Source organism: Myodes glareolus, chromosome 4, assembly GCF_982192425.1.
Source record: "Myodes glareolus chromosome 4, mMyoGla1.1, whole genome shotgun sequence".
In the NCBI taxonomy this organism is placed as follows: Eukaryota; Metazoa; Chordata; class Mammalia; order Rodentia; family Cricetidae; genus Myodes; species Myodes glareolus.
The window spans coordinates 6,913,053-8,066,485 of NC_142029.1; the positions used below are offsets into that span (position 1 = coordinate 6,913,053).

General features: G+C 42.5%; 1 protein-coding gene, 1 long non-coding RNA gene and 1 other non-coding gene across 20 annotated transcripts; 2 read left to right on the top strand and 1 right to left on the bottom strand.

Moving 5' to 3' along the window:
- The first annotated feature begins 170,441 nt into the window (after window positions 1-170,441).
- On the top strand, window positions 170,442-966,788 carry Rbms3 (RNA binding motif single stranded interacting protein 3). 18 transcript variants are annotated; one of them, XM_048423668.3, is made up of 16 exons: window positions 170,442-170,555; window positions 196,717-196,890; window positions 444,153-444,304; window positions 491,221-491,279; window positions 586,966-587,057; window positions 729,058-729,215; window positions 743,254-743,333; window positions 829,265-829,371; window positions 848,943-848,989; window positions 862,497-862,593; window positions 864,900-864,950; window positions 907,221-907,331; window positions 915,771-915,818; window positions 953,296-953,373; window positions 956,831-956,958; window positions 960,863-966,788. In XM_048423668.3, the coding sequence occupies exons 2-16, from the start codon at window positions 196,765-196,767 to the stop codon at window positions 960,867-960,869; spliced, it is 1,341 nt and encodes a 446-aa protein (XP_048279625.1). In that variant the 5' UTR covers window positions 170,442-170,555; window positions 196,717-196,764; the 3' UTR covers window positions 960,870-966,788. The 18 variants fall into 18 exon arrangements, with proteins under 18 accessions (XP_048279625.1, XP_048279634.1, XP_048279628.1 ...); XM_048423677.3 differs by lacking the exon at window positions 956,831-956,958; XM_048423671.3 differs by lacking the exon at window positions 915,771-915,818.
- On the top strand, window positions 217,198-217,304 carry LOC125393787 (U6 spliceosomal RNA). The gene has a single exon (XR_007229946.3). It is a non-coding gene; the product is annotated as a U6 spliceosomal RNA (small nuclear RNA).
- LOC125393294 (uncharacterized) lies at window positions 264,702-293,944 on the bottom strand. The gene is made up of 3 exons (XR_007229758.3): window positions 293,774-293,944; window positions 275,657-275,831; window positions 264,702-265,206 (listed from the first exon to the last, which is right to left on the bottom strand). It is a non-coding gene; the product is annotated as an uncharacterized LOC125393294 (long non-coding RNA).
- Window positions 966,789-1,153,433: the final 186,645 nt, after the last annotated feature.

Consider the following 1,153,433-nt stretch of genomic DNA (forward strand, 5'->3'; position numbering starts at 1 on the left):
TCTTGGGAAGACAGGTGGAGATAAATATTCCTTATCCTTTAACTGTGATTTGTCTCACAGGTGAAGCTCTGCCTGTGTGCAGAACTTAAAGGTGTGGCTTGCATAGCTTGTAAGCATTTGCCAGTTCTGACAGTCCAACCCTACTCAGGAGCTGTGGGCAGAATACTCTACTGTGTGCGAAGACACAGGCTTCTATGCTGGCACCTTTCTTTCTAAATAAAGGTAATTCTGCCTTCAGCTATTTTTTTTTCATTCTGGACTTTCTAGAAGCGAACATCTTTCAAACATTCCTTCTCATGTGTATATTCTCCCCAATCGAATTGCTTATCCCTTTTGATCCATTCAAGAATCTATCATATATGCCATGAAATCTAAATATGTCTACATTACAGTTCCCTTTGAGAAACCATGTAATTTATTTCATTTTGGTTGCTATGATATTATAACCTGGCAAAAAGCAGCTTAGGGGAGACTGGGTTTATTTGATTCACAATTCCAGTTACTGGACATCACCGTGGGAAGGATAAGCCAAGAACTTGAAGCAGTGGGTTACTTCTTTAAGAGAAGAGTGAAAATGAACACTTGCATGTTACTATTCAGCTTCCTTCCATCTTGTACAGTTCAGAAGTCAAACCCAGAGAGTGGTTGCTTGCAATTGGTTGGGTCTTCTCTGGTGATTTACTATAGTCGAGGCAATCAATCACAGATATGCCCCAGGCCAACTTGATCTAGACAATTCCTTATTGAGACTCTCTTCCCAGAGATGGGGTGGGGGAGTCTAGACTCTGTCCAATTTGACAATTAAAAGTGACTGTCATACTAGCCTTTCAGAAAGTCTATTATTTCAGTGATTTTGAATTAATATCTCACTTAGATTGTGATATATCCATGCATAGATACATACAACCTGAAGAGAAACATACATAGGTTACTACCAAGTTTTCTAAACCATGTTCCCTGAGACACACCAACTCAATGCTAATGAGGCTTATGGAAGAGCTGGCATAAATGTGGGTCTTGTTTCTTACTCTTGAGGTTATCTGCTGTTGAAAAGCAGAACATGCTCCACATTGAAAATTAGCTCATTACTACATCTCATAGTTCTGGCTTGACTGTGGGCTCTTGGGCAGCTGCAGTTAGAGAGGGAGACTGGGGTTGAACTGTCTGAAGATTTGGTGACTCTGGCTATTTATACAAATGGCAGTTGATGGTGGTGTTGGCTAAGCTTTCACCTGTGGTTACCCATGGACCCCTTAAGTGTATTCTTTATACTTCCTTGTTCATAAGAGGGATTCTGAGAAGAGCATTCTCGAGGAGAGGTTCTAACAGCAAGCAAACCAGGAGACTATAGGGTGATTCATGGCTTCTGCTAACTCCTTGGAAGTCGCAGAGTATCACATTTGTTATAGTTTTGTGTGTATGTGTGTTTTAAGGTGTGTGTGTGTGTGTGTGTGTGTGTGTGTGTGTGTGTCTGCCATCTGCTAAAGTAGAGTGAAACTGGACTCCATCTCTTTATGGAGGCATATGGGAATTCAGGAAGAAAATGAATTACAGGACCATCTTTGCTAACCAGATTCCTCAAATACTGTAGGGTACTGAGATTCTAGAGAACACTTTCATGTAGTTATGAGTAAAAGTGTGTGTGAAAAGATAGGAAGGAGAGCTTTCCTTTCCTGGACAGGTATTTCCATCTGGAGATGATTCAGATGCTGAGTATGAGGTGCTAACAGAAATACTTACTTTCTTTAATTTTATTATTGTTTTAAATTTTTTATAGTTACAGATACCTGGAAAAATAAGCAGGATAACATGTCCCTGATACTATATAAGACAGAATTATACATATGCACATGTGATCTTGTGCGTGCACACACACACACACACACACACACACACACACACACACACACACACACCACGATTCTCCTTCTGAAATTCAGTTAACTACAGTTCTTGTATTTTGAGTTGTTAAATCTGGCAATGTGATTGACAGACAATCTATATACTCGTTTGTTGTCAATACTGATGGACTTCTTTTTCAGTCTCTTAATGCTGCTGCATCATTGAATTAAGAAAAAAAATGGACATAGTGGGAAAAGCTAAGGTTTAAGAGCCAGAGATCACTGACTTCAGATCCTAGCTCTACCATGGATCAGTTAAAAGTTGTCTTAAAGTTGTGACTAAATTATTATTAGTGGAGTGCTGTTTCATCTTCCCTTTGGACTTAGGTGAGCCACCTGGCAGAATTGCCAGTTGCTTGCATAGGGTAATGTGTGAGCACTGGACTCTGAGGTTAGATACAACAAGCGTAAAGCTAAAGTTAGTACTGATTGCTTTATGAAACTGGGCCTAGAGAACAGTCTCCCTTAGCTTCCTTGTCAGTGGCTGTTTACTGAAGAAGGTCAATAGATGGGGATTTAGGTGATTTTTTTTTAAAAAAATAAATTCTTACAAGAGGTGCTAGAAATGAGGCTCAGCAAGGGAGCCCTTGCCTAGCATGCGTGAAGTCTCAGAACTGATGTCCAGAATTGCAAGTCAGCAAAATAAATTCTCAGAGGAGGATGGGTGTTAGTAAATAGGGGCTCGTTTTGTAAATGAAAGCTTGGACACAGACCACAGTGGGGAAGAGAAGCTGTTTCAAATGATCACAGTAGTTGTGTCAACCCTGAAGATGATAGGTGTGGGTTCCCATGTCATCTGTCCCAGTTACTCACAAGTAGCTTCTGATTTTTTTTTTGGCATGCATAGCTATACTTGTAAGCAGCATGTTCCTAAAAAGCCATTATAGTATTATCTCTCTGGAAAGTCCTATCAAGAAAAATTGTGGTGTAAGCTAAACGGGAACTGATACCAGGAGAGTACATCCTAGGTACACCATGGCCATGTAGGCAACGGGATCTAACAAATACTGGCAGGTATCATGACAGCCAGAGACCAAGGCTCAACTTGACCTCCATTCACAGAGCTAATAACAGTAGGCATGTCCCTTCCTGCCTAGTCACTCTGTCAGCTGTCCCCTGGATTCCTAGTGACCTATTGGTCACTGAGTTCAGTGAACATCTCACAGGGCTGATGTTGGCTTCTCTGACCCAACAACAGGGTTAGCCATGACTCCCCTCTTTTGGAGAATCTATTCTTTTTTCCCTGAGCTTACCTTTACCACCCTGGATACTGTCTAGCTTGATTTGATCATTTGGAATTCCTTAAGACTTGACTTGAAACTTCTTTCCCATTTCCTTCCTCTTAACTGTAGGAGAAATATTTCCCATTCAACAAGAGGTTCATGGTGGGGTGTTATGACAAGTTATAGGGGGAAAGACAAAGGACAAATGAAAGACACTTTCTTGTTTCTACCATTTTCTCAGATGCCACACTTTGGGGTTGCTTGTCCTAAGTCCAACCATGTCTGGGTCTCTGCCTTTCTTCAGGTGGGTCATCACAGTTCATGTGGTGTCATTCGTCTTCCCATCACCCATGTCACAGCTGCATCTTCATACTATTAGATGCACTCTCATCTGTCTGCTTGTATGCTGTGTGAGATCCTTAACTCTCCTACATTATTACTGAAGCAGTAAAATAGGGAGAAGAGTGAATTCTAGTGTTGGAGGAAGGTTGCTTATTGGTTCCTGGCAGCTCAGTAGCTCAGACCCAAAATAATCACACAGAAACTATATTATTTAAAACATTTCTTGGCCCCTTGGTTCTAGTTTCATATAGGCTAACTCCTACATATTTATTTAACCCATCTCCATTAATCTGTGTATTGCCATGTGGCAGTGGCTTACTGGCTAAAGTTCTGGCATTGGTGCGGGAGAATTATCTGTATTTTGTCAATCATGTATTTTAATAAAACACTGATTGGCCAGGCAGGAAGTATAGGCAGGTCAACCAGACAGGAAGTAGAGGCGGGGTGATGAGAACAGGAGTATTCCAGGAAGGAGGAAGTCCCTCGACCACTCCTGCGCAGACCACTGAAGAGGCAGCATGTAACTTGCCCAGCTGAGAAAGGTACAGAGCCATTATGGCTAACATAGATGAGAATAATGGGTTAATATAAATTATAAGAGTTAACAAGAAGCCTGACCTAATGGGTCAATCAGTTTATAACCTAATGTAGACTCCGTGTGGTTTTCCTTGGGACTTGCTGGCTTGTTGAGGTACTGGGTGGGACAGAAACCCCAACAAGCCGGCCCTCATGTTACATGGCATCTGTCTCTGGTGGGGCTACATGGCTTCTCTCTAACTCTGTCTTCCTTCTTCCAGCATTCATTTTAGTTTTCCCTGTCTAGATCTGTTCCCTTATAGCTCTGCTGTAGGCCCAAAGCAGTTCCTTTATTAACCAATTGTATTCACAGTATACAGAGTGGAATCCCACATCACCTCCCCTTTTCTGTTTAAATGAAAGGAAGGTTTTAACTTTAACATAATAAAATTACATATAACAAAACAGGTATCAAGCAAAAATTACAGTTACTATATTTATATCTAATTTATCCTAAGGAAAAAAAATGTATCTATCAATTCTTCAACTCCATCAAAGACTGCAGAAGGATATAATATTACCTAAGTAAACAGGACGTGGTATAGGAGGTTCTTCTGTTCATGTGTTGCTTTCATTGTTTAATGAATAAGAAACTGCTTTGGCTTCTTGATAGGGCAGAACTTAGACAGGGGAAAACAGAACTGAATTCTGGGAGGAAGAAAGCAGAGTGAGAGAGATATACCATGGATCCACCAGAGACAGACACTAGTTAGAATTATACCCGGTAAGCCACTACCACGTGGTGATACACAGATTAATAGAAATGGGTTAAATTAAGATGTGAGAGTTAGCCAATAAGAAGCTAGAGCTAATAGGCCAAGCAGTGATTTAATTAATACAATTTCAGTGTGGTTATTTCAAATGTAAGCTATCTGGGCAGTCGGGACAAACAAGCGGCTCCTCCCTCCAACAAGGAAGTACACTGTAAGCAATTTCCAAAACTTTAGAATTGACAGAGCCATCTCACTGCCTGGACAGTCACATAAAGTTCTTCTATACCATTGAGGCATCTATCTTTAGCCTATTGGCCCATGGTGTCTGGCAGACTTTTCCATGAAGCAGGAATTTTCAAAGACAGTTCCACCTATATTGGCAGTTTGTCAGTTACTATTTTCTGTGTCCTGCAGAATGTCTCTAGACTCTTTTATGAAACAAAAACCCTGAGGGGTCATCTCACCTTTAGACAAGTTTCAGCAGTTATTTCTCTGTGGACCCTATATGTCCAGTTCATCAAGCAGTCCAGGCAAGAACAATTTCTTGCCCAAATGACTAACAAACTCCATAAGGAGCCTCTTCAGTGCCCATCTTCCTATTGAAGTAGATTGGTGCTGCCAGGAGCAGATGTGTCTCCTAAGTTCTTAAACATTTTAATGCCATGTTTGTAACATGACGGCCGACTTGTTGGGGTATCTGTTCCCGCTCAGTATCCCACAGTCGGAAAGCCCAGAGAAAATCAATCACACAGAGATCTCTATAAGTTATAAAGCTGATTGACTCTTAGCTCAGGCTTCTTGTTAACTCTTATAGCTTATATTAACCCATTATTCTTATCTATGTTAGTCACACAGCTCAGTACCTTTCTCAGTCTGACAGCTTACATGTTACCTCTTCAGTGGTCAGCGCAGGAGTGACTAGGGAGTTTCCTACTTCCCAGAATACTCCCAGTCTCTTTGCTCCACCCCTACTTCCTGTCTGACTTTCCCGCCTATACTGCCTGCCTGGCCAATCAGCATTTTATTAAAATACATGATTGACAGAATACAGACAATTCTCCCACACCACATGTTCTGTAGTCTCTGAAAGGTTTGAAGAATAATTATCTAACTGAAATATATCTCTATATATTTAGAAAACCTTACTAACATAACTACAATCTTGACTATTATATGACTCTCTATTTACCTCTATTTCTTAATTATATATTAAATTTTTTAAATGTGCTGCACAACCAAAATATATTAATCAAGAGCAGAAATATACATATAACAAAATTGACCTTAAATTTGTATCAATGAACCAAGATCCATACCAATGCAAATCTCTATAGCATATCTCCCTTTGAATGTAAACAAAGATTTGTAAACAATATTTGGGAATATGGGCGTAGTTCTTCTCCAAAATTCTTCCTGCTGTTTATTGGGCAAAGTAAATTTGAGGGGTGTTCAAGGTGACTTTTCAGGAGATCTTGGTCCATCAAACCATATTAGTCTGGAAGCAATCCACAGGTTCTCGTCTTCTGTGGAAGTAAAAGAACCTCTTTTCCAAAGCAACATATATTTAGACACAAATTCTGAAATCAAGATACCTTTAAAGTATATATGTTGATTTAGTTTAGCAGTCATAAAATGAAATGTCTCTCTGTACTTATCTCCTGTACAGTCAAAATATTCAAAGAAAATACAATAATATACATAATCCAGACTCTCTGTAAATTTTCCATCTTTATTTGGCCTATTTGCTTTTACTCTATTACTTTTTAATATTTATTTTATTTATAAAAAAATAATATTTATTTTATTTATTACTCCTTTAATCTACTCTGTCTCCTTAAGGACTTTATCTTTTTTAAAAAATCAATTACTTAAACAAAAACAATTACTTTCTTTTATAACTGTCTATATTTTTTTTCTTCTCTCTCCCAAGCCTACATAAATTTATCCAACACCATGACTCATTTAGAGGTCTTTTATGTCTGAATCTGTCCCATTGTATATCTGTAATTCTTTACTGTCTAGGAGCACTTCTTAAAATGCTAAACATTTCTTAAAAACTTAAGTGACTCCATTGCTACGGAAAATATAGTACTGCCTGCTTACATACCCAGTCCAGCATGATGAAGCTGCTCACAGCCTCTGAAAGCCATGTGCAGTGTCCCATCTCTAGGCACACAGCTGGTCTATGTTGCCACTAAGCAAACCGTAGCATGTTGCTCACAAACCCCATTCAAATGCTTGGTCTCCTGGAAGAACCAGAGGTCAGGCTGACAGCCTGGCCCAGAAAGCCGACATTTCCAAACAGCATGGCTTTTTTCCCTGCTACCGATGAATCAGGAAAACATCTCCTAAAGGAGCCAGTGTGCCACCAACAAGCAAAGCCCATTCAGAAAAAAATGATACTGCTAAACTTTGTTTTTTAGTGTCCAGAATTTCTTTGACAGCCTCTCAGGTTTTAAGTGGATTTTAGTTGGCCCCATGTTGGGTGCCAATTTGTTGGAGAAAGGCTGCTTGTTGGTTCCTAGTTTCCCAGAGTTCTGAAATAATCACACAGAAACTGTATTATTTAAAACACTGCTTGGCCCCTTAGCTCTAGCTTTTTATTGGCTAACTTGCATATTAATTTAATGCATCTCCATTAATCTGTGTATCACCACATGGCAGTAGCTTACCAGATAAAATTTTGGCATCTGTCTCCATTGGGGCTATATGTTTTCTCTCTAACTTCAACATTCAGTTTAGTTTTCCATGCCTAGCTCTGTTCCCCTATAGCTCTGGTGTAGGCCCAAAGCAGTTCCTTTATTAACCAATGTTTTTCACAGTATGCAGAGGGGAAATCCCAAATTAGTCTAGCAAGCTTTAATGTGAATAACATCTCTCTATAAGATTCCCTTAGAATGGTGACCCTCTGATCTCCAGCCTCTGGCTTCTCAAATGTCCCTTAGGTCAGCCTGACTGAGACTCTTATATAGTGGAGTGCTGTTTCACCTTCCATTTGGAATTAGGTGAACCACCTGGCAGAATTTGCTTTCATGAGGTTATATAAGCACCTAAATAGGTAGGGCTTATGTTCCTGGTTTAAAAAAATTACATAGCATGGGCCTTCTTTCTTCACCAACCCTTAAGATTGAGGAATCAAAATCTTAGAGAGAAAAATGAGTTGGAGTACAAAGACAGAAAATCTTGGGGACAAGAGAATAGAGGGGAGTTCTGCTGAAGAATTCAGCTGAAGCCATGTATTAAATATTATCCTGTTGTGGTAACAAAACATAATAGCTAAGACAACTCATAGGTGAATGAGTTTATTTAAGCTTACAGTTTCAGAGAGATGAGTCCATCACCATCATGGTTGGGAAGTGTGGCACTAGGAAGGCATGGAGGTAGAATAGCAGAGAGCTCACATTTCAAATCACAAAAAGCAGAAACATTGAACTGGGACTGGATCAAGGTTTTGAAACCTCGAAGCCTGCTCCCAATTGATGTACTTCCATCAGCAAGGTCACACATCCTATGTCTCCCTAAACAACATCACTAACTAGGACCAAGCAATTAAAGTCAAGAGCCCATAAGGGGATAGTCTCATTTATGCCTCTTTCCAGCAAAGAAGTAAGAACTATTATATAATTGATAAAGAAATTTGAGGTCTTTCAGCTAAAGTCTGCAGTTTTTAAAACTCTTTCCAGAAACTCCCTTTTCCAGAAAAAGGACATGTGTTAAAATGCTTGTGAAACACTGGTGTGTTTACCTTTCCAAATCGTAACTGCATCTCAGTTACCTTTAGAGCCTCCTCACTTTTTCCCTCTTATTAATGGGGAGGGGTGCTGCTTTTTAGTAACACTTTGAAATGTAACTTGAGAGCTCCCAAAAATGGCTGACACAGTATGGTGTCAACTTAATGCAACCTAGAGTCACCAGGAAAGAATATCTCAAAGACGTCTTGTCTACATTGTGTTTGCCCCTGGCTTGCCTGTATGAAAATATCTTAATTAATCATTGTGGAAAGACCTAGACATTCCCTATATAGTGAGTCCTGAACTGTATACTAGTGTAGAAATTGAGCCAAGCATAAGCAAACAAACAAGTTAGCATTCATTCATTATTCTCTGATCTTGGATGTGAATATGACAAGACTGTCTAAAGTTCATGTCTTGGCTTCCCTACACCATCTGTCACCCTGAATTGAACTGAAATAAACACTTTCTTCAACTAGTTGCTCTTCATCAGGGCATTTTTATCACAGCAACATAAATAAAACTAGATCAATTGGTGAATGCCAAGACAATTAATTGCTTGTTGTCCCTTGAGGAGCCTATCCCCACACTTGGATGCACTGTACTTTCTGTGATTCTCTTGGAGAAACCCACACCCATGCTTTTGGGGATATTTTCCTTTATTTCACTGAGATACTCTCTTTCTCTTAACCTTTGTACTTAAAGCCTGTATTAAAATACCTTTAATAAAAATCACCGGCTCATCATCATACTAGATATGCCATGAAACTGTTTTACATCAAAGCCATGAATCCCAGTTTAGTTTGAGTTGAGGCTCTCTTCAGTCTGCTGAAAGGGATAGTGTGGATCTGTGTCTCTGTTCTCATTGATAATAAGATTATTATGACATTAGAAACTAAGAATACCTTTTTTTTTCTACTCCCTCTTTCTCCTTTCAGAAGATGTTAAACATCAGAAATATCCAGAACTTTGGCTGAAATGTAAACTGGAAAATTTCTTTAAAGTCCCAACATCCTAAGGCTCTTTGTATAGGAGGGTTGGGGCCACTGGTGTCTACAGGGTCAGTCCTGGCTTACCTGCACAACTGAGCATGCTCACAGGAAGGATGGCTTCCCTTTTCAGCTTTTCATTCCTAGGAAATTGCATAAGCAAATGCCAGGTCCACGGGTCTTCTCTGTCCTTGACACACAGCAGACTCTGAGATCCAGGCTGTCGTACTTTCCTTTGGCCTTAGTCTTCTGTGATGAATCAGCTTTTCCCCCTTCATTTTCTTTTCTCTACTGTGTCTGGAAAACAACCACTTCATTAGCAATATAATAGTGTAATCAACATCACAGTTTTTAGAGCTTTCATATGTCTATGGTTTGAAGTTTGATATAGATCAAAATGTCAAAAATATTAGTGAAATTTTATAGTGGCTCCTTCTAAAACTCCTTTCAAGTACATGTTTCTGGGCTGGAGTCTGCACACATATTCTGTTTTGGTAGTGAGGTCAGCTGTGCCTTTCTCATTTGCTGTCAGAATCAAGCGTGCCTAAAATCCAAAACAACCCATTGCTGTGGACTAAACCCATGTTTAACTTAGCTAAGAAGAAAGGCACTTGTCATTTAAGCTTTTGATTTCTTGTACTCTTTATTTTTAGTGATAGAATGTGAGGGTGCAGGTAGGGTTGGGTGGGGGAATAGTGGTGTATAGGGTAGTATGGATGGCCATGGCAAGCCCAAAGGAAAAGGAGTGTCAGTGAATAGGGTCGGAGGGAAAATACAATGATATTTCCACTCTTTCATAAATCAGTAGTTCTTGACTGATTATACAAAAAGAAGCCTTAAAAGTTCCCATTCTTTCTCATTCAATTTATGGATTAAAAAATGTTGACCCCAGGGAGGTTGTGTGATTTTCTGGATTCACAGAGCTGTTTCATGGAGGAGCTGAGAGTTGAAGTCTTTGGATATCTATTCATCATTCAACACTAAGTTACCTTACTACCTTTTTAGACCTTTTTTAGTCTTAGTTCTTCCATGCAATACCACATAACCACTCTCCAGCAGAGCTAGAACATTGTCTACACCTTATACACCTGGAATAATTGTACCTGTGTCTTGATCTGTTAGCCTCGGCTCCAAGTTGGATGAGTTTGGGGACTATGACATTCATGAGTGGAAAGGTCACTGGCATGATTTTGGAGGGAATGGAGTTCTCAGTTTGCCACATGGAGTCCCCTTAATTCTCATCGTGATGAATTTCACAGACAACACTCTTGTTGTCCCTGGGTAGCTCCTCTCCAATGATTTCTAAGACGTTGGCAAGAGTTTTATTCCTGGACCTGTCACTCTTTCCTGTCTGCTCTGAGTCAATAGTCCCAGGGTAGATGAGTTGTCTTTTTAAATGTTTATTTATTCTTTGAGAATTTCATGCATTTGAAAATAGTCTTTTCTCTTGCACAGCTCCTCCTATATCCTCCCCCACTTCTCTACCCACCCAACGTTATGTTCTTGATCTCTCTTAAAATGAAATCAGCAGCAGCAACAACAAAAACCACACACACACACACACACACACACACACACACACACACACACACACCACAGAACATGGAGTTCTATTTGTGGTAGCCATCTAATCTTTAGCATGGAGAAGAACCTGTCTTGGAGGTTTGTGTGTGTGTGTGTGTGTGTGTGTGTGTGCATGCACATGCGCAAATATGTATGCTCAAGTAACAGATGAGAAGAAGCCGCAGGGTCCCCTGGATCTGTAATTACAGAGGACTTGATAAGGATGCTGAGACCAGAACTCTTGTTTTCTGCAACAACAGCAAATGTTCTTACCCACTGAATTATCTCTTCATCTACTTTAGGTTGGATTGTTCCACCATTTTCTTGAGGCATGATTTACAATCTTTCTTTGGTGTCCTAAAGTGAATGCTTAGCTTATCCATTATAGACTTGTATCTATTTCTGACACATGTGGGCGGTGCCAGCATCATGTATCTTTCTCCATCACTTACTTTTTAGGTGTCTGTGTCCAAATATTTAAACTGGGTTCTTGCCAATAACAAATTTGGCTTTTTAAAATGTCTTACGATCTATTTTATATCATTTCTATTTAACAAAGTGTTGAGGTTTCCTCCTTACATACTTATATTTTTTAATCCGACTTTGGTTTTAGTGGAGCATTTCCTGATTGGATTTTACCTCCTCCCTTCTCATGGAGTATCTTGCTGTCATCTAGCTTCCCATGTGAAGTTCTAACTGTTCCAAATGAAATTCATATTAAACTACCACACAGCTGGTTAATTTTTTCATTACATCAAAATATTAAAGTTACTTGTTTGTTTGTTTTTCCATTTCAAAATTCCAATTTCCCCTCCCTGCTCTCCTCCTGCCCCTCCACCGTCTCCCCACCCAACTCCTATCTGCTCCTCAGAGTGGGTAAGGCCTCCCCTGGGAAATCAATTAAGTCTGTCCCATCACCTGGTTGAGGCACAACCAAAGCCCTTCCACCCACCCCTGTGCCTAGGCTGACCAGTGACAAAATGCCTCATGAAAGCAACTCAGGAAACAAGGAACTTTTCTGGCTTCCCAATTTGAGGGCACAGTCTATCAAGGCCAGGAAATCATGGCGGCAGGAGCTTGAGGGAGCTGGTTGCTTTGAATTCATAGCCAGAAAGCAAAGAGAGATGGTGCTCATTCTCAGCTCACTTTCTCCTTTTTATTCCAGCCTGTGGGTGTAGCTATCCACACCCCACCCAGTGTAATGGCGCCACACACACTCCAGCCTATGGATGACGCTATCTGCACAACAGCCTGTGAAATGGCGCCATCCACACTCCAGCCTGTGAAATGGCGCCATCCACACTCCAGCCTATGGATGACTCTATCGGCACCCCGGCCTGTGAAATGGCACTGTTCACATTTAGATTGTATCTTCCTATCTCATTGAACTGAGAAACTCTTCCAAAGATATGCCCAGAAGCTTGTATCCTAGGTGATTGTAGATTCTGATAAGCTGGAGATCAATATTAGCCATGGCACCTTATAACCAATTGTTCTCAATCCCATTCTTCTGTTTGGTGGCATTGCTGCTGTCACTTCCATTTAACCTTATACCATAACCACTGATGTCCTGGTGTTATCTCACCTAAGCCAATTTTCTTTTAGCTCTATAAAGGAAAATAAAAGCTTTTATTTTCTACCAATTTATTCCTTTAATGTCATTCTTTTGAATTTTTAGCCTCTTACTTGGCCTCACCCTGAAGAACTTCTGTTAACATGAATTTCTTCTATTTTGTTTACCCGAGAAAACTGTTTGTTCTCTTTACTTCAGTAGGATAATGCCTCATATACAGAATTCAGGCTTGTGTACATTTATTAATACTTCAACTACGTAAACTTTTACTTCTTTTTTAGTATTATAATTCTTAAAATTATAATATAGTTATATTATTTTCTCCCTTCCTGTTGCTCCTTCCAATCCCTGCCACCTTGCTCTAACTTAAATTTGTGGTCTTATTTGCTTCTAATTGTTGCTTTACACACACACACACACACACACACACACACACACACACACACACACACACACATACACTTCCTAAATGCATAAAAACAGCCTGTTTGGCCTGTACTGTATAATGTTCCCTATATGTTTATGATCTCAGGGATGATCAGTTAGTATTGAATAACCATCTGTAGGGTTCTCTTTCCTAGAGAAGACTGTTTCCCCTGCTCTCAATTTTGCCTCATACCCCATAGTTCTTTGTACATGGTTGAGACCTCATGATCTTTTCCCCGTTCATGTTTGCTTATCGATTGGTGTCATAATTGTTTAGGTCTTGTTTAGACAGCCATGTTTAGGTCTTGTTTAGGCAGGACTGGTGAAATCATGGATAATGGAGAAGCAGCATATGGGACTTTACTAAAGTCAGCATAATTCCTAGCTACATTGAAAAAGATTTATCCCTTTACACACAGGTTAAATGTAGTTCTCACTTCTCATCAAAGAAATTTATCTTTGGAGAACAATACAAAAAACTATAACAGATCCAGATGCAGAGAACTAGAGGGGGTGTGGTACCCAGTCGCATCCAATACATCCCCAGCACAGTAGCACCAGAGGCTCAGGGAGCATTGCAGAAGAGGGAGCGGGATGATTGTTAGAGCCAGAGCAGCAGGAAGTGTGTGTGAGGTTGGGTGTCCTAGGAGTGTCTGAGAGGCTAAACTCTTTTTTTTTTCTTTTAGTAATTTTATTAAATTATAAAAAGTTTCCATTTACGCCCCTCCTCCCAACGCCCTCCCACTCCCCCCCTCCCTCTCCTCCTCCCTCTTTGTCCCCAAGGGAAGTCAGGGTCTCCTGCCCTGTGGGAAGTCCAAGTTCCTCCCCCCTCACTCCAGGTCCAGGAAGGTGAGCATCCAAACAGACTGGATCCCAAAAATCCAGTATATGCAGAGGAAACCAGTCCCAGTGTCATTGTCAATGGCTTCTCGGAAAGACTGCAGGCCAGCCACATTCAGAAAATCCAGCCACATTCAGAGAATCTGGTTGGATCACATGCTCGTTCAGTCACGGTCCATCTGGCCTTGGTAAACTCTCATTAGATCCGACCCCTTGTATCAGTGGGTGATAGTATCCCTCGCAGTCCTTCGTCATTTTCTTCCTCCTTTTGCTCCTCGTTTGGAACTTGGGGGGCTCAGTCCGGTGCTCCAACGCGGGCCTCCATCTGTATCGTCATCCAACGCCAGGTGAGGGATCTATGGTGATAAGCAAAATATTCATCAGTATGGTCACGGGCCAAGGCCGGTTCAGGCACCCCCTCCTCTGTCCAGAGAACAATCTGGGGATCTCTCCTTGGACCTGGGATCCCATATATAATCAAGTTTCCTGTAAACTCTAATATGACTCCCTTAGTTGAAATATATTCTTCCCTGCTCCCACATTCATCCTTCCTCCCTTCCCCCCGTCCCGGTCACCCGAGCTTTCTCCATTCCTCCCCTACTCCCTTCTCTCTAACCCTCTCCCCTTCCAACAACCCTCCCACCACCCCCCCCCCATGCACCCAAGGTTACCTGGGACTCTTGACTATTTCCTACCTCCTGGCGGATAGGTAAATAATCTTCATCAGGTTCGTCTTCTTATTTAGCTTCTCTAGGATCACGAATAATAGGCTCAAAGACCTTTAATTATGGTTAGAATCCACTTATGAGTGAATACATACCGTGTTCCTCTTTTTGGGTCTGGCTTACCTCACTCAGTAAAGCGTTTTCTATGTCCATCCATTTGCATGCAAAATTCAAGATGTCATTATTTTTTACCGCTGAGTAAAACTCTAATGTGTATATGTTCCACACCTTTTTTAACCATTCTTCTATTGAGGGGCACCTAGGCTGTTTCCAGGTTCTGGCTATTACAAATAGTGCTGCTATGAACATAGTTGAACAAACGCTTTTGTAGTATGTTTGGGCATCTCTAGGGTATATTCCCAAGAGAGGAATTGCTGGGTCCTGAGGGAGGTTGACTCCCAGTTTCCTGAGAAACCGCCACACTGATTTCCAAAGTGGCTGCACAAGTTTGCATTCCCACCAACAATGGATGAGTGTTCCCCTCATTCCACATCCCCTCCAGCATAGGCTATCACTGGTGTTTTTAACTTTAGCTATTCTGACAGGTGTAAGATGGTATCTCAAAGTGGTTTTGATTTGCATTTCCCTGATCGCTAAGGAGGTTGAGCATGACCTTAAGTGTCTTCTGGCCATTCGAAGTTCATCTGTTGTGAATTCTCTGTTCAGATCAGTACCCCATTTTTTAATTGGGTTAATTAGAGTTTTAGTGCCTAGTTTCTTGAGTTCTTTGTATATTCTGGAGATCAGACCTTTGTCTGATGAGGGGTTGGTGAAGATCTTCTCCCAGTCAGAAGGCAGCCTTTTTGTCTTACTGACAGTGTCCTTTGCTTTACAGAAGCTTCTCAGTTTCAGTAGATCCCATTTATTCATTGTTTCTCTTATTGTCTGTGCTGCTGGGGTCCTACTTAGGAAGAGGGCTCCTGTGCCTATATCTTGTAGACTACTTCCCACTTTCTCTTCTATCAGGTTCAAAGTGGACGGATTAATGTTGATGTCTTTAATCCATTTGGACTTGATTTTTGTGCATGGTGATAGATATGGATCTACTTTCATTTTTTTACAGGTTGACATCCAGTTATGCCAGCACCATTTGTTAAAGATGCTTTCCTTCTTCCATTGTATACCTTTAGCTCCCTTGTCAAAAATTAGGTGCTCATAGGTTTGTGGGTTAATATCCGGGTCTTCTATTCGATTCCAAAGGTCGATTTCTCTGTTCTTATGCCAATACCAAGCTGTTTTCAATACTGTAGCTCTATAATAGAGTTTGAAGTCAGGGATGGTAATGCCTCCTGAAGTTCCTTTATTGTATAAGATTGTTTTGGCTATCCTGGGTTTTTTGTTTTGCCATATAAACTTGATTATTGTTCTCTCAAGGTCTGTGAAGAAGTTTGATGGGATTTTGATGGGGATTGCATTGAATCTATAGATTGCTTTTGGTAGAATTGCCATTTTTACTATGTTGATTCTCCCAATCCAAGAGCAGGGGAGGTCTTTCCATTTTCTGGTATCCTCCTCAATTTCTTTCTTCAAAGACTTAAAGTTTTTGTCAAATAGGTCTTTCACTTCCTTGGTTAGAGTAACCCCAAGATATTTTATGCTATTTGTGGCTATCATGAAAGGTGATGTTTCTCTGATTTCCCTCTCTGCTTCTTTATCCTTTGTGTATAGGAAGGCCACTGATTTTTTGGAGTTGATCTTGTATCCTGCCACGTTACTAAAGGTGTTTATCAGCTGTAGGAGTTCTTTGGTAGAGTTTTTGGGGTCACTTATGTAAACTATCATATCGTCAGCAAATAACGAAAGTTTGACTTCATCCTTTCCAATACGAATCCCCTTGATCTCCTTATGTTGTCTTATTGCTATTGCTAGAACTTCAAGCACTATATTGAAGAGGTATGGAGAGAGTGGACAGCCTTGTCGCGTTCCTGATTTTAGTGGAAAGGCTTTGAGTTTCTCTCCATTCAGTTTGATGTTAGCTGTCGGCTTGCTGTATATTGCTTTTATTATATTTAGGTATGATCCTTGTATCCCCAGTCTCTCCAACACCTTTATCATAAATGGGTGTTGAATTTTGTCAAATGCTTTTTCAGCATCTAGTGAGATGATCATATGGTTTTTTTCTTTCAGTTTATTTATATGATGGATTACATTGATAGATTTGCGAATGTTGAACCAGCCCTGCATCTCTGGAATGAAGCCGACTTGATCATAATGGATAATTTTTCTAATGTGCTCTTGGATACGGTTTGCCAGTATTTTATTGAGAATTTTCGCGTCAATGTTCATGAGTGAGATTGGCCTGTAATTCTCTTTCTTGGTTGTGTCTTTGTGTGGTTTTGGTATTAGAGTAACTGTAGCTTCATAAAAGGAGTTAGGCAATGACTCTTCTGTTTCTATATTGTGGAATACGTCAAGGAGTATAGGTATTAGCTCTTCCTGGAAGTTCTGGTAGAATTCTGCATTGAAACCATCTGGTCCTGGGCTTTTTTTGGTAGGGAGATTTTTGATAACAGCTTCTAATTCTTCGCGACTAACAGGTCTATTTAGATTGTTCACCTGTTCTTGGTTCAACTTTGGTATATGGTACTTATCTAAAAAAATGTCCATTTCTTTTACATTTTCCAACTTTGTGGCATATAAACTTTCGTAGTAAGATCTAATGATTCTCTGAATTTCCTCTGTGTCTGTGGTTATGTCCCCCTTTTCATTTCTGATCCTATTAATTTGCACGTTCTCTCTCTGCCGTTTGATTAGTTTGGATAGGGGTTTGTCAATCTTGTTGATTTTCTCCAAGAACCAGCTTTTTGATTCATTGATTCTTTGGATTGTTTTCTCTGTTTCTATTTTGGTGATTTCAGCCCTCAGTTTGATTATTTCCAGTCTTCTACTCCTCCTGGGTGAATCAGCTTCTTTTTTTTTCTAGAGCTTTCAAGTGTGCTGTTAGGTCTCCAATGTGTGCTTTCTCCGTTTTCTTTATTTGGGCACCTATTGCTATGAACTTTCCTCTTAGCACTGCTTTCATAGTGTCCCATAGGTTTGAGTATGTTGTGTCTTTGTTTTCATTAAATTCAAGGAAGTCTTTAATTTCTTTCTTAATTTCTTCCTTGACCCAGGGGTGATTTAGTAGTTGACTGTTCAACTTCCATGAGTTTGTTGACTTCCTGGGGTTAGCATTGTTGTTGAATTCTAATTTTAATCCATGGTGATCTGACAAGACACATGTGGTTACTAATATTTTTTTGTATCTGTGGAAGTTTGCTTTGTTACCGAGTATGTGGTCAATCTTCGAGAAGGTTCCATGAACTGCAGAGAAGAAGGTATATTCTTTCCTATTTGGGTGGAGTGTTCTATAGATGTCTGTTAAGTCCATTTGATTCAATACCTCCAATAAATCTCTTAATTCTCTGTTTGGTTTCTGTCTGATTGACCTGTCCATTGGTGAGAGAGGAGTGTTGAAGTCTCCTACTATTAGCGTGTGTGGTTTGATGACTGCCTTGAGTTCTAGAAGAGTTTGTTTTACATAAGTGGGTGCCTTTATATTAGGGGCATAGATATTCAGGATTGAGACTTCTTCCTGATGAGTTGTTCCTGTTATGAGTATGAAATGTCCATCTCCATCTCTTCTGATTGATTTTAGTTTGAAGTCGATTTTGTTAGATATTAGAATGGCCACACCCGCTTGTTTCTTAGGTCCATTTGCTTGGAAAACCTTTTCCCAACCCTTTACTCTGAGTAGGTGTCTGTCTTTGTGGTTGAGGTGTGTTTCTTGTAAACAGCAGAATGTTGGATCCTGTTTTCGTATCCAATCTCTAAGTCTGTGCCTCTTTATAGGTGAATTGAGTCCATTGATATTAAGAGATATTAATGACCAGTGGTTGTTGACTCGAGTCATTTTTTTTTTTTTAGGTAGTAGAGTGTATGTGTTTTCCTTCTTTGGGTTGTGCTAGTGAAGGGTCGCTAGATGTCTGAGTTATTGTAGTCAGTGTTGGCAATGTTGGATTCCTTGGGATGTAATTTTCCTTCTAATATTCTCTGTAAGGCTGGATTAGTAGTTACGTATTGTTTAAATTTGTTTTTATCCTGGAATATTTTGTTTTCTCCGTTGATAGTGAATGAAAGCTTGGCTGGGTATATTAATCTGGGCTTGCATCCATGGTCCCTTAGTTTCTGCAGTACCTCTATCCAGGACCTTCTGGCTTTCATGGTTTCTATAGAGAAGTCTGGTGTAAGTCTGATAGGTTTACCTTTATAGGTTACTTGACCTTTTTCCTTTGCAGCTCTTAATATCCTTTCTTTAATCTGAATGCTTTGTGTTTTGATTATTATATGGCGAGGGGATGTTTTTTTCTGATCCAGTCTATTCGGTGTTCTGTATGCTTCTTGCACCTTCATAGGAATATCACTCTTTAGGATGGGAAAGTTTTCTTCTATAATTTTGTTGAATATATTTTCTGGACCTTTGGTCTGCAATTCTTCTCCTTCTTCTACTCCTATTATTCTTAGACTTGGTTTTTTTATTATGTCCCATATTTCCTGAATGTTTTGTGATGAGAATTTGTTGGATTTGCTGTTTTCTTTGGTCAGGGCATTTATTTTCTCTATGGTGTCTTCATAATCTGAGATTCGTTCTTCTATCTCTTGTATTCTATTGGTTATGCTTGTTCCTGAAGTCTCTGTTTGTTTACCTAGATTTTCCATATCCAGCCGGTCCTCGGTTTGTGTTTTCTTCACTGCCTCCATTTCAGTTTTCAATTCTTGAACTGATTCCATTACCTGTTTGATTGTTTTTTCTTGGTTTCCCAGGGTATCATTTACGAATTTACTTATTTCTTCAAACTTTTTGTTATATTTGTCTTCCATTTCTTTACTCATTTCTTCCATCTTTTTGTTATATTTCTCTTATATTTCTTTAAGTGAGTTATTCATACCCTGTTTAAGAGACTCTATTGCTTTTATAATGACACTGTTTTCCACTTCTTCCGGTATAGGGTGTTCAAGTCCTTCTGTCATAGGATCGCTGGGATCTGGTGTTTCCGTGTTGTTTTTCAGATTGTTGGAGGAATTCTTGCCTTGGCGCCTGCCCATCTCTTCCTTCAGATGCTCTCCAATGGCTCTTCCCTCCGCTGGGTCTTTTGCTACTGGATTAATGCCCCTTGCTATCCAGGAATCACTTTGCCTGCAGCCTTAGGTTGCTGCAGGCAGGCTTTAGAACAAAGGGATTTCCGTCCCTTTGCACTCACCACCCAACCTGGCCCGCGGTGCCCACCCCGGCTGAGATGGAGGAATTTAAGCCCCGAAAAAAGGAGAGGGGAGGGTATGGGTTCCAGGCAGAAAGCTGGGATGGCGTTGCAGGAGAGAGGGATTAGCTGGGGAAGCTGCCCCTTTGGAGTAGTCAGGGAGATAAGGGTGGCGGGAGTAATGTGTGTTCCCTAACCGGCCTTGTGTGGCGGTCAGGAACAATACACTTACCCCTCCACAGGAACAGAGCCCCTCGCTGGTCAGAGGTGCCCCTGCCTGCAGTCTTGGCTTGCTGCAGGCCGGCTTTTGGAGCAAAGGGACTCCAGTCCCTTTGCACTCACCGCCCAACCTGGCCCGCGGTGCCCACCCCGACTGAGATGGAGGAATTTAAGCCCCGAAAAAAGGAGAGGGGAGGGTATGGGTTTCAGGCAGAAAGCTGGGATGGCGTTGCAGGAGAGAGGGATTAGCTGGGGAAGCTGCCCCTTTGGAGTAGTCAGGGAGATAAGGGTGGCGGGAGTATTGTGTGTTCCCTAACCGGCCTTGTGTGGCGGTCAGGAACAATACACTTACCCCTCCACAGGAACAGAGCCCCTCGCTGGTCAGAGGTGCCCCTGCCTGCAGTCTTGGCTTGCTGCAGGCCGGCTTTTGGAACAAAGGGACTCCCGAGGCTAAACTCTTACCTCTTTGGTTCATGTGGATCCTGACAAACACTACAGTGAGCTATTGAATTTACCATTGGTTCTCTAGAGATGGTTGCCTAGTTTCCTGGTTTCCCCTAAGAATAGTTTTCAGCACTTTTTTGTCTGAAGTTTTGCACAGTATCATTGGTTTTTAGTCTCCTGTCCCATGGCTCTAAGACTGGGGTTTCATGCCTTCTTCCTGCTGGAATGTTCTAAGCCATGTTCCAGACCCTACTTCTGTTTGCTGACTGTATTCTTTTCTTTCTGGTGTTGTGGCTGGAATGTCTGCCTTCAGTTTAATCACTATTAGTCTGACCATTTTGTCCTCTATATGCTGTGGTTGGGAAAGTTTCCCCTAAACTCTTTTGCACTCCTTCCTTCTGTCTTTGCCTGCTGACAGGCAAAATGAACCTACATTGATGAACCCATGACGGAATCTCATCTGGGTTATGATGGTTTTGATTCTTACCATCTTTTTGATTCTTAGAGTTTTCAGATTTCTCCTTATATGACACTGTTGATGAATATTATCTGTTGTTTCCTTGGGTCTATACTTACCAAAAGTTTTTTTTTTAAATTCACTTCTACTAACATCCAAAACCTAAGTCAGATCTGCCTCTAGTTCAATGGATGCTTTCTTCAGATGGAGATTTTGTTTCAATTTAGTATGGCTTGTAAGTTTTTTGTTGTTGAAAGCTGGAGATGTTGCATCTGGTAAAAGAACCTGGGGCAAATAGGACTTTGGTGTGAAGATTTATGATAGTCTGGGTTGTAATTGGACTGAAATTTTATTGGTAGAGCTGTGGGCACTGCCGACTTTATATTCTTATAATGTGATACTTTTTTCCTCCTCTTTACTTTGGTATTCAGTGAGTGCTCTTCCACAGAAGGGGGTGTGTGCCTTCCAACTGTATTATTCTAACACACTGTAAGAGCCTTCTTGGTGGTGTGGCAAGGTGTAGGAAAGGGTGAGCACTTTACAGTCTACCCATCTCTCTTTCTCTTCATTACCAATCTCTGTCTTTCATTTCGTCTTTCCTTCCCTCCTCACTCTTCCTTCCCTTCCCCCGTTTCCCCCCTCTCTATTTATTTATTTATTTATTTTGATATAGAGTCTCACTCTGGATCCCAGACTAGTCTGGACCACTTTATGTAGATCAGGATGTCTTTGACCGTATGGCCCAAGCGCCAGGACTGCAGATGGGCACCACCACACAGAACATTATTTGTGGTCTGTTTGTTTTCAGGTTCTAGTCTGTCTCTGACAGCAGCACTCAGAAGTGTCCATGCACGCTGTAAATTCCTCTACCCCAGCCCCTGCCACATTCTGCCCACGATATTCAGAATGCATATATTTGTTTCCTTGTTTTATTTATTTATTTATTTGCTGCACTGACTCAATTGACTTTTTGTCATGTTGTCAATTCCCTGGCTTGAGTAAGAACTGAAGTTTTGTTGCGCTGAAGAGGGAAGGCTCTCCAAGGCTGAAGCGATGCTCAATCTTTTCCTCTGTAGATTATTCCTGATGTGTCATGAAGCCTTGAGAGTGGCTCATTAGAGCCATACGGATATTTTCTTCCCTTGTCCTCACTGAATTGTCTGGTGTGGTTATGGACATCACGTACATGGAATACGGGGACTTTTCCAACAGCAGGTACCCAGGAATGCATTCCTTTTGAAGCAGTCTACAGGAAGCCTCCTAAAACCCTTCCAATTATTGAAGTATTCCCACCATTTTCTGGCCTTCGTGGCTTCGGCTGCAGGGACGGCAGTCTCGAGTATGTCTCTAAAACTCCCTCTTCCAGTTTATGGTCTCAAATAATCTTGCAAATTCAATTCTATAGTGGAAGCAAGAAAACACATTGATTTCTACTTTTTTCTTGGTGTTTTCATTGAAACGATGCAAAAGTCAAATGAAATAATGACTTTCATATCCTTTGCACCTTAGTAAGTGTATAAAAATATGTATGTGTTTGTTCGTGTGAGTGTGTGTGCATGTGTGAACTCATACATGTATCTGGACACACAGCCACATCTCTGTTTCTTAATTGTGTTGCTTTAGGCAAGTTTGTATTATACCAATGTGTTCTGCTGCCTTCTGTCTTTGTAATGTTTTTGAGATGGGATTTCACGCTGTTGCTCAGGCCATCCTGAAACTCTCAGCCTCAAATGACCCACGTCTGCAACTTTGGGCACACTTCACTTGTCCTACCTTTGGTACTATTTTACCCATGACATCGTTTCCAGTTTTACACGTTGTTCATTCTGTCAGGCATCAACTGAGGGAGCAAAGGGTCAGATCCTGTGGTGGAAGAAGAGGAAGCCCCATAAACAGTGCTTTTCCCTGCTTTCATTCTGTCTCATCTCCACCCATACATGGAGGTGGTGTTATTTGGGCTATAGAGTGGGAAAACCCTGGAGAGACACAAAACACTATGATCAGGGATAGCAAGACATTCCCTTATGAACAGTGCTATTTATTTGGTGGGGTGAGGGTAGAAAGGCATTGTGGTCTTTCAGTCTCTCTCTCTCTCCCGTGTGTGTGTGTGTGTGTGTACATGTGCATCTGCATGTACATGTGTGCGTGCACTCATGTGTGTGTATATGTGTGTGTTTCTCCTGGTGGAGATCAATGATTAACCTTGAGTATCATTCTGCCTTGGTTTTTGATATAGTATTTCTTATTGGTTTGAAGTTTACCAAGAAGGCTAGGCTGGGTGACTAACAAGCCCCTGGGGGTGTGATTGTCTCTGCCTTCCTTATGCTGGGTTCGAAACTCACACTGGCTTGCCTGGTTTTCTTGAATGAGTTCTGGAGATCACTCCCAGGCCCTGGTACTTGCCTGGCAATCACTGTGATAGAGGAGCCTCTGGCTAACCCCTGTGATAGACCATTTACAGGTCTTACAGGGCTGAATTCTGCATACGATCCAGTGTAGAGAAAGGGTGTTTACTGTTTCCTTAGGAGATGCTCAGGTACATCAGGGAGCATTGTGTGACATTTATTACCAACTTGGAAAAAGCTGAGAAGTGAAGTAAATAGCAAGGACTCTTCTAGAAAATGTTGCTGAATGGTAGTTTAGCCGGAATCTGATACTTGGTATTTTATGGCAATTTTCCCTAACAAGAGTAGATATTGAGTTTATTTCACAAGTGTCTCAAGGGTCCTTATTCTTCCAAGGTGTTATTACTTCTCCAAAGCAAACAGTAGAAGGAAAAATACTTCAGGCTATAAAATAAGGACAGTGTGTGTGTGTGTGTGTGTGTGTGTGTGTGTGTGTGTATGTTTAAATCCTTTTTCAGAGTCAGCTGCACCAGTGCATGTGTACCCATTGAGTCCACACCTTGAGAACGAGCATGCCTCTGTGGAAGCCTGCAGTGAAGGGTAGATAGTTTAGTTTAGGGTTTTATTGAATCATGGGGATTGATAAGACTGCATTGTATTACGTTGTGGATGTTGCAAAATCATTCCCTCTGCACAATTTGTTAATGAGAAAAAAAGAGAGAGGGCAATTTAACGAAATTTACTTGATTTCAATGAGCAACTCCTGGGTAATTCTCTGCAATAGTTTAAACAAATATACCATTAAAGCCTTGTATCACATTCCTTCTGCCCAGCTTCTTTCAGCATTTTTCCAATTCCAGCTACAGAATTACCACAACCAAATCACCCGCTTTAAAATTCTCCCAGGCATTTTGACTACAATGTCAGAACAATCTTGCCAATGATGCCTATGGGCTGCTAACATGGTGGGGAAGGAAAGAGCAAGCTCTTTTCAGTAAAGATGTGAGTCAGGATATGTTTCAACTCTGTTCCTGCCACACAAAGACTCTTTAACTTTTCAAAATTCGATAGCTGTGTCTTTACTGTTTAAGTAGGGCTTCAAATACTCATGAGACTTCTATAAAACAGCAGAGACGGTGATAAAGTATGATGGTGCATATAAAACATAATGTCCTCTGGAATTCTAGCCTGCTTTGCATATTTAAAAAATGGTGATTTTCTTTCCTATACACATGTCTGTCAAGTTTACATGCACGCGCACGGGAAGATCTGGTGATGGAACCCGGGCCGTCTTGCACCCTAGGCAAGTACTCCACCACTGAGCTATCAAGCATCTCCCAGCCCTGAAAGCTCCTTTGAAAACTTCCCGGAATTCTATCTGCACAGGCAAATGGTTTACATGGCATTAATTTGTATGAATGCCATTCCTTCGCAGGCTGACTGTCTTTCATATCAGCAGATGTAAGTAAAGAATAAAGATAGGTTGACAGGCGTGTGGTCAGGTCTGGGCAGGGGGAGGTAGAGGCTCAGACTCTCCTACAAAGGACACAGAGCCCCAGATAATAGATCTTTAACAGACAAACCCTACCATGAGGATGATGTAGAACAGACCGCAGAATCAGATGTTGGTCACGCGGGGACATACTGCTCTTGAGGCAACTCATGGTCGGTAGAAGATACCTCTGTTCCCTCTTAAGTTATCTAACTGTGTGGGGTGACACAAAGGGGCAATGCAGTCACAGGTGACAGAACACAGTGTCCTTGCTTGTTAGACTAACAACTTTGACTGTGCAACCACAATCTTGTGACAGGAGTATTTTAGATTCTTGAACAACATTATTTTCTAAGCATACTTTTTCCTTTCCAAACTCTCAAGGAGAGGGTGACCTAATACTTTTTTTTTAAACTGAGATTTAACTCACAATTAACACATTTTTTTGTGTACTGTTAGATGACTTTTAGTTTACAAGTGTGTGGCCATCAGTCCTGTTCACTTCCTTCTCATTTAGTCTCCATGTTTAGTCACCCCCCCATTCTCTTAGTGGCAAAAACTACTCATCTGCGTATTGTCCCTGACAGTTTATCTAATCTGAAATCTGTGCAGTCAGAATCATACAGTGCTACCTGTCCTGGCTGCCTTCTGTCACTGGGAACAATCACAAGCTCACATTGTGGCATGAATCACCATGCCATTCTGTCTCATGGTTGCATAGCTGTGGTTTGTTGACAGATGCTTGGGCTGTTTCTCTTTGGGTTACTGTGACTAGCACCTCTATACAGATTTATATGTTAATTTTGCAGGCAGATGACTTTAAAATTAAGAGATCTGATTTTTCTATCCATTTCACTGTGAGCATTAAATGCAGTATTTGTTCTCAGCTTGACACGATCTAGAATTACCAAGGAGACAAACCTCTGGCCATGCCTGTGAGGGACTGTCTTGATTGGGTCATTGAGATGAAACGACTCTCACTTGGTATGGGGGGCACCATTCCCTAGGTTTGGATCCTGGCCCACATACGGAGGAGAAAGCTGTTGAGGATGAGCCTCCTGCTCCCGCTGCACGGCTCTCCTGCCGGGATGGACTGTGTCCCCTGGAACTGTAAGCTGCAGTAAATCCTTCCTCCTCCAAGTCACTTCTGTCAGGTTTGTTGTCCCACTGTGGGAGAACTCACTGAACTACTTGAAGTTTTCAAAATAATTGAAGGGAAGTTCAGAGCCCTTATGTACCAACTCTCCCCAACTGAAGGTGTATTCCATCAGTTTGCTAAAATAAACAGACCAGCTCAAAAATAACAGATATAATTTAATAATTGAAAAACAGGGAAACTCACGTGAGAGGGGTAAAGGTTCCGATATCCACACACGTCAAGCGACACGGGTCAGAGAGTGAGTGCACCTGGATTCCCAGGTTTTCTTACCTGGCTACAGGCAGCCACACCCTAGCCAAATGTGATTGGCTGAACTTCCCCATCACCCAACCACTGCCCAGTTTTTCCTATGCAGTGGCTCTCCACCTTTCTAACGCTGCAACACTTCAACACAGATCCTCCTGTTGTCGTGACCCCCAACCATAACATTATTTTCATTAGTATTTCATAACTGTAATTTTGCTAGTGTTATGGGTTGTAATGCATATATTTTTGAGATGGAGGTTTGGCAGAATGGCCGTGGCCTACAGGTTAAGAACTGCTGCTGATTTGTGGTCTTGCCCCATATGGTATTTTATTGGTAATTGAAAAGTAATTCTGGTACATTACTTCCTCGGTGGGACCCTCAGTACACGTAGAATTCTGCATTTTTATGCTGATGAATAGTCTAAATCAGCCCTGAAGAAGTGATCAGTCACCCCCTGTATCAGCATCTTTTTTTTTTTGACCAATGAGTTTGCTAGTGTCAACTTTTACTACCAGCTCTAGCAGCTGGAATATTAAATGATAGTTCTTCTTTTATTTAACAGCTATCCCCAGTTTAAAGTAGTTTGCTCTTTGTGAGGTGTGAGTTTAGTCAAACAAAAGCAGACTCTGTGAGTGTGTGGTGGCAGGAATGACTCCATACGTTAGATGATGGGTATCTAGAATTGGGCTTTGGAGAAATTTCTCCTTACTTTGGCCTCTTTCCATGACAGTTAGGCTACCCCCTCTCACTGTGGTCTGACTACAGAGTCCTGAGGTCTAGATTGCTGTCAGATCATTCGTGGTTCTTATTGATTCAGCTGTTACTCTCCACCAGTGCCCTCAGATCATTGTTAGCTTTACAATTAAAAACAGTCCAGAATTATCCAAAAGGTGATTTTGATCATTTCTCTCTCAGCCTTCTGTGGCTCTTACAGAGGAGAGATCTGTGGCATCCTTGCTTCCCTGTTCCCACATGATATCATAGTCCACTGCTCGGGCAAGAGACATGTTCTTGGTGAGCAAAGGTGTGTTTCATGAGGATGCTGTCCTAGGTCACTTTCTCAAGTTATCCTAGGATGAGAACACCTGTGCATGCAGAAGAGGACACCAGGAGGTTGAGGGGAACAGGCCAGAGAGCCAGAGTAACCTCGAGTAACAGCATGGTTTAGGCCATACCTGAACCCCAGATTAACTTTGAAAAAGAGCTCAGGGTAAGTCATGTCTCATTCTGTCTACTACCATAGGATGTAGTGTGTCCTGCCCCTCCCCCAATCATATACCGGAGTCCTAAACCTTAGTACCTCTTATATGACTGTATTTGGAGACAGGCTCTTTAAAGAGACAAATTACAATGAGGTCACATGGGTGGGACCAATCCAATATGACCTTATAAGAAGAAAGGAGGACACAGACACACCCAATGGGGTGATCATGGGAAAACACAGGAGATGACCATTTGTAAGCCAGGGGTGGAGAGTTCAAAGAAATCAACTCTGCTAATACCTTGAACTCAGACTTCTAGCCTTTAGACTCTGGGAAGCAAACTTACTTACCCACCTATTTTGTAGGATTTTTGTCCCTTGAATGAATTCAGTGATTTCCACACTGTTCCATGGGGGCATTCGTTACCAGACATTCCCAGCTATCTGTGCCTGTATTTACCACAGACTGAGCAGGCAGAGATGGAGTCTCAGAAGCTGTTTCTAAAAGTAGAAGCACACAGAAGCTAGAGAGGGAATCCCAGCCAGGGAGCCAAGAATGAGTGACTAGGACCCAGCACAGTTAGGTCTTGCCCTAGGGTTTTTGATTGCGTACAAGAGAAATCATTCCTCAGAGGTCAAAGTAGAAAATAAGCTTATTGAATCATAGTAATCTCTTCATCATGTATAAGAAGGCTGAAAACTATTTTCCAGGATTACATAAGAATTAACAATGTCTAGAGTGATAGTTAATTTTGATTGGCAACTTGATTGCATTAAAGAAAAGCCTACAGAATCAGGCAGGGACACCTTTGGGTCTATTTGTAAGGGCATTTCCAAAAATGATTAGCTGTGACTGAAGGATCCACCATAAAATGGACAGTATCATCTCATGGGCTGAGATTATGGGGTGGGTAAAAATGGGGAGAGGCTTTCAGCTGAGTTCCAACATTCTTCTATTTCTGGTCTGCTGGATGTGAAGAAGCAGGCACAGGGACACAGTCCCATTGCTCCCCCCTCTGTGATAGACTGAGTCCCCTCAAACCACGAGCCAGGTAAAACCCTCTTCATGGTTAGGCTGCTTCTCAGTAGGTTTTATGTCACTCCAATAAAGTCAGTTTTTATTTAGCCATCAGCATTGGTTCTGTGGAGATACCACGGGAATAACATTGAAAGACTTTAAGCAATAGAGCTGGTGTCCTGGAGGTCATACATATGGAAGGATTGTGAGGCAAATCCTTACATGTCCTACCTTCCAGGTCAGCGTTTGACTCTGCCATGTCTGGCACCATACTTTTGGATTTGATTCTCTTGAAGAAGGCTACAAAAGTGGCAGTCAATACTTTGTATAGAAAGAGGCCCTCTGTTTCACCCTAGGATGAAAAGGTGGGGAATCATTTGGTATAGAAGGACACTTGAGGCTTCCAGGTTTCCAACCTGCTAACTTTCTCCTGGATGTGGTCTTTACCAGGAGGTGTGCTATTTTGTCTGGATCCAAAGGGAAGCCATAGAGTAGATGGCTATGGGCTTTCAGTGCTCGGTTGTAAGTGCTGGTAAACAAAGCATACATTGTAAAGGAAGGAGATTGTTCCTCACTGTTGCTTCTCTGAAGAGGCCATGCTTCCTCACACCTGCTTCACCGGACACACTGCTTAGCTTTCCTGGATATTATTTCAGGCAGTCTGCCATCTCCCTCTGGGTAGAAGTCTAGTTCTCCACTCCGTTCTCTATAAATCTTCAAATGTGATTTCCTTTCTACTTCTTGCAAGCGAGCAGATGTCCTTCATGTGTGGCCTTCTGGCATCCATGTATTTTTATTGGCATCTTGTTCCTACGAATGTTCCCCACCCCTTTCTTTAATACGCGGATGAGACATATAAAGTATGAGTATTTGTTCATTCAACGAGTGTTAGGTGATGTCGCTGAGTGTGTGATACCCGCCAGCTTCAGGTTAGCGAAATCACTCCGAATCTACCTGTTCTTAATCTTTTTAAAGTCCTCTCCTATACAGCTCCCTCCCTATCATATAATCCTAGCCATGTCTTATAACAGGCAACAGGGAGATTTTCAGGAGAAAAGAGTAGATAATGATCTGACTGAACAACCAACTAACTCAAAGAAATTTTATCCTTAAAAATCTATTTGCATAGTTACTTATTTACTTTGTGAAACATGGTGTTACTGGGTACATCAAGTTGGCCTGGAACTCACTGTGTAGCCATGTTGGCCTTGAACTCATGGCAACCCTCTTGTCTTAGCATTCCACAAACACATGAAAATAATCTTGGTGGATCTCATGATTTTGGCACCTTGGCATTAATAGACTCTTCCATTGAGTGGTGCTAGTTGGCTACGGCAGTGCTTAAATATAACTGGCCCTTATGATCTCATAGGAAGTGGCACTATTAGTTGTGGTAGTATTGGAGTGGGTATTACTTTGTTGGAGGAAATGTGACACTGTGGGTGTGGACCTTGAGATTTTCTATGCTCAAGTTATTCCCAGTGTCATAGTTGACTTCCTATTGCCTTCTGATCAAGATGTAGCTAACACCATGTCAGCTGACATACTGCCACACTCCCTGCCATGATGATAATGGACTGAAACTCTGAAACTGTAAGGCAGCCTCAATTAAGTGTTTTCCTTGTAAGATTTGCTGTGGTCGTGGCATCCCTTCTTAAAAGTACAAACCCTAATTAAGACAAGGGGTCTCAGGGGCTGGGGTATTGCTGCGATAGGCCTGGCTATGTTTTTGTTTGGAGTTAGGAAAGTCGTGGAATGCTTTAAGTGCTTCTTAACGTGGCATACCAGTAGAGGCATGGAAGATAGTGGTGCTGCATGTGATTTGATGAATTATGGGAATCAAGAAGTTTAAGAAGAGAAGAATGCCAGTATGTGGCCTAGAACCTGGTCTTGTAATGTTTTGGTGAACAACGTGGCTGCTTTTTGCCTTTGACCAAAGAGTCTGCCTGAGGCTAACGTGAAGAGTTTGAGATCAGTTCCACTGGCAGAGAAAATCTCAAAACAGCCTAGTGTAGACTCTGTTGTGTGGTTATTAGTGTAAACTCTGATGAAGATTTGCAATGAAAAGGAGCAAACCGAGTGAAGAAAATATTTGAGAAGAAAAAGATCACTAGAAAGTGGAAGGGAGTTGAGTTCTGTGTTCAAGGACAAAAAGGGATTAAGAAATGGAATAAAGGGAGTGATGAGCTCAGAGCAAGATCACACCCAGCTAAGTTTCCAACTTGTGAAGAGGAACTAAAGAAAAGTTTAGAGACGTGTGGCGGTGCATGCCTTTAATCCCAGCACTTGGAAAACAGAGGCTGGCAGAATACTGAGTTCAAAGTCAGCCTTGTCTACAGACCCCAAGTTTAGGCAGTGAAGGTAACCATCAAAAACAGAAAACTAATGAAGATGGAACTGAATGAGGGGGCTGTGCTCCAGCCCCAGTAAACAGCAGAACTTGGCTGATGTCTTTGATATGTAATTCATTCTACTCACCAGGATCATTAATTTGATCCGTTTTGACATCAGCCTATAACTTCTAGTGCATTGAGTGGAGGAGAAAGATGGCCATCTTGTTTTATGTAAGCTTTACACAAGACAAAATCATCTTAAATGAGGTAACATAGTTTTAGAAAATGACTTTAAAAGTTCAGGCTGTAGGCAGACAAGCCTATAGGGCGTTTTCTTAATCAGTGATTGATGGGGAGGGCTCAGTTTATTGTGAGTGGGGCCATTGCTGGGCAGGTGGTCCAGGTTATATAAGAAAACAGACTGAGCAATCCATGGGGAGCAAGCCATAAGCAGCACCCCTCCATGTTCTCTGCATCACCTCCTGCCTCCAGGATTCTGCCTTGTTTGAGTTCCTGTCCTGACTTCCCTTGATGATGAACAGTGAAGTAGAAATATAAACAAAGTAAACCCTGTCTTTCTCAACTTGCTTTTGGTCATGGTGCTTCAACACATACTAGGACAAAGGTGTATTCTCATGTACAGTTGCATTTAGAGGTATGGTGCTCATGTTTCTGAGAGATATAAATTAATTCCCAGGGTAGGTGGACAAGGGGAAAGATAGAAATGAGACACCTTAGGGAAAGAGAGAACAAAACCAGCAATCCGGATCTTCTCTTTAGTGTTTTAATTTCATGTCAATTCGCATACATGTGTCACATATGAGTATATCTGGGATATTTGGAGTTCTATACTAGAAAAACCCCAAGAACGGTTAGTACTGAAAGATGAGTTCCATGTTAGTCAGGCTAGCCTGTGCTGTGGCAACAAATTCTGAAAGATTCCTGGCTTCATTTAGTCAACGGTTATTTTCATGCAGTGATGATACAGTGTGAGTCAGACAACTGTCTTCAATAGTCCTTTCTGTGTGATGCCCAACATGACTGCACTGTGGTTATGCCATGCGCAACAAAGGGCTCCTGTCACACTGCTAGAATAGAAGAGAGTCTGGGGGTAAAGGATTTTAACTTACTTAAACTACTCTTTAAAATAATCACCATCCCTTCTAATCCTGTTATGGACTAACGCTCAGTAAGATGTTCCCTGCCCCACTTTACCCATGGCTAATGGTGCTCTCACGTGCTCTGAAAGAAGACACCATGTCCTTATCCCGGCTTCAGGTTTCTCTTCTGAGGGGAAATGTCCCTGTGTTGGCATTCAGTCCACGTCTGATTAAGAAATGCACTAACGGTAGAAGGAACACATTAGCCTCAGATATTCTTGAAGGAATGTATTAGCAACAGGCATTTTTAATAATGTTATCAGCTTCCTGACAATGAAAGTCTCGGGGTGAATGTAGAAAAGAAAGCAGAGGAGCAGTAATAATTACAAGCCATCCCAGCAGAGCTGTCGTGCTAACATTTGACACAACTTAGCGCCTGCATTTCCGTTTACTGTTTGTATCACCATTGAACTCCCTGGGCTGAAGTGGTATGCTCTGTGAGTGACATAGTCTCTTTGGTACCCATGTTCCTGTGATTAAATGATGACATCATCCCTCATTCCTTCTCATGCACATCAGATCTTTGTCATATACTCTGCAACTGAGAGACTTTTTTAATTGAAAAAAATTGTCGAGGGTCGAAATTTCGCATATCTCACCTGAATTGGAGCTTTGTGGATTCAGTTTGCCATCTGTTATCTCCTCCAGCTACCAAGTATGCATATTTTCTCTTTTGTTAAAATGCATATTTGTTTTCTGGAGTGATTTTCTTACATCCTAAGGGATATGCAAACCCTGCTTGGCATCCTTCTTTTTCTTAGACTATCCTTGGACTGTTTTTTTTTATTATTAAAGATGGTATTTGTATAAGAACAAATCAAAGGCTGTTATTCTGTGAAATGGGAGAGTACGAGTTTAATATGACCAAAAGTTTAACCTATTTTGTGAATATCATGTTTAGGATAATTGTTCCGCCTCTGTTGTCAGCTATTCTGTGAGAAGAATCTGCTGGAATCTAATAGCCCATTTTATCTCTCTGGGCTGCTTTAAGAAAGTCACCTTCATCTCTGATCAGTGATTTCATTATCTGAAATGGGTTGAGTAACAGCATCCATCCAGCACATTCGCCATGAAGATCAAGTGAGAATTTGCTTGACAAGTCGGTCACATCATATATTGTCAACAGATGTTAGCCATCATTACAATAACCGTGATGGATACTGCCATTTCCTCAACTATCAATTAATTGTGCCATAATTGTTTAGTTAATCATATGTTACACTCCCTGCTCCTCAACTCCATTTCAATGGACAATGAGTTAAATTTGCGCTGTAGAACCAAATTTATCTCACATCAAGCTAGGGAGGTGGCTTAGTCTTCACAGTCCTTGCCTGATAGGCACGAGGACTCAAACTCGATGCCAAGAAACACATAAAAAATGCCATGTATAGTGGCACATGCTTGTCATCTGCACAGTCTAGAGACAGAGACTGGCAGATCCTTGGAATATTCAACATAGTCAGTCAGCATAGCCTACTTAACAAATGCCTGTCCACTGAGAGATAGAATGAGAAAGACAGAGAAGAGGGTGGGAGAAGAGAGAAAGAGAGAGGGGGGAGAGAGACAGAGAGAGGAGAATGACACATGAAGACTGATCATCCAAAGTTGTTCTCTGTCATTCATACATGCACACATGTGTGGACACATATGTACCTGGTATTCCACCACACACATGCACACATGAATGTACACACAGGGCCAGGAGGTGGGGGTAGATAATTAGCTCAAGTCTTCAAAAGCAGCAAAGTTAGTCTAACCATAGAATTTGTGTATTGCCATGGTTTCTTGGGTCTAGCTTTAATTTGTAATGATATTTTAGTTTAATTGTGTATTTTATAAATGATCCACTACTTATTATGGTGCCCACTATGCACTTAATTAAGTGCTGAACAGAGTAGCACATTTGCGCAATGAAATTACGAGCCCTGCTTCGGAAGACGCACCTTGCCTCTGAGGTTAGTTTTCTAGGGTGCCCAGGCATATCAGTTGAATATTCATTATGGAAATTTAGAGATTCAGCACTTTTACAGCCGCAGCTCATCCATCTAGGAAGCCCAGGAAGCCGACCTCCACAGCAGGAGGAGAGTCCTCATAACAAACACACACAAATGGGGATTGAACTTGGGCAAGCAGATAAGGAACCTGGAGCCAAAAACCAAGTATTTCTCCAGAACACTGAACGGATTGTGGCCAAAGCATGGGATGACACCTGGAAATCCCTAAGAAGAGGGAGAGGACACTCTCTTAGAAATTGGAGGCTCTAGAGTCTAATGAAACCCAGGGCCAGTTGAGATTGACTAGCAGTCAACTCCAAGACAAATCACAAAGGGTTGGCATTTTTTGAGGAGAAATACGGGTCAAAGCTCAGAAAAAAATACATTATTTTCTTTATTACTTTGATCAAAATCATAAAAGGTTCTTCTGTTTCCAGTTGGCAGATCAAACAGAAATTAGGTAATTCATAATCAACCCCACTGTCTCAGGAGGTGGCTGCCTGTGTTTTCCTCTACCTGGCGTGTTCTCAAGACCACAGAGTTGAAGATTTTAGGGTGTAGCTTCACATGCTGCGTAGTTTTTATTTTTTATTATTACATTAAAACAAGTTTGCCACCATTTGGCAGTCTCATACATTTATGTAATGAAGTTAGTTGTTCGCATACCGAGCCCCCACCTCTCCTGACTGATACCCCTCCACTTTAATGTTTTTTTTGTGAGTGTGACCCACCACATTTCATTAGAGTTTTTTGTGAATGGGTCTTTATTCACTGGAGCAAGGGACTTACCAGTATCTACACCAGTGAAGAAATGACACTTCCCCCAGCAGTGTTCACTGCAGATAGTCTCTCAGTGAGGTAAAGCCTCATGGCTGCTTGCATGATAGCCCCTCCGGGAGGTACAGACTCGTGGCTGTTTGCTTCCCCATGCATGATGCAAGGTTGATGGAACCAGCCTTGTGCAGGTCATGCACAGAGAGCCACACAGCTGCAGAGAATTCAGGAGAGCCCAGCCTTTGGCTCTTATGTTCTTTCTCTCTCATCTCCCTCTTAAGATGGTCCACAAATCTGCGAGGTTGTTGTAATGCTGACCCATTTAGAGACAAGGGCTTATTCTCACCACTCTGGTCTGCTTGGAACTCTGAATTAACCAGTGCCTACTTTGGTGAGAAGCCTATCTGGTGAAGGCTGGACACAGCCATCACTTATGGTTATAAGCATGTTATTTAGGAAATATCTTGACAACATGACCATTTAGCAAGACAATAGCAGTAGACTCCTGTAGTAGGAGACTGCTTGTTTGTTTCTTGGCCGCTTAGACCCAAATAATCACACAGAAACTATACTAACTGCAACACTGTTTGGCCAAAAACCAGGCATAATTCTAGCTAACTCTTACATCTTAAATTAAACCATTAAACTATTTCTATTATTCTGTGTATCAATACAAAGCTGTGGCTTACCAGTAAGTTTCTGGATCCTTCTGCTTTGGGAGCTACATGGCATCCCTTTGACTCTGCCAACTTTCTATCTATCTAACTATCTATCTATCTATCTATCTATCTATCTATCTATCTATCTATCTATCATATATATATATATATATACACACACACACACACACACACATATATATATATATATATATATATATATATATATATATATATATATTTGGATTCCTGCATGGATTTATTCTGCCCTGTCATAGACCCAAAGAAGCTTCTTTATTAAACAATGGTAATAAAACATATTCACAGCTTATAGAGGGGAATCCCACACCGCCTCCCCTTTCTGTCTAAATGAAAAGGAAGGTTTTAACTTTAATATAGTAAAATTGCACATAACAAAATAAGTATCAAGTAAGAATTACAGTTACAATATTTAGTACATTTACATTTGATGAATTAAGGAAAGTACTCTATTATCTATCCTTTTTGCATGAGTCTAAAGTTTTATATCTAATTTATCCTTATCATAACTAAGGAAAACTATAACTATCTTTCTTCAACTCTTCAAAGACTCCAGAAGGATATAATATTACCTAAGTGAACAGAAAGTACGCTGTAAGCAACTTCAAAAACTCTAGAATTGACAGACACATCTTGCTGCCTGGACAGTCATCCAAAGTTTTTCTATAACATTGCAGCATACATCTTCAGCCTATAGGCTCACAGTATATGGCATCCTTTTTCATGAAGTAGGAAATCTGAATATTTCTTATGCCTTATACTGGCAAAGTCCATCAGTTGCTTTCTTGGGTGTCCTGCAAAATGTTTGGCAGTTCTTTCATGAAGCAGGAGCCCAAAGGACTGTCTCACCTTCCTTTGACAAGTTCAACAGTCATTTTTTCTGTAGGTCCTGCATGTCTGGTTTATACAGAATGCCATCAAGCAGTCCAGGCAAAAGCAGTTTCTTGCCCAATGCCTAATAAACTCCATAGGGTGACTCTTCTGTGCCCATCTTACTCTTGAAGTAATTGGTGGTGCCAGGAGCAGATGTGTCTCACTGCTGAGAAGTCTAAGTTCTTAAAACATTTTAAGTAACATATTCCATAACTCTTTGAAATATTTGAAGAATACTTATCTACATGGATAGTCACTGTTGTACCTTACAGGATGCACAGTTAGTTCAGATGGCTAATGGTTTTTGCCCCCAGCTTAGCTCCTTCTACTATGAAAGCAAGCCAACAGGGAAAATGCTTCCATACCTGCTGCAGCTTGGTTTCTTAATATTTTGAGATCAATATGTGTGGAGCATTCGGCAATGGAGTCTCGCCATTAAGTTCTGGTAAAGCTACCAAGAACAGCAGCAATTATGATAGCTTGCATGTATTGTTGTAAGGGTCTGGGGCCTCCCTGAGTAGTGACTCACAGGGAGACCTCTCACACCTGGCATGGGAGTTTGTATTAACATATGTGCTCTGGGAGTACCATTATCTACACATGGAACTGGCTTCCTTTCAGACTTCTGTTTTTATATTATATTTGCTTATAAATGAGCAGATTTCCACATGACTTTTTCACATAGATTTGGTTACCCATCCTCTTTTTTCTATGCTCCCCCTCTCTTCCATTTAGACTTTCTCACCCCTAATACTCCCCCTATAAGCTCATGTCTGATATGATCTGCTCTTCCCCACCATAATCCATCTTTCTCCTCTCTCTCTCTCTCCTACTGGCCACTTTATGGTTTTATAGCTCTCACTGATACTCATGGTTAAAAAGAATTCTCTAAAAATGTGCAAGTGAGATTCACATATCAGGGAAAACATAGGTGTTTGCTTTCTGGGATTGGGTTACCTTATTCAGTGCAATATTTTACAGATACAACAATTTTTTCTGCAAACTTCTAGATTTTATTCTTCTTTACTGCAGAATAAAAAACTCCTCTGTGTATATGCATCACATTTTCACTATGTTTTCGTCACTTGATGGACAACTAAGGTGGTTCCATTTCCTCCCTGTTAGAGAACCAGACTAAAATCAGAAATGCGGGTTCTCTGTTGTATGATGTGGAGCCTTTGGGTTATATGTCCAGGAGCAGCCTAGCTGGCTCATCTGGAAGTTCTACTTCAACCTTTGGAGAAAACTTCACACTGATTTTCATAGTGGCTGTGCAAGTTTATGCTCTCACCATCAGTAAATAAGGATTAGACTTTGTCTGCATTGGTTGCTATTTGTTTTCTCACTCTTAGACATTCTGAATGGCTGAGATGAAACCCCAGAGTAGTTTTAACTTGCATCTCCCTGATATTTAAGATGACTGGTCACTTTTAAAGGTATGCATTTGTGATTATTCTTTTAAGAGCTCTCTGTTCAGTTCACAGACCACTTTTTAAAACAGGTGGTTTCCTTTTTCTTTGATTTTTTAAAAAAGAGCTTAGTTATGTGTTTGTGTGTTTTGACTGTCACCTGAAAAGGCCAGAAGAAGGCAGAGGATCCTCTGAGACTGTGATTACAGGGGTTGTGAACTGCCTGTCAGATGGGTGCTAGAAACTGAGCCTACATTCTCTGGAGGAGTAGTCCGTGCTCTTAACTGCAGAACCATTTCTTCAGCCTCTCGGGATGTTTCCTTGATGTTTAGCGTTTTAGACATTTTATATATTCTAGACAATAATCGTTAGTCAAATGTGTAGCTGGCAAAGAATTTCTCCATTCCACTGTCTGCCTCTTTGCCCAACTGTCAGTCTCCTTTGCCGCACAAGCCCTTCTAATTGTGTGAGGTCCCAGTTGTTCTTTGTTTCCTGAGTGACCAGCGTCCTACTCAGAAAACCCTTAGCTATGATAATATTGTCACATCTACTCTCAACTTTATTTTCTGTAATTCCATGGTTTCCTATTGGACTGTATTGTATTTGATCCAATCCATTTTGAATTAAATTTTGTGCAAGATGAGCGATAAAGGCTTGAGTTTCATTCTTCTACACATATGTATCTTTTTGCTCCAGCATCCTTTATTGAAGAGGCTGCTCTTTCTTCAAATGTGTATGGCATATTTGTAAGAATTCAGGAGCCTGTAGTCACATAAACTTACATCCATATTCTATTCTGTTTGTTCTTCTGTGTGTTGTCTATTAACTATGATATAAATTGAGTAGTTTCTTTACTGGTGCTGTGTATTTGGTGTTCTGTGAGTTTCTTGTTGCAGGGTGGACATCTCTTTCCTTAGATTTAGGAAGATTTCTGCTATGATTTTCTTGAAAGTATCTCCTGTGCTTATTTTTCTCTTAATTTAAGTTAGGGTAGTCTGAGAAGAGGGAACCTCTGATGAGAAAACTGCCCCCATGAGATTCACGTGAGCAAGCTTCTGGGTTGTTTTCTTAATTTAAGATTGGTGTGGAGGGGCCAAGCCTACTGTGGTGGTGCCATCCCTGGGCAGGTGGTTCTGGATTATTTAAGAACTCAAGGTGATCAAGACGTGGGGAACAAGCCAGCCAGCAGGACTCCTCCATGTCCTCTGCTTCAGTTCCTGCCTCCAGGTTCCTGTCTTGTGTTCCCACCCTGATTTCCGTTCATGACTGACTATACATTGTAAGCTGAAATAAGCTCCTTCCTTCTCAGGTTGCTTTTGGTTAAGGTGTTTATCACAGCAATAGAAAGTCAAGTAGGACATTACTTATTTGATGGAAAATTATGCTACTTCTCCTATGCCCGTAATTCATAAATTTTAACCTTTACATGATGTCTCAAAGATCTGGCATATCCCTTCATAGGCTTTTAAAACTTATCATTGACCTAGACTGAGTCAATTCCTCTGCCTTGTCCTCAGGCCCTGAAATTTTGACTTCAACAAGATGCATTGTATTTATAAGGCTTCCCAGTGTACTTTTTGTTTAATCTTATTATGAAACTGTTCATTTCCATCTTCACACAGCTTTTCTTTTTTCTAAGATGTTATTTGTTTATTTATGTATTTATTATATAGTATTCTGCCTGTATGCCTACCTGCAGGCCAGAAGAGGGCACCAGATCTCATTATAGATGGTTATAAGCTACCATATGGTTGCTGGGACTTGAACTCAGGACCTCTGGAAGAACAGCCAATGCTCTTAAACGCTGAGCCATCTCTCCAGCCCCTACAGCTTTTCTTTTATATTTTATTTACTTAGTAACTTTCCTTTAATACCCTATACGTACCTCCTTTCTTCATCTAGCTCTGGGTTCTCTTGGTATATAACCTCATCCTTCTTGAGCCAAACATGCTTACATTCAAGTTTCATCTGGGTCATTTTGACTTGGGCCCTCACCATGGAATCAGCAACTTCTGTAAGAAACAGGTTGTCTTGCTGGTTCACAGTCGTTGTGTTTTTGTGCTGGGACCATGCCATCTGGGTTAGATCGTTGAGATGGTTTCTGTTGTTTTAAAATTCAATCTGCCTTTCTACTTTTAGTGGGACATTTGCAGTTTCAGAAGAGATTGTAGTTTTGGGTGATGCTTTCCTCATCTTGCCTGTTGCTCAGGGAACCAGACTATGTCTCTAGACTCCATCTGTGAGTTGAATGCCATCTGCAAAGATAATCACTCACAGGATGAAGCAAGCCAGGGCCTAAGTACAAGTGTAATTCCTAACCTCCAGGACAAAACAGAACTTAACTTTTCTTTTGTGTGTGTATGTGCATGTATGAATGTGGGCTGTGGGTTCCACGGCATACCTGTGGGAGTCAGTTCTGTCCTTCCAGCAGGAGACTCCTGAGGATTAAGCTCCAGCTTGGTGGCAGGTGCCTTTCCTCATTGAACCCACATGGTACTGTTCTAGTTCTGTTTCTGTTTGTTTATTTTCCTTTCATTTCTTTTGCTTGAGCATGGAAGATGTTTTGAGCTTCTGGCTAGCTGTACTCCTTTCGGGTGCACGGCCCTAGCCCAAATCCCCACAGTTGCTCATTCCATCTTCCCTGCTTCCACATTCCCTTGCTAGGAATATTCCTTTCCCTGCCTGAACCTTGACAACTGGTTTGTTTCCATCCCCCACCTCCTCTCCTTCCTTCTCTTCCTCTCCCTCTCTATCTCTTGTCCCCCGCCTTCCTTTCCTCCCATTTATCTCTGCCCATCATGGTTTGGTCTCAGCTACAAACACGTCAGAGCTCACGTGTTTCCTCTGGGCCCCGGATGGCTTTATGGGCCTTCGGGAAAGCTGAGTATTGACTCCGCTAAGGTTAGAGGAACTCCGCTAGTTCCTTTTCTAGGGACAAAGTGTCACAATCTGGGTGACTTTCACTGCAGGAATCTACTGTCATAGTTCTAGAAGTTAGAAACCAAAGGGTTGGCCAAGACTGCTCACTCTGAAGTCACTGGTCAGCATGCCTTCTAGGCCTCTCCATGTTTCTCAGAGCCTTGCTGACTTAATGAACTCCCACCCCATGCCATGTCTCTTCATCCCATCCTTCCTCCCTGCCTGTGCACATGCATAGATCCTCCTTTCTTAAAATGTAAGGTGTCATCACCTCAGCCTAGAATGGAAGTTAATGACCTTGTTGTAACTTGATTACCTCTATAAAACCCTATTTTCCAAAATATCCCTTTCTGTAGGGATGCATTGATCATTAAGTCATCATATAGATTCGATGAATGTGCATTAGCTCTGTGAGCTAATTTGTATGTCAAGTGTTGAGACTATAGATAATTTTAACAGCCACCGAGTAGTGTTGCTGGGAAGGGAAGACATTTATTTATAATTGAGCATAAGCACGAGTGGATTGCACACAGCTTTAATATGAGGAAAACACAGCGGGTGGATGAATCCTTAGTCTTCAGCCATCCTTTCATTTTTGCTCCGGTTTTTCCTGCTTTAAATAAATGCTTCTATAGAATTCTATAAATTCCTGGCAACAGGATTCACTTGGAGTTGATGAAACCGAATGGGATGTAGTCGTCGAGCCACAGGGGAGGTAGGGCCATAGTGCTCACCACAAGCGCCCAGACCACACTGTAAATGATCGTGTTACCTTGTTCCTTTTCTCAGAGAGATGGTTGTCCTCACATGAGCCTCGGGAACTAGAAACACTACAAAAACAAATGCCGTAATCATACTTCGTCTGGTGGCTGCGAACACAGCCTTGCTGAAAACAAATTCCCGAGTCTCTTACTGGGAGATGGTAATCAGAGACAAACTCTCTCTAATCAAATTCTCTGAGTGGAGCAATAGACCCTGCTGCATTTACAGCTGAATTTGCGGTGGGGGTAGCTTAGACTTTTAGAGGAACACTTGGGACTTTGAAAGCAAAACATGGGAGACATTGGGATCATGTTTTTGGTAAATCTAGTATTGGGTGGTTATCTGGGACAGGAAATGAGGTCACAGGAAACCACATTGAAAAGCTCCTTGGGCACGCTGGGGAAATAACTCCATTAGCAAACTGCTTGTTTCCAAGTGTGAGGAACGGAGTCTCCCTCCCTTCCCACAGTCCAAATTAAAATTGGGGTGTGGTCATGTGTGTTTATAGCCTCAGAACTGGGAGGTGGACACAGTTGGATCCCTGGCCAGCCCTACAGCCTAGATGACAAACTTTAGGCCAGGAAGACACTGTTTGAAAAAAGGTAAAGCAAGGTAGCTCGTATCTGATGAATGATAGCCAGGATTGTGCTCTGGTCCCCACAGGCATGCATATACATGTGTACCTGCATAGCACACACACACATACACACACAGAGAGAGCCTTAAATGTCATGCTTGAATGATCCACAGGACTCATTTAAGAACAGGTAATGCTTGGAAGGTTCCTGGCAGTTAATCTTTCTCAAGCCCTCTCTACCTTCCCACTTGAACAGTATTGGAAAGTGTGTAACGACGGCTGGTCCAAACTGCCTGTCTTGTGTTCAGTCTCCCTGCTGTGAAATTAGGATATTCCAAGAAAAGGTAGGTTGGTACCATACCCTCGTATACCAAAGCTGTTTTTTCATCTTGGTCAAGATGCCTATACTAAATGTCTCTCCCCCTCCTTTGCTAAACAGAAAAAGCAACAACCCATTTCCAATGCTCTGTTAAAGACAGAGGTATCACCCCACATGACTAATTTGGTGACACAATTTTCCAAAAATAAACTTCTTAGATCTTAAAACATGTGGGAAAGTGTTCTGTGGGTGGTCTTTGAATCTCTCTCCTCTGACTTTTGTTTGTGGGTCTTCTGTGTGAGAGTTGAGAGATTTGAACAGACAACAGGGAATTAAATAGAAATACCCTTCCGTAAGTAGAATGTGGGTTGTCGATGTTAGCTCCAACATAATCCACAATGACAGAATGATAATGATCTCAAACAGAGGTCCCCCGTATGCTTATTCCAAATAACTTCCAGGATGCTGACTTAAATATCCTGCTACAAGCTCACCAGCATCTCTCCAAGCATCATGTTGTTGTAATGCTCTCAGATTTTCATAAGAGTTTAAGCTTTTTTTAGTTAGTTGAAGCATAACAATGAAATCCGATCCCATACAATGGCTTTGTAGGTATGCATTCAATGGCAGGGAAGGAAGGAAAGAGATGAAGACAAGAAAAGGAAGATGAATTGAAGCCCTGAGGTTTTGTCTCCTACTAAGAAAGACGTCTTCAAATTAGCATCAGAAGCCTTCTCCACCCAGCCTCCACCACCTCCAGACACATGAACATCTTCATATAAAGCTGGCATATTAATAGTGCATAGAATATTTAAGCTGATATTTCTCTCTGTATATCATTCTAATGCCCCAAATCCAAATTACACTGTGTTCTCTTATGTAAGCAAAGCACTCTTGATCCTCCCTTTGTATCCTGAAGAATTAATGCATAGGTTTAGCATTTTCATTGACTTGTTAACAGTATGAACAAGTCAAAAGACTATAAAGTGTGTGCTGGTTGGAACCAAAGACTAGTCCTGAATGGATAGGGGTGGGAGACAAAACATGACTAGGAAATAGGAAGTACATTAGATACATCAAACTTCATTGGTTAGAGTTTCAACTTTGTGATTCACAGTTTTGAACAAACCTTGAACATGGCAGAAACTTATTCTTCCTCATTGACAAGGTGGGTGATGTACCTGAGGGTCTCAGAGTCTGGCCTGGTGCCAATCAGTGTTAGGATCACCTGAGGGCAGGGGAGAAATGGATAATGTTACAGAGGAGGAGCTGGCTCGATGGTAAAGCTGCTTGCTTTGCAAGCATGAGGACTGGTGTTCAGATTCCTAGAATCTCACATAAAAGCCAGTGGGAATGATGGCTTCTCTGTTATCACAGCCCGGGAGGCCAGGGAAAGCTAGATAGTAGGGCTAACCATGTTGATGAGTTTTATTGAGGGACCTGACCTCAATGAGAGGTGGGGAAGCAACTGAGGATGGTTGTTGACGTGAAACTCTGGCCTCCATAAATATCACATGGGTGGACACACACTCATTCAAACACACACACACACACTCACACAGATACACACACATGCTCACTCGCACACACTCACTCAAACACTCACAAACACTCAAACACACACATACACACACATACATGCAGACACATATTATGGGAAAGCACAAAGTCATGAAACATTTTAGGCTTCACCCCTGACTGTGAAACCGGAGTCCACATATCACCAACATGCCGGACAATTCTTTTCTGTTTTTGAGTGCATTCACATCATGTGTGTGGTGGTATTGGGTATCAATCTTTGAATGATGTGTGTAAATAGTTTGATGGCCATCACCTTTAGAGAAGAATGGAGGACAAGTGAGCTTACCCCAAAAGAAATAAAAGGTCAGAGCTACTCCCCCAAAGTAAACAAACTGCAGAAGGAACACACATGGATGGGCGGGTATCCAGTAACCCTAAACACAGCCACCTAGTTTTTATAGCATGCACAGAACTGATTAGCATAATTGCTGGGGAAATTCACAGTGCTTGAAGGACCATTTACAGTCGTACACTCATGGTGAAAATGTAAATGCACCTTAGATTTATGAAGAATTTTATCCACTAGTCTCGAAACGTCTCTTTTCATTATGCAGTAAATATTCTAACATGATTGGAAGATTTAAAACCTAATCCTTAGAGCGTTTGATAGCCCATGCCTCAAATCCTACTCCCTTCTTCACAGAAGCTGCACTGCAGCTGCTTCACATTGACCAGGCGTGATGGAAATGTCACAGAAGAGTTCAGTTCCGGTCCAAAATTAGGTAGCGTGATTTCCATTCTTTGTCCTGAGGAGAAGAGATATCATTGATTCAGGCAAAAGAACAGTAAACATGAGGAAGCTTCCTGTGATTAAACCTTCTTAATCCTAAGTTTAGGAAAACATAAGCTGTTCCTTTATTCTCTGTCCCTTAAGTGTCAGATAGGTTTAGTGGGATTCAGGAGGTGTGGGAAAGTGTTAGCAGTAGCAAGAGTTAAAAGGATCTTGGATAGCAAAGAGGTACCCAAGATTCCACTTCCAATCGCTGACTGAGGGATGTAGACCCTCGAGTTGAGGACTCAGGCCCATGTATGGCTCATGTTCTCTCTCTGCAAACCCCCATGTGAATTACAGGCTTGCCACCTGTCAAGTTCATTTCATCGTGAGAAAGAACACACCCACGCCCCTCACACTTGGAGTCACCCTCATGTCGCCTGCAGGGTTACTAAGCATTCTGGGTGCTTATTAAGGTTTGATTTCCTGTTTGCGGACTTCTTTTATCTGGCCTAGTCTGTCTCCTGTCTCTCTTCCTCCAATGCTGTGCTCCTCCTGAGTGCTCCCCCTGCTGTGCTCCGCCCAGTGGACTAGGAATGATGTCAACTGCAGGTACTAGAACTCTGACCTAGACCAAAGGGTTTTTAAGTATGCTGCAGGTCAGAAGTCAAAGGTGGGCAGCTTGGCCACTGCCTTGTCCCAGTGATGTGACCAAGGACCCAGGCTCCTTCCAAACCTATGACCCATATTCTTTCCAGGATTGTTAGACCTAAAGTGGTGGTCACAACTCAGGGTATCTTCTAAACACTTCTTCTTTGAGAATTTCATATATTTATCCTTCTTTATTAAAAATCCATTACACTTATAATGTACTGGGGAGGTAGCTCATGCATGTGGGGGTCAGAAGACAACTCCTTGAAGCCAGTTTCTCTCCTTCCACTGTATGTGTCTCAGGAACTGAACTGCTGCTTTCAGGCTTGACTGAGCCAGTGCAGTGGCCCCAAGTATGGCTCATCCGCACACGGAAACACCGAGCTGAAAAGACATGGCCAGGTGCCACAAAGGGGGGAATACTTTCTTCTCTCTGTACTCTAATCAGGGGTGAAAATCTCACACAGAAGTCACCTTCCAGAGGTCACATTATGCCTTCTAGTATGCAACTGGTTTCTGTGACTGTTAGCTGCAAGAAAGGCAGAGAAAGAAAGTTGCTGGCTTTTAAATTCCTCATTAGTGGAAGACAGATGAGCAAGAAAGGCTTGGGGAATCGCTGATGTGCGGGTCACCACCAAGATCTGAGGAGCATATGGAGCAATCAAATCGACCAACTTCAGAGGCTCCCTCCGTGCTGTCTGCTTTGCAGAAGCTCTGTGTCATTTGAGTTCCTGTGTGCCCATGGATCCCTGACAAGCCTCCATGGGGCAGAGTTAATACAGCAGGCCAGGGGTGGAGCCTGAGGAGTTGTACAGCTCACAACTGCACAACAGTGGCCTGTATTTTGCCTACTCTAGCAATTCTATGAAAACCTGGTAGGCCAGTCATAGGAAATAAATCATTATTTCTCAGGCAATGGTATTATCATTATGTTTTGCTTAATGAGAAGCGTGCCATAGAGTTCTCTAAAATTTTGCTAGTGTGCAGGATTTTAGTCATATTGAGATCACACAGTTTTGTAAATTACCTTGTGTCCTCATCATTTTATTGCCAGGTTCGTTTTGACTGGAGTCAACCTGCTTCCATGCAGGCTACTAACTGCTGTCATCAAGCTGACCATGGAAAGCTCAAAGCTCATTTTCTTAGGTCATATTGCCCCATAGAGCCTGTGAGGGGATGTTACAGCTGTGTGTCCACCACGGCTGCTGACACTCACAGCGTGACTAACCCAGCGGAGGGGCTTATTGTTCAACTTCATTATATATCTTTATTAACTTACTATGAAGTTCTTCTGTGCTGGTAACTGCCACATTAACAGGCATCTCTAAAGTTACGAAAATGTTTGCTTCTTTGAACATTTTACTTAATATTTATACATGCATATAACGTATTTTGTTCAAATCCAATCCCCATTGCTCCCCTCCATTTCCTCTTCCAGCAACTCCATTACTTTTCCTTCCTAATTTCATGTGCACTTGTTTACTTATTTACTTGTATTTCATAACCATTGAGTCCAGTTACTACTGCCTCTAGGTACATATATGTGATCATCTATTGCAGCACGGGCTGTCTCTCAGGACGCACATCCCTGAAGAAAACTGACTTTCTCTCCCCTTGCAGCCACCAATTGCTGATGGTATAATTCTATTTTGTTCATTGTTACTGCTTGGTTCTTCACCACCTTCTTCTTACATAAGAAGAATCTCTAAAAACTCCAATTAACTAAAACTTAGAAAGAAGAAGATCATAGGTTTTCTATCTTAAGCAGAATTTAGATTTAAATGTATGTGTTCGTGTACAAGTGTCTGTATTTGTGTGAGCATGTTATATGTGTGAATGTGTATGTGTATGTATGTGTGTGTGGTAGGAAAATAGAAAGTGGTCTATGAGAGGAGAGGAATAGATCTAAAAGGAGGTAAGGAAGAAGGGAGAACAAGAGAGGGTAATAACATATGTGTCATGGAAATTCAAGAAGGTACTATTTGAAATGATGAAAGGGGAGAAGAGAGAGGGACAGGAGGAACATGGAAAAGTAGATGTAGAAGCAGTGTCTAAGAACACAATATGTCAATAATATGTGTGTATGAAAATGTCACAGTGAAGCCCATTTATTTTTATATTACAGTGAATAATTTAAGTACTAGATCTAAGAATCATTTCCATCCTGTCTGCTGTGTGGAATGGTCTGTTTTCACCTGACTCCCATTTTATCCTCCTTGACTTTTTACTCTGAAGCTTGGGTCCTGCTTTGCTATGAAACTAAAACCCATTTCTTTTTATGGCAACCCAGACAAAAGAGGAAATTAAAAACACTAAAGAACTCCACTTAACTTTTTAGAAGGAGAATTGTGCAACACATATACAGGACTTCCCACACCATTTCCTCTTTTCTGTCTAAATGAAAAGGAAGGTTTTAACTTTAACATAGTAAAATTACATATAACAAAACAGATACCAAGCATGAATTACAGTTACAATATTTATATCTATTTTATCTTTTATCATAATTAAGGGAAGCTATAATTATAATTCTCTATACTTCAACTCCATCAAAGACTCCATAAGGATATAATATTGCCTAAGTTAACAGGAAGTGCATTGCATTGTAAACAACTTCCAAAACTCTAGAATTGACAGAGACATTTTACTGCCTGGACAGTTACCCAAAGTTCTTAACATTGGGTCACCCATCTTCAGCCTACAGGCACATAGTATCCAGCAGACTTTTCCATGAAGCAGGAAATTTTAAAGAGAATCTTGCCTATATTGACAGTCTGTCTGTCACTTTCTTCTGTGTCCTGAAGAATGTCTGGCAGACACATTCATGAAGCAGGAACCCCAAACAACTGTCTCACCATTAGTCAAGTTCAGCAGTCAATTCTCTGTGGGTCCCATATGTCCAGCTCACACAGCATAATATCAAGCAGTCCAGGCAACAGTCTATTGCCCAAATGGCCAAGAAACTCCATAGGGAGCCTCTTTGGTGCCCAACATCCTCTTGAAGTAGATTGGTGCTGCCAGGAGCAGATAAGTCTCACTATCATTAAAAGTCCTAAGTTTTTAAAACATTTTAAATGCCATATTCTGTAGGTCTTTGAAACTGTTGAAGATTATCTACCTAACTGAAATACATCTCTATGTATCTTGAAAAACTAACCAATGGCTACAAGCTTGACTATTATAGATGATTATCTATTAACCTATATTTCTTAATTATACATTACATTTTTAAATGAACTGCACAAACACAATACCTTAATCAAGAGCATAAATATACATATAACAAAATTGACCTTAAATTTGTATTAATAGACCAAGATCCATACCAATGAAAATCTCGGAAGCATATTCCCCTTTAAATGTAAACAAACATTTATAAACAGTATTTGAAAATTTTGGCATAGTTCTTTCTGAACTGCTTATTGCTTTTTGTTGGGCAAAGTAATTTTGGGGGTTCATGAAGACCTTTCAGGGGTCTTGGTCTATCAAATTAGTCTGGAAAGAATCCATAGGTCTCATTCTCTGTGGAAACAAAAACATAACCTCTTTTCCAAAGCAACATATCTCTAGACTCAAACTTGGAAGTCAAGACATCTTTAAAAAAATGTATATATATGTATATATATATATAGCTTAGCAGCCTCTGCAATGAAATGAAATGTCTCTCTGTACTTAGTTCATTCACAGTCAATATATTCAAAGAAAACACAATAATATACATAATCCAGACTCTCTGTGCATATTCCATCTTTACTTGGCTTATTTTTCTTACTCTATTGCTTTTTCTACAAGTTTAATATTTATTTTATTATTTTTACTCCTTTAATCTATGACTGTCTATACTCTTTTGTATTATAAATGTCTATACTCTTTTTTCTTTCTCTCTCAAGCCTACATACATTTATCCAACAATATAACCCATTAAGAGGTCTTGTCCATCTGGATTTGTCTTTATTATGTGTGTATCTGTAACTTTTTTTGACCAAAAGTGCTTTTTTTTCTTTTAAATGCTAACTGGGCATAACTAGAACCAACTGTGTGGTCCTGTCTGCTTGCTCTGCCCAGTACAAGTTGGAGGCATGTTTGCTGCCTCTGGGAGCCATTCTCTCTGCCCCAGATCCAGGGTTGTAGCGGGTCTGTGTCACCATTAAGCAATTTGTAAAATGCTGCTCACAAAGTCCATTTAAGTACTTGGCCTCCTGAAGGAGCCAGAGCTGTCCATGCATCTATCACAAACCATGAAGCCGCTGTTTCCTAAGGAAGTCACATGGGTTTGTTTTTTGTTGTTGTTTTTTTTTTGAAGAACTCTCTTAAATGAGCTGCAGTACCCCTGCTCACTGCCAGCGAACAGAGCCCATCTGAAAAAAAAATACAGCTGAACTTTGAGCTTTGTTGTGTCTAGAATTTTTTATAATCTCTCTTAGGTTTTCTGTGGTTTTAGCTGGTACACATTGGCATGCCAATCTGTTGAGGGAGGCTGCTTGTTTGTTTCCTGACTGCTGAAACCCGAAATAAGCACACAGAAATTGGATTAATTAAAACACTGCTTGGCCTACTAACTTATACATATTTCTAGCTAGCTCTTACATCTTAAATTAACCCATTTCTATTATTTTTACCATGAGGTTTGTGGCCTATCAGCAAGGTTCTGAATAACAGCTTACATCTTTCTCCCTGACTCCACCTTCTTTCCTCCTCTGTCTGCTTGGAATTGCCGTTTTGTTCTATTCTTCCCTATCACCGGCCAAAGCAGCTTTTTTATTCATTAACCAATAAAAGCAACACATATACAGAAGGACCTCCCATACCTATCTTCCACAAAAAAAAACGTGGAACTGTGAAGATCCCTCTCTAATATCACAACCAACTATGTCATGTAAGTTTTTATTCTTACATTCTTCTGATGGGAGCCGTTGAATTTATTTGTATCTTTATCTTACATAGCTCTTGAAAAGCTTCCTTAAACTCTTTTTATGAAGTGGATAAAAATCAAGAATTAAGAGTAATTGAAGAGGCTAGAAAAATGTTTAGAGTACTTGCTGCTCTCGCAGAGGACCAGAGTTTGTTTCCCAGTACTCACACTGGGCAGCCCACCACCACCTGTGATTCTAGCCTTTTCTGGCCATCTCAGGCACCTGCATACACACACACATGCATCACCCTCAAACACATACACACATGCATGCAGGAATACACAGAAGCATACACACACATGCACGCACACACACATGCACACACATACATGCAGACATGCACTCACACACATACAAATGCACACAATGCACACACAATGCACATGTGCACACGCACACACACACATATACACATGCACATACACGTGCATGCATACACACATACATGCGCACACATTCAAGCAAACACACACACATATGCATGTACCCACATGTATGCATGCTCACACATACACGCACACACACATGTACACGCACACACACACACACACACACACACACGCACACACATGCTGTCACTGTTAAAGGAGAAGGTAACAGCAACTGTATTCCTAGACTGCAGCTGGCATAATACATCAGTGCTGCTTCCCTGGTGACCCTCCAGCAGCATTTCAAACCTTTCTGTTAATGTGCTTTCAGTGTGATTTTCCTTTTATTCTGACACACATAACTCTTCTCCAACGTATAATATTCCTCCTAGTCTCTCCTCACAGACATCCAGTATCTTTACTACAATTTAGTAGATGAGGAATCCTGTACCACAGAGACTGTCTTTGTCTTTGGCAAAAGTCTGCAGGCAGCTCGGTGATCAATGTGCACCATTTGATACATGGTTCATGTCTGTGTCTGGCTTTTCAGCACAGAATAAACCTATTTTTACTTGGAAACAAAAAGCAGTATCACATAACTCACTGGCTGCAGAGGGAGGATGTGTCAGGAGCTCCAGTGATCATTTTCCTACACCCACAGATTTACCTGGCACACTTGGGCTTCTGGAAAATTGAGAAAAGAAGACTTTAAAATGAAATCATATCATTACTCAGGTTTCTGTCCAGTGAAAAGGGAGGGAATGGAGAAACAGCAGAGTTTGTAAGCAATCTGAACAAGACAGAGTTAAAACTTCCAGCTGCAAAATTTGTGCTCACAGAGCAGGGATCCATGTCAGTTTGGGACTGATGAGCAATTTCAGGATGCCATCTAACCCTTGGTCGGTGTGCAGCAAATATTCCACTTCTCTAGATTATAGGTACTTTGGTTTTAATCTCTGGAAAGGATGAAGCTGGGGCAGGAAGTATAAAAAGCTTGTGCACCGTAGGAAATAGGAGTTCAAAGCCAAGCTGGTACTCCAAGGAGATCACTCAACTGCTTTCTGAAGGGACTTTCTTCATAAACAATTCCAGGAATCTGGGAAGGCCATTTTATTTATCTACTAATCTCTATATTAATTAATTTAGTATTTTACTTTCCAGACTTGACCTGACTATATAGACAGGGGTGTCTTAGAACTTGTAATCATCTTGACTCACTCTTAGAGAGGTTGGGTTGAGTTTTTATTATTATTATTAGTAGTAGTAGTAGTAGCAGTAATAGTAGTAGTAGTAGTAGTATATGTAGTGAGTGTATGTAAGTGCACATGCATGCATCTCACAGTACACACAAAGTGGTCAGAGGACAGCTCTTGTGAGCCATTCCTCTCCTTCCTCCACCTCCCTCCATAAGTTCTGGGCCTTGAATTCAGGTTGTTAGGCTTACATGGCATGTAGTTTTAGCTGAAAAGTCGTCTTGCCAGCCTGAGATTAGGATTAGGAGAAACCATGACCCCCAACTTCCTGGTCAGTTTCTGCTGCCTACAGTAGATAGGAGGCTGGCAGTGTTCAGTGGGAGCTGGGGAGTACAGGTGTGGCCGTGCTGGCGTGCACAATGGACATGCATCCATTGGTGGTGATATATTCCACTGTGTGTATGATGCCACCTTCTCCTGTATTCAACCTTGGATGGACACTGTGTTGTTTCTATGTCCTGGCTATTGTGAATACTGCAGTGAACATAGGAATGTTGCTGTCCCTTTGACATTGCTACTTTTTTCTATTGTATATGTACCTAAGAAGAAGATGGTAGTTTATCTCTCTCTCTCTCTCTCTCTCTCTCTCTCTCTCTCTCTCTCTCTCTCTCTCTCTGTGTGTGTGTGTGTGTGTGTGTGTGTGTGTGTGTCTATCTGCCTATCTATCTGTCTATCTATCTGCCTATTTGTCTGTCTGTCTGTCTATCTATCTGCCTATCTATCTATCTATCTATCTATCTGCCTATTTGTCTGTCAGTCTGTCTATCTATCTGCCTATCTATCTATATCTGTCTGTCTGTCTAACTATTCATTTATTTGGAATAACTGTATTATTTCTTCCACATGTTGAGCTAATTTACACCAGTTTCACAGTGTGAGCAGACTTCCCTTTTCTCCACCTGCCTGCTAGCACACATTACCTTTAATCTTCTGGCAATATTCATTGTTTTTAGGGTGAGGTGATATTTTATTTTGGTTTTGATTTGTACTGCCATGATGATTAATGATCTTGAGTTTGTAGAATTTTTATGCATGTTTTTGACAATTTAATACATATATACAGCATATCTTGAGTATATTTACCCAATGTCACCCCTCTGATCCCTCCCTGGGCTCCCACTTTCTATTCCTGCCTCCCACGCTCATCTCTTTTCTTTTGCAGCCCACTGAGTCCAACAAATACTGCCTGCGTATACCATACACGCATGAGGCCATCCACAAGAGCAGGAGCCTCCTGTCAATGACCACCCGACCACCAGAGAAAAGAACAGCTCCTCCCCAGAAAGCCACCAACTACCAATAGCTCTTCAGTAGGACTGGGGCCATGCAAGCTCCTCCCCATCTGTGCTGCCATTTTGACTGGCTTGCTCCTATACAGAGAGCCACAGCTGTTTGGAGTTCATGAATGCCACAGCAGGGTCCTGTCCCAAACACCACATTTTGCAGCCCCACCCCATTCTCCAGCTCTTACTCTCTCTGGCCTCTTTAAGGCATTTCCTGATCCTTGGGAAGGTTGGTTAGTGTGTTGACAAAAATGAATGTGGAGTGCTCAGCCCTAAATGGTACACCTAGATCCTGAGAAATTTTTCTCATGTCTGTCCAACTTTTTTTCCCAGAAATATCTATTTAGAGTTGTTTCCCACTACTCACTCTTTAAATTTATTTTAAATTTTAGGTTACCATACAAATTAATGGGTTTCTTGCAGCATTTCTATGCATTTGTGCATTGTACTTTGTTCCAATTGTATCCCTTGTTTCCTGGGAGGATTATTTGTGCATTTGCTTTCTGTTGGGTTCATGGAGTTCTTTATATATCCTAGACACCAGCACCTTGTCAGACATACAGTTTGCAAATACGCCCTCCCACTCAGTGCTTGTCAGTGAATAGATTCCTTCGCTGTGCAGACGTTTTGTGGTTTGATGTAATCTCGTCTGTCTGTTCTGCTTTTATATCCAATAAGTTTGGGCTCCTGTAAAACAACAACCAAAAACCCTTGCCCAGACTAACGTCTTTGAGGCATTTTTCTGTGTTTTTCTTCTAGCGGTTTCATAATTTCAAGCCCCACATTTAAGTCTGCTCTTTTTGAGCTGACTTTTGTAACTGGTGAGAGACAAGAATCTAGGTCTGTCCCTCCTTGCTTGTGTGCATCCAGTTCTGCCAGGTAAAGACACAGAGTTGCTTATCTTGTGATTGATTGAAAGTAACAGCGCTTATCGCAAACAAGGACATTTGTTTTTCCTTACTCTGTAAGTCCAGCCAGTGAGATACTCGGGTATAAACAGAGCCAGGGAGAGGCTTTCACAGGAAGACAGCATCCCATTTGGCTGCTGTATTGTTGTGCAGGTTTCTTGCATGCTTCAAAGGTGCCTTTAGGTGTCCATTAGATTATTTATTTCCTTATTTCTTTCCATCAGGAAGAAGGAGGATAGAAGGTCTTTTTATCAAGCATAACCTGTATCTCTGTCCCTCTTTGTAGTTAGAACTCCTGTTGTTCCTTGGTTAGAATGTTATCAGCCTGGTCTATGTGTCAGTAGCTGGGACTAATCATGACTTATGCTGTATCTAGCCTGTGTCTTCATTTTCTGAGTTGCCTCACATCATGGTGGGTACCTGGAGAGAACAGCTTGTTAGTCTCTCTGCGGCTGCCATGGTTAAACTCTCTGACCAGCTCCACCTTTCACTCCACCTACACTTTCTGGTCGCAGTTCATCCCTTCAGGCATTCAGGGAGGAATCTGAAGCCGAGCCCATGGAGAAGCACTCCTGCCTGGCTTGTTCTTTAGATCTCGCTTGACTACCTTTCTTATAAAGCCCAAGGTCACCCGCCTAGGAATGATGCCACCCACAGTGGGCTGAGCTCTCCCACGTCAAGGAGCTATCAAGACAATTCTCATAGCCGTTCCCACAGGTCAATATGATCTGAGCAATTCCTCAATGGAAGCTGGTGTCAGATGACTCCAGACGGTGTCCAGTTGACAGTTAAAGCTACCTAGGACCAATGGCTGCCAAACGATAATGGAAGAAAGTATAGGGTTGATTTGGGTTTGACAATATTGTATATCAGTTGCTAACATACAATCCCATTCTAAAGCAAAAAGGAGACTCTATTACCAAAAAGTGAGTATGTTCTGGACGTTAAAATCAGTATCACCACTTTGCTTATAATAAATACCATGAATTACAACACATTAGCTTGATATATATTTAAACCTAATTCCTATGGGCCTAGGCTCCCAGGCAGAAGGGGACTTCTTCAGGTACTCTGCCACACACATGCAGCTAAAGCTGGTATAAATACACAAAATACATGCATATTTATGAGTCCAGGAAAGAGTAACCAGGGAATAAAACACACTTACACCAAAGCAAGGAGGGCTATTATGTGAATCTCTGAGCAAATCTTTGTGACCTACATTGAAGCAGGAATGTTCTGGAGAACAACAGAAACTAGAACCCTCAAATTACCCTCCCTGAGTGAGAGGTAAGGAACACATGCTGATGCTCACACACTTCTCACCAGCTTGTTCTCAGGGTGCTAAGCAGCTGGTACCTCTAGTTTGCTGCATGCTGGCAAGTTCTAGAATTCTGGGGTGAAGGCAGAGACTTGGCAAAGTGATTGGCACTTGCAAGTCACAAGCACAAAGTGATGTGGTAGATGCTGAGGGATAGGGGCAAAGTACCAAGTACCTGGCATACCTGTGCCTACATATGTTCGTATTATGTATGCACACATATATTCACTTATTTATGTAGGAGAGTTTCAGTATTAATCCTCACCTTGGGTATGGAGAAACTGAGGCACAATCGAGCTAAACAGCTCTTTAAAGCTGCACAGTTGTAGTCATTGCCATGGGAATTCAGCCTCTACTTACTTTTCCAGTGTCTATGATAAAATTCCTGACAGAAAGCAGCTTGAATGAAAAAGGGTCTTATGGGTCACAGTTAGAGGGTGTGGTTGGTCTCTTGGCTGAGTGGGCAAGAGCACAGAACCCTGTCCCTCCCCTCACTTTCTTTTGAATTCAGCCCGAGAGTTCGGTGCATGGTGCACGGACGGCCCTGCCCTCATTTTAAGGTGGGTTTTCTCACCTCAATTAAACAAGTCTAGCAACTTGACCCTTAGATACAACATTTTTAAATGATTTCATTTATTTGTGTACATGTGCACACATGTGCTTTTGTGTGTGTGTGCGTGTGTACCCACCCATTTAGAGGTCAGAGGACAGCCTATGGGAGCTGGCTCTCTCCTTCCATCATGTGGCTTCTGGGTTTTGGACTAGGGTTTTCAGGCTTTGTAGCAAGCCCGTTTATCTGCTAAACCAGCTCCCTACTGCTCTGGTCCTAAAATGTCACTTTAAAGTCACATCGCAACCCTGGGTTCCTTAACCTTGGGACGTAACCTCCTGACCCAGTCTACCATTGGAATCATGACGTAAGCTGTTCTTCCTCAGGAAAAGTGCTGCCTGACACTCTGTTACCTTAACAGGCCCTAAGGTCCTTTATTATGTGTACTTTTTGTGTGTAGGCCTTGGAGCAGAGGTCACAGAGCCCTCTGGGACAGATCACCCCAGCTAGCCCCTGGGCCTTTGAGGTCATATGTTTACACTGAATTAAAATTTTTATTAATTGCTAACCTTTAGATGATGATATCTCTTTGAACCAATTGGAGCAGGAAATTAATCTCACATGCCTGAGGTACTGTGTCACCAAGGCCAAAGAATCCTCACAAAGGTTAGGACATTGGGCACTGAGTCTCAGCATGCTGCACCTTGCACAGAAAACATGTAAAGTTGTAGCAGCCCAGTCAGGCACATCCTGTTATTTCTGCTTTAATCTGCACTCTGCTGTGAACAGGCCGGGCAACTGAAAGTGTCTGCTTTGTTTTATTCTTGAATGTTTTTCTATTTGACACTCCAATATTGCCTTTGGTATTGTTGTCTACGGTACTTTATTATCCTAAAGCGTGTGGTTTCCCGATTTTGACAGCATAGCCGTCATTCCTACGACTTGGTAGAAGAGAGAGCCCTGTTCTGCGGGCCCTGGTTGTCATGTTTCAGCTCCCTTTGGGGATGCTGAGAATCACTGCTGCTAAGAGGAGTGGACAGAGCGAGTCTAGGAACACAGGGTGGCTTCAAAATCTTAAAACTATATGTACTTATATATACTTATATAACACACATATATGCACGCATGTGAATGCGTGTAGGTACACATTGTGACACGCATGTGGAGGTCCAGAGGTGTCTCTGGGAAGAGTCTGTTTTCTTTGCTCACTGTGTGGATCCCAGGGATCAAACTCAGGTCATCAGGTCTGTCAGCCAGCATCCTCACCCATTGAAACACCTCACTGTTCTTTAATGCCATCTCTACCAAGGTTCTCTTTGAACATGGGCAAAGCCCTGTGAAAACACTTCCACCTCCACTTCTTCTTCCTCCTCTTTCTCCTCCTCCTCCTCCTCCTCCTCCTCCTCCTCCTCCTCCTCCTCCTCCTCCTAACAACCGGCACTGTAGAGTATGAGAGAGAGGTCAGAGGCTAGGCCCCATATCTTTCTTTGTGTCAAATCAACTTACCTGTGTACTAATTTGTTTTTCTATTATGTTATGGTATACATGCTGGGGCTGGCTTGCTATGAGTTGTAAGAACTGATTTGGTGATTTTTTTTTTACAAACCCCTGTCTGTCCACATCATGTCTTCACCTTGATATATTCTACACTGTGACCCCAACAAGGTCCGTTCTGTGACAGTGCAGTGAGCTTCTGAGAGCAGGCAACAAGTTTCATCATATTTACTGACTGAACTCCATAGGCCTGGCCACCTTTCTTACTTAAAGGGTGTTAGTTGCTTGTCCAGGATGGGGGTGGGAAAAGAGAAGAAGAAAAGTGTTATAGTTTGGGGGCCAAGAGGGGCCAAGGGGGCCAAGAAATAGATTAGTGGGTGAAATTCCTGCGGAAACATGATTTGAGCTTAGATCCCACTAGTCAGTAAGAAGCTAGGCATGGTTGTCCATGCCCGGAACCCCAGCATTCCTGGAGGAAGAGACTAAGGAACACTAAGGCCTGCTGGGGGCCAGCCTACCTCCAGGCTCTGGGAGAGACTCTGCCTCGATGGAATAAAGTAAAGGCTGGCAAAGCACAGTGACTGTCATCTTTGTCTGGCCTCTGCTACTGTGTGTGCACAGGCAAGTACACCCACACCCATACATGTGAACACATACACGGTCTCAGTGGGTAGATCTGTTCATCTCAAATGTGGAGATATTATATAAGCTACATGTAGAAAACTTTGGATAGGATATATTCCTCTTCCATCCCACCTGAGGACAGCAAGGATGACAACGTAGACCTGGGTGTCTACTGAATACCAGGAATGTCACGCCCACCCCACTGCATAGTGGCATATCCAGTGATATTGGCTGTCTTGGAAGTGGAAGCACCAACTCAAACAATACCCTCCTTGGCGCGTCTCTAAACATCATTTCTCTGCAGAAAACTGTTGATATATTACATAGGCAATTTGCATAAATGCCTGCGGATTTTCATAGTCTTGTAGAAATGCTATTTATACCCAAATGCCAAGTATATTGAGATGTAATTTATGTGTTGTGTGCACAAATGTTAAGCGTATAGATCGGTTCATTTTGACAAATGAATACACTCGTGTTAGCCATTCTCTAGCAAGATAGAGAACTCATCTGTCACCTCAGTTTCCTGTGTACTTCCTAGTCAAGCTCCGTCATGTCTCTAAAAGTTAGTTAATTAATTTTTTAAAAATAATGCTTTTATTTTCTTCATGACTGATTCCCCTATTTTATATATATATATATATATATATACGCACATACATAATAGGGCCTGGGGAGATTGCCCAGTGTTTAGGAGCACTGCTTGCTCTTGCAGAGGACCCTGGTTCAGGTCCCTGCACCCACAAGGCTGCTCATAAGCATCAATGATGGACTCCACTTCCAGGGGATCTGATGCCCTCCTCCAGCCTCTTTGAATGCACACATGTGGAGCACATACAAACATTAATGAAAAACACTCATACATGTACAATAATGTCAACACAACTTTTCAAATTATATAAGAAGAGCTGTGTGGTCTGTCCTGTGTGTCTCTGAAGTCCCTCTGGATACTCCTGGGATTTATACACATGACTATGGCCCCTTGTGGCTCATTCCCTGTGGTCACTGAAGACTTCCTGCAGCATGGATATATGGCTCACTCGCTTGTTCTCCTGTTAGCAGGCAATTAAGCCTTTCCAGATATAATACATTGCAGGTAAATCTTGTGACAGGATTTCTGTACCAAGCTTGCATGTGTCTGTGTGTATAGGTTCTTTTTAATGTTGAGTAAGCATCTGGGCATGGGATTCCTGGGGCAAAGGTAAAGGTACATTGAACTTTGAAAATCTGTCCTTACTGTCAGTTACCTATGTGATGACTTGTTTTGTGTTTTTCACCTGGGCTACTGTAGGCAGAGACTGCTCATTTGTTTCCTGGCTGCCCAGACCTGAATAATCACACAGAAACTATATCAAATGCAACACTGTTTGGCTTATTAGCTTAGGTTTCTTATTAACTAAGTCTTACATCTTAAATGTGCCCATTTCTATTAATCTGTGTATCACCATGAGACTGTGGCCTCCCACTAAGATTCTGGGGCACCTTTCTGCTTTGGCAGCTACATGGCATTCCTTTGACTCCACCTACTTTCTCTCTATCTCTCCCAGCCTGACTATATTCTTCCCTGCTATAGGCCAAAGCAACTTCTTTATCAACCAATGGTAATAAAACACATCCATAGCATACAGAGAGGAATCCCATATCAGGTTTCTATAGTGCTGATGTGCAGGCTCATTCCCCCTTCATAGTAAAATATGTCACTTTTACACTTGAAGGGCTCTTTCCTCAAATATCTATTTATTTTGTGCTGTGTGGGGGCTGTGAGCATGGATGCATATGTGCCATGGCGTGTGTGTTGTGGTTAAAGGACAACTTTGTGAGGTCAGTTCTCTCCTTCTGAATCTGGCTTCTGGGGATTGAACTCAGGTCATCAGGCTTGGCAGCAGGTACTTTTGCCCACTGAGCAAGACTGTCTTGCCAGCCAAAACCTTTAAAAAAAATCCAGATGGGTTGTGGCTCTTGCTTTTAAATTTTCAAAAATTAACGTGTGTGTGTGTGTGTGTGTGTGTGTGTGTGTGTGTGTTCCACTGCATATATGGCTGAGTGTCAGAACCATGTGTGGAAATTGGTTCTCTGCTTCCATCGTGTGGGTCTTGGGAAATGAACTGGATCATTAGGCTTGGCAGCAATGCTGAGCCACCCTGCCTCCCAGGGACTTGCTTTTAAATACAGCCCAACAGTGTCTGGTTTGTAATTAGGGTGTTTAGATCACTCCGATCCAATCTAAGTCAGGGTTTTCAGTGACATGACCACTCCTCTGCACGTGTCACATGTTCCACAGTGCACTCTCACTAATTTTCCTTTAAATAGACCGATTACGTGTGTGTGTGTGTGTGTGTGTGTGTGTGTGTGTGTGTGTGTGTGTGTGTGGATATGTGTATGTCCACATGTGTATGTGAGTACAGAGGCCAAAGGTCAGTGCCAAGTGTCTGAAGATGCACATGCATCTCAGGTAGCTTTCTTTTCCTGTGCAGCGGGATTTCTTCTGTTCTCGGTCTTTAGCACATTCCTTTCCCCTTTCTTTACTTTCACTTTTCCTGTTTTTGTTTGATGTTTTGATTCCTTTAATTTTTGCACAGGTTTTAGACAAACAGCTTCTTGTTTTTGTTTTTCAGAACAAATTTATGTTATGGCTTTAAAAAAAAAAAAACCTCTCAGATAGGACTGGAAATCCATAGCTACTTTCCTGGTCTATGTCTCTCGAAGCTCAGAGCATGGCACATTGGAAGGGATTAGAAACCATGTCCCAACCTTCATAGGGTGAAGACATCAATGCTGTCCCACAGGGTAGGAACATCAATGCTTTCCCACAGGGTAGAAATAGACTGGAACCTGACTTATTTTAACAATGTCCTTTCTTCTGTCCCCTATAGTGGTGTATTTTCTATGTTTTAATGAATAAAGCTTGCCTGAAGATCAGTGCAAAGCAGACACACCAGTCAGCCATAGGTCAGACAGTGGTTGTACCTTTAATCACAGTAGCCACACTAGTTTGCCATAACAACTGGACATTAGCGGGGTGTGTCTTTAATCCCATCACTAGTGAGGAATATAAAATGGGAGGAGACAAGTCTCACTCTCAGTCTCAATCTGAGGCATGGAGGCAGCATCACTCATGTTTGGTTTGAGGTAGAGGTAAGAGCCAGTGGCTGGTTGCTTTGCTTTTCTGATCTTCAGGTTGAACCCCAATATCTGTCTCTGAGTTTTGTGGTCCCCACTTCCTGTGCTCTTTGTAGCCATCCAAGACCCCGGCTCCTGTGACCAACCCTGCCACCCTGGCGGTGCGTTGCTGCCCATCACCAGCTGAACCGAGGAGAGTGAAGCAGATGAGGACACACGTCCTGACAGGAAAGGCTGACGCTCTCGGGAGTGAGTTCATAGGCCGTGCCCTGGGTACATCTTTGTCATATGTTCACAGTGGCCTCTCCCAGACATCCGTGGTCTCACTGCTGTGACATTTAATTGGAATTATTTTACAGACTGGGATGGCCGAGTTATAGCTTCAGTGGGGCCTGAGCTACAAGTGCCATAGCTGCCAAATTTAGTCATGACAGACTATTAAATTTTATTGTTTTTATAAGGGCATCAATTTACTGATCATAAATGGAACTTTGTGTTTTCATTGATAATTGACTCAAGTGATGTGTTTATTCAGAACAGTGTGGCTACTGGACACGGGAATATGAATGCTGTTAGGACTACAAATTTCCGCACCTAAATTTAGAACCATGTTAGAATAGTAAGTAAGTGACTCAGAACATAGACCTATGTCTTCTCTTGGTTGTTGGACTGGTCATATCTTCATCTAAATCAAATGCATGATTTTATCAAATCATTTCGTCATTGGGATTGGCATAAATTGGACTTGGTTGAGTTTATTTTAATATGTAATTGGACACGGCCATAGCTCTGTCAGTCACCCAGCTCAGGATTTGGCAAGCCGGCAATATAACTTACTACGTTGTATAGAAGTTCATCTACCCTGACGATAGGGCTGACGCAGGGGCCTCACAGCCATGCTCCAGGCACCAACATCCGATTGTCTTATCTAGGATCCTGGCATAAGCTTCTCTTCAGGTCACAAAGTAAGAATGATTCTAGGGGCTAGAGAGACCAGAGTTCAATTCCAACACCCACACTGGACCCCACACAATCAACTCCAACTCCAGCTCCTAGGGTCCTGTCACCGTCTTCTGACCTCTTCAGGTACCTGCATGCATATAATGCTTGTAAACACCCCCATACGCATATCACACACACAGAACAAGAAACACACACATACATTGACATGCACACACAGAAAACATAAAGAAACACACATGCACATATGCATACTTATATACACATACATACACGCACATGCACATGCGAATGCACACATGTTTTTAAAGTCCCTTCTCTTAGGCCTTCTCTTCACCATGACAATTTTTTCCTATCAAGGGCTGGGAAGTGGATTTTATAAGAAACAGTAGATGGGTCATGAAATATAATAGAACTGGGTTTTAAAAGCGTTTTATGGAAAGTAAGAAAACCCCTTCATAAAATGTGCCGTAAAGGAACCCCAACTCCCAGGTAATTAAGTTCATCAGCTGTCAGCAGCACACCAGAGAGGGAGGCAGTGGTGGCTGATCTCCATGCCATCTTCTCCAGATGGATTTAAAGACCAAGTTGCAGCCTTTTATTTTCAGCTGACTAAGTCATCCTAGACTTTCTCTCTAATAGGAGAGAGCCAGTTCTTACAAGCTGTCCTCTGACCTCAGCAAACACTGGCATACACACCGAATGAATAGATGCACGCATGAGTTTGGGGAGACATGGTGGATCAAGGACAGACACCGTCACCATCCTCTCTCTGCCACGCACAAATCCTAGGGCTTCTAGATTTTGTTAATTGATGTGGAAACCATCTTAATGGTGGGTCTGCCATTCCCTGGGCAGAACATCCTTAAATGAGTAACACAGAGCAAGTGACTGAGCACCAGCAAGAGCACACGCTGCTCTTTTCCCAATGGTGGGCAGTGTGACTAGCTGTCTAAGCACCTGCCATCTTAATTTCTCTGTCACGGTGTGCACTGTAACCTTGAACTGTGATGTAAGTGGAGGCTGCATTTCATTTCCTGGCCTCCCAGACCCAAATCATCACACAGAAGCTATATTAATTACAATACTATTTGGCCTATTAGCTCAGGCTTCTTATTAACTAACTTTTCCATCTCAAATTAACCCATTTCTATTATTTTATATTTTGCAACAAGGCTTGTGCCTTGTTACCTTTTGCTTCTTGGGCAGCTAAATGGTGTCTGCCTCCTTCAGCAGTTATATGGAATCTCCTTGGCTCTGCCTACTCTCTCTATATATCTCTGTTCAGATCTCCTGCCTAGCTTTACTCTGCTAAGCCATTGGCTGAAACAGCTTCTTTGTTAATCAGTGGTAATAAAACATATTCACAGCACACAGTGGGAAATCCCACATCCCTGGGAGTCAGAATAGTCCCTTTATCACTTAGGCTGCCTTTGTCAGAGTGTGTTCTATCGTAGCAGCAGGAGAAGGATCTAAGACGTGGGCCACACTTATGTGCTGCAGAGGAGAGAGCAGAACTATCTGGATGCTGCCTTACACTAGCCTCTGGAGGCAGATTTGTACACTGCTTCCAAAATACAACCATTTGCCCTCATTTTAGTGACTTTAAATTGCCTCTAGGATGCTCACTCATGCAGTGAATCAGTATAAGATTCAAATCAGAGCTACTTCCATCTATTGGACAGCGTTCTATCAAATGACATATTACTTTTGGTTTTTTGTTTGTTTGTTTTGTTTTTCAAGACAGGGGTTCTCTGTAACTTTGGAGTCTGTCCTAGAACTCGCTCTGTAGACCAGGCTGGCCTCGAACTCACAGAGATCCACCTGCCTCTGCCTCCCAAGTGCTGGGATTAAAGGCATGCACCAACACTGCCCAACTAATAACATATTACTTTAATAACAAAGGTTGCAAAAATAGCATATGAAATTTTCTTCTACAGCATGATTATAATGTCATGGTTTTAAAAAGACTTTTGTATATATGTCGGCATGTCTGTGTGACTATGTACCGTGTGTTACAATGTCCATAGGAGCCAGAAGAGGGTCCTAGATGCCCTGGAGCAGAAGTTACAAGTCCTGTGAACTGCCACATAGGTGCTAGGAACCAAATTCTGCTGAACCATTCCTCCAGTCAACAGTTTTTTGTTAAACAGTAACTGTGTCTATAGTCTGCTTGTTCACATTGAGCTGACAATCTTAAGAGAGAATAGAGCAAACAGGGCTGCTTCTCAGAACTTACAGAAACACTGTGGCTGATATTTGTTGAAGAACCAACGATTTCTGGTGACTACTCAAAAGTTAATGCTATTGTATCTCTTGTTTCTACTGATTTTATACGGGCTTTTAAATTTTAGTTTCAATGTGTAAAATTAATGTTCATATTACTCACCTAGGGATCTTATAAAAGCAGGTTCTGGTTATTTGGGTATGCAAAGGTCTGGAATTCTGCATTTCTAGTGGGCTCCCAGGAGACACTGATGCCGCCGGTCCCTGGACCACTTTTGAAGAGCAAAGATTCGGGTATTGGTGGCAGTAGAGAGGTGCAGGGGAAAAAAGGTCAAGGCAGCGATAGAAGATGACTTGCTTGGTCAGGTGTTCACTACATACTCATGAGGACCTGAAGTCAGAGCCTCAGAACCCACATGAAAAAGCCAGGTGGCAGTGCCTTTATCCTAGTTCTGCAAAGGTAGAGACAGGCGCATCCTCGGAGCTTACTGACCTAGCCACTCTCATCTGCTTGCTGCAATTATTAGTGGGAGAGCCTAGTGAGTGGGGAAGACACCCAAAGTTAACCTCTGGTGTTGAATGGAGGCCACTTGTTTGGTTCCCAGCTGCTCAGCCCCAAAAATCATTACACAGAAACTGTATTAATTCAATAGCTGCTAGGCCCATTAGCTCTAGCTTCTTATTGGCTAACTCTTACATATGAATTTAACCCATTTCTAGTAATCTATGTATCGCCACATGGTTGTGGCTTACTGGGAAAAATTCTGTCTGGCTCCTGCAGGGCTGCATGGCTTCTCTCTGACTCTGCCCTTCTTTCGGTTCAATTTAGGTTTCCCCACCTAGCTCTATTCTACGCTATCAGGCCAAGCCAGTTCTTTATTCATTAAGGTAAACACAGCATATAGAGGGGAATCCCACATCACTCTGGCTATATATGCATGTGCACACATGTGCATCCATACAGGAATATATATATGTATGTGTGTATATGAATATATATATGTACACATATGAATCCAGAGTCGTATTAATACATTTTAAAAATCTCTATTTTCTAAGAAAATAAAGGCTGCACAGGAAGATAAATTATATGGTTTTTTTTCTCTGCATTGAATGTTCTTAAATCTGGGAAAGTGTGGGTTTTTTTGAGGATGCTTATTGAATTCACACAATATAGACAAAGACTGAATGAGCAGTAACATTAGCAATCCCAATTATACACCTGACTGACTGCCCACAAGCCTGAACAATGGGCAGCATCCTGCATGCCTTCCCCGTTAATTCCCTTAAATCCAATTAGCATCCAGGCTGTGCTCATGTGGTAACTCTTGTGCGGCAGTTACCAACCACACTGTGGTGACTTCCAAAAGAGCTGAAGTGTGTGGTAGTGAATAGAAAGAGAAGCTGGGGCCCAGCTAATCCTTCAGTCACTTTCTGACATTGATCTGGAATCTCTGCGTTTATCAACTATCATCTATCTGTCTTCCTATTTACATATTATCTATCTTATTATTATTATTATCTATTTGTCATTTGTTTCTTTTCCATTCATCTATCTTATATATCTTTTTGCCATTCATCTCTCTAATTTTTCAGTCATCTATATATCTAACCAAACATCTGTCCATATGTCTGCCTACATATCATCTGCCTAGCTATGTATTTTTGTATCTATTATCTGCCTATCTATCTATCTGTCCATCATCTGTCTGTCTTTCTGTCTATCTGTCTACTTTCCTACATACCCATCTATCAGCCATCCAGCATCCTCTGTCTGCCTGTCTGTCTGTCATCTGTCTATCTATCCATCTACCCACACTACTTTTCTTTATCACAGGGATTGGAATCTGAACAGTTGTACCTTCCCTGTTAGGTATGGAAGGCATCTTTAAATTCCCTGTTAGGTGTGGAAGACTGTTAGGTGTGGAAGGTGTCTTTAGATTATATAGACTGGCCAGTTTCTTAGCGGTTGCTCTCCTTGTTAGAACTCATTATATCTATCTTTACAGTTGATACATGAGTGTTCAGTGTGTGTGTGTGTGTGTGTGTGTGTGTTGGTCCTCACCTTATACCTGAGGCAGGATCTCTTTATCATTGCTGTTGTGCACAGCTGTGCACATTAGAAAAGCCAGATCAGCATCTTCTATTAGATCTTTCTCTGCCTCCCATCTATCCAGTGGAACATGAAATTTACAGAAGACAGACAGAGACACCCAGATTTGCATGAGTTCTGAATGTATAACTCCAGGCCTCACATCCATGCAGTGAGTGCTTTGCCCAACCATCTCCTCAGTCTCTAGAACTTAGTGAACATTGAGGAAGTGAATGGCTTTGTTCCCACCCTGATACACAGTGAGCATTTGCAACATAGCTCACAAACCCTCCCTGTTCTCCCTTGCCCCATCTTGTAAACTTAAATATATCAAAAGCAGAGAGCTGGTGTGTTCATGCATGCCCGTGCTGAGGGTGCCAGGCTTTATGTGTTCACACAGTATCTAATGCTGACAGTGTTGGAGAGGGTGTCGCTCCCGGTGCTTCAGACTGCTTGGCTGGCAGCGGGCTTGAGGATGAGGGGAAAGAAACCTCTGTTTCCAAACTTGGTGCTGATCTGGCGTCTTATACAGAGGAGCAGCAGATGGATTTTCAGCACTGGCATGCTGCACTGTTTGCATAACAACCAGACTGTTGTTTGGAAGTCCAATTTAAGAAAACTAATGTGTCACCTTTGAGCATTGGAAAATGCTCAGAGATTGGTGATTTCTCATCCCCAGGAGAGGTGGGGTCTTCTTTCTTTCATACACACATGCATGCACTCGCACATACACAAGCATATACACACATTCTTTTGCACACCCTAATACGTGTGTACATGCACACATATATGCATGAATACATATATACACATGTTCATCTTTCATAAAGATTGAGACCTAAGTGTAGAAACACTGTTTCTGGCCTGAATATGTAGGTGAGCTTCAGTCTCATATACAAGAATAATTTCCAAACTTGACCTCACAGAGAAAATGAGTTGCCATTGGCAATTCTCAAATCAGGCAAGCTTTTATTTATAGTAAATAGGACTCTCTGTACCACGTTCTCTGATCAGTTTGATGTTTCCTGCTAATTATCCTGCCATTTTGTTTAGTCATGACTAAAATTATGGATTGGTTTTTATCTTTCTTAAAATAACACATATTTGTTTCTTGGGGGTGAGAAAATGGCTCAGTATTTAAGCACCCAACCATGCAAATGTGAGGACTGGAATTCAGATCCACAGATGCCAAGAGAAAATACCGGATGGACATGGCAATCAGCCTGTAATTCCAGCCTAGGAAGGTGGAGACAGGATCCCCAGACTTAGCTGGCTCAGTACAGTGGACATATTGGTGAGCTCTGGGTTTGATTGAGAGTCCTGCTTCAATTAATAATGTGGAGGTAAGGTTGATAGTAATTATGGGCCTCCATCCAGGTCCTTAGATTCAATGTTTGGACTTCAGTGCACACATGTTCCCCCACACATATGAATATGTATATGTGCACTGTGTATAACACACATAGATGAAAATGAAAATAAATGTTCCCTTGATTGGCCTATATATGATAAGAAGAATTCTGGAGAAAAGCCTATTATCTCAATTATATATAAAGAAGGCATCAAAATATTCTGCAGGAAGACAGAGGAGAGGACTGAAAAGATAGCTTGGTTGGTGAAGCACCGAGAGTCACAGAACAGCACTATGGAACAAGAGACGCTCTTCAGAAGTTATCCAGAGAAGCCTGAGTTCTTCAATGAACATGGTTTGCTTACTGATACTCTGAGAAGTTCAGCCAACTTCATATACCAGGCACTTGGCCATTCCCTATCATGTATCCAGGTGTTCAAGAATCATATACTTAATTTTAATGTTTCAGTGCAGATTCATTCCAAAGGGAGGAAGGTGACAGGGTAAAGTTTGCAGAAATGCAGGTGGGATGGGTTCATCCCAGAAAAATGCCCGTGGGCTGTTCCACTCTGAACCAAATTTTGCTCCCACCATGATCCTATGAGTCACTGTAATGATCCTCATGGTAAATTTCTGCTCATTGCTTCTGTCTCAGGCTATCCACATTGTCTTCTTAATGGAAAGAACAAAGACACTGCTACTAGACACACAGACAGTGGCATACATGGTCTTAGTGCTCAAGAAAGATCCCTAGGGGAGCCCAGTGGTTGGCAGAGAAGTCAGGACGGCATGGAAGACTGACAGCAGGACACAGTTTGTAAACTGTGAGCTGGTGCGTGACTCTGTAGCACTGTGTGGCTGTCCCTGAATCCTGGGCTGTGGGGTGCTGTCGACAGAGGTATTCTTCATCTGCATGGGCTGTTGATTGTAGCTTCTTTTGGTGTGTTTTCTGTTTCTATGATGAACACTATGATCAAAGCCACTTAAGAGAGAAAAGGTGTTATTATAATACCATTATATTATCAGCTGGGCACTTCCAGGTAATGGCCCATCATTGAGTTCCTCAGGGCAGAGACTCAAAGCAGTAACCGGAAGTGGAAATCATGGGAGGACACTGTTTGCTGTCTCATTTAGGATTATGTTCAGCAAGCTTTCTTACACGTCCCAGGCCCACCTGGCCAGGGATAGTCTCACTCACTGTCATCTTGGCTCTCCCACATCACATCAAGCTTCGATCAAGGCAATCTCTCCCAGGCCAATTTGATCTATATTAGTTACAACACTATTTGACTGATGACTGAGACATATTTCTAGCTAGCTCTTACATCTTAAATTAACACATTTCTATTAATCTATGTATTGCCATGAGGCTGTGGCTTACTGGAAAGGTTCTGGCAGTGTCTGTCTCCTTCGGCAACATCTCCTTAACTCTGCCTACTCATTCTCTCTATCTCTTTCAGCCTGGTTATATTCTGCGCTGCCATATGCCATACTGGCTTTATTCATTAACCAATTAGAGCAAAAAATTTACAGAAGGATAGCCCATATCAAGTACCCAGCCCCCAAGAGGAACCCAGTACAGAAGTACTACACTGGCCTGTACTCCTAGCTCTACCTGTGGCCAATTTTCTAATGTGTGCTTATGTATCCCCCATACCACATTAGATCTTGTTATCATGTCTGGGCTCTCTTGTCCACAGAAATGTCTCAGACATTCTTTGCTTTGATGTTTTTGATGGCTCAGAGGACTTGAATCAAGTGGGGTAGAGTGTTCCTGAGCTGAAATTCTCTGGTGGCTCCCTCCTGACTGACAGTGAGAGCTTGGCTTTCACTGAGGATGTCAGCCTGGACCATTTGGGGCTTCTCTATACTGCAGGTAACTCCCTCTGCCACTACTGAGGGCGGCATCACTGAGTACAGCTTGTGCACTAAGGATGGTGAGTCAGGCTTGTCTTCTGAGGACAGACCACCTACATAGATCATGTTGAGTTTTTGGAAAAGGCTTGTCTTCTCCATCCATTTATTTATATTATCAATCATTTATAACCGTTTGTACTCATGAATATTTATTCTAAACTTTGGGCTATAAGCCAGTACTACATTATTGATTTTGTTGCCCTGGTGGTTCCGGCTTTTGGCCATGGGAGGCCCTTTCAGTGGGCTCCTGTGTGCCTTTGATATGCCTTCATCTTCCTTGACTCTTTAAGCATATCCGGACTCTCTGGCGCCACAAGACATCCCACCGCTCATTTTCTATGTTTTTTGCTGCAGCCCCAGAACCACCAAATGCACACTTTCAAAGCATTGAAGGAAATATAATTGTTTCTTTGTTGAAAAATTTCTCAGTGACACAATAACAATTCTTTGATGACTTGAAGGTTGCAGGAATAATTTATTCTGCATTTTAAGGCAATATGGTGAAATGGTGAACCATTTCTATCCTTTTTTATGTATCTTCATCCTTGGTTCTCATGCACCCTAAGTGGTCCTCACACTGGCTTTGTGGCTCAGACAGTTTCATCCTCTGTTCCCATGGCTGCTTGCTCATAATCTCTTACAAAGCTAGCCATGTGGAACTGTGGGTATTTATGAAGAGGCTTTCTTTATAACCCTGACCTGGACTCTGTCACCTCCATCCTCTTCACTTCACCATTTCTTCCTGCAGATAAAGTCTGGAATGTAGAATATACTGGCTAGATACTTTTTAATTGTTGGTTTAGTATGGTGCTTAAAGATGCCTTCTCAAGTTTTAAATCTGCTCTGTTATAACTTAGAAACCTTTTTTACTATAAAACCCTGGGATTTAATTCCTTGCCATTTTATCATTCTGAGGTTCTATTATACAAACCCAGTAGAGCGTTTTCCTTTGCCATTCCTGTGCTATACTCAGGGAGAAAGTCCTCGAATAGTTTGCTGGGACTGAGTTAGTATCCACAGAATCAGGCGAGTACCCACCTTGAAAGCATCAGGAACTGAGTTCTGGTGCTGAGGATCCCCATGCAAAACAAGACATATGGCTGTTTCTGCAGCCTTTGCACATGGAAGGGGAAGTGAGAGGGTCCCCGGAGCCCAGGGGCCATCTCGTGTATCTGATGAGTGAGCTTGAAGCTCAGTGAGAGACCCTGCCTCTCCACAATGGAGGACTCTCCACATTTCTTCATTTCAATTGGTGTGGTTTTATGTAATGTCTACCATATATAAATAACATTGTACAGATTAAACAGGTTGTTCTCATGTATTTAGAAAAAGGAAAGGGAAGGGGCAAATCATATAATTGTATTTTAATCTCCCCAAATAAAAAAATTACACACACATATGCATACAAACATACATGCAAATATATATTCACAAAGACACACACACATACACGCAGACACACACCTATACATACATATACACACAGATGTACACACACAGAAACACATATACACACAGACGTGCACACACACACACACACACAGACACATATACACATACAGACGTGCACACACACATAGTAGGAAGCAAATGAGGAAGATACCATATTTCATGCCTCCATGTGCACTTACACACGTGTACATACCCCACACTCATGACCAGAACAGTGTTATGAGTCATCTGCCCACTAGTTTCATTTCTAAAGTAGTCTTACTAGAGATCATCTACCCATCAGATACAGAAATGTTTGTCATAGATTTCAACAAGGAAATTATATGATTGTCTGTTTTAAAATATTGTTTTAGAAAAATAGGTTTAAGAAGTTCACATACAACTATATCTTAATAAAAGAGTTATTTTAAAATTAACTTCATAACGTTTTTCTGAATATAATATGAAATATAGGTTAAATTTACATACATAAATATTTTGAAGATTTAGTTATAGTCCTCATTTAGTTTTCTTTTCAATAAAAGAATAGATCTGGGCTTGGTGGCTCATTCATGGGTCCCAGTCACTGGGAGGCTGAGGCACTAGGAAGCCTGCAGGTTTGAGGCCAGTCTAGATGGCAGAATGAGACCCTCACTCATAAAACCCAAGTAATACAAAAAAAGAAATCTGAAACAAAATACAAAATAATTGTGTCCATTCTATGCTATATATTCCTCAGAGATATTTTCATGTTAAAGATGTCCTCAACAAGCAGAAGTGGGTAAATTTGACAAGTTACAATATTGTAGTTTAGTCATAATTGAGCAATCTGGGGCTGTTTGGAGAGTTACTTTAGTTTAAAAACAAATTTAATTTCATTTTCTACTCCATGAAATAACTGCCAAGGAGGGATATTTTTAACTACAGCTACGGGAAGCACCTTGGGGGTGTGATAGTTTTCTCTTTGACAATGGGATTAGATTAGTTAGGAGAAAATTAACACTAAGGAAACATGAGGCGGACGGACCCTTCATTTATCATGCATATTAGGCTTCCTAGCAGATCCCAGGCAAATTACAAGTTAAATAAAACAACTCACAAAATGATACAATTCATGATAAAATGTAAACTTCATCGAAAGGGAAACGAGGAGATTAGGTGTAAGAATTCCCACAAGTCTAGGGGGAAAATGTAATTATGTCTATTGAGTACTGTACTGTATTTATATTGAAGTTTCTAGGTGTCTCAGCTGAAAATGGAGAGGATTGCAGAGTTTTGTTTGTTGTTAATCAGAGTTTGTTCTTCCTTTGTTGGGCCCAGTTACCCTTGAACTGTTACTCGCTTTCATTAGGAGTTTGAAATGTACAAAGAGGTGTTTTAATCCCCTAACATTAACTCTGTAACTGTTTTCCTTCCTCAAATGGCTCTGATCTAATGCTCCCTGTTGCCAGTCTGGCAAAAGGTTGCATCTTGACCCTGTTGGGGTTGTGTCATGAATGATACAGGTGTGGTGCCTTCTCTGTCTTCTTCACTGGTGAGAAGGACCAAAGTGTTCCACCCTCATGGTCAAAACCTTCTCTAGACCTAGAAGTGTCCATCTACCTACCACCTGTGTCCTTCTGTCCCAACCATCCCAAAATTCATGCCATTGTGTGCCTGTGAGAAGGGAGTGTCCACTCCAGCTTGTTCCGCCATTCCCAGAACACACCCAAAAACACCCTTGAGGTCTCTACAGTCTCCTTAGTGGTCTCCTGCTGGTCCTCCTCTAAGTATGATGTGCACGCGAGTTGTATGTCAACTTGACACCAGCTAGAGTCATCAAAGAGGAGGGAGCCTCCACTGAGCAAGTACCTCCAGATCAGCTGTGGGCAAGCCTGTAGAGCATTTTCTTAATGTCCTGTCCATAGTGGATGGGGCCATCTCTGGGCTGGTGGTCCCAGATTCTATAAGAAAGCAGGCTGAGCAAGTCATAAAGAGCAAGCCAGTGAGCAGCACCCCTCCATGGCCTCTGCACCAGCTCCTGCCTCCAGGATCCCCAGATTTGAGTTCCTATCTTGACTCCCCTCAATGGACTGTGACTCAGTTTCCTCAGGTTGCTCTGGGTCACTGTGTCTCATCACAGCATTACTGCAGTAGCAACCATAATGATGATGCAGGACTCCATAGAACTGGCCTTGCTGAAGGGCTTGTTTGTTTGTTTGTTGTTTTTTAGTGGGAAGCAGTTCCAGACCAAGGAGAGATGAAAGAAAAGCAGTTGTGTGGCGGCTCTGTGAGAGGCCCCCTGATTGGTTACAACACTGCTAAAAAAGACAGTAATGCATTCTGGAGTTAAACCTGGGCGGGTAAATCTGCGTGTCACCTTCAGTGAGGGATTGTGTGAAGGCAGTTGGGTGGATGGATTTCAGCTTTTATGTTTTTGTTTTTCTTTCTATTTTTTGACACAGGGCTTCATGCAGCCTAAGTTGGTTTCACCTCAGCACAGCCCAGACTGGCCTTGAACACCTAATTCTTCTGTGTCCAACTGTCAAGTTTATAAGTGTGCACTGCCATGCCTGGCTCAATTCTGCACTGTTCAGACAAATGTAAATCAGAAAATTATGCTTATGTCCCTGTTTAGGAATAAACAGCAGACCAGCAGAAAGCCTGCCCGTTAGTAAGGGAATGAATTGGTCTGAATGGTGACTTGCTGCACAAGGGTACCTTATAAGAGAAAGTGAAGACATCCGTGTGGAGAGCTACAGAGTGATAGGCGGACAACAAGCTAGGACAGTGGAGGGACGGACAGGGAATGGGTGAAAAATCAATCTTGAGATGAAGTAAAATAAATACACTCCCAGTGGATGTGGTTAAGTATTGACTCTTCAGTGAGGACATAGTGAAGGTTGGCGGCAAACTTGCTTCTTAGAAGGAACTTTAGGATGGGGATTGAGGTACCTAGTCACAGTGCCTTAGTAGAAATTACCCCCTTTTTTTTTTTCTAGAGGGCAAATGAGGCAAGATACATTTAAATGGAAGGCCACCTACACATTCCTCAATTAAAAAAATTATCTATCTCTCCATGTGTGTGTGTGACAGGGCATGTATCTGCTCATACATGTGTTCATGTATGTGCAAGTACACGTGTATGAAGGCCAGAGGCGTACATTAGGTTTCTTCCTCAATCATTTTCCATCTTCGTTTTAGAGATTGAGTGAAGGGGCGTGGTCGGTCGATAATTAACCAGGCCAACTCATTATAAAAAGATTTAGCTTTTAATAAAAGGGGAAAACTTACACGACCAGAGATCCCACGAACACCAGATGAGCAGGGAACCAAAGAGAGAGGAAGTGGCAAGGCACTTCGATCTTTTATTTGTTTTGTGTGGCCCCAGGGGGACACATCTTAAGCAGAATGTGATTGGCCGAGATTCCCCATCAATTGGGTCTCTCTCTCTAAATGTGGAGATTGCCAATTCAAAGAGGACTGGCAGCAAGTCCCAAGGATCCTTCTGTCTGTGCCTCCCGGGACACACACTCCTGTTCCTGGCTTTCCACTAGTGTTCCAGGCTTTCTATGTGGTGCTGGTGGGAAGGGGTCTAAATAGGGTTGTTCACATTTGTGGAACAAGTACTTTATTGACTGACCCGTTCCCCATCCTCACTCAGTCACCCACCAATGTCATCAAAGCTGAAATTTTACATATCCTAATAGGGTCAAAGAAAAATAAACATTTAGACAAAATTCTTTTGTGATTGGACTTATCTACAAAGCAAACTTACTTCAGTGCCTCTGCTACTGTTTGTTGTAGAGTCAACAAGCCTTTGCCCTAAATGGCCAGGAGTCAAACATTTTTAAATAATATTTTGAATTTAAATTTTTTTTGTGTGGGTAGGGTTTTGTTTTGTTTTTAGAGAGAGCTTTATTTTGTAACCCTGGCTGACTGGAACTTGCTCTGTAAAACAGTCTGGCCTAAAACGCAGAGATTCGCCTGCCTCGGCCTCCTTCAGTGCTGGGTTTAGAGACGTGACACTACACCTGACATGTCTGGGTGTTATGTCTGAGCATCATGTGTGTGTGGTGACCAAGAAGGACAGACTAAGGCATTGAATCCCCTGGAGCTAGAGTTTCAGATTGGTTGTGAGCTGCCATGTGGGTGCTAGTAATTGAATCCAGGTTCCCAGGAGAAGAGTCAGTGCTCTTAACTAATGATTCATGTCTCCAGCCCCCAAAGTAATACTTTTTATTATTCTTTGGATATTTCAAATATGTTTAGACTATATCCTTATCAGACACAACCCCTCTAACTTTCCCTGCCCCCCCAAGCACTTCTCCCTTCCAACTTCATATCCTCTTATTTTTTAAAAAATATGCAAGTTGTATAGACTATCATAACTGTTAACTCTGGTATTGCAGCACAAAAAGGCATAGACATTACACAAACACAGATCTGTGGCTCCTTCAGTAAAACTGTTCTATATGTATGTGATGTTTTATATATATGCACACATACAGAGAGAGAGAGGGAGGGAGAATGAGGGAAGGCAAGAGAGGGGAGAGGAAGAGAGAGAGTAAGGGAGAGGGGGGGAAGAGAGAGAGGGAAGGAAAGGGGGAGGGACAGAGAGAGATGGATGGACAGATGGGGAGGAAGAGAGAGACAGACAGACAGAGAAGGGAGAGAGAAAGCGTGCACTGTTGTACTTGGAAGGTGAATATTGACACCTGAAGAAAACATCTGAAAGCCAGGGTGCTGTCTACCATTGTTTGCTAGGAACACTGTTACCAGGGGTGCTTCAAGGAAAAGGGCTCAAGCATGTTGGTATAAGTTGCTGATTCAGTTACTGTTTCTCAAAATGACTGACAGCTGTTCTCTTTCTGCTGTTTTCTGAGACAGAGTCTCATGTAGCTCAAAATGGCTGAACTCTTCCTGTGCAGAGAATGACCTTGAACTTCTGATCCTCCTGCAATGGCCTCTAGAGTGCTTGGGGACTGGACATCTGCTACCTCATCTGGTTTTATGAGGTGCAGAGGGTCTGACCCAGACCTTGCCGAATGCTAGACAAGCACCCCACAGTCGCGCTAGATCCCAGCCCCTCGCCAATCTGTTTGCTAGCATAACTCTACACAAATACTGCTCACTGAGGGCTCACAGTTTCACACAGATTATTTTAAAATGAATGTTCTTAGTGGTGGATGATTCTACTGTGTGCAGAGCACATGTTTTGAACACTAGCACGCTTTTCCTGTTGTATACCAAACACATTTTTTAACAGTAGCACTCCAAAGTTAACACACCCCTTGCTTACTTTCTCATCTTCCTCTGCTCCAGTTTGAAAATGTGTTTGATTAGTCTTTCGCCTTAAGAATGTTTCAATTCACTAAAAGACAGTGACAGTAGAATTTGAGAAGAAGAAATTAAGCAGCCTTAAATAAAAACCATTTCAGAAGCTCATCGCCAAAGAGTTGGAATGTGAATGTGCTGAAGAGTCAAAGTTATAAACAATTGAGAAACTATTCATGCATGTATACATTTATTTAATGACTTTTAAAGTCCTGTTGTCTACTGGGTTTTGTGACAGTTACTAAAATGGGATTATACAGTCTAAAACAAGCTGGGGTTTGCTGTTTGGGCAAAGAATGCTATTGCTTCTAAATGAACACAGTAGACAGTAAGAGGACATCTGTAAACTGTCGCTTTCCTGATGTCACCTGCTGGAGTAGTGGGTGGGGAAGATGGTTTAGTGGATAGAGATAGTCACAATACACACTGACAGCCTTAAGTTCCATCCTTAGGACCCTCCTGTGCCTTGTCCTCTGACCTCTGACCTCTGTCCTCTGACCTCCACAGGCATGCCATTGTCTTCCCACTCAAATCAATTTCCACACAAAAGATGTTGCCAAAAAGAAAAAAATCAACCCAGCTAGCAAAACTGTGGGTATTGTTTATAACCCCAATGAAACATGTTGGTTATGAATATTCTATCTACTAGGGACCCTGAACTCTTGAACTTTTTCTCAGTCTAATCTAGCCCCACCGTCCTTAGCAGCTGTATTCATTATTTTTCTTATTTTTGTCACAGAATGCCCAACAAAGGCAGATGAAGGATGGATGGGTGGCTCTATTTTGGCTTGTGAATTGGATATTGTCCACCATGGTAGGGAAAGCATGGCATCAAGTGCAAGGATCTGGCTTTAATTCTCAGCAGTGTAATGGAAAGAAGAAAAGAAGAAATGGAGGGAGGGAGGGAGGGAGGGAGAGAGAAAAGGAGGGAGGGAGGGAGGGAGGGAGGGAGGGAGGGAGGGAGGGAGGGAGGGAATGAGGAAGGACGGGGAGTGGAAGGTACAGAGAAGGGGAAAGGTGTATGGAGGAGAAGAAGGATGGCAGAAGGGGAGAAGGAAAGAAAGAATGCAGAGGAGGAAGGGACAAGACAAAGAGGGATGAAGAGAGGAAAAACACAAGGTCTATGGAGTTAGTCAATTTAACGTGAGGTCAGTGTGACTGGTGACTAATAAATGTGAGGAGCTAGAGAGGAGGAAACAAGGGATCAGACTGGAGCAATAGGTCTACAAGCCATGGAGTGTCAGCAATAGCCATCATTGCTCCAGAATCCAGAGGAGAGACATGGGGTAGATACTTCCTGAGGCACCTCAGAGGGAATCGGCAGCAATGCCTTGTCCCTGTAACCTGGCCTGCAGAAATAGGAAGCATGGAGCTCTGCTACGCTAGCAAGTGTGTGGCATTTTGTTCAAGCAGTACAGAAACTATAGTGCTGAGCAGGAGTGCAGAGCAAGAGAGAGGGGGGGATGATAATGTCTGAGCAAACGATGCTGGCTGATGCCTCTTTCTAATAATAATAATATAATAATAATAATAGCCAGGAAGCAGAGGCAGGTGGATCTCTGTGAGTTCAAGGCCAACTTGGACTACAGAGTGAGTTTCAGAACAAGCTCCAAAACTACACAGAGAAACCCTGTCTTGAAATAATAATAATAATAATAATAATAAACAACTTTAAAATCAAAATATTCCAAAAGTAGCATTCAGTACTGCCAGACACCACAATCACCCACAGAAAGAACAGAACATGGAAAAGAGTCTCGCACAGAAAATGTAGATACTGGACTTAGGCTCAAACTTATTACTGTACTCAAATAAATGAAAGAGAAGTTTTAAATAAAACAAGGAACTGGGCCTGTAGAAGATAAACTGAATGTGGGCAGAGAGGAAATGGAATAATGTCTGAATAACAATGGAAATATCTCCATGAGTATCTTCTGCAGCAGACTGAACACTGCTGACGAGAGAATCCTTGAGTAAAGAGATAGGTGAGAAAATGCTACACAGGTCACAGCAAAGCAAGACAGATGTGAAAAACTCCAGATAGGACCATGGAGAGGTTGGGGGGAGCCAAAGGAGGCTTGTCTTGATTTGGGTGAGTTTGTAGAGAAGACAGTTTCTTATAGGTGTGAAATTATTTTCATTGCTACTTTTTAACTGCAATTTTTCTATTGTTATAACCATAATGTAAATATTTGTGTTTTCTGATGGTCTTAGGCAACCCCTGTGAAAAAGTTACTTTCAACTTCCCATAGGAATCATAACCCCCAGGTTGAGAACCACTGTCCCAGAGAACTAGATAAAGGTCCTGTAGTAAAACTGTGTTATAAAAACTTGAATATATAGATGATGTGAGATTCCTCTCTATATGTTGTGAATATGTTTTATTGCCAGTGGTTAATAAAGAAGCTGTTGTAACCTATGGCAGGAAAGAAAAACTCAACTGAATGCAGGAAGAAAGAAGGTGGAGTCAGAGAGATGCCATGTAGCTGCTGAAGGAGAAAGAGGCTGAAACCTTACTGGTAGAAGATAGCCTTGTGGTGATACATAGATTAATAGAAATGGGTTAATTTAAGAAGTAAGAGCTAGTTAATAACAAGCCTGAGCTAATTGGCCAAACGGTGTTGTAATTAATATAGTTTCTGTGTGATTATTCATGTCTTGGTGGCTGGGAAATGAACATGCAATCTTCACTTTCATATAGAAAATATACATTATGAAGAAGAAGTTAAGTTTTAGCCATAGGAGGAGAGTTTGAATACTTTAAGTTGTTTGGTTATTGATAGAGAAAATATAAGTGACTAACAAATTTTAGTTTATGAATTAAAAAAAATTGGCCAACAAATACAGAATAAACATTCCCTGTGTATACCTTTATGTATGCATGTATGTCTGCATATGTAGAATATTGTGTTTGTGTCTATGTATGTGTATATACGCATCATTGGGTGTCATTCCTTAGGATGCTGTCTTCATTACTTCTTGAGACAAACTCACTGGCTTGAACTTATGGATTCAAGTTGGGTTGGCTGGGGTGCCCCAGGAATGTACCTGCCTCCACCTCCCCAACTCTGTTATTTCAAATGTGTTCTACCATGTCTGGGTTGTTTGTTTGTTTACATGGGTTCTGGGATTAACTTTGGATCCCTGTGTTTGTGAGGCAAGGACTTTCCTGACTACCCCATCTCTTGAACTTTGAGTAAACATTCTTCATAAGCACATATGAAGTACTTGTAAAAACTAACAACAAATGGAGATATCAAATGATAAGAATTATTCAGAGCATATCCTATAATGACATTGTGATAGAAACTAATAGTATAAAGTGATAGGAAAATGTACGTGTTTATGCCTCACTGATGTTTATGGCTCTCACATCTGACTCCTCATGAAGTTCATTTTAGAATTTGTAATTGTGTTTGTCTTATTTTGGTTGCTCAAGAAAGAATAGTGTGCCTTTAGCATCCTCCTAAGTCAGTCTGGAATAGTAATAATGTTCTAGAATCTTCCTCCATTCCTTGGAGCCCTGGTTTCAGAAGTACTTTATGCTTTGGCTTCATTTAGAACTGTGTGCTGTCCCTCCATGCTGCAGAGTTGTCACTTTGACTGTTCCCCCCGGGTCAGAACCTCATTTCTTGAAGCTTCTTTCTCACCCCCTGCTAACCCTCAGTCATTTTTTTCTGCTGGAGATTTTCCTGACAGGATGGGAAACATTTTTCAGGCTCCTGTGTTTAAGAATAGCTTTGTTCTGTAGACACATGTGATTGATAATTTGTCAATTTACAGAATCCTGGAATTCAAATACTCCAGTTTTTTTCTGCTTTGCTTTTGTTTTTATTTTTGTTTTCTTTTTTTCTGTTTTGCATATTTGGAGCCATTTCTCTACTGATCAAAAAAGGCCAATGAAGAGGTCTGTGCATCTGATTCTTGCTCAGGCAACCTGTTTGTTTACTTGGAATTCTTTCTCTTCAAAGATCTTTTAAGAATGTCTTTGAAGTTTCAAGTTAATGAGAATTTTTCCAAGTCTTGGATTTGGGTTTTCATCTTCCTGGCCCTCCGTAAGCCCCTTAAACTTAAAAGCACATTTCTGCCTACACGTCAGGAGGAACTGTCTCCTCTTTTCTCTGCCTACACGTCAGGAAGAACTGTCTCCTCTTTTCTCTGTCTCATAGATCTTTCCCTCATGTGTTTGTATTTGAGCCAAGTGGTAAGGATGAAGGCTCCACCCTTGGTTCAGTCTGTGTTGAGAGTCTTAGAATCTGAAACCCATTCACCATCTCTGATGCTTCCTACTGAGAGCCGTGTCAGAATTAAGACTCTTTGAAAGGAGCAATGCTTTGCTTAGACATGGGCAGACCGTAGTCCAGACACCCGCAGTTGGAGGTTTGATTTGCAGGTCAGCACTGTTGGGAGATGGTGGAGTCTTTGTCAAGAGGGACCTCATAGATCACAGTCATAGCATCCCAAAAAGTGACTGGTGAATTCCACGGTCCTCCCCTTTCAGTCTCTGATGCATCTAAGATCAGACCACTTGCTCACACACATTCTCCTGTCAATCACAAGCTTCTTCACCAGAGGCCAATCTGTAGGGTCAACTGAACTTTGGGACCCCAGAATTATGAGCTCAATTCATACTTCTGTACACTGGATTGTGGTTGTACCACCCCCTTCTATCCTCACTGGTCCTTCCCTTGCTCCCTCTGAACCCAATCTTCTCCCCAACTAGTTATCTTCCTACTCTAAAAGGAAAACTGTTAACCTGCTGGGTTTCTGCAAGGTTGCTGTGTCAACGTGGGCTTGTTTACTGTGGTGTGGACGACTGATCAGTGGCTACACCACTGAAGAAAGCAACCTTTCCCAGCAGATGCTAACTGCCAATAACTTCAGGAAGGAGTGGGGTGTTGGGTACTCTCCTCCCTCATCCATGATGAAATGATGAAGACCCGACTTGTATAGGGATGCACAGCTGCAGTGTGTTCATGATTCCCACTGCCATGCCATGTCTAGAAGATGGCTTTGCATGGCATCCTCTCCATCTTCTTGTCTTTCTGCCCCTCTTCTGTGCTAATACCTGGGTCTTAGGGTCTTAACCACTCCACTGTTACTTTTTCTCAAGACGTCGACCAATCATGAGTCTCCCCATTAACTGCCATCCCCAAAAGATGCTTTTCTGTCCATGATTGAAAGCAGCCCTTGTCCATTGTTTAAACTTAAATATTTGGATGTCAGTTTTCTTTATTTCTATTTATGATACCATCTGAATCTTTTTAAAGTTAGGTTTAATTTGTTAAACTAGCTTATTGTAATATCTGCTTGGGGCCGGTTTGTTATTTCTGCTCGTGTTCTTGAATTTTTTTCTCATGTGTCTGATGATTTATGTGTTCTTATTAAACAATGACCTCCGTGTAAGTTTTGTTCACTGTTGAGTAATTTCATCAATCATTCAACAGAATTTTCTCATGTTTGGAAAGCATGGCCATGTTGGTCAATGGGAGAGGCAAAGGTTCAGACCTGAACGTCTATTACAATAACCACAGGATGAAAGCTGGAAGAATGCAGTGTTGCTTACATCAACTCTCATCCCATACACTACACGGTTTCTTTAAGGAAAGGCCCTTGGATATTCTTCTTTAAAGATTATAGATAACAAATGATATGTCTTTACTGCCACTATTGTTTAATCATATTAGATACAAGATTGGTGCGAGAGAATTGTCTGTATTCTGTCAATGATGTTTTAAATAAATGCTGATTGGCCAGGCAGGAGGTATAGGTGGGAAAAGCAGACAGGAAGTGGAAATGACACAAAAGAGAGCAGGAGAATTCTGGGGAGCAGGAAGTTGATTCCTCCCACTCCTGCCCAGATCACCAAAGCAGCAGGATGTGAACTGCCCCACTGAAAAAGGTACTGAGCCACACGGCTAAAATAGATCAGAAAAATGGGTTAATCAAGACGTGAGAGTTAGCCAGTAAGAAGCCTGACCTAATGGGCCAATCAGCATTAAAACTTACAGAGATCTCTTGTGTGATTTTACTTTGGGACTAAATAGCAGGGGGGCCGGGCAGGACAGAAACACAAACAAGCAGGCCCCTTAGTGTTACACAAGATTTAATTTGCTGTGTCTTTTGACTTGACATCCAGGATGTATGGGGCTTGATGTAGCAGAGCAGTTAGTGTAATGATCTTTAATGGTAGATGCTAACTGGCTGCAGTCATGAGCCAGGCACCTGTTTGGGAACAGGTGTTCTTGGAACACCACCACATCCATTCTTTTAAATACTGTCAATGTCTTTCCCCTATAGTCCTTTAACAGTAGAACTGAATATTTATGATCAAGACCGTATAGTCTACAAGTCTAATTTATAACTATAAATGTTTATAGTGTAAATAGAAAAATCTCCAGTCACTAAATTAATAACTTAAATAGCTAGTAAAACTAAACCCAAACCAGAAACAAGTTGCAATAAAGATTTGGGCAGAGATCAATGAAATAAAGAATAGGAAAACAACAGAGAAAGCCAATGAAATAGGCAATCTCTTTTCTGGGGAGACTAATAAAAATCAACCAACTTTTAGCTAGAGAAACTAAGAAGGAAACAGAGTAGGACCAAAGCCAGAAGTTACAGTGGAGACCTAGTACTAAGTCCAAAGGAATCAGAGGAGACCAAAGTCAGAAGTTACAGTACATGCAGCAGTGCTAAGTCTGTAGGTAAAATTATTACAAGAAGGGCTGGAGAGATGGCTCAACAGTTAAGATTGCTCTTGCAGACAACCTGGGTTTAGTTCTAAGCATGCACCATGGGAAGACTACAACCCCCTGTCGCTCCAGCTCCAGGGGATATGATTCTATTGTGCACCTGACAAAATTGCTCAGTGGTGAACAAAACATAAATGGATGTCATTGTGGGATATGAGCACATACATCACCAGACATATGAAGAAAAACACTAAGAGAATGAGAAGGAAACATCAAACTGGCTCCCAAACAGATAGCATAATAAAGTTAGGTTTAGTTTGATCAATCATCTTACATGGGGAATTGCCATGGAAACACACCTCTAGGTTTAGTTTGACCAGTCATCTTATATGTGGAATTGCCATGGAAACACACCTGTGAGCATGTACATAGTGTGTTTGAGAGAGGTTTAACAGAGAACGGAAGATTCATCTCAAATGTGAGTAGCACTATCCCATGTGTCGAGGTCCCAGACTGAATACAAAGGAGAAAGCAAGGCTGTGATAGGTCCCAGTAGGTAAATTTCTTAATGGAGAAAGTGAGCTGAGCATCAACATTCATCACTTTTTACCTCTTGGCTGATGATTCAATTTAACCTGCAGCCTCAAGCTCCTGACTCAGCCTTCGTCACCACAACAGACGGTACTGTCAAAGTGTGAGCCAAAATCCTTCCTTAAGTTACTTTTGTTGGGTGTTTTGGCACAGCAGCAATCAAAGCAAACCAGACATTATGCAAAGTGAAGAAGCCAGTCAGGAGACAGTAAATATATGGCCCCATTTATATGAGGTACTCAAACTCAACAGGTTACCTACCTACTGCCGTGTTCTGTGTAGGAATAACATTTATGAAATAAGGATGGAGATAAAGACTAGGTTAGAGTTTGTCATAGGAGCATGGAAGAGATGTGTGTGGATAGAGTGGAGCCAGATAGAGTGGGGAAGGGTTGCAGCCGTTGTGTCGTTGAACTCCTTCCTGGAGGCAATGGTTCTTAGATACTATCCATGACATAATTGCATACAGCTATATGCACAGCAAAACCTAAGTCTTTATATAAATGGTTAATTCATTAGCTTTGAAATGGCTCGCATACAGTGATTTCACATAGTGGATACCTGAAGAATCATATCTCTTTTGAACTAGTTAAGAATAAACAGGCTGATCTCCTATGCAGTGTTTTTTTCCTCCTGTTTTCTTTTTAAATGTGTTTCATTTTAAATTTTGAGTCGGTTAACAAGCAGACTTCCTCGTGGCACTTTCTTACTTACTTCTGTCTTCTAGACAACACGCAGATTTCACTAGGTAATTCACTATCTTAAACACAATTCATCAGATCTCACTGGTCTGTCTTTAGGAAGTAGCCGGCTGTCGAAACAAAGTCGTGTTTGTAATCTTGCTCTCTTTCTACACTCGTAGCTGTGTGCATGGAATTCATACAGCAATCATCATTGTTATCTACTACAGAGAAGTTTCTGGCAGAGTAGTTGAGTCTGAGGATGCACTGTGGATTTCACTCTTCCTAGCTGTCCTGACGGCTGTCTTGGTAGTTAAAGGCTGGCACACTCCCCACTGTCACATCCTGGAGAGGTGACCTAATTGTACCACACCTGCTGGTATCCAAAGGGCCTGCTTGATGAGCACACACATGTCTTCATAGACATTCTAAAATTGTCCCCTGCTTCATCCAATTTGGTTAGGTCAGCGGGGGTCGAGGTTCCCTCCCCCTTGTTCTTCTTCACCCATTGCTTGGAACTTAAACCCACATTTTACAAAAATTAGAAACAACAAAACCCCACTGAGACTTTGTACCAGAGCTTGAACACAAAGATGCTGCAGTCTCTGGGGTAGAGTGAAGACTTCTTGTTTGTCTTGGGACTCATGAAAACAAGAAGTAAAGTTGATATCATAGTCAGGAGAAAAATTCAATCCACCATTCTTACAAAACAAATCACACCGAGGGCCACCAATACCCGTGACAATGGAAAGAGAATGCCAGATCTTTGCTAATTTGTTTTTGGCCTTATGTCTTTTTTAAAAATGTGTATTTGCATGTATCTGTGTACATGAGCATGTGCACTGGTTCCTGAGATGACCAGAAGACTTACAGAATCTGGAAATCCTGGAACGGGGCTTGTCGGAGCTTTTGCCACCTTGCACAGTGCTGGGAATTAAACTCTGATCCTCTTTAAGAGAAGCAAGTGCTCTTAACTGCTCAGCTATCCCTTCATCATCAGCTTCAAGTCTTTATATTTGTTTAAGTCCTGTATCATATCTTCCCCTTCTTGTAATATGTACTCCTCAATATGGTTCCCATTCTGATTTTCGATAACTGCATATTTCAACCTACAAAATCTACTTGTGGCTGCTCATATGCTCTGTGTGTGGGCAGAAATAACTAGTGCTGGGGTAAACTAGAGGTAGAGAGCAGTTCTCCTCATTTGGTAACCATCTAGGCAATTATATAATTTAATCACACAAACTAATCAAATGTCAGGCCATTTATAATGCAGACATCAAGCTAAGACCATAGGTCATCAGATGTAGATCTAATTAGATATGCATACCTAATCATGTTAGAGTTACATTAGAAAAGAAAAGCAACATCCAGTCGGGGCAATTCTTTGTGCTTAATTACGTTTTTTTATGATTCGGGGTTGATTTATTGGCATCATTAGGAGTTGCATGAATGTCTGTGAGTGTGCATGCCTGTGTGTGATTTTGCAGGACTTATTATATGGCATGTCACAGTCTTCAAATGAGTCCTTCTTAATGTCAGTGGGTGTTTGTTAAGAAAGCAATGAACAGCATCAGCAAACAGAATATGTTAACCCTGTGCCGAGCACTTCGGAAACCAAATTTGAATTTCAATATATCGCAAAGATGTAAGGTAGAAGCAAGAAGAATGTGCGTCAATAGATGTGTGTGTTAGTTTTATGTCAGCTTGGCACAAGCTGGCGTCGTCTGAGAAGAGAGACCCAATTGAAAAAAGGCCCATAGGCACGTCTGTTGCACACTGTTTTAGTCAGTGATTGCTGTGGGATACCAGCCCATGGGAGGTGGTGCCACGCCTGGGCAGGTGGTCCTAGATGGTGAATTTAAAAGAGCAGGCTGAACAAGATACAGAGAGCAAGCCAGTAAATGGTGTCCTTTATGGTCTTTGTTTCACATCCTGCCAGGCTTCCTTGAGTTCCTGCCCCTACTTCCCTCAGTGATGGAGTACGACCTGAGAATTGGAAAATGAAATAAACCCTTTCCTCCCCACGTGGCTTTTGGTGGTGGAATTTTATCACTGCAATAGAAACCCTAGCTAAGACAGGAGATGACATTGCAAAGGCTTCCCATTGTTTGGTTGATTTTATGTTTTAAAGTGACTGCCAGCAGAGATCCATTTATATCATCCTGTTTTAAGACTAAGAAATATAATTAATACTTAAGGTATTTTTGTAAGACCAGGTAACAAACATCATTATGTTTTATTAGCATTAAGAATTTGCTCAGGGATGGGGATTTAGCTCCATGGAGAAAATGCTTGTCACTTAAGCACTAGGACCCGAGTTCAACCCTCAGAATCCATGTTATAAAAGAGCTAGGTGTGTGGCACATGCTTGTGATTCTAGTACAAGGGAGAGGGACAGAGGTTGATGCCTGGTCTCTCAGCTCTCCCTAGTCAACCCAGCCTAGCAACGTTCAGGCGGGTAATGACTTTGTCTCAAGAAACAAAACACCAGATGATGCCTGTGGAAAGACATATGAAGTTGACCCCTGGCCTACACACACACACACACACACACACACACACACACACACACACAACACACACACACAACACACACACACACACACACACACACATACCTTCATGCTCCCCCCTCTCATATCCACTCACAAATAATTGCTCAAAGTGAATTTGATATGCAACTGATTGTCATCCTTATATCCTGTAAAAGATATGATTTCCAAACCTACTATATTTTTATTTTTAAAGCACAGGATTTAGTTGAAGTTAGAGTTGTTGTTGTGTGTTTTTGGTGAAAAGAACTTAGAGGCCCAGAATTCTCAAGGACAGAGACTACTTAAGGAGTTGGCCTAGTTCTGTAACAACAGACCACACTGAGCTGGCTTTGAAGGACAAGGGTGGCTTCTGCCTTCCAGACTTCACACTGCAGTAGAGGGACCCTTCCCCATCACAGGAAGCAGATCTGATGAGCAGACATTATCTCACTAAACCAGAGATATTGATATTGTAAAGATATTTAAAGGAACTTAGAAGCTATTTTTTTAAGCCTAGAAGAAAAGTAAGAGGTAAAGGGTAGGTTTTGACACTCAGCATGTAATATGAATCAGTTCATTCTTTGGTCTAGCTTACGTGAGATGTCTCATGTAGGTCACACTGGATGCCATTTTGCTATGTAAATGAGGCTGACCTTAAATTCTTACTCATTCTGCCTCTGCAACCCTTCCTGAGAGCTAGGACTGCAAGTGTTCATCACAATGCCCAGTTTTGTACTCTAATTACTAAGTCTCATAGAAATAGTGAACATGTCCTTAATATTAGGTTTGTAAATGTTGACCAATCATAACCAGACTTCAAGAAAAACATTGTAAAAGTAGACAGGAAAACAAACAAACAAAAAAATACTTAAAAATTGTGAAAGTTGAAGACTAGTGAGTGGAGAACCCCAAGACATATGAAAACATGTTTTAGGAAACATAATATTTAAAGCAAACCAATATTTCAAAGCATTGGTACCCATACAGGGATAGATGGTGCCATGTAATGGCTGAAATAGAATTGGCAAAAGTTGGACCCAAATCCTCATGAAAATTTAGTTTATAATAAATTGGATTTTTTTTCAGTCACCAGAAAGTAAATCATTCTGAAAACATTCACTAGATATCTTGAAAGAAAAAAGCTATATATTTATTCAAAAAGTATGATAATTTTCATGTTGCTGAATACTCTTATGTAAATTAAATGAATTTCTGGAGTATAAAGCTAAGTTAGTGCAGATAAGATATAAGACAGACATAAAGTAAAGAAATCACAGGACAAAAATAGATTGTATTTATATTGCTAAGCATATACAGACACATTTTAATTTATATGTAAAATTTGCAATAACCACTTGCAGTGATGTGTTTGGCTTTTTGGTTGTGTGTGTGTATTGCTGCTCGCATCAGGTCTTGACCCAGGTAGAGGTCTTCAGTTGGAAGCTGGTAATATAGTTCAGTTAGTGATGCTGGTATCACAGTGGTGGTCAAGGCCTGGCATTTCAGCACACAGGTGGTAGAGGTAAAAGGATTCTGAGTTCAAGGTCATCTTCTACAAGTAGTGAGTGTGAGACCAGCCTGGGCTACACTAGACCTAGCCTCCAAACCAGACTCAAAACCTGTACAGTTCAGTTCCAACTGTCTGGGGAAGTGGCATGAGTGCTGGTTGCACAGCTGGACTGGTCTGCAGCTTCCGGGAATAGTTGAGCCCTAGATTTTATGTTCAGCATTTGTTGTCTTCTGAGTCTTTTTGTTTCCTGCTCTTGCTCCTACCCAGCGACAGAAGGGACTTGCAGCTTCTCTCTCCATCTTCAAAAATGAAGCAAAGCCTCTTGTATTTCTCCTGAAGATAATTAGGGAAGCATTTTCAAGAAAGGTCATTCTTTAAAGATTGTCAAGATGGGAAATTGGATGAAGGAAGAACATGACTAATTCTAACCTAGATACAGAGCATCTTTCCTGGGAAGGATACTGAGGAATCTGACATACTGTCTTCTTACATTTTTTTAATGAAAAAAAAGCATCCAGTTTTATAAGCATTTTCAGCTTAAATCATAGAAAGGACCCAGAAAAATATCATTCATATAAAAATTAGTTATGGTGGGGAGATAACTCAGCGCTTGCTACTCAGGGAGAGGACCTGAGTTTGATCCACAGAACTCACATAAAAAGATAATGGTGTATTTTAATCCCATCAACAGTGAGATAGAGCCAGATAGATTCCTGGCGCCCATTGGTCACCCAGCTTAGCCTAATCAGCAAATATAGGTTCCTGTAACATGAGGGGCCGGCTTGTTGAGGTTTCTGTCTCGACCGGTACCCCACAACCGGCATGCCCCAAAGAGAAATCACACACAGGACTCCATAAGATTATAAACTGATTGGCCCTTAGTTCTGGCTACTTATTAGCTCTTATAACACATATTACCCCATTATCCTTATCTACATTAGCCACATGGCTCAGTACCTTTTCTAGCTGGACAGCTCACATGTTGCTTCTTTGGTGATCTGGGCAGGAATGGCGGAGGAAGCTTCCTGCTTCCCAGAATACTCCTGTTCTCTTTGTTCCACCTCTACTTCCTGTCTGCTTTTCCCACCTATACTTCCTGCCTGGCCAATCAGCATTTATTTAAAATACGATCGACAGAATACAGACAATTCTCCTGCACCATTTCCCCTCTTTTATTTTAAAACAAAATAAAATATCCTTAGTCCATTTTTTGGTAATGCGGGCGTAGTTTTCCAGTTTACTTTCTGCTGATTGGAGTGCTGATAATCTTATGGGGACCTAAAAAAAAATTAGAGTTATGATCATGTCCTGACTGAAGTAGCCTGTGAGTCTTGATCATCTCAGGCAACAGTCTCGAACCTGTTCTGAATAAAGAACTCAGTCATCTGGACCATCTATTCCTGCCAGAGATTTCTCAGGTGGTCTCCTATGATCAAAGATGATTTTTCTTAACTCTGAATAAATCCAGAGCCTCTCGTTTTCTGTGGAAATAAAAGCAAAATCTCTTCTCCAAAGTAACATACCTTTTGACTTCAATTTTGAAGCCAAGGTATTTTCAAAATACCTATCTTGGGTTAATTCTGCAGCATTTATAAGCAAATATCTTTTAGCAGCTGTTGCTCCTTCCTCAGCATTTAAACAATTCAAAGAGAGCATAATAGCATACAATATCAAGATTCTCTGTGTATTTTCCATCTTTGTGCGTCTTTATTTTAACCTCTATTTCATTTATTTTTACTTTTAGTTTTTGAGACAGGTTCTCTGTATATCTTTGTCTTGGAATAACTCTGTAGACCAGGCTGTCCTTGAACTCACAGAGATCCACCTGTCTCTGTCTCCCCAGTGCTAGGATTAAAGGTGTGTGCTACAACACCTTGAACTCACAGAGATCTGTCTGTCTCTGCCTCCCAGGCATTAGGATTAAAGGTGTGTGCTACCACATCTTGAAGTCACAGAGGTTAATCTACTTCTGCCCCTTGAAGTCACAGAGGTCAATCTATCTCTGCCTCCCAGGCATTGGGATTAAAGGTGTATACCACCACACCCAACTACTCTCTTTCTTTTTTCTTTTAAAGACTTTAACCTTTAGCCTGCATATAGTTTTAACATGTAGTAAACCATTTAGAGGTTTTCTTCATCTTTGAATCTATCTTTACTATCTCTCTCTCTCTTTTTCTGACCATATGAGCCTTTAATTTACCAAGCGATATGGGTAGAATTAAAGTCATAGCTTTGAACGTTGGATCCAGCCCATTCCTTAGCTTTCTGTGATTCCAGCCTTGTGGCTTAGGTACCGGCCAGAGCCTCATTCATTGCCACAATTCTACAGTGTTTCAAGGTCTCTGCCAGCAAGCAAGCTGCAGCATTGTGCTCACAGACCACACTCAGTCGGACTGCCTGCCTGAAAGATTCAGAGTTTGCCCTGGCAGGACAGTCCAGAAAGCCAGCATTTTAAAATGGTGCAGCTTTTTTCCTGCTATGGCTGAAAATCGAAAAGCATGCATTCAGCTTTTCATCAACACCGTTTAAGTGTTTCATGGCAGGACCTCTTAAAGGAACTGCAAAGTTTTGCAGCTAAAGCTGAATCAGGAAGCCTCTCTTTAGATGAGAGCACTTGCTTGCCTCAGCAGGCAGCGCAGACCCGAGAAATTGCTGCCACCAAGTAAACATGCTTTACTCCATTCTTTCCCAAGCTTTCTCAAGCTTTCTGTGGATTTGGTTATCCATGTGGGCGCCATCTGTAACATGAAGTGCCGGCTTATTGGTGTATCTGTCCTGCCCAGTACCCCACAGCTGGCAAGTTCCAAAGAAAATCACAGGACTCCATAAGATTATAAACTGATTGGCCCATTATCTCAGGCTTCTTGTTAACTCTTATAGCTTATATTAACCCATTATTCTGATCTATGTTAGTCATATGGCTTGGTACCTTTTTCAGCTGTCAGCTCACATGTTGCTTCTTCGGTGGTCTGGGCAGGAATGGTGGAGGGAGCTTCCTGCTCTGTGAATCATCACTGTGTGCCCTTCACCAATATCTCTGGCCACTGATATTAGTATTGTAATTTTCATCCTTATACTTTACATTCTGGGAGAGTATTTCTCGGGGTTTACTCTCATCTGCGCTCTCCTTTCTCTCTCTTTGTCTTGTTCACATGAGCTCACTTTGTAACATATAGTGGCCAGTAGATAATTTTAGTGGCTTTTTGGATAAAGACTAGAAATCTAGTCACGTCTTCCAAAATGACCATTTGCCTTTTCAAAGCAATTGTCAATAAATAATATGGACTAAATATTTCTGTGGAAGGTGGTTTTAGCCTCATTAACAAGTTGCCTATGACTGAGTCATCAGAACTTGGTGGCATTAATCTAATAGCTTATTCATATAAAGATGTAGGAGGGGCCACTTGTTTGTCCCTGCCACCCAGAACCAAAATAATCACACAGAAACTATATTAATTAAAACACTGCTTGACCTGCTACCTCTAGCTTCTTATTGACTAATGCTTATATTAATTTAACCCATTTTTATTAATCTGTATATCACCACATGACAGTGGCTTACTAGCAAAGATTTGGTATTTCTGACTCTGGCGGCTCCACGGCATCTCTCCCACTCTGCCTTCTTTCTCCCAGCATTTAGTTCTGTTTTCCCCACCTAGCTGTGTTCTATCCTATCAAGGGCTCAAAACAGCTTTTTATTCATTAACCAATAAAAGCAACACATTGACAGAAGGACCTCTTACACCATAAGTAGCCAATTTTCTCTTTCAAAATAGGTCAGTTTCTTCTTAATATAATCAACCAATACTGAAGCTCTACTAAGTGACAAATTATTTTTGAAAAGTAGCTCCCCTTTTTACTGGCATCATGACTCACTTGCTGTGCAAACTAAAGGTTCTGAGTTCTAACCCATACTCATACAAAAAAAACTGGATGTGGCTGTGTTTACCTCTCATTATAGCTCTACAGGGGGTGGAGACAGGAAAATTACTGGCTGCTTGCCTGACTCCAGGTTCAATGATAGACCTTGTCCCAAGGGACTGAGGCAAGGTAATAGAGCAGAGCAAGAACGCATGATGTCCTCTGGCTCCACAGGTGTGTAAGGACTCATGTACCATCCCTAGCACACACACAGCTTCTCAGAAACATTGTTTTTCCTCAATAACAAATAAATATCTAGCTTAGGCCACGATCTAAGTTCACCATCATCTGGATAATCAAAGTATTACTGACATCAGTCCATCTCAGATGGGGAAGGAGATGTCGGTGCACCTCTCTGGTTTCTTCATCTGTCCTTGCCTTCTTCCTTATTAAAAAATTACTCATGTGGAAAATTAAAAAGAAAGCAAACCTAACTATAAAATCTCAGCTCTCCAGCACCCTGATGCTTTGTAATCTTTATAACTATTAACAATGTGTTCTCTGCCTACCACAGCATAGAAGACGTGGGCAGCTGCTCATACCCCAGCCTTCCCTCTCCTTCCACTTGAGGAGAGGGCACAATCAAGTAAAAATGACACCAGAAAAGCCTTGGACTGATCCTAATTGGTAAAAGATGGTTAGTATATCTTTTTGCTACCATGGCAGATGACTCCCAATAGAAGATGCTTTAGTGAAAAGAATGAGTGAAACAGGAATTTGTAATTATTCCTTCTTTACAATGGACATGGCTCTCCTGTGTCATCTTTTGGTTTTCACTGACCAACGAAACTCCACTAGCATTTAACGTCTAAAAGAATGATAATGAAGGTGCCGTGGAGGTGGGCAGTGATCTTGGGTTTTGTGTTCTATGTACAACTAAAACACAAACACATAAAACCTTAAGAGCAAGCATCAAGAGGTACAGTAAAGAACCCTAACCCCTTTGCCAGTAGTAGCCAAACGGATCAATCTTCAATCCAACCATAGAATTAATCCCCACTGCTTTATTTATTGCTGTCAGTGGAGCAACTAAAAGAGGTTTGTTGACCATTGTGATGTTTAATATTGATTGTCAGCTTGAGAGGATTTAGGATCGCTATGGAAACAAACCTCTGAGCATGTCCATAAGGGAGTTTCTAGACTGGATTGAGATGGAAAGACCCACCCCTAAACGTGAGCAATACAGCTCCACGAGCTTCAGACCCAGACTCAATATAAAGGAAAAAAGCTGGATATGGGTATCTTTGTCTCCCTGCTTCCTGACTGTGGAAGCAACAGCCACACGCTTCCGCTTCCATGACAGACTGTGTTCTAGAGCTATGAGGCAAAATGAAGCCTTCAGAAGTTACTTTGTCATATATCCTGTCATAGCAGCAAGGCAGGCAGATCATCACCCACCATGGAGGAATATGATTGAGTGCCACAACCAGGTTCAGCTTCATGGGGGCCACATTCTTGTATGTGTAGATAAAGTAGAAGTGAAAGTAATAGTTGAGTGGGGAAAACCATGGTCACAGGAAGGCCAAAGGACAGTGGATCCAGTGTGAGGCTGACAAGACTGAGAGACTGGAGAGCAGGCTGGGCCTTCATATATGGGCTCTAGGGCCAGACTCCGGTGTGCTCCACACCAGTGGTCACTTCCCATGTGGCTGTGACTTGATTTTCTCCTGATCTCTTCACATCTCGTTTGCTCAGATGATGTTGACCACTCCCATTTGATTTCAAGTTGGAATCTGTGTGGGTGGAGGGAGGGGTTACTGTGTCTATGAAAGAATATGGTGTCGACTTTTAAATATATAGAAGTAAAGGAAAAATCTCACATGCTTATCTTCTTGATTTGAAATCTCCTCCATGAGCCTTTTTGGCTAGAAAAACCCAGCTACATTTCCAACAGGTCTTGAATAATGTTAGGATAAGTTTTCTTGGGCGATGTGTCCCTCTTATCCCCTACAAACTACAGAAGGCATACACCAACTCAAACTGTTCACTTTAAAATCCAGCTTTGGACATGATTGTTGATGTTCGTGTGCACTCTTTGCTCAGCTCACCTGATGGAGATGTTTATAGATGTATAGTCAGCATCTCAGTGAAAATTTCAGTGATGATGGTCAAGTATCAGATGTTTCTATGATATCCTTTCCTGGCCAAAGCCATACATATCCTTCTGGCTCCCACTTTCTTCTCATCCTTCAATTTATTTAATGTGTTTTTGGTTGTTTCTAGAATGTTATGTCAGGGAGTTATGTGATATATGATATTTTGTGACTGGGTATTTGTTATTCAATATAATTATTTGGAGCTAGATCCAAGGAAGTATCTATCCATAATCAATCATCTATCTTCTTTTACCCTATCTATCTATCTATCTATCTATCTATCTATCTATCTATCTATCTATCCATCCATCCATCTGATATGTCTATCATCTCTCAATAGTTTGCTTCTGTATTACTCAGTGTCATGGTTGTAACACTGATTCACCCTTGACCTGATGAAAGCCATCTAAATTTATTCCAGAGTCTGTTGTGAATGAAGCCAACATGAATGCTCATATATAAGTTTCTGTGTGTTTCTAAAGTCTTCTCTGAGATAAATGTCCAGGAATTCAGTTTCTGGGTTATATGACAGGTGCCTCCTCATTTTCTATAAAAGAAACTGACAAGACATTTCCAGAGTGACTTTTCCATTTTGCATTCCCCACAGCTTTTGTGATTGACAGCATTTCTTCCAGTCTCCCCAGTTTTCATTTCAGCCACTGAATAGATGCATGAAGATATCTCACTGTGGTTTTAATTTTCATTTCTCTTGTGGTATTGAATATTTTTCATGTGTTTATCTGACAGACATTCTTTATAGAAACATCTCTTCTCTCACCCCCATCTTATACTTGATTTAGGTGGTAGTTATAGTGGTGGGTTTAGGAGTCGTGTGCTTATTCTACTTGATAGGCTAATTGCATGTGTGATTTGTCAATATCTTTCCTTTTTTGCAGCTCAACATTTTATCCTCTCAGTAAGGACCTTGGTGGAACAAACCTTAAAGTTTGATGAATTCAGGTTTATTGGCGTTTCCCATTGGTATCATTTAAGAACGCGCGGATTTCAAGGATCCTCTCCTGTTACTTGTCTTTAAACATTCTATAGTTTTATATGATAGAGTTAAGTTTGGGCCTCAAATAGAGTTCATTTTTAAGTAAGGCTTGGGGTTTTATTTGTCTTGTGTTGCGTTGTTCTGTCAGTGGTATTCGGTTACTGTGGCATCATCTACTGGGAGAGTTATCATTTTTCCATGGACTCTTCTCTAGACTTTGTCAAAACTCAGTTGTGTGTGCTGTGTCAAACTGTCCTATGGCCTCTTCTCATTCTACCCACCTACATTACCAGCTTCTCTGCCAAGACAATGACTTCTCAACAACCATGGCTATATGAGTTTGAAATTAAATGTGGTTATTTCCTCTACTTTATTTTCTTTAGAAATTGTTTTAACTATTCTAGTTTCTTTGTCTTTCTATATATATTCTTTAAGAAGTGTTGACTTGTATCTGTTGCTATCACTGGGGTCAGAAAACTTTTAAGAGTCAGATGCAGTAGAGGACTACAAGAAACAGTGCCTCCTGGACACAACAAGGTAGATACATATGTAATCTCCAAGTGGTTGTGATAGCAGGCAAAAGACATGTGCAAGCCCAAGTCAGGTCAAATCCCAGTGTAGAGAAGAGCACTGGGCATGAAATCTCATCCCTAGCTGTGGAGCTATTGAAAAGTATTGGCTGTGAAGAGAGAGGGAGTCTTCTTTCTCTAAGACTGTGAGTGTCACCCCAGGTAAATGACCCACACTTCAGTGGAATGCCTTATAACCAAGAATATGAGGTGAGTCTGGAAGGACAGGGCTAAATATGATCAAATACATAGTATGAAAGTCTCAAAAAACTAATAAAAATTATTAAAAATATGACTGGTAAAAATAGAAAAATTCCTTTAAAATGTTGACCTACATGTGCATGAGGCTGTGAGCTTGCTAAGAATCATGATGAATGAGATCACCTTTAAGGTTCTGTGAGTATCCTTCACTATAGTGGGGATGTCCTGTTGTTATTTTTTTGAGACTTTTACTCATGGATATGTGTTGGGACTTACCAAAAGCTTGTTTCTCCATGGACTAATTTGATGGTTTGATTTTCCTTCTGGGATTGTTGCTGTGCTGACTCCATCAATGTTTAAATATTAAACAGACACAACTGGCCTGCTTCTGCCCATCTTTTCTGCCTTGCCTGGCTTTATAAACACTTTCTTGTGCTATGTTTCATCTCTGGCCTGAGAGTTTTAGATATATTTTGTGAATATTTTTCCTGTATATGTGCAGACATACCCCAGATCGTGGTGTATGTTTTGCCCCAACCATTAAGCACAATTTAGGGAACACAAGACAGAAAATGCTTTGATTCACTTATTTTTCCTGGTAACCTCTTTTTTTCTTGCTGATATTCCCAGACTCCTCCTGCCTCCATTCTGCTTAGGGAACTCCAACAGTGATACTATAAAGAGAATTCCATACTGAACATTGACGCACGTTCATATTTTGCTTCTCCCTATGAAAGTATCTTGATTTGTTTTGTGTTCTGGAAGGGATGTTACAATATTCATAACATTCAGAGCCTGTAAGTCTTTACAAACTTGGTAAATACTAGGCCACTTCTCTTAACCCTGCATGATTTCTTGATAAGAAGTTGACTTGTATATCATTTCTCTCGGTGGCTCTCAAGATTATATTTTTCTGTTCTCATTTCTTAAAATTTCAGCTATCTTTAGCTATGTTTTAGCTTGGGTTTCATTGAAATCTTCCTGTCTGGGATTTGTTTAGATTTCTTGAGCATCTCAGATGCCACCTTAGTGATGGAATCAGCATGCATCATGTAACTTGACTATGAGGGAAGTCTAAGTTCTCTGCTCATACCTTCGTTGTGTGTGTAGTACTGGGCCTGGAGACACTGTGCTATGCTTGGCATTGAGAGATGCTAAAAGAACTTGTCTTTTAGTGTGTCCTGTGTTGGTCAACCTTGATTTTCAACTTGATTAAAGTAGCAAATGTCTAGAAGTTTGGGACAGCCCCCCTGCTTGGTGTGTCCACGAGGGTGTTTCCAGAGTTGACTAGACCATGAGGGTACCCACCTAAAAAATGTTTTAATCCAGTGATAGATTCAAAATGTCAATCTTCTACTCAGTAGTCGTGGACCATAGAAGGTTGGATCTGGTTGGAGGGAGAAGGGTATGAAGGGAGTGTTCTTGAGACCTATGCCCTAACCTGGTCCCTCTCTGTTACTACCCAGCACATTCTGTGGTCCCAGCTATCATTTGGTGTGGACCTCCACTACTGTCTGTCTTCTCCAATAACCATGAACTTCAGCCATCCTCAACATCAATGGAGCCAACTGTGGTGATCGACTGAAATCTGTACATTTGTGAGCCAAACTAAGTAGTTTCTTCTTTAACCTCTCTGTGTTGGGCATGTGATGATAAACTTAACTGTACATGCCCTTTCCCTGGTCTGTAGCAAACATGGAAAGGGATCTTAGGGCAGAGAGCTTACTTCACATAGTCTCCATTATTTATGGCTTGCTGTCTCCTGAGCTCCATGCCTGGGATTCATGAAGTAGAGTGCAAACCCAGCAAATGCATCCCTGGGTCGTTCCTCAAGTCCTGAGTTCTTTGCTCACATTCCTTTCTTCTTTCTTTTTATTTATCTTTGTCAGGCCTGTCTGTTTTATCTTTCCAGAAATATGCACTACTTTTTAATTTTTTTCAACATTTAGAATTTTTCTCAGGAGGAATGTTTGTTTGTTTGTTGTTTTCCCTTCCAAATTCCCTCCCACTTCTTCCCTTCCCCATCTGCTCTTTTAAATCTTTATAAATCGTATCAATACTTTTGTTGACTAGACTAGATTCTTATGGTGTCAGTGACTAGAAGTATTTCAATGTAGATTGACTCCTGTAGTTTAAATTAAAGAATGACTTTGTCATATTGATAAGTTTCCATTAGCAGGCTGCCTCTTTCTGTTGTTACTCGATACAGAAAAGCAATAGAGAAGCAACAGTGAAATAATTGAGTGAAAAATATGAACACAGCTTGAGTCCTGACTATTGGCATAGGTTCTATTAATTCTGTCATCACACTCAATGAACAAGCTCATGCTAAATAAACAAAACCTATAATATTTGTGTCAGTGTTTTTATATGATACCCCAAAGATTATTTTAAGCATCTTAAAAAATAATAGAATCCTTTTTCATGTTATTGCATTTTACTTTCTCTTACAGAACAATTGAAACATTGTAAAACAGTGTAACTCACATTCAGGTTCCAAGATCATTTAGTGTGAGACTTGAAGACCTGTCTTTCTAACAGTTCCCAGTAACTAGAGGTGATGTGGGATTCCCCTCTGTATGCTGTAAATATGTTTTATTACCATTGGTTAATAAAGACTATGCTTTGGGCCTATGGCAGGGAAGAATATAGCCAGGCGGGAAATCTGGACAGAGATATAGAGAGAGAGTAGGCAGAGTCAAAGAGATGCCATGTAACTGCTAAGGGAGAAAGACACCAACCACCAGCCAGAACCTTATGGATAGACCCCACCCTTGTGGTGATACACAGAATAGTAGAAATGGGTTGATTTAAGATGCAAAAGTTAGCTAAAAAATATGCCTAAGCTTTTGGCCGAACAGTACTGTAATTAATACAGTTACTGTGTTATTATTCAGGTCTGGGTACCTGGGAAATGAATGAGCAGACTTTACCCTAATGACTGGGACTTACACATATGGCCTGTCACCCACTCTGGGTATGGGTCATTGTATATCTGCTCATGGTTAGGAGAAAAATAGCTGAGAGCATGCCAGCAGCTCTGTCCCGCGCTACCATCTCGCCAGCAAGAACCACGCGGTACACATAGGATACTTCTGCAGTAAAGCTTTAATGCCCCTTGGGAGAGCGGGCATCAGCCAACATGGCAGAGACCCAGATAAGATGGAACCCATCCCTTATAAAGGAAACAGACCCTGCTTCGGACGTGTCACTCTTGGATTGGTCAATTGTCCATAATCCCAGGTGAATGCCTCGGGAGTAGGCGGGGACTCAGTGGGAAATTCCGAGCACATGTGCGTTCACCTGGCGGTGAAGCCGGATGTCAGCGCCATCTTGATGATGGAGGATGTGGCTGCGGCCTTCTACATCTCCCCCTAATTTTACTTCTTTGCAGAAAGGCAACTCCCTCAAAAGGTAAAGATAGAGGTCGCACTTCCCAAAATAGAAACATTAAAATGGGCTTACACGGAATCTGTCCCTAGGCTCATGACACCTGGAACCTATCCGGCCTGCCCTCTGCCAATTTTTCTGGGAAAGGGAATATACGGCAGGAAACCCTTATGCAGGACGACATATCTCTCAGAGAGGGCCATTCTCTGTGCGATGCTCTTCAGCTCGACAACCTTCAGGGCTAGCTAAGCCAAGCACTCCACCCTGTGCCATGGACCACAGTCCTAGGGGTACAGGAGCTGGTTGGCTTAAACCTTACTGCTTTAACATAGATAACCACATATAAGCAGAGGCTCCCTATTCCAGGGCAGCCAGCTCTGTGCAAAAACCACTATGTCCCTAAGACTTTGGGATTTGAGTCAGCAGACCATCCAGAGGAGAAACACTATTCCATAGCATAGGACTGTTCCAAAACATTCCAACCCCCACCCATTCTTTGAAGTAGGAGATGAAGGACACAATCCAGGACTGGAATTCTTCGGCCAAGCTTATGTCCACTCGCGTGGAGTTGATTGTCATGATGGACCGTCTCAAGGAGGACAGCAAATCATCAAAATTCTCCTGCAAGATACAAAGACAATTCTCGGGACAAGTTAGTCATTTTTATAAAGTTCTCATATGGTACACTGGTCACACATAAGGCTGGAGTTTTCCATTTACAGCCCAATTGGGCAAGCTGCCATAAGCTATCCACCTGTTCTTGCATTAGGTCAATTCTTTAATTAAGAACCATTATTCCACCTCTAATAGATGTATCTATGGTAGCCTGCTGATCTAGGGCTGTAGCCACTGTGGTAGATAACTGATTGAGGGTCTTTGTTTTTTATGATATAGGCCGTGTTGTCCCAGTGGCGCCTAGGAAAAACCCAGGCCCTGTTTGTTGATATAAGGTTTAAGATTTATTGGCTCCCGTATTCCTTGCCGGTACGGTGGCCTTGGGTTCCAGAGCCCGCCCGCCATCCAAGGGCTGTGTGCGGCTGCATGGCTCCGCGTGTCCCAGGCCAGGAAGTGGCGGCTCCACCCCCAGGCGCCCCTGCCTTCCCCGCGGGGCTAGCCTAGTTCTCTGAGGCTGTGTTGGTGGCGGAGTGTGGCGGGAGCCGACACTCAGACCGAGGCGGCACAGGCCGCAACATCTCAAGGTCCGCGCCAGAGCCGCTGCGGCTCAAGGGGCCAATGGGAGAGGCGGCGAACAGGGCCGCTTTCCTACTAGCCAACTCTCAACACCTGTGCCACAGCAAAAGCGGCTGTAAACTCTCACAGATTCAGCCAACGACCCAATCACCCCAAAATCCAAGGGCCCTTCGCATCCACCTCCCTGCGGATCCTGAAACACCAGACAAGCCAAGCGTATACACAGCAATCTTTCAGGAGGACTTGAATTCTTAAAATGCTAAGCAGTTCTTAAAAACTTAAGTCGCACTATGTAGATGTAATACGGTACTGCCTATTTACTGCGTCTAAACCTTAATTGTGCTTTTATTATGATAAATACGACCAGCCCTGCCTGAAGTCAGCATCGTTTAGCGTAGCCAAATGGAACCAAGCCATTTTAGCCTCAGAGACCCTCACAGTTTTAGGTACATTGCAAGCCCTCTGGCCTGGCTGCCTGTGGCACTGCTGTGACATCCTCCAGGTCAGGCACCAACCGAGCCGCACCAATTGAGCCGGCGCAACGTGCTCCCCACCATAGCCACAGAGCAAAGCTCCGCTCCAGCCGCCCTCCAGCCCCAGCTGCACCCACTCCGTGCCCAAACCTGTGTACGGAACTCAGAGAAGCAGACTTGCTGCTCTGCAAGGACCTCATTTAATCTTTTAGGGAATTTGGGCGTCGTTTAGTCTCTTTGGCTGCTTCCTGCTGTTATTGGGCCGTTGCATTCTTAGGGGTATACACTACAACACTACAACATTTCAGGAGGTCTCAGTGATTCAAACCACATAAATCCCAAGTACACCCTTAGGCTCTCCTTTTCTGTGGAGACGAAAACAGAACCTCTTTCCCAAAACATCACATCCATAGCAGTTTCTAAGTTTAAATATCTTTCTCCTATCCAGTACACAACAGACAATATGAACAACATAACATAAAGTTTTTGACCTTGTAAATCAGCCTTCTCCCCCATTTTTACTTTTTTAAAATCACTGGGGGGTCCTTTTTAACTTATTTTCTTTTCTGTCTCCCCCATTCTTTACCGGAGGGTCATTTTTTAACTTATCTGGGTGCGCGCGCACAACCTCCCACTGCTGCTCAGTTTCTGATATGCTCTCTGGACTTTAGAGCGTACCTCTCTAAGCATGCATGCCTGCAGTTCTGAATCCTCCTTGTGTCCAAGGGGTCTCTGGCGGTGCAAAGTTCTTCTTTTTCTTCCCGGGTATGGCACCAGATGTCCCGCGCTACCGTCTCGCCAGCAAGAACCACGCGGTACACATAGGATACTTCTGCAGTAAAGCTTTAATGCCCCTTGGGAGAGCGGGCATCAGCCAACATGGCGGAGACCCAGATAAGATGGAACCCATCCCTTATAAAGGAAACAGACCCTGCTTCGGACGTGTCACTCTTGGATTGGTCAATTGTCCATAATCCCAGGTGAATGCCTCGGGAGTAGGCGGGGACTCAGTGGGAAATTCCGAGCACATGTGCGTTCACCTGGCGGTGAAGCCGGATGTCAGCGCCATCTTGATGATGGAGGATGTGGCTGCGGCCTTCTACACAGCTCAGCACTTTCTGCATAAGCAACTGGCTGATCGGTTCCACTAGGTGTGCACAGGCAGGAGAGCATGGCAGATTCCCACCACCATACTCAGAGATATTCCCAGGCCATGCAGTGTGCTACATAGCAGGTTTAGCTTTTACTCAGATAAAAGGGGTTTATGTGCTGTACATTCTTTCTCAGAGTTGAGGTGGTGAGTGTGGCTCCTACTTGGCAGTACCAGAGCTGGTGGTAAAGGTACCTCCACCATATTGAAAGGCTGAAAGAGGCAGAACCACTATGTGGGGCCACTGAGACCAAACTGTTTACCATTTTAAAATGATCCTTGTCAGAAAATGATTTCATATATGCAATAGGACAGCTTCAGACATAAAAGACCTCTAAACAAGAATAGTGTGTTCAAAAAAAATGTTTGTAGGCTTGGACGAGAGAAGAAAAAGAGTATAGATAGTTATACAAAGAAATAGATTTAAAATTAAATCAAAGTCTTTGAAGAGACAATAAAAGTAATATAAAAGAGTACAGACAGTCATAGACTAAATGAATAAAGAAAATTAAGCCACATAATGATGGAATATACACAAAGAGTCTGGATTATGTATATTATTATGTTTTCTTTGAATTTTTTGACTATGAATGACCTAAGTACAGAGAGACATTTCATTGTATGGACTGCTAAGCTAAACCAACATAAAGGTATCTTGACTCCAAAATTTGGTTCTAAGGACATCTTACTTTGAAGGAAAATATGGTACTGCTTTTGTTTCTACAGAGGATTGGAACCTCAGGATTCCTTCCAGACTAATGTGGTTTGATGAAACAAGACCCCTTGAAAGGTCTCTGTGAACCCTAAAAATACTTTACCCAACAAGCAGCAAGAGCTAATTTGGAGAAAACAATGTTCAAGTTCCCAAAATGATTGTTTATAAATGTTTGTTTCATTTAAAGGGGGTTGTTTATAAGTGATTAATGGTCACAGTCAATTTCTTTTTTTTAAAGAAAGGGAGCTATGATATAGATATTTAATACTCTGTATTGGTATGGATCTTGGTCTGTTGACACAAATTGAAGGTCAATTTTGTTATAAGTATTTCTGTTCTGGTTTAAGGTATTATGTTAGACAGCTCATTTAAAATTTACTGTAAATTAAAAATTGCAGATTAACAGGTAGTCATTTATAATAGTCAAATTTGTAGTCATGATAGTTAGATTTTCTAGATATACAGAGATATACTTCAAATCTTGCAAAGACCTATAGAACATAGTATTTTAAAGATTTTAAGAACTTAGACTTTTCTCAACAGTGAGATATGTCTGCTTCTGGCACCATGAATCTACTTCAAGAGGATGATGGGCATTGAAAAGACTCCTTATGGAGGTTGATAGCCATGTAGACAAGAAACTGCTTTTCCTGAACTACTTGATGGCATGTTGTGTAAACCACCATGCAAGACCCACAGAAAAATGACCTCTGAACTTGCCAAAGGAAGGTGAGACAGTACTTCAGGGTTCTTGCTCCACCAAAGAAACTGCCAGACATTCTGAAAAGCACAGAAGAAAGTGACTGACAAACCTTGCCATTACAAGGCAGAACAGATTTTCAAATTTCCTGCTTCATGGAAGAGTCTGCTGGATACTATGGGCCTAGGCTAAAGGTCGATGCCCCAACATTACAGAAGAACTTTAGGTGACTGTCCAGGTAGTGAGATGTCTCTGTCAGTTCTAGGGTTTTCAAATTTGCTTACAATGTACTTCCTGTTTACAGAGGTATTATTATATCCTTTTGAAGTCTTTGATGAAGTTGAAGAAAGATAGTTATAATCATAAAAGATAAAATGGGTATAAAACTTTAGACTCACAAAGATGGGATTGACGATAGAGTATTTTCCTTAATTTGCCAAATGTAAAATGACTAAATAATGTAACTATAACTCTTGCTTGGTACCTGTTTTGTTTTATGTAATTTTACTATGTTAAAGTTAAAACCTTTCCTTCTTATTTAGATAGAAAATGGGATGTATTGTGGGATTCCCCTCTGTATGCTGTGAATATGTTTTATTACCATTGGCTAATAAAGAAACTTCTTTGGGCCTATGGCAGGGCAGAATATAGCCAGGCAGAAAATCTGAATATATATATATATATATATATATATATATATATATATATATATAGAGAGAGAGAGAGAGAGAGAGAGAGAGAGAGAGAGAGAGAGAGAGACGGCGAGGCGGAGTCAAAGAGAAGCCATGTAGTTGTCAAAGAAGACAGATGCTGGAACTTTACCCAGTAAGTCGCAGCCTTCTGACAATATATAGATTGATATAAATTGGTTAATTTAAGATGAAAGAGTTAGTTAATAAGAAGCCTGAGCTAATAGGCCAAACAGTGTTGTAATTAATATAGTTTTGTGTGATTATTTTGGGTCTGGGAGGCTGGGAACAAATAAGCAGGCTCAACCTACATATAGGCAACTCTTAGATACGTTATTGACAAGATGAGAAGAAGCCTCTGGGCTTTGGAGCTTCGTTGGTTTTCTACTGTCACCACTGCCTGGGTTATAGAGTTGCCTCAATTCCTTATCTACAAAATAGAATTGGTGTAGGAAGTCCTTCTGTATTTGCATTGCTTTCATTGGTTGAATAAAGAAACTGCCTTGGCCTTTTGATAAGGCAGCCCTTAGGTGGGCAGAGTAGACAAAACAGAATGCTGAGAAAAAGGGAAATATGGCAGACATCATAAAACTCCGACCTGAGACGGATGTAGGTTAGAATCTTTCTCGGTAAGCCACAACCTCATGATGCTGCACAGATTATTAGAAATGGGTTAGATCAAGATGTGAGAGTTAGCCAATAAGAGGCTAGAGCTTATGGGCCGGGCAGTAATTTAATTAATACAATTTCTGTGTGGTTATTTCGGGGGATAAGCTAGCCAGGTGGGATGCAACCCACTCCTCCTCACAACATAGAATGATATGACAGCCAGCTTTAATAGTCAACTTGACAGAACCTAGGATCACCCAGAAAGAGAGCTGCAGTGAGGGACTATCTACATTGTGTTGGTCTATGGGGCATTGCTTTAGTTAACTGTTACAGGAAGACCCAACCCATTGTGGGTAATGCTATTCCCTAGGCAGAGGGTCCTGAACATTACAGAGTAGAAACGTCAAACTGAGAACAAGCAAACAAGTAGCACACGTACATTCATTTCTCTCTGCTCTCTGTGGATATGGGAGGAATAGCTGCTTCACACTCCTGCCATCTTGACTTCCCGGAGCTAACTGGAATTCTGAGCTACAGCAATCCCTATCTGACCTAAGTTGGCTTTGTTGGGGTATTTTATCACAGCAACAGAAATGAAACTAGGAGAGATGGTGATAGGATATAATTCTTAAAATTTTTATGCTATCCATTACCCTTTCAAGTATTGATAAATCTTAGCAGTGTGTTACTTAAGATGTGTGATATGATGACAGCACAGAAGGATTTACGGAAGATCTTTTGTTTGGCTTTCTCCCTCTTTATATTGTCATTTCCCCCTTGGTTTTCTTTGTTATGAAAATGTCTAAATTCCTCACGCACTTTAAGCCAGTTGCATGGCTGCAAACAGAAGGATAATTATTATGTCCGTTTTATATTCTGATGGATGGAATTTTTTTGCACTAATCAGGTTCCCATGGGGATACAAATGTGTACTCCAGCACCACATGGGTTGAGCTCTGGGTTTCAGATGTGCTTATTGCCATCGGAGTCACTGGATTTGCACAATCCCATTGTTTGGATGCTCTTATCCCCTGCATTCTCCAAGAATGGAACCAACCAGTGAGCGCCCAGTGGCGCTGCAGTGATGCACAGTGATGAGAGGTTGCGATGCCGGCCTGGCTCATCCATCTTGTTTCACGAGGAGGGAGGATAACTGGGATCAATACTTTGGTTTCCCCTTTTATTTTATGTTTTCTCTTCTACCACACGGCTGCTAGGTGAGCAAATGGCTTTTGATGGAAATGAGACTTAGTGAGAAGTTTCCTAAGGAAATTTCCCCTCCCTCTGAGTTTTGAGATCACATCATAGTGAAATTAATTCTCTGTTGAGGGGCTGGAGAAATGGTTTAACGGTGAGCTCTGGCTGCCTGTGCAGAGGACCCCTATTCAGGTTCCAACACCATACAGTGGCTCACAACCATCTTTAACTCAAGTTCCAAGAGACCTGACATCCTCCTGTGTGTTTCTGCAGGTTCCTCTACACGCAGGATGTGTGTGTATAGATTCAGGCAAAATACTCATACACAAAAATAAAAATAAATAAATCTTAAAAAGAATTTGTTTATTGAATTTGAAATGGGGGGAGGAGGAAGAAGTGATGTTGAGAGGGAAAAAATAGAAGGAGATGACATGAAGAAGTGATTTATTAAAAGGTGAGGTGTTTGTGACTTTCTGTGTATCAGCCATGTTTTCTGTCTATGTGACTAATTATAATATGAATGCATTCATATTTATTATTACCCTTCAGTCTTTTGTTTATTTTTTATCCTTTTTGTTTTTATACAGCAACCAGTGTTGCTCCTCCCACCTCTCCCCCCCATCTCTCCTCCCCACTCCTGTCCTCCTCTGTTTCTCTTCAGACAAGGATAGACCTCCCATGGATCTCAGCCAGATATGGTATATCGAGTTGCAGCGAGACTAGGTAGCTCCTCTTCTATTAAGGTTACATGAAGTAATTCGGTAGAAAGAAAGGGTCCTGAAAGCAGGCAACAGTCAGAGACAGCCCAGCACCCACTATTAGGAGTCCCACAAGAAGACCAAGTTACATGACTGGAACATATATGCAGAGGGCCTAGGTCAGTTCCATGCAGGCTCCCTGGTTGTTGGTTCAGACTCTGTAAGCCTCTGTGATTCAGGTTAGTTGGTTCTGTGGGGTTTCGTTTGTGGTGTTCTTGACCCCAGTGGCTCCTACAATCCTTCCTCCCCCTCTTGCACAGGATTCCTCAAGCTCTGCCTAATGTTCAGCTGTGGGTCTCTGCATCTGTTTCTGTCAATTGCTGTATGAAGCCTCTATGATGTTAGTTGGACTAGGAACCAATCTATGAATGTAACAGAACATCATTAGGAATCATTGTCTTTTTTTGCCAATTGTGTTTGGTTCTATCCCAGGTCACTGGGGTATCCTGTTTCTGAGTACTGGCCCTCAGAGGTGGACTCCCTTTTAGGGTATGGGTTGCAAACTGAACCAATCACTGGTTGGTCACTCCCTCAATTTTATCTTTACCCCAACACATCTTGTAGGCAGGAAAAATTGTAGATCCAGGTCTTGTGGCTGAGTTCGTGTCCCAGACCCTCCACTGGAAATCTTGCTTGACTACAGGAGATGACTTGTTCAGGCTCCATATCTCTCATTGTTAGGAGTCTTTGCTAGAGTCACCCTCATAGATTTCTGGGAGTTTCCATTGCCCAAGATGAGACTTCTGCCTTAAAGATCTCCACAGGTAGTGGACATGATCTAGATACATTGCATACATGTATTAAACTTTCCAAAAATAGATAAAAATATTTTTTAAAGAAAGTCTATTAAAGTTTCAAAGGGGATAAAGAGATGGCTCTGTGGTTAAGAGCACTTGCTGCTCTTGCAGAGGAACCAGGCTCACGGCCCAGCACTCTGAGAGTGCATCAGCCTCTTCCTGTAGCTTCAGTTCTAGGGGAACCAATGCCCTCCTCTGGCCTTGGAAGGCACCAGGCTAACACACATATGATTCACATATATATGTGTAAGCAAAATACTCATACATATATAAAAGTAAAAGGAAATAAGGTATTTTTAAATAAACAAATCATTTATGTTTTACAATTGACTTTCCATTGTGTATTAAACAAACGTGAAGATCTCCTTCCTAATCAAGAAGGAAAAACACTAAACTCTTTTTCACTTTCTCCCTCTCACCTCACCCCACCCCTGCCATGTTTGTGTTCTTGGTAATTATCAAGCACTAAATCTAGTTTCAAATTTTATTAAAGTATCTGGGCCTAAATTGGAAGGAAAAAAACTCTGTGTCCCAGGGAGTAGCAGAGCATTAACCATAAACACCTTGGTTTACAAAGACCGAATTGAGTTAGACAGGTCTGGTCACACTCTTCCGATTGAATCAGCTGATTAGTGAATGAAGACCAAGAAGCAGGTACAATACATCTGGCTCATTAGCTAGCACACCCAGCCATGTCTGCCTGCACATAAAGCCCAACAAAAAAAGAAGTGGAAGAGTAAAACAAACAAGGAAGTGCGGAAATTACTGGCGTGTTGCTTGAACAAATGAGAAGGAAGGAGAGCAACGGCCAGACTATGGCTAGGATGGGAAAGGCAGGAAGGCACGTGACTGTCACTGGACCCTGTCCACGCACCTGCCCAAGCATCCACTCCCTTCCAGTCTGCAATAAGTGCTCTGCGGCAGACAGTGGCATTTGTTACTCCCTCCTCTATCCCGTGCGGTCTTCTAATCCAGTTTTTCTCAAGCCTCGGTGCCTGTCGCCTGCCACCTGCATCTGGACTCTTGTATCGTAGCAACTCTCCGAGCTGGACCTTAGTTGGTTCTCTTCCAGGCTCACTGAGCTCCTTTTCCCAGTGTTTGATTTTTAATAACTTCTCAGGCGCTAAGAACTTTGAGCTGCCAGCTTTCCCCATTCTCTAAACCCATGGCCCTTCACAGTGGGAAACCATGTGGCCGTATACAAGTCAGGTGACAGTTTCCCAATGTCTTTAGGTTCTCTTTAGAGCAGTTCCGGCAATGCTTCATCTCTGTTCCTCTAAGCCAGAAGTGAGTTGAGTCTTCGGAGGTCCTGATCTTGTTTCCCATGAGCCACTTCTATTTGTGTTGGCTAGAATAATGTGAATACTGTTTCCTAGTATTTTCTTTTTCTCAAAAAATGTTTCCCACATGAAGAACTTAAAAGAATTAATAATAGTACCAACGATCAGCGGCCAAGTCATGTTTGGGAAGTCACACTTTCCAAAATCCCCTTGTTTTATTATAATTGTATTCATTTCCAAGGAATTTCAGCTTGACATTTTCTTGTCTTGACGGTGAGCCGCTGATCTTTTGCTGTCTGCTCAAAGGGAAGGCCTTTCCTCTGGTGATGTGGGGAGCAAGATCATGAGTAGAAACTGACCAGTGTTTTCTTGTTTTTGCCCTCGCTAGCCCATCACCCTGCCCTCACGTCTGATGTGCTTTCCCAACCTCAGGACACGGTTCTCCGACTTTTCGTCTGCCTTGGGATGCTTTTTGGGGTGTTGGTAGTACCCTCCACAGTCAAGCTATTTAATGAGACAGAGGCCTCGCCCACTCCAGGCTCCCTCGCTATGGGAGTCACAGAGGTCTTCCGGTTCATATAGCTAGACAGAGAAAACACTGTCAGTGGTGTTCACAAAGGAAGTCTGAGATGTTCAGTTTTTGTATCTCAATCGAACCTTTACGCAATATCTCAGTTTTACAAATGAGAAAATCAGAAATCAAAGTGGAAGCTACCAGCTCCCTGCTGCAGGGACAGGGAGAGACAGAGGAAGGTTGGCAGAGAGGAGCAATCACTGCCCAGAGGGCACAGAGCTCTCAGCTGGCGACTCCAGCGGCTGGCCACACAGGCCCTGTGCTTGGCTCAGCGCCATGTCTTTGTACGGACATCACCTCACATTTTCATTGTTCACAGTCTTACACTCTGTACTATTCATTGATATTATTTTGAAAATAAATGTACTTAATGGAGATTAGCTAAGTGCAGTGCAGAGATGTGCACAGACTGTAATCATGCATTTTAAAAGCTTGACACCAAGTGGACACACCCAGATCAAGGATGCAAACATCATTAGTGCTAGAAGCTTCCTTCCCCTCTCACCTCTTTTCACAACTCATAAGTAATGACAGAGGAAATCGTGGGGTACTTTTTATCTCTTCCTTTTTAAAAAAAAAGACATTTATTTTTTGGTGGGGAGCATACATGGTATGACAGTTTTTAATTTTCTTCCATCAAGTGGATCCGAGGGATTGAACTCAGGTCATCGGGCTTGGCAGCAGCACCTTTACCTGCTGAGCTGTTTCACCACCCCCTTCTGACCTCTTTATGATCTTCAGATAAGTAGAATCATAAAGAATGTCCTTTTTATGTCTACCTTTTGTTCCACATTTTCTGTGGGATTAATGTAAATTTTTCCCCATTTTTATCCCTGTCATGATCAGTAGGATACTGATATATATTTTACATAGTTCTACTTCTAACTATCAGACTGCTGTTCTGAGGACCCCATAGATAGTGCTGGCAACCCTTAGTCCTCATTCTTTCTTAGAAAAAAAAAGCCAAAAACGTTTTTTAAAAAATGTTATGTCTGGGCAATCACACCTTTAATCCCAATACTTGGGAGGTAGAGGCAAGTAGATCTCTAAATTTGAGGCCAGCCTGATCTATAAAATAGGTTCCAGGTCATTCAAGGCTACACACAGAAACCCTGTGTCAAAAACCAAAAGCAAGTAAAGAAATAAGCAAATAACAAAACAAAGTACAATTTGTGTAATTTTTAAAACATATGCTTTTGTGTGTGTTTGCCTGTGTGTGTTTACACAAACCACATTTATGCAGGGATAGACAGAGGCCAGCAGAGGGCGTTCCATTCCGCGGGACTGGAATTACAGGTATTAGAAACCCAGACTCTCTGTAAAAACTGTCATTGACTTAACTATTAAGTTGTCTCTCCGGCACCTTAAACTCGTCCCCTACTGCACGCTATTTTATAGTTATGTTGGCTTCTGTCTGGGGTGGAGATACTAGAGGCGTGCCTGTTCAGCTAAATGAGCATTGCCCAAAACAAGCACCTCAAATTGACTTTACAAAAGTGTGGACTTTGAGTTTCAGCTGCCATGTCAGGTTTCAGGCCTTGCTCCTTTTCAGGCTAGCAACTTAGTTGTGTTTGTATACATCACTGGAGTGTGTGTGTGTGTGTGTGTGTGTTTGTGTGTGTGTGTGCATGAGAGTACATATTTGTACATATGTGAATGTCTGTGTGGCAGTCAGATGTCAACATCAAATATCTCCTATCCCTAGCTTGCTTCCCACTTTATAGTCTGGGCAGGGTTTCTACACCCAGAGCTCATTGGTCTAGTTAGTCTGGCTCCATGGTGTCTTTTGTTTCTACCTCCTTAACATCGGAGTTATAGATGCATATTGCCATACCTGGTCTTTACATTGGTGCCAGGATCTGAACACATGTCCCCATGCTTGCGTGTCAAGTCCTGTACTGACTGAGCCATCTTCGTGGGCCCCTGTTGACTCATGGGGCTTGACACCTTGACAAGCAGTTATTACACTGAGAATCTTTTCAGCCTGCATCTGTGGCAAGTACTGAATGGCAGAAGTTACTCTTTGCTGTCTGCCTCCAGGGACCGCAGCCTGTGGTTGGTTCCAGGCATGACAGAATACATGCTCTTGGCAGTTGGTCCTTTCTGATCACTCCGCCTGCTATTGTCCTGGGACACCTGCCGTGGACATTCCTCTAACCCTCTATATTGTGAGCAAAGAGCATACATAAACGCTTTTCATGAACTGTGTAGAAGTCAAACTCACCCTGCTCTGAGGTAAGGTCTCTCTCGCATTTAGACTGAAAGCTCCTTGGTGCTTGGGGGTTACAAACCTTAACTACCTTGATGTTATTAATGCTTATTTCTTCTTATTGTGACCAATGGAAAAACAAAAGGATCACTTTCCTGCCCCAAATATATCACAGAATTAGCCATGGCATGTGCCTAGTATTTTAACACCAAGCAAAATCATTACTTGCGCTATCTAAACTACAGTCCTGCTACGATGGGAAGCTGAGTCTAAAAACATAAATACCAACTCTTCTGCTCAAAACTACTTTGACATGATAAGGGATAAGGTAGGGAAGGTATTGCGTTTCACTCCAAGGAATATTATTGAAGTGTGATTAGCGTGGAATATTAAGGGCTCAGATTAGAGATCAGGTTTGGTCTTCAGTGTTTTCTACCATAGTCTACAGCATCCATGAACGCTTTGTGCCTCCCCTCATCGCGGAGAAGCAAGGCTCTCCTGTGCTACTCACCAAACTGTCATGTGTCGATGGTCCCAGACTTTCCCACAAAATCTAAACTACACTGCCAATGAGAATCCAAAAGAGGACCTCAGAAGTGTCTTCATGGACACTGAGCTCCATGTGCAGAGCCTGATGCCCATGCTGCGGGTCCCCTTGTGAAACGGCGCGGACAAGACGCTTAAGCTAGAACTAGGGAGATCATGTAGCAAAGTGCTTGACACATAAGCATGATGATGGGAGCTTGATCCCCAGGACCCACATAAAAACCAACCATTGTGGCAGCATCTGTAGTCGCCATGCTGGGAAGGCAGAGGCAGGAGGATCAATGGGCTCATCTGCCCACACAGTCTAGTTGAGTTGGTGAACTCCATTCAGTAAGAGACCCTATGTTGAAACAATAAGATGGAAGTTGACTGAAAAAGACATCCAATATTGACTTCTGGACACACACACACACACACACACACACACACACACACACACATACATACACAAAGGGAGGGGTCGTGGGACAGGGTGAGGGAGGGAGGGAGAGAGAAAGCAAGGAAAAGGAGGGAAGAAGAGAGGGAGAGAGAAAGTCTTGACTGGGATAAAAATAGCTACTTCTGAAATTATCAGTTACATACCTTTAAATGAAATTTAAATTTTTCTTCTTCAAATTGAGAGCTTTGCACATAGATCCCATCTTTTGCTCACTATGTAATATATAAAGGATATGTAAGTCAGTGTCAGAGGTTTTAGCTCCAGGTGGCATTTCTTTGGGCACTGATCAATCATTTATTCCCAGGTGTGCCCCTTTCTTATCAGATATGAACATTGATGCTGTGGCCCTGGAAGGGACATCAGGAAAGCTGTCCTCCCACCCCTGTGGCTCTGGATGTGAAAGACAAAGCACCCTTGCACTTCAATTTCCTTTTCGTAGAAAGACGGGGTTTGAGCTGCCGTATGCGTATTCATATAATCATGGGTTTCCCACTGCCCTTCCCATCAGAGGGAATTCACTCCCAGGGGCCCTTCCTCTGATGACAGCTTGATCAATAACGGTGAATACTAACGGCTGGATCTACCTTGCAAAGAGAGGACACGTTCCTTTACCTAGAGTTTAAGATGCCTGTTTTTATTTTGGTTGTTTCAGCTCCAAGCCATTTTGATTATTTGTAAATTGATATTGAAGAGCATCTCTCTGCCAGGGAACATGGCTCAGAGGTCATGAACACTTGCTATTTAAACAAGTTGGGGGCCTGTGTTCAGATCTCCAACACACAGGAAAGGCAGAACACAATGATACGTGTATCGGTGTCCATTGCATTATGGGAGTTGAAGACAAGGGATTTCAGGTGAGTTTCTCGCAAAGAGCCAAGTCCAGGTTCAGTGGAAGACAGTCTTTAAAGGGAATAAGGCAGGGAGTAGTGGGGTGGGACCCCTGACACCCTCCTCTGACCATTGCATATATGTGCACAGACATACACACCTTGCTCGTACATATACCACACAAATACACTTACAGACAATAGAGACACACACACACACATACACACCTCTTAAAATAGAGCTTTTGACTTCTTTTTGAAAGAATTTCAGCACACAGAAGTAATTCAAAATGAGTTAGACATCAGTGGAAGAAAGAAAAGAAGGTTGGTAAATGCAGATTCCTGGCTGGGCCTAAATCATTACATAGCACATTCTGCATTGAGATGTCCTGGGCCCTTTTGTCTTCTTGAGCATCTTCCTTAATCAAAATCAGTGAAATTTATATTTTAGAGCTCTGCTGTAAGAAAGACAAATGCCAGGCTCGGGGATGGTTCGGTGGCAAAATGCTGACTGGGAAAGCTTGAGGACCAGTGTTTGTACCCAGGAACTCATGCAGGTGGCAGGCGGGCATAGTGGCTTCCTTGTAATTCCAGTCTTGCAAGGCAGGAGACAAGGGATTCCCAGAGCAAGCTAGCTCATATAGTGAGTGAGCCCTGGGTTTGCTCAAGACACTCTGCCTCACTGAATGAAGTGAAAGAGCAATGGAGGATGATTGCCGTTATCTTTGGGCTTCAATGTATGCAAGTGTGTACACCCATGTGTGTACATGCACATATACACACCAATACATATACACGTGTGAAAATGGAAAGAGAACATGGACTAATTAATATTCCCTGAAGCTCATTTTTTCGCTTCAACTTAAAAACCTGGAAGTGTCTTCATAAAACCCTGAAGGTGTTGAGTTATTTTGCCTGCTCCTACTGCACAATGTTATCATCCCAGAACAGTGGCCACCCAATTACTCTCAGCCATTAGTCACATTTTATCAGCTTATCAGCATTTAGTCCTCATGTTAGACCATGCAGCAGGCCCTGCAGGAGCCAAATTCTGGACAGATGAGTTTCATTAGAAGGAGGAAGATGATAGAATATAGCCCCCCAAAAGACACTGGTCTGGTCTGATTATAAAGAACTGATTATAAAGAGCTACCATTAGGCACAGATGTTCTGGGCATCAGAAGAATAAAAAGGTGGAACATGTAGGGGGTGATCACAAAAACTAACAACCCAAACATCTGCATAAAACTAGGTCCATCAACATTTCCTTAGGTTGAGGGAAGGGTCCCTGGGGCCATGCCCCTCCCAGCAGACTGCGGGCAGTTAAGGCTTATTAGGGAAGGAGTGTCACTTTCTTTGGTGGCGTAACCATACATAGGTTCCTTTGTCACTCTGAATTGTTTCCCACCCACACTTGGACAAGGAACTGATGAAACCCAATGAGCCACACACACCAGGAAGACTGAACGTAGGGACATGCTGAGAAGAACTTCCGAGAGGGGGATGTGGCTGAAGGAAAGGAAGGGGAGGAGAAATGACTAAATGACTAAAATTCATTATGTAAATGTGTGGAATTGTAAAATCATTAAATACACCAAAATCCTGGCCTGAGTCCCCTCTGGGATCACGCACAGGTACAGACATACCAGGGCTGACTTCAATCGTCAGAGTCCATAGAAGAAATCACTTTTGTTTAAACCAAATCATCTAAGATAAAATGCTTGAGATAAAATTTCCCCTTTGTCACTGGAGGTAAATTACCATTACCCTCTGTGCAATTTCAGCTCCGGAAGAAAATGACTATTTTTGCCTCTCTGTTATTCCTTCCCCGGACTAGCTCTTCATGTGTTTTGCACGGGTGAGTCTTTTAAAGATAATCACTCTGCGGAGACATGCGGGCATGACGCTCATTTCTTTCCTGAAAAGTTAAAAATCATACAGCCCTTGTCAAGTACCCTCACCGTCATGGTTGTCCAAGTCACAGCAAAAGTCAGAGCTTGGTAGGGGTGGGGGTGCTGGAAGGTGATGTTCGTGATGTCTTAATTAATCTTCTAAGTAATTTTAGCAAGATGCCATTGAGGAACACTTGGTGAAGTGGAAACTAAATTCATGGATAGGTAAATGTCATGGCCAAATACCACTGAAGATAGAAGTGTCATAGGATGAATATTTAATTTTTTGTTCTATATCCTATAATAAAAACCTCAGCTTTATGTGTAGATGTGTGTTTATGTGTGTGTCTGTCTGTATGAATGCATATTTGTGGAGACCAGAGGACAAATTCAGAATGATAGTTCTTCTAGTACCATCCACGTCCTCCTCCCTACCCCCACCCAGCCTTGTGCTCCTTGAGTCTCTCATTGGCTTGGAACTCATTAAGTAGGCTAGGCTGGGCGGACACGAGGTCTCAAGAGTTCACCTACCTGAACCTCCCCATCACTGGGATTGTAAAAGATCATCAATATGCCTAGTGGCGGTGGATGTGATGGAGGCGGTGATGGTGGAGGCGGCGGTGGTGAAGGTGGTGGTGGAAGTGGTGGTGGTGGTGGTGGTAGTGGTAGAGGTGGTGGAGGTGGTGGTGGCGGTGGTAGTATGGTGGTGTTTGTAGTATATGTGTGTGTGAGTGCACTCGTGTGTATGTGTACTTATTCACACACAGGTTGAAGCCAGAGCAAGACATTCAAGCTTGCAGACCAGGAATACCCACTGATCCATGTCTCCAGCTCTATGTTGGGTTTAATATGGAGATTTATGTGTTCTGCACTCAGGGCTTCATGCTTGCACAGCCAAAATTTTGCTGACTTAGCTATCTCCTCAACTTCTTGCTAATTCTCTCTGACTTAACATAAAAACAACAGAGAATTTTTTATCGAATTATTTCTAGGTATTAAGGATAATTATCAAGACTAAGGCAATACCTTCCCCAGAAATGAAAAGGAATACAGAGACAGGTTGGGTAACAGGTCTGTCGAGAAGAACAGGAATTTCTGTTTGTGATACAATTAGGTAAGGGGACTGCATCAGTTCGAAAGGAGTGATTCTGATGTCACTAACACAGAGACCACAAGTGGCTTGGCTACCCCTGGTACAGCATCTGTCCTCTCTCATCCATTGTAGTTTCCTTACAACCTCAGCAGGCTGTGTTTATGTACCAAGAAAGGATTGGTGCAAAACTGTGCATGATCAGTCATCAGAAGATGCAGGGTTTGCCATAAACAGAATTAAGAATCAAGATCACAGTATTCCCCATTCTTCAATAGCAAAGCTTTGACTTAACCTGAAGCAAGCTACTCTCAGGTACCCCACAGAGAAGCCCACCCCTCAAAGCAGTAAAAGAAAGAAACTAGAGTTCACCAGACCACTGCTGGATGGAGGGACTTGAGTAGGATCCATCAATCCTTCAGTCAACAGGGGCAGCGCAGCAGAAAGGCTGGTCTTGCCAGGTGGTGGTGGTGCATGCCTTTAATCTTAGCACCTGGGAGGCAGAGGCAAGTGGATCTCTGTGAGTTTGAGGTCAGCCTGGTCTACAAGAGCGAGTTCCAGGACAGGCTCCAAAGCTACAGAGAAACCCTGTCTTGGACCCCTCCCCCAAAAAAGAAGAAGAAAAAAAGAAAGAGAGAGAGAGAGAGAGAGAGAGAGAGAGAGAGAGAGAGAGAGAGAGAGAGAGAGAAAGGCTAGTCTTGTCAACATTTTCTGCTTGGGTTGGAGACTATGTTCTCCCTGCCTTCCCTAATAGAATGGCAGAGATGCTGTTTGTATTTTCGTCCCTTCTACATAGGTAAGATGGGTTGTTTTAGATTGTCAGTTATGTATGTTAAATGGAGACTTGTGTTCTAAACAAGCACTAAGAGAAATTCATACTGCTCTTAACTATGTTTGTGATATGGTTTGAGGAATTACCAGGGATTCTGATGTTCCCAATTTTCTCCCAAATTAGGCATACTTCAGTATTCAATCAGTACTTTTTACAAAACGCCCCAAATCTGAATGTTGCAGTAGAAGCGTTCTGAACGCCAAATATTGGATTAAATTTGAGAGTTTTAAGGATTCCAAAGAAAAATACAACTCCAGTTTAGCTGCTTTGAAAAAAAAAACAGCTGCAAAAAAATCTTCAAAGATTGTCTTATTTTTTACACTTTAATGTACATATAGAATAAATGCTATATCGTTTTATAATGCACTTCATTGGACAGTGATATTGTTTTGTCCTCTATCTATATCTATCTATCTATCTATCTATCTATCTATCTATCTATCTATCTATCTATCTATCCCTATCTCTATCTCTTTCTCTCATTTCTGAAGCATCACTCTGTAACTCACACCAATATCAAGCCCACAGAAATCCTCTAGCTGCAGGCTTTGGAGCACTGGGGTTTCAGGTGTGAGTCTCACAGCTGGCCAGGTCACATTTGCCTTTAACTAAAGGAAGACTTGCCGGTGCACTCTCCTTCCTGTGTCCTGGGTGTTGACCCTGCCATCAGTTGCCCACTAGCTGCTCATCCTGGTTCTCTGAGCTGCAAGGTGAAGCCTTTAGCATCTCTTGCCACTCTTGGTCTGGTGGTGTTTCTTTTGACAAGTTAGAAACGAAGCAGCAGTTTAACCATTCCTCCAAACAGGCAAGGACACAAAGTCCATTGTTAAGAAACTGATTATGTACACAACAGGATGTACTGATTTGAGGACTAGGTTAGAGAACAAGCTGGTGTGTGTGGGTGTGTGTGTGCGCGTGTGTCTGCGCGCGCACACACGCGCACACACACACACGCACACACACACACACGCTTTCTTCAACTTAGAACTCTGCCTGGCTGAGTGCCATCTTCATGCCAGTCTCCATGGTAACTTGCATCAGGATAAAATAGCAGAAATGTGAGCATGTTGCCTTTCCACAAACAAAGCTGCCATGGCTCTGCCATGGGCCTGACCAGACAGACCCCTACAACACTCCACATTCCACAAGTTCTTCAGGTGCCAGCAGCTGGCTCAGCTTAAAGGTGCAGCCTCTTGAGAATCCTGCAAGACAGTTCAAGAGCATCTGCTGACTGGGACCCACTCACTGGACCACAGAAGCGCCTGACATTCCTATATCCCTTCCTCTTCCTGTGCACTTACATAGTTTCAGTATCTTATATCTAACGTTTATTTGGGGGTGGAACTTTGCTTGATGGAACATGTTGAAAAATCAGTTGGAATGTGATTTAAGTTCATCGACAATTCCTATATAAAGTGCTGATGAATAGAATTTCAGTATTTTCTTCCACCCTTTTTTTCCTGTAAAGAATGTGTTTGCTTCTTAACAAGCTGCCATGGAGCCGTGCAAGCTTCCTAAAAGATTAACACAGGCATTCATTTAAATATGTATGTATAAACATACAATAAAAGTATGTTAGTGGTTTCCTGGCAAGGCTGGATATAGGGTTCGGTGGTAGAACACCTGCCTAGCGCGTGTGTTGCGTGGAGCTTGATCCCCAGCACTGCATGAGTAAGATAGCAACCTCTGATAACATCTGGACCAAAATGCTGACTATCACCACTGGGGCCGTGATGTTGGTCTCTAGCGGGCTCAGTCTGGGATGTCCTATCCAATAGCTATTATCACGAGGTATCTTGGCTCCAAGTATCAGCAGAATGTCAAAAATGAGAAAATCTGGTAAGATGTACATACGTGGTATATGTGTGCTGAACCTGTGTATACATATCAATTTTAAATACAGATGATGACGTGTGAAGGTCAGACAGGAAGGTCATTTCTATCTAAATTGTGTTTGCTCTATCTGCTCAGCCTGGGGTCCAGAGCACGGACAGCAATTGTTGTCCTTGACTTGACCGCTCAAATTCACCTATGCTTAATACTCTTAGTACTTAGTGTACTTAGTACTCTTACAAGTGCAATTTTCTAAAGATTTTGTGTTTTATTTTTAGTTATGTCTCCGTGTATGTGTACATGCATACCAATATACACCCAGGCCAGAGGCATTGGTTCTCCACGGCCTGGGGTAACAGGCAGTTTCCAGTGCTTTTAACCACTGAGCCGTCTCTGCTGCCCCAGCCCCACAATTGGAATTGCTAAACCTGCAGATTACACAAGAATGCCAGACATCTGCTATCAAGTAAAGATGTGTGCAGAGCAGTCTGGTCATTTTTACGCACCATTGCCTGTGAATCAGAGGTATTTTTGTGTTAACATTAATTTTCTTATTAGGAATTAGTAAAAAGTTTGAGTATGACTTGCTAAAGGAAATATAGCAAATGGTTGCTGAGGGACACGCAGGACCTGCAGCAGCTGACCTACCCGTTAAATCTCCAAAGTTTCGCAATGTCTAAGATACCGTTTGTTCCCACCCTGTAGTATTCAGAAAGGTTTTCTTGTATCAATTTTATTAAGCAATTATGGAAATTTCATTTTGGATTGGGCAAATTCAAAGTTTGTGTCAGAGACAAACCACGGATGCACGCGTGGTACACATATGTACAGGCAAAACATTCAGATCCATGAAATAAAATAGAAAATCAGGAGTGTGGTCAGAGGTGGCTTTTTGAATATCTGGGCAACCACTTTAGTTGGATAAGGTTTCGAATAAAATGTGAAAATGGAGAGGGAGCCGTTGGGCGTTTTTAACCATTTAAGAGCTGGGCATGGTGGTTTGGTGCATGCCTAGAATCATGCAAATCTTAGGTCAAGCATGTGAGTTCTATGTCATCAGGGCCACATAGCAAGACTGTCTCATAAACAAACAGAGCAGCACAGCCAAAGCAAAAAATCACTCTCCGTTAATTCACCAGGAACACCCAGGCTCATCTGGTCAAGAGTTGGGTGTTAGAAAATTCATTGGTAAATCTGGAGGTGATGGCCATAACCTAGCCAGTGAGTCACCTGAGTGTACATCACAAGGTCACATATTGTTCTGTGATAAATTAGACACAAAAAATATTAATAATGAAACTCCACCATAGATAATGGAAGACATATATTTAACTCAGGTTTTAATTACCCGAAATCTCTATTGATTCACGCCAGGGTGGGCTCATCTGGATTTATGTAAAGAGGCTACTTTTCGTATTTTGTTGCAGAGTTCAGTTTGCCTTATCTTATGAGTTGGGTCCTTTGTGGCTTTGTAGTTTGTTTGTTTTTCTGTGACACATTCTTACTGCGTGGCCCCGGCTGACTTAGAATTTGTGATGTTTCTGCCTCCCTCTCCAAAGTGCTGAGATTACAAGGACAACTTGCATCTTCTATATCCTAAAGGCCCGTATGCTAAAGTATCGGTTGCCAGTCTGTGGAGCTATTCAGAAGTGGTGGAACCTTTGGGAGGTAGAGACTGGGAAAGGGGATGAAGACCGTGCCCTTGAAGGGAATACTGGCAGCTCAGAGCCTTTCTCTCCTCTCTGCTTACTTCCTGACTGACATGCTTGCACATGCTCCCTACTTCCCAGGCCCTAGAACAATAGAAGAAACCTACCATAGACGGGAATTGTGGGTCAAAATCAACCGCTCCCCCTTAGATGCTGGTTGTCTCAGCATTGCCGCTCAGTGATGGAATGTGGGGGTGGTAGCATAGGGATTTGGGGCAACGCACATTGTCTGCATTTGGAGTTCCATGAATTTTGAGCACCATGTATATCAGCCAAGATGTGACATTTTATAATGTACCCAATCACTCCCACATCTCAGAAGCTTGCAATATATTTCTAACAATGTATCTCTTGCAGGCAGGAAGAGTTCTTATCCTGTCTGCCACTCTGGAACCTGGGCTGATAAAAACACTTACTCTATTAACATCGCTGGTCCCTGTCCACTGAGACAAGATGACACTGCCCACTGTGACATCAAGTAATTAGCTCACATGGCATTTCTCTCACTGTGTGGTCAGATACGATCCCTTAGACCCCCAGAGAAAGGGGATATAGCTAGAACAAGTGTCTTAAGAGTTCAGGTGACAGGGACTTGAGGGCTTTGTTAATTGCAACCACACTAGGAAAGTTCTGGTCTCACTGTGAGGCACATGGCTTTGTTTTTCTGACCATTGTGGGGGTTGTCTTTAGTGCAGGCATGAGATTGACGTAAAAAAAAAAAAGAAAGAAAAAAAAAACAGAAAAAAATGCTTCCTGTGACTTCATATAGACTTCCAATCTCCCCATTCGGCTGTGGTATGATCACATATACATTGTTTAATCACTTTTAAAGGAAACAATATTGCTCACTTTGTGAGTTGTAATGAAGGGAATATCGGGTAACTTCCATTAAAGGGCTTCGTTCCATATTACTGTTTAGAGACAGACGTGAATGTATTTATTATTGTGCTATTATGGTGTCAGCTCAGTTTACAAAAAGAAAATCTTGTTTTGGTTTGGAAAGGTCTAAATAATATTGGAATTAATTTAGGTGGAAATCAGCTGCTGAACCAGTAGGTCTTTAAACATCTTCAGGACTGAACTAATGCATCCTGGATTTTTCTTCATTAACTCAGGATGGATGTGAGGGTATGAATTGCCTATTTTTCCTCTGGGTGAAAATACTCTGGTCCTTTGTACATGTCCCTGTTAATGCATTTCATGGAGCCATGGGCTGGGGTATTTATTATTCTAGATGACTCTATAATACTTCTTCTGGAAATTTAAAATTCTGATACAGGGAGTCTTCTTTCAAATCTTGTTAAGTTTTAGCTGACTGGGGTAATTGTGTTCCTGTGTTGTGTGTTTCTCTTTCAGCATGTAGTGTATAGGTTAATTCTTTAAGTGAGATCATTTAATAGACATAAACCAAACCTGATCAATATGTCAGAAGACTGTTTGTGCAAACAGCAAATGCAATTGGTCCTGAGATAATTTTGTCTTTTACAACCAGGAGAAAGCCATCCTGCTGGTAGAACAGTGTGGGTGAGTCAGCCCTAGAGAAGGGCATGCCACTCAGTCTCCTTCCCTACCTGCTGTGGAGTGAGTAGTTTGATTATGTCAGTGAATCAGAATTACATTTCCCTACTCTTTTTTCCTGGCCTCTGGGCCCACACTATTACTTAGAGGAATTCAGAAACTGGTGTGTTGCAGGTTCATGGGCTTAATTTCCAACTGAATAGTCATCGTCACTGCTTTTGAGAATGACACAGAGTAGACCAGTGTAAATGCAGCACTGTCTTTCCCTCCATCATTGTATCCCTGCCTTCTGCCCACCTCGTGATTCTTCCCTAAAATATGCAGGCTCCTTCCCTCCTTTAACATCTGGATTGGCTGGGAGGTTTGCCTTCTTTAGAAGGGGTGGTATGTCAGTTCAGATCTGGGCCTTGGGAGGCTTTGCTTATTGTCTTTCCTCTCCCAGAACTGTCATATCCATAAACGAGACGAGTCTTTGCAGGAAGGGTTGCCCCATGGAAAAGAGCCAGGTGGTCTCAGATGAGGCTATCCCCACACATGCAGAACCACGGGCCTGGGGTAACTGCACATCCAGGTTGGGGCACATCACTGGGCACTCAGATTTAAGAAGATGCAGCATACATTAGATTACCAGGCTTTGAACTGGTTGGTAACACTGTAACTGTTATGGTCAGCATAGGTAAACTTAATCTTTGTCAAGCAAACAAACCCAGAGAGTAATGGTGTTCATTTTCCTAGAGATTCCTTACCTGAAATCTAAACCTCAAAGTATCTTCTGTCAAAGAAATACATTCCGGGACTGGGGTATAGAGATGAATGGGCAAAGTCCTTGCCAGGCAAGCATGAAGGTTTGAGTTCAAACCTGCAGGACTCAGGTCAAATCCAAACAAAGAAGGAGAGCACCAGCCTGTAATTCCAGCTTGTTAGAGCCCATGTGGCTCCAACACAGATATCTATTTTTCCCTAACTGGACTGGTACGGAGACGCAAGAATAACCAGACACAGCTTACACCATTATTATGGAAAAGGGCATCTCAGGCTTCTTCCTCCTAAAGATCTCCCCGCATTTATTCTCCAAACATCTTTTATACCAATACATAAACTGGGTGGGAAAATACATCATCATTCTGTCTCCTAGGTAACCAGGTGAATGGCCTTTTGTCAAGTCAGCATCTACCTGTCTGCTGAGTATGGTAGGCTTGAATTAGCATCTCTATAAGGCATCCTCCAAATTACAAAGGAAAGGAGCAGCAAACATCCTGGCCTTTGTCAGGCAGAGACAGCCTGTCTGCAGGGCTACCTGATCACTTAGGATCTGCCCAATGGCTTCAGAGCCTGGCTGCTACACCATAAAGAAATATGGGCCTACACCAGTTCTACAGTGAGGGAGAGGCAGAGATAGGCAAACCCACTGAAGCTCTCAGGCGAGCTAGCCTGGTGCACACAGCAGAGACCTGTGGGAGAAAGTTTCTGTCCTCCACAAGCCATTTCCAAGTAATCACTCCAGAGGCTTAATATTAATTAATTTCTCAGCCAATAGCTCAGGCTTATTACTAGCTAACTCTCACACTTTAAATTAACCATATTTCTTATCTACCCTCTGCCATGTGCTTGTGGTCTGTTACCTCATTTGCTGCTTGTCCTGTTTCCTTTGCATCTACAGGTGTCCTCTCTGGCTCTGCTCTTTATCCCAATGCCCTTAGTTTGGGTTGTCCCACCTATACTTCCTGCCTGGGCTACTGGTCAATCTGTTTTTTATTGACAATGATAGCAACACATTTTCACATGTACAGGATTGCTCCACAGCAGGAGACAGTGAAAAACAACATCTGAGAACTGGGATTAAACATCTGAGATGGTCTTTTGACCTCCATGGACATGCCATAGCAAAAGTACATGTTACTTATGCATAAGAATGCATGCACACACACACGCACACACACAACACACACACTCTCACACATGCAAATACACACACACTCACACATGCACACACACACACACTTTCTGTCATTTCTCTGATGTTTAATTTGATGCTATTGAAGATGGCAGATAAGCAGGGCTGGCCTTCTACCTCTACCACTCAAAGATCAGTCATGTTTCTAAGTTAGGAGTGATACGTGGAGGAGCCTAACAAAATCTTTCCAGACTTTTAAGGTCATTTGTCCCTGTCTTAGCACTGACTTTGATCACTCTCCTCTTGTGGCTAATATTTCTGTTCATCTTAGAATTATTCAAGTTTATTTTTTAACTGCAGCCACAGTATCTGAGCCTCTGACCTGAGTGACATTAAATGTCATGACCTGATAGTATCTATTAGAAAAGAAAATTACCCTTTTGTATATTTTGTTTTCTGGCCATTATTTCCTTGTGTCCCTAGTTCTTGCTTGGTAAAGTGGCCTAAACAGAAGCCAGGTCTCCCCTACACACTCCCAGTTCCTACCCATATAAAAGCAGTGTACCTTTAATTAACAACAGTTTTAAATATTTTATCACCAAATGCATGTTAGATATATGAATATACCCTGTGCTCTCCTTCTATAAACTTTACCTGAGAAGTTGATGCTTGAGATGAGGAAAGAGATCAGTGGAAGGAGTGGGGATTTCTGGTCTCTATATTGCTCCTCATAGCTGAAAAGGCTATTTGCTGATATCCAGATATCCAGGGCTGTTTCTCTGCTGGTTCTAAAGGCTCAAGAGTGAGAGAAAATGCAATTCTTCAGTACAGCGCTTCATCTTCTCCCTTTCACGTTCTGCCAAGCACCCTGTTTGCTTTCTGAAAATTGGTTTTTCACGGTGAAGAACACCATCAAAGCAACTCTAGAAATGCTCTGAACTATTTTCTCCATACAACATTTGGTCAGTGGAGAGCCCAGCTGTTGACAGATGCGAGTTACAAGGGGAAGGCTCTCCTGTGATGTTTACTCTTCTGCACTCACTCTGGGATCCAGCAACGAGGCAATGCTATGACTCTACACTCCAATGAAAAACAATACTGTCTAAGTTGTTTATGTACTTTTCCTACACACACCGTTTCTCCCTTTTGGGCTTCATTTTCACCTGCTGCCAATCTGCCTCCTCACTGCCTACACTGGAGGCCATCTGGAGTTCCTTTGTATCTACTGTGTGGGTTTTCCCCTCCCACCAAATCAAGCCAAGTCAGCATCATGAGACACCTTCCCGGTCACCACCTGCCACCTTCCTGCAAGTTTTGATGTGTGCTGAATTACTAAGCCCCTTGGAATGAGTCACGGTACCTCAGAGGCTTTGTGCTGTGCTCTGCTGTGTTAGCTATGTATGTTGATTTGCTTTGGGGGATTTGATTTGTGATATGTGTACAGGTAGGTTTTGTGAGGTACACTGTGGTTGACTTCAAGAGCTAAATGTCAAACAGGGGATGGCATGTCTGAATGGTGAAGGACTTGGGACTTTAAGACCAGTTAGTTCACTGGTGTCAGGTATGACTATGTCATTTATTTGAGTTTATTTATTTATTTGAGTTTGTGTTCTTGGGTACTTACCGTCATTCTCCAAGACTCAATGTCTCCTTTAAAAATAGTGGTCCAGCGGGAACCCCTTTTAAGGTATTTCTTGAGAGTATTTACTGAGGGTCACCTGCACAGTGTGCTTTTCTAGATTCAGAATGCTCAAGCAGCTATTTTCTTCTTTTTTAAATTGATAAAGATGTTGAGCAAGAAGTCCCAACTCAATAAGAACATGGTTTATTTGTTGAGGCAACTGGCTATACTGCTTCTACAGTAAGCAAAGAAAGGAGGAGTGTGCTGGTGTTCAGCCTTCTCCCTCTTTTTTTATATGCAGTTAGGGACCCCAGTCCATGGAATGGTACCACTTATATTGGGAATGACTGCTGTTTATATAAAATATTGTGGGCAGAAGTTGGTTGCTCTGTAACCATGGTGCTCTCCAAACATGGCATTGCGGCAGCTTTAATCTAAGTGTGGTAAAAGTGCCCTAACATCCCCGGGTCTGAAATTAGATCCTGGATTCACATCTGTAGACAAGAGTAGTAGTATAGCTTTTTCATTAGCATTGCCCCTTCCCTGGCTTCCACTGGCCACTGTGAGCTTTCCGGGGCTGAGTGCTGGCACTCTGTCTAAAAGCTTCCATTTAGAAGAAGCAAGCTGATGTGCCCCTCTGAATGTTGCATGGGTGATCTTGATGGAATCAATGCCCTCCACTTTCTGCCTCAATACATCCACAGAGTCCACAGACCCAGTGCCTGTCACTTTTAGTTAGTTGGTGAGTTTTTTTCTAGGCCTTCTGTTATTTACTTTTCTCATTGTTCTGACAAAGCAACTAGCAAGAATTTGTTCTGTTTCCTAATGGAAAAGTACCATCCGTCATGGAGAATTCATGGCAGCAAGAGTGGGCAGTGCCAGGTCACATTGGTTTCCAGTCAGGATGCAGAGAGAGTTAAATGCTCGTGTTTGCCTTGATTTCTTCTTTCATGTAGAGAGTCCAGCCCATGAAGCCATACCACCTACATTTAGGATGTGTCTTCCCACCTCAGTGAACCCCACTCACAGACATGCTCAGAAGTTCGTCTTCTATGTGATTCTAGATGCTTTCAGGTTGACAATATTAGCAATGATAAGCCTATATTTTCAGTACCTAGCTATTAGTCCCCTTCCCTCATTCACCTTCTGTCAGCTGATGATAGTAGCATTTTGGTGAAATCAACCCTTGTTCTAGCACCTTCTCACTTCCTGGCTTTAGCGCTGACAGTGGAGGGCATTGGCAGCTGAGAGGAAACTGGTTGGCCCTCTGCACCAGAGCCATATTTTGAATCAAGTAAAGTCAGGCAAAAAGATGATCTGTGTGTCTCTTATGAGTTAGTTGATATCACTTTACCACCACAAAAGCCTGACAGAAACAGTCAAAGAGAAGAAGGTTTTCTGCTGCTCACGGTTTCCTCCATCATGGTGGGGAGGGCATGTTGAAGCAGAACAGTTGATATAATGGCTTCCAGAAACAGAGAAAGAAATTAGAAGGGGTAAGACAAAATAGTGTCCTCAAAAACGCACCCTCTGTGACCTGCTTCCTCCAGCCAGGATCCTCATTCCAAACTTTAGCATCTCTCATTAATTTATTCAATTTTTAAATTTATTTATTCATTCCCTGAGAATTCCATACATGTACACAATACATTATGGTCATCCCCACCCTGGTTTTCTTCCTCTGACACCTCTGGATACCCTTCTAATGTATTCCTTCCAGATTCACACCTTCATTTGTTTTAATAAGCCGCCAGGCACAATAAGTATTGTCCACATATGCATGGGCATGGGCCTATCCATTGGAGCCTACAAGGGGCCATGTCACCAAGAAGATGGCTTGCTCTCTCCTGGCAGCCATCAACTGCAAGTAGTTTCTCATTTAGGGTAGAGCCGCATGGGCTCTTCCTTCATCCCCATGGATTAAAGCATTGAGTGGTATGGAACCCTTATGATCTGTGTCTTTAGAAAGGTTCCTACAGACATGTGCACAGGTTCCTACTCATCTCCTAGACAGATCTTGACCCACCCAAGTGAACAAGATTAACCCTCACAAAGCATTTCTTTATCTCAAGGTGATGAGAAGGAAAAAAGCTTATTTTATACATTTGTTTATTCTTGTGTGTAACCATCCTCAAATACATTAATATGTATTAGAGGAAGAGAGGGAAATATTAGTTAATTATATATTAGGCAGACAAAACCTAGCTATGTATATGGATTTTTCATAATCTGTAATAAATTCAATTAGGAAGTTATAGAAATAATTAAATGTGTAATATTTTCTTCATTATCCACATTTATCATAAGCAATGCTCTGTGAAGAGCCATCTTTCTTATGAGGGTGAAAAAGCATCTTCTGTTTGCAAGAAAAATTGAGCCTGGCGGCGGCTGCATAGGCTTATGGATGGGAACCAAGGAGGCTGCATGGTCCTATGGATGGGAACCAAGGAGGCTGCATGGCCCAATGGAGGGGAACCGAGGAGGCTTCACGGGATTATGGAGGGGAGCCACGGAAGTGTCACTGCCCTTTGGAGGGGAACTGAGGAACCTACACGGGCTTAGGGAGGGAACCTTCTGACGGGGTTGAGCACAGGATGTTTCACGTTGGCTGGGGCCGTCACATAGAACCCAAGCAGCATTATGCTTTTCTTAATTCATCAGAACTGAAAGAACAGAGCAGGAGGAATGTCTGTCCCTGAGCTCCAGAGCAAATTAGAAGTGGCTGGGTCCCTCCTGGATAATGTTTTCTCCAAAGAGTAGGGCAGAGAGTTTCCCTGTCTCTTTGGGTCATGTCCAATGCCAAGCATTTTGAAAATGTGTTTGTTTTTTTTCCATTCAAATATTTACACTTCCTTCCCTCCTCCCCATCCCCTCCCACTCCCCCACACTTTCTTCTCCCTCCCCCTCCCTGCTTGAGAGAGGGCAGGGAACCCTGCCCTGTGGGAAGTCCAAGGCCCTCCCCCCTACATCCAGGCCTAGGGAGCTGTGCATGCATATAGACTAGGGTCCCAAAAAACCAGAACATGTTGTAAAAACAAGTCCCAGTGCCTTTATCAATGGCTTCTCAGTCAGCCCCCATTGACAACCACATTCAGAGAGTCTGGTTTGATCTCATGCTCATTCAGTCCAGGTCCAGCTGGATTTGGTGAGCTCCCTTTAGAACAGGCACACTGCCTCAGTCAGTGGACCAACCCCTCACTGTCCTGACTTCCTTGCTCATCTTCTCCCTCCTTCTGCCTTTCAACTGGACCTTGAGAGCTCAGTCTGACATTGCTCTGATGAGGGTTTCTGCCTCTATCTCCATCTGTCGCTGGACAAAGATTCTATGGTGATATTCGAGATAATCATCAGTGTGATAGTGGGACAAGGACAGTTCAGGCACCCTCTCCTCTGCTGCCCAAGGACCTAGCTGGGGACATCCCTGTGGACACCTGGGATCCTCTCTAGAGCCAAGTCTCTTGCCAACCCTAAAATGGATCCCTTAATGTAGGTATCGTCTTCCCTGCTCCTATATCCATCCTTCCTCCATCTCCACCCTCCCACTCCCTCAAGCTCTTGCCAGTCCTTCCCTTGAAAATGTGTTTTTACGTTGTCAAGTTAAGACCTTATTTCTGGAAAAGCTTTTGTAAGTCTTCCTTAGATTTACTTATCAATAGCTCTGTTTTCAGATAATAATTTTTTTTTCCATTTTATTTAGTGTATGTGAGTGTGTGTATGCACACACACACACTTTCATGTAGAGAATAGATTGACAGCTTTCAAGAGTCAGTTGTCTCTTTCCATCATTTGGGTACTAGGATTGAACTTGGGTTATCGGACTTGGTAGAAGTATGTTCATCATCACCTGCCCAACTTTGGTGGTATTGGTGGATTTATTTGTTTATTTGTTTTGAAGCAGGGTCTAGCTATATAGACTAGGCTCACCTCAAACTCATGATCCTTCTGCCTCAGCTTTCTAAGCTATAGACTGTAGGCATGATCCTCCACCTCCAACATTGGTTCTATTTAGAATTTTGTTAAGCCATGTTGGAAGAACAGTCTCTGAAAATGACATCTGCCTATAGCTTGCACTGAAAAGTGAGTTTTCCACCTGACAACGTCTCATACCCTGCTTATGAGAATTACAGGCCTATTGAAAAAAAATCACCTAGATATTTAGGGATTTTTGCTGTTGTTGTTCTTTTTAATGTTTTTTTATTGGTACACATTCATGCAGTACCGTAATGAGTTCTGTCTGATGTTTTTACATGGGAGCCATACATTTTGATCTTATTCACTGTCTCCCTTCTCTAGCAACCATTGCTGCCTAGATAGTCAGAGAGGAAAGACAACATGTCTCCCTTCCCTAGCAACCACTAACTGTCTAGAGAGTCAGAGAGGGTGGAGCTTTGCCTTAGATGTTTTTGTTTGAGTATCTTGTGCTCCCATAAGAATTTGGAAATTTTGAAATTACTACTTTGGGAAGTAAAGAGTGAGAGTTGACCATTTACTTTCTTGTCTGCCTGAGGAAGAAGTTCTTTAGAAAGCCAAACTGTCCTTGTTGGTCATTTAGTGTATTCTCAGAGACATAGTTGCTGTTCTTCCTTACTTTGCAAGGTCAAGTTGACCATCATGCTGGGTTACTGCAAAAGAAGAGGAAGGGACATTCACGAAGTTGAGCCAGCACATTTACTTCTGAGAACTTAGGAGACACACTCCTAGAAGAAGGCACATAAGGAGAAAGAAATAAATGCAGTGTGTCTTTGGTTGCAGAAACACATGGAGCTAATACCAGACCTTTTTTTTTTGTAACCAAACACATGAGGGGAGCATTTGTACGTTAGGGAGATTTGTGCGGCATTTCCCGCTTCTGTCCAGTGTGTTTCAGTCTGTGAAGGAGAACAGCAAGTTACTTTGTCGAGGTCCATCTCTGAACATAACAGGCTGGGAGGGAAAGTTTTTAGAAGACCTCCTACCTCCTAAGGCAGAAGCCGGCATGGTGTGCTTAGGGAAATGATGCTTTTATTCGAAATGAAATCAGGTTGGATCGGAGGGAAGTGCATTTCAATGGTGGGCGTCACATTGAAATTACGTTTTACACAGACACCCTCAAGTTTATTCACAAGCAAGATGGGTTTGCATCAACTGACTTCCTCTTCACAACACACTCTGGGTTTTCAGACTCCCCTCTTCACAGTGATGCTTTCTACAGCCCCAAGAGGCCACAGAAGGGTCACATCTCTGCCTCCCTCGGTTCTGAGTCATAAACTCATTAAAGGGAACCAGATGCTGTCATTATTACACTTTTGTCTCAAAATGTAAAATTTATCTAGTGAAAAGTACACGTGTTCTTTAATTCTTTGTTCTGTGTGTGTGTGCATATGTATGTGCACATGTATGTGTATGTGTGTGTATGTGTGTGTGTGGTATGTGTATGTTTGTTCATGTGCATGTAGGTACATGTGTGTATGTACATAGACCTCTGTGTCTGTATGTTCATGGGGCCGTGAAGGTGTATGTGTATATGTGTGTATGAATCTGTATGTGCTCATGCACATGTATGCATGTAGACACCAGAGGGCGATCTTTCATATTGTCCCTCACAGGTCATACATAGCATCTACCTTGGTTTTGTTTTCTATTTTTCATTTTTTTTTAGACAGCTTCTTAGTAAAATAGTATTCCCTGATTTGGGTAGGTTGATTGGTCAGTAAGCCCGAGAGATGAACCTAGACCTGCGTCTTCTTTGCCAGTATTCCAAGTCTGTACTGCCCTGTCCTTATTGTTGCGTGAGGATTCTGGGGACTGAACTTGGGTCCTTCTGCTTATATGACAAGCACTTCTCCGACCCCTGCCCTTGTTCATCTCTCTTAAAGTACATGATTCAATAATAACACTGCAATGTTGTGTTTATTTTAAGGCACAGAAATGATTTTATTGTTGTTATTATTATTATTGTAGAGGCCACATGTTCGACATTTTCATATTTACTGGCTCACCTAGTGTACTTCCTTCCAATTTGGTAAGTCTTATCTTCTCTTTATGTTGTGACCCTGCCTCAGCTGTTCATGGGGTGCTAGACATCTGTAGGCAAACCATAGCTATTCACACAATCAGTGATCTCACTTCCGCGTATCTTAGGAACATTGCGAAAGAGCAGAATAGATGGACTGGACGTAGTACATTCCATAGCAATAAAGGAGAAAATAGAACTTGGGAGTGTCAGTGAAAACTCAGAATCAGAAAAGTAGGTCACCGTGTTACCAGGGGATTCCAGGAGTCATGCTGATTTATTACATCAGCTATACAACTGGTCAATGAAAAAGACACATATGCAGCAGAAATGTAAGTGATGGTCTTTGGAGTAATGCTTCTGAGGGATCATATTTCCTCATCTTCACAGGCTTGTGCAGCTCCTGCGCACTGACTCTAGGCCTGGGCATGGAACCTTCTCTGAGCTGAAGGTGGCCAATGAATGAGGCTACCAGTGCGTGGTCTCACTATGAGAGTTCTGGGTGACTCTTCTTCCGATTCTACAAGAAAGTTTTAGTTTATTAAGTGGAATGAACTGTGTCGTCCTCTGGAAGTTTGATGATGGGTATTTTAGAAGTAGATTCTTACAAAAAAAATAAATAAATAAATCCATATTCAGCTTTGAAATGCCAGACCAGATGTTCACCATGTGCTACTTGAAGCTCACGGCACTTGGTAGAACTGACATCCACGATGCCTTGCTTTTCCTTCTCAGGCACCATAAATCCACCAGCCTGGACCTTAGAGAACTGTGATTTGTTGGCATGAATTCAGGGCACTCCCAACCTGCACATTTAGAATGTTTGGTTTCTTCACCAACACTGATTCTTTTGCCAAGTTTTACAGAACATTCTTTAGGCCTTGGCAAGGTCCTTCATAGTAAGCTCCCCCCTTTCTTCTAACTTCCAGGGAGCAGCATTTGTTGCCCTTCTGGGGGTGACACACGGAATTCATAGATGACAGCGATAGATCACCGCCCTGGGACATTCTCACTGGGGTGGTACTAAGGGCTTCTGGAACTTGGATGCTACAACTAACTGCGTCATGCCTGGCTTTTTTTTTTTTAATTGTATTTGTTCCCTTATAGCAAGGAAGTTCTAAACTTATACAGGAAGGTATGAAATGCTTTTCTGTTTACTGTTACAATGACTATTTGCTGATGGAAGCACTGAGTGGATAACGGAAATCTCCCCTTTCAGTTCAGGAATAAAAAGCTTTAAAAATAGAGACCACAAATGGAAGAGAGTGTTAGGGTCCAAACACACAGATGCCCCAGTGTCTAGTTGCCCATTGGCAAGTGAAGCAATGAAACAGGTTGGTTGGTATGGGCTTTGGAAATAGAGAGTTTTCGATTTTGTCACAAAAGTTCACTCCATGTGGAGATAGTTTTATGTATTTTTGGAAGTTTGTTTTCTCATTTAATCAGCACGCTCATTAGTTTATGGTCAACTTGATACAACCTAGAGTTACCTAGGAAGGAGGAATCTCTGCTGATCATTGTTTCCATGCGATTGGCCTGTGAGTATGCTGGTGAGACACTGCCTTAATTGTCAATTAACATAGGAGGGCCCAGACCACTGTGGGTGACACCAACCCTAGGCAAGTAGTCCTGGCCTGTATAAGCAGGGTGGTTGAGCATGAGCCAGGGAGACAGCCAGTAAGTAACTTTCCTCCATGGTTTCTACCTAGTTCCTGTTTGAGTTCCTGCCACGACTTCTCTGCAGGATAGACAGTGAGCTGGGCATTGAGAGAAACCTTTTCTTCCCCATGTTGCTTTTGGTCAGTTTTATCACAGCTAGAAAGCAAAAGAGGACACTCAGGAAATAGTACTGAGTTTGTATTATGTGTCTAGGTCCCATGGAAACAAAACAACACAAAATGCAACAAACATCATAGTCCATCTTATGCAGACCTTACTGAGCATGCCCAAGTCACACGGTCCCTCAATGGCAGAGCTAAGATTTGAACATAGGCAGGCTGACATTTGATGGTGAGTGTTGATTATCAATTTGACAAGCTCCGTAAACACCTAAAAGACAATCCTTTGGGCACACCTGAGAGATTATCTTGAGTAGGTTAGTTAAGATGGGAGTTGCCACCATCAAAAAGGCAGTGCCATTTCCTGTAATTGGGTCTTGGACAGCATAACAAAGAGAAAGCTAGTTGACTGGATTTTCTACTTTCTCGTCACGTGATTTCTTAACATTTTACATGTAAGACTAGCTTTTAACAGTCATCTCTTCAGTTATGAATGTCCTTTTCTATCCTGCTCTGGTCCAGCCAAGCTTGGGGAGAAAGGAAAGGTGTGGGGAGAGGGAAGGAGAGGGAGTCAATGAATGAAAATGAAATGGGTGTCATGAGTCCTTATGTCCAATCTCTGATCTGAGAGCAGATGATTGAGTGAGTGACTTTGGAAACAGTAGTTGCAAATTTCAGACCTTACGGAGGGCAAGGGTGACGGATGTTGGCATGGGTGAGAAGTCAGAGGGAATGGGAAATCAATGATTGAAAGTCATATCACACGGTCATCTATGTGGTCTACATGCTGAGATGGGTGGCAGACCTTGAAGACTATGGTGAGACTTGGGCTATTTCTGATGGTGTGTGACTGTTTAGACCATCCAAATCTACCTGCCATATTGATCTCTTTTTAATTTATGGAAATCTTATATATAACACATTGCAACAACTCAGGAAGTTTTACAATCCAAAAGGATCTCTTCTTTGACATTAACCACTTCTTAGTCTCTCTCTGTAGAGACAACTGTGTATTTAGATCTTAGATGATTCTTTTTGCTAATTTTTTTAAAAAAATATCAACTTTACATGAAAATTCATTAACTTCATGATAAGTTGAAAATATAATCACTAGTTGTTGTGTATAATTTTGTTTCTAATATAATTCCATCATTTTTGCATGCTTTCCTTTTGCAATTTTTTTTAATTTGTGTCTTTGTTTATTCATGAGCTATACTTGTACATATAGGTGAAGGTTATAATGATTTCAGCCACAATAAGGCTGATATTTCTGGGTTCTAGGGGCCATGCATGTGCAGACAAGCCCTCAGGCAGAAGTGCTTAACGGCCCCTGGGGATGTTAAAGGGCCCCACATGACCCACGTGTGGTGTGGATTGCATCATCCACATAAGATTCAGCTAAGCCTGTGCATGCATGTGTGTTTGCATCATCCACCTGTGACTCAGCTAAGCCCTTATGCGCATGCATGAGCCCCGTCATCTGCATATGACATAGCCACGTCAATCCCCTGTGCGCATGTGCTAGGCAGCTTTTAAAAGCTGGTCTTGCCATCTTCCTCTTTCTCTCTGCACACTGACTTCCCCCAGGCCTGTACACACCCCTTGTAATAAACTCCCAAGCAGGTTTGTTGCGTGTTCCATGTTTCCTTCTCACTCACGTCAGGTACTTTCAAAGGTAAGAGGTCAACTTTGAGTGTCTTTACCACCATATTATTTTGAGACAGGGTCTCTCACCGAACCTGGAATTTATTAAATGTTTGGCCATTGGGTCCCTTTGGTCTTCCTGTCTCTGTCTCCCCAGCTCTGAGAATATCTGTGACACCACAACACTCACCTTTCTATGTGGATGTTTGAGATTCAAAGGTCTCCATGTTTGTACCACAAGCCTTTTCTCTACCCATACCCCTGAGCCATCTAACATGCTTTCTCTGTCACATACACAGCCTTTACTAGTTTGTTGAAATAAAATTTCAAGTGTATATATCATTTCATTTATTTACTTTTTCTCCTTTGATTTTGTTTTGTTTTGAGAAAATAAAGGAGATGGAAAGTTGTTGTCGGAGGATGGCTTGTTTGTTTTCCAGCCACCCAGACTCCTGAAATAACCACACGGAAACTGTATTAATTAAATCACTGCTTGGCCCATTAGCTCTAGCTTCTTATTGGCTAACTCTTACGCCTTAATTTAACCCATTTCTGGTAATCTATGTATCGCCGTGAAGCTGTGGCTTACTGGGTAAAGTTTCAGCATCTGTCTCTGACAGGGCTTCATGGCTTCTAACTCCACCTCCTTTCTCCCAGAATTCTGCTTAGTTTTCCCCACCTAAGTTCTACCTTGCTATAGGCCAAGCCAGTTTCTTTATTCATTAACCAATAAAGGTAGCACATAGACTGAAGGACCTCGCACACCAGAAAGTGAGTCATGAGAATCTCCCAGTCCTGACTTCTACTTTTGCTCCACTGTTCTCCGAGGGTGAACGGATAGCAATCACGGGAGTTTTGATGTTAGTAGGGTCACTTTCCTTTGGGGGTTTATGTCTTGGTGAAGTGCTGGTATCATCAGGGTGTGTACAGGCTGCAGCTTCTTCCCAGTTGTGTGAGGAGTTGAGATGAATTCTCCTTTTATAAGATTGTGTGTGCATGCACGTTCATGAATTCACACACAAGCGCTGTTTATGCAGGTACCATGGAGACCACTCTGGTCATCAGATTCCCTGGAGGTGGAGTTAAGGGTTGTTGTGAGCTGTCTGACAGGAGTGCTGGGAAGTGAGATTGGGTGCTCTAAAGAGCAGCAAGTGCTCTTAACCTATAAGCCATCTCATTAGCTCTTGAGATACATTTCAATTTATTTATTTTATACTACCATTGTCTGTATTCATTCTTCTTTGAACGATTTTCAAATTAGAGTTTGAACATTCTAAATTTGTCTCTTAACATCCTTACAATACTTGTGTTTTTTAAACATTTATTATTTGATATGTGTATATGCACATATATGCTCACATTTGGCAATCAGATGGGGGCCTACAGAAGTTGGTTCTTTACCTCCACTATCTTGGAGTTCCAGTCATGAACTTGGCAGCGGGCACCCTTTACCACTGAGCTGCCTTCTCTTTTGATAATTTCCATTTTTTTTTTAGCTGTTTGATTCATGTTCTCCTTGAATTCTTATTTCTTATATCTACTATGCCTGGTCTCTTCCTTTGCTCCATAACTTAGTCTCTCTTGGTGTTGGTGTCCTCTTATTTTGATTTTTTTTATTTCAAAGATTTTATTCACTCTTTGTAATTGATCCTTTCTCATTATTGCTGGTCAGACTTTAGATGTTTCTTTTCTCAAATTTTTCTAATGAAAATAAATGCCTTTAAAAATATTTGTTTTATCTTTCCTTATGTGCTTGCATGTGCAAATATACTCACAAGTGCAGATGCCTGCAGAAGCCAGAGGCACATTTTATAGTCTGGAGCTAGAGATAGAGGGAGTTGTAAGCCTCTAGATGTGGGTGCTAGGAACTGAATTTCCATCCTCTGAAAGAGCATCACACTCCTTTAATCACCGAGCCATCTCTCAGCCCTATGAATACCCATGTTAATGGTTTCTGTCACTCCTCTAGTTAGCATACACACTCACTTCTCAAGGTCAGTGTGGCAACTGCCTCCCGTTATTTCCTTCTCTGAAATGGTGGGTTGACTTTAGGTTCTGGGATAATGTGAGTGACTATACATGGAGCAGACTAACAAGCATCACCGACTATTGTTCTTCTTTGGCCATCATTCTTTTCCTCTTAAGAGTTGCTGTTCCAAAAGCCTCATGCTTTGGAAGGGAATCTGGTTCTGTAGAGGAGCATGGGGATTTCCTTTAGCCTCTATGGACAAGGTGTGTCTAGTAGGCCTGGGACCAGCATCATTTCACACTAATGGTCATCCCGAGGTTTTGGAAGTAGAGTTCTGAAATGCTGAGGAAAATCTGTTAGAGAATTTTATCTTATTGTTCAGAAAGTTGAAAGACCTATCTACCAAGAAACTTAACAGAAAAAAAAAATAAAAGAAAAAAGTGAAAACAATTGATTGAGAATCTCTGGAGTATTGGCCTAATCAGGGAAAACAACCAGAACTGTCAACCTTTGTCAGTTCCTCCACAGCACCCAGGTAGGTGCCCCATGCCTGCCTGCTTCCGTATTTTAGAGTTAATCTTGAGTTTTCAATTATTTTATGTGCAGGTACGTGTGTGTGTGTGTGTGTGTGTGTGTGTGTGTGTGTGTGTGCAGTGCCTGCAGAGGCCAGAAGAGGGGTGTTAGATCCTGTGGAGTTGGGGCTCTAGGTGGTTTAAAGCCTCCCAAAACAGATGCTAAGAACTGAACTTGGGTACTTCATAAGAGTAATGCATGTCTTACCCACTGAGCCGTCAATCCAGCCCTGTCTGGTCTGTTTCTTCACCTCCAAATCAGTTTGTGTTGGACGGACTCGATGATGAAAATAATATGACTTCTTTGCACTCTCTTAAAATGCAGGCTAATTAGGGACTTTCAAATTTTCTTTTCTCCCCCAAGAGGTGGAACAATCAAGCAGTGATGTGATCGAAAGTCTTCGGGCGGCTGCACTTGTGAGAGATTCCCTGCCCTGGAGGGGGACTTGCTCTAATCGACTTGTATCTCTGGATCCAACCGTTTTTTCCTTTTTAACCCCCAGTCCCATGGCTTTATACTCTGCCTGACTTTTTGTCTCTTTCTCTCCTATAATATGTCACCATGGTTCCTTTACCTGAGGATCTTCCTCATTAGCTCTGCCCACAGCTTGCGGTGGAATTCATTGCTTCAGCCTAAAGAACAGAATAGGAAATTGAAGGGGTGTACTGGCCCCGTCTGTGCACAGGAAATTCTGGGCCCTGTTTTCTTACTTCTCACCTGTAGTTTATTTGACTCTTTGTATTCATGGATTCCAAGGATGGGCTTCTAGGTGACCCAACAGGAAGCAGCTCCTTCTGAACTTCACTTCAGATCTGTCATTTTATCAGAAGGCTCCCTGCTTCCTCCCAGAAATTAGTGAAGATGTCGAGTTTGCCCCTCTGATCTTCTCTGTTCTCTTACTGACTCCATATTTTTCTTGCCATTGTCCCATGAAGATGAAGTTTATGGGTTCGGATCTGACTTTAATTTTCCTGAAAATTCACAAAGAAGTAGAAAGAGGGGGTGAAGCAGTTTAAGAAAGGGCGGCTAAAGAGCTGGCTTGCTGCTCAAGAGCATCTGCTGGACACAGTCAGAAGGGTGAACCAGAGGGGGAAACGGTGAGCTCCAGGTTCAGAGAGGGAAGTGATAGACAGTGACACCAGGTGCCTTCTTTTGGCCTCTGTGCACACAGAAGTACATGCACACTTACATATGTGCGTGTGTGCACACACACACGCACATGCACATGCCCATGAAACTTAAGCGTAAAAAGGTAGACCTAAGAAAGCAAAGAAGTCAAAGGAAGGTAAAGATTATCTATGTGGCTAGCTCCTGGTGGATGTGTCAGGGGCTCTGGATTCTCTGCAGAATTCCACATCTGCACCATGACTGGGATCACATGACCCCGAGACGCTGGCGGGATATCTGGTCCACATCTCTCTCTCCCTGTCACTACATCACTGTCTCCATCATGTCTTCCTTGTCTTCCTCACGCTCACGCTGTTCTTTTTCCTGAGACTTCCATTTGCTGAAAGAAAAGTCCTCATTCAGGTGATCGCTTTTGATGGTGTGTCTCTTCTGACCCTGCTCCTCGGGGGCTTCCATGTGGGTCCAAGTCCGACGGAAATGTGAATACTGCCTCTCTGGCACCCATGTCAGCTAGGATGTTTTAAGGTTCGTGGTCGTGCTGCCTTCATAGTATTGACATGTTACTCCATATCTCTATCATCAGTACCGTGTGTGTGTGTGTGCACTGTATGTATATGAGTGTGCACTGTGTATGGAGACGAGAGGAAAGCCATTTTCTTGTTCTCAGGAGTGTCCCACATTATATTTGGAGAGAAGATCCCCCAAGGAGCTGGAACTCAGTAGTTCTTAGAATAGCCTGACTAGTCAGCAAGTTCCAAATGTCTGCCTCTCTCCACCACCACCCCCAGAGTTACAAGCATTCTCCACCACGCTCGCCGTCTTCACTTGGGTTTGGGGATTGAACTTGGGTCCTTGTGCTTCAGAGCAAGCACTTCAACACCTGAGTTATTCCCTTGGCCCCATTAGTCACACATTAATCAAAAATATGTGCACCTAGTTTAAAGAGGAGAGTTCTTAAAATCACCACATCACGCCTAAAGCAAAAAGCGTAACATCCCGTCAGAAAAACACAAGCCTGCCTTCAGTTCCTCGGGGGCAGCCACTTCGAGCTCTCAGGTCAGCATCTCTGCTGGCTTTCCTGCAGCAGTGTTACATATGCTTGAGTTCTCCGCTGTGGAAAATGGTTTACTTTTCCTTCCATGCTGCTCTCCCACACAGGCAGGGCACACCTCCCATTTCCCCAGCTCAGTTATTTTTTGACTTGGTTTAGATGTATGTTAAGTGTTTACAATATTTTGGCAATAAGCCATTTTTGTAGTTTATTGTGTATAAGAGACGTATGTGTGTGTGCACATGTGCGTGCATATGTGTGTGTGTATATATGTGTTTGTGTGCGTGTGTGCACCCAGCAGACACTCATTCAGCCACTTAATGGAAGGAACACTGCAGTCTGCCTTCACACCCCCAGGAACAATTCCCCTCTGCTGATTTACTGGCAGGGGCATAAGTATTATCATTATTTTCTAGAATATTACCATCTGCTCATTTGATCCATTAACCTCCCATTGTACCTCACAACAGAAGTGTCCAGACGTGAAAGCAAACACACCACAGAAACAAACCGCATGCATTTTGCTTTGGGGACAGGGGTCAAACACTGCTCCGATCCCACCACCCCGTCCTCGATAGTTCATTAACTTTCCTGCTGGGAGGTGGTCATCTACCCACAGGGATGAGATGACCCTGCTCTAGTTAGCTTGTTTATTTCTACTAACAGGTTAAGACAAATCAATTAGCATGTATGGCAGCCATTTCCTTATATCTGCAAAGGGGAAGGAAAAGACGAATTGGTAAGTGATAAGCAGGTGGTTGTTTAGGTGCACACAGATTCTCACACTCTTCTGAAAGCTTTTACTCTTTTTCTTTCTCTTTACAACTTTTCACTCTTAGTGCAACCTAGAGTACAGTGGTTAATCCCAGTATTCAACTTGACAGGGTCTGGAATCACAAGGACAGCCTTCTGGTTTGTGTCTATGAGGGAGTTTCTAGGTTACATTAATTGAAGTGAGAAGAGTCCCCTCAAATGTGAATGGCACCACTCCCTGGGCTGGGATCCTAGGCTGCATGGAAAGGAAAATACAATCACACATCCCTGCCTTCTTCCTGACTAATACAGTATGGCCGGCTGCCTTGAGCCGCCAATGTGGAGACCATGTTCTTGAACTGTGAGCCCAAATGAACCCTCCCGTGAGGTGCTTTGGTCAGAACATGTTAACACAGCAGCATGAAAAGTAACCAATAAAAGAAGGCTGGCCTTGAACCCCCACCTCCACCAAGGGAGTCCTAGGATTACAGGCATGCACCAGCAAATCTGATCAAATCTGATTCATGTAGTGCTAGGGCTTCCCACATGGTAGGCAAGGCAAACCGTTCATTAGCCCAGCTGTATCCATGGTGCCCCACCCCAGCACGGACATTTTAAACCATTCACTAAAAGCATTACAGAGCTTTTGCAGAGGACTCTGAATCAGCTCTCAGCACCTAAATAGCAGCTCCCAAGGACCTTTAACTCCTGTTCCAAGGATCTGGTTTCCTCTTCTGGCTGCCAGGAGAACTGCACACATAAATACATGCAGGCAACACACACACACACACACACACAGAGAGAGAGAGAGAGAGAGAGAGAGAGAGAGAGAGAGAGAGAGAGAGAGAGAAGTCTTTTTTAAAGAAAGAGGTAATAAGTTAAGATATTTAAAGGCTAATATAGATACAGAGACAGACATGCAGACATATAATTGAGGTTTAGGAAAGGTCCCTGTGAACTTTGTTGTCAACAATGTGGTGAGATCAGGAACTAGGGAATTTTGTCAGTATTAGACCATGCTGTTTGCTTCCCAGGGAATAAATCAGGAGATTTATATAGGGAGCAGACAAAGAGAATTTGTTCCTTATCTCTCATTATTCTGCCATAAGAAAACCCAGTACCCGGACACCATCAGTGCTGTACTCTCGAACTGCTTACCCTTTGGGACGGCATCACTCTTGTTTATTATTATAGTTATACTTTAATGTTATTTGCTATAGCATCAGATATGACTGAGACATGCTAAGACATATGACTATGTGGATGCATACGTTTAAAATACTTGTATGATCTGGAGAGATGGCTCCGTGCTTAAGGCCCTTGATTCTCTTCCTGACAACCAGAGTTTCTCTCCAACATACATGTCTGGCATCTCACAGGCTTATAACTCCTGTTCCAGGGGATCCAGTGCCCTCTTCTGGCCTCCGCTGGTGGTCTCATACAAATCACATATGCATAAATAAAAATAAATCCATAATAAATAAAATACACATGTGCTATTTGAACAAATATAATATACTTTAGCTTACTAAATCTTAGATGCTTTTAGGGGAAGAAACTCAAAGTATCTCTGTAACTGGTGATGCTTTGCAAAACATAATGTGTTTGTCTGGACTAGTGATTCTCACCCTGTGGGTCATGATCCCTTTGAGGGGTCGAACAATCTTTTCACAGGGGTTGGCTAATATTATCACAAAACCCAGATATTTACATTACAATTCATAATAGAAGCAAAGTTTCAGTTATGAGTAGTGATGAGAATCATTTTATGGTTGGGGGGGGATCACTATAACATGAGGAACTGTATTAAAGGGTTCCAGCACTAGGAAGGTTGTTAACTGTTGGTCTAAACCTATCAGTTAGATTTGGGAAGACCAGATTGATGTTGGATGTGAGGCCACAATCTTTATCTCACATTCACCGATTTTCACTTTAGTTCTGAGCAAAAGTTACATGGAGGGTGATGGCTAGGGCACCCTAGAAGAATATTGGTTTGTCAAGTCATTATCATTGTCATTGTCATTGTTTTGTTATGAGTCTTTGAGGCAGAAAGGGTGATGCCTTGAAGTTCAGGTCCTCACGATGTAGCCCAGGCTATTCTCCAACTTGCAGCAATGCTCCTGCTTAGGTCTCCTGAGTATTGAGATTATAGGTGTGAGCCAACATGCCCAGCTTGATCACTTCATCCTACATCAGCAGTTTAATAAAAGAGGACAGTCCAGCAGAGGCGAGGCCGCATTCTAAGTAGAGAGAACACTGACACGACTTCAATGTAGCGATCTCATTGGAAGGAAGAGTAGTTCTGTGAGTGGGACGGTGAGGCTGGTGTCTGGGGCACAGAAAGAAGCAGAGGCTACATTTGAAGAAGGAAGCATTAGAGAGGCCGCTTCACACAGAAGCCCTCTATTTGTGACAGTTCATAGAACGCAGGCTGGCTTTGAACTTGTTATATAACCATGACCTTGAACACTTTCTGAGCCTCCTGTCTCCATCTCTGGAGTGATTGGGGTCCCAAGCATACACCACTGTGCCCGGTTTATATGGTGCTGGGAACTGAACTCAGGGCTTCTGGGTATGCACTCTCCCAGCTTGTCTGTACCTCAGCCCCATTGAGAAGTTTGATACCACCACACAGTTCACTAGACTGGTAATCAGGGAAGGGAGAAATGGAGACTGAAGGCATGAATAAGTGTTGTACGGTACAAGAGCAAAGTTAATATAGCACACACAGTGACCCAGTGAATGCTACCTCTTGACATGTGTCAAATCCCTTTGCTAATTAGGTACATCACATATATTCATTGGAATATTTTTTCTACAATTTGTCTGTCAACACAAAATTAAAGGTCATAAAATCTCCACCAATTCAGAAGACTTTTGAATGGGTTTCTAGTGGGAGGACACGGGATGTAGATTTTCCCTTCAGGGTTGAGCATTCTGTGGTGTCTGTGTCTCAGAATCTTGGCCAGGTGCGGGTATCTGTTAATAACTGTCTACAGCTTTCCTTTACACAGTTATTCTAGGTGTTTTCAAAATGTATTTCATCAAATCACGGAAAATGGAGCTACCGGGACCTTATGCAATGACGTCTTAATACATCTGTGTTTAAAATTATTGATTATAGATGCCTACAGTAGCTCTGTCCATATCTCATAAATTTAACAGCTAAGACCTAAAATGGAATTTTTTCCCTAAAATGTTAGAACCATGGGCAGGATGGTTTGTCATCAGGCACCATTCGTTCTCTAGATCATTAGGATGTACGCGGGTACCGACAACTTTAGCAGGATGGATTATTTGCATACAGGGGTGCTGCATGGGCCTATCCCAGCTGTATGCTTCTTGGCAGTGGGAACCAGGTTCTGGCTTTACATTCCCAGTACACATAGCCACAATCAGCTCATAGTCAAGTACAGAGTGTGGAATATACACCACACAGCTTAAGAACCTACACTCTGTTTCTTTCTTCTAGTATAATATAAGTCAATTAATTAATAGGAGAAAGGGGGTCATTGAACTAGCTCCCAAATTATGAGCACACATGGAACAAAAGATAATATGAGGGCTGGGGAGATGGCGCAGTTAATAAAGTGCCAACAAGGCAAACATAAAGACCCGAGTTTAGAGTTTGGTCTCCAACATTCATATGAAAAAATTTAAAGCACATGCAAGGTGCTATCTGCTTATAATTGCAGCACTAGAGGAGAGGGAACAAAGGATTTCTGGAGCTCCGTGGCCAACCAGCTTAACCTGATCACTGAGCTCCAGGGTCAGCGAGAGACTGTGCATCAAAGCTTAAGGTGGAGAGTCATTGAGAAAGACACATCAGATATCAGTTTCTGGCTTCTGCATGCACAGGCACACACATTCACATATACCCACACATATGCACACACAATGTAACATGTAACACACACATATACACACTTCAACTGCATTCATGCACCCAACCTTGAGGGTGCTACCAAGCCACTCAAACCCAGAGCCCCCTTCAACCCCCACCCTCCCATCTTGCTCAGCTCTGACAGACAGACAGGAAGGTGCACCTCTCTGACCTTACTTCCCACAGACTCCAGGTCGGCTGGAGGCTGGGGGTGAGTGGATGGCAGTAGGCCAGCTGTTTGAGTCAACTCAGTTTAATTGGCTGTCTATAAGAGGTCTGAGGCCATTTTTAAAAGATAAATACTCTCCGAGTGACTCTGCTTTGACATTAAGATTCCTGAGTATAGATGACTGCAGAAGGAAAGGCTTTATTTGCTGACTCTGAGCAGTGACATCGTTAAGGCTGCCCCTGGATTTCAGTGACTGACAGCTGCAATTCAGACCCATGTTTATAGCTGCAGATTAATGCGGCTGAAACCTCTACCTAGAATCAGGAATCCCAGAACTGAGGCTGAGCTGTGGCTCCAGATATCAGTGACATGGATTCAAATAAAGGTTCTTGAATCTCTTAGCTTGAAGCAGGATATTGTTTCACACAAAGTGAAATGTGTTTTCCAACCTCAGCCCTGCCTCTACTCTTGAAGTTCTGTAATTTTCAATTTTTCATATCAGATTACCTGACCCACGCCTTTGCCTTTTGCACATGACTTTCCCCCTCTCTATTCAAGCTCCAAGATCCTTCTTTTATCCCTACAGTTCAACAGTGTGAATTTTAAAACCAATTTATATCCTGGAGGCTTGGGGTCTGGTTACTTTAAGAATGAAGGGCTCTGAAATCTTAGACATTTTCTTGGAGCAGGGCTATGTAAAATAACAAAAAATTGGGGCCAACAAGTTGGCTCAAAGGTTAAAGGTACTTTCTGCCAAGCTTGATGATGTTTGCTCAACGCTAAGGACCTAATGGAAGAAGAGAACAGCTTTCAGTTGTTCTCTGGCCTACACACACTCACACACACTCACACACACTCAGAGACACACACATACTCTCTTACACACACACACAAACTCACAAATACATATACACTCCCATACACACACTCACACACACTCAGAGACACACAATACTCTCTTACACACACACACACATACTCACAAATACATACATACTCCCATACACACACTCACACACACTCGGAGACACACACATACTCTCTTATACACACACACAAACTCACAAATACATATACACTCCCATACACACACTCACACACACTCAGAGACACACACATACTCTCTTACACACACACACAAGCTCACAAATACATATACACTCCCATACACACATTCACACACATATACTCACACACTCACACTCTTACACACACATATATACTCATATACTCACACACACTCGCTTGCACACATACTCTCTTACACACACTCACAAACACACACAGAGACTCACATACTCACACACAAGAAAATCTTAGGGGATGTAGATGAGTGTGGCTCTCACCCCTCATCAGATGGACTTCTTTTTGTAGCATATGGAAATGCATAACTGGTCAAAATTCAGAAAATCAGCAGAAGGTGGCGAGCTCAGCCCCAGTGGGCACAGCTACAGCCAACCTAGGGCTCGGGAGAAAGTGTGAAGGGTGCATGGGGTAAAGTTTGTAAGAGCCGGAGGACAGGGACACTTCCTGTGGGGTGTTGCTTTTTAGGCGTAACAGGGATACTGCATCCATGAAATCACAACAACGAACAAAACCTGCACTAATGACGCTAGCAGCTGACAGGCCAATGTGGATAGGGGAATTGTCACAGTTTTCTTCTAGATGAGGAGCACAGGTAGCCAGTGGCCACTGAGAGATAATTTTCAAGAGGCTCCCCTCACAGGCGGTCCAATCCCAAATTGGGAGCTCCAAACATGTGCACACATGAGCAACACTAAGTGGGGCTTAATAGGTTGTGTGTGTGATAATAATAATTACAGAAGGAAAGTCCATGGATGTGACAGGGAGTTGGGGATGGGACATGGGAGGAGCTGGAGGGAGAGATAAAGGTGGAGATGATTTGAATACAGTATTCATGCATGAAATTCTCAAAATTTAATTAATTTATTAAATTTAAGGTTCTAAAAATAATATTTTTAATGTGTTTTGTACTGACTGTGTAGGAATCTGATATCTATCCCTATCAGTAACATAAATTAGATTTAATTATTATCTGGAAGGTTTTGTAGATTCTTGCTAATAAAACAAAAAATACACCCATTTCTCAGTGAATGTCTCTGGCGGCAATGCGTGCTAAGGAAACACAGTAAATGGGCTTTGTCTTAAGTAAGTGTAGAAGGATACAGGATCGAAAACCCACAGCTGGATAATTTTGCCTTTCTCCCTCCCTTCTTTTCCCTTCTAAAGACCAAGAAAACAGCAGAAAAACAGTCAAATAGGAATGAAATTTAAAAAGTCAAAACTGAAGGAGCACGAGGGAGTTTTCTGAGTGTGAAAAAGGGCAAGTTACAAAGAAAGAAGAACTGAATATGGATTCCCATAGCGCAATGGTAGATATTCAAATTTAACATTCAGCGAAGTAGGCAAAGGAAAGGTCGTTTGTATTTTCGAATACCCAATGCACTAATCAATGAGGGAGATTTTGCCTAGGCTCAATTCTAATAGCAATCTATGAGCTAGAAATTATGATGTCCATTCTCACAGACGATGGAACATCAACTCAGAATGTTAAGTAGCTCAGAAAACTTACAGATTGCAGGTGGCATGAATCAGTTTAGAATTTGAATCCTTTGCTCTATATAGGAAGATGGGAAAAAAACCACACACCAGGTTGGTGCCTGCACTGGGGAATGATTGAGGCACATAAAGGTAATACTGAGGTAATGATACATGATTGAAGATGAGGCACATCGGGCTGGATTAAGTGTACTGTGGCTACTGTAGAAGGTCTCGGTCTGGATCCCAACACTCAGGGTAGGTGGTTCACAACTCCATGAAACCCCAACTCTAGTGGATCTGATGCCCTCTTCTGGCCTCCAAGGGTAATGCACTCATACACATCTACACAAAGGTATATATATAATAAATTTAAAAAAAAAACAATGGCACACAGAGAAGAAATGATTTAGAGAATGTGAGTTAGGTTCTATTTCAAAAAGGATGAACCATGTCAAGTTGCCTCCATGTATTTCACGAGTCAAATGCTTCTTCTAGAACCTGATGAGTAAGTTTAGATCACCTGGGTCCAGAGCTGGACGCTGTTGCTGACTTCTGCTGTGAGCCTGGAGTCTCCCTTGCAGCAGAGGCCATTGAGAAAGAAGAGTTTTCAGGGATTCTTTTCTATTTGCTAAAATTCTCCAAACTGACCAACAGTGTTGGAGCGAGGGCCTCGGGTACAGTCTCCATCAGTAGGACCCTGTCATTGCTTCCCCTAATTGCCTGGGTATGATATTTTTTTGAGGTTAGTTTTGTCTCATTAAGGGATATCCCTTCAGCTTTAAACAATAGCTTTTGCTCACACTGTAGATTGTTAATTTGTGGCCTTTAGACAACACTGGCTCTCCCCTTCCATTCCAATGGGGCTAACTATGTGCCCCTTTGAGTCAGAGGACAGTTGAGATGATAACGCTCTCAATAAGCTGCTTGTACTGAGTATACTGATGAGTTCTCAATAACCGTTCCCTCCTCTTACTTCCTAAACCAAAATAGGTTATTTGCCTTTCTGTGCCAAGAGGTCATTTCCTCTGGAATGCAGTATAGAAATCTCCTGCTTTTACCCACTCTGGAAAAGGCTGAATATTCTCTGTGGCTTTACATGCAGGGCTGTCAAAGTCTGTCTCAGAATACCCATTCCTTTCATATGAACTTGGGTACATGCTTGCTCTAGTTAGGCTGCTTCATCCACTGGCATATGCAAACCTATTGGTAGTCTCAAGAAAGATGAGCCTCTAGGGTCCAGGGCTTTGTTGACTTACCATGGATAAACTTTGTAGATATTTAGGCACAAAATACTCTTGAGATAGCAAGGTAAATTTGACACGTGAAAGCATTGAGTGACCATTCTAATAATCCCAACTGTAGTGTTTGACTTTTCCTTTGATAATTTGTAAATTGCCCTTGCCTTGATGATTAGAATACATAATGTGGAAATCTCATCAGTCTAAATCACAATTTTGAAAAGTATGGCATAAGAATCACCTCAAAGCCTGATTATAATCTACCTTCTTGAATCTACCCAGAAAGACCAATCAAATCCTACTGTTTTGGGTGTGTACTGACTGCTTAACAATCTCATTGTTGACTGGGCACTCTAGGGGAACCAAGTCCTGTGTCGGCTGGTAGAGCATGAGGATGGCTTTAGAAACATGATTTGAACTTCCAACAGCACTCACACATAGCAGTTACTATATTACTCTTGAAAGAATCTGTAAAAAATATAAGCCAATCTCATCTAGGCGGACCCATGCAAGATTTTGAGTTCCTTAATGTTGCGTTGTACATGCAAGGAGAGTGGAAACCTTTTAGTTTTTAAGAGACATAAGATTAGCATTCAGCAGCCTACAGGTCAAACTTAGTTATTCCTGATTGACATTGACGTAAGCCCGAATTCATTCTGTTGTTATCTTTATTATTGTACCATTTTGCCACTTCTGTATTTTGTATACTGATTGCATACACCCCCATCACCTTCTGCTTTGCCTTTCTGCCCACCCCTGCTCTCTTCTGTCCTTTCTAAAAGGGCTCTTCTTGGTTACTGTTGTTTTAGGCAGGACCTCCTTGTAGCTGAGGTTAGCCTCCAACAATTTCTGTAGCTAAGAATGACCTTGAACTCTTAATCCTCCTTCCACCACCTCCCTAGTGCATGGATTACACATCCATAACTTTCTCTGGTTTGTGCTGTTCTGGGGTTGGAACACAGGACCTGTGCGGCATGCTAAGTTAGGACTCTATGAACCCACCACCCCCAGGCCCTGGTCTACTTCTCTGCTAAATTTTGCATATCAGAGAAAACATTTACGTATTTATTTTGGGTTGGTTTTATTTTACTTATCTTGATCTCCAGTTTCTCTTATTTTCCTGCAAAAGATAAGAGGATGGTCTTCTTTCCAGCTGTACAATACACCAGCTGTATCTGCAAAACATTTCAGCGCCCATTCTGCTAAGCCAACCCCTGGGACTGAGTGCTCTCCCCAGACCGCCAGAATTCTTAGAATCCAGCCCCTCCACTCTCTGTAGTAGCACTAAACTCACGGCACTTCACAGTTCCTGCATACGATGCAAAGAAGGTGTCCACAGGTGAAGAACTTTATAGTATACTAAAATCCACCTGTCTAGGACTGGAGAGGCTACTCAACAGTTCAGAGCACTGGCTGTTCTTCTAGAGGATTCTGGTTTGATTTCCAGTACCCACAAGGCAGCTCACAGCTGTCCCTTACTCTGGTTCCAGGAGCACTGGTGCCCTCTTCTGGCCTCTGCAGACAGTGTATGTGTGTGATACAGACACACGTGTAAAGCACTCCTACACATCAAATAAAATACATAAATCGTAAATATTTATATTGTGTGACCTCTCTGATCATGTCTTGTGGTATTTCTGTGGCAAATTTTAAGCCTATTAGCAACACCCTGGTTAGCATTCCACAGGGCTTAGTGAGCCCAAATGTCATATTTCATGAGTCCTCCCTCCTGCCTTTTCTCCCTCTCTCCCTCCCTCCTCCTTCCCTCTCTTCCTTCCTCCCTCCCTTTATGTTTTTTCTTCCAGTCTTTGTTTGGAAGGTCTGGTGAAAGTCAACATAAACTAATAGTAATATATGAAAATGTGAGGGACTTGTTGAAGGGAACTGAATCTCAGATTATAAAAGGTGAAACTTTGCAAACCTCCTTCATTCTCATCTGTGGAAGCAAAAGCTCCATGGGCTAATTTAGAGATTGTTTTCTCCTGATTCGCCTGATGTAAAGCTTCAGGGGAAATTTAAGCACACCTATATCTCTTTCTGTCTATTTGTCTGCTGTCTGTCTATCTCCCTCAGAAACAAAGCCTGTTATCTCCTATTCCATCCATTGGTATAATTACAATAAATTTGTCCCATGTATTTTTGTTGTACTGTGACCATCACATTATTTGAAAGCATACCTGCTTTTTCAGCTACTATTTCATTGCTGGCAATTCATCGTGTCATTAAGAATTATTAGAAAACAACTCAATTACTGCAGATGACTCTTGCATATGACTGTACCATCCTTCATCTGCCTTTCACATTACTACATAGTATTTTTCCATTTTGTAAAACCCTTATACAGAGACAATTACCTTCACACATAAATCATTTATTGTAACAATGATTATTTAAGAAAATGAACACCAAGAAGCAGAATCCCTGGGTCTCATGGCTTTACTGCTCTTGGGAAATGTTTGCCAATGTATTCATTTTCAGAGAATTATGTGAAAGCTATCCCCCTTTTAATGCCCCCAATGGAGGACCAGTACAAATGAGTGTATCATTGATCTAGATTTTTTTCCTTCAGTCAGTAAGAAAAGGGAGTGAATGCAAGCTTTGTTTTCAACTTTAGCTTTTTTACAGGAGCTATGAATGCCGGGGAAATTCTCTGATGGAAAAATCTATGCATGTCTGTTTTCCATGGTCATAAATGTCTCTAGATCAGAAACAGAATTGGTGATAAATGTGCGAAATTCAAATATCATCAGTCACTTCCCCTTCAGTGTTCTGGTTTTATCTGTACATTTTCAGTCCTTGACCCTTGTCCTAAGTCTCCGTCTACTTCAGAGTGTGATTTAAGAAGCAGAGGCCTCACTGAAGCAGGTTCTAGGGGCTTGAACAACAGTAGTCTGGGAAAAACTGAAAGGTGATTGCATGATGGGCTGAGACCCAGACAGGAGTCTGTAAATTCGGATGGCCATAAAATAAACTTTTATGAGACAGCAAGACAACCCAGAACTTCTTGGAGGAGTTGTAGACAGATTGTCCCTCCCTTTTTCATCACCAAAGTCAGTAAAAATGATTAGGTGTGCTTGCTGGGTCTCTGCTTTGATTGTCCTGCTCTGCTAAGGAGCTGCCCAGAGCCAGGGCACAGGCTTCTGCTGGGGACTTGTGTGTACTGCCTTCAGCTCTCAGTTATGTGACATCTAAAGGAATACGGTCCCCATTGGCAATGAATGGAGGAAAAGCCCAATGATGAGTACGTTCGGAAGCAGTCAATCCCACCATATGCATCCCCAGAAGAAGGACCAAACCTGAGGGGAGTCCCTCCCCTTTACTTTTATTTGTATTTACTTGTGTGTTCCTGTTGCATGTGTGTGCCTGTTCATCCTGGTATATGCTTGCACACGTTGGATACACATGTATGCTTGTGCACATACATGCCGTCAACGCCAGGTTTCTCCCTCAGTTGCTCTCCAATTTCTCTTGTCTGTTTGTTTGAGGTAGGGTCTCCCACTGTGCCTGGACCTCTCCTATGGGGCTGGTGGGCTGGCTAGTGAGCTCCAGGGATGTGCCTCTCTCTTAAGTGTGAGGATTGCAGATGTGCACAGGCGTGCCTGGTTCTCACTTAGTGGCTGGTGATCTGAACTTGGGCCCTCGTGCTTGCGTGGTGAACACGTCTGACTAAATATGTCTCCAGCCTCCCTCTGCCTCTTTCCATTTAGCTGCCACTCCTAGCTCACCTGCTGTCTCGGCAGGTCTTTATGCAACAGTTTTGCATTTGCTTTTGTTTTTGGAAACAGAATTTCATGTGTTGAGGGCTAGGCTTCAAGCCTCACAGCTAAGAATGACCTTGAACTAAGAATGACCTTGAACTGCTGTTCCTCTTGTCCCTGCTTGGAATAAGGCATGCACGACCACACAGGGTTTCTATGGCACTGAACTTGGAGCCTAGGCTTCCTTCATGCTAGGCAAACATTCTAACAGCCGAGCTACATCCCCAGCCTATTGGTTTGTTTGATTGTTTACATAAGATCACAGTTGGTGAATATTCAAATGCTTAATTAGCTTGCCTGCCTAGTGTTTGTACTGGGGTGGGGTGGGGAGGGAAAGGCAAAGGACACAGGGAGAATGGAGCTGGGAGAGGAATCGGTCACCACTGGTGTTCTCTAAGGCTGATCCTGGCCTGGCTTCTTTCTCTTCCACGATGAAGAGTTCTGGCTCATCTAACTCACACTGGTTGTATTTCTCCTTCTCCCCGCAATGATAAACTTTAAAGGTCTGAAACTAAGTCTCTAGATCTGTTGTTTGTAAGAAAGCCGCGTCATAACCCTTGCCACCTCATGATGATGGAGGGCACGCTGCTCTTTTTCCCTAGTGCTTTCCCTGCCTCTGTTTACCCGCTGCTCCCTCAGACCTCGCGCCTGGAGACTTCATTTCTAATTTGTACTTTCACTGGAAGGTGGATCTCTGGAGAAATTCAATTCAAATAATTCACCTTTATTGCTTAGAGAGGAGAGCTAATAGGGAGGAAGTTGAAGTGACAGAAGTGAGGTCTTAAATCCCGTGGATTTCGCCTGTTCTATCTGTACTTATCGATTGCCTGCTGTGTAATAGGGATCGAGGGGGATACAGAGAGGATCAAGTGTGCTCTCTCTGCCCTCCAGGAGTTTTGATCCTCAGGAAAGAAAAGCTCTGGGTGGAGGAGTGAGTTAAAGCACTTGCCTCGCCAAGCAGCCTTAAGAATGGTAGTTCAGTTCCCCAGTGTCCATGTAAGTGCCAGGGCAGTATGGTGGCCTACCTATCATTCCAAAGCAGGAAAACTGACTTAGGACATCCTCAGAGCAAGACAACTAGCTAGACTAGCCATGTTAGTGAGATCTGCGTTCAACTGTGAGACCATGGCTCAGTGAATAGGGTGGAGAAGAGCTGAGGAGGAGGCCTAACGTCAGCCTCAGGCTTCTACATGTAGAAGCATACACATGTATCGACGCATGCATGAGGACACACATATAAAAATCCCTCACACATACCACAAACACATAAGCATGAAATGAAGAGGAAAAAGGAGAAGCTGTATATGCAGGTGGTGGTATCGTAAATCTTCTAGAATGTTCCATACAGACGGATGCATACATTTCAAAATAAATGCACGCAGCTCCACTTACCAGGAAGTTACAAGGGGCAAATGGACAATATGCAGATGGAACTGGAAAAATCGTGTTCAGAAAGTGACCTGTGTGCAGGTTGTGTGATTACAAAAATCATAATGAGGAGCTGAGCCTTGTCACAAGTTTTATTTGAAAGAACATAATGCCTGTGATTATTTCAGGTCCTCAACTGTAAAGTATTATTATATAAAATTAGGACGAGAAAAGCATAAAAGACAAAAATCCACCCAAATGACTCCAATCCCACTCCCCAGTGAGATAACCTTTTGTTGGTTCAATTATTATTTCCTGAGCGTGTTATCATCAACTTTAATCTCCTTTAGCACATAATGTGTTTATATTTTTATTGTGTTGATTGAGGTTCTGATGAAACACAGATGGCAAACTTGGATGATGTGGGTAGGTGGCCCGCACAGGCGCCTCCTCAGGTACTGGTGCTAAAGGGGATTAACAAAGATGAGGGAGTCATTATTAACCCTGGGTCTGCTGACAAAGACCTAGGGAAAGAAAGAGAGTGGAGGGAAGGCATCAGGAGTGAGCAGAGTCTTCCACCCGAGGGCTCAGGCAGCCTAGGCAATCGTTCAGGGAAGAGATCCAGAGAATAGACACTCCCATACTGTCTTTCATCCTTGGCTCAGCTCCCATGCACAAGATTCCCACTGGGCAAATTCACCTGAGATACGGATATCAACAGGAGACATAGACTTGTGCACACTAAGTCTCCTGGAGCAAAATGCAAGATGGAGGTGGGTCATGAATGCATCAGGATGGACCAGCACAGCTTCCCAGCATTGGATTAGTCTGTGCATGAAGTTTTGCAGCTGGTCCCTCTTTTATTTGGTACCCTCCTAGAGCATTGTTCTTGAGGCTGTTTGGTGACAGGATTGATCGCTTCAGTTGAGTTTTCGGCTATCAAAATTCTCTGTGTTAGTAATAATAGCTGAAATTGAGATCTTCTGGACAGATACTTGAGTGGGGGTTTAATGAAATAGTTAGTGAATTCGTGGTAGAGAGACTTGGTCTTATTCCAGAGGTTAGGGGTCAGGTAGCTATGTTAAGGCAGTAATTTCTAAACTTCAGTCATTCAGTCCCAAAGAAATACACAGAGGCTTATATTAATTATAAACTGTTTGGCCTATTAGCTCAAGTTTATTATTAACTAGCTGTTGCATTAAATTAACCCAGAATCAATCCACAATTCTTGTTTATAGTTAGCCACGTGCTTAGTACCTTTTCTCAGTAAGGCATTCTCATCTTGCTTCCTCTGTATCTGGCTGGTGACTGCATCTCTGCCCTTCCTCTTCTCAGAATTCTCTTTGTCTGGTCGCCCCACCAATACTTCCTGCCTGGCAATTGACCAATCAGCATTTTATTAAGCTAATACAAGGGACAATTTTTTTTACAGTGTACAAGAGCATTATAGCACAGCAGCTATAGGTCTTGGAGATGGTATCAAAGGCAGTCTTACCAAGTCCACTCAGGGTATCAGAGCAGCCCCTAGCTGATATGAAGCAGTCATCAGTGCCAGCCTTCCAGGAGCAGCAGATTCTTCGGCACAAGAGTTGAGATCATGCAAGTGCTTTGGAGCAGTAACGAGACACAACAGTGTGGCGCTGTGGCGGTCCGTTGCCTTGATACTGTGAAGGTAGTGATTAGCTGAGCTTCTTTCCCTAGCAGTCTCCCTACACAGGGACAGTGGAGACCTTTGATTAGATAACTTCCCACCCAACTTGGATAGCAGTGACTACTTCCTCAGCACACCTAATTCCCAGTCCAACATGACCTCTAGTCCTCAGTGGTAACCAGCCTTGAGCCTAGTCCACTGACCATCATGACCTTCTGGCTCCCTTAGCATGCTCTTCAGTGCCTCATCCTCAAGGGACTTTCCCAGGAAAGCCAGTAATCTTAGATTCTTTGATGAACAAGGAGACAAGGTAGATCTCTTCCAGTGACTGATTTTTATGTCCTTGACCTGGTAGCCCAGGTTGGTTGGTGTCGGCAATCTATTCTTTTGTCTTCAGCTTTGCTTCCCTGAGTCTCCTAGTCTTGGCCTTGGACTTGATGATGACCAGACAGACCACGGCCTCAGGGACCATTGTCACACCCCCGGGGAAGCTGTTAAAGCCTATTAGTACCACACCAGTGTCAGTCACCATTTGTCATTTTCCCTCGAAAAGAAACCATAATTTTGGTTTTACTAAGTGTATATAATTTCATGAAATTGTTGACTGTGAATTACTCAGGACCCTGCCATATAATAATGAGGATATTCTAATGATTTTACTATTAAAACCATCACCATTCATATATTTGTTTATTGAACTTCAAGCATGCATCTTTTTTGTGTCCCAAGATGCATTCTAAGCAATTACTGTTGCATCAAAGTGCTTTGGTTCTTTTGATGTGTTTTGCCCAATTATCTGCTAGAAGAATACACCAATTTTCAAAGCAAAAGTTTAATGAATAAAATTCTCCCACATGGAGACAGATAATTTATGATACATGGAGATTTGGAAGGCCTGTGGAGGTCGGGATGGAAGGGAAAAGACATGTTATACCCTGTGATGGATAAATCTAACTTCATCCAAGTAGACTCAGTAATGGGGCAGGTTAGTTCATTGCTGTTCACACAATTGACAACTTCTAAGACTCAGATTGAAATATAGCTGTTGTATATGTTGGTCTGTGTGAACAAACTTAAAAATCTGCAGGTAGGTTCAGGGTTGAAAGTGGGAAAATGGGGCATACTTGAACCTGAAGTCTAAATAAAAGATGTACCTGACAGAATGATGGTGTGTGAACATCAGCCAACTGAGTAGGAAAGCCTAGAGGGTCAGGTAGCAAAATTTAGGTCATATGGTGGCCCTATCACTTACTAACTGTGACTTTGGATGCATGATGGCATCTCTTGATCTCAGTCTTCACATTCAATATGCAGAGGACATCTTATGCATGAATGAATTGCTCTGCCAGGCCATCACTGATGGTGAACAAATGTCACCTCTGTCTTGGACCCTGTTTCGTTGGATTTTGAGGAGAGAAGGCAGCACATTGACAAGCTAACATCCCAGGTGGCGAGCAGCTAAGCAACAATGATTCTTATTGGTCAACTCACAGACTAGAAGGAGACTTGGTGGAATATAATTTTAAAATAATTGATGTGTGAGTTAATTTTCTCATTGCTGTGACAGGATGCTTGACTAAAGCAGTTCATGGAAGGAAAGATTTATCTGAGCTCATGCTTCAAAGGATTATAGTCCATGATGGTGGGGATTAGGGCAGGGATGACTCAGAGGAACAGCAGCTTCCTCACATATGGGCAGACCAGAGAGCAGGGAACAGTTGGGAATCTTGGTGGACTATGACCTTCAAGGCCACCCCCAATCACCTACTTCCTCCAGCTAAACCCCACCTTCTAAAGGTTCTATAACCTCCCAGATGTACACCACCAGCTGGGGACGAATTAATGACACACATAAGCCTTTGGGGGTACATTTCACACCTAAACCATGGCAGTAACACAGGTGCTTATCAGTTGGAAAATTTATCCCATGGCTTAAAAAATGTTTTCCTTTATTCTAACATTAAAAATTCATATATTGTTACAATCCATAATTACAGTATATGTACATATTATATAATATATACTTAACAATGAAGATATAATTAAATATATATTAATTGAAAGAAAACCATTGTCAGAGCACTTGTGTTTGTGAGGGGGAAAGCAGGAGTTGATGGTCCCTAACTTATCATCAAGAGGTCACTTCACAGAGAAGCCACTTAAAGAGATGCGCTGTGGTGAAGCAAACCCTTTCTTGCCAACCACCATCCCTAGACATCTGGCATCCCTGTCCTCTTGAACTCACAGTTACAACACACTTTTTTTTGTCTTTTTTCCCTCCAGCTCCCTTTATTTTGGCTTAGGGTTTTAACGTGGGATTCTCCTCTGTATGCTGTGAATACCATTGGTTAGTAAAGAAACTGTCTTGGTCTGTGATAGGGCAAAAGAATAGATCTAGGCAGGGAAAACTAAACTGAATGCTGCAAGAAGGAAGGTGGCAGAGTTTAGAGAAACCAGGTAGCCCCATCGGAGACAGACACTGGAACTTTAGCCGGTAAGCCACAGCCACGTGGTGATACACAGATTAATAGAAATGGGTTAAATTAGTATGTAAGAGTTAGCCAGTAAGAAGCTAGAGCTAATGGGCCAAGCTGTGATTTAATTAATACAGTTTCTGTGTGATTATTTCAGGTCTGAACTGCCAGGCAGCCAGAAAAACAAGTGGCCTCCTTACAACAGGGTTTTCTATTATTTGCTCCTAGAATCAAGCTGACTCATGTGTGTGTTTGTTTCCCATGGAACGTGTGGTCACAGTTAGAGTCTTAATTCTTCCTAAGTTCCCATGATAGGACTAAAAATTAAATTTCATGCTTTTCAACAGTCTGAGAACCAAAAGGCTAAGATATCTCGGAGGCTAAAACAGTGCTTCTTGGGACCTGAGGGCATAGTACGCGCATGAACACACACACACACACACACACACACATACATACACACCACACACACACACACACACATACACACCACACACACATACACCACACACACACCCCACACAACACACACAGTATTTGAAGAATCTAGTGGAATCTCTCCATCTCATCAAATACAGCCTTCTGAAAGGACAGAGACAGCTCTGTGGGATGCTCCGTTTTGAAAGCCAAGCATCTTTTGCTCACTGTACAGTAAATCAACTGCTTCTCCTGCAGCCCTCTCACTTGCAGTGAGAGCAGCGTCCTGCCAACCAGGCCCTCTCTCGTCCTCCTATCACAAACTGATTTCCTCTTTGCTCTTATCTCAGCAGTCACTAATATCACAAATGGGCAGTGCTTTGAAGTCCGAGGGAGGGGACCAGGGAAGCAGTGTGGAGCGCAGTAACCAGGAAACTACTTCGGCAAACAGTGTCAGCCCTGTAGTCGGCAGAGGGAGGGGTCAGCAGCGGCTGATTAGGAACACAGTCGACCCCCTTTTTCTTAGTCTCTGTGAGGACAGAAATCCTGCCCTTGTGTACCTTTGGGGTAAAGGTGCAGAGAAAGAGGCATGGATCATCTAGGCACTGCCAAAAGTTATCTGTTTCTTCCGGGAGACATGGTTAATGGCCATGTCCTGCGCAGCTTGGTCCTAGAAACCTGATTGGGGTGGTGGAGGAATGAAGAAAAGAAAGACATGTGTACAGAAAACCTGAGATCGGGTGGGTTGTGCACACTCTGAGGGGCACCAACTACACAGCAATCCTGGACCTCTGCACCTTTATTATGTCCAGCACAGGGGAGGGGGGAGGACTTGCCTAGTTTTGGTGAGAGATCTCTGGAGGTAAACAGTCTCAGGCTATAGTCATCCAGGAGAAGGAATCTGGGTTACTAGTTTTTGTATACTCGGAGCAGAGGAAGACTTGGTCTTTCCTCTGAGCTTTCCCCTATGAGAAAGCTTTGTCATTTCCCATGAGGCACTGGTGTCCTGCCCATGTCAACAGTATACATGTTCTCAGAACTTCACCCACTCACCCATTCAGGGATCCCCCACTGCCACACACTAAATGGTACTTGGAACACGGATTTAATTTTTGCTTCCTTCTTTCAGTGCTTGGTTTCCCATTTATAACCTGCCTTAGACTTGGAAGTGTGAGATGCGGTATACATGGAAGTATTTCCTTTAAACCTTATATATCAAGGCAAAAGCACAACTCTCACTAGAAAAGGGATAAGCAGCCATTTATCTGGAACCAAGTATGAGCCACCATGGTCTGGAAACACATTCAGGTTATCCCCAACTCTATGCTCCCCCACGATACGTGCTTGATGAAGTCTGAAGAACAAAGAAGGCCAGAAACAAGGCACTTTTCCGATGTGTTGCTGCAGATATCAGGTGAGCAGGTTTTAGCAAATCAAGGATGTCTCAGCTCTCATTACATTCTTAGCCTTTTGGTTGGTGGAAGCTAGTGTTCTACGTGTGCATTTCAAAGGCTTTACCTGCTTACATACATACATATACACAGAGAGAGAGACACATACTGTGGGCTGGTTGGTTCCTCTTGTCTCTGTGCCTGCCAGCCTCACATATCCTTCTCCTGCCTAGCTATTGACTGTTAAGCTTTTTATTAGACCAATCAGGTGCCTTAGGCATGCAAGGTAAAATAGCAGCACAGCTTTTATAATTAAACAAATGCAGCATAAACAAACAAAATTCATCTTTATATAGCTAAACAATCATTCTGTAACACTAACAAATGTAACACATCTTTACTTAGTTAAACAAATATAATATTCCACAACACCTTAGCTTCTCAAAATTATTTTTAAAAAGTTATCCCCATGACTTTTTAATGTTTATACCTTTTTTAAATACATAGCCGACACTTGCTTGTGTGCACATAAGAAATCTCAACAGTGTGTCTCTCCTGTACATCTCTCACAGCATTCAAGACAGTAGGTACCACAGACTCATGTGGAGAATGTTACCACGGGCAGGCATGAAAAAAGACCTCATGGACCATGCCTAGGTGCTGCTTCAAGGTGATATCACAGAGAAAGTGAATCTCCTGCTTCAGCACAATCAACCCATAGTTCTGTGATTATTGATAAACCCCAATTCTCTTTTATGCTCTATACAAAGTGATCTTTGAATAGCGGTATCTTGCTGATTTATAGGCAGGATTACATAAGAGACTAGAAATCACCCAACATATGCCTTATATAAGACTCACAAGAAGCCAGACAGGGGCTGGAGACTCTGTTGTCTCTCATCCATTGGTGTGGGAGAATTGCCTGTATTCTGTCAATCGTGTTGTAAATAAACACTGATTGGCCCGGCAGGAGGTGTAGGCGGGAAACCAGACAGGAAGTAGAGTGCGCTGGATGCTGGAGCTCAGCTGGCCAGCTCTTTTGGATGTCACCCACATGAGAACGGATTGTTCCTCCCCACTTAACCCAGTGTATAAACTCCTACCACATACCCAGATGTTTGCCTTCAGAGTGGTTTTAGAACCAGTCCCATTGGCAATAGTAACCATCACGGGTTCATTTCTCAAATATTCTTTCCAGCTTTTATAACTCAGTGGGCAACTAGAGAATACAACACACATCAAACACAGAAAAAAATAGATATTTTGATTGATCTAAATGTTTTGTTTTCTGCAACTATGCTCTTGGTGGTCAACAGCCTGATATATTTGAAAGCATTGTCATGTTGGCCTTCCTGGTCAGTGACCAGAAGTCTGACTGAGGGCTAGCCCTTTGCACTTAGCATACTGCCTATGTCTGAGAACACACAGAAATGTAAATCCAGCTAGCATGATGTAATGTCAGAGAGGCTTTTAAGACCAGGGTAAGATTTCCTCTGTCTGGAGATGATCATGGGTTCACACATGGTTGCTGCCATTTTATAAATCAATAGACATTTATTTTCAGCTTCCCAGCCTAGCATTGCCCTCATCACCGTTGCATAGTTAACAAATTATTTCATACTTTGGATGTATGGGTGTGCATGTACCCATGAGTCCACGTGAACTTGAAAAGCAGACTGGGTCAACCTTGAGTATTGCTCCTCAGATGCTGACCCCCTTGTGCCTGGGGACAAGGTCCTTCACCTGGGACTCAGAGATTAGGTGTTTTGCTGACCAGTGAGCCCTAATGATCGTTTCCAGCTTCCCTGTCTTCACCTTCCCAGCTCTGGGATTACAAGTATGCACTGCACTGCTGGCTTCATACATGGTACCGCATATCTGACTTAGGTCCTCATGCTTGTGTGGCAAGCGCTTCACTTGTCTGGGCATCCAGAGGTAATAGAGTTCCAGGTAGGCATGGTGTCCAGTCCTTGTTTCTAACTGCCCTTCTACTCTGTTTTGACATCCCCCTGCATCGGGTTCTCAATTCCACTCAGCTCCAGCTTCTCCCTTTTATCATGTGATTCCTCTCCTGTTGTTTCATCTCCACTGAGCTGTCATTCCCTGGTAGTCATTAGTGAATCCCACGTGCGTGTCTGGATGGGCCGTTCACGTTAGCTGTCATGCTTGCTCCTTCTGAGTGGTTTAGGACATCTTTTCTAGACTGGCCCAATTGTGAGTGTCCAAGGCCATTTCCTTCCTGTATAGCCTGGCCCTCTTTCAGTCTTTGGTGACATTCACATCCGTCTTTAGGTACTGCCCAAGCAAAACGGTCAGGAATCCCCTGCTGAGTGTTTCTTACTGCCTTCTTTGTGCCTTAGGATAATTTCCACTTACTCAGACACTGAGTTTCTATTATTCCCAGAAATCTTGGGAAAGTCCTCCAGGTGTTCCATGCCTGGACTTCCAGCTGAGCCCTGTGACAAGGGACTTACATAGAAGATGGGGCTGGGACACAGCTTTGTTGGTTCATTGCTTCATTGTTAAGCCCTAGGCTCAGCTGCCAGTGCCACATAAAGCAGGCATGATGCTTGTATCCTAGTACTTGGGGAGGTAGAGGCACGAGAGTCAGGGAGTCATGATCATCTTCGGCTTTGTAGGGAGTTTAAGGCCACCCTGAGCTACATGAGACTATGCCTCAAAAATAAATTAAATATGAATTTTTGTTCAAGTTTCCCCTAGAAATGGCTTTATGAACAAAATTGGCATTATCAATGGGTGCAATAACATGAAAGGTGGGAATTTTCAGTGGGTCTCATCCCTAGAACTGTGACAGCTAATGACTAATTGGAGGAGAATTGGCGTCTCCCAGGAATAAGACTTCTTATTGGTTATTCAGTGCGGAGTGGTCAGCCCTAAAACCATATACACAGAGACAACAAAAACAGACTAAGCAAGTTGTGTTTATATATTTGTGCGTATGTGATACATATATACATACATCTATATATACACATACACACACACATCACACACACACACATATATATATGTATATATATATATATATATATATATATAACACACTAATAATGAAAAAGGGACTATCAACTTGAGGGCATGAATTGCACTGGAAGGATGGAAGGCTGGAGGGAGAAAAGGGAGAGTAGAATAGATGTAATTTTATTTCAATCAAGAACATTTTTAAAACCAAGACTTTAAACTACACACCTTTAATCCTAGCACTCAGGAGGCAGAGGCAGGCAGATCTCTGTGAGTTTGAGCCCAGCCTGGTATATGAAGTAAGTTCCAGGGTATCTCTGGCTATTGGACAGAAAAGCCCTGTCTTGAAAAACCAAATAAGTAATAATAATAATAATGATAATAATAGTAATAGTAATAATCTGAGAAACAGGTTTCTTGTATACTGACTGGCATAGTAGGTACCTCAGGCAGACATATGGAAATATTATTCAGAAAAAGATTCAGAATTGTTTGTCATCGTGTTGCAGTTTTTACCTCTAACCAGACAAAGAGTGGCCACAGTCCTGTTCACTCTCTAGTACCTAGTGTGACATGCAGTCCCCAAAGATCAATCCCCAGTCAAGCTAGGATGCTTTCTGTTGACCGTACATAGTACTTAACAAAGACGTCTCACCCCAGTGCCCCGAAGACAAGCCTTTAATAGCCAACACTCCTGTCTGCAAGCTGCAGACGGTAGGGGTAGATAGAAGTTCACGTGTGGCAGGCAGCTGAGGGCCTCTTCTCTGTACCACGTGCTTCTCTCTTGGAACAAGGCCAGCTCCGGGCTGTCTGCATTCTTGGTGAGCTGGCTCCAAACTAACATATTTATTATTGAGGAGGAAAAGTCGCCTGGTGCTGGATCACGGATGTTTGCCTTGCAGTGTTTTCTTGCAGAAAATTGCAAGAAAGTGATTGAAACGATCTTGGCAAGGAAACCAGAGAGAAATCTGCCCCTCTTAAGGGCAAAGTCTTCAAAACATCCTTGCAGATTGGGAAAATGGGCTATTTCCTTCTTACTCTGTTTTTATAAGATGGATGATGTATCGGGAAAATAAATAAGGACAGCATAGGAAGGGTCAGGGCTGCTGTTACTTCCAAGACTGCAACTTTCACATTCATTTTAAGTATCCTTGCTTAGCAGGTTGAGGGTTTATTTATAAATGATAATTTAGACCAGTGCTTATAAAATATATGCATACTGTTGGTGCAACACACAAATTGTGTGTGTGTGTGTGTGTGTGTGTGTGTGTGTGTGTGTAGTGAGGGAACAGATGGAGCTCCAGACTTAACTGCATTTCTTACCAGCAAATGTGTATTGCTACCTTCCTGTCATCTCCTTCCCAGTCAGCGACATTATTATTGTCTCTTCAAACTTTTCAAGTGAGCATACACACACTTCACAGAAATGAGGGGACCTTGGATGGAGCCAAGCTTCTTAGCACTACTTGGTGGTGAAGAGGCACGTTCTTAATGAAGAGTAATCGAGAATGTGGAAAGTATAACCATTTGACTGCGTTTTGCAGAGTGGACTCTGCAGTATTTTGGTCAAAGGGATGAAGATCCTGTTTATCTAGCAGCACTTAAAGTCAGATGCTTGGAAAATATCAAGGTAAAATAATGTACAATTTACTGAATTCCTGTAGCATCTTGTTCCCATGTAACTGATTGCCATCTGTGGGGTGGAAACTCATTTCTGGTGCATGTGGGCAGTTCAGGGATGGGGAACCTTCACAGTTTTCTCTGGGATAGATTCTCCCTCCAGCATCTCATTGCTAGACCTTAGCCTTGAATCATTTTCAATCAGAAGTCAGAAAGCACATGTTGTTCCTTTATTGTTTTCTTCTCCTCTCCTTCCTCCCTTCTTCCTTTAAAATAAAATATAAGGATATGGATGGGGCTGGAGAGATGGCTCGGCAGTTAAGAGCGCTGGCTGCTCTTTCAAGGGACCCAGGTTTGATTTCCAGCAGCCACAAGATGACTCACATTGGCTGTAACTCTAGCTCTGGGAAACAGGATAAAGGAATTGGTCTAAGAGATGATGGTTTGTGTAGGTTTTACTACAGCTCTCATAATATTGGAAATCTGAGGAAGACAGCATTTGAAATTGTCAAATGTTGCCGTAGATACTTTGGTTAGATATATAAAAAATATTCTGTGTCTTCCTAGCACTGCATATTCCCATGATTATGGTCTCTGCAACAGAGGGTAGTGGTAGTGGTGACCTCACTATTTCCCCTTGTATCACCGGTGGAAGACTCTGGGATGCTGTCTGCTATCTGAAATACTTCCCTCAGTCTTTAGTTGAATTTGTGGTGGGAGATGGTGAATGAGAGAGACATGTTGAAGTCTCAGGTTTCATCTCTTAACCACAATATGTTCAGGACTTTGGCAAATTGACTGCTTTGTATCCTGTTTTGAGGATAAGGGAGCCATGACTAAACAAGCTGCACCATCAATAACTAATGTGACAAAAGTCTTGCAGGGAGTGATGGGTAAGCGCAATGTTAACATGGCCTTGTTAAGGACTGAGTGAGGAATTTGGGAATTCTGTTGGAGGAATAACTTTTGGTACATTTCTGTGAAAGGAGAGAGAAATGCCTTTGTTTACCTGTTACTTATTCATCTGTCTGTCTATCTATCATATCTCATTTATTTATCATCTCTTATCTATTTACCATCTCTTCTTTGTTTATCACCAGCCTATCATCTGTCTATCCAGCTATCTACGTATCTATTGCCTATCAATCTCTTTGTCTGACTGTATATCTACCTTCCAGTCATCTCTTATCTATCACCTTTCATCTATTTATCTCTATTAGTAATGTATTTGTTTATATATTATCCAATGTATCCACTGAATGTTTATTATTTAATAGTTGTCTAGCTATCATTCATATATTTATTTTTTATCATCTATCTGTCTATCATCTATCTCTCTGCCTTCCTGTCTTTATATCTACCTTCTTATAATCTCTTATCTACCAGCCTTCATCTATTTGTTTCTGTTACTTATGTATTTGTCAATAATAATCTGTATGTAACTGTATGTTTATTTACCAGCTGTCTAGTTATCATTCATAGATTTATTTCTCTATCATATATCCATCAGTCTCTCTGTCTGTCTATCATCTTTCAATTTTGGGGTGCTGGAGATGAGACTGAGAGTCTCCTTCATGCTTTGTAAACACCTTATAACTCAACTACATCCCAACCCAGGAATGACTTAGGTCCCAGGAATTTCTTGTGTGGTACCTGATAGCCAAGTATGACATCACATTGTAATGTCTAGAGATTCCCAATTGAGAGGCCCTGCCCCCAATGGATTCTGATGGCAGATAGATAGGAGTTGAGTCTCCTTACGCAAGTGGGCCTTTGCATAAACCTTAAATCACAGGGCAAGCAGTTATGGACTCTCTGAAACTTAGGGGGAACCTCAAGCTGTATGCCATTCTTCCTATATTGTAGAGAGGGATGTCAGTCTTCTCACACTGTAGGAGAGGGATGACAGTTTTCCCACTGTAGGAGAGGACTATGCTCCCACATGGTTGATGCAGGAGAATTGTCTGTATTCTGTCAATCATGTTTTAAATAAACGCTGATTGGCCAGGCAGGAGGTATAGGTGGGAAAACCAGACAGGAAGTGGAAATGATGCAAAGGGAGCAGGAGAATTCTGGGGAGGAGGAAGTTGATTCCTCCCACTCCTGCCCAGATCACCGAAGCAGCAGGATGTGAGCTGCCCAACTGAAAAAGGTACTGAGCCACATGGCTAAAATAGATCAGAAAAATGGGTTAATCAAGATATGAGCGTTAGCTAGTAAGAAGCCTGACCTAACTGGCCAATCAGCTTTATAACTTATAGAGATCTCTTGTGTGATTTTACTTTGGGACTAAACAGCTGGGGGACCAGGGCAGGACAGAAATCCGAACAAGCAGGCCCCCTCATGTTACACATGGTCATCCCATCTGCAAAGAATCCTGCATACCAAGCTTCCTCTTCATGTATAATATCTACCCAGATTTGAACAACTCTCTTAATCTACACTCTTATTCTGTGACCTAATTAAGGCTAATCATTCTTTTATTCTACTTAAATAAAAATAATAAGAAAACAACTGCTTAATAACTTCTTTTAGACATATAAATAACTAATATATATATATATGGATAGATAGATATAAGAGATTATTTTATCTCTTATTCATGTCATAATCTGTGGTGAAAGCCTACACTTGGGAGAGGCAGGTAGCTCACTCTCCCAAGTTTGAGGCCATCTAGATAGTGCCTTTTGGGCCTCCAGACAAGTCAGGGCTACATAGTAAGACCCTGTCTTTTAAAAAAGTTTACTTGTCTAGTATGGTTCATAAAATGGATTCTCTCCTTAATTGTTTTTTCAAGAGTCTGTTTCCACCACCAGAACCCAGAGGGATTTTCTTAGTTCATGGGGACATGCTAGAGCACAGCCGGCCTTTGCAACAGAGGTCAGCAATGACTGTCCCCCAGGTCCAAAATTAGTTTCTCTTAATCCCCCCTCAAGGTGTACCATTTGGCGCTCCAACTTGAAAGGACTTTAAACATAGAGGATTTCATCGTCTTTGAACATTATCCAGAAAATCCCCTCTAATTAATCTAATCCCTGCAGACATATGCTTGCTGATCATTATAAATCAAGAACAAAAGTATCCATCCTGCTTGGAAAGCTTTACTTTAGGCACAAAGAATCTTAATCTGGGTTGTTTACAGTTCAGGTTGCAAAAGCACAATCAGGGGCTTTGGTGGACCCACCCCTGTTTTGTAGCAACAACTGTCAGACACAATCATCTTCACGTGTAGACCCATCCCTTCTGCCTTCCTCCTCCCATGTCCTAACAAAGTATACAGCCAGCAGGGTTCCAGCTACCCCAGAGGTCGTACACTGTGCTCATTTGTTTGAATCAAATTTATTTTAGTTTCCCTAGTGATTTAATTTTTGAGTGAGTGTGTGTGGACGTGTGCAAATCACGTGACTGTAGGTGCATGTGAAGGCCAGAAGAGGGCACCTGGTCCTTGGGAGTTCCAGGCAGTTGTCTGCTGACTGTCTTAAGCGCTGTGAACCAAACCTGGGTCCTCTGTGAGAGCAGCACATGCTCCTAACGACTGAAGCTATCGCTCCAGCCCCCAACTTTCTTTTAAAGGACAGGAAGGATGAGTTTGTTTGTTTGTTTTATATATTCTGTTGCTGATCTTGTTCTCTCAAGTTCCAAAATTAAAAATCTATTCTCTTAGCACAGATGGTTTGCTTGTCTGAAAGTGAGCCTGTTATGTGAGTTCAGTCTTTAATACTACGTCAAGATCAGCGCCTGCTGTGTCTTTGCACCTCAGCGTCCAGAAGTAAATCACCCCTTGGGCTTTCTCTCCCCCCACTAAATTTCCTGTTCCCTTTTATTTGTGCTTTCTCTCCAGTTTCTAGCTTTCTGCATCTCGCTCAGTTCTTTGTAAGCTCTTTTATAAGCCAGACCTGCTATATCAGTAGGATCAAGGCTGTGCTGACCTTAGTGGTAGGGGATTGTCTAAGATCTTTGGATATACTTTTGTTCTTAAACCCTAGAGTTATAGTAAATAACCACATGCTACTGGGGATCTTTATCTATGCTTCACATACTTGCATGTGGATTTATGTCTTTTATCTCCCTTCAGTCTAGTCTATATGTTGGCAGACAAACAGAAACCTCTCTTATTGATTGTGTTTACCGATATGGAATTTGATATCCTACCTACACATAACGCTTTTCCAAGATCAATTATAGCAGTGGCTGATATTGTTTTCTTTCAAATGCTAGATAGTAACTATCTTATTTGGAGGGCAAGTTGTCTATTTTGACAATACAGCTTTGTTCTCTAGAAATGTGGGAGTGTGGTTGCACTTCAATAAATATTTACTTATACATACTAGATAAAATTTGAACTCATGTAATTTTCCTATATTTGGTATTATAATTCGGGTTAGTCCGCTAGAAGATTTCTGTCCCCCCCAGTCCTGTAATAATCACACTGAAATTATTAATTAAATCACTGCTTGGCCCATTAGCTCTAGCTTCTTATTGGCTAACTCTTAAATCTTAATTTAACCTATTTCTATTAATCTGTGTATCTCCACATGGCTATGGTTTATTGTCACAGTTCTAGCATGTCTGTCTCTGGCAGCGGCTCCATGTCTTTTCTTTGGCTCTGCCTTCTTTCTCCCAGCATTCAAGTTAGTTTTCCCCACATAGCCCTGCTATGCTATAGGCTCAAAGCAGTATCTTTATTAACCAATGGTATTTACAGACACATCAGTAGTCATTTAAAAAGAAAATTTATCTGGGTTCTGGGAATTAAGCTATGTCTCCTGAAAGAGCAGCCAGTGGTCTCAACAGCTGATCCATTTCCCTCCATCTTGATAAGATTTAGGGAAGAGAAAATGTGAGAGAATGTAAGGAAATACACCCCTGTGACTGAGGAATGCCCTTCACAGTGAGTATCCTTTGTGTAGCATGTAGTTGGGAGCATCACATAAGTGAAGAAGAGGATAGCTTGGAAAACATTCAGTCTAATATGTAAACAAGGACACTAAAAAGAAATCCCACACGAGCTCAGAATTGAGTATAATAAAAGGTTATTTATTTAGGGGTAGACTCACAGATCATAATCTTCTACTGGAATGGGGAACAGCAACCAAATCCCATTGCCAGAAAAGAGGCCAGACTTACGCTTTATTGATGGAGGAGGGTTATCTGTCTATTGTGTTATTTTCATTGGTCAATAAAGAGACTGCCTTGGCCCTTTGATAGGACAGAAAATTAGGTAGGCGGAGTAAACAGAAGAGAACGCTGGGAAGAGGGCTATGAGGCAGAAGCCATGGAGCCAGCCACCAGGTCAGACATGTTGAATCTTTTCCGGTAAGCCACCACCTCGTGGTGCTACACAGATTATAAGAAATGGGTTAATATCAAGATATGAGAGTTAGTCAGTAACTAACTCTCTAGAGATAATGGGCCAGGCAGTATTTAAATGAATACAATTTATGTGTTATTATTTCTGGGGCTAAGCTAGCCATGCGGGAGCTGGGCAGGACGAAAAGCAGGCCTGCCTGCAGCTCCATCACTACAGATGGCGCCCAACGTGGGGCTCGAACCCACGACCCTGAGATAAAGAGTCTCATGCTCTACCGACTGAGCTAGTATAAGAGGCCATGCCCAAGTGGACGGGGAACTTCAAGGCTACTGGCAGTAGGAATTCCTATAGCAAATATGAGACTCCAAATTCCTAGGTTAATTAAAATAACCTTTCTACAATCGATCTATCTGAACCCCAGAGATGCTTATCATCATTGCATCCATATTTTATGCTTTGATGTACATGGAGATATTTAGACAAACTCCCCCATCTTTACTTTGCAAGCACAGTATGATTTTTCAAGATATTATAAAATATATCCTCACAAATCCTTTGGCTTAGCAGCCTTAAGTATAGATTGAGCAATATCCTGGAAATGTTTCTTTAAATAGGGGAAAGAGATAGAAACGCCACCAGTTAGAAGGGTTCTTTGTGTTCTATAGAATGCGACCAATTGACTATGGAAGCATTCAGGCTCTTAAAGAGAAAACAATCCATATCCATTAGAACAAGACAATGAACCAATATCCCAGCTTGACTTGGTCCAGGCAAATGAGACACGAACTAGCTGATTGGTCCATCAGGTAAGCTGAGCTGCCTAGCCGGAGACCCCTCATTTTATTCAGGATGAAAGGGAGATGTCATTGGGAAGCCACTATGTTGACCATTTCTCTATGCTGCTAAGAGATCCCTTGGAACCGCCATTCCATAAACTAGTTAAACCAGCTTTGGGAGCCCCATGGGGATGTGGTTGGCCCCCTGAGAATGGTAGGGTATGTTTTCATCTTGAGGGCTTGGAGTAGTTCTCTCACAGACAGCACATCAAGAATATCCTGACTGCTACCTCCCGCCTTTGTGTTTGGCGAGGCTAAAAGTAACATTCGGTTGAACAGTAAGTAACTTTGGCTACTTCAGTCCCTGCTTTTAGACATAGAGAATTTCTCCTAAAGCAACGAAAGTTAAAGATTCAGGGGTTGAGAGGATTGGCTTGGTCAGTGAAGTATTTGCCTTTCAAGGATGGGGATTTGAGTTAGCCCAGAACATAAACTACGTGGGCAAGGTGATGAATGCTTGCGGATCCCAGTGATTGGGAGACTGAGCCATGCGGATTCTTGGTCATCACTGGCAAGACAACCTAATTTAACTGATGAGTCCAAACCAATGAAAGATTCTGTCTCAGAAAACATGATACCAACACACACAGGTGGACATGCCCCAACCCCGTGCTGGATATTTTCATGTCAACTTGATACAAGCTAAAGTCATCTGAGCGAAAAGAACCTCAATTGAGGAAATGCCTCTATAAGATAAGCCCGGGGGAGAATTTTCTTAGTGAGTGATTGATTGTGGTCAGTGCCGTCCCTGGTCTGGTGGCCCTGAATACTCTGAGAAAGCAGCCTGAGCAAGCCATTGAGCATCCATTCTCCATGGCCTCTACATCAGCTCCCACCTTCAGGTTAATTCCTTTTGTGAGTCTCTGGACCAGCTTACAACCATGAATCTTCAGCTTCAGTTATTAACTTCTGACAGTGCTCTGGCAATATTAAGGTTGTCATAGAAATGCAAAAACAAAGTTTTGCTTGTTCCAATTTATAGGATGAGTACATGCCACATGGCATGGTCATGAGTATGCTTTAACATGACAGGATGTGACATCTTCCAGCATTCTGGATCACAGGTGAACACAGCATGTCTTCATCACAGATATATTTGGCAATAGATCAGTGTGGAGCTGGCTCAGTCAGTAGAGCACCTGCTGGACAAGCAGGAGAGCTTGAGTTCAGTGTGAGGCCCAGTAATGGCAGTGCACACACCTGTAACCCCAACTCTGGGGAGGTGGGGACAAGCAGATCCTGTGACTTGCTAACCTGGGAGTCCAGCTAATTAGTGAACTGCAAGTTCCACAAGAGACTCTGTCTCAAAGCTTAAGATGAAGACGTGATCCCCACCATTGGTCTCCAGATGCACACACACTCCACGCACAGATACAAAGAAATGTACACATGCAGATGTATACACACCCTACCCAATGGAACGGTGACCTGCTCTTGGTTGTAGAGGGTTGTCTGATACAAGGAACTTTGGATGCTTACTGATGCCCCTGGTTTCTGTCTTTGGGATGTCGATGGCTCTCTTGCCCTGAAGTGACAATGAGCAATGCTTCTTGACAGAGGTAGTTGCACCCTGTGGGGCAAAATTTTCATAGTTAAAACCCTGGTCTCATTCCCACTCTATTGTGGGTATCTTTGTGATACTGTCTATTATTAATATTTGCTGCAGGCTGGGTGGGTGTGGTACATGCCCATGTGTGTGTTGGGGTGTGTATGTTCTTGTGTACATGTCTTTGTGCACAAAAGTCAGGGTCTCTCACTGAACTGAGAGCAAGACTGGCAGTTTATAAGCTCCAGCAATCTTCCTGTCTCCTGCCCTCACAGTGCTGGTCCTACAGTCAGCCAAAGCCTTGCTAAGCTTTTGATTTGGGTGCTGAGGATTCAAACCCAGGACCTCATGTCTGAACAGCAAGCACTCTTACCTATGGAGTCATTTCCCCAGCCCTGGCTAGTTTTCATCTTTTCAAAATGTGTGGATTTTATACTTGAGCCACCTTTCTGGCACTTGATTTATTTTTCTGGAAATAGCCTGCAAAATTGAGCTTTTTAGGTATGCGTCCCCTGTTCATTTCATGACCGTATTCATTTACATAAATTCCTATTTGGTAGAGGCCTATCTCCTGAGAAGAATGTCTAAACTGTGCAGAAGGGGTTCTTTATGGGGCAAAGGTTGAAGCCTAAACAGTTCTGGTGCCATAACCACTCGTGTCAATTGCATTATGGGAAAATGACGCCTTAGATCTTAGATATAAAATGCCAGCAGGATCAAAATGAGGAACATTTTGGGGATGTGCCTGAATTATTTTTGAGTACATGGTTTCCGTGTAAGTGTTTATTTGGGTGAGAAAAAATCATAACTATTATCCCCGTTCTAATAAAGGTCTTTATTTGCCAGATTAAAGAAAATCCATCAGTGAGCAAGCCAGAACAGTGACAGAGGAAGTATTTTCAGTCCTGAACTTCTCACCCCAGACTCTTGAGTCTGCATATTTATTTTATACTGAAAGGGAACCAAGTGACTAAGAAGGTGGTAGCGAACGTCACGGGCTAGCAAGAACAGGTTGTGACTGCTACTGGCCTGCAGAAAAGGGAGTCACATTGTGTGTGCTAGTTTCTTATGCTCTATGTTAGCATAATTATATATACTGTATATATATACATATAAGCATATTCTATATTGATGCCATGTATATAGAACAATACATGTTGCTTTTAGCATGTTTTTTTTATTTTATCTTTACTTTCATGTATGTGTGTGTATGTGTGCGTGTGAGTTCTTTCTTCTAGTGAAATTGATTCTCCCCTTCCACCATATGATTTCCTGGGATCGAACTTGAGTTGTCTGGCTTGGGAGCAGGCACCTTTACCTACTGAGCCATCTCGCCAACCTCCTGTGTAGTTTTTAATCTACTTAGTTTCTGTTTTGCATGTCACTCTCTTCCTCTCCTGATTATCTCCAATTTAAAATGATACCTGTCATTGTTTAGAAGAGAGGCCCTAGAGAAGGAAACTGACCACTCAAACCAATCTGCTTGAGGAAGTGTTCTCCATCCCCACAAAAAAAGACGCAGATGGAGAGAGGGAGAAGGGGTAGCGGGGGGGGGGGGATGCAAATGGGAGGGAAGAGAGAGGAAAAAGCCAACAAGTTGCTTACTGCTTATAACAACAACCTGCCCTGTATCATAGCCTTTTATATATTTTGGAAACTAAGACAAAAGCTGTGCCCCTATTCCTTAGACCAGTGGTCAGGAACTGAGACTGTAGTGGCCCCATCTGATGGGGCTGTAGTCCTTTGAGACTTGGTGATAGTGTCATAGAGATCATTCATTCTTTTCACTGAGCAAGACCAAATTATTACTCTGTGAGAGTGTGATGTCAGGTGTCAGCACACAGGGGTCAGCACACACACAGGTGTCAGCACACACACACAGGTGTCAGCACACACACAGGGGTCAGCACACAGACGACAGCACAGGGGTCTTTGTACAGTTATCAACACAGAGAGGTCAGCCTGTAGAGATCGCCTTTGATGTCTAACTAGTCCACGTTATGATTCGTCAGTATGGCCCTAGGGATGACATGGTGGAAAGATATATATCTTAAGAAAAGGACTCTGTGTTTTATTCTCAAATCACAGTGGGACCAGTAGTAAAGCTAGTTCTCCAGAGGTTTAAAGAAGGATGTTATGTGTTCTTGATGCCTTTTCTACATCTCGCTCATTTCCTTTTGCTTGCATTCGTTCTACCATACAAGAAAACATCGTATCTACAAAGAATCCTGGTGTTCTTACTTATTCCTCTTGTCTCCAATGAGATCTGAGTTTAAATCCTGACGTGGGCATCAGCTACCTAGAGACCACATTGGTATGAGACCTCTGGTCCCCTCTGGTTCCTTTCCATAGGAAACTCTGCTCTGGACTGCTTTGAATCCCTAGGTAGCATCACATCTGGTGCATAAGAAGTAAGGCAGTATGTGTATTTCTTACATGCTATATGGAGAGAATATCCCAAATAAATAAGAAAGCCGGGTTGGGAGGATGGTGCAGTGGGTAAAATGCTTCGCAAGTACAAGGACCCAAGTTCCACCCCAGAACCCAACTTTTAATGATGGTGTGGCTGTAGCAATATGTACTTGTAATACCACTGCTGCGGAGGCAGAGAAAAGGGTGTCCCTGGGACTTACTTGTCAAGGTCCAGGCCAGTGAGAGGCAGGCCTCCCAAATCAAAGTAGGTGATAACTAAGAATCACACACACACACACACACACACACACACACACACACACACACACAATTCAGGAGATGGCAAGTGCTATTTTGAGTTGGATTTCCCAGCTCATCTTGTATATAATATATGGGCCCCAAGCAACTTCTTCTGCTAACATGAGTATGCTTTGCCCCACTCATGTCAAGGTGGATGGGATTCTAATAGTAGGATATGATGAGGGCTCCTGCCGGGAAGCTCATGCTGACCTGTGACAGGAAGTACAAGGAGGAGGGACTGACCGGGTTTGGCATGGTAATGGTTAACATTTTAGGGCTCAAAGCTCTTCTCTTAGTGCTTTTGGGGATAAAGCAGATTGCACGAGCCTTTAAGTGGCCTGGGTTTTCATTCTGTTTACTCGTGAGTCATTAGTTTTGCCTTCCTAAGAGTGGATGTGGGTGGGTGTCTGCATAATGAATACTATGGAGCCATGCATGGCTTAGCTTGGGTTACAAACTCGAAGTCTGTGTAGGACATAAACATTTTTCTAAAGCAGGCCTGGCATACTTCCTGCAAAGGCTCAAATCATCCATAGGAAGCTAGATACTGGTTGTACCATCTGTGTTGAAACTTGTCAATAATATGAAAGTACTGGACATGGCTGAATTCCAATAAAGTTTTATTTACAGAAAGAAAACAAGTGGCAGTCGGAATGTGGCCCACAGGCTTGCAGTGTGCAGAAGGATTGTCTAAGAAGATCCAAAGTGGATAGCATGGGAAGGGAGTCACCTGTCTATAAAACGGCTGGTCATCTTGGTGATCATACATATATAATCAAGTTCGGCTTCAGGGAGCATTTACGTGGCTTGAGTACCCACTGTTCTTCCGCCACCCTCCACCCACCTATGAATCCTTACCAACTAAGAAAATAGTACTTCTGCCACCAGGACATGTTCCCCTCACCCTCTCCTTAATTCTCTTAGTCTGTGCCTGCCTTGTGCTAAGGCTGCCTCCCTAGTGACAACCGCTCTTTGCTTTGCAGAACAATTTAGTCTCCTCAAGCCTCAGCCTGCATCTCTTGAAAAAGATCCTACACTGGCCTGCCTGCCTGGGCCAACTCCCTGAGCCTGTGGGCTGGAGAGAGTATCACATTTCAAATGGATTAGCTGACTACTGGGAATGCAGAAGGGGTCTGAAAGTCTCTTAACTTCTAAATGCAGCGCATAATGGAGCTCTATGAATATTTAATTGAAGTGCAAGACCCAAAGTTCTTTGCAATTAGTTTAACCATTGCTTTCAGTAGAGAAACCGAGACTTTCCCAGGATTGTCTCTGCGCTGTTTGCTTCTCTCCTTCAGAACTTCTCAGCAAGCTGGATCATGACCACTTTTTATAAAAGGCTCTGAGTCCATTCCTTTTGATGCCACAGCCCCCAGAGTTTCCCCGAGTCACTGGTAAAGAGCGAGGAGACTCATGCAGTGGTCACTGACATGTCTAGTTACCCTTTCCCTCCTGTCTCTCCTTAGAGCCTCAGCAGAACCTGGGCACCAGGCCTCGCTGTGGCACCCACCTGCTTACCTCTTCATGAAAGGTGAAACTTGTCCAGAATCGTAATGACCCTTTGCCCTTTGCTACAAAAAGCTTAGACGATGCTTGGCACAAACCCTGCTCAGAAAACACTTGGCTGAGTGAATGGCCCCGAGCCCTCGCGTTCCTGCTCAGTCTGATCCTGAGGAAGGGCACTGATGTTTTCCCATTTGCAGTGTGAGAGTCTCATAAACCACTGCAGCGCCACTGAAGGCTTGACATCTGATAAGCCTCTCTGCTCCACACATAGTCTGCCTATGGCAACCGTGACTTTCAGGAAACAGCGTGGTAGAAAAGCAACAGGACGTCACGGCTAGAAGAATGGAAAATGCATCCAGGAGTCAGGAACGGCTGGATGTGAGCAGCCTTGCGCTGGGAAAGAGAATGGGGTGTGTTCCGTGAGAGCCATTAGGGATGAAGTGTTGGAAGAAAATGGGGAAATCAGGTTAGAAGGCCATGGCTACAAGGAGCAGTTGGGGGTTTGGCAGCCTAGCATTTCAGAACACTGGCATGGGATAAGAGTGTTCTCTTTCTTCTCGTCTGTGTCCTCCAACCCTTTTTCCCTTCTTCTCTCGCCTCTAACATGAGCATCATTCACCATATATTATGAAGGCGCCTGTGTGTGTCCAGATTCGTGGAGGCCCTTGTGTTGCTTCCTTAGATATTACAACCAATTATCTTTATGTATTTCTATATGCATGTGTGTGCATGCGTGTTCAGGAGTGGGAGGCATGTACTCCGGGTCAGTGGTCAGCCTCCATTGTCATTCCTCAAGAGCTGAGACAGGGCTCCTAACTGTGTCCTCAGGTTCACTGATGAGACTAGTGTGGCAGCAGGTGTGCCCCAGGAATCTGCCTACCTCTGTCTTTCCAGGATTGCATGTGTGTGCTACCAGACTTACCTTTGTGAAACACTGTGGGTGCTGAGGCTGAAGACTGACCATCCTACTTGCTTAGCGAGCGCTTCAGCAATTGCGTGATCTCTCCAGGCCCATGTTAGCTACTTCCGAACTGACCCAGGCACCTCTAGTGTGTCCTCCGGTGGCCCCTCCATGGGAACACATTCCTAGTCACATCTAAAATTTTTAAGACACAAGTCTGGCCATGTTGCTGGACTTGTTCCTTCACCTCTGAGGACGCAGGAAAAGCACCTTCCTGAGTGCTGCCAGCCTTGGCCCTTCACCAGCCACCTACAGGCCCTATCTTGCTTCCTTCTCTATTGTGAGCCAACCAAGCTTGGTTTTTCTCCACTCCCTGCCTGTGCCTGCTCACACTGTCACTTGAGCCAGCCATACCCTATATCGTATCTCCCGTTTCCTCCAAGACAGTGTGAATTTGACCCAACCCCAGCCACATCCCCAACCATGATTACTGAAGAAGATTTCTGTTTTTTTAACAGTCTGAGGTTATTATTTGTAATAACTTGGTGAGTCCTCTGACTTTTTATTTTAGTGGTGCAGGTGCCCAGCACAATCTTTGGCATAGCAGATGCAGGGTAGGGGTTGAATAAATACCCAGTCTTTAGCATCAAGACACCAAGTGCAGAAAGAATCTTATCCTCTTTCCTGCATGGATGTAAAGTTCTCATATTTCCCCGGAGTCACTGCCTGGCCCTGCTACTTTATCGTGTCCTTTGACTTCCTAGCTCCTTTCCATCCCATTTCGAACCATTCTTTTCCTCTTGTCTTTCTGCTGATGTCTGTTGAGTTTCATTATTGATTTGAGAAATAAACTCCAATGCAGTCAACATTTTAGCACCCTAACGATGTTCCACAGTGTGTGCCTTGGTGCTCTCCTCTGACAGTGGGTTCTGGAAATTGTCATGGGCTGTCACTCTTGGGAGAGAATTTCTGGGTCATGGCACTATTTTTCCTCTTTCACTATGTAATTGTCACAGCAACAGAACAACATAAGACCTTCCATGGCAACATCTGTGAAGAAATAAACCCTTTGGTGCGAGGACACATCTGCTTTCCATATATCTCTAAGTTGTCAGGACTTGCTTTTCCCAGTGCCTTTGCTTATATTTAGCAAATGAATCTGTTTTCCACAGGATAGTTGAGAATGTCTGGATGTGCCATATAGATGCCATGTTGTCCACACCCTGCAAAACTGAGCAGATTCTCAACACCACCTTAGAGAGAGATCTCAGCGGTTTGGAACACAAATACCACTCTTGCAGAGAACCTGAGTTAGCATCCCAGAGACCGTGTTGAGTGGCTCATCACCTCTTGTAACTCCAGTTTCAAGGCAACTGAAGCCCTCTTATGACCTCTGTGGACACTGCACTCATAAAATACATATCCACACACAGACACACATGATACATGTGATTAAATATTAAAACATTAAAAGTTGAAATCACGATACATTCACGACTTCTCTAAAGTTTATTTTCATTTGGTAAACACTGGCGAGACTCAGAAATGTCAAGGATGTCCACTTCAATGCTTTGTTGCTTTTATTTGAAGTTATTTTAGTTCACCTGTCTCTCATCTCTTTATTATCATACACATTATCATAACATAACTGCAGTAAATACATTCTCATCAGCACCTCCAACTGTTGCACCCACCCCTGAGAGAGTTACTGTTGTCGGTTTGGAGTCTATGGTCTCAGACATTTCTCTGAACATTTACAGGTTAATATATGGATTCATAGGTTAACATACTTCCTAAACATATTTAAAGTATACCCATATACCTTTATATAATTTGGATGCTTTCTTTTAACAACTAACAGTATACTGGTAGATTTGATCCCACTTGATCCCATAGAGTACAAACATATGGCTGAGAGCAACCACAACCCCTGTAGCTGTAGCTCACATAATACAGGCGTTTGTTGTTTTATTTATTTATATAGAGTAGATAGATATTTTTAAGTTTGGCTCACTGAATTGGAAATGTTACCAATATTAGTTAACTTTCTAACTAATTTGGTCTTTCTGCTGTGACCAAATACCTGGCAAGAAGCAGCCGCAGGAGAAAGTTCTGAATAGACATAGTTCATAATGGCAGTGCTAGGCACTGCTGTATGCAGTTGACCTCCTGGTGGTAGGAACTTGTGGCAGCTGCTTGGCCACATATCTGTAGATCAGGAAGCAGAAATAGAACACCTCCAAACACATATATTCACTACCTCGAGACAGGCTCCGCTTCTACAGACCCCACATCCTCCCTGCTGTGAGAGTTTTCTTCCTGTGGGTGGAGGCTAAGCAATGTCCACCCTCCTCCTAAGGTCCCAGTGAGAAGCCAAAGCATGATTCTAGCAAAGTTCAGTCTGAGGAAGCCAGTGAGTGTATTGTACTTCTTGCAGGGCGTGAGCGAGGAGTTCCTACAGGAGTGTGGATGGTCCCAAAGTCAGCTGTGTTGGAACATCTGTGCCCAACAAAGACAATAATGTCCTCACAGTTTGAAATGATGGTGACCCCTCCCCTGTAGTCTTTCCCAATGTCTGTACTCTTCCCTGAGACCCAGAGGGCCCCTAGTCATTAAGGCAGAGATACATACAACTGATACGGAGGGGTGGCTGGATTCTCAAGTGAGGGTCCAGTGACGCTCCCTGTGATCTTGTTTAATTCTGGAAGCAAACGGTGAAAAAGCCCTGTTGCAATGACCTTTCTCCAGCAGACACTGCTGAATTCAGGATGGTGGCAGCAGTCTAGTTTTGGGGACAGTGCTGCACACACTCCTGTAACAGCGCCACCAGCTGGGCAATCACGTGCTCACAAATGTTTCACAGGCAAACGGTGGGATGAGCTGTCAACACCCAGATCCATTCTTTCCTAAGCATTCTCTCTCATTAGCTTTTCCCCTCCTCGATATCTGTTCAAACAACATTTAAAAGGGGAGGCATGGCACCTGGGAAGAAACAGTTCCTCTTCTGTCAGGAGCTCTAGAACCTTCAGCACACTTGCCAATGTGCTCACCAGAACTGGGGCAGTTCCCTAGCAACAAGGGAAGGTGGGAGCACCAGTGTCCAGGAAGCAGGAAATGAGTGTGTGCTATTGGGCCTGTAACAACGCAGCATCGGGACTGTGGGTGTTGCTGAGATGAAACCATTCTGATTGGAAAGAAGAAGCAGCCTCTAGAGGGAGGGGACACCAAAGCAGCCTAGGACCCAAGGCTCAGTCGGGCCTGTCAAGGCAGTGGTCCCTTGTTCATGAGTGGGTTTGCTTCTCTATGGAGATACAATGAAGATGACCCATGTGCTGTGGGATACTACACAGACTGCCAACTTCTGGCCAAGCATTGGACCTCTTTATATCCTTGCAAGCTGTGTGTGCAGACCGGTGTCCTAACTGCATGGTCAGCTGCTGTGGAGGAGAGAATGGCATCTATTGATGTCTTTAGCAGACCACACTGCCTGTGAGGTTTTTATCTCTTAGTATCTGGACTTTTCTTTCCTGGCTCTGTCAATGCCCCATTCATACCCTATTTATTCCATTGGGTTCTTCTTTTAATTCTTTGTTTGCTTTTTGGAGCCATGATAATTTCTCAAAATATTCTGAAATTATCATTTTGCTTTGTTTTACTATTCATTTTTCCCCTTGATACACTCTGGATAATGTTTCTTGACTTGTTTTATTTTCATAACCTTTATGTTTTCTTAATTTTATTTTTTTGAGAAATTCGTACATGAGAACTGACTGTTTCTTTATCACCCTCTTACCCTATCCTGTCCCTACTGCATCTCTTCCTCCCTCCCAAATCCATGACCTCTTCTTCTTTATTATTTATTCAGACACACACACACACACACACACACACACACACACACACACACAAACACATATACAAACAAACACAGAATTTTGGTTTTGAACCATTAGAAAAGTTTTTGTCCTGTAGAAATTTCTACTTCAAAAGTAGTTTTATTTATTTATTTTGATAAGTAGGTTTCTTTCAACGTGAGTCTTTGATTGACAGGCCTTGATCTCACCAGGTAGCCCAGGATGATCCGGAACCCCTCTGATCCTTACGTTCTGGAAGTCACCTGACATAGGGGATTCCATCCTCATATTCTGTGAAGCAACCTTTCACTGTTTTCTAGTGAAAGTTTATTCTACCATTTAAAAGTATTCAATTCATCTCCACTGAATTATAGGTGCTTTATCAGGAAATGGAACTTCCATGAATAAACTGCATACCCATCCGTCTAACATACACACACACACAGACACACAGACACACACACACACACACACACACACACACACACACACACACACGTGTGTGTGGAGCAGAGAAAGAGAATAATCATCATCGTCATTATTATGTAGCTAATAAATGACATGCCAAATAGAGATACATTCTTTATTTAAAATATTTAGAGACTGAATGTGTTTCAGCATTGCATAACACCCCACTCACCTAGCGCTTTGAAACAACACACTTTTATGATTTGAGGCCTGGTCTGGTATGATGTAATTGGATTGTCTGCTTGGCATGGCATAAGGCTAAAATCACCAATGTCACCCAGGGCCAAAGTTTCAGCTCAGGCTCAGTTTCTTTGCAAACTTTAGCTCCCGTCATGAGTAGGACTGATTAATATCTTTTCCTTCCTAGACCACTGCTGGGGAGCTCTTCTCCTCTACTCAAATCTTCCTAGCCATGTGGCCCTCTGTACCATTTGGCAGCTGTTTCTTCAAACTCAGTAGGAGATCTGACACCATTCAGCCATTTCTTTATGTGCTCTGCAGCCCCTGATTAAAAACAAGCCCCAGATACAAATTCAGTTGTGATACAACCTAACCAGGACAGTCTAATCCATCGTACCTGCCCTGGAGATGATCCCGGATGTGTGGACAGGGATGGTGGAGTTCACTGCGAAGTTCCCTCATGAAGGGTGGAGAGGTGCCTGAGGTGAGCACCTCTCTGAAGTCAGAGAGTACAGAGCAGCCTCTCTGGCAAGTGGCATTTAAACCTAGTTATGGACTTTATGGACGATGTTTTCTTTTTTTTTAAGCTATATTTTTTATTTTACCAGATGAAGGGACATCAAGTTCTATGTTTCAGTCAAGAACAGCTAAGCACATGCTAGAGATAGGGAGGCTGTGTAGCTGGGGCAGAGTGCCTGAGGTGGGTTCATTCAGGTCAGGACTGGCCAGGAAGGGCATCACAAGTCTTGAGTCATTTCCCCAATGGTGACTTGGCTATGTAAAGCCACACTGAAATTACCTATTTTCCCAAGCATGTGGTGTAAAGTTGAGATGCGTTTAGAAGACATATGTTGACATTCAATGCCCAGGCAACCTGAGACTCCTGGGATGGATGAGTGTTGGGGGAAAGGAAGGGAATGGTGACATTCCAAGTGCATTCTTAAAACACTGAGTGCAGATCATGTCGTTGCACTGCTATCCTCTGGAAGGGGAGGAATCACAATGCCAGGACACACATGCACACATAGAAGACACATTTCTTCATAATGCATCCAATTACACTAAAATATGCCAGATTTTTCGTCACATATCAACTCACGCAAACACACTTGCACACACTACCTGATCTTAATTATGATTTGTGTGACTTCTTTGCATTTAGTTTTTTATTGTTACATATTAGATTCTGTAATTTGGGACTTCAACATGACAGGAACCATGAGATTTGTTTCTTTAATTGGGCCACATATGTTTTCTTTTATGACATACGAAGCCAACTTTGCTGAGTCTACTTAGGCATCCCAAAGAAGAAGATGCCATAAAAATCTTCAAAATCAATATAATAAATCAGGGCTTCTAGCCAGAAGGCTTCCTGATGAAGCTGCTCTGCAGACCTGGCAGTTTTCTGACCGTGTAGACGCAGCCCCAGCCCATCCGTCTTCCTGACTCACACAGCAACTTTAAAAGTAATTTGTTGGATTTTGAGATATTGCCGGGCTCCTTTCCTGGATGTCTCAATGCGACTCCAAGATCTGACAGTCACACGCACTTTTTTCCCTTAGACTTTTCTCTGCCAGATTCCCTCTTTGCTACTCGAGACACCATCTGCTCTGCTTGCAGCGACAGAAGCGTCGCAAAGACTCTGTTGTCAATTTTGTTCCAATATCAAACAACTGCTGGTTTATTGTCAAGGCAGACATACATGCTAAAGCTCCTCGCCAACTCTCACTCATCCCATGATGGTCACATTCATTCCTACTCATGTGTGTGCACACTCATGTTTGTGCAAGTGGACTCAGGTGATATGGCACATGTGCCCATGGATGCACACTCATGTGGAGACCAGAATACAACTTCCACAGTAGTTCCTTAGATGCTGTCCATTTTGGCTTGTGTGTGTTTGCCATGTATGGTGGGGAGTGGTGACCATCAGTCACTTCCCCTGAATCTCGCCATCTTTTATTTCCTGCTGCGAACATAAGGACAATTCATAAATTAATTTCCAACCTTTTCTTTCAGAGACTTCTGTTTTCAGAACAATGTATCTGTTGCTTAGAAAGCACCAATCGCACATTTCAAAAGTTAGCAGTTTAGAATGGTCTTGGGCAAACTAGTGAGCTAAAGCTGGCCCGTGGCCTATTTTCAAAAATAAAGTTTTATTGGCACTCAGTGCCATAGCTTCATTTGTCAACTTGACGTATCTGGGAAGAGGGAACCACAGTTGAGGAATTGCTGCCATCAGATTGCCCTGTGGGCTTGTTTGTGGCGCAGATATTTCTGATTAATCTAGAGGACCCAGCCCACTGTGGATGATGTCATACTTAGACAGGTGGTCCTGAGCTGTGTAAGAAGGGTGGATGGGCATGAACCCAGAAGAATCTAGGAAGCAGCATTCCTCCATCCTCTGTTTCAATTGCTTTCTCCAGATTTCCACTTTGAGTGCTGGCTTCAAGAATTGTAAAATATGTGTGACAGTATAAGATATGAATATATTCATAAATATACACAAAAAATTGTGCAACTTAAAGTGATTAGAGTTCTTTTATGATAGTCAAACAGAAGACTAGTTAATATCTTCCCAAAAGTTAGAGATTTAGTAAGTCTTCACAGAACGCCTCACGTTTCAGTGGCCCATTTGGAAATTCAGAGAATGTGGCCTGAGAGGCGGTCAGAGGCAGCCTCTTGGTACACTCTCGCGAAGAATGCAAGCAGAATGCTGACTCGTGTTTAAACCCATCCCTTCCTACCTCTACCTGTGGGTGAGCTACTGCGCTAGGTGAGCTACCACACAGAAAGCTAAGCACAAATACTTGCTACTAAATTGTTTGATGGTACCAGCACATAGAAAACCCATAATGCTTCACAGTGTGGACCCAAGAGCATCAGAGAGAGGTGGCTTTGGGCAGGCGTCCTTGGAGGGAATGGATGAGGGGGTGGTGGCCACTGTGGTTGATGATGGACAGGACAGTTGCTGGGTTAGACCGATCCTTGTCACCTTGGTGTTCTCACACTGCAAGCAGCCTCAGTCTGGAATGGGTTTTATGGCTTCTGCCGAGGACATTGTTTTCTTAGAATGAAAACTTGAAGTTCTCGATGCCCTTTGCAGTGGGAGCGTAGTGAACGGTGCTATGATTAGAGGGAGTTAAAGCTAAAGACAGCCACTCACAGCCCTTTGCCATGCTTTGCAGCGGGAGGACAGTCATTTTATGGAATTTCTCACTTAAAAAAAAAACAAAACACTTCTTATGTTTTTGGTCAATGGGAATTAATTTTTTTTGGACATTGGACATAATTAAATCAGCTCATCACCTTAAAACTGTGAATAGCCTTAAACGCTCTGGTCTCTCAACTCCATTCATTTGTGTGGTTGCTGTGACTGACTTATCCAAACCCCCAGCACAGAGCTTTCTAAGTCTTGGCCCATGAACCTATGCCAAACATCAGTTTCATGTTCCCCTAAATGCCTGATTTCCTTATTAATTGCTATTCTCTATGAAGATAGAGGTGTATGTCTTTTTTACCCCTTGGTTGTAATTGCACCTGTACTCCATGGCTGGCCCACTACAGCCCCTCATTAAGTAGGTGTTGGGTGACTAACCAGATGGGTGATTCACAGGAGGCAGAGGTTATTAGAAGGAGGGCAGGTATAGAAAGAGCAGCTTCCTAACTCTGGGGCTGCTGTTGTTGAAGGTCCGGCATCAGGATTTTTCTTCAAGCAGCTTTACTATCAGTGTGAAGCTGTTTTAAAGGATGGTAGAGTCATTTCCCATTCATCTTATTGTCACTTTTATAGGCTGATTTCATTTGGGGGAATCAGCCCATTCCAGTCTCAGTTACTCTGGTGGTGTGGGACTATCCGCAGGGAACATTCTATGTGACTTTAACTTCCAGAACACTCAGGCAGTAGCTGTGGTGTGCCTGGGCTCATTGAGCATGCACTGAGCCAGGAGCAAGATGTGAAGAGCCGTCGGGTGTGAAAAGAAAAATGACTTCTGAGTGGTAAAGAAGTTAGTTTGTGCCAAGTTGGTTTCCTTTTTCGGTTTCACTTCTGTTTTTGTCTGTCTCCTTTCTGCTGTCCTGTTGACAGAGATTTCTGTCCTGCCTGGTCCCGCAGCTGTTCAGTTCCAAAGGAACACACAGAGGTCTACATTGATTATTAACTGGTTGGCCTATTAGCTCAGGCTTCTTATTAACTCTTATAATTTATATTACTCCCATTATTCTTGTCTGTGTTAGCCACGTGGCTTGGTACCTTTTATCAGTGAGGCATTCTCATCTTGCTTCCTCTATGTCTGGGTGATGACGGCAGACTGAACCTTTCCTCTTTCAGAATTCTCCTGTTCTGGTTGCCCTGCTTCTACTGCCTGCCTGATAGCCCTGCCTATGCTTTCTGCTTGGCTACTTGGCCAATCAGTGTTTTATTAAAATACAAGTGACAAATCTTTCCAAAATACAAGACAATTATCACATAGCACTGTTCTTCTGTCCCTTGCTTTCCTCCTCAAGCCTTCCCCTCATCCTTCCTTGTCTTTCATCTACAAGGGTAAAAAGGACCTTGAAAGAGAACAATGGAGAGAAAGAGGAGAGAATGCCTCCATAAATTCTAGTCCCCAAGCAAGGTTATATGTCTCTTTTGCTTTTTTTTAAGAAATTAAAAATATGCTTGTGGAAGTATCTTAGACAAACTACTTGCTTTGCAAGTGCAAGGACCTGGGTTCAGTTCCCATAACTCATGTTGAAAAGTCAGGCTTGACAGCATGGCCTTGCAATCCCAGCACAGGGCAGGCAAGGAAAAGTGGGTCCCTGAGACTCACGGGCCCATCATCTAGTCCACACGACAGGTGCTAGGCTGGAGACATCCTGTCTCAGAAAGAAGGCACTAAGTGGGTTCCCCCTGAGCAATGACACGAGTTTGACCTCTGACTCCATGGCATTCAAGACACTTTTGCTTAAGTTTCAGCTTATTCAGTGTCGTGAAAATGCTCTAAGGTAGTGTCTGTTGGTCCAACTATACAGGTAAGAAAGCGAAGGAAACAATGCAGAAGGGCGGGGCTTCTGTACTGGCTGAACAGTATAAAGGGCTGGAGAAGGCCAAGCTTGCTGTGATTATTGCAGCCTGGGTTTAGAGACCCTTTCTCTCACTGTTTCTCTTCTCTATGTGTCCTTTTACTTTTAATTCTTATTTAATTAGTGCTCTCTCTCTCTCTCTCTCTCTCTCTCTTTCTCTCTTTCTCTCTTTCTCTCTTTCTCTCTTTCTCTCGTTCTTGCTCTCTCTATTCCTGTGATTTGAATTAAGGCCATCTGGCTGTGTGGCCCTGTGCCTTTACAAGATAAACCCACCTCTCTTTTTCCCTTCATGTTTTCTTGGAAAACGATCTCATGTACCTCTTTTCATTTTAATCCCCTCGGCTGAACAGCGAACAGAGGTTTTCAAAATAGATAAAGGCGATATTCGTTTGAATCCAAGCTTCTCTGCATCTCCATGATACCAACTGGATCATTGCCTCAGGGGTGCAGGGGTGTCCTCCTAGTCTCCAGGGTTCCATGGTTGCAGGAAGTGGGATGTGATGTGTCACAACACTTCCTCTCACTCCGCTCTCAGGCTCTCAGGGAGGCTCCCAAGGTATGGAGTGGCAATTGTCAATTTGTAGGAAAGAGTCTGGTCCCGTGGGGTGAGCCCAAAGCGACCTGGTCCAGGTAGATTCAGGTTAGAGGGCTTACCTAACAGTCCATTTTCTGTCTAGACCATTGCTGTGGGGGCTGCATATATCCAATATAGTTTGCCAGGACCTCAAACAGGTCTAGTAGAACATGTGAAAGGTTCTACCACTTTCTACTTAATTAATTGGCTTATTTGTCTATTTCCTGTGTGTTTTGTATGTGCACCTGAGCGCACAGGTATCGATCCTGCATAGCTCTCTGCCGTGTTAATTAATTGACTTATTTGTCTATTTCCTGTGTGTTTTGTATGTGCACCTGAGCGCACAGGTATCGATCCTGCATAGCTCTCTGCTGTGTCACCTTGAGTTCTCTCATGCAGCCACAAGTCCTCCACTGGAGCTAGACTGATTGCTGGGGCAGCAAACTCCTGGGAAACTCTTGTATCAGCACCCCTGTACTGGCTAGTTTCATGTCATCTCGACACAAGCTATCATCACCCGAGAGAAAGGAACCTCAACTGGGTCAAATGCTTTCATACGATCTGGCAGCAGGCAAGTCTGGAGGCATTTTCTTAGTTAGTATATGATGTGGAAGGGCCCAGTCTATTGCAGTTGGGGCAACCCTTGGGCCGGTGGCCCTGGGTTCTATAAGAAAGCAGGCTGGGTAAACCTTGTAAACAGGCTAATAAGCACCACCCCTCTATCACCTCGGCATCAGCTCCTGCCTCCAGTTCTGTCCTTCTTTCCTTCCATCAACAAGTGATATAGAAGTGTAAGCCAAATGAACCCTTCCCTCCCCAACTTACTTTTGGTCATTGTGTTTATCCCAGCAGTTGTAATCCTAATGAAAGTAGTATCATGCTGATGTTGCAGGCATCCACAGCTACATCTGGTTTATATGGAGGTGCTTGCCGATTCAAATGGAATCCTAATGCTTCCATAGCAGGGACACTCATACACTGAGCCATCTCCTCAGACTCAATGCTACCCTTCAACGTGCTAAAAATAGGGACCTTAGGTACCCTAGGATACTTGTGAACTCGGTCCAACACAAATTTGTAAATGGCCATGTCATATTGCAGTGTAAAAAGATTGGACACACTCGAAGCCGAAATACCACAGGCACAATACTACTAAGTGTCCCAAAGCACTGTGTTTTAAGACAATTTTGTAAAGGCTGTGGAGGGGGGCACCTCTGATCTTATGCTCACATGTCATAAAGCAAGCCATATCAAGGAAGAGAAAGACAGTTTTATTGTTAGGGGAGGAACAATAACAAGACACTTTCCTCTCTTCAGAGAGGCAAATGTGGCACTAGGCAAGGCAGTCCCGTTGGAGGAATGTAAGAGACGATATGCCAAGGAAGAGACTACACGATTGCCGCTCCTCAGGCTGGGGCTGTGATTGAGCTAAAAGGTTCCCTTCAGTTCCTTGTGCAGCCTCCTTGTGAGTGGCGTGATTTAGATCCCTTTAAAAGGATTTGTTTGAAAGAAAACTCCTTAGACCATAGGGCCAGTTTGTCGCTCCCTCTATCCAGCCTTTGTAAGGGAACAAAGTCACCTCTTGTCCCCACACGGGGTGCAAAGAGAGGTTTGGTGTGGGTTTTACTGCCCATTCAGGCTCCCCATTCATCTGTTATAAGGGAAATCTTCAGAAGCCACCCAGCAGGAATCCTTTGCTTGGGGCACAGGGTGCGGAGGGAATCTTTGAAAAAAACCTATTGAGACTCTTAAGTTGTTGGGAAGAAAGTGTCCTCTTTGGACTTCCTTATTGGCAATACGGGAAATAAACACACACAGGAAACGATTTAGCCTCTCTGTGAACTTCATGTTAACATCTGTTTATCTAAAAATCCACTGTGGATGCTTGAAAATGTTGGTATGTGGGCAAATGCATGTATGTGTGTATTGTATGTGAATTTATGTATGTGTGTGTACATACATGTACAATGTTTATGCAGGCTGCTGCAAAAATATCCATGTTGGATGACTATTATAAAAATATATGGGTCTAGATAATTTTTATGTTATTTTTAGCTGTAGAAGCTTGCTATTGATGCACAAACAGATACTATTTTTTAACCAGGTGTCAGTATGTAGCCCAGGTTGGCCTTGGATTCTCAGTGGTTTTGCAACCTCACTCTCCCCTGCACATACATACACATATGAAGCTACATATGCACACACACAGATACACATGCCCTCATGTAGCCGCAGCTGGCCTCTAATTCATTATGTCCTTAGAGATAACTTTGAACCCTCCTCTTGCCTTTGTCCCTTGAGTGGAGTGTGACCAAACACCTAATACAATCTGGAAATGCTGAATTGGTGACGAAGATAACCGTATATTTTACAGTGGAACGTGAAGGAATGTGACAGAAGAAGCTCCGTGGGAGTGTTAGAAAAGGAACCCCAATCAAGCCAGAGTAGGGAAAGGGGGTGTCCCTGTAGTGATGTCCAGAACCCTGCACGCCGTGTGATTGTCTTTATTGGACCTGGAGAGCCAGCCTCTCTCAGCACATGGGCTCTCCCTCTGCTGCTGCTCTCCGCAGTGTTCCTCCTCATCTGCCCAGTGAGTGGTCACCGAACTGCAGTTTCTCTCAGGGCCGCCTAAGCAGAAAAGATGCTCATATTCGAGAAAAGGACTAGCATATGGTGTTTGAGACCTACAAGAACCGGAGTCCAAAATGAAGAGAGCAGCTCTGGGATATTCCCTCTGTCTCTTTACCTTTCGGCAGTCTCCTGTCCTCTCTTTCCCCTAATCTCACACCCACTCCGTTAGAACCTTCTCTCCTTAGTTCAGATACCCAGTATAGATATGTGGCTCACTATGGGCTGCGTCTGTTTTTCCAGGAGACTTCTGGTTCGGATGGGCCAGTTCAGGAGACAGCTTGCCTCTGCCAGGCTCAAGTTGAGATGTCAACTGCAATGAGTAAATCTTCCAAGGAACTGGATGAGAAGGAGTCGGGAATGCTAGCAGAACTTCCAAAGCTAGGGGACATTCTGCTGCACTTGCTATCTATGAATCGACCCAGTGACTACAGACAATTTATTCTGCAGACTTTTATGTTATTTACTAAACAAATATAAATTTTTCCCGAAGACTAACTTAGCAGTATTTTAAGCTACCACTAGAATGCACCCAAAACCATTTCAATGTGACCTTATTGACTATTTCTGGAATTATCTTGAAATTTCTGTCTGCTGAGGAATATTGATGATAGCAAACATCTTCTTGTTGCTTTTTTTCTGTTTGAACCCGGGAATGGCTGTATCCATAACAGTGGCATCCCTAGCCAGGTCCTAGCAATGTGGAAGGGACTCAAATGTGGGCAAGTCTGGTTGACAATGACGTCATGACTGATAATTGAAGTTGACAGGTTCAGTACTGCTACTGACTGTGATGATGTAGAACACTATCCTCCCAACATGACAGCACCAGCATCTTCATCAACGCACTAGGATACTTAACAAAAGGCCCCCAGCAGCTGAGCCCTGTTGATGTTTCCCCATAGACACGGGTGGGGATGATCTTAAGAGCCCAGCCACTCAGCTTACTCCACCCCCTCCCAGTTGTTTGTAGTTTTACCCAAGCTACACAGGTTTTCTGACCTTGGGAGCCAGTAAGGTATAACTGAAGAGAAACTCCATCTATGCAGACCCTTATGGGAGGGTCATCATCCATACTGGGGTGGGACTTTCCAGTGGTACAGCTATTTGGGGGTTACGTACGTTCAGTAAGTAAGCCTAATCAAAGCATTGACTCTCCCAGCTGGACTCAGATTGGACTCTTAACATCGCTCGGTCTTCGATGCTCTGTCATTATTGTCATATATGGTGAGTAGCCATCTGTTGGTCTCCCCAGGAAAACCTCGTACAACACAAGACAATCATATCACCAACAAGGGGAGGAGTCAGTAAAGAGAATGGCTCACATGCCTCTGTCTCGCAACAATCTTTTTGAAACTTTAAGTTTTTCTATCAACCCTCTTTTTCTTGTTGCTTCCTTTCATACTTTCTATCTCTCCCCACCTCTTCTTCTCTTCCTCCCCTCTCCTTCCCCTTTTCCTCCCTCCCTCCTTCATTCATTCCCTTCCTTCCCTTGTCCTTCCTCCCTCCCTTCCTTTTTTCCTCCTTCCTTTCTTGCTCTCCTTCTTTTCTCTCAAATCTCTTTCTTATAGATGACATACCATGTAGCCCAAGTTGGCCTTGAACTCACTATTTTAACTCTGAGGGTGACCTTGGACTTCCTACCCTTCTGCCTCCACTTCCTGAGTGCTGAATTTCAGGAATGTGTTCCCTCCCACACTCGGTTTATATGGCAGTGGAAATGGAAACCCAGGGCTTCTGACTTGCTAAGCAATCAGACTACCAGCCGCGCTAAGTCCCCAGCCCCTACACTACTCCTTTCCTGAGTGTTTTTCCTTTCTGCTTTCTGCTTCCTCTTTTACTAGTATTGACAGCATGAATAGCACCACCATTGCCTCTGGAAGCAGAGGAGAGAGCTCTTTTGTCCATTGGTCCATTTCATTCTCTTCACCAGGCCTGACCCCGGACCTGGCAGACACAGCGGCAGAGCTGCCAGCTCTTGGCTATGTGAAAGCCCTTTGTCCAGCCTCTTTGCTCTTTCCACTGGCTTCCTGCCTTTGGGCTGTCACATGCTCCCTGGCATGGCTCACAGAGGGTGTGCCAAGGAGAGGAATGATAGTGGGGCTCAGATTAGCCAATTCCAGGGTCCAGGAAATGAGGTTCTCTGGATGACAGGGCCTCTGGATTCCAAGCCATTCCTTCCCTTTGTTATCTTTGCAGATTCATGCAACACTGCCTTTACAACAGTGCAAGTTTTTCTTTGATTGAAATGCAATTAAGACACAGTAAAGGGCAGAGGTGCTAACTGTTCACTTTGATGAGTGCTGGCAATTGTGTGCATCCATACAGTGGTCCCCAAATAAGACAGCAAATATTTTTGTTCCCATGGAAAATTCTTACTTTCCTTCTGAATCAATTCCCTTTAAACCAGCTCAACAATCACTTTCTGGTTTCTTTTCTTATATGCCATGTGTTTTTCTGCTTTATGGAAATAAGTATTTTCATATAATATATTCTGATCAGTTTCCCTTCCCTTTCTCCTTCCAGACTGTCCTCACACAACCCCCCCACCTATCCAACTCAATGCCCTCTTTCTCTCTCTCTCTTTAGAGAAAACAGCAGGAAAATTTAAAAAGAGGAAAGGCACAAGATACACACACACACACACACAAGATAAAAGCACAAAATGGGAGACTATAATATCTAAGCCAAAGACTAATAAAGTAAACAATGCCCAAACAAAGCATTGGGATGCTTTGTTATTTGTGAGATACCCCCATAAAGAAATCTCCAAAATTACCAGTGAGTTGATTTTGTGTTGGCTACTGCTAGGTGTGTGGCCTCGCCCTTAAGGAACGCTTATACTCAGTGAGACTCCATGGGAGAGGACCAATCCTTCCTGTGTAAGTGGTTGCCAGTTGGATAGCTCCTTGGTTAGGAATGACTACTTATGCACATATACTGTTTTTCATTTCAGACCTTATATAAATGATATCATATATGCTATTCTTCTCTTCCTGTCATCTTCAATTTGTTATGATTTTGGTGTGTACCAGGAATCTTTTCATATTGATAGCTAAAAAGTATCCCATACTATAAATATATCTCAATCAAAAAAACCTATTCTTCCATTTGTAGCTTGAAGACAGTTTCCAAGTTGGAGATATTGTGAATAAACCAATTGTCATCTTTTAAAATAATATTTTAGTTATTCTTTAGACTCTCAAGCATATATACAACATACTTTGATTTTATCTATTCCCCTCTTTCCTGTTTGAATTCCCTGAAATTTCTGCTCCTAACATCATGTCCTTATCTGTTTTTAAAAATATCCCACTGAGTTCAGTTAGCGTACACACATAGGTGTGGGACTGTCCACTGGAGCATGGACAGCCTACCATTGGCCACACCCCTAAACATGAATTCTATTCCCGCTCCTAGCAGCCATCAACTGTCAGTAGTTCCTCAAAGGATGGGGCCTTGGGAGCCCCTCCCCCAGGCGTGCTAGTTCGATTGGTTTGATGCCATGCATGTCATGTGCAGGTAAACAGAGCCGCTGTGCATTCTTGAGTGCCCCAGTCATGTCCCGCCCGGAAGACAGCATCACACAGCAGGAATCCTCAAGCCCTCCTACTCCTACCTGCTTTCCAGCCCTTCTTCCACAACGTCCTTGAACGTCCTTGAACCTTCTGGGCATGGCTGGTTTGAGACGGAAGTCTTATTTAGTGTTGAGCACCTGGTCACTTATTCTCGGCATGCTGACCGCGAAGGAATCTCTGCATTAACTGCTGACCATCACAAAAGGAAGTTTTTCTGCCTAAGCTTGAGAGTTGGATAGATCTGTCAGAATAAACATGAAATAATTAGAAGGCAGTTTGGCATGACCATTTAGCAAAATAATAATAGCTTCCCCACTAATCCTATTCATAGAAAATCTTACTGTATTTATGAGCTTTCTTTTGGGAGAAAGACAAAGGGTACAATTGTTGGCTCATACTGTGGAAGTATGATTCATTTTTTCACACCACACACACACACACACACAGAGAGAGAGAGAGAGAGAGAGAGAGAGTTCTCCAAAGTAGTTGTGCTAAGTGCTCTTCTCACTAGCAGTATGTAAAGGCCCATAAACACATGCCAACATATAGTGTTGTTGCTCATTTTAATCTTTTTCACTCTGGTTTGAGCTGGTAAAGACCTAGTATATTGTTGCAGTGTTCCTTTACATTTTCCTCATGCCCAGCCCACTAGTCATCCCAGTGTCTGCTTTCTTTTCTTTTCTTTCTTTTTTTTTTTTGTACATTACCTTTCAGATTGTTAATGGCAGGATAATCTAGTCAATTGACAATGTTTTAAAGCCCTTGTTCTCGTTTAAAAGGAAAAGTATGGACACCTAGTGTTTTATGTAAGATACAGAGATCTGGCAATCCTTTTGTAATAGATACTATTACATAGAAGGACCCAGTAATTGCCTTTAAGGCATCAGTTAGGGTAAAATTAGAAGGGAAAGAGGGGTCAAGAGACATTAATATGCTAAAAAAAATGTACTGAACATTTGTCAGCTCAGAGAAACACTGTAAAGGCATGCTTGCAGGAAGTCCAACGCTGGTGTCGTGTTGTGGAGGGTCTGTCAAGGCTGAGGGTGGCAGGCCTTCTTTCCATTTCAGCGGTTGTGTTGGGAACTGATGGAGCCCTTAACTACAGAGAGGGACTAGAGAGGACAAAACAGTTTAAGAACTACTGAAACTTTTCAAAAGGATTCAGTGACACTGGTCATTGACACTGGATTTGAGTCAACAATGCTAAGACTTCCAAGCAGTTGGTTTCAAAATGTATCTGTGATGTTTTTGAAAAGTTAGTTAGTTATGGGGAAAAGAAAAGTTTAGAGTACAGCAGTTAACCCACTGAATTGTGTGTATGATAATTTAAATTTCGGTCTCCTTTGGGTGATCAACGGCTATATATCCTATCCAGCAGATAGTTTACAACTGGGGGATGGAATTTAGGAGAAAGTAAACTACATAACTGCTCTCTGGTTGTGTGTGTGTGTGTGTGTGTGTGTGTGTGTGTGTGTGTGTGTATGCATACATGTATACACCCCCCCCTGCACACACAGAGAGAATAGATAAGAATAATGACACCAGATAAGAGACACAGCTTGAGTGTGAATGTTACAACAGATGGGGAACAGGATGTGGAGAAGAATGACCACCATGCCTGCCCTGCGGTCACTGAGAGAATGACCACCATTACTGAACGAGGAGAGGAGCACAGTTACTGACTTCCCTGTATAGAAAGTATCAGGTTTCTGACTCGTGGAAATGTGGAAACAAGAACCTAACCATGGACTAGACGGAGTCATGAAGGAGCTACTGAGGGTGATGATTTCCAGGGGCCAGGAAGTGAAGCTGTTTTGAAGCCAAAGGAAGTTTAGGGGTAGGATCCTTTCTCTGCACCTAGCTTTTATGGGGGTTCTGGAAATCTAAACTCGGGTCCTCATGCTTGTGTGGTAAACCCTTTACTGACTAAGCCATCACTTAGTCCCTTGGTAAATATGCCTTAGGAATATGTCTGCATTTCTTATTGACTTTTGACCTCTGTGGACCACACAAGGTGGCTATCACGACAATGGGTGAGGGGCATGGTGTTTCGTGATTCTGTAATTTAAATGGTTTTCCTTTTAAAGGGCTGACTTACTCTCCAGGTCTAGTTATCCCAAGGTGCTAAGAGCTATCCTCAAAAAAAAAAAAATGTTAATCTAGGTATCTGATATCAGAACCTAGCCCACCAGGAACTCGGGATCTCAGATGCAAGCTTCTTCCCCACTGGATTTACAGAATATAATAGCAATATGATTAGCACATTTTCCCTGTGATTGAGTTGGCAAGCGCCATGGATTTATAAATAGAATTTATTGTGGAAGCCACTCTGCTGCTGGGGTAAGTGGTTCTCACAATCTGATGATAGAGAATGCTCTCTGAAAAGAAACCATTATATGCCTCCTGTGCTGTGGCCGTCCGAGGACAAAGGAGATAGCAAGGGACTTTTGTTTTCCATATATTTTACCCTGTATGTCATTGTGATCAGCCATCTTGACATCTGGGGAATTAATATTTTACCACTCTTCCACTTTCAGTGACATGGGTCAAGCAGGTTGGACAGAAACGGCCACTTGAGGCCCTGCATCATGTTGCTATCTTGAGGTGGCACAAAAGCAAACTGCTGGAGAGTGCCCAGACTTCTGCTGGTGTCTCCCCGGGACAGCAATAGACCCACGAAATATGAAGGCCACTTAGAGTGGGGCAGCAGTCTGTGTTTCAGTCTGATCCTCCTACTCAAATTCTGATTTATCACATGAGATTTATCAATGACCACTGTGCGGAAGGTCATTTATGTAGTGGAAGGTAGGGTTGTTGCTGTCCTCACCAAAGCATTACTCATTTCTAAAGGACGGAGTTGCACGTTGTAGCTAGGGGGAAAATGGTTTTGAAGCAATCAGTGTCAATGAGGTTCCGTGCTTGGCAATCCAGGCAAAACTGTTATACAGGGGAAAGTTTTCATCTCAATCACAAGAGTAGTCAATGTTTCTTCCACTGCCAGCAGCCATTTCCAAGGCTAGCTGAGTTGTCTGCCCTGTCCACACGGAAGAATGCATGATACTATAGAGCTGGCTTGCCCAGAGCTGTCCTTACACCACATCTCTTTCTCCTCCACAGTCTAACTCCACAGTGAGAGCCTATCAGACGAGCAAGTCACGAGTGACCATGAGCCCTGGCTTCAGCTCCCAATGGAGCAGCAGCCAACCCGCCTGGAACACATGCTCCTTCCCAAGAGCGAGCTTGCACTACCAGTCTCATGCCAGCTACACCTACTGCACTGGGCACCCTGCGGTAAGTACCCCACCTCTCTGTGTTCGGATGCTCCGCGCAGTTTTATTTTAGGTCGGTCTTTCTGTGAGATGATGGCTGTTTTCCTCTTGAGCAAAATAGGTGGGCAATGGGAATGTCTTAAGCAGTTAGAGGGTAAATGTTTGGATGACCTCTGGTGACAGTTGATATTTTATTCAAAGTTGCTCCTAGGTGGTACAGTTTACCACGGTTTTCAGATTGGTACGCTGGGGAGACTGAGTGTGTGGCTATTTCTGGTTTGATTCTTCCGGCTTCCTCTTAGCTGTTGGTTAAGAATCTAGTTGGTCACTGTTGTGCTAGGGGGAAGAAAGAGTCTTAGAATGAGAGAAAAGTTAGAGGATCCTGGACACTCACACTTTCCTCCCTGGTCTTTTAGACGTATTTGTACAAATGTAAACAGACAGAAATATTTTTCAGCTACCACTACTTAGAGCTCTGGTTGTTGGTATAAATGCCTTAAAGGGCAGGGAAAATAAACCCTAGTCAAGGAAAAGAAAACTCATGGAATCTGAGAACCTTCTAGAATAAGGAGTCTGTTTTTGCTGCCATGTCTTTCTTGTGACTTAATTGAACCACGGTAAGGTTTCTGTGTTATTGCAAACTGCATTGTGTGTCCTTGAAAAAGACTGTGGTAGCTGCTCACGGTGGGTGGGGGATCTCTGCTGACCACTAGAGGGCTGAACACAGTTCTGGGCAGGGTTCTTAGTGCATCCTCTGGCTGGTCAGCTCTGGTAGAGTGGGATCTGCAGCCATTTAAAGGTTGATTAGAGTCTCCTATTCCCGGTCACCACTTCATGAAGTTATAAAGTAAGGACACATGAGAGATGTCTCAGGTGATTTGTTCAAACTGAGAGTTAGTATGACTTAGATCGAAAGCAATGGGGAAATTGTCATTTAAGTTGTAGGGAACTCTTGATTCAGGGAGTAGACTTTTGGCATCTGGTTAACATGTGAAAGGCTCTATACATGAGAAGATGGAAGGCAGCTCTGTTAATCCACTGCTCTTATAGCTTACATCCAGCCCTGGGTTCAGTTCCCGGCACTGCGTACACCAGACATGGTGGTGCCCAGTTGTGATTCCGACACTTGGGATGTGGTGGCAGGAGGTCATCCTCAACTATAAGTAATTATATGAATAAACGAATGATTCAATAAACAAATAAGAATACATGCATGAGGGTAGTTTTAGGTATTTTTAAATAGCTTGTAAGAAGATCTTTAATAACTGTCCTTATTCTTTCATCAAAATCAGCGTTATTATTCACTTATAATTATTCACTATTATTATGTTCTTCCTGTCTAAAGAATGGTGGAAACTAGTGCTTCACACACACACACACACACACACACACACACACACACACACACAAAGGTAAAAAGAAGCAAATGAATAAGAACAGTATTTAGCAGTGGTAAACCCAATGCAGAGACTCACTCTAGATTGATGTGTTGGAAAAAAGAGTGGGTGCTGCTTTGAGATTAGGTGGGTAGGTAAGTTATTCTCTGGACTCAAGGTAAGTGACAAGGACGGGTGTCAGTGCTGAGCTCAGAAGAAAGAAAAACCCAAGCAGGAAACCGTTCACATGAAGGAGCCTGAAGAGAGGAGAATAGAAGAAAGGTAAGGTCAGAGAGAAAGGGGGCAGCCACATTAGTTAGGGTTACTATTGCTGTAATGAAACACCATGACCAAATGCAAGCAAGGGTTTATTTTGCTTACACTTCTAGATCACAGTCCATCACTGAAGGAAGTCAGGGAAGGATCTCAGGACAGGGACTTGAAGGCAGGAGCTGACATAGAGGCCATGGAGGGGTGCTGCTTACTGGTTTGCTCCTCATGGCTTGCCTAGCTTTCTTTTTATAGAACTCAGGACCACCAATCCAGGGCTGGCACCACCCACAATGGGCTGGGCCCTCCCCCATCAATCTGATTAAGAAAATACCCTACAGCTGGATCTCATGGAGGTGTTTTCTCAGTTGAGGTTTCCTCTCTTCAGATGACTCTAGGTTGTGTCAAGCTGACATAAAACTGGCCAGCACACACAGAAAACAGTGCTAGACTAAGAGTATTACACCGAAGGGTAGTGGAAAAACCACTAAAGTGTTTGTGCGGTGTACACGTGTGTGCAATTGCACATAAGTGTGAATATGTATGGAGGCCAGGCTAAACTCAGTTGTCACTCCGGGGGGACCATCCACCTTGATTTGGGGCAGAGTTTCTCATGGGCCTGGACCATGACAAGTTAGCTAGGCTGGCAGGCTAGTGAGGCCCACGTGTCTGCCTGTCTCCACCTCCTCAGGGCTGGGGTGACAAGCAAATCCCACCATTCTCAGAGTTTTCTACGTGTGCTGTGATTGCACTCAGATCTTTGGGATGACATGGCAGGCTCTTCATGCACTGAGCCTACTCTGCAACCCCATTGAAATATTTTAAGAAACAGTTGCTATAAATCATTAGAGAGGACAATAAAAAAACAGACATTTTCCATGCATATGCATGTCACTGGGAAACAAGAGGGACTTTTTTCTAGCCTTTGATTCATGTGGTGCTCAAAATATAAGCAACTTTTCAAAATAATAAAATCTGCATATATCTTGTATAAGCATTTGTTCGGTAGCCAGGTTCATGTTTACTAAATCTGATTGAGTTTTTTCTTCAGTCATTACTTTTCAAACCAAAATAAGACAAATCATAACTTAATAAAGTATTTCTGTTCGTATTCTTATTGACCTCAAGGTCATCTGAAGTAGCTGAAATTTATTATATATTTAATATTTTCCAAGTGCTGAGCACTCCTACGTATGTCATTTATATACTCTTTTGCCAAAATAGTTCAAGGAGATAGTTACCATTATCATCATCATTTTAAAGGTTAGTGTAATTAAATTCAGAAAAGTTCAGTATCTTGCCCGGAGTCGCACAGCTCCTGGTGGGGCCAGAGATGCAAAGATGCGCTATGTAACTTTCTCCAGCTTTGGTACCTAGCTGACTTCCTGCCTTGTCTTTTATCACAGTATCTCAACGCCTTCGTCTACACTCGAGAATAATGACATGTTTGGATCCCAGCTCTAGCTCTTTCTAATCATTTAATTTTGGTGTGCATGTGACTCCTTAGAGGAACCTTTGCATTTGTAGAATTCTTCGTTTTACATCTGGGGGCAGGGTTGAAAACTAAGTGTTACCCTGTCTTCTGAACTATATGGTAAATTAGGGGTTGTCTAGCCACTTCTGCTGCTGCCTTTTGTCAGACCACAGAGAGTAAAGGGAGGCAGGAGGTGGAAGGAAAATACAAGTAGGAGATTAGAACATTCTGAGAAGAGAATCAGAGTATTAGGTTTCTGAGTTCAAGGACACTCTAAGGATTAGCTTTGATGCTTGCTTGACATCCTCCCTTTAATCCAGCATTTAAACTCTCTCTCAAATTGCCTTTCCCCGCTTGATCAGATGGCATTAGACTCTTGACTCTGAGGTCAGCACTCACCTAACACTGGTGAGTTAAAAGAACTGGTTTGTGAAAAGAACTCTCTCCTCTGAAAGGAAGTCAGTGGTTCACTACTGGGAGACTGCAAGCTGGGTTAGGATGACCCTGCTGGAAGACACTGATGATTTTGTAATTTTCACATGGATCTGTTTTGCATGCTGAAATACTAGAATATTTGGGGCTGCAGAAACATGAGAAGAGATCCCATAGTTTCCACGCAGCCTAGGGACCACGGAGGTTTTGTGGTTTCAAGTCACAGGACTGGAATCTTGTCTGCATGGATTCTCAGAGATCTCTTTAGTTGCGTAATTTAGTGGCCTTTAGTGGGGCCACAGTTGCTCTGTCTACCTCTTGAAACCCTTGACTTTTTATAGAACTCACCAAGCTGATTAAAATAGCCCCTGGTCTCTAATTCCTGGGGTTTCAGGAGTGTTAGCCCACATGCTGTGTGTATGCTCAGCCCCTATGATTCAACAGACTTCCTTTGACCTCTGTTTCCATGCTACAGGGGAATCCTGGTTTCCCAGGAGCATCGAGTTAGTAACATGAAATCGATAGCCTTATTAACATCTCAGGATTTCATAGCCTCAACCTGACCAAATATTTTCTCAGAGCCCTTCTGCATTTGACTGTAGTAATTTCCCATGACTGATGAAACGAACCACCACGAATATGGGAGGGGGGACTCAAAATACCATGCATTCTCCAACAGTTCTGAAGGTCAGAAGTTTAGAATGAGTCTCTCTGAGCCAAAATTAAGGAGTCAGTGGGGAGGTGCTCTTTGAAGAGCCTTCAAGAGGCTGTAGGAAAAGGATGGCTTGATTTTCTAATTCTGGCGATACAGTGTCTGTCCCAGCTGGCTCATAAGCTGTCTCTGATCATTGAGACCAGCAATACAGCATCTTCAAGCCTCTATCTCTCCATCTTCACATTGAGCTCTGTCTGGTATCATCACTCCCCTATCCAAAAAAGGATGCTTTGGAAGGAGGGGTGAGAGATCACCCAAATAATCCAGGAGACTCTTCCCAAACATAGGTTTCTAACCAACTCAGCTCACAACCTTCTCTCTGTCGTAGACAGAAGTCGTTTGTCCCAGGGCCTAAGGATCAGATCATGGACAACTTGGTTTATTTAGCCTGTCATAATCCCAGTATCCAGTCCCTGAAAGGCTAACTTCTAAGACATTTGTTGAGTTCTAGTGTTTCCTGGAGGTTATAGGTAGTGAAAAGAAGATTGCTGGTTAGTTTGAAATGTTCTTGACACAATCTAGGATCACCAGGGAACACAGCCTGGATCAGGGATTGCCTGGGTCAGAGTGGCCTGAGGGGAGTTATCATGGTTGTTAATTGGCCCATCCTGAATGTGGGCAACACCATTTCGTGGGCTGGACTCTGAGCCATTTGAACATAGAAAGCCAGCCAAGAGCTTGGATGCAGCAAGCAAGGGACTCTGGGTACATTTGTTTTTCTCTGCTCTTGATTGGAGGTCATGTCATGTGACTAGTTGCTTTGGGTTGGTTTCCACCTCAGCTTCTTCTCAATGAAGCATTGTAATGGGAATTAGGAACCAAATAAACCCTTAACTTCCCTATGGAGCCTGTGGCCTGGTTTTTAATCACAGCTACAGGAACCAAGCCAGGACAAAAGAGTTCTTCAGTGCTGGATGGACACAGCTACCCCACAGTGTTTCCAAATGATGCAAACTCACAAATAGGAGTTGGACTTTCCCCCCCAAACCCAGTTTTCCTGTTGGTAAAATGAGGCAGATAGACGGTAGTTACCTACTTAAGAACTCGTTTAACATCGTCTTTAAAATGTTGCTGAGATGCTGGTTTTCTCGCACATCATTAATAGTGAACTGTTTGAAATAACCAGGTTCAGAAGACATACTGCATATTTCTCCTCTTCTAGTTCTTAGCACCTCCCACCCCCCACCGAAAGAAAAGCACATTCCTTGTACATAAATCTTCCTGTGGTCCATCTCCTTGGGGTATAAAAATGCCCCAGGAGAGCAACAACAAAGGGGATGCCTCATGTCATGATTAATTAGGCTCTGGGAACCAGTGGGCTTCCTGTCTTCTAGTGCATGTGTGGATCTCTGTTAGGGGAGAAGAATGGTGTGGTTACATCCTGGAACATGCATTTTGTTTTTGCAATGATTTAACCCTACAACGAGAACCTAAAAGTTTAGAGAGGGCACACAATTTGTTTTTCAAGACCCTTCTGGGATAGCCAACAGAAGTGGTCATTTTCTCCAAGTTTCTGTTTTCACATCCTGGCTGCCCCCAGCCCTGCTCAGCTGCTCCAGAGACGAAGATTAAACACATCGGCGTCTCCTTCCTAGAATACTATATTAAAGACTTAAATTGTTTTCTTCCAGCAAGATCTTCTCCATGTCTAAATATACAGAGCAGGTCCTAACATGGTTGCCATCATTTGAAGGAGAATAAGATGCTTCATTAGTTAAGTAGGATTTCTTTCTTGTTTCTGGTATTGGAATGTCCAACTAACAGTGGTTTAAAAAATATAATTGCAGAGGCAGAGAGATCCCTGTGAGTTCAAGGTCAGCCTGGTCTGCAGAGCAAGTGCCAGGACAGGCTCCAAAGTGAAACAGAGAAACCATGTCTTGAAAAAACTATATATATATATATATATATATATATATATATATATATATATATATATGAATGATTGTATATTAGCTGTCTTACTAAAAAAACTAGATGTAGGGGTGTGGTGTCTGTTGGCATTTTACCAGACGACTATAATAACGTTACTCACTCCAGAAGCTTCCACACTCGGTGATACTGTCCGACCAGGACGTGATATCTGAATATCCTCTTAGACATTTCTGATCCTTGGGGTTCTGTTCTTGTGGACAGAATCCGATAGATGGATCGGAAAGTCATTCCGTTGCCAGTTGCCAGCGGTTGTCCCAAGAAGTTTCTGCACATGCCCTCGGGACCCTCCTCTTTCAGATCTGGTCACTGTATTGGGAAGAAGTCCAAGCTCCCTGAGGAGAGCACCAGGGGGTTCTCTGGGCAGCAGCAGCAACTCAGCATAGCTTTTGAGGCCTGGATTGTGAATCCAGAAACCGTCAGCCTAATTCCATTCTTCAGCTGTGATCCCTAGTGTTTGTATCGAGCGATCAAAAGCACAGTGGTATGCTTTGATGTCTTTATATATCTGCTATACTTCTTTGCTTTGTTAGTGCCAGGAAATATGCATGTGCACATACGTGCACACACACATTCAGACACACACATACACACACACACACACACGGGGTGGGGGGAAGCAAGAGGGGGAACTTATAGTTCTAATATGCCCTTTTAAAATCACAGTGACTTAAATTTGATTGAAAAAAATCGAAAACCTCTACACTCCTATTCCACTTCATCTATAAAAGAGTTTGATGACACAATTTGCATATTTATATTTTAAATCGCTTAACACATTTTTTTGCTACTGCTATTGCTAATACTTTCATCTTTTGGTATTTTTGTTTTTCTATTTATTTTTTAATTCTGCATTTGTGCATGTTTTTATGTGTGTATGTATGTGCAGTGCTCACAGAGCATTGCATCTCATGCAGCTGGGGTAACAGGTGGCTGTGAGTTACATAGGCCCTGAACTCTGGTCCTCTGGAAGAGCAGTGAACAATCACCACCACTGAGCTTTCTCCATCCCCAACATTTGTGCCTTCTAACCCTCATACTAAACAAAAGGGATTCAAACACTCTCCGAACACTAAATTCTGAGTTTGACTGTGTACTTACTTTTACTAGTAAGCTTTAAAGTTAAAAAAAACTATTGACCATGGTTTCTTTTCAGCTTAGAGAACTTTATCATACAAGAGACTTCTGGTATTGATGACATCTCTCAGTTACAGCTTCTCCCTCAATTATAGCTTCTCCCTCAGTTACAGCTTCTCTCTCAGTTACACCTTCTTCCCTCAGTTGCAGCTTCTCCCTTAGTTACAGCTTATCCTGCAGTTACAGCTTCTCCCTCAGTTACATCTTTCCTGGAAAGGACTTACTGTCTCTTCATACATGAAGGTCAACTTTCCCATACAGCAGTCTCAATTCTTCCCCAACTTGCATAGATTCTGCTGAGAACCTTGCTAAAATGCTTGTCTATTGCCTGCTTCTTTACTCTGAATTTTAACATATTCTTTTTGTTCCTGAGCATTTGTCTTGGGTAGTTTTATTTGGACTTAGATAAACCTTGACCTTCTTACACCTGAATATTCTGTATCTAAATTTAAAATATTTTCTTCCTCTATATTATCAAATAATTGTTCTCTTATATCCTCCTTAAACTTCTATAGCTCAAACCTTTGCTTTTTTATGTATTTTCCCTGTAATCCCAGAGGCTTTCTTCAGTTTGTATTCAGCTTTGTTTCTTAGTGTATTGATTCCTTTAGCCAACTGTTTATAACAGCATTGCTATAGCAACATATCTATATTCTAGACAAACAAACTGATAAAAAGAAGCATTTTGTTTACCACATAAACCTGGGTGTTTCAGTCCAAAATTAGTTGGCTGCATGGCTTTGGGTATGTGATGAGGAAACTAGCCAACAATTGAATTGAGAATTAAAACAAGATCGTGGGTCAGAAAGCAGAGAGAGACTCAGGGGCTGGTGTCTCCCAGTCATCTTCAGGTCACAGTCCTTATAATGCAGGGACCTCCCGCTGGTCCCCATCTCTAGAAGTTTGACTGTGGTAATAGCATCATGGCGTAGTCCAATCACACGCATCTTAGTGGGACTCTAATCCAAATCACAACAGCCCTCTCCTTGTTCACAAAATTATTGTCTACCTCACAATACAAAATGCACGCAGTACACCACTAGGTGTCCCAAAATCTTAATTGTTCCAGCATCACTCAAAAGTCAGAAACCCAAGCTCTCCTTCGGGACTCGTGGCACTTCTTAAGTGTGGGTCCCTTAAAAGTCAAAGAGAGAGTTGCATACTTCCAATAGGCTGGGCACAGGTGAAGTATTCCCATTTTATAACGTAAGAACAGGGGACCGGGATGATGAATTGGCCCAGGGCAATATTGACACCAATAGAACAAGTACTAAAGCCCCTGTCTCCTCACCTGGCATCCAGGACACACCGTGGTAGAAAGTGGGCTACTAAGAACTTTGGCGGTCCTGTCGATAAGGCTTCACTATCTGTAGCCTTACACTGTTGTTCTCTTGGCCATATTTTGCTGATACCTATAGCTTTCTTGGGCCACCATTGCATACTATTGGCCCCTCTACATCTCCTGGATCCTAAATGCAACTTTGTTATCAAAGTTTCATTCTGTATCACCCACTGAATACTGATTACGGAAATTCTGACCACTTAGCATATTGCTTGAACTACATAGACTTTCCTTTGAAATCTCGGTGGAGGCTCCCATGACTCCATATCTAAAATACATTCTCCATACCTGCCAAGCTATCATTACTGTGGCAGTTCTAAGTTTTGCATTAGTACGAGCTGTGCCTGAACCTAGACCTCCTTGGATTATGGACATAATAGCTTTGCAGCGCTTTCCTGTGTGAACTTCAGAAAAGGGATCCTATGGTTGGGGCTCTTCTGGAATGGCTTTTTTGTGGAAACTCCTTGAAAGCACTGTGATCCTAGGGACTTTGCAGATTTCTGAGATGCTCTCAACACATCTTTCTATTTGCATTTATTTGTTTGTTGATTCATTTTGCATGTTTATGTGTGTGCCTACATGTTTATGTGTCCACAGAGGCCAGAAGAGCGTGTCAGATCCCCTGGAACTGGAGTTGCACATGGTTGTGAGCAGTCACGTGGGTGCTGGAAATAGAACCTAGGTCCTCTGGAAGAGCAGCAAATACTCTTAACCATTGAACCCTCTATCCAGCCTCCCTTAAGACATTTTGTTGCCCCATTTCAAACCATGTAGCTATATCATCCTTGAAGCATGCTGATTTTCCAAGTATTTCAGCTCTGCTCCCTTTTCTTCCCAATTGTCCCTGTAAATCTGGCTGAAAGTAGCCATCAACACCCATGCACTGCTTTCTTGAAATGTTCTTCACCATGAAAACCAGCCAACCAGCTGTAAACTCATCAGCCCATGAAACAGCAGGGCATCAAAGTGATGTCAAAGTGAAGGTGTAAGCTCCCCTGCCGTTCCCAACTGCATGGGCTGCCTGCTTGTATCTGAAACCTCCCTGGCATCATCTTGTTGTCGACTTTCCCATCATTAGCTCCTTCTGCCTCTGCCTCCCGCGAGTGTTGGGATCACAGGCATGTTCCCCCATGCCCAGACCAGAGAGCAATTTTAGGAATCATGTACTAAAGTCTGATTCCTGCTTATACCACAATATTTAAAGCTAAACTTGTATCAGCTGCGATATTTAGCCATATGGCTTGCTTGTCGATTCCTATTTGTAGAGAGCTCAAGGAGAAGCATCAAGTATTCCTATCTTAAGATCTCATCCTCCTTTTGCATAATCTTTCAGGGGCTAAGACTTGCTTTGCAAACATGTGTTTGCTTCCAGTCTATGCTTTCGTAGTTATGTGTATTCACAAAGCCTCCCTAGAGTGGCTGAGTCCCAGCCATGACCTCTCAGCTCCTTTCAACCTTGAGTAAGTCTGTGTCTCCATACAGAATGCACACATTGAGTTCATGCTGTATTCCTGGCAGTATACCAAATAAGAGCAAGTATCTTAGTTAGGGTTTCTACTGCTGTGAAGAGATACCGTGACCATGACAACTCTTACAAAGTAAAACATTTAATTGGGTCTATTTTATAGTTTCAGAAATTTAGTCCATTATTTTTATGGGAGGAAGCAAGGCAGCATGCAGGTAGACATGGTACTGGAGAGGTAGTCAGAGTTCTACACCTTGATCCATGGGAGCAGGAAGTGAACTGTATCCCACATTGGGTACAACTTGAGCATATGAGATCTCAAAGCCCACCCCCCCACACACACAGTGCCACACTTCCTACAACAAGGTCACACCTACCTCAACAAGGCTACATCTCCTAATAGTGTCACTCACTATAGGCTAAGCACTCAAATATACTAGGCTATGGGGTTCATTCCCTTTCAAACCACCACTGCTTGGATGGAATAAGCAGGAAGGGGAAATATGAGGACCATAAGAGTCCATATATCCATGTTTCACAGAAGCTGCTGGGGAAAAGTATATGGAAACAATGGATACTTTATGGGACCAAGGTCTGAAGTGCTTCTCTGTGTGAGTGAGCCTTTGGGACATTAGGAGATGAGGGAGCTGATTAATGCCCTGGCCGCATGTGGGTACTTCAGAATTGACTTGGGTGGAGACTGTGTGTCAGAAACATAGTCAGTGACTATCTCAGAGTCAAGTTCCTCTCTTCTAAAGATGGGAAAGTGTGGCTTACTTCATGAGGTCCTTCCATAAATTCAATGAGATGGCCTAAGGCTGTTCAGCCAGAGTTATTCCTTGTAAGACACCTAGTAGGTAGAAGTTGCACTGAAATATACAGGAATTATTTTTAACTCAAGTCATCACAGAAGTTCACAAGCTCCTAGCGGGTACCACTTTGGGGTATCTTCTCTCTCCTGAGAGTGTCTTCCCACAGTTGCCATGGCAACTTCCCTTGATTACCACCCAACCACAGTCTCCTACCCATGGACTTCCCTCTCAGTCACCATTCTGTTTCTTCTTCAATGTGTGACCTGGAAGCACACCATTCAGATTGAACCTTCCAAAACACTTGGTTACCTCTCCAGTCTCAGAATTCTGTGCTTCATGGAATTCTGTGCTATGATATTGCATGTTCTTCTATTCCAACTCCAACAGCCTGCATTTTGTTTGCTTATTTGGTTGGTTGGTTGGTTGATCAGTTGACTAGCTGGGCAATTACTTGGTAATTAGCTAGCTAGTTAGTTAAATAGTTGGCTGTTTGCTAGTGTTTTAAGGCAGTGTCTAATCTGTAGCCCAGGCTGTCTTTAGCCAAGGATGACTTTAACTCCTGATCCTCTTGCCCCTGTCTCTCAGATCTTGGGTTTATAGGTATGTGACACTTACTCAACTAAATTTAAAGGGAACAATAAATGCCAAAATTTAAAAATTTTGGCTGAATGGGTAACTGAGCAAGGGAAGGCACTTATCACTGAGGCACTTATCACTGAGACTTGAGATTTTAGTTTAATCCCTGAGATCTAAATGGTAGAAAAAGGGAAGTAAATCCATCAAGTTGTCTTATAACCTCCACATGCGGACTGTAACATTCATGTTCCTGGGTACACAAACACATGCATATAAAAAAAACGTTTAAATTGATTAAACAAACAGCCCATTAAATAGGACAATTTGAAATTATCAACCATACAGAAATGCACCATTTTCTATGATTTTTAGATGACTGCTTAGAATCTCGTTAAGATTTGTGATGAAAATGAGGGTAAGATTAAATTCTCTTTATAGTGAGGAACTGAACACATAAGACGAATTCAAGGATTTAAGGAAGAGGCAACAGCACTGGTGCAGAAGGCACAGGCTAGAAGGGTTCTGGCTCCTCATTGCTGCTGTGCCAGATGCTGGGACTCTCATTGATGACCGTTACCTGTTCTCTGTGGTCTGTGAGTGTGGCATCACAGACACAGTCCTATGAAAATGAGTGTTTGGAAGGAACAGTGATGCCTCATGCGTGTACTCGGATCATCCCCTTTGGAGAAGCATAATCATTTTTAAGATTAACATATTTTGCTGATCAGCTCCCTCCACCCCTTTTAGGAAAGGCACATATTATTGATCATACTTATGAAAGGACATTCGGTGTGGTCTCCTGAGACCACACTTAGCAGCAATTACAGGCTGTGAGGTTGAATGACATCATCAATATCAATTCAATTCTTTGAGGCAACTTTGTGATCCCTCAAAGGTGAAGACCAAGGCTTCTCCTCCCGCTTCAACTACAAAACCAATCCAAGTTCTGTTCGAACATTGAAACTTTGCAAACATATGCTAAAATTAAGTCGAAAGTCTAAACTTTTTACGCCTTTGGTCAGGACAGACAGCTGTTTGTCTTTCCAGGTATTTTTGATTATGAAGATATATTCTTTAAAAAAATCCATAATTATAAGAATCCATAATTATTTTTAAATGAGATGTATATTTCAACCTTAATTCAGTGGGCGGCCCTTCTTGCTTTATATTTGGGAAGTATTTTGAAGAAGACTGGTGAGAATCTACAGTCAGTACTGAGCAAACTCAGTATTTGGTAACAGAGACGGTCACTCAGGAACTCATGGGCAGGTAGCGCATACAGGATGGACAAATTGACAGTTTGTACCCACAGGAGGATGGAACAAGGATGAGATCTAACAGGCCTCTCATTCAATATGCAACTTAAGACATGAAAAACATTTATTTCGGGGGCCTGGGGAGATGGTTCAATAAATGAAGCATGTGCTTTGCAAGCCTGAGGAGCTGTGTTCAGTCTCTAAGACGTACATCACAGAAAGCCAGATATAAGCTTATAGCTAGTACTAGGGATGTAGCTTGTCCCTAGGGCTCACTGGGATGCTCGAAGCCTATTCTGCTTACCCTTCTGGAACTTTCTTTTACTCAACAACGCATATAAATAAATATTGTTTTCTTGCTATAAACACAGCATATGCTTTCTTTTTAATTTTGCGCTTCTCCTACTACTGAATAGACCAAAATTTCCTTTACAGAGCTAGATCTATCCACAATTGGATAGGTTCTTTTACTAAACAACAGCCATAACTATCTCTTCTGTGCTAGAAAACTAATATATGTCTCCCTCCAAAGTTTGGCATCAAAATAATACAGTTTTATGAAGAAATATTTAAACTTCCCATACTGAGGACGATTTTTGTCTTTGGCTGAACTTTGTTTTTGTAATGACGAGTTGGTTGCTTGTGCTCCTAGATGAAGGTCAGGTGGTATTAGAAAAAGAGTGGCAGAAATGTTCTTCACTTCCTAAGGCTGTATTTTATCAGAAAAGTCATAGAATTAAGAACATGTTGTCTTAAAACTGGCGATTTTGTGGCTGTTCATTCTTTGCCTTTAGAAAATTACAAATGTAACCACGCTAATAAAGAAATGAGGCTTTATATTTTAAAACAACTTTGTGACCCAACATCTTTTAGTTTGTGTGTTTCAAAATATAATTAAAATAACACTTTCATCAATGTTTTCTTGATTTCTATTATATATTTATAAAAATTTTAAGTCAACAGATGCCAGATTAAATAAAATATAATGGAATATTTATCTACTTGTTACTATAAACATGTTTAAATGTGTTTCATAGATTCAAGTTGCTAATATCTTGTCAAGGCAATAAGATTTGATGAAAATATTTTCAAATATTAGTGCCAGAAGATTACCACTGTAAAAATAAAACCCTAGAAAATTGCTGAATTCAGCCAAGAGGGAACTTTGTGGAAAAAGTATGTGAATGCCTAAAGTTTCCTGGTGATGAAATCATAGAATATTCAATAGAAATTCAGACCTTGATGCTTACCTGTTTGTCATCTCTCTGGTGTGACATGTTAAAAAACAATAATACGGTTGTGTCGCTGGTAGGATGGCTTCATGGGTAAGTGCATGCATGCTGTGCCAAGTGAGATTGGATCCCTAGTACCTAAGTAAAAGCTGAGGTTGGGTACTGCATCTGAGATTTGAGGCTGCATCTGAGATTCGGGACTGCATCTGAGGGCCTTAGTGGGGATGCAGGGACGGAAGGATCCCTTGGGGTTCACTGGTTAGCCATCCTAGCCAACTGGTAAGCTCCAGGTTCAGGGAGAAACTCAAAATATAAAGAGTGATAAGGGAGATACCTGGTGTCAACCGTGGGCCTCCACATGCATGCACACACATATGCATGCACATGCCTGTACATGTGAGCAGAACATACATATGCATATGCATGCACGCATGTGAAGTTCTAAAAGTGGCTTGACATTTTCAGGCTTCAGGACCAAATCAGAGAAACCAGATGTCAGTCCCTTCGACAGTGGCTCGGAACTGAAGAAAAGTTACCCCAGCAACTCTTACAGGCCAGGGAACTGCACTATTTCTGGCAGAAGAGGTTCTTAGAGGAGTTCTCAGATCTCTTGATTCAGACAGACCCCAAATAATGACCTTTCTGAAGGAATCTGCTGTAGACTAAATATGTCTACTCAAAACCACCTAAGCAAAAGGTTCTTTTAGTTAGTCCATTTTTTTGCTTCATTGACATTTAACATATAGGATAACATAGACCTTTTTATATATAATATATATAGAATGTATTATAACCTGTTCCTGCTTCTTAAATTGAGACAATGAGGCTCGGAAATTCTCCAAATTGTGTTTATAATTGAGGCCTAAGGATGGGTGAAGTAAATTCTGCAGGGTCTTCTAGATTACTTAGCAAGATAGTTCATTCAAAGTCGAATAAGGATGACTTTGGAATTTATTCATTAAAATGCATAGCATCGGGGCTGCAGAGATCAACTGGCAAAGGGATTGTATTGCAAGCATGGGGACCTGAATTCAATCCTCAGAATCCCCCCCCCCAAAAAAACAAAACAAAACAAAACAAAACAAAACAAAACAAAACAAAAAAATAGGCATGGTGGGATGGTGGACCATGCTTATAATCCCGGCAGGAAAGACAGAGGCAGGAGGATCCCAGGATTTGCTGGCTGGCCAGCATAGACTTCTTAGTGAGTTCTAGGCACTCTCCAAAAGACAGAAGCAAAAACATACCTGCATCCAGGTATGTGGACCTGAGTTGTTTAAAGAAATAGATTTCCATGGCCAGGACTTGCTGACTCACGCAGGAATGCAGCAGCCCCAGCTTGAATGTGGGCCAGGGCCTGTTTAGTGGCTTCACACCGAGCCCTGACACTGGCCTTGCTTTCATGCTAAGGTAGTATTTAGAGATTTACCTTGTAGTAACATTGCTTTGGAGTGGTGCTCAACACTGCTATCCATGGCCATTAACATTTATGGCACAATTCATTCAGGGTTTTATGAGTCCTTCACATTCCCTTTATGAACCCAAACAAAAAATGACAGTGCTGGGAACGGGAATGCCATGCACAAAAATCCTTTTGCTTCCTTTTGTCATATTAATATTCCCTAAACTTCTAAAAGCCAGGAGAGCAGGTCATTGAATCTCAAGCACTCTACCCCCTAATAAGCTTTCTTTCTTATTCCAGAGTGATACTGTCTTTTTCTGACATGCTTTGGGAGAATATAATTCAGGCATAAAGATTTGATATACTATAACACACAGTGCCACCAATGGGACTGTTTTAGTATATAACCCATCCTGATCCCATATTAATTATGAAGAAGAGGAGGAGGAGGAGAAGAAACAAACAGGCAATCAAATTTGTTTCTTACTCAAGTGAAGTCATCTGTGTTTAGAAGCTTTTCTGAATAATGACTACTGATGTCATCAGGGTGTCCACTGCAAGGACCCCTTCCTCCCACCTTCAAACAGAGAGGGGAGTAGAAGAAACCCTGGAACAGGTCTCTGTGGATTTAGCCTTGGAACAGCGCACATCACAGCCACCTCCTTGCATTTCTGGATCTTAGCATGTGGGTATGCTGACTGCAAAGGATGCTGGGAAATGCAATAAAATGTAGGAGGAGGGCCCGCTTGTTCATCCCAGCTGCCCAGAACCAAAATAATCACACAGAAATTGTATTAATTAAAACACTGCTTGGCCCATTAGCTCTAGCTTCTTATTGGCTAACTCTTATATTAATTTAACCCATTTCTATTAATTTGTATATTGCCACATGGCAGTGGCTTACCAGCAAAGATTCTAACTGGCATCTGTCTCAGAGGATCCATGGCTTCTCCCTTCGCCTCTTCTTCCCAGCATTCTGTTTAGTTTTCCACGCCTAGCTCTGTTCCCCTAAAGCTCTGCTATAGGCCCAAAGCAGTTCCCCTAGTAACCAATGAAAGCAACACATAGACAGAAGGACCTCCTACACCAGTAAAAGATGCGGGTTTCACAAGCGCAAAGTCGACCTCTGTGCTTGGTGTTCCTACATCAAGCCAGAAGGCGATACTGGTTGGGTGTAGCCAGACAGACAATGGATGGGTAAGTGTGGTGCTATTGGGACATCCTGAAAGGAAACCACGGGGAGTTTTGGACTCTGAGTGAGTGGCAGTTAGAAGGGAGACTCTGGCAAGGATCCTGAGAGGCGACATTTCAAGTGAAAAGAACCTGATCTCACACCTGGATGAAGGTCAATCATGCAATGACCAGAGAAGAACTTTCTAGATAGAAAAAACAAACAGCAGGCAACAAACAGGCTCAGCATGCTCATGGGGCTGAAAGAATGTACAACTGGCCAGAGCTGACTGACTGGGTTCCAAAGAGGAAGGGGTGAACTGAGGAAGAAACAGGTACTGAGGATAACTGGAGATACCCCCTAGTCCTCCCATCCCCTGTGCCGCAGCCACCACCGCAGCCACCATTGCCACTAGTTCTGAGTACAGGATTATTTATGCTTAGAGTTTTGGAGACAGCATCTCACTTAATCTTTTTCATGAATCTTGAAACCCACGTTGCTGCTTTTCCTTTTAGAGACAAGGAAATGGAGGTTGAGAAAATTTAAATAAGTGCTTCAAGGTCACGTAGCTGATGGAGTAGCTGCCTCAGCCTCCTGCAGGCTGAGGTGACAGGCAGAGTCCTGCGTTAAGCCAAGGCATTTAAAATAATTTCTTTTGATTTTTAAATCCCGTAGTGAACACGCTTTATGCTTCCTTTAAGAGTCCTGTCAAGAGTCCTGTCACACATTCTACTGTCCTTTTCTGCATTGTCGCTGTATATGAGAGGTTGTTAAATCTATGCAGACCCATTTTGGATAATGCCTCAGTTGCTTTCCCGTGCTGTGAGCAAGCCTCCAAGGACAACTCCTTAAGGAAGGAAGGGCTTATTTGGGCTCACTGCTCAAAGGTACTGTCCGTCCTAGCAGGGTGGGTCATGGTGGCAGGGTTTGAGGCACCGATTCTAACATCTGCAGTCAGAGTACAGAGATGAATGCTTTCTCTTTCTGAGGCAGTCCAGGAAGTGTTGCTATTGCCTTTTAGGGTGAGTCTTCCCACTTCAGGTACCCCTCCCAAGCATGGCCTGAGGCTAACCTAATCTAGATGATCACTCACAGATGTGCCTGGAGGCCTGTCTGGCAGTGCCAGGTACTGTCAGATTGACATTCAGTATTAACTATCACAGATGGAAATTCTCTTTCCAGTGTTGAGCAGACTCATTCCAGACTGAACTAAGGAATGCCTACCCCATGTCCTGTAACTTACTCCCTTTAAGACACCATCTAGCTTCCTCTGTCAGGGCTCATATTTTTTCTCGGTGCCCCCCCAATCACGGAGATGCAAAATCAACACCTGTTTGTATTCATCTCAAAGTACAGACTGTGAAAAACGCTCAGCCAACTAAGGGACTAGCCTTATCTCCTGGTCCCTTCCCTTCCATTGCACCTCTTACTTTAGGTATGCTTTGTCTGCCAGAGAGGACAGGCAGAAGTTCACTTCTGAAGCCTGGAAAGAAAATCTGCATTTAGGTGGCAGAATCGTCCATTGCTGCATTTTCCATACCAATATGGGTTTTCTAGAGAACCAGGCCCATTGCAAAACGTTGCTGTATGAGAAACACTGTCTATGCCAGATGCTTCTGTGTTAAACCTTGAAATTATTCAATGAAATGTCTAATGTATATGAAAAATCAGGACATTTGAAAATAAAGGACATTTAAAATATAAAATAATGTGCTTTTAGATAGAGGGAACATTCTTGAATGATTGTTTCTACAAAAATTTCGTCACACATCAGCCCTCTATTCTAGTTTGTACCGCTCTTCCTGTGATACAACACTAACCATACAAACTTGGGGGAAGAAAGACTGTATTTGGCTTACATGTTTCAGTTTCTCATAGAGAAAAGCCAGGGCAGGAACTTGAGGCAGGAAACTGAAGACAGGACCCGAAGCAGAGGCCAGAGGAATGTGTTTACTTGGCTTGTATCCTCTGGCTTGCTCTTACTCAGCTTGCTTTCTTATACCACCCAGGCTGCCCTCCCCATCAATCCTTAATTAAGAGAAAATTTCACAGACTTGTGCACAGGCCAGGCTGCTAGAGGCAAGTCCCTAACTGAGGGTCCTTCCTCCAAACATACTCTAGGTTGTCCAGTTTGAAGAAAACCAACCCGCACACACTCCATGAGTTTTTTTTTTTTTGAAGAAAATCAAAGGGTTTTGGATGTTGTAACTTCAATTCACAATGTATAGTCTCTTGAACGTCCACTTTCTCTGTTACATCTTATGACGGTGACTGCAATGAGCAACTAATGCGGAGTTCAAGAGCCAAAATTGGTGCCTCAATTTTGGCAATTTGATTTGTCTGTTGACTCTGGGAAAAATCCTTTGTAAATCTTGGCCTGGTTTTCTTCTCTGAAAGTTACAAGATAGATGAAATATTTAATAAATTCTTAATGCTTTATTAATGGGAACCTGCTAACATGATTGAAATCGAACTGTTATAATTGAATCTAGAGCTCATCAATTTTCTCCTAAAGGGAAGTTTCATCTTGCTTGCATGATTCTGTGTCCTACGCTCTTCTATCGTGCCTGGATTAGCCTGAATCAAGCTGTTTCTCATTTTGCTTCCTTTAAAGTTGCCCCTGTTACTCTTCCAGGATCAAGGCATGACTTTTTAAGTGAACTATGGACAAAGTCGTGGAATTTTTTCATCTCTATCCTTCAGCTAACGGCAGCAGCACTCACCTCTTCATCCCTGCCTTTGCTACCCCAGACTTCTCCCCATAGTGCTCTTTCTCTCATGAAAACACACACTTACCGGTGCCGGGGGCTATCTATGCTTCCCAACTCTGAGTCAGCTGGTGCTCAGTTCCCAATTCCAAGAATGAGGAGTGTTGTTTGAGATCCTCTTAATTTTGAATTATTCAAAGTATCTCTTTCCTTGGCAAATTCTCCCTGGCTCTGTCCTTCTGTATGGAGCATTGCCTCAAAGCCAAGGATGCTCTTTACACTGTTGCTGTTGCATGGATTTATTTTCTAGAGTGAATGTGGTTTGAATAACAAACCACTGGTAATGCACTATAAAAAAGTTCATTCTATTAATTCATTTTTCTTCGGGAAACTATCGTGTACCACTTGCTGTTCCAGGAGGCTAGGGTACAGAGATCAGCAAAGTATAAACACTCAAGGAGTTCTGAGTTAAGTAGTATTCCACATCTTTAGGCCATTAGGATTTTCAATCCTAATGTGAAGATGTCAGGACAGTGTCATGGGGTCTTGGAAAGTTAAGAGTTGACACCCATGGAGAAAGGCATCATAACAGACTCAACAGCAAGGAAGAGGCCTAGTGTTCCCCACATAGTCAGACATCTGTGCCATGAGACAATTGGTGCCGATGAATCCATGTCTTTCTTCACATTAGTTCTTCTAGGAGTTCTATGATGTTGTGGATTCCTACCACCTGCAAAGTCACGTGATAGTTCCACTGAGAGCATATTTCTGACCTTGAGTAACATAGCCACCATTAAGATGGCAAAGTGATTTCATTTCTTATACTGCGTGATTGAGAGTAGTACTCAGAAGTTATTTGACTGCACTGTAAGTTCACATCTAGCTTCATCATAAGATCTGTGATCAACTACTGATGTCTTTTATAATGAATAGGAAGAGGGAGGGATATGTGCACCATGTACATACTCTCTTTATTCTGGTCTTGAGATTAAATTAGTAAGTTATCCCAACTTTTGTTAAAAAAAAAAATGAGTGCTCACTTCGGCAGCACATATACTAAAATTGGAACGATACAGAGAAGATTAGCATGGCCCCTGCACAAGGATGACACACAAATTCGTGAAGCGTTCCATATTTTTTAAGTAAATTTTAAAAAAAGAAAGAAAAAATGAATTACTACAAGAAAATACATACCTTGAAAATTAGATTGTCGTTTTATGAGTAATTCTCCTCACTAAACTTAAAATCTGAATGACTCTCGATGGTTCTATTTGTTTATTTGTTTGTTTGTTTGTTTTTTTACCAACTAACTCACTCTCTGTAACCTATAAGATCCACCACTTGTCTCTTGGGAATCCCAAGGGTAAGTACATTTTCAGTTGCCTCAAAGAAATTAGAATTCACATCCCCCTACTCCTAGTTTATCACCCATTGCTGCAGCCCTCAGGTGTGTCTCCTTCCCCAAGAATGGTCTTAGAAGGCAGGAGCCACCACACTGGAATGCAGACCCTTGTCCAGCTAGTCCAGACTCAGTATATGGGGTATTTAATGAATAAGTAGATACGGTCTGAAGTGTTAAGGAAAATAATGTCAGTTTGTTTAAGTTCTTTGTCAAGAACTGGTCAGAAAGTTGACATTTGCAGACCATAAGCAAAATATGGCAGAATGTCGGCTATTCACTCCAGAGCTGGCAATCCACAGGGAAGAAAGATACAGAAGTGAAGTTATTTCTGAAGTGAAACTTTATGACTTCATAAAATGTTGACTTCTCATTTGCACAATGGAAACGAGCATTAAAGTCTTCATAAAGACCACCGGAGAAGCATAAAGCCAGTCTGATGGACTGACGCGTTCAATGCCAAGAATGAGTGTGTCTACTGACTTATCTCAGCATGTAACGGATTGTTCTGAATATAATGCAGACTGTGGGTATAGAGTTTATGCAGATTCTTATGGCATAGCTCACTGTAATTCTTGTAATACATTTAGCAGGGACTTATAAAAATAAAAAATTAATTAAAAAACCTCCAAAATTTATACTTTTCATTTGTGCCTCCGTCTTTCCACTTTCCTTTCAGCCTTTTTTACAGGACAGGCTACACCCATTGCTGGGTGTAACTTTGTGAGAAATGTCATCATTTGTCAGATTGTTTGGAGAAATATTTCAATTCTAGGAAGTGCTTCCGTGTAGCTCGAGCTCACAGTCATTTAAAGCAGACTTATTTCTGCCTTCACCAAGGCAGCAAGCTCCATTCCAGCCCACACTATAGATTGAAGGATTGACTATAAAAACGTCTGTGGCTGGGGAAACTTCAGTTTAAGTGCTTTTAATTATGAAGTCAGTACCTTGGTCTTCAAACTTCAGAAAACTATTTTGAATGTTATGAATCGAGTCTCAGGAAGTCCTCCCTCATTTCCCTTTTCTTTAACATGTACAGTATGCTAAAGAAATGTATTATTTTCTTTAATAATAATATTAAATTATATGGGATGCAGTTTTTGAATTTTTAAGTAGCTTCCTGTGGACTGACTGTCTTAGAGTACAGGGCACTTCCACACTCCCTGGTCTGAACAGATTCATTGTGGATCTGCTTCATTCTGAAGTGCAATAGAGGAACAGAAAGGAACAGAATGTAACTCCAGTACCCAAGCCTTCATCTAGTGGCCTGGGACAATGACTCAGTTAGTAAGAGCTCTCTGTGCAAGCTCGAGTGTAACATGAGGGCCTGCTCGTTTGGGTTTCTGTCCTGCCCAGTTCCTGCAACCGTTTAGCCCCAAAGAAAATCACACAGAGATCTCTATAAGTGATAAATTGATTGGCCCATTAGCTCAGGCTTCTTATTAGCTCTTGTAGCTTATATTAACCCATTATTCTTATCTTTATTAGCCACATGGCTCAGTACCTTTTTCAGCAGGACAGGTCACATCCTGCTTCTTCAGTGATCTGGGCAGGACTGGGGAGGAATGGGCTTCCTCCTTCCCAGCATTCTCCTGTTCTCATTTCCCCATCTCTACTTTCTGTCTGGCTACTGGCCAGTCAGCAGTTATTTAAAACGTAATTGACAGAATACAGGATTGTCCCCCACCATTTCCCCCTCTTTTTTTTTAAACAAAGGAAAATATCCATAGTCCATTTGTTGGGAATATATGAGGAGCACAGGGGCCCTTTGTTCCATCCCACCCAGCTAGCTTAACCCCTGAAATGACCACACAGAAATTGTATTAATTAAGTTACTGCTTGACCTATAAGCTCTAGCCTCTTATTGGCTAACTCTCACATCTTGATCTAACCCATTTCTAGTAATTTGTGTATTACCATGAAGTCATGGCTTACTGAGAAGATTCTAACCTACGTCCATCTCAGGCTGGAGATTCATGGTGTCCTCCTGACTCTGTTCTTCTTTCCAGCATTCTGTTCTGTCTTCCCCACCTACCTGAGTTCCGCCCTATCTACTAGGCTAAGGCAGTTTCTTTAATAAGCAATGTAAGCAACACAAACACAGAAGGACCTCCTACACTGCTCAAGTACCTGAGTTCACATCATCTACCCCCATATAGGAACAAGGCAGGTGCAATGGCACATCTGTAACCCTCATACTGGCTGTGGAGAGGTGGGGAAGCAGGGAAGGAGGAGGAGTCCTGGTGCTCACTGCCCAGTGAGCTTCACCAGGTTCGTGAGCTCTAGACTGAGTAAGAGACTCTGTCTCAAAAACAAAGTGAAGAGCAGGAGAGGTTGATACCCAGTGTAGACCCCTGGGCTACATGCACACACACACACACACACACACACACACACACACACGCACACACGCGCACACACATGCACACATACATTCACTCATTCCTGTACACACACATGTAATAAATAAAAATAAAAAGACCAATACATATGCACGTATGTTATCAACCCAATCTTAAAATTTTGAAGTCTTATTTCCCTAGTTGCCATATGCCAGGACCTTGTCTTTAAGTAAAATTAATTAATATGCAAAAAAGTGACCTAAAAGATAAATGGAATGAAAGAACTAACCTGAAAAGACAGGAGTTAGGCACTGGCTCCCTTCATTCAGACTGGAAATTCTAAACATTACAGATAAAGATACAGAAGGTCCAGAGAACCCCCTTATCTCCTGACCAGAGCTCTATCTGAGGAATTTAGTGGCTATTGGGGGAAGTCTATGTCTTTAAGAATATAACTAACCATTTTTTGTAACCAAAAAAAACCATAACATTTTTTGTAACGGGTGAGACTATACACCCGTGAGCTTCATATGATGTAAATAGAGAAGGATTTTTTTGCCCCCTCTGGAGTAAACAGCCTCCTTCCTGTGTGTATATTAATGTAAACTCGAGGTGAATTTGTTTTATGATTTAGCTCAGATGGTCTCCCCTTGTTTGAGTCTGAGGACTGGATTTCCTTTTCGGCTCTTCCGGAGTTCTTTTCCTTTGATGGCTGGAGAATAGTAGGTGTTAGTTTGCTGGAAAACTCACACTTAAGGAGAACTATTGGCCGGCCTTTAAAATGATATTTTTATTTGTATGTATTTCTAAAATAAAATATGTTTGGTAGTAACTGTTGTTAGTACATACGACAATCTATGTTCTTGTGATAAGAACAGTTCCCAAAGAGAAAACTCTCTTTTGTAAGAAAGCCAGGCAAATTTAAGAAATACAAAAAAAAAGCATGATAATATATTATATTCAAACCAGGGTCCAGCATTTATTGTACTATTTATTTCATATATTTGTTTAATGTTAGTGGGAGATTTGAGGGTACATTATTTTATCTGCTTATCACATTCCTATAGAGCTAATAAAATTAATCAGAATGAGTAGGCTATAATCTGAGGATCTTCGGCAGTTTAGTGAGATTTAAGTAATATCTCTATTTTATCTAAGCCATTCATACTTGCTAAATGTGTTTCTAGGTCAGTATCATTTTGTCTGTGTAAGTATTTGGTATTTTCTAAGCCATTTAAAGTCATTAGTTCATCATTATGAAGATAATTCTGTGAAACACTCAATGTCATGTTCTCTAATGGGATATGGGTAGAGGAGCAGGGACCTCACATGCTTAACTTGCATGACTCCAGACTGGGAAGAAGGGAATTAAGTAAATGCTGGGTTTTATTTGTTCTGTGCTTTTAACTGTTGGAGCTATTCCGCCTGCAGAAGCCTACCATTTGAATAGATCTCATTCTTATATGGGGCATTATTTAACTAGAACATTCCTTGGACACACTGTATTTGGGAAGAGCCTTAAAACAATAGCATTGGTAACAGCTAAGGGTTTGTGTGTGTGGAGGGGGACATGGCATGTTCATGTATGGGGGTGTACCTTTGTGTGCTGGCATACATACACGTATGCACACGTATGTGTGGATGCTAAAGAACCACCACGTGTCTTATTTCTCTGGCACCTGCCATTTTCATGGTCCTGGAACTCTCCATGTAGGTGAGTGAGACTGGCTGACTTGTTGGCCCCAGGGATCCACCTGTTTCCTTCCGCTAGCATTGGGATTACAGACCTACCTATATATATAGCATTCCTATGTAGGTTCTGAATATTTAACCTGGGTCCTTGGACTTGTCCAACAAACTCTTCACTGACTGAACTATCTCCCCAGCCCACAAACAAAATTCTTTAACCATGACTTCATTTAACTGAACAGATAACTGCATCAGTATTTATTCTGGAGATGAGAAGGCGAGAGTTGCAAGACACAAACTGACCCGATCTCCTTAAATCATAGCTTCAGCCCCAACAGTTTACTCTGCTCTTTTTTTGTCAACACACTGTGACAAGAAGTCATCTAAGTAGGAGAAGCAGAGCAAAGCCCACCATTAATCAGGGTATTATAAAAGCCCTGTCCTAATGCTTCAAATGATGGTTGAACAAATATAATTAAGCTCCAAAAGTAACTCATCAGATTTAGATCATTATATGTTATACATTATAATTTAATCCTTTTGGGTTTGAGTATTAGTATAAGAACAGTGATACTTTAAAAAAATGTGGGGTTTCACAAATCAAATGATTAGTAGTTCTAATTTGGTAATGATATGTCTCCCAGAGTAAGCTAAGCAAACAGAGTGTCTGCCTTTTGTGTGTGGATCCCAGCCAAGTGCGTGTCTCTCTGGTGCCCTGATGCCTTTGGAGTCTGCCTTCAACAAGTTGAACTGACTTTTTCTGCTGGTGACAACACCTTGGTTCTAGTCCTGCCCTTCCAGGCCCTCCTGACCACCTGCCACCACTTCAACTCCCTGCATGTGTGTGTGTCTTTGTGTGTATGTGCAGTGTGTGGGCACACCTGCATGTATGGGTGCCCATGTACTTGTGAGAATTGCATGAATGTAGAGGTCCCAGGTTATTGTTATGTGTCTTCCTGGTTGCCTTCCCACCTTATATATTGAGGTAGAGTCTCAGAATTGCACCCAGAGCTAACTGATTCAGGGAATCTGGATATCCAGCTGCTCTGAGCATCCTTATGCCTCTGTTTTCCCACTGCCATGCCTGTTGTACATTTATGTGGATACTCATGATCTAAACTCAGATCCTTATGTGTGCATGGCAAGCACCTTACTGGCTCAACTGTCCCCCAGCCCCCTTTTCGTACGATTTTGTATCTGTTCCTTGTTCCTGGCATGCTGTGCAGATGTTTAGAGATTTCAGATGCAGCTGGCATATTAGAACAGGGTCTATGGAGTCAATAGGAATTTTAAAGCCAAGTTTAGAAGTGCTGTAATTCAGTGGCAGCAGTGACTCAGGTCTTGTAAATGAAAAGCTGTTCTGCAGATTAAAACTAAATCAATATATGCTAAGTGACTGGGTGTCTGCATTCTTCAGGCAGCTTGGTCAACCTCCCTTGTCCTCTGGGTCTGCCTAAATCTTCCAAGCAAATACTGTGCAGACATCTAAGTCTCTTTCTCCACCGCCTTTAAATTTAGGATTTGCAGAGATTCTGTTCATTGTATTAATAAGCAAAATAGCTTTGTAAAGAAACACCATCCATTTACAGGAAGCAATGAGACTTTTTTCCCAAACACACAATCCACTGGGGCTTTTTATCTCTACTGCAAGCTATGTACACTGTTCTCTCCTAGTTCTGTTGAGTCTTTCTTGTATTACTGGGCCATAGATGAACTTCGCCTGATTCTAAGATCAAAAGTTCTAAATGGACTCCCTATGTAAAAATATATCAAAACCTAAAAGTAAAATGAAGCAGTTAAAAACTGAGCCTCAGGGTGGGAAATCCTGCATGATGCACACGATGGAGGTTTAACTAACAATTCACAGTGGTTGTGTTTGGAGTTGGCAGGGCTGGACCAAGAGCAAAAAGCTCAGCCTTGTCTGCTGAAGAACTCATTGGCTGGAACTTTCCTTTTGTGCTTCTTGCCCTTTTCTTGCTTGTAAATATTCCTGCGACCCCACATGTGTGCCACTAGATGAATCTACACATCACTATCTGTCACTGTGCTAAGCATGCAAATGCAAGCTATTTACCAAATTCTCACACTGCTCCCAACATCCAGTTCTTGAATAAGTGCACAGCGTCTTCATTCCTAAAGAGGCGCTGTTCTCATCATGTGCATGTCTTTTGGATGCTTAAAATGAATCTCCCCTGCTGCCCTCTTCGCTCCCAAATGACTAACATGTGCTCCTGTAATTTTTAAAAGCATCATTTCTACAGTTTTTTTAATTGTGTGGCAAGGAGATGATTTTAGTGAAGTGCTTACTTCACAGGCAAAGAACCTGAGTTCAGATCCCTTACACCAGTGTAGAAAAGTGGACACTGTGTCATGCATCTGCTATTGCAGCACTGCTGAGATGGAGAAAGGCAGATTCTTAGACATCACTGGAAAATCTGATGAGATATAGCGCCAGTGAGAGGCCCCTACTCAAATATAAATGAATGAATGAATAACTAAAACAATAAATAAATAAAGTATTTAAGGAAGTGATTTAAGGCCTTGATGTTAATCTCTAACCTCCACATGCATATTCACACACATCCACTCACTTCACACATACATGCGCATACCCATACATGTACATTCACACACACACTTGTATATTCAGATACACAGTACATGCCTACCCACATATACACCTACATGCAAACACACACATGCACATACACATATATGCGCATTAAAACACATACATGCACTTCACATACACACAAGCCACATGTTTATAGTGAGTCATCTTGGCTTCTCCACAGACATGCCCATAATATCCATCTTTAGGGGACCCTAGATCAGACTCACTTGACAGTCAAGATGAACCATAACATGGTACATTGCACAGGAACGAGAGACCAGAAATAGAAGTGATTTATACAAACTGTGAACATATATTATCACCTATGAAGGGAAGAACCATCCAGACGTTGACATTTCACATCTCACATACATTGCCTGAAACTTAATTCCACCATTAGGTTAGACTTCCTTACAAAGAGTGAATTGCCAATCAAGATTTTACCTTGTGATCCTGACCAACTGAGTTTCCAAAACTGTATGAGAAGCAAATACATGGAAGCAGCCAGCAACTCTGACGGAAATGTAGGAATGCCCTCCTCACCATCATAACTCTCAGGAGCCATTCCTTCTCCAACTAGTCTTTCATCAGCCTTGGAGTCACAGAGACCCAGAGTGACTAGAAACAGTGGTTCTCTCGTAGCTTCATCTCCCGCTGTGAGCCACACCCTAGCCCGCATTTTGAACATACATCGGATGGTGCTCATAAGCACTTCCCATGAAGTCCTAAGCTTATCTGGATCAAGAGGAGAAAGTGTAGACACAACCTCCCTCAGACCTAGCCCACGTTCCATCAGTCACATCAGTCATCTGTCTGACAGGCCAGACCACAGTATGAACAGCTTGGAAAAACCTGTCACTTAATCCCCCATATACAAGTGTCCAGTACCCACGAGAGACTGCGGTTAACCTAACAAGTTATTAATAAGACAATAGTTACCTGAGATGCCTTCGCTTTATAGCCTTAAAGCTGTGCACTGTGATTGTCTTATGTGATATTCTAGCAAATCTGTGAGACATCTGTGTTCACAGATACCTCGGGGGCACACTGCTTCCCTGTCCTCTGGATCTGTGCTAGCATCTTTGTTTGCTTCCCATTCTCACTTTGTATCAGAATCCTTGAAGTTCCTCCTGAAATAATTGCTAGGAGTATCTTAACAATGGCACCCAAAGGCACAAGACTAGTGTCATGGTTCTTTCTCCATCCCTGGAAATGTAGACTGCCACAGTGTGCCTTTTATTCCACAAGAAGTATTTCTACTTCCTTCAGACTGCTGGCATCCAGGAATTTCCCAAAGGCAGGGCAACTGAGTATCCATGATTCTGCCAATCTTGTGGCACTCAGTGTGTGTAGCAGGTCTCAGCCCCATGCTACTCCCAATTTACCAAGCCCTGTCAGTATGAGTCTATCAATGGGATAGACTGACAGAATGGTATATAGAATGCATAGAAACTTGGCATGTGAGGTCCAGACTATGGTGTAGAGAAGGAGATGCCAGCCCAAAAAAGGGCAGAAAAGGCATTCCTGTGTTCATGATGGTTGAAGATCAAGGTCCAGTGTGGGAGGTAACTGGTGTGAGAGAGAGAGCAACATCGTGAGATTCTATGTGAGTTCACGGAATCTAGAAAGAGACCATTTAAAAATCCAAGAGGATCTTGAAGAAACATGGGGTCTCTTGTCTCTTCTAGCATCAGAGAAACAGGACTGGGTCAGTCCGTTTAGCTGAGAAAAGGTCGGGTAGCGGGGCAGACACCCAGAAGAGCACGTTAAGCAGGTAAAGGAAGTATTCTAAAGAGGAAGCATTGATAGACATTCTAAAACTTGACTGACGGTCTGTGTAAAATAACAATTAAGGATTGAGTGTAGAGAGTCATGAGCTGGGAGGTAATAGCAGCTTGACAAGACAAGTCTGAGCAGGGAGCAGGGCAGGAGGCCGCAGAGGATGGTAAGAATGGATTCAGGAGAGAATGAGAGATTGGCATTGAGGACGGCACCAGAGAAAGGATTTTCAATGCATTTATTGTAAAGAAAATGAAAGAAGTCAGTGCAAAGTATAGGGGAATTAACAGCCTGCTGTGTGTTGTTGCTGATGGAACTGATCTGAAAGAAAAGGGGAAATATGCCTGATTTAAGAGAAAGGAGCTTGGTGTTGTATTGCACTTGGGAGGGGGATGGTGAGTTCAAGGCTAGCCTGGGTTACATAGGAAGTTGCAGGCAAACCTTGGCTACAAAGTCAATTGCAGGTTCATAGTGTGTTCCAGGCTAGCTTTGGCTTCATGATGAAGCACTGTTTCCAAGGGGTTAGGTAGGCATGTGGAGATAGATGGCTTAGGACCTCAAACCGAAGCACAAGACCTGAATTTGGATTCTCAACACACATAAAAGAGTACTAGAGATGGAGGTACACCTATATCCCTAGTCTGGGGGCACAGAGACAGATCCATCCCTGGAGTCTACTGACCACCAGACTAGCCAGTCAGTGAATGCCAAGTTCAGTGAGAGATCCTGCCTCAAAAGACAAAGTGAAGATCTACTGGAGAAGACACCCAGGGTCAACCTCTGTCTTCCACATATATATACATACATAAACTACACACACACACACACACACACATACACACACACACACACACACACACTTACATGTGCACACACACAATTAGTTCAAGAAAGGGGCAGGAAACTACATAGATGAAGACAAGCAACAGGGAAGACTCTTAAGAGGGGTCTGCTACTAGAAGCCACATTTGCTCACCTGTGTAGAATCTGTGGTCAACTGCAGTCAGGAAGTATAACTAGGAAGGGGACAACTGTGAGGATTTAACAGATTCGCCAACTGAGATGACACTGGGTGTGCACAGGTACGCACGCTCACACACACACACACACACACACACACACCTCCTCTGCATGAGCACATCTATATCAACATGGAAGCTAGAAAGGAGAAAAACGGGGAAGGCCAAGTGGAGCAGCTCATGAATATTCATGAGGACCTCATGAGCGTGTGCTTGCCAGGTTGTTCTCAAATATCACTGTAATATTGCAGAACTGTGAAGTTTGTTGTTTGGTTATAAATAATCTGAAGATCCAGAGAAGCCCCTGTACCATTTTATACTGACAATCTACATCTAAGGAATTGCCCAAACAAGGGCAGGATCATTTACAAAACACAGCCGCCTTCGATAGCTTGTGGGGGCAACTGTCAAGGCAGGAAGAGGGCCCTTTCCTATATTTTACTGTCAAGTAGTTTTTTTGCTTGGATTCACTAGTCCTGTGTGCCTGGGTGTCACCAGAAGCAGACAGCAGCTTTCTTTGTCCTTTCTGGAGAGTTCAGGCAGCAGGTACTTTAGGATTATCGGTCAGTCTGCCACTTACAACTGTTTGCAGTGAAGTGGGCACAGCCATGGAAAACAGGATTTTCCCTATGGAATGAACAAGGGTTTTCCATTCAAACTTCAGGACACAAACATGTAGTAACCCAGACTTTGCCTGGTGGCTCTGGTTTCCCTTTTTACAAATTTGGAAAATCAAAAACGTATTTATTGCATATTCTATAGGTGAACCTCTCCAATGTTCAGCAGAGGAATGGACAATACAGTTTTCCTTTCTTTCTTTCCTTCCTTCCTTCCTTCCTTTCTTCCTTCCTTCCTTCCTTCCTTCCTCCTTCCTTCCTTCCTTCCTTCCTTCCTTCCTTCCTTTTCTGTTTTATCTTTGCATGCTATGTTTAAGAACCTAAAGAAACTTAAACATACAGTCTTGCGACCTCCTCTCTCCTCTCCCCTCCCCTTTTCTCTCTTTCTTCCTTGCTTTCCTTTCTCATGTAGCCCAGGCTGCCTTCAAACTGATGATATAGCCAAGGTAACCTTGGCTCCTGAGTCCCTCTCCACAGCCTCCCAAGTGCTGGGATTATAGGCAAACACCGCAGTATTTCAGGTATTTGTACTTTCCTAAGCTGCTTAGCTCATTAACATAAGGTGGGGGGGGGCGATTCTTAGAGAAATCCTACTCAAAAGCCAAAGAGGACGTGGGTGCATTTATTTGTGTGTTGGCAGGGGGGATAATTTTCAAGGAATCAATAAATAGATTTACTCTGAAATGTTTAGTTTTCTTTAATTGAACCTGGTCAAGCTTTCTCACAGTAAAAAATGATTTCTGGGGGCTGGCAAGAATGTTCAGTGGGTAAAGACACTTGCTGCCAAGTCTGACGATGTGAGTTACCTTTCCGGAACACACACACACACACACACACACACACACACACACACACACACACGGAAGGAGAGAACCGAGGACTACAAAATGCACACCTCGGCGCATGTGTATCCACACACATAACAAGCAAGCAAGCAAACAAATAAATAAATACTTTTGGAGATTATGAAAGTATGTTCTGGGAAACACTTCATTGACATCACTAGTAATGCTGCATGGTCCTTTGAGAAATCAGTCTTCAGAATGCCTTGACAATCTTTTAAGGCCTAACCAATCAACACCGGATCATCTTAGCAGGAGACCTTGACTGTGGCTGCAGCAAGCCCCTTGCTCATTTGAGTGCTGATGGACGAGGAGGACTCTCTGCTCAGATTAGTTATTTTCACAAGTATCTTTCTCTTCTCCCCTTTTTGGATCACCTCCCTTCTCACAATGTGAGGGATATTAGCGTGGCCCAGAGCACCCTGCCCTGCAGAGATGGGCACCCCACACAAACTTCAGTCCCAGACTTTAGCTGGGGGATGTTTCTCTACATTCCAGAGGGCTGAGCCTCTCTGGGAACATGGTGCTTCTGAGGAAAGTCAAGCTGTGTCAGAGGAAGAGACCAGCCTGCAGACTCTGCATTTCAGCCCTCACTTGAAGCCTCACTGCTCTGAGCCATGAAATCCCTGGTAGTGACTGTGAGGAGTGCCTCTCGGTGGCTCTGTTCGCCACTATTCAGGTTGGTCACTGCAATGAGAAGCATCCACAGTATCCTGACTTAACACCACAGGGAATCTCTCAAGACAAGCTTGGTAATGACCACACACAAGTGGTGAATAGAACAGAGTTTTAACAGGGGATGTCAGGTGAAAGGGAAGGAGAGAAGAAGATATGGGGACAGATGGGCAATAGGGAAGGGGATGAAAGCCAGCATCCTGGGTTCAGATTTAGACCTTTCTCCATTGCCCTCAAGTTCCCTGCTTCCCTCTCCCTAGACAGACGGAGGCACGTGCCTGGAGGGACCGAGACCACGTTTTTTGTGTTTCCTCAGGCCCTAGCGCTCACTGCTCGGCCTCTGTGCATCATTCTCTGGCAGAGGAACCTGGCAGGAGCCCGAGGAAGACAAAATTTTCCAAAGTTCCTATAGAGGGAGAGAGAACCACCCTCTCCCATGCCTTCCACAACCCTGAAGTTGTCCTACTTTGGGTTATGTCTCCACATCACTGATCATCACTGAAGGAGGCAGGACAGGAACGCGAACAGGACAGGAGCCTGGAGGCAGGAGCTGAAGCAGAAGCCACAGAGGAGTGTGCTTACCGGTTTGCTTCCCCTGGCTCGCTCAGCCTGCTTTTTTACAGAATTCAGGGTCAACAGCCCAGGGATGGCACCGCCCATGTAGGGCTGGGCTCTCCCCCATCAATCAGTATTTAAGAAAATGCCTTACAGCCTGATTTTATGGAAGCATTTTCTCAATTGAGATTCCCCCCTTTCAGATAAGTCTAGTGTGTGTCAAATTAGCATAAAACTAGCCAGCACAGCATTTGACCACACCATTGGCCTGTTTTCTCTAGGAAGACTTGCATTCCTTCCTATTACTGGTGCTGAAACCCAACCTGGTAAATAAGGTCATGTGCACTAGTGCCAAGTTGCCTAGACCTCAGCTCCAGTTGCTACCGACTGTGTGAGTTTAGCACACTCATATACCACTCTGTGTCTTACGTCATCTCTCTGTCAAATGGGGAATGCTCTTATCCACCTCGTGAGTGGATACACAAACAAAAAGACTTACCCTGCCAAAGTGATTCAGACCAGACCTGGCACAGAATACCACCTTGGCTCAGGCTAGTGAGCATGCTCAGAAATGCTGATAAGGTAGGTACAGCTGCTGTGTTCTTTTAGCAGTTTGACTATAGTTTTTACATTAGAACTGCTCTGGTGTTCTTATTCATTAGAATATGTGACCCTGTGAGTTTACCTCTAAGGTACTAAAAAATGGAGCATTGACTTTCTGCCCACCCCTTCCTGTATTCCTCTTTCCACCTCCACCTTCCTTTCTTTCCTTTCATATCTTTCTTCTTTGTCTCTTTCACAGGGTTTGGTGGAGCTGTGGTTAGGAGTATTATTTTTTAAGAAACTAATTAGAAGTTAAGTGCCAAATTAGTTGGCATGTACTATCTGGATGCATTGGTAGAGTATTCAGGTCCAGAACCTGGTTCTCGGGGAACCAGGATCAGAGATGTACCACCTTCTCAGCTGGGTATGCCACTTAATTTTTACCTTGAACACAACCTAGACTCTCTGGGAAAAGATTCATAATGAAGAATGATCTAGTTCAGAGTGGCCTGGGGGTGTGTCTAGGAGGAATTGTCTTGATTGTGGATTGCTGTTATAGGCAGCACCATCCCCTAGGCAGGGGTCCTGAGCAGTATAAAAGAACATAAAGCTAGCTAAGAGCAAGGGTCAGCCAGTATGACTGCACACATTTCTGCTCTGCTCTTGACTGGGGGCATGATGTGGTTAATTACCTGTGTTCCCATCCTGACTTGCCCTCGGTGATGGACTGACTATAGCCCCCAGCTGTATGCCAGTTAACCCCTTTCTCCCCTAAGTTGCTTTTTGTAGGGACATTTTATCATGGCAACAGAAGTGAAACTCAGGCAGGTGGTGAGAATGCTCAGAGCAACAGGAAAGGGAAAAGGGAGCTTTTTTTCTTTGCTTCCTTGATGTTTTCTGTATTCAAAATTAAATACTTTGAATGTGTTTATGAGGGAAAAAATGAAATCTATGAATCTTTACTGTAACCCTATAAAACAAGGAAAGTATCCATAATATTCATCTGGAAGAGAAAGAGTTAAGTGATAGCAGATTAATTTAGAAGAAAAAATAACTCTTTATTATAAGTACTATAGTCTTTTTGTTTCATGCTTGAAAAAATTTAAGAAATTTAGTAATTTTTATGGTCCTGTATAATAAAACTGCATTAAGATTTATGATATAGGACCTAAAGAGATGTCTCAGGGGTTAACAGTGCTGGGGCTCTTGCAGAGGACTCAGGTTCTGTTCCCAGCACCCACATACTTGTTCCCCACAGTTCCAAGGGCCTGAGTCCCTCTTCTGTTGTCTACAGGCACTGTGCACACATGGTACATATATGATATGCAGGCAAAACACCCATGTGTATAAAAAGTAAATGAAAATCTAAGAATTCTTTTTGAGTTTAGTAATGATTTAAGTAAAAGATAGTGGTGATGAAATTTTCCCAGTCATGAGCAAGGTTAAAGGAAAGACTAGCATTCTGTACCTCCATGGTTAACAACAAGAAAATGCTTGGGATTTTAGGGAAACTGTCAGGTGTCATTTTACTCCACAGGGCAGTAAAAATGCTGAAAAATAATGAAACATTTGAATAATATTATGTGGTCATTAAAATTCTTTTTAATTTACCAATAATCCCTCCTATGCCAGTCTCATTAAGTATTTCTAGACATGTGGAATTTATTATTTTGCTTTTACTAAAGAACTTAACATTAATTATAGTGGCAGTTGTGTGTAACGGTGGAAAGTTAACTGGAAAGCATTGACAGAGTGAATAAACCCTTGATCATTTCCCATGAAGAATAGGTAGCAGGCCATTTTGTATTATTCTCAGAATGTCAACAGGAAAGAAAATCTTTAATTTTCCTCCTTCTGTGGCAGGAGAGATGACACAGAGTTTAAAAGTGTGCGCTGCTCTTCCAGAGAACCTGATTTCAATTCCTACTTCCCATATCAGGTAGCTCAAAGCTAGTAGTAACCCCAGTTCTGGGGAATTATGCCCTCTGCTGGACTTCAAGAGCACTGCACACACACACACACATACACACACACACACACACACATACTTTAAAATAAAAATATTTTTAAAATAAAAACAAAACAAAAATATTTAAAAATTTTTCTCCTTTATACAGAGACTTAACTTTTTAATCACTCCCCTCATTGTGTGTGTGTGTGTGTGTGTGTGTTGTGTGTGTGTGTTGTGTGTGTGTGTGTATGAACATGGGTGTGTGGGGATTCTGGTGAGGATTAAGAGATGGCTTGGTATTCCATTTACTGAAGACAAGTCATTAAACATCAGCCTGAATTTTTTCAATGTCCCGTTCCTGTTAGGTGGAGTCATAACCATAAATAGTATCATGGTCTACATGTACCACCCCCTCCCCACCAGCGTGGCCCAAGAATCTTAAAACAGAAAGTGGAAGAAACAATCTTCCAACTGCTTATTTCAAAGGTAAAAATCAATCTCTTCTCTTAATCTGATAAGCTAATGGGCGCCGCCATTCAGACCTTCCTCATTCCTCTTGCAAAGACACAGCTAGGTTTCGGGTGATAAACGGGTGAGACAAATGAAACTCGACCTGGCCAAAGGGAACGTTCTGGAAAGCTATAAATCGGATGTCTCACTTAAAGCAGCAAGGCACCCTTGCCTCTCCACAGCTCCTGATGCAGTTGTGTTCAGGGGTCTGAGGCAGGAAACATGGCGGAGGGCAAAGCCATTTAGGTCATTTGGCATTGCCGGAACCAAGCTGTATCCATCAGCTCTGACAACTGAATCCTCTTGCAAATCTGTCATCCCAATATGGTCTGACTATGACACCCTAACAAGGGCTATTTTGCTAGAGTCGCTTGTTTTCTGGAGAATGAGAAACAGGGAGAGCAAACCCATAAACCTGGATCTAAACAACAGAATCCAGGCTTGGAGGCTGTGGATGTGACTGTGTTGGCCAAGTGCCTGCCTAGCATCCAGGAGATCCTGGGTTCTTTGGCCAACACTGGATAGATACAAGGGCACGCGCCTGCAATCCCAGCACTTGGGAAGCAGAAGCAGGAGGAACAGGAGTTCAAGGTCATCCTCAGCTGCAGAGTGAGTTCATGGCATACAGGAGACTCTGTTTTGAACAACAGAAGGAATGATGGGAAACCAAACTTGTATCTATGTGGGTATGATAACTCCGGGGAGGAAGCAATCCTGGAAGCCTGAATCGATGCAAAGTGATTTGTGGCCAGTTTGTGACAAGCCAGAATATTTGCATCTCATTTGAATTCTACTATGTTCCAAACAAGAGGTGCAAGCAGAATTTCTTCAGTCAGTTCTATCTTTGATTGACAGGGTGAGCAAGAAACTCTTGCATACCGGGTATGGGTCTGAAATCTGATTACTGCTAAATGCTTTAGGTTTTCCTTCAGACACATTTATCTTCTCGGCTGATTGTTTTATTGTTTTGTTTAGGTATCTCTTTCCCTCCCCTGTTAGTGAGGCTGGCCCTATGATTGTTAAATCCCAACTCCTAGGAACCTGGGTGGGATATATTAGAAGGTCCTTAATAAATATTGGCTGAATGAGTTATTAATGGATGATGGATGAATGTTTAAATAGTGGACCTGGAAATAAGCTCCAATCTTTTTCAAGAAGAAGTTTGATTGAAGCTGTCTATGGAAAGCATGTTCTATCTGAATTCCCTTCAGAGAGCTGAGACCTAAGACCCAAGGAGATTTAGTGGGTTGGTCTGCAACATGGAAAGGGAAAGACCTGAACATCTGTCATGGATGTCAAATGTCTACTTTCTGACCTGGTGCCAACTACATAGCAGCATATCCTGGAGGAGTTTATCCTTGACTGCATCAGAGTGCAGGGTGAAGCTGGCTTGGAGGAGCCTTCAGGTTAAGGAATGTGTAAAACAGATTTCCTATTGGTGAAGTATGGGCCAAGAATAATCCATACCACTATGATTTGAACAACTCAATTAAATAAAATGGGTGTGCGTCGCAGGGTAACAGCCCCCTTCCGGAAGAGTTGGTTTTGTGTGTGTGAGACTAGTGTGTCTCTCCTCCACTTTGGCAAGCTGACCTTTACCCTGCATGTAGCCACTGCCTGTGTGTGATGTTCCTGTGTGTGGGATGCGGTATCAGGGAAGGGTCCACGTAAGAGGGAGGTCAAATAGCTCTGCCTGATACGCAGTTATTCCTTCCCTTTTCCTATGCCTCATGCCTGTCTCTGTTGTCCCTTCTCCTGTCTCCAAAGCTAATGTGTAACTCTGGAGTTCTCTTACACTGAACACATACTTACAGAGGAAGATCTGCAGAGGCCGGCACATTCTCCATTTATGCATATTTTAGAAATTAAGGAACTGAGCCATTTTTTTTATATTCAGTTACCTAAATACATTTTCAAGACTTAGAAAAATAAACTGACCTGTCAAGACACTTGTCAGCTGGTTCTTGGTGAGACCGCAGGTGCTGGTCTTGGTATTTACCCTCCTTCCCTGTCTCTGTTTTCTAGCATCCCTGCCTTGATTTCACCCATAGGGTTATTCAGACTTTTTTCAGCTTAGATTTAGTATATCCTTCATTGTGAAAAAACTCACCTAAAAGCCCAAACTGGACAAAGAACTGATTGTTTTACTCCATTTTAAGTTAAAGTATAACTTTTACAGTTAGGAAAGTCAGTCACTATTTCTAGTGTACAGCCTTTTCACCTTTGCCAGATGGACACAGTCAAACAACTATTCCCCAGCTCTCAACCCTGCACAGTCAACCCGGGTCCCTGCAAGTAACTGATTTTTCTCTGTTCTTATGATTTTGTATCATACGGAGTACCATGTAAATTAAATCACGTATCACGTAGCATTTCAAATCTAGATTCTTTCATTTCTCATATCTGAAGTTTATCCATGTAGTGGCATGTACTAGTAGAACATGCTTTATTGGTGAGTAAAGTTCTCTCGGAAGGACATACCCCAGCTTTCGATTGCTCAACTCCATTCCCAAATTAAAGATGACTTTAGCTGCTTCCTTCACTTTTCAACTCTGAATAACCTACCAGAAACATGTTCGTTCAGACCTTTTTGCAATTGACCTTTTTAATTCCCTTTATGTAAATGCCTAGGAGTATATTTAACTTAAGAAACCACTTCAGAGCCTTCCGGAAAGCAGCACCACTCGGCAATCTCACAGCAATGACCCACTGCTATCAGCAAATCATAACCTTGACTTTCTCTTTTGATTTTTCTTTTTGAGAGGGGTAGTGACCTCCAACAGTTGCTGCTATTACATTTTGGATTTCCTTTCTTTCTTTCTTTCTTTCTTTCTTTCTTTCTTTCTTTCTTTCTTTCTTCCTTCCTTCCTTCCTTCCTTCCTTCCTTCCTTCCTTTCTTCCCTCCCTCCCTCCCTCCTTCCTTCCTTCCCTTCTTTCCTCTCTCCCTCCCTCCTCCCTTTCTCTCTCTTTCTTTTTTGTTTCCTCCCCCCCCTTCTTTTTTAAGACAGGGTTTCTCTGTTTTCTCTGACTGCCCTAGCTGTCCTGGAACTCGCTTTGTAGAAGAGGCTGGCATGGAACTCACAGAGATCTGGCTGCCTATGTCTCCTGCGTGCTGGGATTAAAGGTGTGCACTACTACACCTGACTGGTTTTCCTTTCTTAAAACTTGTGTTTCTATAGAAACTGCTCCTGTGGGGTCACTCTTAATTTGCATATTTGAAACTCATCTGTCTTTCTTGGTATCTGTGCAGACTTTTTCTCTCTTGCCTTCCAACTTGTATAATTCCTCATTCATTCATTCATTCCAAGTACAAGCAGTTTAGCATGTGTGTGATTTGTGGATAGATATCCTTAAAAAAAAACAAACTTGTTTCTGCTTTCTTTGAATTGTGTTCTTCAAGGGGTGAAAAGTCTTTATCTTGATAAAAACCCAATTATCGACGTTTCTTTTTGGCATTGTGCTTTGTGCTGTATCTGTGAAAGAGATCTCTTTCCCCCCACCTTTATGTGAGTTATTTGAGAATTTGTTCAATATAGTTCGATAATATCCATCCTCTCCACGACCTCTCCCGAGTCCACCCCCTTCTCTACCTTCTAGACTTTGTGTCTTTTTTCCCCTTCCCATTACGTCCAGTTTGTGACACTCCTTATTCATGGGTGTGTGGTCTACTCCGGAGTGTGGTCTTTGATGAATATTCCAGCCCAGGTTTTCTTGGTGCCAAGATTCGTCATTTACTTGTGTGTCCAGCACTCTCAGCACCATTTATTGAAGGTGATTTGTTTCTATTCTTCTGCCTTTCCTCCCCTCAAAAATCACCTTGCCACATATGGTGGATTGCTTCCTAGACTCTTACAGGCTCTCCAAGGTGTTAAATTAATGCATGTGCTTTCATTTTCCCAGGATCATTGTCATGAAAACTACCTCTCTCCCACCTTCCCTCCATCTTTCTTCCCTCCTTCCCAAACTTCCATCCTTCCTCCTTCCCTCCCTCTGTCTCCCCTCTGTCTCTCCCTACCCACTCTGGTGTGTGTGTGTGTGTGTGTGTGTGTGTGTGTGTGTGTGTGTGTGTGTGTGAATTAGAACCCTAGGGCCTTGCACAGCTGCTGAGCTACACCCCAACCCCACCCCAATCTAGCTGTGTCTTTAAGAGAAATGGTACAGAAATGGCCCAACTCCGTTCCTCATAGTTGCCTTGGCGTCCTGTCTCTTTATCTTCCCACGAGCACTTTAGCATGAGTTCCTTCATTTAAAAGTTTTAAGTCCTATTTTGGTTTGAATGAGTTTTTATTGAATTGTATGTCAGTTTGGGGGTAAACTGATGTCTTTATAATTTTTTTGCTATCATTTTAAGATTAGGTGATTACCTAATTATATCTTCACTCTTTAACTTTTCTTACTTTGATAAATCTTAATAATATTTTTTCTATGATTAAATAAAATAAAAATAACATGAACTGTGTTTTTCTAAAACTCAGTGGGCAGATTTTTATGGCCAATGCTTATGAGTCTACTGTCCAACCTTAACCTGGCATTTTGTTTTATTCTTATAAAGATTTGCCTAGTGTTTTTATTTATGTGTGGGTGTGTGGGATTGTGTGCATAGCACACGAGTACAGTTCCCATGGGGGCCAGAAGAAGGAATTGAGTCTCCCGGAGCTGGAGTTACACGCAGTTTTGAGTTGTCCAATGGAGGTGCTCGGAAGCAACTCCATGCCCTCTGCAGAAGCAGGAAGTTTTCTTAATTACTGAGCCTTTTCTCCAGCCCCAATGGTCCTGGCATTTCAATAGGCAAGATAGTGTTTACAGTTTATAGAACAATGACAAGTGAGCAGTTAATTCTGACAAGGGAAATAATAAGAATTAATATCAATGGCTTTCCAAATGTACAGAAATTAACATCCAAGAAAACATGGTATGAAATCCAGTAAGTTCTTAGCATTTTATTTAAAGTGATTACAGTTAGGTTTTTTTTCAAAACAAAAGGATTGAGTCTATTTCAAGATGCATATGACATATATATTCCTGTCTCCTATTATATTAGACTAAAACGACTTAGTTATTGTCTTGTACATTTTTCAGGAGAATGCCTGTATTTCAATGTGATCAATGTTCTTGCTTTTTTAAAGTGATTTTTGTGATCTATTATCCACGCATCCATTGCAATTTCATTTAGTATTGGCTTCAAACCATATGCTTTATATCTCTACCCACCATTAGGAAATTCATCTCAAACACTAAACAAGCCCAGCTTTGCTCCCAGGGGAGTGATCTAAAACTATATATAGAGGTGAGATGACCCCATGGCTTGGCGCTCAGGCTGATGCCCTGAGTTCAAGTCCTAAGACCAAGACGGTAGAAGGAAAGAACTGACTCCAGAATGTTGTCCTCTGAGCCACACACACACACACACACACACATATGCACACAGGCACACACACATGCACTCAGGCACACACACATGCACTCACGCACACATGCACACACATGCACTTATACACACACACATACACACGCACACACACATGCACACACAGGCACACACACAAATGCATACACATGCACTCACACACACACATACAGGCACACACATGCACACACACTTATGCACACCCACATACACACACAAATGCATTCACGCACACACAAGTGCACACACATACGCACATGCATGCACTTACCTAAGCACATATTCAGGAAAATGAACTTAGTATGGAGTTTTGAATTGTGTATTGATGAAAAACTGATCCGTTTTGTTTAAGAATGTCAGAACAGCACCTGTGGCCCACCATATAATCTATTTCCTTCCTGAGGCAAATGGAGAAAACCAGGCCTCTGGTACTGAAGCCAAGCTGATCATGACAGAGTTGCAACCTCACGTACATACGTCCATCACACAAGAGTCTAAAATAGTTCTTTTGTAGAGAATTAAAATAATGGCCTAAGAGTGTTCATCCTTGACAGCCCTTTCTTAGGATTCTCTATTGTGACGAGACACCATGACCATGGCGACTCTTATAAAGAAAACATTTATTTGGGGTGGCTCGCTTATAGTTTCAGAGGTTCAGTCAATTCTCACCATGACAGGAAGCATGGCAGGCAGTGAACAAGCAGATGTGGTGCTGGAGCTGAGAGCACTTACATCTTTCCACCCGCAGGAAGTCAACTGATTGTCACACTGAGTGAAACTTGAGAAAAAAGACCTCAAAGTCCAGCTGCACAGTGACACATTTCCTCCAGTAAGACCACACCCACTCCAGCAAGGCCACGCCTCCTAACAGTGCCACTACCTGTGGAGGCCATTTCCTTTCTAACCACTACAAGCCTGGATTCTTAATGCCGAGACTTGTAAGGAGAGCTACGTTAAACCATTGTCACCCTCCTATCATTCAAGTTCACACAAAACTGGGGTGCAGCTCAGTGGGGCGAACACTACCATAGCACACATAAAGCCCTGGGCTTGATGTCTAGCACTGTAGAGAAGAAGAAGTGCCTACAAAACTATCTATAAAGAACTTTATAACTGAAACTAGAAAACCTAAACTCAACCTCCTGTTTCACAGATGGGAAGACTGAGGCTATTTGTGTTAATTCCTCCAAAATCTTGGAACTGTTCCTAATCCTTCTTTAAATTATCTGCAAACGTCAATATGGCATCTGAAGCTTCCACTTCATTTCCTGCTTAGGAGAGCTGAATCCATGGCATCTTCCATACATGGCTACAGTGCTTTGCCTGCCAGGGTTACTATTCCATTTGATAGAAAGATGTAGCTCATGCAGGACACACAATTTGGATCCTTCTAGAAAAGCCTATGAAGGTTACCTTGAACATGCTATTTAAAATGTATGGGAAATTTTATTCGGTATATTTCCATCCTGTGGCTTCGCGCAAGCATCCTAAATTCAACAATAGTCATTTGGTGGCTTTGTGCACAATTATTCAAATTCCGTCAAATCCATTCTTGGTAGGTTTGGCTGCCTCTGCCATGCTGGCTGTGAACGTACTTATTTTCCCCTGTATCTCTCATGACAACAGTCATAGAACTCAGCAGGGAAGCCAGATGACTGTGAAGGTCATGTGTAAAGGTCAGGGAGGCTCCAGGAGCGCAATGGTGGAAAGACAGGGCTTGCCATTGTCCAGAGTGGAAGGACAAGGCTCTGTGCCCTGTTGGGTCAGAGGCCTGTTGCTTTAAGATGTCACACAACCTAAAGAAATCAGGCTACACCACCCTGTGTCTCTTCCCCTGGGACAGAGAGCTGAGAACCTGTTCAGTGCTATGGTTTTACAGACTCCAGCCTTTGGCCCAGCCCAGTATTTGGCATCTCCCTTCTCCTTGTCATGTAGGTTAGCCCAGACTAAATCACATGGTACAGACCTCCCAGCTGACCTCTGGGAAGTTCTCCTGTCCCGAATGCCCTCTGTCTCTCTCTTATCTTAGGCTACCCCTTTTAATGAAAGTCCTCGCCAGGTTTTGAAGGGAAGAATTTCCTTGTATGGTCAGAACAAGCTTTTAGGAGCAAAGAACACAGATTTTGTACTATTTAGGCATGCTAATTTGAAGATGCCTTTTAGATATACAAGTAAAGGTACCAAACACAGTTGCGGGCTGAGGAGATGGCTGCTAGGCAAAGGCTTGCCGTGCAAACTGCAAATAGAAGAACCTGAGTTCAAATCCAGAATCAGCACAAAAGGAGTCTGAACATGGTGGAGTACACTCATCATACCCCCACACCCTAGTCCCCAAACCAGGAAATGAGACACAAGTGGAGCCCTGGGGCTCGATGGTCAGCCTACCTACCCAAACTGGCTCCATGCTAATGGGAGACCCTGTCTCCACAAACCAGTTGGAGGGCTGCCAAGGAAATTTGCTTCCTCTGCAGTTTACAGACATGTGTCACACACATATGCGCGTACATACACACACACACACACCTACACAGAGGCATATGTGCACATGAACACCACATACACATATACACATATGCATGCAGGCATCATACATTCATACACACAAATACACAGAGGTATATATGAACATGAACACCACACACACATGCATACAGGTGTGCAACACAGTCATGTGTACACCTGGGCGCCACACACATGAGCAGAGAAAACATAACTGAATGAGAACCAGTCTTTCTATGTTCAACTCTTGCCTTTGCTGCTGGCTGACTCTGCTACTTTGAAATTTCTGTTTTGTCTTTTATTGCTTTCAAGTCTTTAAAATTATGCTAATAGTATTACTTCAGAGGGTTGTTAAATGGAGCTAATCTAATAATCTATGTCTATCTGTCTATTGTTTATTGATGTATATCTACAATCTATACTTGGATACTATAGTACCCTCTATGTGAATCAAGTGAATTTTAAATATTATCATCATTATCCCATTGACTTTGAATTTGAGAGAGATAAAGAGATGGAGAGAGAGACAGAATGAGAGAGAGAAAGAGAGAGAGAGAGAGAGAGAGAGAGAGAGAGAGAGAGAGAGAGGTTTACAATTTTAAAGTTAGAATGGAGAGAAAGTTCAGGGTCTAAGAGCACTGACTGCTCTTGCAGAGGACCTGGGTTTGGTCCCCAACACCCACATGACAGCTAACTACCATCTATAACTCCAGTTCCAGGTATCTGACTTCTTCTGACCTCTGAGGGCATTGCATGCATTTGGTGTACATGCATACACTTGGACACACATACATACATGTTAAATAAATAAATGCATACTTGTAGGCAGGCAGACTTTTCTGTCCCATCAGCCAATTCCAAATAACCACACAGAGACTTAATATTAATTATAAATGCTCAACCAATAACTATGATTGTCTCCAGCCAGTTCTTACAACTTAACCCATTTCTATTAATCTATGTGCTGTGCCAATGTCTGTTTACCTCATCTTTGAACTTCACATGCTTCTTCTTCTGCATCTCACTCACAACCCTTGATATTCTGCCCTTCTCAGGACTCCACCCCTCTTCCTCCCAGTGTTCTCTGTCTGACTGCTCCACCTATACCACATCCCTAGGTACCAACCTGTCAGCTCTTTTATTAAAACCATCAGAAAGTGCCTGGGCATCTTCACAGTGTACAAAAAGAGTATTCCGTAACGTACATATATGTTTGAAACTTAGAAATTGTTTACAGACTTCACCTGTAGTAATGAGACACTGGGTGAAAAGGCACTTTAAGGAGAAGTATCTTGTAAACAATTAGTTTGGAAAATGACGCACACCTGGCGCTTGTGGGACAACCAATCTAACCAAAATGGCTAGTCCTAAGTTCAAAGAGAAGTAGAGGCTGAGAAGTGACTGAGAAAGACATCCCAATATCAAACCCTGACATCATATGCTCCTTCACATGGGCCAGCACACTCTCACACAGGTGCACGCACAAGCATACACATACATTGGGAAAAAATAGTACAACATCTAATATTCCTTTGTTGAGGAGGTGCTTCTTGGGGGGAATATTTGAAATCTCTGTGTCAGGAAGCAAGGGGGTAGGGCAGAAGGTAGTAAATGCATACTGAGTTATAGACATAGCTTCCCATTAGGGACCCTGACTCTAGCCATTCCTGGGAGTCACAGATGCAGGCTACAGAGCCACAGTGGTACTGTCCCCAACAGATGGGAAGCTATGCAAATGAGTTTTGAATTATCAGCAATTACAAGCAGCTCTCTTATTGGTCACTGGCCAGATGCTTATATTTGGAGAGAAGAGGGATATGAAAATCAGGATGAAATTATAGGATGCTCACTGATGCGCTCCCGAGCTGCTGTCTTTCCTATCAGCCATCTCAAGAGTCTTCGGAACTTTCCCTAAGCGAGGAGAAGCTCTCCTTTGTGCGTGGGGACTTAGCTGCCCTGTGGTAGCAAGCTGCAGCTTGAATGGGCTTTCTGGTCTTGATTGATACATTTGGAGTGGTCTTTTCATGCCTTCACATCTGTTAGAGCTCGTGGCCAGAAACGAGAATTAATGGAGGGTTGGCTCCAACTAAGGGTTTGGCCATGCACCATGAGCCAAATTGAAATTGACTGGCTCCTGTGAGGCTCCATCAAACCCCTATAATCTTGTCAGAATTATGAGCTAACTAGCTTCATGCATTGACATGGATAAAGCTGGTTCTTCATAGAATCCAGGATTTTCCATAAGGGCATTCGTCAGTCGGGTGAGATGATTAACCCTGTGCTCCTTACATATAGTTGATACAGATAAAAATGTGGAGATAGTATTCATTTTTCTTATTTCTGCTAACATTTTAGACAAGCACTTCCTATATATCATTACACTCCATTCTCTAACTAGGTCATAGCATCATTTAATTTTCCTGATTAAGTACTTCAGTGGGTCACAGAGCTAGAGACCGGGGGAGCAGGGCATACCCAGGGTTTACCTACCTCCAAGCCTTTGCTTTCTTATGGCCAGGAACTCCTTCAACCCAGAGATTCTGCAGTCAAGTTGACATGTTTAATTGTTATTAATTGGGATATATGTACGTGTGTGCATGGGTGAGAACAACCTGGCGTGTTTCTGTTCAGTAGTTCTCTGTCTTGACAGGGTCTCTCCCTGGTCCAGAGCTCACTGAGCATATTCACCTGAAAGGACAGCAGATCCCAGATTCACACCTGTGTGTCCCATTCCAGTGCTTATGATACAAGAACACACTACCATGACTGGGTTGTTTTCACATGGAGTCCAAGGATCATACTCAGGTGCACGCAAGGCAAGCCCTTTACTGATGGAGCTATGGCCCCAACCGTTCTTCAGGGGCTCTCTTTGTGAAGCAATATTTGGCTTTGGTTTACAGACCAACACTCCAGAACACACTCGTGCATCCACGTGTAGCTATCAGTATGGATATACTTTCCACACACACACATGTGTACATATGCATCTATTCTAGCATGCTGAATTCTCATGTGTATAAGCCCATAACACAACACAACACAACACAACACAACACAGCAGAAGACAATTCCTGTTCACGTTGTAGAACATTTTTTTCTTCCCAGGTTCCTTCATTCATTTCTTAGCCCAAAGCAAACACCACTCCCTCCTCACCCCTCCCACCATCCCAGTGTAAAAATCTGCCCTGGTGGATACTTGAGTAGGAACCGCCCTGAGGACTCTAGCCCCTGCCACCCTGCAGAGTGAGTCCTCAGGAGGACCAGGATTGGGTCAGAGGCCCCCAGGCTATGTTCCCAAAAGAGCACTTGAAACGTTGTGCAGAGTAAAGGATGGTGAGACAAACAAGGAGCGTGTGAAGTGAGACAGAGCCTGTCGCTGAGGACAGGAGCTGGGAGGGTTACACGGCTGGGAGATGGGGCCAAGAGGTGATTTCCTAATTCTCTTGAAGAATATAAAGGGTAATTTCAAGCAAGAAAGGAGCACACTATCAATTTATACAAAGTACAAGAGGAGAGAAAATGGGATTAAATTTCAACAAAAGAGTGCTTAGGCAAGGCATTATCATAATTAACATAGAAATAGGCTGCTGTCCCCAGGGTGTCTTCCAGCAGGCAGGCGCTCTCCCACTGCAAAAGGTAAAAAGGTTTGGAAGGAAGCAAACTTTCCTCCTTATCTCAGGAGTCCTTATCCTGGATTTGTTTAAATGAAAATGTGGTTTTCTTACTAATAAATCACACATATGCATATATCTGCACACATATGCATTAAATACAAGCACACAAACATCTCCATGTATAAGCATACACGCACATATACTCATGCACATATATATGTACCATATAAAAGCATACATAAATATACATGATCACACACATGCATATTTAATACACAAATATGTATAAGCACATACACATATACTCACATGTATCACATAAAAGCATACATAAATATACATGGCTGCATGTATATTTAATACATAATATGCATCACATAAGAACACACTTATAAACACATGTCCATATATAAACATATATATACAAAATTGCACACAAATACACATATATGCAATGCATGAACATATGTATTATATACAAACATTTATACATGTGCATGTACACACATAGGCCTATGTATAAGTATGCACACATACATACACATAGGCATTACGCATAATCATATGCACATTCATGTATATGTAATGTAGATATATGCATCATATATGTAAGAATACATACCTGCAAGCAAATACACATACACACATATCCATATATAATCATGTCCATGTGTAACTCACATGCACACATATATGAATTATATATAAGCATATACACATGCTCATATATAAGCATACACATGAATGCGAACAACACTTATACTTCTATGTAAAATACACAGTTATATTATATACAAGCATACAATTGCAAGTACATGCACATATAAGTGTGTGCATGTGCACGCACACGCACATACACACACAGTAACAAAAGTGTGTCATTCTAAAATTCAGAGGTCCAATCTTATGTTTTCCTAGATTAAAATCGGTACATTTGTCTCCTAGGAATGTTAGAAGCTACCCCCAATTCTCAACAACATGATTGTCTAAGCATACACTAAACAAGAACAACAATTCAAGTGCTGACATATATGATTGTGGATTGGGTGCAGGGAAGGTCCTTGGGGCCTCAAATCTATACATAGAACTATAGGTAACCAAGGAACTCTGAGAGCAAGAGAAATATCTTCCCCAGGGAAAAGCACACCAGTTAGTTCTCCAATACCCAAATGGTCAGCCCTGAAAACATACATGTGAATAACATATAGACTGAGGAGTTTGCATTTAGGTATATATATTTATGCATGTAAACAATAGTTAATGGTAAAAGAAGTCATGGATTTGATAGAGAGCAAGGAGGAGTACATGAGAAGGTTTGGAGGGAGGAAATGATGTAACTGTAGCATAATTTGAATAAAATAAAAGAAAGATTTTTTTTTAAATTCAGGGTGTCCAGTTCTGCAGGTTTCACTTCCTGCACGTTGGAGCTGGTGCCACAGTTCAGTGAAGGACCCAAGTCACCATCTTCTCATTAATGTCATCTGAGAGCTGTCCCAGCTTCCAGAGGCTTCCATACTGCTCAGCTCATGTTCCTTCCCCCGGCTCACAGTCAATAAGGGGAGTTAAGTCCTCCTTGAGGTGGTCTCTGGGCCTTAGTCTTGATTCTCTCCCACCCCCAAGGGCTCCTGTGATGAGCCTGAGCATGCGTGGATCCTCTAGGGAAGTCCTAAGTCATCAGCAAAGGCCCCTTTGTCGTGTAATCTGGTGTGTTTATGGGGTCTGGGCATCTTCAAGTGGGCATTATTGATTAGCCACAGCCTTTATACATTCTATCCTAATCATATTCTTAGATCAATTTATTTAGTAATCATTAATGAATGCTTCACTAGAAATAACGAATAGAGAGGTAGATAACACATGACCACATTTATGTAGTGTTCCTCAGTGTATAAACCAAGATCATGTTTACAGGTAAATGGTAAGTTTTTTGTCACTGTCAGTGTACTTGGGGCGGGGGGAGAGAAAGAGAGAGAGAGAGAGCATGGCTTTTGTTTATGTGTTTCCAGTACAGAACCCTCCTTTTAGTTCAGGGTAAGGGTTTAAAAGGTATTGTCAAATTTATACACTGTAAAAGATGCCATCACCCACTTCATCTTCGTGCCAGTGGTGTTTGGGGTGTCCGGTAAACACAACTGAATAGCAACCAGGATCTACACTCTGCAGAACGCAAGTTTTCCTGGGACGCTTGGCATTCTAGGGAGGTGAACTGAGTTTTATACGGCTGAATACACGAATGAAAGAAGCGGGATAAACACGTTACCACCGATTCTGAGTATCTTGACAGGGTGCTTGAATCTTACTTAATAGGCAATCAGCAGCCAGTATAAGGAAGGTCTTAGGCACAAGTGAATTGTTAATATTCAATTGTTAAGATGATTTTTATTTTGTTTGTAATTGTATATGTGTGTGTGCTTGTCTGCCCGTCTGTCTGCATCCGTGTGCCAGTGCCTGCAGAAGCCAGAAGAAGGCACTGGGTTCAGTGGAGATGGGGTTGTAGATGGTTTTCCGTCACTCAGTGTGGATGCTCAGAACTGAGCTGAAGAACAGGAAGCACTCTTGACCACTGTGCCCTCTCTCTAGCCCCCCTCCCCCTTCATGTAACTTTCAAAGGCACTCGATAACGGAGTAGATGGATTCAGTTAAAGTCCCAAGAGATGTTCCTAAGACCGAAGTCTGGGGCCAGGAAATAGAGACTTTGGTTTGGTTTGGTGTGGTGATTGTAGGAATCATCTATATGTAGTCTTCCTGGTTAAAAGTGATGCTGGCTCTCTTTAAATTAATCACTTGCTTCATGAGAAAACATGTTAAAATATGTATACTCATGGTGTGTACACGTAGTGGTCATATGCTTGTGTTCCTGTGTTTGTGTGTTTCTGTGCTGTGTTTGTGTGTTTCCGTGTGTGAGTGTGAGCGTGGGTACCTGCTGGCAGCACCAATGCGTGTGGCAGTCAAAGGACAGCCTTGGTTGTCAGTCCTCCCCTTCCACCTTGTTTGAGGCAGGCTCTCCGGTATTCACTGCTGAGGAAGCCAGGCTAGATGGTCTTCAAGCTTTCGGTGGCTCTCCCGTCTCCTGTTTTCTATTTCTCCCTAGATACGCTGGGACTGCAGAAGCATGCTCCTATGGCTGGCTTTACACGATCTCTGGGAATCTGGATCCCCATCGTCATGCTTGCATAGCAAGCGCTTTCTCCACTCCCCTACCGCCCAAGCCCGAGTAACAGTTTTTCCTATGAAGGTTTTCAAATATGCACACAAACACCTCAAAGTGTTGTTCCACGTCTCTAACCAATACCATAACCAGCAAAGGACTGTGTGTCCAACAAGCAGTCTCTTTCAGCCTATACTCAAGAGCCTAGACAGTTATTCTTTTGGAAAGCATAGCCTTTGTGTGAAGAGACATCAGAACCAAAGCTTGACATGGGGAATTTAGCAGCTGAGATGCAACCAGGAGAGAATCAGAGGTGACCTACATAAAGAAACTTAACGCGAATGATTCCTCCTTGGGGGAATCTGCTTTTGTTCTTTCTTGTTCCAACTGGGGAAGCGGGGGGATCTTGGCTATAAAAATGCTGAGAAAGAAACCAGGATGGAGAATCGCTTAGAGGTACATTTGCATTGTGTGTGAGGGGATTTCTAATAGGTGCTGGCATTTTTACATTCTCTGTGGGCAGGCTTCTTTCTCTCCTCTTTGTTTGTTTTGTTGTGGGGAAAGGAGTCTGGCTTTACAGCCCTGGATGACCTTAAAGTCACTGCAATGCTCCTTCCTCTGCCTTCCAGATGCTAAGATGACAGTGCGCATCACCATGCCTGAGTATGATGCTTTGTCGGATGGACTTGCTACCCTGGCCCTTTCGTGACTTACAGGTGGGATGCCTGTGGTCTAAGGAAGGCTCCAAAAATTCTGCTGGGGTCTGCGTGGGGCTCAAAAATTGTGTCACACTTAACATGGAAAAATTGTTTGAACCATAGAGAGGAAGGATTCAACCCTTTTTGTTGATTTTATTTCCTCTATTTATTTTTTTTTTGGGGGGGGGGGTCTTAACTGTGCAGTACTGGCCTGAAATTCACTCTGTAGACCAGGCTGACCTCATGGTCAGAGATCTGCCTGCCTCTGCCTCATCCTCATTCTCACTAGTCCTGGGATTAAAGTGGGTAGCACCACACCCAGCACTAGCATCTACCTTCAATTTTATATTTACTGTCATACACACAGACAGATGAACAGATGGATAGACAGATGGACAGACATACACATACCATGGAGTCTCAGACATCATGACATTAGGATTCTACTATGACGGTGAAAGTGGGGGTGAGATCTCCCAATGCACAGAATATTCTTTTATCATTTCTCAGGTTAATGAGATTCTTAGGATGAACTGTCTCAGCTAGGTGATAGGAATTTGAGTGTCTGAGCAATTGTAGTCTGCCCAGCTTAAATTTATTGCTTGATAGGAAACGATGGAATTTCATTATTTTCTGGATGAAGCGGTATGAACAACATTAGTCAAGAAATAAAACACAGAAAATCAACTCAGGTTTGGTTTTTAAAATGATGAAGTAAGTCAAATGGATGATGTCAGGTTCTCATATGGACACAGACAGAAATGTTCTGTGTTCAGGACCTTGTGCAGGGACTCTGGAAAGAGAGATGGCTTTGTAAACCTTCCCTCAGGAAGTAGAGATGGTTTCTACCTGAAAGGGGTTTGGTCCCCTTTTCAACGATGTGTCAGAGGAATTTCTAGATTCAAAGAGCTGCACACTCTCAGAATCAACCAGACCCAAAAGTCATTGTACTTCGTGAAGGCCATCTGTTCTGTATCCTTGGGTGTGTGTGTGTGTGTGTGTGTGTGTGTGTGTGTGTGTGTGTGTTTGTGCATGAATACAAACTTGCACCTGCAGGTTCATCTGCATTTGGAAATGATTGCATATGGATACCACAGGTTGACATTGGGTATTTACCTTAGTCTCTCTCCACATTATTACCTGAAACAGAGTTTCTCACTGAGCCTGAAGCTCACCTCTGTGGTAGACCAGTTAGTCAGAGAGCCCCAGCGATCTATCTGTGTTTGCCCAGTGCTGAGTTGCAGATGCACATTGCTGCATCTGGCTTTTATTTTGGATTCTGAGGTCAGACTGCAGTTCCTCATGCTTGAGTGTGGTAAGCCCTTTATCAGCCTAGGTGCCTCTGCAGCCCCATAATTTACATACTTTATAGTGGTGCTGATGTTGGTAAGATTTCTGCAATTTCAAATACAGAATGAGGGCAGTTCAGAAGATTCTCTCTGTCTTTTTTTTTTTTCCTTTCTCTTTTCCTATGTCCCCCTGACATTCTCTTGCTTCATGCTGGGAAGTTTTATTTAAATATTCAGCATGTCTAACTTTGAATCCTTCTGAGCCTCAGAACTTCTGGCCTTTTGTTTATTACGATAACAGGAATAACTGGAGATCCTTGAGGGGATATTCCTGTGTTCTGAAATTAAATACTTAATATTTTATAAATGTTTTATCTATTGCCTGATCACAGTGCTTTAAGGAAGATAATCAAAATAAGCAAAATCGAAGCCCTAAAATGCAGACAATTTCCTAAAATTGAAAATGGAGGAAATTGAAGTGTCAGGCTTGATTTTGTTTGCTGCGCCTGAAGCTTCTTGTTGTGGTTGCATTAATCATGAGGTTATAATATTCCCAACATGTTAGGAAAGTCATAAAAATAAATAAATTAGAAAAACAAGGCAGTTAGGCAAAGAAAATAAGTGTGTTGTTCCAAGCTGTAAGCTTTCACCACTTGAGGATTTTTGAGCTGTGCTTCCTAAGAAGGTGGGAGTGGTTGAAGAAAAGAAAAAGGAATCATATGAAAAAACGGAGGGCTTTTAAGTCCCAACACATTTTAGAAAAGAGAAACTAGAATCTTATGTTAAACTGTTTTGTAGTGTCTTGCCTTGATCAAGCCGTTTAGAGATAAATTGACTATAAACTGCTTTAGGATATGCATGTTTGGGCTTATGTACACCAGCCACAGTGCACCTCGGGGTCAGAGGTCAGAGAACAGCATCAGATCAGGAATCTAGTGGGTTGTCTTCTACCACATGGGTTCTCGGGCTCAAACTCATGTGGTCAGGCTTGGTAGCAAATACCTTCATCCACTGAACTATCATATAGGCCTTTGTTGTCCTGAGACAAAGTCTCACTCTGTAACACAGCTGGAAGGGAACTCACAATGTAGCCCAGGTTGCTGAGATATGAACATATAAATTCTTTCTTTCTTTCTTTCTCTCTTTCTTTCTTCCTTCCTTCCTTCCTTCCTTCCTTCCTCCTCCTTCCTTCCTTCCTTTCTTTCTTTTCTTCTTTTCTCTCTCTCTCTCTCTCTCTCTCTCTCTCTCTCTCTCTCTCTCTCTCTCTCTCCCTCTCCCTTTTTTTGTTGGATTTCAAGACAGGGTTTCTCCGTGTAACAGCCCTGGCTGTCCTGAAACTCACTTTGTAGACCAGGCTAGCCTGGAACTTACAGAGTTCTGCCTCCCCAGTGCTAGGACTAAAGGCATGCTCCACCACTGCCTGACAAATATTTGTTTTCTTAATCCCTCTCTGTATCCCACTTCTCTGTATTTCCAGAGAGCTGCTCACCTTATGCCAAGTTAGTGCTCTGCATAGTAGCCAGTCTCCTGCTGTAAATAGAAAGTAGGCATGTCTCTGATGAGCTAGCTGGTTAGAGACAGTAGCAGAGGGCAAGAGCAATGGAGAGCTATGCTCATGAAAGGCAAGTGACACCATGTCACATGTGATGAGATCCGATTGATGTCACATAGTATTGACAAGATACATTAGGAGAGGCCCAGCGTCACCTGTAAACCAACTGTTGATTGTACCTTGACTGGATCTCCAAGAGACAACTATGCAAATACATGCTGTGAATATTTAAATCATCTGTTAAAGTGTCTATGGCACAGGTTCTGCAAGAAGATGTACTTGTTCACAGAAAAGACGTCATGAACCACCAAGAAGGCACAGATCAAGTGTACATCCTTTCTCAATGTTTCAGCAAAAAAGTTTTTGCATATAATCAAAATTTTATTTGGTGGATTTATATAAAGAGAAATGTAGCTATTTTACTTGCATCCATGCAAGCATGCCAAGAAAATTTTTTCAAAATAAACTATTATTATACTAAGAATATTATCTTTATACTTATTCATGACATTGTCTCAGGGTTACCAGAGAAGGCCATGGAATAAAAGTAATGATGACATTATATGTAATATAAAATGATGTAAATATAATAATTTGAATAAAAGATAGTGTTGTTGAGTCTGATAGTATTGGTTGTCACCTAATGGACTCTGGAATGTCTGGAAGACAGGCCACTATGTACACCTCTGAAGGACTCTGGGGATGCTTATCCTATGAAGGATGATCTCCAATAGATTTATTGCCATAGAAAGACCCATCCTAGCCAGGCATGGTGGTCCATGCCTTTAATCCAAGCTCTCAGGAGGCAGAGGCAGGTAGACTTCTGAGTTCAAGGCCAGTCTGATCTACAGAGCAAGTTCCAGGACAGCTAGGACTACACAGAGAAACCCTGTCTCCAAAAACCAAAAATAAAAGATTGGCCTTAAAGGAAGGCAGCACCATTCCTTGGCCTGGGGTCCTGGGCTGCAGAGAAGGCAGCAAGTGATTTGAACAGTAGCAACCATTAACCATCATCTTCTACTTCCTGACTGTGGATGAAGTGTAACTAGCTATATCACACAGCTGTGTTCAGGAAGTCCCCCACCACAATGGACTAAAAGCCATGCTGGTAATCCTGTCAGGCCAAGACCCTGAAATCACTGGTCCACCTGTGTCATGTGGTAAAGATCGGAGAGCCAGTCTGCGGACCTGCAGCTCCTTCTAGCAGACTTAGGCCTAATGTTTTACTTTACCATTGTGCCTGTATCCTCTTATATTTCCCAACCCCCTCCGGTCTCCTCTAGTCCCTCACTTCCCTCTCCCTCTCCCCATTCCCCTCCTTCCTTCTGCCCCTCCCTTGTTCCAACATGTCTTTACTTTCTTCCCTCAGGTTTTCAGGTGATGCTTCAACCCTCTCAAATATCAGATATGAAAGGAAACACATGGCAAGAAGCATCATGGGTAGCAGGCACGACAAGGGAAAAGTCTTGCCCACAAATGGACTTGTTTTCCCTTGAGGTTAGGCAATGCAGAATAGACACACATTCTCCTTCAGGTTGGGTTGCAATCCCTGTAGGGCTGCTCAGCAAAAGAGGCATGTAACGGAGGAGACACCTTCAAAGGGAACATTAATGTGTATTTTATAGGTAATGGGTCAGACACATCCATCATGGGAGAAATGTAGTACAAAATAGTGAATTAAGTATTTATGCATTCCATTGAAGCTGCACGTATATTCTGGAGGGAGAAGCCCTAGAGAGATAGGTCTTCCCCTTTGTTCTGAATCCGTTATTCCAATTGTTCCGACACAGCTGTGGGCTTCTCAGTCCTTCTGAGGTTGATTAGATCAGAAAGCGCAGACTGACCTGCCCTGCATGCCCAATGACACCCAGCAACAGAGTGGTTATTCCAGGCATGGAGACTCTCTATCCTAATGGGTTTTGGTGTTGTGCATGCCTCCGAGCGATTCCCTTAAATGGTAGAGTGGCTGCATTTGTATGCCCCTTGTATCCCGAAGAGTGTGGCACAGTACACTTGCGGGGCCAGATGATTAAAGTAGAAGGCAGCTATAGGATTTCTGGAGGAGAGCTATAGATAGCTACAAGATTTCTGGAGGAGAGCTATAGATAGCTACAGGATTCTGGAGGAGAGCTATGGATAGCTACAATATTCTGGAGGAGAGCTATAGATAGCTACAGGATTCTGGAGGAGAGCTATAGATAGCTACAGGATTCTGGAGGAGAGCTATAGATAGCTACAGGATTTCTGGAGGAGAGCTATAGATAGCTACAGGATTCTGGAGGAGAGCTATGGATAGCTACAATATTCTGGAGGAGAGCTATAGATAGCTACAGGATTCTTGAGGAGAGCTATAGATAGCTACAGGATTCTGGAGGAGAGCTATAGATAGTTACAGGATTTCTGGAGGAGAGCTATAGTTCTGTTCTTGTAGTGTTCAGTGCCAGTGGAGTTGGAGCCTGGCATTTCTTTGGTATGGTTGAGATTTTAGGAGACAGGGTTTCATGTTTCACTGGAACTCCCACATAGGAGAGGATGACATTGAATTCTTGGGTTCCTGCCTCCAGCTCCCATGTCCTGTGATCACAGGCATGTCACCACACCCAGCCCTGGTTTGCTTGTTTCAATAGAACAGAGAACTTTAAGGAAATAGAGGTTGGCTATTAAGGATTGCTTTTTACTTGTTGCAGAAAGAATAGCTAAGTCTAATCCCAGATTTTTTTTAAGTGGCAAAACATACTACTACTACTACTACTATTACTACTACTACTACTACTACTACTACTACTACTACTACTACTACTACTAATAATAATAATAATAATGAATAATTTGTGATGAAACTGGAGAGATGACTCTGAGGTTAATAGAACTGGCTACATTTTTAGAGGATCCTGGTTCAGTTCCTGACATGTATACATACAGTTGTTCACAGCTGTTCATAACACTAGTTCCAAGGCATTTGAAGCCCTCCTCTGATAGCATCAGGCATACATGTGGTACATGCAGGCAAATACTCAAACACATACAATTAAATAAAATTTCAAAGTACTGATAACAGGGGCTGAGAGATGGCTTGGTTGATAAGCGCCTAGTATAAAAGCATGACGACCCAAGTTCAATCCCCAGCATCCTTGTAGAAAGTTAGGCATGGAGTCTCGCTGGTAAACCCAGTGTTGTGAAGGGAAAGTCAGACAGATCCCTGGGACTTACTGACCAGCCAACCTAATGTGTAGGCACCATGTCCCAGGGAGAGACTCTGTCTCAAAAAAAAAAAAAAAAAAAAAAAAAGAAAGAAAATAAAATAAAAATAAAAAGGTGGCTGGTACCTGAGGAATGATACCCAAAGCAGACCTCTTGCCTCTACACACAGGCATGCACATACCCTTGTACACATGTGATCACTTGCACACATAGGAATATACACATATCTGGATAATTCATCCTAGCTGTGAGGAGCAGGGAGTTTATGGCTGGGAGTCAATGAATGTCCTCACTTTAGATTGATATCTTCCCACAACTCACACACACACACACACACACACACACACACATACACACACACACACATACACACCCTGGGTGGCTTAGTCAGTCTTTCTGCCTGAGGGAGAAATCTCAGTTGGGCTCTAGGCAACCCATTTAGAGTATTTTCTTCACTAATGATTTATGTGGGAGGACCCAGCCCATTGTGGGTAGTACCACTCTGGGATGATGATCCTCAGTTCTCTAAGAAAAAAGGCAGAGAAACGTATGAGGAGCAATCCGGTAAGCAGCACCCCTCCATAGCTTCTGCATCCGCTCCTGCCTCCAGGTTCCTGTCCTGTTTGGACTCCTGCCCTGGCCTCCTTCGGGGATAAACTGAATCCTATAGTCGCATACAGGAAATCAGCAGTTTCCTTTCCAGCTTGTCCTCTCTTCTGGTTTCTCATCACAGCAGACAGAAACCCTAGGATAGGTCTAAAAGTTCCTAAGGTTGGAAAGTTTCATTCAGACTAGCAGAAACTAACTTGAAGATGCATGTCTAGCCTCTTTGTCTCTGCTAGCTTGGTTAAACTTTAGTTATTTGAGTAAACTGAGTCATACCGGAAAGTGTAATATTCTGCAAAGATAGACCACAAAAGGGTCAGGAAAAGAGGGTTCCCAGTCTTGCTGTGGAATGTATTTATGTTTTAAAGTTTTATTTTAATGCTAAAAAGTCTTCGATGAAATCTTCCTTAACCATACTATGGAATGGTCATGTTGGCAGTTTCTTTCTTTTTTTCAGACAAGATTCCTCTATGTAGCACTAGCTGTCCTGAAACATACTCTGTAGACCAGGCTGGCCTCAAACTCAGAGATCCCCTGCCTCTGTCTCCCAATCGATGGTATTAAAGGTGTGCGCCACCACGCCTGGCCTATGTAGGCAGTTTCTTTTCTGTATCCCCTGTGCAAACATCTGGTGTTGAATACTTGGGAGGGGCACAAATGGACCCCTTTCCAGGAGGCCTGGCCTCTCCTAACCGAACCAAGCTGCTGATTTGGCTCTCTTAAGGTATGAATCATTCGTTTTTGCTGGCTTCTGCCATATTTGCCTCCAAATTTTAGAGGCTGCTTCTTCAGCAGCTCCTCTTCCATGGGGAACCTGATGACAGGAGTGTTTATCAAACGAGGAAGGAGCCTGCCCTCGGGATAGGTGGTCAGGATGAAAGCATAGGCTGTTGACTGACAGGAGTCCTCAGCAATTAGCATAACCAAAACTGCATGAGGACGGCCAGCTCACCCTTCCTAGGGACATAAGCTGACACCGGCTGTGCATCCTATGCTCGGACAGCCGGGGTCTTGGACAAGATCATGATTTCTGGGGGTTTTCGTGGCAGCGAGGGATGGGGACACCCAAGGGATCCATTCAGAAACTGGCAAGGAGCCAGTATGTTCTCCAGTGATGTTACTGCACACAGTCGCTCTGGCTGTGCCCACAGCCATGTGACTCGGTGGCCAGCTGTCCCTCAGGAGAGTTCCCTTTGAAAGAGACTGCCAGTGGTAGCTTTGTATTCAGATGGACTCAAAACAACCCAAGAACAAATCCATCTGGGAAGGAGGGGCTAGGGCATCTGTAAGCTCCATCTTTATATTGGTGAGCTAAGACCAAAACCTGTAACTACTCTCTTAAGTTGTAGTTAGAATCCGTAAACCAGCGGTTGGAAAGTAATCAATATAGTGTCTTTGGATGTGCATGTGTGGTGGTCAGAAGAGATGCTGGGTGTCTCTGACCATTGCTCCCCACAATTTTTTTTGTTTATTTGTGTGTGTGTGTTTGAGTGTGTATATCTGTGTGGTACAGTGTATGTGCATGTGTGTGTGTGTGTGTGTGTGTGTTTGTGAATGATTGTGTGTGAGTGTGTATGTGAGTATCTGTGAGTGTATGTGTGTTTCTGTGAATATGCATGAGTCTGTTTGTATGAGTGTGTATGTGTGTGCATGAGTATATGTGTTAGTGAGTGTGTCAGAGTGAATTTGTGTGTGTATGTGAGTGTGTGTGATTCAGTGTTTGGGTGTGAGTGTGTGTGTTTGTGTGAATGTGTGAGTATATGTTTAAGAGGGAGTGTGTGTGTGTCTACATGGTTCAATGCGTATGTGTATTTGTATGAATGTGTATGTGTGTACGTGAGTGTGTATGTATGAGTTTCTGTTTGAGTGTGTGTGAGTGATTGTGCATTAGTATGTGTATGAAAGAGTGAGTGAATGTGTGTGTGTGTACATGTTAGCGCAGGAAGTCAGAAGGTAAATTGCTGGCATCAGTTGTGTTCCCCCCACCCACGTTGGTTCCAAAGACTGAACTCAGGTCATTAGACTTTGCAGCATGTGACTTGGCTCCCTGAGTTGTTATTCATTGGTTCCTTCTCAGTCTTATTGGGTACCGGGTCTCTTCCTGAACCTGGAACTTGCAGTTTGGGTTAGACTGGCTGACTAGTGGGGCTGCAGGATGTAACTAGTGCCCCGGTCACGTATGTGGATTGCTGGGCCAGTCTGCCACAGCGCTGGAGATCTATACCTGCTCCTCATGCTTGCACACTGTGCCCATGAGCCATCCCCTCATCCCTGGAAATTCTACTCAGTTATATCCACATTGTACTGTAAAAGGAATTATTTAGCAGCTGGTAAATAGCATAGGATTTGCTCTTTACAGGAAAGACGTGCTCCCTTGTTGATTGTCTTAAACTTCATTGCTGGAAATTATGAATTATCCTTTTTCCAAGAGAAATACACACATGATATTACTGTTGTGGGTATCTTGCTATAGCTCATCATAAGGGGTCCTTTCTTTTTCTTCTTTCAGTTGTTATGTGTTTATACAAATTATGGCTCAAATCAGAAAATTAGGTGTAAGTATATAATTCTAAGCTGATATAACTGTGGCAAAGTTGAGGGGGGGCATTGAGGGGAACAATTCCTCAGCTAGTGGTATAGCAAGGGAAGGCATCCTCTCACAAGTGTCGATTCTGAGAATTTGACACTGAATTTCCTTTATAGCTCTGAAAAAAAAAACCCTTCAATTTAGAATGAAAGATAACGATTTGAAAACACACTGTGTTCCTCCCCCTTGGATGTTCACAAGAGATGACACCTTGAACAAGTTTCACAGCGTAGGAAGGTATCCTGGCTGAGCAAGGTGATGTACGAGTCCTTTTCATGTATCACGGGTCCAATCAGACAGCCACGAGAGTGCCGGAGTGTGCATAGCAGCTGATAGCTCATCTGTGAAAACTGACAGAGCTTCTCTCTCTTTAGTTTTCAGCATAAAGAAAGGTTGTTTCAGGTAAGTGATGTATCCAAAACACTTATAACAATGTTGTGACTTCAGAGACTGGGGAGATGGCTCAGTAGGGAAAGTGCTTGTCACACAAACATGAGGATCTGAGTTCAAATCACAGAACCCATATCAATACTGGGTGTAGTAGCATGCAGATGTGATCCCAGGGTTTCCAGTGAAAGACAGGAGATGGAAGCAGTGCAGTCTTTGGAAGCGCATGGGCCAGCTAGCCTGGCTTGTACCGCAACAAGGAACAGGCCACACCTCAGGAGATGTGGAAGGCAAGGACTCAAACCTGAGGGCTGACCTTCATGCCACAAACGTGTTCTCACACACGTGTACGCAGACACACAAGCACAGAGAAAAGCTATTTCTGCACCCAGGAATCATTAAGAGTGAGTTTAAAACAAGCACTGAGTATCTTCCAGGGCTGAATTCGAAGGGACCCAGAAGAGGAAGGATGACCTGCGCTGGATTCAGCTTCCACAGCCACTCTCCGGAGATTTGGATTGTAGAAGTGAGCAGATACAGGGGAGAGACAGTGCGTGCATCATTTCCTCCATTTGCAATATTGGATCGGGTCCGTTGTAAACTGTGCTAATTTATTTTTCATTGAACCGTGGAGATTAATTAATCCTTTGTTTTGCCGGATTAATGAGAAATCAATATGCCAAAGGGAGAAAAGAGAGAGTGATTTCTACTCAAGGAACAAAGCGCCCAGGTAGCTGAGCCGTTTTATCTCTCATGTTTACAAAGCTTGTCACATCCCAGATAAAATGCATGCCATTCAGAGAGCTTTCCAGCTTTGTCTTTTCTCAACTTTTTTTTTTTTTTTTTTTTTTTTTTTTTTTAACAACAGTACCGTCAGCTGGTGTATTTCAGGAGGCTGCAGACCACTGCAGCAAGGCAGTAAACTCATCAGGGCAAGGGAAGTGGCTCTTGGTGGCTTCTATTCCCCCTCGAATTTCAGTCAGTTTGCACAGCTGTTCACACCTCACAGGACAAGGCAGTGAGCTCCACAACAATGGAAGTAAACTTGGCCACTGGCTTTTTAAATTTATGTCATTTTGTAAATACATGTGTGTGTATGTGTGTGTGCATGTGTATATGTGTGTGTGTATGTATATATGTGTATGTGTGTATGTGTAGTAGAAAGGCCGCTTCTTTGTTCCCAGCTGCTCAGCCCGGAAATAATCACACAAAAACCATTTATTTGCAATACTGTTTGATCAATAGCTTAAGCATATTTCTGGCTAACTTGTATCTTAAATTAACCCATCTCCATTAATATGTGTATTGCCTTGAAGCTGTGGCTTACCAGGTAAAGTTCCAATATTTGTCTCTGGTGGGGGCTACATGGCGTCTTCTGACTCTGCCTTCTTTCTCCCACCATTCAGTTTAGTTTTCCCTGCCTAGCTCTGCTCTACCCTATAACAGGCCCCAAACAGTTTTTTTATTCACAGCATACAGAGGGGGATCCCACATCATGTATGTTTGTGTGTGTTTGTGTGTGTATGTGTATATGTGTGTATATGTGTATAAATATATGTGTGTGCATGCATGTATCTGTATGTGTATATGTGTATGTATGTATGTTTCTGTGTGTATGTGTGTCTGTGTGTGTATTTGTGTACACACAACATATAAAATGAACACCAGTTACCTTCACCACTCACATTCTCTCATCATTTTCTCTCTCCCCCCTTCTTTCTTCCCACAAGTCCCTTTGCTTGCATAAACACGGGTAGGGGATTGTGCTAGGACATGGACTACTTGCTAATGGCTGCACCACCAAAGGAAATGATACCCCAACCCCAGGAGACATCAACTGTCAATATTCCTTCAGTGATGAGTAGGGCCTCGTGATCTCCCCCAACCACAATGGAATGCTAGGAACCCAATCTCCTGCAGGTCTTATGTGGGTAACCGCAGCTATAGTGAGCTCACAAGTACAGTGACCACGTCATGTCCAGAGGTCATATTTTCACAGTCTTTCTCCTCTGGCTCCTACATCCTTTCTGCCCTGCTCTTCTTTGTTGTCTCTTAAGCCTTGGGAGTGGGGTGCTGGAGATGTCAGGTACAGATAAGTGTTCTGCAGCTTGACCACTTATTCCTGCCACCAAGTCATTTGCAATGCAGTAACTCACCCGACCTGTAGTCTCTACAGTGTTGGTTTTCTCTGTGTGATGCTGTCTCATTGTTTCCTTACCTGCTTCCTTCCCAGCCCACACCCATATTTACTCCCACATGCAGGAGTGGGGATTATTTTTTCAGGTTTGTCCTGAGGCCAACAGTGAACCTTCTATGTCACAGTCAAGCAGTAAATACTTGCTCACTGAGCGAGTAAGTTTGCAATGAACTGGACTTGAGCTGAAGCAGCTCTTCTGACACACAGAGAGGAATAGGAGTTGTTAGTAGAGAGAATTCCGAGCTCCTTCTGGACCAAACCTAAGTGAAATAACTGAGAATTGTTGTTTCTTCTTCAGCACAATGAATACACCCTAACCTACTGCTATTAGCCAGCAATTGCTGCTCGGCAGTTACAGGCTGGCTTCTCTGCTAGCAGACAGACTCTCAGGCTACAGCTTTGGGGGAATTTTGCTCCTGCAGGCACTGACTCTGTCTCTGTTGCTAAAGACAGCTTTAACTAAATCTCCATTTTTCTATTTATAAATAAAACTTGGAGACTCAGGGATTGGGGTACAAACCTGCTAGCTCAGAGAGACTGAGTAGCACCTAGCTAACCTTCTCTCCTTGCTGGTATCTCCCCAAAAGCCCATCCTTCCTCTCCACAAGAAACAGAAAAAAAAAAATCGCGCCACTCAAAGTCCCTCCCTACTACTTTCCATGTGTCGTTCTCCCTCTCCCAGATGTCCTCTGAAGCCCTATGATTACTTTCTGTCAACTAGTTGCTAACTCAGCCTCCTGACCCAAGGTTAATTTTATTTAATTAATACAAATGAAAACTCTGGGTACACAGTGTGGATCAAATATCCCCCAACAGAGAATATCACAGGAGGTTAGGTGGCAAGACCATGGCCACACATTCCCCTGGATCAGCAGTCATCCTGCTGAAAGCTCTGTGGGGGCCCTGGTTCCTAGTTTGCAGGTGTAGTCTAAGAATGTCACTGTATAGTCCAGTGCAGGACAGCATGCTGGTGAGCAGTGTGAGCAGTGTGAACAGTGTGAACAGTGTGAGCGATGTGAGCAGGATGTGTAGCAGACATACCTGGAGGAGAAACGGTCCTCACAAGTGAAAAAAACTGTGTTGCTTCGAAAGAGAGTGACTCCTATAGATTTAGATAATCGAGTGTTTAGTCCCTAATTAGTGGAACTGTCTTTGGAAGGATGAAGAGGTGGAGCCTTGTTGGACAGTTTCACTGGGGATGGGCTTTCAGATTTCAAAACCTCACTCTTCCTCTGCCTCCAGCTTGTAGGTCAGATGTAAGGTCTCAGCTCCTGCTCCAACACCATGTCTGACTGTTGTCATGCTCCCCACCATGTTGGTCATGGACCAACCCTCTGGAACTGCAAGCAAGCGCCCATTCAGGAGACCTAATCTGTGCAGGGTTCGATGTTAGGGTCATAGGAAATCATCTTTATTGCTGCATATTGTTGTAGTTAAGATATATCATCCCATAGCATCAGAACCATCAAATGATTCTGTCCATCAAATACATGGCCTATCAATCATCGTATCAATTATTTTTTTCATCATTGTGACAAAATGTCTGATGGAAGCACCCCAAGGAAAATCAGGTTTATTTTGCTCATGGTCCATCATGGCAAAAGGTCAAGGCAGCAGGTGTGTGAGGTGGTTCTTCACATCGCATCTACAATCAGGAAGCAGAGAGAGATGAATGCTCACCTTCTCCTTCTTAATCAACCCAAGATCCCAGCTCATAGGACACCCACATTCAGAAATGCCTTTACATATGATGTATCTCCAAAATGACTTCAAATCATATCAAGCTGACAAGATTGTCACAAACATGAAATTGAAGTCTTCGAATAAAATTGAGAATGTTCTCTTTATTTGCCTAAATTTCAGACCACTCCACTTTAGAATTAGATCAAATTCTGTCTTTTAAGATTTTGTCACATTGCTTTTTTTTAAAAAAAAAAAAGATTTTTTTTTATTTTATATTTGCTTGCAAATGTGTGGACATGCATGGGTGCAGTGACCTGTGGAGTCCAGACAGGGCGCTGAGTCTCTTGGAGTTTGAGTTATAGGCAATCGTAAGCTTCCTAACATGGGTGGTGGGAACCAAACTCAGATCCTCTGCAAAAGCAGTGTCTTGGGGTTTCTATTGCTATGAAGAGACACCATGATCACAGCAATTCTTGTAAAGGAAAACATTTAATTGGGGCTGGCTTATGGTTTCAGAGGTTTCTGTTCATTATTGTCATGGTGGGGAGCATGGCAATTGGCAGACTAACATGGTGCTGGTGAAGATGTTGAGAGTTCTACATCTTGTTCCACAGGAATCAGGAAGCGAACAGTAACACTCTGTGTAGCTTGAGCATAGGTGACTTCAAAGCCCACTCCTACAGCGACACACTTCTTCCAACAGGGCCACACCTCTGCATAGTGCTTCTCCCTTTGCGGGTTATTTTCTTCCAAACCACCACAAGCATATATACTCTTAATGCATAAGCTCTCTCCAGCCCTAGACATTGCAACATTTATTTGTTTACATCGGAGTATGTTGAGTCCTGTGGTGGTAGGCAATGGCAGCTATCCCTGTTCCAAAGTCATCAAAGTAATTTATTAGAAGATATGGAATAGAAAAAACACTCTCTCCCAGAAAAGCTCAGCTTGAGAGATTAAGGTTTAGAAGCTGTGGAGGACTCTCTTTGGGGACCTGACTGTGGTGAGTACTGAGAAACACTAACTGCTTTCCATTTTGAGGTCAGTGAAGACATCAGTTTTCAGGAAACAAATCTGTATGGTCTCCTTGAGTCAGAAGCAGGTGCCCAAATACAAGTGAAGAAGAACTGTAAAACCCATAGGGACCACCTCCAAGGGGGACACAGAGGGACCACCTCCAAGGGGGACACGGAGGGACAACCTCCAAGGGGGACACGGAGGGACAACCTCCAAGGGAGACATGGAGGGACCACCTCCACGGGGGACACAGGTGCTGGCGAGCAGAGCCACAAGTATCCTCTGAGGTAACTGCGCCAACCCACTCCACTTTTCATATTTTGTTTTCAAAGCCATGTGCGGTAGCTACTTGCTGTAATCACATCCTCTTGAGCAATGATAAAAGAATAACCTCAGATTAAATCTCAATGTTGATTAAAGGACAATGCAGCCAGTACTTTAAAAAGGAATTTTAATTGATAGTGACAAGGTAAGAAAGTAGAAGGAAATTAATATTTGGAGAGAGCCAAGTACTATGCTAATTACACAAGACTCTTGTTTAATATTCATGACCCATATAATACTGGATCAGGCAATAGCATATGTATGTGCATGGAAGGGTGTGTGCAGTCCAGGGCATAACCTCAGGTGTCATTCCTCAGGGGCCATCAGCAATTTGTTTTTGAGACAAATTCTCTATCAGGCCTAGAGCTCACCAAGTAAACTATGCTGTGTAGCTAGTGAGCCCCAAGGAGCCACCTATCTTTGTCCTCCCAGAACTGGACTTTGAATGTGCCCTGCCACACCCGTCCCCTACTTTACACAGTTTCTGGAGGTCACAGTCTGACGAGCGCTTGACTAACTAAGCCGACTCATCAGATGTTCTTAAGTTCACTGCACTGATAGGGGAACAGTCATTTCTCTCAGAGTTGCATCTTTAGTAACTTCCAAATCTAATGATGTGGTTCAAGAGTTATGTTGCTATCACTCAGTATCAAAGGATGTGTGATCATTTATCTGCTGATGGGATGGTGATGTTGCTGTGAATAATTGCTACATGACTTTGTTGGTCCATTCTGTTGTCTTGAGTCTTCATCAAATAGAAACATCTCTGGCTGCTGGTGTTTTTAGGATTACGAATATTGTTGGTGGATAGTTTCTTTTATTTCTAAAAACTCGGCTGTCAGTGGTTGTTTGAAACAAAGGTAGCCTTGTTCTTGAAAGCCCATTTGCCTTGGGTCATGTTTCCTAGAAGCCTGTCCGGAGACAGGGATACAGATGCCTGTGATGTGTCAGTGTTTTACCATCAACATGGGGAAGGACAGCCCTTCAGAGTAGTGAGGGAAGGCAGAAGAGTCAAGCAGCAAGATATACCCTATAGCAACAAGCACCCCAGTCTTGAGCCACAGGGGGCCAAAGCATGCTGTTGGTACAGGTATTTCTGTCTAGGAAGTGAAGAAGTGTGAGGTAAAACCCATCATCCAGAGGTGGTGTTGCTATGAGTCTTTGGCATGTGACTCTTCCAGCAGCTGACATGTGGGAAGACACACTCAAGAAAAGAAATATGGACTAACTGTGAACACATCTGCTTTTGAAATTCAAGGTTTGGATGTCTGCCAACTGTGTAGTACATAGGAGATCATATCCAATTCCCCTCCCCTTTATCCTTACAAGAAAGGTATTTATTGCTCAGGAAATGTCCCTGTATCTCCCAGGTAAGCCTGCTCATTCCTGCCAAGATGATACACATCTTTGGATATGGGAGAGAGTAGTCATAGTCATTGGCTGGATTTGGCCCTGCCTCAGTAACCATGATGATGCAGAGGCCATATCCTAGAAGACATTGGAGAAACAGCAGTGCATCCAGCTGGGTTTTCTCTGTTGATGAAGATCTCCAAGAGGAGAGCGTGAGATGGCACCCTTCTGACTTGTGTTTTTAGTTTGCCAATCCAACCTAAGCACTCCAATCTCACTTTTACAGCTCAGCCAGTATCTGTGTATGTCGTCTCACATTTCCTTTTCTCTTGCCTGATCACCTTCAAATGAGCCTCGGAAATCAGTATACTGTTGTTGGGGTTTCTGTTCTGCCCAGTTCCCACAGTTGTTAAGTCCCAAAAAAATCACACAGAGGTCTACATTAGTTAGAATCTGATTGGCCCATTAGCTTAGGCTTCTTATTATCTCTTATAACTTATATTAACCCATTATTCTTGTCTATGTTAGCCACGTGGCTCAGTACCTTATTCGGTGAGGCAGTTACCTCTTGCTTCTTCTGTGGCTGGGTCACAACTGCAGAAGGTACGTCCTTCTTCCCAGAATTCTCCTGTTCTCATTGACCCACCTCTATTTCCTGTTTGGTTGTCCCACCTATACTTCCTGCCTGGCTACTGGCCAATCAGCATTTATTTAAAATATAATTGACAGAATACAGAGCATTGTCCCACACCAGTATACTTTAGAGTTTGCATTGCTTGAGTCTTAGTAATGTTTCTATTGCTGTGATAAAATACTGTGACCAAGGCAACTTGTAGGCAGGAAGGTTTATTTTGGGCTTGTGGCTTCAGACGGTTCAGCATCAAGTAGAATAAGCATGGCATCAAGCAGACATAGTGGATGGAGCTGGAAGCTGAGCACTGAGGACTCTCATTTTGAACCATAAAAGGGAAGTGGAGAGAGAAAATTAGGATTAGTGTATCGTTTTTGAAGCCTCAAAGTCCCATTCTCAGTGATATAGTTCCACTAACAAGGCTACCTCTCCTAAACCTACCCAAAGAGAGCTATCAACTGGGAAACTAAATGTTCAAATACCAAAGAATATAGGGAACAGCTCATTGAAGTCACCACACCAAAGCATGAAGACTTTAAGGCAAGGTAAGCAGTGTTTTCTACTTCCTCCTGCCTAACAGTCAAGCAATGGTATTGGCTTTATTTTTACTAATTAAATATTTGGTGCTTTCACTAACAACAACTTCTCATTTCCTTGGTCATTACACCCCCAAGTTTCCTACCTTTGGATATTATAATATTGTAATTTCTATCTGCTTTCCTAAGCAAGGAGGTGATATCTGAGAAACCAAGGAATTCAAGTCTCTTTAATATAGGTAAAAGAGTTAAAGAGTCAGCTATATGTTGAGGGAATTTACAAAGCTGGGTGATTCAGAAATAGTCATCGGAATGAAGATAGGGATGATCTTTGTTTTTCCAGAAGGATCCTGTCAGCAATAATACAGGGTCTGACTGACGAATGAGCCCATCACTTTGGAGAGGCTGTATTCTTGTCTTTACATTCTCTGGCTTCTCTAAGTGTCTTAATCTGCCTGTGCCTTTCATGTTGTAGAGACTCTTGCCTCTTACACTGTCTGTTTTCTCTATATATCTTACTCTTCCTGTGTCCTGCTCACTTACTAAGTATAAGATGTGGAAGACTCCGAACATGTCTCTTCAACACTTGTGCAGATTATCCATTGTAGATTCTTAGAGATCAGGCCTGCAGCATCTTGGACTTTAGGAGTTCCCATTCCATCTCTGCATCTCTAATTTGGTTCTGACTCCTTGCAGGATCTGTTCCATTCTTGTATCTTCTCCACAAACTATTTCTATAATCCTGTCCTTTAAATCCAATCACTTTATCTTGTCTTTTGAAAAAAAAAATGCCATTGAGTTGTACTGTATAAGATCTTAGAAAGTAAATGAAAATTTTAAAAAATTTAAAAAATTACATCAACTTCCTGGTTGTGATTTTTTTAAGTTTTCACGATGTGATTGATCTCAGATTATAGTTATGTGTATGTACAGCATCCCTTAGTAGCTCAGGAGATTGATCCATGACAGCTCACAAAAACCAAAGTCTATAGATGCTCAAGTCTTCATGACTGAGTACAAATCTTATATCCTCAATAAATGATCTTCATGTATTCATGAATTAATGTCAATCTCTTCATGAATGAATGCCAATATCCCATGGTCAGTGAACTATCCAGTGAGACCCTAGGCAGTGTTCCTCATACTCTAATGTATGTATGGATTAAGCATTCATAATTGTCTGTTTCTATGCCTGTCTTTTCTCTGAGCCCACCAGGGCACCCCTGTAGTTTCATAACTATATGTTCTGAAAGTTCAGTGGGTCAGTTTCTAGGTCATAATGCTACCAAGCATCTGGAAACCAATAGAAACATGAAAAACATGTCTTGCTGAAACTTAGGAAATCTATGTCAGATAGGATTGCCTGTTCTGGAAGCAGAATCTGAAAGAGCTGCTGCTATGTAAACAACTTGTTGAGGAGGGAGTTCTCTCATGAGAGAATACAGTAATTCTACCAGGAACATCAACTGGAATGGGAAGACATTGACCAGAGAAGGAGTCTCAGAAGTTGAGCTTCAGCTTGCTCCTGGACAATGCTCTGAGACATGAGTTTGCCTGCTACTAGGCAAAGTGACTTGAGGAAGTACGTGTGTGTGTGTGTGTGTGTGTGTGTGTGTGTGTGTGTGTGTGTGTGTGTGCACGTGTTTGTGTGTGTGCATGCATGATGTGGGATTCCCCTCTGTATGCTGTGAATGCCATTGGATAATTAACAAGCTGTCTTGGGCCTGGCAGGGCAGAATAGAGGTAGGCGGGGAAAACTAAACTGAATGCTGGGAGAAAGACGGTAGAGTCAGAGGGCATCTTTGTAGCCACTACTGGGGAAGGATGCACCAGAACCTTGCAGTTAAACCACTAGCCTCATGGTACAGTATAAAATAATAGAAATGAGTTAATTCAAGATGCAAGAGCTAGCCAATAAGAATCTAGAGCTAATAGACCAAGGAGTGATTTAATTAATATAGTTTCTATGTGATTATTTCATGTCTAAGCAGCCAGGAAAAAAAGAACAACTTTCTCCTACCACCAACATGGCTGACTACATCCATGTAAAACCTGAGAAAGCTTGAAAAGGAATTATAGACACACACCAAAAAGTTTAGCCACATTTTTTTTTTTAGCTGGTGGAATGCCACAGCTTCCTTAAGAGAAGTCTTTCTGATTCAGCAGTAGCAGAAAACAAAGACCACCAACAACAAAAATGTGTGGTTTTGAAACAGCAGCTTCCTGGGCCATGCTGCCAGGATGAACTCTGGCTCTTTCAGGAGACCAAGCATTTAAATGAGGTTTGTGAGCAATGTGTTACAAACTGCTTAATGGCTTGACATAGACCCACTGTATACTTGGAACTGGGGTGGTGTGTGTGGCTTGCAAGGGGCAATGAACATGCCTCCACCATGTGGGACTGGGTGGAGCCAAAAGGCAAAGCAGCCTTAGTCTTAGTCATGCCACAGCTTAGCATTTTAAGAAGTGTTCCTGGTCAGAAAAGGATTTCAGATACACAACAGGACAGATTCAGACATAAAAGACCTCTAAATGAGACACAGTGTGTTTAAAAAAATGTACATTGGCTTTGGGGAGAGAAGAAAGAGAGTAAAGAGACAGTAAATGTAATATGAAAGAGTACAGTCAGTCATAGATTTAAGGAGTGAAGATAATAGAATAAATATTAAGCTTGTAGAAAAAATAATAAAGTAAGAAAAATAAGCCACGTAAAGATGGAATATACACCAAGAGTCTGGATTATGTATATTATTGCATTTCTTTAAATTTTTTGACTATGCAGGAGCTAAGTACAGAGAGACATTTCATTGTATTAGCTGCTAAACTAAACCAACCAGTCTATGTATTTTAAAGGTATCTTGACTTCAGAATTTGGGTCTAAGGATATGTTGCTTTGGAAAAGAGGTTCTGCTTTTGTTTCCACAGAAGATGAGAACCTGTGAATAAATTCCAGACTAATGTGGTTTTATGGACCAAGATACTCTAAAATGTTGCTAACACCCTTATAAATTACTTTGCCCAACAAAAATCAGAAAACAGTTTGGAGAGAGCTATGCCCAAATTCCCTAAATGATTGTTTATAAATGTTTGTTTACATTTAAAGGGGAATATGTTATAGAAATGGATATCGTGCATTGATGTGGATCTTGGTTTATTGATACAAATTCAAGGTCAGTTTTGCTAATATGTGTGTGTGTGTGTGTGTGTGTGTGTGTGTGTATCTGCTCTTGATTAAGGTGTTTATAAAGCTCATTTAAAGTGTAATGCATAATTAAGTCGTATAGGTTAATAGTCATCTATAATAGTCAAGCTTGTAGTCATATTAGTTAGGCTTTCTATATATAGAGAGATATATTTCAGTTAGATAGGTATTCTTCAAATCTTTCAGAGACCTTCAGAATATGGCATTTAAAATGTTTTAATAACTTATGACTTTTCATGATAATGAGACACATCTGTCCCTGGCAGCTCCAATGTACTTCAAGAGGATGATAGGCATCAAAGAAACTCCTTATGGAGTTGGTTAGCCATTTGGGCAAGAAATGTTCTTGCCTGAACTGCTCAATGGTATGCTGTATGAACTGAACTTGCAGAACCCACAGAAAAATGACTGCTGAAGCTGCCTAAAGAAGGTGAGACAGTCTTTGGGGTTCCTGCTTCATGAAGAGTCTGCCAGACATTCTGCAGGACACAGAAGAAAGTGACTGACAAACTGCCAATATTGGCAGAACTGTCTTTAAAATTTCTTGTTTCATGAAAAAGTATCCTGGATACTATGGACCTGTGGGCTGAAGATGGATGCCCCAATGTTACAAAAGAACTTTGGGTGACTGCCAGGCAACGAGATGTCTCCATCAATTCTGGAGTTTTGGAAGTTGCTTACAATGCACTTCCTGTTAATTTAGGTAATATTATATCCTTCTGGAAGTCTTTGATGGAGTTGGAGAATAGTTATAATTATAGTTTTCCTTAGTTATAATAAAAGATAAAGTAGATATAAATATTGTAACTGAAATTCTTGTTTGATACCTGTTTTGTTATATGGAATTTTTTTATGTTAAAGTTAAAACCTTCCTTTTTATTTAGACAGAAAGGGAAGGTGATGTGGAATTTCCCTCTGTGAATGCCATTGGATAACTAACAGCTGTCCTGGGCCTGGCAGGGCAGAATAGAGGTAGGTGGGGGAAACTAAACTGAATGCTGGGAGAAAGACGGCAGAGTCAGAGGGCAGCTGTGTAGCCACTGCTGGGGAAAGATGCACCAGAACCTTGCAGTTAAACCACAAGCATCATGATAAAGTGAAAAATAATAGAAATGAGTTAATTCAAGATGTAAGAGCTAGCCAGAGAAGTTAGAGCTAATAGGCCAAGGAGTGATTTAATTAATATAGTTTCTATGTGATTATTTCATGTCTGGGCAGCTGAGAACAAAAGAACAGCTTCCTCCTACAACACATGCATACATGTAGAGGTATATGTGTAGGTGTAGGTATGTGAGAGGTATGTGTGTGTTTGTGTGTACATGTGGGATAGGTATATGTATTTGTGTATAGGTATATGGATATGTGTTTGTATGTGTATGTGTGTGATTTGAAACAAGGTCTCATGTAGCCCAGGCTGACTTTGAATCCTGATCCTCTTGCCTCTACTTCTGAGCAACGGAATTAGCAGGCATGCATCACCATGCTCTGCAAGAACGTTGCTTGTATATCTACTGTTTTGGGGCCATCCTAGAAGGTGGGTACACATGCTTGGTAATGGGCACCCACTTGGCTGGTGGAGATTATTGCCTGTAGCATGCACTTTAATACTCTGTACACATAAAAGGAGGTAACGATGCTCCTTTGCTGAGACCTAACTGCCTGATGTGCCCAAGGTTAGGCTCTTCCATGGTCTGCCCAGTAGTTTTTATCCAGCTTTCAGCCAGAATATAATGTCATCAAAGAAGCATAATCAGTGACCCAGGGAAACAATGCCATTTCCTCTCCTAGGCTAGCTCACTGTTGGAAGAATATGTGACTGTTTTGTGTTCTCATAGGAAGGAAGGGAACTGCTTCTCATGTCTTTCATAATATGACAAAATAGCTCTCAGACATGTTCAGCTATAGGAAGGAGTGTGCATGAAATCCTGAAATTCATAAATATTGATAGAATAGAAGAAGGATGTTTTGAGACTATTAAAATTATATATAAATGTCTCATCTCTTTGAAATTTATTCTTAAAATGTGTTATTTAAGATGACTCTTACTTCAAAATAATGTATTTAAAATAATGTTTGCCTGCATGTATGTACGTGTACCATATGTGGCCCAAAGGCCAGGACAGGGAGTCCTATCCCCTAGAAATGGCGTTACAGATGGTTTTGAAAAACTGTGTGGGTGCTGGGAACTGAACCGAGGTCCTTTGAAAGAGCATCAAGTGTTCTTAACTGCTGAGTCATCTAGTTAGCCTTATATAAGCAACTTTGAAAAAGATATGCTCTCACTATATGTCCCAGACAGAACTTGGACCTGCCAGCCTCTTGTCTGAGTCTTTGTCGTGCTGGGATTGCAGCATACTGCCATGCCCAGCTGCAGATCACACAGACACCCGACTTAGACATGCATACACATAGTTGTAGCACACAAACACCACCACTTAGACATGCATACATATAGCTTTAAAATAATGATTGTTTTCCAAGCCAAAGGTGACACCATTCGTTCAATAAGATCAAACTCTTGTGTTGGTGCAATGACTCACTCTCTCAGAGATTAGGTCTTTCCTAATTCTCTAATATTACTCTGAATACCATAATATGAATTATATTGCTGCAAAAATTACAAATATTAACAGATGCAACAATCTTAATGAACACTCTCGGAGCAATAGCCAAGTGAAATGAAATAGTCATACTTTCTATGCTTTAGTTCCGTTACTTAATTGAAATCTGAGATATTTCTTTATTTATTCTTTGTTAAAAAATGCTTATTGGCCTAGCCTGCTAGTTACTATAAATGATCTGAATTATACAAAGCTATCCTAAGAGGCCAGCACAAGAATGCTTGCCCCTGCATGTAGATTTGCTTGACTTGTCCAAGACATAATAACAGCAAGAGAGAAATCATTTTTGGGACTATTATTAAGAATTAAAGAGAGGTCCCAAATCTCTCCTGACCAGACTCACTTTTTTTCTCTGTAGCTCATGAGTTTTTCCATGGTTTTGAGTTGCTTATAAAAGAAGATATTGCTGTGTTGGGAATAAAAGTAAGACTCATGAAGAAAGCGAATCCCATTCATCGTTTTTCTGAATGTTGGTCTGGCTTTCTGAACAATTGATGATTTTATCAATTACCAGTTTTACAATGTTGCAGATTTCACGTGATTAAGCCACCTGTGCATACAATCAGATCAATTCCAATTCCTTCGCAGCTCTAGGCAGTGGTTTTCAGACCTGGAAGGGCAATTTGTTAGAATGCCTGCCTCGAGCTGGGGTAGAAGGTGGTAACCGGGGAGAAGTTTCCATCAGGCAGCCTTCCCCTTAGACATAGGCTTCAATTGTTTTTCCCCTGTCAGAGAAACAGCATCTCCAAAGAAAGCCTTTTAGGAGAATGTGTGAGCACCTCTCTGCTGGACCATTCTACTTGGCCCGCGATGGAATTGTATCACGGAAAAATGGAATAGCTTCAGATGCTGTGAAACTGGGTCACCTCCCCTCGCACCAGCCTGATTGATCAGAAACGTCTCCAAAATCCGTGGGAGTGGGAATGACCCAGGGAAACACAGCGGGTTTAGAGCTGCTTTACTGCCGTTTGACCCAGCCATGGTTTAAGCAGACTGCTTTCATCTTTCATGCTTCTGTGGTCAAAATATACAAGAAATTTAGCTTATTTTTCAAGGCTAACAATTAAGAGCAATCAAAAGAACACTGCTGTTTTTCTCCTTATTTAAATATATTTATGGTTTTTTACAAAAATTAGAGCATATAGATAATTTATAATTAAAAATCATCTCTATTTCTACATTTTTTAATGAATTTTTCACTTGTTAGTACAGACTGTGTGTTAGGCAATATTTTTGGTTTTGCCGTATGTGTGTGTTGTGCATGTATGCATTCCTGTTTTCAGGTATGTGGGTGCATGTGTATGGGCATGTGTGTCAAGGCCACAGGTTGAAGTCTGGTGTCTTTGATTGACATCTATTTCATTTACAGAGGCAGGATCTCCCACCAAACCAAGAACTTGTCTCTGTAGCTCATCTAACTAGCCAGCTTACCCTGGGGATCCTGTCTCTGCTCCCGTAGTGCACAGGGGATGTGAGCACTGGTTCACACACTGATGCTGCAAGCATCCACTAAGCCGTCTTCCCAGCCCCACTCAGCATTGTTAAGGAGTTAAAGTGGTAGCAGAAACAACGGACTTTCCTGCCCGCCCCCAAAGCTGGAGGTCTGCTAAGAGAAATAGATAGCAACAACAGTAAGGAAAGACAGAGGAGAGCTTGGGATGGTAATCCCAGAGCAATAAAAGGCAAGAGCGTCATGGCACACACAGTAACAGGTTTGTTCCTCTGTTTGAGACTCTCACACCTGGCAACTGTGCATGGTGGCTGTGGGAAGGGGAACCAGAGGCTATCGGAGACAACAGAGAGAACACAGATGCTGAGGCATGGCTAGATGCCTGCAGACATTTGACGTGAAATCTTGACTCTGATGCTATGTCGTAGAACAGTGTGGATACTGGGGGAACAGCTGGCTCTGCAAAGTGAAGAGCGTGTTTGGCTGCGGGAAGGAGCGGCTGAGGCAGCTAGCGTGGTGAGCCAGAGGCCGTGGTGGGTGGCATTGGGAGATGAGGCAGGGAAAGCAGGAGAGAAGCTCCCCAAAGCAGCTTGGGGTGCATCCACGTGTGAGATTCATCGCTGGAGGGCTGCAGACAAGTGGGACAGGACTAAGTCTCAGATGTGCTTTCCATACCTGCATAGAGAACGAATTTTGGGAGAGGGAGGGCTAGGTAGACATCACTGTCCGAAGACCTGTTCGGAGAGGAATGCAGAAGTCTGGCTGCATGGGACTGGGGATCAGACCAGAGTGGAGGAGTAGTGGGTCATGCTGGATTTTGGATAGAAACAGTAAACATCTTTTCACGTAATGTATAATCAAGAAGAAAAATAACTCCAGGTTTTGAGTACCCTTTTCATAAGGCTTTACCTGCCTACTGTTTTACATGTGTTTGTTTTTATGTTTGGTTGATGTATTAGGGTTTTCTAGAGTAACAGAACCAATTATAGGAAATGTACGTTACAAAGTGTGATTGTGTTGGTTTATATGGTACAGGCTGAGTAGTGGACGAACAACTTACTGCATGCTGGAGAGAATGAGGGTCCAGTAGCTGCTTAGTCTGGGGAGCTGGGTGCCTTGGCAGTCCTCAGCTGCCACTGGAGGCCTGAAAGATCCCTGGAGAACCTTTGTTTTCTAGGCTGAGTACAAGGTTGAAGATGCTGAGTTCTGATGTCAGCAGGTGCTGGGAATAGGCATGCTGTATTAGGGTTCTCTAGGAAGATAATTTGTGGAATACATTTATTTATATATAACTATAACTGAATCTGTAACTAACTGTATATATGTATATGTATATATACACATAAATAAATAAATGAAAGAGAAAGGGAGAGAAAGAAAGTGAGAGAGGGAGGAGAAAAGGAGAGCAGGGGTATTTATTAGAATAGTTTACAGGCTGTATTTTGCCATTCAGAACTTCTTAGACTCCCGAGCCGCACCAAAGAGTTTTTATCCTCTGAGTGAATTAGTTCCTTTGCCCAGGGCTGTGAGAACATCTGGCCAGAAAGAAGCAGCTCAAGAGAAAGAAGGCTTATCTAGGATCATGATTTGGTGGCGCAGTCCATCAGTGTGGGGAATGACATGGCAGCTGCCTTGGCACTCAGCTGTGCAGCAGGAAGATGGGGCTGCCTGCTCACATCTAAGATCAGGAAGCTGAGTAAGTCGGATGGCAGATTCAGCTGGCTTTCTCCTTTCTTCTTTTTCTTACACAGTCTGGGATGTGGGGCAACTGGACCACCTGCATTCAGGGTAGATCTTAGCTTCATCATTAGCCTTCTCTGAAAATGCTTGCAGAGAAACACTCAAATGTGTCCTCATCAATGTGCCAGGCATTCCTTAATCCAGCCACACTGATAGTGGAAATGCGCTGCCACTGTAGTTTGGTGGGGATCCCAGGAGTCATGGGCCGGAACTGAGCTCTTCTCAGGCTTGGTCCCTTCTCCTATCCACCTTGCTCTCAAATGTTGGTCAATCTTTTGCTAACATATTCTAGACAAAGTCATTCTTCATAGTCTCTGGTGTTACTTTATCTCCCAGGCAATATCAGTGGCTCAGAAATGCACCCATTGTCCCATCCTCACACAGTGATTGTTCGAAGATTCCTCTACATTCTCTGTCTGTCTCTGTCTCTCTGATTTTCCAAAATAGGGTTTCTCTGTGTAGTCCTGACTGTAGCCCTGACTGTCCTGGAACTCACTCTGTAGACCAGGCTGGCCTCAAACTCACAGATCTGCCTGCCTCTGCCTTTTGAGGGCTGGGATTAAAGGTGTGCGCCACCACCGTCCAGCCTGCATCTCTTTGGTATCTCAGATTAGTGCTCCTACACCTGCCTACACCTGTGTGACTCTGCTTCCCTGTCTTACATAGAAATTGCTTCATAATTTTCTGTTAGAGTTTACATCCATGTATCCATTCACCATTTTGTCTGGATATCTCTGCGGTGTGTGGTGTATGTGTGTGTGTGTGTGTGTGTCTGTGTATCTGTGTTTGTGTATTTGTGTGTGGTATTTGATGTGTGTATTTGCGTTTGTAAAGTATGGATAATATGTGTGTGTCAGTATGTATAGTATATCTTGTTTAATTATAACATCAAATTGAAATTCTAAGGCATACTAAATAGACTTAAGTTACTGTAAAATGATCATTATTTCCTTATGGTTTTGTGATACACTTTCGTTAACTGTTTCTGACTTGCAATATTACTTTTAATCACAACTGAAACATATTTTATTAAGGAAAGCATTACAAGTTGTGTGATATGTCTCACTCACTCACCACTTAAGTCAGGGACTTGCCTTGGACTTTTTAGCAGAAAGTCAGACACTGTTCAGCGTCCCCCTTCACCCCCCACCCCAGCTCATCCTGGACAGTGGAGCTTTGCCTAGAGGGAAGGACAAGATACACAGAAACTGACTTACTTGGTCTTGCTATGGGGGTGAGTGATGAGTACCCAGGCCAACCTGTGCAGATCAGCAGGCCCTACTTGACTTTGCTGTTATCCACATTCAGCAAGAAGATGATGGCGGTCTTCATTTTTCTGTTGCTAAGATACCCGCTTTTGAAAGTTTCTTTTCTGTTGCTACGATAGAATACCTAGACACAAAGAAGCAAGGAAGGATTTATTTTGGCTTACCATTTCAGAGAGTCCATCATGGCAACGAAGACACAACAACACATGCTGGCTGGTCACAATCCATCCACACACAGGAAGAGAGAGAGAAAAGAGTATAGGACCAGGCTGTGCCAAAGTCAGGGCCACCACTGGGGATGCATTTCCCCCAGATAGGCCCCACCACTTCTGTGCTATCCTTTTAGCTTTATTTATTGTTTATTTACTATGTATGGGTTCTTTCCTTCATGTGTGTTTGTATGCCATGTGCGTGCCTGGTGCTCACAGATGTCAGAAGAGGACATTGCATCCCTTGGAGCTTCATGAATGATTACCATCTAGGTGCTGGGAATTGAACCCTGGTCTTTAAGAACAATTAATGCTTTTAACCATTGAGCCATCTCTTCAACTCAAAGGCCTCACTTTCTAAATGATCCAGAACCTTCCAAAGTGGCACCAGAAGCTTGGACCCTAGTGACAAACATATGTGCCCGTTGGAAGCCATCCCATATCCAAACCATACCATTCACACATTGGCTTATTCTGTGGCTACTGTGGAATACTTAAGTATCCAGCCCTGAGTCTGCTTGGAGGAGTCAGAAACTGGCGAGATATAAACATTTGTCTCCTGGAATTTATCTACCTAACAGAAAGGCAATAAACAAAGCATAGCTTGCTATGTGGGTACAGTGCCACATAGGGTTAGAAGGTAAGGGGTAAACCTAGTAAAATCCTTTTAATAAGACTGTGTATGACCAGAGACCTGTGAGATGTGAAGCCAGTCATGGAGATAGCTAAAGAAAGCTTCTTCAGAAGAAGGAAGGAGGAATGCTTCAAGACGAGCACATGCTGGCCTGTGGGTGGGACAGTCTCTGTAACGGTAAGAAAATGATCAGGGGACAGTGGTTTGATGAAGTGTGTGGCAGACCTCAGGGTCACACTGTTTGTGACTTGACCTAGCGCCATGAGTGCTTTATTCATGTTGATTGTTTACACACTTCCGCCTTCCACAAATCTCCATGAAGTAGGAATGTTCCTACACAGAGAGACGACAGGATGGTCATTACCTCCGTAATATTCATTTTCAGCGAACGTTTCAGTTTTGTGGGTGACCAGAAATAAAAGTTGGCTAAATAAAAGTATTTGACTGATAAATGAAAAAAGGGAAGAACAGGACCGGAGAAATGTATCAGCAGTTAAGAGTAAATATTCCTCTTACAGAAGACCTGAATTTAGTTCTCAGAATCCATATTGGTGGTTCACAACTTGTAGTCCAGCCCCAAGGGACCCAATGCCACCTTCTGACCTCTGCAGGGTCCTGCACTCATGTGCACCTCCACACACACATTTATATGTGATTTTTTTTAAAATCTTTTTAAAAGAATAAGGGTAATGTCATGGGAAAAGAAAATGATAAAATAAGAGGGAGGGTTCATTTGGTACTGGTTTTGGAGTTTGTGATGGATAATTTTAATTGTTAATTTGACACAATCTAGAATCCCCTGGGAAGAATGTCTTGGTGAGGGGTTGCCGAGATTTTTGGTGTGAGTGTATCTGTGGGATATGGTCCCGATTATTAGTTGTCATAGAAGTTTTAGCCCATTGTGGGTGGCACCATTCCCTAGGCTGGGGATCCTGGACCTTTGTTTCCCACTTTGCTAGGGGGCTCTCCAATTTTGTCCAGTAGTGCACACCATTCCTCAGCCTTATGCATCTGTTTTCTCTGAGCAGTGATCTTTCTCCCAGGCTTAGAACGTGCTGTTTCAGATGAATTCAAAGTCAGTGATAAAAACCCTATCTATTTCATCATTGAGTCACTTGGGAAACTATATGTGACCAGTTTTGCCCATTGAAATACGAGGAGGGGAGGTTCTGAAAAAAGGGATTTTGTACTTTAGAAGATGGAGGTAGGAGCTGGAGATACGGCTCAGTTCTTAGAAGCACACAGTGTTTCTGTAGATGCAGTCAGATCTCTAGAGTCCACACCAGGTGCTTCATAAAGACTTACATCTCCAGCCCCAGGATACACATATATGGTATGTATTGACACACATACACATAAATAAAGATGAAAGATCATCTTATAAAGGCTGATAAAGGAGATGTCTCTGGATATTGATAAATTAGAGAAGTATGGCCGAGCCTTCTGTAGCTACCCTATCACCGTGAGGACACATACTTACCCTTAAGACAGCTTGTCATGACTACATGGTTGGTTCTTACAATCCCCACTCAGAGCTACTGCTTTTTTATTTAGAAAGGAATGCCAGAATCCAAAACATCTACCTACCATATGTCATTTTTCTTATCTATCATCCATCTATCTATCTTCTAATTGCCTACAAGCCCTATCTGGCTATCTATCTGTCTGTAATCTATTATCTATGTATCTATCACCTATTTCCACCTTTTCATTTTATCTGATAACCATATTCTTCTGTTTGTTATCTATTTGTCTACTATCTATATACCATCTGTCATCTGTGTCTATTTAGTATCTATCTATCTATCTATCTATCTATCTACCTATCTTGTTTCCTTATCTAAATGTATCTCTATGCCATAAATATCTACATCTCCTATATTTTCTGTCTATATCTGTAGCTATTATCCATCTGTAAATCAAGCTGTAGACTAATTTGTAATAAGATGATAAAAACCATGCAAATTATACAACATAGAATTTTAATTGTTATCATTAAATATTAAGTATGCTTTTTAAATGGTGTTTAAAATCTTCACAATATTTAAGAAGGAAATACACAAAGTATAAAACATTTCATGTGTAGAGGTGGGAAAGAGTGAGGCAGGGATCACATGGAAGACACAGAAACAGATAGATAAGTAGCAATAGCAATAACTTCTGGGTAGTAGCCTTAAAAGTATAAATTTTGTTTGTTTTCAGACAATTTGCATTTTGGAGTTTTTATAAAAGACAGGTAAAAGTTGATAATTTTACAAAAAAAAATTAAACAACGATGATCCAGAGACTGAATAAGACTTTTCTAACATGACCCATTGGGTCCCAAGGTCTGTCTTCCTCTTCCGTGACTTCCTCCACTAGGCTCAGCCATGCACATTGAAATGTCATATTACCACCTTTCTGAAGAGCAAGGGTAAGGTACCAACTGTGCAAGCATGAGGACCTGAACCCAAGCCAAGCACTCACATAAAAACCTAGGCAGGTAGGTGGAGCAGACTTCATTCCAGTAGTGTGGAAGCAGGACAGGGGTATCGCTGATGCTCACTGGCCAGACAATTGGCTATTCAGTGAGTTCCCGGTAAAACAGTGAGAGACCAGTCCTCAAAAGCAAGGTTTAGTCTAACTGCTGAGGGATGTTAAATATGGTCATCCCATGTTCTCAACCTTCTTGCAAACAAATAGACACATGCATGCATATGAAATACACACATGCATGGGAAGAAGGAAAAGGGGAAATAAGGGAGGGAAGATAAGAAAGAAATAAGGAAGTAAGGATGGAAGAAAAGAGATGATATGACATCTCCATGTGCATGTGCATGGCAGAGACTGGTGGAGGAAGCCACGGGAGAGGAAGGCAGACCTTGGGACCCAATGGGTCATGTTAGAATAGGCTTATTCAGTCTCTGGATCATCGTTGTTTGATTTTTTTTGTAAAATTCTTAACTTTTACCAGTCTTTTATAAAAACTCCAAAATGCAAATTGTCTGAAAACAAACAAAATTTATACTTTTAAGGCTACTACCCAGAAGTTATTGCTATTGCTACTTATCTATCTGTTTCTGTGTCTTCCATGTGATCCCTGCCTCACTCTTTCCCACCTCTACACATGAAATGTTTTATACTTTGTGTATTTCCTTCTTAAATATTGTGAAGATTTTAAACACCATTTAAAAAGCATACTTAATATTTAATGATAACAATTAAAATTCTATGTTGTATAATTTGCAGGGTTTTTATCATCTCATTACAAATTAGTCTACAGTTTTGATTTACAGATGGATAATAGCTACAGATATAGACAGAAAATATAGGAGATGTAGATATTTATGGCATAGAGATACATTTAGATAAGGGAATAAGATAGATAGATAGATAGATAGATAGATAGATAGATAGATGATAGAAAGTAGTGAAGGAAGGGAAGAAGGAAGGAAGGAAGGAAGGAAGGAAGGAAGGAAGGAAGGAAGGCAGGCAGGCAGGCTAAAGAAGCTTATAAAGAGCAAGCTGGGGTGACTCCCTCTCCATTCTTCCTGTCCTTTACACTTTTCTCTCTTATGAAGCTAAAATCCTACTATTTTAGTAAAGAGTATGACTCGGTCAACATGAGCATTCTGTGACTTTTTCTGGAAGAATCTGGGCATAGTTTTGCAGCTTTCACCTTAGACAACTGTGCGGCGCACGTGATCCATAAACCGCCAGCGATGTCTGTGAGCAGTGATGGACTCTATCTGGTCCTCACTGGGCCCTCCAGGTCAGGTACTAACAATGAACAGTGCTGGGTTCTGCATCACAAATGCTTTTCTGGCTCAAGGGCCAGGATGGTATGAGACACGGGCATGCAGATGTCGCTGCCAATGTTACTGCATGTTGCAAATTAGGACAAATCAACCTGGGTCAGGAAGGGACTTGGGGGCTCTGAATTAACTTATGGTAACCTGCAGAGGCCAAAATGAGGCAGAATCTGGATTCTTTTTCCTCTGTGATGAGGCTGGGAATAATTCTAGAGTCACCAGTTAGAGGTAGCATTTAGAACTAAGCTATTTATCATTGCAAAATACACATAAAGGCACAGCCTAATCCTGTCCTTGGTTTTTCTATAAACATAACATGTGATCTGACCATCTATATCCCTTGTTCTCTCCCTGACCGACCTGTCTGCTATGTGATGCAGAAGGAGACGGAAAGACACAGTACTGTGTACAGCCTGTGTCTTCATTAGGACAACTTGCCTGTGTGACAGACTGGGTGGAGTCTGGAGTCCTACATAGTCTGTGCAGGGTCCTTCACTGTGTATATGTACATGTATATGTGTGCATATGTATTTTTATATGCATAGGTTTGTCTTTGGCTCCATATGTTGTCCGCATGGATACAGCCTATGTCTTCATTAGGATGACCTGCCTGTGTGATTTTCAGTGTTGGGGTTGGAATCCTGCACCATCAGAGTGTGAGAGGAGGCCTCGGGTGCAGAGGGGTAGCTTGGGATGTGGTCCGCTAAGCAAGTATGAGGAGAGAGTGGGCAACATGGGAGGGGGAACTCAGTATGATGAGATGTATGTTGTCAAGATTTCGGCTAGAAAATGTGTACTAAAAGCGGCTCTCCACTCTCTTGTAACTCCATGGAGGTGAGCACAAGAGAGGCACTATGGGCTATTCTCATGACTGGTGGTCTTTAGGAGTACTATTTCAGGGCACAGAGGTTGAGAGAGGTTGAGTATCATTTGCTGAGTAACTGTTGCCTGCTGCTGGGTGCAGGCATGGTTAGGACTCCTATTCAATACTAGTTTGGTAAGGAGATAAACACATTGACATTAAAGAGTTAGTTACTACAAAGGAGTTTACCTAGGGAGGGTCTAATGAGGTTTCATGGGAAACCGAGAAGGAGTCTCAGAGAAATAAGAGAAGTGATTCCAGCTATGCATACCTTTGTATATGTGTGTACATGTATACATATATGTGTGTATCTGTGTTTGAGTGTGCATGTATATATATATGTGCATGCATACATGTATGCATGTGCATGTATCTGTGTTTGAGTGTGCATGTACATCTGTTCATGCAAAAATGTATATATATATGTGTGTGTGTGTGTGTTTTCATATGTGTAGGTCTGTCTTTAGGTCTACATGTGGTTTAAGTGCATAGGCATATGCATATGTGTATATGTGCACATATAATGTATATATACATGTGTGTTTATAAGTACACATGTGTATATATCTTCATGTATGAGTGTGTTCATGTATCTAATTGTGTTTATGTATATGTGTATGCATATGTGCATATACATTGTGCTTTGTGTGTATTTGTATATATGTATGCATATGTCTGTGCGTACAAGTAAGCACCTACATGTGTACACATGGATATGCATAGTGTGTGCAAGCATATGTGCATTTATGTGTGAGTATCTGTGTATGTATAGTGTGTATATTTGTGCATTCACGTGTGTGTGTGCATCTGTGTGTGAAGGACAACGATGACTTAGTACAAGTGAATTATTTATCCCTATTGTCAAAAGTGAAATCTGGAAGCACTTCCAGGTCCCAGAGTGCCCGGAGACCACACAACAGCCTAACTTTACTGAAAGAGGATTTCCTTATTTCCTTCTGGTTTGTATTTATGATTTCATTGTCATTTTCTCTACATTTTTGAAAGATTGATATTCATATTCATTTAACAAATAATTGGGAATGAATCTCTATGCTGTTCCCAGGTTAGACTTGGTGCTGGTAGAAGAAAACCTTTGCACCTGGCTCTGCAGGTCACCCATCCATAGTGCAATGTGTCAGCCGCTCCCATTGTAAAGGGCAAGCCAGGCGACCCAGCATCGAGGAGGCAATCCGTCCCTGAAGCTGTACCGGGTGGGAAAGTTGCAGGTCAACAGAATGCAGTTACCCAGGTGGAAAGGAAGTCAGGAGCATGTCAGCAGCCCCTTCTTCTGTGCTAGGGAAGGGACCACCAGAACTGTTGAGGCCAGTGGTCAGCACCTCAGTTCCAGGAGTCCCCCCCAAAAGCAGACATTTAAAATGCCAAAGGAAAATGGAAACTGGTATTAAGCTCACAATTCTTCACTGGAAAATAAATAATATTAAGGCCTTGGGAGACTCCATGCTCTTTGAGGGAAGAAATGTTTCTGCATGGAGAGCTTAAATGTTTCCACGTCACCTCCTCTCAGCAAGGCTGTGGAGTGACAAACAACTGGCTGTACTGAGATTGACAAAGAGTTTCCCCAGAGCGAATCCACTGAACCAGGATTCTGACCTAGTTTAATAGATGGGTTCTTTTACGACCAGCTGATGGGGTAACTGAGTGACCTTGAGGCAAGTATTATTCCTTTACCAAGAAAATAGGAGGCAAATGTTTTGAGTTTGTGGCAAACAGAAATATGCTGGAATTAGATGGGTCTTCAAAAGGTACCATGTGACAAAGCCATGTCAGAGATTTTGGACACATCAGACATCATGGCCGACACTTCAGACATGTCAGACATGTCAGAAATACAGCACGGGGGCCATTTTACTATGGGGCCCATCTACTTTCCCTGTACTTGCTAACATTTGTAATTTCACATAGATAGTAACTGTGTGTGTGTGTGTGTGTGTGTGTGTGTGTATGTGTGTGAAAGAGGGGGGAGTAAGTTTGTGTGTGTAAGAGAGTGTGTGAGTGTGTTTGTGTGAGAGAGAATGTGTGAGAAAGTGGGAGAGAGAGAAATAGAGAGAGAGCATGTAGAGATCTGAGATCGCAATAGAGGTTGGTGTCTTCCTTAGTTGCTCTTCATATTAGTTTTTGAGACAGGGTCTCACATTAAACTGAAGGTCAGCAATTGGCTAGACTGTCTAGGCAGTGAGCTCCAGGAATCTGCCCATCTCTCCTACCCATGCCCCTTGTACTAAAGGTTATGGATGCTTTTGACAGACATGTTGCTAAACACAGATAAGAATTAAGGGTGAATTTAAGTTGTAAGAGCTAATTTGTAATAAGCCTGAGCAATAGGCCAAACAGTTCATAATTGATATAAGCCTCTGTGTGTCCTTTTGGGACTGAACAGGTGCGGAACCGGGTGGGACAGAAACTTCCTTCTATATGTCAGTCCTAGAGATTTGAACTCAGGTCCTCATGCTTTCATAGCAGACACTTTACCCATGGAGCCATCTGGTTAGCCTCCTGAATAGCGACTATTGGAGAGGGGATAGAAGATGATGGTCTCTGGGCTCTTATGAACACACTTACTGTCACACACTCACACTCTAGTCACCCATCTCCATCAGGCAGGGACCTGGGATGCCATCAGGCAAACCGTTCCTTTTGATAAGTTTTCTTTTTATGGGATGGAAATATCAGTGTTTAAAGCCCATGTGAAGAATAAGAGAGAGAGACTTCTCTGGCCTAGATGACTCTTTGGCTAAGTCCTGCCTTTAGGAGAAGGGATATCCCTGGGTCCTCATGTGAGTCAGGCTTCCTTTTGGAAAGTCAGCAAGGACACTCTAGAACTCTTCCTGGGATGGGTTGTTGGAGGTCATGTGACTAATCCTGAGACCCTCTCAGTTACCCTTCCCACCAGACATAGAAAGACACAAGCCATGCAGGAATCTTGTGGGACTGATCTAATGGGAGGGAGCTCACCAAGGCCAGCTGGACTGGGAGTAATGGAGCATGCGATCAAAATGGACACTCTGAACGTGGCGGGCAATGAAGGCTGACTGAGAAACCAAGGACAATGGCCCTGAGTTTTTATTCTACTGCATGGACTGACTTTGGGGGAGCCTGGTTTGTTTGGATGCTCACCTTTATAGACCTGTATGGAGGGGTGAGGACCTTGGACTTCCCACAGGGCAGGGAACCCTGACTGCTCTTAAGACTAGAGAGGGAGGGGGAGGTGGGGAAGAGGTGGAAATTTTTAATAAATAAATAAATAAATAAATAAATTTTTAAAAAAAGAAAAAGAAATGTGTTCTGGTATCTTGGGATTCTCTTCGCCTACAAAGGCTGAGTGCAGGGAACCTTAGTCCCAAGGCTGGAAAGGATAAGGCAAAGTCAACCGGCATACTGGATACAGCCAAGGCTCAGAAAGGAGAGCAAGTCACCTGCTGCTTCGGCTCTCTCTCTTGTGCCCCTCCCCCAGGTCACTCCTTACCCGTCTCTGACAACAAATGGCTTTCCACTAGCTTCTCCATCACCAGACCTTCCCAGGAATCCTTTCATGGTAAGCAGAGTCTATCCAAAGTGGTGCCCTCTGTGCTCCATCCCTGAAGGCCAGCCAGTCTGAGCGTCAGCATGTATTTACTGATCAGATTGCTCCACCTCTTTGCATTTCTTTCTTGGTACTTTCTGAATATTGAAGTTTATCTCTCTCAGGGGGAAATAGAGAAACGATTAGTTTAAATTAACCCAGCGCTCTACAAACTAGGGGAAAACACGTTCCTGTTGTTTGGAGGTGTAGCTTGAACTAATTACCTCCTTGTTTTACTAGCCTTCTATAACAGGCAGCCTTGTACATGTTTTTATGGGGAAGCTGTTTTTCTAAGGGACCGAAAGTCGTAGTAGAGAATGAAATCGGTGCTGAGTTGCACTTCATCCTAAATAACTGTCCTCAGAGTGGCTAAGCTTTTCAGGGTTAAACTGCTGAAAATGAAGATTCTATAGATCAACAACAAATCTCTATGTGATCACTATTGGTCTATGCTCTTAGCATTTAGGGGTCTCAGTAAATAGTATTTCTCTCTCTCTCTCTCTCTCTCTCTCTCTCTCTCTCTCTCTCTCTCTCCTTTTGGTAATAAAGTTGCTTAAGGAAAAAGCAATAACTATGTCTCATGACTGTATAATAAGAGAAGGGTTCAGCATCCTGAGGCCTCTGGTGAGAATGATGGGAAGAGAGACTGTCAGCAGTGAGCTGGTTGCAAGGCCCTTCCCAAAGCATCAGTCTGACCCTATGTCCATCCACAGAGACACTCAAGAGTGTGCTATATGTAGCCAGGAAGATGGTTTCCTGGGTAAGTAAGAGCCTGAGGACCTGAGTTCAGATCCCCAGGGCACCCAGAGAAAGCCAGGCATTGATACTCCCATGACTCCAGCACTGGGAAGTAAGAAACGGGGGGATTTCTGGGGCTTTCTGCCTGCCAGCCCAGTCCCAGGTTCATTGAGAGAAATTGTCTCAAATATGGTGGGGAGTGTTAGGACACCTGATGAACTTCACAAGTCCACAGGGGCATGCACATGCACACACACACACACACACACACACACACACACACACACACACACACATACACCACAAAAGAGGATGCTATTTCTAAAGGGCAAAACCATTGGAGTCTGCTTCTCCCAGTACAGAGATGAAGGGAATCATCTCTTTGGAGTTCTCACATCCAGGTGTGATGGTGATGGGGTGACTCTTCCTACTGAGCCCTAGGGATGTCAGATCACTCCCAGAGACCCCACAATACAGGTTTATCTTAGTTTAGCAGTGAGTTTAGCCTGGCACCAGGCATCATGGAAGTCAGAGTGTGGCCTGCAATGGTTAAATACTCCGGTGCTTCATATATGAGAAAAGCTGAGACTAACCAGAGTCCATCTCACCACGGCCAGTCCCTGGGGGCGAGGTGCTGCGTGGTTTCTTCTTGGGATTTATTGTTATGTTTTAATTTTTTAACACTGAGATATCTCCCTGGGGGTCAGGAAGATGGTGGGGGTCACAGGATGAAGACCAGACAAGAGTGAGCCGGAGATGCATGACAAAGACAAGAAGGGGTTCTTCTCTGCTGTCGGAAGTGCCATGTTTTCCTTGGCAGGGCTTTGTGGCTTTCTTTTTCTGTTGCAATCAGAACACAAATCAATTCACCTATTTTCTCCCCCAGAAGTGGGCCGATGGAAATGAAGACAAATTAGAAAATGATACGTATTTGTGACCCGCACTGTCAGACTATTTATGAGGAAGGAATGTGTTTTATTTTCTAAGGTTGGTTTCAGATGATAGTATTGTAAGTGGCAATCTATATGATTAGAAAAACGCAGAGTGCAAAGCCAACTTTCAGGACAACAAGCTTCATGGCTTCGGCACAAGAGCCATGAAATTGTGAAGGTGCTGATGTCCTCATATGATTTAGCCTCACGCTGGCTGGTCATGGCTGGGCAAGTTCTGGCAATTAACAGTTGCTTTCGGCACGCCTTACAGGTGACTGCTCTGCCATTTCTCTCTCTTCTTTTGTACCTTGGTTTGGTGCCTCTTAATTGGACCTTCTTATTGAGTGCTTATTCCATGTTCCTCTGTATGTGTGGGTGCCTGGTGTGTGTGTGTGTGTAGAAGCAGAATACAAGTCTATGTTCATTACTCAGATGCTGGTTTTTTTGGAGCTAGGGTCTCACTATTCTGGAACTTGATAGGTAAGTAGGCTAAGCTGGCTTGTCAGGGAGCCCTAGGGTTCCACCTGGCTCTGCCTTCCCAGCACCAGAATTACAAGTCAGGTTCTCTGTGCACAGCTTTTAGTTACATGCAGTCTAGGAACTGAACTTACACTGTCCATCCTGTGTGTCAGGCACTGGACTCAATGAGCCATCTCTTTATTTCCTTAAAGGAACCTTTCTAATGTCAAGGATGGGGGTATTCACACAGCCATTTCAAATAGCACGTAGTTGCATTTAAGATTTTATGAGAAACAGAACCGAATTCCCTTTATGCTAAGAGGAAACAACCTTCTTAAAGGTAGACAATAACACACACCACTGGAAATACCACTTAGACTTATTGTCAGGGGCATAGTGTGGCTTAGGAAATCTTTAGGGAAAATTAACTTGGGGATATATTTTGTTTCACCAATTTGAAGCATAAAAGTAATTGGAAATATTAGCCATTGCTACTTGTTCTGAAAAATGCATTCTGCCAAACCTGCAAGGCCTAACCCCATGGCTCTGGGTGGGTTAGGAGTACAGTTGCCAGGCTGAGAAAACAAAAACAGAATACCCAGAAGAATCAGAATTTAAGTAATGAGTCATCTTTCTAAATATGGTCCAAATAGTTTGCAGGACTATCCCATGTAGTATTGAGGCTATACATATGCTTAAAAGAATATGTGATCTATTTACTGACTTACCAGAGAGCCTGTATTTTACCTGGTAATTTCACCTAGTAGTCTTTCAGTCTGAATTCTGTCAGTCTGGCCTTTCCCCCCTTTGGGTTAAAAATCAACCCAAACAAATTAAATCTAGCTGTATCGACCAAACCTGTTTAACTATTGGCAACTGGAAGCTGAAAACTCAATAAAAAATACCGACATTTATTTGAGAAAGCTGTTTCCCACCTGGCCAAGTATGTGGTCGTCTTTGCCTTCTTCTTCCTCTTCCTCCTCCTCTTCCCCCTCCGCTTCCTCCTTCTTCTCTGCTTTATTGTTTCCTTCTACTTCTCCTCTCTTTGCTCGTTCCTTCACTTGATAAACATGTGTATTAAATCCCATGAACTATTCTGGTTGATAATATAAAGTGAGGTAAAGGGGGTGAATTGCCTGCCTGTGGAGTTTAGGGATTAAAGGGATAAGTGTTTACAAAAGAACAATAGAAAAAGATGTGCTCAAGTCATGTGACCATGCAAAGGTACTGTATTAACCACAGTAGCCTGGAATATTCCTTGGTAACAGCTATCAGTCTTCAATAGTATGCCATGACTCAGATTGTAGTCTACGCATTTGTCTATTGGGAGGAACGTCATGCCATGATGCGTGTGTGGGAGTTACAGCTTATAGGATGTGGTTCTTTCTACCCCGTGGCTCTTGAGATTGAACCCAGGTCATCAGGTTTGGCAGCAAGCACCCTTACCAGCTGACCCATCTCTTCTGCCTAGCAGTTTGTTTAGGACCAGTCAGTGGTCATTCCAGGCAGCTGTCTGAAGTCGCTGTCTGCAGCCTTCTGGGATGTGTCCTTCCTATCGCTGTAAATGCTTCCACCAGGGAACAAGTAGCAGACTCTGGCAGTCGGAAGTGTGGGTGCAAGTCACTGGTCTCCCTGTATAACCATCCATTGCTGTTCAGCGGACAGTGTTACATGCAGTGGTGCAGGGAAGTTCAAGCCTTGGTAACTATAGCAGCAAGGTGATCTGGGTGTGCATTAACTGTGATAGTAGAATGTGTAGAGAGGCTAGAAGAGAAGGCATTGCACCAGGACAGCAGAAGCGGAGCACCCATGAGCTTTGGGGGATGCTCCTCACTTAACACTGTGATAAAGTATGCATTTCAGGAAAAGTCTGAGCAGATATGAGTAGTACTGGGTGATGTATTTTAACTTGTTTCTCAGATATGAAAAAAATCATTTATGAATGCCTGAAATTTGGCAGATATGGAGTTATGAAGTCTATCTGAGGACCAGGTAGATAATATTTAGGTCAGTGTACTATATTATTTAGTAAGAACTTTGCTGCCGTTAGTAACGTTCATTGGTGGGGAAATGGCTCATCAGTTAACAGCACTGGTTACTCTGGCAGAATCCTTGCAATTCCCACCTCCTACACGGTGGCTCACAACCTCCTGATTGTAACTGAAGTTCCAGGGGATCTGACACCCTCTGCTGGCCTCTCTGAGCACTGCACACATCTGACATACACATCCCCCGCCAACACACACACATACACACACACACACACACACACACACACACACACACACACACAACACGGGGGAGGGGGCAGATAGCTATAAAATAAAATGAACAAATCTTTATAAATAAAAGAATAACTCAAAATCATGAATGTTCTTCTCAATGATAGAGTAGCAGTTCCTTTGCCTTGACTCTTTTCTCTGTTTGCTGTTCCTGTGTTTCCCCTTTGGCCAAGTCTATGTATTTGCAGCTTTGACAAAAATCCCTGAGAAAAGCAACTCAAGGGAAGAAGATGTTTCAGATCAGGATCTGAGAATACTGCCCACCATGGAGGGCTGGTGCTACGGCAAGATCGCCAGGCAGCTGGTCATATTGCCTTCATCGTCAGGAAGCTGAGGCGGGGAGATGAATGCTGGTCCTTAGCTGTACCTCCCTTTAATTCATCCCTAGACCCTGTCCCATTAACCTAATTGAGAAACTCTGCCACTGTCATATTCAAGGGTTTCCTCTGTGACTCCAAAATCTGTCTCAGGTTGGCAATGAAACTTAGCTGCTACAGTCTGTATAACTGAAAAACAGTAAGTCGCCCCGTGAGAGAACCCAGGGTGGAGACAGACCATGGACGTCTTCTTTACTCCTCTGGCAGTCAGCACCCTGCTATTCCACATGTGCATGGTGTGTCTGCGGCAGCCAGACCATCTTAGGAGGCAGAGCTTCTCTTCAGTGGGCTCCCTCCTGCCAGGCTGAACAGCTCACAAACCCGGGAGCACCCATGCCCTCTTCTGCTGATTCTTATCCTGGGATTCTTGGTTCCTTAGGAGCCAGGGCACAGCAGGCTCCTGATTAAGAGAGAGACTCAAACCAGGTGCCTCCTGCTTTCACTTAGTCATTTAAATGGAAAGCGCCTACCACTTCAACAGACCAGAACTGCTGCAACACTATTTCCGGTAGGGATGGCTTGCCTCCTGAGTGGCTGCCACTACTTGTGCGTCTAAGAGGTGTGTGTGCCTAAGTGGTGACACGGATTTCACAACTCTTAGGAACCCACTTTGCATTACTTAGGGAAAGCCTTAAATGCGCAATGAGGATTCTGAGGCTAATCATCATCAATGCCCAGAACATTACAATAATCCAATGAAACAGAATAGTGTTTCGGAACGTAGCAATTTGTGTAGAAATTGCTGAAAGCCTAGACCCATGCTGAGAACCTTACATAGAAGTAGGCTATAGCTTTGACTGAGGAGTTATTTATTTAGCCTTTTGTTGGTAAATAAGGCAATATTTCCTTCAGGGACTCTCCAGAGCCAGGAGTTCATAGGAGAATACAAATTTCCTTTATCAGAACTGGTGAAGGAGGTTTTGGTGCTGCTCTTACGGATCTTGGGGTCTGAAGGACCTCGGTGGGCCCCGTGGGATGACACTATCCTCACACAGAAGATGTCTGGCTCTCAGGTCAGGAGGTCTGGATGGACTTCCGCTGCATTGCTTGCCGTTAGCAGCTTAGCTGTCCAGGGCGAGTCCTGGGTGAGCATTTTCCTGACTTTTCTCCTTGCATCACAACAGCTGTGCAGGGACATCACTCGAAAAGAAAGGGTTTGCTTGGGTCGCAATTTGAGGTCCAGCCCATCACAGCAGGGCATCATGCGGGGAGAATGAGGCTGACAGTCACTTTGTGTCCTTATCTAGGAAGCAGAGAGAAGTGAATGGCTCACCCTCTCCTTTCTATTCAGTCCAGGAGTGAAGCTAGTGCCCTGGTGACATCCACATTAGGTTAGGTCTTTCCACCTCAATTAACCTAGGTTTGAGAATCCCTCATAGACACGTCCAGAAGTTCACAATCTCCTATGTGATTCTAGGCCCTGTTGTGCTGACACCTTGACCATCACATCAAACCTCCAGTGACTTTAGCTGGAGATTCCCTCCCCAGCTTCACCGTTGCATTGGGTTTTTGCTGCTTCGTGGTAGCCTTGGGGCTGAGGCTAACACACTCTTGAGATGCAGAAAGTTTTCTATGTTGGTGTTTCCTCTAGTAGGCTTACTTTCCCCAGATACAGTCTGGCATCTAATGGAGCAGATATGACCTATTAAAGGTATCCCAAATTCTCTAGGTGATTATCTTAGCTGACCCTCATACAAACTATAAAAAGTGGGTAGCAACATTTTATGAGTGCGGAAATTGAGGTACATGAAGATGGTAGAGGAAGGAAGCAGGACTGGACTCTAGGTAGATTGGCTGCCAGTCAAGGCTTTGAACGCTAAATACTCCAATGGCACCACAATGCCAGGCCTTGGATCGGATTCCAACTTTGACCTAAAGGTTCCCTTCAGAGGAGCATTTTCTTAATGAGTCTTTTCGAGTAGAGCCCCAGGGACTCTGTTTCCTTGCCTTCCGTCTCCTCACGACCTCCTGGCCTTTGACCTCATGCATTTCCTACTCCCTCCCCTGGGATCTGTGCCCTGAAAGAAGAACCTTGTTTTGACCCCTGTGTCTGTGCCAATGTCAACGCCTGACGAGAATGACAAGTGAAGGATAAGGGCTGGCAGGATGGCTCAGTGGTTAAGGGTGCTTGCCACTGCATCCGAACATCTGAGTTCTCCAAGGGATTGAAACCACACATTAGAGGGCAGAGAAACAACTCTCAAAAGTCATGTCCTGACCTACACACGCGTCCATCCACAGACACCATACATCAGCATCATTTCTAAATGTCTTTTAAAAGAATGAAATACTCCAAAAGCAAGCCATGAGTTGAGGGAAAATCTTTTATCGTATTTAAAATGTTTTGTCCTTCAAGCCAGCACGGGGCACATGCTTTGTATCTGACTCCACGTTGGTTTAGAGGGCTGTGTAGGGTATGGCCTGCTGTTCTGAGTGTAGGTGGTCATGGGAGGGATGCAGCCGGTGAGCCCTCTCTCAGGGAGAACAAACTGCACCTTGGGAAGTTTAGGGAAAGCTTCTTCAAGGGGTTTGTCCACGGAAGGAAGAGCTGACAGGGGTAGATACCCAGGTGGGAGCTCAGAGACGATGTCACCAACGGGGTCTCTGTGTAGTGGGACTCGGGGCAGGCCCATCAGGGTGAAGAGAAGACTTTACAATCTAACCCTTAGCTATAAAGGACTAATGAGATTCACAGGGTCTTGACAACTTCTCTAGATTCTGGACTTCATTGAGCAGGGAGATGTGGCCATGAGAAATTGCAGTTGGTGCCGATTTGATTGATGTCAACTTCACTAATATCTTTCACCATTTTATGGATGGGATAACCGAGCCCAGAAGCTCCCCATTTTAAAACATGGATGGAGCTGGTTTGATTTTTCTCCATCACATTGCCCTCGGGTTTCCTATGCCTGCACCTCAACTTGCGTTCTTTTCTTCCGACGTTTGTCATCAGGAGATTGCGTGGTTGGTAGAGTGTTTGCCTAGCATGTGCAGGGCCCTGGGTTCAAGTGCCAGTGCTCACACAAACTTGGTCCACGAATCCATGCCTGCAATCTCAGGGCTCGGGAATTGGAAGATCGGAAGTTGAAAGTCGTTCTGTTTCATAGCAAGTTGAAGTACAGCTTGGAGTAACCAAGAGCCTGACTTTAAAAAAAAAAAAAAAAGGAAAGGAAAAAATAGGGGAGGGAGAGAAGGAAGGAAGGAAGGAAGGAGAGAGAGAGAGAGAGAGAACCAATTTCTCTGTGTCCTTATCTTTCAGTCTTCTGGTACACACATTTCAGAGCTCAGCTTCCCGGAGCCCACGCTGTTGCCCCACGAGCGTCCGAGCATACACAGGGGTAGCATCGTACGGATTGTATTTTGACCATTGGGCTCTGAGAGAAAACTGCCTTTGTACCAGTCGTCTTTCATCTGAAAGGACGGCTAGAGTGCTCAGTCGACTTGGTGGGATGGGGAGGCGCGCAGAGGCTGGCTGCCCACGCTCCGGGCATGCGTGAGCAGTGCCAGCAAAACACAGCTGGCACAGCTAATTTTAGCCACGCCGCCGCCTTGCAGAGAGACCCTTTAAGGAAATATATCTTCTCTGAAACAGTCTGTATTATAATGTAGCAGCTGATAGACGTGTCAGAATATTACTACTGGTGGGGGGGAAACTCTGACAAGTAATTACGAGTTTTTGTTCATTTTTTCTGTAATATTTATAAAGCCCACGAAATCATCCAGAGAGAGAAAAAAAAAGAAAGAGAAAGAGAGAGCAAGATTTTATTCTTTAATAAGCGAATAAACATAAGAATCGCTTTGATTTTTAGTTTTTAGCAGATGGATAAGTCACAAAACATTTTTGAGAGTCAAGCCCACCCCCTTGTTGAGGTGCGACATGACTTCCCCACAGAAGTGCCCAACAGAAAGAACGGCAACTTTTTCTCCGCTCTTCAGCATCCTCCGTGTCCTCTAGAAGGCGAAATGTTGGTTTCATCTTTAGGTCCTGGGTTCATCTGGCTTTTAGTGTGTTAAGAGGTTTTGAAAAAGCCTTGAACACACTTTTCCCCTTCTTAACTAGAAAGACTGGCATGTGTGTGTGTGTGTCTGAGAATGTATATGGACACACATATATGTGTATATATAATTTTTCCCTTCCTCCCTGTGCGACCCCCCCCCTCCACCCCGCAGGGTTTGTTTTGTTCAACAATATCATGCCTTACCTCTGGGAACTTGGCGATTGGAAAGGAGAAGGCAGCTTGGGAGCTTGGGAGCCCCTGTCGGTGCAGGGCAGGGAGGGTTGGGCCATGCCCCACCCAGGCACTGCAAGGGCAGGCTTGGGTTCGGTTCCACCCGGGACTCTGCTGCGGGCGCCACTCATTCACTCTGCTATTCCAGAGAGCTAGCAGAGGGGAAGCAGCAGCCTTTTTCTTTCTTTCTTTCTCTCTCTCTTTCTTTCTTTCTTCTTCTTCTTCTTCTTTTTCTTCTTCTTTTTTTTCCCCTCTTGGAGGAAATACTGCAGCCTTCTGGACTGCGTCCGCGGCTCCCTGGAGAGCCTCTCTCGGTTCCACCCACTGGCTGGAAGGAGGGGAAGTGAATGAGAGGGGGCAAGGCCAGCCCGAACACACCATGTCACTCTGGGAACCAGACAGCAGCGACTAAGCCTGCACCGGTTTCTTTTTCTTTTCTTTATTTTTTTTCTTTTTCTTTTTCTCCTTCCCCCACCCCAGTTTTTTTTCCTTTCCTTTCTTTTCCCTTTTCGCCCATTGTTTCTTTTTTCCTTTTATTACAATTTCTTTTTCCAAGGTGGGAAAGAGACACGAGACACCGAAAGCTGTACTGCAAGGGTTCCGAGTTGTGCTAAAGGATTTTTTTTCTTTTTTTTTTTTCCCTCCTCCTTCGCCTTTACAAGCGCCTGCGATTGACACCACTAGAGACAAGCTGGTTAGAGAACAAACTGCTTCCTTCGGACTGGACCGGGCAGCCGGGAAGAAAGCAGGCAGCCAAGAACTGGGGAAGCTGTCTGGGGGTTTCTCCACGAACCTAAGCCCCCATCGGGTTTTTCTTCTTTTTTTCTTTTCTTTTGGTTCTTTTGTTTTGCTTTGCTTTGGTTTTCCAGTTGTTTTAAATTCCTTACGGTGTTGGAACTAGTGAGCGGCGGAGTCTTGGAAGCCTCATCAGTCACCGAGACTGCCGGGAACAGTGGATTAAGAGGAAGAAGCTCGCCTGGGGCATCATATACCCTGTTATTCAGTTTCCTGCCTCGGAGATAAAGATCCCAGCTACATGGGCAAACGCCTGGATCAGCCACAAATGTACCCCCAGTACACGTACTACTGTCCCCAGTACCTCCAAACCAAGGTATGGCTGGACCCGCGAGCTTCTGAAGGCAGCGTGGTGTCTGGTGCTCCTCGGGGGGCATGGCAAGTGGACCCTTCCCTCACCCTCGCCCCCATCCCCTCTGCCGACCGCTTTCAAATTACTAACAGTAGGAATGGAGTTAACAAGGCAGAGGAAGAAGGGAGAGGGAACCCGGAGTGTGGCTTTCCCTTTAAAGACAGGGTACTTTCAATGGAGTGTTCTTTTGTTATTTAGCAGCAGAAATGCTAGTCAGCCGGGAAAGTCTTTTGCAGGTGAGCTGGGATTTTTAGAAAAGAGGTTCCAGCAGACATTCTCAGGGACACGAATACGATTTCAGGAGCTTTTCTAGTAAGCTGTTCTTTGTGTGCGAATCTCAAAGATTTGGGTGCCTCCCCTTGCCCCCCTTCCTTACAGAAAACACTCGGTGGGGGGGCACTTAAACTTTTCATGGCCTAGTGCAGCATGAAGAAGGGCCTGGGGAGGTTCCAGAACACCCACCAAAGTCCCTCAGAGTTTGCTGAGTATGTTTTTTTGCGTTGGCTGTCTTTATTTTATGTGAAGGGTGACTGAGATGCTATGGGCTAAAAGATGTAGAAGCTTAGGATACTGGGTCTATACTTTTAGACTGCCCCCCCCCACCCCCATCCCCTTAGCTGCCATCGGAGTCTTGAAAAAAGGCATGGAATGTAACTGATAATAATTGAACTTGAATTGGTTAAAGACTTTGGGCTTTGTCCGAGCATGTGCTTAAGTGATGGGTAGGGGTCCAGAGGCAAGCCCACAACACTGAGCCGAGGGCAGCACCAAAGCCGAACTCTTACCCTTCAGTTAACGTATGAAAGACTGTTAGGTGAGAAATCAATTCTCCAATTTGTCAATTAGATTGGACTTGAGAAGGGGGGGGGGTAAAATGTTTGTGCTATACTCACCTCAAGTACACAGACAGTCTGATTTTGTATTGCATTAACTAACCCCCACCGTCTTCTTAGCAAGTACACATGCAAGAGTGAGCAAGGCATGCCTGAGCCATGTGTGCTGTCACCGGGTTTGCTGGCATTATCACCAGGGCTTGGTAATTCATGCTATGGTTATCTCCCATTTATTCGGTCTCATCAGACAATGCCCATTTGAGAACCAAACTGGACAACCGTCTCTCAGGAGTGCATTTTCAAGACTGACGTTTCTTTTTCCATTTTGTTTTCCTTTTTCGATGACTCTAAGCTTTTGCTCCTCCAAGGTCGACTCACGTTGCTTTTTTGCCTTTGTGTCCACTTAGTTTGGGCAGCCACTGCTGCCTAGCCAGACCAAGCCTCCCTCCTGGTGCCCTGAGGATTAACTCTTTGGGGAACTGGGTAGAGAATGCTGCCCTGCTACTTTCCTTAAAGAAATGGTTGGGCAAGTTTAAAAAAGAAAATATTTGCAGGTGTTTTTCTCCCCCACAGAAACAAAAACAATAAGCCCAGGGGTTGCCTGAAAAATGTCAAGCATTCCAAACCTTTTACTCATCGGGCTAAATTTTTCCAAATGTTTCCCAAATCGTGCTTTGTGCTTGTTCTGGTTTTCCAATGCTGTGTGCAGCCGCAAGAGAAAGTTTTTGACTGAAGTGAGTGAAAGATTTGGGGTTTTTGTTTTGTTTTTCTCCTAGATTGCCCTTAACCTATGACTAGCAGGGAGTAACGAATAATGTGTAGAGTTAAAGATGCAGGCTGCCAAGTGAGCCACCCTAGGAGATAGAGGGAGAGAGAGAGAGAGAGAGAGAGAGAGAGAGAGAGAGAGAGAACGGGGAAGAAAGAGTGCAGTAGTGATGGACGAATGGAGCCTGGAGAAACACTGAGAGGTTTTTAAGTCTGTTTGGGGTCCTGTGTGGCTTTAGTGCCCTGTGGACTCTGGCAGCGTCTCTGGGTCTTATTACTTTCCAATCAGCCCAAGCCATGGGCATCTGGAACATTTTTAAGAAGTTAGTTCCATTAGGCATCCCAAACTGAGATTTAGGTAATCAGATGAGGGCCAGGAGGGATTGTCAGGTCAGCGACTTCGGCTGTTGGGGTGGTCATATTAGCTGTTATGCTGTAGAACTTCAGTATGGCGGTGCGGGTGTCCCGTATTTTTCTGGTGTCTGTGGAATGGCAGACGTTAATGACATCCCAGGAAGCTGGAGATGTGAAAGGTTGGATTCAGAGGAACCACCAGCGTGAGGTTCTATTTGAGCACGTGGGGACTCTCTGACAGAGTTCATCCAATCCAAGGAAGCACTGTCAGGAGTGTGGAGGGCAATGTGTGCAGCTTCCGCATGACCTTTGCCCTTTGCACACATACCTATCTCCAAGTAGAATTCATAATCAGTTAAGGGAAGGGCGTTATGCTTATGTTTATGTGATGGGCTTAGATGAACTCCACGGAAATCCACTTCTCCAGCTGTTTAACTGCAACTTAGGTTTCTCGTTGCAACTAACAGAGACAATGTTCATAGAAATAGAATCCTATGGTTGATCAAAATCACATTCCAGGGGTATCAGCCCTTAAAACGGCTGCTGAAAATCAAGTGGTTTTCCTTCCTGATATACAAGAAGGCTAGAAGGCTGTGGGGTGTGTGTGTGTGTGTGTGTGTGTGTGTGTGTGTGTGTGTGTGTGTAGCGGGAGAATCCTTGTAGGGATTCTTAAAGAACCCAAACCAGACCAGTGTTTAGTATAATTTTCAGAAAATGTAAGACAAACAAAAGCAATCCAGGCTCTTGCTTTGTACTTAAATAGTGAGATGCTAGGCACAACTTTTAATTTCTCATGAGAAAACAGAATGAAATTCATATTCTGAAGATTAAGTCTTCTGTTTCCTCAAATGTATATTGTAGTGCAGGAAGAGGTAAGTCCACTTTCTTCTCTTTTCCCGTTATGTAAGAACTTAACTTTCTACTTTGCTTTACTAAAACAAAATATAGAAATAGGCTATTTCTTTTTCTCATCTCCAAGAATAGTTTTCTAGAGGCTTAAAATGCTTTATAGGAGACAAAACGTGCATGTAGCCTAAATAGTAGTAGATAGTAACTATTCAGCAGCCCGAAGTGCACAGAACAGCATGTATTTGAATGACATGAACTCTGGGCTGTGCTTTGTGGCAGTGCTGTGCTGTGCTGTGCTGTGCTCACATCTTCTGATGCTTAGTTTCTGTTGGACTGATGCTTTTTCTCCTTGCTAGAGAAGACAGTCTCAAGGAGGGGCATGGCTTTTGGTCATGGCATGATGAAGAAACTTAGTGATGTGTTATAATACTGAAGTGAGTGATGTGGCTTGGTTTTTAAAAGTTTCTCAAAGCAGACTGCCGCTTAGAAGGGTGGAAAGACCCGTCCACGGTTCTAGAGGTGAGAAGGCTGAAAGATGTACGTCATCTTGCTGGCGAAGTACAAAATGGCATTTGACTCTTAAAACTCCACGTTTTTCGGAAAATCCCCTTGTTGGTGTTGCATTCTGAGACTCCAGGTATATTTTGCCTTAAATTTCAGACACTTTGAGTTGGACTGTTTCTTAAAAACCAGCAATAAAGCATCAAACAGACAGCAAAGTAATTGAAAGGAGAAAGCCAGAAGGGCGGCACATTTACTCACTGCTCGGTGGTTTGGTATTCCTGGATATTGTGGTTATGGATATTTCTCTCTTACAAGATATTTGGAAAACTTTAGTCATGTTTCTTAAACTTTAGAAAGAACCCCCAGCAGGTGTCTCCATTCTTGCTTTTACATAACCTTCCTGGCTCGCAGACTTCCTCTGCCAGCCCAGCAATCAGAACAGTGTTCCCCTCTCTGTTCAGTTTCCCCTAAAACTCTTGACGAGGGGCTCAAACTAAGAGGCCCTTCCTGGGTTCCTCTGGCTAGTGGCATTCAGATGACATTCTGAGCCTTACTGAAGCGGGATCAGGTATGTGGGCCGAGTCCCACCCACTGTGCCCTGACTTTAGCTTGAACCACCACCGTTTGCAGTCAGCCCAGCCTGCAGCCTCCCGCTAAGAGTCTAGCTGGGGTGCTGTTGGTCATGGAGAGATCATACGCTGGAGAACACGAGGGGTGAGGAGCGGACAAAGAGCAGGGAATCTCTGGAGGATAAAGCATTTTAAAAACTGTGGACATCCGAATCCTTCAAAAGCAAAATCATGGCTCCCCCAGTTGTCAGGCAGGCACAGGAAGGCAATCCTGCAGGAGGGAGGGAGGCTGGGATTTCTTAGAACTTCCTGCCTGGGCTTTGCACTGATAGCTAGACTTGGGAACCTGCCAGTTGTTTGAAAACTGTCCGAAAACTCCCAAGTTCTGGTTTCCTTTGAAAACTTGAAACGTACAAAACTTGTTTTCTTAGAACAACAACTACCAAAAAAGCAAAAACAAAAGCAACAAACAAACTTGCAGCTTTGGATTATTTGCATAATTTTAGGTACAATTCCAAGTATTTTCCTTTGCTTGGGGTAGGGGGGCCTGTAGGAGAACATGAGCATATGATAAGTCTTGTTTGGCTGAATTTCAAGTGTACAGAATTTTAATTTGTTTTAAATAAGAGGAAAAAAAACCCCAGCTAGAAGGAATTGCTCTCTCTCTTCGGTTCTCGCTGCCGCGGGTCCTTAGGCTCAGAGGGAGTGTGTGCAGTCTGCTGCAGGCTTTGCTGTCTTTTCTAGAATGTGCTCTGATCCCCTAAAAATGTCTCCCCAGATTCTTCAGAAAGTTCTTATTTTTTTCCTCTAGATTCAGAACTTAAAGGGAGCAGCATCTATATTTCTTTCACAGTCCTTTCTGGAGCAGTTTCCTTTCATTTTCTCCCCATTTACAGAAGAAATTACAGAATTATACAATAGGAGATTTTTTTCACACGAGGGAATAAGCTGTTTGGGAGCTGGGGATGGGGACACTTTGCAGAGAGAGACACAAAAGAGGAAAAGGGGTCGCAGGTTCATCCAGGGTCTTTCTGGCTTCAGGGACTCTTGGAGGCTTCGTCTTTGCACTAATGTGATTTTGCACGAATCTCTCTTGGCGTTACCAGTCTTTTGTCAGAGAAAGAGACAAAGGTTCACCCACGATGATGTCCCTGCCAGATCTGGAAAACATCGGTCTTTCCTTTGAAAAAGAAACATTTTTTTGTGTGTGGGTGTCAAACTTTTTATTCAGAGTAAATGGTGGATGTTTGTCCACAATTGGCTTCGAGTACCACACTGAAATTGTTTTGTAACAGTCTCACACACCACAGCTGTATGTGATTAACTAGTGTAATATCCAAAGCATGTGAGAAGAGACGTTTTTATGCTATAGCTGCTGCAAGCAGGAGTGCAGATGGGGCAGGGGGGAGAGCCACAGGGACGACGTCCACGGGCAGGGACGTGTCTTCAGGATGTGTGTTACTATTTTTGCAGTAGTGGGAAAACACTGAACTGTTTTGGCTGTGCTTTAAAAATATATATTTTCTGGAAATGAAAACAGATGGTTGCTAACAATTGTTTAAAAAATATGTATGTGTATGCCCTAGTGAGGGACATTCAATTGGAAGACACAGACCTACTTAATGGAGCTGACAGCTATGTAAAAGAAAAGCTAAGAATGACTCTCAAAACACAAATTCAAAAGCAAAGGCGAACGTCACATTCTTTCTTGATATTATAAATAATCTTTACATATCTTTCTGCTTACATTTTTCTTGTCTACTTTAATCTTTGGAAAATTATCAGAATTTTATCAGAAAACCTTCATGGGATTTACCTCTAAAGGAAACCTCGGCCTATTGTAAAGTTCAACAATTTAGAGATACCACGATGGGAAGCTGTGTTTGCTTTGAAAGATATTGGAAAGTAACAATAGATGACTTTGTAGGACTGTGCCATCCCCATTGATGATGTTAACAATTAGAAAACGACACACAAAACCCCACGCTTTGCCTCTGTTTCTTTAGTACTGGTGTTGTAAAGACGAGTCTGGGTTCTATGGGTTCTCTATAGTCTTTGGGAGGTCATGTTAGTCATTAGAGATTGTAGCGCTATAGAATTAATAATGCTAACAGGAAGGCTGGGGAGATGGCTCAGTGGGCAAGGCACTTGCTGTCCAAACCTGATGACCCACGTTCAAACTCCAGAACCCATGGAAAGGTGGGAGGCAGGACCAAGTGTCTGTGTACCCAGTGTTCCTAAGGGATTGAGAGGAAGGTGAGAGGTGGAGACACGAGATTCTCCAGAAGCTTGCTAGTCTAACCAATGCTGTGGCAAAAAGAGGCCAGTCTCAAGAGAGGTCAAAGGTGAGAATGGGGAGCCAAGGTTGTCTCCTGATGTCCATGGTCACAGCCCTGAAGTCTCATATAAGAAATACACACACAAAACACATACACAAGGGCATGCACACTCACACATGAATAGTAACGATAAAAATAAACTTATCTATAATATATACTATTTAATACACCATAAACTATAATAGGTAAAAGTTAGATGTATTGTTAGTTAGTGATTGTTTTCAGGGACTCAATAATGCCTATAGAATTGGCTACTTGGTTGCAGATTTCAGATTTTAGACATGGAAACTAGAAGGAAAATAAGAGGTTTGGGCACTGGTGAGCTGGCTTATGTTTCCTTTTAGGTTTGCTTTCAAGTTGACATTGGCATAGAATTTGTATACACTGATTTTTTTTTGCTTATTTTCCATCACGTTTGTTACTCATTAAATGCATACTCTTGGGGCTCAGATATACGACTGTAGCCCCACAGTTTGATACGGCATTCTCCTCGACACACTGGTTATGAAGAAGATGGATACAGCTCCTGTTTCTCATTGTGTCATTCTCTGCTCTGTTTTCTGGGACCTTGGGTTGTTGATCAGTTTCATTCACTCTGACCCCTGCCTGATTTAATATTTGGGAATGCTCTTTGGAGACGGCTGGGTCTTCTTTGGTCTTTGGTGTTCTGTGGCATTGGAAGCTGACCTGTATTTGGTGCTTTTCATGAGTTTTTGCTTGGTTCTTCGATGCTTTCTATAAAGCAGTCAAATGCTGCTTTGCGGACTCTGGGGGTTTGGTAACTGTCGCTGCGCCCTTCTCATCTGAATCCTGTACACTGAGAGGATCACATCCATCCCTCGGGAGTGGGTAGAGAGGGGTGGGACAAAATAGCAGGTGTCATTTAATCGTTCCAACAGCAGGTTTTTCTGTGGTGGTTGAAGTTGTCTGAGAGGATTCGGTTGGTGCTTATCCAAGCTTCAGCAGTGAGTGTGAGACCTTCCATCCCCATAACTTCCTCTCCATAGGTGGTGGAGGCACACATGGTTATGCACAAGCCAGACTGCTGTGTGACAATACTAAATTCTCTTCATTTTGTGAATGGACATGGGAGCTAATGTGAATGCAGAAACCACCATTGATAGATGGAATTATATTTTGAATGGGCTTTGCAAAATGTGCAAATTCCTGAGCCTCAGAATGGGAAGGAACCTTGGAAATGAAGACAAAATACTATAGTTACTTAGAACGTGGTATACTGAGGGGAAATAGTGACACCTCAAGATGTATCAACCCAATGGTTAGCACTTGAGAATCCTCTTTGGAGACGGTTGAGTCTTGCTTTTATTTTCTTGTTGGAGACCATTCTTCTTTCTCCCAAACCCTACTAAGCTGAATAAATGAGATGAAATATTATATAATGACCCATTTTAAATAATTTGCCATTTAATCTTTGGCAGCCATGTGTTGTTTTCGTGTGATTTAGCACATGAATTATTATTTTTTTTTCTGATTGCATATTTACACTCGGAGCCAGAGGGAGGGAGAAAGCCGTTGGGGGAGGCCTTTGCTTCAGTCCACATCTGAATTTCTTCACTTGCTAGAATTACCTTCCTTTCACAGTTAGAATTAAGACATGGCCTGCTTCCCTCTTAGCTTTAGAATATTGTGTTTTTAATATAAAGTATGGGATTCTGAGAAGAACATCCTAATAGTATTCTTTCAACATTGAAAGAGGTTTTAGTACTTTTCCTTTGGAAACATTTGAGCTCAAGCAAAGCCGCCTGTTTAATGAATTCTTGGGAATTTGAACACACCCCACACTTGAATACAGTATTCTTGCAAAGTTAAAAAAATAAAAATTAACCTGCAAATTGTTTTGAGGCTGTAAGATTTTCAAACTAAATGAAATGAGAAGCTGGAGGCACCAAGGTTTATGTTTGGTCTATAGCTCCATTTTAGGAGTTTACAAATTTTCTCTGACACACAGTATTTTTTGTGGGTGGCTCTAGTTCTCATTTATTGTGGCCTTGGGGTTTTCAAGAGGTATCTGTGGGGGACACATGTGGGTGAAAAGGCCCAGCATATCAGAAAATATCATCAACAGTCTTTGGCTGACTGATCTTGAAGATGGATACATTGGAATCACCTCTGGCAGTGAGAAACAGCTGGAAAGTCCAGGTCTCAGTGCCAGGTTCACCAAACTCATTGTATGCTTGGTGGAGTTATCTGCCAGAGGCAGATCTGTGTGAAATGGGGCCTCTTCCAGCCTGGGATACAACTGGGAGGCAAATTAATGCCATGTTGTTGGTGGTGTTGCTGTTGCTGTTGGGTGGCTTTTCTAGAGTCCTCTTCTCAAAATAGAGTTTGCTGAGTTTCATCATGTACCAGAACTGCTAGTCACTTCTGTTCCAGCAGTTTCCAGGGATTCTTCACCTTGGGAAAGTTCTCTTGGCATGCAGAAAATCCATGCGCCCCCCTAAAGAACAAGAGTCTCCATGTTTGCACATTTTAACCAGAACCATCTTTGCTTTCACAGAGAAGTCAAGAGCATCTGGCAAACCTGTCTCCATGCTACTTCTGCAATGCCAGAGGCAATGTGTCCATCCATTCTTCATAGATCTTCCTTTCTGTTCTCCTTTTTAAACAAGGGGGAGAGGGCTTGTTCTGTACCAACCGATAGTCTCCCTGCCTCAGCCACCTATGGTGGAGGGATGGGCTTCTAGGAGCAAACCGTAGCTTTGTCCACCCCATATTCATCATGTCTCAATACTGAGGAATTATCAAACCTCAAGCAGATGTGACCATTTCCTTCCATTTTAGTCAGGCAAAGCTGTTCTCTCTCCATCCCTCCCCTTCCCCTTCTTTTTTTTCTCTCTTTCACTTTAATCTCTCTCTCCACCCTTCTTCCCTCTTCCCTCCTTTTGCTCCGTGAACACTCACACCTGGATATTCACTTCTTCTCTTACTCTTGGTGGGAATTTTTTTTCCATAATTATGTTTATTGTAGTTATTTTTCTCTTTGCCGTGGCAAAACACCTAATGGAAGAAAATAAAAGTTTGTTTTAGCTCACAGTTGAAGAAGAGATATTGTCTATTATGGCCAGAAAAACATGACTCTAGGATCCTAAGATGGCTGGCCATGTCACAGTCGGGACTAAGAAAGAAGCGGGAAAGAAGGCAAAAGGGAATTAGAGAGCCCTGGGTAGACTAGGGAAGCAAATGCAGGCTCCCCATGATGACGGGATCTTGTTCCTGGAAGACACTTCATGGAAGATTTGAGGGTGAGCATCTAGACAGGATCTAGACAGGGGAAAGAAGAATCAGCCAGGATCCTATAGAATACCCAAGCCTGTGGCTACTCCCCTCCCAAAGGGATGAAGCTGTTATTTTCTCTGTCTTCACAGCCTGGTGTTGTCTTTCTCTGTCATTCCACTCTTTGTTAAGGGTAGGGAATAAACCTAAAAATCCCTTAGACAACTACTGGCAGTCCCCATTTTAAAGGTTCAGGAAGTAGAACCTGACCAAAAAGCTTTAAGGCTCATGGACCCAGCGATCCACTTCTTCTAGAGGCTCCACCTCTTAAAGATTCCATAAATGTCTTAAACAACGTCACCAGCTGGGAACCAAGTGTTTAAGCACATGAGCCAATGGGAGACATTTTCCTTCAAACAGTGACCTAACTACCCTGGTTGGTCTTTAAATTAAAAAAAAAAAATCTAACTCTTGTGTATGTTTGATTTGTGTACGTATGGTGGCAGTGGTGGTGGTGGTGGTGGTGGGACACTGTGCCAGATGTCAGAGTACATTTTTCCAAAGTGGTTCTCTCTTTCCACTGCAGGTTCCCAGTACAGTCTTGTGGGGCAAGTGCATTTGCCCACTGAACTGTCTCATAGGGTCTCGCCTGCTCCTTTAAAAACAGCACCTTTAGCTACACACAGAGCTTCATCCGTAGGTCCACGAATCACATTATAAAATCTCTTTCACACCTAAAATGCAAGCACACACTCCTAAAACAGTTACAGGCATCTTTTGGTGTCTCTTCCATTATTTGTAGCTAATGACGGCAGAAATGGAGATGGGCAAGGCATTCCCAGGAAGTCATAGATCTGTCCCCTGCAGTCCATGCGTGGCGCACAGAAGTGGCTGTTACCAAAATGATAGGGACTGATTTTTTTCTTTTTACTTTCTCTCACAAGAATCACATGTACTTATGCTTTGAGACACACTGGAGTATGTCACAAGAGTTTGGAATCTGCTCGCCTTTCTGTTACTCTTGGGAGCATCTTTTCAGAATCCTACTGATCGAGTCATTCTAGTTAACCCATAATGATTTTGTAACATGTATTTGTCCCGTGGAGAGCAGTGATCTTCAGAGCACTTTGTCATGTGCTGCCAATCATAATAAGAGGGAGGGCAGTTCAACATCTTCTCCTTAGTGGGTGACTCATGATAAACCAAGGAAAAGGAACCTGGAAAGTTGGAAGGGGAAGAGAATCAGGTCTTCATCTGCTCTAACTTTTGTGGAAGTTGATGGCTGCTTTCCTTTCTTAAGTAATAGAGAAGAGCCTCTTGGCAGGGGAAGGGCATTGATGAGTAGGAGGACCATCTTTGGGCAAAAACTGAAATACGTGGAGGAGTCCCGGGGCTGAGGCTGTTGGTATCTTGTGGTGGAAGCAATAAATGCCGGCATGGACAGTTGACTATCTGTTTTGGTTTGCAATGTGCTGCAAAGGTTGGCAATGTCTGTCATTCTCTCGTGTGTATGTCTGTGTGTGTGTGTAAGAGGAGAGCGAGAGAGAGCGAGCAGAGGAAAACATCAAGTCTTAGTGCTCAGGTGCCATCCATCTTGTTTTGGTTGCAACAGAGACTTTCCCTGGTCCCGCATTTGCCAAGTGAGCCAGGCTGGCTGACCAGGGAGCCCCAGGGGCTCCATATCCCCAGCACTGGTGTCACAAACAGTCATCTCCTTTGTCCGGGTTCTGGAGACAGAACTCAGATCTTCATGTTTATGTGACAAGCACTCTGCCTCTTGAGCCATCGCTCCCGACTTCCGTCATTCGTTCTTGTTTGGACTGGCCCATCATCAGTATGCAAGGAGAACCTCTCTGAAAGTCTTCCTGGGATAAAAGAATGTTTTCCAGAATCATTTTTTTTTTAAAAAATAAATCTTCTGGCAGTTTTGTGTGTAAATTAGTCATATAAATCTATATGTGCCCTGGAGTGTAATTGTAAGGAACACTCTTGTCATATATGGAACAGATCTGCTTTGGAGAACAAAACCATGGTGTCAGTTAAAAGGCTGCAGACCTGTAATGGCACCAAAGTTACAAGTGATCTTTGAAAACTGCTAATGTGACCTGGGCCCAGTAGTCAAGACCATGGAGGATCCGTGTGTGATGGTGCCTGCTGCATTCTTAGCACAAGAATATCTTAGAGGGGTGGAGCCCAGCGAGGTCACCATCTCAATGTCTTCATCACCAGGTCTCAATATGGTCAAGAAAGGCTAGCAGTTGGTGTTACTGATGCACGACTTCCTTTCTGTCCTGGATGCTGTATACACCTCTCCATCCTTTATCTCAGGGTGGTTGTCACTCGTGACCTCACCTTTTCACTACCATCCTGTATATTGCCTTGATTTGCCTGGATTGTTCTTCTTGCATTAAGTCTTTTGATTCTGTTTTAGTCTCTATCCCTTCCGTCCATTCCTCCTTGCCTTCCTTCCTCCAATAATCAAGGTTTTGAGATGGACTTGTCTTCTTTGATTTTTCCGGCTTTTGTTATGAACAATCTTCCTTTATTTTGTCTTTGAGCTTTGGTTCCTTCCTGTATTGTCATTTTTTTTATTGTTTGTGTGCTTTTCTAATTTTTCCTCAAGGTAGAGAGAAACTGGGTGTTTGACATTTTCTGACTGTTTTTTGGTGCTCAGTGGTAAATGTGCCTCTGTTTTTTTGAGCACGATTGAGCTCTTGTGTTTTGATACATATATGTAACATGAGGGAAATGGTGCGGGAGAATTGTCTGTATTCTGTCAATCATGTATTTTAATAAAATGCTGATTGGCCAGGTAGGAAGTATAGGCAGGTCAACCAGACAGGAAGTAGAGGCGGGGCAATGAGAATAGGAGAAGGCTAGGGAGGAGGAAGCTCCCTCTGCCACTCCTGCCCAGATCACCAAAGAAGCAACATGTGAGCTGTCACACTGAAAAAGGTACCAAGCCATATGGCTAACACAGATCAGAATAATGGGTTAAGATAAGTCATAAGAACTAATAAGTAGCCTGACCTAATGGGCCAATCAGCTTTATAACTTATAGAGATCTCTGTGTGATTGATTTTCTCTGGGACTTGCTGGTTGTGGGGTACTGGGCGGGACAGAAACCCCAACAAGCTGGCCCCATCATGCTACATATTTATGGTAGAGGGATACTCAGGCTTATATCCTGGATAGCATTTCCGAGCTCAGATCCCAGGTTGTGGTACTTGAATGTCTCTGTAGGATCTATGGTAACACCAGATGCAGACTAAGGTTCTACTGATATTTCAGGATGAATTAAACCATCTGGCTTTGTATGTCTTATCTGTGCCGCACACCTACCCCAACAATAATAGTTTTGTAGAATTTTGAAGAATTTATAGAATTCTGTAAAATATAAAATAGCTATATGATAAACTAAACAACTAAGAGGAAATAAATGCACACCTAAAGTGATGAGTCTTGAGTCTGGTGAGATGGCACAGTGGGTAAAGGCACATGCCCCTAAGCCTGACCTAAGTCAAATCCCTAGAACCTACATGGTAGAACCAGAGACTGAACGCCTGAGAGTTCTCTTTTTCCTTCCATATGCATGTGTGTCAGACACACAGATACAGATGCACACATAGGCATGCATGCTCACACACTAAACATAAAAATAAAAATCAAACAACACGGCCTGCTTTCAAATGGGATTGTTCTAGAGAATTAAAGACCTTCCTCACTTAGGATATGTGAAAGCAATGACCCAGAGCAATAGAGGATTATATGAAAACATGAAGCTAAGTCAAGATGTAATTTTGAGTTGTGTCATGAGTCTTTCTCTGTCCTGCCAGCCAGCTCCCAAACAATGGCACAGAGACTTATTGTTTATGAAAGCTCAGCCTATAGCTTAGGCTCATTCCTAACTAGTACTTGCAACTTAAATTGACCCATTTCTACAAATCTTCATCCTGCCACGTGGCTTGTGGCCTCTCCTCCTGCATGTTCTGCTTCCTCTGCATCTGGCTGGTGACACTTTTCTTCTCTCCAGAGTTCTTTCTCTGTACAATTCCTGTCTATACTCTCTACCTCTCTATTGGATGTTCACTTTTTTATTATACCAATCACAGCAATACATCTTCAGTGGACTAATATCCCACAACAGAGTTGGACTTCTTTTGAATTTTCTACCCCAGGCAGACTCTCTTAAGTTTTATTTGTACTGTTTTTCATTTTCTCTATTTGTTTATTGCATTGATAATATTAGCATTCATAGAAAATATAGTTTCTATATTCATAATTCCTGAACATTTAGGAAAGATTCCTATTGCAAAATAATGCATGGTTTACATACCTAGTGAACCATCCAAGCCACATCATGGGGAATCTAATATCTCTCAACACATCATCATGTTATTAGAGAACTCTGTGTATTAACCAATATTGATACACAGGTTTGCTCTTCAATGATATTATCTCTTCCCCCCTCCTTCTCTCGTTCCCTCTCCTTTCCTCTCCCTCTTCATCTCTCCACTCCCCTCTTCATCTTTCTCTCTTTTCACCCATATCTCTCCACACCATCTCATTTTTTAATCCCTGTCTGTTCTGAAGCTCTGGGTAACCCTGGCAGACCTTGAGCTCATGTGTTCTCCTTCCTCCATTTCCCGAGTGTTGAGATTCCAGGTCTGAGCCACCATGCCTCAATCTTCAACACTATTCTTTATGTTTATGTGAGTTTGTAACCAGATCTATAATCGATGCTATCGTGTTGAAGATATTATCTAATAATACTGTCCTAGTGATGTGCATATTTGTCATATTCTCAACAGGTCATTCATCTTTTTGATTTTTATTATCAGGATCATGGCTTCCATGATGCTTGCACCATATCTTACAGACTTTCAACTCATTGGTACACATGATTTTCTTGCTACTATTTAACTACTATAGATTATTGTATATTATAGATAGTTAATTACTGAATATGAAATTGGTGATTTTTCTGATCATGTTAGCTTCATTGATGATTTTCTTACTAAGTGAATAACTGGATTCTTAATCCCGAAATTTAAAACATTGATGAGCTTCTTACTATGTGGCTGATTGGATTCCTAACCCTAAGATTCTGTGGGTGACATGACTCTCCTGCCAGAGTTTAAACTCATGTGAGGGATATTCTGTTCGTTTAAAATATTTATGTTTTGTGTGTTTGCTTATGTGTGCAAACATGTTTCTGTATGTGTGTGTGTACATGTATGTGAAGGCCATGAACTGACTTCCTCGATCTCTCTTCCCTTTATTTTTCCTTTATATTTTCTCTTCACTGAGCTTGGAGCTCACTAATTGGCTAGAATGGCTGACCAGTGTGCTCTGGAAATCTGTTTGTCTCCATCAACACCAATTAGAGTTACAGATGTAAACCTGGCTTTTTATGTGGGTGTTGGGGACCCAAACAGGGGCTCACGTTGTGTGTTGCTCGTTCACAGACTGCGTCCACTCCTGGCTGCGTTCTCCGGCATTAAGTGAGAAAATGACTGTCCTGGCTGAGTTTGGGCTGAAAGGAACCCCTCGTCACATCTCCTCTTGACACCCTAGTGGAACCCAGCAGGGACTCTGGGTTGCCAGTGCCACCAAGCGACCATCTCACAGCCACTTCAACCATGCTCTATGCATGTTCTGGATAGATGTCCTCTGTCTGCCACCTCACATGCCAAGTTGAAGTGAACATCAGGCAAGGACACTTTTAAGTAGCATAGCACCACCTCTTGCTAAATCACAGTCCCACTGAAATGTTTTTGTCCTAGGGCACATTTTACTCCCCAAATCTTTTAAAATGATTAGTCTGGGAGTATGTGCAGTTGAAGGTTTTGATCACTCTTGTCAAGCTTGTTTGGTATTTCTTGGTCAACGTCAGGAAATGTCACAGTGTGAGCATGCAGCTTGAAAGAGGAACTTGGTAAACCTGGTGGGTCCAGGCCGAAGCTGATCATATTTCAGTTTTCCTTTCCTGTGATTACCCGTTTCTTATCTCATGCTCAATTTTAACTAAAATCAGAACTCGTGAACGACAAGTGACACAATATTTACCCACTGCCGCCCTGTGCAGGAACGGCATGGACATATTTAGAAGACAACAGATTACAAAACGGCCAGGGATTGCCCTGCCCCCTTAAATAAGAAGAGCCTAAGAACACGTATTTCACATAATGTTTAAGTCCATACACCCTCATTTCACAGAACTTAATCACGGCTTTCAAATTTGATGGCCAAGTCCCATTCTCTTCGTTGGAAACACAGGGGATTCCTTCCTGAGCGCAGAGCTACAAAGACCTGTTGTTGTCTACTAGTGCAGTGGACGTGGGCGGGGCTAGTGCGGTGGACGTGGGCGGGGCGAGCGTTTCTTTCCGCACGCCGCAGACAAATAGGAATTTTTCTCTTTTTATAATTAAAGATTGACCGTTATTTTCAGCTGTTTACAAGTTACTTGTAGAGAGGCTGAAGAGATGGCTTAGTGTTTAAGAGCACTGGCTGCTCTTTCCAGGACCCTGGCAGCTCAGGCCTCCAGTTCATGAGGCCATTAACGGCCTCCGATGCGCAAACTTACATGCAGGCAAACATTCATAGACATAACATAAAAAGAGATCTCTTTAAAAATTCACTTTGACAAAGATGGAGAGATGGCTCTGTGGTTAAAGTGTTTGCTGCTAATGCATGAGGACCTGAGTTCAAATCCCCAGCTCCCATGTTAAGAGCTAGGCAGGGTGGCATGAGCCTGGAGCCCCAAAACTGTGGTTTCCAGGGACTTGCTGATCAGCGAGCCCAGGTCCCAGTCAGAGAGGATCACTATCTGATACTGGTGTCAGATCTCCGCCCACCCCTGCAAATACACACACACACACACACACACACACACACACACACACACACACACACACAAAGGGAGAGAGAGAGAGACTTAAACAAAAGCAAAAAGTCAGTACTGCATAATACATTGTCTGGATTGAGTTTAAGAACAAACATATTAGCAGGGTCTAGATGAGTTTAATAATTAGAAATAAAAATAGCAAGTTTACTTTCATAAAATGATGTTGAGTGTATTAATCTTGTAGGCTCAATGTCTATTTCTGCCATTGGCTTTAGTGTTGTGACCCCAGGATTTCATGTCCCTACTTCTTCTTTACTTTCCTCCTGTCCAGGGACTACTCGGCTTATTTGATAAGACTGTCTTTGGGATCAGTGTGGGACTGTAGGCGTTTGTTTCCGCATTGCGCAAAGAATGCAAATACCTGGCCCGTCGAGGAGGTGAAATGTAATGTAAGAGCCATTTGTTCAAAGATGGGCAGGGGAATGCGGCCGAAAGACTTGGGATTGACTTGATGCCTGGCCACAGTGCAGCAAGTGCCCTTCCGGTACCTCAGATCAATGCCTTCCTGGACCGGCCCCTTCCCTCTTCAGCTTGTCTCTGCTTGCTCTGCTCTCCAGTGAGCAGGCCTGAGAACTTGCTGAGATTTGCTGTCTGTAATCCGCCTATTTCTTCTGTGCATTTTTGGTGTTCTTGTTTTGTTTTGGAACACAGAGCAAGTCTCTCTCAGCCCTTTACAGAAAACTCCCCCTGCAGTCTAAGATGAATATATTGGGAAATTGTCTGTTTTTTACATCGCTATATTTCACAATACTTGTACTTTGCTCACTGAAGTTCCCAGGATGCCTTTGTCCCCTGGAGGAACTAAATTAGAGGGCGGAAGAGGTGCCATTTTCTTGCAGCTGACTCTAGTGTTGGCGCTTGCTTTCCCAGAGTGAAACCTCATGTTTAGAAATGTCATGTGTGAAGCCGGTGCTGGCCCGGGCTGTGTGCAGGGTTTTAATGAAGTGTTCTCTAGACTGTTCAGTGGCGAGTGAGAGCATCGAGTTTTCTTTTAGTTTTTCAGTTCCGTCTTCAGCTTTCCTGCCTTTCCACGGACGAATGAATGTTAGTTCTACCTTCATGACAATCTTCCTTCGGTTATTGTGGCCACGTTCATCAAGCTTTCCAAGCCCATGATTCAAGGGCTATCACAGAGGTCTTCAGGCTGAGTGATTTTTGCCAGTCTTCAGTAGCTGCTTAATAAGTATTGAGTAAACGGTCCTTGCATGTGTAAGTTTTTGTTCCAAATCTAAATTGTAATGTCACTGCAGGATACTTTTTGAACCCCTAGCCACCAGTTCTCTTCCCTCTGTCTATCCCATAAGCTCCCATGGATGAGCACCTTGGCTCTGTTTGCCTTGCCCCAGATCCCGTGTGCAGCATTGGCTGATGTATATCTGTGCGTGAGGCAACTGCTCATGCGTTTTCAGCACCCTTTAATTGAGCTCATAATGGGGGAGTGTTAATGCACCCATACCATGCTTCCTGGCCCTCTCAAAAATTTTTTGTCCTTTTTATTTTCAGAACAATACTTCTCCTTCAGTGCTAAGATTTTCATTTAAATCTAAGAAAAGTATTATGCTCCTTGGGGCGCTTGATACCTTTTTTTCCCCTGTAATTTTTTTTTCTCAATTGCTCATGTGTTTACCATCAAGTCTACTTTGGCATCATTAAAAAAAAAAAAGCAGAGCTCTTGAGTATGGCCGACATCTTTCCCTATCCCCTTAAGTGTATTTGGTCCAACAACAATTTGGTAAAAAAAACAAGTAAGACTTTTTAGTATTTGTTATCTTGTTAAATTTAAGTTTCTTTCCTCGTGGTCCTGTCCCCATTTATTCTGTACTCTGTAACAATGAAGAAAGGTCTTCACTTGGTGCGAACCTGTGTGACTCAGGCAGGATGGGAACCCTGCCATAGGTCTGGAGCTTGTGTGATGGCTGTAAGACCAAAGGCGATTATAAATAATCTATGCCCTCCAGAAATTGAAAGTCAGGGAGAAAGTGGAGATGGGTTATGGAACTGAGATACTAGATCATGGAATAGTTGGAGAAAATCACTAAGGTATTTGGTCAGGTTGAGTCATGAATTGGCCTTGAGGTGGGTGAAATATGTGGGCACGTGACATACTGCTCCAGTCAGAGATCAGGGAAGGTCTTACTGTTGGTAGAAGGAACAGAAGACAGGCATGGGTTTGGGCTGGAAGGGGAGACAGAGTGATAGATAATAGACTGAGCCTTGGCCAGCAGATCACAAGGACAATGGACTGATAGTCAGAAAACAGGGACCATTGAGAGGCCGCAAGACATTGGAAAGAGGGGAAGTGCAGCTCGATTGGGCTTGCAAAGACCTCAGTTTCGTTTCCAGAGTCTGTGAAACAGAACAGATGGGTTGGAGGTGACCCCCGTGCTTGGAGACGGAGGTAAGAGCATCCCTGGGGCTTGCTGGCCCGTCCAGTCTAGCGTGCATGGCCTGCCTTGGGCTAGTGAGGCAACCTGAGGAGTGATCGCTGAGGTTGTCCCATGGCTTCCACACATGAACACACACACACACACACATACACACACACACACACACACACACGTTAGAATAAATAAATGGATGAAAGATAGTTTAACCTTTGTACATGACATGGCTTTATAGTTTCATTCCAAAACCGTGGCTATAAATAAAAGAATGACATCTGAAATTCTTTCTTTTTATTACAAAATTCCTATATTTTTGCCAAAGAAATGTTTATAAATTATTATATAGCAGAGAGCCTGACATTAAAAAATAAAAAACCCAGTAAGATTATATATATATATATATATATATATATATATATATATATATATATATATATATATATATATATATATATATATATAAAATCTCAAAGGCTTAACACTTTAGGCATAGGTGCTAATTTCTACAATTTAGTAAGAGGGGTTCAAATAATCAAAAGAGCAAACATTTATAAATGAAAAGCTAGAAAGAGTTACTAAACAGTAAAATATGTAAATTAGTTATTGTTGGTGGTGGTAATTAAAATACTAGTGAGATACCATTTCACCTACTAAAGTTGTTAAAGAGTTAGACATTGTCTCAGAACTGGAACAGATGGAGCTATAGAGAGACAGCTGCCCCTGCCTCAACACACACACACACACACACAAAACACATGCACACACACATGCATATACACACATACACAAGCATACACACACACACACACAGAGTTCACTCTTTTAGGGAGGCATTACTGGCTGGGTGGAGGAAAGTATTACAAATTTTGCAAGTATTTCCTGATATATAGCAAGGATATCTCCAGTATTTTATTTTGTAGAAGGGGTAAAGTAACTCTAACGTCTTACTGCAGTGCCGTCTAAACAGGAAACGTTATTAATATCATCCATTTTTACAAAGAGCCTCTATGTAGCCATGGCATCAAAGCGTGTAGATATAACCAGCTGACTAAATGTCATGTTGTTAAGATAATGAAGGTTATAAAGTGCTCTCAGAGTGCCAAGCCTCTCTGTAATAGCCATGTCTGTCTGTTCCCTGTTTATACTCTGTCTATATTTGTTTCTTTCTGGAAAAAAAAAACCTGAAACTGAGGGGTGGTTTTTGTCTGGCTCTTGGACTGGCAAGAATTCCCTAAAGGTTTTGAATAGGAGGTGGTGATCATTGCAAAACTTAGTGGAGGAAAGATCTCACTCTTGGTGGTCGTGGTAGGAGTGCAGGGTGATTGCGCAGGGAGAAGAAGCCTAAGTGGAACTTCCTCTGAGGTTTTAGCCAGGTGTCCTGAGGGCCAGTGGAGCAGAAAGGTAATGTGTAGGAAGCTGACTGAAACCTAGAAACTTGTGTAAGCATAGACAGACAATCTCAAAGTGTGTGGGAGTGTGCACTAGCCTGTATGCACATAACCCTGTCATGCATGGGAGTGTGCACTAGTCAGTGTACAAATGATACTAAGACTGAGAAATTACTTTCAAAGAAGATGACAATATTCTGCTTGTTTCTTTTTGTTGTTGTTGTTGCTTGGGGTTTATCCTTCTGGCTTTTGGGGGAGGTTCTGGTTGCTTTTTACATTAGTGTATATATGTGATATGTATGCATGTGTATATATATGTGTGTGTATATGTTATCACATGCAGTGACATGTCTTCCTTAATCACTTCCTACCTTATGTATTGAGGTGGGGTTTCTTACTTGAATCCTGAACTCACAGATTTGACTGTCTTGCATTGCTCTGGCCATCTCCCGTGTCTGCTTACTTAGTGCTGGAATTATACATGGGCTAACAAAGCCAGGTAGCCTATGTTTACATGATATTGGGGATCTGAACTGTGGTCCTCACCATACAAGGCAGACACTTTATCTGTTGCACCATCTCTCCAGTCCATTTTAAACACGCCAGTTCTGAGAGGATAATGGTACACCCAGATGGAAATGTGATTTAAGTCTGGTACCCAAACCAGAGGTTTATCTCTCATCACCATGGAGATGACATTTTAAATGATAAACATGAACAAGATTGCAGAAGTGAGGGCTATGGGCCTGAGAGATGGCTTGGCGGTTAAGCATTGTAGAGGACCTGGCTTCAATTCCCAGCCCCCAGATGGTGACTCCCAACCCCTTGTAATTACAGTTCCTCTCCTGGCCTCAGGGGCAGTACATACACATGGGACGCATGTATACATTGGTGTAGGAGTTCTTTCTGTATTTGTGTGTTGCTTTTATTGGTTGAATAAAGAGACTGCCTTGGCCTTTTGATAGGGCAGCTCTTAGGTAGGTGGAGTAGACAGAACAAGAGAATGCTGTGAAGAAGGGAAGTGTGGCAGACACCATGCTTCTCCTGCCCAAGACAGACACTGGTTAGACTCATGCCAGTAAGCCATGACCTCGTGATATACACAGATTTAATAGAAATGGGTTAATCAAGATGTGAGAGTTAGCCAATAAGAGGCTAGAACTAATAGGCCAAACAGTGTTTGAATGAATACAGTTTCTGAGTAATTATTTCGGGGGTTAAGCTAGCTGGGTGGCAGGATGCCCGTTCCTCATTACTACAATACATGCAGGCCAAGCAGTCACAGTCATAAAATAAGAAAACCTAAAAAAAAAAGAAAGAAAGAAAGAAAGAGCAATGGTACAATAAGCAGAAGCTGACCCTACCTAGAAGGAAAGCTTGTGGGAACTGTAAAAAGAAAGGGTTGCTCCCTTCCCAACCTGTTTCTGTTCATTCTGCAGCCCAGCATCCAGACCCTTCTCTATGCAGTAAGGTACTTTACCCTTTAACAAAAGAGGTACCCGGTGAGAGGGTCTATGTGGTAACCTGAAAAGAGCTGGGACAATGAATCTAAAAGCCCAACCCAGTTTAAGGTAGCTGTCTCAGGATGCCAACTTCTGGGTTTCTTCCCATGATACTTTGGTGTGGGTAATTTCCACATTTGCTACGTCATCTTCAGAGTGAGTCAGTGAGATGTGCTTGATGTATCTTCTTATTATGAATAGATTTATTTTAGATGTTCGCATAAAGAATTTTGAAGGAATTGCAAGTATTTTATATACCTGAATAAATATCTGGGAATACTCCTTCTATCCCTCCCTCCCTCCCTCCCTCCCTCCCTCCCTCCCTCCCTCCCTCCCTCTCTCTCTCTTTCTCTCTCTCTCTCTCTCTCTCTTTCTTTCTTTCTCAGTCTCTCTCTCTCTCTCTCTCTCTCTCTCTCTCTCTCTCTTTGTTTATTTGCATAAAGCTTACTAAGCCATAGTATATTTTCATAAGTCATAGCCAGGATCCATAAGTGAGCTTCCTTTGTTACATGTCTTGATAGTAATAATTAATGCCAGATTTTAGCATCTTAAAACTCATTTTTAACTTGCTTGAGTGTAATAAACTGCAGAATGTGTTTGTGTGCATGTATGTATTGTGTATATGGTCTATGCACTCACATTGTGCGTGTGTGTTTCCCCGAAAAGTTGTAAAGACAGGCATTGGATCTTATACTTCTCCATGTGCAAGGATCTTCTAGAGAACCAGATGAAACATAGTTTCCCTGTATAATACAGATTTCTCTTCCCATGTTTTCGCTGATTCAGGAAGTCTCAGGTGAGGCCTGAGACCTGTTTCCCATTGTCTCCTGATGGATGCTTGCTCCTTTAGTTTTCCAACCACTTCCTCTTAAGCCTTCTCAGAAAACCACATCACCCATTTGTAGCACTAAGTACTCAGAACTCTGTCAAAGTGTGCTGCTGCCGCCGCATTCTGATGGTCTCTATTTCATAGCGCATACCCACTCATCCAGATTTGAATTCGCCTCTAATTTAAATAACTAAAATGGTTTCCTCTTCCTGATCTGTCCATCCTGAATCCTTTCTGCTCACATGATGTGACTGGAATGAGATTTTAAGGGAAATACTGTGAAATCCCCAACATGGCGGCACAAAGATGCAGAAGTTTGCCTTGGGAGACTTAACGTCAACTGCCTCTCACAGCATAAGCTTAAAAACCATATCCAAAACTGGATGAAGATCAAGTTTGATCAGTGAAATCTCTATATGTAGAATGTGTGAAAAAGACCATCACTGGGGTAGGTGTGCATGGCACTGGCTGAGAAAGTAAATTTGAGTAAGGAAGCACGGGCCTGCTTGCTATGGAGATTGTCCTTTTCCTGTGCAAGCGAGCGCCATCACAAGCGTCACCCTGGTCATAAGGAACATGGCCTACATATCCATCTCCCCTTTGGATGGTTTTTACTCGTACCCTTCTAATGTTTTCATTATTTTTATGAGATGTGACTCTGTGATTGGGGAAGAATGTCTTCTGTCTGTCATATATCTTAGTCTCAGGTGAATAGATAGATGGAGGAAGACTGTCTGCAAGAGTCTCATGAACTCAGTGCATACCAAAAGGGTCCAGCTTCCAGATCTTCTGGGGCGGGGACCACAACCTGAGACCACCATAAATAAGCTAAGATAGGCAAATGGTGAGTGCTCCAGAAAGCCACCAAGCCCTGCCTCCATGGAATCAATCGCCTCTGCTTTGCTGAGTGCTTGCCAGCTGTTTACTCTTCATTTCCGGGAAACAGAGCTGTAAGGTTTTGCAAAGCTGAAAGGAACTTTGAAGTCATCAAGGTGACCCCTTTCCTGGCGAAGTCAAGGCCAACCTTTCATCGGTGTCTGAATGTCTCATACACCTGGCAATTGACTCCATTCAAAAGGCCAGGCTCCCTATTCAACTGCATTGTGCAGCATCCGGTAAAGTCACTCCTTTGTGAGACCTTAGTCTAGAGTGTGACGCTCAGTGCTTGGCAGCGGTGCCAACATCCGAGAGAATCCATCATACAAGCTGAACTGACTTCAGTAGGAACCATTCCTGTATTTAGAACCTCTCTACTTTGCTTAGTTTAAAAGTGAAATTTTGCTTCATTGGCTTTTTCTTCCTGATCTTTGTAGCATACAGGGTGGTCCTTGATGAAAACTTCACAGAATAAATCCTGAGAAGACAAACATGTGCTTGTGAACATAGCCAAGAAAAAGTAAAGCATACCACAAGCACTAAAGAAGGTGGAACGGCGTGGCTTACTGTACTAATAGACAGGAGACACCCATCCAAACACACATTACTCAATGAGTGGAGATAGATAATATTTTTCATAGAAAAATCAGTATTTTTCTTTAGGGTATGGTCTTTAATAATGAGAAGAGTGTGATTGTTGAAGAGAGAGGGCCTGTTTTTCGTCCCAACTGCCCTGCTAGCTTGTACCCAAAATAATCACACAGAAATTGTATTAATTAATTTACTGCTTGGCCCATTATCTCTAGCCTCTTATCGGCTAACTCTCACATCTTGATTTAACCCATTTCTGTTAATCTGTATATTACTATGTGGCAGTGGCCTACCGGGAAAGATTAGGCATGTCTGTCTCTGACAGCTCCGTGGCAGCTCTCCGTCTGCCCTTCTTCCCAGCATTCAGTTTTGTCTACTCTGCCTACCTAAGTGCTGCCCTATCAAAAGGCCAAGGCAGTTTCTTTATTCAACCAGTGAAAGCAACACATAGTCAGAAGAACCTCCTCCATGTGGTCATTAAAACTTGATTCTAATCATTTTTTTTTTTGGATTCAGCTTTTTCCTTTTCTATCATTTGCTTATGGCGATGGAGGATAATATATAACTTGCTCTGTATTGTATTTAGTGCACAGTTGAGGAATGCTAATTATGTTTGTGGTATCAATTCCAAGCTTTGTGGCTTGACTATGAAATGTCACCTGTGAGTTTGGCTTGGTCTCCAGCTGTTGGTACTATTTTGGAAGATTCGGGAGCCTTTAGGATGGTGCCTAGCAGCACAGAGGAAGTAGTTTACCAGGGATATGCCTCAGAACAGTGATTCTCAACATTCCTAATGCTATGTGACCCTTTAATATAGTTCATCATGCTGTGGTGATCCCCAACCATAAAATCAGTTTTGTTGATATTTTATAGTTATAATTTGGCTACTGTTATGAATCTCAAACTAGTTATCTGTTTTCCTGTGGTCTTAGGCAACTCCTGTGAAAGGGTAATTCAACCTCCAAAGGGGTTGTTACCCATAGGTTGAGAACCACTGCCTAGAAGGTTATACCCACCCTCCAGTATTTTTCCTTTTCTCTACTGCCTGTCTATGAAGCTCTTCCACTACCTGGTCTAGGATACCATGGTTTTCATGGCAAAGTCCTGGGCCAGGCAACCACAGACTGAATCCTCTGACACTGTGAGTCCAAACAATTATTTCTTTCATTATGCTATTTGCTCAAGCATTTTGGTAACAGCATGAAAGCCATTAACACACCAACCTTCACTAACATTTATAATAGCCTGTAAGAGCCTGAGTAATGATTGGCCTATGAAAAGGTGGGTTTGGTGTGGCACATGCTTATAATCCTAACCTGTGGTAGATCAAGGCTGAGCTATCATGAGTATGTGGCCTGCCTAGGAAATTTGAAAAGATGATAATATATGGATACATGAATTAATACATAGACAATGGATAGATGAGTAGTTGATGAAAGGTAGATAGATGATGATGATAGGTAGACAGATAATAGGGAGATTAGATAGATGATAGATGTAGAGATAGATGATAGATAGATATTCACATACATACATACATACATACATACTCAGATGTTTTAAAATCATATAGAGAGACATATCCAGAGTCACCATTTTTTATTCCCTGCCTCAACTTTCTTCAGAGTTTCAGCTAGACCCAACGATCCCAGAATCCTGCTGGCATAGCCTTTCCCACTCTTGATTTATTTAGAAAGGGCTATCGTAGCTCTCACTTCACCCCATAGAAGATCCCAGATGTAAACTTCCCGGGACTACAGAGAATCAGATCACAAATTAACACTGCCCTGACCCTCTCCCAAACCACCTCTGGTTGTCATGCTGCCCGTGAGTTGTCACCGAATCACAGCGTTCTCCGTTTATAGCTCTTATTCTCTAATTACTGTTGTTACTCTAAGCCCTTAATCCTGTGTGGTTAGGATTTATTCCATCTGATACTAGTGTCGTGTGCCTTGTGGGTGTCCCCAGAAGCTGTTCCCTGACTAAGTTCTCTCTCCCAAATGCCCAGACGTGCTTCTTCTTCAACTGCCGTCTTTCCTTGGCTTCTCCACAAAACCAAAGCATCTCTTGAGTGACTAATGAGCCATTGTCTGTGGTTTGTCATCCACCCTGAGAGATTTCTACTTGGTGCCTCTGTGATCCCATGACCTCATCACCTTCTGCCCCTCACTACATTCCGTTCCCTTTTCCCATTGCTTCAGCCTTCTGAGGCCTTTTCAACCCCAAGACTTGACAGGAGCTGCATCCCCTGCCTCAGTTTCCCTTATCACCCTGATGAATCTTAATGTAGAAGGAGTCTACTAGTTGTTCAGACCCCTCTTTTGATGATTTTTAAAGATTTATTTACTTCAAAGTAAATCTTTTTTGTACAACATGCATAAGGCACCTACGGTGGCCAGATGAGTGTGCTAGATACCCTGGAACTGGAGCTACAGATGGTGTTATCCACCATGTGGTTGTTGAGAACAGAGCCCCAGGCTTGTGCAAGATCAGCAAGAGTTCTCTATTGACTTCCACACCAACCATCTCCCTTAGTCAGGAGGATTCTGATCCACAGTGGATGTTCTCTACTGTAGCTTTGGGTTCCCAACTGTGTTCCAGGACAGACCTTGAGCTAGCCTGACCATGAAATCAAAATAGCTTGCCCACCTTTGATCCTCTATGCTATATCTGGGCATCCTCTTTGCCAACACTGGATGCCTAACGCCTGCAGTGAATTAGCCGCATCTTCTTTAAGGAGAGTGTCCACCCGGAAGAAATTGTTTAGGAGGAGTTAGCTTTTGACTTCAAAACACACAAAGAGGTTGTCAAGACCATGCACTGCAGGGATTTGAAGTTTGGGACCCACTAGAATTCAGAAGTCTCCAGCAAATGAGCCTCCATGGAAAACAACCATCTTTTGTTCACAAGACACATGAAGCCAGGGAGCTCCTTGTCTGTCAGTTGTTTTCTGTATCTCTTCTTTTAGAACTTTAGGAAGTGTTCCTTTGAAAATTGCAGTGTGTGGTTTGATACACATAGTATATTTTCTCCATGTTTTTACCATGCCCTGTTTTCTGGTTGAAAAGTTACTAACTCATTGGGTGACGTTTTGGTTCTATTACTTTGAAGACAGCTCTGTAAAGTTCAGATTTTTCATCTAATCTAGGGAAAATAGTATTCTGTTATGGAACTCACTGCACAATGCAGACTGGCCTTGAACTTGGAATCCACCCCCCTTCAGTTCTGGGGCTACAGGCACTGCACACCTACCTCTATTTGGGTTGTCTTTAGGCTTCCCAAGAGACTTCAGCTTAGAGGTTATCTGGATCCTATTATTGGGGTTTCTTCTTCAGATTTACTTTTTCTTCAGTTCTCCCTACCATTTGATTTACAGCAATCACTACTCTTGCCTGAAACTATGGCACTAGAACTCATATCAGGTAAGTGTTTGATTACTGTTGAGCAATGAGACTAGCACGTGAGTTTCAATATTGTGGAGAAGTCAAGCAGACATGAAAACTTTCATTCCTTGTATAATTCTGGTAGAAGCAGAGCTATGCAGCAGGAGTGCCCACATTAGAAGGAGATGATCACAGCCTCCAAGGGCTAGGCTATATTCCTGGAAGACAGTTTCAGTTGATGGAACTTAAGCTCTATTTTCTTACCATTGCTTACACTGTCCCTTTGGTTTAGTGTCTTGCTCAATTCTTCTGCCCGTCTCTGCCCTCCATGTCTGAAGGCAGCCTCAGAGCATCCTGGACTTGCCATTGGTCCTTACCCAGTAACCCCCATTGCATGAACATCCTACTCAACATGGATCATGGTACCAGCAAATGCACGGCGCATCATCTGTAGAACTTATTAAGTGGAGGACCGAGGGAGGCCAGCCTCTCTCTAATGTCAGTACTTACACATTGCATCTAAACAGCTGCGCTTGTGTGTTCATCTTTATGGATTTCTTCACTTGCAGCCAGTAACAAGCTCTGGGTAAGCCTGTGATGCTCTGTTGATGAAGCAGCTCGCAGTCACTCCACATCAGCCCATCTAGAAGTGGTGTTTGTCACGGAGAGAGGCATTCTGGATATCGGGATTATATCCACTGGCGCCATAGCGGCATGAAAGTATGAGGTTTACCCTCAGCTTTTTTCAGCTTGGACTTGAGGGCCAATCTATGGCAGGGAATTCACCCCTAGTACTGTAAATCTGGCCAACAGCCCATGGCTGGAAGGTCAAGGGCTCTAGACGGGGAACATACAGCAGTTGTTTTTGTTAAATTGACATGTTTTCCAAATGCCTCCTAAATATTTATGTTTCTGCCCATGAACTATTACTGCTTTCAGCCTGAAGTGTTGAAATGTCTTTCTGTGGTGGACAGTGGCTAATGTGGAGACTTGGTACTGGTCAAGTGTTAGGAAAGTATTACCATTCACTGCTTACCTCTAAACCAGGGTATCTACATCACCCCCTTCCCCACAGGCCAGGGAACATTGTGGAGGAGGGGTGGAAAGAATACGATCTATGAGCTTCAGGATGGGAAAGGTCATGCCGTGCTCTAGACATAATAGGAGCATTTCAGTTATGAACTCAGCAGTTGCCATTACCTGCACAAGATCTGCAAGATTTGAGCCTGTCGATATTCCATCAAGGCTTGGGGAAGGATTCATGAGGTTTCTCCCCTCCATGATGAGCTATGGGCAGTTAACGGGATCCTAGGAAAGGGGAAGGCTTTTAAGTTCAATGGTATAGCCACTGGCAAGCTGCCTAGAGTTTAGTATGTAGCCTCCCACCCAGGCTCACAGAAGCAACCCTAATTAAACTGCTTATATGCATGAAACTGAAAAAAAAAACACTTTGTTTATATGTAGGAAATATTTAAAAATTACGTTAAAATTACTCTGGGAAAGAGCATATAGATAGGCCCTTGGTGGTGGTGGTGGTGGTGGTGGTGTGTGTGTGTGTGTGTATGTGCGTTAAATGATTTCCCACAATTTGCTGTGGGTGTTGCCAGAGACCAGTGATGTTTAGCACAGGGCTAAAATACATAGAAAACAGAGGTGACCCTCCACTGAGACTGCTGACCTTGGAGGATGCTGAAGTGGCTCTTAGTTGTGTTGTGTCAAGAGAAAATAAGAGGGAGCCATGGCATTTACGGGACAAAGAATGTTAAGGTAATGCAGGGGCGGCTTCATTGAGCAATGCGGAAGATTAAAGCCCTTGAAGTTAATTGCTTGTCTGTGATTTGGGTTGGTCCTTAATAAGAATTGCAGAGTATAAATCAACTATTGACTGATGAACAATTTGTTATTCATATAAGACATTTAATATTATATGCTAGCTTCATTTTATCAACTAAAATTTAATAAGTGAATGAATAAATCATTAAATATATAAATAGGTGAATTACATAAATCACGAAAATTACCATTCACATTGTGCCTTCACGTTTAATTTACGAAACATGTAATAGATTCTTCATCATTAAAATACTCTTACTTTTAGAAAACATTTAGGGGAAACAGCATTTTGTAGCCTGTGAAGAGAATATAAAAGTTCATTAAGTTTTTCATTGTTTTCGAATGATATGTTTGAAAAATTAAGAGTTAGGGCTAATAAATGTTGACTTAACTAATGAGTAGGTAACTCATGAAACCTGAGGAAGTGTTTTAACCTCTGGCAGATTTATTTCACCTATAGTACATACAAGACAGGTCTATCTCATATAAATATTTGGCCCTGCCTTCTACTAATCCTTTGGTCGCTCAGTAGTGCTGGATCAGTGGAAGAGGTGGAGATATTCCATCGCATTTCAGAAGCTCTTCCGGCTTCCACAGGAGGCATTTCACGAACGCTGAACACACAAGAGGGCGAAACAGAGCTCCACTCTGTAATGTATGAGTGGATTTCCAAAAGGACAGGCCTGCTTAGTGCATGCTAGAGGGTAAGGCGTGTGGTTGATGCTGTAGCCTGTCCACACTAGGCAGATATAGTTATCATGTCCAGAAACACTAATGGAAATTCCACCAAGGATATTGCATTTGACGTGAAGTTTAACGATCTGACAGAGTTTTGTGGACATGTCTGAAGCAACATCAAAAGTCTCAAAGGCTGGAGTTAAAAAGTATGTTCTTGGGAGGAATCGGGTATCAGGGTGCAGAATTTCAAAGGAGGTTAGGGACCCTGCAGACAACAGCAAGGAGGCTTAGATGCCACTGCTGGGAGGTGCTGGGCTGCAGGTGCTCCCTGAGGTGCTGGGCTGCAGGTGCTCCCTGAGGTGCTGGGCTGCAGGTGCTCCCTGAGGTGCTGGGCTGCAGGTGTTCTCTGAGGTGCTGGGCTGCAGGTGTTCTCTGAGGTGCTGGGCTGCAGGTGCTCTCTGAGGTGCTGGGCTGCAGGTGCTCCCTGAGGCATTGGCTGCAGGTGCTCTCTGAGGTGCTGGGCTGCAGGTGCTCCCTGAGGTGCTGGGCTGCAGGTGTTCTCTGAGGTGCTGGGCTGCAGGTGCTCCCTGAGGTGCTGGGCTGCAGGTGCTCCCTGAGGTGCTGGACTGCAGGTGCTCCCTGAGGTGCTGGGCTGCAGGTGCTCTCTGAGGTGCTGGGCTGCAGGTGCTCCCTGAGGTGCTGGGCTGCAAGTGCTCCCTGAGGTGCTGGGCTGCAGGTGCTCTCTGAGGTGCTGGGCTGCAGGTGCTCCCTGAGGTGCTGGGCTGCAGGTGTTCTCTGAGGTGCTGGGCTGTAGGTGCTCCCTGAGGTGCTGGGCTGCAGGTGTTCTCTGAGGTGCTGGGCTGTAGGTGCTCCCTGAGGTGCTGGGCTGCAGGTGTTCTCTGAGGTGCTGGGCTGCAGGTGTTCTCTGAGGTGCTGGGCTGCAGGTGCTCTCTGAGGTGCTGGGCTGCAGGTGCTCCCTGAGGTGCTGGGCTGCAGGTGCTCCCTGAGGTGCTGGGCTGCAGGTGCTCCCTGAGGTGCTGGGCTGCAGGTGCTCCCTGAGGTGCTGGACTGCAGGTGCTCCCTGAGGTGCTGGGCTGCAGGTGCTCCCTGAGGTGCTGGGCTGCAGGTGCTCTATGACTACTGCAGGCTTTCCTCTGACTGAACATGATTTTTGTCAGGCAATGGTTTTAAAGAGTTTCTCTGGTGGGGGCCAGGATGGAGAATAAAGAAAAGGCTCCAATAGGGTAGCTTGGGTTCGAAGTTACAGAAATAACATAGATGTGATGGTTAGTTTTAAAGATTCAACCTGTTATAACCTAGAATCACCTGGTAAGAGGGTCTAAATTGAGAAATTACCTAGATTGGGTTGACCTGCTGACATATCTGTTGGGTGGACTGACTTGCTTGTTAATTGACTCAGCCTTCGGTGGGAAGCACTATTTCCTGGTTCGGAGGCCTGGACTTTACAAGAGGAGAGAGGACTAGCTGAGTATGAGACAGGCGGTCGGCATAAATACATCTGTTTCTCTCTGCTCTTGACTATGGGAATGGTTTTTTTGTTCCTGCCTTGATTTCCCTAAAATGATAGACCATAACCTGAAAATGTAAGCTGAAAAAAAAATCCTTTTCTCTCCCAAGTTACTTGGCATCAGGACATTGTCATAGCAACAGAAATAAAACTAGAACAGCAGACAGGAAGCTATGCAGCCCTGGTGAAGGAGAATTCTGTGTAGAGTTGTGGCAGGCAGATGCAATGTTAGCAGAAGCTGGGCAGCGCTGTGAATGACAGGGTGAAGGATCAAGAGCTGTCCTGAGGCATTCTGGGATAGCCCTGCAGTTAAGACATTCTTACCCTAGGAGGATGCACTGATGGAAAGAAAGGTTTTGGAGAGCAAGGAAGGAAGTGAAACTTCAGACAAGCATTATTCTGTCAATGGCCCTCACTTCCCAGAGTCTGGTGGAACTTTCTATGGAGGTTTGTAATAAATACTTTTGAAAAGTTTTCAATTAAAGGACGTGAAGAACAACCAACTGGCGTTTTCTGGAGGGGTTGTTTGCAATCTACTGATTCACTAAGTTTCCAAAATAAATGCTCATGAGGACGCTATGATTATCCTCATTTTGTTGATATTTGGCAGTGGCCACTGCAGATACCAGAACAAGGAAGATAAAAGAGAAACTTATAGAAATACAAAAAAGATTTCACAGAAAGGAGCCTGGGGAGTTTTAAAGAGCCAGTGAGCAAAAGAAGAAGAATTTGTCAGAGTGGCGGAAGAAACAGAAATGTTATTAAGGAGGCTATGAAGTATCATAGCACAATGAGTGGTTAGTGGTTTCATATATTGGAAAGACTTTAAAGTGTTTGGAAAGCAGAAATAAAATCCAAACTTGCTGGATGTAATAACTTGAAGTCATTGTTAACCTTTAGAAGGATATTTCCTGCTGAAGAGTAGCTGGAAAGGAGGTATTGTGAAAACCTCCACATTCTAGAATGTTAATACTGAGTAGTTAGCAATGGGCAGGCACAGGGCTAGGGAATGTAGCTCCATTGGTAGAGTCCTTGCTCACGTGCCTGCGATCTCCAGCCCATTATAAGCTGGGCATGACGGTACAGGCCTATAACCCCAGTACTTCTTGGGGCATGCAGGAGGGCCAGAAGTTCAAGATCATCCTCAGTTATAAAGTGAATTCAAGACCACCCTGGCCTACCTGAGATCCTGAATAAAAAAAGAAAAGGAATGAGTATATGCTAACAGAACTGGTATGATTAAGGGAGGGTGGGGTTTTATTGTCTGGTTTTTATGTTTTCTGTTGGCATATGTGCCGAAAGCTTATATGTAGGAGGCCGCAGAGGCCAGAGAGGATATCAGCTCTCCTGGAACAGGAGCTACAGGCAGTTGTGAGCTCCCATGTGCATGCTTGAGATTGATCCTGGGTCCTCTGCAAGAGCAAAAAGCATTGTTAATCCCTGAGCCATCCCCCCCCACACCCAGGGGAGGTTTTCTTAAAACCATGAGACATGTGTGTGTTCGCCATCGAGGTTGAAGGAGGAGGTGACTATACAGAAGGGAGGTGTGAGGAGGTGGCTGAGGTGTGGCCTAGATCCAGGGTAGATGTCGAGTAGATCAAGGGCACCAGTGAGGGAAACGGTCTTAGAAAGTCAGATCCTCAGTCACAAAAGACAGGACGAGAGAGGGTAGTTAAGGACAAAGAGTGATTTTCTGTTGGGACAGAGTAGGAATAGCTCATGTCTGAAAACTTTTAATCTCTGTAAAGTAGGTCATCTTCTTTGAGTGAGCCAAGGGGGCCCCTGGAGAGGTCACGTCTGGAAAGGCAAAGACAAATTTGTCTTCCCAGTGAAATGCCATGATTTTAAGTTCCAGTAATTAAGGAATTTTGAGATAGAAACAACAATTACTAAATTCAAAAGACATTTATGCTATAGCTCTAACTCCTTGTCGTGGATATTCTTAGGAATGCTTGAATCCAGGAGTTTAATCTTCTGTGTATTTTATTAAAAGCTTTTATTTGTAGTGCGGTTCTAAAAATGATGGCTGTTGTTGAAGGATGAGTGTGTGTGTGTGTGTGTGTGTGTGTGTGTGTGTGTGTGATGGATGAGGGGATCCCTGTGCACTTGAGTGTGAGTGCATATGAAAGGCAAAGCGACATCTTAGGTGTTATTCCTCAGGCACCATCCACCTTGCTTATCGCAGGCCTGGAGTTTATCAGGGATGTGCCTGTCCCCAAGTCCTTAGCACTGGAATCACAGGCATGTGCTCGTCACACCCAGCTGTTATTTTCTTTTTAATGTGGATTCTGGAGTCTGAAGTCAACACTTTACTGACTGAACCATTACTCCAGCACAAGATTCTTATAAACCATATTCATATGTTCATATTGTTCATATTTTTAAGGGCCACTGTCGTGGTCTTCTTGCCCAGGACTGTACAACACAAAAGTGTCTCAGGAGTTACCTGCTATACCCCATCATGCTCCCACGCCAACCCTAACCCCTTGCTCCACATAGTTCTTAGACTGAGACTGGACTGTCATCGCAGATGGAATCCTTGTGGTAATTGATGGGAGGAGAACTTGCTGTCACTGAGACCTAGTCAAATAGCACTTGATGTTTGTGCATATGGACTTCTCTGTCCCGTATAGTGTTCCTCTTTCCTAGATGAATTTGTAGTTCATTTGAAGTCAGACCTCCACCCCCACCATTGTTGGAGAAAAGCAAAGCAAAGCACAACAAATCAACATTGTGGCCTCCACTTAGAACTCCCAGGGAGTCAGCTTACTCTGTCTCCAACGTGCTGTGTCACCAGAACCTGGATGATGACCTTTGAGTACTGTTTCTTCTGTGGCCCAAACCATCAGCATGTCTGCTCATCAGATCCCTGATTCAGTAGGTTCATGGAGCTGCAGGACAAGGCATAGGGTTGACAAACAGAGCTAATAAGCAAAACTAGACAGTGTCATCTATGTGCAAACAGATTTGAGATAAGTGTAGTAAGGAACGAGCAGGCTGCTTGTTGTCCCAACCACCCCACTAGCTTACACCCGAAATAATCATACAGAAATTGTATTAATTAAATCACTGACTGGCCCATTATCTCTAGCCTCTTATTGGCTAACTCTCTCACATCTTGATTTAACCCATTTCTAAGAATCCATGTATTGCCGCAAGATTGTAACCTATGTCCGTCTTAGATAGGAGATTCATGACATCTGCCACACTGCCCTTCCCAGCATCCAGTTCTCTTTTCTACACCTATCTAAGTTCTGCCCTATCCAAAGGCCAAGGCAGTTTCTTTATCTAACCAATGAAAGTAACACATAAACAGAAGAACCTCCTACACCAGATGAGCATGTTTGCTAGGTACTTCCGCATCTCGAGAGCCCTGGTGAGAGAATATCCCTCTCCATTTCCCTGAAATGGTGCTGCTCTAAGTTGAAATTGAGACCTCTCATCAGTCTGCATGTGAGAGATGTGATAACACTGCCTGGAGTCTGCTTTATGCTCTGTAGCTGGGCCTCACGGAAGCTGGGGAGGAGGAATACAGATGGGGCCGGAAATAGAGCTGAGCCTGAGAGACACTGAGTTGAACTGACCGAAGGACAAAGCTTGTGCTCTGAATGTGTGTCTCATCTTCTGGTGTAGCAGAAGGTGCATGAAGAGGGCGTGAGCTGCTGGATACCCTTCTAACTCAGGGGCTTGTGGGAAGTTAGAGACTCACTGTGGAAAACGGGAAGATGATTGGAGACCTCGGGAGAATAGTTAAGTATGGAAGTATGACTTGATGGCAGCATGCACCCTGGGAAAGCAGAAGACAAGAGAAGGAAAATCAGAGGTTTTCACACACTAGGCTTGAAGAATGAGGGCATGAAGCACTGAAGACCTGTCTGTCTGTCCTGCTCACTGAATCAGTGAGCAATACCATCCATGTATGTGTAGCACATAGACACGTCAGTTATATAGAAGGCAAGAGGACTTGACCCACCCCAAGATTACAAAGTATGTTTTACAGTGCACTTTCTATGAGTCTTGCTTTGAAAAAGAAGAGGATCTCTAGGGAAATGTTGCTACCTTACCTACACTGAGGAGTTCTCCAGCCAGGCCAGTGTGGACAGTGTTGCTACCTTACCTACGCTGCGGAGTTCTAATACTGCACATTTACTAAAGAATCTAAGAAGACTGGGAAATGGGAAATATGTTCATGTTTTGTGAACCCATTGTTTCTCAAACTTTGGGAATGCAGTGTTGTGGGAACAAAACCTTCCATGTTGTTCCAACACCAGAGCTGCATTCTGAATTATAAAGCAAGTGCAGGAATTTTAATTCCTTTTAAGAGATTTATTTTTTATTATTTTTAAGTGTGTGTGTGTGAGAGAGAGAGAGAGAAGCACGGGGTCTTGCACAGCAGCTAAGCCACACCCCCCAAGCTTAGTCACAACTGATAGCTGCTGGGAGACGGAAAACAAAGTGACTCTGGGTATATCAGTCACACTCGAGGACAGGCCCCATGCTCAGGAGTAGCTGACCATCCCAAACCAGAGGTTTGATATCGGATGTGTTTCACGAGACTGACTGCTGTATCGATTGAGCAGGGCTTTTTGTCCATCCTAGAACTTGAAGATTCAGCTAGTCTACCTAGTCAGCCTGCCAGGTCCTGTCTCTGTTCTCAAGTGCTGGGATTATAGGCAGGCCACCAGACCCAACCAACACTTATGTGGATGCTGGGTGTCCAGACTCCAGCCCTCACGGCCCCTGCTCCTGTCTGTGTTTGTCTTTTGTCCAGGTTTCAGTGTCTCAGCTTCTTCATTTTTGTCCCTTTCTTTGCTCCTTTGCTGCTCTTTTCTGTGATCTCCCTGAAGTCAGCTCCCCAGCAGCGCAGCGCTGAAGTCCCATAAATCACCTGTCACACGGAATGACCCCCTTTCCTCACCTCCTTTTAAACACACAGTATGGGCTTTGGTGATCCCCACATCCCTTGCCTTGGCTGCTCACTCTGTTTTCCTGGCTCTTGTGGTCTCAGTTCTGCTTTTTCCATCTTGCTTCATTGCCTCTCCTTGCCGACTCTCTTGCAGTCCATCATTAGGGCCAAGGCCCGGAGAGGGAGGAGAGTTGGCCTTTGTTCTGACCCCTTAAGCAAATCAACTTCTTTTTTCCAAGCTGACCCAGGAAAGCATTGGCTTACTGTCCGCAGATCATATAATTAATTACTATTATTTTCAAAGAAAGCCCACATTCCTTATCTTGCTGGTTAATACACGTCGTTTTTCAGACCTTGGAATGATGACCTGGCATCTCAGGGAAGGGTGGTCCCACAAATCAAATGGAGTGTGACTTTGGTTTCATTTCTTTGTTGAAACATCTGGTCCTGCTTAGTGCACAGGGGAGAAAGAGGTAGAAAGCATGCAAGCGTCCTTGGTGCCTCTGCAGTGATGGCATTCTCTGCCTGTCATTGTGTTATGGGAATGGCAGCCTTCAGGGAAGGGAGGAACTGAATTCTGCAGCTCAGTTTGCCAGAACATTCTTGCATGTCCACAGACATGAAGTCTCTGTGTGGCCATTCTTCAAAATCCAGTCTGGGACTCCCACCTTGAAGGAAGAAGGTTGAAGCCCAGGTCATCAGTGTTGGTGGTGACATGATTTACTTGCTGTAATGTCAAATTAAATGCCATGGTGCTAATAAGGGTCATGCGAACCAAGTTTGCCTCTCAGCATCACTAGACACAAAAAATGTCTATCCCTTCAGGCATCCTAAAACTCCCTCAGAGAAAAACTATTCTCTGCCTTGGGCTATCCAGACTCAGGTTGGTTCTGCTTGTGCAAACTTTTACCGTGTTCCATGGAAGGACAGTGTTGGTCTCCAGAGTCAACCGTGTGTGCCAAGCAGATGAGGTCTCTAGAACCAGGTTTGTGTGGCAAGCAGGTGAGTTCATGTCTTTAGATAGCATGTTTTATATGCATCCATTGCCTTTAATGATGAATTCCTCCTGGCTGTTAACCTCAAGACTCAGCTCCTCCATACCAGTTTTATCTATTGAATTTTTACAAGGGGAAATATTGGGATGCATGGGGGATGGACAGTAGGAGCAGAGGGTTTCTTCTCACTGTATGGGAGTGAAGGCATTATTTTTTAAATCACATTTGAAATGAAGAACAGGGATTCTAAGCAGGGTTTGTTTCATTTTGTAGAGTAGGCACTTGAGGTTGAGTTATAGGATGTTTATTCACTTTCCTGAGGTCCCATTCCTATGAGGTTTGTAGATTCCTCATGACTCTGAAGAGTTTAAGTATCAATAAGCTGAGGTTTACAAATAATGTTCTTTATAAAGTTTTTTAAAATTATTTGTGCGTGCACATGGATGTATATGCGTGTGTGTGTATGTGTGTGTGCATGCATGTGAGTGTATACGTGACACTCATGAGGTTAGAGGACAGCCATGGATATTGGTCTTCTACTACCTTCTACATTTTGTTTGAGACAGCTCTCATTGCCTGTGTTGCAATTTATAATAAAATAGTCTCAATAGCCTTTAAGGTACCAACCCATTTTGGGTGTGGTCTCATGTACTATAAATTGAGATGAGCAGGCATGGGCCTCTTGACTGCTGAATTCAGTTCCAGTTTCCCCCTCATACAGAGGACTGATGACCACTGCATTTTCTGTGAGTCTACCCCTAAATAAATAAACCTTTATCATACTCCATTCTGGGCTAGTGTGGGAGTATTTTATTATAAATTGCAACATATTGGCGCCCAACATGGGGTGGTATCTTAAAGGCTATTGGCTGAAGGAGTTCCCACAGAAGCCTGGAACCTCACCATGTGGGACAGGCTAGTGGCCTGTGAGCCTCCCGGGTACCCTCCTGTCATCTTCAGTCTTGACATTTTAGGGTTTGTAAGTTTGGAGAGTGGCACCTGGGTTTGGGGAATATCTGAACAAAGACCTCAGATTCATGACAAATGCTTTACCACATGAGCTGTCTCCAAGGACCTGCAAAAAGTATTCCAAGGGGGTGTGGCATTGCTCAAGCCTGGGGCCCATAGCATTGGCCCTGCTTTAGTTGCAATGTTCTGTGTTGCTCGGTTGTAGTTTGTTATGTTTCCTCCAGGTGCATGGAGTAGAGGGGCATGAAATGCACCAACCCTCTGAGGAGTGGAAGCTCGGCTTATCAACAGACCTTGACTTTGAGCTGAAGTTTCAAGTTGTACCTCAGAGTGGGCTCCAGAAGCTGAAGGGATTTTTTTTTTTAAAGTGTGACTTCATGCATGAAATATGAATGCCAACTAAGTGGTGTTTTTTCTGAATTAATATACTTTTCCTTAATGTGCCAAAAAAGTGTGCTTTTTCTTAGGGAAGCAAGTCTGGTGTTTGGCACATGAGCTTAGTTAGGCACTTGCCGGAAGAGAATGCGATTTAGCTTTGGGGAATTTGGTATTGAAATGTGCTCAAAATGCAGCCAAAAATTGGCACTAGACTTTGTACATGCTGAAGCTTGAGACCTGAGAGGACGGCTGTCTCCAAACTAATCATAGCCCTTGCTAAGAGTTAACTTGAAAATAAAATATATAAGTTAAAGGCCACTTACCCCATTGGGAAGCCATTTAGTGATATCTATCCATACCCTTAAATTGCCTTTTTATCAAGAAAGTTAAGAAAAGTATATGTCTAGAGATATTTGTTACAATTTCACGTATTTATGTGCTGATTGTTTAGTCAACCTAGAATATGGTTGAAAAGATATTCAAGATAAATATTTGCAGTCTATGCAGGTGGTTCTTATTCCCATTCTATCAGTCAGAGTTCAACATGGTATGTACTTCATAACCTGTCCTCCTTGGATCTCTGTTCCTTTCTTATGTGCACACATATACATGCATCTATCTATCTATTTATATGTCTGTCTGTTTCTATCTATCTATCTATCTATCTATCTATCTATCTATCTATCTATCTATCCATCCATCCAAATCTGTACATACACATATATTTAACAATGCCTATGTATATGCAAAATATAGTTTTAAGGAAATTATAAGACTGTAGATATGGTAACTCAGTAATTTTTTTCATTGCATTATGAGTATCCTTTGCGTGCATGTGGTATATGTGGTGTGTGCACCCGTGTTGTGCATGCTCAGAGGCCAGAGGAAGATGCTGGGTGTCCTGCTCTGCCACGCTCTATCTTATTCCTTTGACACAGTGTCTCTCACTGATTCTGAAGCCAAGCTGATGGCAGCATCCCCAGTGATCCTCCTGTCTCCACCTCTCCCTCAGCACTCCAGTTTCAGACATGTGCATGGCTATGCTTGACTCTTCATATGGGTTCTGGGACCCAAACTCAAATCTTCAAGCTTTGTAACAAATGTTCTTACCCACTACTGAGCATCTCTCCATCCACATTTTTTTCTCTGTATTAGGGAGCATAATTCATTTCTGACCTGCAGAAAATTCTGAAGTCAGAGCATACAGTTATTCACTAAATGTGATCCTTAAGATTTGTCCCCATTTGGGTAGCAGGAGCGCGATTGTGATGTGGTGAAGAAAATCCTTTGGGCACATTTACAGGATCTTGTACATGGAAACAAATACTAGAATTTCTGAGTCACTAACACATTTTTTTCTCTAATCTGCCAACTTGCACCCCACCCTCACTACTATCCCTGACAAAAATCTCAACATTGACTTTGTCACCAATGGTTAAGGCACCTTTTCCTTTCACCAGGAGAGGCACAGTTCATCCTTTATGTTATGATGCTGGGTTTTCCACTATTAATTACCCTTTGAATGTTCTCTTTAATGCATCTTCTAGCTTTTCACATATGGACACTTAAGAACTGATCGGTATCACATTCTTAAAGATTTCTGTGATCATACCCTCTAGCCATACTCTGTTGGTATGGCCACGCTCTTAGAAATGGCGTATTATCAGGTCTGTGGATTGCACTGAAATTTACATCCTGCAGGCCACCACCTAAGCAAACTGTACAACCTGCTGTCTCCTTGCACATATGCCTTTGTTTTGACATTTTTCCTTGCTGGGTTGAAGCTTCAACCCTCTGTAAAACTCTTTGTATAACAATATCCTTACTCATAGTGAGTTACTCATTTTAAAGATACCTTCCTGGTGAGAAAGTCATCCTGCTATGAAATCGTGTTTGTGTGTGTATGTGTGTGTGTGTGTGTGTGTGTGTGTGTGTGTACTCATTGATATACACAGATATGGAGGACAGCGAACAAACTCAGGTGCCATTTTTGATGAATTCTGTTGACCTTATGTTGAGACAGGGTCTCTCTCGGCTTGGACTTCACATACTTGACTATCGTGGCTCCCCAGTGAGCCCAAGAACTCACCTGTCTCTGCCTCCCCAGTGCCAGTATTATAAGTGTGGACTTCCATACCTGATGTTATTTTTTGTAACGGCAATCAAACTGAAGGTGTAATGCTTTCAGAACAGGCATTTTACTGACAGAGCCATCTCTCCAATCTGTTCAACCCTGTGACCTCTCTTGTCATATTGTGTGATCACAGTATTGTAGTCACTATCATTTACATAAGTGTGCAAGAAACTTTACTGTGGAGGACCAGATGATGGATCGTTGGAAGCACTGGGCATGTTCCCTTTACTGTATTCAATTCTGCTGCACGGAATGGGAAAGCAGACAGAGATGATATCCAAACAGATGGGCACAATGATGCTCTGCTACAGTTGTATTTACAGAAGCAGTTGGTTAGCCTCTGGACTGGCTTTCATGGATCCCTGTAGCTCTAGCTTCATCTAGCTACTGTGAGCTTTTCTAATCTTTAATTCTAGTCTATGCACTTCTTGAACATAAAGCTTGAATAGGTGGCTGCGTGGCTTCATACATGATTCTTACATATCCAAGAGCTGCCAGGCAAGTAAAATTCCCTAATATCATGATTACTAGAAATATTAGTGCTTGTAATATAAGCCGTGACTTATATTGACATATCAAAGTAGGATTTGACTCAAACTAATTTGGTGTCAAATTTAGACTCACACTACCTCTTTGCTAATGGACTAGGTTTAGAGGATGCTTTGAGAGCCACCGTTACAAAATGTTTTGAAAAAAAAAGAGAGCGAGAGAAAAAAACAAGAGAGGGCACCCACCTCAGGCTAGCACTTAAAATAAATTCTCAATTCAAGATACGACAGTTGCTGGAGTAGACAGTGCTATGGCTCTTCTGTCTGGGAAGGGTTCTGTGGGGGCTGAACGATTTAGGGGAAATCTAAACCCAGCAACGACAGATATGAACAATGATAGCTCCAGAGAGCAAACGCGATGAATGACGGACTTTGTGGTCTTTTGCTGTTGTCTTTTGTTTCATATCCTGACGGGGTGTATTTCAGAGGGATTGTGCAAGCGCTTTGAGTTTTGTTCAGCACGCTTGTCTCGCTTGTAAGCCTTATCTGAATCCAAGGCTTTACTAATGTGTGGAGAGGAAGCCTCATTGATTCCATGGTTAATATGGCACTAAGAGGAATATGGAATAAATTCAGTCATTTAGAAGCCATGGGCTATAGAAACTATTAAGCTATAGAAACCATATAAGGATATGAGCTATAAAATCCATTAATAATTGGGCATTCACACATATGCACATAAATAAAATGAATTGGGCAGAAAAAACAAGAGTCAATAAATATATATCATACAAACACATAGAGTACTACAGGAAAATAAACTATATATAAGTAATTAAGGGGTATAAGATTTTATAAAATATGAAAAGAGATGATAGCTCTGCTAGTAAAATGCTTGCCTTGCAAACAATCAAATCTCAGTTTGATCCTTAAAACCCACATCTTTTAAATTAAAAAAAAATAAGGCACCAGGCAGGGTGATGCATGCTTAATCTTATATACCACTGGGGTAGTGGGAACAGAAAAATTCCTAAGGCTAATTGGCTAGATAGTCTGTATTGCTGTGAGTTCAAAGTCATTGAGAGACCTTCTCTGAACAAGGTGGGGACTGGAGAGATGGCTGACAGGTCAAAAGCTCTTATTGTGTTTGCAGAGGATCCTGGCTCAGTTCCCAGCATCCCACATCAGGCAGCTCATAACCACCCATGAGCCCCAGTTCTGATGTGGGAGAAGGATCTATAATGTTCTTCTGGCTTCTGAAGGCACATATATGTACATTGTACACATGAACTCAAACAGGTACACACACACACACACACACACACACACACACTGAATAAATAAATCTCTCATAATAACAAACCCTAGAGAAGATAGCATTCCTGAAGAACAGCAGCCAGCTTCTTCTGTTCATATATGCAAAGTTAGTCACCCATACAAGCATGTTCTGTACAAACATGCACATGCACACATTTAGAAGTGTGAAAATGTTTGTGCGATTACATAGGAAAGCTTTGAGTTGGAACATGTCTCTCTAATAACCATAGAAAGACAAAGAATCCAGTCATGTCCCGTTATTTAACCGTCATGGTTTGTAGTTTCTCTTCCTGTAGTACCGGAGATGTTTTGTTCTCCCCCTTTCAGCCCCTTGCTAGACTATGGTTTTTTCACCCATTCATGGAAAGAACAGCTTGGCTTGCCACCCTCCAGTGGAAATGAGTTATGAGTTTGTTATCTGGAACTTCAGAATGGCTTTAATCTCTGAATAGTTGGATTTCAGTAATTAATGCAGATCTCATTTCATCTTAGCTGTCCTCCCACCTCCAAGAACTCCTTCTCCTGTTCTGATTTGTAGCTATATAGACAATAATAAAGGTAAGGTTCAAATTACCCCACTAGGGACCATGTTGAACACTTTTCTCATACTCTGCCAGTCTTCAGCATGAATTTCCTGCTTCTTCTTCAGTTCCTGTCAATTCTGCAATCAAAGTGAGTCGCTTTGACACTAATAATACTATGGTCTCTTTCATATGTTTCAAAGAAAATATTCTATGTAATATAGCATGTTAAAACAATCTATCATGGACTCGTTTATCTAACTTCATATTCAACCATCAGACCGTGAGCTAGAAATGTAGAGACTGAAGTGTTCTGGATGTCAGTTTCAGGACAAAACGATGACTCACAAAGATGTGGCCCAGAGACTTTGAATAGGAACAGAGAGGGCACAATGCAGAACTAAGCCCCATGTGCATCCCTGTATGGCAGCTAGCTAATGTGGGCATCTTCAAGGGTCTCAAAGTGGACAACCCTGTCTCAAGTCACAGAGCATGAAATATTCTTTCAGGAAACACATATTCCAACCTCATACCGATTAGCAAATAGTTCAGAATAATTGATTGCCTTTGGACAGCTGTCTTAAGTTTGTAATGTGTCTCGTGCCCCAACCAAGTCAGGCATTCCTGGAATTCTTCCTCAGTTTGACATGTCATAAATTTATTCACACATTCTTCATTGACTGCCATGAAACAGGCGTAATGGTATGTGTGGATGACACAGAGCTGAGCGAGAACCTATATAGAGTTTTATGAGGTGGAAGTAAGAAAAGATGCAAACCCATTATTAAATTGCATTTTTTTAAAGCAGTGTTATTGCGGAATCATGGGCAGAACACCATGGGGACATAGAAGCATCAAAATGAGGACCAATGAAAATACCTGGGAGGAGTTTACATTAATGTCAAATTTTTTAAGAAAAGCTAGAATAACGAGACTGCATTAGAACATGCGAAAAATTCAGGGACCCATATGAACCAGTATCAAACTTTTAGGAATGACTAATGCTTCTGTATGGCCTGAGCAATGGGGGCTGGTGACGAGGTAATTCAGTACAGACGCTAAATAAAACGCAGCTGAAAGGGCTAGAGAGATGGCTCTGTGGTTGGGAGGATGTACTGCTCTTGCCGAGGACTTGAGTTTGGTTCTTAGCTCCTACGTGAAATAGCTCACACCATGTGTAACTCTAACTCTGGGGGGATCTGATGCCCTCTTCTGACCTCCCAGGGCTCACACTCACATGTACACACACACACACACACACACACACACACACTTTGAAAAAAATTAATTTTTATGTAAAACAGAGGAGTCTAGATCCGAGAGGTTGAGATGTTAAGCCAGAGGATGGGTGAGGTGCTACAATTTACAAAGGGTAGGATAGGATCAGGGAGGAAGATGACTTGCCTGCTCCATGGCATTGCAAAAGTAAGCCTACATTGTGTTGCAGCCTTAGACATCCCCTCTGTTTTCAACAAGGGAGTTTCCATAAGGTTCAGAATATGGTCTGCAAATAAACACACGTCTCTTCTCCCTTAATGGAATTTATATACTAGCAGCAAAGAGTACATTACTCGTCCATTCTCAGCCGTAGTTCCCTTAAGCTCCAGAGGCCTACTCAGTTCTTTCAAGCAATTTCCCTTTGTTTATACTACTTTAGCTTAATATAAAGAGGGCCAGAGATGCTGTCAGGGGAGATATAAGATATAATAAGAACTCAGTACCTGCAAGCGGCTAGGCGTGGGGCCGGGTTATTTACAGGGTATATCACCGTATTTCAGCCCATCTGTCAATGTTATGCTCACCTCCATATGTTCTTGTAGGTTAAGTAAATACCTCTCTTCATTTCAAGTAGTGTGGTATGTAGGTACATTCAGGGTTTGCAGGGGTTTAGCTGAGCTTGCTCTGTCTAATACCCAGCACTTAGCACATCCTAACACCATCCAGGCTGAGAAGGATCCTTCTGAACCTGAACGTGAAGTCCTTAGGTAAGAAAGTATGTTTAACACCTTAGCTAGTTCTATGTCCATTCAAATTGGTCCATGTGAATGCTGTGAGGACATGTGACCACGTACCATTCTGCCCCTCTGACTCTTACACACTCATATCCTGAAATCCAGAATGTTTGGAACTCTAGGGACTGGACTGCTAGCCTGGCGATGACCATGGCTATCAACCGTCAGACATATACTCTGGATTTCAACCCCTGTTACCGGAAGCAGGACGCTGACTTACTTTAAGCCTTTCACTCCAAGTCCCTGGGTTCTGCTTGCATAGGCAAGAGATGACCACACTTTGTAGATCTCCCTGTGGGAAAACTTCTGGGCCACTTGCAGGTTTCAAAGAGTTAATCTCAATCTCAGGATATTGACTGTTGACTTTGACCACAGAGAGACGGGAGATCCTGCCAAATTGGAGGACGTTTATCAGCACAGAATTCTTGTGCAGCCTCGGAAAACCTGTTTTTATTTTGACTTTTAAATATCAAACTCCTTACAGATACTCTATAGAGGTTCATGGAAAAACATTATTCCAGCAGCAGAAGAGAGCTTTCGTGGTTTTTGTCACTTTGCGGAAACATCCTATGGAGAATAAATGGACAAATTCATATTCTCAAAGAGAGGAATGTCAAATGTGTAAGCATGGTAGAAGAATGTGGTGGACCTGGGTCCCTGGAAATGGCAAAGAGAATTAGAGCCACTGACAGCTTAATATTTTTAAAAGAAGCGTTTGTTTGCTAGTAGACTGTCTGTTGTGTCAACAATTTATTAATGAGTTATGAGCTTGCTATTGCAGCCACTTTGGAGACACCAGACAAGCATGAAGGAAAGGGGCATTGTTTTTAGTTACTAATTGTGAGCCTACATAATTCTCAATGAGAATTCTCTACATATTCTCAATGAGAAGTTCCTAAGAGACACTGAAATGCAGGCTAAATACAACCTTTCTTGGAAATGTCAGTTAAATATAATGAGAAAGGTGAGCAAACAAAGAAACAACGCCACAGAACCTGGATGTCAGGAGACAGGCCATCGGCCACGGTGCTGTGCTTGTGGTCTCGGAGACACTGGGAAAATCTTTGAACTTTCTTCTGCTTTTCTATGAGATGAGTATATTAGCAGGAAAAAATATGATGATATAAAATGCTTAGTCCATGCAGATGCCTGACTCCGGGACTCCCCATATGTCACGGTGCAGGAGTCTGCAGGTGCGCTTCAAAGAACTTAGTCTCCTCACAGCAAACTAAGAAGTGACACCATAGCATTGCATGCTCGCCTTCCATGAAGTATTTTATCACACCAGACCCGAGCTTCCAAAAGTTTTAGGATAGAGTACTTTTTTATTATTTGTCTTTGAAATATATGATCCTAGAGTCATACCAGGAAATTAGCAAAAATAATCATTTTTAATTCATTACCCGGTAGCAAATAAAATAACAAGACAAAGACTTACTACTTCCTGTTTGATAAATGAGTAGCCTCATTCAGTTACTTCAAAGTTAAGTCTAGAAGGAAGTAATAATGAGAGAGAGAGAGAGAGAGAGAGAGAGAGAGAGAGAGAGAGAAAATCCTAGAATTAGTTTGCCTCAAAGGTTTCAGATAGAAATATGTGCTGTGTGCCTAAATTCTTTTTTATTTTAATTTTTATTTTCCATTTGTGTATGTGTGTGTGTGTGCGTGTGCGTGCGCGTGCATGTGTGTGTGTCTATGGATGCATGTTTTTTTTATGTGTGTGGGCACATGTCTGGGTATGTACATGAGCAGGTATGTGCATACGTGTGGAGACCTGAGGTCAATGTCAGGAGTCCTCTTTTATCGCTCTTTCATCTTAGTCATGGAGGCAGATCTCTCAGTCCAACCCAAAAACCACTAATTGCTACTGCTAGCTAACTTGCTCCAAGGATCTCTTGTCTCTGCATTCTCAAACTGGAATTACTGGCAAGTCTACAAGCATAGGTTGCATAGATCATGGGGACCTGAACTCCTTTCCTCACCCTTGTGGGGAAAGCACTTTAACCACTGACTCATTTCCCCAGCTTCTACTTATTTAGGAATTTAATGTATTATGACAATACTAAAGTAATTATAAACCATAATACTGGCTGTGCTTTCAGCCACATGCATGTGGAGGTCAGAGGACTGCTTTGCAAAGCTGAGTCTCTTTCTACCATGAGTCCAGAGGATTGAACTCAGATCAGCATGCGCACATACCAAGTGCTTTTACCTCTGATCCTTCTTGCTGGCTTCTGTGTAATCTGCACAAATTGTGTAATTCTCATTGGTTACTGATAAATGACGACACAGTGAACAATTTAATGTTGTGCACATTCTCAGTTTTTTACACACTGATGGAGTGTCTAAGGTTTCAGTTCTTATGAATGAAGATCCAAATTTATCCATATATAGCTTTTATTTGTTCATCGATTAGAAGCATGGAATCCTGGAATCACATTGTTCTGTGTACAGAGTATCATTGTCCATGTTCCCCACATCAACCTGAGCTCTCTCCTCAATAAAGACAGTGAGTTACAAGACTCTACGTGAAGGCATCTTGTATGTATGATATGTTTGGGTCGGAGGCACCATGCTGCTGTGTATGACTGCTGACTGGAGTTGCGAGCTCCTAGCCCCCACCCCAAGTGCTGAAATCCCTCACCCAGTGAACACTAAGTATCTCTAAATGGTTTCCTTTTCAAAAGGGAAAACATGCTTAGAGCATTATTTCGCTTATTGATTTTTCAAATTAAATATTCTAATGGATCCCAGTTGCGGTTTTAATGATGAGAATTCCTTGAAGCCCATCATGGAAATGTGGAAAAAAATCTTCCTGGGCACTGAGCTCAGTATTAGAGACAGCTTTCCTCTGGATGCTCTCTCCATGGAGTTCTCCCTCCCCATCCTTCCTTCTCACCCTCCCTCTGCTTTCTCTCTGCCTGCCCCTTCCACCCTTTCCCCTTCATCAGTCTCTCCCTGCCTTCTTCCTTTTTCCTTCCTTCTCCCTGTATCCCTTTCTAACTTCCTCCTTTCGTTTCTTTTTCCCCTCTCTCCTCCTATTGAAGTCAGCCAAAATTTTCCATCTACTAAAAATGAATTATATATGGAACTAAGAATGTAAGAAACTAACTTCATTATCTAGAAACAAAATCATATTTTTTTTGCTTCTAATTCATTCCAAAGTTTCCATTATGTACACACACACACACACACACACACACACACACACACACACACACTGAGTTGTAACTGTTAAGCTTTTACTGGACCAGAAAGTCTCTCTGCCAATGCAATAATCTAAATTAAACCAAATCAGACCAAATTAGAAGAAGCCTAGGTTTAAACGATGCCAGTGCTCTCAGGTGGCTCCCAGGAAAACATGGAGATGGGGAAAGGAGAACGGGACCGACCACAGAGAATGGGTTGACTGTATTTTTCTGGTGGGAGGGGGAGTTTAAATAGCCTGTGGGAGTGGTCTTGACTTTCCCTGGGGAGGTGTCACCATTTGGTGGGCTTTTTTGGAGGTGGAGTCTGGACTGTGGCTACTCCCCGGGAGGGAGCTTTGAAATGGAACTTTTCTTCCAACTTTTCCAAATGGATGCCAGGAGCTGGGGTGACGCCCCCAGCCAAGCGTTTCAGACTCTTTTTGGATAAGGGTGTTAGGGGCTGAGGTGGCGCTTCCAAACAAACAGTCACTCCCCGTCATCTCTCCTGATGCTTATCATGTAGCACCGTGTGGAACCTACACTCCCTCATGTGACCCGCCACACACCGTAGACACTACCAGTTTCACCTTTTACCTGGCAAACACAAGGCTGCCATCCGCGAGTGGTATTGCTCAGCTCTCCTGTTCTTGGCTGTGATTCCTGCCAACCGCCTAACTGAGGTCAAGACCCTCACCGGCCTACCTATCTTTCATTTGTGAGAGGAGATGTCCACACTCCTCTCACTGGCCTACCTACGTCAGGAAAGATGCGTGTAAAGAAATGCCACAATAGCACAGGATTGGTGGATGGCTCCTTGTAGTTCATTTTCATGTGCTTTTGGGAACTTAAACCTTAAGGCACAGGGAGGGTTTATAAACGATGGTTGTAAGCTTTTTAACGACTGACGTTAAAGAGCGGAGTACTCTGTTGTTGAGTGGATGATATGTGGAATGAACAGGGCTGCTTAGAACTCAGGGCCGCCCATTGTTAGATGATCATGCCTTTGGCTGTTCTCACTCGATGTCATCCATTTATCTACTGAGCATTAGCCAAATGACGGAGACTACCATGAGCTGGTCTTGGCATCACCGTAGAAGCTAATAAATTCTAGTGCTATACTTTAGAACCAAACAAGGTGGTGTTGTTACAATATTGACAGTATGGCTTTGTTGGAGTAGATTTGACCTTGTTGGAGAAAATGTGCCATTGGGGGAGGGTTTTGAGGTTTCAGAAGCTCAAGTCAGGCCCAGTGTCATTCTCTTTTCTGCCAATCTGGATGTAGAACTCTCAGCTACCTCTCCAACAACATGTCTGCCTGTGTGCCTCCATGACAATAATGAACTTAACCTCAGAACGATAAGCCAGGCCCAGTTAAAAGTGTCTTGTAAGAGTTGCTGTGATCATGATGTCTGTTGACAGCAATTCTATTGCTAATTATTGCTAACTATGACAGAAATGTGTGTGCATATGTGTATATGTGTATAGATATATCTTATATGTGTGTCAAAGTAATAGTCAGACATTATTTTTATGCTTATGCACACTTTTTCCCTACATAAAAGCACCAATTTATTTTTCACACAACATGTGTATAGGTGTTTGACTGTATCTATATCTATGCATATATGCATGCCTGGTGTCTACAGAATCCAGAAGACTCTCTGGAACTAGAGTTACAGAAAGTTGTGAGTCACCATGTGCATACTGGGAGTTGAACCCAGGTCCTCTGGAAGAGTAGTCAATGCCTGTAACCACGAAGCCATTGCTCTAGCCCCAAGAGTAACGTTTTCACCCAGCATGCACTTCGCAATAAAACTGATGGTATTAGAGAATGATTCACAGCTAACAAAGTAGAGAAACAAAGGTGTCACATAGCTCGTCTTGTCCCAATTTATTGACTTATCAATTTGTTTTGCTTTTTTTTTTTTTTTTGAGGAACATTTTTAGTGTGTGCTGGCCTCAGTCTTGCACCCCTCCTCTCTCAGAATGCTGAACACTGGAATTGCAAGCGTGGACAACCACATAGAGCTCCTTTTAAAATTTCGTATAGAGCAGTATTAACAATTTGGGAATTTTGCAGCTGAGGTAAATCATTTTCACAGTTTAATCTTTCCATAGCTGAAAATTCAAGACCAACTCCAACATACTGAGTACATTGATAGTGGAAATCAGAGGCCAAATGCAATGTGTTTTGTCTAGGGCTTCTTTCCTTGTCTCTTTCCTTCTGAGGTGGGTGCCCTTTCTGTGGTGTGCAGGTGGAGTTAAACACGTAGATGCACAAATAACTTGATGATAAGGATATGTTGAGCGAAGAATCTTTGAGTGATTTTGTCGTGTGAGCATCATGGTGTGTGTTTACACTCTCATGACAGTTCCAGTGCTGCTAGGTGACCCAATTTTATGGACCCTTGTCACCTTCCCAGCTAACACTGGTGGAAATGTTCCCACAGGCCTAACTCTGTATCTATGTGTGTACACTCTATACACAAATATTTTAGTTGGTTTGAGCTGAAGATGTAACTTTAAAGATGATTTTTTGATATTCCTTATTAGTATTGAAAGTATCTATTATCATTTCTGCAGGATTTTTATTTTAGATTTTATTTTTCTTTTTAATTTGTTGTGTGTATGTGTGTGTGTGTGTGTGTGTGTGTATGTGCATGCATAAATGTAGTAACATGGGAGTCCAAAAGAGGGCATAGGATCCCCTGGAGCTGGAGTCACAGGCAATTGTATGATGTCTGACATGGGTGTCAGGCACCAAACTCAGGTCTTCTGCGGTACTCTCAGCCCCTGAGCTACCCCTCTAGCCCTTCCTTGGGGTTTCTATTTAAGTTTAGAATCCGTTTCAAGCATGATGTATTTTTTTATTTATTTATTATGTATACAATATTCTGTCTGTGTGTATGCCTGCAGGCCAGAAGAGAACACCAGACCTCATTACAGATGGTTGTGAGCCACCATGTGGTTGCTGGGAATTGAACTCAGGACCTTTGGAAGAGCAGGCAGTGCTCTTAACCACTGAGCCATCTCTCCAGCCCCAGGATGTAATTTTTTAAAAAGATGCTGTTACAGAAAATTCCAATAGTGCTAAGGAAATTGACGGGACAATATCCTTGTTCATCTGCTCTCTGTTCAGAGCTGGGAAGTGAGACGTTTTCTTAGATTTTGTGACTGTGTGGAGGGGGAACGGGGCAGAATTGTAGCACAAGTCACTCATTCACTGTCCCAAAGAACAGTTTAAATCTTGTTTTCATGTTTAACTGCAGACTTTAACAAGTGCACAAAGGAGCCCTCTGGATTGTAAATAATACAGATGTGTCTGGACAGTGAACGGAAGTGCGCTCCTGCAGCAAAGCTCTTCCGGAAGACAGACGGCAGGGTTTCTGCTTCTGTTGCAGGGGCGGGAAGCTCCCGGCTGCAGTCTTCCCTCACTAGCTGAGGCAGAGGCGCAGGTTCTGACCTGGTCAGGGCTCTTTCTTACTACTTGTGTCTCTGCTCTGTATCCACTGTTGACTCAGCACCTGGAAGCTTCCTGTATTCCCTTCGTGTCTCAGGTTCTCAAGGCTCTTTGTAAATTTTGCAGTTTGGGTTAATTTGATGAAGATCTGCCTCTATAGCCACATCATTACCTGCTAGTTTTCCCTTTTCTTTCTCAGACCATGTGGTCTCCATCTGGGTGGTTGCTGGAACAGCAATGCTGTCCAGAGTCTTGCTTGGAGCCATTGTCCCCAGCTCCTATGCGGTGTTGGCCTTGAAATCTCCTTCTTTTGTACTGCAGCATTAGGAACGGTTGCTTGGACAGGAAGAGTCACTTCCTCGTTATGCTGATCCTAACTCTGTATAGCAAACATCTGGGATGTTTGCCATGTGCCTGTCCACGACCTCTACCTCCCCCTCAACACACACACACAGCTCTGAGGTCTGACCACTTCCGGTGTAATGCCTTGAAGAGAAGGGCTTTCCCCCACTCAGTTCTGTTTTCTCTCTTACCTGTCTTTCTTTCCTCCCTCCCTTCTTCATTCCATAGTCCTTCTCTTCCTCTGTCTCTTCTTCCCCCTCTCATTATTCTGTTTTCTTGTTGGTTTCCTGAGCTGTTAGCCCTGTGAAATTTCCCTCCAGTTCTTTCTATCACTGTGGAATCTCATTTCACTCGTCTCTCTAGGCTGCTGAGGTAGTGCTGTGTGATGGAGCGGTGCTACTGCGGGCCACCTTTCCATCCAGGATTGATTAGCTTTTTGTATGTAGTTGCAGAGTATGGCTTCTCTGTGAGATCCCTTGACTAATCAACTCTGAATGCAAATGCCATTGGAGGGCTTAATATGCTCAGTGCTATTTTAAGGCCAGTCCTGATCATATGAAGAAGGCCTAGAAGATAAGGAAAGCTGGCGCATGGGTGTCTGTGTGAGGGTGTGGTCTGTAACAGTTAGATCACGAAAGTTCTGAGGACTTTAGCTTTATCGTACGATGGCATATTGAGAGACAGGGCCTAGCTGATGACGCTGGGTCACTGAGGGTTCATCTCTGGGGCTTGTGTGTTGCCCTGCCTCTTCTTGTGTCTGCCCTCTTGCTTCACACCTGATTGAGTTGAAGAATTTTCTCACCACATGTTCCTGCTGCCTTAATGTTCAGCCAAGTGCTCGGGGCCAACCAACCACAGGCTAAACCCCCTGAAATGGGGAGTCAAGTTAAATTCTCCTGTAGATTATGTCGTGATGTATTTTGGTCTTAGTGACCAAAACTAACAAATGCTGCCCCCCAACTTTTTTTTAACACTGCCATTGAAGCCTATCATTCTTGTCAAATGCATCTCATCTCTCTTTGTTGCATTGCAGAGTGAATATGAACTAAACTCCTTGATAAATATTCTACTTCGCATGTCAGACACCTCTCATTGCCCTTGTGTATTTGTACACTTAGTTCCCTAGATAGGGGTAGTTTTTGCAAGTTTTGGCAGGTGGGTTCATGTTGGAGGAAGTAGATTTCTGAGGGGTGGGCCTTGAGGCTCATAGCTTCACTTTATTTCCTGTGCCACCTCTGCCTCCTGTTGTGTGGAGATGTGAGCATGCAGCTGACGTGTGCTTCTGTCACCATGGAATCACTTCCTACCATGCTTTCCCCCATCCTGATGGGCTGTGTGCATCCAGGTGGAGAGCTGAGTAACCTCCCTCCCTTAGGTTGCTCCTTCTCAGTTATTTGGCCCCAGCAATGACACAAGCAGCAGATTCATGGAATCGCGACATTCAGCTTCATTCTCTTCCATAGCCACTGAACTGCTGTCGTGTGTGTCAGGCATGTATGTACTCATGTGGGTGTGTGCACATGTGTGTGCCTGTGCATTTGTGTGTGTGTGATGGTGGCCAGAAGTCAGAGTCAAGTGGCCCCTTGGATCTCTCTCAACCTTATTTTTTGGGGGACTGAGTCACTGACTTGGAGCTCACTGATTGTCTAGGCTAGCTGGCCAATGAGCTTCAGGAATATACCTGTCTCCATTCCTCACCCCACCCCCAGCACCAGCATTGCAGGTGTGTGCTGCTATGCCTGCCTTTTGACATGGTAAAGGGGATCCAAACCCAGGTTCTCATGGCTGTAGGGGAGACACTTCACAGACTCAACCAAAAAATGCTGCAGACCCACACTGGTTGATTTTGCAAACACTAGACCTGTTCTTTCCGGCAAATTGAATTGTTCTCCCTGATAACCCTCCATTGCCTTGCTAATGCCTGTGTTTACCAGAACTAAACTTCTGGACCTTTGGTGATTTGTCATGATTTTATTAACACTTAAAGAGACTACCAAAATGAATATTTTCATTAGCTCCAATCCCCAAGCATGCACAATTTATTTTTTGCTTATGTTTCCATGCTCTACATGTTTACCCCTATTACTAACTTGTTATGCTGTATTACAGATATTTGTTTCTTTAGCTGCCCCTCCCAACTAGCTAGTGAGCGCTTGGCAGCTGAACTGAGGTCTTGGTGGCCCTCATATACCTCACGCTGAGCTCAGTGTCTGGAATGTACTTTTGAGTTTAGTAAATATTGACAAACTGAGTAATGCTTCAGCCTCGCTACTGGGCCCCTTTTCTATGCAGAAGAAAGCTTTTCGGAAAGATTGTTTCTTAAAGACAGAGGAAAGCTTTAGGAGTGGGGGAAAGGGATACATTTCCCAGGGACCATGAAGATAGAAAGTCAAACCAACTCGCCAGTGTTTTCACCAGACTAATAAGATTTACTGTTGAAAACATTCTTGGGTCTGCAGAGATGGCTCAGTGGTTAAGAGCACATATTGTCCTTGCTGTTCTGTTCCCAGCACCCACGGCAGGTGTCACACAACTGCTCTCAACTCCAGCTTAATTGGATCTGATGCCCTCTTCTGGCCTCCCCAGGTACCTGCATTCATGTGCACAGACACACCCATAAATTTTCTTAAAAATAATTTTTAAAACGAAATATTTTAAATTTCTTATTTATTTCACATCTATGTGAATTTTGATTTGATTAAGGCAATAATAACAGTATAAATTGTGTTAAATTTTGTATAATAACAATATAATGGTAAACTTCTATATATGATTTAAAAATTGTTATCCTTCCTGTTGTTCTAAAGTCCTGTGTTTACATTCAATTCTGAAAGTTCTGGCTACCTCTTTGCTATAAACAGAATTGATTATTTTCCAAAGAAATAAATTTAGAACTTCTGAGTGCAAGAGATTTTGTTTTCATCTTAATGCCTCTGTTGTTACCCATAACACAGTACCCCATTCTGGGTAAGCTACAAAGAAAAGAGGCTTCTTTTGGCTCAGTTCTAGTCTAAGATTGAATACCTGCATCTAGGGGTGGTCTTCTTACTGTCTATCTCCATGTGTCATAGGGTGTCACATAGCCAAAGATGGGGAGCTTATAAATTTGTCTGCTCTAAAAAGCCCATTTGCTCATGGGTGTGTGCCCTGGTCTCAGTTCTGTTGCTGTAGTAAATGCTGTGACAGAAATTACAACTCGGGGGAGAAAGGGGGTCATTTCAACCTGCAGTTAAAGACTCCAGTTCATCATGATGAAGGAGTCGATGATGGCGCTTCTATAGCTGGCCGCACTACTTCCGCTATCAAGAGCAGGGAGAAATGGAGGCATGCATGCTTGCTGGCTCACCTGCTTGTGTTTAGCTGATTTCCCAACCCTTGTGCAATCGAGGACCCTTGCCTAGGGAGAGGTGCTGCCCACGGCCGACTGTGTCTCCCCACCTGAATTAACATAAGACAGTCTTCCACAAGCCAGCCTAATATGAGCGATCCTTTTTGGGGGCACTCTTTCTAGATGATTCCAGGTTGTCAAGTTGACCATTAATGCTAAGCAGTTTAGCAAGCCACCACGAGGTCCTTTCTAATTATGATCTCCTAATGGTCCTAGATATTTCTAATTACTTAATAGTTTAATTTCTCAGTAGATTAATTTCATACCCTATTAACACCTCAAACTGGAGAATAAATTTCTACCTGAAATTCTGGGAGCCATAAAATCTTGTCTACCTCATGAGACCTCTCCCAGTGTTCATCTTCCTCTTTTCTCCCTCTTCTTCCTGATATTTAAAACCCTTCACGTGTGGAATCTTGATGTTAAGTGGGCCCTTTCTTTACATAGATACATTGCTAAAGTGGTACTGCAAGTTGGTGTGGGTTTCAGCACAGGGCGATGGTTTAGTTCTTGGATCTTGATCTTACCCAAGGATCAGTTCCATTGTTTTATGAATTGTCATAAAACTTAGCACTCTGATATGACTTCCCATTGCCTTTTTGGTTTAACAAAACATCACCAGAGAACCATGGTCCCTTACTTCTCCATGAGACTCAAGAGAGACTGTTGAAAGCATGAGGTCAGGAAATGAGAAGACTCCAGCCTTAACTGCTGTCTTTTGGGTGTTGTCACTAGACGTCTAATTTTCATCTATGAGAAGGACAACAGTTTGTGATCGTTTAGCTGTGTGCTCAACCAGGTGGGACAGAGTCTGCTCTACCTCTGTTAGTATTGAAACGTCTTGCCAATGTCACCATGTCCTACCTTCTCTACTCTTCCAATGTTTCCACTGTTCTTCCTTTTAAACAAGGTAGCACATTTAAGTGGTTTGCCAGTATGATGTATTGTTTGGTTTATGGTACATTCAATTTTTAAAATTAGCATAGAGTTTTCATGGAAACCGTAATGCATGCATGGCCTTTGTGTTGAAGGTCTAAGTCCTTCAGGATGGTGAGATCACAGTTATCTGTTAGTATGATAAGTGCATTTTCTGCTGGTTGGCTGTAGTGGCGCATGGATGCATGCCTGTAATTCCAGTAACCAGGAAATGGTGGCAAGAGAATCAAGAGTTCAAGGGCAGCCTCCGCAGTATAGCAAGTTTGAGCCCAGCCTGGGATATAAGAGACCTTGTCTCCAAAACCAAAGAGTCCCCTCTTAATGTGCATAATAATTTTAAGTTTTGAGTCTCAAAGAGGGTTTATTCCATATTATACAATCACCCTTGAGTTCTACCATCTTCTAGAATCTAATGTTTCTCCCCAGAATGAGGGTTGTTCTTGTGTTTTTCATAGATTTCATGGAGTAGTTCAGTGTCAGCATTCTGCAACATTCTCTTTGCCTGGTTCTTTTCTAGTCTGGCTTTCCTTTGATGGGTCAGGTCATTCATAAACTCCTCAGAACATTTTCCCCTTTCTAATTGCTAGTCCTTCAAATACACATGTGTTTATATACATGTGTTGTTACTAAATCCTTCGCTATTACTCCAAAGACTCTACAAGGCTGAGGCTTTAGCTTGTCATTGCATCTTCAGTTTGCAGTAATAGAGTTGGTTGGTTGATTGTTTTGAGACAAGATCTCACGTATTCTAGGCTGGCCTAGAGCTTCTAGGTCTCTGGTGGTAAACGTGAACTTTCTTTCTCCTGCCTCAGCTTTATGAGTTCTAGGGTGACAGGCCTGTGCCACCACCTAGGTTATGCGGGGCCAGATATAGAACCTCATATTTCATGCTTGCTCAGCAGGCATTCTACCAGCGGAACCATATCTACAGCCCCCTAACTTTTGTTTTATGAATAATAGTTACCATGTAAATTTTTTGATGAAAAAGTGATTGGGTTCTGTAATGATTAGTCTCATTTTCAATTTGATAAGACCTAAAAATTACCCGTGGACGAGCCTCTTCCTATGCCTCTCAGGGATTTTATTCAATGGTCTTGAATTACATGGGAAAACCAGCTTAGTTGTACGTGATGGCATTCCCTGGCTGGGATCCTGTACCGTGTAGACTGCAGAAAGAAGCCGAGCAGCGGCTTGTGTTCTTCTCTCTCTGCCTCCTGACCATGGATGTCACATGGCTAGTCGCTTCTCTGCTTCCTGACTGTGGATGTCACATGGCTAGTCACTTCCTGACTGTAGATACAGTGTGAGCATCAAGCCTCTGCCGTCTTACTTTCGCCATGGTTGGCTGAGAGTCAGAATAAGTCTTTCCTCCCTTAGGTTGCTTTTGTCAGCGTGGCTTCATCAGAGTGACTGAGGAAAAAAAACTAAAAAGAGATTTTGAAAAATAGTTTTGTCTGTAGTACATCACTTTGTAAATCTCTACCAAAGATGTGCTGTAATGATTTTATCTGTTTTCTTAAATCTGTGTTGAAGTCATTTCTTCATTCAGGGACGTAAATTGATGTTGGCTGTCCAATGTCACTGTATAAGCAACATGGATATTTGAGTTTTTTCTTTCAGTATATCTTTTGTGTGTTGGTATAATGGGGAGCATAGATACCTTCCATCCTGTCTTTTATACGTTCAAATCCATTGGAAGAGTTCTTGAGTTTTTTTATAGTTCTAGGTTCCTGGGAGAACAATATCCATGTGTGGATATGAAACAAAATAAACCAATTGCAGTCTAAGTATATGAACTATCGGGGACACACACACACTCACAAACACACACACACATACACCCTTCTCTGGCACTTATTGAACAATTGTCATTTGGAAGGGCCGGTGACTCAGAGCTGCTAGTAATTTATTATATCACCCTTAAGATGAAAATCTGATCTTTGACACCTCCAACTTGCTCTGTTGTTGAGGATTTCCTTGCACTTTTGATGCCCCTGCCTTGGCCTCCCCAGTATCGGGATTACTGGCTTGTATTACCATGCCCCAGCTTACGTAGTGCTGGAACCAAGGGCTTCCTGCTTGCTGGGAAAGGACTCTGCTAACTGCAGTGCATTCATCCCTACCCCTACCCCCATGGGATTTAAAACCCCTGTCCTCCTGATCTTAAGAGCTCACAATTCAATGCAGGAAAAGTTGAACCCCTCTACACATTCACAAGACCCTTCAAATTTTGCTCAATCTTCTAACATCTTGTTCAAGTGTCTGCAAACTCTTGTCCCATTCTACAGCATGTCTTAGCACCGTGCCCAAAGCAGGTGTCCAGATCTGTGTGGCTCACACCATAGACTTGGTGTTTGGTCAGGGCAATCCCCCTCAATACCTAATCGCACTACTTCACTCTTGTACTTGACAGGCAGAAGTGAAAGGATCAGGTAGGAGGCCAGCCTCAGCTAAGAAGTTTGAGGATAGCCTCAGCCACTTGAGAGCCTGTCTCAAAACAAAAGAAAACAAAACAAAGAGAAGATATCACTGAATAGTGTGGTGTTTTGGTCTCTGTTTCTGCAAACTACAAAACTGTTTCTTGTTTTTATCCTATTTTTCGAGCAGGTGTTTGGTTATACATCCTAGCCCTGCATTTGAAATTCCCATTATGTTTGTCATTCAATAGCTTTTGCACTGCCCACCCCTGGACTGGATATACTTTGGAATAAGTGATACTTAGTAAGTCATATTTTAAACTAAACGGCTTGGTCTAATTTATGAAACCATTTGGGCTGGAAGAGCCCTACAGCGAACCACATAGCTCATCCCCCCCTTTCCTAGCATAGTGGGAGAGATTTTTATTGTCTATAAAATCCATTCTGGGTGGGTATCTATTCTCAGCCTTCATTATCTCTGGTGTTAGCAATTCCACAGCCTCCCTTGGCAGCCTTCCCTATTGCTGAGCTAGCCTTGCTTATTAATCCTGTAATAATACCTTATGTTCTCCAAATATTGAGGCAATGCTTAAGTCTCCCCTGCTAACTCACTCCTCCCTGCCCACCCTCTGAATTGCTTCTGATGTGTGCGTGTTCGTGTTGTGTATATGTGTATGATTATGTAAGCACACCGCACCGAGAGATGTGCTATACACTCTTGTCCTGAGGCATTGTGCAAGGGACTTGTTAGGATGGACATTGTCAGTCCATAGAAAATTAAGCTATTAAATCTGCAGCACCAGGGCAGTGATTGAGTGGCTTGTGCCATGGGATGAAATTGCTTTGCAGACATATGAATTTTGCAGCCAGGGGTGTTCATCCCTCCTTGGGCACTTTAATGGTGTTGTTAGATTAATGTAATGATTTAGAGGCTATTACTGGTTTGTCTGTGCTGGTTTCGGGACAAGAGCATCAACTGGACCTGGCCTAGGAGGGTCTGGCCCACAGATTGTCCTACAAATGGAATTGATTACAGGTAGGTGCTAGGGAACTGACTCGGTTGGTTAAGTGCATGCTCTGCTGCCACGAGGACCTGGGCTCAAGTTCCACAGCTCACGGAGCACAGCTGAGTGTGGCGGAATCTTACCCTTGGAACCTCAGCACTGGGGAGGCGAGGATGGGCCAACCACCTTGGCCTACTTTGTGAACTCCAGGCCAATGAGAGACCGTGTCTGCGAAAACAAGATGGGCGGTGTCTAAGCAACGACATGCAAGTTTGTCTTTGGGCTGCCTGCACACTTGTGTATGCGCACCCCCACACAATGTGCACCTCCACACGCATGTGTGTGAACACGCACATATGTACACACACATTGTCTTTTAAAACTTTTTCATTCTTTGAATTCTTTATTCATTTGTGTGTGTGTGTGTGTGTGTGTATGCACACGCGTGTGTGTACACTATATAAGGCATATGAGGGTCAGAGGACAACATTCAGGCGTCGGTTCTCTCTCCACCATGTGCCATCTGTAGAATGCCAGTCGGGTGCCTTTACTCACTCACAGAGCCATCTCGCTGGCCCACAAAAGATGTTCTGTAAAGAAGAAGTGTCTTGGGGACTGGACAAGGAGCAGACATCCCGACCTGCGTTTTCAGCAGCCTCCTTCCGGAAGCTGGCATCGCTCCCGTCTCTCCTTCAGCTCAGCTCCCCCATCTGTGCGCTCCTATCCCTGCTGCAGGTGCGCTGCCCGTGTGGGTTGGCGTTTGTGGCTTTCTTTGGAGGATTGCCCGGGACAGCTGCAGAGCTGGGGAGCCTGAAGTTCATGTCCCCTCTGGTCCACATGAAATCCAGATCCTTCCCTGTTAGAAGAACTCTAACATCTAACTAGGAGCCTGTCCCTCCCTGGTGGGGTCTAACTGAAGATACGTTTTCCAGGAAAATTCCCTCGAAAACGTAACCTTCACTTGCCCGCATTCCCTCCCCTGATGTCGGACGGAGGTGAACACAAGCATTCTATCTATCCCAGCAGCCTCAGAAATCCTCTTCTAGAAAAGCAGACTCCAGACCCCCAAGGCCACACTCTGTGGTCTTCCTACCTCCTGTGTTAGCTGACTTGGTTTCTGTGTGCATTTCTCTCAGGGCAAACACATCGGATCCCACGTCTGAAGAGAGCACACTTTGTTCTGAGATCGACTGCCATTTGCTTTAAGTTTGCTGAGGTCACAAAAGTCACTACATTTTCAGACAGAGTAAAGGTCCTCCGTGAGGGGTTCACTTTGGGTGGAGTATCGCTTCCTGGCTTCTGAAACGGATTGTCCGTCTATTGAAATGTGAATCACATACTCCAGATAGACTAGAAGGATCTGACTTTCAAGTGGACTATGATTCTTTGTGATCTCCAGGCCAGCTGAGCCCCTGGCCAGGAGCTCAGCCAGCCTGGCCTGCTTCATAGCTGCCTGTTATCACTATTGAAAGTCTGTGCTCCCAGGAGCAATCAGTCCTCTGACGACTCACGGCTGTCCTTGTTCGTTCTCCTCTGCTTCGCTCCTACAACACTGATTTCTCTCTTTTAACTCAAATAAAATGGACATCCCCAGCCCAGTGGATATGAAAGTCTGGGCAAAGTTAAAGAGCGGTTGCTGGTTAGGAACTGTTTGGACACACAGCAAATGAAGACCTCAACTTTTTATTTTTGTTTCTTCTCCCCCAGAATGTTTATCCACAAATAAAACATAGGGCATAGCGCGAACTCAAACTGCTGGTTAATGCAGTATGGGAGACAATTCTTCTAATGGAACCCTACAGCCAGTTCTGCTTCCAGAACACCCTGTGGGGAGGACAGTTCTAGTGAGCGTCAGTGTGTTTGTCCCTCAGCAGCACACAGCTCCGTGCATTTGTGTGTGTGTGACTCCTGACATGCTCAAGAATACAAACCGAGGAACACACCTTATCTCAGAAATAAAGGCTTTTTTTATTTATTTATTTACTTATTTATTTATTTTGAATGAAAGCAGTTCTGAAGAGACCATGAAATTAGCCTCAGGCACCCAAGACAACTTGCCTGGTCATGAATGTTCCAGAAGCTATTGCTGCAATTAGAAGAGCATGCTCATCGTGGTGTGGCTCTTTCCTTTGGTGCTAAGTCCGCAAATGAAGAGCCGAAAGCTCCTGTCCTGCTCCCCCTTTCCCAGAACGCCTTGCACAGAGGTGGTGTTCCACTAATGGTTTCACATTACTCGGGACTCTACTTGTGTGCTCTCAAAGCAATTTTCCAAGGTCCTGTCCCAAATACATAATTGATAGCATTGAAAAATAAGCAAGGAAATTGTATTTATGTATCATGTTTCTGCAATCATTAGCAGGCCGGTTTTGCAATGAGAAATCAGAGTGTAATTACCTTGGGACAGTGTTCTAGGATGGCTGCATAGTGGTAGATTGACCAATTATTACTTTCTCAGCCAGGCTGAAACGCAGGAAACTCAGGAACAGAAAGCATACACTGAAACATTTTAATCACAGGAACTCCTAACCTTTTATTCCGTAACTATGTATTCTTTCTGTTTGGTTGGCATCTTCTTAGGAACGTATGTGAGTGTGTGGTTGTGTGCAGAGTCTTATTTGCATAGGTTGCTGTTCTTTCAGAGAAAAACAAAGAATCAAGGTGTTCTGCTTTTCATTTCTGTTGCTGAGATAAAACACCCTGAGCAAAAGTAACTTGAGGGAAAGAGAGGCTTATTTGGCTCAGAATAATGGGGTATGGGCCTGTATTGGAGGGAAGCTGCCGAGATAGGGCTTGAGACAGCTGATCGTACTATAGCCAGTCAAGAGCAGAGATCAGAGAGGAGCAAATGCATGCTTGCTGTCTGCTTGCTTTCCTCTAGCCTTCGCAGGCTCTGTATAATTCAGAACCCCAGCATAGGGCATGGTGCTGCCCACAGTGGGCTAGGATCCTCCTACACAGATTACTGGTCAAAATGATACCCCTCCCAGACATGACCACAGACTAACCTGAACTGGATAAATCCTCATTAAGACCCTATCCCCAGATGATTCTAGATTGTGTGATATTTAAAAGCTAGCCACATGCGTTTCTCTTAACTCGAAAGCTATGCTTAAGTTTGCCTCCAGATCAACCTACTGTCCTTGTCATGGCCTGATCCCACCTGCAATGATTTCCTTCATTTGTCAACAGAGGTGAAAGAAGTCATGGTGATCTGCATCCAGGTCACCCTGACAAGTTGATGTCCAATTAGAAAGCAGGGTCACTAGAAAGCCCAGTGTCATGACGTGTCACATCCATTGTAGAGAAGACAGCATCAGAAACTGTCAAGGAATGTCCAAAATGCATATGAAAAAAGAAATTCTGCTGTAGTCTTGGCCTGGCCCTTTTAGCTCTAAAAGACAGGAGGCCAGAGCAAGCCTGAGGGTAGAGTTCAGTGGCAAAGCACTTACAGAACAGAGCATGAAGCCTGGGTTTGCACCCCCAGAGCCCACATAAAGCCAGACACAGGTCACATGGCTATCCCAGGATCCCATGCTGTGAGCAGGGAAATGGAGACAGGGAGATCTCTGGAGTTCCTGGGCCACCTAGGACTGCTTAAAGATATTCACATTCTCACATACACACACACACACACACACACACACACACATACACATACACACACACATACACACACACATACACACACACATATACACACACACATACACACACACATACACACACACATACACACACACATACACACACACATACACACACACGCACACACACACATGCACACACGTTCTCACACGCAGGTTTTTTTTTAAAAAAAAAACAAGTCAGGCAGTGGAGACACACGCCTTTAATTCCAGCAGTCAAGAGGCAGAGGCGGGTGGATCTATGTGAGTTCAAGGACAGCCTGGTCTATAGACTTAGTTCCAGGACAGCCAGTGCTACGCAGAGAAACCCTGTCTTGAAAACCCCAAAACCAAACCAAAACAAAACAAAAACAACAAAATAAATAAATAAGCAAAACCAACCAAACAAAAAGCCCTAATAAACAAACCACCACCACCGTTGTTTCTACCCTATGGCCGAGGTCTGCAGTATTTACCACAGGCTGGACATGCTGAAGTTTTGTCTCCCTTGCCCAGCTGTTATGTAGACGGGAATGTGGCCCCTCCTTTGCTAACTGGATTAGGCTATGGTTTAATAAGGCTGCCAGTTCTTCACAGGCGAGCCTCAGAGCCCTGTGATCAGTTCACATGTAATGATGTGTTCATCATTACAGAGAGAAAAGCCCCTGCAGGTCAGCAGGGCTGCGTTTAGCATGGCTGTGATCAGACAGAACAGGTTTGCATCCAGCACTGTGCTGCACAAAGCTGCTCAGCTCTGGGTTTTGGTGTCTTCCTCATCCGTTCAGCGGGACAGTATTAGCCAGTTGACATGAAAGTGAGGATTAGGACATGCTAATGCCTGCTTGGTATATAAACCACAGAAAATCTGGTTAACAGCAAGGTTGAAACCATGCTTGTGACATTATCCTTTTGTCTTTAGCTTGCATGATTATAATCTAACTGTTTGCAGTTCCAATTTATAGTGTAAATATAACAGTGTTTGGGGCTTGGTCCCAACTTGAGAATATGATGGTGTCCTTGAGGATATGGGGGGTCAGTGAAATGACTCAGTGGGCAAAAGCACTGGTACAAAGTCTGATGACCTGAATTTGGTCACAGGGGGAGCACTATGGTGGAAGGACAGAACCATCTTCCGTGAGTTGTCCTCTGACCTCTACGGCTGTGGCACATGTACACTGTGCTGGTATGTGTTTGTCAACCTGATGCAAAAGAGAGTCATTTAGGAGGAGGAGGCCTCATTTTAGAAAAGACCGTTCTGTAGTAGGCATGTTTGCGTGGTGATTTCTGGATTTAGGAGAAGGAGACCTCATTTTAGGAATGCTGGCATCAGACTGTTCTGTAGTAGGCATGTCTGCGTGGTGTTTCCTGGATTGTTGGTTGCTATGGGAGAGCCCAGTCCTCTCCTAGGGGAGGCAGATGGGCCCAAGAGACAGCTGAGCATGCGCCTGGTTCTGAACGGCTAAGCAGTGTTCCTCTGCAGTTCCTGCCTCTGCTCCTGCGTGAGCTCCTGCCCTGATGTCCCTCCGCAGCCAGCTTAATTGGGATGTGAAGCCCATCAACCCTTACCTCTCCAAGCTGTTTTTCACTAGGGTGTTTATTACAGAAGTATAAAACAAATTAACACACACTTATACATATAGACACAAATAAAGGAATAAATGAAGTTAATATAAAACTTTAACCATATATAAAGAAAAAGCTTAGACTAAATAATTTTCTGTTCCTAGTTTTGAGTCAATATTGTCTTAAAGCAATACTTCACATTATTTTTTTAATGGATTGTTTTCTGTAACCACACAGAGAGTTTTCAAAGACCCTGATCACCCTATATTTTTTAAGAAACAATGTTCTGTTTTTATATTCAGTTTAATGACTTTTTTCCATCCTGCAGCTCTGAAGCCAAGGATGATAAATCAAAAACTAATATTTCCAAGCACCTCAAAAATTAAGAGCCTATGATAGATTAGACATAGGCTAAATGAGGCCCATGGCTGATTGGCTCTAATTAGATACAAGGTAGGTGTTGGCTGTGTTGTGCCTTCTGTTAACATCGGAACACACGGTTGTCTGGGCTCTCTGAGCTGCCCTTTGCCAAACCATTTGGAAATCCTTTGGGTCTGCTGTCGCCAGGACAGTGTGGCTTGGCAGCGGAGTGGTGACTTCATACGCTTGCCACATTTGTCATGCAGACAATGTTCTTCACAGGCGAGGCTGGCAGACAGATTGAGTCTATAATTCTCCTTTGCATGAAATCATATGATGAAACCCCAGTATCAAATTGAAAGCTGCCGTGGTGTTTGGAATCTAACAGGCATGGGATGGAATTGGCTTACAAGGGACGCGCTGTTTGAGGACAGATCCTTCTTTTGTGATGTTCATCCATGACGTGTCTGCAGCATAGCTCTGACTACCTTCATGGTTGTCATTGTTGTTTACATACTGGAAGATGAACCTACTTTCGGTCATGTTTGATTGTGTGTGCTGTGTGTGTATACATGAATGTGAATGCCATCCACACACGAGAAGGCCAGAGGAGAATGGCTGTCTCTCTGACACAGTCTCACAGTCACCCTCCAGTCAGGCAGGCTGGCCTGCAAGCACCGGAGAGCCATTTGTCTCAGACCGCGTGCTGGGATTACAAGCGGGTTAGCTTTTTGCATGGTGGTGGGATCTGAACTCAGGATGATGTCTTACCCACTGAGTCCTTTACTTTGGATGTTTAAACTTCACGATTAGACTATAGCATCAGAATTGTAGGTTCACTCTAACCATTCTGGTGAGGTAGAAGGTGGTAGCTGTCTCTTCCCTGTTTTGGTTAGATCTCCAAAGCTAATGCTTGCCAGTGTGCATGATGTGTCCTTCTGTCTCAGAAGCACAAGTGGTGTGTGCTGTATCATTCGTGTTGTCCTGATCAGTGGGAACATCCACACAAATTGTGCAAATAGCCCAGGCAGAAAATTTGGGAGGGTCAGTTTACTTCTTTCCCCCAGTGGTGAAAGTTCTCAAGAAACTGGCCCACCCACGGCAGCTTGAAGGGGCTAAATGGGGAAAGGAATGGCTTCAAAAATGCACACTGCCCCGTGTGCTTCAGGCAGCCCCTTGCTAAGCAAGTTCCTGTTACAGAGTGGGCTGCCTGCCAGGACTCTGTTAAGCTCCTGGGCTCTGTGCCGTGGAATGTGGGAGGAGCTTTAACTCCGGGACTGCCCATCCCATCCTCAGTCTTGACTAGAACTTGCTAGGCCTCACAGTCATGCAGCTAAGAACTCCACATGGCAGGGACAGGCCAAGTGTGAAGAGGCTGAGAAGTGTGTTCTGATACACACGCCCTCTCTTTCTTCCCACTATCCCTTCCCTTCGTCCCTCCTTTCTCCCCTTTCTCCTTTCCTTCATTCCTCCGACTTTGCTCCTGAATTATCTTCTTTCTAAAGGGAGATCTGCTTTGTGTGCTTTGAAATGATTGTAAGATACCCATGGCGGGTGACTCTTTGTTGAATGTGGGCTGGGCAAACCCTGATTTCCCAGTTGATCGGCCTTTCTGGTTTTTCTTAACAAAAGAATCCCCGTTCTCCTGTACCCTGTAAGTTGCCTGCAAAGCCTCCATCTGGAACGAATTCGGCATCTTTAACAAATATGTGTCCTCTCTTCAGAAACCGTCTAAAAATAGTGCTCAAGCAAATCAGACAAAAATATTTTGACTTTTTTGTGTGTTTCGTGGGGAAAGCACAGTTTGAAACGGGCCCTCTGTTAATTTTCACACACGTAACAGTCGATGTCCTTTTTCTGTCTGCGTGCACCGTGTATTTTACTCCAGGGTGATTTCTGATTCAAAACATAACATAGCAATTGTGCTTGTTAGAAAGGCCCCGCTTTTATCACAGCTGGCTCTCATACAGAATTCAGGTTACAAGTACCCAAAGTAAAATGCTCAGTTGAGTTCTACTGACATATGACAGTATTGATTTATTTTTAAAAATGAGTTTTGCATGAAGAAAAACAGAGCTACCCTATGAGGCTGTCCTTAAGATCTACACCACAAATCGGACTAATGGTGTTGTCTTCCGTTCCAGATGATGGGGTGGCCTTTTAAGCCCAAGCACTCCTGCTAATGTGTGCACCTGAGAGTCGGACGCAGAATTCTGACTCTAAGGTAGATGAAGCTCATGAACCAAGGCTGGCGGGAAAGGTTAAGCTATCTTATGACCCTCAACACATATTAAATAACGGAAAAGCAAAATAAGAAACAAAAACCACCCTGCCAGTGCCCTTTATTTCTGTGAATGCCTAGAATCCCAGGCGCACAGCAGGGGGACATGTTTAGAAATGTGGATCTCTGTGGGTTACAGAGAAAGCACTGTCTAGAGCCCACATTTTAGAAAAGACTGAATTGTTGGGGAAACAACTCCATCGAGGTCCCAATTCCCTGGATTAGACTTGGATCCCGTTTTAGTGTTCCCATCTTAAACAAAGGTTCCACAGTACCCAGCAACAGATCCAGGTCCACACCTAAGGCCAGCTCATAAAGGAAGGTCTGGACCTAATCTGCAAGTCTCCATACCTGCACGACTGAGTGTCTGCAAGGCTGTCTGCATATCCCAGTCTGTTCATGTTCTTCTGCACTTGGGATGGCTCTTGGTAAACCCTTGGATATTTTACTACTCTTCCTCCCTCCCTCCCACCCTCCCTCCCTCCCTCCCTCTCTTTCTTCTCTCTCTCTCTTTCTCTTTCTCTCTCTCCTTTGACTAAAGCCACATCTATTTTGTCTTTGATTGTATTCATTTTTTATGTGTCAACTATAAAACATCAATTCCAGCATCCCAGAGACCATAAATGAGGCTTAGCATGTATTTTATACTTCATCAGTGAGTTATATAATAGCGAGGGAGATGTTTCATACTTTCCAGGTTGACGTCAGTTGAGGCACCAGAAAAGAGTAAATTGGCTTGACTTCGTCTCTACAATTGTTGCTCTTGTTGACTACAGAGAGAAATCTCTCTGGCAGAGGTTTAGCTCAGTGACTTTTCAAAGCGTGGCCCCTTATACAGCAGCTGCAACACCTCCTGGGAATGCGGAACTAATGTGCAAGCTCAGACACCAACCTTGGCTGGCTGAGTGAGACTAGGTGCATGCGCTCTAACAATCTGTCCTTTTTAAACTTCCCAGGGGTTGGGGTGATAACTTTTAGTAAAGTGTCTTGTCAGCATGAGGACCAGAGTTTGACTCCTTGAAACCCATTGTGGAAAGACAAACAAGAACAAAACTGGGCGCATTGGCATGCGCTCATAATCTCAGAGCCCCCGGATAGGCAGAGACGGACAGATCCTTGGAGCTGTTTGCCAGCCCTCTTAGCTTATGCAATGAGCTCCAGAATGGGGAGAGACCCTGTATCAAAATACTACTTTGGGCTGTTGCTGAGAAATGATAGCCAAAGTTGTCCTCTGGACAGTACATACAAAGGCACACATATACACCTGCACACATTTACACAAACATGCACAAACATACATGCACATTCACGCACATGTGTACACAAGCACACTTACATAGCCTTGCACAGGTACACACACATTCACACATTTGCACACACACACACACACACACGCACGCACACAAACCTTTCAGATAGTTCTGATGAACACTAAAATATAAGAGTTGCCATTCCACCTATTTAGAATATAACAGAGAGGTTTTGGTCCCTCCCTTTGTTTTTTTCTTTTAGTCTTCCCTAATAATTTAATTCTCCTGTGACACTGTTTCTATTGCATAAATACTTCCGTTTCTTTGCTTTATATACTCAGTGTCTTTTTAAAATCCAACTTATTATACTGTCACTATATCAGCTGTTATTGGGACATCTGATAGTGTTTAGGGTCATGTTTGCCCTACTTATTTGGACCGGTGGCCCAACGTCAATCAAATGGTCAATTTTGGTATGATTCTTGGCAAGTTATCTTTTGCTGATTTCAAATGGTGACCTGGTTTCTTGTGTCTGCTTCACTGGCTCCTAATTGGCTTGTTTGTTAACAGACCCCACTCAGTGGTCAGCCGCTGGCAGCCGGGCTCCTGTCTCCCACTGTGGCGCACACTGCATGTGGATTCCTGTGCTCTGTCATTGAGAGGCAGGCTTAGCTTGGGGAAGCCTCTTCTCAAAGACCCAGACCATAAGTCTTCTGCATCTTATTCTCATTCTTCCCTGACCCTCAATTCCCTTTTCACCATCACTGAATTCCAACTCATTATCCTTGTCTGATTGGAGAAAAATGAAGAGAAAGGGCAAATGGGGGCAAAAATGAAAAAAAAAAATAAAAGGAAATATTGGGAGCAGGCGTTATGGAGCATGCCCAGTAGGAAACCAGTTGAGCCCTCTGTTGGTGTTTTGTGTGTTGGTGTGAATACCAGGATGTGGCTATGGGTCCTCACACATCTGAATTTCTCATCTTTTGTGGTCCAGAAATGTCTGGAAAGTGTTAACGTGCAGTCATTAATCACAATTATTAAACTAGGAAATAGGAGAGCCTTGTGGTTGTTTCCTCATTCCTAACAGCACCATAAAATAGGGGAGACAGGATGAATATGCATTGATCCTTTGAATTTCTCCTTTAAAGAGCAGAATTGGGCTGGGAAGATAGTTCTGCCAGTAAAATGTTCCATTGCAACGTGAGGAACTGGGTTCAGATCAGCAGAACCCATGTAAAACAGAAACAGCAGCAAAAATAAAATAAAAATAAAAGCCTGCAAGTGTCTGTCTGCCCTGGAGAGACAGAGGCAGGGGTGCCTGACTTTGATGGCCGAGCAACTCAACCTATCAGGTCCTAGTGAGTTGGCTGGAGCTCAATGAGAAGAGAAATCCAAGTTTGTCTTTTGTGCTGAGGCACACAGGCACATGTCCTCACACACACATGCACAGAAGTGCGTGAGCACACATGTACACTCTGAATGAGAGAAGTTTCAGGATGGTGACGGGAGACAATTAAATCAAGATGAACTTACAAGTAACCACCCCTTGCATGAGTCCGGTGCTCACACACTGGCACCGTCTTCCCTTGGCAGCTCATTCAGCAGACTTTCCATCGTCTGCCCAGTCTACGGCAGCAGGCACAAGCTGTCTCCTGGCAGAACGCAGCCTGGAGAGTCTGATGTAGATGTCTGTACACTGCTTCCCTCCTCTTAATGGGGGGATTGTGAGAACTGAGCAGTATATTCTCTGCTGGCCAAATCAATTGAAAGTAAAAGTGTCTCAAAATCGCTTGTATCTGCCCCATTTATCAAGCTCACAGTGTTGGTTTCAGGTTAGTATTAGCCAGCTTTGGCAAAATGCCAAATCGCTCCTCATGTTCAACAGTCAAGAATCCTTACAGGAGATTCCAGAACGTCTGTTGCCAGAATCCATTAGAGGAAGAAGCAAAGTCAGTCTGCTGCGATCCCCTGAAATGAACTCAGTACTTTAGGAGATGTCAAATATCCTTGTTTCTTCCGTGTATTTGGACAAGATAATTATATCATAGTGTTTCAGGTGCTGAAGTGGTAGAAAATTAAGTACATTGTATACTATGACCCTTTCACCCATAAATATCAAACATGTATACGTATATATGTAAGCATGTGAAAAGTTTAGAATGGGTTAGATCATGTTTGAACAGATGAAAATTCATTTTAATTTATTTAAAAATAGTCTTTCTTATGTTAACTTAGGTTTTAGTCTTCCAGCATACGAGGTTATTTTCATAAGTGCTGTATCAGTCCCAGTGCAGAGCTAGCCACTAGCAATGACCCTTTTGCCTTTGAGGAGAACAAAGCCCCCCCACACCCACACACACACAGACACACACAGACACACAGACACACTCACACACACAGACACACACGCACAGACACACACACACACACACACACACACACACACACAGAAAGTAGGCAAGCAGCGAGATCTCGGGCTGGAGAGATGACTCAGCGCACACTGGTCCTCCAGAGGACTAGAGTTTAGTTCTTAACCCATCTGGGTGCTCACAAACACTAGTAACTCTAGCTACAGAGATCTCCGTACCCTCTTCTGGCCTCTTCGGGCACTCTCACAGACACACATATACACCAAAATCAATAATACATGTTGATCTTGGAATGCATATAACCGAACACAGAATGACCATCTCACAAAAAGTTGTAATTGGACTGTTGAGCCAACATTGTTCCTATGTTTTCTTGTTTCCTGATGGATGATTTGACATGTATATCTCATCACCCAGCTTTCAGTTAAAGAAAGAGACTCGGGGAAGGTTAGTTATGCTGCCCTTTGCCCCACACTGAGAAGCTTCAGCACTGGCCTGTACACTTCTAAAACCCATAGTCTTTCCCTACTATGTAGCACCCTCAAACAAAACATTTCAACATTTTTTTTTCCTGTGTCTCATTTGACAATCTCTTTTTTGTCCAGCTCTTTCACATTGAATAAGTCATGTAATTAATATTCACCTTGACCTAAGTGGTTATTAAAGCCCCGTAGTACCGAGGGAGTTTATTTTGCTCTAATGACCTGGCTGTGTTCTTGTCCCCAGAACAGGTCATCCCTGCTTGGTCTCCGTAGCTTTCTCTGCTCTAAACTAGAGGCATGTATTTTTCCTAGCAGTTTGTCATCCCGCTAAAAGGCTCCACCTATTTATCATGTGTCGAATTGTTATCATTTTCCATCTTTCACCATCGAAAACAATAATTACCTCCACACAAAGGCATTTTCATTATGAGAAAATAGCACTGCACTTTAGGGACCATGACAAACCTGACAAACCCTTGCTAATTGGATTGTGCTTGACTGCATTAAAACCAGAGAGGCACATTCTCCCTCATCTGTAACTTCACTCTAACGGCTTGGCCTTCTCAAAGCATTGCATGTGTGCTAAGAGCCACCTGTAGGGACAGAGACAGTGTAGCCAGAGAGAAGAGTTACGAAAAGAACGTAATGAATCTTGAGGTGTACATTTTCACACTGGGATTGTGGGGAGTTCTGAGTTACAGCCAGAATTGGGCCCGTCAGTGTGCACAGAGAGGCACCTTGTTTCCTGGCGGATGACTTGGTGGTGACCTGTGAGGCTCCCAGTGGAGCTCAGCGACACTACGAACAGACCAACGGTGAAACCAATGTGGACACTGTAGTAGTTACTTTTCTGTTGCCGAGGTCAAACACCATGACCAGAAGCAATTCCAGAGAGAAAGAGCTTGTTGCTTATGGTTCCAGAGCGATCCAACCCACAGTGATGGGGTGGGGGCTACGTGCACTAGGCAGCTGGAGCAGGCAGCTGAGAGCTCACATCTTCAGCCACACACAGTGAGGATGGACTAGAAGTGTGGTGAGGCTTTGAACTCCCAGAGTCCACCCCTGTGACTCACTTCCTTCGACAAAGCTCTGCCTCTTAAGGGTTCCACAACCTCCCCAAACAACGCCACCACCTGAAGACCAGGTGTCAAATGCCTGAGCCTAGGAGGGGTGTTTCTCATGCAAACAACCAAAGAAGCCAATAACAAGTGAAGAGAAAATGTGAATTATTTATTGGTTTTGACTTATTTTTAGTTGACTGATTTTCTGGATTTGGAATACACTCAGAATGAACTTATTTGAGCCTTGTTTCAACTTACAACTATATTTTGTTATCTGAGTTTCTTACTTCAGTTTACACAAAGTATTGAAAGTTTAGAATCGCTGAAAAACAAAAACTATCTTTTAAGATATGACGGTGGGGATCAGAGTATAGAAATAGCTAGTGCAGGCCGTGGGACCCCACAGCACAGCCTACCGTGCGGCTGAAAGATCATCAAGGAGCGGAGAGATGTGTCTTCCTAGTTGCCAAGAATGTAACTACCCCCAACATCATATTCTAGTTCTATTTTGATCGGTTATTTTAAAATTTGTAATTACGTTTTGTGTCAGATGATTTTTTTTGTACATGACACAAGCAGTCTGCGTATCTGAAGATGAAACAGAGAAGATGATGGTTCCTTTCTCACTACAAATGTTTGTGTCTAAATTTGCAGTGTGAACAAAGGGGGACACACCCAAATGCCAGCTAAGCATTTTTATTGCACTAAGTGGCTGGCTCTTCTCAGAGACTGAAATTCTAAACATGCCTATGACATATATTATATACTTAAGTGACTATAAGGGTTTAGCTATTAGGAAAGATTTTTAGAGCAACGGGCTGCTACCAACTATGATCCTGAAATGCTGGTAAATTTGTTTCATAAATACTTATTGACATATTCATGCCTACTAATTTTATTACATTTATTTATTTATTTAGTGTATATGTGTGTGTGCGCACACACGCATACACATGCATGTGTGTATGTATGCACATGCCCTAGCATGCAAATGAAGGTCAGAGGACAATTTTTGGGAGTTGGTTCTCTTACTCTACCATGTATGTTCCAGGGTTTGAATTCAGTTTATTCAGGTGACATATGTAAAAACAATCTAAGGAAGAACTCATTAGTCTAGTTGAAGCCCTGGGTTCTGACTTGAGACAGTTTGGGGAATAGTTCATAGCAATAAAAGTGTCTACAAATAATGTCACGGACTTTATCTTTACAGTAGAGTCAAACACCCAGGGAAGTCATGTATTTCTGATCTAAGAATACTAACACTGACAATGTGGCCAGGCTTAAATGAATCCTCATGATTGGCACAGAACAATGCAGCTTAACATATAAAACACTTCAGTTTATATGTGAATAATTTTGGCAACTTACAAAATAAGTTTTGCTAGTTAAGAAATTAGCTTACATGTTCACCTACTAAGTATGCAAGACTGTTTCTCTTCAGTAGGGTGCTACCATTCTCCTCTGATGAAAATACTGTGCTATCTTATAACCAAAAGAGGCCCCTAACTTTAAAGTCCCTCATTAGAATACAAAGAGTGACAGTGAAGAAAGGCCTTGAGAACCCCGGTTCCTACTAACTCTCTGCTCTCTGAAGCACCACTATTTATAAAAGTATTTTTATAAAATAGTTAAGCAAACATACGGGCATAATTGAACTTAACTGCTGTGGTTGATCATAAGGCCAGGAAGTCACATAGACCTTGATATGAGCTGAGGCCATTCTCCCTATTCCTGCTTTGAAGTGCTCAGGGCACTGGGCAATCTCCCGGTCCTTTTATCTCCACTGTTCTTGTTCTGAATTAAGGTAATGTTCTGCAGACTTAAACAGTGGTGTTTACATTTTATCAATAAGGAAGTGAGCTCACACAATAATGGGGTTATGCAAAGTTGAGTTTTGAACTTAGAACATTTCATGCAAGTACACAATGAAATAGGATCATATCCACTCCCCATTTCCCCTCTCCAACTTCCCCTGGGTTCCTGCCCCATGTCCCTATCTCAACTTCATGTCACACAATAGCTGTGGTCATAGCTCCTTTTTAAGTCTGTGTTATGAAATATAGTGACCCAGGCAGAAGAAATCACATCCCTGTGCAATCTAGTTAGATTTGACCACCAACATGACATAGCCTAATGTCACCTGAGAAGGGAGTTGATATTGAGGGATTGCCTGAATCAGACTGCCCTGAGGGCATGTCTGTGAGAGATTGTTTTGGTTGCCAACCATGTAGGATAGCGTGCTGGTTAGTTATTGCTCATCTTGACAAGTTAGGATCATCTGGGAAGAGGGGACTTCAATTGAGAAATGCCCCCATCAGATTGGCCTATAAGCAAGTCTTTGGAAACCTTTATTGTTTAGTGATAGATGTAGGAGAGTCCAACACTCTGTGGGTGTTGCCATCCCCTACACAGATATGAGAAAGGCTGAGCAAGTCACGAGGAGCAAGTCAGTAAGCAGTGTTCTTCCACAGTCTCTACCTCAGTTCCTGCCTCCAGATTCCTGCTTGAGTTCCTGCTCTGCTTTCTAAAGTGAAATAATCTTTTTTCTCAACAGGTTGCTTTGGGTCACAGAGTTTACCCCAGCAGTAGATAGTAAGCTAAGACTTCAACTGACAGTTGATGTAGACAGTACCATCCTTAGGCAGGTGTAGAAGAAAGCTCCCTAAACATGACACTGTGAGCAAGCCCTCGGTTGGCAGACCTCCATGGCTCCTGCCATACACTTTGGCTGTGACTAAGTTCCTTGCTTCACGGTAACATTTTATGGAATAGCCAGCACTCTTGCCTTCATGTCGCAGCTTTAACTTCCCTTAATGTTGGTCTGTGATCTGGGAGTGTAAGCCAGGCAGCCGTTTCCTCTCCTAAGGTACTTGTGGTCAGTGTTTTATCCCAGTAATAGAAAAGTGAGCTAGAACACTTTACTGCTCTTCCGAGGTCCAAGCAGAAAAGGAGCCCGTTTACATTTATAAAGGAGAGCCATTTCCTACCATCCGTGTCATCTGTCTACTGCTCTTGCGGTACACAGGAATTATGAATACTGTGGCAGCATCATACACGGTTTGTCATACTACAGGGAGACCATATGGTCCATAAATCCTCATCTCATGATGGCAGCCTCTGTGTTCTTGAAAAGGATAACAGATAAGAGCTCCTAAAAACTCACATTTCCCTTAATTATCCAAGGGCAAATTGAAATTGTCCTTGGTTCTGCTTCAACAGCCCAACTGAACCTCTTCTTTCGGGAATTGCTGGTAGAGTGCAGGTTCCCAATCGTAGTTCCTATTTTTAGTGTCTTAAGGGTTCCTGTGTCTATAAATGGCATCCCTCTGTGCAGGCTAATGTCTTAAATGCAGTCCAAAATCAATTAGCTATTATGTGCAGCAAGGCTGTGCATTAGCAAGGTGAATGTTCTCTTGTGCATTTGATCATTGGTATCTGGCGCCGAGACCTCCGGCAAAAAATGGGGACACTTTCTGGTGCTTTTCTTGGAGTAACTGAAGCCAGCCACTTTCACACACGTGCTTCTTCTGCTCCCCCCCCCAATAAAAAGTGTTAGTTACATTTTCAATATTTAATCTCATCGGCGATCAAAACAGATTTTCTTGTCATTTATCCATAGTCTCCTTCAGGAATGATCAGACAGATGGCCCTGGTGTCTGCCATCACTGACCCTAGCCCAGCTCTGCAGAACTCTCTGCAGGAACATCAGGTCCCCCAAGACATTGTTTTTTCCTTCCAATAGGCTGCAGGAGTCTTAATTATCAAATGTCTGATCCCAGCCTTCCTGTAGACACCATTTAGCCCACGTCCATGGCAGCCCTATTTGTCTTGTTAAAGACCCTGAAGTTAAATTACTGCCTCTCTGTTTTCCTTCAAGGCTCACTTGCTAGTTATGGTGGAAGAGAGCTATTGACCGGGTCTCTCATTCATCTAGACTTCCTTTATTATTTTAAATGATCTCACCAGGCTACGGGGCAGCAATTTGCATGCCTTGTTCAATGAATTCTACCTGATAGTTCTGTCTATACTTTTCCTTGGGAAAGGAACAGAAAATCTACAGATGAATAGATTGTCTCTTGAAAACTCATGGCTTTTTCTACCCCTGTACGAAAATGCCTTGGGTTTGACGGAGGGAGGCTTATTAACAGAAAGCGTTGTAGTCTTAACTGGATTTCAGAAAGAGAAATGTATTTTTATATTAGTCTTCAGTGAGTACGTGCGTTGCGTGTATGATGTGTTTGTACTTATAAATGTCTCAGTGGTTCTCCACCCTAGTTTTTGAGATATCTTTCCTCACTGATCCCAAAGCTCATTGATTTAGCTAGGCTGGCCAGCCAGTGAGCTTCAGGGATCCACCTGCCCCCATTTCCCCAGTACTGGAATTGCAGTTGTCCACTGGTTTTTACGGGGATACTGGTGGATCAGACAGGTCCTCTACCAGCTGGACCTCTCCCCAGTCCCGTGCCATTTCTATCTAGCCTGCATTTCTTGCCATCCCTTCTTATGCTTGTGGAACAGATGGGAGTCCTGCTGAAGGCCATAGCTCTTGGCACCCATGCATGGCACTTGCCTTGCAGGCGACTGTCTCTTCCAACATGCTGCCCATATCCGAATGTGACTCAGAAGAGTCTTCCTGCAATGTGCTCTTAGGCTTCTGTGAGTGTGAGATGTTCGAAGGGCATCGCTAAGGAGATGTTTGTGATGGACATCTTGCCACTGATTCTTTCGCAGTTAGGCGAGTGTTTCAAACTAATTGAGAAAGTGGTTTGGTCATACCCCTAGGATGCCCGTGTTGTCAGGGGAAGCTCCTGGGTTTGATACAGAAAAGGGAAGCCTGAAGTTGATTGTTGCAAACAGCCCATTCTTATTCTAAAAGGGTGTTACAAAGGGAAAAACTGAGGTAATTAATTGTTTTTTTTGATTTTGTGAGAAATTCTGTCAGCGGTTACAGTCACTCCCATGGCCCTCTCTCAGCCCCTACACTCATACCACCCCTTATTCCAAGAAGTCCTGCTCTTGTTCACAAGCTTCCTTCTCTTCCCTCTCTTTTCCTCCCTCCATCTTCCTCCCTTCCTCTCTTCTTTCTTTCTCTTCCTCTTTTCTCCTTCCTTCCTTCCTTCCTTCCTTCCTTCCTTCCTTCCTTTCTCTTTCCCTCCCTCCCTCCCTCCCTTCTTTCTTTCTTTCTTTCTTTCTTTCTTTCTTTCTTTCTTTCTTTCTTTCCCCTCCCCCATCTCTTTCTGTCATCCTTTCTTTCATGCCCTGTGTATATGGTCACACTGCTGTGTGTCGATGATCTCATTGGCCCTGTTAGATATAGAAGACAGTGCCCACTACATCCCTCCCCATCCTCTGGTTCCCACAACCCTTCCACCCCTATCCTAAGATGTCCACTTGGCAGTACGGGGACTGACACAGATGTCTTGCTTGAGACCAAGGACTCAATAGTTACTCATTGTCAACAGTCTGGCCAATTAGGTCTCCACTTGGACCGTCACTCGCTTCCAACAGAAGTTTCTCAGAAAAGGCCGGGAGCGCTACAAATCTACGAATAAACATGTCAATAGTTACAAAGCAAAACATCAGTAGTAGGAGTCCACACAGGCTGTGTGGCTTTGATGTCAATGATTTATCTATGGAACTGAGCCTGTTCTTCTAGCCCTGTGCTGAGGCTTCATCTAGGATGGAGTGAGGAAGGGGTTCACTGGAGAAGAACGGAATTCTTGCTTATACCCAGAACCAGTGTGTGTTAATGCCTTTCTCAATTGGAATGTCTTGCTCCCTATATGTTAGAAAGATAGACACAGAAAAACAGGAGATACCAATCATAGAATACAACTCAGGATTTGTGTGTGTGTGTGTGTGTGTGTGTGTGTGTATTTGTATGCATCTGTGTGTTCGATCAAAGCAACTAAAAGAGTGTTCCTGAGTTGTCCAAATGAGAGGAAGATGCCATTTTATTTCCACCTTAGGTTTCCATTTAATTTCTGGTATAATGTGAATTATAGAAAAGGCGCTGTGGTTTGGATGAGTTGCCACCCATTGTCTCAGGCATTTGAATGCCTGGTCCCCACTTGGTGGCACAGTTTGGGGAGGTTTAGCCCCTGTGGCCTTGTTGGAAGAAGTGTCACCAGAGACAGGCTTGGCTACTTTTAAAGATTTGCGCCATTCCCTTCATCCTCTCTGCCTCTTGCTTGCAGTTTGAGACGTGGGCCCTCAGCTTGCTGCCTCAGCCGCCCTGCCTGCTGCTCCACCATCTGTGCTCTGACCCTCTGGTACTGCAAATCCAAAGGATCGCTTCCTTCTCTAAGTTGCCTTGGTCATGGTGTTTTATCACAGCAACAGAAAAATAAGTAATACAGGCATTTTATCTTACAAGTTCAGGACACCTAAGTGAGCCTGGACCAGTCGACTGCGTGCCAGGCTCATTACGAGAAGCAGCAGGGGAACAAGTTCAGGCTTCTGCTTATACAACTTGTTCATTTCTTCGTTTCTGTGAGAGCTGAGGTTTGATGTCGCTAGGTGGGAACTCTCAGAGTACAAAGAAAACATCCTATAAGAGAACTCCTTTGGCCCCAAAGCATAGCATTTCAGTAGCTGTTGACCAGAACTTACTGAGAGAGACGAACAGCAGGTTCTTGTCAGGTTTGAGGTTTTCCTCTTATTTCTAGTCTGTAAAGCTTGGTGGTGGGTTTTCATTTGATGCCTCAGGCTCCATGAAAAAGGACTTGTATCAAGAATGTTGGGAATTCCTTTGGTGCCCAAAAGGAAGGGGAGCTGCAAACAATCCTGCCAGTTCCTGCAGTTTGATTTCATGTTCTTTTTAACGTCAGCTCTGTATTTGCTTGAAGGATTGTTGTAAAAATATCATGCTAACTTCCCAGTGTTCTGAAGCTAGTGGCAAGCCAGTCGTCTGTAAGTGGCACGTAAGTACTTAGTAGTTATAGGTACTATTTTTAGGTCTTAATTTTTAAAGATGTTTAATAAATAGGTCCCTTTAATTCTATACAGGAGACAGACTGAACTTGAGAGGCAAAAGAGTGGTCGTGTGACCCATTTGTTTTAATTTAATACAGCTAACCACTCCTTTAATTCTGTTAAATTATAGCCTGCTTTGTATATTCTTGCTAATTAAAGTTTTTATCGGGGGGGCATTCAGGATGGGGGTTTCTTCTTGGGAAGAATGCCATTTTGAAGAATCACAGGAAAGAGTAAATGACATGGGTTCCTCATCGCTCCCAAGGCTATGACAGTTTCTACTCCTGAAGTTCAGAAGTTAAGGTCCTGGAGGATTTAGATGGAACTATAGTTTCAGTGAGTTGCTTGGGAGGAGCATAGTTTGGAGAGAGAGTGAGCAAAACTCCTATTTGAGGCAGGAAGAAGAGAGCTTCTTCCTCCTGGAAATACTCTTACAGGTTTATAAAAGAAATGATGTGAATGAGTATTTTGCTCAACCAAATGTGCATCCTTGTAGCACATGCATGCCAGTGCCCAATGGAGGCTAGAAGAGAGTGTCAGATCCTCTTAGAGTGGAGCTACAGACAGGTGTGAGCTGCCATGTAGGTGCTGGGAACCAAACCCAGGTCCTAGGCAAGAGCAGCAACTGCTAAGTCACTGAACCATCTCTCCAGCCCCAACTCAGTGTTTTCCACTAAAATTCCATAGCCATGATGATTCTGCCCTCAGTGTTGAGAATATGCTTATAATAACAACCTAGCTAAAACATTTAGAAAGGAACACAACTGAACTTCATATGTTTGGCTGTGTCCATCGAGTGCTAATGAGACAAGCAGGAAGTGATTCACCAGGTTCCAACTGGTAGCCACATTGGGGGTCATAGCCTGTGCTTCAAGCTAGGTTCAGCCACCTGTCCCCAGTGAGCCAATTAAAAGAGCCAAATTAATAGTGGGAAGCAGAAAGAGGAGGCTGATTTAACGTAGCCACACTGGAAAGAGGGACAAAGATCTGCAGGTCCTTGAAACTGAAGTCTGAAGCTGGCCAGGGGTGAGCACATCTAAGCAGTCTCGGTCAGATGCTCTAGCCTGCCATGAAGCCATGATTGTTCCGTCTCACAGGGTGTGAAGGCTGGGCAATCTCATTGTCGAAGACACATTCCCCTGTGTCTGTGTCTTCTCTTTGTGCTAGTGTGATATTCCTGGGAAATTCTCATTTTTTTTTTTTTTGAGGTCCGTTGTTTCAAATAGTCTGATAGTCACATTGAGAGACCCTACTTAGTATCTCTTTAGTCTGTCTTCTTTTCTGCCAGCCCAGTTACAGGACCAATTCTCTAGTTCCTAGAATTCTTTATCATGAAAAAATAGTACTTTTTTAAAAAAATATTCTTGTTTTCTTACTTTAGTCTGTTGGCTGTCTTGTCAATGAAGCTACCGAAAACTGAACATGATTCCCCAAAGGGGATATAGCATGAAAACGTTTCAGGCAAGATCATTTCCATGACTTTTAACCGAGTCAGGACATATTACCAATACACAGTTGGGTTTGTGCATAAGAGGGGTTGCTCTGAGATGCTACTCTGTGACTGATGCACATGGATAGACAAAACAGTGCCCGCACTGTCTCCAGAAAATGCAGCCAATGTACAGTGTTCATCAGTAGCCATTTATACTGGAGCACATATCTGTGGTAGGTTTAAGGCCATGAGAACTTTTCATTCTTGACTCTTTCCCTTTAAAAGAAAGGAAGGAAGGCAGATAGAAAGGAAGGAAGGAAGAAAGGAAGGAAGGGAGGGAGGAAGGAGCAAGGAAGAAAGTCAAGCCACTCCTTATATTCTGAAGGAGATACAATGGATAGCTATAGTCTCAGCATTTTACTCAGCGGCTGACTTGCCAGATGACAGACACCCGAAACCTGAAGTCTCAGAGTACCAATTTTCCCATTAAACTGAACCAAGATCTATTTTGAAACACAAAGGGAGGCTCCATTAAGAAACTGGACTGCGTGGCTCCTGTTCGCTAATCAATCTTTAAAAAGAATATAGATTCATATTAGGACGTCTTTTTCCTGATCGTCTGTATCCAGAAGGTCTCTCCCAAGAGAGGGGAGATACTTCTCTCAGTCCTCCCCCACCTCGACTAGGAACTCTCATTTCTGACCCAGCCAGTGACCCCGAAAGAAACAGGAAGTGGGAGGGAGTGAGCAGAAGAAAACAAAAGCATCCTTAGTAACCATCTCAAGATGGACCATTCTTGTGCTCTTCAAAGGCCCCTCTCTGCTGGGAGTGCTAGGAGCTGACATTGAGGATAGGGTATTTTGTTTGGTTTTCCCCTCCAGCTCTCTGCTCCCTCCTTCCTGCCTCAGGGGTCCACTCTGGAACTGTTTCCAAGAGTTCTTTCCTAGCTCTCCAGTATTCTCCTGGTCAAGATGCGTACACTCTTGGTCGCTTCCGTTGCTGTCACCTGGTGCAGAAGGTTCTCATCCATTCCTGGCTCGAACCCAGTTTAAACAAACACACAGGCTCAGCAGGACTGGCATTATTAGGGTAAGATCCCGGGTCCTGAGAGCTCCAATATGTCGAGTTTGACTACCCATCCTTAATGTACCGATTAAAGGCACAAGTCATAGTGACAATGTAAAGAAAGATTGAGTCAGTGTGGCTACATTGGAAAGAGGAACCAACACAGAGATCCAGTGGCCTCCCAACTTTTCTCTGGGGTCCTGGCATAAGGTTCAGGTCTAAGCAGAAGCCAGAGTTACAAGACTAACGAGGTGTGGTCCTGCCCGTCATTGCCACGTCAGTGTCTAGCCTCAAGTCCCTCCTAAAAGGTGATGTGATGAGTCCCAAATCTCTTTCCAGGAAACCAGGTCTCCCTCCGACTGGCACCAGACTTTAGCCTTTTCCTTTGCCCAACGTAAAATTCTTGGAGAAATGCCAATCTCTTGCGATCCATTAATTCATTATTTTATAGCCAAAGCAGGGGAGGGATACGATCTCCCCATTTTTGTTAGTCTGGTTGCATAAGAACAATGCAGGGGATCCCCGTGTTCCCAAGCATCTTGTTGGCTGTTGAGTGTGTCCTCTGAGATTTTGGAGCAGGTGCTGCTCATCACCCGGTCAGCCTTATTGATTAGGAAATGTGGTCATCAGTGGGTGCCCTAGAGGCTCTTCTCTATTAGCTGGAGGAAAAAACACAGAACAGTTCTGCCAAACAGATTTTCTGATTGCCCCTCTTCTGGGTTGACTTGTCCTGCAGTGATGTTCAACTCTGGATGCAGATTTAAGGCCTTTGAACTAGCAGCCTGCCCCCCCTGAGCACACACTTGGCCAGTGCTCTAACTAGGGTGTCAAACTTCCCTCCCTCCCTGGTTTGTGTTGGTGTCTCAGGTAAGAATCCAGTGTAACATATTTTTGCCAAAGCCATCCATTCTAACATCTATCAGGGTTTAATACTATTCTAATTTTCCATGGCAAACCCTCCCAATAAATCTCTATTGATTCGTGTAATTTTTTGTAGTTAGATACTGCTCATTTATTCCTGACCATCCAGAACCAAATAATCACACAGAAACTGTAGTAATTGCAACACTGTTTGGCCTATTAGCTTCAGTTTCTTATTGGCTAGCTCTTATATCTTAAAATAACATATTCCTATTATTCTTTAGATTGTCATGAGGCTGTGGCTTACTGGGTAAGGTTCAGGCAACTATCCCCTTTAGGAGCTACATGGCATCTCATTGACTCCACCTCCTCTCTCTATATCTCTTCCAGACTGGCTATATTCTGCCCTGCCATAGGCCAAAGCAGTTTTATTCATTAGTTAATACAAGCAACACATGCACTGAAGAACACCCCACATCTTATCCCCTTTTCTGTCTAATTAAAAAGGAAGGTTTTAACTTTAACATAGTAAAATTACATATACAAAATGGTTATTAAGCAAGAATCTAATTTATTTTTCACCATAGCTAAGGAAAACTGTAGCTATCTTTCTTCAACTCTTCAAACACCCCAGAAGGGCATAATATTACCTAAGTAAACAGGAAGTTTTTCATACTTATAGTTAGATTAATTAGGTTCTTTAAATGCATAGAGATTGTATTCCACATAGATCAATAATCTTCAAACACTTCAAAGAGCTGTAGAATATGGCATTTAAACAACTTAGGATTCTGTTGACTGAGAATGATTGTTCTTGGCAGCACCAATCTATTCCAAGAGAATGTTGGACACCAAAGATACTCCACTTGGAGCTTGTTTTCTTCTTGACAAAATTGGCCTTTGGGCAAAGAACTGCCCATGCCTCAACCACTGACAGAATGCATGGTGTCCAGACTGGACATGCAGAATACAAGCAAAAAGACTGCCAAACCTTGCCAAGACAGAGTAAGATGGTTTTTCAAATTTTCCTGCCTCTGAAAATACTCTGTCAGTTACTCTAGGCCTTAGCTAAAGTTGGTTGCTCCAATGTTGCAAATGAGACTTTGGGTGATTGCACTTCCTGTTTACTCAAGTAATATTATTTTCCTTCTCAGGTTTTTGATGGGTTTGAAGATTAGTCATAGTTACTTTCCTCTCATGACTTAACCAAGTTATTTTTAATATAAAACTTAGACTCCTTAGGGCAGGATAACTATTGAAACATTTAGTATATTTTTCTTCTTTGATGTTATTCATCCTGGTTGTAATTTTAATTTTGATGTATGTTTTTGCCTCTTCTTTTCACTAGACATTACTTGATATTTGTTCTTATTGTATATAGTTTAGTATTAGGCTTAGAGCTCTCTTATTTAGACAAAAGGGGGAGGTGCTGTGGGAACTCCTTTAGCTGATAGCCTTTAAGATACCAGCCCATTTTGGGTGTGGTCTTATGTACTATAAATGCAGATGAAGCATGCACAGGCCTCCTAGCTGCTGGATTTGGCTCCAGTTCTCAGTGTATGCAGAGGACTGTGGGTGGCTACCCTTTCTGTGAGTTTATTCCCAAATAAATAAACCTTTGTTATACTCCATTCCAGAATATTGTAGAACTCTTTTGTACACCAAGCGTAATTTGTGTTTTTTTAAAATTGTTCCTAACAGTAAACAACTTAGAAAATTGTTACTTCTGTGTGGCTAAAAATGAAGGGATGGTGGTTCAGTTGTTTGGGTTTTGTTGTTGTTTTCTTCATTTTGTTGAATTAAATTATCAGTAGATTTAAGAATGCTTTGTTTTAGTTTGGCTTTTTAAAAAACTTCTATACTTTTAGTTCCATGTATAAGTTTTTGCCTGCATATGTGTGTGTGCCATGTACATGTAGAGCCCATGGAGGCCAGAAGAAGATAAAAGATTCCTTGAAATGTGAATCACAGGCAGTTGTGGGCCTCCACATGGGTACTGGGAACTGAGCCCAGAACCTCTGCTAGAACAGATTTAATCTCAGCGATTCCTCCCCACCCCCATGGAATGTTTCATTTTAGAGAGTGAGATTATTTGTAAATGTTTCCATATCTGTATTTATGTGCATGGATAGAAATTTATACAAGTTAATTTCAATTGATTTGCCACATGTAAATATGATAAAGACTTAACTCCCTCTTAACATGTCTTCATTTGAGCAAATCACATGCCGCTTTCTAGATCATATATGACAGTTTAGTAAATGATGAGTGGTGTGTGTGTGTGTGTGTATGTTTGTGTGTGTATATGTGCATGTGTATTTGTGTGTATGTATGAGCATGTGTATGTGTGCGCATTGTGTTTGTGTGTGTATGTGTATGTATGTACATATGAGCATGAGCCTGTGTTGAGCAAGAACATGCACACACACCAGGGTATGCATGTGGAAGTCAGAGAACCACCTCACACATGGTCTTACCTTGTTTGAAAAAGGCTGCCATTTCATAGGCCGCTGCATATGCCAGCACAACTGACCCACAAGCTCCCAGAGATTCCCTTGCGTCTGTTTCCCATCTCCCCTTAGGAGCTCTGGAATTACATCTGTGCGCTATCATACCAGGCTTTATGTGGTTTCTGGGGAACTGAATTCATGTCCTCACACTTATGCAGCTGTCGTTTTTACTCACTGAGCCTTCTCCTCAACCTTATCTCATCCTTGAGTAGGAACACTGCCTCCCTTATTTTAGAGATACTTTGATTGAGGTCAGTTTGATCGTGATGGATGTTTTCATTGTATATGCCAACAAATGGGAGATAGACCTTATATGCTGATGGACTGTAGGAATGTGCTCCTAGGTTAGATCCCGAAGGGTTGTAATACCACATCAAAGGACCCCTGAGCTCTCTTTAAAGTGCCCATTGGATATAAATCACGCCTTTATCTTTGACAAGTATGCTGAGTCTGCATTTCTTCATGGCCTCTTTTACTTATGATCACCAATCTTATTTTTTTTTCCTAAGCTAAACACTGAAAATGAAATCACTTGTTGCTACATGTGTCTGTCATTTGGATATTTTCCCAGAAATTTCTTGTCATTTAAAGCTTTTTATTTTGTGTTGCCACCTAAAAGAAATCTTTTACAGATTTTACATATTTATTTAACATAGCAGTATATGTTTTATTTTTCTCCAATTTTATTTTGTTTCTTTTTGTCATATGGAAGCATAAAATATTTAGGTAACCAAATCTGTTTTTTTCTTTTGAGCTTTCAAGGTTTTAATATTACTTAAGATGCTTTCCTCCTCAAAGACTATCAGTCATTGTTCCCTCTATATATTTTGCCATTAACAGTTTGAAGGGGAATATACAGTATGCATAATTTAGATATTTTTCTGCACTTAGAAACATATATATATATATATATATATATATATATATATATATATGCAGAGTTTTGATCCACTCCCTGGACTTGTAGTCCCAATATTAATGATTGAGTAATTTCTCTTTTTAAACAGATTTAAAATTTATTTCTGTCATGAATTTAATTTCCACACACTTTCGATATATTTCTACTTTTATTTTAGCATTTGTTACTTTTACTATAATTGTATCCTCTGCAGGAGCACTAGGTACTCTTATCCACAGAGCCATCTCACCATCTACCAGAACTCCGTTTTTTAAATGGCCAACCTTTCAGTTTTCTCAGCGCCTCCAAAGCCAAGCACTGTGACCGCTCTTTCATGATTCATTCTGTGGGAAGGAAAATTTGATAATCATGTTTTGTTTCTGCTTCTGAACCTGGAACACAGATGGGGATGTTTTAATTATTCATTATGTTATCTCTACACAGCAAATCAGATAGCTGTGTATTTTCCTCCTGATGAACTTGCTGACTTGATCTTCCTATTCAGAACTTTAAACATTACAACTATCCGGCAATGTTTTAAAGCAATGTAACTAATCATCGCTCAGCCATTTCTGTCAAAGAATATGTGGACTTTGAGATAAGTTATAGATTAACACTTGTAGAGTAATATATACTTATTCTCCTCTTAGGAAAATCTCATTGGTGTGTGTTAGCCAGGGCCACGCCCATTGTAAAGCTCCTCTGTCTCATTGGCTAATGTTAGCCAGGGCCACGCCCATTGTGAAGCTTCTGCATTCTTGTTGAAACTGTACTAATTCTTGGAAAGACAGGAATTTGGTTTCCTGAAGAGAAGTAACATGTTTGTCTATAGTCTTGCCACCCCCACTCCGGTAGCTAATTCAGTGACAGCCTGATTGTAGACACTGGCTAAGGGCTAGACATTTCCTTCCTCTGACATCTCTATGAAGGGACCCACATCTCCTCCGAGCCTCTGCTATGCTGACGTCTGCCTGTCCACAGTATTAATAACTCCTGTAATAAACCTCTGACCCAGGAGACAGTGCTTCTCAGTGCCCTTCGACCCTGAACTGATGCCTTTCAATAGGTATACGCAGAGTTACTTTGTATCTCTACCCACCGCCCTTTAGCAGCCTCTGGCTTCTTCATCTGGGCTGTAATATGTCAGAAATCACATTTGCTCTTTCCAGTTAGGGCCATCAGATCAGGCGTATGCGCTGCGTAGCTCCAGCTGGAGTGAGAAGAAGTTTCTTATTGTTTTAAGGCTGTTTGATTTTCCTTTATGATTAATATTTAATGGTGAGGGTTTTGTTTTTGGTGTGTGTGTGTGTGTGTGTGTGTGTGTGTGTGTGTGATGGCCCTTAAAACTGTTCTCACAGCTTGCTGAGTAATAATTGACATTTTCAACTTTTCTTGTTCTTTTTTTACTCTAGTCTTAAAATCAGAGAACACTTAAGTATTTGAACTTTTGTATGTTTACCTCTTGTTCTTCATTTGTATTCATGCTGTTTGTTGGTGTTTAGAACTGTATGTTTGTACATGTGTGGTATGCCTTTGTTCATTGATACAGAATATGAATATGTAGACTATCATCTTTGCTTCTCATGATGATGCTGTTGTTTTTCATCCATACACTGACATGCATGTATACACACACACACACACGTCCCCAGTTACCATCTTCATTCGTGCACACTCACACATAGGTTTCAATCATGCACACACACACACACACACACACACACAAGTCCCCAGTTAGTTACTGGCTTCATTTGTGCACACACATACACACAGAACAGAACATACTGAGTTGTTTCCAGGGACTTCCATGAGACTGAAGCAGAACAAGGGAGATGTTACCATTAATTCCATTAAGCCCTACAAATAAGACTCACTCTTTGTCAATAGCAAGACATCTGGCCCTGGGCAACCTAAAAGGAAATTATTTTGCCTTGTTGGAGATGATTTTAGGCAGTGCCAGTGCTGGTCGTCCATGGTTGTCCTTGAAGGACATGTATGGCCTCGTTGATTCGGGAGACACTCACTCTGGGTCAGAGTGTGCTGTAAGAACTTTTCTGAACCCTTCCAAACACTTCTGCTATAGTTACACTGTTTATCTATTTCGATTTCATGTGGAGAACTGAGGCATGAGGCATTTAAGCAACTGGTTATAGAGTGAAGATCTTTAAATCCCAGCCAGGGTCTTAGCCTGCCATCTGGCTCTGAAGCCATCAATAGACCATCATTCCAACTGTGTAGAAAATGGTGGTCGCTGGTCCTACTGACCTTCCCATCTCAGGTCATTGCAGTGCCTGGAAGGGCGTAGGCTTTCCTTTGGCAGCTGACTTAACGACTTGTATAATCAATTCTGAAAAGACACAAATTGCTTAAGTGAGGTAAGTGATATAAGAAAGCCAACCCAAATTTCTATAACATAAGACTCATTTGGCTTACTGTTTAATTCCAATTTTTCACCAAAGCATTCTAAAAAGTTCTGGAAAATGGTCATCTTTAATGTCTTTGAGTTTCCTGATATATCACCCGCTCTTTAGCCAAACAAAATGACTCATGGGAATATACACGCAGCATGAAACAATGTGAAAAAGAAGGAAGACAAATGACAGAGGCCTAGGGTCGTTGTCTCTGACACTTGCCTAGTTTGGAAGCACAGTCACGTATGTGTTGTGTCCTTCAGCCAAAATATATTCAGTTGTCTACCGTGCCAGTGCCTTCACAATGCAGCCCTTTGTTGCTGAAGCCAGATTGCTAGACAATCCATCCTCTTCAAAAGGAACCCAAATAGAATCATCCTTTAGGAATGGTCTTAACAAGTAAACTGGCATGGATCGTCCACAAAACCAAGAGTGCCCGTAAAGTGTGATTGCAGCCACCTCTGCTTCTTTGTGGACTGTTGTTACCCAATTTCAATTAGTAGTGATAGGAAAATACTTTTGCCTTATCTTGTGTTGACCTAGTAGTCAATGCTGTGGTGCCCAACATGACAAGCAATTAGGTTATTATAATCCTTCAAGAGAATATGGTTAAGGTACTTCATTGGGCCAGTGAACCCTGGAAAGAAGTAATGGTGTCTTAGTTTCAACGAGGCTGGTTAACATACTTTTGCTTGTCAAGACTCGCCAAAATCAGATCTTAGTAAGTTCTACTTTACTAAATAAGTCATTATGATTCGGTTCATTAATCTTGCCAAGAAGGCATAAAAATATGAAAATAGCATGGCCACAGTAATTGACACATGAGTCATTTTTATCTCAAGGACTGTGTATCTTTAAACATTTGGTAATGTATACATGCTCACGTGATTAATCTTCAGTTTTCAAGGTGAATAGTATTTCCTGGGAACTATGTGCTGCATGCCAGCACTCACAAGGCAGTTCACAATTGTCTGTAACACCAGTCACATGGCCTATCATGTCCCTTTCTGACTTCCTCAAGTACTGCACACATGTGGGGCATGGACACACATACAGCAAAACACACTTACACATGAATTAAAAATGAAATAAAATAAGCTTTTAATAAAAGAAGGATAAAAAGCAGTTGCAATCAAAGTTGTACTTGGACTTGTTTCTTCCCAAACACTACCACTTAAATTCAAGAACTTTATATTTCATTCGTATGGCTGCTTTGCCCGCGTGCATGTTTGTCACTGATGGATGCACTACCGTTGAAAGTCAGAAGGATGGGATGGTTTTGAGCCATGATGTAGATTGGTAGAACCTATCTAACCAGGGTCCTTTGTAATGGCAGCCAGTGCCTTTACTACCCAGCTGTAACTCCAGACCAGCAGCTTTCATTCTAGACTGAGCTGCATAGTCAACAATGAGTTAAGGTATGTAAATTGTACGCTATTCCTCATGAGCACTGACTTAGGATCTGCTTCCTGGGGAAGGTTGTGTACATTGTTTTACAGTGATTTAGTCCTCTGGGTAGAGTTCTGTTCGGGATGTTACTTCATACTTGGAATGTAATTTTATCTATAGGGGGGTAGAGCTGTGTGACTTTTCTTGGGGCCGTGTGAACACACATCTCTTTTCCCCAGGTAGGGAGCCAATAACCTAAGTCTAGCTAACAAACTAGTCAGTTTGTTGGGGTTCCTCACATCCTTGGTGCTTTCTGCACAGGTTTCAGGCATATTTGCTAACTGGAAGAACCCCTTTTCTCCAACAGTTGTCTATCATTGTTGTATAATGGAGGGGGGGCAGTGCTTGTGAGTTCTGTGAACTTTAGGAAGTTCCTGAGCCTTCTAAGTTTCCTTTGCTTCCTGAGTCTCATGAGCACCCTCCTGCCTTCAGGAAAGTCTCATTTCAGAGGAGATGACTATCTGAGCAAAGACGCTTCAGGTATTGGAGGTGCTGCTGTCTACAAAGAAGTCACTAAGCAGTTGCCTCACTCCTAAAATTTTGTGGGATGTAGGCACCTCCCCCCTATCCACCCTTGAGGCCACTTTGCCTACATGGCTTTATTTTCCAGGTTTTATTTTAACCCCCACTGCAGGACCTTTTTAGTTCAGCCTGGTCTCCCCTTATGTTTTTTATCTAAATCTAAGGAGGCCTTGAGTGTCCCTCAGAGAATTTTCACGTTATTCAGGAAAAATGGAACACTTTTCATGACGTTTTTCATGAGGACATTTGAGTAGAGATATACCTCCAAAGAAATAACAATAGATTATTTTGATTTTGATGTGCCTCCTCTCTGGACAATGAGGACATCGATATTAGCAACAATCCAATTGTCATGGAACATAAATACTCAGGGACTCCAGGTCCGTTTCCTGTAAAAATCACCTGAGGCGTCACTGTCATAGGAAAATATTTACATGGTAATATGAAGGCAATTTATTTTATTTATGTTTGGTTTTGAGACACAGTCATGTATAGTGCAAACTGTCCTCAGACTCACTGTGTAGCTGAAGATGATCTTGAACACCTGATCCTGTTCCTACTTCCCCAGTGCTGGGGTTAACAGATGCGGGGACCAAACCTGATTTATGTGGGGCTGCAGATGAAACTAAGAGCATCATGTATGCTTGTCAAACACTCTAAAACAGCTGAGCCACATCCCCAACTCCAAAGGGAACTCATACAAAAAATGACAGCATTATATCCCTTTGCTATCAAATAACTGAAAATATAAAATCTGGATCACACTAAGTGACAAGGTAAGGAGAGAGTTTCTGTGTATATATTCTTTACAAAGTATTTGTACTAACAGAGGATTCCATACATGTCCAGTGAGCGTATTTTCTTACGTTCATCTCCCTCTCCCAACTGCTCCCAGATCTTTGCCCTTCTCGTCCTCCTCCTCTTCCTTCTCACATAGTGAGTCCAGTTCACGATTCCCAGCCTGCCCCTGTGTGTGGTCAGTCTTTCAGAGATCACATGCTTAAGGAAAACCCACTTTCCCTCTCTCCCTCTCTCCCCACAGTTTAATAAAACACCAACAACCCCTTGCTAATGGTGGGATTCCATGCCCACTTTGCCTTCCTCTTTGTATTACAATTTGAAAATATGCATCTATTTAAAAAAGTCACGATCCTTAGTTCCAACCTTTCCATGTCTAGGCATCATGTGTACACATACGAAACCATACGTCTACAGGAACGTCCATGACGGACGTGCTGCCAACCACAAAGTACCCCAAATGGAGGCTCGGTCGGATGGTTAGATATGGAACAGCAGTACACGTGCATTGAAAAGTCAGCTTGTGCTTAACTGAGACAACCCTGAAGAACCGTGTGTGTGTGTGTGTGTGTGTGTGTGTGTGTGTGTGTGTGTGTATCAATTGTGTTAGTTTTGAAGAAGAAAGGGAGGTGGCTAATTATTCCTAAGTGTATCAGTTGTGTAGCCGATGTGTCATTGAACGCCGGAGGCAGCTGGGAAAGGTGTGAAGGGATCGAGCCCAGACTTTGAGGGACCCTCTCGTGACTCACCCCAGCTGTTTGCTTGATCTGGGCCAGCATGGGAGGTAACAGGACCTCACACTGGCTAGGCAAGTACTCTACCAGGGAGCTATCCCCCTGCCCCCAGCTGCATGCACTTTATAACCGAGCAGGCCATCCACAAAGGCTTACCCTCACCACAGTGTCTTATTTAGGGTTCTGTGTGTAGCCAGGGGGAACAGAGGCTTGCATCTAGGAAAAAACAATCAAATGTTTGTACTGAAAACTTTGCCACCAATCCCCCTCATATCTGCTGATTATGCATTAAGGTGGCTCAGAGTAAAACAGGGAAATGATATCAGTCTTGACTGCTTTTGTGTTTTAACACACCTGATGTATTCTCATCTATAAAAAGATGTTTTAGAGTCAGCCCAGAGAGTCCTTCTGGAATAGCCCAGTCCCAGCAGCCTTATTAGAAGCACAGACCCGTGTTTCCTGGGGAGAGTCTCCTGCTGGGAAAGTCATTAGAATAATGAATTAAAGCTCCCTGCTCAAGCTTTTAAAACCCCATGCTCAGTTTCCTTTTTAAGCTTCTGCCTGTTCCTGTAGCTTGAGGTATGGGGACTGTCTTGGTCCTTCCTCCCAAGTTTGCCAGCCTAATGAGTTCATGAAGTCGCCAATGCCTAGCATAATTTGAGGAGTTCTGATGATGGCTGGAGCTCCCAGGGTTCCTCCCCACCTCAGCATCTAGGAGTTCCCTGCAAAGGTGAGGTCGGAGCAGGAAGTCACACAAAGGAAACCACGTTCAGTTTTGGTGGTAGAGACTGACCCCTCAATATCCATCTAACCCCAAACCCGAATTCATAGGTACGTGAAAAGATCACATTTAATTATGTGTTCTACCAGTTATGTTTTGAGAAAAGGCTCCAGCCGCACTAGAGAGAAATGTCTCTGCATGGAAAGTAATTTCTGCGGAAATTTCTGAAAGCAGTTTGTGTACATTCAACAGGACACATTGTCTTTGGAGAGGAAGGGTGTGAAAAGATTAGAAAAGTTGAGCATTCTGTTCATGATTTTTGTTTGTTCGTTTGGAGACAGGGTCTCCCTACGTAGCCCTGACTAGTTTACAAAACACTACGAAGACCAGGCTGGCCTTGAATTAGCAGAGATCCTCCTGCCTCTGCCTCAAAAGCGCTGGGATTAAAAGTACATCACCAGTGCTTTGTTGCATAACTGTCAGTCAACTTCAGGATCGTCTATTGTGAAACTGGAGAGGAAAACAACTGTGGCATCAAAATGTCATGAACACAAAACAAATAGCATAGTACTTTCCAGTGTTGAGCAGTGTGCTGGCCCCTCAACTGCAGGCGGAATCTCCTAAAACCGCCAACTCTCCTGCAGATCTCTCTGCGTCACTTTAATTCCTCCAAGGAAGCTCCTTCCGTGGCTGGTTCACTGCCTTAACTTCCTTTCACCCCCATTTCTGTGCTTCTCTCTCTGAATGTCCCAGCTGTGTTCCAGTTTGTCCTGAATGAGAAAAAGAAATCAACTTAATCTCTGGGCTATTTCTCTCACACTTCCTGCCCGTGCCCGTGATTCGGTTCATGCATTCACCTCGGTTTTGCAAAGACCTCTCTCTAGTTCTCCAATCTACTCAACTTCCCTGAGCTGTGACTGGCTGTCAGCCTTCATCAATGCTTCAGGACTGGTTTACACACCTCTACTCATTGACTCTCTGGGTTTGGACTGGACTAGGTCACATATTCTAATTTCGGGAGAGAGAATATAAAACAATAGCGGCACCAACAGGATGAAGGCATCATTAATTTTTCCATTGAGAAGAAATCCAGGGGATGGGGGCCAGTGTTGGGAGTGCAGCTCAGCAGACAGACAGCTGGCCCAGCATCCAAGAGGCCCCGGGTTTAGTCTCCAGCACCACATAACCCAGATCTGGTGGCACATACCTGTAATCCTAGAGTTTACGGGGTGAGGCAGGAGGATCAGAAACTCAACATCCTCTTTGGCTATCGGGTGAGTCTGAGGCCAGCCTGGAATACATGCCACCCCATTTAAAAAACAAAACAAAACAAACATTAACAATGCCAGCCATAGCAGTACAAGTCTGTAATCCCAGCTACTTGAGGGGACAAGACGGGAGGACAGGGGTGTCAAGGCCTACCCTACCGGAGCACCTTAATAAAACACTATCTCAAAATAAAAGAAAAAATACAAAATGGCTGGGAGTTAGAAATCAGGTGGAGTATTTACCTGGCATGTGGGTGGCCTTGAGTTTAATTCCCAGCACCAAAACCTGACAAGTAGGGACAATGGAAACCGCGGGATAGTTTGTATTGTGACAGCTGTACTCTCAGTGTTGTGTAGACCTTACCCAATCTCAATGATCTGTATTGATCTATTTGGGGAATATAAAGGGAAATTCTGACCCTAATGAAAATCACCTCCAGTTCTGTTAACTTTACATCAGAGATCTGTGGTGTGCGTGCCTGCAACCATCAGCTTCCTAAACCACCTAAGAGAAAATGCCAGCTACTTTAACGCAAACATGGTGAGAGTCCTGCCTTTCATTGTGTTCACTCTTTCTGTAGAGAAACTGTGCCATGTGGAGGTGACGTCTCTGTCATTGTCCTTTATATGCAAATTCAGAAATGACAGCTCAACATGGGCCTTCCTTGGCGATCTTGGGCCAAGTAGATTAAAGACACCATAAAGTTTGATTGGCAGCCCAGATGTCTAACAATGAAGGAAATGTACAATAAAGGAAAATGTATTTGGTAACATGAGAAAAGGAAAACAGGAAAGGATCGCGCACGCGTGCGTGTGTGTGTGTGTTTGTGTGTGTGTGTGCTTGTGTGTATAGGGGTAGTCCAGTTTAGTGTGTGCAGAAATCACATCTGAGTTGAATCCATTCTGGTGGCTTTGTTTTCCAGGGTTTTGGTTCTTGGTGGTCAACTATAATTCAAAATGTCACTGTTTGTGTTATAGAAATTTTAATTCTTCCTTTACTCATTTTCTATATTTCAAACATCCTGTTATTGTTATCTATTATTTTTGTATGTAGGAAAATATGATCAATATATGCTTTTAATATAAAAGCATGGTCAAGATTAAGAAGTATATACATTTTTTAAAATGGTTATGTCATAAGAACATAATTTCCTTTTTTCTCTATGATTTCTTAGAGTAAATATTTTTGCAAGTTTTTATTTATTTTTTGAGAGTTTCATACAGTATATTTCATCATATTCCCCCACCCTCCCCTGCCTGCTCCCAGAACTTCTCCCATTGTCCTAAACGCTCAAGTTCATATTCAAACTCAAACGCTCAAGAGTTTATTTCACTCTTAAATAAAATGTCACACACAAGCCCAATGAAAAGAAAGAAAGGAAGGAAGGATGACAGAGAAATAAATCAAGGAAGAAAGGAAGAAGCAAACAAACAAACAACAACAACAACAAAATCTCACAACACGGAACAGGTCTGGCTTGTGCAGCCAGCTACTCCTAAGCAGGAGGCCTGCGCTGGAGAGTGGTAGGCAGATCCAGTGTCCCTGCACCTGAGAGAACTTGCTTTTCCTTCCCCCAAACTACCGATTGCAAATAGCTTCTTGGCTAGAGGTGGGACTTTGTGCCTGTTTCCCCTTTTCCATGTTGAGATTTTCTTCTGGCTCGAGTGTCTATAGGCCTTGTGCGGTGTCCATGGGTTTCTGTGTTTCCTGCCTGATGGTGCCTGGAAAACACTATGACATCATCAGACACCCCTGGCTCTCACAGGTTGACATTGTCTACAGCCCACGACTCCCGCAGTCCTTGCTCTTCTTTCACGTAGCTTTGAGGCAGGGGTATGAGAAGGACATCCCATTTAGGGCTGAGCACTCTAAGTCTCTCACTCTGCAGCGACCTCTTGTTTTTCCTGTAAGGGGGTATGCCATCTTCTAAAACATGGGGGAGTCCTTTCTGATGGGAGTCAGTCAGAATATTCTCCTGCGCATAATCAAATGTTTGGGTGCAGTTAGAAAACTAAAAGGCAGTAATTCACTTCCCCTCGAGATAGATTCTTGCTGATCAGGAAGGACACTGGTGTAGATGATTTCGTTATGCTTTCCGACCTTGTCCTAAGCCAATAAGTGAGAGGAAATACTGAGTGGAGAATATCCAAAAGTCCATAAAACAATGCCCAAGATTTCTATCCCGAAGAAAGGAAGTGAGCAATTGCTGCATGTTCTCTAAAATGTTGCACGTGGGTCACACTGAAACCATACTCTTTGCTAGTAAGAGGATTGCTACGTTGTTCCTTGTATGTAGCTTCAGGACATTTAAAAGGCCCCAGGGTGGGGGTAGATGGCTCAGAGTAGAGGGATGGGGTGGCTCAGTGGGTCAGAGTCCTTAAACAGAAGGATGTGAGTTTGAATTCTCAGGACTCAAGTAAAGCTGTGTATTGCCAGTGCCTGGGGATGGGGGTGGCACAGATAGGCAGATGCTGTGAGCTCACCAGCCAGTCAACCTATTTGAAATAGTGAACTTCATTCTCAGTGATAGATCCTGTATATGTGTGTGTGTTTATATACACACACATATAAATACACACACACATACATATATACACATATATAAATACACACACGCATATATGTACATATACATATATACATATGTATACATATACATGTATAAATATATGTATATATACAAACACACATATAGGCGAAGACACCCAAAGTTCTCTTTTCTCCACATGTACAGGAAAGGGCACATGTAGTCTCACAAACAGGTGCACATGTGCTTGTGCACGCATGTGCACACACACCTCACACAGCTCACACAAGTGAGGAATGAGTCTAAGATAACAGTATTTGATGGAAAAGACGACCATGATGTATGCAGCAAAGGTGATACAGGTTGGAGGACCAGGAATTCCCACTAAGAATCTCAGGATTCTTCACCTGAGAAGGTAGAACTAGCCTCATCGAGATGTGTAACTTCAAAAACAACATGTGGATCTATGTTTGCCTTAGGGCTGGGGAGCAATTCTGCCTTTCTCTCCAGTGCCTAGCACACTGTCTGGTAGTCCTGGGTGTTCAGTGGCATCTGTGAGTGAATTTGGCTTTCACATCTCTGATTTAAAATGAGAGCCTAGGAGGGTCTGTTAAAAACAACAACAACAAAACAGCCAACCGAACAGACAAAAATCCTTTATGACCACTTCCCCTTCTCCCTGCTGTGGTTTTGTCTGGTTTGAGCTCATGCAGTTTGGTAAAGGGGCCTCAAAATAGTGATGGCGAGGACTTTTATGACAGCCATTGCCGTCCCGCTCTCCATATCTAACCCCTGATTTATAGATAAACTGTGCCCAGAAAATAACCAGCACTCCAACATCAGTGCCAGCCCCCTTCCCCCTCCTGTGCACCAACCTGATTAAGGAAAGATGTGTGCAGGCACCAATGCTGCTTGTGAATGTCATCCTCCTGAAGCCTAAAATTGAGCTTGTCTGACACACAGTCCAAAGAAATGGCCTTGTGGTTTCTCTGCCTTTCATCCAGGGCTGATAGACAGGCAGAGCTGATGACCCGGAGTTCTGGGAAGACTCCAGGTGACTTAGAGAGCTCCAACAGCCAGGCTGTCTGCTGTTTTCATCTCTCCTTCTCCGTGGATCTTTCTCAGGCAGATTAGAGGATGATTTAAGAAGAGGAGGGAGGTGGGGAAGGGGTGTGGAGAAAGAGGCCTGGAGTTGAACTGTCCTTTAGGCTAGAGATTTGTTATCATTGCCACAGCAGTCAGTCCACAGTGGGGGTCCAGCAGGGATCCCAAACAAGAGGCTCAATCTCACTAGAGAAAGCAAGGTGTCAGTTCTTCAACGTTTCTGAGGGGGAGACGCTCCAATGGCTCACCTTCAACAAGCAGGTTTACTTACCACCACGTGACCTGGACTATGTGACCGCAGACATACTGACCCAGATTCTCAGGTGGTGAGTGGCTGAGAGGAGTCTGGGTGTGTTCTCCCCTTTGTCCCTGAGATTCTTTCCTTAGGACCCTAAGTAGCAGGGTGCTTCCCCAAGGCTGCCTCCTGACTTCAGGTCACCTTTGCCGAGCCCATGAACAGGGTTGTGGAACAATTGTATTCTATCCTTTATTCCGTGGTATAAAATTTATGTAAATTTATGTAAACAAAACTGCCTTGAGGTCCTATCCCTTGAGATTCCAATGGGAAGGACTGAGGTGATCACGTGGTAGAGGCAGGAGGCTCAGAAGTTCAAGATCATACTTGCTACATAGAGTTGGAGGCGGACCTGGGCTGTAGGAGACCCAATCTTAAAAATACAACACAACAAAACAGGAATTCAGAAGAGATCAGGTGAAAGATAGTTAGAACTAATTATAGAGGAAAGGGAGCTCCCTCAAAGGATGAGAGTGGACAGTGACCAGAGGGGTCACTGTGACAGCCTACATTTTAAGTCAGCTTTATACTCTTTGTAAAGTCTCTAGAGCAGTATTTTTTGGCTAGGCGATTCACAGAGATACTTGGACTAACTCTTTATGTGAGGAGTCAGTGACCTGCCCTTCATCTCTACTAGAAAACCCGCCAGGGACCAGCCTTGACCAAAACATCTCTGGCCAGGGTAGGGGCATTGGGATATAGAAATATTAGTAAAGAATACGAAGGCATGTATGACTATAATAAAACAGAAATCATAGAATAGTACTGGGAGTGAGTTCCAGTGAATACTGAAATGGCCCATGTTCAATTTTCCATACACTTGTATATCCAATACAAAAGGGGGAAGAAGGCAACAAAAGACTTCTTTAACATGGTACAAAGGACAACTTGAAGAGTCCATTGCTTTAACTCTTTGAGGTATCAAGTCATTAGCATTCTGTTGTGTAGGCAGTGAAGTCACTCTAGACCATATATCCTGAAGGCAGCCTTTCCCCAGGTAACCTCATATTACAAAAGAAGGAGCAGAAGTACACTGGCATGTCCTGACCATCTGTTAGGATGGAATGGATCTACATGTATGAGCCATCTTAATGTCAAAAAAACCAAGTAACCATATCCTGAGTCAGGATGTGTAGCCACACTTATTGTCAACAATATTGAGCAACTTTCAAACTCTGTGACCATCAGACAAGGTGAAAATAAGCTCACATTTTTGGGCTTCCACAAAAATCTCTAGCTGAATGATAATTCCAGGAGCTTCTAGGCAACTTAGAATGTCCTGTGTTTACTTAAGATCCGAGATGTGACTCAGAACCTGCCCGTTTGACAAGCAACCTGGTCATGCAGGAAGAGTTTGTCCTCAGTGTTCCTCAAACCTGCCAAGTTGTAATTTTTAAAATGAATTTATGGGGAGACGCATGCACCACTGCATACCTATGGTGGTCAGAAAGCGACTTGCAGGAGGTGGGATCCTCAAGTGCAGGTTGCAGGGATTGAACTCAGGTCCTCAGGCTTGGCAGCAGATGCCTTTGCTTACTAAGCTGTTGTGCTGGCCCAAACCTACTGCTATCTAACTAGATAATTATCAACAGCAGAGAGTGTCATTCAGGCTGGACATCTGTCATCTGAATTTATCCTAGGACAAGTGTAGTGTCCTTTCTTTTAGTGCTCTCACAGGGATCTGTTGGACTTTCAATCCCCACAGTCGTCTTCTGGGATGCTGTCCTACCTGCCTTCTGAATTGTCATATTGGGATCTAGGACATAGGGAGCAGCAGGCTGCTTGTTGATCCCTGGCCACTTAGCCCTGAAATAATCACACAGAAACTGTATGATTTAAATCAATGCTTGGCCCATTAGCTCTGACTTCTCATTGGCTAACTTTTACATATTAATTTAACCCATTTCTATTAATCTGTGTATTGCCACTGGCTGTGACAGAGCCATCTGGTTCTGGCAGGGCTACATGGCTTCTCCCTAACTCTGCCCTTCTTTTTTCCCAGCATTCCATTTAGTTTTCCCCACCTAGCTCTGTTTCCCTGTAGCTCTGCTATAGGCCCAAAACAGTTCCTTGATTTATTAGCCAATGATATTCACAGCACACAGAGGGGAATCCCACATCAGACATATTTAGACCCCACCCTTCCTGTCAGGTGGTACGACATGAAACCCCCTTCCTGTTTGGCAGTGTGATATGAACCCCTCTTCCCCTCCTCTGATTTCTGCATCACAGTGTCTAATAAATCACGGGGCGGGGTCTGATAACCAAAGGCGCCTCTCTATTCCTTCATTAAATCAACAAGAAGGCTCGAGTCTTGCTTCAAGATGTGCAATAATTTACACGATTAGTGCGGATTATTTTCGTTTTTCTAAAAATAACAAATGACTCAGTGAGTAGCATTTGGCCAGAAGCACATGAGAAACAATCCATAGCGTATGGATTTGCTCAATGGCATTTACAGGCCCTTGATTAGAATCCAGCCGCGGCTGGAGCTGTGAGGGTGCCGCTGACTGGTGGCCGTTTGAAGTTGTGCTGTGTGGCAGAGGCTAGAAAGACTCACAGGGAGAAGCGTCTCCTGTCACCTCCAGGGGCCAGAGCCAGCTGTCAGTGGGAGCTGACATTCTACAGGAGAGCTATACACATGGCTCAGTGTCATGATGGTGGAGGCAAGGTGCTGAGGCTGTTTTTCATGTTTCTTTTCTTAAGCCCTCTGGCAATAATCTGCACGCCTGAGATGTTGGACTTTTAAAGTTCCTGGGGGAAGATATGAGTAGTTCTTAACACTGATGTTCTTATGAACCCGCATCTGAATTCCTGCTGGCCACCTAAGACTACAGTGACATGCCTAGTGTGTGGGGGATTCCCAGAGAGAAGGCAGGCAGGGCAAAGGAGGCTACAAGGTGACAAAGATAAATAGCTCTTTTTTGAAACAGAAAGAGAGACATTGGTTGGTTTCCAAAGGATTGTACCAATCCCCGTTCAGTGCGTTCTTGATGGGCCAGGCTAGTTTGCTCACTTCAATGTCTGACTTAAATATGTCTATGAGGTTATGTTGAAAATACCCAGACATGTGCACAGTTTTCTTAGTGAGACATGTGATCATTACTCTCAGAGAACAAAGAAACAGCAGACACACAGAGCCGTGTTCCACGTGGCTGTGACATTATTGCTTGTGTGAATAAACACGTGTGAAAGCAGGTGATGGTTCCAATGACGGGAGGCACAGGCAACCAGGCAACCGCAAGCAGGAGCCCTCTGGAGTTGAAGGACGGTGTTGCCTGTGATCTGGGTTTCCCAGGCTAACCCAAAGTAAATACATAATGATGGTCTCAGCAGGAGAAAGTCAACCTAGCCACTCCCTCACCCCAGAGCTTGGAGAGCCTGATGGTGTTCCAGATCATTCCATGTACAAAATGCTGCCATATTCCTGTTACCTTTAGAAGATCCATGCATGCATGTGTTCATTCATTCATGTAGTCCTTTGTTCATTGAGCATTTTAAAAAGTATTAATGCTGCTTCCCTGCACCATTAGGTGGGAGAAATTCAATGACAATTGTTTTAAATGAAAGAGTAATGGATGGAGAAAAAAAATGTCCTGTTAAGAAGAGATGGGGACCACAGAGGCACATAGAAGATTTCTGTGTTTCAGTTGACTATTATTGATGTGAAAACATAATTCAATCAAAGAGTTAAAGGGCTGCAAGATAGCTCAGTTGGTAAAGTGTCAAGCCAGGTAAGGTGTGCACTTCTAATCCTAATGGTGGGGGGCAAAGGCAAGTGGATTCAGTAGCCTGGCTAAGTCAGTGAGACCCCCGTCCTAGTGAGAGACCTTATCCTCAAAAATAAGGTAGCTATCTCATGAGGAATAATAGTCAAGATTGTCTTTTGACCTCCTTATAGACATACATACAAGCATACACACACAGAGCTAAATTTAATTTAAATAAATTTAATAAATGTTCATAAATAAAATCCTGGAAACGTTGTTTTGATTTTGTTTAAAATATTTTAAAAAGAATTATAATAGTTCTTGACTGCATTTGTCTATAGTAAGAGACCCAACCAATGAGTCTGAGGAGGTGGGAAATCAAATATGAATATTTGAAGACATTAATCTGGAAGCTGTTGTAAAAAAATAGAAAGAAAAAAAATAGCTTTGTTGGGAAGAATAAGGTGCCTTTCTGAACCAACAAGCACTGAAATAATTTTGATTTTTATTTTTCACTGTAGTGCTTTTTAAATAATAGACGTCTGCTTCCCAGATACAGCTTTACTCTTGTTCCATTTGTAAGGAATGTGTATGAGAGAGCAAGCCACCTCCTCTGGACCAGGAAGAGAGATCACTGAGACATTTGCTGTACCTAGCATGACTATTAGGGTGGGCAGAACACAGAGATTTGTGTTCATATTTCCATATTTTTAAACTGGGCACATTCATCTCACCTCCCCAACAATCTCCCTGTGAAATTTCAATAAGGGGGAGAATGCACGTGAAGTCATTAGAGTGGCCCTGGGCTGGGGGAGTTTCCTTCTATTAACTCTTTTCTCTTCCTGTGGTAAGAAGCCTCAGTGTGTGGTTTAAAACTCACAGGAGAAATTCTAAGACGTGGCCACACACAATTTGCTGAGATTTGTTTGTTGTTTTTGTGAAACTAGAGCTTCCTATGTAGCCTAGGCTAGCCTACAACTCTCAGTCTTCCTGCCTCAGCTTTCTGTGGGCTAGGCTTAGAGGGGTGCACCACCACACTTGGCTAATCTCGATTTTTAATTCTATGCCAACCTAACTCAGGTCCCTGCTTTGAAAGGATGGTGGTTACACTCACATGGGGTTTTCTGGGTACCCCTGTTGACACAGATAAGGTCAATGCTTTCCAGGACAATTCTGGAATCAGACAAGCAGGCTATACCTGATCCATAGGGTGCTTGTGGAATTTAACCCTCCCCATCAAAGGAACTTGGCCTCCACTGATCATGGTAACCACAGAATTGGACAAGTTGTGATTGCGTGGATCCCTGAACAAAAGTAGGACATGCCTTGTAGACTGATGTTTGGATAAGGCTTTCATCACTTCTGAGAGCGTTAGCGACCCATTCCCTGCCGTTTTCAGACAGCGAAGTCAAGTTTCATTTCCTCAGACCTGCACTCAGAAACCAGTCAGACGACGATCACAGGTGCATTCTTTTTTCTAAATATTGTCTGTCAGTTGTGTGCAGCGGGGATGGGTATGCACACAAGTGAATGTGGGTTTGTGTGGAGGCCAGGAGAGGGTGTTGGACTCCCCAGAGCTGGAGTCAGAGCTGTTGTGAACCGCCCGACCTGGATGCTGGAATCTGAGCTCAGGTCCTCTGCAAGAGCAGTGTGCTTTCCCAGCCACCGTGCATCTCTGCAGTCCTCCAATGTGCATTCTTTGAAAAGGCAACTTGCCTTCCAAAGGGATTCCTCAGGGCTCTTTCGCTTCCCACTTCTCTGTTCTGTTCCTGTTTGTTTGTTATTCCTTCCCAGTTTCTAGGGCAAGTCATAAGGACGTGGACCCCTGATAACAGTCTGCAGGCTGGGAAAGTGGTCATTGCCCCTGCTGTGAGCAACACCCAGGGCTTCCTTCCCAGGTCTGGGGGTCAGGTGGCCTACTCTTGTTTTCTTTTTCATTCTTTAGCTAATTGTTTCAATTTGTTCCATTCCTGCTCACTTTCTTTTGCTAAATCTGTAGCCCTCACTGTGCAGTCTAAAGGTTATGGGGAATCATTCCCTGCTGTGTCTGAGAGTGGGGTTTTAGGAGGGGTTTCATTGAGAAGATCTAACCGTTTCCTCTTCCACATTTGCTAGCCTCCCTCCCTCCATCAATCCTCCCTCCCTTCTTCCCACTCACCCACCCACCCTCCTCCCTCCCTCCCTCCTTTCTCCCTCCCTTGATCCCTCCTCCCTCATCCCTTCCTCCCTCCCATCTCTACCTCTGCCTTTTCCCCCTCTCCCTCCATTTCTCTTGCTTTTCTCTTCCTTCTTCTCCTCTTCCTCCTCCTTCCATCTTTGTTTTTGACATACACTAATTGATCCCAGGCTGGACCAAACTTGCAATGTAGTGGAGAGATGACCTTGAATTTCTGATTCTCCTGCCTCCCCCCTCTGAAGTGCCAAAATTACAGACATGTGTTACCCACTAGGATGGTGCAAGGAGTCAAACCTAGGGCGTCATGGACACTAGGAAATCCTGCTACCAACTGAGCTACAACGTCAGCCCACATTGATTTACTGATTGATTAATTGATTAATTGACTGCCTTCTCAAGTAACTTCTAACCAGAGTATTGGGACTGAAAATTCAAAGGGCTGTGCATGACCAGTGGGTTCTGTAGCCAGCCAACAGAAGGAAGTAGAGATGAGCCCAGAGGACGGTGTATCCACACCCTGGGCGTGTTACCTCCACAAGGAAGATGAGGGGAATCCCATGGCAACTGGGTGGAGAGACCAGAGGATGTCACTAGTACTTACTTGGAACTCCTGGTTCCCTGGTCCTTGTGACGGTGAGCCAAGGAATTCATGAGGAAACATGCAGGGACTAAGTTGAGAGGTTTTACAAGATGGAAACCGAGCTTTCTCTGAAGGTCATCTCGCTGTCAAGGTGATGGACTGGCCCATTTAGATGAACTCTTCAGGGAGGAGAACCTCTTCCCAGATAGTGATCTCATGACTCTCCAGACATCTCAGAGCATCCCATCTCCACCCAGAGCCAGAGCTGAGGCTCGGATTCCACTCTTCCGACCGATAATAGGCATCCCTGACCTTCCTTCTATGTCGTTACAAGCTCTGATTCAGAGTGGGGGGGCATTCTTGACCACCTTCAAGCTTGCTCATATCTAAGTAGCCACCTAGTGCTGTGACCTCTGGAGTGGCAATTCCTCCACCCTGCATATAAAGCTGTTTCGGGGTGGAGAAGTCAGCAATTTTGGGAGTGGTTAAAAGGATGCTGTATGTTTGACATTGCTGTGTGCTGAAACTGACTTTTCAGTCGGCTATCCAGCTTCCATAGTCTTCTCACTGATTGGCTCCAGCAACTTAACTGAATGTGTGAGCAACTCCCTCATGTGAGCAGGGAGGCTGTTAAGGTCCAAGGACATCAGGGAAACATGGTGATGAGGGTGCTGAAGAAATAAATGTTCTTGGAGAGACGGACATACATTGGAATTTTCATAGGCTCTCCAGTAGCGACACCACCAGAGCTCTCAGACCAGAAACTACTAGTCTAGACACAACTGGGTGTAATTTCTGCATTCTCTCCCCCCCTCTGATGTCCTTTTATGTTTAATTTAGCTCTAGTCTCTAAGCTGATGCTGTTCTTAAAGATTCTACCTCTTGCTCAGTTAGAATGTAACCACCCTAGGCATTAAATAGTAACATAGTTATAAGCAAGCAGTATCTACTGCCAATATGTTTATTGATTTATTTACTTCATAACAGAACTAATAAGCAGGTACCCATGGACCTTAAATCTTACTTGTGCTCTTCAGGTTTTACCAGAGTATGCCACCAATGGTAGCATACTATGAAATTTAGATAGCTTATTTTATGTATCATAATTCATACTTATAAATAATACAGACACATCATTTTGAATTATGCATTCAGTGACACTACTGACTTGAGTGATCTTTTTCTACATGTTAGTGGAAGTATTATCATAGCAGGACTAGAAACTGGCATGACAGCAGACATGATGGTTCAGTGGGTATGGGTGCTTGCTCCTGCACCTGGCAACCTCAGCTCAGTCGCTCAAACTTATGGGGTAGGAAGAGAAAATCAACTCCCTGCAAGTTGTTCTTTCTCTGCACCCAGTGAAAATGTAAAAACTATAAAAACAAATGTGAATATAAACCCAATTTAGTTAGCGTCTCTGAGCTTAGTTTCTCATATTATGAAACCCTTTTAGTCTATCCCATGGATCAGTGAGAGCCTGGTCTGTAGCATGCCAGGACACCTAGCATAAAGTCAAACAAAAAGGATCGCTTTCTTAGACTCAGATATTTTCCTTTAAAGGAAGCAGAGCCTATAGCCCCACAAACAAAAATTTCTTTCTCAGCTTCCTTCCCTGATGTGGGATTCCCCTCTGTATGCTGCGAATACCATTGGTTAATGAATAAAGCTGCTTTGGCCTACAGCAGGGCAGAACTGAGGAACTCCAAGCAGATAGAGGAGGAAAGAAGGCAGAGTCAGGAGACACCATGTAGCCAAAGAAGGAGAAAGTCGCCCACATCCTGGTACTGGTAAACCACAAACCTTGTGGTAAAATACAAAATAATAGAAATATATTAATTTAAGATATAAGAGCTAGCTAGAAATATTGCTTAAGCTATTGACCAAACAGTATTGCAGTTAATACAGTTTCTGTGTGATTATTTGGGGTCTGGGTGGCTGGGAAACAGTCTCCGCCAACACTTCCCCTCTGCCTCACTCCTTACACTTTATGAATTGATTTGCCAAGAAGAATCCATCTATCACAAATCTTTTAAAACCAATACAGATGGCTAGTTAACTTTATGGGATATTCAAACTGGTTTTGTGTGGGGGTGAGCCTTTGGGACTCAGGGACTAGGAAGATTCTGTTGGTGTAGAAAAGCTAATCCCACTCTAGACGCTGAGGTCAGCCAGGTAAACCATCTTACTCTCTATCATTCCCTGGCACCTGACTCGGTGCCTGACAGTGTGTAGTAGCAGCCAGGAGAGCTGAGTTCTAGGTTCTGACCATCCGGGTCAGGTTAAGGTTCTGCTGTATCCGAGAGTGTAGCTACTGGGTGTGTTCGCATCTAAACAAGCAAAATGTAGGCCGTTGACTAATGAACTCATAGACTCAGGGGAAAGATGAGCAAAGCAGTATGAGAAGTGAGTCAAATACGGAATATACATAATGAGCCGGTCTGTGTGAACTATATAAAGTAAATATACAGAGACACCCATCTCTGAAGCAAACGGTTGCCTGGAGGTACTTATTAATGGCAAAAATAATAATTGGAAAGACTCCAAAGTGGAGATGGCATTCCAGCTTAGCTTGAAGAATAAAGACATCCCTAAAAAAAAAATCCAAAAAACAAAAAAAAAAAAACAACAAAAAGGCCAAAAGACTCCAGACAGTAAACCTGGCAGAACTGGGAGGAAGAAAAGAAGCAAACTGAATGAGTAGGGACTCTGAGTTCCCTTTGTTCTGGTCTAAAGATTTTTATTAAAACTACCTGTGTCCTTGCCAAACAGGGAGAGACATTTGCTAGCAGTGAGGATAATTGGTTGCTTTAACCATCTTCTCTGTCTTACTATCTGGAGACTAAAAGAACAAGTCTGAGAAAAGACATGAATGTTTCACGGGCTCTGAAGCCGCCAAGCTCATGGGCCACTTCCGGCTCTCCGGACCCTCTGCCTGAAGTGTCCGTGCTCCCCAAGGTCCTCTGACATTCCTGTGTTATGAGCAGGGAGGAGAGAAAGACGTTTTTATTGTGCTCTGCTCCGATTGCTCCGTTCCGGTAGATGAAAATGTGTTTGCAGTATCACCACAGTCCCAGCTGTCCCAGGCAATGCTCTTGACACACGGACCCAAGAAGCTCAGGCTCCTGAAATTTTAAACAATGTGTTGCTAAGCAGTCCCGCCGCCGTCTCTGACCTCGATTCCGGTCTCTTGCATGCTGCAGGAAGGTGAAAAGGCAAAGTGTAAATAATAGATGCTTAACGCGAGGAGCGGAGGGCTTGCCATTCTGAGATGCTAGGTGAAAAGCAAACACAGCAGGAGGAAAACGAGACAGAACGTTGGGGTATGCCATGTCCTTCCGGGTGCCATTATTGTGATTAACGGGCTGTCAGCCTCCATGGCTATTCATGGTCTGGCAAGTCCTGTAGGATTCTCTGACAAACGCTCAGAGGCAGAGCCTGATTTGTGCAGCCAGGTCAACTCTCTGACTTCACATCCAAGCCCTTTCTTGGGTACCCTGGAAGTTGTAACGTCTTCACACTTTTGCTTCTCCCAGGCCACCTCATACTAGGGAAGCGGATCCTGCCGGTGCCAGGATGTGTGTTTTCATTGCCATTTTCAGCTCATTTCTACACCTCTTCCTTAGAATACCATTTATGACGCATGATTGTTAATCCTGGTACTCAGGATTTAGAATAACATGGGAGCAAAACTCTGGGCATGTCTTTGAGGTGGGAAGGTCCCCCCCCCCCCCCCCCGAGTGTGAGTGGCACCATCCCGTGGACCGGGGTCTTGAACTGAATAAACAGGAAAGATGGGTCGAGCCCTAGCTTTTACTGCTCTGTATGTCTTTGACTGAGAGTGTAATGTAATCTACAGTCTCGCCATCCTGCCACCATGCCTTCCCCACCAGCACGGACTGTACCCTTGAACTGCGAGCCAAAATAATCTCTTTCATCAGACCCTTTGTCATAGCAAGAGACAAGGAGGAACCAACACGACCACTATGTTTCTACGGTGACTCACGATCATGTACATCATTCTGCTGCATTCTTGGTATTTTATCAGTTTTTTAACCTCTTCCCCTCCGGTGATTCCATCTCCATTGGACCTCAGCCACCCACCCAGTGGCACTGTCCCACATTCTGTCATTGTTAATTACTGAACGCTTGCTTCATCATCCCAGGTCCAGGAGGTCTGTGGTGACTCAGTTCTTGCTGTCTTCCCAGTTCCCCGTCTGGTTCCTCTGACACCAGTGCTTCTGAAACTAATTGTAATCGCACTGAGAACGAGGCATTGTTTCTCCTATCTGTTCTTTACTGTCTGTCCTCCTCATGTTCACAGCGCTCCCCTGACATTTCACAGAGGACCTTAGTTCTCTTACCGACACCCATAGACCCAGAGTTCTCTCTCCTTTCCATTACTGTGGAAGAATTCTAACTTCAGCTCCATCCTTCTCCCTCTTCCTTCAAGCATGTACCTCAGGCACACTGGAGAGCTGCCTCAGTCGGTCTCTCCAATCCTTCCCACTCACCCAGGGCGGGTTCTCATTGCTGCCACCCAGGGTGTTCTGTTTCCCTGGCCTCTTCAGGTTTCTGCTCACGCAGGATGACTAATTGCTACATTTTCTCTCCTCTCTTGTCCAGCTAGCTGTGCGTGCTCTTTCACTGAAGTGTGTAAGCTCTCCAACGAGAACTTCCAAAGGCTTCCTGCAGGACATCTTCCACCCCTTCCCAGCCACCTGCTCTGCACTCATATTCTCTCCCAAGCTCCCTGGTCACTGCAGACGACTCATTACCACCCTGGGAAAGGTTCCCCTTCTACCCATGCCCCAAGTCCCACATTGTCCTTTGCAAGGCACCCTCAGCTAGTCTCCCCCATTCCGTTTGAACTGCTCTCATCGGCACACAAGCACCCTGTCCCTTCTGGAAGGCTTTATAATGGTTGTCAGTTGGACAGAGCCTCAGACCACCAGAGACGAGGCCCCAGGCTTCTCTGAAGGAGAGGTTTTAGATTTGATGGAGGTGGGCTATTTACCATGAACATAGGTGGTACTGTTCCATGTGTAGGGGTTCTGGATTGGAAGGGGGATCAAAAGGAGAAGCCAGTGGATTACCAGCATTCCCTTACCTACTGTCGATACAATGTGACCAGATGGGTCAGGCTCTGGCTGCCATGGATTGCCTCCCACAATTGACAAATAGTAAATCAAACTTTGAGGCAAAGAACCCTCCCCTTAGTAAGTTATTTTCATCAGGTACTTAGTTATCGCATTGAGAAAAGTAATGTATTATGATAGGTAGGTGGTGAATAGGTAAAGACACAAGCAAAGAACAGCTAGCACAAGGAAGAAAAGAGCTCTTGACTTCTTTTGCAGAGGCTGCCTAGTCTCTCTGCCCCCGCCTCCCCTAATCTCTAGGCACCCACTTCCTCATTTCCTCTTCCTGTCCTCTGGTCAGACCACTCTGGTCGTTTTGCTGCAAACAAATGTCCTGTCAGGAACTCCAAGGAAAACTGCTCAGACCGTTCTCATCTCTCATTTACTTTTCAAGCTTGGCAACACTTAGCGTACTTCATCAACTTCCCTTTCTTAAAGCTAACACTGTGAAGACTTGGCATGATGTAGCTCAGAGGAGCAACGTGTGTGATTAGCATGTTCAACATGTGGATAGCATGTTCAAGGCTCTGAGTTCAGTCACACACAATAAATAGAGACCCTATAAATCAGACAGCTGCGGGTGTGTGAGCAGACTATTAGAGATGTTGGATACTCTGTGTTCTCCCATCAACGCTGTGGCTTTGCTAGTGTTTTTCCTATGGTGACGAGATGCCATGTTATCTTTTCTTGTTCTAGTTTCATCCTGTTGCTCTGACAAAAGAGTCTGACCCGAAATTCCTTGGAGAAAATTATTTATTTGGCTTAAACTTTCAAGTCACGTTCCATCATTACGGGAAGTTAGGGCAGGAACTCAAAACAGAAATCCTGGAAGAATGCTGCTTAGAGACTCATACACAGACTCACCTTGTGGACTTGCTTCTATGTCCAGGACCACCTTTCCAGGGTATGGTGTTAACCACAGTGAGTTGGGCACTCCCACATTAATTAACCATCAAAACCACATTAATTAACCATTAACCCAGCAAGACACGCCCACAGGCCAGTCTGATCTGGCACACCCTCAGTTCAGACCCCTTTCCAAACAGCTCTAGGCTTTGTGGGATTGTTAAAGCTAACTATGATGCTTCTCTTCCTGTTGGAAGTTTCCTTCCAAAACTCACTCTTAAATTCATTCCACTGATCTTTTTTCCCCTCCTGCATTTGTGAAAAAGAAAACACATCCACAGGTTCTAAGAATGAGTAAACTTTTGTAGGCTTCGACATGGCTACTGTCTCATGAGGTAAAGCCATGTCTTTGAACATTGGAGCTCAGAGGAAGATGAAGGGATGTCTCAGCACTCAAAGATATGGGCTAGCTTGTTATGGCCTTTTATCCCGAGACTTTGAATTGCAGCCTTGCAAAATACATTTATATGAGGACACTGACAAGGGGATACATTGTGCATTTTGTCACTTTTTATTTTAATACTGCTTCACAAGAAGCTAACTTTTAAAAAATGTTGCATTGGGGCTAGTTCCCTGCTTTTTAGGAAATCTGAAAGTTAATTTAAAATTCTGCATTTTTCATAGAAAATCTTCATAGCATCTTGGTTTGCTATGAAGTTGATAACACTGGAGTGTTTTTATTAAACCTCTAGCAGAACAGAGTCTTTCATATGACAGCATAATATACTATGTAGCCTTATATGCATTTATTGCCTTTGCTATCAATATTGTGGAGATGTATTTTCTAACACAGGAATCATTGGGGATTCTGAGAAGTAAGACTTGTTAGATTGTCCTATAGTGGAACACGTGGTCCATGATAGCATATCAATATGTGAATAGTTACAGTACAATAAATAAAGGAGAGGAATGAGTCTTTGAAGTGATTTTCCATAAGCAGACAAGAGAGTTTTAAATTTTACCTTTATTACTTACAGAGATGTATATGAGTCTTTCTGTCTTTTGTTCTCTCTCTCTCTCTTTCTCTCTCTCTCTCTCTCTCTGTGTGTGTGTGTGTGTGTGTGTGTGTGTGTGTGTGTGAGTGTGTGCATATGTGCACATGTGCTTTCAGGTATCCATGGAAACCTGCAGAGGGCATTAGATCCCCTGGAGTTTTAGTGACAGCTAGTTGTGAGCCACCTATTGTGGGTGCTAGGGCCTGGAAAGAGCAGCAAGTGCTCTTAATAGCTAAGCCACCTCTCCAGTCCCAAGAAAATTGGATTAAAGAATTCAGAGTGATTTAGGAGGTACAGATCTCAAATGATATACACATTTAATTAATTAGAAGAAAGGAACACTATGAACAACCAATAGATGAATGACTTACCCAGATACCCATTTAACAGTATCCTCTTTAGTCAAACCTTCCTTGTTGCATACATAGAATGAAAACATCTACTTTGCTGGGGTTAAAATGTAAACCAGGCCACATGACTACTGAGTCCCAAGTGCTCAAGCGAGACTCCTTCAAGCCCTGAGATTGACTTCTCTCACCTCTCTGATGATATCTTCCAAGTCCCCAGACCATGCTACAACAGCCGTAGTGGGACCCCTGCTTCTCATATTGTCTTGCTGTGGTTTCTTATGTGGTGAATTGTTTCCTAGATAGCTACATGGGCTTCAATCTTTTGAATAGTGTCCTTTCAATTAATTCTACCTCACCACTGAACCCTAATTTGTAAACTTCCCTCCCCACCTGCCCCACCATCTCCACTTCCCAGTCTCCCAATGTTGTTCTTATTGTCCATTGTGTTGAAACTCAATCTATATTAAAAAATGCATGACATTTCTTATGTCTTTATTGGTTTATAACTTGGGCATGAAAGCATTGGTTATAGTTGGCTGTGATTCCTCTTTGCTGCCCATTTTCTACCACAGGTTTGTCTTAGTCATAGATCAGTCATTGAGACCAGCTACCTCTCCTTCTGGAATTATTTATTTGCATGTATACTGACAGACAATATATAGATGAATATTTGAATATGTGTGTCATATGTATGTGTGTAAGAGAAGTAGGGGGCTGGAGAGATGGCTCAATGCTAAGAGAGTTAAGAACACTTGTTGCATATTCATGAGGATGAGTTCATATCCTAGCACCACAACACAAGCCATGTGCCTACATATATCTGTATCAGCACCAAGGCAGGAGGGAATGGGAGGACTGCTAGGATTGCTGGCTTCCAGTCTGCCGGAGAAACAGGATGTCAGGTGCGCAGAGAGACACTGCCTCAAAAGAAGAAGTGGACGGTGATAGGGGTCACCAGATGCCCTCTTCTGGCCTTTGAATGCATGCAAGAATGCAAACTCACCCCTATACATCTAAACATATACCACACATAGATGCACATACACACAAACTAGAAATAAATATATGATAAGTGTGGTCATTTGAATAAGATTGACCCCCCATAATCTCATATGTTCGAATTCTTAGTCTCCAGTTGATGAACAGTTTGGGAAGGATTAGGAGGTGTGGCCTTGTTGGAGGAGGTGTGTCACAAGGATGGACTTCGAGAATTCAAAAACTCCTACCAACCCCAGTGCTCCTTCCTTCCTCTCTCTGCTTCCTATTTTTGCAATCAAGGTTTGAACTCTCAGCTTTGCCTACTTCTGTACATCTGCTCTGCCACCATAGACCCTCACCCTCTGAAAACATAAGTCCAAATAAACACTTCATTATTGTATAAGTCCCAGCACAGAAAAGTAATTAGGGGGCTAGAAAAATGCAGGACCAGCAGACTTCAGAACTACTGAGACAAATTTCGTCTGTTTAGTGCAGGAAGTTCTTTCTCCTAGCTGACAGCTTTCTTATCTGGAAACTATATGCCCAGGAATGTCACAGTGTTCTTCAAACTGGAGAATAAAATAACATTTCCATTACTGTGTATCAGTAAAAACACTTAAATTCATTGCTTAACAATTAATGTATTTTTATAAAATATCCTACTTCCAAAAATATGAACAAGAAACCATTGTCTTCAAGTCAACACCCATTTTGATCTTCTAAAAACACCCCAAACAAAAATTACTATTGTTTGCACAGTCAAAGTTAGGTTCTGAAAAGGCCAGGGACCTGCTTATGGTCCAGTTGCTGCTGAGAAATAAGGTGTTCTCTGGTGGCATTGAATGTGGTGCTCCTCTAGCAGACTCATTCTGGACTAATCATGGAGCATCATCATATTGAAGTCCAAGTCAAGAGACATCAACTGATTACAAATTGAGGAAGAGACATTTTGATGAGGGAGAATGTCTTTGCAAGGCCTCCTAGTGCCTTCCTGCACATTGCTGTGAGCTGTAAGCTAAAAGCCAGTATCTGCACAGTGGAAAAATTAGTCAGTTCTTTTATCGGTTGATTGTAGCCTGATAATAAAAGCCCAGAGACAGATATTGGGGTTCAATCTGAAGATCAGAAGAGCAAAGCAGCCAAGCCACTAGAGAAGTCTTACCTCTACCAAGTCTGGGGGGCTGTATACTGATCCCTGAGCTTCTGTCTCCTCCCATTTTATATTCCTCTTCAGTGCGGGGATTAAAAGTGTGAGCCACTACTACCTGTATATTTGTTTCTGCACTGATCTTGTGTAGCCCAGGGTGGCCTTGAACTCATAGAGATCTATCTGCCTGTGTCTCCCAAGTCCTGGGAATAAAGGTGTGTGACACTATCACCTCTCCTCTAGTGGCTTAGTTTTACCTTCTGATCTTCAGGCAAACTTTAATTATTAGAACATAAATGAAATATCATTATAGGCCATCAATATCACTAGCCAGTGCAGGTAGATGTTCTGACCCTGTGGATATGATGCCTTGAATGCACAGCAGAATATCTTTGTGTGTTGGTTTACTGACTCCAGATGATTCTATCAGTGTTAGATTTGCTGATGTCGCCATACTATAATTACCTTAGAGGACGTCTTATAAAATGTACACTGAAGCTTTAGGACACATAAAGGCATGCTCTACCAATTGCTTAGGTAGTTCAGAGAGAAACAACCTTCTAGTCAGATAGACAAATAGGTTGAGATATATCTAGATAGAGCAGAGAGTTTTAAAGCAAATAAATTAAAATGTAACAGGTGAACCTGAGGAAAGGTCGTGAGGTTTCCCCATATATGTTCCCACTATTCTTGTAATTTTTCTGTTTGGCATTATTTCTGCACAAAGTATTTTTGAAATGGGGCTCAGTATCTGATGGATTTGTTTTATTTGCCTCATCTGAGAGAATTTGTTTTCTTTAGTAAATACCTAACTTACAATCAGGCAGGCACTTAGGCTCCTGGGAACTAAGATGTTTTGTGCATAAAAATAGCAATAGAGAGGTGTTTGATATGTTAATATCTTACTGTGTCTTCATTTTTTATTATTTATTATTAATGAGATGCAGTTGTCTTTGAATCCTGCTGAATGTTTAATAATGGAATTGTACATCATTCGTTTCCAAATGCCTGTGTCCCATATGTGTTAGAAGCACAAATTCAATAAGCTCTTCAAGTAATTTCATAAAGGAGAAGCTCAGATGTATCAGCCAACTGACACTAGAAATTCATGCTTATATGCTCCATTGCTTCTTTGGCTTGGTAGCTTGTGAGGTCATGTGTTGTAGATGAATACCCCGTAGAATGGTATGTTTAATAAAGCGTTTATTGAGGTCCACAGTTGAGTAAATTCACTTGCTGCAGCTGGTCTGGTTATATTATATTTCTTGAGATCCCTAGGTTCTTCATGTAGATTAGAATAAATCTGTCTTTGTGCTAGAGAGATGGCTCTGTGGGACCTTGGTTCAGTTCCCAGCATCCACACTCTGACTCAAAACTATTGGTAACTTCAGTTTCAAAGGATCCCATGTGCTTTTCTGGACTCTGTGGTCACCTACACACATTACACACACACACACACACACACACACACACACACACACACACACAGATTCAGATATATATAATATATAGGTAACAAAATATAATAAAATATAACAAAATAAATAAGTCTTTCAAAATACCAATTAATCGGTCTGTAATCTTTGACTGTACTCTCTCCAGTTGTCTTTGATCTTAAATATCTCCCCAACTTTTACTCATGTGTATCTCCTTACCATGTGCAATGCAAGGTCTGTTCTTGACTAGTTGGGGAAGAGGGAATGAAACTGACCGCTCAAGAGAAGGAAGAGAATGTGCAAGAGAACCACGTCCCCAAAGGTTCTGTTTTTTTTTTCTCATCTCTTCTTGTTGTCTTCTTTCTCCACTTCATCATCCCTCTTTGGCTCTGTCTGTCAAGCTCCACATTGTTATCCACAAAGAGCTTCAAGTAGATGGACCATAGCCACAGCTCTTGCCGTAAGGTGAGTGACAAGCTAGGCATAAGCAATGTCTGCATCAGGACTCCATGTTCCAGCTGTGATGGGGAATGTGCAACTTCCTGTGTTTAAATCTTCTCATGGCCTTTGCAGAATCACAGCAGAGATGCCCTCAGTGCTGTTCATGACTGTTGAATATCTAGACCCAAGCGGACCCGTTTCTTTTTTCCTTGCTTCTTAGCTGTGTTAACTTCATAAACCACATGGCACACCACAGGCTCCTCATCCTGCCAGTGAGGGTAACAATATTGCCAGTTCAGAAAGCACTTGTGAGAGTAGCGTGCTGCCTAATACACTATTTATGTTGCTATTTTCTTCAGCAGCAGCATCCTCTAATGGTACTTTATGGACAATTTGCCTCTTCTGTTCCAGGATGGTCTTTCTAGATCTTTCTGGGTTGAATACAGTATGTGTGGAGGAGCTCAAGGAATGAATGAAATGTATTCCTCTCTCAAATTCTCTTCCTCAAGAGCTCCCTGATCAGTGTAGCATTGAGTGCATTTTCTAGAAATATGTGCCAACCATCAAGTGAGCAAAATAGTCTTTTAGCTGCTAATAACCAGATACTGTGTTGGCAAAAGCCAGAATTATTTTTATGATTTGATTTTTTTTCTGAATAAGAGATGAAAAGTCTTTGTCTGTTCTTCCCACTGGCAGAGTTTCAAACAGAACATATGGCTGCTGCCTGTCCCAATTGCTTGTGAAAGGGGCCTCTGGAAACTCTGCAGATATGGGATGGAAGCAAAAACTAGTGTTCTTGGTGCTCAAAAGATCCCATCTTTCAAGAATGTCCCTTGTGACATGTCCAAACCAACATTTACATGGCATAATGCGGCCTGGAACTGTGGCTGCCAGGAGCCGGTGTGTTGACACAGAGGACTCTCACTTAGGAAGGGGAGAATCTGAGTTATACTCTCTATACGTGGATTTGAAGAGCTGGAGTCTGGTGTGTTTTTTTTAGTAATCTATTGAATATCCAAGAAACTCTTGTTCAGAGTGTTGATCATGGTAAACACTGCTTTGTAGATCTCAGGCATTTCTGTTTCCGTGCTCCAAGCGGTAGGCAGAGCTCCTGGCTCTATGACACCCTTTCTCTCCTTTCAGCCTTGTGGCAAACCTTTTCCTCATCCATAAAAGCAAACAATTATGATTGAGAAATATGTGCTCTTAACCACAAGTAAAATTAAATCTATAAGGAGCTCGAACCCTTGAAGGTGCCTACAGAAGGAGGCAGACATCAACACTCCAGGGGTGAACCTCTACATAATAATTTCAGATACTCAAAGTACAATGACTTTAACCTCATCATCTCAAAATGGTTACAGAATCTCCAGCACCAAATCCTGGTTTCATCAGGGCCCCATATGTTGTATATGTTAGAAGTCACAGTGAAGTCCTAAAGGAGACAAAACAAAGGCATCTCCCAGCTGAGTTTAAAAGCAATTCCCACCCCCAAGCATACACTGAACGAGTATCCAAAGATGCTGCAGTTGGCAAAACTGTTGGATGAGAAAAGAAATGAAACGAAGGATATTAGCTGAATTGGTAAGCTAAGTATGTTTGCCACATCCCAAGAGAATCTTTGAGTTATGCTTCTGTTAGAAAGGTGGGTAGGTGGGTGTGTTATACGTAGGGGACAGGTCATGCTGTTTTCTGTTGTTAATTCAGGCGACGTTCAAAGACATGGAGCATGGAAAGTCTAGTAAAGTCCTACAAAGTAGAAACCTGGACCCAGTGGTCACCACATGTTTTAAATGCCTGTTGTCTGTCCTGTTAGAGGAGAAGAAGCTCATGAATGCAGCTACGTGATGGCTTTGCTTCACTCCAAGATAGGCAATTCAATTCAAATCAATTCAGTTAAAGGAGTGATGTGTGGTTCTCAACTGTTGGAGAGAGTTGATCTAGTGACAAAGGAAGTGTGATTCCAGTTACAATATGAATGAGCCTTGAAGACATCCAGCTAGCAGGCACAGGAGTGCATATGTAATCCCAGTGCTTCTAAGGGGAGATGGGAGTGGAAACAGAAGAGTCCCCAAAGGGTCAAGTGACTATGTAGTTCTATTTGTCAGAATCCACACGGTGACAGGACGGTAGTAAGTCCAGGACTACCAAACACAAAAGCTAAACTATTCTTTAAAAACCACACATTTATGCAGAGCAAATAGGACAAAAGCAAAGCCACCACAATCAAGATACTCAAAGCACCAAGAGGAACAATCAAACTACTTTAAATCGGGGTGTTTCCTACTAGGTATTCCAGAATGAGGGGAAGCCTCTGCAGAACCAACTAATGGAGAGACTGTTGTCAATTAACCATGCACAGAGCTGCAGTCCTGGAGTGTTCACTAGTGAGAGAAAGAACTTGCTAGGTGTTTTCCTACTGCAGGCAAAATGGTAGGGCATGGTAGGAGATGTTTATGCCATTTCCCGGGATGAGCGAGAGAACCTCTGAGGGTACTTTGTCAAAGGAGAAATATGGATTGAAAAGTCTGGTTTGTTTCTTTATCTATTATTGCTGATATAAAGAGATTTATGAAGTTTGCTGTCTAATTAGATTCGCTTGAGGTCAGGTATAAGTTTTGGGCTCCATTGAGTTTTTTCTGAATTTAAGTGGAGGAGTGTGAGTGGCCGGAGGGAGCTGGTAATTAGATGATAGGATTGTAGATTTATATTTGAATTGCTGGTGCCAATGAATTTAGTGGAGTCAAGTTCAATGGTGGTTCAAGGTTGAATCCAGAGAACAATGGCTGGTTTGTGTTCCATCAATGGTCATAACAATTTTTAATAAATCAACAAGCTAGTAAATGAATCAACCAGTATGTAGCTTCTAGAAATACCCATCACTTGTTATCAAAAAATAGTCCACGTTAGTCCAGCAGAGTGACTCAAGCCTCTAATCCCAGCACTTGGGTAGTTGAATCAGGAGGATCACCTTGAGTTTGAATGAAACCTGGCCTACCAAGAGTAAGACCCTATCTCAAAAAAAAAAAGAGAATTAGTCTGTATTAATTTCACATTATTAAAATGCTCTGTTTTATTACTTAACACTGGCATGAAATGTTTTAGTATGATGTCATCAAAGTGTTGATAGCTTAAAGCTGAAGTTGTTAAGTGATTGCATGTGTCTCTACTAAAAACAAAACAAACAAAAACCAGGGGTGAAAGAGATGGTTCAGTGCTTAAAAGCACTGGCTGCTTTTCCAGAGGACTTGGGTTCAGTTCCTAACGCCTATATCACGGCGCAGAACTGTCAGTTGCTCCAGTGCTTGGGGAACCCCATCCCCTCTTCTGACCTCAATAGGCACTGTATGCAGAGGGTGCACAGCTGTCGTACAGGCAAGCCCTCCACATAAAATAAAAACAAACACATCCATGAAGTGTGATGTGGGTCTGCTTCATCGTCGGCCATTGCACTGATGTCGGAAGAGTAAGCTTTCCTACCACAAGGATGCTCCTAAGACTTTGGGGCAGAGGCTGCAGGAAGGGGTTACTATCACTTTTGGAAATGAAAATCGTATTTTAAGAAGAGATGGAGTGAGATCAATCGGGCTTGTCATTTAAGCAGAGGTTCTCATCTTGCTTTGTCAGAGAGCGGAGACCTGTAGACTAGCATGGCTAGGAAGGTCCCAAGTGGATCTTAGGGCTATGCCTCTGCTTTGTAAAAACTGATTTCAACTAAAGCCAAACTTGAATTTCATTCTCCTCGAGCTTTGCTAACTAGAGACACTCCCCGTTGGGGGCTTCTGATTGGTTGCAGCACCCTGACAGCTGTTCCGGTTCCCCGCTACCTTGTGGTTATGGCTAAGATAGCTAATTCTTTAAAGCTGGGAAAGGGGAAATTGCTTCAAATTAGAGACAGCCATGAACAAGTTGTCCTCAGAGCAAAGCATTTGAAATGTCAAGCATGTTTGTGAAGCTGCCCGGACTGTAACTTAGATAACTGCGCAGTAAGGCTGGGGTGTGTTAGGTGTTGAGACATGGATGACAGCCACCTCCAGTGTGCTTTCTTTAATGCCATCCTGTTGTTAGTTACATCAAAAGTGATAGAGAAAGCATTAGTGGTATATTGGAAAATAGGCTTCTAGAGGTATGCTCCTGATACAGTAAACGCTGGGCTGGAGAGATGGCTCAGTGGTTCAGAGCTCCAGCTGCTCTCTCAGAAGACCTAAGTTCAGTTCCCAGTACACACACACACACACAAGGCATCTCATTAGAACTCCAGCTCCACCCTCTTCTTGACTCCTGAGGCACCTGCATGCATGTGGTGCAATACATACGTAGACACACACAAATAAATAATAAAGTAATCTTTTTTTAAACATAATGACTGTTCTAAGTTTTATATCATGAATGTTCAGGGACAGTTATTCTAAAGAAGGAAGAAGTTGAGATTATCTGTATTATATTTAACTAACTCAAAGTACTCCTTAAACCCCATCGCAACAGTACAGAACCTCAAACAGAGCATTGGTTGGCCCATCGACGGAATCAGTCAGCAGACTTCAGGCCCATGTGCCTTATTTGTATTCCTGACAGAGTTTGTACTCAATAAATGTTCCTTGAAAGAAATGAGCAGGGAGTTATGTAGGTTCTTACAATATCAGAAACCAAAAAATGAGTAAAACTCTTTAGTGGCTGGGCAATGCACTCTCCCAGCCTGGTTTTTTCTTTCTAATAGAGATAGCAGTGAGTTAGTGGTATTGATTTTTTTAGGGATCTTGGAAATGTTCCCACAACTGAATATCAGGCTGCTTGATTAAAAAGATGACATGTCAAAAATCTGATGAATTTTTAATACCATTCCTGTGATATGCCATCCAGACTAGAATTCTCACGGACTTGGAAGTCCTGAGCTTTTCCAAAAAATGGGTGCATGTATGCAGTCCCGTGGGACAGACCTTATACCAAGGCACACCCACGTGTACCAGAAAAGAAGAGTTCAAGGTGAGAGTTATGACGATGAACTGTATTTTGTTGGCACAAAATAACTAGCATTTCTGGGGGAGCCATGGGCACCGTGGCTCATGATGGCTGCCTGGTGTTTATCATCTACTTCATCTGCACATTAGTTCTTCCCAAAAACACAGAGTCCAAGATCTTTGAATGTTTTGAAGTAAGAGAGTCAAAAGGAAAGGGATTAAGCTGTGGGCCATAACTGAATTAAGTATGGTCCATTTTCAAGCTGAGTAAATATGTATCTGGAACCCAGATTTCATTGTTGTCTGCCACTTGTCGATGCCAACGAGAAGAGACAGGAATTGGATCTTCTTCCTGTGTCTCTAAGCTATGGGATAGCATCCTAGAAATCTGCATCTGGTAGATGGTGCTGGGAGCCGAGCCAGTCACTCATTCCAGAGCTCAGCCTTGTCCTTCTGGTCAGACGGCCAACACATTTGGAGACTACTGATGTCCACGCCTCTCTTGTCATGCTTCCCTCTCGTTTGTCGTCCTGTGGGTGTCTGGGCTCATGTACTTCTTGAAACACTGAGTCAAGTTTGTTTCTGCTGGCATCAACCTTATGCTTCTCCAGGGGCATCTGGGCTGGAGGCAGGGGGTTAATTCCAAACAAACAAACAAACAAACAAACCATTAACAGTATGTACATGCGAAACAAGTAATGACATGTGCCCATTGATCATCCTTTTTGTAATATTAAGTACAAGTGTGACTTTATAATATAATACACAATGTGAAAGTGCACCCATCTATCTCTCCTGTTTTCTATTGTGCTACGCAGTTAGACATAATAACTAAAACTCAATGTGCCCGCTACTCTGTTCAGATCAGAATTATGGCTGTAGTGGATATAGTTCCCCATGATGCCCATCCTGGGGCTCAGCAAGAGGTCGAAGAGGAGAGAAACACAAATGGCACTGACAGGTCTGTCTTGCCTTACTTAATGAAAGAACTTTTTAAATTTTAAAAACATATTTATTTATTGGGGAGATATGTATGATTCATGGATATATCAGAGGACAGCTTGCCAGAGTTGGTTCTCTCCTTCTATCAGGTGGGTTCTGGGGATCAAACTCAGGTCATTAGGTTTGGCAGTAAACTCCTTTACTGATGGAGACATTTTGCCAGTCCAATGAACATCTTTAGAGCTGAGCATCCCGAGTTCCCTTTGTCAGTAGGTGTGACTGAAGGAAGGAGTATTGTAGAGGGTCTGTGTCTGATTTGCATGAGGGCTGTGGGGGGCTCAATATTTTGGGAGTACAAAGGGCTGGCTCTAGCAGGGGCTTCTCATATGAATCAAGAAAAACGTGTGTGTATGTGTGTGTGCATGTATATGAGTGTGTATGTGTGTGTCACATACTGTAGATGAATATTAAGTCAAATACTTGGAAGTTATGACAGTGTCTAAATGTTTTTGCATTCTTAAAATCTGTAAGGTTTTTCCTTTTGTGTATATGTGTATATCTGTGTCCATTGTGTGTATGTGTGTGTGTGTGTGTCTGTATGTGTGTGCATCCATGCATGCTTGTACAGTGTGTGCATACACACATGGAGGCCAGAGGTCAACTTCAGGTATTATTCCTCAGATATTTTCCACTTTGTTTATTGGGACAAGATCTCTTCCTGGCCAGGGGTTCACTGACAAAGCTTGGTAGGCTAGGGTTGGCCATTCAGCTCCAGGGATCTGCCTGTCTCCACCTCCTCAGCGCTGGGATGCAAGCCTGGACCACAAGAGCCTACTTGTGGTCCCCACAGCTTCTGGGGATTGAACTCAGACTCTCATGCTTGCAAGGCATGAAAGATTCCAGCCACCTGAAGAACTTGGCCTTAGAGTTCTAGAAAGTCTATTAACTGTGCGGATAATCAATCACTCATTGTCTCTCCTCATTGATGACCTGAAGTGGGGTCGCACTGGTTGACTGTTGAAAATCTGGGGTCCTGTTGTTTATGTATAACACTGTCTTTTCACTGGCTAGGAGACCAGCCATATGTCTAACCTGCCACCTAAAGATTGCTGTCTGCTGCTCCTGTATAAATGAATGAAGACATGGCTTTAGCTGCGAGCCCATAGGCTGTCTTTTACCCTGACCACTTAACTGGGTCATTACCAGATTTTCCTCAACAGCTCTTTTGAGCAAGGGAGTTCCTGGGTGTGTGACTCTGGACCCTCTAGCGTTACCCCTAACCCTTACTGCCCTCCTGTAGTAGCAAATGATGATGGGTTGGCAGATCAATCTTGAGTGATAAATCTTCGATTTGCTCTGCTCACACAGGTGTGAATTTTGAGTTATAGCTAAGCCACTTCCAAGCATGGTCAAGCATTTGCCAATGGAAGCCATTAGTTCCTCTTCTCTCCCAATACCCCTGGTGGAAAAAATGCATACCTGAAAGATGGCAGCAAAATGTAACTGTAAAATTATCCAATAAAGTATGCCTTCATAGGTGTTACACCGTGGAAAGGCTATAACACTGGATGGTCCCTTTGCTTCCTCTGAATTTTAATGAATGGTAATAAGACTGAGAATGGAAGAAAATGTTTGCCTTGAGTTTAAAGCGATTAGGACCGGGAGGTGGGTCATTCAGTAAAACGCTGGCCTTTCAAGTATGAGGAACTACTTTGACTTTCCAGACCCCATGTAAAGAGCTAAGCAGTGAGGTATGTGTCTGTAATCTCAGGAATGTGAGCTGAGTGGTGGAGACAGGCAGGTCTCTGAAGGGAGCCCAGCCCTAGCCAGCGAGCCTAGCCAACAAGGTCAAGTGCTAGGCCAATGAACAGCACTGTCTCAAACAGAGAGCCAAAGAAGGAACCACACTCCTAAGAGCTTGTCTTCTGACCTATCTTTATCTACACAAGGACATTGCTTACTTGTAGTCACATAAAATAATCCCAAGAACGATTGTACACACAGAGACATACACACACACACACACACACACAATCATGGGAGAAGGACTAATTGTATGTTGTGCCAAGCGTGTATTAGTATTAGATTCTGGGTCCAGTCTCTTATTTCTTAGGATGTAAAACATTCTCAAAAGAAAGTCAGTCAGGAGGTTGGGTGTTGCCCAGGAAAGAGTTATGTGGAAGATTTCAGGTTCTCTGAAAATCTAAAACTCAAAACTTCCTTCAAGAACTCTCACATGTTGCAGATGACTAAGCCGTGTTGACAAGTTTGGCAGCTGATTCCCAGGTTTTCTGTGGCCTGTGTTCAGTCAGGTTAAAAACAAACGCACAGAGAACTGTTTTTCCAGGTGTTACTGTTGGGACTCCTCTATCCTTAGCTGCTTCTGAGAGAAGAAATTACACTGATGGTTTTTGTTTTGTTTTCTATCAATACGCAATACTTCAATATCCATGTCTATTTTTACTTGTCTTGGTGTCAAAGTAAGGTTCATTATTTTCATGGCAAGCATATGCCTAGAAATGGCTGTTCATTCTGACTGTGGTTATAGTGTCTTAGGTAAGATGGGGAGGCAAGCACGATTGAATCTCTGTCTCTCTGTCTGGCTCTGACTTTCTCTGTTTCTCTGGCTCTCTCTGTTTCTCTCTCCCTCTTTTACACACCCACCCACCCATCCCCACACACACTTATTTACTTCCTCAGCAAACCACATAGTGATTTTTCAACCACCTGTTTGTGGGGGAAATCCAGCCGTTTGGGCAATATTTCCACCCACGTTGTACCTAACGACCTCAAAATTGGTTTGGAAGGGAGACCTCATGGCTTTGGCTTTACAACTTGGTTGCTCTTAGGTGAGTTGAGGGTGCTAGGAGCTCCTGGTTGGATTTGCCATTCTAAAAGAGGTGTTATGCCTTAGAAACAGAAGTGGAAAAACACCATAGAACTCGAATCAAACCTAGATTTTTTTTTCTGCTCCATCATCTAAGTTTTGAATTAAAAATGACTGTGGGAATGGGGGGTACTGGCTCTGTGGATGAAAGTGCCTGACATGCATGGGAACTCAAGTTCAAATTCCCAGGACCCACATAAGAAGCAGATGTGGCTGCAGGTTTCCCTGTGAGCCTAGCTCTTTTGGGGTGGAGAAAGGTGGATCACTGAGGCCTTGTGGCTGCAGGGTTAGCCTCAGATTCAGTAATAGAAGTCAGAGTGAATATTAGCATTCTAGTGTGGCTTCTCCATGCACACACAGACAGATACATCCATACACACATCTTACACCCCCACATAAATACAAATGCATGATAAAATTAAATTTTAAAGTGATAAAAATTTATAAAATGTGTATAATTTCTAGAATGTCTTCCAGGAAAATGTAAACAAATGCCTTTTAGGCAACTGTCTGGTTATGGAGTCAGCCTCTGAGCTGCACCTGAACGTGAGTTAGAGTGTGCACTGTCAATATCGTTCTGAAGGAAACACACATTAAGTATCCTGGTCCATTGCTGGTAAATTAGACTGTAGTGGCTCCCAGCTACACTATCTCCAGATCCATTCTGTTGAGGTTGACCTTAAGATAATGCAGAAAAGCAATTAGCTTTAAACAGTGGGAGTGCCAATAGTGTGAAAGAAGAAATTACATGGTGGGCTGATGTGTTTAGTGATGTTGAAGGAGATTATTAAAAATGAAATCTCTACTAAAAGCTGCGATTGTAATTTTTCAAAAAATCTGACACACAGCATTGTATTCATTTCAAATCACTCTGGAAATGACAGTGCAGGTTCCCTCCTTTATGTCTTGTTGAGAGGTGGCCTGGTTCATTCAGCCATGTGTAATCCCCCTGAATAGCTAAGCTGGATATTTCTTTGTTGAATATTTCTGAATATTATACGATTTGTTCAATTCTTTTCTTTTCATCCTGTATTTCAAAAAAAATATTTATAGTGCCTGGATCATGGTGTGAAACCATGTTCAAAGGAGAAGCTATTTCTTGTGACCCCTGTGTTTGTAAATATACCTTTAACTATGTTCTTAACAATGCCTGAGTGTGGTTGGATACTTGACTCCGTGGGTAAGAGCACGTGTTGTGTGAGCACAAGGAACTGAATTAGAATCTCCAGCATCTATATAAAAAGCTGGGAGTGTAATCCCATTGTTAGGTGAGGCAGGGACAGGCACATTCTGAGAGTTCGCTGGCCAGCCAGCCAAGCTGAAAGCCTGCGCTTCCGATTCAGTAGGAGACCCAGCCAAACTCAAAGCAATGAGTCTCTGTAAGGTCACATGACACAGCGACATCGGGGCAACTCTATTCATTCATGATAGATGTGTCACACTGATTAAACATACAGTCGAATCTTATTATACTCAGTCATAGTATGCTCCTAATTTGATTTTAATGTGTAAAGTACAAGTATCTGAATATAGACAGAATCAATGGGCTAATCTCACAATGTGATTCAATTATGTGAATTCAAAGAATCTTAGAGTGGTAAGACACTTTTGGTGGCCAACACCTACCCAGGGACTGACATGTTTTCATTTTCCCTCTTCTTTCTTGGTGACAGAGAGCAGAGGTCTGAGCTCACTCTTTCTTTGGTAGTGACAGCTTCCGTTTCTGTTTTGACTCTTAGGACTGATTGCCACAGTGCACAGCCCCCAAAGCTTATTCCACTAAACCAATAGCAAGAAACCGTGGCATGGAACTGGAGAGGTGACTCAGTCAGAAGATGTCTGCTAGCAGATACGCGGACTTGTGTTTGGCTTCCTCCCATCCATGTAAAAGCCAGGCATCATGGCGCATGTCTGTAACCCCAACTCGGGGAAGACAAACACAGGTGGATCCTAGGAGCTCACTGGCTAGAAGATCAGCCAATCAGGCAGTTCCATGGCTCCTGGCTCATTGAGAGACCCTGTCTCAAAAATTAAGGTGGAGAAGCAATAGAAGATGCGTGACCTGACCTCTGACCTCTACAGGCACGTGCACACCCCCCACACCCACATCCACAAATGCTCACTCACATGACCACTTCTATGTACACATGTCCAAATTTAATGTAAGAAATCATTTGACTGAAACTTTTTTATGTCCATACTCCAACTTGGGAAATAATCAGATCACCGAATCTTACTAATGGAAATAAAATAAATGACTATTAGCTTCTTAGGGCACATCATAAGATTTAGAAGATGTTCGTGCTAACTGGTAACTTTAGAAACCAAGCAGGGCAAACCTTTCCGTCTGGTGCTCATCAGGAAGATAGATTCACTTGACTGGAGTTAGTCATAGATTTTGCTCTGGGTGATGACATCACACCTTGAGACATTTCCCAGTGCGGTTTGTTAACTCAGGATGGAACTGCTGCATTAATTAGCTCAGGAGGTCAGACTTGGCCTCCAGAAACAAGAGGATTCCAGGTTTATTGCCGTTATCGGTTTAAGAAGTATGTTAAGCATTCAGATTCTTCAGTCAGTGGCTTAACAGTTAGATAGGCTGGCCCTGCCAAATGCCAGTTCCACAGTTCATCTCCAAGCTTCAGTTTCCTGACCTGTAAAATATTCAAAACAGTATATTTCCCATCATAAGCACAAAGCCAGATTGGGGAGGGGCAGTCAAGAGCTTTTCAAGGATCCTGGGGTAGCCAAATATTTGAAGACACCAGACTCATTCTTTTTTGCATCAATAAAAAATTAGCCTTATTCTTTATATTTAATTTATGGAGAATAGACATGTGATCCTGGTATAACTTGCCATGTAACTTTGGGGGACGGACATATCTAGATAGTGAAGATGTTCATCTCTTTAATGACATTATATTCCAGTATCTTTTCTTCCTAGATTAATGAATTTATGTCAGTAGACCCTAGATACTTTAATTATGTTTACTCATTTGTTTTTGTATGTATATATGTGCATTATATGGGTGACTATGTGCCTGCCATGCGTACTTATGGAGGTCAGGGAACAGTTTGTGCATGTCCATTCTCTCAAGCTTCCCCATGAGGGATGCAAAGATCAAACTCTTGGTCCATCTTGGCAGCATCTTGCCATTTGGATCCCAGGTCTTTTTGTAAATCACCCACCCCATAATATACTGTTGCTAACCAGTTTCTTTAGAATACACAGTTTGAAGTCAAAGAAAACACCATCAGAAAGGCTGAACTGGGAGACTTTCTATGCTTTGCCACCTGTTGGATTTCTGTGAGACCCTAGCTACAGCTCCAATCTCCCCTCTTTTAAGGATACAGTTTTGCACAAGGAGCTCACCGTTGCAGTTGGGCGCTGGCAACTGTTACTGTAATTCTAGTGCAGGATGAGCCAGGCACTCTGAACTGGAAGGACACTTTGAGACCATCTAGTTCCACCTGCTCAGCTTCAAGCAGATAAAATGTTTCCGGGCAAGGGCAAGTTCTCTGCTTATCATGGCCTCAGGAAAAAGCTGAGTGTTTAAATAAGTCATTGTTTCAATTATAAGGAGCAACGGTGATAAGTAACAGAGTTGCTAAAAACTATGCTTTCTTTTTCTCTGGTGATTCTGTGTTGACTTAGCAGGCATTGGTGCCTGGTGGTATCAGCTAGTTTTGATTTTTTTGTATGACTGCATGTGTGGTTTCTGTGTGTGTGTGTATGTATGTACGTATGTATGTAGGAAGTGTATGTGTATGTGTGGTTGTTTGCTTGTGTGCAGATGCACATGCACATTGCATGGATGTCTTCCCTACTTACTCTGTTCTTTATTTACTGAGCCAGAGTCTCTCATGAGCTCTCTCTCTCAGCTTGCTGTAGTTAGTCAGCCCAGGAAATCTCTGGTCTTTGCTTCCCTCCTGAGATCTGGGATTGCAGGTGGATCCTATACTTGACTGGTTTTCACTTGGGCTCTGGGGATACAGACTCTGACTTTGAAACTGACTTAGCAAGCACTTTCTCCTCTGAGTCCCCACCCCCCCCACAAGCTCCCTACATCCTATTTGATAGTGCCATGGGTCGTAGATTTAGTTCCAATAATTTATGCATTTGTAGTGTTGAGGGTCTCACACTAGACCTTATACACACTCTAGCACTAAGCTACACCTTCAGCCCAGCTGGATTTATGTCTATAGCCCCAGCATTGTTAGACCATGATGGGGGGCCCTGGTTTGGGGTACATCAGTTCTCTGCATCTCAGGCTATCTCATCCTCCAGGGTCTCTCTCTGTGAACTCTCCTGCTAGCAGGTGACTTTGGAGCAGGGGTGGTGCATGCTTAGGCCAGCCTCCTCAATTGCAATGTACCCCAAAACTTGTCAGCAAGATGAATTCCTTACATCTCCATAGCTAAGTTCCATCAAGGGGCATCCCAGAAGAATAAGGTGTACTGTGTGAATGCCAACCGAGCCCGTGCATGTGTCCTACTGTGTGCCTCTGCAGGTTTTGACAAAGTCAGGTCAAAGACTGATGGGGCCGAATATGAGTATAACAGATGTTACTCATTACTTGGGGACCTATATGTCTGCCCGTCCTCAGGGCAGGTTATTTACATAGTCAAGGCCCAAAGCACCTGTGTCCAGAACGCACCTATATGACTCAAAATGACAGTCTACTTGAGTTCATTGACCTTGTTTATTTTTCATTGATTTATTTTTTTTATTTTGCATTCCTCTGAGTATAGCGAGACCTCTGGGTAGATTGCAGGACTGAGGAACAATTCAGGGTTTTCAGAATTTGATGAACAGCAAGAGTGCTCACATGGGTTCCAGCAACCTCTGTGTCCTTATATCAGATGGGAGATTTGGTGAGTCTGGCAGCTCTCAACACCTTAAAAGTTCAAATCTCCAACCATAAAACCAAAGGGAAGCTAGAATTTCCAGTCCGAGGGAGTGACGTTGTGTGAATGCTGGCTTGGGAATGACGCACTAATACACAGCAAGGCTGCTGCATCATTTCTTTATTAGGATGGAAATACTCAGACTATAATCCATGCTGAACTAGTCTAACCTGTAACTCGGGTGTCACCGCACAGCTGTGAGGCTGGAACCCCGGCCGGCAGGATATCTACCAAGCTGGATCTTACATAAGGCGTCACGTGGTGTTTCTGGAGTCCTTGACACACACCTGTGCCACTGACTGCCAATATGCAAATTGCCTAAAACCTCCATTTAGGCTGGCCTAGGCCAGAAAAGCCCATCTGTTGGGTCTCCTGCCACTTTCCCCCTTGGATTCTCGGATGGGCGTGTGTCCTTGAGATGCCCAGATGGACAAATATGTGCTTCTGTCTGGTCCTACTTATCTTTGGCGATTTTCACTTCTGCTTTCTTTTATGGACTTTAATAACTTGATGTCGTTTTTTTCTCCTCTCAAATAATAAAATTTTAACATTAAAATTTAAATGGACCATAAACCTTTTTTCTAATAAAAGAGGAGGCATTATTTTTACACGCAAAAATTAGATTAGAAAAATCCCTCTGTTGGGAACAACACTGTGCTCACAGGGAGTTTTCTGTCCAGTGTGTGAGACGGGAGAGGACGGGGAACACAATTTAAGACTAACTGGTGCTTGTCTGCTGCTGCTGCTGCTGCTGCTGCTGCTGCTGCTTGGAAACCGTAGGAAGCCGCGCGATAACTTCACAGTCGTGATTATTAAGGATGTCAAATAAAAAAGACTTTATAATTCTTTTTTTTTTCAGAGAGGGGGAGGGGTCAGAAAAGGAAGTTTTCCTAGTTCCCCTTCTGTTACTGTGACAGACTCTGAAGAAAAACACCTTGCAGCATTAGAGGGTATGTTTCGTTTATATTTCCAGGTCACAGTCCATGGTGGAGGGAAGTCAAGGTGGCCACTTAGAAGCAGAAACTGTGGAGGATTGCTGCTTGTTTGCTGGCTCTCTGGCTCACTCACAGGCCCATGCTTAGCTTTCTTTCTTTTCTTTTTTCTTTCCTTCCTTCCTTTCTTTTTTTCCTTCCTTTATTTTTTCTTTTGGTTTTTCAAGACAGTGGTTCTCTGTAGTTTTGAAGCCTGTCCTGGAACTATCTCTTGTAGACCAGGCTGGCCTCGAACTCACAGAGAGCCTCCCGAGTGCTGGGATTAAAGGTGTGTGCCACTACTGCCCGGCTTAACTGGTTTTCTTACATATCCTAGAACATCTTGGTGTTGCCAAGAGTGGGCTGTACCCTCATAGATCAATTAACAATCAAACAGTCCTTCATAGACTGTCTACAGACTAATCTGCTAAAGACAGTTCCTCAGTTAGGACATTTTCACAGTTGATCCTAACTGTGTCGAGTGGACACCTCAAGTTGACTCACCAAGTCCAACCCCTTTTCTTTTCTTATGGGTGTTCAGAGCCGACGGAAGCTGCTCGTCCAACACAACGGCTGTCTCCGATAACCAGCATTCGTTAGATGAGCGGACCTTTTCATCCGCTCCTCCCAGCCTGAAGTTCCATGCATGTTCCACCTCTATAAGAGAGTGGGAGGCCCACTTCACCACCCAAATGAAGATGTTAGAGGTCAAAATAAAGCATCTGGAAATAACTATACAATCTTTTGCAGTCTAGGATCAGAAGGAGAGAGTACTAACTCCGTGAAAATTCAGGTTGTGTTTGGAGAGATAGCTTGGCAGCTAAGAGCGCTGTCTGCTCTTACAAAGGACTCAGGTTCAGTTCTGAGCACCCACATCACACATCTCGCAACTACCTATAACTAAGTTTCCTTTTGATCCAGTGTCCTCTTACGGGCTCCGTGAATACCACATGCACATGGCATACATACCGACAAGCAGGCAAACACATGAACACACATAAATATTTAAAAAATATATTATTTAGGTATATGTCAGTGAGTGAAAGTCTTCAGATAAGATGGGAGTATGTTCATGTCTAAGGAATTCCTGGTTAAACTAAATGAGAGACTGTTTTTTGTTTGTTTGTGTTTGTTTGCTGTGTGTGTATGTATGTGCCATGGTGCATGTATTGAGGTCAGAGGACAGCTCATGGTGGTGGCCCTGTTCTTTGACTTTGTGTGGCGCATGACACTTGTCTGAGCTCTATGCGCTACCATATAGTTCGCAAGCTTCGGGCAAGGGGCTGGAGGTTGAAACACACAAAGACACACAGACAGAGAGACAGAGACGAGGACTTCTAGTCAAAGATAAGAAGACCTCTATTGAATAGCACCACGGAGGCTTATATACCCAACAGTCTGGTGGGCCGACAGGTGAAAACCTCATCCTCTGATCCTCAAGGCCAAGGCAACACGTGCTTGTGAAGCAGAGCTGGTAAACAACTTTGACACAGCTTTTAGGAACTCAAATCAGAAGGAAAGATCACTAGCAGGGAAGAGCAGCTGGAGGCCAGGACTCCAAATGGTCCCAACAACTTTGTGGGTCCTGGGGGTGGAACTCAGGTCTGATCCACTGGGCCATCTCTCTGAACCAAGAACCTGTTTTCTATTTTCCAAGAACTCGTTCAAATGATCTATGGGTACCATCGGCAGGACTCTCAAAGTAGCTTCTGTTTGCTAATACCGTTGTAGTGGACGTCAGAGGAGAGCAGCTCCTCGGTAGGAGGACGAGGAAGGTGAACTCTCAGCTCCAGCAGGGTGTGGCTGAGCAGGATAGTTGCAGCTGCAGGAATGCTGGAATTATAGACGTACACCACCACATCCAGATTTCTGTGTGCGTCCTGAGGATCAGACACAGGTAGTCAGGCGTGTGCATGCGCCAGGTGCTCATTACCTGCAGGGGCAGCTTTTAGTCTACAAGGTATGTTTAAAGGAGGCAGCAGGTTCCTCACTGCAAACACCTTTAACAGAGAATGCTTACCGACCGCTGTTTGCTTTGATTACACTCGGTGGCCTTGTTTGAACATTGGTATTGTTGTTTCTCTCTGATTGTGGAAGAAAGAGGTACTACTGAACAGTCAAGCGACTCGGTATTGTTCACTGTGATAAACACAAAGACCTTCACTCAGATGCCTTGCCCAGATCTCTGGAGTTCTCTCTACTCCAGCATCTTTGTAAGAGTTGCATTTGTAGGTAGTAAAATTCAGAACATGAGGCCCATGACTTTTTCAGTTTTGTCTGATGTGTACAACTGGCCTAACCTAAAATAAGTATAGGTTCTATCTCATCAGCAATGAGCAGACTCGTTCCTCCAGGCAGGTAGCTGTGCCGTGTCTCTGTCTCTCAGCCACTTAGGAACAGGTGCTAGAATCAGAGGGAGGGCAGGGGGGAGGCATGGAACAGGTGCATGCTCTGTCGCTCTCCTGGCCACAGCTCCTAGAGACAACCAGGCAAGTGGAAGCACTCTTTACTCTCCATAGTTTAACAGTTACATAATGGAGCACACATTCATTATTTTATGAGGATGAAAACTAAGGCTGCCATTGCTTAGAAGGCTTCATCCACCTGGCAAGTAACCAAATGTGGGAAGTTGGAACCTCACTTCCTGGGTGGAAGTTGGTTCCTGAATCAGGCCCATTGTCATCTCTTCCTTTCTTTCACTTAATGGTTTTGCATATCGTATCAGTTACCTGTCTGTTCCGTCTTCCCTTGCTTCAGACAGGTATATCTGTGTCCTGACCTCCTTTTTCCTGTTATTGTGTATTTGTTTGTTGTCTGTTCGTTGGTTTCTAAGACACGGTGTCATGCATCCAGGGCTGGCCTAGGCATCACTGTATACACATCACTTCTGACCTGCGTGCCTTTCCTTCCCAAGTGCTGGGGTTGCAGCTGCTCCCCGTCATGGCTGCTTTAGGCAGCGCCGGGGAGAGAACACAGGGTTTTATGTGTGTTAAGCAAGCACTTTGCCAGCTGAGCCACATCCCCAAGCTCCTACTTCTCTTTGTGAATGGATTTATGCACAGTACTTCTTGCCCTTGGGGAAGAATCTTCCACAGTCTCAGGATGAGACAGTATTATCTGCGTGCCTTTGTAATCATGTTACTTTGAGGCGTGGTCTCATTGTTTCTGCTGAGTTGCATATTAAGGATGGGTTGTGGCTGTTCGGTATCTGCCCTTGTCACTGGTCACTGGCAGTAAAGAGAATTTTGTAATTCAATATTAAAATCGTATTGGATGGTGAGTAAAAGGAGGTACTTGGAGAACAAGTTTAACAGAATGTGTAGGGAGAAACGCATCCTTCTAAATCAGATAAGATCCCTGCTAAGGGTTGGGGAGATGGCTCAGGTCATCACATCAGGTTCATCTGACCTGCATTCAATGTTTTAGACCCTTGTGATGGTAGAAAACTGACTCCTCCAAACTGTCTTCTGACTCACACACACACACATTATTGCACGCCTACTCCTCCATAAGTAAATACAGTTTTTAAAATCCTCTAAGACTCTGGTCAAAGGGCAAACCATTTTCCCAGGAAGGTGTACCTCACTTTCTGCTGGTTGAGCACTTTCATCCTATAAAGATAACCACCAAGGACTTTCTGTGGAGAAAAAAAAATGAGTTATAACCCCCAAACAAAGAAGCATTATTCTCCACCAAATAATTTAATTACTGAGAAATGCTTTCTGGCGAAGTCTAGCCTCCAGCATCTTCCATCTTCCTGCTATTTATCCATGCTCTGGATTACCTCATTCATTAGTCCTGACAAGGGACCGCATTTGTAACATTGCCTGTCAGATGTGCTACATGCTTCGGTCTTAAAATATTCCACTCTGAACGCCATGCTGCATACTTGGGAGATGACGTTAAATCAGCCTTGGCAATACACCGCTGTCTTCGTGCCAAATAACTCAGGGGGAAAAATGATAAGGGTATAAAGAGATCAATAAGGCAAGGGAATCTGTGCCTTCAAAAGTGAGGCAAAATATGAGAAAGGTTATCCATCAAGCACTGGGGTGTAAAGAAAGCGAGTGTGTGTTGTGTTGGGGACTTCCTTAGCCCACGGTACAGGAGTCCTTATTCCGGGAATAGCAAATTTCCCTTCCATTTTGGTAACTCCTTTGAACGTGGTGTTTCTGAAATACAGATCCAAGAGCTCCTAGCACAGTGATCAGTGTGGCCTTGCTCTTCGCTCCCTTCTAGTAGAATCAAATGAGGGTGTGGCTGATGAATGCGAAGAACGACGATTCTTAGACTATCTCGATGTGAGCGGTCACCTTGGCGAGTTCTCCCCGTGTAATGAAGAGTTGTGTAGCTCTTGCCTTTTTGTAAATATGAATTGGACAAATATATTTCTGCCCTTTGTGATACTCTAACTCAGCAGGGCCCTCGTAAACGTCCAGTCACGTTGGATTTTCAGAGGGGAAGCAAGCAAATTGTAGGCGCGGGCAATTTGGAAATTAGATCCTTCAGTGAGTAATAGGTACTCTGACGTGCGGCAGGAAATACTTTCTGTTTTTCAGCCAAACGCATCGCATTATTGGAGATTTGCAGCAATAAATGGAACGGCTTGCAGATTCAATGCAGTAAAATTTACAGCCATCTCAGAAATAGAAATTTATTTTTGTGTGTTAATGGTCAAAGAGACTGTGAAAATGGTTCTGAGCCCCCCAACATCAGGCTGAGGAAGCCAAGCCCGCAGACCATGAAGAGCGTCTCAGGGTTTTTATTTTTAAGGTAGGGGTGAAGTGCGTGAAAGGGGAGTTTTGCTTTACGTAGATGAAGCTTACAGCTGTGTGCAGGATAGATTACAGCCCCTGGGATGGGGAGCAGGAAACCCTGGGACCGTGGAACAGGAAATAGTGTGAAAAAGTTAGCCTGCCTGAGAAGCAACGCGCGCTTAGGCGGACCAGCAAGGGTGGAAGGAATGCAGACGATAGGTGTGTGCAGAAGTAAGAAGGGAGGCGTCTGCAGTGCCTGGCATCTGGAGGAGACACAGGCATGGACTGAAAAGGCAGATGCATCCAGACGCTCAGTCACCACGGCACGGCTGGTCTGTGGAAGTTAGCTGCAGAGTTCAAGTTGAACTGCGACTGGAAGTTGAACCTAAAACACAGTACAGAAGCCATGACCCATAGTCTGATCTAGGACAACACTTAGTGGATTGCAGTAACATATAGATCATCAGGAATTGCCCAGGAGGACACCTGGATCATGCTCTGAAGGACACTGCCAAGAGTAAGTGGCACAGAAATGGGGACGAGAGAGTGCCTGTCACCAAATGAGCAGAGACGGAAGGTGGCCATGTGGGTGAAGGAGCCAGGTGTGGCCGCTTACCAGGGAGCTGAGGAAATCCGCATGTTATGGACTCTCTTTTCTGCAGCCTGTTCCATGACCACATAAACAGTCCTGTGTTGTTCTTCTTATGTTCTTCTTGTTAAAAAGTAGCCAGTAGTAACCCACACTGCATAAACGTCATACTTCTGAAGAGTGACCTTTTTGCGCCTACTGGCAGCTTGCTCATATGCTCACACATGTGTGTGGAAATTTTCTGAGAGAGATATTTCATTGCAGCTGGCTCAGTCTTGTTTTTCTGTCTCAGTTTTGCACATACATACATTTTTGGTGGTATTTGAAAGGTGATATACGTCTTGTTTTTGAGACAGGGTTTCTCACTGGCCTGGATTTTGTCAAGTTGGCTAGGCTGGTGGGCCAGCAACTCTGGGAATCTGTTGCCTGTCTGTCTCTCCAGCTCTGGGGTTGTAGGTGTGTGCTACTGTGATCAGCTTTTATGTGCGTTCTCGTCATTGAACTTGGCTCCTCTTGCCTCCATGGCAAATGCTTTCCAAATGAACTGTCTTCACAGCCAATGTTTTCTGTGTTGTCAATAAAGAAAAATCTATAATATTGGTTTGCATTAAGACGTGGGAGTATCAGTTGATCACTAGAGCTAGCATGCTAACTACATACAGAATGTCCCTTTTTCTTCTATTCACCAACATGTCTGTCTTTGGTTTGACTGTTAGACATGATAAGTAATTCAGAGAAAGGAAATATACACTTGCCTATACTCTAATCAAGAGAGAGAAGACGGTGATCATGTTTCCTTTGCCATGGCCTGTGTTATCACACAAGACTGGAGATAGGTCAGAATTCAAGATATTCCTTCTGTGATTGTTTTTCAGAAATGGCCGTTGCCACAGTTTCCAGGTTCCAGACAAAGCAAAGCAAAGCATCCTCTAAAATACCAGGCATATAGAGCAATGCTTTGGAATGCAGAGACGGCTTACTATCCCACTCCTACACAGTAAACCCTTTGTTTACCTATCCTCGGGCACACATATAGCTGTTTAAAACATTAGGCAGGTAATTATACTGAAATAAGCAGTATATTCCACTGTGTATTCACAAAACAGCCATTCAGATGAACAATTTCTAAAACTCTCATTATTTTTAGTGTTAGAAGCTACAAAGCTAGTATTTCCAGTTTGGGGGTGATATAAGAACATCTATTTGAGGACATGGGCTATTGGCTGGTATATTACTTAACCTGTGATGAACCTTCTGGCAATAAAATATACCTTATTTTGACTACTTTGACAGTCTATAGAGATTTACATAGAACCTGTATAGTCTAACAGTACAATACCCTGTGAGAGTTTGCATTTATTGGAAGACATTTCTCAGAGTGTCTTGCCGTTCATTCACTTCAGAAAAGTTAGAGGCAGACAGGGGAGAACTGGGGATGGCAGGAGGCTTTTGAAGCCTCAGAGCCTTCTCATGATAAATAAATCTCTTCCAACAAAGCCATAGCTCTGAATTCTTCCCAAAACCAAAAAGTTAAACCTATGAGCCTATGGGGACCATTCTCATTTGTAACACCACGGGATCCAATATAAACTGTTTAAATTTAAGATTACTTTTGTGACTCTTTTGAGGGGCACTAATTGATTGCATAGTCCTCAAGTGTGAACTCTGTGCATGCTAGGATCATTTTTGCAATGTCAGAAGACTGGCCATGCCTGATAGAGGCTTTCAGTTTGTCAGGCATCAGTGGGCTTTGGACTTTGTGCTCTAAGACTTTACAGCAATACCCGACCAAGGCAACTTAGGGGAAAGCAGGGTTTCTTCTCGCTCATAGTTGGAGGGTACAGTTCACTGTGGCAGAGAAGATATGGCGGCTGGAGAGTGAGGTGATTCATCACAGTGCATTCATAGCCAGAACACAGAGGGAAACAGATTTTTTTTTTCTCACTCCTGGACCCCAAACCGTGAATGGTGCTTCCCATAACCTGTGTCTTATCTCCTCAGGGAGATCTGAGTGGAAACCCCTTACAGACACCCTAAGTGTATTTCTGTAGAGATTTGAAATGCAGTCAAGTTGACAGGAAAGGTTAATCTTCTCACCGAGGAACTGAGCTGGATGACAGTTGGGCAGAGCGCCATGCGTCAAGAGAATACTCAAGTTCCTGGCAGCAATGGCCACCATGCAGGTACTTCAGAGCTCTCATGAAAGTCACAGCACAGTGAAGAGGTGACCATGGTCAGTCCCTTTCCTTACTGTGATCAAACACCCTGCCAGAAGGTACGTTAGAGAAGGAAGGGCTGCGGTTAGCGCAAAGTTCCCAAGGGGCTGTGGTCTATAACAGGGAAGGAAGGGCAAGGCTCTGGCGGGGCAGCCAGGTGAGAGCCTTTCACCTGCATGTCTGCATACAGGAAGGAGAGCGTGACACATGCACACATGCACACGTGTGTGCACACACACAGATAAAGAGAGAAGTGAGAGAGACAGAGACAGAGAGTCAGATAGGAATGAGAAGTGGGATTATGTCATAAAACTTCAAAGTCTACTACCAAGTCACATACATCCTCCATCAAGGCTCTACCTAAGAACTTCATATTGTTCCCCAACAGTGTTGCCAGCTGGGACCAAGTGTTGAAACACGAGAACTTACTGGTGGCAGCACATGTGGGTGGGGCACATTTCATGTTTGAACTATAACCACACAATCCCCCATTTGAAATATTTAATGATATTCTGTTGTTGGGCCCACTGTTACAGATGAGGCGAGCGGTGGTGGTCTGGGGGAAGCAACTACTTCTGTTGAGCAATAAGTTGTAAGGATACACTCTGGGCCTGGGCAATGTATGCTCATGATCTGTGTTTGTGGTCTCCTAGCAAAGGCAGTGATGTCCCCTTTCTTTAGTTTTTATGGAATAAGTTAATTAAGGGCAAGTGCCTATTGTATGCCGGTCTCAGAACTTCAGACACTTGGATAAATAGTGAGACGAGTTTGGAAAGTGAAAAGTAGAATGTTTCACTGCTGGCTGTAGTTTATGCTCCAGGTCAAAGACCACATCTAACGTAAGGAAAGAGTCACTAGAAATTGTATTGGTCCACATTATTTTGAGAAACTTTCTGAAGCCCAGGGTGTGTTAACTTATAATACATGGGAAAAATGGGGTCTTCCTAGTTTATGAAAAGGAGAACCTTAAACGTCTCAGTATTTGATAGGTATCTGATTATATAAAAATTTCAATAACTTTGGCAATAAGATTAAATACCCAATAGATATTTTATAGTCTAATTGCCCCACAGTAATAAATGTTGAAAATGATTTTTACACAAAATTATCTAGCCAAGCCCTTCTTTCAGGTTTTGGTCACGTCTGTCTAGTTAGTTGGTCACTTTGTGATTTATAGCAGGATTTCATGTATGTCTTCCTAACTTGAAACTTGCTATGTAGCCAAGGGTGACCTTGGGTTTCTGATCTTCATCCCTCCCACTCCCAAATGCTGGGACAAGGGCTGAGCCTTGCTGTGCTTGGTTATGCTGGGCTGGAGACCAAGCACAGGACTTCGTGTATGTTAGATAATGCCTTTACCAATTGGGACACACCTCCAGCTCTCTTTGAATTTTTAGGATGAAGTCATTCTCCTATATTTGGTTAGTACTGAGGATTGGACCCAGAGCTTCCTGCATGCTAGCCAAACACCTTACCAATGAACTTTCTCCTAAGCTCTCTCTTTATGACATTCTAGTTTTAGATAGTGTCTCACTATGCTACCCATGCTAGCCTTAAATTGTTCTTTCACCGATGTGACCTTGAACTTGTGACCTTCCTGCCTCCATAGCTGGTGTCATAAGCCTGCACACACCAGGCCCTGCCTGCTGTCACTCTTTTGATCTGTGTTCTAATATTGTCTTCTGCATGAAATTTTGTTAAGTTTTATAGTCCAAATTTCCTAGATTTAGGATTTTTAAAAGCTTAGTTTCTGTTCTCATTTAATTTTGCTACCTCATTAAAATATGAATAAGTAGGCTAATAAAACAACAGAACTCTTTTATGTCACAGAACTTAGGATGTTGTTTATGGGTCCGCAGACTTGCTCTGTTAGCTCGCAGTAAGGAGTTCTCCTTCCAGGCTTCGACTCTACTTAGAGAGGAGAAACCTAGCAGGATGGCATTTGTTGTGTGAACGCTGGGAAGCGGGAAGTCTTCTCTAGGATGTTCCCATGAAGCAACAATGTGTACTGAAATACAGAATGGTCCAGGTAAAGATCTCGCTGGCCAAGGAGACAGGGGTTCATTCTGTACCATCAGTTCATGTCAATCTCTCCTTTACACCCCCACTTTCCATTTCTCTTCCTCTCTGTCGCCCTTCTTGCTTTCCTCTTCCTGGTCCTCTTCTTTCTCTAGCAAACTGAATCATGTTTTATAACTCATTAACCATCAGTAACTTGATCAGCAAGATGAGATTTTATCGTGAAAATGAGTTGGCTGAGTTGGGAAATGACTCCCTGTTTCTGTAGCCATGGTGTTCTTGACTGGAGCGGGAAATGGTGAAGGAGTTAACTTAGCAATGAAGTGTTGACTCAGCCTGTTGTTGTCAATTGCATTTATCAATCTTCATCCTTCACACATAGGAGGGCAAATATAATACAGCCAGGAGGAGTGGCTGGCATTGTCACCATTTGTAATGTCAGGGCGATGCAGAAAGTATTAGACTTTAAAACATTGGGTATGATCTTAAACCACAGCTATTTAACCTGTTTAAAGAGAATTTCTAAATGTTTAAAAAATTTTAATTATTTATTGTCCTTTACTCTTTTAATGGGGGGGGCAGTGACTTTGGGGGCCAGAAGAGGGCAAGAGCCTCCTGGCTACCCTGGAGCTGGAGCTAAAGACAGTTGTAAACCATCCAGTCTGAGTGCAGAGAACTGTTCTGGGTCCTCTGTGAGATCTGGACGTGGTTTGAACTACCAAGTCAGCTCTCTACTCTCTGCTATGTGAGCCTTTTAAAGCAAGACGGAAAACACTTGCTGGTTACAAACAAACACTTCTTCTTCTTCCTATGGGCTGAATTTTAGTTCCTGCAAGTCGTTGCTGAGGAATCCTTTCTTAATTAAAATATCAAAAGAGATATTCTATGTCATATTCTAGACCCACTTTCAGGGTGTTCCTTGGACAAATAACAGAGGCTGCATTCCAAGACGCGGTTCCTGTTAGCACTCCTGGAGGGTGGTCTTGGTCTGACACATAGCACTCTTGTGGCCATCACTGTAATCTTCACAGTCGTCATTCGTTTTCCACAATCGCCAATCACAATTGACCTTAGAGGCATGAGTGGCTGCAGGTAGGGTGCGATTCTCAATGCACGAATATGGCCCTTTCAATTCACGGCATAGCGACACAAATTTTATTGATTTTTCCTTGAGGAGATCAGGAGTTCGTCAGCTGAAAGGGAGGGTTTGGTAAAGACTAGGTGCCACTGGATTTTGGAGCCTTGGTAATGTTTATAAGAGACTGCCAGGGTGCTTACAACAGCCCCATTTCTCTAGCTTGCAAATGTTTTAATGAAATTTGTTGAGAGGCCCTTGAACCGCACCATAACTAGTTGACTTGTGTTTTCAAGGACCACGGATTTGAAGATGTCATTTGCTATCTAAACCTCTAAGCAGAATTCAATGGCTTGTCAATGATGCTTATTTGTCAACAGAAAAGAATACTGTGCCATTATGCAGACTGCCAGGGTTTTAAAAAAACTAACATGTAAGCAAAACCGACTTTCATCCTAACAGAATTATGATTAAAAAATAAGTCGGTCGTGATTTGTGAATACCTTGAAACTAATTAGCCATTCCACGAGATGTGATTGTTTCATTACTGCTCCATTACCACATTCTGCTTCTTGATCAGAATGGAAAAGCTGAGTTCTGATGGCTTAATTTCAAAAAGAGTCGTTCCTAGATTTTAAAAATTAATGAGCTCTTCAGCACCTCCTTCAAGGTAAATGATTCCATCTTAAAACTAGGGATCTGTGGTTAAGGATCTGTCCAAGGATGATAATTTTTAAAAATATTTTACACTACATTTTATAAATAGGATATAGTTATAGAACATCAACCTATATATGATCCAGTGTTGGCTTATGCCTGGTGCCCTGCTCAGTCCTCCACATCTTCTCTATTTAGATCAATTGACAATGATCAGTCCTATGAAGTGGGCTGAGCATGGCTCCGCCTCTGCTAATGTCAGGGGATGGCAGCACCTGGTTAGTGGTGGTGCTGGCCGAGGAGGAGCAGGCAGCCAGGAGCTCTTAGAGTTCTTAAGCCTCAGGTTCTCACTGTTGACAGCAGCTGTGACCTGGGCCAGTGGACAGGGGATGCTCCCATGATTGCCTTTTGTGAGGAGTTGCTTTCTTTATTGCTCATTTCCATATCTGTGCTGTGGGCAGGGAAAGAGAAGAGGGGCAGCCCATCCACTAAACACTATTATCCCTGGCATAATTGAGACCATTGTTTTCAGTCACCCGTTTCCACATAATGGAATTGCCTGGCCCCAAATTGAAAAGCCATAATGCACATGGTCCCTGAAACCACGGCTGAAATGGCATGATGGGCCTTAGGTATTAATTTAGCTACCTTTGTTATGGCTTGTGTGCACCGGATTCACATGCTCACCCTCAGTGAGGCTATCACAGACACCCCAGTGTCTGCCACCCTTCCCATTATGTCCACACACATGGCAAGGTGTACAGAAGCAAGGTTATTTGGAAATTAGCCCTGTATGGGGGAGGAATCCAACCACCACTGCAGCATTCTCCCCTGAAGTAATGGCTTGCTCGTGTATGCTGGCTAAATAATGTACAGTTTGAGACAGGATTGTAGTCTTATTCATTTTTGGAGAGTAAAAAAGTTGGCACGTAGTCCCATGGGAGACGTTATCCAGGGCTTTACCCTTGAGTGGATAAAAGACTACAAATTCTATCATGCTGGAGATGAATAAAAACAAATTGGGTAGACCATCCTTAGAACAGACTGCTGTGTGATGGAGTCCTTGGCTTCTCCAAACCACCAGACCCACGGCCACCGGGCTCTGCCAGCAACCAGATGCCGGCAGTAGAGCCGACTGCAGCTTGGCACCAGAGCTCTGAGATTCCAAGCCAAGGGGGATTGCATGCAAAAAATATTTAACATTCTCTTTGCAGAAGATTTATGTTTTCAATCCAGTGGGAGAAGTAGGTCTCAGACTCAGCGTGCCACAAGCGCAATGTGGTTCTCTTACGCCTTGGTTTCAGACGATAGAGGTGTGGGGGAAATCGGTCGTGTTGGCCGATCTTAGGGATAAGAAGCTGAATTTTGGTTCGGAGTGAGCTGTTTCCACAAAATGAGTTTTAGTTAGACTAGGTAATTAGTATCGTCATTATGTGAAGAGGTTGCATTGGTGTTTCAAGGAAAGGGAGTCCTGGTTTGTCTCTCCTACTCAGAGCAATCTGGCAATGTCAGCAGACATGTTTGATTGTTATAGTGTTGTGCAGAGAATGATCTATCTGGTTCCTAATCAGTGTGGAGCTAGGATGCTGTGGGATTTCCAACAATGCAGTGGGGCCACCAAAGCAAAGTCATTCCTACAATATCTGCGGTGCAGAGTTGAGATTCCTTCAATCAAAATATGTTAAAACCTCTTGTTGTGAAGTATTCAAGAGATACAGTGGCATTATGTAAAAGGAGGGTTTGTTATTGTTGTTATTGTTGGTTTTGGTTCGCCTCCGACTGCTTTCTTGACTCTGCTGGTGAGTGGGTGACATTTCTTCGATGTCATCGATAACTTTCTTCGAGACAGGAACACTTCATGTCCTTCTCTAGTTCACCTCCCAAGCACAGTGAGGAACCTGATCTGCACTCCGGCTCATATAGCCCAGCATCGTAGAAGACTGTGGGAGGACATGGGGCGGGTGCTGCAGTTCCCAAGCTTGAAGAATGAGGCATGTGAGCAACGCTTGCTAAGTGAGTCAGCTCCTGAGGAGGAGCCACCAGCTAGTTCATTTCCACCTTGTCAAACGACTGAATCTTGACAAATGAACTCACTTGTTTGGCATCATATGAAAAACGTATACTGTGCGTGGTTCTGATGGTGATGTGCCCTTTGGAGATTAAATGTCAAGATGGACTGCATTTATATGCTGATGGGGAGGTTGGTTCTCCTTCTCTTGGTCATCCTTTGCATAGCTGCTCACACCTGTATCAGGGTTCATGCCTGTCTCCTCCTCCAGGGCTGACTTCCAAGAAGTGCCCATGTTTCTTGGTGTGGGCATCGTGAAGAGTTGAGGTTTAATCCTGCATGTAGGACTTCTGACGTCAGGCTCCTTAGGATCAAATCCGGGTCCCAACTGTGTGACCCTGAACAGGTCATTTGATTCTTCTCCACTGCCCGTTTCCTCCTTAACAAAATGAGAGGAGTATTGTTTATCTCTCTAGGCTCTTGCCACAACACGTATCAAGTGCTTAGCTACCACACAAACCATTTACCTTCGAGTGTCTTTTTAAGAACAGTGTCTTCCTACATGGATGCCATAATTGTATTGAACTCTCTGAAGAAGGAACTGATTAGGGATACCCTAGTTGGCAGTCTCAGTATGTGGTAGTCTTTCTTTAGTAACCTTGAATGATTCTTTTATCAGTGTCATCATGAATAAGCAGCAAAGAAAAGCCTGGGAATCTGTGTGCACACCCGACATCCCCTCTCTTCTTCACTCTATCACCCAAGTCCCACATCAGAACATCTACTTCTGCATGCTGACTCTGAAAATTCATCCCCCTGTATCAGCACAGTGATCTACTGCTTGTTAACCCCAGACCATGAGTTCTCCAACCCCCTAAATACGATTTATAGATTGTGGCTTTGAACAACATAGCAAAGTCAATTTTATCTGAAGGAAAATATTATTTTACTAACATTTTAAAAATCCCTTTGTGATAACTTGGGATGATTTAAAAATCTAATCAATAATAAAATTCCAAATCCAGTAGGAGACAAAGGAGAAACCATAGCTAGTCACTTTAATCAGAAAGATGGCTATCGGGATCCATTAACTCTGGAGATTATTGACACCCTCCTCCCCTGTATTTCTTTCTAGATGCTGAGGTTTTGTTATCTGTATTTGGCAGCTAGAGCATGCAAAATTGCTCTTGGTTTTCATGAATTAATTCATTTAGGCTGTGCATTTATCAGGCATTCCTGGAACCTTCTGCAACTTGATGTTGATAAAGGAATGCTATTTTGAAAAGGGGTGGAGAGGAAAGAATTTATAATTCTTGAACACAAGGAACAATTTGCAATTCTCATGGCTATCTGAATCATGGGGGCATCCGCTAAAGATAAATGAAGCCTAGGAACGGGGAGGAGTCTCTGCGTTGGCCATTAAGATCTGTATGGCAGTAGATTGGCCATCTACTGCCTCCACAACAGAGTGACTCCTCTTTGGGCAGAATTTCTAGAGTATTTCTACAGGAATTTGGAAGAAAATCACCTTTACTATTACATGTTTTCCCCATGACCCCGAACCCTTACACTCATTTATGAGAAACAAGTGTATATCTGGCAAATGTCACGTAAGCGTGGGAATCTGAGATTCCCAGAACCCAGAGAAAATGTTAGGCTTTGGGACCTGTGCTTATAACCTCAGCACTCAAGACTAAGGAACAGAGGCAAGCAGATTCCTGAAGCTCATTGGCCAGCTAGCTGACCTACCTGAACGGTGAGAGTTTTGGTTTCAGTAAGAGACCTCGTCTTCAGGTTGAGAGCAATTAAGGAAAACACTGAGGATGGACCTTTGGCTTCCACAAGCAACCACACATGGTACATGGTACAAATACCCACAACTTCACTAATAAGTATGTCTACCACACACAGAGACAGACACAGACATACAAGCATACAGACACACACAGAGAGGACACATAGAGACACACACACAGATGCACACAGACATACAAACATACAGACACACACACAGAAACACATAGGCACACACAGACATACAAACATACATAGACACACATAGACACACACACAGAGATGCACACACACACACACTCTTTCGCACACATAGTCTGAATCTTCTTTCCCATGCACACAACTTTCCTGTCCCCTTCTCAACGTTGGCTTTGTTATTCCACTGAGTCCCTTGGCCTTGTTGGAGGGCACCCTGATTGTTGTAGGCATGATACAATTTGCTAAATGGTGTTCTCCTTATGGAAATACCATCAAAGAGCCCCGAGGGAACAAGAGAATTAAGTAAACACGTATTGATCATGCGGTATCTGCTGCTTTTCTTACTTGACCTGTCCAGGACTCAGTCCGGTCTCTCTTGATCTGCGATATAGAAATCTGGGGCCATTCTTCTGGCTCCACAGTGGTTTTAAACTTTAAGCAATGGCGGGAACTGATTTAAACAAAGTCTCATTTTAAAAGAAGCCCTATTACAGAATGGAATTCAAAGAATTTGGGGAGAGAGGAGGTGAAAGAGGCAGCAAACAGCTTTGGGAACGGCACTGCCTGGGGATTGTTAGAGAAAGAAGCACTCGGTAAGAGCAATAAAAGATAAGTTCGATGAGCCCTACTGTGAGCTAGAGACCTGCTATGTACAGTGCTTACTCAGGAGGGAAAGCTAAAGGGGGAGGGGTGTCTGAGGAGGGAAACGGTATAACTTAGTTCAGGAAGGAAGCCGACTTTTTGCTATGTTTTAAAAATGCTCCAGTTTTATGCGCACATTAAATTCTCAAAGGCAGTAGCTATACTTCACTGGAGGTACACACGCAAAGCATACCCCTGTGTGGTTCTGCATAAAAAAATGGAGCAGGGATGAAAGTCCATGTTAATAATGCTGACCTTGCATTAGGCAGAGCTAAGGAATGGTTGGGAAAGTGTTCATTCTGGGAAATGGGAGCTCTGACCTCTGTCCCTCTAGTGTTGGTTTGCTCTCTCTTCCCCCCTCCCTCCTACCACCCCTCATTCTTTCCTTTTGAGCCAGTCTGAGCTTACATTTGATAATTCTGTCTTAGCCTTTGGGTGCTCCTTGTCTATCCAATGAAACAGAGGCTTGTGTGCCGGAGCAGGAGAGACCTGCTGCGGGCGGGCAGATGTAAGCTCGAGGAACGAACACAATGCCAGATGGCACATGCCCTGACCAGAAGGACTAGGAATTCAGAAAGTTGGGTGGCTGGCTGGATTCTGGCATCTGGGATGAGGGAAAAGACGAACCCAGCACCCAGTTCTCTGGTGCTCAGGTTAGAGAATGACAATGATACCAAAACCAATGGGCTTACAATATCAGGTTTCAGGTTTTGGGGGGTGGGGACAGGCGTGGGAAACAGTGCAGTGAGGTGCATGTCAAGGTCCTGAATCTTAAAAAGCCTTATTTTATGGCTACTTGGAAGTCTGAGACCCAGGTCAGTCTGAGACCTTGAGAGTTGTGAGGCAGCCGCTATAGCAGGAAACGAAGCTGAACCCCATTAACACACCCTGTCTCCATAAGTGCAGTAAATTTATTTATTTAGACACGAGATATAGCCTGCTGATTTGCAAGCACCTTTGGCTTATCTGATGCAGGCCAGGCGATTCCCGCCAGCAGACTCAACGTGGAGGCAGGTGTTTAGTAACCAAGTCCAGCACGTAGATAAGAACCAGCGTGTGGATACTGGGAAGGAAAATGGCAGCATGGCACTTAGTCTGAAATGAAAACCATCAGTTAGAGGCAGTCAGGCAGGGCTGGTACAGAAACAGAGTGAGAGTCCCAGTGTGTTCAGGAAGGAGCCTGGTTCCGGAAGTGACTGGAGAGGAGGAGCAGAATCAAGTAAGGTTTTCAGGGTGGCTCAGTGAAGGGTAAGTTTGGCCTCAGTTTCCAGGGAGTAATTTTAGTGGGACCCCCTGATTTCATCTCACTGTGGTCAAGCCCGAGTTTAGTTCTAGCTATTGAATGTCCTCTGCTTACACGGGCCAGCATGCCTGATCATTTAGGCATGCTGGTGATGGTGTCGTTTTGTTCATAATTAGATCCCAAAGGCACAGAGTACAGTCTGTCCTCATTTTCCCCCATCATATCATCAAATTAGCCCTTAGATATCTTCCAACACTCACACATCGAGTAGTTGGGTGCTGTCTGTGTTGGTTACTGTTCCCATTGCTGTGACAAAGAACCCAATAAAGCAATTTAAGGAAGAAAAGGTTCACTCTGCCCACAGTATGAAAGTATAGTCTATTGTGGTGGGAAAGCACCTGGTGCCAGGAGCCTGAGGTCAGTGGTCACATGGTGTCTGCAGTCAGGAAGCAGAGAGAGATGAACGCTGGTACTTAACTCACTCTCCATGCTGTCCTGGGTTCAAGCCTTGGAGGTGGTCCTGGCCATATTAAGGCTGATCTTTTCACCTCAATTAACCCTGTTCAGAAACTCCCCCCAAAGGCATGTGAGATGCCTATCTTCCCGGTCAGTTAAATTGACAATCAATATTAACTATCACACTATTTGAAATAAATTAATTTCTGCTACTAAGTCCCAAGCTTACTATTCAATAATTTCTCACCCCCTGACCCAATAACTAGGTCTTTAGGGGAGAACCCAGCTAATCTTTTCAGTAGAACAATTTTCAAGATTTATTTCTTTCTGATGAGTATTGTTTGTACTTGTATGAGTTAATATACACCATGTGTGTGCAGTTGCTAGCAAAGTCCAGAAGAGGGCACTGGATCCCTCAGGGCAAGTTATGGGTCATTGTTACCCACTACAGGGTGCTGGAAACTGAGCCTGGGTCTCAACAGTCAAGAGTATTCTCTGCTCTTAGAGAGATCCAGGCTCAGTTTCCAGCACCCTATAGTGGGTAACAATGACCCATAATTATTGAATAGTATCTGTGTATACTAAAGAGAGTAAGGAGCATGCACTGCCTTATGGATAGGTACTGGCATCTGTTTGTCCAGTAACACTCTTTTTTTTTCTCTTTTTCCAGCAGTCCTATGCACCAGCTCCCCACCCCATGGCTCCTCCCAGCCCCAGCACAAACAGCAACAGCAGCGGAGAACAGTTGAGTAAAACAAACCTGTACATTCGAGGTCTTCCACCAGGCACCACGGACCAGGACCTCATCAAGCTGTGTCAACCGTAAGTGTCCCGAGGCTCCCCAGGTCTGCTCTGATGTCCACATCACCTGTGGGGACACTCCATGGGCTGTATCCGCCACAGACTCAATGGGGAAGCCTCTTGTCCATAAGTGGGGATTAAATTTGGGGTTTGGCTTCAGTTTCTTTCAGGGAGCAGGGTTTGGTGCATGGCTGTAGAGATGGAATTTCCTGAGCAGACGGTTGGGGGGATGCTGTCTGGATAATAGGTATTCATCTGAAAGACAGAGCATGACAACAGAGCCGTGTTCTCAGCCAGTGTAGCTTGGGAAACGGGTGGCTAAGGGCTGACCATGAGTACAGAAGGAGCTGCTTTTCACAGAGTTGCTGATGATGCAATCGTTCGCAGGATGCTGTCCTGCTGTGTGGGCAATGAAGGCTTTCCTGGCTATACTTGGCAAATGCAGGTTTAACTCTTTATTTGTAACTATCCAGCCCCAAACCCCGAGATTCTACTTCCCATCCAAGCTGAGAACACTCTGATGAGTCTTTCTGGATTTTCCCAAGAAAGATGGAAATAATTAAATGTTGTCCAAAAATGTTTTCATTCATCCCTTATCTCCCAGCACAGTTATTATCACTCTCACGTCTGTGCAAATATGCTAACGCTGCATGGGTTTACCCTACAAATAAACTCAGTAACAAATCTTGTGTTAGGAATCACAGGCTGGTGCTTTTAGATTTCCCTTCTATTATTTTAAAAATATCATCAATGTAGACATCTGTGGTTTTATTGCCCCATGGTTGGGCATTTTTAAACTCAGGGGGAGCTTCTCTTCTCTTTTGGATCCCTGTTGCAAGAAGGTAAAGATGCTATGTATATTGTAAGGTTTCCAGCCTCTCCGTATCAGGAAGGGACAACACAACAGGCTGTATTTATTTGCCTTCATTATGAATTTAAAAATTGGGAGTCCGTAGCTAGACAATAGATAGAAGCAGACAGATAAAAATCAAACATACAACAATTGTAACTAGATAATGAGCTAACCAAACGGTAGGTGGATTGGGATAAAGACACCGTGTTGCTGCTGTCTGCCTTGATTTGTGCAAGATGTAAGATATAAGTGTGCAAGAAAAATATTTACTGAGAAGACATTAGTTTTGTTTTTCTAACATCAAAACTGCCATGGCTGATGCATGTGGGCATTTGTTACGTTTTGTTTTGCAAAATATACAGGGGTTGAGAATCAGAAGGCAAGCAGCTTATTAGAAAAATAGGAACTATTTTGGAGAGTAAGGTCTTTGAAAATTGTTGGTTTATGTTTGGGTTTGTAGATGAATACCTATTATCTTTTGTTCACACTTGAATGTTATTCATAAGGCACCTTTGTGGGTTCTGAGTAAAGAGTCTTCCTCATTGTTCTGTGTGACCCATGGTATTCTGAGCCCGGGAGAGTCTGCTTCACTGGGTCTGGGGAGGAACAGAAGAGGGCAAAATTCCTCTCAGGCTCTCTAATGTGGCAGATGCTGCTGGTCTTCAGAGAAACTCTTGTCTCATGGACTTAACAGGACTACCGACTGCTCTGTTGCCAAAGCTCCACTGTGTTGATGAAGGATTGTGGGATGGACTCCCGGGTACTCAGGCTCTCTTATCCCGTGTGATCATGTCTGCCCTTGAAATCTCAGTTTCCTCCTTACTAAGAGTGAGCTGACGACTGGGGATGTGGCTCAGTCAGTAACAGGCTTTGTGTTGTAAGCATGAGGACCTAAGCTCCCCACACCTGGAACGCAGGCATGGTGGCTCTCCCTCACAATCCAGTTCTAGGTAGATCAAAACCAGTGGATCCCCAGGACCAGCCAGAGTAACCTACTTGGCAAACTCCACAGTGATGCTGAGAAATTACAGCTGAACTTAATAACTTTCTGGCCTCTACACAGATGCATATACATGCGAACATACACCCCACAACACACATACATTCATCAATGTGAACATACACATACATAGCCCCACCTCACAAACACACATAAGTGGTTGAGTTTTTCTTTTTCTAAATTTTTCCTTGTAGTCTGGGGATGTGCTGGAGCTGCCTCCGGACAATGTACTAGTCCCATTATTAAACAGTCTAGAATTCTGGGATCGCTTTGCTACAGATTCGGTGGCTGGGATGCAACCAAGGTTTGGAAATGTGTATAATACATGGGCCTGCACATCCCACACATCACAGCCTTGTGGAAGTTTTGCTTGACTGAAGAGCTAGTTTATGGGCACAGCACTGTGGCAGCATCATAGCTGAGATACCTCTGCCCAGTTCCATCTCTGTAAAGCATCGCCAGTTATTTTATGAGTGGAAAGTGATGCCTCAAAGCCTGCATTGGCTGGAAAGATGTGGTGGCCACGTATGTACAGGTGCATAGGAGTCTTGTTGATGTTTCTGTTGCACATTCATGAAATTTCAAGTCTAGAAATTATACTTGTAGAAATAGAGAGCAATGCTGGCCACAGGTGTTAATAGTTACTGGCTACTAAGACCACAGGTATTAATAGTTGCTGGCTCCTAAGACCATAGGTATTAATAGTTGCTGGCTAATAAGATAAGATGTGGGCAATGGTCAGGTTGTTGTAACGACATTTTGGGTTCTCTAGTTACAGGACCTGGTATTAATTGCTTGAAATATTTTTCCTCTAGAATCATTGAAAATAGATGATAGACAGCATGGCCTAGCGGAAGTCACTGTGTGTGCAGATGTCTGGCTCTCGCTCCTGACTCTGCCATGCATGGAGTCTGTGGTTTGAGACAAATGACTGGCTCACCATTAGCTTTGTTTTTGCTCGTGTCTCAAAGGACAGATTTGAGCTCCACAGCTATTTACATTTCTGTTACACTAGAATCCAGCGAGTGAGGTTCTCATTTGGAAGTTGCCTTCGTCTGTCTCTGTGTCTTTCTCTTATCCCCCTGTGCAGCAAGTGGCTCACCAGTGTGAGTAAGACCCGCTACCTGGGGATGCTTCTGTGAAGAGGCTGACACAGCGCATTTGGGAAATCCTGTCCCTCTTTGGAAGCATCTGTTTCTTATACTGCTTGTCATTTGGATTTGTGAGTTTCTAGGTTTATATTTCTATCCAGCATCCAACATTTAAAAATACTTTTACCTGAAAAAAAAAGTATTTTCAAGATTATTGTTTTCTGTTTTGAGACAATGTCCCACAAATTCCAGGCTGGCCTCAAATGCACTGTGTAGCCCAAGATGACCTTGAACTTCTCTGATTCCCCGAAGTGCTGGGATTGATTATAGGTGTGTAGCATCACGTCCGGTTTATGTGGTGCCAGGGATCAAACCCGGGGCTTTGAGGCATGCTAGACAACATTTGTATGTGCAGGGCTATAAAAACATTTTGTGTCCTCAGTTTCCCATGTTAATTCCTGTGAAATTATAAGTACATCTCAAGTTAATATGCCTCACAGGACAGGAAGTATAATGACTACTAATGTCTGGGGCAATGAAATAATAGAAAACAGATTTTCAAAAGTGTCATAAATATATTGAATTTTCTGGTATTAGGATATCCCAATCACATAAATACTAATGTACAGCAAGATGGTGATACAAAGGGAAAATAAATGCATTATGCTTCAGTGTGGAATGTGAGAACAAATCCTTAACTTCCCCACCAGTGCTCAGAAGAGAAGAAAAAAATCACAGAAAAGAAAGCCAAACTAAAGGAAGGAAGATTTTCCTCTGGGAAGTCTCTGGTTATAACCTTATCGTAGATACATGCCTGGTGCTGTGCACATGCAGTAGGAAACAGGATAGTTAGGGGCCCTTTCCATCTCCTTAGGAAGCACGAAATATTGTTCACTCATAACCAGGGTCTCAGTCAAGAAATATGTAAAAGATAGACGTGGTCATGCATTCCGGCAATCTCAGCCATTGGGAGGTGGAAGGAGAAGGCAGGAGGGTCAGGCTCATCCTCGGCTGCATAGGAAGCTGAACGCCAGTCTCCACGAGACGCTGTCAAACAACAGCAGCGATAGTGAAAACAAAAAGCAGTCAAGAAAAGGAAGTGTCTCCATAACGCCCCTGGCACCTTGGTGGTGGCAAAATTTAGATACAGCCTTTTCCTTAACTCAGTTTTCCTTCTTCTGGGGAAAAGACACCCAGATTAAACAAGCACTTGGCTTGAAATAAAGTTGTAACCATAAGTTCAGAAATAAAGCACAACGTGTCTTAGTTTATAACATGCCTTCTGACCTGTTACCTCTGAGGAAATGACGATTGAGTTCAATCAGAGGAAGGGACATCCCCGGCAGAGGGAACATCTGATTTGCAGAAGCTATGTCGGCCAGGAGCCCAGAAAAGACAAGAGCCTGAAACGGTCAGTGTGACCATAGCCAAGGCCAGCTGACCGCAGGACAAAGTGAAGGGCAAGCATAGAGGGGAACAAGATGACCTCTTTGGAAAGGAAGCTACAGAGCTGTCATAAGGAGACATTTGCACTTCAGCTTGAAAAGGGGAGCTGGATCTGCAGTCAGGGGAGGTGGTTCCTTGAAACTGGGGACGGTTTAGAACAGGGGTGACTGTAAAGTCAGTTGGCTGCAGCACTGACCGGTATCCAGAGGAGTGAGGATGAGAGTCATGATGGTGAAGCCACTGTGTGCGGGGAAGGATGCAACGCGTGATACACACTTTGGTAGTGGGCCTGGAACTGGGTTTCGGGTCTGATATATATGAGGGCAGCTAGTTATACACACACACACACACACACACACACACACACACACCAGTGGAGTGGTAAAGATCACGGGTGTACACTTGAATCACATGCCCGCTGATTATCACAGAGGAGCAGTTTAGTGTGAGACAGTATCATTTAACACAGTGAGAAGGTTGAAATGCTTTGGAGCAGGCATATTAAAGCTTGGTGATAATAGTGAGTTTTCAATCCTTAAGTCGAATGTCCCCTTGACTGAAGTGGGTAACCTCCTCTCCTTTTCCTGTCCCCACAATTCATATTTATCCTCTCTCTCCTTCCCTCTTTTCCCTCCCCTCCTGTTTTCTTTTCCCATTTGTCAAAACTGCCTGGCATGCTGTCATGGAGTCTGCTCTGGGCTGGATGGACAAGACAGTCAGTCTGTCCTGGAGCTACACCCCAGCCCTGCAATTGCTAGTTTCTTGCTGGATAACCACAGTCACACGTATGAAACGCATCTGAAAAATAGAATTAAGCATTAATTGGAGCGGGATAAATCACGGTTACATTCACATTTTCCATGTCTATCGTATCTTTTCTCTAACCATGGAAATTACTTATGTATTTGAATTAAAACAATGAGTTTAGGCAGTTTTGACCAAGAGGAAGATGTGGTGAGGCATAGCTGCAATCCAGGCATGTGAGAGGCTAAGGCAGGAGGGTTATCTGGAGTTCAAGACTAGCCAGAGCTACATAGTGAGGCCTTAACTCAAAGCAGAAAATGAAGCAAAACAAAAACAAAAAACAAATGAAAAAAAACCCTACCACCAACAAAGAGCCCTGGACAGCCGTTGCAGAGCTATGATTTCCTCATCTGATATTAACTGAAGCATCACGGATGATTTCATAGATCATTCTGCTGAGATTAGGGCAAGACTCCATTGTGGACAAGGCTCAGCCATCCGGCTTTTCAGTTCTTCCAGCAAATGCTCTCCTTGTTCAAGTTCCAGGACCCTAATATCGTCCCCTTTACAAACGAGACTGTGAATGTCCCTTTCAAGTCTAACAGGAAAGGAGAAAGGCCCATCTCGAAACACCAATGGAACGAAATAAGTGTGTGCTCAGAGCTGAAGAGTGTTGGGGATCTAATCTCCCTGACTTCTTCCCCGCTCCGCTGATGGCCCCTCAAGGTGTGTGTTGAACACTGAATAAACAGGAAGAGCAGCTCCCGTGCCATCCAGCTCCAGTGCAGAGTCCGTCACACACCATGTCAGGCAGTTTTGACAAATGCGCTGACACCATCAAACCTTTTATCAATTTAAAGGTAACCTTGTCATAGCAATCTGTCAAACGACTCAGACACAACCAAAGAAAAACAAGTTAGCCCAAGCTCCATAGTAACCGAGTAAATAAGAGGGACGTGGCTGGAAATTTCCTCGCTTCCTTTTTCCCTGTGTCATTGAAGATTTAAACGTCTCTTCCAATAAGACGCAAGGAAATTTATTAGTAGCTTTCTGCGCAAGTTACACGCAAGTTAGGTAGCTGCCAGGGAGGCACTATAAATCTGTGTGGTGGCAGGTATGGTGGGAGGGGTGTTCCAGAGTGAGTGCAAGGGAGCCATACTCTGTCTTCTAAGGGAGAGGGTCCTAGAGACCCAGGCTGGGTATTTGAGTTCCTTGAGTCTGCCTATCTCTGACAGATGGCTACTATTCATTCATATTCTGCTTTAGGCACAATTAGCAATCATCTCTTGTATGCTAGACATGGTATTTGATTAGTGCTTAATAACTAATTGGCATTGATAATGTATATATATATATATATATATATTATTAAGGGCATTAATTGTGGGGCTAAGATGACAATTCAGCTATGAAAGTTCAAAGATGAAGACCTGTTTTCAGTTGATCCCTAGGATCCATGTAAAATAGCTGGACATGGTGGCATATACTTGTAATATAGGCAGTGGGGTAGGCAGAGAAAGAGGGTCTCAGGGACTTTCTGACTGGCTAGCCTAGCCTGCTCAAAGCCAAGGTAAAAGGTACCTGAAGTTGTCCTCTGGCCTCTACACACATGCACACACATGTGTATCTGCTTACACTCACAGATGTGTACACACAAACAAACGAAAATTAATTGTATGGGGATGTCATAATGTGTACTCTGCTAAGTCCGTAAATCACATTGCATAATGCTTAGAAAACTCCCTCTGCCATGGAAATAATTTCTGAGTAAGTGAGTCAGCGGAGACTCAGAAAGGCTCAGAAACTTGAACAGGTTCCTACAGCCCTCAGGATTCGACATCTGACTCTTGCTTCAAAGCTTTTATTCACAACAGTTGAAACGTTCACACATTAGGAACATAATTCATGAGCTCTTGTCTCCATTGACTGATGTAAGACTTCCAAGAGAACTTTAGAAGGCTAGAGGGTCTGGAGCCATCATGTGGGATTCCGACTCAGCAAGTATGGGATCAGTCTGGACACTAGCTTATGAAAGTCCCTTGGGTAATTCAGTGTTTAGCAAAGCAGACAATCCTGGAGTCAGTAATAGACACAGTAATCAGAAAACATATTTTTTAAATTTTTGTGCATAGATAATTTTGTGTTATATGTATGTGTGCGCACAACTGTGTGTTCATGTTTATATGTGAGCATGAAGAGACAAGAGGTCAATGTTGGTGTCTCCTTCTATTTCTTTCTACCTGAGTTTGTGAGCCGGAGTCTTTCCCTGGACCCGGAGCTTTCTTTTGAGGCTAGACTGGTTGTCCAGGATGCCCCCGAGATCCTCCTGATGCCGCCTCCACTGCCCTAGAATTTCAGGGACATCTGCCTCACCCAGCCTTTTAAGTGTTGGCTGGACAAACCCTAGTTAATGCTCACACAGGAAGCACGTTGCCCCGAGAGCCAGCTGCCAGGGCAAACTCCTCTGCTTTGGTGGAAGCTGTTAAGCTCCATGTGTGTGACTTAGTCTGATGCACAAAGGGCTTGCAATCCTAAAGACAAATTCACGTTGTTCAGAACTCTGGAGACATGCCTGAAATCATAGTCTTTGATAATTTTCCATTGTTATTTTCACGACGTTGATGAGCAAGTTCTGGGTTGTTTTTGCTTGTTTGGTCGGTTGGTTGGGTTTCTGGTTTGTTTCTTTGTTGTTGTTGTTGTTTGTTTGTTTATTTGTTTTGGGTTTTTTTCTGGATAGGATCTCAGATGTAGTCCAGGCTAGCCTCAAAATTCACAGCAGTCCTCCTGTCTAAGCCTCTTGAATTCGAAGATGACAGACATGAGCCTCCTTCTTTGAGCCACCAAAGCAGCTCTCCCTTTGCTGCATGCCTTCTCCTAATTGGACGTTTCCTTAAATCACCCGGAACTGGTGACAAATGCTCTTTCCTCTTTACTCAAGCATAAAGAAGAGAAAAATAACTGGAATCTTGAGAGCATATTGACGTTATCTCACAGAAGATGAGGGCACTGGAGGGTATGGTCAACCCGTCTGGATCTGCCAAGTGAAAGACTGACACTTGAGGAGATGTGAAATTGCAGGCAGGTACCGGAGGGACCTACAGTTTAAGGACTGGCAGAGGACAAACAAGTTTGGGTGGATCCTGGCTTTTACTTTGCCCAGTGGTTGCCAAGTTCACAAGCTCACAAGCTCATGACTCTTCTTAGTCGCTATTAAATGTGTTGTGCTCAGCATATATTTCAGAGCTAATTTGATAGAATGAACTGAATAATTTAGCTCAATAGTAGAGGAAGCCTAAAGGAAAGAGAAATTAGGAATAATTTCTCAACATTTGGCTTGGACATCTGAAGAAAGTGTGAATTCAATTATTGAAATGAGGTTTGTATAGAAAGAGGACTTTGAGGAGAAAGACATTAAAAGTTCTTCAAGTCTTATCATTTTTGAGACACTGTTAGGCATCTAAAAAACCTTTTCTGTGCCTCCAGTGATTATTAATATATAAGAGGATGATCACCAATGGTCACATGACACAATATCATATCAGTAGTGTGACAGAAAGCTGGTTTTCAGGCAAAGGTATAGAATTGGAGTCCTAAGAAGTGTAACTGGCTTTTAAGCCAATCATGCTGATAGAATGGTAACACAGTACCTAATAGACACTAGGAAGTATTCTGAGTATTTAGCATGTAAGCACATCACAGTACATATATGAAGTCAATTTTATAACTCCTGCAAACCTTCACTTTATAGATGAAAATAAATAAATAAATAAATAAATTCAGCAAATAAATCAAGTGACTTTCCTAATATAAACTGCCTGGAATTTGACAAACAAGGTTTATTTATTTATTTGTTATTTATATAAAGGGTCTTATGTAGCCCAGGTTGGCCTTAAGCTTGATATATAGCTGAGGGTGACCTTGAACTTCTAGTCCTGCCTTCTCCTTCCCAAGTGCTGGGATCATGTGTGGGGACCACAGCATCCAGCTTGTCCTAGGGCTAAAGAGCTTTGGAGACTTCTTTTCACACAATGTGCCTGCACAGATGTATGAAACAGGGACAGAAAATGCCCCACACCTCAGGGTTCTACGGCTGAGAGAGAAGACACAAGAGGAGTCTGCAAAGGAGTGTGGCATAGATGAAAGCCAGGAGGAGAGCCCTCTGTGATGGAAGGGTGCGAAGAAGTGTTTCTGAGATGCAAAGTAGACATCGGGAGCTGGACACTGTTGGGGACTCATGACCAACTGAGGAGTTCCTCTTAGACTAGGCAGCACCAGGGACCCTGCCAACTCGCATGGAAATCTTAGCAGTGTCAGGGGCTAAAAGCCTTTTTAGCGAGCCACTGCCTGACAGTCTTTAAAGAAGAAATGCTTGTCTATCTGTTGGGCCTCAGTTACCCTCAAACCCTCCCGTTTGCTAGCATTTTTCTCATTAGTTGGCTTTTTGCCTTATCTCCTCTCTCTCCCTCTGTGTTTCCTTCTCCACTTATGGCTCATCCTGTCTCCTCTCGGTAGCTCCTTCTCTCCTGTCTCTCTTTCTACACATATCTTCTGTCACCAATCTCCACTCCTTCCTCAGCTGATCCCCACCACTGTCACTTCTGTCCCCCTCACCAGTTCCTCGGGTAAATATTTAATGACTGAACTGAGCCCGATTTCATCGGTTATATAAAAATGTTTTATTGGATATGAGAAACTTGTTATAGGGCAGACTTGGAGTTAATAGTAGGAAGTGTAGGTAATAGCATTTTGTGCTGGACATGATATCTGGCATCGTTCTACCAGGGTGAATGAAGACAGATAATGAATGTAAATCTCTTTGACTGAGTAGATCTTAAGGAGAGTTTGGGGGACGCCTAAGGGTACTCTGAGTCACATGTCTTCAAAGAGCCACGTAGAGCTCTATGCATCTGTCATCCACTCACTGTGACTGCCGAGACAAGAAATAACCATTTATTTCTGCTGAAGCCACCGGGTTTCGCTGTCAGAGGGCTCACCTCTGTTGACTGCTCATTCTGTAACTGATGCACATTGGTGTGGATTCTCTGGAAGCTTCCTGAATCCCTCAGTGCTGTATATTTCCTTCGGGTTCTCTTGGCAACTAGTGGCTTTGGAGCACAGCCTCAGAGAAAGTTGACGGGAGGACACACGAGACGTCCTCTGCATTCGATGCACTGGAAATGATAACCTTCTCTCTGAGATCTGGCAGCCGTGCGATCTATATACACTGTTTCATTGTAGGACTGAGGATAAATGAGCCAGGGGAGTCATTCTTTTACAACTGTTTTCACTTCTTATCTGTTAACATATTCATTATCTCCAACACTGGCAACTCCTTGAGAAATAGAAGTCCTTTGGTTGATGTAGTAGTTAATGTCCCCTAGAATTTTATGAAGTAGATGTTGTTTTAGGTGGCTGGAGAGATGGCTCAGCGATGAACAGCACTTGCTGTCCTTGCCAAAGACCTGGGTTCAGGTCCCAGGATCCAGGTGGAGGCTCAGAACCATCTGGAACTCCCGTTCCAGGGCATCAGACATCCTCTTTTGACCGATGCTGTCATTACACATACGGTGCTCAGAAATGTTTCAGACAAACATATACATAAATAAATCAATACATGAAAGAGTGAATGAATGAGTAAATTAATAAATAAATCAATCTTTAGTTTTAGGGGATATCTGTTGTTCACTTGTTTGGATACTCTCGCAATATAGGCTACATTGACCTTGAATTTCGTATATAGTTGAGTCTGGCTTCAAACTTGCCATCCTCCTGCCTCAGGCTCCTGAGTCCTGGGATTACCACAGTCAGCTGACTGGTTTAGACTTTAAATCACCATTGTTGAAGAGTAAAAGGAGAAGTGTTCCCTTTAAGATCTAGAGCTCCATTTGTTTTGAGAACAAATATACTTGTGTAGCCACAGCAGCAATCAAAATAGAAAACCTTCCCTTCAGTCTAGATTATCTTTCAAACCTAAACGGATGCTAGTCATTCACAGTTTAAAGTCATGCTAACTAGGAAAGCAAAGAGGTAGACTAATACCATCAGGGTGGCTTAATTGTGGGTCAGTTATGGGTTCCCATTAAACATTTACTAGCTGTAGAACCTTGGCTAAGACATTAGACCTTGTAAATCTAATAACAAGCGGCATATGCTTAGCCTTTAATAAATGCTAGCTTAATAAGTAAGTAAATACATAAATAATTATTCCCATACACAATGGAAAATTTTTACTCTTTTAAAGACTTTTGTGTTTTTTATTTTATTCACGTGAGTTTTGCCTTTTGTGTGGCTGGGCACCTCATGCATGCCTGGTTCTTGAGGCCAAAAGAGGGTGTGAGATTCACAGAGCGTTGCCCATAGGCCAAGCCAATGTAGACCACCCCTTCCCAAGCTTCTCTTGGTTCTAGGCTGGGTCAGGTTAACAATTAGAGCTATTATCAGGGTGGCTTTCTGAGGGAAGGCAGGGCACTCACAGTGACTGGAATGAAAGGCAGCTGATGCCATTGTATTTGAAGTCAAGAAACAGAGAAAAGCAGCAAGGTTGGACTATCAGGCCTTAAGGCCTGACCTCAGCAAACCACATCCTCCCAGTGAAGTCCACCTCAATAGGGGTCCATAGTCTTCCAGGTTAGTACCGGCGACTGGGGACCAAATGTGGAAACTCCCAAGCCTTTGTCCTGTCTGGAGACATTTCCCGTTCAAACAGTAACAGTTTTTGGCAGTGGATAGCAGGGCAGACTCCTGCCGCAGAGTGGTCTGTCTGTGGCCATGGAGGAGTAGCTTTCTGATCCATATGAGAAAATTAATTACTTGAAATATTCTGACCAAACCGTGTGCCTTTAATCCACAGAAATTGTGGTAGTTTATGCCATAACTTGTTAGGAGGTGGGGTATCAGGTGTCTATATTGAAGGGAAAAAATTACTTTCTCAAAATAAGTTCAGTATGTGTGAATGTTTCCCCCCCAAAAAAATGAGAAAAGAAAAAAAACTATTTAGAGAAATACTGAAATATCTGCAATCATGAAATCATGTATCGGATGGAAGTTTCATTTCCTGGCTTTCTTGGTGATAAATATATACACTGAAACAGTGTTCTTCCTATCTCCCTTTGCACGAGCAGCCCCTGGACTGAGAAAGACGGCAAAGCTCTGAAATCAAGGGGTGATGTCAGCTTAGTGTCGCCAATTTCTAAATTATTTTTAAAATCATGACATTAAAACTAAAAATCTTACTTATTGGCCTGTGTGTTAAAGAGCACATGCTTATGTCCACTAATACATTGTTGTGTTAGAGCACACACTTATGACCACTAACACAGTGTTGTGTTAGAGCACATACTTACGACCACTAACACACTGTTGTGTTAGAACACACACTTCCAACCACTAACACAGTGCTGTGTTAGAGCACACACTAGGACCACAAACACAGTGCTGTGTTAGAGCACACACTTACGACAACTAACACAGTGTTGTGTTAGATAACACAATTATGTCCACTAACACAGAGCTGTTTTAAGTTTATCTCAGCACCACAGAGCTACCATCACAGCATCATGGACAAGAAAGTTACATAGTGTGTGACAGTTTCAAAGACAGAAACTAAGTGACAAAAATAAAATAATAAAATAAAATAGATTGGGACTCAGGGTTGCACCCTTGCTCCGGTTTTTGGCCCTCACAGAGTGGTTGACTCTGCTGATTTCAGTGAAGTTGCACACCATGGCACTTCCCCTCTGGGGCTTGCACTTCTTCCTCTGGTGTGTGTGTGTGTGTGTGTGTGTGTGTGTGAATGTGTTTTGTTTTGCTCTAAACCACAGTCATTTTAGAATTCCAGCTTCTCATCTATGTGTTGACAGATTTGGGAGTATTGTGTTTCATGTTAATTTACTCAATTGAGAGTTTTTAAGGCAAATTCAGAGAAGCCAACCACAGCCCCACACTGGTGCCAAGAAAGAAATCAGCCGCAGTGGGCATAGTGGCATCTTGTTTCTATGCCCAAGGGCTGGGAGTTGTCAGTTCAGGAATGCTCCATGCCTGGAGCTTGTAGTGACCTGCTGGTCACCAGTACTCTGACTTGAAATTCTGAGATCTGTTGTTAATTCCTAGATGAAACACCACAGGGTTCTAGGACCTAGCATGTCCCCCTACCCGCTAAAGTGTCGCTTGTTCTAATGGCTTGACTGGCAGCTCTGTGAGACCCCTCCGTCTGCGGTGAACCATGCTAGTACCATTATCCTCTCTCCAAGCACAGCGTTCACGTTCACACCGAGTTTAGGGACAGGGTTTTCAACTATATCTGAAAAGCCAATATTGCCTTTGTGTAGAAACCTGCCCCTTACCGTAGTAGTCCCTAAAACACTGAATCTGCCACGGTCGCTCTCTCACCTTCTGATCTGAGTACCTTGTTCTGAGAAGGCTGTGGCACTGAGGGAAGGCAGACCATCTAGGCTGGCAGGCACATGAACCGAAGGAATCAGCAGACTAAGGCAAGGCAGCAGGCTGAGAGGTCTGGAATAAGGGAGAATAAGGAGAAATTATGAGATGCATCCACATGCTCATATACACACACAAACACATTCTCACACACGCAAACACACAGTTACACATACAAACTTACACTCTCACATGAACATATTTAAACATATACATACACACACATATAACACAAATACATGCACTCACACATAGTCATTCACAAATATTTAAATGTACACTCTCATATCCTAAGTAATAATAAAAGGTCTCTCTCTCTCACACACACACACACTGTGTCTATGTGTTAGTGATTTCCAGTTGAACACTCTAATTTCAAAAATGAAGATGGCGTCTTCATTACTTTTTTTCTCCCCAACATTTCCCTGTATGCATGTTCACATCAGTAAATATTATTGGCCATGGAAATAGATCCTGGAGTGTCTCTTCCATCATAAACTGGTGCCATCTTCTTTTCAGAGGACAGAGCATGAAGAGACGGCATTCTACAGGAGCAGGGACTTACAGAGTAGCCACTTTGAGTTCCTAGACCACGTGTACTCAGTCAACTTCAAACCACTCTGCCTGGGAGTCATGAGGGTATAGATGAAGATGAAGGTAAAACCAGAGAGACATTCCAACAAGAAACCGAACAGATGCTTGAGAAGATCAGTTGCCATCAGCCATCCGTGGGGATTTTCAAATGAAGACAGAGCAGAGGGAAGTGGGTGGGGTGTCCAAGTGTTTTTCTGTCATGTGATAGGGCTTGATTCAATCCTTGGAATGCCAAAATAAATAAATACCAAAACCAGAACAGCTCCAACTTGAGCACCCTGGAAAGTGTCAGCAGAGAGAAGCACACTCTGCCAGCGTCCGAGAGTCTCTAATATACTAAATTAGACTTCATTCTGTGTCATCTGCAATGCTCTCAGTTTCTTTCTGCTTATGGGATTTTATTTTTCTTCTATGCCTAGATATTAAAATACACCATGACACTTCGCTCTGAAAGGCAGCTCTTTTGATTTGATTGTAACGTCCCTCACAGGCTCACGTGTTTGAGCATTTGGTGCCTGTGACTGTTCGGGAAGCTTGTGGAACCCTTGGGTGGTAAGGTCTTGCAGAAGGATGGGAGTCTTAGGGGACGGGAGACTTGAGGTTCATGGCTCAACTCTGCTTCCTGCCCCATAACTGCTTATTGATTCACTTAGCTGTGTCTCTTGTTCTTACCACCATGTCTGATCTGCCGTGACAGGCTGTACTCCTAGGTCACACGCAGAAAACCAATCTTTCCTTCCGTAATTTGCTGCTTGTTAGATTTTTGGTAATAGCAATGAGAGACTTAATTCTTTCAGCAGGCATGGTCAACTGAGTCAAAACTTTCAAGAAAGAAGGAAGGATGCTATGGCTCCCACCCACCTCCAGGGATTGGGACTGTCTGACAGTGTTCTGCTGCTTCACGCCTGCATCACCTCATTTAAAATGGCCAAACAGACAAATACCCAGCACGTCTCCACAGTTAGCGCCAAGTGTAAGCTGGAACTCTGGATTCTGTTCCAGCATGTCCTTTGTCTATGGTGTGAACCAGCATCACTGTAACTGAGCCTGTGTGCAGTCACGCAATTTCTTAATTTCCTTTGTTTATCCAGAGAAATGAAAATCAAGTCATTGTGCAGTGAGGACCCTGAGGGATGGTTGGGGCACTCAGAGACAAAGAGATCCAAAAGTCTTTGAGAACAGATGTTTTCTGAATCCAGATGTGTTCATTAAGTTTGCAGGATGTCAGGTTGTGCATTAGAGCATGACATCGGATATTGGAATTTCCCATGTGAAGACCCCATAGCCTCTGACTGCAGTGTGTGCACTTACTTCCCTTCCGGGGAATCTTTTCCCTAGCCGAGGGTCAGTTTACTTCCCTTCCTGCTGTCCCTCAGCTGCAACCAGGTGTGCAGAGGCCAGCTTTGAAGAGAGCACAGGCAGATGCTTTCTTGCATCCCGCACCAGTGAAAACAAATGAGACGGGCTGTGTTGGTGGTTTATTAGCTACATCCTGCTTCGAGCCCTTGACACAGATCGAATTATGACCAGTTTCATGTGCTTCAGTCTGAGACATAGAGTTAACACTAAAAGCTAGGCTAATGACTGGGTTTCTTGTAATGGATGGAAAGGAGAACACTTTGGTTCCAAATGCCAGTAGGATGAGCCGTTACAGTGATCAGAAGGCTTGGCTATTCTTAAGCCAATGCTCATAACACAGATTATGAGTAGATTTCTAGTGCTATTTAAAATAAACATATATTATTATTGTGTCTGTGTGTGAGCATGCATGCATGGTGTACATGTATAGGTCAGAGGACAATTATGCAAGCTCCTCTTCCCTTCCATCTTCATGTGGGATCTGGGGATCGAACTCAAGTCTCTGGCCTTGCACAGGCAACACATTTACCTGCTGAGCTATCTGGCTGGACCCTTGGGTGCTGTTTAGTCTACTTTGGGCAAAAGTAGATTCTGGGCTAGGGGTCTATAGATAGGTCAATTAGAACTCTAGGCACAGTTGTGAAAATGGTTTTGACTGCACATTTTAAAAAGTTTAAAATTATGCTTTATTTATTACATGTCTATACATGCATGTGCTGTGGTTCATGTATGATCAAAGGGCAATTTGTGGTGTTGGTCTCTCTTTTCATCATGTGTCTCCTGGCAATGAAACTCAGGCCTTCAGGCTTGGCTTCAAGTACCTTCTCCGCAAGAGTTATTTGACTGGACCTGAACGGACATCTCACTATATCAACTTTAGCTACAATGTTTTGAAAATGCATATCAATTTAAATGGATACAAAACAACCACATATAGGTAATCCCACTACTGATGTGTCCTGAAATGAGAAGAAATCTTAGGGTCATCCCATTGACACACTAGGCTCCTGAATCCCTATTGCATCTCCCAAAAGCAAGGGGAAGCAATAGTTCCAGGCTCAGGGTACCATATTTGGTAAATCTCACATGTTTTGTGCTGAACCTTTTTGAAGTTTGGCTTTCATAATAACCTTTTACTTTTAAGGCATTTTCCCAGGGATGCTCTTATTCCACGCAGGCAAAGAACACTCCAACTTAAGGCTTCCCCAGGAAATAGATACCTCTGGACTGGATGTGAGACAGAGAAGCACTCAAGGACCCTGGGTTGGCAAAGGCATGTAAAAACCATTGAACTGTAGCCTTTCAGATACCATGCCAGCCTGAAGGCCAGGTGCCAAAGTTGCTATTTGGCAACCAAAGACCAGGCAAGCAGCTGGTTATTACCGTGGATCTCAGCAGTACGCTTGGGGCCGTGTCTCTGGTGCCAGATCCTCCAGCCCAGTTAGCTACCAAACCCCAGAGGTCTTGAAGCTCTGTTCTCTTCCCGCCTGCTGCTGGGTGCTTTGCCCTGGCAATGGTGGTCTAGCAGGTTATCCCACCTGGTCCTTCACTAAGGCATCTGGCTGCTGATGGATGCTTCTAGGTCCCCTTAAAGCTGAGGAAATATTTGGCAACCATGACTGACTCTGTGGGGGTGCTGGCCAGGGCAGGCTTTCACTAGAGTCTGACTAAGAGAAGGCAGAACGAATACGAGCTGCTGGTAACTGCACTCCAGCTAGGAGCAAAGAAGTGGCAGCCGCTGGCATCTGCCTTTGGCCCCGTTGGCATCTATTTTGTGCCTGGGTCTTTCTCTGTGAAAAGTACTGAGATGGAGGAGGGGACTGCCGAGAGAATGAATTCGTCAACAGGAAATGAGGAAAAACATAGGAGGTAAAAGAAGAGAAACCGACCTGTAATTAATGAGTGTAATGATATTAGTGATGGGTAAGTGGGGGGCCTTGAATCGATTGCCTCTTTAAAATGTGAGAGAATGGACTGGCAAGATGACTCAGTGGGTAAAACTGCCGGCTTTGCAAGCCTGACAACTTGAGTTTGAACCCAGGTCCCACAGTGAAGGGCAAGAACTTGCTCCTAAAGTTGTCCTCTGACCTCACATTTCCTGGAATGTATGTGTGCCACACTCACACACAGCACCGTGCATACAGTAACCACAGTAAAGTAATTATTTTTAGGTGGGAGGAACAGTCTTCTAGTCATTTTAACTCCTCCCCCCTTTTTTTGCTACAACTTTTGGACTGGACCTTGAGAATAGTTTCATCTTTGACTTTTGGAGTAGTGTCCGGTTTTTTAAGAGGCCTGGACTCGTCTGAGGTGTTCTCCTCCTGGGACCTGGCAGCGTGTGTAAGTTGGCCTCAGCTGCTTCTGAATTCAAACTGCGTCAGCAGGCATCGGGCAAGGCCAGTTTGGAAAATACAAATGCCCCCTCTCCTTTTGATTGGGTGGGAGTGAGGAGGAGGAGGGCTGGTAAGATCATTTCCCTCTGTTCCCTAACAGACACCAGCAGTTTGCAACACTGTGCCCTGAGTCCATTCCCTGGAATGTAAAAAGCTATTCAGAGAGCTTCCAAATGAAGGCTAACAATTGAGCGTAGCCATCGGGCAATTCTTAGCATCTTTCAAAGGATGCCTGTAATTTCTCCTGGGCAAAGTTGAACCGTACTACAATGGGGGATCTATTAAAAATGTTGGCACCGAGGAACAACGGTGGTGTTGTCTTTAGTCCTGGGATGCTCGTCTCGCTGCACAAGCGGTAACAGGACACTTTCTATGAAATATGTCTTTGATTCTAAATGTGCGATCATTTTCTAGAAGTGGGTGTTTGACTCTCCTGCCTATTGCTTCATGTAGGTTAGATAAATAAAATAAAAATATGGTTTCAATCCTATTGTGCACCCACATGAAATATTTCCTTGCTCTGCGTGAGAGCATACATGTGGGGGAGGAAGGTGGGGTGGGGTGGGGATAGAGTGGGTGGTTGTGTGCGCATGACAGAGTCTCTTGCAGCCAAGGATGGCCTCAAACTTTTGAACCTTGTATTGCCAACACCCAAGTACTTAGACTACGGGTGTGCCATGACATACCCATTTTCACTTGCTATTTTTGTTAGTGACTTGGACATTCATTGACTCCATTTGGTCATTTATCTAAGGAACATTATTATAATAACCCTCATGGCTGTGTGGGTCACAGGCTCACAAGAATCCTGCCAGGAAGATAAGCCTTCCAGTGGTTTAACGAATCAATATTTCACTCAAAAATAAATCTCGTATTATTAGATCCAGTCTGAGTTTTCGTGTGCAGGGATGCATTCCAGTTACAAAAATAACACATTGGCATTTGCTAGTTTTATTTGGGGGATCACAGTAGACAATTCCTCTCTGAGTCTTCATTACTCCATGCTTCTCCCCAGCTGGTATGTGAAGCACACATTCCTCACCAGGAAAGCAACTTGCATACACTGCAGGGTGCTTCTCAGATCCTCTGTGCCTCTTAGGCAGTCTCTGATCCCATTCAAACTTACCTGCTCCTTGATTTAGTGCTCAGGCATTTTCACTGGTGTTCCGGTTCAGTTTTGCCTGCTCCTGTCTGTTAGACATTCCCAGTCTATGCCCCACAGGCTGCATGCAATCCTGGATAACTGCAGATGTGTCTAACCCGAACTTGTAAGCTTACTTAAAACATGAAGGCTTCTGCTGTTTTAGTTCTTGGAACTCCATGGAATGGCTCTTGAGCATCTATTGTAGGCGACAAAATCCAGTAGCAATGTCAAAAGGTGAGACATAAGTGTCCAGACTGTAATAATCATTTTGAAAGCAGTCATTACCATATATAAAGTATTTGTATATATTATAATTTCAGCGAGGGATAAAGCATAATGGTACAGGGAAAGGCATTGAACATTTACAGTAAGAAATTCCTTCATGCCCATATTTGGAAGCACAGTTGGTTGCTGCTTACTTCTCCTGAGAGATCTTTTCACAAACTCACCCTGAACCCTGAAGTTGTGAGTATTGATTCAGAACTGTCTGGGAGAGAGAGGGTTAAATTTTGCCAGTCTCAGTCCCAACAATCTCATCAGCAATCAGTGTATAACTTAAAACTTTTATTTTATGCATGTTCCTGTTTCATGTTCTGTAATTTATGTATTTCTACTTGATGTGTATGGGTGTCTAACCTGTGTGTATGTCTGTGCACAACATGCATGCCTGATGCCTACAGTAGCCAGAGGAGGGCATTGAGTCCCTGGAACTAGAGTTACAGATGGCTGTGAGTCTCAGTGTGGAGTCTAGGAATCAGATCCAGGTGCCCTGTGTGTGTTTGTCTTTCTAGACACTTGCTTTCCACGTATCACTAATTCATTATCAGTGACCTGGGCAGGAGAACTATGTGTTGTGTCTAAATGAAGGTTACCTCACAGGTTCGTTTCCTCTATAAAGCAAACTGTAACCTTTTTGCTTTTGGGAACAATGAAGAGCACTTCAGGACTCCACTGGGGGATCATTTTAAACAATCTCCCTCCCACAGAAACAATAAAGACTGTGTCCTGAACAGACCCCCTCCTAAAGGCTGTGTGAGGGTGTGAGAGCTAGCACGGGATGGAAGCACTTGGCATGTTTCACGTCAGCTTGGAGGGTGGTGTGCCTGTCACCCTGGCCAAATGTTCCCATTGTATCTGAAAAAAAATGTCTCTGAGTGGAAAATACTGGTGTGGAAAAGTTTAACAAGTCATCAAAATGGCAGAAACAGAATCAGCTGATAATGGGACCTACTGCGTTTTGACCACAAATATCTATGTGACAGTCACCATTTCATCTAATCCCAACTGTGTGGGCGACGAGCATGACATTAGAAAACTTAGTTTAGTGGAGCGTTTTGGAAACAGCACTTAGTAACTTTCCTTTGAGACAGATTTTATTTGAAACTCTCGGATCACTAATGAGTTCCTAATTTATCTTGACCATCTAATTCCAAAAACTGAGATAGTTGCAGGCTTACGTTTCTCATAAGACAACCGACTCTCCTCTAAATTATTCTAACGCGGAAGTTAATGCAGCTGTACTACAGTGTAGCATGGGACGCATGAAGGTATATGCCAAGCACAAATGGCTGCACGCTGCATTTGCAATGGCTACAGCGAACTTGACTGAGAATGGAATTTAAACAGGCATGCATTATTGATGTTAATTCACTCTGGGGAACTTCCCTCTGCAATCTATCCAATCCACTATGTACCGCTAGATAGATCATATGCATGCTTTTATACAACCTATGTGGGACTGTGAACCCAGACAGAGAGATCCATTTATCAAGACACATGGGAAACGAATGGGCACTTTCACAGCAATAGATATTTTTTTCCCAATAGGAAAAATTGTGTATGGTACTTCTAAGATATTATTCAAATATGTGTACATAGATATTGGAGAAAACTCAAAAAATTAAACTCTCATATTTAAATAAATATGTTCAATTAAAGAGTCAAGCGTTTGTGTGTGAATGTGTAAATTCATGGGGAGGCATAACTCCTCGTGGTACAGGGATGACAGAAATCATTGAAAACGAGGTTAAGGCAACAAAGAAGTGAAGTTTTCATCGAGATTGTGGTCATAAATACTGAGGTAAAGGTGTGGGGTGGATGTGAGAGAGTGTGGCTGTGTCTTTTGGAGTGGGTTTTGCAGGAGAGGTGGACCGGAGATGAGGCCAAGGGTGAGCCTGCCAGTGATGACCAGGACAGTAGAGGGGCGTGCTCACAGGTTCAGCCCAGCCTCAAGCGTTAGAAGCATTTAGCATGAGTTGGCAGATAGTTGTGTTGGGTGCCTCATGCCAATCACTGGGCGAACAGCTTTGGCTTCTCTCCCCATCAATCTCCACAGGCAGTTGGTTGCCATGTATGTCTCCTTGGGCTGTTTATCCTTCACGCTGCGCCCTCTGTGCATTCACCTTCAAGTCCCTGCCGCCTCTCCCTGCATAGGCCCCTCTTGACTATCTTCCCTGACTCTCACAAAGGCCCTTGCGTCCGTTGTTCATATGTCAGCTAGAACCAGCGTCCTATTGCATCAGCCGTATAATGTCATCCCTAGGCACAGAGTCCTTTGAGAACACTACAAATGAGATCTGTGTCTTATTTACCATTATGCATTGTTAGTTATAGACAGAAATAGTACAGCGATGGGCATATAAGCTACTAAAGAGTCATGTGTAGGGGAAGACATGCTTCTGTGTTTGCTCTAACTCTAAAGACTCTTTGGTCTGCTCACCAATTGGTTCTTACTTTATATTAGCACACTACCAGCCTAAATTCTCCATATTGCACTTTCCAAGAAGGTTTCCATCACAGAAAGGCGTGTAAAATAAAGAAGTTTTAAGTTAGCAATCAAACCCTTAAGCATCACACACACACACACACACACACACACACACACACACACACACACACACTACTAATTTGCATGAGTTGATTTTGTATCCTGCCACTGTGCTGAAAGAGTTATTGGGTCTTCAGTTTCCTGATGGGGTCTTTAGGGTCTTTTAAGGATAGGTCTGTGTCATTGCAAAAAATTGGATGATTTAACTTTTTCCTTTTTTATTTGTATACATGTGTGTTGAGTTATGTGCTACCCAAGACTTCAAGCATTACAAGGAATAAGGGTAGAGAATGTGGGTACCCTTGTCTCTTTCCATATATCAGAAATAATGCTTTCAGTTTTACCTAATAGGCATAATATTGGTTGTAGGTGCATCATATATTGCCAGAAGATACATTTTATACTCCTAGTTACTCTTATTTCTCCTTTTTATTCCTAGTTATCCTTCATAGAGGAATTGTGCTCAAGAGAAGTAGTCAGTGATGAACATAATTTGCTTATATATTATTATCCCGTGTGGGTATGAGTTATGTTGATTCATTGCTATTTTGATTAATACAAATCAAATTAGATTACAAATTTCCCGAAAGGACAAATAGTTTAGCAATTGTTCTTCAAAATACATTTATATGTATATATCAACGTTGCATATTGCCTATTTACTTTCAGCATTTAGACAGAATAAGAGTTGATGCTTAGTGACATAATCTTAGCTAAACTAATATTATATAGCTTATTACAAAAGTTGTGGTCACATTTTCTTTTATTTAATCTGACATTTTCCCTATGATTAGTTTATGCTCTTCCTTCACAGTGATCCCGGGGAGGCTTCCTAGGGACATGAGCAACAGTATAGTAATCAGGACATTTTTCTCAGACTCAGCTGTCTCCAAACAATTAAAAGCACATTATTTTATGTGTATGAGATTTTGACTGCATATATGTCTATGAACCATGTGTGTGCATTGCCTGCAAAGACCAGAAGGAGGGCTTCAGATCCCCTGGAACTGGAGTTAGAGATGGTTGTGAGCCACCATGTGGATGCTGGGAACCAAACCTGGGTCCCCTATAAGAGCAGCCAGTGCTGTTGATCACTGAGCCATCTCTGCAGCCCCCTAGTTGTGCTATTGACACCCAGTAAGATGTATGGCCCTTAACAAGGATCAGCGAATGTCATCTTCTATGTCTTACCCTTCCGAAGCGAGTGGACATGCTCACACAGCTTGTGCGGCCTTCCTTTACTCACCCTGGCTGCCACCGTCTCAGAGCTGTGGAGAGTACCGTGAACTGTGGGTACGGTAAACGGACTCAGCATCCATAGTGGCAGCAGATGGACGGTGAGGAGATGTTGGGGACCCTTTTTGTTTTCTCTTTATGTCCTACTCTCAGCTGAGCAATTGCATAGGAATGTAACGATCATCTAAAAAATTAAGAATGGCATTGTTTATTATCCGCCTGTTTAGGATGCCACAAAGACAGATTGTTCTCTTGTAAATTGCCTTCTGCTTCCTGGGCATTGGTGCTTATCATCACGAGAAACACTTACTCAACTGGGCTCCTCATCATTTAGGGAACTCTTATTAATTGCTCGCTATTTTTAAGCCTGTGATAGGTACCAGGTATAAAAAGTGATTAGAGAAAGGATTAAATGTAGGAGGACTTTGGGAAAGGGCTGATGTGTTAACTGCTTGCGGGTTCAATGCCTAGCTTCAAACTCCGTATTTGATATGTTCATCCTCAGCAGTGACACTACCTATCGGCATGATGTAGGGGGCATCATTTGGTTGCTCAACGAGTGCAAGGCTGTTAGTCAAAATATCGGAATTCAGGGCCGGAATTGTGGTTAAAATGCTGTGTGGAAGCAGATACGCTCTTCACTCAGAGAGCAGAGCAGTGAGGTGCTAAACTAATCCTAGCCAGCAGTACAGAGTAAGGGAGATGTGTGGGACTGGGCATGCTCATTAGTAAGGAAGCCACAGTGGCTGGAGTTGAGTGTCCTGCGTCTTTTCCCTCCTTTGTCTCCTAATCTAACTCACGCTGCACTGCGTCCCGCTAACTGTCAGAGCTGACAGGAGCAAAGTAGGAAGATGGAGTGTCATCCTTCTACCTCATTTATTTTGGACGACAGGATGGTGCCCACCTTACCTTCTGCACTGCAAGGTCAGCTTGGGATTGACAGCCATGCAGGCCACAGCATTGATCAATAATTGGGCAATCTCTACACAATATATAATCAAGGACTTTGAAACCATCAGAATCTGTGGTGATTGTGTTTCTCTTTGGGCACCTCTGCTGATCTCACACAACTTATGGGAAAACTGACCACAACTTAGTGGAAAGCCAATCTAGCCCTTCTCTGGAGCCCCCAGGGTTTCCAAAATCTGTAAGAAGATATAGAACATGCTGAGTAGGCTGGCAGATGAAGCCTGAGGGTGGGAGGTAGAAGTGAGGTCCCAGACAATATGGGAATGAGACTTTGTACAACCCCTTCTGAAGTGAGTAAATTACCAAATACCATTAGCATGCTCATTTTGTCCAGAATTATGGCAGAAGTCATGTACTTAGCCTTGCAGGAGACAGTCTACAGACCGTTCTAATTTATCCTCCAGAAACCCCAATCAATCTCCACCTTTAAAATATCTAATTCTTGTTACAGGAAAGAAAGTTATTAGCCAGCAAGGTCCTTCATAGGCACTGTTCAAGGCATAGATAACTCAGCTAAGCTAGAAACTATTTGAAAAATCAGGACTCCCTCCCTTCCTTTATAGTCTACCTTTCTCTCCTTCCTCCTCTTCTACCTTCCTCTCTGTATGTGTGTGTATCTCTCTCCTCTGTCTCCTTGTCTCTGTCTCTCTAATGTATAATCATTATACCCACAGATACAGATGGATAGATAATTGATTAATAACCAGAAAGAAAGATAGTAGATAGTTATAGATGTCCGATAATTTATTTGTAGATAGATGATAGATGAATGTATGATATATGATAGTAGATAATAGATTGATAGATTGATGGATGATAGATGAGTGTTGAACACTAGATAGGTGGGATATGATTCTCAATTGACGGGTATACAATGGAGGAATAATAGATGGATAGATGATAAATGATAGACATGAATCGATGAATATTGACAGATTGACAGGATTATACATAAAGAGATGGTTGCTAGGTGTCAAACTGACAGTTTTGCAAACAATAGATACATAGCCAGACAGATAGATAGATAGATGATAGGTAGGTAGATAGATACATAGGTAGATAGGTAGATACATATATACATACATACATGCAGACAGACAGACAGATAGACAGACATACAGACAGACAAATAGAGATTTTCTATGCATCTTAAGAGGTGTCAAAGAAGTATTCAGAAGATGGCTGGCTCTCTGTGACTGCCAGAGGCTGCAGCTATGGTCAGACATCATCGGTCACGCGGTTTCATCAGGAAGAAAATACACATACGTTAAAGACTCAGATCAAGGCTGTTCTCTCTGGGAGGCCTTCAAGACTTTTCTCCCTCAGGTCACCCCACTTCTCCCTTGCTTTAGCATGTCTGCCTTTGTCCCTCCACACGATTTACCCTGTGCACAAGAATCACAACTGTTCCACACCCTTCGTGTCAGATTGGACTGATTTCTTCTCATGCCCGTGTACCTGCATTAGTCCATAAGCATTTCTGGGGTGGGGATGGGGTGGAACTCACGTCTGATTCATCTCCGTATTCCAAGGATGAGGACTGCAGCACAGAAGGTGCCGATCTGTACTTACAGTATGTGTAAATGGATGTAAACAATACATTTGGCAACGATAAACCTTCATTTGCCATATCTAGCTCCATCTCATTTCTCCAAAGGTGAAAGGTCAGCAGTAAGTGACAGTTACACCAGGGACTTTCAAAAGTCCAAATGAGAAGTGTGAGTCCTGCGGGTATTGCATTCTAAAAAGCCATTTCACGCTGGAAGTCATGTGACCCAATGCATACCTGTCAAGGGTCAGACTTATTGTTAACTGTTCTGGCCTTTTAGTAAGGCTTGCTCATTAGTTTAGGGTGGTGCATTTGAATGCCTGTATCTAACCTACAGGTGTGCATTAAAAAGGCAGTGCTGTATCAAATAACTAACAATAAATAATTGAGTTATTTCCCCAGAAACATGGCTTCTATTTTCTCTGGCCTGTGGATGGTCTCTATCTTTTTAAAAGATTTTAAGGTTTGAGGACAAAGTCAAGGGGTATATCTATTCCTTTTGAAACAATTTTCCCTTGTGTGACTGCTCAGCCCTCCCAGCTGAAGGTTTTGCAGAAACACACAATTGGTATTTAAGGATTCAGATGTCTATATGGTAGAAAATCTCTTTAACTGGAATTTTTATATTAAGATTTTTTTTAAAAAAAATGTGCTTGCCAAAACAGAAGAGACTATACCCTAGGGATTTATTTTTCCCCAATGAGTTCATGTTATTGAAATGTTGGTTTCCCTGCGTATTCTTTCAGCGATGTGAATTCCACAATCACTTGAAGGGATCCTTACATTTTTGCTCCGTTCTTTTGTTTTCTCATATCCCGTTGCCGTTTGGGCCCGGGTCTATCTGGGTGGGATGGATGAGGAGAGGAGAGTGGCTGCTAGAGTCGCCAGAGGCCATCTCAGCAGCTGTGTAAACGGCTGGTTCTGGGAATAGCATGCCGACGGCTTCTGGACGGGATTCAGGATCAGCACAGCTCCACAGTGGGACCTTTCTTGCTGCCTGTTGCTGCTGCTTTGTGGTCATTCAGGAAGTCAAAACTCAATCTGAAGGGCTCTGGAGAACTCCTCTTAATGAACCATAAACTCAGCGGTCTGGAGAGAAGGCTGGTTCTGATGCAGTCATTATGCTTTTGTGTGCACACTGATACCAATTAGACTACGGTGTAGACCAAGCGGGAGACCAGCATGATTGCAGAGGCAGCTGAATTGTGGCACCTGCCATGGCCACTGCCCGGAAGCCAGTGATTTCTCCAGGAGAAGCAGAGTCCTGCTTCTTGTGCTTTCTGTTTAGGCAGCAGTGCCCTCCCTGTGACCTCCTCAAATGCTTTAATTAAAAAAAATTCACAGAAATAATGATTGTTTCATGGGTTCTTTATGGAGCTGGAGAGATGGCTCAGTGGTTAAGAGCATTTTACTCTTCTTGCAAAGGCCCCAAGGTTGGTTCTCAGCACTCACATGCTGCTCACAAATGTCTTTAACTCTAGTGCCAGGAGGTCTGATGCACTCTGGCCTTTTTAGGAATCTGTATACACATGGTGCACATAAAGTTCCACAGGCACACACATTCAAATAATTTTTTAAGCAATCTTTTAACACATTTATATAACACAAAAATTAAATCCCACATCTGCGTAGTTTTTTTTTAATCAAATCACTTTGAAATAAAATTACTCTAGCAAAATATCTAAAAACAGGAGCAAACACTGTATATGGGGCGTGCTCCACAGTGATGATGGTATTGTTCAGGGATTGAATACTTGGGAGATCAGTGTCACATGGTGCTAGTCCTGCAGGCCGATGATGCTAGCCACAATTCAACAGTGCAGTTTGCTTAAGACAGCAGGAGGCTGGCTGGTGTGTCAGCCACAGGTCACCTACGCTGAACACTTGGCACAATAACAAACTAAGAACGGGCTCTGTGCAGACACATCCAGCCTTACCTTTTCTTTCATCTGTGATCTAGGTAATAGTCGCACTGGACATGTTACTCTCTATAGACTCAGAAGGTTTGCTCAATTGTTTTAGCATCGCTGTGTTCCCTGACACTGATGCGGGGGCTGGTGAAATCTGGCACCCTGTCCTCAAGTCTCTGTTTACGCAATGCTGGCATGGATTTAGTTTTTGCAAGGCGTATTGCATTTCTGCCAGATTACTCTCAATGTGTTTGACGAAAAGTTTACAGAGAAATTTTTGGCCAGGTGAAAAATGCATCATGATGCTTGTGACTGAGTTCTCTCAGTCCCTAAGCTAGGCTTTTCCTGACGTACCGTATAGAAGTCTCCAGATGTGAGATCAAAGTGCATTTTGCTCACATGTAGACTACCACGAAACGTCTAGATGAGTTAGTAATAACTATGCAAACATGTCAGTTGAAAGCTGTATAAAATCTTCAAGGAGAAGAAAATAAGACTTTAGCCCCTTGACTTTGTAAACACAAAATTTAATGTAAGAAGTTATAGCTGGGGGTGGGAAGTAGGCAAAAACGCTTGGTGTGAGAGGCTAGTAACCCCAGTTGTGATCCCCAGAGCCCACATAAAGCCGGATGCAGCAGTTCATTTCTGTAATCCCAGCACTCCTAAGGTGACATGAGAGTGCAGACATGTGAGCCACCTGGATCCTCACGGCTCAGCTAGGCTGATGTGTCCTGGAAATCTGCAGAGCCATGGGAAGGGCGCCCCCTCCAAACACAGTGGGAGGCGAGAGTGACTCGGAAGCTGTTCTGACCTCTGCATGTTCACCATGGAGCATGTGCACATACATGTACGCTCACACGCTCTCAACTACACACACACCCACACACACAATATACACACAAAATTACATCTAATTCTTGGCACAAAAGGGACTTTCTTCTAGCTCTAATTCTAGCAGAAATTTGTTGGAGGACATTCCTGTGTGGAATCCAGAGGATGAACTCGGGTATTCTCTCCCAGGAGCCGTTCATCTTTGGATAGTCTCCCTCTGCCTGGAGTTCATCATGCAGACAGAGTAGGCTAGCTGGTCAGCGACCCTCAGGGATTCCTCTCTGCCACTATAGCCCTGGGATGACGGGTGTGCGTCACTCCTTCCTGTCCTTTTCATCTGGGTTCTACAGCCCAAGCTCAGGTTTTTTGCTTCCATGACCTTGCTTTGTTGACAGAGCCATCTTCTCAGCCACATTCTAGCTTTAGGCTCAACAGAAGTGGGTGTTCATTGCACAAATGAATGCCTTCAAATGGTGTCTTTCATCTGAGGGATATGTGGGAAAGTCTCAGTGATCTTGATTCAGGTATGACTCTCGTTTAGTGGTGTGTAATTTTCTAGAAGCTAATGGTGATGTTATTGCTACTGCCCTGAAGACCCCACTTGGAACAACCCGCTCCCTAAACATGAGAAATAAACATTCCCACTTCGAATGCTGGTAGAAAGATTTAACTTTGCAAAACTACGTAAGATACACTCTTAATATGGAGAGTGGAGTCTGAGTTAGGACATGTTTCTAATCAAATAATTACACAGCTTTGACCCTTGTGTTGGGGACAAAAGTTGAGCCATTAAAGAATGCTGCTGACATCTAGGCTGCTTTGCCTCCCCACATTAATGTGATACAATTTTTATATAATACAGAAGTATATATGACTGTAGACATTACATTTGCATCAGAAAAGATCCCATAAGTTGGATTTTCATTAATTTTTGTAGGTTTTTTTTTTAGGTGAGCCTAAGAGTCTGTCAGCAGTCTCCATGCCAAATTGTTCATGTTTTTGTATTTTTCTATTCCTCCAAAGGAAGGCTGGATCATATCTATGTGTCCTGGCTGCAGATCCCACAGAAGATTCATGATTAGATAGGACCTATGATTGCTACCCATGCTTGCTTAGATGACAGCACATGATAACCAGATGTCACCTCCAGAATGACTTGGCTTTCAGTGCACCCATTCCCTTACAAAAATGACATCTGACGTTGACCTAATCTGCAGTGACTTAAATGGCTTATCTTGATTGCTTGGCAAAATACAGTAACCTTGTAGGACTCATTTTGGGGTGCTGTTCCATATGTAGAGTTCTATAGCTTACATAGTAGTTAAGAAATCACTTGAATTAAGATTCAAGTGATTAAGATGTTTACTTTCTCTTCTGATGTTTTTCTTAGTGTGAATACAAGAGAATAGTTTTATTTTCTTGTCGAATATTTAAAATAAATCAATATATTTGTTTAATAAGTTTGTTTCATATGAAGCCTGTTTTCCAAGCAAGAAACATTTTGTCCAGGCATAATGTAAACTACCTTTAGACTCTTGCAGAGACAGACCTTCTAAGGAACAAGAACTGGGCAGCAAGGATGCTCTTTGGATAACATCATTTTCAGTTGCCCGTTTTGTCTGGTGTATTCAAAGATATACACACACTCAAGAAATATACAGACACCATGAAACAAGACATCACAAATATTTGTCTACACTAAAACTCAGATCATAACTGGAACTTGGTAATGGTTCCATCATTAGTGCTCAACACTCTCATGCATACGAGGGAGGGGTGGGGATGAGGTGAAGCCATGCCTCTGTTGCCAGGCAACCATTTATCATGATGTATTTGTGCTTTAAAATGTTAACAAACAAGCTGAAGGAAAACACATACATTGAATCATTTGAAGAAAGCACTGAGAAGGGTATAAGTGAGCAGTACACAGCATAGGCACAGACTGGACGGTATGGGAAGCAAAACAAATCTTGTGATAGAATACAGGGAGATTGATGATCATCAGGGTTAATATGGGAAATGGAGCTGGGTGGAGCAATGTGCAAGACAATTTACACTTGGGAAATGAGGTATGCCTTAAACTCTATGTTCATTTAAAAATTTACATACGTTAGGAATGTTTCACTCATTCAGTATTTGTGACAGTTGAAATGCTTGTATATAATACAGTGCTTATTTAAAGATTGGTTTGTATATTTGTGCGTGTGTCTGTATCTGAGTATTTGTGGAGGCATATATATGGAGGCCAGAAAGGAGCATTGAGTGTCTTCCTTAGACTCTCTACCTATTCTTTTGAGGCAGAATTTCTCTGAACCTGGGGAATCACATCTTCTAGGCTAGGTCGGATATCAGCAAGATGCCATCCTCCTGTCTCCACTCCTATGGTCCAGGCACACACAGAACACCCTGCATGTGAGCTAGATGCTGGGGTCCAAACTGTATACCTCAGGATTGTGCAGCAGGTGCTCTTTACCACTGAGTCATTTCTCCAGGCCCATGTAACACACAATTTAAAGTATAATTAAAATATATAAAGGTAAGATGAAGAGAATGAATATATTTAACTTGAAGTATAATAATAGCAAATAATATAAAGATGGTAGTTACACATAAGTAAGTTAAATATAAAACAATTCCAAAAGAACTCTATACATTTTGATGTTTTGTGTATTGCATAAAATGATTTTGAAAAGCAATGTAGTGCATATTTTAAGAGTTTTGAATATCTGTCCTGCTTGTCAAATGGTATTTGACATTAAGTACTTTAAAATACCCAGCAGCCACCTCATGAAATTGGAGTTCTGTAGTTTCATAGACACCTTCCAGAAGGTATGCCTTTCTTCAGTGTGTTCAGTGGATCCTTCTAGCACATTGACAAGTTTGAACAGAGATATTAGTTTTTTCTCAGAAAAGGTTTAATCTAATTACTTAGTGATTCCAATGTGGTGGCTTTAGGAAGAGCAATACCCATGTATACATCACTTATAGAAGTATCTACTAGCTTACTATTTAATAAATTAATTTATGGAAATTCAGTCCTGTAAGTCCTAGCTTTGTCCTTCTTGTTCAGCCCTGCAGGCGATTCATCAAGACCGCGGCCCTGGCTTCCTGTCTTATCACGATATGCTGGCTATTTTATAGTTTGAATAACTCAATACATCTGCTCTATGGTTGTTTTTTTGTCAACTTGGCAGGTGCTAGAGTTTTCTAGGAAGAAGGATTTCAGCTGAGAGCATACCCCCATCAGAGTGCAAAGAAGCAAGTCTGCGGGGTCATCATGATTAATAAGAGATTAATGATACTGTAGGTTCCACTGTTGGTGGCGCCACCCCTGGGCAGGAGGTCCTACATGATCTAAGAAAGCAGGCTAAGCAAGCTATGAGTAACAACCCAGTGACCGCCACTGTTCCATGGCCTGTCCTTTAGCTCCTGACTCCAGGTTCCTGCTTTGCGTTCCCCCCACGACTCCCCTTCTTTATGGACTATACACTGAAAACCTTTGCTCACTGCTGCTGGTTACGGTGTTTATCATAGCAGAGGAACCGAAGCAAGACTCTAGCTAGCCACCCCACTTTCATATAAACTTTTGTATAGTTTGCAGTTTTATGCTTCTGATGAACTTCTTGTATTTTTTACAAGTTATTAATGCAAGGAAAATATGCTTAACTTCTTTAGTAATTTTGCATGTTGTAGGTACAGCATGTTTCAGGGTTATGGTCTTATTCTCTCTTCTTTTCTTTCATAAGATCTCCTTAGGTTTCTCAATTAGACTTCCAATTTGCTATGTAGTTTATGGTGTCAATCAATTCACAGTCCTGTTTGAGCTTTGCGGTGCAGAAACTGCGAGGGTGAGCCAGCACACCTGTTCTGTTTTCATAGGCTGACCTCCTCCTGCTCATTCAGTTAACTCCTTTTGTGACACTGATTCTGCATTGTGCTTTGTGTAATGGCTGAATAACACAATCAAGGAAAGCAGTTCAGGAAATCAGATAGTTCTCGAGATTAAGAATTATTAAGAACTGTGTTTTTAGCTAGTAACTTTGCAGAGAGAAAGCTGAGAGTGAGGGAGGGAGAGAGAAAGAAGGGGCAGAGGGAGAGAGGGGAGGAAGGGGGTAGAGGAAAGAGGAATGGAGGGAGGGAGAGAGGGAAGGAGGGAGTGAGAGAGGGAGGGAGGGAGGGAGACCTGTTGTTTATGGAGCAAACAACAGATCTGACAGTGGGCAGAGGAGAGACTGGAAGAGAGAATGAAAGTTTGGTCTTAAGTCTGGGAAGCTCTGAGAAATTTCTAGTATTCAGATTTGGGTAGATTCAGGGAAGATGGTGGAAACAGAGACCAGAAAAGGAAACTGATCTTAGTGAAAAGTTTCTGTACCCTAACAAGCCTCTCTGCTGGAGCAATAATCCAAATCACACCAAATCAAACCAAATTAGAAAAAGTCCAGGTTTAATGGGTAAAACACTACTGAATGATCTCCCACACCCCCACTCCTTAGAGAGGAGATGGGAAAGAAAGAGAAAATGTGCCTGTTTTCGGGGGGGGGGCATTTAAATACCCCATGGGAGTTGTCTTGAGCATCTCTGGGGGAGGGGGTCATCATTTGGTGGGCTTTCTGAGATGTGGCAGGGTTTGGGGAGAGAGAGATGGGGGAGAGGGATTAAAGTGGAGCTTCCACCAGAACACTAAGCATCTCCTCTGACTGAAATAGTATAAATAAGGCAAAGCATCCCGAAGGACCAGAGGGTTAAGATACTCTTGGAGTCTTCATTGAGATGAAGTTACAGTCCAGAATAGCAAAGCAATACCCACCATTCCCAAGAGCTTGTCCTTGTGTGCATAGTGCCTGTGGTAGAGAAGGAAGGCACAGTTCAGTAGAGGGTGGCGGACAATCGGGATGATTAACCAAGAACAATGCATGTATCAGTCAGTAATTAGCTTATATAAATCCCCCCTTTCTTAACAACACCAGCTATAAACAGCTAGGCTTACTGTTCTAGGAGGGACATTATCTCATCATCAGATATTGTCTGGGTGCCTGTGGGCTGTAGACACTGTACAAACTACAAATATACATCAGCCCTGGGGTTTCTCCTGAAGCATTATGGGATATGATCTGTGATTGACTGCAAAGGTTCATAATCACATGTGTTTCTAGAAAGTAAGAAAGCCGAGATCTGGATTGTGAGAGCAAGGATGTTCTGTCAAGAGCATCTCAAGGGCCCGTGTGGTGGAGGTTAGAGCCATGCTACAGTCTATTAAGCAAATAAGAGTTGATCAGGGAAAAGAGCCTGAGAGAAAAACCTTCTGTTCTTCCTGGTATGAGGGGAAAAGTGGAGTTTGCCTTGCCTTTTCCCTTTGCCCAGGACCCTCTCAAGTTGCATAAACTAAGTAAGTATTTAGGGAGTGTTTTGTTATGCAACATGCGCATGAAATGAGAGGAATGCACCCGGGTGGTGTGTGCACCTGCGGTCACAGTGAAAGGATTAAAGCAAACAAAGTCCCAGAAGTGACTGATACTGGAGCTGGGGTAGCATTACATCAATTCTTCATTCTGCAGTGCACTCTCTTTAAAGTGTGTGTGTGTGTGTGTGTGTGTGTGTGTGTGTGAGAGAGAGAGAGAGAGAGAGAGAGAGAGAGAGAGACAGAGACAGAGACAGAGAGACAGAGAGAGAAAGGGAGCGTGAGAGAGAAAGGGGGGATGTATGTGTGTGTGGCTGTGTGCAGTTGTATTTTTGTGTGTATGCCTTGTAAGTATCAGTGTCCTCTGTAGCCAGAAGAAGTCAACTAATTCCTTAACACTGGAGTTACAGGCAGTATGAACTCTCCAAAATACCCATTTTGAAGCCAAACTCAGGTTCTCTGGAAGATCAGGAAGCACTCTACTGAGCCATCCCTCCGGCCCTCTATTCTTCACGGAATTAAATTATACCATCACCCTGAAGTTTTCATCAGGCAATGCGTGTCACTTCCCAACACTTCCATTTTCTGGGCGATTGAACATGAGAAGCTGGTGTTTATCCAGAGTCTTTCCCAAGCACTCCCTTGTTAAGCCTTTCCACCACGCCAGGGAGGGAAGTTCAAATGTTCTGTGTATGATACAGAAATCCATGAAGTGGTTATTTCACAGAGATGATTGAACCACATCATTGATTTATGCTATTAGGATTTATTTGAATATGTATAGAACTGTGCTTGCTGGCATAGCTCCACAGCTACCCCTTGTTTGGGGTTAGGCATAGCAGCTTCATCCAATATGCTTCTTAAACTTTAATACCAAAAGACTGATATATTGAAATAAAATGTTCATTTTCTCTTTTACTTACATACTGTGCATACATGTGGAGGCTGGAGGAGAATTTCTGGTGTTGGTCCTATCTTTCCACCTTGATTAATACTGGATCTTTCCACCAAGGCCTTAGGTAGACCAGTTGGCCCTTCTGTTTCTGGTGCTTCTCTCTCTGCTTGGTCTCCTACATCCTCTATGTTACCATGCTTCTAGCACATCCACTTGCTTACAGGTTTGGTTTTTATGTGGATTCTGGCTATCTAAACTCAGGTTGTCAGTCCTGTGCAGCCCGAATATTGACCCACGATGTCACCTCTCCTGACTCTCTTTTACAGTTTTTAATTGAGGAAACTGGTCTTGATTTTTATCATTTTTGATTCTTGTATGTATTACCTTTAAGAAAAATAAAAATGATAGTTATGAAGCTACTTCTTTTCTGGTTGTATGGTTCTATTTTGTCCTTTGTGGACTCTGAATTTTTCAACAAAGCAGTTGCATCATTGTGGAACTTAATCATAGAGTTATGTTTTAAATGTTGTGAAGCTCAGAAAGATGTAACAGACACCAGGGTATCTTGCCCTTACTCATAAATCTCCCTGGGAATATGTTGAGTTCTTTGCACTGGACATTCATTTCAACAATACAACCATCTATTCACTAAACAGCTTATAGCAGTCACCATTTGGTAGATGAATTTCTCTTTTGTTTATTTTTTTTCCTCCTTCTCCTTTCTCTTCCTCCTTCTATTTTGGCTTGTGTTTGTTGACTTAACATAATGTGAGCCTGTAAAATGTTTTAAAATAAAGACCTTGAAACAGTTTCTCAGAGGGCTAGAGAGATGGCTTGGTGCTCTACTGCTCTGGTAGATGACCCAAGTTCTCTTTCTAGAACCCATGTCAGGTGGTTCACAACTATTTGAACCCCGAACTCCAGGAGATGAGACAGCCCCTTCTGACTTCTGTGGCCATCTGCACTCACACGCACACTGCCCCCCCCCTACACAGACATCCACACATACACAGGTTCAAAGTTAAAGCTAAATCCTAAAAATGAACAAACAAACCAAACCCTCTCTGAGTTTGGTCCTTTGTGGTGTTATGTATGCCCCACCCTGTCCTTGGATAAAATGAAGTTATGTACTGAGTATCAGATATGAGGAAATAGTGTGTTGATGTTGTGGTAAAATATACATTTGGCTGCTTTGTAAAATGGGAAATCAATCTTTATAACTAGCTGACTCCCCTTGCCTTCAGATCCCATTGTCAGAACTGAGGGGACAGATACACTGTATTATTTTTTATTCATTCATTCAATGGACAAACAATGTGGTGCTCTGTGTAAGAAAGTACAAGAGTTGTACTCACTCTACCCTAGAGTTCTTCCATGTCTGGATAAGAAAGGACACAACACAGTGTAGTACAATAATGATAAAATATACTTTACTATTAAAACCACACCCTATGATCCAGTGGCACCTAGATTATGGGTTCATTGGAAGAATTAAGTGGCAAATATTTTGTGATAGATTAGGAGAAACTCTAAAATGGAGACTCATGGATTCCCGAGAGGCATTTAAACTCTCCAAAATCGACAAGGACACAGTTGGAACTGATACTGTCAGAGAACTGGCCTCTGACAGGATGGCCCTGGGGGCGTGGACTGTTCACATTCAGTCGTACATGAATCAAGGAGAAGCTGACAGCCAGTGGGGACCATGGAATGTCAGGGTTAAGAGGTGGTCAGCCAGCCACAATAACTTTCACAGCTGGTGGCCAGGAAAGGAGGAAGTGGAGGATGGTATAGTTTGGGCTAGGGAACTGGAGCAGGGCATGATGGAGGAAGGTGAAGGGGCAAGGGCATCGGAGAAAATAGCATGAGAAGTGACTGAGCCTGGTGAACAGACTGAGATGTTAGGTGCAACCAGAAGAAGGAGGAGTGAATTAAGAGCAAATTTCTCATTGACTCTGCATTTTACAAAGAAGTTTGTATGTGTATGGTGGGATAAGGAACCTCCATAGGCAACGAAATAGGGAGATCCTGGCGACATTGAATGTCAAGAGTATAAATACTTGAGTTACTTTCATGCTGAGCACCAACTGCTCCAGTAACACGGCATGAATTAGAGAGGGAATGAGAGCAATGTCAACCTGTTACACATTATGCTGTGAGTTTTAACACACACTATTCTTCTTATCTTTATAGCCAATGTGCAGAGTAGAGTTCAGTGATCATTTTGTGCAGATCAAGAAACAGGAGTAAGGGGTTGAGACATTCATCTCAGATCAGATTTGGTTGAGAGGCTAATTTATATTCTTTGAATCTAAAGTCTGCAGCCCTTTCATATTCACTGATCAAATATGAAAGGGTGTTGAACATGGTAAAGTGTTATGTACTTAGATGGGGAAAAACAAACAATCAAAAGAAAAATATCAAACATTTGGCTGATTCCCAGTGCTGTTTACATGGAAACTTATTTTTTGCTGCCATGGGTTAAGATGCTAGATTCCTCTCGTGTCATTATTGACTTTACTAGTCAACTTGGCACAACCTAGAAGCACCTGGGAAGAGTCTCAGTGAGAGGTGGTCTTTATTAGGTCAGCCTGTAGGTTTGTTTCCCGGGGATTGTCTTAAGTAAATAAATTGATGTGAAAGGACCCAGCTCACTGTAGGTGGCACCATTCGGGAATCAAGAAGTCCTCAGCTATATGGGTGGAGAAAGTGGGCCAAGCATGGGCAAGCAAGGAAGTGAGCGTGCATCCATTTCTCTGTGTTTCTGACTGTGGGTGTGATGTGACGGTCCTACCTTGATGTCCCTACAGTGATGGCTGGAACCTGGAACTGAAGCTGCCAGAACCCCTTTCTGCCTCAGGTTGCTTTATTGTGAGGGTAGTTTATCACAACAGAAAGGAAACTGGGGCACCTACTATAAAATCCAACTTACAACCCAAGGTACCATTTTAGAGTTTCCTAAGCATAAGAATTAGCAACCTTGGGATGCGCTTCTATTTTTAAAAATTGAAGATATCAGGTGAGATGAGGGGAGTGAAGTAGGCTGTGAGGGCAGGTATGCTCAAAGTACCTTATATTCCATGAAGATGGCCTTATGAAAATCTTTCATTTAAAAAAATTGAGAGAGATGGTTTGGAGGTTAAGAGTGCATAGTATTGCAGAGGACTGTAGTTCAGGTCTGTTCCCACAGCCCACATCAGATTACAATTATCTTTACTCCAGGGGATCCAATGCCCTCTTCTGGCCACCACAGGTACTACACTCACACAAACACACACACACACACACACACACACACACACACACACACACACACACACAAATAAAATAAATCTTTTTAAAAATAATAAAATTGAATAAAAAATAAATTGAGAATGTCTGCTTTGGGTTGACGATGGCTGTTTCTTGTTTACACCAACTTATGATTAAAGAATGGGTAGAAACACTACACAGATAATAATTGTTCTCTGTTTGCCAATTTCCTCACTGTATCAGTATCACGATTCAAACTATTAACTTATTTTAGGTGAAGGAAGAGTGTAACCTAGACGATTCCTGTGTTTCATTGTCTTTCTTCCTAAAAACCATCTGCAAAGAAACATCAGGGCAGCCGAACCCAAGTTGTGAGCTGTCGTTGCATTAGCTAAATGATTAATAACATTGAGTGAAAACTGGGAAAAGAAAAAAAAAGGGATAATTTGAGGCTCGAGAGAAAACTCAGATGGTAAAGGACTTGTTTGCAAGGATGAGGACCTGAATCTGATTTTCAAACCTTCATAAAAACAACTGGGCCTGGTGGTCTGCAGTTGACTGCCCAAGGCTGGGGAGCAAAAAGGTGGAGAGAGGCATCCCTGGAACTCCCTGGCCACCCAATCAATGAGAGACCCCATCACAACACAAACATAGATGGTACATGGAAAACAACAGCACATGAGACTTTGGCTTTGTGTACAGTACCCACGCGCACATATGTGTGCCCATATAAGCATGTACCCCCACACAAAGGTTCCTTAGTTTTCAACGTGGACTGTTATTTAAACTAAGGAACAGGTTTTCAGTTGAAAGCATGGGACAGCAAGTACCTTGTAGATGAACTGTAGAACGGGACTCCTTTGTCCCTCTGGGCTTTGATCATGCTCAGACAGAACCCTAGCTCCTTGACCCCTAACACATAGCCATCTGCTTCACCACATGGGCTTGATCTTGATACAACGCAGGCAGGAAGTTTGCTCAGCTAGAACTTCTCCTCTAGAAGACTGCTAGTTGGGGATTTTTTTTCTTTCTTCATCAGATTTCATTTGAATTTTCTTTGATCATTTATTAGACCGTTTTCTCCTGTAGAGTCAGCATAGACCCCTGCTTGAAAGCCAAGAGTGCTGCATAGTGGAATTCATACCACAGTTAGGAGGGTGTGCTATCAACAAGAAAGCTATCTGCAGGGTCCTGGTGCTGACAAGTTCATTGTTGCATGCTCTGTGGACAGCATTCCTGTCTGTAGGTGTCTATCTTTTCGCCAGAGTCCCGAGGACTGGGAATAGGAAGTCTTCTGGACTTGGTTCATCTTTGGAGCAGTGCTTCTTAAGAGGACATCATCAGCATATGACTCCCCAGAGGCCTTGTAAGAAATGCAAATTCTACAGTTCTATGCCCTGTCCACAGAGGCAGGATGTCTATTCATAGGACCAGCCAGTCAGTGCTAAGATGCTCCCATGACCTGTGGGTGAGATTGAAGTTGGAGGACTAGTTTGTTGTTGTGTAGAGGAGGTCACGTTTGAAGTGCAGAATTGTGGAACTGGAATGGTATATATTACATGGTGATGGTCCGACTAGTACCGTGGAAAGAATACTTTGTTTGATAGTAACCTAATTGCCTGGAAAAGAAATCAGTTTGATGTTTGTTTCTCTTATGTCTAAGATACATATAATTAGCTCTGAATGGCAAGATGGAGTGGTGGGTAAAAGTGCTGGTTGCCAGAGCCAAAAACTTCAGTTTCATTCCTTGGGCTCTCGTGGTGAAAGGAGGGAACTGATTCATTTATGTTGTTCTCTGACCTCTGCATGCAAACCATGGTACACACCTGCAAACACACACACGCACGCACGCACGCACGCACACACACACACACACACACATATGCACACAAGCATGCATACACCCTAAGTAAATATAATATAAATTTAAGAGCAGCATTTCTGATGATCAAACTATTACCCCTTTTCAAATACTTCATCCTCCAAGAATTTGCTTCAGTTTACCCTCTAGAAGTTCTGTTTCTTACAGGGTGTATTTAAAGGAGGAATGCTGTCACCCAGTCCCCTCAGCTCCCTCCCCTTCCCCAAAGCCAACACCCCAGGGGAAGCTGTATTTATGTACTGATGTATTATTGCTTCCATGGTGAAATCTACACTAACTTGATGGACAAGAATGTATTTCTTCCCAGTTCTTCATGCTTAACTGAAGCCGTGTGCAGTGCTGTTTCAAACATGCTCTCTCTTAGTTTGTAGATGCTGCATGGTTCCCAGTACCTTCTGATATTTTTCCTTCACTGAGCCACATGGCTTCTTTTCTCCCTTAATAATTTTCAAAAGGCACTGTCTTCAACCATGACTTTCGAGAGTCTGGGGATGAAAATGCAGATAGATTCATTTGGAGGGAATGCTTCATCTCATCACAATTGTGTTTGCCTTTGGCCATTCATCTGTGACTCAAACTAGTTAATTTTTTTTAAATAAGCATTTTTAACAACTTTAACATTTTGTTGTTTCTTTTATGTGTATGTATGTGTATCTGTATGAGTTCATGTGTACTGTGTGCACATAGGAGCCCAAGGAGGCCAGAAGAAGGCCTCAGATCTCCTGCAACTGGAGTTACAGGCCCACAGGCCATTATGAGATACCTAATGGCTTCTGGGAGCCAAGCACAGGACCTCTGCAAGAGCAAAAGTCCTCTAAACCACTTAGCCGAATCTCCATCTCCCCAAATAAAAATTTTTGTGGATGTGTGTATGAAATGTGGCTGGTCTGGTTCGTCATGAGCTGGTCCCTACAGCATTCCAAGCAGATCCCTCCACCTACAAACACATTCCATTAGTGCCCCTAAATGCCAAAGAGAAAATGAATGAGCCACCCAAGAAGCAGGAAAAAAAAATCACATTTGCTAAATGGATAGTGTTTCATCCATTAAATGAATGCGATACCTTCTTTGCGTCTGGTATCCATACAGAGGGCTTGTGAAAAATGAGTTAGCATAAAGGTAATTGACTGCAAGACTCTATCTTTAGTCTCTGCCGGTATGTTTTTGAATTAATATACACAGTGGGCGACGTGAAGGATTCAAAAATAAATTCTATGTAGAAATATCCTACCAATTTGATGTCTTAATAATGTATGAAGAGCAAACCCATAATAGTAGTTATTTTCGCTTCAACTTTGGCAAATAAAAGGAGCCTTTCGTTTAAATTAGGCTCGTGTATGTCAATGAAGTATGAATTATGTCAACAAATATAGTTTGATGTAGATGCAACGTAAGACAAAGGATAAATGCCAGCAAAGAACTGGCTAGTCCCTTTACAAATTTGGCATAAATTGTGTTTTGAGAAGCTAGCATAAAGGGAGTTTAAGAAGACAATAGCCAATATGTGAATTTTATTTTAAATTATGCACACACACATACATGCACATATATGCATGTATGTGGGTGTGTGTGTGGTTATGTGCATATAAGTACAAGTGTCCAAAGAGGTCAGAGGTGTAGGTTCTGTGGAGCTAGAGTTACAGGAGTTTGGGAAAGCAAAGATATTGAAAATGGACCTTGTGTTCTTTGTAAGAGGGGTTTATGTATTTAACTGCCGAGCCATCCCTTCAGCCCCACCAGTTACTATCTAAAAAGGACTCAGGACATAAGGAAAACGGTGTTTGAAGCATGGCTGAACTGGGGACTTTCTGACTGCAGGGGTAGTTAGGGAACGTGGTCATACAATGTGGAGGGGCACATGTTCGTTTCAAAAGCCAAGGCTGTGAGGTGACCGTCCATGCTGGCTGGAGAAGGCCCACACAGAAAGGATTACAATATAAGCTTCTCTTCCTCCATTTATTTATTCCCACCATGAGTTTCAGCGCCCCGCAGAAGTAGACTGTGGATAGTATTTTATCTCCTCTTGCCGTAGGAAATGAAGGGGTGGAGAAGGGAATTGGATTTGTCTGGAAGCTCCCGGAGCCAGCAGGCAGGCTCGTGGGACCCCCTCAGCTGTCCATTTCTAGGCATTATTTAGTGACACAGTCACATTTTCTAAGGTCAGATTTTGTCTTCCACTCATGGGTGGCAGAGCTGAAGAAAATCTTTACAAAGATTTAAATCTTGATCTAACCCTTAAGAAGACAAGGTAACATAATATATGTTTAGAATTAGCCTTGAGCTCAAAGCATGTAAAAATATATAGCTTTTCATCTCTCTCTCTCTCTCTCTCTCTGTGTGTGTGTGTGTGTGTGTGTGTGTGTGTGTGTATGTGTGTGTGTGTAAAGTAGTTTGGGCCTTCAAAAAAGGGGCATAGAGACTAAAGAAACAGCTTACAGGTAGAGTGCTTGCCTGCCAGGTATAAGACAGTGTTCCACTCTATTCTCAAAGCAGACAAAAAAGGAGAAATTAAAACTAACCTCAACCTTATTACTGATAACCATTGTTGACACTGTGGATCATGGAGAATAGCACACCAGTCATGCAGAAAGTACCTGTTTCTCATCGTGAGCATTCAGATGTGAACTGTGACCGCCAGCCATTAAATGCCGTCTCTGTTGCCGCATACTTTTAAAAACTATGTTACTTTTCAACATAGTAGTTAAAACAGTACCCTGTCTCTGAGTCCAGGAGTGAAATTCCTGAAACTCGGGTGGTGTGGGTGTGTGTGTGTGTGTGAGATAGAGAGTGTGTGTATGTCTGCATGTGTATGTGTGTGAGAGAGAGAGAGTGTGTGTGTGTGTGTGGTGTGTGTGTGGTGTGTGTGTGGTGTGTGTGTGTGAGAGAGAGAGAGAGAGAGAGAGAGAAAGAGAGAGAGAGAGAGAGAGAGAGAGAGAGAGAGAAAGAGAGAGAGAGAGAGAGAGAGAGAGAGAGTGTGTTCCTGGAAAGCGCTCACGTGCTGCTGTTTCTGGCTTCTGTTTCACGGGAAAGCTGAGCCTGGGTATAACTAGAGTGCCCGATCAAGAACAATTGAGGTTTTTTTTTTTTTTGAGAGAGAGAACATAAAAATTAAATAGGGGGAGAGAGAGAGAGACAGACAGAGAAATAGAGAGAGTGAGACACAGAGAGGCATAGAGAGGCTTGTATAATTTCTGGAAAATAAGCTTCTTCCTTTTATTTTTTTATTTGCCTAACAAAACAATCACAAGTGATTTCTGAAGAGATGTGTTTGCTCTCTTTCTCCTGCTGTAAAGCTACACTGTACTTTCCGTACATAGCGCTGACGGAGACAGTCATCTGAGCGGTGTCAGCACAGGGTCAGCATGCGGCACAGTCTAAGGAAGCTGGCCCTGGGTCTGACTCGGTTGGAGATGCACCGTCTCTAATTGTGTCTTCACTAAATTTTAATTTTGAAGGTTCTTCTGTAAAAAGAGTATTTCAGGATACTCTGTAGAAACCAATTAAGGGGTTCTTAGAGAGATGGCTCGGTGATAGAGAACACTGACTGCTCCTGCAGAGGACCTGGGTTTGGTTCCAGCATGCATTCCGTGGCCCACAGCCAGTTCTAAGCTCTGTTCCAGGGAGTCAGACACTCTCTTCCGGCCTCCACAGGGACCCTGCAAACACATGGAGAATGGACATACATGCAGGCAAAGCATTCATACAATAAAAATAAAGATCCAAAACTAAGAGAGCAAGAGAGAGAAAATACAGATGGTATTTTTAAAAATTCTTTAAAAATTAGAAACCAATTAAGAAGAATTTTTGCCTTAAGGATCCTGTACCTGTTGTGTGTTAGTTTTAAACGTCTTGATCGTTTTTTTTTTCTCTCTTTTAGTCTCTTGCATACTGCGTTATTGGTACTTTTCAGCAAAATGTGGGCTTTTTTTTTTTTTGCCTTTCCTCTTCCTCCTCTTCCTCTCCTCCTCTTTTCTCATCGCATTTTTGAGCACCCATTCCTGAACAGCCTGTACCTAGAGAGCATCTGTCTGGATAATCTGTCTGGAAAGATGGCGTTTGAGCATGATAAGATTTTACTGGTCATTTTCTGTGGGAGGTGTCTCTGAAAATACCAAGGCAGGCAAAGTGATAATCCAGTTCAGCATGGCCCAGTAGACCGTGTTGGTCCTTCTAAAGTCTGATACTGATCTGGACAGTTTATTGAAGATGGGTTTGGAAGACAGACTACATGTGCTGTCTTAAGGGCCTAGTGGGAAGATTTGACCTGGTTACAGTCATACAGATGGTGTAGAGACCATCTGTGCTGTGGCCTCCTCCAGTCATGGCTGTAGAGCTCAGGGGAGCCCCTAAGCCATATAGATAATGCAAAAGGCACGTAGACAATTAAGAATCTCTGGTCCTGCTTGTGTGTGGTATGGTTTGGCCCTACAGATGGTGCAGAGGTTAATGCTTCCCAACCTGTGGGTTCCAACCCCATTTGAGTTCCCTTTCACTGGAGTTGCCTAAGACCATCAGAAAACATGGATTTTTATAATATGATTTATAACAGGGAAACAATTGCAGTTATAAAATAGCAGAGAAAATACTTTATGGTTGGGAGTTGCACAACACTGGGACCTATATTAAAGGGTCACAGCATTAGGAAGGTTGAGAACCACGAATCTAAACTACTAGCCAGTCCTAGCCTTCTGGGTGGGAAACGAGTGATACATCTTTTCCATTGAAAAGACAACTCTGCTTGCATGGCATTCCTGGTTTCCCTGGTGCTGTGCGTGAAAGGACCTCTGTGTTCCCCAACATTTCCTTCAGGCAGAAAACCTGAGAGTTAGATAGAATCTGAGTAGGAAACATGTGCGAAGTGATGTGTGCAGTTGTCGCGCTTGGGAAACTGAGGCAAGAGTATATTTAGTTCTGGGGTAGCCTGAGAACACAGTGGAGGGGAAAATAATGTGATCGAAATATAGCATATGAAAAATACTTTCCAGCATTTCTTACTAAATGCCTTTATTTTCATTGCTACTTTATAAAGCTTAGTATTTTTCTAAAAGGAAAGACTGCTTTACATGTAGAAAAGTTACAAGGAGATGGCTACAGATAATTTAGCCACTAGGAAAGAGCAGAGCCCAAAACAATGAAAACAGAGCGGGAAGCAGCAATAATATTAACACCTACAAAAAACCTAGCAGTGCAATGAGGTAAGCAGGAAGCAGTTTTATATGAACGTTATTTAAATACAGAAATAGCACCTTAATTGAGCAATATAAACTTGGTAGGTAGGTTCAAGTATAAAAGTTATACCCCCAACTCTTGTACCAGAATGCGAGGGTTTTGCGGTGGCAATCTAGAGTCTATCACAGTCTAATTTAGGGCAAGAAATAGTAACTGTTAGTGATCCTGCAGAGGGCGTGAGCTCAGAGTCAGCATGGAGGGTGTACACTACCTCAAATGATGCTGGCCAGGGTTTATGAAAAATATTGTTTAAGAAGTAAAAAAATAAAAAATGAAGGGTGCGTATATAGTGATCGTAGAATTGTGTTCAGCGTGCACAGGAGAAGCCTCTGATTTCCTGCATAGCTAAGGATGTCTTGAACGTGTGATTCTCCCGCCAATACTTGGCATGACAGTCATGCACCACCATATATACTTGAAGCAGTTCTGTGGATTAAACCAAGAGCTATGTGCCTGCTAGGCAAGGACTCTGTGGAGCCTCATCTGCAGCCCTATTGGCCACATGTCTTAGTGGAAGATTTTGACCATTCTCAAGGACTGGTCCTCTACAGAAGGTGATTGGAGAGGATGCTGTGAAGAACAGCTAGTGTAGAAGCAGATGCTCTGAGCCTGACACTGTCCTTAGCCTTCCAGGTGAGCCCCATCAGCCCTCAGGGCAACCCTCTGAGCAACCCTGCAGACCGCATCAGCCCTCAGAATAAGACTGTAAGGAAGATCATGTTCTGTATTCCTCTCTATAACTACCCACTGCTAGTGGGGATCCATTTTGTTATTTGTGTATTCAATATATTTATTTTGTAATTTGTGTGTATACAAGTGTTTTACTTGCATGTATGTCTGTGTGTCTGTGCACCCCAAGTGCCCTTGGGGTTGCCTGAGGCCAGGGTATATAGTATCCTTTTAAACTGGAATTACAGGTGGTTGTAAGCCATTATGTGGGTGCTAAAATCAAACCTGTATCTTCTGTAAGAACAGCCAGCCCTTAGCCAGTCACTGAGTTGTCTCTGCAGCCCTTGAGTCATTATTTAAATATGGTTATCAACATCACCATGCAAACTGAAATGGTGCAAGGAGTTCAGGTGGTTTCCCAGGCCAGCAGATCCAGGTGGAACTGAGATTTGAGCAGGTGGATGCCTAGGTTATTTGTTTAGGTAGACTACTGTGTTCTCCTGGACATCCCCAAAACATGAAGCTTAGTTGAACCGGAGGGTGTGATGCATGTAAATCATCATCATCATCATCATCATCATCATCATCATCTTCATCAGTAGTAGTAGCAGCGGCAGTAGTAGTTTGAAATGGAATCTTACATATGCCAGGCTGACCTTGGATTCCCTGTGTGGCCAAGAATGACTTTGAACTCTTAATCCTCCTGCTTCCACCTCTCACTTGCTGAGTGCAACAGCATCTGGCTAGCAGGTTGCTTGAGATGGAATCCAGGGTACGGCTTATGCAAATACTCTCCCAACTGAACTAGACCCCCAGCCTGTAACTTCTCAGTTCTACAAAAGAAGATGTGGTGGGTGGGAGGAATTGGGCTAAGGTGTTCAAGATGACAGTTGAGGTCTGAGTAAGAATGGGGCACAAATCTCAGCCAAATGGTTACGTCTTCACTTTTTTTTTCTGGAGGTCCATAGGGGACACTGCACCTTGATTCCCTCTTTTGGATGCCTGTGCTAACCTGACCGCAAGAGCTTCCCTATAGAAGAGGGGTCCAATGTTTCCAAGAATAGCTGAGATAAGACCACCCTGGTGTGAGAATGGGGCCCAGTAGTGCGTGCCCCAAAGTTCATGAAGGTCATCTAAGTGTCTTAACTGGGTTTCAATAACATAAAGCTTTGTTTTCTCTTTCTCTCTCTCCCTCTCCCTCTTTCTCTCTCTCTCCCTCCCCCCTCTCAGGTATGGAAAAATTGTATCCACAAAGGCAATTCTTGACAAGAATACGAATCAATGCAAAGGTAGGTGTGATGTCATCCTGCTCTGAGCTCTTGTCTGTGCCCTTCCGTCTATGGTGCCTCTACTACAGAGGTCCAGCTGCACAGTGAGCATGGCATGCGGTCGTCGGCAAGCCCGTGTGATGTTGTCAGTGCTTTGATCGGTTATATTTCTGGTAACATTGCTCATTAATTTTTTCATTAACAAACAAAATGAAAATCACAAATCAGAACAAGTGTCAAATTGCTCCAACAGAAAACCGAATTACCTTCTAACAACTTGGGGTTGGTCTGATTTGAATGATATTATCAATGATACAAATTGATTTCCTAAATAAAGATGAGGTGTGCAGGGGAAAATGGTCCCAGACAAATTATGCTTTAATTTTTCTATTCTTCGGAGCTCCAACAACATTTGTTGACTAGAAATGAATTTAATGATGGGCCAACTGTATCTATGCTTTGCTATAAATATCTCATAAGATTTCAGGATAATATTAAATCAGGTTATTTCTCTCTTCTCCCTGCTGGAGATATTTCAGAAATCATTTGACAATGGCTGTGGCTTATGCTTCTTCATGTCTGGAATCCCACACAATCTTTAAAGGTTATATTAAATTATTTGCATAATCTATACAGTCACTGCTACATGACTTGGTGCTGACTGGTAAATTAGAATGCTTCTTGTCACATATATTATTTTTTGCCCTTAATCCAGTATTCATTGTAATACTGAAATCGAGTGCTGTGGGTAAGACAAAAAGAATATGCACAAGTTTTAGCAAAGGATATTCGTGTACTCTTTCATGTACCCTGACCTGGATAGCGGTAGACAGAGTAATCTCAGTAACTTTCCAAACAAAGTGTGGCTCATCTGTGACCATTTCAGGAGTGCATCAGGGACAAGATGAAGAATAGTAGCCTGTAAGTTCTGTTTTTGAATAGTTTACTTTATGGTTGAAAATAAACTAATCCTGCAATGAGCAAACATGAACGCTTAGCTGTAGTCACACATCTGGAAGGCAGAGTTGGGGGATCGTCCAAGCAAGCCTGAAGAAACACCATGCCTTAGCTTAGCTGGTCTTGTGAGCTCTGGGTTCAACTATAGATCCTGCCTCAGTAAACACAAGCAAAGTAACTAAGGAAGACATGCAAGACACAGACCTCTGGAGTCCACATGCCCTCACACGGTCACATTCAGAGAAGTGAATCCTGGCATCCATTGTAGTACGGACTGCACTGTGAGAATAGGAAGGAGATCCAAGAATCACCGGTCACTGCATAGTACTGTGGAAGACAGCATTCCTTTCTTGAGAATGGAAATCATAAAACAAGCGATAAAGGAATGGCTTGTGTAGGAGGTCCTTCTGTATTTGTGTTGCTTTCATTGGTCATTAAAGAAACTGCCTTGGCGTAGTTGATAGGGCAGAACTCAGGTAGGCGGGGAAGACAGAACTGTATTCTAGGAGGAAGAAAGCAGTCGATAGAGCTGAGCCGCCGTGGAGTTGTCCGGTCAAAGATGCTGAATCTTTCCCGTGGTGACATACAGAATATTAGAAATGTGTTGAATCAAGATGTAAGAGTTAGCCAATGAGAGGTCAGAGATAATGGGCCAGGCAGCAATTTAATTAATATAATTTCTGTGTGATTATTTTGGGTGTAAGCTAGCCAGGCAGGATGAACGAAGGGCCTGAGCTCCCTACTGCAAATGGCCAGGAAGGTTAGATGTTCAGGGAAAAGATTTGAAAAATTACAATTATATATACGCTTGCATTTGTCATATAAAGTCATAGCAAGAAAGGGTTACTGTAGACACCAGGAAGGGTCACAGAATTTAGAAGACGTAAAAATTATATCTGTTGGGTCGTAGTCATTAAGAGCACTCACGGCTCTTGCAGAGTACCTGAATTCAGTTCCCAGCATCAACGTGGTATCTTACAACCGTAACTCCAGGCCAGGGTATCTGATGCCCACTTCTGACCTCCAAGGGCATTGAACACATACAGTACACATACATACATATACACACATACATATATACAAATACATACATATATGTATGTTCATAATACACATACCTATATGGAGGTACAATACTCAAACACATAAAATAAAAAGAATATTTTTAAATAAAACAAAGAAAAATTGTATCCTGGATACAACATAGGCCTCTTATTGTTAATGTTGTTTGGGGCAATTATTCTGTGATTTCTATGTGTATTTCAGAAAAGATGTTTTAGGAAAATGAGTACTGGTTAAAAAGGAGGCATGGTCTATCTATCTATCTATCATCTATCTATCTATCCACCAATACGTCATCAATCTGCAATTCAAGTGGAGGAAATGAAGAAGTCACTACCCTGGTTTCTAATTACGATTGTTGGGGGTTATTGTGAGTCTTCTCAAAAGTGCTTACCAGTAAGTAGAATCAGGGAGAACAATTTGAGTAAAATTGTTGATAATTGCTAACAATGGCCAAGGGAAGTGGTAGAGGGATCCAAAGGAGACAGGAGTTGGCCAAAACACAAAAACTTGTTTATCCAAGTGCTGATAGGAATGCAGAGGATTATTGGAGTCCTCCAAAAGGAAAGTAAGAAAATAAAGCCAGAAAAAGAACATAATTGTATCAGGTCTTTCTCTGTCCTGCCAGCTCCCAAATAATCACATGAAAATCTCTTATTAATTATGAAAGCTTAGCTGATAGCTTAGGTTTGTTTCTAACTAGCCCTTATAATTTAAATTAACCCATTTCTTTTAACCTACATTCAGTTACCTTTACTTTGTAGTGCCCATGCTGCTTGCTCTGTGTCCTGCAATCTTCTCCCTTCTTCTCAGAATCCTGTGTGCCTGAAACTCTTGCCTAGCTATTGGCCTTTCAGGTTTTTCTTAAACCAGTCAGAATGATACATCTTCATAATGTACAAAAAGATTATTCGACAACACCTAATTTAGAAGGTTCTGTGGAGAAATAATGGGATTAATACTAGAGGTGTGTAATCCATGGTCGAGAAGGGGGTTTCTTGTACGATATGGTAGTAAAACTATCTAAAAGGAGACTCTAACTATGGGTGGGAGGAAAACTCTATTCACAGGTACTGTGGTAGGAGGGGTGCAGGAGAAAAGCAAAAATAAAATAAAATAAAAAAGCCTCAAACCTCAGGGGCTGAAGACATGGCTCAGTGGTTAAAAGCACTTGATGCTCCTGCAGAGGACCTGAGTTTTTTGAAACTTTATCAGCACCGAATTGTTGGGCTGTAACACCCGGTAACTCCCGCTCCAGGGGATCCAATGCCCACTTCTGCCCACTGTGAATACTTGCATACATATACACTCACAGAGACACACAATACATATACACAAACAAGAATAAATCTTAAAACTTCGAACTTGAGAGGCTTATAAGAGAAATAGTATCCCCAGGACAAGTTCTGCAACCACAGAGATAGTTTGTATGCACTTAAGCATCAGATGTAGCACTGCACAAATTCCATTGCTGGTTAATGGGACTGTATCCATCCATCCCTCTTAGGGCTGACTTCAGTCAGCCAAGCCTTTTATAAAAGCCATTGTGGAAAGAGCAGTCAAGAGCATAGCTTTGATATAATTATGTCACTCCAAACATTTTCTCAAATACTTTATTTGAACCTGTTTTCAAAACATGTGTGTGTGTGTGTATGTCTGATCACTCTTCCTTTATATTAAAAAAACAGAGAAAATATGAAAATTCTAACTTCTGAGGCATATAAAACTGTTATAGAGCCATTAAAATGGAAATCATGACATCTGTAGTGTCAAGCCCTGGAACATGTTTATGATATGAAGGTAAATCGATATAAAAAGAGTATGAAATAAGGCATTATTACATATGGAGAGGTGTCAACATTTGGAGGCTGTGGTTATGACTTCAAGTGGAGTCTTACTATTGGGGTATAGTTGCCTTTTTGTGGACATATGTGTATGCATGCACATGTCAACATAGGTGTGCATGTTTAAAGGGGCCCAAAGCTGATATCAGGAATCATCCTTAATTGCACTTCACTTCATTCACTAAGTGAGTTCTTTCTGTTGAGCACACAGCTAGTCTATCTAGTCAGCTTTCTCTGGGGACCGGTGTCTCCTCTCTCCTAGGGCTTGGAGCTACAGGTGGGTCACCACTCCTGCCAGTGTGCTCTGCGGATTTGAACTCAGGTCCTTACATTTGGACAGCAAGTTCTTTACCCACCAAGTCCAAGGCTAACCATCATGAAGGAAAACAAATATAATTGTGTTAGTGAAAAACCACATTGATACTGTTATTTTGACATTTCTTTAAATCTCTTTTGGGATATTTCCAAGAAAAAGTAAATTCAGCTCCTAGAACAATTCACTTGATTTCATTTTTCTGTATTTCATTTTATATATGTGTATGGGTGTTTGGGCAGCAAGCTGTGCACCATGTGTGTGCAGTACCCACAGGTACCAGAAGAGGACATTAGGTCCTCTGGGAGGTTTGTGAGTTTCCGTGTGGGTGATGAGAACCAGATCCATATTCTTAACCACTGAGCCATCTCCCCAGCCCAGAGTTAGTTTGAATTTTGTGTATACTTTGTTTGTTCTGTGACACCTCCGGAACTCATGGCCATACGTTTTGTCGAATGATTTCAGGTTTAATTGAATTTGAAGAAGATGATACCATTTGTTCCCTGGAACAATAAGCAAAAGTGGAATTCTCCACAACCATTTTCTTATTTTCTTCCTCCTCCTCCTCCTCCTCCTCCTCCTCCTCCTCCTCCTCCTCCTCCTCCTCTTCTTCTTCTTCTTCTTCTTCTTCTTCTTTTTCTTCTTCTTCTTCTTCCTCTTCTCCTCCTCCTCCTCCTCCTTCTTCTTCTTCTTCTCTCTGTCTCTGTCTCTGTCTCTGTCTCTGTATCTCTCTCTCTCTCTCTCTCTCTCTCTCTCTCTCTGTTGTTTGTTTGGTTTTCAAAACAGGGTTTCTCTGTGTAACAGCTCTGTCCATCCTGGAACTAGCTCTGTAGACCAGGCTGGACTGCCTCTGCCTCCGGAGTACTGGGACTACAGGTGTGCACCACCACCACCTGGCCACAGCCACTTTCTTAAGGCAAGAGATGAAAGTGTGGGAGGTGTCTGGGTTTTGTTTTTAAATTACTGATATCATGGAGGCTGTCCTTAGAGGACACAAATTGGGTTTAATCTTCATGGAGACGCTTGCTTTCCAGTTATTTGCAACCTCCTTCTAGCTGGAGGTTAGGCAATCCCAACAAACCTCTCAGAAGATAAGAACTTACTTATTTCTGTTTTTTTCAAGAGGTAGTCAGTTTTCCACACATGGTTACACAGGCTGAATGTCCTCATGTTTTGAAAGACTTGAACATGTACATCTGTTAGTGTCCTTCACGATACAGGCAGAGGCATCAGTTGGCCTCTGTGTGTCAGCCCACAGGATCGACTCTTCCTTAACCTCCAAAAGAGGTTTTTATTCTGTTATGTACTCTTTCTTTTTAGCATTCTACATGCTCCCTGATAGTAGCCAGCAGAGGCAAACATATGTTGCTCTTCTAGAAGGGCCATTCAGAACTCTTTAAGTATCTCTTAATTTTAGGCGGCTTCTTTCTTGTGTGGTGTGTAAAAGAGTTTCCACTCTGTGTAATATACCAAAGTAAAGCAAAACAGTCACCCTCAATCCAAATGACTAGAAACTGCTGAATAAAGGAAACCATTGCTTTAGATGGGGCTCATCACGAACAGACCACAGTTCATCCAGAATAGCCATTCAGCCCCAAAGAAACACACAAAGGCCTACATTAATTATAAACTGTTTGGCCTATTAGCTCAGGCTGCTTATTAACTAACTCTTACATCTTAAATTAACCCATATTTCTTGTCTGTGTTAGCCACATGGTTGGGTACCTTTTATCAGGGAGGCATTCTCAGCTTGCTTCTTCTGCATTTGGGTGATGACTACAGACTGAGCCTTTCCTCTTCCCAGAATCCTCCTATTCTGGTTGCCTTGCCTATACTTTCTGCCTGGCTACTGGCCAATCAGTGCTTTATTAAACAAATATAGGTTACAAATCTTTGTAGGGTACAAGACCATTGTTCCACAGTACATGTTTTTATTTTTATCTTATTTTCAAAACAGAGTCTTACCATACAGCCCAGGCTGGCCCACAGTGCACAAAGTTCTGCCCACCTCTGCCTCCTAAGTGCTGGGATTAAAAGATATACCACTATACCCAGCTTCCCAGGTTTACATATTTTTAAATGTCTTTTTAGGTGACCAAATGTGAAGCCATACTTTTGGATGGGTTTAGATTTAGTCATCTGACTTTTCACACTTCTGTCCTAGTTGCTAGCAGGACTTGTTTGTATAGCACAGAGGGAAGCTGCAGGATCTTGTGCTAAGTCCCATGAGCCTGAAGGGAAAATGCAGTTTAGTTTTTCATGCTAGGAACAGTCATGTGAGGTGTGGTCTGCATCTGCCCCAGGAATACTGACAAGCACAGAGCAGGGATGCTCCTGTGCATGCGGGTGGGACTATTTAATTCAGGCTGGTAGCACAGCTACCCTGAGGTCCTCCACCCAAACAGCTCAAGCAGAGGGGGGCAGTTGACAGCGTGCTGTGGGGAGTTTTCCTCAAGTGCCTTTTATTTTCTGAAATCAGCACGAGCAGAAATAAATGTTCTGTGAAATTTATGAGTCTGAGGAGTTGCATTTTGAGAGGACTAGGTACCTCCACCAGGTGGGCTCACAGTCTATTGAGCAAGAAGCTCTTGAAGGAAAATGGCTTGAAAAGCACATTTATTCAATTTTCAAATAATGGGATTAGATTACAAAAAAAAATAAATTAAAAAAGCCCAAACAGTTTTACTTTAGACAAATACTTTTCTCTGTGGGATAGCCGATGTGTGAGATTTTCTTAGAAGTTCTCTCGTGGCTCACTTGTCTACTCTGGCATTCATCTCATGACATAGCACCATTACTGAGCATGTGCAACTGGTGGACTTTTCTGGGCATTGATATCAGCTGTGAGTTTTATTCCAAAAGGTTAGTTCATGTAGGGACTAGGGTGTCTGCAGTCAAACCATCATGCTATGCATTGTTCAGCGTGTTTTCTTTACATAGATACATCCAAGCTTTGTACATTTCAACACCATACTGTCATCTACGAACTTCACACACAGATTCGTGCAAACAAGGTGTTCCAGAATAATGAACAAATAAGCTGCCAGTATTTTAAGAAGGTTTATGATGTTGTGCTGGGTCACATTCATTAATATCCTGGGGTCATGCTGCCCCTGGGGTCATGCTGCCCCTGGGGTCATGGGATGGACATACATGTATAGAGTCCCCAAGGTGGTGATGGTCCTTCACTAACTCTTCAGTCAGATAACCAAAGGCTGTTCTCCTGCCCAAAGTCACACTTGCGGATTTTCTGTTTGCAGTACCAGGGCAGTAAACAACAGCAACAACAATAATAATAGTAATAAAAATAACTATAAACATTAAGTATAACAAGTAACATTGGTGTTTTAAGCATGAAATTGTATGTGACATTTTTAAATAACTTCCTCACTTCCCAGTGCTTTCACACATGGAAAGATAATATAATTTATTAACCAGATTTTAGTAATTATAATGGACTATAATAAATACTTTAAAAATAAATAGTTTAAAATCAAGATGATTGAGTTATGTTGCCTTTTTGCTTGTTTGTTTGTTTTTTGAGACAGGGTATCTGTGTGTAACAGCCCTTGCTGTTCAGGAACTTGCTTTGTAGACCAGGTTGGCCTTAAAATTATAGAGATCCACCTGCTTCTGTATGCATCGTCCCACCATAACTAGTGAGTTATGTTATCTTTAAATAATAATAATAAAATGACTTTTACTAACCCATTATTTTTGATCTTTAAAAATTATTTTGTATACTGTGTGGTTCTGTGTGTGGGTATATGCATAACTTTGTGCTGTGCTTGTGACCTTTATCTGACCCATGATCACCTCCAGCAGGTTGAGAGACTTCTTATTCCTGGGTGTTGAATCCACAACCCAATTCCAGGAGGTGACTGTAACATTAAGAGGCCTGCTTGTTTCTGTTTTCTGTCCTGCCCGGTACCCCACAGCCTGCAAGCCCCAAAGAAAATCACATAGAGATCTCTATAAATTATAAAGCTGATTGGCCCATTAGGTCAGGCTACTTATTAGCTCTTGTAGCTTATATTAACCCATTGTTCTGATCTATTTTTGCCATATGGCTTGGTACCTTTTTCAGCTGGCAGGTCACACCTTGCTTCTTTGGAATCTGGGCAGGAGTTGGAGGAATCAACTTCCTCCTTCCCAAAATTCTCCTGTTCTCATTGCATCATTTCTACTTCCTGTCTGGTTTTCCCACCTATACTTCCTGCCTGGCCAATCAGCATTTATTTAAAACATGATTGATAGAATACAGACAATTCTCCTGCACCAGGTGACTAATTCTAGGGCTGTATTGTCCCACATGAATCATTGGGCATCCCATCAATGGGAACCCCAAATGTCATCACCCATAAGATCCACAGTCTATGAACAGTGCCAAGGGTGCCAGAGGCCTACTGACAGACAGGTTTCACCAAATTAATCTCGAAAAGTAGTCAATTACAACTTAGATGATTTATTTTATCACATTGGTTTAAATATCCATTTTCATTTATCCATACTCTTAAGTAAATGAGAGATTCTAAATATGAATCTATATTTAAAATAATATGCAAAATCTTATCATGTATGGTGCACAGACCCAGTGCATATTGTAGTGGTGAGGAGCGGCGGAAAGGCGGGCTGCGTTCCCGCCCGGATCCCAGCTAGCTTACACCGAAATAATTACACGGAAACTATATTCTTTTAAACATTGCTTGGCCCATTATCTGTAGCCTCTTATTAACTAACTCTTACATATTGATCTAACCCATTTCTAATAATCTGTGTAGCACCACGAGGTGGTGGCTTACCAGGAGGATTCTAACCTGCAACTGTCTCGGAGAGGAGAGTCATGGCAACTGCCTGCCTCTGCTTTCTTTTTCCCACAATTCTGTTCTGTCTACTCCACCCACCTAAGGGCTGGCCTATCAAAAAGGCCAAGGCAGTTTCTTTATTAACCAATGAAAGTAACAATAGACAGATGACCCTCCTCCATCATTTCCCATTTTTCTGTTTAAACAAACAAGAAAGAGTTTCATTTTAACATAGTAAAATTACATATAGCAAAACAGTTATAAAGCAAGAATTATAGTCACAATATTTATATCTACTTTATTTTTTATCATAACTAAGTAAAGCTATAACTAACCATTCTTCAACTCCATCACAGACTCCAGAAGGATATAATATTACCTAAGCAAACAAGAAATAAACAACTTTCAATCTCTAGAAATGACAGAGACATCTTGCCTCCATCAGCATATGGAATTGTAAATTTATTAAAATGCATTAGCACTGGGGCTGAATCAATGTCTCACTGGCTGTGGCTGCTTACTGCTCTTGCTGAGGACCAAGGTTTGGCCCCCAGCAGCCACTTAGAGGCTCATATCTGCTAGTAATTCTAACTTTCTAGGGGATCTTACACCTCTTCTGGCCTCCATAGAATCCTGCACACATGTAGTGCGGCATACATACACGAAGACATACATAAACAAATAAAAAAAAGCAAATATAGTTTAAAAATTTTTCAGTATTCAGTATCATGTAAATAAGGAAAAATTCAAATATAAAGAAAAATACTTTAAAATATAAAAAGGGTCCATAGTTCTGTGGTAGAGTGATTTAATGCCACACACAAAGGACTGGGTTCCATCCCCAGCGATGGAGGAGCTTTAGAAAAATGATGCACTCCCAAGACTCCTCAGTTGACTCTTACACCAAGGAGCTATGCAAGTAATAATATTAAATTTTCTAATATAAGTTATTTGATATTTCTGAGTGTCTTTTTCCTCAACTGTCAAATTAGCCTGTTGCTACTACAACACAGAATACATATTGCATGCAGTCACCATGTGTCAAGGGGTGGTGTACAGATCAAGTGAACACTTCCCTGGGCTCAGCCTTTGACTCTGCTTGTGGGAGCTGGTCTGTAGGCAGAGGTAACACAGTGCAGTTCTGAGTTCATCTAAGTGCAGAAGCCACACACATCTCGGGCTGAGAACTGTGCTGTAGACGCAGGAAACACGGTGCAGTTATGAGTTCGTGTTCCGTGTAGAACACACACGTGTCTCGGGCTTTGCTAATGGCTGACCGGGAAGTGTTTAAAGGATTTTTTTCCCACATTGTGTGGCTGGCTGTGTGATCCCATGGCCTGTCAACGCAATGCCTGTGAGGAAAATCTCGTTCCCTTGCATTGGCAGGTGGCGAGATTCATTCTGATTGAGCCGGATAGGCCCTGGAAAGAAAATGTTCCTTTGTTTGCCTTCTGTGATCCTGATCGCTCTGCAGTGCTGCTTCCCAAGTTCAAAAGCACAAAGAAGAAGAAGAAAAAACCCTCAAGTCTTGCTTTGTTGCTGTGTCTGTAAATGGCGAAGCAGAGAGCATTTAGGACAGGCTCCAGAGTCACGCAGTCTGATGTTTGCCTTGCACACATTAACTTACTTGTTAATCTCATTGCCATTGAGCCAATTGTTTTCCTTCCATTTAGTTTAGATATGAGAACTCTGGGGTATATGAATGCGAAAAATTCATGTGCGTAGCAAACCCGACAAAAATAGAAACCTGTAAAACCGTAAACAGACTTTGAAGCATGACTGCGCCATTCGTCACCATTTAACAAGTGGCCATTAGCCAGCTGGACCATTTCATTATCCATAAAATATTGCGAATGAAACACTTGTGGACTCTGTTCACAGGACCATTAAAAACATCCCTGTGCTTTCTCCCAGTGTTGGGGAAGAAGAGAAAACAGCAAGGGTTATTCACCTTCTAATTCTGCTAGGGGAGAGGCAATCCATTTTAGTCTATTATTTATCAATTCATCCTGCATTTGTGTGATCACGGTGGATGTGTGTGTTGTTCTCGTGCACGTCTATTCTATGTCTAATGCGCACGCACAGAGGTTCAAGGAGTAGTCAGTGTGTTCTGCCCTCCATCTCTGCTTTCATGCCTTGTGACAGGGTCTCTCACTGAGCTTGGAGCTAAGCTGGTAAGCCCCAGTGGTCCTGCTGGTCCTTCTGTCTCTGCAGGCACAAGCCACTCCCAGCATTCCACATGGGTGCTGGGGGTTCAAAGTCAGGTTGGTGTGTGTGAACAGAAAGTGTTCTTCCACGCTGGGCCATCTCCCTATGTTTCTCAACCCCGTTTGTTTGAATTGCTCAGCATCCAGAAAGACCTACCACTCAGTCTACCAAAGTCATCCCTGACTGGAAAGGCAGTGGGGTTCCTGCAACTGCTGAAGAAACCTCTCTCTGGTGTCTTTAGTGAAACACTGATCCCCTAACAAACAATGCACACCCAGAGCTGCCAATCACAGCTGTGTGCACTTTGAGACGTTGCCCTGAATAGGGAAAATCCAGAGCCCATACCAGAAGACCTCAGGGACACTACAGGCAGAGAAGACAGTGAGTGCTGGGGTCCAGGGTGATGTGTAACATAGCCACAACCCAGACGGAAAGAGTCAAATCAAATGGCAGAATTGGCTGAAACACATGAGACACCTTGGAAAGCCTGCTATTAGGAGTCCTTTCGCTAAATCAGATTGAAAAAAAAAATGTAACTGCTGAGGTAAAATATGGTGGCTCCCAAAAATAGTAAAATCAACATGACTAAGGCAGCTGTAGAGATGGCTCGGTGGTGACGAGTGTGTACGGCTCATGCAAAGAACCTGAGCTGAGTTCTCAGAACCCATAACTGGCAACTCATATGTGCCTGTAACTCCAGCTCCAGGGGACTCAATGTCATCTAGCCTTTATAAGCTAGTACCTACTCACACATGATACACTTCCCCCCACACATACATACACACAAATAAATAAATAAGTAAATCTTAAAAAAATAATGTGACTTAAAAATTTTCCAAAGATTCCCACAAGATCATCTCAGTAACAGAGGGTCCAAGAGCAGAAAATCTCTACCTGTGTGTTTAAGGTGTAAAGAAATTGTGGGAAGTACCATGTTATTTCACAGAGACAGACGTGAGTGATTAAATCAGGGAGGCTTTAGTAAGAGGAAACCTGATCACTCTAAGAGTGCCCCCACCTTCCTTCCTTCTCCCACTGTTTTCCTTTCTCTTACTTTGTGGTTTGAGGAATTGCACTTAGAACCTTACTCCTGTGGCCAAGCATTCTCCCACTCAGCTACAAACTCATCCCACTCTCTCTTGTTTTTCTAAATAAATGAGACTTACTCCAAGTGGAATGTGTATATATGTGTATGTGTATATGTATATGTATGTATGTATATGCATGTGTATATGTGTATGTATATAAGTATGCATAGATATATATGCATGTGCAACTCACTTAAAATTAATATGTCTTTCAACATTAATAAATGTATGTACATATAGATTCACTTGGGTTTGTCATGGTGTCACTGTATAAGTCACAAGTGGAAAAATGTTTGTAATGTATTTTTACTCTAAGAGATGTCTTAAATATTTATTTCAATATTTACCTGAAAGTTTCTATTTTAGCTTAATGGATTGCAAACCTCAAAAGAAATTCCAGGCAAAAATCCCTACACGTCATTTTGATGAGGCTTACCCCAGAGAAGTCCTGAGGAGGTTTTCCTGCCTTAGGTTGCTGTCGGGCTCCTTATGTTTTTCTTCTTTTGGGTGACAGGATCTGAGACAGAAATAATGAGTTTGCATTGCATGTGTGGTAACTATGTAAAAGCTTGATCATGGATCTAAAGAGATGGCTCAGCATTCGAGAGCACTGGCTGCTCTACGGAGGAGCAGAGTTCAGATCCCAGCACCCGGACAGCAAGCTGGGTATCCCACAATTGCCTGCAACTCCAGTGCCAAGAGATCCAGTGTCTACTGATGTGCACACAAGCACCCGTGTGCACACCGCTTTGAGAAAGATCTTGCTTAAGCAGGAATGACGTGATACATGATGCATATTTACAATGCATGTGAAACTTAACCCATCTACCCTGTATCAGTTTCACTTCCCAGCTGTTGTTCCCATCAATATGGATAAGTAATGCCACTTAGCTACATCTTTATGGGATGTCCAGTCCTTATTCTCTTTCCTTTCCCTGTTACCTTTAAAATTTTCTGTTTAAAGTCAAGGCTCTGTTTATTTTAGGGAAAATTCCAAAAACCATTTAAAACGTATCTGTCCCAATATGGCTCCAGTTTATGAGCGACCTTCTGCAGACAAGGACAAGCAAGTATTCTGGGTGAATTGGTGAAATTATGAGACATATGAAAAGTTGGGGGATAGTCTTATGTTTTGGGAAGACTTGTGGTACTTCCACTGACCAGTAGGACCCGTAGTCTTTTGAAACCTCAAGAATTTACCCCAGAGGCATAACTGTCTACCAGATCTTTTGACTTGAGTTTCCCCTTTATTCTCTAAAGCATAGGAGAGGGAGTTTTCACACCACCTTCCATCCGTGGTTGGGACCAGCCAACCACCCCAGCAGTAAAATATGTGAAATAGATAACACCATCAAGTATCCTGGATTCAAATACAGAGTTGAGAAAAAATTAGGAGGAGCAAGAGGTATTCTGTCCAATAGGAGGAAGGGGGAAAGAAGGAGGAGGAAGAAGAGGAAGAGGAGAAGATGAGGAGGAGGAAGGGGAGAAGAAGATTAAGAGGAAGAGAAGGAAAGAAAATAGGAAGAGCAGGAGGAAGAGGATCAAGAGTAGGAGGAGGAAAAAGAAAAAAGAACAGGAAGAGGAGGAGGAAAAAGAGGAAGAGGAAATGAATTATAATGGCATGGATTAGGAATGGAATCTCATTTGACTTTCTCAGTAGAGAAGCCATACTTTACCATGCGAGTGCAGAATGAATTTGTGATGAGATGTGTTGTCTTTTAAATGTGATAGACATTGGCTATGGTTGCAGAGGATATGCTAAAATGAACACACCGTGGAACTTAGTCCCCATCAAGGGTGCCATTCCTAGCCCTCTAATGCTGCATCAGAGAGCAAATGTGTGTGGCTGAGGTGTAGTATTTGGCTGTAAGACTAGCGTTTCTTTACAACCAGCCTGCTTAGTTCCCTTATGTGTCACTGGAGGCTGGCTATGTGCAATTTCCTGGTGAGTTCTAAGCAAACACTCGTTTGTGTGTCCCCCTACATATGGTGCAGATAACAGATCAAAGAAAGGATTCCATTCAGGCCTAGCTTAGTGAACCAGGGAGTTTACTAATGTCATTTGCATCAGCATAGATGACTCAAGGGCTTCTGCGTCACCCCAAACCCCAGTCCAGCATGGGTGATGACTCATCGCAGCTGCGTCCATAGTGCTCCCTGCACAACTTGTTCCACTAGAGAATCTCCTTTGCCTACTTGTTCACAGCACATGCCAGCTGGGAGCCAGCCTTTGCCCGGGTTAACTTTCCAGCCTCCCCAAGCTTTGTAGGGGTCCCAGAAACTCTCCCCGCTCAGGAGGGGCTCTTCCGGTTGGAAGGAAACAATTGCACACCACCTGTGCATCTGCAACTTGTCACGGGCGTGAAACAACTGAAGAAAACTGAAGAATGCTTAACGTCCCCTTTTATATGATGGGAAGCAAAGCCAGAGGCGCTGTGCGGTATGTCAAAATTAATATGGTGGAAACGCAAGACGATGTCTGCCTAACTCACAGAAAGAGATCTCTATTGTTCAACTCTTTCCTTTGGGTCCCAAGTAATTCTCACGAGTGAGATGAACAGCAGTGATCCCACCGCAGTGCTCCTGTTGTGTGTTGCCAGTGACGAACAGACTCAGCACAGCACCGTATCTGGAGTTTATATAAAGGCAGACAGTTTGAAGGAAACATGGAGTAACTCCAATCCACCTACGTCCATGGTAGCATAAGCAGTGTTGTTTGTGCTTTCTGGTTCTGCTTGTCACTTAATACCAGTGTTAAACACATGGTAATTGTGCCTTCAAAGCATAGGCTTCTTTGGAAAATAGTTTGGGCTCGTTTTGTTCCTAACAGCGTTTTGGACTTCTGCTATGATAAACTATGCCCAGGTTTCCACTGGTGATAACTTTAATGTAAGCAGTAGTTTCATACATTGTAAGTGGGGGAAATAGCCATGAAATGGTGGATGGAGAGAGTCCAAGTGCGGCTGATGCTCTCTCTTTGTCTGAGTCTGAGAAGGAGGCAGGGCTCGCTCTCTGTGCCTGGTTCTCCCAGCAAGCATGCTTTTCCATCTTTCTCCATTCTCGCAGGCTCACCTCCCAAGCTTGCTCAGCAGGGAATAGGTTAAGACCTTTAAAGAGCCCATTTTATCCTGATTATTTAACCAGGCTCCCTTATTTTCTTTAAATATCTTCCACTTAGTGTCCAGAGTATTTTGGGGGGGGGGGGGTCACTATCTTCTTGATGGATGAACCCAGGAATCCAAACCCAAGATAGGATTTCTATTTGGGTTTTGGAGGCAGGATTATGCCCAGACTAAATTCTAGGTCTTGAAGTCAAGCATCTGCTGAAATCTGTTTGATTTCTGCAATCTGGTTTTTCTCAGCCTCTTCTCCACCCACACAGTTTCCCACCGTCTAAGAAGCACTCTGCTATCTTTTTGCTTTGTGAGAGTTTTAGTGAGATAAAGGGAGTGGGGGAGGGGAGAGAGAAAGACAAATACCGAGAGAAATGGGAAGAGGAAGAGGCAGGACCAGCCTGCCTCTTCAGAACTGCAGCAGGAATCACTTTGCTTTCTGAACTGAGAGCTACCTCATGGCTCCTGCTCCCTGGGCTCCAAGGGGGTCTCCACATACTATTCCTTGTCTTTCAACAGCAAAATTCAAGCCCATGTTAACTTCCTTGTTCTTATTCTAGAATACTCCGGCTACATTTGAGTCTGGATTCTTATAACATTTAGATTCTAGGTACGTTTCCTTTTCCCTCAGCCCCACGGTTAGTAATAACTTGGGTGTGGCATTCCATTTCTAGTACTGCTCTGATAACTAGATCCTAGCTAGGCCACTGCAGAAGAGTACTTCCTTTCTCCAAGACCATGAAATCTAATTTTGCTGGGAGCCTTGGAAGAACAACAAGGTATCATGTATGCTTTGTGAGGAGAACTGAGTTATCTCAGGTGGCAAGGAATGCATTTTATCCTTGACCTCATCAAACTGAAAACTAGTGTGCAGTGTGTGTGCATGTGTGTGCACATGTGTATGTGAGTGTGTGCATGTGTATGTGCGTTGTGTGTGCCCATTTATATGCACACAGCTGCCAGAGCGGGACCACAGATATCTTCCTTAACTATTCTCCACCATACTTTTTGAAGCAGGGTCTCTCACTGAACCTAAAGCTTGACCTTTTGACTAGACTGCCTAGCCAGTGAGCTCCTGTGCTCTACCTGACTCTGACTCACTGTGATAGGATTACATGCATGTGTAGCCATGCCAAACATGGGTGGTAGGGATTTGAACAAAGGTCCTCTTGCTTATCCAGCCAGCACCCTTATTCACTGGTCCTTCTCCTCATCCCTAAAGGCCGTTTTTAACATTAACTTTGAAGAACTTCTGCAGTGGATATGATTATATACAACATGGTTCAGCTTCTCTCTTCTTCCAGGACAGCCATGAGCTTTGATGTTGCCAGAGATTTTGTTTAGACAGTGAAGGGAATGGGAAGGCTTTCTCATCTGGATGTCACTAAAGAGTTAAGGAGTTACTTGAAGCTCTCTCTGGACTGTGAATGGTTTCACTCATTCTTGGTTCTCCAAATAGTATGTTGTACCTTGTGTTCAGAATCCCCAGTTCCCATGAGCTCAGAGAACATATGGGACACAGAGACTGTGACCTTTCAATCCACCCCAGAAACACAAACTCCATCTCTGAGTTTAGAAAGGAAATGCTTCCCTTGATGGCCAGGAATTGGACTGATGTTCTGCCCAGGTTATGTCTGAGCTGTTCCAGTCAGTGGTGGAAAAACTGACCTCCTGGGTAATGTGTGCGTCACCAAGGCTTGATGCTGTTCTTGGGCCAGGTCACTGCAAGTGCATGTTTGTGACTGGCAACCACAAGCATGAAACCAAATATAGTGGAATCTACTGACAACTGGGATATGATACTATGTCTTGTGGAAGCTAATTGATAAAGGAAAATTAGCAAGAAGCTTGAAATATATTTTCCTATCATATTTTATGCATTACTTTTTAGATTGACAAATAGAAATTGTAAAAGTCGGGCTTAGAGAGCTGTCTCAACCAATAGAGTCCCGGCTATGCAAGTACAGAATTTGTCCCCAGAACCCCAGCAAAACAGTTGGTGATACCTGCTTGCAGTCCTGCTGCTGGAGAGAGGGAGCCTGGCAGGTTACTGGGACTGGCTGCAAGTTGAATCAGCAAGTTCAAGGCCAATAAGAGATGCTGTTTCTAAAACAAAAATCAATGGGATTGCACCTGAAGAATGATATAAGAGATTGACCACTGTTCTCCACATGCATGCACACAGAGTTTTACAACACATAAATATTCACACACATACACATATTCTTATAGACTAGCATAATTTGTTTGTGGTGATGTGGCTTGAATCCACAGGCATCATTCATCCCAGACAAGAGCTCTACCCTCACCTCTCTCTTCAGCCCCCACACAAATTTTGTAATCTATGTACTTTGTTGGGTACCAAGTCCAGCTTATTAACATATGCAAACTGTTGCAAGATATTTGATTACACTGTGAAAAGAGACATCATTGTGATTGGTTTAAGCAAAAGCTAAATGGCCAATAGCTAGGGAGGAAGCATATGCAGGACTTCTGGACAAAAGGAGCTCTGGGAAGTAGAAAGGGGGAGTTGCTGTCAGATGCAGAGAAAACAGGTCATGCAGGAGGAGAGGTAAAAAGCCATTAGCTATATTGCAGCACATAGATGAATTAAAATGGGTTAATTTAAGATATAAGAGCTAGTTAGAAACAAGCCTAAGCTAAGGCTAAGCTTTCATAATTAATAAGAAATCTCTGTGTCATTATTTGGGATCTGGCTGGTAGGACAGAGAAAGATTCATTACAAATGGCACCTAATGTAGGGCTCAAATATCCAAACACAGGGCCTGAGAAAGCTAAGAGAAGTTCTGGACAAGGAGACAGATATAGATTCCCAGTCCTGCAGTCTCTCATGTGGGCCAGTGTTTGATATGCAGAGATGCAGCTACTGACCGTTGCCTGTGGGCTGGAGGCAGCTGCCAGAGCCATGCATCAGTGACATGTGCTAAGCTGAGCCATGTGGCAGTTGACAGAGCGATTTACAATTTGTCTGCTGAGATCTGAAAAATGTTGTAGGCACTCAGTAAAGCCAGGTCCAGACACAGAAAACCTCTCACATGGGTATAGTGTGTTTAAAACTATACTTAGACACTAAAGAAAATGGGTATAGACAGCATGAAAATGGTTTTAAAATAATAAAGTCTTGAATTTAGTCTTGAAAATTAAGCCATGAAAAGATGGGAAGTATATAGGCTGTCTGAATCCTATGTGGTGCTTTGTTGAGTTTGAAATTTATGAATACCAATGAGTTATAGGTTATAAGGTGCCGAGAAGCACTGGATTATGAGAAGGGTTGCTGAACGAAACCAGCCTATATACTTTAGAGATGTCTTTGATTCAGAATAGAAGCCAATCAATGTATTGAGTTGGGGGAGAGGTCACACTTTTGTTTCTATGGGAAACAAAAAGCTATAGATTTCTTCAAAAATTAATCAAGATCAGATTTAACTGGGGGAGGCCTCTTGAGAATCTTGGCTACAAACATAAAAAAGGAACAAAAGATTAATTATGAGGCAGGAGAATATAAACTGATCCTTTGACATAGGAACAGCTATGAGATTGGATGTGACAAGATAAGTCTTGTTGGCTACAGAGTCCTCTTATTACTACCTGCTATCCTTTCACATGACAAGATGGTGTGGGAGAATTGTCTGTATTCTGTCAATCATATTTTAATAAAATGCTGATTGGCCAGGCAGGCAGTATAGGCGGGAAAGCCAGACAGGAAGTAGGGGTGGAGCAAAGAGACTGGGAGTATTCTGGGAAGCAGGAAGCTCCCTCCAGCCATTCCTGCGCAGACCACCGAAGAGGCAGGATATAACCTGCCCAGCTGAGAAAGGTACTGAGCCATGTGGCTAACGTAGATAAGGATAATGGGGTAGCGTAAGTTATAAGAGCTAATAAGTAGCCTGACCTAATGGGCCAATCAGCTTTATAACTTATAGAGATCTCTGTGTGATTGATTTTCTCTGGGACTTGCCGGTTGTGGGGTACCTGGAAGGACAGAAATCCCAATAAGCTGGTCCTCATGTTACAACATGAGTAGAGATTTATATTACAGTTTTACTATACATTCAAACAAACTTATACAATTAACAAATGCCTTTTACCTGCTCAAACATAAAACAAAAAATCTTTAACTGATTTGTGCACACACATTCCATACTTGTGCTATTGCAGGTATACATATTATCTTTAAAAGTTTGTATGCTTTCAGATAAAAAAAGGATCAGATACCAATACGGACAAGTAGCCCAGGTGGTACAGTCTCTCAGAATGTCTCTGTTACAATTTTCTCAGCATTCTGCATCCAAAGCAATTTCAAAACTGCTAAATGAGATAGTCCAGCTTCATGTATTACTCCAGCCAGGACTTCAGATAGGTCCTACACTTTCCAATTATGCAGAGACTGAACAACAAATGATTTATCTAGCTCTCCCAGGACTTGACCATTATCTCATTTTTTTCAGGGTTCCCTAGAGAAGCTGTCACCCCATAAAACAGGAAGTGGTATAGAGAACATGATGCCCACATTTCCAAGAGTTGGGGTGGGTTGTTTTGGTCATTTGATCTGTTATGGATGTTTGTCATCATTTAGAATGGTTGGTTACAGTTTGTTATTGTTAACAGTCAGGAAAAAAGCTGGACAAAGGAGATTAGATTCGGGGATCTCATTCTGAAAAAAAAGTGGGTATATAGAAACAATAAGATAAAAGTATAGATTATTGACTCTACTTTCAAAGTAAGAAACAACAACCATTAGTCTCAAATATTTTACAATGGTATGGATTTTTACATATTGATATATATTTGAGAATATTTGGTTAAACTGTATATATGTTTCTATTTTGTTTAAGGTATTATACCTATATAGTTAATTAAAAAATAAAGTTTTAGTCCTTAAAAGCTATTAAGGATAATTAAGAAATGCAGGTTAGTAGTTAGTCATTTATAATAATCAAACTTGTAGGCATGTTAGATAGGTTTCCAAGGTTAAACAGAGATATGTTTTAAATAGATAGATATTCTTCAAACATTTGAAAGACCTACTAAATATAAAATTTAAAATGTTTTAATAACATAAGGCTTTTTATGACAGTGAGGTATGTCTGCTCCTGGCAGCACCAATCAACTTCAAAATAGAATGATGGGCATCAAAAAATCTCCATATGGAGTTTGCTTTCAGTGAGGCAAAGCTAGCCATTTGGGCAAGAAACTGCCCTTGCCTTGACTGCTGACAGGATGCAGTCCAAACTAGACAATCAGGACACAAATGACAGTGACTACCAGATTTGTCAAGACAAGGTAGGACAGTACTTCAAAATTTCTGCTTTGTAGAAAGATCTATCAGATATTCTAGACATATAGGACTGAAAATGGATGTCCCAATGTTACTAAGGAACCTTGGGTGCCAACCAGATAGATGTTTACGTTTCTGTCATCTATAGTTTTGGAAGTTTTTTGCTCTACACTTCCTATTTACTCAGTTAATATTCTATCCTTCTCAGGTCTCTGATGGAGTTGAAGATGAGATAGTTATAGTTATAGTTTTTCTTGTTACCAAATTCAGAAAAGAAACTCTCAAAAGATATTTGAAGAGCATATGATTGAGAGACATAAAAACTTAAATTGTTTAAGAAAATATCTTGAGGTAAAAAAGGATAGTTTGGTGTTGGTAATACAAGTTATGATAAAAACGGTTTAGGTATAAAACTTTAAGCTCATCAAGAGAAGATAGATAATAGAGTAATTTCTCCATATTTGCCAAATACAAATTGACTGGATAGTTCAAATGTAATTCTTACCTGATAATTGTTCTTATTGAATATAATTTTACTATATTAGAGTTAAAACCTTTTCTTTTTTATTTAGACAAAAAGGAAATGTTGAAAGATATTTGATCACAGTGTGTAAAGACATGTCACTGTGATTGATCTAATAGAAAATAAACAACCACAGCTAGGCAGGAGGTATAGGTGGGACTTTCTGACAGACAGAACTCTGGGAAGAATAGAGGGGGAGTTTCCAGCTGGATGCAGAGGAAACAGGGCATGCATAAGGAGAGGTGAAAACCACAAACCACATGGCAGCACATAGGTTAATAAAAATGGCTTAATTTAAGTTATAAGAACCAGTTAGAAGCAAGTCTAAGCCAAGGATAAGCCTTTATAAGTGATAAGAAGTCTCTATATCATTATTTGGGAGCTGACTGGTGGGTCAGAGAAAGATTTATTACAGCAACCCCTCAGATATGAATATACTTTGTGTTGAGATTCCAGCAGTTTTGTAGAATAATCAAGAACTGAAATGTGGGATTATGTGAAATGAAGAGGGATTCTTCACAGCAAAACAGAGGGTCAAGTGAAGAGACTGCTACAGGTTGGGAGAAAACCTTGACCAGTTCTTAATCTGACAGAATTAATGCACAACTCAATGCTACAATGTCCCAGAGATTAATTAACCCAATTGGTATATGGGCTGATGGAATGGACAGATTGTCCTCAAATACTTAAGAACAAATTTTCCAAAAGGATATGAAAACATCGTGTCCATCAGGGAAATGCAAATTGCAGAACACATAAGTACACATGTTGTCACTGACTGTAGCCCAGCATTCTACAATCGCCTCTTCAAAGTGTTCTTCTTATCCTAAATTGTGTAGGCTTGCCCCAGAATCTCATTGCCCCTTAATCTGCACCAAGCCATCAGCTTCTGGTAGCCACCATTGTTTCGCTTTTAAGATTTATTTTTTTCTATTTGTAATTATTTGTGTATGTAAGGGTGTAGGGGTTCCTGGAGATTGGGAGAGAGCATCAAATCCCCTGGAGCTGGAGTTTCAGGAGATTGTGAGCCACCTGACATGGGTTCTAAGAACCAAACTCAGGTCCTCTGCAAGAGCAATGAATTCTCTTAGAGTAGCCCTCACCTCTCCAAACACTATGTGAGGAGTTTTGTCACGGACGTGGTGATGTCGTCACGATAGCTTTGTAGAATGTGTTAGGATGTGTCCCGCCTTGTTCTTTTTTCAGATGAATAGTTGCTGTCCACATTGTTAGGAATCCCTTCTAATGCTAGGATTTGTTTTTATTTCTCTGTCGAATAAGACTGGAATTGTGATAGGCATCGTGATTAATCTGCAGACTGGGGTAGTATGGACATTTAAAATACTGTTTGTAATCGATGACTATGGAATGTTCTTTGTGCCTTGCTCTTTCATCAATGCTCATTTTTCTATGTGTTTATTGCTGCTGTAAATGGAATTATTTTCTTGATTTCTCTTTTAAATAGATCACTGTTACTATATAAAAATTGATTTTCTTCTTAAGAAGTAACATTTTCCTGTAAATTTTAAAGAATTCTTCTGTGCTAGTGGTTTCTGCTCATGTTTTGAAGATTTTCTCTATATAAAACCTTGTCTCCTTGCCTGATGATTCAATCCAGAACTTCCCATCTTCTGTAAACAAAAGCAAGAAAACTGTCTTGTTCTGACCTTATTTCTCTGGCCTTTCCCTTGTCCGTGATCTTAGTTGGGGATGAGAGTATGAGAGCTATTGTCCTGTGTTACAGTTACAGCCATGACATGGGATGTGTCATATGGGCTCACACACTGGAGGACTTCATTCCCGTCCAGTGTTTCTGTTTTGTCCACTCGTGGAACCTTTTGGATTTGGTTACGGACATAGGAACATAAGAGTGATCCTCGGGGTCATAGACTAGCCCTGATTCTGGTCTAGGTTTTGGCTTCCTGGTTGTCTATGCCATGTAACCAGATACTTTACCCCCCTGCTGTCACATACATAAAATAGCTGTCTTCCCACTGTGCCATCTCCACCATAATAGACCATGTACCCTTAAACTGTGTGCCAAAGTCTCCCTGTAATCTCTCAAATAGTTTCTGTCAGGTGTTTTATAATAGCCACAGGAATAATACTCTGTTTCTTCCTCATTTGTGGCAATGTAGCTACCTTCTGTGTTTTATCTGTTGAGATTTTAATCACTGGAGGGTGTGATTGAATCATCTTTATATCACTCAACTCATCCTCAGTTGCTCATAATATATAACACTCTTAATACACTGTGACACCCGTTTTCTGGCATTTGGCTGAGAATTTTTTTGCATCTGTGGCTCTTAGGATGCTGGCCTGTATTTATCTCTTCCTTTGCCATTGTCTGGCTTTGGCAACAGTGATGATGGCCTTAGAGCATGGATTTTGTTCAGTGACTCTCAAAAGCATTTAAAGAGATTTGAGTTTGTTCTCTGAATCCATTCAGCAGATACACCTCCAGGATCTCGGCTGTTCTTTGGTAGCTATTATTTTACCGTCAGTCTCCTTTCATATAATTAACCTGTATTGAGTTCTTTACTTCTTCACTGGTCCATTTTAGTAGTGATGGCAGCTAATCTTGTTTGCTGCCTTGGCACACCTGGGAAGAGGGAGCCTTATTTGAGGAATTACTCCATTAGATTGCTCATAAGCCTATCTGTGTGGCATTTTTGTTGTTGTTGTTAATTGAGGTTACAGCGTAGAGTGGTTGGCACCATCCCTAGGCACATGGGCCTGACCAGTGTAAGGCAGGAACCTGAACATGGGCCTGGGAGTGAGCTGGTCCACAGCATTCCTCCATGGTTTCTGTTCCAGCCTTGATTTTCCTTACCGATGGACTGTATTGTGTAAGCGGAAATAAACCCTCTCCTCCCACATTGCTCCTTGTCATGGTGTTTATCACTGCAACAGAAAAGGAAACTGGAACAGAAGGTTATTTGGGACTGGGAATTTATCCATTTCTTTTAGGCTATCCCACTTAATTGATGACTAATGAGCCATAATAGCACATCATGGTTCCCTGTGTTTCCGTTAGCAGCTGTAGTGTTCCTTTCTTCTGTATCTTTTGTTCTTAGTTTAGCAATTTTGTTTATCTTTAAAATAAAAAACCTCGTAGTTTTATTGATCTTTCATGCGATTTGACCATTTATTATTTCATTAATTATGATCTTATCTTTATGGTTATCTTTCTTTGACTGTTGTTGGGTTCCGTATGCTTTTTAAATAATAGATTTTTTTGTTACAGTTACTTCATCTCTGTGTGTGTGCGCGCACACACATAAGCGTGTGTCCATGTGTCCATATACACAATACCTTGAGCAGTTAGAGAACAATTCTCAAGAGTTTCTTCTCTCTTTCTCCTTTGTTCAGTGTCCCAAGGATCAACTTCACATCACAAGGCTCAGAAGTAACCACCTTTATCTGCTGTGGCATTTTGCTTGCCCAAACACTGCTTTTCCACTAGTTTTTGAAACCTAAGTTTTTAGGTTTTCTTTTTAAAAGAATACATTTCAAAGATGCTTTGATTTCCATACTCTTTATACAAGTGAGCTCAGATATTTTTATAAGGAAGTACTACATTAGGAATATAAAGGCTACATATGTGAATGGAATCTTTGCATGACTGAAAATTGCCAGTACTATGAAGATGCAAAACACAAAAATGGGTCAGACAGAATTTTAAAGTTATTTGAAAGAGGATTGTTAATAACTGGGGGCAACATGGAAAGCTACATGAAATATGATGAAATTAGTATCAAGAAAAAAATAAAAATCTGGACATGGTTAGTGAATTTCTAGAAAGAACATGAGATATGGTATCTCTGAAGATGATTTTGCTTGGTACATGGAGTAAGGGCTGGTGCTCTCCTTATCTGAACTATATATTTTATGAGAAAGCATCTCGTCTTAAATCTGCAAAACTCAAGACTCAGCTCAGAATAAAGACTTCTCAATAAACTTATAAAAGAGAACAGAAGGAAAACAAGTTAAAATTTTTATCTTCAAGTTGACCAATGCATTCAGAAAGATGGGGACTTGAAGGAATTCAAGTAGTTACTGCAAAGTGTGTGTATGTTCTGTGTTGTGTGGTGTATGCATGCATGTGTGTGGTGTGCATGCATTCACATGTGTGTGTGCTTATGTGCATGCGTTAAAATAATGATTTCTGAGCATCCGTTTCAAGTATGCCATCTGGAAAGATAATCATGCTGCCTAGAGTCATCTCAGTATGGTCTAACAGTGTTGATAGGCAATAAGATGAAAACATTCACTTATTCACTAATGAAAAGTTTAAAAATGCTTATCATCATTAAAATTCAATGACACGTGTAGACAGAAGTTTCTGTCCCAGCTGGTCCCACAGCCATTCAGTTCCAATGAAGCACACAGAGTCTTATATTAATTGTAAACTATTTGACCTATTAGCTCAGTCTTATTATTAACTATCTCTGACAACTTACATTAACCCATAATTCTTGTCTATGTTTAGCCATGCAACATGGTACCTTTTTTCAGTAAGGCATTCTCATCTTGCTTCCTCTGCATCTGTCTTGTGACTGCCTCTCTGTCTTTCCTCTTGGCAGAATTCTCCTAGTCTGGTCATCCTGCCTATACTTCCTGCCTAGCTACTGGCCAATCAGCCTTTTATTAAACCAATATGAGTGATAAATCTTCACAGTGTACAAGAGCATTATCTCACAGCAGACACATGTAAATTTCTGGCTCTCTGTCATTTGGAATGAGTTGTCAAAAATGATAAATTTCTAGCTACTTATAGAGTACAAGGCCTTTCCTTGACCTATCCTGTCCAACTCTTGTGTGTTTGTAAGATGGAGCCTGTGTGTCTTGGAGTGTGGGACCATCATTTTCCTGGAGTGTCCTTGCTACCAACACCTCTGCAGTTGTGCCCTGAGCTGCCTGCCTGCAGAATGTCCCTTGCCCTTCCTCCCCTCTTATCACATGTCTACCCACACCTCAATCCATATGCAAAGGATACTTTGGTGCCTGTTTCCTTTGCCCAAAACCATCACAATTGTTCAATGTTTCATAGTGTCTGCTGTGTGTGGAACACTCACTAGGCATAGAAATTATGCTAAGAGTTTCAAATACACGACTAGGTTTTTCTAATTTGAAGTCATTATCAACATCTGCAGTTTATAATATGCAGAGAGGAATGAAGACCTGCCCTGGGTTGCTAGGCTAGGAAAATAAACCTGAGACACAAGCTGAGCTGCCATTTATCTCTTACGTAGCTCCTCTTCTATGCTGCCTCTGTGTACTTGATTTGCTTCCCAGCTTTGCTGACATCCAGCAAGGTGTTCTCTTATCTGCTCCAGTAAATGACTTAGACATTGTGCTAGTTTCATTTGCTGCTGCTGTGGTGAATGCCCTTGCCAAGACAGCATAGGGGAGGAAAGAGTGTGTCCCAGCTCCCGATTCCAGCTCACAGCACAGCATTGCCGGGAAGCCGCAGTGGCAGGAGCGGAAGGGTCCCATCACGTCCAACACCTGCGGGCGAGAGCACAGAACAATAAATTAATGTGTGCCTGCTAGAGTTCAGCTTGCTCTCTTCTTGCTCTCAGTCTAGAACGCAGTCCGTGAAACGGTGCTGACCAAGTGCATGGTGAGCTGAGCTCACCCACTTAAGGAAATCCCTCACAGACTTGCCGTTTCTCACCTAATCCAGACAGTGCCTCATCAAGACTTACCTCCCAGATTATTTTAGATTTGTTACTGACCATCCCTGACACCCTTCCTCTGCTTCCTTTGATGGAGATTTCTGTTTACTCCACCATAGCACACATTTAGGAAACTGGGCACCACCAGTCTTCTTTCTTTTTCGTGGTCCTCTGAGGCCATGGACTCATTAGAAGTGAGAATTGAATATTTCTTCAGAGAAAAACATCGTCTTGTTTTCCTTTCTTACTCACTTGTGCTTAGCACAGATCTGACACATGACATGTGATGCTTTCAGATCCTCTGCTCCTGGCTCGAGCTCCCAGGAATGCTCATGTGTGTGCTCGTGATTATGGTTAGGAACTGGAACGGCACCGGAGCCATTTGCTGTGCATCTGTACGGTGCTTGCACCTTTTTAAGGACTTGTAGACACAAAGCCCTTTGTACACAGGCTGCCTTCTGTAAGCAGTGGATTGTTTCGTCTTTAGTGTCAGTTCGTGACTTGTTCTTCCCATTTTTATGGTCGTGCCTGGGTTCCTCGGTGTCTTTTTGGATATCATCATGACAGAGATCAGTGTACACTAGTCTCCCTTTTGTCCATCTACTCAGCAGGCCAGTCATTTTAGTCTTAAAACCTAGTGTGTTTCTCATCACCCCGGTTTCTCTCTGAGTTCATTCTCCTTCATCAGTCCCTTTCTGAAGCCCCTACTATTCATATAATCTAGATTACTAGAAAATGCAAAATCTTCCTAGGTCTCACATGGTCAGGTCAAAACTACCTGTGACTCCAGTTCCAGGGGATGCAGTACCCTCTTTTGACTTTAGTGGGTACTGCACACACATGGTGCACATACATATAAAGAAGTACACATATGCACATTATTAATAAAAATAAATTAAATAATCAATAAACCCACAAGGCACTATGTGTATACTACATGCTATGAGCTATTAAGAATGTGTTGCACATATTTCATTGTGGGAAATAATGACCTTCCCTTTTGTTAATGACAATGAAGATGATCTTTTAATAGAAACAGAGAAAAGAAATGATTGAAGTAAAAAAAAAGTCAGTATGTGAAATAACTTTATAAAATAAACTTAGCTTTAAAATTTTATAGTGACCCCAGTAAGGCACATAACCAATGACATCATAAAACAAGTTTTTGCATGTATTGTGTAACTTTGTGTCACTGTATTTCTAGTATGAAATACATACACATCACAGCATATACTCTTCTCTGAGAGTCGGTGTCTGTGCACAACAACGCTTGATCTCCCTGAGCCTGGTTTGGAGCCTCACAACTCCTCTGTTGTATGATGTGGGCTATGATGGAGAACCAGACTAGACACTTAAGTCAGAAAAAAAATAAGAATATGAGTCCTGCTCCTAGACCATTGCCTTCATTAGGGTTTCTTTTGCTATGATAAACACTATGACCAAAAGCTACTTGGAAAGGAAAGGATTTATTTTATCTTACAGCTTGTATTACATCATCCAGGGAAGTCAGGGCAGGAATTCCAGGTAGGAAAAGGGAGACAAAAGCTCATGCAGAGGACATAGAGGAGTGCTCCATACTGGTTTGCTCTCCATGGCCTGCTCAGCTTTCTTATTCAACTCCGGATTTCCAGCCCAGGGATGGCACTGCGCACAGTGGTGAGCTGGGCCCTTCACATCAATCATTCATTAAGAAGATCTCCCATAGACTTGCCTACAGGCCATTTTTTTTCCTTATTTCTTTCTTTCTTTCTTTCTTTCTCTCTTTTTTCTTTTTTAACTGTTGTTCTTCTCTGATTCGGTGCATCCCCAAAGCAGCTTCCCTTCCCCCTATCCCTCCCAGTCCCTCGTCCACCTCCCTTCCCCTCTCATCAATTGCTGGATGTTGCCCTGCTGATGTCATCTGGGCTGTCCGTGAGTGTAGCAGAATATCGTTAGGAATCGTTTCATTTACTTCTTTCTCAGCTGTGTTGGTTCTATCCTGGGTCTCTGGGTTATCATGGGTTCCTGACTGTCCAGGCAGTATCAGGCCTGGGCTCCCTCTCAAGGCATGGGCCTCAAGTTGGCCCAGTCATGACTTGGCCATTCCCACAAGTTCTGCAGCACCATTGCCCCAGTAAATCTTGCAACTAGGACAGAGGGTAGGTCCAAGACTTTGTGACTGGGTTGATGCCCAGTCCTGCTGCTAGGGGCCCTGCCTGATTATGGAAGATAGCCAGTTCTGGTTCCATATCCCCCATTACTAGGGACATTCTCATAGATTCCAAGGACTTTCTACTATACTACATTTCTAGATCACCCCCTAAATGCCCCCCAGTTCCAATTGTCTGTCTCAGTACTCTCTTCCTGACCACCCATCAGATCTCTCCTGTTCCTATCTCCCCCACCTTTTGCTCTACCATGTTCATTACAGATTTATTCGTAATAACTAGAAACTGGAAGCCGCCTAGATATCCCTCAACCAAGGAATGGATAAAGAATAGACATTACACAATGGCGTAGTACTTGGTTGTTCAAGACAATGGCAGCATGAAAATTGCAGGCAAATGGATGGAACTAGAGAAGGCCAACCTGAGTGAAGTAATCCAGTCCCAGAAAGACAAACATGGTGTGCACTCACTTGTAAGTGGACACCCTCTGTGAAGCAATGGTCAAAATCATGCTGCAGTCCTCAGACCCTGAGAGGGTAAGTAACGAGGAGGACTTAGGAGAGACCCATAGATCGCCATGGGAAGGGGAACCGGAATAGATTTTGTAGATGAACAGGCCATTTTCTCATGGAGTTTTCTCTTCTCAGCTAACTTTAGCTTTTATTGAGGTGACAAAAAAAAATAAAAGCAAAAAAATACCCCACCAATAGTAATAACAATAAAAACTCAGCATTCCTTTTGCTTTCATAAAATAGATACAACGCAGGCCCCCATTTAGAAGAAGAATGTTAAAACATGGGGTTGATGGTGTAACTGGAAAGCTGAAGGTCCGGTTTGAAAGCGTGGACATGTGTTGCAGGACTAAGGGACTTCAGGGTCACACCGAGCTCTTGAGTTTGGAAGTCCGTGGGGAGCAGAAGTTGCAGAGCAAGTGACAACATTTTCTGGTGACGTGTGCTTTAAATTTGCATGTGATTGCATTTCTTCTGGCATTAATATTTTTCCTTTCCCACGTTTGACACTTTCAGCAGAAGCCCTTTCACTTTATAATTCTTAACTACCAGTTCTGATTTCTTCCCATCTGAATTTCAGCTCACAACAACAAAACCCACATGTCAGTAAAATAGGGAAGTCAGCATCCTGAAAACCTTGCCTTACCTCTGAGCTCATAATTAGGCTTCTTTAGCACACAGAGGATTGTGCGGCAGTGTGCTTGTTTTGCTTGTTAGCAAATAAATGTCACTGGTCTCTGAGTTTTGGATTTAAGACTCCAGAAAGAATCTCTTTAAACCGCAGTTCATTTCCTCAGATGCAGCCTGTTGTGAATCCGATGAGTGAATTTTGAATAGCCTGATGTGACAGTTTGAGTCAAATTATTATGTAGAGACTGCAAAGAGTGTAGGACTTCTTGAATTTCATAATTGCAATCTAAGATTTCCTATAAACATTTCTGGAAGAAACAACTTATGTAGACTTCAAGGCTGGTACCTATCTGTGCCGGTGATGTCATTTATTCATTTTCCAGGTGATAGTCAGTCCAGCCTGTTCATGATTTCCACCAGGAAACAGAGCCAAAAGGCTGGAAGTTTAATACCAAAGACTCTTCAAGGAAAATACATCAAATAACCTGAAAAATCAGCGGTGACAGAGGTGTTTCTGGTTGATCAGTCTAGGGTAAAGGCTGTGTACTACTTCCGGCTTGGTGATGGGGGACATGGGACTGCATGCACCCACGGGCACCTTTGGTATTTAAAATGCAGACATCTGAACAAAGTGGCCTTCGGACAACCCATGTTTTCTTCACTCCCTTGCAGCTGTTCCAGCAGCCCTTAGCTGGAGGATATATTTGGAAAGTGCTGTTTTTCCACTATTAGACATCCAGGTAACCGGTCCAAAGCGGCTAAAGCTCCCACTCGAGATGTAAATAGCTATCACAGTCAGCGCTGTGTGTCATAAACCAGCCCTTTTATTTCCAGTAAGACCCCTTAGCTGCAGTTCCAAAGATTTGATTGCACGGGTCTCTCTCCCGAACACATCCCTTCCGTGCTGACATTTACACTGGTTGTGGGTTTTTATGTAACTCGTTAGAGGGAAATCTGAACCTTAAAGACGGTGTTAGTCTTTCTAGAACCCTCTGGCACAGGAGAAGTCATTTACTGCCCTTAAATGCTTGGAGTTGAAACCTGCCCTTCTCAGATTGGAAAGCCTTTCAGAGAACTGATTTTGTTATTTTCCCAACTGGGCTGCAAGAATCAAGCTGCCGATATCGCTGACCTAAAGGATCCCTGCCTTCAAAATGCCGAGAGCCAGTGTTTAAAATTTTCCCGTTCCCTCTGTGACCCTCATCTGGACAGCTGTAAGGAGCCTTTCCAACTGGCTCCCGCCCAGACTTTATGGGAGCAGAGTGGAGGAAGGAGTCAGAAGAGACATTGTACAAATTGTTTCCAGCTTCAAAACCTTGTCTTTTGACGAAACCATGATTTCCAGCCACATTTTATTTTAGTCCCCCTGCCCCGCCCCAGGGGTAACTAGCCTGTCACTCACTAATTACCCTACTGGGATTTTTTTCTGTTCTTTCAGTTACTTCTAGGATGGTTTTTTACTTTGTTTATGTTTTCCAGCCTTATTTGGGAGGGGCATGTGAGAAAGGATGCATGGTGACCAGGGAATTCCTCTTCCAGACACACTATATATTTTGAGAACGTCTGGTGCCTTCCGTTTGAATAAAATACCACTGTGGCTGAGCTTATAAAATGCACCTTCCCCCCCTGTTCCTCATTTCCTTCTATATTTTCCCCTTGGCCTGGCTTTTACACATCTGAGTGGCCATAAAATGCTGGATGTCATCTCAGAACTGAACACCAATAAGTTCTTTTGACACAGTCATGTGGAGTGGGAATGGAACGGTGTTCATCACTGTATAACACTCAGGCCTTTGACTTTGGTCCCAGGCAGGAGCATCAGTTTAAACAAATGCACTGTGACCAAAAAGTAACAAGAAGCCGGGAAAGGGAAAAAGGAAGGGAGGGAGGGAGGAAGGGAGGGAGGAAGGGAGGGAGGAAGGGAGGGAGGAGAAGAGGGGTGATTTATTTATTTGGGCTTACAGATTGAGGGTACATTTTTTCCTAGCAGAACGGGTGCTGTTCTCCACTGTTATGGCTTAAGTATGAGGCATCTTGCCCACATCTGGGTAGATCAGGAAGTAGTGCAAACTGGCAAATACCCCAGGCCCGCCCGCTTCTCCCAGGCAGATTCCACTTCCTGAAGGCTTTGCCACTCACCTAGACAATCCCATCATCTTGGGAAGAAGTGTTTAAATATGTGTACTGATGGGGAAGTTAACATTCAAAACACAATACAAAGGTTGCTTTCTGAGTTAAAAACTATGTTGAGGGTATAACAATGACACAATTAAAGAAGAAATGCCACTTCTTAGCTGTATCTTACATACTTCTTGGGAAGCTGCATGGCAGCACAATGTCTTGTTATATTTCCTTCATTCTGCAGCAGCCTGATGAGGCTTGCATGTCCTTGGAGGTGCCATTCCTCCATCTCAGTGGTTTTCTTTCCAAAAGTAAGTTAGGCTTGATGAAGACTGGTGGTATAAGACACATATTAAAAATGGAGTGGAATGGCCATGTACCAGGCATTGCAAGGGATTTCTCCTCCCTAGATGCTCAATTTCAATTTGACATGATCTAGTATTTGTCACCCTTGTGGCAACATTGCCTGATGTTAATGATAAGCTATACTGCCCAAGTGTCCAGGAGATGGAGAGATGGGCAGACACTGATAAACTAGAGGGTTCTGTGAGAATAACCATTGATGGCAATCTAACGGCCAGTAAGTACTTCAAGAGGGATCCAGCTTTCCCTTCTAAAACCACATATCCTAACATTCTTCATCCTCCATAATTTCAGAGATGAGGCAGTCCAGGCACTACACTTAAGCTGTACAGCCTCCAATCCATGGAGCCAAAATATAGGGTTTTAGCTGTGTGCCAGTGTGACACAGCAAAATACAGGGTCTTAGCTGTGTACCAGTGTGCCACACGTAAGATATAGGGTCTTAGCTGTGTGCCAGTGTGTCACACGTAACATATAGGGTCTTAGCTGTGAGCCACACATAGGATATAGGGTCTTATCTGTGTGCCAGGGTGTCACAAGTAAGATAGAGGGTTTTAGCTATTGTGCCAGTGTGTCACAAGTAAGATACTGGGTCTTAGCTGTGTACCACGAGTAAGATAGAGGGTCTTAGCTATGTGCCAGTGTGCCACAAGTAGGATGATCTCAGACGAAAGTAAGGATATGTCTAAATCACCTCTAAGTTTGGAAAAAGCACAGAAGAAGCTGCGGGGAGGAGGGGGCGGGATTTCAGCTTGACTCTGAAGGATGAGTAGACATTTATCAAGCAGAAATAACAAGAAAAAAAAAGTACTCAGAAAAGGACAAATCTTGGCACAGCCCGGAAGCTGCAGGAGTATTTGGTATTTTTTGATGGCTTAACTGTCCCATGCCTGCATGGATGCAGTCATTGGCTATGCATCCCACAGCACAAGCATAAAAGCCAGAACAGAGATCTTGTGACCAGACACTGTGGATCACAGAAGTTTACAGGCAGATGAAGTAATGTGGCTGAAACTGTGTTTGGAGTCCATTTGGGAAAAGGAATGGGGATTGCCCAAGGTGAGAGAAAGTTAGATGAAAAGAGACAGGCTACGAGAATGTGGCCTTCCGGTTAAATGCATTGGCTGCTAATACATGTGATCACAAAAAGTGACTTGGGATATTTTCCCCGGCATTGAAGCAGACTAGAGGGAGACAACCCAGACCAATAGGGTAGCTCTGTCCTTGGAAGAGCTCATTTCTTCCTGCTTATTAGCTTTGTGTTTTTACTGTGGTAATAGAAGGCTGCTGTATTTTAGTATTGTTTTGTGTTTTTTTTTTTTTTTTTGCTGGAAGAGCCCAAATGCTGCATGACCAAAGGCGAATGCCAGCTGAATATGCCTTTGTTCAGGAACATTCTACTTATATACTATTGATGCCATGGTGTCACTGGACCTGGGTGTAGCATACTGAAGTGACACTGGACTCTATAGTATTGTAGGTGGCCTACTGACAATGCTTATTAGAACAGGATGTTGGTAGGCAGAGAAGACATTGCAGTTATCTACAGAAGAACGGAAGAACATGGACAAGGAGATGTGCGGTACGAAAGTAGTGGAGATCTGTGTCAGAGATAGAAGAAGAAGTGTAGGGCTTAGGGAAGAATAAGCTGAAGCAGGTGGGCAAGGAAAGACATCCGGAAAGATGCAGCGGGTTCCAACTTTAGCAGCTGTGTCGTTTTAACTGAGATGGAGGGATGAAAGAAGAATCAAAACGTACAGAAAACCGTGATGCATTTGATTCATGGTGTCTTTAATTTGATTTATCTATGGAAGATGCTATGAAGAATTTGTTAGCTGTGTCAATCGGCCTAACGTTCTGAAGCTGATGGCTGGAGGGTTGGGAAAGCCTAATCTGGAGCAGGTGATGAAGATACGCGGACAGAGCGTAATGAAGAAGGAGGAGGAGAAAAGGATTGAGGACACGTGGAAGACATCAAAGCGCGGGCAGGGTTGCTGCAAGGGGTGGTCTCGAATGCCAGAGGTCTGAGATTTGAGATGAGAAGGTCTGGAGGATGCTTGGCTAGCCGTCAGGCCTCTGGGAAGCATCTTAGATGTTCAAACTTGGAACATGCTGACATGAGGCACTCTCAGCTGCTTTCATGCCCCTAAAGAGATTAATTGTAAGAGAGAGAATCTAGGCAGTTCCCGGATCTCACGGAAAACAAAGATTGTATTTGTGGGGGAAAAGGCATTTAGGAGATGTTGACCCTCATCCTAAATAAAGTTGTTATGATTTTCTACTTTATTCCAACATCCTTAGAAATCGCACTGCTTCCATGGTTTCTTTTCTTAATCCTTACTGTGAACTGCAGTTCACAGAGCATTCGAGTGGTAACATCATCAGAAGAAAGGCTTGATTTGCACACGCAGAGAAATACACATTTTTAATTGAATTATTTTTTATTTTGTGAGAATTTGATACACGAGTCCCTTATTTGCAAATTTTCTACTCTTCTCTTTTCCCCTCCAAATCCTTCTATCTTTTCCCCATCCTCCATCATTCCCTCTCAGCTTCATGACCTCTTCCTTATTGTTGTCATGGCAACCTGTGTCTCTCTTCTCTGTCTGAGAGAAGGCTGTCATCCATGTACCAGCCACATGTACTGGCATGTGCTTGATACACCAGCATTCTTCCTGAGAGCTTAGATTCTTTGATGGATAATTTTCGAGAAATGTTTAATAAAACAAGAACATTGTTTTCCTACATGGGTCTAGAACTATTTAGAAGTGAATTTCCTTTTGACCTTTAAAAAATAGAACAGTTATTACTTAATGAGTTAACACGTGGTGGCATTGTATACATAATTGTTCCTTCCATTCCTGAATTTAAGTCATAAAGAAGCTGGTTCCTTAAATAAACACATGTAATTAATGAATATATCCCCAGTAAGAAAGAGCTCAGTGTTGAAAATATTTATGACTGTCTCCTTTTAACTTCTTCAGTAAAGTCAGGTTATGTAGGGTTATCATTATTGATGAATTATTTATTATTATTTAAATTATATGGATTTATGTAACTCTATCTGTGCATAAATGCAGTGCCCACAAATGCCTGCAGAGGGCATCAGGTTGCCTTGGCACTGGAGTTAAAGGGGGCTGTGAGACAGCTGATTTGGGTGCTGGGAACTAAACTCAGGTCTGTAGGAGCATCATGTACTCTCTAACCAGGAAGCCATGCCTCCAGCACTTCTCCTTCCACTTTGCCGAATTCTTTCACAGAAAAGCAGACAGAACATTTAGAGTCCCGAGTCAATTTACAAGTGTCTTTTTCCCTTGGCAGGACACATCTCAAATCCAACTGGCCATTTTCATCTTGTCAGCATGGTTCATATCACTTTTGCAAATCGTTAATACATCCTAGGCTGTTATTGTTCTACAGTTAACTGAGGCAGGGATTTGCTGACACCCTGTCACCTGCTGAGAGGGAACCTCAGTTGAGGATTGCTGCATCTGAATTGCTGTAGGCATGTCTTTGGGGACATTTTCTTGACTAACAGTTTGGGAGGGCACTCACTGTGGGCGGTGCTACCTCTGGGCAGGAGTTCCTGGGTCATATGAGAAAGCAGGCTGATCGTGCCAATGAGCAGTGTTCCCTCCTGGCTTGCTTCAGTTCCAGCCTGCGGGTTCTGCTGTAGGTTTCTGCCCTTGCTTCCCATGATGATGGGTTGTGACCTAGAAGCCAAGCAAACCCCTTTCTCCCTAAGTTCAGTGTTTATCAGAGAAAGGCAGAACAAACTAGAATGAGTGTGTGCTTTCTGTCTTTATCATGGCAAAGCAAAACTTTGCAGCCTGGCCCTGTGTGTACACAGACACTGTGACCTGACACATGGCAATTTCCTTGTCTGAGGATCTGCCATCTCCTGGTGCATAATCTTTGGTTATCGTTACAAAACTAAGTCTTAATTAATCTCTTCCACGTGAACCCAGAGGTCAAGCTTTCTGTATATCCCTGCCGGGCTGGGCACATACAGGTGCTGCAAACAGGCCATCAGCCTCAGAGCTTCATCATCAGCAAGCAGCAGGGTTGTGTTTACAAAGTCAACTCGGTCTTCCTAGCCTTCCACTTCTTTTGAACTAATTGCCAGAAAATGCAGTCTATGCTATCCAAAACTGTACTAACAAGCTTCATTTCTATTTTTAGAATGGAATTAAAATTTGGAGCATGTGTTTTTTGTCAAGTCACTTTCATGTCAATCAACTAGTTTATGCTCTCTCTAAAAAGATGCTATAATTTATAAAATGTATTTTATTTACTCCTTGAATATATATATATGTATATAAAATATCTTTTGATCATATTTAACCTCCTATACACTTTCTTGGGCCTTTCTCTGAATCCCATTCCTACTTACATGATTTGGTGTGTGTGTGTGTGTGTGTGTGTGTGTGTGTGTGTGCAAGTGTATATGTGTGTATGTCCCCCACTGAATTTAGTTTAATTAACGAGGGTTTCTCCCAGGAGCTTGTGTGTGAGGTTGTTTCTTGGCACATGGGCAGTTCCCCAGCAGTCTCAATGCTGAATAACAGTAGTATTTTCCCAGCATTTAGTACCTGCCTCTAACTCTGCAGCTGGGGGCGGGGCTTCAAAAGCGTCTACTCTAGCCGCCATAGAATGTTAACAGGCTCAGTCTTGGACAGGTTTTACAGAACTAATCCTATGTTTTCATTTCCGTGACAGTCTCCTGTAACCCAGGTTGACCTACAACTTGCTGTAGAGCTAAGCATGACCCCCCCCCCAGGGTTGGAATTAGAGGTGTGTTCCTGGGAATCGATCCCTGGGCCTTGTACACACTAGACAGTCATCCTACCAACTGAGCCAAGTTCCCAACTCCTTTCCAACACTGTCACTGTCCCCACTTTGCAGCTACAAACCTAGAGCCAAGCAGAGGAGGCACTTGCTGGGGTCACACAATTTAGTAGGTGATGTAGCTGGGGTTTGAATCTGGACAGTCTAGCTTAGGGGATGCATAGACACACAATTAATGGATCTGACATTGTGTATTAACCCAAAAGCAGCTACCGTTGACCTCTTGGCTGAAAGCTCCTGAGCCTGAGTTGTTCAGTCTGCTTTGGATGCTCAGACAGTTTGGAATTTTATCTCCATCTTAACACAGCCCAGCCTTACCCACTTTACAAGACTCAGCATGCTTTAAAACCAGGCTTCAGCCAAGAAAACGGAAATTCCTCTAGGCAGTTCAAAAGATTGTTTGAATAGAGACGGGGTGGTGGTGGTGGGAACTAGACAGCTAGACCGGGTAGGAGACGGTGAGGGATGGGGGGGATGCTGTCCACTCTGAGGTTAGGATGGGAGGAAATTGCTAACACATGGTGGGTACTGAGACATAGCGGGAGGAGGTGAAGCACACCACCACCCAGGTCTGTCTGACATGGAGACAAGATAGCATCGTCAGAGATCAGCGGCTGGGGAAGTCTGCTTAGAGGGCAGGGCTGTCTCGTGGCAGCTAGGACTAAGAGGAACACTGTGGCAGAAAGAACTGCCTTGATTGTTCCTTTATTTTACCACCGACCAAGCCTACAGGAAGGTAATTGGTAAAGGATTCTGGGAAATCTGCTTTACAAGTCCAGGGCGCAGTGGTTCTAAACCAGAGGTGAATCGTCCTGTGCTCATGCCGTGATGTCATTCGGAAACCCTCTTCAGTGACGATGGCCATAGCCATACTTGTTGCCTCTTTCAGCTTTTGTGCGTGGAGCTGTTGCTATGGCACATAGCTGCCGAGAGCTATAAGCGGTGACAATACAGTCGTTACCTTAAAGCATTACAATCGCCCTGGAAAGCAAGAAAGAAACTAGGCCCGGTAACCTTCTTCCCAGTGCATAGGAAAACCCAGATTCAAATCCAGGTTGTCCAGCTCTGAAGTTCACTCTCCTCACCATGACAGCACATCACCTGTGAGAGGCCAGCCCCACTTACCTTTCTAGATTCCTGAGCCTCGGCACCACACTGCGTCACACAGCCTTGATGAATGAAGGCTTGCTTGGCCAGCACGAGCCTTCGTTTCAATAGTGTGTCAAACTGAGTTTTTAAAGCTGTTGTGTTTGCTTTCCAAACCATTTATTTCTGCATTACGTTTCTTGCTTGGTCTGCTTGTTTATTTATTTACTTGCTTACTTATTTATTTGCCCTTTGATCTTCATAACTGATCGATGTCTGGAAGGCAGCACCCACAGGGTCAGTCCAGGCTGCCTTCTGCACTGTCTCTTCATCATGTCCCTAAGTTTCCACACAACAGTAGCGTGATGATGAAAACCTCTGTCCTGGGGAACAGAATCATCTAATTTCACTGATTCACTAGGCTGGCTGCTCAGGAAGTTCTGGGGATCTTCCTGTGTCTGCCTGTCCAGAGTATGACTATAAGTACTATAGTCATGGCTTACCATGCCTGGCTTTTGACATGGGTGCTGGACATCAAACCTGGTATCTGACCCTTGCAAGGCAAACACTTATTGACAGACCTATCTTCTCAGTGCCTTCATTTGCATTCATTTTTTAATTAATTTATTCCCTCCTTTATTACATTCTGATCAGTTTTTCCTCTCCCCTCTCTTCCCAGACCCTTTTACCTCATGCCCCCTCCCCTATCCACTTCTCTTCTCCTTCACTTCAGAAAAAGTCAGACCTTCCAGGGCTATCAACCAAACATGACGTGTGGAGTTGCAATTAGACTAGGCTCTCTCTCTCTCTCTCTCTCTCTCTCTCTCTCTCTCTCTCTCTCTCTCTCTCATAATAACATAATAAGACTGGATAATGTCACCCAGAAGAAGGAAAAGGGTCCCAAAAGCAGGTAGAAACGTCAGAGACGGCCTCCACTCCCACTGTTAGGAGTCCCACAAACACCAAGCTACACAGCTATGCCATAGATACAGAGGGCCTAGGTTAGGCATGTGCAGGCTCCCTACTTACCAGACCAGTGTCAGTGAACCCCTGTGAGTCCATGCTTGTTAATTCTGTGAGTTTTCCTGGGGTGTCCTTGACCCCTTTGTATCCTACAATTCTTTGTCTGCCTTTTCCGCAGGATTCACCAAATTTGGCCAATTGTTTGGCTGTGGGGTACTGCATCTGTTTCCATCAGTTGCTGGATGGTGATTATGCCAGACTCCTGTCTGTCATTAGAAATATTTCCACTCACTTGTTCTTTCATACCTTCCACAGTTGGGTCTATCCTAGGACTCTGGGTCACTCGGTCTCTGGTGTCTGGTCCTCCACACAGTGTCAGGAGTTGGCTTCCACTTGCAGATGGCGGGATAGTATGCATAAGCAGCCTCCAAAATTCTATCAGGGAGCTCCTACAGGTGATAAACACCTTCAGCAAAGTGGCAGGATACAAGATTAGCTCAAAAGAATTTAGTAGCTCTTCTATATACAATTGACAAACAGGCAAGAAAGAAATCAGGGAAGAATCACCCTTCACAATAGTCACATATAATATACAATATCTTGGGGTAACTCTAACCAAACAAGTTCTATATTACAAGAACTTCAAGTCTCTGAAGACATTGAGAAGGTATCAGAAGATGGAAAGATCTCTCATGCTCACAGATCAGTAGAATTAGCATAGTAAAAATGGTCATGTTACCAAAAGCAATCTACTTATTCAACACAATCTTCATCAAAATTCCAGTATAATTATTTACAGACATTGAAAGAACAATGCTCCACTTTGGTGTGGGATGACCTCCTGCATATGTGCTGCTTTTATTGTTTGATGAATAAAGCTGTTTTGGCTAATAACTTAGCAGAGTAAAGCCAGGAAGGAAATTAAAAAATATATATAGATAGAGAAAATAGGCAGATTCAGAGAGATGCCATGTAGCTGCTGAAAAAGAAAGACACTGGAATTTTGCCAGTAGGTCACAGCCTCATGGTGATACACAGATTAATAGAAATGGGTTAATTTAAGATGTAAGAGCTAGCTAGGAATATGGCTGAATCATCAGCCAATCAGTGTTGCAATTGATGCAGTTGATATAGTTTCTGTGATTATTTGGGTCTGGGCATCCAGGAAATGGACAAGAAGTCTCTGCTTCCACAACTTCTTATTTACATTCTTAAGAATTATCCTTGTGTTACCAGGCATGGAGGCAGCCCCATCCCTGTAGTAAGAAAGCTGAGGCAGGAGGATTGCTTTGCATTCCAAGCCACCCTAGGGCACAGAATAAATACCACAAACAGAACAAACAAAAATGACAACCACACTTGACTACAAGAAGCAAAAAAAAAAAATCATTGGCTGAATAAATATTTTAGTGAAAAAAATAGCAGACATTTATTTTAGATGTGACCAGAAAGGAATAGTTAAAAATTTCATATTCTCTTGCTTTTCCTGTGGTTGGGTTTAATATGTGACTATTGTTGGGGATTGTGCCTTTAAAAATGAGAAAGCACAGCTATCCTGGAGCATTTTTTTAAAATAAATTCTGGCTCCTGCTGCAAAATTCCAGTATGACTCGGCTCTGTATCAAAATAAAACAGAGCAGCGTGCCTCAGCTTGGACCTTTTGTCTACACTCACTTCCTGTTGACCCAGTGACATCCTCAGCTGGCCCTTGCTCAAGCTGTTTGCACTGAATGGGGTACAGTGTTTTCTAGGGCTGCAGAACCTTACCTCTGAATCAAAGGCACTTAGGATGCAACTGGTCCACCAACACTCTTTCATTTGGGGTTGTTGACTGAAGTCCAAAGGTCAGAAACAAGCCAGCAGCATGGTACGTTGGTTCCATCTTCCCAAAACTAATTACAATATTCAGGTTCCTGCCCCATACAAGACTTCTTCTAATTTTTCTTTTTGTCTCCTTAACAGCCTGTGTGTTATGGCTACAGTTTCAATATTGGTGGCTTTTTGAGTGTGTAGTGCTCCACAGGTCCTGCCTGGAGTGGGTAAGAGGGACCCCTGCCAATTTTCTTTAAGGGTATTTTGGTGTCATTATCCCTATACTTACTCAATTATCTCTGAAGTGCCATTTTCAATTTCTTTCCAACCTCTACAGAGGAAGGGTGGTTCAGCTATTTTATCTGTGAAATTGGAGCAGGTAGTTCTGTAGTTCTGCAGTTCCCCAGACTCCTGTGAATTTCTCTCCGCTTCCTCTACTTCCTCACAAAAGGACTTTTCGTGTCTTGAGTAAGATGATGCCTTGAGGAAGTCTGTAACTATTCAGAATGTGGTTCACAGAATAGCAAAGTGAGCTAGGTGTGTGTGTGTGTGTGTGTGTGTGTGTGTGTGTGTGTGTAAATGTTCAAAGTGCACCCCCATCTTAACCATGTTTTTAAAAGGCCCCACCAAAGTGTTTGAGAAACAGTGTTGTGCTCACCATCAGGGATTACAAATGTGTGCTCTGGATAGTTCTGCGAGGGCTTTTCAGACAGTTTTTGCATACCATCCGCGGTGGAGATGCCTTGTGAAACTTGGACAGCTAGGTTCTGCCTCTGCCTTTTCTACATCTAGGGCTTTGTCCAGCAATGGGACTGATCTAATAGCTGAAGGTCATTAACATTTCCTTCCCATCCTTTCTTTCATCTTCCTTCCCTTCCTCCCCCATCCCTATTTATTTCTCTTTGATTTGGATAGGGCATTTGCTCCTGACTCTCTTTCTCTCTCCCTACTTTGTTCTTCTTATATACCCTTCCTCTATCCCCCCACTTACCTCTTCAGTCAAGCAGAGGTTTTCTCACTTTCTCTCCCTCTAATTCTCCTCTTTCTCTCTCTTCTCTTCTCTTCTCTTCTCTTCTCTTCTCTTCTCTTCTCTTCTCTTCTCTTCTCTTCTCTTCTTTCTTTCTTTCTTTCTTTCTTTCCTCCTTTCTATAAATTTTGAAACTTTCATAAAAGTATATATTCTATGTTGGACACATGCTGCCATCCCCTCTACCCTCCCATTCCTTGCTCCTCCCATCAGTCACCTTTGTACCCCTAGACTTTTCTACTTCTTCTATGTCAAGCATACATGACTTCATGTGTCTATATGTAATCTAGAAAGCATAAATGAGAGAAAGCATACCATACTTGCTTTCCTGAGACTAGCTCAATTCACTTAATACGATTATCTCCAAAGATAATTATTTTCCTGCAAAGGTCAACACTATTCTTTTTTATGACTGAAAACATTTTCATCATGACATATGGTTATCTCAAGCAGTCCTTGTCTCGGTCAGCTCATGTGCCTTTCAAACATTCCAACACAATGCTAACCATTTTATTCCAGTGAACTCTGGCTCTGGGAAATTGTCAGCCCCTCTCAACATATCTGTGTAAAACAGAATGGAGGTGTACTGCCTAGTTTACTGTTAGTACATTTTATCGTGTGCTTGCAGAGATGTCACAGGGCCCTTTTAAGACATGCCCAAAGGGGGCTGGAGAGATGGCTCAGTGGTTAAGAGCACTGGCTGTGCTTCCAGAGGTACTGAGTTCAATTCCCAGCAACCACATGGTGGCTCACAGCCACCTATAATGAGTTCTGGTGCCCTCTTCTGGCCTGCAGGCACACACGGAAGGAATGTTGTGCACTTAATAAATAAATTAATTTAAAAAAAAGACATATCCAAAGAGACAGCTGCTGTTACTGACTCTGAAATATCCGAAATCCTCTGCCTTCAGCCAGTAGGTCACCAATGTGTCAGAGGATCCAGTGTGTGGTAAGGCTGGTTCAGATGTCTTCACTAGGCAGAATAAAGGAAATCATGGGAAGTAGCTATTGAAATTAGAACCAGACTTTTTAATACCAAGTACTAGCATTGAGTTATGAATGGAACGTCTTTTAGTCTCTCACAGTCCAGTTCTGTTAGCCAGCAATGCCGCAAAGGGTTTGGATAACTTCTGAAAATTCTAGGGCATATTGATGTAGGAAACTGAGCTTCAGAATCAGGAAGCAATTGACCTGACATACAGTTAATCAATGTCTGAAGCTCTGCCTACCACCCAAGTCACCGGGAGCCCAAATGTGTGCGGCATGGATCTTAGTTCCTAGCTAAAAGTCTCTTTCATGTCATGAATGAATCAGCCACCCCAGAGTTCTAGAACTGTAACACATTTTTTGACCCTTGGTTCTTATTTGATAAACATCAAGTGGGAAATGTGTATTGATGGGCTAGAGAAAAGGCTCATTTGGTACAGTTGCTTGCCTTGCAATCCTGAGGACCTGAATTTGATTCTCAGAACCCACAAAAAAACCCCAACAAGGTATGGTAACAAAATACTTACAACCCCAGGGCTAGTGAGGTGGCCACATGTGGACTCACTGAGAAGCCATTCTCCCTGCCTGTTTGAGGAGTTCCAGGCCAGTCATGAGGCATGTCTCAAAAGGAAGGCAGAGAGCACCCGTGAGAGAGCACATGAGGTTTTCCTCGGGCCTCCACATTCATGTGCATACATGTGTATTCACCCTTGCACACACATGTACTATGTACCAGCATACTCTTGAACATACATATGTATACCAAAGAATAAAAAGAAATACTATTGATAATTCCATTTTGTTTTATACTAGAGACATCATTTTATTTATAGTCAGTTTCTTACATTAAAATATAAGATATTTAATGCTTGGTATCCGTTTTACTCCCAAACTCAAGAACTGGTGATTGCCTTCATAACTATTATTGGACAGAAGCATAAACATATCAGGATGAGGAATTAAGAGGCACCGAACAAGCCTGCCACATTCAGAAATGTCAGGAACTTTGACCAATGCTGTCCTTTCAATAACATTTATTCCTTCTGAAAATGTCTAACAACCAAAGCCAAACACATCTGAGTTCATGCACCACAGAACAGGTTAGCTGTTAGAGTTCCTTTGGCATGTGCCAGAGTGTGTGGCATGTCTGTGGAAACGTCTCAGCCACACAAGCCTGCCAACTGAATTCTGTCAGTCCCCAGAACCCAGCCAAGAAAATCTGGATGAAAGGGTACACATGTGTAATCCTGAGGCTCTTAGGCTTGGATGGGAGACAAAGACGGGAGAATTGTCTGAAAGCCTTTGGGCCAGTTAGTCTGGAGCACAGCACAAAATGAGGCAGAGGACCTTGCCTCAGCAACCTGGGAAAAGACAACTGACTCCAAACACTGTCTTCTGACTTCCTCACATGTCCTGTGGTGTGCCCATGCTCAAACACATGTTTATATATAAAATAAATAGGTAGTAGATACACAAACAAAAAATTCCTCTGATTCAAGGAATGTCATAGATTGCATTTTCATAATCAAGTTTCACTTTTACTTTTCATAATAGCCCGTGCTCATTACAGGGTAGTTTTAAACTCAGATCTGTTTGTTTATGATAGCACTCACAGTGTAAAAGATTTAAAGAAATGTAATAATTGATTAAGGTAATTCTTTGCGAGTATATATGTGTATCATGTTTATATGTGTGTGTATATAGGTTGCATGTACATATTGCACATGTATGTGGATAACAGAGGTCCTTGTCGGGTGGTTGCCTACATGGCTTTCCATTTATTTTTTATTGTGTGTGTATGCATTTGTGTGTGTGTGTACATGTGCACATATGTTTCATAACATACATGTGGAACAACTCTGGAGTTAGTTTCATACTGCTCCCTTAGTTTCCAGGGATCAAGCTTGGTTATCAGGTTTGGGAATCGAGTGCTTTTACTCACTAACCCATTTGTTGGCTCACTCTCCGACCTGTTTCTTTGAGGCAGGGCCCCTCATTGAACCTGGAGCTGACCTGTTTCCTTAGCTCCAGGGTTCCTCTCATCTCTTCTTTCTCAGCACTGGGATTACAGGTGTGTAATCATGCTGTTATGTCCACTAATTTGAACACACATTTTTATCCACACAGCATTTTTAAATGCAAAAAAGCATGAGAAAGTACTTGCTCATTTTCTTCTGCCTTTCTTATTTAATCTGAATCTGAGAAATGTCTTTCTATTATTGAGCATAAGCAGTAATCAAGAGTGCATAAAACATAATCATCTAAGAGATGTTTTGATGTCTTCCCATTTGAAATATAACATGTTATGTGCAGATGTGATGGTGCCTGTTCCTAATCCCAGCAGTGGGAGAAGCAGGCATGAGGGTCAGGCATTCCAGGTTGTCCTTGGTTACATAAGAGAGTGTAAGGCTACCTTAGACCCTGTCTTCTAAGACCATGTGATTTGCCCAGCAGACAGCCCAGGGAAGTCACAGTTAAGGAGAGACATTCAAGCAGGCCCAGATTCCTGCTTATCTTCTTCCAGCTGCTAATGGTGAGAACCTCATTGATTCCCATCCCCATCCCAGCCCTGTTCCGAATCCCTCACTAATCTAAACCATCCAGAAAACTCTTTTTCGGGTCCCACCCCAATCTCCTTGTATTTTCATCACTCTGTTGTGTTCTAGGTGGCAGGCCTCACTCAGTTTTTGTTTCCAGTTCTAATATCCACGTGGAATCCTGCTCACACACTCAAATTTGTAACATTAGTGTTGAGCCCAAGGAGATTGGACCACAGAATGGCTTGTCTGATGATCACCACATTCCTACTTGGTCCTTCATTTCAGCTGATTCTGAGAAGAGTTTCTTTCCCTGGTGCCCCCTGCTCTCCATCAGGAGAATGGAAGATTGATAAGCATAGCCTAGTGAAATTCATCTGCATCCCAGGTTAAGAAGGGACCTCACCATTTTTGAACTCTCTGGCAGAAGTATCTTCCTGGTGATGCTCAGCCTCCAGCCTCTGAAACACCAGGATCTCACTTCCAGACCTGTCATTACCTATACTATTAGTAAGAGTGAACAAAATTGGTAAACAAAATGGAACAGGCAATGTTCGGGTTGACTTTTACATTCTTCACTTTGAGCACTCCTTGGGAAAATGAATCAAAGAGCAGGACATGCATATGTGGGCACTTGGGTGATGTCAGAGAATTTTATTTAATTGTACTTAAAAACGGAAGTTGCAAGTTTTATTATTTTGCGGACAACATACAAGCAATATCATTGTGAAATTGTGGGCTTTGATGAATAACTGGGGTCTGCGGAAATGTTTGCAAAACTCCTTTCTCATGTTTCATGAATCATAAAAGCAAATATTGGAAAGACAAAGAGAATTCCCAAGAAGAGCAAGCGTGTGAGCTCATCTCCTCTGTGATATACTCACCGTGCAGACCTCTTCTGTGGCTGCCAAACATGCAGGGTGTCCTCCCTGTACACAGTCATCTTTGCAGCAGGCATCAGTTGGGTGTCGTTTCAGGCAACTCTGGCTTGTTAATATCTATTTGGAGAGAGTGTTGGGTCCCAAGACTGACAACGAAGTCCCCAAAACTTCTGATTTCGTTAGATGTCATCTGTAAGCCTCAGGTTGTTTTCCTTGGCTTCTGGACAGGGAACTTTGAATTGACCAGATCCACTCCCTTCTTGGATTTTACCTACTCACTTGAGTGTCTGACAGAACCCAGAGAGACACTTTGTTTTACTGGTGTATTAGAAAGGAACTTATAAGCACTTGGGGTTGTGACTCAATTGGTAATATGCTTACCTAGCATGCATGAAGTCTTGGGTTTGCTACCAAGTGCCACATGAGCTGGGAGTGGTGGAGTATCCTAGAACCCAGGAGGTAGAAGCAGGCTGATTAGAAGTTCAAGGTCATTCTCAGCTATATAGCAAGTTTGATGCCAGTTTGCTAGTTGTAAGGACCATTGTGTGGTAATTATCCCCTCTAAGGACCAGGATGAGGGAATCATTCTGCACTAAGGACCCCCATGTGGTAAGCATTCATCATTATCATGCCTTAGAACCAACATGACTATACCTCAGTAAGGACCAGTCTGTGGTAGTGATACCACAGGTTCACAAGGAATAATTCCCCCACAACCATCACAGCAGTATAGTGTTTTCAGCCAGAACTACATAGGTTATAGACAGGGTTATCTCCCAATTGAAACAAAATCTTATATCCCCATTTTAAATTTTATATTTGAAAATTATGTCTATGAGATTATATTTTTTATAACTAATGAAAATTATATGTATCAGATTCCATGTAATATTGAAATATATACACATTTATATTTACATAAGAATAGATATGCACACATGTATTCAACATTTATCTCTAATAATAAAAACACTAAAAATATTTTCTTCTAGCCTTTTGTAATATATAACTCACAATCATTATCCTTGGCTGGCCAGCTGTGTGAGAAAAATATTACAAGGTCCTTATCCTAATCAAATATTACTTTTAATTAAAAAAAACCAAAATGCTATGATGCTTAGTGTATAGAATAGACCATGGAGTTAACTTTGTTAAATGCAGTGATTTTAAAAGAATGTTTCATGAAAATTCTTATGCTTAATTTAAATAATCTGTTGTAATGACTCACCCCTCAAAAGACACAAAAATATCTTATTGGCTGAGATCTGAAGTCCTTCCTCCCAGCAGCCTGGTGAATTCTTCATGGCATATTTATGGTTTTGCAGAGGTCAGATTGGTTAGACCAGACAAGTTAACCAAATTTGTCATGAAAATGTAGAGCCAGCTCACTGAAACAAGAGGCCAACTGTTCTGTTGTCCCGTCTCAGCGTGTCACTGTCTTCCTTCTGAAAATGCTGTCATCCAGGTGGCAGTGTCAGCATCAGTGGGGCTTTGTTAAAAAAAAAAATAACACTATGAGAGTGTCTGTCTCAAGGAAAGTCAGGTGCTTAGTATTTCCCTGGCCCTGTAAGGGCTCTGCCTCTGTAATCCCAGGCTTGGGAGACTGAAACAGGAGGTTCACCATGAGATCAAGACAAGCCTGCACTACATGGTAAGTTCTAGGTCAGTGTAAGATCTTGTCTCAACAACAAACAAAAATACTAACTGTAAACGGAAGTGTCTATCCTGCCCGGTCCTGTAGTCATTCATTCCCAAAGAAATACACAGAGTCTTATATTAATTATAAACTGTTTGACCTATTAGCTCAGGCTTATTATTAACTAGATATTACAACTTAAATTAACTCATAATTCTTGTCTATGTTTAGCCTCATGGCTTGGTACCTTTTCTCAGTGAGACATTTTCATCTTGCTTCCTCTGCATCTGGATGACGAATGACTCTCTTCCTTTCCTCTTCCCAGAATTCTCTTAATCTGGCTGCCCCACCTATACTTCCTTCCTGACTATTGGACTATCAGCATTTTATTAAAGTAATATAAGTGATAAATCTTTGCAGTGTACAAGACATAATCCTACAGCAACTGACAAAAACAAAAAGAAAAATAAATTTGCATGCAGTTTAAAAACAATAACAAAACAGTTTTTTGTTGACATTTAAGAAAAATGAAATTTGAGAAATGGGGCTTTGGAAATGATAAATCAGGCAGCAAACCACTTGCCTTACAAGCACAAAGACTCGTGCTCAGCACCCAAAACCCTTATAAAAGATTATCAAGTGGTGTTGCATAATTGTAATCCCACTGCTGGAAGTGCCAGACCGGTAGCTCCCCTGAGCTTGCTGGCCAGGCGAGCCAGCCTGCTCAGGTAAGCCCCTGGTTGTAATAAGGAAGCCTTTTTCAAGAAGCACAATGGGCAGCACCCGAGGAATAACAGCCAAGGCTAACCTCTGGCTTCCAAACTCGTGGACACATATGTACACATACTTGCTCAGACACAAACACATGCACACACACACGAATACAGGCTATTTGTGAAGAGTGCTTCAAGCCTGTAGCCTACTGTGCCCGATCTCCATAGACTCAGACACTTTTGCAGGGTCTTGCCTGTCTTGTACCTCAGTGGGAGGAAAGAGTGTTCCAACACCCAACACTGCCTAGAACAAGCTCCAACTATGAGATTTACCTGGCTCGTGCTTCTTCTGATTTATTTGGCTTACAGACCCATGGTGTTGTGTTCTCCATTATGCCTGTGTAAAGGATACGTCCTTTGTTCTTTGCTTGTTCGATTTTTCCACTTCATTTCTGAGGACATGTAAATGATGTGATTTGCATGGAAAATCATGTGCTTGGCTCTAGAGCTGAATGAATCATATGGCAGGAGAATGGTGGCATAGGAAGCACCAAGGCCCCCAGTGTCCTTGGCGGTAGCTCCTGATGCTTCCGTTAGTAAGCGTCAGTCCCTTGGTGCTTGAGGTGGGGCTCTTGCTGAGACAGCATGGAAAACACGAGTCCACCTTGTGCTGAGCTCTGTCCTGGTAAGGAATATAATGCAAAGTTTCTAACCTTCGCAGCATTTATCAATTCCAGACACAGAATTCACCAACGAAAATAGAACTTTGACCATAAAGGAGTAACTGAATTTGACTGGCCCACTTGAGGACTTGTGTAAACTGTCTTTTGTCACATAGCAACCCCCAGGCTTCTTCTTTTTCTACTACTCAAATATTCTTTGAGGAGCCCAGTCAAATAGATTAGTCTTTCCTTCATTTACTGAGTCCCTTGGGAGAACATAAAAGTGGCATGCTGAGGGTCAGAGACATGAATGGGCACAGTAGCCATGCCAAGGTGCAGGAGACATGATTAAACAGAGGAGATATTTAGTCCTGATGGCTTCTTTCCCTGCCTCTCTTACCGCTCAGAATTAGATATAATGGCTCAGCAGTTAGGGACATTTGATTCAGTTCCTCAAATGCACATGACTCACAACTATCTGTGATTTTAGATTTCAAGAATCTGATGCCCTCTTCCAGCCTCTAAGGGAGCCTGTGTGTGTATATGATACACATAAATTAATGCAGGCTCATACATATACATATAAATATTCTTTAAGTTTTCATTCATTCCCCTCATCTAAAAAAAATGAAAGACGAAGAAAACTCACCAAAAAGACTGGATTTATAAATGTATGATTTTCATAGACCTATTATTTATTTTATTCAACAGACCTTCCAGTTGAGTGTGGCCTAAGACATGAGTCCCTGAGACACTGAACACTCCTACCTTCAGTCCCAGTGTGGGCTGAACACTGAACGAACAGGACTCTAGATCTTATCGTTGCCCACCTCCTATCCAGTACATGTATCACTATTCTTAATAAAATCCAAGGGTATCTGTACTCTAAAACATATGGGTGAGACTTTGATTCACCCAAAAGTAAAAATACCTGACAACATAAAATTTATCAAAACAATTCAAATGGGAATCAACTAAACCCATCTTTGTGCATTTAGTGTAGACAGACTTCTAGTTTTCACAGTGTACACTGATAGTATTCAGAGGTTGAGGGCTAAGGAGATGACAGCGTTGGTAAAGTACTGTCCTTGCAAACTTGTGTTTGGGTCCCTCCAACCCACATGAAAGCCAGATTTGTTGAGGGACATTCTGGGACCCGAACCGCTGAGAAGGTGATGAATAGGCTGGTACCTGGAGCTCACTGGCTAGCCAGCCTAGTCAAACCAATGAACTCAAGGCTGAGGGAGAGACTCTGCCTCAAAAAGTAAGGTAGAGAGGGATTTGAGTAAGACATCCAATGTCAGCCTCTGACGTACTCTGCATGCACACATGCAAATATTCTCACACCACACACCACACACACACACACACACACACACACACACACACACACACATTTTGAGTGAGTATTGCTAGTATCTAGCTACCTGTACAACTTTCTGTTTGAATATGAGATTATGAGGAACACTTTTCATTTGGGTTCTGTGGTCTAACTTTCATTCATTACATTGTATATTCTTATATGCCAATAAAAACCTCAGAACTGCCTGAAGTTTCTCCAAGTCAGAGCCCTTTACCCATCACATGTATTTAAGGGCTGTCCAAACTTCTGACACTGAAACAAAATGTTGCCATTGACAGATGTATTGAGCAGAATTCCTTGCTGCCCATAGGCCACAGGTGGGACATGCCTGGTTATACATCCTGTGTCATTTTCATTTTGATACAATTATCTGTAGCTACTATTACTTATGAAATATTACCATTGGAGTTCATGCTTCTACTTAGTTCATCTTACAGAGATTAAGAAATCTCTTTTTAATATGTTCTGCTGAACATTAAATGTCACGTGACTAAAAGCCCAAGCATTGCCAAGATGTTTTTTTATTAATGAACATTAAAAGTCATTTAAGACAGTCTTAAACCATTTACATTTCTATTTCCGTTCTATTCGTGGACATGTGACTATTAGAGCGATTAAACCAGGGCATAGGTACAGTGTTGTTGGAAGAGTGATTGCTGAGCGCGCATGAAATCCCAGTTCCATCAGTGGTATCACATAGCGTTGGATACGGTGACATGTGCCTACACTGGGAAGGTAGAAGCAGAGAGCTGAGAAGTCCAAGGTTGATCGGCAGCTACATAGGCAGTTCAAAAACAGCCTAGGCTATGTAAAATTCTATCTCAAACCAACAGCAACAAAAATTTTAAAAAGGAAACAAAATCTCTGTTTTAAATTAAGAAAGGAGACTGAGCTTCATGGATTTGTCCCCTGTTATACCCCTGGATGCTGTCTCTTCCTTGTAGAATATGCAGCACCTGGCACCTTTAGATGCTTCAATGTTTGTGAAGGTAGTGGCTTTTGTTTTTCCAGGGAGTGTAGGGACAAAGGTCCCATTCAGTAACATCTGCAGTGAAACTTTGACAGCAAGAACACTCTGTTTTGACGCTTGGTCATCTTCAAACAAGGCTTCAGCTATCTGCGGAAGACTAGAAAAGGCTAACCACACCTGTGCCTTCACATGTGGGTGGCTGAGGTGTGACTTCTCTCTTACCTATGCCTAAACAGAATGAAGCAAAACTGCAGGCTCATCTCACAGGAAATGTGAGATACTTTGATTATATGCGAATTGATTCTCTAATATATGGGAAAGAGAAATGGTGGAAGAAAAGGATACAGTTCCTGGAAAGGAGCATCCATGTCGCACTTGGGAGATCATTCACATTGGTTAAATGTGGGAGGCTGTTTGTGTCCCATGATCCTTTGTTTCTGGAGTTATTGCAGTTACTCACTTTTTAAATGGTCAAAGTCATGTTTGTAGATTTGTTGAAGTGAGTTTTAACTCTAGGTTCATGAAGATATTCAGTTAAGATAAATGAGAAAAATCTCTAGCCAAATTTTTAGAAAGTAACTAAGTAGACATTTGAAAATATTTCTTCTATGTTTCTTGATGTGTACATTTGTGTTTATATTTCTATATACATGTGGGTACAGACGGTGAAAGTGGCCGGTGGAGAGCATTGGATGCCCTGGAACTGGAGTTGCAGGTGATTGTGAGCCACTCATTGTAGCTCTGGGAATGGGACTTGAATCCTCTAACAATGTGCTCTTAGCAGCTAGGCAATCTCTACAGGAACTTAGGTATACTAAGTGAGCATTGCGTCTTCATTGCCTTCCAAACTCAATTCCAAACTTCCCAGCAGCATATTCTCTATCACCATGAAAATGTAATAAAGAATTGTCATGGCAGTGCGTTAATGAGCTAAAAGCTTTCTGTATGTTTGCTTGATAATAGGTTTTTGAGGCCTGACAAACTAGTTTAAAGATTTGGGTGGGGAAATGGTTGATTAAATGAAAGTATTTGAAGAAAGAAAGCACAGCACAGTTGTGGAAAGAAAAGCCAAGTCAGCAATGTATTTGTGGGCAAATCATTTAACAGACAGTGCCATGGTGAATACTGAAGCCTTATTTTATCGCTGTGGATGAAACTGGCTGAAAATAACTGGTTAATTTTGTACACGGCTTTCAAGATCGAGATTTACCTAGAAGTCGTCTGTCATGGATCTTCTACTGGAAGAAGAGGGAAAACATATGTTTTGCTAACTTCTGCAGGGATCTTGAAGCACTTTTTCATCGAAGCAATAAAATACATCCTCTTTATGCAGGAAACATGTGAGGGGTGTGTGTGTGTGTGTGTGTGTGTTCAAGTGTGAATTGTGTGTGTATGTATGTTTATTTGTGATGGTATGGCTATGTTAAGATAATGCTTTTTACAAGTACCACCTTAAGTTTGTGTTCAGCTTGACAATTTGTATGTGATTTATCACGCTGAAACCTCATTTGCTAGACTGTAAAATAAATTCATTGGAAGCTTTTCATTACATGCCAACTGTTCAAACCCTTTGATAATGACTAAGGGGAAAGGAATTGGCATCACCAATAAGTTTGCCATGCCTCTGGGCATGAAATACTCTTGATTAACTGTTTTCTACCCTCTGGAGATCTTGGAAGGTTCCATTCAAAGAAACAGTCTCAGAAATGAAGCGTGGCCAATCTAGTTGGCTTCATTGTCCCTTCCAGAACTTTCTGCGGATGCTGCGATTGCAAAGGATTTGTGAGACCCAGGAAGCCGCTGTGTGGCTAGTAAGGCTTTTACACACATCAGTGATGGATGTCCCCGTTCTCTTGCTCTTATCTCCCTCTTGACGCATCCTGAGCCTTGGGGAGAGAATGTGACGCCCACTGATGTCCCATTTGCATGTGAACAGTCCATGTCACATATTCCCTGCACTTTAACCAGCTGGCAGTTTCTCTGCCAGCCACCATCTTGTGCACACAGAGGCCGCTCTACTGAACTCTGGCAATGGAACCTAAACTGTGGTAGATCCAGGACCTTTAGCAGAGTTTTATGGTATGTCAGTGCAGTAAGACACTAGCAGTGTTTACCCCTTCATTCTCTACAAATCTGTGAGCATCAGATGTTTACAGAATGATCTCAGCAGTACAGCACAGAACTTCTTAGCACAGAGCTGCTAACATGGTGAATATGCTTGAATTTCTCTCTGCTTGGAGCTCTGTTCCCCGTATAGAGTATCTAAGAAAAGCAGTCCCCTCGGTCTTTTGGTAGACGTCTTATTTACATCTCTATCACTATGATAAAACACCATGACCAAGGCAACTTGGAGAAGAATTTGTTTGAGCTTACAGTTCCAGAGAGTTAGAGTCCATCATGGTAGAATGTAGTCATGACAAAAGGAGCAGGGAGCTGAGGGCTTCACATCTTCAGGTGAATGAGAAATAGTGTAAGTCTTTAAACTCTCATAGTCAGCACCCTGTGAGACACTTCCTCCAACAAGGCCACACCCCTTTAGCTTCTACAAACAGCACCAGCATCTGGGGATCCAACATCCAAATGGCGGAGAGTATGGGGGGGCATCTCATTCAAACCTCCACAGTAGGCATGGGTGTTCTACAGATGCCGTGAAGAAGGTGTTCTTTGATAGTTGGAATATTAACTGGAAGCTGATATGCAAAGCAAACGACTTCTCTCTCTCTCTCTCTCTATCTCTATCTCTCTCTCTCTCTCTTTCTGGTACCAGGTCTCGGTTATAATTTTTTCAGGCTGACTGAAACTAAAAAGGAATGGCTTCAAAACTCATTAAATAATTACTAAGGTAGATTTTAATGTGTACACTCATATGTGTATACATGTGTATATATGTGTATACATGTTTGTGCAGTGTGCACGTACAGGTCAGAGGGCGACATGCATTGTTAATTCTTGCCTTCTATCCTGCTTGAGGTGGGGTCTCTATGATAGATTTTCCATTGCATGTGGCAGGCTAGCTAGCCTGTGACCTTCTCTGTTCTTCAGCCTCTCATCTTACCACAGGAATACTGACATCACAGTCCTCACTATGTGTCCCACTCTCACATGCATTTGGAGAATTCACACTCAGGTCCTCAGGCTTGAAGGGCAAATACTGTTCCCGACTCACTGCTGAGCCATCCCCGCAGCTCTGAAGATGAGGCGTTCCACACATCCCCCTTGTCATTGCTTCGCATGCTGTGTTAGTTTGGTTGTACTTACGAGTTCCGTTGTAATGGTTGCTGATTTGCAGCCTGTCCTAATGTAACTGCCTGCAGTCCCTGTCATATTTCACTGCCACCGTGTCATGAGGGGTCAGGGAGCCTGGGAGACGTGTCAGAAGAGCCTACCAACCTCATATATTAGCAGACTTACCCGGCAAGGCTGCAGAAATGAGCTTCACGTTCCAAGCACCGTATTGAGTTGGTGATTTATTTGTTCTCCAGACAGGTCAATTAATTATTTTGCTCTGATGCCACCCTAAATTGTAAGTAGAAAAGGAGAGAAAATGAATTGTCACATTCTGTGCCTGTCTCTCTCACCGCTTACGATGACAAAAAGCAGCTTCTTTGGTGACTGTAGGTGTTCCCTTGAAATAGCAGAACTGGGTTGAACGTAGAGCTGCTGGTTAGCTCAGCTGAGAGGGGCAGCTTCAAGGGCTTTGAAGGCATTGATTGCAGCAATGCCTCAGGATTTGGGTCCTCAAGGGGATATTGGGTAAAAGGAGTAATTCTTTTCTCAAAAGTGGTGTGTATGTGTGTTGGGTTGGGGGTGTGCACACTAGTGCAGGTAATTACGGGGTTCAGAAGAGTCATTGAACCCCTTGGAGCTGGAGTTGTGGGTGGTTGTGAGTCTTAGTGTGGATTCGGGAAACTGAATTTAGGCTGTTTGCAAGGATGATCTCACACTGTTAACCACTGAGACATCTTTCCAGGTCCATGGAATGATTTCATACATTTTTCTACACCTATTTTCCTTCTTGGGCATCCATAAATGTTCCACCCTCCCCCAGTCTCTGTATTTATTAAAGGCATTTTTAGATCTTCTTCTAATAGGTAATTGGGGAAAATGTTTCTTTTAAAAAAAGTGACCTAAGCATCCCTGTTCATAGTATTAAAATAGTCTGGAAAATGTTCAGACTAATTCTATGGTGAGAGGTGTTTTCCTACAGGAAAGAAGAATCACCCATTCATGAAAGATTGTCACTAATGTAACCCTTTCCCAGAGTTCCTCTGTCCCAGCTTGAGCACTGTTTTCATTCATTACCCCTGCTACATTTTCCCTCATTCAAGTGAAATATCTGCTTGTTTCTCAGAACCCTGGCTTTGGCCCTAAAGGTAGTGTGTGAAACACTAGTTGGCAATGAGTAAGTACTTAGTAGGATAATATTAGGCTTTTAAAATTGGCTCCCTGTGGGCTGATTGGACAGACCAGTGGGTGAAGGTTCTTACTGTCAACCTAATGATCTCAGTTTGATCCCTGGAACCCATGTAATAGAAAGAGAGAACTAACTGTGCCAAGGTTTACTCTGACATCACACAAGTGCTATGGCACATGAACCCCCACCCTGTTATTTATTGTGCATCTGCAAATAGGGTATAAAAATTAGTAATCTGTAAATTGGCTTCGTTGGTGTGGTACTTTGTATGAAAATGGCCCCACAGGCTCAAATAATTGAATGCCATAAACACCAGGGAGTGGAACTGTCTAGGATGAATTAGGAGGTGTGACCTTATCAGAAGAGATGTGTCTCTGGAGGTGGGCTTTGAGGTTTCAAATGCCCAAAACAGGATCTTTGTATACCTGCTGCCTTTAGATCAGGACATAAATTCTCAGCTACTGTTCCCGAACCGTGCCTGTCTGCTGCCACGCTTTCCAGAATGCTTATGGACTAACTCTCTGAAACTGGAAGCCCCCAATTAAATTCTTTCTTTTATAAGAGTTGCCTTGGTCCTGGTGTCTCTTCCCGGCAATAGAACGGTGACTAAGACACTTGAGTACAGCAGTTTGAAGTTGTTAGTCCTTGAGTTCGCTGACCCTTCGGGCACTGCCATGAGAGATAACTGAAGTGACTTCTGTGAAAGTACGTCAAGAAGCCCTTGTACCATTGCACAGCAAACAAATTCCGCTCCCAAAGCCCTGAGTTTGATCTCTTCCTCTTAATCCTCACACAGTGACTCTTGCCTAGCTGCCAGGACATCATGTTGGGGAGCATTCCAAGACAGATGCTTTGTTTCTATGTACATGTCTAGAAGATTCTCTGATGCTATCTTCACTATCAGCCCAATCTGGAATGGCCTGGAAAGAGACTCTTAGTGAGGAATTACCTCAATAAGGTTGGCCTCGGGGCATATTTATGAAGTATTGTCTTGACTGCTAAATTATCACAGGAAGACCCAGCCTAAAGTGACCAGCACAATTCCCAAGGCAGCGAGTCTTGAACAGTTTAAAGGTAAAGAAAACTGACTGAACACAAGCCAGTGAACAAGAAAGTTAGGGTGCCTATATCCTGTCTCTGCTCTTGACTGCAGAGGAACTGTGACTCGCTACCTAAGTAGCCCCCAAAATGCTGGACTATGATTTGGGATTATAAATGCCACAAACCCTTGCTACCCCCAGTTTCTTCTGGACAGTGTATTTCATTATAGCTACAGAAGCGGAGCTGGAGGCACTCAGGAGAGAAGGCCAAACTCCCATGGAAACATATAAGACATGTGTGGTACCAATGTAACATGTTCTTCACAGTCATGTGTTACACACATGGAAAAGCACCATAGTTTTATATTGCATTTTGGTTTGACATGGATAAGAAACATGAATATAGAACTAACCAAGTATTTGAACTTTCATGATACTCAAATTCATACGCACAACTAGATGTTTATAAATTATTTTGGCTTCTGCACAGTTTATGCACACTTGAATTTCCTGTGTAAGATTTGAAGTGATTTCCAAAAAAGTATCCTTTGCAACAAATGTAATAAATCCAAGCTATAAATAGAAAACCAAAAATACCATCAAAAGGAGTAGAGAGATATATACTGTTTGGGGGCAAGTTGCTGCCTGGTAACCCAACCAAAAGTTGACAGAAATAAGGAGTGTCACTACCCTTGTGTAACTGAGAAAGTCCCTTGGCATAGGCTGGAGTTTTTATCACAGAAATTTCTTATTTTTTAAAAGTAAGAGTTGCTTAGAAGACAGTGAGTTTGAACTGGGATTTTGAAGACAGTATTATGAGCTGGTTTGTGTTTCTAAGTGACTTTAGATCTCTCCAGCATTACTTTAACAAAGGCCATCAGAGCATATAAGACAGCAGGCAGGTCCCTTTGGTAGACACAGAGTTCTTGTGATCTGGGGAGATGCACACAGTACAGGCAAGCACAGGGTCCAGTCAGCCTGGATTGGCACTGACACTGTGTATTCTTCGTCAAGTCTATGGCCCCATGGAACCATCAGGAGCTTTTTTCTTATCTAAAAAATAAAGATGCTAGATTACATGCTATGATCAGGCGGACTACAAGGCTTCTCACTGATTCTGCCTTCTTTCTCCCAGCATTTGGTTTAGTTTTCCCCACCTACCTATATTCCCTGCACAGGCCCAAGACAGTTTCTTTATTAACCAGTGGTATTTCCAGCATACAGAGGGGAATCCCACGTCATAACTAAGGTCTTCTGGAAGAACAGTACAAAGCCTTAACCACTAAGCGATCTCTCTAATCCCCCTTTTATCTTTTTGATGGATTATTACTTAAATCTACATGAAGCTACCTTTACAAATAATCTTTTTTGACTGAGTTGACTTGAAGTCCCTTCTGTCAGACGTTTGTATAGGGACATCTATTTTCTGTCTCATTCCATTTGCCTGTGACGCCTTCTTCCTTCTTTCCCTCTTTGGTTGTGCTCGCCTTTGTCAGTGATCTGCCTTTCTTGCAGGTGACAAATAGAAGTCATGTGTTTATTAATACAATCTTCTTGTCTGCTTTCTGGTGGTAGAATTGCCACCATTAATATTCAGGATTACTTTCAAGGCATATGCAATCATTTCTATCATTACGTATTTTTTGTAGTATAATGTTTCTTAATTCTGAATTTCTTACCTGCTGCTCTAGTGTAGTTTATTTTTTCCTGTGGCCTCACAGATGTATTTATCTTTCAGTGAAGAAGATTCATTAAACTATTATCCCTACTTCTGGTTCAGTGTTAGGAGTTCTTAGTTTGTTTTCATGGTGAAAGTTTTCCATTCACCTTGAACTTCAAAAAAAGAGAAGTACCAGAGGCATAATCTGGACCAGTAATTGTCGACTTCCAGCACTTGAGGGACACCATTGCATGGTCTCCAGACATTGGGAGTTTATCTTAAGAAGTCAGATGTCCTGATGGTTTTGCCTCTATGTGTGGGACTTGGGGATTCTCCCTCTTAGTTTCAACATCCTTTCTTTATTCTTCTAGTAGAATTTCCACTCCAACATCCTATGGGTAGGCTATCCCCACTCTTTCCTCTTTGGTGTCTTAAATGTCTTCTCTGTCTGGATAACCATCTGTTTCTGGATTTGAGAAATTTCTCATTATGATTTTATGGGCTATATTTTCAGTGCCTTTAGCTTGTACTTCTTGGATGCACATGATTGATAAATTTCAATTCTGAATAATGTCCCATAGATATTGAATATTCTCTTCATGTTTTTTATTATCACACCTTTATTATTGTCTTAATGTTCTGATTCATCCCCTTTGTCTTTCTTCAATATATAATTTTCTGTCTTCCATTTGACCAGTGCATAGACTCACTAGTGAGTTTATTTGACTTATTGGGGTTTATTCCAAATTTTCAATTTTTTTCACAATTGTTTTCTCTTTAGTGATTACTTGTAGTGTCCTGCATTGACTGCCTTATTTCACTCATATTTTTGCTCTTTTAATTCAGTCAGGACTTTTCATCCTCTTTGATTTTGTTGACTGTCATTATAATCATTGCTTTAATTATTTTGATGGAAAGTTATTTAACTCACTCTTAGTAGAACCTGTTATTATAGCATTAGCAATTTGTGGAGGAGTCATGCTGCCTTAATATTTCATGCTCTTCATGTTTCTAGATGGGACTTGAGCTCCTGGGATTAGATAGTTGTGTTAGTTATAATCACACATCCATTTGGCTAAAGTATTCACAAAGCTTGTGTGTATGTTTTCTAGCATGTTTGAGGCATCCTTTCACCTCGCAGGACTGAGCTCAGTAGCTAAAGCCTTAGATATCATGTTTAGAGTAACAAGTGTAGTGTCCAACACAAGCCCCAGCGAGGAATAGTAAATACAGAAGCGGTCACCATGATGGATAGACTCACTATGAGCATTAAAGGCACAACTCATTAAAACAACCACCCAATGGTGCAGAGATGGCTCTGTAGTGAGAGTGCTTGCTGCTCTTCCAGTGGACCTGAGTTCAGCTCTCATATGCACCAAGCAACTCACAACTGGTGTAACTCTAGTTACAGGAGATACAACTCCCTCTTCTGCCACCATACTGGTCACACATGTAAACTCTCTGTCTTTCTCTCTCTCTCTCTCTCTCTCTCTCTCTCTCTCTCTCTCTCTCTCTCTTTCACACACACACACACACACACACACACACACACACACACACAAAGATTAAAAATAAAAACAGCCACTCCATCAACTCCAGTAAGATTTAGTGAACAAAGGGATCAAGATGGTGCTGTATATGATGACAACTTAGTTACTAAGTGTAGGAAAGAAAAATAAATAAATTACTCCAAGCAAATTGTGTATTAGAGAGAAAACATAAGCAGAAAGGTAAACTGAAGGGAGAAACTCTGAACGAGGGAGGAACTAACACGTTTCCAGGTAAAGGTAGAATGAAAACAGAAAAGGAAAAAGAGTTCAATCCCATAATCTAAGTCAGTTCCAGCACTTGAGAAGTTGAGGCAAGAACTCAAGGCCCAGGCCAACCCATGGCTTATCTTGAAAAGCCTGTGGGTGTAGGTGAGAAAATGCGGGACAGAACTGCCTACAACCAACCTCCAAATTGCACATGGATGAGTATCTGTCTCCGTGGGCTCACTCACCTGAGTATAGTTACAAAGCCCATCGCTGCTCTCTCTTCTCCTTTGATGGCTATTTGCCTTGGTCACTTGAGATCAATATCAGCATCATCCTCTTGAGCCCTCAAATTACTGCTCTAGGGAAAATGGGGGAGAGCTGTGTGGTATGTATACCCCAAGATTCCTGTCTGGTGACTTTGCAGGTCTTTATGGCTGGGTCTAGAGTTGACAATGCTTTTAATTCTGTTTGCTGTTGTTTTGCTTTGCTCCATCCCTCCCTGGTCCTCTGCGTCTGCAGCTCTTCTGTCTGTCTGTCTGTCTGTCTGTCTGTCTGTCTCACCATCTCTTTACCCCTAACCCTGGAAGCACCTGGTACAGAAAATAGTGTAAATTTTCTGAAGTTTTTTGCTTTCTAGACTTTGTGTATTTAGGTTTTTATTTTTCTGCTTTCCCCTATGTTGTAGGGTAACTGTTCTCCAGCTCCCCCAGGTTATTCTCTGGAAAGTACAGCAGTCAGTGCTGGACCAGAGGATCAGACCCTTCTTTACCAAGGTCTTTAACCTCCTCAGCTAAGTTTGTTTCTGGGCATTTTATTTTTTTGAGGCTCTGATAAATGGTATTGCTTTCCTGATTTCTTCCTCAGCACGTTCATTTTTGTCACATAAAAGAACCATTGATCTTTCTGTATCTGTGCAGTATCCCGCTACTTTGCTGAATTTGTTTGTCCAGTCTGAAAGCCTTCTTCTGGTGAGCTTTGGGGTTTCTAATATAGAATCTTAATTTTTGAAATGTGGGACAATTTTACTTCTTCTTACCACAGGTGCATCACTCACATTTATCTCTCTTGCTTTATTGATCTAGCTGAAATTTAAACAATTATATTGACTATCCCTCGTAACAGTGAATATCCTTGTCTCATCCTTGGCTTTACAAGACATGGACTCTCTTTGACAGGACATGGACTCCCTCCTTGACATAAGCAGGCTTTATTGTACTGGGGCTCAATCCTTCCACAACTCGGTCCTTGTATTAAGGCTTGTATCATGAATGGATGCTGATTGATTTTTCAAATCCATTTTCTGTATGTGCTGAGATGATCACGTTATTTTTATCCTTGATTCTATCAATAGACTATACTGTGTCAGGGCATCACACATTTGTGAATGGACTGTACTGTGTCAGTGCCTCACATATATTGCACTATCCTTGCATGCCAGGGATGAGAACATGTTGATACTAACGTATGTTTTTCTTTAATGTGCTGTCAGTTTGTATTACTATTGTTTAATGGGATCATGTCTCCATCCTTGGTCCTATCACAATCGGAGTCTGTGATGTCTGTGACCTGTGGTGCCACCAAAGGCCACACGAATGCCTGGGATCTAGACCACATCCTGTGCCTGTGTTGGTGGCCAAGGGTCACGCTGCCACTGGGTCAGAGCTGCTGCCGAGGGCTATTGATCTGTGTCCATGACCCTACTGCTGCCAGGGTCTGTTGATACTCATGACTCCTGATACCACCAAGGCAATGCTGATGCCAGGGCTCTGGGCTACTACCTGGGACCATGCTTGGGCCCAAGGGCCACATTGCCATAGGGGCCATGCTGCTGTAGGGTCTATGCTGCTACCTGGAACCATGGTGGCCCAACAGCAGCCAGGGTCAGGGCTGATATCCATGGCTTGTGTTACAATAGGCAGTAGTCATAAGAAACATGCTTGCTGAAATCTGAGAGCAATGTGGAGCCAGTCCTGACCCTCACTGGCACCCTGATAGCTGGTCCTGCCCCTCACTGGACACTATAGCAGGAGAGCTGGCACCAACCTCCCCCCAGTGGGAAAGCTGAGCCCAGCATTTGGGAGAGATGGCCCCACCCCTTACAGGAGGCATGGGAGATCTGACCCCATGGCACGGGCCTAGGAGAGCTGCCTCTGAGCCTTGCCTGGGGGTGGTCCCAATGGCCTGGACTGACCAGCTCAGCTCCTAAGTCTTGGGTTGGCCCACCCTAACAACTGCCCCATCTGTGACCTGCTGAAATGTGTGAAGGGCAGCTATAGAGGGACTGGTAGATGAGTGGGTTTGGGGTGCAAGGTGTGAAATTTCCAAAGGATCAATAAAGAATTATGTTTAAAATAAAAAAAAAACTTTCTTTGTTTTCTAGAATATTAGTTCTTTTGGAGAAATTTCCATCTACTGATGACAAGAATATTGTGCATTTTTAGATATGATGTTTATGGATGGCTATTAAACCATGGTGTAATTAATCCACTTGAGTGTTTATGATTGTTCCTGTTTTAGCTTTACCTTTCTTTTAATGACACTGTGCAGTGCAAGTCACATCCTAGTCTTGTTTCCACATCTCTCTGTCGGTTTATGGCCCATAGTGTTTGTACTATGAAGCTGAATGCATGGGCATTTGCTCGGATGGTTTTCTAGTCTTTATACCTTCTTGAACTATCATTCCCTATGCTGATATGTAGTGACCTTCTTAGTCTCCTCAGTAATTTTATCTCAGCATCTTCCTTGTTGAATACAAATATTGCTGCTTCCAGGTCCCATTGGCTTGCAATAGAATGTGCCTCGTGACTTTTTGTCTTTGTAGGTCTTTGTTGGTGAGTTGTGTTTCTTACTGGCAGTGAAATGTTTGGCCTTGTTTTCAATCTAATTAGCTACAGCACTGCCCTTGGAGTGTAGGAAATCCTGTCATTTGATGTTTTATTAATATCTGACCCTTTCCTGATTTTTGTCTATCTACTTTTCTGGTGAGAATTTTATTTTCTTATACTCCATGATGGTATTTATCTTCTGTGTGGAATGCCTTCAAATGTCCTCTGCAAGGCTAGTTTAGGGATCACGAGTTCTTTTAGTGTATGTTGTTTAGAAGTTCTTTGTTTTTCTTGATTGTGCAAGAGAGCATTGCTAGAGATAGCCTCTTTGTTAATAGATTTGTTTGTTTTATTTTAGGCGTTGAGACACATCACCCTGTGAGCTCTTGTAGTTTATGGTTTTCGTTGAAGAATCTTCTGTTAACGAGTTTGCTTTCATTTTCTCTTAAAGTTTCAATGTATATTTTCATATATTCTCTTGTTATTTTACCTATACATTGTGACAGGATCATTTCTGGCCTTATCTGTCTGGAATTCTAGATGCTTCTGATACTTGGATGACATATCTTTCCCAAAATATAGGAAATGTTCTATAGTTCCATGAGTAGGTTTTCTAAGCTTTTGGCCTATACCTTGGTACTTTTTCTACATCTAAATGTGTTAAATAACGTCTCCTACTCATACTCTTGAGTTCTTGCACATTATATTCATAATTAATTTTTGTGTCAGTGTTGTCTAAGCGCTCTAATTTATGAACCTTGTCTCAAGCCCCTGAGATTAATTATTCCGCTTATTGTATTCTGTTGGAGAGGTTTTGCACAGAATTGCATAATTTGCTTTATAAAGTCTTCATCTCGAGTATTTGCTTGCCTTTTCAAAACCTCTGTCTGTTCGCCGACCTCCTTTGTATCCTTCCTGCCTTTCCTGGTAGTCAGTTGCTCCCCTTTACTTTTTGAAGCTCACAGATGCTTTTGAGTTCTTGATCCAGTATTTTATCCCCCCGAGGATCTGTGGACACTGTTGTCTGGCAGCTATAAACTTTAGCGATAGTCACAACACCTTGCTTCATTATAGTTCTTTCTCTGTGATGGCATGTGTACTGGCAAGAATACCTTACATGCTTACTTGTGAGAGCTTTTGGAAGGAAGATCTTCTCTTGATGATGTGTCCAAAGATAATGGATTATTATGTATGTTGAATATATTTCCTAGTAAAGTTTTTGCTGCGGTTTTCTTGTTACTTCTTTCACTGAGGTCCATGGCTTATGGTACCCTATACACTGTGTCAAACCAATCATCCATAGCAAAAACCAGTCATCAACTGCAAAACCATCCTCAAGTGCAAAAGTAAAGCCTTATTTACAGAAAACATTGAGACGCTAGAGAGATAGCTCAGTAGTTAGGAGCACTTCCTGTTCTCCAGAGGTTGCCAGTTCAGTTCTCAGAATGAGTGGCTATGTGCTGCCCCTGCTGATGTAAAGCAACAGTCAAGTTGAGTAGAGCAGACACAGCAGATCCTACCCCACTGGACCCATGCCTGTGACTCTCTGAAGCCCAGTCCCAATAGCCAATCCCACAGCCAAACTCAGTCCGCTGACCCAACTCAGCTGGCTGCTGCAGCCATTGGTCTCAAGAAGCAGCGAACTCGCATTCCTCCGTGTCTCCACCATGAATCCCCTCTGTAGAGACTTAACCTGGAAAGGTCTTGAAGCAGCACATGAAGGCTACAGGGATAGAAAGCAAAGGTGTTTGCTGGAGTTGGTGGGCATTTTTTTTAGAATAATGCAAAGAAAACCTATAGTTGTTCTTAGGATCCCGTTGTTTCAGTGTATCAAATTCCTCCCATTTTGGGAAATTATTTTGAAACCTCAATGTTTTCTATAAGATGTGAGTCACCATGGGTAGGCAGAACTGAATTGACAAAAGGCACATCTTTAAAGAAACAAGTCTTTGTGTTCTGGAATCTTCCATATGCATTGCTCTGAAAATGGCCTGTCCTTCTTTTCATTTGAGTTCTTCAATTCTATAAGTATTCAGAAAAAAAATTTATTTCTCCCTAAAGCAAGCACACTGAGTATAAAGTTAATAGGCAATAAGATGCATCCATTTCTATCTCTGAGCAAAAAAAAAAAAAAAGTGGTTGCAGTCATGCCATTCTGAGAGCTTTCTCTCTGAAACTTTCCTAGTAACTTTTATTGGGGGTTGACTGGAGAGAGAGAGAGAGAGAGAGAGAGAGAGACAGAGACAGAGACAGAGAGACAGAGATTGTCGCAGCCCTCAGCCCCTCAGAGTTGGAGGTAATAACTGCTTCAATTAACTTTTCAGAAGTCATACATCAGATGGAAACGCTGACTGCATTTCTCTGCATGTTCAGGCCCTGTGCTTTTTAGGGAAACAGTGATTACTGGAAACTCAATGAAGTTCTGGGCCCCGGTGTTCCCCCCCCCCCATTTTCTGCCACTGACTAGCGGGGAAACCATGTAGCCGACTCATTTTCTACACCTGTACATCGGGCTGACTGGGAATGGTGTCTGATTTAGGGGCGGTGCTAACATACACGTGGCTGGAGGCATGGGCCAGTGGTTAAGAGCAGGCATTGCTCTTAGCTCCCACATTGCTCTTGCGGCAGATTCAGCCCCAGGCCTCACATCGGGCTGTTCACAACCCCTCCAGCTCCAGGGGCTCTGCTGCCTCCTCCTGGGTTCCACTCTGAGGGCACCAACACTCTCACACACAAACACACACATAATTAATTTTTTAAAAAGTCTAAAAACAATTACAGAAAAAATATTTTGACACTATATCATGTGTTGCATATTGTTTCTGAGAAAATGTAAGACAATATTACTGTAATTCTCAAGTTACTAAGATGTATCCGTAAAGCCTTTTGTAGTTATTTCCCACTGGCTATGTTTTAGCTAGCTAAACTTTTTGTTTTGTTTTGTTTTGTTTTCGAAACAGGGTTTCTCTGGAGCTTTGGTGCCTGTCCTGGAACTTGCTATTGTAGACCTGACTGGTCTTGAACTCACACAGATCCGCCTGCCTCTGCCTCCTGGTGCTGGGATTAAAAGCATGTGCCACCACCGCCCAGTTTAGCTAAACTTGTAAATGTTGTATTACTACAAGCTTTCTTAGTCTGGGCTATGAAGAGAGATTGGTGGGCAAGGCTGGCTAGATAGGGCCAATGGCTCCTGTTGCTCTTAGATTTTCCCTGTCAGATCAGCCTAGAAGTTATGACTCTTTAGACTAAGTACACTGATTTGAGTTTTTAAACCACAGCAGGCACACAATGCTCACACTTGCATTAAATAAAGTCCAGTTATAAAGAGTGATAGTCAATTTGTGTGTCTCAAAAGAACTTATGGGTAAACATGAGCCACAGCCAGGCAGGTGGTGACATAATGGATGTGGTGGTGCTGTGGCATGGATGGCATGTGACCCTCCTTCTTACCGTGCCCATGGTACCGCGGCGTGGCTGGCACGTGAGCCTCCTTTCTGTGCTGGGAAAGGCTTCATGGAAGGGGTGGGTTTGGTGGAGATTTGGTGAATCAAGTAAAACTTTGGCAAGCAAGACAAATCACCAGGATGTGGTTTTGGACGAGAGGAGGAATAAAGGAATGTGTCCAAAGTCAGTTACAGATGCAGGGAATTCTGAATCAGCCAGGGGGGCAAAGAGGTCATTCAAACTCATGAGTTCCAGGCATGCAAGCCTAGATGAAAGAGTTTGGGGCAGAGAAGATCAAATCTGGGGTGAAATGCTTGCTACATAAGAGTTAAGACCCGAGTTTCTCCATAACACCAGGCATGACGGTATGTGCCTAATTTGGCAGCACTGGCGAAGGAGAGATAGTTGGGCGCCTGCGGTGGCTCACTGGCTAGCCAGCGTGGCTGAACTCTAAACTCTAGATTCCTGTGAGAGACCCAACTTCAAAAAAAAATCAAGGTGGGCATCTCCAGGGGAACCACGCCAGAGGTTGATCTCTGGTCTATGTGTACACATGAACACATACATGCATACACACACATGAGCACATATATACACACACAGGCACACGCACGCACACACACACACACACACACACACACACACACACACACAGAGATTTAGACTCCTGTAAAGATGGTTTTGAGATAAAGAAGGACATGTTTGAAACAGAGCTTGGATGAAGGTTGGGACTTCAGTGTGAAGGGTATCATGGTTAAGGGAACAAAGAAGAGGATCCTAGGTCAGTTAGGACAACATGCTTGAGTCTCAGGGTCATAATTCAGTGGGAACATGCTGCATGATTGCCAGGGCAGCTCGTTAGCTCATCCCTCCATCTTTGCTCGCCTTCCCTCATAACTCAGGTGTGTGCAATCACCTTGACAGGGTTTAAACCTTGGTTTCTAAGGAGAAAACAATGATCCATTGAGAGAGCCATTCAGTTTTGAATCTGTACCTGAATGAAAGCCTGAAGGTGATGGGGTACATTGCTGCTACTGCCACTGCTTGGTCACTTATGGAGCAAGTACTACATAAGTAATCAATCACTCAGCTAATCGATCAATCAATCAATCATTCAGCCAGCCAATGTTCTGTTTACTAGAAGACCTATCTTGAAGACTTTTCCAGGGTTATGGTAAAGCCAGTTAGTTATTCCTTCTTCCCTATTTATTTTCAGGAGATTTATTTACCTCAATATTATTTTTAATGTGTAGGTGTTTAGCCTGCATGCATATGTGAACCGTGTGCATGGATGCTGGAGAAGGGCTTTGGACTCCTTGGAACTAGAGCCATAAATGGCTGTTGATGATGGACGCTTTAAAATAATCCCACACTAGCTCAGAATTGAGTATAATAAAGGGTTATTTATTTTAGGGGTAGACTCACAGATCACAGTCCTCTGCATGAATGGGGAACAGAAGCCAAATCCAGAAGCTGAGAGAGAGAGCAAGCATGTCGGCATTTATAGTATAAGAGACCATGCCCAAGTGGGCTGGTATCTTAAAGGCTATTGGCTGAAGGAGTTCCCACAGCAGACTGTGAGTGGCCATGTGAGCGCTGCTGACTAAACCTGGGTCTTTTGAACGTGTGGCCACTGTACAGCAACTTGTGACCTGTGAACCATCTCTCCAGCACCAACCCCTTTACCTGTTATAGCTAAACAAAGTCCTTTATAAAAATATAAGCGAAAACCAGAATACAGTTGAACCATACCTTTTGTACAAACATACCTTAATTTGAAGACATTTTGAAAGTTCCATTAGCAATCTCTCTCTCTCTCTCTCTCTCTCTCTCTCCCTCTCTCTCTCCCTCTCTCTCTCTCTCTCTCTCTCTCTCTCTCTCTCTCTCTCTCTCACACACACACACACACACACAAATGCATTTTATTCTCCTTCAACAGTTAATAGTCTGTCACCTCCAAATCACTTTAAGAGTCCATTTATGACCCGGTAAAGTGTCTTTTTCTTCACACACACACACACACACACACACACACACACAAATGCATTTTATTCTCCTTCAACAGTTAATAGTCTGTCACCTCCAAATCACTTTAAGAGTCCAATTATGACCCAGTAAAGTGTCTTTTTCTGTGAGAAAAATATGTGTATCATAATGACTTAAAACTATTTATTTATTTATTTATTTGGCCAGGGTAGGGTGAGCATGGACCATGGCTTGTGTGCAAAGATCAGAAGACAACTTGTAGGAATTGGTTTTCTCCTTCTGCCGCGTGAATCTCAGGAACTGAACTCAGGTTGTTAGGCTTGGCTGTACAGGTTTGCATGCTGAATCTGTTTTACTTTAGTACATTTGTTTGCTCCCATACTATTTTTTTTTAAATTACTGTCACTTTACTTGCTTGCTTATGGCGGTTGGCATTTCTGTTGGCATCACTGGAACTGGATTCTCATGCCTGGGGGAGGGGGCGGGGGACTGAGTAAATATAGATGAAAGCGGGCAAGGATAAGCAAGATATTTATTAGAACACTCGGAATGCCCCGCCACACTCTTGAATTCCTTTGTGGGTTCTGTGCGCTAAACAGGCTTTTGTGTGTGTCCATGTCCCAACATCAGTGCCTCTTCCCAGGGCGATCCTTGGGCTAAGTGTCTGTACAATGGGGAACAAGTGCCCTGAAGACATCAGGCCCTGTGCCCTGCTACCCTGCTCCCCCACTGCAAAGACTGCTGAATGAAGATGACACACAACGCCTGTGACCCTACAGCTGCCTCTGCTTCTTCTTCACTGTGTGGCTGTGGAAATAGAGGAAACCTGACCAAAAGCTACATATCAACCATGCGTGGGGCCTCCCTACTGCCCCTGAAACCTGTTAGAGTGGACACCTCAATTCGCCCAACAGTAAACCAAAGCCTCTCTTTGGTTTTACACCATGTTGTTGTGATCTGTGACATTAACTGACACTCTTAGTACCCCCATATGCTGAGGAACAATTTGTTATAGTGGCTTTCACTTGATTTTACATTGTTACAAAGTTTCTCTCACGGGCACCACTTTACCTAGAGAGCCGTGAGCTCTTCCCTCTGCCCAGCCCTGGCTCAGCCCCAAGGGCTGTCTTCTGCACTGAGGGGAAAGCACGGTTCCTCTGCTGTGATGTGACTTACATTCTTGAGTCCCCTACAAAGTCTGGAGTTCCTAACCTGGCTCGGCAGCTTCACCTTCTTTGTGGCTCTCTGCCCTTGCAAAGCACAGCAAGCCTTCCCAGGAGCCTCCTGCAGCAGCTTTTAGTAATTACTTGTCCTGCCGTGTGCCTCAAGGAACACTTGAGACAGAGCTTTTGTTGGAAGTATCCTTCCTGTCCTCCACCTTTCAGAGACATGTTCCGAGTTAGTAACCCTCTGAGCTGGGTAAATACGCCGTAGGCGGATAAGCTAATGAAAGGAAATATTCCCCTCCACTAAAAAGACACTGTGATTCCCAGAACTGAGATAACAGGCTGCCCGCATGCATGTTGGCTTAAGGATTTTCTGTTTGCTTGTCTCTTATTTTTGTTTTCGGTTGCTTTTTGTTTGTTGTTTTTTTTTGTGTGTGATTATTGATCGTCTATTTGTTTTTTGAGATAGAGTCTCACTCTGTGACTCAGGCTGATCTAGAGTGGCACTATAGCCCAGACTGGCCTGGAACCTGCAGCAGTATCTAGCATTTGCTTCTGGAATGCGGGGGACCACAGGCATGTGCCACCATGCCATGATTGGTATCATTGTTTCTTCTTCCTTCCTTCCTTCCTTCCTTTCTTTCTTTCTCTCTTTTTTGGTTTTTTGAGACAAGGTTTCTCTGTAGCTTTGGTGCCTGTCCCGGAACTAGCTCTTGTAGACCAGGCAGGCCTCAAACTCACAGAGATCCGCCTGCCTCTGCCTCCAGAGTGCTGGGATTAAAAGTGTGCTCCACCACTCAGCAGTGTCATTGTTTCTTGAAGGAGCAGCCATGCCGTGAGTGGCTCCGGCAGTGTCCCTTCTTCACCCACACCTGAGGAACACTTGATGTAGCTTTGAGGTTGTACAAATGCAGCTCTGGGAGGAGGTCCAGTGACTATAGCTGAAGTGCCTCTGGGAAGATAGAAGGTGAGCACTGGAGCAGGGCATGCTGGGAGCTGGAGGGTTAAGGGCAACAGTTGCTTGAATTGATGGCAGAATCAGAGTAGGGGGCAAGAGTCATAATCTTGCTAGAAGGATATCCATGCAAAGTGGCTGTCAGGCCTGGCAGATGACCCAGCTGTAAGTCAGTCATGGCTTGGATTTTAGCTCTGCTATTTAAAGAAAAACGTTGAGCCAAAGAAAATCTACCAACCATTTAGAAACACTGAATCTGGATTGTTAGGTTTTTTTTTTTTTGGCCTAATTTTGGTTAAACGATTAAAAATGTAACCTATAAAAACCACGTAGTGGCAAAACTGAGTACTAACATCCTCCTGGGGACAGGAGAGAGAGAGCAGGCGGGAGCTTTATTCATAACAGGAACCAGGGAAAATCTAGAAGACTGTTTATCATACATAATCTGATTTAAGAAGACATTGCTTTTGGCAAACAGGAAGAGAAAGCCACAAAGTGAAGCAAGCTGAGAGGAGGGGACAAAAGGACAAGATGAAAGGAAGACAGGCTGTGGGGCCAAGGTCTCAAGCTGGGATAGAACAGCTGGGATGGGAGAGCGTGCTCTGCAGATAACCTGGGTAGCAGGGGAGGCCAGGACAACAGTTTCAAAATAAAATGTGTTTGCTTCAGTCCTTACACACACACACACACACACACACACACACACACACTCTCACATACCCATGGACACATGCAACCATAAATACACTTGTACACACAGGCCTACACAGGAACCTGCACACTTTTGCACACATGTACAGGCACACACATACATTCACTTTTATACATGTGTACACATGTTCATGAGCATACCTGAATACCCATGGATACATCTGCACATATACGCATGCACCCTCAAACACACAGATACACATGCATGAATCACACACATACGCATAGATGCATACACACACACACACTCACACACAGAGAGGAAAACAATCACATTAAGTAGACAGTACAAATGAAGCTGGTGAAAATTAAAATAGAAATTTCCAAAAGGAAACTCATTGAGGCAGAAGGTATCACTGATGACATAATTGAAAAAAACTTGTTCTGATATGGGAGGTGACAGGAAAGGGGGCAGGGAGACATGAGACGGCAAAGGTTGATCACAGTGCACCCAAATTATCTAGCAGGCACTGAAGAACACCACAGAGGGTAGGAAGGACAAGTAACTGTGGAGCAGGGAAAGCATGGGCTATTCATAACGGCCCTCATGTCTCCCATGGTGATCTGCAGGGGTGCGCCTCGGAGCACGAGTGGGCTCATCTTTCCACAGCAAGGAGCTCTGAGTCTAGTTCTGAAAGTGGGCCATGTTCTGAAACATACCAGTGACCTCTTCGGACCCACTGGCCCTTCTTTGGAGTTAAAGGCTCCTGTCACATGACATACGGAACGTGTGAAAGATACATGCAACTTCTTTCCTTATTTGTTGGAGGCAGCCCCTGGAATCAGTCATGAAGAAGTTCTCATAACAATATTGCACAGTTTCAAAAATGGCCATGTGTGCTCTGGAAACCATACAGTGATTCCCACTGACACAGGTTAGAAAGAGCTGGAAGGGGGTGGTGGGGACACAGTGTTCGTTTTAGGAAAATGATTCCCGGTTGTAATGATTTGGGTAAGTCTGTGGATTCTATAGAATGCCATGGGAATGTCACAAAAGCTTGGCATTACACAGACGACAGAGTATGACAGAACATGTGGGGCCAGGGTTTACCATGATTTAACTTCAGGGTAAGAGAGAAGTAAAACAGGACAAATCAAAGCACTTTCGTCAGACCCGTCCTAATCTGCTTCCTGGTGAGGTTCCCACAGCCGGGCCACCTAGCATGTCTGCCCGTGGAGTCTGCCTCGGCCATGTTCATCTTTGTCCCACAGCAATGATACATATGGCTACCTTAATACCTCTGAGAAGTCTTAGTGCTGAGTGCGAAGGCGGCCGTTTCTCTTCCCAGCAGTTTCCACGTGTTCAATGTTCATTGTTCTTCCGAATAATTAGTCCACATAGTGAAATTGGCCTCCATTTGGCATTTATTGAAGAAACATGAATGAATATATTTAGTGGATCAAGGAGTTCTTGATTAAAGTGATTGGATACTTATTAAAAATTCCCTGCTTGTGAACCAAAAAAAATAAAGATTCTCTTTTCAAATTCCACTTAGGAGTCAGAGAGCTGAAGGCCCTTGCTGTTCCGGCAGAGGACCAGAGTCCAGTTCCCAGAACCCCTGTCGCGTAGCTCACAACCCCCAGTGACAACAATTCTAGGGGACCTGACCCCCTCTTCCAGCCCCAAGGGCACACCTTAGTGAAAATCAACTATACGTTTAAAAACTCCACTTAGCATTTTTAAAGGTTTATGTGCTTATACTTTCTAGTCCGTAAAGTGTTGGATTTGACTAAATTGATAACTAAGTTTATAAAGGGCCGGGTAGGTGCAAATTGCTGTGGGAAATGGGAAAAGCAAAGGACTTAGTCTCCCTTTACAGGAGGGAGTCTCCACCCACCCAGTTCATTACATTTTCAAAAACCCCGTCTTCAAAACAACTAAACCCTTTCTAGATGATGATGATGATGATGATGATGATGATGATGATGATGATGATGATGATGTCACGATCGTTCTTGAAGCTTAAACAAAGTGACACTTTAGTTCAGTGCTGGCGAACAGTGCCGTGGTAGAGTCTGGGTGCTTCGGCTGGCAGTGATGAGCCAAAGGCAGATGGCGTTGCCTGCATTTTGAAACTTGATGACACCATATTTCCAAACAAATACTGTCTGACAAAAATAAAAGCCCATCTGGGATTTTTTATATATATAATTAATTGTTTTCCCAGCCAAAGAATCCTTCCTTTTCCCAGCATTCCGGTTGCATTCCATCTCTAACTGCCCTGCCTCACGGACTTCTTACGACCGTAGAGATTTTGCAACGATACAAATGATGTGAAAAACATCAAGACTTGTTTGGAAATGCTTCGTAACTTAGTGGTATGAAATACACCCGCATAAAAACCTGCTTCTCCACTCATACAACACTGAAGACAAGCAGTAATCACGGCCTCAGAAATTTGGGGGTGGAGAGATGGCTCTGTGGTTAAGACCACTGCTGTTCTTTCAGAAAATCCGGGTTCAGCACCCTCATGGTAGTTCACAACCATCTGTGACTCCAGCTTTGGGGGCTACCTAACACCTTCTTCGGGCCTCCAGAAACACTGCACACATATTGTTCATAGACATTCATGCAGGCAAAACACTCTGCCGCATAAATAAAGAAATTCTAAAAAGCATCTGAAAGGGGGGAAATTGCTATTAAAATTTAAGTTCATTATTCTTTCTTTTTGAGAATTGTAAAATGTTTTGCCCAGCAAATGTCCAGTCAAGAATGGAATTAGAGTAATGATCAGAAAAATAACGCCAACTGGACTAGAATTAAATCTGGTTTTATTATATAAACTGTATTTCTGAAATGCCTTCAGCAGAATAAGTACTGCTCTGTAACGAGGGGATAAAAGTCAAACACTTTAATATGGAATGCTGTGTTTAAAAAATGAATACTTAAAGACATTATGAGCTTCCTTTAATAAGCATAGAAAATGAGACACGGCCCAGTTTGGTTTAAAGTGAAGATGAAGATCATCCAGTAACTTGCTAGCGGGAGGAATTGGATTAGGCATTCTTACCTCTGCGCCCTGGTTCAACATGGCCCCTATGTGCCCAGGGCAACCATATAACTTTTATTGGGGGCACAGTTTTACAGCTTTGCGTAATTGTTAAAATGGGTTTTATTTATTGTTTTCCTCTGTGTGTGTGTGTGTGTGTGTGTGTCTGTGTATATGTGTGTCTGTGTGAGAAGGTACTTACATCCACAGTCCGTGTGTGAACATGAGAAAACAGCCTCCAGTATCAGTCCTTGCCGTCTGCCTTTTTTGAGACAAGTCCTCTGACTGTACACCAGGATCACCGTGAGCTTACCCGGATTCGCCCATCTCCTATGCTTACCCCTAAGCAGAGCCAGGATTGCAGATGCTGTTTACATATGCTTTTACATGAGGTCTGGGGATTCAGACTAGGTCTCCTCCATTCTTGTGTGCCAAGTGCCTTACCTTTTTAGCCTCAAAATATGTTCTTAATTTTAAGGACAATCTTTCACTGAGAGAAAAGAAAAAGCGATGTTTCACTTACAGATGTAGCATTTCAGTGATGTGCGAAACACCATTTCAGTGATTTATCGATTGCTTTAGCTTTCTGCTGCTCTAACCAAGACTTGACAGACTCTACTTCCTTTAGCTCATGGTCTTAGATCTGGTTGGGTCTGTTGGGTCTGTGGTATGGCAGTGGATCACAGCAAACACAGTGGATCACAACAAACAGTGGATCACAGCAAACAGTGGATCACATCTAACCCAGTGGATCACAGCAAACACGGTGGATCACAGCAGTCAGAGTGTATCGCAGCAGTCAGAGTGTATCACAGAAAACACAGTAAATCACAGTGGATCACAGTAAACAGTGGCTCGCAGCAAACACAGTTGTTTACCCTGTGAGCATTTGATCATTCAGTAGATGATTCTGTACTTGATCTGGGGAGCATACAAGACCAGGAGCCTTGTCCTCCTGACATGGTGATGATACACGGTGCAAGCACACAGCTCGTGGCTTTTGTCGGGACAGCCTCTCTCCCATCCCATGTCCATCGCGTCTCCTGGATAGGGGCCTGCAAAGATCTCAGAACACTTACTGCATCCTCCACTGAGCCAGGCTGATTTGTATTAGTTAACAGGATACAGACGAAAAAGATACACATTGATGGGTAAAATACCAACCCAAAATTCTCAGATAGTCGATGCATTATTCCACTGTCTGTCATCAAAAATGACTGGTGACCAGTCTCAGTATGTTTGTGCCTCTACTGAGCATCTGTCCATTCCAGACACTTCTTCAGATCTTAAAAACATCCTGATGAGTCAGCTCCCATCTGAGCTCAGGCATATCACTCAGGCATAACATGTCCGCGTTTGATCTGCACTAGCAAAGGGAGCTTGCATCAACAACTACACAGTCATTGGATGTTTTAATATGTTTTCACTTATCCACTCAGTATTTGTAGGGCTCATGTTAGTGCCTACTGAGAACCAACAGATAATTTTTTAAAGTACTTGCTTATATCTTATACAAATATTACAACGGAAGTAAATTTCTTTAAAATGCACTTCTGAATTTATAGTTGTCACTGTATAGAGTTAAGTCATAAATATTTACATATAATATATATTGTGATACATATTTAAATACAGGTACATATCTGATTATTCATTACAGAGCATACTCATATATTTATGTCACAGATATGTATTTATATGTATTTGTATATCTCACAAAATGTATATTGTAATGATTTTATATATATATATTACATATATATATATATAGAGAGAGAGAATGTCTATGTATGATGTACATGTGTGTGCTACAGAATCCCAGCTGCATAATTTTACATTGTTCATAGAATGTGAAAAGGAATAATAAGGAAAACTTAGCTGTCTCATAACCTTATTGCAAGATCAGAGAAATGACATCTATAAAGTATTTTAAGGGGCTGAAGAGATGGTTCAGCTCTTAAGAGCACTCGCTACTCAGCAGGGTACATGGGTTTGATTTCCAGCACCCACATGGCAGGCAGCTCACAACCTTCTGTAAGTCAAGTTTCAAGAGACCCAACACCCTCTTCTGGCCTCTGAGGCCAGAAGACATGCCACACACATGTTGCACATATATACATACATTCAGGAAAGCCCTCGAGCACATGCAATAAAATAGGTTTAAGTGAGATGAACTATGAAGAAATCAGTGCACTGCCCTGCAGGAAGTCTGGATTGGCTGATTTCATTGTCGCATAAACTTTAGTTTCACTTCAGATAGGAGAGAGCAGGGCCTCTTCTGCACAGCAGGGGCTGTCTCTCCTGCAGACAGGGAAGTGCTGGCCCATGGCTCCTCAGCCCTACTCACCATTCCAAGGTGGCATCTGTCCTAAAGAAATGTCAGATCGTCAGATGGGGGAAGTCAGCTTTGGGTTCTGTATAAGCTGGTCCTGCCATCCCTCAGAAATGAAGATCATCTTTAAGCATCCATCTAAAGTGTCTGGTGTTATGGAATCTGTGTGTTGTTTCCTGCAGGGGCTGGCTTCAGGCAACAGCATTTCCTTTGGTGGCTTTTGTTTCCTCCCTCTGAAGCTGGAAAGCCAGGTTTCTTAGCTCTGCCATGGATGCTACAGCTTCCCTGTGTCACTCGTGTCCTAGGGAACCGCATTTCCCATCATTGGTGGAAGATTCTCATACAAAGTGGACTGGAGGGGAACTGGAATTTATGCTCCCCCACCAGCACTTTCAAGATTGGAACTTAAATTGTTTCCCAAAACCTTTATTTATGTCTTATTTATTTTATTTATGAAGGAATATGCAATATTCCTTCAGTAGATTAGAGACTTTGGTGTCCTATAGAAAGAAGGATTCCTAGAGCTGGTGTGGGCAGAGTTATTTATATAAATTAGTATAACTGCCATGGATGGAAACCATCTCTGGCTTATGCTGTGATGTGATTTGTGTGCTTGAACACATTTCTAAGGTCACATGTCTAGAGGTAGGACTTACAAATGGCTTTCACTGTCTTTGCACTTTGCTGGCCCCATGGAGCTCTGACTTTCTCTGCATGGCATTACTTAGTCATCCAGACTTTTTAAAAAAGTTTTCTCCTGTCAGAATGAGTCAGTAGCTCACCTACTTTCTATAGCTGAGTGATGTTGTTCCTAATCCCTTTTTTATGTCACAATTAAACAAGGCAAGTTTTAGACAGTGAAGCAGGCCTTGGACACCGCGTCCTTTATTGCTCTGAAAACCACAAGTTGCTGGTCTCACCTGAATAACCTATAGCACAAAAGTCCAGTTACTAAGCGAGGGCTGCAGTTGAGCTGAAGGGAGCTTGTCTAGAGAGCTAGAGACCCTTGTTTCGGTTGGCTGCTGTTGACAAAGGGCTGTTTGTTGGTTCCCAGCCGCTTAACCATGAAATAACCACACAGAAACTGTATTAATTAAATCACTGCTTGGCCCATTAGCTCTAGCTTCTTATTGACTAACTCTTGCATATTAATTTAATCCATCTCCATTAATCTGTGCATCACCACGTGGCTTACCAGCAAAGTTCCATCTGTCTCTGGCTACATGGCTTCTCTCTGACTCTGTCTCCTTTCTCCCAGCATGCCTTTTAGTTTTTCCCACCTACCTAAGTTCTGCCCTATCAACAGGCCAAGGCAATTTCTTTATTTATTAATGGTAATCACAGCACACAGAGGGGAATCCCACATCAGGCTGTCTGGATAAACTGGTTGTGATGGTGATTTCCTATCTCTGGGAATATGGGGCAGGGAAATCGGTTCTAGGTCATCCCTCAGTTCTGTAGCAAGTTCACAGCAACCTTTGGCTCCATGATACTCTGCCTCAAGAAACAAAGAAAACTGCCCCTATAGCATGCAAACACAACAAAAAAAGTAAAAAAAAAAAAGTCCCTGAAAACAAAAGTAGAGTTATTAAACATAAATTATTTTAGCTGGGCAGTGGTGGCACATGTTGTTAATCACAACACTCGGGAGGCAGAGGCAGGCATATCTCTGTGAGTCTGAGGCCATCCTGGTCTACCAGAAATAGTTCCAGGACAGGCTCCAAAGCTACAGAGAAATCCCATCTCAAAAAAGCAAAACAAACAAAAATAAATAAATAAAGATGCTAACTCATTAGCATAGAAGATTTAGACATCTGACATACTTGTTTCCAGTGCCCACTGGACATATTGAGAACACAGTCTTCCCCTGAAGGGGCTGATACCTCCAGTCACGCATCTGGGACACATTCTGAGATGGAAATCCTCAGGGGACTTCATGTGTGTGCTCACCGATGAGTGCAGGTATGCATTCTGGGATGGAGCAACCGCTTGCCTTGGTGATAATCTTAAGGGCTGCCTAGAAACCAGGGCCCAGTCATTGGCCAATGGACCATTGTATAGGATGTGACTGCTCTATACTGTTAGTGTTAGGGTCCCTTTCACTGTCTCAGAGTTAACTATTAGTCTGAGTTGTTCAGGAGGATTGTTGCAAATGTTCTGAGCTCCAGGATCACGAGGACAACAAAGTGAGAATTCCTCTCAAAACAAACAAAAAAAAAAAACAAACGAAACAAATGAGTGCTTGAATGAATGAATGAACAGTTATTTCCCTTACTTTATATAAAAAGCACCCAACTACAGATGAGAACATAATTTTGATGTGAGTTTAGAGCAAGTGCCATCTTCTAAAACACCCCTCTGCCTTAAGAAGTGAGGACTGGTTTGTCATGGAGGGCTGGGTGGACCACACTAGCTGAGGTTAAAACAAGACGTTTTTGATTGACTCCTACATTCACTCCATCATTCTGTCAGTGACTGTTAGAAAACGTAGGCTACAAAAATTATATGATTGTTGTGAAGGGCATGAGCGATGTGTGGAGAAGGACAGGAAGAATACTGTTACTTCCCTGGGAGAGGAGCACGGAGTTGGCTGGAACAGAGGTTGAGCGGCCTTAAGGCGGCAGCATCAGTTCCTGGAAGGATAGGAGAGCAGCAGAGATTTACTGTGAAAGTGAAGAAGTCCTCATAACACACACCAGGCATTGTTCTGTGCCCTGTACTAGGTTATGTAACACGTTCCTTGACCTCTCCACTTCAATGAAGTTAATTAACTAAAAGTTTTAGAATAAGAAGGAAAAGGGGGCGGGGTGCTGGGAAGGTGGATCAGTGTAGAAAGTGCTCGATTTGAAAAAGGAGCAACTGAGTTCAGATGCCCAGTACCCGTGTAAAAAGCCAGATACAGGTGCCAGGATGCATGCAGAATATCAGCCCTGAGAAGACAGACTGATGATACCTGGGTTTTCAGGCTAGCTGGTTAGCCCAATTAAGGAGTTCCAGGGTCAGTGAGAGACCCTGGCTCAAAAAAAAATGTAGAGAGCAATTGAGGAAGGTAGTAGACACCTACACACGTACACACACACACACACACACACACACACACACACACACACATGCACATGTGATAGAACAAGAGGAAAAAGAAAAAGAAAAGCTTGGAAAACTCAGATCGATTTTCCCCATCATCTTTACCCCAGCCAATCCGGAGTAAGCTGCCAGTCTTCCTCACACTGTAGGTTTTCACTCATGCTCAATGCCTGTGTCCTCACTGGGCGTCCATGTCCTCTTCAGAGAGAGGACCTGTGTCTGATATCTTTTGCTCTCCCTGCATCACCTGACTCAGAACTCGAAGAACTTCACCAGGCATTTGTTAAATTAATGGCTCTAATTTTATATTTACATCCTGCCTGCCTCCCAAAAAGGATGGGCAGGAAACGGAATTGATTTGCAGGGGTTGATTAATGAGCCTGTTGTTCTTGGCCCTAGAGCCCACATCCCACCTCCATGTGTATAATCGAGATGTAGGACGTGGCTTCTGGCCTTCCTTCTTCACACCTGACCTTGCCTAGTGATCTAAAGAGGTGCGCGTGATAGATCTCTGTCCTTCAATAGGCAAATGTCTGCAAATTGCCCACATTATCACTCTTAGGGGTCCATTATTTTTCTGCAGCGTTCGGCGACAGAGCCAGTGTTGGCAGGCTGCAGAGCTGCAAGGGCAGTGTCCCATTATTACACCAAGTGAAGAGAAAGTGAAGGAGCCTATGGCCCCATTGCATGGCTGCCACTACGGCTGTTATTGGGAAAGCTCTGAGGAACAGCTCCCTTATACTGGTCTCCCAAGCTCCACCCCTCCACCTGTCTGATTCCTTCTTGCTGTTTAATTTTTGGTGTCCTCCACTGGCTGCTTATCTGGAATATTCGCTTGAAAATGTGACACAAAGGTTCAGCAATTCCTTCCAACTCGTAACACTTTAAAATTGAGGTTCCAAATTATTGCTGTAAAAATAGCTGATCTTATGACTCCCAAGGGATCCCTTACTTTAGTCTGAATCTTTCAGAATGGTTTGGTTTTGTGGAAATGATGGAGGAAGTGTCTGCCCTTCGCAGCTTTTGTGTTCAAGGGCAAGTCCACCTCAGTGCTTGCTAACTTTAATTTTCGGAGGGTTATGAGACTTTAATTTGATTCTTTATCCAATGTGCATGAAATGTTTGCTGGAATTTGCACAATACATTTATTGTATAATCATTCCACATTGGTTACCTGCTTCTTCAAATGAACATTAGGGTTTTTTTATGTATTAATGTAGAGCAAACTTGAACTTTGAAATGAAACAGAATTGCTTGTATCGCCAATGCGCAAACACAAAAGCAGGGTTCAATAGCACAAGAAGTTACACTTACATGGATTATTAGGGGAAAAACCAAAACAACCCAAACCTGTGGTTTCCGCTGGTCAGTTTTCAAACTGAACTGAAGGAGGGATGTGTTTAGAATATGTTCTGTGGGGAGGAGCGTAAGCCTATCACACTCGTCTCTCAGCATGCATTTAGAGATGACTGAGTTAGCTGGAGTCTTGGATTTCAGCTCAGTCTGAGGAGGTGAGGGAACTGCCATAGGCACTCAGCCAATTTCTTTGAATGCATTTAAATTCATTCAGTGCCTACAACCAGTGCGGTTTTTTTTTTCCTACGATAATATTATTATTCTCATTTTGGCTGACAACTCTGTGCCTAAGGCCTTACTGCTATAAGAGAGCAGAGGCAGAATTTGAACCCAGATTGTAGGAAGGGATTCTTGTTACCACATGGAATGATTTTTCAACAAGTGTGCCTGTCAATTGTGGGCTGCCTTGAGAGGGGGACCTTGAAGGTATTATAGTTGGTAGAGTCTTGAGAGTGTTTGGAAAAGGACTTGGGGAGAACACAGGATCAAGGAGAGCCAACTAGGTACAGGGAGCATCCTTGCTCTCCCAAGAGTCTCATGAGAACAGGATCTGGAGGGAGCCCTGTGCTGTGGTCCGGGGCATCTGTGTAGCTCATGTGCATTCTGTATGCATACAGGACCACTTTGGTATCTACTAATGCAGTAGATATAGGCAGGCAAGCGTAGCTGCATCTCCAACATCCACTTCCCCCCACTGCAGTGATCTCAATATTGTTGATATCTAGAACAGTTTTAAAGCGGGAAGGTAAGGGATCTTCAGGGGAGGGGGTGCTCTGATCTCTACGAATGCTGCTGCTTTATTTAATGACCCAGATAATGACCCTTATGAAGATCCTTGTTTATAAGCATCCTAAACTGTAGAGTTCTCAAACTACTGCATCTTAACCAATCTCCCTAAGACTCTAACATTCTATCCCCTTCATACGAGAACGATTCAGCAAGGGAGAAAAATCATCTTGCTGTATAAATAGCCAGCTATTTAAGGCAACACCTTTTGTGCTGGTGAAGTGGTTCAGCGTGGAAAAGAATGTGTTACCAGGCCAGGTCCTGAGCTTGCTCCCTGGAACCTCCATGATGGAGAGGAGTGAGCAGAATCCCTCAAGCTTACCTCTGACCTCCAAGCACATGCATGTGCATGCCTGTGCACTAACACACACACACACACACACACACACACACACACACGGAAGTACTTTGAAAAGATAAAGTATGATACTATTATAATTTTTAGTAAAACTTTCTTGGGAGAAACATGTCTTCAGCTATTGAAAAACATTCTAATACGAAGGCAGAGGTAAGTGTGAGGTCAGGGTGCAGGACATGGCTCTTCCTCTTCATCTTCTTCCTGACATGTGTCACATTTTTTCTCCTAAGATCCTGACAGTCTTTCATAATGCCTTTGAGATGGAGCCAAGCACAATACTGTGAGGAGAGGATAAAACTGTGTGCATGATCCACTTTAGTTAAAGTGGAAGAGTTATTTTTATTTATTTTGGGGGGAGGGGGAATTGAGATAAGGTTTCTCTGTAGCTTTGGAGCTGGTCCTGGAACTAGCTCTTGTAGACCACGCTGGCCTCAAACTCATAGAGGTCTGCCTCTGCCTCCCGAGGCTGGGATTAAAGGCATGCACTACCACCTCCTGGTGGAAGAATAAATTTTCATTGGCCATTTATTTATTTTTGTGTTACAGCTTCGTAGATGATATTTTTTGTATTAGCTAAATTCTTTGTGTGTGGGAGCGGGAGGTATGCAAGTGTGTGGGGTATCTGTGTGTGGGAGTTACGTGCTCTTATGGTTATGGGCGCCTGTGCTGGTGGATATGGGCACCTGTGCCTGTGGAGACTGGAGGAGGAGGATGTTTCTTCCTGGGTCTCTTTCTGCCTTGGGATTTTTTCAGATAATGTCTCCTAATAAACCTAGAGCTCAGAGATTTGGTCTGTGAACCCCAGGCATCTTCCTGTCTCCCCCACCCAGGTGATGATTACAGAGCTCACCATATCTGGCTTTTATACAAAGGTCGGGATCAAGCTCAGGTTTTCATATTTGCACAGCAGGCTCTTTACCTGAGATACCTTCCAGCCCCTAATATTTCTAATGTAAGACTGCATAACGTGAGCTTGGTAGCCCAGCCACTAAGAGCACCACGTAGTGACCTGAGTTCAATTCCTGGGACCCAGGCAAAAATGGAAAGGGGAGATCAGCTCCACAGAGTGGCCCTCTGTCCTCCAAACTCAATTCCCTGGCCCCTAACACACATAAAGAATCAACTGTAATTTTAAAAAAATATATAAAATAGAAGAAAATAATTTCTATTTGTGTTTAGGGAGGAATGAAAAATTGAAAAGCAATTTTTCTTTTTATGGTTTTTAAAATATATGTATTTGAGTGTGTGAGTGTGTGTGTGTGTGTATCTTCTGGGAATCGGTTCTCTCTTTCCACCACATTGGCCCTGGGGATTCAGGTCATCAAGTGGTAGGAAAAGCACCAGTATCTAAGGGGCAGAGTTACTGGCTCCTATTTCAGGACATTTTGAGAGCTGTGATTATATTGTAATATTGTATTTTTCTATGAACTCCTGAAACTTCCTAAGCAGAGAATAGTGAGAAAGTAGCAGCCATTCATTCTAGTCATGATTTGTAAGTAGAACTATCGGGAATCAAGAATAGCCCTACAAACACAGCTTAAACCCCAAGGTCATGGTGGAAGCAAGCTTGTGTTCTTCTGAGTATTGCTTTGCCCGTGATGTTCCTTCTACCCATGGATGCATTGCTCTGGATTGCCAAGATGCTACCTTAGTTATCTTTGAAATCTAATTAAAACCTACAGTTATCTTATGCACATCAGGTAGGGTGAAGACAGTACTTCAGTTTCAAAAAGATGCAAATCCAGACTACGTCATACCGATAGAGGGTACTTGTAAATGCTTGTTTAAAGTATTTAGAATAAGGCCAATAAACACCAAAGAGAGTAAATTCCATAAAATATATGCATAGATTAGGAAGGAAACAGCTTGTGTTCAAATAGGATTTTTCAAAAGTCTGGAAGGAGGAGGTCATGGCTGGTATCCTGGCTTGCTTTCTATTGCTGTGATAAACACCATCAGCAAGAGCAGCCTGAGCTCCCGGGAAAGGGTTTGTCTCATTTTCCAGGTTATCGTCCGTCACTGAGCCAAGGCAGAGCAGAATTCAAGACAAGGCCTTGAAGACAGGAACTGAAGTAGAAGCTGTGAAGGAACACCGCTGACTGACTTGCTACCCATGGCCTGCTCAGTTTGCTTATTGTACACCCCAGGACCACCTGTCGAGGGGCAGCACTGCCCACAGTGAGCTGGGTGCTCCCACATCAACTGTTTCCCCAAAAATGCCTCATAGGCCAGAGTGATGGAGGCAGTGTGGAAAACTAAGCTACAAAGCAGGAGTCCTTACTCTTGCAAACAGTAGTGCTTGAAAGTGCATGGGGCCATGGGTGGAAATCTATGGTAGAGACAGGCAGCAGTGGTGGGGGAGAGAGTGAGGATGTGGCAGTGGCTGGGAGGCAGATAACTAGAATGCACCATGTGAGAAAAGTAAAGGATGTGTATAGTAACTCAAAGCTGATACTCCAACTCTCTGGAGGCAGAAGCAGGCAAAGTTCTTTGAGTCTGGAGATAGCCTGGTCTTCATCTGCCCAGTAAGTTTTAGGCCAACCTGGGCTGCCTGATAAAATTCAACTTCATAAAACAAAACAAACAACAAACAAACCAGCAATGAACAAAAATCACGAAGGAGCTGGAGAGATGCTCTGCAGACACGGAAGCTCAGTCCCCATCACAGCATCTGTATAAAAAGCTGGGTGTCTTCCTGCTCAGCACAGTGAGGGGTGGAGACAGGGATTTCTGGAACTTGCTGTCTACCAGCCTAGGGTCAGGTTCCACAAGTGGACCTTGTTCAAAAAAAAAATAAGAAAGAGAGTGATGGATCAGGATGCCCAACATCTTCTGATAAGCCTGAACACATCCACATAGCCACACATACATGCACATACCATACACACTTGCCAAAACAATGAAAGAAAACAGGAAAGGAAAGCTGGAAGACCTTTTCTGAGGCATCTTCTTAAAGGGTTCCCGGTTCTCTTCCTGTAGGCAGCTACTTCATGCTATTCTCTGGATGGCTGCAGTTTGGCTGTTGTGTCCATCGATTAAATTTGATGGATGCTGAAGAAGACTCATGACTCTAAACATCTCGCATCAGCCATTGGGGAATCGCTGAGTCTAAATACAGGGCACAGGCCTCAGCTTAGCAGAGGTTCTCCTCCAACAGGTGCTTGCTTACTGCCCTGCTCTGTGCTTAGAAGGACCAGAGCTCTACCCTTTGTAAGGTTGGAATAAGCGGACGGAGAGAGGAATGGACAGTCAGAGCTCAGATCTTAACAAGTTCTGCCTACCTGGTGGTGGTCTACAGCCTATGGAACTGTGACAGCAATAGCAGCTTGCTTCGGTCATAGTCACAAAGTCAGTGGGGTTGTCTCATGGGTATCCCAGGCTTGCTCCTCTAACCATCATTCACTTACCTTCCTTTATTCCAATGGAGGAGACCTCATTGCCCCGACCGGTCACAGACATCTCTGAACACAGTCGAGCAGCAAAGGGAGGCTTCCTGCAGGTCGGTCTGACATTTATACCCACACCGGCTGCTCCTTGCATCTCTGCCATGCAACGAAAGTCATAGCTGGTCCAGAAGAAGAAGAATGGCCAAACTGTGTATTTTGAGTTCCAGTAAGGCACGGAGATTGCACTGAGCTCTTAAATAATGATCCAAGTTCTAGTCTTGACTCTCAGTCAGAAGCAATAATTCCTCTATTTAAACGTCAGCTCTATGGAGTAAGGAGGGTAGCGAGCATGGACATCTGGCTTGGGTCTGGCTGGGTGTGATTTCTCACATAACGTAAAAAGAATGAGTGAACATTCCATTTCAAGAGGCATGCTGTTGCTTCACTGGCTGAGTTTGTCTCCCTTTGTCATTATCTTATTCAGCTGGACAAGAAAAAACTTAGGTCTCCTGTACAGCCCTTGCTTTTTCTTTTTTGTGTACAAAATGTACCTTATTTGCCCCACCTGGAAACAGTTGTTTGCCTGCTAGAGAACTAGCTCTCCTTTCCAGGTATTATAATAGTTCCTCTCTATACGTGGCTTTTTACTTAATTCATACGAACTGTGCATATAAAGTGGGAGGCAGAAAGGTACACACACACACACACACACACACACACACTCACACACAAACCATATATGTTTTGTTCCCATCATGACTTACTGAAGGGAACCTAGATTGGCTGATTGACTACATTGGATAGAACTATACACACAAAACTCAATAAGAAGGTGCTGTGTGAGAGTACATTAATTGTGTGAAGATTATTTGAATTATCTGCTTTTCATTTCTGGGTGTAGGCAAATGCAGGGGCATGCTTGCCTTTGTGTACTCAGGCCAGGGGCTGACATTAGGTGTCCTACTCTCTCTCTCCATCTTCTTTGGAGGCAAGATCTCTCATTGAACCTGGAACTAAGCTGGGAACCAACAGACTCCACTGACGCTCCTGTTTCCTTCCTTACAATACGGGGTTTACAGGCATGCACAACAATGCCGGACTGTATATGCACCCTAGAGAGTTGAACTCAGGTCTTCAGACTTCAGCAACAAGTCTTCTTACCCACTGAAGAAGTCTCCCCAGTCCCTAGCAGCCATTTTGTATGTTGTTGTGTATGCAAACTATGAAGACCTCTGCCACATTTAAAGTTACTAACTTTACAATACCCTAAACCCTGGGACAAGAGGGAGATCATTGGGCTGTCTTTATTTTTCTTACAGTACCTAATTCCTCCTTCCCCTTTGAAGTAGAAGCTTAGTGCATTTCCTGACAGGAGAATCACATTATGGTTCAAAAGTGTCTCCCAAGCTGGGAAATCCTCTCCTAAAGGCAGTGTCGTGTGTGACGATTTCTGACAGTGATGTGAGGTTCCAGGAGCTTCAGTGACACAGCCTCCCTATGTTGTGTGGACGCAGCGTCCATCTTATTCCCCACTTGCCAGAGGTCTGATGCTGCAGCCCTTTGTACGGGCGGTAAATAGCTTCTCTCTTTAACATGTAAAACTGTGAGATTCCAAGTTCTAATATAAGGGTATTTTATGTATACACAATTTAGGACTATAATGGTGGAAACAATTTTAGGAAGGTCTTTGTTCTACCAAATAAAAATTGTCTGTTTCCACAGCTGAACAGGCTTGAACTTTGGGCTTTGTATTTTTGCCCATTCAAGACAGAGAGTGTGCTTCTACTTCCCTTCCTCTCTCTACCTACTCCTCCCATTTAACTCACCCACTTCTCCTCTCCCTCTCCCCATCTCTCCCTCTCTCCTCTTCTGCTCCTGCAGCTATCAACTGCTTTTTGATCCTCAAACAAGGGTAGAACCTCCTGAATCCTTCCCCAGTAGGCGCCAGAGGAAGTTGAGTTCTCAAGCATCCCATCTGTGAAAGTTGAGCAGGACTTGAGATTCATGTAGAAGTCTCAGCCAAAGTGCTCACTTGTTCTGTCTGGAAATCACATTGGACTCCCAGCTGGCTCTGCATCTGTGTTCTGAGAGGGCTTCCTTCTATAAGAATCACTCCCAAGACAAAGAATACGCAATTGGTGCGGAATTCAGTGTGCATTTAAAATTCTGAGACAAAATGAACTGGGTACCAAAAACCTAAAGGAGAAGTTCTCCAGTTGCACCCCACCATGCTACCCCACCCAACCCCAATATTGGCAAATGAATACCTAATATTAATTGCCAATATAAAGTGCCAGCAGCAACATAAAAACCTAAAATCAACTGTTGAATGTGATAAAGAGACTTTAATGAAACTCCAAATCCATCTTTGCACAATAGTTTTTGAAAGATAAAGGTCTCTGGAATATGTCACCTATGACTGCAGGAAAGGGAACAGACAAAAGCCCCTCTGGTGATCCTGTAGAGTTAAGTTGTAATTAATATAGATTATTTTTCTAGAAGGTCATCGCTCTGGTAGTGCCATGCGATAACAAAACTTTAACTAAGCGTGGAAGGTATAAAGCATTTCAGGGAAACATTGATTAGGCCTGTCGATGGAAGAGTGCATTCGCAGGATGACCTAATTATCCCGCAGTTCCTTCTCTCCCGTTGCTCCACTTCTGGCTAATTGCTGAGCTGCTGGCCTTGTCTCCCTGACCAGGAGGAAAAACAAGCCCTGGGTGTGGGGAATAAACAGTGACAATCGGATCCAATTTGCTCGAACCTGTCGCCAAGGGCACTGACGTAATTTGGGGAGGCAGGGAACACAGCCAGCAGGCTGAGTTTGCCCTGGCTAACCTTCCTCAGGGGCTGAGTTAGCCCTGGCTAGCCTGCCACAGGGGCTCTGTAGTTTGCCCTGGCTAGCCTTCCACAGGGGCTCTGTAGTTTGCCCTGGCTAGCCTTCCTCAGGGGCTCTGTAGTTTGCCCTGGCTAGTCTTCCTCAGGGGCTCTGTAGTTTGCCCTGGCTAGCCTTCCTCAGGGGCTCTGTAGTTGCCCTGGCTAGCCTTCCTCAGGGGCTCTGTAGTTAGCCCTGGCCAGTCTTCCTCAGAAGCTCCGGACTTTGCACTGACAAGCCTTTCTCAAGGCGTGAGTTTTCCTCGCTAGCCTTCCACATGGGCTGAGTTTGTCCTGGCTAGTCTTCCTCGGGGGCTCTGTAGTTTAACCTGCCAACCTTCCTCAGGGGCTCTGTAGGGTTGAAAGCACCATAGCTGGTCTGCATGACTCCACCTCCCTTCCACTTGCCAGATGCAGAGAATGCCTTAATTATTTATCAGGAAGGAAAGCAAATTGAAACCAAATTAAAGTGATTTTTATTCCTTACTAAACGCAGCATTGTATTTTAGAGCCAGCCTTGTATTTCATTTCATTTTCTTCTGACTGTGATGTAGCTCTTACCCTCATAAACCTCAGAAACACCATGTTTATTTACAAATGGATGTAGTTTTCAAGGTTTCTTGAGACACATTGACCTGCCGACTCTCACTGAAACAAGAAGTATGCCGAACATCCCACAAGTCAGACCCTTGGCTCTCTAGTCTGAGTCTCTATGTGGAATCTTGGCTCCTTGTTGGCCTGGTGCCATCCCTACAGGTGTGGGGTCATTCCTTTGCCCCAGAATTCAACTGTCAATTCCCTGAGAGAAAGCTCAGGGTGCCTGGTGTCCTTGTGGAAATGGCTTAAGTATGTGTAGGAGTAGAGCCTGGACGAGCCATGTCTTTATTCTCTAATAAACTGTGTTGTGTGTAGGGTTGGAAGAGAAGGGAAGGAACCAGAAGAGGAACCTGTAATGCAGGGCTATAATGCAGGACAGGCATGGCTGACAGCAGTGGTATTATTTGGTTTTGGTTCTTGTTTGTAAATTAAAATTTTATTGTGACATTTTCACCTGTTAATTCATAAGCACTGTAGTCTCTCCTATAAGTTTACATATTTTAAACATACATTTTACATACTTTGACAAGGATGTCTTAGGTAACATCCAGCTACTAGGGCTGTACAAGGAAATGACAGCTGATCACAAATGCTTCCCAGAAGTTCACGTTTGACCACATAACAAGAGATGCTGCTTGGAAGGCTATGGAGCCTTGCTGGAGGAAGCAAGTCACTAGGGCTGGCCTCATGGTCTTATAAACCAGTCCACTTGTGTCTGCTCTCTGCCCGACTCCAGAGACTCCATGACCATTTTTCTCATGTTCTTTCCACCATGCCTTTGCCACCATTATGAAACGTGTCCTCTCAAACTGAAAACCAGAGTAAACCACTCCCCCTGAGCTGCCATTGTCAGGTACCCTTGGTCACAACACAGAGAGATGCAACCAACGCAGCCAGAGCACTGTCTTCTTCCTCCCAGTGACTGTAGGTGAGGGGGAAGCATGTCCACATCTCTCCCAGATGCACCAGTGCCTGCATCTTCCCAGGAAGGGTATCTTATGAATTGTCGTCTTGTCATGAAGCTTGGCTCTCTTCTCAGCTTGACCTTCCCTACTCCTTCTTCAGAACTGAAAAGTGTAATTAACGCACTGCCATAGGTAGCCTGCAAATACTTCTCAATCACTGACGTGAGTTTCAGTGGTCTTTGTCTTGACTTCACACGGGAATGAGGACACAGATGCACATGATCCTATCACAAAGGAAATGAAAACTCATTTGAGGGATGGAGAGAAAGCGAGCTCAGTCAACAAGGCATTTGCAGTGCAATCATAAGGACCTGGTTTCAGTCCCTAGCAGCCATGTGTAATATTTGGCACGAAGACAATATTTTTGCAATCATAGCTCTGGGGAGAAAGTGATAAGCAGATCCCAAGGGCATGCTGGCCACCCAGTCTCACCTACTCAGTAAGTTCCATGTGCATTAGATATTGTGGTAGGTGGATCCTACCTTGATGCTTAAGGTTAAGGAATGGCACCTAAGGTAGAGCACTGGCTCTACACACATGTATATGTGAATGCTATGTACATGGATACAACCCCATTGACTTCATTTCTTCTATTATCTAATTTTGTCTCTCTCTGTCAGCTATCTCTACCACCCCTTTCCCTTTTTCTCCCCAACTCTTCCTCTTCTCGAGCTTCAGTCTTTACCACTCTACAGACATACATGCTCTTAAGGGCTCTGAGCCTTTTCACACTTCCTCCATGCGTGCATGTTCGACATTTGGCATGGCTGGTTCTTCCCTCTTGGGGTTCTTCTTGCCTGATTATAGGAGGACATGTTCCTGTTTGTGTCCGTCATCCTCTCTGGTCCTTTTGAGTCTTCTCTGCAAACTTGCCTCTGAGACCTAAGAACTGTGGTTGTTCAAGTCGACATCTAAATCTTCCCCCCCGTTCTTACTATGATTTTCCCTCTCTCCATGTCTGTGACTAGCATTTTTAAGTTGTTTCCCACTTAATATGTATTTCTGATTTTATCTATTTTACTGAGGGCCAGCCTAATGTGACTCTGTGCCAGTTGTGTTTCCTGCTATTGTGTTGAAACACCCTGTCAGAACCAACTTAAAAGAGGAGAGACTTGTGTCCATCATAGCGGGGAGGTAGCAGCAGGATCATAATGGGGCTGTATCCATGATCCAGAACAGACAGCACAAAACACATTCAGGTTTATGCCCAGCTCCATTTCTTCACTCTTACAGGGTTTACCAACTCCTACCTAGGGAATGGTGATGCCACAGTGAATTGGGTCTTCCCAAACCAGTTAAGACAATCAACGCAAACCCTGAACAGACATTCCTACAGGGCACTTGATCTAGACAACTTCTCATTGGAAATCACTTCCAGGTGTTTCTAGACGTTGTCAAGGAGACATTCAAAACCAGCTGTCACAATAGAAAACTGCAATATGGCTTTTCTGCAGAGGCTCTCACCGGTGTTCTGACTGGACGTGTCTTCAGCCTTCCTTCACTCCTGCGCGTCCTCCGCCAGCCTCTTCACTTCAGCCAATTGCAGCTCACGTACCCAGTGCCTCATGACAAAGGAGAGCAGAACCCAACCGAGCAATCATTCTCCTCATCTTAACTTCCCCTACTCCCAGCCTAATCAGTCAACTGTGAAGTCCTGCTGGTCCTCCCTATAAAATCTAACTCACTTCCTCTCTGTCACCCAATCAGGTTTCTTCTCTTGGCTTACCGGGCAAGCCCTTGAGTCATCTCCACTCTTTCTGCCAACCTCTTCCATCGGCATCCCGTCTCTAGCTAAAGAGAACATCTTCATGACGTCTCGGAGCTGAAGGATCAACCTTCTGTAACCCCCTCCCAATTCTCCTTTATTTCAAGGAAGGCAAGGCCTTTATATGTGCAGTTTCCGTGGCACGGCTATTCCATCACATCTCTCTCTAATTCACCTAATAAGCTGCATACAAGTGGGAACTGGAGCTGTTGCTTCCCTCACGTTACATATTCTGCCAGGTCAAGAGCCCTATGAAGGAAGACTGAGCCTCTGAATGAATGCAGGCCAGCCCTACCCCATCCACACCTCCCATGGAGAGATGTGGTACAGGCCCAGGTCCTCCAGGAAGCAACCTGCAAAGAGAATGAACTGGAGAGAGCCTTTCTTGGGATTGAGTTAATTCACCCCTTCATTCCAAATCCAAGTACTTTCAGGCATAAGGGGCACAGGCCCCGGGAGAGGTTGAGGACCATCAGGGGTGCAGGCTCTAGAGCGGCACCAAGGGCCATAAGTGATACAGGCTCTAGAGCCGGGCCAAGGGCTATCAGGGATGCAGTCTCTAGAGCAGGGCTAGAAACAGTTCTCTGTATGACACTGGATAATTTCTATGCAGACTTTCTTCATATTGTGTCTCTGCCATCTAATAGCTTCTGCTTTTTTGGCCAGTTTTTAAGTTCACCTGTGCCTCAGTTTCCTCATACAGTGGACCCAGAGTCAGTATTCCATGACACAGTGATGTTTCATACATAAGAACACCCTCATCCCTAGAACAGCACCTGACCTGTGGGCAATGATGTTTTAGAAATTTTAGAACTTTGCCTATAACTCTGGTCCTTGGTTTTTCTTTCCCATGCCTCTTTTCTTCCCCTTCTTATGAAGAAAGGAATTGCCAGCCCTGACAGAACACACTTCCTTAAGTATGAGAAGCATAAGCTTGGAGGCCCTGCTTTGTGGGAGCATTTTGCTTGTACACTGCTGTGCTTCAGGTTCATTTTGGGATAACATGCTGGGAGGGAGAAAAGGAAGATGGGATTTGAGGGAAGAAAATTAGAAAGTTAATTAAAAGAACCAGCTTGGTAATTGAATTCCCAAATACTCTTATTTGGAGGTTGGGGTAGGAATGGATTATAGCACACGAATGGTGTGTTTGCCTCAGTTGTAGGCCTGGTAGTCCTGAATGAGACAAGCTTCAAAGTAAGACAGATGTCTGCCTTCATGGAAGAGTAGGTGTGTTGATACGTCCTACATCTGTAGACTTTTCAATAGCACAATACATAATATTTGTAATGTACATATTTATATGTATCATGGATATGCATGTATTGATATGTATAGCTCATACACTATGTATATCATATATAATACTTTTAGGTGTATATGGATGTGTTTTAGTATTTTTTTCTATTGCCGTGTTAAAATCCCTTGACAAACCACAGCTGACAGGAGAAAGGGTTTATTTTGGTCTGTAGTGGCAGAGGAGTAGGGGAAGACTTGGCATCAAGCATGGCTGTCATGGTGGTCAGAGCAGAAAGCTGACGGGCCACATGTCATCTTCACACTGAAAGCTGAGATTGAGCAGCAAGTAGGGCCCATCTACAAAACCCCAAACTCTGCCTCCCATGATGTATTTCCTCTGGTAAAGCTCCATCATTTAAAGGTTCTGTAACCTCAAACAGTGCCTCCTGCTGGTGATCAAGTGTTCAAACACATGAGCCTGTGGAGGCCATCACATTCAAACCACAATACATGTACACTCCTGCAGTTACTGTTGATTTTTTATATGATTTTGAGACATCCTCTCACGTACCTTCTCCTGCCTCCACCTCAGTCATGCCAGAATCACAGGTGTGCACAAACACACCCCACGGAGTGTTCATATTTTAGCACATTCTTGGCAGCTGACCTTGCTGTTGGGTAAATTCCTGGACTAATGGTGGCACGAAGACCGTTTTCTCTCAGCAGTCCTGTCTTATTAATTGTTCTGCTTGTTTGTTTCCCTGAACGTTTATAAGTGCTCACATAATCGCACAAACAGAACCATATATTTATGACACCCTCCCAAAAAAACTAAATAAGATGGCTATTTAGTATTTGTTTTCAGAGACTGGAGTGTTTATTCATCAAATGACTCTTTTTCAAATGTAAAAAGAATCAATGATTTGAACTGTTATTGAGAGGAACAAGATCCTATAATTTGGAACCATGGGCTGAGGGATTGGGTCCAAGTAAGTTCAAACCTCTACTCTAACACACAACCTTTATTTGTGCAACCAAGACATATCTATTGACTGCCTGCCATGTGGCAACCACCATTGCAGCCTATGATAATAACTTTAGTGTTCTGGTTTCTTTACATTTCGCTATAATGGTTTACCCTGGGTAAAACAACTTAAGCATGAGAAGGTTCATTCGGGTTTGCAGTTCTAGCACAGTCCTACAGCAGGGGGATTACAGCGGGGTGGGGGGGGATTTGAAGCAGCTGGTCACATCACATCCATAGTTAAGAAACAGAAAGAATGAATCCTCCAGTTTCCTGGGTCCAGGCTCCCCTCCCAGGGCATGTGCTTACCCACAATTCAGAGGGGCCTTCCCATCTTATTATCCTAAAGAGGATAACCCTCTAGACCTGCCCAGAGGTCTGCCTCCCAGGTGGTTCTGGTTCCAGTAAATGTTGACCATCACACTTATCTGTTCTTATGGCTTTTTATGAGTATAGATTTTTAGAGGTCTGGAAAATGGACTTTAGCCTCAGACACTTAAGGGTTTCCAGGGCTTTTTTCTCCTCCCTCTTGCAGCCAATCTGTAGCAGGAAGAGCACAGTAGAGCGAGGCTTTGCCCGAGCTGCCAAGTTAGTGCTAAGTGGGCTTCTCCCCTGCACCCCAGTCTGCAAAGTACTCTGGAACATGAAATAACCTCCTCTTGTCTAGAGTTACTAAGGTATCTCGCGTAAAGCACTTGGGAGTAGAGATATGAGAGTCTTTGGGTCTAGCCAGGTTTCGTCGGGAAGAAATGAATTCATAGCCGACAGTAACTCTGCATTCTTTGGATGACGGAAGTGTGCCTGCCTGCCTGTGGTGACTAATGCCAGGTTTTGTATCTTTGCAGGTTATGGTTTTGTAGATTTTGATAGTCCTGCAGCCGCACAGAAAGCGGTAGCATCCTTGAAGGCAAATGGCGTGCAAGCACAGATGGCCAAGGTAAGCCTGCTCAGACAAAGAGGGTCTGTGCACATGTGGACCCTTATGTGTATCTGTGTGGGAGCACATGTTAGTCCTCCATAGTGAGTAGACCCCAGATTATGATTTGCACTCTTTCTGTACTCAGCTGTTAGGGAAAAGGAACCATACAAGAGACCTGGCTTATTGTAATATCTCTGATTTGGCATATAGTTACTCATGAGCTCTTTGATGTGGAGACCCCGGTGATTAAAGGATACATGTAGAGGGCTCTGCTTTGCCAGAAAAGGGAGATATGTATGCATGGGAGTCTAAGATTTTCCCTTGTCAGCAGTGCTGGAGTCAACATACATGTATGTACTGGTGTCTAGCACTATCTCTAGTCAATATACATGGATGTACCAGTGTCTAGACCTCTCTTTAGTTGGCAGAGTTGGAGTCAATATACATGAATGTACTGGTGTAAAGTTCAATATTCATGAACTTCCCCCCAGTCAGCAGAGTTCTGGAGTAGTACAGAAAGTTACCAGTGACCTAATATGTGCTAAATCTTCATTCCTTTGTTCCATGTTTGGGAGGCTTCTGAGTCAATAGCCTTTTCCCTAGGCTGTGCAGGGAAATGGCTTATGTCTAATGTCCTCTGTATTGCTGGAACTTCACTTTGGCCCATATAATCAGAGTTTACCTGGGGAGCAGTATTCTTGATTATGTTCATCATTTTCAATATTTACTTGTTGCTACATAGTATTCATTGTCTGGAACTTTGTATATAAAACTATGATGAATTTTTACAACAAAGTGAAACTTGTTCCTCATCATTTTGTGCCTTGATTGCTGTAGTGTTAGAAAAATCTGCCTATGTGGTAGGATAATATGAATCTTGGGAACAATGTACACCAATGTCATTGTTTTCATTTTAATTTGGGAATCTAATGAGATGCCATCATAATGATATAAGCTAGGTATGGTACATGACTTTAATCCCAGCACCCTGAAACAGTGGCAGATTGATTGCTGTGATTTCAAGGACAGCTTGGTCTATACAATGGAGTTCAAGATCAGCCAGGAATATACAATGAGAGGTCTCCAAACACTAAAAAGAAGAAAGAGAAAAAGTAAGAGTAAACACCAAAAATGTTGCTGATGACATTTGGATGTTGGGTAAATGTTGATGTTCAAATGGCAGCCATTTTGAATCCTCATAAATAATCCTCATAAATAACCTCATATTAGGTTTAAAATATTCTTTCTGTTAATAGTTCTGAACTTAATATTCCCAGATTTTCATACTCTTGGATGTCAGAGGTAACAGACTTTTAAATCTTGAACATCTGTCCCTGGCTTGTGTCTCTAATTTTATGGCCCTTTTCCCAGAGAAATCAGGGATGTAATGATGAAGTCATCTGGTTTTTGCTATGATTGTGTCCATTCTCTAAGAACCTTCTAGCATCAGCTTCGGACTTCTAGAAGTCAGCGTTTGGGTGCTGGCAGTTGTGGTGCATTCTGACCAATATGTGCAGATCACGTCTGCTCTTGTCTGTTGGGAGCCAGTTTCCTCTTGAGTGACAGCAGTGGGCTCATTGTCTTTCTTGTTATTCAAGGTGATATGAATTAGAATTTTCCAGTCTGTGAATTATATTCTTTGTCAGGATTATGCCTAGGAGCTTTAGATTTGGTCAAGGATTGAGACAGATGAAGTTAACAGTTTTAATTAATCGGGAAGTTACATGCATGTCCTGGTTTAAAGGTTCATTGCAAGAGTCAATGACAACTGAAGTAGCAATCTCCTGTACCCAGAAAACAAGAGAAAGAATATGGCTGTGACTGAGGCAAGAAGTGGTTATGAAAATGCTTAAGACAGAATATTGAGGGGCTGAAGAGTTGGCTCAGTAGTTAAGAGCATTAACTGTTCTTACAGCGTACCCCAATCAAGTTCCCAGAACCCAAGCTAGGCAGCACACAGCCTCAAGTAGCTCCACTTTCAGGATTCGATCCTCTCTTCTGGCATAAATGGGAACGACATCAAGTGTACACATGCACACAGAGGTGTAAACACATATAAATTTTAAAAGGAAAAAAATAATCTTTAAAACCTAAAGTATATCCTGGGGGTGGAGAAATATGGTTAAAAGTTCTGTGGCTCTTACTGAAGATCTGAGTCGGTTTCCTCAACTAACTTCCTGTAATTCCAGTTCTGAGAGAGCTAGTGCCCTCTTCTGGCCTCTAAGAGCCCTGAATTCAAGTGCCCGCACACACACACACATAGACACACACACACTTTAAAAATAAGATGAATCTATTTTTTAAAAAATGAAATATACAAAGTGAGGAACCTGTGAAGTAGCTGAGGAGATAAAGGCACCTGTTGTGAGGTGAAGACTGAAGTTTGATCCCCAGGTCCTCCATGGTAGAAGGAGAAAATAGACTACCAGAATCCCCTGACCTCTATATGTGTGTACATTGTGTACCTGTATGCACATCACATATAAATATGTAAATTAATCAATTAATTAATTAATTCTTAAAACAAAATGGTTATTGGAAGGTATTTGGTACATTTGGAAGTCATCAGATAGTAGTGGCTTATAGATCATGAACACACAGCTGTTTCTAATTCTCAGGAGATAGAAAGACAGACAGATAGACAGACAGATACAGACAGATAGATGATAGGTAAATAGATGATAGATAGTTGATAAATGATAGATAATAGAAAGACAAGAAAATAGATGATAGATAGATTGGTTGATTGATAGATGGTAGATAGATCATATACAGAGTTGAGCTTTTGTATTAAAAAGGGCAAAGAAAATTGACACTGACTTTAATATTTTCAGCATGTGTGTACATAAGGAATCCCTGTCTATGCCTGACTATCTCTCTCATGTGCATGTACGTGAGCACATGCCCATGCACACATACCCCAGTCACTGGCCTGTCACCCAGTAAGGAAACTGTCTACACTAGTAATCATTTAAAGACCTTCAAAGATTACGCACTCTGACTGCCATGTTGGCCCTTATCCCAAATCCAAGGTGCCAAGCCTGGCGTGCCAAGCTGGGCTGTGGGAATCACTCTATTGTAGGCTTGCTGAAGGTGTGCCTGGCCAGGGCTGTGGGGAATCACTGTCGTAGGCTTACTGAAGGTGTGCCCGGCCAGGGCTGTGGGGAATCACTATCATAGGCTTACTGAAGGATTTTGCAGTTTTAGTGTGCTGCCTGTGAAGTAAATCCTCGCAAAGTTGGAGCCCAAAGCCTGCTTTAGATTCCCATCTGCCCACTGCAAAACTTTCACCAATAAATGACTCTGTAATTTAACTACCCAGAAGAAAATAAATAGCCTCCGTTTGACAATGAAATGGAACAAGCTTGGCCACCTGTATTAGCAGATTTCTCACTGAGCTATTGGATTTCACAGCACTTTTTCCCTTTTCCTGGCGATAACTGTTATTTATTATCATATAAACCTGCAGTCTGCGGGGTGTGTGCTACTTGCAGTATATATTTTACCATTTAAGTATGCACCAAATCGCCTCCCGCACCCTTGTTCTTATCAGCATCCCACTCTGTTGGTTGTGGTGTGGCATTTTAAGATCCCCAGGATTTTAAAATAAAATGCCTCCTGGGTTTGGAAAGATGGCTCATCAGTCAAGAGTGCATGCTGCTCCTGCAGAGGACTTGAGTTCACTTCCAAATACCTGCTTCATGCTTCTGTGACACAGAATCTAGGGGACTGTATGCCCTATTTTTGGACAAAACTGATACCTGCATTTGCATTCACATTTCCCCATACAGACCCACACAGAGACAGACAGACAGATAGACAGACACAGAACTTACTTGACTAATAGTAAATATTAAAAATGCCACCTGTAATTAAGTTCCCAATAACAACCTGGCACCCACTTGAAACTATGGGAGCTGCTCCCCTTAACAAATATGTTCCAGTGTGTGCCTGAGAAAACGCAAACGGATATTGCAAATATAAGAACTAAATAGGGAATTAGCCAGGAAGTAGTAATTGATCAGTGTGTTAGTCACTTTCCTGTTGCTTTGATAAAATGCCACGCACAAAAGAAACTTATGGAAAACTTTATTTTGAGTTACAGTTTCAGAGAAATGGATCTGTTATGGTAGCGAGGCAGGGAAATGGCAGGAGGACATGGTGTCAGGAGCGGGACGCTTAGAAATTAGATCTTTTACAGAAAACATGAAATAGAGAACTGAAGGCAGCAGGAATCTATGGAGTCTAAAAGCGCAACGCAATGGCTTACTTCCTCAAGCAAGGCTGGAATGCCTCCCCAGACAGCACCATCCCCTCCCCAGACTGCACCACCTGAGTCATTGGCCATCAGTTATAATTAATATAGTTTCTGTGTGATTATACGGGTCTGGGCAACTGAGAAATGAAAACGCAGCCTCTACTTACAAGTAACTGTTCATCGGAATTAACATTTTCTTTCATGAGTCAAGTTTTTAATTCTTTGGTAAAAGCAAATTTAAAGGATTGTATTGGTGTATGCTGGTGACGAATGTAGGTTTGAAGGATGCATTTGCCTTTGATTTCTGGTTGTGGCACCACCTAGCTGTGTGAACTTCCTGTGTTGTGAAAACATTTGTGATACTCTTTAATAATAATATGCTGCTTTATCTGTAGGGGTACTGTACGACTTTTGAAAACCCACAAGGCATCGGGCATATTGCTTTGATCGCAGCAAAAACCCAGTTCCTGTGCATGGTTTAAAAAGTATTGTGTATTGGATTCAGATGTGCTGGTAAATCTTCTGTGAATCTTAGCATATCTTCAGATATTCTGCTATCAAATAATAGTCTGTAGGAAGAAGTTATAAAAGCTTTAGTCTGTAAATGCTTTGTGGGTTTTACAAATATTTTGAGCTGAACAGTGTGTTGGTTATAATGAATTAGGGTTGTAAAAAGCCGTAAGTTATTAGGGAGATGGACAAGGGACCGTGTGACGCTGCAGGCTTCATTCAGAAAGAGGCCTGCATGAGGCATGGCAAATCTTTAGTCTAAGAACCTGATGAGATGTCTGTCCACACCTATATTGCTGGGGATTGCCTCGTGGTACTGTAGGGGTAATATGGATGACTAATCAATGAATGTCAAGTGACCAATAAACAGTGGTGTGGCCAGTCATTACTGAGGGGACCGTGTGGGTGGGAGAAGGCAAGACTCTCAAAAATAAAGTGACTTGAATTTTGGCCACCAAATTATCTTAGTTTCTTCAACAGTTATTGTTTTACCCAAATGAAGGAGCTTTATAATTGGTATGGCCATGGCTAATGAAAACCTCTTTCTTATTCTGTGTTTTTAACATTTATCCTATTTGCCTTATTGCAAAAGCTGTGAACAGTTGGGGGAGGCTGCTCGTTTGTTCCTGACTGCTTAGACAATGAAATAATTACTCCGAAACTATATTATTTGTAATACTGTCTGTCCAATAGCTTAAGCATATTGCTAGCTATCTCTTATATTCTAAACTAACTCATTTCCATTAATCTGTGCATCACCACGAGGTTGTGGTCTACCAGCAAAGTTTCGGTGGGCTCCAGCGGAAGCATCTGTCTCCGACGGCAACTACATGGCTTCTCCATTACTCTGCCTTCTTTCTCCCAGTATTCAGTTTAGTTTTCCCACCTAGCTCTATTCTGCTAAGCCACTGGCTGAAACAACTTTATTCATTAGCCAATAAAGCAAAACATAGACAGAAGGACTTCCCATGCCAGTGGACCAAGAATTTGAACTATTACAAATCTTGACAACCTTGAGGTAGAGCTAAGGAATATGGGTCTGCTTACTCATGAAAAAAATAAATTGAAGAAGCCCTAACTAAGGAGGTGAAGAGATAGCTCAGCAATTTAGAGCATTGGCTGCTCTTGGACAGGACATAGGTTCAATTTCCAGTACCCACTCAACCCTCTATAACTCCATTTCCAGGGATCAGGCACACTTTTCTGGCTTCCATGCACTGCACACATATGGTGCACATACATACATGCAGGCAAAAGCCATGCATGTAACAAAACAAAATAACTCTTATTTAATTAAAGGAAAAAAAGAATTCCAGCTAATGATAGCTTAGCATACGGGTGTTTATTTGACTGAGATACATAGAAAGTTCTGGATAATTAAAGAACATTAACATGGGCATTTAACAGCAAGGAACAAGTGGGCAAAAGTTCTAAGCCACTCATGTCTAAACATTATCAAACCTTCTTGGGCAGGGAAGGGATTCTTGCTTGAAGGATACTTCAAGATTCATGATTATGTAGACATATACCTGAACTCTGACTGAACAGGCCTGCTATTATCTTCCAGAACCTATGTGTAAGTCCTCAGCTGTTCTGACACCTATAGGGACTGGCCTGCTATTATCTTCCAGGATCTATGTGTGAGTCCTCTATTGATCCATTCCACTCATCCATATGAGGACCCCATGTAAATACTTTATGATACTGCTGTTGAACACACTTAAAGTCTTATTATCTTAGTTTAAGTAGGTATACATGTGTGCATGAGTGAGCACATGTACAACAGTAGAAGCCCCACAGAGGGTAGGAGAGGGCATCTGATCCCTTGGGTCTGGAGTTACAGTTGTTAGCTGCCATGGGAGTGCTGGGAACTGAACTTAGGTCCTCTGAAAGAGAACAAAGTGCCATTAACCACTGAGTCATCTGGTCAGCCCCTGGAATGTACTTTAAAGTCAGGCTGATGCTAAACTTTGGATGTAGCTCTTTCCTTTTGGTTACTGCCCATGTAATGAAAGTGGCTGTTCTTCATCCATACTGGTGCAGGGTGTTCTTGTAGACACATGTCCAGAGGAATGCAGTGCCTCCATCAACTGAGAACTACGTCTCTTCTTCCTCCTGGTTGCTATTTAAACTCTCACTACAGAAAGGACCAAGTGTTGGCCAATACATGACTATAAATACTTTTGTGACATCTGTGTTGTTGGACATGTCAATTTGGCTCAAGATATTTTTAAAGCTTTTCTCCCCTTGGCCTTAGTGTAGAATTCAGGGATTCAAAATCCAATATTGAAATTCTCAGAATCCGTCTTAATCCCAGTCATTAATCCCAGTCATTAATTATCTGAGGCCTTTGAAGCAGAATTTTCTGAAGTTGATGTTTATGTTAGCTTTTACCTAACAATTTGCATAATCTGTCTGTGGGTGATACCCTGCTCTTTCCAGGGAACTGTCTCTTCCTAAGCTTAAAGGTGAGTATGTCAGAAGAAATCCCTGCATACCCAGTATTGGAAAAAAGCAAAATTTATCAGAAAGTGCCTAGGTGTGGTGTGGGAGGTCCTGCACGTTCCGTTTCTTCAGCCTAGGTGTTCTAGACTCTGGTCTGGGTTTTCAGTGTCTGTGAGGAGTTCAAGCCTTTGCAAGTTGTGCACAATGTCAGTCCTTTTATTCTTCTTCTTGAAGGGACTATGCCCAGAGGCAGACTCAGAAAAACATGCATACCTTCATGTGCTGCTGGCGAGTCCCATACCAGGAGCCCTCATCTTGCCTCCTGCCTTAATGATTTGTCCCTGTAGCTAGACAGAGCTTGTCTTCTCTCCAAGGATAGACCGACAAGTTCTATTTAAATCGGCATTTGTCCATAGATCTCCACCTGCTGAATTAGACATAAAATCCATCTGAATGAGGCAAGCATGGCTGGAGAGATTGTTCAGTGAGGGAAGAGGCCTGCTGCCCAGGCTGAGGACCCCAGTTCCATCCTGGGACCCATGCAATGCATGGAAAGAACTGACCAGTCACAAATAAAATACAGACAAAAATAGATTTTTTTAAAAAAAAAAATCAAGACAAAATTGCATACTATGAGTGACTGTAGCCCTGTGCTCCGCCTGATACTGTGTTCCCACCATCTTCAGGATGCCCTTTGAAACTGGTACTTAAACTACTCAAGGATGCCGTGAGACTCTGTCTCTCCTGGGCAACTTGTTGACATCCCAGTCACTGTAATACCTCTTCCCCTTTCTTTTTGTCTCAAAAGTATCCTAGGTTGAAAAAAATAATATTCAACTTCAGAAGTTCGTATTTGTTTTGTGAAGTTGATATTTTTCACTTTCCTGGTGAGGTGGTATACATTACTGAAACCATGCAGACATTCCTGCAATCATAGCATTCAAAAAGATTATTAGAATTCTGTGAAAAGAACAGCATGCTACTGAGAGTACAGATAGGTGCCCTGGCAGAACAAACCCAGGGCCTTATATATAGATCCCAGGCACTGAACCTCTTCCTCAAGCCTTGGATATATGAGGCCAGGTCTTTACAGCCCAAGATGACCTGGGATTGGAACTGCCAGTCTTCCTGCCTCAGTGTCCTGATTGCTGGGATTACCAGCACATCTTGGTTACATACTCAGATCCATCTTTAGGAGTCTGGCCCTAGAAGCAGCTCTTCTTAGGTCTTCCTGTACAAAATCCTACTGCTTTATAAGGACACAATATCATAGGAAATAAGAGTTCAATGTGTGGAGGAGTGTTTCATGTGGAATACAGAACACAAAGCCTCTATTTTATTTCTCTTCCCCAAGTATTGCCTTCTTAGTGGAAAAGTCATTCAAAGAAACTCAGCCTCTGGCCTCATATATTCCTGAAAAAAGAGCTCCTTGCTTCTCTAAGCAATATGTCTGAATCCAGGAAGAAATGATAAATTGATATATTTAAAGGACCAAAGTTTGCAGACATCAGTTTTCCAAAGGCAGAACATGTTTCCCCATCGAAACGTAGGATTCTTATGGCTTGTTACTAGATTGTGGTTTATTTGTGTGAGTGAGTGCGTATCATTCTGTGTGAATATCTATGTTAATGTCTTTTCTGTTCTGTGAATGTGTATAGCATATGTATGTGTTTCAGATGGGCATCTTCACAAGTGTCTGTAGGTAAACATGCCCCCCCTCATTCTCTCTCTCTCTCTCTCTCTCTCTCTCTCTCTCTCTCTCTCTCTCTCTCTTTCTCTCTCTCTCTCTCTCTGAGCCATCTCTGCAGCCCCTTGCCTATTGCAATTGTGACCCATTACTTGTGGCACTGATTCTTGTGGATGATTAGGACCACCTCGTGCTGTGTGCTTTTAGTCACCAACATCAAACTCACACAGACGTGACCATCATATCTTTTGTGGGTGAGCACAAGCATTGGAGCCTTGAATGGAGATAGGGAAAGACACACAGTTACCTCCTGCCCCTGCCTTGTGAATTGGGGAACTAAACCCCAACAATACCCCGACTATGCTGGAAGGAGATGTCCTTCACTGGGACCCATTCTGAAGTTCCTGTCAATCCCTACAAGCATTGGGAAACATTCTTGGTGTTTCATCTCACTGCTTACCCCTCTTGCTGTGAGGGTACCCAAATTTTAATATGGAGAGTTTACCAGTGTACTTACCGTGGACCCCAGCATGCTGCTAGCATCTCTTTCCATATGTTTCCTGACACTTCAGCTTCCTTGCCCTTTTCCCGATGTGTTGGACAAGAGCATTGCCAACTGAGAGTGTGAGGGTGTCTTAGGTGGAGGAAATGGTTTGCTGGCTGTGGTCACAAAGGTTGCATCCACGGAATGGAGACGTTTTCCCGAGGTTTTGCTGAGACCTAGGAAGCCAGCGAATGGTGATAATGTCTAGGAAATTAACAGCTCCTGCATATGGTGCATACTTTGATCCCGGCCAAATGGTGCTTAGCCGACGGGCTGTGGCTCTCATAGGAGTTGTTAGCACAGTGCAATGGTGAGGCTTTATTAATCGGGCACAGTGCTAAGCATCATGGTTCTCTAGTTGAAGGACTTAACCACCATACATATCGTTGTAGAGCAGAACAGCGAGATCTTAAAAGCACGGACGTTCTGCTCTGCCAAGTTATTTGTATTTTTCACAGTAGTATTTTAGCGATCCTCTTTGTGTATGTATATGTGTGTGGTAGATGTCTGTGTGTGTGTGTGTGTGTGTGTGTGTGTGTGTGTATGTGTGTGTGCGTGTGTGTGGACCTATGTGAGCCTGAGTGAATGTGGAGGCCAGAGATTGACACTGGATGTCCCCATCGTTTTCTTTCTTATTATTATTTCTGTGAGACAGGATCCCTTGATGAGCCTGCAGCTCCCTGAGTCATCTGTCCTTGCATGCCAACCCTTGTTAGCAATCCTACTGTCTCAGCCTCCCTGCTTCCCAGGTCTGGTTTTATTGATGTGTGCTATCACACCCAAGGCTGGGGGTATGAAACTCGGGCTCAGGTTTGCTCAGGAAATACTTGACCAATTCACCTAACTCCCCAGCCCCGTTTGTGTGATTTTCTTACGATGCTCTCTAAGTTTAGGATTCTGTAAAGTGAATAATTCACAGCTTTTACTTTTGAGAAAGATTTGGAGTATGATGCTATCTTTCCTAGTGCCCTGTACCTGTCTATCAGTGTGGGTAGTTAAGCTGGTGCACTTTTTTAAAAAAAAAAAAAAGATTAGCTTTCTTATTTTAGATTTGTGTTTGTGTGTGGATATGGATATGTGGACAAGTTTAGTGTCTGTGGAAGTCAGATGAGGAGGTCATAACCCTGGGAGCTGAGTTACGGGTGGATTCACCCAGCAAGGGTGTGGCAATTGAACTTGGGTCCCCTGCAAGAGCAGTACACGCACCTAACCACTGAGCCATCTCTGTGGCCCCTTGCCTGCTGCTGTTGTTACCCATTGCTTCCGGCACTCATGTCTTGTGAAGGACTGGGCCTGCCTTGGGCTGTGGGATTTTAGACACTGATGTCCTTGGATGCCTCAGCATCTCCTTGCAACAGTCATCTTCTTGTGTCCCCCAGACTCCCGTGTCAGCAGCAGTCCCCATGGAAATCCTGCTGACGGCCCACTCTAGGTCACACTTCCTCTCTTCTGCATTCACAGCGGAGCATGTGTATTTCCCAGAATTCAGGATTTATAGTTTGACTGTTATGTGGAGACAACTAAGTCACTGTCACCCTCCCAGGTAAAGCCTTCTGAAAATTGGGCCTTTCAGAACCTTTTCCACCCAAGGAAGTTTTATGTGACCCCATGCATACAGGTCTATAAAACAGGTCTATAAAATGGGTACAGTAGACAAGCATTTACTCAGAATAAATGCCAATGATGTGTATTCTAAATTCTTTGGCATGTACATAATCTCACTGTTGCACCAAAACAAAAAGCAATTTGCACATTGGTGAGATTCCAAGCAGGTCAGCTAGCTACTTCAGAGGCTTGAGCAGTGACATCATTGCTGAAGAGGAAAAAAGAAAGGAGAGCACGTTGGGAAAATAGTTCTTAAGCTGTGAGACACGCCAGTGAGTCCACATGCTAAACTTTGATCACTAAAAACTTCTTCAATTAGTATTCCGTAACCAGAAGTGTTGATGTTTCTAGATAATTAACTATGGTGTTAGGTGCCCCCACCCCAGGAAATAGCCGAGTTCCTTTTCTCTTTAATCTGTCTCCCTGGGTGGGATTTAGCTGTTAGTGGTCATTTGTATTCTTTCAGGGTAGACCTCTAAAGAAGTGGAAATTGACTGTCTGTCTTTTTTTTCCTCAAGGTATAGGAAATAATAACAAATTAGCCTTAGGTGTTTCGAGATGTCCTCTGGCCTATCAGCAATACCCGTATGTTCCAAACTAAAGCTCCCGTTCCTCTTTGCATGCACCACGGCTCTGTGGGTCTGTGCTTTCCCTAAATATTTTAAGTGCAGTGTTTATGTATCTGTAGTTTCGTAAATTTGTTTACTCTTATTTAATATCCCTTCCAAGATGCAACCTGCGAACAAGTTATGGATTAAATGGTGTGCCATATGGAGCACCAATGTTTACACTTAAGACTCAAGTGAAAGCAGCGCAGATATTTTGTTGGCCTTGGCATTGACACAGAGGGGTGTGCATAGCTTCAGTAGGAACCACTCCCATCCTAGCCCCAGGCTGTTCCACGCCCCTGCCTGTAGGGAAGATTGTGTGGTTCCCAGGGAGTCCCGCTGAGTTCTACATGCCCCCCAGTGGGGCGAATCTGTCACCTTTTTCCTCTCCTACTGCCAAGACTAGGTTATGGCACAGGTTAGGGAAATGCCTCTGCTCACTGAATCAGGACCTGGTGGCAAAAGGAATGGTGATGAGAGATGGTACGGAAATCCCCAACCAAAAGTTGCTTAGGAAGGGTAGAAGTGGAAATGATAGGTCTTGGTTTCACAACCGATGAGCCAGAGAGAATGCCTGATGGCATCCAGTCTTGGCAGTTCAGTTCTGCAAGCAAGGAAGGCTGTAGCATTTGGTGGAGCCTTTCCTACATGCCCCTAATCCATTGTATTGGGTAGATATGGTATGCCATTTCTGGTTTTAAGGATTTCTACCCTCTCCCATTAATACAGCTAAAATGCCCCTCCGTCTCCAAAGATGCATCGAGACTACTTAGGAACTTAGTCAGTATAGACACTGGTTGTCACATGGTCCCCAGCTGTTTTCTTTCCTTTCCGACTTTGTGGAAACATGAGGCAGGCTAGGCGTGGTTCCTGTCGCTTGCTGATGCCCAAGTGTTTAGGGCCTTTGTTTTGGGATCCCTGACACATTCTGTCTCTCATTGTGGCTTTGGTGATATTCAGTTTTCGTAGGCTTTGGCCTGACTTTGTCAGTGTGCTACTGAGTCCCGCACCTCTGGGATGGAGTTACTGATTGCCTCTGATGTTTCGGCGCTGATGATAAGTTAGACCAGTGTGGCTGTCTTTCCCCATGCCTGCACTCTCAGTGGCGTTACACATCACCTTCCCATGTTTCCATCACCGAGATTAGTGAGTTCATTGTTTGTAACCTCATTCGCATCAAGGTGCGCAGAGATGTAAGTGTGTCTTTGCCGTGGTCTAAATATGGAATGTCCTCTATAGGCTCCCATGTCTGAACACTTGGCCTCCAGTTTGTGGCATTATTTCAGAAGAGTGTTCCATGTTAGGAAGTGGATCCTCTGGGAGGACCCGGTCACAGCACAGGGGTAGGCTTTGAGGTGTTGCACCCAGTCCCACTTCCTGTCCATTTTCTACTTCCTGACTGTGAAAGCAATAGAAACAGTTGCCGCACTCCGGCCACCATGCCTGCCCCATCACCATGGGCTGTCTCCCCTTAGGTCATGAGCTGAAATCAACCCTTCCCTCACTATCAGGTTTCTTGTCAGAATTTGGTCACAGCAAAAAAAAAAAAAAAAAAAAAAAAAAAAAACAAACTAAAAGAGTCATGATTTATCTTAAAGGGTAGTCAGTGCTTGGCTCAATCCTTTGCACACTGATGGATTTGTTCTTGTGCATTTTTACACATGTTTGGGTTTAATAGGAGAATGAACAGGACACAGTAGAGCATAGATTTGAGGAGCAAAGCAAGCACTGGGCATAGTTTCCTTTATCATTTGACTCTCTCCTCAGAGTCTCTGAAGCATCCAGAAGAAGCTGTCAAGCATAATTTCTTATAATAAGCAGGGGCAACTTCATAAGCGAAGCACATGACTGCATCTTATTTATGCGATATCAAATCACAAGCAGGCATAAGTGGACACGAGAAGAGCCCGCAGCCGGGTTAGATGCTGCCATCTGGTCCTGGTTCCTCTGCAGCGCTCTCCGCTGGCTGTTCATTCACGCTTCCTTCTTTTAGATCGTGTACAGACGATGTTGCCAGCGCTGATGTTGGAAAAGCCAACTGTACAAGAAAACAGAGGAAAAAAATTCTATCAATACTGTGTTTTCTTTCCATTAGAAAAGCATTTCAGTTGTATGCGTTTAAGGAAGAGAGTGTCTGCCATCGGAAGATGAACCACACAAAGACATTAATAAGCAAATTAGCCTGAAAAAAAGAAAGAGGTCATGTTTACATTCCAGCTTGACTCAATGTAAACATTCTTTTAACGCCACTAAGGTAGATAAGTTGGAAAATGCCCAACACCTCTGTTCAATTCCCAAATTGCTGTTCTTGGTAATTCCCAGATTGGTAAATTATCATGTCAGCCTATGACAGCTGATGTTTGTGAGTCAGAAGATATGAATGGCAGCCCACTCATGGGAATTTGGTTTTCAAGCGTCACTCCCTTGGCTGGGCTCTGTTATGTCTGAGCGGCTGTACTAAGGTAGGGGAGATGGTGGCTGCGGATGTCACACATCTGCTTACGGCAGCGTGCAGACAACAGCAGCTTCCTTGTCTGTGACAGCCTTCTCCCCACGCTCGGACTCAGTGCCAGCTAACAAGTCCCCGTGGGCCCCACAGCAGTAATTCCGTTAGTGACCTGTTTGTCCTTGTGAGCCCTCAAAAGGCCCCACCACCTCATACTTTGGCTTTTTGGATTTGGAAATATGGAATTTGAGGAAAAACAACATTCCAAGGGTGGCAGCGGACCTAGCTACAGAGGAAATAGCCTACTTTGTTGTTGTTGTTGTTTGTAGCATTTTTCCTCTATCATATACGTTTACTAAGAAGGAACTTTAAAGCATATCATTGCTTAGATTTCTGTCTGGAAAATTAATCTCTTACCGTTGTCTTTTTAATAATGTTATTAATCTTATTTGCCTAAATTTTATGATCAACTCTAATTAAAACTGAAGTTGTTGGGCAGACAACATGTCTCAGCAGGTAAAGGGGCTTGCTGCCAGGCCTGACAACCTGAGTTCAAGTCCCCTGGACCCACATGGTAGAAAAAGAGAACTGACTCTAGTAAGTTGCCCTCTGACTTCAGTATGCATACTCTAACAAGTGCGTACACACACACACACACACACACATACATACACACACATGCATACACACACACATACACACACACATACACACACATACACATACATACACACACATATACATACACACACATACACACACATACACACACATACATACACACACATACATACACACACATACACACACATACACACACATACACACACATACATACACACATACACACACACATATACACACACACATACACACACACATGCACACACACATACACACACACACACACCATAAACAGATAAGTGTAAAAAAGATCAAACCGACATTGATAACAAGTAGCATTTCAGAAGCTGAGTGTGGTAACTCATGCCAGGAATCCTGCTATGAAACTTGAGGCAAGAAAATCACCTGCTTTTAAAGCTAGTCTGGGCTAAGTGTCATGCCAGGCTGATCTGAAGAGCGAGGCCCTGTCTCAATAAATAAATATGGAAGATAAAAGTTGGCTGTGGTGGCACACACTTACCATTCCAGTGGCCTAGAAGCTGAGGCAGGAGGATTGTCACAAATTCAAGACCATCCTTGGCTAAAGTTTGAGACTCTGTCTTAAAAAATAAAAAATAATATGTTTAAATATCTTGTTCTTGAACTTTATTCTTTTATTCTTTGGTGGTAGTGATTCATTGTTGCTGATTTTAAGAAGAAAAAGTAAGCTATATGGAACAAAATATGTTCCATATGTGTGTGTGTGTTGAGTGTGTATATGTATTGTGCTTGCATGTGTGTATTGCTATACCTGAATATGTGTGTGCTGCATGTGTGTGTTCGTGCATGTTTTCTATGTATGACTTAGCCAAGACAATGATCCTTGTTTTGTGTCATGTGCGTACAGCATCCTCAGAGGCCAGGAAGGGCGTTGGATCTACTGGAGCTGGGGTTACAGACACTTGTGAGCCAACCAACATGAGTACCAGAATCTAAGCTTATGTCCTCTGCAAGAGTAGCAAGCCAAGTGCCTTTAACTGCTGAGCCATCTCTCCAGCCCTTCTTGATTTTGAAATAAGGTCTCACTCTGCCACCCTGCCAGACTGGAGCTCACTGTGCGCCTGTGCAAATGCAGAGAACATATAAGCCAGAACCAGGAACCTGAGCCCCTTCTTCGTTCAGTTTTGCTCTTTGCCTTAAGATGTATTGTTCCTGTTTATCTTACTGTTCTCTTGTAGTGAAGAGACACCATGAGCATGGAAGCTTATAGAGGACAACCTTTAATTGAAGACTTGCTAGCACTTTCAGAGGGTGAGTCCATGATCATGCAGGAAGCATGGCAGGCAGGCAAGTAGGCATGGTACTGGGGCAGTAGCTGGGTGCTCACTCTAAACTTCAAGTCGCAGACAGAAGATCTAGGCTTGGTCTGGCATGGGATTTTGAAACTTCAAAGTTCACTCCCAGAGTCAGACTCCTCCAACAAGGCCACACCTCCTCCAACGAGGCCACACCTCCTCCAACAAGGCCACACCTCCTCCAACAAGGCCACACCCCTCCAACAAGGCCACACCTCCTTCAACAAGGCCACACCCCCTAATCCTTCCTAAGCAGTTCACCAACTGGTTATTGAACATTTAAATATATGAGCCTCTGGGGGCCATTCTCTTCAAACCACCACAGCATCTGCACCTTCTCTGAGTTTGTCCTTGTCACCCGTCCTTTCGTTTTTGTCAATAAACACCTCATGACTTACTTCAGCCAGTCAGTGCCACCATGACTCAAGGCCAAGATATTTTTTAAATTAAGTCAAATTTTTGTGGCGAGATTTTTAACAAATTGGATTTATTGAAACATAAAAATGTCCTATCAAATAATTCTAAATAATTCTATTGAGTTCACACCAACAGGGTAAAGTGCAGTGTAGTGTTAAATGATGGGACCCAGTGTGTTTCTTCTTAGGGTGTTCATCAACTCTCAGTTAGTTCCTGATGAAAAGGCAGGACTATCTGACCACTCAGAGAAATGTTTGGTGATTGCATGGTGTGTGTTAGTGTGCGTTGTGACTGCCATCTGTTTCTGTCTGTCTATCTGTCTGGGTCTGTGTGTCTTTAAACTCCTTGGTTGAGCTGGGGAAAGAGTACACAACAGAGAGCTTTCTTCTTTTCTGCTTGTGTAGCTTGCTCTGTTTTCTTCCTGTTTCACTCACATCCTCCCTTGATAATTAGTTGTCATTGTCACCTTGACATGACCTGGGAAGAGAGTATTAATGAGGGGTAATCTAGATCAGGCGGGCCTGTGGGCGATTCTCTTGATTACCTTAATTGATCATGGGAGACCCTGATTACCTTAATTTAGCATGGATGACCCCGCCCACATTGGGTAGCCCCATACCCTAGGGCTGTGTCCTGTAGAGAGAATCCTGCACAGAAGGCACAGGTGTATTTATCCATTGTTCCCTGCTCTTGTGTGTGGCTGTGATGTGACGAGCTGTTCCGAGTTGTTGCTGCCTTGCCTTCCTGCTAGGATGGGAGCTGTGCCCTGGAATCGTCAGTGAGCTGGAGCCCTTTCTCCCCCAGTTGCTTTCATCCGCGGATTTTACCCCAGCAGCAGAAGGAAAGTAGGGCAGCTCCCGTGCTCCACTCCCTGCCATGTTTGAGTCCTCAGACTTCTTAGTGTTACACGATTCAGGTTTTATTTCCAATCTGTCATGGGCCAGTGCTTCTAAGAAATACCATAAAAATGAATGATCAGAAAAATGAAATAAAGGTAAACAGACACATAAAATGCAAGCCTCAGTTTTATTATTAGTTTTTAAAGACAAAGTCAAATTTATCAAGTTGCTGGAAACATTTCTGAATGGTGCTTCTCAGAAGGCGTAATCTCCCCTCACTCCCCTGACTGCTTTGGGACGGAGCCTTCATCTTCAGCTCACACACAGAGCAGTACTACTTTAGTCTTGGTCTGTCCAACCAGGCAAGAGCCACAATGTTGAGTTGGTTGCTGCTTCAGCAGTCTTTCTGATGGAGCCCAAACAAGGACCTGCAAAATCCTAAATGCTCCCCAACTGGGTCACGTGATGGTCACACGATTCAAATGTCTAGACTCTTAAAGACACGTTAGAGGAGGGTACCATCTCCTCCTGTTTCCCAGCAGATTGTATTTCAGTGTATTAACCAGAGTAACCATACACGGACCCACTGCTGCTTAGGGCGCAAAGTCTCCACTGCTTTCCCCAAGATACTAGGAAGCAGAGAGTTCATCTTTACCTCTTTGACATGATGCGTACATAGCAAATATTTGTTTTCAGTGGTCATGGCGGATAATATTGGTTCTCAATTGACAGGATTTCAAATGACCTAGGAGGCAGACCTCTGGGCACGGCTGTGGGGTTGCATTTAGTTGAGTTAATTAAAGTGGGATAAATGTGGGTGATGTCATCCATGGGCTAGGATCCTGGACTGATAATGAGGATAAAATCATCACTAGTGTCCCCCTGTCTCTGCTTTCTCGTGACAGTGCAGTGTGACCACCGCCTCACTTTCCTGCTCTGCCTTTCCCACCTCCACCATGATGAATTGTGTCCCCTTAAACCAGGAGTCAAAAATCAACCCCTTTCCCTTATGCTGCTTTGTTAGGTATTTTGTCTATCACCGATGCCGTAGGTACAGAGTGCAATGTTCACAGAAATGGAGTTGTCTGAATGCTCTCTTAAAGTCTGGAAATTCGGGAAGTAAAGGAATGAGACATTTTCAAGGAAAGTCTATGTTGGAGGCAGAACTTCTATTGCAACCCAGTACAAAAGGATCTAAACACGAAGGGGGATGTGGCGCCTAGGACCTGGAGAACAGTTTTTGCTGCTTTCTTGGAGATATGCAGAGAGATTTGTAGTTGGCCTGATTATTATTTCTCTTCATGTGACATGTTACTACTGCCATGGTTTGTAAGCCACAAAATTTTGTCTTTGTTCTCATTACTAGAAATGTTAAATTAGAAAAATTAATTTGTGTAACATGAAGGGCCAGCTTGTTGGGGTTTCTATCCCGCCCGGTACCCCACAACCGGCAAACTCCAAAGAAAATCACACATAGGACTCCATAAGGTTATAAACTGATTGGCCCATCAGGTCAGGCTCCTTATTAGTCCTTGTAACTTACATTAATCCATTATCATTATCTATGTTAGCACATGGCTCCGTACCTTTCTCAGCAGGGCAAGTTACATGTTGCCTCTTCGATGGTCTGCGCAGGAATGGCTGAGGAACCTCCCTGCTTCCCAGAATTCTCCTGTTCTCATTGCATCACCTCTACTTCCTGTCTGGTTTCCCCACCTATACTGCCTGCCTGGCCAATCAGCGTTTTATTAAAATGTGATTGACAGAATACAGATAATTCTCCCACATCAAATTTGGCCTGGCGAGATAATGCAGGAGAATTGTCTGTATTCTGTCAATCATGTTTTAAATAAACGCTGATTGGCCAGGCAGGAGGTGTAGGTGGGAAAACCAGACAGGAAGTGGAAATGATGCAATGAGAGCAGGAGAATTCTGGGGAGAAGGAAGTTGATTCCTCCCACTCCTGCCCAGATCACCGAAGCAGCAGGATGTGATCTGCCCCACTGAAAAAGGTACTGAGCCATATGGCTAAAATAGATCAGAAAAATGGGTTAATCAAGATGTGAGAGTTAGCTAATGAAAAACCTGACCTAATGGGCCAATCAGCTTTCTAACTTATAGAGATCTCTTGTGTGATTTTACTCTGGGACTAAACAGCTGGGAGGCCGGGCAGGACAGAAACACAGACAAGCAGGCCACTCATGTTACAAGATAACTCAGTGGTTAAGAGCACTGGCTGCTCCTCCCCAGGACCTGGGTTTGATTCCTAGCACCCATGTGCCAGCTCACAAGTGTTTCATGGGATCCAAACACCGTCTTCCGGCTTCTGAAGGCCCCAGGCATGCCTGTGCCATAAGTGCTGACAAAATATCCATACAGATAACACACTTTAATACCTAAGTTTAGTCTGTAGAACCCACGTGCTTGGAACTGACTTCCATAGAAGTTCTTCTCCAACAGGCGCTGTGGCATCTTAGCACACACACACACACAGCCCAAATAATGTACACAAAAGCTGAAGGACTCAGCATATTCAAAGGGGCATGAGTTCAGAGGGAGATGTGATGGATGGTCCCGGGCAGAGTTGGGGGAGGGGTAGATACAGTGTCAAAGTACATTGCATACATGTATGAAAATTTCAACAAGAAATACAAATTGAAATTTAAAAAAGAAAGAAGCTAATTTCACTTTATATCAATAACAGTTCTATAAGGTTTTATTCTTCAGCCTCTATTCTAAATATCCCTTGCTGATTGGTTTTTGTTATCTGAGAGCAAGAGCCTAGATTTGGGCTGTAGCGTGCTGCAGATAGAGGCTAGAGATAAACGGGGACCCTGCCATTAGTGCATGTGCAGTCAGGGAGTATGGCAGCCTCATGCATAAACACCAGCCAGAAAACATGCCCATGAGAAATGAACTGTACCCAGCAGTCTGTAATCCGTCATGCTTTTGAGTCCGAGCTTATGTGTAAGAAGTGTTCTGACCACCCACCTTTATCCCTGCCCCTGACAGAGTAACAGAGTCAGTTATTTTCAGATATCTGCATCCATGGTACTTAATTCAGGGCCACTTTGAGGGACAGTGCCACACTCAGGCTGCTTTCTGTGAGCCATCCTAGCCTGCTATAGTTGTCTTGTCATGCAATTTAAAATGTGGTGACATTGTCTCTTGACTTTGTGTCTTTGCCATTGTGCTAACCAGCTGTCTTCTGTATACTTTTTGAAATAATAAAATAAGGGCAAATTGGCTATTGTGTGGAGGATAGGATCATGATCTGGAAGAAAAGAAAGGATTTGTGAGTTAGGTGCAATCATGCATTTGTATTTTCAGTATGTCTGTGTGTATGATGTATATGCTATGTGTCTGTGTTCATGTGCTCATGGATGCAGGCCAATATATTTCTCAGCATGCATGTGGAGGTCAAAGGACAGCCTCAAGTATCAATCACCTTCTACCTTGTTTGAGGTATATTCTCTTGTTTTCCACTGTATATGGTATGCTTGCTGACCCAAGAGCTTCTGGGAATTCTCTGTCTCTGCCTCCCACATTGCTCTATATTATAGAAATGTGCTGTTTACCATACCTGGATTGACTTGGATTCTGGGTGTTCAAACTCAGGTCCGCGTGCTTGAGTGGCAAGCCATTTATTCGCTGAGCCATGTCCCAATCCTGCATGTCTATTTTTATGTATTTGCAATTAGTAGTGTATCTATCCCCATGTTTTCCTATATGACCTCTATGTCTGTCTGTCCTTAGGAAAATGCCTCATTTTGGTGGGTTTAATGGGATTTGTGGGGCATGTCTTAGGTGCAGAAGCATTTTATTTCCCGAGTATTAAAGTCCTTTCATTTGTGGCAGAGCATCTTATCCTGACCTAAAAGGAGCTACACCAAGCCCAACATAAATGGAAATGTTTGGCTTTATAGTGTAGGCCTGTGCGTGTGCATGTACGTGTGTGGGAGTGTGTGTATGTGTGTACTTGTGAAATATGATGATCTATTTCTAGAAATCCAAATGCAGTAAAAATTACTTAGTTTCCGATCTGTGAACTTTAACTTTTGTTGATATGATTGAAATGGAGATGGAACTGGAGATGGAATGGAGATGAACTGGAGATGGAAGTTGTCAGGAACGTTGAACAACAACGACAACATCACAAAGGCCTGTGAAGCTGGCGATAGTCCAGGTGGTAAAGGACTGGTTGCGAAGGCATGCTCTTCAAACCGGAGTTTTTCATGGTAAACATCCCTGGATGCTCCAGAGTCATCATCAGCAGGATGCTGGAACTCAGCTGTTGCCCAGAGTCCTACACTTGCAGTGAGCAAGTGTGCTAGAGATTTATGATACTGGTTGGCTGTCGAAGAGCCCGGTGTGTACTCTGTGTAAGAATTTGTACAAAGCCATCAAATGTTAATCTTCTTTGCTAGAAGCACTGAAAATGGGAGTGAGTCAGAGAACCTTCACACATGTGGAACATTAATCTTAGAAAAAACCAGACAGCAGGAGGCCCCATAGTCAGAAGAAACTTTAAGATCTGGTGGTTGAAGGCCAGGTATGGTAGAACACAACTTTAATCCTAGCATTTGGGAGGCTGAGGAAGAGGTAAAGGCCTGCTGGCCTGCTTTGGTCTTCATATCAAGTTCCAGGACAGCCAGGGCTACATAAAGAGACCCTGTCTCTCTCTCTCTCTCTCCTCCCAACATCCCCCCCCCCCACACACACAGGAAGAGAGAGAGAGAGAGAGAGAGAGTAGAAACTCAGCATTTTTGTTTACTTAGTACATTGAAAGACATATTTCAGAGAGTGTGTTTTCTCTGTATAAATATGAAAGGTTCTAGGCTGGTAGAGTTCTTGGTTAGTCTACTCAAAGTCCTGAGTTTGCTCTCTTGTTTCAACAATGCTAGGTCATTCTGGTTGGTTTTCATTGTCAACCCATTCAGTCAAGAATCACCTGAGAAGAAGGAGTCACAGTTGAGGGACTTCCCAGATCAAATTGACCTATGGAGGAAATCGATCTTGTTTACTGATGTAATGTGGGAGATCCCAGGTCACTGTGCTTGGTGCCAGTCACGGGCAGGTATCCAGGATAGTATATGAAAGCCGGCTGAGCAAACCACGGAGAACAAGCCAGTAAGCAGCATTCCTCCATGTCCTCTGCTTCAGCTCCTGCCTTCAGGTTCCTGCCTTGAGGAACTAGCCTGACTTCCCTCATGTGACCTGGAGGTGTAAGCCAATAAACTTTCTTCCCTAAATTTCTTTGGGTCTTGAGGTTTCATTGCAACAGCAGGGAAAGAAATCTAGAACGGAAGTAGAGCCAGGAGGTTCAGAAATCCATGGTCTCCCTTGTCTGCACAGCATGTTTGAAGCTATCTTGGATACATGAGACCCTCTCTCCAAAAATTAAATTAGAAATTCTTTAGTAAATAAACCACAAGATAAGTGTGCATTCCTGATCTGTCCCCAGTGGTCACCACTCTCAAAAGGTCTTATGTGTATGGTACAACCAGACATTTTCCTGAGTTTATTTGAACACAAGTTCCATCCCTTCCTCCAGTAGGGTGTACAGAACAATGCAGGATCAGGCTTCTCAGTCTCGGTTTCACCATCTGCTATGTGGACCGACACACATTACAGAGCCAATCCCTTCTCAACTGTCCCATTTCCCTGTTGAGAAGTACACATAACTATAGCACTAGTGTCTTGGGGTGCTGTGAGGACACAGTCTAGAAGAACTCCTATCTCATCAAAGAAGCAAGACATGGTTTGGATAGGCATCCCCATAAAAGCTCTTATATTTAAATATTCTGTCCCCACTTGGTAGAACAGTTTAGGAAGGATTGGGAGGTGTGTTTCTGGGAGTGGATTTTGAGGTTCAAAGGCCCATGTCATTCCTAGTTAGTTTTCCCAGCCTCATACTTCTGGAAAAAGCTGTGCGCTCTCAGCTGCTGCACCAGGGCCATGCCTGTGTGCCCGCCTGCTCCCCACCATGTTAGTCATGTACCATCACCATCTGGAACTGATGCCCATTTAAGACTTTCTCTTATGAGATGCCTTGGTCCTGTGGTTTTATCACAACAGTAGAAAAGTGACTAAGACAGAATAGTTAGGAGCTGCAGAGATACTGGGTGGTTAAGAGCACAAACTGCTCTTGGGGAAGATCAGAGTTCTATTCCTGGTTCCCATATAAGCCAGCTCACAACCTCCTATAATTCTAGCACCAAGGAATTCACTGCCCTCTTCTGGCCTCAATAGGCACTGCACTCCTGTGCACATAACGCGCACACACACACACACACACACACACACACACACACACACTTATGCATAATAATAAAAATATTTTGAAAATGTAGCTGTTAACTACTGTAAGTTTTTATTTTTTTATTATTATTAATGGTACAATGTTTACTTAAATCAAGAGACTAAGGATGTGTATATCAATATAGTAACTACACATCCATATTTATTTCATATTTATGCAAATGGGTGCAAGGAGCTTCTGTTTTGAACTGACATTTTTGATATACATCTTGATCATACCATCATATGTGTGCATGTATTAGCTTTCTTTGAAATCACCCCATAGGGCTGCTGGAGAGATGGCTCAGGGGTGAAAGCACTGGCTGCTCTGTCAGAACCCATGTGTGGATTTACAGTCATCTGTAACCCCAGTTCTGAGGGATCTTGTGCCTTTATCTAACCTCCATGTGCATCACACACAACACAGGTGAAAAGAATGAAGGGAAAGGAAAAGGAGGAGGCAGATGGGGAGAGGGAGAGAGAGAGGGAAGGATAATGGAAGAAAGGGAGAGACAGAGGAGGGCAGACAGAGAGAGGTAGGAGGGTAAGAGGAAGAAGGAGCAGAGGCTACAAGGGCAGCATATCACCCTAGTTGCTCGGGTGGCCTCTTTATTCCTCCCCTCCCCATCCTCTCTTTTATTTTCTGTGGTTCCAAGGATGAAACTCAGGGCTTCACACTTCATACTAGTGGAGCGTTCTGACTGTTGCATCCCCATCCCAAGGTTGTTATTTTCTGTCTTCGTAGTCACGCGCCATAAACCAAGGCTAAAGTGAAGAGCCTCATTCCAAGCAAGCAGCTTCACTGATGTCTGGAAAACAGGCCTCAGACAACCTTCGTAACCTTAATATATTGCTTTAAGTTGTATAATTAAGGGAAAATTAGTTATGTAACAAACTTATAATCAGTGTTTATGGGCACAAATCTTGAATTTGCCTGAGCGAATTTCATGTTCTCCTGTACCTGCCTGGCCTGAAGGACCCTGGGGCCACTGCTTGGGTGAAACGTTCACTGGGACTAACCTGCAGAATCCCATGCTCACGAGGGAAGCACTCCAGTTCTTCTAATGATGCTCCTAACACTTTCCCAACAAGGAGACCCAAGTTTACTTTGAGCTGGGCCTCATGGCTTTCCCATTGCCCGACTTAACTATCATGATTAAGTTTTTCCAGCCTCTTGTGGTTAAAACACAGTTAATATTAGCTTGTGTACCTTTTCATAAAGTGCCTGGATATTAAAACATACCTAATTCTGAGAGTGGCCCGCTCTAAATACACATTGTAAAGACATCCAGCCTGTGGCATTGTGAATTCAATCAACTTGGCTAAAGACGATATCACAGTGTTTCAAGGCAATTTACATTTGTGATGGGCCACACAGGTAGTTCTCCTGGGACACGTGTTGGTCATGTCTGCAGAATACCAGCAAGAATAGATCACCTGATCCATTATCTATATAAAACAATACACCCTCAATAGCATGACATGGGCTGGAGAGACAGCCCAGCATTTCAGAGTATTGAATGCCCTTCCAGAGGTTCTGAGTTCAATTCCCAGTAACTATGTGGTGGCTCACAACCATCAGTTATGAGATCTGGTACCCTCTTCTGGCCTGCAAGCATCCACACAGGCAGAATACAGCATACATAATAAATAATTAAATCTTAAAAAGAAGGAGGACAGTGTAGGGGCTGTACTTGGCACAGTGTTTAAGAACACTTGCTCTACCAAAGGATCTTACTTGGGTTTGCAATACCATTGTCCCGTGGCTCACAACTTCCTATAACTCTAGCTTCAGAGTACCCAAATATGTCTTCTAGATCTGGGGGCACCTGTCATATGTTCACAAGGACGCACCATACAGATTAATAAAAATAACATTTTAAAAATGACCAATGAAGATGGACAACAGGTATGCATATATGTAATGATATCTCAGTCTCATATGCATAGTGGGCTCAGAGGGTGAAGTCTAATGCCTGAGTTTGAATCTTAGGTGTCCACACGGTGGAGAGAGAAGCAACGTGTGTCAGTTCTTTCAGCTGTTACCTGACCTCCACAAGTGTGCCACCGCACATGAATATGCACACAGTAAATGTTTTAAAAGCTCAACCTCATTCGTCATTCCATAGATGAAAATTAAACCTGAAGCCCTAATGAGGATGGGGCCCACTCTTGGTGGAGTGATCACAATGCAAGTAAAAGGGTGAAGGCGGCAGGTGTTGGTGAGCTTGCACACTGGTGGTGGGTATGCCAGCCACTACAGCCCTCCTGGAAACAGCAGTGGATTCCTTGTCACTGTCACATGATGTTGTAGGCCCTCTTCTGAGTACAGAGCCAACGAAGATGAAGCCAGTATAACAGAGGTTTCCCTCTCATTTTCCATTGAAGCACTGTTCATAGTAGCCAAGACAGGGAAGAGACAGAATTCTGTGTCCACTAACAGATGCATGGACTAAAACTGTGCTGTGTCTGTGTCGTGGAATACGATACTGCCCTGAAAAGATGGTAACTGTGTTATTTACAAAACCATTTAAAAACCTGAAAATATTAATTTAGTGAAATGAACCAGGCATAAAAATATGAATTCATATGCGAAATCTTAAAAATTGTTATTTCCAGAAGCAGGGGGTTAGATCAGTGATTACTGGAGACACTGTGAATTTGTGGGCTTCTGTTGAAGGGACACACAATTTGAGCTAGGCAGGAAGAGTAACTTCTAGACTGCTGTGCCTCTGGACTCTAGTTAGCAACAAAAACTGTATACTACAAAGGCTGAGATTTTTAACTGTGCTTGTCTTAAATAATAAGTGTATGAGGGTATGTATATGTTAATTTTGGTGACTTGGCCTTTCTAAAACCAAACAGGTGAGGCTATTTGGTGTTGGTATCAGAAGGCAAAGAAACTCATATTCTAATATAAGACATGCCCCCCCCTCGGGGAAAGGAGTACACGAATTCATTTCATTTTAAATTTTAGTGGCTTTTTATGGTGTATGTGTGGAGTGGGGAAGAAATGGAGGTGGGAGGTGCAGTTCACATGTGTGTGGAGGTCAGACGACCACAGCTGCACGGAGTCAGTTTTCTTCATCTGTCTTCACCTGGGTTCCGAGGATCGGATCCAGACCATCCAGACTTGGTGGCAAGTACTTTTACCAGCTGAGCCACCCCGCCAGTCCTTAACTTCCTTTTTAGTCTTACCTCGCCCATTAGCATCCATTGCATATGCTTCAAGGACAGTATGAAATTTCAGGAAAAAAATGACATTGTAAATTTCATCTACTGAGCAATACAGAACCACACAAGCCAACTATATACAAGGCTAACGAAAGTCTGTTTCCAAGGGACCATAGTTTTTTAAGCCTTTGCTCGGTGTTTTTTCTATAGGTTTTGGTAGACTGTTATTCAGACTATGTGAAGCTACCTGCCAACCAGAGTGTCTAGAAAGAAGCAGCTCAACAGTATTCTGATGATGTCCAACTTAAAGCTGAAGCAGGGTCCGTTGATGAATGTGCGCAGTGCCGTGACCGCTAATCACTCACTTCCAAGTCGCTTCCCCAACTTCTCCTTTTACACTGTCTAGATTTCCCTACCATGTTTTGATAATTGGTCCTAATTGGTGGGCATGATCACGGCCGTATTCCATGACTCAAATTGGAATCAAAGCAATTAAAGATCTTACCAACGAGGGAGAGTGATGATTTCCAGCTACTGACGTCTGGAAATTAAACCACTTGGCTTCAGGCCTGATGCCCATTACTGTAAGTCATAATGGCCTCCCTGAGCTTAGCTTTCAGAACTTTAAAATGAGGACAGTAATAAAAAAATCTAAGTCTGATTTTTTAATAAGAATGTCTGTATGAAGGCTATGGAAGACAGCTCTCAAAAGTAGAAAATGGCTACTTAACACAAACTGTAAGAAAACAGTTGAAAACAAACAGTAAGAAAACATTGCGTGCAATTGTTTCTATATTCTTCCATAGATCTCATGTAGCACGGTGATATGTTCTTTTTCTCATGACTTTGATGAAATAACTGACAGAACCAACTTGAGGACGAGGCTAGCTCTAGCTCTGTTGCTGTGGGTGTAGTGTAACACGGCAGGGAAGGCTTGGTAGCAGACACGAGGCAGCTGGCCACAGTGCATGCAGCACACACAGAGAGATGACGCTGGTGCTCAGCTTACTTTCCCCATTTAGTGCTGTCCAGGACGCCAGGCCATGGCATGGTGCTCCCCACAGTTGTAGTGGTCTTCCCACCTCAACAAACGCGGTCTAAAAGCTCCCTCGTGGACATGCCCAGAGGCGCATTCTGTATGTAATTCTATATCCCATCAAGGGTAATGATTACCTCTTGTAGGAGGTGTTTGATTTCATCAATTTCTATAATCCAAGTCCTATGTATTGATGCTAACCCAAGAACATACACAGCACACAGGCATTTGGACTGAAAATACTTGTGTAGCATAAAATATACAGTGAGGCATATTTAAATGAGCATTTTGGGCACTTTCAGATGGGTATGTATGTTAACTTTCCTAAAGTAAATGCCATGTTGGATAAACAGTCTGTACTTCCTATGACCGTGTCAATTTCTGAATGGGGAGCTGTACTGGGTGGGGCTGCCATCACCCTTCATGTGGACGTTTATAGCAAAAGAAACACAGATTGTTGATTCCAGAAGCTTCCTTTAGTGGTAGGAAAAACTGAGGCTCGGAGTCATGGCTTGGTGCTTAACGTTGGATTGGAAATCAAGATAATGACCGTTTTTATTTGAAAACTGGGGCACTGAAGTGAATTTCAAATACAGACTGCATGCCGCTACTTCATGCTTTAGAAATTACTATAGATTTCTGTGATCCTGAATTCCATTTCATGAGTAACTAAGAGAAATATCTGACAGGAAACAACAAAACTCACCTGGGATGAATGCAGTGTGTGATTTCCCTAACCAACGACCCTTGTACATGCAAAGCCTCCCTTATATTTCTATTATTGGAGGGCATTAATTTTTAAATCTATAACATTATTGGAGAAAATGGGTAATGAAAGTAGTCTATTTTGCTTTCGGGCCTGGTGATAAAGTAGTCTGACCAAAAGCAACTTGGAGAAGAAAGGGTTTATCTGAACGCGGACCTCCATGTTAGAGTCCATCCTTGATGGAAAACCAGGGCAGGGGAAGCTCTGATTGCTGCCTCTCTTACAGGTTCATGCTTAGCTAACCTTCTTGTACAACCCAGAGTAACCTCACTAGAGGATGCACCCACCCGCAGGTGCCCTGGGTCCTCCTACTTCAGTTAAGGATCAAGGCAGTCCACCACTGAGATTCATGGCTCATGGGCCAGTCTTCTCTGAGCAATTCATCAAGTGAAAGTCGCTTCTCATGCAACTCTAGGCTGTGTGTCAAGTTAATAGTTCAAGGACAGAAAGTTTCTGGTTTGTGGATTTTTAAGAGCTAGAATTTGCAAGAAATCAGTTTGTGATTTAAAATGGCAAAGACAGCATTTATGTAACAAAAGCCTTGGGTTCAAAGTCACAAAATACAGGAGTCTCAGTGCTACAAGGAAAGGAGAGATGCTAACGGGAGACCTTGTTTTCTCATGGTCTTCCTTCTAAAGATCAAGTTGTTAAGTTCAACCAGCTGCATCTTGTGGAAATAAACAGTTGATGTGACTCAGCAGATGTGACAATTGTGTTACTACCAAACAAAACACAGGCCTGCTGGCTCTTCAAAGTGGCTGCTGGTTCTCTGTGGCAGCCAGCTCTCCTTATCAGATCCAGAATCTGCACATCAGGGCTTGAGCCTTGCGATTTGAGAACTGCACAGCGCTGCCTGTCACGAAATAAGCTGTGATTTCCCAGTGTGTCCTGAAAATGAGTTTGCTTGCTTTGCATGTTCCTTGGAAAATAGATATGCCAGGCTATGTGGTGACTTGACCAACTTTATTTAAGACATCCTACAGAGGAAATAATATGTTGCATGTAAAGTCTGTAGGATTAATGCCAAAAACTTAGGTTTCTTATCCCAAATCCAATACAGGTAAAATAGGCAAGGAAGAATTCTAGAAAGACAAAGCTATGGAAGTCATCCTCCTCAGGTCCCTGCCAGTCAGTTGGCATTGAGGGCCATCTGTGTTCTCACAGAAACCTCAGGGACAGTTCACTGCATGGTGCGTTGATGACTGGAACAGGACGGTCACATTAAGGCCACTTCATGTTTAGAATTCTGAAAAATGAGATGAAAGATTATAAAACACACCTGAAAGAGGATGTTGCTTGGTGGATAAGGAGAAAGGGCTGACACCAAACAGATTTTTGTTTTAGTAACAGCTAAGGGGCCTAGGGAAGCTGCTCAGTGGGTAGAATGCTTGCCACACAAGCATGAGGACTTGATTTGGGTCCCTAACAGCCACATAAAATATAGGCACACATCTATAGTCTCAGGACTAGGGAATTGGAGACAGACTATCCAACTAAGCTACCAGAGTCAAATTGGAAAGTTCCATGTTCAGTGAACTCAATGAGTTGGTCTCAAGACATAAAATGGAAGCCACATGAGAAATGACACCTGCATTGGTTCTCTGGTTACCACGCATATGTGCACACATATGCCAGAACACCTGCATGCGTACACATGTGCAGAAACATATGTGACATACATCATACCAAAACAAACAAACCATGGAAGATCTCAGAAGCTATGATGGGCTGGCTATCAGGCATACATTCATTATTGTAACTTGTGCCAGAGAGATGGCAATATCAATGCAAAGTCAATGTAAAGATTAAATCAGATCGTGTGTGCTGAAAAATGAGCACAAGACTGTGGACACAAGGAAAGTCACTACATGTGGTCCACTCACATAAAGCACTCACCAGCTGAAACTGAGCTATAGTTAGGATGACGAGAGTATGTGCTACCTTTGGGCAGAGGTAGTAACTACAGAGAATCCGGAGAAGTCTTTGGGGTTATAGGTTTTGTTGTTTTATCAGGGAGTAGGTAAGACAGACAGACAGACAGACAGAAAAATGCAGGTGTGTGCATGTGATGATATGCATGTAGCGGTCAGAAGACAACCTCAGATGGGACCTTGCCTTCTTCCTTAATTAATTATCTCTCTTGTTTCTACACTGTGTGTGTCAGACCAGCTCTCCCATGTGTTTCTCCTTCCCATCTCTCTAAAGGAGTGCTGGGATTTTGGAGGCTCACACTACATGCCAGGAATTTAGGTGGGTTTGGAGGATTTGAAATCAGGCAGCCACCCATTTTAAGCAAGTTTCTTTCTTCTTAACTCGGTGATCTAATGCCTGAACTTAAGGTTTATATTACTTACATTTTGAGGTCATTGTCCTCATTTGCTGCACATTGTTTGTTTAAAGATTGTTTGATTTTTTAATTTTTTAGGCTATATAGGTATTAAGAATTACAGGTCAATAGTCATCCATGTTTGTCATACTTACAGTTAGACTAATCAAGTTCTTTAGATGCTTACATATTGTATTCTACATCGATAGGTAATCTTAAGACACTTCAAAGAACTATAGAATATGGCATTTAAATAATTTAGGATTCTGTTGACTGAGATGCAGTTGCTCCTGGCAGCACTGATCTATTCCTGAGAGAATGTTGGGCAATGAATACATTCCATTTGGAGCTTGTTTTCTTCTTGGCAAAATTGGCCTTTGGGCAAAGAACTGCCCATATCTCAACCACTGCCAAAATGCATGGGGTCTGGACTGGACAAGCAGGATGCAAGCAAAAAGACTGCCAAACCTTTCCAAGACAGGGTAAGATGATTTTTCAAATTTCCTGCCACTAAAACTGATCTGACAGTTCCTCTAGGCCTTAGCCAAAGTTAGTTGCCCCAAAGTTGCAAATGAGACTTTGGGTGATTGTCCAGGTAGCTGTTTGTCTCTGTCATTTCTTGCACCTTTCAGAAGTTGCTTGATTGTACTTCCTGTTTACTCAAGTAATATTATTTCCCTTTTCAGATCTTTGATGGGGTTGAAGACTAGACAGTCATAGTTACTTTCCTCTCATGATTTAGCCAAGCCATTTTTAATATAAGACTTAGACTCCTTAGGATAGGGACAACTATTCAAACATTTAGCATATGTTTCTTGTTTTATGTTATTCATGCTGGTTGTAATTCTGATTTTTATGTATGTTTTTGCCTCTTCTCTTCCCTGGACAATACTTGATATTTGTTCTTATTGTGTATATAGTTTTGTATTAGGCCTAGAGCTCTCTTGTTTAGACTAAAGGGGGAGATGCTGTGGGAACTCCTTCAGCCAATAGCCTATAAGATAATGGCCCACTTTGGGTGTAGTCTTATGTACTATAAATGCAGATGTACAGGCCTCTTTGCTGCTGGATTTGGTTCCAATTCCCAGCACACACAAAGGACAGTGGATCGGTACTATTTCTGTGGGTTTATCGCCTAGTAAATAAACCTTTGTTATACTCATTCCAGGTTATTTTGGAACTCTTCCATACGCCAATAAATTGGCACAACAGGCTTATGTTTCTGTGATCCATAATGTTACCAAAAGTACTGTTTTTCAGAGACTTCCATTAGGAAGGTCAGGTGACCTGACAACATCTCTATTTACCACAAAGACTTTAACAAAGGCTTGCCATCCCAGCTCCCAGCAGGCACATGGTGCTGCTTTTCCTTGGTCTGTCTCCCTTTAATGCAACCCAGAAAGGACAGCAGCAACAATTAGCACAGTACCACATCTGCTGGAAGCTGTATGATAATTTCCAAACCCACAAGAATCAGGTTGAGTCAGGATTGTGCAGAGAAAGCACTTAAGGGAAGTGTTTATTAAAGTGTGCAGGTGTGAGAAGAAGAGTACACACATCTAAACTCTTTCCTTCTAGGTAGAGTTGGTAGGGAGACAAGGTCTGTAAATACAGGTTCAGGCAAAATCATGGAGGGCTGGTGAGCAGACTCAGTATGTAAGGATGCTCACTGCTATGGCTGATGACCTGTGTTCCTCTCCTGGGACCCATGTGATGGTAGGAGAGAACTCGCTCCTGTAAACTCTTTCTCCTCCATACGTGCACTCACTATGCCACAGTTACACAAACATACATGCTCATGTACACAGGCACACACACATGCCCAATAAATAAATAAATGTAAAAAGTGGGTCTCTATTTATAAATTTGATCTAAGAATTTAATGAGATAATCTACTTTGGGGAGAACATTAAATTATTATTCATATCCAGTTTTAACCTATTTAATTTCAATGTGGTCCCTTCATAATTAAAACAACACTGTATGCATGCCGAGAAGAAAGTAAAGGGCACGGATCATGAGAAGAATATGTCATTTTTCTTTCTTCTTTTTTTTCCACTAAGGGCTTTATGAGTGACACGTACAGGCTGTTCTTTAAAACACTCTATTGAAAACATAGGACTTGAGTTGAGGAAGCCAGGGAAACATCACCTGAAGGAAAAATAACCTAAATGTCTTTTATCACCTTGTTGAAAAATGGAATGCTCTCTTGCTGATAGATGTCAATAGAGTAATGGCTGGGAATGGAGGATGGTAAACTGTGAGAGAAGCCGGGCTTTACAAGGGGTTGCTGAAGCCAACAGATGTATTTATACGATATGCTTGCTAAATTAATTTTCTGGACTACAGTTTATGTTGTTATGAAAAAAAATAACAGACAAGTGATATGGGTATTATATGGGGCTGTTTTATTTTATTTGACCTAATACCTCAGAATTTATATCAGTGTCTGACTCACTATGAGCTCATATTTTTAAAAGGCATCTGAAATATACCCCAAGCTCTTTATGAATATGACATAAAGATGCACAAGCTACCATGTGCATTGTAACAGTTTCAGATTGAGATTTTGAGAAGGTCCAAATTCTTTTCAGGTGGGACTACTAACAGAGAGGCATTAGCCAGGATTCTTTGAAGGGACAGAATGAGTACGTGCCTGGGTCTGCACACACACACACACACACACACACACACACACACACACACACACACACACACCCTACACACAATGGGACTTATTAGACTGTCATGCAGGCCCTGGTCTGAGTAGCCCAACAATGGCCGTCTCCTGATCGTCCACACGACTGGATGTCTCAGCTGTCCCTATCTGATGCTGGAGGCCCAGTGAAGTCCTAGAGAGCCGACAGTTGTCAATCTAGGTTGGAATTCCACAGAAGTAGGTCCTAATACCAGTAAAAAGATGCTTCAGCTGCATGGTGGATGCACTTGTAAGGGTGAAGGCAAGCAGGCAAAAAGCCAAAGCTCCCTTCGGTATGTCCTTTCATGTGGGCTGTCAGCTGAGAGTGGTGCCCAGATTTAGGGTGGGTCTCCCCTTCTCGAATTATCTAATCAAGTAAAATCCCTCACAGTTGTGTCCAGTTTCTTGGGTTAATTCCCGATGTGGTCAAGTTACAGCAAGATTAGTCATCTCAGAGAAGTTGTTTACACTCATTTCCCAGTTGGTGATGCTGTTTGAGGAGGCAAAGGGGGTTGGCCTTACCGGAGGGTCACTTCATAGAGAAATCAAAGTTTTTGAAATTAAATCAATCCTGAGCACATACAACAATAAAATTGGGAGTCTTTACTACTTTGTTGGATAACCTTGAAGACTTAGAGTCGAAGGCCTTGCCAGGCTTCATGTGCAACTGCAAGGATCCTGAAAACACACCTTTAAATACCATGGGAACAGGCACTGCACACACCTGTCAGCCTCCGACTGTACCTTTGAGTACAGTGGGAACAGGCACTGTGCACACCTGTCAGCCTCTGACAATCCGGATCATTCTCTTGGCTCTCAATTCATCCTCTGAACTCATTATTCCAGGTTCGGGGAAGAGAGAAAATTGGAAAAGGGAGAGCCATGTAAGAAATGGACGCAGTTCATTTTTCTTCCAGACAATCATATGTCTTGCATAAAGAAAAAAGAAAAAGCCAGGCATTGGTAGTGCATGCCTTTAATGTCAGCACTTGGAAGGCAGAGGCAGGCGGGTCTCTGTGAGTTCGAGATCAGTGTGGTCTACAGAGCAAGTTCCAGGACAGGGTCCAAAGCTACAGAGAAACCATGTCTCAAAAACAAAACAAACACAAACAAAAGAAAACAAAAAAACCCCACAACTAACCAACCAAAGAAATAAAAACTCAGAAAATAAAACACAAAAAAAATAAAGAATGCCAGTCATGGTGTTATGTGCTTGCCATGCTAGCAGTTGTGAAGCAGAGGCAGGAGGATTACTGCAAGTTCAAGGCTACTATGGACCACATAAAGAAATCCTAGACCCAAAATAAGAGGGAGGGTAGAGAGATGGTTCAGTCAATAAGCTACTTGCTTTGCTTACAGGAGGACCTGAGTTCAGATTCCCCAGAACCCAGAGTAAAACCTGGGCCTGTTGTTTTCCTCTTGTACCCCAGCAGGAAAGGCAGGTAGATCTCCCGGGCTTGCTGACCAGCCAGCCTCACCAGTAAATGAGACCTAGGATAGTAAAAGGCACTATCTAAAGATCAAATGGACCAAATTTGAGAAAACATACTGGAGATTGATCTCTGACCTCCACACGTGCAGACACACGACACACACAATTGTGGACAGACACACAGATAAACAGAAAGCAGCAAGTTAGAAGAGAGAAATGCTGTGACGTGTACAGGATTGTGCATAAGTGTGAACAGTCCTCTGACCCCCAGAACCTTGAACGGAATTTATTTGGAGGACAGAAATCTCTTAGTGCCATTCAGTTTTCCCTTGACTTCTTGGCTTGGAATATTGATGGCACATTATTTAAAAGTCTCAGCACGCAAAAGCAAACTGTGTCGTTCTTGAACACAGCTGTCTGTTGTTTTGCTGCTGTTGTTTGCTTTTCTGTGGCATTTGTGGAACAGACCCCATGGAACCAGCTTCAACAAAATTCTGCCAAAACCTTTTTTTGAAAAAACAGGAACATGGGAGGAGTCTCCTCCTTGTGGGGCCTCCTAGGGCTAGCCACCCATCCATATAGATAGGCATTCTGTGTGTTGGAGGAAGGCCACTTATAGGTTTCTGGCTGCTCAGCCCTGAAATAATCACATAGAAACTATATTATTTAAATCACTGCTTGGCTCATTAGCTCTAGCTTCTTATTGGCTAACTCCTACATCTTAATTTAACCCATCTCCATTAATCTGTGTATCACCAAGTGGCTGTGGCTTACTGGCTAAAGTTCCAGCATCTGTCTCTGGCAGAGTTACATGGTTTCTCTCTCCTGACTCCGCCTTCTTCCTCCCAGCATTTAGTTTAATTTTCCCCACCTACCTTGGTTCTTTTGCCCTATCACAGGCCAAGACAGTTTCTTTATTCATTAACCAATAAAAGCAACACACAGACAGAAGGACCTCCCACACCGCCTGTGATCTGTGGTCCTGGGTTCTCCATCTGCCCACACTGACAGTGTTCTGTGATCTGTGGTCAGTCAACCCTGTGACACCTACAAAACGTAAAGCCTTCCCAGAGAGGCAGCTGTGCTGTCCTGGGGGTCAGAAGACCACCCAGCCAGTGTGTTTGCTTGAGGATCCCCATCCATTCTAGGAGAAGGTGACTCCTTCCAATGCACTAGGGGGGATGAATTCTAGAATATTACTGTTACCAACTCAGCTTAAGTGAGAATGACCCTTATAGTCTCTGGCCTTTAGACACTTGGTTTCTCATTGGTGGCAGTGTTTGGGGGAGGCAAAGGGGATGTGGCTTTATTGGAAGAAGTGTGTTATTGGGGGCTGTTTTTGATGCTTTGAAGCCACAGGCCATTCCCAGTGTTCTCTCTGCTTCCTACTTGGGTTTTAAGATTTGAACTCTCTGTTGCTCTGACCTGCATGCCTGTCTGCTGCCAAATTTCCCCACCATCACGGTGCTGGACCCTTACCCCTTTGAAACTGTCAGCTCAAGTGAACCCTCCCTTGTAGAAGTCGCCTTGGTCTTGGTGATGGATCACTGCGACAGAAAAGTAATGAATGTACCAATCTTAGGTGGCAGTCGCCAGCCAAAAGTTCTATAACCTGAGTGTTCTGGGTGTTAACCACCTACACAAGCTGGTCCATGGCCACAGCAACACCGTGTTCTGGAAGAAGGGAGGTCCTGTTGGCTTCTGTCCTGATACAGAGGGTGCAAACCAGGCCTGTCAGCTTGATAGTGACTGATTGGTTTGGGGAAAGTCATCTAAACCCTCTGAGTTTCAGGGTCATTTTAGCAAGTATAGGCCTGAAACATTTGTGTTGTACATTTCAAGATTTCATATGGGGTTTGAAGAATTTGAACAATGACAAAACTCCTAGAAAACTAATATAGAAGTCAGGAAACTGCATACAATTAAACATCCACCACATGGGAGCTCACAGTCTCATCCCAGCATTCAGCAGAAGGTGGAGGACCAGAACAGAAGGCCGAGGTCATCCTAGGCCAGGGAATTTGGGTAGAATGGAACCAAGATCTTTTAAATACATTTTTTAAATTCCATATTTGTTTATCGTGTGTGTACATGTATGTGTTTCCTCACACCATGCTGTTCGCGTGGAAGTCACAGTTCAGAGTCAGTTCCCGCCTTCTGCCAAGTGCATCCTGGGAACTGAGCAGTTGTCAGGCTCGGTGGTAGGTTCCTTGACTGACTGAGCCTCGCACATGCCCAATTTCATTTCAGGATTATCACTCTTTAAAAAACAAAACTTCATTTTATATGTATGTATGTTTTTTTTTTTCTGTATGTACGGTGGTGTAGTGTAGCACATGAGTTCAGTACCTGTGAAGGCCAGGTGACTGAATCAGATCCCCTGGCATGAAGTTATAAATGACTATAAGCTATTGTATGAGTGCTGGGCATTGAACCTGGATCCTCTGCAAGAGCAGCAAGTGCTCTTAACCGCTGGGCCAGCTCTCTAGCCCTAAGTCTTTTGTTTGTTTATCATTCTTGTGTATATAGATAAGTATTGGGTAGGGCTGAGGAGACAGCTCTATGCGTAATGTGTTTGCCTTACAAACACAGGAACCCGAACTCAATCCCCAGAATGCACCCCACAAAAGCCAGTCATGCTGGCACAGGCCTACAAACAATCTCAGTGCTGGAAAGGCAGAGACAGGAGGAGCCCCGAGGCGTGCTCACCTCATAGCCTAGCCTATTTGGCAAGCAACACACCAACGAGAGCTCCTATCTCAAATAAACTGTTGAAGGCACCCTAAAAATGACCGTTGAGGGTGTCCTCTGTACATCTGTACTCTCATCATACTAACACAGACATACACAGGTGCAAAGACAAAGTTGAATTGAGCCAAGTCTTTGCCAACAGCTCTTCCTGTAGGATTCGGAGCCACTTACTGATGGAGCGCTGCCTGCCCATGTGGCCTTCCCCACACCTGGGGTCAAGAACCCGAGTGGTGTTAGGAGGCCATTCCGTTGCTTTTTCTGGGATCGCCACTCCTGACCCTGAGGGCTGGGTCATGCTGACACCGGGCTGTCAGACACTTTATAAAACATACTGATTTCAAGGGCCATGAAAATGAGGGAGAAAATACCCTTCAAAGCTGATGAAGCTGACCACATGTTTGATGATTGGAACATTGTACTCTAATAGCATCCAGTAGTTCAGAATGCAAGCCCAGAGATCCCGGTAATAGAGCCCAGTCCGTGTTCTTCAGTCCTCCAGTAGATATTTTAAGACAGAAAAACTCCTCCGGTGCCTCTGTAGCTCATCTGTAAAATCTACATTAGAAGATTTTAAATTGGATACCACTGATAAAATTATACCTCCCTAGCCCAAGTTCTTGTGCAAAAATACATTCTCTTCTCTTTTTCTTATGTGTTCTCTGCATGTGACTATTTTCCGTGTGGTACATAGATGGTTAAATAATACATATGTTAAATGGTACATAGATGGTTGATAAAGCTGTTATATCTTACTACTGAACTGGTTAATCTACAAGACAGATACATTTGGATACCTCGGTTTTAAAAAGTATATTTTATCTACAAGGAATTCATTGACAGTATAGCCATACCTGAACTCTTATCCCAACCGCTGATGGCAAATCTAAGTTTGGACTTCGTTTTTTCCTCACTGCTTTCGTGAACGTGTGTTTTGGGGAAGGCCACGGGCCACATCAGCAGCTACTGACAAGCTGGTTTCAGCTTCTTCTTCTGCGCTCCTACATTTTCAGCCACAGAAACCACACCAGAGCCTAAAATACAGCTGTTCTGCCAAGACTGTCTCATTGCCCTGTGTAAGCAGCAGTGACCTCCACCACGGGGCCGGATAATTAAGCCAAAGGATTAGCATCCTAATACCTGGTGTTAATTCTCCATTAAATTTCTATCAGGTCACAGGAAATCAGGTTCTCGCTGTCTCAAGCAGAGGCGAGGAGAGCCTGAGCGAGAGACAAGATAAGGCTCCTTCGGAAAAGGATGCAACATGTCAGCCCTGGCCGTTTGTGCGTCGGGAACAACATGTCAGCCCTGGCCGTTTGTGCGTCGGGTTGGGTTCTGCTGTTTTGTTGCTGTTTTTCTAAACTTCTCTTGGAGACTCTGGTTTTTGTTTTGTTTTATTTTTTAAAGAACATCTTTGTTGATAGTAAGAAATGGGTTCTATAGTCCCTTTAAAAAGATGCATTGGTTCTTATTTATTTAATTAGTGCATATGTTTGTATGCAACGGTGCATGTGTGGAGGTCAGAGGACAGCTTGCAAGAGTTGGTTTTCTCCTTCTGACTTGTGGTATTCCATTCCCTTGTTCCTGGGATCCCGGGGATTGAACTCTGCTCATCTGGCCTTACCCACTAGGCCGTCTCACTGACCCTGTGTACTTCCTTTCTTTCCCAGAGCGTAGCATGAGACTTCACATAGGGTCTCTTGTATTTTCTACTATCACAGGAGTCTGTGTTCAGAGGACTTAGAGACATGGATGCCATTTGTTATATACCAGACAGTAATCAAGCTGGAAACAAAAGTTGGGGACCAACTTGGCATCTGCTTTTTCCAGCATCTATTCAGTCTATTTGGTGCCTGGCATGGAGAACTTAGTCCGTGCGGGTTCACTGACAAGAAAGTCAGCCAGAATGCATAGCACATGAGAAAGGAGTTAGATAGTTAGCAAAGATTCAAATGGAGTCAAGCAGCGGCATTGACCATGTGAATCACTGGTAACATTATGTCTGGAAACACAAAGTTACAAAGACCTGAGTCCAGTTTCTCGAATCCATGGAGCTAGAAGAGAGAACCAAATTCTAAAAGTTGTCCTCAGACCTCCCCACATTATGTGTATACGCGTACACATATGCACACACACATAAATAATAATAATAATATAATAGTTCATTATTTTTTAAAAAATTGAAAAAGGAAAACAGCGTGCAAGCCCCCATCCCTGGTTTTCAGTGATTCTTAACCCAAACAAGTTTTTAAACCACTGGAGAACAAAAGAGCTTTGTTTAAACAAGAGAAAAGGTCTACATTGATTTAAAAAAAAAAACAGCTAGGGTTCATTTCAGACCAACTTAATGATGAGTGTACTAAGTGTGGTTCTGAACAGCAAAGAAACCAGAGGGGAGATCTTCTTGTTTGGGGCCTGTGTTCAAAACCATTGCTCTCCTCTTCTTCCAGAACTTCTTTATTGCTGCTAAGTAGGTACCAGAAACCCTTGCTTCCATTCTTATTTCTAGACCTGGTATACTTAGTGCTCAGAATCCTTAAGGCTTTCTAGAGGTGTTAATGGTATCGATGCCGTGAATGAGGAATCTAGGACTTGGGTGACCTTTCTGCCTCTGTTCATTGTGTGCCCTTTACTGAAAGAATAGCCAAGAAAAGGCTATTTTTAGATAACATAAATGCCTCAGATTTTTAGGATTTGGAGAAAGTAGCTGAAGATGGCACAGCTCTGTACTGTCGTTCGCAGCGTGAGGGGTTTTCCCGGTGTCCTGGGGACTTTGCTCCATACGGGAGTCCTAGCTTTTGAGGAAGGAAAGGGTTTCAGGCTAGCCGGGTTATGAGGCAGACCTGGGGACTGAGTAGGGGAGTGAGATGACTTAAGCATCCCAGAAACAGGGAGATGACCTGAGCGTCACAAGAACAGTGGGACAGCCTAAGCATCCTGGGGACTTGAGATGACCTGAGCATCCCAGGGGCAATGAGATAGCCTGAGCATTCAGGGCCAGTGAGACAGGCTGAGCATCCCAGGGACTCTTATGAAGACAGTGCCTCTAAGTTGTCTTCTGATCTCCATATGCAGGCCATGCCACGATCATGAACATCTCCCCCACATCCCACAACACACACACACACACACACACACACACACACACACACACACAGGCACGCAATTAACAAATATAATGTAATTTTCATTTAAAGAAAAAAAAAAACTAGACATGGCCACGTGGTTGTGGACTCCTCAAGGAAGAGTCACTAAGCATGAAGGGTGTGTCTTATCACAGGGTGGTTCCTGTGTGTATGTGTGTACAGGGGCCCTGCTAGGATTACCATAGACAAGTTAGAACCAAACCCACAGTGGTTAGTGTGATTAGATGTCTGTACCATAAAGAGAGTCAAGATTTATCAGTGAGTCTCAAACCACATTGGGAAAAATACGTGAGGCTGTCCCCAAGGTCACATACATTCAGGCCTTGAGCCTGAGTCATCGCTGCTTCAACATAAAAAAATATCTATTTATGTATAAAAGGGGTGTTAATTCTATGTAGCAGCCTTTATAGCAAGTATAGCCAATTTTACCCAAAGTGTGCTTGTTAGCTGGAGAGAGGCTTCAGACACATTCCTCTGCCTCCTCACTCCTGTCATTCACCTATCTTTCCATCCCACCTCAAAACCACATAAAAGCAGGAACATCCATTTGGATTCTACTTTTTCATGATTTTCCCATTGCAGTTTGATAAAGATAGCCATGCCAAGGCTGTGTTCGCAGTTTTGATCTCCAGACATGCACAAGTTGAGTACCATTATTTCATCTCTAACTGTTCCTTCATTTTTGCCACTAGGGCTTGAGTCAGATAAATCATTATAAGTGGCAAACACTGACTGACATGATCATTCACTCTGGAAGGAAATAAGAGGCTGGAATTTCCAAGTAAGATCTTTATTCATTTTTGCTGCTACATGGGAGATGTTTTCCCCACCAGCATTTGAATGTTAGTGCCTTTCTTTAGGGAGACATGCTGACACACAGCACAGGTCAAAGACCAGAGACCCAGTAGTATAAACGATGACCCCCACCAACCTAATCACACTTGTCTTGTGTCAATGGTGCCTGCTGACTCCTTTCTAATGAGATTTTCTGCAATGCGTAGCCTTGTTTAAGCACGCGTTTTCTAGTCTTTGTGGCTCAGTGTTTGTCTGTGTGAAAACCCATTTTGTTCTGTTTGCAGAGCACCTTTCATTTGCTAATGATCTGCACAAATTAAACAGAAAGGCGGTGGAGAGGCAAGGTTAACTTTTTCAAAAGGGCTTGGCTCCCCGTGAATGGCAGGCCTGGAGCTTTCAGCCTCCCGCTGCCTCCTGCTCCCAAGAAGACTGACTAGACACAAAGAGCCCGGGGAAACTGCCACAGGCATGCACACGCCACCCAGAAATGCAAACTGGTGGGAGGAAAAGTCTATTCACAGACTTCCCAGCAAACTGAGGGCAATTAGAATAGATGAGATGGTTCCTTTCCCCGCGCAGGTTGGTGCCTGCCTGGCACATGGCTCTGCGGAGTTAGGAGCCAGAATCTAGGCTGTGACGAGACTTTCCCCCATTGTGACTCTCCCTAAATAGCACAAAATTCCATGTTGGCCACGTTGTGCACACGTGCAGGCAGAGATGCACTGAGGAGCTAGAGGGTTTGCAGCTGAGCGTGAAGAATTGTTTGGAACCTGTTTTCTGCTCTGCCTCTCATTCGCTAGCTAAAGTGGTGTGAGGACGATGGGAAAGGACTGAGAGTTGGCAACTGTACACGCAGCACGTGTATAGTTACTCAGCAGTGGTTGGCGTGTGTGCATGTGTGTGTGCGTGTTCATGTGTGCATACACTTAGGTTGTTTTCACACGTCATCCACCATGCTTTTCTGGGATGGAGTCTCTCACTTACATGAAGTTCACTGAACCTGGCTTTTAAAATATGAGGTTTGGAGACTGAACTGAGGGCCTTATGCTTGTGTGGAAAGGACTTCACGGGACTGGACACATTCCTAGGCCTGAGGTGCTGAATTCACTGCTCCATTACAAAGCACTACTAAGGATTGGGTACTTGAACATCTTAGGACTAGAGACTCCTATTCCTCCTTGTGTGTGGGGGGGGTAAAGGGGGGAGCTTTTGATGATATTAATAAAAGGGATGTTATGGTGCCTGAGTGTTATAAACATCTCATCCTATCTCAAACTCAAAGCCAGGAAAACGACTTAAAGAGGCATTTGTGACTGATAAAGGAGCCTTCTATGAAATGAGATTAGGGCTGTGATACATAATGAACAGAGGGCAGATCTGTGCCCGCCCGAACTGATTTTAGGGTTTTTTTCCCTTCTCTGCTCAGCACAGGGATGATGCCTGCAGATGTCCCCCTCCTCAGTCCCTAACTCTTTGTGCAGTTCCTAATGGCACTGTCCCCTAGCCCTGCAAGGAACGGGCCCAGTCAGAGCTTTTCATCTTTATTCTAATGATGTTCATGACATGCTAAAGCAGCTTCATAAAGGACTCCAAATAAGCCTTGGTCTGCATTTCTACAAATTATAACTAAGAATATTCCCAACAAGTCAGTTCTAGGCTGTCAACCCGCCTCTCCTTGCTTCTGTGTTGTTCCCTAAATTCATAATACCTATTTGTCCATAGCAACATTCACTCCTGCATATGTATACATAGTGGGTAAAGATGCTTGCAGCCAAGCCTGAATGCCTGAGTTTCAATTCTGGGGTGCATGCCATTGCAGAAGAGAATCAGCTCCCTCAGGTTGTCCTCTGACTTCCACATAAATGCTATGCCATATATGTGCAATACATGTGTGTGTGCACATGTGGCACATGCACACACACACACACTTTTTTAAACATGGGAAAAATTTGTGTATGAGTTTCTGAAAATTAGAGCATTTCGTGGTGGAAGAAATACAAAGATCCTCTGCTCAAAACTTGTAATAAAGTATGGAAAATTCATCTCCAGTCTATCGTCTTCTTAATCTGTGGCTCACTTTCTTAAGAGAAAGTGGTACCAGTAGAAAAGATTCATTTGGACATAAAAGCAATATCCCAATATCCTGTCATAAAGAATTTGTCTTCAGCCCTTTATGTAATAGCATTAATGTATAGAGACAGGATTGTTTTGTAGTTCACTGGGCATAAGTTGTATCATGTATTATATTGTTGTCAAAGACTCACTTTGATGTATGTGTGCCTATTTGTCTTCATGTGTACCCTGTGAGAGTGTAGTACCAGCAGCAACCAGAAGAGGGTGCTGGATCTCTGGTCATTGGAGCCTTCCCATGTGGGTGATGGTGACTGAATCAGGTCCTCTGAAATAGACAGCACAGAATGCTCTTACCTGCTGAGCCATCTCTCTAACCCCGGCATACATTATTAAATTAAAAACTCCCAAGCAGAAATAGCATGATAGAAACAGATGAGCCCAAGAAGGGCTGTGCTGTACCAAAGTCGTTTTGCACAGTATAAAAGTACTGTTCTGCATTTCAAAGTTGGTTCTGAAGGTTCCCTAATTCACTATTTCTGTTCAGTTGTCAACCATTGAAAAGCCTTTATTGACCTCTAAATACCAATTTCTTAGGGAAACTTAAAAGACCTGACTAATGACAAGAACCTGGTTCTGCCTTTTAAACTGTCTGGAGCCAAAAACCTGGGCCCAGAGAAAAAGAAGGAAAAGTCTTGACTTCGCTGCATTCCTAGGAGGTGCATGAGTGAGGGTGTCTGCGGCCTCCTCACAACTCCAGGCTTAATGCTGGCATCTCATTAAAGGCCCAGCTTGTCATTCTCACTAGTTTCCTATGGATCAATATCAAACACATCATTTCTGATTCATGAATATTAATTCCTGAATTAATATTCATTCCTGAATATTAATTATTCGGAATTTGCAAAGATCTTGTGTAAATAATCCCACTCCATAATCTTAGCTGTTCTACAAAAGCCTTTGGCCAAATGGAGACAATAAACTTGATAGATGATACATTATAAAGAAGTCTCCGCTCCATGTGGTGGTTCATGCTTGTAATCCCAGGGTTTGGGAGACTGAGATAGGAGAATTTTGAGTTTGAAGCCAGCCTGAAGTGCATATATATTGAGATAGTTTACTGGCTGAGGGTGAACACTGACCTTATAGATCTAAGTTCAAATCCCAGCACCAAAGTCAGTAGTTCATAACCAACCATATGTAGCTCCAGCCCTATTCTTTTTTTAATCTAAAAAAGAAAAAGTAGAAAAGGAAAGAGATTTCCTAAAAACACCTCTAATTCCACCGTACTGATCATTATTCCTGACCAAAGAAACGGGTGACATCACCAGAATAACAAAGGACATAATGGGCACTTCTTGATCATATGTGGTGTTCTAGCCTAGTGCCAGGCATTTGGGGACCCAAAGGAAGCAGAGCTGTGCGGTTCGCTCTACCTTGAAGTGGCTCTCGCTCTCAGCATGTGGCTAGCATAGCTTTCATTTCACTATTAGACTTACTGCAAGATGCAGGCAGCTTCTTATGCAGATGCCCGTGTTAATGTGAACACATTTCCATTTTGGAGACAGAGCAGGGGACCAAATTTACTTTATTCTCATACAATGTTAAGGGATTCAGCAGACACCATGGGAAGTCATTTATTTCTGCATGCAGAAAATCAGCTTGCTTGGACCACCTGGTACTGCCTACCTGGGGATTTTCTTTTTCTTTTGGAAACAAGAGCTGAAAAGTCTCTCACTAACAGCGAGGAGGTCAGTGCCTCCCTTTCTGGGGGTGGCTCTGAAGCATCACCTGACTTATTCAGATAATCTGGTGTAAGAAATTCTTGCCTTAGCATCTATTTCTGGGGTGGTGAAGCCCTATCCAAGATAACATCCTTTTCTAATGTCTCCTAGCAGCAGTTTGAATGAAAAAATGTCCCCTATAATCTTAAGCATTGAACACTTGGTCCCCAGTAAGCGGCACTGAATGGGGAGGTTTAGGAGGTGCAGCCTTCCAGGCAGTACATCACTGAAGACAGACAGGCATTGAGCATAAAAAACTCCCTCCACTTCCAGTGTCTGCTCTCTGCTTCCTATTTGTGGTTCAGGATGTGAACTTTCAGCATCCTCTTCCCAACGCCATGTCTCTACTCCTCTATCATTTTTAGATTGTTTTTATTGAGCTATATTTTCTCTGCTCCCCTCCCTCCCCCCTTCCCTTCTGCCCTCTTCCATGATCCCTATGCTCCCAATTTACTCAGGAGATCTTGTCTTTTTCTATTTTCCATGTAGATTAGATCTATGTATGTCTTTCTTTGGGTTCTCTTTCTTGTCTAGGTTCTCTAGGGTTGTGAATTATAGGCTGTTTCTTCTTTGCTTTGTGTCTAAAAGCCACTTGCAAGTGAGTATATATTATATATGTCTTTATGGGTCTGGGTTACCTCATTCAATATGATGTTTTCTAAATCCATTCATATTTCAAGATGTCATTGTTTTTTTCTGCTGTGTAGTACTCCATTATGTAAATGTACCACATCTTCTGTATCCATTCTTTGGTCGAGGGGCATTTAGGCTGTTTCCAGGTTCTGGCAATGACAATCAGTGATGCTATAAACATAGTTGAACTCATGTCTTCATAGTACAATTGAGCTTCCATTGGCTATCTACCCAAAAGTGATATTGCTGGGTCCTGAGGTAGGTTGTTTTCCTAAGTATCTGAGAAATAGCCATACTGATATTCAAAGTGATTGTATCAACTTACACTCCCACCAGCAATGCAGGAGTGTTCCCTTTACCCCACATCCTCTTCAGCATAAGCTGTCATCAATGTTTTTGATCTTGGCCATTCTTATGGGTATAAAATAGAATCTCAGAGTTGTTTTTATTTGCATTTCTCTGATGGCTAAGAATGTTGAGCATTTTGGTAAGTGTCTTTCAGTCATTTTAGATTCCTCTGTGTTGAGTTCTCTGTTTAGGTCTGTACTCCATTGTTTTACTGGATTATGTGATCTTTTTATGACCAATTTCTTGAGTTCTTTGTATATTTTAGAGACCAACCCTCTATTTGATGAGCAGTTAGTGAAGATCTTTTCCCATTCTGTAGGCTACCGTTTTGTCTTGTTGACCACGTGCTTTGCTTTACAGAAGCTTCTCAGTTTCAGGATGTCCCATTTATTAATTGTTGCTCAGTATTTGTACTAGTAGGGTGATATTTCGGAAGTGGTCTCCTGTTCAGTCGTGGCCTCTTAGCTGATTTGCTTTTGGCGTTTTTATCATAGCAGCAGCATAGTAACTAATCCACACTTACTCACTGATATTCAGAAAATGTTCATTCCAAGACATCACGATCATTTTGTTCCTTTGCTTGGGAGGCTGCTCATCCAGCTTCCTTGTATACTGAGCTCATCTTTCTATAAAGTGCTTGTTGACAGTCATTCCTCACTCATGGCTGACTTGGTGTTTTAAGCATCATTTTGATTGCTAACTTTATATGTTTCATGTAATTTTGTTTTGCTTGTTGGTTTAGGGCAGGGTCTCCCTATGTTGCTCTGGTCCTTAAGCTCATGGTAATCCTCTGCCCTCAGCCTCCCAAGTGTTGAGATTACACATGAGTGCCACCGCACTCAGTGTTCTCTCATATTTTATTAGCCTCTGCCAGATAAAACTTACCAACCACCTACTGGTTCTGTAATTCAGCCTGTAAAATCTTCAGACATTCATTCCTTTAACGATGTCATCCAGATTAATGTCTTGAAGTATTTCCTATAGGCCCCTGACTCCCAGTAATTAAATTTCTTTCTCAGGTTTGGTTCTCAACCTCTTCCTGTATAGCCGAGGGTGACACTTGCTCCTCCTCCCTCTACATCTAGAGTGCTAGCATTACAAGTGTGAACCACTACTCAGTCTCTGGAAGGTGCTGTGGATGGAACCCAGGGCTTTCTAAATGCTAGGCAAGCATACTAGGCAACCAAATGAGCTATATGTGTATGGAGGCGAAAGGATAAGCTGTTCTTCTCCAACGTTCTATGCACCTCCTTTGAGACAAGGCCGTTCATCGGCCTGGAACTCACTAATACCATTAGACTGGCTGGTAGCAAGTGCCACAGACCCTCCTGTCCATGCCTCCCTCACACTGGGTTGCAAGCATGCACCATTACATCAGGCATTTTTGTTGGCCCTGGGGATCGAACTCAGGTCTTCAGGTTTATAGGGCAGGCATTTTTCCAACTAAACCATTGTCTGTCGCTAATAATGGTGCTCTTACTATATTCTGTGCTGTTTGACATATGACTTCCTTTCAGCCATTTTAACCAATCACCGTTCGTTGTTCAGCAGATCTACTTGTCAGAAGCTATGTCAGTTGTGTGCCTTGGATCAGGGATTCATCTGTTTCCTATATCTCCTAGTTTGAGTTCTAGGAGACTTTAGAATGTAGTTGTTTATTATTATCCTTTATTGTATAGTTCACTATAAAGGGCTCTTAATATTGCTGAGTTTTCCCCTTAAGTTTTGTGCCTTGACTCTCCCTTCTGTGTGCCAGTCAGAAAACAGAAAAGGAAGGAGGGAAGGGAGGGAGAAAAAGAGGGAGAGAGAAAGGAAGGAATGAAGGAAGGGAGAGAGGGAGGGAGGGGGGGAGGGAGGGAGGGAGGGTCAGAAAGCACTGATACCTGAAAAATACATTTTACTGTGGCTTAGTCTTTATTGGTCCTACAAGGGCAACTAGCTGCAAGAGATGCTAGGAATTAAATGTCCAGGAGGATGGTTGCTGCCATCCAGAGAATAAGGGATGTTTTGTTATTGCTTCTCTTTTGTTTGCTTGTTAAGGAGAAAGGCAGGACATCACAGTATGGAAAAATAACATTTCAGCCACAGATGGTATGAAATAGTTACCCATGGCTTAGGCAGAGCCTAGTTCCTGCCCACTTTGGAGCATTTTTAATCGGAAAAGCATTATTATTCTCCCTTGCCTTTTATATTATTAGAGTAAGTTTTATTTATTGCTACTGGCTCAGGAAATGACCCAATGTGGCCTCGTAAGACAGAATTAATTTGCAGTGACTCCAGCTGAAAACTTGGCCGCCTTTTAACTTAATAACTTGAGAGTTGTCAGTCTCCTTTGAAGTTAATGATAGCTGTAAAGTGCAAATAAAACTTTCCTAAAGGGAATCAAACGCTGGAAGGCAAGTAAATGAATACCCCGCCGCTCCAACTATTAATATATGTGTTAGGGAGAGGGCAGAGGGTGGGATGGTATTTGAATTTCATTGTGAATTTTTTGCTTCTTGTTTTGGCTTTTGGATGATAGACTATCCAACAGTTTCCCCCCACCAGAAATAAAATTTAAAGCACTTAATAGGTTTTTAGAAGTGGGTCACATATTAGAAGCAAAAGATCTTTTGTGTGAAGGGCTGTGTTAGAAATACTTGGGATGTAAGCACCACCTCTGGGGGTCCCTGTCTTTGCACAGCAGGACATCACACAGCTCATGAAAGCTCAGTTACATGCCCTGGTCCTTCTGACACGGATGTGATTTTCCAAATAGGTACACGAAGCTATTTTAAGTGTGTTTTATTTCTTTAATGGGTGAACTGACTGGCTGAAGAGAAAGAAAGAGTAGGAAAAAAAAGCAACCAAAAGAAGTAGCAACCACTGTTTTTCTGTTATGCAAATTAGCAAACTGGGCCACGCCCAGGCAGCAGGTCCTGTTTCTAATTCTTGCTCAGGTTGTCTGTGGCTGAGAGGCTCCTGAACAGGATGCTGCCCAGGGCCAGCCTGTGTTTTGTCTACAAAGATGTCTCTCTCTGAGTTCGCTTCAGCAGGAAGTGGCACTAGGAATTCATTTTTTTTCTCTCTCTCCTCATTCATTTGTGGGTTTATTTCTCCTTAATGTCTGATCAGAAGAGTCAGCAGATTGACGTCCCCGGGGATGACTGATTCCTGTTGGCGCCTGTGCAGATGAAGGCAGCAGTAGGGAGCTGTGTTGATGGTTGGGTGGGTTTCCTCTCAAGGGCAGGAAAAACTCTCCTGAAAGCCTGAGGGATATGCTCCACCCCCCACCCCCTAAACCTTGGAGTATTTCATTCCCTTTCATCTGAATGCTTTGTGAAACATTTGAAGTCTGCAGAGATTACCAAAGACGGGATGGGCCAGCTAAACCCGACAGTTTCTCCTCTAGCATTTCCTAGTTAATGAAACTTGGCAGCAGGCCCTAATGATTCAGATGAAATTAGAGGATTCTTCTCGTTATTCCTTTCTCAAAATCAGCCTTTCCAGAACTCCAGTATTTGCTGCAATTTATATTTGCTGCAATTTAGTGTAACGCACCCTATTCCAAGAGATGCTTGCTTGCTTTCTTTCTATCTTTCTTTCTTTCTTTCTTTCTTTCTTTCTTTCTTTCTTTCTTTCTTTCTTTCTTTCTTTTTTCAAGACAGGGTTTCTCTGAGTAGCCCTGGCTGTCCTGGAACTCTCTATGAAGACCAGGCTAACATGCTTTTTAAAAGCATATGTTTTATAATATTTCCTGCTTGAACTCAATGTCCTGGGTGAGGTGCAGGTGTTTGTACTTGGGATTGCTCATATGTCTGTTTGGTTTTTGCTGTATTGTAGATTTTGTGTGGGCTGCTGCCAGGTGAGGAGTTCTCCTGGGTTCTTGTCTTTTTGAAGAAACTAATTCAGCCAAGAGACAAGAACAGTTTAAGCAGTTTATTTGGCAAAGTAAATACTCTGAAGAAAGATCGAAGTGAATGGTGTTGAGGAAGTGGTTAACAGTATAGCGTGGACAGAATTATTTTTAATGAATACTTACAGATGGTATACTTATGGGGTGCAGTGACTATTTCCCTCGCAGATCATTGTAATCACTACAAAATCTCACCAAGGAGTACCAACAATAACCATATAGATGATAATAAAGGCAAGGTCTTTTGAAGATGTAAACATTTTGTGAAGGTGTGGGGGAAAATGCCAAGATGTGTAGCTTGGCTCCTAGCCAGCGAGAACTTGTCTGCAGCTTCAAGGACATTTGCACACAGAGGTTCCTTCCACCTCTCAGGAGATACAGCTCCCACACAGAGATGTGGTTTCCTTTCTGTAACTCCTGTCTCACTTATTATATGAGCAGCATAAACATGCTGCCAGTCCCACCCCCCAGTTTATAAGTTCTTGTTAAAGATTTATTTACATAGGTTTTGTGTATGTTGTGTGTGTCTGCATGTGTGAATGTGCATCATATACATGTATGTAGTACACATGGAGACCTCCACTGGAGTTACAGGTGGTTAGGAACTGTTATGTGTGTGCTGGGAACCAAACCCTGGTCCTCTGCAAGGGCAGCCAGTGCTCTTAGCCCCTGAGACATCTCTCAAGTCTCCCTCTGATTTTCTAACAAATGTCTCAAGTTGCTCAAGAAGAAGATTCAAGAAGCAGTCCTCGGATAGGAACAGACAGCATGATGGATCTGGAATTAAAAGCACTACATTTAGTATTATCTTTCCAAGTCCCTTGTTCCCTCGTTGTGGAGTCTTTGCTATCAGACTGTATTTATAAAGCATTTAGTACTCATAATATCATGGGCATTGGAATAGACTATTTCTCTCTCCATAAAGTGAGAGAAATAGCGTAAGGAGCAATAAAGAACGGTGTCTGGGAGCACTTCAGTGCTGGAAGCCTTTGCAGGCTCCTGAGATGCAGGTGATAATTAGACACCCCCTTCTCTTTCTCTGTCATTGGGGAAAGATGCATTGTATCTTTTGTGAACATCTGTCCTGTTTGGACAAACAATGGTTTCTGAAAGTGCAGGGTTTCTTATGTGTGTGTGTGTGTGTGCGGGGTTGGAGGTGCATATGCACATGTGTGTATGTGTGTGTGTGCGGGGTTTGGAGGTGCATATGCATATGTGTGTATGTATGTTTTGGGGGGGTTAGAGGTGCATATGCGCATGTGTGTGTGTTGTGTGGGGGGTGGAGGTGCATATACAGATGTGGGTATGTGTGTTGTGGGGGGGCTGGAGGTGCATATGCACATGTGTGTATGTGTGTTGTGGGGGGTTTGGAGGTGCATATACACATGTGTGTGTTGTGGGGGGGGTGGAGGTGCATATGCACATGTGTGTATGTGTGTTGTGTGGGGGGGCTGGAGGTGCATATGTGCTTGTGTGTATGTGTGTTGGAGACCAGAAGGCAACCTTGAGTATCATTCCTCAAGTACCATCATTTGTTTTCAAGACAGGATCACTCACTGGCCTGGAACTTGCCTAGTAGGTCATGCTGGGTAGTCACGAAGCCCCAAGATCTGTCTTTCCCTGTCTCCCCAATGAGAGGATCATAAGCATGTGCCACTGTGCATGGACTTTTTTCACATGGGTTCCAGGAATTGAACTCAGGTCTTTGTGTACTTTAACAATTAAGCCATCTCCCCAGCTCTAGCTTTCTAAAAGAACTGTATTTCCTTGGAACACAGGGCAAAATGTGTTCCAATACGGGAAGCAGTTTGGGAATTACAGAGGAAAAATATAATTACATATTCCCATTCCTACCAAAGAAGATTTTGGACCCTGAAACACAAGTTCAATAAGACTGAGAAAAATACACTGATGAAATTCATTCCAGTGAATTCCCTGCATGTCACATCTGTCTATGAGAGCATGCCAGGATAGATAATGAGCCATTTGATACTTCTGAGTAAAGGCAAGCATTAAAACTAAACCTGAGTCAACAATAGATTATGAATCTAACATTATTAGCAGATAGATATGTATTTAAAATCATTAGACTACTAAGACTGTAACTCAGAACTTTTGTTGCTCTGATAATATCCTAAGAATTGCATCTTAATCTTCCTGGATCATGTGGCTTACAAGCTTTCCACTTCACAGTTGCACAATTGCTTGATGACTTCTTAGTCTTCATCTTCTGTTTGCAGAACAGCTCCAGAGCTGTTGATGGGTGTCTCGTGGTCACTATTGGGAGGAAAATTCCAAAGTCTTGCCTCATCCTGGAAGTACAGAAAACGATAGCCTCAGTCTTGAGGTATTCAGTTGCCTTGCAAGGGGATGATTTGTGAAGCATTTTGACATCTGCTAGAATCTGCAAAGAAGAGGCAAGCCAACAGACTTCATAATTTCTCCTCAAACATTTCTTCAGCGTTGCTCCTTCTCTTGAAATAGAATGGAATGATGGAAAACAATGTTGTTCTGTAGACATTACCAATTTGGAGCAATTTTAAGCCGTGTGTGTGTGTGGTATGTGTGGTATTGAATATGAATCCAATATTGGTTATATATCATGCATTGAGATTCCCAAATCTGCTGAAAACATGAATTCCATCCACAAAGGTGAAACCTTTTCCTTGCCCTTTAGTGGGAGATCCTGCAGATGTCAAGTTATCCCAGTATGATGACAAAGGCATGGAAATCATCAGAAAGGGGCCTGGAAGGAGGCTTGCCATTGGCTTAGTGATTGAAGATGACTGAATCCCTGAATGATTTCATGGATTTCAACACAAAGTGCCTAAGAATCCATCTGAATTTCTCTGCTCTTAAAAGGCTAGAAATCCTTCACATCTAAGAGAAAAACCTGTGGACTTGTTCCAGAGAAATAATTTGTAAGCATTTCTTATAGACTAAGGATGTTTTTGGTACTATCCCAGATTTAGAAAGGAAAATATCCATGGGGAAAGTTCTAGAAATAAAATATTTTAGCAACACCTCAATATTAGCTACTGTTCTACAGACTTGTGGGACTTTATTGTTTGAGCGAGGTTGGGTTTTATTTATCAGTTGTATTCTGTTTCCATGGATTTTGTACTAAGATGGAAAAATGTCCACAGTGATATTTTTGGTGTAAAACAAAAGCAATGCTGATAGCTTAGATTTTGCTTTGTTCCACTGAGTTTATGTTTAATTTTATTTTCTTTGAATTTGTTTATTATTTTGTTTTGTGTGTATGGGTGCTTTGCCTGCATGTATGTCTGTTGACCACACATGTGCAGTGCCTGTGGAGGTCAGAAAATGGCATGAGACCATATGGAACTGGAAGTAAAGATGGTTATGAACTGCCATGTGTGTACTGGGCCTGGAACCCTGGTCCTCTGCAAGGGCAGCTAGTGCTCTTAACTGTCGAGTCATCTCTCTAGCTAACCCTCATCTCTCCATCATCTCCAGCCTTTATTCCACTGATTTACAAAACCACTGCCTTCTTCCTTTCACTCTTCTATATGACTTGAACATTTGAGCTGTCTAAAGTCATTTTGTTATTTATTTTCTTCTCCTTTGGTGCTGGGGATTGAACCAGGGTCTCATCCGTGATCAAGCAGACACATTGTGCACTGATTGCTTGTTTCTCCAGTGGACCTGTGTTCTGAGATAACATCCATTGAGCTCAAGGCAGGCACATTGCCTGGAGGAGGGGCTGAACCAGCCAGGACCCATTGGACATCAGTGGCAGCTGGAAATGCAGAGGCAATGAAATGCATCCTAAAGCTTAGAAGCCAAGGCGCTCTCTCCAGCGTTGTCTTTCCAAGAAAGCAAGAACTGAAAGCGATTGTTTGACAGGTACAGATCTCACCCTCTAGAACTGACATCTCTTGAACATTTCCTAAAGAGCTTTAAGAAGCCTTTGGTTTACCTGTTCAAAACAATAACCACCTTCATTTCTTGAGCCTGTAGACAGAGACGGGTTCTCTGCCAATACCTACCGTCAGTCTGTGATCAGAAACGATGTAGCTTTGTATGCCTGCTGATGAAGTGACTCTGAGTCTGTGTGTGATGATAAATGGAGGGAAGTTTTTATTTGGGGAGTTTTATTTGGCTCTCTCTCTCTCTCTTTCTCTCTCTCTCCCTCCCTCCCTCCCTCCCTCCCTCCCTCTCTCTCTCTCTCTCTCTCTCTCTCTCTGTGTGTGTGTGTATGTGTGTGTGTGTGTGTGTGTGTGTGTGTGTGTATGTGTGTGTGTGTGTGTGTATGCTTGTCATTTGGGCAAGACTAGCTGGCTAGTGAATCCTGGACATGCTCCTGGCTCTGTTTTTTCTGTTCTGGGATTACAAGGTTGCATGACCATGCAAATCTTTGTCTGAATAAATGTAACAAACCCTTGTCCTTATGAAGGTATGTGAAGGTATGGCAAGTATTTAAAGCATAGACACACACACACACACACACACACACACACACACACACAGATAATCACTGCCCATTTCTTCCTCCCTCTCTCATTTTCCATGGTCTACTTTGTGTCCCTTGACTGTTTGTAAAGAGAAGTGTCTGTCCTACCCAGTCCTGCAGTCATTCAGTCCCAAAGAAACACACAGAGGCTTATATTAATTATTAACTGTTTGGCCTATTAGCTCAGGCTTATTACTAATCGGCTCTTACAACTTAAATTAATCCATAATTCTTGTCTATGTTTAGCCACATGCATTGGTACCTTTTATCAGTGAGGCATTCTCATCTTGCTTCCTCTGCATCTGACTGGTGACTGCGTCTCTGCCTTTCCTCTTCCCAGAATTCTCTTAGTCTGGTTGCCCTGCCTATATATCTTGCCTGGCTCCTGGCCAATCATTGTTTTATTAAACCAATAATAGTGACAAACCTTTACAGTGTACAAGAGCATTATCCCACAGCAAGCTTCTGATTTTCTGACTTACTATCTATTACCTAGTAACAATAAATAAAAAATATGTGTTTCTCTTCTTTAAAGAGCTTTTTAAAAATATGTATTTACTTTTATTTGTATGGGTCTTTTGCTTGCATGTATCCACCACATGCATGCAGTGCCCACAGAGGCCTGAAGAGGGCATAAGGTTCCCCTGGAGTTATAGACAGTTGTGAGCTGCCAGGTAGTGTGGATGCTAGGTACTAAACTTGGGTTTTTTACAAGATCAAAAAGTGTTCTTCATCACTGTACCATCTCTCCAGCCCTGTTATTTATCTTTCTATCATTGGCCTAATTAAGTCTCATCCGTTTTTCCTACAAACCACATAACTTTGTTTTCTATATGGATGAAGCAGATTCCATTGTGTATGTATACATCTTTCTTATCCATTCCTCTGATGCTGGGCACTTAGATTGGTTCCATAAGCAAACAACCTTCTTGTCTTTAGCATAAATAGAAAACCCAGGACTATTTACCACATATGAATAAAATAATGTGTCTTGGAAGCACCCGGGCCCTATACTTACACAAATACCCCACCATTAGCTCCTGCAGAGCTCAGAACCCACCTCCAAGAGCTGGAGAGAGGCTGGAATTCTTCCTAGCAAAAGTGCAGTCAAGAGAGAATCAGCCCATAGGAGCTATAGGTGACATCCTTAGGCCAAAGATCACTATGAACGTGACTCAACACACAACTTTAAAACCTACTTAAAACATTATGAATTTTTTGAATTTCTTTATATTTGTGCCTGGATCACACAATTCCTTAGTGTGAACTTTGTAGGTGACATCATGATACGATGTCAAGAGGTTGGACACTCCACAGGACCTACGGGCTTCTTTGCTTTGTTTTTGCTCTCTCTTGGGTGGTTCAGAGAGACTTCTGTGGGGAGGTTTTTTTCTACTGTGCAAGGGAGTTTGTCTTTGTTCTTGAAGAGAATGAGGTAAAGTGCCAACTGGTGTCAGAAGACAGATCTCTGTGTGTAATTGAACTTGGTCTTTGCTATCAATGGTTGAAGGCCCCTGTCTTTCAAGCAAAGTCTCCACCCCGCCTTCATGCTCAGGGTTTCCCACCCTCATTCTCAGGGTTTCTCATCCCCCTGCAGACACAGAGATGTTGTAATCTTCTTGTGCGGCTTTTCAATCCCATGGCCTGAGCCCATGTACACAGGTTTCATCTGGTACTATTTCTTAATCAGATACAACGGTGATTTGAATATATTTCAATCTAGTAAACACTGCTGATGTATTAAGAAAAGAGGCAGGAATTTTGAGTCTTTGAACACCTTTTGTTTCCCCTCAATGCTCCACCATGCCATACTGTCTCTCTGCTTTTGTGGGTTTGACAGTTATATGAACAGAAACAGCCAGATTTAATCTGACAGCCACAGATGGGGAAGAGTGCCACCAATCTAATTACCTAGTAATCTAGTCAGAAAGAGAGTGATTCGAGGCCTTTCTGAGGCGGCTAATCACATTTTGTGTGCATTACCAACAACACACGCGGATTTCTCAGGAACAAGGCTTTGGCCTGCATGGTGCTCGTAAACCTCACATAGGCACATCCCCAGAGTGGGTCCTGCAGGGTCTGTGGACTCATACACTTCAGCCGTCATTGTTGTGAGTGCCATCGTTCAGGTCTATGTTTGCAGCCAATCAGGTTTCCGTCCTCTGTAAAGGTCCTTTGAGGATGAACTGTGGATTGGGAAACCTGGCTTTCTGTTGTCTTTTGTAGGAATAGGTTATGAATTTGGGGGCAAACTAAAAGGGAAAAAATAAAAAAAAATACTTTCCACCAGGAAACCACTTTATGAACCATATTTCCAGATCATTCCCTATGCACGTGGAGGAATGGGGGCAGAACTGTCCTAGAGAAACAAGAGATAGGAGAGTTCACATGGTAATTTGTATCTCTGAATAGCAAAGTCATGCTACATGCTTATGTTACACTTGTGTGGTTTTAATATGGAATGTAAGAATTCACACACATATAGACACACACACACAGACAGAGAGAGAGAGACAGAGAGAGACAGAGACAGAGACAGACAGAGACAGAGAGAGACAGAAAGAGACAAGAGAGAGACAAGAAACTGGGATGGCTGGATGGCTGGTTAAGGTCTTGCTATCTTCTTTCTGTAGAAACCTCCATTTAAGATAACTGAGTATTTCTTCTTCAGATATTGGATGTTTTGTGAATTCTTTGGCTCCCAACATGCTAAATTTTGGTCCTCTGAAGGATGCTTACATCAGCAGCCAGCCTCCATACTTCAATTTCTGTGTTTTGAATAAATCTCCAATCTTACATAATCTCTCCTTGGTCAACCTAGCCAGAATCCTAGCACTGGAGATCACTGGAGGTTAACAGAATTCACTGATATGTTTATAATGTAGCGATTTTACCCCAAAGTTATTCTTGGTAAATAGGCTTCCCAACGAGCCTCGAGAAATCATGACGTGAAACTCTACAAAGGGTGACTGAAGGGAATGCCACGTTAACTTTTTCTGTTGTAACTTTGGACAACTTTCAGTCACAGTTTGTATCTTAGTAGCTGATTTATTATTAGACCAGCTCTTATTATGTAGCCTAACTACACTGAATTTGCTATGTAGTGCAGGCTGACACCAAACCCTCCTCTATCCCCCTATTTTACCAGCTGAGGACAGAGATCTAAGGTGTGTGCCACTATACTCAGCTTCAGATGAAAATTTGTATGAGCTTAAAAGGCTTCTGCTCCTATAATGAGGGCGGCATGTGACCCCGTGGACTCTACTGTTCCCATAACAAGTGTGGCATATGGCCCTGTAGACACTACTGTTCCTATAGTAAGTGTGGCATATGGCCTTGTGGACTATACTGTTCGACTGTGTCTCTGTGTACACACAGTAATATTGTTGAATCATAAGTATATCTACAGCAGGGGTTGTAAAAATGTGAGTCCAGAAGCTAATGAGTCTAGCTGCCTGGGTTAGGAGGAGAGACTCCTCTGAAGGACTGGTTCTCTTAGGCTCACCTATCAATAGTCTCATCAGTCTACATGTTCGGGCCCGTCAACTAGGCTCACTGGCTGAACATTTTACTAAGTAGAAATGATATCTGAAGGCTGGGGAGATGGCTGAGTCCATAAAGCGCTTGCCATACCCGAGGATTTGAGTTTGGTCCTCAGAACCCACATAAGAAATAGGGGTTTGCTTGTATGGGTTTGCAGTCTTCACAGTACTGGGGGGATGCAGACAGACAGATAGACAGATCCCTGATGCTCACTGGCCAGCTAGTCTAGCCTACTTGCTGAACTACAGTCCCATTGCACCTCTACCTCCAAACAAAGTAAAGCACCTAAACCAAAGCCAGAGACACAGTGGATAGCATCCAAGGATGATGCCTGAGATTGACCTGTGACCTCTGCATACATGTGTGCAGATATTTACCCTCCTCCCCAAATAAAAATCCTATTTAAGTATGCCAATCCTGAATTACTTTAAACAAAGTATTTCCATCTGCGAATGTGACTCTTTAGAGGAAATTAATGACATGTTGGCTAATCCCCACAGAACTGATGCCTAACCATGCGTGGCTCAAATCTTACAGAGTCGGAATGAGAATGAAACCGTCTGTTATGCCCATGACTTGCAATGATTCCAGATCTTTTAGTATAACCGGCATGGATGAAAAGAACATTGGTACTTACATCTTTCAACGCTGTGTCTCAATAGACATCCCTGTAACTCAGGAGTGGGGTGCACACAAAGGAAGCTGCGTGTGGGGGCAGTGGCCCTTCTAAGAATTTCCAGATGTGCCTCTTGGAGCTCTCTTGGGTCACTCGTGTGATTAGGATCAGCAAATCAGGACACGTCGTCAATCCCACCAGTCAAATTAATATCTGTGGAGTGAGTTGAGCCTTCTTGAAGTTTAGCTCTCTGTCTTATTCATTCTTTGCCAATGTATCTGGTACTACCCAAGGAATGTCCCTGGACAGAAGGCTCTTTGTGTGAGGAAAAAGATGAAATTCTGAAGCTGCCATAAAGGAATGAGTAACCTGTGCTTGTCCAGTTTCTCAATGACATGTACTCTCGTCTCTGAATGGAGTTCAACTGTAAGAAGGCAATGATGTCAAGTTTTGGTACAATGATTAAAAAACCCTCTTTTAAATTATTACTACTACTTATTTCCTGGCCTTTCTAATGGTGGTTTCTTCTTCTTTTTAGAAAGTTCTTTATGGGCAGCATACTTACGTTTACACACAGAGAACATTCTAGGTGTCTGTCGTGCTGTGGTAGACAATGACACAATGACACGAGCTAGAGAGATGGCGGAGTGGTTAAAAGTACTGACTGCTCTTACAGAGACTCTGAGTTCACTTCTGAGCACCCAGATCTGGCAGTTCATGGCTCCAGCTCAAGTCTTAAAAATATATTCCATGGGTATATTGGTGTTTTGGAATGCAGAGGACATACCGTGCACTTTGGCATTGCTCAAAGGTTTTGGTTAGTTTTTTGTTTCTTTTTTGACTGTTTCTGACACCAGTTCTCACTATGAAGCACACACTGGCCATGAACTCTGCAGATGACCTTTCTGCCTCAGTTTCCCAAGTGCTGGGGTTGTAGGCACACATTGCCACACTCAGACATTGTTCAGTGGTTTTGATAATTCTAAGGGCCTCCAGGGACTGAATGATAGAGCTCAAACTTTTGCTGTTGTCATAGTTCATATTTGGGAAGCCATGCAGAGCTCTGCCTCACCTCTGATCTGTTAGGCAACCTTGGTCGTACACCCTGGTAGTTCCCACTGGCACAATAAAACCCTGATTTTCTTCCCGATGTTCTCGTTGTTAGATCTCAGACCTGGGACAGGTCTCACCCTGGCTCCTCCCAGAACTCCTCATACTTATATACTCGGCCATTTTTGCTATCAGTCTCTTGGTTACGGTCTCTTGGCCTCTTGGTCCTGACCAACTCTAATAGTTGGCACCTCTCTCTCCTCTCATGGTCCAGTTTAGTCTGCCAGCCATGCTCTGCCTGGGCTGTTCCCTCTGCCTGCCTTCTCCCTTACATCTACAATAAAAACCTCCATATTTTAGCAGTATTCATGTCTTCTTCCTTTTATTTCATTTTTTTTATCCATAAATTTGTATCATCCAATTAGAGTAAATATTTGGCCATATGCCTATTGCAATTGAAGCTTAAATTAATTTCAGCTAAATAAAATTAAACTTTCAGTTCCATTCATAATTAGACAAGTCACAGTTCAGGTGATCAGTGGCTGGCTCCATGCAGGATGGACAGCTTGGGTGCAGACTATTTCTGAATCCCGGAGGACCATGTTCCCTGGCATCCTGCTCCTTTTACTGATGAGAACTTCTGCTTTGACTAAGAGGCAGAGAGAAGTGGCACTTGCGACCACACAATTCTAGGTTCAGTATCACCAGCAGCAAAGTCAATAATGGTGGCTGAGGCTCTCAGGAGGTGCATGTGTGTAATTGCACCTCATCGGGACTTTCTGTAGCAATTAAATGAAATCATTCAAATATTGGTTTTATTAATGCTTTAAAAAGAACAGGGCCGACAGTGGCTTGACAGTTTGGTCTCTTTATTTCACTGAAGTTAACATGTCGTATAATGACTTTTGCAAATATTCTCACCTTTAAATACAGTGAGAAGCTAAACCATTGTGTGGATACAAGTGGTAAGGGACCTTAGGGGACAAACATTGCATCATAATCTTTCTCCAGCTACACCAGAAGCACTAACATTAGGCGCTACTCTCTGGTACAGCACATCCTTCCTAAACTTTACCTGTCTTATTTACTGCTGTGGCCTCAGCATGGGAACCTCATTGGTTGAATGACCAAATAAATGCATCTGTTTCCATGGTAAGTATTTGCACGGGGTAGTATTTGCGGGTTCTCGGATCTGCTGAAGGTCAAGTCTGTGTGGACCTGGTGCTGCTGTACCAGCATGCATAATTCCTGAGAATGTTCCTTTTCTGTAAAGGCCTGGACTATAAATAAAGAGACTAAACAAAAGCTGTGGAATCTGCAATCTAGACACTTGCCTATATGCTGGTAATAACAGCTAAAACCATGGCTTTATTTTTCACCTTCTGGGTGTTGGTGGTCATTCACCTCTAGAGACTCTTGGATTTTGAAATGTTGCATTCAGGTTGCCTTTTTACTAACTTGTTCTTTAGAGTTAGAGAAATAGATTTTCAGTTTTATCATCTTAACGAACATAGGGGCAACCAGGCAAATCTTACAGTCTTCTAAATTATTTCATACTTGTAAAAGGCAATACCGATGTGTTCTGAGACCCTTTGGAAAACACCTCAATGAACTATTCCAGGAGAGTGGATCCATCATGTGTAGTTTTCATATTTCCACAGATATTATTTGCTGGTATTTTAAAAGTGCTATGTAAGATGTTAAGAGCAGCTGTTTTCCCATCTTGCAAATAGAAAAAGAAATGCCCAGCAAAGTTAAGTAGTATATTTGAGTTTTTTCCTTGAGAAGCGCTATGAGCAATTTAAAGATAGGAAAGGCTAGTCCCAGGGTGGTGGAAGGGGTGTCAGTCATGTGTCTTAATAGTACTTGCCCAGAGGACAGATGAACAGAATTACAGAAGACAATTTAATTAGTGGGTAGAAACCACTTAAGTTATTAAAAAGCAACACGAAAATCGTCCTTCAGGTGTATTGGCTAAAAGTGTCCAATTGATTAAAACCGGACTTTCATAAGACTTTGTAATCATCTACCTGTCTATTTCCTAGGAAAATCTAGTAGCCTCAACAATGTTACAGGAATTTATTAAATATCATGTCATATTAGGAATGTCGGTTTATTCACCAGAGTAAAAATGAATTTATTTTTATTTTACTGAGCTGAGGTCAGGCTATGTTTCTATGCCCCAGGATAAGTCCAATGACTTATTTGATGGTTTCTGTTGGGATCACCTTTAAAAATAATCCAAAATCTATTTATTAACGTCTCAGACTCATGAGCATCAATGCATCAAATAGAACAGGACAGGTCACAGTCACCATCTCCTCTGATTCACGCTTGCCTCTCCAGCCTGGAGAGCTGATTTCAGAGCACAGATTCTGAATAGTAATCTGGCTCAGGCATTGACCTCGAGAACGGTGACTCACTCATGCCCAAGAGCCATCCCAGTGGTGCCGACTTACTTAGGAATAGCATGTGTAATTAATAATTGACAAGTTGGACGCTGTCTCAGTTTCATATCTATTGCTTTGATAAAACATCACAACAAAAGTATATTTCAGCTTACCATGCTAGATTCTAGTCCATCCTTGCAGAAAGTTAAAGCAGGGCTGCAAACAACCAGATACAAACAGCCAAGAGTAGCGAAAAGTGAGTGTGTGCATGCTCTCTTGCTTCTTTGTGTTCACTGTGATTTCTGGACACTTACTTAGCTCAGGAAGCCTTGCCTAGAGAGTGGTGTTGCCCACAGTGGGCTGGGTCTTCTTAATCTCAGACTTCTTAAGACTGTCTTGCACAGACATGCTCACAGGACGATGCAGTAGAGATAACTGCTCATTGAGTCTCCCTTCCCGGGTAATTCTAGACATAATGTTGAGGAAGCTCATCCTCACAGAGGTAGCGCAGAGTACACCTTCTAAAGAAAACCGTCTTGTTAATAGTGAGCTGGGCACTAGGGTGGTAGCGGTGACAACATGATTTAAACAAAGCAAAATGGTACATTTGGGCACAGCAGAATAGATCTTTCTGAGGCTCCTGTCACAATAAATTTTAAGTAAAAGGTCACCCATGTTCTGCACAAATGTATTCAGAAATTATTTAAAAAAAAGAAGTCATTTTGACTTCTGAATGAAGAACACAAATATGTATAATGCAGTTTTCAATTTACTTTTTGGGGGAGGTTATGCACTGTGAACCATGAAATAGTAATCTTGTGCCCAATCTTAAAGTGGGGCATCTTCTGCCATATTTCCAGTCCAATGCTAGAACAGTATCTGTTTTTCTATGATTGCTTGGTGTCCTATGAAACTGGGTTGGTTACATAGGAAATGAGAAGCTGCCTCTGAGAGTATGGCGCATTTGCCTTCTCCACAAGTCTGCCTACTAAGTGCTGGGACCACAGGGGTACATCATTACCATAATGATGTTGGTAGTTGGAAAATACATTTGATTTCAAATTATTTAAATATGCTAAAATCTACATGTCAGGAACTTCCAACTCTTGTTGAATCTGTAGATAAATGAATAGGGTCATAACTTCAACTTGTTTAGATTTTATTAATTCTCATGTGAATAAAAGAGTTAAATCCAAGGCTCTAAATATTCCCAAGACATTTGTAATTGTGTAGGGTGATGAAAAATGAAATAAAATGAAAGCTCAAAACTCATAAAAATAGCAGTTATCTGAGTATCAACACGATGTTATCCAGAATGAAAACCCAGAAACACACAGAAGATTCGATAAGAAAATCAATATATTGTTTGCTATTTCTGTGTCTATCTTCAGAAATTTAATATTTACCACAAACCATTTCTACATGCTTCTGCTGCTGACTTTGTAAGTGACTGGCTGCAATGGATCCTGGGAAGGATTGGTACAGAGGCTGCCACAGCTTCTCATTACTTCCACAATAGTTTAAGACATAAAAGTAAAATTTTCACGAGGAAGTTTTTTTTCTGGAAGATGATTTGAACACCTAACAGCAAAAAGAAAATAAGTAAAAAGTTATGTCTTTGAGCAGGCAAAACTTTAGAATTATTTCCTCAGATGTCTAACATTTTGGAGCGCTGTCTTTTAACGCAGAGTTCTGAAAACCACATGCTTTGCTGTGGATTCCCAAACTCCAAGGAAATGAAAATGTTAACCAATATTATTTTTCTATTCTTAGAGATATAATGGCAAACCTCTAAAGCCCAAAGTTTGTTTCTGTCTCTTTGACCCAATACGTAAAAGATTAGGAAAGAGCCCTTGTAGTAAGGAAGGGGGAGTCTCACAGTTGGCTTTCTGTCCATGGGAATATAGAATAAAATCACATGGTGATTTTATTTATGAAGGACTGGATTATGAAAATGACACATGTCTGGGTTTTGGTTCAGAATGCATCATTATTGGGAAAATCAGTTGAAAACTTTCATAAAGAATGACTTCAGTTGTTGAGATTTGCTTAGAAGTCTTTGTGATGGGCAGCAAGGCAGAGCCGTAGATCAATACTGATCAGTTAAATTCCAGATCTGCAGCTCATTACTAGAGAGATCTCCAATAAACTTCTTTTAATGCTCTTGTTGGCATTTCCTCATCTGTAAAATTGGAACAAGTGTGCTAGCATCACACCGCACATCTGAGGATTATAGGCATTGAGTAGGAGCTTTTACCCAAAAGAGCCTTTACCCAGGTACCCACCAAAGAGAAGCGACAGTTTCACCACCTTTTCTCTTGTATCATCATCATCACTGAAGATGGGGTAGGGTACTCTTTAAAGTCAAAGACTGGGGCCAGCAAGATGACTCAGTGGGTAAAGGTGTTTGCTGCCAAACCTGACTACCTGAGTTTAATCCCTGGTATGTGCATAACAGAAGGAGAAAATCAACTCTTGGGAGTTGTTCTATACTCTTCAAAATGCTTCTCTCAGTATAGCATAAACACACACACACACACACACACACACACACACACACACACACACACAGTTAAAATATACACAATGAGTGTAAACATCTCTGAAACTTGACTGCCTACCCAACACCAGATAGACTGTCATTTCAGGTGTGATATTATTTACTTCTGTCTGAAGAATTCTAGCCAATGCAAGGTGAGGATGTGTGTCTGGATTCAAGGTCATAATGATCCTTGTATTTGAACCTTAGTTAACATGATCACCTCCCCATGCCAATATCATGTTCAACGTGGTATTAGCCAATTTCACAAGGGAAATTTCCCTCACCAAATAAAACCTTCAGCTATCTCTCAACTATTAATCAATCTATTAATATCATAGATTTTATACCATCATCTCTAAGTATCATCTTGTTACCGTATTGTCCAAGAGTCAAATGTTTTGACCACAATATCATGCTTGAGAAAATCAAATACTTTGTATAAAATAAAAGTCATTTCTCTTCACTTTTGCCATAGGACAGTGATCTTGTAAGCCTGGTAAAGATTTGTCAGTTGTATTGCTTTAATAAAATGCTAATTGGTCAGTAGCTAGGCAAGAAGTATAGGTGAGGGTGTCTAGAAGAGGAGAATTCTGGGAAGAGGAAAGGCTGTTTCTGCAGTCATCATCCAGATGCAGAGGAAACAAGATAAGAATGCCTTGCTGGTAAAAAATACCAAGCCACATGACTAACACAGATAAGAACTATGGGTTAATTTAAGTTATAAGAGTTAATAAGAAGTCTGAGCTAATAGCCCATCCAGTTTATAATTAACGTAGGCTTCTGTGTGTTTCTTCTGGATTCAACAGCTGCGAGACTGGGCTGGAAAGAAACCTCCGTCAACACACTTCCAAGAGCTGCTTCCTCAAACCTTCTTTTTCTCATCTCTGTAAGCCTGCCTGGTCCTGCTTACATTTATTCAGTCACTTTACAGTGACTCAGTTTACACGGACCACAGATCTCTTCCACCCACTTTGTTACAGTAGACAGATACAAGGTTGAAAGGATAGGGTGTGCACAGGTCTTTGAGTCCTACCATCAAGATACCAGCATCCTTATATGGACAGCTGCATTATTCATAGTAATTAAGTCATGGAAATAACCTAAGTGCTCATTAGCAGATGAATGGATAAGGAAAATGTTGCATAAACAAAATAGTTTTATATTTAGAGGAAAAAAAAATAAATAAAAAAATATTTTTTATTTATAAAAAATAAAACCTGACATTTGCAACAAAATGAATAGAACTGAAAATTATTATATTAAGTGAAGTATCTCAGATCTAGAAAAATAAATACAATGGTTTCTCTAATATATGAATCCTATTTTAATTTTAATTTATTTATATATGTATATGTGGGGATGAGGTTATAGGTCATGAAACTTTCTAGAAAGGAGTCCATGGAGAGGGAAAAAAGGTGGGAGTGTGTGTGTGTGTGTGTGTGTGCATGTGTGTGTGTATGTGTGTGTGTACATATACATCTAAATAATTTACAAATATGTCTGTCAGTGACCAGGGTTGCCAAAAAAGGAGAGTTGGGTTTCTTCGAGTTAGAATTACAGGTGGTTTTGAACCACCTGATCTAATGGTAAAACAGGAACTCAGATTCTCTGGAAGAGCAAGTACTCTCAAACTGCTGAGCTATCTCTCTATCTCCAGAAGAGAAGTCTTGAGGAATGCTGGGGTGGGGAACATAATACTTGTAACATGAACACAGACAAGGAAGTAGTCGGTAAAGAAAGAGGTGGGGACATAAGGGATGGGAGCAGAGGAATGATCACCAGAACAAGCTGTGTATGAAGAGACTGTCATGAAACCTGCTATTTTCTATGCTAATTTCTTCAAAGAAGTAAGAAAACTGGCAGAGATGGTGCTATGTAACCACAGTTTTCATTTCCAATGCATTTTATAGATGTTGAAATCATTGTGTAATAAGAGAGGAGTTTGATGATTAAGGAATCTGGGATTCTTGCCTCATTAGTGATACATGGAAAGAATAGAGCCACAGTTACCTACATCACCAGTAGTATCCGGCCTCAAAGTAGGCAAGTGAATATCGTATCAGCTTAGAGGCTCTGGATCCAAGGGAAGGGGTCCTGACCTCTTATTTACAATCACAAGGTATCCTATAGCTCAGGAAAATAGTTTGGGACTTTCTCTTGGGATTTTTCAAAAGAAGCTTAAGATTCATGGATGAGTTTGATGTGTGCACATATGCATGCTGTGTGTGTCTATTTTTAAAATGCTAAGGCTTCCTTCTTTGTTTCATTTTTATTGTGTTTTCTTTATTCTATTTGTCTTGTGTATGCATGTGGGTGCGCATATTCATGCTATCACACACTGGGAGGTCAGAGGTCAATTGGCAGGTGTCAGTTCTCTCCTTCCATTACATGACTTCCCGTGTTGAACAAGGTCAACCCATTTGGTGGCAAGCTCCTTTACCCCTGTGCCATCACATGGGCCTCTTGATAACCATTTTCATGCAATTGCTCCAGAATGCCTGGTCCCACTGAGTGGTGGCTTTAGAGTACTTGTGGTTTTGCCTTTGAATGACGTGAGCCATTTCCGCGAATGTCCTTTTGTAGCTTTTGTGTTTTCTCCATTGTTGCCTTGATCTATGAAACAGGAGAAATAGCATCTGTGGTTGTTTTGCCTAAAAAAAAAAATCAAGGCTCATGGCTCCTGTGAAGATGGATGAGGTCGTTTGGTTAAGTGTGTCTTGCTGGGCAGAGGAAGGATGGTCCATGAATACTAAGGAGCAAATGAGTCATGCATGCTTTCATGGAGACAGAGCTGGGTCATTTAGCTCCCCCTCTGCAGGGAGTTATAAAAGAAGGAGGAAGGGAGAAAGAAGATGAAAATATTTCTTCATGTCTGACTCCTGTGGTGACCTGTGGAGTAGCAACGGGGAATTCTGAGAGGCCATCTGCATGAGACGATGGGCTCCGTATGTAATGTCAACCGACGACAGCAGCATCTTCAAGATGTGTTAGTGGCTTTGGTGATTGGGTGGGATGAGCAGATGTGGAATGTAGGTGGCACGAGATGGGCTGCTGAGGCTCTAGTGTATGGTCCTTGTCATGCTGGACTCAGGAGCGTTAATTTCCTTGGTCCATCACTTCGGCCAGACTGCTCAGTCATACCCTAGTGTTTCACCGTGTCACTCAGTCACAGTTCATTTTTCTCTGGGACTCCTGTTCAGTGAAAGATTCAGGAAACCGATCTTCCCCGTGCTGTGGTCCTCTCCCTGGGGCGTCACCAGTGGCTGGAAAATGTGTTCCAAATGCAACCTGATTTGTGGAAAGTCATTATATTCATTTATTTTCTCGCTGTGTTGACAAACTATCTGACAAGGGCCACTTAAGCTGGGAAGAGCTGGTTTATTTTGGCTGACAGTTCAAGGGTATAGTCCTTCATGTCAGTCAGCAGCAGCAGCTCCAGACGGCTCGCCACACTCAGGAAGCAGAAAGAGAAAGATGCCGCTGTTCAGCTCACTTAGCTTGTTTCATTCAGCCTGGGCCCCAAACCCATAGGAGGACGGAGCCTCACTCAAGGGTGGCCTCTCCTCCTCAGTTAGCACAGGCTAGAAGTTCTCTTCCATAGCTGCTCAGGTTTGTCTTCTATGTGATTCCATGTCCTTTCAAGTTGGTAGTATTAACCATCACAGGCATTCTGAGCAAAGCTTGAACATGGGGTTTCTGACTCATATTCTGTTGGTGAGAGAGCAGCCTCATTGGCACAAGGGATTCTGGGACACACAGCTGGAGCCAGCCCCTTGTCATTGTCGTTAGGAAATGTCTTTATTTTCCTTTCTTCAACCCCATGGCCAGAAGAAAGGCCAAGAAGCAAAGGCCAAAAATTTTCCTTCTTCCCTGCCCTTTTTCAAAAACAGGGCTGCTATCACAGGTGCTATCCACATTTTGGTGGATCTTTCTACATTAATTAATGCAATGAAACCAACTTCTCAACTGAGGCCCCCTCCCTGCTCAGCAGATTCTACATTTTGGCATGCTGATATTTAAAACCAGCTTCACATCAGCCTTGGTCAGGATATAGGTTCCACCATCTAGAGGATAAAGTCTATCGTGTGAATTCCTATTCTTTCAATACATCAGATGTGAACCATGAGGTTCAAAGGTAAGGATGATCCCTGCTGACCTTGAGAGTTGAGCTTGCTGGAAATTGATCACATGTTGTCATCTAAGACTTTCCATTGGAAATAACAAGCAAGCCTTTAGTAGACACTGGGGCCTGGGATCTGGGTTTGGGTAGTAGATGGTGTCTTTGTCCTTCCTTCTCTACCATGTTTCTAGAATTCTCTCTGCTGGCTTTCTATATGATCTCTGTGAGCAGTTGACTGCCATTGGTTAGTCTGGACTATGATGAAGACTAAAACCAGGTATTTGAAGAGTGGATTATAATATTAGAATGATGTTATTATTATTACTGTCATTATCATTGTCATTATTTTGCTTCCCATTTCTGCTGCAACGTATCATGTCTTTTGTTGAGATCATATCTTTGGGAATTCTGGCAGATCACTTAATTTTAGAACATACTATTTCCATTAATATCTTTTATCTTTCTCTCTAAATTGTCTACTTAGTAATATGTAATCCTACTTAAAGTATGCCACTTTTAGAGGTTTTGATATTCAGAATTTAATCCTTTTTTGTCCCTCTGACATCTGTTCCCTCATTCATTTCAGAGTAAGCCTATCTTTATTTCTGAGGCATCTAGAAGAGGAACCAAGACCTCTGCCTCATCAGTCCTACCAGCCAGTGGGCCGTGCAAACTCTAGGGAGGGTTAGACTCCTGCACTCGCCTTCATTCCCCTGACATTCATCATGTTTCCATATTTCTATTGTGAATGGCATTAGAGAGGTAGCTGGTGAGGTCATCAGAACCTGGGAACCCACAGAGGCAGCTTGATGACGTCAGCTTGTACTTCCCATCACAGTGTGTATCCTCTGTCTACATTCTCAATTTTTACACGTATTGCTCTTTTTTTGTAATTGTTGGATGAGTTATTTAATCCATTTTGTGGCACTTATTCATATAGGGAATTTTTTTTTCATACTTAAGAGATCGTGGGTACTGGAGAGATTCCTCAGTGGTTAAGATTGCACACTACACTTGCACAGGATACAAGCTCCACTCTTAGCCCCCAAATTGGGCTGCATGCAACCATTTGTACTCCAGCTTCAGAGGATTTAATGTCTTATTCTGGCATCTCTGAGCAACTGTACTCACATGCACATAACCACATAGATACATATATACATGAAATGAAGTGAAGAAATAATTTTTAAACTTTTGAGAAATAGCTCAGTGTTCAGTTATATATTTGGAAATTGTTTTCAGAAGAGCTATTGGTTTATATTTCCGATTTCTAGGTACTGGTAGGGGTCAGGGACATTCAGATTAACTGACAATAAATAAACATTTGCTTACATTTTTCTGAAAAACAGTCAATTTCATAGATATACATGCTCAGCCTACTTCAACTGTACACTGTAGCTGCAGCTGAGAGTAATACAGTATAGAAACTGAATATGAAAATATTAGAATGTTATGTATGCATAAAGAGATTATAAGTTAGTGATGGAGCCAAGCTATCAACAAAATATGTAAACATGCTAAACCTCAAAGCTATGAGAAAGTTGGGATGGAAATTGAATACTCATATCCCAGAGTTCCTGCAGCACTAAATTACGTCTCTGCCAAAAAATAACCCATGTGGTTATTCTTCTTTTCACGCTATCCAGAAAATATTTTGTTTCCACAAGAACTAAGACATGAGAGACAAGTGGGTAAGAAGTAGTTAAAGAGAAGAGTATGGTGGCCCACCCGTGGATTTATCTTAGGTAGTATCTATTGCTCAAACTTCATGTTTTACTGTGAGTGTTGGTAATGTCAAATCTGAGTTATTTTCCCATTGATTTAGTAGTAGCTGCACATGAATCTACTGATATTTTAATTACCTTCTCTAGCCCCATGGTCCCATAGCCAGAGCCCCATCACTCAGACTGTGGCCTGGTGAGACTGCTGGTCTCTCTGAAACTGGTTTGACTGCTGCTGCCAAATGTAGTTTTTAACTAAATCTCTGCCAATAAAGACTCAGGAGTTAGATTCTGGAGTAAAAACCTGTTAGCTCAGAAAAGCCAGAAGCAACCAGCTGACTTAGTTTGGCCAGAGACCCCAAAATATAGCATCTCTCCAGATGTCCCTAACCAAAAAGACCACAAAAAGGACTCTCCATACTCCTTCCTGTGCAACTCTCCCTCCAGCTTCCTGGCTTTTCCATATTCTCTATGATTAATTCCTATAAATTAGTTTCTGGCTTCACTCAAGCTTGATTTTATTAACATAGTCTCGGGTTTCACAGTGTGATCAACCATCCCACAACATTTCCCCCTTTTTGTTTAAATAAAAAGGAAAGGATAGAATTTTCAGTCGACTTGTATTTGGGAAATTCAGAGAAAGTACTCTATTATTTATCCTATATTAGTGAGTCCAAAGTTTTATATCTAAACTATAGTCTATCATAATGTATATTACCAGTCTAAAAATCCTTTTAAACATTAAAACTTTTTCTTACATAAACAACTTAAGCTTTTATATTTCTAATAAACCTTATTTGTAGTAAGGAGTTGCGGGCAGGCCTGCTTTTCGCCTCACCCAGCTCCCGCACGGCTAGCTTAGTCCCAGAAATAACAACACACAAATTGTATTCATTTAAGCACTGCCTGGCCCATTATCTCTAGAGAGTTAGTTACTGACTAACTCTCATATCTTGATATTAACCCATTTCTAATAATCTCGTGGTAGCACCACGAGGTAGTGGCTTACCGGAAAAGATTCAGCATGTCTGACCTGGTGGCTGGCTCCATGGCGTCTGCCTCATTGCCCTCTTCCCAGCATTTTGTTCTGTTTACTCTGCCTACCTAATTTTCTGTCCTATCAAAGGGCCAAGGCAGTCTCTTTATTGACCAATGAAAATAACACAATAGACAGATAACCCTCTTCCATCACTTATTTTATAAGTTTCTTTTTTGAATTTGATAACAAAAATGATAAAACTATAACTGTCTAATCTTCAACTCCATCAGAGATCTGAGAAGGAAAAATATTACCTTAGTAGAACAGGCAGTGCAGAGCAAGAAACTTACAAAATTATAGAAATGACAGAGATAGCTGGCTTCCTGGACAGTCACCCAAGTTTCTTTTGCAATGTTGAAGTATCCATCTTTGGCCTACAGACCTAGAACATCTGAAAGAGTTTTTTGTAAAGCAGGAATTTTGAAGAACTCTGTTACCTTTTCTTGTCAAAGTTTGGCTGCTGCCTTCTTTTGTATTCTAATTATTCTATTTGGACATCATGCTATCTCAGCAGTTGAGACAAGAGAAGTTTCTTGCCCAGTGCTATCTTTGCCACATTAAAAGCAATCTCCATGTGCAAGTTCTTAGATGTCTACTGTCTTCTCTGAAGTAGACTGACGCTGTCAGAATCAGACATATCACTGTCATGAAAAGCTTTATGTTATTGAAACATTTTAAATGTCATATTCTGTAGATTTATAAAGTGCTTGAAGACCACCTATCTATCTAAAATATATCTGTTTAACCTTTAAAATATATTTAAGATGATTACAAGTTTGGTTGTTGTAGATGACTACTATCCTGCATTTATTGTCCTAAATAGTTTGGGACCATAGCTTTCAAGGACTAGATCTTTAAATTATATTTTTAAATAAACTGCTAAGTACAATACCACATATAACAGTAGAAGCATATATACACTATTTTATAACATAACTAACCTTATGTTTGCATCAATATACAAAAATCCATACCAAGTAAAATATTTGAGAAGTTGCATTTTAGTAGATTCAACTTGCAACTAATTCCCAAAGCAATTAAAAATATCCATAACCAACCAAATGTCCAAAACCACTCATCCCTACTCCTGGGAAAGTGGTCATCATGTTCTTAAAATTACTTCATTGTTTTGGGAGGTGGTAGTATCTTTAGGGGACTAGGAGAAAATTAGAAAAATGGTCAAGTCCTGGAGAGTTATCTGTATCATTTGTTATCCAGTCTCTGTGTGATGTGAAAGTGCAGAGCTTATCAGATGTCCTGGCTGTTGTAGTCTGTGATACTGGACCATCTCAGCAAGCAGTTTTGAAGTTGTCCTGAACCTTTTATAGTCTGAAACTGACCTATTGATGATGTTTGTTAGCTTAAATGTGTTACAACAGTTAAGGTAGATTTATTGATGCAGGACACCATCATCTTTTTGAAAATTACAAAGGTAGATGTAAGGAATAGGTACACTTCCCTTCAGGAAACATAAATACTTTAAATGTCATATACAGCAGATATCTGAAGGGTTAGAGGACCAAAATTTATTAAGTACATCCAGGGTATACAAACCTAGTTCCTAGTTGTCTGCTTCAGATTCAAAATTGAAAACACACACAGGAAGGTAGATAAAGCTTTTTGAAAAATTAGTACTCTGTATGATAACTAAGATCCTGCCAGATAGGATATAGATATATAGATAGATATTATGTGTATCTACATTGATATTGATAGATTTTGAGATAATATTTTTATCTTCAGAAATGTTTCAAAGAGTCAAAAATAAAACAAAAAGATTAGTCCCTTAATTTTGGTTTTCTTCAGACATGAGACAAATTTTGGATTTTCTTTAACAAGTTTGCATTTAGAGGAAAGAGCCATACTCCAACTCCAAGGTCAGTTTTGACTTTTAATTGCATTGGGACCACAAAAAGATCATTTACTTTTTATGTTTACATACAGCAGTAAAATAAGCATTTGGGAAAATTTATGAAATTCTACCCCTGTGTATGTGTCCTATACAATTATGCCAATTTATTCTTTTTCTTTTGACATTTTCTGTTATGATACATATGATTCATCCTTCTTCATATGTCTCCTTTGTCCAGTGATCTCTGGATTCCTTTAATAGGACTCTTTAATTCCCCTGAAAAGACAAAAACAAAGTCATGGCAGAACCCTAACTTTGGAGAGTTTGGAGTTCATACTGTGTTTTTGTCTTTTTTTCTATACCTGATCAAATAAAAGGCATTTTTTAGTATTATAAATTAGTCTGGACTGGATAACCATGCTGTTTGATAAACTATTGCTTCTTCTTATTCAGGATGCTGCTCCTATTTGGATCTAATCTTTGTAAATATTGATGATGTTCATAACTTTTTTTCTTCTGTGAAAATGAAAGCAGAACCTCTTCCTCCAACATAACATATGTATTGGTTTCCATTCTGAGATTACTATGTCTTTAAAATATGCAGGCTTATTTAATTCAACAGTTTTTTTCTACTGTCTAGTGTCTCTCCAAAGTTGTTATTCCTTTTTTATTTGCATTTTTAAAAATTAAAGTTAATAATACACAGTATAATTTACTTTGGGGGTCTTTATTACATCTTTCTGTTAAGTATATCTTTTAAAGTGGGATAAGTATCTTTCTATAACTGCTTATCTTGCAGGATTTTATAGTATACCTTTACTCATTTTGCTAGAGACATATGCTGGAGCATTGTCACTCTTAATTTTTACAGGTATCCCCATAATGACAATAATTTTTAATGAATATATAATTACATCATCAGCTTTTTTCAGAACTTAAGGCCTATTGAAATCCTGAATATGTATATATATGGTATGAAAGACATATTTTAATTTTTCAAACAACAAAATGAAACATTCATTTGCCAAACTTCATTTCTTTGAGTATTTTTTTAGGTTACTCCCTGTAGGCAATGGAGTTTGATTATACAAAGAAAAAGTAGGACATTTTCTTATAATTTCCTTGGCTATCTACCAAGTGATAGAAAAATCTATTTTCAAACATTTGCTGTTGTCTGAGGTTTCTGTCCTGCCCAGTTCCCACAGTCATTAAGTCCCAAAGAAATCACACAGAGGTCTACATTAGTTATAAACTGATTGGCCCATCATCTCAGGCTTCTTATTAACTCTTATAACTTATATTATCTCATTATACTTGTCTATGTTAGCTTGGTATTGTTTTTTGGCAAGGCGGTCACATCTTGTTTGCTCTGTGGCTAGGTCAAAATTGCAGAAAGCAGAATCCTCTTCCCAGAATTCTCCTGTTCTCATTAGTCTGCCTCTACTTCCTGCCTGACAACTGGTCAATCAGCATTTTATTAAAATACAATTGACAAGGTGCAAACCATTGTCCCACATCAATTTGCTATTAATATTATGTTTCTTATGAAATTTCAAGGCTTTTAGAACATTTACTATAAATAACTGATACAAGGGATACAAGGGATGATTTCTATTTCTGATTATTTCTTGTAATTGAATAAATAACATAGTTAATTCTGAATCATCTGAAATAACTTCAGCAGTTTTAGTATGTAAAAAAAGCTCTTTCTAAATATTGAGAACCAGTAACTATATTTAGAGTGTCTGGAAAATCTAATAATACTATGAGAATAGCATTTAATTCCAAATTTTGAACTGAATCATAAGGGCTTTGACACACTGAAGATTTTTTCCTTTCCTGATTTTTTTTGTAGTGGTATAGAATATAGGCACTCTAGAAATTGATATTTTTTATTATATGCAGGAGAGTCCAATTCACTCCTTTTATAACCTGAAGTCTCTTGCTTTGTGACTATTTATTGTTAAAGTCTCCCAAGAGATTAATGCAAGCTCTTTGTCAATGTTCATTTTCTGCCCGTAATAAGCCAGTTTCAGCATTAGTAAGAGGTATCACAATTTCTGCTGGGTCTATTCCTGTTAATTGACAAAGGCTCAATTTTCCTTTCAGAATCAATTCAGAAAACTTTTCTACATTTAATTTTTTTACTGTGTGTGGTAAAAATACCCATTCTAAGATTCCTTCTTACTGTATAAGAATTTCTGTGGGATAATGAATAGAAAATAGAATGACTAGAACATAATCAAGTTCTAGATCCAACATATCCACATGTGCATCCTGTAATTTCTTTCTCCAGAGCCAATTTTCTCTCATCCTCAGCCTATAATTTTCTTGGACTATTTAAATTCGTATCACCTTGTAAGGTTTGAAATAAATTACTTAGCTCTTGAATAGTTAATCCAATTATGGGCCATAACCAGTTAATATTCTCAGCAATTTTGAAAATCATTAAGCATTTGTAATTGATCTCCCCTGATTTGTGCTTTCTATGGTTGATTTTTCTGTAACTCTATCTTAAACAATTAATAGAATTCCCTCTTCATATATTTTCAGAAGCAATTTGTAATTCCAAACAAGGTAAAATTCCCTTTACTTCATTAAATATTTTTCTTAGATATCTGTGTCTGGAACAGTTGATAAGATATCACCCAGATAATGCAAATTTATAGATTGAGGAATTATAGCAAATGGCGCTTATACAAAATATTGACACAAGATGGAGCCGCTTAGCATTCCTTGTGAAAGACCTTTCCAGTGATACCTTTTAACAGGTTGACAATTATTAAAAGACAAATTTTTCTCTATCATGTCCTTTTAAAGGTATAGTTTTAAAAAAGCTATCTTTTAAATCAATTACTATAATAGACAATCCATTAGGTTACAAAGAAGGCAAGGGAATTCTAGACTATAAAGAGACCATTGGCTGAATCACCTTATTTATAGCTCTCAGACATGTTACTATTCCCCATTTTCCACATTTCTTTTTAATAACAAATATAGGAAAATTTTAAGAACTGGTCAATTCTTCAATATGTTGAGCATTTTAATGCCCTTGTACCAGCTCTTCTAGTGCCTATAATTTTTCTGATGTCAAAGGCCATTGTTCTACCCACACAGATTTATCAGTTAACCATATTAAATGAAACTGTTGGTACCTTTGAAAGACCAATAATTGTTCTACCTTGCTTATGTATAACCCCAATAGTCTGTGACTCTTCTTGATAATACCTTTTGATATTTTCTCAATCTGATCCAAGACTAATTTTATTAATGCAATCTTTTGTTTCTCAGTGTGTCAAATATCCCACAACAAATTTGTGACTTTCCTGAGTTCTTTTTCTGAGACAACAAATCTGATAGTTCTAATGTATTTTCCAGGTTTTGGCAGTGGAAGACCATAAGATAGAAGCTATTGCCTGGAACCAGAAGTTTATGTTTGGTGGGCACAGTACAATGACACAAAAGCTGCCCTTCCTTTAAGAACTAAAAATGCACCTCACACAGTAGACACACAAAGCATATAGAATTCCCTGTTGTAATATAATGGGATAAATGATAGTTTTAAAATTAAAACACCTCTGTGAACATATCATGAGAGAGAGTATGAATGCCTATTACCACCTACAAAAGTATCACCAATAATTCTTAAAGCTGTGTTACCATATTCTAACAATTCTTCATTTCTTGCTTATTGAAAACTTTGTGTCTACACAATCAATATTTCTGGTTTTTGGGACAGTCACAAGAGAAGTTCAAAAGAAGTTGTCTATAGTTTTGGATTATCAAGCAGCATAATCATATTTTGTAGCTATTAATAAATATTGTTTCCTATTATTCACATATTATTATGACATTTTTTCCAAGGAAAATATAATTTCTCCTTAGACTATTGAATAATACGAAGCATTGTATTATATAAACCAATTGATCCAGAGACCATAGCCCCTTCAGGGAAGTTTAGACAAAAGTGTGTTATTTCAGTATTGTCAGAAAATAAATAGACTCCTGTGACTTTGCCCTCACCATGGCTTTATTGAGAATCTCTTCAGAGTATGTTATGATATATAATATCAGCAGTTCATTTTCTGCTTGCTTTGTGAATTCCTGTGTGCATGTGCACGCTCATGTGTGTACATGTACATGCTTATATGTGTGTACATGTGCATGCTTCTGTGTGTGTATGCTCCTGTGTGTGTATATGTACATACTCCTATGTACATATAGGAGTTGTTTGTTTCTGCTTTTTGTTCTTTTCTTTTTTGAGGCAGGACCATTGACTAACCCAAACTATCAAAGTAGTCCATGTTGGCTGACTAGGGAATCTAGGGATTCTCCTTTTTCTGACTCCCTAGATCTGGGCTAGCAAACATGTGACACCATGCTCTGATTTCATGGATTCTGGAGATCAAACTCAAGCCTTCATATTTTCATGCAAGCATCTTACAAAGTGAGCTGTTTTCCTAGACCCTCCATAGTTTATTTTAAAGTTATATCTCATATAAAATGTGACATGAACCAGGGGTGGTGAAGCTTTAATACCTGCCCTCAAGATGCAAAGGCAGGCAGATCTCTGTGTGTCTACATAGTGAGTTCTATGACAGTCATGACTACTCAGAAAAACCCTGTCTCAAAAAACCAAAATAAACCAAGTACCATGGTTTTGATAAGCTAGAGTGTCCCACATGAAGAAGGGCTCTCTGTCTGCTCACCGTTGTTCCTGGGTCTAAACTATGATGCTGGAGAAGGAGGAGCCATAAGAATAGTTTTAGTGAATAGATGAGCGAGTGGATGAATGCTTTAACTGTTCATTTGTAAAGCTTTTGTATCTTCAACTTCCTAATTTCAAAGCAACTGTGCTTTCCCTGGCAGCACATATTCTAATTTAAAAACAACATTTAAAGAAAAATGTTGAAATTACTTACTACAAAATTTTGCACTTGGAATGATGTGTGGGTGACTCATATGACAATGATGGCATTTTTATATGTGTTCATTTTATGGATTTCACCATTTATCAGCTGTAAAAAAAGATCATATCTTAATTGGGATCCTTAGATTTGAAGTATTGACTTGAACACTTGAAGTCATCTGCGCTTGATGTTCAAAATCACACATGTCATACATTGTTAGGGTGTGCCATTATTTTCTCAAAGTTAAGGCAATGGTTCTGTTGTAAAGGTGATTGTCAACCAGCTCAGGGGAATTAGTATGGCACAGCATTATTCAGAAATAGAGAATTAATGTTTTAAAGATTCTCCCACAACAGTAGTTTAATAGCATCAGATGAGAAGAGAGGGTTTCATTTCATGTTTCTTATAAGCAATAGATATTAATACAAAAAATGAGTAGGAAAGATGTCCAAACCTTGTGGAAGAAGCCTCAGTTACTTTTACTGTTGCTGTGATAAAACACCCTGACAAACATGATTTAAGGGATAAAAGGTCTACCTTGACTTACAGGTTTCATACATCCTAGTGGAGAAGTTGAGACATTGAACATGGGGGGGGGGGTGGTCATTGGTCATGGCACATCCGTAGTCAGGAAGCTGAGAGAGGTAAGCGTTTATGCTTGGCTTACTTTCTCCTTTTTATATACTCCAGGCCTAAGTAATGGTGCCCCCCACACTGGGCAACTCTTCCCACCTCTGTTAATCTAACCAAAGCAATCCCATACAGACATGCCCAGTGGCCCATCTACCAGACAATTCTAGAGCTCAAATTGATAGTGGAGATTAGCTATCACATGGAGTATTCCAATGAGTGGAAGCCCACTCCTACATTTGTAATGAGGCCAACTTCAAAATATCCCTACATTCAAAGATCATTTATAGATCCCCAAAAGGGCATGATGAGCTTCTAGGTGACACTCAAAGTAATTCTGGATACTTGCATAATACAAAAACATGTTGGGAAGCATTTTTTAAATCATTCATTTGAGTTGTCTCTAGGGGACAAAAAGTTTATTGAAAGACCAAATATGAAATACAACACTAGAAGAAATTACAAAACTCGTTTTAATGGAAATAACATTCCATATTGTAAACTAAAGATACCAGCAGAAGAAATCCACACAGTAAATAATGGGGCCATAGTAGGAATTCTGCTCTTATTAGATCCCTGGCAGATAGAAATTCAGGTTGCTATGTATTCTGCATGTAGGTTGGCTTAAGTTTTTGACTATTATTTTATGAACACGAGGCCACTGAAGAATAAAAAAAAATCTACCTTGCCCCTGTGATAATGCCTTCAATTATCTATCAGTAACTGATTGAATTCTGTAATTTTTTTCCACACACAAGATGCCAATCTAGCTTCAAAATCAATAATCTCCACAAGTGAACCTTAATTGGATTTAGTGATTCTGTATTTTCTACTGAAGAAAGATTTCACTAATCTAGGTTCCTTTCTCTCTTCCCCTTCTTGTTCCTTACTCCTCTTTAGACCTCTCATGGTAAAGGAGTTCATTTACCAATCTGGGATTGTGACCATGAATCTAAACATCCTGTCATTGTCCTTTCTCTTTGCAAACAGCATGCTGGCACCACACACAACGGCTGCTCTAGTGAAGAAAGCACTTCCATTGGCCGAATTTTCTCTTCTGGGCTTTAGAACTTGGTCATAGCATGTTTCATTTTGTGAACTGCTTTCTGGTAACAAGTTAAAAGCAGTTTGATCTTTTTTCATTTCAAATGTCTTATATGCTGCAAGAACAAAAAAAATTAATTAGTAATCATTCCTATCTGGCACTGCATAGGGCATCTGTACGTGCTTTCCCACTGTGCACTTTAGATAAAAGTTTCTAATCTTAATTAAATACCAGTGCCATTATCAGAAAGTTCCAGTTCACATCTAATGTTTAATAAGAACTTGTCTCGATTGGCTCCCTCTATCACTCGGAGTAAAAGCCAGGCCTTGAAACAATGTACAAGTCAGTTGCTGGAGCACAGTTAACCCTCTGGCCACATTTCCTAACTAAGTTTCCTCTCAAGACCCCTTTAACTAGAGTCTCTGCTGTCTGAGGATCTAAGGGGCCACACTCCCTCACAGCAGAATTCCGTAAATATCTAGTTATTGATGCTTGGATATTTTGAATGGTAGTTTGAATGAGATTATCCCCTACAGGCCCATGTATTTGAACACTTATCCCCCAAAGAGTTACAATGACTCTCAGGCATTTATTCAAAAGTACCCTGGGTAAGTGGGTTATCTTGGTCCCATTGAAAACAAGGGTTTTTGAGCCCTTCTTGTCTTTATCTAAACTTTATTTTCTTCAGGAATTGTATACCTAAACTATTTATTTTTTCATTGTTTCACCCATTCAGATGCTAACTTGGATCTTTGCTCCTAGTTTCTGCTGCACAGCAGAAAACAGCACTGGGCACCCCAAGGGGCATTCAATACATCTTCAGACATTTGATTAACAAATGAATCAGTGACTATTGGTGGAATTTTCTATCTCCACGAGTCTTCTAAACGTTTCTGTCATGTTAATAGGCAGGTGCATTTGGAGTTTGAGAATTCTACAGGGTGGATGGCTGGGACAGAAGAAAGGGGAACTTCTTTTTATGAGTGAATGGAGACATGGCACAGAACCAAATACAGGCTTATATAAAATGATTTTTATCTTTAAATCATTCCATTAGCCGAATATTAGCATAATTGACAACATAGTATCATATTTATTGTTCACATTTTCATAACTTTTTTATGAATAGCTATATAAATCTGCCAGGAGAACATATTTTATTTCTCTTGAACTGATTACTTTGTATAGAAACAATTTTAATACTTCTCATACTTATGGAATTAAGAATGAGTTCTCCATGATTATTAATCACTCACTCCCAATTCATTCTTCTTGAAGTTTAGTTTTTTGGCAAAACTAGACCCACCTGTCCAATTTAATGATGTACTAGGTTGAAAATTTTCCTGTTATCACTCTATATGGCAAAAAGAAAACCTATTATAAACAGAAACGGGGGCTGGGGAGGTGGTGTGGTGGGGCCAGGGAGGTGGAGTGGTGGGGCTGGGGAGATGGTGTGTTAGGGTTAGGGAGATGTTTTGTTGGGACTAGGGAGATGGTGGTTGGGACTGGGGAGGTGGTGTGATGAGGCTGGGGAGATGATTTTTTTGGAAACATAAGGACCTTAGTCTAAATTCCCAAAATTCATGTAAAAAGTTGGAATGACTGTGTGTGCCAGTAACCTCAGCAATTGTGTGTGTGTGTGTGTGTGTGTGTGTGTGTGTGTGTGTGTGTGTGTTGGAAACTAGAAATTCCTGGGGGTTCATTGGTGAGCCAACTTGACAGAGATGGTGAGCTTTGGGTTTATTGATAGACCCCCTCTCAAAATAGTAAGGCAGAGAGCAAGAGAAGACAACCAATGACCTTCTCTTGCCTCTGCATTTTTGTGCATAGGCATATACACATGCGCACTAACATACATGAACCATATTCTTAGACCACAAAAACCAGCAGTGTACACACAATTATATTGAAAGGCAGCTTTTCCACTGTTTTGCTTCAATAAGACCACTGTTGAAATTATCTGAAGATGTGAATTAATATTTTATTTGTGGCCAGATTCATCTACCAACTCAGGAGAAGATGGGATATGGCAAACTGGCCGTCTTCCCACAGTAAAATTGAAATGATAACAAGAGGAGTGCATTGGTGATAACTGAATGCGCTCCAGCTATCTAACTGTGATGGAATTCAATTATGATGAATAAAACCCTCTTCCTACTGCCAGGTCAGTCCTGATGCAGGCTGGAACATAAACTTCTTGGATAATAATTCATCACCGGGCTACATTTAACTCTCTGAGGGATTGTTTAGCATAACCAATGGGTTCTTCATGTAAAGCCTCTAACAATAGCAGGGAGTGTATATTGGGATCTGGTGAAATGTAAGTTTTTTTTGTCTTCAACTTAGTTATCTTGACCAAAAACAGAGTCAGCCACAATGATTGGTTTTTTTTTTAACAGTTCTGACAATTTTGATAGAGCTGCTTTGAGTTGCTATTAATTCACTCCATATGTGTGGAGTCTCCCTTGTGTATGTCATGCTATGACTTTGAATGCATTCAAAGATGCAAGACACACACACACATGCACACAAACACATGTGTATGTATTCTTACAAAGATAGAATAATGAAGATGATAAACTACCACGATTTTGAATGCAAGTTTCTAAGGATATACTCTACTGGCATGTGCCAATCTTCCTTTGACTTTTGATGCCAATTTAATGTGCCTAGATCCCAAAATCAGTATTTGAAAGAATGAATTTGTAGAGCAAGGGTATAAAGAGTATAAATCAAATATATGAATGTTGTTAGTCTTCAAACAATGGGTTGTTATATTCATGTGAAATTTTAACAGTAGCCAAATGAACAATATTTTTTGTTGTTGTTTTCAAATAACATCTCTATACCCTTTGATGTGGAAAAGAAAGCAAGAAATGGCCTATCTGAATAAAGATAGCCCAGGGAAAAATGGTTAATAGCCTTGTTGCTCTTGTAAGAAGACCTAGAGTTCAGTTCCTGAGACCCATATTAGATGGCTCATAACTGTCTGTATTTGCAGCTCCAAAGGCCCTGATGGCATTTTCTGGACTGTAAGGGTACCTGCATATCTGTACATACACGCACGCACACACACACACACACACACACACACACACACACACTGATAAATAAAATGCCAAAATATTTTCAAAAGATTGAGGATAGCAGAGGGGCCTCCCCAAAACTTTCTCTGCTGCTTTGGAAATACACAGTTAGTCACAAGTTCAATTACTTGGGTGCACTTCCTGTCACAAATCACATCAACTTCTTGAGCAATGCATATTTTGTATTATCTATTGGTCAGTCATCTGTAGTGAGGAGCTGCGGGCAGGCCTGCTTTTCATCCCATCTGGCTCCCGCACGGCTAGCTTAGCCCCGGAAATAACAACACACAAATTGTATTCATTTAAACACTGCCTGGCCCATTATCTCTAGAGAGTTAGTTACTAACTAACTCTCACATCTTGATTAACCCATTTCTAATAATCTGTGTAGCACCACGAGGTGGTGGCTTACTGGAAAAGATTCAGCATGTCTGACCTGGTGGCTGGCTCCATGGCGTCTGCCTCATTGCCCTCTTCCCAGCATTCTGTTCTATTTACTCCGCCTACCTAATTTTCTGTCCTATCAAAGGGCCAAGGCAGTCTCTTTATTAACCAATGAAAATAACACATAGACAGAAGGCCCACCTACATCAGTCAACCAGTTAAAAACACAAACCCCTCTAGGCATTTCAGCCAAAGAATCTTTAATTCAGGAATCATCTACAAAGATGCGTAGGCATTAATATTGGAAGATTAGACTCTGTGTATTTTTATTTTATAACATTTTCATTTTATATATCTGTGTACCATGTATGTGCCTGATACCCATGGAGACAAGAAGGCACTGGATTCCCTGGGGCTACAGTTAAAGATAATTGTGAGCGTCCATGTGAGTGCTGGGCATCGAACCTGTGTCCTCTGTGAAAGCAGTTTGTGGTTTTAACTCCTGAGCCATCTCCCTAGCCTCTCTGGATGCTGTTTAGCTTTCTTCTATCACTGTGATAAAATAGTCTGGTCAAAAAGCAAATTCAGAGAGGAAATGCGTTTATTGGTCATAGTCTATCATGGAAGAAAGTCAGGACAGGAAGTCAGTCAGGAACTCAAAGCAGGAGCCACGAAGGAGTGTTGTTTCCTGGCTCATGTTTAGTGAGCTTCCCAATACAGCCAGTATCACCTGGCTAGGAAATGGTGTTCCCCACAGTGGAATGAGTCCTTCTTGGCCAATTTGCAGTGAAGACAATTGCCCTGTAGACATACTGATCTGGTCTGGGCAATCCTTCAATTGAGACTGCCTCCTCAGGCGAGTCTAGGCTGTGTCAAGTTAACAAAGCTAAGTAGGCATTCACTTGCCTCTTGGATATAGTTGAGCTACAATTACACCCAGCCTTTTTAGCTCTGCCATTTACTGCATTGCTCCATGTATTGGTGGTGAAGTTGGTTTCTTCTCCATCAAAACTGAGCTGCTATGTGTTCTGGAAAACTTGTCTGACCTAAAACACTGTAATCCAGACACTTAGGCATGTCTACCACTGTGACTGTTGATGTGAACATATAAAACCAAACATATAAAATCGTGTCTTTTTCCTAAGCTGTGACTTGTGTTCTAGAATTTTCCATGGATGACCCAGATATATAGTACACCCAGCCCTCTAGACTCCACATCTCAGCCTCTCTCCTCTTCCTCATCTCTTTTGCTTTACCTCCTTGCCACCCATCAAATCCTGCACTTGGATCCTGGTCCCAGGCTTGGTACGCAGTTCTCCATCTTAGGTTTTTAATTTTCTTTTTATTTATTATTTGTGTCTTTCACATCATGTATCTCCATCCCATTCATCTCCCTGTCCCTTCATGTCTGTCTTCTGCCTTTGCAGCTTCCCCAACCTGGTAAAATTAGCTAAAATTTAAGAGAAAAGAAGAAAAGAAAAGGAAAGTGAAAAATAAATTTTGTTATGGAAGTTATAGGATGATACAATGAGTCACACAGTAAGCCCTTTTACAATACATTTATCTTTACTTGTATATATCCATTGCAGAGTCATTGGTCTGGTTCAAGGTCTCTGATTTCTGCTACACTGTCGATCCTGGGCCCTCGCTGGGACTCCTCCTGGTTATCCTGCTATTACCCTGTGTTGTGGAGATCCTGCAGCCTTGGGTCTGCAGGACTGGTCCCTCCATATGCTCCAGCAGATCACAGATGGGTGGATGTTGGAGTGTCCTGACTCATGACCCTGATTCTGGGCCTGGGTAGCTGCCCACCAGCTCTCCCTAGTCCCTAGAACCAGGGTGAGTTCTCCTGCATTGCCCTGGCTGGTTCACTCCTTGTAATGATGAGCAAGGGGTGGGGACCAGTTCTCCTGCTTTCACATCCACAGGGTCAGTTTGTCCACACCTGCACCATCAGAGCCAGCTCCACTGTGTCGCCCAGGCATGGTAGGACCACTCTCCCAAGGGTTGCGACTGATTAGGAGCACAGACAGTTCTCCCACTCTTAGGACCTCAGGGTCAGCTCTCCCACCTGCCTCAGGTGTTGATGGTCAGATGGGACACACTCTGTTTGCTCCTCCATGTTAGTCTCATTGAGTAGCCATTGGCCAGTTGACAACAGCAAATCACGAAAATTCATCTACATATTTATATTGTCTAAGATTGTGCTGCTGGCTGGGAATGAACCCCAAGTGCTGACCCTGGAGTCACTGGGTAATAAAGCATTATTATCACTCTCAGTACCATAAACAACACAAACACCACATTTACTGCTTGATAGTTTCTTTAGGACCCCTTGCAGTAGAGGCCAAAGCTGACAGATAAAAATTAACAATTTTATGCCATAGCTTTCATTGGGACATTTAAGAATGTGGCTGATTTTGGTAAATCTTTGCCCAGCTCTAGATGCTCTCCTTCATTCCTGTTTATTCATTTTTATGACTTCCGTCCCATGCCTAATGCTTCTTTTGTTGTTGTTGTTGCTGTTTCTATTTCTTAAGTCACAAGTGGCAAAGGCAGGGATGACTTCTTACTGGACCTGCTGAGCTGGTCAGTGTCCACCAGCACAACAGCTCACTTCTCTGTATCTTTCTGAAGATGTCTTACATCAGTGTCCTCTGTCAAGATTCAAACTCTTAAAACAAGGTCTTTCCTCTGGAAATTATCAGTTGGGGTTCTGCTTGTCACTTTCCAATCTGTCTTCACAAAGACGAGCACCCAGTCCTTTTTTTGTAGTTGCTAATGTGTCCCTGGTGATGGTCAAATACTATCATGCAAGTTAATATTTAATATATTTCTCCCTGTGTGCAAAGCTGAAAGGAACCTTGTTATAGGCTGGATCGCGGGCTCTAAGAAATTGTAACCAACATATTTCCTACGTCAAAATCCTAGTATGTCTACTGTCCTCTAAGTGCAAATAGAAACTGAAATTTTACAGTCAAGAAGTCATTAATTTATGTTTCTTTCCATTGCCTCTTTCCAAACACAACTGCTCAGTTTTTATTGCTTTCCAGAGTTTTGTGACATTTATGTTTTACTACATAGTTATAACTAGGATTTTTCAGTTTTTAGATGTAAGCAAAATCAGTAGAATCTGTCAATCAGTTTATAAAGTAGTTATTCAACATTTTATGTATTACATACACTAACATACAAGAGCACATGCGTGCACATATGCGCATGCACGCATGCACACACACACCATATACACTCACAATCCACAGCACACATGTTAGAAGTCAACTTGCAGGAGTTTATTCTCTAAGTCCACCATGTGGGTCCTAGGGCTCTGTTTTTGGTTCATAGGCATGATGCTAAGCTCATTTCCTGCCTGAGGCATCTTGCTAGTCCATGCCTGTGCATTTCTCTAATTCTTACTTGTGTCATAATTTTCTAAAATTCATCAACAAGTGTTTAGTAAAAGAACCTTAGGTGCCATAAGCCAATACTTGTAGAACATGATTTTGTGTATTTTTCTAGAAGTGATAGCATTGCTAGGTATAAAATTCACAACCCAGTCTTTGCTTTCAAAATTCAGTGCATCTCAAGATTTCTCAAGACTTTGCAGTGTGATGCCTGCCGTGACTGCTCTGCCACAGGATTCTCAACTTTCTTCTCAGTGACCTAACTCTTCATTAGCATGGATGCCCTGGGAATTGCTTGGTCGACTTGGTTGAAGTCTCACCAGTTTATGTAGAGTCATACTTTTCTTAAAGGATAATCCATGGTTTTTAATCCATGGGTTTAGGATCATCTTTGAATTTCTTTTTAGAAATGTTTAATGTACCATACCACTGCTTTGTTTGGTGTTGGGGGTATCTACTCTTCTCACCCACATCTCTCTGCACTTGATATGTGTACCTTTGGAGCTGTGACCTTCCCAAAATCTTACTGAAGATAGCTTTGGTTCCCAATAGTTTTATCCTTTTTCTCTTGGATTTCTGGAAAGCCGTTGTCTCACCTTTCCCCATAGGCTATTATGATGGTCTTTTTCCCCAGAAAATTAAATACAATGAAAAGTAATCTAATCAGTATTTTAAATCTCTTGGGGCTGGTATAACCTGAAGTCAGACAAACTGAGTGTGACCCTAGTCTCTGTCTATCCTGTATCAGCAATGTGACATTGGTTGGTTTTATTTCCTAAATTCAGAGTCTCCATTTCCTTGCAAAGCTGTTGTATAAATTAAAACATTAACCTCGTCAAAGCTGGGAGTAAATCACACACGAACTATAAGCCGGAGTACTAGCTATTATCATTTTACTTATTTTAGAGGAGCCAGGGTGTTAAAAGAAGTAAGATTAATGTACATGAATCCTGCAAGCCCAGCCTGGAGTGCTGAGCACTGCCTAGGCAGGGCTAAGGTTTCTGTCCACATCCTTCAGCTTTTCCAAATATATGATCTAAGGAAACTGACTGATAAAATATTCTTTGGATTGCATAAAGGCAGACTGGGACTTTACAAGTGCAGATTACAACGGGCATTCATTGGAGGAGCATCTGAATTTTCAGCATGGAGAGAACTCACATCCATCATTAAGGGCTGAGATGAAGACCTCAGATGACAGGCTCACGGCCCAGTCAAGTCTTGCTTGGAGAAGAAGAGTGAGCAAGAGCGGTGCTTCTCTGTCTGCTACTTGTGATGTAGCTAAGATGTGTATCAATCCCCGAGTTAGGTCTGCAGTCATGTCAGCATCATCCAGATTTTATCTCAGCCTCCCTTCAATTCCACATCATTATGAACTCCATGGAAGAGTTTGCAAAAACCCCACAGTGTGTACTGTAGCAAATAGAGTGTATTGTGGATCAAACGAGGCACCCTCAAGGGAAGAGGATAAACAAGAGCAAAGTGACCACTGCTGAGCAGAGCACTCTCGTGGGGAAAGAATGGATGGTGGCCCGAGGCTTAGTATACCCTTTTACATTTTAGGCAGTCTTTAATTCTCTGGAACAGACAGTCTCCTTGGGGGAGGGTGCTCGTCTGTCCCAGTGATTGGCAGTCATGTTTTGATTGACTATTACAGGAGCAGGGCAATGGTATGTCCTTGTTCTTTATCAGGGAGCCTCCTGCTATTGAGAGATCTCATAAGGTCTCAGGTTTCCTGAACCAGATTTAGAAATGTATTGATTAATGACCCTCCAAGTGCTTCAGAATGTCACACTTCCTCCCAGGGACAGACATACTTGAGTTCCATTCCTCTGACCCGTAATTAGGGCCCGGGTGTTCTAGTTTGGTGCTTTACAAGTTGTTGATTTTGAAGGACAGATCCTCTAATCTAACTAGCTGCCAAAAACAAGGCAAAGGGAAATTTGCTTTTAATGTATTAGTAGATTCACACCACAATTTCCATGTTAAAATGAAATTCCTAGGTGGGCAAGATGACTTGGTGAATGCTTGCCACTTGACCTGAGTTCAATTTCTGGAACAACACGCAATGGAAAAGGAAGGAATGACTTCAGCAAGTTGTCCTCTGAATTCTAAACAGGCACACTCAGACATACACACACACACACACACACACACAGAGAGAGAGAGAGAGAGAGAGAGAGAGAGAGAGAGAGAGAGAGAGAGAGAGAGAGAATAAATGGAATATTTTTAAAATCCCTATGACTAGCCACCAGAAGTATTTAATAGTCTATGAGAAGACATTTTGACCAAGGAGAGACAGGATAACCAGGTTCTTAGAGGAGATGCCGGGCAATTCCTCTCGCTAGCTGGACAGGACGACAGAGAAGAGAACAGAACACTAGGTCCCCAAAGAGGGAAGACATCCAGACCACCTAGGGTGCAGCAATGCAGAGGGTAGTGTCTGGGGACCCATTGCCTTCTCTGTTTTATTGAGCTCTAACCCCCAGTGCCAGCCACTTACCACTGATGTGCTGTGGAGTGAGGCAACACAGTTATTGGCTTTCTGTATATCATTATTTCTGAAGGTTTTGTAGCCATTTAATAGGATTGTGTCCATGGAAACTGTTTGAGCAACACTTGTTTCTTGTGGTCTCAGGGACCATAGAATGAATATCACCCAGGAGTCTGTAATAAGTGCAGATCTGTGTGTACCACCCAGGCCGACCAAATTAGTTTCTCTGGTGATGGAGACTCAGGAGTGCATGGTTAAACAAGCCCCCCACTTGGTTTTTATGCAAGATAAAGTTAAAAAGCCACTGTGGCTTAATTTCCATTTACTCACTAAGGGCATATGTATTCATTTTATTTATTTATTTTTAAGATTTGTTTTATTTTTAATTATGTACCTGGGTGTGGGTGGTGGTAGTTGTAAGTGCACATGAGTGCAAGTGCCCTCAGAGGCCAGCAGAGGGCGGAGGATCCCCCGGAGCTCGAATTAGATGCAGTTGGAAGCTTCACTCCGTGGAAATGGAGCCCAAACTCAGGACCTCCACAGGAACTGTGTGTCTGTGTGCACTCCTCACTTCTGAGCCCTCTCTCCAGAAGCTTGTATTTATTTTTTTCACCTTTGACCTGTGTAGACCCACTTATAAACAACTGAAAGTCATAGTAAAACATCTCCTTGCAAGATCCCTCAGTTTTCCTGTTTGCCAGCCATCCTCTTTATAGTACTTATTAGATCACTTTTTTTTTTTTACAATACAGTACATTGCCAAGATCATGATTAAGAAGCTTATTCAAATGAATTTAAAATGCTGAAATGGAAACGACCTGGGGATGTAATTGCCAAAATTTAATCAAGGATTTAATTTGCAGCTTGGACCAGCCAAATGGATTTTCCCATTCTCTGGTTCACTGTTTATACAAGGAAATTAAAAAGTATGGAATCATAGGCTGAGCAGTGAAGCTTTGAAACATTCTGTACCAGGCTCACTTATTCTCATTAGCCGTGTTATGTCATCTTGGTCTTTGGGAATTTTACTTCGCAAAGCCAAACTATGGCAAATGAAGGAACTAAATAGTGTGTGTGTGTGTGTGTGTGTGTGTGTGTGTGTGTGTTTAATTATAAATTATTGCTGCAGTATTTTAACCTATACATTGCTCTGAACAGTAATAGGACAGGTTTAAAACACCATTCTCAATTCTGTTTGTTAAAAGATGTCCTTTATTTAATGTTTGTTAAATCTCTACTTTCGTGTGTGTGTGTGCACTCGCAGATGTGAAAGTGCCCAGGCACACACATGGAGGTCAGAGGACCACTTGCAAGAGTCTGTTGTCTCCTTCTACCACATGGGTCCTGGGGACGGAACTCAGATTTTCAGGCTTGGTGGCAGGCTCAGCCATCTCACTGTCTCTGAATTGCCCTTGGTTTAGCAAGCCGTGTCCAGCTACCCTGAGAGTGTCTTGTGCAGAGACAGTGGAAGTATGGTCTCGAGTGAGAACATGTGTCATGTGGCTGCTAATGACCACTGCTGGTGCAGCCCCAGCACATGGTATCCTCTGTCTGCCAGTCGCTATAGATGAAGCATAATGAAACCACCACTTAGGATTTTTCTTCTTGTTTCATCAAATCCCAGACAGTGAATGCATTGTGTCTGGAAGTCTCTGTGGTTTACACTCTGAAATCCCCTTGTGTGTGTTCGACAGAATAGTAGTTTTCAACCGCACTTTGTCAGTTCAAGGTTAATGTCTCTTAGTCAAAAGTCAGGGTTGACAAATCAGACCAGTGATGTTCTTAGTCCTGACGGGGGTGGGAGTGTCAGCATTGTTTTAGACTTGCATATGTGTGAGGTGTCATCACTGAATTGCTGGTTCACATACAACAGCATCCGCTTTTTTAGTACTTTGGGAACCTGGAGGTTTTCTAGAATATTCCAGCAATTCTTTTTGAAGAAGAAAGCCAAGTCCTCCCAATAACAGGCCATTCTCTTTAGGCTATTTAATAGTAGAGACTTTGACTCATACAGTTTTGCTTCAAATTTAAGGAAGGGCAAAAATTGCAAGGTTTGCATGATGGGGAAGGTTTATGGTGTGGTTTGTCCTCCAATAGTTTCTAGGAACATCTACAAGCAAACAGGGAAAACGGGAAGAAGTTTAGAGTGGCTACCATCTCTGGATTCTAAACTAATTCTGATGGCATTTTCTTCACTGGGCATCCGGGCCACCATCCATTACTCTATCTGAACTTTTACTGTAAAATGCCAGTTGCAGATATGAGCAAAACCTCAGTTCTATTCAGTCAACATGCCTATCATTGACTAGAGCTCAATATCTGGCTTTATTTTTTATGGTATCAATTTCCATACGATAAAATGGAAATGACACTCTGCTCAGCCTAGCTGCCAAACTGTCCACATACCCTGACTTACCATATGATGTTATGCATTTTATTTATCAATTTTTTCATCAGAATTCATAGCAGGATGTGAAAATGCTTGAAGAGAAAGTAGGTTAGCTTTTTTTATCCACCAGCATCTTTGACAAAAGGAGCTCATGGCGATCACCTGCCAACATTCCTACGTGAGGCTCTTAGCCATGGATGGTTAGACCAATGAAGCTTTAGTGAAAGTGTCTGATGTTCAGTCCAGGCCTGGTTGAATGCTGGCTGCCCAAACTTCTATGCTCAAGACTCCAAGGCTGAGTGTACTCAATGGAATGGACTGAGGTCACATGATGATATCTGCCTCAGGTGGGGCCTAAACTGGGAAACAGCTGTATCTTCCCTGGAGATTTTGGAGTGAACCAGAGAGCCCATAGCAGGAAGGACCAAAGTGCTGGGAAGTGTGGTAAAAACATCGCTCCTCTAGCTCCCATTTGTACCCTATTAACGTACCCAATATTTTCCCTCCAACTATCCTAGTCATAAAAGGCCTGATTAAAGTATTAAAAAAGAGATGGTGGGTGGGCTCAGGAAAGGGGCTAACACAAAATTACTCTTTAAGAGTGAGCTTTATTGAAAGAAAAAGCATTGGGACCATGGCCACCATGATTGGGCCTTGAGGTGGTAGACCATTCAAAGGGGGATCAGTACTGTTATCAGAGAGAGTATAACAGGATCTTATGGTAGAAAAGAGGCTTCCTTTGGAAGTTGGGGCATGGCACAGTAGTTAAGAGAATGTACTGCTCTTCACCTGGATTTGGCTCTCAGCCAGGACAACCACCTGTAACTCCAGTGTAAATGAAGACTTTTCTCCATCTTGCCCAGTCCCCTGGACCAGTTTCTCTCCCTGGCCCATACCCACAGCTGCTTATAAGATAACCACTCAGAGGCTTTATATTAATTGCAATTGTTTGACTAATGGCTTAGTCTATTACTGACTAGCTCTCACAAGTAAATTAATCCATTTCTGCTAATCTTTGTATCACTATATGGTCATGGCTTACCATGATGCCCTAGCACGTTACTCCTTCAGGGGCTACATAGCTTCTCCTTGACTTCATCTTCTTTCTCTCTGTATCTTTGTTTGGATTGCCCGCCTGGCTCTATTCTGCCTGGTCATTGGCCAAAATAGCTTTATTCATCAACCAATGAGAGAGAAATACATATTTACAGCATGCAGAAAGACATTGTACATCACTCCAGTTCCAGGGGGTGCCCTCTTCTGGTCTCTATAGGCATATGTACATATATATATGTGTGTGTGTGTGTGTGTGTGTGTGTGTGTGTATATGTGTGTATATATATATGTATATACATGTATGCATTCATGCAAGCAAAACACTCATGCATTAAAAAAGACAGATTACAAAGATGAGAGATAGCATAACAAAAGAGTGAGATTGTCATCATAGACAGGCTGATGAGGGAGGTCCCTGGGAGGACCTTTAGATAAATCAATAACTTCTGTAACTTTGCCGGGCATGGTGGAAATCCTTATGCCAAGAAGTTTAGTCTGGGATACTCTACATGGCAGGGGGCAGGAAGGAGCTAGGCGTTCTGGAGGCCTGTAACAGTCACAGCACAGCGTCTTAATTATTTAAGAGAGAGAAGTGGAGAGGGAAGGAGAAAGGGAGAGAGAGAAGAATGAAGATAGGAAGAGGGGGAAGTGGTAGGAGAGAGAGAGGGAGAAAAAGAGAGAAGGGGAGAGAAGAAGAGAGATGTGGGAAGAGAAGAGGAGCGTTGCTGCAGGAGAGCATGGTTCGCTTTCTGTAGACTGTGGGAGGATCTCACTTCTTAGAGTAACCAGGATTTTCAAGGGGCAGGCCTGTGGCCTAATGTAACAAAAATGGCACATGAATGTTCATGCTCGGGGAGGTAGATGATGGAAAAGCAACTTGCTTATTCTGTTATTTGAGACCAAACACATGTTGCAATTTGCCTCAAGACTTATAAGCTCTAGGAATAAATCACATCCTTTACGAAAGTGTCAAACTTTAGGTGACTAGATATTTGGGTCACACTAACAGTGGGATAACGGCACCCAGTCGAACTTTCTTGCTTTGCTTTAAGAGGCAAACAGGTACGAGGTCAGTCGAGCTTCTCCTCGGCATGCGGCGGTTGGACAGTGGGGTTAGGCCCCCAACTTTGCTTTCATCTTTTACTACCCTGTTTCCTTTATAACCCTCCAGCACATGTCAAGATAATTTGTCTGGTTCCTTATAGCTTCTTGTGATCTCTTCCTTCATGCCGTGTTTCCTAAGTGCGAGCCGGCTGGCTCCAGCTCATGTTCAAAGACTCAGCTTTCAAAGCAAATATACACACAAGTCAGTAATATTTTTTGAAAACAAAGGTTTGCGTGTTTTCCCAAGAGGGACAGGAGGGCAAAGGGAGGATGTGAGACTGGAGTGTGAGTTGAGTTCACGTGGCAGGGTCTCTTAAAGATTGCATCCTGGAAACGTATGGCCAAACTGAACAGCAGTAGAGGGGGAAAAAGCAGAGTGAGAGGAGAGAGAGCTCAAAAGAAAGCCGGGAGAGAGGAGCAGTCTCAGCAAAGGCTGAAGTTGTAAGCGAACATCCAGAGGTGGAAGTCTGCGCTAAGTGCTATACAGGACCGAACATGTGCAGCCAAGAGAGAGACTCACAGACATGCATACATAGATGCACAGCCAACCCTCGAAGGGAGAGAACATCTTATTTCATTTGCTTGCGGAGGAATGTGGCTGCTGATAAGACGGCAGAAAATATTTCTGAGAACAGAGACAGCCTGTCTGAACCCAGCTTAACTTCCCCTTATCGCGTTGTGGAAACACGGTATCTTCAAGAGCCAAATTAGCTTTTCATGATATGGTTTCTTGGCAGCTCACAGTGAGGCATCGCGGAGCTGAGCAGGAGTGACTAAGCGGTTTTATGAGCAGACCTCTTTCCAGAGCTGCTGCCTTGATGGGTTTGGTGTCAACCAGACATGTAGGAGCTTTGCTCTTCCAGAGACTTTCAGAGATTTCTGGGAACATTAAATTTGTTCTAAGAAAGACATGGGCAGTGTGCTCAACAAAAGGAGCCATAGCCACAGGGTGTGTTTTTGTGAGAAACCAAATAACTATACACATTGATGTCTTAACAAGTATTGTTCATTGTCTGTTTAGAATGTTCCAGATTTGGTTGTACCCAGTGCAAGCAGGAGATATTTTTGTGATGCACGGAACACAATATTTAGTCGTTATGGTATAATGCCAGGAGGCCTACAACTAGCCATCAGGGGCTAAAGAAAGTAAATATAGTCTTAGATATTAGAAAGACAATATTCAAATTTTTAATTTTAATGTTTTTCTCAACTATTTTTAAATTTCTAACCTCAATTTCTCTCTCTCTGTCTCTCTCTCTGTCTCTCTCTCTGTCTCTCTCTCTCTCTCTCACACACACACACACGGGGGGGGGGGAGAGAGAGAGAGAGGTGTGATGTGTGTGGTGGAGGTCAGAGGACAGATGGCAACCTCCAGTTCTCTCCTTACACCACTTACACTGTGTGGGTTTCTGGTACAGACCTCAAATTGTTGGGCTTGGCAGTGTGAGCCTTTGCCTGTTGTGCCACCTCACTAGCCCTTCCTGTGGGTTTTGCTAGCTGGGTATGGAGTTGTCTTCATGAAGTTATGACATGGCTAGTTTCTCATGGTCTTCACTGAGTTGTGAAATGGCTTGTATTTTATGGAAGTTTGTTTCATTCACCAATTTCCTGTTAGATAAAAATAAAAAGTTTTCCAAACCAACATCCAAACTGCCCAAATCTAATTTTCATAACACACATTGTGGATGAAGAAGCTTGTCCTCTGGGCTCTGTAAAGTCTAAAACTCATTTTCTTACTGTTGATGCTTCTTGACTAATGGATTCCTCCTACGCTAATGTAGCCCCACTCTCTTGTTTTCTTACCATTTTACTTCACGGTATTGTGTATGTGTTGTGCATGTGTGTGCACATAACTTTCTATCTTTCAGTGGTAATTTTTCATAACGTTTTGTACATAGATAACTTTACTACTTTCAATATGCTATACCCCCTCCTTTTAATATATTTGAGATGAAGCTTAAGTTGCTGCTTAATCTCTATTCCAAGTCCATCTTTTTTGTCCAGTGTGCCAGTTACATATTCCAGAAATAGAAAGAATCCTGGTCCCTGTCATTATTCAGTAGATAGAAAGGTCTGTGAATATTGAAAAAGAAATTGTAACAGGCCCTAGACATGAGACTTGACCTTGAACCCATACACTTAAGGGCTAGAAAATGTGTGGATAAGGCCAGGTGAGGGTGGTGCACACCTTAAATCCCAGCACTAGGAGGTTCCAGGACAGGCTCCAAAGCTACAGAGAAACCCTGTCTTGAAAAAACAAAAGAAGGAAGGAAAGAAAGAAAGAAAGGAAGAAAGAAAGAAAGAAAGAAAGAAAGAAAGAAAGGAAGGGAGGGAGGAAGGAAGGAAGAAAGAAAATGTGTGTATATCCAGTATGTTCTCTTGAACAGCTTGTGTGCATTGTTTTAGGAATGATCCAGGACTTCCTGGCACCCACACCTTGTTAGGAGAGTCAGCACCCTTCCCCACACATCTGTACATGCTCCATCATGGTCCTTCTCTCTCTGCCTCATCCCCACCCATTCCTCCATTCTCCCCTGGAGTCGAGAGACTCAGGGAAGCATCTCTTGTTGGTCCTTTGGCATTTCCCTATGGTCTTCCCTATGTGGGAATGCTATAACAGCTTTGAATGCATGACATCCTTTTTCCTGTTGCACATGGAGGGAGAGAGTCTTTGCCACGACAAGTGCCTTTGACCTGACACAGGTGTTTCACGTCTTTCTGTTGCCGTGGTAATTGTCCTGACAAAAACCAACATCATAAAGACGGTCTCTTTAAGCTTGCAGCTGAAGGAGGCGGCCCAGCCACCAAAGCAGGGGAATCGAGGTGGCCGACGACGACAGAAGCGGCTGCGCCTATCACAGGCACCATCCCATACAGAGGGTGACGCCTGCAGGCTGCTGCTCTGCTCCTTCCCCCATGTGCACAGTCCAGAGCCCCAGCCAGGGATGGTCCTGCTACAGTGGGTGGGGCTTTCTATGTCAGTTAATACAATGAGGATAATTCCCAGACAAGCCCAGAGCCCCATCTCCCAGGTGCTTCTAGATTTTGTCAGGTTGACAGTGAGCATTGACCACCACAGCAGGCAACATTAGGTGGAGCTTCCTCATGCCAGTGAGATGTGTTCAGCAGGCTTCAATGCAGCTCAGTCCTCCCTCCAGCTTATCTAGGTACACAAAGATATTGCTCCTTTGAACTCTCTCTGGTTCCATCTTGACTACAGCACTATTGTTTTCTATCTTTTGGGATCACCATTTTTTGTGTCTCCCAGTGAGAATAGATTCCCCTTTCGTCCCTCTGTTAAAAACAAAACAAAACAAAACAAAAAAAAATAAAATAAAAGGAAAGAACAAACTCAAAACTTTAACTTCATCTTTGCAAGCTCAGGGTGTCTGTGAAGAGCCTATACAGAGTCACTGTCAGGCAAAAGTGGGGAGTTCTAACCAGACTATAAAACAGCATTACAGAGGGCTGGAGAGATGCCTCGGTGGTCAAGAGCACGGACTGCTCTTTCAGAGGATCCGTGGTGTCCTGTTCCTAGTACTCGTGTTGGGTCATTCACCACTACCTGCCAGTCTAGCTCCAGGGGACCTGCCACCCTCTTCTGGTTTCTGTGGCAAACCCATCATGTGCACACACTCACACGGACACACACACATATAACTTAATTAAAAAAATAAAAAAAACAAACCAAAAAGCCAAGTTTGAAATCACATAAAAGGACATGAAGTAAGTTGAACATCAGAAGAAATAACTGAGCATTTTACATACAGCTCTTTTTACAGCTCACATCTTACTGAGTATATGCTCTAAAATAGCAGGGTGTGATGTTAAATGACCAATTTTATTATTCACATTTTGTATTTCTTAAATTTTTATGTGTTCAGAACAACAATGGGTTGTGAGCCTCAAATCCACTATTTCTTTGAGGTTTCTAAGAGATTTAATGACAGGTCCCAGTTAACTGTTTTTCCCCACAAAGTATGTGGTACTGATTTTCTTTGCTATCCATCCTGATTGTAAGAAGAGCTGTGTACATTTTTGATCATGCAGCATTTTTCATGGGTCTCCTTTTCAGTCAGATGAGATTTTGATTTCCTTTACAAGTCTTCGTTAGTCCTTTATATATAATCTTATGCATAATTTGGGGGGCACAGCTGAGACACAGCTGCTCAAAGTAGAGGTGGTCCTTAAAAGGCACAAGAGTTTGGGTTTGTTCCTTGTCTGAGTCCCCAGAACAACCAGGTTCCTGTTTAATCCTGTCCCTTCAGAATGCACCTCACACTCCTGATCTTTCCTGCTGTGGGATCAGCTTCTAGTAAACAGGAAGGAGTCCTCAGGGGGTCCAGTCCCTAGACAACACACATTTGTTTCACAGTTCGTTTAGACACGGAAGCATTTAAACACTGTAGTGCACGTGTGTAGGGAATGGATGTACAGGCGTGTGACGTGCATGTGAGGGCACACATTTATAGTGTAAACAGGGAGGTCAAAGGATAGCTTTCAGGAGTCGGGTTTCTCCTTTCATCCTGCTTTGAGGCAAGGACCCTCTTGGTGTTATGCTGGTTGGGTGCATAGCCAGGTTTCCTGGCAGAGAAGCTTCTGGCTCATTCCCTGGTCTCTGCCTCCCATCTCAGCATAGGATGGCTAGGATTACAAAAGCCTGCTACTACATCTCACTCTCTGCTTGGGTTCTTGGATCTGAACTCAGCTGTCCCTCTTGCAGGAGAAGCAGTTACTCCCTAAGCTGTCTCTCTGGACCTCAACATTATTATCTGCGGTGTTTCTTTTCCTCCCAACATAAAGATATTTACTTCAGATTTATCAAATAAAAATGACTTGATTTGAATTTGATGAACCTCAATTTCATCGCGGGTTCCTCTAACTAGATGGGCCTGAGTTAACTGCTTTGAGAACTAAATAGCAAACAGCATTTGACTAAACGCAAAGGGATTTTGAATGAGCTGTGTTCATACTTTTTGGGTATTTTTTTTTTAAAAAAAAAAACAGAATACAGTGTAGCATGAAAATCAATCATTTGAAACAAAAACCTAGACACATTTAATTTTACCTTTCTGTTTTCTAACCTGCTAACATGGACATATTTTGACGGCCAGAAATAAGTCACAACAGATAATAAAGCTACAGTCTGTCTCTTAACTGTTGTGATGGCAGCTTTTAAAGGGATCGTGAACTCTGTGAACTGATGAAGTCTGGTACAGAGCATAAAAAATAATTGCACATGATAGTTAATAGATGTGGTGTAAAATGTTATAATAGGACATATATGGGGCTGCAGGTATTTAGTTAACAGAAGACAAGGCTACGTTCTCATTTAGAGGTACAGGGGGGAGGTTGGAGAGATGCATCCGTGCCTAAGAGTACTTACTGCTCTTGCAGAGAACACAGGTTCAGTTCCCGGCACCCACCTGGTGGTTGTCAATGCCTGTAACTCCAGTACCAGGGTGACTGGTGGTCTCTTCTGGCCTCCTGCTGTACTATATGCGTGTGATGTGTATAAACTCACACAGGCAAACACACATATACTTAAATAAAATAAATGCTTACATCTTTAAAGGTACCTGAAGAAATAAAGGAACAGAACTAAGAGATCTTTGCTGACAGTGCCATGGAAAGTTCTGGTTCTGGTTCATGTGGGCACTCAGCATGGCCCACCTGTGCAAAGTTTTCAGAGTGGAAGGAACGGAATCTTACTTTCTGCTTGATGGGTTGGATTGTTCACCCTTTCCTAGTTATATTTCTTTTCCTCTCTTCCCTCCTCATCAATGTGGGAAACATGATATTCTAAATAAATGCATTGCATCTCAATGGACTCATTTTCCTGAGAGACCATTCCTTTCATCAGGCAGCTCCCCTAAATTTCTATTGCAGGTTGAAGGGGTGTGGTTAATAGTCCTTGCTGGTAGAAGCCCTTGTTCAGTTTGGAAGAGGACCAAGAAGATGGTTCTCTGTCCCTAAATTGTGGGAGTCTTCTGGGTGTCTTGCCAGCCTCATCACTTTCTTGGACAATACAGCTTCTTAAGTGGGAAACTTCAGCTAATCTTCGTGTATTGAAAGTTTTAGGAATTTTTGTAAGTGAGTAAAATTCGTATTCATGGAAATGAACATCTGTCTTATATCCCATCCCCAAAACTGAATATATTGTTTTAATTTTATAATTAGCATATACTTAAAAGTTCTCATATTCTCTGTGTGCAGCATTTAGTCAGGTTTATTGTGAATGTATAGAGGATTAACTTTGCTTAGAAAATACAGTCTACTGGAGAGTTCTATTATCTTGTGGTTTGAAAGACAAGTTTAGTTCTGCAGAGCTGTCAGTGTATGGAGATATTACATAAATATGTCAATCACACCTTGATAGCATGGTCTCATATTCATACTGCCATCCGAATCTCAGAGAATAAGGCTTTCCTCTGAAGGTGCACGTTCTTGCATATTGCAAAACATGCGTTTTCTCTTGTACTAAAACACTTTCTTCTGGGTCACGGAAACTCCAGGATGAAATGGACTAAAGTGGTTAAAGGATCTGCCCTTGAGTCCGCCCGTAACATCAGGAGTGGTCTCTTCTCTCATAAAATTGGCTCAGGATATGGTCCCAAAGTGGCCTTTGCCTCTGTCGTCTGTGAGGGAGTAGAAATACGTGCACTTTCTCCTTTCTTCTCTTGGTTTGCCTGGGAACGTCTCTGATGGGCAATGGTCCCAGAATAAAAGCCCCAGGATCCCACAGGAATACCTCACAGATGAAAACAAAACCAAGCCCAGTAGTTTAATTCTTGGCACCTAGGACTTACCGGGTCTTCTGCCTTCTAGCATATAGGAAGAAGAGTGCCAGGTTAGGGACCAGGCTGACTTCTTAGTTTTGGCTTCTTACCTCTCACAGCAACTTATCCACTTACCCTAAAGGTAAATCTAATGGAAAAACGTCTTATAAACAAATAGGGTATTTTTATCCCTAAGAATTGTCTCTAGTCTAATATATAACTGTGGATGTTCTTCTAGTAGTTTCTGGATATGAAAATCTAATCCAACACAGGAGAAAGCAAGCAATTTAAAAATAAATAATATATAGGAATAGAATTAATTTATTAATATATTAATAAAGTAATATATGTTATTAATATGTATATTGATAAACCAATATATTATTTATATATTAATAAATTAATATTATATGCTATTAATATATGTGTGTGTCATAAATATTTGTATACACACACACACACACACACACACACACACACATACCTTTTCCCCCCTGGGGCTCGGAATTGCACCTAGGAATTCCAGCTTGCTAAGACAGCTCTCTCCCCAGCCTCCTTTATTATGGCCTTTAAAATGCCTTGGTCCCACTTTTGTCTGTCCTTGCCTGTGTAACCACTTAGCCAGACTTGCTAAGACTTAGGGCAGCCTCACTTGTAGCTGGTGTTATGTAGTCCTGTTTACAGTGAGGTACAGAAATGAGTTCAGCCAGTTTTTACTAAGAAGAACCCAAATGTGGTTGGTGACCAGGCTGGATGGCATTGATAATAGGCGACCTGACTTGGGTGACAAAAAAAATGAAGCAAAAGAGCAAAGAGAACGTAAACATTGAGATGTCCTTGTCATTCCTACCCTGGGAGGACTTACAGGGTGGACTAATCAAAGTCTGATCCCTGCATCCCTCTCATCGCCAGCCGTTTCCCAGGTTCCCTCTGTCGTGTCTTCCCCATCATCCCTCAGCATGCTCTACTGCTGCTTCTTCAGACTTCACTTCAGTGTGGGACCAGGGAGGACATTGTTCTTTGAATTTCTCTAAAACTTCCTAATAACAAATGCAGTGAAAATGCCTCTGGCTATGTTGTCAGCACATGAAAGCAAGTGATGCCCTCTTCTGTCAATTGCATGGGTGCAGGGCATGAAGATGGGTCTTCTCCAAACAGCCAGTAGCCAATATATTATGACATTAAGAGTAATACACTCTTTTTCATTTAGGCTCAGTGACTTGTTCAAATTCAGGTACAGCTGCGTTCCTAGGCCTAGCTGGCCAGACAATCTAGTCAATAAACACGCTCCAGGGAAAAGAGAGAAACTATCCCCCCAAATAAAGTGGAGAATAAACCAGGAAGACATCTGATCTCTGTTTTTTATACGCTCACGTACATGTGTGGATGCACACACACACACACACACACACACACACACACACACACACACACTTTCTTCTCTGCTACCCAACCACCAACACTGTCCAGATCCTACCATCTCTGTCCCCTTTGCTAGGTGGTTAATCATTGTTTCTGTGACATGTGACATGTGCATCCCAGGCACAATAGCAAAGGAGAAAATGCAGCCCAGAATTCTTTATTCTGGGGGTTTCCTTTTATGAAGGCTCCCTGGAGTGACAGGCCTGTGGCTGTGCCCATGTTCCTGTGAAATTAGAGCTGCTTCCCCGGACTCCTGCTATTCTATTTATAGCCGCAGGGCTTCAGTATCCGATGTGCCCAGAAAGTTCTGAGAAATGTGCAGAATTCTATGCACACAGCAAATTCAACCTGGGCAAAGCACAAGGCTCCACGAGAGAGGAAAACCGGAAATCAACTGTTTCTTGCTTTTATTAGAATAGTAAAAACTGGGGTAGTTTGTGTCTGCATGTGTTGTAAGGCAGGGTTCTTTTTCTTGTAGATTCTATAGCCAGGTTGTCAGGAACATGGCCATGAACGTGGTAAATGGAGAAACAGAGGCTTTGGAGGGGCCAGTCCTCTCCACAGTCTATGGATGCTTATTTACTTATGAATGGTTAGTAAATCTGAGGGTTTAAATGAAATAGCATTTTATATCACAGTGAGCACGAAGGGAATGTATCTACCAAACCGTTAATGGTTACCGAGGGCAAGCACATATTCTTGTTGTCTCCGAAGTCTTCTCGTCGGCTTTTATTATTGTTTTTCTGTTTATTTTTGAGGTTGGGTCTCACATCGCCCAAGCTGGCCTTGAAAGTCCCTGTGTGACTGAGGATGACCATACATTTCTGATCCTCCATGCTTTCCGCTACCTAGTGCTGAAAGCTGCTATGTCTGGTAGAAGCAGTGCTAGCAGTGGGACCTGGGCTGCATGCATGCTCAGCCAACTCTCTATGGACTGAGCTACAGCCCAGCTCCTCATCTGATGTTTTACAGTATTGAGGGGCCCAGTGGGATGGACCCGCAGGCAAGGGTGTTTCCTACTAGCCTGACAATCTGAGCTTGATCCCCAAAACTGGAATGGCAAGAGACCAGAAGTGATGCCTTGAAGTTGTCCTCTGACCTCCATGCATGCACACACAGACATGTGAGCCCACAGCACAATTAAATAGGGAAATACAAAGGGTTAAAACTGGGAGAACCCTCTGCAGACTGGCGCTACTTCCGATCTTTCTCAATGTGGCTTTTTTTTTTTTCTCAGAGAACAAGGCAGTACCCTCTGCTATGCTATGCTCTTTTCTTTCTGAGTTCTGAGCATCATTGTGGCCTCAAGGCAACTGCTGTTCTTGTTGTGCCTCAGATATCTGCAGATATGTTCTCTGATGTTGGCCCAACACCTGATGGGGGACATGGATAGCTAGGCTGAACCCCCCCCCCACACACACACGTCAGGACTCGAGCATGCTGGTGCCTTCTGCCTTCAGCCGTCATCATTGTGTATAGTACTTTTTTGTTGGCTGACCCAGTTGATCAGTTGCATTTGGTTAAGCAGTCCAAACGTGAGTAGAGACTCCAAAATTGATTTGAAGAGATCCCCACTGACCTCAGCAAATGGGGCATTGAGCCATCAGTAGAAGACATGAGGCCATCGGGATGCTAGACTGGTCCCCAACCTCAAAGATCCATGAATAACCCTCAATGACATATGCTTACATTGACTTTGGTCATCTTATCTTTATTTTTATTTTTCTTAGGCCAAAATGTATACTGGTTAAGGTGGCCATGAGCCCATGAGATCTGCAGTGAGTGCTAAAATGACAACATATTCTGACGCCAGTGAAATACAGGAATTTTACGATGCTTCCATTGTCTTGTATGTTTCTCAGCTGAATCTCAGTGGAGGCTTAGAGCCCAACTACAATGCACTAAAACGATAGCAGGTTTTCCTGTGAGATCCCACCACCATCTCTGTCTTCCCTTGGCTTTTGTCTTATTTTCAAGTGCTTTATGTTCCTCATTTAGTTCAGTATTATTAAAATTATATGAAATATTAAAGTGAATTCAAAGTGAAATTTGTAAAACTGTATTCAAGCTGGCCTTGTCTGTCCACCATCTTTATTTCTAAGCGAGAGTTCATCTGTAGCTTTGATTATTATTTTTTAAAATTTTTTACAATTTATTTCTCATGTGTGGGGGTGCATTCCACAACCCATGTGGCCAAGTCAGAGGAAAGCTTGTGAGAGTCATTCTCTCCTTCTACCATGTGAATCCCAAGGATAGAACTCAGATCCTCAGACTTGGCAGCAAGTCCCTGCCCCTACTGAGTCATCCCTTTAGACTCCAGTTCTAAAATAAAGGCATGTGTGCATGTGCATGTGTGTGTGTGCACATTCGTGTGTGTATGAGTCTGTGTGTATGTCTTTGTGCGTGTGGATCTCTCTGTATATGTGCACATGTATATGTATGCATGGGTATTATTACCCTTCTCCATTTTTAAGTTAATGGGAGCAACCCGTTTGTACTAACACCCAGCTTTCTTCATAGACGGATATCCTAGGACTTCCTTTATAGTAACATGTGTAAACAATTTTAACAGACACACTCCATGTGTAATATCCCTGTTTAATAAATCAGGTCCCAGGGCATGGTCGGTAATCCTTTACAAGTTTTTCCTATGCAGGAATGTACTGCTGAGGAGCCTTTAGCAGAAAGGGAGACTTTCTCCATAAGTAGAGACATTTATTTTTAAAGTATAAAATCGTGGGCTTCCTCGTTACTCATCCACACACATGCCGTTCTACGTTTCCTCTTTCCCTGGCTTCCTTCTCTCATTCCCAGTGCTGTCCCTGCTTTACATTCATCCCGTTCTGCTTTCATTATATCCACGCTCACAGATATAAATATGTCCCCACAGAGCACACCCCAGAGTGTGGTGTTTGCCTTTCTTCCCAATCACCCTCTCTCGTTCTACCTCTCTTCCCTTTAGCTCTGACTGCCATCTGAGAGAAACCATATCTGTCTTTCTGTATAGCTTATTTCACCTGGCATGATGGAAACAGCTGTTTTCTAGTGGCTAAAATTGCCATAAAGACAACAATAAAAAGCACATACCATCTCACCAACTACAGATACCCCTTCTGCTTTCAGAGTTTTTCCTGTTCACACATACCCATAACCTGAAAAGACTACAAAGTAAAGACACTTAGACTCTTAACATCTCTTAGTTTTCCCAGCTAATAATGCATCTTAAGTATTAACTACATCAAAACACAATTTCCATAGCTATTAATTTAAAATATCTGCCTCATTAACCATTTCCCTATACTATATGGCTATTTTGCAGCCTTTGATATATTTTGCTCTATTGCAAAGGAAGATATTCTGATTTGTGCTTTAAACAGCAGTATGGCAGCCTGTAGCTATGGCTCACTGTTAAGAGCACTTGCTGCTCTTGCAGAGGACTCGAGTTCCATTCCTAGTACCTACATCAGATAATGTGTGACTTATAACACCTTGTGATTCCAACTCCAGGGGATCTGCATCCTCTTACACCACTGGGAGCCCCGGTACATAAATGTATACCCCCAAACACACACACACAGTTACAAATAAAAAGTATATACTTAAAACTAAGAGTGTATTGTACAAGTCTCAGAACCCTATCTGAAATGGCAGTCTGCATGCATTAGGTGGGTTTGAGATAGATTTGGGATACCAAGACAGCTGACCTCAGACAGCGAGCCTTTCAAAAAAGGAAAGGGCTGATGCTATTCTGCTTCCTCTAAGCCTAAACAAGGGACAGGATGGAGAGATGGGCAGGCATCCTCTGGCCTCGGGGACACCTTTCTTTGAATTGTTGCTATCTGCCCTTAGGTTTCATATAGGTGTTGGAGTCAAACTGCAGAAGATGGAGGCTCTCTGCTGTGAGTAAGCCAAGCCAAGGTGTGTTTGAAGCATTTCCAGGGAGGCAGGCATGAGCTGAGAAGGCTCCAGAACTTCCCCGGGATGCATCTTCCTTCATACCTGGTTGGATCCACTTTCCAAATTGTTCCTTTTGCAAATGCCAGTCTGGTCGGTGCTAGAAATGTGGCTGTGAATAGCAAATGGCATCTGTACTCAAGGACCTTAGCATTTGAAAGGTTAGACAGGCAAGGAAATCTGTAATTATAGGACATTAGGTTTGCTAAATGCTATGGTAAAATAAACGTAAGGACAGAAGGAGAAATTCCATGCTGATATTCTAGGAAATGTTTCCAGGAAAATGAAGAGGTAGGATAATTAGAGACAGGATTTTGTATATGGAGTTCAGGGAAGAGGGAGCAGCTTATGGGGGGGAGAGAGGTGCAAAGAACAAGCTGGGAAGATGGTGCATTTGGAGCTGCAAGCTATTCGCCAGGGTGAGCTTTCTTCAACTCTCTCACACGGACTGATTTTTGCCCGAGAAATTGTTGCAGTGCCTCATTGAGCATGGGAAATAGGTATAGAAATACAACTTCCACTAATGAGGAATCATACATTTATTTTAAAAATAATTCTTTGTTATATCTAATTTTGTCATGTATTGACAACGAATGAGAAGGGTGCATTATTTTTGCATAAAGAACCAAATCTTGGATGGCCCTGGATGTGTAAAGCATCTGTGATGTTTCTCGGAGTTGATTGATTTCATAATCACCAATATTGAGAATGCCACTTCAAACAGTACACAAATATTAAGTATTATAAATATGTCTCTGCCCCATTTTGGAAATTGTTGGCAATCCTATTCTCATCTTAAGCCAAAACTTGTTTAGTTGTTTTGTTATTTTTGTCAGCAACTGAAAATAGAATATTTTAAAAATCAGGCATTCTGATGTTGTATAGTCCAAAGACACACTAATTTAATACTTATTACTCATGTGCTGAGGAATGATGGTAGGGAAATATTAAAGGTTTTAGTTTTGGTTCTGTAAGAGCAGGATGGGTAACAGCAGAAAGAGCGCTGCAGCTCTTTGAATGTTAGCTGAGCTGTCACAGGCATTGTGTGACTCCCACAATCCCACCATGGTAAGTGTGCATTGTGTGCTCAGAGTCAATGCTGCAGTCAAGGTGAAGTGCATTATGGGGAGGCCTTGACTGAAATTCCATGGACTCATCCCATGTTTGATTTTGTATTAATTTTTTATCATGGCTTATCAGAAACCATTGACTACCGCCAAGCTTTTATAATCCCCCACATTGAATGATGCCACCCCATAGAGAGTTGAGACCCCACTGCGTAAGAAGGTGGGAGCTAGAAGATACATGGAAAGAGTGTATACATGGTGTGTGTGTGTGTGTGTGTGGTGTGTAAGGGCACATGTTATTGAGAAAATTGAAGTAGTTGGAATAGCTAGAAATGCCCAGATTGTGAAGGGTTTTCTTAACCTTCAGAAATATTTTGGAATTAAATTCTGTTTAATGTTTTAAGAATGGATGCGTACTCTCCCTGAAAATCAAACTAGAGTACCAAACAAGACCTGCTTGTCACAACTTTGAAGGGCATTTACAGCCAATGGGAAGCTGAGAAGATAAAATCGGTCCCAAGGGAGGTTAATAAGGACCAGCATTTTTGCTTGTGTTAGTAGTCGATGCTGACAGCTGACTCTGATACGGCCAGAGGTGTGATTTTAAACCAGCACCCTGTAGTCTGCGGTCTCCCAGCAGCCCTATTGTGTGTGCACATTCCGCTAGCGAGCCCCTCACAGGTAGACCAAGGCTAGAGCATGACTATTAGACCATGAAACCATGGAACCTAACCTTTGTAGATTAATTTTCCCGTCTGTGACCTGCTTCTGTCACTTCCAGGCCACGCCTTCTTTTCCATGATGAAACACATCACATCGTATTTGTGTTCGAGGTTGTTCACTGCAATCATGCACTGTGTGTATTGATACCCGTGGGCAACAGTTTTCCAGACACTTAGTGGATGCTTTCTGAAAAAGACATGTGGCTATCAAGTAGGAAGTACCTTGACTAAGAGCATAGTACCTTCCTATAGATGTGTACATGTTTGTTAACATTTCCACAAAGTCGAAGGTATCTCAAAAAGTGAGTTCAAGCCCTTGTGGTTCAGTGTTCTGATGGAGCCCTCCTTTCTTTAGTCCATCTCTGTCTAGCATTATCTAGCTGGTGTGCAAGCGTATACCAACCCTTTTGTTTAGGAAAACAAAGTGTGTGTGTGCATGTGTGTATGTGTGCACATGGCTCTATGTAGGTACACATGCACATATATGTACAGGTGAAGGCTGGAGTTTAACATCACTTATCTTCCTTAATTGCTGTCTACTCTATCCACCGAATTGGTAGTTTACCAATGTAGCTAGTGGAGGAAGCCTACTTGCTCAGGGAATTACTGTCTCTGTCTCCCAAACATTCACGTGGATTATAGGATCTAAACTATGATACTCACATATGTTCAGCAAGCACTTGCCTTTACCGCTAAACTGTTTCCCTAACCTCAAGTACATCAACTAAATCATCCCATATGATGCTTCAAAGGGGCCTTAAGGATTAAGAGCATTTGCTCTCCTTCATCACAAACTGAGTTCACTTCTCAGTGCCCATGTCATAAGCCTCACAAGCCACAAGAGCTCCAGTTCCTGGGGATCCAATGCTTTCTTCTGGTCTCTGTGGGCACCTGAAATCTTGTGTATATACCCACAAACAGACACACACACAGAGATACACTTACTTCCCTCCCCAACAGATAGGTCCACACAGAGAGATATACGCAGATATATACACACATAATTGAAAATGAAGTAAATCATAAAAATATTTTAATATACAAGTTTGCTAGGGTTTTAAAAATGTTTATAATTCAGCTATTCATCCTGTAATCTCTTTTGTCTTTGTGTGTATGTGTGTGTATAATAGGTGTGTATAGAGTATTATGTTTGTATGTTCATGTACAGGCACACACATGCCAAGGCATGTGTATCAGAGAGCAACCTTGAGTGTCTGACTCTTGTTGGCTCCTGTATATGCCAGGCTAGCTGACCTCAAGCTTTTAGGGATTCTCCCATCCTCTAGGATTACTGGGATTACAGACACAGTACTAAGTTTGGTTTTGTGTAGAATCTCAGGATCTGAACTTAGTTCCTCACACTTGGACAGCAAACACTCTACTTACCGAGCCATCTCCTGAGCCCACTTTATGCTTTTCTAAGTATCCAAATCTATTGACTGATTACCATGTTATTTGTGTCCAGTTAGAACTTTCCTTCACAGAGAAGCTGTATCACTGCTCAGTGATGCCACAGGGTCATGCTGAGATAAGTTGTGGTACTACATCATGCACAAACACATTAGGAGTTAATGTTGACTTTTGGATTCTGGAACTGGGGCATCATTGACACCATGATAGACTCATTGTTTATGTAGTGACCCACGCTAATCTCAAGTTTGTTTATTTCCTGAAAATGAAAGAGTAAAAGACAGTGGCTACATTGTCCCTTAGTCTTCATTCACACAGCAGGCGTAGGAGCCAGGACCATGCTCTCTCCTTCAAGGCTGTCACATGGCTCTCACTAGTTCTAGCGAATTGTGAGCTGCTGAAAGTATAAGGACAAAATGCCATCTAACGAAGGCTTTCAGTGTGCTGGACAAAATATTTGATTCCTGGTGCTAAGGAAGCATATGCCACTGATGGTGCCAACTCTTCTTGATGTAAGGAAGGGCACAGCCAACTGGGTCTAATTTTCTGTATGCCTCAGTGTGTGGTGGAAGTCCCTCTTGCTGACTCATTCTAGCCCTAACACTCTCAAGTGCTAATTCTCTGCAGCATAGTCCATGTTCCAGTCTCTTCCTTGGATACTAATAATTCCCTAACTTCTCACAGACTCTGAAAATGTTGAAGCATCTATAAACTCGATTTACTCAGTTGTGCAGCAGGAGCTTGGCTGTGGTACCATCAGCACATCAGTCAGGAAAAGTGCATTGTCATCAGGACCTCCAGATCCCTCTGCCTCATTCTTTAGGTCACAGGTATAGACAGAAGTTTCCGTTCCACACAGTCTCACAACTGTTCAGTCCCAAAGAAACACACAGAAGCATATATTACTTATAAACTGTTTATATTATAATATATATTAATTAATAAAATATTTAATTAATATAATATAAATAATTCAGGTCTATGTTTAGATGTGTGACTTGGGGCCTTTTCTCAGTAAGGCATTCTCATCTTGTTTCATCTGCATCTGAATGGTGGCTGACTCTCTGCCTTTCCTCACCCCAGAATTCTCCTACTCTGGTCACCCTCTATGTACTTCCTGCCTGGCTACTGGCCAGTCAGTATTTTGTAACCAATATGCATGACCAATATTTACAGTGTATAAGAGCATTATCCCATAGCACGCAGGCAGCACTGGGGTAGGGAGAGGAGAAATGACAGAACTATCTGCAAAAGACATCAGACTCCCAGGATTCCTTTCACTGCTGGGGCTCAAGATGTGGCAGGACACTTGTGGTGGGAAGAGCCATGCTCCAGCATTTCATGTTTCCACTGAAGTCTTTAGACAGACTAGCCAGTGACATGCAGATCTCTAGGGGTGATACAGGGGTGAGAGGGATGTTTCTAAAAACAGTCACCATGGATACATTCTGCATATGACCTATAGAACTCCTGAGCATACCCACAACAGCTTACATATTCTCCCAGACATTATAATATACAAGAAATTTTCTTTTCAAACATTCCTTTTCAATTTTTTGACAATTTGCCTTACTATTTTAACATTATAAGAGCATGGGCATGATTGTGTCTGTGTCAGAAGAGTTGGAGTTGCAGGCAACGTGCTGGTCCATGGTGAGTGCTGGAAATGGAACTCAGGTCCTCTGTAAAAGCAGTATGGGTTCTTAATGGCTGAGCTGTCTCTTCAACCCTGGAATATTTTTCATTGTTGTTTTTCCAGTGAACCTTAAAACAAAAGATGTATGTGAGAAAAGCGTCCAAATCTCAGGATTTCCCTTGTATCTATGTTCTTTGGATGGAAGGACTGGGCTTGACTCTTTGTCCATATGGCTAGTAGTTTATCTATTCTTCACATCCCCAGCAGATCAGTGTGGCCTCTCTTTTCTAAGATGGCCAAACAGGGAGAGTGGCTTACCACGTACTTTTCAAATTTAAGTAAAATCTGTTACATATCCAAGCAACCTCTACTTCGCAAGGGCTGAGAACTTGAAACTAATGTCTTCCATGAGAGATGGGTTTTGCTTATCTGGAAAAAATTCTACATGTTAGTATTTCTATCTCCCCACTAATCAAAAAGTATATATTTGTTATCTTGATTTTTAAGTATATGATGGCAATTCCTATTTTATCTTTCAAATATCATTCATTCTTTAAGAACAAGTGCATGTACTTGCACATGTATGCATTGCCTATGGAGACTAGAAGATGGCATCAGGTATCCTAGAACTGGGGTTATAAGCCATCGTGGTGTATTGAGAATTAAATCTGGTCTTCGAGAAGAGCAGTCAGAACTCTAACTACTGAACAATGTCTCCAGCACACTCAAATGGTGGATGTAATAGATAAAATAGAAGAAAGTTATGTTTGCATCTTGGTAGGCTTTTCCCACTGAGTTAATAATGCTTCATCCTTCTAGCTAGAATATTTAGATAAGAAAACAGCCTAGATGACATTTCCACAGCTTTAAATTTTTCATGACATTGTGTGTGTATGTGTGTGTGTGTGTATGTGTGTGTGTGTCTGTGTGTGAGTGTGTGTGTACACATATGAAAGATAGAAGTCACCTATAGAGCATCGTTCCTTCTCTTCTACCATGTGGTTCATGTGGATTCGAACTCAGGTCATCAGACTCAGCATTAAGTACCATTACCTTCTGTGCCATCTCTCCAGTCCTCCCAGAGCTTTTAAAATTAAAAAGTGACCTGTTCCAGACTTGTTTATCTTAGGAATAAAATCCAGCATCCACTTATTTTTTACAAGCATGGCAATGGGTCAGTGACCAATGTTTTTTTTTTTAACCATAAAAACAAAATAAATACCTACCAACAACACTTACATAGCCTTTCAGCCATGAGTAAGAATAGGCTAGCAGTCGACAGTTTCCTCCTGGATTTTTTTTTTCTATAAGTAGAAAGAACGCCTTGGTTCTTTTCTGTTGTTATTTTTCCCATCTATCCCTTAAGACTCACCTCAGGCCAAGCTACACACAACTCACATTTATAGAAATAAAGACACTTTTATGTTTTGGTCCCCTGCCATTTCTCTTCAACACAGGACAATTTCTTACTTTTTCTCTTGCCAAACAAGGGTAGAAAGGGAGAGACTGTCAAGTGCCTGGAAACCCATTTGAGAAAAGACAGGTCGGGGTCTTTCATTTTGCGGAGCCTACAAAACGCGAAGCAGCTTATAGCTATGTCCTCACGCTTTCTGTGGACATGTTTTATTGTGCTGCGTGTTATTGTTAAGTTCCACTGAGCATCAAGCAATTGCCCCGGCCCAGGGGAAGCTCCTCCAGTGTGACAATGTCAAGTGTTCCTCATGGCAGGTATGCCATGGGTTTATTGTGTCATGCATCCAGAGAACCATCTTGTCTTGTGAAACGAAGAACAGGTTAAAGCCCCATGATTGACAGCAATGCATGATTCTTTGGTTTTTCACTCTTTAACACTCGATTTTCTCAGCTGTGACTTCAGGCAAGAAGGCCACTTTGCACTCAGCCCTTCTTTTACAGTTCTCAGGCCAGAGAGTAGGTTGAAGATGACTGTCAGAACTCATTTTCACAAGTGTTCATTTGATGCCAGACAGAAAATTTGTAAACCTGCTGATTGTGTTATTAAGTAGTCTTAGACCTAAGTCTGTGGACAAAGTAACTACCGTGTCAGAGGCCCAGGGAATTTTGGCTTTTGATATTGGCAAGGAAATGAAGAATTATCTCATGCATTTGACCGCAGCAGGTGTTTGAGTTGAGCAAATACAATAATAAATTGTGTAATCTGTAGAGATTTGGAATTGAATTTTTTCGGAAATGAGTTATTTTTCTTGCTGATGTGATAAAAAGTTTCACAAATTTAGTTTCTTCTTCACTGTGCTTCCCTAAATTCAATACTGCCACCCAGATGATGGGCAGTATTAGGGCTTGGGATGGCTCTGGAAGTGGGTCCTGTTCCTCCAGGGAGGAAAGAATGGATCCAAGTGAGTCGCTTCTAATGAGACAGACAATGGGTTGGTCCCCACAGTTGCTTCCTGTAGGTTAATGAGAAACCACAGTAAGAGGGCGTCTAACCAGGGACATAGTGGATGGAATGGGGCGCACCCCTCTTCGGTGAACATCTGACTGTGGGGCTCCAGCAAATGGGAGACATATTGGTTAAAAAAAAAAAACTTTCAGTCTCTAGAGAGATACTCTCAACCTCAGAAATCTGGTGTACCCTGGTGTGGCCCTTCCAGGGAGGGTTATAGCAACTGATAAGTAAGGTCATATTTCTCATTTGGGCATTGTACTGGCTAGTTTTATGTCAGCCTGACACACAAGCTGGAGTTATCTGAAAGGGGCAACCTTAATTGAGAAAATGCCTCCATAAGATCTGGCTCTAAGGCATTTTCTTAATTGGTGATTGATGAGAGAGGGTTCAGCTCATTGTGGGTGGTACCATCCTTGGCTGGTGGTTCTGGGTTCTGTGAGTAAGCACTCTCATCAAGTCATTAGGAGCAAGCCATTAAGCAGTACCCCTCCATGACCTCTGCATCAGCTCCTGCCTTCAGGTCCCTGCCCTGTTTGAGTTTCTGTCTTTACTTCAATTGACAATGAATAGCAATATGGAAACATAAGCCAAATAAACCATTTCCTTCCCCACTTGCTTTTTGGTCATGGTGTTTGGTCTCAGCAATGGAAACCCTAACTAAGACAGGCATCTTCTCCTAATTCAGTAAATGGCCATTGTAGCTACTTTCAAAGCCAGACAAGACTCAATCTACATGACAGCTCAGTTTCTCCCTCTGCTTATGATCACTTCTGTCATTTCCCTTTCGCAGGACAGAACCATATTATACCCCTAACTCTGTCTCAAGAATAGTTTCCCAGAACAACAAACCTCATTCACATTTGAGGATTGTTGCTAATTACCTTCCTCCTGGAGGGTGGTGATCTTGGTTTATAATGAACAGTTCTAGCCACCAATGCCATGTGTCACAGCTAATATAAATCCAGAAATGTTTTGTTTCTGGGATGAATTCTCTTACATGTACCCAAGATGAAGTAGTCAACGCCAAGTCCATGTATACACAAGCAACGCTAACTGGACTTAGGTGACTTCATATAAAATAACAATATTGCAGGAGAAGAGCTGGAGTATTGGAGTGAGAGTGTGGAGGGGGCCATGTGAGGGTGGAGAGGGAGGGTGGACCTGGTGCCAATATTCACGCTGGTGTATTGGAGGGAGCGTGAAGAGGGGGCCATGGGAGAGTAGAGAGGGAGGGGTAGAGCTGATACCAATACTTATGCTAATGTATTAGAGGGAGCATGTAGAGGGGGCCATGGGAGGGTAGGGGGAGCAGAGAATTCATGCCAATACTCACGCATAAACTCCTCTGCAAATTATAAAATCATGCAGAAATCTTAGGGGGATGAGTCTGAAGAAGGTCTCAGCTTTTATATTGACAGCTCCTGGTAGATTCAGAAGAAATCAGGACTCCATTTTGTTTTGTGAGAAGAACACTGGCATTAGTGTAATGAAGAAGCTTTATAGCTTTGAGTCACATGTCCGGTCCTATGAAATTCTGCCTTTTAAAAAATTTCTCCCATTCTGATTTAAGATTTCAAAGAATTATTGGCTTCATTATCAGTAGCCAGTGAAGCTGCCAATTCAATTATTTTCCACGGAGGACACTAGTGCCTGCTAGAAGCTAAAACAATGAGTGATCCAGAGTCATCTGTGTGTGTCCCCTAAGTACTTTGTTCTTGCATTTGAATACCAAAGCCTTAGAGCAGCTACATTAAAATAGAACATTTTAACAAACTGTCTGGAGAAGGCAGCAAAGCAGCTGTGTGAATCTGTGGTTCTCTCTCAGAGAGACCTACGATGATGCATCACCCTTAAGAATTGCCTTATGAAAAAGTCATGCTTTTTGAAAATTTCCATCCATCTCAGGAAATATAAAATGGCAATAATATGAAAAGGGTAAAGAAAATGAGAGGCCAGTTGAAAGGCAGCTGGCGGTCTGGGGAGCTTGCTCAGTAGTCAATGGAAGTTTCTTCTAAGGCGACCCTAGCTGCATTCCCAGAACCTACATGGGGCGGCTCACTGCCAGCTCTAACTCCAGCTTCAAGAGATCCAGAGCCTCTGCTTTCCCTGGGCACCTGCACTCACATGCCCATGTTACACACACAATAAAAAAATTAAATATAATCGATAAAATCGAAATCAATCAAAAGAGTTGGCACATTCCATAGGTTCAGATTTTCTGTCTTATTTTTCGTTTTTGAGGTTTGGCACCTTGCTAGTACACTTTTTACATTGTTTGGGACTTTCATTCATGTATACAGTCAAATATCATACTCACTCCCTGCCGCCACATCCCAACTTCACATTTTCCTTTCTATTTTGATAGCCTGCTAAATGTTATCAATTAGTGCTGCTCATATTTTTATTCTGATATCCTAAGTACTATCAGTTAATGTTACTCATGCATGCGTGTGTGAGGACATTTGCAAGAGCATGGAAACCTACCCCTGGACCATCAGAGAAGAGCGATCCTCCCTACCCCGCAATGATCAGTTGCTAGTTGCTTGTTAGCTGTAGGTGGGCCCTAGAGAGCTCCTCTCCATATTCTTGGTCAATGTTGCTTGGTAAGAATGCTGTGACGAGTTCTCTTTAGAACAGAGGTCAATCCAGTGTTAGAAAAGGATCCAAGGGAGAACACCCCTCCCCCCACTTTGTTGTCACACAAATGAAATTTTTCAAAGAAGAGATCCTTTAATTCTGCCCTCCTCTTCCTCCTCTTCATCCTCCTCCCTTACCCTTCCTCCTCCTCCTCCTCCTCCTCCTCCTCCTCCTCCTCCTCCTCCTCCTTCTTCTCCTTGGTTCTTTGGCTGTCTGGGTTTGCCTAGCTATCCAGGAACTTACTCTGTAGACCAGACTAGCCTCAAATGCATAGAGATCTGCCTGCCTCCTTTAAACTCTTAATTTTAAGAGTTTACCACTGTTATTAGAAGTTTGATCTAGTTTTGTTTTATAACTTGTTGCGGTAAGGCCTTGGTCCTTATTTACCTGTATGATTATGATGTCCTCAGTCCTCATTTTTTTTTTTTTGGTTGTTGTTTGGTTGGTTTTTGCCATCTTAAAACAAACTAGAGTAATTTGGGCAGAGGGACCTCCACACGGACAAGTTAGCAGAAAGTAAAATGGAGTTCACCAGAGAGCACATTCTAGGAGCAACAGACTTAGCATGCTGCATCTGTCAGTCTGCCACTGCCATTTCTCCCCTTGGCAGTAAAATGAACAGAAGCAATGATAGCCCTGTGTGCTCAAAAGGAGTAGGCTGTGTCACCTGAACACACAGCAGTGGGGCTGGAGCGATGACTCAGCAGTTGAGAGGCTTAGCTGCTCTTACACTGGACAAGAGTTCAGTTCCCAGCACCCATGCCGTGGCTCACAACCACCTGTAAGTTCACTTCAAGGGGATTTGGTGCCCTCTTGTGAACCTTATAAGCATTGCACTCATGAACATGTACATCGTACATGCAGCCACATACAGGCATGCACATGTATACATGTACATATTCTACACTTATATGCACATATTAAAAGATAAGATAAGATGTTTTAAGGAGGAAAATTGCAACACTGAGAAGTCCAGCTTCTCCCAGCGAATCTTCATCTTTGTAATCATCCTGCTATGCTTCTCACTTTTAAAAACTAACTAAAACAAAGAGACAAAGCCAGCTAAGACTGAGTTTCAGGGCTTGCTCTTCTTTATGAGATCTTCCAGAAGCTTCCTTTCCGATGTCTTACTATGTGGTACTCACTTGCTGCTATCATAGCTATGGGAATGGTCAGGTTCCACTTTTCCCCACTGAGCACAAGCTGTTACAGCACTCACCAAGGAACCGTGGTTACTCATCAGAAGTTCCCTGAGGACCTACTATGCACTAAGCCTTGCAGGAGACATTCACTGTGGACTTGTGAAGAAAGTGAAAGTTGTATTTCTTTTCATCGTGTTCATTTTCTCATGGTGAAAGAGACCAGCAATATGAATTCTCTTAGCCAGATCATTGTAATCTGTTTAATAGGATTAATCCGTGAGCTATAAACATTCTTCACTGGATGGTGTCCCAGAACACGAAGCATTTCCTGCTTCCCATGAGCACCGTTCTTCTGCTGTAGCCATGCAAACGTTAAGACGTCCTCTTGTGAAAACACATGTCAACATATAAAGCAAAGTTTGACACATGCATCTGCCATGTAACAGGACCTAAAACTTTCCATGTTTATGAAGACAGTGATGCGGGTAAATATTGAAAGGGTCCTTCTCTTTTCAATCATTTTCTGCAAACTGGCATCATGTCTCACCCTGGGTGACCCACTTGATACAGTGATACACAAAACCTAGGAAGTCTTAAGCCCAAATTTTTCGGTAACTTTTCCTGAGTATTGGGAGGTTCACTTCAGTGCAGTGGGTGGGATGACAAACCTTGGCTACAGCCCTGGACAGAGCTTAGTGTTGGCCTGTTTATTGGGGCTGAATTAGAGTTGTGACCCCATGTCCTTAAATTTGACGTGTGATTTTGGCCCACTGTGGAGCGCAGCTCCTTCAGCTGCCTCTGGAAAAGATCTTTTCCTCATTTCTTGGCTCTCTGGGCTGTTCTGACTGAGTTGGGAAGGAGAGTTTGAGTGTTTTGGGTCTGTGTGCTTGGCTAGAGTATGGATGATTTGGTTGTGGTCCTAGTCTCTGAGGAGCTTGGAACATGTCCCAGGAGGTTGCCTGATGTACATTTTCGTAATAACTTGGAGCTGGAAGGGACCGCAGAGGCCACCTACACCAACCTCTCAGACAGATGCAGAATCTTCAGAGCCAAGAGGGGTCAAACAAGTAACCCAGCATCTTAGAATGAACTTACGGCAAAGGCAGAGTCAGAATCCAGGTCTCTTCCCAGGGTCATTCTCTTCCCATGACCACAGCCTCTCTCTCATCTTTGGCACACCCTCCTCTTAACCTAATAAATAGGATGGATGGTTTGAAACTTTGAACGGGGTCAGTACCATGGGCTATTAGCTAACAACTATTGCCTTTTGTGGTAGAGCAAACATCTAGCCCAAGACTAATGACTGAGGAAAGCGGAAGGATGAAGCAAAGCGAGGTCATGACTGACCAATGCAGGAGAGAATATTAGCATGATCACTGAAGGGATTAAAGCCTCAACTTACATAAGTGGTATTTTGTCTTTGGGGGTGGGGACTTGGAAGCAGCTCAAGGGGTCTCTTAGGCATTTTGCAGTTACTGCATTTTTCTTTGCATGGCTGATTTTGAAGGAAGTGTGTGGAGTGTTGTTTGTTTGTTTGTTTTGCTTTCCCAAAAAGGAAAATTACAGCTTCAAGAGCCAGAACCTTGCCTTTGTTTTGTTTCTATTTATTATCTAGGGGAAAGGGTCATTTGGGGGATTTTGCCGGAGGGGCTTTCATGTCACCTTTATGCATTGTGAATAAGCTTAGATGCCACCTTGACTGGGCTAGAGGATGCACAGTGGTTGGCACAGCTTTCTTGATGTGTTTCTCTCTGAGGGTGTTTCTCAGAGATGCTCACACGGGGGTCAGTAGACCAAGGCACGAAGCTCCACTTTTGCTGATGGTGGAAGATCTCCTCCATGTGCTAAGGGGCTGAAGAGAACAAAAATAGATAATGGAGTAATTGGCTTCTTGCCTGGGGCTGGGATAGTTATCTTCTCAATGCTGGACATGAAGGGCTCAGATTTCAGACTCCAGGAGTTAAACCAGGAGCCCCCTACGACTCTGGCCTTTATCTTAAGACAGGATTATTCCAGGGCTCTCCTGGGTTTCCTGATGGCAGACAACACATCATGAGACATTACCTCTCTGCTTCAAGAGTTTCATCCCATAAGAAACCCAGTTATGCATCTTTATATTTCTTCCTCTCTCTATAGATAATAATCTCAGTACCATTCTAGCCATCTCTGTCTGCATATGTTCTTTTGGTTTTGTTTCTCTAGAGAACCATGGTCAGTGAACCCCATGACTCTGCTCATATTAATACTTTATGAATTCGGTAGTGATTGACTTCTATAATAGATGTCTAGGGTTCTAGATGTGGCATATTGGTTGAGAGTCTCTAGCGTTCAGTCCCCAGCACATAAATGTGCGGCATGATAGCACGTTCTGTAATCCTAGAACTTGGGAGGCAGAGACAGAAGAATTAAGAATTCAAGAAAGAGCATTCTTAGCTATATAATGACTCTGAGGCCGGCAGGACTACATTGAACCTTAATCAAAACTCAGAGTATCGAGAGCAGCAATGTGTGTGCGTGTGTGTGTGTGTGTGTGTGTGTGTGTGTGTGTGTGCTTCGTCTGTTTGTTTTCTTTGCAAATTAATCATATAGCCACGCACTTTTTATTCGTCTCTCTCCATTTACCTTCATAATATCACCATTTTCCACTTACTAAAGCTTTCATTTTGAATCATTTTAATAACATTAAAACTCCTCATTTTATGGAAGCATATTAAATTAAAATTTCTCCTGTGTGAGATATTTAATCTCGGTTTTATGTCAAATACTCAGATAGCAGCAGGCTGAAAAGTACAGGAAATTTATTCATTTCTCTGGCCCATATATCCTGAAGATACTGGGTCTTCTATAGCTTAGCTCATAGTCCCTGTGCTGGCATGCTCTAATTGTTCCTGTCCTGGAAAATTACATTTATGGCTACTGCAGTAAGTCAAGAAGTTATAATCATTATATATGATGCATATAGATAACCATGTAGGTGTTACATGTATATATTGCACTTTTAAAATGTTAGCCATAGCATTTGATTTTTAAGATACACATTGTTGGAATGGCACAGGTTATATTGTTGGTATAGTTTGGGCTTTTTTACAAACCAAGCCTCCTGGAGTTTGAATCTTGACTTTGGCAGCGAATCTTGGGCCTATCCTTTATGTGGTAAGAATAGTGGTGACAGAGTATCCACACTGAATGCTTGATTAGATATTTTTATTGGAAGCTAGATTACATATTCACATGGAAGGCTAGTGTTAGCAGTAATGCGAACACAGTGCACAAGACATCTGGTGCCCAATAAAAAGATTTCCACCACTGCTCTGCGTCCGTAGATCATTCCTCAAACTGTTCTTTTTCCAAACAATCTGTAAAATAAATTTTATTCATTTATACATAGAAACATTATAAATGGAGAAAAGGAACACAACTTTTTCCCCAGTTAACAGCATGCCCTAGTTACTGTGCCCAGCCTTCTTTTGTTTACTTTTGAGACAAGATTTTGCTCTGCAGCCCTTGCTGGCTGAGAAAATGCAATGGTCCTTCTGCTTCAGACTCTAAGTATGGATATTGGCACCCCCAGCCTTTTCTTCTGTGGCTGCTCAAAGGCAGAGGTGGCCTTTCTTAGCAAGGTCTCTAATTCTAGCGTTGCTCCAGCTCTCTGAGCATCTTAGAGAGCAATCCTAAGGCTCCTGGCCATAGGGCAGGAATTCCTGGAGTTGCCGCTCACTGCGGATGCTTTCTTAGCTTTTGCTTCAGCTACACGCTTTGTCTTCACTTCTGTGCGCCTGCAAATCTTAAACCATGGCTTTGTTTCTGTGGTGAGCATATTTTTTTGTCTTCTGCTCCTTCACCAGTCCTGAGTATTGTTGAAATACAAATGATAAATTACTAGGATTTAGGAAAATTTATGGAATCTGGAGAGATGGCTCAGGACTTAACAGCACTTGCTGCCCTTGTAAAGGTTCTGAGTTTGGGTCCCAGAACCTGCACCGGGCAGCTTACAACCAACCATCTGTGACCGCAGCTTCAACATAAGATCCCTGTTCCTTTTTCTGACCTCTGTGGATACATGCACATGTGCCCATCTGTGTGAAATACCCTTTGAAACTGCATTAGTCAGCAGGATCCCCCCCCCCCAAAGTTGACTCTGATAGGAGGATTTAGTGCATTTTGTATATTTGGGAAGTGATCTTAGAAAAGAGAAGTAAAGGAGCGGGTGACAGGAGGAGGATGGGGACAGAAGATTAATGAAAAGAATGCTTGGTTAGAGAGGGAACCTGTGATTGTCACTGGGGAAGCTCCAAAGAACCACTTATGTACACTCCAGATGACAGATCACTGTTCAGCTATCATACTGCATTGTCAGGAGAATGACCCCTGCATGTTAACTCACTTGCAAATTTGGTTGTGTGCACACAACCGAGCAATCTTTTGTAGTGCCGAAAGAAAACATCACATTGTGGCCATCTGTAATGACCTGGTTGGGAACCAGCCAGTTGGAATCTGATGAACCAAAGGGCTATGCTTAGATGTAGCAGGAGCACAAGAGCATAGCCTCCATCCATTCCCATCCCCATGCTATTCTCCAACCAGCCCTTCAACAACAACAATGTGTATCTTAGACACAGGTCCACATTAGAGCACACATCCTTAGTGACATCATGCCTTTCTCAGTGTTAGAGTGGGTTAAGGCTGGGGCTCAAAGGTGGCATGCCCACCCTCATGGGCTCCTGTTTGAGCACTCTTTCCCTAGGTGGTGGAGTTATTTTGTAAGATTGTAGAATCTTTGGAAGGTGGAATATTTGGAAGTGAATCCAGTCACTGGATTAGGAATTGAGGATAGATAGCCAGACACAACTTCTTATTTACTCTCTGCTGCCCGCTTGCTGATGGTCACAATGTGGCCAGCAGCCTCATCCTCCTGCTGCCATGCCTTCCCCCATGTAATGGGTCATGCCACTCTAAACTGGAAGGCAAAATTAGCTTCTCTCCCGTATGTTGCTTTATGTCAAGTATCTGAGTACATCAACATAAACGTATAGCCTCAAAGCTACAGTGCTTCAGAGACCGTGACACTGGCATGCTCACCTCCTCACTCTGTTCTCACTGAAACTCAGTGAGTAGCGTCAGAAACATGGACTTGCATGATGGTACACACACATAGATAGATAGATAGATAGATAGATAGATAGATAGATAGATAGATAGATAGACAGACAGATAGATGGATAGATAGATAGATGATATGTAGAAAGAAAGAGAGAGAGAGAAAGAAAGAAAGAAAGAAAGAAAGAAAGAAAGAAAGAAAGAGAGGAATAAAGAGAGGAAGAAAGGAAGAAAGAAAAAGGAAGGAAGGAAGGAAGGAAGAAAGAAAGATGATAGACATTAAAACTCGTGTTCTAGCTCTGGGTTATATTGTGTTAGAAAGTTTCATTTTGAAAATTGTTTGAGCTGTTCACTTGAGTTTCATAAAAAAAATCAAAAACTCATTAAATGAATTTGACTTGGAATTAGGACAGAATTCGAACAGTTTCTCAAAGTCTGTTTACTGTTTTGTGAATTTAATTTATGCAAAGCAACCTTCTCAGCATTGATGGTGACAAAATAGAAATATTGATCAGCTTGAACTGCAATGTGACTCCTTGGCATCCTGCAGCTTTTAATGTTTATCCAAGGTTTAGTAAATCTTTATGCAGATTAAACAGGCACATACACCCCACTTGTATGAAAATTGGCCTTATCTTTAATATATGATAAAACTATAAGCAAAACAAAGAATTGTTTTAAAATATTTTTATTATTACCAGTAAATGTTTGACTTGTTACCTATATTTTGTACTCATCCATCCGGGATTGCATGAAGTCCTTGAGTCCACAGCGACTGGAGATGGAGAATGTTTAAGAAGCCATGTTTTAAAAGATGAGGAAACAAACTTGAGGCTATGATTTCACTAGTCCAGGATCACAGTACATGTGTGTTTATATTTTACTAATTCTGTAATGCTTTGCCACTGAAATTGTTCCAAAACATGTTAAATGGGCATAAAATATACGAACCATAAATCTTTATTAACAAAGTTCATAAATATGCTCAGTCTAAGTGCCTCATCTTATAAAAAATTAAGATGAAAAATTTTTATTTTGCTTTTTCTCATCTAATCTTTTGTGTTCTTTCTGTTTCCTCTTTCACAGTGTTTTCTGAGCCATGAGCGGGGTTAGGTTAATATAGGTGATTTTTTCATAGCCAAGGTATTAATAATTCATGGTTAATTATTCTTGGCACTATGATCAGTTATGAGTCTCTGTCTTAACTGATATCCACTGCAAAACATAGCTTCTCTGATCAATGTTCAGAACAACACAAATTTGTGGATATAAATAATCAGATGTCATACTCTCAGTATGACCATTTAGTTTGACAACTATTAAGAGACTACTAGGGCCTACAACATCCCAGCCATGGTTGACCAGGTTCAGATTAACAGGCCTGAAATTCCTCCTGTAGAGCAGCCCTCAGATCCAAGAAGAAAGTCAGGTTGGTTACCATCATAACTCTCATGTTCCCATTGCATTGACAGGCATATTGAGACTGCACATTTTTGTCTTCTTGCACCCTCACTGATTCCTGAAGACAGAGGAACACACACATGTAACATGAAAGGGCCAGGCATGTTTGTAGGTTTCTGTCCCGCCCAGTTCCCCCAGCCTGTTTAACCCCAATGAAAAATCACACAAGAGATCTCTATAAGTTAAAAAGCTGATTGGCCCATTAGGTCAGGCTACTTATTAGCTAACTCTCACATCTTGATTAACCCATTTTTCTGATCTATTTTAGCCATGTGGCTCAGTACCTTTTTCAGTGGGGCAGATCACATCCTGCTGCTTCGGTGATCTGGGCAGGAGTGGGAGGAATCAACTTCCTCCTCACCAAAATTCTCCTGCTCTCTTTGCATCATTTCCACTTCCTGTCTGTTTTTCCCACCTACACCTCCTGCCTGGCCAATCAGCGTTTATTTAAAACATGATTGACAGAATACAGACAATTCTCCTGCACCACACACACTCCTAACAAAACAAATTCTACCTCTGATACTTTTAACAGTGTATGGTAATCACACCTACCCTCTTGGACAGTGTCAATTCATTTAGTTCACTGATATTTGTTAGTTAATGGTCTCCATTTAAGGGTTTATGTGTATCTGTCTGTCGATCACCATATAAATGTCTATGTAGCTACTTATGAGTTCTCTTCAACTTGGAAGCAAATTCATCATTCATGAAAATTCCTGCCAACTTTTCATTCTATTAGTATCATTCTTCCAATAGTTCATGAAAATAAATTTCTAAGGGTTTTCTACATTTCTAGGCATTACGTACAAGAAACTATAACTGAGGGTCATATCCAGTGGGGAGAGTACCAGCATATATATCAAAGCTCTGGGTTCTATCCCTGGCACTGCCGAAGCTAGGATGCAGGAGTCACACAGCGTATTTCCCAGCTACTTCAAAGGTGGAAGTCAGAGAACCAGGAGTTCATGGTCATTGCCCTGGGCCACAGTCAGGTCCTGGAGTCCCAGGGCTGTGTGAGTCAGGTCCTGGAGTCCCAGGGCTGTGTGAGTCAGGTCCTGGAGTCCCAGGGCTGTGTGAGTCAGGTCCTGGAGTTCCAGGGCTAAAATCAACCATGGAAAAGCTCTAGATTACTTTTTCTTCCTCCTGTGCCTGTGGGTGACTCAGGGGCAAAGTGCGTGCTCTGCAAGCCCGAAGCCTGAAGCCTGATCTCTGGAACTCACAGGAAGGAGGAGGGCTGACTCCATAGGCTCGTCCTTTGACCCCCACAGTGCCCACACAGACATTGTACACACAGAGACACACAGTACTGATTATGATAATAATAATAGTAATAATAATAATAATAATAATAATAATAATAAAAGAACACAATGATTTTTTAAAACAGCACATGAATTTGAGGCCTATACACACACAACATACATTCATAACTAAAGAAAATTAGATAGGATTTATAAATTTGTTGCTTTTTAATGCTACAATAAAAATTTTACAAATTAGAAGAACTCATCTCAGATGCCACCAGCCGCTGTCACTGCCTTGGTGTTCACAACTATAATTGTCTATGGTCTTCTCTCGGGGTCTCATGAGGAAGAAACCACAAAGCAAATGACTAAGTACATAAGTGATCATTTGAAAGGAAATAAAAGCCATTATCCTGGCAAGTCTCCTTCAAGTTAAAGTTCTTAGGGTACTGCAGTGTAGGGATCAGAAAGTCACACGGCACAAGAACATAAAAAATATAGTTTGTTTTTTTTTAAAAAATAAAATAAAAGTGAACAAAAAAGAACATTACAGTTCCAAAGTCACACCATGTGCCAGCACTTAGGAGCATGATTGTATTGCGAGAGATCCATTGGGTTTTGCTGAACCATATATGCTCTGATGTTAAATTCATGTTTTAATTCAAGTTTTATTTGGGTTCTGTTGAATGAAGTAGTTTTCTCTTAAGTGACATGGAAGCGTATCTTCCTTAATAATTGCTCTAAAGCTTTACATGGAAATGTTTATACTTCATGATACATTTGCATATGCTAAAGGATTCTTTAATAAAAAATAGCCAAATATACTATAATTTATATATGATATATAACATATAGTTATAGTGCTATTATAAATAACATATATAACATATTTATATCCATCTACACACAGAGAGAAACACTCACACAACACAATGTTGTTTTGTGTCTGTGTTTTTCTTTTACTTTCTCATGATGGTATCCATACTAGTGAGCCTCAACCTTAAATCACAGATAATTTCTTTTGCAGATAATTATTTGTTATAGATTGTCCTGTGCATGCAGAATGCTAGGGACAGCCAATTTAAGTCCAGCTGTGGCAAATGAAAAGGTCTCCGGGTATTGCCAGATGTCCCGTGGGAGTCTATCCATCAGTCAAATACAGCACACTACCTGACTATACGTGTGTATGAAGTGGCCTTGTTGTCTGTAGATGAGAAAATGACTCTGGTGACAACTGGATAGGATGCATCGGGAGGTGCAGACCTTGCACAGCTGGGTGAGTGCTATCACGACAGAAGGTAATTATATCTGCATTTAAAATACTTTTAGCTGGCTCCTGGCTCGTGCACTGATTCTCCCTGATCACTGAATTCTAGTTTGGATCCGCATATTAATGCATTCTGTCCAGGAATCTAGACAGATGTGGCACCCACTCTCCTTAGAGAAGCCCAAGAACTAATAATGTGCAAATGAGGCAACCAGTGGACACTATTGGGTTGTGTCAAATATGACACAAATGTCACATACGTGTCCCACACGGAGAAGCCGATACGGAATCCCACATTTTTAGTGAGGGAGGGAGTGCAGTTTAAATACGAAGCACAAAACAGTCTGTTTCTCAGATGAAACACTTATGATGAATGCCTTAGTTTTGTGGACTTTTATTATCAATGCTAATAGCTCATTTCTTTCATTTTGCAGCTGTTGCGTTATTTTTGAATAATTTCAAACATTTTACAAAACATTGCAAAAATAGCACAATGCTTTTGTCACAGATTTTCCACACAATTAACGTCCCCCTACATTTGTTTCATTGATTTTTTTGTACAAATGTACATATATTTTTATGATACCAAGAAGTTGGAGAGTAAGCAGATATACGATGCAGTTTTAGACAGGGCTGTTTTTCTTATATGTGCCCAATAACAAGGAAATTCACTCACACAGTCCCAGTAAAATAAGTGACTGCAAACACTGATATTAGTACAAGAGCAACATCTGCATCAAGATGGTCAGACTGCGTCTTATTTCACCCATTTCTCTCTATAAAAAATGCGCAACAATTGGCGATGAAAGACTGGAGAGCCAACCCAGAAGTTAACAGCACCTGCTGCTCTTGAGAAATCTGGAGATAGGTTCCCATGCACCTTGTCTGCCTCACAACCACCTTTAGCTGGAGATCCCAGAGATCTGACACACTCTCCTGCCCTTCGTTCACATGCACATACACACGCTCAGAGTCATACAAGGCGTACAATAAAAATCAAAACCGTAACATTGCTTTTATAGGCTAGGCTGCACCCCAGGATCGTTTGTTGCATTTATACATCTTTGTATATATTCACAAATAACAGTTCCCCAGTCCGTCCTCTGTAGTTTTCTTCCTGAGACAGGGTTTCCCAGTAGCTATAAAGCCTGTCCTGGAACTTGCTCTGTAGACCAGGCTGGCCTTGAACTCACTGAGATCCATCTGCCTCTCTGCCACCCAAGTGTTAGGATTAAAGGTGCGCACCACCACTGCCCAACTGGAGGTTATTTAAAAAAAATATCAAGGTCGTTTGTTATGTAGAGTACCCTTGATGCTAGGTCTGTCTGATGTCAGGATTAAATTGTGGTTTGATTTTGCTGGAAGGAGACCTCAGTGCAGTATTGTTCTTTTCCATGTGTACTGTCAGGGACATCCCATGCTCACACATCCATTCTGGTTCTACTCCTAGCAGTTGCTTATGGAGATGTCTCAAAAGCGTCTGTATTGAAAAGTGACTATTTCCCCCTTTTAGGACAGTACTGACAGCTCCACTCATTTTCTTGTTCTCCTCAAACTTCTTTCTTTAAAAAAAAAACTTTAGATTGATTTATTTGATGTGTTTGTGTTTTACCTACATGCATTGTGTGTGTACCACGTGTGTACGGTACCTGTGGAGGCCAGAAGGCACTGGATCCCTTTGCACTACAAGGACACTTAGCTGCTGGGCTATCTTTCCAGCCTTGATTTTCCTTTTTAAAATCCCTCTGTGTTTCTGTCCCTGTCTCTGTCTCTGTCTCTCTCATATGTGTGTGTGTGTTACTCACATGGATGTGTGCACAGGTGCATGCCTATGTGCAGTAGAAAATCAGAGATAAATATTGGGCGTCCTCTTCTTTCACTCTTCCCTCTGTTCCCCTGAGACAGGGTCTCATGTAGCTCAGGCTGACCTATAACTCACTCTCTAGCCCAGGCTGACCTCCAGATCCTCTTGCCTCTGACTCTCAAGCACCGGAATGACAGGACTACACCAACTTGACTTCCTTGCTATCCTCAAACTTTCTCCTGCTGATAACTGTCACCCAAATCCTTTGAAAGCCATGGATGCCAAACAGTGATTCTGTAACTCCAACATTCCGTCCGCTTCTATGATCTTCCTTCCAGAAGGGGCGACTTCTCTTCTCCCACTTTTATTTCATAATTCGCTTATGAAAGTAGGAACGCAGAGATCCTCATTTCATTTCATGGGTTGAAAGAAAGGCGTCACAACATCAGGATAACTGATGCTCTGCTTCTCTGAGCGTGACTGCAGGGATGCAAAGGTGGTGGCCAATAGGAAGTGATTGCCTTGCCTGCTGTCCAGGTGGCTCACCAGCTTCTTTCTCAGCCACATTCAGGAGTCAGGCTCTCCTGCAGATGCTCACACGCACAAACTGGGTACAATTTCTGCCTCAGCGAGGCACTGAAGTGAAGGAAGAGAGCAACAGTCCCTCTCTCCGGAATCTAGGAGTGTTCCATAAGTTTTCAGTGTGGTAAGCACACCCATGGCTCAGATGTGGGATGGGAACAGAAATCTGAATAAGTCCCAGTATTTAATGTACCACAGGTCCCAGCAGGATGAATGGAACAAGCTTAGCAATTCAGTATTTTCTGAATAATAGCATTTATTTTATACTCTAAGTACTCCCTGGGAAGTCTGAATAACATCACAGATTCTGTGGTGTAATAGCTTCGTTGGGCTAATTGACTTGAATGCCGGTTTTGCTTCTTAAAAAAAAGTCACACAGTTTTGATTAATTAGTCCAGTAATAAATCATTAATCTTTTCATCTCAGAAATGATAGGAGCAGTGTTATGTTTTGTACCCAGTAATATACTTCTAAATTTTTTTGTGCCAATACAGTGGTCACATTTTAAAGATCTCATCACCAGTTTAATGTACCCAACTCTGCATAATTTAGTAAACGCCTAGCAACTTTGCAGGGGGAGAATGTCATTGGGTCGAATCCTAAGTAGTCGTAATTATTCTGTTATGAACTTGGCTTATATTCAGTTTGTAGTGGTCTGTTTGTAATGTCCTAAGCTTTCTGAGTAATTATAATTACAGGAATATTAATGAGTTACTGGAGTTCCCCCGTGTCCCTGGCTCTCTGCTAAATTTTCAGTATACCGTGCATTGAATTCCACATTAGCCCGCAGAAGTTATAAACATTGCTTCCATTTGTATGGTCAAGAATTTTTCTGAGAAGTGGGAATAATGGGCTACCAGCATAGAACCAGTCAGCGCCAGTGACCATGCCACTGTGTGTTCACCTGCCATGCTCCCCGTTTTTGGGAGGTGATGTATGGGCAGACCACTTTGGGGGAGTCGGGGCCGCTTGCAGTTATGTAGATGGCTTGAATTGATGTGTCGAGCTGTCTCAAGCCTTTACATCTCTGAGAGGATTTATAATTCAAGGATCAATTTCCATGCTCATGGTGGAGCCAAGACATCATTTACCCATTGTCTTATCACCAAGGAAAATAGAATTCCCAATTACGAACTCTAAAAGTTCAAGGGCAAATGTCTACATTCCTGGTTTGCTGTTGTATTAGCTGGTATAAAATGGCACCGTATTATTAAAATTTGGTCATAAACTGCCCACTTAACTGAGATATCTATAGAAGACATGGATCATCATCAGTTGGGTTTGTCTTTGGGGTATAGCTCAGAAGCCAGCATTTGCTGAAAGATAAGAGAATTACTGAGCGATGGCCAATAACACATATGTCAAGAAAAAGTAGATGGCCTGTTTGGTGAAGAGGCCTCAGAACCAATAGTTAAAGCAACACAGGTCTTCGTATCTATTAGTGTGGGGACCACAAGTGTCTCCAGTTGTCTCTAGTGTGTTAGTCTTTGGGACCATAGAATTCCCTAAAAATTCAGAGCTGGGAAGACACTGGGATGTGTGCCTGTCTTCTCAGTGGCCCCAGGCGCTGCTAGTAAAGCCATCCGGTCCATCCCTGGGCCACATTAAGAGTTGGATTTACCTTGCTACCACTGATACATTTAAAAGAAATTAATAATAATACAAGTGCCAGGTACAAAGCAGCAATGCTGATGGAAAACATTCTTTTAGAAGTACAAGCAGTTCACCTCGTTTGAACCCCAGCAACCCTTGCTTACACCTTCCCTTTGCTGTTCTCAACCAAGATCCTCATGTTAGTTTGAGACAGAGAGGCAAGATAGGAACCTAGGTTCCTCAATGTGCAGTGCCTGTTAATTAAACAGTTTTCATTGTGAGAGGCACACCCCTGCACACACACATTCACACACACACACACACACACACACACACACACACACACACAAACCCACACCACTTACTTCTCAGAACAGAGCATTTTCTTCAGGTTTGTGTTCAAGGTCAAAGGCTGCTAAATCTGAGCAGCTTATTCAGGAGACACAAGGATTGCACCAGCCTGGAGTCTAATGTCCTCCGCCTAAACTAACAGAATTTTCATGCTTGCTGAATTAGCTTTTAAGTGGCAGCCTAGAGCTGACTGTTTCCTCCACTGTGTGGCATGCACATGGCCCCACAGAGTCCGCTCCCTGTGACATCAGCAGGGCTAGTTTAGCAGTGAAAGCAGGTTCAAGCAAAACAGCCAGACAGGTGCACTGTATCCCGAGTTCCGGTTCCCCACTCTCCGTACGTCGAAGGTAGCTTTTGTTGCTATAATCCTCTTGAAGTTGAGGTTTGAAAAAAAGTTAGTTTTATTTTCCTCAGTATTGGGAAAACGCCACAGTTCTAGTCTTACTAATAATGCTTAACCTCGGTTCTCCTTTGCTCACTCACTTCCCAGTATCATTAAGATGTTTATTCTTAAGAAGGTGAAGTATCTTGCTAAGGAGCTTATGCCTCAAGGGAAACTCTGTAGGCAGCCAGCCAGCATTGCCCATTTTAATCTCTTAAAGAGGTGTGACTCAGCCATTCAACACAGTGTGTCTACAGCATCTGTTTTGGATTGGTTGGATTCCCTCCTGGCTGGACTTCTCAATGGCTGTGTGAGACTGGGCAATTGCAGAGCTCCTGATAACCTGGCCTTTCTCACATGTGAAATGGAGCTATGAATAGACTCTACCTCAAGGGTTTTTTGAAGCCATAAAGATATAATGAATTTAAATGGCTTTAAAGTATAGTTCTTGGCACATTGCTAGATAATCTTCCTGAAATGATTATAATACTAAAAACAAATAATTGATGTAAAATGATGTTAGCATTAATCCCACATGGCAATAAACATTTACAGTGCCTTTCTTGTGAAATAATTGGGATGAAATTATATGAGAAAGTTTTCATTCATGCTTAGTTGTTTATTTCTTTTATTGATGTATAGTCATTGCACCGGGTCCTGGGTTATGTAAGGACATTTCTGCACTTGTATATGCTATACTTTGAGAATATCCCTCTACCCCTTACTCATTGTATAACAGAAACTCAAATTTCCTGAAACATCTTGTATGTTTTTCAAGTGACCATAGTTTTGCAGACTTGTGATTACATCATCCTTCCGACTGTGTCCTGTGACTATGGTCTTCATAGAACCGAGTGGGAATGGTTGTCCTTGAGGGTAATTTCATGTCCTAATCAGGACTGTACCTCAATAACACATTTCTGAACATGCTAAATGTAAAGTTGAGCCTTGTGTCAGCATATTCTAGGTAGAAGATTTTTCTTTCTTTATTATTTTTTTGACATGGGGTTTATCTGTGTGGCCCTTGCTGTCCTGGAATTTACTCTGTAAACTAGAGTGGCCTCAAACTTGGATATTTGCTTGTCTCTGTTTCCTGAGAACTAGAATTAAAAATGAATCACTATGCCAAGCTAAATGTTTATATATTCTCTCTTCTTCTTCCCCTTCCTCTCCCCCTCCTCCTCATTTTCTCCTCCTCCTCTTTCTCCTTCTCATTTCTTCTCTCTCCTTTCTCTCTTCTCTTCTTTCTCTTCCTCTTCCTTCTCCTCCTTCATGTATGAATTAATAGTAGAATGTCATAATAAATTATGGCAGCGTGCACAGAGAGCTATAATCCTGCAGTTATTTGAAGGAGAATCAAGTAATCCTTAACAAATCAGGAGGTACCTTTCTGTTCCGAGATACTCAGCAGCTGGATGATACAGATGCCCTAGAGCCCTTCAGAGTGGAAAAAGAAAGACCAGGAAAATGTGGAATCTGCTCCCAGTATGGGGCTGCTCTCTGTGGCTTTGTTCCCTGGTTTCATTTTTGGCCAGCAGAACTGTTAGGACAAAGTCATTCAAGGGTCTCTGTGGCTTGGTGGTATGTTATAAGGAAACTATCAGGAGAGTGCAGTATTTTCTAGTGTAAGTCTTTCATATTCTCACAGGGCAAAGCATGCTCCAGAGTGGGGAAGCGGCTGATGGTCCTGAACTCAGAGTCCAGTGTGGCTCTGGTGTGATGACATGTGGCTGGCACACAGGAAAGCCCTGAAGACGAACACCATCTGGCTGCTCATGGGCACCACATGCAGACTCACACTCGCTTGTTCAGTCACACACATGTGAACTCACAACTGCCCAGAAGACGCAAAACAAAACTCACCCAGGACCAGTGGTTCAGGTTGCCAGGGATCCATTTCGCTACAACTCCACTCTGTATTCTCATGAACTAAGCCTTCTGACTGGACCTGAGGCTGTTCAGTCATTCACTAATGCTCTGCTTGCACTAAATCTGAAAAAATTAAAGACTCTATATCATCTGTCTTTCTTAGAAAACTGGATCTATTCATTTTTACTTTGGGGAAGCTGTTCTCAGTGGAGTCTCATCAATATGCTGAGTTCATTTGCACCACATAAACATTGTACAACACTAAGATCAATAAGTATATTCTCTGCAAATATTTGCATTGGTGATGAGGTGTGCCCCAATCTTTTCTTCTAACCTTTTGAAATGTGCAATACATTCTTGCTATCTGTAGTTGCCATCCTGGGCCGAAGTCCCGCAGCACTTCTTGCTCCCATGTAACTGTAATACATCTGTAAATCAGTCTTCCCCCTTTTCCCCATTGCCCTGCTCTTCTGAGACTGTGGCAACCCCCATTTTACTCTCAACTTCTCTTTTAAATATTATTTTAACATGTGTGTGTGCGCGTGTAGCCTTGGCAAAGTGCTGTTGTTGGAGGTCAGAGAACATTACTAAGGCATCTGTTCTCTTTTTTGACTGTGTGCGCCCTGGGGGTTGAACTTGGGTCGTAAGGATGGACAGCAGACACCGTGACCTGCTGAGCTGTCTCTCTGACTCTCTGCTCTTAGCTTCGGTGGAACCAGCTTGTACATTCCCTGTATGAATGAGGTTGTGTGGCTGACTTGTTTCACTTGACACAGTGATCTCCAAGTTGTCTCAAATGAAGAGCTTCCATTCTTGGCCTGCCTATTAGACCATGGTGGGTCAACACATTTGCTTTAATCATTCTCAGTTGCCAAACATTTTCTGTGGGTTCCCAGTCATGGCTATTTTGAGTAGTGCTGTGGTGAGGATAGGGGTACGGGTGCCTCTTCTGTCTGCTGAGCTCAGTTGCTTCACTGTATCTGCTGAAAGGACAACAGTTGACGGAAACAGCCTCGAGAGCAGGCCACTGTGCTAACCTAGGTTTGGGCATGCCTTATACTGTTCCATAAGGTCTCAAAAACAGACAGTTTCCTCGTGGGTGTTTTCCTGCCCAGTGATTGAGAGGCCCGCTTTATATTAGCTCTTGAGAGCTGCTGAAGTAGGATGTCTTTGTTCTTTACCAGAAAGCCTCTGGCTATATCATCATCTTACGACCTTCTGGGAAGTTCAGAATCTTCTATCTCTACTCGAGACATGTCTCAGATCTCATTCTCTTAACTGCTGATTACAAGCTTCTGTCCCCAGCATTACGAGGTCCTGATTGTGAGAGAATGGTCCATCTGCAGTGGCCTCCAAACCTGCTAGCACCCAACTACCCCCCTATCAATCTGACCTAGATCTGGGATGTGTTCCTTCTCTACATGAGCATCCCTTTGCTTATTTAAATGCTGCTGCATTCTGATGCTGTACTAACTACGAAGAAAGCAATCTGAAACAAATTAATTGCATTTTTTGGTTATTTATGTACGTGAAAACCTTGAGGAAAAAGAAAAGGGGGACTCATTTCAGGGGGAAATGTATTCTTGGGTAAAATGACACTTTTCCATTTACGTTAATAACAGAGAAACTAGTTCTCTAAATTCTTTATGAACAAGGTTAATAAAATAAGAGATGAGTCAAGAGAGCCCTGTTCGGGTGAAGAGATGCACAGACAGCCCAGGATGGAGGAGTGGCTGACGGTGACAGAGCCAATCAAACAGATGACAGACATATGTTTTTACAGACTGAAATGTCCTGCAGTGTAGGGACAGGACGAGGGATGCTGGCCAAGATGTGAACTCTAACTCAAGCAAGAATGAGTGGAGCAATCCAGATATACTAACTGTTGTATTGCTGACCTTCTCTAGCGCCATAATGTGCCATTTTCTAGCCATTAAATGTTAAAAAGTACACTCAATGTTATAAATTGGTAATGTCATTGGACCAAGTGGAAAAGGACAAAACCTTATCTGCTGCATGTCTAGCCCACTTCAGATCCACTGAGAGGCCTTGGGACAATCAACACCACCCCCTTAATCTCTCCATTTCCTCTGTGTTAAATGACAAAATCAGATGAATTTGTTGTCCCTTGTGTTCATTCTGAAGCTACCTCTTCTTAAAGAGTTAAGTCAATGGAGGTGGTTCAGTTGGAAGACTGCTTACCAAGCATGCTTGAGGTCTTTTGTTCAAACCCCAGCACTGCATAGGACAAAGATGCAGATATCTGCTTTGATCCTGGTCCTCAGGATCCAAGGCTGCAGGGCCAGGTGTTGAAGACCATCCTTAGCTACATAGTGAGCACCAAATTAGCCAGGAACACGTTAGATCCTGTCTCAACGTAGAGACACCAGTAAACTGATTAAATAACTGAAGAAAAAAATATAATGTTCTTTTAGACTGTGACTGTCACAGGTGAAATTCTAAACAGTTAAAAGCACACATTTGCTTTATGACACCAATCAACCTTCCCTCAGATGACTGCCCATTTAAGATAAGTCTGCTGTGTAAATAACACATTGTAAGTGGAAATACAGGGTATGCAGTCTTTTAAAGTTCATTCCACAAAGAGCTGGAATTCTATTGTCAGACAATATATTCAAGACTAACACTGCAATTCAAGGGAGGGAATTATTTAATGAATATCACTGCCCAAAGCCGTATTCTCTGTGAATACAAATTAAGGAATGACCCCATCAAATGGTATATCATCTCTGTGAATACCAACTAAGGAACTGGCCTTGCTGTTTGAATTTAGATTCAGAAAACAGCTTACTAGGCAATCCCTTGTGGGCTATGTTCTGGGTGTTCATGGTACATTGCGGAGTGGCTCAGCATGCTCAACGCTTAGGGAGTCTGGACATGGGTCTGAATTGGGATTAACTAGCCTACAGAAAATGACAAAAATCACAGCACCTACATCTGGGACAATGATGTAGGTGTTTTGGATTATTCAGCTTCATCCAGGGCGAAGGAGCACAGGGTACTGGGTCATGCACCTGCCATAGGCTTTGACTCATCTACTGGCAAGGTATGGCTGAGTGCAGAGACTCTTAAGTGATTGAATATGTATTTCTCAATGTATGTCTTATAGAAAATCATGTTGCCCCTAGTTGCTCCATGTTGCTAAAGTGCTTGCCATGCATGTATGATGGTCTAAGTTTGACCCCCAGGCCCTATGTGTCATAGTTACAGTTCTATTGCTGAATATCACACCATCACCAAGGCAATTTATAAAAGAAAGCATTTATTTGGGGCTTACCATTTTAGAGGGTTAGAGTCCCTGACCATCACGGTGTAGTGCATGGCAGCAGGCTTGCAGGCATGATGCCAGAGCAATAGCTGAGAGCTTACATCTTGAGACAAGAACCACAAGGCAGAGGAAGTACTAACTGGGGATGGTTTAAGTCTTTTAAAGCCTGCCCCTAGTGACTTTCCTTCTCCAACATGGCCACGGCTCCCTCCCAAACTCTTCCACCAACTGGGGAGCAAGTAGTCAAATATAGGATCCTATGGGGGACATTCTCACTCAAACCCCACCTTGAGCAACAGGATACTCAGCATTTGATGCTTTGCATTGGGAGAAAGTGTAAATGTGAGGCTTTCTGTCTAGTCAGTCTAGCTGAATGGGTGACACCAAGGTCAACCAAAGACCCTGTCTTAAGGTAGTCAGATGGAGTTCCTAAGTGAATACCGGAAGTTGCCCTCTACCCAGAACAGATTCTTTCCAGTTTAAAGCACGTATTCTAACGTGCCTCTACCTCTCTTCACTGAGAATCCCCTTTGTGTCAGAGTCAACTAGAAATGTCAAAGGCATCCACAGACAATTCCTTAATCTGTGTTAAGTAGCATTCAATTCATAGCAGACCTTTTCTGGTACAGTCATAACATAAAATTGTGACTTTAAATGAGTTTCAGTCCTAAAGGCATGTTGATTTTAGAGAAACCTTTTAAATAAATAGTATGTGGCAGGCAAAAAAAAAAAAAATCCAAGAACTAAATTGCAAATGATTGAGACTTGGGGAACACTGAGCTGGTTGGAAACATGCTGAACTGGTGGTAAGTCTAATGCTAACTCTGCCACTAATTGTCAGATTGGCCTTGGGCTGCATGATAAATCTTTCACGGCTCTCTTTCCTCATTATCCAATACGAGCGCTGATATTTGCCAAAATACCTTTAGAGTTATGATGGGAAGATTAAAATTAAGCGATGGATAGTAAAATACTGTAAAAGTTGAAGGTTTATGTGCATAAGGTTCATTATTATGCATGTGCAGCATCAGAAAGAGAGAGAATGAGAAGGAGAGAGACCTTCAGCTAACTAATGGAAAAATAATCTCATTTTCTTATTACGATTCTGACATTTGAGGTTTGTTGGTGATAGGATATTGTGTGTATGTGTGTGTGTGTGTGTGTGTGTGTGTGTGTGTGTGTGTGTGTGTGAGAGAGAGAGAGAGAGAGAGAGAGAGAGAGAGAGAATGAAACAAGGATTTCCATTGTATATATCCCACATAGGCACCACTCCCAAATGCTAAACATATGTGGCCTTTTGTTCAGATAGATGTGTTTATTCTTAACATTTTTATGGTAATAAAGGTGTTTAAAAAGTAAGTTATGTTTAAATAACAAACACAGTAGTAGCTTTTTTTTTAAATTTATGTGGATGAGTGTTTTGCCCACATGTATGTATGTACACCACATGTGTGCAAGCCCAGAAGAAGGAATTAAACCCCCAAATTGGAGTTACTGATGGTTGTAACTGCTCTGTAGATGCTGAGAACCCCAAAACTTGAGTTACAGGTAATTGGAAGCCGCTGTGTAGGTGCTGAGATCCCCAAACTGGAATTACAGGTAGTTAGAAGTCATTGTGTGGATACTGAGATCCTCCAAACTGGAATTACAGATAGTTGTGAGCTGCTGTTTGGATGCTGTGAGCCCTGAAACTAGAGTTACAGGCAGTTAGGAACCACTATGTTGGTATTGAGAACCCCCAAACTGGAGTTACATGGAGTTGTGAGCAACTATGTGGGTGCTGAGAACTGAACCCAGGTCCTCTAGAAAAGCAACATGTGATCTTAGCCACTGAGCCATCTCTCAATGACAAAATCTTATTCATCTCAAGAATTAATAAAAAAAAATCTGTGACCTATTTGCATAAAGTTGTTACAAATAATGCAATTTAGTTCTGTATCAAAATTATTTCTTGACCTAAAATAATATTTGGAATTACAATTTTATAGTCTCTCATTCTTTTTAAAACCTTATCTTTACTTATTCCAGAAGATTTTTTGATTCCTTTTGCCACTTTAATCTCTTGTTTACTCTTGAGGCTAAGGTTTTGTTTGGCTAAAGTATAATGATTCAATTAAATGTGTGACTTATTTTGATATTAGTGATTAAGCGTGACATTCTGACCCTGTTTTGTTTCTGAAAATACAACTGTTCCAAAATAATGCAACTATATTTCTATTTATTATTAATTCATATATGAATTGTAGAAAATTTCCATATACAGATAATGCTAGAAGTTGTAGTTTTCTTTGCTATTAGGCAAAGCTTACATAAACATTGTAACCACTGAAAGAAACGTTAGACATAATGAGGTCATTTGCATATAAGAATTCCTGCTTGGTCTATGATGGCAATTCTCAAATTGATGCAATTATGGGAATCATTTCAAGGGCCTTGGAGTCCATAGTTCAGTAACTCAAGATGGTCCTGAGAATTGTTATTTCTATCCAGTTTCAGGTGACATCTTAAAATTTTTACTTATTTTAATTTTTTTTCTTTTGAGAGAGAATCTCATGATGCCCAGATAGCCTTCATAATCACTATGTAGCTGAGGTTAGCCTTGAACTTCTTACTCTCATGCCTCCCCCTCCTGAGTGCTGAGATCATAGGTGTACATTGCATACCTGGCTTTGGGAAGCATTAATACTGAGGTTCTAGGTCACAGCATGGTGCCCACTGGTCTAGCCTGAGGCAGCATCAAAGAGCAGTACAACCTGTGGCCTAGATGGTGGTCTAGGGAATATACCCTGCCTTTCACACTTGTCATATAGACAAGCTAGGGATTGAATGTGCCTTCTACAAAGTGGGGATTTTATTGTATAGGGATAATGAGAGCAAAAACACATGGTAAGTACCGGGAATGATGGCTTACCGAGTGTAGCCTTAGCAGAATGGTGTACAGAGATGTCGGTGGAGAACTGCCAGGGCTCCAATTACCCATAGCAAAACCACAACCTGAACCTAGTGAGAGGAAAATTCCAGACGTAAGTTCACAGTGATAACTGTGAATTGACACTCTTCTGAATACACAGTAAGTGCTTTCATTGACCTGCTGTGGTTGTAAGTCTGTCCTTCATCCAGTGTATTTGTGTGTACACGGAGGCAGAGCTATGTCTCCTGACCACACTGTGATTTATTACCCAAATAATCACACAGAAACATTTTAATTACAAACTGTTTGGCCTATTGGTCAGGCTCATTACTAACTAGCTCTTAAATTTAAATTAAGCCATTCCTATTAATCTATGTATTGCCACATGGCCATGGCTTTTACTGGTCTGCTGTCATCTGGCTTCTTAGGTGACTGGCTCAAGTCTCTCTCGACTCCACCCTTCTTTCTCCCTGTATTCAGTTTGACTTCCCTGGTACACTATATTCTGCCTCACTATAGGTCAAAGCAACTTTTATTATCAACCAATGAGAGCAACATATATATTCACAGTATACAGAATGCTACCTGCCTGTCAGATACTCAGGAGCTCTACCTGAGTAGAGCTTTTTCTTTTAGACCATCAACCAGCTCCCAAACCATGACACAAACTTATTAGTTTTGAATGCTCTCTTAACTTAACTCTTTTCAGACTAGCTCTTTTAACTTAAATTAACCCGTTTCTCTTCATCTAGCTCTTACCCCAGGGCTTTTTACCTTCCTTCCGTATATCTTACTTTCACTGCTTCTCACATCTGGCTGGCTGGTGGCAGCTGTCAGGTTTCGGACCCAGGTGTTCCCTAGTTCTCTCGTTTTGTTCCTCTGGAGTCAGATTTCTCCTCCTATTTTTTTCTCTCCACCCGCTAGCCCTGCCTATCTTTTCTCCTGCCTAGGTATTGAGCATTCAGCTCTTTAATAGACGAATCAGGTGCCTGAGGCCAGCGAGGTGAAACAAACGCAACACATCTTTTCATAATTAAACAAATGCAGCATGAACAATTGTTTATATAAATATAAGCATATATATATATGAATAGCTTTATATAGTTAAAGTAATATTCCTCAGCATAAGCAAATGTAACACACCTTTGCCCTGTTAAAACAATATTCCACAACTAGGGGCAATCTCAGCTATCAGATCTACCGCTGCCCCCAAGCAGTGCCTGTGCAGGCAGGAACCATTATCTCGCTGATCAGTAACGTCCCAGGGCAAATGTAGTGATGCTGGCCAGATGAACATGCCAAGAGAAGCTGCGAGGTGTTTATTTCAGGTGAGAAGGGGATTGCTCACAACCTGAGAAAAAGACTTGTGTTAACGGGATGTCCATACGAAATCTATAGTGTCAATGAGACTCCTACTCAGGAAGTCGTGAGGAGGGACAAGTCAGTGAGTTCTGCTGTCACCCCGCAGTCTACACAAAGTCATGCAGAGTCCACAGCAGGCACTTAGCAAAGATGGGAAAGAGGAACTGAAGGGTTCAGTGCCTTCTGAGGTAAGAGGAGTCACAGGTGGATACCTCATGGATAAGGTGTGATTTTAATCTGTGTTCACATAAGCTCAGCTGCAGTGTGAACATGTGTTTTACAAGGAAGTGTGGACAAAGTGACTGACTTTCCCTGATGGCAATTTATATCTATATCTATATCTATATCTATGTCTATGTCTATGTCTGTGTCTGTGTCTGTGTCTGTGTCTGTGTCTATGTCTATGTCTATGTCTATGTCTATGTCTATGTCTATGTCTGTGTCTGTGTCTGTGTCTGTGTCTGTGTCTGTGTCTGTGTCTGTGTCTATGTCTATGTCTATGTCTATGTCTATGTCTATGTCTGTGTCTATGTCTATGTCTATGTCTATGTCTATGTCTATGTCTATGTCTATCTATCTATCTATCTATCTATCTATCTACATATAATGTTCTGCATTGGAAGGGAGTTGAGTAAGAGGAATTGGTGGCCGCATGTGGTGACATACACCTGTCATCTCAACACTTCAGAGAAGGACTTCATGAGATGAGTTCTAAGTCACTGTTGTGGCTGTTAGTTGGTTTTTTTTGTTTGTTTGTTTTTGTCAGCTGACACAAGCAAGAGTCACATAGAAGAGGAAGCCTCAACTGGGAAAATGCCTCCATTAGACTTGACTGTAAGCAAATCTGTAGGGCATTTTCTTAACCAGTGATTGATGGGGAAAGACCCAGCCATTGTGGGTGGGGACATCCCTGTGCACCTGCATCCTGGGTTCTATAATAAACCAATGTGAACAAACCATGGGGAACAAACCAGTAAGCAGCACTTCTCCACGACCTCTGCATCAGGTCCTGCCTTCAGATTCCTCCTGCCTTGACTTCCCTAGTGATGTACTGTGTTACCAGGAAGTGTAAGCTGAAATAAACCCTTTCCTCCCCGTTTCTTCGTTCATGGTGTTTCATCACAGCAACAATTACCCTAACTAGGACAGTCACCCTGGCTGTCTAAGGTGTTTGGGAAGCTTGGGAAGCTGTGCCCTTTGAGAACATAGGAGAACTTTAGACTGGTTTGCAATTTAAGTTCTGTGCTTCTCAATAGACCTCACGTCATTGTTTCTTTTTTGTCCCTTAGCAACAAGAACAAGACCCTACAAATCTATACATCTCAAATCTCCCCATCTCTATGGATGAGCAGGAGCTGGAGAACATGCTAAAACCTTTTGGACATGTGATATCCACCAGAATCCTGAGAGATGCTAACGGAGTCAGCAGGGGCGTTGGCTTTGCCAGGTAACTCTTTCTCTGTAAGGAACCAATGTGGGACCTGTCTTTCCATGGTGTTTCTTCTTCATCCCACTCCCCAGTAATATCTAGGGCCTAAAGCAATGGAAAATGCAAAATGAAATAATGAAATAGAATACCAAGTAGCTTATCAAATATTTCATCTTTTTGTACCTTTACTTCAAGCCAAAGAAAAACCCATGAAATCGTAAATACATTGTGCTTGCTAATACATGTACACAGACTCTCTGCATGGGTATCTGATCATAATACTATGCATATTGAACATTCAGTCCTGTCTATACTTGCAAAGAAATTAAATCTGAGGTTGCCAGTTTCAGCCAGTATCCCAAGCAAAAGACCCTATATAATGGGGTGGGTATGTAGCTCATGAGGTAGACTGCTTGCCTAGCATGCAGGGAGCCTTGGGTAAAGCCCCGTGTAACCAGACATGGTGGCACACCCTCATAGTCCCAGTGCTGGGGAGATGGGGGCAGGAGAATCAGAAATTCAATGTCATTGTTGACGACAGAGCAAGTACAAGACCAGCCTGGACTACGTGAGATTCATTTCAAAAAGATAAGGGACAATGACAAAATAAGAGCCTGTAGAAAGCTTCTTCCTGGTTGGCCTGTGGGTTTCCGGTGGAGAGAGAGGACAGTGCGGAGCAGAGAGAAGAGAGGGGAGACCTAGGGGTGGCTCTTGTTGGCAAGTCCCAAGGAGGGTGTAAGTGAAAGGGGAGGTCAATAGGTGTCAATAGGTGTTGGCATTTAGGAGGCACTGACTGTGTAGTTTTGATAGTTTAGGCAGAACAGGAAAAATGTGTGTGTGTATGTGTATGTGTGTGTGTGTGCATTTCATTGTCAAAAAGGAAAGAGCAGTGTTCATTTTAAACTTTCAGAGATGTTTACAAAAGAGGGCCTGGGCCAGGAATAAAGTTAGATGACTGGGTCTACCGCGGTTTCTTGAGAAAACAAAGGCGAAGAGGCTTCAAAGAGCAAGCAGCTGCTTAGTGATAAGAAATGGGAGAATTAAACTGAGTCTCCATAGCCCACCTGGCTGAGTGTGGGCAGAAGGAGGATATCAGGTTGTGTGGGAGTAGGGACAGTGTGGACTAGGGATCCATCCCAAGGTGATCGGTAGAACACACATGTGTAAAGTAGACATGGTGGCACACACTCAGAGTTCCTGTGCTGGTAAGGTGGGGGCAGGAGGATCAGAAATTCAAGATCAACATTGGCTACATAGCAAGTCCAAGACCAGCATGTCCTGGCTTCCATCCCTCCCCCTGACTTGCACGTTTGATTTCTTTGTTCACGGTGGGATGGATGGATGGGTGGTGAATGATCAGTTCTATGATTTCATCCTATGAGGTTCACGAATAGCTTAGTTGAGTGGGTCCAGCACTCCGAGCTGAATCCCCTAAGAGCACTGGTCCCGGTGGATTAGGGTCCCCTTTTAACTTAATTATATGTCTCCAAATGTATTGCCTTCTGAATTATTATGGGTTAGGACTACAGATGAACTTGAGATGGGGCTACAGAGTAGCTCAAAACACTAAGTCGGGGCTATTCACTTGTCTTTCACACCAATCCCCAGTGTATAGTTTGGGTTTGCCTCAAGGGAAGAAAGCCCAGTCTTCTACAAAGGGCAGAATTAAACAATCAAATCATCAGATCAAAGCTGCAATAATGGCAGACAGAATCATGAAAGAACAAAATGCAGATATATCTCTGGACGAACTGTGGGAGGCTGGGAGCTTTCGGTTGATTATTCTCACTGTTCTAAATTCAGCCTCTTCCTCCTCTGGAGTATTTCTCATCGAGAAGTCACAGGGCAACCTTAAAAATTCAAATCTAGGCACATCAGAGTCCTTCAGCATTGCTTGAGTGATTTCATTCCACAACTGTGCCCAAGTGTCACCCCTGGCTTGGCTCACCTTCCCAGCCGTGGTTCTTCTATCTTGTGACCTGGGCAAGGCTACCCTTTTTGATTGACCACCTTGTCTACAGCAATTCTGCTGCCTTCTGCCTACTCAGCTCTTAGGTACTGACTGAGCCATTTTTCTTCAGAGAATTCTTCCCTGACCTTCAACCCCAGACTGTTACCCAAGTTAAATTCTATGTTTCCTACTCCTGTGAAAGTTTTTTCACAAATAAAATTTATCATAGCTGCACCCAATACTTTATTTCTGTGTTCTCCCACTGTATTAATGGCTTGTTTTCTTTTTGATTCTTAAATGGGAAGATGGGCGGATGGATGGATGGACAGATGGATGTGTCGATGGATGGATGCGTGAATGGATGAATGGATAGGTAGGTGGGTGGGTGGATGGATAAGTGGATGGATGGGTAGATGGATAGCTGGGTAAGTAGGTGGGTGAATGGATGGATGGATGGATGGATGGATGGATGGATGGATGGATGGTGAATGGATGGATGAATGGATGGGTAGGCAGATGGATGAATCGGTGGGTAGTTGAACAGATGGATGGGTGAATGGTGGATGATATATTGATAGGTGGGTAGATGGATTGATGTGTGGGTGAATGGGTGGGTGGATGGATAGATGGCTGGCAGATGGATGAGTGGATGGATGGATAGGTGGGTGGGTAGGTGGAAAGATGTAGGATAAATGGATTGGTGGGTGGACGAACGGATGGGTGAGCAGGTGGGTGGGTGGATAGATGAGTATAATTTTAACTGTATGATTATCATTCCATGGCTTTCCTATGGAATGATAGCTTAGCTCAATAATCTTTAAATTTAGGGCTGTGACTTTGAATCACCAGTTGAATTCTTCCACTGAAACCCAGGTAATTTCTTTGCTTGGGTTTGTTTTTCATTCTGCAGACAGGAGCACCTTGTAGCACAGGGTAGCTTCAGCTTCCTCGGCGCTGGGGTTGGAAGTGTGTGGTCAGCAGGCTTTTCTTCTCTCAGGACTGGCTTACTAACTTCAAAAGGAGAGTGCACTTAGAAGAAGAACCCAAGTTAAGACCCTGATGTCTTATGCCTAAGAATTAAAACAGAAAATCCGAGCTTTCTCTCTTTGTCAGACTCTGGGATATAGATAGAGAATGAGTCCTCGTTTCTCAGTGAAGTTTAGATTTTAAATTTTGAGGAACAGGACCTCCTGTGATTAACTCAGTTGCATAAACTATGACTATGGTTTTAGCTCTACCATGTGTTAATAGAACCATCCAGATTCCTGCTTACTCACAATACAGCATTCATTCTGATTTTTGCAACAATGGTGCTTCTTGCTTCTACTAACAGGACTAGAAAATAAACTTTGCAGAGGCCCCACCTTTTCCATGTTAAGTATTTCGCCCTTACCACCGAAATCATTTCCCCAGTCACTCTTGAGTAACTTTTGATGACTAGTTGAAGTTTTTCATTTTTTGCTTGCTTGCTTGGATTATAACAACATATAGGAAGACAGCTTTGGCTGATGACAATAAGCCAATTTGAATACTAGGAGCAGTGCAACATCACAGAAAACCACAGAAGCTTCTGCACAACTCAAGTCTTAGGCTGGTTCTTCGGGAAGCCCACAGTGTTGCAGACTCTATCAAAGGACGATTCTGTGCCCACTGAAAGAGTAACTAGCTTATATTTGTATCTAGTAAGGTGTACCATGTGTCTTGAGAATGTGTTTATACATCTCAGTGGACAAAACCTGCGTGGTGTGTCATTTGGATATCACCCTGGTCACCCCTCACACTAGATGAGTTCCTTCGTTTATATTCAAAAGCTCTGAAATCCCTTTGACTCGAAAGAAACACGCTCCCCATTATTATTTTACTTGCTCCCCATTATTATTTTACTTGCAAACTATACATTAATCTTCTTTGATAACCGTCTCTTCAAAGTAAAAGGACTATCTTCATTTTATATTTAAAACAGTGAACTTCAAAGCTTTGATATGAATGCCGGTAGGGTGCACACACACACACACACACACACACACACACACACACAAAGTTCTTCAGTGCTCCTGAAACACTGGGTAGAGTCTGAAATTACAGACGCTTCATTCTTATGTTTTCCCTTCGGTTTAAGAAATTCTCTTGTAACTTAAAACAATTTGGTGGGATCCTCCACCCTCCAGGTGGCATTTTAGAGCTATGTCATAAACCTCTAAGACCAGACATTAATGGTAGGAATGTTGATCATCTGGGGTTCCTAGGGAGCTCGTGGCAGCCCTGTGAAAATGAAGATCAACACCCAACATAAATCAGTGAGTCTGAAGGCGCATGAGCGTGTGCCCAAGCTGTCTCTTCTCCTTTCCCAGAAACAGGCGACCAGTTGTCCAGGAGAATCACACAAAAGTGTGGTGAGAGATCGTTGAAGCCCACTCAGTGTGGAGAAGTGATTTGGGGGTGGGGTGAGATGGAGCACTTCCCAGGCTCTAACATCTGTAAACACAGACCCTCTTTAAGAAGGCATTTACTGTCGTCCTCCCCCCCCCCGCCCCGCTGTGCTCTAAGGAGCAGGAGAGAAGGCTGCAGAAACCATTGTGCTGCGTGTTCCCTGTCTTCTGTGCTCCCAATGTGGTTCTCCTAGAGGCTTCCTTTAGGTGGCCCTTAACTTGTGACCACACTGTGCTAGGCCCTTCCCTCTGGAATGAACAGACTCACTAAATAAGTAATTACCATTCTTTTTTTTTCATTTATTAAAATAATGCCAATTCATGCAAGCTTTAGACAAATACTAGCCTGATCATTAATAATATTAACAGCAAGTCAAAAAATATTTTTTACGTATTTTCTCGGGTCCAGGTACCAGCCAGGTCTGGCTGTGTTCACTCCTAAGCATCAAATCTATCCAACTCTTTTTGGTTTTTATTCTTTGGGGCATGTTTCACTTATATCTACCTTGACTCTGCTAAGGTATTAAGAAAACAAAAACAAAAACAAAAACAGAAAAAAAAAACACTGCCCTGTACTTTTCACAGTACTTTTGGCATTAACACCTAAGGTACATGGAACTAGGAAATCAAATGTGATCAAGGGTAAATTTTGTGATTAGCAATCTCACTGCTGCAGCTGCATCTGTACCCAGACAGTTCCAGTCTGCTGGCGGACACTGGAAAGAGTGAGGCCATTTCTTTTGGTAATTGTAATTCCTCTTTCAGTGGCTGGGCAGATGTGACCCACTGGGAGCTACGTTTCTGGTTCCTTTGTGGATACCTTTCCTTTCCCTGTCATGCGCTGCTTCCTGCCTCCTACCTGCATTCTATGTTCTCACCATCAAACACTGTGATCGTGGGTGGAGAAGGCAGAACCATCTGTTCTCATTGCTGTGTTTTCAGAGCCTCAGAGCCATCAAACATCTAATTGTTACCCCCAAAACACAGTCTTCTTTTGAAAACTTCTAGGAGAGAATTTATTCTGGAGCCAAATATGAGTAACCATGACCTGGGGAAACAGACTCGGATTACCTCAAATACCATGTTTCTATGCAGTTTCCCTGAAGTTTTCACAGTAATAGAACAATGAAAATCATAAATCAAGATATTGTTCAAGTATATTGGTGGAAACCTCACTTAGGCAGGTTGCCTGAAATTAGAGCAAACTTTACTACAGGCCTGAGATACTTTCTGAAGTGTCTGTGCCCTGCTGGGTGGTGGGATGAAGTGATTTGCTAAGTGTATGCATTTAAAAGTTTTCAATTGATCACAAGGTCATGATGCTAGGTCACACACAGACCTGGGCAAGGTATGGCTATTGGGTCCGCTAAAGATAGCTCAGGATAAATTGTAATTAAGCTCTGCACTGGTAGCATCTCAGCCACTCCAGAATCACACTGCCTTTCTCATTGGTTCGTCATCCTTGTCGGTGATTCAGAAAGTCAGCCCACAAGACAATGAATCAAATGGCATCACTTAGCTGTTAATCTCAAATATCCCAAACTCCAGTCTTGTTCTTCCTATATCTTTCTTAGAAGCTGGGGAAGGAAGAACATGCTGATTGTTGTTTTAGGCTGCTTGTTTGTCCCGGCCTCCCAGAACTGAAATAACCACACAGAAACTATATTATTTAAATCACTGCTTGGTCCATTAGCTCTAGCTTCTTATTGGCTGACTCTTACACATAAATTTAACCCATTTCTATTAATCTGTGTATCGCCATGTAGCTGTGGCTTACTGACTAAAGTTCTGTCTGGCTCCAGCGGGGCTCCATGGCTTCTCTCTGACTCTACCTCCTTTCTCCCAGCATTCTGTTCAGTTTTCCCCAAGTAGCTTTGTTCCCCTATAGCTCTGCTATAAGCCCAAAACAGCTCCTTTATTTATCAGTGGTAATCACAGCATACAGAGGGAAATTCCACATCAGATAGGTATATATCATTAGAAAATGGTATGTAATTATTTAAAAAAAAACCTCTTTATTGGATAAAACCACAGTTCCACAAAAGTCCTTCACTCACAATTTGGTAAAATGAATTACCAGGGAAATTTGGAGCTATTAAATCCCTTCACCCCTTTTTTGTTCTAAAAAGAAACCAGGAGAAGATGAGGCAAACTGTTAGATATCCCTGAAGTTCTGGAATGTCAGGCCAGTTGTTGGTGCTAGTCAGCAGAGAAGACACACTTGAAAATATAGCCCTTTATTGCTTGCATTTTAAATTTGAGCCAGTCATTTTGTGTGGCTTCCTCCACGCCCAGCTTTCTGTAAGTTTGTCTGACCCCTTGAGTCTCTCCATCTTTGTAGTGGTAAGCATAGTTCTGCATGGGCTAGAATTCATTTGTTTCTATCTCTCCTCTGTATGTCTTATCTGTATTCTTGTATACTTCAAGCTTCAAACTTCTTCCTGATACATGAAATATATTTATTCATTCCCTATCTTAGTTCATCGGATTCAAATGTCTATGGTTTCCTACATGCCAGGCACTATTTTAATATGTTATTGAGATGCCCATGAACAAAGAAAATCTGCTTTGCTTTGAGGAGACAGTATTTTAATGGTTTATGGAGATGTTGGATGTGATAAGCAGTCAAATATCAAATAATATCAAAGTACTATTGTGTCACAAAATCAAAATAAATACAGGACTGTGATTCAGAGTATGAGACCAGAGGTCAAGGTGGGACAGCTCTTTCAATAGGGAATAATTAAATATTGAAATATGCAAATGATAAGAAGAAATCTCGAGGGACTTGGGAAGGGAAAAATCCTGCTAAGAGGAAAAGGAAGTAAGGGATCTAGGCTGAGACAGATTTGGCAAGTTTGGGAAACAGGAGACCACAAAACAAGAGAATGCCTTTAACTATATCTAAGAATAAAATGTGACTGTGACTCAAAGAAATGAATTAGAAGTCTTTTGGAAAGTCCTAAGCATCAAAGTCTCGGCTTTCTACAGCATCAATGGCAAGGCTGTTCGTGGTGCTGTCACCAGGCCTCACTGCATGCTAGGCGAGTTCCCCGGCACTGGCTGTGAGCATTTCCAGGGTCCACTAGTCATCCTGGTGGCCTTGAATTCATGTTAGTAGTCAGGCGGAATTTGCAATCCACCTGAGCCTCTTCAGTAGAGAGCTTCATAGACAAACAAGACTTCTCCAGACAAACATTTCCAGATCTGAATGTATTACTCTGTCCTACTGCACAGCTGAGGACACTAACTTGAAAAATACCCTGAGGACTGGCTCTAAAGGCTGGTTACCCGGACTACAGCCTGTATATGTCTCTTGTCTCTGTATGCGGATGGCTTATTTAAAAGAGATCAAGCCATTTTTGTTTTATTTTTCTCATTTTTATAATCAAAACTCCTTCTGGAAACTTTAATCTGGCCTATTTAAAGAATTAGATTAATATGCATCTAGACAAGAATGTCACACACTCTTAGGTATCCATACTCAGATAATCTGAGGGAAAGAGGTACTTTCTGTATTGAGTCAGAAGAAAAGACATTTTGTTTTGTTTTCTGGCATGCTTCTTGAAATGTACATCCCCTGTGGTTATACTTTTATTTATTATTGATCAAGGTAATGGACACAGGTTCAGCAAATTATGCCACCACCGAGAAGACTATACTAGATGCTGATTTCCAGAATTGTGGGTAGAGTTGTGGGAACTGACACAGTGATCCCGAGATGCCAAGAGAGGCAGACCTCAGGAAGCTCTTACCACCTGCAGGTCACAGTGAAAGCAGAGGCCTGTCCTCAGAATCCAGTACAGCTTGTAGTACTTCATCCTGCCTCAGACCCTAGGACAAAACAGGAAATAGGGGAAAAGTACCCAGATTTCTTCTCTTTTAAAAACTTATTATTGGGGCAGGGTGGCTGTGAGCCAGAAGACACCTTTCAGAAGTTGGTCCCCTCCTTCCCCTTGCTAATGGAACAGTCTCACTTGTCCCATTGATCTTGCTACACAGGTTAGATGGTCCATGTGCTTCAAGGCGGTGCTCCTGTTTCATCGGGAGTTCAAGGTCATTACTGCTGACCAGAAGCCTGGGAAATCCACAGAAAGCCTGAGAAAGCTTGGGAAAGAATAGAGTAAAGCATGTTTTCTAGGTGGCAGTAATTTCTCGGGTCTGCTCTGCTTGCTAGAGGCAAGCAAGTGCTCTCATCTAAGAGAGGCTTCCTGACTCAGCTTTAGCTGCAAAATCCTGCAGCTCTTTAAAGAGGTCCTGCCACGAAACACTGAAATGGTGTTGATGAAAAGCTGAATGCATGCTTTTCAGTTTTCAGCCATAGCAGGAAAAAAGCTGCATTGTTTTAAAATGCCGGTTTTCTGGGCTGTCCTGCCAGGGCAAACTCTGACTCTTTTAGGCAGGCAGTCCGACTGAGTGTGGTCTGTGAGCAGAATGCTGCAGCTTGCTTGCTAGCAAGGACCTTGAAACGCCATAGAGTTGTGGCAGTGAACACAGCTCTGGCTGGTACCTCAGCCATGACGCTGGAAAGCTAAGGAATGGGCTAATTCCAGCCGTAAAAGCCACAGTTTTAGTCCTCTCCTTAAAGACTCATGTGGTCAGAAAAAGAGAGATATACAGTAAAGAGAGATTCAAAGATGAAGAAAACCTCTAAATGGTTTACAGTGTGTTAAAAATATATGCAGACTAAAGGTTAAAGTTCTTAAAAATAAAAAAGGAAGAAAGGGAGAAATAGGGTGTGGTGGTACACACCTTTAATCCCAATGCCTGGGAGGCAGAGGCAGATTGACCTCTGTGACTTCAGGGTGTGGACATACACACCTTTAATCCCAATGCCTGGGAGGCAGAGACAGACAGATCTCTGTGAGTTCAAGGTGTGGTAACAAACACCTTTAATCCCAGCACTGGGGAGGCAGAGACAGGAGGATCTCTGTGAGTTCAAGGACAGCCTGGTCTACAGAGTTATTCCAGGACAAAGATGTATACAGAGAACCTGTCTCAAAACGCCAAAAGTTAAAAGTAAAAATAAAAAAATAGAGATTGAAATAAAGCTGCATAAAGATGGAAAATACACAGAGAATCTTGATACTGTATGCTATTATGCTCTCTTTGAATTGTTTGAGTGCTGAGGAAGGAGCAACAGCTGCTAAAAGACTTTTGTTTATAAATATTACTGAACTAACCCAAAATAGGTATTTTGAAAATACCTTGGCTTCAAATCGAAGTCAAAAGGTATGCTACTTTGGAGAAGAGATGGTGCTTTTGTTTCCACAGAAAATGAGAGGTTGTGGATTCATTCTGAGTTAAGAAAAATCCAGTATGATCAAGGAAGGCCCCCTGAGAAATCTCTGACAGGAACAGATGGCCCAGATGTCTGAGTTCTTCATCCAGAACAGGTTCAGGACTGCTGCCCGAGATGATCAAGACTCACAGGATACTCCAGTCAGGACTTGATGATAATTCTAAATTTTCTTTAGGTTCCCATAAGATTATCAGCGACCCCAACCAGCAAAAAGTAGCCTGAAATACTATGCCCACACTCCCAACAAATGGACTATGGGTATTTTCCTTTGTTTGAAAAAAAAGAGGGAAATGATGCAGGAGAATTGTCTGTATTCTGTCAATCATATTTTAATAAAACGCTGATTGGCCAGGCAGGCAGTATAGGCGGGAAAACCAGACAGGAAGTAGAGGTGATGCAATGAGAACAGAATTCTGGGAAGCAGGGAGGTTCCTCTGCCACTCCTGCGCAGACCACCGAAGAGGCAACATGTAAGCTGTCACACTGAGAAAGGTACTGAGCCCGTGTGGCTAACCTAGATCAGAATAATGGGTTAATATAAGTCATAAGAACTAATAAGAAGCCTGACCTAATGGGCCGATCAGCTTTATAACTTATAGAGATCTCTGTGTGTTGATTTTCTCTGGGACTTGCCAGTTGTGGGGTTCCATGGTGCTCCCCAAATCAAAGAGTTGATTTTTTTTTTATTTATGCAGTGGAGAAAATATCTGAGACAATTTCTAACTCTGCATATAATATGATGCATTTTTATTTAACCTTTTTATTATTGTATGAAAATCTGATACATGAATGCAATAGGTTTTGATCAAATCCTTCCTCAGCCCCTCTCCTGCAGTTCTTCCCATACAACCCTCATTTTTCCTCCAAATTTCATGTGCCTCACCCCCACCCTTAAACCTACTCTGTCCACTTAATTCTGCTAATATCTGCATGGCCGTAGGGCCACATAATGGAGCATGGGCATTCTCTCACAAGCTGCATCCCTAAGGAAAATTGACTTGATGGAATTCTACAAAGTGGCTCTGGGCATGGGGCTCACTCACACGCAATCACACACACATGCATACACACATACACACACACATACACACACACACACACACACACACACAGCCTAAGATAAAATTTTTAATTTTTTATTTTTCTTTGTCCTAGGGACTCACCATTGCCCTCTACATTGCAATGGGTTATGAAGCAAATGACTTGATTTATTTTTGAAATGCTTGAAAGAGCACACATTTTAGTCATTAAAATTCTTCTGATAGCTTTGATGCTTTGTGTAAATTTTACCAGAAATGAGGATGTTTGGCTCACGAGGTTGGATGCTCCAAGTCACCAATAATTTATCCAGTGCTATGATTGCAAAATCCCAAATATTTCACAAGAACGGAAGCCTCTAATTAACCACAACACATGACGGAGTGGATTTGTTTTTAAATTCGTGCCTTATAATGCTTAGAACTTTCAGATCGTGAACTGAGAGTTCTCTGTGTTGAGGTGAAAGAGTTAAGCTGAACATGATTTTCCTCGGGACTTTTCTTCCTCTGTGTGTCAAGCCGGATCCAGAACATTCTGCCAATCCTAGATCGGGTTCTCATGCACTGTAGTTTGACTGTGGGAATTGTGTGAGCCGTGAAATCAGTTTCCCTGAGCAGTAGCTGTTGTTTAGGAGAACAGAGGAGGAGGAAGGATACAAACGAGGGGGAGGCAGCTGCTGCAGCAGCAACCGAGTTCTTCAGTGTGTTTCAAATGACTGAAGCCGGCAGTTGCGAGTCACGAGACAAGAAAGAAGCAGGACCCTGAACGTGTGTTTATGTTTAAACGCAGCTCTAACAAAACCCCTGGAAGCTTTACACAGTGACCGGAACCGTATAAGACCCTGCTTAATGCATTTTCAGGTGCCTGGCTCCACTCTGAAGCTGGTCCTTGGGTATCTTGTGGAATAATAGCAGCACTGGAGTGAGTCAGGCCGTTTGAAAGGGACTGGTCAAGGCCGCTTCATCCCGTGCTGTCTTTTCAAACGTACTAGAGAGTGCTCACGTCAGTTTCAGCCCAAGCATGGGCCAGATTCCAGATAGCTAGGGCTGGCAGCCTCGCGGGGCACTTCATTGCGAAACTAGAGAAGAAAATAGGTATGCTCTGTCTAACCCAGCTGTTCACCTACAAGTCTCACTCTTGTTCTGTTTCCAGAGCATTGCCCCTGCCCCTTTGGCACTCTTAGCGGCCTGAGCCATCATTACTGGGACAGCTTTGCCTTTTCAGATGTGACCCCAAATATTCAAATGAAATTGTCATTGCTGGGTGGTACAACGTAATGTGCTTTGACGCGGCGTGATGACAGCCACAGAAAACAGATTTTATTGCATGTATTCTCTCAGAAAAGTGTCTCTGGCGGCTCACAGCAGACATCTACTTAGTTAGATCTGAATGAATCCATTGCCTGCTGTCTTTGTGTTCTTAGAAAGAGACCCCAGCAGGCCCGCCGCAGCTGTAAAATGGTGGTAAGAGAAGATGATTGTACTTAGAACCCAGAAGGGATGACTTGAAACTTTCAAACCAGAGTAAAAATAGGCTAGGCATGTGGGGTGGGCAACAGCTCGTTTTCTTCTTTGCTTGCTCCTGTATTCACAAAATCCGCAGCTGCACATTGTAACCTTCGGTTATGTTTGGTCTTCATGTAAAATATGTGTCATTCCAGGACAAAGAGAAAGGGCTTGATTGGTGGGGCTTTGCAGGCAGCATGTATCCACCGCTGTGCATTATCTGTGTGAGCTCCCAGAGAGGTTTAGTAGAGAGGGGACTCAAGGCATGAGTCGCCTGTCTTTACCTCCTAGAATAAAATTCCAGTAATGCACCATCTGTGGGAGGGAAGGGCTCCCATTTCCTCTCTGGCTCATGTCTCTGCTAGGAGGAAGCTTTTCCTCAAAGAGGCGGCAGGGAGTAGACCTTGTGGGAAGGCACAGAGGCAGATGAGAATTCTTTTATTCCTAGAAAAGGAAGCTTCTACTAAAAAACAAAGAAAACAGAAATAAAAAGAATATGATTAAAGGTTCTCGTAGGAAGGAAATGTAAAGATGAAGAAACTTGTATTTTCCTGTTCCTAGATGTTTAGAATGAGGAAAATATATGTCTTGCTTTTTTTATTCAAATATCTTACGATTTGAGGATTCTTGTCATTAATGACTGAATATATATATATGTATATATATAATTCCATACATTTAAAATGTCATTGATGGAGTTGGAGAGTTGGGTCTGTAATTAACAGCATTTACTGCTCTTCCAGAGAACATGAGTTCAGTTCCCAGAGCTGGTTCACAACCACTTATAACTCCAGTTCTAGGGACTGACTCCTTCCTTTCACCTCCACAGGTATGACTGTCTCTCACACACACACACACACACACACACAGATACAGACACACACACACAGAGAGAGAGAGAGAGAGAGAGAGAGAGAGAGAGAGGGAGAGAGAGAGAGAGAGAGAGAGAGAGAGAGAGTTATAGAAACAACAAAGTGAAGACCATATACAGTTTATTTTCTGGAAACCCTTGCAGACACACCTGAGCCAGGGCAGTCTTGCCAAGATGAACATGATGCTGGGATGGGAAAGCAATCGCTCCTTAGATTGTACATGAAATGCGGGCATTTCACACAAAAACCTCATCTTATGAATATTGGTATCTAGTATTAAATATAAAAAAAGGAATAGGAAAGTAGCCAAAATTCTACAAAGACATTATGGTTTTGTGTGTTCTTTTAGCTTCCTCTTACATGTAGGGACCCCAAATAACTATCTCTAGGTATCTTCCACACAATAATTCTTTAATAAAAGTGCCATAGAGCAAATAACTATCCCTCCCTGTGACCATAGGCAGCAAGCTATCCAAATACACTGCATCATCCTACAGTGTGGCTGAGTTAGCACTGTTCAGGCTTTCACCATGGCTGATGTTGGTCGAGATCCCCAATGCCACCACTTACTGGAGAGGAAGTTTGGCTCCTCCAGCCTCCGTGCCCTCATTGATACACCCTGCCTCTCATGGTTGCTAATTTAGTCATTTGGGGAACATCAATTGAATGCTTTCAGCTGCCAAGCTGCCTTGTGTGGAAGGCAGAAAAGGTCTCAGGTTAGCTCTGTGACATCCCCCTGGGCAGCCATATGGGATGACACATTGAGCAATGATAACCTTGTCAAGTCCCACGAACCCACCATGGTAGCTATGACAACAGATGGTAATTCATGTGCACATGTCAAATCAAACTTCCCCATCCCTTTCTTATAACCCTCTCTTGCTTATTGCTATAGGAACAACTTGATAGAAGTATATAATCTCATGTTCACGTCCCCATACTTTCTTTCTTCCCCTCAGAATGGAGTCTACTGAAAAATGTGAAGTGGTAATTCAACATTTTAATGGAAAATATCTGAAAACACCACCGGGCATCCCAGGTAAGAAATGCCGTAAGAAGTCACTGAAAAGTGTCTTGGCATCTGGCTATTGTTAAAACATTGCCTATAGTTGGAGGGGTTAAATCATTGCCTACTGTTGAAGAAGTTAAATCATTGCCTACTGTTGGAGGGGTTAAACCATTTACATACCTTTGGAGGAGTTAAATTGTTTGCTTACTGTTGGAGGGGTTAAATCGTTTGCATACTTTTGGAGGGGTTACATTATTTGCCTGCTATTGGAGGGGTTAAATCATTGGCATAATGTTGGAGGGGTTAAATCATTTATCTTCTGTTGGAGGGATTAAATCATTGGCCTACTGTTGGAGGTATTAAATTATTGGCATACTGTTGATGTTACACCATTGGCACACTATTGGAGGGGGTAAATAATTTGCATACTATTGGGGTGTAAATCATTTGCATACTGTTGGTAGGGTAAATCATTTGCCTACTGTTGGGAGGATAAATCATTTGCCTACTGTTGTAGGCACTGTTGTAAAGGTGCATTTTTCACATCTCTTTTTTCAAATCTGTGCATGTTGAGTAGTATGTGTGGTGTATGACATGTGTATGTGAATGCACATGCTATACACTCACATGAGAGGGCTAAAAGGGAATACTGGATGTCTTATCAGTCTCTGTTTTATTCTTTGAGACATGGTCTCTCACTGAAACGGAAGCTCACCGATTTGGGTATACTGATGGCCAGTGAGCTCCAGGGACGCACCTGTCTTCATCCCCAAGTGCATAGCCATGTCTGGCTTTTACATGGCTGTTGGGGATCTGAACTTGGACTCTCGTGCTTGTATAGCAAGCACCTACGCTGTAGAGCCAGCTCCCCACTTCCTAATTGTGTATGTGTGTGTAAACACTATTTAAAAACTCGTTCTCAGACTTTCTGGGTGATTCTTCATTGTGGTGTGTTTGAATTGTTGCTGTTGATTCGCTGAAGTGGATTAGAAGAGAAACAGAGCAAAGTGCACGTGTGTGCTTGAGATGAACGGTGCTTGTGACACTCGACATGAGTGCTGAATCCTTCAGCTGCCTTGGATTAAGTGGCTATGCCGTGATTATACATAGCAGAGTTGAAGAGCTCATACTGGACTCCAGCCACCACTGTCCACTTGTAAGAAAACTTTATGGCAATGTGGCCATCATGAAATCTGAGTGCAAAAATTTTACAATAATGTAAGTGACAGTTTGAGAAATTGTTAAAAGGTGCGATCTATACTATCCCATAGCATTTTATATTTTCTCAAGGCAGAATCTTAAGAGTTTTATATACATTGTAAAAAGATACCACTTTACGTTATCAAGAGTTACATTTAACATAAAAAATAAAATGTATCATGTCTATCAGAATTATTGATGTTTTAACTCGGCTTAACCTGCTAGGGAACAAGAAAGGTATTTGGTGTTGGATGATTACATTAAAAAAATAGCTCATGAGACCTGGGCATGTTGATTTGCCCCTACTTTCCCAGCACTTGGGAGGCAGAGGCAGGAGGATCAGGAGTTCAAGGTCATCTTCAGCTACATGGAGACTCTAAGAATAGCCTGGACTACCTGAAATTCTGTCTTCAAAAATGGTATTGCATATTAATATATAAAAAATTAAGATTGAATGAAGTGCTGTGCTGAGACAAATGATAGCATACTAAGAGCCTTTTAGTGAATGCTGGTTATTGTATGGCTCTTTTGATGATGACCTGTATCAATGGAAAAACGTGTTTATATATATGTGTGTGTGTGTGTACACATGTATATATACATACATATATATGTATATATATGTATATTAATTTATATTTTGAGTTTCAACAATTACTGTTATAACATCACTATCATGGGAATCCATAAGGGGTTTGAAAATTTGGCTTCTCAATTCCTTAAAACAGATTGAAGTTATATAGAGGAGAAAATGTGAATGATAGGAGAGATTTTTTTTTTTTTTTTTTTTTTTTTTTTTTTGGTGGCATAGTCAGGACTTTTGTCCTGACTTGGTTGTTTGGGGAAGGTGTTAGTAAAGCAGGAAAGCCCTTCCTCAGGTTATTTGGATGATGGAGATGATGCAAAGGCAAGTGATTGGTTAGTCAGGGAGTGTGCGTGCAGCCATGCTGGTGCCTTGATTTGGTTAGCTTCCACAGGGAACACCCCCTGGGAACTGACTTCATCATGATCCACTAGGAGACATATGGTGTTGTTAAGAAAGGCTGTCACAGTTTTCTTTTCAGCATGGAAACTGTCTTTGCATTTTAGGAGAAATAGTGTAGGCTTTTTTCCCATTAGTATAAATAGACATCTCAAGACATTCTGCCCAGAACTGGCTTTGAATAGACGAGGCACGCAAGTGTGCGTGCATGTGCGTGTGTGTGTCTCCTGCTGAATCAGAAACTCAGCAATCTGTTGAGAATTGCTGGCCAATGTCTCCAGGGATTTGTCTGTCCTCCCCCTTCACGAGCTAGGATTGCAGGCACACACCACCATTCCTGCCTTTTATGTGGGCTCTGGGGATCTGAACTCAGGTCCTCATGCTTGCGTGACAAGCTCTTTACTAAATGAACCATCTTCCCAGACCCTGCAGTTTCCTCATCTTAATCCCAGTTTACCCAACAGATGTCTGCAGACACAGAAGGCATTGAATTAAGTGTGAATCCCATGGTTATGTTAAAGAGTTAAGCAAAGAGCTAACTATGTGGAATCATTAATTAAAATTTGAACACAGGTTTTTAACTTTATAGGTTTCTTCCTTTGGGGAGGAAAAAAGACATACTGAAATCCATCTTGGCCTGACAGGTTTGGAAATATTTTGTTTGGTTTTCCCCAAACATATAGGTGATTAAAATAATTTAATGCTAAAGACAAAAAGAAATCCCTACAGATCCTTAAATGTCTCAGCATTCTTCATATGCACACAGGGAGGGCTAGCATCTTTTTTTTTTTTTAACATCATAGCTACTCCCAATGGAAGCATGGTGCATAGCAGAGTTGCTTGTGAGATTTTAGCCCCTTGATAGCTCATGGCAGCAAGAAAAGCAACAGCTTGGCTCAGTTACAAAATACTTAGAGGTGGAACTTATGCTTCTGAGGCTTTGACTCGGTGGAATAGAATTAAATATGCAATGCTGATCATCAGGAGTTCTCAAGTTGGCCTTTATTTATGCATAATTTTGGAAGTCAAATAGAGTTTAATAAAAGCTTCAAATGCTAACTGAAGGTATTAAATCTTTGATATGTAAATCTGATGTGAAACGCTAGAGTATGTCATAAGAAACAGGTTTTGGGAAGGTACAATAGGAAATGCCCCCAAAGGATCCAGTGTGGATGTCATGGCAGGCAGGATCAAATGGGCCATATGTTGTTTAATCAGTTTGGTGCTCATAGCTTCTATGTGGATCCATTTGAAATATTATTTTTATAATTCATATTTTTGAAACATTTAGTGTGTGTGTGTGTGTGTGTGTGTGTGTGTGTGTGTGTGTGTGCATGCGTGTATTTGTGAGTGCTGTTGCGCTTAGGCCATGGCGAACATGGGGAGTTTAACTGACACCCTCTGTGGTTAGACCTTCTTTGCTTTGCATCTTCTTTAAGGCAGGGTGTCTCTTTTTGTTTGTGGCTGTGTATTTGAGGCTAACTGGCCCGTGAGGTTCTGGGTACCCTGCCTTGATTGCCTGTGTCTTGTTGAAGATATACTTTAATCATGGACACTCATGCTAATCCATTTGGTTTTGACATGAGTTCTGGGGATTTGAACTTGGTCTTGATGCTGGAGGGGTCAGCGCTTTACACATGAGTTTGATAGCCCAGCAAATCATCTGTTAACTGAATTTTCTCTTCCATTGCAAAGACAAAGAGTTCAAGGTTACTAGCAGCTGCTATAACACACTGAAGAGAGTCCTAGGAGTGGTTTTATAAATTTATTGTTTTGATTTATGTGTGTGAAATGTATTTGTTGTTTTCATTTATGTCTGTGTGCTTGTAAATCTAGGATCTGAACTTCCGTCTTCTGGAAGAACAGCAAGTGTTCATAATCACTGAGCCATCTCCAGCCTTGTGTCTTTCTGATTTTCCTTCTTTAAGTGACCAGTTTTCCAACTCCTTTTAGTGGAATAGTTGAGAGAGCTTCTCTTTGCGGATGGACATACTAATCATTTTTAAAATAACATCAATTAATATGACCTTCCTGAAACAAAAATAAAGGTGAACGTAATCAAACTCATTGTAAAGAATTCTCAAAGAACTAGTAAAAGAGGCAGAGTTCAAAAGCATTGAGAACTCCCATCGTATGCTTTAGCATGGTTCCGTGTGTTTGGGGCCAGAAGTCTGTGACTGTGGTGCACATGGATGTTTTCAATGTAGCAATATTTAAAACCATGTGTGAGCAATCTATAGCCATGTGTAGTGACCTGAGCCACTGTGTCCTACGAAGTCTGTGCAAGCTGAACCACTCATCCTCCTGACTTGTCCTATGTGATTGCAGAACAATTTGTGCTAAGTTCATATCACTCCCTTCTTCATTTGAGGATGGTTTGGGGAAGCAGGCACACACTGTGGAGCACACATGGGGTTCCATGCTGTCACCCTTGGCAATGATGGGGACCCTAGTAGGAAACATAAGGCTAATTAGTTCAAGTAATAATCTCTTTCAACTCCTGATCCCCGTAGTGTTATTTCTACCAAGGACCAAGAAAAAGAACTCCTTGAATACTGAGCCTTGACATGGTTATAAATTGTAAATTCAGAACCATCACTTTTAAGCACATTTGCAGGGATATCATCTCACATTGATCTCATTTGTGAAGTCAACACCATTTGTGTTTTGATTATAGTATGAATAATTTGCTCATTAAACATTAGTTACGTGGTTGCTAAGTTTTTCTTCTTGACACACATCAGTGTGATGTTGAAGAGAATGATGTAGATGCCACATTTCAGATCATCCCAGATCTCTCTGTATAGCAAGCCTCTTCCCATTGATTAATAAAAGGTCTAGGGTCAATGAGAGTATCATGGATCTTTCCATGCACACTATTAGAGCATCCCCAAATGGTTCAGATGATGCTCAACTGGATCAGGAAAGAGGAAGGAGGGCAGATGGGCGGATCAATGATACATATGTATAGATAAATAAGCGTAATAAGTAGTTGGATAGATAGATGCCAGAATCAAACCATAAAGTATTAGGACACCTGGATGAGGAAGCTTAAAAAGATCAAACATTACTGTTGTCACTGACAGATCAGAAGGTGAGGTCAGCCTCACAGGTTAAATAGTGCCAAACATGTGAACATTGCGTCACTGCCATTAGCAGAAAGAGATCCTGCAATGCTCCTTCCCCCAGAGAGCAGAGACAACACAGTGTTCCATAAATGCTGCATGTCCTGTGTATCGATCTTGATATTTCCTGGACAAAGTGAATGCTCATTAGTTGCTTGCCTGCCTCACCCCAGGCATTTCTGTGTTCTGTAGTGAATTACATAGCTATGTGGGCCAGCCTCAGGGCATTTCATTTTCAACTACCTGGTAGAGCAAAGGCTAAGTTCCCAGAAACCTCAGGGTTCTGGAGGGCGTGTACTCAAAAGGATCGCTTTCAAAGAGGCCCTGAAGCAGAGTGACCCACAATGTGGGAAAGGCTTTCCCACGTAAGGACACCTATGGATGAACACAACCTACATGCCGCATTGTAGGCAGATAAATCCTGTTCTGTTCTCAGATGAGACTTCTGCCTGTGAGTGCGTGGTTCTGTCAGGTTCTGTCAGCAAAGCTGTCTTTCTAGAAGAAAATGGAATCATCCATGTCTGTTCTTAAGATTTTCTTATTCTTAGATAATTGCTCCTAATCCCAACTGAACTCCAGGAAATCTGGGAGAGTTGAAAGATATCTTGTCATATTATAGAATGCTTTGCATTTTTAACAGACCTTGTTCACAACAGCAATCTGAACTAGCTCGTGAACTAGAGAAGCCCTATTTTCTGTGACATAGATTTTATCTTTTATTGTCTTGATGTCTTGACATAGTAAATTCATTGTTTCTCCTTTCTTGAAATAAGTAACAATATGTAAGTTATGAATGTATACAAATACTTCATGATAGTGACAGAGAATAATTTTTAAGAGTGTTTTTTTTTCACCATAAGAAAATATGGGGATGGTAAGATGGCTTAGTGGGAAAAGACATTTGCTGAAAGCTTATGAATTTGATCATCAGGATGCTACACACACATATACACACAATAAATATAATCCAACTAGTTTTAAATAAATATTTGTTTAAACTTAACACTTCTCTCAAAGCAAAGCAAATGTCAATAGCATATTTAAATGCAATATATGTTAAAATACAATATTTAAAATCAATTTAGATATCTTGTGTATAGGATATTCTGGAGACTATTAGCATTAGTGTTCCTTTCATGGTTCACTCTACCAAGTCCAGAAACACAACTCTAGCTGGGAAATATGTCACAAATAGAAAAGTATTGTGCTACACAGTTGGCAAAAATATATTCTTATTGCTGTGCTCTCATGAACCATTGCACTGAGGGGAGCAAAACCTCATATGGGGCCTGGCATGATTGCTCAGTGGAAAAGATGCTTGTCAACAAATCTGACTTGAGTTCAATCTCGAGAACCTACATGGTAGAAAAAGAGACCAACTCCTGAGGACTGTCCTCATTACAAAGCCTTGTAGCGCATACATACACACACACATACACACACACACACACAGAGAGAGAGAGAGAGACACAGAGACACAGAGACAAACAGAGAGAGACACAGAGAGAGAGACAGAGAGAGACAGAGACAGAGAGACAGAGAGAGGAAGTGCTTTCTTAAAGCAAAATAAAATTCATATTTCAGATAGACTTTGTAAAACATTCAACCCATATTGGGTATCAGTTTTGATTTCACTTAGTGAGTTTTAGCAGTACCTAAGGGGTGTTGTTTTTCTGTTGTTTTATTTTTCTTTTCTTATTTTTTTAAATTTCTATGAATGTCTGTATACCATGTGCATGGAATTACTGTGAAGACCAGAAGAGGGGGTTGTTTTCTGGAGATACAGATGGTTGTAGCTGCCATTTGGTGCTGAGAACTGAACTTGGGTCCTCTGCAAGAAGAGCCAGTACTTTTAACCACCGAGCCATCTCTCCAGCCCCTTCCTGACCCCCTTATTTACTCTTCTTTTAAGATGATGTCTCGTGTCTCTCAGGCTGGTTGCTGGTCTAGAACTCACTCTATAACCACAAATGAAATTGAACTTCGAATCCTGCTATTTTCACTGCCTAAATGCTAAGGTTACACATGTCTACAGATCTGGGACTAGAACTCAGGGCTTTGTGCTTACTTGGAAAGCACTTGACTACATTTTCACAAAAATTTCATCATTATTTCTATGTATTAAATACATACTAAGTCTGTAAAAAAAACAGTAGGATTATTATTGTTGTTGTAAATAGTGTTAGTGTGCTTCAGAAAGCAACCAGAAAATGTCTTGGTCAATGGTATCTTCAATTCTGTATGAATTGTTTGGCCATTGACTTAGCCCATCATGTCTTATCCTTCTGTGGACCATGCTGGCCTTAGCAAAGGTAAACATGTAACTGATTTAATACAGGAGGGAAGAAAAAGACAAGGGTAATACATTTGTAAACTGAATAATGTGTTAAATAGGAAAGACACAGATTCATCTAGAAGGGACCGCAAAGGTCAGAAAAAGCAGTGCCCTGTGCCTCATGCCCATCCCCTTCTGTCATCTATACTTTTAGCTACAGGTGACAATGGCCATCTCCAGGTCCCCTAACATATCTCCCACATCCACCTTAGTTTCTGTGTTTTCCGACCTGGCTCAACCAACCCAGGCCTTATACAAACTTGGAGAGTTGTTGACCCCTGGAATAACCCTGTACTGGTGGAATTTACTGTAAAATGAATATTTCACAAATACACGTTAGTTCCCTGGCTTGTATTTTTGTGTCTTGACTCAACATCATTGATTTTCTTTGCCAGAAGAATGCTACGATACTTATTATCAATAACTCCTAATATTATCATGTATAGATTTTAATTGTTACAATGATGTCAAAGCTCTGGTGCCCATGTGTACTCAGATAGCATCAGAATGTGTGTGAGCTCTGATTACTGAATGAGGCTGAGAGAGAAGGAGAGGCCCATATTCATCTCAATGATATTCATCTCAATGATCATGACCAACTTCACCACTAATTTCTCAACCGATAACCACATTTAGGTTTGTGCACACTTCCAAATGGAAGATTTGACAGTAAGACCGTCCCAAATCCACAGTAAATTGTTAATTTTGTTTCTAAGAGTGTTGGGCGTTTGCCTCCTGTCAGTGTTGCTAATGAGTAAGCTATTTCAGTGCCTGCCTAAGTACGTCTGATTAGCAAGCAAAGAGAGTTGAGTGGCTTAAGACCAATTAAGGCACAAGCCAGGGAGAGCAAACTGAATAATTAAGTGCTTGGTGCCCTTCTAAATATGCGATTTCACTTAGTGGGTTTCATTTAAAACAAATTCTAACCCATTTCTAGATAAATGGTTAGTATTCTGAATTAAATATATTCTAGTCTCTCCCAGCAACTGTCAAGATGCCTACCATATATCCAACTCATTACTTAAGATCTTCTTTTTTTTAAAAAAAAAAATGAAGACTGGAAAGACAATACTTTCAGAAGACTGAATGGGAGCTCTCATTAGGCAGGCTCTATAGTAGCCCTCATTTGTTTATCTTATTATCTCCCTCCTCTGACTTCTTAAGTCTTTAAGCCCATGATTGATAGATTCATTATTTTTCTATTATTTAGCCTTTTTCTGTTCAAAATCAGAACTGTCCCATCACAAATGAGCGTATTCATGCCTTATTTTCAGATTTTATGTCTTTCAAAGGCATCTTTGTCCCACGATCTGTCAATTATCTCGAAACAAAGCAAAGTAACAACAGCAAAAGAGAATGTTGACCTTTATCTCTTTCCCCTTGTCTCTTTTTAAAGAGTGGTTTTATTTTTTCATGTGTATGTGTGTCTGTCTGTGTGTGGGTACTCACACATGTATGTGGGTGCACACAAAGACCATAAGAGAGGGCTGTGCTCTCAACCGCTGAGCGCCTCTTCAGCCTCCCTTGCCTTTTTTCTTTAAATAATTACTTCACAAACTCTAGGAATACAGCTCCTACACTTTGCTGTTTGGTTCAGTCATCCAAACCAATGTTCAGAATGAAGCAATAATAATCATTATTTTTCCATTGATAAATAAGTAATTTGTTAATATACAGACTTGATGGGCAGGACCCAAAGCACTCTTGATGCTACCTTCCAGAATTATAAATATGTTGTTTACATACAAAAGCAGAATTCAGGAATTAAGTCAGACTCAAAATTGAAAAACCATGTGAATTACCTGGTGAGTCAAATGAAGAACTGGTGTTCTTAAAAGTTCAAGAGATCAGAGTCAAGAAAGCAGGGTAGAGAGCGGAGCCACCACCTTTGGCCTTGGCTGTGGAGGAAGGCAGGCAGCCCCTTAGTAGCTGAAAGAGCAAGGATGTGGAGTCTCCTCTCAAGCCTCCGGAGATAAACTCAACCCTGTGGGTACCCTGAGTTTAGCTGCTTGGACCTGTGTGCCACCCACAGACCCCTGTGATACAACTCCACACAGACAGACATATCATCCATCCGATTAAAAGAGAAATCTTATACATTAGCTTAGCACTTGCTTTAAATGAACTTCACCCCAGCTATATTCAACAACTGCTTATATGTAAAACAGGAAAAAAAAACCTCCTTATTTTAAATTAGTTTCTTTATGCCATTTCAGTAGAATGGTCGAGAGGAAGACTATGTAACATTGGGAGAAAAAGCCCTTACACAGAGAGGTGTTTGAATCTCAGAACACATTGCTTTTTGTAATCATATATTTTAAATTAGTATATAACGAAGCGACTTTACATGAGGCCTTTTCATACACTCATAGTTTTGGCTTATAGATCCCCACCCCATACCTTCCCCAGTCCTTATTCCCCCCACCCCATACCCTCCCCAGTCCCTACTCCCCCCACCCCGTACCCTCCCCAGTCCTTATTCCCCCCCCACCTCTTACCCTCCCCGGTCCCGAATCCCCCACCCCATACCTTCCCCAGTCTGTATTCCCACTTAAACCTTTCACGCCACCATTCCTTATCCTGTCTTCTTTCGTATTACAAGAACACATCATTTTTTACCCACTAAAATAGCATATGAGCTCAAAACTATCTGCAAACCTAAAATACGCCAGGAAAAGTATTCCAATTAATTCATGCAAATATGCTTCTCTTAGGTTTCAACTTTAATATCACCTTGGTAATTCCCAATATTGAAAAAGTAGAGTGGCTGAGAAAGAAAACTGAAACTTATTATGGCAGACATCAGGTGGAAAGTTGAAAGGGGTCTCCATCTCTGCTTGCTTTCCCACGAAAAACTGTGTCCTCGGGCTTCAAGGTTTTGTTCCCCATGGAGCTTTAAACTTCAGACACAAATTAAAGTTCTCATGGGGGCTGGAACAGCAAATATAAACAAATATGCTATGATAGCAAAAAGAATTCTTAAGATTCAAGTGATTTCCAAGCTTCCTTGGGGCCAGCAGAATAACTCAGCAGGCAAAGGGTCTCGCCTGGCAAACAAGCCTGGTGAGCTTGGCTTAATCATCGGGCCCCACGTAAGGTAAAAGCAGAGACCCAACCCCACTGAGTGGTCCTACGGCCTCCACACGTTCACCTCAGATGTGCATGTCGCAAACAGATCTCATGGAGACTGGTCTTTAGTTGAGGGTCCGTTTTCCCAAGAGTGTCAACAACTAAGAGCTTCCATAGATGACTGGGAACTGGGATAAGATCCTTTCCGACAATTTGAAAGTATTTTCATAATGATAATAATACATAATAATATGTTGTTGCTTTGCCTTCTGATTTTTCTCCCCGGTGGAGAGTGGTGACCCATAGGAGAAGCCAGCCAGTGGCCATATGAGAAACCAGCTGTCCTCGACCAGCTACTCCAGAAATTATACAGATTTGTTGCTGATAGTGATATCTTTATTATTAAAAAAGGCTTTTGCTCTGTAGCCCAGGAAGGCCTCAGATTTGCCACATTCTGTACCAAATGCCAGGTTTATAGGTGAGAGTCACTGTGATATGTTCCAAAGATTAATACAAGGCTGCATTTACAATATTTAATGTTGTGAATAACTTTAAAAAATAAAAGTGTTTGTACTGGCTTTCAACTCATCTGTCATTGCTAATTGAAGATAAATTAAGTAGAAATCTGAAATACATGTTTTTGAAGTGAGAAATCTCAATAAATATTATATAAATACAGCCTGGAGAGGAGAACTCAATAACTCTTTAAAAGTTATTGTTCTAAGACAAAGAAAGAAAACCTATCCAACCTTGGTGACTCTTGGCATAATAAAACTTAAATCTTTTAATTTTCTAAGAGCCAGCCAAGATAGAGCTGAGTTAGGCTATCCTTTTGATAGACTAACTGTGTTCTAGAAAGTTATTTTAATAGGAAGAATGAAGGATGAAAATTCATTTCAACATGTCCCAGTACTGTTTTGCATAAAAAAGTGTGTGTGTGTGTGACAGTCTGCAATGTCTTATTTTATCAAATACAGAGGCTGCAGTGATTTTTAAAATATTTACCATTTTTACTAGGAAATAGCATAGTGCTTGACAAAATATAAGAGTGTTTCATGAACAGTTATAGAAACAGCAGGCAGGAAATGTAGAGAGATTTCCTGACATAAATTTTGAGTGGCATGTGAGCCTGCCAGATGTGGAATTGGGTCTGAGACTAATATCAGAGCCAGAAGTTAACCACAGATGTGGCACAGGGGGCTTGACTGTCACATAGACCTAGAGTACGGATTTGGTGGATTCTGACTTCTGAGCCTCCAAGTGACTCCACCATTGAGTGGAATTCCCCATGCGGAAGGCACTCAGGAGGAACTTCCTATTTACTAAGATACTAGATGATAGTAACACCGTGGCAACAAGGATTTCAACCCGAGTGTGTAGTGAAGCACTCTATGTGTGATGGTTAACCTTGCCCACTTGATGGGATTACAGTCACCATGGAAATAAGGATCTAAGGAATCTTGACTTGGTGAGAGATTTTCTGGATCAGGTTAATTGACCTAGGATGACCCACTCTAAATGATCCAGACTGAATCCAAAGGAGAAGGCGAGCTGAACTCAACATATCTCCCCCCCCCCCCTGCTTCCTGACTGGTGGTGCATGTGACCCACGGCCTCATACCCCAGCCATCACTCACCCGACTGTGAGCCAACGTGAACCCTCCCTTCCTCGGGTTCCTTTGGTCAGGTGTTTGTCAGAGCAATGAGACAGGTTCGTTAACTCTCTCACCATGTCACTTTATGGTTATTGTTAGTTACCAAACTGACAGAATCTAGAATCACCTGGAAGAATCACTGGGCATGCCTGTGGGATACTCTACCAGTTAGGTTAACTGAAGCAGGAAGTCCTGTCCACCATGAGTTGCACCATTTCCCTAGCTGGGATTCTGGGCTATGTAAGTGGAGGAGGGAGCTGAGCAGCAGCTTCATGCATCACTCTCTGCTTCCTGACTGTGGGTGTGATGTGAGCAGCTGCTTCAAGCTCCTGCTGCCTTTGTTTCCCCACCACAATGGGTCATACCCTTGAACTAGGAACTGAAACAAACATTTCCTTCCTTAGGTTGCTCTTGTTGGAGTATTTTATCACAGCAACAGGAAAAGATACTAACACACACATTGAATTGCTTTCTCCTATCCGGGGTGTCCATCTGTGATAAAGACAACTTGATGAGTAATTGCCGTGTAGTTAGCATGACCCACTGGATGATAGAATCATGCCTTTTGACATCCCAACATTGCCTCTGATACCTAGTGTTCGCACATAGGATGCTTAATATAGACACTGAACTGAATTGAAAATAGTAGAATACATTAGTGAGGTTCCTAACACTTTCTTAATTCTCTCCAAATACTGCATTCAATTAGCAGATGTGTGCAAAGTGAACACGGAGGCCATCGACTATGATGACTCCACGTGGAAACATTTTGTCCCATATGTTTTTCTTTGTAGATTTTAAAATGTTTATATCCTGAAAGCTTTCTTTGAGGCGGATGGTGGTGAAAAACCCTTTCCTTTCAAAAGTGAGAGAACCCTTTCCGTCTCCGTAAAGGTCAAATCTTCTCTTCTCTGTGCTCCCACGTCATGGTGCTCCCTTCTCCAGATGCAAAGTTAAAGCACAAAGTAATGGCCTATGGAAATTAGAAGAAGCAAGAGGAATATAAAATAAATGTGCTGGAAAACCAAGCATGCTGTTGGTTGCTCCCATTAATTCTACAGCTCGTAATTAGATGTGCTTTTTCCAGTGCCTTTGAATATGCAGCTACTCCTCTCAAAGATTGCTATTTTCCTAACATTTCCTGCAGAGTTGTCCTTCTACATGGGGCTGAATGCCCTATGCCATATACAAGATAACCTTCTATTTGACAGGCTCTGTTGTTTTGATAAATATTTATCTGGTTTTCCCATGGTGGGTTCACAAAGTCTTTGGCCCACAGCAACATGGATCTTCTCCCGTGAACCTTTGTTAGCTGCTCTCAGAAAATTTTCATTGACCGGTTTTATTTACAGAGTTAATTCTCTTGCTGCCTCAGTCGGATTCTGCAGTAAAACAAATTGGTGTTGGATTCAGAAGAATTACTTGATGTGGGAGGTGATGTATGCTGCGAGTATATTTCATTACCATTGGTTAATAAAGAAGCAGCTTTCAGCCAATGGCTTAACAGGGTAAAGCCAGGCTGAAAGAGAAATAGAGGGAGAGTAGGCAGAGTCAAGAGAAAGTCATGTAGCCATCCACAGGAGCCCAGCAGAACCTTGCCGGTAAGCCACAGCCACTTGGCGATACACAGATTAATAAAAATGGGTTAATTTATGATATAAGAGTTAGCCAGAAATACGCTTAAGCTATTGGTCAAGCAGTATTGCAAATGGTATAGTTTCTGTATGATTATTTGGGGACTAAGCAGCATGGAATGATCGAGCAGCCTCCCACCAGCAATTACTTCTCTCTGCCCTTGCTCTTCACAGGGAACCGTCATCATTGAGTTCTCCCTTTTAATTTCAGTGCTTCAGGGTTTGCCATGTTCCTCTGTCTCTTGTATGTCTATAGAGCCCCTCCTTCCCCTTCTCTCCCTTACCTCAGTTTATTCTGTCTTTTTGCTGAGAGCGTGAGGGGAAGTCTCTGTGTGCAGACTAGCATTCTTGCCACTTTTTCTGCTTTAGTTAAGGTCCACAAATACCCCTGGACATCTAGACACAGTTCTCTTTGGGAGACTAGGAGACCAAGATTTTTAGGAAAGATCTAACTTGCATGGGCTCAGACAGAGTAAATGAACTGAGTCCAGTGTCTAACGCTGGTGCTCATTAAATGTGTGACCTTAGACAGCTTTCTTAAATCCTCTGTGCTCCAATTTCCTTATTGGCAAAATACAGAAACCACAGACTTTTGTGTATTGATGCTAAGATGACTATTCAAATTTACAAACCTTTTAGAATGTTACTGGTGAATGCTACCAGCTATGCAATACTCACCCTTGATTTGGAAGGCTATATAGTCTTTCTTTGGGTAGAAAGGTGGGATAAAATAGCCAGATGAGATTTACAGGAAAAATGGCGCCCTTCTTTTCATGCCTATTAATGGATGACCAATTTACTTTCCTTAGTTAACAGGATGAGTTAATATTCTCTATGCGGCACTGGGGAATTGGCTCAGTGGGTAAAGTGCTTGTCTCACCGGCATGAGGTCCTGAGTTCAGATCCCCGGCATAACATAGAGGCCGTTCATGCAATGTGTATCTGTAATCCTAGTTCAGGGTGAGGATGGGTGAGGCAGACACAGGTAGATGGATTTTTGAAGCTCATCGGCCAGACAATCTAGACAAGTTGAAGAGTCCCAGTTTTAGTGAGAGACCCTTGTCTCAAAAGATAAAGCAGAGAAAGTTTGAGGAAAACACTCATCTGGCCTCCAAACACATACTCACACAAATGCATGTTCACCCCTCCATTCTCATGTGAACACACAGAGAAGCGTGTGTATGTACACACACACACACACACACACACACACACACACACACACACACACATGCACACACATACACATACTCACTCACTGGTGCGGGAGAATTATCTGTATTCTGTCAATCATATTTTAATAAAACGCTGATTGGCCAGGCAGGCAGTATAGGCGGGAAAGCCAGACAGGAAGTAGGGGTGGAGCAAAGAGACTGGGAGTATTCTGGAAGCAGAAGCTCTCTCTCAGCCACTCCTGCGCAGATCACTGAAGAAGCAACATGTAAGCTGCCCCCGCTGGAAAAGGTACTGAGCCATTATGGCTAACATAGATAATGATAATGGATTAATATAAGTTACAAGGACTAATAAGAAGCCTGACCCAATGGGCCAATCAGTTTATAATCTTTTGGAGTCTTGTGTGTGATTTTCTTTGGGGTTTGCCGGCTGTGGAGTACCGGGCGGGACAGATACCCCAACAAGCCGGCCCTCATGTTACAACTCACTAAACTAGATTTGGTACAGATTCCACATGTAGTTAAGTATTTGCTTTCTTTAGTTTGCTCCAGGTTTTTCTCCTCAGCATTTCCCTGATTATTTCATGCACAGGCTAGTTTGCAGAAGAATGGAAGCATTGGCTGTTGCTTTGTGAAAACCATGTGCTTTTTTTGTAGACTGATTTTAATGAGCTATTCTTTTGTTTTAAAGAAAACCAATTTGTTTTTGGAAATTTCCTCTCCAGAAATAGTATTTCCTTAGAAACTGAGCTTTGGAGTGCTGGTCCCTCATTGTTCTTAGTAGAATATAAAATTTGAGAGTGAGTTCCAGGAAAGGGGGTGCAGTATTAAAAAAGCCTCAGCTAGAATGACAGACCCGTATTTTCCCCATCTGGTCACCATCCGTCTGGACTCTTTTTTGTGAATGGATGACAAGAGCCATGGAAACCAAGTGGGACTCGATCATGTTTTCTAAATTTCTTTCAATTCCTGAGGTACCAGGAAAAAAAAAGGCCTTGTTATCAAGGCTGCTCTTGGTGTTGAAAAGTTCCATTTAGAAAATTGATTACCGCTGCTACCTGATTCAAAAGGCATAGATAGAGTCCCTTCTGCGGTTATCAAGGAACTGTGAATCTCAGTTTTAAAAGAAAGTAATATCTATGAACATGAAAACAATTACTGCAATTTTAGATTAAGATAAAAATAAAATAAAATCTTTTTAATATATTCTTTATAGACATCGAATTTTAATTTTTTTCTCAAATATTTTATGTGTCTAGGTGTTTTACTTACACCTGTATCTGTGGACTACATGTATGTGGTGTTTGCTGAGACCAGATAAGTTCACTGAAATCCCTGGAACTGGAGTTACAGTTGGTAATTCCCATATGTAAACCATTTTGTGGGTGCTGAGAATTGGATCCAGGTCCTCCGCAAAAGCAGTTGGTGCTCTTCATGGTTGTGACATTTCTCTAGCCCCCTAAAATAAAATATTAATAACACAGTAGAAAGTCTAATATGATCTTTTTCAGACCCATCTGTCCATGACAGTGTGATATAGTATTTATAGATATTTAGATTTTATTTTATTTTCTTCAGTCATTCATTGTATTACTTTTAGTGACTGTGACATAAATTGTATTTCAGTGTGAATGATGAACACACGCAGGTAAAGGAACAATAAAGAGACCAGAAAATGGGAATAAAAAGAGGAATGGGGGACTGTGAATAATGATCAGATGATAGTGTGCTTCCTACAGAAGTGTGAGAATCCATGTTTGACTCCCCCAGAACGTACATAAAAAACTGAGTGTGCTAGCACCCAAAGCACCCCTCTCTGTGGATATAGAGACAAGTGCATCTCTTGTTGTTTATGGACAGTTCGTCTATCTGAATCAGTGAGATCCAGGTTCAGTGAAAGAGCCTATCTCTAAAACTAAGATGGAGAGTGGTTGAGGAATACCCTAATGTTGACCTCTGGCCTCTGTATATGAGTGCACGTGCGCACACACACACACACACACACACACACACACACACACACACACACGGGGCATGGAGGAGGACTGAAGATAAGTGAACTAACTCTACAGAGATAAAAAGGGGGGGAGAATTGCACAGCATAGGGGATTTCGGGTATCCTGCTTTCAGTGTTTCAAATATTCTGTAGAGACTCCATTCTGAAAACAAAAGAAGAAAGCAATATATCAATTTTAAAACATGATTATCATATTAAAATGCTGTCAAATATGCAGTAAAATTTCTCATGGTTTGTTTTCTGCTTTGAGACAGAGTCTCTCTATAAAGTCCTGGCTGTCCTAGACTCACTGCATAGTTCTTGCTGGTCTGGCCCTCACAAAGACCACCCCCCACTCCAAGTGCTGGGATTAAAGGAATGCTAGACATGACTGTAAAGTACGTCAGGCTTGAAGAATGAAGCCATAGGTCTGGGGAGATTGCTCAGTCCAAGTGCGTGTTTCCCAGACTGAGGAGCTGAGTTTGATCGCCAGCACTCATGTTAAAAGCCCGATGTGGGGGTCTCTGCTTGTAATTTCCCCATCGGAGAAGCAGAAACAGGTGGATCTCTGGATGTGTGGCCACCCAGTCTAGATTATATGGTGAGTTCTGGGTCAATGAGAGACCCTATCTCAAAATGCAAGGTGGACAACTCCTAAGGAATATATGACTTTCACAAACCCTTGCATCTGCATGCACACATGTACATATGTATGCATGTGTGTTCCAGTGCATACAGCAACACACAACATGAAAACATTTTCCACTGCAATTAATTAATTAATTAATTAATTAAGTGGTATACGTCTGAAAAGCGCTGGACATGGTGAAGATGCCCTATTTCATTTAGTATATGTTGTAATTACTCCTGGACATTTTGCAGTTTAAATCTATGAATTTTCAAAGAGCATGGTTCATTCATGAGTAGCCCTGGCTCTTACTATAATCATTAGAAAACTCAGCCTTGATGGTTTCCTGCGACTCTCATAGCTCTCAGAAGTGTGCTCTTGGGACCTCTTTACAATGATCCAAGACTCTCTAGCCTCACTCCTGATGTATCCGCCCACCTTTCATTTCCCTGGCATCGTGGATTACCAAATGTTTTACAGGAACAGATTAAGAACTCTGGAGAATCAGCTAATTTTCAAAAAGACTGCATTTTGTATCTATACCACTTTTCCTGCATTTTGAGTCAGCTAGGGGAATTTCTGAGGTTTAAAATAAGGAGATTTCTACTCCCAATAGTAAAATATTTATACTTTGATATCAAGTAAAATTTCACAGTTAGCATGATCTTTGAAATACAAATGCAATTTCCATTTACTTTTCAAAGCTCTTAATCCTTTTCCCCGGTGTCCCCTGACACTGTGTTGCAGAGACCTAGCTTTATTTGCTTCTCTGTCTCCTCCCTGTCTTCAATATTATACTTGGATGAGACAAGGCAAGATCTGAATGTACTTCCCCACACCACAGCCCCGTTAAAGGGTACGCTAGTCTGTTTTGTGACATTGTGCAAGACTCTACCTTAAGAAGCCCTGCTTTTAAAGAGCCTCTTGCTCACAAATGGGGTGCAGAGGTGAACAGGATTGATTTCTTTCTTCCTAAGAAAGGCTTTATGTAAATGCTGCCCAGTAAAAATGCCTTCCCATTTCCCAAATTGATCCCATCTTAAAGCTTTGTACTCAGTTCGGTGTTTTATGTATCACCATTGTAACAGAGGTTCATGCTACAAAATGAAAAGGAACAAGAAAAGGTATTGAAAAAATACCTAAAAGCCTCTTATCTATCATTTTCAGAGCTTTGGGATGTCGTAAAAAAAAAACCAACAACAGCAAATATAAAAAGAACAAATGAGTGTGTCCAGAGCTGGTATTATCCAAGTCGCTTCCATGTGTGTGTGCGTGTATGTGGCAGGGGGAGGGGCATGTGTGCGTGAATGTGTGGTGTGTGTATGTGTGTGCTTGCATCTAGGGTGTGTGTGTGTGTGTGTGTATGAGTGTGTGTTTCTGTATGAAGATTTGACTTCTGATGGTTTAGATTAGAGATGTCCATGCCTTGGGTTAGTCAGATGAAGCCATCAGCAAATGACTAGGGCTTCTCTATCCTCAGCTGTCTGTCATAGAACTTAGAGCCCCACCTTCTCCTATGAAGGGTGCAGTTTGTAGAGTTCTCAGAGACTTCCATCATTAGCTAGAAACAAATATGTGCCTGTGTGTGTCTCCTGCAGAGATTGCAGTATTTGCGGAATGGAGTAGGAGACCTGGTTATGGTGGTGATTTAGTGTACACTTAATCATTCCTATCAATTTATTTTCCCTAAAACACCCAACCTGATTCTTGGGCCTGAGAGATTGCTGAGTAGTTAAGAGAACCCACATTTGTTTCTCAGCACCACGTTAGGAGGCTCCCAACACCTGTAACTGAAGCTATGTCATCTCTTCAGGCCTCTATGTCACTGCATTGATCTGCATGGACCTATCCACAGGCACACAAATACACACAGAAGTAAAACTAATTCTTAAGGAAGAGCAAGATTCTACTTTACAAAATTGAAGATACTGATTAATTTACAGCATTGATTTAAATCCTGTTATCTAATAAGTATATTTTTGTTTGACCAGAAACATCCCTCCTCTGTACTGTAGGCAAATGGATTAGCCTGTTGGTGACAGTTTCATTCACTATGTAGCAGGGACAGTAATGGCGCCTAACTCACAGAGTTATTAAGTTCCTATGTATGCAGAGCCCTTTACAGAGGGCCACCTCACAAAGTCCCAGCTAGTACCTTCTGTAGTGTTTACGATTATTTTCAGTGTCATTTTCTACAGAAGTTAATGTCACTGATGGACGTCTACCTTCAGCCCATCCTGAAGCTGCAATTCAGGGCTCGCGGATGTGTTCCGCTGCTGTCAGCAGCCAGAATTGTTTTTTCTGGCATGGTCAACAAAACTGTTCTCATCGTGTCTTATCTTTTTCCTTTAAAAGAATTGCTGTAAATTCATTGTTCACACTGACAGGTGTCATGAAGATGTTTTCTTTTGTGTATCTCAAGAAGAGTGAACACATCCATCTGTGTACCCTCCCCTTTCCCTTTTCCCTCTTCCACTAGTCCACTTCTTTACCCAGATAATCTAACTTCTGCTTCCTGCCATATACATGAATATATATATACATACATATATATATACATACATACATACGCACACATATATATAGATATATAAAATCTGAGGTCCACATGTAAGAGAAAACTTGCAATCTTTATTTTCCTAAGTCTTGCTTATTTTGCTTAAAATGATGATTGCTAGTTTTATCTGTTTTCCTGAAAATGACATATTTTTTCTCCTTTTTGGCTAAACCTAGCACATACACATACATGCACACACACACATATAATGTATATGTGTGCACACACATATCACACACACACACACACATTCAGTTTCATTTGTTTTCCTGAAAATGATATCATTTTATTTTTCTTTTTTGCTCAAACATGTGTGTGTGTGTGTGTGTGTGTGTGTGTGTGTGTAGCATATAGGTATATGGAACATATTTCTTTTTCCATTCATCTATTGGTGAATACCCAGGCTGATGTCAGGTGGTGATGTTTTCTTGAGTGCAACTGTGCTAGAATTTTCTTTGCTCAGCAAATATGCCTTGACTCTCCAGTGTGAGCCAGACACTGCCTGAGACTCTGAAACTAAAGGAAGCAAAATGGTTATTATCCTCGAGCTGATGAAATTTGACGTCTGATGGGAGAATGTGGTAACAAACCCTCGAATGAAAGCTAACTCCTAGTTCTCTGAAGGAAAACGGTGGGATGCAATGATGCACATAAGTACAGGCCCTCTTCGACTGTGGGAATCCAGCCACCGGCACACACCCAGCTGTGTGTCCCTGGAATAGCCTTTTGCTTCCCGAGAATCATAACATCCTAACTGATCTGTTCCTCGTAGATTGTTGATAAATGCCACACATAGGCAACATATACCTAAAGGCCAATTAAGAAGTATCTTCTTTATTTTGAAAAGCAGAGAAGCCCTACTTTGTGGAATGATGAATTTTGCAACTCTGTATACTTCTGTACTTTGTCTGGTCTTAGACTGTCGTCTTTAGCACGCCCCATGACTACCATGGGCCACTGATAGAAGTCCACTTTGACTGTGCTTGTGAGCATTGTGCAGGTTCCCTCACACTTCTTTAACAGAAACCAGTGTTCACAGAAAAAGATTAGGCAAAAAAGAGAGGGAATAAATCAAGCTGATATTAATAAAAGAGCCCTCACACTAAGTGTTTCCCCATGTTTGTGGGTTCTGTCTTAACCTACAAAAACCTCCAACTTATCCCACATCATTTTCAATTTAATGCTGAATTGGAAATATTTTCCTTAAATCCCTAATAAGAAGTCAGGACAGGTTATGTGTGTGTGTATGTATGTATGTATGTATGCATGTATATTTTGTTTTGACAAGAGAATAGAGGCTATGTGAAAGAAACAGGGAAAAGACAGACACAAATACCATTCATTTTCTCCTGGATCATTTGTTCCGTAATTGAATTAACACGTATATCTCACTGGATTCCAGTTTTAACAACAATATGTTCAAATTCACTTAGTCACAGATAATATAAAGCACATGGGTAAACGGAAGCAAAAACAAGGTCAAAAGGATGAATCGCCAAAGAAGGAATAATGTGAAAATGACCTTTAAGCTGAGACCTAAAATGAACTGTAATGCTGGTTCCTGACTGCACAAGGATAAAGGAAAACTTAGGAAACTAAACAATTCAGCCTAGAATGCTCACTGTTGAGCCAGAGGTGATTAGAATCTTCCAGAAACAACAACTACTTCCTCCTCCTCACCCCTCGCCCCCTGTCTGTTGCTGTTATGGGTTCACAATTCATGTTCATTTAGTATTTATTAAATGAATGCTTTAAATCAACCAACTATTTTTATTTTAATACTTTCTGTCTTGAAAAAACAGAATTTTGTAGAATAGATTGCTCACATCTGTCTCTTTTCATTAAGTTGGATAATGAGACTTTTCTTAAGAATTTTTTTTTTCTATTTCGGAGCTGGGTATATAACTCAATTGGTAGAGTGCTTGCTTAACATGTAAGAAGTCCTGGCTCCAGCCCCAGTAACACACAAAACCAGGTGTGGTGGCAGATACCTGAGAGGTAGGGCCAGGAGGACCGGAAACCCAAGCTTACTCTCAGCCGCGTAGTGAGTTTGAGTCTAGGAGATGCACTGTGTTTTCTTGGTCTGACTAGGGCAGTAAGGAAATGGAGAAAGAGCAAACATGTGGACAGACATGCACAGAAGCTGGGGTTGGTTGGCCCGGGTTCTGTGATAAAGAAACCACAGAACCCTGGAAACTCAGCATATTTATTATATAAAGTTGAACAGGGAGGCAGGATTATTGTATACAGCTGAATACGATGGTGGAGCTATTACAGACAGAAAAACAAGGAGGCAGGATTATGATACATAATATAAAGGAGGTGGGTTTATATAATCTTGGTAAAGCAGTCCCTATAAGGGTGCAGTCTTGAGGCCATACACATCCTGGGGAGAAAACCACAGTGGGATTTTATGTACACACTATCAGTCTCTAAATAAGAATCCCAGAGGAAGGTTTTGCCTTCCCTCTGAGCCTTACCTGCCTCAGTGGACAGGGGAGACTCTGCTATTTTCCCACAGATCTTAGGATTTGCAGCCCCTCACATGACCATGACCTTGTCAGCAGCATGCCTTCTCTCAGTACTTTCCTCTCTCAGGGCTTCCTCTACTCCTACAAAGAGTAAATATTCTGGAAAAGCAAAATTAAAATAATTTTTGATAAGTTATAAATAAAACTATATGTAATTCTTCTCAGTCACATGTGTGGTCATATACAGTCCCTCTATCCGCTTTAACAACCTATTGAGCTCCTGGTTGGTACTAGTGAATGCTTCGACTAAGTCCTCTCATACCCACCCCGTGCGTGCGTGTACATTAGCGGTGGTTCATAAACTATGTGAAAGTTTCAGGCAAAACATTTTTAAATAATTTGAGATCTTAAATCAGGAAACCAGTAAGGGCTTGTCTGTCTCTGAAGAGATTCTGAAAGCCTCATGTTGAAGGGAATGTCGGGAGAGAAGAGGTCCGGGGACACGTGCCTAATGCACCTATAATGATGTTGACAGTTGTTAATAAGCAGAATACAGAGAAAAACACAACAAAAAAGCAGACAGGGTGGAGGAATCTATTAATGCTCCTTTTCTCTCCCAGACTCCCCTAAAAAGCATACAGTTTCAACTCACCAATATGGCTTGACTGAACGCACAAGGTGTTTGTTGATATATTTTAAATTTTAAGCAGAAGGACCTCCTCTACCCCAGGCTGCAAGTGTGTGATGTAGGAGTGTTGTTTCTATCCTTGCCCCGGCCATTTCTGCTGGTATTTGATAAGGATTAGGAGGGGCCAAGTAAGAGGTCAATAAAATGAATAAACTGAGTGGCTGAGGTTTTCTACTTTGTTTGTTTGTTTTCTGTCGTTGTGTCAAGTTCTCCTTAGCAGCTGCATTGGTTACTTTCTCATTGCTGGGGAAAAAAATGCCAGAGGAAAGCGGAAAGATACTGAAGGAAGGGAAGGAGCGGGAGTGTCTCTCAGCTTGTGAGTACAATTCATTAAGGCAATGAATCCATGGTAGGGCGAGTGTGAAACCTGGTTACTTATCATTCACACCAAAGAAGCAGAAATTAATGAATAATGGCACCTGTTTCATTTCTCTCCTTTGCCTTCACTATTACGTCCGGTGACTCAGCCCATGAGATGGTACTGTTCTCATTCAAGGTGGGAAATCCCTCCTCATTTCAACCTCTCTGGAAATGTCTTCACCCATACGCCGTATCTCCTAGGTAATTCCAAAACCAGTCACATTGACGGTGCAAATTAACCATTGATTAACAGCAATCCAGGGTCTCCAGGGAGATGACAAATAACACTTGAACATTCACAGAAAATGGAACCAGTGTCCCATCACAGTTCCTTGTCATCACCCAGTTCCATCTCTGTTGCCCTCAAATCTGAGCATTTATTTAATACCATTTGTGTGTGTGTGTGCATGCTTGTGTAATCTTTCGGGCTTATTTTTCTCCCTATGCACTGGGATAAAGAAGGAAGAGAAATGCCTGCATATTCTGTCAAGGCTCCTTCAATTTCTAGCCTACTGGCCATCACTAGCTGAGAAGGGTGTTGTACTTATTTAACAAGCAAGGCATAAACCTTGCTTCACCAACTGACTCATATAAAAATATCACGGAGCAGAATTATATGGAAGAGAATTAAATGACATTTGGCGCCTACTGTGTGCCAGTCTTATTTAAATATAGGTCCAAGTTGGTAGGTGGCTGGAAATGGAAGTGCATTGTGCTCCTTTTCATTTCCTGCCACTAAGATAAAATGTCTGGCGAAGAAACTTCAGGGAAAAAGGGTTCGGTTGGCTCAGATTTCCAGGTTACCGTCCATTGTTGAGAAGATGTCAAGGTGTCTGCAACTTGATAGCTGGTCACATCCCATTCACAGCCACCATCAGAGCAATGAAATACCATCTCCCTGCTGGTGCTCAGTTTGCCCTCTCCTCTTAATCCAGTCCAGGGCTCATCCCAGAAGAGGGTATCACCCACATGCAGGGTGTGTCCTCCCATTTCTGCTAATTCAATGAAGAAAATTCCTCTTAGGCCAACCTGACCTAGATGGTTTCCCCATTGCAACTCCATTTCCAAATGATTCTCGGTTGTTTCAGGTTGACAGAAGCAGTCATCACAGGTATGAATTTAGGTGGCTTGTTCTGGAGCTGTGTGATGGAAGGGCAAAAAATGACAGACTCTCCTCAGTAGATGGCAGACTCCCTTCAGTAGCTAATGAAGTCTTCTGGTACAAATGGTCATAACTTGGCTCTTGGAGTTGAATGGGAGTTTCCCAGCCTAGGAAGTAGTAGAGGTTGGGGAAGAGGTTTGCATGAGAGAGAATGAAACACCGGAAATGTGTATGAGATTGGAGAGGGAGGGAGATTTAGCAGACTGGAGCACAGGTTATATGTGGTGGGACAGTTTAAGAGGAAATTAGACAAGGTTGCATCAGCTATGACAAAGTGCACACATTAAACGAAGGTGTTTAGACTCTGTATACTCGGCTAGGGTCCCCTAATCAAAGCTCTGATTCTAAATGACACCTAGGTGATGTAACAAGGCCCAGCTGCTCTGCAGGGTTCATTACAGATTTCAGTGAAAACCCTCTGCCATGAGGACTTTATTCTTCACTAGCATCCTGCTTTCAGCTCCTCCCACTTGAGTGGCTGCCTGGACAAGAATCTAAGTGACACCTAGGTGTTCGTGTTAGCCAAACATTTCCCAAGGATTTAGAGATAAGTTTTGCCTCTGAAAAGGGATTGTAGAACAAGGTGTCCACAGCAAGCAAGATCAGCAATGGCTAGCAATGCTGCTACAGGCAAAGTTTGTCAAAATGGTCCTGGTTGTTTAGCTAGAGGGTTTGTAATGAATTTTCTAATTTCTTTCTTTCTTTCTTTCTTTCTTTCTTTCTTTCTTTCTTTCTTTCTTTCTTTCTCTTTCTTTCTTTCTTTCTTTCTTTCTTTCTTCTTTTCCTTCCTTCCTTCCTTTCTTCTCTTTCTTTCTTTCTTTCCTTTCTTCCTGCCTTCCTTCCTACCCCTCCCTCCTTCCATCCTTTTAGACTTTTAAGTCATAACCTCTCATTTTAGCTCAAGCTAAACTAGACCTCACAATACAGCCCAGGCTGTCCTTAAACTCAGGGCAATCCTCATGCCTCAGCCTTGTGAGTGATGAGATTGTGAGTGATAGCACAAGTCACCACATGTGGCTCTATTTTTACATATCATTGCAAATCAGTGATATTGGTATGTAAAATCTTTAACTTTTATCTTAGCTGTAAGAATCTGCATCTAGAAGGACAGTTGTGTTGGAGAGGAAAGAGAGTCAGTGTTCTTTAGAAGTCAGTTGTCCTTTATTCCCTTTGCAACAAGCCTATGAAAGAGATGGAGAATGAGCTCTTAACAGGACATGTGGGGTGTACTGTTCCTGTGGTTGCTCTGTGTAGTACATTCCTCACTAAATCATTTCCAGAAATGTGAGATAAGACAGCGAGCCATAGAGTCCTCACCTTTGCCTATTAGACTCTAAGTCAACCAGAACTGCCAGCTGTGGTTACCACGGTGATTTTTGGCAAAGTAGTTCATTATCTAGATGCTTGAAATAGTTCCCCACAGTTCTTGTAGCATTCGTTGGAGTGTTATACCAGCTTTATTTTTCTTCTCTTCGCTTTCATTGTTTCTAAGCATAAATAACCCTATGTTATAGCTGGGCAACATGCTGACTTTATCTATCCCTTCTTTGAACATTTGGAACCATTTGCTAGTTTGTGTTCTAATGAAATGCCATTGATGATGGATCAGCATGAGCCACCAGAATTCACTAAGGAGAAAATGGTGAGTGTCTCTCAGTTAAACATAGATGGACTTGCTCTAACACTAGCATGAAGATTAGAACACATGTGAGAAGCCATCAACACATGTGGTCCCCCCATTCACACCTTAGCTCATCTCTTCCTTCCTCCATTCACCAAACCAAACCTGTCAGGATTTTCTTCCTTCTCTCTCTCTCTCTCTCTCTCTCTCTCTCTCTCTCTCTCTCTCTCTCCTGATTGAACATTACCTGTGAATGAAACCTCTACTTTTCAAAGTTCTTGCTTTAATTCCTCTATGCATGCAGAGTAATCATTCAGGGACGCTTGATCAATATCCCCTGCAACTTTCTTAGTGCATCAAGACAGGCTGTGGTCAAATTCTCCTACAAATCCAATAGTGCATCAGGAGGAAAACAAAATGGAAGGGAAGGCTTGCCCCTCACGTCAATTTAAAACTTCCTTGTTCTTTTTAAATATTTCATGGCATTAATTTTTCAAAGCAACAAAACAAACATTCATCAAGTGAGACTAAGCGTGCCCCCCCTCCGATGGGTACATCTGTTGCTTCCCCGCTGTGTCCCTGAATAATTCATGTTAATACATCTAAAGTGTCCTCTTCATTCAAATGAGCTCTGCTCCTTTCCATACAAAATTTGCTTGGCTGGAAACAGAGGTAAAACCTTAGGAAGCTGACCCTCAATTTTGTTCATCTTTGCAATTGACTAGTTAGCTGTTTCTTCTGGTCCACAAAAGATGAAGGAGAGGTGAATCCATAACCCCCAGCCCACCGAGACCCTCAGCCAACGTGAGATCCTGGGATCAGGTCTACACACGGCTTCCCTTTCTCAGGAACATCGCAAAGGCCTTCACAGTTCCCTCTCTCCACTTTAGCTCCCTCTGCTCATGCCATGTCATAAAGAATCTGGACTGCCAAGTGGCATCGGATACTCAAAGGTGATGCTGGGTGATTGTGAGTTTGTGCATGTGTTTCATTCGTAAATGTCCTGGGATCTGCCTGTCTCTGCCCTCAAATGCTAGAGCTACAATGATGCACAGCCGGTCATGCTTTTCATGTGAGGTCTGGGGTTCGAACCCGAGTTCTCAGGCATACCCTTGGACCATCTTCACAGCCCTATGATGAGCACTCTAAAGAGCTTGAACTTCCTCGAAGTAAATCATTGTGTACTCATTTGATGTAGACCAGAAGAACGCAAAATGCAGCTTTCACACTTTTTGTCTTTCAATCGCTGTTAACTGGAGATGTGAGCGATTCTCACGAACCATATGAACATATGTTAGTCCCCAGAATTGTACCTGAAACCTGGCTTGGCTTTTACACCGACCCTGGGGATATAAACTCACCGCCTCATGCTTCTCTGTTTCAGCAAACTTCTGAAATTCCCAGCGTGTCTACAGGTTTTGTTTAAATTTTATTTCTGACATTACTTGCTGTATGAAACTCTTTTGATTTATGAATGGTCTGTGGATGAGTGACCAGGTTTCAAGGCATAGTTATACTAAACAAATATAAAGTAATTATTGTTTCCTGTGGGTGTCCAGAGTTGGCTGAAGCATCCTTACACCTCATCTGCCATCTAAAAGCCTGTTTTCAGCACTTATTCCTTGCCAAAATCTATGAAAAGTAAGGAAGACTATCAAAAATAGCCTGTTCTTTTTCATCCCTAAGTATACCAGGCTTTAAAAAAAAAGTGTTTTTTATAGAGGCTGTATTTCTCTTCCCAGAGAACTAAAATCACACAGACAGAGCCCCAACCCCAGAGAATGAACCCAAAGAAAGAAATAACACAATCAGTTTGAAGCATGGGATCCATTGAGAGTCGCTTGCTACTGGATCCTTGTGATGGCTGTGAATATTTCCAACCATCTAAAGATTGGAATGTTTCAGGCACCAGCTCACTTCTTGGGATCTAAGCCAATGAAGGAGGAGCATGTAGGCCCAGGAGTCCATCTTGACAAATGGTTTAGACTCAGGCAGAAAATTTCACTGTAGAAGACGGGAGAGGCTTCGGCTGCTAATGTGCTTGCCTCCCAGCACATGAGCCTGAGTTCCCTCTACAGTGGCCACAGGAAAGCAAGCACAGTGGTGGATGCCAATGGTGAAGTGCTGCTGATGCAGGGACTGGAAGATATGGCGGCTCCTCTGCCAGTCTAGAGTAATCAGTGAGCTTCAGTCCTGAGAGATCCCGTCTCAGAGGAACTGAGCCACATTCCTAAGGCTGATTTTTGGCTTTGGTGTATACATGAACACACACACATGTGCAGCCTCGCCCAACCCCCGCCAAATGTGTATACACACACACACACACACACACAAAATGATGCTGCAAATTTAGGGCTATTTTACACTCCTATTGAGGGTAGCATTAGAGAGAGATTTTAACAAGTAATAAAAGAATCCAGCACAATTACAGGATTACCTTTTTCGAGGACCTGAGTTTAGTTCCCAGAACTCTTGCGGGCTACCTCACAACCACCTGAAACTCCAGCACCAAGGGATGTGATGCCCTCTTCTGGCCTCCAGGAACACTGATTTCATGAACACACACTCACACTTATACACACATATATACACGTAATTAAAGCTAAAATCTTTAAAATTCAGAATATGTATACCCCCCCCCCCCCCAATCCTAGATTCAGGGCTCGCCTCATAGAAATGATGGATCCGTGTACACAGATATGTGTGCAATGATGCTCAACACAACCCACTTAGTAATATGACTCTTGGAATTGCATCTCAAATGACTTTCAGCTTGAAACCATCAGTGGTGTCAGCTCAGTTGCGCTGTAGGAGGAAGATGCTGTAGGAAGGTATCCGTGCATGTGTGAGCATCAAGCTATAGGCAATGGGGAATAGTGTTTTACTATTCCAGATCTGAATTCGTTTCTTCCTCTCATTCTCCCAAAGCTTTAGTGTGAAATCCTTTCTTTGCTAATGAAACTGCACCTGTCCATACAAAACCAAGGGTAGCTTCTCCCCCTGCTAAATAACAGGATTGGAGTCGAATCTATGAGTACCACATGCACATGGGAGGGCGGGTGACTTCCTCTAGATCCAGGCTTACTCTGACAAGAGGAATGAAGAGTTTAGGAAACCCAACTCATCAGTTCTGGAAAGCACAATTAATAGGCTATCACCTCGTTATGACTCTGTTTTCAGATCTCATATCATTTGGGGCTTTTTTATTGTGCATTTCCTCCTGCAAGCTGTGTCAGCAGATAATATCCACATGGTAATATCCCTGCAGCCAGGCATCAAAGGCCCCTTTTCCCTTCCTGCTATTTGCTCACTGACCTTTTACAAATTTAATTATTTATATGCAACTTGGTTCGTGTTTCCCTCTCTCTCCCTTCCTCCATCCCTCCCCCGTCTCTAATATCAGATGCGGAATAAATGTTGTCAGCCAGGCACTGCAATGTCCTCCAGGAAGTCGCCTGCTTTCTTCAGCCACGTGATGAATTGGAGGAAAACATCTCAAAGGGTTCTGCATTAAGAAACAGGGTGCTGAAATCAGGGTGTGTTGCTCTGGTGATGGTGTGTGGTCCCTGACCTCCCCACATCTGGAAGAGTCCTGCGGGATTCTGAAAGCGAAGCTTCTGATCACATAGCAAGGTCTGCATGCAGTGTGACACCACAGTAAGAACAGGCTCGACAACCATTCGATGCCTCAAATAATAATAATAGTACACAGAATGATAATAAAGCATCAGAGTGGGGCCATGCTGCCACCCACTAACCTGGCCTTTAAAACCCATCCTTTTGTTTTAAAGAAGTCAGTGATGAAAAGAGAATAGAGTTAGAAAAGTTCTCTGTGATTGGATTTTAACATTGGACAACACAGTTAGAGACGTGTTGTCATGACAATAGCCGTCCTGGTGTTTGCGTGACAGGGCACCTTGTTTCTCCACAGCAATAAGGTGATCTAAAGATCTGGCCAGTGCTGCCTTACTCTTATTTTCTAACAGTCATTGGAGAATATGAACTCCAACTTGAGGTGTGTAGGTATGTGTGTGTGCACACACGCACGTGTGCACATATGCATGTGTGTTTGAGTACAGAGGTGTCATGTTATGCATTTAAAGGAGGTCAGAGGACAACCTGAGGCACGAGAGCTCCACCTTGCTTTAAACAGAGTTGTATGCACTGTGTGTTGTGTGCACTATTGAGCCACTGTGTGCACACATACCAGGCTATCTGGCCCTTGAGCCACTCTGTGAATATGTACCAGGCTAGCTGACCCTTGAGCTTCTGAGAATTCTCTGTCTTCTATCTTGTAGTAAGAGCACTGAGATTAAAGAAAGTACTCAGCACTGTGTCCAGCTTTATGTGGGTTCTGGGGATTTGAACTCATGTCCTCACACTTACCCAGCAAGCCCTTTACCCACCAAATGCTCTCCCAAGACCTGGGAGCTTCATTCTTCTTTTATCTATAACGTGACTGTTAAATATTTATGAAATTATTTGAAATGTAAATTATGTTTTTAAAACAGTGCTCACTAGAAAAAGGATATCTTTTACTAATGCCAAGGTGCGAGGCATGCATAGAGATATGGCTCAACAATTAAAACACTGACTCCTCCTCCAGATGACTCAGGTTTGTTTTCCAGCATCCACATGTCTTCCAGCTGCAGGAAATCCAGCAAATACTTCTGGCTTTCATAGGTGCCAGGCATACACATGATGCATAAATATACATGTGGATAAAATATCCACACGCACAAAATCAATACATTAATTAAATAAATAAAATTTCAAAAGTATCCTGTGTTTTCTTTTCTGTGCATAGATGTATGAGTTGGCACATTATATCAGCTTAGCATTTGTGCATGCCATGTATGCAAATTTTTATTCTAGCATGAGATCATAGATCATTGATTTATTGCTAGTAATAATGGCTCTTATCTGTGTCAGAACTTCCCACCAATGCCCTCCCTTACAACAGAGGTTAAAAGTTCATCTTATATGTGATGGGTTAGCATTGGATTTCCATGTTTTAACAGATGGCAAGCAGCTTTCTTCAGAGATCACATGAATTATTCTCACTAGTGAACAGTTATCTGGTGGACTTTTAGGTCATTGCTATTAGGATAAGCTATCTGCTTTCTGGAAAATCATCATTAAGATTTGATGACTGTGGTGAATACAGTGTTTGACATCTTCTGTAAAGATAGCAGAGTTCACCTAAGTGGATGTGAAAGGAAGGGAAGGGAAGGGAAGGAAGGGGATGAGAAGAGAGGGAAGGAAAGGGACAGGAAGGGAAGGGAACAAAGGGAAAAGAAAGGTAAGGTAAGGAGAGGAGAGGAGAAGAAAAGAGAAGAGAGGAGAGGTAATGAAGAAATTCTCACATGAGCAGTTTTAAAGGATGCTCTAGTTTGCTTTCTGTGACTGTAAGAAAACTGACCAAAGCAGCTTGGGGAGGAAAGGGTTTCTTTGGCTTACAGGTCACAAGTGGTATGGAAGTCAAGGCAGAAACATGGAGGCAGCAACTAAAGCAGAGGCCACCAAGGAACCATATTTACAGGCTTCCCTGTGGCTCATGCTCAGCTAGATTCCTTTCACAACTCAGACCCATCTGCTAGGGATGGTGCCACATGAAGTGGGCTGGGACCTCCTGTATCAATTAGCAATCCAAGAAATGGCCCCAGGCCAGTGTGTCAGAGGCAATTCCTCAACAAGATTTCCCCTCTCCAGGTCAATTTTTCTTCCCAACTTGACAGCTGAAGTTAACTTTGAGAGGAAGAAGTCTGTGAGCATCTTCTCTTTGAAAGCAACATTCTATCACCAGCACTACTCTACTTTGGTTCTTAGAGTTTTCTCTTGGTTTTAATTTAAAATCATGTGCATGTGAGTGTGCCTATTGTGGGTATGTGCACATGAGTGCAGTTGCCTGCAGCATCCAAAAAAGGGGATCGTATACCATGGAGGTGGGGTTACAAGTGATTGTGAGCTGCCAGATGAGAGTGCTAGGAACTGAACTTGAGTCCCTTCTAAGAACAGCAAATGCCTGCAATTACTGAACCACCTGCCTGAGCCTTTGTGTTGTTAAACAGAAAACATCCTTCTCTTTCTTGTTTCTTCCCTTCCCTTCCTGATCCTTTCCTCTCCTTTCTTCCTTCCTTCCTTCTTTCCTTCCTTCTTTCCTTCCTTCCTTTCTTTTTCTTCCTTCCTTCCCTTCTTTTGTTCTTTCTTTCTAGAAGGTAACGTATAACCCAGGCTGGCCTCAGATTTGCTCCATACCCAAGGTGTTCTTAAGCTCTTGTTCCTCTGGCTTCCAACTCCCAACACTGAGATGACAGTCAGGCTCTGCCTAACAGCATTCAATTTCATGATCAGAGTTGAATAAGTCACCGTTATGAAAGAGGTAAGGAAGCCAGTTCTGGCAGTATCACATACTCCAAGATAATAGAAGCAATTCTTTCCATCTTGAGTATAATTAATATAATATTTCTTTAGAAGAATTGACAATCCTAGAAAGGCAATTTAGCTAGGGGAGAGAGGTAATGAGACAATGAGAAACATTTAGAGACAGATGACCCTTTGCTTCAACGTTCTCTGCATCAGTGGCTGATTAATTTTTTTCTGAAGCCAAAAGTTATCCCAGGATTCTGAGCCTTGTTTTGCTGTTTGTAGATCTTTTGTGCCATTGGCTGATTCCTTCTTATTATGAATTCTGGATATCTTCACATTATCTTAGAGGTGCTTTGTACTTGACAGCTCCCCATCTGTTGCTTCAAACACACACACACACACACACACACACACACACACACACACAAAACAACAGGAAATCTTTACCCTTCCATCACCTCCTTCCCTGACTTCAAGAACGAATGGAGCCCTGCCTTCTGAACCACAACCCCATGACCAGAAGTTAAACACCTCAATGCAAATGTTGAAATGTACATTGACTATTGGAAAGATGAGAATACCGAAGGTTAAAGGGAGCGAAAACCAGCGAAGGAGTATCTCTGCCAAGTTCCCTGAATCCAGAAAGGAAAATAACAATTGAAAGACTGCTTCAGTGGGAGGGTCCAAAGGATGGCTACTTTGGGGGTAAATTACTAACTGACCTGCCTAGAACTCAATTTAAACCCATTCTTAGCAGCAAGTTAAGTTCCAGGATTTAATGGATATTTGGAATAGTAATTTAAAGTATTGGTAGGAAGGTAGCTCTATTATCAGAACTGATAATGTATGTATCTCCCCTGGTGGTGAGTAGATTTTTTTTTTAAAGACTGGCCTTGAACTTGATATGCAGTTGTGGATGACTTTGAATCCTGATCTTCTAGCCTCCACTCCAGGGTGGTAGATCACAGGATGCACTCCTAAGCCCATCCTATAAGAGCAAGTAGGAGAGTCTAAGTCAGGACTGTGCTCTTGCTCTTCCCCAGGCCCCACAGAGACCACAGGTCCCACTCCGTGGCTGATTCGAAGGAACCCTGGGACACATAAACACAGCTGCGTGTTCATTACACCCATGTCTTGAGTTCTCAGCTTACCAGTAATATAGGCATGGGGTACAGATGTGTGACTGTGCTATGCACATACATGTATATAAATTACAAAAGTACTGCTATTGTATTACCATTTCTGTGTCTTTCATAAACTGCTTTACATATTAGCTCACCTCAACAGTTTCACTTGACACAACAGAGAACCTCCCCCTTTTGGTTTTCTCTGTTTCTATATAAGAGCTCCTGCATTGTTCACTATGATGAGTAGAACCGTCACGTCTACAGATGTAGCCACATTTTCGCATACATCATCACTGCTCACGACGAAGAGCTTAGAGTGATTCTTTACTCTCATTGTTGGGTGAGCCACCATGCCTTCCTAGCTCACAGCGTGGCATTCTACAACCAACTCTGGGAAACTTTATTTGTATTAAAAGAATTTCCCTGTACGATTGTTGGCATAGTGGTCTTTAATAGGCCTAAGTTAATAGGTCTTCCTGTTTGAAAAATATTCTTTCCTCTGCAAACTATGGTGTCGCTATAGAATCATTCAAGGCTGATCTCTCATTTCCTGGCTTTCCTTGTCCATTTTCAGGTGAGCCACAGGGGCTGGAAAAGGTCTTCACTTAGGAAGAATGGTCCTTTCTACACCATCCTCTGTCAACCCCTTACCTCACCACCCTCTGTCACCCCCTAACTACCCTCCGTCACCCCCTTACCACACACTCTCTGCAACCCTCTTCTCGTAAAAGGCAGCTTTCAAATAAAACTTTCCTTGGAAAACCCAAGTCATATGAAGCTATTCCTCCAGCTTACAGAGGATTTACAACTAGGATAATCTGTTTGAAGAAAGTTCTCTTTTTTGCTAATAAAATTAGATTGCTTTTACTAATCGTACATACCCACCCTTCCCCTGACTTCTTTCACTTCCATGCTTCCTGAGTGAGTCTTACTAAACACACATAGCTTGCCAGGGTTGGAAGCTAGTAACAATGAAAGGTTAACAGTACAGTGTGTCGTTAAACACACACTCTTAAAAATGACATGCGTATGTCTGTGTGCAGGGAACGGTTGCCTGTGAGAGGCTGATACTCGTTCCCAGTGAGGCTGTCACGCTTGCCCCTGAGCCTTCAGCGTCACACACTTCACTTCATGTGGGCGGTTGTTATTTATTGCAGTCTCTGAATGTAGACAATAGAAGAACACGGACTCATATTCTCTCTCTCTCTTCAGTTCATCTTCCACATTTTTGGATACGGTGGACCATTCTGCTGTAGGAGGTTACACTAGCTTTATCTCTATGCCCTGGTCAAGTTGTTTGGCTTGAGAGTTATCATGGAAACGCAGCTGTGGGCAGATCTGTGATGGTGTTTCTAGAGAGGGTGACAGTGAAGGAGGAAGGTGAAGTGGGCTGCACTGTCACGCAGGCTGAGGAGCAGGGCCGAATAGAGGGAAAAGGAGCAAGCCCACTGAGGGCCATCATTCTTCCCTCTCTGCTTCCTGACTGAGGATGGTGTTAACAGCAGCTTCCTGCTCCCACTGCCACACCCTCCTCCACAATGGGCTGTTCTGTCAAACTGTGAGCCAAACCAAACCCTTTCTTCCCTAAACCGCTTTGACCAGGTATTTTGTCACAGTACACAGAAAATTAACTAATGCAATATGCTTCTGAGTGTTCTAATTTCCTAGAGGGAAGTTGAAGGTGATTTCCATAATCCCTGGAAGCTTCAATTTGTCCTTCACTATAATAGAGTTAAAATTAGAAGCAGTCTCGATAGAATTAATTGGGGGGATTGTTAGTTATTACTACAGCAGTTATTGCCTTTGTGACATAAGTGAATCTGAGTTATTCTTGTTACATTTATTTCATTTATTTATTTACACACACACACACACACACACACACACACACACACACACACACACACGCTCCTGCATACTTAGGGAAGTAAGAGGCCAATTTGGTGAAGTAGGTTTTCTCTTTCCAACATGTGCTTGAGTTCTAAGAATCAGACTCAGGTAGGTGTTGTGGAAAGGGCCTTAACCTGCTAAGCCATCTCAGTGGCCTGCGAAGAACTCCTTAGTCACGGTCCAGTGCTGAGACATTGGAACTGGCTGTGAACTCGATGCCACGCACAGACCTTCTCACTCACTGTATATATATGGGGTTATTTTCAAGGCCTTCTCACTTCAAGATCACAGGCAAAGAAACAGAAAATACTGAGGATTCCCAGGTTAATAAAATACCAAGATGTGAACCCTTCCCTCTAGATGCTCGTGGACCAAGAGGTACCTCATCCGGCCCACCCCATAGCATGGCAGGGCTGGTGAATGCAACCTGCAGCAAGCAGGAGGAGGAAGGCATAGACGACGGAGAGCGCTTCCATAGCCCTTTGCAGTGCTCCCCATGGGGAGAGAGACTCACAGTTTCATATATTAGCACAAGGCCTCAGCATCTCTTTGGTTATTATTCACGCTGTTCAAGTTCAGCAACACTCAAGCCCAGATAACAAAGGTCCTTGAACGGCCTGGAAACTCATATTGAGGAGTTCTTGCATTTTGAGCCCAGAAAGCCATCTTTGAAAAATATCTTGTGTGAAAGCTGGCAAGATGGCTCGGCTGGAAAAAGGGCTGGATTTCACCTCTGATGACCTAAGTTCCATCCCCAAGCCCCACATGGTGGAAGGAGAGAACTAATTTCCTCTGACCTCCATATGTGCAGTATGGTATATGAGGTTATGCCTGTGTGCGTGTACACACACACTCACTTACAGACTAAACAAATGTTAAAGAAAAATAATTAAACAGCTTTTATAGCTCCCACCATCCCCAAAAATTCTCTTAGCAAAGAGTGCCTAAGACATGTTTGACCCCAGTCTCAATGGCATCTAAATACTTAAAATGGGTAATAAAAGTGAAACAGACAACAAATATCTCTCACTATCTCTCATTATTTTTTTCTTTATTTAATCATAATTATATATGAGGCTGTAGCATTTTCTCAGTAGTTAAGCTCATATGGTGCTCTTGCAGAGGTCCCAAGTTTGGTTCCCAGCACCCATGGGACCCATGGTGACTCTCAACTTCCTAACTCCAATTCCAGAGGAGTGCGCACCTTTTCTGACTCTACAGCACGTGCTCACACAGTGTATAAACATACATGACTCTACAGTGCATGCTCACACAGTGTATAAACATACATGACTCTATGGCACGCACTCACACAGTATATAAACATACATGACTCTATGGCACGCACTCACACAGTGTATAAACATACATGACTCTATGGCACGCACTCACACAGTATATAAACATACATGACTCTATGGCACGCACTCACACAGTGTATAAACATACATGACTCTATGGCATGCACTCACACAGTGTATAAACATACATGACTCTACAGTGCATGCTCACACAGTGTATAAACATACATGACTCTACAGCACATACTTACACAGTGTATAAACATACATGATTCTACAGCACATGCTCACACAGTGTATAAATATACAAGCAGGCAAAACACTACTACTCACAGAAGAAAGCCCAAAGTGTTTTAAAATCCAAGAATAACACATTTCTAAATTCTTAAAAGATACATTTAAAATTGGATTTATCTATTTTTATGCAGATAGCATTTGCCTGCATTTTATTGCACAATGTGTGTGCAGAGACCAGAAGAGGGCGTTGAATCACCTGAAGCTAGAGTTACAGATGGTTGTGAACTGCCATGTGTGTGCTGGGAACCAAACCTAGGTCATCTATGAGAGCAGTAAGCACTCCTAACTGCGGAGCCGCCACTCCAACCCCAACAGATACATTTCTGAAGAAAGAAATTGAATGTAATCATCGTATGTTCTATTACACTGTATTACTTCTGACAGAATATAAAGGCAAAAGTCAGCGTTTGTTTCTGAACCACACATCAAAAATATGAAATGCTTTTGGCCACTGCACTTAATATCAAAGAGTAGACTTATTAGTATAATGTCATCTTTCATTGTGGAACATCTTCTTCCTAGTGGGAACTGTTTCAATGTGAGCTGACAAGGAAAATAAACTGCTTGAAATAAGGTTTGAGATGAAGTGAAGAATGACAGACAGGAAGGCTCTCTGTGGAGTCAGTGATTACCTGCATTCTGCTTCTGGAGTCAGTGGATCGTTCGTCCAGGAATATAATCATGCACCCATTTCACTGTTTAACTAAAATTTATCATACCTTGCCTGTGACGTACCCTGCATTATGTCTCATCTCTTTGTAGGAAATCATCCTTAACACAGGTTCAATGTTTCAGCAAGCTCCTGGTTTATATTTACAAACACAGATGCATGCACATGTGGATTTAAATATTAAGAACAATATCATAACGGATACTATTTAAATCTAAGTAGCTTATTTACTGTTCAATTTTATACTTTTCATTAAGAATCTAATCAAGAAACTTCTATATAACTTCCACACAAGTTTTATTATCTTGCCCCCATTTCTTATAGTATATTTCCTAAGCGTTCACATGTGTGAATGTGGTATATGCATGTGTGTGCATGTGTGTGCATATGTGTGCTACCTGTGTTTCTCCATGTATAATTGTGGAGGGCGGAGACTCTGATGAGGTGTTTAATTTTATCTCCCCAACACCCACAAACACACACTTTACTCTGTGTTTTTATTCTTAAAATTGCTTTCACCTAAATTTTAAAGACAGGGTCTTATTAGGCCTAAAACTCGCCAATCTGCTAGACTGTCCCGCCAGTGAGTCTCCAGGATGTTCTGTGTCCTCATCCATACTTCCCCTAAACTCTGGGGTTTATAGATATGTTTTGCTTTGCTCCGTCTGACTTTTATGTGATTGCTGGAAATGGAAACTCAGGTCCTCGTGCCTGAAAAATAAGTTGTTTGCCACTGAGCCGTTAGTGTAGCCCCTCCCTTTCTCTTTCAGATTCTCATATTCCCTAACGGTCTCAAGCTCACTATCTAGCCCTGACTGTCTTTGAACTCCTGACTCTCCTCACTTTGCCATCTTAGTGTGTACCCCTATGAATCGTTCAATTTTCTGTTTCAAGAACAAATTGACACTCTATTTTGTCAATTCTTTCCTTCAATTACTAGGTATGATGTTTCCATGTTGAATAGAAACATGAAAAATAATTTTCTGAATTTATATTTTTGTTTGTTTGTTTTGTTTCATGGTGTCTGTTTACATGTGTATATTTAATTTCTCTAATAATAATTGCCCATTTGGCATTTCTTGAATATTAAAATATTTTAATGATTCAGACTTGCACTTGAAACCAATAATGTTGTCCTAATTACCTTCAGTTGTCAACCTAACACAGCCTAGAGCTATGGTTCTCAACCTATGGGTCACAAGCCCTTAGGGGGTCAAATGAACCTTTCACAGATGGAGCCTAAGACCATCAAAAATATCAGATGATTTACATTACAGTTCAAAACAGTAGTAAAATTGCAGTTATGAAGTAGCAATAAAGATAATTTTATGTTTGCTGGCCACCACAACATGAGGAACTCTATGTATCAAAGGGTCACAGCGTTAGGAAGGTTGAGAACCACTGGCCTACAGTCAGCCTGAGAAGAAAGTCTCCGTTAAAGGACTGTCTGAATCAGATTGGTCTGTGGGCCTCTCTGGTGGGGTTGACTGGGTTGCAAATTGATATAAGGGGGCTCAGCCCGTGTGAGCAGAATCATTTCTATGTAGTTGTTTGTGGACTATAAAAGAAAGCTAATTGATATATCAATTGGGGTTTGACACTCCACTTACATTAGCCTGAGAGACCATCTCTTCAAGACCACTTCCATATATATACGTACATATATTTATATATGTGTGTACATATATACATACATATATATTCCTCTCTCCTTCCTCTGTCTCCCTCTCCCTCTCTATTTCTATACACACACACCAATGCAAACACATATGTATTATTTAAAATTTTCTTTTCATTTTGGGTTTCAGTCATGTACTTGCAAAGGATAGTTAATTCAAATTTAGCAATTGTAACCTCACAATATTAGTGTTTCCTTCTACCTGAAGACATTTTTGCCACTATTTAAGGTTTAACCTGCAAGGTGGCATCATAAAATATAATATCTGGAAAATAATTTTATTTTTATCTCATTTGTCCTAACTCTTGCTTGGATTATAAAAGTCTCTTGATTTCTTTCTTACCAGCTGCCCTGCATTTACCTTGAGCTCTTTGATTGTTAACTCTTTCTAGAATAAGCCCCTGAGCCTCCTGATTACTTGAACCAACAGTTCAGGATTTTTTCTCTCACCAGAACTGGTCTCCGTGCTATCAGAAAGGATCATGGTTGCCAAGATGCTTTGTGATCAACTTCATTGCTAAAGAATTGTGAGAGACCATCACCCTTTCTACAGTAGAGTTTCCTACATAACCTCTCTCTATGACGTTCTGTGGGGGCAGTGTCGAGGAAAACTTTGAGTGACAAGAACCTTCCAAAAGTCAAGGAGGATGAACACTGAGCTTCCAACTCCCTTGGGCTCTCACTTCAGAGCCACAGGAAGGGCTTTGTCTTTCTAGTTGATTCTGTCAATACTAGGTTTGGTATAAAATGCACCCATTGATTTTGACATTAAAAATCAGAAGCTTGCCTGGGCAGGGTACCGCAGGCCTATAATCTCAGCTCTGGACAAGCTGAGGCAGGAGAATTGCTAGTGTGAGGGCAGCCTGAGTATATAGGAAGACCATCTTTCAAAAAAAAAAAAGCCAAAGAATGGAGTAAGGGAGGAAGGGAGGAAAAGGAAAGTGAGAGAGGGGAGGGGAAAGAAGAAAAGAAGGAAGGAACAAGGAAAAAAGAGAGGAAGGGAAGGAGATGGGAGGGAGGGAGAGGACCTTTTCCTTAAATGCTGAACTCAGTCCCTCAAGTCCTTGGAAGCATTTTTGTCTGTCAGTGTTCTCTCCCTGGGTCCCTACTTCCAGCTCCAATGGATACTTCTCACTTAGAAGCCACTACAGGCGATGGCCCTGGAGAGATGAATCTTGTGACTCTCTTAGATCCCCCCTCTTGCACTGTTGTCCTCTCCTTCTTCACACTTGTTTGGGCACACTTGCTTCTGTAGGGCACTCTATCACTTGCCTCTTGTGGTCTTCCCATTCATGTGTCACCATAAACAGCAGAGAGTTTTATTCCTCCTTCGGTCTATAGACAGCAACATTTTAAATGGACTCTTTGTGCCTGTTTCCCAGTTTAATCCCTGTTACCGTGATTAAGAGTGAGGGTTTGGAGTTTAAGAGTAAATTGCTTCTGGGAAAAACAAATCAGACTTGCACTGCAGACCCAAAGAGTGAGCATTAAAACATATTATGCCGCACTTTCTTGGTAGAATAAACTGAGAGTCGTGGTAATGTTTCTTCCAGCAATGTCAAATCCTGAGACACTTCGATTAATTTCAGCTCGAGATTGAGTTCCTCTCCGAACACTCTACTCCCTGCTTGATGTGTCTACATTTTTCAGTGTGTCTGATGACAATTTATGCCATAAATTATGGCCTCGGGGGCCAACAAGCCGGGAAAGGCATATGCTGGAGGGAATGCACTGGGAGGATGTGGATTTGGTTTGTGTTTTTTGTCACTGGTTCACTGGGTGACATTGGGCCAATGGTGCAAGGCTCACAGCTCTTCACCTTCCATGTCTACCTGATGGTGGGATTGCTGCCATGGCACAGCTGGGACATATTTTCTAGAGGAAAGCGGTAGTGTTGGTAGTAGGGGATACGGTTGAGTTCTCCAGTATTTCCTAACTGTCTCACATGCCCCATTTGAAGGTTATAAAGGCAAGCTTAGTGGATATTGGTGGAATCATCAAGTGAATTGTTTGTCACTCTGTTTAGGAAAACACACAACATACTTTTTTCCAAAAATGATGGAGTGTCTTGGTGACTGTTCTCTTGCTGTGAAGAGATACCAGCACCACACCAACTCATAAAGAAAGCATTTAGTTGGGGGCTTGCTTGCACTTTCAGAGGGTTATTCCATGAACACCATGGTGGGATACGGACAGGCATGGCACTGGGGCAGTAGCTGAGAACTTTACATCCTGACCCACAGGCAGCAGGGAGAGGAGAGGAGGGGAGGTGAGGGGAGGGGAGGGGAGGGGAGAGGAGGGGAGGGGAGGGGGAGGAGAGGAGAGGAGAGGAGAGGAGACTGAGAGGGGGGGGAGGTAGGGGAGAGGGAGAGAGATAAGGGAGACTGACTAGGGCTAGTCTGGGCTTTAAGAAACCTCAAAGTCCACCCTGGTAACACATTTCCTCCAACAAGACCACATCTCCTAATACTTTCCCAAACAGTTTCACCCTTTGATAACTAAGAATTCAAACATATGAGCCCATGGGGGCCATTCCAACCACAAATGAGTGAATATTTTTATACTAAAATTTATCTTTAACAGCTGAAGAGTATAGCTTCATGGCAGGACATTGACCAGAATGCAGTAGTTTAGTAAGGAGGTTGTTAAGTTAATTCCCAGCCCTTTAGCCCTGAAATAATCACATAGAAACTGTATTATTTAGATCACTGCTTAGCCCATTAGCTCTAGCTTCTTGTTGGCTTATTCATACATAGTAATTTAACCTATCTCCATTAATCTGTGCATCACCATGAGGTTGTGGCCTACCAGCAGAGTTTCAGCATATTTGTCTCCTGTGGCTCCATGGCTTCTCCCTGACTCTGCCTCCTTTCTCTCAGCATTCATCTTAGTTTTCCCCACTAGCTCTGATCCCCTATAGCTCTCATATAGGTCCAAAGCAGTTCCTTTATTTATCAATGCTAATCACAGCCTACAGAGGGAAATCCCACATCACAGGAGGTCCCTAGATTTGATCGCCATTTGTAGGAAAATATGTGTTGTAAGGAGAAGCAGGGGCCCCTTGTTTGTCCTGGCTGCCCAGCTAACTTGGCCCTGAAATAATCACACAGAAATTGTATTAATTAAATTACTGCCTGGCCCATTAGCTCTAGCCTCTTTTTGGCTAACTTTCACATCTTGATTAACCCATTTCTATTAAATCTGTGTATCACCACATGATTGTGGCTTACCTGCAAGATTTTAACCTATGTCCATCTCAGGCTAGAGATTTATGGTGTCTGCCATACTGCCTTCTTCCCAGAATTCTGTTCTGTTCACTCCACCTATCTAAGTGCTGCCCTATCAAAAGGCCATGGCAGTTTCTTTATTCAACCAATGAAAGCAACAGAAATACAGAAGGACCTCCTACATCAAATATGTACATATTCATGTATACTATATATTCATATATAGTATATATGTATATCAACCCAATAACCATCAAGTTGAGAGTATATTGACAATACTTAAGATGTCTCAGTAAGTAAAGCCAATGTTTTGACCAAAGTTTTAATCCTAGGAACTCATATGCTAGAGAGAACTCACTCTTACAGGCTGTTCCCTGATTTTTACGTGAACATCATAGCACACATGCACATATATACCCACACACAATAAGTGTGAAAAGATAAACATATAGATAAATCTCTTTTGCAAGCTAAGCATAGCCATGTAACTCCCCCCAAGACTTCTTGTGTTCTTTCTTGATTACTTCTCTTTCACCTCCATGCATAGTATCCGTCTAACTTCTAACAGTAAAAATGAGTTTAATGTGTGTTATACTTTATGTATCTGAGAAGAGTGTATGTTCTTTCACACCTGACGTTTCTTTCGATGATGTGTTTATGGGAGCCATTCCTGGTGTTTCCTGTATATGTAAACCATTCGGTCTTATTTCTACGCAGTATTCTTTTGAGAGGTTCTCTTGAGGCTAGTCCTAACTTTTGTCCTTCACTACAATGCCATTATGAGTATTCTAGAATACATAGATACCTATGCATCTCTCTGTCTCCTCTTCTTCCATTTCTTTCTTACCTGTTGTTACCACTTTTTCATTCTCTCTTGCCCCACAGTATTGAAAGCCCTATCTGAGCTTCTTTTCACTTTTCTTTGGCCATGATGTCAGGCAGAAAAAGTGACCATCTCGAGATAGTCCCGTGACATCTGAAGACATTGCATTATATAATGAAGAGATTTTAAAAGTGCATGTGAGATTAAGCTACTGACCTCCTTATTTTAGCATAGGGAGCTTGTCCTCAATTACCTGAGTCTGCCCACTGCAATCACATAGGTTCTGAGAAACACGAGGAAGGGGTAGGAAGGGAGTGTAAACTGGTGTGCTACAAGATGGTTTTAACTGACTGGAGCTGGCTGTGAGAATGAGGCAGAGCCATGAGCCACAGGATGTGGCTCAGTGGTAAGAAGTTTCATGGAGAGCTTGGGGTGCTGCCTTAGAAAGCCATGGCAGGTGTTTACACTGCAGACCTGGGCAGTGTTGGAGCATGTTGGTACAAGTCACCAAGCGTGTGACAGTTGTTACCCACAAGGTGTTTACACTGCAGACCTGTGCAATGTTCAGCATGATGTTGCAAGTTGCCAAGTATGTGGCAGTTATTACCTTTGTAGAAAGCTAATGTAACAGCTAACTAAAATATGTATAAGGTTAAAGGTGAAAAAGGCTGCCAGTTGCACATAAAATGGAAGATAATTCATACCAGACAGGATGAACAGAGAAATCAGCAGAAATCAGTTGCTGTGACATGGTTTCATCTTCCAAAGGTTCATCACCAATGAATTTCTGCAAAGAGTACAGTAGTTGCGCAAAGATGGATTCAGGGGTGGGCAGTTCATGGTGAATATCGTCTGCAAGAGATCCATTTTCAGCACTGTTGTTATCTCATGTAATTGAAAATTGAAGTACCCTTAGCAATTATAAATCAAAACTTGTTATTATGACCATCAACTCATTGAGAGTGATGCAATTGGCACATACCACCAGCAGGCCTGTTTTGAGGTCTCGGTGACCCAGTCAACTTGTAAGAAATGGAAAGCATTTAGCTTTCAGAATCCTGCAAGCGTGTCATCTCAGTAATGACAAACATAAGAGGGGGACATGTTGGGGAGATAAGAAACTTCTGATGTTTACGGTACGTAGAGGACACGGCGATTCCTACCCCCTCCGCTATTTAATCCTCAAGCTTCTGTGTAATAGATATGGTTATTAATCCCATCTATAAGCTCATAATAGCACTTAATCTCCGGGGGGCTTCAGAGTGATGAGTGGCAGGGCTAGAACTCTGTGATGATGGAAGGCAAGCTCCTACCCAGCCAGTGTCTCTTCTGCCCCACAAATAGAAAGAGAGTGATGAATACGGCTTGCCTTCCTTTTTAAAAACAGCTTAAGGATCCCAGGGCAATGAAAAATACCTTCATTTACTCTCTTCCAATTGACTAAAATATTAATAAGAGATGTTTAGTTCATATTTCTTTGTAGTATGGTTAAAAAGCTCAGCAATATGAAAGGCCAGCTTATTCAGCTCAGTATGAACTACAAAACAGAAGAGGAAATGGCTTGTGTTTCCTGGGCTTCCACACCGTGGTGCACAGGGTGATTTTCAGAATGACTCTCTCTCTCTACATGCAGACATTAGGTTAGCCATGGAATCCTACAAGCCCAATGCTTGATTTCCAACTTCACTAAAATTTTCATATTGCAAGAGAAACTTGTTTGAGTGGGTATGATTATTAGTTGTGATTGTCAGCTCGACACAATGTCATATCACCAGGACGGGAGTCTCAGTGAGGGATTATCTAGATTCAGTTGGTCTTTGGGCTGGGTGAGGGAGGGAAGGGTATCACCTTGATGAAACTGAGGAGAGAAGACCTGATCACTATGGGAACTGCATTCCTTATGCAGGGGATTCCGTGGCTGCAGAAGGCAGACTCAGTGCAGGCATACATGTGCAGATTTGCTCCTCTCTGCCCTTGACTGTGTGTGCAGTCTGAGTAACTGTCCCACCTTCTGTTCCGTGATTTCCCCACAATGATGGACTGTAGCCTGGGACTGGAAGCCAAACAAACCTTTTCTCTCGCAGGTTGCTTTGGTCAGAATTTTACCACAACCACAGAAGAAACCGAAGACAACGGGAAAATGAAAGGAAACTTAGCAAAATGTTTCATTTTATAGATGAAAAGTAGCACCCGTGTACATGAACTTATGGCTCACATGGCCCAGGTTTCCCATGTATCCATACATGGCTCTGAACACTGGAAGTCCAATAAAGTTGGCATACCTTACTCACTTCATGCCCCTGACACTGCTGTACTTGGACCATCCTTTAGGGACAAGTTTGAGGACTCTAAGATTGGGCATCAAATGCAATTAAGTATTCCCTGTCAGATCAGCCCTTGTTTTTAAGGAACTGTTGAGTGTTACACCTGGACACGCTAAAAATCCAAATGACATCTTGAACAGAGGCTCAGTCTCTTCTCTCACTTCTAGTCAGGGACCTTTCTTATCTCACTCTGCATGTGCCTGTAGTGCACATTTATGCCCTTCCAGCAAGACTTGGTTTTAACTACAGAGAATTACTGGTTCAGAATATCCAAAGATAATGTTCTTCCCTTGGCTACCACCAACAGCCAGTGACCCACAATATATGACCCAAAAGGCCAGCCCAACTGCTACACAAGGAAGAACTGAAAGGATCCGTTCTTATTTCCTCCTCACTATGGGGCAAAACCCAAAGTAGACTCTGACTAGAGCCAGCATCCCTGCTCAGCTGCTTCTCTTCTTCAGTCTTCTTCTTCTTCCAGGTTCCCTGTGAGAACGCTGCCTTCTGAAGCTCGAAAGAGAAGCATCTCAATCAATGTCAAATTTCTATAACCCCCCCTATATGATTTTCACATAAAATTGTTTAGAAGGACCCAGGGGTTTTTCTACTCTCTTGGAGAAAGTGTAGTTGTGTTATTACTTTACAGTTTTTCTAAGACATAACACAACCTGAAGCAACACAGTGCTTGGGAGAAAGATTTGAAGTCAGGTAGCCTAGTAGACTCCATGAAGTGAGTCATTGCCATTACTTCAGAGTCAATAGGTGGCGTGGTGTTTAGATAATGGAGCAAATTTGATAAATAATTTTTCCAACTTCCCCAAATATACAGAAAAGCCTCGTTCTAGTCAGCAAGTGGTAAAGGCATTTGGTGCTTTGTACTTATAGCCCTGATGCTGGAACATCAGTGTCCCAGGCCTGAAACCCAATCTGAAGTGTACACCTAACTTATCTATGGGATCAGTGATTGAAATATCATTGCTCTCCCAACCAAGTGAGTCAAAGATTAAACTAGGTAAAAGTGAGGGAGTAAAGATGCTGGAAATACTGGAAACCTTGCACTTTAAGCTCCATAGCAGTGATGGTTTTGGAAATGTTACTTAAAGAGTAGAAGTGTTGATTGTAGATCTTCTTCATACCCCCATCAGTACACTAAGAAGACAGGGAAAATCTACCCCTGTTTTTTTGCTTTGCTCTGAGGTAGGGGTTCATATACCTTAGATTTTCCTTGAATTTACTGTATGTCTGAGAATGACCTTAAATTTCTGATACTGTGGCTCTACCTCCCAAATGATGGGATTACAAGCACATGCACCAACCCCAGCACATCCATCTCGTTCTTAAATGCTTTGTCCACTTTCCTGTGGGAGGGCATCAGGTTTTACCCTATAATCAGTGAGTTAATAATACTAAGAGGTAGGGAGATATGTGTTATTCCCCTAAGCTATTTGGAAATAGTAATACTTTAAGATGACTACTAGAAGTAATTAAAATATGTATATGAAATTTTAGAACATAAAAGAAAACAGCTTTAATTAAAATACAGATTGCATTATTATTACTTCTATAAAAACATCCTTAGTGAATCCTGGAGAAATAACTAGATGTGACTGAAATAGACAGAGGGATTTCTCCAGTTGAATTTAATGTGGGGTGTGCTTCAGAGGTGTGGTATGGATATAGACCATTTTACAGAGTAAATACCGAGGGATATACTAAAACAGTTGGCAGGGAAGAGAGCAATGAGTAGGAGCATTTTCTATGCAAGTATAGAGGACCTGAGTTCAAATCCTCCGAATTCACCTGAAACTCGATTCAGTAGAACATGTTGGCATTCACAGAGCCCCTACAGGATGAAGACAGGAGAATGCCTGGAAGGGCCCTAGCCGGCTACTTTGGCATATGCATATGTGTCTCAGACAAGGTCAAAGGTAAAGAGCAACTTTGACCTTTGGTGCCCTCTGACCTCCATATTCATGCCATGGCATCTGTGTGTCCCTCACACACTTTTTTTTTAATGACAAGGAGAAGTGTGTAGCATTCTCAGGTACAAAGGCACAGCAGCCAGAGCAAAGGAGGTTGATAAGTGTTATTCAGGAAGCTGGGGGAGAAAGGACTTCAGCTCCATATACTGTCATTTTACTCCTTGGACTTAGAACAGACAAACTCAGGCATCATTGGCCTTGCTAACGGGTAGCATTAAAAATGCTGTCTCAATTGACCTTCGCATCTGTCTCAAGTCTGACTTTCTCCCATTGCGAACCCAGTAGGTTATTTTTCTGACAACAAGTAAGGATAAGAAGGGACAACCAGTCAAACAATGTTTAAAGGGATAATATGAACTTTGTCTCAGAATATACTGTACAGGAATAGCAGGCATGGATTTTTATTAGTACAGGAAGGAGCTGAGTCAGGGAATAGAGCAACGAAGTAGGTCTTGTGGAAAACTATAATTAAATTTAAAAAACAAAGATGCCCAAGTGGTCATGTAAAAGGGGTCTGTGCCAAGTTGATCTCATTGTCTTTGATGTGAATGGTTAGATATTTTAGTCCACCAGTAATCAATAGATAATGTTCTTGTCTCTAGACAGGCTTTCTTTAATCTTGGATGGTTTCTGAGCTAGATTGCTTTTAGAATTTGCTATATAGGGTGATAATTATGAGCTGGTTTCCACATTTTCCAACATATAGCTGTCTCTGACAGTAGACACATCCAGTATCCTCCAGGGATTGGTTTTCTGATGCCGAAATTGGTGTGAAATTATTATAATAAAGCAAAGATGGAGTTGGGCTCTCTCTCCTTCGCATGTCTCCATGTTTCCACTTAGAGAGTTCATTTACACTTACTTTGAGACTGAGCTGAGACTACAATCATTTTGTTTCCCTGAATTTATTTTTTTTTTACCATGCGGTAGAAACAATCATCAGCATTGAGTGTTTGTGGTTTTTAAAGGGGGCGAATGATAGAGGCAATGAATTAATAAACGGGTACATGGCTCTTTTCTAAGTTGTTCTGTCAAAACAAGAGTTCCAAGAGAAAAGGATGGATTGGGTGTCTAGGAATCAGGGTTTAAAATTAGAACAGATTTCCAGCATCTTAGGAATTGGGTGTATTCACGAGAGGTTAAATACCTGACCACAGATGACTTTTTTTGGTCATGGGGGTCTTCAGTCTAGCTCCCTGATTTCAGTTATCAGAGAGCTTTTCTCTGCAGACCCAGAAGACTCCTATACTTCCCAATGAAGACGATGTGAGTGAGCACACAGTGATGTGAACTACCCTCAGACACATTCAGCAGGCACAGCTTGTACTGAAGACCTGAGAGAATGAGAGGAGTCAGTTTGGTGGCTCTCTCAGGACTGCATCCTTGCCAGGCCCAGTCAGTAGTGGCTTTCTTATGACAGTAATAATCTTCTTCTTCTTCTTCTTCTTCTTCTTCTTCTTCTTCTTCTTCTTCTTCTTCTTCTTCTTCTTCTTCTTCTTCTTCTTCTTCTTCTTCTTCTTCTTCTCTCTCTCTCTCTCTCTCTCTCTCTCTCTCTCTCTCTCTCTCTCTTAGTAAACTAGTAAATGTCTTGAATTTACACAAGTCTTGAATCTTCAGCCTTCTTCTGTGTTTAATGTCTGTTTCCCCTTGTACTTTTATCACTATACATGCTGATGCCCAGAATACATTTAGCAGATCACATGATCACTTTCTTGGCATCTGGGTCAGAACAGGACGCTCAGTTCTAACTTACATGTAGACTCTGTCTCAAATCTGTTCACTACTAGCCTAACCTGTGTCATTGTCTTAGAGCCTGAACCACAGGGCATGGATTAGTTACATACCACACAACACTTGCCCACTGTGGAGCTTATTGATTGCCTGTACAAAGTAATAAAAGGATCCAGATACAGCCTGCTCCAAGATGACCAGCAGAACTCGTAGTCAAAAGGACGGTGTGCTTATAGGAACAAGCCAAAAGTACTGGGAAAAGGATTAAGGAAGACATGTTGTATCTTTGTTAAATCTCTCAGCAACTCAGCATCAGCTGTGGGAATTCTTCCTTTCTTTTTCCTTTAACCTTGACATCTCAGGAGCTTTTGTTTCATTGAAAAAGCACATTCTCTCTCCTCCCTTCCCCTCCCTTCCTGCTTCCCTCTCTTGGGGAGGCACAGTATACAATTATTCAATTGCCACCCTAAATATATTAGCCATTCTCTTATCAAAATGACTTTCCAGCCACACAAAGTTCCATTGACCTTTTTATCCAAGAAGGCTAGACTCACCGTTCTGTGTGGAACCCGTCTCTAACTCTGGAAGCACCTTCTAACTAAATGCTTTAGACATGAAGCATGTTAGTGTGTGTGTGTCTGTGTGTGTGTGTGTGTGTGTGTGTGTGTGTGTGAGAGAGAGAGAGAGAGAGAGAGAGAGAGAGAATCAGTGTGTATGTCTGCCTGTGTGTGACAGTGTGTGTCTCTGTGTGTGTGTGTTTCTGTGTGTGTCTGTGTGGGTGGATGCAGGTATAGGCAAACCACAGGACATTTGTAGAGGTCAGAGGATTTTCTGCCTTGTTTGAGATAGGGTCTTTACACCACAGCATATGTCAAACTAGTGTGTTTGTTTGTTTTGTTTTGTTTTTTTCAAGACAGGGTTTCTCTGCAGTTTTGGAGCCTGTCCTGGCACTCGCTCTGTAGATCAGGCTGGCTTCGAACTCACAGAGATCTACCTGCCTCTGCTTCCTGAGTGCTGGGATTAAAGGCATGTGCCACCACCACTTGGCTGAAAGGAAAGGAGTGCTAGTTTATTTATTTATTAATTTATTTTGGTTTTTCTGGCTATGAGCTTGTAGCACTCTGCATCCTATTCCTGTGGGTGGCTGGAATTGCAGAGACTTGCCCTACTGTGTCTGGCTTTGACATGGGTTCTGGGATCCAAACTTAGATCAGGCTTAAGTGGAAAGTACTTCATCTACTGAGCCATCTCCCTAGCCACTGGAACCATTTTAAGTACTGTTATTATTTTGCTTCACTATAAACAGGACAATTGCAATGCCTGCTCAAACTCATGTCTATGGTACTTGACTGAATTGCACACTTATTCTGAAATTACCCCGGAACAATGGGGAACAGGGGAAACTACATCAAACACATTGGTTTCTATTGTTTTCTTTTTATAATTTATAGACGATAGAAGGGACACACATATCTTTCTTTCAAGTAGACTGCCAACATTGTACTCAATAGGACCCCATTCCTTTAAAAAGAAACATAAATTTTAGGGGGTAGAGAGAGGATGAGTAAAGTACTTGGTGCTAAACCAGAGTTTGAATCTGTAGCACCCACATTCACAAACACACACAAGGCAGACATGTTACATGGTGGTGACGTGTATCTATCATCTCTATACTGGGGAAGTGGGAGACAGAAGATCCCTGGAGCTCACTGGCCAGCCTGGCCAAATTGGTGAACTCTGGGTTTAGCAAGAGAACCTGTCTTAGAAAAATAGAGAGTGGCTGATTAAGACCCAGATGTCAACTTCTAGCCTCTATATGAACACACTTACACCCAGATGGACACACACACACACACCCAACAAAGAAATATATATTTACAAAAAGCCTTAAGAGTATTCTAAGAGTTAATTAACATTCCTGAATTTCACATTTCTCTAGACAGTCATTAGAAAGAGCTCTGGCAGATCATACTCTAACAAAGGTAACAGGGCAAAATGATGTCTAGGAAATGGAAATCCATCTGTGATGGAGGAGTGAGGACATCCTCCTGTGTGCTTTCAACGGTCTTAGCAAAGTAGAGTCTAAATGTTTGCATCGTCTGCAATCAACTTCAAGGTTTCAGCATTTGTTTCTCTCCCCATTCTAAACACTGTCTGCTTTCTTGGCCTCACCCACATAACAGAAAGGAGGCTCCAGAGAGGCCATGTGTCTTTGGCCTCTTGCCTGCCATTACCCAGCAAGTTTCTTTATCTACAGTTGTGCCCTTGGGCTTTGATGGCTCATATCTCCATACATAATTTCTGAAAATCCTGCAGTAATGTAACAGGAGGAGCAGGCTGCTTGATATCCCAGCCACTCCGCTATCTTACACCCGAAATAATCACACAGGAACTGTATACATTTAAGCACTGCCTAGCCCATTAGCTCTAACTTCTTATTGGCTAATTTTTACATCTTAATTTAACTCATTTCTGTTAATCTGTGTACTGCCACGTGACTGTGGTTTACCAACAATATTCCAACCAGTTTCTGTCTCAAGCAGGAGATCCATGACATCTGCCACTCTGCCCTTCTTCCCAGCATTCAGTTCTGTCTACTCTGCTTACCTAAGTTCTGTCCTATCAACTAGTCCAAGGCAGTATCTTTATTCATTATCCAATGAAAGCAACACACAAACAGAAGAAACTCCTACACCATTTCCCTTTTTCTGTTTAAACAAAAAGGAAGGCTTTAACTTTAACATAGTAGAATTACATATAACAAAACAGGTATCAAACAAAAACTACAGTTACCATATTTATATCTACTTTATCTTTTATTATAACTAAGGAAAACTATAACTATAAATTCTTCAACTTCATCAAAGACTCCAAAAGGATATAATATTACCTAAGTAAACAGGAAGCGCATTGTAAGCAACTTCCAAAACTCTAAAATTGACAGAGTCATCTCTCTGCCTGAACAGTCACCCAAAGTTATTCTGTACTCTTAGGGCATCCGTCTTCAGCCTACAGACCCATAGTATTTAGCAGAGTTTTCCATGAAGTCGGAAATTTCAAAGACAATTCAGTCACTTTCTTCTGTGTCCTGCAGAATGTCTCATGGATACTTTTATGAAGCAGGAACCCCGAAGGATCATCTCACCTTTAGGCAAGTTCAGCAGTCATCTCTCTGTGGGTACTGTATGTCCAGTGAAGCAGTCCAGACAAGAACAGTTTCTTGCCCAAATGGCTAGCAAACTCCATAAGGAGCCTCTTCGACGCCCATCTTCCTCTTGAAGTAGCTGGTGCTGCCAGGAGCAGATGCATCTCATTGTCATGAAAAGCCCTAAATTATTAAAACATTTTAAATGCCATATTCTGTAGTCTTTGAAAGATATGAAGAATATCTATCTGGAATATATCTATGCACATCTAGAAAATCTAACATGACTACAAAATTGATTATCATAGATGATTATCTATTAACCTATCTTTCTTAATTATACATTACATTTTTAAATGAACTATACAACCACAATACCTTAATCAAGAGCAGAAATATACATATAACAAGGTTGACCTTAAATTCATATCAATAAAGCAAGATCCATACCAATGCAAATTATTCATATCTATATCATATCCCCTTTAAATGTAAACAAAGATTTATAAACAATATTTGGGAATATGGATGCAGTTATTTCTATCCAAACTTCTTCCTGCTATATGGGGGTGCTATTAATCAGGGTCTTCATGGTATATCCGGTGTGCTAGGTTCATCTCAGTCAGCAGCTGAGTGAAGTAATTTTTGAGGGTGTTTATGGAAACCTTTTAGGAAGGTGTGGTCCATGAAACCATATTGGTCTAGAAGCAATCCACAGGGTCTCATCCTCTGTGAAAACAAAAGAAGATCCTCTTTTCCAAAGCAGTATATCCTTAAACCCAAATTTTGAAGTTATAATACTTTTATAATATACATGGTGGTTTATCCCAGCAGCACATGAAATGTCTCTCTGTACTTAGCTCTTTCACAGTCAAAAAAATTAAAGAAAACACAATAATATACAGAATCCAGACTCTCTGTGAATTTTTTATTTTTACATGGCTTATTTTTCTTTACTTCTTTTAATCTATCAATATTTGTATTGCCTGTCTCTTTAAAGACTTTAACCTTTTTTTAAAGCATTAACTTTATTTTATGCCTTTGTATACTCTTTTTTTTTCTCCAACACTGTGACCCATTTAGAGGTCTTTTATGTCTGAATCTATCCTGTTGCGAATCTGTAATTATTTACTGTCCAGGGACACTTTTGCTTTGGGTACACAGAACACACACAAGCACACATAGCATGCTTGTGCATACACAGCACACACACACACACACACACACACAATTCATAAGACTCTGAAAAAATATAATTCTTTCTCCCCTCTCTGACTCCTCTCTCTCTCTCTCTCTCTCTCTCTCTCTCTCTCTCTCTCTCTCTCTCTCTCTGTGTGTGTGTGTGTGTGTGTGTGTGTGTGTGTGTACATGCATGTATGTGTGTGTGTAATACAGACACAGCCTGAAATGTCCTGGAGAGTTTCCTTTGATGAGAATTTTATACTACTTAAAATCATGGCTGCAGTCTGCAGCCATACTCCCCTGTGCCTACCCAACCTGTTCCAACTTTTGTCCTTTTTCATTTTACTTCTGGTGAGCATACCACACAGTAAAGCTAGCTGTTTGACTCACAAATTACAACTCAGACCCTTGGTCACACGTGTGTCCCTTTACAGCAAAGTTCATGATGCTATTTGATCTTAAACATGCCATGGAAAATTGAAGTTGGGGAAACTCAAATATCACCTTCATAGGTGGGGACAAGCAAGAATTACAGTGACCTTCAGATTTAGACATTTTGTCCTTCCTTAGAGATGGGATATACAAAGGTTGCTAAGTTGATTCATGTTAAGTTAAAGCCATTTCGATACAGCCATGACCTTGTAGCAATAAATGTTTAAGTAGCCAGTTCTTTGGGGATCTGTGAAAAAAATAACACTCCTGAAATAACACAGGTCTTCTGTGGGAGTTTGTGATTGTGTGGGAATTTATGGATTTGAGACATGTGCCTATAAATGGGACTGAAATGTAACCACAGTGTGTTTTTGCCTTTAGCTTTTACTGACAGGTGGAAGGTGCCTGCCAAGGATGAATGAAGAAAATTAAATGCTATAATATTCTTTAGAAATCTCTCTCCCCAGAGCTGAGTGGACAGTAAGAAGATACCCTCTGGCCTTACTTTTTCTTTCTGCCTTATACATTGTACCACAAGGTGGGACCTCATTGTCCCACAGCGCCCTTGATTATAAAACAAAAGAAGAAACTATCACGGGTGAACTCTCTCTGAGCTGTATGCTTCCATCTCGGAAACACTTTACAAGATTCACAGTTGGAGATAATATGGATACGTGTGTGGGGCGGGGGGTGGGGGTGATAATATTTTGTTCATAGAAAATCTAATATCATAGAAAAGAAGCGATACATAAATATATATTAAAAGCCTAGCACATGATTACTAAAGTTATTTACTTTATTCAAAATTTGCTGGCAATGAAGGTAAAATAAAAATGTCAGAATTTTAATTGACCAGGTTTGACTAGCACAAGCAGGTGTGCTTAGCGAATCTCCTGAAGCTATTTCCCTTCCAGATTCTGAGTGAGATCTCCCTTTACCAAAGCAGCTTGATTGATTTCTCCTCTTGTTCTCCAATGAATTAAATGCTATAGAGCAATTAACATTGGTATTTTATGAGTCAGGAAAAGAGCCTCTTGCTCTATTGGTCTATGTTTGAAACTCATGGCCATCCTGCCTCAGTCTCCTCCATGCTAGGATTATAAATGTGAACCACTAACCCAGCTAATACTAACACATTTTATAAGTACTAATGATGAATTTTTGCTAATGTCTGTTGGTTAGCATACGAAATGATGTCATTACGACATTTTTCTAGACGAATTTAAACATCATTATACTTTTCTCACAAGTGACTCCCTATTCTTCTGTTCTGCTTAGTGGTTGGTCAACTTGACACAAGCTAGAGTCATTTGCTAATAGAGAACCTCAGCTGAGAAAATGGCCCCAGAAGACTGGCTATAAAAACAAAGGGAGTAACAAGCACACCGAGACTGGCATGAGCAAATGATCTCATCACCTTTTAGCAAGTGGCGAAAATGGTTATAGATGCTGACACAAAGAATGCTAATTAGTAACACAAAAACGAAACTATAAGACTTACCTCTGCACAACACTGTGTATAAATGTATTACCAAACTCAGAACACTCTGCTATGTAGTGTTAATGTATTATAGGACTTGCCTTGCACATGCGATGCCCTAGATTTAGCCCCCTGTGTCACAAAAGTAGAAAAAAGGCAAAGCAAGCAAGCAATATATCAATCATACCCTTAAAATCTTGATTTTAAATTGATTTAAAATCATACCCTTAAAATCACCACATTTGGGGTGGAGAGATGACTCAATGGTTAAGAATGTTTGCTGCTTTTGCAGAGGACCCAGGTTTGGTTTCCACCACCCATGTTGACAGCTCACAACTGCCTATAATTCCAGCTCCAGCTGTTTCAACACCCTCTTCTGGTCTCCTTTGGGATCTCCACCCATATGTCACACATCCAGAGGAATGGGTACAGGCAGAGACAAACAGGCTCATACACATATACACAATAACCACGGTGCTAAATGTCAAATGAACATTTCTGTGAAGAATTATGGACAGTGGTTATATCTTACCACTGACTGTAAGTAGCTTATCATTTTCTTTTAAATAATGTATTAGTATGCTTGCCCTGAAACTTAAGTTATCCCATGTTGTAAAACACAGCACTGCAGTCCTCTGGTGTTAAGATATCATTTTGCAAGCATCTGTCTGTCACTATAGGTTTCTTTCTTCTGGGTACTTAGATATTGAATTATTCTACTTTCTACAATTAAAGCCAGTGTTTTGATTGAAATTTATCCATTGTCAATGAAAAGTACTTTGTGATAAGACTGTTCTTAATTTAGAATAGGTTTTTGTGCTGCATTGATTTTGGCCTGCCTGAATAATATTAAGGATGAAGGCATTAAAATGGAAACCTTAAGAGAAGTGTTACTGACAGTGGTGGGAAACATAGTTCATAGTGATTTGCCCACTTTTTCAAGTGCTTGATTGTATCTTGTGCTACAGACCACACAATATGAGAGACATTGATTTGTGTCTGTGCTGCAAGGGGTTCAACAATGGATATTTTTTTCAAAGTCTGATATAATCAATTAATTTCAGTTAAATTTAACAATTTATTATTAATGCATTAATTTTTGTCAATTAATCAAAAAGACTGATTACAAGTACAGATCTCAATTAATGTCAAGTTTAGATTTCTTGTGACTAGAATGTGTTTCAGATTTATTTTTATTAATTATGTGGAGGAGGGTAGTGTTGACAGAGGTTTTTGTTTTGCCCAGTCCTGCAACCATTATATTCCAAAAAAACACACAGAGACCTATATTAATTATAAACTGGTTGAGCTATTAGCTCAGGCTTCTTATTAATAAACTCTTACATCTTACATTAACTATAATTCTTGTCTGTGTTAGTAACATAGCATACTACCTTTTATCAGTGAGGCATTCTCATCTTGCATCCTCTGCATCTGGGTGACAACTGCAGACTGAGCCTTTCCTCTTCCCAGAATTCTCCTAGTCTGGTTGCCTCACCTATATACTTCCTGCCTGGCTACTGGACAATCAGCATTTTATTAAGCCAATATAAGTGACAAATATTTATAGGGTACAAGACCATTGTCCCACAATAGGGTAGTACATGTATGTGAGCATGGGTCCCCATGGAGGCCAGAAGAGGCTGTCAGATACCCTGGAGCTGAAGTTACAGAAGGTTATGAACCACCTGAGACATATGTAGGCACTGAATCCAGCTCTGGAATAACAGCAGGTGCTCTTAACCACAGAGCAATCTTTCCCACCCTTTGGATATTTCCTGTTGAACATGACAACTTAGAAAATCACATAAACTCTGTGACTTAGATTCAGCATAGATAGCTCTCAGAATTCAGACATAATAGAAGACAGTCATCTTGATGAGATTATGACTTTTTGAATTATTTTTTAAGTTGTTAGCTTTAATTAAAATATACTTACATCAGTTCTGCCCTCTCTTTCCTCCTTCTTACCTCACCCATGTCAACCCCCCTCTCCAAAATTCATGGTCTCCTCTTCTTTACCCATCGTTGTTACTTATACATCTGTACAAATGAACATGTAAATATAACCTGTTGAGTCTGTCCAGGGTTGCCCATATGCATATGTTTTTGGGCTGACCACTTGATGTTGGATAACCAATCAAGGGTCTCATCTTTTGGGAAGACTAATTCTCCCTTTCTCAGAAATTATTACTTGCTTGAAACTCTCCATCTGGGTGTGGGACCCATTAGATTGATTTCCCCATCTATGTTGGGATGTTGACTGTTAGAATGGTTCAGGCTCTCTTTGGGCAACGATGTTGCTCAGATTTCATCGTACAGCTTCCCTGTTGTTACTAGAAAATACAGTCTTACAGGAGACACCCTGGTCCTCAAGCCCCTTGTTCTGCCTTGTTCCATAAACACCTGGTGTGTTGTTGATGTTTCAGTTGGGGCTGGGCATCCATGGTCAGTTCTTCTCTGCATTTTAACTTCTTGTGGTTTTCTGTAATGGTCTCCTGCTGCAAAAGAAGCCCCTGTGAAGAGGGGGGAGATCCACACTTACCTGTGAACATCACGCTTTCAGTAGCCTACTCTCTCCTGCAGAGCAATGGAAGCAACAGAGAGAGCTTGGAGCTAGCACTGGACTTGCATCTGTGGATGTGCAGGTTGCTATGGGCAGTGGGGGATGAGGGGTTATGGTTTTTAAATCAGAGGGAGGGGAAAAAAAGAGGAAGAGTATGTGGACTGTGTGTGAGTTTGCCGAAGTGCATGTGTGAAAGCAGGAGGATAGCCTTGGGTCCAGAGGCGCCTGTACTCATGAGCATGTACTACCTACTCATAGACACTCATACAAACATGTGGAATAAAAATAAAGTAAATACTGGTTTTAAAGATATAACTGGAATAGCCTTGAAAACGTTTGTTAAATGTAAGCTAAACTGTGATCAAAGTGAACTCATTTTTTTTTTTACTCAATAAATAATTAAGCTACACTAAAAACTGCACAGAGGAGACACACTGGAAAAAATAGCTTAGCCTGGTTACCAGCTTCCTCTTTGAGCATTGCAAATCTTAAATTATTATTCACTGAAAAATACAAAAATCCCAGATTATGCTTTTATATATAAATGCTAAACACAAAGTAAAATATTACAAAGACCATTTTTTAAAGTTTTAATGTTACAGTGTGTTCTTTACTATCAAATGTTTTATAAGACAGTAACATTTTCTTGTAATAATTCTGTCTGTGACATTATACCAGTTATTTATTGTTTCTCAATATGCTTTAAAACCCACATAGGTTTTTTTTAACCTCATAGAATCTGTGTTTTCTGTTCTTGTGTGTGTGCGTGTTCGTGTGTGTGTGCGTGTGTGTGTGTGTGTATAAGAGAGGGAGTTTGCATGCACATTTGTGCGCATCTGTGTAAAGTTGACTCAGACACATTTGTAGCATGTCTCCACAATGTACAAGATCGAATTTGACTTGATTTAGTGGCTCAGCAGATCTTTGCCTAATGAATGAATAGCAATTGCTATCTTGCCTGCAGTCCTGTTTACTAGAAATTCCCTAAATAATACCTTCCCATACGGAAATCTATTCAGAGCACTGTGTGCATTTTTAAAAGCTCATCAGGAAATGATGGTTTCTATAATTGGAGGAATCTATCAAAATAGATGAATTGCAAAATTATAAACATCCCTGAAATCGGCCTGAGGCAGAATTTGCCCTACTTTCCTAATGTCTCCGTTTTTCTTGTTAAGGAGAAGAAACAAAACCTGCGCCTCCTGTCTAATGTTGCTCTGGGCTCCAGAGGAGACCTGAACAGTCCCCTTCATCCAAACACTTAACATCTTCTTCTGTGGCTTAGCCAGGGATTGCAAACCACGGAGACGCCCTCAAGGAGAACACATTCTCCCGGCAAAGGCTGTGCTCTGACCTTCTGTCCGATTTTTTCTTTTCACCTATTTTTTTTTTTGTTTTTTGCAGCATTTTGCCCCCATCCCACCCCTGACACACAGAGGAAAGAATGCGTCTTGGTTAAAACCTCCTCCAGCTCATTACTTTGTGGTTATTATATTCTGAATCCACCCTTTTGCTTCATTAGTTGCTTCCTGATTTAAGTCTCATTGTGTGTGTGTGTGTGTGTGTGTGTGTGTGTGTGTGTGTGTGTGTGTGTAGGACTGGGGGAATTTCTTGAGACAGTTTATTTAGCCAAGGCTTCCTCAAACTCACTATGTAGCAGAGGTGGCCCAAATCTCCTGCCTCCGGTGTTCTGGAATGACAGCCATAAGCCTTTGGACCTGGTTACCACCTCTAACTCATTTTTCTAGTTTCGTTTTGAAGAAACTGGGTGGGGGTGCTTTTAAAGTTTATCATTGACATTGGCCTCAGACTATGGTTTGTTTTCTGATGTTTACTCTGGGCATACAGCCATGAACAAGTCATGGCATTGGAAGGAATGGCCAGGGTCATTAATTTGGAGAGTATCTACTCCATACCAGCCCTTCTATGACAAGTTGATGTTTTCTTAGTTTGTTTTCCTGTAGCTGTGATGAGATCCTCGGGCAAAAGTGACCCAAGAGAAGAGGATTTAGTCTAGCTCATGGATTAGTACCATCTGCCATGTCAGGGAAGCCAGGCTGGCAGGAGTTGAAGTGGCCAGTCATATTACATCCTCAGCCGGAGAAGAACACATGTGCAGCCCCTCTGACCACTCCACCACTTAGTCTGGATTGCCCTGCTTAGAGAACGGTCCTGCCCACAGTCAAAGTGAATCTTCCTACATCAACTAAAGTGGTCAGGATATTTCCTACCAAGCATGCTCAGAGGCCCATCTCCAGATGATTCTAGATTCAGTTAAATTGACGACTGACAACTATCTATCACAATTGTCTTCTCAATTGATATTTGCTAAGTTAACCGGTAACTATAGTGACTCTATGTTGGGGAATTCTGGTTACATAACATCTACCAGCCCGCTGACCATCAGAGTTCAGTTTGATGATCAGGCTGGCCAGGTGGATGCTCCCATCCTCCCTGACCATGGCATGAGTGTTGTTCCAGGAGCTACACAGTAGATTGAAGATGATGATTTTCCCATGTGGAGGAGGAACCTTATTTGGTTAAGTGTTTTGGTGTGGTCATGCTTTCAACTAGGATCCCCACACAAGTTCTCCAAGCACATTTGTACAGAATGTAAGGTCATCAAGCTCCCAAGACTCCATCCAAAGGAGAACTTGGGTGCACATTCTACCTTTCTCTCAAACAGAAAGTGAGAGAGAATTGCTGTTATACAAGACCAATAATTGAGCATTATACTTTGGTCTTCTTTATCTCTCTTTCCTTTTATCCCCACAGGTGACTGGATATTTTTAACCTCAAAAAGATGCCCATGGTCCTTGGAGTATCTGCTTCTGTTGACTAATTTTCTGTCTTTAATTAAGTTAGGGCTCCTGAAATGAGAAGACCGCCCTGATATGCCCACTGTCAGTGCAGATGCCCACATAGGTGGGAAAGAGCAGAGTTAGGCATGAGGAGGTGGGGGTGGGAAGGAACTGCGGGTCTAGGAATGCTGACAGACAGTTCTAGAGGCTGACAAGAAGCAAGGAAATAGTGGGTCATGAGACTGACAAGGAAGAATGCAGCCCCGCTTATGCCGAGCTTTAGAACTCTCCAGAACAGTAATCCTGGGAAAGCATACATTTATCTTATTTTATTTTAAGTCACCGGGTCAGTGAGAACTTTCCTGACAACAATAAGAAACTAATAGAGCATTATTATTCCATTTTTTCATATGGTCAATGTCACTGGATGTTGCCTTCGCAAGCAGGAATCTGTATTGATGATTGACACCTCAATGGATGATAGATTAATGTTCAGCTCCTTTTCTGTAGCAGACTGGATTCTAGGGTTTGTAGAATTAGTGTCTTGTGACTTTCCTGCCCTTGTCACAGGAGCATAGCTTCAATTCAGTGAAAACATACTGCTTTTCTTCTTCAGAACACATCATCCTTGGATTTGGTTCTTCACCTTAACCTCACCCCTCCCTAGAAAACAATAATAATTTAGAGACAAAGGTCTATGTGCCTGTGGACTTTTATGTCCCGAAACAGTGAACTATTAAAACCTTATCCATAGATATATATCTGGCATGCATAAGTTTATTGCTACAGCCACCAATGCGTATTTCATTGTTTATAACCTGCAACCAAAATCTGTTGTTGTGCTGCATTATAAAAGTTCACCAAAGTCATGGACATAACAGTTTTATTTTACAAATGAAAAAAGAATTATATTTGCTATCATTCATTTTTCACATCTCAGAGAATAAAGAACCCAGCAATAAAAGCCGTGTGCTGTTAGCTGGCTCACAGAAAATATAATGTGTGTAAATTGTAAAACATCATTTGTACCACTGAAGAAGTAAGGAGAACTGTCAGGCACACTGTCCTGGATTCTGCCTTTTCAAGTTAATATGTTAGATTACAGCTTAGATTGTCTGTAATATTTTTGTCCTTCTGGGGAACAATGCAAATAGACGTGGGACACAATCTGTGGTCATGTAGACAGCATTGTTTCACATGTACCATAATGAACCTCTTTTACTGAATCAAACTAAGATGCATCTTTACATTTGAGGGGACGGCAGTGTGTGTGCAAATAATTGGTTCCCACAGAAGGCTGTAAAACCCATGTTTCTGATAAAGTGAAGAATAAGGATACAATTGCAAATTATAAGGCAGTTATGGCCCTGTGAGTCAATAAGAATCTCAAAATTAGTTATTAGAATCATGTATTTCAGTTTTGTTGGGGAATTGAGTCCAGAAATGTTGTTTTAACTGGCATGCTTCTTGGTCACATTTCTTGGTAAGATAATAAGAATTTCAGTTTTCTTCATGTCTGAGTGATTTCTAGGAGATTATTCAACTTATAGCAACATGATTAATATCGTGTTGAATCATTTAGAAGTATTACTCCCAAATAAATGATTCTCAATAACGGGTCCAAGTACAGTTGTTAGTGGACAGCCTAGTCATTCTACCCGTCTGTGAAATACCTAAGTTATTCAGTCTCTAACACACATTTTTATATTCAGCAAAATGTAGCACCTTGAGTTATTTGGGGAATTAAGCAAATTATAGTGTGTGCATTAGTCTGAGTATGATACATATCGTGTGGAGATTCCTAAGTACTCATCTCCATGAATTAGGCGTCAAGGTTATATTCTCTGAGTGTCTCAAAAAGTCATATGTCAGAGGCTCCCACTGTACAGAGGCGTTCTGATACCAGGGCCCTGCTAGACATATGAGCTCTGAGCAGTGTTCACCCCTATAGACCATGTAGTCTTCAGGGTCTTGATGGCCAGGTGCAGGGGGCAGCAGTGAGCGACATCTGTCACTTCGGTTTGTTTCTAGGCCAGGAAAGCATGGAAGGAAAAGGGAGGACAAGGAGCATGGGGGTCTTTCCCACATGTCTAAGATGCTAGCTAGCAAGATGCCTGGCCCGTAGTCAGACCAGCGCAGTGACGTTTAACTCGTGTCCTCGCAAGGGTTTTAGAAGCAGGACAGGTTTGTAGCTCAGAGACTGCTACAGAGAACCAAATGGTTCCATGATTAGAGCCACTGCTGCCCAAGCTTGGGGACTAGAGTTCTGATAGCCAGAACCCATGTGAAGCCCTGGAAGGCATGGCAACCGCCTATGAGCTCAGGGCTTGACAGGAAGAGAGATGGGATTAGCCAGACTGCCGTAGTGGCAGGTTCTGAGTTCTCTTGAGAAACCCTGCCTCCTTCAAAACCATGGCTGTGGTGATGAAAGGCTCTGAACATCAACTCTGGGCTTCCACCTGCATGCACATATGCATGTCCACATGGGAGCACACAGACACACAAGCCGGTGAACACATACTCCATACATACATAAAAGAGAAACTATCACTGACTTTGTGGCTTTGGCAAGGCCTGAAAAATCCTCAGAATTCTGGTCTCACTTCCTCCAATGATGATTTGATGAAGTAAAGTGGTGGGTGCCATGTGTGATCCTCTGTTGAGGGATGGGTGCTGTGTGTGACCCTCTGTTTAGGGGTGGGTGCTGTGTGTGACCCTCTGTTTAGATATCGATGCTGTGCATAACCCTATGTTTAGATGTGGTGCTGTGTGTGACCCTCTGTAAACAGCTGGTTGTCGTGTTCTGACACACTTTATTCATTTTTCCTACCAGTTGGTGAGAACCGATCAGATGTCAATATTTGTAGTGACATAGTGCTAATGCTTCTTGATTTATGGTATCATATTGCAGTAATTTATTTTATATTGATGTGTTAATTTGTAACAAATATGCTCAGCCATAAATCATTCATTCAAAAATCCATGGTAAGTGTCTACCTCTGGAGGCTGGGAAACAGCAACAGAGAAAATACTAAGCTCTTTACTGAAGAAAAGAGCTCTCTTTGCTCTCCTGGAATTTGAATTCTGGTTCAAAGAAGAGGGGAAGCAGTAAAAATATATAAATCAAGTATTATGCTAATTTCAGATCATAGTAATTCCTATGAGTGTATGAAAATAAGAAAAGGCTGCCTTAGTCACCGTTCTATTGTGTGAGTAGACACCATGACCAAGGCAACTCATAAAGGAAAGCATTTAGTTGGGGCTCACTGAGTTTCAGAGACTTACTCCATTATCACCATGGTGGGGAGCAGGGCACCAGAGAAGTAGCTGAGAACTACATCCTGGTCTGCAGGCAGAGAGAAACAGAGACACATAGAGAGACTGGGCCAGGCATGGACTTTTAAAACCTCAAAACCCACCCCTAGAAACACACTTCCTCCCACAAACCACACTTCCTAATCCTTCTCAAAGAGTGCCACTTACTGGTGACTAAGTCTTCAAATATATGAGCCCATGGAGCCATTCTTACTTAAACTGCCCCAGGCTGCTAAGAGGCATGCATGTCCAGGAGTGGTCGCTCCGTAAAGGCAGCTTTTCAGCTGAGTTGGCACAAAGGGAGGAATTCTAGCGGAATGCCTTCCTGGCAAGGGGCAGTGTCGAGCACAAAGGCTCTGAATGAAAAAGGACCTCACCTAACCAGTTAAAACTGAGTGAGCAAGAGGCAGCATTGATGTGAACAAAGCTGTTGAGATAACAGACTCCCTTTCTGTGCCTGTGAGATGTAAGAAACACGTTTCATTCTGTTTTCTTTCATGGTTTGGCAGGAAACTCTTCAAGTCTTTCAAGTGGGGAGAACGTTCCCTGTTTTGGGAAAGATCACTCTCACCATCGATGGTGGCATTCACTTCTCATCAGTAGTGTTGTTTTGGTTTTGTTCTGAGATCAGGCTGACCTCAAATTTCCTATGTAGCCAAGGGTGACCTTAAACTTCTGCCTCTACCTTCTGAGTGTTTGGGGTGACAAGTGGGTGCCATGAAGCTCTGCAGTAATCAGTCATAAAGATTACTGCAGAATTCTGGGAGGCCAAGGTAGTGCTATTGGATGAAGGCTGTTGGATCAGTCCTATGTGAATATCTGTTTGCTATAAAAATAGGCAATGAGGTGAGTAAATGCCATTTCTTTTAAGTGCTATGCAATGAGGAAATTTTAATTTAGTTTAGAAGTTCATAAATGTCCTGCAACAAAACCCCGAATAGGATTTACAAAGATGGGCTGATAAATGCAAGGCAAATGAATTTTACTTGAGAGTATTTTTAAATTGAATATTCACCCAAAGCCAAAGTAAACCTATAATTTGAGAAGTAAGAGAAGATCTTACTAATGATGCACTTGGATGGCTTCCTTGGCTTTTAATGGGCTGTGCAGTTGGGGCTGAACAGACAGCTCAGAGGTTAGGAACCCTTGCTACTCTTGCACTGGTCTCAAGTCCAGTCCCCAGCAACCATGCTGAGTGATTGAGAATACCCTGCAAGTCCAGCTCTAGATGATCCAGTACCCTCTAGTGGCCTCTGTGGGCACTCCACGCCTGTGACATACACAGGGACAGGGAGATAGAAGTGAGTAGTGTGCTGGGTATATATTTTATCTTATGCTAATGAAACCTAATTGTAGATTAGAATTTTGAGTTGATTGCCGGGTTGACTGTACTCTACATAGGCAGGAAAAAGTTGAAGATTCAGCAAACAATATTCTAAGATACAGAGGGTGCTGAGGTAACATCATAAACAAGAGTGCTGGTGCATGACACAGCCTCGGAAAAGCTGGTCTGGAGATGTAAATGGATAAAGACCCTTAAAATGAGTCAAGCCTGCCTTTTGTATCTTGAATCTTGTGCAGTAAACACATTTACACTGGAGGTCCTGCCTTCTCTGGTCTAAGCTCTGATATCGTATAAGCCCTACAATGTGTGTCTTGAATAAGCAAACGCTTGCGTCTTGCTTTGTTTCATAAGTAAGTATTGCAGGAAGGGTTTAACTCCCACATTCTGAAACTTTCTTTGTGCTTAGAAGTTATGACTTTGTAAGTCGGGGTCAGAGTTCCAAACCCAGCACACAGCACCATTGCCTTTGGCAGCTAAAGGCCTGTTATTATGGGCAAAGATTAAAATTCCTCTGAACAAGGATCTATAATTTTCTATATTAAGTCTTGGGTCAGTGCCACCGTGCTAATAAATGAGGCATCTATAACTCATCTAAATTTCTTCTTCTCGAAAAGTGCTCAGGGGAACAAATGCATGACGGCCTCTACAGGAAAGAATGTTCACTGTTTTAAATAAAACTCTGAATCCACACAATGGGATGCGATCTCAGTGAGCACATGGCCTTCATTTTTGAGGAGTGTCAGGCTTTTTTTTTTTCTGAATGTTTGGTAGTTTTGGCCACCTTTGCTCTGGGTGCCCCCTATGTTTTGAGTAAAGGAACCTGTGGCTTTATTGTTTTTAGTTGCAGGTGGCCACTGAAGGGTGTAGAAAGGACAGCCTGTGGAGTCTGTCATTTTGAGACAGGCTATGTGAAGTTTACACGGTAACTGGTGGTGCACACGCCCAGTCCTTCAGAGACACATGGAGTTCCGAGCTGTCTTCTATCCTGTCTTTCTTCATTACTGGGTGCTTTATAAACTGAGCCAAGTAGCATGTTATGGTGGTTCTGTTTCTTTCCGCAATCCCTACTTAACGGCAATCTAGGCTTGGGTAGCATATCTAACAATCCAGAGCTTACCCGGCACACTCATGCCTATGGACAGGTTCAAACCCTCGTACAGCTAAAACAAAACAGCAGCAAACCCAACAACGTAAGGCTTCCACTCCTTCTTGCTCTTGGAGTTTATGTATGTAACTATCACACTCCTTAGACTGTGCTCAGAAGTAATTACAATCTCTCAGCAGCTGTTGAGCTTGCAAAGTCTTAACAAGGGCATGCGAGAGGAAAATGATAACCTGGGGCTTTTATCTTAACATCTCCACTATACCCTGATTGTTGCCCTAAAATTGTAGTCAGTGGGAATAGCTATTGAGGCAATGTGATAGATATGACAGTATTGTCAGCTTGACAGATCTAGAATCGTCTAGATTTTCTACTGTACCTCACAATTATATTTGTGTATGTATTTAACTGTCTGTTGCTCATCTTTTTTTGCTTTGATCTCCATGGCATCTATGTCCATGGATCCCATTCTGCGGAATCTAGAGTAGTGCCCGGCACACAGTGAATGCTCTGTAAACATCCCCTGCATGACTGATGCTGAGAAAACATAGCAAGGTTGTGATCAGTGTAGCAGAGGGGGCGAGAAGGCACAGAGGACAGTTTGGGTGCACTGTGAAATATTAAGTGCTTAGGATTAGGTCGGTAGGTTGTTTAGTGGTTATAGCTCTTGCCATGAAAGTGTAGGGACTGGAATTTGGATCCCTAGGCCCACATAAATTCAGGGTAATTGTAGCAGACTGTCTCCAGTTTCAGCCAGGAAGGGTGGAGACTGGGGATCCCAGAACAAGCTGATTGGTGAGATTAGCCATGTCAGTGAGATTTGGGTTTGATTGAGAGACCCTGCCTCAAGGAATGAAGTGGAAAAGTGATGGAGTATCATTCCCAACATCAACCTGGAGCCTACACACACACATGCACACACATACATGAAAAATAAATAAAAGTCGGGCTGGAGAGATAGCTCAGTGGTTAAGAGCACCACCTGCTCTTCCAAAGGTCCTGAGTTCAATTCCCAGCTACCACATGGTGGCTCACAACCATCTGTAATGAGATCTGGTGGCCTGCAGGAAAGAGTACTGAGAATACTGTAAACATAATAGATAAATAAATCTTTTAAAAATAAGTAAATAAATAAAAGCCTAGGACTAAGTTCAGTTTTTGGTTTTATTCACTGTCAACTCACCGACAGTCCAATACTCAGTTTCTCATCTCAAAATGCATTTAAAATCAAAGTCAGATTGTTTTAGTGAAGAAATTGGTTCTTAAAAGGACCTGTCCTGGTGTCATGTGCATAGGCAGCACCATTTCAAACCTGCTACTTCTGTATTTTTCCAGATCTTAGAGTACACATGACATCCTAACTGCAACTGTCATCCTTCTGATGTCTGCCTTTGCCCAGCAAGAATGAGTTCTCATCTGTCTGTTCATATTCAGTTCTGAACAAATAGCAGAGGGTTCTGCTTTATTAGAACCAACTGCTCGTGTAGAGAGCTGGGCCAGATGGGTGATGCTTCATTTGAGTGACACTTGGGGAAACTCTACCCCTCTGCACCCAAATGGGCACAGCCAGGTATCACAATGTGGTGTTTCCAGCAATGCAGGTCTGCAGCTCTGTAGAAGTTCTGCTTTGTTTTGTGCTCAGAGAAGGAAGGTGAAGGTGTTTTGCGTTGATCGTTACCCAGTTCTCCTTGGAAAGATCTAGAAGGAAGACAGTCAAGAAAGCCATACAGCTCTTTACCCTTGTCTTTGACCAGTGTGCTTGAGTGTGCCTCTGATGGGGTGTGTCTGATGTGAAGGACAACGCAGAGCGTCTTAGAATCCTGAGATTTGTCGGCAATGATAAGATGGACCACAATCCATCTGGGAGGGAAGATCTCCTTCACGGCATTGTAACCAGGAACTTCAAACTTTTATCATGCCCACTCAGACTCATTTTCTATGGATACTACTACTCTTTCTGAACTTTCAAAATTTAATTCTTTGACAGTTTCATAGATATATAGAATATATTTGATCATATTCATCCACCACAACCCTCTCGTATCTCCCCCAGTCCTGTCAATATCCTTCTTCCTCACAATAAGTACCCTGCCTATTTTTATGATTAAAAAATTCCATTTATTCTTTGACAATTTTATACATGTATAAAACATGTATTTGATCACATCCTCGCTATTGTTTCTTTCCGAATCTTACCAGATCCTCTCTTCTCAAGAAGTCCCTTTCTAATCTTAACATAATTCTGTATGTGGTTTACTGAATTTAATTAGAATTGCTCACAGGAGCATGGTGTGGGGTGACTTACAGGGACACGGGCAGCTTACCCATGCTTCTACTGCTGACACAAATGATTCTTTCTGTCCAACAACCATTAACATACAATAGTTTCTTGTAGGTGGAAGCTATTTGATTTTTCCCGGCCACCCAGACCTGAAATAATCACACAGAAACTTTATTAATTAAAACACTGCTCAGCATATTAACTTGGAATTCTTATTAACTAACTCTTACATCTTAAATTAGCCTATATCTGTTATTTTATATTTTATCATGAGGCTCATGGTTCTGTCTGATATAAGTCTTCTTCTGTGGCTACATGGTGTCTATCTGACTCCTCCTTCTTTCTCCCCACATTCAGATTAGTTTTCTCACCTAGCTCTATTCTGTTCTGTCACAGGCCAAAGCTACTTCTTTGTTCATTAACCAATAAAAACAACACATATACAGACGTATTTCCCACATCCGTTTCTAAAACAGGGCCAGAGGCTTATGACGGAGTCATAAAGCATCCCATTAAGAACATTCAATAATTGCATATTCTCAACACTATGGTCAGTAATGAATTTGTGCAGAGAGCATGCTCTACTGACAACTATTCTTATAGTAACAGTAGAAAAAGAGGCAAGTCTTCAAGAAAATGGCCCCAGAAGCAATACTTACTATGTGTTCAGTGGTTCCTGATATTTAGGCTATGTGCTTCCATGTTTTGTAAAAGCTGTCTCCTATGATGGTTTGAATGAAGAATGTCCCTCACAGGATTATGTGTTTGAATACCCAGCCCCCAGTTGATGGTTTTGTTTGGGGAGTTTGTGGAACCTGCTGGAGGTGATGAGGCTTCAATGTTTGTAGCCTCATGTCTCTTCCGGTAAGCTCTCTCTTGTATCTGGGTGTAGTTGGAGATTTGCCATCTCAGCTTTCTGCTCCAGATGCCTGATGCCATGCCTCCTTCACCATTATGACCTCTAGCCTCTTGGGACCATCAACCAGGATGAACTCTTCCTTCCCTAAGTTGCTCTTGGTTGTGATGTTTTATCATAGACATAAGAAAGTAACTAATACATTTCCCTACATGCCACACATAAACCCATAACTTCCAATCTGTCATTCAGAGCCTGTGTTTCTCACACACTATTGTGGGATGTGTAGTTAAATTATCCAATGTAAACTCTGTGATCAGAGTTATATAACCAAGTCTCAGAAATTTTCTGCGGCTGACTTTAATTAAATACAAAGCTGAATTTTGAAAAGATGCATTATTAGCCAAAGGACTGTAGTTATACATCATACCTCAACTTTGGATTTTGATAATGACTAATTAAGCATGTTGTCCCCCATTAATGAGGACACTGTGTATTTCAAGATGACTAAGAGTTCTTGCCTGCTTCTCTTTGTGTCTAGCTATCACATCAGATGCCTAAGAAAGATTTGCCCATTGTATTCAGTGGGAACAACCACCTCAATGACTATGCAACAATGAACACATTCCCAGTTCCATTGGTTAATACAATGGCCAACATGTATCCAGAGGAACTTGCAAGACTCAGAAACCATGCAAGAAGCTTCCAGTGTAAAGCAGGGACCAGGAAGCCTTCTTGACTGACTTATTAAGTATTAAAGGCATTGTTAAGAATTGTAGGACTCTTTAATTATAGATATTTTAAAAACCTGACAGGGATGTCTGGTCATCAATAGACTAAAGTGCAGTGTTGACCAGTTCAGCTGAGAGTGGTCTGCTGGCCTCAAGCCAGAGAGAAGCTCTCAGGGCATTGCCCACACTGCAAGTAAATGAACTTGCTAAAGTAGTTTCTCTCCCTCTCCATCTCCTCCTCCCTTACCTCTTTCTACCCTTTCCTTGTCCCTTCTCTATGTCTTCCCCCCTCTTTTCCCCTCTCTCATGTTAAAATTGACTAACACAGAAATTCTGGCTTTAAGAGATTTTTAAAGCGAAAATGGCATGCAGACATGCGAGCTGAGTTGCCTAGCAGATGTCATATTACAGGTTTACACGGAGGGTGAATAGCAGAAAAAAATTGGAAAGGACTTATGGGTTTTTCATTACCTAACATCCACTTTGCTATCAGAAAGAATTACTCCCTGAGCACTCCGGCTTTGTGCCTTTTTCTTACTGCTCAGTGTTTTGTAGATAACACAAGACTGGATATAGGAGCAATGTTTTATATCAATTTTGAATAAATTTCAGGCAAGAGAGAAAGAACACATTGAATAACTGCATTTAAATTAATTAAGAATGGGACCCTGTGGACATTGTGACGAGAGAGTAGGAGAAGAGGCCAGGAGAGTCCATGCCTGCCATGAAATTGGAAGAAATCACTCCAGGTAGAAGTGTGTTGACAGAGGTTTCTGTCCCTATTGGTCCTGCAGCCATTCACTCCCAAAGAAACACACAGAGGCCTACAGTAATTATAAACGTGTTGTCCTATTAGCTTAGGCTTCTTATTAGCTCTTACATCTTAAGTTAATCCGTAATTCCTGTCTGTGTTAGCCACATGGGTTGGTACCTTTTATCAGTGAGGCATTCTCATCTTGCTTCCTCTGCAACTGGGAGATGACTCCAGACTGAGATTTCCCTCTTCCCAGAATTCTCCTGTTCTTGTCACCACACCTACACTTCCTGCCTGGCTACTGACCAATCATCATTTTACTAAACCAATGCAAGTGACAAATCTTTACAGGGTAGAAGACCATTGTCCCACATCACAAGGGGCTGTGAGAATGTATGGACTTATGTGACAGGCGTCCACCCTTTCTGATTGCTTTTGTTGAAGTACAATTAATAAAAACTCAGAGACAGAAATTGGGGTTCAACCTGAAGGTCAGAAAAGCAAAACACTTACCTCAATCTGAAATGGCAATTCTGCCTCCAGGAATCTCTGAATGAAACTGAACCTGAGAGCTATCTCCTCCCATTTGATAATTCTCTCTACTGCTAGGATTAAGGGCATGCCCCATGACTACCTGGTTTCTATGGCAAGCTAGTGTGACTACTGGGGTTAAAGGTGTGTGTCATTGTTGCCTGGTCTGTAAGGCTGGCCACTGTGGCTGTTTTACTTTTCTGATCCTCAGACAAGCTTTATTTATTAAAATATAAATGAAATGCTACTACATTTGTAGATGAAGATGAAAACACATGTGTTTAGCTCATGATGTTGGGTGGACTTTTGTGTTAAGTAGTTTGGGTTTTAAACTTTGAGAGATAAAAATAAAATCGGCATCACAGAAACCTCTCTACATGATTGGAATCCACGTGAGATCCCTTAAAGCTTGCTCCCAACAGACGAGTCAGTGCTCATGCATGGTCAGTAGATTTCTGAATAGTCACAACACTCCTCTCATTTAATCTAGCCCTGAGTTGTTTTGTCCTATTACCGTGCTGAAAACAAGCAGTTGTTCTTTTTTAGAGACATTTATATGAAATTATTTTTGGTGCTAAAATCCTCCACACAAAAGTGTATATTTACTAATTTAAAATTATATATTTATTTATTTATTTTGTTTTGCGTGTATGAGTGTCTGCTTGCATGTATGTGTATGTACTGCCTACAGATGCCAGAAGTGGGTGTCAAATCCCTTGGAATTGGAGTTACAGATGGTTGTGAACTAAGTTTGATTTAGGTGCTCGTGGCTGAAGTAAGATCCTCTACAAAAGCGGCAGGAGCTTGGGACTCCTGAGCCATCTCTGCAGCCCACTTACTTCTTGCCTTATGGTACCTTAGCTGTTTAGAGCACGGGTGATCTTTGACATTTATTTGAAAAACTCAACTTCTAAAGTCAGGGTTAAATGTGTATTTATTGGTCACTAAAGTGATTTAGGTTACGTGAGTCCTCTCTTAAAGTCCTCACAATGTTGGTGCCTTGACTTTTGAGTTAGAAGTTCATTGCCCAAGTGCTTGCCCCTCTAAATCATTCATGCGCTGAAGAAGATGGTCTCAGGTCAGCTGAAGCATATTACCTCGTTATAGATAGATAGGGCTGATGTACAATTCACTTTGAAATAATAGCTATATTTCTGTTCACCATGGTCATCACACTGTGTGAAAGTGTTCAGGCTTTACTACTAAAATACATGCCTAGGAAAAAGGAAGGGAACCGAGTCCTTCTCAGCCTGAGATGGCATTCAGTTTGGAGATGCATACATGTTTACTTTCTTCCTGAAAGAAGAACCATGAGGGGATCCCACATCGTGTTCTCTTTTACCCTTGTCTCTTTCCTCATTCCCCCAGTACATTTACTTTTTCTAGAGCTCTTAAGAATTCCACATGAAATTCAAATTACCTGTGGGATGAGGGGTGAAAGTCTACACTCTTTTTTTTTGTTTGTTTGTAAGGCTGGCAGAACTGAAGAGACGGTACAGGGGTTAAGATCACGTGCTGCTCTTGAAGAAGACTCAGGTTGGGCTCCCAGAACCCACATTAGATGGCTCATAACCACCCTTGAATCCCATTCCTGAGGACCAGATACTTTCTGATTTCTGTGGACACCTGCACACACACACACAAACACACACACAGGCACACACAGACACACACACTCACATGCATATACCTCAGGTAGCTCAAGACTACCTATAAATTCAGTTCCAGGGAACCAGACACTTTCTAGACTCTGTGGACACCTGCACACACACACACACACACACACACACACACACACACACACACAACTGAAAATTAAGATAATAGTAATAAGTATTAAGAAAAAAAAAAGGCAGGAAGTCTAGAGTCCTGTGCCTCTTTAAAAGACATACCCAGTCTCCAGGTTCTCTGAGTTTCATTATAGGAGTAATATGAAGATGTTATCATATCTCACTATATTCCTTCTAAAAACATGATTAATGAACAGGGAAATGCATGTAAGTCTCAGAACACAATAGAAGCCTGCAGTGGACACTGGGCACAGATGGCAGGGGCTCAGCTAGCCTCAATCAAATCACATTTTCACCCTCATGGGTATAAAAAAAAATGTGAAAACACATTCTGGAAACTGAATGAGACAAAACTGATTCCCTGCTGATAAACACTTATTAATTACACTTTATTATAATTGTGCTACAGCCCTACCTGAGAAGCATTTTATTTCACTTTCTGTGTGTTGTGTATACATGTATGTGTGTGTACATGTGTATGTGTGCAGTAGTATGATGCAGGCATGTGTGCCCATGTGGAAGCTAGAGATCAATACTGGGCACTTTCCTCAGCTATTTCTTTGTTTTCTTTTGTTGTTTGTTTGCTTACTTTATGGAGAAGCAAGCAATGTTTTTTGAGAAGTTAAAAAAAAAAGTCTCTCTGTATCTGGGAAGGGACTCAGAGAGATGTCACCTTCGACGTTTTGGGTTTTTTTTTTTTTTTTTGAGGCAGGGTCTCTCACTGATCCACTGATCAATGTGGGAGCTCACTGATTCAGTCTGACTGCTCAGGCAACAAGCTCCTGGGATCTTCCATGCCTTCCTCCCTGTGTCTTCATTATTCTGCTGAGACTCGGAATACAGCAGGGCAGGAACTTTCACATGGGTGCTAGGGTCCAAACTCAGCCCTCCATGCTCACACAGCAAGCACTTTACCAAGAGACCCTCTCCCGAGCTGAGCAACATTTAAAAAGATTGTATGTGCTAATATGTAAAAGTCTTCACATATGTTAGATGAACAGAGCCAAAATGCTAAGTGATATTGTGTTATTTGGAATTAAAAGTGACATAGATGGATGTATTTTCTTGGAAGGAATTATATAAACAATTACAAAGAGGTCTTTTTATGCTAAACTTTTGACTAGTAGGGATAGACTAACTTTATACACATTTTCTTACATCAATATCTTCGTATAATTTAATATCAAAGAACAATGGCACTGTAAGTTTATAGTTAATTTTTCTTTGTATTTTTTTCTGACAAAATGTCATCTTACTGTAGTATGTAGCAATCTCCAAATGCAAAATATAGCACACGAAGAAGTCTGCTAGAGGTGAGTAACTAACTCTCTTTAGGGACAGGGGAGATGAGGCAGGGTCCAGATGAGGACTGCTGTGTTCAGTAAATCAGAGGTTTCTGTGTTCTGAATCTCCATGGTTGAGACCTCCTCTGTGCCCCTTCTAATCATGAGGGTTCCTGATGTGCTTCTTAGATATGTCAAGTCCTTTGTATTTTCATTGTCTTCATCTGGCACCCATATTTCTGCTATCTTCACCAGGTCTTAAGCTAAAAGGAACCATCAGCAAATCCTCTTGTGTGTGTGTCATCCCCTCGGACATGGTCTGATGGATCATAGGCAGACCCTTTGGAGGTCTGTGTCTACTTGTTAGTAGCATTTGTAGGACCTCCCTAGTGACTTATCAAACTGAAGGTATTGTTACATTCCAAAAATAAAAGTAAATAATGTTCACTTTAACTTTATTAAGCCAAAAAGTCTTTGGCGTCCCCTTATTTAGTTTGCTTGAAGCAGGAGCTCTTGTGGCTATTAGCCCATCATATCTGTTTCTATATTGATGTATCATACTTAATATAAAGTTTAGAGGACTACAGATTTTCCAGTAAGCAAGCTGAGAGTAATTACTTCTTCATAATTACTGGGAAACTTTATTGCCATGCATTGCTGTAATTATATTTTGAATACTCCCCATTTGAGCGATAGACCATAATGTCTTCTCCTATCTCACAGTCTGAGACTTATAACAGCCTCTTGCTTCCACAAAGGCCTATTATTCATTTAGTCTCCATTTTAACTACTGTTAAAAGCAACTAAACAAAATTAATTGACACCATAATACTGTAATAAGGAAATTGAAGGCAATGCAATATTCCCATGCCACAGAAATCAGCTCATTAGTCAGGAGTTTGCAGCTGTCCTCGATGACGTATCTTTCCCTCTGTATCCGGACAGTCAGAAAAAGGCAGATCTCAGAGTTTACTCTGTGTGCAAATCACTTGAGGTTGAACATGTAAATCATGGTCAGAGGCTATGGGTGAAGAGAGCACGGGAATGTATTTGTATGGTCAAATCAAGGAGTGGTATCCTGCATGTGTCATGTGCTCCCCAATAGCTAGAAAATCATGCAAGGCTTACTGTACTCCATAAACTGCTCACCTCTGGAAAATGATCAACTCCAACTGGCTATCTAGAACTCAAGGATCATATCCTGTATATAAACCCACCCATCTTCTAAAAATTAAAATTTGCTCTTTATTATTTTTATTTATATGTTAAGTGACTTAGAGTGTCTATTGATGTGGAGAGACACCATGACCATGGCATTACTTATAAAGGAAAACATTTAGTTGGGGTGGTTCAATTACAGTTCAGAGGTTCAGTCCATTATCATCACGATGAGAAGCAAGGCAGCATGAAAGACAGATGTGGTGCTGGAGAAGGAGCTGAGAATTTTTACATCTTGACTCACAGGCACCAGGAAGTGGTCCAAGATACTGGGCATATATGACACCTCCAGGCCTTCTTCCACAGTGTCACACTTCCTCCAACAAAGCCACACCTCCTAATAGTGCCATTCCCTTTGGGGCCATTTTCTTTCAAACCACCACAATATGCTTGCGTCTCTGTGTGTGCCGTATGTTTTCAGGTTCCTATGGAGGCCAGAAGAAGGCATCAGAACCCCTGGAACTGGAGTTACAAGCAGCTGTGAGCCATTCTACAGGGGTACTGGGAACTGAACATGTACTCAGAACCAAGAGGAAGAAACATTCTTAACCACTGAACCATCTCTCCAGGCCCATGTTTTTAAAATAACACATTTAAAGTTTCTCTTTAAGATACAATTTTAAAAACCAGTTTAGTAATTATTTTGACCAAGGCTGTTGGTGGATAAAAACTCAATATTTCAACTTTACAATATTAATTGGCATAAATGCCATTTCCAGTGGCCTTAGCCCAATACCTTGTGAAAAGCTGCAGTAGAATCATTCAAGAACAAAAACCATCTAGAGACTTTAAAATTCAAACACATTTCAATTGAAAGCTAAAAATGCCTTGCCCTGTGACTTCTAAACTTTCACTCTGTGCTCGAATTGTTCTTCCAAGGTTATTTTTTATTTCAATGAACAAAAAAACCTCAAAAGAAATTTAAAAGCCAGAATCTCATGATCTCTACATATTTAATCCTTGAAAATAGGGCTTTTGGAGTGTTTCTGTAATTAAAAATAAATCTTTATTTTATGGTTGTTTTGTCTGTGTGTATGTCTGTGTACCGTGTGCATGCAGTGCTAGTAAACACCAGAAGAGGGCATCAGATATGTGGAACTAGAGTTAGAGATGATTGTGAGCCACTCACAGGTGCTGGGAATTGAACCCAGGTCCTATGGAAATGCAGTCAGTTCTGCTAACCACTGAGCAATCTCTTCAGCCCCATATATCTGTGTTTTTTAATACTACTAGATATAAGAGTTTCCAGAGTTAATTAATCAATCATTCAAGACCCTTTCTTTTACTATAGGTATGATCTTCTAAGTCTAGCTATTCCAAGATTTTACAGGAATTCCTTTAAAATTTGTATATGTGAGCATGCAGGGATATGTCTGCATACACACACACACACACACACACACACACACACACACACACACACGTTTCTTGTGTGTATGTTGTGTGTATATTATGTGTGCATGTGGATGGAGGCCATAAGTCAAACTTCAGATTGTTCATCAGGATACCACCCACCTGGTTTTTTATACAAAGTTTACCACTTTTCTGGAACTGACTAGTTTTCCAGGATGCCAAGCTAGCAAGCTCTGAGGATCTACCTTCTCTTTCTCCCCAGTACTAGGATTACATGGTGCATATCATGCCTGACTTCTTACATAAGTTATAAGGGTTGATCTCATGTCCTCCTGTATGCATTGCAATTTCCCTAGCCCTTTAATGCATATTTCTTAACCCACCCCCTGTGTAAGTAAATGTACAATACATATAAAGATACTTAATATATTGAAATTAAATTATATAATTATAGATATCAACTTGTTTTAAAGAGATCAAACAAAAGCAGGAGTTATTTCTTTGAACAGAGAAAGACTTCTTGGGACATGTCTATAGAATAATTAGTGTTTGATATTTTAATGTGAGACCTAGAGAAGGCAGTCCCCAGTGCAACCTGCAACCTGTTGCTATGTGAATAGTTAGACACTCTAGCTAACAGAAAGAGGTATCTTTGACAGTTTTGCATTCATAATAGAACCCTTTGCAACTAAGCAATGATAAAGTCAACAATAGCTAGAAATAAAACCACAGAGAGTTACCAGTGCAACCTCATGAAACATGAATGGTGATCTACCCTGCACAGAATGAGATACTTTGGCGGGTTTACAGTTCTGGAAGAAGCTGTGCACTTCAGCAGCCGAAGGATGATAAAGTTAATAACAGCTAGCAACAGAAGCAGAGGAAGCTGCTGAGAGTGCTCGGGTCAGCCCTCACAAGCCTATGTACAGTAGCCACACAGTCTACATCAGGAAAGGGCTGTTAACGGAAGCCTTGTGACATTAACAGGAAGCAGGGTGGGGAGAGAGGACAGAAGGCAGCAAGAGTGTGTTGCTTCCCTAAACATGAGATATCCAAGAAGACAATTTGATTTGCTTGTGATATGCTGAGTCTCTGATAATATGAACCACAGCACATCAAGACAGACATCAGGACACTGAGGAAATCCCTGGGTTGCTATGGACACAGTGCACAGAGGTGTGGTTGAGGAAGGATATAAGTCAGGAGCTGTGATTGAGGACCTGTGAGATTGGACTTTATATCTCCAGACTGGGACAGAGCACGTAACCATTACTATTTCCTTCATGAAAGAAGTATGAGAGGGGGCATTTGATTACCCTGGAAACTTCATTGATGAGCATACTGGTCTGTGCAGAGAGAAAGGGCTTTGTATAGGTTAACTGTTGCCGGCATGAATAAAAAGCTTTGGTTATCATGAACAAAATAATGTCTATTTCTTATATAATGCTCCTGGGCTCAAAAGAGAGTTGTGTGATGAGAAAGAAGTTTTGGAATATTATGGGTGAAAAACTTGTTTATTATCTTGACTATGGAGATTATCACATGGGCATAAATATATGTTAAACTTGGAAACCACCTGCTGTGAATATGTGCAGTTTAGCATATGGCAGTTAACTCGATGACACATTATTTTGTTTGTTTGTCTTGTTTCTCTAAAATCAGTGGCCCAGCACATTGGCACAGTGGGTAAAGGTGCTTGCTCTGATGCCTAAAAACTGGGTTGAAAGCCTAGGACTCACAGTGCACTAGTGGGGAGCCCACTAGTGCAAACTGTGCTCTGACTTTCACATGCACACTTGCACACATGCCTACTGACCATAGGTAAGTGAATCAGTAAATAATTGTGAGAATTCTAAAATTGAGTCAGAGCCAGTGGCTCTTGTCTGTAATCACAGCACTCAAGAAAGGTAGACAAGGGATTTACCATGACTTTGAAGTCACTATGGACACCCAAATAAGCTCTAGGCTAGCCTAGGCTATAATAGGAGACTGTATTAAAAATATGTAAAAGAAAAAAATCAGACAACTGTACCATAGAAATAAAATTATGTGTGTTGCATTTACACACCTGAGTTTAGTTGCTGGAAAGTATTTCACCTAACAGGTATACTGAGGTGGCATTTCTTAACATAGGAAACATGGCCGATTTCTTGGAGCAGAAAATGAAAATTGCTTCTAGATTTGTGCACCTGAGTGAGAAATGTGTACTTGTGTCAATGAGATGATCACATGTGAGCCCGGCATCTCATGTAATGGCTGGATGGGGCCAGAATCTCAGAATGCCAAGGGAGCAAGCACTCTGAAGAGGATTGATTTTACTTGGCATACGCAGTTTGCAAATCTCACGGGAAATATTCTCACTCATCAGATAATGGGATTAGTGATTGATTGCGTTTAGCTCTTAGCTTGGTCTTCTGGAGTGACTCACCCTCAGTTATAACCAAGGCAGAAGTTTCTGCAGCTACAACGGTCATTCTTTCCCTTGTGGGATTCGTGTAGTTTCCCCAAAGTCACTAAGTCAGATGCTCAGTGGATCAGACGATGAGGAAACATGTGGGTTCCATGATCTATACAGGATAATTTCTCTAGGGATCTTATTCTCAAAGGGTGCTCTCAGACCTCCAGTACATGTCTAAAATTGCTTCTTATTATGAATCCCACACACTTTCACTTATAAATTAACCTTGGTGTATTGGTCACTTTTCTATTGTAATGGTGAAGAACCATGACCACAACAAATTCTAGAAGACTTTATTTAGACTTACGGTTCTGGAAGGATAAGTTTCTGTCATGGCAGAGAGGCATGACAGCAAGGGGCAGGAAGCTGTGAGCTCCTATTTTCCAACACAAGCAGGAAGCAGGAGGAACATCCACACTAGCAATGGCATGAGTCTTGAAACTCCCAAAGCCCACCTCCAGAGATGTACTTACTCCAACCAGGCAACATCACCCTGCATCCTGCCCACAAACAGCACCACCCACTGAAGATCAAGTGTTCAAACATTTGAGTCTATGGGGAACACTCTCATTTAAACCACAACACATAGTAAGATATTAATAGCAATCACAAAGAAAATGGGAAAGAATGTTACATTATACTTTCATAAAACTGGTGTGAATGTGATTGCTCCCTCACACTTAAAACATCATAGTGTGCCCCCCTTTCTGTTTCGTAGGGTGTGAAATGATACTGTTGTGCGAGAGACTATCATGGAGTCACACACATGCAAACATTTACTCACTCAGAAAGGGAATCTATGAAAGACCAAAGTAACAGTTGTAACAATTGTATCAACTTGATGAACCAATGAATGCATATTTGCTGGCATTTATTAACAGGAGTGTGAGTAAGGGGGTCACTTACATAAGCCTGGATGGCAAGAAAGAAAGAAAGAAAGAAAGAAAGAAAGAAAGAAAGAAAGAAAGAAAGAAAGAGGGAGGGAGGGAGGGAGGGAGGGAGGGAGGGAGGGAGGGAGGGAGGGAGGGAGGGAGGGAGGGAGGGAGGGAGGGAGGGAGGGAGGGAGGGAGCAGCCGCGTTATGGAAAAGGCCAGCAGAACACGTAAGACTACTGTCAAAAGTTTCCCCTGCCATCTACAACTTGCAAGCAGCTGGATACCTGACTATCTCTACTGTCTACCACTCACGTGGTGAACCTCCCCCTGCTCCACCACCAGCAGCTCTTTATTCCTTTCTAACTGCTGGGAATGGGCAGAAACCCTCCATATCTCTTTTCTGCCAGACATGTGAGTTGAAGCCCCTGATGAACATTCTGGAGGGAAGAGTACAGTTTGTAGCAAATTATCATACCACAGGTCCTGCTCTCAGGGGGTGACATGAAATGAGTGTAATAGGCAATATGACTTCAGCGTGTGGTTTGCTTTCTTCCTTTAGTATTCTAGAGCCTTTAACTCCTTATGTAGAAGAACCTAATGGTTTCTCTTTGAAACATTCTAATTGCCATCATTACCTAAGGCTGCTATGGAGTAAAGGTAAGGAATGTCTGCACACAAGTACTGAATCCCCAGCAGAAGGTCTGGTACCAATGGCAGAAGCTAAGTAGCTGCCAGTCCAGTAGCATATGCAGTAGGAAATGCTGGGTAAAGGACGACTCAGATCCTGGGTGAGGCAGGGTGGAATAGTCGTGAGAGTTCATTAAGTTTTCAGATCATCACAATAGAGAACATGAGTTGATTGCTTCTGAGATTTTCCATTAACTAATTAGTTAGCTAATTACTTAAAGACTAGATCTCATGTACCAGGCAGGCCTCAAACATATGTAACCAAGAATGATGTTGAACTTCTGATATGCCTGCCCCCACCCTGCATAGTGCCAGGATTACCAGCATGTGACCCATGACCTGTTTGTCCAGGCCTAGGGACTGAACTCGGGGCTTTACACATGCAACACGTGGACTAAACCGCTGTGCTACACCGTCATGCCATGTATTCAATATTTTCTTAACTACGCCTGATCCCTAATAGCTAAAACTGTGGAAAGTGGCATTGGAAAGAAGGGGAACTACCCTATGATGGTGTGTGTTCTACATAGAACAGGAACCCCATCTTACTTTCCAATACTCTTCTCCAGAGTGAGCCATGTCTTTTTCTTTTCCTTCTGTTCTGAAAAATAGAAATCTGCAACTAACTAAGAATAGACTTGGAGAGTTGATAAAAAAAAACATTGCTGTCCTTTAGAAGTGAATAATTTTCAAATATTTATTTGTAGACACATGTTCATAGAAAGTCTATTTGCAGATGCTTGCTTACTTGTATTCTTTCTCCACTATTGATTTCTGAGACAATTAGAATTGTCTTCAAACATGAAAATGCCCAGGGATACAATTAATATTTAGCTGAGTTCATGTTCTCAGATGGCAATGGAAGGAAGTGATTTATTTTTGTTAATTATGAACTTTCAAAATAATAGTTGGTTTATTCCAACACACACACCAGCCAATTAACCTTCACAGCCTTCTTAATGTATTCACCAAGCTTGCTGGGTCAATGTGACTTTCTCTTCAGACATGTAGGGATGTGGAAGCAGTCATCAATTATCAACACAGAGTGTTGCTTTGTTGGGTTTTGAGAAAGACATTTTGCAGTGCCATTGTTGGAAGAGACATTCTAATATATTTTAATTTTTATCATATTATTCAAGAAAATGTACTTACTAAAAGTGTACAAGGCCCCTATAGTTATTGCAATTCTTCAGATAAGATTCACACTACTAAGCCATCTACCAAATCACAGAAAGGCTGATGCTAGTGGAAACAAACAGGTTTACTTGGGGTCAACCCTACGAAAATAAAGAATGTTTTTCTTTCTCAAATTCCTACCTTCCAGGATTTAGTATCGTTTCTGTGGGAGGAAACAGGGTAGAGGAAGACAGGGGCAGAAAGCCTTTCTCTGGGCAGGGTCTTCATCTTTAAGGCACTGTCTCCCCCTCCTCCTCTTCTTGGATTTGGACCTGGAGTTCTGTGGGCAATCTATGATTTTTTTTTTCTCTCTTCAGACAAATACGGTCCTTTGTCCACATCAGTTCTCTGAGCTGAGGAGGACTTGGGGAAGACTGTTTTAGGGGCTAAATGCTTCCCAGTTTAGAGCTAAGAGAACAGAAGAGGTAAAAACTGTGCCCTGGGAGCTGCCCTGACATAGTTGGTGATTGATTATCAGATTTTTCACTTGGTATCCCCACAGTTGAACTCCCTGCCTTCTCGTTAGCTTTGACTGGGAAGCTGAAGGAGGAAAGCCTGAGCAGAGGGTCCGCTTCTGTGAAGTTATAGAGGATTAGTGAGAAAACAAAGCTAATTTGGTTGCTATTCCACAAAATATCTACATATTTGGGAAGCTGCTCCCAAAATCTATATTCTAATTTACCACCTGAAAATGCTGGTTACTCAACCACAAAATGGAACATTGACCTAATTAATATTTATCAATAAAAAAAATCAGGAGTCAAATATTGGGATAAGAACCTAAAAGTACAGAGAAAAAGGAGCAGCTACCAGTTGTTCCTACCTCTTCGGTTCCTCTATCCAAAAGGACTCTCTCTGCCTGCCTTACCACTTCCTTTCTTTCTCTCTACAGTCCTCCAAACCTCTATGGTCAGCTAGTGGCTAGAACTTCCCTCTGACTCCAAGCAAGCTTTATTTGTTAGAAAACAATAAAAATACCACACAACATTTTCCCCTTTGTGCTGAAATAAAAATTAAGTACAATGACTATATAGAAATATATACAGGCTGGAATTGCATTAACAATGTCTATTCCATTTACATTTGACCAATTCAGGGAAAATACTCCATTATCTATCCTATCTTGCTGAGTTCAAAATGTCCTAACTAATTCAGTTTCTACCCTAACTTATGATATCAACCTAAAGCTTTCTTTTTATGTCTCTCATCCTTTCACTTTACATCTCTTTTGTGAGTTTCCTTCCTGAATTTGGTAACAAGGAAAACTATAGCTATAACTATCTAGTCTTCAACTCCATCAGAGACCTGACAAGAATATATTATCTGAGTAAACAGGAAGTACAGAACAAATAACTTCCAAAACTAAGAAATGACAGAAACATCTGGCTGCCCGGACAGTCACCCAAGATTCCTCTGTAATGTTGGGGCATCCATTCTTAGCCTACAGGTCTAGAATATCTAGCAGGTAGGAAAATTTTTGTTAACTTTCTTTTTCTTTTTTCCTTTTTTATTGTTTTATTGAGCTATATATTTTTCCACATTCCCCTCCCTTCCTCCCCACTCCCATTCTACCTGCTCCCATGATCCCCATGCTTACAATTTATTCAGAGATCTTGTCTTTTTTCTATTTCCCATGTTGATACATATATCTATGTATGTATCTCTTGGGGTCCTCTTTATGGTCTGGGTTCTTTGGGATTGTGAATTGCAGCCTGGTTTTTCTTCGCTTTATGTCTAAAAGCCACTTACAAGAAAATACATATTATATTTGTGTTTCTGAGTCTGGGTTACCTCACTCAGTATGGTGTTTTATAGTTCCATCCATTTTAATGGAAATTTCAAGATGTCAATTTTCTTTCCTGCTATGTAGTACTCCATTGTGTAAATGTACCACATCTTCTTTATCCATTCTTCAGTTGAGGAGTATCTGGGTTGTTTCCAGGTCCTGGATATTACAAATAATGCTACTATGAATGTAATTGAGCACATGTCCTTGTAGTATGATTGAGCATCCTTTGGGTATATAACCAAACCATGAACTCTGTCTCCTAACAGAGTGCATTTCTGAGTTTGTGACTTTGTATTCGATCCCTTCTCCAAGCTGCTGCTTTGATTTCTAACTAATTCTCAAAACTGAATTCTACGGTTTGCATAGTGAAAGTGCAGCTGCCTTGACAGGGAGATAAACACACACAAGCACTGGGGGTGCATGTGCTCCTCACTAAAATGGGGGTGCATGTGCTCCTCACTATGCTAGAAGGCTCACGACCTGGAGACAAGTGTGCATGCTACTTCAACCATTTATCCAGGAGTATATATTACAATCTCTCGAGGTCGGCCGGTACTTTCCCGAGTCCCAGCGATGGCTAGAACACCAGGAGGTGGAGCTGAAAGGAAAAGGGCCAGAACCAAATGTTACTTCCGAACACACTGATAACAAGGGCCCACTGTGAGCCCAACTGGACGAGTTACTTATGTGCACGGAGCGCTCACTGATGTGGTTTCCCTTTCTTTTCCTTCCAGCGCCCAGTGAGCCTTTACTGTGCAAATTTGCTGATGGAGGACAGAAGAAGAGACAGAATCAGAGCAAGTACACCCAGAATGGGAGACCATGGCCCAGAGAAGGAGAGGTGAGTCCTGAAACCTACTTAGAAATTGGGCAGGAATCCTGCCTCGGGAAGATGCCAAAGCAGACATCGGGTGCCGTGAATAAAAAGAAGCACCTGCTCAGGGAGACGGGTGCCATGTATGCCCATGTGTGTATACGATTCTTTAATGTGGCTTGAGGAGGATGGCTGGTGTCCTGCTTTGTCATTCTCCATCTTATTTCCTTGAGACAGGAACCCACAGCCAGCTGTCAGCCTGCAGTTCCTAGAAGTCCTCTTGTGTCCATAAACCTCCACCCCTGAGTATGGGAATTACCAGCATATGTGGCTATGACCAGCATTTTACATGAGTGCTGTAGATTCAAGCTCAGGTCCTCATGGTTATACAGCAAGCATGCTTGCCCACTGAGTCATCTCCCTGACCAAGGGTTCATTTTAGCTATCCCTATTTCCTCCCAATACTAACCAGCAGTGAGCAGCGGCTGTACACCTGCTAGTCTTTGAGAGTCAGTCCTTTTGGTTGTTTATTTTTCTAAAATCACAAGGAAAGGGTTCCTGGGCTTTTGCAGTGTTTTTCATTCTTGAGAAAATATAATAAAGTAGTTTGACCGAATAAATGACATTTTGTGCCAAAGCCTTAATTTCAATGGTTGGGGGAGGCTAGGATTTATATTTCAAGCACATGATTTGTCCATTTGTCATTTAAGAGGCATCATAATTATGTGCCATCCTATACGCTGTTCTAAGAAAGGAAGGAAGTTGGAGATTTCTCAGCAAATGATTTTGCCATTTTCCATTTTCTGAGGCTGTTTTGAGTGTGTCTATAAGGGTCTAAAAACTACCTCTTCAATTGCATAGCTGTAGTCAAGTACTATAGAATGTATATCATTATTGTAAGAAGTAAATAAAATAATCATTGAGTATCAGGAGCCAATGGAGAGGTGCAAGAGTGTTCATATTCTCCGGGTTAGAAAGGAAGCTGAGACTGTGTTTTAATGAGGTTGTGTGGGTTGGCCGATGTGTCCCAGGCATAGTTTAATGCATCAGCAGGCAGTCTGACAACCCCCGCATCATTACATTTGGCCCATACAAAGCATCTGCAGTCTAAAAAGACTCATTTGACCTTAAAATGTGATTAGGTAAAATGCTTGCTAATTAGGGCTATCTTTGCACCAACCACATACTATAACTTCAAACTCCATGATTCCGTAAGAAAACTTGGCTCAAAAACAAATATCGGTAATACTTTCTTCGGACTACAAGGGGTAGTTCTAGGTAGCTCACATCTTTTGGTATCAGTGCAAGAACAACAGAAACAAAACCAACACTTCCAGTTCTCACCATAGAGAGAAACAGAAGTTGTCGATTCTGGAGCCAAACATGAGTGAACACGGCCTGGAAACATGGATTCTAATTACCTCACTGCCCATATCCCAATGGAACAACAGCTTCCTAGGGCTTTAATCACCAAACAATTGAAGATGTAAATCATAGTGCTTTTCAATTACTCTGTAGGGAACATAATTAGGTCTTTCCTACATCTGAGATGCTATCTCATGGCATTCTTGAATATAGAGGCTCTGTTTATACATTCCCTAAAGATTTTGCCTGCATGAGGGGGCTAGAAAAGTATCCAAGATAACTTGACCTTTGGCCTTCCACATTCCATGTTTAAATCTACAGAAGTTCTAGCCTTTGCATCAAGGTTCTCTGTAAATTACCAAGACGACCACAGGCACAGTGGGGAGGACACTGGACGTGCTCTGCCGCCGTTTGGCCATCCTGCAAATAAGATTATTTTTCTGTATTGATTTTGGTTCCCCACTTTCTTTTGCTTTTTATTCTTTTTATTTCTTTTTGTTCAGTTTCAAGACTGTGAATTGTAACTTTCTTCCAAGCCTTGTCTAATGTGGGATGTGTTGGTTCAGTCTCATGTTGCTGTAACAACATGCTTGGCAAAAGAGACTTAAGAGAAAAGGTTCAATCTGGTCACATTTCAAAAATACAGTCCATCGTAGTGGGGAGGGAAGGCATGGCAGCAGGATCATGAGGCAGCTGTTCACATCGCATCTGCAGTCTGGAAATAGAGATGAGAGGTGAAGGCTGGTACTCAGCTCGCTTTTATGATAGGTCTGCCCACCTCAGTCAGCCCAATGGAGACCCTCCCTCACAGCTGTGCCCAGAGGTTTGTCTCCTAGGCTACTCTAGAACCTGCCAAGATGCTGTCACTGTCAACACTAGACTTGGTTTCATCTTCACTGACCCTCCCATGAAAGCTGCTATCCCAAATTTTCAAGGGGACCCTTTATGTATTTATTTTTGTTGCTTATTTGTCGTCATCTATAAAATAATGATATATTGCTCAATCACTGTTGAGATGACGCTGCTTCAGGATGGTACCCTGTAATTTGAATACTTCAGAAGCTGATGAGGAGGGTTGTGAGCTTAGCCTATATCCTGTCTCAAATCTAACAAAAGCCGAGTCAGATGTGATTACCTTTCCAGAAGTAGTAGAAGACAGGAGGGTATAGCAGAAGGGTTCCTGCTAATGATTATCTGACCCAAACTGAATGCTTTGAACTTTGGCCACTACCAGTCTATAATATTTCATTCTGCATAAGCATATTTCCAGATTTATCATTCCAAGTAAGAATACTGCTTTAAATCTCTCTGGATTAAAGAATGAACCAAAGCAGGGGAAGGGGCATTGTAATTGTGATTCCATGCTGGTGTCCCGGCAGGGAGGGGGCATTTAAAACACAGAGGCCTCTCCCAAGTCCTCTCTCCCTTTGGCTGTCAGATTACATTGCTTCTAATTTGAACCATTAGAGTAGGAGGCCAAGGTTGACCACCCAAAAGCCACATCCAAAGGCATATGGTTTGTGCCCATCAGAAGGAGTGGCAGATGGAGCTTTTATGGGCCCAGAGTCCTTGAGAACATAAATCCAGCACCTAATAACCCCTATGCATCTTTCTTGCTCATAAATGTGAAATCTTTCTATTTTATAAGTGCATTTAAAATATGTTATGTATATTCATTTTGCATAGCACTGTGTTACATATGAACATTTTCAATCAAGTATATGTTCTGTATCAAGTACCCTCTCCACACCCTCTTTCCTTCACCATCACCTACCCCAAAATGGGGACTACTTGAAGTGGAATGCCTAGAGCCGGAGAGATGACTCAGTGGATAAACCTTTCACCATGTGTCTGCATCAGGACCAGAATTCAGATTCTTCGCACACATCTATAAGCTGGGTAGATGTGGTGCTGCCTATAACACCAGTGCTGGAGAGGGAGAAAGTGAAGGGAGACTGGCTTAGCCAGAGTAACAGAAGCATCAAATTCCAGGCTCAGTGTGAGATCCTGCCTCAGTAAATAAAAGAGGAAAGCTGTCAAGGAACTCACCAGAAATCCACCTCTGGCCTCTCTATGCACATATATGTACCCACACACATGAAAATACATACATGCATATAACACACACAGATGCACATATGCAAAGATGGAATGCAATTCCTATTTCCCGAAGGCATTGACTTTGAAAAGGAAGCAAATAACAGCAACAACAAAATTCATAAGCCTGTATCCATAATAGAGAACAGGAATAATCCAGTTGGGTTAAAATACAGGAAAAAAGCCTTAACTCTCACAACTAAATCTACATGCTTTGGGGTCTTTGCATCATGGTTCTCTGTAAATTACAAAGACGACCACAGGCAGTGGGGAGGACACTGGACATGCTCTGCCGCAGTCTGGCATCCTGCAAATAAGGTTATTCCTTTGTATTGATTTCGGTTCCCCGATTTCTTTTGAAATGTGGGAAAACTAAGGGGCTGGTAACAACAGGGAAAGGAAAATGTCCATTTCTCCCCACTCAGGAAAGTTAAGAAAAACTGATAAAGCAAAAAGAATTTCTGGTTGAGATTGCAAGCATTCCGGAGTTAGGCAAAACACAGAAATTGATAGGCTAATTAAAACTTCATAATTCCCAGCCTTTTTCTTTGGGGCAACATTTTGATAGTTAATTAGCACACACTGGTGAAATGCATTTATTTATAAAACTGTAAGGCTGGGAACTTTGCACATAGAAAAGGACACACATAAGCAAGACTTTCGAATCCATGCTAGTGGCCATGGTTTTACCTACATGGAAAGCACAGGGGGCATTTGAAGCTATTGTCAGATCTTGTACGAATTGTCTAGATTGCTAACTAGTTAAAGGATTGGGGCACTTCGGCACATCACTGATCTGCAGTTCTTTCTTTTTATCATTTTAATTTAATTTTTATTTACTTTTTTCATACAATGTATTTTGAGCATGTTTTTATCTCCCCCAGTTCCTCCCAGATCATCCCCACCTCCCTCCCTACCCAATTTTATGTAAGTTGTATGCTTTCACAAACCTTGTTAACATTTAGCTCAGTAGAAGTCAGCTAGATTTGTAAGTCTACGTCAACATCCAAACTGCTACTACACTCTCACTACTTTGTCTAAATATATGGAGAAAATCTGATTCATCTAAAGGACGTTCTGACGCCCTAGCAGAGCAGGCTGTACTGTTAGCTGGCTCTGGACTGACATCCAAACTCCTACAGTCTAGAGGGCCTATGGAACCCTTTAAATAATCAAAATGAAACATACTTCTTGGTAAATGATCACAGCTGCTTCTCTTGGTGAAAATCACTTCCTACTCATTGCAAGAGCTTCCTCTACAAACCTAACACAACCAGAAGAGAACTGGGTGTTGGCACTCATGGTGAGAGCTTCCCAGGACCTGCCTCTGGTGTTCATGTTCTGATGGGCCAGTGTTTATGATGTTTTCGTGCCAGCATATTTTTTATGTCAGTGTTGTTAAAGGGTATTCTCCCTTTATGACTGCTGTGAATGTCCCCATCCCTAGGGCATATGCTGCCCAGAGTAGAGGCCATATTCTCATGGCTAGCTGCAAGGAGAACACTGCTCACCTTAATCTCGATGGTGCACCTCCAGTGGTCTAGAACCAGGAGTGCTTCAGACTAGTACAAAAGATGTCAGGAACATGAGAGTACATCCTACTGCTTACTCCCATGTTACCAAAGAATTCAATTCTAGTGACTGCTGAGGCCAGGTTGGAAACTGGACTCTATCCCAACTAGGAAGAATGGCTGGCTAGAAAGAAAAGAAGTAGATGACGAGATCAAATTCTGCCTGATGGCAACGTAGGACTTCAGTGAGGACCACTACACACTGAAATATTAACTGCTACAACCTAGGACTTCAGTGAGGACCATTACACACTGAAATATTGACTGCTACAACCACCGCCCCACATGGGCACACACAGAGAGATACTTGTGAAATGCATGTATTTACAGCATGGATTCAATTATTTTGTAGAGATAATTCGACCAAATAAAAAAAGGGTAAGTTTCCACTACTCTGTGACAGACACTCAGGTTTTAAAAGTTCCCTGTGTTTTATTGCTTTGAATGACTTTTGGGTGTGTGTGTTTATATTTAAATATAAATAAATGCTTATTTAAATTAAAAACGATACCCTCTCACTAGATATTTACACCTAATTTTGATATTAAATAGTCCAGATAACATTCATTACTATCAATATTATTTCTTAATGACTCAAAACATTAATATTTTATGAGGTATTCCTGAGCTTGAGGTTAATGGAAGCAGCAAACACCCTCAGTAATGATCCTATTGCAGTTTATTTTCAAAAAAAAAAAACACAATTTGGTCACAGACACAAATAAGAGACACGATAGCTACATAAGAAGTAATTGAGACATGTACTCAGAAGTTCAGTGAAAAAAGTCAAGTTTTTATTACAAAAGAAAACCAATAAAATGGTATTTCTTGTCTTTCTCATATCCATAATTCTCCGACAGAGTCAATTTAAAAGCAATCAACAATGAAAGACAATATTTTCCCTCTAGTTGATGCTCGGAAGACACTGTTTCTGATTATGACAATACTTAGAGAAATTATCTCAGAGTTTGGATACAAAAGTGAGCTGATGATATTAATCCTGTTAATAATCAACTCTGCGACTCCTGGAATAATGACATTATATTGAATAGAAAATCAAATTAAGTTTTGGGGAGATTCAGTGAGGTAATATTAAAGTTTAGAATCACTAAAGTATTCCCACTTAAAGAATAAGTTTTCAGTAAAATTGGCTGTTAGGGTGGGGGTTTTTTCTTCTGTTTTTGAGATTATAATATAATTACATCATTTTCCTCTTCTTTTTCCTCCCCCAAAACTCTCCCATGTTCCCCTCCTTGTCCTTGTTTCCTTCCGAATTCATTGCATCTTTTTTCATTAATTGTTATTGCATATGTATATATATATATATATATATATATATATCATTCCTAACTATAACCTGCTCAGTCTATATAATGTTACTGATATGTATGTTTTCAGAGCTGACCAGACCATTTGGTACTGGATAACCAACTGGTATGTTCTTGGGAAGACATCTTCCATTCTGAGCATTCCTTCGTATTTGTATAGGGTTGGACCCTGCTCCCCGAGCCTCACCCCATTCCTGTTGTTGTCTTTGTTGAGCTCCTATTTAGGCAGTCCTATTGGTAAGACTCTATGGGTGCAGTTTCTGACCTGCCTAGGTGACAGATCTCAGAGCCAACTCCCCAGTCCTTTGGCTCTCAGTCTTTCTTTTTCCACTGTGACTTCTGAGCCTTCAGCACATGAATTGCCCTGTAGATGTATCTATTGGGACTGGGCTCCACAACTCTGTCTGCACTTTGGTTATAGTTTTCTGTAATTGTCTCTGTCTCTTGTAATGAGAGGTTTCCTTGATGAGAAGTGAGAGCTATACCTATCTATAGATATAAGGACAGTTATTCCGAATGTACTTAGGGATTTATTCATTTAGTAAAGTGGTGGTTTGAAGTTCTTCTCCAGGACCAATGACTTTACTAGTTCTGTGTAGTTGACGAGGTTTCGAGCACCAGGCATAGTTTCCTTCTTCTTGAGCAGGTCTTACGTCCAGTTAGAGAGCTGTTGGTTACTGTGCTACCTCTGCACACTTAGGGCTATCATACCCTGCTGGTCTTTGCTGTGGTTCATAGGACTATTGGTTGCTCCTTCATTTGGAAGCCTGCAGAGCAAGATCCAATAGCATGAGCGCTCGTCCTCAGGAAGGAGGCTTGCAAGTCCGTTTTAGCTCAGGGTCCTCTGGACCCTGTATCTGAAGTGCATGCTGTCTTCAGCAATAGGGATTTACCTTCCATCTCTTGGGGGCAGTAAAGGTAATAGTGATGCCCTGTAATGTTTAGGAGTCTTTTCGACAACTCTGCCCAATAACTCAAAAGCAGGCTTCTCATGCCTAGTGCTGGAGTTTTTGTTAGGTGGTCTATGACTCTAAGAGGGAGCATTGACAGACCGGATAAGAAACTGCATTTGAATTACATATGTATATTGATGCACAGACTTGAATGTATTGTAAGTTTTTATGTTTTAGGTATATGGCTAATAATATGACTTTTCAGACATCCTCCCATGAAAATATTTAAGTTCCCTGCATTTTTACTAGCCCAAGATTTAGGTCTATGAATACAATGATTATATATGAGTAACCTTAGGTACATATCTTAGTTACACACACACACACACACACACACACACACACACACACACAGAGAGAGAGAGAGAGAGAGAGAGAGAGAGAGAGAGAGAGAGAGAGACAGAGAGAGAGTGTTTGTAGTTTTCAATTCATCATTGTCAGCTTTAAGCAAAGTGGTTTGTTATGACCAGGAACCCTGTATTATGTTATTTGGTTTAGGTGATGCTTGAGAATGTTTTCCGTGCTATAGTTCTGTTACTCCATTTATTCAAAGCTAGTATTAACAAGATTTCTCTTCCTTCCCAGTACGTGGAGGAAGATCTCCGCACAGGCTGTGTAGTGATCTGCATACTATTTTAGAATATAAGGCCAGAACATTTTTGATGAGCTTAATTCCAAACACCCAGTCTCAAAACACTGAGTCATCATTCACTCTAAATCCATTTATTATTGAGAGAAAAAATATATTCTTTTATATTTCAATGAAGGTCAGTAGCCATACCAATCACGCAAGACTACATTATATATTCCTATTTATGATGAATCATTGTAGTTTGGCTGGTTTGTGTATTTTTCTGTTTGGAACAAAGGTGAATTCAGACAAACCTGACATCATGGTGATTATTTCAGCTCCATCTCTGGCACTGTCTTCCTCTCTTGTTATTCATCCACTCAGTAGGTACTACTTCACCACGTAGATGCAAGACGCAGACCCATGACTGTGTTAGTGTACAGAGTCACTGCAAGAAACCATCCCAATGGTGTCTTCATGCTTGTTTTCATACGTTCTCAGTAGGACATCTTTGCTAAAAATATCCTTTTAAAAGAAGGCCAGGCCTTGTGGCACAGCCTCACCATCAAAGCGGCTGCAAGGACATGAGCACCAAGGCCAAGGAAAGCATCCAAGTGAGACCCTGCCTCAGAATAAAGTGTAAAATCGGGCTGTGATACAGAGGAGTGACGGTACCAAACACTGGGCTCCATCCTCAGCTACAAGTCAAAACAGGAGTCGCTTCAAAGTTGGTCTCTGGATAGCCAGAACTTAAGAGCACTTGCTCTGTGTGTTTCTGTGCTTGTGGTGTGTGTGTGTGTGTGTGTGTATGTGTGTGTGTGTGTGTGTGTGTGTATGTGTGTGTGTGTGTGTGTGCATACACATAAACTTGAATGCAATGCAGGTACCCACAGGGCTATGAGAAAGGGTAAGATCTCTTGGAGCTGGAGTAATTGTGAGCTACCAAGCTACTAAGCATGGGTACTAGAAACAAAGCCTGGGTTCTCTACAAGTGTAGCAAGAGTATTTAGTCTCAGATATACAGTAAACTCAAGGTCAGCCCAATATACATGAGACCATCTCTGAAAGGAAAATAGAACACAGTACACACAAATAGATTTACATTAAAATAAATCCATGAATTGTCTTTAATTAGGCAATTATAATCAGATCTGTGAAACTGAGATCAAAGTAAGAAAACAAAGACCCAAACAGTAATAAAAACAACCAGAGCAGCGGTCACAAGTCATTGTCCACAGCTGTATTGTTCCTAAATATTAACCATTTGTTTAGCAGAGCACATCATGAAGACATTGATTCATACTCCTGTGCAAACCACAATCTCTCCCACCGCTGGAAAGTTCCCTCCTATAGCTCCACATTGTCCTTGTTAGTGGAGGCCTCTCTGGCCCAAGTGCTGAGGCCCCCATGGGGAACAGGGTTTGGGAACATCCTGAGCTCTATGTGTGACTACTCTGTGAAACCTTCATCCATCTCTGAGATGGGTGGAGTAAAGGCCTTGCAATTGTTACAGACTGAAGAATATCGCCCTCTGTGATGCTCTCTTCATAATTTCCCTGGCACTTTTAGGCTAAGGAGATAGGTTCTAGAGTTTAAATCTTAAGTTCCATGACTTCAGAGCTGAGACAGAACTCCTGGCCTGCTCTCTGAGTCCATCAGCACCATGTTTCTCTCCCATAGAATTGTGTGTGTGTGTGCACACGTGCCTGGCTAGGTACAGTATCACAGACTGTGACTGTGTTGTAGCTTTGTGATACTATCACATATCCCAAGTCTGCTGAGAGCCACCCAGTTCTATTCTGTGCATGTGTATGCATGCGTGCACATACATGCACACAGACAAAGACACACACACATATACACACCCACACACTCTAAATGATAGAAATAAAATCTGCTGCCAATATAAAGCTGTTGTAAACTTTTTACTTATGGTATTCAGCATATTAAAAACTAGAAATTAATACATTTTAGGTTTGTCCCACATTACACTAAGGTTTTAGTAAGATTGCAATTCAAATCATAAATCATAACTTAACACTGAAATAATAGGTGTTATAGGGGTTTTGGCCAATTCTTTTCCTTTGAAGGTCATATTTTCATAAAGGTCACAGGCTGGCAGAGGGGAAGAGGACTCGGAGGAAAAAGCTGAAAGAAAGACAAATAAAACTAAACAGTTGCTGCAGACCATAGAAAGACTGAGGACTGTTGAAAATGACGGACTGTACAGCTCATATTTTAGGAGAGAATGGAAATGGATTATTAACTGACTTATTCTGTATATAATAAGAAAGCAAGGTTAATTTCCGAAGTCCTTCTGGCTGTGTGAGGTGGCTCAGAAAGCACAAGGGCTGTCTTCTAAGCTGGTGACACGAATTAGATGCTCAGGACCCACTGGAGGGACAGAAGTGAGACAATCAGAAGTTCAAAGTCATCCTTCATGGTTCTCCTTCTTGGAGATCATTGTTGGCCTGTCGGTGAAGTGGGAGGAAGCCGAGCCTGGGAATAGACAGGGTTAGGATGACTGAGACAGCCCTCCAGGATATGACTTCAGTGAATCAGCTCAATTTTATTCCATATAGAAAAATATAGGATTGGAAACCTTGGGGGTAAATTCTAATTTTCATTAAATAGCATGCTCCTATCATAAGGCTTCATCTGTGGCAGCAGGGTCATATAGCAAAGCTCCGAGTACAAGTCTTAGTTACTGTCCAAGCAACAAGGGGAAGGCTTCTAGCAGGAAACTATGCCAAGGGTCACACTAGAGATAAATCAGGCATCCAGGCTTAGAGACAGCTTTCAGATAAGGCCAGTCCTTATCTGAAAACTTCCTGTAACTCCAGCTCTTCCGGTCTCCATAGACACCTATATTCATGTGCACGTACTCACTCACACATAGACATGCACACATACACCTGAATAAAAAAAACTTGAAAAATAACAATGAAAAAAATCCCTGTCTTTTGCTCAAACATAAAACAAGAGTACAAGTACTATTAAAAATGAAATCCTCGTGACCAGATGCTAAGGGACCTTGACCCTGCATGTTTGCTCTTAGGAGGACCCATATCTTTAGCAAGCTCAGTGTCTGTGATGCTTTAAAACACATAATTAATGAATGACAAGAATCTGCTTGATACTGTTTTGTGACTTTGCTGTTGAGCATAAACTAGCTAACATGTTGGTTAAGGCTTTGTCCCTCCCATCAACTTAGAACATAATGTCCCTATAAACACCAAGTTATAGTACAATGTGTCAACATTGCCATCATTTGAAACCCATTTTGAAGTTAAATGTCAATCATCTCTGGTTTAAAGACAATGGCAGATTTGCACTTCTTACCCAACAAGTTCAAGACTTCCTAAGGAGTATGAACTCAGCTTTAATTCTGCTCCATGAATGCCATGAGTCTCAGAGTGACCAGTTAGCTCAAAATTAAAGACCACCAAACATGTGACTCAATGTCTTAATTAACACACCTTAGAAAAAAAATTCTTTTTGGTTTTTTTGAGACAGGGTTTCTCTGTAGCTTTGGAGCCTGTCTCTTGTAGACCAGACCGGCCTCAAAGTCACAGAGATCCACCTGTCTCTGCCTCCCCAGTGCTGGGATTAAAGGCGTGCACCACCAATGCCTGGCTTAGAAAAATTCTTTAATAGTGAATTGTTTCTACCATTTACAATATTCTCATCTCCACATGAGGAGAAAACTGCTGATTCACCCCAGTGGGGAACAATTCAAGCCACACTGACCTGGAAAGTACTGATTTTCAACAGCACATGGATGGTTCTAGATGGAATGGCAAGCATGTCACCAACAAGCTCCGTGGGACCTGAAGGGAAAGAGGCTTAAACAGGGGACAGAATGTTTCTCTGGAGTCCGTGAAAACATTTGGATCTCTCTAATGACTACCAGTGTGACCTAAGGCTTCTGCTTTGAGATATCATCTTCAGTGAAGAACAGAAGCTTCAACACGGAAGAACACGGTTCAGCACAGAGCATCTCCCTGCCATCAGCAGGATGTGCCCTGGATGGTGCTGTAGTCCTGAAGCTTTGCTCAGCCTCTTGTCACCATCCTTCTGGCCAAACATGAGAGGAATCTGACAGTGAGCCCAGGAAGACACCATTTGTGTTATTAACCAGACGCTTTGTAATTTGCTTTGATTAAAAGTGCTGAAGTACTGTGTCTTCATGAACCACTAGAAACAAACTCTTCCAGGAGAAACTGATTCCATGATTCTGATGAGATCACCTGTTAAAGAATTTGCTGGAACACTTAGTAATACTGACTAGACATGGGATATCTTAGACCATTTTTACAGATGTAGGAACGTTGTCTAAATCACTTACCGCTAACTCGTTCACGTCTATCGTGAAGGGTTTGGCCTACGCTGCTCAAGAAGAAAAGAATTGAGATCTGTCTCCTGATCCTGCCAGGTTTTTCCTGGAGTCTTCTAACCGTTGAACTGAAGGCAAGTCTCTGCCTGTGTGACCTGGGAAGCAGCAGCTAGCTGTGAACTCACATACTGCTTTGGTGAGTCGGGTCTGGTAGCAGGCTCTCCAGATGCAGCTCTATTTACTGCATATGCTGCTTCTGAGCTTCAGGGAACAGGCTGAAGGGAAAGCCCTTCTCATTTTAAAAGCCTCAATAACTTGACTTCTCGGCACTAACATGCTTTTATTTGACCAAGTACCCTTTTCAGAAGCTCTGAACCCAATGTTGATATATGAGGATTAAAGATAGCAATTAAGAGTTTTAAGTTCGCATGGTATTATAATTTTGCATCAGATATAATTAATACGTCTAGTCCCCTGCATAGCCCATATTGTCAAGGGAAAACATGGGAAAAAGTTTATGTTCTTAGAGAAGCGTTAGGTGTGCTCAGCCTAGAAGTGACTGGAGATAAGGAATGTTATAGCATGCATCTCCAGCAAGAAGGGCTGAGGACTGATCTGCATGTCCCCTGACTGAATCTAACAAGGAGGCCATGACAGGTAAGTACAGCGTCCATCAACTGAGATAATTTTGGAACTGCTGGCATGTCCTGACAACCCTAGCTTGTCACAGACCTTGTGATCACCCCCATTAATGGCTTAGCAGCTGTAGCTTCCAAGCTCCAGAGAGCATCAAACTACAGCCAAGACTTAGAAGGGTCTGGCTCAGTCTCTGTTTGGTTAGCATCTTCGGCTCAGCCGTTGCTACCTCTGAATTCTGTATTTTCCACGCTTGAACACTGTGTCACAGTTTTGACAGAATATTTGCTACATCATTGACTGCAAAGCACCATTGGTTAAAGATGAACTATTGTATTATTTTAAATACCACTGAAAAGAGAGGAAAATGACTTGACAGTCTATGAAATGCCAGCAATTATTAGGGGAATCCTAATTTCACAGATATTAAGATGTCAAAGAAACAAAACTGTGTCTCAGAATCTGTGAAATTCAGACATTAAGATTGAGATTAAAAGCAAACTCTCCATGTTAGCTACTTTGCTCGTTGTTGTTACTAAATTCCATGCCCAAAAGCAGTTTAGGAGAAGATGGGGTTATTGTAAATCACAGCCTAAAGTGATACAGACCAGGAGCTGGAGAGATGGGCTGGCCGCTAAGAGCACTGACTAGTCTTGCAGAGAACCTGGGTTGAAGCTGCAGGTATGGTGGTTCACAATCGTCTGTAACTCCAGTTCCAGAGGATATAATGTCTCTTTTGACCTCTGTGTGCACTGCATGTACAGGATACACTTATATTCATGGAACAGGCAAAACACTTGTACATATATAATTAATAAATGTGTTCTATATAACATAATATGTAATATACATATATACACATGTGTGTATTATGTATGTATATGTATATGAAAAAAAGAGTATCCTTTTTCCTGTTTCTTATTTAACCACCAAGCTCTTCTTAGACAAGCTTAGGCCTTCTCAGCTTTCCAACCTGTGATCTCTTGACATCTGTTTTATCCTGTTCTTCCATGTTGCTATATAAAACAGACATCCTCTGGCAGGAACGTTTTTAGAAGAAGCCAAGAAGCAGAAAACTGAGAATGACATCACACAAAACCAACAGCTTTTATGGCTCCTCTCGGTTTGATTCTATCAGCCGTAAAAAACTCACTTCTCTTGGCTCTCTGGCTGCCTTTGCTGCTTTGAAAGTGATAAACCTGCAATCTCACTTTCTCCCAATTCCTGACAGTCCTCTTGAAGTATTCCAGGTGATGCTTAGCAGCGGGTCCTCCACCCTGTCTCCCTCCTCTTCTCAGTCCTCCAGAGCCAAAACCACAACTCAGCTCAGGCAGGCTGCTGGCTTCTGTAAGGTGCTGAACAGACTGCACAATGGCAGTCTTTGTCCCCCTGACCCTCAGTCTGCCACCACCCAAGGACTTTACAGTTCAGTGGAGCTGAGCCCACTTCAGATTCCTCAAAAGGAGGTTTTCTAATATCAGGTCTCCAAAGGATACACTCAGGTTTCATTCGGAAACCTACATTTAAGAGAGGTAGAAATCCAGAATCCCCTCCTATATTTAAGTGAGGCACAAACCCAGAATCCCCTTGACGTCTCTGCTTCGCTCTCTAAATTCTTGGACATTTATTTTTCTAATCCACAGCACAGAATTTTTTAAATGCGCGGGGTGCATGTAGGATATGTTTCTTAAGTTTAAATCCAGTCCCAGCAGCCTAGAAGTCCTCAGGACTGGTCCTGCACCATGCGTGGAATACACTGTGTGTCAAGATAAACCTGGGGAAGAAGGCAAGAGTTCCACCAGCCATCTTCCTGGCTTTGGATCTTGGAGTCTCAGTACATCAGTCTGGTGGTTCACTCTGATGCAGAATTGCCTGTTCCTCCTAATGTGGGGCTGTGTGCACTGTCTGTGACTGTCACCTGTTGATATCACCCCACTAAATCACTTAGCTAAGTCAGTCTTCTGGCCTGTTCCAGTAAATCTCCCAGTTTTATTAAAAAATAAAGTTACTGTCTCTTCTGGTCTGGGTGATATATGCCTGAGGCAGGAGAATCACAAGTTCTGGGCCAGCCTGAACATTGTAGCAAAACTCTCTAAAACCACAACAATACTCTATTTTAAAAAGAGTTGATTTTTTTCTAAAATATTTATCACTCATACATTATGTCCTATTATGGCTGAAATACTAATGCAATGCTTAGCTGTTCTTACAAAGAGATATAAGTGCCCAATTTTGTTTAAAATAAATTATTTATGCCACTAAAATATACAAGTCATGTGAACTAGAAACATAGACAAGTCTTGTGAACATAACAAGCCCTTTATGAAAGTAGACGGCAGGATTAAACACCACGTTTTTAAACATCGGGTGTGACCATTTCATTTTGTTCCAAGATATTTTACGTTATTCTCCCCATGACTCTAGAGTTTGTCAACATGCCATCATATCTGGTGATTACACAATGGTGATTTCATGCCGCTGGCTCTGTCTAAAGGGGCTAGACAGAGCAGCAAAATCAATTTCTTCCCCGTCTTTGTGGGAAGAGACAAAGGGAAATTGAATGCAGCATCTGCCTCAAGATCGTATTAGCATCATAACTCAGCAATCTGTCACGCTCAAGGTGAGCCCCAGGTGCAGACAAATGCCAACGTTTCAGTTCAAAACAAAATCTCTTGCCCTCCTCTGTGACCCACCCTGTCCCAAATGCCTGTGACCTGAGACCCTCTCATCTAGCCGGAGGTACTCACAGGCAGGGCCATCCTAGGCAAAATCCTGAAATAGGTGGTGGCAACTTCACTGGATACTGCCCCTTCCCTTGCCAGAGGCATCCCTCCCGCTTGGGTTCCAATGTATTCTTCTGACTCCCGTGCAGCAGGGTAAGGGAAGTGGTTTGTCCCTTTCACTAATGTTTTAATATGTGTCCATCAAACATGACACCCCACCCGACCAATAGCCTAGGGTGCTTGGTACACTTCCACTGTGGAGATACCCCCAGCACCTCTGCTGACTTGTGACAGACATCTCAACTGTCATGCAAACTTCATGTCAGGTTATTCTCTCCCCTGATGCCACTTCTGATCATCCGTGGTGTCTTGCTTTAGTCCCTCACTCCCAGCTAAATCACAACATGAAAAGCATCATTTGTGAAAATTATATGAGAAATGCAAACTTGAATACGTCAGAGCCCACGTATCATGACAGAGTTCCTTTCAGGAGCCATTTTAGGGTTTGCAAGAGACTTGACTCTAGAGGGGTTCCCAGGTCCAGTTATGTGTTAAAAGTCCAAAGACTTGGTGGGGAAACTGGCCTAAACCATGTGGAAAAGGAAAAACTTTAAACACAAAGGCTTTTTTTCTTTCTATTTTGTTTACTTTTCTTCTTCTACCTGGAGAAGTCCTAGAAGCTCATTCACTTGTATTTCCTATCTCTTTATTTTAAAGTAATTATGGATTTGGGGGACAATATAAAAACTTTGCATGGGTTCTTATATATACCCAGCTTCCCCAGTGATTACTAATTTTACAATTATGGCAGGCTGTCAGAGAGAGAGAGAGAAAATGGTAGGATTCAGTTAATAATTTTAAAATACAAACAAAAATATTGCCGCACAGATAACCCGAACTGCTTAAATTCCTTTCTACATTCTGTTTCCATTTCCAAGTGCTAACTGTACAGAGGACCCTGGGACACCTTAGGTTGTCTGTCTACACTCAAGGCTGTTTGTTCACACAGCACAGAGTGTAACATGAGGACCAGCTTGTTGGGGTTTCTGTCCTGCCTGCTACCCCACAGCCGGCAACTCCCAAGGAAAATCACACACAAGACTCCATAAGATTATAAACTGATTGACCCATTAGGTCAGGCTAATTATTAGCTCTTATAACTTATGTTACCCCATTATTCTTATCTACATTAGCCACATGGCTCAGTACCTTTTCCAGTGGGGCAGCTTACATCTTTCCTCTCCGGTGGTCTGGGCAGGACTGCGGAGGGAGCTTCCTGCTTTCCAGAATACTCCCAGTCTCTTTGCTCCACCCCTACTTCCTGTCTGGCTTTCCTGCCTATACTGCCTGCCTGGCCAATCAGCGTTTTATTAAAATATGATTGACAGAATACAGACAATTCTCCCACACCATTTCCCTCTTTTTTTTTAAACAAAGGAAAATACCCATAGTCCATTTATTGGGAATGTGGGAATAGTATTTCAGGCTACTTCCTGCTGGTTGGGGGCGCTGATGATCTTATGGGGACCTAAAGAAAATTTAGAGTTATAATCAAGTCCTGACTGGAGTATCCTGTGAGTCTTGATCATCTCAGGCAGCAGTCTTGAATCTGTTCTGGATGTAGAACTCAGACATCCAGGTCATCTGTTCCTATCGGAGATTTCTCAGGTGGTCTTCCTTTTTCGAACCTGATTTTTTTGAACTCAGAATGAATCCACAGCCTCTCATTTTCTGTGGAAACAAAAGCAAAATCTCTTCTCCATAGTAACATACCTTTTGACTTCAATTTTGAAGCCAAGGTATTTTCAAAATACCTATCTTGGATTAATTCTGCAGCATTTATAAGCAAATGTCTTTTGGCGACTGTTGCTCCTTCCTCAGAATTCAAACAATTAAAAGAGAGCATAATAGCATACAGTATCAAGATTCTCTGTTTATTTTCCATCTTTATGAGGCTTTATTTTAACCTCTATTTCTTTTAACTTTTGAGACAGGTTCTCTGTATATCTTTGTCCTGGAATAACACTGTAGACCAGGCTGTCCTTGAACTCACAGAGATCCACTTGTCTCTGCCTCCCCAGTGCTAGGATTAAAGGCTCATGCTACCACACCTTGAAGTCACAGAGGTCATATGCCTCTGCCTCCCAGGCATTGGGATTAAAGGTGTGTATCACCACACCCTACTTCTCTCTTTCTTTTTTATTTTTAATGACTTTAACCTTTAGCCTGCATATATTTTTAACACACTGTAAATTATTTAGAGGTTTTTTTTTGTCTTTGAATCTCTCTTTACGGTATATCTCTCCTTTTCTGACCACATGAGCCTTTAATTTACAAAGCAATATGGAAAGCCATGGCTTTGACAGCTAGATCCAGCCCATTCCTTAGCTTTCCAGCCTCATGGCTGAGATACCAGCCAGAGCTGTGTTCACAGTCACAACTCTATGACATTTCAAGGTCCCTGCCAGCAAGCTGCAGCATTCTGCTCACAGACCACACTCAGTCGGACTGCCTTCCTGAAAGAGTCAGAGATTGCCCTGACAGGGCAGCCCAGAAAGCCGGCATTTTAAAACAGCACAGCTGTTTTCATGCTACGGCTGAAAACCGAAAAGCATGCATTTGGCTTTTCATCAACACCGTTTAAGTGTTTCATTGCAGGACCTCTTAATGAGCTACAAAGTTTTGCAGCTAAAGCTGAGTCAGGAAGCCTCTCTTAGAGAGCCCCACGTTGGGCACCATATGTAACATGAGGGCCAGCTTGTTGGGGTTTCTGTCCCGCCCGGTACCCCACAGCCGGCAACTCCCAAGGAAAATCACACACAAGACTCCATAAGATTATAAACTGATTGACCCATTAGGTCAGGCTAATTATTAGCTCTTATAACTTATGTTACCCCATTATCCTTATCTACATTAGCCACATGGCTCAGTACCTTTTCCAGTGAGCAGCTTACATCTTTCCTCTCCGGTGGTCTGTGCAGAACTGTGAAGGGAACTTCCTGCTTTCCAGAATACTCCCAGTCTCTTTGCTCCAACTCTACTTCCTGTCTGGCTTTCCTGCCTATACTGCCTGCCTGGCCAATCAGCGTTTTATTAAAATACGATTGACAGAATACAGACAATTCTCCCACACCAACAGAGAAGGCTCTCCCACCTTGAGAGATAGAGATGGTACCTTGAATTCACTGGAGCCCCAGACCAATCATAACAGCAGAGCTGTGGGGAGCCCACATCAGAAGGTGTGGGTGTAAGTGTCAGGTTTCAGGGTTCAAGAGAGACACTGAGATGCTGAGATGGATTGTCTTTTTGACTAAGTGACTGAGTGGGAGAGTTTCTAAAGACATAAAGGGACAGCTGTGTGACAGGGTTCTGAGCCAGATGGAGGGTCCCCTCTTACACACACCAGGGAAGAGTGCTGTACCAGGTAATTGATAGTGGCCCATAGGCACGTTGTCTCTGATTTCTGCATAGCAGCATAAGTAGGGAGATTAGAGTGTCCATTGTAAAGAATGTGCCCCTATGTGCCTCCTGATAGCTTGGGGTGCTTGGTAAATTTCCCTTCTGTAGGACAGACTTACACATCCATGAACAGTCACACGATAGTGCCTTCCTCTCCTTTTATAGCTGCCGGTAGCCTTTAGCACAATACTAAAAACAGGTTTGTGACCTTGAGCGAGCCACTGACCTCAACAAGCATCACTGTCTTCAAGGATAGAGCAGAGAAAAGATTGTTCCTGCCTACTTCAGAGTGTTGTCATGAGGATTGAAGTTGGTGGTGGAGGAAGGGACAAAGAAGGCTGTAGAGTGGCCACAATGAAGTTTATCTGCCCTTAGGAAACTACCGCTGATTATAGAAATGTAACATTTTTGGTTTTTGAAGGTGACCTTATGCTTAAAACAGAGTAAGACTGCCTCTCATTAGCCACGTGGCCTAGAATTTGCAAAGAAAAACAGCTGAATGTTTTGGTTCTGTAATAAAAAAAACCATCTTTTTCTGTTCTTTCCCCCTTCTCTGCAGGCTGGCATGGCTTTGACCTATGATCCCACAGCTGCCATACAGAATGGGTAAGTAGACCCCATTTTCTCTGTTTTGTTTTGTTGTTTTTTTTAATTAGTCTCTGTGTCCTGAATCTCTACCAAGAAAAATGCTCAGATATGGTTTTCTTTTGTGTCCAGTAGGTAAGCCAAACATGTCCTACCATTGGCTCGTTCTTCTCTCAAGTGTTCATGATGGCTGTTTCCACAGCTCTAAGTATTTCTCTTAGTTCATCTCCTCCAGTCCTCTTGTACCGCAAAACTGATAGGAGAGGAAGCCAGGTGTGGAGGGAGCATCAGTAGCGTAGCTCTGGGAGAGTCACCTGTGCCTCCAGGATCTGCGTTGCCCAGCTGTCTCCACAGAGGTCGACCTTAAGTGTTGCCTAGAGTCATTTCTACAGTGGAGTTGGGGTCATGGCCACACTTCTTTAGGTTATTGTATCTTCTCTCTTCATTTTAATTTGTGTCTGGAAATGTGTAGCCTCTTGTTGAGCTTCAAAATTCTGCCTTCCAAATCCAAGACTGTAAACCACTTGGTGTGGCCTCTCTGAAACTGTTCTGTAATTTGGTTGGTTCCTTTGATTGGCTTTAACTGATTTGCCATTGGCCCTGAGTATTGGTAACTGTCTATTTTCATCCCAGGATTAGAGTAAGGATAGTGATCTTGACCTGTCTGGTTTTTTGATTACGGAGTACATAGTGTTAGAAAGAACATTGTTATTTTATAGTTAGTTATATATTAGTAGTTTAATCACAGTTGTGATCATTGCTGTTCAGATCAATAAATATTTTTGCTGGGCCACATAAGAGTGAAATGTAGATGGTATAAAAGCTTACTCAGAAACTGTTAAATATATAGCTTCAAAATTATAGGTGTCATCCACATGATGAGAGGGTCATTATCCCAAGAGAGCATTAAGACTAATTTCAAAATAGTATGTTTTCTCTGACTTTCCCTCTTGTTCAGTTGTTTACAAAGTTATTGTAGGGTATTGTCGAGAATATGGTCCAGAGTTTACCCCTGACAGCAAAAGTGGAATGTTTCATACACTAATGTTGTGCTGGTTGAGGAAGAGTACGTGCTCCCATTTTTAAATAATAAATCATTGGGTCTATCAGAGGTGGAGATAAGAATCAAATACCAAGTTTAAGAGAGCATGACACCTCCTCAAGTCCAGCTAGGACAGAACAAAAGACAGCACTGCCAGGCATAGTGGCGCACGCCTTTAATCCCAGAACACAGGAGGCAGAGGCAGGCGGATCTCTGAGATAAATGCCAGCCTGGTCTACAAAGGAAGTTCCAGAACAGCTGGAGCAACACAGAGAAACCCTGTCTTGAAAAACTGAAAAGAAGGAAAGAGGAGGAGGAGAACAAAGGAAGGAAGGAAGGAAGGAAGGAAGGAAGGAAGGAAGGAAGGAAGGAAAGAAGGAAGGAAGGAAGGAGGAAGGAAGGCAGACAGATACAGCGAATTTGACAAGATATTTGGGGGTCAGTAACTTAGCTCATTAACAACAGGTGTCAGGGATTCTGAGAACCAGTACGGCCTGAGCAGAGCAGTCCACAGAGGTTACTGCTTTACAAAAGCAGAAGTTTCTCATGGAGGAACTGTTCAGGCACAGAAAGTTGTGCTGGAGCAAATTTAAATATTTTAAATTTGCCTTTTGATTATGAGATGTCATAAATAATGAAGAAGTTCTTGAAGCAGGAAGATCTAGTAAGTGGGAGAAATCACTGAAGAAAGATTAAAATTGCCTAAGGCTAGGGAAAAAACTTAGTCAGTAAAATGTTTGCCTTGTTAGCATAAGGATCTTAGTTCAAGTACCAAAACCAATATTAAGGAAAAACTGGGCACAGTGGCATATAACTATGACCTTAGTGCTGTGGAAGTACAGACAGATAGATCTCTGCGGCCAGACTAGTGTTCATAGCAACCTTCACACCAGTGAGAGGCCCTGTTCTAAAAAATAAGATGGATAGTGCCCTGAGAAATGACACTTGAGGTGAACCTAACTGTCAAACACAAGGACATGCTCAAGCAAGCTAATTTCCACACATGTGTGCATCAGCACTCAACATATACATACACAAACATAAAATGAATATCAAAGTAGCCTAGTTATAAAAAGCATAAGCATTGTTCTAGGGAGTTTCATATGTAAACGAAAGAGGGAAACAGGATCAAACAACCCAAAGGAACTGTCTATCTAGCAATTCCCTGTGGGTCCCCCTCTGAGAACGGGTAGTGTGGTGAAAAGCGAGGTCCGAACTTTTCCTTTCTTTCCTACTGCCCTCCATTGTACTGATAGAGACAGATTAGAACCTTAAGTGGACTGAGAAAGAAATCGTAGAAACATCACCCTTCACAATAGCCACAATATGGTAATCCACCATATAAACAAACTAAAAAATAAAAGCCACATGATCATCTCATTAGATGCCAAAAAAGCAACATCCCTTCATGATAAAGGTCTTGAAGAGAGCAGGGATACAAGGAACATACCTAAACATAATAAAGGCAATATACAGCAAGCCAACAGCCAGCATCAAACTAAATAGAGAGAAACTCCCAGCGATTCCACTGAAATCAGGAACAAGACAAGGTTGCCCACTCTCTCCACATCTATTCAATATAGTTTTTAAAGTCCTAGCAAGAGCAATAAGACACCAAAAGGAGATCAAGGGGATACAAATCAGAAAAGAAGTCAAACACTCACTGTTTGCTGATGATATGATAGTTTGCATAAGATAAACGATCTCAAAAATTCTACCAAGGAACTTCTAAAACTCATAAACACTTTCAGCAATGTAGCAGGATACAAGATTAACTCAAAAAAATCAGGAGCCCTCCTGTACACAGATGATAAAAGGGTTGGGAAAAAAATCAGAGAAACAACACCCTTCACAATAGCCACAAATAACATAAAGTATCTCAGAGTAACTCTAACCAAACAAGTGGAAGACTTGTATGACAAGAAATTTAAATCTTTGAAGAAAGAAATTGAAGAAGACACCAGAAAAACGAAGGATCACATATGCTCTTGGGTAGGAAGAATTAACATAGTAAAAATGTCAATCTTACCAAAAGCAATCTACAGATTCAATGCAATGCCCATCAAAATCCCTGAAAAGTTCTTCACAGACCTCGAAAGAGCAGTACTCAACTTCATATGGAAAAGCAAAAAACGCAGGATAGCCAAAACAATCCTGTACAATAAAAGAACTTCTGGAGGCATCACAATCCCTGACTTCAAACTCTACTACAAAGTTACAATACTGAAAACAACCTGCTATTGGTATAAAAACAGGAGGACCATTGGAACTGAATCAAAGACCCCGATATTAATCCACACACCTTGGAACACCTGATTTTTGACAAGAAAGAAAAAATATCAAATGGAAAAAAGAAAGCATATTTAACAAATGGTACTGGCATAACTGGATTTCAACAAGTAGAATAACAAAAATAGATCTCTATCTATCACTATCTACAAAACTCAAGTCCAAATGGATCAAAGACCTCAACAAAAAGTCAACCACACTGAACCTCATAGAAGAGAAAGTGGGAAATACACTTAAATGCATTGGGACAGGAGACCACTTCCTAAATATAACCCCAGCAGCACAGACACTGAGAGAAACAATTAATAAATGGGACCTCCTGAAACTGAAAAGCTTCTGTAAAGCAAAGGACACAGTCAACAAGACAACGGCAGCCTACAGCATGGGAGAAGATCTTCACCAACTCCATCAGTCCAGAATCTTCACTGAACCCCTCCTCTCTCATGTGCTTTTGATCTTCTCTGTCTCTCTGAGTTTGGTGTTTCCACACTGTCCCTCCCTTCTCCTGGGTCTCATCCATGTTTCTTTCTTCTGAAACCCAAGCCTTTATAGTCTGCATCCAAGTTCACGGCCAGTTGTGGGCTCTGTCATTTGTGTTTCTGGATGCTGCTTCTTAGGTATTATTATCAAGTATTGTCCTATTTTCTAACTATTAAGACAAACTGTCCATGTGTTTCTCATGTCTTGAGTTAAGAATGAATTTAGGGACCAAGAGATGGCTCACAGGGTAAAACACGTTCTGCGCAAGCCCGATGACCTGTGTCTGATGATCTCATTTCAATCCCCAGAACATAAATAAAAAGCTGGGACCATGTACAAAGCCAGATGCAGTATTGTGCTTCTGCAATCCCAGCACTTCTACAGAGAGATGGAAGTGGAGATGAAAGAAAAAGCTCAAAGCCCGTGGGCAGCTAGCCGGGAGTGTCCAGTATTACAGCGGACACAAGAAGAAAGACCCTTTGTCAATAAGATGAAAGCTGGTAACCAACTCCTGACATTAGTCTTCTGACCTACACACACTCACACACACTCACATAGGGACTCCCACACATACACACATACATACTCATCATTCAATCATACTCACATGCACACCCACTCATGCTCACCCATATACAGAGTCACTCAGACACACACACACACTCACACATACACACAGCACAAGCAGGCACACATACACATATTTACACAAAATAACAAAGTTATTTTGACATTATACATATATAAAAATGCCTGTCCTACCAGTGGGTTATTCTCAGGGAGTTATCAAAGAAGGCAATAAACCAAAAATAAGCAAAACTCTTAAAAATAATCTATCTGAAGAAGGCAAAGAATAAGATTATTTTGCTACAATCTTCATATTTCTTCAATTCCAGTCAGGCATATAAAATTCATTTCTTCTTGTAAATAACACTATATTATATAGTCTAATATATTCCATTGTGAGAGTGTGTGCGTGTGTATATGAGTGAGTGTGTATATATGAGTAAGTATGTGCAACTTCCTGTGTTTGTACATTTGAGTGTGTGCATGTGTGTTTGCGCATGCACACATAAGTGCAGTGCCCTCTGAGTCTGGAAGAGAAGGTTGATCCTCAGGAGCTGGAGTTCCAGGGTTGTGAGCCTCTAGAAGTGGGGCAGGAAACTCAGCTCAGGACCTCTCCAGGAACAACAAACATTCTTAACTGCTCGGACATTTCTTCAGCCCAGTATTCACCTTTATATATATAAAATATTAAATAATAGCACACAAAAGGTGGAATTTATTCTCGGCAAGATTCACAGTGTTTTAGGAAATAAGTGAGGAGGGCAAATTTAAGTTTTACCATTTACCTGATTACATATATACTTTTTCAAAGATTGATTTTGTTGGCTCCTACAGGAGAGGCGTTTGTATTCTGAGGAAGGATTGAGAACTCTGCGATGCTCCAGACTGAGCTGTTCTCTTACTGGGGCCTCCACATTGTAGTAATGATGTTTTTGATGATCCTCTGATATCTAATAACTACACACTGAGGATAATATTGGCCTAGTTTCTGGTGTTTTTCTCATTGCTGGGACCAAATTCCTACAAAGAAGCAGCTTGAGGAGGATGATCTGTTTGGCTCACGGTTTGAGCGGACAGTCCATTATGATAGCGGAGGCACAGCAGTGGGAGAGAGGTAGGTGATCAGCGCGGCTATTGGCTGTGGTGGCAGGAGATTGCCGGTGCCTGGTCACATCTGGGCCTGGTCACATCTGGTCATATCAGGAAGCAAGGAATAGCCTGGAAGTAGAAATGGACTATTTCCTGAAACCACTTCCTGGATTCGGAATCCACCTCTCAAAACATGAGCATCGGCTGGAAGAATAAATGTTTACCTCCATAGGTCTGGCACGGCATGCAAATTTCACGTTCAAACCACACCAGTAGCTAAAACTGTGAGCGTCAAAGTAGTCTGGACCTGACAGGGCTGTTACGTTCCTGACCTCACAGCAGCTGTGGGTGCCAGCACAAAACCATGGGATCTGGTGCACAGGATCAAGCCAGTCAGCAATCTAGCGTGGACAAGGAGGGGCTAACAAGGCCCCGCCCCCAGCTGAGGATTGCTGGAGGAGGGTGTCAGTTTCCTTCTAAGGCAGAGTCCCTGGTGGTCTGCCCATGTACCGCTGCATGGGCCTACATACAGTCACATACAAACAACACTCATACTTCTCAATATGTTGTAAAAATAACAACGAGAGTATGAAGAAGAAGAGATGGGAAGTTGCAAGAGGGTTGGGAAAAGTTGGAACGTAAGAGTTGAGGGATGGATATGATCTCAGATGTATTACCAATTAATAAAATAATCAAATGAACAGAGTCCCATAACTGCCCTTTTAATACTGTGCTGTGAAACTAGAATCGAGACTTTGTTTAGCTTATGTGTTAGACAGTGTAACTCTGCTGTAGTAAGACATGCTGTTGGCATGTTGTGACTGGGAAGTGCCGATTCCATCTGTCTGAATCCAGCCAAGTTGCCAACTGAAGTCAGTCGAATGTCAGTTTTACGTAAGAGTTGGAAGTTAGTGCCAAAGTCATGACCAAAAAGGAAAACCTGAATAATCTCATTGTTACCATAGATCGGCTTTGGCAAAATAAAAATGTCCGTTCTCTACTCTTGCAGCTGGACTCTACTAGACTTCGCTATTACCGTCACCCCTTGGTTCCTCTCTCCTAGCTTCCCACCATGAAATCCCATCACTTTCCCACACGAGTGGGGTAGATGAGGAATAAGCCTTCCCACATCCCAAAGCACATCTTTCCTGTGCCTCCTACCCCACAATATGCTGTGTAATGCCTCGCAAGGCATTTTATTGGAGCCAAGTGTGTTCTTATGGAAGGTGAGGAAGGGAATGTCTCCTGCAGCATTCTTTGCCAGCTGGTTTAGGCATTTGATATTAAGTGATACGGAAGCCTATCTTATTTCTCTAAGAAAGAAATGAATGAAAAAGCTATGTTGGTGTTCCAGTAAAAATGACCGAGAACTTATTAATCTCAGGCCGTTGTATTACCCCGTGGATCGCATGCATGGTTCCAGCTCTAACAATATTGCCTGTGGACATGAAACGCGAGCTCTTACTGTTGATTTTGGTGTGCAAATAGGATTTTGTATGTTTTCTTTATGGTAAAAACATTCTACCCTGAGGTTATTGATATGTCCATGTTATTTTTATTGTGAGTGAAATGAGGTTTACTGTATTACTGCTGGCTGCGAATCCCCCTGAGGTGGCCTTTCCTGAGGCAAACGGATACCCCATTAGTGACCCCACACCCTCATTTTCCTGGGTTTAGGAAGCATGCTTTCCTTTCCTGCCTTTCAGGCAGACACCTCAGGAACTCCTTGCATTTCTTAAGAGCTCACATGTAGCAGGGGCTGGGCAGATGACTCAGTGGGAGCAGTTCCTGCAGCACAAGAGTGATGTTCTCAGTTTGGGTCCCCACAACCCACGGAAACCAGATGCCTATAGTGAGAGTGTGTAATCTCACCCTCCTACAGGGAGATGGGAAGTGGAGACAGGAGAATCCCTGAGGTTCGGGGATGGGCTAGCTTGGTGTAGGCAGCAGCGAAATGAGAGACCTTGTCTCTAAAGCAAAGTGGGAAGTGAGGACCAACATCTGTGGTTGGCCTCTGACCTCCACTCACAAGTCAAGTACCTGAGTGCATGCCGTACACAAAGATAGACAGACTTTCTCTGGGCAGCCTAGAGTGCTATGTATTAGTTTGCTCTTAGCCCATCATCATTTGATGTTCAGTTCCTGTGAAGCCTCATCCACATGCCCACCCCAGGCAAGGTTCTTAATGTCAGCACTATTAGCATGTCAAACCAGATAAGTTGTGGGTAGATTTTTCCCCTCTGCATTGCAGAATGATTTGTAAGGTCCCAGATCTTACAAATCTGCTTGTCTGTCTGCACTGTCCAAGTGCAGGTGTCCACAGAGGCCAGAAGAGGCCAGAGGAAGCTCTGCTGCTGGGGTTACATGTGGCTTTCAGCCACGTGTCCTAGGTGTTGGGACCCAAACCCGGGCCCTGTGAAAGAGCAGTTTGTGTTCTTAGCCACAGAGCCATCTCTCAGGTCCCCTATTTTCCTCTTTAACATGTTTCCTGGGCCTTTACTGTGTGTACCCATGACAGACGAGACTCTGGGGCATCACACGATAAAGACTCCTTTACTTCATTGCTCACAGTGTGCCTCACCTTTGCGCTCATCTGCCGACCAGCCTTCAAGGGAGCAGAATTCAGTCACTGGCCTGACAATCAGGCTACTGCCAACCTCTCTGCTCCCATACCGGAGATTCGGAAACTTTCCCCTCCCCGTGATCCTGTTCTTCCCAATCCCCTGAGCAGAACAATGTGAAACCTACCTACACAAATGGCTTCCCAGCTTCTGGAGCTTCACCCCTTTGCTCTCTCAACTGTCATGGCTTTAGGCATTTATTGCTAATGAAGCAACTGCCATCTCTGGTCCCATTTAAAAAAAAATCCCTCTCCTTTATTACTTTTCTTTGCTCTATAACTGAAGCAGTGAGAAGTTTCTCAAAAAAATATGTCTGCTATAGATTGAATGTGTCTCCCACCTCTGCGGTTCATACACTGGAATCTTGACTTCTGGAGGGACTGTATTAGAAGATGGGCCTCCGAAAAGCAAAAAAAAAGTAAAACAGAATAACAAGGGTGGGTCCTTGGTCAGATAGAATTTGTAATTTCAATTAAAAACAAATACCTAAGGGCCTACTCTTCCACCCCACCCCCACACAGGAGGAAGAATCACCTAGCAGATAGGACGGTAGCACCCAGAAAGCCAGGAAGGGGGCACCTTCACAGAAAGCAAATTATGTCCTTGATTTTGAACTTCAAGTCTTTGGAATTTGTAAGGAGGTCAATTGCAGTTAAGGCAATGACTTCCCTATGGAAGCCCCAGTTGGAAAATACAGCATATTTCTTAATTTTCTGAGATTCTGGAACTTTCTCCTCCCCATGATCCTGATGTTCCCAATCCCATTGAGCAGTATAGTGTGAAATTTATCTGCACAGATGGTTATATCTCTCTTTAAAATGTTAGTTCAATGTGGATTCAGGTAAACATGGCCTTGCTGCCTATGAGGGAGTCTGAGGAACTGTAGTATTGTAGTAACTGTTTATTGACAGAATGATTGAACGCAAAGTCAATGCTAGAATTCAGATCATGGAAGATGGGTCTGTGAAGTAGACAGAAAGCCAGAAACGAGAGGCCAGAGAGGAGAAACTCAGTAACACATCTTGGTCAATAATCAAGGGAAGTAAAGTACTATCTGCTTTTGAAGAATGAAGGGCATTCATAACTATATATAGCAATCCCTTTCTGTGAAAAATGCAGTTAGTGTTTAATAATCCCTTTTAGGTCTTTGACAAATTTTGTTTATGAGGCAGTGGGCAGAGAGACTTTGCCTAGGCTGCTATGGACAAACCAAGTTCCCAGAGCCACTCATCAAAGTATCTGTCCCGTGCCGCATACAGTGATGTAACCTCTGGCACAAGCTCCTAAACTGACAGACAAAACATGTGATGTATTTTAGTAAGAACGGTCTATTTTGTAAAATGTTCCAATTGGCGTATTAAAAATGAAAGCAATAAAAATTGGATTGACAGCGTTTACAAAGAAATCCTGTGGGGAACGCAGAAACAGAAATACAAAGAAACCAACCAAGTAAATAGACACTCACAAGAGGAACCCGTGGGGGCAATTTTCGTGTGTTTTCTTTCTATCTTCTCTAATCCCATCCATCAAACAAGAGCGACATTTCATACTGCGCAGCGTGTTCTGACACTGCCATTCAAGTCGGAGTTGCTCAGAACCAAAGGCACGCTGCGAAGGGTGGACAGGGCACCGTATCTCCTAATTCTGTGATCCTGATGTTTCTGCTCTTTTTTTCAAATCCAACGAGGAGCCAGATGAATCTACTGAAACCTTCAGGTTAGGGCATTCCAGGAGAGTCTGTTGTGGTAGCTGGGGCTTAGAAGGCCTGCACCCAAGGGAGAAGAAACATTGACTCTAAATGAAGGACCGCAATGTGTTTGAAACCCTGACACATGGTCCATACCATGCTTTACAAACACTGTCTGCCTGAGGAGATAGCTCAGTAAAGGGTAAACAGGAGACTTGGGTTTATTGCCTAGAACACTGACGGAAAGCCAGGTGTGGTAGCATGCCCTTGTAACCCCAGCACTGGGGAAGTGGAGAGAAGAGGATGGTGAAGGCTCACTCAACAGCCAAACTAGTCTACTTTGGTGAGATTCTGGCAAGTGAGAAACCCTGTCTCAAAAGTTATGCTAAGTGTCTCTGGGGGATTGACATCTAAGGTTAAATTCTGGCCTAAACAAGAATGTACATGCACATACACATACATTATATATACATACACATATGCACATGCATATATCATACTACATAGAAACATCCTATGCACATAATCACACATGCATGCATGCAAGTAAAACACATATATACATCATATACACACATATACATATGTACAAACATACATCATCCACATAGAGATATCATATACATAGACTCACACATGCGTGCATGTGAGTACAAGCATACATGTATATGCAATTCCAAACAAACTTGCACCTGCACACACATGTATATACAAAACACAGAAACAAAGCCCTGATCTTTTACATATGCATGTATTTAACCAAATCCAAATAAATGCTTCAAGTCGAGGTGTTATATAATGGGGAGCAGCTAATAGAAAATCAACCTAACTTGTAGCCATTGTAACAAAGTAAGAGGCACTCCATGCATGTACTTTAGTGGTTTTTATCTGATAATGCATGGGTCACGACTGGTGAGTGATGTCACAAGACTATGAGAATTCATGACCAGGCGAACGGTTCAACCAAAAATAGTTTACTCTCTTAAGAGATGATTCTTTTAATATTTAGTGATTTTCAGATTTGTTGTTTATTTAAGGTGCATGATTGTCTACCTTCATCAATGTGTGTGCGCCACAAGTGTGAAGTGACTGAGAAGCCAGAAGAGGGCATCAGATCCCTTGTAACTGGAGTTACAGATGGTTTTGAGCAGTCATGTGGGTGCTGGGGACCTGAAGTCAGGTCCTCTAGAAGAGCATATAGGGCTCTTAGCCACTGAGCCATCCTCACTCCAGAGCCATACATACATGCTTGCATACATACATGCATATATACACACAGAAATCAAAATAAAAATGACAAAGGCGTTTGGCTTATATGTAGCAATCATCTTCATAAAAGAGTTTAGAAGCTGGGCAGAGGAGGGCCAATCTCTGTGAGTTCAAGGACAGTCTGTTCTTCATTGTGAGATGCTGAAGTGTTTCCTGCATGGCATGATGGTATATACCTGCAACCCCAGCACTCTGTCAGCTGAGGCGGGAGGATCAGGAGTTCAAGACCAGCTTCAGTTGCTTAAAGAGTTAATGGCCAGCTTTAGGTGACATGAGACCCCTTTCCATTAGCAATCCTCCAAAGCAAGGACAACTTGGTAGAATTTTGAATATATATGTGTGTGTGTGTGTGTGTGTGTGTGTGTGTGTGTGTGTGTATGTGTGTGTGTGCTCTAATGCTCTAGTATAATAGCATATTTGCCCATTGGAGGAATCACTCTATGATTGTGTCAAACACACACTGTTCTGAACTCATGTTCATGAACTCACAGGAGCCAGGATATTGAAGAGCTGCACCTCCTCCTAAATCCCCTCCCTCTCTCTGGAATCAAACCCTCATGGACAGTAAGGATGGTTATATTTTCTTTATCTTTGCTTAGTAGTGTCCCAGGGTATGGATGCACTCACTGTTTTTGGACAAAATGTAATCACATCTGGTTGTTACCAGTTTGAGGCAAATATGAATGAGCATTCTGTCCACATTTGCAGTAAGGTTTTTGTAAAAACAACTTTCCATTTATCACACTTAGGAAGAACAGGGTCCTGGGTCATAGGGTGTGTTTGTATTTATGCTTATAAGGAACTGCCAAGCGTTTCCCTGGACAGTTGTACCATTTTGTATTGCCTCCAGGAGGAGAGTTCCACTGTCTCTGTATTCCTGTCAGAACATACCTGGTGTTTTCTGTTCTGTGATCTTGTAGGTATTAATTAGAAGAGCCAGTGAGCACATGGAAGAAGAATACAATGGAGTCTAGATTCATTGTTTGTTTTTTTTCTATATGCACATTTTTTTTAATCCAAAGTATATTGCCTTTAAAAAAAAATCCTAGGGATTAGAATGGTGGCTCATCAGTGACAAAAGCTTGCTGCCTTAACAGAGGTCCTGAGTTTTGTTCCCAACTTTTGTACCCACGATGGAAGAATTAACTGTAACTCCAACTCCAGGAGCTCCAGCGCCCTCTTCTGGCTTCCAGTGGCACCAGCGCTCACAAGGCACACACTCACACCCACGTGTACACATAACAAAATGTAAAAAAAAAAAAGTTATTTTAAAATCATTGGTAAAACCTACATAAAATAAGTTTAACTTAAATAAATTTAAATTTAAAAATGTAAGTCACTAGTCCTTGCTTTGAACCATTCACTGCTTGGGTTCTGGCAATGGTGAATCTTGGTTTTTCTGTATTCTGCAAGTATATCACGAAATACTTCCTTTTAGGGAAACTTATGTGACTCTGTCTTCAAAGTGCCAGAGAACTTGAAAGGTTAATTAAGACTTTGTCCTGCTAACTGGAGAATGAGCCTCCTGATTAACTTTTGTTATGCATTTAGCAAAGGAAACAGTCACTGCTTTATCCCTGATTTTTCCCAATCAATAGAAATAGGAGTGTGATCATGTGACCTCTGTGACCTAGCCCTGTTTGTTCTGTGGGTGGCGGCTTTGGCCTTTCACTTACATGAAGCTATGTAGGAGGAAATAGGGTTTAAAATCCTTCTGAAGAATTATTAGACACCTGGTAGATGTGGATGCTAAGACCTATCCTGCTGGTTGATGGGTATCCCAGTAGTTTCTGTGTCTAGGAATTTCTCTGATTTCTCTGTAGTCACTCTCTAGCAGGTTCTTCCTCAGATTCATTAGTTCCTATTCTCACCCAGGATCATCTCACAATTGTTTAGAGAAGCTTCCAGAAGGTCGAGAAAATTAATTGTTCATCATACTTCCTGGAGCATGTCCCCTGATCCTGTTATCTATACTACTTCCTTGATGGAATCCAGAAAGTTCTTCTTTAAACCCAGAAGCAAATCATCCTCTTTCTTCTCTTTCCACGGAGAAAATATTCTCTGCAGGAAACATGGACACTAGCACAACATATCTGGAACCTTCTAGGAGTGAAATCTTACTGAACAGATGCCATTGTTGTGGTCAGTCACCAGCCACCCTAACAAAGCCTGGCACCTTTTCTATCCACTATTCTTTCAGAGGACTCTTGGACGCCACTACCTTGCCTAAGGCTTGATACTTCTCTCTGCCTGTTAGTTATCAAGACAGCTGTGTTTGCAGTTGATTTTATAGGATGATTGAAATTGTCCCTGTGTATAGCTGATTTGTCCTTCCTAGATGAATCAGATATTGTAAACCTTCCGGAAGGTAGGAAAACAAGAGTGAGGACTCTCCTTTCCTGACGTACTCTGTAGAGCTGGATTATAGGCCAGACATGCAGCAGCTTCCTTCACGAATTCTTTTTTGTTGTTTTCTGTTCGCAGATTTTATTCTTCTCCGTACAGTCTCGCAACCAACCGCATGATCCCACAGACATCCATCACGCCATTCATTGCCGCCTCCCCCGTCTCCACATACCAGGTACGTCTGTTCACCTGCACCTCATGCGAGAGGTTCCTATGCAGTCGTGTGTTCCCGAGAGCCCAAAAGTGCATGGTAGAATTAAAAGAAAAATGTGTGGGCCACATAGTAGCCATCCCTTAATATGATAATGTTCATGTTATTAGTGTAGGCTTCCTGGCTTCCCGGGGTTAATTTGCATCTGTTCACTGAATAATCAAATCTCACATGCTTTGTGCTCTTCCTGCCTATGACAGCGCAGCTCCTTCCATGCTGGGAAATGATGCTGCCTGTTGCCTGCTGTTTTCATTGCTCACATTCCTCACTGGGTCTTCTTTAACAGCACCTTTGTAGGGATCCCTACTCGAGGGTGGCGTGCCATGGCCTTCTCATTTGTTGTTATTTTTTTTTTTTTTTTTTTTTTTGGTCACAGTTGTCCTGTTAGATGTGAGATGGGACGTCCCAATAGGGAAGATCATCCAAGTTGTAAAACATGTTTCTTCTTCCTGATCTTTACCTCATTTCTTATTCCTAGAAAGATGAGACTTCAGGGGTCCCATGTGTGGAAATTTGGGGCATTTACTGTGTGTCCTACACCAGGTGTTCTAGCCAGTAGTTCCAAGTCCAGAGGGGAATTGAAATAGTCACAGGCCTACCGTAAAGCCCACTTCTTACCTTAACCTTGGGAGCTGGCTGCCAGCTGTGCCAGCCACTCTCCTCTGAACCTGCTGTTGCTCATCACTTCTCATCCAGTTCTCATGAGAACATGCCTGTACATAGGACAGACATGTATGGGGCAAGATTGAGAGCACACCAGTGTGCGGACCTGTGATTTCTTTGTAACAGGCAAAATGCGTGTGGGTGGGTGTTTCAGAGTGAGCAGGAGGCTGATGCCGCCTATTGCTACTAATCCCGTGGCCTTTCCCTGGCTCGCTCACCCCATACATTTTCCAGGATGTCCCATCTGTCAGAGCATCATCTGGAAGTTCATATGCTCTCTCCCTTAACCACGGGGCGCCCTAGAAGCACACCTTTCCTTTTCTACACGCAGACTCTTGAAACAAGATCCCCATGCCAATGGGGTAGAGCTTGTTTAAATTGGATGAGGTATTTCCAGAGTGGCTGACCTCTTAATTGCTATCTCTCAGGACCCATAAGGTTGTGTGCAGGTGTGTTTTTTCAGTTTTGTTCTTCTTTTAGATGTGCCTCTGTGTGTGCATGTGTGTGCGTGTGCGCACACGTGCGTGAGTGTGTGTTGTCTTTTTTCTAATCTTGGCCTCTGCTGGAGCCAAGACCACCCACTGTGCCACAGCATGGAATACTTAGGTGACAAGAATAAAATAGCCACAGAAAAGTGATTATAATTCCCCCAAACGGGAGGTTACGGCTTTTTTTGGCATTGTTAATTCTTACTTTGCGCCACTTTAAAACAAACAAACACAAAAACATAAACAAAAACTAATTTCTCATTCAGGCGACACACATGACACCTTTTTGAAGAGCTGGTGCCTCTCATACACATTTTTCTCCACAGTACCAATTATTATGAGAGAGAATAATATCACACGTGTGATATTAAGTTGACTCAACCCAAAACATCCCTCTGCACTTTCTGTTTTATTTCTTTCTGACACTCCCTTTGCTACTTGGCTCGCTCTAAGATGGGGTCGCCTGAGTGTGCAGAGCTGCAGTTGTAAAGGGAGTTAGTAGAAGTCTTAGGAGTCAACCTCTGATTCTCAGTGTCTCCCCGGATGTCCCTGGGACCTGACCTACACATAGGTCTGGGACTTTTTATGACTTTAGCCTTCAACAAAATAAGGTTTCAGGGTTCAACTATGAGGGCTGGGGAAGTGGCTCAGTTGATTCAGTCAGCAAAATACTTACAATCCCCAAAACCCACAGAAAAAGAAGGTATAGTGGTACAAACTTGTAATCGCAACTAAGGAGGCAGAGACAAGCAGATTTGGGGGCTCACTGGAAAGTCGGCCTACTTGACAAGTACCAAGCTAGTGAGAGAACCCGGCTCAAAAATACAAGGTAAATTTTACCTTATGAATGACACATGAGGTTGTCCTTAGGCTCTATATGTACACTTACAAATGTATGCACACACGCATGCACATGTGTGTGTGTGCACGCACGTGTGCACACACACAGCATTGCCTGTGTGGGCATTGCATCCAGCCACCTAGGTGGGGAACTGCTAAATTAATCAGGGCCGAGAATTCCTGTCTCCACTCCCTATGACATAGTGCAATGCCACTGAACGCAAGAACGAGGTTTCCTCTGTGATTGCCTTGTCCTAATGAATGCTGTTTGATGCATAGGTCCAGAGCACTTCATGGACGCCTCATCTGCCATACATTATGCAACCAACAGTAAGTGTTCTCAGTCACCTGAGGCTCAATATTTCTATTATCCAAGTGCAAGCTTTTGTGATGCGTAGTGGCGTTGGGGTGGAGCTTTGGTCGTATACTAGAACTCTTTGAGACAGCCACTGTCCAGAAGCAGAGTGGCCACCGGAGAAGGCACGGCAGCACATGCCGCAGGTAGCTAGAGATAGGGGTGGAGACAGAGGCAGAAGCAGACATTTGTATGGAAGATGACATCTTCTTCAGAGAGAAACTCAGAACCCTTGCCAGTTAAGCCTGAAATATGAAGACTAGCTTTTTGGGTCTCCATCTTTTTTGTTATGTTCCTCTTAATCCCAGTTCTGGAGACATTCTGGATCATCGTGGCCAAGTATAGACTCAATGAAATGCATTTGTAATGCCTACTAAGAGAAGACAATGTATGGACAGCGAAGTGAATAGATTTTTAATATTAATGTCTATTTGCCATACTATTCTTTCCTGGGGGAAGAAATCATCTTTCAGAATATTCCACGTACTTTCTATTTGCTGGGTTAATGGTTCCCGTCCTCAGTCCCCAGTGAGAAGTATCACACGAGAGACTGGAAAGTGGCAAAGGAGCCCTCTGACCTTGGTTTGGTTTCGCAGCTTGTCAAGCTCTATAGGAAAGGAAAGAAAGAGGAAGACAGATGAACAGAATGTAAGAGAGAGAGAGAATTTCAATAGCATCACACTTATTCGAGTATGAGAGAGGGGGTCAGCATCCTAGGCAGGGAGTTGTGTTGCTTGGGTTTCTTTTTCTATCCCTTAACAGTGTTTAGGTGGAGGGTGGGGCGCAGAAGCCATAAATGACAGAATATAAAGCAGAATATAAAGTCTGACTACCATGAACATTATCCTCACAATAGAATTTTAGCCTTTTAGATACCTCATTTGCGTAAATCCACCATAGCAAAGACCAGGGGATTAAAAGTACACACACACACACACACACACACACACACACACACACATACATACATAGATACATGTGCAAATTTACTGGACTCAGAGGTCAGAGACTATGTTTTACAAATCTGCAAGTTGTCAATTCATCTTTTTAAAAAGTAACTTTTCATATTGCCTCTAGCATTTCAATAGCTGTCTTTTATTTACATACTTCAGTGTATATATATATTAACCACCACAGAAGTGGAGGCTGTAGTTTGCAAATCCCTCTATTTTCTCTTATTTATACATTTTGGGGGTTCCTGAGTTCATCTCGCCTGTGTTCTATAAATTATAATAATATGTCCAATGCAGAGCAAAAATCCAGGCTCTCTCTCCATGAGGTAAAATTCAGCATGTTCTGCCAAAGCAATATATAGCCTAGCACAGACCAAGTCAGTTGAGGGAGAGCACAGAAGGTCTGGCAAGCTCTGGAAAGGAGACTGTCCAGAAGGAACCAATAACCTTTTAAAAAATAACAGAGTGCTCACCTACAGAGTACTAACGCTTATTGCCTCTCTCTGAGGTAAGCACTGTCGCCTTGTGACCAAAAAGAATGTATGTCTGGAAAACGCCAAACATTTTTCCAGATGTCATGGATGAATCCCCAGTTCTTCTTGAACTCCTAAAACAGGGATATAGGAATGGAGGGTAAGAGAGACAGACAGATAGACAGGGTTGGGGTGGGAGGTTGTGTAGATCTTTATTTCAGCTGGAACTGGTGACTGTAGCCAAAGCATTCCGATTCCTCTACCTCAAAGCATCTTCAGTTCTGGTTACATGTGTGTTTAAAGCCTATCTTTTTCTCTCAAATAGTAAGTATGTGTGTGTGTGTGTGTGTGTTTTAATGCGTCTCTTTGGAATTTATCTAGTCAATGATACCACATCACTTCCCCTGATTGAGCTATGTATCATGGTTGGGCTTGGCCTCTAAGGCTAGCATGTGAGGTCTATGGCTCCAGTGGTTTCCTGGACAAAGGACTGTCTGGGCCACCCACCACTTTGTTTTCTGAAAATGAGCTAAACAGTGTCATGGTAACACAGGGTTTGTAGCATCAGCTGCACCCCCAACAGGCTCGCTGGTTGTCTATACTGTCTAAGGAACTTTACCAGCTGGTCTGTGGTCTTTATCAAGGTGACAGTTAAACTGCTCTCCTCCCTCCCTCCCTCCCTCCCTCCCTCCCCCTCCTCTCTCTCACTCTCTTTCTGATACTAAAATGTAAATATATTTCAGCTACTTGAGGCCAAGAAACAGACTAACTGGAGCTGGCAAGACAGAACAAGTTGCTGACTGATTGTGTCGATTCTTGACTGGGATTACTGAGCTGGGAAATTGTTCTAGTTTGTAGGGAATTGAGCAACAGATTAAATTTTCCTTGTCCTCACATAAACATAGTAATCTCTAAATAATTATGGCTTTTGTTCATTTAGTGATATGTAGTACTAGTGCTCTGAAGTATGTCTTGGCAAATTATTAACAAGTGGTTACTATTGAGTTGAAATAAATAGATTATCTAATTATATTTTAAGTCATATCATTTGTAGAAAATGGATGTTTGTATAGAAATAAACCTAGGGATGACTGAGTCAACCTTTTTCTAATACATTTGAGGAGTACTTAAATTCCTTGCCAGTAAGTTTGGTACAGATACCTTTAGCCATAAACATTAAATTACTGATATCAGTACTTACTATATTTCCCAATTAAACAGTTTAACATCTAATTCTTAAAGATAATAGCTATTAAGCCATGAGAACAATCCAATAAGCAATACCCCTCCATGGCCTATCCTGACTTTCTTCAATGATGAACAGTGATATGGAAATGCAATAAGCCTTGTCCTCTCCCTCCCCACAAAAAGACAATAGCTATTAAGTATATCTTTTATCACTAAATGAAGCTTGATTGACAAGTATGTTCATATTGTCAATATCTACATCTCAAATATCTAATTCCAATTATTTTCAGTTCCCCCACATTGTCCTGGTTAGCTTTAAATGTCAATTTGAAACAGCCTGGAATCAGCTGAAAAGAGTCCCAACTGAGTAATTGTCTCTATTAGATTAGTATATGGGCGTGCATGTTGTAGTTTCTCTGCAGCCGTGAGACGTCAACCGCAGGACTATACAAACCCACGTAGGAGTTTATTAGGGAAGGGCAGGGATGAGGGGAAGAAAATGCGGCCAAGCAACAGTCCCCGAGGTGCTGGCCGGGGCTCTCAGTGGCCGTCCTGTTGCTGAGCTGTCCGTGGCTGTCTTACTGAGCCTCTGGTGTGGGTCTTCTGTACTACTAGTGTGCTGCCTTGCTGCTGTGTTATCTGTGGCCCTTGGAAGACGCCAGCTACTCTGAGCATGCAGCGGTGCATTCAATGCAGGAATCCTACATACATGAGGAATTGTTTTGATTGATACGTGATGTAGGAGGGTCCAGTCCACTATGGCTGATACCATTCCCTGGGTAAGATCCTGAGCTGTATAAGGAAGCTAGCACACTATGACAGAGTGAGAACATGCGCCAGAGAGAGAGAGAGTCAGGAAGCTGTTCCCCCAGTTTCTGCTCTGACTCCTTTCAATGGTGGATTGTGACACAGAAGCACAAGACGAAACAAACCCCTTCCTCCCCGAAACTGTTTTTTGTTACATTTTTCACTATAACAGAAAGGAAGCCAGATCACAAGATGGAACCTCTATCACATACTCTGTCCCCATCTGTATGCCATGTTGTGCATGGGCCTCCTTGTGGGGATAGCTCTTCACGTTGTCATGCCTGTATTCTAATGCCTACATGGGCACCGGATGCTTCATCCTGACCCGATGTCTTTGAGGTTTGATTTGGAGGACCCCGCCGTGCCCTCAAAGAGGATATTCATTGAAAACAGAATAGGGCTCCTGTGAAGTCATGAGGCATTGAAGTTGAACCCCGTGCCCTGGGCCTTTTTGCCTCATGCTGGAGCAGCAGTGATTGCTGAGTGGGAAATGAAAACCTGAAGGAAGGGGTGGAGCTTGAGTGAGAGGAGGAGAGAACAAACATACAGGTGTATGCTGCTGTCACATGCCTGACAAGAAGCACACCTAGTGCAAAGGCTCCCTTCTGGCAACTGGAGGGGAAGGCTCTCTTCTGACAACTGGAGGGGAAGGTTTTCTTCTGGCAACTCAAGGGGAAGGCTCTCTTCTGGCAACCTGACTGCGGAAGGCTTTCTTCTGGGAACTCACGGAGGGGAAGGATTTTGTGTTAGAGGGACACAGTAGAATGTGATAGGGAGATTATGGCATTGTGAAAAGTTCTCAGGTGTGGGGTGAGCACAGCTTGCTCACAAGCCATCCGATCGGGAAGCAGAGGCGTGAAATGTGGGTGCCTACCTGGCTTTCTTCTTTATCCCTTTGCGTTCTCTCTGAGATTCCATGTCATAGGATGGCACAAGTCATATTTATGGGGGTGTAACCCCCTCAGTTATTCCTCTCAAGAAATGCCCTCACAAATGCACCCAAAGTGAGCTTCACCAAGTCCTAGGCATTTTTAAAACTAGCCAAATTGACAATCCATGTAAGTAACTCCGACAGCTTTCCGAAGGTTGCTGTTCCAGTCGGTTTGCCTTCCGTGCCTTCCCTTGCTAAGCAGAGTGTCCTTTTATTGACTTAGAACAAAAGAGTTTGGGGAGATCAATGAAAGACTCCTCTCCTGGGGTGTAGCCAGTGTTCTGGTGTCTGTACAGGGATCAGTTTACATTTCACTACTGTACCTGGATCCAGAGACCTCATTGGATCTTCTGGGATGTTGTCAAATCCCTCTTAGGGAAGATGAACATATCTGTTTGCCCTGGTTGCTGGAAACTAAAAGAAACCCCAGGGTGAGAGGACTGTGTCACATTTGACCGTGAGCAACTTCTCAACAGGCTTGGTTGTCTCTGTTTCTCAGCCCTGGGTTCTCAACTGTTCTTGACCGTTCTCTGAGAGCTCAGCCTCACAGCATCAGGCTGATGGACTGCACAGCGCACCTGCTCTCCAGAGCAGTGCAAGTGATGGGAAGGGTACATGACTACACCGTGGACAGCTCTGTATTCCAGTGCACGTGTATTTCCTTAACTCCATACTAGGAGCAAAAATAAATGACAATTCCCATCACCCTCAGCTCTGTTTAGGCACCTGTGAATCCAGAGCCTCCTATTCTTCATACAATTAGTTAGTGTTATTTTGTTTCAAGGAGAAAGGTCACCTTTCATTTCTACTTAATTATAATTGGGTTATCTAATTACATCTGGATAAGAAATGTGAGGTGCCCTTGTTGCAGCTTTAATAGCTATCACGATACTGGCTGAGTGGTGATTTTTATGAGGAGCAGACCCTGTGTCTAGAGCTAAAGAGCGAGCAGCAGCTTCCTTTTGACAGATAGCAGGGCTGTTTCAGAAAGCCAGAATACTGAATTTGAGCTGTCTTTGCCTAAATAGAGGTAAGAGCTAAGCTCTCCTTCGAGGGCTTGTGACTTCTCAAATTTCTAGGGATGTTTTCTGACAAGGCATAGCCCCAGATTTGAAAAGAACATTGCAAATTTGTCCTGAGAGCACTGTTTGGGGGCACTTTCTCTTTTATACCAAAGCCTGAACAGAAGAAAACATCCAAACCTTCATGTTTTCATTACTCAAGTGTCAGAGTGAAATGTTTAGAGTATCTGCAGAATAACCTGGCCATAAAACATACACGTAGTCACAAGAAATAGCTCCCAACCTATAATAACAACTAACTCCTAAGCTGTGTGTTACTGCTTCCTACAGAACAGAAACCCTGGGGATGGGAGCAGGCCAGGGACAGCCGTCTTCTCTCTGGTACCATTTTGTTTCCTCTTACTATACCTCTGGAGTAAAGGAACCATGATGAAGGCTTTTGCCATGGTAGACCACTTGCCACCTCTACTGGCTTTGTTGCTGCTGGACAGAACTCTGAAATTCTTACTAGAGCACATTTTCAAACAGAGACTTGGGTGACATAGGTAAACACCACCATATGAGGTCCACACTTCCTCCTTGTGTAGAATGTGAGAGAATTTGCAACTAGAATTCCTTCATGCACAGAGTCTCTGTAGAAGTAACCATTATGCTTTGAATCTATGGTAACCATATTTTGGGTTATGAATGATTGGGTTTATTCAATACAGAGCAAACAAAGTAAAAAGTAAATAGTAAGAGACAGACAGACAGATAAATAGAGAGATGAATGGATGCATGGATAGTAAAGCTTCTCTAAATCTAGCGCTCACAACATCTAGCTGGGGAAACTGCCTTTGGAAGTCCCTTTAAGTCAGACCTCTAGAGTCTAAAGCCAAGCAGAGTGCCCCCCTCTGGTGGACTTCTAGATGAAAGAGCAAACAGCAGCAGACAGAGATAACATTATCAAACTGTGTGCCCACAATATGCAGCAGAAACCAACTGGGGAAGCTGAGTTGTCTCGCTGGTGGTGCATTGGATCCTCCCTTCCATTGCAGGTGCTTTTATATCATGGGATAAGCATAGCAACCTCTGCTGAAAATGGGCACCCTCCTCTGTTGTCCCAGCATGAATGTTTTTGCTCAGTGACTGTTTTGCATTGCTTCCTTCCATGATACAGAGTCAGGGAACCAACCCCACTACAGATAAGGGGCCTTGGAGGACACTTGACATAAATGCACTTGGGTCTGAAATGGTGTTGTGAGGGAAGTAATGCCCACTTCCAGAGCCAGTGAACTCAAAAGAGCTTCTCGGTCAGTGAAATCAAACAGCACATGATAGTATACTGGTCATTACACCTAAGTCACAATATCATATCACCCAATCTTTAATTATATGAATGTGCATGTGTATGTATCGAATGTGCATATTTTCAGCACATGAATAAGATTGGTCTCTAAACATGGTTGCAGCTTGTTTTGCTTTTTTCCACTAATAGAACTGTCTTAGTTTTGCATGGCTGTAACAAAATACCTGATTCTAGTATGACAAAAGAGAAAGTGATTTGCTTTGGCTCAATGAATTAGCCACTTTTCAGTTGATATGATGAGGCTGCATGACCAAGTTTATCAGGAGTGTTTATCAGGGGTTCATGGTTTCAGAAGGTCAGAATTCATAGCCGTGATGATGGGGAACATGGCAGCAGGCAGGAACACAGGCACTGTCCCTATAGCTGAGAGCTTACATCTTAGGATAGCAACTACAAGCTAGAGCAAAATCTATCTTAGAATGGTCTGGGTTTCCAAGTCAACACCTCCTTGTAATCCTTCCAAAACAGTTCCACCATTGGGGACGAAGCATTCAAATATATAAGCCTATGGGAACCTTTCTCATTCAGATCTCAAACTCATAATTTTCCAGTCTGAAAATCAAAGATAGACAATGACATCTGTTTAGCCCTCTGTCTTTTTACCCTCAGATGACATCTGAAGGCTACAGGGAGCCCCCTCCATCTTGAGTTTAACCTATGCATTTAACAATCCTTTCCCCAGCTTCTTTCGAATGACCCTCTTGTTCATTAGCATTGTAGGAAAGCTATTATTAAGTGTTTTTGTCTTTAATTAACTGTAGATGTTGAATTTAATCCAAAATCTTTTGAGAAATTGGTTTTATTCCTCTCCCTTTTACCAACTTAGCTTTAATTACGTATTTTATAATTGTGTAATTTTTAATTTGTTTCTTGCATTAGAAGCTATGCCATGAACTCCATTTTATCAGAATATAAACTTCTTTAATATATATTTCTAATTCTACCCATTAATACTTTGTTCATTATTCTAGCATTGAATTTTATTATTGGGATTAATAGGTACTATACTGTTTTAGATGCCCTTGTTTTAATAAAGTTTCAATATCTCAATTGCAAAGCCTTCATGAATATACTTTAAAATAATTATTTGTTCCCTAAATTCTGGAATAAAAATTAAAATACTCTAGAAATGTCTGTTTTTGAAAGTTTAAATGACTCACATGAACACCATCCTAGCTGTTGGAAACAGATGTACATCTTCTATCAAACTCCATTTTAAAAAATAATTCACAACTTCTATGTAATTCACAGAAGACATAGCACATAGCTCATTTTTGGACTTGCGAACATACTACATGAATCTTACAAACAGTCAAGATTGTGACATCATTAACAGTCATTCAGGCAGCTTTAAATGAATGCACTGGGCTACAGAATAAAGGGATAGGAGTATAAGGGAGTGGGTACTGAAGAAGGAGAGAGAGGTTAGAAATAATAGTGAGGGGCAGATAATAAAAGTACGTTATACATACATATGTATATAAAGTTATGAAGTAATTGGAGAGTAACAGAGGAATTAAAATGTTGTATAAACAAAAGCAATATGTAGTTGTAGACGACCATTGTATAATTTTTTAAATCATGAAGTTGTTTATCACATTTTCATTGTGATAAAATGTGAGGAGCATTTTTTCAAGGTTTCCTTCATTCGTTTGGTCTTTCTCTTTTTGCGGTCTCAACTGGGATGGCCAATCACTTTTCATGCTTTTTGTGTTACCCAATTCAAGGACTTGGGTTCAATGAAAAAGAGCAATGGTTTAAAATAATAGAGCATCAGATACATGTAGAATGTCCTCCTCATATTAGAAACTGAGGGAAGGAAATTTTAAAAAATCATCTAATCATCTTCTCTCAAGATGCATAGTCACAGCACAAAAAAATACATACATTTAAGATGTTTTAGCTAAAATGCATAGTTTTGTTGAAATTTATCTAATGTTTCACAGTTATATGGAAAGGAAAATGGGAGCATCTTTGAGAGCAGAGAAGGAAGACAAATTAATATGTCCTGATGGGGACAGCATCTGTAAGTGTTGAAAAAATAAGTTGAGCTATGTGAAAATATTGTACAAAAGTATGGGGAGAAGATTCCAAGGAATTTCATTGATTTTGATTGAGTCAGATGTTTAGTCTGGAATGAGGGAAGGATTTGCTTAGAAACACAAATCCTTGTCAGTGGGAATTAAACTTTCATTTAGCCAATTTTGAAAGATTGTGACACCTTTAACAAGGTGTATCTACTTGTTGTTTTTACGTGTATGAGTGTGTTTGCCTGCATGAGTTTATTTGTACTGTGTGCATGCAGTACCCACAGAGGCCAGAAGAGGGTGTAGGATCTGGTGGTACTGCAGTTACAGATGATTGTGAGCTGTCCTGTGGATGCTGGGAGTTGAACTTCCATTCTTGGCAGAGCAGCCAGTGCTCTTTTATTTTTTCAAAAAATGAATCAGCCAGTGCTCTTTAACCACTCAGCTATCTCTCCAGCCCCTCTGACCTCATTTTTATTAGTTTGGAAGCACCAGTGCTCTTGCCTAGAATTTAGGTTCATTTCATAAAATAGTGACCTTAATTATAAATCATTTCACAGAACTGTATGTTAACACTATAAATACCAATGGTATAATGTGTAAATCAATCACAAGTGGAGAAAAATAATCATGTTTTGCATCAGGAAAAAGCCATTATTTAAAGCTGTAAAATAACTTTATAGCCATAAAGATGCTGTTGTTGGTAACCTCCACCTTCTAAATACCTCCCCTGAAAGCATGTTGGAAAAGACATGTGTCCTGCTAGTTGAGATAGATCCCTTGGCTTCAAAGCACAAGGGCATTGAAAAGTTTCGGTGACTCTAGAATCCTTTGCAATCTCAACACATATTTAACACTTTTTGAGGGAATGCTCAGACACACGCTGGCATGCTAGTATACACCTGCCTTCTCAGCACTCAGGAGCAGGAGCAAGAGGACCAGAAGTTCAAGACCAGCCTGTGCTATATAATAGGGAACTCTTGTCTCAAAAATCCAAGGGCTGTGGTAGTGACTGGGATGTAAAGCACTTGCCTAGCTTATGGAAGGCCCTGGGTTTGATCTGCAGCATCTCAGAACAAAAGTTGGATCCTTCCAGATGCTTCAGTCTCTAATTGGTCACAATTATTGAAATATTTGTCTTTGATGCTATGGAAATTGGTCATGATAGATGTCTGTCATCCTGTGCATTTCTATATAGTATTTTATTAAGTGTCTTGAATATGACACACTCTATAGTATTTTATTAGGTGTCTTAAATATGATCCAGCAGTGTAAAGCACGCTCTGTGACTTTTTGATAATGTAGACACAGCATTCTGAACAGATGAGTGAATGACTTAGACAAAATTCCAGTCACTCATGGCCTCTTGTGTGTCTTTATAGCACTCTGCATTACTTCATCATCCACCAACCAGACTGGCACTACCTAGCCTGCTGCTTCCTAAAGGTATCAGCAGTGCTTCTATAATAGCTAGTTAACATTCAGTGTAACTAGATACACATGCCAACTGACCTGTGAAGGCCTCACTTCCTAAAGGATGCAAAAGTATAACTAAAATAATGTCCATGCTAGACTCTCCAGGAAACAACAGGTTGCCAGGACAACACAGTCATGTAAAGGGAGGGACAAATGACACATTTTACACATGGCGCTAGGGCAACCAAAGCTACCAAGGGAAGTACTAAAGGGCAGAGAGTGAGAATTCAGGAACTCTGAACATGGTTTTTCATAGCACAATGGGGTGATACATTCTCTCACGTCTACATGCCTGTCTGTTATGTAGACACTGAACACTCATTAAACAGGTACTCACAAATGGATTCAAATTATTAGAGAAGGCTAAACCCTAAATTTTAAATATGTCATCCTCATTTTCTTGTCTCTTGGAGCGTCATTGGGATTCTGTTTCTGAGAAGACTGACTGGTGCTGTGTTAGCCTTGGGGAGCCTGAAGACTTCTGCTTAGGTGCTCAGTCTGGAGTTCCGGGTCTTCGTTAATGATGTTGACTGAGGGAGGGTTCGGGGATGGAGTGATAGGTCAGCCAATTAGTATATACCAGGGAAGAGGTGGATACTGATTAGGAAAAGTCCCCAGGTTCATAAAATAATATGCTAATTTCTTTTCAGTTGCATGTCTGTATTCATTGATTTCTGTTTTCTCTCATCTCATCTTTGTCCCATTTACTGAGAATCGGCAAGTTGGATGATTTGGGACATTTCATGCCCTTGATGGCTGTGTATTAACATCATGGCCAAAGACTGTAGAGAGGGAAGATGATACCTCATCTTGTGTCTGCTCTACCATCCCTTTTCCTTCCAGAAGTTAGTAGATATTGTCTCTAGAGGAAGCAGTTATCTTTGTTTTCACAATAAGGCAGGATGCTGCTTAGGTTTAAAAAAAGGACCAAGTTGAAAGAGTTCATGCATGTTGTTTTAAAACATGTTCAGATTTTCTCATTCCTGTGGGACCGAACTTTCTATTGGAAAGCCTCCATTAGTTAATTAACTAAAGAATTTGCACCAAGATGGGTTTAAACAAAAAAAAAAAAAAAAGGGCAGCTCTTTCCTTTCCAGACTAAGGTGAGCAACAAGGGTTTCCCCATCACCTCCCCTCAGGCTATTTACAGCTAGGGATGCATTTCCACAGTTGAAGTAGTTGACTGCACAATGGTATAAAGCTGTATGCCAGCACCCAAGAGGAAATGCCGCAGAACCATGCATTAGAATCTAACCAGGGCCCCCTAGTGAGAACTTGACTCCAAAACAATGAAGCAGAAACACAGAAAGAAATCAGGAATGCAATCGAAATGAAGGAAAAAGGAACAAGCACTCATAATGGAGGAAATTCATGTGTTAGCATTTTAAATATGGATTTCTTCAAGGGGGGCAGTGTAAAATTATGTTTTCAGTTTTCTAAAACCAAAGTCAAAATAGGGGAAGTAAGAAAGGAGTGAGCAAAGAAATAAGAAAGGACAGGAAGGAGGAAGGGGAGGAAAGAAATATTGCTTCATTCTTGGGTGAAAGGAGGCCCATCAAATGGCCAGAGAAGAGATGTTGTTTCTAGTACCCCACTCTAGACTAATAATGTATGATGGCCTAATCCCATCTCTTAGAGCAGTGCCTCAAACCATAGACACTATGCTGTGTTTCTTTCCATCACCATGGAAACCCACTTACAGGAGGAAAGAAACATTTGTGAAGGCTGAACTCACAGTTTCAGAGTCTGGGGGCTGAGTGGATGCTGTTTCTGTGCCTGTGTGTGAAGAGGCACATATGGCGGGTACATGGTGGAGAGGGTGATAGGGCAAGTCAGCTCACCACGTGATTGGCAGGGGACAAAGAGAAAAGAGGGAGTGGAAAAGGCCACCGATAAAATACTCTTCGAGAGTGTGATGGTTAGCTTTGTCATCTTGACCCACTCTAGAGTGACCTGGGAAGAGTCTTAGTGAAGTCTATGCTAAGCCATGTGGGTGTATGAGTATGTCTGTGGGAGATTGTCTCAACTGTGTTCATTGCTATGGGAGATACAGACTAAAAGCAAGTGACAGTATTTTCTGGGTTTGGGTCCTGGACTGCATGAAAGAGGAGCGAGAGAGCTGAGCTGCAGGCAGACAGGCATTCATCTTTCTCTCCTGTAGACTGTGAGTGGGAGGTCCCGCACTGCTTCTAGCCCCCACTGTCTTGTCTTCCCCACACTGATGGGCTGAAACTTCAACTGTGAGATGAATCAGCCCTTCTTCCTCTAACTTGCTTTAGTCAGAGTATTTTATCATGACAATAGGAAAGAAAAAAGGACAAAGAACATGTTCCCAGTGACCTCCACAAGTGTCCTTATCTCCCGGTAAGCCACCTCCTCAGGCTCAATCATGACTATGTAAGCCTTTGAGCATCACTCTAGATGTACTCATGACAAGTGTCTGTAAAGAGACATTTTCTTATATGGAAAGATTTCCTTTTCAAGTCTATCATCTCTCATGATTTACTGTGAGGTAAGAAGGACAGCTAGGGTTGGAGAGATGGCTCAGAGGTTAAGAGTACTGGCTGCTCTTTCCAGAGATCCTGAGTTCAAGTCCCAGCAACCACATGGTGTCTCACAACCATCTATAATGAGATCTGGTGCCCTCTTCTGGTGTGTGTATACATAATAAATAAAGAAATCTTAAAAAAAAAAGAATGATAGCAAATGCCACTGACTTTATTCATGTTTCCAGTTTTCTTAAAGAAGATTCCTCCATTACAGCATAGTGTCTTGCAGGTCAAGGCTACTTCCCATCTCATAGAAGAAGCCAGATGACACCAGCATTTTCCTAATGGAATGTGTTTGGTGCCTTCAGCCTCAACAAGTATTTGTTGAGAATTTGCAATGTCAGGCTTAAGATCTTCACCCAAAGTTCTGTGTCAGGGTGAAGACCAAGCAGCCATTACTGCTCCATGGCTCATGAAGTATGTGTGATGTTCAGCATGGCTAGAGCTGGATGTGGGTGTCCAAGTGAGTCAGGGCAAAGTGCACTCCCTAGCAGCAAGCAGAAATGAGAAGACAGAATTATTGGATGGAGGCTGTAAGGATGCTAGCATGCCTGCACAGATTGATGACATCACTTTAGCTTTCGCAGGTGTCAACCCATCCTTCCTGATGGTAATTACCCCCAAGAGTCAACTGACTCTGATGCTGCACTTGAGAGAATAGACAGCCTTCCATTATTTTGCTGTGAAATATCCAGTGTAGGCAAATGTTTTGGATGACAGTCCTCCAGGCTGTGCTGCTGTTTGGAAAGACCATGGCACCTTTAGGAGGTGGAACCTTGCTGGGCAAAGTGGGTGACTTGTGGTATCCTTGATACTTGATAGTCTTACACCTTGATGCCCAGGAAATCCATGTGCCTCACCCTCCTGTTGCATACCTTCCCTACCATGGTGGTCTGTGTCCCTTCTTAAATTCTAAGTTAAGTTAAGCCCTTCTTCCTTTTAGTTGCTTTTCTTGGTTATTTGGTCACAATGATGAGGAAAGTAACTCATATGGAACCAAACCATCTGATCAGCAGAGAAGAGAAGGGTAACTTTCTGCTGACTTTGTCTAGAAGACATGCATGAAATTGATTGATATCATACTACGTATTTCACAATTTTAAATGAGGATAGCATGCCTGGAGAGAAGGCTCAGTGGTTAAAAACGTATGCAGCGTTTCTACAAGATCTGACTTTGGTTTCTGCAATTCATTAACATGTAACTTACAACCACCTGTAACTTCAGCTTTACGGGATCTAATTCCCCCTTGTGGCCACTATGGCACTTGCACTCATGGGCACATACATACCCGCACAAATATACATAATTAAAATTAAAAAATGAGTCTCCCAAAAATAAGGAGTGTTTGTTCCGTCGATGCCACTCAACAGAGTGGAAAAGAGATGCAAGGGGGAGGATGAGAAAGCTGAGAGCAGGTGCTGTGGAGGAAGATGGAGCCATACCCATGTTAAAAAGAGCAATGTGACTTTGCATGCAACTCTTATGTCGCACAGAGGAAAGGAGCCTCATGATCAACTTGACCTGAAAAGACAATCTTAAATTTGCTTGCTGCTCTTACAAAGAACCCAGGACCAGTTCCTGGCACTTGCATCTGGCAACCCCTAAGGCCCTGTAACTCTAGTTCCAGGGTGTATCTGATACATTCTTCTGAGCTCTTGAGGCACACAAATATCTGTGTGTATGCCCCCACCACACTGTAATAAAAGTACAACCTTTAGAAACACAACCCTCTATTCAGAGGAACTTCTCTCAAGAGCTAATTTGAATGTCTTTTAATCAATGCATGTTATAGCTAGTTCTGCATAACAATGTTTTATATTAAAAAACAGTTCTGACTTTCTTACAAAGCCTTTCATCTTCTAAGTCCAAGATCTCATAATTGCTTTTGATCAATAACTAAAAAGGTCATTATGGGGCCCACTTTGTGTTACGTGCTGTTTGTAGGCATCTCTGATAGCACATCTCAGGATAATCTCTTCAGCTTTCTGAGATGCATGTATGGAATCTAGTTCAAAGGAAAGCTTAGAAGATGTCAGGATAGAAACAGCTCCGTGTAACACCAGGACGGAGAAAACAGAGAAACAAAGGATCATCTTGATACAGAAGAAAGAGGAAGACATAAAACTCACCACGGGTAAGATGACAGTGAAGTGAAGATATTTTCAAAATACCTATCTTGGATTAATTCAGCAGCATTTATAAGCAAATACCTTTTAGCAGCTGTTGCTCCTTTCTCAGCATTCAAACAATTCAAAGAGAGTATAATAACATACAGTATCAAGATTCTCTGTATATTTTCCATCTTTATGTGGCTTTATTTTAACCTCTATTTCTAGTTTTACTTTTACTCTTTGAGACAGGTTCTCTGTGTATCTTTGTCCTGGAACTCCCTGTGTAGACCAGGCTATCCTTTTTCTCATAGAGATCCACTTGTCTCTGCCTCCCAAGCGGTGGGATTAAAAGTGTCCACCACCACACCTTGAATTCACAGAGGTCTATCTACCTCTGCCTCCCAAGCTTTGGGATTAAAGGTGTGTGCTACCATACCTTGAACTCACACAGATCTGTCTGCCTCTGCCTCCCAGGCATTGGAATTAAAGGTGTGTGCTACCACACCTTGAAGTCACAGAGGTCAGTCTACCTCTGTCTCCCAAGTGTTGGGATTAAAGGTGTGTACCACCACACCCAACTACTCTCTTCCTTCCTTTTTTATTTTAAGGATTTTAACCTTTTTTAAAGCCTGTATATATTTTTAAACACACAGTAAACCTTTTAGACATTTTTTTCATCTTTGAATCAATCTTTACTGTGTATCTCTCTCCTTTTCTGACCACATGAGTCTTTAATTTACTAAGCAATATGGGTAGGATTAAAGCTGTGTCTTTGACGGCTGGATCCAGCCCATTTCTTAGCTTTTTGAGATTTCAGCCTCACGGCTGAGGTACCGGCCTGAGCCATGTTTATTGCCACAGCCCTATGGCATTTCAAGGTCCCTGCCAGCAAGCAAGCTGCAAGAGTTATGTCCACAGACAACACTCAAATCCTCTCTCTGTAGCCTGACCTCCTGCCTCAAAGAATCAGAGTTTACAATATAGGTAGGTCAACCAGACAGAAAGTAGAGGCGGGGTAATGAGAACAGGAGAATTCTGGGAAGGAGGAAGCCCATTCCTCGGACTCCTGCCCAGATCACCGAAGAAGCAGGATGTGACCTGCCCCGCTGAAAAAGGTACTGAGCCACATGGATAACATACATAAGAATAATGGGTTAATATAAGCTATAGGAGCTAACTGGGAGACTGAGCTAATGGGCCAATCAGTTTATAACCTAATATAAACCTCTCTGTGTGGTTTTCTTTGGGGCTTTTCGGCTGTGGGACCTGGCGGGAGGACAGAAACCCCCAATAGCAGGCCCTCATGGTACAGCATGGCGCCCACCATCTGACCCACATGTTACACTAATCAGACCAGACACAGATTCCAATTTGTAGCTCCCCGTACCATGGTTTGCCATCCACATGTGGCACTAACAGACATGGTGGGAGTGGTCCCTCATCCTAGTTGAGATAGCTGGTGAAACTTCTAGGAAAGCTTTTACTTTCCACTAGTAATTCTAGATGCTATGCAGTGCTTCTCAGACCTAGGCATATAATGGACTAGCCATATGATGATATCACATTAAATGTGCTTGTCTCCTGTGCCCTAATTTAAGTGCTGGCTTATGCCCCTTGCAAGAAAGATTATTTAGCTAGTTAATTATGCCCTTCCTTACAGTCAGAATTTTAGAGCTAATTATGTGTTGTGCTAACGTATGCCTTTTGGAACCAACCAGTGCATGCACACCTGATGTTTCTACTTCAGAGTTGATCTCGGTGATATGTTAAGAAGTAGAGATAGAGATTTCAAATTCTAAAGTGTTAGAGGCACAACATTCATTGGCATGTAAGAGCCAATATAGGGTATATCTGCAGGATATTTTAGAAGTTTGGTTTTGTTCCATTTTAAATTGCATCACATTTCATTTCTGGTTATCAACCTACAGTGGAGGAGTAACATGATTGGAGAAGCTCATAACCATAAGACGTGTCGGGTAAAACCAGAGAAAGTTAGCTACTTTCTCAAATCCATAAGGAAATACAAGGAGATGGTTTATTGATTCATCATCTCCTGAAGTCAATGTGAAAGTAGGTATTCTCTGAGGAGGCCTCTGTTCATTTTTTCTATCTTTAAATCATTGTGAGTAGGGGATTTTGTGAACTCTACCACTATTGGGAAGTTCCCACAGACTGCAAACTGCTGTGTGCTTGGAACTTCTGCATTGTTGACCATGGTGCATTATTTGAGACAAAGCTAGATAATCCCATATTTGGCGCTTCTAGCTTTAAACTGTACTTTTCTCCCAACATTGGAGTTGGCACTCATAATAGGGAACACTTACACAGGTCACAGAAGTAATGACTACTTACAGGAGTTGGTTCTTCTCTTCCCCCATGGGGCTCCAGGGGTCAAGTCTGCTCATCCAGTTTGAAGGAAGAACTGACTCCCAGAAATTGTCCTCTGACTTCACATGTGTACCACAGCACATGGATTCTCCTTCCATATCCCATCCCATATATATGCTTATAAATAAATGAAAGTAATTTTTAAAAAGTAGATAATAAGTAATGAGCTCATGGTGACTCATTTCAAAGAGTCACAGTTAAAAAAAAATTACATACAAGGGGCGCAAATGGCGAATCATTGCAGAATGTTGTGTTTTCCTGGGGATTTTCCAGATCCCACGAGATTATAATGCAGGCTGGTTTCCTCTTCTTAGATACTATGAAGAGCAGTTCAAAGTGAGTTTCTTAAAACCCCTAGCACTGTGTCGGTATCTTTAGACAAGGGCTTACAAATTGGATCATGGCTCAAAGATTTAAGTGTCCTTTGTGACTTTTTCTAAGAATAAGTTTCAGTTGGGAAATGTCAAGATTGAGGATTTATTTACAGGCAATCATCAGGAAGATCTCTGAGTGAAATAGTGCCCATAATACAACAGAGCATTTCAGATATAAGCCTTTGATCTGTATTATTGAATCACTGATACCTGAACCATCATTACAGGCTATGGTGGGGGTGGGGAGATGGCTTAGTTGGCAAATTGCTTGCCAAGCCTGCAAGCGTAAGACTGTTGGGTTCGGTGTTCAGCACCCACATACAAGCACACCAGTATTCCCAAGTGTCAGGGAAGTAGAGGCAGGAGGATCTCTAGGACATCAAGCACTGGTTTCTGCACTCATGGGCTCATGTGCACATGTGTACCTGCACCCGCAAACATAAACACACGATGCATAGATAACACATCACTGTTCTTATTTGCATAGTCCCAAGAAGGAAAAAAGTTAAGGTAATTCTGTACTTCAAACAGATTCTAGCACAGAACAGAAACATGCAGCATCAGTGTGTGCTTTCAAAATGACCTAGGACACGTTCCCATTGTTTCTGAGCAGAGAATTTGCCTCGGTTCATCTGGGCAAGCCTGCTAACTGCAGCCACTCTTATTTATGGAACTATGGAGGCAGACATGCACAAATCAGAGCGGACCAGTGTTTGACTGGATCTGTATTACTCACTCCCCTTGTGGCTGTGATGAAGTATATGACAGAAAGCAGGATTTATGTCAGCCCATGATTCAAGGGTGTAGCTCCTAAAAGCAGGGAGATGTGGCTTCAGGGGTATGAGCTATCACATCTCTGTAGATCAAGAAGGAGGGACCAGACAGGAAATGGAGCTAGAACATAAACCCCATTCTGCTCCTTAGACACTGACTTCCATCCTCTAGACCTCCTTGAAACTTTTATAACCTCCCTAAGCACTATCAGCAACTGGAGATTGAATCTTCGAACATGCGAGTCTGTGGGCCTGTGGTGGGTGAGCCGGGAAGGAACGTTCATCAAACCACACCGATGTCCAGACACTAAGAGACATGTTCTGGTTGACACACTTCCTTCTCACAGCTGTCTTGGAAACTAGAATTACTTATCACATATTGATTCGCAGCGGAGTCCAAATCAGAGAAGATCCTCCTGCACACACTTCCAACAGATGATTCTCTTTCCCAACTCACTGTTTACTTACGAACAGATCCTTAGACAATCACAAAATTTTTCCACATTTATCTTGAAGGTACATTTTCCTGAATTTCTTAAACTTAGTGGTAGCCATTGAGTATCTACTTTCTTGGGTTTATTTGAGTTTTTATGTTTGCTTTTTGTTGGTTTGTTTATGTGTTTGCTTTGAGACAGTGTTGCCTATAACCTAGGCTGATCTTGAATTCTCTACATGGCTGATGCCGAATTTGAATCCCTGGTGCCCTTGCCACCACCTCCCCAGTGTGGTTTCACAGGAGGTGACTCTGTGCCTACCTGCCCCCGCCACTAATCAAACTGTTGAACTTCCTCAGTGCTTGGAATGTTAAACTTATCTGAGGCTGTTAGATTTTATTTACATTGTATGTACTAGAAATGTGGCACATTGGTTGTCTTTGTTAGACTTATGATCACAGGTTACTCTAGGACAGAAAGAGCCCTGCAGGGTGAGCAGATTAGAAACATGCAGATTGTGTTTCCTTAAAAGTAAATGTTGTTTTTTATTTTCTGAAAATTCAACAAGCTAGTTAAAGGAAAGAAAATGTGTCATTGACCTGTGAGAGACTTTTAGGACAATCAAGAACATTTATGAGCCAAACATTGAGGCATACACTTGTAATCCCATGGTTGGGTATGGGCAACAGGAAGAGAGGATGTTCAAATACCACTTGGCACAGTGAGTTCAAGGCTAGCCTGGGCTGTGTGAGACCCTGTCTCAACAATGCTTTCCCCACCAATAAAAAAAAAAAATGAAGATAAGATTCTGTCCCCTGAATCTTGTTAAGATGATGGCCACAGGGTGTGTGTGTGGGGGGAGAATAGCTTTTCTAGCTTTATTTAATAGAAGAATTGGATTGTTAAAAGTCAGTGGACTTTATTGTTTGTTTGTTTGGTTGGTTTTTTTGCTTTTGTCGAGACAGTGTTTCTTTGTGTGTTTCTGCTTTGACTGTCTTGGAGCTCACTCTGTAGACCAAGCTGACCTAGAACTCACAGAGCTCTGCCTGCCTCTGCTTTCCAATTGCTGAGATTAAAGGTGTGTGCCACCACCACCTGGTCTACAAAGCAGGACAGCCAGGGCTACATAAAGAATTCCTATCTCAAAACAAAACAACAAACAAACAAAAAACCTCAGCGAACTTATTAGAGATGGAATTTCATTCATTCATCCCATCACTCATTCAACAAGCACATCCTGAAAGTCTTTGACGGGGCAAGCATTGGTTCTAGAAATTAAGAGCTAATAACTGAACAAAATCAAAGTTCGTGCTGTAATAAAACTTAAAACCCAGCATGGGGAAAAGTAGTAAACAATGACCAGGACCCTGGTTTCAAGTATTCAAAGATGGACATAGTGGGAGTGAAATCATTCAGACAGACTTTGTCTTGGAGACTTCAGCCATGGGTTTCAGCATCTTTTACCCTTCTTGGTGCCATTCTTCTTTCAGGAGACTTGGATGTCTCAAGAGGTGACAGATTCTTCCTTTCTTGTGGTGTCTTTGACTTAACAGAGAACCTGGGAGCCATCAGGCATCTCTTCCATAGTAAGGGGTGAGGAGGAGGGTAAGGCAGTTGTAGTTCCTCCCCTTGCTAACCTGTGGTGTGTTAAGGCAGGAAGTGGTTGATTTAGTGTACATTTAAGAATATGAAATTAAACTTGACATTCTATCTGGGGAAAGATAAGTAGAACTCTGAGATTTATCAATTAGACCTAACCAAGAAAGGATGTGTGTGTGTGTGTGTGTGTGTGTGTGTGTGCGTGCATGTGTGTGCACGTGCATGTGTGTGTGTGAGTTGAAGAGATATATTTTGACTCACACTTAGAAGGAACAGCTATGGTGACGGAAGAGTCAAGATGGCAGAGAAGTCAAGATGGTGGAGTATGAGGCAATGGGTCACGTTGTGTCCACACTCAGGAAGTGGAGACAGAGAATTTGGGGACTTGGCTTGCTTTCTCCTTTTTACTCAGTCTGAGAGCACAGCCCATGAATTGTATCATCCATATATGGGATTGAGTCTGCCTATGTCAGTTGACTTTGTCTAGAAACCCCCTCATAGACACGCCCAGAGATCTGTCTGTTTCTTAGGTGACCCCAAGTCCACTCAAGTTGGCCATCATCACCACACGTCACAGTAGAGAAGAACCAGGGGAAGCAGCTAGCTGCCTTTACCCCACCTAAGCTCACAGACTCAGTGCTTCTTGCAAAATACCTTCTGAAGGATCTGCCCCCGTCATCGGTGAGAAACTGGCTGTGAGGGCTTGCGTGTGGGCACTGCTTTCTGCTACTATGGCAAACAGTTTGGTCACCTAGAAAATGCCAGACTTCCACAAGCATGTGCCCTGGGGCTGGGGTTTGAACTCTTGTCTTTTCTGGAACATGGCTATCTTTGCAGTTTAAGAGTTTATCCCATCTCCTTTGAGGCTCTTGATGTACAGTTTGTCCCGTGACAGAAGATAAAGCGGAGCTCTGCAGCAGTGTTCCAGCTGTGAAAAAGCGGGATTGGGGGAGGTTAATTGGCTTTCCTAATATCACACAAGTTGGTGGCAGAACCAGGGCACCCGTGTTTCAATCCAGTTAACACCAATTTTATTTCATTATGTCTGACTGGGCTCTTCATTAAGTTTCTGTGTTTCAGGTTATGCAATTTAACCCTCAGAAAATCAAGTTGAGAGATTAATAAAAAATATTGTGATTTTAGTCCTTTTGTTGTGGGATATAAAATATTAGTATATTATCTGGGCCCACTAATGCAAATTACATTAGCATAATAAGTAAGGTATTTTAATCTTTTGGCATGCCATCAGTACACTTGAAATGGAAGGTATGATCTAGTTAATAGCTTTGACTTGGAAGGATTCATCCATCCAAATAGTATCCTGATTTAATTTTTTTCCACTTCAGGATTATATAATTCTGGAAGACATGGCTAAGGAAAATTTCCCTTGTTTTATGCTGACTAGCCACTGCATATGACTCACAATGAGATTAATATCACTGGGATTTTGCAATTTATCAAGTTAATGGGTTAATGCATTTTAATACAGGTAGTTTAGATAAAATACATAATGAATGATTGTAAGAAGGTTCCATAACAAAATACAAAATACCTGATACTGTACAATTTGAGCCTATGTTTAGGACAGAAATCTCTGTAACCATGTGCTCAGACCTTCTCCCCTTTCCACATGCTGGGTGGTTCATGGTGTGTTTTGTTTTCTATAACATGCAATTGATTTTGTTTTGAGACAGGGTCTCGCTCTGCAGCCCTTGCTGACCTGGAACTCCCTTTGTAGACCAGACTGGCCCCAAATTCATAACTCCTCCAGAGTGTCGGGTTTAAAAGTGTATACCACCATGTCTGGCAACTTTTGATACTCTATGATCATTTTATTTAATTCATTTTTAAAGAAGAGATTCTTATTCCCACCCAGCCCCCCAAGCAACCCATCTACTAAATCAAAAGGGCAAAGTAACTTTTCTCTGAACTCATATTAAAGAGTTTCTCCTGAAGTAATATTAGTTTATAATTTTCTTTACATAAGATATTTAAGGCCAAAGTAAAGAGATATGAAGGCCTTTCCTATAGGCTTACATTTAAAAAGGAATTATTAATAAAGGTTAAACATTTATAAAGATTCTTCCTAGTTCGTTAGTCAGATTTCTTAAGAGCCTTTGCTCATAACCCTCCATTAGTGAAGAGACAGCTGTATAATTTTCCAGACATAGAAAACTTGATGCTATGCAAAGGCACCCAGTGGCTTCATTGGCTTGCTCTTAGATTCCAAAATAAAAGACAAAAATGGGCCCTGGCTTCTTAATGTTATAAGAAATGAATAAGACTGGTCATGAAATAAGACCAGTCATGTCTAAGCAACCCATGGATTCAGAGGCTGCAGCATCTTTTTGGAGAAATCCAATATGGGAGATAAGATAAGGACAGGGGCAAGTGGGGCTTCTTGTGGAAGAAGAAAGGAAGAAAGCTCCAGCGGCAAATGAAAGCATCAAGATTCTAAGATTTTAGTACTGCAGACTCACGTGGCTAGATCCTGCATGGATGTGAGTGGCCCTTGTTCAGTGTGCAGTGCGTGGTGTCCTGAGCACTTTAACTGTCAACTTGACACAGCCCAGAGTCGTCAGAGAAAGGAATCTCCATTGAGGGACTGAGGTCAGGCCAGATCGGGTTGGCATGGAAGGGATGTCTGTGAGAGATTTATCTCGCTTGAATGTTGATTCAAATAGGAGGGCCCAGCTCACTGTGGGTGGCACCATTCCCTGAGAAGATTGTTCTGGGCCATGCTAAAAGCTAGCTAAGCATGAGCCTCCAGGTGACGCTGCACACAGGGTTCCTTCACCAATTATGGCATCAGGTTGCTGCCTTGAGTTTCTGCCTCGATTTCCCTCAGTGGACTGTGAAGGGGAAGCATGAAGTGGAAGAAACTCTCCCTCCCCTAAGCGGCCTGTGCTCAGAGCCTGTTATTACAGCAACAGAAGGAAGCTAGCTACGGAACTCGCTAATCCCAGATATAATTTTGGCAGCTATTCCTCTACATTTTCATTGAGATTCCCCATCTGATGGTTTCTTTTTCTTGGACATGTTTCTTAACCTACTTGACATGTCCCTGGTATGGATCCAGAGAATCCCCTTGAGACTGCATTTGGGGTCAGGAAATCTACGTTCTCTGCCCTTGTATCTAAAGGGCTCCAGCCATCTAATGATGCAGTCACAGCCTGTACCAGCTGAGTGCTTCACTACGGTCCATGAACCAGGCATAATAGCTCACGCCTGCAATACTGGGACTCAGAAGTCCTAGGCAGGAATATCAATAGTTCAAGGTCAGTCTCAGCTACATAACAGGTTTGAGGTCCATCTTAACTACATGAGTTCCTAGCTAACTGAGCAAGGAAGCAAATGCATGTACTCTATGCATCGCTACCCTTCTGACACTTTACTCAGAAATTTGGCTGTCATGTTGATCATCTACTGGTCCGCCTGCCTCTTCCTGCTTTCATTATTGAATGGAATGCTTTTAGATTTAAAAACAAGTTATATGTTGAGTGTTTTGCCTGTGTACATGTCTGTGCGCTGTTCATGAGCCTGATGCATTTGGAGGTCAGAAGAGGTATTTGGTCCCCTGGAACTGGAGTTACAGATGGTTGTGAGGCACCATGTGGTGCTGGGAATCAAACGCTGATGCCCTATAAGGATAAGTGTTCTCTACCATGGAGCCATCTCTCCAGCTCCTTATGAAACACTCTTATTGGTTAAAATAACTTAAGAGTCCTCTGAAAAGGCCACTGTTCTGTCATTGACCTGTCCCCTTTTTTAATGTCCCATGTTGCCAGAAAGCACCATCCAGGAGAGTAGTCTTGGATGTCAATGGTGAAAAGCAAGCAGTTCACTGACCTCCTGAATGTGAGCTCCATAGAGTTTAGATCAGACCTGGGACTGGCCAGATGGTTTCGTAGATACAAGCACTTGACACACAAGCCCATTAACCTGAGTTAAGCCTTGGAACCTGCAGTGGAGAGAGAAAACATGTGTATTCACACACACACACACACACACACACACACACACACACACACAGTGATGATGATGATGATGATGATAAGTAAATAAATAAAATCCCGAAAGACAAATGAAACGCAGTAAATTTCTTTCACTTGGCTGAGAGCGTGCAGTGCTCAAATGAGCAAGCAGACGTCTTCCTCCATCCATAAACCGAAATGCTGAGAGCCTCCTTCATCAGAAATCCTGCAGTGCGAGTAAGTTAGCAGACACAGTGACTGGTGCTCAGAAGTGAGAAAAGAGCGTGAGCTGAGGGGCTCGTGGCTCTCTAAGAAAGCTCGCATGACTGACAACTGGCAAATCACAAACAACTCTTCCTCCCTTCTGAGGCAGCTGCACGATGCTCCCTTCATTCAGAAACCATTCAGCAAAGATCATTCTCCTTGCCTGAACCTAGCTTCTAGCTGAAGCAGCAAGGAAAGAGGCAGCCATCATTTCTTAATCAGAGGCATTTTTGACACCTGCATTTTACTTTGGACAGGTGACTTCTGCTCCATTAAGGTCCCCAGTGAACAGATGGGAAGGAAAATCAGAAGTTGGTGCCAGTCAGTAAAGTCAACTGCTTTTGTTTTTTCATTTTGTATATTTGCAGAATGAATGCTGAATAAAAGTATGTTTGCAGGAAAGTTTCAGGTCAAGACTATTAGGTGTAAACATTTATACAGCCAAGTCTTAGAAGAAACTATGTATTTGAAATTAAACTCTGGACTTAGAAGTAACACAATCTCTTCTAAAGTTTTAAAAGTTTTGTTTATGTGTATGAGTATTTGCCAGCACGGTATACACGTGTGTCACATGTGTACAGTGCCCATGGAGACCAGAAAATGGCATCAGATCCCCAAGAACTGAAGTTACACAGGGCTGCTAGCCTCCATGTGGATTGTAGAAACTGAGTCCAGGTCCTCTGCAAGAGCAGAAAGTGCTCATAACCACGGAGTCATCTCTTCAACTCCAACTTCTGACGTTTTTTATCAACCTAAGTAGTCACTGGAGTCAGAAAAGAAATGTTAGCTACTTTCATGCATTGTGTGGGTTACCTATTTTTTTCTTTCATTAACAGGGAGATGATAGATAGATAGATAGATAGATAGATAGATAGATAGATAGATAGATAGATAGATAGATAGATAGATAGATAGATAAATGATGTCCATAGAAGGATTGTCTGGGGATAAGTCAGTCCTGTCGGGAAGAATATCATGGGACTATTTCATCAGTCAATTAACAGGTTGACAGCAGGCTTTGATTAGAGATATGGAGAATAGCAGCCTCTTCCATGATAGAGCTGTGATTGACAACTGAAATTCACACAGAAGCCATTATTGCCAATTCTGCTTTAGAGATGAACCAGCCATCCCTCAGGATATCAGGGCTCCAGCCAGCACAGCATTTTGATCTTGATAATTAAGCTAACTAGCCAGTCGTGTGGGGCACAATCTGGTGTGTCTGCAATTAGCCTTCATTTTTTTTCTTTTTTTAGAGCAATTTCTGTCTTACATTCTGCTCTTCAGTCTGACACTTCAGGACCCCAGGTTGTTTCCAACGTCCCCAGCTTGTTCCATCTAAATAACCTTACACCTTATAGGAGAAGACACACATTGTGGTGGGTCTGACTTGGGACTTCAGAAATCGAGTGTAATATTAGTCAGTCAACAGTGAGGATCAAAGAAGACAGAAATGGACAATGTCATCAACGATGTCTCTTTGGGAAGTAACTGTAGCTTCCTTGCTTATTTATGTGATTGCATGTCATTTAAAATAACTTTTTATATTTATGAGTGTGTGTGCACAGGCCATGGCAAACGTGTTAGACAGAGATCAATTTGTGGGAATCGGTTCTCTCCCTCTCTCTTTACCATGTGGGTTCCAGGAATTAAACCCAGGTCATCCGTCTTGGTTGCAAGCACCTTTCATTCACCAAGCCAGCTCGCCGGCCCTATGTATGCATTATATTTTTGAAGCTTGTCCAGTTCGTCTCATTAAGGCCATGAAACTCTAAGTTAGCACTGAGTTCTTTCAAAGTAAAACATTCCTGCATTCAATTAGTATTGATAAATTAAATTAGCTAATTAACTCTGGATCCTAAATAGATTAACCAAAATGTCTTTTACAAAATTCCTAGGGCTCCACCTTGGCAAGCAGTTAGGCACAAAGGTTGCACTTGGAGCGACCTCCTTAGAGCCTGAACATGATTCTTCCGATGGAAGATTTAGTTTTGTCTGTCTCGAGAAAGCCAAGACAGCTTAGAAGGTAGATTAACTTTTGCAATAGTCAAAAGAGTCAAGCCATGATTTTCCCACAGAGCAATCCAAGTCGTTTATCTAGCCATCTTGGAATCCTGCATTTCATAGGGTCAGACGATGTGGTGTGTGAATATTTTCTTATGGGAATAAAGAAATGATTGACTGATGTGTACTTATGCTAACTGAAGTGGGACCAAGCCAGCCAGATGTTTCCAGCTGAACCTAGCCCACAGATGCTATTATTTCATGATTCCTTAATCTGGGGATTACCTGGATCAGCCAAGTGGGCAAGATATCAGTGTCTTTAGTCAAACTGGCTCCTTGGGAAAGAGCTCTCCCAGAAAGGCTGGAAGTGGGGGGAATGCTGAGGGGGGGAGCTGGAATCGCCCTGGAAACCTTCTGAAGGAAGCTATCAGGGCTGTTTGTTTTTCTTGCCTTTGGATGTGGTCCTTGGTGAAGTCAAAAGAATGGAATGAGCGCGAAGGGGACACAGATGACAGCGGGGCTGTTGCCACAGCTGGCTGCTGAGTGGGCGGTCCTTGAAAGATGAGCCAAGGGAGGTTGGTGACAGGAAACATCTGCCACGATGGGACTAGGCTGAAACAACTGGCTTTGAAGCTTCCTCTGGGGTGAGGAGGTGGGGCATTTGGCCTTTAGGATGGAAATGAAGGATGTAGATGTTGGCAAGCTGGTGGCTTCAAGCTTGCTGCTATGCTGTGCACGTTGGAAGAAAGCACAACTTTATGTCAATAAACCTCCGAAACCAGACAAGTGCCTGATTCCTCTGCTGCTTCCTTTCCTGTCACAGGACAGTCTGTGGGAAATGGAGGGCATGCTGAGAGAAATGGGTGGGAGAAAAACACGGATGGGGATAAATCATTCTGATTATTCTTCTCATGTACTTTATTATATCAGTGTAATGTCGGCTCCTCCTTGAGAGGTCAGAAGTGCGTTTGCTGTCATCCTGATTAATATACTGATAGTGTCACTTTCTTGGAGTTTTAAAAGTCTTAAATTCTGATTTATTTCTATGTATTTATATCTCTGTATGTGTATGCGTACTGGTGGAGGTCAGAAGTAGACGTCTGGTCCGCTGGAGCTGGGGTTGCATGCAGTTGGAAACTGCCTGAGGTGGGTGCTTGGGAGCTGAACGCAGGTCTCCTGCAGGAGCAGTATGTGCTCTTAACTATTGCGCCATCTCTACAGCCCTGCTTTATAGAATTTTGGTAAATTAATACAAAAACCATCGATCACAGGCCACATGATGATAAGCCCTCAAACTTGAGTTCCCATTGGTCGCATTTTATTCGAGGCATATTGGGAGTAATGCAATTAAGAAAGGAAGCTTTTTTACCCAACGCTAATTTTCTACAGGAGAGAATTCTTTGCAGTGGGTTGATCTGGTAAGCAGTTAATGCTGAAGATTAGTGGTCCACACATTTCCAGATGGTCACAGGAGGACCCTGCCACCGTTGGCCACTATGTGGCTGAATAGCACTGGGCGACTTTTGTCTCCTTGCACAGGGACATGGACACTGCATTCCCCATTCTGCTTTATTCTGAAGTGACTTCTGTGTGGAATTTCTTGAAGGTGGCCCTGAGGAGCATGCCCTATGGATATATGTCCAATGGCGAAATCGTTCAGGAAATGTGGAGGGGAAGTGGTCGGGCCCTTTGGGTCTGCTGGCTTGGGTTTTCTTTGGTTGGCTCTATTCTGCATCTGGAAGACAGTCCTGACTCAGGGACATTTAAACGAAGAATACCAGTGGATACAGCCAGGAAGGCAGAGGTATATCACTGGAAATCCCTGGACACGTTGATGAGAGACCTATGCCAGCAAACACCCACAGCAGCAATAAAAAGTCACCCGTGGAAAAGGATAGGGTTTATTTTTTTCTAACTGACCATGGTTATACAAAGGAACATATTAATATCACTGAGATAACTCAAGCTATCTGGTCCTCAAGTTAAAAAGTGGAAAAAAGAACAAACAAGTTGGTTAGGAATCAGATGAAGAATCGTTTCAGAAGAATTAGTTCTGGATCTGAAGAGATGCCTCGTTTGAAGTTAAAGCTTTGCCAACATGAGAACGTGCGTTCTAATCCCGGGACCTACGTGGTGGCTGACACTTGTGATTCAAGTACCAAGGAGGTGGAGATGAGCCGATGCCTGGGGCTCACTGTCCAGCCAGCCTTGCCCACTTGGAAGGCTGAGACCAGTGAGAAACTCTGCCTCTGTAAACCAGGTGGGCAGTGTCAGAGGAACAATGGCAAAGTTTTCTCTGGACTCCACACGTACTTCACACAAATGTACCCAAACATGCACACATATGAGCATACATGCCTAAAAGGAAACTCAGTCCAAAGCATGGTAGGAAGGAGACAACACTTGACAGACTTTCCTGTGAGGCCCAGACACTGGGACCTTCTGGAAGAAAAGACCCACACCCCTAAATCTGGACTTGACCTGACGAGATTCTGCACTGTCACAATCTTGTCCTGGATCACACTGTAAGGAAGAAGGACCTAGAACTCTTGAGAACATTCTGTTAAATGAAGAAAAAGGTAAGGGCTGGTGAGATGGGCTGAGGTCCAGAGCTTCTTCACTGGAGCCCATGGAAAGGTGACAGGAGAACACATAACAGCACTAAATAGTCCTCTGGCCTCCACGGGAGCTCCATGGCTCGTGTGTGCCCCACCCGCCTCGACATGCATGCACAAATTAATAATTACAAGCAAACAGTAAAGCAGGGGTCTGAAGAAATGGCTTTGTGGTTTAAGAGCATTGGCTGCTCTCACAAAGGACCTGGGTTCAATTCTCAGAACCCACATGGAGGTTTAAAACCCTCTATAGCCACCAGGAAATCCTGCCTTCTTTTGCTCTCTGTGGGCACTCCATACACTTGGTGCATAGACGTACATTTGAGCAAAACACACGTAGACATACAATAAAAATTTACAAAAGTAATATTTTACTTACAAAAAAGATTTCTGTACTGTTTAAGAGAAAATGGCAATAAAAGGAAAAAGAAACCGCACAAGCGAGTTCCTGTCACAACTACAAGAAAGAAAAAACTAGAGAAAGCCTCAGAAGCACGGCTTTCATCTCACCCACTGGCCACTGCTTATGTGAGCTGGGCTCTCGGGAGAACTTGAATGCACAGGATTTTACCTTAGGATATGCCCCAGTCTGCTGTGGAGTTTTCTCTTTGAGTACAGGCTCCATCATCAACTTGGCATACACTGAGTTTGAGACAGATAGGCCACATCCACGCTAATGCAAAGGATACTTTCACAGATTAAATGAGTTGTTTAATCCAATCGTGTCTTTCTACCCAAGTCCTTATGTCTAGTTGAACCTCTGCCACAAACCAGGCAGATTCTTAAAACTTTCTTAAAGGAAACTGGACACCACCCAGGAATGTCCTCTGAGGAAACACAAAATGAAGTACATTTTGTAGCAAATTACAAGCCAAGAAATGGCTACTTTCCTAGTAATAGCCAATATAGAGGTGCCCTGTGACATATTTAAGCTCCTTACATCATAAACAACGGCTATCAGATGGTGGGGAGCTTTTCCCATTGATCACCCGTGTGAGCTGAGCAAGAAATTCCCAGGCTCATTCAGCAACTCTGTCCAACAGCATGCTGAAATTGCTATGGAGTCAGGACTTTTGGCCAATTTGTCAGCAAGGGAAGCTGTTAATGAGGGCGGTTATGAGACATCTCACAGTCCTGAGTGCTGGCTAAAGTCAGATAAACATTTTACTAGACCAAAAATGCAGTCCATAAATCTTCACACGTCCACTGGGAATTATTTTTGCTTCATCGTTCCTAAGAAGATAGGACCAGAATATTGCATCTGATAAGTATTTGAAACCACCAGTATGTTGGAGGTCTACAGAGTGATTGCTTGCTGGCAAATAGAGCACAGAGCATTTCTTTTCTCATTGACAGTAAAGTTCAGCAAGCATTTCAGGCTGGTGTGTGATTATTAACCCTGTTCACAGAACCAAAAAAGCCCAGATAAGCAGACAGAAGCATGTGGGCTGGGGCATGGCTGTGCTTGTAAAGGGCTTGCTTCCGTACAAGCCTGAGCAGTTGAGTTTATTTAATCTCCAGAACCACATAAGAAAGCAGGGCATGGCGCTGGGGAGGCAGAGATGGGGGACCTTTGCAGCCCTCCAGTAAGTCAGCCCGCCCTTGTCTGCAAGCTGCAAGCCAGAGAGAGACCCTGTCTCTGGGAAGAAGGTGGGCAGCAGCTGAGGAATGAAACCTAAGGCAGTCCTCCCACTTCCACACTCATGCACTGTCCCGCGCTTCCGTCTCGCCCGCAAGAACCACGCGGGACACAGGATCCTTTTGCAGAAAAGCTTTATGTCTCTTGGGAGCTAGAGCATAAGCCACATGGCGGAGACCCAGATATGATGGAACCCATCCCTTATATAGGAAACAGACCCTGCTTCGGACGTGTCATTCTTGGATTGGTCAACTGCTCCCAGTCCCAGGTGATACCTTGGGAGTAGTGGAAAGTTACTAACACGTGTGAGCTTTCTAGCTCACCTGGCGGTGCAGCGCCATCTATGGAGGAGAGTGTGGTTGCGGCCTTCTACAATGCACTCACGGGCGCGTGCACCTGTGCACACATGTGTACATGCACATACGTACATGTACACACACTAAGCATTGATACTGCATTTGTCGTGGTGCCTCTTGGGTATGGTGGATGGGGGCAGCCTACAAGTTGATTGATTCATTGATCACAAGAATGCTTTTCATTTCAGTGGCAGCCTCCTGCTCAGTTTCAGCCCCTGCCCATTAAAATCCCAAGAGCCATGGGGCTAAGCACGTACTTCCCATTGATTTTGTCTGTCAGTACCCTTAACCAAGCCGTTGTTGCAAGAACAGACCCTATACCATATTTTGGGTGTTACACATTACTCCAACAATCTAGTTAAGAGTGCTTACTGGTCTTGAAGAGAATCTGAGTTCAGATCCCAGTACTGGAAGAGTTCAGTTGTTCACAACTGCCTGTAATTCCAGCTCCAGAGGGTCAGATACCCTCTTCTGGCCTGTGTGGGCACTACACACAAGGAGCACACATACACAAGACAAGAATACATTAATATAAATAAAACAAATAAAAAGAAAAGAACAATCCACCTTCATAATGAAATTGTTTAAAAAATGCTTAATAGGATCAGTTCTATGATAAGCTCAGCAGGTATATGAGCTTAATGATATAAGTATTAATATTTCTGTTGCATATTTAGTCAATAAAACCATTTGATCATTGGGTCCCAAATTTTCAGCTTTCCATCAATAACTTAATATATTTGAAAACTAATTTGTTCTATTATTATTTTAATATTTTTATATCTATTTTATGTGTATGATTGTTTTGTTTGTCTGTCTGTATGTGTACCATATGTGTGCAGATGTGCCCACAGAAGCCAGAAGAAATCATTGGATCCCCTAGAACTGGACTTATGGACAGTTTTGAGCTGTCACGTGGGTGCTGGGAGCCACACCCAGATCTTCCACGAGAGCAGCAAGTGCTCGTGGACACTGAGCCATCTTTTCCACACTGCTGTATTATCCTAGGGAATCTGGTTAAAATACCAGCAGCTACTCCTGATCATGTTTTCATGGCACAGGCCCTTTCGGCACAAAAGACTAAAGGACTGTTAAAGAAAAAGGCACCATTGAGATTCCTAACTGTATGCATTACGTGCTTTTAAGAAATATGTCAGCATGACATGTTTACTTCATGTTCTCACTCAAAATGATTGTATTGTACTAGTAAACACTTAACTAATACATGAAACCTTTATTCACACTTGAGTAGGCATGTTGTACAATAAGGATTCTTGTAAGAGGGCATCCATGGCTACAACTAATTTGGTTTTAGTATCTTTTACTATTATATTCAAATCCATGCTTCAGTTTAAAAAAACAACCAGAGTATTTGATTTATGAGTAGAAAAAAAATCACTATGTTTATAACTAGCAGCCTCCCTTTGGTAGATGACAATGTGCCGGATTTTCTCCACTTGTTGTTCAACAGTGGAAAGTGGATCCCTTCTAAACAGCCTCAGAGCCAGGCATACTGACTTCAGTCTAAAGTCTCAGGACTTCATGGGTGGGAACAAGGGGATCATGAGTTGGTTTTCATTCTCTGCTATGTATTGAGCTTGAGTCTAAACTGGGCAACAGGAGACTCTGTCTCCAAACAAACAAGCAATCCCCCACCAAGTTTCAGATGGAGTGATTAGATCTATTATAATAATAATGGATTTATAGATCAGAGCACTTGTGGTGCAAGCATGAGAGCCTGAGTTTGGATTCCAGAACCCCCAGAAAAATCCAAGCATGAGCGTTTGCCTACACCCCAGTGCTGTGTGAGTTAGAGACAAAGGGATCATCCAGGTCTCTGGCCTCCAACCCAGATCCAGGTTTGATGAAATACCCTGTCTTGAGGGAATAAGGTAGAGAGTGATAGAAAAGGGCACCTGTGGTCTCCACATGTATGCACCTAGGTATGCTTGCATGCTCACCCACCCACACATACACATCTGCACACTGCACACACAGCCCACCCTCATACACATGGAAATAAATAAACAAACAAATGAACAAATAAGTTTAAAATGAATTAAACAAAATAAAAGGCATCTCATGGTTCACGAAACTCTAGATAGTTATCTAAATATCGTTGGCCTTAAGGCCTGAGCGGTAGAGTTCTACATAGAAAGTCCCTTCCTATGTCTGCATCCTATAGGGCTCTACCAATGATTTATTCCAGAAGTTTCAGCATTTCTGGTGTCCCATTGAGGCTTTGATACATTTGGAGTTGGTTTTGTGCAGAGGATAGGCACAGGTCTAATTTCATTCTTTTCCATATGAACATCCAGTTTTCTCAGTACTGTTGTGGACTATTAGTTGAAGATGTGTTACATTTGTTATGATGTGGAATAGTTGTTTAATGAGGCAAAAATGTGTTCATTCTTTCATGTTGTATTTGTTTAACTCTGTGAAGCTGTGTTACTTTGCCTGCCTAAAACATCTAATTGATCTAATAAAGAGCTGAATGGCCAATAGCTAGGCAGTGGAAACAATAGGTGGACTGAAAGGCAGAGAGAATAAATAGGAGGAAAAATCTGGGAGGAGATCAGGGAGTGAGAAAAGAAAAAGGAGAGGGGATACCAGGGTCCAGCTGCCAAGATACACAGTTAAGTCACTGAGTAAGAAATAAAGAAAGATATAAAGAATAGAGAAAGATAAAACCCACAGGCAAAAAATAGATGGGATAATTTAAGAAAAGATGGCTAGAAACAAGCCAAGCTAAGGCCTGGTATTCAGAAAAAAGAATAAGTCTCCCACTATATATTAATTTGAGAATTGGGTAAAGGGTCTTCCAAAGAGCCAAGGAGAAATAAAAGTTAGCTACACAGAACCATGTGATGTTCTTTCTCTTGGGTATATTTTTGACATCATCATCAAATAAGCAATGGATGAAATTGCATGTTCTCGGGTTTGGGTTTTCTGCTTTGCTCCATTAGTCTACATGTTTGTTTCTGTGCTAGTACCAACTGTTTTTATCACACTAGCTCTGTGATATATATATCCTGAGATCTGGGGAGGTAATTTTTCAGCATCATTCTATTTTACTTATGACTGCTGTGGATATCTGGGATCTTCTGTGCTTCCATATGAATTTTAGGATTTTTTTTTTCTATTTCTTTGATGTCTTAAGGATTTGGCTGCACTGGACACCCTAAGGATTTTGCTCGGGATCGCATTGGATACCATTCTGATTAAGTCTAATTTTGCCTAAGATCAGGAAAGAGAGACTGAACTCCAGTCCACCACATTTTCAAAATAATTCACAAAATAAATTTGAGTTCAAGTGTGAATACATAGCCATTAAAAGTTACAAATAGTCTTGGTTCTTTTTCTTAATTAAGTATAGCACTTGGCAAGTGAATTAGAAGCTGCATCATAATAAAAATAATGTTAGCTGTTAGCTGTAGGGATCCGGCTGTGGATCTCAACTTTGTGCCCATTTCTAATTACTGTATCTTCAAATTATTTTTAAATTGTGTAATTGAAGCATATATGTATTATTGTATTATATTATATGTTCGTACATACATACGCCAGGATTTCTGGGCCTTAGAACAAATGATGTTTGGGGATAGATAATTATCGTGGGGCAAGTTGTTCATTATAGACTGTGCCAGCGATGGCAAAATGGGAAACTGAGGCAGACTGACTTGGTGAAATTCCAGGCCAATGACAGACTCCATTTCAAAAGCTGGAAGACACCCAGGGACTGACACCTTAGGTTGTTCTCTGACCTTGACCCCCATGCCATATACATACACCCTCACACTCAATCTTATGTCCACACACCTGAGCACACACATACACACCACAGTACTTACAAATTTTCTTTTAGACGTACGTCTGACTGTACTGTGTGTGATATATGTTTGTACACAGCTGTGATGGCCAGAAGAGGGTATTAGATTCTCTGGAGCCATAGTTACTTGCAGTTGTGAACTGCCCTCTTCCTAGGTGCTTGGAGCAAAACTCGGGTCCTCTGCAAGAGCAGCAAGTGCTCTTAACTACTGAGTCTTCTTTCAGTCTTCCCCAAATGCATTTTGATTTGAAGTTTTGTTTACTCATGGTTCTTCCAGTAAATAATCACACGACATAAGTGATTTTGTTCTGCTTCAGAAAGCTCTCTAGAGACAGAATAGGAAGAATCGCATGCAGTGTCAAGATCCTGTAGGGCTGGGGATGTGGCTGTGCCTGCTGTACAGGCAGGAAGACCTGAGTTTGGATATCCAGAACCCACAAAGAAGACCTCGTATAAGCTATTTTAAACTGAGCCATCTAAGTCAAGAACTCCGATGAATGTCAGCCATGAAAATTAATGCTAGAGATGTGGGAAATTACGTACACTTTTGACACTTACTGCATGCAGTTCCTATTGAAAGACCCCCGATTTGGGGAGACTCTCACTCGAGCCTCGGGATGACGTGAACCCCCCCAGTAACTCACGAGAGACCGTCCTGGCTGCAATCACAGGAGGTTTAATGATAAGACGACAAGACGGGGACCAGTGCACTGGGGCCGAGACTCATAACCCACGCAGGGGAAGAGTTCGACCTCGAGTGACTGGGAGAAGTAGTTTTTATAGGAAGAAACCACACAGCCCAGTAATCCGAAAGGAGGGTAGGGAGGATGTCACAGAAAACTCTGAAAATTCCAGTGATGATTACAAGGGGGCAACTCCCTGCCTCTCAAGATCATTCTCAAGGTCGTAATCAGCTAGTTCCTATACCAATGATAATTACTAGGGGGTGATAATTACTAGGAGGAATCTCTCTGTTTCTCAAGATTACTCTCAAGATTACAATCTACCTTTACCTTCAGCTAGTTCCTGAAACCCTGAAATTGGTTAATCCTAGATTTCTGATTCTTCTCTTCCTGCTAGATTTTTGGCTCTGTTTTCCTGCTAGGGGGATCTGGATTTATCCAGGTCTTTCACTATCTGTATGGATCACTGGTGTGTGATATGATATTGCTCTCCTTTAAGATGTACTCTTAAAAGAAAGGATTCAAGAAAAATCAATGGGAGGAAGGAGTCTACGTGAGAGGGATTGCTGGGGCTGCGTAGCTTCCAGCTCACTATAGTTGGTTGCCACTCCCGTGTCCAACTGGTGTTTGTCTGCTGGTTAGTTTTTTGTGTGTGTGTGTCTGTTGTTCTGTTTTCAGAAATTACTTGAAACACTTGTACAGTAGAAGGCTACCATCCCTGCCATGCCCTTTTGGTTTTCAAACTAGACTTTGGAAAACCACACTGTCCCTCCAATTTGATTGCAAATTTATCAAAGTAGCTGAAGGTTAGTGGTTGTCCCTAAAGATAGGAAATGACTCTTGGTGATTTTTATTTTTTCTCAACAACAGTCTTTTCAGATCCTATAATTTTTTTTTGTCTGTCCCTGGGATAAAACACCATCACCAAAAGCAACTTATGGATGTTTATGGGCAAACAGTTCCAGAGGGCTAGGCGTCCCTAGTAGCGAGGACACATGGCAGCAAGTGGTGGGCATGGCAGCAGGAAATGAATGTGAGAGCAGGGACCAGAGAGAGCTGACTGCAAGAAGGCAATGCTTTTTATTGTCCAAGTTCACCCCCACTGAGGTATTTCCTCCAGCCATGCCTCACTGCTCCCCTCCTCCAAAGAGAAGCACAGGCTAAGGACTAAGCATTCAAATATCTGAGATTGTGTGGGGTCGGGGTGGGGGTACATTCTTATTTAAACCACTAGAAATCCCAGCCTCTGCTCTCCCTTGGTTCTCTCCTCAAAAAAACCAGACTAACATCAACAAATGTAAGAGATTAAATATCAGGATTTCCTGTCGATATTGATATTACCAAACAATACTTTTGGATTCCCCCTCCCCCGCTGCCTGGGGCTAGATGAGATTCCACCACACCCTTCTGGCTCCCACTGCTCATTCACTGCTGCTGTGAGTCAATTCACTCCTGATGTCACAGGTTCACTACTGCTGCCTTCGGGGTGAACTGTCTTAACTTTTAAGCTATTCCTGCTCTCTGTGCTTCATTTTGGGTAGGCTGAAAATAGTTTGATTGATTATATATATATACATATATATATATATGTATATATATATAATCAATACATTTAATATTACATTTTATATATAATATGTATATATATATTCAAGGAAATATTTGTTCTAAAAATATTATAGAGACAGAAAGACAAAATAAGATGGAGGACAAAATAAAAATTGACCTTCGGCTATATTTTTAAAAGTTATGTTAAATGGTTCCTATTTAAAAACCCAGTTGAATAAATCACTCTATGAGACAGTGTCGTGTGAACCATGCCTGTCTGGACAGGAAACTCTTGGAGGAGGCAAGGCGAGGAAGGGGCCATCACTCTCCTTCCTTATTTCCTTTAGCCAAGGAGTTACTTTAAGCTTCCCATCTTACCCTTGATGCGAGCATTCCCGTGATTTCAAACAGGAGGCTTCCACAGAGGCCTTGCAGAAAGGACTCTAAAATGCTGAGCTGGTCACATGGACGCTTTCAGGTCCAGCAAGGGCTTAAGTTCTTCTGGAAATTGCCCTGCCTCACAATAAAGTGGGATGCTTGCTAGTTGAAGGTTCATGCCTGTAACAATGGGAACCATTATAAATGAAGGACAGGGTCTATCTCCTGTTCAACACTGAAGAGATGGCTCAAGAGCCCTGGTTGCTCTCCCAGAGGACTGGGTTTGCTTCCCAGCTAAACCCAAGTGTAGTATGCACTTTCAGCGGAAGAGGCTGCTCGTGTTTTTCTGGGTGTGACAAATCTTATGATTTCATTGGAAAATGAATGAACTTTCAAAGATTTTGAATTTATTTCAAACCCTAGCAGAAGGTCAACAGCAGAGGTGCCTTTTTGATTTCCACTTACAGACATTAAAGCTCACCACAGCGCAGCAATGGAGACAGAGCCCAACACAGCCTCCTGCAGCCTGAGGACATGCCACTGCCCCTGAGGGACACCCACTCAGATAAAGCAGGTCCTTGAATACACTGCAGAAAGAAACCCCAGGAGGAACTGGCTTATCACGAAGAGCTTTAAAGAATGACCACAATAGAAAAATTAAAAGTTTTAAAAACAAGCAAGAACATACAAACCAATTACCTTAATTTTTTTTCATCCTAAAAGAACTTCCCTTTATAGTTAAAATTATAAGGTGGTTTTATAAAGTGTACTGTTTATATTGTGTGATTAGAGAGAAGTGCTGATGTGGATAAATTCAAGGCTCCAAGCATCTGTGCCCTAAGTAAGCACAGCCTGTGTTTAACGTCCTTGCTTGGGATGTCCTTCAGAAACCAAGGGCTGTCTCTGCAGGCAACATGCGCCTTTGTGTTGCTGTTTCTGCGTGGCCACCAGGGTCCAGAGCGAGCCCATTGCTTCCCCTGTCCTGATAGTTTTCTCCTTCCTCCTATCCTACCTCACCCCAGATGACTTCTGCATACATTAGCTAAATGACTGCTGTCATTCCTCCTTCAGGGTTGGGGTGCCCATCTCCTCCCTCTGATGACAGGAAGAAGGGCTTCGACACAGCAGCAGCGGCTCAGGTGGACCAGATGGCTCCTCAGCTGGGAGACCCCTGTGTGCTGTATTAGATGCATTAAGGCATGCTAGCTGCAGGATTTTTCTCTGCAACTTAAACACCCAGCAAATCCAGACATCCAGAGAAGCTGAAATGAAAAGGGTCTGTCTCCGCTGGCGCTGCCATTTGCCAAGAGAGTGTTTGTCATTCAGCACAGTCTGTATGTTTCAAGGAGACAAAGTAACCCTTAATGTGTTGGCAAAGGCTGTCACAGGGCACGGGTACTGTCGGCGGCTTAAGGAACAGCACATGCCGAGGGTATTGGTTTGCCTTAACAACTGCAAGATTTTTCTACTTCTGTTCTCTTTTGCATTTCCCCTTTGTACTGCACAATGCGAAAGAGATCCTGTTGACATTGATAAGCAGCGTGGCTGACAAACACCATCCTTTGCTGTGATAACCAATATTTCGGTCTCTCTAAGGTATCTGTCCTTGACAAAGCACCATCAGAAATTCTTTTCTCTACGGGGCTTCTGTCAATCACTTCCAGTTAACTCACTAATTGTGAGTGTCTTCCATTCCCTTGAGATTACACAAATTATGTTCTTGATAACTTGTGGGGAGTCTCTCTCCTTTGGACTATTTTTATTGACTGTAAGAAAATCCATTCTTAGATATTTTCTCCCCAGAATCCTTATAACATCATCCATTTGTCTGTAATAACTCATCTGTTTGGGGACTCTTTCCCTTATTTTTCATTCTGTGCTTGGTTTTCCTATTTACAATTCCAAATTATGACAAGTCCCTTCCCACCCTTCTGTGTGATTGTCAGACTTCTGGTTTATGGGCAGACACAGTATGCCGGCAGCTGCTATCAAATGACTCCCTCTACACAGCTTTCTCTGAAGAAAGTCTCCGAGAGATCAGAAAATCTTCTCTAAATTAATTCCGAGTGCAGGCATGCTGTCCCTCTGTTCTTATCCTGGGAGAATTTTGATGGATCTGTCACAGGCTTGCCCACCTCCTTTTTGGACTGCTTCCCAAACAAAACCTTAAGTATGCCTCTCATGTAGCACCCCAGGGAAAGAGCATCCTCCTGGGCCTGGAGGAGGATGGATACCCCCCCACACACACACACTTTGGTCTAGATTTCTGTTTTATCTGTTGTTATATCTGTTCCTGTGTGTGACTTGGAAGTCTGATTAGGTTGAGAGTCTGGAATCAGGTAGGTCAGCCCTGGGCTGGAGGGTCTAGTGGCACACACACTAAGGATGCCACCTGCGTTTTAAACTCAGGAAGAGAAGGAACTCCTGTGTCCGTCCAGAGTTAGAATGCTGAGGAAGGGCCACGTTTTGGTCAGAGTTAGAGAAATGCATCAGAACTTCTGTTTGATTTCTGAGAGTCTTCAGGACTTTATCCCGGAGGACTTAAAGGATTAGTTCTCAGAACGTTCACAGTGAGGATCTTGTTTCTTTAAGGGGAAACTAAGTTGCTTCCAGTAAGAAAACTCAAGGAGCAGGAAGAAAAGGTGCTGTCCTGAATTCTAAAATGTACACCTGTTTATAATCATAAATTGAAGCTTATATTATCTTGTCATTTATATAAGAAGAATCTAGTGTCTAATAATGATGATGATGATGATGATGATGAATATGATGATGATGATAGAGGATTGCTACTGGGGAAAGGCATTGAATGTTGAACTCTGGCCCCCACATATCCATGCACACATACGCACCCACACCAACAAGTACGTTCATAAATGCACATGTACATACTCAAGCACACAGACCAACACCCCACATACACAAAACATACACCACACAAAAACTATAAAATTTTAATTTATGTATGAACGTATATTGTTTACTAGCTTAAAAAAAGTTCAAGAGCCGAGCAGTGGTGGTGCACACCTTTAATTCCAGCACTCAGGAGGCAGAGGCAGAGGCAGGTGGATCTCTGTGTGAATTTGAGGCCAATCTGGTCTACAGGAGCTAGTTCCAGGACAGGCTCCAAAGTGACAGAGAAACCCTGTCTCAACAAATAAAATGCAAACAACAAAAAAATGTTCAGTATACTTTATTGTGCCAAAAGGATAAATCAAAAGATCAACTAGTCAAAATAAATAAAAAGTTTTTTTAAAGGTATAGAGCTAGTAACCATGGTTCTTGGATAATTCATGTTAGGCTTTGATGCATTCTTATGCAGTCAAGAAATCCATGTGGGCTGCATGCTTGGGACAAACAGGAATTGTTTGTGTAAAGTACAGGTAAATGGAGGAAGTCCCCGGAGAAGGCGGCTTGGCCAAAACACGCCTGACAACTGGACTCCATTTCCTGGGTCCTGTGTGGCAGAAGAGAGAAGCAGTTCCTACATGTTGTCCCTTGGCCTCTATACACATGCTGGAGCATGCATCTGTGTGGGTACAAGCACACAGATATGCAAATGCACTACATATCAAATAAAAAATTAAATGTTAAAAAATGAGCAAACTAAAAGTTTTATTCAATATCAAGAAAAATTAGAGAATTTCTATTAATTGTAGTGCAAATTCTGATTGGTCTTAATAATAAAAACCCAGAGTCAGATATTAGGGAGTGAAAGCTGAAAGATCAGAGAAACAGAGTAGCCAGCACTAGCTCTTACCTCTATGAAATTCCCAGAATCAAGAGGACAAGATCCTATCTCTATGAATGCTAAGCCTGAGTACCTTTACCTCCTGTCTCCTCCCACTTTATAGTGCTCTCTCTGCCCAGCCACATCCCTTCCTGTCTCCATCTCCCTAGTGCTGGCATTAAAGGCTCCCAAATACTGGGATTAAAAGTGTGAGTCACCACCAACTGATTCTGCTTCTCTTTAAGACTGGATCAATCTAGTGTAGCCCAGAGTGACCTTGAACTCTCAGAACTCCATCTGCCTCTGCCTTCAGTGTGCTGGGATTAAGGTGTGTGCCATCGCTGCCTGGCCTCTATGGCTAACTAGTGACTCCCTCCATGCTCTGATCTCCAGGCAAGCTTTATTTGTTAGAGCACAAACAAAATATCACCACAATGAATGTGTCCAATTTTCAATCCAACAAATTTATCAGAACAGTGGGCCAGAGGGTGTAGATGATGGGGACACCCTACACCAGATATTGGAATGGTAAATGGAAGGTGTTTTAGATACACTACACATCAATCACATCATAGAAAAGGCCATTGCCGATGTCATGAGTTCACAGGTGAGCAGAATGACACAGGTGGGCATCGCATCGCCAAGTCTAAATTTATTCATTATTTTTCACAAAAAGAAACCTCACCAAAGGTTAACACTGTATTAGGCTTTGGAAAAAAAATGTTTTCCTTATGGAATGTGTTTTCAGATGGGCATTGTATGTGCTTTTAGGGTGCTGTGATCACACCCACCATGGACCACCCCATGTCAATGCAGCCAACGAACATCGTGGGCCCCCTGACGCAGCAGATGAACCATCTTTCCCTGGGGACAGCAGGAACGGTGAGTGGAAGAGTTTGCTTTTGTGTCCTGGGGCTTGAGAAGGTGCCACGTTCTGTCTTCGCTAGCGTTGCCGATAAGCTGCTCATCTCGCACCCCTTGCGGGTTCTAGCACGAGTGAGCTTGCATGCAAGTTCAATCCCAGGGAACACGCATTCACATGGGAAAGGATGAGGTCCTGTGGCATGGCCTTTAGACTTCAGGTCCCCCTCATTATGTGATGCAAGGCAGCAAGCACGCCAAGTGCACCGTGTGCAACATATCTCTTTCTGGAAAGGTGCCCTTCTGCCTATAGGTGTCTGTCTATACCTCATGACCATAAGCATGGGGCTGCTTTCCTGTCCCCAGCAGCTTACCAGCCCAAGCCACTGTCCTTCCCAGGTTCTTCACACCTAAGAGGCCAGTTCTAACTATGATCAGTATAGAGGACGTTTTAGTCCTGTCAATGTCTGGAGAATAGGAAGTCACTAAGAAGCTGGCCCAGTTGAGCATTTTGTTTGTTTGCTTGTTTGTTTATTTTTGTCTTTCCTGGGGATGCGCTAGCATAGTTGCTGCTGGAGAGAAGGAAGGAAATCTGTTTAATATTTTCTTCCGTTTACGATGTTTTTAACTAGTCTTATTCTCAAAAGCATATTGTTCTTGTTTGCTTCTCCATGGTTGTGGTAAAACCTGGACCAGAAGCGACACAGAGAAAACAGGGTTTATTTGATTTACAAGTTTAGAGTACACCATCAAGGGGAGCTAGGTCAGAAGCTAAGGCAGGAACCTGGAGGCAGGAATAGAAGCTGAGACCAACACCGGAAGAACAATGCTTACTCACTTCTCAGCTGACTTTCTTATATAGCCCAGGTCCCTGTGCCTTGGGAATGGTTTAGCCCTCAGTGGGGTGGGCTCTCCTACATTGATGAGCGATGAAGAAAATGTCTTGAAGGCATGCTTACAGGCTAGTCTGATGGAGGTCATCTCTCAACTGGGTTTCCACTTCCCACTTCTCATTGGCGTCAAGTTGACAACCAAGATCAGGCATCACCTGAGCTGAAAAATACCAATAGAACATTTGATCTTTATCAACGACATGCTTTTTGTAAGACAATTCCCTGTAATATTCACGTCTAATAAAACCTAGAACACCAATCCTATGCTCAAGATCACCAGAGAAAATGCAGGCATGGTGAGCCCCCAGCAGCAGTCACGCTTCAGTGTTTAGTGTACATGTTAGTGCCGGTGGTCTTGTCTTCTGGAAAGACATGGGAAAGAAAAGCATAAATTCTTTTAACTAAGGCAGCTCAAATAGTAGAGGAAGGCCCGTGGTGTAGAGTGAGGAAACCTTGATCTAAATTTGAATTTAGATTCACTGTGTACTATCAAGGACACAGTGTCTAAGGACCTCAACCTCTGCTCTTTATAGAGCAAGAGCATTCAGCTGGACACACGAGCACCTTTAGCTACTTGACTTTGTGTCTTTAAGCTTCTGTATCTCTTTGATGCCACCTCTGTGACTCTCACAGAGGCACTGACACTGTGTGGCTCTATGATACGCTTTATGTCCCCTAGCTGTGGGTAGAGGCCTTAGAATGATTCTCGCCACTGAAGGGAAACAGAAGGAAGAAGTTAGAGAAACAGAGTGATCTTCTCTAAATATGGAGAAAATCACAGGCTTCCAAGAAATAACTTTGGTTTATCATGAGCTACACACCTGTTCCCCTCTAATCCACCACTGGCGACGACTTCTCTGCCCAAGAGCTGGAACTGGGCCAAGTAGATTGCATGAGTTTCCCAGCTAGACTTCAGGGGTCAGGTCTGAGATCACATGTAACTTCACCATGGTTCAGATCATTTTCTTCGGGAGCAGAGTTTCAGAACAATAGTTCTTCTATTTTCAGTCAGGACGATTTGTAGACCCTTTGTGGATTTCTCCTTAAGCAGATTCCAGATACAGAATTTGAAGGCCTGGTGCTTACAACATCACCACTGTAGAGTTCACGACCTATCGGGGTCTTTTGGCTGCCAGTGATTGCCAACTGACAAGGAACGAGAAAAAAGACAACTTTACTGTGTTAAAAGACAGTGTACAGTGCGATTTTTATTTGTAAGAGAAAATGAGATATAATAGAAAGCATAGGAAGAAACACTTTGTATATTTTACCTGTTTGAATAAAATCAAAACCAGATTCATTGCTAACATTTCAGTTTGCCAACTAGTGAAGACACACTATGTGACTGGATCCTTTAAGAAACAGAAGAAAAAAACCTGAAAAGATACAAAGTAGGCTTCAAATTATTGTAGCCACTAATTAAATAAACAGTATAAAATTGTATAGCGAGACCATTTAACAGGAACAGAGTCAGATGGGGCCACAACTTTTACCGAGCTAGCAATGGCCAGAAATGATAATTCAATGATTATCATTTAATTTAATGATGTGGACCACTGTCTCCCTTAGTGAGTAAAGGATTTTTAACACAGAGAGCTTATTTTTAATGTCAAATCCCCTCTCGTTTTTTTCTTCTTGCAACTGTGTGCTTTCATTATTGCAAATAGATAGTGCTTAGGTACAGTATAAACATAATATAACATTAATCACTGCCAATATAACATTAGCATTAAAAGCTGACCATTTGGTAAGGTTTTTGAGAGGCAGAGAGAAGACACCATGTTTGGTTGATTCATTCAAAAATATAATCGAATCCTTCTCAAATGCAGCCATTTCTTTTCTTAAACTGCCACCCTCATACACTGGCATGTTGTCATGTATTTGCTTTTATGTGACTTTTTTAAAATTGGCACTTGCTGTGGATTACCTAATTGAGGTTGGTTTTATTTAACTAACTTTTTCCATCTACCTGGATCCATCTCTTACCTCTCTTACTGGCAGTATGGACAGTCCAGTGGATTTAGAAATGGCCTCAGAGTCCACGTTTGACTTTGTGTTAGCTGTGCATGTGTAGGCCAGGTTCCTTGGCTTCTTAGGGGTTTCATTTCTTTTCTGATAAACTGGGAACAGCAGCAACATGCCCATCCCAGGGATGATGAAAGGGTTGAGTGGCATGATACACAGCAGACCTAATAGGTTATGTGACCAGTAGGCTCCTACCAAGTGAGTCACCCTTAACCTCTGATGGGATTTACCTGGTGGCAGTTGGGCTCACCAGAATAGATGTGCCACCTTATTAAATCCACAATCCAACTCCTTTGCTTGCTCTATCTCAAGGGGTATACCTTAATTCTTTAACGTGCCCACTGTGTTAACTGCTAACATAGTACTCCAGGGCTCCAAAGCTAACCTCCTATTTATCTTTATTTATAAATAAACTTGCTGAGGTGCAAGCAAATACCTCGAATATGTGGAATCAAGTATTCTTGCATTTCTGACATTACAAACAAAGTCGCATCATACAAATCTACATGTAGATTATTGAAATTGTTCTCATTTAGCCTGATTTCCACTTTAATATCTTTGCCTGTGGGTTCGACACCAAATGGACAGAGATGCTACTTTCAGGAGCCAGGTATATAAGAATCTTTTGCAGAGAGTAGGACCATGACCCATGTGCCATGGTCCATTGTACATGTGCACAAAGACCCAGGGTGGTCTCGCTGTCCAATTCCTTTTCATATTAGCTGGCTGCATTTTATGTGAAACATCCATGTATTTAGATATCTGACCTTGTTTGTCCGGTGAACTCCCAGTTTGTACCTGCTTCTCTACAACTTCTCTCTGACCGTCCCTCCATCCTTTTTTGCACAAATTCAGATAGCACCTCCCTGTTCAGTCTTAACATGCTTTCCTCCAACGGTCTTATCCACCCTCATGGTCTCCAACCCCATTTCCCACATTGAAGACTCTTAAATCTGAGCCCTCAATGCTAAAATTAGAACATCAGACTCATCCGTCTGGTCTCCATGGAGATCCCACTTCAACATCACAGTCATTACAACCCACACACGTCATGAACTTCCTTGAGTGTCCTTCCAGCTATGCTCTTCTCCTCATCTGTGTTCCTGTCCTGTTTTATGTCATTACTACTGTGATGATCCACCCAGTAGCCAGACCCTAGAGCTGGGACTCAATACACACACCATCTTTCTTCCTCTTCTCCATTCTCAGATACTTTTGAAGTTCCATGAATTATACATAGACATTTATCGGATCCATACTCTCCTCCCCATGTCCATCCTCCATCCTCGGCTTCATCCAGCTCATTGTCAGTCTTCCAACTGTACTTCCTGCTTTCAGCCTCATTGTTCAATGATCCATTCTCCACCCTGTCATCTAAACTACATGTTAGTTGCTTTATGTTGGTGTGATAAGACCTCTCAGTCAGTAGCAACTTACAGAAGCAACAGTTTGTTTGGCTGAGAGCAAAGAGCGAGTCCATGACGCCAAGGGAGGTCGAGAAGCAGGCTTCAGGAGCTGCAGGTCCGGTCAGAGTTTTGTCTATTGGGAAGTCAAGAGAGAGAGAGAGAGAGAGAGAGAGAGAGAGAGAGAGAGAGAGACAGAGAGAGAGACAGAGAGAGAGAATAAGAAGGGTGTTGAGGCCACGAACACTCATGCCCATCCCCAGTGAGGTGCTTCCTCCAGCAAGATTCTGTATCTGAAAATCCCAAGACTTCCTCAACCAGCATCACCAACTGGGAACCAAGTGTTCAAACACAGGAGTCTATGGGAGACATTTCTCTATGCCAGTATCTCCTCCCTACCTGGGAGTCTTCAGTGACTCTCAGAAATCTGAGCTCTTGGAGAATTCGCGAAACCAAGTGTGAACAGCAACCACAGCAGCAGCAGCAACAAGAAGCCGAAGAGTAGCTGGGTTTACAGGGTAGAGAACAGTGACATTTGCAGTGTAATTCAGAGTAGGGTCGTGGTCAGGCCTGAGAGCAGGGGAGCTAGAGTAGGATTTTCCTTTTTTAGAAGACGCTAAGGCCACTCAGTGCCCTGCTTTCCTTTTTAAGATTCTTGGCAAAAGGAATTACATTGAACCAAAGCATCCTCTTTCTCTTCAGAAAGGCAGGTATATTTCATCTCATATCCCCTCGGATTTTGAAATGGGTATCATGTAGTTTAAAGAATTTCCATCTGGAGTTTTCCCTCTTCAAAGTGTGGTGGTCAATTCTCAAACCATTGCTAAGCTAACTGAATGTATGGGCTTCAAGCTAAATGAGTTTGATGCAAACAAGGTGCCTATGTTATTTCCTGGCCCTAACCTTGAAGGACTTTTCTGGCTTTCCCCGCATTTGTTTATTCTTCTCACAAAACTCCTCCGATAACAGCAAAGCCCCATTATCCACGATTTCATATCAAGTTACTGGGAGCTTTAGCAGAAGCCGCTTGGGCCTTGAGTGTGTTATGAGACCCTCTACATTACATGACAATCTTGTTTTACAACTTTCTTATCTCCTTTTCATTTGTTCAGCCGCTGGTCACCAGTGGCTTGCAATGCCACCAGGCTCTGTGGAAAGAAATAAAAAGATTCTGTTCTGCAGGCTCCTTATCTCCAGCTCAGTTTGCTTTTCCCAAGCCCCTGCAGAATTGTGACATCATTGGATTCCATGGCGTAATTATCGCCACTCACAGAAACAATCCTGGAATTGTAGTCCCGATTGGCCAGAGCTCACTGTCCTCCTTCAGACATCCCATTTCTCCACTGCTCTAGAAATCTGATAATTGCCAGCTGAAAATATGTATTATTTGCCTCTTTCCATCATTAGGCGTAAATATCAGTATTAAGATAGAGAATCATAAAATCAATCAGAAACGCTTAAATGGAATCGTGACTCAGTAAATAGTATCCTAAGCAATAAATGGCTTCATGGGTCCTGATGACTGCAGTTCCTTAAGTGAACTCTCAGGAGAAAAATAGCAGCTAATTGCAAACTAGTGCAAGACAGAAAGTGTAAATGCAAAGGTTATAGTTTGAAAAAGTTCTTCAATCTTACTGTAACATAATAGCTTCTTGCATGGAGAAGGTTCCATGTAAATAATTAATTGAGAGCTAGGGGCAAGTCTGTTGGGGACAGGGTTACTTACAAATATTGAATCTTTATTTCTTACTATATGGATCTTGAGTTGAAGTAAATTATTATCATTCCAGAAAGGCCCTAATACGGACAACGCCAAGGAACATGAGTGAGTTGGGAACAAAACAGGGTAGAGAAAATGGAATGATATGATTAAAAACTGTCACTGCGGTAATTTAACAATTATGCACACACACATACCGTAGCTAGAGAAGATAAACATCCCACACATTGTTTAAGAAGGGGAAGGGAAATTAGCTTTGGGGGTGCCCTCATGTTGGCCTCAGCATCAGTAAGGAGAGCAAAGTGCCCAATGCTTCCACTGTTCATATACTTACAATTTTGAGAAGCAGGTGTCTGGAAATAGTGTAAAATAACAGAAAGACTGTGATGCTTTTGATATGGTATTCTAGTTAGTATTTAGTAAAGGAGAATAATTAAACAGCGATCCATTCATAGGTGCAAGTATAACACAGTGTGAAACCACTGGAGTGTCACAGAAGTAGGGTAAGCCTTGTTGATGGTGTTGAGTCAAAAAAAAAAAAAAAGGCTGAGAACTTGCAATGTGGAGCACCATGCAACTGTGAGGGATTACTTTTCAAATAATTCTGTTGAGAAATACAAAGTTGCAGGGAGGGCTGGAGAGGTAGCCTGGTGGTTAAGAGTGCTTGCTGCTGTTATTCAGAGAACCTGAGTTCAGTTCCCAGAATGCACATCAAGTGGTTTACAACTGCCTGTAACTGCAGCTAGCAGTGCCCTCTTCTGGCACCCATAGGCACTGCACACACATGCACCTAGAATGAAAATAAAATAAATAAAATAGAATGAAAATAAAATCTATTTTAAAAGTATTATAAAACAAATATGTTTATTTTGGAAATGAGAGTGAAATTATTCTATCGAATCATTTTATTTGTTTTCATCCCCCAACTATTAAACAGTACTCATAATTTGCTTTATTAATATTTATTTCTATTTATATCATAATTACAGATGTTCATAGGCTATCACACGGTAAAAAATTAAATCATTTTTCCTTAATTTTTGACATTTTATGTTTTATTAAAAAGTAACTGGAATTAAGATCAGTGTTACTAAAGCCTTTAGAATTGCTTTCAAATTGATTCTTCTTCAGCGTAGGGCTGATAGTCAAGCCACTAGGTTGCTTCCCTGTTTCAAAAGACCAGGCTGCTCATAACTATGGCTTATTTGCATTTGAGTTTTGAGCAGTGCTTGCTTTTTCTTGGTGCCATAAGTGCTTTACAAGGTTCACAGTCCTCTTCGAACATGCGATTTCCTCAAGACAATGATTGGTGTTAAACGAGGAGGCAAGTTTGTGAATGGTCTCAGAAGTTATTGAGTGGAGAGAGATACAAAGGTATAGGCTTATAAAGTGCGGTGCAGGTCACGTGAATGAAATAGGAGCCTGCACAGGACCGTCTGTGCCTTAATCTTTCAGAGAGCTGGGAGCGGGGTTATCATCATCAGTTTTTACAAGTCTAGCTACAACCCCAGGCTATGTACCACTTTCTTTTGTAAGATCCCTGGCTATGAACTACTTAGGAATGGGAAAAGTGGAGGTTGGGGGGGGAGGGCAGAGACAGGGAGCAAAAGAGGGTTAAAGGGTGGGGGGTGAATGTGGCAAAATTATTATGTGCATGTATGAAAGTGTAATAAAGCCATTATTGTGTGTAATTACTATATACTGATAAAAACACTGCAGGAAAGATTGTGAAGGAGTCTCACGGGTTAAAGCCTCTTTGTTGCTTTTAAAACAGCTGATATAGCATCCCCATACCCCCACATTTGCAGTGCCTGCTTGTTGCTTAACTATTTTCTAGATTTTGGTACCTCCAATGTTATGACACTTAAAAAAAAAAAGCCCTCCTTCCTGTGTTCCAAAAGATCTAGGCAAGATTCCTATGCCTGGGCAAAGTCTGCCCCTGATCATGATGATTGAAAAAGCAATAATGGTAACTTGGGCTTTATAACACTTGGGCTATATAATCTATATAGTATAAGAACATGTAGGTTTTTTATTAATCTCCTTCAAAGTTATTTCTTTGGTTCTCCATTCCTACCACACACTGGGTACCCTCGAGATGGACGGTCTCATAAAACTCTTACAACATCTTGGGAGGGCAAGAATGTCCCACTTGATTCCCAAAGGCAGAGATCAAATAGACCAAGAGGGTGGGGATGCTCTGAGAACAACTGGACCTGGTCGCATGCATAGCCTGGTGATAATGGAGACTGACATCCTCTGTCCACTAGGGCCATGATGCCTTGAGTGTGCAGAAAGGGGGTGGGGCAGGCTGACTGTGTGATGCACATTGGGCCCTTCCAACTTTTAATGCTAAGATTCTGTTTTTATTTTCCTTTGGACTTCATTGCATTCTTTCTCATGCTCTTTTCATTCCAAGATTCAATCCCAAGACAGAATTATGGTACTTCACCAGCTGTTGTGTCAGGTAGGAAAATTCTAATTCCTTTCAGACTTAATTGGAGGGAGGAGATGGATCTCACCTGGTTTTCTCCAAAACTCTTCAAAGCAGTGATTCTCAAACAGGGTGGGTTTAAGAAGTCTGCATTTCATTTTGCCAAAGGGAGGGACATTTAGCTATGAGTCTGTTGACTAGGACAATCTGGCTCGATGTCTGAAAAATAGATATACTGTCTTTAAAACAAAAGGTAAGATCTCAAAGACACTTTGTCCTGAAAGATATGCAGAAGATTTCACCAATGCTCTGTGTATCATTGGGTCTCACTGTTTGACAAAGTCGTCAGAATTTCTGAAGAGTGGAAGAAAGATTTTACTTTTTTCAAAAAGAAAAAACGGAGCACGTATTTGTAAAAAGAGATTGAGAAGCGCTGCTTTTGAGAGCAGAATTCCTCAGAAATCAGAGAGTTACCCCATGTGCTTGCTCGGCTCCCAGGACAGGGTCTGAGGTGCATACTCAAATCATTTGTTGAATGAATCAAAACTTTCATTTTTCTAAGAGGTTATATTTGGGACATCAAAAGTGATGCTTCTGATATTCTACTTCACAACAAGGTAACAGAGGTTAATTGGAGGCTACATGAGTGTCTTCAACAATCAATTAGCAATATTTATTTTGTTTTGTAAAGTTTAATGGTGCAATTTGGAGCTGAGTATATGTGTGTAAAGAAGGTGGTGCTTTTAAAAAAACTTTGAACTGCATGGATACTGTGCTGTCATCTTAACTTTCACTTTTGATTTGTTGCAAAGAGGAAAATGGACACAATTATTGATTTTTGTTCATTTATTTTAACTAACTGAAGAGTCACAGGAAGCACGAAAAGCTTGGAACTCTTTGGGCTTAGGACATGTTAACTTTGGCATGTTAAGTGGTTAAAAATATTCAAATGGAACTAAAAAGGTCATTGGAAAGAGGGCATGAAGCATGGTTCAGGAAATGCCCTGAAGAACTGGGGAGGCAGTCGAGTCTGGCAGCCAGAGAATGGCTTTCAGCAGAGAGCATCCCACTCAAGGCCACTGCGCTTGCCTGATGCAGGTTCTGAAGGGAAGCCCTCCCTCCTGTCCTGTGGACTCTGTTAGTTATGCCCATAGCTATACATTCATCTCAGAGCCACACCAATGCAAAGAGTTGGCTTGCAACTGGACATCACTTTGGTCCTCTTGTTTTCCATGGATTGCCATTCATTAAAATGTCATGTGCCTGTTGTCCCTCCATGTATGACCTATCATAGCTTAATGTTTCGTTTGTGTTTAAAACATGTGACACTGTAGAGGAAACTTAGTTTGGTATGTATAGTTTTTACTTCTTTTAACCTTTGGCCCCTTTGTTAGACAGAAGGCTCACACTCTTCATAATTAACTAACATTAATAATAACAAATAATCTTTAAGAACACAGTGAATACTGGGCATGGTGGTACACACCCTTAATCCAAGAATCCAAAAGGCAGAGGTAGGCAAATCCTTAGGAATTTGAGGGTAGCCTGGTCTACGTGATGAGTTCTAGGCCTCTCTGCGATAAGACTATTTCTGTGTGTGTGTGTGTGTGTGTATGTGTGTGTTTGCGTGTGTGTGTTTGCATGTGTGTGTGCGTGTGTCACAATGAATATTGCAGGATATTAACACACATATCTTGAAATGAAAATTGCAAGCCAGATGTCATAATTATTTACTTTACAATCATGGGTCGACTCTATACAAATCAGTCTTGGCAAGAAACAGTGCCTAACCTCGGGAGTTCCCATCTGATTTTACTGAAACTCTCAAGTAGATAAACAACTTCTTAAACATAATACTTTACAAAACTTAAGCATGTGAGTGTTTGTCTGTGGAACAAGAAAGAAAACCACAGTAGAAAATTAAAATCCACAATATGGAGCTTGTGAATTGACACAATCACTGGACGCTCGCAGGAGGCCCTTATTTCAATCCCACAGCACCCACATAAAAAAGCCAGACACACAGTAAGGCCAGCGCTGGGGAGGCAGAGACCAGCCAATCTAGTCCAATAGGCAAGGCCCAGACCAATGAAATACCCAACCGCAATAAAAAACTGTGGATGAGTCCTGAGGATTGACATCTCCCTACCCCCACATGCATGTGTAGATATACATATCTGCTCCTATACACGTGTGCACACATACAAACATGTAACCCCCCACATGCACACAGAAACTCACTATGATTTGTGGCCAATAAAAGATATATTAAGTTGTCAATATTGGGTAGAAGGAAAAGGGTCAATAGAACGTTCTTACTGAAAACCACATTTTGGACCATTTTCCACTTAGTTCCTCCTTATAAGATTTGGACACCAGATGTACATATTCCATAGCTGTAGACTCCTTAGGCTTATGTCTAAATAGCAATAGATGTGTTTTCTAGAATGGTCGCTAACTGGCTTGTAGACAATTTCATTGGCTTTTGAACAATTGTATGTCTTTTATCCAACTATTGATCATATTCAGAAAGCAAACTGAGCCTGATGAGGTAATAAGTCTTCCCTAAATATTCCAATGTGCCAGTATCAAGCGATTTAGATAATCAGCCTTTGCCAATATAGGAGCCAACCAAATTGCTCTAATATATTAGAGCTCAAGATATTAACTTAATTATCCATGGAGATATAATCTATTCTGTTTTCATTAAACCAGTATTTTAAACATTACCAAACTGTTTCTAAGTACTATGCTAAGCATTGAAGATGTAAATATGAATAGAAAGTCTGTCCTTATTTTAAAAAATCGGCATCATGGTTTAGTTTTATTCTGCTGTCTCTTGTGATGTTATTTGTGATGATACAAATGGTATAGAGAAACAAGGAAATAGAAAGAAAATTTGAGATTCAAAGTAAGAAGGTGAATTTGGAGTAGGATAAGTAAGGCTGAATAGAAGTTTGCCAGACAGATGGCAGTGGAGAGGTCTGTCAGGCATAGAGTGCAGGACGTGCCAACTCTTAGAATGGCCAACAGTATGAGGGTGTTGAAAGACAGCATGTGCCTTCAGATTTGAGGACAAAATATGACCTTGGCATGTACCAAAGCTAGGTCTGTGTGATTCTCGTGTGGGGTAAGGACTCTCTGTCCTTTCAGTCATGTCTCATCTTGTTTAATTTATGTATTTATTTAATCTTTGTTGGTTACATACTATGTGTTAGCTTGAGTTCAGTGCTGGAACTAGACATTCTCATTAGGAAAGACAGATATTGGTTATGAATATTTTAATACAACAACATCAATGCTTTACTATTAATTTTTGATTCGTTACAAAAAATGCTCCAGTTCTGAAGCTACCTGTGTCCTTTTCCGTGGTGGACACTTGGGGAAGCTGCTGACCTTTATGTAGCTCATTACTTCTCTGGGGAAACACCAACCTCATAATGAGGTTGTGAGCACTGATTACGTTACACCGTACACTCTGCTTAGAACAGAGCCTGGCATTAACTAAGTGTTCAAACAGTATTCGCTACAGCCACGCTAATCATTATTGGCATGATATATTATGTCGGTACACGCAGTGATAAAGGACATAAACCAGCAGAGGTCAGAGAAAGGCCTTGGGGAAAGAATTCTCTCACCATAGAAACAAAGATACATGGGAATTACCTAAGTTAAAAAAAACAGAGCTGAGAGTCTTAGACCAAGGGAGCAGCTTGGGCAGTGACTTCTGAGAGCAGAGAATGGCAAGGCTGGGAAGCTAGAGCCGGCTTAGCAAGACGGCCATACGTGTGGAGATGGGGAATAGGAAACTTAGCCCGAGAAGTAGGCCAGCTGTAGCAGGATCCTGACGTAAGGTAACGAGCTCTAACCTGAGGAGAATGAAGTAATCAATCTGCTTATAGGACAGAAAATGTCCAGGAATCAGGCAAAACCAGAAGGGGCCAAATGCATTGAAGAATCTCAGAAAGAAATCAGTGGCAAGTAGTCCCATCCTGGAAATGACCATGGCATTGAATGCTAGTGAGCTTGTGATAAGGGAAGGGGATCGGACACCCCAAATGTTGTAACCAATTGAGTACCAGGATAGACATCAAAATGACAAAGCACAGGTCTTCAGTCCCTGTAACTCAGCGACCTGCCCCCCTGTTGTAGAAGGAGCGGCCGGTCACATTCCTACCACCTGACTCCCTGGCTCCCGGCTAGCTCTACCCGAAATAATTACACGGAAACTGTATTCATTTAAACACTGCCTGGCCATTAGTTTCAGCCTCTTATTGACTAATTCTCACATCTTGCTTTAACCCATATTTAGTAATCTGTGTAGCATCACGAGGTGGTGGCTTATCAGGAAAGATCCTAACCTGTGTCTGTCTCAGAGAGGAGAGTCATGGCGACTGCCTCACTGCCTTCTTCCCAGCATTCTCTTCTGTCTACTCCACCCACCTATGTTCTGACCTATAAGGCCAAGCAGTTTCTTTATTAATTAACCAATGAAAGCAACAGAAATACAGCAGACCCACCTACATCACCCCCCACCCCTTTTAGGAGCTAAACTGAAGGAGGCTCAGGTGTGCTGGGGAGAAGGCTGAGTTTCTCTAGTGAACGTGTTGGCTTGAGCTATCCGTCACACATGCCAGTGGAGAGTCGAACAGCAGTGGCAGTGTGTGTCTCTATTACAAACGCCGTCTTCACATGGAGCTTGTGTTTGGAGCTACTGTCACAGAGGTTAGCCCTTGCTGCCAGGATGAATGTGCTTGAAGAGAGAAAGAGTGGCAGAATCCTCAGCTTAAGAAAAGGAGCCCAAAATGGAAGCACAAAAGAGTAAAGGAAAAGGTGCCAAGTGATAGATGGGGAGCCAAACAGAGGAGGAAGATTCGTTTTGTCAAAAGCTAGACCAGGACAAGTGCATAGGAGTCCTAAAAACCAGCCATGGGATTTCATTCAACCTGATCACTAGGAGGGTGGAGACGGCGCAGCAGTTAAGAGCACTCGCTGCTCTTGCAGAGAACCTGTGGTCAGTTTCCAGAACCCACGCCAGGCAACTCACACCACCTACCCTTCCGGTTCCAAGGGATCGGGCTCCCTGTCCTGACCTCCACCGGAAACCTCACACAGGTGCAAATATGTGCAAATATGTATGCACATGTGCATCTATGCATGCGTGCGCAGGTGCACATGCGCGCGCGCGCGCGCGCGCACACACACACACACACACACACACACACACGCACACACACCAAATAAGATTTTAGAAATTCTCTAGTGATTTGTTAGTGGTATTTTGGGAAAAAGGCAAAAAGAGCAAATGCTTGTACATTGTAGGCAATTGTAGCAACTCCACAAGTTTGGTTTTAAGGATTGAAGATGGCCTAAAGAGACAGCAAATGCAGCTGATTATTTGTTGATGTTTTTAATGGAATATTTCTACTACAGGAAGAGGAACAATAGTTAAAGATGTGTCTAATAGGAGGTGAGCAATAGGAAGGGCCTCAAGAAAGTCTTGCTTGTATGGGGCATGAAGAAAGGGTGTTGTGTATGCATGGAGGAACAGGAAGCGGCTCTTGGTTTCAATGCAAAGTTCTAAGTCTTGAGGAGATGTAATGGGAGGCTTCAGGCAAAAGAGAGGAAATGGAAGGTTTGAGGGGCAGTTCATTCAAAACTACAGAGTGGACTTTTGTGACAATTTTAAAAATTTTGTTGTGTTAATGAGCGTGCACGCGCGTGTGTGTATGTATGTTTGTGTGTGTGTGTGTGCATGCGTGTGAGGTGCATGAGTGCCTGCTTGTGGTGGCCACAGGAAGGCATAAGAAAGTCAGTTCTCTCCTGTCACTGTGAGTTTCCGAGCTGAAACTCTGGTCATTCGTCTTGTGAGGCAAGGGCTTTTTCCCACTAAGTCATATTTCAGGTCTAGGAAATTTGATTTTGCTTGCTGTAATGATCAGCAGCCAAGAAAATAGATTAATCAGCTCTGAAGATTTGTCGTATGGAGTAAGAAAACAGGAAATGCACTCTGATGGCTCAGGTACATAATTTCAGGTTCAGAAATAACTAAACCGCAAACGGTTTTGAGGAAGACTTTGAAGAACGACCAAAAGATGATAGAAGATAGAAAGAAAATTCAAGAGACTCAGATGTGTGGAGTAGCGAGAATCGGAAAACTTGGATTTTAAGATACTGGACCATGAACTATTTATTAATGATATACTTGATCATGGGGCCAGGTCACCAAACTGGGCTTAGGTAACCCAGGGACACAAGATACTGCTAGACAGGTGGGTCTAAAGTGAGCAGTGAGGCTTCTACAGTGAATACGTAGTTGAGAAATAATTATCAGGAAGGAAATGCCATGGGAAGAGTAGCGATGTCCAAAGAGAGTGGCTGATGCTGGGGATCATGGGTCTGGGTCGCTGAGGTGTCACCCTTGTGCCCCTCCTCAGTCACCGCTCTGTGATTGGTAATCCCTGGTCGTTTCTCTTAGAATACAGATGACTGCAGCCACACATCCTTAATAATGTCCTTTTCATTTCTTTGTTTATTTTTGAGATTGTAGTTCAATTACAGCATTTCTCTACTCCTCCCTTTCCTCCCTCCACACCCTCTCATCTACCTCCCCCTGCTCTCCTTCAAATCTGTGGCCTCCTTTTTCACTAACAGTTCTTTCTCACATATATATGTATTTTCACATATGTATGTATTCCTAAATATAATCTGTTAGTTTATGTAATGCTTCTTGGTCATTTGGCACCCAACAACCAATTGACGTGTTCTTTCCAGGGAAGATCATGGCTTTACCTGGTTGCACAATTCTTTGTGCAGGGCTGAGGCATCATGGGCTTTGCACCACCCAGTTTGGCATGTCCACTGGTGCCGTGCTGGTTCACCTCATATTCAGGTGGCCATGTTGCTGGGACTTTGTAAGTATAGCTTCTGATATTACTAAAAGACACAATCTCACAGCAAATTCCCCATCCTCTGGCACTTATGATATATCCACTTAGGACAGCCTAACCTGCGTAGTGAAACTTAGTCCCCCTCTCCTCACCCCACATCAAACTAAACAACTCAGATGACAAAGCACTTTACAGCTGGCTATGTGGTTCTTTTAGTTAGTGACATGGATTTGCACTGGAGCATCTCCTTAAGTATCAGGCAAAGCTTAGCTTTGTACAGCCATCCCTTGGAAAGAATTACTTTTGAAGACTCTCCTATATCACCAACAGGCTAGGGGATAGGGTTTACGTGTCTTCAAAGGAAGAAGCTGTTTCTCAAACTCTTGACAGCATGTGTTCTCCTAGATTCCATGTGCTAATTCCAAATGACTTCCATCTCATCCCTTAATTAAAAATTAGGTCCATTAGTAGTTCCAATTAGCAACAATTAACCATTAAATTGTGTTTACTGTAAGAGACCCGACACAGTTAGAAGTGCTCCCGCAAGCCACACTTAGAAGTCAGTTTCCTTTCTCCCCTCAAACACTGTGTGTTTCTTTCATGGCAAGAAGGCATTTCTTGAACTGTACTAAGCAATCCCTTCTCTTTCTTTACAATGAGTTGCAATGAGGGGGACTTTGCTCTACTTGGCTATTCATCCAGCGGGTATTTGCACACCCTCTATAGTACTGCAAAGAGCCAGGACATGGTGGTGCTGAATGTGCCCTTTGCCTTGAGAGAATGAAGAGTCTAGCAGTAGGCCTGGCTCTAGAGAGCAAGCACATGGCCTGGTAGGTGGCAGAGCTCTTGAATTGTCTGCCCACCAGACTACTCGTTAAACAAGATATTCGTACAAGTATTAGATACATTGGCATATGTGCACTGAGTCATCATGTTCCTGCTGGTGCATTTTGGGAATACAGTTTGCAGTGATGGAGTCATGTGACTTCCTCTAAAGATTCAGTCAATTGACTCTTCTGGTACATGAAGATCATTGTTATATGGCTCAGTGTTTTTTTTTTTTTGCTTGTTTTTTTTGTTACTGTTTTTGCAATTGTGTGTGTGTGTGTGTGTGCACAAAGTTGATATCTAGAATCTTCTTTGATCACTTCCCTTGTCTGCTGGGATTACCAGTGGCCACCACACCTACCCCAGACCCAGGGATCTTAACTCTCATCCTCATGATTATAAGGCTAGTACTTCATCTGCTGGAACTCATTGTTTCTGTGCCAGCCCTTTGAGAAATATACAAGGATATACTGCAAAACCATGCTATTTAGTTTTGTGACCAGCAAGATGTATCTGTGAAGGTCCCCACAGGAAAGAGTTGGGGCTTTTCAGGGCCTAATGTCTTTGCCAGGGGAACATGGAGGCAGCGTGCAGACAGAGGCAAACATAGCTGTGTTTACTTATAGCCTCTGGCGAAGATGGTAAAGTGTGCACCATGCAAGCGAGATGATCTAAGATTGCTCTCCGGGTCTGATGTAATAAAAACTGGCATGGTCAAGTGTGTTTGTAATCCCAGCACTAGGGTGGCAGACACGTGTGGATCCTTAGGGCTTACTACTGGCCAACCTCTCTAAATAGTGGATTTCAGGTAAAGTGTCCCCAAAACAAAGTCAAATAAAAACAAAACATGCAATGTAAACAGCATCCTGAGTAATGAAAGCCCAGAAGATGGCTTCTGATGCACACTCATGTACACACACACACACACACACACACACACACACCACTTGCTTTATTTGTTATTACAAAGATAGCCAACTGACCAGGTTTGATATACATGCTATAATTTGCCCACTGCTCTTCATCGGTATCATATGTTCGGTGCTGTCCTTGAAATTGCTTACAAGACATGGGAAGTTCTTTCCTTTCAAGTCCGCATCTTTGTGCAAGGTGGCAGAGACTAAGACAGAGCCAGAAAGACTTTTCTTAGTGCGGTCCTGCCACTGCTATGTCTTCCCCAAGCACAGCTGCTTCAGAGTGTGGCTTGTCACCCTGAGGGAGTAGGTAAGCCACGGCTATCTTATTTCAAAATCAACTACTTCATAAAGGGAGCCTGCAACTGATGGAGTGGCCGCCTTTCGTGTGGCAGTCAGAGGAAAGTGCTCCTTGGTGACACAGCCAGCAACTTAGGTGTGCGGACAGCAACACACAGTGGTTGCACAGCTCAGTCCTTCATCGAGGGGGTGGACACTGACTTGGAGCCCAAGAGAAGCAACCAAAGTGTCACCTACCACATGGGTCATAGCTAGCTCACTTTGACACTAAATCCCAAAGCCAAAGATATGCTCAGAAGGACACAGCCTATGCAAGATACAACCAAGGAAAATAAGACACTCAAAGGCAAAATGGATTTGGAAGGGAGCAGGCTCCCTGTGCGTGCTCCACACATCTGGCATGGAAAACTTACAGTTCCCCTTTTAATCAACAGCATAGACGGGGCACTTGGGACGCAGTGAGAGACTTGAGCTGTGAATTGCCTGTGATGTAGCACTTGCTGCAGGCAGACTGGAAACACGCAGTACTGAAGAGACACCGCTAACAGACATGTTAGCATTTCTCTAGACTCCATGGCAAATTAGTTCATCAGAAAGCAACATGCTGGAACCATCTGATTGTAGGTCCCTGTTGCAAAACTTTCTGTGCGTGTAAATGGCATGCCTTCAGCCCTTCTTTCTTACAGCAGGGCTGGATGGTGTCAGCACTTAGAAGTGCTGCGAGCTCCCTTGAGTCACAGCACTTGAAGTCACTGTCTGTTCTTTCACTCTGCATCCCTTGTACAAGGAAGAAATGACTTGCCCCAGGAGCCGGCGTCTCTCCTTAGAGGAAAGCATGGGTTTCTTTTGCATCCACGGTGTAGTGTGAAGAGCCTAATCTAGTCGCCTTTGTATCCGAGTCATTAGACAGTCATTAGATAGGATATGGTAGCTTTTGCTTCCTAGCTCCTAAATGTTTATGAGTTTGGTTATTTTATATTAATCATCTGTTTTTGTTTGGTTTTAAGAAATGGAATCCCACTATGTAGCCTAGACTGGCCTTGAAATCTCAATCATTCTGACACTATTTCTAAAGTGCTAGGATGCCAGGCATGTATTAATGTTTCCCATGTGTTGCCTGTTCTTAATTTGTCCTTTTTTTTATTATCTAGCCCTTGATTTTATGAACCTCTGACACATTCAACGTGAAAGTATGAAGACTAGCCCCTATTTAAAGATATACGGAAATGGAGGGCGGCAAAATATATCAGTCAATGTGGAACGCTGACCTAGCGTGTTCAGAGCACTAGGATTAATCCTAAGACTATGCAAACACACATACACACATACACACACACACACACACACACATGCACATGCACACACACACACAGAACTAGGAGAAAATGCAGATTAGATAAGAGAAGCCTGCATGCTACAAAGACTTAGTGGGAAGGCAAGATGAAACTCAGACTTGATAATACCTTGGTCTCGTGAAAATTCTCCACCACTCAGTGGTGTGAGTCGCCCATGTCCATGCAGATGTGAATGGGAAAACATGGTATTAAACACAGAAATGTATTTAGAATCAAGAGACTTCTCACAATTTCTGGCCTTGCTAGTTCATAATTCATCTGCAATGAGAGTTCCTAACATTTGATTCTGCTTACCTTTCCACACCTTAAATATACGTAAAAATTCATGCCCAGCTTCATAACTGCACACAACACTAAGAGGAGAAGACATCGACAGAGCATACAAGTGCCCGGGAAGTAACTGATTTATGAGACGTGACACATAACTGAGGCTTCCTTTCCTACAGTCAGGAAGTGTGAGCATTTTCTCAAGGAGCACGTTCTTACAGGTGCTGTGAGACCTAAGCTTAAAAGCCAAGTGGAATTTTAGAATATGGTTTATGACACACAAGTTGAAGAAATATTACAGGGGCTAATTCCATATTTTGTTAGCACAATTGTTATTATATAATACAATTATATTGTTATTATAAAATTTAAACATTATAAATAAGAAAACAACATAATGCATAATAGCAAAAACCTGACAGAATGATAACAGTCTATGACTTTAAGGGTTAAAAGATACAGGAAAAATTTGGAAACATGAAACATGTTCACTTATATGTGTTTTTAACTGCTCTTATGTAAACTTTTTGAAATTTTGCTTAGTAAATAACATGGTTTACTAACATTTAAATAACATTTTCAGATATAATATTAAGGAGATATGTTATTTTTATCTTTGAGATTGTAATATAATTATATTTCTCCCTTTGCCTTCCTCTCTCCAAACACTCCTGTATACCTTTCCCGACTCTCCTTCAATTCATAGTCTCTTTTATGCTGTTACTGCATGCAAATATGTATATCCATACATACTCCTAGGTATAACCTCTTCAGTCCATATACTCTTACTTGTTAGTATCAAGAACACAGGGCAGAATTAACATCAGTGGGATGCCTCTGTCGCTGACAGCGATGTACAGAGGGATCTCTGCAGTTATCCCAAAGCACACTCTTAGTGGTCTTTGCAAGCACTGTGTCTATTTGAAGATGCAGCTTAAAAGTATTGAGCACCTACAGGCACTTTTGAGTTTTATGTGACTTCATTAAATATCCACCAGAAGGTCATTGTCTCTAACCAGCTGGCTACTGCTTTGGGTATTTTTCATGCTGAATCTAATTTCCAGTGATGTATTCCTGTCTTTGTAGGCAGCAGTTAGAAGCATTTAGAGGCTTCCCAGTTCAGCTAATATGAGAATCTCAGTCTCTGGTGTTTGTTGAAATTGACATACAGCACTTAAAATTAGGCCCATACATAATACATCTAAAATAATGTATTGATTGCAAGTCTAATTTCCTCATGATAAATATGTATACACATCTATACTCTTATTATATACATATTCTCCAGTTTTCTGACTAAAACAATATTGCTGGCAACCATTTGTTTCTCTGGGATGCACACCACATAGTATTTATAGCTGTCAAAGTCAAGTAGGTTTCATTCTCAAGTCAATTTGTTGCCCAAGTCCCTGCTTATACTGCCTTCCTTCAGCACTCTGTTTTATTCGTTCTGACAATGTGGATTTTATCATGTCGGTCCCGTTTTCCTCATCTGAGCCAGGCACTCGGGTGCATTCCCTGTACTTGCTCTTTGATTAAATATTGATGGAAAAGCCATCGGCTAACTCACCTTCACACTGCACACCAAAGCCACAATCACTCCAATCGTTCCCTTGCAAATGGAAACAAAGCCTTTAACCGACTTTCAACCACTCGTGTCCTTTGATCCATATGAGGTGGGCATTCCTTTGGCTGGCAGCAAAGCTCTGATGGCTACAGAGTGGCGGGTGGCAAACTGCTGTAAGGGACACTTTGATTATCCTGCCTGCCTGCTCTGAGCCCAGATACCCGCCCAGGTGACTCATCTGTCAGGGAAGATGGAGACTTCAGATTTGGGAAATTTGAGTTTGATTGAATGTAGAAGGTGAGGGGAAGGGGGCTGGAAAGATACTTCTGCAATTAAAAGCATGCACTGCCTGTCTAGAAGATCCAGGCTTGGATCCCACGTCAGGCAGCCCACAACCACATTTAACTCCAGCTCCGAATAATCTGGATCCCCACTTTGCTCCTGTGAACACCTATGCTCGTATACATTTACCTCAGCCCACCTCCTTATGCATATAGTTTAAAACATAATTTTAAAATAATAATGAATGTCCAAACTCATGGGAAAACATTTGCATATTTCAGATATTTGGTGTGGAAGATGGAAACCTACACCTAAAGACTAGGGACCAACTATTGCCAAGCATTTAGGTTCACTCATTAGGTGAAGTAGAGAGGATGCCCCCATCATGACCCAGGGTTACTGAAAGAACAAACCTGGGATGAACGTTGGACAGGCTTAGGGAGATGACAATTTGGGCTGTGTTGGATGTGTTCAGAAAGTGATAGACTCTTCCCGACTGCTCCCTTTTTCAGCCTTACCCAGCAGGCAGAGGGCCAAGGCAGGGCATCCTTGCCTTTGACAGAGGTCCAGCAGTTGTTGACATCTCTCTGGACAGGGTGGTTTGTGCATTTGCAGGAAATGCTTTTGCATGTTTTGCAGCATTTGCTTATCTAGGGGCCTGGTCTAATGACCATGATTAACCTTTGAAAATTGTTTAATTGGACGTATTATGCACTTGGAAATAGCTACAGCTCATTAAAGGCTATTGGAAAATTTCCCATGAATTCCTCCCATGTCTCAAGGACAGTTTTAACACCGCCTGAAAAACACAGCCAAACACTGAGTGTCCCTGACAAAGGATAAGCAGAAACATGAGGTAGGCCAAATATAAGTGTTTTGTTCCTTGCATGTGCACACATTAGGCACACATGGATTTGATCTACAGAGAGCACACGGTTGGAGTCTTATGTGTTGTAACTGATAGGCACAATTGCTCTCTAAGAGAGTGTCCATCTCCTCTACAGATGGTTCTTTGCAGTTCAGTGTGACCTATCTTATGTTCCCTTCTCTGTTTTAAAGTTCTCAATATAAGACCTGCCATTTTTTGTTCATAGCATTGACTATTTCATACCCTCTCTTATGCAAAGATGAGGGTCACCTTTCATCTGATCCTCAAGTATTTCCTTTCTATTTCTGGGCCCCGTTTGTCACTCTTCCTCTCTTTCTATTCTGTCTTATCAAACTATAACTCTTTTGTTACTTTTCATAGGTTTGATCTTTTCTTGTCTTATATGCTTTTGAGGTAAAGTCTTGCTATGTTACCTGAGGTGTCACAAGTTTGCAATCTTCCTGCCTTCACTTTCTGAATGAAGAGGTAAAAGGCTTGTGACACCATGCTAGCTCTTCCTTCTGTGTTCTTCTCTGTCCTGTCCTGTTTTTATTGATTTACTGTATAAATAACCTCTATTCCATATTCCCCTCCAGTACGTTCTTGCTCATGGTGCCTGTTCCTCTGCTTGATGCCTTGGGTAGGTACCCCTGTCTTTAGTTTCTCGAGGTTCTATTATTAGGACACTGAATTGTGTCACTCTCTCTCAGCGGTCCTGTCCTCAGGCTGCCATGCACCTGATTCTTGCTAGGCTTCTGTCCTTTGCCGGAAGAGCCATGCCAGTGCTTCTAATCACGGCTTACGTGTCCTCATCCCTTCCTCCCACTCCCATCTCCCTAACTGGTTCACGATTTCTGCTACTTTGGTCTCTTCAAAAAGCTCCCACTGGAAATCCCTGGAGAGATTACTTCTCCATGCTAAGGTTTTTAAAGTTAAGCATGGCTATGCTTTAAGGTGACAGGAGTCTTTGGCAGGGATGTGGAACACCGGTTGTCTTTGTACGTAGGACTAGATGGTTTACTTGGTGTTGAAGAGAAAAATCTCTCAGAATTTCTTCTCTTCAACTATACTTCAAACCTCTTGTTTACACACCCTTCCTCGTTTGTGTATTTTCTAACACATAGGCTGTTTGTTAACAGTTGAGGGCATTTTGCTCCCTAACCCTGGTCCAGGCAGATCCCTGTACCTATTAGTTTATCATTGCAGTTCTTATCTGGGTTGGCATGTGGCTCTTTCTTTTTTACTCATTCTTCACACAGGTCTGGAATACATTTTGGGAGTAATGTTGTACCTATGTACAAAGACATGGTCTTAATTAACATTAGTAAATGACTGTCCTTACCAACTGGTTCCTATTGAGAATAAAAAAGCATGTCAGATATTTTTTAAGGTTTATTTGTTATGTATGCCATGTTCTGTCCGCATGTGTGCCTGCATACCAGAAGAGGGCATCAGATCTCATTGCAGATGGGTTGTGAGCCACCATGGGATTACCGGGAATTGAACTCTGGACCCCTGGAAAAGCAGCCAGTGCTCGTAATCTCTGAGCCATCTCTCCAGCTACGCATGTCAGATCTTTTAACCTAATGTGATTTCCTCTAATAGCAAACCTTCAGCTTGGAATTAGGACACACCAGCGATGTATGTGGTTAGTGTTCTAGTTTCATTCTGCTGCTGTGACAAATGCCAGGACCTAAAGTGACTGAGGCGAAAGAAGGGTTTATTTCAGCTTTCAGGTTCGAGTCCATTATTGAGGGAAGTTAGGGCAGGAACTCAAGCAGAAATTTGAAGCAGAAACCTTGGGGGAAATACTGCTGGCTGGTTCATACACAAGTTCATGCTTGCCTAGCTTTCTTATATAGCCTACCATCACCTGCCCAGGGAACCAAACGGTGCTGCCCACAGTTGGTTGGATCCTTCTGCATCCATTAACAACCAAGACAGTCCCCACAGAGAAATTCAAAGGACAACCAAACCTGGGCAATTCTTCAATCTAGGTTTTCTCAGCTTACTCAAGACAGTGGCAAATGGTCACTTAAGGCCAACCGGGACAGTTAGCCCAAAAGAAAGTGCCCTGCTGTGCTGGCTAAGAGCATTCTGTACTTGTTCCACAGGCTATAGTACAGTTGCCCCTTAGTTTCTGGCTGATAGCAGACCTAACACTTTTCTTCCCCCAAACTAGTACCCAAATAAAGGTCTATATGTCTTAGAGTTTCTATGTCTTATCCTCTGTTCTTAGCTTCATCGGTCCAATTTGTTGTACAGGTTTGTATGATGCCTGTTTCAACCATGGTGAAAACACACAGGCCTTCCAAAACAGTAGCAAATAAGCGGCAGTACAAGCAAAATTTCTGCTTTGTGTAGATTTCAGACTTTGGCCAGGGAAACAGTGGCATGGGCAGGAGAAGCTACTGGGCAGTGCATCTACTCTCTGAGGACTTCAGCCTAGAAGGCTGTTTTGCCTGGATGACAGCATCCCAGCATCCCCCAAAACACAGATGAAGCACACCTTGGCATAGCGTTGAGCTACCGTGTGTGGAGGGATAGAATATAAACCTTTGGAGCTTGCTTTGCTTAAGTTTGCTGGTCATCATGCCACAGTGTCCACTCCTTTAGACCATGTCTCTTGCTCAGATGCTGGAAATCATTTTGGCCAGTTTTGGGTTAATGCTCTTGCCTAATGGACACCCTGACTCGTGGGATTCCTTGTTAATAAACTTCAAATAAGGGTTTAAAGGCATCTGTTTGATTAGTTGGTTTGCTTACCTTTCCTTCCCTCGGCTTCATCTTTCTCATTTATTCGATACTGCAGTATTTTCTACAGGTCTAGAAGCTGCCTTTGATCCCCTTGGGGAGCAAGGTGAGATAAAATTCAATAAAAGCTGGGAATGGAGATCCCTAGTGTGTCACTCACCCGGTCACGAAGGACAAATCAAAGTCTACGAGAAAGAGTAACTCATCACCTCTCATTGCTGCCTGGAGAGCACATTTTTCAGACACCTTTCCCCATCACTCCTCTTCCTGGCTCCTGAATGCCAAAATGCTTCCTCTGGTCAAGTGCTTTGGGGGATGAGTCTGTTCCTAGTGCTTTTTCTCCCACCTGACTCATGATGGCTCCCTGGAATTTCATACATGCCATCTGCAGCCTCTACGGGCCATGTCTAAAAGATTCCTAGCATCCAGCATTCTGTGTGTGTGCATGTATGTATGTATGTGTATGTATGTACATGTGTAACTATGTATCTCTGTCTCTCTCTCCCTTTGATTCTCTCTGTCTTTCTAACAGTCTCTGTGTGTGCCTATCTGTGTCTGCCTGCCTGTCTGTCTGTCTTTGTCTCTCTGTCTCTCTCTCCTTCTGACTCTTCCCCACTTCTTCTCTTTCTAGTTTCCATTAACAGGTGTATGTGCCACTTGGCCTTGCGTTTTTGTAAACCTCTCTGTCGGGACCCATTGACCCATTGTATTTGTTCTTCACTACAGGTGCTAGGACACACGCATCCACTTCCTCTACCCCTACAGCCTGCTGATGGGCCTTAGACGTTTAGACTACAAAGAAGGGACTATTGCTTTTACTGCTCAGTGTTAGCTCTCAAAGTTGTGTGTATGCATGTAAAGAGCAGAGAACACCTCTGATGGCATGTTGTTTCAGGTGCTGTCGACCTTGCTTTTGTTTGTTTTGTTGTTGGTGTTGTTATTATTGGGCTGTTTTTGAAACGCAGTCTAGGCTGGCTGACCAGTGAGCTGCAGGAATGCACTTCTCTGCCTCACTAGTTCTGGAATTACAAGTGGTCTTCCACGCCCCATGATCTGTTTTGTTGAAAGTTCTGGAACTCTAACTCTGGCTATCATCTTGCGAACCATGCCTCTTATCCATTGAGCTATCTCCCAAGTCTTAACACTCAATTTTTAAAAATGAAAATACAACATTTTCAGAAGATTCATTTGAAGGTTTCATCACTAAGTTTTGCTCCAAATAAGTGGAAGAAAAGAGCTTGTATTAGTCTCTTGGATGCTGGAATTTTCTCTAACAGACCTAAAGTATAAGATTTCCTCTCCCTGTGTTCTTTCAGTGACTGCCACCCCTGGTAGAAATAACAGGATATCCCTCTAAGTGGTCTCACTGAAACAGGCATATGTCACTCAAATCCTCGAGTCATCTTCCTTCAGAAACACAACCTGTTTCCCATTCTTCCATCACCATGGAGACCTGGTCCCCAACCCTCAGCCTAGGCTGCAAGGCTTTTACTATGCTGACAGCTGCTTTCCTGAGGTGCTTGTCACCAAACCTGATGATCTGAATTCAATCTCAGTACCCACATGGCTCCTGTAAGTTGTCCTCTGACCAGCTCATGCATACTGTCACATGTGTGCACCCACATGCATGTGTGAGCACTCACACACAACATACACACACACAATCAATCAATCAATGTAATTTAAAACTGAAATCATTTGCTTAGTCATTTTTTTCTAGACAGCCAACATGTGCATCTCTCTAAGATTATCCTAAGTGATTCCCCAGATTTACTTCTGAATAGAGTTTTCTACCCTTTCTTGTTGCCTAGGTTCCTGGTGCTCACACTGTTGTGTTCTGATAACATCCCATCCTTGTTTCAGTCATTCACCCATGCCCTAATAGCCAGTGCCCTGTCTCTTACAGAGTCCGTGGGACACGGACGGGGTGGTGCACTAGTATCGTGAGTGATAACCAGGACAAGTAATGGTCTCCTGTTCTTTGTCATTGATAAATCAGAAGATCCATTCCCAGCTTGCTAGTCACTCTGGGATACTGACTGCTTATTACGGAGAAGCAGCTGGCCAGTGGACGCAGTACTGGTTCACCATAGTAGGGATTTTAGCTGAGATCAAATAAAACAACCTTTCACATAACAAAAGCATTTGCTTGTCTTTTCTCCCACACACCTTCTTATTTGTTTTGACCTAATCCTGCATATCCATTATGAATTTAACTAATGTTTTCTAAATGACATTGGAAATTTTTAAAGATTAACAGTATTTGTGGAAACAAGTATCTTGAAAATCTTTTTTTTTTATTGCTTCTGCCCATAGTTTAGTTTTTTAAATTCTTTTACCCCGGGATGCTCTCGTCTTCCTTAACAATATAAGATTGAGGATAAAAATATAACATAAGCAGCCCTTCTGCTGGTTTCTTAAGATTCCTCCAACATCCATGCAAATACAGTGTTGCTGTTGTTTTCTTTTATTTAGGAAGCTGTGTTTGACTGTAGCTCTTGAACTCTGCTGGTTCAGGCCAGACTCGAGTGCTTCCTGCAGAACCTCTTAAAGTCAACTGAATTACTTCCCCTCGGCTGGCGTCTATAAGGTGTCTGTGGGCTTTAAAATCCACGTGGCAGGCATTGGAGTTTATCACCTGAGCCACTTAGACTTCTAGTCCCACTAAAGAGCTGGTCCCTTGCGATGCCAGAATACGTGTGCTTTTCAGTGCCCAGGCTCTGACTCTTTAGCTCAGACTTGCACCAGGGTAGGATCCACTCATTACCTCGCTTGATGAAATGATATCACATAAGCTTTCAGGCTTTGACCCGTACCAAAGAGTTGATTAACGCATGGGCGGGCAGTTTCTATTCGCTTTGGTGATGGGTTCCGTTCATCACCTCGTCTCTGTAAGTCCCTCTAGTGACCCCACCGAATGAGAAGATGCCAAGTTTGACTGGTCGAGAAAGGGTACTCACTGCACCCGTACTGTGGTGGTGAACATGTGGTTAGAGAATGAAGAGAACTTCAAAGATGAGCACTAAATCTTTCTCTTCTCCACTCCCCCACGTGTGTGTGCCCGCGCGGATACGCGTGCATGCCTGAGAATTCTTCTCCCTCTCTCATTCCCCCTTTCTTCCCTCTGGAGGTTCCTTATCATCTATAAATGAGAAGAACAATGCAGTAGAGTAGACTATGAGACGCAGTCATGAATTTGTAGTCTTATCAAAATCTAATCCTCCCTTTTCTCCCAGAAGTCTACATTTTCATCTGTCCCACATTGCTCCTCTACTGCCCTGATAAACACATATCCAAAAACAACTTGGGGAGGAAAGGATTCATTTGGATTATACATCCTGATTGCTAGTGTATCTGAGGGAGCCAGGCGGCGAACCTGGAGGCAGGAACTGAAGTAGGCAGCGGAGGAGTGACCAGCTCCCTTTGGCTTGCTCAGCCTGCTCTCTCGTACAGCCCACGTTCACCTGCTTAGAGGTAGCACTGCCCGCAGTGGGATTGGCCTGCCCATATCCATCATTAATAGAGCAAATGCCCGCACAGGTTTGCCCACAAGCCAATCTGATAGAGGCATTTTCTCAGCTGAGGTTCCCTATTCCCAGATATCTTCATCTTGTGTCACGTTGACAAAAATGATTTACCATTTTCAGTTCTCTAAGCCTTGGTGATCCATACGTGGTCTTTGGTATGGCAGCATCATTACTGCCCTGGAACTGACTTTAGGCCCATTGTAGACCAAAAGCAAACCAAACCGGGAGTGAGTCCAGCCATCTTCCTTTCAAAAACCCTTCCAGGTAATCCTGTCACGCAGACGGACAGGTCCTGAGCCCATCCCAGGCTGTGTGCAGAGGGAACTAGAATTAAAAAAAAAAAAGTCAATGGAAGACAATGAAACTGATGGTGGGAAACTGGCGCTAAAATGCTTATGATCCTCCCTCATTCAAACGTCCCCTCCCTTTCAGAATTCCATTACATTTGCTCCTTGATTCCATGATTCTCCTCTTTTCCCGTGATGCGTTTTGAAGTTCAGCGGAATTGGACTAAGATTGGAAATAAGTACAGAATTGGGTACCTTGGAGGGGGGAAATCAATATGTGGATTTGAATGGAAGCCCTTACTCAAAACTGTCAGCCCCAAAATGATCTATTTCATGACTCCTGGAAAAAAATTAAATCAAACCTGCCAGAGCCTGGGCAGAGCACATATATCCATCACAGGATGGTGAGTTACGAAGTGGTGCCCTTTCAGACACGGAGGCCTAAAGCCAGAAGGAAATCTCAGCACTCATTCTTCGCCTAGAGAGAAGACCGTGGCAGTTTACAAGCATAACCATAGGCATGTGGATGGGGAAGGCCCCCTAGTATTTTAACACACTCACACTGGAGATTTGGCTCAGATGGTGAGTTCAACTCTTTTTCCAAAGTGAACCAACGGGCTGGAGAGAGAGCTCAATGCTTGAGAGCAATGGCTGTTCTTGCAGAAGACCCAGGTTCCGTTTCCAGCATGCTCAAGACAATACAGAACTGCCTGGGGCTCCAGTACCGGGGTGTCCACCACCTTCGGACCACTGTAGGCAGCTGTATGCACCTGGTGCACTTACACTCACACAGGCACACACACCCATAGATAAATAATGAAATAAACCTTTAAAATGGACCACAAATTTCATGTAAATAAAAACTATTCCTTGCCGGCAGTCTCCTGCTGCCCCGGCACACTCTTTTTAAGCCCACAGTAATTGGGATGACTAAATTGGCCCTTTGGTTTCTCCCTCGGTGTCAGTAACAGCTAAGAGGATTACCCTGTATTTGGATATGAAAGGGTTTATTTTTTAATTTTTGTATAACTGGTGGAATCTAATCCTGATTAGTCCCTTTTGTATTTATAAAACATACAAAATGGGAAACAAAGCTCTCAACTGAGTGCCCAATTTCACACCCGAGTTGACTTTCTTTGACAAGCTTCTAATGTGTTCTCCATTTGCCTGCAGACTTAATCTTGGGTTGAGCTGGGAAGAAATTTCAGTATGCCCTTATTTTCTTATTTCTTGTTCCATTCAGAAATACTTCACTTTTTTTCTGAGATATTTTTTATTACTCTCTGATCTTAATAAGTGATAGAATCCTCTGTTAAGATGCCTGAGATTCGGCATATTTAACACAATTTTGTCACTCAGCTTGATCGACAGTTGATTGTAATGGTTTAATGAGGGAGAGCCTATCTGTATTACTTCATTGTTCCTGTGGTTAAAAACACCATAGCCAAAGGCAGCATAGGGAAGAAGGCTTTATGTTTTCTTATGGTACCAGAGAGTCTATTGTGGTTGGGAAGGTATGACACAGCCAGGAAAAGCAGGGTCACAGAGGCAGCAAGCCTTATATTCCAGCCACATGGAGAACAGCTAGAGAGGAGCAATAGGAAGTGGGTAAGGCTATATGGCCTCAAAGTCTACCCCAAGTGATGCTTCCTCCAGCAAGGTTCACATTCTAAAGGTTCCATAATCTCCCCTAAACAGTGCCATCAACTGGGGGACATTTCCTAAGCATCCCCTAGAGCAGCAGATCTGAAATTCTGAGGCATATTACAGTCCAGGAGAGCATTAAATGTCCCAATGTCCAAGCCATTTTCCAGACTGATTAAATCAAGATACCTGTAAATGGTACCTCATGATACCTTGTCAAGTTTTTCCGGTTTGCTCCAGCATTAAAGCCAAATTTCAAAGCCTAGAATGATAAAGAACATGCCTTGGCTTCAACTATTAGTGCTTTGAAAATGTAATTGTGAAGAATCACTACACTTGGGTTTTAGCTCAGTAAAGAAATTTTTCTTGGAGACAGTAAGAGAATCGCAGCTAACATCTGCAGAGTGGACACTCTCAGCCCTCAAGGGAGGAGAGCAGTGGCAGCCACAAGAAAGATCAGACAATGGCAATGCAGTTAAACACTCCATTGGCTTTTAGTAGGCTTTTCCAGAGACTAACAGGGTTCTTCTGTGTAGAATGCCTAAGATAAAAGGCATGGAGCAACCCTTCCAAGGAGTCTCCAGAGCGGAGCGTGGGTGATGTAGGCTTGCCATCCCAGCTCTTAGAAGGCTGAGGCAGGGGTATGCTAAGTTCAAGTTGAGCTTGGATCACCTAGTAAGACTCTCAAAATACCAAAGGGCCAGGGCAGAAAAGGTTCCCACTCGAGTCTTGATTTGATGTGGTTTTCGAAGATCTGGTTTTCTCCAGAGTGTACCAAAATCTCATACAATGTTTGATGTTAAGGTAAGTTATAGAATTAAGCCCTAAGGGCCAGAGAGTATGAAATGTATAATACACATGTGTATGAGTTCATAAACACTACTTCACACCTTAGGGAAGTCTGTCTCCACACAGTCACAGAACAGAAGGCTTTTATGAACAGAATATAGGGAAATTCAACTTTTATCAATAATGGAAAGATACTGGGAACCTAACCAGAAGAACAAGTGGAATGATGACAGAAAGTGAATGCCAGTATACAGTAGGTCAAATATTCAGGAGCATAGATGGGGTGAGTGTAAACAGTAGATCCAGTGACAAGTGCAGAGTCCACACAAAGGAGTATGGGAGTTTGCACCTGATGTTCCCTTCTTGCTGCCGTCACTCTCTGCTTTCATTCTCTGTGTGCTCTTCTATAAACTTCATCTCAGAACACGACATCTCCAACGTCTCTCTAGTCAGTTCAGGCTTTCAGTGAGTCCCGTCCTCCCTCTCTTAACCCTAACCTAACAAATTCACAGGGGCCAGGTTTTGGGGGAAAATACTAGGTTACTGATGTTGAACCTCCGGTTGAAGTGATATAAATTCAGGCTCCATGATGGGACCTTCGTTGTTGAAGGAAGAGAATAAACCCAGAGTGTAGGTGACCTTCTCCACGTGGGTTCTCCTTGTGAGGAGGTCTCACAAGACTGTTTCCTAGAATGTTTTCATAATGAAAAGCTCTGGAGTTCCTATAAATAGAATGGAAGAATCTTAAGTCATTAGGGAAATTGGATTGAGATGAATGTTGAAAATTGGGAGACAATGGTCAGTGTTCCAGAGCTTCCATCAGGAATTAAGGATTCCTGACAGGCTAAGGGAAGATTAAATGGATAAGACTCAGAAACCTGTGTTATCTCTGACCTGATAGATTTCTTGCCAGTTCCAACAGAGCTGCTCACCTGTGCGCTTCTCTATAACTCATTATCTCTTCTCTAATTTCTCCTTTCTAAGTTTATGTGGTCCCAGTCACACTGAAGAGTCCAACACTAAGATCAATGAGGTTTAATTTCAAACTGAAATCGATTGATTCAAGTATCTGAATTAAGTCAAATGATGGCATGAAATACTCATTTTCTTTATCCTTGCCTGTATCTCCTCTACGTGTCCCCTAGTTTCATATCTGATAACCCCAGTTCCTACTGCTCCATGCACAGGAAGTGTCTGTTTCCAGAAGTCTCCATGAGAAGAATGTGTGTTTGAAATTTGTTAAGGAGCATGTTGTCATGGAGTCAGCACTAGAAGACTCAACATTGTGAGCACAGCTGGATTTAGCAAACACTTTGCATAATGTCTGGGAAACACAAATCCATTGGGCAAGAGACATAGAAAAGCAGGGCCAAAATTCTAGAAGAGTCTGTAATGAACCTAATGGTATCCACCTCTTCATGCCCTAAATAGAAATTAAAGTCTTCTAGGACAAAGCAGTGAGGGCTGGATGACCTTAGTAGGGCCGAACAGGCAAACCGCAGGATGAAGGTGAGCAGGAATTTGAGATATCAGCGGCTGTTATGGTGCCAAGAAAAGACTTGCCTGGTGTTTGTTCATTATTCCATTCATTTATTTCGTCCTGAAGTTTCTTTAATTTGGGGTCTCTAATCAGTGCTCCTTTCCTTATTTTCCCTGCGAATGAGAGTGTTGAGATTTGAGCTGAAACTGAAGCCTTTTAATTGGGTTTTTGTCTTGTTTATTTTTTTGGCTTAAGAATGACACCCAAAACTCAAAGAGAGAGTCCAGAAGGTCAAATGTTCACTGTGCAAGAATAAAGACCTGAGTTCAATGCCCAGAACAGTAATACAGAAGCTGGGAAAGGTGGTGTCCTCTTGCCTACTCAGTGATGGGAAGGGAGAGATGGGTGGATCCCTGGGACCCACTGGCCTCATATAGCTCAGTGTGCAAGTTCCAGGCCTGTGACAGAATCTGTCCTGAGCAATGACACCTGGGGTTGACCTCTACACACAAGTGCACCCAGGCACACAAGGGACACACACACACATACACACACAGACACACGATGTCACCTTGTCTGTGAATCCTCATTATGTAAAAGTGAGATGATTGGTTAAGACACCTTTAAATCTGGAGCTTATGATTTCTGAGGTATAGTTATGAAGGATAAACAATTTCTATGAATTTAAGGCTTTGAGGACAGTGTAGACGCTTCCAATCTGCTTGCTCTACTTCACATTATTTTCATTTTGACTGTCATTCATCTCCTCTCCTACTTTTTCATAAAAATGCCACTGGGGTCACACTAATGAACGTGTTCGGGACTAGACACACGACAATCTCCCTGGCAACTAGAAGCTGCATATGAAGATGCATCTCTGCCTCTAACTGTCCGTTGTCCACCGTCCACAGTAGTATCTCAATAATCCTGGCCTCATACTGGGCTCATTCTTCTTGTGGCCTCTCTGTTCTTCTCTTCCACCTGGCTCTTCCAGGTCCCTTCTCTCCTCCTTCTCTCAGAAACAAAAGCTTTTGCGAGCCCTCCCCATCGCTGTTTCTTTCATTTAGCTGGCTATCTGTTGTCCATGTCTGTAGGGACCTACTGTCTACCCCAAGTGTTGTCAATGTCATTTTCAAGAGAAAATAAATGAGCATTTTCTGACCAAACTGAATTTTGATTACATCAATTGTCAAGAAAATGAGTCTTGTCCTGTAATAATAAATGGATACCCAACTATTAACATCTTAATATACAACCATCCTTATGCCAAGAACACTGTGCTTTTTCATTTATGTTCTCAGTAACTAGTACCTTAAACTATGAATATTTGACTTTTTTATAACCAAAAAAGATCTAGATATACAAATGTAGATCCCTCTTACCCAACATGTTGAAATCCCCAACATGTTGAAATCCAATGTACAAAGTGTTCCCTCAAATCTTTCATTGAGGAATGATCTTGTTCTGGAGTACTCATTTCATATTGTTCTGAAATACTAAATAGAGAATTGTTTCTGACCCCACTTAAGTAGGTAATTATTATTTCGATAGAGAAGCTATTGATACTTGTACAACATTATCACTTATCAACCGAGAAATTCTTCTACTGTGTATATCAAAAAACATCACTTCAAGATGAAATTACCAGGATTTTTTAAATTAATTTGATTTTGATGTGCATGTGTGTGTGTGATGTGTTTGTGTGTGTGTGTGTGTGTGTGTGTGTATGTGTGTGTGTGTGACATGTGTAGTGCCTAAGAAGGCCGGAAGATGGTGTTGGACACACTAGAGCTGGAGTTACAGGAATGGATGTTGGGAACCGTACTCAAACAGCCAACTCCCTTAATCATGGAGCTATCTCTTCAGTCCTGAAATTTCCATCTTTCAGCTTCTTTTCTGATCTAGAACACTTGAACATAAACCAGGATAGCCATCTTCATCATCCATTTGCCTTCATCTGAAGCATCATGTTAGAGTGCCTTCTTCTCTTTGTGGTTTTGCTTCAGTGGGGCTGGGACCTCACACACAGTTAAGACAAGTGCCCACCATTGATCTAAATCCCCACCTAAGGTCATTTAGTTCTTAAATGATCTTCAGCCTGATGGGGTATATTAGAAATAATCCCAAGTCACTTTATTGCCAATAATCTAGATATCAAAAATAAATTGCTTTCATTAAGAAAGAGCATTCCCCCCCTATCTTAAATGTAATAGTACTATTCACTTGGTGAATATGTTAATATGACCTTGGTCATATTAACAGTGACAACTTCCAAAAGTTGGTTCTTTTCTTCCACTGTGTGGGTCCCAGAGATTGAATTCAGGTTATCAGTCTTGGTGGCAGTCATCGCTACCTGCGGAGCCATCTCACTAGTCCCATAAAGTGTTTTCTAACAAATATTTCTCAAAACTTACTCTACTGTAAAGTTCATCAGAGAGAACTCCCATTTGGCTTTAGATTAAGCTGACATTTACACATTCCTTCTTTCCGTTCTCATGAGTGAACAGCCGTTAGCAGTGACGGTATATGGGAGAAGGATAAATACTAATTTTAGAACTATTTATATATACTTATTTATTAAGTTAGAATTCTCTGAAGTCTCACCTGACCAAGCTGGAACTTGGAGATGAGCAGATACCTGGAGCCCTGCTCTAATCCCTTGACCCTCTCACCTGTTCTAACTCAGCCATTCTGAGGCTTCCTGATGGCAACAGTCACAAGATAATCCCACACTAGTTCAGAATTTTGAATAATAAAGGGTTATTTATTTAGAGAAAACTTACAGATCACTGTCCTAGATAACAGTCCTCTGTCACAATGGAGAACAGGAACAGAGTCTGACAGCCAGAAGCAAGAGCAGGAAGCAAGAGAGAGAGAGTGCTCACATTTTACAGCTGCTTTTACAGTATAAGAGACCACACCCAAGTGGGCTGGTATCTTAAAGGCTATTGGCTGAAGGAGCGGAATGTGCTCCCATAGCAGCTTCCTATTCTATGTACCCTTGTTCATACCACAGTTGGACTTGTTGTCCAAAGGACCATATATTTTGCTGTTGTTGCTGACCCGAGGTGATATACTGTTGCCTTTCCACCATCCTGAGGACCCTTTTTAAGCCCTAAAGCAAACCCCCTGTCTTTGTGCTCTGCATAGAATGTTCTCTCAGCTTCATGACTTACCTAAATTCTTGCACTTTCTAAGAACATGGCTTTTTCATATGAAAAGTCACCTGTTGTCTGTGTTCATGCTCCTGGGGTTGGTGTTGCTGGAAGGACATGTAGACAACAGACATGTGGATAGGCAGTGTCTCATCTAGAGTTGGTATGACCTCTTCTTTCTTTTCTTTCTTTCTAGTTTCCATTTCATTTTTTAATTAATATACAAAGTATTCAGTTTGGGGCACAATGAAATGGCTCAGCAGGAAAAGGCACTTGCCACCTTTGATAAGTGACCGAAGTTTAGTCCCTGGGATCAACATGGTAGGGGGAGAGAACCACCTACTGCAGGTTGTCTTCTGACCCCCACACATGTGCACATGCATGGATGAGTAAATGCCATGATTTTAAAGCCTACGAAGTACTGGAATTCACTAATGCACTTTAATGCACGGTTTGTTTGGTTGTCCCTCTCCACCCTCTCCATAGCCCTTGTATCTCTCAGCCTATAGCGGCCTCCATTGCACTCTTGTGGCTCTTGTGTTTTAGCCTTCCCATTGGTAGCACTGTCCCCAAAAGCACTTTCCTTCCCTCCCATCATCACCCTGGTTGTTACCCTGGTAGCCTGAAGACTCAGCATGGCTTCTAGTTTCCACCTCATTTACACCACAATTCGGTGTCTTTAGCCTCCTCATCACTGACAGCCTTGACACCATGTCAACACAGCCATGGCCCTTAAAGACTAGAATCTCATTACAAGGCATTTATCTGGAATTGTTAGAAATAGTGGAAATGGGTTAAAGTTGACCTCAAGAAGCAATTATATAATATGGTATTCTAAAGTAATGGTTCTCCTGACAGCTAGCAAGCAAATTATTCTTTGCTCTTAGGAACACACATCTTTTCTATGTCTATCTCCTGTTACATTATAGAACTGCTTACTCCATTTTTCTGAGCATAGATGAGCCAGGGCATCACGTTTTCCTATGCATGCTGGCCGCTTCCATACACATATTTGTTCTGAATTTCTTGTTGCTTTAATGACTTTCATATTGGCATCATTGTAGATCCCCATGCTATTGTAACAAGTTCCATAAACAAGGCATTTGAGGTAGTTCAGCTGGTAAAAGTCCTTGCCACCAAACCTGATGGCCTTGCCTAGACCCCAGGATGCGCATGGCAGAAGGAAAGAATCCACTCATTCAAATTGTCTTCTGACCTACACACGAGTACCATATGAACACATGCACACTCATACATATGTACATGCGTACACACATACATACACAGACACAAATACACACACTTTAATAAATGTAAAAACTTTAAAGAAATGTTATGGAGAGGTGTGTGCATATCTATGGAAATGCACATATACATATAATTAGAACCTTAAGTTATAAAATTGTTAAAATCTTTAAATATCAATCATATTGCCTGAAGGTGGTTCATATTGACTGAAGGTGGTTCTATATTTTCCATCACTATGTGTTTCATTTCTTGCCTTTGTTTATTACTTGATTCAGACCTTAAGGATATTACTAGAAGAAGTGAGAAGGAAGAAGTTAAATTTCATGCCAAAACCCAAAAGAAATTGTTGCCTATTTCCACAAATTAGTTGCATGATTTTTGTACGTAGATTTATCTATATTAGTCTCAACAATGTCCAAGCTATGTTTTAGAAACGGATGATGTATTTTATCAAAAAATGGATTCTATGTCCTTTGACGTAGTGGCATAGTCTGTTGATTTCATTTCAAATTAAGCATGCCTTGAAACCCTGAATTAGACCCACCCTAGACAAGTTGTATATTTTTAGTGAGCTAAAATATAATTTGAGAAACTTATATGTGTGTTCATGAGGGATACTTAGCTATAAATTTTCCTTCTTACAATGCCCCTGTCCTATTTTGGCATAAAGAACTTGCTGGATTTATAAAACGAGTTAGGAAGTGGCCTTTGCTATTTCCTGGAAGAGCTGACCCAAGATTGCAATTATACATTCCTTAAATGCTTGGCAGAAGGGCCAGCTGAAGTCAAATCGGTTATCATAGCTAGAGTGGGGTAATTAATTCCATTTGTGGCATAACTATAAAACTAAGCAGGATTTCTTTGGCTTTGTGTCTGTTCTGCTCAAGCCTGCTTTTTGGTAATGTGTCCACCTCACACAAGCTGCCAATTCTGTTGACATTGTTCATGACATCTTTTTCTCTATTCTTCTTTCCCACTCCCATGCCCTGCAGAGATGTATGGGTTGGTCTCACTGCCCTGCCATGGATAAGCTCTTACCTTACAAATGACCTCAGCCCAGACAGTCAGCTCTCAGTTTTTATCTGAGCCACCACTATGGCTGTTTGTCCTCTGATTTCCTGACAGGACATACCTATCACACAAAAAAATTGAAGGAAGGAGACATAGTGTCTCTAAGGGGTTGATTCAGTGACTAAAGAGATGGTTAAGTGGTTAAAAAAAACTTACCATTCTTCTGATGTTCTGGATTCAATTCCCAGCATCCACATGCCAACTCAAACCACCTGTAACTCCAATTCCAGGGTATTTGATGCCCTCTTCTGGCCCCTGCAGGCACTGCGCACATTTGGTACACATAAAACTATTTCAAATTAAAACTCTAAGGCATCCTTTATTATCAGCTTCACTTCTACAGCATTTCATTTTGTTGCAATCACAGTGAGCTATACGCATGCAAAACCTTAATAGGACTTCGTTTTTGCCACATATTCATTAAAGCTGCTTCCCTAGCAAGTGCGAAAGCCTCTGCAGCCTGTGAGAAACACACACAAGTCACCACTTTCCACTGTGAGTCACGAGTGGGGGCTCATTAATGTCCTGAAGAAAAGCACCAAGGTCCTTCTTCTTGGCCCACACACCAGCAGCAAGCGGGCCTCGGTGTAGACAGTGACAGCAATCACACTTCCTCTTAGCGCTTTTGTGTTACGGACTCAGGAGTTGTGCTGAGTGTTGCTCTGTTATATCATGGCCTGCGCATGCTCATGAATTCTGTCCAACAAGTCCACAGACAAGTCTCCTTTCCCAGTAGACAGGAGAAGCTAGTGTGTGACTCACTACCTTCCTTTGAAGGACAGCTAATGACCAGTCCCAATTATCTCCATACCAACACCTTAGAAATAAAATTCTGTGTTTCATATATCCTGGGTAACTCACACGTTGTAAAACAGAAGTCACTGTTCTTTGGGAGTGTTGTGTTCTTTTTCCTGTTGTGCTGATAGAATACCCCAATCAAAGCAGCTTCAGGGAGGAGGGGCTTATTCTGGCTCACCATCCAGGGGATCGAGTATAGTCCATTATGACAAGGAAGCACTGGCCGTGGGATCAAGGCAGCTTATCGTGTGCATCTGCCATCAGAAAACAGAGAGATGGCTGTACTCATGTTCTGCTGGACCCCAAATGATAGAAGAATGGCCCTGCCTGCTTACAGGGTAGACAGTTACCACCTTGACTGACCTAATCAAGAAGATGTTCCACAGACGTGTCTAGAGGCTAACCTAGTCGAGACAATCTCTCATGGTTGTGCATGGAGGCTTGTCTTAGTGTGTCTCTAGATCCTGTCAGGTTGACGAGGGCTGCTTACCATAGTGTACATCCACTTTGTTACCCAGCGTTTTGGTAGCAAAGGGAGGAAGAGCCTCAGCAGTTAGCATAGACCTGACCTTATTTGGCATGTTCTCCTTGGAAGGAACAGTCTCCAGCCGTTTTCTCTACTGATGGGATCATCTATTCAATGGCGTGAAGACCCACAGAGGCTACTTAGACTTATTCAGTGGCAGCTCTTTTAACTCTGTTAATCAAAGTAAGCACATGAATGGTATCATTTTACTACTCCAGGTCCAGACATATGGTATCTCAACTCTGAAATGATTTTATATAATTAAACAACAAAGCAGTGTCCTTAAAGCTCCAGAATAGGACTGCACAGATGACTCAGCAGTTGAGAGAGCTTACAGCTCTTCCAGAGGACTCAAGTTCAGTTTCCAGCGCCCATGTAAGGTGACTCACATGTAACTCCAGCTCCAGGGGCTCTATTGCCCTCTACTGTCCTCCGAGGGTACTACACATGTACACGTACACAAAATTAAAAATAAATCCAAGAAAAACACCCACAACCACAATAGGGCTCCTTGAGATACCACTTTACTTGTGTCTCAGCCATTTGCTCAGTGAATCACAGTTTGGTTTGGACCCTGCATCTTCAAGCTTTGGCTGTGGTTTTGGAAGTAACCCATGCCACTTGTCCTTAGTCTCCCACAATCTGCCCTCCAGGTCAGGTCAGCAGCCACAGGGCCATATGTGGCTATAGCTTCCCTGCATCCCCTTCATCGCTTTCTGTATTTCCTGGGACTAGACTACCTCCCTTTTCTGAAGTGTGCTCCATCCTCATGACTTTATAGACATGACCGACAGCACCCATGTAAGGTCTAATCAATTTGCAGCTCCAAAGGAGCTAGTTGTTTCAAGTATTTCAGGAAATTCTGAAAGGGTGAAACTTCTTCAACCCCTCCAAATAACTGAAACAAGAAGGTGCCCCACAAGAAGCATATGAAGTCCCTGGTTTTGTTTCACTTTGATGAGGAAGCAAGCCAATCCATTTTCAGGGTGGTTTTTTTTTTCTGTTTCCTTTGAAACAATCAACAACTACTCAGAAGTAGAAACATCTTGTCCCAATTCAAATAGGCGAAACCAAGCTACCTTTCGAGTCTTGCATTTCCCTGTCCTTTCCCCGCAATTCTCATAATGACGCAGTGTCTAGACTACTTGGAACAAGTGAAAAAGTCTGGAATTCATTCTGTGGCTTTGCAAGTGGCCATTCAGCACTTCACCACACCTCTACAGCAAAGCCCATGATCTGGAGGACAGAGAGAATTCTTCAAGTGGTTACAAGAGAAAGACATCCATAAATATATAACCTAAAGCTGCTACTATATGGACAAGATTATACAGATTCATCCATGTTATCTGCCTTTTCATTTTAATATAATTCCTTTCCACAGTTCAATCAATAATATACCAAATAAATAATTTGTATTCATAAAAAATTGTGGCAGATATTTTGTAGCTCTTAGAAGACAACTAGTAATAAATAATTAGTCTAGGGTTGGCAAGATGTCTCCATGTGTACGGGTGCTTGCCGCTAAACCTGATGGTCTGAGTTCAATCCCTGGGATCCGCATGATAAAAGTAGAGAATGAACTCTGAACTCCTCATGCACTGTAATTTGCATGCACCACACATGTGCCTGTGTGCATGCAAAGCAAATAAAATGTGATTTAATAAAAAAAAGCTAAAATAAATATCCTGGAGCAGGCATGCCTATTCTTGTGAAGTTGTGTTATAAAGTAATCCAGAGTGTTGGCCAAGTCACAAACGATAGAATTGGGCTCAGTGGCTAGAGTACCTCACACAAGAATGAGGATCCTAAGCTTGATTCCCAACATCCAAATAAAAGCCAGGTGTGATTTGCTCACCTGTAAGCCCAACCCTCGTAGTTCTGCATGCCTGTAAGCCCAGCCCTTGCAGGGATGAAAGTAAACAGAGGCCCTGGAGACTGGTGGTCAGCCAGTCTAGATGGTCACTGAGCTGTGGTTCAGTGAGAGATGCTTGGTGAAAGGATAAGGTGAAGAGAGATGATGGGATAACCGAACACTGCTTGCCGAAACTGGATTGTCGGGTCTGCATGCAGTTTGTGTGTGCTCGCACAGAATTCCGGCTGGGTGCTGGGAGAGAAAAATTGAGAGCTGAGTTTGTGGTCAGTGCTGAGTGCTGTCCCCTAACTCAGCAAGGCTGTCACTTCTTCAGGCTTCACCCCAGAAAGTCTGCCAGAGGAGAGCCTTGCATTCAAAGTGTATCCACAGATAATAGTCTTAAGCGTCTTAAATCCACACAGCACTGACTTGCTTAACATAATCTGCCCTTAATTTTCAGAAGATCTGCCTGTTAAACTTTCTGCGACAAAAGAAAAGTAGCCAGAAAGATACTCCTGCTGAATACTCTGTGCCGAAAAGAGCTGAGCCTGGGCTAGAAACATCTTTACCATCTCTGTTGAGAACAGTGGCATGACATTACATTACCCAGGGTAATAGGGTAGTCTAGCCTATAAGAAAATTAGAGGTTGTGCTTATGAAAATAGAAAGGCACCCAAAAGAGGCTGGGGAGATGGCTCAGCTGGAAATGGCTTATGTTACAGGAACAAGGACCTGAGTCAAATCCCAGAACACACATAATAAAAACCAGGTGCAGCGATATATTCTAATTCCAGCAGAGGAGAGCTGGGGACTAATGGATGTTTGAGCAAGTCAGCCTACCCTACTTGGCAATTTCTAGATCAGTGAGAGACACTGTCTCTCAAAGTGGCAGATAGTTCCTTGGGAATGATAATGGAGGCTGTCTTTTAGCATCTACACTTGTGCAAATTCATGCACATATACCTGTATACACATGTACACATATACACAAACATACACACACACAAATGTATGAAAAAATCATAAAAATAAATTGGTGACATGTGATCATGTTTTGAAGTTTTAAAAAATTATTTGATTGTGGTGTGTGTGTGTGTGTGTGTGTGTGAGAGAGAGAGAGAGAGAGAGAGAGAGAGAGAGAATGTGCGGGTTTGTGAACATGAGTGTAGTACTCATGGAGGCCAGTAGAGGGCAATAGATCACCTGAAAGTGGAATTCTGGATGGTCGTGAGCCCCCATGAGGGTGCTGGGAACCAAGCCCCAGTCCCTGGAAGAGCAGCCAGTGCTCCTCACTTCTTGCTATAAAATGAGTGAATCAATCTGCAAACTCAGACTTCTGAGGAGAATTTGAGTGTGAATCCCTCCATACACACATCACTTTTTTGCCATGTTCTAAACCCAACTGAATGTTAGCAAAGGAATGAAGACTTATTGATTCAGTTTTACAGAGGCAAAACACAGATGGGGCTTTGAATAATCCAGTCGTTTGAGGAAGCTTAGCTACGAATCACATAAAACATTCTCATTAACCAGACTGCTTGAGAATGCTTTAGCTTGGCAGGGAGGTCTAAATAATTCATTGGATTCCCATATCAAAGTCAGACATGCTTCCTTATAGACACACAGAAGAATGTGAGTACATCAAAGTGGTGTTCTGTCCCCGGGGACTGGTGACATCATCACCGTATCCAAATGCCATGCATTTGTTATCTGATCCAGGTCAAAGTTCATAACTGCTGACTCTAGAGTATAGAATACCCCAGTTTTCTCCATCCCTGCCTCTCTTAGATCCACAGATGACACTGATCCTCTTGCTAGACAATGAGAGGAATAGTAAAATATCCCCAAAGTCTGTGAGCATGCAGAACAGCAATGCTGCTCTGCCCCGAAGTAAATCAGATACACGTGGCACAAACCTGCTATGGTGTTTGAGATTCAGAGGACCAAAGGACATTCTCTAGAAATAAGGTCTAAGCAAAGGTCCTAAAGAAATAAACATTTTGAAAATACTGTCTTAATCAGCTATGAGAAGGCTTTTTAAAAGCATGAATCTTCAGCTCCTTAATATAAATTATTACATTCATTTTTATTTGCCAAAGGAGTGGATGTGTCATATAACGTGGCTCAAATGCATTGGAATTCAGGGTGTTTTTCTCTCCAAACAAATAGTGTTTCTGGAGCTGGAGTTACAGGTGGTTGTGGGCCACGCAATGTGTGAGCAGGGAATCAATCAAAGTCCCGATCCTCTGAAAGAGCAGCAAATGCCTTTAATCACCGCGCCATCTCTCCAGCACCTGTAGGGGCATTTTCTTGACTAAGCACATACCTAGCCAAAGGGTGCTAGGTGGGAAACTGTATTTGTCAAAACGTCACTCTAATATTCTGTACTTATCTGAGAAATTGAAAGAAGTTTAATATCTGAATATTTACTGTCCACTCTAGGGTGGAAAATAATGAGAAGGACTGGATGGGGAATTTGCTTTAAGGGTGGACAGACAAACCGTGGAGCGGTGTGAAATTGAGATCTTGGTGAGCGTGGAATGATGGAAGACCATGAAGCATGTTAATTTGTAATGAAATATAAGGCATTTGACATGGATACTGGTGTGTGTGTGTGTGTGTGGTGTGTACTTGTCGGTGTGTTGTAACTTGAAGGACTCAGAACACCTATTCCACCACTGTGGGTCCTGACAGGTTCAGGCTGTCAGGCTTGGCGGCAACTGCCTTTCCCTTCCTACTGAACCACTTCACGAGTCTTCCACATTTTTATCTCCTCGGATTATTTTATTCTGTGTGTATAAATATTTTGCCTACATGTATGTGTTGTGCAGTGGGCCTGTCGGGCATCTGTGGAGGTCAGAAGAGGTCATATTCCCTGGAATTACCGATAGGGATGGTGGGAACTGAACCTGGGTTCTCTGCAAGAGTAGCAAGTGCTCTTATCTTCTGAGTCAGCTCTCCAGCTGTGGCTACCTGAATTACTGAAATACTGAACCGTGACCCTCATGGAACCTGGGACTCACTGCTCAGCATGACTAGCTAGCCAGCAAACTCCTGGGTTCATCCTGCCCCTCTCCCCAGCATTTCCCAGTTGTGCACCCCTGCATTGTGTTTGTATGTGGGTGCTAGGGCACTGAATTCGGGCCTTTATGTTTACTCGGGAAACACTTACTGACTGAGCTACCTCCCAGTGTCTCAACTTAGATGCTTTTGTTCAGCCATTGAACAATCCCTTCCTAGGTCCTGGGCGTGAGGAAGAGTCAGAAACAAATAAAACATGGCTCCTGTCTCCAAAGAGATGGCATTCTGACCATTGTGTGAGAGGAGTGACAGTCGCCTGAAGAGCCCCAGGGTCTCTGGTGATGCAAAGTGCAAGTGCAGATGGCACGTAGCCTTTCAAAAAGTTGCTCTGTCGAAATTACAAAATGGGTTTTTGTATGGCTGGGAGATGAGCTCAGTTATTTGCCTTCTACGCGAGCACCGAAGATAATGGTGTGGCTTGTCTGGCGTAGGGTTGTTTAATTAAGACAATTCTTAGCAAGCATATACAATACAACTGTGCTTAGTTTAGAATGTGGATGAGTTTATTTCAAAGTTACTTGATTGCTCCAATCACTTGTGTAAACATTAAACAACCCCAGCTGAAGCTGAAGGGCTGGACTGCCTTCATCCAGCGTGCACCTTCGCACTGGTGCGCACATAACAGGCAGTCTGGGCTTCACTATCTATCTGTGGCCTTACTATTTGACCACAGCCATTTGAGAAGCATCCAGGACCAGAGTCTTTGGGTGTTTTATAAAATCCAGTCTTAGAACCTTTGAGAGAGAAGAAACCTTTTTTCAGTGGCCTGACTACCCATGCAGTTTTGTGATGTGGATCAAGGTTTAGAAGTTAGCAAACACACAGTACCATCCTTTAGTTCACGGAGAGTACAGTTACAGAGAGACTACACATTACAAATGGGAATGCAGGTTATACTTAATCCAAATATTGTGGGGCGCGCGCGTGTGTGTGTGTGTGTGTGTGTGTGTGTGTAGGGGTGCATGTGTGTAAATGTGTATGTGTAGGGGTATGTGTGTGTTGGGATCTCTGTGTATGTGTCTGTGGGTCCATGTCCTTTTTTCTGAAATTCTCCCCTTTCACTGCAGAAAATGCATATGTTATCCACAATAATTTCCAAATAGTAGATATCATAATTTACCCCCAAAGAATTGTTTTCTATCATTTCTAATTATGTGTATGTGTGTGAGGGCTGAGAGTGTGTGTGTGTGCACATGGGTACAAGTATCTGTGAAGGCCAGAAGAGGGCGTCGGTTCTGCTGGAGCTAGAGTTACAGGTGGGTGATAAAAACTGAACTCGGGTTGTCTGTAGAGGAAAATACAGTCTTAAAAGCCAAGGAACCTCTGCAGCCCTCTGGACAGTTGTTTTTTTATAAGGTATTAGGAAGAAAATACTCCCAGTGCCTTGAGGATGGGTTGTGAAAGGGGGACTTCAGCATTATCTGGAACAGTCCCCCCACCTTTGCTGTGCTTTGGGGTGGAACTCACAGCCTTGTATGTTTTAGACAATCACTCTACCACTGGGAGATGTCCCCGGTCATGTATTTTATATGAATAGAGGTGATGGGAAAACAACATTTGCCCACTGATGTATTGCTGTGTAAATATTTCTTACATCGTTCCTCGACATTTTAGTTAGAAATCATTGCTTCCAAATGACGATGATGATTCATTCATTCAACAAATGCCTGCCAGGAGCCTACTGTGTGATGGGTTCTACCCATGAAATGGAGAAAAAAGCAGATAACATCCTCACACTTACGGAATTTGCACTCAGATGTGAAAATGGAGGCAATCCAGCTCTTCCTTAGAGTGCCTAGAATGCATCTTGGGGAGTGGACTGAAATGGCCCGTGCTGATATGGAATAGATGAGCTCTTGCTGACATAGGATCAGTAAGCAGGAGTTCCTGTTAATAAGGCCTGTCATTGTTGGTGAACATGAAGTTTAAGCAGGCATGCACGCTCCTTTTGTCATCTCATGCAGCGTCCGACCTTTTCCCCGGTTGCAACCCCAAGTTCATGTGCATTTTTCTTTGATTCTCTCTAGTATATGACTGCTGCTCCTATGCAAGGGACCTACATGCCCCAGTACACGCCTGTGCCTCCGACAGCTGTTTCTATTGAAGTAAGTCTATCCTGTAGCCCGATGAGGCTAGGAAAGCGAAATCTCAGCCATGCGGGTCCCTATAAGCCGAGGAATCCTCAGATAAAAGCTTTATGCTGTTGTGAAGCACTTTCCAGCAATCTGAGCATACACACGTCTGTATGTCAGCTCAATCAAACCTACATCTTTCTTTGCACCTGCAGTTAACCAGTCTTACACAGAGGTATGAAGGAGGGCTGGTTTGCATACCCAGACAGCAGTCTAAAGGAGAAACCCTTTACCACAAACACGCATGAGCAGAGAGGAAGAACAGTTTACAACTTGCTCCTGTGAGGGGCCCCTGGACCAGCACCCTGGGATCTGTGTCTTAGTTCTTTCTTGTTTCTCTGATTTAAAAAAAAAATGGCACAGCAAAAGCAACTGAAGAGAGAACAGACCCATCCCAGCTCCCAGTCCATCGTAAGGTGAGGAAGTAAGAGTCAGATGAAGCAGCTGCTCACAGCACAGCCACAGCAGGAATCAGAGAGCAATGAACCCATCTGGCTGCTCGGCTCCCCTTCCTCCATGTATATGGTCCAGGCTCTCAGCCAAAGCATGGTGCCACCTACAGTTGGCATTCCCAACTCATTGATGCGATCAAGATGGCCCTCACACGGGTGTATCCTGGGCTGGTCTCCCAAGCCTTCTGCCAAGCTGAGGACTAAATTTAATCATCCCTTTATAACCTGGGAGTCTGTTAGGAAGGGAAGGTATCAGATACTACCATTCGCTCTGTTTCCTGAATTTACTTAGGTGTTAATTTTAAGATGTTGCCTTGAGAACCCAGATGTTCATGAAAATGAGACAGCATCTTGATTCTCAAACTCTTCTGCTCATTATAATTATTAGGGGATTGATACTTTAAAATATGAATTCCCGAATTTGATCACAAGAGATTCTTACTTATTTTTCAGGAATATATACTAGGTTAAGCATATTTATACACTGCCAGATGTTGCCAGTAGGTATCAAGAATTAAAAACCAGCTTTTAATCTCAGCCTTTAATCTCAGCATTCAGGAGGCAGGGGCAGTAAGATCTCTGAGTTCAAGGCCAGTCTTATCCACAGAGCTAGTTCCAGGATAGCCAGAGCTACAGAGAAATGAAACTCAGTCTCAAAAAAAAAAAAAAAAGATTTAAGAACCACTGCTACAGTTGAGAGTGTTGAGAGTGTAGTTCAGTCACACAGCACTTACCTAGTATATCTAAGATGATGGGTTCTATCCCTGGCTCCCTAGGAAAGAAATTAACCAAAGCCCTCTGTTCTAACGAAGGAACTCAGTATACTCTAGCTTCCTATAGACAGGAGAGATGTCAGAGTCGCTGTGGGTATCATGAATGACACTGTCATCTTGTTCCTCATGGAAGGACAGCTCCGTCTCTCTTTTCTCTGGGACAAAGCCATCCTCCTCCGCTCTCATTTTACCAGATGGAGCTGACAAGCTACAGAGAAGAGGGGGAGGCGCAGAGGTGCAGAGATGGTGCTAGGTGCTTAGACTGTATCCATCTCTGGCTGCAGCCACAGTCCCTTTTCTCCGGATGCCCAACTGCTTTGCTGTCATCTGTGGGCTTTGCTTCTCATCAGCCAGAAACTGAAACACTAATCAGTATGCTTCCTTGAGTTCATCTTTCCTTCTCCATAACACAATCCGTAACTAGAGGGTTTATGTTTTTCCGCATGAAAATCCACAAGTTGTGAGATCAGTAGAGGTTTTTGGTAACTAAGTTAGAGCTCTGAAAATATTTCCAGATTTATTTCTGGTGTGTAACCAATGTATGCTTGAATCCAGGTAAAGAAAACCCCAGAGATTGGGAAGGTATTATTGGACAGAAATCGAGGCCATCACATCCTTATTGTTTTTAATTTCCTAGATGGGTAGGTCCAAAATAATAGTATATTAAATGGGTTTTAATTGGAGTTCAAGAATGTGGGTTAGATTACACGGGTTTTGTCTTATTTAGTGACTGAAGAGCAGCTATGTCTCGAGAAAATTAACAGTCAATACATTATACGAACTGTGAGCATGAACCTCTATTGTTCATTTGCATTTCGGTATGTGTACACCCAAAGATTATGCTAATGAACAGGCCGATGCCTTTAATTGGTGTGGAATAGCAGACACATTTAACAAAGTAGCTTATTAGAAGGACATTCTTTTGGAGTTAGATCTGGAGCTGGAGAGGAAGAGCAAAGACTCTAACTACCCTCTACTTTTTCCACCTCCAATCCACGCCTATGAAGAAAAGAATTTAGTCCATGTTCGTGCAAAAAGACCAGATGGACATTTGTTGGCATCCATCAATCAGTCATTTGACCAATCACAAACCAGTCTTGTTCGGGGGTTCTAAAAAGTACAAACCTGGCAGGTATGTCATGGGGTGCCACAAAACAAGAGTGCTTGGCATATAATCCACAGCAGGTATCCAAGATTAGGCTTGCTTTGAGCTACTGCTGCTACTGTTTTCTTTACGCCCTTCTCTTTCTTGCCTTCTCCTCATCCCTTCTTCCTCTCCTTTTGCTGAAGCCTCTGACTGAATGCCTGTTATGTCTTAGACAGCAAAGCAAAACCAATGATTTTAAAGAAGAAAAAAACACTCCACAAGGGACCGGGTGAGGTGGCCCATGCCTTTGATCCCAACACTCCAGACACAGGCAGAGGCAGAGGCAGGTGGATCTCTGTGAGTTCCAAGTCAGCCTGGTCTAGATAGTAAGTTCCAGGCCAGCCAGGTGTACACAGGGAGACACTGTCTGAAAGGAAACACAAACAACAACAACAACAACAAAAATCTTATGCAAGAAACTAGAGAGATGGTTCCTTCTCTTTCAGAGTACAGTAAGTTGATTCTCAATCCCCTAGTCAAGAGGCTCAGAGGCTCACAGACATCTTCAACTCAAGTTCCAAAGGATTTAACACTTTCTTCTGGCCTGTTTAGTCTCTCTCTCTCTCTCTCTCTCTCTCTCTCTCTCTCTCTCTCTCTCTCTCTCTCTCTCTCTCTCACACACACACACACACACACACACACACACACTGGTGTTTATGCACATAGTCATATGAACATCTACACATAAATAAAAACACAATAAATCTTTAAAAAGATGCTTAGATTTTTGTAAGAGACCTCTGACTTTGATTATAGATGGCTTTTACTGAGGCCAGAGTCCTCTATACAACCACAGTTGAAATGATTTTTCTGACCATAAGAGCCTTCTAAGGACTTCTGATGTCAACGGCAGAGCTTCTTGGTGTTGCATCATCAATAGCATAGAGTGGACAGTGTTGCAAGCCTACCCTGGTAGTTTCTTTTGCTCCGATGCTGTGGTTTCTTGTGGCTGAGAGTTCTCTCTTTTTCACGTCTAATAGAAGGGTTTCTGTGCTGCGTCTAGAGAGAGCCCTTTGCTAAAACAAATAAGGCCTGTGTGTACTGATTTGCCTCTTCAGGGTGTTGTTGCTGATACCTCTCCCCAGACGGTGGCCCCTTCATCCCAGGACAGCAGTGGTCAGCAGCAACAGTTAGCAGTGGACACCCCCAATGACCACGCGCCTGCATACTCTTTCCAACAATCCAAGTAAGTCTTTGCTGTGCTGAACCCCTTCCTCTAGAACAAAGGTCTGCTTTTGGTTTCACAGAAACCACCGTTAGCTTAGTGGTAGGCAGTTCTTGAACTCATGATCAGGAAGTTTTCAGGATCAAAGTGGGCTGCTTCCAACTGGCTTCAAGTGGTGCATTTTTCAGTCTTGGCTGTACTTGGTCCTGTATGTGAGTACCTGGTCATCCATGGCCCTTCTAAGGCTTTTGGGAGATGGAAGGATTGACCATGTGATTTTCATTTGATAACAAATTGATTTCCACAAGTCAGGATTCTCAGGACAGCAGTAAAGCAAACCCCACAAACTTAGTTTTGTTTCTATGCATTGGCTGCTATTGTATTGGTTAATATAAGTCACATGACCCAAAAGAGTTGATGAGGGTACTCACTTCGAGTGGGTCATTGTAGTAGTCATTTAAAAAAAAAGAACTGTTACATATGCTTGGAAAAATTCTAGTATTACCATCTGACACTACATAGTGACCTGACATTCTGTTCTTAATCTCTTAAACAATTACAGACTGACCTTGAACACCCAGGTCGTGGAAAAGGAGAATATTGTTACATACATGATACAGAGATTAGGCCCTGCTCAGGAATTAAATGGCAAAGGAGAATAATTAAGTACTCATGAAATTTTTTTATCATCCATAAAGCAAATTGCATTTGGTTTTGTATGGAGCAAATATGTAGATTAAATCCTGAGCGCTCTGCTTTGAACCTGGAGGCATTACCAGAGGGAAGGTGTGTATGAAGAAGGCTTTGTGTGCGAAGTGTTCCTCTTTCTGGATCATGACTGAACCTCTGATGGCGGAGATGATTCAGATGAACTTGTCTGTAGAGTTTTGCTCTCTGTCACTCTTTGGCATGTTGAAGAAGTCGTTCTGTCAGTCCTAAAACCATAAAAAAGTGGAGCATACCAACTAAGCCTGTAGTCAACAGGTGAACATGTAAAGACAATGTGGTCCGCATAATAGAAGTTTTTTCAGCCATGAATAATGTCATTTTGAGAGGAATGGATTGCATTGGAGATCATATAAAGTGAAATAAGCCAGGTTAAGACAGACCATTACTCCATCTTTGTTCTCACATGCAGAGTCTGGATTTAAATATGTACATCTATACACATCTGTGGATACATGCATGAACACTTGCAAGATAAAATATAGAGAATTGATGTTATTTTTGTTCCAGTGTAGAGGGAAAATATCTCTAAAATAATCCTGCCAGTCCTTGCTCTCTTCTCTGTCTACACTACCATAGATCTCACGAACTAGAAAGCTCTTCCTTCCCAGAATCACTGTGCTAATCAACAAGCCACCACTTTCCCAAGAAGCCCTTTGCTCAGGGTCATTGTGCTAGAGGAAATATGGTGATCTTTAAGTCCTTGCTAATGGCTGGCATTTCTCATCAGATTCCAGCTGACCACCTCTGCAAGGTTCAGATCAAGGCCACTGAGTGCTCCTGAAAAGCAGCTTGATATGTCACACATACCTTTAACATCAAACTGTCTACACCTAAGACATCGTAAACCATGCCATTACAGGCAAAGGTCACAGGGGCCGTTGAGAAACATGATGATGGACTCATGAATAAAAGGTCTGCCAAAACTGTTTTCATAGCCCACATTTTCCTGTTCAGACTGAAACAAAGAACTGGGGAGTGGCGAGGCAGCTCAGCAGTGAAGAGCACTCTCTGCTCTGCTAGGGACCAGTATTTGGTTCCGAGCGTTCACAGGGTGTCTCACAACTGCCTGTAGCTCCAGCTCCCAGCAATCCAAGGTCCTCGTTGAATTCTGTGGGCCCCACAGAGACATATACATGCACACACAGAGACACACACATATCTACATAGAACTTCACGTGATACTGATTCCCTCACCCCATTGTTAATGCAGAGAGACTTTATGCTCTTATCAGAGAAAAAGATAATAAGTGTAGTTTATTCTGAAAATTCTATGAGAATTCCAATCTCCACTGAATTATCACTTATTTCTTATGCTATATATACAATCTTAAAAATAACTAGAATCTGGGTGCTTGAGAGGTGGCTCAGATGGTAAGGGCACTTACTCACAAAGCATGAGTTCCTGAGTTCCAATCCCCAGCACCCACATAAGAAGCTGCGTATAGACACAGTGCCTGTAACTGCAGCATTGACCAGGCAGAGACAGACAGATCTAAGACCTCATTAGCCAGCAAGCTTAGCAGAAGGTGAGCTCCAGGTTCAGTGTCTCAAGGCAATAGAGGAAGACATTTGGCTTCCGTCTTTGGCTTCCACATATGCACAACCGTATGTACAAACCGTATGTACACCCATACACCTGTGTGTGTGTACCACACGCACGCACACACACGCACACACTGTAAACACAAAATTGAAGGATTTTTTTACATTTTTAATGAAGCTATAATCACATCATTTTCCTTTCCCCCTTCCATCCTTTCTCATCCTCCCGTATCTCAAACTGATAGACTCTTCTTGGATTATTATTGGCTATCCAGTACAAAGTGGTCAGCTCTGAATGTATACATACACAAACAATAAAAGTGGACTCAGCATGGGTTTATATGTTTGTTCATGTGCATATGTATAAAACAATAATTATGAAATGACAATAATTCTTTTAATTAACCAGATTCCATAAAGCATGTATGCAAGTCAAGTTACATTCTCAGATGCAGAGGCAGAAGCCTTTGCTTCCGATTCTACTTTAGCACCTTTCCAGATGCAGGGCAAGTCTTCAGGACCCCAGATCGCCTATTTAAAGTCATCATGTGATCACCATTCTCCAGAGAGTGAAAATTAGGTCGCTGATGAAAGAAATCTGCAACCATTCACCAGAATTAGAGTAGGAAAGCCCCCTCATAGATCCAGTCAAAGGTCATTGGGATCAGTGCTTTCAATTGAGAGAAATACTGAACCATACAATCCATCTGTCTGCTCTCCTGTAAGGTTCCTGTTGACAGATGACATCATGGTGGCAGTTTGTGGATAGGCAGCTTTTAATAAACACTCAAATCTCACATGAGGACATGCAAGGTAAACATCAGAGAGTAACAGGGTTCTTCTCTCATAACGAAACTGTCAGTCAGCTCACAGGTCAGGCCTGGTGGTGAGTGTCTGCAATCTAAGGGCTGGGAGCTTGATGTTGCCATTGGCTACATGAGGCCAGCATGGGCTGTATGAAGTCAGTATCCAGAGCTGGAGAGATAGTTCAACAGTTAGGGACCCCTGCTGCTTTTGTTGAGGTTCCCAACATCTACATGGCTGCTCACAACCAATTTTAACTCCACTTTCAGAAAATCTGTTGCCTTTTTCTGGCCTCTGCAGGTGCTGCATACATGTGGTACATGTTCATACATACAAGCAAAAAGTTACACACACATAAACAAAATAAGTGTATCTTCAAAAGCATCTAAGTCAAAACTCAGAATACCATGGCAACTACATTGATGCCTTCTAAACAGGACCACAGTGATTTACTATGAGGTTCTCCCTCTCAAGGGTCCTATCATCCCTTCAGCCCTCACTGGAGACAGAGCTACCAACCATGAAGTCTTAATAGACATTCAAAGCAAACCATAGCACAAGTGATGACTCACTGGGTACACTGCTGGTATATTTTGTGTTATTTATTACTTGACAATCAGAAGATGTTCTTAGTTCATCAACCTTGATTTTTGATGAGTGAACTCTTGCTTGAGTGTGTATTTATATGAAAGTCACAGAATTTGACAGCTTTATAGCTAATACACCCATTCCATTCCTTCGTTGAGAATGACATAGTAGAAAAGCCTGGACTCTTCTAGGGAGATGTCCTGGGAAACCACAGAAGATAGACCTGAATGTAATGGCCGCTCCTATCCGTTTGTCTTTGCAGACCATAGACAGAAGTGAGGCTGTCCGTCTGAACCTTTACCTTCGATGAAGAAACTTCACCGAGCAAGAAGTTAGTTGTCCCCAGTTTGCACAGGCGCCGAGAGAAAGCTTTCTTCATTTATTTTTATTTTTTTTAATTTTATACTTTACTCAAAGAAAACAAAGTTTTTATGTGCTGTGCAAATGGTTCCTTTGTGTGGTCTGACAGTTATTCTTGTCATCCTTTTTTTTTTTTTTAAGGGAAAACAAATCCCAGAAAGGGGGGAGGGGAGATAAACATCAGAGTTGATGTTTTCTGTGGAAGTACATTTGAATTCAGAATTTAGCTGAAGGTGTAAGTAGATTTCTTTCTTCCTTTTTGTAGTAGAAAACCCAATGTCAAGAGGTGGGCAACCAGAACTATAAGAAAATCATTCTCCTCAGTAATTAAGCTATTTCCCTTTCTTTTTCCTTTCTTGATTGAACCTACTGGGTTGTTGTTTTTATATATATATATATTTTATGTTTTCTTAGAAATATTTGGTAAGGTTTATCTTGAATCTTAATTGCCTTAATTTTAAGGACGTGAAAGGCTCGCGAGGCATGCTGTCAACGTCTTATTAAAAAAAATCAAGAAAGAATTGAAGTATTGTGCCAGCTTTCACTGGCAAAGAAGATGGAGACAGAGATTTTAGGGTGGGAAAAAACTGTACAGTTTAAAAGAAAATGTTTTTTCTTCATTTGAAGAAAACTTGTTGTTAAAAGAAACTACGGCAACTGCAAGAATTGGAAAATGCTGGAACTTCTTATGAACTTGGACACAATCATTCTAAAAGGCTCACAGACATTTTATGGTAAAGATTTTCACCTTGGTTTAAAAACAACTGCATTAGAAATAATGCGTGTTTGGGGGGCAGAATGCAGATTTTTTTAATTTACGGAGTGTGGTTGCTAGCGAACGCGTTAGTGCTTTTATCTGCGGTTTTTCTATGAGCTTTGTCAGGTTTTAGTCCGCTTTGCTTGTCCCATTGCAAAACCTAGCGTAAGAGCACTGAAAACAAAACTTAAGTAGATAGAAGCTTATGGTCAAAAAGTGCAAAAAAATAAAAATAAAAACACACACACACAAAAAATAAAACAAAAACAAAAAAAGCAATAGATAGAGAAATTGTTGACAATTTCTGTAGTCTTTCTTAGTTGTGGTCAATTGCAGCCTATGGATGGCCTATTTTATACCAAAGATGAAGTGAGAGTCTGTTACAGTCGTGATGGTAGACACTGCTTTTTTTCCTTAAAGTTTTGTTTGACCTACATGGCCGGACCAGTTCTAACTTCATTTCAACTACCTTTCACTAGTGTTTTACATACTGCAAAAAGAATTGTTTTTCTAGAAATGTATATTTGTTGATAGTCGAAGTTTGTACCTACTGTGCTCAGCAGTTCAAGCATGAAGAATTTGGGAACTGATGGATTCGTGGAAGCAGGTACCTTTCAGTCCTGTGAGCTTTCCTAGCTCCTGGTTAGCGCTCTCCAGCAGTAGGTGGATGCCACTGATACACCAGGTCCTTCGCTCAAGAGGTTGCAACGTCTTCATATGAACTGCAGATTAAGGATGCTTCCTGAACACGCTCTGAAAGACAGACATCTGAAAGGTCACTTGTCAGAAAGACTCAGTGATGTTCTGTGCAGTGGGGCCTGGTCCCCTGAGAAGGACTCACGCATTGGTAACTATCGTCTTCCTTCCAAACGCCAACATGAATGGATATTGTCTGCTCACTTCATTTTGTTGCTGGCCCGTCTGGAACAGACACCTTGATTCTCTACTTGGGAAGGGGACGTTTTCCTTTCACCTCTTCCCATTGTGTTCGCATATCATGATATTAACAAGAGAGGCAACACAGACCTAAAATTTCGGTTTAATTCTCTGAGAAAAGTGGGGCCGCTACGCTAGATCGAAGATTCCTTTTAGTGCAGTTGAGGCAAGCTCTTCACATGCTAGTTGACAATCAATAAATGGTATGCTTTTTACCAACGAGAACTGAAAGAATTAGGGTTGATCCAGCACTAAAACCAAAGGAGACATTTGCACTTGGAATAATGCAAAACTTGGCTTAAAATGACCTAAATTGACTTAGCGAGAAATCCTAATAGTTCTGACTCATCGTACCTGAGATCCACTTACAGAGTTTTGCTTGAAGCTAGAGATAGTGGCATGGATCTCTGTTCACGGAACCATTCCGAAGAATTACTTTTCAATGAAACCTTTGAATCAAATAGGCAGAGCTCCTTCTTCAGGGTTCGTCTGTCAGAGTGCATAGGAAAGACACTGACAAAAGCACCAGAGAGGAAAAGAGAGTAGACTTTCAAAAACAAAACAAGTTTTAAGGCAAATCACAGTCCCACAACTAAGGAGTTTGGTCCAACCCCAAGGTTCACTGTCTTACTAGAACCCAGTTCTCTTTGCCACCCTGGGAATGGAGTGCTCAAGTCCAGGGAGTGACTTCATATGTTGACCACCAAACCAATCACAGAACCGTATCCAAGGATATGGCTCCACACTGCAGTGAAATTCTGTGCTTCATCTTCATCCAAATCGTTGTCTGTGCTCTGGAGGGCACCTGAGTTCTCTGCATCCTTCAGCAGCGCCTGTTGGAAGGGTGGACTTGAATTTTGTCTTTGGGAAACAAACCTTCAAGTTCCTGGGGCTTTCAGAAAACTCACGTGAGACTCAGTTTCTCTTTCTTGTTCACCCTCTCTCAGTTCTATTTGTTTGAGTAACGATTATCCTGGGCATCGTTCATTTGAGTATGAAACCAACATACTTTCTCGTCTTTTCTGTCAAAGTACCAAATACATGTATTCCTGTGATACGGAGAGTCTCATTTGCATAACTAGGAATGAGGCTGTGCGGTAGCTACCATGTGGCTGTTGAAGGTGCCTAGGTTAACTTCACGCTCGTACGTATACATTCTGAAACATTTCTCTCAGCTCTGAAATTTGCATAGTCTCTCTTCTTTTAAGCCACCCCAGGCCAAAGGAAATCACTATGTCATTTTATGTGTTTGTGTGTGCTTTCCGTTTGGGCTGTTTCTAGAGTGCCATTTCATAAAATCTTTTAAGAAGAAAAAGATGCGCATATTCGAATTGGCTCCCTCTTTTCCTGTCCTTTTTACCTAAGATTGTTTTTGATAGTCCAGTGTAGGAGGGAAAGAAAGGACAACAGCAGATAACAGTACAATATTTTATTAAAAATAAGACCCCCGCCCCCTCCAAAAAACCCACACGCGCGATGTGGGCAGCACAGACGTCACAGGTCCAACCCAGCCAGCCGTGCGCATGGCAGTCCCCCTTTGACTTAGGAATACAGTCAGTTCTCAAATTGAAGTAAAATTTGAATTCTTCAGGTTGTCAAGATGTTTTGATATTTTTTTCCTTCCTTTACCGCATCTTGGATGACAAATTAGGAAAACAACTAAAGGCGCCATCCAAACAAGATAAACACCTTGTTATCTAAATGCTACGAGTGTGTCAGGAAAGTGGGCTTCTTTGGATAATGAGAAGATATCAGGGGAAGCAGAGGGCATGGTGGTTGCTAACTGTGTCTCCTAAACGGCCCAGGACACAGCCTGGTAATGACATTACCTGAGCTAATGGTAATATCAGTAGGTGCTGAAGATTAAAAAAAAAAGTGCTTAGTTTTTGTTCTCTCAAAAAAACCCCACCTGTTTAATGATTATAATATCTATGAAAAATCCACACATCTTTTTTATATTGACTTAAAAATTCCCCCTTATGGAAGAGTGGAATTTAATTTCAACATGATCCTTGCATCTTCTTGGCGAGTGAGATGTTTCGATGGGGCATCGCCAGAGACTATGATGCTAATAGGCTGCAAATACTTTTGACAATCCAGTCTCGTTCCCATGAATGTGCAAACACGGGCAGACAAGCTGAAAAGGACGAGTGCGCCTTAAGTGGACTTCAGGGGGAAATGCACGGTTTCAGACTAGTGAGACAACAGAATTGGAAGTCATTACTAATGGCATTTGGCATGGGAAGCAATCACATGCTAGGATATTGTATAATCATGTCACACAACCATGATCTCTTTTATTTTGAGCACAGTATGGGGAAAAGGATAAGATCTCTTTTTTCTTTGCCATTGGGACTGATATGCTAAACATTATTATTTTTTTTTTTGAGCCCGTTGGCCTTGGCAGTTTCTCTTGAACCCCAGGGATGGCAGAATTGGCAGTCTCCTTGATTCCATTTCCCCTTGTGAAGGAGTAGTGGGCTTTCATTCATGAATCAACTTGTCTTACAGTTCTGAGGAGGCAAGGCGGGTTGAGTCTAACATGAGATTAATATTTCTCACCTGTAAAAAATTGGACCCTTCAACCAAATGCTGTCTGTTCAGCTGTCCTTTGTGGTTGCCTAGAGCTCAGGAAAGTACAAAAGCTAAACAGTAAGCCCCAGGTTGCCCCATTAATTGAGAAGCCTGGGATCAATGCTTTTTACAGGTTGCTGTTGTCTTTGGTCTAATACCCCAACTGGAAACATGCTGACACAGTTGCTATCACAGAACGGGTTGGATGTCTTCTAAGCAGTAACAACATGCTATTCTGGGCAGGAACACAATGTGCTGAGGGATCCATTTCACTGGTGAAGTCTCTGAACTGAACAGGGACAAGGTGGAACTTGGGGATTCGCGGACAATCATGAGGCCACTGAGTCACCTGAGAGATTTTCTTAACACTGCTATCTTTTCTGAGTTTCAAAGAGACAAACCATCACTGTCAGTATTCAAAGAGCTGCCTGACTAATATGAGAGTGTGTTGTCCTTTCTTCTTGATGGCTGGCCCTCTTAATCTGAGCATTTCACCCCAAGGATGGACAGAAGAAACCACTGAAAACAACAGCTCATTCCAGTCTCTCTTGCTTCCCAAGTATTGATTTATCAAGGAAGTTTTAATAATTGATGAAATCAATGTCCACACATTATACACGATGAATTTCAACCATCCATAATGTCCTTCTCCTAATCACCACACATAATCAAGAGTTGGCTGCATTCTTGCAAAAATACAATTGGAAAAATTCTAACAACAAACTTGATTCCCCTACAGGAAAACTACTTTGGTTTCTTTCTTTTTACTGAAACGCAACATGAGGAAAGAAGATCCACACCATTTCCATCAGGAAAAACTAACAGTTGTTTTTTGGCTAAATGTACATTTTTATCCCCCTTTGAACACTTTTGACCACAAAATCACGTTTATTTTTGTTGTCCCTATTTGAATCCGTGTTACTGTGTTCAGATTGACAGTCACTCATTATCCAACGCATAATTTGATGGCCATTGCGTGTGTAAGCACAAAGTGTAACAGTGTCACACTTTGGACTTTAAAACCTCTGGTCCAACGTTATTAATAAAGTTGCTGTCTCTTCCTCCCCAAAGGTGTTATGCCCTCACATGTAAAAAGGATTAAGCTATTCCATCCCTGTTAGGAACAGTAAAATTATTTCAAAGAAACGTTGGGTATCCGAAATGACTTTGTTGTCCATTCTGGAAGCAAACATCCCCTTGTACTTAAGAAGATCATTGGAATCTTAATTCTTAAGCTCTGGGTGAAAGTACTTCAGTTTCAAAGAAAACTATGACCCGGCTTCTTCTTTCAAAGCCTTGTTTTGAGTCGTCTTCAACTCCATGGACCTTCTGAAACACCATTTCGAGATTTTTATTTCAGGGCATCTTTGTATGGCTGTCTCTGTCATGTTTGTAATCCTATGGCATTTCTGGTTTTATCTTTAAGTTCTTTCATGTGTATCATGGTCAAGTTAGACACCGTTTCCCCTGTTCCCTGGGCTCTCTGTAGATCAGTGGATATTAGGTTTCAATTTCTGTTTTCTTTGATGAAGCTTTCAATAAAAAATGAAAATAAAATCAAGGAAGCAGGGCTGTGGTGTTTGATTGCACTTTTCCAGAAACTTGTTATGGGAAGGTGTGGGGAGGGGGCAGCTGTGTCGGGATCTTATCCAGTTTGCTAAACTGTCATCTTTTCTGGAATCAATAGAAGAGAAGATCACTCAGGGCTGGAGAGATTGCTCAGTGGTTGGGTCCTATTCTTTGTAGAGGACCCAAGTTTGGATCCTAGCACCCATACCTGGTGGTTCACAACTACCTGTGACTCTTGATTGCAGGGGGTCCAACACAACATTCATAATACATACACACACACAGACAGATAAAGATAAAAATAGAAATCTTATATTAAAAGAAAAATTATTCTAAGCAAGAAGGTGTGGGAATGGAGGAAATGCCCATTCACGTCCATGTCTGGAAGCCTGAGAGAACTGCCATGGGGGGGGGGGGCTTTAGGGAACGCACAACCTTCCATTGAGGTCTTTCCATGGCCTCCCAACAACTCTTATATACACAGCAGCGACCCATCCGGCATCCCTAAATATGCCCAACACCCACCAACCGAGTGGTGCTTTCTACAGCAGTAATTTCTGTCCCAGCAAGATTCAGGTGATCCAAGATCTGCAGTGTGCATTCCTTTAGCTGTGGGTGATTATAGTAAGCAAGTAAGTGGATGATATTTTTCTGGTCCAGAATTGCCCAGCTCTCCTGGATCTTATACTCAAGGACTAAGAAATATTCCATCCTGTGTATTTGCTTTGTGAACCAAAAAATATTATTTGGAAGATGAGAAAAAGTATCGGATGGAGGAAGTGCACTGCAATTTGTTGAAGAGAGGAAATTGGTAATATTTAAGACAGATGGCTCAGCGGCGGTTAAGAGCACTGCCAAAGGTCTTGAGTTCAATTTCCCAGCAACTACATGGTAGCTCAAAACCATTTGTAATGAGATCTGGTGCCCTCTTGAGGAAGAGACCTGATCAGTCGTCCTCATCAACTTAGACCATGAAACCCAATATGAACAAGTTCAACAGAACCACCATATATGGTCTGCCTGTGTGTGCTTCAGCATTGCCAGGGCATAAATTTCATTTTCATTTCTTCTAACGAGAGAAAGAGAGAGAGAGAGAGAGAGAGAGAGAGAGAGAGAGAGAGAGAGAGAGAGAGAGAAAGAGAGAGAAGCATGCATATTCATGACAAAGTGTGAATGGATAGAAAGCCCCCCAGGGAACCCTATGTATGTATGATGTGCTAAATATACAGGCAAAATAGAGGTTGTGGACATTCATGATGCCTGGTTGGTTCCTCCATTGGTGAAATTTATTATCCACTCATAACAGTCCTGCAGGTCTTGGGTAAATTTCTTCTCCTACCTCTGCTACTGTCCACAAGAAGAAGCCTCCTTTGTCGATTCTCTTCTTCTGTTGCCCTCCCTGTTCAAATCTGAGTTGTGTGTCAGTCAGCATCAGTGGGCATGCAGTCGAGAGTGAAGAAGGATATAAGACCATCGTAGAACCTTCCACCCTCACGGTCCTCCCATTCTTCTTATATTTTATCTTCAATGTGTTGGTCTGTCTCATGCATTTTCCCTTGCTTCTTGTCCTGCATTTAAGCCTTGTGGTCAGAGCCTGTGAGTTCCAGACTTACAGATGGAGTCCCTCTGGAGTCAAGATAATTCCACAGATGTCAACTTCACGAGTTAGAACCCAGGTAACTAAAGAAGGATGTAGAGACAGGTAAGTGATGGCCTTACTCTAAGAACATGTTGTATGCATTCCCTTTAGGTGTTTGGACAGGAGTGACTGAAGAGAGAGCTGGAAGAAGAGATTAGCGAGCAGAGAGCCAGAGGAGCAAGAACACAGCTTCACTCGGTATCACACGCTGTCTAGGCACTATGCCTCACACTAGGGAACATAAGGAATACATTGTTCACAGGTCTGGGGTAGAGGAAGCACAGTTCTCTGTGTCTAGTGAGAGCTTGTTTCCACAGAGCATGTGTTATATGTGAGCTTGTATGCTGGAAATGACAACCAGACTTGCAGGTTTCTTTAGTAAAGACACCAGTCCCCCTCATAAGGGGATCCATTGATGAGTTTCTCATCTCCAAAGTCCCATCTCTTCACCCCATCACATCGGGACTTCAAAAATCGATATTTTTTTAAAGGTTTATCTTTTAATCACACATGTATGCATGCCAGTGTGTAGGGTTGTGCCCATGAATAGTGCCCACGGAGGCCAGAGAGGGCGTCGGGTCCCACGGAGCTGGAGTTGCAGGCAATTGTGAGCCACCTGGTGCGAGTGCTAGAAACCAAACTCCCGTCCTCTGCATTAGCAGTATTTGTGCTTAGTAACGGCTCATCTTCTCAACCCCTGGAAATCAACACTATGAAGGGACACAACCATTCAGACTTTACCGCTCACCTTCTTCTATTGCAGTTGGCTGAAAATAGTGACATTTTATTTCTTGTTTGTATAAAACGTATAAGAAAATAATGTACCACCTCCACAGTCCATACACACAAAACTTTTGCTGTAAATTGAAGGGCATTGAAACTTCAGAAATGCATTACTAGGCTTCTAGAGACAAATCCTTGAACCTCAAGATGTGAGGATGAGAGAAGTTTCAAGAATGAACAAACACACTACATGTGGTATTTTGTCACCCTGGTACATAGAATAATCATAATTTTATGAACCCAGATCTATATATTTTTTTAGTGTTTTATAATTTACATTCTCCAACACAGACTATCTGTCAGCCATGAACATTTCTGATAAGGAATATGTCCCAAGATGGTGTTTTAAAAACGACTCATTTTATTTTTACTTATGTGTAGATGTGTGTAGGTCTATGTATATATGAACATGCATGCAGATGATCATGAAGACCCATGGAGCTGGAGATGGAGGTGGTTGTTGCTGCTCAACATAGGTACTAAGAATTGGACTTGGGTCCTTTAACTGCTGAGCCGTCTTCCCATCTCCTCCGAACACCTTTTATTTTTAGGAATTGTTGGCATGGATAATATGTAACTGTTTCCTAACACTGGATGGATTATCATGCGTTTCAAACTGAATCTTGATTTTTCACTTTCTATAGTTACAAAAGAATATTTATAATAGCAACCGTTATGGATTGCTGCTGATCTTGTATTCATGCAAGGTACCATGTTGACCATGATGTAAGCATGGTATCGTTGGGTCTCTAGAAGATTGCATGACTTGAGAAAGTAATCATGGTGCAGACAGAATCCAAACGTAGCGTAAACGAGACCCCAGAATCACAGATTTCCTTCTATATAGTTCTAGAACAATGATAGGACTTGAAGGGATCACATAAGCAAAATGACTTTTTGTTTGTTTGTTTTTGTTTTGCTTTTTGAGACAGGGTTTCTCTGTAGCTTTGGAGCCTGTCCTGGAACTAGCTCTGTAGACCAGGCTGGCCTTGAACTCACAGAGATCCACCTGCCTCTGCCTCCTGAGTGCTGGGATTAAAGGCATGCACCATCACCACAGGCCATCACAAAATCACTTTTGTATTTCAGATATTTCATCATTGTACATTTATTCTTAGCAGTGTACTGCAGAGTATTCGGCAAAGCACTGAGCAAGATGTCAAAAAAGCTCAGATTTGGAATAGGTATTCTTGCTGAGGTAGAATGAGAGATGGGGAAATGGAGAAGCAGGCAGATTCTCAGAGAGACAGCTTAAAATACTGAGACAATGTGGGGCTTTCAATGGGGGCACAGGGCTAAGGAGTACCTGAGGGCAATAAATACATTAGCTCTTAATGAATGGGGTTGACTACCCTGTACTTAGAAAGACCAGCCTTTAACTGACTACAAATCTAAAGACCAGGTAATGAGATGCAGTGGATTCCTTCTTGTGCGATTGGCTGGAAGAAGAAGAACTTGGTTTATGTGCCAAGTTCTCATGTCACCCCAGGAAGTTTTTACGTTTCCTCTAGCTGCAGGGAAGATCAGGCACATTCAGAGTGGTATGGCCATAGATAGCCCACCCCAAGTCTGCAGAAACCAGGCTTTCTTCTCTGCAGTTCATCCAATCTCCCCCATGCATCAAGACGGACCATTTTTACCCTGAACTCTGATTTGGCCTTCAGCTCCCTCAACCTTTGGTTCTATGGTAGGCAAAGCCCCCATAACCCGAGGACTTAGGCAACCTCCAGATTTCCAGGGATGCTAACTACAAAACCAATGCTCTTCTCTCTAACCTTTGGTTTGGTTTCTTCATTTATCAAAGTGAATAGTTTGACTTTCTCAGAGTTGTTATGAAGGGTAAACAGACACGACATTGTCGTGTATAAATTCTCTAAAGCTGTGATGACAATTAAGGCTTTTATAGCCCAAGATGATCCCATGGAGTCAGTCCTGAGCATTAAAGGCATGGTGAATATGTGAGGAGAGAAAAGGAAGCCAAGAGGACAAATGCATTAAAGTCATGCGTCCCTTCTCCACAGTGAAGCTCAGATTCCAAAGAACACAAGCATCAAGCTTGAAATCGCCACACCCAGGTCATGAGAGTGAACCAGCAGCTAATGTAGGCATCCCCACTGAGGATGACCTCACAGTGAACAAGTATTGAGCAATTCATTTTTGAAGAGCTAAGGGCTCATCTACTTAAGCAAAATGCCAACTTTTACTAACAATAGACCCAAAAGACTGCCCTGTGTTATTTTCTTTAAGCTGATAAAACTAAAATAATAATAGTAATAGCAATAATAATAATATAATACATGGAACACTGTATTGTGAAGTATACTGAGTTGCTATTTTACCCACCTTCATTGTAAGAGAGACACAAGCGGATGGATTCTGATCTTGAACAGTAGTTTGCGATTTCAGAGAGGTTATGAGTTAGCAAACTAAAATGTACAACAGTGTGTGGCGTGCCACCCTCAAGCTGAGGAGGCAGTTCAGGGCATGTTGGTCTGTGCTTAGGGTTTTCCTCTTCCATCTGGGCACGCCCACATCCGCCATCTGCTCAGAACATCTCTGGATGTAGCCACAAAAGAGCTATCTAGAAAGCTAGATGAATCTTCTGGGGCATTTCACCTCATTTGCGTTTTCCTTCTGTTGAATGTGTTACCCCCTTAGAAGTAAAACAACTGAGCAATGTGAAACTAGAGAGAAACACCAAAGACAATTTCTGGGGAAAATGGGGTGGTTATTTTTCACTTGTGATTCCTCTAGTGATTTAATTCTGTAACCGTCCTGATATATGGAGACGCCAAGCTGCCACATGTGAACATTCTAACAAAAGACCTCCGGAGCGGAGGGGGGGAGACTCTCACTCAAGTCTCTGGATAACACGACCCCCCAGGAATTCACGAGACACTGTCCTTGCTGCAATCACACAAGGTTTATTGACAGGACAGGAACCAGTGCACTGGGGCCGAAACTCATTTCCCATGCAGAGGTAGAGAGTTCGACCCCGAGTAGCTGGGAGAAGGTGTATTTAAGGGAAGAAATAAAATTCCGAAAATACCAGTGATCATTGAAAAATTCTGAAAATACCAGTGATAATCACAAGGGGGTAACTCCCTGTTTCTCAAGATTGTTCTCAAGATTATAATCTAACTTTATCTTCAGCTAGTTCCTGAAACAGAGTTACTGAACCAGCTAATCTGGATTTTTGATTCTTCTCTTCCTCCTTAGATTTTTGGCTCTATTTTTTTCTGCTAGAGGGGTCTGGATTTACCCGGGTCTTTCAATTCATGATCCTTAAATGTCTCAGGATTCAAGTGATCTTATTGGTGTTTCAGAGAACCTTCTTAGACAATAGTTTTAAAGCCAGTGGAATACATGGGGTCAAAGTAAAAAAATGACGAAACCTATCTAGAAGTTTAAAGTTTTGAAGGAATAATACGTGTCTCTCTTGAGGGTTGGTGTTGATATACGGTTTACTTTCTTGATGCACTGACCCAGGGACCTGGCAAAGGATTGTAGGCCAGGAAGGGCAAATTTTGGCTCACAGTGTAAGGATGCGATTCATCATGGAAGGGAAGGCATGGCAGTACGAGCTTGGGGCAGCTGTCTCACTACATCCATAGGAAGCAGAGGGATGAATGCTGGTACTCAGCTCTCCTTTTTCTTTTTATTCTGTGTGGGATGTTTCTGTCACATTGAGAGTGGTTCTTCCTCCCTCAGCTATCCTAATCTAAAACCCACCTGACAAACATGTCTCGTGGTTTGTCTCTATGGCAACTTAACATCTTGCCAAGTTACAAGAATAACCATCTTTGTAACCCAGGCTGACAATGAATTCACAATCCTCCTGCCTCAGTCTCCTGAGTTCTGGGATTAGAGGCCTAGGCCACTGTCTGGGACCAGCCTCGATTAAAAATACCTCTTGCCAGGGTAGGGACATGGGGATCAGAAAAATAGTAGAGTACAAAGAGGTGAGTAAAATAATAAAACAGAAAACACAGGAGGGAGTTCCAGTGAACACTGAAATTACCTGTGGTTACAAACACTTTTATACCCAATACAAAAGGGGGAAGAAGGCAACAAAAGACTTCTTTAACATGATACAAAGAACAACTGAACAGTTAATTGTTTCAACGCATTTAGCATTCTGCTGTTTAGGCAGTGAACCCACACTAGATCAAGTATCCTGAAGGCAGCCACTGCCCAGGTTAAGCCTCCAATTACAGAAGAAGGAGCAGAAGTGCACTTACATATTCTGACCATCTGTCAGGGTGGGGTGGATCTAAGCCATCTTAATGTCTAGAGAACCAAGTAACCACATCCTGAGTCAGGATGTAGTCACACCTGTTCACAATTTTGAGCAACCTCAGACTCTCTGACCTTCAGACAAGGTGGAAATAGGCTCACAGTTTTGCGCCTCCACAAGCCACTACCTTTGACTTTTAAGAGCTTCTTCATTGATACCACAAATGAGATTTAATGAATTTTGGAATTTTAAACTGAATGCCCTAACTACAAAGCTTTATAAAATTGTAGTGTCTATTGATGATAGTGATACTATACCATTCTGTGGTTTATTTCTTATAACCAAAACTAAAGGAAATCCTACCATGGGTTTACAGTGAGCCTGGCCGTGAACCTTCCACACCAGTCGATCCCAGGCTTTCCAGCAGCCTTCCTTCAGTCAGTATCCCAAGAAGAACCATCTGGGTAAAAGTCATTAGAGCAAAACACGACTGAATTCTCTATTAAACCCCTCTATCTGCTAAATTGTTTACCCGCATCTCCAGTCCTTATTTTGACCATAAATAATTGGTTGCAAACAAAAGGAAAGAAAAAGAGATCACTAAGAGGTTTTCAGCGAGAGGTTTCTCCTTTGACACTTGTAGCCACGGAACTAGTTGATGGTAATTGCTGTCCTTCTGGCATCTCTGTAGAGCGGCTAAGTTGTAATGAAAAGTTTACTTTTTGACTCATGATCCTGGAAACAAAGGTTTGAGGGGCCGAGTCTGCTGATAGTCTTTCCGCTGGCAGAGTCCCAACAAGCACAGGACATGCATCCCACGGCCAGAGCCAAGGCATAGAGCATGTGGATCTCGTCTGATCTCACTGCTGGGGTTCAACCAGGGAGATCTGAACGCACTGATGTACTCTAACCATGTTGCAAAACTTTGCCTCTGATCACCCACAGTGGCGTGAGGTTTCTTCACTGAAGTCCCAATATAGGGGCTTAATTCAACATGGAATATTCTGGAGGGAAAGTTCAGAGTAGACCCAAACCTTGGCAATCATTTTGTTGCTATTATTTTAGGTAATGAGTAGGAAACTGGGTTGTGTTTTGGTTTTCTGGGTTTGTTTGTTTGTGTGTGTGTGGATATTCCCTAGACATTTGCAAAAGGCATTTGCTCTTTTGTGGTTTTCGTTTGTTGTGTTTGTCTTTGTTTTCAGAGACAGGGTCTCACTGTGGAACCCAGGCTGGCCTCGAACTCCCAGAAGACATTCCATTTCAGCCTTCCAAATGTTGGGATTCCAGGCTTGATCCCCCAGATCTGCTTTCAAGAAGTAGGAAGGCCTGGTATAACATGTGAGCCCCAAGCAGGGTTCCCATTGTTGTGCCAGACTCTCTGAGGCACTAGCCAATGAACCCATGCACTTCAGACACCACAAGTCAAAACAAACCAAACAGACAAATAATCACACTGACAAACACCTGCTCCGATCATAATAATAATCTTAATAAGATTTTTAAAATATCTAACATAGTTGGAAGTAAAGCCTTATTCTGTATTTATATTTGCATTCATATTCATACCCATATTCCTTATTATTTCTTATTCTTTGTTCTCTATGTGGACTTATTTCTCCTCTTTGGAAGATTTCTGTTGGGTCGGATGGTACATTCTCCTCTCCACGATCCTTCTTGAATTAAATTCAAGTCAGCAGTAGGATGGTCCATCGAGAAGAGTGTCGGGTGTAGGACCCTGTGAACATCCTGAAGCAGGACTCCATGAGACCTGAAGCAGGTCTGAGAAGCTCTCTGCCAAGCTGCACTTCTATAGTTGGGTTTATGAATCTGCCCTCTGGCATCTTTTTAAAAGCAACAGTTATCCATGTATGTCACAACAAAGAGTTGGTGGGGTAGCTGCGATAAGGAATTGTGCTTCCCAGGCTTGAAGATGCACATGGGTCATAATGGGAGCTTGAATGTGCATGCCAGGCATCTTAGAGAGTATAGAATTGCATATTGTAATTATTTAAGTCTGGATGAGAGCAGGTGGGCCTGGGATTCTGTCTCCAGTACTGCCAGATTCAAGAGTATACTTCAAGTTACAAGGATCACAGGAGAGCTTCAAAATAATTGTAATTATAAATTTTATATAATTTTCTCTGTACACAAACTTGTTCAAATGATTACAATCAATTTATTCACATGAAATAAGCGTATGCTCACGTACAAAACTCTTCAGCTTTTAAAGTGTTTTTATAAATTCTTTTAAGTTTTCTTATATATGCACAATGTGTTTTTATCATATCTACCTCCTTCAAACATGTCCTCTTCTTTTTTTTAAGATTCATTTATTTTACAAATGAGTCGTTTGCCTGCATGCACGCCTGGGGTTCAAGGAGGCCAGGAGAGGGCATCTGATCCTTTGGACTTGGAGACACAGATTGAGATGGTTGTGAGCCACTATGTGTGTGTCCTGGGAAGCAAACCTGGGTCCTCTGCAACAGCAGAAAGGTCTCCTCCCTGCTGAACTATCTCCCCAGCACATGGCCCTCTTAAGAAAAACTAATCCACTGAGTCCAGTTAGTGATATGTCCGCAAGGGCGTGGCTATGGGGCCCTCCACGGGAGCATGACCAACATACCGGGGGTCACACACGTAAAGGAAACTGACCCTCTCTGACAAGCTACTGGTCTCCAGTAGCACTTAGTCAGAGGTCAGGGTTACGTGCTTCTCCCCATATCTAGGCTGGAGTGCTGACTGGACCGCAAGCGGTTTTGTGCAGGGTCTTCCCCCCGAGCTCTTGTGATTTTATATTTGCTATGACCTTGTCTTGTCTAGACAGATTTCATAGCAATCTTCAATCTTCCCAACCTCTAGCTCCTCCATTCTTTCCTCCCCCAGCTTCAACTGTGCCCTAGAAACATCAGGATTGGTGATGTGAGAACTAGCCCATTAAGACAGATATAAATTAATAAGAAATTGGTAAAAAAATTCTTGTATGTTTACTGAATATTTGATTTTTCATTTGAATTTACACTTCTAAATTCGCTTGGCTGAGGCTTTCAGACACTGAGCTTGTGTTACTAATACCAGATCCGACAATTTGAACATGAAGAGTGAGTAGATACATGTGTGTGCTTATGTACATGTGCACACGCACACATACAGAGAGGGGGAAGAGGGGAAAGAGAGAGACAGAAGCTAAATTTATTCGGTCATAGCATCATTCCCAAATGTGTGTGAAGAAGCCCTCCTGGACCTCCCCATCCGGGTCCCTGTTTCACTAATTTCCCAGCTCTCTGCCAGAAGGAAACAGCAGTGCTGTGTAATTAGGGAGATCCATGATTTACACATTAACAAGCAAGGAAATGCAACCCACAGAGGGGAAGGGAGACTGTGGCCAGCTAATAAGTGTCTCTACTTATTAAAGCTAAATAATCAACCTACAAAACAGATCTCAACCCTTTCCCAACAGCGCCAGGCAATTACATCTGGCATCAGTTCCACAGGGAATATGCAGAGAAGCTGAAAGTACTGAACGGTGGGAAGAAGGGGGTCAGCCCAAGACAGCAGTCAAACATTTCTCTGATACATCCCAAATGAGTGGAAGGAAAATGGTGAAGAAATAGGAGACGCCGGAGCCATGGGAAAAGGGAGAAAAGTGAAATATGCCTTTTAAACTCAGCCTTCAAGCCAGAAGATGATGGGGGGAATTTAAATTTCAAAGCCATGCACAAAGACGTGGTGAACAACCTTGACGGAAAGTTCCTAGCAAGAGACAGAGACTTTAATGCCCCAAATCAAAAGAAACAGGCCAGCAGCCCCTTGAAGAATTCATCCCTCTCCTGGTGGGAGCTTTGTCAAATGCCAGTTCTTTTGCTAGAAATGATGAAATAAATATTTCTGCCTTTGAGAAGTTTCAGGGGGAAAAGTAAACTACACACACGTGTGTGTATGCATGAGCACACACATGCACACATGCATGCACACACACACATCGGTCCTTGAAAGTTTGTTAAGCACTGGGGGCCATTTCTTCATTGACAACTATGATGCCAAATCCCAGCTCATTAAGAAGCAACTGACCTTGAAGAGAGATTTCATCTCTTTGAATCTCTGATGATTTATGCTTAAACTCTAAGCAATAGTCGGGAGTATGAGGGTGCCTGGTTCCTAATCATCTTTCACTGGATTTTCTCTACTTCTTATCTGAATGAAAGTATGCAAAGGACGGGGATTGAGGCTGAAAGAGACAGCAACCTGGGTAACCCCAAGGCTCTAACTCTTTCCCTACTTAGTGCCAGGTTTCCTTTGTTTTTCACTCTCCGCCCACCCTCTTCTTGCTTTCAACATCATGGATAAAATAAAATCCCCATGATGAATAGAGTCCTTGTGTTTAGAGAGATTATACTCAGGCAGATTTGTGGTCGGCTTCCTTTCTGTACAATAAGCTCTACAGCAAGGTGAGCCAATTGTCTAGGGGACACAGGGATAACCCTCCTGCCTGTGAGCAGAGGCGGAGATATGACAGCCGCGGGTAGCAGGGCTGGTGACTGCGGCTTCATAGATGTGACAACATTCAAGTCAAGTGTAGGCCTCCACCAGGATCTGGTTTTCATTGACAGACCCCACTCTCTGTCTGGGACAAGACAATGGATGGCTCGTGCTGGAAAAGACGGGGAGGGGGCGAAGCTTTCTAAACAGCATGGTTTTCAGCTGTGGTTGAAAACTGCAGCAACCTTAGGGGTTTCTAATTCCTTCCGTTTAGATGGTTGTTTTATAAAGTCCTGCAAATTATTATATGTGTTCATGGAAGAATCACTTCAATGGAGAATTGGTTCTCAAGACTCCCACATACACAAAATGGCTCTTCACAGGCAGATAATTAAGAACTTAGGCTGTAGAAGGATGGCTCGGTGGGAGCATATGTTCGTTGCGCAAGCACGGTGTCCTGAGTTCAGATCCAGGCACCCATGGAAAAATCCAGGCATGGCTTGCATTGCCTGTAACTTCAGCACTGGGGGCAGAGGAACATCACTGTGATTTTCTGGCTGCCAGCTCAGCTCCAAGTACAGAGACAGACCCTGTCTCAAGGGACTAAGGCATAGGATGGTCGATCAGAACACACAACATCTTCCTGTGGCCCCCATGTACAAAGGTACATGCTCTGCACACATGTACATCAGAAAGGGCAGGTGCGGCAATGAGAAGAAAAAAAGGAGGTGTAATATATCTTTCTCTGTCCTGCCAGCTCCCAAATAATGATACTGAAACTTCTTAATAATTATTAATTAATTAATTAATGCTCAGCATATATGTTAGCCTTGTTTCTAACTAGTTCCTATACCTTAACCCATTTCTACTAATCTACATCCTCCATGTGTCTTGTGGCTGTTACCTCTCCTCCTGCACATCCTACATTCCCTGTGTTTCCTGGAAGCTCTAACTTTATTCCTCCCAGAGTTCTCTCTGTTCCCGAAAGCGCCACCTATCCCTCCTGCCTAGCTATTTGTCATTCAGCTCTTTATTACACCAATCACAGCAATACATCTTTCACACAGTGCACAAATATTCTACAACAGGGAGTGAATGCGGTAATAAGTAATCCATGAGCTTTGGGAAGGGCTAACCTCAGACAGACGTCTTTTCTACTGCTTCAAGGAAGGATAGAACTGTAAGACTTTTGACTAGATGTCTGGCCTACTCTGGCTCCCCTAAACCCAGTCACGCCAATTCTGTGGCAAGGCAAGTCCACACTGTAGCAGGGAGAAGCTAGCCAAGGCTTTTGTCACTATGAGCGAGGCGAGCACTCAGTGAAAGTACAGCAGCAGAAGTCCTTGCGGTGGTTTCGCAGAAGAAGCAACTTTCAGACCAAATTGTCTTCCTTGAGTCAGTTTGTTTTTATTCTCAGTTGGTTCCTAGGAGCAAGGATAGGATGAAGAGACATACAAGAGGAAGAGAGAAGTGGGGTGTGTCATGGGCTGTTACAGTCACAAGCAACTCCTTTCAGCCTGACCTTCTGAGAAACACCTAAAGAACCCAAATCCTGCCTCTTTCCCGCTGAAGACCTCCAAAGAGAAATACTGATCACATCCAGGGTCCCCACTGAAGTCCACCCTGAAATGTATTAACTCTTTTCTACTGCATTTCCAGGCATGTCACACAAGGAAATCCCAGAGCAGATGAGATGTGTATGGTTGCGAGGAGCTGCTAACAGAGTTCCGTGAATCACATTTCTCATGGAAATGTGCTGGTAACAGTAGAGAAATCACAGGGAGACTGAGGTGATGGGTGCAGGAGGCAGGGTTGGGCACACAAGAGGGATCTGACACCTTCACCGTCAAGACCTCGCTTTCTGAGTGGCACACATTACAAATTGCCCTCTATCTATTGTGGTGGAGGGACGTTTATGTCAACCCCCAAACACACACACACCAGCCAAGGCTCAGGGCACACACGGAGAGAGAACAGAAAGAGTGTAAGATCTGATAAAGAAGAGGGCTGTGAAATGCTGTCTCCTAAACATATCATGGTTGTCACACATATGAACGCAATGACTCTGGCTACTTTCACAAGGTCTGCACAAGATCAAGCTGGTTACATTTTTTTTTTTTAGCATGGATGGGGCTGGGCTAAACAGGCCCCATTCCTAACTGAAAAGGTGTTGGCAGTTGATGGCTGCAGAGGAGAGAGGGTCACTTTTCTTTGAGGGTATGACCACTGGTTATGCAGGCCCCAGTGGATGACCAAACATTTGTGTACACAGAGGCAGAACAAATTGGACTCAGTGAATTAGAATAGTACACAAATAAATACACACAAAGTTGTGGGGATGTTGTATGACAGTGGCAGGGGAAGTTGGAGGAATCTGGGATGGATATGACAAGAATGCATCATTATATAACAACTGTATGAAACTGTCAAAGAATAAATACAAGTTATTGTTAAAAAATAAAAATTACATATAGCCAGACTTGGGACGAGAATACAAGAAGATTTTAATTCAAAAGGAAGCTGTGGCTAAAGAATGAATTTGGATCTGATTGGACTAAATGAGAACCTGTCTCAAAAACACTCCCCTCTAACAAAAGCAAAATAAATGACCGTCCCCTATCAGTATCTATCATTCACTGCTCCTGTATAACTGTGTTTTAGACTCTGTCATGATCTACCCATGTTGCAGTCTGAGTATAGAACATACAGAGCCCAGTATCATTTTCACATTCTACAGCAGACAGTCTCTCCACAATCCCTTCTTAAAGATGGACTCATCAAGATTTTTTTGGAGAACCCTTTTGGAGTCACACTGAAAAGCTGTTGCTCCTTTCAGGCCTCATGATACAACAGCCTCTTGCTTTCTGAAAGTGAAGATCATATGGCCCAAGGCACCGTGGCCCAAGGATGCTCAGAAGTACCAGTGGGAATGTAAAAGTCCACGTGATGGACATGATGCCTCCAGAGGCTGCGCCCGGCTCCTCTCAACCTCTTCCCTCACAACCCAGATAAACAGTCGCTGAAACTCAGTGATTTTGTCAAGATCGAGACTGTTTGTCTGATACAGACCAATGCTTGTGCTTTGGGAAAATTAAAATCTCCCTGCAATTTGTTCAGCATCATAGAAGGGCCACCTGGGTTCCCACCCAAATGTCTTTAGGGACCAGAAAAGCTGTTACTCAGTGAGACTAGAGACAGTGTCCAGCTTCTGGGAACAGAGGGACATCAGACCTGTCCAGGGACATTTAATATTTATTATTTCTAAATATTATTTGGCTGAGCAAAACAACATGAAATACAAGCTACTTACTGGCAATATATACTAGATCATAGAAATTAAAATATTGTTATTATGATCATTATTATTACATTTTCATTTAGATCCTACCATTTATCTTGTGAGATTTAAGTAATAATCATTTAGTTATTATTTATTTAACCATCAACACAATAAAAAAGAAATTTTATTTCTTTTCTTTTTAGTTATTTTCTGTTCCTTTAGTTAACAGGACATTGATTTGCTTTGCTTCTATCCCTTGTTTCAGTCATACGTGTAAATACATATGTACATACAGAAATATATACACATATATGCTTATATAAACCATTTAGATACTTCTCAGTGGTAATTGGGTGGCATTCTTAGGAAGGACCCATGATGCATTGTGATATTCCTCGAGCTCTTGAAGATTTGAATCTCTCTTGAATAGTTTCAATACTTCAAAGTCAGTTTAGTTGGGTATAAAACCACTGGTCACACTTGTCAGAAAGGGCTCTGTGTTCACAAGAAAATGACCACAGCATTCAGAGTATTTCAGCTAAGCAAAGGTTCAAACTCCTGAAGAAAGGTGTCTTTTTGTGTTAAATCACAGAGAAAGCGGGCAATCATGAGAAAAGAAGCACATGGCCACCAAGGCTCATTCATGGAGCTCCTACTTGAACTACACCATCCCCATGGTTCTGTTCAAGTAGATAGTTTATTGGTAGTAAATTTTAGGGTTATGCTGTTGTTGTTAAAACATTAGCAAGCCCTGAGACGAATCTGGCAAACTTTGCTTCTATATCCATAGAATTTGGAGCCATGGAAAATATTTTTATTGTATTTTTTTTAAAGTGGAATCTCAAAACTCCATCTGCAGGAGTCTCAACTTCTGAACAATAGACACAGAACAAAAGAGTATTCAAAGTAAAGGGAGTTACTTCATTTGAACTGGAACAACAGGCACAAGCATGGCTTATACTCCTCGATAATCTTTGAACTCTCGGCGACTCCCTGTATTGAATATAAGATGTCTTTGAAAATCAATGCTTGGTTTCAAGGATTAGGAAGACAGAAACTAGATACGGTGATTGCCAGCTGCGATCCTAGCACTCAGGAGACTGAGGCAGGAGAAACAGCATATGTTTGAGGTTGGCCTTTACTCCTTAGTGAGTTAATGTGGGCTGAGAATGAGATCCTTATCTCAAGAACAGAAAATTAAAAGGCATAATCACTCCTCGCCACCAGAGGGCACCACAGACTACAGTCTCCCAGCCTTTGATGGGCGTGGACACATACATAATGAGCTCCAGTTGTGGCTTTTAAGTTTCCTATTTTTGCATCAAGGAGACAATTTTTTCAACACCCACCAACGAGTTATTGATTGCCCAGCAAGGTAAGATTTGTTTTAAAGACTTTAACTTACCACTCGCTGGTCTGATACTTTAACCCTCCAGGTAGGGAGGGAAGATGGAAAAACAAGAGCTTAAACCCTCTGTGTGCCTGTATTTCCACAGTTATTTACTTAGAAGCCGATAGGAGACACCTTATATAGATGCTTAACCCCAAGAGGAAGTAGGCTACAGTTTTGCCAGGTGGGATCCATCTGGCAACAAATACTTGGAACTGCGGTTTCTGGAGCAATATTGGATTCTTATTTCCAACGAAGCTACAGGAAGTAAAGCCTGTCCTTCCAGATGGTTCTCTGATGCTAGAAGTGGAGCTTGGCCAGCTGTTTCCAGTCATGTATTCAAAAAACTTCCTCCTGCCGACAATCCAGGCTTTGTCCTGTCTCTGTCCCCCCCCCAATCTCCATCCCCGCCCCATACCCCTGCCCCCCATCCCTCCCCCGTCCCCCATCTCTGAAGATTGTGTCCTTACAACCCTTCAGTTTGTTGCAAACACCGCGCCTCTGAAGACTTTCCTTCTGCTCCTTTGTGTTCTAAAGAGCATGTTTTATGAACGGCAAACTCCTTGCAGTCCCCAGTGGATATTTAGTTAGACACCTTGCTGGTGAAGTCTGGCCCCCATGGCTGCTTCCAAATGTCTGATTGGAGCTGGAAATGTGCATTTGAAAATGGAATTCCATTTGAAATTCATGGGCTGGGGAAGACCACAGCTGACCATAATTTACTCCTGCAAAGAAAAGTGGTTCCCATGGCTGGAGATACAGTTCAGTTGGTCAAGTGTTTGATTTGAACACACGAGGACCTTAGTTCTGCTCACAGAGACTAAGTTAAAAAGCTCGGTGTGGTAGCATGCAGTTTATAATTCCAGAGCTGGAGAGCTCAACACCCTGGGTCCCTGGGTCCCTGGGTCCCTGGGTCCCTGGGTCCCTGGGTCCCTGGGTCCCTGGGTCCCTGGGTCCCTGGGTCCCTGGGTCGCTGGGTCCCTGGGTCCCTGGGGCTCCAGAGTCTGTAAGCCTAGCCAAATAGGTGAGGCCTAGGTCCCAGGGAAAGGTCTTATCTCAAAAAAAAAAAAAATGACTGAAAGGGTAGTGGTGGCACATGCCTTTGATCCCCTTTAATCCCAGCACTCGGGAGGCAGAGGCAGGTGGATCTCTGTGAGTTCGATGCCAGCCTGGTCTACAAGAGCTAGTTCCAGGACAGGCTCCAAACGCTACAAAAAAACAAAACAAAACAACAACAAAAACGACAGCACTAGAGGAAGATAAGATAGCAGGCTGACGTCTGCCTGCCACGAGTCCATATCCACACAGGCTGCATATGCTTGCACCTGAAGGAAAGGTGAAAGCAAGACAGGAAGAGGAAGGAAGGGAGGGAAAGAGGGAGAAACCGGGAAAAAAGGAAGGAAGGAAGGAAGGAAGGAAGGAAGGAAGGAAGGAAGGAAGGAAGGAAGGAAGGAAGGAAGGAAATGTCACTCGCACCACCGAGGTTTCTAACCTGTACCCAGTGGCATCCCTCAAATTGCCATTAGGAGGGGCTGAATCCAGAACTATGGAAAAGTCAAGTTTCTCGGCTCTCCCGCAGGTTCATGGAAGAGGGCTTTAGGGCTCGCTAAATGACAAGTCGCATGGGCAGTTGCAAACCATCAATGTCTCTTGACTTTAAGGCGCTTCCTGGCTTCCTACAATCATGTGAGTTAACAGCATGAGCTTGTATCTAGCAAGTGTCTCATGGAGGGAGCCGCCAGTGGCTTCAGGGGAGGGGTGCGGTGCAATGCTCTCTGACACCCTCAGCAGCCTGCGAGTTCCTTTTATCTCTTCTGGTCTTGGAATGGAATAAATTCAGATAATTGACCTCACTATAGAGAAGAATTTTGAGAGGAGCCAGTGTGAAGGAGGGTTGGAGTTTAGTAAAAGGAAATTTCAATATAAGCTTTTCAGCATGAAAGATAATACAAAGAGAACCACTCAGAAATAAGTTGAGACACGCTTCAGAGAGCACGGGGCTGGGTCTCTCAAAAAAGAGAGCAGTACTTAAGTGTCCCAATGATGAACCTATATAGGCGTTTGGAAGTTTCTAGAATTTCATTGTTCAGGATGTCTCTAAGGGAACCTGCCCTCCTCTATATCTATTTTGAGATGATGGGATTTTCTTGCTTCTTTTGAGACTTGCTTTATGTCTGGATAATGCCATCAATTTTGGAGAAAGTCTAATGAGGTACCGAGAAAAGGTATAGCCTGTGTTTGGGTGGTATGTTCTGTTAGTATCTGCTGGGTCCATTTGATTTGTGGCATGATTTGCCTTCAGTCATTCTCTGTTCAGATTTTGTCTGAATGGCTGGCCTATTAGTGAAAAGGGGGTATTGAAGTCTCCTGCTACGACTGTGTGAGGGTCAATATGTGATTTTAGCTGAGGTAGTCTTTCTTTTATGGCCTTGTGTTTGGTGCATAAGTGTTTAGAATTGCAATGTCTTCTTAGTGATTTTTTACTTTGATAAGTATATAGTGTCCTTCACTCTCCAGATTGATTTTAGTTTGAAGTCTATTTTGTCAGATATTAAAACTGACTTGTTTCTTGGATACGTTTTCTTGGAATACTTTTTTTCATTCTTTTATCTATCCTTGATATTAGGGTGTGTTTCTTGGATGCAGCAAAAGGATGGATCTAATTTTTATATCCAATCTGTTAGTCTGTATCTTTTTATGGAGGAATTCAGATTCATTTTTAAGTGTGTGTGTGTGTGTGTGTGTGTGTGTGTGTGTGTGTGTGTGTGATGTATTTTTCTGTTTCAGGGTGTGTTGTATAGGTTAATTCTGTAAGTGAGATTGTTTAATAGACATAAACCAAACCTCATCCATATGTCAGAAGACTGTGCAAACAGCAAATGCTGTTGGTGCTGAGATAATTTTGCCATTATTTATTTATAATTTATATATAAAGCCCTCTTGCTAGCAGAACAGTGTGAGTGACCCAGTCCCAGAGTAGGGCATGTCACTTGGCCTCCTTCCCTTCCTGCTGTGGATTGAGTATTTTGATTGTGTGTGTGTGTGTGTGTGTGTGTGTGTATGCACATGTGTGTCTGTGGTGCACACCCAGGTGTTCTCTGGGGCTAGAGGTGTCAGATCCTGCTGGAGGCTGGAGTTATAGGCAGTTGTGAGCCATCTAGCATGGGCACTAGGAAGGAACTGTGTCCTCTGTAAGACCAGTGCCCTTTCTTAACTGCTGAACTATCTCTCCAGCCCCCAAACATTCATTTTCTTCATAATAGACATTCTGACCGCATGAGATGGAATCTCAGTGGAATTTTGATTTACGTTTCTCTGATGGGCATCACTATTTCGTATGTTTATTGACTGTTTCTACTTCATTCTTTGAGAACTCTGTTGATTTCATTAGCATATTTATTGACTGATTGTTTGCCTTTCTGTAATGCCTGGCAGGTAGACTTCTGACCTCAACCCCACCTCCTGTTAATCTTACTCTCCTTCTTTGTCTATTCTCCTCTGCCCCTTCCCTTTTCCCCAAGGCTTGCACATTTTTCTGGGAGCCATTTTTCCCCCACATTCTCCTGGGAGCCATTTTTCCCCCACATTCTCTTTGGAGCCATCTTTTTCCACTTTTTGTCACCTTTGTCTGATTTCCACTTCCTATAGTGGTATATTATTTGTATTTTGATAAGTAAAGCTTGCCTGAAGATCAAAAGCAATATAAGCCACTAGAAGTCAGGCAATGGTGACACGCACCTTTAATCCCAGGATTTGGGAGACAGAGGCAGATGGGTCTCTGTGAGTTCAAGACCACCCTGGGCTATACAAGATCAAGCCAGAAACAAATCCAGGTGGTCGTGGCTCACACTTTTAATCCCAGCATTAAGGGAATATAAAATGAGAGGAGAGAGAAACTCTGGCTGCTTAGTCTGTGGTCGCCCAGCCTTGGTAGAGGTAAGACTTCCCTACTGACTTGGCTGCTTTGCTTTTTTGGTTTTCAGGTTGAACCCCAATTTCTGTTTCTGGGTTTTTATTATTTGTGCTACAACTTCCATTTAAACTTAACTTTAAAATGTTTCCTCTGATCCATACTACTAAGACTCGGGCTCCCAATTCTCCATTCTCAGCCTCTGACTGCCATTAAGGACACATACAATACTCAGCTACATGCAGAAGTTTGAAAGACTGGCTGGTAATAAAGAATTCATGTAAAACATGACAGTTTTCTGTTTCAGCTCTTTCTGCATTCAGTTATTCCCTAAGAAGAAATTGCTTGTAATGAGTTCACCGATTTATTATTTAGATGTTTCCCTCATATTTCTAAGGATACTTGGTTTCTTTATTTATCTATTTATTTGCTTTTAATTTATATTTGTCTACTGAGGTTCAGTTGTAGGAAATAAGGATTCAGTTCTGTTGGGTACCACACAGCCACACAAATCTTCTAATTGGCAGTAAAATTATGCTTCTCTTTTTTGTTAAATCAACCTTTATGTTTTTATTTTTATGGGTCTGTAAATATCATGCAAATATGAACCTCATTGTACCCTGACATTGTTCTCATTTGTTTTGATTTTTATGGCGCTTAATAATTGTATCCATTTATCACCTTAGTCTTTTATATATCTATCACAAATTTATCTCTGTGTCTTCAAAAATAACACTGATATTTCTTTGCTATTTGAAAACATATTAGCTATTCAGTGAAATTTATTTGGGGGTAATTTCTCTATGACAGCCCTCTCCCTATTCACGTTCTAATTGGGACCATATTTTTTTAGTCTCCAAATATATATAAATAATACTTAGAAAACAGTAGCATGAAAAGAAAAGAAGACAGATAACGTGAATAGGCTGTTTACAAAAGCTGGTGCCTGCTACCAATAAATATATAAAGAGTTGCTCCGGTTTATCGGGGAGTGGCAAAATGGAAAAGCTTAATGATGCTGTGCTCATTAAAATCTTAAACTGGCCAATCTTTTGGATGAGTTCCTCGGGGTCTAATAAGGGAGCAGTGATGTATTATCTGTGCCTTAAAGGAACTTTCTCAGGAGTATGCGCAGACAACTGAACACAGGCATTGGGCTGTACTGTCTTGAGCGGCTCCAGCTGGGTCTAATCCATCCACAATGGACCAGTAAAGTGTGGCGTTTTCATTCAGTGCAACACATCATTTGATTGACGTGGATCACAACGTGTGTTGTTGGTTTGCATCTGAACTGATAAATGCAGAGAAATAGCAAAATGGCAACTTGAGAATAGTGATTATTCCTCAGAAAAATGTACTGGAAGGTGATGCCACTAATACAGCTTAGGGGTCTTTTCATGGGTCTGTTTCTTCTCTGGGGAAGGAATTCAGAAAGGAGGCTTGTTGCCATGGTCCATAGCCAACGCTTATGAAAAATAGTAGTCCTCCATACAGCACAGCCAGCCAGACTCCCAACGAGGGGGCAGGATCCAGGATGCAGCCTGTCCACACACATGGAGACCCTGGGCTTTTGTATTCTGTCAGGTCAAGGGTGAGACATGGTTGGACCCCTCTCTTTTTCTTTGCTATGTGACAAGGATGGGACTCATACTGCTGGTTGGTCTGTTGGTGTGAAAGCAGGAACCTGATTAGATGCTCTAAGGGTGGGGACTTTCAAATCCTTCCTGGGAAAGTCAACCCATGGGCCTCCAAAAGGGTTAGCTTTGGACAAGAGCTGGAAAGTGGGCCATTTTGGATGGAGGCAGAAGTAGTTAAAGCCCTGGCTAACTTGGGCCTCCTCCTCTTTCTGCTTAATTAGAACTGACGACCCATCTGGCAGTCGTAAAAATTGTGAGGGTTTTACAGTGTGCATGCTTGTCCTGGTGAGCTGGCATGGTGACTGTGTTAGATTATTCCTTTTACGTTTTCATAGTAAATATCCCATTGTGCAAAGAAGAGCCCTTCCTAGCCTTCACACCCCTGTGATCAGAAACGCCTGACATAAGCAACTCTGGGGGTGGTTTTAATTTGACCCATGACGTCATAGCATCACACAGCATCATGGCACGTAGTGGGTATTCATGCCGCCAATAGTTTTTGGGTACCAACCTTAGGGCTTGGCCTTCTCTGCTGCTTGACAACTGGGAAGCCTAAGGAGTTAGCAATGTAAGAGTTAGCTGTGGTTTGCTCCTTTCTCTGATCTTTCAGCATTTACCCTGATATCTGGCTCCAGGTTTTTATTATTACGACCGGTTAGAACTCAGGCAACAACAGCAGGCACAAGGAAGGCTTGGTGGAGTGGTTCAGTTCATGGCAGAGGGAAGGAAGCAGGGTCTGTGTACCTCACAGTGGGCCAGCAAGCAGAAAGCAAGGCTGGCACCAGGGGCTGGGCTACCCTCAAAGCATGGCTTCTGTGACTAGGTCCTGCCAGCAAGCCCTACATCCTCAAAGCTCCACATTGTCCCAGTAGTACTCCTACAGGGGGTTAAGTATTCAGAACGCCAGCTTTGGGCAACCACTGCAGATTCAAACAACACCTGGCTAAGTCAGTGTAGTACAAGAAAGCGTCGCGTGTGTGGGCTTAGAGTAAGCAGAAGTTGGCTAACAGCATTGTTGGTAAGATCCCTTTCGGATGAGTCCTCAGAAATATTATATGATTTGGCAGATGAGAAAGAGAGAAGCTAGCCACTTGATTGTATTGTTTTTCCTTCTCTCTAAACTCCTTTTTGAGAGAACAGGGCTGCCCTTCAAGGATATTTGGGGAATATGCTTCTAGAATTGGTTTGTGGCAATTTCAGTTTGACTTAAGGGACTTATATCTAAAAGTACATTAAGAAAGCAATTAAGTAAATATTTGACTCGGAAAGTAAACTTCAAATGTGCCAGTCTCTCCTAAGTAGGAACTACCTCAAAAAAAAGGTCAGGCTTCTGTGGCCTAAAATCTTGTAGGCTTGTGTAGAAGTATTGAAGGTTTTCCAGACAGCCTAATGCCACGGGACTTGGAGTGGGTCTTGCTAATCACAATAATGTGTTGGCCAATGACAGCTATTAACAGATCTTTGACAGTCTTGATGCTCTCTCTCTCACTAGCTTCATCTCAAGCTGAACACCTCTTTGATCAGACTGGCAGGAGTCTCTCTTTAAATGACAAAATAAACAAAAGAGAGAGACACTAAAGGTCATCTCACCAGGTCACACTAGGATGGTTTTCTGCTTCTCTGTCTCCTTTTGAAAGACTTCCAGGACACGGGGCAAAAGACTTCTACACACACCTGAGGACCTCAGACCCCAGCTTCCATGGAAATTTCTGGCATAGTGTCATGTGCATTGCCTGTAACCTCAGCGCAGATGGGGAGGAGTGGAGACAGGCAGATCGTATGAGCCCCTGGCCACCAAACTAAATGAAACAACAATCTCTGCCTTTCATCAGGGACCCTTCCTCCACCACCAGTAGAGACAAGATTAAGGAAAGCGGCCCAGTGCTAACCTCTGACCTCCATGCGTGTCCATGGGCAGGCACAGAAATGAATGGATGGATGAATTAAAATAGATGAATGAGAAGTTCTGCCGAGTTCTGCAGTGAAAGCAATGGTTTTTAAATTATAATTCTTAGTCCCTTCCAGCTTTACTGACACTTTCTGGGCCCTTATGACAATCTTTAAGCTCAACCTTTTGTCTTAAAGTGTTAAGAGGTTTACCTCTCTCTCAGAAGTACAGAAAGTCCAATTTTAGAAATTCCTACTAATAAGTCCTCTCTCTTCCAAAGCATTCAAGTTTCTAAAACTAATTAGGTGCTGTCTACGTGGTAAGTGTTAGACGGCACATTTTTACTGAATCTTGAAGTAAAATCTTTTTCTGGGCTTGAAGAGATCACGAGGCCTAAGTACTGTTGGCTGTAAATGGGGCTGACATTGAAGAGCACAAAAAACCTTGAGACATGACTGGCTGTGTAACTTGCACCAACCAATGGGACATTAAGAAGCAGGATACCGTCAAAGGTAAACAGGGCTTGTCACAGCCACAAGTTAGTCTTGGAAGGAGGATCCCTGTATACCAGCTGGCCCTTAGCCTGGGCCTCCGGAGGAGGACATAGGGACCATCCTCAGGTCCCACAGGCAAACTAAGTCCAACAAAAGGGAGCCTATTCCTCTTTACAAATGGAAGGCAGAGCACAGAGCAGTCCTCAAGGGCAACCTAATTTATATAGAGTTCATGGGTAATGAGTGTGTACACATGTGTGTGTGTGTGTGTCACTGTTTCCGGGCTGGCAATCTGTAGTTGTTTGACCCAGTTGGGGTTGAAGAAGGTTCACTTGGTGACAGTATTCGGAAAAAGCAAAGCTTCTCACTTCATGGTGGCCTGGAAACAGAAAGAGGAAAAAGAAAAAATAGCACTGGCAGGGGATCCATCACTAGACTTCTATGCCACAGCCCAGTGGTTTATTTCCTCTAACTAGGCCCTGTCTTCTGGCAATCCATGGCAATATGAATTCATCAAATTTTATCAACACCTTCTTGATCAATTACCTCTCAGTAGTGCTAAGAATTGGGGGTCAGAACCATAGCATAGAGAGGAAGTTGCTTCATCAATATGCCTCTCAACAGTTACTGTTACTTCAGTAACACTTATTAATACTTTGTAATACGCCTGAATTCCTAGACCCTTCCAAATGACTGACCCTATGAATACATTTTCCAGACAGAACAATCCTTGTTTCTTTCTAATTTTTCTAGACAGGAAATTCAGTATTCTAATTCTAGGTACTAAGGAATCATCCTAGATTTCTAGCTAGGATCATATCAAACTCATCTGGAAACATATAGGAATAATGGCCATTTAAAAAAACATTACCACAAGTTCCAAGAGCATGATGTTCTGTCTGCTTTCTAATATTTGTTAGTTTTTCTGTGGGAGAATGCTCTTAGACACTGTAAAGATTTGTTACTTGCATTGGTTTAATAACACACTGATTGGCCAGTAGCCAGGCAAGAAGTATAGGTGGGGTAACCAGACTAGAAGAATTCTGGGAAGAGAAAAGACTCAGTCTGCAGTCACCAGACAGACACAGAGGAAGCAAGATGAGAATGCCTTACTGAGAAAAGGTACCAAGTCATGTGGCTAAACATAGACAAGAATTATGGGCTAATATAAGTTGTAAGAGCTTGCTAGTAATAACCCTAAGCTAAGGGGCCAAACAGACTGTAATTAATATAAGCCTCTGTGTGTTTATTTGGGACTGAATGACAGCAGGACCAGGTGGGGCAGAAACTTTTGTCTACACAGTTTCAAGTGTTTATACTTGCTTTCACACAGTCTAACAAGGGTAACTACTTCCTTTGTTACACTGTGTTGGAGATTTGAGGAGAGTATTTTTTGTTAAGTCTTCTACCAGGCTACCATTGCAGCTATTTGGCAAAACTTTCCATATATTTTAGACAGGTCGACATCCTCCTGAATCTTCTTTCTTCCATGTGCTCTGTATTCCAATTCAGAAGAGTGGTATTTTTACACATCTCTCTAGTTACTGTGAGTCTGACTTCAGCTTCTCTGCTGGTTTCTTATGAGTACCCAGGCAGCATTAAAGATATTGATTTTAGTCCTACCTTTTCTTTGATTGTGGTTTTAGTAGAATCGTCTCTACTCCTTCATCATGAGGCATGACGTTGCCTGCTGATTTGTCAATATCTTTTAGAAGGTTAGTCAATTCTCTTCTTTTCTTGGTTTATTAATTATTTTATGTGCTATTGGCATTGCGTTTAAGCCACTGTCTTTTCTATTAACTCCTCAGACAAGTGAATTCTGAAAAATGTACCAGCTGTCATGGTATATTCTATTATTAGGTTTAAAAAATAAATTTACTAAAACTATTATAAAGAACTTACTAATAAAAAGCACCACAGAGGAAAACTACCCATACCCAAAGCCTGTCTGTCTCAGTGAACTTCCACCCATGAGAACAGGTATTCGGAAGCCATGAACCTTCATCACAAAGCTAGCTACACTTTCGTTAGCAAATAAGATTTTATGTCGTTAGCCACAGCCAAAGACTGAAAATTCTTGACGCTTAAAACTAGAAAAACAAACTAGCTTTGGCTGGTGTCCCTTCCCTGCACTAACTGTTACTAGTCTATCAGCCCTATATTTGTGTATTTCTGAGCTGTAGGGTGAATGGTATGCATTAATTTCCAGCTGGGCATGGTGGTGCACACCTGTAGTCTCAACACAGGCAGAGGCAGGTGGATGTCTGTCAGTTGGAGGTAGATTTGGTCTACATTGAGAGTTCCAGGCTGGCTAGGGATACAAAGTAAGACTATGTATCAAAAAAAAAAATTCCTTTCAAGAAATTTGTGACCACATGGTGTTCAACATTTGATTTGTTAGCTTTAGGGTTGGATTGAAGCTAGATACCTAGATTTGCTGTCTGTCTTTTTCTCTCTACCCGAGGTAGCCTTGTTGGCCACAGAGAAGGTAATGTTTGGACCATGGCTTGAAGGAAGGAGAGTGAGCCTTGTTGTAGCTGCTGGAGGAATGGGTGGGGAGCACAGACAGCAGCAGCTACTGACCTCTAAGTCAGTGCCTTCCTCAGGATGCCAGGCTTAGCACTGCAGTACGGGGGTTAAAGATCTGCAAGAAGTCGCCAATTTTCCTCTTGAGTCTAGGAAGGAGAGGATATTGATTAGTCTGCTAGGAAGGAAGGCGCTATGTGCACTAACACTATGGTATACTCCGTAGTGGTTAAGAAAATATTCTGATTTCATGTAGAGGCTACAGATGGAGCCCTGGCTAAAGACATTGCTTCAAAGGGGCTGAGTGAGCAGGGCTTTCCCATATGAAGAAGAGATTCTCCTTTCTGTCTCTCTGTCTCTCTGTCTCTGTCTCTGTCTCTCTCTCTCTCTCTCTTTCTCTCTCTCTCTTTGTGTGTGTGGGCAGGGGTCTGAAGCAGCGGATACCACAAATGCTATTGAATAGCATAGGAAAGCAGCACTAGTTGCTGTGGCCATGAAAGCCAGAAGGAATCGTGTCCTGCTCCACCAGCCCAGGCTGTTACTTAAGGACTTCCATGAGACAGGTCACAGACATTACCACATTTTGGGGTAGAACAGTGATTGGTGCCCATGCCGAGCCTACTGAGCTAGGAGCAAGGCTGAAGCTAAGAGGCGGGATCTGCTGCTCACTTTCTGAGATAGAGCGGAGAAGAAGCCGGTGAGGAAGCGAGCACACAGAGTGGACAAGAGAAGCTGTGGTACTGCTGAAAATGGGTGAGCTCCGGGGACTCGGAAAGTAGAAGGAAGACTTGCCCAGAGTGTAGGGTAACTCCTCCTTTCTGGGCGGTGTGACATATTCTGGGGTGGACTTCCTCCCTCCTAAGGAATAATGGGAAAGTCATGAGTGGTGGAGGGAGCATACAAAATAACACATCAATCAGACAGTCTTTCAATGTCAAATAAAAAACAGTGGCATCAAACACCCAGACATGTTTCTGACTCCCTTCCTGTAAAAGCAATACAGCTTTTCATAATATATCAAGTGTGCGAACCCGCTTTACTCTGGACTTGATTCCCAATATATGCATTCGTGGTTTAATAAAGACAAAATACACCCAGCGGTCTGTTTATTAATTGGATTTCCAGGGGCCTACCTAATCCCCAGGAGAGGCTAATAATCTGGTCATTCCAGATCTTAATCGCTAGAAATATTGACGAGAGAAGGCTCCTGTTTGGTTTTTGACTTTGGCTAGAAATCTGTGCCTGCCATTTTTCCCCTCCACAGGCACACAACCCTCCTACTGTAGGAAGTCGGAAGCCTTCAGTAACGATGACTATGCCACTGTCATTCAATCCAATGTCATTCAAAGAGTGTCTGTGTAATTGCATTGTTCCCTGTGAGTGGAAACAAGAAAACTAGCCTCTGTCCCTTTGCTTTTGTTTTGTCGTGCATGTGTGTGTTGGTTTGTTGCCTGTATTTGAGAGAAGGCTGAAGCCAGAAGGCTGACCTGTGCTCTCTTTCAATTCCTTCCCAATTCTTCTCTCTAGGTGAGCTAGTGTGTGCTGGTTTGTATAATGCCAATTTGATGCAAGCTTGAGTTATCTGAAAAGAGGAAACCTTAACAATGCCTCCATATAAGATCCAGCTGTAGGGAATTCTCTTAATTAGTGATTGAGGAGGGAGGGCCCAGCCCATTGTGGGTGATGCCATTCTGGGCTGGTGGTTCTGGGTTTTGCAAGAAAGTAGGTTGAACAAGCCATAGGGAACAAGCCACTAAACAGCACCCCACGTGGCCTCTATGTCAGCTCCTGCCTGCAGGTTCCTGTCCTCTTTGAGTTCCCGCCCTGACTTCCCTGAGTGAAGGACTGCTACCTGGAAGTGTAAGATGAAATAAACCCCTCTCCCCAAGTCGCTCTGGTCATGGTATTTCTTCACGGCAGTAGGCACCGTGACTAGGACAGAGATTGGTACCAGGATGGTGGGGTACTGCTGTGACAGACCTGACCGTGTTCTTTTGGGGAGGATGTGGAAGGACTTCAGAACTTTGAGAACAGTCATTAAGTGTTGAGAGTGTTGTGGTCTGTTCTGTGTGACCTTGGCAGATAGACTGTTAAGAGCCCTGAAGACAATGGAGGCTTGGAAATCCCAGAGGGAATTTTGAGAGTCACTTGAAGACTTTATCAGGGCTGTTGCTATTTTGCCTTGTGAATCCATGGTTCTGGTCAGCTGGGACTGAAGAATCAGCTGTGATTAAGAGACCAGCTTCACTGAGGTGAAGCCTTCAGGGGAGTGTTTGCTCAGGATCAGCACATGCAGGCTGTATCTGGAGGAGGTGGTCAAGGTGTTTCCGTGCACCATCAGTCCAGCTCTACAGTGTAAGAGTCACCCAGGGGGTACTGATTTTGAAGGCATGAAGGGATCAAGGAGAGCAGCTGGGGCTTGACACTATGGCTAGGGCTGGATTCCTGAGGACAGCCCAGTAGAGACTTTGGTGAAAGTGCAATCTGGTTGCAGCAAGTGATCCCCGCATTTTGGAGATGCCACAACCATTGGATGACCATGAAGAACAGCAGAAGCAGTGGAGTGGAGCCACCCTGAGACTGAAAGACAAGCTGTGTGTGCTGCAGAGGGCAGAGCTAGAGAAGGGACCCAAGCCCCTTGGAGGAGCCCAGAAGATGCTGAGTGAGTCCCACACCATGAACATTGAGGTTTTTGTTTTTTTTTTACCCCGTTGTAGTTTGTTTTGATTTGTTCAGATTGTGGCTGTACCATTGTTTTTTCTTCTTGAAGTAAGATAGCATTTAGCTTAATTTTGAGTTTGACAGAACCCTACCATTGAGAGGCTGAATTTTAAAACATTTTACATTTTAAAAAGATTGATTTCTTTTAAGCATTTGAATTTTAAAGACTGTGGGACCTTTAAAATTTAGAAGATCTATTTTATTTATTATTCTCTCATACATTACAGCCTGACTGCAGCCTACCCCCACCATTCCTCCCAGTCCCCCCACTTTTCCACTTCCCCTCTCCCCCAATCCCCCCTCCCGCATATCCCCTGCTCTTCCATCTCTCTTCAGAAAACAGCAGGCCTCCCAGAGATAGCAACTGAACATGGCAAAACAAGGTGCAGGAAGACTAAGCACAAGCCCTTACATCAGGGATGGACAAGGAAGCCCTGTAGGAGGAAAAGGGGCTCAAGAGCATTAACATGTCTATTAATGTGTGAGTTTGGATACGAAAGGCGAGGTTCTGGCTTGATAATGATGTGTTTGTGTGTCCAGTTGAGCAGGCTTCAGCTGTGCTGGCTCGTCTTGTGTCAACTTGACACAGCTAGAGTCCTCTGAAATGAGGGAGCCTCGGCTGAGAAGACGCCTCCATAAGACCTGGCTGGACGGCACTTTCTTCATTAGTGATGGATGGTAGAGGGATCACTTTAGATGTTATTCTGATAGGTGGTGCCATTGCTGGCTGGTGGTCCTGGCTTCCATAAGAAACAGGACGAGAAAGCCATGAGGTGGAAAGAGCCCTCCCTTCCCTCCACAAGTTACTTTGGTTGTGGTGTTTCCGCACAGCAACAGTAACCCTGACTAGGACCCATTGCTCAAAAGGTTGAGACTTCGGGTTCTTAGAGACAGCAAATGATTTCAAGCAGGGAGACCTTTTAAAGTTGCTGTCTGACTGACAGACTGACGGAACGACAGACAGACTGCACCTAGAGAAGTGGCGCTGAGCTGGCCCTTTAAGGATTTCTGGCACCCAAGCCAAATACAACTTCCCGGAAGAGGAGAGAAAGCTCATGAAAAGTAGCAGAATGGTTAATGTCCTGCTCTCTCCTTGTTTCTATAACAAAATGTACCTGAGGCTGGATAATTTACAACAATCAGAAATGTATTTCTTATAGTTCTAGAGACTGCTAAGTCAGGGATGGAAGTTCTGGAAAGTCTGATGTCTTGGGAGGGTCCTGTCTTGATCTGTGGGATGACAGCATGAATCCTCAGAGGGGTGAAAGCCATATTCTCAAGGGCGAAAAGGCTAGATGGGGCAAAGCGACCTCCTTAAGTCCCCCTGGCTGTTCTGTGAGGGGCTAACCCCACTGAAGGGGGCTGTGTGCTCATGTGATAGTCGTCTCTATGCCATCACAGTGGTGACTGTTTCGTCAAAGTTTGGGGGATACATGTATTCTCAGAAAGCCTGTCTGCGAAATGAAGAAGAAGCTGGCGTGCTCTGGGGTTGACCAGATAAGACGGAAGGAAGCTATTTTGGGGGTAGTTCTAGAATAACATCTGAAGGGATCCAGCTGGCATGAGTGTTGCCAGGCTACCAGTGTTTGGACCATTCATAGCTGGGCTTCTGTTTTGAAACTGATGAAGTACTAAACAGGCTTCCTCACGGAAACCCACAAGCATTTCCATTACTAATGTGCTTCCCAAAGGCCCATTCCAAGGGACGATGGCACTCTTGCTGCCGTGGGCACCATTTTCCTCTGGGAGACTTTGGAGCATGTGGCTGGAAAGTGAACCCTGGCAGCCCACCTCTCTGGCGATGCTACACTTTGGTGGTAGAGCATCTGGAGGCATTGAGTCAAGTTAGACTCAGAACTCCGGCTTAAGGTGTTGAACATCTGTATGACTCTTTCAGCTCCACTAACTCAGAGCAAACTCATTTGGAGCTTAGCACCACTGATCGAATTTTGCCTACCATTTTTGATATGCTTTGTAAAATTAAGTAGAAAGCCAACTATATTATTAATTTTTTACATTTCTGGGGCTCTGCCAATATTTTGCTTTGCCTTATAGTCTTTTAAAATATGTTTATTTTTTGCTTTTATTTATGTGTGTCTGTGTTCTTTGAGTGCAGATGTCTACATGGGCCAGAAGGGGGCGCTGATCCTCTGACTTGGAGTTACAGGTAGTTGTGAGCCACCTGATGTGGCTGCTGTAAACCAAACTTGGGTCTTTGCCAGAAGAGCAAATGCTCTCATGACTGACCTTCCCTCCAGCCACTTCACAGTCTCTCACAGTGTTAGAGTTGCCTGTGGTTGGGTAGTGTATCTTTTCTGGATGTTGTTTTCCTTCACTTTGAATTTTTCAACTTCTCCTAGGAGGAGGGTTGAGGTTAGATTCTTTTAAAGGCACTTCGTTAAACAGACTTTGCTGCTGTCTTTCTCTCGATCAAAGGCTCCTCTCTTGCCCTCGTTACTTTTGCCTCTGCAGAGAGCATGTCTCAAATCATAGCTATCATTATGCGTTGTTTCGTGATTTTTATTTTATTTCAGTTTTTACTGGAGTGTTTTGAAGATTTGGGGTCTATCTTCAGCAGAATAAGACAGCACACTATTTTTTTTTCTCACAATGTTAGTTTAGTTACTTATGTCTTCTCATCTTAGCCCTTCCTTCCAGTTACTGGGTATTCATGAATGTGTAATATATTTGTTCGGCTTCTGGTCTTAATTTAAATGATTTTTGTGTTTCCTATTTGCTTAAATAGTGTTTATAAAAAATATAAATCCTTGACTTTCTTACTTGCCTTTCCTCTTTGCTCTTCTTAAAGACTGCTGATTTAAGTATTTATTTTATCCTATGACTTCTCTTTTAACTTATTAATTTCAGCACTTACTTTTGTTACTTTTATTTTCTCTTTTTTCATGTATATAGGGTGTATTGTAAATTTGTATTGTGGTGTGCAGTATGTGGTGTGTGTGTGTGTGTGTGTGTGTGTGTGTGTGTGTGTGCAGTGCATGCATGTGAGTGCAAGGGTGTTCAAGCCTGTACGTGTGCACACAGAGGCCAGACAAGGATGTTAAGAGCCTTCATCTAGCATCTCCTGCCTTAGTCTCCTGAAACTGGCTCCCTTGCTCCCTTGCGAAATGGGAAGATGGATGACAGTGTTGGGAGGATGGGGACTGAGAACTCACAGGCTTCTCCATGCTGGGGTTACACGTCTAGGCAGCTATGCCTGCCTGTCATGTGGGTAGCAGGGATTTGAACTCAGGTCCTCACATTTGCACACTGAGTGCTTCACCCACCAAGCTCTCTCCCTAGCTCCTGGGAATTATGTTTGCTTCACTATAATAAAATACTTCACCAAGACTACTGCAGAACCTCCCAAAGCAGAGCCACCCACTGGGGGCCAGGCCTCATGCAGGGGACTTTTTCCATTCACACCACACCAGCATACCTGCTAAGAACTCCACATAGCCAGACTGTGTGTTATACATCTTATATTTATGGAATTTGGTTAGTAGGAAGTTGCTCTAAAGTCATTTATTTCATTCAGTCTGGAGAAGTGTTGGAGAAGTGGCTCAGTGGTGAGGTGTACGATCCAGCACCCTCTTCTGGCCTCCTCAGGGGCTGCACACAATTTTGAAGAAAAATCTGTACCAACGGGTGAAATTGATAAATTTCAGCAATTCCATAGCTGATACACACACACACACACACACACACACACACACACACACACACAAATGTATATGTCCGTGATTTCATAGAAATGGTTTCTCAATCATTTTCATTTTCTGTGTATGTAGGACACTAAAACTGACTTGGAGCTGTATATATACGTACGTGCGTGTGTGTGTATGGGTGTGTGTGGGGGGGTGTATTTGTTGTATATTCAGTAATTTAAGAAGTAGAATAATTACTTAGTCTATTTTATATTTTACTGCAGTTTTTAATAAGAAATGCCCAGTTGGAGTATTCAAAATAAATAAAATTTGAACCACAAAATATAAGCCTTTCCTCCGCAACCAATCACCATTCAGCTGTTCTCTTTGCTCTTCAAGGGCAGTCACATGAGCATACACACCAGGAAAAATACACCTGCTGGTTTGTACTTTAATTATCCAAGCAGCAATCCATGTTCCATATAGAATAGCTTGACTCACATTACTGGCTGTATAACATTTCAATATACAACTATACCAAAATTGATTTATTAATATTGCTGGAAAATTGTCTTAAACTCCTGCTTCTTCTAAAGTGTACTATTTTGTGTGGTCCCTGTGGCATGTTGTAGATGCAGAAAGAGAATGTGATGAAGAAAGACTGACAAGAAGTGTTGCTATGTGGTCGTAAATAGCGATATTTACATATTGAGTAGCTAGTATTAGCAGACCTGTGTTTGGAATGGGAGCATCATTTCAGACTCGAAAATGATTCTTGCCTGATAAAATTAGACTCATTCTAGGGACAGAAATAAAGACCACAATTTCCCTGAAATAAGAAAATATTCCTCTTGAGGTAATTCCTTCTTCTTGGTATTAGGTAGCAGGCTTGGAAGCCATGAGAATAGGTTCCTCTGTGTTTCCCCAGAGTGTACCTTCTTAAGATAAAAATGCCATATAAAAATGTGGAGTTTCAGGAATTTGTTGAAACTCATTTAAAAAAATAATTACTTCCTCCTTCTTAAAAGGATCAAATCTGAGTTCACTCCCCAGCCCTGGGTAGAGACGTGATACTGATATGCTCAAATTTTAGGATATTGCAAAATACTATCTCTCCCCTTAAACATTAATGCATCTTGGTCTGTCAGTCACATGGCCTGGAGACCGTGCTCTCAGGAAAGCTGATTCGTCTGAAGATATGCTAAGGAGATGGGAGGAGTAATTATCCCCTCCATGAGTTCTTGAGAAGCCCCGCCCTTAAGGCAGTTGCTTGAAGATCTTCATTGCTCTCTCCTAGAATTCCCAGCTTCCCTGCTCTGTTGCTTCTCTCCCAGACTCTAATCAAATGCTCCTCACGTTTACTGCTGAAATTTCCACTTCTATTAATGAGACAGAGAACTTGTCAAAAGAGATCCCCAGTTCCCAGAAGCCTTGGCCTGTTATGTGTGGCAGGGAAAGGAGAGTGAGACAGGAGCCCTGGACAGTGCCCAGCAAGCAGGGTAAGACGGGCTGTGGGGTGGACAGGGAAGAGCGTGGTGCCTTCCCGTGATGGTCCTCAGAGGCTTCAGGAAGGGACAGGCATTCTGTGTACATGGGTGTGGCTAAGCAGCTTTCTTGCTGTGGTGACCGAATGCTGACAAGAAGCAGTTTAAGGGAGGGAGGATTCATTTCAACCCAGAGATCAGAGGATATGAACTGTCATGGCAGGGGAAATGTGGTTCTGTGAGGCAGAGAAAGGGGATACCATAGCTCAGATGGATTAATCATTTTCTTCTGCCTTGTTTATTGAGTCTAAGAGCCCAGCCCATAAAATGGTACCACCCACATCCAGAATGGGTCTTCCCCTCTTTAATTCTCTCCCCTAGAGCACAAAGGTGTCCATCATCAATACTCCAGTTGACCATCATCGTGACATCAGGGCCAGTTTCTAGAATATTCACTGCAGAGTGAAAGACCACAGGACCTTGAATCCATGGCTGATGCTAACCCTAAAATGAGAACTATAACATTGGACCAAAAATAACCCCAACGGCTATTTGGTTGGTTGATTTACCAATTTTTCTAGACAGAATTTCAGGATGTGATTCAGTTGGCCTTGAACTCAGTGTGTGCCCCAAGCCTCCTTTGAGCTCCCATCCTTCCTTGAGTGTGAGTCCCGAGTGCACAGATGTGCGACCACACACCCAGCTTCCTTTGTTTCAGCATTTATTTATTCTCTTGACATAAGGCACTCTTGATAGCTCGAGCCTGTGTAAGGGTATTTGATCAAACTTTTCTCACAAAGCCCAAACCTTCTGTTCCTCCGTGTGTTTGCCTTCAAGGATGCTCTTTCCTGGCTGGCCCTAAATAGGCAGAGGGAGTTCATTTCTGCTCAGTCTGGGTGCCCGAGCCCCTTCTGCTGTTGCGGTGCCGCCTGCCAACTGCCAGGAGAGGTTTTCTTCCCCGCTTTGGTTTCTCTCTAGCAGTGTGGCAATGATCCCAACATGATGCTATAGTTTAATAATCAGTTTAAGCTGGCCACTGAAATACAATAGCACACTATGAAGCTACGAAGTGATGAGTGCCTTCTAAGTTCAGCTCCTAAGGAGGCAGAAATCTGAAGGGAGGGAAAGTTCGATTACACCTTGCGGGAGAGGGCAGGAGTCAAACTGTTTGATGTTATCGTCTTAAAATGGTTTCTACCTTTTAGGCTGGTTTCTGTGTCTTGAGTTATCACAGTCAGGGGCAATGAATGACGATCTACCAAATGTAACATTATAAGCCTGTGGTGAGGTGTGCAGCGACCTCATAAGTCTGTGGCACAGTGATTCAACAATCTCGTAAGCTTGTAGTGGGTGTGCAGTGATGCTACCAGCTTATGGTGAAGTGTGCAGTAGCACTGTGAGCCTTTGCTAGAGCAGGCAGTGGTGTCATAAGCCTCTGGTGGCTGGTTAGTCTCTTGTATTTCAGCTCTGTCCTGACTAGAAGGAACCAGGGAAATGATTCTATGGGGACTTTTTAAACTGAGCTCCAGAACAGCAGTGTGTGTGTGTGTGTGTGTGTGTGTGTGTGTGTGTGTGTGTGTGTGTAAATGGTACTAGTGTGTATGGAGGCCAAAGGACAACCTCTGGTGTCATTTCTCAGACTTCTCTGCTTCTACCTTTTCTCTTTTTGACCCAGGGTCTTTTGCTGGCCTACAAACAGGCTAGGCGGGCTATCAGCAAGCCCAGGGCTCTGCCTGTGTCTGCCACTCCAGCAGCGGAATTATGAATGCATGCTCCTATAGCGGGTTTCCTGATGTGGGTCCTAGGAATTATGTCAGATTGAGTTTACTGACTGGTCTGTCACTCAGAGGTTGAATAGGCTCTGACTTGTCCTGCCTGCACTTTCCAATTCCATTTTCCCAGCCCTCTTCACATGACTCTTGGAAGCAGAGAACACACACTTCAGTGTGAAGGGAAGTGAGCGTGAACATGTACACGGAGTGAGAAAGAGAACATGAAAACAGCCCTGGGGGTCCAACTAGTTCACGGTCTGTCTTCAGCACCACCATTGGCTGCAAGGTAGTCCTATGGACCATAAGACACATGCTGTTCTGTAGCCCACCCTGAGTGATTGGCGAGTGATTGTCCACACTGCTGTGCTAAGCGTATATAATTGGGAGAGTGAGGCTTGGGTCTTCTTGGCAGAATGTTCCAGTGCTCTCTGAGGAGGTTGAGCATCTTTTGTCAGGGAGGAGACTTTTAGTGTCCTCTAATGACAATGGGATGGAGATTGTGGCAAGGTCTGAAAGGAGGGCAAGCCAAGCTTCCACAAAGCTTTTGTTCTCTTGTCAGACACAACCAGAAACAGAACCTGGGATGACTTGCTTGGCTCAGGGTTGGCTCATGGCTGAATGGTAGGACACTTAAAAAAGGAATCTCACGCTAGCTCAGAACTAAGAAAAAGACAGGCATTTATTAAGGGGTAAAACTTACAAATCAGGATTCTCTGCTTGAACGATGGTTGAAGATGAGATCCAGAACAAACTGAACCAGCAAACCGGGGCCCAGTGGGAGGAAAGAAGCGGCCGGACACGCTTCTGCATCTGGGTAAGTAGTCTATGAGGCCACGTCCCAGCAGGCAGGTAGTTACTAGCTGTAAGCCTTCCCGCAACAGTTGGCTCTTCCCTCGCTGTGTTGAGGGACAGATACATAAGGAGGTTTCTCAAAGTTGGATAAGGAGTTTCTTCCATCATCGATGGCAACAGAGGAAGACTTGCCTCTCCTAGTGCAAGCATGCACATGGTTTTTCCGTGCTTGAACTGGTCTTTCCTGGTTGATTAAAAAGCTCAATCCAGTAGAAGCCCCACACAGACAGACTTGTAGCATGGTTTTTGCTTAAGTGTGAGGACAGCCTGAGCTGCTGAGTGACACCGACTCAAAGAAACAACGAAACACCACCACCAAAGACAAAAATGGCGCCCAAGGGATCATCTCAACAAGACAAAAATTCAGCAGAAAGAGGAGAGCCTTCAGTTTAAAAACTATGTGACCGCCGGCAGTGGTGAGCCACACCTCTAATCCCAGCACTCAGGGGGCAGAGGCAGGCGGATCTCTGTGAGGTCAAGGCCAGCCTGGTCTACACAGTGAGTGCCAGAACGCCAGGGCTACATAGAGAAGCTCTGTATTGGAAAAAAAAACTAACTAAAAACTACCCATGTGACTACTTCTAAGATCATCAGGCACCTGAAAGATGCTGGCTCAGTCTGCCACAGGGCCTTAGTGTTTCACTTATGAAAAAGCGATTTGACTTTCTCACTTGGTTGAGACTAAGATTCGCCAGATGCCCCAGGTAATAAATATCTCCATGTTTGCTAAGAATAAAGATGTGCCATTGACAAATTGACCTTCCAACTAGTTACTTTTCAATCATGGCTTTTAGGGGGTGGGGATTAACAAATCTTTGAAAAGTCAGAAAAATATATTCAAGGCAATGCATTAGTATAAAAATTTATTTTTGTTTTTCCCAAAACAAAGCAATCAAGTAACCAAATGAACATATGAACAACAAAATTCTAGAAAGCCAAATTCATTTTTTTCCCATTACATGCATATGCTCAGTTACACTATGAACTAAAGGAACTGACTTTATTTATTTATTATTTTTATTTTGCCTCTAAGAGGGCTGCTGACATTTATCCTAGAATGTTAGCAGGATCCAAGAGCAAACCTTAACCAGTGGATGAGCAATGTTCACGAAGGGAAACTGGGTCAAGCACTCCGGGAAGGAACTTGAAGGCAGGAACTGAAGCCTAACCCACAGAAGAATGCTGCTCACTGGCTTGCTCACCCTGATTTCTTATACAACCCAGAAACTACTGCCCAGGGTGACACTGTCCACAATGTTCTGGGCCCTCACACAGCAGTTATTAATCAAGAAAATGTCCCACAGACATGCCCAGTGGCCAATCTGATGAGTGCATTTTCTCAGTTGAGGTTCCCTCTTCTCCAATGACTCAAGCTTGTAGCAAATTGACAATAAAATCTAACTAGCATATGGGGTACCACACATATTTGTGTTAACCTTAGAAGTCACAGAATTTACTCTATTGATTAAGGTTGCCACAGACTTAGAGCTTATAAGTTTATAAAGAAATGGATAAATTTTCAACACAAAGTGAGAAAACTATAAAGTCCCTATAAGGAAGCATGACAGGGGGAAGAATAAATGAGCAAATGTAAAAATAAAAGTAATTTTAAAGAAGGCATGTATGCTAAAGTATATATAGAGTAACGTTTTCTATCCTTGGAGAACTCAATCTGCTGCAAGAAGATATTGATATCTGGCTTATGAATCTTGCCTCTAATTTCTCTTTATTTTCTTTTCCCTGTGGGAAAATGTCAGCAATCCCATCTGTTAAATTTCCCTACTAAGATTTCATCAGTTAGTGGCTGTAGTGTGTAATGTTTTTATTTATTTACTAGCATGCGATCTTGGTTGTAAATAACTTTATTCTTCCCCTCTGTGTCCCTTTGAACTCTGGGAAGCTCAGTTTCCTCTTGTATAGAATGGGATCACTGGTACTGTGTAAAGCACAACAGCCAAAGACAAGATGTACACATGCGATCGGTCCCACACTGTTTCTGAAAGTCCTGGAGACTCAGAGCAGGTATCCCTGGATTTTTAATGGACTGGGCCAGGGGACACTGAGTTTAATGGCCCTTGTGACCACATTACTCATCTATGGTGGGAGCAACATCATCTAACAAGAGAAGGGAGGCCTTAGATTACCATAGAGCATGGAGCTAGGGTAAGAAGATGGCATGGTTAGGAAGGAAGTCTACTCCTTGCTAAACTGCTGACAGTACATAGGACTCAAGGATCCACAATTCTCCAGGTTTGCCTCCACTCAAGTTAGTTTATCAGGTTTCCCTAATGGCTAATGTAAAATGCTTAGAAAGGCAGTTGGCACTGTAGAATGTCTCTATCACATTGTCTCATCTTGTTGACTTCATCCCAGTCCCCTGGGTGTCCTCCTGTTCATACACAGTGATGGCACTAACAGAAATAACGTTATGTAAGCACAAGCATGTGCAAGAGATCATCACAGCCGTGGGATTGCATTAAGTAGTGATGGCTAATGAACAACAGTTCTTTGTCCCCGTGGGTCTGAGCACTGCTGTGGGGTGGGCTAACGGCAGTGGGCAGATCCAGTCTGACTTGGCTTAGCTTTACACCAGAAGCTTAGAATATGCCTCACCCTGACAGCAGGAATAACAAAACAAGCAGACTCGTGCCATGTGAGAACCCCTGAGACCTAGACTCACTGCAGACAACTGTCACATAGTCTCTACATACAGTTTCACTTAATACGTGAAAGCCAGAGGAGGAAAAATGTTCTCCACCGGCCACGCTACCTAGTTTAAACTGTCAGCTCATTATAATCTCCAACACCTGGAAAGGGAGTCTCAGCTGAGAAATCCCCAAATCATACTGGGAGGTGGGAATGTCTGCGGGAGATTTTCCTGACTATTAATTAACCCAGTCCACCATGATTATCTTATTATTATAGACCCAGCCCATCATGGGTGGCACCATTCCCTAGACAGGAGGTCCTGAGCTGTGTGAGAGTAGAGGAAATTAGCCGACCACTAAGCCTTGAGCAACGAAGCAGGGCTTCACATATTTATTCTCTCCCTGTTCTTCAATGTGCATGTGATGTTCTAAGTATTTGCCTTTACTTACCCACAGAGATTGACTGTAACTTGGAGCTGAGAGCCAAGCAAACCATTGCTCGGTTGCTTTTTGATCTGCGTGATTTTGTAACCCAACAAGAACAAAACTAGGACATCTCCTAAGGTGGGAAGATTAAGGCATACACAGTGGTACCAGTCATCTTCTCTTTTGCTCTTTGCATGTGCTCACTCATGGATTCAGGTCATGCTTTTCCTTCTAAATTGCATTTGAATTGCCCACCACTTTGCCTGTCTTACTCTAAGCCCCGTTTCTAACCAGTGGTAACTCACTGATCCATTTCTATCTAAGGAAAAAAATATTAAAAATCTAGGTGTAATTCTAGATTTCATTTATAAAGAGGGAGAGGAGGAGCTCAACTTTACAGGGTGTCAAATAAGACTCTCTTGTTTGAATGTGAAATGTCTCCCCTAAGTTTGTGTGTTTGTGGCTCCCACATCATGGTACTGTTGAGGAAGGTTGTGATTCCTATAGGAAGTGGAGCCTTAGGGGAGGGTGTAAGTCACTAGAGGGTGGGCCTTGAGGTTTTATAGCCCAACCCTACTTCCTGCCTGCACATAGAGCAAGGCTATAGACTTCAGATCTCTTCTCTAGTGATGGAGCTCCTCTAGCATGGCTCCACCTCCCAAGGCTTCCATAATCATCCCAAAGGACACCATCACTGGGGACCACGTAAGGGGCATTTCTCATTCAAATCGCCACACGTTTCTCACATTGTCCCTTTACACCCACTTAGGTTTGCTGTATAACACCTAGGGGAGGCCGAGTTTCCGATGTCCAATGAATATGTATACATTTTATTATAATCAGGCCCAAGATACTGTGTAGGACATATATTTATACCAAAATAGCCTTTATTGTTTACCAGATGCCCACATTTACTTGGCATCCTATACCTTCATTTGTTCAGTATGACAGCCCTAAAACCTACTCAAAGATTCCTTCATTGATTCAACTTAATTTGGGATAAAGCTTACCAATATTGTTCTGACCATCAATCAACATCTTAGTGGCAAAAGTACCTAGCAAATTACATTCTGGTATGGAAACTCAGGAATTGGGCTATCAGGTTGGTTCAGAGCATAAAGGTATTCGTGGTCAAGCTTAATGCCCTGAGTTTGAACTCCGGAACCTGCATGATAAAAGGAGTGACCCGACAGAATCATGCAAGCTGCCCTCTGACTTGCACACAAACACTGTAGCATAACCAAGCAAACCTATGTTAATCAAACTGGTTGGAAAAATGAAATACAAGACATTAATATTTTCTGAGCTTTATTTCTATAATTTCACTTCAATCTTAATGCCATCATGAGGCAGTCATGTGACAGTCACAACATTCTTGACTGGAAGGTTCTTGCTTGCGATCCTTGACAATTAATTAGTAAGATTTGGATTTTCATATTTATGGTTTAAATCACCGTAACTGAAATGTTTGCTCTTCTCCTTGGAGACAGTGAAATCAAGCCATCGTTATCTCAAAGGCACACATACCTCATCTCTGTCTCAAGGACCACTGAGTTCAGCGTTGTCTACCATCTGGGCTGCATTTTAAGCTTTCTCCCAAATGTTTTCAAGTAGTTTGGCCCGTGGTGGTTCTTATTTGGAGTTTTAAAGTTCTGCTAACATACCCACTGCCCAGCTTTAATTACTTCCTGCCCAGGCTCTGCCTCCTCTGTGGTGTCTGAGGTCTTTCAGAAGAGATGCACCCACTCATTGCAAGGCTGCACACCCATTGGCCGCCCCCCAGGGGCTCTAGTCACTCATATTTTCCTGCCATTGGTTAAAGTCTGATTTCTTCTCAGCAGAAGAAAGGCAATTTGCTTTGTCGCTAACATCTCATCATTAAGACCCCGGAAGTCCTCTTCTTGATATGTTTTTACAAAAATGAGGGGCACGTAGAGATAACAAGGTTAAGACCTCAAGGTCCGGGTTTCCCTGGAAGGAGAAATTTTTTTTTTTTTAAGCGTTCTGCTTCCACTAAGGAAATACAGTGACAGGCTCCATTGTAACAAAATAACACACCAAACTGAGGGGTTCCAGGAGTCACCCAGGAGTTGTTTGCCAAGAAAACACGAGGACCTGAGTTTGATTCCCAGAATGATGTGAAAAGTCAGGCTGGTGACATGCATTTGTGATGTCTGAAGTCAATCACTTGGCCTGTTTTCAGTATTAGGTGCACTTGGAGTTTATCCGAATCACAAAGAGAGAGACTGGGTCCCTCTCTTCCCCAGCTGAGGGTTGACAGCTGCTTGCCTCAGAGTTCTGAGAGTTGGGAAGTTGCAGGTAATCTGCTTACTGCCCAGGATCAGAAGCGGAGCAGGCTCAAGCCCCAGGATATCCCTGGTAAGGGTCTGTGTATTGAACTCCTAGGATGGGGAATGTGGGAGTGGACTGTGGTAGAAGGACATAGAAACTGTCGCTAAAGTACCAGCCTAAGGGGAGCACAGGAATTTTCCACACTCGGGCCTTTACAAACCACTGTCTAAGATCCAGTAGGCTGGGCATTTTCCTCTCTGTCCTGTCCTTTTGCTTTGCTTTAACCCTTCCCTTTAATGTCCTGCGGAGTAGGGTCTTGTTTTGAACTGTGATCCCAGCTCCAGGAAGGCAGACACAGGACGATCCTGGGGACTCACCAAGGTCTAGTCTATTTAAGTTGATGAGCTCCAGATCCCAGGGAGACCCTGTCTCTAAATACATAGGTAAATTGTTCCAGGGGAAAGACACCTCAGATTTACCACATGAATATGCACTCTCTTGACTGCGCACACACACACACACACACACACACACACACACACACACTACAAAGAATCACAATGAAACTGAACTGGAAAAGTCTTCCTATACTCAGCATTGTATACAGCTGAGACAGAATGTTAAATAATTTTACACAATTAGGAAACAAGGCATGACATAATGTATAAATTATTTTAAACTGTCATCACTGAAAGAAAGAAAGGTGGGCATGGTACAGAGTCACTGAGCCCCAAAAAGGGGACTAAGTTTTGGAAAGGGCTTTGACTCCAGGGACAAATGAGGTAAACCTCTCTTCAGCATTCTAACTAACTGAGGGTGCTAGGGTGGCCATTGCAATTGCTCTCTAAGACTAAGACAGCTTCCTAAGTACACCTACAATTACCTGGCCCCCAGCACATCTAAGGACTGGACACCTCATGGCCCTCCATTTCTGTTCACTTTTGATTTTTCTCATTGGTTGGAGGCTTTCTTGATGCTTGACTTTGTTTATATGCCATCCCGGGGCTCTTAGACGCACTGGTTGAAGAGGTTCAAACAGTGTTTGCTTGTGGACACCCACTGGCTGAGAGACTTCCAAAAGTCAGTATCTGTCGGTCTGTGCTGAGAGCCCTTCCTGGCTTCCTATAAAAATACCTGCAGCTTCTTACTGGGAGGCAAGGCATGCTTGCAAGCCAGTACCTCAGGCTTCAGACTCAAATAATCTGCATGATTTTAGTTTTCTGTTCCACCTTTTCCACGAGACTGCCACTAATCCAGCTTCACCAGAGCATAAACTGGGGCATCTTTTGAGAAAGGGGGAATAATAACAGGGATGATATGAATCAAAAAAATTATCTGAGGGTATAAAGGATGAACACAGTATTAAACAGTAATTTGTTTCCATTTAAATGTAAACAGACAACCTGCCTGAACCTAGATGTTTCTGTTAAGTTCTATGGTTCTTTTCTCAGGAAGAAATGAAATTTTTTCTTTTGAAGAAAAATGTTTGATTGCATTCTTTACTTTTAATTACTATACAGGGTAATAAGTTTCATTGTGGAATTTTTATGACTTTTTGTATTTTTATTTTATGTGTATGAACATTTGCATGTCTGTATATGTATCACATGTATGCAGTACCCAAGGAGGCCAGAAGAAGGCATCAGATTCCCCATGAATAGAGTTACGAGTTGGTTGTGAGCCACAATGTGGGTGCTAGGAATCCACCCCAGGTCCTCTGGAAGAGCGGCCATTGTTCTTTTCTTCTGAGCCATCTCTCCAGCACCATCCACAATTATTTCTGCGGATCCTTCTCCTCTATTTCCCTCCCCCATCCTTCTTCCCCTCTATTTTTATCTTTCTGTCTGCATCACATGTTTGCCCCTCTCATGGACAGACCCCGTTTCAGTTTCTTCACATGCATTCACTCCTACGTGCATGCATATGTATATAAATTAGAAGCTAGCGCCTGCCTAGGAAAGAACATGTGATATTTGTCTTTCTGAGTCTAGGTTAATATAAGTAATTCCCAGACTCATCCATTTTTTGAAGGTTTCATTTCACTTTTTTAAAGAAGTGATGTTTTAGTTCCCTCTCCCTCGAATATGGCCTGGCTTATTGGCAGGTTTCAGACAAAAATGGGGAAAAATGATGTAATAACTTTAGAGACGCAGCTCACTTTCCTCTTGGAGACATGCACTTTTGGAGTGCAGAGCCACCCTGTGAACTGTCAGGCTAGCTTTTTCTGACTCTTTTCTGCACACCCAGCATCCTTCCTCGTGAGGTCACGGTGGAGTCCATTCACTTGGCACCGGGTAGTGAGCTGCTGTCAAATGCCATCTTCTCTAGGTGCCCCCTAGAAGGCAACTGGAGAAAAGGAAGCAGTTGCGTCACTGCCTGATAATGAACCTGGTAAAGCTTCCTTTTGAAGAAATTTTTCAATCTGCTGTCACGATCAAACATGCACTCACACTTTCATACATGCACATACACATACCCGTTCATATGTAGCAGACTCACATCTTCATGCATCCACTCACACTTACACACTCTACAATTCACGCTAAACATTCAAAATTACACACTCACATCCAGACCCTAGCACCAATTCACGTGCACACCCCAATCCATATCCGTGCTCAAAAACAGGAGGTTCACACTCACAACCGCTCACACTCAAACTCACTCTGACACACCAGCACACTCAGATCAGCATATATTTGCACCGGCACACACACACACTTGTACACATTCATACACACACATTCACATAATCAGAGTGTATATACATAGACTCGAAGTTCCTTCCACTCGAAATCCCACATGCTCACACTCCCACACAAATGCAGCCCTCAGACATTCACATGCAAATCCACACACTCAAAGCCACACACACAATACATTCTCATACTTTTTCACACCCATGTAGACTCACAAATTCATGCACACTTGGCACTCACGTACACAATCACCCCTAAGACTCCCATACTAAAACACTTACAAATCACACACACTCACAGGCTGATCAATACATTTACATGGGGATGTTCACTCACACCTTCACACACAGTCATTCTTCTACACATACATACAGACACCCAGACAGACAGAGATGCAAGTTCATGCATGCACATACATGCTCACTCAGAGGCTCACACACTCATATGCACACTCTGGAACTCACACTTTCGCACTCATACATCAAGAAGCTCATGCTAAAACATCTGAATATATCCAACTGCACACTCAAGCTCATTGTTACACTTGTTCACACTCATACACACTGTCGCACATATGCTTTCCTACAAATGGTTACGTTCTCATGTGGGTACCCTGACACATAATTCATCTCTGTCTTCCTGTTTATGTCTTTCTGCCTGTGTCTGTATCTGTGTCTGTCTGTCTGTCTGTCTCTCTGTCTGTCTTTGTCTGTCTGTCTGTCTGTCTGTCTGTCTGTCTGTCTGTCTCTCTCTCTCTCTCTCTCTCTCTCTCACACACACACACACACTCACTTACACAGGTTAGGCTTTCCCACCACTCAATCCTATATCCTCTTACTCATTTAGGTTCTGTCTCTAAGCTTGGAGACTGAGATTTGCCATGACTTTACTTCAGGTTTGTCACAGAATGCCTGTCTTCCTGAGTTCTGGAAGCAAGTTTGTTACAAAACAGAGGGTAGGCTGTGCTACTTTCAGACAACATGAACTGGAGCAAGTCACTTGAATTCTTCTGCTTCCTCAGGTCGGGAAACATTCCCACTGCCTGAGGGGTGAGGACTGATGGCAGATGTAAAGCCCTTGGCCTGGAGTCAGCAGGAACAGTCTGCAACTCCTACAAACTTCCTGTTGCTGCTGAGTCTTGGTGTTTGTTACCCTGAATTTCCCTCCTCTTCTTATTGGATTCCTTCTTGGCCACTAGGTGGAGAAAGCAAGCCTTCTACAGTAATTGAATTAAACCCAAGACCCGATCAGCCTGACCTAAATACTATAGACATTTGAAGAAGAGAGGAAAAGCATTTTCCCTTCCTCAGAACTTTATAGAAGGTGGAAGCAAGCTTCCGGAGGGGTGATTGGGGAATTCTTCAGCGGTTCACAATGAAAGTATTGGGGTTTAAGTGTGGTCATGCCTAGAGGCCCTAGATCTCACTGAGGAATGGTCCTAGGCAAATTATGCACCTCACAAACTCAGCTTCTAGCACCTTCCACCTCCCAAGCTCCTCTCTCTTCTCTCTTGCATTTCAAGCAGACAGCTGCCCCAGATTATGTCTTCCTGAGCACCGTGCTTACTAACTCCTAGGGACATTTGTAAGATGAAGCCCTTTGATAAGTTGCCTTCCTTAAACCTGAGAAGTAAAAGCATAGGGAATCTATTAAGACCCACTTGAGAGCATCAGAGAGCATGAGCTAGTTAAAATGTGCGTAGTGCCTTTGTGAGCTCCAAAGTCTTCCGCAAATAGCAATTACATATCTGTGGAAGAGCCTGAATCTCAAGGAACTCTGCCTTCATGTCGAAGAAAGAGGCCTTGGTGGTCACAGCATCTTGTCACACACCAGTGAAGCATAAGTTAATGTGCTATTCTTATGTCACTCTGTCCTAGGTTAGTTTGCGGTATTTTTTTTTTTTTTTACAAATGTTACTGGATTGGAGAGACTGCTGAGTGGTTCAGAGCGGTTGCTGCTCTTCCAGAGGGACTGAATTTCAGCTCCAGGTACCCACACTGCGTGGTTCACAACCACCTATAACTCTAGCTTCAGGAGACCTGACGTTGTCCTCTGGCCTCTGTGAGCTCCCACATTCATGTGATCACACACACATGCACACACATGTGTACACATAGACACATGCACACACACAGGCACATGCAGATAAAAGTAAAATCAATTAAATGCTATTAATAAATTTCACATTCCAGTTGTCATTGTCTTTTGTATATGTGTGTGATGTGCTTGTCTGTGTGTATGCATATTTTCACATACATGGCATGTGTGTACACATAGGTGCATCAGAAAGTCTTCCTCAATCACTCTCCGAGGTATGCATCAAGAAAGGCTCTCTCAGTGGAGCCCGGTGTTCCCAATACTGCTAGTCTAGCCAGCTAGCTTGGCCCAGGGAGCCCCTGGCTCTGCCTTTGGAGCTACAGGCCACTCAGAACTGGGGATCCAAGCTCTGACCCTCATATTGAACACCAAGTACTTTATCCACTGACTGGTCTCTCTCATCCCACATTCCAGGTTGGAATTTTTTTCTTTCCAATACACAATGAAATGCTTTTTTTAAAACTTATTTTTTAATCTTTTTGAAGATGTCACCTGGAGGACTGTGTTCATATCCTCTCCCTCTCTCCACCCCTAACTCCTCCAGTATCCCCCCAGCACCTCCCAAATTTATAATATCTTATCATTATTATATATGTATTTATACGAACATGTATGTGTGTGTATGTGTAAATGCAATCTGTTGAGTCTATTTAGTGTTTCTCATGCTGTATTTTAGAGGGGACTGCTTGAGATTCGGTGACACATCGGGAGATGTCCCTGGAGGAGACTGACTCTCCCTTTTCCCCACAACCAGGATTTGTCTGAATCTCTTCACCTAGGAGTACACCGGCCCTGTGAGAATTCTCCCACCCACGCTGGCATGTCCCTGGCATTGCCATTGTGCAAGTCTTGTTTAGACAACCATATTTTTGAGGTTACATGGGTAGAGCTACATTCCATTATGTGTGCAAAAAAACTCTTTTCTGGTATTTTCTGCCATTAAAGAAATGAGGAATCCAAAAAAAAAAAAAATTGAACTTGAAGCAGGGTGTGAGGGTGTGCAGAGCTGAGTTGACAGCGGTCATGGTGGCACAAGACTGTGACCCTAGCTACTGGAAGCTGAAATAGGGGAGCCTTGCATTGGAGGCTGCTCCAGGCAGCTGAGTAAGACCCAGCCTCCAAATAAAAAAAAAAAAAAGAGAGAGAGAAAAGAAAAAGAAAAGGAAGAAAAGAAAAAAGAGGTCGCGGGTGTAGCTCAGTATTGGAGTGTTTGCTTCGCAGTCTCCAAAACCCAGCTTCGGTCTGCACTGTTTGTGGTGGCTGATATTTAAGTGTTAGACAGCTGTAGATCTGAGCGTGACACCCAGAGTCTGCTTCCTGTCACTACAAATGCCAGTGAGCAGCAACAGGAACTGAATCTCTAAGCCGCTTTTGATTCAGAGAGCCAGCGATCTGAGAAGGCAAGGGCAAAAAGCCTTTCATCTCTAGACAGCAACTTTATGAGGGGTCGAGGGGCACAAAGGCAGCAGTCAGTCATTGCGGAGCTCAGTCTTGCCCTGTGCCCAGGTCCTTCGTCACAGTGTTGAGATTTTGTGATGTCTATGCCTCTCCCATTACCACTCGTCATTCTCTTCTTTCATTTTCTGGATGTCTAGGCTCAGACTCGTCTCTGAATTCTGAGTCTGGTTAGTATGGGCTGGAATCAACCCCACACCACGCCAGACGCCAACTGGGCTAGGAAACAAGCTCAGAATAAACAAGCCGCCGCCCGAGCATGTGCTTGAGCTATTAATACACATATGTTCAGGTTCCTCTCTTTAAAATGGAGTATACAATCTCTCCAGCCACGGGGTTTGAGATGGCTCTGTGGTTAAGAGCTTTGGCTGGTCTTCTAGGGACCCACATTTGGTTGCAAGCATCTTCATGGTCGCTCACAAGCATCTGTAACTCCAGTTTCAGGAGATTAGCTATAGCTGCCGCTTCCATCATCGGCACCGGGCACTAAAGGTGCAGACATTCTCGGCAAAACCAGGTGAGCTTCTACTCCGGGCTGCGTCATTCCTTGTTTCTCTCTATATTGTTCCCGTGCCATACAATGTCAATGCCTTCCCTTACCTTTACTAGTGCCCACTTCTTACCCTTCCAGCACCGATTCTGATCCTGCAGTTGCATAGCTCTTAGCCTGTTTCATTGATTAGCCTGTCCCCAGTTTAGTTTATCTCATTAAACCTAAATATGGCAGCTTATACCTTCACTCCTGATACAAGTACACGATCCCACAGTATTTCAGGGCAAAAGGGGAAAGTACTGTGGGAAAATGTACCCTGTAAAGATTTGTTACGTGTATTAGTTTAATAAAACACTGATTGGCCAGTAGCCCGGCAGAAAGTATTGGCAGGGTGACCAGAATAGGAGAATTCTGGGAAGAAGAAAGGCCCAGTCTGCAGTCATCACCCAGATGCAGAGGAAGCAAGATGAGAATGTCTCACTCATAAAGGTACCAAGCTACATGGCTAACACGGACAAAAATTTGGGTTAATGCAAGATGTAAGTGTTAGTTAATAAGAAGCCTGAGCCACTAAGCCGACTAGTTTATAATTAATGTAGGCCACTGTGTGTTTCCTTGGGACTGAACGGCTGCAGGACCGGGCTGGACAGAAACCTCGGTCAATAACCCCTCACCAATGAAATGCTGAAACAGAAGTCAATCTATTATTTCCAAAAATTATTTACTTAAAAATTGTCTGTTTAAATCAGTGTTGTGCTGTGTGTGTTTAGTGCCTCCAGACACTAGAAGAGAGCCTCAGCCCTGAAGCTGGAGGTCCAGCTTTGATCTGCCTGATAAGGGTCCTGGGAGCCGAACCCAGATCCTCCGAAAGTGTTTTCAGCTCCGGAACTAGCTCTCCAGCCCCGACCACTTACTTTTTATTTTGATTCACAAAACATTTTTTTCTGGAAAATGTTTGATTTTCATAGGAAAGTTTTGGTTTAAGTTGATATAATTAACTGCAAAAAGTATAATAACCAGATGCCCTGCTTTAAAACTGGAAGTCCCGCTTTCCTGTCCCTCGTGGCTGTCCCAGGTATGTTTTTATCATTTTGGTTTTCTTATGTTATTTCATGATGGAAAAGACTGGGGAGAAATCTTGGTTTATGTCCAGTAAGTTTCCACTCTAAGACCTGGGACAATTCCCACAGGCAGCCAAGAGCATGGTGGGAGCCCTGTAAGGCAGTTCTATTTAAATGTGTCTTGAAAAATATTACACTTATTTCCACTAAATTTACTTTGAATGCATCTCATCAAAAGATCATTTATGCATATACACACAAAAGCACCTAGGATTTAAATGAAAGGACGAAATGCAGATTCTGTTATTCCATTTACAATGTTCTGGTTCTCAGTGCACAGTGCCCGGTTTTAAACATGGTTCCATACACAGAAAGCATTCCTATGTGATATTAAATGTCAGGTATTGACTTATCCCAGCACATACTCTGAGACTAATCCTTAACTGCAGTCAGATGATTGGGGGGATGCAAGAAATGTGTGGAAGTGAGAGGTAAAGAGACAAGGGAGAGAGAAGCCACAGTAAGGGTCTAGAAAATGCATTCATGGATAGCAGGCGTTTATTCATATGTGGTATGTGTGCACACATGCATGCATGCAGGTTCCAGTACATGTGGAGGACAAAGGTTACAGGATTGCACTGCAGGCTCAGATTACATCGCTTATACATCATTCTGCTCTCTTGTCTCCCAGGTGTCTTGGCCCTGGCATGCCTTTGTGTCACTAAGGACTGGGACCTTCTGAATCTGTGAACCAAATCACAACTTTCTTTAAGTTGTTTCTGTCACCGATTTTGGACACAGTGACAAGAAAGGTAATTAATATGCTCTGACTTATTCATAAACTGTCACTTTGTAAGAGAAACAGTATATAGCAGAGTTGTATCCTCTCTGATATGAGCATCAGCTGGTGGCTTGGAGGATATCTTAAGGGATAAGGACCCAGCTGACTCTGAGTCTCTGTAGCTGCCAGTTAGGTCAAGGCTTCCAGGAGATGGGGATTAATGTTCAGCTCTTGCTGTCAGCTTCGCATGTCAGCACAGTAGATGCTGAGAGCCCACAAGCAGCTTTCTAACTATAGTACCTATGCTGGCCATTAGCACTCAGGCTGCTATAGACATTTAAAAAGATAGAAAGAAGCTATCAGAGAAAGGGGTGGGGCAGGAGCACTCAGTCCATTTGCTCCCCATGCAGAAATGTGACTTAAACAGGGGATGGGGAATGACTCAGTGGTTACAAATGCTTGCTTTTCTCCCAGAGGCTTTGAATTCAGTTCTCAACACTCAAATCAGGCAGCTGACAGCAGCCTATAACTCCAGCTCTAAAGAATTTGGTGTACATGCACTCTCGAACACACATACTCTGAAGAATAAGCCTTAAAAATTCATAGATCATAATCCATATCTAAGCCTAAATTTAAGTCAAACCCAAAATTAAAATTTTTAAAATTCAGAATATAAGTCCCACAAAGACAATCTCCACACCTAGGGAATTTCAATGGAGAGTACTGCAGACAGAACATTTGAAAAATAATTAGAAGTAGTTTTATATACTGTTCTACAAAAAAATAGTGGGAACACTACCCAGATCAGGATCAGGATATTTGTGTTACAATACCCAAGCTGGACATCAGCATAAACAGAGAAAAATACAAACCAATGTTTTCCCATAATTAATTTTAAAATGCTAAAAACAAAATTCTAGAAAACTGAACACTCTACAGAATGGGAGCTGTTGCTTACCACTTCCAGGACTAAATTCCAGATGCGCAATGGTCTCAACCCTTGAAACTAATCAGTGTGATCAATCATGTCAATTAGCTGAGCAGAAAATCATATAACCCTATCAACTGGTGCAGAAAATGCATTTGGCAAAATGCAAGTTCCCTCCATGATAGGATTCTCAGCAAATGTAGGCTCGAGGATAATTGCTTCATTTGGTAACAATAGCTATGAAACCCCACAGCAAGTTTCATAGTTAATAGTGAAAGGCCACATTCTCCCTTTGTCAAGAGAAAGACGTCATTGTCTTTCCATATATTTAAAAAAAATGCCCTGTAGTTATAACCACTGAAATTCAGAAACTCCAAAGTCATGTGAAATATAAAGAATCAAAGACAGAAAAAAAATCTGTTCCTATTTTCACAGCACAATTATTTATATAGAAAATCAGAAGACTCCCAATAAATGAACTCAGTAATTCATCCAATATACGGCCAGTAAGAAGCAAGGCATGGTTCTATGCATGAATTGAGAGATTTTGACACAAAAGTCCAGAACAGACCAGATTGAAAGCAGTTAAGTGCTGGTGTATTTGATGTAGCTTCTGGGTGGGCTCAGTGGTCCCAAAGAATGAGGCCAGGGAAGTCGTGCCCCTAGTTAAGGGATAGAGGTTTTATAGATTTAGGCAAGGGTTTATGGCATGTCAGCCAGGAGCTAGGATTATGCTCAAGTATGGTCAAAAGCTAAACTCCTGGGCAGCGCTTGGGTGGGCTGGTCATGTCAGAAAGGTAGGCTGTACGGGCCTCCAGAAATGCGGAGGTGGGCTTTGGCAACATTTCTTTGTTCAGTGCGGGCTGAATCTCAGCTTCTGCAGGGGTGAGCAAGGGTTCCAATCAAACATCCAGACTGGGCTGGAGTTAAAGGGAAGCCCTCAACAAGGATTGACAAGGGTACCACCATGAGGGGAGTCAGCCCAAGGCTTTGCAAAGAGAGGAGAAAGAGAGAGATGGAGAAGACAGAGAGAACAAGCTCAGTGAGTTGTTTGATGCGGCCTCTGACTCTGAACCCTTTCCCGATGCCTGTGGACTGTACAGAATATGAAGTTTCAGGAGATGCTCAAAGCTTCAGAGACAAGCTCCACCACCTTGGAAAACCCAGGAATGAGTACTCAAGAAGTACCTGAGTACCACATCTCTCGTTTCCCTGGAGGTGGGGAAAGTCTCAGCCCACCCTGCAAAGGTGGCAACAAGGGTTAGGAGGTAGCAGAGCTTTTTGTGAGTGGACATGCAGATGACGTCAGTCTGCCAGTCCTCGTCCATGTGGTGTCCTCAGAGCTGGTGCAGGGGCTGGGGTATATGGAGAACCCCTGCAGGTCCACCTTGGTGCATGTCTGGCAGGAAGAGTGAGCCTGTAGAATATGGTCTCGGAGATTGGTGGGATCAAAGAGGGGTTCTAGGAAGTGGAACAAAGCCTTGCCGCCTATATGTAGGGTCTGGTGGATGTCAGAAATGATGGAGAGTACCTAATCGTGGGAGGATGAGGAAATTATTTAGGAAGAGCCTTTTGGTGTGACCCTTTTATTTAGGAGTTTGTCTCTCTCCTCTGGTTGGCAATGAAGCTGTTAGGAATGCTTCAGAAAAAAAAAAAAAAGTCCTGTAGATCCAGTGGAACTGGGGTTGGAGGCCAGTCCCTGGGCCACTGAGTTGGTCCTGGAATTGCCCAAGGCCGCTGGGTCCTTGGAGGTCTGGTGCCCCTGGCAGTGGATTATGGCTACCTCTGCCGGGAGCTGGAGGACTGTGGCAATCATTCAACGCCACAGGGTCTGCATCACCACCCACCCGGTATGGACCGCGGTTCCATACCTTCCACGAGCTGGGTAAGGTCCTAGGGGTTAAACACAAGACGCACAACACAGAGATAGAGAGTTCGAGTCATTCTCAAGGGGAGAATGCCCGTTTATTCAAACTTAATCTGGGGTTAAAATACACTTTGGCCCTAGTAATGGAAACCCCTCCCAGCCAGAGGGGGATGGGGAAGCTGGTGCCGAGTGAGCTTCTCCACAGGCAGGTGGGCGAAGGGTGTAGGGCCGTGTCAGACAGGAGAGAGGTACCTTGGTGCCTGGGCTCTTCCAGACAGGTTAAGAAATTACCATTTTAAAGTGATATAGAGCCCTAGGTTATAATACCAGGCTATAGCAGAACAAGCATGGAACTTAGCAGGAAGCTTTAGCTGGTTGCCAAAACAGTCCTTGATTTGCACCTCGAGAGGCAGGGGGAGGCCCGGGCCTTACAGAGGACTTCTAAGAGCTCGGCTATAAGGAGTCCATTGAAAATGGGGATGTTTTTGCTGGTGAGAAAGCTCCTTTCTTTCCATAAGATAGAATGGCTGTGGGCTATTAAGAAAGCTTATCTGCAGTCAGTATAGATGTTGACCCTCTGTCCTTTAGCTATCTAGAGGGCCCAAGTGAGGGCAATCAGTTCTGCCTGTTTTGACATGGTCTCCATAGGCAGACCTATGGACCCCAAGGGACCTCCTCCCCAGTCTCAGCACGAGCAACAGTTGCATAGGCCACCTATCCATGAGTGAACTCCCATCTACAAAGAGGGTGAGATGGGGATCTGAGAATGCTTGGTCTGAAAGCTCGGGTTGAATGGAGGACTCCACCACATCTAGGCAGGAGTAAGAGAGAAGTTTGGAGGGGAAGGCAAGGCTGGGAAAAAAGGTTTGAACCTGCGAGGTCCTGAGGAGGAAAAGAGGAGCAGTGAGGCAGGGTTTGGGGGAAGTAGGGCAGACAGGGTTTCCAGCTTGTGCAGGGGAGAGCAGGGGTTCCAGCTGAACATGAATCATGAGTGTGTCCTCGCTGAAACTGGAAAGAAGCAAATCATTCAGCTGGAGACATGGTCTTGTAGAGGACTCAGGTTCGATTCCTAGAACCCACATGGCAGCTCACAACCTTGTGTAACTCCAGTCCAGGGTGACCCCACGCCGTCTTTTGGCCTCCATGAGCTCTGCATGCACAAGGGCGCAGATGTGTGTGCAAGCCAAACAGCCATACCATAACAAGGGCGCAGATGTGTGTGCAAGTCAAACAGCCATACCATAACAAGAAACCAACACATCTCTAAACATCGACATTTAAAAAAGATGCCTGCCCACAAGTCATGAAACACTGAAGGACAGCGTCTTTATGAGGGCCAGGGGTCTTTACAAGGAGCATGGGAACAACTGGGCATCTAGAAAGAAAGAATTGATGATAAACCATGACTTTCAACACTAAACTATAACTATCTGAGGTTAAAAGTTGAAACTCTTTCTGTGTTCTGAGTGATCACTTTCCATGTCTCTCCCAGACATCTTCCTTTTGTTTTATTCTTTTAAGAAGTAAGAGTTGGGCTGGAGAGATGGCTGCGTGGTTGAGAGACCAAACTGCTCTTCTAGAGGACCTGGGTTTGATTCCCAGCACCCACATGGTAGCTTATAGCAGCCGGTAACTCCAGTATCAGGGGATTCAACACCTTCACACAGAGAAACATGCACGCAAAACATGAATGTACATGAAATAAAAATAAATTATATGTAATTGTTAATTATGACTATATAATATAATTGTATGTTTGTATGCATGTACGTAGTAAGTCCGGAGAGATGACTCAGTAGGTAGAGACACCTGTTGCCAAGCCTGACAACCTGAGTTCAGTCCCAGGGGCCCACATGGTAGAAGGAGAGAAAGGACTCCTGATCATTGTCCTCTGGACTCCACAAGCCTGCACACCCCCACAAAATTTAAAAATAAACTTGAGAATAATTTTAGAGGAAAGCAGTGTGACAGAGCCGCGAGAGCTGAGAGTGCCGGCGGTGGAAATGCACGCTTCGGCATGGGTCAGATGATTCGGCGTGAATCCAGAAGGCAGGAATCACAGCTCTTCCATCATAAACTCTCCGACTTTGAGCATGATCCATGAATCCTGCATCTCAAACTTCCTAATTTATAAAGGGGCTAAATGGACAGCCTGCATCTCAGAGGCAACTGAGATGTCAGCACAGAAGCGGGCACAACAATAGCTGAAGTGTGGCAGGAACTTGACTCAGTGTGTGTTGTTGTCCAGTGTCTAAGGGTGCGCATTTTTTCAATCTTCCTGAGAGTCCATCACCCGCCTGGGGAAGGCCAGGTTGTTGAAAGCAACAAAAGCAACAGGAACCCTAAGATCTGAGCTCTTGCCTTTCCAAGCGGATGCCTTCAAGTTGGATCGGTGTTTCGTTTGTCTGTTTGTTGCTATTGCTTGTCTTTGCTTTGTTTCCCCGAGTAAACCTGATTTGTCTGAGAAAGAAGGTACCTGGCTTTTAGAAGACCACGTACATTAAACCTGAGGTCTCGGCTTGGCAGAGTAGATTGTTCTGGTGAAATAAAGTGGGCAAAGAAGTGAGTGAACAACAGTGTAAATGCACGGTCACAAGAGTAACATTAGCAACCACGCTAAATACACAGAGTCACAAGAGTGATACTGGCAAACATGCTAATTTAGAGACCATGGTAGGGCTGGAGATGGTCAGCAGTTAAAACGGTTGCTCCTCTTCCAGAGGACCTGAGTTCAGCTCCCAGCATCCAACCTAAGTGTGTCCCTGTTGCTTACAACTCCAGTTCCAGGGAGATCAGATGCCCTGAGAGTGTCTGCTCTCACACACATACTCCCCACACACATACATATAAATAAAAAAACAGAACAAATATTCAAACAAGAATAACATAAGGTGGGAAATAACTGAGAAAGATATAAGACATCTCTATTTGGACTACACAATGCACATGAACACACACACACTCCTACAAATTTAATCTGAGGGGGAAAGCTAAGAGAAAATGTAATTTATTATAAAATCATATATCAGTTGCAAATGAGTCTGCAACCAACGCATTTAACGATTTTATTTTACAATTTCTGTCACCTGTCTATGCCCTAAATATCCCTCCCTTTTACATGCTTTCTGTATGTAAGTGGAAGATAATTTCATCTTTGCATTCTGCATATGCAACCAAATGACTCTCTGATCCCCAATGATCTTCATGGCACTTGAATATATTCATCCCAAATAGAGTCTCGGCTTCTAAATGAGCTCACTTTCCTCCCATTCTCATTCTTCTCTTTCCTTGCCTGGGCTGTCATCATTATTAGTTAAGAACAAGACGGTTTTCTCTTCTCATTGTTTTAGCTTGCTCTGAATGTGAACTGCTTTTGTTTCTTCCAACACCATAGAGCTGGCCTCCGTTCTTGGTGACTAAGTACTATGCTGAGTTTCCCTCCTTCTGTGAGTGACAATCTGGTGATAGGACGCTTGCCACCCTTTCTGAGCAAGGCTGGGAACTGCATTGCCACAATCTCCTTCTATGTGTGTTTCCACAGTGATGCCTGCCATCCATGGAGCTCTGGTCTAATCAGAGAAGGATAAGCAAAGCAGAAGCAACTCTGCAGGTAGCCCAGTCAGGGCTCAGGGAAGCAAGAGTTGCCCAGCAACTTCCCGGAGCCAGAAGTTCAGCCCACTTTGCAGCTGCCTCGGATGCCAAAAGCTCCTTGCGATTTACGAGAGGCATAGCAGAAGTACAGCCTCAGATTTGGGCCATTAATTTCTCCGACTTTAGTGGTGGCTCCTTTGTTTTTCTCAGTAGCACCCCTGACTGTCACTTGATTCCCTAAATTCATATAAAACATGGTACACATGGAACACATCAGTGTTGATTCTGTAGTCATGAACAAACCCTGGCTGACATAAAGATCTTTATTATATGAAAAATATTATCCACATATTCATCATACTCTGGTCTAATATGGTCTCTGTCGTGATAATGCCGTGGCCAAAAGTAACTTGGGGAGGAAAGGGTTTATTTTTATCTTCTCGCTTACAGAACATCATTGTACTGCCTGGTTTGATGTCAACTTGACACAAGTTAGAGTCACCAGAGCCTCAGTTGAGAAAATGCCTCCATAAGATCTGGCTGTAGGGCATTCCTTAATCAGAGATCAATAAGGGACCAGTCTGTGGTGGGTGGTGTCATCCCTGGGCTCCTGGCCCTGCATTCTATAAGAAAACAGGCTGAGCAAGCCATGGGGAGCAAGCCAATAAACAGCACTCCTCCACGGCCTCTGCATCAGCTTCTGCCTCCAGATTCCTGCCCTACTCACGTCCTGTCCTGACTTCCATTGGTGATGAGCAGCAATGTGCAAGTGTAAGCTAACTAACTCTTTCCTTCCTCCCCAGCTTGCTTTCTGGCCACGGTGTTTTGTAATGGCAATAGGAACCCTAACTGAGACAATCATGAAGGGGAGTCAGGACAAGAACTCAAGGCAGGGACCATGGAGGAACCCTGTCTGCTGTCTTACTTCAGAGTTCATGTTCAGCCACTTTTCTTATATATGCCAGGCCCACCTGTCTGGGGATGGTAATGCCCACAGTGGACTGGGCCTTCAGTATTAATTAAAAGTCAAGAAAGTATTCCCTATCAGCATATCCACTGGCAAGTTTAGCAGAAGAAATTCTTGAACTGACTATCCCACTCCCCAGGTGTGTCAAGTTGACAACCAAGATCAGCCATCACAAATGCCAACCATGTGACCTGTCCTCCCTGTTCCATGACCCCTGCTATGCCACCTCACTCCTACAGTCAGAACATCTACAGTCTCTCACTCTTGAAATTTCCTCCTGGTATGTCAGCTGACCCCAATAATGACCATGCAAAATTATCCATCTCCAGAGAGCCCCAAGCATCTTGGAAGCCTGTTAGGGTGACCAAAACTAAAGAACGCAATTGCCCCCATCTGTGTCTAGTTTTTGCAGTTCAGCATCAGATAGTCCAGTCCATTTGCAAGAGCTTCTCAGAGTGACTTAGCAAAGCCTCGGCTTTGAATTCTACCAGCTATTCATCTCTTGGTTGGTTTTGCCACCTGGTTGGGTTTCGATAGAGTATCATACCATACTTCTTACCTCTCTCCTTAGCAAGTCTGATTCTCTCACCCAGGAAACACATAGACACTTTAAAGAAAAGATTTATTTTGATTTTTGTTTATTTATGTGCATGCATCTGTGTCTATGTGAGTGTTTGGGCAGTGAGTGTAGTGTTTGAGGAGGCCAGAAGTAGACATCAAATTCCTTGGAGCCCGAGTTAGAGAAGGTGGTGAGCTACCTAATGTGGGTCCTGGGAGCTGAAGTCTGGTCCTCCATCAGAATAGACAGTGCTTTTAACCACAGAGCTGTTTCTCCATCCCTGAAGAGGCCTGAGATTTTCTACATGAAAAGTGGTCTGTGTGGCTGGATGTGTGCACATGAAGCATCAGACATACCCGTAAGCTACAGTGCTGGCTTGGCTCAGAGAGAAGAGACTATGGAATATTCTGACTTCCATGTTTAGGAAGTTGAGTGGCAAGAGTAGAAAGGACCCTGAAGCTTGCCTTCTTCATGACTACATTGTGACTAAAGGTGCAAAAGGCAGAACGTTTCCCCAGCTACTTGCTTTCTGTGTGACTCAGATAAATTATTTTGTCTCTGTTTATCTCTAACGGGGACTGAATAATAGTATTCATGGAGTATAGCTGTTCTGTAGACAGCATTCACGCTAAGCGCATTTAGTAAAATCCCTGGTGGGTCTGTGTTTCACAATTCCCATGTGGATAGCTCCATTAAGGTTTAATATATTTGCTTGTGTGTATGTGTATACACCCATGAACACATGCATGTGGGTACATGTGAAGGCCGGAAGAGGGTATCCAATCGCTAGAGCTGTAGTTACAGATGGTTGTAAGCCACCGTACATAGATGCTGAGAACCAAAACTTCTAATGTTCTATGCTATGCACGTCTTTGTATTTTATTATTAATTATGCCCCAGATCACATTGAAAGCCACCGACAATAACATCTACAAAAACAGAGTAATTTATCTAGGTCCAAGGAAATATACATTGAAATTACTCTTCTCTTTCCTGAAATGCATGCTGGGCAGTAAAACTTGAGAATAAATCTTAAACACTGAAAACATAAAAATGGTGCTCTCTTAATCGTTAATGTTGTCTAGAGTTATGTGTAAAACCGATGGTGATAAATCGTGCTCAGTCCTTGCTACAGCACAAATTCTCATCAGCTTCTGAATGATGGAGACATTGCTGGATTCTGGACCACAACATGATGCTCAGTGTTTTACATGGTGTGCTTGGACTCTCAAATTTCAAAGAGCGATCCATCAAACACAGTCCTAAGGGAAAATACGTAGGACATTATTCTCCCTTGGTTGGCTGGTCACAAAGAAGATTTGCATCATTATCAGTGTGAACATATGTAGAAGAAATGTTTGGCAGTGTAGCAAATCTCTATAATCCTAGCACTGGAGAGAATGATGCAGGAGGATGGCTGTGAGTTCAAGGCTAGCATGAGTTATACAGTGAGTGCCAACCCAGTCTGGGCTTCATAGTGGGACTCTGCCTCAAAAGTGAGTGAGAGAGAGAGAGAGAGAGAGAGAGAGAGAGAGAGAGAGAGACAGAGAGAGAGAGAGAGAGAGAGAGAGAGAGAGAGAGAGAGAGAGAGAGAGAGATCTTTCTTTTATTCCTTGGCTTGGGAATGACAGGATGGAATATGCCTATAGTCAAGAAAGCACTTGATAACTCATTAGCACACTGGCCGTCACTAATAAAAGTTTTCATAGCTGCGTTTCTCATTTATGAAGCAACAAAATTTCTTCATTATTTAAGTATTTAAGGTTTATCATTTATATTTAGCCTTAATTTTAAACATAGGTTTTCATATTATCAATTTCAAATGTCAAGTAAGAGGTTCCTATCTCCTGCCTTTTGTTTAAAATCAGTGATAATTATAAAGAGCCAGGACCAAACTAAGCATTTTCAGGACCCCCAACACTTCACTGTGAGCTGCTCCTTTGTTTCTCTATGGAACCTCACTTGATTCCTCTTCAGAAAAAGAAAGAGCCAGAACCATCTTTTTTTTTTTTTTTAAAAAAAAGTGTATGATTGCTTTCCCTGTGTGTTCTATATGCACCGTGTGTGTTCCTGGTGTCTAGAAGAGGGTGCTGGATCCCCTAGAACTGGAGTTACAGATGGTTGTGAGCTGCCATGTGGGTGCTGGGAACTGAACCCAGCACCTTTGCAAGAGCAACCAGTCCTCTTAATTACTGAGTCATCTCCCTAGGCCCCCAAACTTTCAATACTTCATTAAGAATACTGACCAGCTTCTAGACATGCAGCTCTCTTGAATATTTTCCTGTCTCCTCTCTGTTTCTGTTGTGTTAACATGCACATTTCTGCCTCTAGACTGGAAACATGGCAACGACAACATGTTGAAGCCTTAGCTTGCAAGTCTTCTCTACCAATACTATCTACAAATACCTAAGCAACCTGGTATGCGGTGATGCTACGCACATTTAGAATAGGTCTTCCCATCTCAACGAATTAAACCTAGACATTCCTCGTAGACATGTTCAGAGGTTTGTCTCCTTGGGAATCCTAGATCCTGCCAAGTTGGCCATCATTATTAAGCCTCCAAAAAGCATACAATACATTTCTCATTATGCCCTTGCTCTGTCCTCCATACTTCCCCATCTTGCCTCACCCACAGAGGCCCCTTGACTAGGGAAAGCACCAAGACCCCCTTGACTTGACTCCTAGTGGGGTGTCAGACACCAGCAGCAGGTAATAGAGTTTTCGAGTATGTATTCTGCTGGCTCCCTTTCTGCTGCATGGCCATGGAGTTCTCTACTGAAGATCAGAGCCCTCCTGGTCTGTGATGCACTCCTACACCTGGGAGAATGCCTATGCAAGATTCTTTCAGCCTTTACCTTCCTCTGCACACAGGGATTTGAGCAGCTTTCAATATGAGGACAGTATTAAGAGAAAAATCTCCTGGGTGTGTGGAATCATCTGTAGATCGGCATTCTAGCTAGTGGAGAACAAATAGAAGCTGAAACCTTTATAGAGTGTGGTGGTTTGCAATAAAATGGCCTCCATTGGTTCATTGGCACTATTAGGAGGTGTGGTCTTGTTGGAGGAAGTGTATCACTGTGGAGGCATGCTTTAAGGTCTCAGACCTTAAAGCCTTGCCCAGTGGGTCATTGACTTGCTACTGCCTGCCAGGCTAGAAGTAGATTTCTCAGCTCCTTCTCCAGCACCATGTCTGCCTGCATGATGCCTTGCTTCCCACCGTGGCAATAATGGAGTAAACCTCTGAGCTGTAAGCTAGCCCCAATTAAATGTTTTCCTTTATAAGAGTTGCTGTGATCCTGCTGTCTCTTCACAACAGTACAACCCTAAGAAGCAGAGGTACACATTCAATAAGTGCTTATCTGACAGTCGATCCATAGACAGATAGATTGCACTATGTAGGCCTATGAATATGGAAAGAGGATACAGAATTGGTGAAAAATTTAAAATCCGTCTAAAAGTCATGAGATTTGAAGGCATTCAAGCATTTGTGACAGCAAACTAAACTATATATATGGAATCATATACAGGATGATGCAGAAGGGTGGGTGTGGCTGGAAACTGCTAAGTAGACGCAGGAAGCTACCAATCAGGACAAGGGCTGTCCATTAGACATCAGTTAATACTCACACCCTTGTTTTCAGGGGTGTTCAATGAGGCCTGCCCCAAGCCGGGACCCCTGGGGCAGACTACCTCAGAAGGCTAGGTACTGGTTACTTCCCAGCTCTGCCCACTGATGGAAGCTCTTCTGCAGACCTTTGGGGACAAAGGGTACATGCATTGTTTAAAGACATGGGAGCGAAGCAAAAAGAGAGAGGTCAAAATAATTGCTCTATTAACTAAAACATCAATTGAAAATCAGTTCCCACTCCTCCAGAACATCTCATCTAAGAATAAGAACTAATACTAGAAAAGGTCTCATATTGAATTCTTCAGGTGGAAGGAATATTCTGCTTTCTTTCTCCCTCACAGGTCCCCAGTCACCCACTTCCCTCTAACTTAAGTTGGCATCTTTCCTCCAATTTGCCTCTTCTCAGCTGAAGACAGTGCTTTCTTCTGTTTTAGTTGATTTGACCCATGAAATTATTCTAACAGGCATCTATCTTTTCCTTTCTTTTGTCTTCACTACCCTGTTTTATACCTCTGACATATTCCACTTTAATCTATCATGGAAAAAATGTGTCGGTGGTACTCAATGCCTTACATTGTGCCCCTTTAAGATATACTCCATTTTTTATTTTTTATTTGTTTTATTTTTGTCAAGGCAGGGTGTCGCTATGTAGCCATGGCTGCCCTGGAATTCACTCTGTAGACTATAGTGGCATTTCAACTGTATTTTAATAAATAAAGACTGCCTGAAGATCTGAGTGTATAACAGTCCCACTGGTAAGCCTTACAGACCAGGTTATGGTAACACACACTTTTAATCTCAGTAGCCATAATGACACACACACCTTTAATCCCAGTAGCCACCCTAGTTGCCATAGAAATCAGGTGGGGCATACATTCAATCCCAGTGGTGCACACCTTTGATCCCAACCCTTGAGAGGAATATAAGATGGGGCCAGACAGTTCTCAGATGCAGTCTCCTTCTGAGATTCCTGGAGGCAGGACTGCCATTTCACACTGAGGTTGAGATAAGAGCCAGTGTCTGGCTGCTTTGCTTTTTGGGTCTTCAGGGTAGACCCCAATTTCTGACCCTGAGTTTTTATTAATCATGACTCATTTAATCATGTTTCAATAGACCAGGATGGCCTGGAACTCACAGAAGTCCACCTGCCTCGCCTCCTGACTTCTGGGACTAAAGGTGTGTGCCACCCCGCTGGGCTCATTCTACTCTTCTCTCATGGAAAGAATGCCTCTGTGGTACTCCTCAATGCCGTAGCATCCCCCCAACCAAGAGATAACTCATAGTAGCTCTCATTTGTTCATTTCTTCCAAGGCTATTGTATTCTGTTTCACACACTGTTGAAAAGCTAGAAATACCCAGAGAAGCACACTGCATGCAAAGCCACTAAATGATAACTATTTTCAAGACAAGGTCACGGGGAAGGACACACTGAGTGGTGAAAATGTTAGAAGCCATTTGGAAAATGCTGGTGAGGAGGGTAACATTTGGACCGGCGCTTGAGTGAGGAAATAAAAATCCACTGTATAGATTAGAGGACAAAGGCTCCAAGCTGACTGGGAATATATAACAATGGTGTGCACGCATTCACACACACACGTGAATGCATTGATGTATTTTCTCCCTCCTTTCTAACCTTATTCTTCCTTCTACATAGATCCTGTTGAAAGACTTTCTTTTCTGTCCTCCTTGTCCTTTTACTGTGTTTCCATGGTAACTTAAGACAAGGATTAATCTGGTTTATAACATCTAGAAACTTGTCTTATTTTATATTGCCCGGGGGATGCATATGGGAGTAGGGTGATGTATGTTCCTGGCTGGACTTCAAATGGACACTCTAGACAACGCTGGACAAGAACTGCAAAACCCTCCTTCATTCCAAAATTGATAATCGCCTGCCAACTTCATTCTCCCCCACTTTGCAGAAAATGAAAATTTATGTTACTAGAGAGAAAAAGGAAAGTCCTTTAAGGAGCAAGAAATCAGTCTAAACTTGATCTTCACTCTGTTACCCCTGTAAGACTCCCAGCCATTCTCACCATTTGAAACCGTGGTATCTTATGATATTAATCTACAAAAACCCTGAAGGAGCCAAGTTGCTTCAGTGTCCTGGGAAACATGACACTCCCATGCTTTCTATCTTCCTTCCAAATTCAATAGACTAAATATACTCTTAAAGTGCATTGATTTTTACCTTTATACCAGGAGAAAGGGGAGGTCAATGAGTCCAAGACAAAGAAATATTGATGGGAAGCGCAAGTGTTCAAGGTTTTCATTGGAAAAAAATGCAACATGAACTGGAATAGCCTGGACTCTTGAGTCCAGTCAGCTGGTTAAGGTGGAAGCCTCAGCAAGACTCTCATGATACCATCTGTGACCTTGTTAATCTCTTGACTCCTGTCTGTTACTCAAACCATAAAACTCAAATATGCTCTGTGAAGGTTTTCAGTGACAACCTACCTTTAAGGCAGGATTCCAATAGCCTACCAACAAACCTCCCAATGTTCAAAGGGATGGGCCATTGTCATCTGAATGTCAATCATTTAATAACACCATTGTCAATTGCTCAATAGCATTTAGTGCTTAGACTCCCATAGTTTCCTAATTTCTCAAGAGCATATAATTCCTCCTTAACTTGACTCTACCTGAGTATCTAATTATTTAGTCAAATTTCATGAGTTATTTTTCTTTCTAACTGTGGATTACTGTCTCTAGTTTTGACATGTTGCTCTTGTATTCTAATGGAACTAGTGTATGCTTTTTGATAACAGTAGCCAGAATTTGTTTTTTTCCTAACCACAAACACACATGCTTTCTCACATTTTTGCTACTTATATGATAATCAGTTCAGTGAGCAAGAGAAGTCAAAAATAAAGACTTGTGTCTTGTTTTTCTATGTCACCACTTGTGAAGTAATAGTCAACAGAGAGTTATGGTTCAGTCATTTAGAGGGGTGACTGACAGCTTTACATATATGGGACTTTGTCTGCATAGAACACAGCTTCCCTAGCCATACTAAGTTGAAAGTAATTTAATGTATAGAATTAGACTGAATTTAAAAATGGCCAAAGGGCTTATTCTTCATATTGCCGTAAACATGTCTTAAAACAACATTGTTAGATGGGCACCTGATGGGCAGGAGACTTCATCAGATAGCCAATAGTGGAAGTGTGAACCCCAAAAGCAAAGCCCTTGGTTTGGCTGTGTATACATCTTTGTCCGTGTCTTCTAGACATTTGGAGTGGAAAATTGATGTCTTATGTCACATCTTGTGACACCCTTAAATACATTGTATTCTCTTTTTCAATATTGGGGATTGAATTTAGTGCCTTATACATCCCAGGCAAGCCTTCCACCGCTGAGTTTTATCCCTAGCCCAAGACAGGGCCTTGATGCTGCTATAGAAAACCCCACATCAATTGGCATGTGTACCTGGGCTGCTTTTGTGTTCCAAGCTTCACAAAATTGAGTTAATGGGTTGAGATCAACCCATTGGACTGGAGCTAATTACAAAGAAGTCTGAAATAGTTAATTCTGTCAGTGTAGACTAGGCTGGCCTCAAACTCACAAGTCACCGTCTGCCTCTGCCTTTCCAGTACTGGAATTAGGGGCCTGCACTACCACACCTGGCAATAATGATATTCTTGGTAGAAGCAAATCAATTCATTATGGCTGCCAAAAACATTTATGAAGGGCAAACAATAGCTTCTGGAGACTGAAAAATAACAGTTTTTGTATAAGACATGGTAAACTGGTAAACAGATAGAGGAGACAGAAAACCTCTAACTTTGCTGGGGACATTTTGATACATACCCTTTTCCACCTCAAAATTCTTAACAAACTTTGACATCAAAGAATATTAAAATTGTTATTTCTGAAGACCTTAGACATCAGGGAATTTCTGATTGAGATGAGAAAAGAATGCCCATTTCCAGTCCATTTATATCAGACTTTAAAATGTCACTTTAGAAAAATGACAGTTTTACTTTCATCTGAGACTCCAGGTATATGTCAAAGCAGCAGCAACCAAATGGCCACCAGGCCCTTTCTGAGTGTACCAGACTTACAGCCTCATGTCTAACTCTGCAAAGTACTGCTACATACATAGGGATATTAAATTATCTAAACAGTATTGCATAATTTAATAGCACATAATGAATACAGAATACATAGTGAAACATTTATAGAGGAAAATGTTGCCTAAAGGAGAGGGGGATGAAAGGTTTAAAAGCAAAATTATCAGCCAGCCACAGTGGTGTGTGCTTCAAGTTCCTGCTCTTGAGAGCTGGGGACAGGAGGGTTAGAAGCTCACACCCATCCTTAGGTATACAGTGAGCTCCAGGTCAGCCTGTGCTACACAAGATCCTGTCTCAAAACCCCCAAAAATAAATAAATAAAATATTAAGATAAAATCCACTTGCAAAACCTTGAGTTTACAAGTTTCATCATAACTGAAACCTGTATTCTAATCTTCTTGTTGACCATCAGGCTCCCTTAGCTCTGCCACAACAGCATTAAAATCTACTCTGTCTTTAAAATGGGATGAAACAAACTTTTGTTACTTAGCTCTGCCACAATGTGGAGGGCAATGTTGGGGCAAGTGGGCAGAAAGAAAAAAAGAACAACCAAGTAAACAAGTGACATAAATGACCTCTGTGGCTACCAGCATTACCCAGCATGCTTCATTTTCCAGTGTAGGGAAGTTGGTACAGTTGACACCCGTGGCTCCTAAAATTCCTAATCAAATCTCTCTCTTCCTGGTGCCCATCAATGTGCTTATATTTGGAGATACGGTTTAGAGAGATAATTATATTAAAATAAGGGCTTCAGAAAGGTCCCTAATCCACTCTGCCTGGCATTCTTGTAAAAAGATTGCCTTAGGATACCTGGGGTTTGGGGTGAAGCAGGCCCAGAGGAAAGGGCCCTGTGACTGTGACAATGTGTTGAGTTATATTGAAGAGATGGTCTTCTGTGTCAGTTTGGGATGCTGGAACAGAATGTAACAGGTGGGTGGGCTAAGCCACAGGGATCTGTGTCCTACAGCTCTAGGGGATGTGCGTAAGGCACTGGGGAGATGAGGGATCTCATCAGACCTTTGTCCTGCTTTGAAGGAAATGTCTGTCTTCTTACTGTATTATAGGCCAAGCTTTCCTGTCCCACCAGCAGCTCGGAAATAAACACACCGAGGCTTATATTAATTATAAATGTTCAGGCTTATCACTAGCTAACTCTTACAAATTAAATTAACCCTTTTCCTTTAATCTATGTGCTGCCACATGGCTCATGGCTTTACTTGTCTCCTTGCTTGTCTTGCTCCCTCTGAGTCTCCTGGTGACTCCACTGACTTCACCCTTCTTCCTCCCAACATTCTCAGTTTGGCTGTCCTGCCTATACTTCCTGCCTGGCTAATGGCCAATCAGATATATATTCACAGTGTAGAGAAGCATGTATTCCACAGCACTGTGTCCCTACCTCATTGGAAGGGGGGTGTTGACAATCTCATGTCTTCCAAAAAGTACACTAATCTGACTCTACCCTCCTGACCTAATTACCTCTCAAAGGCCACACACCTCTGCAAGTGTCTGGTGCCAGACACTTTGAACAATTAGTGAGGGAATGCTTTCTCTAATTATCTCCTCATCAGGTTAGTTTGCCCTGCCTCCCAGGATCATAACAAGGACCTAGCCTGCAGTGTATGAATTTTTGAAGGATGTGGACATTTGGTCTGGATTAGAAATCATCTGCCAGCCAAGAAGAGAAGCCTCAGAGGAACCCAAAGCTGACAGTCTTGATCTTAGACTCGCATCCTCCCAAATAGTGAGAAAATAGATTTAATCCATGCTTTCCTAGGTCACAGAAGCTCTTGGCAACTAATATAAGGAGAAAGAATGACATTTAAACTAATAGTATTGATGCCTGCCAGTCTCTGATGTCAACAACTGGTTCTTGTCACACAGGATGTTTGGCTCCTGCTCCCCTCACACGACATTAGGACACATTCTTATTGTCTTGTAAGAAGATGGAGGTTCTGATGCTATGTGACACAAAGACCAAGAACGCTGCTAAGTGTCAAGCAAAGAGGAAGTTAGCCTCGTGCTGGGCACAGTTCTGCCCTACAGTGAAGTATTATCCGAATGACAGTGACTGAGGTTGGGGAGCCCTGACAAAATAGGAAACCTTTGCTGCCAGGGCTTTGATTTGGGAGTAAGGAAAGTTGAGATTTTTTTTCTTACTGGTTGAGCCCACAAAGTCATTTCTGAAGAGTTAATTGTCTGGTGCCAGATGCTTCAGACAGTTAGCTGGCGAACGCTTTCTCTAATCATCTCTCCATCGGGCCAGCTTCACTCCCTGTGATGAGTGTGCTAGACTATGCAGTGTCTACTTCAAAATGAACAAAATGGAGATTTTTTCTTTGACTCCTCATGAAACAGGGAGTAGAAACGAATCCCAGATGGATCTCTCTTTGAGAAAGAGAGTGCTGCGGAGATGGTTCAGTGGGCATAGCATTGACTGTGGAGACTTGAGCTTGGGTCTCCAGCATCCGTGTAAAAATCAGGCATGGCCCGATATATCTGCAACCCCATGCTAGGAGGCAAGAACTTGTAGATCCTAGGACTTTGCTGACAAAACAGTATAGCTGGAAACATGAACTAAAAGAATGTGAATAACTATAAAAGTTTGTATAAAAACACTTTTGACTTTCTGATCTTATTTAAAATAAAACAATTATTATAAAACTAGATTGATAATCTTAAAACACATGAATATATATTTGGATGGTCATAAAAGCACAAAATAAGAGTTGTAATGAAGACGTATTTGAGTAAAATTTGGTGTGTTTTAAAATCAAGTTAGTGTCAATTCAAATTAAATTGGCTTATTCTACATGCTTTTCTTTTTTAAGTTATAGGTATTATGTGTCTGGATTGTGAGTCTTTGCACAAGCACATGGTGCCCCAGAGGCTGGAGGAGGGCATTAGGAGTTAGAGCTACAAGCTGTCTTAGATTTCCAGTGCTGTTCAAAACACCGTGGCCAACAGCAACTTGGGGAGAAAAGGGTTTCTTTAATTTTGCAGCTTGGAGTTCATTATCCAAGGAAGTCAGGGCAGGAACACAGAGTGGGAACTTGGAGGCAGGAATTAAAGCAGGACCATGGAGGGGTGCTGCTTACTCATTTGCTCAATCTGTTTTCTCATAGCAACAGGACCACAGCCCACTCCTGTGGGTCAGGCTCTCTCTCACCAATCTTTAATCAAGATAATGTCACACAGATTTGCCAACAGGCCATTCTTATAAAGGCACTTTTTTCAACTTGTGATTTTTGTCTTCTTAAATTACTCTAGCTTGTGTGAAGTTGACATAAAACCAATGAGCACACAGCACACAAGAGCTGCCCAACAGGGGTGCTGGGAACTGAACTCTGGTTCTCTAGGTGAGTAGTCCACACTCTTAAGCACAGAAACATTCCTCTAGCCACTGATTTAAATTTCAGTAAGATACCCATTATAACCCTCAAGGCAATTATGAGGAAAATAGCACAAAACTAATAAAAACTAATTAGTGAAAGGGAATTAGTAAAGGAAAATGAAATTAAAATGTCACAGCAGAAAATATCCATTTGACTGAAGAGAAAACATAAATGGATGGCTAGTAAAACAAAAATAATTATGATTAAATTGAGAAATAAATAGAAACTAAATGACAGATATAAATATTAATATGGACATTAACATAAATATATTCAACATTTCAATCAAGCACAGATTGGCAAAAGAAAATGTACAAAACAAAATATCATTAACTATATAATTTATGTAATAGATATACTTCATATTTTAAAATATAAATATATTAAAAATTAATATCAGAATAAAATGGTTTTTCTTCTGAATAGACCAAATGTTAAATCATAAAAGAACATATACTAAGCCATATGTAATTACTCAATAATTTAGAAATGTTTCAAGCCATATAAGCTATTGCATTCTAATTTCACTCATTGATAGACTAAAATTAGAAATAAATCATATAATTAACATTTGATTTTATCATTAAGTAAAAATTCATATTCCTAAATAACTAATAGATTAAATAAAAACCCATAAGAGAGATGGAAAATACTTTGAATTGAGTACATTTGAAAGGCAGCGTGCCAATATATATGCAAAGCAATGTTTAGAAAAAAAATCTTAGATGTGAAGGCATATATTTAAAATACAAGTAGAGGGACTGGAGAGTTGTCTCAATGGCTAGAACATTTACTGTCCTTGCAAAGGACCTGAGTTTGGTTCCCAGAACCCTTTGTCAGGCAGCACACAATTGTCTGTAATTCTAGTTCTAGGAGATCCCATGCCCTCTTCTGGTCTTCCTGGGTACTACACACATATGGTACATGTACCCACACAGAGATACACTCACAGATATAATTAAAAATAATTTTAAAGCCAAGTGTCCTTAAATAATTGACAGCATTTTACCATGATAAACCATATAAGCAGAATAGAAGAATCTCAAACAGGAGTCTGTGGAGACAGTCCAGTGGTCAAAGTCCTTACCAGAGTCCAGCTCCCTGGAACCCCTGCAATGCAGTCGGTGTGCGAGGTACCCTGGCTATAATTCTAACCCCCCAAGGCGTAGAAGTGGAGACCCCAGAGAAAGACAGCTAGGACAACTAGTCATTTCTGGGAACTTTGGGCTTGACTGAGTCAATTAAATAAAGTAGAAGAACATTGGAGGGCTATTTTTGATATCAACTCAGTGCTTTCACAAAAATATTCAACTCCTCAAACTTTAATTCATGAATCTTCTTTCTAGATGCTATGTGATAAAAGAAATATAGGAAAATACAGAGAAAAAGGCAGGGTCTTCTTCTGTGAATTAGACAAATGAGGCCTTGAAAGGCACACCCACTGCTGACAAATTTATAGAGTCGAAACGAAAACAACTGCAGGGCAGACATGGCTGTTTGCTGGGTGAACCCCCTTCCTTCCTAGCTCTGCTTGGCATCGCTATACCCTGATCATTCTGTCTGGAGATAATTGTGTGACATCATGTATCAGGCTTAGATCATAATCAAGCCAACTAGTGAGCAGGCCAGCAGGCTGCTGCACAACCACGCACGGGGCAAGGGAGATGATTCTGCTCAATGGGATCCAGGGGATGAAATGAAATGTAGATGATACAGTGACTCTCAGTATGTGCACAGGCTTGCAACTGGCAGCATGTCTAAGCCCATGGCCAGGAGTGTCAGGTCTCCTGGCATGTACCTGCATTGCCTGTGTGTGATGAGGAGATGTGTTCTGCTCAGGTATAGATCTATGGGCTGTGTTTTATGGACTGCTAGTCTGAGCTGTGGATGTCTAAAAGTGGTTTCTGTTCTTTTTTTATGATGAATTAACCATTATGGAAAAATCACAAAAGTAGTGAAAGCCATATACAATAGCATTTGACCAGATGTCCCCTCCCATCTCACTTTCGGAAGACAGAAGAGTATTGCAAAAAGTCTGTTGGTTAAGTGGGCTGTGATGGCTGTGTAGTTTATTTCTAATTCAGTGAGGTGTGGTTCTAAATCAGTTCATGGCCTAAGAAGGAACAAAGCCATTCAGATAGACCGTCCTCAAAGAGAGAGTGAGCAGGAATACTGCTCAGTTCATAGCACATAGGTCAAGTATGCACAATGTTTGATACCTAGTGCTTCGTTTCCGTGGTACAGGCTGTAATACCAGCATCCAGGAGGTGGAGACAGGATAATTTGAAGTTCAAGGCTACACCTGGCTATATATTCATACTTCTCTCTCTAAATACAAAAAGACAACCACTGAAGAATATATATCTGTAGACTCTAGGCTAATGCATTCATCTGTGTTTATTCTGACACTACTTAAAATAGATGAGAAATGCATCCAGCCTAGATGTTTACCAGAGGATGAATGAATAAAAAAAAACAGTATATATCAACAATGGTATTTTTTCAGACATCAGAAAAAAATAAATCATGTTATTTTCAGGAAAATGATTGGAAATAGAGGTGATTTTGACAAAAGAAACAAGATTCAGAAAGACCAATACTGCACTTACTCTCATATGTGGGATCTGGACTGGAATGTGTAGGGTGCATAGGGAGGGGACCTTGAGAGAGGAGGAAGAAATCTCAAGAGGAGGCAATGGAATCCATGTGTCATGAAAGCAGAGAATGGACACCAGCAGCAGAAGAGCAGAGGGCTGGGGAGGGCAGCGAAGGAGGAAGAGGACTAAGAACAAAGTCTGATGACTCACAGAGGGCGCCATAGTAAAAACCATCACTTTGTGCACTAACTTCAAAATTAATTTCAGAGAAAGGGAACATTGCAGAAATAGAACAGAACAAGGCAAATGTGTGGTTTATTCCTGCTGATTGTCCTCGGTGCTTCCGCTTTGACTGGACAGATGAAGGGCTTCTAAATTCCAAGGTCATCCCAGACTCTCAGGGCCAGAGAGCACAGATTTGGGTTGAATTGTTTGAGACACTCAGCCTTAATGACTGGAGATTTCCACAGAGACCCCAGTGGATGCAAAGTCCAGCTGTCTGCCGAGTTTCTGAGTTTTCCAAAAAGCGTTGGTGCCAGATGTTAGGAAGCTGGTGTCTCTAGAGCATCTGTAGGGAGAAGGTCACTGCCCATCTGCAAAGTCACAAGGAGAAAATGGTGATGAAGCTAAGTTCTTTTTCGTTTTTGTCTGAATCATACCAGGGACCATGAAGAAGCAGTAGGCTTTTAAAAGTGTGGATTCTTCTGTTGCATTCATTGTATTGAGTATGCTTAATGTGTGTGTTGACCCAGATATGTATTTATAAATCTAATGACCTAGTTAGTTTCAAATCATCCTAAAATGTAGGTCAATCAGAAAATGAAATTTTCATAAATATCAAAGCCATTTGTCTTATTTTCTTCTGCTCATCGCCTGGACTCTAGGAATGCTTGCTATCTGTGCGGCTTGGTCAGAGTTGTACAAACCAAGTATATAATGACAAAAAAGCCTTGGCTTTCTGTTATCATTCTTAGTTTATTAACTATTCTTGTTAACTGGGGTCTTTCTGATATAAACCTCATAAACTCAAAAAGGACTTTGCAAAAGAAATAAGGAGCTCAATATAAAAAGCATAACACATAAAGATCTACAGAGGACCGGCACGCCCAGTGTCACACATCGGTCTAGACAGTTAGGTCTCACAGAGGATTGCTTCAGACCTAGCTGTTTCTGTGTCCCCATCCTGTTGGCTCTCTTTCATCCCAATCCTCCTCTAACTCTTCTCTACCTTGAGTAGTTTGTAGTTTGATTCTTGTTTTTCCTTTTGATTACATTCTGGATGCTGGAGAGATAGCCCAATGGTTCAGAGCCCTAGCTGCTCCTCCAGAGGACCTGAGTTTGGTCCCCAGTACTCATGTCAGGAATCTTGTAAGCACTTGTAGCTCCAGTTCTAAGGGAACTGAGGCCCTCTTCTGTCTTCCAGAAACATTCTCTCTCTCTCTCTCTCTCTCTCTCTCTCTCTCTCTCTCTCTCTCTCTCTCACACACACACACACACACACACACACACACCTTTGATTTTCCTTCTAAGCTAAGTGGGAACCCATGATACCCCAGAAGATGAGACTGTTTCTTCGCAATCTCAGCTAACTCAGAGTGGAACATCTGTAGTGTGTATCAAGAAATAAGAAGAAAATCAGGTGCATCTTCCTGATTAAAGCCAGACCAGATGTCATTCTTTGGCCCAAGATGACAAGATTTAAAGTACTGTACAGCACAAAACAAAGTAAGGAGGCCTTTGTTTTGTAAAGATCCCTGGGTTAGCTTTGCGGATTAAGACTTGGAATTTGAAGAGCAGGGACCCTCTCCCCACCCCCTACTAAGCACAACAAAGCCAAACAAGGCAGTATTGAAACACTGTGCCTGGTCAAAAATATATTCTATGGGATGTCAAAAGAACCAATAATCGAGGCAGATAATGTTATAGTTCAATACTTGTTATTTGAGTACTACATTTCTATTGCCATAGTCACTAACTTGTTTTTATTTGTTTGTTTAATTTTTCCTTTGACACAGGGCCTCACTTTGTAGTGTAAGTGGGTCTGGAACTCATGATCTCCTGGTTTAGGTACCTAGTACTGGGGTTAGAGTAGTACACCATGCTGTCAGGCCCCTAAAAAGGCTGCATTCCCCTTTCTGCTCCCTACTCTGCTTAGATGTGAGCAGATACCTCCCACAGCTAAGCTGTGAGCCCCTCCATCCGCTGTGACAGACTTTATTCCTTGAACTGTGGGACCAAATCAGCCTTCCCTCCCGTGGTTTATTGGGTGTTGTGTTAAAGCTATGAGACAAACAGCCAACACACTTCCCACAGGAGCGGCAGAGGGTCATCACGCTCCCAAATATGTCATTACTGGGTTTGAATTAAAGCACTCTAGTAAAATAGCAATTGTGAAAGGGGGAGCTTAGCCCCCGACCTTCCTTTTCCTTCCTAGAAACAAGACATAGAAAAATTCCCATGTGAAAAGTTCTTCCCTGTCTGACAAAGGACAGTGTTGCTTATCACACCACAGATGAGCTAAACCCAGGAGGAATCTAAACAGACAAATCTTCTCAGGCTAACCTTTATCTAGCTAATCCCTTTCCATAATCAATTACCTTATCCCACATCACCTTATCTTGTCATACTGTCACAATACAAAGCGCTTTCTCCAAACTAGCATAAAAGCTCTTAGCCCTAACTGTTCCTTTGGGCCTTAATTTGTCTTTCAAGGCTCTCCTGTGCATGTAAAAATTACAAATAAGGAGGTTGGGAAGAATTCTCAGTTGGTCAAGTGTTTGCTGAGGACCTGAGTTCAATTCTTGGTACCCAGGCAAAAACTCACCTAGCTTAGAGAGCCTGACATTCCAGTCAAAGGCTTGTATCAGAAAATAAGTTGGACTGAAAGACTGGCTATTTCTGAACAGACGAGGCAAAAATGAACTAAAGCAGTGCTTGTTTCTGAACTGGGTTCTTGTGTCTAGAGTCTTTACTGGGGATACTGGCATTGCTTGAGTGCAGTCTTCAGGTCAGGAAGGACTGATGTATTTTGATGTTCCATAGTAATTGTATAGCATATCTGTTTATTGGATATATGTACCAGCTTCCTGGGAGTTCAATGTGAAAGGCAGGAGATAAAACCATCTGTTGACATCTTATCCCAAATGCACAAAACAAAACACTTTTCACACATGTCTGAAAATTTTTCTATTGAGATTTTATAAACACAGGGGGGTTGGCCACATAACTCATTGTTAGAACCTTTTCCCTAAAGGATAGGCTCTGGCTTCAATACCCAGGGTACTGCAGAGGAAAAGGTATGACTTGTGGGATAATGCTCTAGTACTCTGTAAATATTTGTCACTTGTATTGGCTTAGTAAAATATTGATTGGTCAGTAACCAGGCAGAAGTATAGGGAGGGTGACCAGACTAAGAGAATTCTGGGAAGAGGAATAGCTCAGTCTGCAGTCACCAGCCAGATGCAGAGGAAGCAAGATGAGAATGCCTCACTGAGAAGAGGTACCAAACCATGTGGCTAAACACAAATAAGAATTATGAGTTACTTTAAGTTGTAAGAGCTAGTTATTAATAAGCCTGAGCTAATAAGCAAACCAGTTTATAATTAATATAAACCTCTATGTTTCTTTGGGACTAAACGGCTGCAGGACCAAGTGGGACAGAAACTTCCATCTACAGTGACTAATCTCTGTTGCTTCAAATGGAAGAAGCAGATTCCGATGGAGATGTCCATCTAGTGCTACTTTTCTCCTCAGTGTCAGAATTCACACTCGAGGCCCCGGGCTTTCCTCTTTCTTCCCCACTGGCAGTAACACCTCTACTTCCCTTTCTCTGCAATTGTGGACAACCAGATTCTAAGGGAGTCACCTTCATGATACACAGTTTATCGGTTCTTTTCATTGGGAAGCAATTCTAACATTGGCACATTTAGAAATACCATATTTCTCCAGTAGACTATGAGAGAGGCTTGTGTGCTTTCCTAGTCAATCCTGCATTATAGCCTTCAGCTGTTTTGCTTAAGATCCAAATATTTGAAATCTAAGGATAGTGACAGTATTTTAAAGGTAGAAATAGTGACAGCATTTTAAAGGTAGAATTGTGTCTTCTTTCAAATACAAATGTTTTTAAAGGTTTTTTAACCTTTCAATTACCAATGCTTTCAGTAATCATAGACACCAACTATGATAACTCAGTAGAATAGGAACTATTGGATTAATGAGCCAAATATTGAAATCTTAGTTCTTTTGAATGACAGCTCCGATGATATTGGTAGACCGTCATCAACAGAGTTTCCAGTGTAAAAGTTTATGACTTGTAACTTTTGGTCTTGCTGCTAAGATTCTTATTGCCTGACCTGACATCAAGAAACCTGTTTATCTCAGCTCTAAGGTCCTTATCTGAGACTGAGAGTCTAAAGATAGTTCCAAGGCTCAAGAAAATCTTGACTTGTTTTGACAAAATCCAATTATAGCCCCATTTCTCCTACTAATTAGATATAATTTTGAATAAGTCATTTCAAATATTTTATGAATTATACATTGCTTCAGCTCTTTCAGCCTACGAAATAGGCTGGCTCAGATATGTAGGTTTAGGGTTTTTATTCCCAACTATCAGATGCTAGGTTTGATACCTACTGTGATCAAGGACTCAGAGCAGCTGCAGTACTGGGGCTGCTGCACTGGGGCTGCTGCATTGGGGCTGCTGCACTGGAGCTGCTGCACTGGGGCTGCTGCACTGGAGCTTCACAAGACTATTCACAGTCACTTACTAATGAGGGAGGGGAATTCAGAGCAGCTGCATTTGGGCTGTTGCATTGGGCCTGGTACATGGGAGCTGCTGCATCGGAGCTGCTGCATAGGGGCTGCTGTACAAGACTATCCATAGTCGGTTATTGATTGGAGAGGGGCTCATGGAATATTGACTATTGATGGATTCTGAAGAGGGCATTACCTCCAGTGGTATGCACACTGGTGAACCCTAATATGTATTTCAAAACCCATGGTCATTTGCACAATCCTGGCTATGTTTTGTGGCCAACAAAACAAGACAAAGACATAAGTGTAGGAAGGGGAGTTGTAAGAGGGAAGAGAGGTTCCAAAGGTGAAAGGGAGACAAAGATGGTGAGACATGAGAATAATAAAAATGCATTATATATACATGAGTGAAAGAAAAAAATCTAAAACTTGTTAGGTTTCCACAATATATAACAGTTTAATTGAAATGGAATTGAGAACCATGTTATTTCACCACAAACACGATTCTGAGGAATAATCCCACTTAAAATACAGAAAATGGGGCTGGTGAGTCGGCTTAAAAGTTTTAAGTATTTGCTGACAACCTGAATTCAATCCCGGGAGCTACATGGCACAGGGAGAGAACTGTCCTATGACATCCCTATTTTGAATGCTTACTTTCCGAGGAATGGTACTCTTGGAAAGTTATGGGAACTTGAGGATGTGTGACTACCTGTGGTGTTTTAAATGAGAGTACCCACCTTCATAGGCTCATAGATTTGACTATTTGGTGGTGCGGGAGAATTATCTATAATTTGTCCATCATGTTTTAAATAAACGCTGATTGGCCAGGCAGGAAGTATAGGCGGGAAAACCAGACAGGAAGTAAAAATGATGCAAGGAGAACAGGAGAATTCTGGGAAGGAGGAAGTTGATTCCTCCCACTCCTGCCCAAATCACCAAAGCAGCAGAATGTGACCTGCCAGCTGAAAAAGGTACAGAGCCATATGGCTAAAATAGATCAGAAAAATGGGTTAATCAATATATGAGAGTTAGTTAATAAGAAGCTAGAGCTAATGGGCCAATCAGCTTATAACTTATAGAGATCTCTGTGTGATTTTTTGGGGGGCTTGCCTGCTGTAGGGTACCAGGCAGGACAGAAACCCCAACAAGCAGGCCCTCCATGTTACAATTTGGCCACCAGGGAATGACACTATTTGAAAGGATCAGGAGATGAGGCTTTGTTGGAGGAAGCATGTCATTGGGGTGGGTTTTGAGGTTTCACAAAGACCCAATCCAAGCCCTGGGTCTCTCTCTTCATGCTGCCTGTGTATCTGGATGTAGGCATTTCAGCTACTTCTCCAACACCATGTCTACCTGAACGTCACCATGTGTCCCACCATGATGATGGTGATGGACTAAACCTCTGAAATTGTAAGCATGCACCCAGTTAAATGTCTTCCTTTATAAGACTTGCCATGGTCATAGTGCTTCTTCAGGCAATGGAAACGCTAAGACAGCTGCTGGAAGAAGTAGGCAATGACAGTGGATCTTTGAGGTACTATGTCCAGTCCATTTCTGTTCCTCTTTCCCACCCCTCATAGTGTCAGATGCTCTGCCATTCTGTCCCGACCATGATGGGTTTTTCCTGGAATATTTAAAAGTCAAGGATTTTGGTATAGAGAAATTTGGAAGGTGGTTCAAGGAAGTGCAAAGTCTGGAGTGGGCATTGTGGCAAGTGCATTAGGAAGCCAGATGTATGAGTATTCTGACACTACACTCATCTGGGATTTAGTTCTATCAGGGGCATTTGGAAGACTTAAAGACCTGGTTCTGGCATATCACCACTCAAGAAAACCTTGTCTCCTGCTTTGCCAGCTATTCTCATCATGATCTCTTCACACTTATAAACTCAAGGGTTTTGACCTACATTGTCTTCTCTTGAGCACAGGAGAGCTTGTGACTGACAGAGTTACTGGGCAACCTCAAATCCTGGGTCATAAAGGGCAAAACAGTTCCTTCAAGTTTCTCATGGAAGGTTCACTCACAGAATAAAGTGCCTGTGTTGTAAGGAAGCCCAATTCATCTGAGGGTGACACATGAGGAGTTTTCACCCTTAAGACCTGGATGAGGATCTACCTAGAGCCAGCCAGAAATACTAATGAGCAGCACTCTGATGGTTCCCGGCCATTCATCGTGTCACTTCAAGCCTTTGCAACTTCAGAAATAAGACCTAAGCACTACAGAGCAGACACAAGCTATTTTCACTATATTCTTTCTGAATTTTTGACTCTAAGAATCTGTGAACTCCTAGGAGAAGCTGGTATTGTGAGGTTTCAAGTTTAATCTGGCTTGTTATGCATTTGTAGACAAACAGGCACAGAGGGATTTATCAACAGAGCATTCAGCTCTTGCTGGTTATGAAGCATTAAGTCTCCAGGACATTTGTGTTGCCCTGTATTGGCAATTAAGTCCTTGCACATATAGAATTGGAGATATTTAGTGCTTGAAGTGAAAATTTGTCCCTATATAGCTTTCTTAGAGCCACTGGTAATTTCAGATCATGTAGACTCCTAATCAGGAGATAGAACAATTCTATATCTATCTTACCTATCCAGCTGGCCATTTTACAGAGTAGAAGATCAATAATTAAACTGTGAGACTGGTTGTGTTAACCTCCATGATGGAGTCAGCACTGGATGCTGTGATGGGTCTAACAAGATACTCTTAACCTAGACCTCAAAGGTGTCAGAAGGTGTTGCCACCATCTGCACCCCCTCCAAGCAAGCAAAGTAATTTCTTCTGTCCCCAAATGCATCCGGATAAGAACAGAGACACTAGTGACTTCTTTATACCAACTCCTACTGAAGAATAAATTGGAAATGTTTTCAGAGTAGCATCATGCAGATCTGCAAATGAACCCTGGGTAGATTAGAACCAAGCATCCAAGGGCTCCTTGCTTGATTTCCTAAGAGAACAATGTCACAGACTGTTGACAAAGGTTCCTGTCCCACCTGGTCCCGCAGCCATTCAGTCCATAAGAAATACATAGAGATCTACATTAATTAGCTAAGATTTCTTATTAACTCTTACATATTAAATTAACCCTTAGTTTTTGTCTCTGTAAGCCACGTGGCTTGATACCTTTTATCAGTGAGGCATTCTCATCTTGCTTCCTCTGTGTCTGGGTGACGACTGGAGACTCAGCCTTTCCTCTTCCCAGAATTCTCCTATTCTGGTTGCCCCACCTCCACTTCTTGCCTGGCTACTGGCCAATCACCATTTTATCAAACCAATACAAGTGACAGATCTTTACAGTGTACAAGACCATTGTCCCACAGTAACAGACTATATAAAACAACTTAATGGCTTTGCTAGCCTTAACACAGGGAGAAATTCTTTTGATTTTTTCTTTTTTGGTAAATAGATATTATAAGCCCTTTCACAGTGAAACTACGTAATTCTTTATAATTGAGAAGGCATTGTTTATACACACACACACACACACACACACACACACACACACGCACATATATGTAAAGATAGGGCTGGAGTGATAGTCAAGAATGCTAAGAATGCTACTCTTCCAGAGTACCCAGGTCAGTTCCCAGCAACCAAATCAAGTAGCTCAAAATCACTCCATAACTCTGGCTCCAAAGGGTCTGACATTCTCTTCTGCATTCACGTGGACATGTGCACACACAGAGAGACACAGACACACACACACACACACTTAACAATAACTATTTTAAAAATAAATTTAATAAAGAGGAAATTGAACAATGCCATCATCTTCTGACTGCCCATCTGAATATGATGACTTTATTGAACATTATTTAAGTTAAATTCTGACCCCTATATACCATATATTTCTAACTCTTTCTTATGTGAGCAAATCAACATCTAATCAAACTTTGTAATGGGAAAAGAACCTAAAAGTAGTGATTACCGAATTCTGAAATGTCCTAAGCTATAGAACCTTCACTTTCCTCCAGGAAATAGTGCTGTGATTGCTGAACCTGCCTTTGAAGTAGAAATAATGTTTTTTAAACAGAACAAAGAACTGAAAAAGATCCAACACATCCAGGAATTGACTGCCTCACCAGTAGCTGGTCAACCTTTGTAGAAGAGTGTAACTAAGACCTCAGCTTATCTACAGTCCAGGCAAGAGAGTGCTCTAGGTATATCTCTCATGCTTGATTTAATGACTTGGCTTTCTTTAAAAGCCTGAATTCTTTGCAAGGAAATTCTATATTTGGGAAAGATGATAGTCTACTCTGAAAAGCAATTGAACTGGCTTATTAAGGGGAGCTAGAAGGCAGACTAGAAGATAGGAATTGAGTTTCCTCCATTAATGTTGGCCAACAGCCATGTGTGTACCATATTTAATACCTGATGCTCTATCCTAAGAAAGTAGGTGTCTTGTTGTGTCATTTACTGTTGCTGTGATTAAAACCATCCAGACAAAAGCAACTTAAGGGAGAAAGGGCATCTGACTCTGGTTTCCAAGTTAGAGCAGAAACTTAAGGCTTACCATGCAAAAAGGAGCCAACCTAGAGTCTGCCTGACACTGTCAGAGGTCCTGATTGTGCCTAGCCAATAAGGAGCAACCAAGTGGTGTTTCCTGAGTGCCTGGCAACAGGCACTGTCAGGGGTCCTGATCATGCCAAGCGAATGAGGAACAAGCATGAAATGTCAATTGTCAATGGATCAGAATACCTGGGAACTGAGAGGGTATATAAGTTTTTCCCCATTGTTAAATAAACAAGTCTTCTGTACGCCTTCTACCTGACTTCTGTCATCTGTGTTCATTGATGTCACACCTTTTCACCCCCTCCCCCCAAGGAAGACATTAGGATCCAGAAACAAAGAGCATTATTGTGGGGAAGTCAAGGCTGCAGGAACTCAAAGCAGTATCCACGTCATATTCACAGTCAAGAGCAGAGAGCAGTGAAGTAATTAATGCCTGTCTGCCGGTGCTCAACTAGTTCTCTTTTTATTCAGTCCAGGTGATCTGATCCTGAGCCACAGTCAGCCTGGGTCTTCGCACCTTAATTTACCCAGTTAAGAAAACCCCTCATAGCTGTGTCCACAACCTACCATTTTGTCAACACAATTTCTTAGTGAACTTCCTTTTTTAAAGTGATTCAACATGTGTCAAGTTAATGATCAAAACCAACTGTTACAATTGGTAAAAACTGGTGAACAGTGTTATGAATGATCAATCACAGTAGTGGGTGAGTGAAGTATCCAGAACTATCCAGTGATGGTCACCAACATTAACTCTTCATTTATGGCATGATTCCCAGCCATCTCCAACAATGACCACATTTAAAATCCCTATGAAAACCTCAAGGTAGTTACTGCCCTCTGTAGAGACAGAAAGACTAACTTACTGAAAATTACATCTTTCATAGAGTTGACTTTTAATCTTACCTGAGGTAATCCCATGATATTATCTAGGTATGAGCTAATTAGAAGCCTTTACCATAAAAAAACTCTCAATGAAGTGTTCTTTCTACTATCATTGTCAGGATAACAAGAGAATCATTAACACAGAAAAGCCAGTGGGGACATTATAGTGGTCTCTAAAATGTTTTCCTATAAGGAGTTATGTATAGAGTGTCCAGCAGCATAGTGCAGTAGGAAAGTTATTGCTTTATAATTGGGGCATCACTGTTTCTTCTCCTAAGTGACTTGGATAATTGTTTCACTCCCTTTCTGCATCTCAGTGATGGAGAGTGTTCATCCAAATTTTCAGAATTTGTTTGAAGTGACTGTAAACAGTGCTCTAAAACAGGAGAGAAAGAATGGAAGCTGCTACCGTTTAATCCTCACCCCAACCAGTGCTGTGCCTGTGAACAAGAGGATGGCTTTGTGGTAAACTGAAGGAAACTGAGATTTGGGTCTGATCCATTATTTGCTTCCTCAAGTAAAAGATCTGGCTCCATGGGTAAGTTTGCAACTAAGAGTTCTCTATGACCTCATCCCATAGCTGACATGGAACCAAGAAAACATGCTTGCATAGACCTCAGGATGACTCAAGTTGCAGCAGGTTCCAATGGTAAATTTGTCCACTGATCTTGTAAACAACAGTGACAGGAAGATGTCACTCAGGCACATGAGCATATGGCCCCCATGGACCAGTCTATTCTGTCTGTCTCCCTTCCCCAGCCTTGCTTCTGTCTTCTGAGGTGCTGGTGGTCTGGGCTAGTTTCTTTGCAATATCAGTTAAGGTGGTGACTTTGTAAAAATGTTTTAATCAATTTTCTTTTCCAATTTCTTCAGTATTTTTCAAGTCAACAGCCTGGACCCCTGCATTCCTGCTGAGCTGAGGGAGATAAAGTACAGGAAATAAAAATAATAGAATGGCTCTGAAAGCAACGTTAAAAAATTACTCAGATATATGCTAAAGGTAACAATTTAAGATTTGTTCAAGGGAACAACTACAATAAATGTTTTTATAAGAGAGACAGAGACAGAGACAGAGAGACAGAGAGATAGACAGAGAGAGACAGATAAAGAGAATGGTAAAGGGAAAGGTAAGAGAGAGGTTGATTTATGTTTGATTACAAATATGATAAGGTCAAATGAAAATTGGAACATCTATATGACACTGAGACTCAGAAATCCTTGTAGAAGATATGCAAGGAATGACAACATCCAGAGACAGTGGTTAACTACCACAAAATGTTGTTCTCTGGATATGACAGGCCTGTTGTCACATGAACTCACAATGGCTGTGACTACATGCACAAGAGCTGTGCAAGATCAAGCCAATCCAAGCAAGGATGAGGATAGAGGCTCACCAAATCCTAACCTTATCTAAGAGGCTATTGCAGCTGATGATTGCTGAGAGAAGGAGGGTCAGTTTTCTACAGGGGTGTGGTCCCTTAGGGGTTGCCCATGTTCCCATAGATGACTTTACACCCATTCATATACTGCTAGCACTAAGTGGGACTTGGCAGGTGTTTTTAGAAAATGGATACACAAAATGGGGAAAGAATAGTGGTGAAGTGGAAATGGGAAGAACTGAAGGGGAGAGAATGGGGATGGGTTTGATTAAAAAATACATTATAAGCATGCAGTGGTTTGAATGAGAATGGCACCCATAGGCTCAAATATTTGAATGTTTGATCCTCAGTGGATGGAACAGTTTGGGAAGCATTAAGAGGTGTGACTTTCATTGGAGAAGACTTTGAGGCTTCAAAAGCCCATGTCATTCCCAGATATTTCTCTCTGCTTCATGCATGTGGATCAAGATGTGCACTCTCAGCTACTGCTCCAGAGTTGTGCTAGCCTACCTGCTGCCATACTTCCTGCCAGTATGATCATGGAATCTAACACTATGAAACTGTTAACCCCCAATAAACTCTTTCTTCTTTAAGTTACCTTGGTTGTGGTGTCTTATCACAGCGAGAGTGAAACAATTAAGGCAATGCATGTATGAAATTCTTAAACAGTAAAGAATAATTTAAAAAAGAATAATAGGCAAGAAACAGGGAGAAAAGAGTTGACAGATAATAATTAGCAGGAACCTCAGAGGCATGACTCCTGACTAAACTGACTTGAGATAGTTTTGTTGCTGGCAGTGGACTGTGAGTGAGTCCAAAGAAGAATAAAAAAATTTGTCTGAAATAGAGAATGAAAGATTTTTTTTTCTGAACTGACTCAATAGAATATTTGCTAAAGTTCAACTGGAACATCGAAAAAGACCAGCTATGGGCATAGAGACACTGTAGGGCAGAAGCTTCAGTATCATTATAGATAACCCTATGAACAGAAATATCAATGAGAGAGTCTGGAGGTCAGGAGCTAGAGAGATGGCTCAGTGGGTCAGAAATTGCTCTTTAGCCATGAGGGCCCAGGTATAGATTCTTAGTATGAGTATCATGGACCTGTAATCCTAGAACATCCATGGGAACATTAGAGGATCCATGGGACCTGCAACCCTAGAGTATCAATAACATCTGTAACCCTAGAACACATATGGGTCTTGTAACCCTAGAGCATCAATGCCACCTGTAACCCTAGAGCAAGAACTGGACCTGTAACCCTAGGTCATCAAGGGCACCTGTAACCCTAGAGCATCAGTGGGACCTCTAACCTCAGATCTAGGAGATAGGTGAGAAGGGCCCCTAGGGCTTGCTCACCAGCTGATCTAGCCCAGCACTGAGCTCCGTCTCAGTGAGTAACCCTGTCTCAAAGAAGAAAGTTGGTCAGTGGTAAAGAAAGACACCCAAAGTAGATCTCCAGTTTCTACATGCGTGTGTGTGCACATGTAGACAAGTAGCCACCAGGTCCCTGAACTTTATAGCTGCAGATGCCAGTGGGGTGCAGCCTCCATGATGCCAAGACTAAACCTTCCATTTTCCTGCTGAGTTGAAGTAAAGCTGGCATCTGATACATGATAGTTTGAAAAAAAAAAAAAAAAGGGAATGTGATTCTTCCTATTCACTGCTGTAGGAATTCCTACAGCCAGTAGCCTTTAAGTTACCCACCCATTTGGGCATGGTCTCTTATACTCTAAATGCCAATGTAAAGTGCACAGTTACCCTCTCTTCCAGCTGCAGGATTCAGTTGCTGTTCCCCATTCAAGCAGAGGACTGTGAGTGCAAGCAGAGGACTGTGACCTGTGAGTCTACGCCTAAATAAATAACCCCTTATTATACTCAATTTTGAACTAGTGAGGGATTTCTTTATAGAGTCTGTCTTCATCTGGCACCCACGTGGATCCAAACTCCACATCTACCAGGTGTACGGGCTTAAAAGGCCTAAACAGTTCACAGCCCAGAAAGTCTCCAACCCCCACCCACTTGGCTTGCTTTCACCTACTAAGCGGTTTTTGTTTGTTTGTTTGTTTGTAAAACCCCTACCACAGTGGAGCTAAGTGTGCATGGCAACTTGAAAATTTCCCAAGCTTGCACACATCCCACCACCCGGCCGCATTCCCTGCTGCACAGCTATTTGCACAACTTCCAGTTTGTGCTCCATGCCCATGAGTTCTGGGCTCCTGGCTTTATGTACGGAATTGATTTAATTGCTTTTAACTTGTCAAGCAAAGCATATTTCTCAGTATTTAATCAGTACCAAGGCAGAAAACCAAAGCAGCTCTGGACTGTTCCTGGCACCAAGAGTTATGCCACTGGTGAGGACTCTGCAACCACGACACCTGCTGAACAATAAAGATTATTATACCTAAAACAATTTACCAGACCTCATAACACAGGTAAATATTTTATTAATTAATAAATCAATAAACTTGAAAGTTGTATAATTGCAGACAACATTACCATTGAGAATTTTAGTGACCTTTTTGTGAATACTATGGATTGTATTCTGTAAGGTTTATATGATTATTGTGATACATCCACTTAATAGATATTGGGACTCATTTTTTTCCCTCATAATATATCCTTAAGAAAATGGTTTTCTTTTCTTAAGAGCCAAGAATGAAGCACTTTTAGAAATGATGCAGCCTTTACAGACTATTAATGAGCAGCTAGCTGACAAGATTAATACCATCAAAACTCAAAAGTTACCTGAAAAAATTAATACTATTGAAAAGGGTAACATTAATTTGACAGACAAAAGTGAATCCATGTCAAAGAGTACTGAGAAATTATCTGAAAGAATTTATGCTGTTGATTTTGACAATCAAAATTTGTTAAAACATTGTGATTGGTTAGCAGATACAGTATCTCTCCAGGAAGACAATCTACACACTATCCAAATAATGTCCAAGGATGAAATGTTATCTTTAAAGGAGAGACTTTAGACCTTGGAATCACATGTTCAGAATGAGGACTAGAAGCTTGGTGCCTCAATGAAATCACTAGAAATATATACAGGCCAGGAGATTCCGGCTTTATAAAAGACAATAGTAAAAAGATTTGAAACCACTGAGGAAATTATTGGAGCTGATGAACAGGGAAAGAAGGTACAAGGACAGGATTTAACATCTCCTGTAGCTGTCAGAGATGACTTACACAGGGTTTTAGCTTCCTACCTTGTAATCTACTCTGACAAAGCATCAAGTTCTAAAGGTCCAAAGGGATCCAAAGAAGGTAGATGGATACCTATATGAATGGATGATCTAAAAGAAATTAAGCAAGCAAATGTAATTTATGACTGACATTCCACATTTGTTAGGGAAACAGTAAGGACATGGACTTCTAGCATTGAGGCGATGCCACACTACTGGCTTCAGTTAGTTTCAGCAGTTCTGGATGAATGGCCTCAACTGATGTGGAAATGTCATTTCAGGGAAGAGGCAAAAATTTTAGAACAACAGTGAAAAGCAAAAGGCCTTGAGACTTCCCAAGATCAAATTCTTGGTGAGGGCACTTATGGTGACCCACAGGCTCAAGCTTTTTATGATGAACAAATCTTGTCCCTATGCCACAAAACTGTCTTAAATGTTTGAGACAGGATTCAAGAACTAGGAAAACAAATTGAATTATATACCAGGGTTAAACAGAGTCAGAGAGAAACTTTTAGTGACTTTTTTACAAAAATTAAACAAGGCTTTATAAATAGGAGTAACAGACCCAGATGCTAGATGAGTACTTATTGAATCTCTGGCTTTTGAAAATGCCAACTTAGAAAGCAAAAGGATGCTTGGGCCTTTAAAGGTTAGTTCAACATCAGTGGATGAATGGATCCTGTATACAATGAACACTGAGATATTTAACTATAATACTGAATCTTGGGTAGGAGAAGCAATTTCCAAAGATTTGTGGAGACATCAAAATGTCAAATGTTTTAACTGTGGTAGAATAGGACATCTGAGAAGGAATTGTAGATAAGGAATTCCTAAAAATAATGTTTCCTCTGGGAATGGCAAAATTAAAAGGTGTCAAAATTTTGGATTATGTAGAAGGTGTAGCAAAGGCCAACATTGGACCAATAAATTCAGATCAACAAAAGACAGACAAGGCAACCCGATACCATTGGGAAACTTCTTGGGCTGTCCCTCACAGACCCCCAAGTCAAAAGTGGTCCAGTCATTCCAAGTCACTGTGGAGGATATGTCTCATCAGGAAAGTTAAAAAACCTGAAGCCTTCTTAAAACAAAACAAAAACATACTGTCTGGATGGTGAAGTAAACATAGAGGATGAATCAAAAATTCCAATAGGAAATAGAAAGCGTATATTCTGGCAGACTTCTATAAATGATCAAAGATCAAAGCTAAAAGTGTGTATAAATGGCATTGTAATTGTGGGTTTGATAGATACAGGTGTGGATCATTACTCCAGAATCTTGGCATCCAAATTGACCTCTTCAAGAGACATATGTTCATTTCCTAGGAATTGGAACCCTATCTCAACTGAAACAAAGCACAAGATGGATTGAATGCATAGAGCCAGAAGGATAGAGAGGAAGGCTGAGGCCATACGTGGCTAATATTGCAGTGAATTTATGTGGTTGTGACCTGCTGAAGCAATGGAATACCCAGATTAACATTCCTGCAGTCCCAGACACTCATACTTCTGGGAAAGATATTATAAGGTACTATACACAGAGGTCACTAGCCATTTTGGCTGTACAAGAACACAAAACAACTAGCAAATCTTTAGAGGTATGAACAGCCCTACCTTTAAAAGAGTTAGCTGAGAAATCAATATGGGTTAAATAGTGGTCTTTAACAGAAGACAAACTATAGGCTTTAGAACAACAGATATAGGAGCAAGTAGATGCTCAGCATATTAAAGAATCAACCAGCCCTTGGAATTCTCCTGTATTTGTTGTTAAAAAGAAATCTGATAAATGGAGAATGGTGACAGATCTAAGAGCTGTCAACAAGGTAATTCAACCTATGGGTCATCTACAATCTGGAATTCCTCTACCTTCTCTATTACCAAAACAATGACCTGTTGTAGTTATTTATTTAAAAGATTGTTTCTTCACTATATCTTTACAAGAAAAGGACAAAGAAAAATTGCCTTTGTGGTGCCTACTTACAATAATTCTCAGTCTACTAGGAGACACCAGTGGCCTATCCTTACACAGGGAATGCTCAATAGCTCCCACAGTGCCAATACTTGTAAGTCAGCCACTGGAAATAATACATAAAAAATTTCCTAAGTCTTTCATTTACCATTATTTATGTTATCCATGGATAACATTTTGCTCTCTGATTCAAATATAAATACTTTAGAATGTATGAAGAAGTAAAGAAAGTTTTGCCAAAATGGGGATTACAAATTGCTCCTAAAAAAAATACAGAGAGGAGATTCTATCAATTACCTAGGTTATAAAATAATTTACAGAAAATTAGAACACGAAAGGCACAAATTAGGAGAGACTGATTATGGACTCGTAATGACTTCCAAAGATTGTTAGGAGACGTTTCCAGTCTATGACCAGCTCTAGGGATAACACCTGATCTAATAGTTCATTTAAACAAAACCTTAGATGGTGACAAAGACTTAAATAGTTCCAGAGAATTAACAGCTGAAGTAGAAAAGGGATTGATTATCATTGAAGAAAAATTACAAGAGGCACATGTGGATAGGGTGAATCCAAATCTTAATTGTATTCTAGTCATATTGCCTTCCAGAATGTCCCACAGGAATTTTAATGTAAACAGAAGATATTATCTTAGAATGGATCCTTTTACCACATAAACTAAGTAAAAAAAAATTAAAACTTGAATGAAAAAAGTTTCTGAATTAGTTATAAAAGGAAAACTGAGAGTTTATCAACTAGCAGGTATAGATCCAGCAGAGATTATAGTGCCATTTACTACTGATGAAATTAAAAAAAATTATGGGAAGACAATGAACCTTGGGAAAGAGAGATTAATAGCAATTATTCCAAAAGTGATAGAATTAACCTTATAAAGAAAACTACTTGGATTCTTCCCTGTGTTGTACAGGGATATATCAATAACTGGAGCCTGTACATTCTATACTGATGAAAATAAATCAGGAAAGGCAGGTTATAAATCATAAGATTTAAATAAGGTAGAACAAAGTCCTTATAATTCTGTCCTAAAGGCAGAATTATATGCTATTCTCATGGTACTAAGGGATTTAAAAAAAAAACCCTCTTAATATAGTTACTGATTCACAATATGCATAGAGTTGTCTTACATATTAATACCACTGAATTTATACCATATGATTCAGAATTGACTTCATATTCATACAGATTCAAAATATAATCAGGAATAGGCTTTGTCCCATATACATAACACACATTTCGATCCCATACAGGTCTGCCAGGTCCTCTAGAACAAGGTAGTACAGGAATTGATCGATTCTTGATTGGAAGTATGTTGAAGATCTCAGAATTTCATAAGATACATCATGTCAATAGCAAAGGTTTAAAGAAAGAGTTTTCTATTACATGGCAAAAAGCTAAGGAGATTGTAAAGAGATGTCCTACTTGCTCTTTCCATAACCAAACACTGTTACCTGCAGGAAGTAATCCAAAGGGTACTCAAAGGAATGAAATCTGGCAAATGGTCATGTTCCACTTTGTAGATTTTGGAAAATTAAAATATGTACACCACACCATGGACACTTATTCAGGTTTTCAATGGGAAATTGATTTAAGCTCAGAAAAGGCTGATTCAGTAATCACACATTTATTGGAAATTATGGCCATCATGGGTATACTTGCACAAATAAATACAGATAATGATCCAGCATATGCCTCCAAGAAAATGAAACAGTTTTTTGCTTATTATAATATAAAGCATATTACAGGTATGTATACAAAACAATCCTACAAGTCAGGCAGTTATAGAAAGATCAAATCAAACTATAAAGGATATGTTAAGCAAACAGAGAGGAATGGAAAATACACCCAGAAATAGATAACGCTTTATTAACCTTGAATTTTCTTAACCTTAAATTTTCTTGAATTTCTTAATGCAAAAGAGACAACAGCAGCAGAGAGATATTGGATAATATGAAAGTCTTCTGAATTAAATCAGCCTGTGTATTTTAAGGATGTGTTGACTTCACAATGGAAGCCAGAAGATGTGCTACGTTGGGGAAGGGGTTTTGCTCTTGTTTCAACAGGAGAAGAAAGGTCTTGGATACCATCAAAATTAATAAAGATTTGGTTTAAAGAACAGAAATCTCTTGAGAAAGAGAAATGACGGCTCATCCACAGAAGTGACAACCAATCAGGTGATAAAGAAACCTCATAAGGGTTGGGGCAGGGTTCTGTTCACATCTTTGCAGGAAAATACTCATCTTCAGAAAGTCAAGAGACCCTGGACTTCTAGATGCTTAAAGAGGAAAAGATAATTATCTAGATAGTCTCACCGAGCAAAGAGAATTATCACTTATGAGGACAGGTCATCTGAGGGTAAGAATATCTGGATGCTAAACAGAGCAATAGTCGTGACTCATTTAAAAATCAAAGCTGGCTTTGGAGTTAGACAATGGCTCTGTCCTTCTCTAAATCCAAGCATGTTGTTAAAAGAAAAATTCAGAGTTTCTGTCTCATGTCAGGAGCCATCTAGTATGGGACAGAAAGATTAAAGAATGTAGAAAAAAAATTTACTTTTCTTCATACCTATTTTTGTCTCTATCATATCTTTCATTGAATATATGTCTGTATAAATAATGTTTAAGTTTTTCACAATGAAAAAATGAATTTTCTTGAAGTAATCTTTGAAGTTTCCAGGAAGAAGATGGGGTCCCACAACAACAACTCCACCTGGTTGATACGATGTCATGATGCTGATAGCGCTACTATAAAACCTGTTTTGGGTGCCAGCTGCTCAAGATGCTTCCAACTTGGTTAGATGAAATGGTGCACTTTTTTATACCATTCTTGTCAGAACTTTAAATAGAAACCTCATAAAAGCCCTACCGAATACTCAGAGACTATTTGCAATTATACCAGACAGTAATATTGAAGCTTTACCAACATTTTATTTTCACAGGATTCCATAGAAAAAACATCACCCCCATGACAGCTGGAAGTAATTCTAGAAGATAATATCCCCAACAAAGTTTATTCTCAGGGTTAGGGACATCATTTAGGTGTTGATTATAACTGTTATAAGGTTGGCATTGAGGAGAACTTATGTAGGATCAGAGATCTCTTTGTAAAAAAGTGGGGAAATTGGATAGGATAACATATTAGTGTGAGCCAACTCACACTAATAATAATAGTGAGTAATAGAGTGAATACTTGTGAGTTATTATTTATAGGCAACTTACATTGGTATAGATTCTTGTATATTGATACAAACTTAAATTATATGGAATATGTTCCTATTTCTGTCTACAATATTTGTACACCTAGGCAAAGTTATTTTGTCATATTGTATGCATGCATGCTTCTACCTCTGATTAAGACATTTCGTATACTGATACAATTTTAGGATATATTTATCATATCACAATATACATTTCTACCTCTGATCAAAATACTTATATCTCATTTATATTTTGAAGTCATTGTCCTCATTTATTGCACAGTCGTTTAAAGATTGTTTAATGTTCTAATATGAAGTCTTATTCTTTACGTTATATAAGTATTAAGAATTATAGGTCAATAGTCATCCATGTTTGTCATACACATAGTTAGACTAATCAGGTTCTTTAGATACATAGAGATTGTATTCTGCCTAGATAGACAATTTTTCAACTACTTCAAAGAGCTGTAGAACGTTGCATTTACATAACTTAGGATTCTGTTGATGTGAGACACAATTGCTCCTGGCAGCACCAATCTATTCCCGAGAGAATGTTGAGCACCAAAGACACTCTACTTGGAGTTTGTTTTCTTCTTTGCAAAACTGGCCTTTGGGCAAAGAACTGACCATGCATCAACCATTGACAAAATGCACAATGTCCAGACAGGACAAGCAGAATACAAGAAAAAAGACTGTCAAATCTTGCCAAGACAGGGCAAGACAGTTTTGAAAAATTTCCTGTCTCTGAAAGTGGTCTGTCAGTGACTCTAGGCCTTAGCCAAAGTTGGTTGATCCAACATTGCAAATGAGACTTTGAGTGATTGCCCAGGTAGCCAGTTGTCTCTGTCATTTATTGCACATTTTGGAAGTGCCTGGATTGTACTTCCTGCTTACTCAATAATATTATTTCCCTTCCTGGGTCTTCAATTGGGTTGAAGACTAGTTGTTGTAGTTACCTTCCTCTCATGGGTTGGCCAAGTTAATTATAGTAAAGACTTAGACTCCTTAGGATAGGATAATTATTGAAACATTAATTACATGTTTCTTGCTTGATATTGTTTATGCTGGTTTTAATCCTATTTTTTTACCTGATATTTGTTCTTATTGTATATAATTTTGTATTAGGCTTAGAACTCTCTTATTTTAGCAAAAAGGGGAGGTGTTGTAGAAATCCCTACAGACAATAGCCCTTATGTTACTCACTCACTTGGGCATGGCCTTAAGCGCAGTTGCCCTCTCTTCCGGCTGCAGAATTCGGTTGCTGTTCCCCATTCGGGCAGAGGACTGTGATCTGTGAGTCTATTCCTAAATAAATAACCCTTTATTATACTCAATTCTGAGCTAGTGTGGGATTTCTTTTTAGATCTGTCTTCAACACACCTGATTTTTGTAGTTGAAAACTAGTGCCTTTCACAAACACAAACTGTCTGAGAGTTTGCAATCAAAGGTCATCATCTTCAGGTCTCTCCAAATAACTGGGAATGTTGCCATCTTAACCCAGCCAAAGGTGAAGCCAGCAACTTCACAAGAGATAGGATGCCATGGATGCAGCCATGCCAGTGACATCAGCAGGTGATGGAGAGTGAAATCCTTCATCCTAGGCTCCCTACCTCATGAGGGTTGAGAAGTATCTCAAGAGGATGCCCATTATTTCCAGTGGTGTTTTATTTCTGATCACTATGTTTATGGAATCCCAGAGAAAGGTGGGAATTTAGCCGTGTCCAGGCTGGAGCCTTTCTGAGACTTGATCCCAGAGTATTCTAGCTCAGCTTCCACTTCGCTCCCAGCTCTGAGAGCAGGCAGCTTAGAGAAGCCATGAATGATTGAAAAGGGCTTTCAGATCTGAGATGAAAGGCTCAGTGAGGCAGAAATGTGGCTCCTTGCAGTTTCTTCTCTGCTATAGCTGTACTTGGGCCGAAAAGTCTTATTTCAGAAACTGATCCTTTTTCCCTTTGAGCAGGCCTAAGTGGACAGACTTGAAAAGGGATTTGGGCCTGCTGCTGGCTGGAGTAGAGCACTGCCTCCTCATCACCCCTCGCTGGGGACAGTCTCTTGGCTCAGCAGTTTTGAGCAGTTAATGATGCTTCTGTACTGAAATCCTGAATCCCTGTCCCTCTGCAATTAGCACTCCTAAAGATGGGATAGAAGGACCAGATCCAAGAAAGGAACAGAAGTGTTCACTTGGTCAGCATCCAACTCTTATGACAGTCAAGTATCATGTCTCTGAGGGGAAATCATTTGGCCTGGAGGAGTGGGAAGGGGCCAGAGAGTCAGGGGTGGTATAAAGGAGCCCAGGACACTGCCTAGACTTCTGTGTGTCACTGCATTGCAGCAGAGGGTCTGCATGCTGCTTTCAGGAGCCCACTGCTAGGTCTCTCTAGGGGACTATTCCGTGCTTTGTGTCCAGCCCTCACCCCACGCCTCTGGGTTTGTCTCTCTGACAGCCTCCTTCTGCATATGGTCTCCTAGTAGAAGAAACTGGGAGAACGTCACAAGGCCAGTCATAATCTACTCAAACTTTGCTGTGACAGGAAGGTTGCTTGTTTGTTCCTGAACACCCAGAATCAAAATAACCAAAGACTGTATTATATAAATCACTGCTTGGCCCATTAGCTCTAACTTCTGATTGGCTAACTCTTACATCTTAATTTAACCTATCTCCATTGTTCTGTGTATCACCACATGGCAGTGGCTTACCGGCAAAGTTTTTGCATGTCTGACTCTGGTGGTGGCCCCATGGTATCTCTCTGACTCTGCCCTTCTTTCTCCCAGCATTCATTTCTATCTTCCCCACCCACCTAAGTTCTGTCCTATCAACAGGCCCAGGTAGTTTCTTTATTCATTAATGGTAATCACAACCCACAGAGGGAATTCCCACAACACTTTTATAGAGTGTGAGTGGCAGGCATGCCTGTGATCTGAAGACGGGTGGTAGGGTGATTGTCCCTCCCCTCCCCTCCCCTTCCTGTCTTCTCCATTGCCTTTCCTCTTTTCATTTCTGACTCCCTTTGTCCCCTCCTTCCTTTTTTCCTCTCCTCCTCTCCTTTCCCCTCCTCCTCATTCTTCCTCTTTCTACTCTCCCCATTTGTGCACCTCTCTCCCCTTACTTAAGAATGTCAGCAAGTAGGAACTCAGCGCTCTTGTCCTAAATCAGCTACTGAGCTTCTGAATGTTGGAACCCTCCCTGACTTAATAATCCTGCTGGGCCATCTGTAAAAGGAATGGTCAGTGTAGAGTCTCAAAGACTGGCTGCTCCAAGTGTTCACTGATCACTCCACATGTTTACTGACCGCTCCAGGTGTCCACTGGCCACTCCAGGTGCTAACTGGCCACTCCAGGTGTTCACTGACCATTCCAGGTGTTTGCTGGTCACTCCATGTGTTCACTGACAGTGTCACATGTTCACTGACTGCCCCATGGGTTCACTGACCACTCCACATGTTTACTGACCACTCCAGGTACTCACTGGCCACTCCAGGTGTTCACTGACCATTCCAGGTGTTCACTGTCTGCTCCAGGTGTTTATTGAACCCAACTCTCTTCTCTCTCTCCAGGCATGTACTTTATCATTAGGAACAAAGTGACAGTGTGTGGGCCTTAGGATGGAGTGGATTGATGTATCATTCTGGGACTTGGTCATATTTCCTGAAAAGTCCTCTTTGATCCCCTCTACCATGTGGGACCCTGGAAACTGTGGAAAAGGAATTGACAGGGTCACATGATGGCAATTACATGGACCACTGTGACCTTCCACGCAATGTGTATCCCTTTCTCTCTTCTCTCTTCTCTCATTCTTTAAATGTATCTTGTCTCCAGTACTCAACTTGGGATGCTGACATGGGAGGATCTAAGCGCCTTTTAAGACTTAATAGAGGAAGTGGGACAGTAGGAGAGGACTGTGAGGTTTTATGGTCCAGCCCACTCCTTGTTTTATTTCTGCCTCTTGGTCCTTCAAGACCTGAGCAAGCAGCCTGAAGCTCCTCCTGCCACAGCCACGAGTAGTTCCAACTGCTATGTCTTCCCTGCTATTATACACTGTACTCTCACACTGTGAAGAAACATAAACTCTGTCTCATTTCAGCTGTTTATTATCAGGAATCTGGTCAGGGCAATAAGAAAATTAACTAACAACCATATCCCTTGTGTAGAAACATTGATTCTCACTTCACAATAAGACTATTGACAATTCAGAGCAACAAAGGAGAAGTTTGTTTAATGATTATGCAAAGTTGGGTATCAGCCTAGAATGGTGGGTTTTCTGATCCAGTGTGGAGAAGAGTTTCGAAAACCCAAAGCAGTGCTCATCCTCCCCTTTTACAATAATCGGGAGCCTATACTCTCATGTCCCCTTCATCAGGCTTTCCCTCTGTTGCTTACATTTGTCTTTTTCTCAGCCAAACCCTGAAAACATGAATTCATCTCTTATATCCTGTTTATTTTAAGCTTTTTAGACACTTGACCTGGCTGGCAAACTTGACAGTAAGTAATCATACTACTCTGAACTTGTAGTTTGGGTCTTTATGTGTGTGTTTCCTGTTCATTTTTACATGGACTTAAGCTGGCCTGAGACACCTTTGAAAATGAGCTGTCAGGTTATCTTTCTAACACTCATAATACTGAACATGCCAGAAGACTTCTACGACTTGGCATCAAGAACTTACAGAGCTTGATTATCTGTCGCATTCAATATATCTTTGAAGAACTTTCTAGACCCAACCTAAATCCTCTATGAGGGAAACTCAGTGTATACTATAAGGCTTATGAGGTACTGAAGAGAGAGAGAGAGAGAGAGAGAGAGAGAGAGAGAGAGAGAGAGCCATTAAGAGCATTCACTGCATTTAAGAGAATTCAGGTTTGGTTCCAGCATCCATATTGCAACATACAACCATGCTTAACTCCAGTTTCAGAGGACTTGTTGCCCTCTTCTGGCCTCCATGGGCATTGCACACATGTGGTACACATGCCTGTAGCAGAAAATTCATATGTATAAAATAATCTTTTTGTAAAATTTCTTTTTAAAGATGTAGCCTGCCTTTGATGACTAAGGCATCCCACCACCACAGTAAAGTAGAGTCCTGAGGGAATGACTTTCAGCTGGCATTTTCTACCACCCATTTGTGAGAAATCTCAAAGTGATCACGAGTATCAGTGGAAGAGATGCAAGAAAGTGGCGGGGTGAGGGAAGGCAGAAATTTCTCTAATTATGAGTCTAAAGAGGCCCACTGGGATGATATACTATTAAATCCAGAGGACCAGACCCCATAACTCTGTGTAGATACATTTGCCTTGAAAGAGGCCCTGAGGGTTCATTGGAAAACATCTTTAAATCAGGCCCACAGACAAGCACCCTCTGTCCTCATTAGAACTGCCAGTTCTGCGCGGACTGTGCTGCCCACTTCTGCGCTCGTATTCTGTAGGTCCATTTTTCTTCATAGCACAGTAGCCACACACATCCATCTGGCCACAAGGAAAGAAACAGATAATGGAGCCTATTCTCAGCATGACCAATTAGATGTGTAACTGCTATTAAGAATAACAGGGCTCACACTCTAGATTCATCCTCGGCAAAGCTGGCCTTTCCCCTTATGAGCAACAGATGGGTTTTGCACAATGCCTCATTACCTTCTGGCTCAGCACTGCTGCCAGAACTGAAATATAAAGTTATTTATGGATGAAGGAAGATGCATAAGTCACTGTGGATTATTTTCTGTCTCCTTTCCCCTTTTATTTGGTTAGAGTTCTCTATGGCTCCAGATGAGCAAGTTAGAAAAGATGGTGGTGTCCCCACTGGGAAGGGAGATGGATGTCCCTTCAGCCTGGGCACTTTTCCTGATGGTCACAGATCTCTGGGGGTGAAGCTGGGTTTCTTGCAAGAAATGGTAATTGGAATATCTCCATAGAGATGACACCCATTCCTCAAATGCTCTCTCAGCTTCTGACAGGCCATCTTTGTGAAATCCGGTCAATAGGGGCATGAGCCAGTGCCATTTAACTACACGTGACACATTTGAGAAAGGAAAATAGATTGCTCCTTTGCAAGATGCCAATACTTTCCAGTTCCTGGCATCTAGATGGATGGAGATTATCTGTCCATCAGCTAAGGAAGGCAGAGAGCTGCTCAACAAGATCAGCACGGCAGACATTCCATGAAAATTCACACAGTAACGGGATAAAAATCCCAGCGAGGAAGAGAAATGATCAAAGAGGAACCCAGAAGAGCACTGAATGTACAGGTCTCATTCCTTGTGGATCTTAGCCACCCTGGGCAATTCCTAATCTAGTCTATGCCTCAGTTTCTTCATAAAAATTACAAATTTTAAAAGAGAGATGTGATGCCATTCATTAGAAGAGTTAATATTTGCAAACTATTTGCAGTAACATCTACCACACAGCTCCAAGTTAGTGAAGAATCCCCAGCCAGCAGCTGGTGTATACCATTTTGTCTTCTTTTTGGTTCACATTGGCCAAGGACAGATGTTTTCTTGCCCTGAACCCACAGGAGTAGATATCTCCAATCTAAGTTCCTCCTTAGGATTTTCTTCAATGAATGCAAGGGAAGGCAGTGTGTCCTCTGTCTTAAGAACACCTGTAGCTATAAGCTGAAAATCAGGATGTTCTCAGGAAACTTGTGCCTGAGGAAAAGTGTATTAGCCATTGAAGAGGTGAATGTCTCACACAGAGGAGGACATCAGTCAATGATGGGAGCCCGTGCACAGTTCCGAGCCCTGGTGCCATTGTTTGTACTGGGGATCGAATGTAGGGCCTTGAGCATGCTAAGCAAGCAGTCTACCACACCTCCAGCCAGCTGTCATCGATGCCTCAAGCAGTCATCGAGCTCCTTCTGTGTGTGCTTTCCTCAAGTGAATAAAAATGTTCTCTTCCTGGCATAGGAGCAAGGGCATCATGGGCTATATTAGGTTTTTGACACAAAAGGAGACCAAAGTTCCCTGGAAAAAGACTAGGAGTTGTTGGAAAGTGCAGGTTTTACAAGCAGTATCATCTCCAACCAAGGTGTGTGTGTGTGTGTGTGTGTGTGTGTGTGTGTGTGTGTGTGTATGTGTGTGTAGGGAGAGAGAGGGGAAGACAGAACAAACTGACAAACTCTGACAGGCATGGAGAGGAGAAGACAGTCCCTTTCAGAATGCTGTCCAGCAGGAAGTAATGCTGCAAGGGCCATCTCTACTGTCCATACGTGAGAATCCCAGGATCAGAGTCCCGAGGCTGGCAGGACATAGCTAAGCACAGGGAAACCGTCCTTCTCAGGTGACCAGTGGTCAGCAGCTTTAATTCCTTAGAGCAAGAATTCCTACAAAATGGTGTTGATAAACATTGCTGAAAGGAAAGTCTTAGGATACCAGGGAAAGGTTTGTGTCTATGGAGCCCTTTTCCCCAAACAGAATAATGAAGTGAGTTGGCCCTAGAGCTGGGAGAGCTTCCAGAAGCCAGAAGGGGTGGCTGTATAACTGCTTCTCAGATCCCTTTGAACTTGGCTTGGGCAGTCATTAAACCAGATGCCAATCAGCAAAGCATAAATCCAATTTTATATTCTCCTAGTTTTCTCTCTTTAGGATTGACAATAATTAAGATGGATTATGCTAAATGGACCCAAGCAGTCAGAAAGGACAGATTTCATTTAAAACATTTCATCTGGCAGAGAAGCTGCTGGAAGGCCACCAGCCTGCTTTACCTTTGAAACAGTTTGAAATAAAAAGAGCGCATTTCTGAGACCTCCTTATAAAGGGACTCAGCGCTGGAGCACAGACCAACTTCTCTGTGCACTTTGCTTGTGTCTGGTGCTAGAAGCCAGGTTTTAAAAAATCAATTTTTTGTAAATGAATGCTTTGCCTGTATATGCTTCACTTGTGCCTCTTGCCCAGAAGGCCAGAGGAGGGCGTCAGGTCTCTGGGACTGGAGTCCAGATGGTTAGAAGCTGCCATACGTGGGTACTGGCAATCAAACCTAGGTCTTTGGGGCATGCTGGGAATCAAACCTTGGTCTTCAGTAAGAGCATCATGTGCTCTTAATTGTGAGCCATCTCTTCAGCCACAAAGACCTGATTTGAGGTTGGAGGGTTCTGAAGCTGTTGAATGAACTAACTCCTGCTGGCGTTTAAAGCTGCTCAGTCAGTGGTTGGACAGGAGGCCTTGGTGACAGCTGTGAAGGTGAGAGAGGGGGGAAGAGAAAGAACAATTACCCGTTATCCACGGCAGTCACCATGGATCAAAGAGCAAATGCATTTTATTGCACTATTGGAGAAAATAAGAAGGACCCCTGGGAGTTCTAAAAAATATCAATTTCACCTTTGCTTTCCATTCTCGCTCCTAGTTGTCCATAACAAAACTTGTTGTATAAGATGTGGGCTTCATTTTGTCCCACTTGGCTCCCAGCCACCCAGCTAGCTTATACTCTGAAATTACAACACACAAATTGTATTCATTTAAACACTGCCTAGCCCATTATATTTAGCCTCTTCTTGGCTAATTCTTACATATTCGCTTAACCCATCTCCATTAATGTGTATCACCACTTGACTGTGGCTTACCAGCATTAGTCTAACCAGCATCCATCTTGGAGAGGAGAGCCATGGCATCTGCCACACTGCCTTCTTCCTCCCAGAATTCTGTTCTGTCTACCACACCCATTTAAGGGCTGCCCTATCAAAAGGCCAAGGCAGTTTTCTTTATTCAACCAATGAAAGCAACACATAGAAAGAAGACCCTCCTACACCAGAAACTCTATGGCCCTCTAGTATCCCAAAATGGCCAAAATAAATCCCCATTCCAGAGAGGCTCTGCCCTGTCCCTAGGATGCAGGAAGGAAGGATACATGATGATGCTGAAGAAAGTTCCCATACACAAACCATGGTGTGCTCACGTCCTCTGGTGTTTGATATTGACTGTCAACTTGAGAGGATCTACAATCGCCTAGGAGACAAATCTCTGTGCGTGTCTGTGAGTCCGTTTCTAAACTGAATTAATTGAGGTGGACAGACTCATTCTAAATGGAGGGGGTACCTTCCCACACATGGGGGATGAGTAAAAGGAGAGTTGTTCACTGAGCACTAACATTTGTAATTCTCCCTCTCCCTCCCTACCTCCATCCCTCCATCTCCCTCTCTTTTTGATGACTGTGGACTATGGATGCAGTTATTACCAGCTGCCTCACACTCCTGTCACGCTGATGCCATAATGTCCCCGCCTTCTCACTGGGAGCCGAAACCAACAGTTTTGGCTTTCATTTGCTTTTGTCCAGTATCTGATCACAGTGATGTGAAAAATGGCTAATCTACCTTCTCAGACTCTTCCCGTGGCGTCATCTTGCATCTATTCTCATGTCAACACTGTCAGATTCCTCCCATGGCCTCGTCCTGTGTCCATTCACATGTCAACACTGACAGACTATTCTCATGGCCTCATTCTGCATCTTTTCACTTGCCAACACTGCTGGCTGTCTTGATCCTACACATGAAAACAAACAGTCCACTCCGAGTGTGTGGGTTCTCATTCTGAACCCTCCAGTGACATGCCAAGTAATTTGGTTTTCGCCTCTCTTACTAACCTGTTTTGTGATATCTGAGCACTATAGTTTGCTTTCTGTTGCAGTGATAAACACTGTGAAAAAAAGTAACTTGGGGATCAGAGGTTTTATTTGGCTTATATACCCCAATCACTGTTGATCTTTGAGGGAAGTCTGGGTAGGAACTCAAGCAGGGCAAGAATGCAAAGGCAGGAGCTGAAGTAGTGACCAAGGAACAATGCTGTGTGCTGGCTTGCTCACTTTGGGTCACTCAACTTGCTTTTCAATAAAACTCAGGGCTGCATGTCCGGGGTGGCTCTGCTCACAAGGCTGGGCCCTTCCACATCAGTCATTAATCAAGAAAAGGCCCCCACAGACTTGTCTACAGTTTGATCTGATGGAGGCCCTTTCTCAATTGAAGTTCCCTCTTTCCAGATGACAGTGGCTTTTGTCAAGTTGAAAAAGATGCTCACCAACACACATATCTCCTCTGAGAAAGAAGAAAAGCATCTCAACAAGTGTTCACTTCTGTTGGCCCAAATTAGAAACAATCCTCTAACCACATGCTGGAGGAGCCACACATGAGGAAATTGGGGTGGAGCGAGCTACATGGTGGAATAAATTCAATAATGATGACAAATTAGCAGCAAGCACAGCAACATGACTTGGTTTCAGGTCGTTTCATCTAAGGAAAGGCAGGTGCAGAAACAGACATCTTGGGTGCCTCTTTGTACATTCAGGCTGCGGGAGCCTGGGAGGGGGAGAGAGAAATGACTGGTGAGTGGATTGAACAAGTGAGGAAAACGTTCTATGCTGCTTGAGGTGATAGCTCCATGCTTATAGAAATTTTTCAGAATTCATAATATAGTAGACCTAAAAAGGGTGAATGGCTTTTCCTGAAAGCTATGTATCAATGGACTTCATTTTTTAAACGGTAGCACAGGGTGGGAGAAATGGCTCAGCAGTTAAGGATACTTGCTGCTCTTCCAGAAGACCTGAGTTAGGTTCCCAGCAATCTTGTTGGTGGTTCACAACCACATGTAGCCTCAGCTCCAGAATTTCTGATACCCTCTGGTCTCTGTGGACATTTTCACACACACACACACACACACACACACACACACACACACACACACACATCCATACACAATGTAACACAATAAAGTGCTCTCAATCTGGGAAATTTTAAATGTCCTAGAGTGTCAAGGACTTGGGGGTGGGCAGTAGACAGACAGGGTCAGAGCCAACCTGGATAAACACAGCTGTGGTGGTCTTGCTTCTTATTGTTGGCTAGCAGGTCTGGGTCTGATATACAATATATATACCAGATATAATCTGATATACTTTATATATATATATATATATATATATATCTTTATATATATATATCTTATATATATCTTATATATATATATTATCTTTATATATATCTTTTATATATATCATATATATATATATGTATATATGTATTCCTTGGAATGCAGCAATTTAGGGACATATTCAAATGAGGGAGACACAGGATGGCAAGTATAACCTCAGCCTCCTATTTCCAGTACTTTTTCTGCTCCCCCTGTGGAAATCCCATCCACAAAGGACGGTCACATGACTCAGCAAAGTTCGAGGTTTGGAAGGCAAGGCTACAGGCAGAGCAGTGTTGGCTAAGGCGCCTCTGCTGAAGTGCTGGGCTATCAAGCCAGACGGAAGTCCTGGTTTCCCTTTCTGTCGCCACCACCAAACACGCTGACAAAAGCAGCTATGAGAGAGAAAGGGCTTCTTTTGCTCGTAGCCCCAGCCCATCACTGCGGGGATGTCAAGGGAGGAATGTGAGGCAGCTGCTCACATTCACAGTCAAGAGCAGAGAGGAACACACACATGCTTCTCACGTTCAGTTATTTTCTTCACCTCCAATAAGCCCAGGACTACTAACACAGGGAATAGTGCCGCCCAGAATGGACTATGTCTTTCTATTTCAATCAGTGTAATCCAAACAAACCCCCTCAGACCCAGACACAGGCTAACCTCATCTAGATGACCACCTTTAAGACTTTCTTTTCAGATGATCCTCTGTGGTGTCAAATTGGCAGTTAAAACCAACCATGACAACTGTTTACTGAACTGAAACTTACTGGCATGCCCCTAGTTCTTGAAGAACAAAAGAAGCTAGAAAAATTTTCCATTTTTATTTTTTTCTTCAGTATCGCAATTGAATACTGGCTTAGGACTTAGTATAGAAATTCGGACTTTTGTGTTCTGAAGAGTAATATAAAGTTTGGGCAATTGGAAACTTCTGATTCAGACTGGTTACTCTAAAAGTGTGTGTGTGTGTGTGTGTGTGTGTGTGTGTGTACAAGCATGTACACATGAATAAAATGGCCATGGAGGCCAGAAGACGGGGTCAGATCCTCTGGAACTGGGATTATAAGTAGTTGTGAATCTGGGTTCTAGGAACCAAACTCAGATCCTCTGAAAGAGCAGCAAATACTTTAGCTTCTGAGTCGTCTCTCCAGCCTCCTTGACTCCTATTCATATTGGAAACCAGAGAGCTTAAAGCTATCTGTGGAGCTCAACCATGGTAACTGTGACCTTCCATGTCGAAGGCTACTTTTCTCCTCACTTCGCAGCATTTAAAGTTGTTTCCAAACCTTTACCTGTGCCTTCTGTATTAGCTGTGTGCTTTTATCATAAGATTACAAAATTCATTTTTAAAAATAGGCAGAAATTGAGAAGAATAGTAAATGGGAAAGGCCAGGTGATGAGGGGCAGGATCTTTGTACGCCAATGATTTCCTTCAAATGCACTAAGTGAACTTTGCAACTCTCTTGATTTCCCTACGGGCTGATTTCCTAATCATCTTATAAGGCTAATTATGTCTCTTCTCTACTTACTTTAAAAGATAATGGAGAAAACATGTGAGACCACAATGCATTGTTCTGGACTGTGACCAGGAGCTGCTTTCGCTAACTGAAAGTCGCAGGCGCAGGTGTGGCTTCCGCCTTGGAGGAAGTCCATGTTGTTCTAGAAGGGGGACGAAAGCCTGCTTCTGATTCCTTGCACTGGCTTTGCCTGCCAAAAGCTGGCAGAGATTTGTGAGCAGAAGCAGGTCTCAACTGTGCTCACTCATGCTTCAAATCTGGGTGAAACGACAGCAGTTCTTCAGTGACTTGACAGTCAGGCGGGTGCTGGCAGTCTCCGGCTGATGGGAGAGCAGAAGCTCATCAGAGTGCCAGCCAGATCCCGGGGGGTTTACTACGCCAAAGCCAAGGTTGAAGGAAGTGCAAGCATAGAGGAGGTTGACTGGTCTTAGAGGGACAGCTCTGGGGCAGTGAAACATTGAAAGGGCATGTGTGACAGTCCTTCCTCGAGACAGCCGCCTCTCCAGTGAACCTACGCTCCACTCTCAGCCCTCAGAGTGGTGGGGCAAAAGCCACAGCTTGATTGAATTATTTGTCATCCGAAAAACAATGAGAAGTCACTCGACTGGAAATTATTAATAAGCTTTAGAGACACCTGAGCCGTCCCAGAGGCCATGATTAATTTAATCAAAGATTTAAAACCTACCTGTTTCCAGGAAACTGTGTCAAGGCAAAAATCACTTAAAGCTGAGTTCAGAATTCTCTTGGTGCATTTACGTGGAGGAATGAGGTTCTAGAGTTCATCCGGAAGTGGCAATCCTGAGCCCCCTCTTTGCAGAGAATCCCGAAACATAAACTTGAACTCAGACCACCCAGGCTACGTACATTAAAAGATATTGTGGCTTGAATGAGAACGACCCCCACAGGCTCATATATTTGGCTGCTTAGTCACCAGGGAATGGAACTGTTTGCTACTAACCCAGTGCCATGTTTCTTGCCAGGATATCAATGGGCTAAGCCTCCGAAACTGTAAGCAGGCCCCCAACTAAATGTTTTCTTTCATAAGAGTTACCTTGGTCCTGTTGTCTCTTTACTACAACAGAACACACACTGAGACAGAGACCACTGGGGCAAGACCTCTAGAAAACCAGGATCCCAGCATCATGATATCACAGCAAAAGTACCCACTGCATCTCACCATGTTCATTTTTGTTCTTAAGTGACATTACTCAAGACTGAATCCAGGCCCTCACATATGTCAGGAAGAACTCTACCACTGAACTACATCCCCAGCCCTCCTTTTACTTTCAAACAAGGTCTCCCTAAGTTGCCCAGACTGACTTTGAACTCTCTTATGTAGTCCAGGTGAGCCTTGAATTTCCATCCTTTTGCCTCAGACTCCTGGATAGCTGGAATGACAAGGCTGTGCCACCAGGCCTGATAGATAAACATACTGAACAAAAAGCATTTTGGAAGACATGAAACTAACAGAAGAACCTAGTGATAATGCTTTTTTTGGCATCTTGGGTCCATGCTAACCTGCTGGCTGAGTAATGCTGGAATAAGCATCCTTGAACAGAATGCTGCATGCAACTATGTAGTAGCTTGTCCAAATAACACTCACAAAGTATATACTGAATTGTTTTTAAATGAATTACATGCATCTTGATGTTAGCCAAGGGGACTTTGATTAATAGGTAATTATCTGGTATTAACTTGGTAATTACAGGGCTTTGTATACCAATGCATCGTGAGTGCCTGCCTGTTTTATTACCCAGCTATGCTAATTGAATAAATAACAGCCTGAATAAAAACAAAGATCTATCAGTGGTACCACCTTAATCTTGACTGAAATGGGTATCATCAGGAGCTGACAGATTGCAAAACAAAGATCTCAAAAGGATGAGGACTTTCTCAAGACCTGTCCCCTCACAGAGGAGTTGGTGCTCTGATCAAAACCTAATCCACTACCAAGTCCATTCCTTTCTCAGACACAAATACCTCCCAGGGGCACAGGAGTGAAGGGCTGTGGCATAGTGAGACACATGTGACCCGATGTTTCTAAAATGTGATCTGGTAACAAGTCAGATCATGAGAGTGGAGAGTAGAAGGTAGGGAAGATAAGATATCTGGGAGGCAAAATATTTCCTTTCTAGGTACTGGGCAAAACATCAAAGATTTTACAGTAGAACCGTTCAAGCTATGCTTTAAAAAGTGGCCATTAAAACTAAAGTAAGTTAGAAAGAGGGAGGGGGAAGGAAATTCAGGCAAAAATAAATGGCCAGGAGAATCTAAAAGGAGAAGATTGGAGAAAAGTAGTTAAGTCTAAAATGGATGAGCACATATAAGTGAATTGCTTCATAGGAGACAGTAAGAAAGTGGTAAGAGTATATCATTCAGAATGACATACCTAAGTTATTAAAAAAAATATGGCTAAAGCTTGTCATATCTATTCTGGGGAAAGGGTCTCAACCTCTTCCCAAGATGAGATTTAAAACAATGGTGTCTCCTTGATCAAAGTCATGCATGCTTTCTGTATTGAGCAATTAGAGTTCCAGTTTTCACAGTTGTTTTGAATTGACATCAAATAAAAGCACACATGCTTTTTATCCAAGCAATTTTTTAATTTCAAAGTGATAGAGCCAAGAGTTGCCTAGGATGAGGGGATCCTGAGCGATTAACCAGAACAGACTGGCCTGTGGCCATGTCTGTGGACAACTGTCTTGATTGATTATTATGGGAGGGCCCAACCTATTGCAGGAGACACCATTCTCTGAACAGGTGGCCCTGTACTGTACAAGAAAGTTAGCTGAGCAACCCTGGAGAATAAGCCAACCAGCAGCCCCCTTCATGGTGCCTACCTCTAGGTTCCTGCCTTGAGTTCTTGCTCTGATCTCCCTCAGTAATGGATTAGGACATGAAGGCAGAAGCCAAATAAACTGTTTTCTCCCCGAGTTGCTTTGACAGTGGAGTTTTTCACAGCAACAATAAAGCCACCTTGAACACTGTTGTGTACTCTCCACAGTTTAGTTTTCAAAATGTTTTTTAAAAACTGACTCATATAATTACTGAACATATGCCATAGTTTTATTCCAGCTTATTAATGAGGGAGTCAACTGGGTGATGAAATCAGTACAACCTGGAAAAGATGCCCTGAGATGTATGCTTTTTTCATTTGTAAGATGGATGCACCTCTGTATGCATCTTCACAAGATAAAATAATGTGTAATAAAAGCTGCTCAAGTAAGATTTGTAAGTTAAGTGCAAGAAACCACCCCAAGTCCACACACACAATGAAACAGCCTCTGGCTTCATTTTCTGCAACAAAGAAAATTTTATCAAAATGTGAGTGCACACACCTTCAATCCCAGTGCTCAGGAGGCTGAGGCAGAGGAATTTCCCTGAGGCTAGCCTCGGTTATATAGTGGATTTAGACAAGCCAGGACTACATAATGAGACTCTGTCTCAAAAAAAAAGGAGGGAATAGATGCATCACAAAATCTCTCCTCGTTGTGTATTTATGACAGAAACAGTTTGTACCCATTTTCTAAAATTAATGTCTTAACAAAATAGTAAGTTTTGCAAGTTTGCAGCTATATAAGTACTAATTAATAGCAGTTATGTGGGTTGGAGATGTGGCTCTGTTGTAGAGTGCTTTTCTAGCATGTAGGAGTCCCTGAATTCAATCCCCAACCAAGTGTGGTTCACACCTGTGATCCCAGCACTCAAAAGAGGCAAGCAGCAATAGATGGAGGATAAGAAATTCAAGGTCACCCTCCCCTACAGAAGGAGTCAAAGTCTAACCTGGGCTAGAAACAATCTCAAAAATGTAAAAAAAGATGTAGTAGTACCCCACATTTCTACAGAGGATGGAGGGACCCTGAGCCACACTGGGTTAGGGCTCTGTGATGCCACAGATTGCAAGCTTTTTGTTTAACTTCCAAATTTTGGCTCAGTCTTTCTTTTGTCATGAGATGCACTTTGCTTACCTGCCAGTCATAGTCCTTGTATTAGGAAGGAGTGTCCAGGCTGGAAGGAAATGACCCGAGAGAGGGTGGAGGTTTGGGGAAATCTGGCTTTCCAATGCCCCTTCCCTCTCCCGAAGCTGCAGATGCAGTGAAATTCTCTTACAGTCCCTGTTTTCAGCTTTTTAATCTGATTCATAACTCTAGGTGTTTGGTGGTAGCTTTAGCAGGACATTTCTTGAATCCAGTGTGTGTTTAACCTCCAGTTTGTTGTCAAACACAAGTGGCCAGCTTTGGATGGAAAATTATTCAGTGCAGCAGAAGATGACTAATAGAATCCGCACTGTAAGAGCGGTGTTTTTTTTTGAAAATTCTGTATTCAGTGTTTATTAAAATATCTTTGATTTTACTTTTTAATGGTTGTTCTCTGACTATTTTACCCCAGAGACACTCTCTTTGACTCCAAGGTTATATCTCTGTTTTATTATTCGTTTATTTATATATTTACTTGTTTTTTTCCTTTTTTAAAAATTTATTTTTATAGTATCTTTTCTCATTTTACATATCAATCCCAGTTCCTACTCTCCCCCTCCTCCAACTTCCTCCACCTTACTCCTCACCCCCATCCACTCCTTAGAGGTTTCCCATGGGAAGTCAACAAATTCTAGCACATTGCTTTGAGGCAAGACCAAGGCCCTCCCCAATTTATCTAGGCTGAGCAAGGTATCCCTCCAGAGAGAATGGGTTCCAAAAAGCCAGTACAAGCAATGGGAATAAATCCTGGTCTCCCTGCCAGTGAACCCACAGTCTGCCCCAGTCATGTAACTGTTACCCACATTCAGAGGGACTAGTTTGGTCCTATGCTGGTTCCCCTGCTGTCCGTCCTGAGTACATGAGCTCCCATTAGCTCAGATAAACTGTTTCGGTGGGTGTCCCCATCATAGTTTTGACCCCTTTGTTCATATTATTACTCCTCCCTCTCTTCGACTGGACTTTCAAAGCTCAGCCCAGTGTTCTGATGTGAATCTCTGTATTTGTTTCTATCCATTGCTGGATGAAGGTTCTATGATGACGTTTAATATAGTCATCAATCTGACTACAGGGAGAAGCCAGTTCAGGAATCCTCTCTGCAGTTGCTTAGGGTCTTAGCTGGGGTCATCCTTGTAGATTCCTGGATATTTCTATAGTGCCAGGTTTCTTGCTATCCCCGTAATGGCTCCTTCAATCAAGATATCTCTTTTCTTGCTCTCCCTCTCTGTCCTTCCTCCACCTCAACCACCCCATTCCCTCAAGTACTTCTGTCCCCTCCCTTTCCCCCTCCTCCTTCCCTTCCTTCATTTATATTTTAAATGCTCTGTGTGACCAAACATTGAAGGCATATGCCTTTGATGTCAGGGACAGGTGGATTTCTGTAAGTCTGAGGCCAATCTGTTCTACATAGTGAGTTCTAAGCCATTCAAAGCTACATAGTAAGATCCTGTTTATAAATCATACGTACATACGTACATATGTACATACGTACACACATACATATATACAATGTGTGAATGGACAATGATAAAGGAAGATGACTGGTATATTTATTAGTTGTATTTTATATTCAATGACCTTTTAAAGAAGGTCATTGACCTTTCAGATGTGGTAGCATATGCCTGCAGTCTTGAAATAAAGGAAGCGGAGGCAGGAAAATCTTGATTTCAAGCCTAACCTGGGCTATATTAGCAAGACTGTCTCAAAACCAAGAAAAAAGAATTGGGTAGTCCTACATCTACTTCTTATTATTCTGATTTTTTTCTTTTATTTATGTATTTTGACACTGACTCTGTACTGTGGGACAATGGTCTTGTACCCTGTAAAGATCTGTCATTTCCATTGTTTTAATAAAACACTGATTAGCCAGTAGTTGAGCAGAAAGTATAGGCAAAGTGACCAGAATAGAAGAATTCTGGGAAGAGGAAAGGCTTAGTCTGCAGTTGTAACCCAGACCCAGAGGAAGCAAGGTGAGAATGCCTCACTGATAAGGGTACCAAGCCATGTGTCTAACACGGACAAGAATTATGCATTAATGTAAGATGTAAGAGTTAGTTAATAAGAAGCCTGAGCTAATAAGCTAACCATTTATAATTAATGCAGGCCTCTGTGTGTTTCTTTGGAACTGAACAGCTGTGGGACTGGGCAAACCTCTGTCAACAATCTTGAATATAAGATGAGCTTCCCACCTCTTCCTGGAAGCACTGGACCCATAGGTCCGAGCCACTACACCAAACTCAGTCACTTTGTCCCTAAGAAAGGCTGCTCTGGAAAAGATTCCTGAAAACCCAGAGGACCAGGCTGTGCTGACAGTTCCCTCTTCACAGTTTAGCTCCAAACCTTGCATTTTTAAGCAAAGGAACTGGCTTTTTTTCTTCTGTTGCTGTTTTGTTTTGTTTTCTCAAAGCAGTGGGAGGCCAGATAACTCCAGGTCAATTCTCATTAACTAAAAGGAACCTATAAAACGAACCTTAGGATGCAGAACAAACATGTTTATTTAAAAGTTGAATTCTTGCTGCAAGGGGAGGTGAGATCATTAGTTCACCCTGGCCTCACACCATTCGGCTGCTAGAGATGGCCTTGTAATTGTGACATCTGAGAAAGAGATGCTGGCTCTAGGATTCAAGGGCCTGACAGGCTGGCTACTTTTATGTCAACTTGACACAATCTAATGCCATCTGAAGGAAGAGAACTTACAAGAAAATGCCTCTATAAGATCAGGCAGCAGGCAAGCCTGTAGGGTACTTCCTTAGTGATTGATGGGGAAGGGTGCAGCCCATTGTGCATGATGCTTCCCCTGAGCAGGTGGACTTGGGTTCTATTAGTAAGAAGGCTGAGCAAGCCATAATGAGCAAGCTGGTAAGTAGCACCCCTCCATGGCCTCGACATCAGCTTCTGCCACCAGTTCTTGCCCTTTTTGAGTTCCTTCCTTGACAATGTGGAAGCTTAGGTCAAATAAACCCTTTCCTCCCCAATTTGCTTTTGGTGGTGGTGTTTCATTACAGCAATAAGAAACCTAATGGAAATTGGTACTGGGATAGTGATGTGACAGACCTGACCACATTGTTTTGGGCGGGATTAGGGAAGGACTTTGGAACATAAGTTTAGGAAAGTCATTGATTGTTGAGAACTCAGCAAATTGTTTTGTAGGACCTTGGAAAGTAAGAATGTTGAGAACAGAAAAGATGATAAAGGCCAGGCTTAGAGTTTCAGAGGAAAGCAAAGACTCTGCTGGGGTATTTGTATGAAGAATCTGTGGTGTCTGGTCAGCTGTTGTAAAAGAATCAACTGTGATTAACAAAAAACCAGAACCAATAAAATAAAATCTTTGCTTTGCTGTGACAGTAGGTGCCATCAGCTGGGACTAAGAAATCAGTGGTGATCAAAAAGCGACCAGCATTATTGAGGTGAAATCTTTCCTCAGAATGACTTCAAACTCTACTACAGAGCTACAGTACTGAAAACAACCTGGTATTGGCATAAAAACAGACAGGAGGACCAATGGAACCAAATCAAAGACCTAGATATTAATCCACACACCTTAGAACACCTGATTTTTACAAAGAAACAAAAAGAAATCAAATGGAAAAAAGAAAGCATATTTAACAAATGGTACTTGTATAACTGAATATCAACATGTAGAAGAATGAAAATGGATCCATATTTATCATTATGCACAAAACTCAAGTCCAAATGGGTCAAAGACCTCAACATAAAGCCAGCCACACTGAACCTCATAGAAGAGAAAGTGGGAAGTACACTTGAACCCATTGACACAGGAGACCACTTCCTAAATATAACTCCAGTAGCACAGACACTGAGAGAAACAATTAATAAATGGTTCCTTATGAAACGAAAAACCTTCTATAAAGCAAAGGACACGGTCAACAAGATAAAACGACAGCCTACAGAATGGGAAAAGATCTTCACTAACCCCACATCAGACAGAGGTCTGATTTCCAAAATATACAAAGAACTCAAGAAATTGGTCATCAAAAGAACAAATAATCCAATAAAAAAATAGAGTACAGACCTAAACAGAGAACTCTCAACAGAGGAATCTAAAATAGCTGAAAGACACTTAAGGAAATGCTCAACATCCTTAGCCATCAGAGAAATGCAAATCAAAACAACTCTGAGATTCCAACTTACACCTGTAAGAATGGCGAGGATCAAAAACACTGATGACAACTTATGCTGGAGAGGTTGTGGGGAAAAGAGAACACTTCTGCATTGCTGGTGGGAGTGCAATTCTCTACATGCCATTGTCTAGTTTGATCAGCGCTATTTGTTGGAAATACTATCTTGCTTCCAGTGTGTACTTCTGGCTTCTTTATAAAAAGTCAGGTGCCCAAACTCTTGTTTTGTTATGGAGCCTGAGAACAATAACATCAAGTATTTTCTCATTTCACACACCCTTTCGTTCTCTTGCTTACTCTCTTCCCACTCCACACTGTACCATTATAGTTGATAAAACACTGTAAGTCCTTTTGAGAAAATATGGTCTTGAGTGCAAAGATGCAATCATAGCAGAGGCCAGGAGAGTCTGCAAGAAACTCGCCTTCATTCACGTTTGCCAAGACTACAAATCTGTCTCCAGATTCCCGACAGCAGGCTCTCCTGGGGGTATGAAGTACTGTCCACTCCCATCATGTAAAAGTGCATCCAAGGAGTCCCTTTAACAAGAGACTGCACTGTAGCTTTGATACCTTCAGGACTGAGAAAAGGCAGCTATCCAGTTCTCTCTTCCTGAAGAGTCAAACTGTTTATGGTCATTTAGAGGTGATGGTTCAACTTGAAGTGAATTGACCTTTGAAAGGACAAATGCTGGCTAGGTTGCTTCTTCAGCTGGCTTCTCGCTCACAGCAAAGAGACACAGTAAATTTTATTCCTCTCTCATCTAGTGTCTCCCAGTGTTTCCTCTGGCCCTTTCAACTTTATAATCTAACATTCTTCAGTGTGTCGGATAGTTTCAAGTGGATCTATCAGAACACTTAGATCTTATAAGGTTTTCCATGACTATTTTTCACGTTTGTCTTAATTCATTTTATATGTTATATATAATATATATGAAGATATGTTCATGTGTGTGTGAATGCATTCATATGTATGCACATGCACACATAGAAGCTAGGAGTCAAGGATGTCATTCTTCTGGGACTATCCATTTTATTTTCTGAGACAGAATCTAAATGATGTGGGACTTGCCACACAAGCTAGGCTGGGTGACCAACAAGCCCCAGAATTTTACCTGCCTCTGCTTCATCCATGTCAGAATTGTGAATGCATATCACCAAATCCTGCTTTTACAAAAAAGATTTTATTTTTATTATTTTAATTATATGTATGTATGTGTGTGTGCCTGTGTGCAGGTATGTACTCAGAATGCAGTGAGGGTGAAAGCCGAAAGAGGGCATTGGTCCTTTGCGGCTGGGGTTAGAGGTGGGTGTGAGCTGCCTAATGTAAGCACTGGGAGGGAAAGCCAGGCCCTCTGAAAAGCAGCCAGTACCATTAAGCATGGAGCCACCTCTCCATCTGTGTCCACCGTTCTTCTTCATGGATTCTGGGATTCAAACCTAAGTCTTCATAGCTGCAAACTCTTTACCCTCTGAGCCGTCTTCCTAGCCCTATTCTTATTGTTTTTAAAGATATATTTGTTATTTTATGTGCGTGTGTGAATACATGTATGAGTCTATGTCCACCACATCTATTCAGGAGCCAGGGAACGCAAAAGAGGGTGTAAACATTCCATGGAACTAGAGTTACAGGAAAATGCGAGCCACCATATGGGTACTGGAACCAAACTCAGGTCCTTTGCAAGAGCAACATATTCTCTTAACCCCTGGACCATCTCTCTGGCCCAGCCCTATGGTACTACTTTTGATAGCGTCAAACCATTCATAACCATGTTCTAAATATGCATAATCTCTATTTTTAATTTTTAATCTAAATATAAAACACAAAGAGCACACAATAATCTAGATTCCAGACAAATAGCCTTTGCTACCAATCATAGTTGAGAAAAGGACCACTGAACTGTGGCCTTGTAACACCACTGGTAGTTATTGCTACCAGCCCTACAGGGACCTGTCCTGCATAAAGTTCACAGGGCATACCGGGAGGAGAATCAGTGGGGTGTCCATCAGCAGTGCAGCACCTTTGCCCACCTTATTTGCAATGCAAATATGATATGCTCGTATTAAATATGTCACGTACAAAATCATTAGACATGGGAAGCATTCTCTGTCTCTGGATCCAGCAGTAGCCAAACTGCATTTTCCCTAGAGAAGAGACAAGCGAGTGAAGGCTGGCGTCTTGTGTCCTTTGTCATTTTGCCTGTGTTCGTCATTTATCTTCTGAAGGTGCTTGCTGCTCCTGCGGTTCACACAGGCCCCCGTTTGCTCTTGGAATCTCCTTTCCCTCTTTGCCTTTTCTGAGCTCTTCAAATATCTAAAAATAACTGTGGAAAGTACAGCCAACCCGCCACTACCCTGCACACCTAAGCCCCTTGTGTTTCTGGAGAGAGAAGGTGAATTCTTAGAGGGGTTTTATCTACTGCTAATCATTTCCTCACTATGTCTGGCATTCAACCAGCTCGCTACATGCAGGAAGCTCAAAACGGATGCGGTGAGATTAGAGACAGACAGAGGGGCCCTTTGTGGCCATCCAGGGCTACTGGACTGCTTCCTCTTCAATATCTCCTTCCATTTAAGATTTCTTCTTAAGGGCCATTTAGGGGCAGGGTAATGAATGCTTTCTGCCAGGCTAAATGGTCTGCTGTACCCCTTGGAATTGTAGAACCTAAACATGTGCACACCTCTACTGTAAGTGCTGTGCTCTGTCCTTTCAGGGCAGAGGGTGCTGATTGCCTTTTAATCACCTAGATGATGGATCATGATGGATCTTCTGGATTTTTATGTCATACATCTTCAGTCACTGCTAAAGTCTGACATTGTCCCATTAGAGAGAGTGGGGAAGGGTGGTAGGTAAACAGTGCACAGGGCTGTGCTCCCGTAGAATTTTATCTATAAAAGTGGGTGGAAGAACAAATTTAAATAAATGTTTCCCACAGGCTCATATGTTTGAACACTTGTCCCTGAGCTGATGGCACTATTTGGGATGGTGTGGGACCTTTAGGAGGTGGATCCTCCCTGGAAGAAGTACATCACTGAGGGTGAATCATGAGGCTTTACAACCAGACCCCACTTCCTGTGGATACAATGTGACCCACCAGGATTATAACCCCCTTTCCTTGCCTCTGTTACCTATGATCATGTCTTTACTTCCATGCTTGATTATCTCCTTCTAGAACCAAGCCAAAATGAGCCCTTCTTCCCTTATGTTGCCTTTGTCAGGCTGTTTATATCATAATAGCAAGACAGCAACTAAGATGCTGCTCAACAGAGTATGTCTCTAAATATAGTCTGAGGTTAGACCTGCAGCATGATGACCAGAGGAACAGAGGTGAGAGACACAATTTTGCCCATCGCAATGCATACTAATTTTAACACACCCTGAAACATATCAAAACAATACAAAGTAAAATCTTAAAGAAAGCTGCAGTGAGTGACAAATAATTGTGCTGCATATCATTGCATCCATTTCTGCAACGTTTAGATGCAGCACTAGCTTCTCAGAGAAGGATATGAATGGAATCTAAGCCCCCAAACCAGGCATTGTCTGTGTAATCTTAGCACTTGAGAGACTGGGACAAATGAACTGCCAAAAGTTCAATGATAGTTGTTAAGGGAGGCCTCTTGTTTTTCCTGGCTGCCCAGCTAGCTTAGACCCGAAATAATCACACAGAAACTGTATTGATTAAAACACTGCTTGGCCCATTAGCTCTAGTTTCTTATTGGCTAACTCTTATATTAATTTAACCCATTTCTGTTAATCTGGATATTGTCACGTGGCAGTGGTTTACTGGCAAAGATTCAGCATGTCTGACTCTGGCAGCTCCATGGCATCTCTCCTTAACTCCACCTTTTTCCTCCCATGCTATAGGTCAAGCCAGTTTCTTTATTCATTAACTAATAAAAAGAACACATAGACAGAAGGACCTCCTACAACACGTAGTGTTGACTGTACCTGAGTTAGAGACCAACCAGAGCCACTTATTAAAACCTGCCTCAGTCACAGGAGGGGATGCATCAGGATTAAATGGGGAGTGGGAGAGAAGAGAATGGTAAGAGAAGAAATGCAGGGAGGGACAGTTAATCCTAAGGCCATTTGTGGGGTAGTTTGGAAACCTACTGCTATAGAAGATACTTAAATTAGGAACATATACGAAATAAATTTAAATTAAGTTACTAAATAATAGGGGAGACAATGCCCCAACTAGACATCTTTTGCCACCAAATGAAATATCCACTGCCAGGACCTAACTGAGTTGTTGGCTAAAGGAGACCCATGGAAACCCTGAAATAGCTTAGGCTATGGCCAAGAATAGAGGCTTTCCTCACAAACTTACAGGAAGGCCCTTTTGCTGAAGACAACCCTTACATATGTCACTGAATGCAGAGACGCTGAGCTGGTGCCTACCTAGACCCGCCAGCCCTACTGATGAGTATTCATGGTACTGACGGGTACTCTGAAAGCTACCAGAGGAGAAAAGGTAACTGCCAACACAGCTTCAAATCATGTGATCTAGGATAACGATCTGCCTGCATGATATGCTGGTTCAACAGTGGCCCAAACATTGTGGGAGTAACTGTGGTGACTTGAAAGAAAATGGTCCCCAAAAGCAGTGGTACTATTGGGAGGTGTGGCTTTGTTGGAGTAGGTATGAGCTTTTTGGAGGACGTGTGTGACTGTGCAGACATGCTTTGAGGTCTCATACATGCTCAAACAATACCCAGTATTATAGTCTGCTTCCTGTTACCTTCTGATCAATATGTAGCCAGCACCTTGCATGCTGCCATGTCCTGCCATGAAGATAATGGACTAAACCTCTGAAAATGTAAGCTGCCCCAATTAAATGTTTTCTTTTATAAGAGTTGCTACAGTCATGGTGTCTCTTCACAGCAATAGAAACACTACCTTAGACAGTAAACAACTACTCTCTGATTTGATTTAAAGTGAACTCACAAGATAGAACCCATGCTGACATTGCTCTGGTAGTCAAGAACCTGAGACTATCTAGGCCAAGAATCTAGGGGAAAACCAAATACTCTTGCTCTGCTAAAGGACCATAACAATAACAGGACTCCTTAAGAGTTTGTGCTACGTTCACAGATCAGTGTCTCAGTCACCATTAGAGAAGCTTCCTCTTACAGAAATTGGGAACTACCACAGAGACCCATAGCTAGGCAATGTGCAGAAAGGGAGAGACTTTGGAGCACTTGGTCCTAAATGTTATGTCTTCATCAAACCCCTCCCCTCAGGCCTCAGAGAGCTATGGGAGAGGAGCCAGAAAGATTGTGAGAACCAGAGGGAATGGAAGACACCAAGGAAGCTTACAGACCCATATGTTGAAGGTTTAGACCAGAAGTGATGCAGAACTGACACTGGAGGCTGACTGCTCGCTTATTTGCACTGTGCATTTACAAGCTCAAAGGTATATACACACGCATGCATGTGCACATACACACACATGAATACACACACATATATACACATGCGCTCACATACATGTGCACATACACATACATACATAGATGCACACACATGAAGACACATACTCACACACACATATATATACACACACAGGCATATACACCCCACTACCACCACCACCAAAAAGAAATAAAGGAAAAGAGGAAGGAAGGAAGGAAGAAAAAAAGAAAGAAAGAAAGAAAGAAAGAAAGAAAGAAAGAAAGGAAAAGAAAGGAGAGGGAATCATTTTCAGAGGTTTAGTTAATTATCATCATAGTATGACATGGTGACATGCAGACAGACACGGTGCTAGAGAAGGAACTGAGAGTCCTACATCTTTATCCACAGGCAACAGGAAGTGAGCTGAACTGGGTGCATCTTGAGCATAGGGTACCTCAAACTTCACCCACACAGTGACACACTTTCTTCAACAAGGGCTTATCTCCTTCAACAAAGCTTTACCTCCTAATAGTGCCACTCATGAGCTTATCGGGGCAAACCACATTCTACCGCCATATCATATATGTTCAATAAATTGTGTTTGATTTAAATGTAAATGTTGCTTATCAGATCCACAAGTATTCTATTTTTGAAAACTTACAGGACGAATGGACCATTTGATATCCTGTGCAGGAGTGCTTTGGGTAAGTGGCCCTCTCTTAGGCCTGGGCACTGCTGTAAATAGTGGGACTTTGTAAATGTAAACTCTCTAGGCATCCTTAAGTGAGATGACTCTATTACTCCAAATGATATGGAACGAAACACAAATGTAATACAGCACTCTGAAATCAATATTTCTTAAACCTCACACATATTATTGCTGTAAAAGTCTATCATGCTGTATAAAATATATTAGGAAACAATTAAAACTTTGGGTTGTATTCTATACCTTTATATAGATCTCTATTTTGGGTGGCTTTCTGTAGTTCACAGTGAAATTAGACTTTTATAGATCTTCTGGATAGTTCTTTATGAAGGTGAATTTGGCAGTGCCCGTGTGTCTGTGTATGGTCTAAAAATCCATTAATACCTTAACATATGGTCTAAACTCTCGTGGTTTTTAATCAGTTTTCCTACACACTGAAGCTCTCTGATGGTCCTTATGTGTCTTCCATTCCACATTCTCAGAAACTTTTCCTAGTTATTGGGAAATAGCCACACTCTCTCATGCCGTGGGGCAGTCACTCAGCCTGGGCTGCAGTTCTCAGCTGTTGAGGGGTCTCTGACCTTATTTTGGAAGGACAATTTGAGGAGCATTTGTATTCAAGATTTGGCCCTTGATTTTCTTTTAGACTCCTGTCATGTTGGCTCTTGCATTCTAGCGTGGAGTTCTGATGTGGAGTGGTTCAAGGCTTGGGCAGGCACTCCTGTTTCTGCTGTCTGAGCATCAGAAGGATTTCTTTTTTCCAATAGAACCGGGATCTGCCTAGATGTCAATCGCTCTGAATCCACTTTTTTCTCTTAACATAAATGGTTTCTATTTCTGCTCATATATCAAGCCCTCTCTTTTGAAGGCCTGTGTTTGCAATGCCTGCTTGTGTTACTCATGGTGTTTACCTTCATGGAGTCAGCCAGGAGCAGGATTTTCTTGATTCAGCCAACATTTTTGCCCTTTGTCTTACTGTCTTCCTACATTGGTCTAGTCCAGTGGTTTTTAACCTGTGGGTTGTGACCCATTTGGGGAGGTCACATATCAAATGTCCTGCATATCAGATATTTACATTCTGATTCATATAAGTAGCAAGATTACATTGATGAAATAGGAGCAAAATAATTTTATAGTTGGGGGTCACCACACCCTGAGGAACTATGTTAAAGTGTTGTAGCCTTAGGGAGGCTGAGATCCACTGGTCTAATCACAGTCCCATTTTCTTTGTAATTACCACAAGACTTCCTTACATTGGTGATACCATTGCCAAGTTAGGTTTAATGTGGATCTTGCTGTCTGACTAACTGATTGTATCTATAATGGAATATTTTCCTTTGTAGCCTATTGCCTCAGCTTTTTAATCTCCACAGTTTGAATCTAACTGTGCATTGAAGGAATGCTCTTGGTACACTAATGCAAGCACGCTGGAGCCTTTGGTTTGAATTCTTCTCCCTTCTTCCTCTCAGGTTTTGGAATCACTCAGCATGCCAGGCGGTGGCTCATCCTAACTGCACTCTCAAAAGTTCTTATTCCTGGGACTTTTGCTGTGTTCTCCACATATCTGCACCTGTCTCTTCATTTGCATACTCAATAATGTCCTTTGTGATACACCAGAGATCACAAGGAATACAGAAGGTAACAGAAAATGATGACGCACACAGAAGTGCTGTGAGGATCCACATTCTGTAGCCAGGTGATGAGCACACCTGAGACCTTTTGTTTGCTGTGAGTGACTGGGATGGTGGAGAGGACAGTGTGGTGGGAGCGCACTCTGAATTCACAGGAGTCTGTGTGTTATCTCTCAGTGACTTCTGGCAGCTGCAGTGTTAAGATCAAATTGTAGGACATCCGTTGAAGTATTGGTTGTTGGTAGGAGAAAAACACATGATTTTGATGTCAGAAATACTGTAAAGCAACGGTTTCCATCATGACAAGTGATCTTCATCCCTAATTCCAGCATTTGGGGCACTGAGGAAGGAGACTTGTCAATTCCAGGATAGAGGAGACAGTTTATAGCTGCACAGTGAGACCCTGTATCAGAAAATCACTCTTGGGGGAGTGAGGTGGCTCAGTGGATAAGGGCACTTGGCCATGCAAGCCTGAAGACCCAACTTCAACCCTGAAGCCCAAGAAAGGAGGTAGGAAGAGGATGGACTCCACTGAGTGAGCCTCTGACCCACACACACAGTGGTATGCGTGCCCATGCCTATCACACAAAGAAGGAGCGTATCTCTTTGTCACAGTGCTTTAAATTTTATTTTTGCATATGCATGTGGGTGGTGGATGTGCATGAGTATGTATGTTAAGGTATTGTACGTATGTTTGTGTGTTCAGGCTTGTGTATGTATGTATGGTCAGTATGTGTGTGTGTGTGTACACACATGTGATGTGTGAGGTCCTTCTGTCTATGTGTTGCTTTTATTGGTTAATGAATAAAGAAACTGCCTTGGCCTGAGCAGTTTAGGTGTAGAACTTAGGTGGGGAAAGCTAAACTGAATGCTGGGAGAAAGAAAAGCAGAGTCAGAGAGAAGCCATGGAGCTGCCAGAGACAGATGCTAAGAACTTTACCCAGTAAGACACAGCCATGTGGTGATATACAGATTAATAGAAATGAGTTAGAATTAATAGAAATTAATATAAGAGTTAGCCAATAAGAAGCTAGAACCAATGGGTCAAAAAGTGATTTAATTAATAACAGTTTCTGTGTGATTATTTTGGGTCTAAGCTAGCCTGGCAGCCAGGAACCAACAAGCGGCTCTCCACGAACACACATGTGCATTTGCTTGAAGCTGACATCAAATGCTTTCCTCTTACTTCATACTTTGTTGGAATGGGTTGAACATGATGGTGGCATGCAATGGGTCACTTAAAATCAATCATTTTCTAAGTGATAAGAAACAATGGGCTGGTCAACGGCCTATCTCTCTTCCCTCACCATCTTCAGGACGATTCTTCCCAAAGCATACTTATCTCCCCTCTGCCGACACTGGAATCTCGTCCTCAGAGCATGGAGTCTATGAATTCCCTTTTACCACTACTAGACCAGCCCTTCAATAACACTTGAAAATTTCTGGAAGATAAATTAGAACTGAGGGCCACTCTTGCCTCCACCCATGCTGTTTCATCACTGATAACCTCCTAATGAGAATTATAACTGTTATGTCCAAATCCACAAAAGCCAACAAAGAAACCAAGAGTCCTGTGTATAAAAGCAAAGAGCCTTTATTTTAATCAACTTTGCAAACTTGGTCTCTCCGCATGTTCAGCGTATTGGAATAACCAGAGAGCCCCGAGCTCAATTAGAATTGGGTTTTTATAGTAGTAAAGGTGGGAGTGAGGGGGTCTCTGAAGTTCAGGACCCCTGATTGGCTGACATTTGCCTAGTGGTGTCCTGGTGAATGTGCACTGGCAAGTGATCCTATCTACAGTGGTTGGAACGTTAGGCATTTCCTTTGAATGATCTGCTCTTGGGCGGTGGTAGGGTAATCTCAGTTTGTGGGGTTTTTTTTTCCTGCTACCAGGTATTGCTTCAGGGTAAAGTGTTGAGACTCAGCCCTTTTATTAAATTTATCAAGGGCCAAGTTCTACTCTGGCAAGTGATAATGGTTGGAAGTAAAGAACTTCCTTTGGGTGATCTACTCGGACTGAGTTTATCATGGCTGGCCCCCCACAATAATAACAGTAGAATGCTATAATAATATAGTAATAATATCCAGTGGCTGTTAAACATCAGACGTTCCTAAACATTGGCACCATCGTTTCTCATTCAGGGGCTGATGCACAGATAGGATGCACAAGTACCCAGAGAGATGGTGTAAAGAGAGTGGGTTGGTCTGCTTAGGGCAGACTCATTCCCATTCGAAACACACACTAACAACTTGGTCTTCCCAAGAAAGCCCATGCCTGTCCCCTTTCTTCGTTCTTCTGCCAGTGTGGCCCATTCATTGAATATTCTTCTTTCCAACCAGATGCTTTCTGGAATTGTGTCAAAATTTTTGTCAATTCCCCAGTTGTCTCCAAGTGCCAAAGCCCACCTACTTCTCACAGATTTCTATCTGTTGGACACTTAAAACTCTACTCTTCCGTTGATGTGTTCTTGATTACTTTTGCCAGTACCTATGAGAAATGAATTGTATATTGTCTGTGTGATGTGTGTGTGTGTGTGTGTGTGTCTGTGCTGTTTCAGTTCCTTTTTGTTACTATGATAGAACACCATGACCAAAAGCAGCTTTGGATGAAAGAATTTATGATATAATGGCAGGGAGGCGTGACGATGGGTGGCTGAAGTAACCAGCTGAAAACTCACTTCTTCAATGGCAAGCAGGAAGCAGAGAGAACTGAAAGTGTGATAAGGTTGAACTCCCAAAGCCTGTCCCCAACAACTAAAGTACTTCCTCCAGCAAGGCCCCGTCTCACAAAGGTTCCACAGTTTTCCCAAACAAGGCCAACAACCAGGGACCCAGAGCTTAAATTCATGACTCTGTGGAAGACATTTTTCATCCAAACAACCACAGGTGGGAGGCTGGGGAGAAAGCTCATCCAGTGAAGGGCTTGTCTTGCAAATATGAACACCCACATAAAAACGCAGGCAGAACAGCACTCACTTTTAATCATGGGAAGGCAGAGTAGGACAGATCCCTGGGGTTTGCTGGCCAGCTACATTAGACCCCTTGCCTGGTTCCAGACAAGTTAGAAACCCTGTCTTAAAACAACAAACACCTGAGGAAAGACAGTAGTGAGTGTCCCTTGGCCTCTACATGCGTGCCCAAACATGCATATGTGAACCTCCCACATAACACATGTACATGTGTATACATGTGTACCAGAATACACACAGACATGTCAATGTGTTCACACACACACACACAAATATAACACTGCTAGTCCTTGCATTATAGACAGTCCTGAAGTTTTCCCAGGTTATGTCTTCTCTAGTTCGTTTTCGTCTTCCTTGGTTCTCGTAACACAGCGCACAAATGCACAATGATATTAATAGCACCATTGAAAGTAAGCTCTGTAACTAAGCTCGCGGCTGCCTTTCTAACCTCCCTGTAACAATGGTTATCAATAGCTCTGTCAGCAGCAGTGGCTTCTCACACAAAGACCCACCACTGGCAGCATTTATCTCTGCCACTTATTTGTTGTGCATTTCAATTCCTCCATTAGTCCTTTTTGTCAGGCTAATTATGAAAATCTCTTTCCATTTTTGCTCCAGACCTAGGATTGATCTCTGAATCCACAGATGATTCAGCTTTGCTAATTGCATCGCCCTCTGCTAGAGAGAGGCCGGAAGACGCCTGTGGTTCACTCATCTGAAAAGACCTTGCCCTTGCTTACTGCTTTGGGGAGAGTCACTGCTTTGGGGAGAGTCAAGTGTATCCAAACCTAGGTGGTCAAAGAATGTGGCGTTTGGTTTTGTGGAAAGCAATGCTTCTTATCCTGAGTAAACCGGTAGCATCGTCTTCGGATCTACGCAAGGATGGAAGCGATGGCTCAGAGGTTAAGAGCCTTTGCTGCTCTTCCTGGGGACCTGAATTTGTTTCCCAGCACCCTTGTCAGTGCTCCAGATCCAGGGCATGCACTAGCCTCTTCTAGCCTCCAGGGATATACACATATGTAACCCACACTGACACATACATATAAATAGAAACCACAAAAGCAAATCTTTAAAAGAACAAGCCAACAAGTGGTAGCTCAATTAGACTGCTTGCTTAATCACACAAGGCCCAGGATGCATCCCCAAGTCACATAAACTAGGTGAGGTAGTACATGCCTGCAACCCCAGCACTCAGGAGGTCGACAGAAGATTGGCATTCAAGGTCATCCTTGCCTTTACAGTCAGTTTACACCAACTGTGCTAAGTCAGACTCTGTTATAAAACAAAACAAACACCATAACTAAAGAACAACCAAGCTTTGTGAATGAGACAAGTGTATCAGTTAAGGTGAAACCTCAGGTCTGAGTGGGGGAATGAAAGAGACTCTTGTGGAGACTTAACTGCCCACAATGCAGAGAACTCAACACCATTTCAGACTCTGTGGTATTTATTGCAATGGGCAAAGACTATCTCCTTGAATCTCAGAAAGATACGCTAAAGTAGTACATTTCTACCAGAGACGATTGTGCTCCATACACATAAAGACATTTTGGGCTGTTGCTATGGAGCAAGGAGGTGGCAGTGGCCTTGAGCTGGTAGAGGCCAGTAATGCTATTCAGATAGCTTCCAGCAATAAAGAATTATCTAGCTTTACCTGTCAATAGCATCGAATTTGGGAAGGCTTGCTTAAAGGAAGGTGACTGCCACCCTTGAACTGAAACTCCAAATTCTCCAAAGAAGTCTCAACATGTCTTCCTTTAGGATGATTAGCAAGGGGCAGTCCTGGTTTCTCTAAATCACTGCCTGTTTTTCTTCACTCTCTGATCTTCCTGGTGAAGGTGGGGGTGGCACTGATGTTTTTAAGACTGGCCTTTAGTTGGCCGACAAGGGAATTTATTACTTCTCCAAATGTCAGGCAAAAATATAGAAGAACTTTCAGACTTGTGATATTGTTCAGATTTTAAATTTTACATCTTCCAACAGCAGTACCACTTCCCCAATAAATGCGTATTTCATTTCTAGAGAGTGAAGAGGAGAACATATTAAGTTGAAGACAGAATTCAGTTGATAAAGTGCTTGCTGCACAAGCATGAAGAATTGGATTCGACCCCTGGAATCCACATGTGTATTGTGGTATACATTTATAATCCTAGTGTCTGGGAGGCTGAGACAGGTAGATTCCTGGAACCCACTGAGCAGCCAGCCTAGGTGAATTGGTACACTCCAGCCCTGTGAAAGACAGTGTCTCACTGAACACGGTAGGTAGCTTCTGAGGAATGACACTCAAGTTGTTCATTCGCCTCCGTGTTCACATGTTACATATACACACGCACATGTGTGCGTGCACACACACAGAATATATTAAATGAACAAGATGTTCAGGCGCCATCGATGTGAATATAAGTCACATTATGGGCTACTGTCAGGGGAGCGAAAATTGTCTAAAGTATATAGATACCAGCAGTGATGGGTAGGCTTTATCTGCCTCTTGATTTTTTATCAACTGCCTTTTCTATTCATCCATGCATCTTCCACATTCATTACTAGTAAAGATCCAAATGTCAGATTTATCCATCTAGAAATCAATGACTCTTTTGAATTTTGTCCCAAGCGAGGCCAGGAATCCAGAAATGTCATCTGTTTACCCAAGAAGTTATTCCACCTTGGGTGTAGAGAGACTCTTGGTTGCCCGTGAGACTCTGAGGCCTCCTGCAGCTCATGTTTTCTGTTGATGGCAGCCACACACATCCCTTCTCATGACTTCTTCACCCTCACTGGGATGCCACTCCTGAAAAGATAAGAGCTACTTCCTCCATCTCTAAAGAAAGGGACCTCTGAAGCTGACATTTTGTGGTACTGTGACTTTTGTCGTAAGTCACTGTACAGTCCTGTCTTTTGTCTGTTAAGTGTTAATGCTTTGTCCCTGACCACAATGCTGTGGGGAAACCATGAGGCCATATAAAGAGGTCACCACCTTTCATCATGACAATTGAGCAAGTAAAACTCCAAATGATTCCAGCCACCAAGTGACAGGTCACCTCTCAAGTTTCAGGATCTTCTCACATTTTCCACACAGAACCCAAATATGTAGTTGTGTTGAGCGTGTCAGGAATTAGAGATCAGACTGGCGAGCAATGTAAGTGATGTTCTGACTTTTTGCTTGGAAATGGGGGTCACGTTATGCAGCCCTGGCTGGTCTGGAACTCACAGTCTTACTGCCCAGCAGGAAGTGTTGAGATTGCAGGCATGTGGCATCATGCTTTGGTAGATATCGGTGTTTTGAAGTGAGAGCGTACCAATCCTCAGATGCTTGGTAGTAGATGAATAAAACAGATGAAATAGGAGATAGGTCAAGTTTGTGAGCCACATTAAACACTAATTTCTTGTGATATTTCATCATGAATTGTATGTTTGCATGTGTGCATGTGTGTGCATGCAGGTATGTTTGTGTTCATGTGGAAAGCGGGTGTGCATGTATAAGCACTTATATGTGAATCCCAGAGGTCAGCCTCTTGTTGGTTCTTAGGAAAGCCATCAACATCATTTTTCTGAGATTGGACCTCTCCTTTCTATATGGACTTCACCAATAAGGCTGGACTAACTGGCCACCAAGCCTTTAGATGGCCTTCTTCTACCTCTCCAGTGCTAAGATTGCAAATGCTTGCTCTGAAGCCAGACTTCTTTATGCATATCCTTGGAATCAAACATGGGTCCTCATGATTACTTGGCAAGCACTCTACCAACTGAGTCATCTCCCAAGCTCCTTAATACAGAAGACCTAAGGATATAGCTCAGTGCTGTGATATTTGACTGACCTAGGCTCAACCCCCTGGTATGAGAGGTCCTTCTGTCTATGTGTTGTTTTTGTTGGTTAATGAATTTAAAAAAAAACTATCTTAACCTGTTGATAGGACAGAACTTAGGGAGGCAGGAAAAACTAAACTGAATGCTGGGAGAAAGAAGGCAAAGTCAGAGAGAAGCCATGTAGTCCCACTGGAGACAGACATACAGAACTTTACCCCATAAGCCACAGCCTCATGGCAATATACAGATTAATAGAAATGGGTTAAATTCATATGTAAGAGTTAGCCAATAAGAAGCTAGAGCTAATGGGCCAAGCAGTGATTTAATTAATACAGTTTCTATGTGGTTATTTCGGGTCTGAGTTGATGGGTGGCCAGGAAACAAACAAGCAGCCTCCTTACAACAACCCCCAGTCCTGAAAAACAGAAGGTAGTTCAATCTACTCCATGATCACAATGGAGGTCCATACCTGCTTGTCAAACACCACAAACTCTGTAAGTCACTACAAGGAAGAAACAATGACACTCTGTGTCATCCGTCTCTCTTTAGGTATAAGGAATGGAGACAATTCCTAAAGAAAGATCTGCTATATATCCCTAAAGACACTTCAATTCTGAGTCTAAAAGACCAGTAACCCAGGAGCAGGAGATGCATTTGCTAGAACACATTCTTTTCTTCTGGTGCTCCATAGACAAACAGCCCTTCCTCTGAAACATGACCTTTAATTAAACATCTTTAATCTCAACTTCAATTAGGGTCTTTCCTTCTCATTTAAGTATTTCAAAAATGATGAATCACCGTAGGTATGGATAAAGAAGTGGAAAGCTAAATAATTCTGACATGCCTTTCAAGACAGTCCTTGGATGTCGAGTTACCGCTTTTCAGGGTCAGTTCTGCCTGGAGCTAGAACTTCCTAATCACGTGACAGTTTCTTTAAGTTGGCTGCCTTCCACTGCAGCCAATCTCATGCCTCCTAACTCACCAAGGAACTTCCTCCCAAGTGTTTCCGATTTATGTACTCTTAGACGTGGTGGTCTACAATAGGTTAATTGTTCTTGAGAGCAAACTGCTATCTTACAGTTCAAAGTTATACTTAAGATTTACTTGTTTAAATGAAGTAACAATAATGTAAGATAATTTCTTCTAAGGATCTACTCCTTCAAAATTGAAAATGACCCCTGTTCTTCAAAGCCAATATATAAACTGGGGTCAGTATCCTTGGGAAATAACGTTACTGTAAGCAAGAGATATTTCAAAAAGTATAAATAAGCTAAAGAGTAGAAAAAGGCAGAACGGGGGGGGGAAATATGTGAAATGATTAGCCCAGCCAGGGTAAGAAAACTTAAACTATTGCAGTTTAATATTGCTATAAAAGCAGAAAACTCACTGAAAAAAGAACCCTCAAGTAGAGCAACAGATTTAAAAGCTGGTTTTCGGGACCACTGGGGAAGAATAAAAGGTTCACTAAATATGTTGCGTGTCTGGAACCTTTAGGATTTGGAACTTTGCTAGGGAAAATGGGTCACTCAAAACAAGCACAAGAGTAAGTCTGGTCCCTTTATCGCGTGTCACATGTTGAACCTGAAAAATCAATTCCAAATGCTTACATAATTACTCTAAAGTAAAATAAAAACTTTAAGGACAAAAATGTAAGGAAGAAGGTCGATAACCTCAAGACAAAGAAGATCGTCTTTAAAATGCTGCCTCTGAATGTGGGTGACAGCTGCATGGCTGGGGCAGACTGTGGGCCAGTGGCAGTGGACCAGGATTTATCCCTGCTGCTTGTTCTGGCTTGTTGTGTTGGAACCCATTCTCTCTGAAGGGGTACCTTGCTCAGCCTAGATATAGAGGGCAGTGGGGGAGAGCCTTGGTCCTGCCTCATAGCAGTGTGCTTGACTTTGTTGACTCCCCATGGGAAGGAAGCTTTACCCTCTCTGAGCAGTGGATGGGGAGTGGGGTGGGGATAGGAGGGGGGAAGGTGGAAGGAGCAGGAGGAGGAGAGGGAAATGGATTTGGCATGTAAAATGAGAAAAGATAGTTTTTTAAAAAAAAATGAAAAAGAAGATGCTGAAGACAAAATAAAAAGAAAGTACTGATTAAAGTCAATAGCATTAAAATTATGACATAAACAAATGTTGGTTACTATATAGGAGAACATATCTACACCAAATGCAATAGATAGTTTTATTATCAAATAGTTATCCCTTAACACCACAGAGACACTAATAAAGTCAGAAAAAGTTATTGACAAACATTTCAAAAGAAAAATGGAACAAGTGACCAGTCCAAATAAGAGGATGACCAACTTGGCTAGTAATCAGAGGAGTGGCCATGAAACACAGTGTAAAGACCGTGCTTTCTGTGCACAGCGGCCTGTGCTCGATTCCCTAGTTAACTCCCATGCCTAGTTATTAGCAATTAGGAAATGCAAAAAAGAAAATGAAAATTATATACCAAATTAAACAACTCTATTAGTGAGGATAACATTCAATTTTAACAAGGATTCCCGGTACAGTGAGTTAATGAGGAGCATCGTACACCAATGTAAATGAGAAACCAAATTGAAAACAAGCTATCAGCATCAAGTCATCTGAGCATACACAACAGCCACTCCCACTCCCTTTAACAATAATTTTTGTGTAGTTTATAAACAAGCCTACAGACGTAATGCATTGCTTGTTATGAAGCATGAGTCCACCTGCCTTTGCTACTTTTCTCATTGCCATGACCAAATACCTAACAAAAAGTAACTTAAGGAAGAATAGGTTTACTTTGACTTTTGGTTTGAAGAGACCCAGTCAGTTCATCGAGATGAGAAAAAAATAGGATCTCAGGAGTGAGTCAGCTGCTCACTTCGTATCCACACATAGGAAGAAGAAAGTGAGCAGGAAGTGGGGCAGGGGTATAAAACCTCAAGACTCTCCCTTGAGTGACCCATTTTCCCTAGCAAAGCTCCAAATCCTAAAGGTTCCATAACCTTCTCAAGCATCACCAGCAACCAGGACCAATTGTTTGTAACCAATGAGCCTGTGGGAGACACTTCACAAATGCAGAGCACACTGGTGTTCAGTACTTTTCCCATCTCTGTGACCAGGCACCTGACATCAGGAAATGTAAGTGAGGAAGGGCTTATCTAGGCTTATACTCTGAGGACATGCAGTCCACCGCTGCAGGTAAGGATCTGAAGCAGGACCGTGAGGCAGTGGTTTACAGTGTATAGCCAGCCAGGATGCAGATTTGGGCAAGAGGCTCTTAAACCTCAAGGTTCACTCTAGTGACCCACAATTCTCGTTCAAATCATAACATTGCCTAAATCTCTGTGCCTTTAATATAGATACTATATGTGGGTCTGTGTCTCTCTGTGTGTATGTATTTGTGTGTGTTCTCATATAATAGAATATTATACAGCAGTGGAAATAAAGGAGTCATAACTGCACACACATATCAGTGCAAAAGTACATGGGTCCACAATCAGTTTATAAAGGATGTGAAAAGAATGACTTGAAATCCAGCACTTGGGAGGCAGAGGGAGGAGGATCTCTGAGTTCAAGTCAGCCTAGTTTACACAGTGATTTCCAAGTCATCCAGAGCTACATAGTAAGGTAATTGAATAAAAAAAAGGTGAAGAAAGGAAGGAAGGAAAGAGGGAAGGAGAGATGTATTGTAGCATTTAGTCTCCATGCCTAGCGCTTTGTATTATTTTATGCAGAGAATGGAGTGGCAAATACTGTAATCCCAGCATTTGAGAAACCAACGCAGGAGGGTGTTTTATGTCTTTGAGGCCATCCTGAGTTTTAAGACAAGCTAGGCCACAGAGTAAGAACTTGTGATGGTTTACATGAGAAATGTCCCCAGTCAGTGGTGTGATTTAGGGAAGGTATGGTACTTTTGGGAGGCGGAGCCCTGCTGGAGGAAGCACATCCCTTCTGCAGGGCTTTGGGTTGGTAGCCTTGTCTCTCACTTCAAGCTCTCTGTGTTTGCAAATGAGACGTGCTCTCTCTCCTCCACGCTCCAGCCGTCTGCTGCCGTGCCTTCTCTGCTATTACATAGTCTCCTTCTGCTGCCGTGCCTTCTCTGCTATTACATAGTCTCCTTCTGGAAAAGTGGTTCTCAAGCTTCCTCATGCTGTGGTGACCCCAACCATAGAATCATTTTTGTTGCTACTTCATAGGTGTAATTTTGTTACTGTTCTCAATTGCAGTGTAAATAGCTGACATACGAAATATCTAATACGAGACACCTGGGTGGATCACGACCCACAGGTTTAGAACCCACAGGGCAAAATAAACCCTTTCCTCTGTAAGTGGCTTTTCACTACTCTCTCTATCACAGCAAAAGTAACTAACAGACCCTGTCTCAAGCAGCAACGAAACAAAGCAAAAGCAATGACTACGTCATAAAACATGTAATTCTAGAAAGACATAAAACAACGTGAGATATTCTTACAAGCGTGTAAACAATCAGCAGATTATAAGGAAAAAGAGATCGGGGCTTGTTGTCATTCTGCACAGCAGCTATTTCTACAATGAGGCAGCAGGGCAAGGATGGCATACACAGACCCAGGAGCTAGTGGGATTCATCAAGTATTTTATTGTTGTTCCTTAAATCATACAGATATAGTGTTTGTCCTCTCGTCTAAGTATTGTATTTCGAAATGCAAAATAGTGAGAACCCTACAAAATGGGTATCAGGCATATCTCCCGTCTGCACGTCCTGATACCTTTTTATAGACTCGGGACCTGGATGCCACTGATTGAATTCTATTTCTGAGTGGCACTCGAAATTAACTGCCCTTTGTTGACAAAGACAAGCAAGCCTGGTTCCTGTTAGCCAAGCTATAAATAGGTAAGCGAGAGCTATTCCAAGCAAACAATGCCAAGGCTTAGAGTTACAGTCAAAGGTGTCCCCTGGTTTTCGCCTGCTCAGCATAATCATGTCCTACACATTCCATAGAGGACAAAATGTCTATCAAAGCCTTTCTGTGTACATACCAGTCTGTGTCACCTTTTACCTTCGTGACCTTTGCAACCTCTGCCTGCTTGTGGCTGGCCATTCAATTTATTGCTGAGTTCTTACCCCTGCCCTTAATGTCTTTCCCTTCATTGGATATCTTTGGACCAAATCAGGGCAGAAACTATGCTCCAACATCCACTTTCATTCACTAAAGACCTTCCAAAGTCGGATCCATAATCCCGCTTTAAACACATTAAGGGATCAGGCATTCAACCAAATTATATCCCCAGGCGTCCTGCTCTATACAACTACATGAAATTATCAAAACAAATAGGAGACGCTGAGCTGCTGAGACAATTCAAGTACAGAGCATTATTTTAAGGGAACATTATCAGGAAGCATTGATACCTAATGAATTGCATATACCGTGGGCAAATTTTGAGGCACTGGTGTACGTATTGACCCAGAGAGTCAATACCCAAAGCAAGCAGGTCGATTCTATCAGTCCTGAAAGCCCCTTTGCCTCTTGTTCAGCCTGCCCTCCTTCACTTCTCAGTTGCCTATCATGGAACTACTTAATTTCCATTTTCAGGACTTTATAGAGATTAGCTTATACATTTTAGGAGTCTATATAATCACTCTGTACTTACCTTTGGGTCCTTAGCCCTTTGTTTGCTTCTTTGTACAATATAATGGGTTTGATTGTGATGGTTTCATACATCCTTTTGATTATTCCTCCTCCTGCCTCCACCATGTCCTCCTCATGACCTCCTTTGTCCTCTTGTGACACATGTATTCCATTTACAACCTTACCCCCTTCCTTCTCCCCTCTCATGCTTCTCTAGCTTCATGTCTTACATCCTCACCCACACACATATATAAAAATTGAAAATGAACCAGGTGATGGTGACACACTGGGGAGGCAGAGGCAGGTGGATCTCTGAGTTTGAGGCCAGCCTTGTCTACTACAGAGTGAGCTCCAGGACAGCCAGGGCTACACAGGGAAACCCTGCCTCAAAGAAGATCCCCCAAAATCTTTCTAAGTGGGCCCTGCATATGAAAGAGAACAATGTGCCTTCCATCTTTCTGGGCTGGGTTACTCCACTTATAACAATTCCTAGATCTACCCATTCAACTGGAATTTTCACAGCTTCATTCTCTACAGCTGAATACAGCTCCATTGTGTGCACCAAACACATTTTTATTATCTATCTGTTGGACATCTAGGCTTGCTCTGTTGTAAATAAAATGGGAACAAACACAATGTACAAGTATCTGTATTCAAACAAAGTCTTCTGGGCATGCGCCAGAAGTGGTATACCTGCGCCATGTGGTCGTTCTAGTTCTGGTACTTCTAGTTCAACGGTGGGTGCATGAGTTTACACTCCCATAAAAGGGCTTTCCCTTCCGATAACCCCACCAAAACTTAGTATTAATTTTATCTTTTTAGTGGCTATTGTGACAGGGGTAAGATGGGATCTCAACACAGTTTTAATTGATATCTCTGTCATGGCTAAGGATAACAAAGTCTTTAAAACTATTTATTGGACATTTGTGCTTAGTTTAAAGATTGTGTTCTAGCATAGCATATAGGGCTTATTTGACTTTATTATGTGGTCATAAAATGTCCTCCTTGGGGAGGCAGGAAAGAACGTCCAAGGGGTTAAAAGCTCACTTTGCTTTTGCAAAGGACTTCAGTTTGGTTCCCAGCACCCACATTAGGTGGTTTGCAACCACCCGTAATTCCAGCTCTAGGGGATCTGATGCTCCTTTCTGGATTGTGTGAACACCTGCACACACACACACACACACACACACACACACACACACACGGAGTTTAAGATTTAAAACATATCTTAAAATAATGTGTTCCCTAGTTCCCAGGCACAAGGTCTTCTGGTACACAGCACCTCCTAGACGTTGGAAACCCTTAATCACATCCACCAAAAAAGCTGATAAACCAAGCCAAGTTCATTGTGACTTCTTGCAAGTCTAGAAGATACAACTTCTCTGTGGTTTTAGGAGCAACTTAGGAGGGAAAGTACGAAGGGAGCTCTTGGTACTTTGGGCTCTGGGCATACTCATTCTGTGGTGGATCTTTGCAGATGACAAAGTGAGTAGAAGTGAGCTTGACTCGTACCCTGAGAGTTCAGAGATGGCATCCATGAGGTAAGGGTCTGGAGTTTCGTGATGACAGACACATTATAATTTGCTAAGCATGCTGAATGCCCAGTGATAAGGCTGTTATCTGATAAAGCAATGTGTGTGTCAGAATTTTCTAAAGCAAACAGTGAAGTTATTTACTGGTTCACAATCTTATCTTCCTGAGCAATGTCTTTCTGGAACGTTATTTTAACGTTGCTAAAATAATCTTATACAAGTCATATTGACATAGTCTCCACTCTGACTTGCTTGTGCCTACACATAAAATCATTTACATAATTTTTTTAAAAAAATTTGCAAGTTATATACCCCCCCAAATACCTTAGAAATTCCAGAAAATATATCTGTAAATTGGTCACCATAAATTGATTTCCAGAGAGACACTACCTTACAGCCATGATTGGGAAAGGAGAAGGATGTAGGACAATACAAGAGGTGGGCAAGGTCATCTGGAAATAGAGCCATGAGTGGTGACAGCAGTGAACAGTGAAAAAGACAAGGACGACACTGAGGACATAAGTATGTCTTGTCATGAAGACCTCTGCATGAATAGCTAAAGAGGAGCTATATATTCCCATGTCTTTTTCTAATTAAAGCTAACTGAGACTCTGTATGTTCATTCAGTCTTATAACTTGCATGCTTTCACAAGTAGTTCAGATTGTAACAGGATTTCCTTGTCTAGAGACAGAGGCTGGGGAGAACTCTAATGCTAAAAATAGTGACTAAATGACCCACGTAGCATCTCCCACAGATCAGGCATTCAACACACCCCAAATGGTGTTCCTGTTACTAGATCAGGCCAGGCCAGCGGGAGAAAATTTGGGTGCATTGCAATCAGGCATGCAAGGATGGTTGAATCTTTAGACAAAAAGAACAGCAGAATTGCAATTTTGTTGTGAACTAGATACATGTATCAGATACTATGTATTAGATACTAGTAGAAAGCTTTCAGGTCAAAGGTGCGTTTGGAACACGAAGTTAGAGTCCCTGGAAAAGGAAGCGGTGACTGAACAACCAGTATTACATCATCGCTTAACAATCAGCATTACATCATCGATTACCTGGTCACATCCTCTCACAGAAGAGAGTTTAGCCAGCAAGACTCCTGGGAGAATCTTTGAGGAGTGTATAGCCACCTCCTCCCCTCCCCACACGTCAAGGGAAGATCACACAAGTATACGTGAGCTGCTCCTGGGTTCGTGTGTGGATGATCTTGGTTGAATTTTAGGGTATAGTGATCTCTGGTCATTTCAATTTTGATGTACTCTATGTCCCAGTGTACCGACCAGTCTCATTAATCAAACACATGCTTTAGGGCAAAACTTAGAATGTTATAGGGACAGGCACAAAGATGGAGCAGAATTCTTTTGTTATTTGGACCCCTACATGTTATTGCTAATGGAGTGAGGGGGTGGATTTGTGGCTCTCTCTGTGACCATTTCCAGGGGATGTAAGAATCAGTGTCCTGTGAGTCAGTCTCCTCTCCCATGGGATTCGAAATGGGCTATAACTCAAGGATTAATGCAAAAACAAAACAAACAAGGAAACAAATAAAAGCAGAAGAACACTTTCTTCATTCATAGACTCCAATGTGCAGAACACACAGGTAGGGGTGTAGCTCAGTTGTAGGAAGGAATACAAACAGGTAGGGGTGTAGCTCAGTGGTAGGGAGCTACACACACAGGTAGGGGTGTGGCCCAGTAGTAGGGAGCTATACACACAGGTAGGGGTGGAGCCCAGCAGTAGGGAGCTATACACACAGGTAGGGGTGGAGCTCAGTGATAGGATGTTTGCCCTGTGTGCAAGGTGTCCTGGCTTTGATGCTCAGCATGGTACAAATAAGCAACAAACTGAGTTGACACCATCAGTCATAGTGATAACCTTCTGCCCTCTGAAAAGCTCTTTCATTTTATTTAAGTGGTTAAAATAAGACCATTTTCATGCAAGTATGTAATGTACTTTGAGCATATCCCATATTCCCTCTGACCTCTCCCTTCTCCCTTACTTCCATTAGTCTATTTATTCTCCTGAACTGCTATTTTTGCTTTTATATCAAGGACACGCACAGTATCTCTTCTTAAACTCACATGCTGGGATCTAGAACTTATCTAGATGGTTCCTAGAGAGAAAGGGAATTCAAAGCATGAGGAAGAGCACACGGCACTAAATAAGTGACTTCAAACTCCCCAGGGCAATCCCCAGCACCAACTGGATGGTGACAGTACTTTCACTTTGTGTACTGGTCCTGTTAAAAACATTCTCATTTCCCATTGAGGAGGGGTCACGGTGCCTTAATGGTCCATCTCTGAACAACTGAAAACTGGTGGTTTTCCTATTGCATGGAGGTAAGAGAGAAACGAGCAGTTGAGTCAGGAGAGTCCAGGCAGCTGCACATGGATCAGTCAGCTGCCAGTCAAGGACAGGGAAGGTGGGAGAGAAGCCTGTTTGCAGCAGCGTTCTTACCTGCGCCCTCTTGCTGACTAACCCCTGACTACCGACATCATCAAAGCAGCTGACCAATCAACTAAGGCCTCACTGGAGGCGAGTGACTCATGGCTGAGTTCAACCTCCATGTGGTCAGACTCCTCGAGGTTCTGCGTTATAATGTGCTGGCTGGTGCATGTTGTATCACATGCAGGATCAACAGCATTGCCCATCTACAGTCGCGGATCCTTCTTTAAGATTTCCCGAGTGAGAGCCGTGGCCTGCTGCTACTAACACACACCTTACACCTGGAACATTCCCCCGCGGGACAGACACTGAGGCAGATGGTCTAACCTTGTCTCCTTGCCTCCTTTCCACAAACATAGCCAGAACAGAGTTAAAACCCTCTTCTCAGCCTGGTTGTTTGGATGCTCACCTTCCTAGACCTGGATGGAGTGGGGAGGACCTTGGACTTCCCATGGGGCAGGGAACCCTGACTGCTCTTAGGACAGGAGAGAGAGAGGGAGAGGGGGAGGGAAAGTGGGGGGAGGGGGAGGGAAATGGGAGGTGGGGAAGAGGTGGAAATTTTTAATAAATAAATAAATAAAACCCTTCTCTGCTGCCAAGGCTTAGCCAGGATGTTGTTTGGGCCAGTGAGAATTTAGCAGAAGGCCCAGTCATGTACAGAAAAACTTTATCTTTTGATTATTACGAATAACAGACATATAAGTCATTTGATTCCTACCTTTTTGTTTTAAATTCAAACATTTCTGTACTATATGCCCGACTTTGCCCAAACTTGAAGGTGAGATGGGAGCTACAAATGCCAGCGCTGACACCATCCGACCTGAAGCCAGTGCCAGCAGTGCCAGTCTCTTGCACAGCTCAGCATGCAGCCCCAGGAGAGAAATCCACACTTGTACACTAGACTATGGCTGCAGGCTTCCTGGGACACAGAGCAATTCGCTCTCTTGGCTCCTACCGTCTGGGAAGGAAACAGGGAAAGCCATGAAACCAAATCGCCTGGTACAAACTCACGTCTAAGTTGAATAACCATCTCCCTTCTCTTGGGCAATATAAACATTTACAATACACACCTGTGAGATACTTTCCCCAGGTGCCTAAAACGGGGGTGACGGAAAGTGGGCCTGCTCTGGTTTTTCACTCCCAAGTTCAGGAACAAAGGGAAAAGGGATTCTCTAAGGAGCTGCAAAAGCAGGGAATTGTATTTCAAGTGTCTGCCTTGCCAGGCTCCCTGATCTTTGAAGCTGGACTCTCCTCTCGGGTTTCACAGGCCCAGATGTCTGATTTGAAAGGAGACTTTGTGCTGGCACAATGGGGCTACACACTGGAGACCTTTGTGTGTTTAAAGTGTGATGGTTTTCTCCATCAGATTCAGCCCAAAGGGAATATATTAATAAGATAATACATCGAAAGGGGTTATGCTTTAGTCTAACATACCTGATCATAGTACCTTAAATATCATATTCTTCCAGAATTTCAGGCCCCAGGGAGCACATACACACCACCAACAACAACAACAAACACAAAACCCTAGCAAGGAATTGAGCAAGTTTGAAAGTAGGACCTGGTTCTACCATGTACAATGGTATGAATCACTTATGGTGACATACTGGTTCTTTATTAAGGTGTGACATTGGACAATTAATTTAACCTGTATGGATCTTATATTTTCATTTGCAGAAAACTAGAAAAATCTGACCTGGATTGGTTGGAGGAGTAGGTCAGCCACCAGGGCTTGCCTGCCGTGTATAAGGATGGGGTTTCAGTTCTCCAATGTGTCTCACAAGCAAATGAGCCCAGTTCTGTCATCCAGGTTGTAGTAAGAAATTTAAAAAAAATCAACAAGTTATCATATTAACTATTATTGATTAACACTTAGCAGACAATATTCTCACTCAGAGAGTTTTCTGTTTTTCTCTGCTCCTTGGGGAGATTTTGGGTATAAATAGATCTTATAGAATCCAGACTGGCCTTCTGTTTAGCCAATGGTGACCTTGAATTTCTGGTCCTCCCACCTCTACCTCCTGAGCACCGAGGTCATAGGCGCACACAAATGCTCATAGTTTTATATTTTAAAGGGTTTCCTAAATCACCACTTTTCCTGGAAGGAAGATAATGGCTAACTGATGTCACTCCTGGGCTTCAGCCGGCTCGGCCTTCCCAAGCAGCTGCTGAAGGAAGACACTCCACAAAGAGCAATTTAGAAAACATCAACTGGAATGAAGACAGTCTTTGTGCCCCTCTCCAGGGCACCAGAGTTGACTGGAGAGCACATCTGGTCAAGGGGCAGTTTGAAGGAGTCCTTTCAGAAGTCAGGGCCACAGAAATGTAAAAGACTTCTCTCAGAGAGGCCTTGCAGGCCAGCAGGGCAGAAAGAGCCCTGACCACCCTTCCCCCAGGTCCCTCTGCTCTTCTGTGGGCTGAAGGCTTAAACAACCGCTTCCTCCATGGCTGTTCTTGAGCAAAGGAGCTCTAGACTAGTTGTCTGTGTGGAGCAACTTGTCCAGGAAGCAAAGGACATGTTGTGGAAAGATGTCTGACCTGCTGGAGAGATAGCTCTGTCAGGAAGGTGCTTGCCTTGTAAGTATGAGGAACTGAGTTTGATCCCCACATCCCACATAAAAATGACTGTTCCTGGTGGTACTCGCCCATAACCCCAGGACTGAGGAGGCAGAGACAAGCAGATCTCTGAAGCTCGCCAGTCAATAAACAAGCAAGCAAACAAACAAATAAATAAAAGTCACAAGGTGGACAGGGCAGTTCCTGGGTCTCTAACCTCCACAAACACATGCACACACATACACATGCACCACATACACACACACACACACACACACATGCACACACAAACACCACAGACATATATACACATATACACAACACACTACACACACTACACACATACACAAACATATACACCACATACACATGCACACATAAACAAACAAACCACACACACGTACACACACATACACACACCACACACATGCACACACACAAACACACATACCACACACACATACACACACACACACACAACACACACACACACACACACACACACACACACACACACGTGCTGGTCTGTGTTTTACTATCTGATCCTAACCCCTCACCAGGAACTAGCTTCCCATCCCTGTCACCCACCTTTGTGACTATGAAAGGTGAATCATAAGGGTTTCTCAGTTTGTTATTTACTCATCTTAAAGCTAAAACTAAGGCGTGGGGACTGGCTCGAGTTGGGAATTTACTCTGTGTGGAGCAAAGCTCCGCAGAGACAGCAAGTTTAAGCTAGACCTCAATGATGTGGGGTTTACTCTTCAACAGCCCCAGCATTTTCCGATCTTGCTTTCTCCTCCTGCAACAACAGCAGTTTGTACTGTTCAGCTGCCGTCAAGAATGCTGTCGAGGAGGATGCTATGCCTCGCTGATGACACACGGCAGTTCTGCAGGCTGGTGACATAGCTCAGCTGACAGAGTAGCTCCCTAATACATCTGAAGCTCTGGGTTTGAGCTCCAGAACCACATAGAAGCAGGCATGGAGCCGCATGCCTTTAATCCCAGCGCTTGGGAACTGGCGGCCGGAGGATCAGTCATACAAGGGTATGGAGGCTGTGTAGTGAGTTCAAGATGAGCATTGCAGATCTGTCTGCTGAACACTGAGACCCAAATAGCTGGAGTGCTTTAACACCCATCCTGGTCTCCACCGTGATGCCTGTAAATCATGCTATGTGATCCCAGGCTGGAACGTTGACTTTTAGTACCATGCGTTGCCCCTTTCCCATATATCCAAACAGCTGTAAGTGTCAAACTTTTCGGGTAGTCCTTTCTCTAGCATAGAATTGTGTGCAAGCAGCTAAGACGTGCTATAAATCCTCCGGGTTTATATTTATTGGAAGTCTGTTTGGCTGTTCCAGGAGACCCAGTGATTTCCTGTGGAGGAGAGGTGGGTTTTCCTTTGCTGTACAAACCCAGAGGCGCTAGTAGTTACATTGGCACAGACCTGCAGCGCCACCTGTTGGCTGACGTGTTGATAGTCACCACTCAGCAGGAAGTTTTCCAAGGAGAAAAAATAACTTGTTTCCAAAATAAAAATAAACAAAAACAGCAGCCAAAGTAGCAAGATGCTAGGAGGCCATATTTAAACGACTGTCTCTCGTACTGGAGAATGAGAAGATGTTTCTCTGAAATTATTGGAACGTCTAATTTCAGGATGAGCAGGAAATGACAGTTGGTTCTCACTTTCTATGAAATTCTGTCCTGGAGGAAAACGGAACAGAATGAGAGAGTTTCAGAACTCCAAAGTCCTTAAAGAACAGGATAATCTTCTAATTAAGGAGATGGGAGTGTGTCCCACACTGTCAAGGGAGTGTGTCCCAGAGCTATGTAAAGTTTACATATTTAAATTTGCGGCATTTAGAAGTAGAAATGGAATTAATAACGTCTATTTCTGTTTGTGTTAATTTTTGAACAGTCATGGTGATGCTGTCCTAGTTTGCTTTCTGTTACTGTCACAGACACCAAGGCCAGGAGCAGCTTCGGGAGGACAGGATTTGTTTCGGCTTACACTTCCGTCAGTGAGGCAGAAAGTGGAGGCAGGAACTGAAGCCTGCAGCGATGCTTGCTGCCTGGCTTCCCTGTGCTCAGCTGTTCTCCCATACAGTCCAGGTCCACCGCCTAGGGCTCACGTACCCACGGTGGGTTGGGCCCTCTGACATCAAATAGTAATTAAGACAGCATTCTGCAGTCATACTCACAGGGCATTGTGACGGAGGCAATGTGATGAATGATGAACCCTTGGTGAGGAGATGCTCTCTTCCCAGGTGTGTCTAGATTTGTGTCCTGTTAACAAAATCTGTGATGAGTGCTTCCAAATTCCTATTAAAGAGCAGCTCTTTGCTGGCCCTTCGTCACCTGTCACGGAAGTTTGTTCATTTGTCTCTATGTTGTTTCATGATATAAATATATATATCAAACTTTACATTTTTTTCGCATGGAAAAATTCTAGTGAGAACCATAGTTCTGGAAGAGTTGTGCCTCCTCCCTGGAAGTCTCTAAAAGAGCTAATTGCTCACTTGGAACAACAAAGAGCGAAGGAAGAACCCCTCTCCACCTTCTTCTCTATCCTGGTCTCATCTCAGGACTTTTACAAGGGTAGAAACTTAATTAAAATGAGGTCTGGTGTGGAGAGGACAGCGAGCGAGCATTCCACTCAGGGGTGAGAATCCAGGAATCCTGCAGGCTCATAAATGGCACGGACGAAAGTCATGGGACACCCGGGAATGATAATTAATAAGTATTCTAAGTTCAAAGACCGGCACCTGCTTCTACTTTAAAAATAAATAAATAAATAAATACATAAATAAATAAAAAACATTCAAGGGTAGCCTGGATGGTGTGTGCTGCCTCCAAAACAAACAAACAAACAAACAAACAGACAGACAACAAGGAGTAGGTGCTGGAAGTGTGTGGTGACTTTGCAGCCTACCTCCCCGTTCTGTCTGGTGCCCACCTGGAAGATGCCTTGGTAGTGCCTGATCCTCCTTTCCTCCCCAGCAGCCTGAATCAATTTCACCACCACCACCAACCCCCTCTCAGCATTCCTACCATCATTGCAAGGTTACCTTGCAATCGTCTCCTAGCCAACCGCTTCCTTAGAAATCCAGGTTTGGATCACTGGCATTTTAGAAATACAAATTGGGCCATGTCATTTCTCTGCTAAAACCAGTGACAAAAGACAAAATCCAACCCTCTTTAGCATGGCAAATAAAACTTTGTGATTTGGCTCACATTTTCTGCCCAGCTTCATTTCCTCACCTCTCTACCCCAGTTCTACAGTCTAGTCCCCCTCCGCCTTCCCCACACCTCCACATACTTGTCTGACTATGAGAGCTCTGTCTACATTTACAGTCTATTTCTGCAGCCTGCTTTGTCCTTCACTTCCACCATTGGATAAATCCTCCTTTGTCCTCCAAGGTCCATTTCTGCTGTCTCTGCCCCTCAGGGGCCTTCTTTCTCTAAGGTTTGCGGATGGAGAACTTACCTGCAGGATGTGGCTGCCCCCCACGTTCTTATTATACCCTGAAGTTCAGCATGTTCTAACACCACTGACTGATTAGTCTGTTGTATGTGGATCATGTGCCCTCTAGCAAAAAACAAAAAACAAACAAAAAACAGGAAAAAAAAAACCCTGCTAGATCCCATTAAGAACTTTAATTGTCATGCATTGTTCTAGAATATTCACTGAAAATGAAACACAAATCTACCACTGTGCTAGATACTAGAGATGCAAAGATAAGCCATGAGTGATACCCACAGTCATGCCAACTAGTCTTTTGTGCTTCCTTAGCCTGTAAACAGAGGACAGGGACCCATGCTGTGTATTCTAAATAGGCAAACTCCACTTCAGTGTGGAGATTTTGACTGGAGGCTGACCAGAATCAGCAGTGAAATGCTATGCATAGTACGTGCAACTTTAGATTTTTCCCATTTAATAAATTTATTTTCTTAAGACATGGTCTTATGCAGCCCAGGCTGATGCCAGGCTCATGATATAGCTGAGGATGGTGGTGAATTCCTGACCTTCCTGCCTCCACCCTTCGAGGGCTAGGATTATGGGCGTTTGTCTTCTGGTGGTAGGGCTAGAGATCTGCCATGCTGGCTCCACATTTAGCTTTCCCTTAAATATATGTTATCTGTGTACATCTTTAGATACAGCAGATAGCACCATCTTCATTGAATTACCATCTTGAGTTATGGAGTGTTTTAAAAGGCTTTTAAGTCTATTTATTTGGGGAGGGGCATACACGTGGAGGTCAGAAGACAGCTGGTGAGAGGTGGTTCTTTCCTCCCACTGTGAGAGTCCCAAGGATGGAAATCAGGTCCTCAGACTCGGTTCCAAGCTCCTTTACACGCAGAGCCTCTTGAGGTCTTCTTGTTGTCCTTCAGTTTGAACGCAGTGTCTGATGCTTTTCCTGTAAATGCTAGTCCTCTCCAAGCACAGGCTTGTAACTCAGTGTTTGTGGAACAAGCAAACATACGGATGGATGGTTGAACGGATGAGTTCCCAAGTGATGTGCAGATGGATAAGTCTGAGTGTCTGATCCTGCTCCAGTGAACACCCATTGCACTTGGCACGCAAGCTTGGATCTGGGGAGGGATATCATTTGTTGGTTCCTAAAAGCCTCACACTCTTCCAAGTTCTCCTGTGTCCCACCAAGGCATGAACACTAGAAGCTGCATTTCTTAGTACTCTTGTCTGCTTGATCCAGTTAGTCTATCAGTTAGGGGCACTTACGTTTAATTTATACCACACAACAGATATTGAAGAAGGAACTTTATCTTCTGGTGAAAGGAGTAGAGATCCACTCAGATATCTTAAAAGGAGTTTCCCATGTGGATGCCATAGTGACTATGCTTGCAGATGGGTTTGTTGAGATCACTCAGATTTGGGATGGCTCAAAACTTCTGTCAATCTTCATTTATACAACTTTCTAGTAGCTCTTTTACCTCATGGTAGACTCCTATCCATAAACTCCATGATGAACTCCAAACTGACATGGATTCTTATTTGGTTAGAACTGGAAAGGAAACAGTAATCTTCTCAATCAATTCAATAATGTTTATAACAACATATATATTAAAGTATATAATACATAAATGCTGACCCGCAAATTGTGGAAAGTGAATATGTTCAAGGCACATCGTAGGCATGCATGAAATTCTCAAATAACTAATCAAAAGGTTATAGATGAGCAGAGTCATAATGGAAGAAGCAACAGTTCATGGGAGGAATATAAAAATTAGATGTTCATCAAACTAATGACAAAATTGCTAACCCACAGCTAAGAAAGGCTGATGAAATTATAAGGGGAAACTACTGAATTCACAAATATCATTGGGAAATGCAAAGATATTCTCCCAATAAATGATAAAACAGCAAAGCAGTCCAGCAGACTTTAACAAAGCCACCACCCGTCATGACGTACTTGGCATTTCTAAATCAGTCCTCCCCAAACCACAGGACATACTTAGTGCCAAGTGCACATTAAGTATTTACCATAACAGACTATATTCCAGGCTCAATAAATGAAAACAGTCTCAGTAAATTCAGAACTGGCCCAGCCATACACAGTATGCCCTCCAATTAAGCCTAATTGAATTACAAATTAATAATACAAGGGTTCTGGGAAAGCCTCAACTATTTTAAAATGAAACAGAAAATTTCCAAATTGATCAAGTGAAAAAAATCAGAAGCAGAGTTGAAAAATATTTTGCATTGAATAAAATGAAAACAAAACAATCGAAGATTTGGAGGCTAGCACGAAGGCCGCTCTAGAAAGAAATTTATTGGCCCCTGCAGCTCTATCTGCAAAAAATCATCTCTCAAATCAATTACCTCATCTTCTACCCAAAGAAAGCGGCATAGTAAAATGAATTTGATCCAAGGGAAACAGAAGAGGGAGGTAATAAAATCAGGAGACAGAAAAATACTAAAATAAATCCTGTTAATCAACGGAGAACATAAGATTGATAGCATTTTAGCCAGAGTTTGATTAGGAAAAATGACAGCATGTACAACTCACTAATCTCTAGAATGAGAAAAACAAATTGTCATATAGATTCTGTAGAATGGAAACCACTCAAATTAATACACGGTAATAAAGTAGTACTATAAACAACTTGATGACAATATATTCAACATTTGATGAAGTGAACAAATTCCACAAAAGATGCAAATTACCCAAAACCCATTTAAGAACTAGATAATTTGGATAATAGCCCTAAATCTGTCTTAAAAATTGAATTTGTGCTTTAAAAGCTTCTCAGAAAGAAAATTGCATAAATTCTTTCAACATCTAAGTGCAGAAGTAAATAATAGCAACTGCACCATACTTCCTCCAGAAACTTGAGGGTGTTGGAAGTGCCTCTTGTTATAAGGCCAGTGATCATGCACCAATACCCAAGCTAGGAAATCCCAGGACAAAGAAAAAATACAGATATATCTTTGTGATTGCTGATAGACATTTATCACAGTAAGGACAGAGTGCTACATATGGTGGCTGGATAGAAAAGAATCTACCCTTGCCCAGAGGGAAGGCAGACTTTGCTCTCTGCTCCGTGGAGGAAGGCAGTCGCTACAGTCTCAGAATACCCTGCCTGATAAAATGTATCTGTGACGTGAAGCTGTGTCCATGACAGAGGATGTGATCTTGTGACTTGGCGTGAAGGCTTTCGGTGAGGTGGCAGTTCACTCTTTGGAGAGGTTGGGGACTAAGATTGGCACTGTGGATCACATGATGTGGGGGATCTCCAGCAGTGTCTCTGAACATCACCATGGCTCCTCGAGCTTCCCTAGCTAGCAACATTCTGAGTATTGTGACATGTTGTGTCCCAGTTGTGTCATTGGGACAGTGGTGCTTTGGAGGTCGCCACTGTGAGAGGGCCATGGGGAGCTGGAAACTGGCCTAGACATCGTGAGTGTCTATCTATGCTTGAACTTAACTTGTTTTTTAACTCCTTTTTAATGGTCCATAACCAGGAGTACAAAGATTTTCAATGTGATCTGTAAGTCCTTTGAGCACATTACTGATATTGGAGACCCACACACTTTTTACCAGAAGCAAGAGCAGACATTCTCGGGGACTATTTGCTAATATATAATGACCAAGTGTGCTTAAGCTCAGAAAGGCAAGAGTGATTTGACACTTGAATGTGATTTACCGTAATTTCAAGGGTAAAAGAAAAACACATGTTCATTTCAGGAGAGCAAGACACGCTTGAAGAAAGAAACAAACAAAATCCATTATTGAAAAATACCTAGAGCTGACTCATAACTCAAAAGGCAGCCTTCAATTTGATAAAGGATGTCTATGAAGATATTCTTAAGTAGCGTCATTCATGATAGTGAATAGTGACTATTTTCCCTCTAAGAGTAGGAGCCAGGGAAGACATTGGCTCTTGCCTAGGCTATTTACTGTAGTGCAAGTCTGAGCCAGTAGAATGAGGGAAAAGGAGGACAAAGAAGAGGGGTGATAGGACAAATAAATGAAACCTAGATTAGAAAAAAAGTAATTAAAATTGTCTTTATGTTGCAAGCCATATGACTACCTATGTAGAAACCTGAATAAAACCCATAGAAATGCCATGAGAAATGGTACGTGAACTCAGTGGAGTAAAGGAGGGAAGGAGAGAAGCTAGAGAATCAACTGTATTTCCATATATCAGCAACATCTGGATATTGATGTCAAAATAGTTGTTTAAGAGGCTGGAGAGGAGGCTTAAGTGGTTAAGAGCACAGACTACTCTTCCAGAGGACTTTAATTCTAACTCCAAGGGGCCCAACACCTTCTTCTGGTTTCAGTAGGTATCTACATGCTTGTACACAACATACATACATACATACATACACGCGCGCGCACACACACACACACACACACACACACACACACCTTTTTAAAAACCAGAGAGATAACCCCCCATATTATTTTTTCATTTTTGGCTATTTCCCTGGTTTAGAGGTACTATCACTGAGTTAAATGGCTATATTTCCATCAGAGCAGGTTGGTGTGTGACTGCAATTCCAGCTCTTGGAAGGTGGAGGCTGGAGGATCAAGAATTCAAGGTCAGCCTTGGATGTATAGAGTTCAAGCTCAGCCTGGGCTCTATGAAACCCTGTCTCAACACACAACCGTTAACTCAGGAATAATGACAACAACAAAAATGGCGTGCATATGTCTCAAAGCCTGAGGAAATAAAATTGTTCCAGGTACTTTCTTCCGTACACTCTCTGCCAACTGACATGTCTTACCAGCCTTTTATGAACATTCTCGTTTTCCTTCAGACTCATCAGCACGGCTATTAAATATCCTAATTAGCTCATTTAAATTTCACAAGAGCACTGACCTTTATGTTTTTCATCAGTGTGATATTTTGTGCCATTCTAGATGTTCATTCAATATTTATTAAACAAAATAATTATATCTAACTTACTTAAATTGGCAGTTGCAATATTGTTGAAAGTTCACTTCAGTACTATTGCTATAAATTAATGTCTTCATGGATTTTTTCTATATATTCTGGAAAATGGTCATTATTATTCTTTGTTATTTGGGATAATGCATTTCTAGATATGAGTGGATCCCCATGTATTTTCATTGTATTGCTGTGTTTTATTTATTTTGCCTTGGTTAACTCTTCTGTTCTGCCCTCTGAGAGATAAGATCATATTCCATTTTTCTGTATAAGAAAGTAAATTTTATCAGTTCTGCATTGCAACATTGACCAGTAATTGACATGTGCAATGAGATTCTTCTATCCTCAGATCAATTTACAAAAAATGCCTAAGGACACACACATGATGCCCGTGTGTGCACCATGGCCTAACCAGGACGACAGACCTTCTTGGGCTTGATAAAGTGAAGTTGATTAACACACAAAGTAATATCCCCTTCCTTCCTTTCATTACCGTATGCTATGACTTATTTATTTACTTGGATGGTAGCAGAACTAAAATGACAGCTGCTGTGTGCCTTAGTTATCTTCCTATCGCTGTGACAAAACACCATGACCAAGGTGACGCGTAAAAGAAAGCACGCAGTTTCAGAGAGTTAGACTCGGTGGTGGCAGAGCCAAGGCATTATTGTGGAAACAGCTGAGATATCACATTTTGATCCACAGGCAATAGTGTGAGTCTTTTGAAACCTTAAAGGTCACACCCAGTAGCATTGTTGCCACACCTTCTAATCCTTCCCAAGCAGTTCTACCAAGTAGGAATCAAGCATTCAAACATGTGAGTCATGGGGACTATTCTCATTAAAACCAGCATGCTGTGTATAAAATGAAAATCACCTGCTCAAATCATGTATCCAAGCAGACATGTGTGGCTGCTATCTATTCACCTGATTGGTTTGGACCACAAAACGTTAATTGATGTATGAATACTTTTGGATTGCTTCGAGTTCTGTAACTTGGGGAAATGAGAACAGATGAGACAGCACCTTTCTGTGGATGTGAGAGTACCCCAATTCTGAATTGGTACATGATCACGCAATGGTGTGACCTAGTGGGGACACAAACATCCAATGGTGTGACTGGTGTCAGGGCTGGGAGACTAACACCCAATGGTGTGACTGGTGTCAGGGCTGGGAGACTAACACCCAATGGTGTGACTGGTGTCAGGGCTGGGAGACTAACACCCAATGGTGTGACTGGTGTCAGGGCTGGGAGACTAACACCCAATGGTGTGACTTGGTGTCAGGGTTGAAGCAGTTTTAGCAAACTGTGAAGACTTGTTTTCTCATGACTGAGAACATAAATGCTATGTGTGAACTTTTCATTTTTCTGCAAACAGAATCTTGCCCCAGTCTGGTTTATCTGTTTAAAGAAGGGTCATCCCAAAATACCTTACTTGCCTAACCTGATTTAGATTGAATATTTTTTCAGTAAGCATTTACCTGTTCTTCATCTTTTAAATCCTGTTTGAGCAGCCATTGGCTTTCAATGGTGCTGACACCCACTTGCTTTAAGTCTCTTTATTTACATGGCATAAATTCTTCCTGGCTCTTTCTTTTCTGAGACCCTGGCTGCTATTATATCTTGTTCTTGCCACCTCTGCCATGCTTTGTCCTCTAACACTGTCTTTCAGTTTCCCTTATGTCACTTCCTCTTGAAATCAGACACCGTTCACAGCTGTAGTAACACCAACCCCACTCAGTATATTGAGGTCTTTGATCCATTTGGACATGAGTTTTGTGCATGGTGATAGATATGGATCTATCTGTGTTCTTCTGCATGTTGATATCCAGTTATGCCAGCACCATTTGTTGAAGGTGCTTTTTTTTCATTTTATATTTTTTACTTCTTTGTCAAAAGCCAGGTGTTTGTAGGTCTTCGATTTGATTCCATTAGTCCTCCTGTCTGTTTTTATGCCAATACCAGGCTGTTTCAGTACTGCAGCTCTGTAGTAGAGTTTGAAGTCAGGGATTATGACTCTAGGAGTTCCTTTATTGCGTAGGATTATTTCAGTTATCCCACATTTTTGTTTTTCCATTTGAAGTTGAGTATTGTTCTTTTGAGGTCTGTGAAGAATTTTTCTGGGATTTTGAATCTGTGGATTACTTTTGATAAGATTACCATTTTACTATGTTAATTCCAAAATGGCAGCCTATAGAATGGGAAGAGATCTTTACCAACCCCACATCAGACAGAGAGCTGATCCCCAAAATATACAAAGAACTCAAGAAATTGGTCATCAAAAGAACAAATAATCCAATTAAAAAGTGAGGTATAGACCTAAACAGAACTCTCAACAGATGAATCTAAAATGGTTGAAAGGCATTTAAGGAAATGCTCAACATCCTTAGTCATCAAAGAAATGCAAATCAAAACAACTCTGAAATTCCATCTCACTCCTGTCAGAATGGCCAAGATCAAAAACACTGACAACAGTTTATGCTGGAGAAGAAAGGAGGGACTTGCTCTGCAGCCCTATCTGGCCTCAAAGTCACAATCCTCCTAAGTGTTGAGATTTCAGGTGTGCACCACCTGTCTGTAGGTAGATGGGAGGGGCAGTTCATGTAAAGAAAGTGGTGTAAGCACATGGATAATTCTGAGAACCATGCTCCAGGGACAGCCGTCATTTGGCTTGGATCATGTTTGCAATGAGGAGAGAGGCCAGACCAAAAAGGGAACCTAATGTCCCAGGAAGGAAAGAAGTCAAAAGTGCAGCTCTCAGGAGACCGTGAGCAGAGGGCAGCATACTGAGGTCTGGGCCCACATGGAGTGGGGCAGGATGATATAGACTGAGGCTGTGATGATGGAGTCTGTTTCTAGAAGGTTCTGACACATGACAAAGGAAGGATGGGGGGGGTGGGGATTGTGCCTGGAAAGTTTAGTCAACTTGTCGGTCATCTTGACATACCTGGGAGGAGGAGATCTCAGTTGAGGAATTGCCTCCATCAGTTTGGCCTGAGGCCCTGTGGGGATCATTTTCTTAATTAATGATTGATGCGGGAGGACTCAGTTTACTACGTATGATGTCACCGCTGGGCTGGTGGCTTTCTAAGGGGAACAAGTCGTGAGAGCAAGCCAGTAAGTAGTTAGCAGCGTTCCTTCATAGTTCCTGCCTCTGCTTCTCTTTCACTTCCTGTCCTGACTTTCCCAGTGATGATCCGTGATCAAGACATAGAAGCCAATAAGTCCGTTCCTTCCCAAGTGGCTTTGGTCGGTGTTTGAGCACAGCAAGAGGGACTCCAACCAGGACAAGAACGTCCTTGAGTTCTACAGTCACCTTGGCCGAGGCAATCCTTACAGTTCTGGCCTTCTCTTGTTTTCCGTGCTGGATCTGTGTCCCATTTTGCGGCTGAGATGAGTTGCTTTCTCTCGAGACAAAGCAGGTTGAAGAAGAATTCGAGGAGCCACTAAGAGAAGCACGACGCCCAGAGGAGAGCCGGAAGAGCAGCCTCGCTTCTCTAGAAAGAACATCCATGAGACGCGGCTATGGATTCCACTAAGAGTTTGGATGGAGTTGACCAGATGTCCCCAACGTGTTCTGGGAAAGTAAAGCCCTAGGGAAGGGCTTAGGAAAGGCCACCGGGGACCACTAACTGTGACAATAACTGATTGGCTTGATAATTGTCTTCCAGCTGCACAGATGTTTCCATTGATAGGAAATATAAAGGCCATGTGTCTAATCAGGCCGCCATGAGCTAGGCTGGAAATGGTGCACAGCACTGTTTATAGCCTCTATTGTGGCTCCTCACAACCCCCAAGGGACAACTGCCAATAGAGTCGTTCACGAGGCTCTCTTGCCTCTGCATTAAATACCACCAGCCTTTTATCCCTTTTATAATTTAAGTATTTATTTATTTGTAAAATACGATGACATTGCCTATTGGGGGAAGATTGTCCTCTGGCACAAGACACAGTCAACTGCCTTCTTGAACTGCCAGCAGCTGTGATTACCCATAGCAGACCTGTCCAAGACTGGGGCCATAATGATTTGCAGTGGACGTGGGGAGGAAAAGGTTCACAAGGCTGTGCCCTCACTCAAAGACTTACAGACAGTTAACTGTTGCTTCGGGAAATAATTTTCCTCCATTAGTGCAGTAGCCTGTAAGCTGTAAATACTCCTGTGAGGAATTTCCATTAAACCCATTGGTTGGAGCTAGGAAGATAACTCAGGGATCAAGAACACTTGTTGCCTGCTGGACAGTGGTGGATCACACCTTTAATCCCAACACTTGGGACGCAGAGGCAGGCGGATCTCTGTGAGTTCAAGGCCAGCCTGATCTACAGGGCAAGTTCCAGGACAGGTTTCAAAACTACAACTACAAAGAAACCCTGTCTCGAAAAACCTTAAAATAATAATAATAATAATAATAATAATAATAATAATAATAATAAACCACTTGTTGCCTTTCCAGAAGACCAGGGTTCAGGTCCCATGTTCTACAGCTCACAGCTGCTTGCCACTCCAGCTGCAGGCTATCCATCACCCTCTTCTGGTCTCCATGGGTACCTGCACACATCACACACACACACACACACACACACACACACACACACACACACTCTAAAAATACATCTTTACTCTCACTGGTTCAGTTAAATTTCCTGTGGTGGAAGTACTTCTTCCTTTCTAAGACTGGTGTTCTGTCTGGAACAGTAGACGTGTGCCCTTGTCTCTCTGGGGAAAGCTCACCTGAGGCTCATGCTGTTGTGAGAAAGAAAGGTGAGACGGGGCTGCATCTACTCAGACCTTTATGTCCAGGTGGCGAGTGACAGCATCTACAGGCTCGGCTTAGAATCCTGCAATTTTTTTAAGTAGTCTGAGCATCATTGTGACATAAAAAGGTCTGTACCAAATCATAGCAGCCAGTAGTCCTATCAGTGCTGCATTTGGCTACCTGTGTGCAAAATTAAGAAATTACTACTTGTCAGCCAGAGATGAGTGACATTAGCTAGGATTTTCTTAACAACCGAATTAGCAAATGTAGCTGAGTTCTGTTGAGAGGTCTCATGGTGAGAGGACGTATTCTGATTGGTTCCTGAGATAGGCAGAGCTCTCTCTCTCTCTCTCTCTCTCTCTCTCTCTCTCTCTCTCTCTCTCTGTGTGTGTGTGTGTGTGTGTGTGTGTGTGTGTGTGTGTGTGTGTGTGTGTCAGTCTGTGACAACGTGCTCTGGTTTGGAAATGTGAGGAGGCTTTATCCTTTACCTCCTCAAGGAGAGGGCAAGAAGTGGGGAAGGGTCCACGTCGTTCTACCTACCTGTGCTGATAGACACAGTGCTGTAACTGTCAACACAAGCAGTTGTCAGCACTCCTGGAGGAGACTCTTAAAGAGGAATTACCTTGCTCAGGCTGGCCTGTGAGAATATCTGTGGGGATTATCTTTGTTTTCAATTGCTATAGAAAGATGTAGCCCGCTGTGGGTAAGCACCCCCTGGGTGGTGGTCCGGACCTCTAGAATGCAGGAGAAATTAGATGAAAGTTAGCAGTCCGTGTGTATTGATTTCTCTCTGCTCTTGACTGTGGATGTGAAGTGACTGGCTGTTTGGAGGCCCGACCTTTCCCTCAGTGATGGACTGTCACCTGGAATTGTACTCTAAATAAACCCCATTTCCCCTAAGTGTCTTGCAGTCAGGATATTTTATCACAGAAGAGAAACTAGAACACACTGCTTTTCCCAGAGTCCGCCCTCGCCCTTGATGGGAACTCACTGTTCTGGCAGACTGAATTGGATAGAGGCTCCTACAAAGCCTTGGTGTTTTCCACAGATCTGGGCTCCGACACTTTGCTCTGTGTCACAGGGATATTTACAGAAAAGGTTCTGTTTGTGGCTTCCTATGTTTAACGTTTATTTACCTGAACCTTTACCAGACTCGTTTTGACCTTGTATTCCAGCTCAATTAGTGGTGCCACTTGAAGAACAAAAATAAAAGCAGACTAAAATAGATCATTTGTGTATTGAAGTCATCACGTCCAACAGCCCGATAACAGCCTCGTGAAGGAGACAAGCAAGCTGACAGAGGGGCAAACAGTCCACCCTCTCAGTTAGTTTTAGAATTTTTTTTTTAAAAAAAGCAAAATAAACAAAAGCAGTCTTGCTGTGTAGAAGTGCCTCAACAAGCACTTAATGACTAAGTCCGGGTGCAGAAAGAAAACACCCAACATGTCTCCAGCAGTCACTGCTTACTTTAGTGACAATTACACCCAATATTTGTCATATAGGAAGGAATTCATTAGGAGAAGTGATTTGAATGTAACCCTCAAAGCCGCTTTAAGTTGCAAGGCTTGATAATTTTAATAAAAACGGATAAACTCGGGAGCCAGGAAGGATGGGATGCTGTGTTGAGAGGCTCTGGGAATGCCACCTTCAGATAATTGAATTTCAGCTAAGAAGGTGTGATACTCATTGCTGTGTCCCAGCACCGAGGAAGCTGAGGCCGAAGGACCAACACAAGCGTGAGTCCTTCAGCATGACAGCCCATCTCAAAAAAATATTTACTAGGAAGAAACCACTCTTTTGTTAAGGTTTAATGATTTCTGTGAAGAAAGTGTGTTTATTTCATAATTTAACATGAACAAGTCTGAAAACTTAATTCTGAATTACTCTCAATAGAATTATCATGAACTGGCATTAGCACTAGCCCCTCATTGCCTGCTGATCCATGAAATTGCTTCAAAGTATGGCCCTTTGGTCGCTTGCAACTGAGAGTTAAAGGTATTTCTGATCGGTATAAATATGGACCATGCGCCAGAGGCTCAGCCTGTGGCCACCTCATCTTAATAATATTAACAATAATCTTCAGCTGCCACTTAAGAGGTTTGGGTTTAGGGCTGGGTTGTACATTTTCTGTCAGAGGTGTGATCAATGCAGGTCACTTGGGAATGAGTCTTTGTTGATCTAATGTGTGCAGCCTGAGCATGGGGGATTCACTTCTGAGGGACATGAGGTTCCTGTTGCTAATGACTTCCATCTTAAAGGTGGCAGAGAACCTTGGCTCGATCCTTAGCCACCACATGGTAGTAACAATCATCTATGACTTGAGTTCCACAGGATCCAATGTCCTCTTCTGGCCTCCGTGGGCACTAAGCTTGCATGTAGAGTTCAAACATGTAGGCCAACTCATACATGTAAAAATAGATACATATTTACATATGCGTATATAACAAAATATGTATATCTCCAACCCTGCTTCATAAACTGAAACTCTGTGTTAGCTAGGACCATGCCATGGTGAGAGTTCCTCCATTTTGACTGAATGATGACAGCTCCAATACTGTAAGAATTTTGTTTCTGGAAGTCACAAAGCCTTTGTTTCTCGGATGTTCTCCTCTCCTGCTCCTCGGACCCCAAGTAACGGCTTCTCAGGAAAGATGTTCCTTTATCACCTACCATTCCTTAGCTGACTGCCAACTGGTGATTCCCTGCAATGGCCACTTATGGGTCCAAAAGATAACTTTTGAATCTCCTTTTCCTAAAACCTATAAGGAGTCCCGTTCTGTCACATGAGCCTGAACTCTCCTTCAGGGCCCTACCATACTCCTATCTGTGCCTCTATGGATCCCAAAGCCCAAATCCTTCACTTTTCAATGTCAAAGCCACAAATCCTGTTTTGGACTGACATGAGGTCCCTACAACGCTAGGGGACGTCTCAGGTCACAGTAGGAGACTGTGTCTCCACACCTGAACCTCAAAGTTCTGGGGAAAAAAGTTTAGTGTTTACATGTCCCGGTCCCCATTATGTAGCAATGAACAGATAAGTTCAGGAAGAACAGAGCTCCCCGAATCATGACAATGGACACTGTGCTGGTCAGAATGAGCACTACCTCCTGTAGATTTGAATACTGGTGGTGCTGTTTGGAGAGGTTTGCCACGCGTTGCTTTGCTGGAAGAAGTCCATCGCTGGTGTGGGTTCTGAGCATTCATAGCCTCTCTCCCTCTCCTTCAGATTCTCTGTCCCTCTCAGCATCCTGCTCCTGCTGTCACGCATCCCCCTCTCAATCCCCCTGCCTCGTCCCTCCTAGCTGGGATAACGATGTGTGCCACCTTGTCCTTCCCAGTTCTAAGTTCTCCCATTTGATTTAATGCTTAGTAAAGGAACTGGTGTAGGAAGAAGAAGAAGACTGTATGACTAAAAGCTAGTGGTAAGTCCTGCCCTACCACGTGGGTCCTGGGAATCGAACTTAGGTCATCAGGCTTGGCAGCAAGCTCCTTTACCTACTGCGCCTCATCTGACCCCGCTTTACAAATATTCTATAGATAGAACCCGATGGAATGACTTCCCAGTGAGAAGACATGATCAAAACTCCAAGAGTCAAAGATAATATCGTAATAATTCCCAATTAAGAACTGACGAACACAGGTCATAATGAGTTTGAGTAAAACAAAGATCAAACAAAGGCAAAAAGCCAATCGAGGCACAAACAGTTTGATAGCTCCATCCAACGTCAATGAAATTATTCATATATAGAGATGGTTTATGTCATTTAAAAGAAACAGAAAATATTACCAGGAAATTTTGTTTTGCTTTAAAATTGATCCACATACAAGCAGAATTTGAAAATCATTAACAATGAATGGCTCTCCATCTGGCCCATAGATCCTGCCACCTGAGAAAGCCGATGAGTGATAGCATATGTAGGCATGCTAATTAAAGTTAAATATAGCCTGAGTACGTGTTCTAATGAGAGTCCTGGGGACTGGATAGTCAGGGATGCTTTTCAGAAAAAGCAAAACCAAAGCAACAACAGCCAAAGCGTGCAGTTATGGCACTCAGGGTGCAAAGGAAAGCTGTGGAGGGAAGTGGAACTACCATTAGTGGCTTCTCCGAGGGTCACCTTGGAGATCTAACTACAGTTGATTCTGCCTGTGCTAGAAGTTCCAGATTGGGTGTGGAGAAAAGAATGTGTATGTGATCTGTTTAAAAAGGAAGAAAATTTATGGGGATTGAAAACAAAAACAAGGAAAATGTGAAGGCTCCTGACTCAAGTTCTTGTATCAAACTCCTTCACAAATATTCTCTCTAAATTATTTATTAATTTAAGTTGTGTTGGGGTTATGCGTGTGGCATTGTGGGCTTGTGCAGGTGAAGGGACGGTGATCTGGAGTCAGAGTCGGTGATCACCTTCTCATATGTAGATCTCAGGGGTCGAACTTGGACCACCGGGCTTGACCCCAAGTTCCTTTACCCACTGAGCTACATTGTCAACCCCCTTTACAAATATTCTCTGTTGCAGTTAGGACCCTAAGTAAAGGCCTTCTCAGCAAAGGGGAGTGAGCAAAATGTAGAGAAACAGAAGTTTGTAATTCCAAATTCTGGTACTTTCTTTTTTTCGCAAGACAAAGTTGGGAGAACGTGGAATTTTACATGGGTCAGCCTCTACCATTCATCACGATGGGCCATGGCTAGGTAAGGAACCAATTACAACTTGATCTACTAGCCGAATCAAAGAGTGTCATCTGCTTTGCTTGAGGGACGTGAAGCTTTAGGGATTTATTTTCAATAAAAATTAGGGGAAAGCATTAAAAGTTCTGTACTCTTGACTCAATTGACAGAGCCCTTGTCTGGTATGCGTGAAGACCGAGAACTGTTTCATTTTGGATCCTCCTATTTCTGGAGTGTGGCCATTTTGACTTTTAAGACAACTGCAGATGCTCCAAAGTAGTGTATTCTATTCTGTCCTTGTAACTAGAACATGGCCGTCCAGAAAACAACCCCATGAAACTACAGTGTTTTAGGAAGTACTTTGGACTCAGAAATCATGGTCTCCTTGCTAACTGCAAAGAGTACAAAGTCAAAGGCACCGTTCTAGAGAATAATCTGCTTCCTCCTGCTTCCGTATCACATCATCTGTATCGCATCCGTAGCACATCCGCATCGCATCCACATCACATCACATCTGTATCACTATGTTGTTCTCATCTCATCTCTCTGGTCTACAGTTCACTAGATCTGCCTCAGGGATCATTAAAGAATCTGGGAAGGAAGTTTGATATTGGCATTTACATCTGCTCAGAGTTGTCAATACACGGTGTTCATGTAGTTTTGCTTGACTGTTATTTATTTATTTACTTTCTTACTAATTTGCATGTGTGTGTGATGTGCATATAAATGCATGTATAATATTATGCATGCCCTTGTGTGCAGTTGCCGAGATGTCCTTATTTTCATGTAGGCTGTTCAGTGCTTCTCCTACTGCTTGGCAAAGTTGAGTTATCTGCCTCACATTGCCATGATCTATAGCAAAGTGTACTTCCTGCCAGGCTGGAGGCGTGGGAAGGGTCATGATTGCTCCCTGGAGCAAACACTCAGATCTTACATCTGACCTGAAAATAAATTCCGCTTGAAGAACATTTCCTTTGTCGTGCAACCTGACTCTTCTTCCTTCAGCTCAAACACAGGAAGACCTTGGTCATTGTTTGGCCCAGGAAACAGGGCCATGACCTAGCTCGAAAGGAAGCCCTTGCAGTTGTAAGTTAGCTCTCAAATCAAGTCCAAACGCAACTGCCTGGAACCTGCTCATCATTGATTGCTTGCATGTCTAAAGCACAGTAGGCATTCAAAGGAAATAGTTGTTGAATGAATGATTGAGAAAATCTTCCAGTTTTCTAAAGCTGTTGCCTATTGTAATTAAGGGCACATTCTGGGTTTCCTGGGATTCTTTTCTCTTTCCTTCCTCTTGTTCTTCCTCTTCTGCTTCCTGTGTTCTGCCCAGGGACACCTGCTCCCTATGGAGTCCTACTCCCTACGCCACCTCCAAGCCTCTTGCTTTGCTCTCTGATAGAACTCATAGTGGCCAGAAAAGATTATACATACACACACAGAGTCAAGCACTCATTCAAATCAGTTCTAACATTATTGCACATATGGGAGCGATGGACCCATTCCTTATTTCTTCATTGCTCTATGGCAGAGCTCATTGTGCCCAGGACATATTACGCCATGTCACCTGCCAGTATATTCATTCTACCTTGTGTTCAAATCAGCTGCTGAGTTTATTGCATCTGTATGCCACAGTACATCTTCAGAGCAGGAAGCAAAATCACAACAGGAGCCACAGCAGACCACAGACCACTCCACCCACCCTCCAGGCCCCACTTTCTTCATCTAGGTCCACTTTTCAAAGCTTCCAGAACATCCTCAATCAGATAGGCGCCAAGGGCTCAAACACTTGAACCCGCGATATGGGACATCTTATATTCAAACTGTGCTATTACTTGTGTGCTTTGAGTAGGGTTCATATGGTATGAAATGAGCTGAAATTCGGTACAATCTGAAGTAGAAACCAGATTTGTCTAAGAGACTGCAGGCAGCCTGCAGGACACTGGCAAGGGCTCCACAGAGGTGGGGCCAGTGTTCGCAACTGGAGCCCAAAAGAAACTGGTGGAGGGGTGACTAGGCTGGAGACTCTACCTGTGAAGTGCTATTCTTAGGATAACACCCTGCTGACGCAGAGGGGAGAGGGGACTGCCATGGCAGAAGCCCTCCCAACACCAGGGATCGAACCCAGCATTGTCCAGAGTAGAACCAACAACCATTTAGTGCTGCTCTCAACCTTCCTCAGAGACACTTCCGTTTGCAGCAGGTGAGATTTACTGCAGAGACTCATAACTGGTCAATGGACTAAGAACAAATGATTGCATGCCTGGCCCTAACTGGGGCTTCTGTGTCATCCCTCACCCCCAAGGCTGGGGGAGCATTGAGGACAAAGGGACAGAAAAATTGTAAGAGTCAAATAACAGGAAGGAGTGCCGGGAAACAGTGCTGCCAGACAGGACACGCTGTGCACACGTAGCTCAGCGCAGTCAAGGTTCCCTGCACAAGACTGGGTCCATTCACATTTCATCACGGATGGGCAAGGTGCCCAGGGGAACCCACTTCTCCCTTAGAGCTCTAGGTATTAATGGTGTCTGCGGCAGGAGCCAGTAAATAACCGTATCTTCTGTGCAGCCGGTAAATAGCTCCTCAGTGATGCTCACGCAGGCACCTCTAATGAAGTGCAGTGGGGCTAGATTTTTACAAGTTAATAAAGTTGTAGGAAGAGGAAAGGATTTGGTGCAAAGTAGAGGATAACGGGGAGATATGATCAAAGCGCCTTTTATGCATACATATGAAATTGTGAGAGAATAGATACATTTTTAAAAATAGAAACATATTTCCTGAAACATATTTTCTTGTACTCCCCGTGGCCAGCCTCTGGAACATGGCTTCTCTCTCTCTCTCTCTCTCTCTCTCTGTGTGTGTGTGTGTGTGTGTGTGTGTGTGTGTGTGTGTGTGTATGTGTCTCACATTGCCCCTGGGACAACCAGAGTCCATTTTAACAAGTGAGAACACCTGTTTTATTTCCCCTTCCAACCTGGGAGATGGGTTCTGAATAAAGAGGGAAATTAAGTAAATTTAACTTTATTTCCCCATAATGTGAAGTTAGTTCATAACTATAGTTCTGAAGTTCTGGAAAAAAATCCAATAGTTGTTTCTCTATTCTAGCCCCATGGGAGTCTTGCACTGGTATCCAGCAATGCGCTCACCTGAAGCTAGTTTGAGCAGCGGTGGTTTTGTAAATGGGCCAATAAAGGGCAGAGAGAATCGAATTGATTAAACCCCAGCTTCAAGGTCAATAGGATGGAACAGAGTGATTGTGTGAAGACGGAGAAAGGCTTATTGAACTTCAAGTACATGGATAATTTAAAACAACAAAAGACCCACGTGCCTTTGGGCTGACAAACCCTCTGACCGCTGCTTGCTTAGAGCTCTGGCTCTCTTGGCTGGCTGCTCTGGCTATTTCCTGCGCTTTGTTCTCAGGAAGCTGGAGGGACTCTGCTGGGCTGCCCAGCTGGGTAGAAAAAAACACTTTCAGTTCAGACCCAAAGAGGGCAAAGTTGGGATCAGTCCAACAGATAAACGATTGTGAAGCAGTGTAGTAGGTCTGCTGATAAAATGGGTTGCAGATGGTACAGAATCAAAGGCATAGCAATCATGCGGTTTATAGTCACCTGACATTTGACCAGGCCAGCAGAAACGCCACAGTCATGGATGTTGTTGCTAGGAAATGTGTGTGTAAACCCAAACCAAGTGTGATCCCTCCTCTCCCTTGCCCTTCTTTTCCCTTCCCTCCCATTTCCCCTCCCCTTCCTTCCTTTCCCTCCCCGCCCTCCTCTTCTCTCTGTCTCTTCCCTTTCCCCCTCCATTCCTTTCCCTCCCCTCTCCTTCTCTTTTTTTCTTCTCCCTGTTTCTTCCCTTCCCTTCTCTTCCCTTCTCCCCTCCATCCCTTACCTCCCCTCCCCTTTCTTTCTTTTCCTTCCTACTCCCTTCCCTTTATTTTCCCCTTAGATACACTCTCTGCCATGTGCAGTCTGATATTTTTGTGAACACAGCCATGTAAACAGACTATCTTTAAGTCTGAAACGTTTCCTTAGTAATCATCAGGAGCACACCGTTCTATAAACTCATTGATGAATGAATCCCACGTGAAGGACTGGGACTCTGTGCATCCTCTGGGTCCCAACACCTGGGCCTAATGTAGATGATCACGTGCTCATAGATCTAAAGTACACTGAAAACATGTCTAATTTCAGTCTTATAGCCTGCATTGGGGAGAAATACCAGAGATCTCAGCCCCAGTGGAGGCACACTCAGATGTAGAGCAGAGCTAGTGGCAAGGAAGATGAAAAGGGAAGAATTGGGCTTTGGAGGCAATCTCGCTGTTTGTGGCCCTCTGGGCTAGTGAATTTTTCTAGTTGCCTGTCTTAGTTAGGGTTTTGCTGTTATGAGGAGACAGTATGGCCAAGGCAACTTAATTGGGGCTGTCTTACAATTCAAACGTTTAATTCACTATTGTCATGGCGGGAAGCATGGTACCATGTGGGCAGACATGGTGCAGGAGAAAGAACTGAGAATTCTACATCTGGATCCTCAGACAGCAAGAAATGACAATGGCATAATGCAAGACTTGAGCTTCTGAGACGTCAAGGCCCATGGCTAGTGACACACTTCTTCCAACAAAGCCGCATCTCCTAATAGTGCCACTTTCTACGGGCTGATGGGAGCTATTTTAATTCAAACCACCACCATAGCAAAAGACCTGGCACCCTAAAGCCCCTTAAAAAGAAAGGAGTTGCTTCAGCTCACAGTTTGAGGTGCAGCCGGTCATGACAGGGAAAACATGGCAGCAGGAACTTGACGCAGCTGGGCACCCGGCATCCGCACTTAGGAAACAGAGAGAGGTGAACACTGGTGCTCAGCTCACTTTCTCCTCTCATTCAGCCCACTGACTAGTGCTGTCCACATTAGGAGAGGTCGGCCCACCTCAGTTAACTTACTCTAGGGATTCCCTCAGACCTGTCAAGGGGTCGGTTTCTATGGTGATTATAAATTCTATCAAGTTCTCAGTTGATATTAACTATCAAGGCCTCACGTTAGTTTTCACTTTGCTTTCCCTCGAACTCAAATTCATAAAGTCTGTCTCAGGCAAAGTATAAGACACATGCCCCGAGATGGGTCGTGACTTTTCTCAGGGTTCCTTGTGATTGGTGGAAGAAGGAAGGTGGATGAGGGGGAGCTGGTTCAACAGACAGGTAGTGAAGGTTTTCAGGTGGCTGGGTTCTTTATTCATGGTGACCACTGAGATGGAGGCAGGGTTCGCATTTCAGTCATCTGCCTGGTCTGTGACTTTGGCAACAAAATGGAGTCCTTTGTAACTTTTCCTGAGGGGACATGCTCCAGGACAATATATTGCTTTGCTAAGGTAAATGTATGTCTTAGAACTCAAAACCAGGAATTGTAGAGCTAGGGAAGAACATGTGTTTATATGCTTGTTGATATTTTTATGTTACTTTTACTGTCTCTTTAAAGACTTGTTTTATTTTTTAAAACCATTTACCTTTTTGTAAACAATTTATACTCTATATGTACATTTTTAAACACACTATGACCATTTAGAGGTTTATTTTTTGTCTGGATTTGTCTTTACTGTGTTTCTGTAATAATTTTCTGACTAGGACCACATGTTAAGCAGCATGTCTAGGATGAAGGCTGCTTTTGCCTTTTGGCCCCACCCAGTCTAATGTGGCAGAGGCATGTTCACTGCCTCTGAGACTGTCAGGTGGGAGTCATCCTTACCACTACAACTCTGGGTAGCACCGTGGAGCGTATAAACCTTTTCTATCTGAGTAAAAGCTAAATCTGACATACAGCTCACTGCAGTCTGAAAATGTCTCTGTGTGTGGTAGCAGGAATCTGCCATGCTCTCCTGATTGTACACCCCTGGCAGATCCTATCCCACTGCCTGCCTAGGCAGGGGGTGCTGAGCCATGGCCATGGTCCCACAACCCCCATTCAAGAGCTCCACAGCCAGACCTCTTAAAAAAAAAAAAAAAGAAAGAGTCATTTGTGTTGGTAAACCGGAGAGTCTCCACCATGCAGTTTTTTTGCTGCTAATGTTGAATCAGGAAGACCTCTCTTAAAGGAGCCACAGCACCCCTGTTCACCACCAGCAAACAGAGCCCATTAGGGAAAAAAAATACTGGCTACCAAGAAGCCATACTTAACTCTGTTCTTTTGTGACTAGAATTTCTTTCCAAGCTTTCTCGGGTTTTATGTGGATATAGTCAGCCCCACGTTGGGCAACAATCTGTTGGCAGAAGCTGCTCATTCATTCCTGGTCATCCAGACTTGAAATAATCACACAGAAACTGTTTTATTACCACATTGTCTGGCCTATTAACTCACACTTCTTATTGGCTAGTTCTTATATCTTAAATTAACCCATTTCTATTAATCTGTGTATCACCACATGGTTGTGGCCTGCTGGTAAGGTTCTGTCTGGTGTATGGTATCTGTCTCCTATGGCAGCCACATGGCTTCTCTTTGACTCTGCCTATGCTCTCCTCCTCTTTCTGCTTGGAATTCCTGACTTGCCCTAGTCTGTGCTGCAATAGGCCCAAAGCAGCTTCTTTGTTAACCAACAGTATTCACAACGTACAAAGGGGAATCTCACATGACATGGCAGTAATGAATTGCAATAATAACAGCAGCAGTCCTGGAGGATGAGGAGATAGGCATGCAGACAGGTAGTGTGCCAGTCAATAACTTGCATTTCACTGACAGTGTAACACTACTTGCTGAAAGTCCAAACGAGCTGCAGACCATGGTGAATAGAGTGGTGGAAGTCCATGAAAACCTTGCTATGAAAGTAAACATCGAGAAGACTGAGATACAGCACATGGAAAGGGTGTGGTCAACTTTGTCTATCTGGGGAGAAGCCTCAGTTCAAAGGAGAGAACTATTTCAGAAGGCAAGAGGCAGACAGGGATAGCGAGGGCTGAATTCCAGGCACTAGGAACGGTTTGGTCAGCAAGAGACATAACAACAACAACAAAATTACAAGTATGTGAGACACTTGTCTTGAGCTGTCTTCTTTACAACTCCAAAACCTGGACAATGAAACACTCCTTAGAACAGCGGCTGAATGTGTTTGAGATGGCGTGTCTCAGGAGGATTCTAGGCGTCACGTGAAGAGATGGGCTGTGCAACAAAGACATTGAGAAACATCTCCCTCTACAGAAGGAAGCGAATTACAGAATACAACAGCGCTTGAGATACTTTGACCATGTTATGAGAATGAATGACAGCAGACACCCGAAGATAGCACTGCTTGGAGGAGCACACAGGATAACGTGAAGAGGAAGGCCCCATAAGTGCTGAATAGACAGCATAAAGGAAGACTGTGGAACCTTGGGTGTGACAGTGATACAAGCATCTAGGACTGTTCAGGATAGGAACAGCTGGAGAACCGCCATAAACAGACTGCCCATGCCTGCTTAAGCATTGCCAGGAAATGGATGATGATGATGATGATGATGATGGTGGTGGTGGTGATGATGATGATGATGATGATGGTGGTGGTGGTGGTGGTGGTGATGGTGATGATGATGATGATGATGGTGGTGGTGATGATGATGATGATGATGATGGTGGTGGTGATGGTGATGATGATGATGATGATGGTGATGATGATGGTGGTGGTGATGGTGATGATGATGATGGTGGTGATGGTGATGATGGTGATGATGATGGTGATGATGATGATGGTGATGATGATGATGATGATGATGATGGTGATGATGATGATGATGATGGTGATGATGATGGTGATGATGATGATGGTGGTGATGATGATGATGGTGATGATGATGGTGATGATGATGATGGTGATGATGATGATGGTGATGATGATGGTAATGATGATGGTGATGATGATGATGATGATGATGACGGTGATGATGATGACGACTCCTGCACAAGGCAGGAACCAGGGTTTCTGAGGAGGCATAGCTAGGTCACTTTGTCTTGGTGCATGTTACCGCCCCCCCCCTCCACACACAGATTTCTGTTTTAGTCCTTTCCCTAGACGCCTATCAGCTCTAGGAGGACTTGTGACTTGGTCTCTTTATGCTGCTGGGAGAGTGTTAAGGGGACAAACCAAGGATCTCGCACGCATTCATGAGGACCAGAACTTATGACTGATTCCCAAGGTGGAGCCTCAGTGCTCACTTCAGCCCTGTTGGAAGGGAAGCTAAGAGTTACCCTAAGCTCCCTGCAGCTTCAGGGTCTCCAAGCCAATCTTCCTTCCTCCACTCTCTCCACAGATCTCAGTCCTAAGAATCAAAGGGCCACCCTGTGCAAGCTCAGTTCTTTTCCTGGGTGTCTTTCAGGGAATATCCCCTGATAAACCTTTTCTCTTTCTAACTCCGTCTCAGCATTTGAATGCTTAGACTCCAGTCACGGGCACTATTTGAGGTGATTTAGGTGCAGACTTGCTGGAGGAAGTATATGACAGGGGACAGACTTTCAGAACAAAAGGGCCAGGCTACTTCTAGCTCACTCTTTCCACGTCGTGCTCAGCTTCTAGTTCCTGCCACCCTGACTGCTGCTTGTTGCCACGCTTGCCCTCCACCATCAGGGACTCTTATCTCTCTGGAACAGTAAACCCAAATAACCTTTCCTCCGTTATGTTGTCTTGATCATTGTGTTTTTTCATAGCAACAGGGGAAAGTGATTAATTATAGCAACATAAGGAAAATCAACACATCTAAGACTTGGCCTGGAGACCCAGGCGTGACACTCTCCAGAAGTCGGAGGGAAGCTACAGTCATGGCCTCCAAGGGGTTCTGTGCATTGAGTGTGAAGGTTTTGTTTCACTCAGCAGTGTTGCCTTTTTAAGATGAATGCCTAGACCTGATCACATACTTGAGGATTGGGCATCCCTAATCCCAAATCATGAGATCTGAGATGGTCTAAAACCTGAAAAAAGTTCCACATCTGACTTCTAGTCATAGATGACAAAACCAAAACCTGAAGAGAATCTCATCTAATTCTCCTCCCACAGTATGTATAGGCTGTGTTTGGAAATTTCCTTTTTATTCCTGGATACCTCCCCCGAGATTTCTTACTGTGTCTATGCAAACATTTTAAAATCTTGGAAAAGTCTGAGCCTAACACACACGTTTGCTTTACAAGACAGACAGGCAGATTTTGCTGCCCTTCTTCTGCTTTATTATTTTAATTGTTATTTTAATCCTGGAGCAAGAAATGTACCTCAGATCTTGTAAACAAGAGGAACTCAAAGGAGTTTGAGTCAATAATTTCATAGTCTGTGTCAGAAAGCTAAGTACGCAACCATTCTTGAGTGGAAGCATCGAACTGAGGTTGTCTCCAGGATGTTAACACAGATGCAGGGGTAGAATATGGGAAGATGTGACACCTGAAGGGCCGGCTTCACCACTACCCAATGGTAGAATTGGGATGAGCAAACCATCCCGTTCGGGGCTGCAGTGGTGCTGTAGATTCTCACCACTCTGAGGGAGAAGGGTGCTCTCCTCGGGACCACACTGCATGAGCGTTCTCGAGCAGACCAGGCTCATACAGCACTTTGGGCTTTGTTCCCCCATGTAATTCTCATGTCTGTCCAGCACGCTCCTCCTTCTCTTTCTGTCCAATGTCTATGTGTGTGTGTGTGTGTGTGTGTGTGTGTGCACATGTGTATAAGTGCATATTCACATGTGTCATGCATATGGAGGCCAGAGAGGGATATCAGGTGTTTTGATTGTTTGCCCCCCACTGTATCTACTGAGGCAGGGTCTCTCTTTGAATACAAAGCTTAGCAATTAGTCTACTAGCAAGCTTGCCAGAGATTCCCCCATTTCCTGACAACTGGTATATCAATGAACTAACATGCTTGCATAGAGTTGACATAGTTGCTAAAAATTCAAACTCTGGCCTTAGGGCTTGTAGAAAACATTCTTGAGAAGTGATTTGCCTGCTGAGCCACCTCACAAGCTGAGTACCATATTTTTGATGTGGCCTTGTCTCAGAGTTTTTACCAAGAAAATCACTTGTCTCATTTGATTTCAGAATTTTATAACAGGATACAGTTGTATCATCTGGACCCTGTACCTTTAGTAAATTCAAGACATGCTTTGGGAATTTTGACATGTGTTTTAACACGAACTCAAACATGTGAGCCTTACTACCGAAGCTAGTTTCCTCTAATGAAAGTGTCCTAAAACAGATTTTTGGCATCAAAAGCAGATTTTAGCAACTTTTTTTTTTCTATTAAGGACCGGTGAGTACTCAAGGGTTCTCAGTTCTTACATTAGTTACCTTTTCATACTTGTGAGCAAAATACCTGGCAGAGCAACTGAAGGGGAAGGGATTGATTTGGATAATGGCCCAAAAGCCCATGTCTAGTGACTCGCCCCAATGAGCCAGGCCCCCCCTTCTAAAAGATTCACATACTTCAGAATAGCTATCAATTAACGTTCAAAGCATTAGCCTTCCGGGACAGTTCAGAATGGAGACTCTGCTGTCATCGCCAGCTCTGCCATTGTAGAGCAAAAGCAGCTGCAGAGGGTGCGCGAGTGGTGGGCATGGCAGTGCTTCCACAAAATGGTGACGTCATAGCAGGTAGCTGCACACAGTGCGTGGGAAGCTAAGGAAGGAGAGCTGCAAGTCTGAACCAAGCCTGGGTCATGCAGTGAAACAGTGTCTCCAAACCGAGAAAGATTGGAGCACAAAGGCAGCAGCAACAAAACTGGGCGACAGACAATTCTGGCCCACAGACTCTGTATTCGTTACTTTCTGCGGCGATAATAAAATATCTGGGCCAAAGGAAGAAGGTTTATTTTGGCCCGCATTCCCAGAGAGCTGGTCTGGAACGGGGGAAGAGGCATGACGGCAAGTGGTGAAAACAAGAAGCTGAGAGGTCACATCTCCAGCTACACACATGAAATAGAGAGCAAACTGGAAGTGGGACCAGGCTGGAAACCCTCCCAACCCACTTCCTCCCACAAGGCTGTACCTCCTAAAAGTCTGTAACCGTCCCAAACAATGCCACCAGCTGGGGACCAAATGTTAAAACACATGAATCTATGAGGGACATTTTCTCATTCAAACCATTGTAGACTGTAGTTTTCAACCCTGGGTTTCAAAAGAAATTAAAAAAAGAAAGAAAGAGAAAGAGAGCGGTGGGGGAAAGAGAAAAGATACCTTCCTTAATTCTCCTCCTCTTCCTCCCCCTCCTCCTGTCTCTCCTCCTTCTCCTCATCCCTCTGGAAACTGAACCCAGGACCTTGAGCTTAGCATGTCCTATTCCACTGAGTTACATGTGACCCCACTGTTGACATTTTATATATTTATTTGTGAAAAGTGTTGCAGTGAAACATACTTTTTTTTTTTCTAGCAACTATCCGGTCACTTTAAAGGTCTATTTATCTGGCTCTAAGTTAATTTATGTATCCTGCTTTCACACCGTGTTAATGAATTTTCACTGTTGGGCACAGGTTGCTGTAAAGGAAACAGGATCCTTGAATATCACAAGGCAATCCATTAGTTCTTGTCAGGATGGTTTCAGAAAAATAGTAAATATTTTGAAAGCCATTCAGTTTCAAGTTTGGATATATAGTTCTATTTTGTGAATATTTGTTTTGCTTTTTTACTGACTTGGAAGTCAGACTTACATAAATATTGGATCTTTTCTGGGGAATTTCACACTGTCCAGACTATGACGAAGGTGGTAACTAGTTGCCATGGAGATGATTTCCAAAATTCCATTTAGGTTTGGGATTTCTATTAGGAAATGAGATCAAAAGTAAATGAATTTTTCATAACACCCTTCAGTGTCAAAGCCAACCTTTAAACTGACCTCATTGTATTATCAATGGAATTATCTAGATATAATTACTTGTGCTGGTAATGAAAAATCATTGGATATTAATACTTACTCTTAGCTGTATGGAATGTATAACTAGAAAAGCTGTTGTCCATATTCAGCATTAAAACCTCGGTTCTTTGCAGAGAGAAAAACCGGAAGATTGGTACCTAGAGTGTGGTAGTTTGAGTTAATTGGCCACCATGATCTCATAGGGAGTGACACTATTAGGAGGTGTGGCTTTGTTGGAGTGGGTATGGCCTTGTTGAAGGAAGTGGGTCACTGCAGGGGTGGGCTTTGAGGTCTCCTATGCTCAGGATACCACCCAGTGTTTCAGCTAACTTCCTGTGGCCTGGAAGATGTGTAGGACTCTTAGCTACTTCTCCAGCATCCATCATTGTGTCTGCCTGCATGCCACTATGCTCCCTGCCATGATGATAATGGACTGAAACTCTGAAATTGTAAGTGAGCCACCCCAATTAAATGTTTTCATTTATTAGGGTTGCTGTGGTCATGATGTCTCTTCCTAGAAATAAGACATGGAGGCTGTCTGAATGTTCTTAGGTATCTTCATGTTAGTTTTGGAGAGCTGAGAACTAAATCTCAGCCCTTGGTCATACCAGGCAGGTGCTCTACCACTGAATCATAGAGTTCTATCTTTATACATTGTGTGGAAAAGAGAAACTGTAAACACAAGAGGTGGCACACGCCTTTAATCCCAGCACTCAAGAGGAAGAGGCAGGCGGATCTCGGTGAGTTCAAAAGAGAACACCCACAGAGAGTTTTCCCTTCTGGATTGTTGGTGTAGAGCAATGGAAAGGAAGGTAGATTATAAAATTAGATTCAAATTCTGGATCTGTGGCATTGTCTTTTTCATAGCTGTCAGGTCTGGGAAATAAAAACACAGTATGTCTAGTTACAATTTTATATCAGACAATAAACAGTTTTTATTTTATGTATGTTCCATGTGGTAGTAAAGGAGAAAGTGATTTGTTATGTACCTGAATTAGAATGTAGCTGAGCATCTGGTATTTTCCTTGGTAACCCTTCCAAATATAGATGTCAGAATCTTTCCAAGTCTTGGTATTTTTATGCATTAGTTTGTTTTATTAGTGTTTATATTTATCTGTTCATTTTTATTTTGTTTTATGGTTCTGAGGATCAGACCAAGGTGCTTGGGTATCAAAGGACAGGACTTTCCCCTGGGTTACATCTCCAGATCTCAGTTTTTGAAGACAAGATCTTGTTATTTATCCCAGACTGATTTTGAACTCATGATCCTCTTTCTGGCCCCTCTTCACTAATGGGATTAAAGCCATGTGCCACCATTCCTGACTGATATTCATTTTAGTCCCAGTAATTCATCCTTCTAATAGAATTTTACAAGGTTAGAAAATGTTTGAGTCTAAAGAAAGTAGGCTCCAATTGTTGGTGACTGGACATAAGAGATGGTTTTCTTATTCACGACCTATCCAGGAGATCAGGTCTGTCTATCTATCTATCTATCTATCTATCTATCTATCTATCTATCTATCTAATAGTGCATAAATATGATTCCTTTATTATGGTTTTTGGCCATTTTCAAAATGTGTTCTTATGATGTGGGATGGCTAAGTTGGCGATGTGATTTCTTTGTAAGCAAGAGATCTAGAATCTGATACCCAGAAACCCATGTGAAAAGCTGGTGTGGGACCACATACCTGTAATCGTATATACCTGTGGTGGTAGAGAGGCAGAGAGGTGAACCCTGAGATTCCCTGGACTATTGAGTTCAAGCCAGTGAGAGATCCTGTTTCAAAGTGTGTGTGTGTGTGTGTGTGTGTGTGTGTGTGTGTGTGTGTGTGTGTCGGGGGGAACAGTGCCTTGACTTCTGACCTTCATACACATATACACATGAACACTCATATAAACAGAAGTATACTTGTGTACAAAATGCTCTCAGGAAAAATAGTGAAACAGAAAACCTCCTATTAGTAAGGACGAGCGTGGTTAACATCTACGCACACGTTGCTAGAAGATTTTAAGCTTACCACAATCTCAAAAAGGAGAAATGGCTTAGAGGAGCCTCTTGTCACTTTCTGTCAGACGCCATCGTTCAGCTCATCCATCCACCCCTCTTCTCACGCATGCTCTAGCCTCTGTTAGCCACACTGGAAATACAGTAATGAGCAAGTTGGATAAATTACTCCCTTTGGAAAGTCTATTCCTCATGGGAAGAGATAGAAAACCAATAAATGAATAACAAAAAGTACAGATCAGGTTCTGGGAAGAAATGTAGAATAGCTTGGTTCCCAGCACTGATGTGGTGGCTCATGAGCTCTTATTAACTCCTGTTTCAAGGGGACCCAACACTCTCTTCTGGCCTCAACTGGCACTGCATCCATATGGCATAGACACAGACAAGGAGCACACTTATACACATGAAAATAATTAAAAATGAAAACGATGTGGACACCTTTGGTGACCTTTCAAGATGCAGAGGTGCGTCAAGGACCGTCAAGCCACGACCCGTGACTTGTGACTTGAATAATCTCAAGCTAGGCCAGTCTAGAGTGGGAGGGAAACAGAAGCAGAGATACAGGTATCTCTGTAATGGTTTCAATAAATTAGAGAAGATAAATGGTTATTTCTTGAAAAGAAATCTGAGTTGACCACCAATCTGTTTCCACTCCTTCCCAATCATTTTATGTCTTGTCTCTATTGATCTAAGAGTGACTGCTATTCTAGTTGTTTGTTTGTTTGTTTGTTTCAAGGTCATTACAAAAAAACAAAGCCTGGAGTAGTAGCTACCATTATTCGCGTGGCTGAGAAGCTATCAAGAGGGAAAGTTATTCCCTGGTCATTTAAAAAGTTGTAACTCCAAGTCCGTTACACAGATTGTTGAAAGCCTTGAATGTCAAGCCATCCCTCTCCATGGAGCAGACAAAATGAGAGTGGACGTATAGGTTCCTCTTCTTCCAGACAGGGTGGGAAGGAGAGTAAGGGATGGGCTGGGTAAATGAGCCCCTTACATTAGAATTCACTGGAAAAGCCATCAGGTATAAACAGGGAAGGTGTGGACAAAGGGCTTTTTGCAGATCTGCTGTTTACCCAGAAGGCACCCTGCGGGTTACCCGCCAGGAGTTCACCTTCCTGGTTGGTTTACACAGGCAAAGAAAGGCCCCCTGACAAACACCAGCCTGCAGTTTGTTCAGCTGTGAGATTTCCATTAACCAAACAGAAGTTCTCCGGCACACAGCACACATTGCGTGTTTGCTCAGTTCGCATGCAGTGGCATCTCGTCAAGGCCCACCGTTGTCTGCAAAGCCCTTCAAAGTCCTAAGTCCACAAGAGAGCAAACAGTTTGCCTAGTCATTACAGTCAGCCCCAGTTTTTAGGAAGCAGCTATGAATGTCAGCAGTCGCCAGTTGAAGTGAATCTCAATGAAACCACACATAGTATGGTGGTTAAATAGTTCCCATCAACGGCTTTCTCTCTGCCAAATGGTTGAAAATGACATATGTATATTGGGATGTCTTTGAGAACGGTGGAGTCTGGAGGGAATCGAGAGTCCCAGATGCTAGACCGCCACCAAAGCTGCCCTAAACTGAAGGCTTGCACTTTCTTGTCTCACAAATTTGAAGAATAAAATGTTCAGAGCAAAGAGGATAAGTTTTAGGGAGAAGTTTATTATGGATTTATAGGTGGGAGCTTAAGGGGGACCCTTTTGTGGAAGTGTAAAGTGCCTTACAGCAAAATGGGTGGCAGGAAATAGGGTACCACTGAGCATCACTAATATTCCTTAAAAAATGCTGGCATGCCCCCCGAGCGGCCTGCCCAAGATCCCCGGGCAGCTGGCTCTCAGAGCAGCCGTGAGCCAGGCAGAGATGGCTGCCAGAGCCGTGCAGATTCCCCGCGGCCAACGGCAGAGCAGTGGCTCATTCCGAACAGCCTGGTGTTGCCATGCGGCCGGGAGAGTCACCCAAGTGGGCGGGTGAGCTGGTGGCGGATAAAAGACTTACAAGACATAGTAAATAGACATAAAGCTGAACATTTATTACTTAAAAGAGAGAGAGAAAGAGACAGAGAGAAAGAGAAAGAGAGAAAAAAGACAGAGGTACATGTGCACAAGCCAAGAGAGAAAACAGAAAGAGGCCAAGATGGTGACGAGAGGTCAGAAGTCTCTGGGCGTGGGTGTGGCTTGCCCCTTAAAGGAACCAGAGATCAAAAGGAATAACAATCACTGCCTTGGAGCTCATAAGGCTTTATTGAATGGAAGAAGTGGGGTTGGGAATATGCTGGACAGTCAATCCCCATTCTAAGTGTCAGCGTGCCTCAGGTTGCATTCACATCCTCTGTATGGTGTCTAGGAGAGGGGTACACCAAGAAAAGAAGTAATGAAAAGTCAGTCCCCCCAACATCCCACTTTCTGGCATTCCCATACTCTGACTATGGCGAAACCAGAAGATGATGATGTTTTGGCTTAAACATTTTGACTTCTGAAATCAGGTCCTTTGACCCCAAAGACATACCCAGCTTTTAGTGAAGAAAGACACTGGGCGGTTTTCCAATATGGAGAGAAATGGATTCCTCACCTTTGTTAAGGTGCTTTCCCCCGGGTGTAACCATAAACATTCTCCTTCAGAGCACCACGGAGCACACCGTGGGGATGTATCTGTAGTAGTGATCATGTGCAAAGCCTGCCATGAAGAACCCCTCGCCTGCCTGTTTTGTCATTTGACTGCAGCAAATGTCATGATGACAATTGCATTTTCTGGTAAGAAAACTAGTTACCAAAAATGGTTCCAGAATTTTCCTTGGGGTCTTTTATCTAGTGAGGAGAAGCTGCTCAGAGCTCTGGCTTCAGGGTTGTCAGTTTTCTCGGTCTTTGTCTTCATTTATATCTTCTGGGTCCTTGGTACTTCAAATCAAGTCCAAAACTGGTGTTTTACTTTGCTTTTTGTTGCTGGGACAAACACCATGAGCAAAAAGCAAGTTGAGGAGGAAAGTCAAGGCAGGAACGCAAAGCAAGAAGCTGGAGGAGGGGCTGAAGCAGAGGCACCCACCTCGGGATGCTGCTTACTGCTTTGCCCATAGTGTGCCCCGCCCGCCTTCTTATAGAACCCAAGACGACTTGCCCAGGGATGGCACGCCCTCCTCAGGAATCTGGGCTCTCCCACATTAATCATCAACCAAGGAAATGCGCCCCCCCCACACACACACATGCCCACAGGCCAGATTTTATTGAGGTTCCCTCTTCCCATGTGACTCTAGTGTGTGTCAGACGGAAAAGTACTAGCCAGCACAGCAGGGTATGGTGGCACATGCCTATAATCCCAACACCAGGGACAGGAAAAGGCAGGAGGACTCTAAGTTTCAGGCCAGTTTGGGCTACAGAGAAAGTTTGAGACTAGCCCAGACTACAGTGAGACCTTGCCTGTAAACAAATGGATGAATATGATCTCCATAGCAGCAGAAGTCCTGGTTCATCTCCTCCAGCTTCATTCAGACCCTTCGCTCCTGATCATGCCCCTTAAGCAAGATCTGTCCTTCACATCAAGTTTCAGAAGCGCTCAGCAAGATATGGCACTTTCTTATTCCAGCCAGTTCTCAGAACACAGTGACCTTGGAAGCTGAGTATCAAGCCCCAGTGGGAAACAGGCCATCTTTCTTACAGCACTCGAAGGGTCTGAAGATGAATCTTTTCATATTTCCTTCTTGAAAAACAGCGCTTTTTTTTGTATGAATTCAATTGTATTCACAATCATATAAATTCCTAATCAGGGAAAAGGAGCATGTTCCAATGTCTCTTTGTACTAGTATGACAGGTTAATTTGGGGTGGTAAGCAACCCACTGCTTGAATTAAAACTATTGAACTAACTAACTAATACTAACTAACTAACTAGACCTTCTTTTTGATGTAAACATTTAAACTGAATGTTCAATGTCAAGTATATGCTTGTTAAATTAACGGCTCCCCCGTCATGCCCTGCGCCACTGCACAATGGATAGTGTTCGCTATCCCGGAGACAAATAACCTATTGGAAATCAATGCTATGTTCAATCATGTTGCTGATAACCAGTTAGATGAGACCAGATAAATCATTCTAATTGCTTCTCTTCTGATTTTCCTTGGCAACTTTAGATCAGATTTTTTGAGACAGCTTGCCCACATTTTACCAGAGAGCTGGGTTTTTAAGTCACTGAAGATGGGTAAAGTCTGAAGGGAAAAAGTGAATTCCCATCCAAGCTGAGTCCTCGTCCCTCACTGTTTGGTGACAGGCATCCTCAGGGCCCTTCACTGCTCTTAAGGTGACTGTTTCTTCTTATCATTAGCAAGAAGCTTCAGAAACCTGGTCAACAACAATCCTGAACAGCCCCAGAAGGAAGCATGGGTCACAGAATGCCCAGGACAGGCTGATGCACTGCCAGGGACTCGAGGAATAATCTCAGGGCTAAAAGACTTGGAGTGGGTGGCCTGCACTTATGGGCTTCCTGATATCAGAAGCCTGGCTCTTGAGAATCTAGGAAATTACCCGTGGCCTTTTTTGCACTGTGAGTGTTCTTCTAATCTAACTTCTCGCAGACCTCCCCTCCTGTAGCGAAATCAGGGCTCTTTGATTTGTACCTGGGACCAAGGTTTAATCTGTTTCCTGCCCCAAAAGTTCAGTCTGTGAACGAGAGAGATCTGATACGGGACCTGGAGTGAGGAAGCGAGGGACGCCTCAGCTTTGAGGAATGCTAGGATAACATCATAAAACTGTCACGTGGGCTTGTAACAAGAGGGAAGTGGTATATGGGTATGGATGTGTTCACGGGTTTGCGTGTGCATGCGCGTGTGGTGTAGGGCAGTAGATACTGCCTTCTACTCATTTGGGAATCGGAGCTGGTGTGGGTGTGTGGTGGTTTAAATCCAAAACAAGAAAGGGAGGTGACAGCAAAGCCAGCTAGCTTGCTTTTTGTTGCTGTGATAATCTACCCTGAGCAAAAGCAACTAAGGGAGGAAAGGGTTCATTTGGTTTACATGTCCAGGTCTCTAATCCATCGCTGAGGGAAGTCAGGGTGGGAACTCATGTCAAGAACTTGGAGACAGGAACCGCAGAGGAGTGTTGCTTGCTGGTTACTCCAGGCTCACTCGCAGACTCATGCATAGCGAGCTGTCTTATCCAGTCCAGGACATTCGCCTAGGACGGACCTGCCCACAGTGAGCTGGGCTCGGCCACATCAGTTAACAATCTAGACAGTCTCCCACAGACATAGCTCAGGCCAGTCCCATCTGGACAACTCTTCAGTCCCTCCCGTGACTCTAGGCTGTGTCACCAGGTCTGAGAAGCCAGAACCATGAAACACAGGCAGGGTCAGGGACACAGGCTCCCCGTGGGCTCTGGGGCCTTCCCAGGCTCTCTGCTCTCATGTCTGATGGGGAACAGAGACTGAAGACACAGGATTGTTCAGGAATTCTCCCGGGCCAGCTTTCCTGGAATTGAAACTGAGACCCAGAATCTTCAGCCTCACAAGACTCTTGTGCACGTGTGTGTGCCTGTGCATTCATTCCACAGAAGGCACATGGAGGTCAGAAGGCAGCTTGTGAGTTGGACTCTCACCTACCATGTGCATTTGGAGCCTGAACTTAAGTTGTTAGTCTTAACAATAAGCGCCTTTACCCACTGAGCTGGTCTTTTCTTGGTTTTGTTTGTGTGCTTTGTTTTCTTTGGTTTATTTAACAGCAATAGAAAACTAACATACCACCGACGTTCATAATCCTTGATCCAGATCTATAATGTAACTCATTCTCCACACTGCCCACCCTGACTTTACTATTGGACGTAGCGTACAGAGTGAGGTGATGCAGCAGTCGCCTTCAGCACCAGCAGGGAGAGAGGAGTGGCCTGTGAAGAGTCGCCGCAGCCCTGATTCTCTGGTAACCCCTTGGCTGCTGCTTTGCCTGTCTAGCACAGCACTGGGACATGCCGCAGGGCTGATTTAGCCTCAGTCTGAAGTTTTCCACTGTTCTCGATTGGCAGTAAGGAGTATGTGGCCAGTCTCTGGAAGGGACCAAGGGAGCATGGGTGGTAGTTCTCAGCCAAGAAAATAAAAGTTCTTTATGGCCTATGCTTCCTTTCAGGTACCAGGGGTGTCTGATTGGATTCATAACTTGTCTATGAAACAAAATAATGTGTTGGAAAAACAGGCTCCCGGGGACTATGGTTTTACTGAGACCAGAGCGTTGAGTGAACCCCTCTGGGGGAGCAGAGGAAGAGGCTTAGCCCTATCCCCCCTGCACGGCTGCCAGCTCAGGGCAGGGACCCTGAGGCTCCTGGCTGTAAAGCCCCAGCTTGCACGCTTGAGCACATTAAGCAATTGGAGGTGGTGTGGTTTGAATGAGACAAGTCTAAATGGATGTGTGCATTTGCACACATGGCCCCAGCTGGTGGCGCTGTTTCGGAAGGTTGCGAAGCCTCACTGGAGGAAAGGGGTTACTGGGGGCCGGTGTTGAGGTTTTATGAAAGCCTTTCCGGTCCCAGTTCATTCCTGCTCCCCAACTGTGGACTGATGAGAGCCATGGGCCAACTTGTACTCCTACCTTCCTGTCTTCCCCACTCGGAGGGACCTGTTCCATCTTTAAGCCAAGGAAGCAAAATAAGCTGTTTCTCCTTTAAGCTGCTTTTTGTCCTGTTCTTTTTTCTTTTTTTCTTTTTGGATCACAGCGAGAAAAGTAACTAATTCAGCAGAACCTAAAGAAAGGTCTCCTGCCAAGCCTGGCCCTCATGAACATGGCGGGCGCCAGCATTCCTGTTTGTGAGACTCTCGCCAACATCTCATGTGTACTCCATCCAGAACAGTCTGCGCAACGCAAAGCCGAAGCAGATCCAATGTTTCTGAGTGCGATGCTGGCACAAAGTCAGCAGATACCTCCAGAGCAAAAGTAACAGAGCTCAAGCGCTCGGTTAGAAATAGTGGCGTCTAGGGGTAGGAGGAACCCGCGGCTTTGTTGCTTTCCCCTATTGAATTTCTCTGGAAAATAGTTGAGGTCAGCATATGTTTTGTATCACTCGTGTGGAATGCAGCAAATGCAGCAAAGCACGGGGCGGTGGCCACTTTAGCATGAGCTTTGGGTGAAGGAATAAATTTTACTCTCCCTTTATGCTGTGGGCAATGTGTTAACACGCCGCGGGCTGAATTGCTCTTGACTTAAAACACCTGAAGGCAATAAACCCAAGTTGTATCAGGTGACTCATGGGAAAGGCATGCTTCCCCCGCCCTCCGTCCTCTTCCCACCCCCACCCCCCCATCCTCCTTCTCTACTGGTCCATGAGTGTGCATGCCAGTCACCATCACCTGGAGGCTTATTGAAAACAGACTGCCATATTTCTGACTAGGGTTACAGATCATGGAGACAGTGTTCCCTGGTACCACATAAACCTTACACAGTGGCACATGCCCATAAGCCTAGAACTCAGGAGACGGAGAAGCCAGAAGGGGTGGAAGAGGTGGCAGCAGGAGGAGCACAATTCAAAGCAACACTCTACTGTTTAGCAAGGTCAAGGCCAACTTGACCTGTGTGAGACCCTAAATAATAAACAAACAAATAAATAAGTAAATTCACTGCTCTATCCAGGACAATTAGACTCTTTTAAACCAAAGATTACTCACGAGATTCTCTCCTAGGGGATATATCTGGGGGCCCTACATATTAGTTGAAGGTTCACAATCTTAGGTCAACTTTCAAAATCCTTCTTAAGATCCAGTGGATTCTCTTCCCTAAACTCAATTGAAACTCACTAGACTGCTCTCTCCCTCCCCATCCCTTGTGATGTGACTGCTTAGTGTCATGGCTCCCCTGGTCCCCTTCCACTGCCCTTGTTGAGTTCTACACTGTGAACGCTCTGCATGCAGACCAGACATCACTCTTCTGTCCCTGCCAGACACAGACCCTGGGTCTTGCTCTCCATCTTACGGCTTTCTCACCGCCATAGCAAAACTCCTCTTGGTTCCTCTTTAAAAACTGCACAGCGTGCAGTGCCAGTACCTGAAGGACACTGTGTCAGCCAATGCCTGAGCCTACAAAGAAATGTGGGCAGAGAGAAAGGCATATACTCTAATCCATGGCTGATGGAAGATGCTGACTGTAAACCTGACAGAATTTGGTGGCACCTAGAAACACACCCCTGGGCATGTCTGTGAGGGAGTTCCCAAGGGGGTTAGCTGAGTAGGAACAACCCACCTTTTCAGCCTGGACTGAATGAAAAGGAGAAACTGAGCCGAGCCATAGTCATCTCTTTCTGCTACCTGACTGAATGTAAAGTGACCGACTACCCCAAGCTCCTATGGAGAAACTCTCCTTGTAAGACAAAACAAGCTCCACCTTCCTTGAGTTCTTTTATTAGAGCAAGAACAGAAATTCAGGGGCTGAAGTTAAGAACTCTTACTGCTCTTGCTAGTGACCCAAGTTCGGTTCCCAACACTCATTTTCAGCACTCACAACCACTGGTATACAACCCCAGCTCCAGGGAACTGACTTCTGCAGACACTGCAGACACACAAGTGGACATGTGTACATACACACATGCATAATTCAATAAGATATACCTGGGGGTGATGGTGCATACCTTTTAAACCCTACCACTTGGGAGGCAGAGGTGGCAGAGGGGCAGATCTCCATGAATGAGGCCAGCCTGCTCTACATAGGGACTTCCAGGCCAGCCAGGGCTACATAGTGAAAGCCTGTCTCAATAAGTAAGTAGGTAAATAAATAAACAAATAAGTAAACGAGATTTTTTCTTAAACAAGGACAGTAATGCATCATTGTTTTCAGCTGTGAAATAACTCGTGCTTGCAAGAAATATCACATTTCTTCATTTAAGAATTCGTTTAATATGGTGTATGAAATGGTAGGAAGTTTATGTGTAGACACCTTCAGGTAAAAGCACATGCCACACAAGGCTGCAGGTAAAAGCACATGTCACACAAGGCTGCAGGTAAAAGCACATGCCACACAAGGCTGATGACCTGAGCTTGTTCTCTAGATCCACAGAAAGGCAGAAGGACAGAAGTGACTCCGTGAACTTGTCCTCTGAACTAATTTACTCATGTGCACACACACGCACACATGCACACACACGCACACACGCACACACACACACACACACACACACACACTCCCCAAATAATAATAATATTTTAGAGAGTCATTTTATTTTTAATCATATGCATACATGTGTGAAGGTACACGCATGTGTATGTAGGTACCTGTAGAAGCCAGAAAGGGCATCAGATTTCCTGGAGTTAGAGCGAAAGACAGTTGTGAGCTGCCCAGTTGATGTGTGGGCACTGGGAGTGCCCCCCCCACCAGTCTACTGGAAAAGCAGCAAGCACTCACCACTACTGAGTCATCTCGCCAGCTCATTAAAATGTTTTTCTTCAAGTGTGCAAAGCGTGTAGTTTATAAAATGATATGTCTTGTTTGATTTTATTTATGCCTGTATATGTAAATATAACATTTGGGTTTCTTTTTCTCAAAATGTTCACAGTACTTAGAGTTCTGGTTGATTTTGTTCTCTCTATAACTTTTGGGAATTATTTTTAAAATCCAGTAATAAACCTGAACTACTGGTGTAAGAGAAGTAAACAATTTCTTAGTCCCTTTTGCAATCTTAAAGACACTGTAATAGAACTAACAGCTGATCAGTTAAACTCGGGGTGCTTGCTTTATTACTAGTTTTGAAATCATTCTTGAATGGAAGATAATAAAGCATTTCATTTCAGTCCAAGGAAGAAAGGCAGGAGCATGACGTCAGACCTGGGCAACAAGTTCATAGTCAACGTAGTGCACGATACAGTTGTCAACATGCAAAAAACGTCACCCGAAAGCAGAAATCTGCATTAAAAATAAACACAAATTACAGAGCAAGGTTGTGAAGTCAGACGCTGAAAAAATAGTCCCAAATCAGTATGTTTTAAATATTAAACGCCTTAGGCACTGTTCAAAAATCAACCTGAATGCCAGGTATACAAAATGTAGGAGAAAAAAAAGTACCTCGGTCACCTTCTGCTTGAGTTCTTCATCTCCGGCTGTCTGGGGTCACAAGCATACGTCACAAAGACTCACGAAGGGTAAGTGTTAGCCTGCAAGGTCATCAGCAATGAAACTTTAAAATTCTTCCAGTTATGTTTTTTGATATCTTATTTTTATTGTATGTGTGATTGTAAATGAGGGTGCATGTGTGCAGGTGTCTGAGGAGGCCAGAAGAGGGCGTCGGGTTCCCTGGAGAAGGAGTTGCAGGCCTACCCAACGTGGGTGCTGGTATCCGCTCTCTGTCCTCTCCAGGAACCTCTAGTGTCCTTAACCACTAAGTCACCTTTTCACGCCTACAAGCACACATTTATTTACTCTTCCACAATAAGGCCTGCATTTGGATACTTTTTCTTTTCTTTCAAGTAATTAATTTATTTATTATCCATCTCCCACACAGTTTATTTATTATACATTCTTTTAATTAATTTATTTATTCCTTTATTATACATCCCACACATAGTTCCCTCTCCCTCCTCTCCTACTCGTCCCTCTCCCCACCTCCTCCTTCTGTTTCCACCCCATAATCCAAACCTCCACCATTTCTGTTCAGGGAAGAGCAGGTCTCCCATGGATATGGAGAAAGCATGGCCTATCAAGTTGCAGTAAGACTAACACCGCCTATGTATTAAAACTGGGCAAGGTGACTTAGTACAAGAAATGGATTCCAAAAGCAAGTAAGAGAGTCAGAGACAGCCCCTGCTCCCACAGTTAGGAGTCCTACAAGAAGACCAAGTTACACAACTGTGACATATATACAAAGACCCTACATCAGTCTGACGTAGGGTCTCTGTCAGTTCAGTGAGCCCCTATGAGCCAAAATTAGTTGATTCTGTGGATTTTCTTTGGCATCCCTGACCCCCCCCCCCCGGCTCCTACAATGTTGTCTCTCCTTCTGTAGGATCCCCCAAGCTCCACCGAATGTTTGGCTGTGGGTCTGTTTCTATTTCCATCAGTTACTGAATGAAGCCTCCCTAGGCACCAAGTCACGAATATAGAAGAATCATTAGACATCATTACACCAACATTTTTTTTTCCAGTCAAGTTTGATTCTATCTGGGTTATCTAGCCTGACAGAGGGCTGATTTCCGAAATATATAAAGAATTCAAGAAACTAGGCAGCAACAACCCAAATAATCAAGATTTTAAAAATGGGATACAGATCTAAACAGAGAATTCTCAATAGAGGAATCTCAAATGACTGAGAAACACTTAAAGAAATATTCAACATCCTTTGTCATCAGGGAGATGCAAATCAAAATGACTCCGAGATTCCATTTTATACCCTACTCCATGTACCAGATGGAGTAGTGGAAGTACTGAATCATCACCACTAGTGGAGGAAGTACTGATAATAGTTTAGGTTTTTTTTTTAAATTAAGTGGATTAATTCTGATAAGTGCTTAGTCTTATATTAACCAGGACCCTGAATTAGCATGAGTTATATTTTATTGTCTATATTAAATAATTACATCTGTTTCATTAACAAAAGCAAACAGGCTGTGGGTAGGTTTTTCACAATGTCTAGGTTTTCAGGCACAAGGGTGCATGCATGCCTGTTATCCATGCACTAGGAAGACTGAGGCCAAAAGATTGATGATTGCGTGATTGTGTGTTGTGTATTTGAGGCCATTCTGGTCAACACAGAGAAACCATGTTTTGAAAGAGAAAGGGGTAGGAGTTAAAGACATGGAGAACGGGAGGGAGAGAGAAAGAGAGAGAGAGAGAGAGAGAGAGAGAGAGAGAGAGAGAGAGAGAGAGAGAGGAAAAAGGAGGAGGAGGAGGAGGAGGAGAAGACACAAGAAAAGAGCAAAAAGGAAGGAAGGAAGACTTCTGGCCTGACCCACATCACAATTCTACCAGTAAGCTCGGGGTAGTGGCTTGTTTGATGAAAATCTATTGTCTTCTTTTGGTTCCCACTTAAGACAGAAGAAAAAAAAATGTCCCCTTGGTTTTGTGTCGTTCTGTTTGTTTTGTGGTGGAATATAGAGAAACGTTCTCACACTGGGTTTTGACAGAGGAGAGCTTGGATGTAGCCAATGTCTTTGGAATCTGCATTCCCTGTTTCAATACTTCTCTGCTGAGGTTTGGTCACAAAAATAAAGGGAAGAAATCCAAGGAAGCCCCACACTCCTATGGCCTAGTCAAAAGCCAGACTTTTCATCCCTAATGTTTATTGTTTGATATATTGTCCTTATTGTATCAAAAATCTATAGTAGTTATTCATAATACATAAAGTGATATAATGAAGACACACGTTGGATGTTTAGCACATGTTCACTGGCTGTCCAAGGAGTTGCATGTGAGTGAGTGTTGTGGCCTATTTGGCCAGCACTCCAGGTAAGAGACTTTTGTCACACCACCAGGACAGATGGACTTCAGTACCTGGGCTGCCAGGTCTCTCCTGCAAGAAAGGGCTAATCAGCTCTTAGGGTGAAACTTTGAATTCAGGAAACTTTAAAAGCCTGTCTTCAGAACTTAAAGACAAAGTAATTGGCTTGCTTTCAAATTTGTTTAGTGCTTACATTGTTCACAAACATTAATGGTCCTCCTATGAAAATGAAAATTTACAAAATGAGAACATACATAGGAATAAAATTAAAAACACCCAAAATTACACCATACAAAACTAACTTTCCAAAAAATATGTCTGTAAAGGTAGATTGTGTGTGTGTGTGTGTGTGTGAGAGAGAGAGAGAGAGAGAGAGAGAGAGAGAGAGAGAGATATTTATGTGTATCCACACATCATGCACTATCATATGCAAATAAGATTCCATCAACTATATTCCTGTTGACTTTAATTTTCCATCTAATGTGTCCTGGGCAGCTCTCTATCTGAATATATTTTTTATACCCTGTCATTTTTAATGGCTACCTTGTGTGGCTGCACCTTTTTCTCATAATTGCTCCAACCCATTCCTTTTGTAGGAGTGTTGTTCACTTCTTGCCACAAGCATCAAGAGCTCTCACACACCAGACCTTAGCATTCTGATTTAGATTTGTGTGGCTTTCTGGCCTCCAGCAAATACAATCCTGGCAAGCAGAGAGCCCAGCAGCCCTCCTGGCAGATGGTCTTCTATGTCTCTACACATGGGGTCAACTGATATTTGGCTAAACTGAATGGGCAATTAAATCTAGAATTAGATTGCCTTTTTCCTCTAATCAATTTGATTTACTATTAACTCGTATGGATCAAACAGATGATGCTTATGTTTTCAGCACCTCTTGCTTTCTTCGTATCTCCTCTCCACTCTCTACGTAAAATTCCTACAACATAAAATGCACACATAATAGATAGATAACATACACTTTAGCCGTATCGTTTGGTGTACACAAAGGATGGATGTAATTATAAATATACTGTCTTGATTTGATTTTCTACTGCTGTGATGAAACTCCACGAGCAAAAGCAACTTGAAAAGTCAAGATTTTATTTCACCTCACAGGTTACAATCTATCTATCATGGGGAAGTCAGGACAGGAACTCAAGCGGAGCAGGAACCTGGAGGCAGGAGCTGATGCAGAGGCCACGGAGGAGTGCTGCTCACTGGCTTTCTTGCTCTTGACTTTCTCAGTCTTGTTTCTTATAGAACTCAGGACCACCAGACCAGGGATAGCTCCTCCCACAGTGAGCTGTGTCCTCCCATTTCAATCATTAATCAAGACAAGGCCATAGGCTTGTCTACAGGCCAATCTCCTGGGGGCGTTTTCTTACCTGAGGCTCCTTTTTCCCAAATGACTCTAACTTGGGTGGAGTTACACACATTAGCACACATGCTGATTCAGATTTGAAAAGCCACGGCTATTCTCTGTCATTTGGAGTCGGCTATTTGCATATAGAATACTGAGAGTGGCAGAGAAAAACACAATCTCGGATGTTTATTTTATGCATATTGTTTTCAAGCCGTGGGATATGCATTTCTTTTGTGTTTATTTGTGTGACTTTGATGTGTAGGTGTTCAAATATGCATTTGTGAGGAGGGGTCCCAGTGGTCAATATCCAGTGTCTTCTTCGATGCGTCTTCATTTTATTTTTTGAGACAGAGTCCCTCGTTGGGAACTGTGGCCTAGTCTAGGTTAGTCTGATCTTCAAAGAGCCTCAAGGATACCTCCTGTCTCTGCTTCCTGAACACTGGAATTACAAGCATGGCTACCATGCCCATCTTTTTACGTGGAGTCTAGGGATCACAATCGGGTCTCCACACTGCAGGACAAGCACCTCACCAACTAAGCGATTGGCCCAACTTCACGATATGCATTTCTATGAGAAGAGATACTGATGAGAGAGCATCCCTAGCCCTTCCAGAGCTCTGTCCAGAGGTCTGTTCCCAGCCCCCATGTGGGACAGCTTACCCCACCTGTAACTCCAGGTCTGGGGAGCTACTGCTTTCCTCTTATCTCCCCGAGACAGCGGGACTTTCTTGGACCCAGAAGTGAGCTCTAATTAGTCGGATGACTGTGCTAGCCATCGTGATGATCCTTCTGGACTCTGAGTACTGTCAACATCGCTAGAAGGCCAGGCTAATGTCAGAGGTGGTTTGAGAGAAAGCAGGAGAGGGTGGCAGACAATGACACCAAGCCACGAATGCCGGGCCATAAAACCACCATGTCACAGCTTCTCCTCAGCTCCTCCTGTCTGCTGATGCTTTGATGGTGGAAACAACTCAGGCCCAAAGACAGGAGCCTCTAAAATGCTCCCACAGTTGACAAGTGGATGGGGGGGGGGGGGGCTTGGTGTAGCACGAGGGTTGCGATCCGCGTGCTGAATGGGTCAGCTGGGAAAAGAAGGGAAATGAGTCACCTCAAACAGCTGTGAGAGTTGAGTAGGCTTTGGCTCATGGCCACTGCTTGCCAGTAAAAACAGCAGCAGCAGCCACAATCCTGCTCACACAGGCCACGCAGATTCTCTCCAGACTTGCATTCACAGCTCGACAATCAGGTGGCCCACACTAGGGCACCGTTATGCCAGCCCTTCCGGCTTCCACCTGACAGCATTAGCAAACACGGAAATCAGCCCTGAGGTGAAGCCTACCCTCTCTTTATGGATGTGACAAGTATCAGCCTTTCTAGGGAAGGAAGCACACACCTAGAAACCAAGGGAGTTCCAATGTAATCTGTATATAAAGTCACCAGATTTTAGGCTATTCTCGAAACTAAATGTGTGTGTGTGTGTGTGTGTGTGTGTGTGTGTGTGTGTGTGTGTGTGTGTAAATCAAAGCATTGAGATAATTTCATACCCTCACCCAATTACAAGCTTCCAGCTGCCAGTGAGACACGTTAATGCCAGCTAAAGTCCCCACTAGAACACTGTCGAAAGCCTGTCTTTGGGTTCAGTTCCCAGCATCTAACATGGATTCAACTTGTGACATTCCATTTGTCTATTATGTGTGTAATTATTTGTCTAATTATGTGTGTATGTGGCGTGAGGGTTGTGCATAACCCTGTGTGTGAAGGTGCCTAAAGACACCAAGAAGAGGTTGTCATACCCCTTGGAGCTTGAGTTACAGGTCGGGAGCCACTCAGCTAGGGTCCTGTGCAAGAGCAGCAGGTGCTCCTTCCCATTGTTCCTGAAATTATCTGGGTTTTTGTAGCATAGAAGGGGCAGAGGAAGCCCA

Coding starts and splice junctions, on each gene's coding strand:
- Rbms3 (XM_048423668.3), top strand. CDS start 196,765: ATGAGCCCTGGCTTCAGCTCCCAATGGAGCAGCAGCCAACCCGCCTGG. Junction 587,058..729,057: donor TGCAAGCACAGATGGCCAAG/GTAAGCCTGCTC, acceptor TTTGTCCCTTAG/CAACAAGAACAAGACCCTAC. Junction 829,372..848,942: donor CATGGCCCAGAGAAGGAGAG/GTGAGTCCTGAA, acceptor CCTTCTCTGCAG/GCTGGCATGGCTTTGACCTA.